Below are 1,117,846 nucleotides of genomic sequence, written 5' to 3' on the forward strand. Positions count from 1 at the left end.
CATGGCTCCATGCTGTGTGCAGAAGACCCAGTAGGGAAGAGGTCACCCAGGGGGAGTAGGAAGCCTAGGCTATGGCCTGGCACGGTGGCTTATACCTGTAATCCCAGCACTTTGGGAGGCTGAGGCGGGTAAATCACCTGAGGGCAGGAATTTGAGACCAGCCTGGCCAACATGGCGAAACCCCATCTCTAGTAAAAATACAAAAATTAGCCGGGCGTGGTGGCGGGTGCCTGTAATCCCAGCTACTTTGGAGGCTGAGGCAGGAGAATCACTTGAACCCGAGAGGAGAAGGTTGCGGTGAGCCGAGATCACACCACTGCACTCCAGCCAGGCGACAGAGTGAGATTCCATCTCAAAAAAAAAAAAAAAAAAAAATTCCTGGTGCAGTGGCTCAGGCTTGTAATCCCAGCACTTTGGGAGGCTGAGGCGGATGAATCATGAGGTCAGAAGTTCAAAACCAGCCTGGCCAAGATGGTGAAACCGCGTCTCTACTAAAAATACAAAAAAATTAGCCGGGTATGGTGGCAGCTGCCTGTAATACCAGCTACTCGGAAGGCTGAGGCAGATAATTGCTTGAACCTGGGAGGCAGAGGTTGCAGTGAGCTGAGATCATGCCACTGCACTCCAGACTGGGTGGCAGAGTGAGACTCCATCTCAAAAAAAAAGAAAAGAAAAGAAAGAAAGCCTAGGCTAGAGCCTAGGAAATTCCAAAGACATCTATATAAACCTCTCAACAAGGTAGAGGATAAGTGCCTCATTTCACAGATGAGCAAACTGAGGCTTCAGAGAGGTTAAGAAAAGCTTAAGCTCTCAGAGATAGTAGTAAGTTTAGGAAACCGGAGCTTGAACCCTGCCTTCTTTCTTCAATTCCACAGCTGACTCTGCTTTGAGAGGTGCTGAGCAACACAAATGTCTCCGCTGTATGGGTGCCTAAAACCCCACCATTAGATGTGCAGTTTGAGGAATGCCCTATGGATATACAAACATGCCTGGGGTGGAGGGTGGATTCAATGAGCATTGCTTTCCAGGGACCCTTGGATCCTGCAGGGTGGATGGAAAGTGAGTTTTCAGTTCTTCAGAACCTCACAGTGGCCAACCCTTGGGAGCATTGCCCTCTCATTCTTATCCTACGCTCCTCCTCCTCCTCCTTCTTCTGCTACGTGCAGGGCTGGGCTGGGGCACCAGCAGCAGCAATTAGCCCAGCTCAGCCGCCCGTTACTGGAACCTGCATGTCAACTCTGGAGCTGATCCAAGAAACCACACCCAGTGTCCTGCATGACTCAACCTCACCTGCCCCCTCCACACCTGCCAGCCTCAGTGACCCAGGCCATAGTGCCCAGGGGAAAGTCCCAGCATCCTTTGGTCAATCCTCATCTACTCCATGTGTTTGTAAGGCCAGCTGGGATTTAGAGTCTTTGTATCACAGGCTTGATTCCGGGCTGATTTCTAGCCAGGAGAGAATGCTCCAGGCGGAGCAAATGCTGGGGTTTGGAAAACTAGACTCTCCATGGCAAATGCAGACAGATGGACCTCCTCTTCACTATCATTGCTTGAAACACGAACAGCTTAAGGCCATGGGAGATATTACTTTTCATATGTCAAATTGGCAAAGAATTAAAGAATGCCCCTGATGTCTAGAGCTGGTGAGGATGTGAAGAAACTCAAACTTGACAAAAACCACTCGTCAAGGTGTGAATTGAGAGACACTTTTTTTTCGAGATGGAGTCTTGCGCTGTCGCCCACGCTGGAGTGTAGTGGTGCAATCTCAGCTCACTGCAACCTCTGCCTTCCAGATTCAAGCAGTGCTCCTGCCTCAGCCTCCCCAGTAGCTGGGACTACAGGCACACCACCACGCCCGGCTAATCCGCTTGCCTTGGCCTCCCAAAGTGCTGGGATTACAGGCATGAGCCACAGTGCCTGGCCGAGAGACATTTTCTTTCTTTTTAATTTTTTAATGTTTATTTTTATATATTTTTAAACTTTTTTTTTTTTTGAGATAGGGTCTTACTCTATCACCTAGGCTGGAGTGCAGTGGCATGATCATGGCTCACTGTAGCCTTGAGCCTCCCCCACCCCCAGGGCCCAAGTGATCCTCCCATCTCAGCCTCCCAAGTAGTTGGGACCGCAGTCATGTGCCACCGCACCCAGCTAATTTTTTAATTTAATTTTATTTTTGTAGAGACAGGAGTCTCACTGTGTTGCCCAGGCTGGTCTTGAACTCCTGAACTCAAGCTATCCTGCCTTAGCCTACCAAAGTGTGGGGACTACAGGTGTGAGCGGGATATGCTTTCTAAAGAACTATTTCACAGATTGTTTAAAAGCCTTAAAAAACATGCATATGTCTTTACACAGCAATTTCATGTCTAAGAATTTTTCCAAGAAAAATAATTGGAAAAGTGCACAAAGATATATGTACAAGGATGCTCGTTGTGGTGGTGTTATAACTGAAGACAAAAGCTAGCAACCCATGTCAACCAAAAGAGGACTGGTGGCTGCTCTGTCTATGGAATAGCCATTCTTTTATTTCTTTACTTCTTTTTTTTTTTTGAGATGGAGTCTCACTCTGTCACCCAGGCTGGAGTGCAGTGGCGAGATCTCGGCTCACTGCAAGCTCCGCCTCCCGGGTTGACTCCATTCTCCTGCCTCAGCCTCCAGAGTAGCTGGGACTACAGGCGCCTGCCACCATGCCCAGCTAATTTTTTGTATTTTTAATAAAGACGGGGTTTCACCGTGTTAGCCAGGATATTTCTTTACTTTCTTAATAATCTTCCTTTCACTTAAAAAAAAAAAGGATTGGTGACAGAGTCTCTCTGAACCTATTCTGGTTCAGGGCATGCTTTAAAAAAATTTATAAATAGGGCTGGGCATTGTGGCTCAAGTCTGTAATCTAAAATTTATAAATAGGGCTGGGCATTGTGGCTCAAGCTCTTTGGGAGGCTGAGGCAGGAGGATCACTTGAGCCCAGTTCCTGACTAGCCTGGGCACATAGCAAGACACCATTTCTAAAAATAGAAATACATAAAAATTTATAAGTAAATTTTTAAAGAAGGATTGGTGAAACAAACTACAATAGAGATATTTATTCAAATATTAGCCAGTCATTAAAGTGATGCTATGGAGCTATATTTACTGACATGTAGCATTGTCCATGATATATTAAGTGAAAAAAAAGTAGGTTTGTACTCATTTTGTATATAATGATTCTACCTTGTATAATGTTAGTGGTTATCTCTGGGTGGTATGAAACATATATTTTCTGAAAAAAGTTAAATAGAGCATATGTTATCATAAAAAAGTAAGCTATGTTCCATTTTGGGAAAGAAAAAAAAAAAAGCATCAATGGGACTGAAGAAAAGCTTCCAAAGGCTGTTATTTACATCTCTACAACATTTTAAAAGTGTCTCTAGGCCGAGCGCGGTGGCTCACGCCTGTAATCCTCGCACTTTGGGAGGCCGACGTGGGCAGATCACAAGGTCAGGAGTTCAAGACCATCCTGGCTAACACGGTGAAACCCTGTCTCTACTAAAAATACAAAAAATTAGCCAGGCTTGGTGGTGGTGGTGGTGGTGGTGGGCGCCTGTAGTCCCAGCTACTTGGGAGGCTGAGGAAGGAGAATGGTGTGAACCCGGGAGGTGGAGCTTGCAGTGAGCCAAGATGGCACCACTGCACTCCAGCCTGGGCGACAGAGCGACACTCTGTCCCAAAAAAAAAAAAAAAAAAGGATCTCTAGGGCCAGGCTTCATACCTGTCATCTCAACACTGAGAGGCCAAGGTGAGAGCAAGGAGTTCAAGTCCAGCCTAGGCAACAAAGTGAGACCCCATCTCTGCAGAATCAAAATAATTTTAGGCTGGGCACGGTGGCTCACGCCTATAATCTCAGCACTTTGGGAAGCCAAGGTGGGTGGATCACCTGAGGTCAGGAGTTCGAGACTAGCCTGACCAACATGGAGAAACCTCGTCTCTACTAAAAATACAAAATTAGCCAGGCATGGTGGCGCATGCCTGTAATCCCAGGTCCTCGGGAGGCTGAGGCAAGAGAATCACTTGAACCCGGGAGGCGGAAGTTGCCCAAAAAAAAAAAAATTAGCGGGGTCTGATGGTGTGCACCTGTAATCCCAGCTACTCGGGATGGTGAGACAGGAGGCAGAGGTTGCAGTGAGCCAAGATCACGCCATTGCACTCCAGTTTGAGAAACGAGCAAAACTCCATCTCAAAAAAAAAAAAAAAATTAATGTCTCCAGAGGCATTTCTTTCTCTTAGGTACTCAGTGACAAGAATTGTTCTTTTCAGTTTGGCAAGAAACCTCTGACTCTGAAAGATTAAAACTCTGTCCAAAGATTCACAGCAAACTGTAGTGTTTTTAAAATTTATTCTTTTGGGCCGGACGTGGTGGCTCATGCCTGTAATCCCAGAATTTTGGGAGGCCGAGGCGGGTGGATCACGAGGTCAAGAGTTTGAGACCAGCCTGGTCAACATGGCAAAACCCTGCCTCTACAAAAAATACAAAAAATCAGCCGGCCATGGTGGCATGAGCCTGTAGTCCCAGCCACTGGGGAGGCTGAGTGGGAGTATCACTTGAGCCCAGGATGCAGAGGTTGCTGTGAGCCAAGATCACACTACTGCACTCCAGCTTGGGTGACAGAGCCAGACCCTGTTTCCAAAAAAAAAAAAGAGAGAGAAGAAGTCATTCTATTAAGTGGTCCTATGTGTCAGATCTTGTTAGCGTTTTACAGATGCAAACTCTGAATCCTCACAACCACATTTTGAGGTGGGTCTATGTCATTTCCATTTTATTGATGAGAAAACCAAGGCACAAAGAATGTCAGTCAGTTGCTCAAGATTCCACAGCTAGTAAATTGTGGAGCCAGTACTCAAACTCAAGCAGTCTGATTTCAGAGCTTATGCGTGAATCTTAAGCCTGATGCCTAAATCTCTGCTAATAGAGGAGTAGTTAAAAAAATTACAGTGCACTGAAAAAAAAATGAGGTGATTCTGCATGAATTTATGTGGACCAATCTCCAAAACAGATTAAGTGAAAAAAGCAGATGTAGAATAGTGCGTATCGTTTACTGTGTGTATGTGTGAGTGACAAAGAAAGGAGAGAATCTCTGGAAGGACACAAAAGAAACTGCTAAACTGCGTTCCTTCTGGAATAGGAATGAAAGTCAGAGTAGGTGAGGAGACTTTTTATAATATAACCTACGGGACCATTTGAATTTTTTGCCATAGAAAAGTATTTTTAATGCTTTTAGCATTTTTTTTTGAGACAGAGTATTGCTCTTGTTGCCCAGGCTGGAGTGCAGTGTCTCCCAGTACTTTGGGAGGCCAAGGTGAAAGGATTGCTTGAGCCCAGGAGTCTGAGATCAGCCTGGACAACATAGTGTGACCCCCATCTCTATTTTTAAAAAGTCCAAAGATAGGTGATCTGTTAAATAAATTGTCATACCCATAAAATGAAACACTATGCAATCATTATAAACAATGATCTGTGAGTATTTAATGACATGGAATATTGTTCATTACATACTGTTAAGTGAAAAAGGCTGATTGCAAAACACTATGCACAGTATTTTTCAATTCTGGTTTTAAAATGTAGAAATAACTATTGTATACGTATGCATAGAAAACAGTCTCGAGCTAGGCGAGGTGGCTCATGCCTGTAATTGTAACACTTTGGGAGGGCAAGGAAGGCAATCAAGAGTTCGAGACCAGCCTTGCCAACAAGGTGAAACCTCGTCTCTACTAAAAACACAAAAATTAGCTGGGTGTGGTGATGCACACCTGTAATCCCACCTACTCTGGAGGCTGAGGCAGGAGAATTGCTTGAACTTGGGAGGCGGAGTGAACCAAGATCAGGCCACTGCACTCCAGCCTGGACAACAGAGTGAGACTCCAAAAAAAAAAAAAGAAAGAAAGAAAAAGAAAGGAAAGAAAGAAAGAGAGAGAGAGAGAGAGGAAGAAAGAAAGAAAAAAAAGAAAGAAAGAAAGAAAGAAAGAAAGAAAGAAAGAAAGGGAGAGAGAGAGAAGGAAGGAAGAAAGGAAAGAGAAAGAAAGAAAGAAAGGAAAGAAAGAAAGAAAAGAAAAAAAAAAAAAAAAGAAAACAGTCTGGGAGGCCGGGCATGGTGGCTCACACCTATAAATCCCGCACTTTGGGAGGCGGAGGCGGGTGGATCACCTAAGGTCAGGAGTTCGAGACAAACCTGGCTAACATGGTGAAATCCCCTCTCTACTAAAAATACAAAAATTAGCCTGGTGTGGTGACGGGCACCTGTAATCCCAGCTACTCGGGAGGCTGAGGTAGGAGAATTGCTTGAACGCGGGAGGTGGAGGTTGCAGTGAGCCTAGATCGCGCCATTGCACTCCAGCCTGGGGGAAAAGAGCGAGACTTCGTCTCAAAAAGAAAAGAAAAGAAAAGGAAAGGAAACAGTCTGGGCGGAAGATATCAGCTTAATGACAACAACTATCTTTGGATAATGATATGATGCATAATTTTTACTTTTGTCTTAATGCCTTTCCATATTGCCTGAATTTTCCTTTACAAAAAGCCTGTATTTCTGTTAAAATAAAAAAGAAGACATCGTGTAGGATGTAGTTGGAAGGGGGGGAAAAAAAGAAGAAAATGAGGCGGGAAAGGGTGCAGGGTTTGAAACATGGCGGACGACGCAGACCAGAAACGCACTACCGACACTGTAGAGGAGCCCCTGGATCTTATCAGGCTAGGCCTAGATGAGCTAATTACTTTATTTTATTTATTTATTTTTTTGAGACGGAGTCTCGCTCTGTCGCCCGGGCTGGAGTGCAGTGTCGCAATCTCGGCTCACTGCAAGCTCCGCCTCCCGGGTTCACGCCATTCTCCTCCCTCAGCCTCCTGAGTAGCTGGGACTACAGGCGCCCGCCACCACGCCCGGCTAATTTTTTGTATTTTTAGTAGAGACGGGGTTTCACCATGTTTGCCAGGATGGTCTCGATCTCCTGACCTCGTGTTCTGCCCGTCTTGGCCTCCCAAAGTGCTGGGATTACAGGTGTGAGCCACTACGCCTGTCGTAACTCACAACTTCTTAAGCTAAATGGTATTTTCAGTTTTCTCAAGCTCTTCCAATAAACATGACCAAGATGCAGAACTCTTTTTCAGGACTTGTTTTGCTCCATTATTCTCACAGATATTTTTCTGATTTTTTTTTCTTTAAATTAAAATTGGTGTTTCCTCGGGGGAAAAAAAAAGAAGAAAATTCTTCCTTCGTTTTGAAAAATAAACATTAGTAATTCAAAAAAAGTAAAATAAACAACATGTCTATATTTGGAATGAGTTAACCAAAGTATGACTCATCTATTTCTACTATGGAATACTATGCCTTCATTAAAAATGATGATTCATTGAAGAATCTGCTTTGTGCCAGGCATTGATGATATAAAAGAAACCAAGATGAGGACTCTCCCCTCTTGAGGTTATATGAGTAAACAGATGCTTAACACATAATGGGAATAATTGTATGACAAAAGTATCTATAGTGACACTGAAACCACAGAGAAGAACACAGACTCTGGAACCAGGTGCGCGGGGGTTCTGGGAAGATAAGTAGGAACTCACCAGGGCACAGAGATGGGGGTCACCTAGGCAGAAAGAACATCACGTGCAAAGGTCAAGATGCATGAAATGGTACGATTTAAACAGAGGACAGGAAGAAATTGAATAGGATAGGAGCCTAGCATTTCAGGCAGGAGTGGCCAAAAATGAGGCTGAGAGATTTGTAGATCATGAAATGTAAGGTAACAGAGTCAAAATAGCTTTTTGGTAATGTCTCACTGATGGCAATGTGGAGGGTAGCATGATGGGATAGTATTAAAGAAAGGACACCACCCAGAAAGCTGTTACAGTTCCCAAGAAAAGGGGATGAGGGCCTGAGTGGCAGCAATGACAGTGGAGATGAGGACTGGAGTGGAGCAAAGGGTCAGGAGACATCACAGAGGTCTAAAGGGCAGGACTTGGTGAGAGGTTAAGGGGAGGGCAGAGTCAAGATAACACAGAGAGTCTGACATGTGGCTGGGTAGGCCAGGCTCCGGTCCTTAGGAGGAAGAACAGATTGGGGGCTGGATCTGATTACTGCGCTTTGAGGGGCCTGAGATATTCTGTAGGCAGATATGTTCAGAGGGAGGCTTGGGTCAAAAAGTAGCTTTTAGGGTCTTGAAGCATTTAAATGATAGTTGAAGCCAAGGGTTTGAACACTAATCAGGGAAAATGGACAGAAAAATACAGGGGAAAACAGTCCAGGGATAGAGCTTCTGTATGTTTAGGGGCTAAATGGAGAAAGAAGAGCTGGTAGATTGAGAAGGTGAGATCAACTAGGTAGGAAGAAAACAAAAACCAGGGAGGATGGTGTCAGAGACACCCAAGAAGTAGAAACCTCAAGGTAGAAGTAGTCAATAGTATCAAATGTCAAAAGACGCTCATAGGCCAGGCACGGTGGCTCACACCTGTAATCCCAGCACTTTGGGAGGCTGAGGCGGGCAGATCATGAGGTCAGAAGTTCGAGACCAGCCTGACCAACATGATGAAACCCCATCTCTACTAAAAATACAAAAATCAGCCGGGCATGGTGGCGTGCGCCTGTAATCTCAGCTACTCAGGAGGCCGAGGCAGGAGAATCGCTTGAACCTGGGAGGCAGAGGTTGCAGTGAGCTGAGATTGCACCACTGCACTCCAGCCTGGGTGACAGAGCAAGACTCCGTCTCAAAAAAAAAAATGTGCTATGATGGGCACAATGTCTCGCACCTGTGATCCCAGCCTTTTGGGAGGCTGAGGCAGGAGGATCAATTGAGCCCAGGAAGTCAAGGCTGCAGTGAGACATGATCGCACCACTGCATTCCAGCATGGGTGACAGAGCAAGACCTTCTCTCTCTCTCTATATCTATCTATCTATCTATCTATCTATCTATCTATCTATCTCTCTTTCTCTATATATATAGTCCTGCTGGGCACGGTGGCTCACTCCTGTAATCCCAGCACTTTGGGAGACTGAGGCGGGTGGATCACCTGAGGTCAGGAGTTCAAGACCAGGCTGGCCAACATGGCGAAACCCCATCTCACTAAAAATACAAAAAAAAAAATTAGCTGGGCATGGTGGCACATGCCTGCAATCGTAGCTACTTGGGAGGCTGAGGCAGGAGAATCACTTGAACCTGGGAGGCAGAGGTTGCTGTGAGCCAAGATTGTGCCATTGCACTCCAGCCTGGGTGACGGAGTGAGACTGTCTCGAAAAAAAAAAAAAAAATGCCCTATGGACTTAAAACAAAAGAAATCATTTCCAGGCAAAGAGAAGATCCAGGGCACTGTCAGGAAACATTGTCTAAAGATGAATCAAGGATGTGACTGAAAATCCCTTTGTTAAGACTTCAGGGGGCTTGTCCTCCACATTAATTCAACTGTAGACTCCCTTGGTCATCTCTTAATCCTTGTCATTACCAGACACTGAACACCTTAATATTCTCAATTTCACTCTGGCCACTGCCTCTCGTTTTTATAGCTCACCTCTGTGGAATTACAACTCCAGCACTCCTTCAGTTTCACAGGGATATCTAATCCACTGACCATTCTGTCTTTTCTCTGTCCCTCATCCCTTCAAGTTTTCTCTCCCCTCTTTACCCAGATTACATTCTATGATCGGACATTACAATCACTTTCTTTCAGAAACCCTGAACTCTCTTGGCCCCTTTTGCTTTGTGTTTCTCACTTGGCAGAACCACAATCTTGATAAAATCCAACCCTCTGTCCGTTCTGAGTATGCACCTGCGCTGATTAACAGACACATTGACTGTTCTCAGTCTAAATTGGTGGTTCTCTGTAGGGAGCAGCTTTGTACCTGGCACCCCCCACCACCCCCACCGCCACCGCCCCTGTCAGGGACATCAGTGTTTGGAGACATTTTTATTATCACACCTGAGGGTAGGTGCTACAGGTATTTAGTGGGTAGAGAGCCCAGCCGTGTTAAGCATCCTGTAGCTCACAGGCCAGCTCCCCACAACAAACACTTAACTGGCCTAAAATGTCAACAGTGCTGAGATTGAGAAACGCTTCTCTAAATTATTGATCATGAATTTCATGTGGGCCCTAGTGTTACCTGACAATCATACTACCTTTCCCAAGTTGACTCACCCTCTTGTTTTCTCAGAGGAATATTTTATACCTTCTCTCTCATCAAAACTTCATCTGCTTTCCACTTCTCACTTGGTGGAGGATCTTGCCTCTTAGTTCACTGAGAAAATGGAAGCGACCAGATGAGGACTCCCTCCAATGTCTCACCCCTGCACCCACCCGCCTACCAGCCTCCACGCCTAAACCCTCTGCCTTCTCTCCTGTTACTGCAGATGACTGGCTGAGCTCCTGGCTGAGGCTAACCCCTCCGCTTGTGCACTAAATCCCCTCCCATCTCGCCTACCCAAGGACAGTGCTCCAGCAACTCTCTCCCTTCTCAAAAATTTCCTTTTTACTTGATTATTTACATTGGCATATAAACGTATTATAATTTCTCCCATCTTAAAAACAGGCTGGGCACAGCGGCTCACACCTGTAATCCTAGCACTTTAGGAGGCCTAAGGAGGATCGCTTGAGGCCGAGAGTTTGAGACCAGCCTGGTCAACATAGGGAGACTCCGGTCTTGGCTCACACCTGTAATCCTAGCACTTTAGGAGGCCTAAGGAGGATCGCTTGAGGCCGAGAGTTTGAGACCAGCCTGGTCAACATAGGGAGACTCCGGTCTCTACAAAAAATTTTTAAAAGTTAGCAAGGGCTGGGCACAGTGGCTCATGCCTGTAATCCCAGCACTTTGGGAGGCTGAGGGAAGCAGATCACTTGAGGCCAGGAGTTCAAGACCAGTCTAGCCAACATGGTAAAACCCTGTCTCTACTAAAAATACAAAAATTAGCTGGGCGTGGTGGTGCACACCTGTAGACCCAGCTACTCAGGAGGCTGAGGCAAGAGAATCGCTTGAACCAGGAGGCAGAGGCTGCAGTGAACCAAGACTGTGCCACTGCACTCCAGCCTGGGCAACAGAGCGAGACTCCGTCTCAAAAAACAACAAAACAAACTTAAGTCATGGTGGCGCACGCTTGTACTCCTCGCTACTCAAGAGGCTGAGGCAGGAGGATGGCTTGAGCCCAGGAGAGAAAGGCTGTAGTATGCTATGACTGCACCACTACGCTCCAGCCTGGGCAACAGAGCGAGACCCAGTCTCTCTCTCTTTTTTTTTTTTTTTTTTGAGATGGAGTTTCACTCTTTGCCCAGGCTGGAGTGCAATGGTGCGATCTCAGCTCACTGCAACCTCCACCTCCCAGGTTCAAGCAATTCTCCTGTCTCAGCCTCCCAAGTAGCTGAGATTACAGGCACCCACCACCATGCCCAGCTAATTGTTGTATTTTTAGTAGAGATGAGGTTTCACCATGTTGGCCAGGATGGTCTCGATCTCTTGACCTCGTGATCCACCCGCCTCAGCCTCCCAAAGTGCTGGGATTACAAGCGTGAGCCACCATGCCCAGCAAGACCCAGTCTCTTAAAAAAAAAAAAAAAACAGCAACAAAAGGAGAGTGGGAGGCTGGGGGAGGGATAGCATTAGGAGAAATACCTAATGTAAATGACGAGTTGATGGGTGCAGCAAACCAACATGGCACATGTATACCTGTGAAACAAACCTGCATGTTGTGCACATGTACCCTATAACTTAAAGTATAATAATAATAAAAAAAAACACAAAAATAATTGTAACCCATTGCCCACCCTAGCCCTGCCCGCCTTCCTATCTTCTTTCTTGGTTTTATTTTTCTCCATAGCATTTATCATGCTCAGACACACAAAATATTTATCTATTTTTGCTGTTTGTAATTGTCTTTCTCCCCCCACTAAAATGAACACTCCGTGAGGGCATGGCATTTTGCCTGCTTTGCTCACAATGTGTATCCCACTGAAGACATCCAATAAACAATTTATCGAATAAATGAATGCATCTACCTGATACCTCATCAAGAAATTGATGACCACTAATTATCATCTTTGAACCTCTGATTGGTGACCTCTGGCAAGGCTGAGGACCTTTAGCTCTAATCAATGGGCAAAAGGTTGACCTCTTTGCTACTGATTGGCTTTTCCTTTTCATTATACCCTTGGGCTGGATGGGGAAGCTGTGTGAATCAACGCTTCATAAGCCTTCCTCTCTGAGAACTAGGGCTTCCAAGGAATTGGATATGAAAAGGCAGAGAGGAAGGAGGAGGATATGAGATGCCAGACGGGGGAGGGTGGGGGGGACAGGTCCCAGAAGAGGTCAGCTGGGACCCAGGCAGGATGGCATTGTGGCTGCGGGTGCCAGAGTCAGCCTGCCTGGGTTAAGGTCCTCAGTCAGCCTTGACTGCTGGGTAATCCGTGGTAAGTACCCACTGCTCCTGCCTCAGCTTCCCCACCTCTCACATGTGGTTGATCCTCACAGCCATCTCTTGGGGTTGTTCTGAAGATGAAATGAGATCATCTATGTAAGAAGCTGGCACTTAAAAGCACAGAGAGGGCACCAAGGAACGTATGGTCTGTCCTTATTTGGGGAATGGGGGTGGAAGGCGCCCAGCAGGGCATGGGGCGTGGTATGGCAGAGCCAGGACTAAGGGTCTGTAGCCTCCTAAATCAGGGCTTTCTCCGCAGGATTTCCCATGTTCTCACCATCTACAGAGTCACTCCCCTCCACCCTGCTGCCCCGTTCCACCAAGTGGCCCTCACACTAGGTGGAGGAGCCCTCACAGATCTCTTTCCTTCAGCCTGCCGTTCTTTCTGCAGCACCAGGGCCCTGGGACCAGCTGGTGGTTTCCACCAGAGCAGCCTCGGGGTGAATTTAGTCAGGAATGTGCCCTCAGCTCAAGAGAACCCTCCCCAACCTTCCACTCCCCATACCCACCCCCGACCGCAGGTTCCCCACCCACCCGTGGCCTGGCCAGCAGCAACCTCCACTAGCTCGCTAGCTCAGTGACGGTGACGTCAGCCCTGCAGTGCAGGCTGGGCTGGTTTACCCGCAAGTTTCACCTCTCCCTGGGGAGACTGGATTACCTCACCCTGGGAGCAGAGTGAATGATTAACCAGCTTCATCCTGGAGGGCCTCAAAGGCCCGTCCTGGGGTGTAGGCCTACAGGGCAAGGGGCTGCATGGTCACATACCCTAGTATGCGGGTTCACATACCCCAGCCGGGGCTGGGGTATGTGACCGCCCCGTCCTTGGCCACTGCCCTCTTATCTGCATCACTGCTCACAAGTGTCATAAAAATTTGTCTACAGCATATATAAATATACATATGACGTGGAAGGCTTCCGATGGCAAATAACATTTTCCATTTTGCCTAAGCTTGGGTGGCTTTTTATTCATCTATTGTTGTTTTAAGTACACATTTCCATCTAAACTTAGATGTATGTTTAGGCTGGCCGCGGTGGCTCATTGCCTGTAATCCCAGTACCTTTTAGGGGGTTGAGGCGGGTGGATCATTTGAGGCCAGCAGTTCAAGACCAGCCTGGCCAACATGATGAAACCTCGTCTCTACTAAAAAATACAAAAATTAGCTGGGTGTGGTGGCAGGCGTCTGTAATCTCAGCTACTCGGGAGGCTGAGGCAGGAGAATCACTTGAACCTGGGAGGCGGAGGCTGCAGTGAGCTGAGATTGCACCATTGCACTCCAGCCTGGGCAACAGAGTGACATTCTGTCTCAAAAACAAAAACAAAAACAAAACAAAAAAAATAAACTTAGATGTATATTTAAAAATTGCTTTTTACCCCTGAAGGTCTCAGCATCCTACCTGCTCTATTCATTAGTGTTTAGATTACCCATGACACCAGAAGGACTTCCCAACCCAGAAAAAGATCCAGGAGTTGATATAAAATATAGAACTACTATAATATTAGCAACTTGGAGCAGCAAGTTCTTGACTTGGGAAAGTAGGAATTCCTCTCATTAAGAGATGTTTGCCCACAGGGAATGCTGCATAGAAAAGAATTTGGCTGGAACTCTTTTTTTCCACTATGACTCCATTCACACTTGAATTGTTTCCTTTTACTTTTCTTTTTCTTTCTTTCTTTTTTTTTTTTTTTTTTGAGACAGAGTCTCGCTCTGTCACCCAGGCTGGAGTGCAGTGGCATGATCTCAGCTCACTGCAACCTCCGCCTCTCAGGTTTAAGCGATTCTCCTGCCTCAGCCTCCAGAGTAGCTGGGATTACAGGCGCGCACCACCATGCCCGGCTAATTTTCACATTTTTAATAGAGATGGGGTTTTGCCATGTTGGCCAGGCTGGTTTTGAACTGCTGACTTCAACTGATCCACCTGTCTGGGTCTCCCAAAGTGCTGGGATTACAGGCGTGAACACAGCATGTTTCCGTTTTCAAAATAAGATATGTCCTAATTGCTGTGAATTTTTAAAAGAGAATTATTTTCCATGACACATTCTGTTTTCAGATGTACTGACTTTAGGAGTTGGTAAATAGTCCTCTAGCAATGCAAATGCAAATTATATATTAAAATATGAATTTTTTTCTCCAGAAACATCACAAGATTCTGGATTTTTAAAATCATAAAGCTAACAAATTATACATATATGTATGTAAAGATGTGTGGTGTGTATTACACACGTGTATAGGTACAAATCTTGAAAGAACACAATGGGGGGGCCAGGCATGGTGGCTCACACTTGTAGTCCCAACACTTTGGGAGGCTGAGGCAGGCAGATCACTTCAGCCCAGGAGTTTGAGACCAGCCTGGGCAACATAGTGAGATCCTGTCTCTAAACAAAACAAAACAAAACAAAACAAAAGCCTGGCATGGTAGTGCATACCTGTTGTCTCAGCTACTCAGGAGGCTGAGGTGCGAGGACCGCTTGAACCTGGGAGGTTGAGGCTGCAGGGAGCCACGATTTCGCCACTATACTGTAACCTAGGTGAGGGAGGGAGATCCTGTCTCAAAAAAACAAACAAAAAAACTATAAAAGAAAGACATTCAATAAAACACATCAGGATTGATGATCATGTATATACTGATTTATTCACAAATATTTAACGAGCTACTATTATCTATGGAGTACTGTGCTAGATACTGAAGGTACAAAGTGGGAAGAGAACAGAGTGATCCCTTCTCTCAAGGCTTTATAGCGTGTGAGATTAGCAGATGACATCCAGTGAACCGCACCATTGAGTGAGGCCTGGCTGCTAGTTAGAGATCAACTGAATCAGGAAGGATAATCAATTGGTTTGCAGGGCTGGGCTGCATGGAGGTATCCAAGGCACAGATGGAGCAGTAGCACCTTCCACAGGCCTGGGGCACACAGGGCCACTCAGCACGAGGGCCCATCCCTGGCAATGAACGTGCTCCTTGGAGAGAAATCTCACATCCCAGTATTTCTGGATCATTGTGCCTAGAGACCATAGTGGTAGGAGTGATATGGTTTGCCGTGTCCCCACCCAAATCTGAACTTGAATTGTATCTCCTAGAATTCCCATGTGTTGTGGGAGGGGCCTAGGAGGAGGTAATTGAATCATGGGGGCCCGTCTTTCCTGTGCTATTTTCGGGATAGTGAATAAGTCTCACAAGATCTGATGGGTTTATCAGGGGTTTCTGCTTTTGCTTCTTTCCCATATTCCCTTGCTGCTGCCATGTAAGAAGTGCCTTTCATTTCCCACCATGATTCTGAGGCCTCCCCAGCCATATGGAACTGTAAGTCCAATTAAACCTCTCTTTCTTCCCGGTCTCGGGTATGTCTTTATCAGCAGTGCGAAAACGGACTAATATGAGGAGTCTGCCTACTGCAACCTTGAGTGAGGATTCTCTGCAAGGACCTCAGTCCTCCAGGGAGATTGGCTCCCTCTCTGTTCTGGAAATGGCTTTGTTTTCAGCCCAAGTCCCTGGGGATTTCCCAATCTCAGTCTTTTCACTGCACAGATCCTGCCCTAAGTATTATCACTGCTGCTGACTCAGAACCTTCAGATATGGGACATCTAGTCATTGGGTTCTACTTGGTTTCTGGGATGTATATGGATCCACAACAGTACGAGGTCCCTTGGATGGCTTTGTTTGGGCACATTCCAAGCCTGCTGGTGCCATTTTCCCACACCAGTCAGATAAGTGTGAGAAAATGGCACCAGCAGGCTTCTAATGCAGCCCACAGATGGGCCACCTATCAGCTGTTTGTCAGGTGTGTACAGAGCAGATGGCTAGCCCTGTGTCAAAGGCCTGGGAGCACTAAGGCTCCCAGGAGAGCTCAGTGGCACCTGCTTGGTTCTTTGGATGGGGAGCTTGCATTTGACCCCTTTTCCACCTCCTCTTTCTCCTGTTCCCAACGTGTGTCCTGAATTTCACAGATTAGCAGATCTAGTTATCCCCACAGACAGAGATGAGGGAGAAGTCCTCTGTTCTCACAGCCTGTTGAATTTCCATCTTTAGTCACCCTGTACCATTGCCACATCTGCAGACATCCTAAATTCTAATATATTTTAATGTTTTCTATTTATTTATTTGTATTTTTTTGAGATGGAGTCTTGCTCTGTTGCCCAGGCTGGAGTGCAGTGGCACAATCTTGGCTCACTGCAAACTCCTCCTCCTGGGTTCAAGTGATTCTCCTGTCTCAGCCTCCCAAGTAGCTGGGATTACAGGTGTGCGCCACCACACTTAGCTAGTTTTTGTATTTTAAATAGAGACAGGGTTTTGCCATGTTGGCCAGGCTGGTCTTGAACTCCTGACCTCAAGTGATCCACCCACTTTGGCCTCCCAAAGTGTTGGGATTACAGGCATGAGCCACTGCACCTAGCCTGATGTTTTCTCTTTAAATAGACTCCCCTTTACATCATAAGTGAAACAAGTCAGACATGAAAGAACAATTATTCTATGTGATACCTAGAATAGGCAAATTTACAGAGACAGAAAGTAGAATGGTGGTTGGTAGGAGCTGTTAGGAGGGGATGTGGCGAGGCAAGAATGGGGAGCTAGTGTTTAATGGGTACAGAGTTGCAGTTAGGGAAGATGAAAATGTTCTGAAGATGGGTGGTGGAAATGGCTGAACCACAATGTGGCTATCCTTTTTTTATTATTATTATTAAGATGCAGTGTCTTGACCAGGCTGGAGTGCAGTGGTATGGCTCACCCCACCCTCAATCTCCTGGGCTCAAGTGACCTTTGACCTCAGCCTCCCAAGTAGTTGGGACTACAGGCATGCACCACCACACCCAGATAATTTTTAGCTTTTGTATAGTGATGAGATCTCCCTTTGTTGCCCAGGCTGGTCTCAAACTCCTGGGTTCAAGTGATTCTCAGCCCTGCAAAGTGCTGGGATTACAGGTGTGAGTCACCGTGCTCAGCCTCCACAATGTGAATATACTTTAATGCCACAGAACTGTTTTTTTAAAATGGGACCTACAGCCAGGCGTGGTGGCTCACGCCTGTAATCCCAGCACTTTGGGAGGCCGAGGCAGGCAGATCACGAGGTCAGGAGATCGACACCATCCTGACTAACATGGTGAAACCTTGTCTTTACTAAAAATACAAAAAATTAGCTGGGCATGGTGGCGGGTGCCTGTAGTCCCAGCTACATTGGAGGCTGAGGCAGAAGAATGGCGTGAACCCTGGAGGTGGAGCTTGAAGTGAGCCAAGACCGCACCACTGCACTCCAGCCTGGGTGACAGAGCGAGACTCTGTCTCAAAATAAATAAATAAATAAATAAATAAAATGGGATCTTCCAGACAGCTGAATACATGGAGGTTCCCAGAGGGTGGTGTGCCCAGGGAGGGTGTAGAAGCTCCATGCCCCTTCCCACATGCCTTGCCCTACACATCTCTCTGTCTGTATCCTTTGTAATATCCTTGATCATAAAGCAGCAAACTTGGCCGATTGCAATTCTGGCAACTCTGGCCCAACTCAACCCTCTCTTTGGACCACAGCTGAGAAACGAAACCATCTGGTATCTGATGCATCATTGACCTTAAGGATGAAGACATGCTCCACAATACTCATAAGGTCATGGGAAGAGAATTCCTTCCAGGTGCAAAATCACCTCCAAATCCAAATCACCTTTCTTGACTTGCCTATTTTGGGCATCAGCCACCTTAAATGTTAAGACTGCATTTGAGTATCTTATTCAACAATGCAGTATTCCTTCTTTTTTTTTTTTTTTTTTTTTTGAGACGGAGTCTTGCTCTGTCACCCAGGCTGGAGTGCAGTGGCGTGATCTCGGCTCACTGCAAGCTCCGCCTCCCGGGTTCACGCCATTCTCCTGCCTCAGCCTCCCCAGCAGCTGGGACTACAGGCGCCTGCCGCCACGCCCGGCTAATTTTTTGTATTTTTAGTAGAGACAGGGTTTCACCGTGTTAGCCAGAATGGTCTCGATCTCCTGACCTTGTGATCCGCCTGCCTCGGCCTCCCAAAGTGCTGGGATTACAGGCGTAAGCCACCGTGCCCAGCTACAATGCAGTATTTCTTCTGTCACTTTTTTTTTTTTTTTTGAGATGGAGTCTCCCACTGTCGCCCCGAGCTGGAGTGCAATGGTGTGATCTCGGCTCACTGCAACCTCTGCCTCCCGGGTTCAAGTGATTCTCCTGCCTCAGCCTCCCAAGTAGCAGGGATTACAGGCGCCCACCACCACGCCCGGCTACTTTTTTGCATTTTTAGTAGAGACGAGTTTTCCCTATGTTGACCAGGCTGGTCTCAAACTCCTGACCTCGTGATCCGCCCGCCTCGGCCTCCGAAAGAGCTGGGATTACAGGCGTAAACCACCGCGCCCGACCTTCTTTCACTTTTTTCACACTTCGGTGAATTCTGTGCCTACTTAACCTAACCTGTGCTGACTCTGCACAATGTTAACACACTCTTCTTTTTTTTTTTTTTTTTTTTTTGAGACAGAGTCTCACTCTGTTGCCCAGGCTAGAGTGCAGTGGCGTGATCTCGGCTCACTGCAAGCTCCGCCTCCCGGGATCACGCCATTCTCCTGCCTCAGCCTCCTGAGTAGCTCGGACTACAGGCACCCACCACCACACCTGGCTAATTTTTTTTTTTATTTTTAATAGAGATGGGGTTTCACCGTGTTAGCCAGGATGGTCTCTATCTCCTGACCTCGTGATCCGCCCGCTTCAGTCTCCCAAAGTGCTGGGATTACAGGCATGAGCCACCGCACTCAGCTCACACACTCTTTTGCGGTAGAAGATGTTGTTCTTCTGATAAATATGTTAGTCCCTCCTTGGAATCTGTGGTTTTGAAGATGGCTCCTACCTTCTCACAACATGGAAATCAACCAAGTCAACATGGAAATCAACCAAGTGTTTAAAAACGGCTGCAAGACAGACAAGATACCAGCTGGGGGTCAGCAGGAGAGCACGTTCAGAGGGAAGACCTGTCCCAACGGAATTACACTAAACCATCTTTTGGAATAAATTATTTTTCTGATTTCTATGGACAAAATGGTTAAAAGGGTACTGTTATGTCTGTCTTACCACAGTTCAGCCCTTCCAGTTGATAAACATAACATTTTGCTGTGATACCTGGAAGAATTTAGAAGTGAATTGAGAACTTTTTAAAAAGTCAGCCCATTTTACTTAAATGTAATTCCAAAGGAAACTTTATATCTCTCTGTCTCACCAAAAGTTTGATGTACTAGTTATCACTTTCTTAGCATAAATTAAAGTCAATTAACACCTATTAAATGTTTAGAAATGTTTGGCCATGTGCCACCTAAGCTCATTTTAGGAACTACCAGTAGTGCCCTTGGCCACACCTTGGGCAGCCCTGCCTTTCAGAAGGAGCCTGCAGTGTAACAGAGTGCAGGCCGGGCACAGTGGCTCACACCTGTAGTCCCAGCACTTTGGGAGGCCTAGGGAGGTGGATCACCTGAGGTCAAGAGTTCGAGACCAGCCTGGCCAACATGGTGAAACCCCGTCTCTACTAAAAATACAAAAATTAGCTGGACGTGGTGCTAGGCGCCTGTAATCCTAGCTACTCAGGAGGCTGAGGCGGGAGAATCATTTGAACCTGGGAGATGGAGGTTGCAGTGAGCTGAGATCGTGCCATTGCACTCCTGCCTGGGGGACAAGAGTGAGACTTCTCAAAAAAACAAAACAAAACAAAACAAAACAAAAACAGAGTGCAGACTGCAGAGACCAGCAGATTTCAGACTTCAGACTTCATTCTGGCATGGCCACCTAGAGCTGTATGACCTTGAGCAAGTGGCTGAACCTCTCTGAGCCTCAGTTTCCTTAGCTGTAAAGTGGGGGTGCTCAGTCCCTGCCTTGTGGGATTAGTGAGATTAACTGATGTGATGCATGTAAAGCTCGCTGTGCGGCACATGCCATCTCTCCTTCTGCTGCTCTACTATTGTTATTACTGAGAAGAGGGCAAAGCAATATTTGGTCACCTCCTCCAGGAAACCTTCACCGAGCCCCTCCTCCATTGGCCCAGAGTGTTCAGTTCTCTCTCTGCTCCTCGAATTCCCAGGGAATATCTCTAAGATAACATTCGTATCCAATAGCAACTGAGGTAAGAGACTGTGACAGTTGCTGTCGGGGATGTCTACCCTGGGTTGGCACTAGGGTGGTCAGTAGCTTTAGGGAAATGTGTAGTGGGCAGCTCTGCCACTCTGCAGGGTGGCAGGGGTATACGGTGAGCAACACACATTCAACTGGTGAGGGACGCTTGGCATCAAGTGGCTGTAGGAGGAGCTGGCTTCCCTGCCCCTCATTAGGGTCAGCACCCCAGGCCCCCACCCCAGCCAAGGGAGGCCCTTTCCAACAAGCCCCAAAATGTTGCCCCAGAGATAGCAGTCATTCACTTGCCCGGCACCTGGTGACCCCCCACTGTCCCTTTAATGTCTGGAAGGAGGCTCAGAAATCCCCCCAGTGCCGCATGTCCTACCTCACCGCCAGCTGGGCAGCTCTGCCTGGGCAGAATAATGACCATGGCAATCATCCTAACATTTTGATTGGGTTTCACCATTTACAAAACACCTTCATGTTCGTCACCAGCTTGGGTCTTCGCATGACAGTTCTGAGGTAGTCAAAGCAACTATTATTCTTCCTATTTTTTAATGAAAGAATAAAAAACTAGGCCAGGCGCGGTGGCTCATGCCTGTAATCCCAGCACTTCGGGAGGCTGAGGTGGGTGGATCACCTGAGGTTGGGAGTTCCAGACCAGCGTGACCAACCTAGAGAAACCCGTCTCTACTAAAAATACAAAATTAGCCAGGCATGGTGGCACATGCCTGTAATCCCAGCTACTCGGAAGGCTGAGGCAGGAGAACCGCTTGAACCCAGGTGGCGGAGGTTGCAGTGAGCTGAGATTGCACCATTGCACTCCAGCCTGGGTGACAGAGCGAGACTCTGTCTCAAAAAAAAAAAGAATAAAAAACTAATAGCTATGTGAAATAAGCCAGACACAAAAGGACAAAGGCTGCATCATTCCACTTACTGGAGGTGCCTACAGCAGTCACATTAATGGAAATAGAAAGCGAATGGTGGTTGCTGCGTGGTGGGAGGGAGCATGGGGAGTTACTGTTTAACAGGTAGAGTTTCAGTTTGGGAGGATGAAAGAGTTCTAGAGATGGATGGTGATGATGATTGCACAATAATGTGACTGTACTTAATGCCACAGAACTATACATTTAAAAATTGTTATAGCCAGCCAGGCATGGTGGCTCATGCCTGTAATCCCAGCACTTTGGGAGGCTGAGGCAGGTGGATCACCTGAGGTAGAGAGTTCAAGACCAGCCTGACCAACATGGAGAAACCCCCGTCTCTACTAAAAATACAAAAAAATTAGCCGGGCGTGGTGGTGCATGCCTGTAATCCCAGCTACTCGGGAGGCTGAGGCAGGAGAATCGCTTGAACCCAGGAGGCAGAGGTTGCAGTGAGACAAGATTGCACCATTGCACTCCAGCCTGGGCAACAGGAGCGAAACTCCGTCCCCGCCCCCCCACAAAAAAAGGTTATGGCTGGGTGGGGTGGCTCACACATGTAATCCCAGCACTTTGGGAGGCAGAGGCGGGTGAATCACGAGTTCAGGAGTTTGAGACCAGCCTGGCCAACATGGTGAAACCCTGTCTCTACTAAAAATACAAAAATTATCTGGGCATGGTAGTGCATGCCTGTAATCCCAGCTACTCAGGAGGCTGACACAAGAGAGTTGCTTGAACCCAGGAGGTGGAGGTTGCAGTGAGCCGAGATCGTGCCACTGCACTCCAGCCTGGGGGACAGAGCAAGACTCTGTCTCAGGGAAAAAAAAAAGGTTAAAATGATCAATTTTAGGATATGTATATTTTACCATAATTTTTTTAAAATTTCAAAACTGATAGCCAACATTTGGTCAGGGGTGGTGGCTCATGCCTGTAATCCCAGTACTTTGGGAGGCCGAGGTGGTCTGATAACCTGAGGTCAGGAGTTCAAGAACAGCCTGGGCAATATGGTGAAACCCTGTCTCTACCAAAAATACAAAATAATTAGCCGGGCGTGGTGGCGCACGCCTGTAGTCCCAGCTACTCGGGAGGCTAAGGCAGGAGGATCGCTTGAGCTGGGAAGACAGGGTTGCAGTGAGCCGAGATCGCACTATTGAACTCTAGTCTGAGTGACAGAGCAAGACTCCGTCTCAAAAAAAAAAAGGCAACATTTACTAATAATGTATTATTATCTAACCCAGCAGCCAGAGTGATCCAGATAAGTCATGAGTGAGCCATGACTCTCCTCTGCTCAGAGCCCTCTAAGGTGCCCCTCTCACTAGAGCATACACTGAGCCCCTACATGGTCCTGGGGTAACTGGTACCAGGGTCCGTGTTGGACATCCTCCTCCCTGCCCTCTTCCTCTCTCCCTACAGCAGCACTGGCCTCTTCACTTCCTCCTAATGTGCCACACATGGCCCCACCTCAGCGCCTTGCACTGCTCTTTGCTTGCCCCAGTCCTCCCCTCCACGATCACGAGGATCTGTCCCTCAATGGCTTCAGGTCTTTATTCAAATAACCCCTTTGCAGGATGACCTCCCTGGCAACCCCTCCACACACTTCCTGTAGTTCTCTTTCTCCCCAGCATTCATCATTATCTAATGTGTGAGATATTTGTGTATTTATCTTGTTTCACGTCTATCCCCCACTAGAATGGAGGCTAATGTGGGCAGGCAGTGGTCTGTTTTGTTCACTGATTTATCCCAGCCCCTAGAAGGGTACCCGGAACCTGGTGGATGGTCAAGGAATATGTGTTAACCAGGAGTGGTGACTCACACCTGTAATCCTAGCTATTTGGGAGGCTGAGGCAGAAGGATCACTTAAGCCCAAGAATTTGAGACCAGCCAGAGCAACACAGTGAGACAAAAAATAAATAAATGTTTGTTCTAAAAAAAGAAAGAAAGAAAGAAAGATTGATTTGTTGACTGCATGGAGTTTTGTTTGTTTGTTTGTTTGTTTTGAGACAGAGTCTAGCCCTGTTGCCAGGCTGGAGTGCAGTGGCACAATCTCGGCTCACTGCAACCTCCGCCTCCCGGGTTCAAGCGATTCTCCTGCCTCAGCCTCCTGAGTAGCTGGGATTACAGGCACACGCAGCCACGCCCAGCTAATTTTTATGTTTTTACTAGAGAGGGGGTTTCACCATGTTGGCCAGGATGGTCTCGATCTCCTGAACCTCATGATCTGCCCAATTCGGCTTCCCAAAGTGCTGGGATTACAGGTGTGAGCCACTGCGCCTGGCCAACTGCATGGAGTTTTTAAGATTTCCTATGGCCCAAGTACTCATAAGCATCCTGCATGGATTAACCCTGAGAGGCAGGTGGTATTATTATTCTCACTCTACCTGGGTTCCCACCTGATAATTGGTGAGGCCCTTTCAAATGTCCTTTGGCCTTCTATCCCCTGCCTTCTCTTGACTCCTTGAAGTGGGAAAATGAAACCTAAAGTGCCTCCCTCCCCAGAGTGGGCCATGTGGCGAACTCTATCCAATGTCTCAGCACCTGCCACTCTCTAGTTGCATCCTGGCCATAGGCTGAATGGGTAGGGAGTTCTCTGAGGCTGAGACCATGCTGTGAGGGAGGATAGGCGGGCCAGGGACAGTGCCAGCAACAGGGACCAGGGAGTGGTGGGAAGGTAAAATAAAGGCAGAGGAAACTTCTCCCAATTGAGGCACACCTACCCAAGGCCTCTGCCCCTACCCAGACTCCTGACTTTGACCTGCCTAAAATAAATCCGGGGTCTGCAAATGGCCTGGAGGCTGCAAATGGCCTGAAGGCTAGTGGTTGGAGGGCAAATAAAGGCAACTCATGGCACTGCATGCTGCCCCTTGGTGGGCAGGTCCCAGGTCCCAGGGTACCAGCCCCCCTGGGGTGTGATGTGGGCAGCCTCTGAGCTAAGTGAGGTGCAAACAAGAAACCTGGGTTGCCTTTGCCCTCTGTCCGCCCCTTGTCCTCTGTTTACATCCTCCCTTCCCGTAAATGAGTTGGGTGCTGGGCCCCACTGGCCCTGATCCAGACACACCTGTAGGACAGGTTGGGCAGAGCTCTTGGGGGTGGAGAGCGGGTGGCAGTACTGGCAGGTGTTTCAGGCCCTTGGGGAGCAAGCTCTGTTCCTTTCCATGGCAGTGCTGCTGCCAGGCTCTTGCTGCCTTGGGCCAGGAATTCTTGGCCAACTCCAAAAGGATGGGATGGCTCTAGGGGGGGCTACCTTGCCCAAGGAGTGCCAGGAAGTTGTGTTCAAGCCCTCAGAGGCAAGAGGACCAAAGGCTCTTTATCTTCAGTGGGCATTTCCCAGCAGAAATCTGAGGTCTAGAGCGAGACAGAGTAGAATTGACAATAAGATCCACACTTGAGCTGCTAGCTGCCTTGATGGGAGACCCCACTGTAACAAGATGTCCAGGAGGAGGTGGCGGTACTGGGCACCCTGGGTGGCTCTGCCTCTCTCTGGACTTTGTTCTGCAGTCAGGTCAGTTGAGGAAGCAAGAGTGAACCTGGAGTTTGGGTTTCTGGAAGGAGCAAGGGGGAAAGGCAGACTTGGGCAAGGGACATAGGTGTCAGATGAGGCAAGTCTGAGTCAGAAGGCAGAGCCTGTGTCCCAGAGGAAGAGAAACACCAGTGTCCAGCCTCCAGGCCACTTGCAGCCCCCAGATTTATTTTAGGCAGGTCAGAGTCAGGAGTCTGGGTAGGGGCAGAGGCCTTGGGTGGGTGTGTCTCAACTCAGAGAAGTTTCCTTTGCCACCAGAGGATTAACTGACCAAGTTTACCTAAGATGTGTTTTCCACCTGATCTCTTCTGTCTCTCTCAACAACAATGATGACTGTGTACTCAGTCAACAAATATGTAGTAACTGCTTACTATGTGCCCAGCCCTTTGCTGGGTGCTTAGATCACAGCTGTGTTCATTGGTGACTTTACCAATCCATGGCATCATCTCGGTGGGGCACTGTCCTGGTCAGCTCCTTCTCCCATTCCCTCCATCACTCCTCCACCCTCACCTGCAGCTCCTGCATCTCTTGACTCTCATCAAATGATCTTGCTGTCTTCTTCACGGGAAGGCCATGACCTCAAACAGGAAATCCTTCAGTTTCCCACCCTGCTGAATCTGTACCACCTTCCCTCCAGAGGAGTAGAAGAGGTGTCAACCCTGCCCCCGTGCTGGCGGTCCCAGTCCTGCTCAGCTTCTCTGGACAGGAGATTAGCACACAGAGGCTCAGCTCTAAGACCACCTAGAGGCCTGCTTTAGGGGGTCCTGCTGAGTAAGGCAGAGGCTCAGGGTGGCCACAGTGGAGAACTGCTGGCTTAGCCTGCTTCCTGCATTGTGCCTGAGATGCCTGTGGCAAAGCTTTGCAGTCCCCACACCTGATTCTGTATGTCCTGGGACACAATGACTTGGATTTCATCTTTTTTTTGTTTTTTCAAGCCAAAAATTAGGATTCAGTTTATTCCAACATTGAATGTATCAGGAAAACCAAAGATAAAGTGACAGAGGTACATTAGGCACACTGTATACAGATTTCATCTTTACTTGACCTTTGCCAAAGAACTATGCATATTCTGGTGATGGTGGTTTTCTTCAACAGATCTTTACGGGGAAGGCCCTCTCATTTCCTCCACACCTTTCCTCTAGTGAAAGCGTTCTCAACCTCCAAGGAGTGTTGGGATTGTCTCCCCAGGTCATATCATCTGTCATCCATATGGGCTGTTAGCTCTGCGATTTTTGTTCTCAGTCCCCAGGCTGTCTCTCAGCTCTAGAAGGAATTGTTCAAGGTCCTCCAGGTCCATGGCTCACTGCCTACTGCCTTTTCCTTTTAGGGTGGTAAATTATGGTAAAGTAAATATATGGGGAAACTAACAATAGATAAGGATTATTCAGGATTTTTTTTGAAACAGGGTTTCACCTGTCACCCAGGCTGGAGTGCAGTGGTACAATCTCGGCTCACTGTAACCTCTACCTCCCAGGTTCAAGAGATTCTTGTGCCTCAGCCTCCTGAGTAGGTGGGATTACAGGTTCCCACCACCACACTGGCTAATTTTTTTTTTTTTTTTTTTTTGAGACGGAGTTTCACTGTTGTTGCCCAGGCTGGAGTGCAATGGTGCGATCTTGGCTCACCACAACCTCCGCCTCCTGGGTTCAAGCGATTCTCCTGCCTTAGCCTCCTGAGTAGCTGGGATTACAGGCATGCACCACCACACCCAGCTAATTTTGTATTTTTAGTAGAGACGGGGTTTCTGTCCATGTTGGTCGGGCTGGTCTCGAACTCCCGACCTCAGGTGATCCGTCTGCCTCAGCCTCCCAAAGTGCTGGGATTACAGGTGTGAGCCATCGTACCTGGCCTTAATTTTTGTATTTTTTAGCAGAGATGAGGTTTCACCCTGTTGGCCAGGCTGGTCTTGAACTCCTGGCCTCAAGTGATCCACACACCTCAGCCTCCCAAAGTGCTGGGATTACAGACATGAGCCACCACTTCTGGCCCCAATATGTCACTTTTACAAAGGGAAACTTATGCCCTGCTTTTAGGCAGAGAGAGGGCGGAGAGCTAGCTTCTCCTGTGTCAGCTATATCTCAGTTGCCTTCAGCCCAAAATAATTATTTTGCCATAGTCTGATGCCCTTCACAGGTTAGTCCTATTCCTAACACAGGCACCCTGGAAGGCTGAAGCCCTCTGTACAGCTCTTGCTCCCTCTAGAAGAGATTTTCTAGCTCTCTTTGCTGTTCCCCGACTCTTTAGAGCCATGACTCTGCCTGTCTCCAGCACTTATTGCTCCATCGTTCTTTCTTAAGCTGGGTTTCCCCTGATCTCTCAGAATATATCATCCCAGAGTCACTAGAAAGAATGGGAGCAGACGGGAAAGGGTGGGGAGAACTACCCCTATTACGTAGGCATGTGTTTTGCATATGTTATCTAAGTCTTTCAACAACCCTGTGAAGTAGGTACTATTATTATCCCTTTCTACTTATAAGGAAATATAAGAGTCATATAGGTTGGGCCGCTCACCCAAGGTCAAGTTGTTACCTTGCAGTGGTGGAGCCTGGACACCAGCCCAGGTCTTGTAGACCAGAGCTTCTCAAACTATTTGTGAAGGACCAATTTTGAAAAAAAAAAAAAAAAAAAAAAGGACCAATTTTGTTTTTGCTTTGGTTTAGGTTGTTTTTAATTTCCAGTCTAAAATTATTGCAAAGCATAATAAAAATGAATTGCTGGAAAAATGAAAAGAAGGAAAGGAAAGGATATACAAATTATAAGCCCATTTTGTTGTTGCTGTTGTTGTTGTTATTGGGTTGAACAGATGTAACATTTTTCTGTCAAATTACTTTAATAGTTTCTAAGCATGGACTGGTACCAACCAGTCTGCAGACCACATCACAGGCTGCATGAAGAGAATCTCTCTGGGGATGGGCTGTGTGGCTCAGGCCTGAAATCCCATCACTTTGGGAGGCTGAGGCAGGCGGGTTGCTTGAGCCTAGCACTTTGAGACCAGCCTTGGAAGCACATTGAGACCTCATCTCTATGAATAATTGAAAAATTAGGTGGGAGCTGGGCGCGGTGGCTCATGCCTGTAATCCCAGCACTTTGGGATGACAAGGAGGGCAGATCACTTGAGGTCAGGAGTTCGAGACCAGCCTGGCCAACATGGTGAAACTCTAGTAAAACTACAAAAATTAGCAGGGCGTGGTGGCTGCACACCTGTAATCCCAGCTACTCTGGAAGCTGAGGCAGGAGAATCACATGAATCCGGGAAGCGGAGGTTGCAGTGAACCGAGATCTGCCCACTGCACTCCAGCCTGGGCTACAAAGTGAGACTCCACTTCAAAAAAAAAAAGAAAGAAAAAGAAAAGAAAAGAAAAATTAGGCCAGGTGCAGTGGCTCATGCCCGTAATCCCAACACTCTGGGAAGCTGAGACAGGCGGATCACTTTAGGTCAGGAGTTCCAGACCAGCCTGGCCAACATGGTAAAACCCCGTCTCTACTACAAATACAAAAATTAGGCCGGGCGCGGTGGCTCACGCCTGTAATCCCAGCACTTTGGGAGGTTGAGGTGTGTGGATCACAAGGTCAGGAGATCGAGACCATCCTGGCTAACACAGTGAAACACCATCTCTACTAAAAATACAAAAAATTGCCGGGCGCGGTGGCTCACGCCTGTAATCCCAGCACTTTGGGAGGCCGAGACAGGTGGATCACGAGGTCAGGAGATCGAGCCCGTCCTGGCTAACACGGTGAAACCCTGTCCCTACTAAAAATAATAAAAAAATTAGCCGGGTGTGGTGGCAGGCGCCTGTAGTCCCAGCTACTCGGGAGGTGGAGGCAGGAGAATGGCGTGAATCCGGGAGGCGGAGCTTGCAGTGAGCCGAGATCACGTCACTGCACTCCAGCCTGGGCGACAGAGTGAGACTCCGTCTCAAAAAAAAAAATACAAAAAATACAAAAAATTAGCTGGGCGTGGTTGCAGATGGCTGTAATCCCAGCTACTTGGGAGGCTGAGGCAGGAGAATGGCATGAACCCAGGAGGCGGAGCTTGCAGTGAGCCGAGATCCTGCCACTGCACTCCAGCCTAGGCGACAGAGCGAGACTCTGTCTCAAAAAAATAATAAAAATAAATAAATGTTTTTGTTGTTGTTGAGACGGAATCTCGCTCTGTTCCCTGGGCTGGAGTGCAATGGCACGATCTTGGCTCACTGCAACCTCTGCCTCCCGAGTTCAAGTGATTCTCCTGCCTCAGCCTCCTGAGTAGCTGGGATTACAGGTGCCCGCCACTGTGCCCGGCTACTTTTTGTAGTTTTAGTAGAGACAGGGTTTCACTATGTTAGTCAGGCTGGTCTTGAACTCCTGACCTCAGGTGATCTGCCCGCCTCGGCCTCCCAAAGTGCTGGGATTACAGTCGTGAGCCACCGCGCCTGGCGAGACTCACTCTTGAGGTTGGCCCAGGTTACCGAGGAGTATGTCACGGTCTTCAGGTTTTTTGATCTTAGAAAAGATTGAGAGTAACTCTGTCTATCTGTAAGAGTGTACATTGCCAGAAAAATGTCTGGAAGGACACTCACTAATAGGCTGTCAGTTGCTATCTCTGGGGGTAGAATTTAATATGATTTTTCATTTCTTCTTTCTACCCATTGGGCACTGATTGAATCATATAATAGCCATGTACTTTTTAAAAATAGCAGCTTCTTTGAGATTTAATTCACGATACCATAAAATTCATCCTTTAAATGTATACACTTCAGTGGTTTCTAATACATTCACAGAATTGTGCAGCCATCACCACTAGCTCGTTTCAGAACATTTTTATCACTCCAGAAAGAAACGCTGTGCCCATTAACAGCCACTCCCCATTTCTCTCTCCCCTCAGTCTCTGGCAACCACTAATCTACTTTCTGTCTCTATAGATTTGGATATTCTGGACATTTCACATAAATGGAATCATACAACTTACGGTCTTATGGGATTGGCTCTTGCATTTGGCATATCCTTTTCAAGTTTCCACCATGTTGTTGGATGTACTTCACTACTTTTTATTGCCGAATAATATTCCAACCAAGTTCTACTGTTACAAATATTTTGCAAAAAGTTGGTGGGGGCCAGGCGCAGTGGTTCACGCCTGTAATCCCAGCACTTTGGGAGGCCAAGGAGAGAGGATCACTTGAGGTCAGAAGTTCGAGACCAGCCTGGCCAACAGGGTGAAATACCATCTCTACTAAAAATACAAAAATTAGCTGGGTGTGGTCATGGGCACCTATAATCCCAGCTACTCGGGAGGCTGAGGCAGAGAATGGCTTGAACCTGGGAGGTGGAGGTTGCAGTGAGCTGAGATCAGGCCACTGCACTCCAGCCTGGGTGACAGAGGGAAACTCTGTCTCAAAAAATAATAATAATAATAATAATAATAAATTTTTTATTTTTTATTTTTATTTATTTATTTTTTTGAGACAGAGTCTTGCCCTGTCGCCCCGGCTGGAGTGCAGTGGTGCAATCTTAGCTCACTGCAACCTCCACCTCCCAGCCTCCTGAGTAGCTAGGATTACAGACATGTGCCACCACGCCTGGCTAATTTTTGTATTTTTAGTAGAAAAATGTTGGTCAGGCTGGTCTTGAACTCCTGACCTCAAGTGATCCACCTGCCTCAGCCTCCCAAAGTGCTGGGATTACAGGCGTGAGAGCCACTGCACCCGGCCATAAAATAATTTTTTAAAAAAGCTGGTAGGGGCTGGGCATGGAGCTTCATGCCTGTAATCCCAGCATTTTTTTTTTTTTTTTGAGGCTGAGTTTCTCTCTTGTTGCCCAAGCTGGAGTGCAATGGTGTAATCTTGGCTCACTGCAACCTCCGCCTCGTAGGTCAGGTTCAAGCGATTCGTCTGCCTCAGCCTCCCAAGTAGCTGGGATTACAGGCACGCACCACCACGCCTGGCTAATTTTTGTATTTTTAGTATAGACAGGGTTTCTCCATATTGGTCAGGCTGGTCTCGAATCCTGACCTCAGGTGATCCACCCACCTCGGCCTCCCAAAGTGCTGGGGTTACAGGCGTGAGCCACCTCGCCCAGCCTCATCCCAGCATTTTGAGAAGCCAAGGCAGGAGGGTGACTTGACCCCAGAAGTTCGAGACCAGCCTGGGCAACATAGTGAGACCTCCTCTCTACAAAAAATTTAAAAATGGGCTGGGCGCGGTGGCTCACACCTATAATCCCAGCACTTTGGGAGGCCGAGGCAGGCTGATCACATGAGGTCAGGAGTTCGAGACCAGCCTGATCAACAAGGCAAAACCCTGTCTCTACTAAAAATACAAAAATTAGCCAGGTGTGGTAGCACATGCCTGTAATCCCAGCTACTCGGGAGGCTGAGGTAGGAGAATTGCTTGAACCCGGGAGGAGGAGGTTGCAGTGAGCTGAGATCACGCCACTGCACTCGAGCCTGGAAGACAGAGCAAGATTCTGTCTCGAAAAAAAAAAAAAAAATTAAAAAATGCGGGAAGATTGCTTGAGCCTAGGAGGTCAAGACTGCAATGAGCTGTGATCATGCCTCTGCGCTTCAGCCTGGGTGACAGGGAGAGACACTGGCTCAGAGAAAAAAAAAAAAAAAAAGCTGGTGGGCTTTGAGTTTCGTGTACGAGTAGAGAATGTATCTAAATTATTAGCATCATTATCACTCAAAGATGTTTCTATTGAGCAGCTTTTGGAAGAGCTGCTGGGGACACTCATGTGGACATGACAGAAAATAGATCTGCCTCAAAAAGTAAAAAAAATAACAGATGCAGCCAGGCACGGTGGCTCAAGCCTGTAATCCCAGCACTTTGGGAGGCCGAGGCGGGCGGATCACGAGGTCAGGAGATCGAGACCATCCCGGCTAACACGGTGAAACCCCGTCTCTACTAAAAATACAAAAAATTAGCTGGGCACGGTGGCAGGTGCCTGTAGTCCCAGCTACTTGGGAGGCTGAGGCAGAAGAATGGCGTGAACCCGGGAGGCAGAGGTTGCAGTGAGCTGAGATTGCGCCACTGCACTCCAGCCCGGGTGACAAAGCGAGACTCCCTCTCAAAAAAAAAAAATAATAATAATAACAGATGCTGGTAAGATTTCTAGATAAAGGGGAATGCTGATACACTGTTGGTGGGAATGTAAATTAGTACAACCGTTGTAGAAAGCAGTGTGGGAATTCCTCAAAGAGTTAGAAACAGAAATACCATTCGACCCAGCAGTCTCATTACTGGGTATATACTCAAAGGACTAGAAAGCATTCTACATAAAGACACATGCATGCGTATGTTCCTCACAGCACTATTCACAATAGCAAAGACAAAGAATCAACCTAAATGCTCATCGATGATAGACTGAATAAAGAAAATGTGGTACATGTATACCATGGAATACTACGCAGCCAAAAAAAAAATAATGAGATCACATCTTGCGCAGGAACATGGATGGAGCTGGAGGCCATTATCCTAAACGAACTAATGCAGGAACAGAAAACCAAATACCACATGTTCTCACTTACAAGTGGGAGCTAAATGATGGGAACACATGGACACAAACAGGGGAACAACAGACACCGGGGCCTCCTTGAGGGGGAGGCTGGAAGGAGGGAGAGGAGCAGAAAAAAATCACTATTGAGTACTAGGCTTAATACCTGGGTGATGAAATAATCTGTACCACAAACTCCTGTGACAGAAGTTTACCTAATAACTAAACTGCACATGTACCCCTGAACCTAAAATAAAAGTTATTTTAAAAAAACAGATCTGGGCCGGGTGCGGTAGCTCATGCCTGTGATCCCAGCACTTTGAGAGGCCGAGGTGGGTGGATCACCTGAGGTCAGGAGTTCAAGACCAGCCTGGCCAACATGGTGAAACCCCATCTCTACTAAAAACACAAAAATCAACCGGGTGTGGTGGCATACACCTGTAATCCCAACTACTCGGGAGGCTGAGGCAGGAGAATCGCTTGACCCCAGAAGGCAGAGGTTGCAGTGGGCTGAGATTGCACCACTGCACTCCAGCCTGGGCAACAGAGCAAGACACCATCTCCAAAAAAAAAAAGATATGCCTTTGAGTAGCTTACACTGGGGCTGGTGAGGGACAGATAGTAAACAAGTACAGAAAGACACTGGATAATCTCTGGTGGATAAGGGCTTTGAAGACAAGATGGCTGGGTGAAGTGCTGGAAAGTGGGGTGGGGTTGGGAAGGGGATCTATTTTAGATAGGGTGCTGGGCAGAGGCTCTCTGAATAGGTGAGATTTGAACTGAGACCTGTCTGGTGAGAAGCAGAGGAAAGAGGAAACAGCAGGTGGGCCTTGAGACAGGAGCAAGCTGGGTGTTTTGGGGAAACAGGGAAGTTGTGTGCCAAGGCCAGTGAATACATGGTGGCACCCGACGAGACTGAGGAGGTAGCCACAGGGGACCAGAATGCATAGGCTCTTGCACGCCAGAGCAAAGAGATGGGGTGTTATTCTATGGGAGATGAGAAGCCACAATTTTAAGACAGGGAGTCATCCAATCTATTTTTTTTTTCTTTTTTCTTTTTGAGACGATGTTTCACTCTTGTCACCCAGGCTGAAGTGCAATGGTATGATATTGGCTCACCGCAACCTTTGCCTCCCGGGTTCAAGTGATTCTCCTGCCTTAGCCTTTCAAGTAGCTGGGATTACAGGCGTGTGCCACCACACCTGGCTAATTTTTTTGTATTATTAGTAGAGATGGGGTTTCACCATGTTGGCCAGGCTTGTCTTGAACACCTTAACTCAGGTGATCTGCCCGCTTTGGCCTCCCAAAGTGCCGGGATTACAGGAGTGAGCCATCGTGCCCGTCGTGCCCGGCCTTTTTTTTTTGAGATGGATTCTAACTCTGTCACCCAGGTTGGAATGTGGTGACACAATCTCGGCTCCCTGCAGTCTCCACCTCCTGGGTTCAAGCTGTTCTTCTGCCTCAGCCTCCTGAATAACTGGGATTACAGGTGTGTGCCACCATGCCTGGCTAAATTTTGTATTTTTAGTAGAGTCAGGGTTTTACCATGTTGGCCGGGCTGGTCTTGAATTCCTGACCTCAAGTGATCCTCCCGCCTCGACCTACCAAAGTGCTGGCATTACAGGTGTGAGCCACCTCACTTGGCCTGATTTCCATGTTTAAAAGCTCACTCTGGTGGCCATGTGAAGATAGACAGGAGCAAGAGTGTAGGTGGGACAGCCGTTAAGAGGCTACTGCAGGCCTCCAGGGTGGAGACAATGGTGCCTTGGACCGGGATGGAGCAGGGGAGGTAGTGAGAAATGGACAGGCTAGGATTATATTTTGGTGGTGGAGCTGAAAGAATTTGCTGATGAATGAGCTGTGAGGCATAAGAAATACAGGCGGCAACAACAGAGTCCAGGCGTTTGCTGAGAGGATGGTAATGCAACAGTGAGCACAGGAGGCCAAAACATCACACTCACAGAAGACCAATGGTCACTGAGGTTGCTATTTTTTTTTTTTTGAGACAGAGTCTCACTCTGTCGCCCAGGCTGGAGTGCAGTGGTGCAATTTCAGCTCACCGCAACCTCTGCCTCCTGGATTCAAGTGATTCTCCTGCCTCAGCCTCCCAAGTAGCTGGGATTACAGGCGTGCCCCACCATACCTGGCTAATGTTGGTATTTTTAGTAGAGACAGGGTTTCACCATTTTGGCCAGGCTGGTCTTAAACTCCTGACCTCAGGTGATCCGCCGACCTCTGCCTCTCAAAGTGCTGGGATTACAGGCGTGAGCCACCACGCCTGGCTGCAGTTGCTATTTAGATCTGGAAGGCTTTTCCCAGCTTAGCGTGGTCAAGATAGGGATGGGCCGAGGCTGGCACTGATGCTAGACTTCCGTGCACAGGGCAAGTATGGACAAGCCCCAAGTGGCTTTGTGAGGCCCACACAGTGAAGCTTGGGAAATGGGAAGTGGGGCTGCGCCCAGATTCTGGTATCTATGACAACTAAGGCCGCTGCACATCCTCATGGCTCTCCCAGAGACCTCAGGTGAGGCCCTTCTGTGTTCCTCAAGCACCCATGCCACCTGCGGGGTGGGGCAGGACCCTCCTACCCAGCCCTGGGCCTCCTGGGGAACCATGGGTGCACAGGGGTAACCTGAGCCAGCCTCTCTGGGGCATGGGCGGGCGTGGTGGCGTGGGCCTGGCGCCAGAGAGTGGAGCAGAATGTCAGCTCTGTGAGCCGCACCGGGTGCCAGCACTCTGCAAACAGACTCTAGTCACCAGATAGACTGGAGTCACGAACCTAACAAAGCGCTCAGCTGGGCAACTGTAACTGCAGAGGGCGGGGCCGCACAGTGCTGCCTAGTGCCTCCTGCCTTGATCTGGTCAGGGTCATGGGAGGAGACAGGTTCCCCAGGAGGGCCCATTAACAAGATTAATTGGGGTGGCCTGGGGGACTCTGGGATGCTCACTGGAAACATATCCTGGGGGAATGAGGTAGGTGGGGAGCCAGGAAAACTGCCCCGTCTGGTTTCCTTCCCTACAGCCCTTTATCTGGAGAGACAAGCTCTACTATACTACAAGGGGTTAATTTAAGAAGGGGTTGCTGGGCATGGTGGCTCATGCCTGTAATCCCAGCTCTTTGGGAGGCCGAGGTGGGTGGATCACTTGAGGTTAGGAGTTTAAAATCAGCCTGGCCAACATGGTGAAACCCCATCTCTTCTAAAAAAACAAAAATTGCCGGGCAAGGTGGCTCACACCTATAATCCCAGCACCCTGGGAGGCCGAGGCGGGTGGATCATCTGAGTTCAGGAGTTCGAGGCCAGCCTGGCCAACATGGTGAAACCCTGTCTCTACTAAAAATACAAAAATTAGCCAGGTATGGTGGTGCACGTCTGTAATCCCAGCTACTCAGGAGGCTGAGGCATGAGAATCACTTGAACCTGGGAGGCAGAGGTTGCAGTGAGCTGAGATCACGCCACTGCACTCCAGCCTGGACAACAGAACGAGACTCCATCTCAAACAAACAAAACAACATCATATTAAAAAGAAAACCCGGGCCTATTTTTTTTAAAGACCCACTGCAGAAGTGACCCTTCTCATTGGTGGCTGGTGAAATTGTTCTTGCCAAGGTTTGGTATGACCAGGTAAAAAGCTTTCAATGCTCAAAGTGAGGAAGCACAGAAGTCATGTACCCTGCATTGTAGCTGACCAGAAGGTAAATCAAGAACCACTGAGCATGGTTGGGTGCTGTGGCTCATGTCTGAAACCCTTGCACTTTGGGAGGCTGAGGCAGGAGGATCGCTTGAGCCCAGGAATTCGAGACCAGCCTAGCAACATAGCGAAACCCTGTCTGTACAAAAAAAACTAAAAAATTAGCTGGGTGTGGTGGTACATGCCTGTGATCCCAGCTACTCAGGAGGCTGAGGTGGGATGATCACTTGAGCCTGGGAAGTTGAGGTTGCAGTGAGTCATGCTCACACCACTGCACTCCAGGCTGGGCCACCCTGTCTCAAAAAACAAATAAAAAACAGGAACCACTGAGCATAGGTCACTGGAAGGGAGATTTTGTCTTAATAGAAGAATTCCAACAAGGGGATGGGCAATTTTCTGAGAAGGGGACATGGGTGTTTGTTCATGCAAAGCCTGGATGTCAAAGGAACAAACAAAGTCTGGGGAACCAACCAATCTCATTGCCAGCTACCAATGTGGACCATGCCTGCTGCAGTTACACCCACAGTGCTGTAATTCTCAGTCCCTCTGGTCATCTCTGTTCTCCTACAAGCCCAAGCCTACTGTGATGGGGTTTCCTCTCCCTTGATCTACCCTCCTACTGTCTCCCCACCCTCCACCAAACACTCTTCACTTTCTGGCCTCAGTTAAATTTAGCCCAGCCCTGAGGGTGCTGCTTCCCTTGGAGCCTGTGTAGCCTGTGAAATCCAGTCATGCCCTCAGGGGCCAGAGGTGAGGCAGACTGTCTTCCCTGTCATCTCAGTAACTGTGACTTCCATCTACTAGGTTGCTGTAACCAAAAATCAAGATGTCATCCTTGATTCTTCTGTATCCCTCATTCCTCCTTTTTTTTTTTTTAAGATGGAGTCTCACTCTATCACCCAGGCTGGAGTGCAGTGACGCGACCAGAGCTCACCACAACCTCCACCTCCCAGGTTCAAATGATTCTCCTGCCTCAGCCTCCCAAGTAGCGGGGACAACAGGTGTGTGCCACCACGCCCAGCTAATTTTTGTATTTTTAGTAGAGACAGGGTTTCACCGTGTTGACCAGGCTGATCTCGAACTCCTGACCTCAAGTGATCCGCCTGCCTCAGCCTCCCAAAGTGCTGGGATTACAGGTGCAAACCACCATGCCTGGCCGCCTTAGTGTACTTCTATCTTCGAACATCGTTCTGGGCATTTACTGTGCCCTTTCAACCTGAAAACTGAAGGATATTTAGTTCAGTTTTTGGAAATTTGCTTGGATTGTTTCAGTGGTTTTTTGTTGTTGTTGTTTTTTTTGAGACGGACAGAGTCTCACATTGTCACCTAGGCTGGAGTGCAGTGGCGCGATCTCAGCTCACTGCAAGCTCTGCCTCCCGGGTTCATGCCATTCTCCTGCCTCAGCCTCCCGAGTAGCTGGGACTACAGGCGCCCGGCACCACGCCCGGCTAATTTTTTGTATTTTTAGTAGAGACGGGGTTTCATCGTGTTAGCCAGGATGGTCTCGATCTCCCGACCTCGTGATCTGCCCGCCTCAGCCCCCCAAAGTGCTGGGATTACAGATATGTGCCACTACGCCCAGCTAATTTTTGTATACTCTTTGCTCTTTCAAGAACCCCTATTTATCAGAAGTTGGGCTCTTCACAGCAAATTGTCTAATTCTCTTTTCTTTCCTGTTTGCATCTTGTTGTCTTTCAACTCTAATTTCTGGAAGATTTCCTCAACTTTGTTTGTAACCCTTTATTGAGTTTATATTTTCTGTTTTCATGTATCTAATTTCCAAGAGCTCTTTTTATGTTTTTGGTTATCGTGGGGGTTTTTTTGAGGCAGGATCTCCCAGACTGGAGTGCAGTGGCGCGATCACGGCTGACTGCAGCCTCCACCTCCCAGGCTCAGGCAATCTTTCTGCCTCGGCTGCCCAAGTAGCTGGGACTACAGGGACATGCCATCATGTCCAGCTAATTATTTTTGTTTTTTTGTAGAGATGAGGTCTTACTTTATTGGCCAGGCGGACCATGTCCTATACATGTTATTTTTTTACAGCATTCTACTCTTGTGCCTTTGTTTTCTATTGTTGCATAACAAATTACTCCAAAAGATAGAGACTTAAAAAAAAAATGAACATTCATTGTTTTACAGGTTCTTTTCTTTTCTTTTTTTGAGGCAGAATCTTGCTGTTTCACCCAGGCTAGCTAGAGTGCAGTGGCGTGATCTCAGCTCACTGCAAACTCCACCTCCCAGGTTCAAGCAATTCTCCTGCTTCGGCCTCCCCAGTTGCTGGGATTACAGGCGCCTGCCACCATGCCCAGCTAATTTTTGTATTTTTTAGTAGAGATGGGGTTTCACCATCTTGGCCAGGCTGGTCTTGAACTTCTAACATCATGATCCACCTGCCTCGGCCTCCCAAAGTGCTGGGATTACAGGCATGAGACACCGTGCCTGGCCTTTTTTATTTTTTTGAGACGGAGTCTCACTCTGCCGCCCAGGCTGAAGTGCAGCGGCGCAATCTTGGCTCACTGCAACCTCTGCTTCATGGGGTCCAGTGATTCTCCTGCCTCAGCCTCCCGAGTAGCTGGGATTACCAGCATGCCCCACCATGCCCGGCTAATTTTGTATGTTTAGTAGAGATGGGGTTTCACTATGTTGGCCAGGCAGATCTTGTACTGACCTCAAGTGATCCACCTGCCTCGGCCTCCCAAAGTGCTGGGATTACAGGTGTGAGCCACCGTTTCTTTTTGTCAGGAATTCTGGTGGGGCCTACCTCGGTGCGCTTAGGCTTGGGGGTCCCTCCTAAGGCTGCAGTCATCTGAAGGCTTGATTGGGGCTGGAAGATCCACTTCCAAGGGGCCCAGAAACACATCTGGAGAGCTGACGGTGATTCTTGGCCACAGTTCCTCCCAGTGGAGGCCTCTCCAGAGATTGCTTAAGCGTCCTTCTGACACAGCCACTGGCTTTCCACAAAGTGAGCAGCCTCAGAGGGTTCAAGTTGAAAGTGGCAATGTCTTTTATGACTTAGCCTTGGAAGCCACATGTTGTCACTTTGCCCACGTTCTATTGTAAATTGGGTTGCTTCTGGCTTTGCCCCTGCTGTCTTAAGATGTAGTGTGTCAGAGGGACACAGGAAGCAACTGAAAGAGCTCCCATTGGTCAAAGCCTAAACAATCTGAACAACAAAACCAAGTAGTGTTGGATGACAACGCAGAATATGACACAGACATCCACAAGTCCACACTGATGTAAGTAAATGACTGCCCTATTGGATGATGCCCACACCCAGCCCTGCTTCTCCAACCCCATTTCTAATCATGAGAGGAATAGCAGACAAATCCCAACTCTGGGGCATTCTCCAAAACGAATCTCCAGGAATCGTCAAAACTGCCAAGGTCATTAAAAACTAGGAAAGTCTGCCGGGTGTGGTGGCTCATGCTTGTAATCCCAGCACCTTGGGAGGCCGAGGCGGGCAGATCGCCTGAGGTCAGGAGTTTGAGACCACCCTGACCAACATGATGAAACCCCGTCTCTACTAAAAATACAAAATTAACCGGGCATGGGTGGTGCATGCTCATAATCCCAGCTACTTGGGAGGCTGAGGCAGGAGAATCGCTTGAACCTGGGAGGTGGAGGTTGCAGTGAGCCGAGATCGCGCCATTGCACTCCAGCCTGGGCAACAAGAGCGAAACTCTGTCTCAAAAAAACAAAAACAAAACGTCCAGGTGCAGTGGCTCATGCCTGTAATCCCAGCACTTTGGGAGGCTGAGGTGGGAAGATCACCTGAGGTCGGGAGTTTGAGACCAGCCTGACCAATGTGGAGAAACCCTGTGTGTACTAAAAATGCAAAAAAATTAGCCAGGCGTGGTCACACATGCCTGTAATCCCAGCTACCCGGGAGGCGGAGGTTGTGGTGAGCTGAGATCGTGCCACTGCACTCCAGCCTGGGCAACAAGAGTGAAACTCCATCTCAAAAAAAAAAAAAAAAAGACATAACCAAACAAAACAAAAATCAAGGAAAGTATGAGAAACTGTCACAGCCAAGAGAAGCCCGAGGAGACATGATGACTAAATGTAATGTGGTATCCTGGATGGGGTACTGAAACAAAAAAATACACATTAAGGAAAAACTCAGAAAATGTGAATAGTTGGGCATGGTGGCACACACCTGTAGTCCCCGCTACTGGAGAGGCTGAAGCAGGAGGATCCCTTGAGTCCAAGAATTCAAATCCAACCTGGGTAACATAGCAAGACCGTCTCGACAAATAAATAAATTTGAATAAAATATGGACTTTAGTTAATAGTAATGTATCAATATTGGCTCACTAATTGCGACACATGTACTATACTAATGTGGGATGTTAATAATAGGAGACACTGGTTATGGGGTATATGGGAACTGTTGGTATTCCTTTTTCAATTTTTCTGTAAATCTAAAATTATTATTATTATTATTATTATTATTTTGAGATGGAGTCTTGCTCTGTCTCCAGGCTGGAGTACAGTGGTGTGATCTTGGCTCATTGCAACCTCTGCCTCCCGGGTTCAAGCAATTCTTCTGCCTCAGCCTCCTGAGTAGCTGGAGTACAGGCGCGCACGCCACCATGCCCGGATAATTTTTTGTATTTTTAGTAGAGACAGGGTTTCATTGTGTTAGTCAGGATGATCTCGATCTCCTGACCTCGTGATCTGCCAGCCTCAGCCTCCCAAAGTGCTGGGATTAGAGGCGTGAGCCACAGCACCTGGCTGTAATTCTAAGATTATTACAGGCTGAATACAGTGGTCACACCTGTGGTCCCAGCACTTTGGGAGGCCAAGGCAGGAGGATTGCTTGAGTGTAGGAGTTCCTGATCAGCCTGGGCAATACAGCAAGACCCTGTCTCTAATAAATGAATAAAATCATCAAAGATGTTTATTATTAAAAAAAGAAAGATAAATCAGTTATGTCACTTTTTTGCTTAACACCTCAATAACTTTCCATCATAGTTAGAATAAAATCTAAACCCTCTAGCCTGGCCCAGAGAGGCCAACAAAACCTGGCTATTAGCAGCTTTTCCAGTCTCATTGTGACTTCTCCCTGGCCATTCTGCTCCACCTCCTTAAAGCTGTGTGAGCAGGTCATGCTGGGTCTCACCCTAGAGCTTTGTCTGTCTGTTTCTTCAGCTTTCTAGTTAAAACGTCACTTTCCAGAGGGGAGGGGGTGGAAGTAGAGGGTAGGGTCTCTGACCTCCTAAAGTAGTCATCAGACCCATGGAGATAGCTGAGTCACTGCAAAGCCTTATTGACCATCTGATGTTTTTCTTGTTTATTCATTTGTCTGTGGTTGCCTCCATTCATTGGAATGTAAATCTCAGGGTGGGGGCATGTCTTGTTTACTGCTTTAATCCCTAGAACCTGGAAAATCTGGCATATGAAAAGATCTCAATTAATATTTGTTGATTAAAGCCCAGCGCACAGTGGCTCACACCTGTAATCCCAGCACTTTGAGAGGTCAAGGCGGGTGGATCACCTGAAGTCAGGAGTTTGAGACCAGCCTGGCCAACACAGTGAAACCCTGTCTCTACTAAAATTACAAAAAAAAAAAAAAATTAGCCAGGCATGGTGGTGTGCACCTGTAGTCCCAGCTACTCAGGAGGCTGAGGCAGGAGAATCGCTTGAACCTGGGAGGTGGAGGTTGCGGTGAGCCAAGATCACACCACTGCACTGCAGCCTGGGCAACAATGTGAGACGCTGTCTCAAAAAAAAAAAAAAAAAAAAAAGCAGAATAAAGACAGGATTTTCGAAAAACTTTCAGGTTCAAATATTCTGTTGTCGGATTCTGTAGCTCTGTTTTTTGTTATTTCTTCCTTATTTACTGTTCTTTCTTTTCATTATCTCATGATGTTGCCCCAGTGGGTGGTTTTCTTTCTTTTTTCTTTTTCTTTTTTTTTTTTTTTGAGCGTTTTACTCTGTTGCCCAGGCTGGAGTGCAGTGGTGCAGTCTCGTCTCACCGCAACCTCCGCCTCCTGGGTTCAAGCGATTCTCCTGCCTCAGCCTCCCAAGTAGCTGGGATTACAGGGATGCGCCGCCATGCCCAGCTAATTTTTGTGTTTTTAGTAGAGTCGGGGTTTCACCGTGTTTGCCAGGCTGGGGGTGATCCACCCACCTCGGCCTCCCAAAGTGCTGGGATTACAGGCATGAGCCACTGCGCCTGGCCAATTGGTGGTGTTCAAACTGTGCTTTACAAAGTTGTGAGTTTCAGAGGCTATTGCTGTTAAGGGTAAGCCCTGGGGAAGACACTGGGCAGAGTGGCTTGAGCCTTGCTTCCTTCTCACCCTGATCCCTGACTCTGGGTTTGTTTGTTAGACTTCCCTGTAAACTGGCATCTGGAGAAAGAATTCTAAGGCTCAACAAGTGTGAAAACTCCTGAAGTGGATCTTTTAAAATTCCAGGCTAAAGTTATTGAGGCTGCCAATAAACACATGAAAAGATACTAATGTCATTAGCCACTAAGGAAAAGCAAATCAAAACCACAATGAAATACCACTTTACACCTGTTAGGATGACTATAATCAAAAAGACAGACAATAACAAGTATTGTCAAGGATGTGGAGAAATTGGAACTCTATATATTGCTAGGAGGAATGTAAAATGGTGCAGTCACTTTGGAAGTCTGGCAGTTCCTTAAAATGTCAAACATAGTGTTACTACGTGACCCAGCACTTCTAGTCTTAGGTGTATTCCCAAGACAAAACAAAACATATGTCCGGCTGGGCGCGGTGACTCATGCCTGTAATCCCAGCACTTTGGGAGGCCGAGGTGGGCGGATCACCTGAGGTCAGGAGTTCGAGAACAGTCTCAACATGGAGAAACCCCATCTCTACGAAAAATACAAAATTAGCCGGGCGTGGTGGTGCATGCCTGTAATCCCAGCTACTCGAGAGGCTGAGGTAGGAGAATTGCTTGAACCTGGGAGGCGGAGGTTGCGGTGAACCGAGATCGCGCCATTGCACTCCAGCCTGGGCAACAAGAGTGAAACTCCATCTCAAAAAAAAAAAAAAAAAAAAAAGTCCACAGAGAAACTTACACACAAATGTTCAGAGCAGCATTATTCATAATAGGCAAAAAATGAAAACCCAAAATCCTTCAACTGACAAATAGATAAAGAACATGCATATACCTCTAAAATAGGAGATAATTCAGCTATAAAAATCAAGGAAGTGGCCGGGTATGGTGGCTCAAGCCTGTAATCCCAGCATTTTGGGAGGCTGAGGCAGGTGGATCACTTGAGGTCAGGAGTTTGAGACCACCCTGGCCAACATGGTGAAACCCTGACTCTACTAAAAAATACAAAAATTAGCCGGGCGTGGTGGCGGGCGCCTATAATCCCAGCTAGTCCAGAGGCTGAGGCAGGAGAATCACTTGAACCTGGGAGGCAGAGGGTGCAGTGAGCCGAGATCACGCCACTGCACTCCAGCCTGGGCAATAGAGCAAGACTCAATCTCAAAAAAAAAAAAAAAAAATAGAAAAAAAAAAAGAAGGAAGTATGGATGAACCTTGGAAGCATTATGCTAAGTGAAAGAAGCCAGTCACAAAAGACCATACATTACACGGTTCCATTTATATAAGATGTCCAGAATAGGCAAATCTATAGAGACACAAAGTACATTACTGGCTGCCTAAACCTGGGAGGAGAGGAGAATGGGGAGTGACTGCCAATGGGTACAGGTTTTCCTTTTGGAGTGATAAAAATGTGCATGGGTTTCATTGTGGGGTGATGAAAATGTTCCAAAATTAATTGTGGTGATGGTTGTATAACTCTATGAATACAATAATAGAATTGTAAACTCTATTACTTATTTATATATTTATTTGAGATGGAGTTTTTGCTCCGTTGCCCAAGCTGGAGTGCAGTGGCGCAATCTGGGCTCACTGCAACCTCCGCCTCCTGGGTTTAAGCAATTCTCCTGCCTCAGCCTCCCGAGTAGCTGGGATTACAGGTGCCTACCACCATGCCCAGCTAATTTTTTTATTTTTAGTAGAGACGAGGTTTCACCATGTTGGCCAGGCTGGTCTCAAACTCCTGACCTCAAGTGATCTGCCTGCCTTGACCTCCCAAAGTGCTGGGATTATAGGTGTGAGCCACTGTGCCCAGCCTGCAAACTTAAATACATAAATTTTATGTGAGTGATATCTCAGTAAAGCTATTTTTAAAAATAATTATCAAAGCCACGTTACATGGAGAGTAACTCTGGGGCTTCAATTCCTTATTCTTTTTTTTTTTTTCTTTTTCTTTTGAGACAGGGTCTCTCTGTGTCGCCCAGGCTGGAACGCGATGGTACCATCACGGCTCACTGCTGCCTTGACGTCCCAGGCCCAGGCAATCCTCCCACCTTGGCCTCCCGAGTAGCTGGGTCTATTGGTGCATACTACCATGCCCAGCTAATTTTTTGTAGAGATGGAGTCCCCCTATGTTGCCCAGGCTAGTCTTGATCTCCTGGTCTCAAGACATCCTCCTGACTTGGCCTCCCAGAGAGCTGGGATTACAGGTGTGAGTCACCTCGCCCAGCCATTTCTTTATTCTTTTACACATTAAAGCAGACCCATAAGAGACGATATTAGAATAACGTTGTCCCTCTTCCCCTCTGAGTGAATGGCCTTCTGTCTGGTATTGTTATTAGAATCCTCAAGGTTTTTTTTTTTTTTTTTTTCTTGAGATGGGTCTTGCTCTGTTGCCTGGGTTGGAGTGCAGTGACATGATCTTGGTTCACTGCAACCTCTGCCTCCTGGGTTCAAGTGATTCTCTTGCCTCAGCCTCCCCGGTAGCTGGGGCTACAGGCATGCACCACCACGTCCAGTTAATTTTTGTATTTTTTTAGTAGAGATGAGGGTTTAACCATGTTGGCCAGGCTGGTCTCAAACTCCTGACCTCAGGTTATCCACCCGCCTCAACCTCCCAAAGTGCTGGGATTACAGGCATGAGCCACCGTCCCTGGCCAGAATCCTCAAGTTTTATAAGGTGATGTCAACCTGATCTCTAGGTGAATAGTCTGTTAAGTCATACAGTGCCGTATGAGAGCACTGCTTGTCTCTTACGTGGCTGCATCTGCAGCACCTAGAATAGTGCTTAGCAGATAATAATAGGAAGTAATGTTTGTTGACTGAATGAATGTTAAATTGCTTTTTTTGTAGACTCAAAGATGTGCTGCGTAGATCCTCCCTCAAGGAAGGACTCGCTGCCCAGGTGTGGGGAGTGAGGCCACCAGATAGCTCCCAGCTGTCAGCTCTGTCATAGTCTGCCTCAGTTTGAGAGAGCCTGAGGTCATGCCTCCCCAGGGCAGCCTGGATCTAGTGACTAAGATAAGGCTAGAAACACCTGGCCATCACAGCCCATGGTGGGACGACTCTGATAGGCAGTACTTACTGCAGAGATCTCCACTGATTGGTCCAGTCTTCACAGGCCTGCATGGCAGCTCAGCTTCTCCCTCAGCCCAGTCCTGCCTCCTGTCTTACTTTTAGAAGTGTTGATCCCTAACAAATGTCTTCTATTCCAGCTCTGTCTCAGTGTCTGCTTCCAGAGAACCCATTCAGGAATGGCCCAAGAAAGCAGGTAATAAGATGGGTTTTGGGAGCTGGATGCCTCACTGCCTAGCTGGCAATGAGGACCTCATCCCTGGTGGGAAGTGGGGTACGGAGGGCTATTGGCACAAGGTGGCAGCATTAAAACTTTCACTGGCGGTAAATCCAGAAGGCATACCAGAGAGAGAGAATGCACTGGAGGGTGTGCGGTCCCAGGAGTCTGACCGGTGTGGAGGAACTGGTATCAATTAGGAGAGGGCTCCTGAATGGCACTTGCTTAACCTCCTACTTCTGTAGAAAGATGAAAAACAGCTGAGGGGACTAACAAGCAACTGAAAATCAGGTGTGAAAGTCAGAAGGTCTTGGCCCAGTGCGGCGGCTCACACCTGTAATCCCAGCACTTTGGGAGGCCGAGGTAGGCAGATCAATTGGGGTCAGGGGTTCAAGACCAGCCTAGGCAAAATGGTGAAATCCTGGCTCTACAAAAATTAGCTGGGTGTGTAGGCATGGTGATTCATGCCTGTAATCCCAGCTACTCGGGAGGCTGAGGCTTGAGAATTGCTTGAGCCCAAGAGGCGGAAGTTGTAATGAGCTGAGATCGAGCCATTGTTGCCTGGGCAACAGAGTTAGACTCTGGCTCAAATAATAATAATAATAATAATAATAATAATAATAATAATAATAATAATAACAATTAGCCAGGCATGGTGGCGGCACGTGCCTATGGTCCCAGCTACTTGGGAGCCTGAGGTGGGAGGATTGCTTGAGCCTGGGAGGTGGAGGTTGCAGTGAGCCGAGCTCATACCACTGCACTGCAGCCTGGGCATTAGAGCCAGATACTTTTTCAAAAAATAAAATAAAATAAAAAATTTAGAAAAATCTGGGACCCTAACCCATGGGATGGAAACAACTATGAGTGGAGACATCCGGGTGAAGGTTCCTGAAGATCCTGGTATCCCAGGCTACTCTGAATCTGCAGATGTGATCCACTCCTCCATATTGTGAGCTAGCACTGCCTCCCCACCAGCCCTTGCTCAAAGGCAATGCAGAAGCCTCACTCCAGCAAGACAATGAGTGCCCCTTCAGGACCACCTCCTTTTCGGGCTACACTAAACCTTTAAGTCTTGGAGTAAGCCAGCTGGGGAGGTGCTGGGCCTAATGACAGAGAAAAGGAGATTGTGTTTCAAACCAGCTGCAAGAATCAGCATTGCTAGCAGTCCCAGGGGAGTTTGGGTGGAATGATTCCGAGGATGCTTGATTGAGGAGCTGGAACAATTGGATAGGAGACCGGGCATGGTGGCCCACACCTTTAATCCCAGCACTTTGGGAGGCCAAGGCAGGAGGATGGCTTGAGCTCAGAAGTTCGAGACCAGCCTGAGCAATATAGCAAGACCTTGTCTCTATTTTTTTAATTATTTAAAATAATGTTTTATATATTTTTATATATATATATATATGATAGGAAAATTTATTGACTTTATTGAGCTCTACCGAGATACTGGATTTAGTGAGGATCTCAGGAGAGTGTATGAACTTGCCATAATGATGGCTTCTAGAAGCTGGAAAAAGCGTCCACAGTGAATGAAATTGCAGTACCAGAATTACTGTAGCAGGTGGTGAAGGAAATGATTAAAAAGTGCAGGGGGCTGGATGGAGTGGCTCAGGCCTGTAATCCCAGCACTTTGGGAGGCCAAGGCAGGTGGATCACGAGGTCAGGAGATCAAGACCAGCCTGGCTAACACGGTAAAACCCTGTCTCTACCACAAATACAAAAAATTAGCTGGGCATGGTGGCATGCACCTGTAGTCCCAGCTATTTGGGAGGCTGAGGCAGGAGAATCATTTGAACCCGGGAGGCGGAGGTTGCAGTGAGCCGAGATCGTGCCACTGCACTCCAGCCTGGGCAACAAAGCGAGACTCTGTCTCAAAAAAAAAAAAAAAAAAAGTGCAGGGAAGGGGACATGCTCAAATGATATGCTGGGTGCTACCAGAAGACCCATCAGATGTTTAGGTTCCATGGGAAGCCTGCAAGGATGCACCATTTACACCAAGACCATCAGGAATGCAGTGTTGAGAGGGACACCAGCAGCACTCAGAAGTTCAGTGGCAGCTTTCCTCTGTAGGCTGAGGCTCCCAGTAGGAGAGGCCTGTTGTTGATATCAGTGGAAATAAGAGGACTCTGAAACAATGGAGACCAGGTGGCTGCCCTGGTGACAAAAAGCCAGATTGTAGCAGACATTGTAAACACTGGCAAGGTCAGAATGGCAACCAAGGGAGCGTGACCTGCAGATGGCTAATAGAACCTGATGTCTGTGGGGGCAAAATGCATGCACAGCAGACAGGCTTGTATTGTAGAAGACATCAACGATGACTAGAAGGCCAAGGGTGGTTGCCCCATTAAAAAGTTACAATCTGGGCCGGGAACAGTGGCTCAAGCCTGTAACCCCAGCGTTTTGAGAGGCCGAGGTGGGAAGATCAGTTGAGGTCGGGAGTTCAAGACTAGCCTGCTCAACATGGCGCAACCCCCGTCTCTACTAAAAATGCAAAAATTAGCCGGGTGTGGTGGCTGGTGCCTGTAATCCCAGCTATTCAGGAGGCTGAGGCATGAGAATCACTTGAACCCAGGAGGCGGAGGTTGCAGTGAGCCGAGATTGCACCATTGCACTCCAGCCTGGGGGACAGAGTGAGACTCCCTCTCAAAAACAAAAACAAAAAAAAAGGAAAGAAAACAGTCTCCACCTCATACTGCCCAGTTAACAGATGCTCAGCCAAGAGGTTTTTTAAAATTTAGGACATATCAGTTTATCAATTCCTCTGGTATAGGTCATCTACCCTGGAGCACCCTGGACCCTGTGAGAGGTCACCTCAGTCCCTTCTCAGTGTGCTTTGGTTCCAGATAGGGACCCCAGAGATGCCCAGGCAGGCCCTGAATATGCCAGTCTGGAGCTCAGCAGACACCTGGGCTGAAATTCTAGGTTGGTGATCACAGCTGGTTGCTCAGGGTGTGTGGATGGGTAATACCCAGGGAGTGAGCTTAGACAGTGAGGAGGGGCCTTATGCCATGACAGACACACCTGAGGTAGAAGCCTGCTCAGCTGGGGCTGAGAGACTGACTCCTGGGAATCCGAGTGGGATGGCTTACTCAGGAAGAGCCAACAGCTTTGACCAAGGCCAGCATGGTCTGGTAATCCTGCACATAGACTCTGGGTTCCATCTCTACTATTATTACCATCTGGGTGACCGAAGACGTATTACTTGGTGTTTACAACTAATTGATCACAAGCAGTTACAGATTTCTTTGTTCCTTCACTCCCACTGTTTCACTTGAATGGCCTTAAAAAAACAAAACAAAACAAAACAAAGAAAACAACCTATTACTTAATGTTGTATGCCTTGGTTTATTCACCTACAAAATGGTGGATATCCACCTGTAAAACAGGTACTTCTATTGTTTGTAAAAATCAAATGAGGCAAAGCACTTAGAATCATACACTATACATTGTAAGAGCCAATGAGTGTCTGCTGTTGTTGCTACCACTAAGGTGAGGTACTTATAAGCAGAACCCAAGGTGACCTTACCTCCCTGTTCACCGGGCAGTCCTGGCTTAGGCCTATTGTTCCAGTGTAAATGTGGACAGTGGCCTCCTTTCACTTTCAAAAGTATCCTGGTTTGGATAATAAATTATATGGCCAACCTAACATGATCTAACTTAAAATTAAAATTCTATGACATAGGATGGGTGCAGTGGCTCATGTCTGTAATCCCAGCACTTTGAGAGGCCAAGGTAGGCAGATCGCTTGAAGTCAGGAGTTTGAGACCAGCCTGGCCAACATGGTGAAACCCCATCTCTACTAAAAATACAAAAATTAGCTGACTGTGGCTGCACTTGCCTGTAGTCTCCGCTACTCTGGAGGCTGAGGCAGGAGAGTTACTTGAACCTGGGAGGCAGAGGTTGCAGTGAGCTGAGATCGCGCCACTGCACTCCAGCATGGGTGGGAGAGTGAGAGAATCTGTCTCAAAAAAAAAAAAAAATTCTATGAGATAGAAATTGCTATCCCAATTTACAAATGAAGAATTATGGGCCGGGCGTGGTAGGTCACGCCTGTAATCCCAGCACTTTGGGAGGCCGAGGTGGGTGGATCACCTGAGGTCAGGAGTTCGAGACCAGCCTGGCCAACATGGGGAAACCCCATCTGTACTAAAAATATAAAAATTAAGGCTGGGTGCGGTGGCTCACGCCTGTAATCCCAGCACTTTGGGAGGCTGAGACAAGCAGATCACCTGAGGTCAGCAGTTCGAGACCAGCCTGGCCAATGTGACAAAACCCCGTCTCTACTAAGAATACAAAAAAATTAGCTGGACGTGGTGGTGCCTGCCTGTAGTCCCAGCTACTCAGGAGGCTAAGGCAGGAGAATCGCATGAACCCGGAAGGCAGAGGTTGCAGTGAGCCGAGATCGCGCCATTGCACTCCAGCCTGGGTGACGAGAGTGAAACTCCGTCTCAAAAAAAAAAAAAAAAAAGAACGATGAGGCCCAGGGAATGCCATATATGCTAGGCGGCCAGTCTGGGTTCTTAATGACATTTTTGCCCTTCACGTCTAAGGCCTCTCAATCCCTAACTGGAGAGCAACCCCAGGAAATTCACAGCATGTTTGTGGGGAGAGCCAGTTAGCTGAGGAAGGAGAACCCTTGAGCGGTGTGGGGAGAAGTGGCCACCCAGCCTTGGCCAGAAGAGCTGCAGCAGAACCCAGATGCTGGGCGGGCCGGTGCCGGACCTTGACGGTTGGCTCTGCCACGCCAATACACACAGGCACTCCCAGGCAGCCTCAAGGTCCCTCCTGATTCTGTCGCTACCCTGGCCAGCCTTCCTTTTCTTATTACTCATTCTATTCTACACATTTTTTAAAATGTTATCTTCACTTTGGACCTTCTTATTCTTTGGCCACACCTAGGGCATCTTATCTCTCTAAGAGCAAGGTCTCTGAGGCACTAAACGGCTGGCTTTAGGATTCTGGGAGTGAGAAAACTGTGGGTGAGGCCAGAATAACAAAGTTGGCATTTATTTGACATTTGCCAAACTCTTGCCATGAATTATCTGATTGCATTCTTCCACTTCCCTAATGGAATATGGACACCAAATGGAAACCTGAGGCTCAAGGGGTGTGCTAGGTCATCATCAAATGGTGCAGCCAGGATTTGGACCTGGACTTGTCTGAGGTACCTGGATTAACTGCTGGGCTACAGAGCAGTGTGGTGAGGGAGATACAGGAGGTGCCTGGCCAGGCGCAGTGGCTCATGCCTGTTATCCCAGCACTTTGGGGGGACCAAAGTAGGTGGATCACCTGAGGTCAGGAGTTCGAGACCAGCCTGGCCAACACGGTGAAACCCCGTCTCTACTAAAAATACAAAAATTATCTGGGCATGGTGGCAGGCGCCTGTAATCCCAGCTGCTACTCAGGAGGCTGAGACAGGAGAATCACTTGAACCCGAGAGGTGGGGGCTGCAGTGAGCCGAGCTCACACCACTGCACTCCAGCCTGGGCGACAGAGCGAGACTCTGTCTCAAAAAAAAAAAAAAAAAAAAAAGAGGGCCATAGATGTACTAAGGTTTCTCAGAAGTGATTAGAGAAGCTTCAGATGGGTTTTACGCAGTCATTCAACAAGCATTTATTGAGTACCTACTGTGTGCCAGGCAGTGAGGACACAAAGATGAAAGAGTCCCAGCCCTCAAAGAGCTCGCCGTCTGAGTGGACATGTCAAGTAAACAGGCTATTGCCGAGCAACGTAAGTGCGATATTAGAGGTGTGTACTCCGCATGGAGGTAGAGGGAGTGATTACCTCTGCTGTGTGTAAAACACATATTGATTGAGAGCTTTACCATGGGCCAGGTGCTGTGCTGAGCGTTGAACAAGACACAGGACGGAGTGGGGAATGCTTTGCAGCAGTGACAGCCTGCACAGTGGCATGGAGGCATGGGTCACTGTGGTTACCTGGGCAAAGGGGGCTAGGCCTCATGCTGGACACTGGGGTGCAAACAAGGGCACAGCATTGGAGAATGAGGCTGGGCCCCATCTTGGAAGGCTTTGGAGGCCTGAGGAAGGGGCTTGGGTGTTACCTATACATGGAGGCCTTCCCAGCCTTTTGGAGGATGAAGACTTTTTCAAAAACAGTTAAAAACTTCTGATGAGCCGGGCGCAGTGACTCACGCCTGTAATCCCAGCACTTGGGAGGCTGAGGCAGGCAGATCACAAGGTCAAGAGATCGAGATCATCCTGGCTAACACGGTGAAATCCTGTCTCTACTAAAAACAACAAAAAATTAGCCGGGTGTGGTGGTGGACGCCTGTAGTCCCAGCTACTCGGGAGGCTGAGGCAGGAGAATGATGTGAACCCAGGAGGTGGAGCTTGCAGCGAGCTGAGATTGCACCACTGCACTCCAGCCTGGGCGACAGAGTGAGACTCCATCTCAAAAAAAAAAACAAAAAAAAACAACTGATGAGCTTCCACATGCTTGGAATTTGGCTTTTAGTGTCTTTTTTTTTTTTTTTTTTTTTTTGAAACAGAGTCTTGCTGTGTTGCCCAGGCTGGAGTGCAGTACCACGATCTCGGCTCACTGCAAACTCCGCCTCCCGGGTTCATGCCATTCTCCTGCCTCAGCCTCCCAAGTAGGTGGGACTACAGGCGCCTGCCACCACACCTGGCTAATTTTTTGTATTTTTAGTAGAGACGAGGTTTCACCGTGTTAGCCAGGATGGTCTCGATCTCCTGACCTCGTGATCTGCCCACCTTGGCCTCCCAAAGTGCTGGGATTACAGGCGTGAGACACTGTGCCTGGTCTAGTGCTTTTTTTTTTTTTTTTTTTTTTTTGAGACAGGGTCTTTCTTAGTTGCTCAGGCTGGAGTGCAGTGGCACAATGACAGCTCACTGCAGCCTCAACCTCCTGGGCTCAAGCAATCCTCCTACCTCAGCCTCCCAAGTAGTTGGGACTACAGGCACACACCACCACACCCAGCTAATTTTTAATTATTTTTAGAGACAGGGTTTCACTATGTGTTGCCCAGGCTGGTCTCGAACCACTGTCTTTTTTTTTTTTTGAGACAGTCTTACTCTGTCACCCAGGCTAGAAGTACAGTGGCACAATCTTGGCTCACTGCAACCTCTGCCTCCTGGACTCAAGCGATCCTACCACCTCAGCCTTCTGAATAGCTGGGACTGCAGGCATGCGCTACTGCGACTGGCTAAGTGTTGTATTTTTAGCAGAGACAGGGTTTTGCCATGTTGTCCAGGCTGGTCTTGAACTCCTGGTCCCAAGTAATCTGCCTGCCTTGGCCTCCCAAATTGCTGGGACTACAGGCGTGAACTACCGCACCTGGCCGAACCAGTGTCTTTATATTGAGAAAATACATGCGTACTGAGGACTCTCTCAAATGGTCAGTTTCTCTCCTGCACTGCTAACAGCTCCTCCTGCAAGTCTGTCCCTTCTGTCTGTGGCTCCTCCCCACTCATTATAGCCAGAGGGTCTTTCAAACATGCAAATCTGGTGCTGTCCACCCCCTACTTAAAGCTCCACCACAGCTTCCCTTTGTCCACAGGGTCAAGTCCAAGCTCCCCTCTCTGCCCTGTGCTCTGGCCTTTGTTTACTGATAAACTGCTCTGCACAGGTGTTGACATGCTGTTGCTAATGTCACTTCTGTATGTGCTTTTTTTCCTTATTGGCACCCCCTGCTTCAAGGGGGAATGAAGTCAGGAAGTGAGGGGTCTGGCCAGCTTCTAAAGATGCCTTAGGAAGCCTTCCCATGGCTCAGACTTACACACATCTCTATAGCTAACAGAGGGAGGGCACCGGTGGGAGGCAGCAGGCACAAGTCCTTCAGGGCATGTCATGCTGTGCCCGTTGTCCTGCCCTGGCTCCTGCCCCTACCCCAGGGTGTAGGGAGGGCCCTGGCTGTCCCTTGTCTATGGGGCCTGGGCCAGTGCACCACCTGGTATGAAGTGAGGCCAGGTGGATGTCAGCCTGTGGCCTCCTGGACTTTGCTGGAGCTCTGCGTCCTGCCGGGATGGTGAGGAGGCAGAACCCTGAGGGCCTGATCTGTCCTGCAGAGTGACTCAGTCTCCCTCTCACACATCTGGCTTCAAAGTTCTGAAGGTGACTTGGTCCTGGGTGGCTGAGGAGTGATTTCTTAGGTCAGAGTAGACCAAGGCACATAGGAGGGCCTACTTCTCTCCGGTAAACTTCTCTTCTGGCACTAAAGGGTGCTGCGGACTGGGATATTCTCAGAGGAGGCCTGACATCCGGGTCATGTTCTGGGGTCCCAGGGGTCCCATTTAAGGCTTTAACCTGTGGCTCAGGTGATAAGAGGAGACTCAGGACCAGTCCCTTAACAGGTTGGTGGAACTGTGAGTAGAAATTTTTTTTTGCTCCGCCCCTACCCAAAGTGGCTTCATTGAGATTCAGCCTATCTCCCACCCTTCCTGTGCTGTGATGAGGGACTCTGGGGACTGGGAGTGAATAGGCCCTGCTGAGTGCAGGGAAGACACACTCTGGCCTTCCTCACGCCAGGCTGGAGACCTGGCACTGGGCTCTGCTCCTAGCAGCCTGGAAAGCTGTTATTCTAGAACCTGATAACTGCTTGGGCTGGGCTGAAGATAAGAGGCAGCTGTTTGAAGTCCAGAGAGATAACAGCTTCAGAGAAATTTGATAAGAGGAGTGAGATGCACTGGGTTAAGCTCACCAGTCTCGCCTGTTTGCCTTTTGCCAGTTTATAATCATAACCAGCACTGTACTCTCAAGTCAGACTTCCCAGCACCGCGAGGAACCTCAGTGTCACTGTCTCTTAATGGTAGTCTGTGCATCTCTCCTGAGGTCCGCGCCTGGGCCTGCAGGCCTCTGTGCTTGTTCTATGAAATGACCCTCAGCCCCCAGCCCTGCCTTTCCAACCTCATTTCTTTCCTGCCCATTGGTTCTTTTTCTCAAATGTATTCACTCCTGCATCCATTCATTTAACAAATATTTTATGAGTGCCCACTTTGTGCCAGGCACCATTCTGGGCACCGGAGATGCACCGAGGATGCCACCAGGCATGGTCTCTACTCTCACTGGGCTGTGTTCTGGGTAGCCGGAGACAAAAGATAAATCAATAATTGTAGTGGGTGCTGAGTGCAATGGAGGAAAGTCTAAGAGGGCTGTGGTGGGGAGGGACTATGGGGACAGCACAGGGTGGCTTTAGAGTGGTCAGGATGACCTTCCTACAAATACCCTGGGGGATAAGAATGAGCCATGCCAAAACCTTCCTGGAGAGGAGAGAGCCAGCGCAAAGGTCCTGGGGCAGGAGTGAGCATGATCTGGGGGTTAAATAGAAGCTGGAGAGAAGAGGATGGTGGGCAGAGGCCTGATGAGGACAGTCAGACAGGCCTAGATAAGAAGTCTGGAGATGATGATATGCAGAAAACCAACCCACAGGAAGGTGAGTCAGAAGGAATCTGGTCTATGTTTTGAAAAATTTACTTTGGGCTGGGCGCGGTGGCTCACGCATGTAATCCCAGCACTCTGGGAGGCTGAGGCGGATGGGTCACAAGGTCAGGAGATCAAGACCATCCTGGCCAACATGGTGAAACCTCGTCTCTACTAAAAATACAGAAATTAGCCGGGCATGGTGGTGTGTACTTGTAATCCCAGCTACTTGGGAGACTGGGCAGGAGAATCGCTTGAACCCAGGAGGAGGAGGTTGCAGTGAGCCGAGACTGTGCCGCTGCACCCTAGCCTAGCGACAGAGCAGGACTCCATCTCAAAAAAAAAAAAAGAAAGAAAGAAGAAGAAAAACTCACTTTGGCTGCCATGTGGTAGCCAGGGCAGAGAGACAGGCATGGTGAGCAGGAGGGTCAGCATGGGAGGATGGATGCTGGCTCTGGTACTGACTCTCTGTTAGACCTTGGGCCAGACACTTAGCCTCTGTGCTTCTGTTTTCATAGCTATAAAACAGGGTTTCTCTTCACCTGTCTTCTGGTGCTGCCCTGGGTGCTGCCCCAGGTGAAGAATGCTGTGGTGAAGGAGACAGACCCTGCCCTTATGGGACTTCCACTCAAATGGAGGAGTCAGACCTCAAACCAGAGAATCCACAGGGAATGCCAAGTGCTATGTGAGAAATTAAAATAGGATGATTGCTAGAGGGTGACAGGGTGTGATTAGAGAAGCCCACTCCAAGGAAGTGACATTTAGCCTGAGACCCGAATGATGCTGGAAGGGCCCTTGAGGAAAGGAGCTGGAGGGATGGCCTGCTTTACTGGTCTGGAAAGGTCAGACAGGCTGTGGCCTGTGGGAAGTGCTCTGCAAATGTTTGGAGTTTTTTTGTTTTTGTTTTTTTGAGACAGAATTTCAATCTTGTTGCCCAGGCTGGAGTGCAGTGGCACGATCTCGGCCCTCCACCTCCTGGGTTCAAGCGATTCTCCTGCCTCAGCCTCCTGAGTAGCTGGGATTACAGGCACCCGCCACTACACCTGGCTAAGTTTTTGTATTTTTAGTACACATGGGGTTTCACCATGTTGGCCTGGCTGGTCTCGAACTCCAGACCTCAGGTGATCCATCTGCCTCGGCCTCCCAAAGTGCTGGGATTACAGGTGTGAGCCACCGCGCCCGGCCTGCTGCTGTTTATTTGAAGGGCCCCCATGCCCTGACCTGAAGCTGCCCACATCTGGACCTGCCTCATTCAGGGAATTCTGAAGTCTTCTGGATAGATCCTTAGCAAAGTCCTTCCATCGCCCCTCCCCCAACGCCCTGCCCCACCCTGCCAGTCACATACAGGCTTGTTCTGAAGCCTGTGAGGAAACTGTCCCTCTCAGCCCCACCTCCATGCCCAACCAGGCCGCCCCAGCACAGCCTGCCTGACTCCTGGAAACAGATGGAATCTTAGATCCAGTTTAATCCTTCCCATTTTCCATATGGGGAAACTAGGGCCATGTGTTTTATCTAATATTCCTTTTCATATAGTCTTTTTTTTTTTTTTTTTTTTGAGATAAGACTCCTGCTCTGTCACCCAGGCTGGAGTACAGTGGTGCGATCTCGGCTCACTGCAACCTCTGCCTTTCCAATTCAAGTGATTCTCCTGCCTCAGCCTCCCGAGTAGCTGGGATTACAGATGTGCACCACCACACCTGGCTAATTTTTGTATTTTTAGTAAAGATGACGTTTCACCATATTGGCCAGACTGGTCTCAAACTTCTGGCCGTATATGATCTGCCTGCTTTGGTCACCCAAAATGTTGGTTTTTGGGGTTTTTTTTGTTTTTTTTTTTTGAGATGGAGTCTCGCTCTGTCCCCCAGGCTGGAGTGCAGTGGCGCGATCTCAGCTCACTGCAAGCTCTGCCTCCCGGGTTCACACCATTCTCCCTGCCTCGGCCTCCCAAGTAGCTGGGACTACAAGCGCCCACCACCATGCCCGGCTAATTTTTTTTTGTATTTTTAGTAGAGGCAGGGTTTCACCATGTTAGCCAGGATGGTCTCGATCTCCTGACCTTGTGATCCACCCGTCTCAGTCTCCCAAAGTGCTGGGATTAGAGGCGTGAGCCACCGCGCCCAGCCAAAATGTTGGGATTATAGGCATAAACCACCATGCCTGGCCCCCTTTTCCTATATTCTTTCTTTCTTTTTTTTTGTTTGAGACAGAGTCCTGCTCTGTCACCCAGGCTGGAGTGCAGTGGCGCGATCTCAGCTCACTGCAACCTCCGCCTCCCAGGTTTAAGCAATTCTCTGCCTCAGCCTCCCGAGTAGCTGGGATTACAGGTGCATTCCACCATGCCTGGCTAATTTTTTGTATTTTTTTTTTTTTGAGACGGAGTCTCGCTCTGTCACCCAGGCTGGAGTGCAGTGGCACGATCTCGGCTCACTGCAAGCTCTGCCTCCCGGGTTCACGCCATTCTCCTGCCTCAGCTTCCCAAATAGCTGGGACTACTGGCACCCGCCACCATGCCCAGCTAATTTTTTTTTGTATTTTCAGTAGAGACGGGGTTTCACAGTGTTAGCCAGGATGGTCTCGATCTCCTGACCTCGTGATCCACTCACCTCAGCCTCCCAAAGTGCTGGGATTACAGGTGTGAGCCACCGCGCCCGGCCATTTTTTGTATTTTTAGTAGAGACAGGGTTTCACCATCTTGGTCAGGCTGGTCTTGAACTCCTGACCTCGTGATCCACCCACCTCGGCCTCCCAAAGTGCTGGGATTACAGGCATGAGCCACCACACCCGGCCTCCTATATTCTTTCAACAATAGTCATTGAAATATTTATTGAATTCCTACTGTGTGCTGTTTTAGGCACTGAGGATACAGCAGAGAACAAAACACAAAAATCTTGTCCTCCCAGCCTGGGAAACATGGTAAAGTCTTGTCTCTACAAAAAATACAAAAGTTAGCTAGGCGTGGTGGTGCCTGCCTGCAGTCCCAGCTACTCAGGAGGCTGAGGCAGGGGGATAACTTGAGCCTGGGAGGTTGAGGCTGCAATGAGCAAAGACCGTGTCACTGCACTCCAGCCTGGGTGACAGAGTGAAAACCTGTCTCCAAAAAAAAAAAAAAAAATTCTGTCCTCATGAGGCTAATATTCTACTTGGAGCAACTGACAATCAAAATACAATTAACAACAATTATTGTGGTTATTGTTACGGGCGTGGTGGCTCACACCTGTAATCCTAGCACTTTGGGAGGTGGAGGTAGGTAGATACCTTGAGCCCAGAAGTTTGAGAACAGCCTGGGCAACATAGGGAGACCCTGTCTCTACTTAAAAAAAAAAAAAAAAGTCCGGGCACAGTGTCTCATGCCTGTAATCCCAGCACTTTGGGAGGCCGAGGTGGGTGGATCACGAGGTCAAAGACCGAGACCATCCTGGCCAACATGGTGAAACCCTGTCTCTACTAAAAATACAAAAATTACCTGGGCATGGTGGCGCACACCTGTAGTCCCACCTACTCGGGAGGCTGAGGCAGGAGAATCACTTTAACCCGGGAGGCGGAGTTTGCAGTGAGCCGAGATCACGCCACTGTACTCCAGCCTGGCAACGAAGCGACACTCCATCTCAAAAAAAAAAACCTGAAAAAAAATACAGTTAACAATAATGAAACACACAATTATGTCAGGTGCTGATATGTTCCCTGAAGAAAAACAAAGCAGAAGAAAGAAAAGGATGGAGATGAAACGGGTGAGGGTAGGCTTCGATGTGTTCTCCTCTCAGATGTTTTGGTTAAGAGAAGGTTTCAGTGCTGGCCTGAGGATAGAGCTGTGGAACCACCTCAGAGAAGAGACTTCCAGGCAGGGCTCAGAACACAATTCCCCAAAGTAAGGCATGCTGAGTATTTTGAACTAAAGGAGATGGGAAGGCCTCGGAAGCAGAGTCTCTCTGACCTCCTGCCCTGCTGCTCACCTTTCTCTTTCAAGGCAAGTCACAGAAACCAGAATTCCTCTTCCCCAAGGCCATAGAAACTAGAATCCCTCTCCCAGAAAGCAAAACCTAGAGAGGTCATTTTCCCTCTCTCCCTTCTCCCTTAAAGACCCTCATCCCAGAGGGGTCCTTCCTCATGCCTAGGAAGAAGAAATGCTACACAGGCTGGGCACAGTGGCTCACGCCTGTAATCCCAGCACTTTGGGAGGCCAAGGCGGGCAGATCACTTGAGGTCAGGAGTTTGAGACCAGCCTGGCCAACATGGTGAAACCCTGTCTCTACCAAAAATACAAAAATTAGCCGGGTGTGGTACCATGCACCTGTAATCCCAGCTACTCAGGAGGCTGAGGTGGGAGAATTGCTTGAACCTGGGAGGTGGAGGTTGCAGTGAGCCAAGATCATTCCACTGCCCTCCAGCCTGGGCAATAGAGTGAGACTTCATATCAAAAAAGAAAAAGAAAGAAAGGTTACACAGAGAAGCCAAGGAGAATCAAGCAGACAGGCCTTGCTGTTTCCTCTCTCAGTCACTGAGCATTAGATCATACCCCTTCATCCAATCACATTTCTACACAGCTACCATTCCTCATCAACCTTTAAGCATAAACTCAGACAGTTTTCCCCAGGTCTTTGGGTCTTCATTTCTGAAGGCTGTCTCAAAATTTTTTAAAAATTTTATTGAAATGAGGTCTCCCTATGTTGCCCAGGCTGGTTGTGAACACATAAAACTTTGATCAAATAGTCCAGGCCCAGTGGGTCACACTTGTAATTCTAGCACTTTGGGAGACTGAGTGGGAGGATTGCTTGAACCAGCCTGGGCAACATTGTGAGACACAGTCTCTATGAAAATTAAATTTAAAAAATTAGCCAGGCATGGTGGTGTGCACCTCTAGTCCCAGCTACTCGGGAGGCTGAGGTAGGATGATCACCTGAGCCCAGGAGGTCAAGGCTTCAGTGAGCTGAGATCCCACCATGCACTCTAGCTTGGGCTACAGAGTGAGGAAAAACAAACACAAACAAACAAAACCCAACTTTGATTAAATAAATCTGTTACGTTTTCTCTTGTTAACCTCCTGGTGGGTGAGAAAAGTGATCACACTTTTCTGCCTTTATAAAGGCCAGCAGCTGGAATGTGCGGCTCCTGTGAGGAAAGCCAAGGGGGCCTGTGCAGATGGAACAGAGCCAAGGGTGCGGGGGTGGAGATGAAGTCTAGGGCAGGGGCAGATAGCACCGGGCTTTTGTAGGACTTTGGCTTTTACAGGTAAGATGCAGAGCCATGGAGGGTTTGAACTCTCTGGCTGCTGTCGGGGGGCCTTGTGTCCTGTCTCTTGAACAGAACACTAATTTCCTGGGGGCAGGACGCACACCAAAGCCCAGTCAGGGGCTCTGTTCTGGTCAGCGGGCCAGCCTTGACCCCACAGTCCCACAGCCAGCCAGACCTGAAGGTGGGACAGAGGTCCCTGGACTGCCTTTTTGGGAGGACTAGTTTTCTTTCTTTTTTTTTTTTTTTTTTGAGATGGAGGCTTGCTCTGTTCCCCAGGCTGCAGTGCAGTGGTGTGATCTCGGCTCACTGCAACCTCTACCTCCCAGGTTCAAGCAATTCTCGTGCCTCAGCCTCCTGAGTAGCTGAGATTACAGGCGCATGCCACCATGCCCCGCTAATTTTTGTATTTTTAGTAGAGACGGGGTTTCGCCATGTTGGCCAGGCTGGTCTTGAACTGCTGACCTCAGGTGATCTGCCCACCTCAGCCTCCTGAAGTGCTGGGATTACGGGAGTGAGCCACCGCCCGGCCTGGGAAGACTAGTTTTCATGTGTATTTGTAGTAGGCCTGCTTTTGATGCTATCTCAGTGCATTGCATTGAACTCTGCATTTATTCATATCCCGGGCTATCAGCTTTTTTGTTTGTTTGTGTGTTTGTTTGTTTGTTTGTTTGTTTGTGACAAAATCTTGCTCTGTTGCCCAGGCTGGAGTGCAGTGACGTGATCTCGGTTCACTGCAACCTCTGCCTCCTGGGTTCAAGTGATTCTGCTGCCTCAGCCTGCTGAGCAGCTGGGATTACAGGCGCATGCCACCATGCCTGGCTAATTTTTGTATTTTTAGTAGAGACAGGGTTTCACCATGTTGGCCAGGCTGGTCTCAAACTCCTGACTCAAGTGATCCACCCATCTAGGCCTCCCAAAGTGCTGGGATTACAGGAGTAAGCCACTGTGCCTGGTCAGCCACCTTCAGCCATCACTGGCTTGTCAGTTCTTACGTATTCCACTTCCGCTTGATTGTAAGCTTCCTCCGGGGAAGGACGGGGTCTCCCAGACATTTGAATTAACGGTGATCTTTGCAAAAAGCCAGGAACCCCTGTGGGTGATTGCTGGCAGGGAGACAAGCTACACAGGAAAGAGCAGGGATCTGTCTGTGGCCTGGGGGTTAGGAGACCTAACAAAAGTTTTCTCACTCGGAGGCTCGGTCTCCCCATCTGTAAAAGGATATGGACTGGACTACATGGATTTTTTTTTTTTTTTTTTTTTTTTGAGAAGGAGTTTCGCTCGTGTCGCCCAGGCTGGAGTGTAATGGCACGATCTTGGCTCACTGCAACCTCCGTCTCTCAGGTTCAAGCAATTCTCCTGCTTCAATCTCCCCAGTAGCTGGGATTACAGGCATGCGCCACCATGCTGGGTGAATTTTTGTATTTTTAGTAGAGACGGGTTTTCACCATGTTGGCCAGGCTGGTCTCGAACTCCTGACCTTAGGCGATCCACCCGCCTCAGCCTCCCAAAGTGCTGGAATTACAGGCATGAGCCACCGCACCTGGCCGATTCTTTTTTTTTTTTTTTTTTTTTTTTTTTTGAGACGAAGTCTCCCTCTTGTCCCCCAGGCTGGAGTGCAGTGGCAGGATCTCAGCTCACTGCAACCTCCGCCTCCCGGGTTCAAGTGATTCTCCTGCCTCAGCCTCCTGAGTAGCTGGGATTACAGGCGCCTGCTACCACGCCTGGCTAATTTTTGTATTTTTAGTAGAGACAAGGGTTTCACCATGTTGGCCAGGCTGGTCTCGAACTCTGGCCTCAGGTGATCCGCCTGCCTTGGCCTCCCAGAATGCTGGGATTACAGGTGTGAGCCACCACACCTGGCCAAGGCCGATTCTTAAATTATGTTTGAAATACTAACAGAATCAGGCCAGGTGTGGTGGCTCACGCTTGTAATCCTAGCACTTTGGGAGGCCAAGGCCGGTGGATCATGAGGTCAGGAATTCGAGGCCAGCGTGGCCAAGATGGTGAAACCCCGTCTCTACTAAAAATACAAAAATTAGCTGGGCGTGGTGGCGCATGCCTGTAGTCCCAGCTACTTGGGAGGCTGAGGCAGGAGAATCACTTGAACCGGAGAGGCGGAGGTTGTGGTGAGCCAAGATCGTGCCATTGCACTCCAGCCTGGGCGACAGGAGCGAAACCCCGTCTAAAAAAAAAAAAAAAAAAAAAGAAATACCAACATAATCTATAGATACCTCCAGAATAATGAGTTGGTGCACAAAACTTTGCGTGTGACTGAGAGGAACAGGTTCACAAGCCCCTAAATTTGTCCCTAAGAGCTTGTCCAGTTCTAATAATGTGATTTTTGTGCACCGATTGTAGCACTAGCCCAGAAAGGCTCCAACCTTGGAGGACAGACTTGGTTTTAATCTCCAGGTGAGTGATTTAGGACTTGTTTTTGTTGCGTTCTGGAAAAGGTGTGTGGATATGTTTTTGGAGGCAAAGGAGGAGTTTGTGGTCTGGAGCCTGCATGTTTTCAGCCTCCAGGCCTGGTTACGTTGGCTTGATGGAGAAGGGAAGGCCCACGTGGGAGTGGAGCCAGCCAGTCTTTCCTGTGTGGGCGATGCAGGGGACGGTGGGGAGGGCCACAAGGTGGAGGAGGAGGAGGAATCGCGAGGTGGGAAGGGGCTGGGTGGTGACAGGCAGAGGGCTAGAGAGCTGTGGGCAGAACAGGGACCCCGTCCCATGTGTCTCTGGGCAGAGATTCACTCCACGCCAAAGCAAATAGGGAGAAGAGGCCCCTGTGAGTCTGAAGGGTGGTTCCCCCCTTGACTGAAGATCCCGGAGATGGGGGGTGGCCCTGGGCCAAATCAGGCACCTCCCTTTCTCACCAGGTAGTGCCTCCCTGCACGTTCACACCCAATGCTGTGTTGTCAGGGGCTGTAACCTGAGCCCTGGGTGCCAGGAGGGGGAGACCCACCCGGTCCTCCTCCTGTCCCCCCCAGCTCCCTTCCCTCTCCAAGGGCTCACACAGGCCCAGCCCATGGAAGAAATGGTGTTCTCAGTGGGTTTGGAACAGGTAAAGATTAGGAGCAGATGACAGGTTGTCAGTGGCTTCGAGGGCAACTACATAATCCCCAGCACCCAAGCTGCAGTGCACTTTGATCCAGCCTCTGAAGGCTTGATTATGAGACACAGCCCATGTTTCCATAAAGGGGAGAACAATTGTTTCCAGCACAGACAAAGGACTCTTTGTATAGCCCTGGGACCCGAGCCCCAGGAGGCACTCGGGGAGAGGAAGGACAGCCCCACCCCGGGTAGGGAAGGGGGTAGGGGCAGGGCAGTGCTGGGTGAGGCAGCTGCCTGGCTCCCATTGAGCTTGCCCATGATGGGCAAAGGGCATTAATGATGTCCCGCTGCTGGCACAGGGGCCTCAGACAGGGGTGAAAGGGGGCTTTTTTCTGAATTGCTCCAGCCTCATGCTCAAAATGCATGCAGTTTTATCTTTGTCGAGGCCGATGTTGGGGTATCTAGTGCCCCCCTACATTTGGGGAAGGGCTGGCTCCTCATTGGCAGGTTTCCACATCTATCAAACAGGCAGCAGGGTAGGGAGCAGGATTTGCTGTGCAGAGTGGGAGTTAGAACTTAGAGAGCATTTGGAAGTAGGCATGAAGAAGGGGCACGTTGGGATGGGGACGAGGTAGTGAGTCTGGATGCAGCAGTGTGTGTCCCTTGTGGAGCTGCCTCCTCCTCCTCCCCCCAGCCCTCACAGTTTCCCTGGGGCCTGAACATAGGATGACCTCAGAGTTTGCAAAACAAATCCGACTGTTGGAGAGCGTGAGGACTTTGCTTTGCTCCCCTTTCCTGCTTGGGAGAGAAGTCTGGATTGGTGAGGGCTTCTGCCCCCCTCATCCATTTGTTAGTTAAATCCAGCCCCTTCCCTGCCTCCCATTCCTTCTGTCCACATGTCAGGAGGCGTGGGCTGGGCCCTAGGCTGGCCTCCCAGTCAGAGGCAGCCATAGTGCAGGGAGTTGGCTTGACCCTGAGAAATTCCAGAAACACATCTGTTTAGGAGGATGAAGGCCAGGTTTGGGATCTTATTGGGGCTGCACCTGTGGAGACCAGAATGGCTCATTTTAGGGGGAAGGTAAGTAGAAAGTGTTAAATGCCAGCTCCTCAAAATCACTAGTACAATCTACTGATATCACAAAGCACAGTTTATTGCTCACCTTGGTGAGGGAGACAGAGATTTGGCAGTCTCTCCAAGTGGGGAAGGTAAGGTTGTTGGAAGTTTGGTTTAAGATGGATCTTGCAGTGCAGGGGCTTTGATTAGGACTGGGTAAGGATCGCCATTTCACAGTCAAGAATTGGTACAAACATCAAGGCCAGGATTTTTGAGACAAGGGATTCAAACAATGTTAGGAAGCAAGCTCAAAGTAGATGCTTCCATTGAAGATTTGATGGTTTTGTGGGAAGTTCCCCTAGTGAACAATCAGGTCTTTTACCTGGGCGGAGTCTATTGGAATAATAAAGTTATGCTAATGAAGACCATGGACTAGCAAAGTCACGTTAATGTAACCATCAGTTGTGTCTGTAGTAGGTAGTTTCCATTTTAGGTGTAAGTTTAGAGGGTGTGAGGGTAAAAGCTCTTTAGGGGCTGGTCTGGAGTTTGGGGTGGGGAATGGCAGGAGGGTCTATGGTCCTGAACAGCAATGACCAGACTGCAGGGCAGAGGCAGAGACACGTTAGACTGGAGAACTGGAGGGAGAGGAACTCCAGCTGACCCCAGGAGAGGTCAAGACTCAAGCATGTGAGCTGGAAACCAGGCCTGCAGGTGCCAAACCGGTCCCTGCCCGTGAAGACAGGCTGTATTGACTTTGGCAGCCCCACCCTAGCCTCCTCCCACCCCAGAAGGGCTTGAAACTGACACTGGGCCATGAAGGGGGCTGGAGATGTTCCCAACCCAGTCCTGCTCAGGCCGGCCATGGCTGGCTGCTACCCTGGCAGAGGGAGCCAGAGGGTGTGTATGGGGGAGGGAGGGAGGGATGTTCCCCTGGGAGGCAACTGGTGGAGTCCAGGGCTGGGGGCCATCAGGAATATATGAGTGGCCTCTTGATCTCAGACTGAGGACCCAGACAGACTAGGCAGTAGGTGAGAACAGATGAGTTTGGGGGACATCAGCTGTTCTCTTTATGGTGTAACTATGATTTCTTTTTTTTTTTCTTTTTTTGTGAGACAGAGCCTTGTACTGTTACCCAGGCTGGAGTGCAGTGGTGTGATCTCAGCTCACTGCAACCTCCGCCTCCTAGGTTCAAGCGATTCTCCTGCCTCAGCCTCCCGAGTAGTTGGGACCACAAGCACACGTCACCATGCCCAGCGAATTTTTGTATTTTTTAGTAGAGACGGGGTTTCACCATATTGGCCAGGCTGGTCCCTATGATTTCATATGAGCTGAAATCTACATATGTACTAGTCATCACAACACATCATTTTATTGATAAACTGAGGCATGGGGAGCATCGATGACTGATCAGGCAGATGGGTTGGAATTCAAGGTCCAGTCTGTGGCTTCAAGGCGAACTCTGCTGTGCCCCTTGGCAGCATCCTCCTGGGCTACTCAGGCATCTCATTCCTGCAGATGGCAAGAGGGGAGCTCAGATCACTCCTGTCTTGTCAAAGGGAGGAGGCGATAGCCTGAAACAGATCTGGGAAGAGGAAAGAGAATGAAGAGCGTGAGAAATGAAGAAGAGGGAGGGCAGTCAGTCCAGAGAAATAGGCAGGGACAGAGACAGGGAGGAAAAGATGAGAGGAGATGAAGAATATGTGTGTGTGTGTGTGTGTGTGCATGTGTGTATAAAACTATTACCAGCTTTCCAAATTTGATAAGTCATGTTCATTTCTATTGCCCCTTTTCAGAAAAAGATGGGAACAAGTGAAAGGGGACCTAAGAGGGCTAGTTAGGGACACAGGGAGAGCACAGCAGAGGGAAAGAGGCAGCTAGGAAGACAGGACAGAGGGGTAGAAGGGGTGGGGGAGATAGACTGAGACATCTGCCTTCTCCTCTGGGCCAGCTCTCTCCAGCTCGTCACCATGGTGATGGCTGCCCAAGGACTTTGTCCAGCTTCTGCTGCCCATGGGAAGTTATCTGGCCAGGATTTTGCTTTGCTGCAGGCTGAGAGATGAGGGCAGAGGTAAGCAGGGAGTTTAATGGGTCAGAGATACTGAGGGAGGAATCAGTGGGACAGGGCCATATGGGTGCCCTGGGCTCTGAGCAATCGGATTCGAGGGATGCTCTCCTCAGCAGAGTACTTTCTGTCTGGTGACAGGGGACTTTCTATTTTCCCTAAATGGAGAGAAATAGAATGCCTGGACCCTATGAGAAGGTAAGAGCCACATTCCTTGAGAAGGCCAATTGTGGGGAAGGGAAGGGAGGGGAGGAGAGTGAGACCTGGGCTGGACCCTGAGGTGTCTCAAGCACCAGATCCTGACCTTCATGTCATCTCTCATCTATGCCTCGGCCTCCCCAAAGGGACTAAATTATAACCACAGCAAAACATAGCAGCCATTGTACTGAAAACACACTTTGGGCTACTCAGTTAAGTGCCTTATTTTAACTTTATTTCTATCTTTATTTATTTTTAGTTTTATTTATTTAGTTAGTTTTTTGAGATAGGGTCTCACTTTGTTGCCCAGGATGGACCGCAGTGGTCTCATGAATCATAATTCATTGCAGGCTGGAACTCCTGGGCTCAAATTATCTTCCTACCTTGGCCTCCCAAGGAGCTGGAACCATAGGCATGCACCATGATGCCTAGCTAGTTGTTTCATTTTGTTTTGTTTTTTGTAGAGATGGGATCTCCCTATGTTGCCCAGGCTGGTCTCAAACTCCTGGGCTCAAGCCATCCTCCTGCCTTGGCCTTAATTTCATTTATAAAATTTGTAACACCCTAACAAGCTAGGTATTATGATGCCCATCTTACAAATAAGAAAACTGAGTCCCAGAGAAGTCGAGGTCAAGGTCGAGTAACTGTCTTTCTTTTTTTTTTTTTTTTTTTTTTTTGAGACGGAGTTCACTCTTGTTGCCCAGGCTGGAGTGCAATGGCACGATCTCGGCTCACTGCAACCTCCACCTCCCGGGTTCAAGCGATTCTCCTGCCTCAGCCTCCCTAGTAGCTGGGATTATAGGCACGTGCCACCACACCCAGCTAATTTTGTATTTTTTAGTAGAGATGGGGTTTCTCCATGTTGGTCAGGCTGGTCTCGAACTCCCGACCTCAGGTGATCTGCCCGCCTTGGCCTCCCAAAGTGCTGGGATTACAGGCATGAGCCACCGCACCCGGCCGAGGTCAAGTAACTTTCTCACATGGTCTAGGATTCCTTTAAAGACTATCAGTCCTGGCTGGGCAAGGTGGCTCACACCTATAATCCCAGCACTTTGGGAGGTGAAGGTGGAATGATGACTTGAGCCCAGGAATTCAAGACTAGCCTAGACAACATAGTGAGACTCTGTCTCTTAAAAAAAAAAAGTTTAAAAATTAGCTGCAGTACCAGGCATGGTGGCTTACACCTGTAATCCCAGCACTTTGGGAGGCCCAGACGGGTGGATCACCTGAGGTCAAAAGTTCAAGACCAGCCTGGCCAACATGGTGAAACTCTGTCTCTACTAAAAATACAAAAATTAGCCGGGCGTGGTGGCGCGCACCTGTAATCCCAGCTACTCAGGGGGCTGAGGCAGGAGAATTGCTTGAACCCGGGAGGTGGAGATTGCAGTGAGCCAAGATCGTGCCACTGCACTCCAGCCTGGGTGATAGAGCGAGACTCTGTCTCAAAAAAAAAAAAAAACAAAACAACAAAAATAATAATAATAAAATTTGTGATCCATGAAAACTCCTTATATGTTCAACTCATCCCTTCAGAGACTATTCCCAGCACCTCTGCCCTGAGCAGGGAACCTGGCTCCCCTGAAGTCCTCACTGTGCAGTCCTAATTAGGGAAAAGGAGTTGGGCTGGTGGGACCAAGGGAAAGCAGAAAGAGACAGCAGATAAGCTGTAAGTCTGCCTTTCTTCATGGCTAGGACACATAGCCCTCCTGCAATAAATCTGCCTTTTTTTTTTTTTGAGATGGAGTCTCGCTCCAGTCACTCAGACTGGAGTGCAGTGGCACGATCTTGGCTCACTGCAATCTCTGCCTTCCTGGTTCAAGTGATTCTCCTGCCTCAGCCTCCCGAGTAGCTGGGATTACAGGCGTGTGCCACCATACCAGGCTAATTTTTTTTTTTTTTTTGAGTTGGAGTCTCGCTCTGTCGCCCAGGCTGGCGTACAGTGGCAAGATATCGGCTCACTGCAACCTTCACGTCCCAGGTTCAAGCGATTCTCCTGCCTCAGCCTCCCAAGTAGCTGGGATTACAGGCGTGCACCACTACACCTGGCTAATTTTTTATATTTTTGGTAGAGATGGGGTTTCACCATGTTAGCCAGGCTGGTTTCGAACTCCTGACCTCAAGTGATCCACCCACCTCGGCCTCCCAAAGAGCTGGAATTATAGGCATGAGCCACTGCACCTGGCCAGCTTTTTGTATCTTTAGTAGAGACAGGGTTTTGCCATGTTGGCCAGGCTGGTCTCGAACTCCTGGCCTCAAGTGATCTGCCCGCCTCAGGCTCCCAAAGTGCTGGGATTACAGGCATGAGCCACTGCACCCAGCCAAATCTGTCTTTCTTTACCTACAACTGTCTTAGTAAATTCTCCTTACCACCTGCGCGATACTGGCCTCAAATAGTCGCTAGTCACATGAGACACTCACTTCTCTTCCCAGCAGCATCTCTGGAGGGAGGCTGACTCTCCTCATACTCCAGGCATCTTGGCCCCTGCTATTAGCATCACTTCCAGAGGGTCCTGTAGGGCACCTTCCCTCCCCTTTGTCTATCTTGACCATCTCTTTGTCACTCTTCTCTACCACCTGCTGGTGACTCACCATTATTCCTTCTGGATTTGGGGACCTGAAAGGAGTCTCTTTTCTCTTCCTGCCATTATTCTGAGGGACTTCATTGTCCATGAAGATAACCATCCAACACCTTAACCTCCTTGTTCCTTGACCTCCACTCTACCTTAGTCACTTTTCCATAATCACATCCTCTATGTTGTCATCACTAGGAACTTACCTACCACTTAAATCTTAAATTGAGATATTCCATGACCTCTCCACTCACCACAGCTACCTTTCTTTCTCTTTCTTCCTTTCTTTCTTTTTTGAGACAGGGTCTTGCTCTGTCACCCAGGCTGAGGTGCAGTAGTGCCATCTCTGCTTACTACAGACTCGACCTCCTGGGCTCAGGCAATCCTCCTGCCTCAGCCTCCTGAGTAGCTGGGACCACAGATGTGCACCATTATGTCAGCTAATTTTTGTATTTTTTGTTTTTAGAGATGGGGTCTTACCATGTTGCCCAGGCTGTGTCCTCTCTCTTTCTTTCTTTCTTTCTTTCTCTTTCTTTCTTTCTTTCTGTCTTTCTCTCTCTCCTTCCTTCCTTTCTTTCTCTTTCTTTCCTTCCTTCCTTCTTCCTCTTTTTCTTTCTTTTCTTTCTTTCTTTCTCCTTCCTTCCTTTCTTTCTTTCTCCTTCCTTCCTTCCTTCCTTTCTCTCTCTCTCTCTTTCTTTCTTTCTTTTTTCACGTAGTCTCGCTTTGTCCCCCAGATTGGAATGTAGTGGCGCAATCCCTGCTTACTGCAATCTCCACCTCCCGGGTTCAAGCGATTCTCCTGCCTCAGCCTCCTGAGTAGCTGGGATTACAGGCATGCACCATCACGCCCGGCTAATTTTGTATTTTTAGTAGAGATGGGGTTTTTCCATGTTGGTCAGGCTGGTCTCGAGCTCCCGACCTCAGGTGATCCACCTGCCTCAGCCTCCCAAAGTGCTGAGATTACAGGCATGAGCCACCATGCCCGGTGTGTGTCCTTTATTTCTAAAGCATAAGTTTGAGACCTCCAGTCCCACAATGCTTCTGTTTTGTCCCCATCTATCAGGCACTTCCTGCCTTGGTTCCCTCCTAATCCAACTTAGACTGTCATTTCAACCCCTTTCCAGCCCCTTTGCCCCTCATCTCTTTGCTTAGGTTAATGTTCTTAATTGCAAACCATAGAATCCATTCTATTTTAAGCAAAAGGGGGATTTTTTTTAAGGGATAAAGATAGCTCCCAGAATTGTTGGGAAGGTCCAACTCACAGAATCTAGGCTGAGCTTTCAGGAAAAAAAGCCCCAAAGCACATCGCAGAATTAGGCTGCCTCTGTCCCAGGACCACGTGTACCCTCTGCCATAACCCATGCTGGCCAATATGGGTCTGTTAGGAGCTTTTCCTGCCACATTGGGAATGGAAATGGCTTTTACTCTTACTTAATACTTCAGTATTGCTCTACTTTTAAGAACAAGCATTATTTTTATAATTAAAACTAATTTTAAGCATCTTCACCCATTGTCTACCTCTTTCTCCATCCATTGCTACCAGCGCTGCTACTTTCTTTGTTTGTTTGAGACGGAGTCTTGCTCTGTCGCCCAGGCTGGAGTGCAGTGGCACAATCTCGGCTCACTGCAACCTCCGCCTCACGGGTTCAAGTGATTCTCCTGCCTCAGCCTTCTAAATAGCTGGGATTACAGGCACACACAACCACACACAGCTAATACATGTTTTTTGTTTGTTGGTTGGTGGTTTTTTGTTTTTGTTTTTGTTTTTGTTTTTGTTTTGGTTTTAAGGAGTGGAGAATTATTATTATTATTATTTTTGAGACGGAGTCTCGCTGTTGCCCAGGCTGGAGTGCAGTGGCGCGATCTCGGCTCACTGCAAGCTCCGCCTCCCGGGTTCACGCCATTCTCCTGCCTCAGCCTCCCGAGTAGCTGGGACTACAGGCGCCCGGCACCACGCCTGGCTAATTTTTTGTATTTTTAGTAGAGACGGGGTTTCACCGTGGTCTCGACCTCCTGACCTCGTGATCTGCCCGCCTCGGCCTCCCAAAGTGCTGGGATTACCGGCATGAGCCACCGTGCCTGGCTAATTTTTTGTATTTTTAGTAGAGACGGAGTTTCACCGTGGTCTTGATCTCCTGACCACGTGATCCGCCCGCCTTGGCCTCCCAAAGTGCTGGGATTACAGGCGTGAGCCACCACGCCCGGCCAAGTAGTGGAGAATTTAATAGGCAAGAAAGAAGGAAGAGGTTCCCCCCGTACAGAGACAGAGGGAGGGAGGCTCCAAGCCGAAAGAGGGAACCCCTAATATGTGTATTTTTAGTAGAGACAGGGTTTCACTGTGTTGTCCAGGCTGGTCTCGAACTCCTGACCTCAAATGATCCCCCTGCCTTGGCCTCTTAAAGTGCTGAGATTACAGGCATGAGCCACTGCGTCCGGCCCAGTACTACTACTTTCATTCAGACCACTGACACTTCTTGCCCAGCGTACTGTAGTAACCTGCTAACTGGTTTTCCCATCCCTGTAGCCCCTCTAATTTATTCTCCACACTGCAGCAGAGTCATCTTTCTGAAGCATACCTCTGATCTCATCACTCCTACTTAAAACCCTTCAGTGCCTCTCTGTTGTCCTCGGGATAGGCCTAGACAGAGCCCTTCACGGTCTGACTGCAGGTCTCTCGGCATCGTCCCCCCGCAACCCCACCTGCCATCTCCACTCTATTGTGGCCTTGCTGGACCACTCTGTGTCTCTGGGCCTTTGCCATCACATTCCTTCTGCTGGGAAAGCTCATTTTCCCTGTCTTTGCCTGATGAATTCCTACCCTTTGCCTAGAGAAGTTTTTGCTGGGATGGCACCTCTTCCAGGAAGCATTCCCTGATCACAACCCTCTGATTGGTTGCCCCTGCCAGCTATTTCCACAGAGCTCTCTGCCACTCTGTCTTGCCATTGCCTCTCTCCCCAGTCAGACCATAAGCTCCTCAACTGTGAGGATCGTGGCTCGTTCACTGCTTTAGGCCCACCTCATAGAGTCTCATGGGGTTTGATACATGTGAAATGAGTGAATTAATGAATGTTGCCCAAGCTTACATAGCTAAGAAGTGCTAGGCAAATCCAGCTAAGTTGTTTTCCAAAACTCACATATTTTCCTTCGTGCCATGCTGCTTCTCTGAATAGGTCAGGACAATCTAGTTCTTAGGATTATTTTTTAAAAACATCCTGCCAGGCACAGTGGCTCATGCCTGTAATCCCAGCTCTTTGGGAGGCCGAGGCAGGCGGATCACCTGAGGTCAGGAGTTCAAAACCAGCCTGGCCAACATGATGAAATCCTGTCTCTACTAAAAAATTAGCTGGGTGTGGTGGTGGGCGCCTGTAATCCCAGCTAATCAGAGGCTGAGGTAGGAGAATTGCTTGAACCCAGCTAATCAGAGGCTGAGGTAGGAGAATTGCTTGAACCCAGGAGATGGAGGTTGCGGTGAACTAAGATCGTACCACTGTACCCCCAGCCTGGGCAACAAAGCAAGACTCCATCTCAAAAAAAAATTGTTATTGAGTAATAATGATATACAATAAACTGTATGTATTTAGAGTGTACACTTTGATAAGTTTTGACATATGTATACACCCATGAAACTAACACCACAATAAAAACAGTGAACATGTCTATCACCCCCTAAAAGTTTCCTAGAAAATGAAGGAACAATGGATTTTAATGTTACAGAGGACAAAAAGTTCATTGATAGGGTTTCAGAGTCTACATTGCAACTAACCTCTAAGATTTCTGTTTCTGCTGGACGTGGCAGCTCTTGCCTGTAATCCCAGGCTGAGGTGGGAAGATTGCTTAAGACCAGGAGTTCAAGACCAGACTAGGCAACATGGTGAGACCCCATCTCTACAAAAAATACAAAAATTAGCCAGGCATGTTGAGCATGCCTGTGGTCCCAGCTACTGGAGGGGCTAAGGTGGGAGGATCGCTTGACCCAGGGAAGCAGAAGTTGCAGTGGGTTGAGATTGTGCCACCACACCTCACCCTGGGTGACAGAGGGTGACCCTGTCTCAAAAAAAAAAAAAAAAATGCTATTAAAATACTCCTCACTCTTTAAACTGCAAATCTGTGTGAAGCTGGATTTTATTCATGTACATCAACCAAAACAACATTCACAAAGGATTGAATGCTGAAGAAGGTACAAGAATCCAGCTGTCTTCTATTAAGCCAGATATTAAAGAGATTTGGAAAAAAGTAAAACAATGTCATTTTTCTCACTAAGTTTTTCTGCTTTTGGAAAATGTAGTTTTTTAATTTAAAAAAGTTATTTATGTTAATGTATAATGGGTTTCTTACTGTGAATCCCTTCCCTATGCATAGGAAAGCACTTTACTACCGGGGCCATAAATGGTTAAGGTGAGAGATGATCCCAAACCCAGCTCTTGTCTATTTCATACTTTCTCACAGAGGTTGCAGTGAGCCAAGATCGTGCCACTGCACTCCAGCCTGGGTGACAGAGTGAGACTCTGTCTCAAAAAACAAACAAAAAAACACCCCATACTCCCTCATTCTATCCCATGTGTCTTGTCATCGCCCCTAACCTTTTTTTTTTTTTTTTTTTTTGAGATGGAGTCTCGCTCTGTGGCCCAGGCTGGAGTGCAGTACCACGATCTCGGCTCACTGCAAGCTCCACCTCCCAGGTTCACGCCATTCTCCTGCCTCAGCCTCCGGAGTAGCTGGGACTACAGGCGCCTGCCACCATGCCCGGCTAATTTTTTGTATTTTTAGTAGAGACGGGGTTTCACCGTGTTAGCCAGGATGGTCTCGATCTCCTGATCTCGTGATCTGCCCGCCTCGGCCTCCCAAAGTGCTGGGATTACAGGCGTGAGCCACCGCACCCGGCCTTACCTTTCTGTTTTTTGATAAGGGTTCTCGATGGTTGCCCAGGCTGGACTGCAATGGTGCCATCATAGCTCACTGCAGCCTCAAACTCCTGGGCTCAGGTGATCCTCCAACCTAACCTCAGCCTCCCGAGTAGCTGGGACCACAAGTGTGGTCCATCACATCCAGCTAATTTTTAAATTTTTTGTAGAGATGAGGGTCTCCCTATGTTGTCCAGGCTAGCCTCAAACTCCTGGACTTAAGTGATCCTCCTGCCTAGGCCTCCTAAAGTGTTGGGATTACAGGGATAAACCACCACTCCTGGCCAGTTTTAATTTCTAATTTGATAAATAGCAATAGATATAACCCACATAAACTGGGGATTTTTGGAGTCTTCAATAGTTTTTAAGATTTAAAGGGGCCCTGAAACTAAAAAGTTTGAGAACCACTGATATACAGACCACAGGTTGAGAGAAGGCCCTTAGGATGGATGGCCTGTGTTTGAACTTGGGCTTTGCTCCTTGCTAGTTTGTAAGAGAACTTTGGGCAAGTTTGTAGTCTCTCTGATCCCTAGTTATCTCATCTGTAAAATGGGAATGATTGTAATGGTACTTACTATGAAAGGCTGTTGAAGATTAAGTGAGTTAACACATGGAAACATTTGGGAAGAGTGCTGGTATATAGTAAGTGCCCAATAAATGTTATTGTCACCATCGTCATCGTCATCAGCAGCAGCAGCAGCAGCAACAGCAGCCCTTCCTGAAGTATGAGAAATGTATATAGATGCTGGAGGCCAAGCTGGGGCATGCTAAGTACGAAGGCAAGCCCTGCTGAAACCACCCCTGCTACTATGCCATGTTTGGGCCCAAAGGCTTTGGGCAAGGTAGAGCTGAGAGTCACACTTTCTTCCTTTTTTTTTTGAGACAGAGTCTCACTTTATTGCCCAGGCTGGAGTGCAGTGGCGCCATCTCAGCTCACTGCAACCTCCGCCTCCCGGGTTCAAGCGATTCTGTGTCTCAGCCTCCTGAGTGGCTGGGATTACAGGCATCCGCCACCACTCCTGGCTAATTTTTGTGTTTTCAGTAGAGACAGGGTTTCACCATGTTGGCCAGGCTGGTATGGAATTCCTGACTTCAGGTGATTTGCCCACCTGGTCCTCTTAAAGTGCTGGGATTACAGGTGTGAGCCACCTCGCCCAGCCAGAGAGTCACATTTTCAAGCAAACCCAGGTGGTGGAAACTCCATCCTCATTGGCCACCCACTGAACCACTGTTTAGGCAGATGCCAGGCCTTACACTCAGACATCCAGGGCTCCCTTTTAGCCCCTCATGCCCTCAATAAACCTGAAGAGTGCATGGCGGCGGTGGTGGGGGTGGCGGCGGTGGCGGCGGATGGGGAACAACCCAAGTGTCAGTAAGGGTTATCCTGCCTCCTTTTTTTTTTTTTTTTTTTTTTCTGAGGTGGAGTTTTGCTCTTGTTGCCCAGGCTGGAATGCAATGGCACGATCTCAGCTCACCGCAACCTCCGCCTCCTGGGTTCAAGCGATTCTCCTGCCTCGGCCTCCCGGGTAGCTGGGATTACAGGCATGTGCCACCAAGCCCGGCTAATTTTGTATTTTTAATAGAGACAGGGTTTCTCCATGTTGGTCGGGCTGGTCCCGACCTCAGGTAATCCGCCCGCCTTGGCATCCCAAAGTGCTGGGATTACAGGCATAAGCCACGGCACCCATCCAGGTTATCCTGCCTTCTATGGGTTGAGAACTGCCCCAGTTACTAAGTAGAACATAGAAGTATATGTAGGTTTCTGTTCTTATAGGCCAAGGCAGGAGGATGACTTGAGCCCAGTAGTTCAAGATTAGCCTGAGCAACACAGTGAGAACCTGCCTCTACAAAAAAAAAAAAAAAAAAAAATTAGCCAGGTGTGGTGGCACATGCCTTTGGTCCCAGCTACGCAGGAGGCTGAGGCAGGAGGATTGCCTAAGCCTAGGAGGTTGAGGCTGCAGTGAGCCGTGATCACATCACTGCAGTCCAGTCTGGGTGACAGAGCAGGACCCTGTCTCAAACAAACAAAAAACCTACAAAACAGTTTATTAATTTCCTATAAAGTTAAACATACATTCTTCCTCTATTTTTGTTTTTTTGTTTTTGAGACAGGGTTTCACTATATGTTGCCTAGGCTGGACGCCAGCTCCTGGACTCAAGTGATCCTCCTGCCTCAGTGTCCTGAGTAGCTGGGACTATAGGTGCACAACACTGCACCCTCTTCCCTTTATTTTTATTTATTTTTTGAGACAGTTTCTCTCTTGTTGCCCAGGCTGGAGTGCAATGGCACGATTTTGGATCACTGCAACCTCCACCTCCTGGGTTCAAGCGATTCTCCTCCTTCGAGTAGCTGGGATTACAGGCACCTGCCACCATGCCCAGCTAATTTTTTGTATTTTTAATAGAGACAGGGTTTCATCATGTTGGCCAGGCTGGTCTCAAACTCCTGACCTCAGGTGATCCACCTGCCTCAGCCTCCCAAAGTGCTGAGATTACAGGCGTGACCCACTGTGCCCAGCCTATTTTAATGTGACGTACAAAGCCCTCCTTTCCCATCATGACTTCATAAGCACTCCATCAAAGAACAGTTGTCTTTTAGTATCTGTGGGGGCCTAGTTCCGGGAACCCCCCAACCCCACCGCCCAGGATAGCCAAATCTGCAGATGCTCTAGTCTCTCATATAAAGTAGTGTAGTATTTGCATGAATGGGACACACACATATCCTCTCACATACTTTTTTTTTTTTTTTTGAGACAGTCTTGCTCTGTTGCCCAGGCTGGAGTGCAATGGCGTGATCTGGGCTCACTGCAACCTCCACCTCCTGGGTTCAAGCGATTCTCCTGCCTCAGCCTCCCTAGTAGCTGGGTGACAAGAGTGAAAATCTTACAGGCACCTGCCGCCATGCCTGGCTAATTTTTGTGTTTTAATAGAGATGGGGTTTTGCCATGTTGGCCAAGCTGATCTCAAACTCCTGACCTCAGGTGATCTGCCTGCGTCGGTCTCCCAAAGTGCTGGGATTACAGGCATAAGCCACTACACCCTGCCTCATATACTTTTTTTTGTTTGTTTTTGTTTTTGTTTTTTTCAAACAAGGTCTCTTTTGCCCAGGCTAGAGTGATGTGATTCCAGCTCACTGCAGCCTTGACCTCCTGGGCTCAAGTGATCCTCCCACCCTAATATCCCAAGAAACTGGGACTACAGCTGTGCTCCAATTTTTTTATTTTCTGTAGAGCTCCTGTATATTTTAAATAATCTCTAGATTACTTATAATACCTAATATAATGTAAATGCTATGTAAATAGGTGTTATACTGTATAGTTTAGGAAATAATGACAAGAAAAATAGCCTGCATGTTCAGTACAGATGCAGCTATCCATTTATCCCCATATATATATATATAGTTTTTTTTTTGCGACAGAGTCTTGCTCTGTCACTCAGGCTGGAGTGCAGTGGCGTGATCTCAGCTCCCTGCAACCTCTGCTTCCCAGGTTCAAGCAATAATCGTGCCTCACCCTCCCAAGTAGTGTGCCACCATGCCCAGCTAATTTTTTTTTTTTTTGACACAGATTTTCACTCTTGTCATCCAGGCTGGAGTTCAGTGGTGCAATCTCAGCTCACTGCAACCTCCACCTCCCAGGTACAAGCGATTTTCCTGCCTCAGCCTCTCAAGTAGCTGAAATTACAGGCGCCTGCCACCACACTCAGGTAATTTGTATATTTTTAGTAGAGACAGGGTTTCACCATGTTCGCCAGGCTGGTCTCGAACTCCTGACCTCAAGGTGATCCACCTGCCTCGGCCTCCCAAAGTGCTGCCTACAGGCATGAGCCACTGAGCGTGGCCTCCCCCAGTATTTTCAATCCAAAATTGGTTGAATCCATGGATGCAGAACCCATGGATACAGAGAGCTGACTGTGGAATTTATTTTATTTTATTTGTTTATTTTTAAATAATAGAGATTGGGTTTCACCATGTTGCCCAGGCTGGTCTGAAACTCCTGGACTCAAACAGTCTGCCCACCTCAGCCTCCGAAAGTGCTGGGATTACAGGTGTGAGCCATTGTGCCCAGCCTATAATTTCAAAAAGTTAAAAGCATGTCTCCTACATAAATAGTGGGCCACATCAAAGATTTATTTAATGTATCCTGGCATGATGGCTCACACCTATAATCCCAGCACTTTAGGAGGCCGAGACAGGAGGTTCACTTGAGTTCAGGAGTTCAAGACCAGCCTGGGCAACATAATGAGACCCCAACTCTACAAAAAAAATTTTTAAAAATTAGCTGGGTATAGTGGCTTACACCTGTGGTCCTAGCTACTCCAGAGGCTGAGGTAGGAGGTTTGCTTGAACCCAGGATGTCAAGGCTGCAGTGAGCCATGATTGTGCCACTGTACTCCAGCAGCCTGAGCAACAGAGACCCTGTCATTTAAAACAAAAATTTGCAACCTATCAATTTCCTACAAGTTAACATCAAATTTGCAAAGGTCTGTAGGGCTCTACTCCGTAATTAAACACACAGAGCTGTTTTTGTTTTGTTTTGAGACAGTCTCGCTCTGTCACCCGGCTGGAATACAGTGGCATGATCCTGGCTTACTGCAGCCTTGATCTCCTGGACTCAAGCGATCCTCCTGCCTCAGCCTCCCAAGTAGCTGGGACCACAGGTGCACACAACCACACCCAGCTAATTTTTTATTTTTAGTAAAGACAAGGTTTTACTGTGTTGCCCAGGCTGGTTGGCCTCCCAAAGTGCTGGGATTGCAGACATAACCTGTCACCCAGGCTGGAGTGCAGTGGTGGGATCTCAGCTCACTGCAGCCTCCACCTCCCCACCTCAAGCAGTCTTCCTGCCTCCTGTCTTTCCCAGCTGACAGCACATCAGCTAATTTTTGAATAATTTTGAAAGACATGCTGACATTTTTTGGTCTAATTTCTGAATTCTGGATAATTTTTCTTAAGAAGGCACACTAAAATACTCAAGGTTCAGCGAATTCCATGCTCCTCTGTCTCCCTCAACATAGAGCTTCTTTCTCACTGGGCCTGAGGTGCTTCTCCCCTCCTTAAACCTGTCTATTTCCTGCTTTGGCCTGGCTGGTTCTACAAGTCTTCAGGCCTGAGGTCAGGGGTCGTGTATCTGACCACCCCCAGCCTCATCTGGGTACCAGGCCTCCTCTGGATTCAGGCACTTCCTTGGCCCCAGCAACACTCCTGGCCTTCTTCCAGCCCAGCATCCCTGCCAGTCCTTAACAGCATCTGTTTGCTCATTGGCCTCCTCCGGAAGCCTGTGGGCTTCCACAGGGTGGGGCTGTTTTTCCATTTCTGTATCCCCAGGGCCTAGCCCAGTGCCTGGCACCCTGTGAGGCTTAATAAATGTTTGCTGAATAAATTGAATGAGGTGCTGGCTAGGCGCCTCCTCGAGGTCTCTTCCAGACTTCTTGATGAGTCTTCATTTATGGACTGGTTGCCATGGTTTTTTTTCTCTCTCTCTCTTTCTTCTGTCTCTCTCTTCTCTCTCTCTCTTCTGTCTCTTTCAGACCTCCTCCCACCTCCCCACACACTGCATTGAAATCCCAGCTGGGGGCCGTAGAGAAACAGAGGCAACCCCCTCCCTTAGAGGGTGCCAGGGGTGAGGGTGAGCCTGCACTGTCCTTGGGGCCTGGCGGGCCCAGGGATCAGGTTGCCTGCATCTGGGAGGAGGATTCTTAGGTCTCCACAGCTTTACCGTGGGTGCTTTGGGGCTTGGCAGTCTCACAGGTTAGAGGTGGGCTGGCCCTGCTGAGGCCTCAGGAGGATTTAGACACAAAGAGCCTGATTGTATGGTAATTTCCTCCTCACCTACTAGCTGGGCCTATTGAATTCTTCTTTGTACCTGCAGTGCCTTTTCTTTTGGGCTTACTTAAATGGGCCACCCCCAGATTTCCTAGCAGGGGACCTCTTCTTCTTGGGAGGTACTGCCGCAGCTTGCACCATTCCTTTGGTCCTTCTCCCCACAGGTTTCTTATTTATTTATTTATTTATTTATTTATTTATTTATTTATGAAATGGAATCTCTCAGTTGCCCAGGCTGGAGTGCAGTGGTGTGATCTCGGCTCACTGCAACCTCCATCTCCCAGGTTCAAACGATTCTCCTGCCTCACCCTCCCAAGTAGCTGGGATTGCAAGCGCCCGCCACCATGCCCAGCTAATTTTTGTATTTTTAGTAGAGACGGGGTTTCGACATGTTGGCCAGGCTGGGCTCGAACTCCTGACCTCAAGTGATCTGCCCACCTTAGCCTCCCAAAGGGCTGGGATTACAGGTGTGAGCCACTGCACCCAGCCACAGGTCTTTTTATTGTTGCACATTCCCCCCTAACCCAGGCCAGGGTGAGCCAGGGTATTCCACCCATATCTCTTAACACAGCTGGGAAAATGAACAAAGGGATGACAAAAGGAAATAATTAAGAAGTAAAAAGGGCTGGGCGTGGTGGCTCATGCCTGTAATCCCAGCACTTTGGGAGGCCAAGGCGGGCGGATCACGAGGTCTTGAGTTAAGACCAGGCTGACCAAGATGGTGAAACACCATCTCTACTAAAAATACAAAAAAATTAGCTGGGTGTGATGGCGGGCACCTGTAATCCCAGCTACTCGGGAGGCTGAGGCAGAGAACAGCTTGAACCCAGGAGGCGGAGGTTGCAGTGAGCCAAGATCATGCCAGTGCACTCCAGCCTGGGTGACAGAGCAAAACTCTGTCTCAAAACAAACAAACAAAGAAGTAAAAAGAAGGCCAGGTGCAGTGGCTCGCACCAGTAATCCCAGCACTTTGGGAGGCCAAGGCGGGAGGATCTCTTGAGCCCAGTAGTTTGAGACCAATCTGAGCAACATGGCGAAACCCCGTCTCTACAAAAACTTAAAAAAATTAGCCAGATGGCTGGGTGCGGTGGCTCAAGCCTGTAATCCCAGCACTTTGGGAGGCCGAGGTGGGTGGATCACGAGGTCAGGAGATCGAGACCATCCTGGCTAACACGGTGAAATCCCGTCTCTACTAAAAATACAAAAAATTAGCCAGGCATGGTGGCGAGCGCCTATAGTCCCAGCTACTCAGGAGGCTGAGGCAGGAGAATGGTGTGAACCCGGGAGGCAGATCTTGCAGTGAGCTGAGATTGCGCCACTGCACTCCATCCTGGGTGACAGAGCGCAACTCTGTCTCAAAAAAAAAAAAAAATTAGCCAGGTGTGGTGGCGTGCACCTGTGATCCCAGCTACTTGGGAGGCTGGGTTGGGAGGATCACCTGAGCCCAGGAGGCAGAGGTTGCAGTGAACCAAGATCACACCACTAGACTCCAGCCTGGGCGACAGAGTGAGACCCTGCCTCTTTTTTTTTTTTTTTTGAGACGGAGTCTCGCCCTGTCACCCAGGCTGGAGTGCAGTGGCGTGATCTCAGCTCACTGCAACCTCCACCTCCTGGGTTCAAGCAGTTCCCTGCCTCAGCCTCCGGTGTAGCTGGGATTATAGGTGTCCGCCACCACACCCAGCTAATTTTTGTATTTTTAGTAGAGGCGGGATTTCACTGTATTGGCCAGGCTGGGCTCGAACTCCTGACCTCATGATCCACCCGCCTTAGCCTCCCAATGTGCTGGGATTACAGGCATGAGCCACCATGCCTGGCCTGAGACCCTGTCTTAAAAAAAAAAAAGTAACAAGAAACCTTTGGTTGGTGAAACTGGGTTTCCTCCAGGTTTCTCTGACAGAAGGGTGACTATAAAATTTGTCCTTCAACCTGGACATCTGGCAGGTAAAAGGGGGTGCTATCAATAATCGTGACAGGACAACAGCATAAGCCGTGGTTGTCCTGGGCACTTTAGGATGTATGGTCAGTCAGGCCCCTTTCATGGGCACAGAACCCCAGGGAAACATCTGTCAGAGGAACAGTCCGTTTCTTTCATGTATTCATTCCACAAACGCTTACTCTTACCTCTCTTGGGAATTCCAGATAACAAGAGGTCCTTGGCCTAGGGAAGCTTACAGTCTAATGGAAGAGACAATTCATCACAAAAAGTGTGCAAAATGCTAAGATAAACAGCAGGAAAGGAAGCAGAGTCCTATGGGAGTGTATAGGAGGGGCACCTCACCCTGCCCCGAGTAGGGTGTTGGCCCTGACTTGTTGCTCATGGGAGGTGAAGCCTGAGTTGGGCTCTGAAGGAGGAGTAGATATCTGCTGGTAAAGAAGAGATTTCGTGGCCGGGTGTGGTGTCGCACGCTTGTAATCCCAGTTACTTGGGAGGCTGGGGCAGGAGAATTGCTTGAACCCGGGAGGCGGGGTTGCAGTGAGTCAAGATCACGCCACAGCACTCCAGCCTGGGCGACAAGAGCAAAACTCCGTCTCAAAAAAAAAAAAAAAAGAAGAAGAAGAGGTTTGGGTGAATAGCAAAAAGTTCTGGTCCGAAAAAACCTGCCTGTGTAGAGGCACAGACAGAAGGAGGTGCATTTGTTTTTGGAGTAACTGGAAAGCTCCTGTCTCTTTCTGTCCTTCCTCTTAATCCCGTCCTGAGCCCTCTACTTCTGGAAGAGGAGCCCATCACTTCCGTTTGTCACTTTGGTCAGAGGGGTGCTTCCTCACCGGTCTTCAGAAAAGTTTGTTGAATAGATAGATAAAGCCAAGAAGTGCCCTACACTCTTCTTCTGTGATGTAAGTGCAAAGTTTCGAACCTTGGTTTATCATTAAGAGTTATTTTCTTTCTTTCTTTCTTTCTTTTGAGACGGAGTTTCACTCTTGTTGCCTAGGCTAGAGTGCAATGGCATGATCTTGGCTCACTGCAGCCTCTGCCTCCTGGGTTCAAGCAATTCTCCTGCCTCAGCCTCCCGAGTAGCTGGGATTACAGGCATGTGCAACCACGCCCGGCTAATTTAGTATTTTTAGTAGAGATGGGGTTTCTCCATGTTGGTCAGGCTGGTCTTAAACTCCCAACCTAAAGTGATGCATGCACCTTGGCCTCCCAAAGTGCTGGGATTACAAGCGTGAGCCACCGCACGCAGTCTTTTTTTTTTTTTTTTGAGATAGAGTCTAGGTCTGTCGCCCAGGCTGGAGTGCAGTGGTGTGATCTCAGCTCACTGCAACCTCTGCCTTCTGGGTTCAAGTGAGTCTCATGCCTCAGCCTCCTGAGTAGCTGGAATTACAGCTGCACGCCACCATGCCCAGCTAATTTTTGTATTTTTATAGAGTCAGGGTGTCACCATGTTGGCCAGGCTGGTCTCAGACTCCTGACTTCAAGTGATCTGCCCGCCTCGGCCTCCCAAAGTGCTGGGATTATGGGTGTGAGCAACCACACCCGGTGGAGTTCTCTTCTATAATATTTATACTTCATCTTTCAAAAATTGAGCCCATATTGCTGCATGCCAAGCATTGTGTGCCCGAGTGATGCACAGGTCACTTCATTTAATCTTCACAACAATCCTGTGAGATAGGTAACCTCATGCCCAAATTACAGAAGAGGCTCTGTGAGGTCAGAAACTGGCCCAGGTCTCACAGCTGACTAGTGAGGAGCTGAGATTTGCTAGGATGACCTGACACTCTGAATTCTCTAAATTCCACCTCCTTAACACAATACATGTAGTCAGGGAAGGCCTGACTTTATATTATTCATTGGCCCCGAGAGCTGACTCAGACTCCTGTGGCAGCCCCAGGAGTCCTGGGTTTCAGAGGGAGTGGGAGGTGGGCAGCAGAGGGGCCCTCGAGTTTCGATAACCCCCCTGCACTTAGGCTACAGGCTGCATTGTATGATAGCGACAGACCCAGACCAGAATCCCTTCACCCTCCTCTCTAGGGTGGAGCCCCTTCCAGCAAAGCTGGCCCAGCCCTGTGATGTCACACCACTGGGCAGGGCTTCTGGGGATTGGTGACACCCAGCTGACGTCAGGGAGGTGGAGAAGCCGCAGGTCCCTCTTATCCCCAGGGCAGTTCAGGGGCTTGACTGCATTTTAGCGATGATTGTAGTTACAGATTGCTCTCCGAAACACTGGGCAGGAAAAGCTTGCTGGTGTTCTGCTTTTGGCTCTGGGATTTGAACCCATGACTGGCTCAGGAGACTTGAGATTACCAACGTGCTTTGTGTCCCCAACAAGTCACTTGTCCTCTCTGGGCCATCTCTAGAGCACAGCCTCCTAATTCAATAAAATGAAGAGGCTGGAGGAGAGATTGCCAAGGACTCTTTCAAGAGGCCCAGATAGGAGAGCAGGAGGATCGGGGGGTGGGGGGGTGTTCTGAGTTGGCCCTGTCATGGCCCTAATCTGTCCTTCCCCCATCCTTCACTCCCCCTCTTATCCCTGGTGGCCCCGGAGTGAGAACGTGACTCATCCAGCTCCAGGCACCCAGTTTCAGCCTTGCCCCACCCCTGCCCCGGGCCTCTCATTTGCTGTTTACCCCCCAGGAGCAGGTGCACCTGGGTCACCTCACCGCAGGAAGGAGAGATATAAGGCTCTAGGGCACAGCCTGACTCCACACCCACAGATTGCCCAAGGCCAGCACAGGGGTTGGAGCTCTCTAGAAAGGTGAGGCACTTGGGGAGCATAAAACAGCTCCAAGTGGGCCCACCACCCTGTCCAGCTGCTGAGCTCAGCCCGCTGCCTCTCATCTCTTCCCATGGGTTTGTCTTCATTCACCCACTGCCCCTAGAGCAGCCCAGGCCCCGCCCTCAGCCTGAGGACCCTGTGCAGAGCTCAGCCAGTTCCAGGAGGGGAGGGCCTCTTGAAGGCAGTCGGGGGCCAGGGGAGCTGGTGCTCACATTGAGGAGCTGTGGAAGGCAGGCCTAGGCCCACACATCCTGTGCTAAGAAGAGAGGACAGGGTGTGGAAGGAGGGGTTGGAGTGGGAGACCCATAGCCTGATTCAGCCCCGAATGGAAAAGTGAAGTTATGGGGGGACTGAAAGGTTTGGTGACAGATACTGGGATGTGAGTCTGGAAAGCGGCTTTGAGTCATGGCTTGGCATCTACCCTCCCTTTGTGACCTTGGCCATGTCCATTGCCCTCTTATCCCCATCTGTACAAGGCAGGCGCCTCAGTGTTCCCATCTGTACAAGGTAGGGGCTCAGCTGGATAAGCCTAGGCTCCTTCTAACCCTGGCACTCTGTGGTTACCCAGGTGGGCATCCCCACCCCAGTGCCCAACCTTCCCCTATCCCCACTAGCTCCCGCATCTCCCCCATGGAGAAAAAGAAACCTCGCTGGGTCATGGAACATGGGAAGGGTTGGCAATTCCTGTGTGAGGCAGCCCAAGGCAACCTCGGAGCCCTCCTGCAGATACCCAGGGGGCCTGCCCCGCCCCTGGCCCAGGCTCCAGACCACAGAGCAGACAACAAAGGCAGGCAGGTGGAAAATTCCCTCTGGCTCTCCGCCCAGGCACCCTGGATGGCAACTGTGCCAGCCTGGGCGGGCAAGAGCCGGGAGTCCAGGATACCAACAGGCAGCCTGGCAGCCCCAGGGAGCTGATAAGGGGCCTGTCAAGGTCTCCCCAGTTCAATTGCCCCCCACTGCTCAGACACAGAAATTGTATTCTACTCAGGTGGACAAACAGGTGGGAGGAGGAGGATGGGGAAATATGTGGTTGTTTGAACTTCTCAGAAGTTGTAGCCCTGAGCCAAGAAGATTATGCCAACTCCTCCCACTACCCTGAGCTGAGTGGTCCCTGGGACTCTTAATGGAGGACCGGGGGCTGCAGCTAGTTTGGCGGACAGACAGAAAACGGATTTCGTCAAGTGTTCCTGTGCCTGCTGGGCTCCTGCTGGCTGCTGGTCTCTGCCCTGTGACCTTGGGCAGTGTGTATGCTCCTGGAGGGCTTGCTTTGCCCATCTCTCACCCTGGAATAACTGTCTGGGTCCTGCTCCCTGGAAGGGCATGAAGCCACACCCATGTAAGGCCTAGGAGAAGTGAAAAGCCCTGTGTGTACATGTGACTTGAGGCCGGGAGGCAGACCACTCCCAGAGCCTGCATGTTCAAGGATTCCTTGCATCTGGAAAGCCAAGACAGGGACCCCTCCTGCCTGCCTCTCTTCTGCTTTCTGCTCCGACCCCCTGAGCTGGTTACCATGGCAACAGTTCCCTGCCTATCTCTCCAGAGGCCTTTCACAGAATCCAGAGTTGGTTTCTACAATGTTTACCCACAAACACTTTCTTGTTGCCAGTCAGTTCGGATGGCACTTCCAGAACTGAGGAAATACCTTTGTGACTTCGCCAGGTCACAGCCAGCTGGCCCCTGGAATCACTCCCCAGTAGGGTGCCATCCTTCGGGCTCTGGAGAGCTGAGGAGTCAGGGTGTGGCCAGGTCAAGGTGAACCACATGCTGCTGGGAAAACTACCCAAAGGGCACGTCCCACTGACCCGCAGTCAGCAGCCTGCAAGCGTCATTGCCTCTACAGGGAACATTGTCCGTCTAGGCTGGCAGAAGAAGGCCCTAAAGATAAGGCAGGGCATGAACCCAACTCCATGACAGCCAATTAGCTCCACTCCAAGAACCCAACCGCTGTGACTCACTGACAGCCAATCAGGAGGCCCAGGGCCAGATACTTTTTTCAGCTAGACACACCTGTAACCTGCTAGCCATCTGTTGAACCACACCCCTGCCCCAACCATTCTAGAAAGAAATATAAATCTCTTTTACAGCTGTAAATGGAGAGCTCTGTAACTCTAATATGGAGGGAGATACACGCTGATCTATATTGAGCTCAGAGACAGACACAAATGCATAAACATGCACCTGCACAGATGAAAATCTAGCTATCAGCCCTGCTCCTTCCTGCCTCCACCAAGGTCACCACCATCTCTATTCTCCTCCACCCTCCTGGGTCAGAAATTGGCAAAAGAGAAAAGGACATTGCAAGAGACCTAAATATACCTTTCCAGTGCACAGTGGCAGCTTTCTGTGAACTGTTAGGCCAACAGTGGTCCAGACATTTTCCCTCATCCTCTGCAAAAAACAACAAAACCAAACAAAAACATTGACTGGGCATCATTCGTAGGTTTACCTGGGAATACTAGTGCTTGGAGGGGACTGAGAGTACCCCTAGCAAAGCCCCATTTTACGGATGAGGGCTAGGCCCAGAGGGAGGGTTTCTCCTTCCAGAGGAGGGCTCAGTGCTCGTGATTGTTGGCAAGGGCATCTTGCCAAAGTTCCAGGATCCAGGTCAGATATTGGCCCCATGGTCCCACCCTGGAGGATTTCCTGTAGGGGGGTGCCCCCCAGCTGGCCACAGTGGATCAGGCATGTCCAGAGGGAGACCTGGGAAAGGGGCACTATGCTTGTGTGTCCTCCAATCTTCCTACTCTAGGCCCTGCCCAAAGGCTGGGAGAACAGGGATCTTCTGTTGACTATGAGGGAAAAATGCTAGTTCATAGGTCCTAGTTGAACTAGCGCCTATGATTCCGGGGTCTCTGGGATGCCTGGGATCATGGCAGCATGGCCCAAGGTCCTGCAGCAATTTGAGTCAGAGCCACATTACCAGGCTGCAGGACAGCAAGCCAAGACCCCCCAGCCTGGGAGTTTCAGGGTCTATGAACTAGCGCCTAGGTGCTAGATGAACTAGCATTTCAGTGCTCTATGCCAGAGGGACCTCAATAGAGGGAGATGCAGACAATCCAAACTTGTTTCAGTGTAACCCTCAAATTTTCGAGCCCTCCAGATGCAGGGCACTCATACTACCCAGTATTGAGACTCTAGACATGACCTTGACTGAAGGCTGCCACGTCTTCAAGCAGAGACCTGCTAAAAACGAAAACAACTTATATGCATGAAGTGCATACTTTGTGTCAGGAATTATGCTAGGCACTGGGGAGACAGACATGACCTAGGTTCCCAGGCCCCTGCAGGTTGTTCTCATGTAGGGTGTATAGGGTAGTTTCAGCAAAGGGCCTCCCTCAGCCCGCAAGGCCACAGGCCCCCAAACGGGCAAAACACTGCCCCTGCAGATTCACAGGACTTTTGTGCTGGTTTAGACAGGAGAGAAACAGAATGAACCCCAGGAAGATTCAGAGGGGTCAAGATCTGACCCCTACAGCCAAGGACAGCCAGAGGTAGGAGGACCTTTGCTCATGGGTAGAAATCATTCTATTCATGCATAAATCAAGTCTCACCCAAGATGTTGGGCAGCCAGCTTGGCCTTGCCTGTTCTAGGGAATAGAGGCTGGGCTCCGATTCCAGAGCTAGGGGCTGGGGTGGGATCTCTGAGTCTTTTTTTTTTTTTTTTTTTTTGAGACAGAGTCTCACTCTGTCACCAGGCTGGAGTGCAGTGGCACGATCTTGGCTCACTGCAACCTCCGCCTCCCAGATTCAAAAGATTCTCCTGCCTTAGCCTCCCAAGAAGCTGGGATTACAGGCGTGCGCCACCATGCCCAACTAACTTTTATATTTGTGGTAGAGACGGGGTTTCAACATGTTGGCCAGGATGGTTTTGATCTCGGCCTCCCAAAGTGCTGGGATTATAGGCATGAGCCACCATGCACAGCCTTGTAGTTTTAGCAGAGACGGGGTTTCACCATGTTGGTCAGGCTGGTCTCGAACTCCTGACCTCCAGTGATCCACTAGCCTCTGCCTCCCAAGGTGCTGGGATTACAGGTGTGAGCCACCGCGCCTGGCCCCCTGTGTCTGTCTTTAACCTCCTCTGCATACAGGAAATTTCCTCCGTCTCTCCCACAGGGAGGTGTGGCCAGGGAGCTTTGCCCCCTCCCTTTGAAGCACTCTCTGCCTCTTCCCCACCCCCAGTATGGGGTAATGGCTAAGGGGGACATAAAATAGACTCATCATTTTAGGAGGGGAAGAGGAAACCCTCAAAGCCATTCCGGAGTCTTTGGGATGCCTGGGATCATGGCAGCACGGCCCGAGGTCCTGCAGCAGTCTGAGTCAGAGCCACATTACCAGGCTGCAGGACAGCAGGCCGAGACCCTCTAGCCTGGGGTTTCAGGGTCTGCTGCACCCTGTAAGCAGAAGTGCCTGAAGGCATTGGACAGTGCTCTTAGTGGGACTGGGAGAATGAGGCAGGTGTGTGAAGGAGGAGTGAATAGAGGGAGTGAGGAAGGAAATTGACATTCATCAAGAACATGCTTTATGTCAGGAATGCACCACTCAAGTTTCATAATTTAATGTTCAGAGCAACCTTGGAGGTGCATGTTATTGTCCTCAGTTACAGTCAAGAACTGAGGTTGGGTAAGGTGTGGTGGTGCTTGCCTGTAATGCCAGCACTTTGGAAGGCTTAGGCGGGAGGATGACTTGAGCCTGGGAATTTGAGACCAGCCTCGGCAACACAGCAAGACTCTATCTCTATTTTAAAATAACATAATTGGCCAGGCACGGTGGCTCATGCCTGTAATCCCAGCACTTTGGGAGGCCGCGGTAGGCGGATCACAAGGTCAGGGCATCGAGACCATCCTGGCTAACACGGTGAAACCCCGTCTCTACTAAAAATACAAAAAATTAGCCAGGTGTAGTGGCAAGTGCCTGTAGTCTCAGCTACTCGGGAGGCTGAGACAAGAGAATTGCTTGAACGTGGGAGGCTGAGGTTGTAGTGAGCTGAGATCAGGCCACTGCCCTCCAGCCTGGGTGACAGAGCGAGACTCTGTCTCAAAAAAATAAATAATAAAATAAAATAATTATTATTAATTTTTTTTTTGAGGCGGAGTCTTGCTCTGTCACCCAGGTTGGAATGCAGTTTCACATTCTCGGCTCACTGTAACCTCTGCCTCCCAGGTTCAAGCAATTCTCGTGCCTCAGCCTCCCGAGTAGCTGGAATAACAGGTGCCTGCCACCACGCCCAGCTAATTTTTGTAATTTTAGTAGAGACTATGTTGGCCAGGCTGGTCTTGAATTCCTGATCTTAAGTGATCTACCCATCTTGGCCTCCCAAAGTGCTGGGATTACAGGCATGAGCCACTGTGCCTGGCCTATTTTAAAATAATTTTATTTTAAAATATTAAAAAAAAGAAAACTGAGGTCTGCCGGGCATGGGCCTATAATACCAGCAGAGGCAGGAGGATGATTTGAGCCCAGGAGTTGGAGGCTGCAGTGAGCTACGATCGCGCCACTGCACTCCAGCCTGGGCGAGAGTGAGTCCTCGTCTCAAAAAACAAAAATCAAAAACTGAGATAAAGACAGGTTAGCCGGTCGTGGGTGGCTCATGCCTGTAATCCCAGCACTTCGGGAGGCCGAGGCGGGTGGGTCACGAGGTCAGGAGTTTGAGACCAGCCTGGTCAACATGGTGAAACCCCATCTCTACTAAAAATATAAAAAAATTAGCCAGGCGTGGCGGCGGGCGCCTGTAGTCCCAGCTGCTGGGGAGGCTGAGGCAGAAGAATGGCGTGAACCTGGGAGGCGGAGCTTGCAGTGAGCAGAGATCGCGCCACTGCACTCCAGCCTGGGCGACAGAACGAGACGCCGTCTCAAAAAAAAAAAAAATTAGCCAGGCGTGGTGGCAAGCGCCTGTAATCCCAGCTACTCGGGAGGCTGAGGCAGGAGAATCCCTTGAAGCCGGAAGGGGGAGGTTGCAGTGAGCCGAGATTGCCCCATTGCATTCTAGCCCGAGCGAAAGAGCGAAACTCCGTCTCAAAAAAAAAAAAAGACAGGTTAAGTGATTTGCCCATGGCTACATAGCTGGGAAGTGAGGAGATGTGGATTTCTGTGGATCCAATTTCATGTGTCTAGGATGACCCATCAACTCCAGAGAAGGGCAGGAAGAAGGTGCCGCTCTTAGGCTCAGAGGGACTCAGAGGTAGAAGTTCAACCATCCTTTCCCTCCCCACCCACCCAACCGGCCCCCTGAAAGCTGTCCAGGCAGATGCTGCCCAGGGAAGGGTTAACCCTCCTCTTTGGCTCTGCCCTGCATTCTTTTGTGCTGAGCTCTCTGGCAGCTTGTGTCAGGACATCAGGGCAAGAAGGCAGAAAGGACATGGCTAGGGCACCTGGCAATGAATAATCTGTTTGTCGTGGCCGTGCTGCCTTGTGGCTGTGTGGGATGGGGTGGGGATGGCGGCAGTGCCAGGACTTGGGGTCAAGGGCTCAGGGAGGGGGCCAGCCAGCTTGGAGGCAGGACCTGAGACTCCTCTATGTTTAGTGCTTGCTCCATCTCCCAGACAGCCACCTAAACAGGAACTGTGGCAGCTTTCCACGTTTGCCCCTGGCTGCAGCCAAACCTATCTCAGCTACAGCCTGGGACTTGGATCTCCCTGTAAGATTTCTATCCCATCCCTCTCCACCTGCCCCAGGGCTTCAGAACCAAGTTCTAGACTCCAGAGGGCCCTGCAGCCTGCCCCTCCAGCTACCAAGGATGAAAATCTGGTACAGGCATCTGTAGGGGACAGCCAAATGTGCCTGGAATCACTGGGGAAGGGAGATATGAGAGGATGCAGGGTGCCCTGTGGGGTTTCCCAGGCTCCTCCAGCCTCACCCCATTCCTGCCCTGGCTCAACTGCTTGGTCTTGTGATTGCAGGGGCCAGACTCTCTCCTCCAGCTGAGTGATGCTGGGCTCCACCCAGCAGCTGGCTCTTCCTGGAGTCTTTCCTCCCCACCAGCTCTCTTCCTGCCTGGAACTTCTGCCCCAGCTCCTTTCTACCAGACTAACTCTCTCACTTCCACTCAAATTCTGCTCCTGAAGAAATCCCTTCTAGAACTTCTCAGGAAGCCTTCTTTGACTCACCCAAGCCTGTCTGATCCCCTTGGGCTCTCCTGCCTGCTGCCATCCTCACATACCTCCACCTGTTACTGTGGCCAGTGCCTACTCCTTATGCATTTGATGTTATGCTTGCTGACTGTGTCTCACACCTGGATTCTGTGTGTGTGTGTGTGTGTTCTGTCTCTTCCAGAGGACAGAACAAGAACCAACGGGTGGATTTTCCTTGAGTCACATTTCTGATAAGGGAACAAGTTCGGCATGATCACAGCCATCTAAACATTGGAATGGGCTATCTTGAAAGTAGTGAGCTATCAAAGGAGGGGTTAATAACAAATGCTTCTGGGTAGCAGTGATGTGTCTGCCACATGAAAGGCTTTCAGTACACATTTGTTAAACAAATAACAACCTGCTGGCTTTCTCTCCTCCCACAGCCACTATGTGTCTCATAAATGCTTGGGGTTTTTTTCTGTTGGGGCAGCCAGTTGGGCCCCAAGAGGCAAGTCCCTGCCTGTAGTTATTCTGATATTGAAAGGGTCCTTACTGAGAAACTAACCTGGAGAGCAATCCTAGTAAGCAGAAGAGGACCTCTCTCCACCCATCTCTTGGTGTGGACTTGGAAGAGAGTAGGTGTTTATAGAGAGCTCCTAGCACTTGGTGCCAGCTAGGAGATACGATACGGGGGCTCTGGGATCTGGGAGGTAGGATCATGCCTTGTCAGCTGGATCCCTGGGCTCCTTGTAACCAACTATGCTTGTATCTCTTTAGCATCCTTGAGGATTTCATTGCATCTGAACATTCCAGCCTTGCCTTAGCTGTGCTGTAGGCCAGTGAGGAAAGATGGTGAAATGTGCTCGAAACATTGCATGCAGGCAGCTAGCTGCCATGGCTGGGGAAGTCACAGCGTGGGGAGGATACCCCTTTCCCCCAAGGAAAGGGGCATCTTGGGGCAGGAGCAGAAGACAGTTGAAAGACTTTCTGCTGACCATCTTGAAAGGTTTTTTTTTTTTTTTTTTTGTGACAGTCTCACTCTGTCACCCAGGCTAGAGTGCAGTGGCACAATCTCAGCCCACTGCAACCTCCGCCTCCCAGGTTCAAGCGATTCTCCTGCCTCGGCCTCCCCAGTAGCTGGGACTATAGGTGCACGCCACCACACCTGGATAAGTTTTGTATTTTTAGTAGAGACAGGTTTCAACATACTGGTCAGGATGAACTCCTGACCTCAGGTGACCTGCCCACCTTGGACTCCCAAAGTGCTGGGATTACAGGAGTGAGCCACCCAGACTTGAAAGTTGTTAAGTGTTACCTTTGTCGAGGAAGCCAGAAGTTTCCTCCCACCCCCATTAAGGAAATTTTGGCATTTTATAACAGGTAGGATTTTTGAGCAGTTTTTTGTTTCTACTTACTATTTACTTGTTCTTTTTTTTTTTTTTCGCCCCCTGAAACACATGTATCAAGCATCTACTGAATGCCAGGCACTGAGAACCAAGATAGGGAGACACAGGACCTGCTCACCAGAGGTTCAGTGACTTCCTGATCTGGGAGCTCCAGGGGCACAGTGTTTCTCCCTCTGTCCCCTCCTACAAGCATCCTCCCACCCCCACCCCTCACCATTTGAGTGCAATGGGAATGCCTAGTATAGTAGTTCTCAAACTCTAGCCTTCATCAGAATCCCTGGAGGACTTGCTAGAAAACGCCTAGAAGCTGGGCCCACCCTGTTTCTGATCTAGCAGGTCTACGGTGGGGGTTGAGAATGTGCATTTCAAAACAGTTTCCAGGTGTTTCTGACCCTGATGATCTAATAAAAAACCACTGATTTACAGTATCTTACAGTCCATATTACCTTTTAAAATGCCTTCACAATGACTGCATTTTATTACCATAGCATGCTTGGGGGGTCTTCAGGCCCAGGAGAATACCCCTTACCTTTTACTGAGGGGAAACTGGAAAGACAGAGCGGTCTCATGATCTTATGACTTCATCACAATTTATAGCTATATTACTTGCAATTTGGCTTTTTCAGTGACTGCCTCGTTCGCTTGAATGTGAATTTCTTTCTTTTTTTTTTTCTTTTTTTTGAGACGGAGTCTCACTCTGTACCCCGTATCCCAGGCTGGAGTGGAATGGCATGATCTCGGCTCACGGCAACCTCCGCCTCCTGGGTTCAAGTGATTATCCTGCCGCAGCCTCCCAAGTAGCTGGGATTACAGGCACGCACCACCACACCCAGCTAAATTTTAGTGGAGACGGGGTTTCACCGTGTTGGCCAGGCTGGTCTCGAACTCCTTACTTCAGGTGATCTGCCTGCCTTGGCCTCCCAAATGCTAGGATTACAAGCGTGAGTCACTGTGTCTGGCCTCAAATGTTAATTCCTATTTTTTTTTTTTTTTTTGAAACAGAGTCTCGCCAGGCTTTAGTGCAGTGGCGTGATCTTGGCTCACTGCAACCTCCACCTCCCAGGTTCAAGCGATTCTCCTGCCTCAGCCTCCCAACTAGCTGTGATTACAGGCGCCCGCCACCACGCCCGGCTAATTTTTGTATTTTTAGTAGAGACGGGGTTTCATCATGTTGGCCAGGACGGTCTCAATCTCCTGACCTCGTGATTCGCGCACCTCAGCCTCCAAAAGTGCTGGGATTACAGGTGTGAGCCACTGCGCCCGGCCTCGAATGTGAATTTCATGAGGGTGGAGGCCATGCTGTGTTTTTCACTCTGTTTCCCAAATGCCTAGGACAATGCCTGGCACATAGTAGGTGCTCAACAAATATTTTCAAAATGAGTGACTGACCTATTCCTGAAATCACAGGGCTAGTTAGTAGCCGAGTTGGGACTCAGTCCCAGATCTCCTGACTTTTAGATGCATGTTTTCCCACTAGTGGCCCTTCACCTGTCCCCTGGAGCAGCACCCAAGTGCTACTTGGGGCCAGGGGCCCAGAGCTTGGAGGAGAATGACACAGTGAGATCTGGTGGGTCAGACTATCTATGCTTCCCCCAGCCTTAGTCCGTGTCCAGTATAGGCCAGACCCATGTTCCTGTTCAGAACTGGAACCCGGGCAGGGGAAAGAACTTGTCTCAGAATTTGCCCTCTCTGCCTCTTTGGCTGCCTTCTGCTTGTTCAGTTTCCAAATCTGTAAAACAGGTAGATATAATGATAGTACCCTACCTCATAAGGTTGCTGTGAGAATCAAATGAATTCTAGCCAGTAGGTAACATGTATATAGTGCTTATTATATGCCAGATATTATTGTAATGACTTACATAGATGAACTCATTTAATCTTTTTTTTTGAGACTGAGTCTTGCACCGTTGCCTGGGCTGGAGTGTAGTGGCGTGACCTAGGCTCGCTGCAACCTCCATCTCCCAGGTTCAAGCAATTCTCCTGCCTCAGCCTCCTGAGTAGCTGGGACTACAGGCACGCGCCACCATGCCCGGCTAATTTTTGTATTTTTAGTAGAGACAGGGTTTCACTATGTTGGCCAGGCTGGTCTCAAACTTCTGACTTTGTGATCCACCTGCCTTGGCCTCCCAAAGTGTTGGGATTACAGGCGTGAGCCACCATGCCTGGCCTTTTTTTTTTTTTTTTTTTTTAGATAGTGTCTTGCTATGTTGCCTAGGCTGGAATGCAGTGGCTATTCACAGGCGAGATCACGGCACACCATAGTCTTGAACTACTGGCCTCAAGGGATCCTCCTGCCTCAACCTCTCAAGTAGCTGGGACTACAGGTGTATGCTACCACACCTAGCATAACTTCATCTTATTTATTTATTTATTTTGAGGCAGAGTCTTGCTCTGTCGCCCAGGCTGGAGTGCAATGGCACAATCGTGGCTCACTGCAGCCTTCATCTCCTGGGCTCAGGTGATCCTCCCACCTCAGTCTCCTAAGTAGCTGGGACTATAGGCATGCACCACCATGCCCAGCTAATTTTTTTTTTTTTTTTTTTTTGGAAACAGAATTTTGCTCTTTTCACCCAGGCTGGCATGCAATGGCGCAATCTCGGCTCACTGCAACCTCCGCTTCCCGGGTTCAAGCGATTCTCCTGCCTCAGCCTCCCTGAGTAGCTGGGATTACTGGCACCCGCCACCACGTCCAGCAAATTTTTTTGTATTTTCAGTTGAGACAGGGTTTCACCATGTTGGCCAGACTGGTCTTGAACTCCCGACCTTAGTTGATCCACCCGCCTCGGCCTCCCAAAGTGCTAGGATTACAGGCGTGAGCCACCACGCCCGGCCTTAATTTTTGTATTTTTTGTAGACACAGGGTCTTGCCATGTTGCCCAGGCTGGTCTTGAACTCCTGAGCTCAAGATAGCCTCCTGCCTCGGCGTCCCAAAGTGCTGGGAGGGGACAGCCACCACACCCAGCATTTAATCCTAATCTTCACAACAAGCCTGTTATTATCTTCACGTTGCAGATGAGGCAACCGAGGGACAGAGGTTACATACTTGACCAAAGTCACATACACAGTTAGTAAGTGGCAGGGCCAGGAATTAAATCCAGGCAGTCTGATTCCAGAGTGTGCTCTTGGCTGGAGAATGCATGGCACATGGAATCTGCTCAGTACAACATTCGCTCATTTTTTTCATGGGTGGCACTTCCACACCAGCTCAGATGCCCTCAGTGCCACCTCAGTGCTTCCCTCCCACCCGGTTCCAACTAAGTACCTTTTCTTTTCTTTTTTTTGAGACGGAATCTCGCTCTGTAGCCCAGGCTGGAGTGCAGTGGCACAATCTCGGCTCTCTGCAACCTCTGCCTCCCAGGCTCAAGCGATTCTTCTGCCTCAGCCTCCTGAGTAGCTGGGATTACAGGCGTGTACCACCACACCCAGCTAATTTTTGTATTTTTAGTAGAGACGGGGTTTCACCATGTTGGTCAGGCTGGTCTTGAACTCCTGACCTCGTGATCCGCCCACCTCCACCTCCCAAAGTGCTGGGATTACAGGCGTGAGCCACCGCGCCCGGCCCCAGCTAAGTACCTTTTCTGTAGCCAGCACTGGGGAAACTCCCAGGGAGAGGAATGGGGAATTCCTGGGATCATGGAGAGACACTCCCAAGGGCTAGGAAAGCCTTCCATCTCTGCCTGGCATGCTTCTGAATAGGGGAGATGGCTCCAGCTTGTCCAGAGAGAGGAATCTTCCTAAAGTAGAACTACAGGTAGGAGAAAAGTACTTTTGGGGGACCCATGCTGGGCACCCTCCAGGGGGGTGGAGGGGAAGAGTAGGCACATCCCCCATCCCTTTAGTCTCAGCCCCTGGGAACCCACCCTGTCCCCTATCATCTCTTTTCAGATGGCCTTCTCAGACAGCCACAGAAGGTCTGTGGGCAGGACCTGGGCAGAGTGGGATGGGTTAAGATCCGATGGGGTGAAGGGCTGAGGCCAGGCCCTTAACTACCATCACTGGACATTTGGTTCCACCTAGTGGCCTCTGATGTTCCAACCGTTCTCACAGAGACCGGCACAAGGGGGTGCCCTTTCAGGCATTCAGTGTTTATTGAGCACCTACTCTGTGTGAGGCCAAATGTGAGGTTTGATGGAGGCATATCCATGAGCATAAAGAGGCTGGGCACGGTAGCTCACGCCTGTAATCCCACCATTTTGGGAGGCTGAGGTGGGTGGATTGCTTGAGCTCAGGAGGTCTAGACCAGCCTAGGTGATACAGGCAGACCCTATGTCTACCAAAAAAAACACAAAAGGCTGGGCATGGTGGCATGTGCCTGTGGGCCCAGCTACTTGGGAGGCTGAGGTGGGAGGATCAGTTGAGCCCAGGAGGAGTTGAGGCTGCAGTGAGCCTAGATCCTGCCACTGCACTCCAATCTGGGTGACAGAGCGAGACCCTGTCTCTGAAATAAAATAAAATAAAATAAAATAAAATAAAATAAAATAAAATAAGAAGCAGAAGGTCAGGCAGGGTGTGTGCACCTGTAGTCCTAGCTACTCTGGAGGCTGAGGTGGAAGGATTGCTTGATCCCAGGAGTTCAAGTCTGCAGTGAGTATGATCATGTCACTGTGCTCTAGCCTGGGCAATAGAGCAGGACTCTGTCTCTGAATTTTTTTTTTTTTAAAGAGCAGAGAACTAACATTTATTCTGCTCACACGTACCAGCCCTGGGCTTGGGTCCATACTGTATTGGCACGTGCCTGTGGAGCACTGAGGATCCCACAGCAGAGACAGGACTGCCAAGTGCCTGGCCTGGTCACTTGGCTTCTCTGGACTTCCGTTTCCACTCCTGAAAAATAAGAAGGTTGGTGTAGATTATCTCTAGCATCTCTTCCTATGTTAGAATTCTGTGAAGTCACACAAAGGAGTGGTTAAGAGTTTCAGCTTTGGGCTGGGTGAGGTGGCTCACACCTGTATTCCCAGAACTTTGGGAGGCTGAGGCGGGTAAATCACTCGAGCTCAGGAGTTTGAGATCAGCCTGGGCAACATGGCAAAAAGCCTGTCTCTACTAAAAATACAAAAATTAGTCAGGTGTGGTGGTGCACATCTGTGGTCCCAGCTACTCTGGAGGCTGAGGTGGGAAGATTGTTTGAGCCTGGGAGGCTGAGGTTGCCGTGAGCCAAGATCATGCCACTGCACTCCAGCCAGGGCAACAGAGCCAGACCCTGTCTCAAAAAAAAAAGAGTTTTAGCTTTGGAGTTGGACAAACCTACATTTGGATCCCAGCTGTCATTCACTAGCTGTGTGTTCTTAGGAAAGTTGCCTTACCTTTCAGAGTCTAGGGTAATAATATAAAGATTAAGTGACAATTATAGCAAGCATTTAGCACAGAGTGTGGCACTTGGTGAGTGGTGATGCTGCAGATGATGGATGATTCTAGTTACCCAAATCCCCAAATAGCACACCTCTCATCTCCTCTCCTCTCCCCTCCCCTCCCCTCCCCCAACTTCCTTTCCTTTTCTCTTTCTTTTTTGATGGAATCTTGCTCTGTCGCCCAGGCTGGAGTACATTGGCCGCAATCTCAGCTCACTGCAACCTCCGCCTTCCGGGTTCAAGTGATTCTCCTGCCTCAGCCTTCTAAATAGCTGGGATTACAGGTGCCTGCCACCACGCGTGGCTAATTTTTTTTTTTTTGTATTTTTAGTAGAGACGGGGGTTTCACCATGTTGGTCAGGCTGGTCTTGAACTCCTGACCTTGTGATCTGCCCACCTCAGCCTCCCAAAGTGCTGGGATTACACACATGAGCCACTGCGTCTGGCCCTTTTTTTTTTTTTTTTTTTTTTTGAGACAGAGTCTTGCTCTGTTGCCCAGGCTGGAGTGCAGTGGCATGATCTCGGATCACTGCAACCTCTGCCTCCTGGGTTCAAGTGATTCTGATGCCCTAGCCTCCCGAGTAGCTGGGATTACAGGTGTGCACTGCCACATCTGTCCAATTTTTGTATTTTTAGTAGAGATGGGGTTTCACCATGTTGTCTGGGCTGGTGAAGGTGGTAGGTTTCAATGACAGCAGCATAATGCCGTGGGAGTTGGGAGGAGGGAATGATCTGACTCACTCTGGGGCAGGTCTTCGAGTTAATTCTCCAGTGGATTCTCCTAGGCATCGTGTGGTCCGTCCTCAGAACTGTGCCTCCCTAATGTGGCTGAGTGGATTCACTACCCACCCCATGCTTGGGCTCTGCCTCGACCTCTCCCTCCCATGCACAGCCAAAGCCGCTCAAAGCTGCTGGTTTTCCTTGACTCTGGGCTTCTCTCCATCACCCACTGCCTCCCAACAGAACCCCCGGTCTCTGCATCCTCCTGTTCCAGATTGCTAGGACCCCAGCTGCCCATCAGGGACCCCTCTAAAATAACTTAGTTGAGTCATTGTTTGCCTACTTAACAACCTGTGATATTCTCCATTGCTTATGGGATAAAATCTAAACTCCTTGGCTTGGCATACAAAGTCCTTTACAGTCCAGTTCCTCCTCTGCTGATATTTCCAAGCTCTTTGTCCCAAGTGCCCATGCTCTCTCCCCACCTCCCTTGCACTCTAGTCCCCTCGACAGACTTGCTCTCTTGCGGGAACATCACCCACTTCCACATCACCCAGCCTTTGTGTGTGCTGTGTCTTCTGCCTAGAGCACCCTCCCTTCCCGTAGTCTGTCAGGCAAGCTCACAGCCATTTCTCGGGATCCATTCAAATGTCACCTCGCTTGGGAGGCCTTCCAGATCCCCCCCAGATTTTCTTGGGTTCCCTCAGCATCATGACCTTTGCCTTTCATAGCATCTATCATGCTGAACTTACACATTTACTTCCTTCTCTGGACTGAAAGCTCATTGGTGGCAGAGATCCTTTACATTTTTGTATTCTGAGTGTCTGGAACACAACACGTAGTCAGTAAAGACGTGTTATTGCAAATGTCCACACATCTTGTGTCTGGCTCAGAATATGGTGTTTTAGGCCGGGTGCGGTGGCTCCCAGCACTTTGGGAGGCTGAGGCAGGCGGATCACCTGAGGTTAGGAGTTTGAGACCAGCCTGGTCAACACGGTGAAACCCTGTCTCTACTAAAAATACAAAAATTAGCCGGGTATGGTGGCGGGCACTACAGTAACTGTAATCCCAGTTACTCAGGGGGCTGAGGCAGGAGAATCACTTGAACCCAGGAGGCGGAGGCTGCAGTGAGCCAAGACCGCGCCATTGCACTCCAGCCTGGGCAACCGAAAAAAAAAAAAAAATTAGAAATCTCTGGAGTCAGATCTGGGTTGTGGGCCTTGCTCTGCCTTGTATCAACTATGTGGCAAGTGACTGACCTCTACAAACCTCAGATTTGTGATCTGAGATTAATCAAGGGTTAATTGAGAAACCAGCTGAGTGCTAGCACCTAGTAAGTGTTCAGTAAGTGACAGTGATGGTTATTGCTGAGTTTTGAATGGAGGAGCTGCCTTAGAATCAGGAGACCTGCGCCCCAGTTCCCATTCTGCCCCACCTCCCTGTGTCACCCTAGGCAGGCCACATTTCCTCCCTAGTTTCAGGGGCCTGAAGCAGATGCCCTCTTAGGGCCCCACAGCCTGACATGCTGTAGGGCCTGAGAAGCGGCGTCGTGGAGGACGAGATGTGTGAGGGCAGCAAAGAGTGCTATGTGTCCAGCAGAGGGCCCTGCCCGGCCTGTGGCCGGAGGCTGGGAGGGAGGGCAGGCGAGTGATGCCAGACGCCTGACTGGAGGCGGATCCAGCCGGCCAGCTGCCTCTCTGGAGCCCAGCTCTTGGGCCCCCTGCACTCACCTGCTCTTCCTGGGCTGGCTGTCTCCTGCTCATCCAGCCATGCGGTGGCTGTGGCCCCTGGCTGTCTCTCTTGCTGTGATTTTGGCTGTGGGGCTAAGCAGGGTCTCTGGGGGTGCCCCCCTGCACCTGGGCAGGCACAGAGCCGAGACCCAGGAGCAGCAGAGCCGATCCAAGAGGGGCACCGAGGATGAGGAGGCCAAGGGCGTGCAGCAGTATGTGCCTGAGGAGTGGGCGGAGTACCCCCGGCCCATTCACCCTGCTGGCCTGCAGCCAACCAAGCCCTTGGTGGCCACCAGCCCTAACCCCGGCAAGGATGGGGGCACCCCAGACAGTGGGCAGGAACTGAGGGGCAATCTGACAGGAGCACCAGGGCAGAGGCTACAGATCCAGAACCCCCTGTATCCGGTGACCGAGAGCTCCTACAGTGCCTATGCCATCATGCTTCTGGCGCTGGTGGTGTTTGCGGTGGGCATTGTGGGCAACCTGTCGGTCATGTGCATCGTGTGGCACAGCTACTACCTGAAGAGTGCCTGGAACTCCATCCTTGCCAGCCTGGCCCTCTGGGATTTTCTGGTCCTCTTTTTCTGCCTCCCTATTGTCATCTTCAACGAGATCACCAAGCAGAGGCTACTGGGTGACGTTTCTTGTCGTGCCGTGCCCTTCATGGAGGTGAGTGTGTGTTCTGTTTGAGCTCTGCTGGGAGGCTGCAATCCAGGGAAGGGACTCAAAGTCTCCATCAGGTCTTTGGAAATGGAATTTGTGGGTGTGCAAAACCTGAGTCTTGGAGCTCTGACTTGCTCCTCCTTTACCTTGGAGAAGGAGACAAATACGGTATTGGTTTCTGGTTGCTCTCAAGAGAAGTAGGCAGGCCAGGGGGACAGGCGGGTGTGTGGGGCCCCTGGGTTCCAGCCCCAGCCTGATCTTCTGCTTCGGGAGCAACCTCAAGGCAGGCCTTTGCCACTTTCTCCAGACCCTAAGCTGCCCTCTCCCTTCCTCAGCCCTTCTCCCCTGTCCCACCCAAGATACCTCTGTCCTTTGTTGTGACTCCTCTTCTTTCCTCTGTACCCCCTGCCGCTGCCCTGCTCCCACAGCTTCCTTCGCTGCTCCTCCGTCTCCTGCCTCCTGAAGGAGTGCCTGAAGGGAGAGCCCAATTTCCTTCACACCCCTCTGGATCAAGTCAGCATCCACTCCATGAGAATACAAGCACCAGAAGCAAAAGACCGCTCCGTTCTTCCCTCCCTGCTGGGATTCTCATTGTTATCGTTGTCATTTCCATCAGCAACTTCCTAGATCCTCTCTGAAAGGGATACCTGGTTCTGGGCACTGGAACTAATGGGGGGCTCTAGTCTTAGCTCTGCCACTGACATACTGGGCGTCACTGGGCAGGTTGCATTACCTCTCCAATTTCTTTATCTCCCAACCAGGGCGGGTAGACCAGATGGTCCTTCCAGCTGGCCTGTTTCACAGTTCTAAAGTATACCACTATGCCCTTACTTCTGGTAGCGTCTACGATAAGTCCATGGGTGTCAAAGGATATGTAGAGCATAGAGAGACAACTTAAAACACTGCAGAAACATACTGATGTGTGCATTTATGCAAGACACAGCAAGGCCACCCTCTCTCTCTCTGTAAGACAAAATAAGCAAACAGTCTTTCAAATTTTGGCTGCATGGAGTGTAATGGAGTGACTGTGGTCTCCCTGTGAAGCTGCTGTTCCTTCGTGAATGATGCTGCATGACAAGGGGGACTTGCCTGGCCGGAGAAGGGCTCAGGATCAGCATTACGGACACAGGTCCTATTCCAAGGTCTGTCCCCACCTCACCATGTAACAATGATGATGTCATAGTTGGACAGACTCCCTGTGTCTCAGCAGTGGGTACAGTCCTTTCCTGTCCTTCCCAACCCAGGGAGACTGACTAACAGTGGTACAAAGTTACTCCACCCTGAAAGAAGACCCTGTGCCAGGCACAGTGGCTCATGCCTATAATCCCAGCACTTTGGGAGGCCGAGGCAGGTGGATCACTTGAGGTCAGGAGTTCGAGACCAGCCTGGCCAACATGGTGAAGCCCCATCTCTACTAAAAATAAAAAATTAGCCGGGTGTGGTGGCACGCACCTGCAGTCCCAGGTACTCAGGAGGCTGAGGCAGGAGAATCGCTTGAACTTGGCAGGCAGAGGTTGCAGTGAGCCAAGATTGCGCAGCCTGGGTGACAGAGTGAAATTCTGTCTCAAAAAAAAAAAAAAAAAAAAAAAAGACCCTGCAACTGGAGAGAGGCTTTGCATTCTTAGTTATCATCTTGTGCTCACGACCCAGGTGAGCTGTGCATGCTTAGACACAGGACTCTGAAATTGAGCAGACTAGATTAGAAACTGGGCTTTTCCCATCACTAGCTGTGTGATTTGGTAGATTACTTTAACTACCTAAATCTCAATTTCCTCATTGGTAAATTGGGGATAATAATAATAATAGCTATCTGGGTGAATTCTTAAGGGATTAAATGGGTGATGTCTATACAGTGCTTAGAATTAAAATGGTATAGAGGAGAAGGGGAAAAGGGCAGACACATACGACCTCTTGTTTGCATGTGGCTGGTAGGTCAATGAACACCTGGCCCTACCTGACTGTGGGTCCTGACATATGTAATGTCCTCCTGGGCCAGCCCCTCCACACCTCCTGGAGGATAGAGATGATCCACAGGCTGGTAGACAGTCTTCCTTCTAGGCTGGGTGGTGGGACAGGTGGAGGGAGAAAACACTCTTTCTTTTTTTGAGACAGAGTCTCACTCTGTCACCCACAACACCCTTCTTCTTTATTTGAGACGGAGTCTCATTCTGTCACCCAGAGTGGAATGCCGTGGTGTAATCTCAGCTCATTGCAACCTCCGCCTCCCAGGTTCAAACAATCCTCCCACCTCAGCCTCCCAAGTAGCTGGTACCGCAGGCGTGTGGTACCACGCCCGGCTAATTTTTGTATTTTTGGTAGAGACAGGGTTTCATCATATTGCCCAGGCTGATCTCCAACCCCTGAGCTCAAGCAATCTGCCTGCCTTGGTCTCCCAAAGTACTGGGATTGCAGGCGTGATCCACCGCGCCCAGCAACACCCTTTTATAGGGAGGATCTCAGGATGGTCCTGAGGAGGGAGCAGGAGAGGGCAGCTTGGAATAAAACTTGAGATATTTTTGAGATGTAAAATAGAAGGGCAGGGCCGGGCACGGTGGCTCACCCCTGTAATCCCAGCACTTTGGGAGGCCGAGGTGGGCGGATCACGAGGTCAGGAGATCGAGACCATCCTGGCCAACATGGTGAAACCCCATCTCTACTAAAAGTACAAAAATTAGCTGGGTGTGGTGGCGCACACCTATAATCCCAGCTACTCGGGAGGCTGAGGCAGGAGAATCACTTGAACCCGGGAGGTGGAGGTTGCAGTGAGCTGTGATTGCGCCACTGCACTCCAGCCTGGGCGACAGAGTGAGACTCTCGGAAAAAAAAAAAAGGAGAGAGAATGGCGTTTCTACCCAAGCCTGAAGCCTGTGCCTCTGCAGGCCTGGGCTCCCCTGCCAAGAGAGGGGGTTGGGGTTTCCACAAAGAACACTTGGTGGCTGTGCTAAAAGCTGGGGATTGTGTTCCCCCAGCCAGAAGAGGGAAGAATTTGGACAGGAGGGGGATCTGAGCACAATCCCTGAGTGTGGCTGAGCAGCGTCTGATGGTGCGGGAGGGTCCCCTCTTCCTTCCTGCTCTTTGGCACTCTCCTCCCCTGCCGCTCGGGCTGCTTCCTCTTGGCTCACAGGGTGGTTTTCCACGCGCTTGATGAATAGAGTGCGGGCATGGTGGGCACTGGCTGCTCAGAGGGGGGCCACTTCCCCACACAGCCAGGTCCTGGGCTTCTCCGGACAGGGCCAGGAGCAGAAACGTGCGTGTGTGTGTGTGTGTGTGTGTGTGTGTGTGCACGCGTAAGCCATGTTCCCCAAGACCATTCATCCCAGGCATGCAGATAATGGGGTGTGGGAAGTGGAAGGACCTGCAAAGATCCAGAACTTCTATGTCTTTATCTTGGTTCTTCCTTGGAGATGATTTTCCAAAGTCTGTCAGAGAGCATCAGGGTCTATGGGAGCCAGGCCATTCATCCCCCAGCCTGAGAGGCAAAGAACAAGGGGGAAGGAGGCAGACATGTGTGTAAACCTCAGCTCCGCCATTCATCAGCAGTGTGGTCCTGGGCAATTCACTGTTCCTGCCTGAGCTTGAGCTTTTTCAATGGTAAGGTGGTTGATTGGGAATGTGATGACACGTAAAGTGCCCGACCCATAGGAAATGCTCATTAAATGGAGTTGTTACCATTATTATAATTCCTTCCTTCTTTCCTTCCTTCCTTCCTTCCTTCCTTCTTTCCTTCCTTCCTTCCTTCCTTGTTTCCACAGGGTTTTGCTCTGTCACCCAGGCTGGAGTGCAGTGTCGTGATCTTGGCTCACTGCAGCCTCAGCCTCCTAGGCTCAAGCCATCCTCCTACCTAAGTTTCCCGAGTAGTTGGGACCACAGGCGTGCCTCACCACGACAGGCTATTTTTTTGTATTTTTAGTAGAGACAGGGTTCCATCATGTTGCCCAGGCTGGCCTTGAACTCCTGGGCTCAAGTGATCTGCCTGCCTCGGCCTCTCAAAGTGCTGGGATTACAGGTGTGAGTCACCGCACCCGGCCCATTATTATAATTTCTATGCTTATCACTCAATTCATGGTCTAACTGAGCCAGAAGCCAGGTGTCCTTCCTTGTCCCCATAGATTTTGACCAAGTGCTTCTCTCTTCCCTCACATCCTGCCCACAGGTCTCCTCTCTGGGAGTCACGACTTTCAGCCTCTGTGCCCTGGGCATTGACCGCTTCCACGTGGCCACCAGCACCCTGCCCAAGGTGAGGCCCATCGAGCGGTGCCAATCCATCCTGGCCAAGTTGGCTGTCATCTGGGTGGGCTCCATGACGCTGGCTGTGCCTGAGCTCCTGCTGTGGCAGCTGGCACAGGAGCCTGCCCCCACCATGGGCACCCTGGACTCATGCATCATGAAACCCTCAGCCAGCCTGCCCGAGTCCCTGTATTCACTGGTGATGACCTACCAGAACGCCCGCATGTGGTGGTACTTTGGCTGCTACTTCTGCCTGCCCATCCTCTTCACAGTCACCTGCCAGCTGGTGACATGGCGGGTGCGAGGCCCTCCAGGGAGGAAGTCAGAGTGCAGGGCCAGCAAGCACGAGCAGTGTGAGAGCCAGCTCAACAGCACCGTGGTGGGCCTGACCGTGGTCTACGCCTTCTGCACCCTCCCAGAGAACGTCTGCAACATCGTGGTGGCCTACCTCTCCACCGAGCTGACCCGCCAGACCCTGGACCTCCTGGGCCTCATCAACCAGTTCTCCACCTTCTTCAAGGGCGCCATCACCCCAGTGCTGCTCCTTTGCATCTGCAGGCCGCTGGGCCAGGCCTTCCTGGACTGCTGCTGCTGCTGCTGCTGTGAGGAGTGCGGCGGGGCTTCGGAGGCCTCTGCTGCCAATGGGTCGGACAACAAGCTCAAGACCGAGGTGTCCTCTTCCATCTACTTCCACAAGCCCAGGGAGTCACCCCCACTCCTGCCCCTGGGCACACCTTGCTGAGGCCCCAGTAGGGGTGGGGAGGGAGGGAGAGGCCGCCACCCCCGCCGGTGTCTGCTGTTCTTTCCCCATAGGTCTTGCTTTGTTGCCTGTCTTGCTGTCTAGGGATGGACTTGGTTCCTCTTGTCAAGGTTTGGGAATGTCAAAGCCCCCTCCCCACACAGGGCCTTTCCTGTCCCTTGTGGGGCCTTCCAACCCTGTCCTTTCCACTGGTGGGCGGTGATGCTTCTAGGTCCTTAGAACTGCCCAGAAACTCTGAGTCCCAGCAGCTGGGAGCCAGAACTTTGCCTGCCCTCCCTTGGTTCCAGTCTCTCTTCTCTCTCTCTGCCTTGGAACCTGACCATACTTTAGTTGTGCCCTTCCCAGGCATCATCCTCCTACCACCAACCTGGGGCCCCATCTTGGAATGGGGGCTCCTTGGGGCCAGCCCAGTGTGGCTCACCACACTCTTCTTTTTTTTTTTTTTTTTTTTTGAGATGGAGTCTTGCTCTGTTGCCCAGGCTGGAGTACATTTGCCTGATGTCAGCTCCCTGCAACCTCCGCCTCCTGGGTTCAAGCGATTCTCCTGCCTCAGCCTCCTGAGTAGCTGGGATTACAGGTGTGCACCAACACACCCGGCTAATTTTTGTATTTGTAGAAGAGGCGGGGTTTCACCATGTTGGCCAGGCTGGTGTTGAACTCCTGACCTCAAGTGATCTGCCTGCCTTGGCCTCCCAAAGTGCTGGGATTACAGGTGTGAGCTGCCACGCCCAGCCCCAGTACACTCTTCTCTGGACCAGATCTGTCCCAGTCCTGGATGCCTCCTCCTACTGGTGCCTTCTTTTCTTCCAGAGGATTTCTCTCTCCTTCCTCCTCCTTTCTTTGGGATCCCTGGGTTGCCCTGTCCCAACCTCCTTGTTAGGTGCTTTCCCATAGGAGGCCCTTCTTGAGAAACAATAAACTAGGTAGAACTACCCCTATGCCCATCCACTTTCTTGTGCCACATTCTGGCAGGGCCCAGATGCAGCTGGGCCTTCCTGGCCTGGCAGTGCCTAGGAGAATTTCTCCTGACCTGGCCTGGCCTGTGGCTGATGTTCAGAACAGCCTTGTGGCCGATGTTCAGAACAGCCTTGTGGCCCTGGCGACTCCAAGGGTTTTATGGCTTTTGAGGGACAGAGAGGATGGAGGGCTTGGGGAGCCGGAGGACCTAAGTCCTCATCCTGGCCTAAACCCCATGCTCCTTGGGAAGTCAAAAGCCTGGAAAATATCTCCTCTGGAGCCTTCATCTCTGCTATGCCCTCTCTCCACAAAGCCCCCCTTGGAGGGAGTCCAGTGGTCTTTCCTCTGTGAGCCCCAGGGCTTCCCAGCCTTTGTCACTCTGAGAGCTGCTCTTGTTCAGTTTCTTAGAATGGACTGTTTTGCCTGTAGACGGCCCAGCTGCCTGCCCTGGCCTGCCCCCACCCAGCCCCCACTGCACCACCCTTCCCGCCAGAGCTCCCACTGCCCCCGGCAGACCCTTCATGCAGCTTCTCCTGTGGGGTCTTGCCCTTGAAGTGCCACTTCCCCCAGCCCCACCTCTGGTCCCTTCCAGAGGGCACCCTTAGCCTTGTAGGTCCCTGGGAAGCTGGCACAGCATCAACCAGAAGTGATGCCTCAGCCAGGCCACCAGTCGCTCCCCGCCTGGGAGCTCAGCTTTCCTCAGAACCACCCCCCCTGTCTGAAGCTCTGTCCTGGGTCCCACCAGACTTCTGCCCACCAGGCCTACCTACAGCATCCACATGGGGCCTCAGGAAGGGCCCCGGGGGCCCAGGGATGGGCAGGGGCAGGGTTTCCAAGCGCCTGGGGCTCCATTCTCCTCTGTCCACCCACCCACACCCCTTGGCCTCAGCCTGCCCTGTACCCAAGCTTCCCTCCCCCTCTCCTGGGGATCTTAACGGCCTTGTTCTCTCTCCCTGGCACCCACCCCCAGGGCGGGTGATGCCGCCAAGAGAGAGGGAGGCCGTTGCTAGGTGATGGCGCCGCCATGCACACACCCTTTGTGCTGGGGAGTGACACCCACCCGTTTCTCAGCAGACCTGTTGCCACGGTGACTGAAGCCCCCAGCTCTGTCTGTAGAAACTTCAGATGGGTGGGGGAGCAGGTTGGAGAGGGGACCAAAGGCAGGCCTGTCGTGCTGAAGCTCTTGGGGACCGTTTCCTCGGCATTTCCCCAACTCCTTCTCCACCCCCCTGCCAGGCCCGGAAGTACCACCAGCTTCCTAAGGGATGCAGGAAGGGGCCGGGTGAACTGAGGTGAAGTCCAGGGCAGGGGAGTCAGACCCCTCAACATCCTGTTTAGGGGTCCTCCTCCACAAAGGGTGCCCTCCACCTCTCCCTCCTGCTGGTTGGCCGGCTCAGAGATGAAGGGGGAGAGATGGTGGCTCCAAGGCTCTGCCACCGCCACCTCCCAAGCCTGCCAACGTGAATGGCTTGCAGAATCAGTCAGCAGGCCAGCGGCCTTGGGAAAGAGCCACTGTCCTCGCAGCCTGGGCCAGCTGGGGGAACAATGTAGGGTTTGTTGCTTAGGGGTCCCAGGCTTGCGGGGGGGTTGGCACATGGTGGGCAGTGGACTTGAGCTGGGATGGTCTGAGGGGGCACTGACACGCTCACCCGAGGGCAGACTTCAGACCAGCCCTCAGATCCTGATGCCAGGTTACAGGGCTGAGGGGAGCCTGAAATCCACTGGGTCTCCCTGCTCCACTTGGGAGTCACCTTCTCATCACCTATCCTGGAACTGAATGCAATTACTTAAACTCAGTCTCAGCTTCCTCATCTGTAAAATGGGAATAATCTGTCCTTCACAGAGGATTATGGTCATTTAATGAGACAAGATACATAAAGCACTTTGCATGGTGCCCCGAACCTTTTATTCCTTCCTCTCCTTTGGGAATTCAATTCTCTAGTGTTAGGAGCAGGCTTGGCCCAGGGATTCTTAAATGCATCCAGGTTTTGGCATCAAAGGGCCCCAAACATGACAATTTACCTATACTCATGGTCTGTTCCCATTCAACTTTAATAGGTTATGTGTGTTTTTTTTTTCTTAAGAGCTGGGTGGGGGGGTCTCACTATGTTGCCCAGGCTGGCTTTGAACTCCTGGGCTCAAGCAGTCCTCCTGTCTCAGCCTCCTGAGTAGCTGGGACTACAAGTGTGTACCACCATGCCTGGCTGAACACTTTTTTTTTTTTGAGACAAGATCCCACTCAGTCACTCAAGCTGAGTGCTGTGGTGTGATCACAGCTCATTGCAGCCTCCACTTCCTGGGCTCAAGCGATTCTCCTGCCTCAGCTTCCTGAGTAGCTGGGACTACAGGTGCGCACTACCACGCCTGTCTAATTTTTGATTATTTGTAGAGATAGGGTCTCACTATTTTGCCCAGGCTGGTCTCAAACTCCCAGACTCAAGTCATTCTCCTACCTCGGGCTCCCAAAGTACTGGGATTACAGGCATGAGCACCTGGCCCCTGAACAAATTCTTTAAGTCATATTAGCACCTGCTGCACGCCGGCACTGTGGAAGGAGGATGCTTGCTTGCTTCCTGGTAACCAGCTCTCTTATCTCAAACCTCAATCCTCAGTGAGGATCACAGGATCTGAGAAAGGCACCTTGGCCTGGAAACAGCCCCAGATGAGTGAGATTGCTGGTCCTCTCCCGGGATCCCAGGCCCAGGAAAACCTAGCCATGCTTGCAGTCAGGAGAGGGCAGGGGATAGAGCCCTGGCTCCCATTCAACCTCCTTAGCCAGGAGGACATGTCCCATTTTGCTTAGGAGTTGGGAGGTACCCTAGAATCACTTAGCTTCAGATGCCAAATTCCATCCACATTCTTTCCTCCAACTCTCTGGCAGTGGGGAACTGCCTCTCCAGGCAGGGAACTGCTCTGACAGGTCTGATGACTGCCTCCAGGAGGAAGCCCTGGGCACCAATGAAGGTGAGGGGCTGGAGGGCCCAGGACGGGGAGTCAAGGTCCCCACTCCCAGGACTAAGGGACAGTTTGGCTCCTTTTTCCTGCAGTGGGAGGGGTGAGAAGGGCTGGGGTGTTCTGCAAGGGCCTGCTCCATTTTCCAGGGTGAAGGAGAGGCCGAGGGAGGTGGAGCGGGAGGAGGTGGGGCTTACTGTGAAACTGGGTCAAGATGGCCTCGGATTTGAGCAGGCAGGGTCACCAGGCTCTGAGGCAGCAGCTGTGAGCAGTGCCGAGGGAGGACCAGCTCTGACGGTGAGGTCGGGTGGGGGACTAGAATCCAGCAGAGGAGCGAGGGCAGGGCTCCTACCAGGAAACCCATAGCATTGACACTAACTGAGAGGCAGCAAAGGCGGTGACACTCCCCCAGGCTCTGTGGGCCCAGCCCTACCCCTGAAGCACAGTTAACTGGTTCTGGGGTAGGAACTGGGGGCCGGAGGGACAGGGTTCTGGTTCTGGCTCAACCTTGGCTGCTGGTGAGATCCAGGGCCTGGGAAAGAGGGGCTGAGGCCTGAACTGGGCCTAAGGAGAGTGCAGCTCAGTTCGCACACAACAGCACCCAGCCCTGTCCCCTTGCTGCCTCTACCCAGCCCTGGGCAGTTCCCTCAACAGAGCTCTGCAGCCCCAAGTGGCAGCTGCTGGCTCAAAGCTGGGACTACATGAAAGTCTGAAAAGAGAATGAGAAGGAGGTGGCGCAAGAGCCTGGACGCACGTGTGGGAGGCCGTTTTGTGCAGCGCCATTGTGCTCCCCGGGCGGGCATGTGCTCGCGCTCCGTGGCTCTGTTGGTGCCCAGCGTGCGGGGGTGTGCTGGTGGCCCTGTGGGCCTGTAGGGCAACCCATGCCAACTGCGGAAAAGTAACCAGCACCATACACCCCCCCCAACACAAAACTGGTCATTTATTTTTTTTGTTGTCATTGTTATTAGGAAGCAAAAAAATGTACAGTTACAAGAATCATTTTCCAAACAGAGGTTAAATATGAGCTGAAAAGTGTAAAAAAGGAAGAGGAACATCACTTTACAAATCATTAAATTAAACAAATAAACAAACAGAACCCAAAGAACCAACCCCCCATGCTGAGTTCTCTCCTTGTGCAACTCTGCAAAATGAGAACAGAAAATGAAGTGGGCCGTGGAGGTGGGGGCCCTGGGGAGGGGCGGGAGCTGGGAGCCAGGAACAGGCAGGAGGGGGCTGCTGGGGCATGGACGCTGGCTTTCTGCCCCGTGTGCCTGGTGGTTTCTGGTACCTGGTCGTCGTACCTGGTGGCTCTACCCAGGCTGGGGGTCGAGGGGAGGGGCCCCCAGAGGCCCCTGCCAGCCTGTGGCATTCAAGCACTGCCAGGACAAGCCAGATTGGGCGGTGGAAACACACGGGACAGGGAGGCGGCCACCAGTGCCCAGGCTGGTACCTGCCGCAGGTGCCAGCCTGCACCTCTTCTGATCTGAACTTGCCCCAAGTCCACCTGCGTCTCCCTCCTTCTCTCCAGACTGCCCCCTCCCAGATCCTGAAAGGCCCCTGCAGCATCAAATGGTTGATTTTAGTCTTTGCTTAAATTAAAAAATTAAAATATATATACATATATATACTGTACACACAGGACAATAACAGAGAGTGTTGAAAAGGGAGGTACAAGAGCGGGCCGGGGAAAAGCCAGGGGCGGGGGCTGTGGCCCAGGGCTGCTGGGAGGGAGGCAGGGCTGGGTGATGGGACAAAGGCAGCGGGGAAGGGTGAGAAGTTAGGGGACCAGAATGGGGGGCAATTTATTTTACAATAAAAACAGGAGTTCAAACCTCAGCAGAACAGGACTCTGGGGTCCCCAGAGGGCCCTCCTCACACTGGGTGAGGAGGGGTGGGCTTAGGGGGACGACAGGGGTGGGCGGGGAGCTCGGCTTCAGGTTTAGATGATGACGGTCCCTGGTCTGAGGGAGAAGGGCTGGAGTCTCAGCTTCTCCGTGACTTCGAGTGTTGAATAAGCCACTGTAGGGTGATGTCTGATAGGAGAAAAGAGAACAGCTTATAAGGCCTGCAAGTACTGGCCGTGCTGGGGCAGCAGAGAGGCCCAAGAAACCAAACCTAAGGGTATCAGAAGTCCAGAGATGCCAGGAGGGGTGGCGCACACCTGGAGTCTCAGCTACATGGGAAGCTCAGGTGAGAGGATTGCTTGAACCCAGGAGTGGAGTTGGAGGCTGCAGTGAGCTATGGTCACGCCACTGAACTCCAGCCTGGGTGACAGAGCGAGACACTTTCTCAAAAACAAACAAGAAGTCCAGAGCTGGCAAGCGCCACATGGCCCTGAATGAGTAGTAGCGGAATTCAGGTGCTGGGAAAGAGACAGAGCCACAGCATGTCAGAGCCAGCAGGGACCTGAGAATCACCGGGTCCAGCCCTGGAATCTTAGAAACGAGGAGGTGAAGCCCAGAGCGGGGATCGATTTGCCCGAGATCACACAACCGCTTGGCGACAAGCTGGGATAGTGCCCAGAATCTGGGCCACCTGGCTGCCTTTTCTACCCAAGAGCCACAGGGCTTTGGACTTCAGGGAAAGTTGTGGAGCGAGAACCTGAGAGCCACTAAAACACTCAGAAATGCCTCTCCCCTCTCCTCCCTTTCCCCCATCCTACGCACCAATGTTGTCCTTTTCTTTGCAAGAGATGGAGTAGCAGCAGATCTCTCGGTCCTGGATGGCAGACAGATTCCTGGGGGAAACCAGAGTAGAGTCCGCTGAGGCTACGAACGTCCAGGGGGCCTGGGGCTAGGGGACAGCGGGGCCTTTTTCTTACCTAAGAGGCTACAAAGGGGAGGGTGAGGTGCCTGAAAAGGTCGGCTCTGCTGCCACCGTGTGGCTAATACTAAGAACAGCAGCAAGCCTAGGCTGTTGGTCTGGTGGTTGGGGAATTGGGAGAGCAGAAAGTAATATAGAGTCACCCAACTCACATTTTCTCAATCAGCTCCTTCTCATCCAATGCTCCCGGAAGGTCTCGCTTGTTACCCAGGACTAAGACCTACGGAGAAGGGAGGGTGAGGATGAGGTCTAGGGCAGCCGTGCCCAGGTTGTCTGGGTGGTGAGCTGGCCTCCTGGGTCCCGTTTCCTCTCTGCGCCCCTACCATGCCTGGCTTTTACCTGCTCCCAGTGACTTCCCAGCCGAGCTCCCTCCCCATCCCGCTCCCTCAGGTCTGCTGACCGGGATGCCCTGCAGCTGAGGTTTGTCCAGTAGGTTGTGGAGCTCGTTCTTAGAGGCCTCAATCTTCTCCTGGTCAGCAGCATCCACCATGTACCTGGGGAAAGAGGCAGGGTGGGGACAAGCATGTTGACACCACAGGCTGAGGTGGTGCAAGGAAGAGAAGGAGCTGCTGCTTGGAGGTGAAAGCATCTGTTGCAGCTTGGTCACCTCGGGATCCATGGGCTACCTGGCCTGGCTCAAGGCAGGTGCTCCGCGGATGTTTTCTGAGTCTATGGGAGTGAACAGCTGCAGGGACTCCTTAGGCCTGCCATTAGCCTCCAAGTGCTACTCTGGGGAAGCCGTTACTCATGTGGAAAAGCGTGGGCCCTTTGAGATTAGCTGTAAGTCCCTCTCAAAGTGACCCACTTATGTTTTCATGGAAAGACTAAATAAGGTTAGAGTGAAAAAAGCAAAGGAAACCTTAGAAGATTTCTTTTAGCAAGATACTTTTTGTTATCAGGTTAAAAAGCAACCTATTGTGTATTCTAAACAATCTATTGTTTGGGCATATATATATAGAATAAATTTTATTATTATTATTAATATCATTTTTGAGATGGAGTCTCGCTCTGTTGCCAGGCTGGAGTGCAGTGGTGCAATCTCAGCTCACTGCCACCTCCGCCTGCCAGGTTCAAGCGATTCTCCTGCCTCAACCTCCCAAGTAACTGGGACTACAGGCACATGCCGCCACGCCCGGCTAATTTTTTGTATTTTTAGCAGAGATGGGGTTTCACCATGTTAGCCAGGATGGGCTCAATCTCCTGACCTTGTGATCCACTCGTCTCGGGCTCCCAAAGTGCTGGGATTACAGGCATGAGCCACCGCATCCAGCCTATTATTTTCTGAGGCAGGGTCTCACTGTCACCCAGGGTGGAGTGCAGTGGTGCAATTACAGCTCACTGCAGCCTCGGCTTCCTGGACTCAAGAGATCCTCCCACCTCAGTCGTCTGAGTAGCTGGGACTACAGGTGCGTGCTACCAGGCTCAGCTAATTTTTGTACTTTTGTAGAGATAGGGTTGCACCATGTTACCCAGGTTGGTTTTGAACTTCTGACCTCAAGTAATCCGTCTGCCTTGGCCTCCCCCTGTGCCCTGCCATTTTTCTTTTCTTTTCTTTTCCTTTTTTTTGAGACAGAGTCTCGCTTTGTCGCCCAGGCTGGAGTGCAGTGATGCGATCTCGGCTCACTGCAAGCTCCGCCTCCTGGGTTCACGCCATTCTCCTGCCTCAGCCTCGCGAGTAGCTGGGACTACAGGCGCCTGCCACCACGCCCAGCTAATTTTTTTTGTATTTTTGGTAGAGACAGGGTTTCACTGTGTTAGCCAGGATGGTCTCGATCTTCTGACCTCGTGATCCGCCCACCTCGGCCTCCCAAAGTGCTGGGATTACAGGCGTGAGCCACCGCGCCCAGCCCATGCCCTGCCATTTTTCAATGTTTAAAATTTATTTTATTTTATTTTTTTAAAGACAGGATCTTGCTATGTTGCCTAGGCTGGCCCTAAACTCCTGGGCTCAAGCAATCCTCTTGCCTCAGCCTCCCAAGTAGCTGGGATTACAGGTGTGTGGCACCATGCTCAGCCAAAAAAAACATTATTTTTAAAAAGCAAGAGAGGGCTGCGCGCGGTGGCTCATGCATGTAATTTGGGAGGCCGAGGCAGGCAGATCACCTGAGGTCGGGAGTTCAAGACCAGCCTAACCAACATGGAGAAACCCTGTCTCTACTAAAAATACAAAAGTGGCCAGGCGTGGTAGCGCATGCCTGTAATCCCAGCTACTTGGGATGCTGAAGTGGGAGAATCGCTTGAACCTGGGAGGCAGGAGGTTGTGGTGAGCCGAGATCGCACCATTGCACGCCAGCCTGGGCAACAAGAGCGAAACTCCGTCTCAAAAAAAAAAAAAAGAATCATTTAAACCACACAAAATTCAAGACAGTGGTGACTTTGGGTTGAGGGGAGGGAGACAAGTCAATGAAGAGGATGCACAGGTGCATCTGGCTGGTTAATAGTCTATAGTCTGTTTCTTAGATTGGGTAGTGAGTGCCCAGGGCATTTATCCAATAAGAAACAAGTGGCATGCAAAATAAACGCAGGCCCTGGACCGACACTGTGTCATGAACCAAGGATTATGTCTAATAAAACCCTGCGCCTCTGAGGTCCTCGAAGGTAGCAGGGCTAGGGGGGCCGGGTAAGGCTGGAGTCTGGCGATGCCTCCCGTGTACTTACACGATGGCGCTCACTCCTCGGCAGTAGCGCTCCCACATGCTGCGGAAACGCGGCTGTCCCCCAATGTCCCAGAGCTGAGCAAGAAGAGGGTGAGATAGCCTCAGTAGTGGGCAGGCCACCAAAACGTGTCTTGGGTCTCAAATGCCCCCTCCTACCCTGCCCTACTCTCCTCTGCCTCCCCGGCTTCCTCTCCAGTTCTCCCCCGTCTCCACCCGCTCTCCGTCTACCTTAGAAGTCTTCTACTGTCTTTTCCCAGCTCCTCAGCAGGGGGACCCTGGCCTCTGCCCCACTTCAGCTCGCTCCTCCCAGGGGCCTCCGTTGCCCTCCCCAACACACACACACACACACACACACACACACACAAAAACAGTCCTCTGCACCCCCCAAGCTTCTGGGCCCTCACCTTGATAGTCACATTCCCTTTGGTGATTTTGCGCATGTTGAAACCCACGGTGGGGATCATGTCCTCGTTGAACTGTCCTGACTGGAAAGAAGACTCAGAATGGGAAACAGTGCAAAAATCGATATGCCCCCACCGCAGACCAAGAGGCTGCGAGAACCATGCAGAGGCCAGGCCAGAGCTTCCTAGACTTCCCACTGTGGGGTACTCTTGCACATCCTGTGCTTTCAGGCAGGATGGGCTATCACCAACCTATGTGTCCCGCCTACACCTGGGGATGCCCTGTGAAAAGACCCGCTTTTGTCAGACAGTCTCAATCTCTTTGCCTAGACTAGGGGAAAATTCTTCCTCAAGTCTAACCTACATCTCTCTGTAGTAACTGACGCCACTTTCTCTCCAGTGGAGAGGAAGAAGAAATTACCTTCCAGCAAGAGAACTTGAAGCAAGTCATGTTCTAATAGTTAAGGAGGATCTCAAAGAAAGCAGATGAATTTTCAAACTAAAAAATCAAACTTTTTAGGGCAGAGTATATTGGTCATCCTGAAAATGCAGTGCATGCCAAGCAATTTCTGGATTATCCATGGTTCAGTTTATTTGTACTGTACTCCAGTTATTGGGAAGGATAACCTACACTCTATATCGTCTGCTTATTTATCTATGTGTCTCCTCACTAGAAAGAACACTTCCTGGGAGAGGACCCAGGTCTATAGTAACACCATTAGTAAATGTTTGCTGAATACTGGGGGTTTGACTGTAATTCCATTTTCCAAAATCCATTCTGTATTGTCTCTAGGATTTCTGGATTCTTCTAAACTACCTACAGTCTTCAAATAAGGCCAGACCCAACTCCCTCCCAGGTCATATCTCCATGTTCACAGGTAGGACACTTCTGCTTATCCCTTGGAAGCAGGCTAAAGAGATGGGGCTCGGCCGGGCGCGATGGCTCACACCTGTAATCCCAGCACTTTGGGAGGCTGAGGGGGCAGATCACGAGGTCAGGAGTTTGAGACCATCCTGATCAACATGGTGAAACCCCATCTCTACTAAAGATACAAAAAATTAGCCGGGTGTGGTGGCGTGTGCCTGTAATCCCAGCTACTTGGGAGGCTGAGGCAGGTGAATCGCTTGAACCCAGGAGGTGGAGGTTGCAGTGAGCCGAGATCATGCCATTGTACTCCAGCCTGGGTGACAGAGCAAGACTCCGGCTTGAGAAAAAAAAAAAGATGAGGCTCATTCAACATTGAACCTGAGGGTGATAGCCCTGTTCCTTTTTTTTTTTTTTTTTTTTTTTTTTTTTCTGAGACAGAGTCTCGCTCTATGGCCCAGGCTGGAGTGCAGTGATGTGATCTCAGCTCACTGCAGCCTCTGCCTCCTGGGCTCAAGCGAGGGTCTCCTGCCTCAGCCTCCCCAGTAGCTGAGACCACAGGCATGTGCCACCACACCCAGCTAATTTTTGTATTTTTAGTAGAGACAGGGTTTCACCACATTGGCCAGGATGGTCTTGAACTCCTGACCTCAAGTGATCTGCCTACCTGGGCCTCCCAAAGCGCTGGGATTATAGGGGTGAGCCACGGTGCCCGGCCAAGCCCTGTTCCTTTACCATGCCTTTTTCTCCCACCAGCTGGTAGGAATAATTTGCCTTGGGTTACATAAAGAGATCAGGGGCCCTGACCATTAGCCAAGATGTAGGAGATGATTGGCTCTTATTTGGTGCCTCCATGTCCACATGAAGACCCCTGATATCCCATCTGAATAGACTGCTTTGATTCCCTTTTTTTTTTTTGAGACGGAGTCTCACTCTCTCGCCCAGGCAGGAGTGCAGTGGTGTGATCTCGGCTCACTGTAGCCTCTGCCTCCTGGGTTCAAGCAGTTCTCCTGCCTCAGCCTCCCAAGTAGCTGGGACTACAGGCGCGTGCCACCATGCCTAGCTAATTTTTTTTTTTTTTTTTTGTATTTTTAGTAGATTCGGGGTTTCACCATGTTGGCCAGGATGGTTTCGATCTCCTGACCTCGTGATCCGCCCACCTCGGCCTCCCAAAGTGCTGGGATTACAGGCGTGAGCCACCGCGCCCAGCCCAATTCCCTTTTATCTGCAGGAACCACCTATTCATCAGGGCCTTAGGATGATATAAGAACTGAGTACCCAGGACTGACACCCAATGACAAGGTCCAGCAGCGGTTTCCAACCTGAGGTCCACAGTTGGGCTTCAGAGATCCCCTGAACCCCCTGAAACTGTACACAATCTGTGTGTGTGCAAAGTTTTGTTTGTGTGTACATTTTTCTGGAGAAAGGGTCTCTCACTTCTTTCAGATATCAAAAAGTTCTGAGAGCCCCCAAAGTTAGGAACCACTGAGGAAGAGGGAATGGCTTCTTCTAGCTAAGCAGGGAGAATTAAGTGTGCTGTAATTACCCAAACCCCGGCAGCCTGCTGCAGTCTACCCCATCCCCAACAATAGAGTCTGAGGAAGGAGGCCCAGTTCTTGTTTGTCTCTCATCCCAGGGGGTGCTTGGATAAGAAACTTGAACTTCTCTGGACCTCAGTGTTTCTGAATGTAAAACTGGGGAGAAGGGTTTCGGTCTCCTAGGAACTGTAAATAAGACTCACAACATGCTTGGAAATGGTTTCGATATAGCATGGGGAACCATCACTGCTCTTTGGCAACTAGAAGATCCACAGGCTACCAAGTAAATGAGAAGCCCAGCCTGGCAGAATGTGACCTTGGCAGAGGGGGATGCTGGGAGGACCTTCAAGGAGCCAGGCTCCCCGGCACCAGTAGGTCTTGTTCAGCTGTGAATCGGAGCTAAGGTGGAATCAGATTATGACTTAATTTCCCTGCTAATGCCTCCCTGTCTCATAGGCTCCTCATTTAAGGTTGGAAGTAACCTGAAGTCATGCAGCCCAACCTCTTGTCTCAGACTTCAGTCCCTTCTGCCCCATCCCCTCTTGGGTCAGTTCCAACTATCAGAAAGTTCTTTATATTGAGTTAACAATCCGGCCGGACATGGTGGCTCATACCTGTAATCCCAGCACTTTGGGAGGCTGAGGCAGGCAGATCACCTGAGGTCAGGGGTTCGAGACCAGCCTGGCCAACATGACGAAACCCCATCTCTACTAAAAATACAAAAATTAGCCAGGCATGGTGGTGTATGCCTGTAATCCCAGCTACTCGGGAGACTGAGGCAGGAGAATTGCTTGAGCCTGGGAGGCGGAGGTTGCAGTGAGCCGAGACTGTACCACTGCACTCCCAGCCTGGGTGATAGAGCAACACTCTGTCTCAAAAAAAAAAAAGAAAAAAGAAAAAAAAGAAAAAAAAATCTATCATTCCTAGAATGTCCACCCATTGTTCCTAAGTCCCCTTGGGCACTCCAAGACTAGTTATTCCATAGGACAGTCTTTGACACTTTTAAATATTTGAAAATGACCCTGTTGTTTCCTAGGACAAAACATCTCCCACTTTTCTAGCATCACAACTTTTTCAGAACTCAAAGGATGTTTTAGGTTCCTTTTTTTTTTTTGAGACGGAGTTTCGCTCTTGTTGCCCAGGCTGGAGTGCAGTGGCGGCACGATCTTAACTCACTGCAGCCTCCGCCTCCTGGGTTCAAGCAATTCTCTTGCCTCAGCCTCCCAAGTAGCTGGGATTACAGGTGGCCACCACCATGCCTGGCTAATTTTTGTATTTTTAGTAGAGATGGGGTTTCACCATGTTGGCCAGGCTGGTCTCGAACTCCTAGCCTCAGGTGAAACCCCCACTTTGGCCTCCCAATTGCTGGGATTACAGGCGTGAGCCACCATGCCCGGCTGATGTTTCAGGTTCTTAGAAGCAGTGTATATAATTTCTTTCCAGCTCACATTAACCTGCTGAGCAGCTAGACACACTAAACTCAATTTCTATTTACAGCCAGACCTCATAGGGTGAGTAGAAAAAACCCAATGGCGAAAGATCTGAGACAAACAGAGGCCAAATGAACAGGCACAGGTAATTCAGAAATTCAGTGGTAGGCATGGGAACAGAGCCCAGGGGTCCCAACTCTTCGTTTCTTTCTGGAAGACACTCAACTGTGATTATACACGGGGTGGGCAGCAATGCCAGTGTGGTAGCCCCAGAGGATCTGAAAACACTGGAGTGACCGGGACACTGGAATTCCAACTGCAGCCCACATGGGGTGGTTTTCCTTGGGAAGCCTCTCTAAAGAAGGGAATTTAGCTTGCCTGCTCTTTTAGAATGTGCCAGCGGAAGTGGCAAATTTAAGATTAAAAAGGGGACCTTGTGGGCTGGAGATGGGGTGCTTTTCCTGTATATCACAGGAACTCTTGACCCTGGCAGGGGAATTTGGGACTCTTGGGTTCTGTTTCTGGCCTGCTATAGTCTCCAACTCTCTGGATATGATGCTGGTCTAGAGGGGGCCCTCCTGTCAAAGGCTCAACTGCAGACCCAGAAACCGAACCCACCCGGGTACCTGTGGATCCCTGTCCCAGAGCACAGCTATAGTAACACCCTGGGGAACGAGGAGATACCTAGGCCCAGCTGCATTTCTCAGACCTAAACGCCTAGAACCCAAGCCACCTAGGCCTGCAGAGTCAGGTCAGAGTCCAGGTGTTATGTGCCTGCTCTGGGAATCCAAGAGCCTAAGTCAATGCCAAGTTTAACCAGAGGGTCTCTGACCCCAAGGGCAGAGCCTAGGCAGACAGAGCCCAGGGGTGTTAGCTCCGAAAATTACTGTGCCAAAACCGCAGCATTGGCCTGAAGATCCTGCCCTGTCAGGTCAGGAGACAGGAGACACTGGGTCGAGAAAGGGCAGAGGTCATTTGCAGAGCATGTTTGGGAAAGGAAGCCAGTGTTCAATTGTGTAACCACAGGATGCCCGCCCCTCGAGCTTTCCATCTGCCTTCATGCCTCAGGTCCAATGAAGTGACGTCCCCTGCCTTCTAGGACGCTGAGAACTGTCGAGGAGGCCCATCTTCTGCAAGGTGGGGCAACAACACGGACAGGTAGAGGTACCTAGGCCGGCTGGATACATTCCTCTGCTGACCTATCTCATCAGTATCTTTGGTTACTATCTGGCCAACTCACAGTTGTGGGAAACCTCAGCTTTGGGACTGGGGCCAGGTCCCTGGACAACCCCAGCCCCTGTCCCATGCTTCCTCGACCCACAAGCCCTGTCTAGCCTGGCTCTGACAGGCAGGCCGCAGCCATTACGGCAGCCTCAGCTCACACCCATGGAGCTCATCTTCCCCTTTTTTGAGAGAGATTTTAACTCCTTCCCCACCACTCCCCTGGCGCTGAAAGACTTACAATCACCCACTTCAGTGTTGACGACCCAAAGCCCTTAGAGCCACTCTCCCAAGGCCCCAGTGGGCCGTGCCCCTACACCTCATCCTCTCTTGTCGGGAGCACCTGCTCCTGCAAACTTCTGAGCCAGACGGAGTCTCCAAACTCCCGTTACCATGCGATCCTCCCTGGACCCCCGGCTAGACACTGCGGGTCGGGGAGAAGTTGGGGAGGAGTCTGGGCTTGAGCCAAGGGCCTCAGCTGACTCCTCTACCCCGGGGGATACCTCCCCTCCCCCTCAATAGGGCCGGGGCTTCCTCTTCCGGCAAGGAGGGGTTAAGCCCTCTGGGTGGGGCTGGGCTTGCCCAAACCCCCTCCTCAAGCCTCTCGGCCGCCCCGTCCCGTGACCCTCTACCCGCGGGACAGGAAGGCCCGTGCACTTTCGCCCCGTCATGCCCCCTTGCGCGGGGGCCAGAGGGGGCCCGTCTCAGCCGGCAGCGGGTCCCTCCTGCTTCGAGAGCCCCTCGGTGCCGCCTGCCCCGTGGCACCGGCCCTGTCTGTTCGTCCCCCTTCCCCTGCCCCCAGCCGTGCAGTACCGGCCCGGGTGAGAGAGCGGGTCGCGCGCCGCCCCGGTCCCCCACGGCACGGGCCGTACTAGGCCCCAAGCGCTCGGGGCCGGCTCCTCCCCCGCCCGGCGCCCGGCCGTGCCCGGCTATGCCAGGCGGCGACCCCGGCTCAGCAGGGCGCGGCGCGGGCGGGGACAGGCCCGACCCGCGGCCCGCGCCCGGGGACCCCGCGCCCGACGCCCTCGTACCGCGATCACGTTGACGAAGGTGGTCTTGCCCGAGTACTGAAGCCCGACCAGCGTGAGCTCCATCTCCTCCTTCCAGAATAGGGCCTTGAACCAGTCCAGCAGCTTGTTGAACAAAGCGATCATGGTCGCTGCCGCCGGCCCCGCCCGGTGCCAGGTCCCCGCCGCCCCTCGCTGCCCTCGCGCTGCGGCCCGGAGCGGCCCCTCCCCGGTACGGCCCGGGTCCCGCGGCTCGGTGCGGGCGGAGGCTCGAGCGCGGCTGCCGACGACTCGCTGCCCCGGAATCGGCTCGCCGATGGGTGTGGCTTCCGCGCCCTCCTCCTCCGCCGCCGCCGCCGCCCTCCCTCGCGGCCGGGCCGTGTCCTGCTCGCACCCGAGCGCGCGCTCCTCCCTCGCTGGAGCCGGGGGGCCAGGGGCCGCACCCGCAGGTGGGGTGAGCAGGGAATCCGCAGGTGGGGTGAGCAGGGAATCCGCAGGCTTCAGCGGCGGGGGTTGACCGGCAGCTGGCGTCGAGAGGCGCTTGGGAAATGGGGTCTAATTTATTTTAGACCCTGTCCCCGACTGCCGCGCCCTGACTGGCACCCCCTTTCTTAAAGGGTGGTGGGCTCGAGGTGGGTGAGGTTCCGGTTAAGCAGGAGCCTTTTCAGGTTGAAGGAGAGTGGGTCACCCACTTCCCAGGACACGGAGATGAGATCTCTACGACAGGGAGGCAGATGGAGGCTTTTTTGTCCCTGAACCCTTGCCTCTGAGCATTCCTGGGTACAGTCCCATCCTCTCAAAATGCACCCAGTGCAGAGGGACAACCGTATTCGGGTCTTTTAATACTCCATCTTGTTTTGTTCACCACAATTTACCCCGACCACTTGTTAGGAAGCCTCTGGCCCCAAGTGAAACGGACGCTTGAACTTGCTCCGGATTTTTACCAGCATCCCCAAGATACCCAAACAGATACAGTCCTGGCAGGGGGTTTTCAGTGAGGAACGTCTGTGACAAAGGAAAATGTTGCCCTGTTTTGGTGAAAAGCAGAGTATTCTTCAGGAGGAGAAGTGATAGTTCTCCTCTTGAAGTGGGTCTGGAGTGCCTGCAAAGATGCCTTACTCCTGCCCCTCTCCTTGCAAGACCCACCCATAGGACCTGCTCAGGCAGGCTGACAACCTCAGCTGGCAGTCCCGGGTAGGCTCAGGCTTCGGGCAGTCCCCAGCCTATGCTGGCTGCCCGTTGGGGTTTGGTTTTCAAATGTAGTCATATGTAGTCTATTGTTTTAGTCAAAAGTGGGTAAACTATCAATATCAACCATATCTGTCCAATCAACTGGAGTTAGATGACCCCAAATAGTCAAACAGTTACCAAAGTAGAAGAATCACAAGGTTTCGGCTAGCATAATATTGTTTTTTTTTTTTTTTTTGATGGGGTCTCACTGTGTGGCCCAGGCTGGAGTGCAGCGGTGGGATCTCGACTCACTGCAGCCTCCACCTCCTCGGGCTCAGGTGATTCTTCTACCTCAGCCTCCCGAGTAGCTGGGACTACAGGCATGCGCCACCATGCCAGCCTAATTTTTGTATATTTGGTAGAGACGGGGTTTTGCCATGTTGTCCAGGCTGGTCTCGAAGCCCTGAGCTCAAGCCATCTGCCTGCCTCAGCCTCCCAAAGTGCTGGGATTACAGGCATGAGCCTGGCCAATATTCTGGTTTATTAAGCACCATCTTTCTAACCTCTGCCCTTTATAAGTCCTCCTCTAGCTCCTAAGATAAAGGCTATGGACTGAATGTTTGTGTCCCCCCAAATTCATAGGTTGAAGTCCTAATCCCTAAAGTGATGGTATTAGGAGGTGATTAAGTCATGAGGGTAGAGCCTTATAAAGGGGGCCGGTGGGATTAGGGGGAAGAATACCAGCCCACAACCTTTTCACCATGCAAGGACAGAAAGAAGGCTCTGCCTAATAGCCAGACACTGAGTCTGCAAGGGTCTTGATCCTAGACTTCCCAGCTTCCAGAACTGTGAGCAACACATTTCTTTTTTTCTTTTTTCTTTTTTTTTTGAGATGGAGTCTTGCTCTGTCATCCAGGCTGGAGTGCAGTGGCATGATAGCTCACTGCACCCTCCACCTCCAGGGTTCAAACAATTCTTCTGCCTCAGCCTCCCGAATAGCTGACTACAGGTGTGTGCTACCACGTCCGGCTAATTTTTTGTATTTTTAGTAGAGACAGCGTTTCACTGTGTTAGCTGGATCTCCTGACCTCGTGATCCGCCTGCCTCGGCCTCCCAAAGTGCTGGGATTACAGGCATGAGCCACCACGCCAGGCCAGCAATACATTTCTGTTGTTTAGAAGCCACATGGTTTACGGTAGTGTGAATTGTTACAGCTGCCTGGGTAGGCTATGAGGGTCCACCCTGTCTCACTTCCTAAATTGACTTTGGTTTCACCTTACTTTATGTCCTTGGAAGTGCTAGAAAAGTGCATATCCCAAGGGCAAAGATTTGCAGCCTGCCTGTCCCTGGTCTGCAGTCTTTCTCTCTTGCTACAAAGAGGCCCCAGAGGGCCAAGAAGAAGATGGAAAGAAGGAATGAGTCAGTCATCCAAGAAGTCTTTATTTTCCCACTTGGTTACTGTTCTGGAGCTTGTACCCTCTGAGCTCTGAGATGGGGTTGGGGGGACAGTGCCAGGGAGGGCCTGTGGGGCTGTGCAGTTGCTTCCCTCTGGGCTGGCTCTGAGCCCAGGGCAGGATCAGGCACTTGAGAGCCCCCCACCGAGCCTCATTGGCATAGACAGTCGTGCCTCTCACAGGGCTCAGGGGAGGTGGAGGTGTGGGCAAGTCCATCCCCAAGGCTGTAAGGAAGGAGCAGCTCCTCCATAAGGCCAAGCAGAAGCATTAGGGAAATCATCCTCAGTTTTAGCACTGCGTGTTCTTCAGGAGAGAAGTCCTGAGTGAGGAGGCCCAGCTGTTCTCCAGATCCAACTCCTCGGGGGTTTCCACAGAGAGCTGGTATCAAGGCAGCTGTCAGGGGCGGCGTGCCTGGTGATGCGGCATCTTACCTTCATCCCCATCTCAGAATGGGCAGCCAGTCTCAGATTCAAGGAGGAGGAATCCTGAGGTGTGGCGTTCAGTCCTGAGGTAGACCTGAGGTCCCCTGGAAATTGTGTTGATGCTGAGATGGATGAGGGGTGCTCATTCTCTCAGGTAGACAGTGAGGAGTCCTGGTTCAGCCGAGCCTCCATGTCTGCATGGATGGTTATGACCCTGATTGTTTTTGGAAACAGCCAAGCTCTCTAGGTGTACTCAGCAAATGCAAGGTATAGTGGGTCCTGCATACCCAGGGTATTATTTGAGCCATGGAAGCAAAACAGAGACTGCTTAGCCTCCCTAAGAGTAGTTGGTGGGAGTGGCCAGCAACCATGGAGGCAGGAGCAGCTCCTCTTTGCCTCTGAGTAGTCCCCACATGTTCCCTCTTCCAGAGATTTCAACTGCCAGGCCTGGTCACCTCTGTAGCCTACTCTTATGACACATGGGTGGAGGCAAGGGTAACCAGAGTCCTTGTTCTTTCTTTTGATTGGGGTCATCCAGCCCTTCCGATGTGTGGTCAGGGAGCAGAGTCACTGATAGGATGTTGAGACTTGGAGATCAGGACCAGACTTTTCCCCATTCTTGCATCTGGCCTGTGCTTGGGCAGGACCTCGGGTGAAGGATGATCTTGGAATCACCCTTTTGTCAGCCCCAGGAAGGAGTGGCTGGAGTGGCTTCTAGAAACTTCTCTCATTACTTTTCCCTCATGGCAGCTAAGCACTTATGTTCATGTTATAGAACAGGAAACTGAAGCTCACAAAGAGTGTCTCAGAGAACACCAGGACACCTGGGCTTCTTTCTTTGTCTGTCATAAATGCCAGCTCCTGTCTTTAAGTTCAGAGAGACATTGGAGGTTCCCCTTACTGTCCATCTGGGGCCAACAGAGGAAGCAGAGGAGTGGCCAGTGTTGAAGACCTGGAATCCGGCCCCTTGTCCTTACTGCTGCTGCTTCCTGTGACTGCAAGCACCACTAAGGAGGCACTCCTTCCCCACACCAACCCAAGGGGTACCCCCAGATCACTCGGCCCACTTTCCCCAGACCCACCTTCCCAGGCTTGAGGGAGGTAGGCACCTGGGCCACCGGAGGGTGGCAGGGGTCAGGGGCTGGGTTCCTCAGGCAGCTGGCCTGCATACAGGGCCAAAGTGTGGTGCAGGAACTGGTACTGCTCTGCCGTCTGGATCATCCCCCCTCTGCAAGGAGAAACACACAGACCATGAGTGAAGGAGGGTCAGGGTGCTGGCTGAATGGCTCCAGTCAAACATCCCTGTGGTCCTACTGGGAAAGTCCTGACTTTCTCAAAGAACATGCCAACTCCTTTGCCTATATTCATCTTTTCACTTTTTTTTTTTTTTTTTTTTTTTTGTGAGACAGAGTCTCACTCTGATAGCCAGGCTGGAGAGCAGTGGTATGATCTCAGCTCACTGCAACCTCTGCCTCCCAGGTTCAAGTGATTCTCCTGCCTCAATCTCCTGAGTAGCTAGGACTACAAGTGCCTGCCACCTTGCCCAGCTAATTTTTGTATTTTTAGTAGAAACAGGGTTTCACCATGTTGCCAGGGTGGTCTTGAACTCCTGACCTCAAGTGATTGGCCCATCTTGGCCTCCCAAACTGCTTGGATTGCAGACATGAGCCACCATGCCCCACCACCTATATTCATCTTTTCTACTTTCTACTCCTCATTGCTGCCCCTCAGATCTGCTGTGAGAGAAGTCCTCTGCCCCTTACACGTGCTGAGGGGTGATGCCCCATGTTGACACTTGGTCTTCCTTGATCCACTCAGCTCCTGGGACAAAACCAGATCTCTGAAGCCTTGGGTCGGGCCAGGAATACTCCTGAGCCTCAAGTTTCCTTCTTTCTAATAATCTTAAAAAGTAAAAATAATGATTCCATACATTTGTATAGTAGTTTCCATTTCCAAAACATTTTCATATAAGTTAACTCATTTCTTACAACAGTTTTCTGGGGGAAGGAGCCATTATCTCTGTCTAGATAAAGAAGAAGTGGGGGCTGGGCACAGTGGCTTAAGCCTGTAATCCCAGCACTTTGCAAAGCCAAGTGGGCATTGTTGAGCCCAGGAGTTCGAGACTAGTCTGGGCAACATAGTGAGACCCCCATCTCTATTATTAAAAAAAGAAGAAAGAAAAAAAAAGAAATGGGGGCTCAGAGAAATCTAGTGACATCTCAGTGAGACAGATGTCAGAATCTGAACACCGGCTCTGCCTCCACCCAGTGATCTTCTTTGCACTACTTGTTGCTGCCTCATATCATGTTTAATTCCAGGCATCCAAGCCAACATTCCAGACAGATATTCTTTTTTTTGTTTTTTTTTTTTTTTTTTTTTGAGTCAGAGTCTTGCTCTGTCACCCAGGCTGCAGTGCGATGGCACAATCTCGGCTCACTGCAATCTCCACCTCCTGGGTTCAAGCAATTGTCCTGCCTCAGCCTCCTGAGTAGCTGGGATCACAGGGGCCCGCACCAGGCCTGGCTAATTTTTGTATTTTTAGTAGAGACAGGGTTTACACCATGTTGGCCAGGCTGGTCTCGAACTCCTGGGCTCAGGTGATCCACCCGCCTCAGCCTCCCAAAGTGCTGGGATTACAGGTGTGAGCCACCGCACCCGGCCATCCAGATAGATATTTTTTCCTGGTTGTTAGTTGTAAAATAAACAGCTCTAAGCAGAAAGGGTTTCTTCCTTTCTTGCAGGAGTGCTTGATGGTGATGGGCCTAGCAGAACTCTGGGGCCCAGAGGCACTGATGCCATCCGTTAACGTTGTTGGCCTTGTTTACACCCACAGACCCACCTGTCTAGCCGCAGTTGGCACACAATACCCAGAATGTCCACTTCTCCTCGGGCTTTCAGCTGTTGACAGCCAATTCGCGTGGCGATGAAGCAGCCCGTCCGGCCAATCCCTGCACTGGAGATAGCCAGGGAGGGGACAGGGAGGTCATGGGAGACCAGGGAATATGAGAGCCAGGCCCCAAACTATGGAGAAAGAAATGGGACCTGCAGGTGCTATATTTTGGGGATAGGGCTCTGGAGATGGAGGCAGGTAGCAGTACTCTGCTTTCCAGTCCCCTTGGGGGCCCTGCTGGAGGCAGGTTTTAATTGGCATGGGAGGAGTTTACATTTCTTACCAGCCTTACTGTAAGCCTGTTGCAGGCCACCTTTTGGTCCCTGTGGACATTTTGACGATCTCCCTTCTGCTGAGTCTACAGTGGTTTCCAACAGACAGTTTCCCACTTGTGGGTGTGCTGACCCTCGAGCCCTCCTTATCTAACCTTGACTTCCTCTCAGCTCAGACTCATCTTCCACGCAGCCCACGCCCGGCCCCTCTGTTTCCCACCTTGGCGCCCTCCCACAGTCTTCTCTCCACTCTGTTCTGCTTTCTCTATCGTGCCCTCTCTTTATTTCAAAACCCCCTAGGCCTCCCCTTCCTCTTGCGTGAGCCCCTAATGACCTCCCTGCACATGTCCCAGTGCTACCTGTGGGTGGGCTGGGAGGCCCCTGTGTCATGCCTTTTGCCTCTGTGCTCTGTTTTATTTAGGATATGCACTCCCAAATGGTCCCTTTCTTTAGTCTTGTCCCCTACGACACCCCCTCACTCTGGCCCAATCCATTTTTCACTCTATAGCCAAAGTGTTCTTTTAAAATGGCAAATCCAAGTGTCTTAGCCAGTCCTCCAAGTCCCCTCATCATCTGACCTTCACTGGCCTTCCAAACCCATCTCTCATCATTACCCCACACACAACCTCTGGGCCTAACCTGTAACCCTGCTCCCAGCAGTGTATCCATTTTCACATTTCTTCTCTGGGCCTTAGCATGTGCTCTTCCACTTGCCTGGAACGTGTTCCCTTCCCTCTCTTCACTTGGCTAATTCACCTTTCAGGTCTTAGCTTGGCTTAGATGGCCTTTCTCTTGGAAAACTTTCTCTGGTCAAAGTCTGGTTTAGGAGACTTGGTTCTATGGTCCCCATAATATCCCCATCACAGCTCTCATCACATTGCGTGGTATTTAATTTTTTTTTGAGACAGAGTTTTGCTCTTGTTGCCCAACCTGGAATGCCATGGTGCGATCTCAGCTCACCACAACCTCCACCTCCTGGGTTCAAGCAATTCTCCTGCCTCAGCCTCCCGAGTAACTGGGATTACAGGCATGCGCCACCATGTGTGGCTAATTTTGTATTTTTAGTAGAGACAGGGTTTCTCCATGTTGGTCAGGCTGGTCTTGAACTCCCGACCTCAGGTGATCCTCCCGCCTCAGCCTCCCAAAGTGCTGAGATTATAAGCATGAGCCACTGCACCCAGCCTAATCTGCCTTCTTTCCCACCAGCCTATAAAACTGTCTGGGAAGAAACCAAACTGCTTGGTTCATAGCTGTCTCCTTAGCAGCTAACACCGTGCCTGACAAAAATAGGTTTTCCTTTTTTGAGATGGAGTCTCGCTCTGTCACCCAGGCTGGAGTGCAGTGGTGTGATCTCGGCTCACTGCCTCCAGAGTTTGAGCAATTCTCCTGCCTCAGCCTCCCAAGTAGCTGGGATTACAAGTGTGTGCTACCACGCCTGGCTAATTTTTGTATTTTTTAGTAGAGACAGGTTTTCACCATGTTGGCCAGGCTGGTCTCAAACTCCTGACCTCAGGTGATCTGCCAGCCCTGGCGTCCCAAAGTGCTGGGATTATAGGTGTGAACCACCGTGCCCGGCCAATAATAGGATTTTCAATACATATTTGTTGAATAAGTAAATGAGTTCCCCAACAGCTGGAATCCTGTTTATGTCCTCCTGCAGCTGACTGGGATCTTCCTGATATTCCATCCCCTCTATGGATGGGGCCTGGGTGTCCAGCCCAGATGTCTGGGTTCTGCGTGAAGGAGGTAAAAAGAACAGAGCCCTTGCTGAATGGCCTTGCGAGTCATGTCTGAGTAAGGACTAGGCTTGCCTGATGCTTTTCTGCTCAGACCCTTCCCCAGGAGAGACCCAGGGGGCAGGGGAGGGGAGCACAGTCCACAGGCTGCAGTGAAGGGAGGGCCACGCACCTGCAGTGGACTACGATAGGCCCGGGGTGGGCGGCTGTCTCCGGGCTCTCCTCCACCTCTGCCACTAGGCGCAGCAGGGGCCCAGCTGATTCTGGTGTCTGATGGTCTGGCCAGGCCGAAAAGAGGATGTGCTTTACTGACCGGCGCTCTTCCTGGTACTGGATTGGAGACAAGGCATGAGAACCAAGGTCAGGGTGGAGGGCACTGTCTACCTTCTTCTCTGGTGCCTGAGGAGGGCAAGGGCTGGAATTACCCTGTGGGGGGGTCATCTACTCAAAGCAAGCTAGGTTGCAATTTTCGTGCTCATTGTTCTCCACCACTTCCCCCTTCAAAATCCCGGGAAGGAGCATTGTCCTGGGAGAGGGGAGAGACCCAAATTCAAGCCCTGGCTCTGCTTCCCATAAGCACATGACTTTGGGCAAGTCCCTTGATCTCATTTTCTTCACCTGGAAAATGGGAACAGTGATATCTTACTGGTTTACTTGCCAGGATATTTGGAGGAGAATGAGTTGATAGAGGAATGCTTTCAAAAATATAAAACACCATAAAATAATAGAAGGCATTTTAAAAGCCCTTGTGTACATGTTATTCCACATCTCTTTCTCTTTTTTTGTTTTATTTTGTTTGTTTTTTTTTGAGACAGACAGTCTCACTCCGTCACCCAGGCTGGAGTGCAGTAGCACAATCTTGGCTCACTGCAACCTCTGCCTCCTGGGTTCAAGTGATTCTCCTGTCTTAGCCTTCCAAACAGCTGTAATTTTTAGTACAGACAAGGTTTCACCATGTTGGCCAGGCTGGTCTGGAACTCCTGACCTCAAGTGATCCGCCCCCCTCAGCCTCCCAAAGTGTTGGGATTACAGGCATGAGCCGCCACACCTGGCCTTCCACATCTCCTTTAACCTCCTCTCCTTCCCTTGGCCCTGCTCCTGGATCCTGCCTGTCCCCGCCTGACCATTTACACAGATGGGTGAGTACTTCCCGGTAGTCCTATTTGGCTTATTGGCTCTGCCCTATTAGACTAGAGGCTGAGGACAGTGCTCAAGTTTCTCTTTCTGCTATAGATGTGGGTTTAAGATGGTTTAGAAGAGCAAACCCTTGGCTCCTAGTGAAGAGCCAGCCTGAGTCCCAGAGATGCTGTGGGCGGCCCAACTTCCCACTGGGCCTGGCTCCGGGGGGGTGGTACCTGGATGGTGAGCTGCCGCACAGTGTATTCTGGGCACTCTTTCATGTCCTGGATGCGGATCTGGAAGGGTCCATAGGTTTCCTCTTCTGTGGGCCAGTAGTGGACACATTTCTAGGAGGGAGGGAGCTGGGAGTCAGAAGAGGGTCAGCTGGAGCAGGTGACAGGGCAGCAGAGAGGGGCTGGTATCTCCTCCCCATCCTCCACCCCTACTGGATGGGAGGTCAGCAACAGGGAGCCTGGCTCTTCTGAGCTTGATACCTGCAAGCAGAGTGCTCACCCTATCCCGTATTTTGGCCATAGACAGCCTCCCAGGGCTATATCTCAGGGAACTTTCTGAGAGGTATGAGCTGGGGCTGGCTCCCAGGGAAACCTCTGGTTCTGAGCTGCCCTGTGTGTGGGGTGGGGGTGGGGTGGGCATAGCACTTTCTGGGTTCATCATGAACTGTGGCTCTGCCTCCTACCTCCTTGCCCTCTCGGAGCTGAGTGAGCATGACAATGAGGGACACTTCCTCTTGCCACACCATCTCCCAGAAGTCCGACACAGTGTTGGGCATGGGGCCCTGGGTGGCAATGTAGACCTTCTCCTTCCCGTCATAGCCCTGGAAGGTGGAAGCACAGGGGAAGGGGTGGGGAGCAGTGAGAGCAGAGCTCTGGGGAGATCCTAGATGCCTCAGGTGCTGGGGTCAGCCTGAAGCTGTGAACCACACGTGTAGACGTACACATGCACGAACACGCACACTCAGAAGCCACATGATGGAAAGGATACGGGTTCTGGAATGAGGATCAGATCCCTGTTCTGCTGTTTCCTGGCTGTACCACTATAAGCCAGTTACCTAGCCTCCGTAAGCCTCAGTGGTATCATCTGTAAATTGGGCATAATAATATCTATCTTGTAGGAATGTAGAGTGGATTAAATTCAGTAAGATATATTGAGAGTCTAGCCGATAGCAAGTGCTCTATAAATGTTTATTCCCTTCCTCCCCTGCTGCTTTCTTCTAGCACAAAATACCTAAACAGTGTTTAATATTTGTTCAGTGACAGTTTCACATTTACAGGTTACTACTTTTCTATGAAAGTAGTAGCAAAATGTAGCACACTCTCCCTAACCTGATTTTCTCACCTTCAGGATCCTCAGCTTCCTGCTTCTCAAGATGGTGAAATCCAGACTGCAGTTGATCCGGTATTGGCCGGCAAATGTAAGATCATGTTTCCCCATGGCTTCCCTAGCTAAGAGCTTTTCGCCTCCCTGCGCCCCTGACTGATGTCTTACCCACATTGAGTCACTAGAGAGCGCTGCTTTTACATCTCCTTAGGGCCCACAGCAGCGAGAAGCTGGCGTGGAACACCCACCTGGCCTGGAGCTTCCTATAGCTTGACGTCAATCAACCATCTTCATATAAGAGGGGCTATCTGAGGGGCAGTTAAGGTAAGTTGGCGGGGAGGTCCCATTAGTGCTGGCATCACCTATGCAGTTCTCGGGAGCTGTGAGCTCTTAAGCAGCTGGAGATTGGGTTCAACAATGCTAACTTCCTGCTAAGTTTAGAGGGTGGCATGGGAGGACTGATAGTGGAGGTTAGGGAGACTTGGTGGTCTCTCCAGATATTTTTCAACATCTGCTCCGTTTTTTAGGTTGGTGTTTTGGGGCATGTTCAGTACCAGCCCAGCTTGGTAGGGCTATGACAGCAGTGAGCTGGAGCAGGGAGGGTAGGAAATGCAGGCACCTGATCCACCAGCCATGGCTGGAAGATATTCTCAGACGTCTGAGAATTCCCCCATTCCCCGCCCACCACTGCAGCCAGGCCACTCACTCGGATGTAGTTGGCATTGATGTAATCTCCGTCCTCCTGGCTCTGTGCCCGGCCTAGACAGACACGGCTCTGGGGATCTAGGAAATAAAAATCAGCAGAGGTCAGAGGTCAGAAGGTGACCAACTAACACAGACTCAAGCAGGGTCAGAAAGAGGAGAGTTCCTGTGCTCATCACAGTCATAGCACCTTGTGTATAGCAGGTGGCCTTACACCCACTGAAGTTGTTGTTTTTGTTGTTGTTTTTAGAGACAGGGTCTCATTCTGTTGCCTAGGCTGGAGTGCAGTGGTGCGATCATAGCTCACTGTAACCTCTAACTCTTGGGCTCAAGTGATACTTTTGTCTCAGCCTTTGACATAGCTGGGACTATAGGCAAATGCCACCACACCTGGCTTGCTTATTTATTTATTTATTTACGTTTTTTGTAGAGATTGGGTTTCACTTTGTTGCCCAAGCTGGTCTTGAATTTCTGACTTCAAGCAATTCTCCCACCTCAACCTCCCAAAGTGCTGAGATTACATGTGTGAGCCACCATGTCTGGCCCCTATTGAAGTATTTTATACGCAGACAGTAGGAAGCTGTATAATGTTTTTGAGCAGGAGAGTGACATGATCAAAACAATAGTTTGGGAAGATTAACTGAGTGGTGCTGTATAGGATGGACTAGAGAAGAAAGGGAACGGAACAGCAGAGACCAAATGGGAAGATACAATATTAGATATAATATTCTAATAGATACAGTATTCTATCCTTGAGATCAGTACAGGTTTAGAACAAGATTATGCCACTAGGGATGGAAAAAGAGATGTAGAGGAAGAAGAATTTGTTTTCTAATGGTGAATATGGGATTCACATGAGCAACTTGCCAGATATCACATAGCTGTGAAGTGGGACTAGGACTCAGATTCCGCTCAGCCACGAGGCATTTGGCCTCTGCCTCTAAGGGGGAAGGATTTCTCTAAATGAAACCCAAACATGGATGAAGAAGCTGGCTTGTGAGGAAAGGAGAAGAGACTCTCGCTCTGCTCATGCCAGCCTGGTCATGGACAGAAGGTACCCTGGGGACCAGGGGAATCTCAGGCAAAGGAATTTTTCCCTTTTCTGGTGGCTGCAGGGCTGATTAGAATTAGGCCAAGAACAAGGGCTACTCCTCCCCCTGGCCTGGAATAGCGCTAATAGCACCTTGATCCGCCCATGCAGGCAGAGGACACTCCAGGAGGGTTAGCAGGAGACAGGGCCCGAGTGCTCACTGAGCTAAAGCCTCAAGCTGGGAGTAGCTTCCCTGTAGGGAGAGCAGGGGAGGGAGGGAGAGGCTCCGGGGCCTCATGCCTGCCTCCGAAAAATAGAAGGTGCTTGCTCCGGGTCTGCCAGTTTGCAGGGTCACCCCCTCCTAGCACAGTGTCCTCCCTCCCCGCCTCCACTGCTCTCTTGCTGGCCGTTGCCCTGTCTCCATCTGACTTTCTCAAAGCCATCTCTCTGGGAGCCCTCCTGGTGGTGCTTCCTTCACTGCAAGCCTTGGCTGGGCATTTCCCATGCAAGAGGAAGACAGGGAAAGGGGCTTGGTGCAAGTAGCTAAGTTGAATATCTTAGGTAAGATATTCAACTTCTCTGTGCCTTAGTTTCCTCACTTGTAAAATGGTCATCACAGTACCAACTTCATGGGATTGTTGTGAGAAATGAGTGAATATAAAGGATTGAGGCTGGACGCGGTGGCTTACGCCTGTAATCCCAGCACTTTGGGAGGCCGAGGTGGGCGGATCACCTGAGGTCGGGAGTTCGAGACCAGCCTGACCAACATGGAGAAACCCCACCTCTGCTAAAAATACAAAATTAGCCACGCATGGAGGCGCATGCCTGTAATCCCAGCTACTCGGGAGGCTGAGGCAGGAGAATCGCTTGAACCCGGGAGGCGGAGGTTGCAGTGAGCCCAGATTGCGCCATTGCACTCCAGCCTGGGTGACGAGAGTGAAAACTCCGTCTTAAAAAAAAAAAAAAGGATTGAGAACAGGGCCTGGCCCAGGGTACATATCTGCAAACATTATTATTGCTGCTGTTGTGATTCTTGCTCCTTCTTCCCCCTTTCTCTGCTGAGAGAAGATGTGCCAAGCAAGGTTGATCTTCCCTGGCTGAAACTGTGTACTTTGTCCTCTGAAGTTCTCTAGCCCCAGGGACTGTACCCGACTCCCTTCATCCCAGCAGCAGTTCTTACTTGGCAAGATGGTCTTGTATCGGTCCTTGGAGGCGTGGCCAGGGATGTCCAGGTCTTCGGGGCTGACAAAGTTTGAAGGGATCTTCTGGCAGGGGGAGGAAATGGGTGAGCAGCTGACTCCTAGCCTCCTTTTCTCTCCTTCTACCTTTTTCTAGAACAGCTGGACTCTGGCCATTCCTTCTTGACAATAGTATGTAGGCCTAGATGGGGTGGGGGCAGAAGGGGAAGCCTGGGGGCAGCCCCTCCCTCAGCCCTGAAGTTCTCTTTCCTAAGGGGCCCAAAGGGGAGACTTGCCCAGGGTGCCCGTGAGAGAATGGTTCCAGCTGGCTGCCTCTGATACAGAGGGCAGAGCGATTCAGAGGGGACCCCAATTTCTTACCAAGAATTCTTCTTCCAGTTGCTTGGGGCTGGGTGGCTGGCGCTGAAGGGCCCAGCGGGTAAGGGGGTGTCCAGCAGTGCGCAGAAAGTGTAGGGTGACCTCCCGGGGTGTGTTCACAGAGCAGATGGGTTCTACGGCCCCCAGGGACCGAACGTCCAGCATCAGAGCCACATTGGAGCCCCGCCTGCAGGCATAGCCCACCACTGCCTAGTGAGCACCCAATCATATTTGCTTTTCTTTTCTTTTTATCTTTTCTTTTAGAGATAGGGTCTCTCTCTGTTGCCCAGGTCTGGAGTGTGATGGCACTATTATGGCTCACAGCAGCCTCAAACTCCTGGGCTGAAGCAATCCTCCCACCTCAGCCTCCAGAGTAACTGGGACCACAGGTACATGCTACCACACCTGGCTAATTTAAGTTTTTTTTTTTTTTGGAGAGACAGTGTCTTGTTCTGTTGCTCAGGCTGGTTTTGAACTCCTGGGCTCAAGTGATCCTTCTGCCTTGGCTTCCCAAAGTGCTGGGATTATAGGCATGAGCCACTGTGCCTGACCATATTTGCTTTTCTTACAAGTATTACTGTTATAAGGCACCTCTGAGGGGGCCGCTCTTTATCTTTCCTTTAACCTGGTAGCCCAGTAAATTTAGGGTTTGGGCCCCTGCTGTGTGCCCTCTTTTTTTTTTTTTTTTTGAGAGAGAGGAGGTCTCACTATATTGCCTAGGCCGGTCTCTAATTCCTGGACTCAGGAGATCCTCTCACCTCAGCCTCCCAAAGTGCTGGGATTTTGGGCATGAGCTACCATGCCTGGCTCAGCCCTCTCCCTTTGTCAGCCAGAACAGGGCAGCCTTGAACTCAACTGCTCCTTCCAGCTGCCTGCCTCTTCCCACTCCCAGCCAGGCCCTGTGGCTCCGACATGCATCCAGCACCAAGAAGGCTGTGGGCCTTGCCTGGAATTTAGGGAGCAGGCTCATGGTTGATATGAAACTCTGTGCTCCAGACATGCAAAAGACATGCAAATGAGCACTACTGGTTTCCTTTCCAAATTGGAGTCAACAACTGAGGGCCCTCTGGACCCTGCTGTCAGAGCTGGAGGGGCAGATGGAAGGAAGGGAGGAGCGGAATGGGGGCTCAGGGCTCGGAAGACCCCTCCCCCAGGGAAGATCTCACCTCTCCTGCAGTCGCACATGCTTCTTGGCTGGCGTTTTTTCAGGCGGAGGCTGGGTCATGGCTGCCCCCAAAGACAAGGTCAACGGCTGTGCTCTGGAGCGCCCCCCATGGGCTTGGACCATGCTGAGGTGGGGTGCTGGGCCCAGGGGAGGCTCACTCAGCCATGAGGTCTGCCTGAAAGACAGGGCCCTCCGCTGCTGTTCTCTGGCCTGCCTGATTGGCCAGAAGGAGGCTCCCATGCCAGGCCAGGTTTGCACTCTGTTTTCACTGGGGCGTCTTCTGTTCCCCAAGAGGTGGCCTCATTTTCACTAAGGGAAGGACAGGATCTATTTGGTGGGACCCAGGGCAGAAGGCAGTCTCGGGGTAGAGTAACGGCAAGATAAAGGGTAGAGATTGTGGATGAAGATAGGAAAGAATCCAGAAGGAGGAAAAGAGAGAGGGGAGAGAGGCCACACACCAGAGTACACAGGGCTCTGAGCAGGTCCAAGTGGGAGAAGGCAAGGGAGGAAACAGAAAATATGTGTTCTCTAGGACGGAAGGGAGAAAGCACGCAGAAGCCATCTCTGAGCTAACCAGTGGGCCTTCCCCTGAACAGAGAATGGAGGCCTCCAGCAGTGTTGGAGCTGGTTGGGCAGCCAGGCAGGCGGGCTCCTGGACCCCAGCAGGGTCCTCTCCTAACTGCTGCTGTTCCACTCCCAGGTCTGTTTCTGGCTTCTGGGGTCTCTGTCCAGGGAGGTAGGCTGGAGGTGTTTCCTTCCTCCTCCTGCCCATCCCCCCGTCTCCCGCCTCTGTAACCGTCACAGGAAATGGCCTCACCAAGCCCTTGAACGACAGCGCATGGTGAGGCGACAGCTGGGGGCAAGACAGGAGGCATGGAGGTGGTGGGACCATCTCCTCTTGGGGGCAGTCCCTATCTCCCAGAGCCAGGGTCACAGTGGGCGAGGTGGCGGGGGTGTTGAATCACCAAGGCAGCAGGGACGGAGGTGAGGGGACAGAATGGGCCTGGCACAGGTGTGAGTGGTAGAGCGAGGGTCTCTGGTAGCAGAAAAGGTCCCTTCAGCCTCTGCTCTCCTTGTAGCTCCCTGTGGCTTCCCTGCTCACCCCCGTCTTGGGGACATCAGGTCTGTGAGCACCCATACCCCAGCCAGGCACTGTGGCGCCCCACTCGCCCTCCCGCACTCCCTCCTAGAGATGCCCTCTTATATCCCCGGAGTTCGCACCCCCCGGGGCCACAGGACTCCCAGTCCCCCCTTCAGATACTTACTGAAGCAGCTGTGGCCCCCAGGCTGCCTCTTGCCAGCTGTCTGTCTGTCTGTCGGTCTGTCTTTGAGGGCTGAGAAGGCTCCAGGAAGCCAGCTTCCTCCCTCCGCCCCTCCTTGCTGCCACCCACGCACACCCCAGCTGCATTCTGCCCTCCTGTGCCTGCTGCCGCTGCCACCAGGGGTCGGCTGCCTCCCGCCTGTGCCCTTCTGGGGCCCAAGGCCCCGTTCCCTGGGAATGGGTGAGGGGCCAGGCCTTCCCGACCATCCTGCTTTCCCCAGCTTCCAGACCCTCTCCCCTCTTCTGTGTTTCTCCTCTGGGTCTTTGTCACATCCAGCCGCTGCCTACTTGCTGGGCACAGCTCGCCTGACCCCCAGCTCTGTGCTGTCCCACAAAGAACCCAAGGCTCTCCTGCTCAACCTGACCTTGGCCGGAGGCTTATTTCTCCTTCTCTGCTTCTGCCCCACAGCCCTCTCCCTCAAGGCCCTCTCCCTCAAGGCCCTCTCCCTCAAAGCCCTTGCTGCTTCAAGCCTTGGGAATTCATGGCCAAGCACAGACCACATCTTCCCAGAGCAGATGTGGCACAGACTCGGGGTGGGGAAAAAGAAGAAGCAAGAATCCATGCCTCACAATGTGAAGGAAAGGGCCGGGGCCAGGCCAAAAAGGTCGTCTCCACGCCTGTGCCACGGCCCAGCTCTCCACAGCCCACGGCCTGAGTGTAGGCCAGCCCAGCAGGAAGCAGATAGCAGAGTCCACTTGTGGGAGGGAGTCCGAGGGGCTTCCCCTGGGCCCTCAGCCCCCTGCAGGCCTCCTCCCAGAACCCTGACATCTACTTAGAAGACTTACAGACAGTGGACAGTCTCTGGCCCTCACACCAGGGGACTCCCATGTCCTCTTCGCTGCTGGGGTGCCTGGATGCCTGGGACCTGAAGGGTGGCCCCCAAGTCCAAGACTCCTCTGCCCACTGCCCCTGCCTGACCTTGGCAGGCTCCTTGCGGGCCAGCAGCCCAGCCGGTTCATGCTCGCTGCACGCCTCCTTTTACCTTGTAACATTTCAAACGCCCTTCCCTTCCCGGCCCCCAACATGCACAATCCACGTCCTCTTTCTTCCTCCCACTTCCCTGATTCAGCTGTCAAATGGTGACAGCAAAAAAGAAATGAGGTACCCTAGGCACAGGGGGTAGGCATGCCGGAGGGGGTGGTCGGGAGGGGGCTGGCCTTCTGCTGGCCCCTTGAGGAGGAGGGTTGAGACGAAGAACAAGAACAGCCCCCAGAGGCTCAGAAGGCCTCCCAGCACCCGCCCTTGCTCTTGGCAGTGGGGACAGGGGCTGGCTCTTTTTTGAGCCCCTCCATGGCCAGCTGATCCTGGCACCTCCTTCCCTGCAGCCTGCGTTCCTCTCCGGAGTGGGTGGGTTTCCCTGAGGAGGAGGCCGATTAGGGCTGGGAAAGGGGTTGGTTCCCGTGCTCAGGACAGACTGGAGGGAAGCAGGAACCTGGGAATCCCTAACATGCTTGCGAGCAGTGACCTGGAGACTGGCCTCTGCCTCACCCCCCACACCAGTCAGTGTTTCCACTGGTGGGTAGTGGGGGCCCTGGGGACACAGGAGGGGGCAGGTGGGGGTTGGAAAGAGGGCCCGGCTCTGAGCCTATGCTGATTGTTATCAAGAACAGGAAGCTAGGACACCACAGGGGTGGGAGGAGGAAGCGGCAAAGCCCTCCCCACACAGGTCTGCCTGGTCCCCCCAAGTTTCCAGGGTCTGAGCCCTGTTGGCTGTGAGCCCACCCCTTTCCCCCACAGACTGAGGCCTAGCAGTGGCTGGACAGTTGGAAGCTGAGCTTCACAGCAAGGAAGCTGGGAGCCAGGCGATGGGGAAGATAGTTGGGGTTGGGGGTGGGGGTAGTGGCTGAGCATTAGGCAAGACCTCTCAAAGATCCCCTGTTCCCTCTGGGTGGATGTGGGGTAGAGGGGACAGTCACTCCTTGGCTCCTGCCCACTCCTTCTTCCCCTGTGCTTAGGGATACCTGGACATCCATGGAGGTGTGTGGCCAGAGCTCATGAGGGCTGAGGATGCCAACTGCAACCTCAGATGGCACAAGACATGCGTCATCGCCCTGCACCTCCCCCTCCCCAGCCTGGCCTGGTGACTTGGGACGCCCCTCTCTGCCCTCTCTGGAGTGGACTCTGTCCCATCCGGGCTGTTGGAAGGCTCCTGGGCGTGACTCCCTCTCCCCTCCAGAACCTTCCCACCCCTGGGGCCAAAAGGTCACAGCAGCTCTCAAACTTCCATCACTCGAATCGATTTGTGTTCCTGGGTTGAGATTTAGGTTCTAGCCACCCTCGACTCCAGAGAAAGTATAGTAATAGTTGGAAATCAGAAAGATCTATGCATAATGAGTCTAAACGTAGCTTATTAACTGTGTGACCTTGGGCAAATTGCTGAGTCTCAGGCTCCTCCTCAGCTTCCTCCCTCCACTGGGGGATGATCATAGCACCTCCCTTGTCAGCCCATGGTGTGCTTTGCTCACGGAGGAGAGGTTGGGAGTCAGCAGCCAGAGGACCGAGGAGCTGGGAGGAGCTGGCTGGGGAAGTGGGTCTGGGAGCAGCACAGGGTGAGGAGGTCATGGCTGCCGGGTCTCACCTCTCACCAGCCTCCCTCTTCCTCCTCACTGCTGACTTTCTCCCTGAACCCGGGCTGCCGGGGCACTTCCAGCCGAGCACTGAGGAAGTGCAGGAAGGAGTCACTCCCAGGGGTCTCCCAGCATCCCGGGTGGGACAGAGTCCACTCCAGGGAGGACAAAGAGGGGTGTCCCAAGCCACCAGGCCAGGCTGGGGAGGGACTGGTGCAGGGCATGATGCATCTTGAGAGTCAGCCTTGTCCCATCTGAGGCTGTGGTGGGTGCCCTCAGCCCTCCCAAGCTCTGGCCACACACGTCTTGACTCTCTTGTTTTCCCCTCTAGTGATTCCCAGTTCCAGGGCTGTGAGCCGCAGCTCCCTGCCCCAAGTGTCAGAAGCGCCCCCCTCCCTAGCCCAGGCCCGGGGAAAGGCGGACATTACATCTGGAATTCCCAGAAGTCGTTGCTCTTTGCCAGCCCCTAGGGAGTAGGGAGCTCCTTGCTGGGGAGCAGTTGGCCCCCAGAGGCAAAGGCTGCCACCTTTTAACAATCCAAGGGGAGGATCCTGGGGAGAGAGTCAGCTGCCTGGGGCCAGGACTGCTGGGTCCTGCACACTCCAGCTGCTCTGCCCCCTTCCTAGCTGCCCTCCTCGGCTCCTCTCTGGAGAAGCACTAGGATCTCGGGTGGCTGTTCCTCCATCCTTCCCACCCCCAAAACCCTAGGCCAGCCTGAGCTGGCTTGTTCTGCCCCAACTTTGTAGGCCCTGGCTTGTTCCTGTTTGTGTCGGGGAGACAGAAACACCAAGAACTGGATCTGGGAAGCCTCATCCCACAGGAAGCAGGGAGACAGCAGGGGAGACAGGGTGAGTGGGGCAGGGAAGTGCTGTTAAGGGCATGGGATAAGTCCAGGCTGACCAGAGTGACAACTGCACCCCTGTCTCAAAGCTTCAACCCTGTGCCGGGCCAGCTAGGGACCTCCTGCTACCTTTTGGATGAAGGGGAACATCCCATACCCTTTACCCCTGGCTGAGAGGACCAGTAATCCAGCCCTGCTTGGCACTGGGATGCCAGGGCCAGCCTGCCAGGAGGTCCAGGAAAGTGCCTGGTTCTTTGCCCGATGCTGGAACTCAGGACCCTGGCAGGAAGGTTTTAGGATAGAAGAGTCCCTCCCTCTCTCCCAAGCCCAGAGCCAGCCAAATGGACATCTATTCTACAATGTGGCCTTTTCTTCCCAGGGGCTCCCGTCTCCCTCCCGCTCTGTGTTGTCCCCGGACACCCACTCATACATCCATCCAGACAGGTGTGTACACCCTCATGGCCCACGTTTGCACAAATGCACATGCACAGTGTCAATCCACACATGACCAGCCCCTCCCCTGCTCTCCCATGGCCTGGTCAGGGGGACCTAGGCCTTCCCCCACTCCCTGGCCACCTTCCCCATAGTATAGGCAGCAGGGGGAGTGGGCGACTTGGCTGTCCTGAGCCACCCTGCCCCTCTGCTGCCCGGTGATTATCTTCCTCCAGTGTGGGGGCTGCCCAAGGCCAGGCTTCAGGCTGTGGGAGAGCAGGGAGGGGCCGGAAGAGCGCTGCCTGGGACAGCTGTAGGCCAGGCCAGTTCACATTTGGAAGCCAGCACTCCCAGACCTGCCCCTTGCTCTCTCCTCTGCCTCCTGGCTGGCTCTCTCCAGAAGGAATCAGTAAGGTGCCCTGAGACCTCAGGGTAGCGGGGGGGAACCCCAGGGGTTCTCTAGGGAGAGGATGTGGGTTTGTCTGTGGGGGTGGTTGCTGGGGAGGAGATACAGCCCTCGTGGTACCTTTTCTTTTGCTGAATGGAGACGTTTGGGCTGGGGAGGCTGCTGCTTATTTATTTTATTTTTTTTGAAACGGAGTCTCACTCTGTCACCAGGCTGGAGTGCAGTGGTGCCATCTCAGCTCACTGCAACCTCTAACTCCCTGGTTCTAGTGATTCTCCTGCCTCAGCCTCCCGAGTAGCTGGGATTACAGGCATGTGCCGCCACACCCAGCGAATTTTTTGTATTTTTAGTAGAGACGAGGTTTCACCATTTTGGCCAGGATGGTCTTGATCTCCTGACCTGGTGATCCGCCCACCTTGGCCTCCCAAAGTCCTGAGATTACAGGCATGAGCCACCATGCCCAGCTTATTTATCAGAACCTCTAGGGGCCCTGTCTCCCGGTCCCCTAGGCTGCGCTGGGGGCTGGCAGCTGTGCATCTTAGGGCCAGGTGCCTCCTCAAGGCTCCGTCCAAAGGACTAGCTATGGAGTCTGTGCTGGGCCCCGCAGACCGCTTTTTTGTGGGGACTCTTGAGCAGGTTCTGACACACTCTGCCTCTACCTAGGCATGTGTCCTGTGTGTCTCTTCTCCTTAGATTCCGAATTAGGGCGCCTCCACCCCGCCTCTCCCCTTCTTGGTTGCTGATCAAGGCTACCAGAAAGAACAGAGTGAGATGTCCCCAGGTGAGGTGGGATGAGGGTGGGATGAGAAGGTACGATGTTTCCGCCACCTCTTGGCCAGACTGGGACCTCTTCCCTTTCACATCAGTTTCCCTGGTTGCAACCTTCCCCCGCCCGCCGCCCCCGCCTTTCAAAAGAGCACATATGCGCAGGCGCACACACGGCCTGGAAAATCTCCTGAGTCTGCAGTGCTGAGTTTCCAGGCCCCCATCCAGGGGCCGGGTGGGCGGCTCTGAGGTTTGGGGCTAGGTGGAGCGGGGGAGGAGCAAGCAGCCCCTGGCTGTGGCCTGAGCAGGGAGCTGGGCTGAGCTGGTCTTGGAGGCAGGCTTGTCCTCCCTGCTGGGGCAGGCCCAGGAGAATCCAGCTACCACAGAGGCTGCGTTGGTGTTCAGACTTCTATACCTGTGTGTTTTCCACACATCCCCTCTCCCCACTACCTGAGTTTGTTCTGAGTCCTGGGCTTCACTCCCAGGGCCCAAAGCCTTTTCTTCCATTCTCACTCCTCATCCTCAGCTGTCTGTAGGTGGGAGCACCTGGGTGAGCAGCTCGGGGTGACTCAAGGGCTCTAGTCAGGAGTAAAGCAAAGCCCCAAGTTCATTATCTTTGAGGCCAGGCCTCAGGCAGGCTTGCCTGGGTTCCAGCAGTGCCCAAAGCCAGGTGGGGGTTGGGAGGGGCAGGGGAACCAGGATGGACGCTGCTGATTCGGGGAAAAGAAGTGGGGGAAGGCAAGCAAAAGTCCCAGGTACTTGAATTGCTCCTCAGAGGATTCCCAGCTGAGAGGACCCCAATTTGGGAGGTTTGGAGCAGGGTCTGCCATCTCTGTTCTATGGAGTCCGAGGTCCCAGGTTCAAGCCCAGCTTTTCTGTTCAGACACTTGGGCTCTTCCCCTCTCTGGTTATCAGCTTCCTCATCTGGCAGTGATGAGGTGGGACCAGAGGAGGCCCAAGGGCCAGGTGGGCTCTAGATCTACAATTGCTGTGACTCAGCAGCCAAAGTATGTGCTTCTGTCCACAAGAGCGTGGTACCACATGGATATACAAAAGGAGACACACACTCAGCTGGCCATCCACCTAGGACACAGGAACACACATCCACATGGTGTCACCAAGACCACACGCACCCCCACAGAAACACTATCTATCTCGCACTCGGTGATGGAGTCAACAGACACTGTGCCCCTCCTCCAGAGCCAAGGAGTGGGACAGCCAGCTGCAAATGTGTCCATTTGCAGAGCCACCTCTCCTCTTGGTCTTCCCCAAGAGCACAGGACACTTTCCTCCCTGGAGAGCTGAGGGCTGGGAGTGGGCTACAGGTAGGGGAGGCATTAAGGAAGGAGACCACTACTACTTCTGCTGCCCTCCCTCCTCCCCCTCACCTTGCCTAGTTCACAAGACAGGAGGAAAGAGAGAAAGCAAAAAGTTGGAAAGAAACAGAAGTTAAGTAGCCAGACAACCTTAGCACCACCACCCGGCCCTAGGAGTTAAAAAAGTAATAATAATAATATCAACCCCTGACCTAAACTACTTGTGTTATCTGTGAATTCCAGACATTGTATGAAAAAGCACTGCAAAACTTTCTGTTCCGTTAGCTGATACATGTAGCCCCCAGTCACGTTCCCCACGCTTGCTCAATTTATCACGACCCTTTCACGTGGACCCCTTAGAGTTGTAAGCCTTTAAAAAGGCCAAGAATTTCTTTTTCAGGGAGCTCGGCTCTTAAGACGCAAGTCGGCTGACGCTCCCGGCTGAATAAACCTCTTCTTTCTTTTTTTTTTGTTTTGAGACAGAGTCTCACTCTATCACCCAGGCTGGAGTGCGGTGGCACGATCTCGGCTCACTGCAAGCTCCGCCTCCCGGGTTCACGCCATTCTCCTGCCTCAGCCTCCCTAGTAGCTGGGATTACAGGCACCTACCACCATGCCTGGCTAATTTTTGTATTTTTAGTAGAGACGGGGTTTCACCATAATAGCCAGGATGGTCTCGGTCTCCTGACCTCGTGACCCGCCCGCCTCGGGCTCCCAAAGTGCTGGGATTACAGGCGTGAGCCACTGTGCCCGGCCTCTTCCTTCTTTAATCTGGTGTCTGAGGAGTTTTGTCTGTGGCTCGTCCTGCTACAGCATCAGGAAGAGGTGGGCTTGTCTGCAGCCTGAGAGTCACAATCCCTTTCCACCTTCTGGGCCTGGAGCCAGCCTCCGCCTCTCTCCCTTCAAGAGCCTTGCCAAGGCTGGAGAGAGCGGGGGTCAGGCTCTGGGGCTAAGAGGCAGCCCCTTGCTTTTGCTGCCTGCTGCCTGCTGCCTGCTTGTGCTTGAAACTCTGCCCTTCCCACCCATGCCCGCCTTCCTTGCCTGCCAGCAAGCAAGGCAAGGTGGGCTAGGGGACTGGCTCCTCCCCTTGCTGCCTCCCAACTTTACTCTGCAGCTATCAGGATGAGGCTCCCAATCCTGTTCGCTGCCCTGCTCTGGTTCCGGGGTTTTCTGGCAGAGGTAAGGTGGGCATGGGGGAGCAGGCCAGCGGGTGGGGTCCCCGCTCTCCAGGGCACATCCAGATCTCCCAGCGCTCCTCGGGACCCCACAGCTGGTCTGCATTAGGCGAGGAGAGGCCACTCCCTTTCCACCAGGGCCAGCACGTGGCGCAGCGAGCGAGAACAGATTGCTCCAGCCTGCCTGGAGAACAGATGCGCCATGGGCATGCTTCCGGGAGATGCCCCTTGGCCATGTGTGGGGCTGTCAGACACGGCAACAGAGCCTTCTCTTGGATCCTGGCCCTGCCCCACCACCCAAAGTGCTGGGATTACAGGCGTGAGCCACCGCACCCGGCCTCTTCCTTCTTTAATCTGGTGTCTGAGGAGTTTTGTCTGCGGCTCGTCCTGCTACAGCATCAGGAAGAGGTGGGCTTGTCTGCAGCCTGAGAGTCACAATCCCCTTCCACCTTCCACCAGTAGCCTTCCCAGAGGCCTCTGTCCATTTCCCCAACTCTCTGCCTCCTTTCTTCCTGCAGGAGGAAGCATGCCTCTCCCTGGAAGGGAGTCCAGGCAGGGAGAGTGCAGGTAGGTGTCTTCAGCGGGGGAGGGAGTTCTGGGGGTGAAGAGTCGGGGGTGTGAGGCCAATTTTTCCACACCAGACCCTGGCTCTACCCTGGCTTTTTCTTTTTTTTGGCCTTCCATTCTTCTTTAAGGCAGAAAGGCTGTTAGTGGGTTCTGAAAGCACCTCCTTTTCCCCAGGCCCACCCCTGAACGTGAACATCACCAGCCAGGGGAGACCTACTAGCCTCTTTCTGAGCTGGGCAGCCCCGGGGCCAGGCAGGTTCACCCATGCCCTCCGCCTCACATGTCTGAGCCCCCTCAGCTCTCCTGAAGGGCAGCAGCTCCAGGCCCACACCAATGCATCCAGCTTTAAGTTCCAAGATCTGGTGTCAGGGGGTCGCTACCAGCTGGAAGTGACTGCCCTGCGACCCTGTGGGCAGAATGTCACCATCACCCTCACTGCTCGCACTGTATGAGGGCTGCAGGCTGAAGGGGCGGGGTTGTTGCCTGGGGTTGGGGCAGGAGGTGGCTGCCCTGGAGTGCTGGCAGGGAGCGCAACTTCTCTGTAGATCATGTCTAGTACAGTGACCTATTTAGGAGCACTACAGGCAGAGCGGTGATGCCCCTGTGGCACTGACCTTGGTGTCTCTGTCTTCCGCTGATGCAGCCCCGTCAACTGTCCATGGACTGCAGCTCCACATTCTGGGAGCCCATCCAGCCTGGAGGCCTCATGGGGTGATGCCCCCGGGAAGCAGGATGGCTACTGCCTTCTCCTCTACCACCTAGAATCCCAGACATTGGCACATAATATCTCCATGCCCCTGGGCACCCTGTCCTACAATTTTGGCAACCTCTTGCCAGGTATTGAGTATATTTTGGAAGTTAACACCTGGGCTGGCAACCTCCAAGCAACAACCAGCCTCCATCAGTGGACAGGTAAGGTGGGCACTTGGGCAAGGCCCCGGGTGGCAGCCAATCTGGGAGTGGTGGGAATGGTGGAAAGTCCAGAGCCTCATAGCCAGCCATGTTCCAATGTGCCTGGGCTTCTGTGCTCCCTAGTGCCAGGGTCCCTGCCAGCATCCTGCTCCAGGGGCCTTTCTTGAGCCTGACATTTTCTCTCCATCCTTCCTCCAGCCCCTGTGTCTCCAGATCACCTGGTACTGCATACCCTGGGCACCAGTGCCTTGCAAGCCTCCTGGAACGGCTCCAAGGGGGCTGCCTGGCTCCACTTGGTGCTCACAGACCTCCTAGGTGGCACCAATCTGACTGCAGTATTCAGACGGGGAGTCTCCCATCACACCTCCCTTCACCTGTCTCAGGGCCCCCCCTATGAGCTGACGCTCAGTGCTGCTGCCAGGCCCCATCGGGCAGTGGGGCCCAATGCCACAGAGTGGACCTGTGAGTGCCTGGGGGTAAAGGAGACACAGCTGAGACTTCCCATCTCTTCTCCGTGGGTCAAGTAGCCAGGATACAACTGGCGGGGCGGGGGGGTGTCTTTGGAGGCTCAGAGGGAGTGTGCCTCCAGTTGGCTGGTGGTGGGTACCTATCTGAGGGGATGATGGTGGTGACAGTAGTTATCAATTGAACCCTTCTGTGTGCTGGACTCTGTGCTAAGCTGGACTCTGGTTTTGTTTTGTTTTGTTTTGTTTTTGTTTCTGTTTTTTGAGACAAAGTCTCACTCTGTTGCCAGGCTGGAGTGCAGTGGCATGATCTCGGCTCACTGCAACCTCCACCTCCTGGGTTCAAGTGATTCTCCTGCCTCAGCCTCCCGAGTAGCTGGGATTACAGGCACGCACCACCACACCCAGCTAATTTTTGTATTTTTAGTAGAGACGGGGTTTCACCATGTTGGCCAGGATGGTCTCGATCTCTTGACCTCGTGATCTGCCCGCCTCGGCCTCCCAAAGTGCTGGGATTGCAGGCGTGCAGCACTGCACCCGGCCTGTGCTAAGCACCTTCTGTGTATTGTTTCATTGAATCCTCAGAACAGCCCTATGTAAGTCATATTATCCCCATTTTATGGCGGAGGGAGCTGAGGTTCAGAGAGAGGAAACCCAACCTTTCCTGCGTAGCCTGTGCGTGGGTGAGCTGACCTGAACCTGGGTTGGATGCCTGCAGAGCCCATGTAGGCTTTGCCATGGCTTCACTGACTTTTTACTTAGAGAAGCCCCATTGTGCAGTGGTTGAGGGCAGACAAACCAGACTGCCGTGTTCTGAGTTTTGTTTCTGCCACCCAGTGGCTATGCATCTCTGGACAAGTGCTTACCCTCTTTCTGTGTTAGTTTCCACATGTGGTATTCAGAACCATGCTGGCAGGTGCACATTTAATCACTTGATGTGTTTATTTCTGTTATTGTCCGTGGCCAGATGGTAGCAGCCAGATGCCGGTGTTCATCCAGAATGTGGCAAGTGGTGGCCGCTAACACTGGGACAAGGCGTGGCCCAGTGCATAGGGAATGAAGCCGGCACAGAACCAGTGGGATTTCTCCCCTCCGCTGTTTAGGTCTTCCTGCACATATTTCTTTATTTTCTCCACAGATACCTCTGCCCCCCCTCGACCTGGTTTGACTCCCCTGCCCGCCAAGCTCTGGGCAAGCTGGAAGGTAGGGCCAGGTGTGCAGGATGACTTCCTGCTGAAGTTAAGTGGGCCAGTGGAGAAGAATATCACTCTAGGCCCTGAGGCCCACAATGTCACATTCCCAGGGCCCCTGCCCACTGGGCACTATGCTCTGGAGCTGAAGGTCCTAGCGGGGCCATATGACGCCTGGGCCCAGGCCAGTGCCTGGCTGGACGGTGAGTCCCCGCTGGTAGGGAGCAGGGCAGTATCCTGCCCAGGGGCATCTGCATCCAGAGGCAGGTGAGGTCTCACTCTCTGGGGCCTGTCTCGCCTCCAGATTCCGCAGCCAAGTCCAGACAAGGCAGTGGTGCCAAGCGGCAGCTGGATGGGCTGGAGGCCTCCAAGGAGCCCGGGAGACGGGCCCTGCTCTACACAGAGGGAAACCCGGGCCTCCTTGGAAACATCTCTGTGCCACCTGGTGCCACCCACATCACCTTCTATGGGCCAGTGCCTGGGGCCCGCTACTGTGTGGACATTGCCTCATCTCTGGGAATCATCACTTACAGCCTCATGGGCCACAAAAGTGAGTGCCAGCCACTGTGTTCCCTGGCCCTGCAGCTGGAAGGCCTTGCCAGGGGAGGGAGGTCAGAGCAGGAGAGAGACTCAGAAGAGCTGGGCAGGGGGCACCAAAGGGCTGCAGGCAGTGTATGGACCCCTCACCAAACTGCCCTTCTCTTCAGGTCCCCTGGCACCACAGTCCCTGGAGGTTATCAGCAGGGGTGGCCCCTCTGACCTGGCCATTGTCTGGGCCCCAGCACCAGGACAGCGGGAAGGCTACAGGGTCGCTTGGCACCAGGAGGGCAGCCAGAGGTCACCGGGCAGTCTTGTTGACTTGGGCCCGGACAATTCCAGCCTGACTCTGAGGAGTCTGGTGCCCGGCTCCTCCTATGCCATGTCAGTGTGGGCCTGGGCAGAGAACCTTGGCTCTAGCATCCAGAAGATCCACCCCTGTACTTGTGAGTTCCTGGCTGCAGCCTGTGAGAGGCCAGCCCCAGGTGGTGGGCTGGGGGACTGGCATCCTCTACTCTGCACTTCTGTGTGCCATATATATATATGTTTATATATCTATAATTATATATTATATATAATTATATATTATATATAATATAATTATATCTATAATTATATATTATATATAATATAATTATATATCTATAATTATATATTATATATAATATATATTATATATAATATATAATTATATATAATTTATATAATATAATATATAATATATAATTATATATAATTATATAATATAATATATAATATATAATTATATATAATTTATATAATATAATATATAATATATAATTATATATATTTATATAATATAATTATATATAATATATAATTATATATAATTTATATAATATAATTATATATAATATATAATTATATATAATTTATATAATATAATTATATATAATTATATATTATATATAATTTATATAATATAATTATATATAATATATAATTATATATAATATATAATTATATATAATTATATATAATATATAATTATATATAATTTATATAATATAATTATATATTATATATATTATATATTATATATAATATTATATATAATTATAGATATATAAACATATATATATATTTTGAGATGGAATCTCGCTGTGTCACCCAGGCTGGAGTGCAGTGGTGGGATCTTGGCACACTGCAACCTTTAACCCCTGGGTTCAAGTGATTCTCTTGCCTCAGCCTCCCGAGTAGCTGGAATTACAGGCGCCTGCCACCTTGCCTGGCTAATTTTTGTATTTTTATTTTATTTTTTTAGTAGAGATGGGGTTTCACCATGTTGGCTAGGCTGATCTTGAACTTCTGACCTCAAACAGTCTGTTCACCTCGGCCTCCCAAAGTGCTGGGATTACAGGCATGAGCCACTGTGGCTGGACTGTGTGCCATATATATATATATATATATATATTTTTTTTTTTTTTTTTTTTTTTTTTTCCAAGACGGAGTTGCTCTATCACCCAGGCTGGAGTGCAGTGGCATGATCTCAGCTCATTGCAACCTCCGCCTCCAAGGTTCAAGCAATTCTCCTGCCTCAGCCTCCCGAGTAGCTGGGGTTACAGGTGCCTGCTACCACACATGGCTAATTTTTGTATTTTTAGTAGAGATGGGGTTTCACCATGTTGGCCAAGCTGGTCTCGAATTCCTGACCTCATGATCTGCCCACTTCAGCCTCCCAAAGTGCTGGGATTACAGGCGTGAGCCATCGTGCCCGGCCTTGTGTGCCATATTCTTGACTCAGAAGGCCATGAGTACAAGATGAGGCCTTTCATGAATCTATTTGCAAGCAATTTCTACCTCCTTCCATCTGGTTAGCTATATACCCACCATCTATCCACTGTCCATCCATCCATCTATCCATCCACCATCCATCCATCCATCCCACAATTATTTAATGAATGACTCCCATTTTCTTGGCATGAAACCAGTTGCTGAGGCCAAAAATGATGAATAGTCCTCAGTGCCTCAGGAAGACAAGTAAACAGATGGCATATGTGTGTGTGTGTGTGTGTGTGTGTGTGTATATATGATTTTATATATCATAATACCTGTTAATGCACTAATTGGAATGTGCATAATGTATTAGCTTGAACCATATGAAACTCCATTCCTATTGGTTAAAATGGCTGAATCTCAGGAATTTTATGTGGTTCAGTCTAATCTTCTAGGACTCACAGAAGGGACACCTGCTTAAAAAGTCAGAGGAGGTTTCCCGGAGAAGAGTGAGCTGAGTGAGAGCAGGCTGGTGGGGGGCAGGGTGGGGTCCTGCCCAGGGTCATCTGCTGGGGCTGGGGAGGATGGGTGGAGAGGACCTTAGCAGGAGGCTAAGTGTGCACCAAGGTCCTCAGGCCAGAGACAGACTGGACGGGAACTGAACGTCAGCAGGTGAGCTGGAGACCGGGGCCCTAAGAGGTGTGACAGGGTTGGCGCCATGCCCTCAAGGGGCGGACAGTCAGGGAGGAAGCGGGGCAGCAGGTGTCTGGGCAAGCATCTGTTTAAGAGGGTTTCCTGGGAAGGAAAGGAGGGTGGCCTTTGAGCCCTGTGGAAGTGGGGGTTTTAGGTGGGGAGGGCTGGGAGCTTGCCTGGAGACTGAGGAGATGGGTGTAGCTCATGGGGAGGAGAGGCAGGGAATTCAGGTGACTCCACATCTGTTTCTTCCTTGTCCTTCCCCCAGTCCCTGCTCCTCCTGCCAACTTGAGCCTGAACCTTGCCACCCAGCCTCCTGCCCTGAAGGCTTCCTGGAGTCCCCCACCAGTGGGGGAGGGATGGCTTCCAGGTGCAGCTTTATAGCCTGAGGCCTCTGACTCTGGAAAGGGCGGACACTCTGGCCGCAGAGGTCCAGAACTTCTCCTGGGCCTAGCTGTCACCGGGCACTGAGTTCCTGGTGCAGCTGACCACCCTGCGGGGGCTGGATCAGAGCAGCAGCACCAACGCCACAGGCTGGACACATGAGTGCCTTCTGATGGCCCTCCCCTACCTTGCTCCTTGGATTCCCAGGGGGCTGCATGTCCCCTTGGCCTCTGTGGTCTTCAGGCAGGCAGCTGGGCTGATGGTGGGGCATGTATCAGCTTAGGGTTGTTCCCTCGGTCCCTAGGCACTAGGTAACCCCACTCCCCTCACTGGGACTCCCCCAGGGCCCTGGCCCTTTAGGCCTTCTAGAAGGTGGGCAGATCCTTCTTAGAAGGCGTTTGCTCACTTGTACGGCGGCACTGGGCATGATATTCCTCATGCTCTCTCATGGCTGGCAGTAGGGAGGTGGGTGGTAGTGGGCCACAAGTGGTTAATCATAACAATAGCAAGGCTGGGCGCAGTGGCTCACGCCTGTAATCCCAGCACTTTGGAAGGCAGAGGCGGGTGGATCACTTGAGATCAGGAGTTTGAGACTAGCCTGGCCAACATGGTGAAACCCCATCTCTACTAAAAATACAAAAATTAGCTTGAGGTAGAGGTTGCAGAGCTGAGATTGCACCATTGCACTCCAGCCTGGGTGACAGAGTGAGACCCCCTCTCAAAGAAAAAAAAATCATAACAGCAATAGCTAGCGTTTACTGGGCACTCAGCCAGGTCTTCTACCTGTGTGCTCTCATTAAGTCTCATAACACCAAGCCTAGGACGTAGTTACTATGGTTTTCTCTGTTTCACAGATGAGGAGACTGAGGCAGAGAGACAGAAAATAACTTGCGCCAGGTTCCTCAGCACAGTGGGGAGTTGGGATTGAAGCAGGCAGTGTGACCAGCTCCATGCTCCTTGCCTTTACTCAAGTGCAGGACACACAGTGAGGTTTTCTCCTACCCGGAAGCCCTGGGGGCCTGTAGAGTTGGTTTGGGAAGCCCCTCTCATGAGGCCTGAGTCTTCCTGCTCTTTCTGCCTGCGGAGCCCTTGGTGGAGCTGAGGGATAGATGGGCCTCCCCACCCTGAGCGCATCCCTCTCCAATGTGGTGGCTCCTTCTACCCCTACCCTGGGCCTCCCCTCCCAGCCTCCTCCTGCCCCTGTCACTGTTGTCTGGATCTTGCCTGGAGTACAGGCTGGGAGGGAGCTGGAAGGAGGTCACCCTGGAAGTCAGGAGACCTGGGTTCTAGCTGGGGCTCAGCCCCTAGAGCAAACCTTGGCCCTCTTTGAGCCTCAGTGTCCCCATTTATAAAGAAGTGTTGACTTTTGGGCCAGGCTCATGTGGCTCCTGAGTTCAAGTGAGTTCAAGCTCTGAGGGTGGAGGGGTGCTGCCTGGGCCCCCAGATACCTGCCTGTCCATCCACATAAGGGCCTTTTTTTTTTTTTTTTTTTTTTTGAGACAGAGTCTCCCTCTGTCTCCCAGGCTGGAGTGCAGTGGCATGATCTTAACTCACTGCAACCTCTGCCTCCCAGGTTCAAGTCATTTTCCTGCCTCAGCCTCTGGAGTAACTAGAATTACAGGCACCTGCCACCACGTGCGGCTAATTTTTGTATTTTTAGTAGAGTTGGGGTTTCGCCATGTTGGCCAGGCTGGTCTCGAACTCCTGACCTCAAGTGATCCACCCACCTCAGCCTCCCAAAGTGCTCGGATTACAGGCATGAGCCACCACACGTGGCTGCACATAAGGGTCTTTTTTTTTTTTTTTTTTTTTTGAGCTGGAGTGTCACTCTGTTGCCCAGGCTGGAGTGCAGTGGCGCGATCTTGGCTCACTGCAACCTCTGCCTCCGGGTTCAAGCAATTCTTCTGCCTCAGCCTCCTGAGTAATTGGGATTACAGGTGCCCACCACCATGCCCAGCTAATTTTTGTATTTTCAGTAGAGACAGGGTTTCACCATATTGGCCAGGCTGGTCTTGAACTCCTGACCTCAGGTGATCCACCCGCCTCGGCCTCCCAAAGTGCTGGGATTACAGGCATGAGCCACCGCACCCGGCCATAAGGGTCTTTAAAAGCTCCTTTGTGCAGGGGCTGGGAGAAGGGACACAGTTTAACACTCATGCTGCCCAGCCTAGCTCTGCCTTGAGAGGGGTGGGATGTGGCGAGAGTAAGTGATTAGTTCATCTGTTCAACTCAGGCTTAGCCTGGACTCTGCTGCCTGGGGTCAGTGGCAGGCCCTGCTTTCCAGTGGAATCCTGGGCTCACAGGATGCCCTGAAATGGTGTCTCTAGCTCCTGGGTGTTTCTTGATAGGGCCAAGGATGGAGGGAGAAATTGGGGTTCTTTTGGAGAGGGGGGAGCCAGAGATTTAGTGTAGATCGTTTCTCCCTTTTCTCCACACCCTCCACATCTTGCTCTCCTCGCAGGCCCGCTTGCCCCTCCTCTGGTAAATGTGACGAGTGAAGGTCCCACCCAGCTCTGGGCATCCTGGGTCCATGCCCCCAGGGGCCGAGACAGCTACCCGGTGACCCTGTACCGGGCAGGCACCAGCGCCGTCGGAGCCAAGGTGGCCAGCACAAGCTTTTCAAGTCTGACTCCAGGCACGAAGTACAAGGTGGAGGTTGTCACGCAGGCTGGGCCCCACCACATTGCAGCAGCCAACACCTCTGGCTGGACCCATGAGGCATGGGGAAGGCAGCGATGCAGGAGAGGTGAGCAAGGCTGCCTCAGAGAGCCCCGGGTCTTCCCTCAGTGGTGCCCCCTTTAGCCCATTTTCCATCTCCACACCCCAGGGCCCTGCAGGGGTCAGCAGGCCCTGGCATCAAGCATGGGGCTCTGAGGACTGGGGCTGGCGGCCTGGCTGATTGTTCTTCCTCCCTCCTTCCCTCCTTCTGTAGCCCTGCACACACCCAGTGAGTTGGTGTCCATGCATGCGAGCACCGCTGTGGTCAACCTGGCCTGGGCCAGCAGCCCCTTGGGGCAGGGGATGTGCTACACCCAACTCTCAGAGGCGGGGCACCTCTCCTGGGAGCACCCTCTGGTGCCAGGCCAAGCCCACCTCATCCTGAGGGGCCTCACACCTGGATGCAACCTCTCCCTGTCAGTGCTGTGCCAGGCAGGGCCGCTGCAGGCGTCCACTCAGCGCGTGGTACTGCTTGTTGGTATGCTGACGTCAGCGGCGGGGAGGACGAAGGTGCCCTGAGATGCAGGTCTGATTCAGGTGGGCAGCACTGCCCGCTCGACTCTGAGCCACTGCTCTCTCCAGATGGATGCTGCACCCACTCTGCTCGGGGTTATGCCCCTTACGCTTCTCCAGGTGGGCAGTCATGTCCAAAGGAGATGTTTTTCCGCCTGGCTGATATCCCTTTCCATGGGCATAAATGTCCAGTCCCTCTATGCCTGCGGATTTCGAGAGCCCTTCACCCAGAAGCCCTGCTCATGGGGGTGCACTGACCCCCACCCAATGCAGAGCCTTTTGATTCCCACAGAGCCTGGCCCTGTGGAAGATGTGCAGTGCCAGCCTGAGGCCACCTTCCTGGCCCTGAACTGGACAGTGCCCGCCAGGGATGTGGGCACCTGTCTGGTGGTGGCAGAGCAGCTGGTGGCAGGAGGGAATGCTCACCTTGTGTTCCAGGCCGACACCTCCAAAAATGCAGTCCTGTTGCCCAACCTGGTGCCTGTCACTTCCTATCACCTCAGCCTCGCTGTGCTGGGCAGGAACGGTCTGTGGAGTCGGGTGGTCACTCTGGCATGTTCCACATCTGCCGAGGGTAGGCAGCTTCTGCTGCCTCTGAGGCCCCCTCAGTTCCGTGTCTTCCTGGGGATGTCACTCCTCTAGTCCTGGCTGCCTGGGTTTTTCTCTGTTCCCCAGGGCCCAGCCCTTTCCTCTGGCCCTGATCTTGCTAGTTTGATACCATAGTTTTGAGCCTTGTGTCCTGGTACCCTAGCCCAGGAACCTTCTAGTCCTTATTTAATTATATCCATTAGCCCAAAGTGTTGGGATTACAGGCGTGAGCCACTGCACCCAGCCTTGGTTCGTTAGCCCCAGGCACTGGGGCTATGAAGGCATGGTCCCTGCCCTTGAAGATGGGTTGCTAGGCACCCAGTCAGGTCCTCACTCTCCTCTCCATCCCCAGCCTGGCATCCCCCAGCGTTAGCCCCGGCCCCTGAGCTGGAGCCTGGGACAGAAATGGGAGTGATGATCCCGCGGGGTATGTTTGGCAAGGATGATGGGCAGATCCAGTGGTACGGCATCATTGCCACCACCAACATGTCACATGAGTCCTGGGCCTAGGAGGGGATGGGGAGACCCTAGCCGTGGCATGGAGTAGGTGATGATGGGGGTTAAGATGGGGACTGAGACTGGTAAGATGAAATATGTGAGGCTGGTGTCAGTCTCGGAGCAGAAAGGGGGACCAGAACGTTCTGGAGGAGAGTGCTAATATGAATGGTGGGTACACGATAGAGAGATAGGGTAGCCCCTCTGTGGCAGGAAGAGAGGCCTCGGCCCCACTGCCCACCCTGCTCTTCCCGTTCCCCACTCCTCTCAGTGCCTCAGCCTTCCTGGGAAGCCATCAACCACATGTGGCATGACCACTACTACAGAGGACATGACTCCTACCTGGCCATCCTGCTCCCCAACCCCTTCTACCCGGATCCCTGGGCTGTGCCGAGATCCTGGACAGTGCCTGTGGGTACAGAGGACTGTGGCCACACCAAAGAGATATGCAACGGGCAGCTCAAGCTAGGTTCCCAGTATAGGCGAGCACTAAGGCTGAAGGGAGTGATGAAACTTACAAGTTTCATTTGTGGTTCGTAAAGAAACAAGAGATCTGGACTGACTTATAAACAGAATGCATGTGATGGTCCATTAAGTCATTTTGACTGAGCTTCCTGGCAGACAAGGCAAAAACCTGAACACCCATCTGTTACACGGTTCTTTTTTCAAAAAGGAAAGTGGAGTGTGTTGTTTCAGCTTGCCAGGGCAGTTCCCAGGATATCCAGGTACTTATTTTTTTCTTTTTCTTTTTTTATTCTCCTTTCCTTTTCTTTTTTTTGTTTTTGAGGCAGTCTTATTCTGTCACCCAGGCTGGAGCGCAGTGGCTGATCTCGGCTCACTGCAACCTCTGCCTCTCAGGTTCAAGCGATTCTCCTGCCTCGGCCTCCCGACTAGCTGAGACCACAGACACAGGTCAACATGCCCAGCTAATTTTTGTATTTTTAATAGAGACAGGGTTTCACCATGTTGGCCAGGCTGGTCTCCAACTCCTGACCTCAGGTGATCCGCCTGCCTCGGCTTCTCAAAGTGCTGGGATTACAGGGGTGAGCCACTGTGCCAGGCTCAGGTACCTATTTCTAGAGCTTCCTCTTACTGTCAGGCACAGAAGATGGGGCTTGCTGTGAGATGGCAGATAGCATGACACGTAACCTCTGCCAAGCTTGCCCAGCCTGCCTTATTTTGTTATGGTTCTGTTCTGTTTTGTTTTAGGCTTTTAGCAACCTGTGGCTGTGCTTTTTAGCTTCTGTCTCTAGTAATAAGCAGACGAGGGATGAGGAAGGGGCTTTACTGGCCCAACCAGAAATGGAAACTAAGAACCCATGACTGCCTCTTCTCTCCCCCGGACACCCCTGCCAGGGAGCGCTTGCTATCTGAGTGTCTATTGCTCGCGACCCAGATTGCTGGGAGGGACTTCACCTTATTTGCCTGCCCTTCCCCAACAAAAGGTCCTGTTTCTCTGCCCAGGTTCAGCGTTGCAGCCTTTACCAGGTACAGCCCTCCTGAGACCATTAACTCCTTCTCAGCCTTCTCGGGTAGGGTGGGCACTGGGCAAGGGCTCCAGCTGGGCCCTGGAGATGGGGAGGAGAGCTGGGAACCCTCTTGTGTGGCTCATCACCAACCAGTAGCAGGAGGGACTGAGCTTAGACTACTGGGATAACAAGTCCTGCCGAGCAGAGTGGGGAGACCCAGAGCCAGCGACGAAGGTGCTCTTGGCACCAGACTCGGCCTGGGCGAACTGAGAGTGCAGGCAGGAGAGTCTGAGGCATTGCGGTGGTCTGCTGCTGTCCACACTCACGCTGCCCCTCTATACCCGGATGCTCCCAGGCCATCCGGGCTCTAGAACAGCTCTGACCAATAGAAATGTAAGGCAAGCCACATAAGTAATTTAAAATGTCTTTTAAAAACTACATTGAAAAGGTCAAAAGAAACAGGTGAAATTAATTTTAGTGACTTTTTATTTAAACCAAAATATCTAAAATATCAACAGGTGACCCATTAAAAACACTTTTTTTTAATGTTTTTATTTTTTTGAGACAGAGTCTTTCTCTGTTGCCCAGGCTGGAATGCAGTGGCATGATCTCGGTTCACTGCAACCTCTGCCTCCCAGGTTCAAGTGATTCTCCTGCCTCAGCCTCCTGAGTAGCTGGAATTACAGGCTAATTTTTGTATTTTTTAGTAGAGACAGGGTTTCACCGTGTTGGCCAGGCTGGTCTTGAATTCCTGACCTCAAGTGATTCACCTGCCTTGGCCTCTCAAAGTGTTGGCATTACAGGTGTGAGAAACTGCAGCTGGCCAAAAACACTTCTAATGAGATATTTTACATTCTTTTCTTTCTTACTATGTCTTTGAAATCTGGTGTGTATTTTACACTTACAGCAAATCATAAGTTGGAATTGCCACATTTCAAATGTTCGGTAGCTGCCGTATAGGACAGTGCGGTTCTAGAAAGTCCAGGAAACCAGGCCTCTGCCCTCTTTCTTTTCTTTTGATGGTGTCAGGGAAGGGAGGTGGGGTCTTTGGGGCATCCTGAGGAGCTGGGTGCAGGGAGGGGTTGCTGGGTGTTCCCAGTTCCCATCCAGATGTTCCCCCCAGGCAGCCATCTCTGGCCTCAGTTTGATATCTGGGACTACTAGTGTAGATGGGGTTTGTCACTGTACCCTTCACCCAGAGGGTCCCAGGTCTAGCAGAGCTTGGCATGACCTCGCAGGGTTTGTGGGACAAGGCTGCTGTGTTCCACTCTTCCCTTCTCTCCACAGAGCCCTGGGCCGGTGTCTCCCTGGCATCAGTGCCCCTGCCGGTAATGGAGGGCCTCGTGGTGGGCTGTGTCCTCACCATCTGTGCTGTGCTGGGCCTGCTGTGCTGGAGGCGGGTGAAGGGGCAGAGGTGAGTGGGAGGGAAGGCTGGGGGCTGGGGAGAACTTCATGACCAGAGTGGGCCAGCTCCCTGCCCCTGGGGCTGCCTCCCACGTGCCCCCTCACCCTTTGCAGGGCAGGGAAGAATCCATTTTCCCAAGAGCTGACAGCTTACAACCTGCGGTGAGTGCATTTTCCTGCACCTCCCTGCCTTGTGGGGGCCATGGTGGCATTGCTGAAGCTCCTCTGGCCCCCATTCTGCTGTGACTGTGTCCCAGTCAGGGGGTTGCAAGGCTCTGCCAGACCCCCATTCTTCCTCAGCCACCACACCTCCCCAAATGCCTTTTCAATGCCTGGACCTCTCGCTCCCCACTCCTCTCTGCCCATGTGGCCTCTTCCTCCTCCAAATGCACTCATACATAAGTCAGGGCTTTCCAGAGAAACAGAACAAACAGGGTGTATGTGGAGAGAGGAGAGAGGAGAGCAGGGAGAGAGGAGGAAGGAGAGCAGGGAAAGAGAGGACAGGAAGGTGGGGGAGATGAGAGGAGAGGAAAGGGAGAGAGGGGGAAGAGACAGATGTTGAGGAATTGGCTCATGTGATTGTGGAGGCTTGGTGAGTCCAGGAATCTGGGGTAGACCAGCAGGCCAAAGGCTCTGGGAAGCGTCTGGAGGCAGCCTGCTAATAGGATTCCTTCTTGCTCAGAGAAGGTCAGTCTTTGTTCTATGAAAGCCTTCGACTGATTAAATGAGGCCCAGCCACATTAGAGTTTACTCAGTGAACCACTTTAAATGTTAATCTCATACAAAAAACACCTTCATGGAAACATCCAGAATAATGTTTGACCAACTTTCTGGGCACTGTGACTCAACCCAGTTGACACCATATTAACCATCATGCATGCCTTCTCCAGTTCCCACCTTCTCCAGTTCCCACCTTCTCCAGTTCCCACCTTCTCCCTGACCAACCTCGTAGACGGTATCAGGCCATAGCTCTTTTCCTCATGTCAACCTCCTGTGGGGCTGACATTAACTGAGCACTGGCTGTGCACAGGAGCCCTCCTCAGGACCTAGGGAGGGAGACTGTGAGACTCACGCGTGTGTGTGCACATGCGTACATGTCCCCTGTCCCTTCTCTGTTCTTCCACATTGGTGGTTTGCAGCCCAGGCTGGGCGTTGGAGGAGCTTGCTGGAAATGCACGCTGCTCCACACCCAGGGTGGAATTCAGGATCTGCGTTTCCAACAGGCCCCCAGGTGATCAGGTTGTGCTGCCAGGACTCTGAGGTCCCCTGCTTTGTACCCGTCACCCAGGGGAGGGCAGGGCAGGACTCTGCAAACCTAAGGCTGTGGGGGCTACCCTCTCCACCTCCCACCAGGTAGACCCACCGGCCCATCCCTATCCACAGCTTCAGGCAGAGCTATGAGGCCAAGAGTGCTCACGCACACCAGGCTTTCTTTTTGCAATTCGAGGTAAGGCCTTTACCACCCTTGGGCTCAGAGGAGGGAAGACTGGGACCTGTCTGAAGGTCTGGAGGGAACTCCCAGTTGCACACTTGCCCCCACTGCCCCTCACCTGGCATGGGGTGAGATGGGTCTACTTCAGCAACCAGTGCCTGCCCTTGATCCCTGCAGGAGCTGAAGGAGGTGGGCAAGGAGCAGCCCAGACTGGAGGCTGAGTACGCTGCCAACACCACCAAGAACCATTACCCACATGTGCTTCCCTGTGAGTGCTGGGGGCAGGAGAGGAGGCATGGCAGAGGGCTAGGGCTTGGCATGGGGGCAGGGGGTTTCATGTGCCCAGCCCTGAATGCACAGCTTTCACTCTCTGCAGACGACCACTCCAGGGTCAGGCTGACCCAGCTGGAGGGAGAGCCTCATTCTGACTACATCAATGCCAACTTCATCCCAGTAAGGGCCACCAGTGAGGCTGTCCATGGGATCTGGGATCTGCTCGGGAGATGGGCTGGTTTGCAGGCCACACTGGCCTTTGTTAGCTGTAACAGCTCTCTAGGAGATCACCAGCTTGGGCTTCATGAGCTCAATCCAGCAGGTGTCTAGCAAGGGTCTACTGTGTGCTGGGCTCTGTGCTGGGCCTGCAGGAGGCAGAGCTGAGTTAGCCACATTCCCCACCTTCAAAGGAGCATGTGGGCATGTGTGTGACATTCACCACACACTGTGACAAGGGCTGTAATAGAGGAAAAAACACTGTACTCAGGGCACATGGAGGAAGGAGAAATTTCATCCACCTGAGGAATTAAGAAAGGCTTCCCAGAGGGGACATTTGGTTTATTGAAGGATGAGTAACATTTTGATAAGTGATGAAAGAGGGAAGGACATTCTATTGACTGGAAGGAGCAGCCAGAGAACAGCCAAGCAGTAACGTTCAGGCAGTGTGTGTGTGTGTGTGTGTGTGTGTGTGTGTGTGTGTGTGTGTGTGTGTGGTGGGGGGTGCGTAGGGGTGAGGGAGTGGGGAGGTGCTGGGTGGTGGGAGATGTAATGGGAAAGATAGCCTGGGGCTGAATGAAGGAGGGGTTGATTGTTAGGCTGAGGACTTTGGACTCTATTTGGTGGGCAATGGGGAGCCACAGAAGATTTTTGAGCATGGAAGAAACACAGTTTGGTTTTAGGAAGGTGACTCTGGGTGGGTGAAGAGGGTGGTCTAGGTGGGCTATTTAACTCATGTCAGTAGCTTGTTGTTTTCATCGGGGTTTTTCTTGTCCCTTTGGGGTGGGACAGGGACGGGGGTGGTGTCTCTGAAGTCAGCCCTCCTGGTTTGCATTCTGGGTGTACACGTGTTCGTGTGTTTGCACACATGTAGGTGTGTGCACAGCATCCTCACTCCTGGAGGTCAAATATTGGAAATCTGCTGTGTGTTTGACACCAAACATCGCCCATTAACATGTTCCTGACCTCTGCCCCCTACACCCCAGGGCTACACCCACCCACCCACCCACAGGAATTCATTGCCTCTCAGGCGCCTCTCAAGAAAACGCTGGAGAACTTCTGGCGGCTGGTGCGGGAGTAGCAGGTCCGCATCATCATCATGCTGACCGTCGGCATGGAGAACAGGAGGGTGATGCGCCTTACAGGCTCCTGGAAAGGCCACCAGGTGGCGCACGTTCTCCTTGTGGGAATGGCCCCGTTGGCATCTTCCCGCAGGGAAGGCGGGGCAGACTGGAGTGAGGCCAATCAGGCCTGGAGGGTGGTGGAACCACCTCCCACCCAGACCCAGGATGGGGTGGTCCCTGGGATGGGGAGGCAGTGGGAGGAACCAGGTATGTAAGCTCCAGCTTGGCTTAGTTTCTACGGGCTTCTTGCCCTGGGCAGAGAAGGCACCAAGGGGTAGGGACTGCCCAGGGCCGGTGTCAAAGGTACCATCATGGATCCTTCCTTTCGATAAGCCTGGCAGATGCAGGGCCCTGGGACACGCAGAGAGGCTGCCGAGTCTGTCCTCTTGCTGGAGCAGTGAGCCCAGGGCTGCTGGCCGCGGAATAAGGGCTGTTCTGTTTGGCACAGCAAGCTGGTGGCTGACTCAGAATCCTGAGGGTCATGAGAGGTCTGAGGGCAAGGGTGCCGGAGCCCAGGCAAGGGAGAGCAGCTCCTGGAGGAGGGAGCCTTGGAGCTGGGTCATTACAGAGAGCAGAATCCCAGCAGGGTGTCAGGGACCAGAAAGGTGGGCAGGGAGGGGTGGGACTGGGTAAAGCAGGGGGCAGCAGTGATAGGGCTGGGCTCACAGCCACCCTTCCCCTCTCCAACCTTCTGGTCCCAGGTGCTGTGTGAGCATTACTGGCTGACCGACTCTACCCCGGTCACCCATGATCACATCACCATCCACCTCCTAGCCGAGGAGGCTGACGATGAGTGGACCAAGCGGGAATTCCAGCTGCAGCACATGCGTGCCCCAAGGATGAGGGGGTGGGACAGGCATTAGAGCTGAGACCCCTGAGAAGGTTGCCTCACTTCCTGGGTCCCTGGAGCCCTCTCTTTCGGAGGACCACAAGTACTCAGCCACCACCCAGGGAAGTGTGTGTTAGGGAAGGGGTAGGGAGGTACAGAGAAGGTTAAGGGCTTATCTGAGGCTGCACAGTGAGGGAAAGGAAGAGCACGAGAGACATGATGGTTCCTGACCTCCCCCATGCCAGCTCCGGGCTCCTGCCTCACCCCATGCCCCCTGTGCCCAACTGCCTTCCCAGGTTGTGCACTCCTGGGACAGGAAAGCAAGGGACCCGAATCACTCCTCTGCTTGGGCACTCTATATGCAGAGATTACCCAGGAGGCTAGAGAAGGACCCGAGGGCTCAGGAAGCATCCTGATGAGAGAGACATAGCTGCCACGCTCAAGGAACAGTTGGTCTGCATCATCCCTGCCCTTAGGCAGCTGGGGAAGAAAGTGTGAGGTCTGGGCCATGGGAGCCTAGAGTTAGGAAGATAAGGAGCAGCAGCAGGGCCCCTCTGCCCCCTTGCCCCCTTGCCCCCTTGCCCCCTTGCCCCCTTCCCACCCCCTTCTCAGGTTGTCCAGCAACAGCAGCGGAGGGTGGAGTAACTGCAATTCACCACCTGACCTGACCACAGCATCCTCAAGGCCCCCAGCTCCCTGCTTACCTTTATGGAGCTGGTACAGGAACAGGCAAGGGCCACCCAGGGCATGGGACCCATCCTGGTGCACTGCAGGAGGGCAGGTGAGTGCATAGGGTGGAGAGCCCCCTGCCTGGCCTGGAGGTGTCGGGGGCTCTCGGACTGTGGGGAGAGCTGGGGACATGGGCAGCCTCTTCACCCATTCAGTTCCTCAGGGGCTGTCCCCGCAGTGTGGGCATGGGCCAGACGGGCACCTTCGTGGCCCTGTTGAGGCTGCTGCAGCAGCTGGAGGAGGAGCAGATGGTAGATGTGTTCCATGCTGTGTTTGCATTCTGGATGCACGGGCCCCTCATGATCCAGACCCTGGTGAGGGCCTCGCAGGCTGGGCTGGGCAGCTGGGACCCTGAAGGAGTGGGAGGGAGGTGGGTGGCCACAGGGCTACAAGAGGGACCAGGAAAGAGAGCTCATGGGGCATACAGAAGACCCTGGGGAGAGGGTTTCAAACACAACACCATCCTATCTGGGCTGTGCTCCCTATTCTGTGAAAGGGGAGGTGGGACAGGACCCTGTCAGCTTTGACACCATAGAGCGGTGGAGGGAAGGTTTCTCAGTGGCTCCCTCTCCCCTCCTACCCGATCCCTGCCTTGCTGGTCAGGGCCTGGAAAATCTCCCTGCAGGCCCCCCTCGCTCCTCGCTCCTCGCTCCTCGCTCCTCGCTGAGCAGCCTGATGCCCTTCCCCCTGGCAGAGCCAGTACGTCTTCCTGCACAGCTGCCTACTGAACAAGATTCTGGAAGGGCCCTTCAACATCTCTGAGTAAGTCCCAGCTTCCCTGTGCCTCCCACAGGCAGGCTCCCTGCTCCTGTTCATGGGCAGAGCCGAGCAGACTAGAACAGGGAGCTGGGGAACCTTGAGTGCCTTCTCCCTCTCCAACCCCCCCACCAGGTCTTGGCCCATCTCTGTGATGAACTTCGCACAGGCGTGTGCCAAGAGGGCAGCCAATGCCAACGCTGGCTTCTTGAAGGAGTACGAGGTACACTTCAGGCCAGGAAGTGGGTGACAGCCAAGGGCAGCCTTCCCCTGCTGAGCCAGCCCTGCAGTGGGACCTCCCAGCCTCAGGGTACCCATCTCCTTCCCAGCTCTTGCTGCAGGCCATCAAGGACGAGGCTGGCTCTTACGCACCCCTGCCTGGCTATGAGCAGGACAGCCCCATCTCCTGTGAGTCTCACTGTGGACCCTGTGGAGGGGCAGGGGGCCAGCATGGGCTGGGGGCCTCTGGCAGCTTCACCCTCACTGTCTTCCCTCAGATGACTGTTCTCAGGGGCAGTTTTCTCCAGTGTAGGAGAGCACCCCTGACGACATGCCTGAAGCCTGGCTCTTCCCTGTGAGATGATGCTGGTTTTGCCACTGTTTCCTGCCCTCTCTGACCACCTGTACTTCCCGGGCTGGGGCTGCTGGGGGCTCCCAGAGTTGTGGGCTGGGCAGGGGACACCCTCAGTCTCTGGAAGCCAATGAGCTGTGCTCTGCAGGGTGGGCCCTCTGGCTGTGATCATATGGTGCTGACTGGCCTCGCAGGGCCAGAGGAGCTCTGGGAGCTGGTGTGGCAGCACGGGGCTCATGTGCTTGTCTCTCTGTGCCCACTCGATGCCATGGAGAAGGTGAGAGTGCAGAGGACAGAGGAAGGGAGGCTCAGGAGTTAGGGCTGAGGTTGGAGGCGGGTAGTTTGTGGTGCTGTCTAACCAGGGCAGGGGCAGAGATCTCAGGAAGTTGCCTGAGCAGCCCTAACTTGGTCCCAGCCACAGGAATTCTGGCCAATGGAGATGCAGCCCATAGTCACAGACATGGTGACAGTGCACTGGGTGGCCGAGAGCAGCACAGTGGGCTGGCTCTGTGCCCTCTTCAGGGTCACACATGTAGGTGTTGGGGCCACAGGGCATGGGGTGGTGTGTGGGAGAAGAGTCCTGTGTGGGCTCCCTCTGCCCTCTCCAGCACCAATGCCGATCATGTCTTTGCCCGAGGGGGAGAGTAGGAAGGAAAGGGAGGTGCAGAGACTGCAGTTTCCATACCTGGAGCCTGGGCATGAGCTGCCCGCCACCACCCTGCTGCCCTTCCTGGCTGCTGTGGGCCAGTGCTGCTCTCGGGGCAACAGCAAGAAGCCGGGCACACTGCTCAGCCACTCCAGGTGTTGCTGGACAATGGTCTTGGGGGAGTGGACACTGGAAGCCCCTCCCTGCCCCTCTGGCATAGCCTCAGATCTCCCTGGGCCCTGCTTGGGTTATGGGCCAAAAGGACACAGTCTCACAATGCCCCTGTCTTCCCCACACCCTACCCTGTCCTCAGGAATATGGTGGGAATTTACCGCCTCCCTCCCTGGGCCCAGGCTGGCTGGCTGGCTGACCAAGTGTTCGGTGTCCCTTCTCAGTCCCTGCACCCAGGTTGGATTTTTGCAGATCCCCGGACACCCCCGCCACATCCCCGGACACCCCTGCCACACCCCCTTTAGGTACCTCATCCAACTCTAGGTCAGTTGCAGCAAGGGTGCGACCCAGCTGGGCACCTTCCTGGCCATGGAGCAGCTGCTGCAGCAGGCAGGGTCTGAGTGCACCGTGGATGTCTTTAACGTGGCCCTGCAGCAGTCTCAGGCCTGTGACCTTATGACCCCAACGCTGGTGAGAGGCGATGGGGCTGGGGTGGGGGCGTGGGGGCTCAGCTGTGGGAAGGGGTGGGAGGTGAGGGAGCTTCTGCCCAGGCCTCTAGGCAGCACCACCCGGGTAGCCACCAGGTGGCGCTGTGGACCTCTGTGCATTCTCCCAGATGGAGCCCTAGGGGTTGGGACACACAAGGGAGCCCTTTTCTGTTAGATTGGGGCAGGCGGGGCGAGCCTCCTAACCCTATGTCCATCTCCAGAAGCAGTATATCTACCTCTACAATTGTCTGAACAGCGCACTGGCAGACGGGCTGCCCCTGAGTCGGCACTGGTCACTGTGCAGGAGAGGTTTGTGCCCTGTGGGATGGGGACAGCATTCCTGACACATCCACGTGGGCCTGGGCTCCCCAGAAGGGCGGCCTCCACTGGGCCCTGTGCTGCAAAGGTAAAGGGTCTTGGAATAAAGACCTGTGGCCAAGCGTGAAGCTCAGTGTGTTCTGTCTGTCCGTCCTCAGACCTGGGCCCCGTGTGTGGGTCTTGTGGGCAAACGTGGAGCCGGGATGGAAGCTAGGACCTGGAGTCTGGTTGAACTAGGTGACCTATGGCCCCTATGGTGTTGGTTTTTCCCCTGAAGCAATCCTCTCCCTGCTAATCCTTCAGTTTCTAAATATCCTCAGACTTTGGTCTCTCCACGTCTAGTTTCCTGTGGTGCTAAGCCCTGGATTCAGAATCACAGCTCCAAATTGTTCGTCCTCTGCCCCACCACCCTGTACGCACCACGCTGTATGCAGTAGGGTTTATCCTGTTTCCCACTTCCCTTCTCCTGCCATCCCCAGCCTTCTCTACCTGCCAGAGCCCCCAGGGGCCACCCTCAGCCCCCACCAGGATGGAGGTGCCAGAGCTACCCTGTTACTCAGAAGGCAGGCGCTGGAGGCACCCCTCAGGCGGAGGTGCCAAGTTTTCCCTGCTCCTTTGCTCTCTCCTCCTTCCTCCCCTCCACATAGGAGGAGGTGGAGGAGAAAGCAGGGAGGGCATATGGAGAAAGGAAAAACCAGGAGGAGCAGCAGAGACCAGAAAAGAGGGCGGGGAGGCAGCTGTCTGTCCCACACACTCTAGGACTGCACTGCATACCATGTGCGTGATTGCTGGTGGCCACATGAGCTCCTGCCTCCCTCCCTGGTCAGGCTGGGAGTTTCCAGGTGCAGTGCCTGATGCTGGACCTTAACTGCCCCTGGTGGAAGGCCCTGGGAGGACACAGAGAAAACCTGGACAGATCAGAGCAAGAGTCCCTGAAGTGGAGTTGGGTCTCCCCAAGGGGAAGAGGGGAGAGCTCTTTGGCCAACCTGAGTTCCTACTAAGGTGCAACGGGTCAGAAGTCAGTGGAGGGTCCTTCTCAGGGCTGGTTGAAGAAGGGTACAGAGGTCGTGCTGGCTGCTCAGCCGGGAGCTTTCCCAGAATGAGACTAAAGCACTGGTGCCCTCCCAGGAGGACTAAATGTCAGTGTCCTCCATATGCCATGTTTATCAGGAGCTGAGGGTGGGCCCCCTAATGACCCTCATAAAAGCAGGCTGGAGGCTCTGCTCTGAGCTGCCCAAGTCTGTCTCAAGCAGCTGCTGCTGAGGTTGAAACAGGGCTCAACCATGGCTTTTCCACTCTGGGAAGATCTCACATTGGAGCAGCAGGAGCTGCAAATGAGATGGAGCCGAGGCTATGGTTGAGTGAAGGAAGTGCAGGCTGGCCTGCGGTAGCTTTCTTCCATAGGGCAGAGGTGGCTCTATCTGTGGGTCTTTCTGGTCATGTAGGCCCATCCTCTGGCCTTCCTAGGAGGCTCGTCTTCTTTTATTTATTTATTTATTTATTATTTTTTTTTAATTGATCATTCTTGGGTGTTTCTCGCAGAGGGGGATTTGGCAGGGTCACAGGACAATAGTGGAGGGAAGGTCAGCAGATAAACAAGTGAACAAAGGTCTCTGGTTTTCCTAGGCAGAGGACCCTGCGGCCTTCCGCAGTGTTTGTGTCCCTGGGTACTTGAGATTAGGGAGTGGTGATGACTCTTAACGAGCATGCTGCCTTCAAGCCTCTGTTTAACAAAGCACATCTTGCACCGCCCTTAATCCATTTAACCCTGAGTGGACACAGCACATGTTTCAGAGAGCACAGGGTTGGGGGTAAGGTCACAGATCAACAGGATCCCAAGGCAGAAGAATTTTTCTTAGTACAGAACAAAATGAAAAGTCTCCCATGTCTACCTCTTTCTACACAGACACGGCAACCATCCGATTTCTCAATCTTTTCCCCACCTTTCCCGCCTTTCTATTCCACATAGCCGCCATTGTCATCCTGGCCCGTTCTCAATGAGCTGTTGGGCACACCTCCCGGACGGGGCGGCTGGCCGGGCAGAGGGGCTCCTCACTTTCCAGTAGGGGCGGCCGGGCAGAGGCGCCCCTCACCTCCCGGACGGGGCGGCTGGCCAGGCGGGGGGCTGACCCCCCCACCTCCCTCCCGGATGGGGCGGCTGGCCGGGCAGAGGGGCTCCTCACTTCCCAGTAGGGGCGGCCGGGCAGAGGCGCCCCTCACCTCCCGAGCGGCTGGCCGGGCGGGGGGCTGATTCCCCCACCTCCCTTCCGGACGGGGCGGCTGGCCAGGCGGGGAGCTGACCCCCCCATCTCCCTCCCGGACGGGGTGGCTGCCGGGCGGAGACGCTCCTCACTTCCCAGACGGGGTGGCTGCCGGGCGGAGGGGCTCCTCACTTCTCAGACGGGGCGGCTGCTGGGCGGAGGGGCTCCTCACTTCTCAGACAGGGCGGTTGCCAGGCAGAGGGTCTCCTCACTTCTCAGACGGGGCGGCCGGGGAGAGACGCTCTTCACATCCCGGACGGGGCGACAGGGCAGAGGCGCTCCCCACATCTCAGACGATGGGCAGCCGGGCAGAGACGCTCCTCACTTCCTAGATGGGATGGCGGCCGGGAAGAGGTGCTCCTCACTTCCTAGATGGGATGGCGGCTGGGCAGAGACGCTCCTCACTTTCCAGACTGGGCAGCCAGGCAGAGGGGCTCCTCACATCCCAGACGATGGGCGGCCAGGCAGAGACGCTCCTCACTTCCCAGACGGGGTGGCGGCCGGGCAGAGGCTGCAATCTCGGCACTTTGGGAGGCCAAGGCAGGCTGCTGGGAGGTGGATGTTGTAGCGAGCCGAGATCACGCCACTGCACTCCAGCCTGGGCACCATTGAGCACTGAGTGAAGGAGACTCCGTCTGCAATCCCGGCACCTCGGGAGGCCGAGGCTGGCGGATCACTCGCAGTTAGGAGCTGGAGACCAGCCTGGCCAACACAGCGAAACCCCGTCTCCACCCAAAAAATACGAAAACCAGTCAGGCGTGGCGGCATGCGCCTGCAATTGCAGGCACTCGGCAGGCTGAGGCAGGAGAATCAGGCAGGGAGGTTGCAGTGAGCCGAGATGGCAGCAGTACAGTCCAGCTTCGGCTCGGCATCAGAGGGAGACCGTGGAAAGAGGGGAGAGGGAGAGGGAGAGCGAGAGCGGAGGCTCGTCTTCTACTTTCAGCGCCATGGCACCAACTGGAGGCCTAGGGTCAAGGTCTGCTCATTTCTTGGTCCAGCTATGCAGCCCCTCTAGCCCTGGGAGGTTATTGGGAGAGTGGAGAGGTGTTGATGAGAGGATCCTGGCATGTGGAAAGACAGGGTGGAAGAAATCCTGGATGCCTCTGAGGTCCCAGGTTTCTAGTATACCCTCTGGCTGGACCATGGGGAGATAGGGCAAAAAAAGGAAGGAGGGGGGCCCACAGCCTGCTCTAGCTCTGCGCGGGGGCTTGGCTCAGCATGGGAGAGACCAGAGAGAGCAAGAGGCTGCATGAAGGAAGCACAGCCAGCTCACTATGGTCTAAGGAGAGAACAGGGATTGACCTCAGTTTTAACCACCATGCCCTTTGCTCTCCAGGGCTCTGGGGCCGGCCCAGGTCAGCCACTTGGTGGGATTCCAGCCTCAGGGTGGCTGAGCTGCAGGTGCAGCACCCGGCCTCCAGGTGGCACCAATCCGCTTACTTTGAGGTGGGCTCTGACAACCAGCTGAGCTGCCCACAGTCCCTCAGACTCCCGAGGTCCTGGGAGCAGGGATCAAGGTGGTCCCCAGGCCGTAAACCTGACAGAGGCTGCAGGAGTGCATTTCCACCCAGGGTGCACTCAGCGGGTGTAACTCCACACCCGTTTCTTTGGAGTCAAGGCCCGGCCTCTCAGTGAGGAGACTGCTCCTGGTTGCCCACCGTCGGGTCATCCCAGCCTGCAGTGGAACCCTCCGCAGCCTGGCCTCTTCCAGGGTAGCCCCTCACTCCCCTCTCTCCTGTCCTAGCAGACAGGCCAGGGAGGGTGGACGAGTTCCAGCTCTGGGGATGTCCCATCAGCTGTGTCACCTTGAACAAATCATTTTGCCTCTTGGGTCTCAGTTTCCTGCAGTGTGAAACGTGGTGGAGGCATGAGGGGCAATGGGAGCCCCAAGGCCTCTTTCAGAGACCTCCTCTGGGTCCCATGTGACCTCGTGGCTGTCCCCAAAGGCAAGAGGGTCCCCAGCCCTGCGGCCAAGGCCCTGGGACACCCTATCCAAACAAATGCAGGTCTCTGACGGGCTGAGCTTTGCTCGCTTGGGTTTCTTTGCTTTCTTCCTTTTTTTTTTTTCTTTCCTGGATGAAATTCCTGCCAGCTCCGAAGGAAGGAGGGAAGAGGAGCGAGCCGCAGTGTAGAAAGTTTCCTTGACTCCTCCTCCGGCTGGGTCTCCCTCCCTTGCCAAGCCCAGCCTGTGAAACTGAATAACGAAGATCACTCAACAATGCCTGCCCCTCTCTGACTGCACCGTCCCGGCGCTCCCACCGCCGCCGCCGCCGCCCAATAGAGCCCCTGGGGCGGTCCCCACCGACGGTGCAGCCCGCCGGGACCGGGAGGAAGCAGCTGCGGCCATCGCGCCGTGCGTCCGCGCCCGGCCGCCAGGTGCCCCAGTAGCCCGACCGCCGAGATGCCCAGCCCGCCGGGGCTCCGGGCGCTATGGCTTTGCGCCGCGCTGTGCGCTTCCCGGAGGGCCGGCGGCGCCCCCCAGCCCGGCCCGGGGCCCACCGCCTGCCCGGCCCCCTGCCACTGCCAGGAGGACGGCATCATGCTGTCTGCCGACTGCTCTGAGCTCGGGCTGTCCGCCGTTCCGGGGGACCTGGACCCCCTGACGGCTTACCTGTGAGTACTGCCCGCCTGTCCCCGCCTGGTCCTGCGGGCTGCTGGCTAGCGCCCAGTCCCGGCCTCAGCAGGGCACCTGCTTGCTTGGTGCCCTGGGGCATGGGCATCCCGGAGAGGGTTTGCCCCCTTCCAAGTTGACCGTTGCGGGACTGGGGAGGGGAGAAGAGTCTGAGACTAAATACCAGGCGAGCAGGGAGACCGGGCTTCCCTGACTTGGCTTCCCCATTGGCCTCCGTGCTTGTGGGCTGACTATGGGAGCCCAGGCTTGGCGAGGTGGGTTCTGGACCCTGAGCGGGAGGGCGCGGGGCTGGCTGCTCCATCTCCTGTTGCTGCATTCTCTTCTAGCAGAGCAGTGCCCGGGATGGTGGCTGAGGGTAAAGCTGACAGAACTGGAGGTGGAGGTGAGGGGAGCGTGCCCCAGTAGGGTGGAAATAATGTCTGTTCTTCTGCCATGGTGAGGACAACAGGGCTGTCACACTGAGGCTGGGTGGCCTTCGTGGGGGCGGGGGGGGCGGGTTTCCTAGAAGCTGGGAGGGGGGCCTTATCCACTCTTGTCTCCTCAGAAAGGGACTCTGCCAGCACCATCTCCCTTCACTGGGGCCTCCTGGCTCCCCCAGGGGCCTCCCTAAAGTCATGTCCCAAGAGGCTGTGTTGGAGACACTAATTTGTGGGCAGGCGCCGAGGCTGAAAACCAGAGAACCATTTTTAGCGTCTGAGTTGGGGTGAGATGGCGCGTGAAGGGGACCCTACTGGGGGCAGCTGTCCTGTCTGTCTGGCTCATGGGAGCTTCCCCTCAGAGCTGGAGGGCTGGGGGCTCTGGCTGCTCACCACCTGGGCAGGAGGAGGGTGAGAGAGCACATTCCAGGCCACCCACCTGCACCCCCAGCCCCGCTCTGGGGCAAGGAAACCTCCTCCAGCCCAGCTCTGCAGGCTCTATCAACTTCCTCAGAGGAGCTGGGAGCAGGTGGGAAAGCCTGGTGGGGCCTTCTGCTGAGGGCTAGGATCCCAGAGTTCCTTCTGGCCTGAGAGAGGCTCCTTATGGCTTTGGGGTTCCAGCACATGGGAGCTTAGAGGAAGAGGAGGCTGGGTGAATCTTTATAGGGGCCTAGCAAGAATTTGTGGAACTAAAGATGCTCAGTGTTGGGAGTGTCCTGGTGGGAGGTAGAGGGTCCCAGAGGGCAACTCTTCATGGGGCTCCTCTCCAAATGTCCCTGTCCCCAGGTTGGGATGTCCCCCTCCACTCCAAAAGGCACAGGCTGTGGGCCAGGTAAGGGAGTGGGAAGAGAAAAATAATGTCCATCTAGAAGGACAAATGGAATCCTTCACAGTGCAGTAGGTGACGGCAGAGGCAATCATGGGAATAAAGGTACCAACTGCACAGAGCCTGGGCGCTCAGCATCTGGCAAAGCAGGGCAGGCTCCGGCCCCACCCTACACACAGGCCAGCCCCTCTTTCAGCAGTTTTCTATCCTGGGAGTATGTGACATTGGTTCATTTGAAGACAGGGTCCTGTGGCTAAAGAGTTTAGATGTGACTTCTGTGGAGCCTTTCTCTGGGTGAGCTGAAGGAAGGTCCCTTGCCTGGGTTGAAGGGGCAGGGGAGATAAGGCCTTCCAGAGCTTCCTTTCCCAGCATTAAGTCTTCCTAGACTGGTTAATGACCCTTTTTCTAGAAGGACTTGGGGAAGGAGGTACACTGTCACCTTTGGAATTCAAGCATCCTACCATCCATGCTGGCAGAAGTTTTTCCCACTAGCTTGCCACAATTCCCTCGGAGCTGTGAAGTCTGCATTTGGGTTCAGTGGAGGTGGGGTTTTCTGAGCTGGTCTGTGTCTTCCTGGGGATTGAGAAAGCCCCTCTCTCTCAAGACTCAGGGGATGCTTCTGAGAGTTGTGGAGAGAAGAGAGGGAGTGGGAGCTATAAAGAGTATGATGGGTCCTGAGGCAATATGGGGAATTTAGCAGTGGGGTCTGGAATATTGGAAGGAGGTGGCAGAGGACCGTGTCCCCTGCCCTGGGCTGGGGAGGGGTCCCATCTGGATGGTGCATGAAGGATTCCTACAGTTGTCCTGAGGGTGTCTCAGAGGAGGAATTTTCTTTCTTTGCCCTCTCTGGAGAACAGCTCTACCAGAAAGGCACCTGAAGGTGGGGTTGAGAGCTGGCATGCAGAAGAGCCAGGGTGGGGAAGTCTTGGGGCTCCTTTCTCTTTTCAGCGATGTTAGGAGATGTCCAGCTTGGCCCTGCCCCATGTATCCCAGCCCTTGCTGAGGAGAGCACAGATTCGCATCTGATGATATAATCAGCAGTGCCTCTCTCTGAGCCACTCAAACTTTGGTTCCTTCCTAGCTCTGCCACCTACTGAGAATCACTCACTGAACACCTCTAAGCCTCAGGTTCTTCATGTGTACATGGAGATGAGGAAGCAGGTTGCTGAGTGGATTAAATGAGATAATATGTTCAATGAAAGTCCCCAGAGTGCCTGACACCCGAGGGTAACTCTGAAATGGTGGCTAGTATTATCATGCCTCCTATGGGTGCTCCATGGAGGTGGAGGTAAACTACCAGGCCTCTCCACACCAGAAGAAAATTGAGCCTAGTGGGTGAGTGTAGAATTCAAGGGAATGGTTTGTGGCTGGAGGAAGAGAGCTGTGTGCTGGGGAGGTGACTGTCAGGGCAACTCTTGATCAATACTTGGCTGGTTCTGGGGACTTGGAGCCCAACCAGTTGGTGAAAATTGGGGGTTGGGGATCGGGAGGGAGAGTGGGGACTTAGGTCCTCCTGACACAGAGTTAAAATGAAAAATGTTAAAACACTTGGACATGCAGGAAGTAGCAGGCCAGAGAAGACTCGAAGATCCTTAGAAGAAGCCATAGACAGAACTATAGGAGGCGCCCAGGAGCTATGGGCTCCAGAAGGTACCCGCAAGTCCTCTTGCACATTCCTTGACCTGGTCTCAATAAAAATGACATCACATCTCTTCCCCCACTCCACGGCTGTGAGATTTTCTCCTTCTAGCCAATACCTTTCATGAGGTAGGTGCTTCCACCTCTCCATCTTGGTTCTAGGGAAGACCAGAAAGGCGTCTTTATAGCCAACTGGTATTCTTTGCCTTGACACACATGTCCAAAAACTATTACCACTTTTGGGCTCAATGCCAGCCCTGTTTGATCAAGGTTGGGAAGACGGACTTCAGATACTCACAATCCTCCATATGTCTCTCTTTTTTGCAACAGTTTCCTCTTAAACTATAGTCTCAGCGAGGCTCATTGACACTCACCGGGGTTTTGACATTCTCCCTGGTTAGGGCCTGTTCTGGAAATAGACCAAGAGGGAGATGGAGCCCCTGGCTCTGGGACATCCAATCTGATGGTGACGAGAAGGCATGATGCCTCTTGTTCTATTCTTTTTTCTTTCTTCTTAAAAAAAAAAAAAGAAGACCAGTAATGTGCTGACTTCATAACAAGGTTTGAGGGAGGCACTTCTCACATGTGAGCACGAAAACCCAATTGTCACACTTCTTAACTACAAAAGTATCACCTCTTGTTCTATTCCATTGCATGTGCACATGATGCAGAGACAGGAATACACAGACAGCACATAACTTGTTGGGCAGACAATCCCCGGAGTTGTTGCTGAGCAGAAAGATCTGGGTAGTTACTCTGGGCCCGCAAGGCTGAGCAGTGTCAGTAAACAGATGGTGCCAGAAAAGGTGTCTCACGCAGCTAGTTGTAAAAGACCTCAGGCTCATGCACTTGCAGTCACACCTAAGCACCCATTTTCATCGCCCACTGCCACCAGGGCTGAGGGAGGGGCCGCTACACCAAGCAACCCCCATTCAGACTGCTGATTGCTTTCTTACGAATTCACTCCCTTTAAGATTGCCTGTGATAACTGATAACCACTGGACTTGTTTGACAGGTTAGATGGTGTGTGCATATGTGTCTGTGTGTGTCTGTGTGTGTGTGTAGATACAGGGTAATTTGCAGGGGATGTCTACAGCCAAAATGATGGAGGCAGGATGCTGGAGGCAGAGAGTAAGAGGTTGTGGCATTTGCCACAACAAAGCAGAGTTCAAGCTATCACTTACTAACTATGTAACCCCCAGCCAGTTGATTAGCCCTTCTGTGACTTAGTTTCCTCACCTGTAAACAGGGTTAAGATCTACCTCATAGGGTTGTTGTGTGGATTCACTTAGATGATGTTTGCAAAGGGTTTGGCATAATGTCTGGTCCATGGGAAGAGCTCGATAAATGTTAGCCAGTGTTGTTATTAGGGTGACCAGGGCCAAGAAATGTCAGTCATGGAAGTCTTCCTGGAGGAGGAAGTCCTGGAGCTAGCATGGGAGGGAGGGAAGCAGTCCTGTTCTATGAAAGGCATAGGATAGGTGTGTGTGTAGTTGGGGGCTGTGAGAGCTGCAAGAAGCTGCCAAGAAGATGGAGTGAGTTCTACTGGGAACCAGAGTAATTTTAGGTTTTTTTTTTTTTTTTTTTTTTTTTTTTAAGAGTACAGTCTGAAAATCCAGGGAGGGGAGGGGAGCACCTGATGGAAGACGCCAGCATGCTCCCTTACATGGTCTAGACGGGCCCCTGCAGGGGCTACAGATGAGGAAGCAGAGAAACAGGCAGCCTTAACAGGGGAGAGCCAGCCTTGGAGAGGATGTGTTGTGAGTTGGGGGTGGGGGTGCCAACGTGCCAGGTCTCATTTCTCACTTCCAAGGCCACCCTTCCCTGGCCCAGTCTTAGTTGCCCTTTCTAATAGATTCTAAAAGTTTGACTCCTCCTTCCGGAAACTTGGGGTTTGTGAGTTCTAATCTTCAGTCTCTCAGTTGCTATGAGACCCTGTGCAAGTCCCAAAACTTCTCTGGACCTCAATGTCCAGAGAAGCCATGTTTTGGATGAAAAACTAGAAAGTGGGAGAGGCAGGGAGCAATCCACTTTGAATCTCCTGCTCCTGGTGTGGGACAGAGAAAGCTCCCCGGGAGAGCTGCTCAGCTGCAGGCAGTGAGGGAAGGGAAGGAGGGAAGGGGAGGACCCAGGCAGCACCCAGACCAGGGTGGGGAAGAGAAGGGTGAAGGAGGGGTACAGTGACTCCAGGAAGTGGGGTCCCCTGGGGCTCTCCTGTGCCAGCCTTGCTCCAAAGTGGAGCCTAGTAGGGTGGGCCCATCAGAAGGCAGACCCGGGGGGTCGCCGGAGGTGGGTGAATGTGTGGGGGAGCCAACACCCCAGTTCAAAGGAAAGGCAGGAAACAGCCCTAGGCAAAAGAAAAAGGAAACCTCTCGGCTCTGGCAGCAGCGGGCATGGGGCGCGGCCGGGTGGGGCGGCTGGCGGAGGAGAAGAAAGCCTGGCTCAGAGCAGAGTTGGCCCCCAGCCCACCCCCACTCCACCCCGCCTTCCCCCCATTCCATGGGCTCTCAACCCTGATGGCCCCACATGCGCTGCAGCCTGCTTCCTGCACTGACCCACGCCCCCCGGGGGAGAGACACACAGGGCACAGAAGGTATCCCAATGGGGAGGCCCTGCTGGGCGCAGGCTTGAGTCTCAGCTCCACTGTTGATGAGCTGTGTCTTTGGGCAAATCACTTAACCTCCCCAAAGCTCCAGTCTCTCAGTCTTTAAAATGGAAACACTAATAGTATCTACCTCAAAGGGTTGTGAGGAGAAGCAAATGAGACAAAGAAAGCAAAGGGTTTTTTATGCTATAAGGGCTTACAAAATGTTTACTATTAATATTGTTTTTCTTATTGCCTTCAGCTACAAATAAACTACTGTGAAAAGGGCCCAGCAGAGCTACTGGTGACAGGACGGGGAGTTAGGATGGCAGAGTCTCATCTTCTGGAGCCCCATCAGATCACCCTTCCTTCCCTCCCACCCTCCTCCTTTACTAACAAAGCCCGTCCCACTGACTTTCAGGGAAACAGGCCTTTCAAGCAGCCAGTTCTGCTCTTGGGCTCCTGGGCCGGGATGGTGGAGGAAGTGATCCTTCTCCCAGGGGATGCCCGGAGGAGCTGGGGCTAAGCCTGCCGCCTGGTGGGAGACTCTCCAAAGAGGAAGAATCTGGGCTTCTAGGTTAGCACTGTCTGGAGAGTACAGCTTCTCCCCAGAAATCAGAGTTCCTTGAAATTAGAGTTTCTCTGCTATAGCCCAAGGAAAAGCAGGGGTGAATGGGTCATTTGGGATTGGGAGTGTTGTTGTGGGGGTTGGGGGCAGACATGCCCTGAGGGGCCGTGAGGATCCTCCTCTGAGCTCATTCTTAATGGGCTATGTGACCTTAGGCTAGTGAGTCACTATTGGGAGCAGGGCCAAGATCAAGGAGCCTGCTGGGGCTTCAGACACCTTGGGAAGGTGCAGGAGATGGAGTGGCGGAGAAAATGCCAATCTCCCTTCCCCATGTTGGAAATGGCAACTTCTTTTAGCCAAACCGAAATGAACTCACTGACCTGGGGGCTTCTGAGAATCGTGGGGTCCCCTTTGTACTAACTAGTCCATTGGCAAAAATGGAGTGATCTCCAGTCCCTAATGACAATTCAGGTCTCTCCTCCCGCCCTTCAGACATGGGAGAACAGGTCCCAGGAGGAGAAAAACACCCGAGAGGCCAAACTTGGGCAGTGAGCAGAGAGTTATTTTGGAATCAGCAAAAGGACATGGTGGGGGGAGAGCTCAGGGGTTGGCACTGTGCCCCCCGGAGCCATGCCAGAGCAGGCCATGGGCAGGCCGGCGGCTGGCGGGTTGGAGGGGAGCTGGGCCCGGCTACTTAAGGCACCTCCAGAACTGAAGTTTCCTTTGTGTCCCATCCCCAGCCCCCGCTTCTCTGCTACAATCTTTTGTCTCCTCCAGAAACCATCAGGGGATGCCTATGCTCTGTGTCTTCAATTCTCCCCATCCCTGGGAGATCAGGGCCCTCTCTGATTAACTGTGAGATGTGAATTTGAGGCTGGGACCAGGGAAGCATCTTGCGCCCAGCTCTCTGCCTCTCCTGTCTGCTCCAGCACGGTGAGGATACCTTCCTGGTTGATATTTTCATTCCCTGAACTGTGATCTTCTTCCAGAAAGACACTAGCTCATCAGGAACGTTCATTCTTGGGACCCAGTCTTGATGGCCCCCCATAGGTTCAGAGAGACATACATAGGAATCCACCATCACCCTGATGTCTCTTCCTTTACCAATAATAGTAATAACCAGCGTTTATTGAATGATTGGCATGTGGCAGGAAGTGCGCTCAAGCACTTTATCTGCATCATCTCACATAAACCCCATGAGAGAGGTGCTAGTGTTATCCCCACTTACCAATGAGGAAACCAAGGCTTTTCAGTGCTAAGGAGCTTGCCTAAGACAACCTGCCACTAGTTGCTGGTGGGGGGATTTCAGCCCAGGCAGCCTCCCTCCTACCCACTTTATCTACTGCCTCTCAGAGGCCCACAGCTGAGGGGTTTCCAAACTCCAAGGGAATGAGCAGGACTCTGGCTGCGTCAAAATCTCAGGCCAAGCACCCTCTCAAAGCCTAGTTACAGTTCCTGTCTTTCTGGGGGAAGGATCAGTGGTTTGCCCCATTTCCCTCCCATCCACCAGCAGTGGTTTCTGGGAGCCCATCTATGGGGGCTACTTGGAGGGGAAGGTATTGGGGCTCAGCACAGAAATTGGGGACTCTGGGGAGGGTAAGACGGAATCCTTGAGTGTGGAGATTATCATCAGCGTTGATGTTGAGGACCTACTGTCTGCTGGATCCTCTGGGAGGCAGTCAGGGTGATGACTGTCAGTGAGAGACCAGCCAGGTGCACGTGAGAAGTGAACTCACTGTATCAGATAATCCTGGGAGCATCCAGGGAGGACCAGAGGTGAGGTCCACAGGCATTCAAGGGAGAAAGAGGACCGAGGTGGCCAGGGAAGGCCCAGGGGAGAGAGAAGAGGCTTGAGTCCTGAAGACCAGAAGGACTTAACTCAGGGCCAGGAGAAGGGGAAGCCATGAGCCCAGGTTAGAATGAGGAACCACATTGGGGCTTTTGTACTTCATCTCCACGACCTGTTCTGTCCCACTCCCTGGGGCAGCATGTTCTAGAGCAGGGTTTTCTGCCCTTTTTCCCTCAGGGCACACATTTTAAAAACACAGACACACACATACACAAACACACAAACGCAATCCAAGGTATTCAGTGTCCTGGGTTAAACCAACAAGGCCTCTCAGGCGAAAGGCACCCAGTCAACCCTGGGCAGCATCCAGCCATCCCAAGGGATAGGAGACCCCATCTGGGCACACACCTGGAAGCGCTGCTATAGAAGAAAGAGTGCATGTTTGCAGCCAAGCAGACATGGGTTCGAGGCTAAGTTCCAGCTCTAACCAGCTATGGCTATATGTTTCTTCACCTCTCTCAGCTTCTGTTTTCTTGCTTTCAAAATGGGCATACGGAAAGATGTTTATAATTAGACACAGTGCTTGGCACATAGCAAATGCCCAATCTATGGGAGCTATGGTTATTATCTATCTAGTCTCCCCTTGAGAGGAGGCACTTGGGAGGAGCGGTGGAGGCAGGCCTGCAGTGGCCCTTCATTTCACCTATTTGACTCTGCCTGCCTAGAGCTTGCCGAGAATGAGACCCAGAGGGTCGGTCCTAGGACACAATTCCTCTCACCCTCTGCTTCTGCCACCATCCTTTCCCCTTTGCCCTTGGAGGTGCTGGAGGAGGTGGGAGTGTCCCCGAGAGTGTCCAGACTGCATAAGGTGGCAGAAAGGTGCTGAGTGTCTTCCATTGCACCAGTGTCAGGGACTTGGATGTGGTCCCCAGGCCCAAAGCCAAGGCAGATGGACTCATGGAGGGGGAGGAGCAGAGGAGCAGTGCGGAGTCACTCTCTCCATGTAGCACCCCCAGCTCAGTGCATTGCTGGGGTTCTTGCAGGGCAGATGAAGTGCTTCTTTGTATAGGGGAATATGTGGGTGAACCAGGAAAATGGGAGCCTAGTACATGGAGGTTTATTCCAACTCCCTGTGTGATTGGCAAGTTAGAATTGCCCCCCTACCTGAGTTATTATTGGCTCCTGAGAAACAGGCCAAAGGCAGCCCCCACTAAGAAGCTTTTAGCACCTCCTATAGGAAGGAAGCCTTCCCAGTGAATCCAGTGTGAGGATTCTTTTCTCCAGGTCTCTGGACCTCTCCCAACATGCTCCATGTTCCTTTGCACGAAGAAGAACAGCGCAGTTCGGTAGAGTGTATGTAAGCCCCGGTTGCCATCAGCACACTGTGTGGATTCTGGCAATACCTGTCATCCCCACTGGTGCTGCGGTGCCCCTCATGCCCCTTGTTAATAACCAATGATAGTGCCACTTGAACTCCCAGGCTGTTGTGAGGAGCAAGCATTCATTCATTCATTCATTCAATCACTCATTTGTTCATGTGACAAATGTGGATTGAATGCTTGCCCTCTTTCCTCTCCCCTGGAGCCTTGGAGAGAGAGATAAGACAAGCGCAAATAACTGTGACCTGTTGTAGGAAGTGAGAAATACACCCAGGCAGGGCCAGATACTGCGTAGCAGGCGGGGCACAGAGGAGGGAACGCTTGTGTCTAACTGATGCTCCTAATGCGGAAGCCCCTGAAAGGCGGTTGTGGTGCAAAGGAAAACCCACAGGCCAAGGAATGGGAAGACCAAGGTTGACACTTGTTTGTCAAGTGTCAATAATCATCTCTGCCCGGTGAGTTGTTGCATGAAGCAAGATCCTCCTTGGGGGGTGTTTAGCACAGAGGGGGTGCGATTTTATTTCCTGTGAAAATACCAGGTAGTATTATGTTCACTATGTCTTTGTAGGGTGTGTGTGTCCCCATCTGTCTGTATGTTTGTCTGATTGTGATGCTCTACTTCATCAGATTCAGGGTTCCTTGTGGACAGGAGCTGTGTTTCTTTGCATCAGGAGAGGGGAACTCTTTTAGGGCAGGGGCCATGCCTCCTCCTTCAGTCTGGGAGCTTCCTGAAGGCAGGATCTGTGCTCGTGGTTCCTTTTCTTGGGATCACATCACAGACACCTCCTTCAAGCACACACACACACCTCCACACACACACACACCTCCACACACAACCTCCAAACACACACACACCTCCAAACACACACACCTGCAAACACACACACACCCAACACACACCTCCTCCTAACACACACACCTCCACACACACACACCTCCACACACACACACCTCCACACACACACCTCCACACACACACCTCCAAACACACACCACACACACACCTCCAAACACACACACACACCTCCACACACACACACCTCCACACACACACCTCCAAACACACCTCCACACACACACCTCCAAACACACACACACCTCCAAACACACACACCTCCTTCAAACACACACACACCTCCAAACACAAACACACCTAACACACACCTCCTTCAAACACACACACCTCCAAACACACACCTCCTTCAAACACACACACCTCCAAACACACACACACCTCCAAACACACACACGCCTCCAAACACACACACACCCCCAAACACACACACACACCTAACACACACCTCCTTCAAACACACACACACCTCCAAACACACACACACACCCCTCCTTCAAACACACACACACACCTCCACACACACCTAACACACACTTCCTTCAAACACACACCCTCGAAACACATGTCCTTCAAACACACACACACCCTCCAAACACACACACCTCCTTCAAACACACACACACACCTCCAAACACACACACACACCTAACACACACCTCCTTCAAGCACACACACGCACCTCCAAACACACACACACCTAACACACCTCCTTCAAACACACACACACCTCCAAACACACACACCTCACACACCTCCTTCAAACACACACACCTCCAAACACACACACACCTAACACACACCTCCTCCACACACACACACGTACCTCCAAACAAACACACACCTAACACACCTCCTTCAAACACACACACACCTCCACACACACCTAACACACACTTCCTTCAAACACACACCCTCGAAACACATGTCCTTCAAACACACACACACCCTCCAAACACACACACCTCCTTCAAACACACACACACACCTCCAAACACACACACACACCTAACACACACCTCCTTCAAGCACACACACGCACCTCCAAACACACACACACCTAACACACCTCCTTCAAACACACACACACCTCCAAACACACACACCTCACACACCTCCTTCAAACACACACACCTCCAAACACACACACACCTAACACACACCTCCTTCAAACACACACACACCTCCAAACACACACACACCTCCTTCAAACACACACACACCCTGCTTCAAACACACACACCCTCCTTCAAGCACACACACACACCTCCAAACACATATGCACACCTCCTTCAAACATACACATACACACCCTCCTTCAAACATACACACACACCTCCTTCACACATACACATACACCTCCTTCAAACACACACACACACGCACACCTCCCTCAAACATACACACACACCTCCTTCAAACATACACACACACCCCTAACACACACACCTTCTTCAAACACACACACACACCTCCTTCAAATACACACACACACCTCCAAACACATACGCACACCTCCTTCAAACATACACACCTCCTTCATACACACACACCCCAACACACACACCTCCTTCAAACACACACCTCCTTCAAACACACACCCGTCCTTCAAACACACACACACCTAACACACACACACACCTCCTTCAAACATACACACACATCCTTCAAGAACACACACACACACAGACACACAACACACACACACACACACACCCCTAGTATGGGTCTCCGCCTGCAGGGGGCGCTCAGGACAGGACTGTAAACAGTTCCAGTGTATGCATTTCATTTTTTCTCCCTTCCTCTCAGCTCCAGATCTGGGGCAACCCAGGGTTGGGAGTGTTTGAGGATGGAGGACACTGGATCAAGTGTCCAGGAATTGTGAGAGTTGAGGCAGTTAGGGGCTGTAAACTAATCCGCTGCCTTTGTGGTGGACAGAGCAGATTAGGAGACTGGGAGGAGACGAGAAAGGAAGGGAACCATTGTCTAGGACAAAAGCAAGAGAGAATGAGCATTGCGACAGGACCTGGGCTCCCACCCTCACTTACCTGGGGCCGATGAGAGCTCAGGACCCAAAGGAGTCAGAGCCGGGAACCAGATCACGTCTCAGGCCACCATGGACCCGGCCCCCCAGCGCAGTTACCTGCTTCAGCATGTGTGACTGGGTGGCCAGGATCCCTTCACAGACATGCCACCCACACAGTCACACAGGGCCCTGTGCTTGGGCCATTGCTCTGCTGTTGCCATGTTATTTTTTTCGGTTGTGTGTGTGTGTTATTTTATTTTATTTTTTCGAGACAGGATCTTGCACTGTCACCCCGGCTGGAGTGCAATGGTACGATCTCCGCTCACTGCAGCCTCAACTCCCTGGGCTCAAGTGATCCTCCCACTTCAGCCTCCTGAGTAGCCGAGACTACAGGTGCACACCACCACAACCAGCTAATTTTTAAGTTTTTTTAAAATTAAAAAACTTAAAACTTATAATGGGATCTCACTATATTGCCCAGGCTGGTCTTGAACTTGCTGGGATTACAGGCGAGAGAGCTGTGTAAATTTTTAATAATTTTATTACAAGGGGCCCCACATTTTTATTTTGCACTGGGTGCTGCAAATTATTTTATTTATTTATTTATTTATTTATTTATTTATTTATTTATTTATTGAGACAGAGTCTCGCTCTGTCACCCAGGCTGGAGTGCAATGGCGCTATCTTGGCTCACTGCAACCTCCGCCTCTCGGGTTCAAGCGATTCTTCTGCCTCAGCCTCTCAAGTAGCTGGGATTATAGGCTCCTGCCACCATGCCCAGCTAATTTTTGTATTTTTAGTAGAGACGGGTTTTCGCCATGTGGCCAGGCTGGTCTCGAACTCCTGACCTCAGGTGATCCACCCACCTTGACCTCCCAAAGTGCTGGGATTACAGGTGTGAGCCACTGTGCCCGGCCGGTCCTGCAAATTATGGAGCCCTTTCTCCCCTTAACCTAGGGGCTAGGGCAGGAGGGGATGAGAGGAAGGGGTCTCCCTCTCAGGGATGCCACAGGGGAGATGAGGCAGCCTTTGTCCAGATGGGCAGGAGGTGGCCCCAGGACTAGAGGGGAGACTGAGCAACCTTGGGTTGGAGGTGCTTCTTGGCCTGAGCGTGGCATCTGCAGGGGCCAGGGACTATGGGGTGCATTGTGCTAGAGTGGGCACAGGGGGCACACCAGAGTCTCAGTGTTTCTGGGAATGAGGCAGTTGTCAGGCTCTGGCAGGCAGGGATTCTGCTTGAAAGGGAGGGCAGAGGGCCCATCCCACAGATGTCAGATCCTGTGTGTGTTGGCCTCCTTCCCAGTTTCTTATAAATCTAGCAGAGTGGGTAAGTGCACAAACCCCAGAGCCACTCCACCTAAGTTCAGATTCTGGCTCTGCCTTTTACCAATCCTTGGGGAAAGATTTACCCTCTTTGTGCTTTAGTTTCCTCACCTGTAATAGAGGGATGACAACGATGCCCTTGTTAAATGAGTTAATATATGCAAAGTGCCTAGAACGGCGTCTGGCACACAGTAACCATTCAATGGATGTTAGCTATTATTTTTCATTTATTCAACCTGTGAATATGTATTAAGTATACACTTAGTAGTAGGCACAGCTGTGCTAGGTGCTGACACTAACTTTCACTGCAAAAAACAGAGTCCCTGGTCCAGCTGTGGAGATAAATTCTTAGTAACGCCCCAAGTGAGCGCCTGGACTTGGGAAATCCTACCACTGACCTGCAGAGCCCTGCTGGCTCAGCCTCTCCCTCCAATCTCCCACCCTCCTGCTGCAGTTTTTCTCTGTCCTGTGGAGTGAGGAGTTGCATGAGTCCTCTGGAGGAAGGAGGTGCTTCCAAAGTTTCCCTCCTCCAATTTCGTCGCAACCCTCCTGACTCCAGCAACTGGAACTTTAGGTTTGTTCTCTGGTGGAAGTGGGATCAGGAGACCCTGGGCTAGGACGCTGTCTTTGCCGCCAACATGCTGAGTGCCTTTGGACAAGTCCTCTGATGCCTTTGGGTCTGTTTCCTGTGGGGTGAGAGTTCCTGACCCCAGGATATTACAGAGACAAATGATGGTGTATAAAGAAAGATACAAAGAGGGGAGAGAGAGAGGAGAAGGAGGGGGGAGAGAGAGAGAGAAGGGGCATGAGTGAGCCAATGAAGAGGAGACTGTGATGTGAGGGAGGTGCCAGGGTCCCCTGAGATTTGCAGTGTTCACTCCGTGAGACTTGAGATCCCAGGGGCCGGGATAGGACATGGCCATCATCAGCACCTCGAGGGCTGTGTGCCTACCCAGAACAAGGCCCCCCATTAACTATGTGCAGCCAGTGGAAAGAGGAATGCCTACCCCCCCGCCAGCCGACGCCACGCCAGCCCTCGCCTCGTTGCCCACTCCCCTACTCTGAATGCAGAAGCCCAGGGTGCCACCTCCCCCTCTGCCTGCCCTGCCTCCACCTGCCAGAAAGCATTAGCTTCACTGTCTAGATTGGCATGGGGGCGCAAAGGCACCATGTTGCGGGGCCCAGGGCACCTGCTGGGGGTGGGGCTTGGGGTCAGGAAATACCTGGGCTAACCCCTGGAACCCTAGCATGCCCAGTGCCAATGAGCAAATGGCCCTAGAGCCATAGGGGTAAAGAGTGTAGTAAGAGGGGAAGGCTTGGAAGCTCAGAAACTTGGCCTGGGGAGCCCTTCTGACACCTTACTCCAGCCCCTTACCCCTAACCTCGGCTGGGACCTCCAGATGGGCAGATCAAGTCATTACACCCCACCATTTGCTTAGTGTTTGACCCCCTGGGAATGTGATCACTGGGAAGTTCTTCCTAGAGTCCCTCCTCCTTCCTATCATAGTGTCCCCAAGTTTCCCTCCTATTTTGGCCAGAGGGGAGAGAGCCCAAAGCTAACCCCTTCTTTGTTAGCCCCATAGGCAATGGTGGGGTGACCTGGGTTTCATTTCACTTTCTCCATGAGGAAGGGATCCTGGCCTATAAAGGCAACCTTGGAGACGCCACACCTGCCATCCCCAGGGATCCTGGAGGGGCTGCCTGCTGCTGAGGAGGTCAGAGGCCTCTCCCTGCTCCTCCTCAGAAATCCACACATCCACTCAGCCTGCCCGCCCCACAGTGTTCTGGGCTGCAGCTAGTCCAGGCAACATCTTTGTGAGAAATAGAAAAGGGTGCCCCTTGCCCCAGTGGCCCTACCACGTGGGGAGCGGGCAGAGTTGATGAGTGGGGCAGGAGCAGATTTTGTCCTCTGGTTGGCCCCTTGGCCAGACACCTTTGTCTAGACCAGGCCACAGTGGCATATTTCTATGAGTCAGCCTGGTCAATACTTAGTTAAAAAAAGTGATTTAAAACATATTTATAAAAGATTGCTTAAAGGAGGTTTATTCTATGGATTCCCTTGGATATCCTAAAGCCTTTCACTCGAAGTATGGTTCACAGCCCAGCAGCATAGCATCGGCATCATCTGTGAGTGTGTGAGGAATGCAGAAGCTCAGGCCTCAACCCTGACCTACTGAGCCAGAATCTTCATTTTAGGGTTTGCCAAGCACTGCCTCAAGCTTATTCATGGAATAAGTCAGATCATCAGTGGAGCTGCTGGACAGCCACTCTCTACTCCATCTCCTACAGAAATGCTTTTACCTAGTTTGTACTTAGGTGATGCACCATTGGTTTATATCCAGGTCTATAAGAAACAGCCCTATGGACATCACGGTTGATTTACTGCAAGGATGTGGTGAAGAAATGGGTTCAGACCAGAAGCCTGCTGCTCTGGTGGGGTATTTGGAAGAGGCAAGGAAGCATCAGCTTCATTTAGGATGTAAGGGGCTGACTGAGATGTCTCTTCCTCTGGGAAACCTTCCCTAATCCCTCAACTCTGGGGGAGGCCTCCCCTCTGTGTGCCTGCCCTGCCGCAAGGCTCATTCCCTTGGGTTCAGATTCCTGGTTACTTGTCTGTTTCTCAGACCAGGCTGGGACCCCCAAGAAAGCAGGGGCCTGGCCACCATTGCTCTCCTGGTATCCTCAGTGCTGGCCCAAGCCCTCTGCACATGGATGCTCAAAAATATTGGTGGAATGAGTAAAGAGATGAATGAGTGAATGAATGAATGAACAAATGACTGGCCAGAGGCTGGGAGGTACAGAGCAGAAAAAAAAAAAAAAACAAAAACCCTAGGCTGGAGCAGATGGACCTATTTGAGAGAGAGGGAGGGAGGGCAGCCCTCTTCAGACCTGGTAGTAGCACTAACCTGGCTCCACCACAGGCAGGAGCCCGAGGTGTGGCTTCCAACCCAGACGGCTGCGGTGAGGATGGAGCCGCACTGGGGAGCCTCTTAAGCTGCCAGCCAGTCAGCTCGTGGCCAGGCTTGGGTTTCATTAGAGTGAGACATCTGTTCTATAAACCCTTCCACTTAGAAGCTTTTGCCTTTCCTATTCATTCTCTTGATTTTTTTTAAAGAAAACTTCTTTTGAAAATTTCCATCCAATTCCAAACAAGCTAGGACGAACAAAGGTATGTGCCTGCCCCTAGGCTTGGATAGAGGACTCTAGCAACTTGAGGCTGTGGGTTCTTGAATCTCCACAGTGTGCCCGACACTTGCCTAGGCTCTGAAGATCCCAGATAAGTAAGACTTGAATTTTGCATTAACAGAGATTACAATTGGGTCAGAAAATTACCATTGTGTGCGTTAAGCATGAGGCAGGAGACAAGCATAGGCTGGTTGTGGGGGGACTTAGAAGGTGGGTAGGATGGGGCAGCAGTGGGAAGGAATGTGTCTCATTGTGGAATCCTGTGAAGATCCAGGGAACTGGGGCCAATGGCCAGTTAACCCTGGGAGAGAAGCCTGGCAACACCAAAGCCCATGGCCATGCCAGCAAATCTCAAGTGTTTATTGAGCATCTACTATGTGCCAGAGCCTGGGGAAAGTGCTGGGGATACACAGATGAGTATGATGAAACAATATACAGAAATAAACATCCAATTTCATTTAATGACATAAAAACTGAGAATTATTCATGAGATGCCATGGGAACCTAGAGGGGAGCCCTCAGAAAGCCTGAGGTTCACGAAGACTTTCAGAGTTTGTTTTTTTGAGACAGAGTCTCACTCTGTTACCGAGGCTGGAGTGCAGTGGTGTGATCTTGGTTCACTGCAACCTCTGCCTCCCAGCCCCCCAGGTTCAAGCAATTCTCCTGACTCAGCCTCCCAAGTAGCTGGGATTACAGGCATGTGCCACCACACCCGGCTAATTTTTATATTTTTGTAGAGATGGGGTTTCACCATGTTGGCCAGGCTGGTCTCAAACTCCTGGCCTCCAGTGATCCGCCTGCCTTGGCCTCCCAAAGTGCTGGGATTACAGGCGTGAGCCACTGCGCCTGGCCCAGAGTTTGTTTTTTTAAACTAAATATAATATACATAATAGAAAAGCGTACATATCATAAGTGTATAGCTTGGTACATTTCCATAAGCAAATACACTTGTGTAACCAGCACCTGGACCAAGAAAGAGAACATCATCAGCTTTCCAGAAGCCCTCCACCCCCATGCCCTCTGCTGGTCACTACCCACCCCCACAAAGATAGCAACGATCGTGATTTCTAACAACATAGGTAGGCTGTGCCTGTGTTTTGAACCTTATCATAAATGGGGCATTATTTTGCATCTGGCTTCTTTTCCTCACCATGTTTGAGGATTCACCCATGTTGTTGCTGGTGGTCATAGTTCGTTCATCCTCATTGTGGCATGGTACTTACTATGGGTGAATACAACCCAGTTTACGCATTCCACTGTCGATGGGCAACCAGACATGTTCTAGTTGGGAGTATCATGGCTACCACCGCTATGAGCAGTTTCGTACGGTTGTCTAGTGAGCATATGGATGTGTGTCTGTTGGTTAAGTCCCCAGCAATGGAATTGCTGGATCAGAGTAGATCCAAGGGAGTCTCAAGGGGGTGAGAATGACTTTCCTAGGTGGAGAAGTGTGGGATGGGTCACTGGCTTGGGCCAGTGATGGAGGGCGAGCAGAGGGAAGGACAGGAGGAAGCCACAGTGGGAAGAGGGGCTTGAGGACCAGCAGCACACTGAGGCTCTGCTGATTGTTCCCCGCTTACCTGGGTTAGTTTCCAGTGGCTGCCGTGACAAAGTACCGCAAACTGGGTGGCCTAAAACAACAGAAGTTTATTCTTTCACAGTTCTGGAGGCCAGAAACCCAATATCAAGATGTCAGCAGGGCCACATTCCTGTCAATGGCTCTAGGGGAGAACCCACTGCGTGCCTCTTCCAGCTTCTCGTGGTTACCACATCACTCCAATCTCTGCCTCTGTCTTCACCTCACCTTCTTCTCTGTGTGTGAGCTCTGCGTGTCTACACAAGGGCAATTGACATTGGATTTAGAGCCCACTCAGATAATCCAGGAGGATCTCCTCATCTCAAGATCTCTTACTTAGCTACATCTGCAAAGGCCGTTTTTTCAAGTAAGATCATATTCACAGGTTCCAGGGATTATGAGGTAGACACACCTTTAGGGAGGCCACCATTCATCCACCACACTTTCCCTCACTCCCATGCTAACACCCCCAGCTCATTTCCCCCCTTTGCACAGCTCTGAGGCAGGCCACTTTCTGATGGCAAATCATGTCTCTCTTGGCCAGCTCAGGCCAAGCTTCCTCCAGGAAGCCCTCCCTGACCCACAGGTACTTGAGATTCCTCCAGCACTAATGTATAAGGCTCTGTCCAGCAGTATCTGTGGGTCTGAATCTCTCCTCAGACCGAAGTTTCCTGAGGGCAGGGAACACACACTGTTCACAGGGGCACACACACTTTCTCCAGTGCTCATCCAGGGCTCTGCATAAACTGGTTCTGGCAATAAGGAACTTGGGCTGAAGTCACCTTTCCAGCAGTGTCTGGTCCAGCCAGGGCATCATGCCCAGTAACAGCCCCGATGTCCAACACTTCCCCATGTCCTCTTCTCCCCCTAGACACTGCCACCTTAGGGGTCCTGGCTGTTACTTCGTCCCAGGGCCTGACTGGTAGTCTTAGTTACACACACAACACAGGGGAGGGAGGAAGGAGCTTGGGGCAAAGGGAGGGAGTCCAGCCCTTTGCCTTTCCTTGGAGAAGGCAAGGGAGACAGGAATGCCTTTGGCTGGGAGACCCTGGCCAGAGATCAGAAGATCAAAGGATGAGAAGATCAGGGGCGAGGCAGGTGGCACTCACTTGGAGGCACCAGAGAGAAGCGGCAGCTGCTGCCTCCTAAGGGCAGGGCTGACCCAGAACGCCCTCCTCTACCCACAGCCTCCCCAGCCTATCTTTCCTAACTTTATAGCCCTGCTTCTCCACCAGGAGGGGCTCTGTTGGTTACATGCAGGTGAGGAGAGGGATGTCCACTGACATTCATGCTACACCCATGGGTTCTCCCATTTAAACCTCACAACATTATCTTATGGGGAATATTAGATACTATTTTATAGATGCAGAAACTGAGGCACAGAGAGGAAAGGAACTAGTCCAATATCAAACAACTGCTAAGTGTTAGGGCCAAGATACAAACTCTGGCAGTCTGACCCCAGAGCCACTGAGGATTACATTATAAGGGCAGGCAGAGAACTCTATTCAGTCCAACTGCAGCATGAGGGAGTGAGGCTAGGTATCAGGAAGGACTTCTTGTTGGGCAGGTATTTTAGATCCAGATCTTGGATCTAGTCTTTCTATAGCTCTGATGAACCAAATAGTTCGGGAGTTAGGGAAGAGGGCAGATGGGTGGGGCGCTATCCAGAGGGAAGGGCATACGAGAGAAGCGGCAGAACGAGAGAGGATCAGCGCGGAGGGTGGCGGGCACTGGACCGCAGAACTGGCACTCGAGGTCCCAGGGGCCGGAATGCGCTTGGAGGGAGAGGGCCGCTCAGCGAGGGCGGGACAGAACCTCTCCCGGGCTGGGAGTGCACGGCGCGGTGCGCCCAGGTAGGCTTGGGGGAAGGGTGCCGAGCTCCGGAAAGTTCCACAGGTCCTCCGCAGCCCTGGGGAGCAGGACCCAGAAACCGACGCGACGGGTGGGGCGCTACCCGGGCCGGCCCTAATCCCCTTCCATTGTTCTGGGAGCCGAGGCCGCCTCCCCACTTCCGGACCCTTTCAGCCATGGAGCGGGCGGCGCGGGCAGGGGCGGGCAGGGGCACGGCCAGGCGGGCTGGGGTGGGCAGGGGCGCGCGCGCGAGGCTGGTCCCCGCCCCCGGGGCCGCCGCTTAGCTCCCGGGTACGTGCGTGCAGCTAGGGGCTCCACTGAACCACCTGGCGTGGGTTCGCGCTGCCAATTCTTAACTTTGTGGCACAGTGGGAAGTAACTTGATATTTCCGAATCTCCGTTTCTTCATTTAAAATGGGAATAAATAATGCTTCGTTCCCTGACCTATTAAAAAGGATCAAATTAAATGAAACCAAGGATGTTCAAGAGCTCTATAAACTGCAAAGACGTGGAGTGGGGGTCTGGAGAGGCGGAAAGGTGGCGAAACCTCTTAATTTTGCTGAACCTCATCTGTAAAATGGGTCAGTGAAATCTTTAGCACAGTGTGTGATCCAGCAAACGTAGCTCTTTTTATTATATGCTCTGAACTTTATCTTCTGCTCTTTTCTCCTAGATTCAAATTGAGTCTGGGATCCTGTCCAATTTAGAAAACCCTCTGGCTAGGGTAGGGGTAAATGGTGTTTGGGTGCACCTGGGTGTGTGTGTGTGTGTGTGTGTGTGTGTGTGCGCGCGCGCGCGTTGGTGAGTTGAGTTGCTGGGTTGGGAAGGAGGGTGCTCTGATGTAAAAGAAAAGCTCCCATCTGGGATGGGGTTAGTGAGGGTGGTGGGGGTGGTGAGGGTGGGACTCTGAATAGAGGGCTTTCTCCAGTTTTCCACCCCCAGACACACCCTGCCTGTTTATCCATGAAATAAAGGCAGCAGGACAAGGAGCTTCAGCTAAACAAACAAGGCTCAGAGATGTGGTCTGACTTCACCTCCCCAATCCTTGTGCACCCTAGTTCTTCCCACCTGCATCAGCTCCACCCAGTTCCTCTTCTGGTGGCCCTGGCTGGGAGCTCAGGGATTTCCATGCGAGGAGGGAAGTGCAGTTTTTACCCATGGAGAGGTCTGATCTAATAGGATATCTCAGTCCTTCTTTCTAAGGGGCTTCCAGTCTGATAGGGTGAACAGAATTCACGCCCACATACCTCCACACACAGAAACAGTGCCCTCCTAGATGGAGCTGGAGATCAGAATGAGGGCTAGAAGAGATGCTGGTGAGTCAGGGGAGACCAGGCTTAGCAGGATTGAGTGGCCAAGTCCTCTAATGCACAGCCACTGCCGTTTTCATGTGCAGGATTCATTCCATTTCCCTCCTGCCTCAGAATCTGTCTTCCGTCCCTCTTCAATCCCTTGTCCAGGACCCGCAGGTGGGATGCCCACCCCTCGGAAGCTGTAGAAAATGAGCCTTGAAGCTGCGTGTGTATGTGACAAGGACAGACAACTGGGAGCTGTGGAGGAGCTCCCAGCCTGTCTGGGGAGACCAGCTACATGAATGAGCAGTCTGAGATTAGGAGATGACAGTTTTAATCGAGCACAGGATCGTGTGGCCTCACTTTGTGACTGAACCTGCAGAGATCAGAGTCAAAAGGCCAAAGGGATTAGTCTGAGGAAGCCCTGTGACACTTAAGTCCCAGTCCCAGCACTTGTCACTCAGGCTTGTAATTGTCCACTCTGTTGTCATTGTCCCCACTTACTTGGCTCTTTGAGGACAGGGAGCATCTGTGATTGGACTTTGCCGCTTCGTCACCTAGCATAGTGCCTGATGTATACTAGGTGCTCAATAAATGTTGAATAGACAAATGGCTGCATGACTAAATGAATGGTTGAAAGTTGGAGGCTTCTTGCAGGAGGAGGTACTTGAACTGGGCTTCAGTAAATGGTTGAGTTGGGTGGTGATGCTCAAAGGTAACATTTGTTGGTTACTTACCATGTGCTAGGCACTGCCTAAGCACTTTACCAGGGAGGAAATTAAGACAAAGACAGGTGAAGTAATTATCCAAAATCGCAGAAGCCAGTAAGTGGCAGAGCTGGAAATCAAACACAAGTCAGTCTGACAACAGAGGCTGTACCATTGCTGCCCAATAGAATGCCCTGCGATGATGGATGTGTTCTAGAACTGTGCTGTCCAATACAGGAGCCACTATCTTTATGTGGCTATTGAGCCTTGAAATGTGGCTAGTGCAGCTAAGGAACTGCATTTTAAATTTAATTTTAATGAACTTAAATATAGTCACAAGCGGCTAGTGGCCACTGCGCTGGACAGTGTAGGTCTTGCGTTGTCTCTCAGAGAGGTAGTAGAGAGCAGAGGGGGCCCAGAAGCAGTCCCCCATATTTTCATTCCTCTCCAGAGGCTCTGCTCTGTCATACTCCTGGGCTGTTCTCAGGTCACACTGTGGCTCCGGCTGGGCCTGGGAGGCCTGGGTCCCTTTAACTTCTCTGCCTGTGGGTGGCATGGCTTGGCAAGGAGGAAGGAGCCATTGAAGGAGAAGCACACACACACATTATGCAATCCCAGTGCCACGCTTTGCTCTTGAGAAGCTTCTCCTGGCTCTGGGCACAGGCAGGGGAACACCTCCCCAGGCTCTCTGAGAGCCACAACTAATTGCATGGGGGCAGGAGTGACCTTTTGCACCTGACCTGATGTAACACTTCTGACTGGGATTCAGGAACTTGTGTGGGCCACTCCAGCTTCACAGCTGTGCCGGGGAGAGCTAGAGATGTCCCCTCAGCCTGCGATGGGCCTAAGTCCCTCCCAGGAGGATTCCCCTGCAGTGCTGAGGGTGGGGACCGGCCCCAGAACTGTCTCCATCTCCTCACTCTGCCCAGGGGCCCACACCCTTGGCATGCTGTTGCTGTCAGATTAACCCCTTTCAGTAAGAAGAGGTCAGAGCAATACGATTTAACCTGAAGTTGGTTCCTGTGGTGGTGCCAAACCATGATTTCCCAAATCTAGCATTTTTGAGAGAGAGGAACCTCTCCTGGGTCTCGTCCCTCCCTGACCTTTCTCTGCCATCAGGGTTTTAGGAGCCCCACACCACATCGATGAAACACCACGATGCAGTGGACAGTCTCTGACTTCTGACTTCCATGGTCTTTTAACTCAGGGCAAACAAAACAAAACAAAAAACAAAAAACCCCACCTTTTTGTTTCTCTCCCCTGACTTTTAGGAATGTCTTCCCCTGCCTTTATCCCTCCCAGCCCCACCTGAATGAATTGGGTCACCTTCGGGCGACACTGTGGGTGCCCAGCATCTCCCTGGCTCAGTCTGACCTGCACAAGGTTTGCCTTTGCTTAGCAACTGCCAGGGACTCTCTCTCCCCTCACAAATAACCCCCCACTCCAGGCACCCCTCCAGCTTCTCTTTTACTATCTTCCCCCACATCCTGTCCTCTCCATCACAAGCCCTCCTGCCACTCCAGGCAGTCTGGGAGACATTCCTTTTACCAACAAGGGAGCCAAGAAAGGGCAAAATAAAGCAGTAGCCCTTTTATTTAAAAATACAGCATTGTTCTCACGCAGGACTCTGTGCAAAGCCAGAGAGAACAGGTTGTGCTCTTATGTGTGTGTGAAGATAGACACACTTTTTCCTGATGGAAGTACACTCCCTTGTTTGGATATTTGTGAAAATTGCAAAAAATCTGAGACAACTTTGTGTCATCTTGTGTGTTTGGAATCTCAAAGATGATAGCTAGTATTCAAGTCATCTCTGGTAAGAAGGTGCCATCTAAAGTGGGGAGGCTGTGCTAGAAACTAAGATCAATCTGGTGGGTGGAAAGAGCATCCCCCAGGATTTTAGGAGACCTACTTGTAACACCCACTCTGCCATGAACTTGCCATGTGTCCTTAGGTAACTTTGTTCCTCTGAGTCTGTTCCTGCACTAGCAAATTGAAGGAGTGTAGGTAGAGGAAAGCGCCTGCTATTCAGGGGGTGTTTGGAAATGCATGGGGTGTTTTTCTTCATTTAAAATTTTCTTTTAAGAGAGAAAGTCTCAGTCTGTTGTCCAGCCTGGAGTGTAGTGGTACTACCCTAGCTCACTGCAGCTTCAAACTCCCAAGCTCAGGGGATTCTCCTGCCTCAGCCTTCCAAGTAGCTGGGACCCTAGGTGTGTGCCACCGGGTCTGGCTAGTTTTTAATTTTGTATAGGGATGAGGTCTCGCAATGTTGTCCAGGCTCATGGGGTGTTTTTGATGGTCACAATAATAGGGAGATGCTCCAAACACTTATGAGCAAGGCCAGGGAAGCAAAAAGCTCTGCAGCGAGTGGGACAGTCCCGCCCAGTAAAGAACTGCTCATCCACAATGCCAACGGAGCCCCCACAAGTAACATGAGGTGCTCTCTGGTGCTTTCCTCTCTGAACTCAGTTCTGTGGGTTGCTCACGTCTCATCCATGCCCCAACTCATTCTGCCCGGGAAGCCTTCTCTGCTGACCCTCTCTCCTGAGTGTCTGTTGTACTCTCCAGTCTGGGCACATGGTCTAGAACCTAATTGGGAGGGCTGCAGAGCAGTTTGTAAACTACAAAGCGGAGTACATATATGGAGGTTTGCCGTCCCTTTGTGAGTAAAAAGTCCTTCCCCAGCAACATTGTCAACTCCTTGATGGCCCAGACCTTGTCCTGGGCTTTGTCTCCATCTCACACAGCACTGAGCTCAGTGCACAGAAGCCCATGGGAAAACAACTTCATGACCTTCAGGGCTGGCCGGGAACTTAGCATTCGTCTAATGGAACCAGGTCCTCTGATTCCAGATTCTGTGTTCTTTCCTCTCTACCCCATCACCTGCTTCTCTTGTTGACAGAAAAATTCAGCAAGTGTTCTCTGAGCACCAAATGGTCTCCGTGGCGGCCAGCCTGTTTCCTGGCTTTTTTCAGTGGGAGAGAACCCCACCTTTGGACTCTCAACAGTGGCCTGTCCTGCTCCTTGCCAAACCACGAGCTGTCTCCTGCCATGGCAGGATATGTGCCCGGCTCAGCCTGGCCCTCATGGGGAGGGGTTGCTGCTGAAGGTTGTCTGGGCAGCCCGTTAAGCCCTAGTCAGAGACTGAGAGGAGAAGGCTCTGGAGAAAGCTGCTGGTCCACTGCAGGAGCCAAAGGATTATTTGGAGGAGGACCTCACTTTAACTTCTCTAGAGGATGCCTAATTAAGAGAACAGGGAGCGCTGTGAGCAACAGCCTTCATTGATTGGGTGCCGGCTTGGAACTAAGCATGGGGTAGCTTCTTTATAGAGGTTAGGCCATTGTAGCAGCTGGGGGAGACATTGACACTAGGCAGTAGAAGAACTTCCCTAGAGTAAAGGCTCAGCCACAGGAACATCACCTGTGTATGAGAGTAATGCACTCATTTGGATATTTATTGAGCACCCCATTTGCCAGGCACCCTGATAGGACTGGAGGATACACAGATGACTAAGGTTAAGTCCTTGCCTTGAAGAAACACATAGTCATCTGTGTCATTCTATACTAATAATTATAATTCAGTTAGATGAGTAGAATATTAATAATAAGGCATAGTTATTGAGCACTGGGTTTTATTTATTTATTTATTTTATTTATTTTTTTTGAGACAGTTTCATTCTTGTTGCCCAGGCTGGGGTACAGTGGCATGATCTTGACTCACTGCAACCTCTTCATCCTCCCAGGTTCAAGCAATTCTCCTGCCTCAGCCTCCCAAGTAGCTGGAATTACAGGTGACCTTCACCACACCTGGCTATTTTTTTGTATTTTTAGTAGAGACAGGGTTTCGCCATTTTGGCCAGGCTGGTCTCGAACTCCTGACCTCAGGTGATCCACCCACCTTGGCCTCTCAACGTGCTGGGATTACAGGCATGAGCCACCGCGCCCGGCCAGCACTGTGTTTTATATTTATTTACTCATATACTTCACACTACAATTTTTTTTTTTGAGACAGAATCTCATTCTGTCGTCCCGTTCGGAGTGCAGTGGCATGATCTTGGCTCCCTGCAACCTCCGCCTCCTGAGTTCAAGTGATTCTCCCTGCCTCAGCCTCTCAAGTAACTGGGATTACAGGCACCTGTCACCAGGCCCGGCTAATTTTTGTATTTTTAGTAGAGACGCGATTTCACCATGTTGGCCAGACTGGTCTTGAACTCCTGACCTCAGGTGGTCCACCCGCCTCAGCCTCCCAAAGTGCTGGGATTACAGGCGTGAGTCACCACGCCCGGCCCACACTACAATTCTTGTGAGGTAGCTAGTGTCATTATTTCAATATCACAGGTGAGAAAATGGAGACTTAGAGATGGGAAGTGACATGACCAGGGTCACACAGCTAGTGAGTGTTGTCCTGGGGGGATAACAACGGCAGGTGCTGTGCTACATGCATGGTAAGTGCTCAGTAAGCACTGTTGAGTGATCATATGCAAAATACTGTGGGGACGGGGTTCTGGGAGCACCTCACAAAGGAGGGGACTGTGGGGCATAGCCAACCCCAGGGGCTCGGCTCCTGGCCACTGTAGCTGGCCTTTTCCTGAAAGCAGATCTTAAATGCTCCTATCAGACACACACACACACACAAACACATACACTCACACACATTCACACACACACACACTATGTGAGGTGATGACTATCTTAATTAGTTTGATTGTGCTGATTATCTCACAATGTATACAGAGATTAGATCATCAAGTCATATGCCTTAAATCTATACATAAATAAAATAACTGGCCTTTTCCTGGCTGCAGAGATGGGCAACCTGAGTCCACAGTGGGGCAGTGGAAAAGGGGTTTCTGCCCCTCCAGTCTTTTCTCCAGCGGGGCAGGTGGGCACAGTTCCCCCAGGTCCACCCCAGGGGACCCAGGGGCTTGTTTTTCACTGTTTCTTCTTCCCATAGGAAAAATTCAAACAGACCCAATCCCCTCGGGCCCTGGGATATGAGCCAGATTGCCTCGGCGGAGGGTCTTCTATGACCCCAGCCCCTTTCAGCTGCTCTCTGACCCCTCCATCCCCCAGCATCCTCCCTCTTATCAAACCTGTTCCCTGTCTCCATGGTGACACCACCTTACCCAGTTTCCTTGGGTGGTCTGGTTGCCTCACAGGGTGAAACTCTGAGAACATTTTCCTCATGTGCAGCCAGAAACTTCCACGTCCCATGCCCACAACTGCCCCTCTCTTCTCTCCTCTCCATTCCCCTCCTGCACGTCTCTCCCTGAGACATTTCCCATTCCCATCCCATCATGGCTGTGTCCAGTTGAGAGGACTCATAGCCCTTCTGGGTATCCCAAGGGCTCCCAGGAAGAAGGCTTCAGGATGGAGTTACAACCCATCATCTCAATCCCCTTGCTGTACATGCATAGGTACAGATAAACACATGTGCCCTCACACATGACACACACATGCCCAGCACCCTCAAAACAAGTACATCCAAGAGCCCAGCTATCCCATCCCATGACCCCCACTTCTTGTACATGTCTACAAGTTCATGCAGCCAAGTGGATGTAGCCACAACCAAACCCCAAGCACCCAAGGATCAAGGTGTCCTCTTATTTCCCCTGGGTCCAGGCAGGGCCTGAATGTTTGAGCTGTGCCCTCTGAGTTGCACAAAAAACCAGCTGCACAACCAACCTCCCAGGACAGTCATATGTCAGTAGGAACCACCAACATACCAACATGACAGAGCAACCTCTGTGTTTGGAGTTTCTGTGTGTCAGTTCCTTCCCTGTCATTGTGCAGGCACAGCCTCCCCACAGCAGGGCCCAGTGCCTCTTGCCAGGGCTCTTAGCCATTCCCAGGGCTGGTGGCATTGGCTTGGTGGCTCTCGGCCTTGAAATCCCCACTTCACCTCCCTCTTCCAGCTCTGCACGCTCCTCTTCCTTCCCCTTCCCCTGGCACCAGCCTTACCCCTTTTCCTTTTGTGAGAGAGCCAGCCCTGAATGGGGCTCCCTCCACCCCTGAACAGTTGAAATTCACCCTCCTTGCCCCACCCCACCCCCTTTACTGAGCACTGCAGCTGGGCTTTGTGTTGTTTTGGGGCAGGATGTGGGGGCGGGTGGAGGGGTTCAGGCCCCCTCCTCCGCAGGGGAGAACAATGAGGCCGCTAGTCAGGGTGGTGGGGCAGAGGGAGTGGGTGGGGTGGGGGCCATGGAGGGACATCAGAGGCTCTGCGGCCCGGCCCCTGGGGGGACAGCTGAGTGATGAGGCCTGAGTCACACGCCCTGAGTGCTCCTTGAACTCCCGCTGCGTTCCTGTCGAGACACATCCAGAAATGCACAGGGTAAATATTTAGAGGTAATCATTTTTTTTCGGCACCTCGAGCCTCCTGCCTCACTGAGAATGAGCCAGGGGTGGGACACCAGGGGGAGGAGTCCGATCTGGCCCAGCTTCTGCGCTTGGGTTTCTGTGGGTGCCACCCTACGTTCCCCTGACACTGTCCAGTGTGCTCCTGCACCTTCGCATTTCAGCCACAATCCAAGACTAGTGGGGCCTGAAAACATCCTGAGGACCAAACCCTGGCTTAAAATCCATCCACAGGCTGGGCGCAGTGGCTCTCTCCTGTAATCCCAGCACTTTGGGAGGCCAAGGCAGGAGGATCACTTGAGGTCAGGAGTTCGAGACCAGCCTGGCCAACATCATGAACCCCATTTCTACTAAAAATACAAAAATAGCCAGGCGTGGTGGCAGGTGCCCATAATCCCAGCTACTCAGGAGGCTGAGGCAGGAGAATCACTTGAGCCCCGGAGGCGAAGGTTGCAGTGAGCCGAGATCACACCACTGTACTCCAGCCTGGGTGACAACAGTGAAACTCTGGGGAAAAAAAAATCCATCAACAAACTCTCTGGGTTCTGCCTCTCTCCCACCTGAAACTATGGCCACAGCACACCACCTACAGCTTCTGCGGATCCCATTTCTAGACCGGCAAGCCCAGAGGTGTTCTGCAGGGGAGCAGGGAGGGAATGGTAGATGAGAAGCAGCGCTGGGTGCAGCATGCCAGTTCCTTGGTTCTACCCTGCACGGAATGTCTTCCTTCCTTGGAGGACATGGAGTCCAGAGCCCAGGCTTTATCAAAGATAAAACATTTGAGACTAAACAGTCTTTTTATAGATTGGAACAGGACTCCCAAGCACACGCTCTCCAGGCTGTTCCCAGCCTGCCTTTCTGGGCACACAGAAAGCACACGCATTTCTTGGGGGGAAATGCAGACACTGAGGTTTGAGGGCAACAGTGCATGTCTAGGGAAAGGAGAAAGCCTCAAGAAGGCTTGGGGGCAGTGCCCAGCTTGTGGTGGTCTGGTCTGAGCCCACCTCTGTACCCCCTCAGGGAAGGGGCAGGCAGAGACGAGAATCAGGCATTAGGAGTTTGAAGTAGGATGGAATGCAAATGTGTCAGGCACACACACACAGTCTCACACACTGTTGCTCATCCAGGCACAAACTGTGAAGAAGATGCCAACACAGGGTAGGACCCACAGAGGAAGGTACCAACTCCTCTCTACTACTTTCCTCCTTCCATCTTTCCCTCAGTGTCCTGTGGGCAAGTGTCCCAGCCCCACAGGCCTGTGAAAAGGCACCAGCCCCTCTCCCACCGGCCTGTGGGGCTGGGACACTTGCCCACAGGACCCCGAGGGAAAGGCAAGAGGAGAAAAGCAAATATGTACCTTGTCCATACTATTTATTAGGCAGTCTGTAAGCATTAGCTCACTTAATCTTTACAAGCACCCTACCAGCTTGGTGCTGCCCTATTTTTATAGATGAGGTCAACTAGGGGCCCAGAGGTCAAGGGCCCAACGTCTGATAGGTAACTGCAGAGGAGAGATGTGACCTCAGGGCCTTTTGACTTCGAAGCTCAGTGCTCCTTTCTCTCTGTTTTCTTGAGTGTAAAATGGAGATAATGATGGAAGCTAATTTGGGGTTATTGTGAGAATGGAAGGAGGTTGTTTGGGTAAAGATTAGCCGGTGTCTGACACAGAGTGGACCTGCAGTAAATGCCAGGGTAATTATTGTGATTATTTTGTGTGCGGGGCCTCTAAGAGGACAGTGACACTGAAACCACCCACAGGGTCTGTCAGATAATATGAGCTTAAGATGATTGAGGCTGTGGATCCGCAGAGGGACTGGGATCCTTACCCCACCTGGGAATCTAGTGGTGTGCCAGTTCTGTGATGTGCCAAGGTGTCATGTCTTCCAGGTGGACTAAGACAGTGGTCCCTAACCTATTTGGCACCAGGGACCAGTTTCATGGAAGATAATTTTTTTCCACGGACAGGGGTGGAGTGTGGGGGATGGTTTCGGGATGAAACTGTTCCACCTCAGATCATCAGGCATTAGTTAGAGTCTCATAAGGAGCATGCAACCTAGACCCCTCGCATGCGCAGTTCACAGTAGGGTTCACACTCCTATGAGAATCTTTTGCTGCCTCGGCTGATCTGACAGGAGGTGGAGCTCAGGCGGGAGTGCTCACCAGCCTGCTCACCTCCCTCTCTATGTTCCGCCTGGTTTTGGTCTGCTGCCCCCGGGTTGGGGACCCCTGGACTAAGGGAAGCAAACAGGTAGAGCCTGGTAGACACCTCAAAGGGCAGTGAAATGCCACTAGCTCTGGGATTGAATCAGAGGTTGGTCCCCCAAGGGGAGCCCAGGGACAGTCGTACCAGTTCATGAATACTGAATGAGCCTGCTCCATAGATTGAAATAGCAGTGATCTCTGGGCCTCAGTTTCCCCACTAGTAAAAAGAGTGGGTGAGATATTATTTGTATTTGGCGATCCTTCCCTTCCTGCTCTGAAATTCTATGAATTTTACTCTAGTTCCTCGCTTTATAGGGAGGCCAGTTTCCTTCATAATCCCAATCACAGCCAGTCCCAGGGGAGTCTCACAAAGGACAGGTGAAAGGCAGAGGGGAAAGTGGGAGACCATATAGAGAGAATCACCAAATGACCCGGGAGGCCTGACTCCCAGCTCAGTTCTTGCTCTTAGAGAGAACGCAGCTGCTGTTGTCAGACTGGCTTTGGAGTCAGAATGGCCTGGTGGGGGGTACTGTGGGAGCCTCGGAGGTCCCTCGAGGGGGGTTGGCACCTGGACAGTGCCAGATGGCCCAAGTGGGGAGTTCACAGCTCCTTTTTCCATCTTCTCTCCACCAGGGACCTCAGCATGAACAACCTCACAGAGCTTCAGCCTGGCCTCTTCCACCACCTGCGCTTCTTGGAGGAGCTGTGAGTAGATGCTTTGCAGGGTGGGAGGCAAGCATGGGCTCTGTCTAATATCTCTGGAACCAGAGCTCCCCAGGAGGTGGGGTGGAGAGAAGAGAAAGGGGCTTGGGAAGCTAAGACAGTTCTTGACAGCAGGGTGTTCTTCAGCTGACACCTGCCCCAGGTGTGAATTGACATGCTGGGCCACATGGCATGGGAAGTCTAGGATCTAGCTTTCATTCCTCTTTGAAACCAGCTCCTCTTTGCAGCATTCCCTCCTAACTTCTCCCTGGGAGTCATCTTTGACCTGCTGTCATCCCCTGTGTCCAGCCACCAGCCCCTCCCCAAGTCCTGGTGGTTCTTCTCTGGGATGTCTCTCACCTCCACCCCGCTTCTCTAGTCCCACTGCTACTGCCCCAGATGTCCCCTCACATCTAGGGGTTGAACCAGCCTCCTAACTGACAGATGCCCTCCTTCCATTCTAAATTACTCTGCACACCTTCAGGATGCATCTCACCAGCTCAAAAGCCTTCTGTAATTCCCCATGGCCTAAAGGATCCATTTCTTAGACCCTCCCTTACAGTTAAGGCCCATTTCCTCCACAAAGTACTCCCTGGTGAATCCCTGCCCACAGTGGTCACTCTCAGGTTGGGATTCTTCAATCTGGCCTTATATGCTAGGGGTGCTCAAAAGTAAATCATCTCCTGGATTAGAGTGACTGGACTGCCTGCTCTGGGGAGCCAGGTCATTCTGTCCCAATCCTTGCTTTCATCCTAGCTCTGTATTTCCAACACCTCCCAGCCCTGTTTTTTCTAATTTTCACACCACATAGATCCTTGCGGCTCTAGAAATTTTGCTTAAACTTCTCAAACTGAGTGTTACAGCTCTTTTAGAATTTGTCTAGCTCTTTTAGAATTTAAATAAAAAATAATAAACAAAGAAACTTCGCAAACTGTGAGTTCCTGGCCCCGAAAGCATTCACAATTTCACCTCTACCCTGGCCCCACTACTCCCCTAACAGACCTTGCCACCGTGACCCTAGACAGTGCTCCCCAGGGATGCGGTCAACCTGCCCCTGTTGGAGTTTTGACCCCCAGGGCCATGGCTTGGTATCCAGACCAAGTACTTGTTGAACCCCCTCTGGTAGACAGGCAAGCTCAAGGTGCTCTGGGAGAAAACAAGATAAAAGCCTTCCTGCCACCCCCAGGGAATGTCCAGGTGAGGCTGAAGAGTAGTGTGGCCAGCAAGTCAGCAGGGGAGTGTGGCAGCTGTTGGCTCAGGCACCCAGGGCATTCTGTGTAAGGGAGTGGTCAGGGTTGGCCTGGCCAGTAGGCAGGAAAGCCTTCCTGGAGGAAGAAGATTAAACCAGTTTTCAAAGGAGACGGACAGGGTAAGAGGCAGTGGAGGGGCCTTTTGAAGGGGAGATGACCCAGCTTAGATGGGAATGCAAAGCAAGAGCAAAGGCCAAGGAGCTCAGGCAGGTGACATTGGACACGACCTGAGAACTTCAGGCTGACTTTCCGTCTCCCACGACCTGAGAGGTCTGGACCCATTTTAGAGGCTCCACCTAAAGGACCTTTCCACGGCAAATACCCACCTACAGAACCCAAGCTAGGAGACCTCAGATGTCACGATGCCTTTCCACATAGTTTTTTTTTAAACAATAAATGTCAAATAAAGGGACTTTTATTAGAGATATATGTTTTAAAAATAGTGTCTGAGGTATGCCAGCACAATCTCCACATCTACAAGCCTCTTGGTAGGAACTGATGCACAAAATAATGTCCCTGGGGACTTTGGAGATCAGGCAGTGACTTCTGAATCATCCACCATTAAATTCTGCTCAGTCAGGTTTCAGCATTGAGTGTATTTCGTTGCATTTGCTCCTTTTAGAATTGGTGATTGCCCCGATAAACATGGAAACGCTTAATTAGACCAGAATGTTAGATGAATTACACCACCCCATTTCCTTAACCCTCTTGGATTAGTGAGGGTTAGCTGTGTAGTTTAGGGCCTGGAGAGACACAGACACACCCCCTGGTACTCCTCCCTCTACTGATGACACCATATGATGCAGTCCAGCAGTTGAGAGCAGGCGGTGGGTAATCCAGGTTAGCACAGGAGAGGATGTGGGGAAACTGTGGCCGTGAGCCTTCAAATTAGTCAGGTCTGGGTGAGAACACCAGGCTCTGCCATGGACTGGTTCTGTGACCCCTAGGGGACGTGGTTGACTTCTCCTAGCCTCAGTTTCCTCATCTGAAATTTGGGGAAAATAATAGGCACTTTACAGGATTATTGTGAGAACTGAGGCAATGCATGTGAAGTATTAAACGCATCGTAGATTTCAATAAATAGTAGTTTTTACCACCGCCCTCCCTTCCCGTATCTCAAGACACTTTCTTATGGAGGTCACCACCTCCTTGGGTTACCTGCCAACATCGCTGACCCTTGTCTCTGATTTCCAGGCGTCTCTCTGGGAACCATCTCTCACACATCCCAGGACAAGCATTCTCTGGTCTCTACAGCCTGAAAATCCTGTAAGTATAGGTACACCTCATTTTACATAGAGCTGCAGCACTGAGAATGGTGAGCAAATCAAAGTTTTAGAACCCAAGTCTTGGTTTACCACTGACTTGCTTATTATTTCCTTATCTTCACTTTCAGTTTCAATTGTTATTTCCATTTCTTTGCTTCACCTTGTCTGTAACAAACTTTATGATTTGTAAATAAACATTTAATTGTACCTGCTACATTCAGCCACACTAAAAGGAAGTGAAACATTTAAAAAAATTAAAGTGTATAATGACCATCGACATAGGTCTTTGTGGGACTGAGTTCAGTTACAGACCCACAGGTCTCTCCCCATGACCTCTAGCCCAAGAGACGGATAAGACTGTTTCTGGAGAGGGGAAATACAGGTGGCTTTTCTTTGGCTTTTCTTCCCCTTGCAACCCAACCTTTGTCTCTGTGGCTGCAGTACTGAGTTTCCATTCTGGCTATAAACATATTCCCTCCTTCGGTCTTCATGTTGCTTCCTCCCTGCTCCTCCTTTACCTATTCCCTTTGAAGCAAAAGGAAAGTGAGAGTTGGAGAGGACCTTTTGTTATTCCACCTAGCTTCCACTTACCATCAAACTGATGGCCCATTTCAGAGAAAGGAAGGCTGAGACACAATCTCCTCAACTCATGACTCACCTTGTTCCAACTAAGACTGTCCTCCCAAAGCCTCCTCATATGCTTATGATGAGTGAGGGCAAGAGGAATTGGGAGGAAGCGGATGCATAGGGACTGAAGGTAGATAGGAGAGGTTCCCAGGGAGGTCGCGTTGCCACAGGGTCTGGTTTGGGAAGAAAAGGAGGATATTAGGGACTGATGCTGGAGCAACAGAATGAGCATTTGGGGCTTCCCTAAAGTGGTGAGTCATTCCCAACTCTGCTACTCCCTTACCCCTGACTTGCAGGTCTCCTTTGTACAGTTGAGCAGGTTGTTCATTGCACCAGAGCATCTGGTTAAGGAAGTGAGAAGGGGCTGAATCCCGTCCTGTGCCCTGGCTTGGGGCTGCATTCACCCAGAAAGCGATATCTTTTAAAAATGTACTCAGAGGTGCTGATGGGCTAGTGGTGGTCCTGCCCGCCTTGGCCCATGAGTTCCAGGCTTCCAGCTGGTCAAGTTCAACACTCCACATCTAAGCACTTTCTCCTTTCCCTGTGTTGTTCGTCTCTGGCCCCTCTGCCTGTGAATCTCTAACTCCCAGGGCTCTCTGGTCTCTATCTTTCCCTTACTCTCTGCTCTGTCCTTGGGTCTCTCCTGTTGTCACCTTGTCTCCCCCTTCTCCTTCTCCCTGCCCCACTATTCCCTGCCTCTCAGTTCTGCTTCTTCCTGTCTCCTCTCTGTGTCTCTCTCCCCATAAACTTCTCTGCCCTGGGGAGCAGGGGAGGCATTCTGAAACAGACACACAGTGCAGGCGGCCTACTTGGTGGTGTGTCTGTGCCCAGTGGCAGGCTCAGACCTGCAGCCCGGATTAGAGAGCAGGGCTCTGTTTACTGGGCCTTCAGAAGATGTAAGACTCACGTCCCATTCCTAAGACTCCGGCTTAGAGATGAGCCTCCTCTTTCTTCTTTGCCTGCATTAGGCAATAAATCAAAGCTTCAGAGAAACCACAGGCCTCCCGCCCCCCTTTCTGCAAATGGCACCCTTGGCTCAGTGAGTAGGGCAGCAGGGGGAGGTTGTGGGCAGAAGTTGAGTGGGAGCTGAGGACAGCCAGGCTGTCTGCTCCCCACTTTGCCATTGAGCCTCATTTTGCCCCATCCTCAAAGATCACCTGGTCCCCCAAAGCCTTTGTGTCAGTCCTTGGCCTACAGAACTTCTCTACCTTAGGGATGGGTTGGGTGGTCTTGGGGAATTATCCTCTTACATGCTTCAAAGCAGAAGATTCCACCTGCATCCTAGGCACGAATTACTTTCTGATGTCTGATGTCAATTTCCCTCGTATTTCCTTCCATTGCTTGCTTTTCAGAGCTGCAAGAAAAATAGAGCAGTAGCACCATGATAATGACAACCTATTTTTGTACCAGGAGACAGTCACCTTAGCTACTCCCCAGTCTTCTCTGGGCCTGGGACCCTTATCTGAGTGGCCTCTTCTTATTTCAGAGGCTGGGCTCTCCCTGTGGGACACTCTGCCTTGGTCCTTCTCTCCCGAGGCAAAGGATTAAATAAAGAGGATTCCCTCTCTGATTCTTTCTTAAATGACTATGGCAGAAGCCCTCTCTCATGTCTTTCCCACACCCCCCCACACCCCCACCCATCCCTGCCCGATCTGGAGATATTACTCTTAAGATCTTCTTCTTCTGAGAGTTCTCTAAGTCTTCAACCCACAGGCTCTGGCCAGGCTCAGATCAAGGGAGTCAGCTACTGCAGGGAACTTTCAGTCTCACATCGCTATCTCTGTCCTGTAGAGCTGGCAAGGCCCAGACGCTAGTCTTAACCATCACTAGTCTCACCATCCCGGCTCAGCACTGGAGCTGTGCTAAGGGAAGCCATGGCTCCCTCTGCCCTAGGCATGTGGGAAAATGCCCGAGCCTCTGAGGGCTCCTGTCCTGCCTGTTTTTACACAGGGGCAGCTTTGGCCAGAGCTCCTGCATCTTGACCCGTGGACTAAGGGTGTGGGGATGCATGTGTGCGTGTGTGTGTCAGGCTTCTCCAGTCTTTATCTCAAAAGTTTCCTGTCTCGTCTCCATCACAGGTTTCTTTCCCCAGAGCTGGCCTCCCAGAGAGCTGGGTGAGGCCTGAGGCTTGGTCATCTTCTCACATCTGCAGACCATCTCCTCCCTCCTTATGCCAGATTGGCCTGACATAAGATGGTCTGGCATCTAGAAAGACTCCTGCTGGGCTTCAGTTGCTTCTTACCAGGCCCAGATCTGGGAAACTGGGGTAACAGTCTGAGGACCTGCCTCCCGTCCTGCCCTCAAGAGACTGGGCAGGAGATTTTCCCAGGTGCCTTGCTCCTGGATTGAGTCCCAAATCCTTGTAAGTCTGTGACTGTGGATTCTTAGCCCATGCCATCTTGATAAAGACTAAGGCTCTTAGAAGGCAGCTCCTGCTTCCTGAGCTGCGGCCCATCCCATATGAAACCCTGGCTCCAGGCCACAGAGGAGTGGCTGGGAGTTAGCATCTCCGGGACCCATCCCGGAGGAAATCTCCCTGAGCCAACCTCTAGTGTAGCCCTTTTCACCCTGTATGGAGCCATCTTCAGTTGACATTAGCTGTGTTTACTCTGTGCCTGGCTAGGCAGTGACCATGCCTGGCTGAGCCTGGGCTCCATTAGTGTCGATGAACTGAATTGAACTGACCCACGAAGGGAAATGCTGGTCATTTGGGAGTGCTGGGCTCTGTCCGAGCCTCACCAACCTGGCTCGGGGGAGAAGGCTGCCCTCTCTGAGTCACCCCTGTACATGAGGCAAGGCCTGCTGCCCTCATCCTTTCAAGTGATGGGATGACAGGGAGTGGATCTAGCTCTGTGGATCTCATGTGCAGTCAGAAGCCTTGAGGTCAGACTCAGAGCCTCACCAGACCCCAGAACAGATGTTAAGGAGGATCTCAGATTTCCTCTCTCTGAGCCTCCGTTTTCTCACCTTTTAAAGTGGAGGAGTCAGAATAAAATTTCCAACATTTTTAGCTATGGAAACTTAAAACAGATTCTTTGTAGTTCATACACATGATGATCGGTGTTCACACTCATACGTGTGATGTGCCACCCTTGGACCTTGTTACGACATCAGCACATTACCCCTCTACATGAAATTTTTTTTTTAAAGGAAACTTAAAATCAAAAGCATTTTGTGGGCTGGGTGCGGTGGCTCATGCCTGTAATCCCAGCACTCTGGGAGGCCAAGGCAGGTGGATAACCTGAGGTCAGAAGTTCGAGACCAGTCTGGCCAACTTGGTGAAAGCCCATCTCCACTAAAAATACAAAATTAGCAGGGCGTGGTGGCGCACACCTGTAATCCCAGCTACTTAGGAGGCTGAGGCAGGAGAATCACTTGAGCCCGGGAGGTGGAGGTTGCAGTGAGCAACCTCCTTGAGAGTTGCGCCATTGCACTCCAGCCTGGACAACAAGAGCAAAACGCCGTCTCAAAAAAAAAAAAAAGCATTTTGTGCAGACCTCCCAATACATAAAACAGATGAATGAGGTCTCTGGTTAAAGTGAGTGAAGAGGGTGGTACACTCCAGGCTGCATCTTACCTACCCACCCCATAACCCCCAAGCACTTCTACAGAACTAAAGGAGCCTTTGGAAACCACAGGTGGATCACCTCTTTTATACTTTTTGGATGTGATGTGACACTCATGGTTCCTGCCCCCAAATGCCTCTCTGGCCAGAGAGATGCTTCACATGTGTGAGGGGAGGAGTGTTGAGGACTAGACTTCTACTGGACCAACGGCTGCATGTTAGAGTCAGCTGGGAGCTTGCAAAACTACTGCTGCCTCATATTCCTTCCCCAGAGACTTTGCCCCAGAGATTTAACTGGGCTTCAGTGTGACCTGGGCATTGGGATTTTAAAAATCATCCCAGAGGTCAGGTGCAGTGGTTCATGCCTGTAATCCCAGGGCTGTGGAGGGCTGAGGCAGGAGGATTGCTTGAACCCAGGAGTTTGAGACCAGCTTGGGCAACAAATCAAGACACCATCTCTACAAAAAAATGTTAAAACCTTGTCTGTTGATTCTGATGTATAACCAGGGCTAAGAACCGCTGGATTAGATAGACTGCCTCTCCATATAGAACCAGGGCTAGAAAAAGAAGTAGGAAAACATCGTCACAAAAGCATTGGCCCGAGAGACAGGACTTGAGTCCTAGTCCTGATTCTGCCATTCATTTGCTTTGTAACTTAGGGCAAGTTACCTTCCCTCTCTGAGCCTTCACCTCCTCATCTTGGAAAACAAAGGGCTGTTTCCTTCCAACCTTTATAACCCAGTTGTAGTTCAATAAAAGAATGATGGCTAGGAAATGAGAACAGGGACATCAAGGGAAATGGGTCAGGGCCAAAGCCGACTGCCATGCTGACCTCCAGCTTGATGGGTGTTGATTCCATGAATAAAAGGACTTTCTGATAATCAGGCTGTCTGGCATAGGATGAGTTGTCTCGGGGAGACAATGAGTTCCCTGACACTAGAAGGAAAATTAAGTGCTGTGAGAAGATGTTACAGTGTCTGTATTGGGAGGAGGTACAATTCAGAAACCTTAAAGATCTTTCTAGTTATCTCTCTGGGATTTGACAAAGGAAAGGATGGAGGAATCTTAGGAGGTGATGTAGGTAAAGATGCATTGAGGGGCCCCTTGGAGCTCGGGACTCACTTGTGCAGTGACCAGATGTAGCCTCCTGGGCCCCTGGAGGGGTGGGGCCTGTGAAGAGGCATGAGCAGCCTGCGACCCCCTGTTTTCTCAGCCATCGTTTCTCTTGTATCCTTGCTCCAAGCACCCTCAGGCTTCTGCATGAGAATCAAGGCAGGCCTCTGAGATGGGAAGCGAAGGCCCACCCTTTAGATGAAAGAAGTCAGGATGGCTGGGAGGGTAGAAACACTAAGCAGGGCAGAGGGCAGGAAATGTCCTGGATGGAATGTTACCACTGAGTGAGGCTTTATGCACCTTCTGGCAGCCTCTTCCTTTGAAAGATGAAGGAATCAAGGTCCAGAGAGGGGAGAGGAAGTGACTTACTCAAGTCATCCAGTAAGTGGTAATACTGAAACGAGATACTAATAATGATAATTGATAGTATCAGTGAATGTGCTATTGAACTTGTCCTCTGTGTGAGACACTGCCATTGAGGGCTTTACAGCGGTGATTTTATTTGATCCACACAATCAGTGAATGAGGTCAGTATCATCCCCAACTTATAGATAAGAAAAGAGAAAACTAAGGCCCGCGGTTCTTAAGTAGCTTGCACACTACCCCACAGCTGGAAAGCAACAGAGCTAGGATGTGGATCAGGGCTGTCTGACTTCAGAGTCTGCATCTGTGACAACTATACTGTAAGGAAGCCCAAGAGACACAGGTTTAAATTCCAACCCTGAAGCAAAACTCTGTAACTGGAAAGGCCCCTCTGGCATTGGGTGGAGCCTGGATTGAAGGGGACACTGGAGGCCAACAGACCTTCAGGAACACAGAGTTTGCATGGAAAGGGGCTGAGCCCTCCAGCTGCTCACAGCCCTGGGCTCTGCCCCTTCCTGCAGCCAGGCCCTTCCCTTGTATGGCCCTTGCCCCTTCCCCACCCCTTGGGGTGGCAAAGAGGAACCTAATCCCAGGGGTCCCCAAAGTCTGTCTTTGTTCTTTGTTCTCCCTTCTGTAGCCTTGCCTCTATGAAGGGCTCCTCCTATCCCCACCCATTCCCACAGTGAGATCAGCATTCTTTTGTTCTTGTGATGCTGAGGTTGGGTTCATATTTGAGATTTTCACATACCCGTAAGAGGAGTTTAAGAGAGATGACATGTGACTCTGACCAGGACGTCACATAGGAGGCATGGAAAACAACTCAGGCTCATCATCTTACTGCTCAGCATTTTCTGGCCACTGCTGTATCCCACCACTATGATAGATGCTGTGGTGTAATGGTTAAGTGTCTAGACTGTGGACCCAAACTCTCTAGGTTCAAAGCCTAGCTCTGTCAGTTAGCAGTTGTGTGCACCCTCAGCATGAGGATGATAATAATCCCTATCTGTTGGAGTTGTAACAAGGGTGAGTTTGAATTAATACAAGTTCTAAGACCAGGACCTGGCACATTAGCCATTCCTATTATTAAACTAAAGGACCAGAAATTGGGCTACTCTTCCTGAAGCGTGGAATTACCTTAATGATTGTGCACCAAGGCTTCCCCCTCTGAAAGATGGATGGATACACCATAAAGGGGTAATTGAGTCTCCTAGGGTAGGGCTCACTCACTGTGCCCAGGGCAGTCAGCAACTTCCTCCCTTCTTGCTTCCCCAGCTCTTCCATGAACTCCCTGTGTGCTCTCCTTCTCATTTCTGGATCTAAAGGCCTGGAGGGTTTTCCTCCTATGTCTTTACCCAGTTCCTTCTCTTGCTCAGGGCTCTGTGCCTCAGGGGACTCCCTGCGCTTTCGAGTGCTATCCTCAAAACTTTCTAAGTCCCCTCTGATGCCTGGGGTTGGCTAGAGTCAGCAGTGCCACCTGGAGTGGCGCCCCAGGCCCTGTTTCTCCCCTTGTACATGCTCTCTGACCCTCTACCCTACACATGGGGTTCCCAGGTGCCCTGAGGAGCTCCAGGACTCCTGCCTATGGAGTCATCGTGGGGTTTTGGGACTTAGGTCCTGGTCCCCAGAGGACAGCTAGTGAGCAGATCGTTTTCATTGGCTGGCACAGCACTTCTTTGAGGGATTAGGTGAGATTGGGCCATGAGAATAGTGCAGATACACTCCTCTGGAGTACTTCGAATTGTTCCTACAGACAAAGGCTGAAAAAAATGTATTTGCCTGGGGCACTGACACCCTAAGGGCAGCCTTATCCTCATCCACATCCTCCCCTTCCATAAAGAAACCTTTAGCCTTTCAGATGAATAGACACGGAAACTGACAACCTACATTTTCCCACATCCTTCCTGACCAAACTTTAACAAAATCCCAAGTACTCTTGACTTCAGAATGTCTTCTCTCCTTCCTCTCCATGGTCTTCTTCACCCCTGCCTCCTCCTAGGGTCCCTTCTGAGATGCTCTCCCTGAACACTGGGCCTCCCTGCCCCATGTACAACACCCCAGGGACCTCAGCAGCCTCTGAATCTGCACTAACAAAGCAGGGGAGCTGGACCAGACTCTCTCTGGGGCTCTGAGGCTGGGGTGAGAAGGAGGGGTCTGGCTTGGGACTGGGGGTTCAAGGGAGGAGTCAGCACCCTCCAGCCAGCTCTGCATACCATGTGCGTCCTTAAAGCCCTTTCTCTTCTCCCGTAGGATGCTGCAGAACAATCAGCTGGGAGGAATCCCCGCAGAGGCGCTGTGGGAGCTGCCGAGCCTGCAGTCGCTGTGAGTCATTAGAGGGCTGGTCTGGGAGTCACCAGCTTCCTGGGGCCTGAGTCACAGCCCAGGGCCCCCTGCCTCAGCTTTCCCTTCCCTCTGCAGGCGCCCCCTCTCCCAGTCCACGTTCCAGACAGCATGCCGCTCCTGGCTTTGGTTTCTCCGGGGTTTTCTGTTGTCATCAGTGTGTGGCTGTGTACACTCCTATGCATATTTCAGGAAAAGAGTGCTCCCACGCCCCACTGGGGGACTGTGGGAATGGGACCTCCCTAGGTGAGGCCACCAGGCCAGCGGTCCTGGGGCGACTGGTGTTCTGCCATTGGAGCCTGGGTTTAGGGGTGGAGACTGCCGCCCAAAAGAAGCATCAGGAAGGGGTTGTCTCCTCTACCTAGCCTGCTCTTGCCCCTGGGCTCTGCTGTGGGTGGGAAGGAGGCTAGGCTCAGATACTCATTTTCTCTACTTGGGGGTGGGACTGTCCACAGGGACTCACAGGCCACCCATAACAGATCCCTCCCTCCAAGGAGCCCTGTAGTTCCCTTCTTGTCCAGCAGGGGCATCGTGGAAGCCAGACCCAGCCTGAGGGTGGAAGCGGGAGCAGGTGCTCCAGGGTGATGTAACCCAGCCCAGTGGGAGCCGCTGGGCTTCATCCACATAATGCACAGCCCAAGGCCTGGAACACAGTAGGTGCCTCATACATGCTTGATGAACCTAACTTAATTATCAGGTACAACTTCATCCGATGGGAGAGTGAACAGATATTTTGGGAGAAGTCAAAGTTGGGGGGCAAGATTGGGGCACAGCAGTTAGCTAGTGGGGGAAACTGAGTCATAGTGGGCATGCAGTGTGTCCGAACAAAGGCCTCTCATATTCTCAGACTTTGGCGCTGTTCAGTCTGTGGATGTGGAAGTCAGACAACTTCTGACTTCTCCTTGGGTGGAAGGAGAAATGAGGTGGGAAAAGGTGACTTTCCTTCTCATGACTGATATTTAGGCCCCATTCCACCTTACACAGAGGGCCAGCTGTGGGGGTCCTGGCTAGCAGCTGTGCCACACCCCCCGTGGTGAGGGCTTTCCTCTCCTACTCCTTCCCTGGGTGCCCTCTACCCTCCTGCCTCTGTGTCTGGTCCCTGGCACCCCTCAGCTGCTCGATCGATCGGCCCCAGTGGCAGAACCTGCCTCCCTGCACTCTCTCAGCTTCTGCCCCCCCTTCCCAATGAGTGCTGGGCGTCTGGCCCCAGCCCTCTCCTCTCCCTCCATCCAGCCTCACCCCTGGACAGGGCCAGGCAACCCAGTGTGCCCCTAGAGGCCAACGTCGGAAGACCAGAGGCCAGGCAAGCCTGTGCTTGCTCCCCACCCGCAGGGGCAGACTAAACATTTGCCTAGGGCACCAGCGCAGCAGGGACAGCCAAAAATAAGGGAGGAGGAGTGAGGAGAATTTGACATTTCATCCACAGCCTCAAAGAGGACTTCATAGGGGAAAAAAATTAGACTTTCACTGGACTTCTTCACACTTTTAAGGTTGTTAATTAAGTTTACTTTTTTAAAAAAAATCGTGAATCACATATTCTGAGTTCTTGGGGCTTCTAAAGGTCTTGCTTTCGGACTAGGCATGGAGCTTTTGGGCAATGCAGACAATTTTCCCTACACTTTCTGGGAAGTGGGCAGCCCTTGTGGCTGGGAGAACCAGACCATTAGCTTCCACTTTCAGCCCCATTATTCTCCTTTGCCTGGGTATAACAGGGCAGGGGACAGAGGTCAAGTCCCCCACTCCCCCAGTTATAAGGCAGATGAGAAGATTTTGCTTTTTGCAATCCTGCAAGAAGAGCACTGGCCTGTGTGACAGAAAATGTGGCTTCAAGTCCTGGCTCTGATCGTGACTACTGTGTCATTTGCCCTCTCTGCACCTCAGTTTCTCTATCTTCAAGGTGGGGATAATTATCTTCCCTGCCTCACAGGGTGTTGGGAAGATCAAATATATAGTCAATGTGAGGGGGATTTGCAAAAAAAAAAAAAAAGACTTCACACAGCTATAATGTATGATGATGTTATTGTGAGATCGTTCATCTAACCAGTCATTGATCCTCCGCCGTTTTTTTGTTTTGTTTTGTTTTTGTTTTTGTTTTTGTTTTTTGAGAAAGGGTCTGGCTCTGTCACCCAGGCTGGAGTGCAGTGACCTGATCGCAACTCACTGCAACCTCCACCTCCTAGGCTCAAGCCACCCCTCACCTTAGCCTCCTGAGTAGCTGGGACTATAGGTGTGCACTACCACGCCAACTAATTTTTGTATTTTTTTGTAGAGATGGGGTTTTGGTTTTGCCATGTTGTCCAGGCTGGTCTCGAACTCCTGAGCCAAAGCAATCCACCTACCTTGGTCTCCCCTCCCACAGTTCTGGGATTACAGGAGTAAGCCACTGTGCCCAGCCTGATCCTTTTTTTTTTTTTTTTTTTTTTTTTTAAGACAGAGTTTTTTTGCTCTGTCGCCCAGGCTGGAGTGCAGTGGTGCGATCTCAGCTCACTGCAACCTCCGCCTCCTGGGTTCAAGAGATTCTCCTGCCTCAGCCTCCCAAGTAGCTGGGACTACAGGCGTGGGCTACCACGCCCGTCTAATTTTTATATTTTCAGTAGAGACGGGGGTTTCACCATATTGGCCAGGCTGGTCTCGAACTCCTGACCTCGTGATTCACCTGCGTCGGCCTCCCAAAGTGCTGGGATTACAGGCGTGAGCCATGGGGCCCAGCTCTATTTTTTTTTTTTTTAAACAAAATTTTTTGAGGTGGCAGAACCAGAGTTGAGCCTTGAAAGACTAGTATGAATCAGGTGAAGAGGCGGGGAATAACGTTTCAGACAGAGGGAACAGCACACGCTGCAAAGGCACAAAGTTAAGAAGGAACCTGAAAGGTTCTTGTATCGGTTGGAATCCCGAGAGCTCCCCAACAGCTAACACGAAGCGGTGCGTTTTAACAAGAGCCTGGGTGCCGGCGGGCTGAGGCGTAAAATGGCGTCAGCCCCCAAAATGGCGTCAGCCCCAAGTGAGGACGGGGCAGGGGTTTTATTGTCTCCTATAAACAGGGGGCGTCTCGGTCTGACGTAACTGCTACGCGGTACCCGGATGGCCTCTTTCTCCATCTTCAGGGGTAGGTGTCTTCCAACCAGGGTAGGTGTCTTCCGGCCGGCTCTTTTCCTGCTTCTGCTGTCTTGCTGGCGTACGCAAGTAGCCCTGCGCCTGGCGACTGGGCCTGAGAAGGGAGGGGTTACTCATCCCTTCAAGCTTTCAGGCCCCGGGGACAATCTTTCAGAACCAAGTAAATTCTGAAGAATTTGGAAGGAAGTGAGTTTGGCTGGCTGAACTTGTGTGTGTGTGGTGTGTGTGTGTGTGTGTGTGTGTGTGTGTGTGTGTGTGTGGTGTGTTGGGGGACTGGTGGGAAGGGCAGTAGTGGGGAAAGATCTGGAGTTAGACGTGGTCATACCTGAAAAGTAGGGAGGACCTTGCTAAGGATTTGGACTTTATTCTTAAGACAGCGGGGAGCCACGGGAGGGCTTTTAGCAGGAAAGCAAGGTGATAGGGTTTGTGTCTTTGAAAAGTTACTTTGGCAGCAGTTATAGGGGGCAGTCTGAAGGTGGGGAAGTCAGTGAAGAGGCTCCTAAACCAAGGCAGCATGTTAGTGGCCAAAGGAAAGACAGACGGGGGCATTGGTGAAAGGAGAAGCAGACAAACTAGAAATATCTAGAAGTCATGCCAGTGAGACTCTGGAGTCGGATTGTTTGGGTTCACCTCTCAGCTTCTTCACTTACTCACTTACTGCCTATAAGATCCTGGGCAGACTACTTACCCTCTGCGTTTCCATTTCTTTATCAGTAAAATGGAAGCGATAATAGTATCTGTGTATCTCAACAGCATAGAATGAAATGATTTAATATACATAAAAGAATTAGAACAGCACCTTTTGTTGCTACTTCTACAATGATCATTAGTAGTAGTAATGCTGACTGGATGTGGGAGCTGAGGGAGAGGAGAAGTTGAGCTGACACCCAGTTCTTGGGCTTTGACATCAGGGTATACCGTCAGCAAGAGTCTGGCACGTGGTAAGAGCTTATTAAGAACATGCAGGCTGGGCGCAGTGGCTCACGCCTGTAATCCCAGCCCTTTGGGAGGCTGAGGCAGGTGGATCACCTGAGCTCAGGAGTTCAAGACCAGCCTGGCAAACATGGCAAAACCCCGTCTCTACTAAAAATTCAAAAAATTAGCCAGGTGTGGTGGTGGGTGCCTGTAATCCCAGCTACTTGAGAGGCTGAGGCACGAAAATTGCTTGAACCTGGGAGGCAGAGGTTGCAGTGAGTTGAGATTGCACCACTGTACTCCAGTCTGGGCAACAGAGCAAGACTCCATCTCAGAAAAAAAAAAAAAAACGACATGAAAGAACGAATGAACAGCACAAGGTGAGTGCTCTGGGGAGGGTGCAGGGAAAGGGGATGTGCTGAGGCCCCTCTGGGACATGTTGAGTTTGTGGTGCCTGCAGGCAGGATAACCAAGTATCCTAGAGAACCTGGGAAGTTGGTCAGTTGACCTGCAGGACATCAGTGTGTGTGTGTGTTGGTGGGAAGAGGGGAGGTCTGTAATCCATCTCAAAGATTCTGTATGTAGGTGTTATGTTCTAAGTGTTTGGAAATTGGGAGATTCAGGGAGAGACCGCTTCAGGCCCCACAGCAAGGTGCTACTCTATCTTATTCAGGTCCTTCTGTCTTAGATAGTGACAGTAAAAGCAGGCCCAGGTGGCTAGGCTGAAAGGAGACAGTGGGGAAAAATGACAATTTTTTGGACTTCCCTGTGTGCCAGCAGGGACCCATCATTCCATACCTCTGACCTTCCTCCAAGGGACTATTGTGCCCCCAGACTAATGCCCAAGGCCAGGCTAAAGCTCCCCTAAAGCTACATGAGATGTTCTACGTATATTGTCTGATTATTCCTCACAGAAACCCCTCTCTAATAATCACCGTCTCTGTTATCAGATGAAGAAATAGGGGCAGACAAGTTCAGGGCCTCTTCCAAGGTCAGAGCTGGTGAGTGGGCATGGCAGGCCTACACCCAGTTGTTGGACTCCAAAGGCTACAAGGGAAGCCGCCTTTTGATGGCTTTCACTGGGTGACCCTCCCTGCTTCCCAAGGCGTACCAGCAAATGGAAATGTCTTTCCTGTTGGAAATCAACGGATCAGGGAAGTATGTAGAGGATGCACCCCCTGCCCATGCCCCTCCTGGGGTGATGTGTTCCCAGAGCAGACCAAGCCACTTAGGAACCTGAGCAAACTCTTGTGGACATTCCTGGAGCCTCAGGGAAGGTTCAGTCTTGTGGTCCACTTTCTACCAGCTAGAACCAGATGGGGGCACAGTAAGAGGTAGGTTTGTGTGAGTGAGGAGTGGGGCTAGGGCTAGGGAATGGGGGCCAGCCAGGCATTCTAGGCCCAGGGACCCAGCTGAATGTGGTACACAAACTGTTTGGCTTGGCACCTGGGCAGGCAGCACCCAGCTCCACAACACCCTCCTCCTTGGATACACTTGCTTCCTCCCTGACCAGTTTGGGAGGGGGGAGAATGGCCATGCCAGACATGTCATGCCAGGCTTGAGCCAAGGCCAAGAGAAACCACAGGAAGCCAGCAGAGCCTGGGGGAAAATAGAAACTGGGTGGGGGTGAGGCAGGGCAAGGGGGAAACAGCATGGCAAAGCAGAAGAAGTGGGGGCTGCGCTGGTCTGGGTCCTGGGGAGCTCCGGTGGGCTGGTCCCAGGAGAAGAGTTGGAAAAGCACAGTGGCAAGACTAAAGGGGAGAAAACAGCCAAACAGCCCAAACCTGGATACTCTAGGGGGGAAATGCATAATGCGAAGGACAGCCACATGAAACTAGCAAACATTGTCTAGAGCCGGGGAAATGAATCAAGAGCAGTACCAGACTCCAAACTGAAACCCAAGGCAGAACTACCCCAACCCTCTCAGCCCAAGCCAGCCAATCCAAAACAGATTGGTTGCCTGCTGAGAGGAAAAAGGTGGAGAAGCCAGGGTGGATAGATGATGTGCTGGTGTGCTCGTGGGCCGGGGAAGGCAGCTGGGCTCAGGTGACGTGGGAAGGAGGAGTGGCTCCCTCTTAGCACATTTCAATATGCTAAGCACATTCATATATCTCATTTAATCCCCAAAGCCCTGTAAAATAGTGTCTGTTATTCCCATGTTATAGATGAGGCAACTAAAACCCAGAGGAGTTAAGCAACTTGCCTGAGGTCACACAGCTAGGATGTAACAGAGCTGGGACTTTAGTTTAGCTCCAACTCCAAAGTACCAGGTTCTTAACCCCTATCCTTTAGTACATCCCCTAAAACTATAATCTTTAGGATCCAGAGACTTGGGTTCAAGTCCTAGCTCTATCACTAGCTACGAGGCCATGGCAAGTCACTTCCTCTCTCTGAGCCCAAGGTTCTCTGTCTCTAAAATGAGAGAGTCCAGTGGGATGATTGGCAGACAGATGTCCCGAGTGAATATCATGCATAGAGGTACAGGAACTTCCTAATGGGGTTACTGGCTCTGCTCTTGAATTGTTTATGCTTACTGGGTGCTTGCCTTCTCTGGGTCTCAGTTTGCCTTACTGTGCAATGGAAAGTATCTTTTTTGAACCCTTCCAGTCTCCTGGGAATGCTGTGAGTTGAGATGAGGAGGAAAGACCTGAGCTGCTCCAGGAGAAAATGGCTGAACCATTTTGTCCAGCATTGGAGGTCTTAGGAGGGATTGGCAGTGTTCCCAGGGAGAACCAAAAGCAAGGGACCTCTGGACAAGCCCCCCTCATCTCATGCCTCTGATCGCCCTCCAAAGGACTATTGTACCCCCAGACTAATGCCCAAGGGCAGGCGAACAACAGGAACCAACACTTGGCTAGCACTTTCCATGTGCAAGTCATTGCACTTATTCTCTCACTTAACCCTCACAGTACTCTTCTGGGATGGCTACTGCTAGATGTCTTGTAATCCCCATTTTATAGACGAGCAAACTGAGGCACAGAGCCATAAAGTGACTTATAGCAGAGCCTGGGTCAGAAGTCAGGCAGTCTGGCCCAGAGTCCACGCATTTAACCAGGGTGCTGGGCTGCCTCTCAAGAGCAATTCTGAGAGGGCTGAATGAGATGACAAGCCTTGGGAAGTGGCCCATCAGTGGGGCTCAGGAACCATCGTATTTCCAGGGTACCTGCTCCCAGAGCTGACCTTGGGTTGTGAGCTCAGCTGGGGCGTGCCTGGGGCTCCTGGATTGCCCTATTTCTGTCATTACCCTAGGTATTCTAGAGTTAAGGGGAGCCTGGGTTGAGGGGATGGTTCTGGCTGCCTGGGGAGGTAGGGGATGTGAACACTGTGGTATCAGCATTGAGCCCTGGAGACCCTTGGCCTTGATCAGCACCCCCAGAGAGTCCACAAGAGAGCTTCTGAGGCTGGTCATGCCTAATAACCATCTTCTTATGAAGAGCATTAAGACATTTCTAGGAGCTTTTCACCAGAAATGGCTCTTTATCTTCCCTTGTGAGGAGTAGCAATGCAATTATAGCCCCAATTTACAGACAGACCTGCAGGGGAGGTGTAGAGCAGGAGGTGACTTGCCTGGGATTCCCCAGTGGGTTAGAGATGAAGCCGGGATGGAGCTGAGGAGGATCTTGTGGTGACAGGAGAAGGGTCCAGCCATGACTGACCTTACCACTCACAGCCTCCCGGAAGCAAATCTTCAAGAGGGCCCAAGTGGGAGCCCTGGGTGATTCCAAGAGAAGGAGCCAGTTGTGCATGAATTTGGAGATTTTTCTCAAGGAGTCATTTTCTTGGGTCTCCTGAGCACTGAGGAAAGGAGGAAGACATCATGGGGTTGGTGGTAGGGGCAGGCGGCGACAAGGAAATTGTCCTTGGGTGAAGGACTAAAGATAAGAATAAAAAACAAAGTCTTTTTGTTGTTGTTGTTGTTGTTGTTGTTGTTTTTGAGATGGAGTCTCGCTCTGTCACCCAGGCTGGAGTGCAGTGGTGCAATCTCAGCTCATTGCAACCTTCCACCTGCCGGGTTCAAGCAATTCTCCTGCCTCAGCCTCCCAAGTAGCTGGGACTATAGGTGCGTTCCACCATGCCCAGCTAATTTTTTGTATTTTTAGTAGAGATGGGGTTTCACCATGGTGGCCAGGCTGGTCTCGAACTCCTGACCTCGTAATTCGCCTGCCTTGGCCTCCCAAAGTGCTGGGATTACAGGCTTGAGCCACCACGCCCAGCCTAATCACCTGTGTCTTAACAAGCCCTCCAGGTGATTCTGACACACACTGAAAATTAAGGACCACTGTTACAGAAGAAAAGGATGTGGTATCGGTATGCTAGGGCTGCCTTAACAAAACATCAAAAACTGGGCGGCTTAAAACAACTGAAATGCATTCACTCATAGTTCTGAGGCCAGAAGTTCTAAACCAAGGTGTCAGCAGAGCTGCGCTACCTCTGAGGGTGCTGGGGTGGGTGCTTCTTTGCCTCTTCCAGCTTCCGGCAGCTGCTGGCGTTCCTTGTGGCTGCATCACTCCAGTCTCTGCCTTCTGCCTTCACGTAGCTTTCTCCTCTTTCTCTCTGTGTCTCTCTGTGGTCTCTGATAAGGATACTTATCATTGGATTTAGGGCCCACCTGGATCATCCTGACCATCTCACCCCAAGATCCTTAATACATTTGCAAAGGCCCCTTTTCTAAATAATGTCCCATTTACAGGTTCTGGAAGTTGTATATCTTCTGGGGCCTCCATTTCACCCACTACAAGGCGAGGAGGGAAAGTGGGCCTGGACCCTGTGAGAGAGCACTTGGGGGTAAGAAGCTGAGGCTAGAGTCAGGAAGAAAAACAGGAGGGTTAGAGTGGGCAGTAGTCACGAGCCGGCTGTGCCCACCATGGGGGCATCTGGCCAAGTGAGGCCCACAGCTGGTTGGAGAAGGGAGCAACAGGGGCAACAAGGCCAGAGGTCTGGGGTGCTCTCATCTAAGGCCTTGTCCTGAAGGTGCCGTCTGCTGTGGAAAAGCCTCCCCGCCAAAATCTGCCTGCAAGCTGTGCAGGTGATCTAGTGAACCCTGTTGGCACCACCCATCCTGCCTGCCAGCCAGAGGGCCCTAAGGCCCAGCTGTGCTGTAGGGCCCAGCCGAGGGGTCCCCAGGGACGCACGAGGTGGCAGATGGCCTCCCTGGCATGGCTATTTTGGGCTCCGTGATTATATGCTACTGTATTTGGATCTTCCCAAGGTTCCGGGAGTTGATTACCACATACGTTTGGGGCAGAGGCTGCTCTGAGGTGGGTGGGTGGGCGGGTAGGCAGCCCCCTGCAGCCCTCAAGGGTCTGAACATGGGTAATTTGGCTCCTGAGAGATGCTAGGAGAGTGTTCGTGGTGGGCTGGGCCAGGGGATCAGGGGTGATTCTTTCAGCCGTAAATGCCGGTCTGGGACAGAGTTGGCCCAAGTCGGGCCACCCAGGAGCAGTGCGGGAACACCTCAGCTCAGACTTGTGGGGCTCCTCAGCCTTCCTGCTAGCCCTCTCTGGCTATGGTGCTAGGGCTTTCTTGGGCCAGAATGTTCTCCTCTGACTGGGCCACTCCTGCCCTCTGCGCCCCACAGAGCTCAAGCAGGCCAAGGCCTGAGAGGCCTGAGGCAAGAGTACCCCGGGTGTTGCGAACTGATAGCTCAGATTTGGTGTAGGTGCAATTAAGCCCCCAGTCGGGACCAGGAGGTGGGTGATCCCTCCCCCATGGGGAGAGGACAGAGGCAGGCTTTCTCCTCAGCTCTCCTTCCTCTTGTATTATTGCCCCTTCCTGAGCAGCTGATGCCAGTGCAGAGCCCTGGCCTGAGTTCTGGGTCTGTCAGGAGGGAAGAGGAGACCGAACTATTGGTGTGTCTCTGTCCATCCATCCATTCATCCTTGCATCCATCCATGCATCCATCCATCCATCCATCCATTCATCCATCCCTCCCTCCCTTCATCTATCCATTCATCCATCCCCCATCCCTCCTTCCCTCTGTCCCTCCCTCCCTCCCTCCATCCATCCATTCATCCATCCCTCCCTCCCTTCATCTATCCATTCATCCATCCCCCATCCCTCCCTCCCTCCCTCTGTCCCTCTTTCCATCCATATATCCATTCCTCCATCCCCATCCCTCCCTCCCCCATCCCTCCATCCCTCCACCCATCCATCCATCCATCCATTCATCCATCCCCCATCCCTCCCTCCCTCTCTCCTTCCATCCCCCATCCCTCCATCCATCCATCCCTCCCTCCCTCCCTCCCCCATCCCTCCATCCCTCCACCCATCCATCCATCCATCCATTCATCCATCCCCCATCCCTCCCTCCCTCTCTCCTTCCATCCCCCCTCCCTCCATCCATCCCTCCCTCCCTCCCTTCATCTATCCATTCATCCATCCCCTGTCCCTCCATCCATCCCTCCATGCATCCATCCCCCCATCTGTCTGTCCATCTGTTTGTTTTTGTAAACTTTGACGAGTGCTTGAAATGCCTAACACAAGAGATACTGAGATAAATAATAAAACAAGGGCCCTGCCTTTTCAGCAGCTCTTGGTCTGATGTAGGAATATTAGATACACCAAGACCCCATCTTCATCCTTCCCTTCCCATACATTCTCCCATTCTGTGCACTTAAAATTCTGTGACAGAAAAGTCAGTGCAAGCAAACATGATGTAAAATATGTATATAAAAGCTAAAAGAGAATTGACTAAAATGATGAAAACCGGGTGAAGCCCAGTGTGTGTAATAAAAATCATATTGGTAGTTAATGTTTGGTGAGTGCTTACTATGTTACCAGGCTCTAGGCTAATCCTTGGCAGACTACCTCATTCCTTGCAACAAGCCTCTAAAGGAGGTCCTGTGATCCTTTTTTTACAGATGAGGAAGTGAGGATGTAGGGAATTGATCAGTTGGTAAAATGGTTCATCTGCATACAAAGTTCATGCATGCTGTTAGCCATGACTTTAGACTGTGCAGAAGGGCAGCTGTGAGGGACCCTTGAGGTCTAGTTCCCAAGGCTGTCTACCTCACAGCACTAGGGAAACTATAAAGTGCAGATCCCCAGGCCCCTTCTCAGACTTAGTGAACTGGAATCTTCAGGGCTGGGGCCCAAGAATCTGGATTTTTAAAAAATCTTCCCAGGTGATTCTGATGCACAGCTAGGTTTGGGAGCCACTGCTCCAATCCTCGCCACTCAAAGTGAGCTTCATTGGTCAGCAGCATCGGCGTCACTTGGGAGTATAAGTGCAGACCTGCTCACGCAGATTCTGCATTTTAACAGGACCCATCCCTCCACCCCCCAGGGGATTAGTATGCAATTCAAAATTGGGAATCACTGTTCTTTTGTTCAGGAGCTTCTGGGACATTCTGCGCCCTCTCCCAACCTCAGCTGAGATGGACAGCAATCATTATCAGCTGTCCATAGGTCTGTCCCCTAGGCCCTAAGGACTTTCTGCAGAAAGTCTCCAACCCTTAGAACCGCTTTTTTGTACCCCCGCAGTCACTTGTACACATGGGATGTAAATGTTAAGGTTTAGACTGGTTTGGTTGTGGACCCACTTGGAGGCAGTGAAAGGTACTAGATAACCTTTTGGGCGATGCAGTTGGGCAGATAAAGGTTAGACTTTGGGAAGAACATCCTAGCTGTCTATACCACACAAAGGGGAAAAGGCTAGAGTATCTTCTTGGGAAGGTACATTAGAGTCACACTCTCCTCACCTGGCCTGGGGGCAGGAGAAAGTGTATGACGATCTCACTCTGATCCCATCATGACGTTTTCTGGGAGTATCCTCAGAGAATCCCAGAGAGGTAAGAGAAGGCTCAGGCTGCAGCCAGGAAGAGTGGAGCCAGCACCTGTGGCCTGCAGCAGCCTTCCACTGGCCACACCCCTGGAGCCTTTGCCTGCCCCCTCCTCCTCCCCAGCGCCTCAGCCATCCTGATGAGAGAAGAAGGGTCGGGGGCTGGGAAAGTGTGATCTTTTTCGAGAGCGTGTGAGTAATTTTCCATCTGTTTATGAGCTGTTGGAGCCCAGGTGTCTGCCAGCCACTCGCTGGAGGGTGAAAATCCACACAGCAACCGGAAAAGGCGGCAAGCACACCAGGCTCCTTCCCTGGCCACCGGCTGAGGCTGCGTGGGTGGAGGCTGCCCTCCTAAGACCACAGGACCTTAGAATACTGGGGCTGGAAGGCGTCATGGAGGTCACTAAGTCCAACTGACTCTTTTACAGGTGAGGAAACCAAGCAGTTGAAAGAGGAAGTTACTTCCCAGTGTCGCCCAGTGAATCAGTGGCAGCGCTGCAGCTAGCTGGAACCCAGACCAGGCCTGCAGATGCTTTTTTGGCTCTGGAAGGGGATGATCTATTTATGAGCCTCTGTGACCACTGCAACCAGATGGCTCTAAGAGCAGTTGTTCTGGAATGTGACCCCATCCGGGGGACTCTCGCCAAAGTCGCTTCCCTCCCCTCACCACCCTGACACCTGTTTTGAGACTTGGAGCCAGCTCCTTCCTTTGCCCTCCCTTAAACGACTCTAGCAAGGCCTGGTCTGGAGGACTTTGAGGGTCCTGGGAGGGGTCTGGACTATGGAGAGGGAGGAGCGAGGCCCATGGTGTTTGGGGGGATGTGCTGCCGTGGCGTGGCAGTCACTGAAAGGTTGCAGTGCCTTCAGGGCCCTGGCAGCCCACAGAGAGGACATCATTGCTGTCCCCTCGCAAAGCAATCTCTTCCCCAAGGAAAAAGGACAAGTCCAGCTCTCTCTGCCCTCCCCATGTTTCCTAGAAGAATTCCACTTTTTCTCCAGAAGGTGTCCTGCCTTTATTGCCTGGTGAGTGGGGAGTGCAGCACCTTTCTGGGGCTGGAGGCCACAGAGGACCATCAGCACAGGTGACCCTGGCCCCCTCCCTATCCTGGGAGCCGAGGCACCACAGTTGGGAAAGAGGAGAGAAGGCAGGAGTTGGAATGAAGGGAAAGAGGAAAGAAACTTTCTTTGAGCATCTCCTGCGTGATAGATACCAGGTACCTTCCTCAGGCTGATCTCCATTCAGCAGCAGGGCCACCAGTACCACTCACCGAGGCTCCACTGCAGCCGACTCCTGACTTCGCTCTCTCCTCCCCTTCACAGTCCACACCAGTGGTGTCCATCAGTTCTTCATCTACAGGCGAAGCATTCTTACCCTTCTGATAAGGTGCTTTCCAGCCCTTATCTTATTTGATTGCATAGGAGCATGTGATAATGTTGCCTCCTCTTTCCTTAAAGTCCTTTCTTCCTGTGCCTTCTGTAAGGAGACCCCATTCTCCTAGATCTCTCCTCTCTAGTCACTCCTCGATTCTCCTTGGAAGCTCCTCTTCCCCTGCCCATCCTATAAATGGCAGAATTCTTTGGGAGCTCTGCCCTATCTCTGCTTCAGTTTCTCCCTGGGAGGTTTCTCATCTGCCCATGGACTCAGTAACTACCTGTGTACTGATGGTTCTCAAGTCTTAGCTTTAGCTTAGATTGGTACAATGAACGGCCTATTGGAATCTCCACTTGCATGACTCACGGGGCTTCAAACTGAACATTTCTCAAAGTAAACCCATCATCTCCTATGCATATTCCTTCTCCACATCCTCTGTTTCGAGAAATAACATCATTTAGTTCCCTAATTCGGAGACTTGGGTGTCATCCTTAACTCTTTCACCACTGCATCCAATCAATCAAGTCCCAGTGACTGTACATCCTGTTCGCTCTGGAGTAGGTCCTCTTTTCCTTACTTCCTGGTGGCCACCATTGTCTGCCCGCCATCATCACTTGCCTGGGCTGCTGTAACAGCCTCCTTACAGGCCCCCAGCTTCTACTCTGGACTTACCCCAGTCTTTTCCCCACATTGCAGCCAGATGGATCTTAAGACACGAATGTGATCATGTCACTCCCCTGCTTAAAATTCTCAGTTGGCTCCCAATTATCCTGAAGACAAAGCCCAAACTCCTTGGCTAATGTACAAGGCAACCCACAACCTGGCTCCTGCCCATCTCTCACCACTTCCCCTCCCACTCTATGCTGTAGCCAGACTGAGTAACTTGCAGTTCTCTTGGGCGTGCAGCCTGTGCTCCTGTGCTTTGCTGTTCCCTCTGCCTGATATACTTGCTCCTAGTTCTCCTTCTCACCATCCTAATTCATCCTTCCCACCTCCTACTCATCCTTTAGGTCTTACCTTGAATGTCTCCTCCTGAAGGAGGCCTTTTCTGATTCATTCAGCTGCCTCTGTGCTGCACTCCCAGAACAGCCTGCAATCCTACTGTTATTCTCTTATTTCATCCTGTTTCCCTCTATACTCTGAGTTCTACAAGGTTGGAGACTGAGTGTCCTTTTTTATTTTTTAATTTATTTTTTATTTTTATTATTTATTATTATTATTATTATTTTTTGAGACAGAGTCTCACTCTGTCACCGAGGCTGGAGTGCAGTGGTGCAGTCTTGGCTCACCGCAACCTCTGCTTTCAAGGTTCAAGCGATTCTCCTGCCTCAGCCTCCTGAGTAGCTAAGATTACAGGGGCCCACCACCACACCCAGCTAATTTTTGTATTTTTAGTAGAGATGGGGTTTCATCATGTTGGTCAGGCTGGTCTCAAACTCCTGACTCAGGTGATCTGCCCACCTCGCCTCCTACAGTGCTGGGATTACAGAAGTGAGCCACCACACCCAGACTGGATGTCCTTTTTTAAAATTCAGGATTCCCCATTGCTAGTACAATATGTGGCACATAGTAGGCACTGAGTGATCTTTGCTTATAATTGTACATTTTAATGAATGGGGAAAGAGGACCAGAGAGGTTAAGTAATTTGCTCAGTAACACACAATCTGTAAGATCTGGAGCTTGAATTTAAACTCAAGTATGTCTGATTCCTGAGTCCATGCTTTTTCTGCCATAACTCCCTGGTTCCCCCTTCCTCTACATTCTTCCTCAGAACACCCAAGAAGTTCTGAGGAAGGATGGACCTGGGGGAGAAGGGCCCTGCCCGCTCTCTGCTGTCGTGTTTCGGGGAGGTGGCATAGCAGACAGAGCTGAGAGGGGGAGTAAAAGCAGGAAAGCTACCCAAGGGGTTTAAAACGAGACGATCACAGATGACGGCCTGATATAGGCAATGCTGTTGGCTTCCAGTTGCAAGCACTGGCTCTCTGTGCTGTGAATTCACAGAGAGAAGGTGTATGAGGAGGCTGCAGGCCTCCACTGTCTGATAGTGTGTTGTCAGAGCCTGCACGCTCGTATGTGGATCACCCTAAATAAAACAGGAATGAGAAAAGAAACTCGTTATTTTAAAAAAGCGATACAGTGTCTTCTGCAGCCAACAATAACATAATTTAGAATTACCTGCTATATGAGGATGATCTATGTCCCTGCAGCCCCTGAGCCTTCATAGGGAATGGAGAGGCAGGAGCTACAGGTACAGCATTGAAGACTACATAGGGGCATTCACCATTTCCAGAGCTCCAGGTTGGGGTATGGGGGGCAGGAGAGGGAAGAAGAGGAAGCCTCAGATCCCTCCCACCCGGGAAGCCAGGAGGCTCTATTCCCCAGGCAGGACTCCCCCAGCCATTTCCCCTTTCCTTCCTGCTGTCAGCTGCAGCTGACAGGAATGAGGCTGCTGGGCTCCTCGGGGAGCCACCAGGCCTTTGGGGCCAATGCAGCTGCCTCTGCCCCCAGCCCCAGGCCAGCATCCTCCCCTGGCCCCCACTAGCCTGCCTCTCAGCTGCACATCTGCTAACTGGGGGCCTGAAGGGCCTTAGAGTAAAACCCCCCTCAGAACATCTGGAGTGTGGGGGGCTGGAGGGGAGCCCACCTGGAAGGGAGAGGAGATGGGAAAGTGGAGAGGGAAAGGGGAAAGAGAGAGAAGAGGAGGGAGAAGGAGGACTGTTGAGGGAGGGGCCAGACTGAGGGGATGAGGGGGAGATTGGAGGCAAACAAATAGTCCCCGGATTCTTAGTTCTGCCTTTTGTTGAGGTGAAATGGGTTGGAGGGGGTGTGGTGAAGGGGGTGCCCAGGGCTCCTCCAAGTCATCAAATGACACCACTTACGTCATCTCACTCCTCTGATCAGAAACCGCCCACAGACCACTGACCAGCTGGGGCAAATCTTCCCCTAAATTATACCTGTTTTCACCTTTGTGTCCCTATACCCTGCTCTCTACTCCAGCGAAGCCACTTCCCTTTCTTCCCCCTACCTCCCCAAACTTGTCCTTCTACCTCCATGCATTGGCTTAAGCTGTTTCTCAGACTAGGAAGTCTTTCCTTTTCCTTTCTGCCAAGCCTTGACTATACTGCCTGCATCAATACAGCCCTCTCCTCCTCCAGGAAGCCCCCCTAGAATAATTCCATCTGACTCTGGGCCTGCTGGGGAACACTAAATACCAGAGCCAGGCATCCTCACTCTTTATAATTATTTCTTGTCTCTTAGCCTTGGCTTTCCCATCTGTAAAGTGGGTGCAGCCCCTGGGCTCCTGTACGTGAAAGGTACCATGGGTGATTAGTGGCAGGATTGCCACCAGCTGAGCCAAATGCCCTGCTGGACCAGAGTCTGCCAGCAACTACCTGCTGCCAGGGGCATGGAGAAGAACCTGACAAGAATTCAGGTTGTGGAAAGGAACAGGGCACTGACAATACATAGCCTTTAGGTACTGCCCAGAAATCTGGTTTCGGACTTGTGGGATTGGGACACTAAATGGTAGCCTTTTGGCAGGTGTGAAAAGTTTGGAAAGGGCTCCATGCCCAGCCCATGGCAGATGGGTATGCTTCCTGTCTCCTTTCTCTCCCTGACAAGAGTCCTGAATCTGACTGTGTCCAGACTGCTTTGAGACTTGAAAGTCAGAGGGAAGAAGGAAAGTAAGCCTTAGGGAGCATTTGCTAGGTGCCAAGCATTGTGTCAGGCACATGCATGGGCACTCTCACCACACTCCTTAATTGAGGGCTTCAACGCACCCAGCAGGAAGACATTCTGACACTCTCGAGTCATGGCTCAGTCTGGGGACTCCAGACTGTGGCAGCCCAAATAATCTGTCTACTTTTAGCTGGAAGGGTGATGTTTGATTTTAGGGTCTCTGAAAATAGTGCTGCTTTTCTGTGAAAACCAGCTCTGCCATTTCTAGATAAAGTATCATAACCAAATTGTCTGAACATTCTGAGCCTCAGTTTTGTGATCTATAAACTAGGAATAACAAAGTGGTTGTTTTGAAGACTCATGAGATGACGTATAGGAAGACTTAGCACAATGCCAGGTACATCCTGAGTGCATGATAACTGATGGTCCTAATACTCTTTTTTTTTTTTTAAGATGGAGTCTTGCTCTATTGCCTAGGCTGGAGGGCAGTGGCGCGATCTCGGCTCACTGCAATCTCCGCCTCCTGGGTTCAAGCTACTCTCCTGCCTCAGCCTCCCAAGTAGCTGGGATCACAGGTGCCCACCACCATGCCTGGCTAATTTTTTGTATTTTTAGTAGAAGCGGGGGTTTCACCATGTTGGTCAGGCTGGTCTCGAACTCATGACCTCGTGATCCGCCTGCCTCGGCCTCCCAAAGTGCTGGGACTACAGGCGTGAGCCACCGCGCCTGGCCAAGATGGTCCTACTATTCTTTTTTTTTTTTTTTTTTTTTTTTTTGAGACGAAGTCTCACTCTGTCGCCCAGGCTGGAGTGCAGTGGCCCAATCTCAGCTCACTGCAACCTCCGCCTCCTGGGTTCAAGCGATTCTCCTGCCTCAGCCTCCCGAGTAGCTGGGACTACAGGCATATGCCACCACGCCTGGCTAATTTTTTTTTTTTTTTTTTTTTTTTTTTTGAGACGGAGTCTCGCTCTGTCGCCCAGGCTGGAGTGCAGTGGCGGGATCTCGGCTCACTGCAAGCTCCGCCTCCCGGGTTCACGCCATTCTCCTGCCTCAGCCTCCCAAGTAGCTGGGACTACAGGCACCCGCCACTACGCCCGGCTAATTTTTTGTATTTTTAGTAGAGACGGGGTTTCACCGTTTTAGCCGGGATGGTCTCGATCTCCTGACCTCGTGATCCGCCCGCCTCGGCCTCCCAAAGTGCTGGGATTACAGGCGTGAGCCACCGCGCCCGGCCTCTGGCTAATTTTTTGTATTTTTAGTAGAAACGGGGTTTCACCGTGTTAGCCAGGATGGTCTCCATCTCCTGGCCTAGTGATCCACCTGCCTCAGCCTCCCGGAGTGCTGGGATTACAGGCATGAGCCACTGCACCCAGCCTACTGTTCTTATTAGACTAATCTCCAGAACTGGCTCCTACCACATCATCATTTTCCACCAGGGTGGGAGCCTGAGGCAGGATGCTTTGTGCAGCTCAGGGAAACTCTGGCTGTGAGGAGCTGGAGTAGGATAGACTGGAGGGGTTCCTCACCTCTGGTCAGGCTTTGCTGCAAAACTAGTTTATCCAGGAAGGGAAAGATACTTCCTCCACCCCTGACCTCAGGAATGGTCCGTCTGGTGGTGAGTTGCCCCTGCCATGAGTGAATGTGGGTCATTCCTTCCATTATGTTTGCATTCTGCAGATCTGTGTTGTACACTTCCCCATGCCAGGTGCTGATGTGCCTGCCTTCAGTGAGTTTGTTACCAAATAAGGGCTGTGAGACATGTTCACAAATAGTACATGCTAGAATAAATATAGCTGGTGCATATGCAAAGTCCAGAATGCTGTGGGAAGGGGAGGAGCAAGTGTTTGCTGGGTGAGTGTGCCAGCACTGTGCCAGTTTTGAAGGTAGAATAGGAGTTGAACTGGTGGACGCTGAATGAGGTGGCTCATGCCTGTGATAGTATTTTGGGAGGCTGAGGCGGGAGGATCTCTTGAACTCAGGAGTTGAAGATCAGCTGGGGCTGTAACAATAGTTGAGACTCTGTCTCTACAAAAAAAAAAAAAAAAGGAAAGAGAAAAGAGTTGAAAAGACAGTTTTTGCTAGGAGGGAAAAGCCTGAGTGAAGTGTGAAGGCAGCGAATTGGGGGCGCGGGGATGGGGTGTGACATTGCTTTAGAGAATGGCAGCTTGGTTTGGTGCAGACACAGCTTCCTGTGCTTGTAGCACTGTCTGCCTGCCCACTTGAAGGAAGACCTGTGTGTAGGAGATAAATCTGCAGAGAGGGCCGTGACTTTTGATGACCAGCTAAGGACTGCCTCACAGGCAAGGGAGGTTCACCACAGGGTTTTCGTGGAGACAGATGTGTGTCCCAGAAAAGCACTTGGACCTAGCTGTCCATAGTGGACCCCAGAGCTTCTGCCATGGGCCACAAGTGAGGCCAGTTAGGAGATCACTTCAGGAGGGGTCCTGGACCACAGCAGTGGCCTTGGGGTCAGGAGGAGCGGGCATGGCCTTGAGATTCCATTACCAGGACCTGGTGACTGATTGTATAGGAAATCCAGGCAAAGGTGGGACACAGAGCAGGTGAAATGAAGCAAATAAATCCCTTTCCACTGCCTGCTCCTCGTCTCTCCCTCCCCAGCGCCCTTCCCCGCTCAGGCTGCAGAGTCCGTGGAGCACTCCCTTGCCGGCCCCCCTTAGCTCAGCTCTCCAACAGCCTGGGAGTTAATTATACACTGACGTACTTTGTTTTTAAAAACATGTTTATTTTTGCTCTGACTCATTGTAGAAAATTTAGAAAATACAAAAAATAAAAAGAAGAAAATAAAAATCACCCACAATTCTACCACCCAGACACAATGCTTGTTAACATTTCTGTGTATTTCTCTATGAGCACACATACTCTTACAAACACACATGCTTCCTTTGTGATACATTAAATCTTTACATATTATGTCAGCATCTGGTTTATTGTCTCTTTAAAATTGTGCGAGTACATCACTAGTGTAAGACTTTTAGCTTTAAATATTTAACAATTGAGATATAATTTACACAGCATAAAGTTCTCTCTTTTAAAATATGCAATTCGGTGATTATTAGCATATTTACCAAGTTGTGCAACTATCACCAATAAGTCTAGAACATTTTTTGTCACCCAAGAAAGAAAATCCTTACTCATTAGCAGTCACTCTCTATCTCATCTTCCCCCAGCCCCTGACAACCAGTAATCTGCTTTCTGTCTCTTTGGATTTGCCTGTTCTGGACATTTTATATAAATGGAATAATACAATATATAGCTTTTAATATCTGGCTTTTTTTACTTAGCATAATGTTTTCAAGGTTCATCCATGTGTATATTTATGCATGTAACAGCACTTTATTCCTTTTTTATTTTTTTTAATTTTTTTATTTTTGAGATAGAGTCTCGCTCAGCCACCCAGGCTGGAGTGCAGTGGTGCGATCTTGGCTCACTGCAACCACTGTCTCCCGGGTTCAAGCGATTCTCCCGCCTCAGCCTCCCAAGTAGCTGGGATTACAGGTGCATGCCACCATGCCTGGCTAATTTTTGTATTTTAGTAGAGACGGGGTTTCACCATGTTGGCCAGGCTGGTCTTGAACTCGTGACCTCAGGTGATCTGCCTGCCTCGGCCTCCCAAAGTACTAGGATTACAGGCGTGAGCCACCGCGCCTGACCACCTTATTCCTTTTTATAGCTGAATTATATTCCTTGGTATAGATATACCACATTTTATTTTACCTCTGTATCAGTTGATGGATACTTGGGCTGTTTCCACGTTTTGGTTATTATGAATAATGCTGCTAAAAACATTTGTGTGTAAGTTTTTATGTACACATATGTTGTCAGTTATCCTGGGTATCTAACTAGAAATGGAATTGCTGGGTCATATAGAAACTCTATGTAAAACTTTTTGAAACACTGTCAAACTCTTTTCCAAAGTGACTGCACCATTTTATATTTCTGCCAGTATTGTATGGGCATTTCAATTTCTCCACATCCTTGCCAACACTTGTTATGTCTTTTTGATTATAGCCATCCTAGTGGGTGTGAAGTGGTATCTCGTTGTGGTTCTGATTTGCATTTCCCTGATGATTAATGATGTTAAGGATCTTTTTGTGTACTTATTGGCCATTTGTATATCTTGTTTGGAGAAATGTCTATTTAGATCCCTTGCCTATTTCCTGACTGGGTTGTCTTTTCATTGTTGAGTTGTCACAATTCTTTATATATTAAAGACATAAGTCCCTTATCAGATATATGGTTTGAAAATGTTTTTCTCCCATTCTGTCTTTTGTCTTTTTCACTTTCTTTATCATATCCTTTGACATAAGTCCCTTATCAGATATATGGTTTGAAAATGTTTTTCTCCCATTCTGTCTTTTGTCTTTTTCACTTTCTTTATCATATCCTTTGAAGCACAAAAGTTTTTAATTTCAATGAAGTCCAATTAGTCTATTTTTTGGTTTGTTTGTTGTACTTTTGGTGTTATATCTAAAAAACCATTACCTAATCCGAGGTCAGAAAGATATATGCCTATGTTGTCTTATAAGGATTTAACAGTTTTAGGTCTTTAAACCATTTTAATTTTTGAATATGGTTCATACATACACAATGTAGCTAGAGGTCCAGCTACATTCTTTTGCATGTAGATATCCACATGTTCCAGCACAACATTTTTGTCATCCCAAATGCTATTCTTTAAAAATGCTGTTTTCTCCTATTGAATTGTCTTAGCACTGTTCTTGATCATCAATTGCCCATAAATGTAAGAATTTATTTCTGGACTCTGAATTCTATTCAATTGATCTACATATCTATCCTTACCATATAGGGCTATATGGTCTGCATTACTGTAGCTTTGTAATAAGTTTTGAAATTGGGAAGGGTGAGTCTTCCTACTTTGTTATTTTCAAGGTTTGACTATTCTTGCTCCCTTGCATTTCCATATAAATTTTAGAATCAGCTTGTCAACTTCTGAAAAAAGACCACTAGGACTGTGATAGTGGTAGCATTGAATCTGTAGATCAATTTGTTGAGTATTGCCATCTTAACAATATTGTCTTCCAATCCATGAATATGGGATATTTTCCGATTTATTTAGGTGTTTTTAAATTTCTTTCAACAATGTTTTGTCATTTTGAGAGTATAGGTTTTGCACTGTTTTTGTTAAATTTATTCCTAAGTATTTTGTTCTTATTGATGCTATTTTAAGTGGAATTGTTTTCTTAATTTCTTTTTTTGGAATACTCATTGCAAGTGTACAGAAATCCAATTGATTTATATATATTGATCTTATATCTTGCAGCTTTGCTGTACTCATTTACTAGATATAATAATTTCTTTGCGGATTTTTATTAAGTTTCTAATGTTTAATAGGAGCAGTCCCTGTTCATTTTTCTCTTATATTTTGCTCATCTATTTATTATATGACATGAACTTTAGTTTTATTTTATGAAGGTGCCGTCACTTCCTGCCAAAAATGTCCCACTGGGATCTTAATTGGAATTACATTGTCTATAAGTTGATTTGTAGAGGCTTTACATAATTAAAAAATATAGTCTTCTCCTACAAGATTTATTATTTCTCTTAATTCAAAACATCTTTTATGTATCTCAGTAATATTTTTATAGTTTTTGTTTTTTTTCATTAATGACTCATTTCTTGTTAGAATTACTCCATGATATTTATTGGGTTGTGTTTGTTTATGAGCTTTCTTTGGTGGCTATTGCTAATGTAAAGGGGGTATTTTCATCATTGTCTCTTTTATTTATTGTTGGAATTTAGGAAAATATTGAGGTGTATACATTCATCTTGTATTTGATCACTTTATTAAATTCTCTTATTAATCTTAAGGCTTTATCATTGATTCTCTTGGAATTTATAGATATCTAATATTATTTGTAAGTAATAATTATACCTCTTATTTCTGTTTCCTGTCTTATGCGTTAGAGCTTTCAGAACAATGACTATTAGCAATTATGACAATGAACATATTTATCTTGTTCTGGATTTTAAGAGGAAGATCTCTAGTATTTTCTCATTAAGTCTGATACTGGATATCCTTTGAGATAATAGACTTTACCATGTTGAGAAAGTATTTCTCTGTGTCAATATTTTACATTTTTTTAAATTAGAAGTTTTAAATGTTGCTGAGTGGTTTTTTTAGTATATATTATGGTTATATATACTAAACCCATTATACTATAATAGAATTTATTATTTTAACATCACAGTATTCTTTGGATAATCCCATCTTGATGGTGGTAGACTATTCTTACTGTGTTTTATTGCCAGTATTGTAATTACAATATGTACATCCTAATAAAATATTCATAAATGAGAATGGGCTATAGCTTGTTTTCTGTGCTCTCTTTGATCACTTTTGTTATTGGTTTAAACTGAGTTCCAAGAATGAATTGAGTATCATTCCAGTTTTTTCTATCCCTGGAACAATTTATAGAGCATGAAAATTATTTTTTACTTGAAAGTTTGGAAAAATTTACTGACAAATTTCCTGGCCCCAGAACCTGTGTTTGAAGAGCAAATTCTTTGATAACATTTCTAATTTCTTCTTTAGTGTTTGATCTCTTTGGTTTTCTACTTCTTAGATAGTTTTGAGCATTATCTTTTCCTGAAAACTATCCATTTCATCAAAATCTTTTCCATCTGTGCTAATATATTAAATTATTTTAAGAAAATGAGTTGTATCCTGGAAAGATGTAAATGATGCTTTGTCTCACGTCTATCATGTTTTATACTTTTTAAAGGCTTAATTGATGTTTCCATTGTTCTCCTTCTTGCCTTCTCCTCCTCCTTCCTCCCATCTCTCTTTCCCCCTTTCCCTCCCTCTCTCTTTTAGGTACTCTATCCCTCAAATTTTAGCCACCCTGGCTTCCCTGAACTCTGCACGCTATCTCCTCAACTTAGAGTGAACACAAGTTCTGCCTGAGTTCCCTCTCTTTGTCCTGCAGCCTGGACACCCTCTCCAGGCAAAAGCCTGGCCAATCATAAGGCTCACAGAATGTGCCTCCCGGCTGTCAGCAATCACGGTCCTGCGCTGCCTGTTGTCCAATGCCTCAAACCTGTTGCTTTTCACTTGTTTGAGGCAAAAACAACTGCTACTCCAATCCTGCCTGGAAGTAAAAGCCAAGAAGAATTCCCCATTATCTCATTTTATTTTATTATTATTATGGTTTTCTGAGACGGAGTCTCACTCTGTCGTCCCGGCTGGAGTGTAGTGTCTTGATTTCGGCCTCAGCCTCCTGGGTTCAAGTGATTCTCCTGCCTCAGCCTCCCGAGTAGCTGGAATTACAGGCATGTGTCACCACGCCCAGTTAATTTTTGTATTTTTAGTAGAGATGGGGTTTTGTCATGTTGGCCAGACTGATTTCGAACTCCTAACCTCAGGTGATCCGCCCGTCTCAGCCTACCAAAGTGTTAGGATTACAGGTGTGAGCCACCGCTCCTGGACTATTTTATTTTTTCAGACAGAGTCTCGCTCTGTCGCCCAGGCTGTAGTGCAGTGGCACAATCTTGGCTCCCTGCAGCCTCTGCCTCCCGGGCTCAAGTGATTTTCCTGCCTCAGCCTCCCAAGTAGCTAGGACTACAGGCATGTGTCTCCATGCCCAGCTAATTTTTGTATTTTTAGTAGAGAAAGGGTTTCACCATGTTGGCCAGGCTGGTCTCGAACTCCTGACATCCGCCTGTCTTGGCTTCCCAAAGTGTCGGGAATGAGCCACCGTGCTCTGCCAAATTCCCCATTCTTGAGTTCTTCATTTAAAAATTATCTCTCTTGATTGCCTGTAGTATATTTTCAAGTAGTTTTTCCCCCAAGAACAACAGATGGCAACTGTATTTCTGATCTTTTATATAGTTGAGAATATATTTTTTTGTGGCCAACTAACTAATATATTTTTTTGTGGCCAATATAAAATTATTGGATCACAATCTATTTTTCTCAGAATCCTGTAGATAAGGCTCCATTTCCCCCTGACATGCAGTGTGCCAGGAAATTCTGAGGTCAGCCTTATCATTTTATTCTTTCAAGGAGAGCATATTTTTTCTTTATGAATGCTTACAAGATTTTTTTTCTTTATCCTTACAACTGAAATGTTTGCCAGAATGTGTTGAGGTATTCTTTCCACTTAGTTTGCTTGGGATACAATAAACATCTTAAATCTACACTATTCTTTCAGCTCTAATGTTTTCTTTTTATTATTATTATTATTATTATACTTTAAGTTTTAGGGTACATGTGCACAATGTGCAGCTTAGTTACATATGTATACATGTGCCATGCTGGTGTGCTACACCCATTAACTTGTCATTTAGCATTAGGTATATCTCCTAATGCTAACTCTCCCCCCTCCCCCCACCCCACAACAGTCCCCAGAGTGTGATGTTCCCCTTCCTGTGTCCATGTGTTCTCAGTGTTCAATTCCCATCCATGAGTAAGAACATGTGGTGTTTGGTTTTTTGTCCTTGTGATAGTTTACTGAGAATGATGATTTCCAATTTCATCCATGTCCCTACAAAGGACATGAACTCATCATTTTTTATGGCTGCATAGTATTCCATGGCGTGTATGTGCCACATTTTCTTAATCCAGTCTATCATTGTTGGACATTTGGGTTGGTTCCAAGTCTGTGCTATTGTGAATAGTGCCGCAATAAACATACGTGTGCATGTGTCTTTATAACAGCATGATTTATAGTCCTTTGGGTATATACCCAGTAACGGGATGGCTGGGTCAAATGGTATTTCTAGTTCTAGATCCCTGAGGAATCACCACACTGACTTCCACAATGGTTGAACTAGTTTACAGTCCCACCAACAGTGTAAAAGTATTCCTCTTTCTCCACATCCTCTCCAACACCTGTTGTTTCCTGACTTTTTAATGATTGCCATTCTAACTGGTGTGAGATAGTATCTCATTGTGGTTTTGATTTGCATTTCTCTGATGGCCAGTGATGATGAGCATTTTTTCATGTGTCTTTTGGCTGCATAAATGTCTTCTTTTGAGAAGTGTCTGTTCATATCCTTTGCCTACTTTTTGATGGGGTTGTTTGTTTTTTTCTTGTAAATTTGTTTGAGTTCATTGTAAATTCTGGATATTAGCCCTTTGTCAGGTGAGTAGGTTGCGAAAATTTTCTCCCATTATGTAGGTTGCCTGTTCACTCTGATGGTAGTTTCTTTTGCTGTGCAGAAGCTCTTTAGTTTAATTAGATCCCGTTTGTCAATTTTGGCTTTTGTTGCCATTGCTTTTGGTGTTTTAGACATGAAGTCCTTGCCCATGCCTATGTCCTGAATGGTAATGCCTAGGTTTTCTTCTAGGGTTTTTATGGTTTTAGGTCTAACATTTAAGTCTTTAATCCATCTTGAATTAATTTTTGTATAAGGTGTAAGGAAGGGATCCAGTTTCAGCTTTCTACATATGGCTAGCCCATATGTTTTCCCAGCATCATTTATTAAATAGAGAATCCTTTCCCCATTGCTTGTTTTTCTCAGGTTTGTCAAAGATCAGATAGTTGTAGATATGTGGCATTATTTCTGAGGGCTCTGTTCTGTTCCATTGATCTATATCTCTGTTTTGGTACCAGTACCATGCTGTTTTGGTTACTGTAGCCTTGTAGTATAGTTTGAAGTCAGGTAGCATGATGCCTCCAGCTTTGTTCTTTTGGCTTAGGATTGACTTGGCAATGCGGGCTCTTTTTTGGTTCCGTATGTAATGTTTTCTTTCAGTTACAGCTATCATGTGCTTCTGCTCCATTCACTCTGGGTTTAATCCTCTGGAATACCTATGATTCTCAAATTCAAATTCAGTTCTCGTTTCTATCTATCTCATATTTATTTCCATAATCTTCGCCCCTTTGTCCTTTTATTCTGACTTCAAGGAGAGTGTCTCATGTTTATTCTCCCCATTGCTAATTCAGTTTTTTGCTGGGCCAGGTCTACTCATTATCACCTACAATGCAAATTTGAATTTTGCTTTTTTAATTTACTTCCCCTGCAGTCTTCCCATATCTCACCTAGTTCCATTTACACTTCAATTTGTCTTTGAAACTTGCCTTTTATTTTATTTTATTTTATTTTATTTTATTTTATTTTATTTTATGCTGTTGTTCTTCTGTCTTAGCTTTTTTTCTTTTCATGGATTTTTGTTCCTGTTTCAGAGAGGTCATGATTTCTTGTACCTTACTGAGGGTGTCAAATAACTTCTACTACACCCTCAATAAATTATTTTCAGAGTTATGATCATCTTTTTTTCTTTTCTGAGACAGGGTCTCACTCTGTTGCCCAGGCTGGAGTGCAGTTGTACGATCTTGGCGCACTGCAACCTCCGCCTCCCGGGTTCAAGCAATTCTCCTGCCTCAGCCTGCTGAGTAGCTGGGACTACAGGCTCATACCCCAATGCCCAGCTAAATTTTGTATTTTTAGTAGAGACGGGGGTTTCACCATGTTGGCCAGGCTGGTCTCGAACTCCTGACCTCAGGTGATCCTCCTGCCTCAGCCTCCCAAAATGCTGGGATTACCCACATGAGCCACCGCGCCCGGCCAGCATACATCTTTTTGTTTGTTTGTTTTTTCTCTATATATCTTCATAGGTGTTTTAGTGAGAAGGTAGCTAAGTTTTCCTCCATTTTAACTGGAAACAACTTGAGTGTGTTTGATTTGTTCCTTCATTTCCTCCCTAGGCTAGAGGAGAGGGATTATGGCTTCAGCACGGGGGTGTGGGTGTGGTGGGTACTTGTGGACCAATCAGTAAGGACTTGGAAGATGCTGAGTATAGGAGGGAACAGCACCATGTGAGGTTAGGTCAGAAGGCTCTAGAAAGAGGAGTTTTAAGCAGAGCTTTGAAGAGAGGATGGAGAAACATCTTTCAAAGAGGGGCATCAACCTATACAAAGATCCAAAGATGAATAAACTATGTACTGTGGGACAAAGAGGTAAGGCAAGAGGCACATTTGCATATGAAATAGAGAACTGGGGGAGATCTTCTGAGAAATTATGCTGGTAAGACAGTCATTTCAGGGAAGGGATCTTGAAGCCCAAGCCAAAGAGTTTGGGGTTGACTAGAAGCCATAGATAATTCTGAGCAAGAGAAAAACAAGATTCCAACCGTGGGGATGATTGTGTAGTCTGTGTGAGTGGATGGACGGATGGATGAATGGAGAAATTGATGGATGGAGGGATGTGGGGCCAGGAAATAGGGAGGCTGGGGAGGGGAGGGTTGAAACTATACAGGTATAACCTCTCCAGTTCTCATACTGGTCACAGAGAGCCTGGGAGCTCTTGGGAATGAGGGAGAAAATAGATTGTGGGAAGGACTGGAACCCTGTGGGAAGCCATGGTTGATATGGACTTTTCCCATTTCTTCTCTCCCTTCTCCTATGGTACTTTTAGAAGTGTTAATATGTGCCTGAATTTTCCCTGGTGCCTATTACTACAAAGTCTGCTAGGACAGCTTTTAAGTATCTTTAAAACTCTGGGATATCACTTCTATTCCCTAAGCCTCTGACATCACTGCCCCCTTTCTGGAGAAGCAAGTCGGGAAGATCTCCATCGGCCTCTTCCTCTACCAACCACAGCCACCCTTTGCCAGGGCAGGCAGCCAGGCCTCAAGCAACCACAGGACCCGGCTCCCAAGCACATCTCAGACAGCCCACGAAGGTCGCCAGAAACCAGCCTGATGTCTGCAATTCAATGGCTGGAGGCTGGGGGATGGATGAGATGGCTTTTTGTAGTTCCCACCCCAGGATTCCGGGATTGTCACCCACAAAGGTGGCCTTCTGCCCAGATCTGTAGGTCTGTGTCTTTGGGGGAAGCTCCTAAAGGCTACACACAGAGGCACTTCCCTGTCTCCCTCCTGGAGGGTGGGTAATTATTTTTATATATTGCTGCTGAATAAAATACAAGGAATAGCTTGGAGGAATGCTCAGGTATCATCCTTTGATGTATACAAAGGAAGCACTTTCTCTGCCCGCCCCCGCCACCACCCCAGGGGTTCTTGCACACCCATCAATGCTCCTGACAGATGGAAGGAAAGGAGAGTTGAGGCATTAGCATAGCCAGGAGAACCAGTTGGAATTGCCTTCGTTTTAATATCCCACCTTTGATCTATTGAGAGGCTGACAGTGAGGGGAAGGATCTTATTAGATGGCATAAATCAAAGCTGATGAAATCACTTTCCTCCAACAAGCTTTTCCCCTGGGTGAGGAGAGAGAGAAAAGTGCTGCTCTAGCTCCCACCTCCCCTCTCTCCTCAATTGTAAGTGGGTATGGAAAGGTTAATTCAAGGCTCCATGCACCATCACCCCCACCCCACCTCTGCAGGGAAGTGGAGTTCTCACTCCAGCTTCTGGTGGCTCAGTTGACCTCCTCTGCTCCCCATGCTCTCTGTCACCATGGGACTGTCCCACCAGGAGTACTCAGGCTCCGACTCCCCAGAGTTGTCACTTTTGGGCTCTTCAGGGCTTGTGTGCTCTGTGAGGGCCTGGTGATGGGTTCCAGATGGGGAGAGGCACTGCTGGGATGCAAGGGATGAGCCCCAAGTGTTGGATGCTGCCAAGGAATGGTTCTCAGAGACCAGGGTCTTCATAGTTCCTCAACCAGTGACCTGGGAAGTGTCTCTGGGGGCCCCCCATTGCACTGTATGTGGGGGTGGGCAGGAATCGGTGAACACCTTCTTCTTCTCCCAAGAGGACAAGGGCAGGAGAGAGGTGAACAGTGAACTCAAAGAACACCGGACTCAAAACCAATGCCTTCTCTGGCTTTGCCATCTCTTTACTCTGTGACCTTGGACAAATCACTCAGTCCCTCAGAGTCCCCTTTCCTCCCTGGTTAAGTGGGGTCCCTGTTAGCTGTCACTTCCACTGCTGTGATCTCCCCATCAAGCAATCATCTGAACAATGCTGAAAGTGCCCATAACTGGATCAATAAAAAACACAGACTGAATATCCATGGTGGGCAAGTTTCAGGGAAAGAGGGGACATAGCCCGCGTCTTCAGGGGTCTTCCCATGTAATGGGGGAGAAAAGTGACCAAAGTGGGCACTTGGGTAAAGTTGTTCAAAGCTCTGAAGTTGGCCTTTTACTATCTCCCACCTCTATCGACCATCTTTCCCAGCTCCTCATCTCTCTGGTCCAAAGCTCCCTGTGTTCCAAGTCTGTGTCTCATTTTTAGAAGCTTCTCTCAAAAAGCTGTTCTCCACTAAAAGGCTACCTAATAATACTTTCCAGATTAAAAAAAAAAAAAAAATAACAGGCAGCTTCTACACTCTAAAAAAAGAATATTATCCAAATGGTAGAATTTGGTCATCTTGAGATGCCTGGAGGTGGGGGAGTGGGGGTTGGCTACTCTGTGCCTCTGCACAACACCATGTGCTTGTAAGTTGCCCTGCCTGGGGACACAGGGACATAGCACAGAAGAATTTGTCCAAAGAATGTATAGGCTCTCGGACGGACAGAGCCACAGGGACTCTTGAAGCGAACCCCTCCTTGAGCAGGTGAAGACACTGATCCTGGAGAGAGGAAAGGGACTCGTCTGAAGTCATAGCGCCCTGTGTATCAGCAAGAACAAGACCTTTGCCAGCCTTCACATCCCCACCCCCACCCCACCAGAGTGGTCTTTCTCAACCCAGACTTCCCAATGCCTACAATTTAAAGTTCAGATCCATAAAGCCCCCAAGGACCCGCACGTTCTTTTCCCTACTACCTTTCGCATCTGACCCAAGCCCTCACTCCCTGCGTCACCCAGGACCCTCTGCTCAGCACAGATGAGTTGTTCTCCTCTCCCATGTTGTTCTTTGGTCAGTACCTCTGCACACACCCTTCTTTGCCAGAAATGCTCATTACCCTCATCCACTTGGTGAAAATTCAGTTATTCCTCAAGACTCACATGAATGTCCCCTCTTTACTCCTTCTAGGAAGTTTGTCCTACCTCCGTGGCTGAAGGTTCCACACCCTTTAATTCATTCCCTCAACTCTTGGTGCACACCATTTTCAGACACAGCCTCTCTTTTCCTCTCTCTCTAACGCGCGCACACACACACACACAATCACAATTGATTATTTGTTAATCTTCGTTGCTAGACTATGAGTTCCTTGAGGGCAGGAACCAAATTCATTCATCTCTGTATCCTTCATGTCTTGTGTGGAACGCCTGGCTAATTTCTTAGAACTGTGCCATCCAGTATGGCATGTGTCAGTTAAAATAAAATTTAAAATGCGGTTCCTCAGTCATGCTGGCCACACTTCAAGAGCTCAATAGCCACAGGGCGGATAATGAATATGTCTCTGCAGAAAGCTCTATTGAACAGTGTTGTCTTAGAGGATACCAGAGGCATACAACACCCAAGATGGAGGGATGATGGATCTGGGGAGTCCTTAGCTTCCCAGATTATATGTAGGTCAATGCCTGGCACCTGCTTGAAGGGGAGCTCCCTGTAACTGGGTCTGGAGTCCAGTCATATGGATTCTGGGCTTGGTGACTACTTCTAGTGCAGACACACTGTTTAGTCCCTTTGGCTACAGCCCCAGTTTTCAGCCCCCTAAGGGCCTCGGCTAGGAGTGTACTCTTTAACTGAGAAGGTTTCTTTTCATTAAATGGGACAGGCCTTTCAGGACAAGCTCTGATGTTCAAATCTTGATAAGGAGAAGCCTTATCAATAAGCCTGAATTGAGTGGTAGCTTTGGAGTCAGACCAATGGCTTCATTCCTCTGAGCCTCCTTTTCTGCATGCAAGATGGGAAGCATAAGGTTCCTACTCCACAGGGCTAGCATGAAGATTAAATATGATAATATATGTAAATGCTGAGCACACCTGGCAATTAGCTCCTTCTCAATATAAAAGCTAAGGTTTTTATATTGTTTTATCAAACAGCAAAGTATATAGTCTAAGAGCTTCTCTGGAAAGAGACTATGTGTTATTCAAGTTTGAACCCTAGAACTAAGCACAAGGCTGGCATAATAGTAGGCACTCAATGAATGTTTATTATATTTAATCCAATCCTATTGAATTGAAGACAAAGGGAATGATACCATCTGTAATGAGAGGCATTTCAGGCAGTCTGATAGGTAGTGAGGGAGGGATGTGGGGGCAGTAGGGCTTTATGGAAGCCTTCATGAGACCATAAAGGGCCTTCACAGAATGCAGGCTGTGTTCTCCAGGAGAGAGGCTGGGAGGGGTGTCAGTCCGCGGGAAGGCAGAAGCTCATGAGCATCCGTGCCTGAGTTGGTGGAGTCTGTGGGTACAGATTCTGTGTGTTCCCCAGTCGAGCAAGCCCTCCTGCCAAGCAGGGCCAGGACATGCCATGGGCAGGGGACCCCACAACCCCATTGGAGCCCCGTGGCCCTCCGTGCAGAAGCTGGCACCTGGCACTGGCGGCTGGTGCTGGTGTGGGAGGCTGGGCCCTGCCGCCTATGGAAGGCCCAAGGGCATCTCCTCACTGCTCGGCAGGTGCCAGCCTGCTCCCTGCTGGAATCCTTGCCTTCCCAGGCAGGCTCTCGGTCAGGGCCGTTGGTCCCTCCAGGCAATCAACGGCTCCCACGTGGAATATTTTCCCCACAGAATAACCATTTCCATAGTGGCTGCTTTTTTTTTTTTTAACTTTTAATATCCTCCCCCTTCCACCCTCCATTCTGTACTCCAACCAGAGACTGAGATGTCCCCCTCCCCACCCACATCTTTTCTCTATTCTCTCCCTTCCTGTGTTCAACTGAAAGTCAGCTATGTAGCCAAGTAGGGGTGGGGGGTTCAGAGATGAAAACCAGCCCTGGGGTCGGCCAGGAGCAAACAATCAGTAATCCTGTGTCAAATGAACTGTCTTTGTCCTCAAGGTATCTCACCTCCCAGCCTCTTTCTTCCTCTCAAACGCAGAGTTAGGAAATGAGAACAGGAGCAGGCCTAGCCCACAGCTTTTGAGGATTTTTTAGTTTGGGAGCAGAGCCGACCTCATGGGCCTGCGACCTGTGTGGTTGCCAGGGCCCTGATAGCAGAAGGGGCCTGTACCTGGTTTAGTGTTCTATTGCCATCTTGAAGTTTTTTGTTTGTTTGTTTTGGAAATAGGGTCTCACTTTGTTGCCCAGGCTGGAGTGAAGTGGTGTGAACACAGCTCACTGCAGCCTCGACTTCTGGGATCAAAAGATCCTCCTGCCGCAGCCTCCTGAGTAGCTGGGACTACTGGAGCGTGCCACCATGCCTGGCTAACTTTTAAATTTTTTTCTAGAGAGGGTGTCTTGCTATTTTGTCCAGGCTGGTCTCAAACTCCTGAGCTCAAGCAATCCTCCCGCCTGAGCCTCCCAAAGTGCTGGGATTATAGACATGAGCCACTGTGCCCAGCTGAGATTCTTGGTAAACACAGGCTTTTCATCCCCATTATGTAGCCACTCCTATTCAGGAGGGTCTTAGTGATGGGCAGCTTCAAGGAGAGAGGGAGGCAACCAGGCTGGTGTGGGAGTTTGGGCAGAGAAGCCCACTAAATTCAGCAACCTGAGTTTGTAAGTCACTGGAAGAAAGCTGGCTAGGGGCTCCCCTTCTCTGAGCTTTCAGCATCTGAAACAGAACCTTTGCCCTCCTTTCCTACTCTGCAAAACCCTGATAGGCTGGGGAGGGAAAGGGATACTTCAGGTACTAGGACTGGCTGGAGATACTTTCTTAGGATGAGACCATGTCATGGAAGAGACTCTGGAGGCATCATCTTCCTCTTCTTGGATGAGAAGTGGAATTCCTCTCTGGATGTGCCCCAGCCCTGTGGAGCCTACTTCATTCAGGCCCACCTTTCCTCATGAATTCTGGGTTTCAGTCTCTCTCTGCTCCTAAAGCCCTCTGTCCTACCATTGCCATGTCTTCTCATGTAATGTGGCTCAGAGCTAGGGAGGGGACCCAAGTCGTGGCTGACCTGAATGGAACAGAAGAGGAGGACACCTGCCCTCTTTCCCTTGCTTTCCTCGCCTCCCTTAGGGCACACTGACCTTTGAATTTAAAGTCAGCCTGCACTCAGGGAGCGGGTACTATGGCAAAGCCCTGAGCATGGAGCTTTGCACGAGTGATTGCTTTTAAATGAATATTTGATGACATCCATGGGTCAGCTAGAGGCCCACTCAGACCCCTGAATCTGTCCCCTTTATCTTGTATTTGACTAAGATCTGGTAGGATATAAGATGGATTAGAGAAATAAATCCCAGAAAGGGTCCACTAGATTGATTTAGTCCTCTGTGGGCTGTAAGGGCCCCTGGTTTCCAAATAGAGATATGCTTCTTGCATATCCATATCTTACACAAAGAACTGTGAGTCTCTCTGTCATTCCTTCGCTTTTGGGGAACTAGACTGGTAGAGTGAAAAGAAGCTCTGAGTTGTTTTGTTTTGTTTTTGTTTTTGCTTTTGTTTTTTTTTTTTGAGACAGAGTTTTGCTCTCGTTGCCCAGGCTGGAGTGCAATGGCGCGATCTCGGCTCACTGCAACCTCCGCAACCAGGGTTCAAGTGATTCTCCTACCGCAGCCTCCCAAGTAGCTGGGATTATAGGCGTGTGCCACCACGCCCGTCTAATTTTGTATTTTTAGTAGAGATGGGGTTTCCCCATGTTGGTCAGGATGGTCTTGAACTCCCGAACTCAGGTGATCTGCCCACCTCAGCCTCCCAAAGTGCTGGGATTACAGGCGTGAGCCACCACACCCTGCGAAGCTCTGAGTTTGAGTCCCAGCCCTACCACTGCCTTTGGGCATTTCTCTTTATCTCTGTGGGCTTCAGGCTCCTCATATGAGACGAGTGAGGCTGGAAGGCTCCTTCAGGCTCTGACACAGTGTGATTCTTAGTGTACGCTATTGTCCTGGGTCGCTGTCAGTGGGTCACTTCTTGCTGTCTAACCTAAAGCTCTTCTGCTACGCTTGCTCCCTGTTAGGTCCTCATCTCATTTCAGTCAATTCAGACCAGGACCCTATGTCCCCATCTCCCTGGGATGTCCTATGACCTGGCGACTTTCACACCACATGCCCCTTGGGACTTGGAGGGAAGGGTCCCCTTCCTTCCCTCCCTGCTTCAGCCTCAGCCCTTAGCTGGGGGAGTATGAGAAGCAGTTTGGCCCTCGACAGGTTAAGCTGTTTCCCCAGAGCCTAAGCAAGCCCGAACTGGCCTGTGAGGTCCCTGCTAATCTGCCCCATTACTGCAGGTAAGAATTATAATCAGAAATCACTTGAGGGGCCAGGTCCACGTGGGAGAACGAGAGGCGCTGCTGGGGGTTGTTGATTCTGTTCCAGAGCTTAATTGGTATAATTGCTCTCTTCAGCCTGCCAAGCCAGAGTCCATCAGGATTGGCTCTCCCACCCTCTACGGGGAGCTGCTTAAAAAGGTCTTTTAGTCCCAAGTGGAGGATTCTGCTGGCGGCTCGGAGACTCCTTCAGCAATCCAATACCCCTTTCCTGGCTGCCAGATGGCAGGGGAGCCTAGGACCCCCCTACCCTAGAGGACTAGAGATCCCAGGGGAGCCTGAACCCTGACTTGAAAGGGTGGGGGAATTCTCCAGAGAGCACCTTATCCTACCGGGAGCTGGGTGGGGAGATAGTAAGAGGGGTTGCTCTATAGCCAGGTGTCGACCCTTAGGTGTTCCCAAGAGTCAGAGGTTCCTGGGGGCAGGGAGCAGGTGTCCAACCAGAAAATACAGGGGAGGCTGGGCGCGGTGGCTCACACCTGTAATCCCAGCACTTTGGGAGGCTGAGGCGGGTGGATCACCTGAGGTCAGGAGTTCGAGACCAGCCTGGCCAACATGGTGAAACCCTGTCTCTACGAAAATACAAAAAAATTAGCCGGGCTTGGTGGCAGGTGCCTGCAATCCCAGCTACTCCAGAGGCTGAGGGAGAAGAATCGCTTGAACCCGGGAGGCAGAGGTTTCAGTGAGCTGGGATTGCACCATGGCACTCCAGCCTGGGCAATAAGAGTGAAACTCTGTCTCAAAAAAAAAAAAAAAAAAAAAGAGAGAGGGGAGAGAGGAGAAAGTTTAATAGAAGCCAATACTGCGCCTGTCTCCTGCTGCCTCCTCCACTCCCCTCTGTGCTTCGTGGAGTCTCCCTCTAAGGGGGTGTTTGTCCTCACTGTCTCTGGGGTGGGCAAGTCATCAAACCATACAGCTGAGGAAAGCAACACAAAAGGTTAAAGGAGGGTATTTGTGGCTACATCTGTGTGATGGCAAAGCCCACACCTTCCACATCACAGGAGCCCCCTGGGTCAGAGCTGCCAGATAAAATACAAATGTTGCATGGGACTTATTCAAACTTATACTTGCTTATCTGAAATTCAGATTTAACTGGGCATTGTCCCAAATATTACACAGGACATATTTATGCTAAAATTATTATTTATCTGAAATTCAAATTTAAATGGGTAGCATGTTGTTTTATTTGCTATATCTGGCAGTGCTACCCTGGGTCCATGCCCCACCCCCAAGCCCACCTGGCCTGAGTGTAAACGCCCCGTCTCTCTGCTCATCCCAAACACAAACACAGTCCTGGCCGATTTCTTCCATGTGCTCATTCCACCTTCTTCATTTGCCAGTTTTCTTCCTTTTCTCCTTTGGTGTGTCCCAGTTCCCAAGTACCAGGAGCAGGGCAGCAAACACCTCCCCTCTCCAGCCCTCAGCTGCTCTACCATGCCACTTAGGATATCATGAGCCAGGACAGAAGATAGTTTCTCTCTGACAGAGCGGAAAGAGGCCTGGAGGCTCAGCCCATCCAGCCCTTCCCTAAGAGGCTGAGAAAGTAAGGCCCTGTTTTAAGCCAGTGCCATGCTCGGCCCAGCCTGGCAAAAGGGCCCTTCCCAAGCTCTCCTGCCTATGGGTTACACAAAATGCAGGAGATGGACTAACCAGGACTGTAGGTTACATGTGTGAGCGTGCACATGCATGTGGCCAGCAAACGTGTGTACTCACACATACGCACATACATAGCAAAGGCCACTTCCAAGTGCCCCCTGAGCTCACAGAATAAGTTTTCCCCTTGCCCTGCCCTGACCCACTTCCTGCCTGCCTCCTAGCACCTCCTTATGGTACATGGCCATCTTCTCAGCTCAGCCACAATCTCTGCCCTGGTGTCCCACCTGGGCAGGACACCTAGGTGAACAGGTGAGCAGGTTCTTAACCTCCCATCATGCACCTCAGTGCCAACACAACACAATGGTGAGGCACATGAATTTTGACGTTAGACAACTTGGGTTCAGATTTAAGCCCTGCAGCTTACTAGTTGTGGGGCCTTGGGGGGCTTAATCTCTCTGTAAAATGGGGCTAATCAGAGCTACCTCAATGGCATTTTTGAGAAGATACAGGACACGGTACCTGGTATTGTATACCTGGCATATGACAAGGACTCAATAAATGGAGACAGTGATTATTATTGGTGTCATGGTTGTCACTGTAGGGATGTTCTCTGCCCTGAGCTTCAGAGAAGGAGGTACTGCCCCTCTTAGGGAGTCAGGCTTCCTGGGTCTGTTAATTTACCCATTAGGAAGGCAGTAGCAGAGAGCAAGGCCCAGATCTGCGAGATGTGTCAGGCCCCTCCCTGGCCCCACATCCAGTGGGTTGCTGGGCCTTATCAATGTGACCTGTTTTTTTTTGTTTTTTTTTTTTTGAGATGGAGTTTCGCTCTTGTCGCCCAGGCTGGAGTGCAATGGTGTGATCTCGGCTCACCACACCCTCCGCCTCCCAGGTTCAAGCAACTCTCCTGCCTCAGCCTCCCGAGTAGCTGGGATTACAGGCGTGTGCAACCATGCCCGGCTAATTTTGTATTTTTAGTAGAGACGGGGTTTCGCTATGTTGGTCAGGCTGGTCTCGAACTCCGACATCAGGTGATCCGCCCACCTCAGCCTCCCAAAATGCTGGGATTACAGGCGTGAGCTACCGTGCCCGGTCATCAATTTGACCTCTTAAGGATATCCAAAATCTCTGTTCCCTTCCCCCATCCACACTGGACCTGCATTCTCTTCCCTCAAGGCCCTCATTCATGACACCCCTTTCCATCTCTCCTTGTTGAAATCCTATCCTACCTTAAGAAGGCCATCTCAAATGTGACTTCTTCCGTGTGGTCCTAAGCAGGACTCAGGGCTTAGGTATCTGTCTGTGGTCTCTGGAAAATCTGGGACTAAGATGCTGCTCCCATGGAAAGGGCCTTTCCAGGGTTAGGAGGAGAGTCTGGGCATCTGCTGGGTGGGCATCTGCAGACGGGGGAAAGCGGGAGGTGAGAGCCCTCACCACAATAGAATGGGGTGTCAAAGCAGGACAGCCAGGATCCTCGACCATCCCTGGTAAGGGGGGCTGTCCAGGTCTCCTCTAGCTTACTGGTGTGCTTGGTCAGGCCATCAGTTTGAGGCTTGGAAGCAGAGGATTCAGAGGGCATGTATTCACTCATTTATTTATTGCCCATTTATTTAAAAACATTGAGTGCCATCTGCAAACTAGGCATTGCGCTGGGTGCTGCGAGTTCACAGCTGAATGTAGTGCCTGCTCTGGTCATATATGCAGGAGGTTGAGGTAGAGCCCTCATCTCTTGGAGTAATTTATGATCAAATCTAAGAACGAGGGCTCCCAGGACCAGCTGAGCACTAACCACAGCAGGAAATGGCTTTCTACATCCTCATTCAGTCTTCCTCTCTTCTCCAGCAATCCAAGGTTGTTAGATTGGAGCATCAGATCTGGAAAACCTAGCTCAGTGCTTTAAAAACATTAACGTGCTGATGAATCAATGAATCACCTGGGAGTCAGGTTAAAATCCAGGTTCTGATTTAGTAAGTCTGGGGTGGGGCCTAAGATTCTGCATTTCTAACAAGCTTCCAGGTGATGCTGGGGCTGATGGTCCATGGGAGTCCACATTAACACAAAGCTCCCCAGGGTGGTTCAGCCACAGACCATCAAGGGTGTGACGGCCACCACTGGAGAACCATGTCCAAGGTGACAAGCCTTGCCAGCAGAGGGCACTCACTGAAGGGCTTTTGGTCCCATCATGTCAAGTTTGATGTGGGTGGGAAGTCTTTCCTAACTACAGCTTTTGAAGAGTGTCCTGGTGAATGTGCTTTCACACCCAAGACTTCAGTGTTGGCCTATCCACCCATGGCCCCCTTGCTGGTGAACTAGGGAGTGTTTCCCAGTGGTGCTTGAGGTCTTCACAGAGAGAGCACTGATGAGATGCTCAGGGAAAAGACAGAAGCACTGCTGGACCTTCTACAAGGGGGCTTGTGCTGTTGGGATGAAAGAATATCACCCCATCCCACCCTACTGATCATATCACTTCTCCTTTGGGTTCAGGATTATGGAGCTGTAGGGCCTTTGTGGGTAAGGCTGGGGTTTCCATGGCTTAAATGCCATATGGCTATGTGGGAGGACCATGGCTCAGGGCTAAGCCTCGCTTCAAGATAGGAAAGTCCAGCAATAGATCCATGGTACAGGTCAGTTTGTCTGGTCCCTGTGAGACCATCTGCTTAGGGCAATAGGGGTTCAGCCCAAGTCCCAACCTGGGGCTCAGAGACAGTAGCATGTTGATAAAGGCTGTCGTGGCCTGGGCACATGTGTAAAAAGCTAAGGTTGAAAAATCTCCTTGTTTTGCTGGGCTGCTAAGATCTTCTAGGGCTCCCATAAGTAATCCTCATATCACCCTAGAATCTCTGGTTATGCACAAGCAGGATCACCCACCATCTGTTCACCTGTTCTGAGAGGCAGCTAATCAAGAACTTCAACTGTGGCATGCAGGGGCCTCCTAGAGGTCATCAACTGAGCAAGAAGCCCCAGGACTTTAGCAGGAGCCCCTTGCCCCCTGGGCCCTTGAAGGGACAAGGAACAGGTGGTGCTAGGGATGGGTGACAGGGAAGGGCTTACCCTTTTGGGGAGGCATTTTTCTTTGGTTCGGTTCAGAGGGAGGACATTTCCCTCTGCCAATGCTGAGAACATCTCCATTATATGGTCTTGGACTATCATAGAACAGTTAGCAAGGTCGAGGTCACACTCAGAGAGCAAGGGTAATATGGCATAGATTTGGAAGCCCGGGAGTATGGATGTGAAGGGAAATACTGGCTATCCACAAACAGGCTATGGGTTCAGCCTTGGGTCTGAGAGGAAGAGGTGGGGTCATTCATAGAAACATATGGTGTAGAGGATCAAGAAGGATCAAGAACTGTGGGTTGGTGGGAGGTGGAGGTTGCAGTGAGCCAAGATTGTGCCACTGCACTTCAGCCTGGGCAACAGAGCGAGACTCTGTCTCCCAACAACAACAAAAAAAGAACTATGGGTTGGAATGGAGCCAAATATGGGAACTCGAAGAGGCGGGATACAGGATACATGGTGGCCAAGTCACAACTTTAGTCCCAGGGAGCCTCAAAGGCCCTGTTGAGGGCCTGGCTGGCCCAGTCTAGCCCCAAAGCTTGGTCTGCATCTTGCCCTGGATTGACCCCTCTCCATCCTCTCTTCCACCAGGCGCCTAGATGCCAACCTCATCTCCCTGGTCCCGGAGAGGAGCTTTGAGGGGCTGTCCTCCCTCCGCCACCTCTGGCTGGACGACAATGCACTCACGGAGATCCCTGTCAGGGCCCTCAACAACCTCCCTGCCCTGCAGGCCATGACCCTGGCCCTCAACCGCATCAGCCACATCCCCGACTACGCGTTCCAGAATCTCACCAGCCTTGTGGTGCTGTGAGTGCTGCTCTGTTCCCCATCCCCAGTGGGGTCCTGCTGGGGGCTGGGGGCTGCATGTTTACTTGAGTTGGATTGGAGCCTGGCTAGCTTTGCTCTTCTTTGCATGTTGCTAAACCTTCTGGCCTCCCTTTGGAAAAGCATGAGGATGACCATTCCCTGTTGATCCCATAGGGTTATCATGAGGTCAAATGACATGAGAGCTTGAAAAGTGCTCTGAGAGTCACTAAAGGGCCAGGGTACTATAATCAGAAAATAGGAATTAAGCCATTATTTTCTTGCCATGCACATATAATAACTATACCTTGATAACTGGAATATAAATCAAGAATTTCTTAAGTAATTTCTACCATATTTGACAATTAGATGATGCAGTCATATGCTTTGGCACAGGGATGGGATAAATTCATCTCATTTCCCAGGCCTTAAGAAGCAGAGAAAAGTCATCACTTATAATTAGACAGCAAAGCCCCATCACTGTAATTACCTGGGAGATAGCATCCCTGGCAGGAATTGGGGACTGGGGTTAACTCTGCCTCCCCAGTGGGAACTTTAGAGGGCAAATTAGCTCCCAGCTAATTGCTATGAATGATTGGTAAGTTCATAGGGTAATTACTAAAAGGGCTTGGAGGTCATGTATAATTGCTTTGGGTTACACACTAATTGCTGCAGGAACATGGCTTAGGAACATGCATGTTAGTGACTCTACTGGATGGTAACATTGCCCCCACGCCCCCCGCTTTTGAAGATCTGGCGTGATTTTCTAAACCAGGGAATGGATGATACCTAGTTCCATTTGAGAGATGAAAAGGCAGGCACCAATTTGTTTGTCTAATTCTCTGTCCTGGGAAGCTGGAGAACCAAGGTCAATATCCTTGTGGACTATATTCTTCTGTCAGGGTGCCATACCCTCCCTTCTTCTGGGAGTCACGGGGCAGGGTGGGGGGGTATTTAGAGAGGGTAAACAGAACAAGGTGATTGGTTCTAACTTTGGTGACATCCCCGTGACATTGTGAGAGGGTGGGGTCAGGCCTCTGTGAGGGATAAGATTACTGGAGAAATAAGAACTTCATGGTTGGCCCCAGGTGGATAAGAAGGAGCAGGCATTTATTGAGCCCCCATGTGGTGTACTGAAAACTCAAAAAACTGTGAGATATAGCCACTGCCCTTGAGGGGCTTTCAGTCCAATTGAAAGAGCAGAATAAATATGGGAAAAAAATAACAAATGATGTAGTGAAACTTATGCTAACACAGCCAGATGATAAATTCAGACTCATAGCAGCATAGATATGGTGGGAAGGCTGAGGTGGAGGGGAAGGAGGCTTCCTGGGGGAGGTGGGGTGGGACCTGGGCCTGGAAAGATGATGAAATGAAGAGAATGGGGACATTCCAAGCAGATAGCAATAAAGACATGGAGGGGAGAGTAAGCGTGTTTGGCTGCCAGTGACCAGGCCAGTGTGGCTGGAGCAGAGGGTCCCCATGCAGAGCTCAGGAGAAGAAGCTGGAAAGGTGCATGTCGGGACTTTCAACGTCAGAACAGAGAGCTTGGCTTCTCTCTGCTCGTGTGGGAGGGAAGCTTGAAGGTTTTCAGGCAAGGGTTAAAAGGGAGTATTTTAGGAAGATTAATTTGAAGGCTGGATTGGAACCGAGGCAGACTGGAGACAGGAAGGTCAGTTCAGAGGTTCTTGGTATCAAAGTCCAGTAGTTTAAGGAGGTGGCAGAAGGGATGGAAGGGAAGGCATGACTGTGAGGGCTGTTTTGAAGGAAGAATTGACCTGATTGAGAGATTTTCAGAGGGTAGAAGACCAAGAAGAAGGGGAGTCATGGGTGACTCCAAGGTTTGGGTGGGAGCCAAGGAATTGGCCTATAAGTCAGGCCTGTTATAGATCTAGGAGAGATTGAGGGGAAGGCCCACTGAGGACAAGGAGGGACAAGGGACTAAGGAAAGAAAACCTACTGGTGCGGGAGCAAAGCTGATAGAGAAAAACTGGTCCCTTTGCATGGGGAGAGGTTAGAAACATTACCCCTTCATCCCTCACCTGCCTCCAACTCATGGGATGGAGGAGAGAGGCTTCTAGCAGGAGGTGACCTGTGAAGTGGACAGGAGGCTGGGGAATGCTGTCCAGGGACTACAGGATGAGCTGTAGGAAGGCCCAAGAGGAAGGTAAGGAAGACTGGATATGATGGGAAGCAAAAAAGATATTTGGTTAAAATCAAGGGTTGTACAGGGGCCTGGCTGGAGGTGTGAGCAGGCAAGCAGGGTGGAGGAGAAGGGGCTTCTCTTCAACCCCAACCCTGAGCTTTCATCATCGGGCTGCTCTGCCACATGTGGAATCTCCCTCACCACTGCTCTGGCACCAACAGGACCCTTAGGTAGCACGTAGCTGGACAGCAGTGGTGTCATGTGTGTAATCTTGTCTCTTTATCTGGACTATATACCTCAACACCTCTCCCAGACTGGACCATTTGGGGTGCCCAAGACACCAGGGTTGAATGAGTGGTTTAGGGGAGGGAATTGGAGGCCTGGAGCTGGATGTTTAGCTGAGATGGCCTGGACCTGAGATACTGGGGGAGGCAGAAGGGGGTGGAAAATGGAGACAGGAGTTCAACAGCAGGTAAGAGGAATGATAGAGTTTGATGACAATTGGTTTATAGGTGTGAAGGAAATGGGAAAAATTAAAACTCCTCAGTAAGGGGAGATCACTCCCAGAAGGCAGTGTTTTCCCCTTTGGATCAGAAGCTCCCTGGGGACAGGAGTCTGTCTCCTGAAACGGAACTTCATGGAGCAGGTGGGTAAGGATGGGGAAGACAGACAGAAGCTTTAAATCCCCAGGCTCGCAGGAGTCCCGTCCTTACCCATCTATGTTGGGTGAGGCCTGCCCATTGCCTTTATATTTGAACAACATCTTGGAGGCCAGCCTGATTTTCTTCCCCTTGTCAGTGATTTCCTTCTTCTGCCTGAAGATGTTTTTAAATTCTTGAATTTAATAGTTTAACTAGGATATGTCACAGTATGGAATAGTCAGCATCTAATTATCCTGGAACAATGTATGCTTTTGAGCTGCAGCTTCCATTCTTTCATCATCTTAGAGATTTCTTTTGTGTTATGTCTTTGAATACATCTTCAGTCTCATTTTTGGATTCTCTGCTCCAGAAACATCAATTATGTTTGTGTTAAATCACCTTTATGTCTTCAGCATTTAGTTTTTGTTTTAACATTTTTGTCTCATTCAACCATAGTCACCATGATTATCTCAGGTTTTCTCTCCGACACCAATTCAATTTTTAGCAGTGTCTGCACTGTCCCTTGTTTTAAATTTATTGACTCATTTTTTCAAGTGATGTAGTGTTGGTCCTCAACTTATTTCCTTAATCTACTGTGTCATTTTTCCTTTCACTTAAGAACATTCATCTTTGAAATGTTGTTTTATTGGATTGTTTTGTAGCAGAAGGCTACTGTGATAAATTTCCTTGTGTTCCTGGTTCATTAGTCATCTTTTCTTCTAGGCTTAAAACTTTGCCTGTCTTTTGCATCCTCTTTCTTCTGGCTTTCTGTTTCCCTGTTGTATGTTTTCATAATTTCCATGTAATGTTGTTTTTTTCCGGCTTATGCTTGGATAGCTCTGTCCAGTTGTTCAAGCTGCATCACTTCGGGTCCCCCTTTGCCTGGAATGCCCTTCCTTCTGCTTGTTCAGTTCACCTGTCCTTCAAGGCCCTGCTCTGGATCACCACCTCTATAAAGCCTGCCTCGATTCCTCTGGCCTCACCAATCTGCCTGTTCTCTGAGTGTGTCTGTAGCTCTCTCCAGTTGTAACAGAAAGCTTCGCCTTTAATTATATGTTGACTGCAGTGGTTTGCTGTTGGCTCCCATAAGTACGTCTGGCCACTGAGTCAGGCAGACTGGGTCCTGGGGAGCCCAGCCATAGAAGAAGCCTCAGACTTGAGCCCCTCTGACATCAGACCTGTCTTCTAGAGCTTAGGGGGAACTTGCTTTAGCCTTGGCCTGAGGCTCTCCTCTCCCTTTTTCCTTTAATAGGAAATCAATATGGGGTAGCCTGTGGTCAATCCAGCCTTGGAGATTGTGGCTTCAGAAGTCAGTCTTGGCCAGTCAGTTTGTTCCTGGAAACAAACGGATGGACCATTAGGGTCATTCTGTCCATGCTTCTGCCTACACTTTCCCCATGCCACCATGTGCTCTTCCATCCCCTGGCCCCAGTGCCGTGGGCACCCATTCTGATGCGTCTTTCCTTCCCGTGCAGGCATTTGCATAACAACCGCATCCAGCATCTGGGGACCCACAGCTTCGAGGGGCTGCACAATCTGGAGACACTGTGAGTTTTGAGGTCTTGGTCAAACTCTGTCCTGCCTGGTGATGAAAGCCTGGAGTCTTGGAGTGGAGGGAGCACACAGAGGGAAGAGCCAGCAGTCCTGGGATGCTGGGGTCTGGCCCCGGGCTTGTTTACCCACATGCCCCTCCCTGGCACTTTCTCTGGAATATCACTGAGAATGAATTTCTTCCTCCTTCAGGTGGTCAGAATGTGCCCTCTGGGAGTTCAGAATGGCCCAGGGAGTAGGAACCTGGGATCTCCCTGTGGGCAGAGACCACCAAAATAATGAAAATTCTGGACAGAAATGGGAACTGCAAGAAGCTCAAGGAATTAAAATATGAAGCCCGGGGAATAGAAGGCATGGGGGTGGGGCTGGGGCTGACTTGATGGCAGTTTTGACATCTGTGTAAGGGTGGCTGCTGACAGAAGGAAGAGTAATACTGCAGAGTAATGCTGGGACTGTTTGCCAATTGATCGAACTAGCTAAATGATTAATGGGGAGATGGCCCATTGAGCACTCTAGCCTTACTATAAGAAGCACCCAAGCTGTTGACTCTCAAAAAGCCATATTATTCACACATCATCATCCTGGAATTCAGTTAAGGTCAGAATACACCCAAACCCTCCCATCATTTCCTGTGGAGTCCTGCCAGTCCCCACACAGTGGGCTGAGTGGGCCCCACTTGAGCAAACAACTGGCTGGGCTCTCCAAGTGTGGCCGTTTCTGCCAGCTGGGGTCCCTCAGCATCCATGAGGGAGCTGGCTGCCATGGCCACCTGGTACAGGCCTCGGAGAGGGTCGATGGGGAGAGAAGGACCCCCAGGTCACCAAGTATGAGCCACTGAGGTTGGGGTAGAGCTCATGGTGTCAGGGGGATGCTCACAGTTTCTCTTACCCCCCACTTGCTCCACCTTGCCCTCCATAACCAACCCCCCTTATTCTCCACCCCCTCCCACATATACCCCAGGACATCAATCCTGAGGTGAGGGGTTTTCAAGAATCCGAAGCAGCAGAGGAGAAAATGCTGAGTCAAGCTGTGATCTGGGAAGCAATGTACTGGGGAAAACCATTTGGGAAAACTTATCCCAGGAGGCCTGGGCTAATGGCATTTGTGGTGGTGCAGGGAAAAGTAATAGGGAGGCTGAGACCCAAGCTCCACTCTTTTTTCCTGTGGGCACAAGACCCAGAAGTGTGGCTGCTTTCTTGGGCTTAGCCTGAAGCGGGAGAAATGGCAGAGCCAGCCCAGCTTTGCCGGCATGCTCACCCTCCGGAAGACTGAGGACTGAGGTGTGGGGGACATGCCCCAGCCTGGAGGCAGGAAAATTGGAACCTCTTCCTGCCACTGTGCGTGACTTGGGCTACATGTTCCTCCCTCTCTAGCTGTCATAGACAGCTGGGCAGTTAACTCTGGACAGTCTAGCCCACTCAATCAACATCTGAGAAAATTGATGTCCGGGGAGGTGTCATGGCCTGCCCAGAGTTACTCCCTCAGTTAGAGACAGAGCAGATCTAGGGTGCATTAATGAGAAAACATACATGAAAGTCCCTGGGGGAGAGCCTGCTGTCCTCTTTTGTCTGGGTCAAATGTGAACTGTGTGAGCCTGCTATGTGCCAGCTGTTTGGGGGAATCCTAGATGTAAGAGATGGTGCTCATTACCCTGCAAAAGCCTGTGTGCCCACAGCCACCTTCCCTCAGGAGATATAAGAGCTTTTAGGGCAGTGTTTGGAGTTGCCATGGATGAGCAGGGCAGGAGGGAGTCCAATGCCATGAACCCTGGAGTGTGGGCGCTGTTAGCTTTGCTGGGAAATCAGGTGGGGAGGGGGTACATACACTGACTATGTGTTGGCGCCTCTAAAAAACCAACTAGCAGCTGTTTCTTCACTTTTGGGGCACACTGCCTAATTCTTTCTCAATTAGCCACTGGATTGCCGCGCAGGGCATTTGGCTCAGCTGATGCTGGCTGAATTACAGAGCAATCCTGCCGCTAAGCGCCCACTGTACCTTTCATCTACAGGAGCACTTGATTCCATCACACAAAGCCCAGGGCCTGCACCCACTTTACCAATGGGAAAGCCAAGGCTAGGAGCCTGGTGGCAAAGCCCTTGGCATCAGACAGCCTGGGGTACAGTGCCACTTCTACCAGCTGTGTGACCTTGGTAAAATCATTTGCCTCTGTGAGTCTCCGTTTTCTAATCTGAAACATAATGCCAGTAATAGTTAACTAATCTTACAGGGTTGGCCTGTGGATTAAGTGAGATGATGTGTGTAAAATTCTTACAAACCCTGACAAGCTGTATAGGAGCCTGCCCTACACTCCTTTCTCCTTTCCCATCTCCTCCTCTGAGGGCCTCCATCTCAACAATACCCCCTTCTTCCTGCCCTTGAGGGGTGAGTTCTTCTTCCAACTTTTGATCTCCAATTAAAAAGGGGAAAAGTGTGTTCTTTATCCTCTGTTCCCCAGAGCATTTGCTGGGGAGCCTGCAGGGGCAGCCAGATGTGGCAGGGGGAGGAGTAGATGGGAGAATAAAAGGAGAAAGAAATGATAGTCAAACCTTTTAATTGTTGCATAATTGGCACGCTTTGCAGTCTCTGGAGCTTTTCATGTGAGCTTCTCACTGGAAGGGTATTTCTCCCTCAGGCCCCATAAATCTCTGCCACTTAGACTTCTCTCATCTCCGGCAGCAGAGGGAAGATCAAACCCCTGCGGCCCAAGCTGCGGTTTGGCTGGAGCTGTGGTTTGGCTCCTCTGCAGACTCCTCTAAGTGGGGAAAGCGGCCCCCAGCCATACCACCTGGGGAGGAGGGGCCAGGTGCGGGCATGCACACACGTGGTCACACAGGCATCTGGAACTGCACAGCCAATCATGTGCACGTGCAGCACACGTGCCACATGTTTCAAGCCCTACATGACCCTCACTCCACGTAGGCAGCCCCACCCCACAACCCAGCACAGCACAGAAATGCCCATCACAAATGCACCTGCAGCAACACACCCTCTGTTATGCCCTCAGCTCTGGAGACCAGGCTGTTTGGCTTCCAACCCTGGCTTTGCCCCTGCAAGCTGGGTCAGCCAGAGGAAGTAACTTCACCTCTGTGAGCCTCACTTCCTTCATCTGCACAATGGGCTACCTCAGAGATGGGGAGAAAGTGTGAGAGACATACACCATGCTCTCTTTTACTCCAAAAGAGCCAGCAAATCCAAGTCATTTGGGCAGGGTTCAGGGGATGGGCACTGTTAAGACCTCTCTTGTTTAGCAGAACAAATCGTGCCAACTCCACCCGCCCCACCCCCTTCCTACAGAAACCTTGTTGCCCTCTGGGAAAGTCTGACCTCGTAGGAAGGAAGCTCCCAGGACATTTCTCCTGATGTAGTCATCATCATTCCAGACTTTGCCAAGAAACCTCAGCCAGAAGCAGACAGGTCATGCTCCATCCTGCATCCACAACTCCTTTCTACTTCCACAATGAGGATGACCCGAACTTGCTGGGAAATTGAGAATCAGAGGTGGTCTAGTCCCCAGACTGTGAAGTAGTATTTCCACTTAACCAGATCAGACCAAATGTAGGTATTTGGGGGTGAGTTGCCCATGTCACTGTAATTTGCAAGTGACGGTAAACCACTAGAAACCATACCTCTTGCTTTGTAATACGTTGCTTCACTTAGCACTAGCTCCGTCAAGGTCAGATCAATCATAGGACTTCCCAGGTATCTAGGCTGAGAGATAAGAGAGCATGGTGAAGAACATTTCTAGGAAGGTTTTCCCAGGAGGTCTCAGGACCTGAAACCCTAGGTCAGTGTTTGGAAATGTGTGCCTGGAGGCCATGACGAGCTAGTCTAGCCTGACAGCTAATGATCTTTGAAAATCTTCGCAAGAAAAAAAAAGGTCGAGCAAACACAATTGCATCCTAAAGGGCCCACCCTCATGCTCTAGATCTGGGAACTTGATGGCTGAATCTCAGCTAGAACCCAGGAGGGGACAGGGCCCAGGATGGACCCCGGGGACAATAGTGTCTCACCTCTCTTGGGCCTGGGTGATGCTCCTTGGGCCTTGTTATAACCTCACTAAACAAATCAGGCCCAACTGGAGCCCTGTGCTGGCTGGACACTTCCCTTTGGAGGAGAGCCTGGGGCCATAGTGAGAACAGAAATCTTCTGGCCCCAGCTCTCTCTCTAAATCAGGACCAGCATTCAACAGGGGCCTGGGACAGGAAGAGGGCAAAGAAGAAATGTATTGAATTCTGCCTTATAATACAAAATTGTACCTTCCACATCAAATCTCCTCTGGTGATGGATGCTCTGGTGATCTGTTTCCACAGAACATTTTTACTTCAACAGCAACTGTAGCTAGAAAATGTTCCTCTCTGTGTGTGTCTTTGAAACCATTAATGCCAACAGGAAACTGGCTCTGACTTGGTTCTGAGAGTATCTGGCCACCCCTTACTCCTGGCCCTGATGTCAGCCTTTGGCCAGGGACAGGAAACCAGGTGGACTTCCATCGAGGTCCTCCCAGGGCTCAGGGTTCTTCCCAGGGTAGAATGAGGATTCATCTTGACTTAGCAGACTTAGATTCAAATCCTGGCTTTGCCACCAGCATGTGACAGGTGCAAGTCACCTGACTTCTCAAGAGCCTCGATTTCCACAGATAGAAAATGGGGATAATAGTTTTCAATTGAGAAGATTGTTGGCAAGGATCGCATTAAATGAGATGACTTCACGTGATGCCTGGAACATTATAGGTGCTTGATTTATGTCGGCTTCCTTTCCTGTCCTCCCATTTAATGTTGGATGGAATGTGTCCTAAGGTGGCCGGGAGGATGTTACCCAGAAGTGTCATTTCACAGTGGTCCATGCTGTGTCTCATCTCCTCTGTAGGATGGATGGGAATTTCCAGGCAGTCAAGGCATGACTACTGTGTTAATTTCCTGTGGCTGCCATAACAAATTATCACAAATTTAGTGGCTTAAAAAAACAGCAACTTATTCTCTCACAGTTCTAGAGGTCAGAAGTCCAAAATCAAGGTGTTAGCAGGGATGGTGCCTTCTGGAGGGTTTGAGGCGGAATCTATTCCATGCCTCTCACCTCACTTCTGGTGTCTGGTGGCAATCCTTGACTTGTAGACCCATCACTCCAATCTCTTACTCTATCTTCACGTTGCCTTTTTTGTTTTCTTCTGTGTCTCTCCTCTGTGTGTCTCCTCTTCTTGTAAGAACATTTGCCATTGGATTTGGGGCCCACCCTGTTAACCAAGGATGATCTCATCTTGAGATTTTTAATTCCTTCTGCAGAGGCCCTCTTTCCAAATAAGCTCACATTCACAGGTACCAGGTTTGGACATATCTTTTGGGGGCTACATATAATTCAACCCACTCTACAGCTATCCTGGCGGGCTCCATGACAGAGCCCTCTGGGGATAGGCTGATAGGTTGGGGCAGGGGTCCAGATGAATCTCGCAAATTTGCCTTCATATCTCAAGGTAAGTGCTGATCATCCCACTAGTCACTGGGCAAATAATTCCCTGCAGTTAAGAGAATTAGAAATATTTTTTTTCTGAAAGGCTGTCTTGTCTCATATCTTATTTATCCCCCAATCACTTGTTGAGAAAGACAAGGCAGGAATTGTGTATCCTCATGTTACAGATGGGGAAACTGAGACAGAAGGTGGATGACTTGCCCAAGGACACCCAGCTAATTAAGAGCCAGGATTTTAATTTGGGTTTCTCTGCCTTTGGCCCAGCGTCAGCCCATCAGACCACACTGCCTCTTGAGGCTAAGAATCAAGGAACTCTCTTTCCTTGCCAGTTCTTAATCATCTTACATTTGTGGGTTTATTAGCTGCAAATTTGTAGGGTTTTGTGGCTTATAGAGGAATTTATTGCTCCATATAAAAATTTTTTTTTCTGGCTTCCCCCGCAGAACCACTAATCACTTTAAACAGGCAGAAAATTGAGCTGCCCAATGAGTTTGTGTTGCGTTCTGTGACCGTGACGAGTTATTAATAGTTCTTCCCAGCACAACATTCCTTTTCCCATTGCCCTGGTGTGGGGGGTAGCCAAGGTCACTGCTCCTGTCATTGCTGCCTCTCCCTCCCCTGCTGGCAATGGGGACAAAACTTCCACTGTGAACTCTACCCCCTCTGCCGACTGCTCCAGGCACCCCAGCCAGCTGGTCTGGAATGGAGAGGAAGAGAGGTTAAGGGGGGTGGGAAGCTTGGCCCACAGGTTCCGTAGTAGATGTAATGGAGAGGAAACAAAGTTCAGGTCTGGCCCTCCCATATCTGTAGGAAGGAGGAGCTGGTAAGAATTAAAGATTACCACTCTCTTTTCTTCTGTTTCTTTATATTCACTCATTCCATAAATATTTATTAAGTTTTTAGTATATGCCAGGCCACCATTATAGGCACTGGTAAAACATTTATGAACAACAAAGTGTAGTCCCTGCTATCACAGAGACTAAAGGGTTCTAGATCAGAAGTCCTGAGTTCTTTTAAACTTAACATGAATGCACTGTTACCAGCATTTCTGACCTCATCACCCTAACCCCTTAACCTTGGCATGTCCCAAGGCTCAAGTTCTCCCAAGGCTCAAGTTCTGTTTACGCTTCTCTCCCTCCATGTTCTCATCTGGTCTTGTATGTTTGCTGATTACTCCAGCCCAGACCTATCTCCTGAACTCCAGACTTAAATATTCAAAGGCCTTCTTAACATGCTCACTGGATATCTAACAAATATCCAGACTTCCAGACTAAACCCCGGAGTCTTTCCCTGAACCCATCCCACCAGAAGTCTTCCCCAGCTCAGTGATGGCAGCTTTACTCCTGCAGTTACTCAGGCCCAAACCTTGGAGTCATCCAAAACAACTCTCTTTCTCTCACATCCCACATCCAAGCTGTCAGCAAACTCCATTGGCCCCATCTTCCAACTATATTAAGAATCTGACCACGTCTCACCCCTTCCACTGCTACCACGATGCTCCAAGCCGCCATCCTTCTCTCACCTGGGTTATTGCAGTGGCCTTCTATCTGGTCACTCTGCTTTCATTCTTGTCATCCTACAATCTGTTTTCAACACAACAACCAGAATGACTATTTTAATATACAAATCAGGTCATGTTACTTTTCTGTTCCAAACCCTCCAGTGATTCCTCATCATACTCCAGAAAAAAAAAAGCCAACATTCTGTACTGGTCTACAAGGCCTCAGATGCTGTGGCCCCTTGCCGCCTCTCTGGTGTCACCCCCTCCTCAATCTAGTCCAGGCACGATGGCCTCCTTGAATATACTACTTTTGTTCCTGCATCAAGCCTTTTCCTTTTGTCTGGAATGTTCTTTCCACCATTATCCACATGGTTTACTTCCTCACCTCCTCCAGGACTTTGCTCAAATGTCACCTTTTAAGTATCCTCCCTGGTCACCACTTTGCAACCTCCATTCCCAGCACTCTCCATTTTCTACTTAATTTTTTTCCATAGCATGCACCGCAATCTGATATCCTAATAATGTATTTACTCACTTAATTGCCTGCCCCTTACCGCTCCATGAGTTTTGTTCACTTTTGTCTTTGCAGCACTTGACCCAGTGCCAGGCACAGGGAAGGTACTCAATAAATGTTTGGTGAACAAATATTTCAACAAATAGATTTATGGCTCCTGGCAAATCTTTATCCTCTCTGGGCTTCAGTTTCCCCATCTGTACTGGGAGGCATTGGACCGTCTAACATCTAAGGTTGTTCCCAGCTGCAGTCACATCTATACTCCGAGATATGCAGTCTCTAGCCCAGACCTCTCCTCTGCGCCCTAGATGTAAGTGTCCTCTAGTCAGTCCTATCACAGCCCAGGAGCTGGCACAGGTGTCCCATGCTGTCTTGGAGAAATGGCCTGGATATGGACTGAACCCACGAGGATGGTCCCTTGGCCCTCCCTTTGGTCCAGGTCACCTTCCCATAAGCCAGTTGTTCAGAACTGCAAGACCCCAGCTTTTGACCAACAGGTCCAAGTCTCTGGGAAAGATTATCGGGCCACATTCTGCTGTGGTCAGGAACACCTCAGAGCCTTCAGGTCGCCTGCATTAACGGGCCCCAAACATCCAGGTGAGAGGGATGTTGCCTACAGAGGTCTGATTGCATCCAGAGGTCTGATTGCATCCAGAGGTCTGATGGATCCTGTTCTGGGTGCCATATCTTAAGCGTGGCAAAGGCTCTCCTGGGGAGGGTGGTGAGAGTATGAAGTGTCACAAAATGTGATTCAAAGAACTGAAGACAAGCCTTGGATAGAGTACAATGATCATCTTTGGAAGGCAGATTACATTTTATGCTCTTCCAGCTGACAGGATGAGGGCCAAGCAGGGAAGTGAAGACGGGCACTCCAGCTGACAGTAAGGAAGGATTACGTAATCTGCAGAGTGGCCCAACAGTGACAGCACCAGACACCCAGCATGTCAGTGAGTGCCTTGCCCTTTAGATAGTTCTAGTACAAACTGGATCCCCAATTGGGCCGGAATCTCAGAGATGATTCCTCTTTGGGGGCAGGTTGGACTATTACTTTTTACCACCCTTCTAATTCTAGGTTTCTGTGGTTCCAGGTGCTTCATTAGGGCAGGGCAACAAGTAATCTCAATCTCAGAGATCAGTCATTTTCATTAAAATCAGCACTGCTATTGCTTCAGGTAGATTCTGAATTTTCTCTCTGGCAAGAAAGAGAACGTAGGTGGAAGGAGGGAGGTTGTATCTGTGTCTCTCAATGGAAGCTAATGACAGCTTTACTCATTGCTGCATTTATTAATGGGTGGCCTTTTATGTAGATTGTTTAGAAGGTAAAACAATACTATTAGTTTTAAAGTTTTGGTTGGTTCCTGGCTCACCCAGTCATCTGCCCCAAGCACGTGGAGTCATATTTAGGACAGAGGCTCTGTCTGCAGTATGAGAAAAGCAATTAAGACATGTATTCATTGTGCTAGCTTGCCTTTGTTCCAGGCCTTTGGGAGATAAAAGGCAATTCAGAGTTTACAATCTCTCCAAAATTTCTGTGTTTTGCATTTCACACTGGGGAGCTAGGCTCACCCATATTCCCTCATGTACCCTTATCTGTGATCCAGTAATAAACACAAATGTTAGCCTTGAGAATAAAAATGTAAGTGGAAACCCAATTAATGATATTCATCTTTCTTAATTGCTATGAAAAGGGGATGGGCCAACTTGCATGCTGACTTTTGTAGTATCTAAAGAATGAAAGTGTCTGTTCTAGTAGCTTATGTCTAGTAAAAGGAAGAGGTCAAAGGAATTGGCATTATTTGAACATCTACTCTGTGCTAGTCTCTGGACCAGGTGAACAGAGCAATCTTATGCAATGGGTATGTCCCATTTACAGGTGAAGAAATGAGCTAAGAAAATTAAGAGATTTGTTCAAGATGATCCTGTTGGTGCACAGAAGGCAAGAACTCTCTCTAACACAGATAACATACAAAAAGACATCTAACTTCCAAATCATAATTATTTGGCTTTGACATGCTTATAAGCATCAAAAGAAACTCCTGCAGAAGCCCAATCCTCCACGTCCATTTATCCTCTCTCCCTAAAATTTTTTTGTTAGCCCTGCTATTTAGAGCCTAGCCAGGATCCAACTCTGTGTAGAATATAGGAAAGTGTTTTAAACCAGGAGCCAAGAGGCCTGAGTTTGAGTCCTGGCTCTGGGACTTGCAGCAATTTACCTCCTCTCTCCAAGCTCATTTCCTCATCAATAAAAAAAAGGGGGGCCAGGCGCGGTGGCTCACGCCTGTAATCCCAGCACTTTGGGAGGCTGAGGTGGGCGGATCGCCTGAGGTCAGGAGTTCAAGACCAGCCTGACCAACATGGAGAAACCCCATCTCTACTAAAAATACAAGGGTGTGGTGGTGCATGCCTGTAATCCCAGCTGCTTGGGAGGCTGAGGCAGGAGAATCACTTGAACCCAGGAGGTGGAGGTTGTAGTGAGCTGAGATCGCGCCATTGCCCTCCAGCCTGGGCAACAGGAGCAAAACTCTGTCTCAAAAAATAAAAAATAAAAAGCAAAAGAAGGGACTGGACAGGATGACTGTAAAATCCTGCCAGCTCTGTTGTCTGAATCTACAGCTGAATCTACAGGGAGGCTCCTCAGAGATCTCTGAAGTTGGCCATTTCTGCACAGCCTGATGGAAAAGAGAAAATTAGGCATGTGGGTCCTTGAACAGCTTAGGGCTGGGGTTGCCTTCTCAGCTACTTTTACCGATTGCATGGATTTGCCATTTGTTTTGATTAGATTTGGCTAGAAACAGTTGAGCAGATGAAGGGGTGTCTTAGCTATGGACAGCTGCAGCTTCCAGACTGAGCTCTGGCTGGAGTTGGAAGTGGTTTCTCTTTAACTTCAGTCCTTCCCCCTCTGCTTCTAGCTCCCGGGAGCAGGAGACAGAACAATGAACTCTTCCTGGGCTTCTGGCTGATTGTGGGCTGTTAAAGATAATAGTCTATTAAGCCATGGATGAGTTTTCCTGCTGAAGTTTAGGGCATCATAAGCCATCCTGCAATGAAAGATACACACTGAGCCTGGTCTGCATGTTAGAGTCTAATCCCAAAGGCCAAGACACTGCCATGAAGCAGCCAGCTACCAAGGCCAAAGGAGCCCCCATCTTGAGACCCTGCACAGTGGACTCAAATGATCATCTACAACAATGAACATTCACATATGTGGCCTTGTGCCTGTGCTGTGGGAGATCCAAAAGTGAACCCATATGCTTCCCAACCTCAGCAAGCTTCCTGTCTCATTGGGGAGACAATATGCATGCAGAAAACCCAACTCTGGACTCAGATTGCCTGGACTTCAATCCCCGCCCTTCTAATACTAGCTGTGGAACTGTGGTCAAGTGATTATCTCCCTCTGTGCCTCAGTTTCTCATCTCCAAAATGGAGGCCATTATGGTACCTACCTCAAAGGGTTGGCATGGCAATTAAATGAATTAATATATGCAAATCACTAGAACCATGACTATTACATAGTAATTACTATTATCCTCTATTATTACCATTGTAATGCTATGCATGCAGAGGACGAAAATCCCAGAAAAGTTCCAAGAGAGTGAGTGAATCATTCTGACTACAGGGATTGGGTTGGATTGAGGGAGAAAGGTATAGTTGGACCGGACTTCAAAGGATGACTAGGATTTTAACAGCTGAGGATGTGGGGAAAGGGTATTTCAGGCTGAGGGCATGAGGGGCGCAAGTAACTACACAAGGGTGTGAAAATGGCACAACCCATTAAGGGCTGAAATGGCAGATGAAACTGAGGGATTAGTTAAGGGCATCGGAGCCCATTAAGGGATTTGGATTTTGTCTGTAAGCCCTTGTTCTGGAAGCCTTTCCAGATTTTTCAACAGGAGAGTGACAGACTCAGTTTTGCATTTTAAAAAGATCTTTCCGGCAGATGTGTAGTAGCTAAGAGTGTGGGCTTCAGACTCACACTGCCAGGGTTCAAATCCTGGCTGTGACACCGAATTAGTTCAGGTAGGCTAAATGGCTGTGACATATAGACTGAAACATGTATAATGGCACAAACACAATAGAAGTTTATTTCTGGATCATGTAACAGTCTAAGGAGAGTGTGTCTTCTTGGCAGGTGGCCTCATCCATGTGATGACTCAGGGATCTGGCTTCTTGGGAGCTTGCCACCTCCAGGGCCTCATTGTTTTTGGCCTGTAGCTGGTGGAAGGGTAGAGAGACCAGTGAGGAGACAAGTTGTCTATTTTATAAATCCTGGACTAGATACAGTATGCACCACTTCTGACACACCTACTGTGAAGGAGGCTGAGAAGTCCACTCTTGCTCCATTCCTGGCATTCTTCCTATTATGATAAGCCAGCACTGCCCAGTAGAACTTTCTGGGTTGACGGAAATGTTCTGCATCTGTTCTTATATGATAGTTGCTTGCCACATGTTGCTACTGAGCACTTGAAGTGTGGCTAGTGAAACTGAGAGCCAAATCTTACATTTTATTTATTTGTAGTTAATTTAAATAGCCACACATGCCTAGTGGCTATTGTATTGGTCAGTGCAGCTATGGAGAAAAGAGAGAGTAGATTTTTACTTACAGACAGTAGACTCTGCCACAGCCAGGTATCAGTTGTGTGATATGAGTGACTAATTTAATCTCTCTGTGCCTCGCTTTCCTCAACTGTCAAATGGGTATAATAGCAGTAACTGCCTCTTGAGGCTGTTGGGAGGATTAAGAGATTATTCAGTCAAAACACTTAGTGGCTGGCACACAGACAGTGCTCAACCAATGTTATCATATGGATGACTTGGAGGCAGGGACAGCAGATAAGAAGTGTATAGCAGTCCAGAGGAGACAGCCCCCTAGAATTACCTCCAAGTATTGCCCTTTGCTCCAACCAAGCGATATTGCTTGCTCTTTTCCAAACACGACTCCACAGCACTCACTTCCTCTAAGTCATGCTCTCTCTTCTTGATCCATTCATCCCTTCATATTGAAATCTTGCTGTTCTATGACACATGTCACATTTCCATGAAGCCCTCATGGTCTTTCCAGCTCTGTGTGATCACTGCAGTCTGTGAAGGTCCTGATGCTTCGTGTGCTCTCCACAGTCATGTCAAAGATGCTCTTTCATTATCTTGTGCATTTGTCTAGATAGGAGTGGGTTTTTTTTTTTAAACCCATCTCTCTACCTTCCACTTTACCCAGCAGAATTCTTTGTGTATTGCAAGGAGGCAACAAATGTTCATTGCACTGAGTTGAATCCATCAGGAGCGGAGAGAGTTGCAAAGACATGTTCCCTGGACAATTAGAGCCACAGATTACATCTACATGGTACTATATGAAGCAGGACTTTGGCAATTTCCCAGGTCATAAAATCTGTGTAGACGTCCAAATGGGAAAACTCCGGCCACCTCATTGGCATGGAGTTTGCAGCATTCTCTTTGACCTTTGCACAGTTTTTATTCTTTCCCATTTCTCGACAAAAATAGACTTGTAGTTCACATGCCTTTTACCATATGTCTTTTGCTACTGTCTGTTAGGCCACTCCTGCAAAATTCCTGACCAGAAACTGCCAAGGAGGGCTGGAACTACTCAATGGATTGCCTGGACATGGGTCCAATGAACTGTATAAGGACTCAATGATAGCAAAGTCACATGAAACCATCCCATGGTCTCTGTGGCCCCAGGCAAGCCACTCAGGACTATCTTGTGCCTTTTGCAACATCAACCTCAAAATCTTAAGGACGTTCCCCCAAATACTGTAGATTCTCTTAAGAGTCCATTAGTGTTTTCATTAATCAATTTATTTAGATGTCTTCATTGCTTCATCTATCAAGTATTTGTTGAGCTCCTGCTATGCGCCAGGATTGTTCTGGTGTTTAGAATATGAAACAATGTTTCTATTTTCAAGAAGCTTTCATTCTAATTGGGTGAGAAGAAAATAAACAAATATATGTCAGGTGACTAAGTTCTGTGAAGAAAGAACGGAAGCTGTCTCATTCTATATTGCTACATAACAAATCACCCCAAAATTTAGTGGCTTAAAATATCACTTTATTATTCTTCATGAATTATGGCTTTCCTGGCTCATCAGGTTGGTTCTTCTGCTGGAGCCATCCCCTGGGCTCATTCATGAGGTTGTAGTCATCTGGACGCTCAACTAGGTCTAGGAGGTCTAGGGAGGCCACTCATATGTCTGGGCCCTTGGTATTGGTTGTCGGCTGGTCTTCTGTATCCACATGGCCCTCATCATTCAAGAGTCTAGTCTGGAATTTCTTACATAGTGGTGGGAGCATTCCAAGAAAGCAAAGGCAGAGGCTGTGAGGCCTCATGTGATTAGGGACCAAGTCACACTATATCACTTCCATTTCATTCTGTTGGACCATGCCAGTCACAAGGCCATCCCAGCCCAAGGTAGATGTCACATCTTGAGAGGAGAAGCTGCAAAGGATTTGTGATCACTTTTAATCTACCACACTGGATAAGGGAATAGCAAATGAGAGGATATGCTATTTTAGATAGAGTAGTCAGAGAAGGGCTCTCTGATGAGGTATAATTTGGGCAGAGACCTGAATGAAGTGAGTAAACCATAGAAGTATTTGGGGAAGAGCATGCTAGGCCTATGGAATAGCAAGCAAAGTCTCTGAAGCCAGATCAATGCAATACTTTGCGTTTGAGATAATAATGCAATATTAAGACTTTTCAGCTGGGCACGGTGGCTCATGCCTGTAATCCCAGCACTTTGGGTGGCCGAGGTGGGCAGATCACCTGAGGTCAGGAGTTTGAGACCAGCCTGAGCAACATGGTGAAACCCCATCTCTACTAAAAATACAAATATTAGTCCACTGTGGTGGCACACGCCTGTAATCCCAGCTACTCAGGAGGCTGAGGCAGGAGAATCGCTCGAACCTGGGAGGCAGAGGTTGCAGTGAGCCGAGATCACGCCACTGCACTCCAGCCCAGGCGACAGAGCAAGACTCCATCTCAAAAAAAAAAAAAAAAAAAAAAGACTTTTCAATAAAGATACTTCCATGTCATTTATGGGAAATCTAGTTCTCTTGCAACAATGGAGAATTCCTGATTGAGCTGAGCCAAGATGAAGGGGAACACCTGCTTTTGGAACCTGAGATATGAGAATGAATCATGTATACAATTTAAGACCAAAAAGAGAGGCCATTGCTTTCATCCCTGCTGCCATCCTCAATTCTCCCAGTCTGGTTTTCTAGGCATTTTCTGTAGCCCCTGGTAGAACTCCAGGAACTCCACAGTTTGAAAATTCCTCCCTGTTTCCAACTCCAGTACCTCTGGTTTTAGTCAAAGTGCTTTGCACACATCCTGGCCTCCGCCTGACCACATCCTTCACACAGCCTGTGGGAGCCTCTCTGTGAGCAAATCAACAAGGTTTGACGCATGAGAGGCAAAGGTATCTGACTCACTAGAGAACGGAGCAGAGAGAAGCAAAGCAGAAGGGATTTTCTACTGTAATTACCCAAGATCACCAGGGCAGTCTGAGGGTAATTGGGTAATTAGTGTGTGTGTGTGTGTGTGTGTGTGTGTGTGTGTGTGTGTGTGTGACAATTATCTGGCTCACTGGCTGCCAGATGCTTGTCACTGCCCCTCTGGCCCTTGGGCTGGGTTCCTGGCTCTACCTGTGGACTATTAAGTGTAATGACCCTGTCACGCAGAGGAGCCTGTCATTATCTCCATGTTAACATGGTATTTATCCACAAAACCCTGCCAAGTCACTCTGTAATTGAAGGGCCTCCATGTGGTCCCCCTGCCCTGGCTTGGATGGACAACCATGAAGGTTGTCAGGGCAGGGGTGGCTTTAAAAGGCTGAGAAGGTGGGCTGGGGTCATCCTGGGAGGCTAGGGAGGGATGCTGTAACTAAGTCTTCCCCCAACCTATTGCCAAACCCCAGGACCCCAGAAACAGGATCCAAGAGGCATTAAGACACCCCCAAATCAGTCACATTTCCACATGAGGCTAAGTCGTTGACTACTGAGTAAAATGAAAGCCAACTTTAAAATTTTGGAAGCTCTTCGATGATAGGCGATCTCATTACGTAACAGGGAGTACAACTTTCTAGAAGTACCCTGTAGTTCTTACTCTCTACTTCCCAGTCACTCTGTACTATCTCCCTCAAAACTCCAATGCTCACCTCTTTCCCCGGGGCTCCCCTGCCTTTGGGGCTCTTTTCTATTTGTCACAGGCAATTCTAAATCTTTTCTGATGAAAATAAAAGTTGCCCTCGGCCTCTTCCATTTCTCTTGCTTCTCTTGCCCTGTCATCTCCACAAAAGGCACGGACACAGAAGTTTCCTTAAAAGAGTTGATGGAGTGAAGCTGTGGTCACTTATGGGTCAATATTTTGCCCCTGGTGCCTAAGCAGTGCTGTTCTGAGCATCCTTATGCTTATCCTTACACATTCCTAGACTTGGAGTGCCTGGGTATGAATCTTTTAATTTGAAAAGATGTTATCAAATAGTTTCTAAAGGGTTGTACACATTTAAATTCCCACTAATAATTTATCAGGATGCTTGTTTTCCCACATTCTTGCCAACTTGGGTTGCTACCCCTTTTAAAAATTACCTTTATAATTTTCTGATTATACATGTGATATATGCTCATTGCAAAAAAAAAAATTGGAAAGTACAGAAAAGTGTAAGAGAAAATAGCTGTTGTGCCTTCACCCCAAGAGAAGAAACACTCCCCATTTCTATAGAGGATAACAGCAAAGACCACGGATGGAGACCACAGTGGTCACCTGAGGAACCTTCTGGAATCCCTAGTGCTGGTTATAAGATGTTAACGATCACCCACTTCCCCCCTTCCTCCACTCCTCTGATGTCTCCAAAGGCTTGAGATGCTTTCTTCAGTTGGCAGGGTCTATTCTGAGGGAGATGGTTCCAGGTATCTGCACCCCTGAAGTATGTCTCCCCCCTCAGAACAGTTCTGCAGCCAGGAAGATTCCACGCCTGAGGATTTGTGGAATAGGATTGGAGCATGAACATTCCAAAATGTGTTTCCAGACATTGGCCGCTGGATCCAACAGATTGGAAAACCCATCTCCCTGGCCAAGCCCAGAGCCAAGTTTCCATTTCTCAGGGACCCTGACATGCCCCATTAAGCCTTTGCCCTAATGACTGCTCTGCTTTCTGTTCCAGAGACCTGAATTATAACAAGCTGCAGGAGTTCCCTGTGGCCATCCGGACCCTGGGCAGACTGCAGGAACTGTAAGCGCCTCTTTTGGTTTCTGTGGGTGTCCTTCTGTCCCAAGGGCAGGGGCTGAAGCCAGCCTGAGCTGCCTCATGCTCTTACCTCCTCACCTCCCATGGTCCTTATAAAAGATGTAGCTGTCCCCCACCCTCCCGCCCCGGCTCCCCAAGCCCCAATGCAGCTCTAAGTAGTCCCAGGCCTCATTAGCTTGGTTTCGGGCACTTCCTGGGGGTGTGTCAATAGCAGAAATGGCCCTGGGGCCTTCCAGCCTGGGAAAACCCATGGCACAAGCCACCTACTATTAGCCTGGGCCTGGCACTGCCCTTGCCTTGGTTGGGATGTGTCCAGAGAAGAATGAGGAAAGGAACTGAGAACTGGTTTATAGGATCACTCCTCAGCACCTTGTCCCCAGGGGTACTGAGAAGTTGTCTCTGGTTCCCCAAAGCCACCATTTATTATTTTATTTCAGCATTCGCTGAGCACCCAATGTACCCTGCACTGTGTTTAGTGATAAACACAAACAAAGGGTCAGATTGACATGGCCCTCCCCAAGCATCCTTCAGCCTCATTGAAGACACAAAGTAACATAGGTAAAACAGGGAGCAGGACAAAATGGTATATAACTCCAACCATAACTTGCAGAGTATTAGCTAAAACAGCGGTGGGAGTCCAGAGTAATGTGGAAAGATCATTGTGGACAAATCCTGAGATGAGCCTTAAGGGATGACCGGGATTGAGGCGACAGTGGTGGGGAAGGGGAGAGGCATTTCAGAGGAAGAAATTGTAGGTAAAGACCCAGGTAGGAAGTTGAGCTGGCAGAGGGATGAGCACAGGTGGGAAGCAGCTTTACTGGAGGGAAGCTCTCAGGAAACAATAAGAGCTCTATCGTACAGCTAGAGTGGGACCAGATTAAGAGTCCTGGAGACTCATAAACAGAGCCCCAAATTTTCAGGCAGCTTAGTATCTATTTTTTTTTTTTTTGAGACGGAGTCTCACTCTGTCGCCATGCTGGAGTGCAGTGGCACGATCTCGGCTCACTGCAACCTCCACCTCACAGGTTCAAGCGATTCTCCTGCCTCAGCCTCCCGAGTTGCTGGGACTACAGGCACGCACCACCATGCCCAGGTAATTTTTGTATTCTTAGTAGAGACGGGGTTTCACCATGTTGGCCAGGATGGTCTCTATCTCTTGACTTCGTGATCGGCCTGCCTTAGCCTCCCAAAAGTGCTGGGATTACAGGTGTGAGCCACTGCGCCCGGCCAGCTTAGTATCTTTATAGCTCAAACCACCCCCACCACCTGAGACCTATAGTACTAGCCCCATGCCACCTCCCTTGCCTCATCCAGAAGTTTGAAGGTGTGAATGCCAGATGTAGGCAGCACATAGGGGACAACTGGACCACCTAGAGGAAATAGTCTGGCCGGGCGTGGTGGTTCATGCCTATAATCCCAGCACTTTGGGAGGCCGAGGTGGGCAGATCACTTGAGGTCAGAAGTTCGAGACCAACCTGGACAACATGGTGAAACCCCATCTCTACTAAAAACACAAAAATCAGCCCAGCGTAGTAGTGCACACCTGTAGTCCTAGCTACTTGGGAAGCTGAGGCATGAGAATTACTTGTACCCAGGTGGCAGAGATTGCAATGAGCGGAGATTGTACCACTGTACTCCAGCCTGGGTGACAAAGTGAGACTCTGTCTCAAAAAAAAAAAAAAAAAAAAGTCTGAGTGAGAAACTATTGGAATTTCTCCATTGCCAGAGTCACCAAGGTCTAACTTTTTTCCTTTGATCTGGGGCATGAGAGAAGCATGAGATTTGATCTATCAAGAGGGCATGGAGGGAGCAGGATGTGCAAAAGCATTGAGCCGGGAAATAATAAAACATTAGGGAAGAGCGAGGAGACCTAAGTTAGCAGGGACAAAAATATATGGGAGGGGGTGTACCTGTCTATCTCCATCTCTCTCTCTCTCATCTATTGAGAGAAAGCTGCTTGAGGACAGGGCCCCTGTCTTAGAAACTTCTAAATCCCTCAGAGCTTGGCCCAACATTAGACACAAAGATGGTGTTTAAGAAAAACATAATGAGCAGATGAGAGGAATAAATTAATGAACAAACAGGCCTGGGTGGGTGGCACTGGCTGGAGGTGTCTGAGCGTGAAGCTGTGAGTGAGACAGCATGAAGGTGGAAGTCACGATGGGGATGGCAGGAGGAAGACAGAGGTGAGCAGAGTCCAGGGGGACAGAGAAGCCAGAAACTTCCAAAGAAAAAGAGAGGGAAGGAAAGGAGCCTGCTCCGCACAGGTTATGTACTTTTCAGTCCAACATGTTATTTATTTTGAAATGTTTTTCCCAACTAACCAAACACATAATTCTGGCTTCCAGACTCCCAGACTCTCAGCTGGGTGCCTCAGTCCTCATTTTCCCATAGTGCCATCCACAGTCATTCAGCGGCCCATTCCGCACCTTATCCCCCTGGCTGCGTGCTGTTGACACTTCTGTTTCTTTATTTTAGGGCCTTGAGGCCAAGCCAGCCTCCATTTGAGGAACATCCCTCACTTGGGATCCCCTGGAAGCTGTGTCTTTTCTGTATCTTCCTTTTCCTCTCACACACCCTTGGCTTCCTCTGTGGGGACCCACCAGGGCTCTCACGACAAATGACTAAGGAGAGGATTCCCTTCCTGGGGTCTGAACTCAGCCTCTTGCTCTTGAGTTGCTCCCACAGGCTTCCTGAGGCCTGCAGCCATGTCTCCACCCCTCACTCTTTTTACACTTGTTAGGGAAAAGAGGGTGTGTAATTGAACAGGAAGAAAAATCAGCTGGGTGCAGTGGCTCACACCTGTAATCCCAACACTTTGGGAGGCTGAGACAGGAGGATCACTTTAGCCCAGGAGTTCTAGACTAGCCTGGGCAACAAAGTGAGATCTTGTCTCTACAAAAAAATCAAAAAATTAGCGAGGTGCAGTGGCACATGCCTGTAGTCCCAGCTATGTAGGAGGCTGAGGCAGGAGAATCGCTTGAGCCCAGGAAGTCGAGGCTGCACTGCGGTGAGCCAAGATCGCATCATTGCACTCCAGCCTGGGTAACAGAGACCCTGTCTCAGAAAAAAAAAAAAAAAAGAAAGAAAGAAAAATCACAGGCAGTATTTGAATCTGAACCTGGAATCTCCAGGCCAATGCCTCTTTTGTCTTATGGACTGTCTAGCTTGCTGTCCAAAAGCCCTGTGGAATTCCATGCCTCTCCCTCTCTATACCTTTCTCCAAATCCTCACTGGTTCCTGGTGTTGTCTTCCAGGGGGTTCCATAACAACAACATCAAGGCCATCCCAGAAAAGGCCTTCATGGGGAACCCTCTGCTACAGACGATGTGAGTACTACTTTCTCTGGTCTCTTAATGCCGAACAGTGTTTCAGGGAGGAGGACAGAGGATGGGAAGGCAGGAGGGACTTCCCTAGGAAGCACCAGGGAGGCAGAAGTATGGGAGGGGTTGCCTTTCCCTGCATGTTCTTTCCTGGGTCTACATTGATAGGAGAAGAAAGCAGAGATTGGCCTTAATCCCAGCAGAAAGGCCTGAAAAACCCAATTAGGTGTTTGGACCTTCTTCTTCCAGACACTTTTATGATAACCCAATCCAGTTTGTGGGAAGATCGGCATTCCAGTACCTGCCTAAACTCCACACACTGTAAGTTGGCTCCTGAAGGCTGCTGCAGCCTGAACTTCCCCCTTTCCTCACTCCTTCTTGCTCTCTCCTGCCTATCGCCTGCGGATCTCTCCCTTGCAAGGCACAAGTCCACTGCAAAGCGTGGTCTTCAAGGCTGCAGGCCTCTGCTTTGCTCAGACCCGTTCCCACCTCTTTCTAAATTTAATAGCCTCCCTCCACCTCCCTGAACTGTGGCTTCTTCCCAGGTCTCAAAGGGACAAGGAAGGTCCATCTCCATAGTCAAGGACTTTCATCTGGCCTCTTGGGTTTTATCCTGTTCACGGTAGCTTTTCCAGAAATAATTGGGAGTTTTGAATATGGTGGGTTCTCAAGGCTGGTTCTCCTGTGGCCTTGGAGCCCAGATCCCTGGGCACTTTGCTGTGCCATCGTTATCACCCTTGGCCTGAAGGTGCTCTCTATTTCCCCTCTCTTATTCTCTAATTTCCAGCCCAAGTCCCACTTCTTCAAAAAGCTTCCATGGGGCCAGGCACAGAGGCTCACTCCTGTAATCCCACCACTTTGGGAGGCTGAGGCGGGTGGATCACTTGAGGTCAGGAGTTTGAGACCAGCCTGGCCAACATGGTAAAACCCCATCTCTACTAAAAATACAAAAAAAGTAGCCGGGCGTGGTGGTGGGCACCTGTAATCCCAGCTACTCAGGAGACTGAGGCAGAGGACTCGCTTGAACCCGGGAGGCGGAGGTTACAGTGAGCCGAGATCGCGCCATTGCACTCCAGCCTGGGCAACAAGAATGAAACTCCGTCTCAAAATAAAAATACAAAAATTAGCCGGACGTGGTGGTGCATGCCTGTAGTCCCAGCTAAGCTACTTGGGAGACTGAGGCAGGAGAATTGCTTGAACCTGGGAGGCTGAGGTTGCAGTGAGCCAAGACTCAGTCTCAGAAAAGAAAAAGCTTCCATGGATTGCTGTCAGCCTACTGTGGCGTCACAGTAACATAGCCGACATCTCCAAAGCACATACTTAACTTTCACGTTCATTACGGCATTTCATCTTCATCGTAACCCTGTGAGGTAGGTGTTATTGGTCCGATTTACAGGTGGAACATGAGGTACTCAGGCCCTGTTGGGCATGAACCCAGAACCCTTTAATTTCAGATTCTGGGCTCATTTCTGGACCCCACGCTGCCTCCTCAGGGCTTTTCACAACACTCAATTTTCTGCGCTGCTGTTGCATGCAGGCCCCATGTGGGTCCGTGTCCTCAATAAAATAGGAGATGGTGGGAAGGAGGAAAACCACCAGTCTAAAGCAGTTTAAGAGAACTGATAGTTCTCTTTTTTCTTTTTTCTTTTTTAGACAGGATCTCACTCTGTTGCTCAGGCTGGAGTGCAATAGCGCAGTCTCAGCTCACTGCAACCTCCGCCTCCTGGGTTCAAGCGATTCTCCTGCCTCAGCCTCCCGAGTAGCTGAGATTACAGGCGCCCGCCACCACGCCCGACTGCTTTTTGTATTTTTAGTAGAGATGGGGTTTCACCATGTTGGCCAGGCTGGTCTCGAACTCCTGACCTCAGGTGATCCGCCCGCCTCGGCCTCCCAAAGTGCTGGGATTACAGGTGTGAGCCACCACACCCGGCTGAGAACTGATAGTTCTAATAAAGTTCCAGCAGATGACAATTTAGGGGTGACCCTATCTCAGGTTCTAATAAGCAAAACCCAGCAGCCAAGGGCTTCTCCAGAAGCACCCAAGCTGTTGTCTATTAACCAGAGGCCATTCCCATGTTGCTTGCATGTGGGGTTTTTGCAAGCTGAAGCGTGAATGCTGAGGTTACCCAGCTCTGTCTGGGCGAGGGTGTGCTGAGCAAACTTAAGCAAATGGCTGGTTGGACCCTGCTAAGTATGGCTCAGCCTCCACGAGGGCCTGCGTGGCTGACTTGAGGAAGATTGCAGGGAAGCATGACATTGCCCCCAAAGGAGGAGTCCCGGAGGGGAGACAAAATGGAGAATTGAGAGTCTTGATGTTGAGATGCTCTGACCCCACCCCTCAGAGCTCATTGTCTCTATTTCCAGATCTCTGAATGGTGCCATGGACATCCAGGAGTTTCCAGATCTCAAAGGCACCACCAGCCTGGAGATCCTGTGAGTGGCTTCTCTCTCCCTACCTTATCTATCGCCCCAGCTTCATTCCCAAGAGCTCTTCCACTCCCTGCCCCTGGAAGGCTGTCTAGGTTCCTTGCTTCCCTTTTATCCAGCCTGTCTCTACTACTGGCTCCATCCCCTTCCTCCTGATGTGGCACTGCCCACAGGCAAGGTCAGCAGGTGGCAGATGGGATGGCAGTGAGGAGGCTGGTCTTTCTCTCTTTACCATGCTTGGAGTTTTCAGGTATTAATTTAGAGCTCCTAACCCCAAGCCACAGGTACACTGAGGGTTGAAGTGATGGAGAGGAGGGTTGTGAAAACCCGTCTTTGCCTTTCTGAAGCTTGATTCCAACAAAGACGTTCTTGTATTTTCTATTATTATCTCCTGTGGCATAGAGGGCAGGAGTGCCGACGCATAGTAGGCCCTCAATACATTTAAATGAATGAAATGAAACAATCGAGCAAACACCCAGAATGAGTGTCAGGAAGTCGGCTGCCCTGCCCCACACCACAAAGTTCATTCATGGCACCACTGGGACTGGGGCTCTCCTCTGTGCCTCCGTTGTCTCCCCGCTAGATTCACTGGCATGTGGAAAATTTTCCATGAGGGAAGTAGTTATTCCCCAAAGATGACCTTGGCCTTGGGTCCTTCCTGGGACACCCTGCCCGAAGCCAAGCCTGCTCTCCAACCTGCCCCCACAGCCCTCTCCAGCCCAGCTCCTGGTTCTTCCCTTCTATCCCATCTCTTCTCCCTCCTCCGAGGCACAGGGACCAAACTCTGTGCCTGTGTCCCATGGTCCCACTACGGTGTTTTTCTGTCTACACTTGCCCATGGACATCCCCTCCTCTAAGGTCCCTACAGCAGAGAAGATTTGTGTCCCTGTCCTACAGGCCCAGTGCTGCTTGAGACCATTATGAGACATGGGGTGGGGATGGGATGGGGATGGCTGGAGCAGAGCCCTGGGCTGTGGCCCTCTCTCTCCACTCCCCTCCCCCAGCTCCTCTAGGCCCAAGGGAGCTTGGTGCTCAGATGCCAGTGTCTGCTCGTTTTTGTCCCCACAGCCCCACCCCCTGCCCTGTCTCTCCCTCCATTTCTCTCTTTTGTTAGCTCCGTCATCCCACGACAGTATCAGGTCCAGAGCTGGAGCGGGGTGGCTGGGAATGGCAGGGCCCTGGGCCTGGTGCCAGCTCTGTCTCTGTTCTCCCTGCAGGACCCTGACCCGCGCAGGCATCCGGCTGCTCCCATCGGGGATGTGCCAACAGCTGCCCAGGCTCCGAGTCCTGTGAGTGCTCACAAGAATTCTACAGTCTTGGCATTGTGCCCCTACCCCCATGTCCCACAAAAGGCCTCTCCTGCTTCTGTCCCACTTGGTCATTTCCCTTCCTGGAGAATGGAGCAGCATAGGCTCCTGCTGAGAGCCTACCCCAGAAGGACCGGGTTTGAGGCACAGCTCTGCCACTTACTAGCTGTATTGATTTGGACTCACTCTTTAAAGTCTCTGAGCTTCGATATCCTCGTCTATAACATGGGAGTCAATTTGTAAGGGTTGGAAAAAATATGTAAAGCACCTAGTGCATAATACCAATAAATGACATAATTACTGTAATTTTACACAAGAAAATTAGTCCCCTCTTGGGATCTTGGGACTGTGGAGGTACTTAAGTGGCCTCTGAAGTCAAGGGGAGTTTTCCTCTCTCCTTGGACTCCAACTTGAATCTGAGGCTCCTCATCAGGGACCATAGCCCCTCAGCTCAAGATGGGTGGACCAACGCATAGTGTGTGGAAAGAGCCCTAGGCTGGGGGTCCGGAGACACAGGCTCCAGACTCAGCCTTGCCACTGACTGGTGGTGTGTCCTTTAGTAGGTCCTGTCCCCTCTGTGGGCCTCAGGTTTCTCATCTGCTGAGTGAAAGAGTTGGGCCAGATGATCCCTAAGGGCCTCCAGCTCTGATCTTTCCTGCCAGCTCCATAAATGGTGACTGCAGGTGCTTGGGTTGGCATTGCTCAGTGAGGTCCAATGTGTTCTCTGCTGGCTGGCTCAGTGCCCCTCTCCCTGACTCTTTGCCTGTTTCCTCTTCACCACGCCCCTCTCACTTCCTGGGTAGTCCCATCTAGGCCCAATGAGGAGTGGGACTTAGTAGGAGGAAATGCAGAGAAAGTGAATTGAGGAGACTGGTGCCCTGGTGTGAGATGCCTCAACAGCCATGTCCCTGTGGGGTCCCCACAGCCTTCAGCTAATTGACAGGAAAGCACAGTCCTGGCTAGAGCCCCCCGTCCCCGAGCAGCCCTCAGATAGCCACCATTTCACCCCAGCCCTGGCCTTTCTCTTTTCCCCAGGGAACTGTCTCACAATCAAATTGAGGAGCTGCCCAGCCTGCACAGGTGTCAGAAATTGGAGGAAATGTGAGTCTGGGGTAGGGAAGAGGCAAAAGCACGCCAGCCAGACCCTGAGCAAGTCCTGTAGGGAGGTGTGATGGGGGGCATCAGTAAGGGCCAATGCACACTTTGACATTTCTTCCTTCTCTTTTCTGAGTTTGTTTAACCCAGAGTTTAGGGCTGAGAGCTTGGCAGAGGCCTGCACAATGGCCCTAGGACTCACAGCAGAAGACCGACCCAGGAGCTGGTGCCCAAAAGGAGTCTCAAGGTGGCTCCTTATAAATCAGTAGCAACACAGAAATGCAGTAGTGATTAGAACCAGTGGAGGGACAGGGTCACATCAGGGCCCAGTGGGATGGACCGGAGAAGGCTTTAAGGAGTTGGAAGCACCCTGCATTTTGGAGCATGTTCTCTCCTTTTCCATACCTCTAAACACGCACATGCATATGTGTGTATGTGTTTGCATATTACACACAGACATACATAATCATATGTGGAAGAACAAGCCTGGGATTCAAAGGTCACAAAGAAAATATCACTTGAAAAATTCTCTAAGCTGTATTAACCCAGCTCCTGTTTTCTCAAGCCAGCATGGCCTCTTGAGCTTCCCTGTGTCTGTACCCTGCTTCTAGGCAGGACCATGCATTTTGGGGCTGGGGCAGGGTACAGATATGAGGGTCTCCTGTTTGTCTAGGTGCCAAGGGAAGGAGGGTCTTCTGCATGGCTGAGGCCCAGGGTCCATCTCCCATTCAACCAGTCTACTGAGCTCTGCTTCCCAGTTCCGGCCAGTCACTTGGGTTGGGCGGTGCTCTGCTTCTGGGCTAGGGTCTGGAGGACCCATGGTGATGGGAGGTGTGGGGGCCAGTTTGGCTGGGCTGGGAGCCAGGCCCAGTGGGAACACTGGAAGCTGACTCCCTTTTGGGCCACAGGGATGGTTTTGTGGCTTTGTCTCCTGACCCACTTACCCAAGGCAACCGGATCCCCTTGTGCTCCCTTTAATTCTGGTGACTTCCTCGGGCTGGGCCCTTTCTTCCTGTGCCAGGAGAAGTGGGGGGCTCTACTTTCTTCCTCCCAGTGCTCGGGGGGCATGGAGCGGAGCCAGGGTCTGAGCCTGCCGGCTCATCCAGCCTCTCTTGCTGCCCTAGCGGCCTCCAACACAACCGCATCTGGGAAATTGGAGCTGACACCTTCAGCCAGCTGAGCTCCCTGCAAGCCCTGTGAGTACCCACATCCAGGGGTGGGCCATGGAGGAGCCACCGTGTCCCTCTGCTAGGCATGCTCATTGTCATAGCACATGTGTACAATTTAAGCAAATGTGACATGCACATCGCCTCCCAGCTCCACAGCCCCCACCCCCAGCACACACACACACTTCTCTAGCTGGCACCCAGGAGGTCTTGAGGCTCTGGAGCCAAGCTGTCATGTCCCTGTTCCTGGGGCCACAGCCAGCTCAGGAGCTGGGCAGCAGCAGGTACCTTCCCCAAAAGGCAAAGGTTACTGTTACTGGGGGCAGGTCAGATGGGGGTATGTGAGGGGGAGCCCATGATGGGAACAGTGAGTCCTCCACATGTTACTGTCCCCTCCTGTCACACCCTCTCTGCCTGCAGGGATCTTAGCTGGAACGCCATCCGGTCCATCCACCCCGAGGCCTTCTCCACCCTGCACTCCCTGGTCAAGCTGTAAGTGCCTGCTGCATTCTCCTCCAGGATGCTGGGGGCCAGTCGGGACTATGGGCTGGCCAATGGAGGCAGAAGGGCCACCCCAGAGCAGGAACATGCATATCCCAGGGAGATGGGCCTCAGCCTAATCAATCATTCTGACAATCCGTTTGACAGAGTGTGGGGCCTGATAAACAGAGATCCTGCCTCTTGTAAGCTCTGGAACATCATCTGCTAATGTTCTGCAGTATTTTGGCAGCCTCAGCCCTCCTCATCCCCCCTGCCTCGGTCCCATCCCCATCCTCTCTATCCACCAACAAAGAGGATATATTGGGCCTGGAATCCCTTCACACATAGGAGGGTGGAAGTAGATGTGGGAGCCAGGGTCTCAGAGAGCTCAGGGGTTCCCTGCTTGAGCATTGCTGTAGAGGACTGCCATTCTGTGAGGCAGCAGGGGACCTCAGGTCCTTTAAATTACATAGGATGTAAACAGAGAGTGAGCAGTGTTGGCTACATGGTCATTATGTCAGGGCTGGAAGGGGCCTCTGCTGCAGCTGCCATGTACTGTGGGGCAGGTTATTCACTGCGCAAGCACTCCTGCCCAAGAGGGAGCTGACATCCTGCCACCTCCTTGCCAAGCTGGACTCCTAAAAGCACATCTACCTAGACTGGGCCCTTTTCTGGTTAACACAAAGACTTCTTTTGGGCTAGCTCCAGCCCTGGCCTCAGAGACCATCCAGCCCCACCCGCTTCACTTCACAGGTGAGGCCTCCAAGGCCCAGGAGGAGAAGTTTACTCAAAGCCAAGGGCCAGGACTCCCAGCAGGCACACACATTCCTCCTCAGGCTGGGGCCGTGGCTTTGCAAAACTCTCACCTCCGTCTTCCCTCTCCTGTTTGCTCTAGTCCTGCCAGATAGGTAGGGTGGATATTTTTATCCCTTTGAAAGATGAGGACACTGAAGCTCAGGCAGATTTGTGGCTCCCCTTGGTTACACAGCGAGTTGGTGACAGTGCCAGGTTTCCTGCCTTCCAGTCCAGGGCTGTTTCCACGACGCACAGTCTGTGGTCTTAGCGTTTGGTTTGGAACCCTGGGCTTCCTCTAATGCGCCTCCAGTAGAAGAAAATGCATGTCCTCGCCTCTGGCTACAAAGCAGTCCCTACAAGATGGAATGGATGACCCAATCCCTGCTTGTAGCCAGATGACCAGCTCTGTCCAGTCCCAGACTCAGCCCTCTTATATCATCAGAAAAGTAGGAGGAAAGGCAGGGGGATGGGGATAAACGACAACAGGAAGGTTCCCCAAGCGGGTGGGCAGGGCTTCCTGGATGGCACTTAGAACTGGGCACAGGAACTGTGGTTGAGGGAGCTCTGTTACCTACAAATTGGGACAGCTTGGCATTAAGTTAGAACAGTCCCTGGTATATAGTTGGCACCGTTATGTATTGAATGAATGAGCAAATAAAAGAATGAACAACCTGCAGATGGTGCCTCTAGCAACTCTTGGCTGCCCTCCTCCCTCGGCATTCAATGCTCTCTTCTAAGCTTCTCTCCTGTCCTTTGCTCCTCTCCTCTTGCTTCCATCCCAGGCACACTGGCCACATTCTCAGCACAGCCCTGCCCCCTCAGCAATCCCACTGACTGCCAATAACCCTGACCATCCACTGTCCTAGGGACCTGACAGACAACCAGCTGACCACACTGCCCCTGGCTGGACTTGGGGGCTTGATGCATCTGAAGCTCAAAGGGAACCTTGCTCTCTCCCAGGCCTTCTCCAAGGACAGTTTCCCAAAACTGAGGTGAGGGACTGGCTTTCCCCAACACCTGGGTAGGCCAGCTGGAGACCCTGGAGGGACAGAGAGAAAGCCAGATGGCCCCACCCTGAGAAGAGCCTAGAGGCTTAGGGTTTGACCAAGATTTAGTGGAAGGGCTCACCTGACCACCTACAGACCAAGAGGGGCCTGGTTCATGCCTCCCCTTCCTCCTTATCTCCTTGGTGGCATTTTCCCCTGTCCCAAGCTCCAACGCTAGTGAGCACTGGGACCTGAGAGTGATAGAAGTAAGATGATGTGAAGACCCCCTAGCCCTCCTTGCACCCCATCTGGTTCCACATGTCCAGATTATCTGTCCTCACTTGGGCAGCATCTGAGCCCCTGGAATCAGGGCAGAGCCCAGGACACTGATGGGTGGAAAACAAGCTGCGCAGCCAGGCCGTGGTGCTAATGACATCCAGGCCTCTTCCATGCAGCAGCAGTGGTGCAGCCTGCATGGCCCAAGCCTTGTCTGCTGCACACTAATGAGATGCCCTTAGGGCCTCTGCACTTACCCTCAGAGGGCACCAAATCCAGCTCCAATATGCCCAGAGGTGGGGGAGGGATAGGGTGCAGGTCTCACTGAGGGCCAGAGTGAAGAATCACCAGAAGAATCCATGTGGCCTTAAATATAAAAGAGGAGGTGTTGCCTGGGAGAAGAAGCAGAGCACTGGCAGTGCTGTGTGAGCTTGGGGAAGCCTCTGCCCGCTCTGAGCCAGCAGAGAGGACTCCTTAAACAATGGGCAGAATGTTTCTTTCCCCATCTCACTTGCCAAGATGAACAAAGAAAGACAGAAATGCCTCCAGAGCCCTTCAGATCAGGAGTCAGGCTGCAAGGCCCTTACAAAGAATGCCTAGGAGACTGCCAGCACAGTGAACAGGGAACTTGGGAGTTGAAGGACAGACACTGAGTGCCCAGCCCCTGGGTTGCAGATCTCTTAAATCAGACTTAGGTCTTAGACCCCAAAGATGCTGAGGCAGCCAATCAGCCTGCCTCTCCCCCACCAGGATCCTGGAGGTGCCTTATGCCTACCAGTGCTGTCCCTATGGGATGTGTGCCAGCTTCTTCAAGGCCTCTGGGCAGTGGGAGGCTGAAGACCTTCACCTTGATGATGAGGAGTCTTCAAAAAGGCCCCTGGGCCTCCTTGCCAGACAAGCAGAGAACCACTGTGAGTGACCAGGGGCCCTGGGTTGGGGAGGGTAGTGGGCTGTGGAGAGGAAGTTAGAGGGGATGCTTGGGGGACCTGAGAGGGAATCTGACAGCAGCTGCAGAGGGAAGCCCTACAGAGGTGGGAGGAGCTGCCTGTGACCTGGGAGGAAACTCTACCTCTGTTTGCACTTTGTCTCTCCAAGACTACACCCAGAGGTGCTTGGGACAAAGTAATGATGGTAACAATGGCTGTGGCAATGTCTCATCTGCCTAGCCCTTTGCAGTTCACAAAGTGCCTCTCACACACCATCTCACTTAACCCTCCCCTTGTGGTCCACATGTTTCTTCTCCTTCAACCTCAGGGTATTCTCAGAGAAGACAGACCCCTTATTTTATCAATCTGAGCCAATAGGATTTAATTAAATCAATTGAATTAAACCTACTTCCAGAAAAAAAGAATCCCCTCATAATATGTCCTAGAACCAAAAGGAACAGTGTAGGGTTATTGCTGTCCAAGTCCATCCTGCACCTCCAGTCTGCCCCATGAGTCTGAAAGTGAGACTTCCGTGGCCGCCAGGTGCAAGAGACCTTCACTGAGAAGGGCCATTCCAGTGCAGGCTGTCTTGGGCCATCTGTGTTTCTGGAAGAGTTAGGGTAAAAGGCACATGTTGGAGGCAGGCAGCCAAGGGGGTTCTGAGGGATCATTTACTAAGTGGTATCTTAGATACCAAGGGCAGATAAAAGGGCTTCCCTCTCCCCCTGCCCGTATTACAGAACACAAGCAGAATTAGGAGGGAGAGAGTAGGGGTCCTCTGCTTTGGGGTATTCTTTTTCCATCTCTAACTCTCCACAATATTTCAATGGAGAAAATAAACAAACGAAAAATCAAATATAAACATGTAAGAAAAACATCTCATTACAGCGTAGACAAAACTGAGGTCCAATCCCAACTACAACATTCACCAGTTGGATTGCATTGGACCAGTCATGTAACCATACTGAGCCTCACTTTCCTTATCTTTAAATGAGAAAGATAATTGGCTGGGCGCGGTGGCTCAAGCCTATAATTCCAGCACTTTGGGAGGCCAAGGCGGGTGGATCACTTTAGGTCAGGAGTTCGAGACCAGCCTGGCCAACATGGTGAAACCCCTTCTCTACCAAAAATACAAAAATTAGCCAGTCATGGTGGCATGCGCCTGTAGTCCCAGCTACTTGGGAGGCTGAGACAGGAGAATGGCTTAAGCCCAGGAGGCGGAGGTTATAGTGAGCTGAGATCGCACCACTGCAAACTCCAGCCTGGGTGACAGAGTGAGATTCTGTCTCAAAAAACTAAATAAATAAATAAGTAAATGAGAAAGATAATGGATAGCTCATAGGCTGTTGGGGAAGACTAAAAGATTCCATAAATGATGAAGTATGCTCATCGCTACTACTGAGGACTGGTGCCTTCTGGTGTACATGTATAGGGAGAGTGCAACTGTGGAGTCCGGGGCACAGTGTATGGAGGGCAAATGGTGGGCAGGCAACCTGGGGGTCTCTGAGAGCCTTCTTCCCAATGTATTAACACACCTCCCTAGGGAGGGTATGAGGACCCGATGAGGAGCAGCCCAGCAGCCTGGCTGGCTCTGGGCCAGCAGACAGCTGTCCCCGGGGGACATTCCCGGATGTCTGCTGTACACTCCCTCAGGGGGCTGGAAGGAAGAATGGAAACTTTCCTTCCTCAAGGTGAAACTTTCCACCGAGCTTAGGTCTTGGAGAACCACAGGGCGTCAAGATCGTGGGCTGCCTGCCGCCTGTAACGGGAGCTAGGGCAGGGCCCCCCACTTCCTGTGGGAGCTAATGAGCCTCGAGAAGGAAAGCCAGGAGCTGCTGCTCCAGCCAGATTCGATTTCCTCCTCGTTTGAAGAGTGGTTACTTAACACCTTGGCTGTGATTTTCCCAGCCTCAGACAGAGTCCACGGGTTTCACCCCTTGTGTTTCATTCATGCATTTTGATTTCAAAGAATTGCTGAACTTCTTTCTGGAGAGCAGGGGTGGGCAGGGAGTGAAAGGTAGAGAGGAGGAAATGCCAGGACTCTGTGGGCACGACTCAGCCTCCGACCTGCCCTGATGGTGTCTGGGCCAGGAGCAGCTTCACAGTCTTCCTGCCTCCTGGGAAAGCTCCCAACTGATGGTGTTTACCCTTTAAGTGAGGAGGAAGGATCCACACAGGAAACAGACTTTGTGAACCAAAGATGGAACAAGTGCAACAAACAGAGTCACCTATCCATTGCCCTGTATGATGGAGGAAGAGCCCACAGGATGCTGTCTCTTAAACCTGAAGATTGTACAGTTACCTTTTGAAGACAAGCCATTCTTTCCCCAACTTGGGTCTTCAGACACATTTCCAGTCTGACCTGAGAAACTTGTCTTATTCTTTAAAAAGCCTTTCAGTGATGGATTATCACTGCAAAAAATGTTTTGTCTTTATAGATTATAAAATGTTCTAGATTCTCATTTCAAAATTCGTATAGAATTTGTGGACCTCCAGCATGTCTGCAACCCCCTAGAGTTCACAGGCCCTAGTTTGAGAAACACTGCAAAAGTGAATAAGAAAAAAAAAGTGTAAGGCCGGGCACGGTGGCTCACGCCTGTAATCCCAGCACTTTGGGAGGCCGAGGCAGGCGGATCACAAGGTCAGGAGATCCAGACCATCCTGGCTAACACCATGAAACCCCATCTCTAAAAAAATACAAAAAATTAGCCAGGCGTGGTGGCGGGCGCCTGTAGTCCCAGCTGCTCAGGAGGCTGAGGCAGGAGAATGGCGTGAACCCAGGAGGCAGAGCTTGCAGTGAGCCGAGATCATGCCACTGCACTCCAGCCTGGGCAACAGAGCGAGACTCCATCTCAAAAAAAAAAAAAAAGTGTAAAGCCTGGACTTAGAATTGAAAAGAACATTAAAGATGATCTAGTCCAGCCTCTGACTCAGGTAGAAGTGCTTTCTCTCCCATTGGGGACTTTCTGTTTAGTATCATCAGTGACAAATTATGTTCAGCTCATGCATCTGTAAATCTCCTGAACCCTCCCCACCCCCTGACCCCCCAAAGTAATCAGTCCCTTGCCTGGGAAAGCATGATGGTTAAACATCTGGGCTCTGTAGTCAGACAAACCTGCATCTGAATTCTAGTCTATTGCTGTGAGGCTGCAGGCAAGCCACTTAACTTCAATGAGCCTCAGTCTCCTTATCTGTCACCTGCCTCACATGGATGTTGTGAAGGTTAATGGGACCATGAAGATGAGGACTGACTGGGCACAGTACCTGGTGCCGAATAAGAACTCAAGAAATGTTAACCCTTATTGTTCAGTGAATCTATTAGCTGAAAATTTTTTTCTAATTGATACATAATAAATGTATGTATGGGGGGCACATGTGATTATTTAATACATTCATATAATGTATATAAAGATCAAATCAGAGTAATCGGGATATCCTTTGCCTTAAAAATTTGTCTTTTCTTTATGCTAGGAACATTCAAATTATTCCCTTCTAGCTAGTAAATAAATCTGTTAGTTGATGGCACTCATTGTAGCATGACAATTTGTTTCCTTATTAGTCTCCACAAGCTCTTTGAGAGCAGGTCCATCTCTTATTCATCCCTGAAATTCTTCTGCATTTGCCCAGTGCCAGAATTGCACTCAGCAGATGTGGACCTACTCTGCACCTGTTGAAGGTGGGGTGTTCCTTTGCTGGACAGCTCTAATTGTGGGAACTTACTCTTGTTAGGAAGTAGTAGAGTGTCTCCATTCGAATCATAATTTGCCTCGTTCTACAGTCCATCCATTGATCCTGGTTCTACCCTCTGGGGCAAAACAGCATGTAGAAGTCAAATTCCTTTACCCCTAACAGTCCTTCAGCCCTTTGAGGACGGCCATGATACCCCCACTTACTCTTACCTCCTCCAAGTTAAACACCGCCCAGTTGCTTTGACTGTTTCTCTCACAAATGGCTTCTGCTCTCCCACCCCCTAGTTCACTCGTTCACGTCTAAACACACTGCAGCTCACTGATGTTTTTCTTAATGTGTAGTTTTCACAACTGGACACAAAATTACAGTGACAGCCCAGCCAGAGTAGAGAATGTGTGATCACTAGCATACATTATTGAAACAGCTTCCACTCCAACTCGAAGCAGCACTTGTGGGTAAGGCTGACTGGAGAGGACATAGAGCCCTGACTAATAGAAAGAGAAGGTCTAGGTGAAATGTTTGCTGTGCACTCTTCAGTGCAGATAATCCACATGTGGATAATAGGAAGCTGACCAAATCTTTACCCCCAAGGGTAGAAATGGATGTGCCGGGTTGCTAGAATGAACAGTGCTGAGCAGAGTTAGTAAGGGACATCTTAAAGGAGGGGGCATTTGGAGAAAGGTAGGGCTTGACTGACACCAAGACCCAGGACCCTGCATCACTTTGTCTCTCCTTTCAGATGACCAGGACCTGGATGAGCTCCAGCTGGAGATGGAGGACTCAAAGCCACACCCCAGTGTCCAGTGTAGCCCTACTCCAGGTGAGGTGGTGTCTGGGGAATGGGGACGAGGGGGAATGGAGAAAGGGCACCCAACCACCTAGTTGAGGTATTAGTTCAGCCTGGCATGTCTGCAGCCACATTCTTTGCCTGACTCCCAGCCTGCTGCAAGAGGGCCCTCCTTTCGTAATTCCTGGGGAAGGAACTGGAGTTCTTTCCCTTGGGTGGCTGCTTGAGGGGAGTAGCATGAATGGAGGCGAAGTCAAGCAATCAGCCAATTAGCATTTATGCATCCAGGATAAAACTACTGTTACACAGGAGAGAAGCAGGAAAGAATGCCTTGACCCCATTGCTCAGGGTGGCACGTGGGACTGCTTTTGAGTAATCCCTCAGTCTAAGACCCATACCACAGAATCCTAGAGCCAGGTGGGACTCCAACAGGTCACCTTCTCCATCCCTCCCTGCTCCATCCCAGGAAGATTACAGTCTCTGTTAAAACTCTGCACAGTGGAAAAACTCCATAGTATCCCTGGGTAAGTCCTTACAGCACCATCTAACGCTTATAGTTGCGGAAGCCTCCTTTAGCATCTAACCTAAATCCATCCTGCTATAAAGAAAGCAAAAAAGAAAATTCTCTTTCTCTTTGGTGCAATTCAACTTGAGACATTTAGAGTGAGGAAGTCCCTTCGCTTGCATATAAAATGCTAACAGGCCACAGAAGGTGGCAAGCAGCATGCTACTTAGGCAAGGATGGGATTCTTCAGAATGAACAGAAGTGATGAACAGTTTGCTTCTTCTATTTCGTTCCACCTCCGTTTTCCAGTTTTCCAGCTTTCTCTGGCCCAGGACCCTTGCCTTCTCCCTTTACCCTCTCTAAAGCCTATAGAGTGATTGCCTGGCCTTGCCCAGCCCGAGTTTTCAGTGCTTGGTGACAACAGCACGCCCTCTAGTGCCAGCTTGGGGCCAGAGCACTAACCCAACCTGGAGGAAGCAGGTGCTGCTTCTGACTTGGAAAAACACACATGCTGCATTCACAATGCCATGGAAATTTCACCTCTGAAAACCAGTAATCAGCAGGGATGAGGTAAAAGAGGAAGTTCCAAAAGACAAAGTCCAACTCGAGCTTGCTTCTAAAATAACTCACACCAAATGGTCAAATAATTATGGTACATTTTATGGTACATAAAATATGTTTTGAGTAATATAAAAATATTTCTCTGGGAAAAAATTTGGGAAAGTCTGCTTGATAAAAATGTGACTTAAAGAGAACGAGAAACGCATATACAGTTGTCTTAGTCCGCTTCGTGTTGCTATAACAGAATACCTAAGGCTAGGTAATTTATAAAGGAAAGAGTTTTGTTTGACTCACAATTCTGGTGGCTGGGAGGTTCAAGATTGGACAGCTGCATGTGATGAGGGCCTCAGGCTGCTTCAACTTGTGATGGAAAGCAGAAGGGGAGTGGGTATGTGCAAATAGATCACAGGGTGAAAGAGAAGCCAGACTCCCTTTAACAACCCACTCCTAGGGAACTAATCCATTCCCTGGATTGATTGAGAACTCACTCACCCTCACAGAAGGACATTAATCTGTTCCTGAGGGATCTGTCCCCATGACCCAGACACCTCCCACTAGGCCCCACCTCCAACATTCCCACATTGGGGGATTCCATTTCAGCATGAGTTTTGGTGCAGACAAACCATATCCAAATGATAACAACAGTAAAATCTTAATTTAGCTTGAAAACCTATATGTATGTATGTATTTTTTAAAGACTGGACGGAAGCATACCAAAATAATGAGTTATCTCTGAGAGGTGAAGTCTCATGTCATTTTAATGTTTTCATGTTATATTTTCAAATTTTCTACAGTTATCACCTATTATATTTGGTAATAAGAAAGAAAAGGTTTAAAAATAGCTCCCACAAAAGCCTCTCAAATTCCCAAGCTACCAAGAAACACATTGAAGAACAAGAGTGGAAAGCCAAAGAAAATGAAGAAATAATATTTCCAAAGTTACAAGGTGATTTAGGAACAGACTTTGGAGAGAGGGATGGAAAACACCAGGATCTCACGCATCTCGTGTGGACCTAGGTTGGAAAACCCCAGAAGTCATCTGTATTTTGATTTACTGTACTTGAGGCAATTTACCTCCGAAATACTGATTGACTGACAAGTATTCAATGTGGTCTGTACCCCTCTCACAGAGCAAGGGAGAGCCAGCCTGGTATAATATTTGGTCAGGACTCTCCCACAGTGGAGGACTTAGTGGATCACTGGGGACTGACTGAGAGAAACAGAGCCTCAGGCATAGACTGGTTACTGTCTGGGCAGTCCCTCATGCCTCTGTCCCTACCCACCATAGCTCCCAATTCTGATACCCTCTCCACTCCTTGATGGCAGCCTGTCCTTCCTTTCTTTCCAGTGCTGTCCTTCACTTAACATTTCCTCAATATCTGGGTTTGTACTGTATTAATTTGTACCATGTGTGTGTTTTTTTGTTTTTTTTTTGTTTTTTTGGGGAGAGAGAGAGTCTTGCTCTGTTGCCCAGGCTGGAGTGCAGTAGAGCAATCTTAGCTCACTGCAACCTCCGTCCCCCGGGTTCAAGTGATTCTTCTGCCTCAGCCTCCCAAGTAGTTGGGACTACATGTGCGTGCCACCACACCCAGCTAATTTTTTGTATTTGTAGTAGAGATGGGGTTTTGCTTTGTTGGCCAGGCTGGTCTCAAACTCCTGACCTCAGACAATCCATCCGCCTCAGCCTCCGGAAGTGCTGGAATTATAGTCGTGAGCCACCATGCCTGGCCTATATGCGTTCTATGTTCTGGTGTATTGAGAGGAGGGTTAGGGTTCACCCCACTTGCAGCTCTTCGGAAGAAGAGTCGTGTATGTCCCACAGCTGGGAGTTCTCTAAGGTGAGAGAACCTCCAACTTGGAGTTCTCTGGGGCCAGAAACAGGGTCAGCCTCCCTTAGACTGGGAGTTTTCCGAGGGCAAGGGCCATGTTCATCTCCTTTTGATTGGAAATTCTCTGAATACAGAGGCTGACCTTGGTCCTGAAGACCTGGTCCCACCATCCTCTGGCCCAGGGTTAATGTCTGATCTCTCCTACAGGCCCCTTCAAGCCCTGTGAGTACCTCTTTGAAAGCTGGGGCATCCGCCTGGCCGTGTGGGCCATCGTGTTGCTCTCCGTGCTCTGCAATGGACTGGTGCTGCTGACCGTGTTCGCTGGCGGGCCTGTCCCCCTGCCCCCGGTCAAGTTTGTGGTAGGTGCGATTGCAGGCGCCAACACCTTGACTGGCATTTCCTGTGGCCTTCTAGCCTCAGTCGATGCCCTGACCTTTGGTCAGTTCTCTGAGTACGGAGCCCGCTGGGAGACGGGGCTAGGCTGCCGGGCCACTGGCTTCCTGGCAGTACTTGGGTCGGAGGCATCGGTGCTGCTGCTCACTCTGGCCGCAGTGCAGTGCAGCGTCTCCGTCTCCTGTGTCCGGGCCTATGGGAAGTCCCCCTCCCTGGGCAGCGTTCGAGCAGGGGTCCTAGGCTGCCTGGCACTGGCAGGGCTGGCCGCCGCGCTGCCCCTGGCCTCAGTGGGAGAATACGGGGCCTCCCCACTCTGCCTGCCCTACGCGCCACCTGAGGGTCAGCCAGCAGCCCTGGGCTTCACCGTGGCCCTGGTGATGATGAACTCCTTCTGTTTCCTGGTCGTGGCCGGTGCCTACATCAAACTGTACTGTGACCTGCCGCGGGGCGACTTTGAGGCCGTGTGGGACTGCGCCATGGTGAGGCACGTGGCCTGGCTCATCTTCGCAGACGGGCTCCTCTACTGTCCCGTGGCCTTCCTCAGCTTTGCCTCCATGCTGGGCCTCTTCCCTGTCACGCCCGAGGCCGTCAAGTCTGTCCTGCTGGTGGTGCTGCCCCTGCCTGCCTGCCTCAACCCACTGCTGTACCTGCTCTTCAACCCCCACTTCCGGGATGACCTTCGGCGGCTTCGGCCCCGCGCAGGGGACTCAGGGCCCCTAGCCTATGCTGCGGCCGGGGAGCTGGAGAAGAGCTCCTGTGATTCTACCCAGGCCCTGGTAGCCTTCTCTGATGTGGATCTCATTCTGGAAGCTTCTGAAGCTGGGCGGCCCCCTGGGCTGGAGACCTATGGCTTCCCCTCAGTGACCCTCATCTCCTGTCAGCAGCCAGGGGCCCCCAGGCTGGAGGGCAGCCATTGTGTAGAGCCAGAGGGGAACCACTTTGGGAACCCCCAACCCTCCATGGATGGAGAACTGCTGCTGAGGGCAGAGGGATCTACGCCAGCAGGTGGAGGCTTGTCAGGGGGTGGCGGCTTTCAGCCCTCTGGCTTGGCCTTTGCTTCACACGTGTAAATATCCCTCCCCATTCTTCTCTTCCCCTCTCTTCCCTTTCCTCTCTCCCCCTCGGTGAATGATGGCTGCTTCTAAAACAAATACAACCAAAACTCAGCAGTGTGATCTATAGCAGGATGGCCCAGTCCCTGGCTCCACTGATCACCTCTCTCCTGTGACCATCACCAACGGGTGCCTCTTGGCCTGGCTTTCCCTTGGCCTTCCTCAGCTTCACCTTGATACTGGGCCTCTTCCTTGTCATGTCTGAAGCTGTGGACCAGAGACCTGGACTTTTGTCTGCTTAAGGGAAATGAGGGAAGTAAAGACAGTGAAGGGGTGGAGGGTTGATCAGGGCACAGTGGACAGGGAGACCTCACAGAGAAAGGCCTGGAAGGTGATTTCCCGTGTGACTCATGGATAGGATACAAAATGTGTTCCATGTACCATTAATCTTGACATATGCCATGCATAAAGACTTCCTATTAAAATAAGCTTTGGAAGAGATTACACATGATGTCTTTTTCTTAGAGATTCACAGTGCATGTTAGTGTAATAAAGAGATAAGTCCTACAGTAGTAAAATCTATTGAACTTTGTTTACCCAGTTCCCTGAATTATTTGGTAACAGGTTTTTGTCTGCTTATTTGGTTTTCCTGGAATATCTATTAACATGACAGAACTTAGCACTGTTCTCTCCCAGGGAGCTCATCTCTGTACCACCTAGTGCTACCGAGTGACATCACAAAATGCCACCACTTCCTGAAAGCCCCGATCCTAGAATGAACTGCCAGAGGTAATTGATGACTCCATCCACCAGTAGAGACACTCAGCACTTTACCTCCCACCTCTCTTATCCTATGCTGGGAAGGATGAGGAGAAGCCTGCCGTTGTGGTTCCAGACTCAGACCCCTGAGTTGGGGCAGGGAGAAAGGGATCCCTGTGTGTTCTCTCACCACCCTGCCATCAACCCCAGCAAGCCCAAGCACCAGTGAAAGTTTGTCTGCTGCAAGAGGGATAGTAGGGTTCCTGGGTCCTGGCAGGGCTGTCTGGATTCCCTCTGGCTCTTTGTTGCCTTCTTATGCTTCTCCACCAGATGCCCCTGCCACCTCCTGTCACAAGCCAGGTCCTGCCTACTCTTTGGGACAAGGAGGCCTTAGCCAGAAAACAGGAGAGATTTGAATTGTAGATATTGCATTTTAGGAAATTGTAGTTTTCTGGGACCCTGGGTGTCTCAGATAGGCCGCTGACCCTTCTGCCTCTCCCCTCATGACCTTTCTACCTGTGGTTTACCACGTGTCTCTGAGCATTTCCAGAATGCCCCCCTCACCCAGCCCCAAACACACACATATTCAATCTGAGAGTGAGGCGGTAAGAGCTGGGGCATCCTTCCAGACATTAAAGGTAATTCTTGGAGACATAAAAAGAGAATCCAAGACTCAGCAAAGGGCAAGACTTGCTCTAGAGTACCCCAACATCAGTCACATCTACAAGACAGGAGTCTAGAATTCTGAGACCAGATGGAAAACAATCTTCTTCCTGAATTCTGGCAGGTCCTCAGCCAGGCCCTATCCCCAGGGGCTCCACTATTAAAACAACAAACCTGAGGAAAACCCTTCTTCTAATTTTGTAGTTCAAGTTTCTGCAGCTTAGCTTCTCTGCTATCTCCCTGCTGTCCCCAATGCCTAGTGGAAATTCTGACACAGGACAAAAAGGCTGCCTAGGCTGAGGTAGGTAGGGTAGCTCCATGGGTGAAACTTGCTACATTTCTAAATCTTATCTGACTAATTGCCTGGTCTCTTATAGGCTCTGAAGCAGAATGCGCTGACCTTGTAATCCCAGAAGAATCTTAGGGTCCTACCATGAGGCCAGCCTCGCTGTAGGTACTCGCTAATGATGGCAGGTGTATTTATCAGTTGTTTATTTGAGAACCCTGCTCTCCCAATTTCCCCAGGGCTGATCAAGAGCCCTTAAAGGAAGGAGTTTGCTCTACTTTGGATACTGAGAATTGGTGACTCTTATCAGGGAAAGGAGTTCTTTGCTTCAGGGATGACAAAACTTGTACAATTTTTGGGAGCCTTGACTTGTAAAAAGTCACCCCAGATCCCTTCTCACTTCTTGCCCACGCCATGTGATCATTGTTCCCCTTGGAGTTAGGGAGTCTGTGTTGAGGTGGAGCACAGTGACCATGTGTTAGAGGTTTAGGAGTTACAGGAACTGCTCCCTACAGGTGGCCTCTTCTATGAAAAGGGGACCGATGATTTTTGGCTGCAAGCTGAAGGGTAGCACCACTGTCACCTTATCACCTGCTTCTAAAGATCCAGACGTCTGCTGGCCAGAGGAGCATCTGCTGAACCTTCTCATTAGAGGAAAGGTGTGGAGGAAGGGAGTGGAGGTGTTTGCCATGAACTATTTTCATTATTCAGAAAGTCTGGTCGATGTACACTTACCCGAAATAAAGCTGAGCAGTACAGTTTCTTTGTTTTTTGATTTTGACTGAATTTCTAGCAAGTCAGTATGTTATTTTGACTGAATTTCTAGCAAGTCAGTATGTTATTCCTTTGGTTATCTTCATTATGATCCACAGAAGATTATGTATGTCTTTGATCACAAAATCAAAAAACAAATTATTCATTGCATGCAAATGCATTTTGTTGGGTTGGCAAAATCTTCCAGAATGGTATCCATGGGGAAGAATCTGTCCAAGAGGGCTGTAGTGGTGGCAACGCTGAGAACTGCTGACTGGGTGTGTGTTGCCCTGTGCTCTGTGTGCAGTGCATTGGCAACTGGTGCCAACCACAATCTCATCTCAGACCGATTTGTGGAAGAGAACCTCTTATGGCAGAAATGGTTTTTATAAGCAACTTTGAACATACCAATGGTGAAATCCAAAAAACGCAGAGCTGAGATTTGAAGACTATGGATGAACAGAGCCCCTAGCTGGGACTTCTCCTTGCTTTCCTCTCTCCTCCTCTAGCCTCCAATATCTTTCTAGTTTCCCTTTCCAGGAAGAATAAAAGGTCTAAAGAGTAGGGGAAAGGAAAAAGGAAGAGCTGACAATAAATAGGCCTGAGTGACAATAACGGGAAGTTGCTAGAATGCTTTTTTGTTTGTTCTTCTATGTTTTCTTTAAATTTTTTTACCTTTTTTAAGCATTTTTATTTATTTTTTATTTTTTTATTTCTTATTTCATAAACCAACATCAGAACTACAGTAGCTAGAACCCTTGATCCCGTCTGGTACCATCTAACTACCTCTGCTCTGCTTTATAGCAAGCTCTCCCAACCCCCACCCACCCACCACCCACCACCCCCCACCTCGCACCCCGCCCCCCACATCACTTCTGGGTTTCAGTTCCATGCTCTCTCCAGTTGCTTGAAGTATAAGGATTGTCAAGATGTAAATATTTGGATTCTTCTGTATAATAAAGCACAAGTGAAGTACGATGTGTGTCCCTCAACTCCTTTCTGCTGCCTCTGGTGGAGCCATGGAAGTGGCCAGAGGTATTTGAGAGAGGAGTGATCAGTGGCAAGGCTCTTCCTTAACCTGTCTTCTGAGTTCTGGGGCACCTAGGGCACAGCCAAGGAGGCTCAGAGTTGAAGTTTGGAGGCATCAGAATCCATTCCACTCACCTATATCAAAGTGCCCTTTGTGTGCTTGCCAGTGGATTAGACATAGAAAAATCTAAAGAAAGCAGTGGGCTGGGCGCGGTGGCTCACGCCTGTAATCCCAGCACTTTGGGAGGCCGAGGCGGGCGGATCACGAGGTCAGGAGATCGAGACCATCCTGGCTAACACGGTGAAACCCTGTCTCTACTAAAAATATTAAAAAAAATTAGCCAGGCATCGTGGCAGGCACCTGTAGTCCTGGCTACTCGGGAGGCTGAGGCAGGAGAATGGCGTGAGCCTGGGAGGTGGAGCTTGCAGTGAGCCGAGATTGCGCCACTGCACCCCAGCCTGGGCAACAGAGCGAGACTCTGTCTCAAAAAAATAAATTTAAAAAAATAAAAATAAAATAAAAATAAAAATAAATAAAGCAGTGAGCAGGTTGGGCCTTCATTATTCAGACCCTGAACACCTTCTCAGACCCAACCCTTAATGCTGGGGTTTCCTGATAATGTGAACCCCAAAGAATCAGCTTGCTTTCCTGGCCTTGAGTGCACTCTCTCACTCACTCTCTGCCTTGGGAATCTTTACCCCCCTGTCCCTGGCCCAGCCTTGCTTCAGAGTGGGATGATGCCCTCAAGACAACCAGGTAGCCCCTTCTCAGGGGAGGGAAGATGGAGTTCAACAAAACTTGCAATCATGGGGCCAAGGTGCTAGCCCCAGAATGGTATTAGGGCTTTACTGATCTAATGCCTGACTCCCTTCTGAGTGGAAAACTGGTGCCTTCATGAGTACCTGCCCTCCACTCTTGAAAACAGAGTATTTCAAACCCTCCATCTTTCTGGCTCAACTACAGGGAAGACCATTTCTTCAGCTGTTCTTCTTAGACTGGATTAAGAGACAGAAACTCAGGAGTTAACTCAAGTAAGTACGTGTTTCTTGAGAGGATCCATGTGAAGCAATAAGAGAGGCAGAATCTCAGCAAATAGATCCAAGGCCAAAAAGAACAGTAAGACTGGGCCTTGTGGTACCTGAAACTAGAGGCCATTCTGAATTTAGTCTGTGATTATTCCCTGTGGTGCCCACAATTAGCCGGTTCAGCTGCTCTCTGGAGGCCTGTTTTTATAGCTATCTGCTTCTCAACCACAATCAGCTGCTCCCACCCACCCCTTTTGTTTAAAAAGCTTTTCATAAATTTAATCTTTGAATAATACATTCACGTGGTTCAAATAACACGTTCTTAACAAGCTTCCCTCCCATCTCTGTCCCTACTGGCTCGCTTCCCAAGCCCTCATTGGTTACCACTGTTATTAGTTTCTTATATATCCTCCCAGAGTTTTGAAAATATATATACCAGCAAGATGCATATATATGCTTATTTTTCCTTTTTACCCAAAGTAGCACACCACAGTTCTGCTTCTGCTTTTTTAACCTGTAATATAGCTCAAAGACGTTTCCACATCAGTAAAGAAAGCATTCTAACATTTTTGAAGCAGGTTATATAGCCCATTATGTAGATGTATCATGATTTCATCTTATTCCCCTTCTGATGGACATTTGGGTTGCTTACTCTTTTGCTCTTATAAACAATACTTTAAAAAGTAACCTTGCATGAATGCAATTCAGCACCTGTGTAAGTAAATATATCTGTAAGATAAATTCCTAGAAGTGGAATTGCTGGGTCAAAAGAATAATTTTTCAGAGGATACATGTGAAGCAATAAGGGAGGCAGAATAATTCTTTTGGCCTAGCAATGGGGTAAAGAAAAGGTATGATTATTTATTGCATAAATGAATTGTTTCCTTTGGCTCATAGCCTGTGTTTATGGGTAACTTCTGCTTATGTGTACCTCACTATGATCCCTGTCCTTCCTCAAGGTCTCTGGATGCATCCTTTCAGCTTTCAGTTCCTGGGGTAATTTCCTTGTTGCTTTCCTTTTTAAGTTTCCAAGGGTAATATCCTGAAAGATTGAGAAAGAACCGAACTAGCCAAATTTCCTTTTCTACGATAGGCCAAATCATAGGTTAATGGCCAACAGGTGGGTTGATCACTCTTAGGCCAGGAACCTGTCCTGGTTCACTAAATTGTAGTGTGTGAATGGGTATGTTTGTGTGGGGTTATATTGGACAAAACATAACTGCTCAGGGCTTCCCTTGTGCAAGGGCTGTGGGCAGGGCTACTTTTCTCAGAATGGATAGTAGGCACAGCAGGAAAGTTCCATGAGAGCAGAGATCATGCTGGTCTCATTCACTGTTGTAACCTCAATCCTTTTCATGAGGTCTAGCACAAAAAAAAAAAGGTGCTCAATTAATTTCTTTTGAAAAAAGTATTAAGAAATTAATAGGCCGGGCATGGTGGCTCACGCCAGTAATCCCAGCAGTTTGGAAGGCCAAGGTGGGCAGATTGCTTGAGCTTGGGAATTCAAGACCAGCCTGGGCAACATGGTGAAACCGCATTTCTTAAAAAAAAAAAATACAAAAATTAGCTGGGCATGGTGGCGTGCACCTGTAGTCTCAGCTACTGAGGAGGCTGAAGTGGGAGGCCTGGGAGGTTGCAGTAAGCCGAGATCATGCCACTGCACTCCAGCCTGGGCAAGAGCCAGACCCTGTCTCAAAAAAAAAAAAAAAAAAAAAAAACAGAAAAAAGAAAAGAAATTAATATATCCAAGTACATCCATTAGGATTCTGTTTTTCAACCCAAAGGGGCCATCTGGCCAGAAGATGTATAACGCAGAATGGGCAGATATTTATTTATTTATTTATTTATTTATTATTATTATTATTTTTTGAGACGGAGTCTCGCTGTCTCCCAGGCTGGAGTGCAGTGGCGCGATCTCGGCTCACTGCAAGCTCCACCCCCTGGGTTCACGCCTTTCTCCTGCCTCAGCCTCCAGAGTAGCTGGGACTACAGGTGCCCGCCACCACGCCCGGCTAATTTTTTTTTGTATTTTTAGCAGAGACGGGGTTGCACTGTGTTCGCCAGGATAGTCTCGATCTCCTGACCTCGTGATCCGAGAATGGGCAGATATTTATATGGTGAGATTTGAAGGCTACCAAGTTCCCGGAGCCTCTACTTTATAACAGCTTCTTCCCTGGCTACCACAGAGGTTGAAATGCCACCATCATTGTTCCTTATTCCTTCAGGTTAGGAATAGCCCATAGCCCTTTGCCCAGGGTATCTGTTCCTTTAGAAGAAAGGAAGTGGCCACTTCCTTTCTTCTGGTAACATCAATTTGACCTTCTTCAGGCAACTACCTCCACTGCTCTCTACTGCATACCTTTCAGGTGGGGTTGACTCAAGGCCAGGTTCCAGAGGTGGGAATATAACCCAGACCCTATCAGCTTATTCTAATCCCTGGCCATAGTGATTGGTCCAAGGATGGGCTTACATCTCAAATCCTTCTAATGAGACCCAACTTGAGAACTTTGCTGGTGCTGATAGGAAAGAAGTACTCTTTCACTGGAGTTGCTGGACTGGTAGGAAGAAAGCTGCTGGTGTCTATCTTGCCACTTGGAGTGAAATGAATCCTGATGGCATTATTTGAGCATCTGTACCTAGCCATGCCTGAAAGCACATTTGGGCTTCTCAGATTGTGAACCAATACCTTTTGTTTGCTCAAGTGAGATTGTTAGATTTCTGTCACCCTCATGGAAAAGAAGCCAGATAGGCTTCTCCCTCTGCATTGCTCTCTACCTACGGCCCAGGAGTAAACCCACTGACCTCTTTTCAACTATAGTGTGGAAGAGGGCAGTTACTGAATGAAATTAAAAAAAAAAAGTAAGACAAGGTCTTGCTTTGTTGCCCAAGATGGAGTGCAGTGGCACAATCATGGCTCCCTGCAGCCTTGACCCCCCGGGCTCAAGCAATCCTCCCACCTCAGCCTCTTGAGTAGCTGGGACTACAGGCATACACCATGAAACTCAGCTAATTTTTTAATTTTTAGTAGAGACGGGGGTCTCACGATGTTACCTAGGCTGCTCTCAAACTCCTGAACGCAAGCAATCCTTCCGTTTCGGCCTCCTGGAGTCCTGGGATTACAGACAAGAGCCACCATGCATGGCCTGAATAGGAATTTCAATGAGCAAAAGTATGTGATAAGACAGAAGTACTGTCAGGATGAGTTAACAGGTAGAGACTGTGGGCCTGGGTGGAAGATCCTTAGCAGGTTAGCAGGGAACCTACGGCAAGAGAATGCTGAAGAAGTAAAGATAATGAAAAGGGAAGATGAGAAGGAACAGACCAACCTAATTTACTTCATCACTAAACCGGAGATCCACAGGCTCTCCCCTGAGCCCCTGGATTACACAGGAAGTTTCGGAATTGCAGAGCTGTCGAGTGTCAGCTTTGGGAGAAATCTCAGAGAGCATTCAAGCCATGCCTGCATTTTATAGAGGAGAAAATGGAAGGGGAGAAACTTGCCCATTATCCCATAGCTACTCTGTGGAGGCAGACGTAAAATTATTAGAACAGGGCCAGGAGTGGTGGCTCACGCCTGTAATCCCAGCACTTTGGGAGGCCAAGGTGGGCGGATCACCTGAGTTCAGGCGTTCGAGACCAGCCTGTCCAACATGATGAAACCCCATCTCTACTAAAAATAGAAAAATTAGCTGGGTGTGGTGGCAGGTGCCTGTAATCCCAGCTACTCGGGAGGCTGAGGCAGGAGAATTGCTTGAACCTGGGAGGCGGAGGTTGCAGTGAGCCGAGATCACATCATTGCACTCCAGTGTGGGTGACGAGAGTGAAACGCCATCTCAAAAAAAAAAAAAAAAAAAAAGAACAGAATCCATACAGCTGACAAATATGATTCTGGAGTCATACATGCCTGGATTTGAATCCCAGACTTAGCATTAACAGCCAGTTGTCCTTAGGTTAACCTCTCTGAATCTCAGTTTCATCGTAAAATGGGGATAATCATAGTATCTAAACTCTGAAGGTTATTGAAAAAATTTAAAAAGATTTTTCATGAGGCCAGGCACGGTGGCTCATGTCTGTAATCCCAACACTTTGGGAGACCAAGGCGAGTGGATCACCTGAGGTCAGGAGTTCGAGACCAGCCTGGCCAACATAGTGAAACCCCATCTCTACTAAAAATACAAAAATTAGCCGGGTATGGTGACATGCACCTGTAATCCCAGCTACTTGGGAGGCTGAGACAGGAGAATTGCTTGAACCCAGGAGGCAGAGGTTGCAGTGAGCCAAGATCATGCCACTACACTCTAGCCTGGGTGACAGAGCAAGACTCTATCTCGAAAAAAAAGATTTTTTTTTTTCATGTGAAGGGTTTAGCTTAGCGCATGGCAATAACTCCCAGGCCTAGAGACAACGTAGAGACTAAGAACTCACCCCCTAGAAAAGTTGCCTCTGATGGAAGGTTTGAGGGGAGGAACTGTCAGAGCAGACCCTTTTTTTGAAGCACAGAGTTTCAGGGCCCTGGTTAAAGGAGGAAGACAGTGGAAGGAAGGGGACACACTCTATTGGGATGTGGGATCAGGGGAAAAGGTGAGCAAGGAAAACAAGCACATGAAAGGGAAAAACCCTGTATTGGGGTGGGAGGGCAGGTAGGATGAGCGTGACATTCTGGATAAACTGTCATCCCTGATATAAACTAAGAGATGGTGAGAGGGATGGATGCTCTCTGGGGGCCATGGCAGGAGACAGGGGTGACTTGCCAAGAAGCAAGGAAAAAGTGGAATGTGTTGTTGCTGTGTGTAGCATGTCCGTGTCCATCACCCCAACCTCTCCTGGGCTTTGCTGGCAGCCCAGTGTGGTCCAGGACTGTAAGATGTCTTGCAGCCAGCCATCCCGGGGAGCAGGTTCTGAAATCATAGCCCCACACCTCTTCCTTGTCCTTCCCTCCCTTGGGTTGCCCCAACCTAAACAAGACAACCTGGGCAGGGGGGCCACACGCTGATGGAAAAATACACACTTGGCTGGAAAAGGAGCTTTATTTGTATGTGTTGAATTCCCGCAGCAGCCGAAGGATAAATAGCTAGTTCCAGCCTCAGCTGAGTCTGCCCACAAGGTGGGTGGTAAAATCTGTTCTTATTTAGATAGCTTTTGGGGAGAGGTGGAGAGGGGGGTTGGGGGCAGCAGGAGAGGGGAACTTGGAATCTGCAATGTTTATATGATCAGTCGTGGATGTCATCTCTCTTTAATCAGGGGTTTGGAGTTGAGAAAACAGCTCAGCTTGCTTATCCTAGGAACAGAGCAGATTGGCAAGTTGGCAGTGGGCAGGGCAGCTCCTTAAGACCCACCTGTGGTTGGATCGCTGTCTTCATCCCCCCAGTGCCCTTGCTAAGCACTCAGTAAATGTCAGCACCGTGCCAGGCCCTGTATTGGATGCTTTACATGCATCATCTCATTCAATCCTCACAACAACCTCATGAGTCTTAAGCATCATCATCACTTTTACAGACGCAAAACCTGAAAAAACAGGAGGACTGAGTAGAAAGCTAAGGGCACACAACTTGCAAGCAGCACTGCCAGAGCTGAAACAGGGTCTCCTTGACCTAAGTCCATGCTTTTAGCCTTTTCCCATCCTTCCCTGAGCTGGAAATAAGGAGCTGGGCTTTTAAATCCTCAGGCATGTCACTTCTGTTCTCTAGCCCAGTCCTCGGTACTTCAGGCAGAGAAATGGTTGGATGACTTCTAATAGCTTTTGGCTCTGGTGTTTCTTGTGATTAGAGAGAAAAGTTCCTTGTAGCCACTATATCCCCAATGCTTAGAGTGAGACAATATACACATTAAAAAATGAACACATTTCCAGATAGGTACAAGTGCTATAAAGAAAATTAATTAGGGTAATAGGCTATGGACCAGAGAGTACCTGAGGATCTAGGGCTCCTTTAGATGGGATAGAAAAGGACTTTCTGAGGCAGCTACATTCAAGCTGAGACTATCCTGGGGTATGTAGGAAGCAGAGGTTATAGCATATGTGAAATCCCTGAAGTAGGGATGAGCTAGCTGTGTTCAAGAGATTGAAAGCACTGTGTGGCTGGAAGAGCGTAAGGTATAAGGGGTTGAGGGTATGCAATGAGGATGGATAGATGAGGCAAGCAGGGGCCAGATCATGCGGGGTCTTATGGGTCAGGGAAGGAGACTAGGCTTTTAATTGCAAGATGAAGCCACTTGGAGGAATGAAGCCAAATCTGACTCACATTGTCAAAGATTATTCTTGCTGCTGTGAAGAGCATGGAGTGTCAAAGGTCAAGAATGGGGAAGGAAACAAGATAGAAGGCTATGGCTAAAGTGCAGGTGAGAGATGATGGCAGCTGAACTAGTGTTTTAAGTAGAGGTAGGGAAAAGTAGCTGGTAGAGCTGACTAGACATGGTGATAGAAGTGTAAGGGGTTTTGTCCTATAGGAGGTGCTCTTTTCCTACAACTACTCCCTAAGTCCATCTCTCACTTCATATCTGGGTTTAGCCCAGAGCAATCAGCACATGGCATTTCCCTGGCCACAGTGACTGCTTTCAGGGCAGTCCACAGGGACTTTTGTTTCATGGAAAGTAGAGCCTCCCGGCCTGGCTGGATAGAAAGTACATAACCCCAACTGCTGCTGGTAGTCATCCTAGGAGGGGAAGAAACTTAAGGAAGAAACAGCCTAAGAGAAAGCTGATACTATGGATGGCAGATGGAGAGACCAAGATCTTGATGATATTGTTGAGCCTTTGAATTTACCAACCCAGATGTTCACTCAACCCCTGGACTTTCTATTTAGTAAGGCAATGAACTTCTTTCATTATCGCCAGTGTGAGTTGAATTTCACTCACAACTCTAAGTATCCTAATTTATATACTAACGGTATCTAGGAACTCCAAACCTGACTTAAGTATGCATAAGCATAGGAAACAAGCCTGGAATAGAATTAATTCCTGGGCTTTAAAAAAAGACAGTAACTGATTTTGAAAAGTGGGTTCAAAAATTCTGTAGAATTAGAAATTTGTATTTTTAGCTTCTGCCATGACCTGTCATTAATGGATTACATAAATTCATACTTCTTGTTGTCTTTGCATGAGTCCAAACACCACATAAGCAGTACGGCAGGCTGCTGCTCAGTAAAGAGTACGAGGTAATTCATAGGTAGATGAATGAAAGGTGCCTATTCAGAGATGCATTTTACATGCATGGTGCCTAGCCTAGGTAAAAAATCATCATTGCTACACTGTGATATGGACAAGGGCATTACAGTCTTTAGTCATCTGCCTAGGCAGGTCCAATATCTACAATACATTCCTCAAAGTCTTCGCTTGGCCTGGGTGACCTCTTCCTACTTCAGCTGATTTCTGCTCAAATCTGTTATCTCTGTCATTTAAATAGAATTATAAAGATAAGTCAAGTATATTACAAAATCATGAGTAGGGAATTCAAGTTTGGCACCGAATTGTCCAGAATGGTACTTGCCATAAAATGATGCTGGAGAGAGGAAATCCCTACTTAAATTTGTATGAGTATTTGGTTAATCTCACATCTGATTTTCTCATCATTTCATTCTCAAACACCAGCATAATACTTGGCACATAGTAGGTGTTCAGTAAGTATTTGTTGAACAAATGAAAGTTTTATCACAGAATTCTGGTCAGCTATGTAAATCACAAGAAGTGAAAGCTGCAAAAAAACAAATTTGCAAAAGGATCTATTATCTTCTTCCCACATTATTTTAAGACCTCAGAAAAGCTATCACCCCTGAAAGTGTAAGGGTAATTGAATTGTTTCTACAGCTATTTTACATCTGTGTCAAACATTCAATATCCCTAGTGATGCTGGTAAGTTGGCAAACTAAAGGACAACAATTCCAAATATTTTAACATTCTGATTATATAGCTCTCTGGCCAGTTTACTCCCAGACACACATTCAGGATAAACACATACTCAACATTAAATGACTATTTATTTTTCAGGTTTAAAAGATTTCAAAATACATATGTACAAGATAAATAAACTACACAAAAATTATGTCATCAAATATATTTAAAAAAAAATTCAAGGTAGGCAACTTAGATCACCTTGGCAAAGAACACATTAACTAAGATGAACCAGGACAAGTCCCCTAAACATCAGGATGAAATTTCTTTTCTATGCCTACTAGCTGACTGGCCTTCCTTTTCTGTGTTGAGTTGTGTACTCTGGAGTCACCAGCCTCTGGTAGATTATCAAGCATCTCTTCCTCATCAGCCTAAAGAGGAGACAGGGTGAAACACAGTAAGGTTCACACAAATGCCAGGATGGAGAAAAATGAAGCTCTGTAATATTATTTCCATGTACTTCTTTGTTGCAAGATTTAAATACAGTATTATGCATACGATATTCTCTCAAAGACATCTTCCTCAATTTTTTTGTTTTAATTTTTATTTCTTTTTACAAGTAACACCACTGCTATTTAACTCAATCTGAAAGATGGCATAACTCAGCAAGAACTATGATGTGCTACTTTCCATGTTCCTGTAATTTGAATTTTGCTAAATGAGGAAATTCTATCAACCTGAAGTTTTTCCTTTAACTTTCTTCCATGAATGGTCCCCTAAGAAAAGTTTCCCCCATCTCTGCAACTAGTCCCTGCAAATATAGATTCTTCTCAGTGTTAAAAGGACAACTTAGAAAAAAAGAATCTGAGACACCACTCCACTATCCCTGCTACCTGCAATATAAAAAAAATTAACCAGATGCTGCCTGCCGTCTAGTGTTGCCCAATAGGTGACAACTGTTATGAAACATCTACTGTTAGTTGAGCTATTAGGCTATTTTGCTGAATGATTATTTAGAAGGTTGCAATAGGAGAAAAAGATTAACTAGTCATTCTAGAGTTCAGTACAAATTTGGCAAATCTAAAAAACATTATTTAGGCCGGGCGCGGTGGCTCACGCCTGTAATCCCAGCACTTTGGGAGGCCGAGGCGGGCGGATCACGAGGTCAGGAGATCGAGACCATCCCGGCTAAAACGGTGAAACCCCGTCTCTACTAAAAATACAAAAAATTAGCCGGGCGTAGTGGCGGGCGCCTGTAGTCCCAGCTACTTGGGAGGCTGAGGCAGGAGAATGGCGTGAACCCGGGAGGCGGAGCTTGCAGTGAGCCGAGATCCCGCCACTGCACTCCAGCCTGGGCGACAGAGCGAGACTCCGTCTCAAAAAAAAAAAAAAAAAAAAAAAAAAAAAAAAACATTATTTATACATATATACTTTATACTATATATACTTAATTAACTGACAATAGTAGCAAACATTATACCTTTTGTTTCTGTCTTGCATGCTTCTCTGTCCACTGTCTGGCATTCTTGAGGAAGGCTGGCTTATTATATTTAAATTCTGAGGACTGAGATGAAATCAAAGAAAAGAGTTAATGGAGAAAAACATGATTTGCAGTGGTTAGAGCTGCTGCAGCTATCCTCACACAGGGAGAGTTAGCGGTATAGACAAGGTAGGATATGTGTTGCAGAGGAAAATGGGGATATTTACTATGTCAGCCATGAGCGGGTCATCAGGGTTGGGTTCTGACATGAGCAGCTGAATAGAGGTCAACACAGTTGCGATGTTGAGGGATGGTCTCCAAGCACCCTATATACAAACAGATGAACAGTTGCTTTTATATTAGAATGTGATCCTCTAATTCAAGTTTAATAGATGAAGAAAACAGAATGCTGTAGAGTCAACCATTTACCCACAACTCACTTTTGGTGGCAATTTGAGAACATCCAGACAAATCCTTCCAGCAGAATCAATGTTTGGATGATAAATTGGAGTGAGAAATCGGATCTGAGGAGGTTCAAATGGGTACCTATGAAAGAATAAGACAACAGATAATTTTCATTACATAATTTTGCTTCTAAATACATTTAAATAGTTTCTTGGTCACAATAATTTTGGTATTATAGAAATGTCAGGGAGACTGCCTTTGGGAGGCAAACTTTCTCTCTTCCTAAATTTTCACTATGAAAATTTAAAATAAATCAGTTTGAAATAACAGTATTGAAAACATCCATATATCTACCACCTGGATTCAAGCCACTTTACCTCTAAATACTCCAGCATATCTTCTAAGAATAAGAACATTCTCCCATATAAATGCAATACTATTACCCCTTTGAAAAATTTAAGAACTAATTCCCTAATATCATTTACTGTTCAGATTTCAGTTGTTCTCCCCAGTTTTTTTTTTTTATTGCTGGGTTTTTCAAAACAGGACCCAATTACAATTCATACGTTGCATTTGGTTATTATGTATCTTTAGTGAGACACCGACCTTGCAAAGTTCCCAGTCTATTTTTAGAACTGATGCACCACATGATTATTAAGCTGTTCTCCCAAGACTTTAACAAGTTTGGCCAGGATCTGACCTAGTGATTAGATGTCTATGTTTCAACTGTCAGATAGTCATTTCTTCCCTTCCCCGTTCTGTACAAAACTACAACTGTAACTCACCTGATGAGAGCCTTAAAGGAGACTTGAATTAAAAGGGGCCTTAACCATAAAAAGAACGAGATCATGGTCTTTGCAGGAACAGAAAGCCAAATACCACATGCTCTCATTTATAAGTGGGAGCTAAATGATGAGAACATATGGACACAAAGAGGGGAACGACAGACACTGGGGCCTACCTGAGGGTGGAGGGTGGGAGGACAGAGAAGGGCAAAACTACTGGATACTAGGCTTAGTACCTGGGTGACAAAATAATCTGTACAACAAATCCCCGTGATATCATGAGTTTACCTATATAACAAACTTGCACATGTACCCCGGAACCTAAAATAAATGTTAAAAGAAAAAGCCGGGGGGAGCTTAATGTTAAGAAAGCACAATAGTGGTTGCCAGGGGCTGAGAGCGGGGAGAAATGGGGAGTTAGAGTTTAATGGCTATGAAGTTTCAGTGTAGGAGGATGAAAAGTTCTGGAGATAAATGTTGGTGATGGTTGCATAACAATGTGAATGTATTTAATACCACTGAACTGTACACTTAAAAATGGTCAACTTTATGTTATGTATATTTTATCACAATTTAGAAAGTGAGGGGGTCTTTGATGTGATCTCGCCCATTGTTCTGGAGAAGGAAACTGAACTCCAGAGAGAGAAAATAACTTGGTCGAGGTCACCTTAAGTCATGATAAGGCCAGGATTAAAACCTAGTCCTTTATGCTCTATCTACTACATTGCTCTGTCTCCCAATTTATAAATGCACTTCACCATGTAGGTTGAGAAGCTGATTCATACTAACCTCTCAGGAATGATAACTTCTAGCTTAAAAACACCTTTCTCATAAGGTGTGTTGGCTCCACCTAATATTTCTTAAAAGAAAAAAGAAAGAAAAAGTTAAAAGGGAATCAGATCATTTGAATTACTACCATATGGAGCTAATGAGGTCTATGGTCCTAATAGAGAAACTAGGCCTAGGACAATAATTCTCTGCCAGGACTTTAACAAGTCCTCATGCAACACACCACAATGCTAATGTACTCAAAAAGTTAATGGTGTCAAACAAAGGACATATAGAAAATCTAAAGCAGAAGTTGCAAAATGCTGGCCACAAGACCAAATACAACCTATAGATTTGTTTTGTTTGGACCGCAGTATTCTAATCATGTATGTTTCCCATCTGGCCTCACAGATATTTGAGATGGTTATCTTTGATCTAAACACTGCTTCACTGCTTTAAATCTTGGCTATAAATCAGCATAAGGTATAATAAAAAGTCAAAGAAGCAAGAAATGTCAAGCAAACCTTTTATAAATGTAAACAAATTTGGGTAGAAAGATGGTAGGGCACTCTGACCTTATAACTGCTCCTTACTTTAGAAGAATACACAAAATGTTTTATTTCAGCACAATCTTCAATAGGGTCATGACTTTCATCATATACATGATTTGATACCTACGAGCTCGCAGGTCATCCATTTGGTCTTTATCTTGCCAACATGTGATGCCTGGGGGTGGCTCTGTGGCTAACATGTGCAGCTCTCTCTTCAGACGTGAAGCTCTCTGCATGATCCCCAAGTAGAAGGAACCACACACAGTTCACTGCTCCACACTAAGAGCTGCCTGGGATGCACTGGAGGAGAAAAGAGGTGACCATAAAATCATCAGCAATAATGACTATGAAGTTTTCAGCAAACAGCTTCAATGTAGTGAGGGTGGGGGACAGAGTCCTCTTTTTTGTTTTGAGACACAGTTTCACTCTGTCACCCAGACTGGAGGGCAGTGACACCATCTCAGCTCACTGCAATTTCCACCTTCTGGGTTTGAGCAATTCTCATGCCTCAGCCTCCAGAGTAGCTGGGATTACAGGCGTGCACCACCATGCCCAGCTCATTTTAGTATTTTTAGTAGAGACAGGGTTTCGCCATGTTGGCCAGGCTGGTCTCAAATGCCTGACCTCAGGTGATCCGCCTGCCTTGGCCTCCCAAAGTGCTGGGATTACAGGCGTGAGCCAATGCACCCAGCTTTTTTTTTTTTTTTTTTTTTTTTTTTTAGAGGCAGGGTCTTGCTCTGTCACCCAGGCTGGAGTGCAGTGGCACAATCTCAGCTCACTGCAATCTCCACCTGCTGGGCTTAAGTGATCCTCCCATCTCAGCCGCCTATGTAGCTGGAAGTACAGGTGTGTGCCACCACGCCAGTCCAAGATTCCTCTTATTAATCTCTATTCTGACAAGGGAATCTGAGTTTTTCCACTCCCTTCTTGTGAACGTTTATCTATACAAGCAAATATATTTTTAAAATAAAGAACTAAAAATGCAAAAAGTTCTACAAAAAATAAAAACACTAAAGGTTTTAAATAATGGGTGTTTCCACTGATAAATTATAAACTCATGAGGCCAGGCCTGGGTCTGATTTTGCTTACTATTGTAGCCTTAGCATGCCTGTCATAGTAAGGGATTTGACAAATATTTGCTGTTGTGAGGAAGTCTACATATGCTTTGTGAGAGCAAGAATGGTAGAGATAGTCAACATTCTCAGGTACAAACAAATGTTAAATGTCCGAGTTTCTCTCCATGTGCTATGGATTCCACCTTCTCCCAATCTTCAGGGATACCATTCCATCAATTATTCCATCTTTCTTACCCTCAATGTTCAAATATGCTCAAAGTCTCTCTCACCTAAAACCAACACCTACACACATATTCACCCAACACTCTTCTCAACTCTAGTTCTCTCTTTACTAACCAAGCAAAGGACACTAATCCCTTTTGTTTTTTAGACGGAGTCTCGGTCTGTTGCCCAGGCTGGAGTGCAGTGGTGCGATCTCGGCTCACTGCAACCTCAGCCTTCCGGGTTCAAGCAATTCTCTGCCTCAGCCTCCCGAGCAGCTGGCATTACAGACGCCCGCCACCACGCCCGGCTACTTTTTGTATTTTTAGTAGAGATGGGGTTTCACCATCTTGGCCAGGCTGGTCTTGAACTCCTGACCTCGTGATCCACCCACCTCAGCCTCCCAAAGTGCTAGGATTACAGGCGTGAGCCACCGCGCCCAGCCAACACCAATCCTTTAATGTGTTACAAATATCCCCCAGTTTGTGCTTATCTTTCCATGTTGTACATGGTGTCTTTCAATAAACACATACTCTTAACATAATCAATCTTAAAATCTCTTTCTTTACATTTATACTTTGTGTATTAAATTTTTCCTTACCCCCAAATGTAGAGATATTCCTACATAGCCTTCAAATATTTTATAATTTTGCTATTCAAATTTAAATATTGAATCCACTAGGAATTGAATTTTATGTATAGTGAGTGAGGTGGGGGTCCAATTTAAAGTTTTTCCCCATATGAATAGTCAATTGTTCTAACATCATTTACTGAATCAGTCCATCCTTTCCCTGCTGATATTACTATAAATTAAATTTCTATATGTGTGGATTTGTTTTGGGACTCTTGAATTTGTTCCACTGGTCAAGTGGATTATTTCTGAGACAATACTCCACTGTTTGAATTACTATAGCTTATTCATTTTTTATTATTTAAATTTTTTCCCAGCTTTACTGAGGTATAACTGGCAAATACAAATTGTATATATTTAAGGTGTACAATGTGATGTTTTACTATAGCTTATCCACCTGGTCTTTTTCTTCAGGAATGACTTGATTATTCTTGACTCTTTGCTCTTCCATATAAATTTGAGAATCAGTTCATAAGTCCATAAATATATACATAAATATGTATATCTGAAATTATAATCCAAATCATAACAGGGTTCTGTGGTTTGGATTGTAATTTTATTGATGCTATAGATCAATTTGGAGATAACTGATATCTTTATGATATTGAATCCTAAGATCCATGAACACGCTGTTTCAGTCTTTTTTTTGATGCTTTCCAAAGGTTTTATAATTTTCTCTATAAAGCTTTATCTAATTTTTGTTAGACTGATTTCTAAGTATTTATATTTTTGCTATCTTTTCAAAAACACTATTTTCTACCCATTTCTTACTGATACATGTAAATCTAATTGATTTTTTTTTATTTTTTTGAGATGGAGTTTTGCTCTTGTTGCCCAGGCTGGAGTGCAATGGTGTGCTCTTGGCTCACCGCAATCTCCACCTCCTGGGTTCAAGCGATTCTCCTGTCTCAGCCTCCTGAGTAGCTGGCGTTACAGGCATGCACCATTAGGCCCAGGTAATATTGTATTTTTTTAGTAAAGACAGGGTTTCTCCATGTTAGTGAGGCTGGTCTCGAACCACGGACCTCAGGTAATCCACCCATCTCAGCCTCTCAAAGTGCTGGGATTACAGGCATGAGCCACCTCGCCCAGCCAATCTAACTGATTTTTAACCAAAGCCTTAGTAATGCTAATGATGAATCTATTTGGGGTGGGGAGCAGTCTGGGAATGGTAATTCCACACTGCCAATCATGTCATCCACATATAATCAAGTTTATTTCTTCCCTTCTAATTCTTTTCCTGCCTTCTATTCTGACAGTAACTTCTAGTACAATGTTAAATGAAAAAGCTGATAGCTGGGCCAAGCATGCTGGCATGAGCCTGTAATCCCAGCTACTCAGGAGGCTAAGGTGGGAGGATGACCTGAGCCCGGGGAGACTGAGGCTGTAGTGAGCCATGATTGTGCCACTGCACTCCAGCCTGGGAGGCAGAGTGAGACCCTGTCTAAACAACAGCCAAAAAAAAAAAAGAAAAAAGAAAGAAAGAAAAGCTGATAGTTGGCATTCTTGTCAGATTTCTAACCTTAAAGGGAAAGCTTTTAACACTATGCTAATCAGTAAGACTGGCCTATAACTGTCCTTTCTAATTTTGTCTTTATTAGCTATCAAGGTTATGCTAGCCTCCTAAAATGAGTTAGGGAGTATTGCCTCCTTTTTTTTTTTTTTTTTTTTTTTAACATATTGTGGATTAGTCCAAGAGATAATTTGTTACTAGGTTGTCTGGAATAACTCCATCTGATCCTGGTGTTTTCATTTTGAGAAAATTTTAACCTACAAATCCAATTTACTTGAATCTTATTCAAGTTATTTATTCTTGCATCAATTTTGGCAAGTTAAATTTTTCCACAAATTTATCTATTACATGCAATTTTCAATTTATTTGTATAATGTTTTATCTTTTTAATCTGTAGTTATCTATGGTTATGTTTCCATTTTCATTTCTAACACTGTTTATCTGTGCCATCTTTTCTTTGATCAGTCTTGCTGGGCATGTATCAACCAAAAGGAAGTTCAAGTTTTGGTTCCACTGGAAAGAATAAAAATTTATGACAAAAATAGAAAATGAGAAAAAATACTTTTTTCTTAAAAATAAAGATTTTTTGCTGGAAGTGTTTTGTACTTCAAGATCACGCCACTGCACCCCAGCCTGGGCGATAGATTAGGACTCTGTCTCAAAAAAAAAAAAAAAAAAAAAAACATCTTCGTCCAAACACGTACTATACATTTTTTCTTGTCATTATTCCCTAAACAATACAGTGTAACAACAATTTACTTAGCATTTTATTAGGTATTATAAGTAATCAAGAAATAATTCAAAGTATATGGGGGTGGGGCTGGGCACGGTGGCTCACACCTGTAATTGCAGCACTTTGGGAGATCAAGGCAGAAGGATCACTTGAGGCCAGGGGTTCAAGACCAGCCTGTGCAACAAAGGAGAACCCCATCTCTAAAATAAATAAAGTATATGGGAGGACATGCAGAGGTTCAAGACCAGCTTGTGAGGCCTGGCACAGTGGCTCACGCCTGTAATCCCAGCACTTTGGGAGGCTGAGGCAGGTGGATCACTTGAGATCGGGAGTTCCAGACCAGCCTGGCCAACATGGGGAAATCCCCTCTCTACTAAAAATATAAAAATTAGCCAGCTGCGGGGGTGGAGGCCTGTAATCCCAGCTACTCAGGAGGCTGAGGCAGGAGAAAGGCTTGAACTCAGAAGGTGGAGGTTACAGTGGGCTGAGATCGCGCCACTGTACTCCAGCCTGGGCGACAGAGCAAGACTCTGTCTCAAAAACAAAACAAAACAAAACTGGCCAGGCATGGTGGCTCACACCTGTAATCCCAGCACTTTGGTAGGCCAAGGTGGGTGGGTCATTTGAGGTCAGGAGTTTGAGACCAGCCTGGCCAACATGAGGAAACCCCATCTCTATTAAAAATACAAAAATTAGCAAAGTGTGGTGGTGCACGCCTGTAATCCCAGCTACTTGGAAGGCTGAGGCAGGAGAATGGCTTCAACCAGGAAGGCGGAGGTTGCAGTGAGCCAAGATCGCGCCACTGCACTCCAGCCTGGGTGGCAGAGCGAGACCCTTTCTTAAAAAAAAAAAAAAGAAAAAAAGAACCAGCCTGTGCAACAAAGGATATCCCCATCTCTTAAATATAAAGTATATGGGAGGACATGCATAGGTTATATGCAAATACTACACCATTTTATATCTGGGACTTGACCTTTGGTGGATTTGGGATCTGCAGGATGTCCTGGAACCATCCCTCATGGATACAGAGGGTTGACTGTACAGTAAAAGTATCACAAGTATAAAGTATACCTTTATATAAAATGAGAACAGTGGAAAGCCATGGTAAAAGGATTAGAACAAGCAAGACAATTTCTCCCAAGGAAGCAACCAGACTCCAGCCTCACTATGTTAACCAAAATTGGCATATGCCATTCTTTGGCTCAAATGCCATGAATAACTGCCTATTTTTCAGGGTATAAAGGTTCTTTACAATCTAACCCTTATATCCCGCCTTATATCCAGTATCTACTCTCCACAAACTCATGCTTCAGCCACACTGCACTATTCCTGCTGCCCATAAAAGTTTTATTCTTTCACACCTTTAGATATTAAAGGTTACATATTAAATCACAACTCCTTCTCCAGTAATGCCTCCCCACCACTCACACCTTTCCAACGTCACCCTCTGTGCGTCTACATCTATTTGCATCGTGTTCTAATTCACCTGACAGTTTCTTCTCCTTAGGAGGAATTCCTTGACAGCAGGTCCCTAGTCTTTTTTTGTATCAAGTCTGCAGTAAATTTGGATAATTAATGAACGAAACGTGGGTTTGGACCAGATGTTGAAGAAGACAAAAGAACAGGCCGGGCGCGGTGGCTCACGCCTGTAATCCCAGCACTTTGGGAGGCCGAGGCGGGCGGATCACGAGGTCAGGAGATCGAGACCATCCCGGCTAAAACGGTGAAACCCCGTCTCTACTGAAAATACAAAAAATTAGCCGGGCGTAGTGGCGGGCGCCTGTAGTCCCAGCTACTTGGGAGGCTGAGGCAGGAGAATGGCGTGAACCCGGGAGGCGGAGCTTGCAGTGAGCCGAGATCCCGCCACTGCACTCCAGCCTGGGCGACAGAGCGAGACTCCGTCTCAAAAAAAAAAAAAAAAAAAAAAAAAAAAAGAACAGCCAGTGCACAACCCGCAGCAAGTACTGGGCTGTTATGTCCCTTCTAGTGGCAAATTTCTCCCTGCTGTGGCAGGAGGACGGCTCGGGGGAGCTCTGACCACGATTTCATGCAAAGATACGGTGAGACCCTCCGCTCAACAGTGGCTTTTCTAAGGCTCTCCTTTCAGAGGAGACGAAAACTCCCATATTAGGCGGAAACAGGACTCCTTCCCCCCAAGACTCAGTGACCTTCTCCAGTGTACCTTCTTTCAGATGGGGAACCGGAATACTCTCCTTGCTTACCTGAGCTGACACCCCTCACAACGCAGCAACGCGCGGACCAACGGGGTACCAGCGCCTGCGCGACCTCTGACTGTTGGCGTGGCTCCGCCCCCTGTCTGGGGAAGATTGTGATTGGCCCACAGTAATCCACCGGGAAAGAAGCGCAGCCACCGCTCCTCTCTATTGGCCAGTGCTCTGAACGCTCACGCATTCAAATGAGAGCGCGCGCTGGGCGCAGCCATTCAGCTTCCTACACCCTGCGGCTGAACCCTGAGACGTCATCCGGCAGTCCAAATTCGGTTACAAAGTCGGCTCTGCCAGACCAAGGAAGGAGCTGGAAATCGTTTCTTAGCAAGAACAATGAAAGAAACCAGAAATATTTAATCTGGAAAAGAGAATACGTGATAGCTGTCTTCCTTTATTTTTTTTCACATGGGAGATTTTACTACTTCAGAGGACACGTTTATTCAGAGGACACATTTAAGGACAACGGATGAAAGTCTAAGAGATGCAGAACTTAGTTCAATAAAGCATTCTATCAATTAGAACTCTGAAGAACAAAGTAGGTAGGGTAGTGAATTCCTTCATCACTGGAAATGTTCAAGTGGAAGTTAGGTCATCACTTGTTAGGGATAGTGCAGAAAGGATCCTTGCACTGGGTGGCAGTTTGGAATAGATGACTTTTTTTTTTTTTTTTTTTTTTTGAGACGGAGTCTCGCTCTGTCACCCAGGCTGGAGTGCAATGGTGCAATCTCGGCTCACTGCAACCTCTGCCTCCCGGGTTCAAGCAGTTCTCCTGCCTCAGCCTCCCGAATAGCTGGGATTACAGGCAAGCGCCACCACGCCCAGCTAATTTTTGTATTTTTAGTAGAGACGGGGTTTCACCGTGTTGGCCAGGCTGGTCTTGAACTCCTGACCTCAGGTGATCCATCCTTCTCAGCCTCCCAAAGTGCTGGGATTACAGGCGTGAGCCACTGTGCCCAGCTGGAATAGATGACTTTTAAACCATCTTCCAACGCTAGATGCATGGTACTTTCTGAACAAGGAAGAACCTGTTTATAGTTAAGCCAACCTTAACTTCTCAGAGCTGCCTCTGCCAGAGGCCAATGCTTCATGAGCGCTGAAAGATGGCACAGACCTGACTTAATCTAAAGCACATGGCTGGAACTTGACTAGCCTTTGGAAATGCTGTGGGTGGAAAAACAAAACAAGCAAAAAGCCAACCCTCATCTGACTGCTCTCAGCTCACTGTGTAGCTTTGGAACAACGATGGTAATACTAATAGTAATTTATTATTATTACTATTATTTATTACTATTATACTATTTATTACTATTATTGGTAACAGAGTAATAATCAGTCTCTTTCTAAACTTGTAAATCAGTATAATTTTGGCCACTGCAGTGATGTCTACATCTAGTCAAAACTGGTGTTAAGTGGCAAATGGTTCCCCATAGCCATTGTGTGGGGTGTTTTCTCTCAAGGGCACCACATGTTCACTAGGACTCTGTGATGCTCCCCTGGGGTTCCTCACCTTAGTTGTAGGAATAAACCAACTACAGTAGTTTATTAATTATTATAAAGTTGTGAAACAAACATAAGGAATCCCATTCTTGTCCAGTCTAATTCCAGTTTGCTGTTGGGGGTTTGCATTTATTGTTAGCATTTACTCAGCATTTAGTGAAGTGTTTTCTGTCATAATTGAGTTCCTGCTTATTTTACTACTGATGTTTTGTTTTAGTCCTTTCAATACCTGTCTTTATTTTCTTCCTGCCCCAATTGTAATTGTATCTCAATTACAGTTCTGTCTTCAGAACTGAAATTGATTACTTCCTTGGGTGGTTCTCTGAGAAATAGGTCTTAAAAATGTCTCTTAAAAAAGCAAGAACTGTATTGAGTCCGGTGGAAAAGAGAGATGGTTTGATAAAATAAGTAAATCCCTATAATTTTGGCAACAGAGAGGAAAGAAAAAAGGATAGAAGACAAAAGAGGAAGGAAGAAAAGGAGGTAGAGAGGGAGGAAGAAAACAAAGAGAAAGAAAAAAAAGAACCCCATACACTAAATGTACAGTTTCCATTTGTCCACCAGAGGGGGTATGTTAACTGGTGGGAATAGAGGCCAGGCTAAAAGATTTTCATAAACTTTTTACAGGTGTCATTGTTTTTAAAAATGGAGCATTCTAATGTTATAATTTATTTTTAAATTATAGCTATGAAAATTATTATTTTATGAAGGTTTCTTCACTTTACAACACATCATAGCAGGCTCACTTAGTACTTATAAAAGTATAAAAATTGTATTTTATTTTTATACAGTAGTATTTGTCAGGATTTACTCACTAGTATATGAAAATATATCTTATTTATTTTTATTTTTTATTTTTTATTTTTTTGAGACAGGGTGTCACTCTGTCGCTCACTGCAACCTCCGCCTCCTGGGTTCAAGCGCTTCTCCTGCCTCAGCCTGCCTAGTAGCTGGGACTTCCGGCGCCCACCACCATGCCCGGCTAATTTTTGTATTTATAGTAGAGACGGGGTTTCACCATGTTGGCCAGGCTTATATTTTCTTTAGAATAGCATACTTATAGCCAGGTGCAGTGGGTCATGCCTGTAATCCCAACATCTGGGGAGGCCTAGGTGGGCAGATCGCTTGAGCCCAGGACTTTGAGACCAGCCTGGGTAACATGGCAAAACCTCATCTCTACCAAAAAATACAAAAATTACCCAGGCATGGTGGTGCATGCCTGTAGTCCCAGCTACTTGGGAGGCTGAGGTAAGAGGATCACTTGAGCCCAGGAGGTTAAGGCTGCAGTGAGCTGTGATTGCACCACTGCAAATCTAAAGTGAGATCCTGTCTCAAAAATAAATAATAAATAAATAATAAAGGAATGGAGTACTTATTTAGGAAATTTAAATTACCATACTTGTTTAATGAGCTGATTGTGTAAGTTATTCTCAGAAAGCCCTAGTTGGGAAACATGTTTTAGAAAAAATAGGATTTCAATTTGAAAAAACTTTTCAAGTCATTAGAGGTAGATGAATGTTTTCATGGCATTTTTTTTGGCTGAGCCTGTAAAATTAATTAGATTATAATAATTATTACTACTTTCAATAATCATATAGCCAGAAGGTATATTCCTCTATCTCCAAGTAGATATGCACTTAAATGATCCAAGGAATTTAACTACTTACACTTTTCTGTAAAATCTCCAAAGAAGGTATTACACTCTTACTTCCACAGGAAAAAAAAGAAAAGAAGCAAATAAAATAGGTATGGTAAGGAAGTACTTCTGGCTTCCTGGAACTTCCTTATATTGAGACTGAATTCTTGGCTGGGCGCGGTGGATCACGCCTGTAATCCCAGCACTTTGGGAGGCCAAGGTGGGTTGATCACAAGGTCAGGAGTTCGAGACCAACCTGGCCAATATGGTGAAGCCCTATCTCTACTAAAAATACAAAAATTAGCCGGGCGTGGTGGTGGGTGCCTATAGTCCCAGCTTCTCAAGGAGAATTGCTTGAACCCAGGAGGCAGAGGTTGCAGTGAGCTGAGATCGCACCACTGCACTCCAGCCTGGAGACTCCGTTTCAAAAAAAAAGAAAAAGAGACTGAATTTGTGTTGAAATTTAAGCTCAGGCTGGGCATGGTGGCTCACACCTAAAATCTCAGTACTTTGGGAGGCTGAGGTGGGAGGACTGCTTGAGGCCAGGAGTTCAAGACCAGCCTGGGCAAAATAGCAAGACCCGTCTCTACTTAAAAATAAAATAAAATAAAATAATTTTATGTGCCTATAGTCCCAGCTACTCAGGAGGTAGAGGGAGGAGAATTGCTTGAGCCCAGGAGTTTGAGCCTGCAGTGAGTTATGTTGGCACCATTGCACTCTACCCTGGGTAACTCTGTCTCCAAAAAAGAAAGAAAGAAATTTAAGTTCATATCTCTTGGGAAAGTAAGGATTTAACCTGGAGTGGGTCAATTTTAGCTTATTTAAACAACTGGAACCAGATATTTTTTGCTTCCTAATTCGGAATACAAAAATAATGCAGCCAAAAGAAGCATCATTATTGATCCCTGAAAAATTTACTCCAGTTTAAAAATCCTTATTAGAAGACCAGTATGCCAGTAAAACATAAAGTTATATATATATATATATATATATAGGAGCAGCTATCATATACGAGGAACATAATATTGAAATGATGCATGAGGACTGTAAATAGGATTAGGCTTCTAGCTGAGTATTCTTACCTATTTGATTTAATATCAATTTTTCTTTTATCCTTTAGGGAGAGTTCTATTTGGGAGCTTGTGGGCAATAGTAATTATCAGCAAGAGGCTGAATTGGAATAAGAGGAGGTCCCACTGTGATATGTTACAAAGTAAATCTCATGAATAATTTTTTTTTTTTTTTTTGAGAAAATCTTGCTCTGTCACCCAGGCTGGAGTACAGTGGCATAATCTCGGCTCACTGCAACCTCTGCCTCCCAGGCTTAAGCGATTTTCCTGCCTCAGCCTCCTGAGTAGTTGGGATTACAGGCACCTGCCACTGTGCCTGGCTAATTTTTGTATTTTTAATAGAGATGGGGTTTCACCATGTTAGGGTGGTCTCGAACTCCTGACCTTAAGTGATCTGCCCGCCTTGGCCTTCCAAAATGCTGGGATTACAAGCGTGAGCCATCGCGTCTGGCCAAGAATTTTTAATTGCAATAAATGATGAGACATGACAAGTTCTATGGTGGCCATAAATAAATGCATGTAGCAAGGAAAATGAGGTTACATAATGTATACATTATTATACCTTGATTTTCCTTATGTACATTGTTATTGATAGTACACAGATTTGACATGAGGTTTAATTAGTATTTATAATGTATTTAAGAATATCCTACTAAAGCATATGGTGTTTAGACACAGTATTATTAAACATAATATTTTTTACATTTATATGTCACTTTTCATTTGAGGCTTTCAATTCAATAATTAATTGTTTCCTTAATGTATGATTTCCACTTCATTTCAGGGGAAATTGAGGAACAGGCAAATTTTCACATGACAGAATATAATAAAGTTTCCCTTTACAATACCCCAATCATTTTGCAACATTTTTTAAATGAAAAATTTTAAACATACAGAAACGTTTAAAGAATCTAACATTTGCATATGTACTCTTTCATTATGGGTAACACATTTAATTGTATTTTGTTCAGGGCTAGAGCACTGGAGGTTATACTTATTAAATCAATCGGACTGGCCGGATGCGGTGGCTCATGCCTGTAATACCAACACTTTGGGAGACTGAGGTGGGTGGAACACTTGAGCCCAGGAGCTCAAGACTAGCCTGAGCAACATGGCAAAACCCTGTCTCTACAAAAAATACAAAAGTTAGCCAGGCATAGTGACACAGGCCTGTAGTCCCAGCTACTTGGGGGGCTGAGGTGGGAGGATCGCTTCAGCCTGGGAGGTTGAGGCTACAGTGATCCACGACCATGCCACTGCCCTCCAGCCTGGGTGACAGAGCGAGACCCTGTCTCAAACAAAACAAAACAAAACAAAACAATCGGACAGATACATGTTTTATAACCCAGTCTTGGTGAATATAAAAATGTTCTATTTGCTACCTTAGGAATTTAGTATGATTTAGTATGCTTGATAGTATCTTTCTCTAGCTTTGAAAAAAAAAATCATGGGACAGGTACAGTGGCTCAGGGCTGTAATACCAACACTTTGGGAGGCTGAGGCAGGAGGATCGCTTGTGTCTAAGAGTTCCAGACCAGCCTGGGCAACATGGTGAGACCTTGTCTCTACAAAAAAATAAAAAAATAGTGGGTGTGGTGGTGGGCACCTGTAGTCCTAGCTACTGGGGAGACTGAGGTGGGAGGATCGCTTGAGCCCAGGAGGTTGAGTCTGCAGTGAGCCGTGATTGCGCCATTGCACTCAGCCTGGGTGACAGAGTGAGACTCTGTCTCAAAAGAAAAGAAATAAAAATCATGGAAGACATCTATTCTGTCTTGTAAAAATTTAAGGTATATGAAAAGAGTAGAGGAGGAGGAGGAGGGAGAAGGAAGAGAAATTATTTATTGGGATCCAATATGTGCCAAAGATAGTATTAGGCATCCTTGCATGTATTATTTCATTTGATCCACATGACTACCCTGTGAGATGTTATTCCCATTTTACACATAAGAAAACTGGCTAAGAGAAGTCAAGTAATTTGTCTGCGGCTGTGAATTCAATTTAAATTCACAGCTTAAACTCTTTTCACTACATCTGAATGCATCATTTTCAAGATCTTTTCTGGGCCTGGAGTAAGTTGACAGTATTTATGTAAAACATGTAATACTGTATCTGTATGTATGCTCCTCTTCCCCACGCTCATTCACATTTACCGTGATTAATACACATGTTAATAAAACCCTAGACTTAGAACTAGGATATAGAATCCAGTCGTTTAGGTACTTAATGTTTAGTTCTCTCCTCCAGAAAACAGGAATAATTACCGCCTTTTTTCCACTCCAAAGAATTGATGTGATAATTAGGGAGATAAGATTAGTTACTAGTCATAACAAGAATAAACTACAACTCCCAAAATGCCCAGAGGAAGAGGCTGACGCCAGTCCAGGAGACAGTTCCAGCTTTAGGGCAAAGGTGACCCCACTGGGTCCCGTGGCGAAAGAGAGAGCCGCCGGTCCTCGCCTTTTTTCTGATGCATCCAGGGATTTGTAGTTCCCTTACGGCCACCAAGTGCACTTAGGGCAGGCCTCTTACTACGAGTCCCGTGATGACCCGAGGCCGGGCAGCGCCTGCGTATTGAAGCCGAGGGAGCGTGCGGGCGGTACTACTGGCGGGAGGAGTAAAGATGGCGGCGCGAGGGTCTCCGCCCTCTGCTCCGGGCTGAAGCGCTCTGAGAGAGGCGGCAGCGGCAACTCGAGCCCCAACAGTAATTTAGTGTTGGTAGTTTTGGCAGCAGCTGCCGAGGCCGGAGCAATGGCGGAACTGGAGCACCTAGGAGGGAAGCGGGCAGAGTCGGCGCGAATGCGGCGGGCAGAGCAGCTTCGGCGCTGGCGGGGCTCGCTGACAGAGCAGGAGCCTGCGGAGCGACGAGGCGCGGGGCGGCAGCCGCTGACCAGGCGCGGGAGCCCCAGGGTCCGCTTCGAGGACGGTGCTGTCTTTCTGGCCGCCTGCTCTAGCGGGGACACCGACGAGGTGAGAAAGCTTCTGGCAAGAGGTGCTGATATCAACACGGTCAACGTGGACGGCTTGACAGCCCTGCACCAGGTAACTCCTTTCTTGGTCTTAGAGGCGTCCAGTCTCCTACAGATGAGCCTTTGACCCTGCGAGCCACCCCATGGGGAGTATCAGTGTTGCCGCCGACTCCTTCTGCATGGACACTGCCCTTTTGGGCTAATCGGTTTCATTCTTGGCCAGCTTCCTCCACTAATCAAGTCTTTTTCTGACCCCAGGGTCTTAGGAATAGCGTCACCCCGCTGCTTGGTCAGTGTTTGTATTTCCCTCCACCTACTTGTGTTGTCATGGTTACTGGTGATTTTTGTCCCTGGTCTTATCCCTGTAGATTAGTTATCTTCACTTATGTCTGGTTGGCGTGCCTGCACACCGCGTCACTCATAGGCACAGTGTCATTTGTTTGATGCCCTTTCAGAAAATTCAGTTGTTGTGTGTCCCCGTTATAGAATATCTTATATCACTTAAAGAGTAAAGCCCTTTACTGGGTAAAGACAAGCAGGTCTGAAACCACACCTCTTGTTTTGTTGATTTGTAGTACTTCAAAACAGTTTGTGTTGCCTCTAGGCTACAGCTCCTAGAACACGCTGGACCTCGTTGTTTTAGGTATCTTAACTTCCTTCTCAGCAGTGCTACCTCCCTGAGAGCTTCCTATGGAGAACTAAGTTACTGAATTACCTCTGTTTGATACTTATGGAATAGCTTTTCTATTTTTCTATTTTTTTTTCTAAAGTGCTCTATAGAAATCCCATGCCCCATGTATAGCTATACTATATGGATTGTGGATAATCTGTGCTTGGTAACGACACCTTTACTTCTGTCACCTAATGCAGCAATATTCTCTGTCTACTGACTGCCATGACTAACTACCCCTCTCTCCTCAAATGGAACTTCATCAGTTATTTTGGTGAGCTGAGAGCCGGACACCCACTCTTAATCTTTTGTATTTTTCTTCTTCTGCCGTCTGTGCAAAGTGAATGTATTGGCATGAGAATCTACTTCTAAATAATAACTCAACTTTATATCAGACCACTTCCCTAAATATATTTAGCCAATAGCTTAAAAAGTTACTTCTCACTATGTTTGCAACCCTTCTATTTCAGGTAGAAGAAACTCTTTCACCCTATTTTGTACCCATTTTTTTTTCCTGCTGATAATATTTCCCCACCTGAGGTAGTAACCAATATTTGTAGAGTGCTTTGCTGTTTGATTTCATATGTCTTACCCCATGTGAGTTTCAGCAGTGATCCTTTGAAGTAGGTGTGGCAGGTAGTGTTGTTATTCTCATTTTACAGATGAGGAAACTGAAGCTCAGGAAAATTATTTGTGCAAAGTTAGAAAGTAAAGAAGTGGCCCATAGGCATGGATTTTTCAGACTTATGTCACAGAGATCTCTATCTCACTTAATAAGGAGCTGAATGTAAAATGAGATAAAAGCTAAGAGAACCACATTAAATTCTAAACTTTAAATTTCTGAACTCTTTGGGAAGGTGAATTCTTGTTTTTCTTTTTCTTTTTCTTTTTTTTTTTTTGATTCAGAGTCTCGCTCTGTTGCCCAGGCTGGAGTGCAATGGCGAGATCTTGGCTCACTGCAACCTCTGCCTCTTGGTTTCAAGCGATTCTCCTGCCTCAGCCTCCCGAGTAGCTGGGATTACAGGCGCCTGCCACCACGCCTAGATAATATTTGTATTTTTAGTAGAGATGGGCTTTCACCATGATGACCAGGCTGGTCTCAAACTCCTGACCTCAGGAGATCCACCCTCCTTGGCCTCCCAAACTGCTGGGATTATAGGCATGAGCCGCTGTGCCTGGCCTAGTAATCTATTGAAATAAGAGAAGAAGGGGATGACAGCTATGGATTTTTTTTTAACATCTATAAATGCAATATAAGCATTCCTTTCCATTTATAGGGCTGACAAGGAGTTGAACTGAACAAGTATACTCGATTCTAGACAAATTCAGCTAAAAATTAAGCTGCTTAAAGATTTGAGGTCTGTTGAGAAACTGTATCTTTGAATCAAGACAACGGGCCTTTATTGGCTTCAGAACATTACAAGTCAGTTTCCGAAGAGTTACAATGTGTGTCTCCATGACTTGGAGAAGTTTTTGTTGTTGTTGTTGTTGTTGTTGTTGTTTAAAAAAAAAAAAAACAGTGTCTCACTGTATCTCCCAGGCTGGAGTACAGTGGTGCAGTCTCAGCTCACTGCATGCAACCTCCGTCTCCCAAGTTCAAGCTATTCTCATGCATCAGCCTCCCAAGTAGCTGGAACTATAGGTGCCCACCACCATGCCCAGCTAATTTTTGTATTTTTAGTAGGGATGGGGTTTCGCCATGTTGGCCAGGCTGGTCTCAAACTCTTGGCCTCAAATGATCTGCCTGCCTCGGCCTCCCAAAGTGCTGGGATTACAGGCATGAGCCACCGCGCATGGCCGACCTGGAGAACTCCTAAGGTACATAAAAGACTATTTTCAAATGGGAGACTGGAGCTGTTGGTAGCTGAACCACCTACTTTACAATGGATTCACCTTCTGTGAAATGGAGAGTGAGTGGTACAATTATCTGAATTATTTATTTAAAATGTCCATTTGTTATACAAGCACGATATAAATTATCTGGATAATTGCTTCTTTTCTCTCTTTTGGCCATGGCCACTTGACCAACTGTGGATTATTGTCTTGGCATGTTAGAAGCCCCCAGATAATACTGGGGGACAATTTTTCTCCTCCTACAACGTCACAGTAGATGATTTGCACTGCAGCTTGTGGTGCCTTGATGCTTCTTTTGGACTTAGAGACCTTCTTTCTTGGCAGCCTTTGCTGAGACCACGAGGTGCTTGAGTCAAAGATAACAAGCTCCAGGGGGCCTATTAATAATACTTGAGTTAGACTGGGATAAGAAGTATCTCAAAGGTTAGACCAACTCTGATGAAAGCCTTGGAAACTGATGCAGACTAAATTTCAGTGACTAAATTAAGATTTGGTGTGTATGCATGTGTTGTCCTAGAGTCCTTAACAAGGTATTAATCTGATTATAGAACCCTTGAAAGCACTTGTTTGCTCACAAAGGAATTTCTGTTTCATTTGCGTATACACATTGTAAGGCCAGGAATATTTGTTAATAATTCTATGTGGAATAGTACTTTAAATTTTTTCTTTTATTTATTTATTAAGTTTGACTGTTAGCACCTATCTTGATATCCTTAGCATTATAATCTTAGGTACTCTAGGCCTAGATACATGATATCTACCAAATTATTGCTGTGGGAAGAGGCAAGTGCCTACTTTCAGAAAAGAGATTTTTCTAGGATTTATTAAAATGAATGCTTACTTACTTCAGCATGTATTATGTTGACTCTTAAATCTGTGCTGAGTGTGGTGAGGGATGCTGGATTTCAGTCACCATAGGTCTTGTCTCTTAGCACGGTCTGATCAGTCTTCATCTGGAGGGCTACCAAGGAGATTAGAATAATTCCATACTTGACTCAGAAATTCACACTGGCGGCCGGGGGTGGTGGCTCACGCTTGTAATCCCACCACTTTGGGAGGCTGAGGCAGGTGGATCACGAGGTCAGGAGTTCGAGACCAGCCTGGTCAACATTGCAAAATCCCGTCTCTACTAAAAATACAAAAATTAGCCTGGTGTGGTGGTGCACACCTGTAGTCCCAGTTACTCGGGGAGGCTGAGGCAGGAGAATCGCTTGAACCCAGGAGGTGGAGGTTACAGTGAGCTGAGATCACACCACTGCACTCCAGCCTGGGTAAAAGAGTGAGACTCCGTTTCAAAAAAAAAAGAAAAAAGAAATTCAGACTGTCTTTGTAATGTGCAGGGTCCAAATTTGGACCCTCAAGGTCACACCAGACTGGAATTCAGTTTGTAGTTGAATAAGCCTTTGTCATTCTAGAGTTGCCTCAGTCTGACGCTGTAGACTTAGGGAGGCTAAAATCACGTATTTCTCAGGAAGAGAGATGGAGATAGGAACAAGTGAGGGGAGGAGGATAGGCTGAGCAATTTATATTCAGACAGAGACAGAAGATGAGTAAGATGAATGTGTGTTCAGTTCAATATAAAATAGTATATTTTGTGTGCTAACTCATATGGTAAAATAAAACTTGTGCTTTTAACCTTTTCTCTTTTATTCTACATTTATTACTCATTCCTCTCCTGGTTCCACCTGCGAAGTTACTTTTGCCTTACCCTGAATATTGATGAATTCTGCTTAGTGTCAGGACCCATGGCAACATAGGATTCAGAAAAATCCTGTTTGCTCCTTTATTATTGTGCATCTAGAATAGTCATCTATCCTGAGCCATTTTAGTAGCTTACCTCTTCAAATTGCTTAATATGTTGCATCAGACTATGTTGGACCTCAAAGCCATATTGGGAAATTCAGCTTTTTGTCTGTGTGGTTTTTTTTTTTGAAAGTATAAATAAAAATGACTTTCATTTGTTCCGCAGAATTTCTTCCCTATTCTTCTTCTTTGTGTGTGTGTGTGTGTGTGTGTGTGTGTGTGTGTGTGTGTGTGACAGGGTCTTGCCCTGTTACCCAGACTGGAGTGTGGTGGTGTGACCATGGATCACTGCAGCTGCAACCTCTCAGGCTCAAGTGATCCTCCCCACCTCAGCCTCCTTAGTAACTGGGACTACAGGCACACCCCATCATACCCAGCTAATTTTTAAAATTTTTTGTAGACAAGGGGGTCTCACTATGTTGCCAGGGCTGATCTTGAACTCCTGGGCTAAAACAATCCTCCCCCCTCGGCCTCCCAAAGTGCTCGGATTACAAGTAGGAGCCACTATGCCTGGCCTCTCCCCAATTCTTCAACTCCTGCTGAATAACTGTATATCACCATTTGGGCTTTTAGAATCTTCTACTCTGTGAGTATTTTGAAATAGGCAACCTGTCAATATATATGGATTAAGCACAATTCTGCCAAAGGTAAGGAGTTGGACCAGTCTTGTTGTTAACATAAAACTAAGTAGTTTATTTTTTTCTTTTAAAATATTTTAAAACTAAGATATACTTTATATACAATAAAATTCACTCTTTGTAGTGTAGCATCGTATGAGTTTTGACAAATGCGTACAGTTGTGGAACCACCACTGTAATCAAGATGTAGAACGTTACCCTCAAGATTTTTTGTGCTCCTTGGTAGACAGCTCCTCCCACCCTCAGCCCATGACAGTCATTCATCAGTTATTTTGTCCCAATAATCACAATAGATGGAGGCTGAGGCAGGAGGATCACTTGAGCTCAGGAGTTTGAGACCAGCGTGGGCAACATAGCAAAACCTTGTCTTTACAAAAAAATAAAATTAGCCAGGCATGTTGGTGCATGTCTGTAGTTGCAGCTACTTGGGAGGCTGAGGCGGGAGGATAGCTTGAGTCCAGGAACTGGAGTTGCAGTGAGCCATGATCGTGCCACTGCATTCCAGCCTGGATGACAGAGTGACACCCTGTGTCTATAAACAAACAAGAGCCACCATGCCTGGCCTAGAGTAAAGTTTTTGATATTTGAATAATATGCCATTAATTACATGTGTCCCATTCTTTTTTTTTTTTGAGACAGAGTCTCGCTCTGTCAGCCAGGCTGGAGTGCAGTGCACGATCTCGACTCACTGCAACCTCTGCGTCCCGGGCTCAAGCAATTCTCCTGCCGTAGCCTCCTGAGTAGCTGGGATTACAGGGGGGTGACACCACGCCTGGCTAATTGTTTTTTTTGTTGTTGTTTTTTTTTTTGAGACGGAGTCTTGCTCCGTCGCCCAGGCTGGAGTGCAGTGGTGTGATCTCAGCTCACTGCAAGCTCTGCCTCCCGGGTTCACGCCATTCTCCTGCCTCAGCCTCCCGAGTAGCTGGGACCGCAGGTGCCTGCCACCATGCGCAGCTAATTTTTTTTGTATTTTTAGTAGAGACGGGGTTTTGGGCGGGTGGATCACGAGGTCAGGAGATCGAGACCATCCTAGCTAATTTTTGTATTTTTAGTAGAGACGGGGTTTCACCATGTTGGCCAGGCTGGTCTTGAACTCTTGACCTCAGGTAATCCACCCGCCTCAGCCTCCCAAAGTGCTGGGATTATAGGCGTGAGCCACCATGCCTGGCCGTGTTCCACTATATTTTTCTCTTTAGAGGTTTTCTTAGATTCTTAATTAACAACTAATATTGAATGTCTAAATGGTAGATTGTAAGTCTGTACTAGAGTATATATGTGGTATAATTTCTGCCCTCAAGGAACTAACAGTCAGGTTTGGAAACAGATAAATAAAAAAAAGATTCCTTTTAGAGTTCCAAATTCTATGATACCCTGGAAAGGATGTATTCCTAAGTGGAAGGACAAACGAAGGCAGTCCAGGATGGTAGAGCAGCATGGGCGAATAAATAGGAATGGGTGTGGTGTGTAGGCAGAGGATGCTAGGAAATCCTAATGGATGTGTTTGAAGGGTTAGAGATGAGAGAGAGTCAGGGTGACATCCTAGAGGGCTTTGAACATCAAACATCAGGCCAAGGTGGCTTGATGGACTCCTTAGTAGAGAATTTTTGTGGGTTTGAGCAGGGTCGTTACCCAACCAAAGCAGTATTTTAGGATTCTGAAGCAGCACTTGGATTTCTGAATGAATGGAGAGACAGAGTTGAGAGAACCAGCTGAGTGAATGGAGATGAGAAAAAAGTGTAGTACAATTCTAGCTTGTGAGTCTGAAAGAATTGTGTTATTCAGGTAGAAATAGTATTCAGTCAACGATTAGACTGAGGTACTCTGAAGACGTACAAATAGAAATCTCCTATAGGTGTTTAGCATGGTGGCCCATATCTGTAATCCCAGCACTTTGGGAGGCCAAGGCGGGAGGATTGCTGGAGACCAGGAGTTTGAGACCAGCCTGAGCAATGTGGTGAGACCCTATCTCTCCAACCCCCTCCCCACCCAAAAAAAAATTAGCCAGGTATGGTGGTGCAAACATGTGGTCCCAGTTACATAGGAGGCTGAGGTGGAAGGATCACTTGAGCCCAGGAGGTTGAAGCTGCAGTGAGCTGTGTTCACACCACTGCACTCCAGCCTGGGTGACAGAGCAGAGCAAGACTGTGTCTCAAATAAATAAGTAAGTAAGTAAGTAAATATCCTGTAGGTATCTATGTGACTCAAGGCTAGTCACTTTCCTATCTATGCTCCAGTTTTCTCATATTTGAGACAAGAGACTTGATTTTAGCATAAAGGTGAGAGTTGAAGTAATGAGTGTGAAAGAGGAAAGGGAGAAAACATACAGAGAAGAGCAGAAAACACAAGCAGCTGGTAGGCAGAGAATGCAGAAATTCAAGTTAGAGCTGTTGGAAGATGTGGTAGGCTGACTAATGGTGCCCCAAAAATGTCTAAGTCCTAATCCCCAGAACATGTAAATATGTTACCTTACAGGGTAAAAGAGACTTTGGGGATATGATTAATTTAAGGATCTTGAGATAAGGAGATTAGCCTGGATTATCCAGGTGAGCCCAATATAATCACAAGCATCCATATAAGACAGGCAAGAGAGCAGAATCAGAATAGGAGATGTGATGAAGGAAGCAAGAGATTGCAGGGATTCCAGGAAGGTTCTGTGAGCCAAGGAATGCAGGTGGACCCTAGAAGCTGAAAAAGGCAAGGAAGTGGATTCTTCTCTCAGAGCCTCCACATAAGGAACCAGCCCTGCCAGCAATTTGACAACTCAGCCCAATGAGACTGATTTCAGACTTTTTTTTTTTTTTTTTGAGACTGAATTTTGCTCTTGACCCCTAGGCTGGAGTGCAGTGGCACAATCTTGGCTCACTACAACCTCCGCTGCCCGGGATCAAGCGATTCTCCTGCCTCAGCCTCCTTATTAGCTGGGATTACAGGCGCCCACCACCACAACCAGCTAATTTTTGTATTTTTAGTAGAGACGTGGTTTTGCCTTGTTGGCCAGGCTGGTCTCAAACTCCTGACTTCAGGTGATCCACCCGCCTTGGCCTCCCAAGGATTACAGGTGTGAGCCACTGGGGATTACAGTTGTGAGCCACTGCATCTGGCCATGATTCAGACTTCTGACCTCCAGAATGCTATGATAATAAATTTGTGTTGTTTTAAGCAACTAAGTTTATGGTAATTTGTTATAGCAGCAATAGGAAACTAATACAGAGAAGAACCGACAAACAGTGATATTGAGGTATTTCAAGGAATGGATGGTAAATAATGTAAAAGGAAATTGAGGAGAAGGCCTGTAAAAAGACTGTTGGATTTGGTCATTTAAACTTTGAAAGAGCACTTTCAGTAGAGATATTTTTGAAGACTTTTGTGGAGGTTATATGAAGTTTTTTTTTGCATTAAGGATAACTTGTCTTTCTGTTGACTTTTGGGAGAAAAAATATAGATTTTCCATCAATATAATTGTAATTTAAATGAGGGCCCAAAATATGTGGCAAGACACTTTAAAAGCTGAATTCTGGCTAGTTCAGGTGGTTTCATTATTCATCAGTTAAGAATATTTTAGGATATTAAACCTGATAATAGGGGCAAGAAAGTTATGTCCCTATTACTGATGGCTGCTTATCTAGTTTATTTTACTTCTCAGTCTAGTTTGGCCCATTTCCCACTCATTAGCACTTCCACTGGAAGGCAGCCTTGGGGGAACAGTGATAGGGAGGTTAGTACCAATAAACAGTTTTTTCTGCCATTCTCTTACATTTATTTCTTGAGTGTCTACTGTGTATCTGATTCTGTGCTGCTTGTTACTTTTACTTAGCAGTAGATACAATTTAGAAACTAACTTGAATTTTGGGATTGGTCTCCAGAATAGTTGGTTACTATTATAACTTATAATAGGAAATTGGCTACATAACCGATTTCTGTTCTAGCATTCTGGCTCTTGAGGAGTGTCAGGGGAGTACTATATTTATCAGTATTTGAGACTATTTTATGCTTATGGAGGAGAATTACATATATATCTTCTCTAAGATGGTGAAATATGGAGGTTTGGGATGTCTAATAAATCTTTAATGGTTCAACATAGTAATAATAAATCCAGATTAAGACCTTGGCCCAGAATGTCATATAGGACAAGGAATTGAAGCCTCATTTGGATTGCTAATTGAGTGCTTGCCCAATTTGTTGATGTTGTTTTTGTCTGTGAATATGTTGGGGTTTTTCCTGCTTTTGAAGTGTCATTTAAAAAAATTGTTTCTTCTGATCTTAGATTGTAACCAGTTTGAGTAAAATTTGGGGGCTTAAAGTTTTATCAGGCATGCAGAGTTTATGTTTGTTTCATGAGGCAATTCAATTGAAAAACTGAAGCTTTGCCCAGGCGCGGTGGCTCACGCCTGTAATCCCAGCACTTTGGGAGGCCAAGGCAGGCAGATCACGAGGTCAGGAGATTGAGACCATCCTGGCTAACACGGTGAAACCCTGTCTCTACTAAATATACAAAAAATTAGCCGGGCGTGGTCGCACGCGCCTGTTGTCCCAGCTACTCGGGAGACTGAGGCAGGAGAATCACTTGAACCCGGGAGGTGGAGGTTGCAGTGAGCCAAGGTGGCACCACTGCACTCCAGCCTGGGTGACAGAGCGAGACTCCGTCTCAAAAAAAAAAAAAAAAACTGAAACTTGAGTTTTCAGTATTGGAAATTGACTTGCATGTGGTTTTTAATGAAATATTCTACTTCATTATAGTTATGGAATAGGTTTATACAAAAATTTAGAGATGATTTTATATTTAGTATACTTAAATGTTATGACACAGTGATAATCTGTTAGAATATTAATCTAATGCAAATTTGGGGAATATTTTATGGTGCCATGCTCTAAATATTCATGATATATCTGGCATGATATATGTATCTGGTTTTTCTGTATTAATTATTGGTCTAGTGACTCTCTTTTAAGCATTTTATTATGGAATATTTCAAAATAGAAGATACAAAAGTAGAGAGAATGGTATAATGAATTCTCAAAAGTGATCAACTTATGGCCAATCTTGTTTCATTTATAGATCCTCATCTCCAGTATACTGGATTATTTTATAGCCAATCCTAGATATCACATAATTTTTTTTTTTCTTTTGAGATGGAATTTCACTCTTGTTGCCCAGGCTGGAGTGCAGTGGTGCGATCTTGGCCCACTGCAACCTCCACCTCCCAGGGTGTCTCAGCCTCCCAAGTAGCTGGGATTAGAGGCATGTGCCCCCACGCCCGGCTAATTTTGTATTTTTAGTAGAGACAGGATTTCACATGTTGGCCAGGCTGGTCTCAAATGAACTCCTGACCTCAGGTGATCCACCTGCCTCAGCCTCCCAAAGTTTTGGGATTACAGTCATGAGCCACCGTGCCCAGCTTATATTTTATTTGTAAATATTTCGATATATATCTCTAGAACGTAGAAATTTAAATTAAAAAAAAATCAGCTGGGCGTGGTGGCTCATGCCTATAATCCTAGCACTGGGAGGCCAAGGCAGGTGAATCACCGGAGGTCAGGAGTTTGAGACCAGCCTAGCCAACATGGTGAAACCCTGTCTCCACTAAAAATACGAAAAATTAGCCAGGCGTGGTGGCGTGTGTCTGTAATCCCAGCTACTGGCGGTGGGGGGTGGGGGTGGGGGGCGGTGCTAAGGCAGGAGAATCACTTGAATCCGGGAGGCGGAGCTTGCAGTGAGCTGAGATCTCGCCACTGCACTCCAGCCTGGGTGACAGAGTGAGACTCTGTCTCAAACAAAAACAAAAACAAAAACAAATTTCATTGGCACACCTAAAAGTCAAAATCTTGTTTCTTAAAATTATATTTTAGTAGTGTTTAAGTTTCCCTGATTGTTCACAGGTGTGTGTGTGTGTGTTTTAACAGTTGGTTTATTCAAGTCATGATTCAAATAAGGTCTGTTTTGATTGATACGTATTTTAATCTATGGTTTCCTCCTCATTTTTTTTCTCTTACCTTATTTGTTGAAAACCTGGGTTGTTTGTACTTTAGAGTTTCTCTACAACCTAGATTTTTCTGACTGCTTGCTTGTGGTGTTAAGGTGTTCTTTTGTCCCACGTGTTTTCTATAAACTAGTAATTAGAGATTAGGTCTGATTCAGATTCCAATTTTTTGGTAAGAGTACATCATAAGTGGTGGTATGTACTTCCATGAGAAGGCAAATAATGTCAGGTTATCTCTCTTTGTGATTTAGTGGCCATTGATGGCCTGCAAAAATTTTGAAGTTTCAAGCCAGTCTTGACTAGACCTGAATTCCATTAATTAGTGAATTATTCTAATTATCATCACATCACAAGAAGCTCCTTGTATTGCGCTTCTAATTGGGTTACCAGTGATCAGCTTAAAAAATGTAAATTGGCCGGGTGCAGTGGCTTACACCTGTAATCACAGCACTTTGGGAGGCCGAGGTGGGAGGATCACCTGAGGTCAGGTGTTCGAGACCAGCCTGCCAAACATGGTGAAACCCTGTTTCTACCAAAAATAAAAAATTTAGCTGGGGCTGGTGGTGGACACCTGTAATCCCAGCTACTTGGGAGGCTGAGGCAGGAGAATCGCTTGTACCTGGGAGGTAGAGGTTGCAGTGAGCCGAGATTGCACCATTGCACTCCAGCCTGGGCAACAAGAGTGAAACTCCGTCTCAAAAAAAAAAAAAAGTAAATTGTGAATAAAATAGTTAACATAGGTTTAGTGTATTGACTGTTGCAAGGCTTGACAAGGTGCCTAATGTTGAGATTAGTAGTACCCTTCGTATGTAAATATTTTCCGTGATTGGCAGTGGAGTAAACTTTTTCTACTGTCATTTCATATCTTTACCATTAGCTCTTTTTTTTTTTTTTTTGAGACGGAGTCTTGCTCTGTCACCCAGGCTAGAAGACAGTGGCGCGATCTCGGCTCACTGCAAGCTCCACCTTCTGGGTTCATGCCATTCTCCTGCCTCAGCCTCCTGAGTAGCTGGGACTACAGGTGCCCGCCACCACACCTGGCTAATTTTTTTGTATTTTTTTAGTAGAGACGAGGTTTCACCGTGTTAGCCAGAATGGTCTCGATCTCCTGACCTTGTGATCCGCCCGCCTCGGCCTCCCAAAGTGTTGGGATTACAGTTGTGAGCTACCGCTCCCGGCCTCCATTAACTCTTAACTGAAGTTCCCTATATTAGTCTGTTTTTGTTGCTATAAAGGAATACGTGAGACTAGGTAATTTATAAAGAAAAGAGGTTTAATTGGCTCACAGTACTGCAGGCTATACAGGAAGCATGAGGCCAGCATCTGCTCATGGTGAGGGCCTCGGGAAGCTTACAGTCATGCAAAAGGCAAAGGGGAAGCAGGTGCATCACATAGAGCAGGAGAAAGAGAGAGAGGTGGGAGGTACCATACTCTTTTAAACAATCAGATCTCCTGTGAAGAGAAGAACTCACTCATTGCCATGGAAAGGACACCATGCCATTTATGAGGGAGCTGCCCTTGTAATCCACACATTTCCCACCAGGCCCCACTTCCAAAATTGGGGATCACATTTCAACATGAAATTTGGAGGGCACAAATATCCAAACCATATCATTCCCCTTATTTTGAAATATTGTTCAGAATTCCAGTTCAGTAATATGGTTTCTTATTCCCTAAGTCAACTGCCAGCCCTTGAGGTCCATTATGAAAGAAAACTTCAAAGGGAACGCTCCAAAGAAAACTAAAAAAAAAATAGTAACTTGGCGGTGCAAGGAGAAGAAAGAGACCTGCTTTATAAGAGATAGGAAGAGTGTCCATTCTAGCTACATCAGTTTTGGGCAGTCAACTGTGGGCAAATGATGTGCTTGTCTTAGAAAATGGAAGTGACATTGGGGCATTCATATGGAGATTGGGTTGATTGGCTGGCTTTTGTTGTGCTCTTTGAGGCCTAAGAGAAATTGGCCCTTCTAATTGAATGTGAATTTCACAGTGGGATGTATGGTTTTATGAACTGTTTTATTTATATGCGGGCATTTCAGGGGAGGCAGATTACTTTTTTTTTTTTTCCTGCTTCTTGGCAACATTTTTGCCAGGTTTCTTTTTTTAGTTAGTGATTTTTATTTTTTTTAAAGTTGGTTGGTCTAGCGATGAAATGTGACGTTAAAATGCCAAAACAGATTGTGTTTGGGTCCTGTGGATGCAGCTTCACTGTTTTGTAATTATTCCTCTTGTATTGATTTTCCTCCCCATGTTTAAATTGTTCCTCCTTGACAGTAGATAGCATGAAAAATGAGGTCAAAAGAATAACTCACCTCATTATAAATCACTAGGGGTAATGGAAAGTGATTCTGAAGGATGACCAGGATTCCTTCCATCTGTTAAGAATCATTTCACCTGTTGAAGAGTTCCTACAGCACAAGGACTCTAGTGGTGAGCCGCATCCATTCCAACTTCACAATTGCCGTACAGGGCTAGTATTAGGAGAATTTGACTGCTAGAACTCTAAGTGCTTAACAGGTATTTTTTAAAGCAGGCAACATCTTTATCATTGGCACCAGTTTTCAGTTGAGAGTGGAGACTGCCTTGCTTCAGCTCTGTGTGTGCTATAGCCAGTTCATGACAGAATCAGCAAGGCCCAGGGTTTTTGTTTTTTTTTTTTGTAATAAGGAAATAACTTTGAAAAATTAAAATTATAAATTTAATTTTTCTGCTCATTACCTAAATTATTGCAAGAAGATTATCTTCATTTTTCTTAATATCAAGATAAATGTTCTGTCCTGTCTCTATAATGCACTTCTGTAGTTTGAATGTTTATTTATTTATTTATTTATTTATGTTTGAGACAGAGTTTCCCTCTGTTGCCCAGGCTGGAGTGCAATGGCACGATCTTGGCTCACTGCAACTTCTGCCTACTGGGCTCAGGTGATTCTTGTGCCTCAGCCCCCTGAGTAGCTGGGACTACAGGCATGCACCATCATGCCCAGCTGATTATTGTATTGTTATTGGAGATGGGGTTTCGCCATGTTGATCAGGCTGGTCTGGAACTCCTGGACTCAAGTGATCCACCCATCTTGGCCTCCCAAAGTGCTGGGATTGCAGGCATGAGCCACCATATCCAGCCTGTAGTTTGAATCTTTAAACAGTCAAATGATCTGTTATTAATTTTGGGGGGCACATTTGTATTGAGCACTTCCTGGATGCCAGATGCTGTTGTATACTGGGATACAAACATGGCATACAACTGTGTCTTGCTCTCAGGCATCCCACAGTTACTGACAAACTCATAATTTTAAAGATCTATTCTGGTCTATATTGCTTGTACTTCATGTTGATTCCATTTCCTATTAATCTGTTCATAGTAAAAGTGGAGAAAAGGGTATTGATCATTATCTACACATTTACCTTTGTATGTTTTAAGATAATCAAGACCTTGTCATTAGCCTTCTCTAATAAGGATAAACATGTGCATTCTTTAATTTAGTTTCCAAATCATTAATCGTTTTGTCTATCTCTCCTGGGAATTTCTAGTTCCCTTTGGGTCCCCTGGCTCTGTGAGAAGAGACTGTAATGTCTTCAGCTCTGGGGACCACCACTAGGGTGAAAGACTATTATAGGACCACTTGAAAGTACAGAGTTGCAGGACTGTCAGATATGCGTTTGTTTTATTAGAAGATTATGAAGTTCCAGGATATTATAGCAAAAAGAACATTAGAGGACACCATTTGACCCACCTGTGCCATTTTATTTTATTCTATTTATTTATTTAGAGACAGAGTCTCCTGTTTGTTGCCCAGGCTGGAGTGCAGTGGTGCGATCTTGGCTCACTGCAGCCTCTGCCTTAGGGTTCAAGTGATTCTCCTGCCTCAGCCTCCCAAGTAGCTGGGACTACAGGCACACGCCACCATGCCCAGCTAATTTTTGTATTTTTAGTAGAGACGGGTTTCACCATATTGGCCAGGCTGGTCTCGAACTCCTGTCATCAAGTGATATGCCTGCCTTGGCCTCCCAAAGTGCTGGGATTACAGGTGTGAGCCACCATGCCTGGCCCATTTTATTAATACAAATGAGAAATATGAGGCCTAGAAAAAAGCTAAAGGAATACCTTAAGCATGGTACAGAAATAAGATATAATGAAATGTTCTATTTATCAAACTTCTGCTTGATATTCTTTTCTGTCTATGGAAATGTAGTTATTTGCAAATTATTAGTACTTTGAGAAGAAGCAAAATGTGCTCTAAATTCTTTTGAAGAACTTTTGAAGAAGGATGATACCTTATAGTTGTATTCCTCTTTCAAAAACTTCAAAGTAATAGAAACATCAGGGGTCATTATTCATGTTCCAAGATAACTAATCTAAGGATTCTATTAAGAATTGGTTTTACATTTGACTTATTCATCTCTATATGTATCTACTACTAAGCAACATGATAACATTGCAAGGTCTTACTCTGTCACCCAGGTAAGAGAGCAGCGGCTCAATCATGGCTCACTACAGCCTTGACTTCCTGGGCTCAAGCATTCCTCCTGCCTCATTTTTTAATTTTTTAATTAATTTATTTATTTTTATTTATTTATTTTTTTTGAGACGGAGTCTTGCTCTGTCACCCAGGCTGGAGTGCAGTGGCATGATCTCGGCTCACTGCAAGCTCCGCCTCCTGGGTTCACGCCATTCTCCTGTTTCAGCCTCCCGAGTAGCTGGGACTACAGGCGCCCGCCACCATGCTCGGCTAAGTTTTTGTATTTTTAGTAGAGACGGGGTTTCACTGTGTTAGCCAGGATGATCTCGATCTCCTGACCTCGTGATGGGCCCGCCTCGGCCTCCCAAAGTGCTGGGATTACAGGCGTGAGCCACGGCGCCCGGCCTCATTTTAAAATTTTTTGTAGAGATGTGGTCTCACTGTGTTGCCCAGGCAGGTCTTGAACTCCTGGGCTCAAGCAGTCCTTCCACCTCAGCCTCCCAAAGTGCTGGGATTGCAGGCATGAGCTACCGCACCCAGCCAGCAAAATTTTTTAAAACAAAAAACAATTAGTACAAATACCACCCTAACATATTAATTGGTTTTTTTTCCTTTGTTCTTCCTCAGGCTGTCTTAGCTTTTGCAAATATTTTAACATAGTTGAACTCATGGTATGTTAAAATTACCATAAGTACTGTGGCCAGCTTTAGTGGCTCATGCTTGTAATTCCAGCACCTTGGGATGCCAAGGCGAGAGGATCACTTGAGGCCAGGAGTTTGAGACCAGCCTGGGCATTTTTAGAGACAGGGAAATCCTAAGTCTAAAAAAAAAAGCCAATTGTGGTCGCCTGCAGTTGTGGCTACTCAGGAGGCTGAGGCAGGAAGATTGCTTGTGCCAGGGTGGTTGAGCCAAGATTACACCACTGCATTCCAGACTAGGCAACAGAGTGAGACAGTCTCTAAAAAAGAAAAAAAAAAAGTAATTTTTACTGAGTGCTGCTTTATACCAAGTGTTGCTATGCATTTTGCTTTTTAAAAATTATCTTTACATCAACAGCTCTACCAAATAGGTGGTTTATTCCACTTAATGATGAGGAAGAAGAATCAAAGAAGGTAATTTGTCCTAACCTAGGGATCACACGTCATGCTGGTATTTAAATTCACATCTGTCTGACTCAGAAGCTTTTAGTCTTCTACCTAGGTTGTGCTGGTTTTCTGAAATCCTGGCTCACCTCTCCATTTAGACCTCTTTATTTTTTTAAAAGCCTCTTAGCACCTGTAATGACAGCACTTTGGGAGGCTGAGGTGGGCGGATTGCTTGATCTTAGCCTGGGCAACATAGCAAAACCCCATCTCTACAAAAATACAAAAATTAGCTGGGCATGGTGGCATACCTCTGTAGTCCCAGCTACTCAGGAGGCTAAGGCGGGAGGATTACCTGAGCCTGGGAGTTTCGGGCTGCAATGAACTATGATTGCACCGCTGCACTCCAGCCTGGGTGACCGAGCAAGACCCTGTCCCTCCACTCCCGCCCCCCCACAAAAAAACCTCTTAGAGACATAGTTTTATAGAGATAGGATTCTTTTAGCATTCCATTACTACTGAGATTTTTATATTATCAGAATTCTGCACCTACTCAGTGTGAAGTAATAGCTAAAGCATTGTTTTCCTACCTCCTTCATGTCATGGTATACACAGAAGACGACATTTGTGTAAGACCCCTGGTAAACTAGAGAATATTTGCAAATTTGGTATAAAAATTCATTGTTGCTGGGTGTGGTGGCTCATGCCTGTAATCCCAGCACTTTGGGAGGCTGAGGCGGGCAGATCACTTGAGGTCAGGAGTCCGAGACCAGCTTGGCCAACATGGCGAAGCTCCGTCTCTACTAAAAATACAAAAATTAGCCAAGCATGGTGGCACATGCCTGTAATCCCAGCTACTCGGGAGGCTGAGGCAGGAGAATTGCTTGAACTGGGAGGCGGAGGTTGCAGTGAGCCAAGAACGCACCACTGCACTCCAGCCTGGGAGACAGAGCGAGACTCCATCTCAAAAAAAAAAAAAAAAAAAAAAAATCAGTTGTGTTTTCTTAATACAGTAATGATAACAAAATACATTAAAAATCAGACATTGAGCAACAGAATAAAAATGTATGAATATTAAATAAATAGACTAAGAAACTACAAAATTATGTTTTATTTAGGAACACCTAATAATACCAGATGTATTAATAATGATGATGTTGATTATAATGCTTTTGATGACAAACATACATTTAGAAATTGTGGTGCTATTAGAGCAAATTAAATAGAAAACTTCATTTACATATGGGTGCAAAACGTAGAACCTCACTGATTGTTAAACAATGTAGACTAAAATAAAAATATAGACTAAAATGATTCAACAGGAAGATCAAGAGAAGGGGCTATTTCATGGAGTCACTGTACTGTGCCATGTGCATAGTTTTATGTACCAAAACTATGGTACTTAAGTGGTTCCATATAGTGAAGTCATGTGCATAGTTTTCTGTACCAAAATTATAATTAGGAAGTTTATGTAGAGAACTATATGAATTAAATATAACTTTACCCATCCTGAATTTTTAGTTGGTTGCAAAACATTTTTAATACAATACAAAATTTTATTCAGAAGATCTTTACATTACACTACTTATAAGCCATTTTAGAACAATAAATGATTGGGAAGATCTGATATAAAGCCTTTTAGCTCTAACGTATTGATAGTAAGCATTCAGTAAATATTGAGTATTGTTATGTTTAGTTAGTAAAGCAAAGTGGTTAAGATTATGAGCTTTGGAATCAGACATAGTTGGTTTCTAATCCTGGTTTTGCTACTTACATAAGCTTTATGTAAGCTGTCTGTGCACAGTGCCTTATTCTTAGTAGGCATTTAGGTGATTTTCTTTTAGACTAAGATGAGGATAAAAATCTTTAGTGAGTCTTACCGTGACCTACCAGACACTGTATCATCTGATCCCCCATTAGCTCTCAGTACTTGTCTTTCCCTTGTTCAACCCATTCCAGTCACATTAGTGTCCTCCTTGTTTCTCAAAAACTCCAGTTGCTAGGAATAGATGCTTAAGGGCCTCACATCTGTTTTTCCTTCTGCCTGGAATGCTATTCCATCAGCTACACACATGGCTTGCAAATGTCACCTTTGTAGTGAAGCACTTCCAGGCCATGATATCTAAAAATTTCAGATGAACTTTCCTCACCTTCTCATTTTTTTAAATTGAGGTAAATTTTACATATAGTAAAATGCATAGAACTTAAATCTACAGTTTGATGGGTTTTGACAACGTATACAACCATGTAACCAATATGGTTTGGATATCTGTCCCCCGCAAATCTCATGTTGAGATGTAATCTGCAATGTTGGAGGTGGGACCTGGTGGGAAGTGTGTGGGTCATACGGGAGGGTCCCTCATGGTTTGGTGCTGTTCTCAAGATAGTGAGTGCAGTCTCAGGAGATCTGTTTTTTTTTTGTTTTTTTGTTTTTAGAGACGGAGTTTTGCTCTTGTTGCCCAAGCTGGAGTGCAGTGGTGTGATCTCAGCTCACTGCAACCTCCGCCTCCCAGGTTCAAGCGATTCTCCTGCCTCAGTTTCCCGAGTAGCTGGGATTATAGGCGCCTGCCACCACACCCGGCTAATTTTTTGTATTTTTAGTAGAAACAGGGTTTCACCATGTTGGCCAGGCTGATGTTGAACTCCTGACCTCAGGTGATCTGCCTCCCTCGGCCTCCCAAAGTGCTGGGATTACAGGTGTGAGCCACTGCGCCCGGCCAAGATCTGGTCATTTAAAAGTGTCTGGCACTGCCCCCCGCAACCTTGCTCCCATTCTCGCCCTGTGATGTGCTTGCTCCGCTTCGCCCTCCACTGTGAGTAAAAGCTCCCTGAGGCCTCCCCAGGAGCCAAGCAGATGTCAGTGCCATGCTTGTGCAGCCTGCAGAATTGTGAAACAATTAAATCTCTTTTTTTAATAAACTAGTCAGCCTCAGGTATTTCTTTATAGCAACACAAGAATAGCCTAATATGGTAACCATCACCCAAATCAAGAAATAGGACATTTTTGCCTCCTTTGAAAGTTCTACCCACCACCCCTTCATCCTCCCCCAGGCTACCACTGTTATAATTTCTATCATTCTAGAATTAGTGTTGGCTGTATTTTTCTTTTTTTTTTTCAAGAAATATTAACTATTCTTTATTTGATATATATAAGCCATATAAAATGCCTTTTAATAAGTTAAAAGAACCATTTTATTTTGAGATGGGGTCTTACTGTGTCACACAGGATGGGTTGCAATGGCAGGATCATGGCTCACTGCAACCTTGACTCCTGGGCCCAAGCCATCCTTCCACCTCAGCCTCCTGAGTAGCTACGACTACAGGAATGCACCACCATGCCTGGCTATTTTTAATTTTTGTACAGATGAGGTCTCTCTATGTGGTCCAACTTGTGGCCTCAAGCAATCCTCCCACTTCAGCCCCAAAAAAGTATTGTGATTACAGGCATGAGCCACTATGCCCAGCCAAGGAACCATTTTAGACACAGAGAATTCTAATTAAATTGACATAGTTAAGACCAGAAATATAAAGTAGACATTGTTACCTTATCTTTAGTCTTTGCCTTTAAGAGGCACGTGAACGCAGAACACAGGTGGGTCTTGCTTGGTTCTGAGACAGTGAAGACATTTCCCCAGTATTTAAATATATTCATATAGCTAGTTATATAAATCTAAATATAAAGCCAATCTCTAATAGGTTTTAAGATGGCATTCACCATCTTTGTGAAAAGTTGAACACTACGAATTAAGTCCAATCATAGTTTTAGAAGGGGGAAACAGTGATACCATTTACTGAATCAGAATTACTGTTAAAATTTTAAAAAACCCAAATGTATTCATTTAACCACAAGCGAGTCTTAATTAAATCAGGACTGCTCAACAAAAATATTCTGTGAGTTATTCATGATTTGAATTCTGATGTATATTAGAGAGCTATTAAATTATGTACACATAAAAAAGTCATGTGGTCAATTATTACTGATTATTAGCTTTTCTGAGATAAGCTATCAAGTCTGCCCTTTCTGCCTTCTTCTTAGTGCTGACAATGGTCATTTTTGTTCCAGGGATGTACTTCTTGGGATTCTGCAAATACTCCATCAGTGTCTCCTCTCCTCAGGTGATGCCTTTGTTCTCATTGGCGTCTGTGAGAGAATTCAGTGGCCTGACCTGTCTTCTGCATAAATAGACCATGGAGATTTGGCTCACTCTTGTACTTGCCTCGCTTTACCATGGTGTGGCATTGGGCACACTTTTTTTTTTTTTAAGACAAGTTCTGGCTCCATCATCCAGGCTGGAGTGCAGTGGCACGATCTTGGCTCACTGCAACCTCTGCCTCCTGGGCTCAAGCCATCCTCCCACCTCAGCCACCCGAGTAGCTGGGGCTACAGGCATGCACCACCATACCCGGCTAATTTTTGTATTTTTTATCAAGATGGGGTTTCACCATGTTGTCCAGGCTAGTCATGAACTGCTGGGCCCAAGTAATCTGCCCACCTCACCTCCCAAAGTACTGGGACTACAGGCGTAAACTACCATGCCCGGCCTTGGGCACACTTCTGAACAAAACTCTTCTTGCCTTTCTCAACATCACCCATATTTAATTCTGTCTCTCATCACTGGTACTACGAACTTCCTGTTCAGAAGCCGGACATCCCACTCTTTCAGTTTTAGCTGTTTTAAAAGGAATATAGAATATGTACCTTTTAAAGTTTGGTTTCTTCAACTGAACATAATGTTTTTGAGATTTATTCATTTTTCACGTATCCATAGTTTATTGTTTTTTATGGCTGAGTAGTATTCCATTGTGTGAGTATTCCAAAATTAGTTTATTCTTCTGATTATTGACATTTGAGTTATTTCCTTTTTTTTGCTATTATGAATAAAGATGATAAAGATGCTGTGAGTAGTCTACAAATCTTTTTGTAGACATATTGTTTTTATTTCTCTTGGGTAAATACCTGAGAATGAAATTGCTGGGTTATAGAGTATATAATTTTTTTTTTTTGAGATGGAGTCTTACTCTGTCACTAGGCTGGAGTGCAGTGGCACGATCTCAGCTCACTGCAACCTCCGCCTCCCGGGTTCAAGCGATTCTCCTGCCTCAGCCTCCCTAGTAGCTGGGATTACAGGCGCCTGCCACCACACCCAACTAATTTTTTGTACTTTTAGTAGAGGCAAGGTTTCACTATGTTGGCCAGGCTGGTCTCGAACTACTGACCTCAGGTGATCCACCTGCCTCAGCCTCCTAAAGTGCTGGGATTACAGGCATCAGCCATCGTGCCCGGCTGAGAATGTAAAATCTTAGCTTTATTAGCAACTTGCTGTTTTCTGATGTGGTTGTACCATTTTATACTACCCCTAGCAATGAATTAGAATTCTGTTTGCTCCACATCTTTGTTGATATCTGATATTGTCATTTTTTTTGAACACGAGTTCCATTTGCTCCACATCTTTTTTTTTTTTTTTTTTTTTTGAGATAGAGTCTCTCTCTGTCTCACTCTGCCACTCAGGCTGGAGTGCATTGGCTTGATCACGGCTCACTGCAGCCTCAATCTTCCAGGCTCATGCCTTTCTGCCACCTCAGCCTTCCAAATAGCTGGGACTACAGGTGTGCACCACCACACCCAGCTATTTTTTTTTTTTTTTTTTTTGTAGAGACAGAGTCCTGCTATGTTGCTCAGGCTGGTCTCAAACTCCTGGGCTCAAGCGATCCTCCTACTTTAGCCTCCCAAAGTGCTGGGATTACAGGCGTGAGCCACTGTGCCCAGCCTACATCTTTGTTGATATTTAATATTGTCAGTGCATTTTTTTCCTTTTCTTTTTAATATTAGCCATTGTTTGTATAGTGTTATTTCATTTTGGTTTTAATTTACACTTCTGCAATGACTAGTGATGTTCAGCACCTTTTCGCATATTTATTCATTATTTGGAGTGTGTGTGTGTGTGTGTGTCTGATTTCAGTCTTTTGTACATTAAATTTGCTTTTTGTTTTTTATTATTGATTTGTAGGCATTCTTGATGTTTTCTGGATATAAGTCCTTGGTCAGATAAATATATTATAGATATTTTACCCTGGTCTATGCCTTGTTTCTTTACGTTCTTGTTTTGTTTTGAATAAACTTTTTATTTAGAAGTGATTTAAGATTTACAAAAAAGTTGCAAAGATAGTTTAGAGAGAGAGTATTTGTATACCCTTCACCCAGCTTTCCTGAATGTTAACATTTTACATAAACATGGTGCGTTATTCAAAAGAAGTTTTTTTGTTGTTATGTTGATATTCTGGATGCCATTTCCTTCATTATAGTTTCTTTTTTTTTTTTTTTTTTTTTTGGAGACGGAGTATCGCTCTGTTGCCCTCTGCACTCTGCTGGAGTGCAGCGGCATGATCTCAGCTCACTGCAACCTCTGCCTCCCAGGTTCAAGTGATTCTCCTGCCTCAGCCTCCCGAGTAGCTGGGATTACAGGCACGTGCCACCACATCTGGCTAATTTTTGTATTTTTGTAGAGACTGGATTTCACCATGTTGGCCAGGCTGGTCTTGAACTCCTGACCTCAGGTGATCTACCCACCTCGGCCTCCCAAAGTGTTGGGATTATAGGCGTGAGCCACTGCGCCCAGCCCCTTCATTATATTTTCCAATCAGTTTTTCTTATATTATAAAAGTAATTTTTGGCCGGTTCCAGTGGCTCTTATCTGTAATCTTAGCACTTTGGGAAGCTGAAGTGGGTGGATTGCTTGAATCCAGGAGTTCAAGACCAGCCTGGGCAACAAAGCAAGACCCCATCTCTAGAAAAAATACAAAAATTAGCCAGGTATGGTGGTGCGTGCGGATAGTTCCAGCTACTCAGGAGTCCGAGGAGGGAAGATGGCTTGAGCCTGTGAGGCAGAGGCTGCAGTGAGCTGAGATCAACACTAAACTTCAGCCTGGGTGACAGAGTGAGACCCTGTCTCAAAAAAAAAAAATAAATAAAGCAATTTTGCCTGGACAAGGTGGCTCACACCTGTAATCTCAGCACTTTGGGAGGCTGGGCAACATAGAGAAACCCCATCTCTACAAAAAAACAAACAAAAAAATAGCTGGGCATGGTGGCATATGCCTGTGGTCCCAGCTACTTGGGAGGCTGAGGTAGGAGGACCACTTGGGCCTGGGAATTCAGGTCTATAGTGAACTGTGATTGTGCTGCTGCACTTCAGCCTGGGCAACAGAGTGAGACTCTGTCTCAAAATAAAAAAAAATAAAAAAGTAAAAAATAAAAGAAAAAAGAAAAGCAGTTTTTAAAAAGTAGTAGTAGTATTTATTTGATTTTCTTACTGAACTATGTTGTTGGCTTTCTCAAATTCTGGATTTTTCAGTTATATATTAGCATCTGTTAATCCTGATGATAATTTCTTTTTTTTTTGTAAGATGGAGTCTTGCTCTGTCACCCAGGCTGGAGTACACTGGCACTATCTTGGCTCGCAGCAACCTTCGCCTCCCTGGTTCAAGTGATTCTCATGCCTCAGCCTCCTGAGTAGCTGGGACTACAGGCGCACACCACCACGCCTGGCTAATTTTTTGTATTTTTGGTAGAGATGGGGTTTCACCATGTTGGCCAGGCTGGTCTTGAACTCCTGACCTCAAGTGATCCTCCCTCCTCAGCCTCCCAAAGTGCTGGGATTACAGGTGTGAGCCACCGCACCTGGCCACTGATAATTTCTTTTTGGTTTTGCCCCAAAGGTTTAAATCTTTGACACTATAAAGTTTTTAATTTTGATGGTGTCTAATTTCTCTAATTTTTCAGAGAAAAATTTGAGAATTTTGTTGCTTCTACTTTTAGTGTTGTATCTAAGAAACTATTGCCTCTTCCCAAGTCACAAAGATTTACACCTATGTTTTCTCTTAGAGTTGTGTAGTTTTAGCTCTTACACTTGGGTCTTTGATACATTTTGAGTTAATTTTTATATATGGTGTGAGCTAGGGGGGTCCATCTTTATTCTTTTGCATGTGGATATCCAGTTGTCCCAGCACCATTGTTGAAAAGACCCTTATGCCTTCCTTTTTTTATTGTCAGGTCTTCATTTTTAACCAGAACATTTAGAACACTATTAATAATTGTGACAGAAGATATCTTTGTTTTTTTTTTCCTTTAACGAGAATGTCACTAGTGTTTCTACTAGAAATATGATGTTTAGTTTCCAGTAGCTTCTTTGATTAAGGAATTTTCTTATTTCTAGTTTATGAAGGTTTAAAAAAATCCCCTTTTTATTGCAAAATTTAACACACAGAAAAGTGTACATAAAACACAAATGTATAACTTAATAGATTTTTGTAAAGCAGAGGTTTGAGTTACCACCACCTTGGTCAAGAAATAAAATATTATTTCTAATGGTCAAGAAATAAAATATTATTTCTAATGGTCAAGAAGGTATATTAATTTTTTGATACCCTTGATTATAAAACCGTTAATAACCCTGGGAAATTTAAAAGGATTATTGGGATGATGTCTCACATAGTATGCTTTAAAAGTGACAGTTATCAGCTGTAGCTTTAACTGAGGCACTGAGGCTGCCATTATTTTACATTTTCTCCTGAGCTTTATAACTATATATCCAACTGGATTCTCATTATCTTTCCTTGAAGGCTTTTAGGTACCTCAGACTCAACATATTTTATATGAACTGCTTCTCCTCTGTTTACTATCTCAGTAAAGGGCACCTCCCTTTACCCAGTCATTATGCCAGAAACCTAGGTAACATCTGTGATTCCTTGTTTTTCTTATTTGTTCAATAATGTTTATACAGCAGTTAACTATGTGCTAGATACCTAGCACTGTGAATATAGTAGGGAATAAAAGAGACATGGACCTCTCATGCTGGTCCTCTCATGAGGTTGTAGTCACCAAATCCTGTGGATCATACCTCCTATATGTTAATCAAATCCATCTGCTTTCATTTGTCTCTCTCTTTTTTTTTTTTTTTTTTTTTTGAGACGGAGTCTCACTCTGTCACCCAGGCTGGAGTGCAGTGGCGCAATCTCGGCTCACTTGCAACCTCCGCCTCCCAGGTTCAAGCAATTCTCCTGCCTCAGCCTCCTGAGTAGCTGGGGCTACAGGTGCATGCCGCCACGCCCAGCTAATTTTTTTGTAGTTTTAGTAGAGACAGGGTTTCACCATGTTGCCCAGGCTGGCCTCGAACTCCTAATCTCAGGCAGTCTGCCCGCCTGGTCTCGAACTCCTGAGCTCAGGCAATCCGCCCGCCTCTGCCTCCGCCTCCCAAAGTGCTAGGATTACAGGCGTGAGCCACCGTGCCCTGCCTCATCCACTTTAGTCCAAGTCATTGTCTCTCACCTGGGTTACAGAAACAGTCTGCTGAATGATTTCCATGCTTCTATTCTTCTTTCTCCAACTATTTTCTTCTTTTCTTTTTTTCTTTAGACAGAGGCTCGTTCTGTCGCCCAGGCCGAAGTGAGATGGTGCGATCTCAGCTCACTGCAACCTTCGCCTCCTGGGTTCAAGCGATTCTCATGCCTCAGCCTCCCGAGTAGCTGGGATTACAGGCATGTGCCACCACGCCCGGCTAATTTTTTGTATTTTTAGTAGAGATGGGCTTTCACCATGTTGGTCAGGCTGATTTCAAACTCCTGACCTCAAGTGATCTGCCTGCCTCGGCCTCCCAAAGTGCTAGGATTACAGGCGTGAGCCACTGCATCTGGCCTCTCAAACTATTTTCTATGCTTCAGCCAGGAAAACCTGAATATTTCACACCTTTCTTAAAATCTTTCAGTGGTTGTCATTGCCCTGTTCTCTAGTCTCACTTCTTGTTGTTCCCGTTTTTGAATTCTATGCTTCAGCCACACTGATCATTTTTCACTTTCTCAATTATGTCATTTTCTCATCTCCTAGTCTTAATACATTTCCTTCTCCTACTTCCACAATCCTTATTGTCTCTCTTCTTTGACTACCAATTTTACAGGTCTCAGGTTCAACATCAGTGCCTCTAAGGAGCCTCCCATGGCATAACCTATACTGTGTTTTCCCTTTATATCTTTTCCTTGTGTTTTTAAGAGATAGGGTTCTCACTATGTTGTGCAGTGGTGTAATCATAGCTCACTGTAACTTCAAACTGCTGGGCTCAAGGGATCCTCCCAAGTAGATAGGTCTACAGGTGTGTGCCACCATGCTCGAGTAATTTTTTAATCTTTATTTTGTAGAGACAAGGTCTCACGGTATTGCCCAGGCTGGTCTCAAATGCCTGGCCTCAAGCAGTCCTCCCCCTCAGACTCCCAAAATGCTGGCATGAGCCATGGCATCCCGCCCCCACTTTGTTTCTTATAGCTTACCTGTCATAACACTTGTCATATAGTCTTATAGTTTAATTTGTCATATATTCTTATGGTCAATACACTTTAGGCTCTGGGAAGGGAGGGAGTGTGCCTAACTTATTCACTGTTATGTTAATTGCATCTATGGCAGTATCTATTAAGTCTTAGGCATTGGGAATAAAGATTTGTTCAATGAATGAACTGAGCAGAGGAAGGGGGTGGTGGCAAGAAAAGAGCAGTGAGGTGTTCCAGTTGATAATTTAATAAGAATAATCAGAGTTGGAATAATCAGAATTTGTATTTCAAACCTTATAACTTCCTTTGCTTAAAAATATTTGATTTTCTTTCTTAATAATTCTTGTTTTAGGTTTTTTTTTATTAGTTAAACTTTGGTTGGTTAGGGCTTAACAGGGAATTAGGAATTTGATAGCATGTTCTTACATCTTTTAAAGACCAAGAGAACTAGAAGGAGAGCATAAACCAGGATTTTAGATGCTAAAAATATTACAGAATTTAGATCCTTGACCTTCAGGGAGTGTATCAATGTGAGGAGTGCAACTGTTAGGAATAAGTGCCTTGGATGTTGAAAGTTCTTGCAAAATTTAGACAATTTGCTGTGTCATAGGTATTGAATCAGCTGGAAGCAAACTGAAAGTATAAATTGAATGGATGGATAGAAACGTGAGTGGTAGTAAGAATAAAACAAACTAAATTTTAAAAACAGTTTAGGGATTGGTATGAAAATACAATCTTATATATAAAGATTGCATCCTTTTATAAGTTGTATGTGGATTAAATAAAATTAGTCTTAATCATTTATTTGATGTAAAAATTACCCTGGAAGTTGTTATTTGTAGTAAAGGAATATGGGAAGGATTATTAAAGTTTTTTCAATATAATATAAATATTAAATAATAGGATAGTGCACTAACCAGAGTTCATCAGAGACAATTTTTTTCAACCTTATACCTTTTTATTCTTTTTGAATGCTGGGAGGTGAATCTTTTACACCAAGCTTGTCCAACCTATGGCCCCTGAGGCCACGTGCGGCCCAGGACAGCTTTGAATGTGACCCAACACAAATTCATAAACTTTCTTAAAACATTATGAGATTTTTTTGGCTTTTTTGTTTTGTTTGTGCTCATCAGCCATCATTAGTATTAGTGTGTTTTATGTGTAGCCCAGGACGATTCTTCCAATGTGGCCCAAGGAAGCCAAAAGATTGGATACCCCTGTTAACACCATTTGGTGAGCTAAGACATGGTGTCATGAAAACAGTAACAACTAGCTGTTTAAGGCGGGATAATTATGGAATGAATACACTGGCTAATTAGTGTAGATGTTCTGAGAAGATAGAGGTTACTTTCAATTGGGAAAGGCATGGTTCCTGGCAGGTTGGGTATCTCGTAACTGCTTATTAAATAAACGGGTTGAATATTTTGGAGTAGTAATGTGAGAAGGGTAGTATCTTTTTTTTTTTTTCGCTCTGTCGCCCAGGCTGGAGTTCAGTGGCGTGATCTCGACTCACTGCAAGCTCCGCCTCCCGGGTTCATGCCATTCTCCTGCCTCAGCCTCCCTAGCAGCTGGGACTACAAGCGCCCGCCACCACGCCCGGCTAATTTTTTGTATTTTGTTAGTAGAGACGGGGTTTCACCGTGTTAGCCAGGATGGTCTCGATCTCCCGACACCATGATCCGCCCGCCTCGGCCTCCCAAAGTGCTGGGATTACAGGCGTGAGCCACCGTGCCCGGCGAGAAGGGTAGTATTTTAAGTGATTAATTTGATAAGACTGTGTTGGATGGATTGATTGGAGGAAGGAGGGATGAGTTAAGATGTACAGTAGCTTATTAGCCTCTAGGGCAATAGTGAAAGGCATCTAAGAGAACAGTAAAGTAAGATGTGAATAGGCATTTAAGAAAAATAAAGGATGTTGAGACTTACTGATTATGGGGAGCAGGAGAAAGAAAGGTCAAAGACAGGTGTTTTTTTTTTTTTTTTTTTTTTTTTTTGAGACGGAGTCTCGCTGTTGCCCAGGCTGGAGTGCAGTGGCGCGATCTCGGCTCACTGCAGGCTCCGCCCCCGGGTTCACGCCATTCTCCTGCCTCAGCCTCCCGAGTAGCTGGGACTACAGGCGCCCGCCACCTCGCCCGGCTAATTTTTTGTATTTTTAGTAGAGACGGGGTTTCACCGTGTTAGCCAGGATGATCTCGATCTCCTGACCTCGTGATCCGCCCGCCTCAGCCTCCCAAAGTACTGGGATTACAGGCGTGAGCCACCGCGCCCAGCCAAAGACAGTTTTAAGATTTTGAGAATACTGATATTTCACAAATATTTATTAAGCATCCGTTCTGTGCTCTCTTCTTCTTTTCCTTAAAATGCCTCAAGTTGTCTTCATTCTTTTTTTTTTTTTTTTTTTTTGGTCTTTATTCTTAAAAATGGCCACCAAAAGAACTTTCTTTCAGTCTTACCTGTCTTGCAAACCACTGACCCATCTCTTTCCTTTCTCTTCAAATTCTCCTTAAGGAGTAGTGTAAACCCACTCTGCTACTTTGCTCCATTATGCTGAAACTGCTTTCTCAAAGGTCATCGCAGACTTCCTAAATGCCACGCCTTATCATCCTTCTAATTCTTTTTTTGTTGTTGTTTTGGGACAGAGTCTTGCTCTGTCACCTAGGTTGGAGTGCAATGGTGCGTTCTCAGCTTACTGCAACCTCTGCCTCTCAAGTTCAAGCGATTCTCCTGCCTCAGCCTCCTGAGTAGCTGGGATTACAGGCATGTGCCACCACGCCCGGCTAATTTTTGTATTTTTAGTAGAGATGGGGTTTCACCATGTTGGCCAGGCTGGTCTCCAACTCCTGACCTGGTGATCCGCCCACCTCGGCTTCCCAAAGTGCTGGGATTATAGGCATGAGCCATCGCGCCCGGCCATTTTTCTAGTTCTTATCCTTTTGGAGCATTTTATAACGTTTTATCTACTTGATCTCCATATGAATTAAAACGCTTATTCTTTGGCTTCCAAAACAATGCTTTTTTTCCCCTCAGATCCTCTTCTTACCTCCTGAATCACTCTTCTGCTCACGATTCCTCTTCCATTGCCCACTCTTTGCCCAGATTTCTACCCCAACCCACTTTCTCTATATTCTTTCGTCTTTGTAACCTTACCCACTCCCATGGCCTCATCCCTCATTATGTACTAATGATGTCGAGATCTGTCTGACCCTGACCTGTTTAGACTTGACTTTTTTCCTGGACTCAAGATATGCATTTCCAGCTGCCCATTAGACATCTTGATGTAGATGTCTTACAGGTTTCTCTCGGTCTCAGTATTTCCAGAGCAAAATTGTTCTCATCCTATCACAAAATTTGTTGCTCCTCCTGTTTTCTCTTCTTGAAAAGAAATATCATCAGCCACTCAGTCATTTAAGTCATTGATTCCCAATTGACTGCATGAGAATCACCTGGGGGCACATGTTAACAATAGAGGCTGCTGAACTGTATCCTCCAAAGAGCCTGATTCATTAGGTCTATGGTAGGACCCAGGAATCTTTTATTCTGATGCTTATCCAAGTTTGGAAATCACTGATGAAAACTGATTTGCTCCCTCCGTCCCCATCTCCACCGTCTACTGAGTTACCAGGACTTGTCAGTTCTATCTGTGTAATGTCTCATAACTCTGTCTTCTTGTCTCCATTTACACTGCTAGTATTCTAGTTGAGACTGTCATCTTTATGGGAACTTGTAGGTACATAGTAGGTATTTTTAAAATTCTTGTTGAATAAATGAATGCATGATTGCCATAGTCTGCCATAGGTCTATTTTTTCCCCTAATTTCACATCTTTACAGTCTATTTCTAATAGTACCTTGTTATTTTTAAAATACCAATCTAATGATATAACTTTTCTTTAAAAAACAATCCATCATTGGCTTTCGAGCTTGGTTATACATCAGAATACTCATTAAATGCAGATTCTGTCTGTTTAAGAATGAGGACAATTAAAGAAAAATACAGATGCCTGAGCCCCAACTCTGGAAATTTCAATTTAGTAGATCTGGAGTACAGCACAGGAATCTGTATTTTTACCAGGTATCCCAGAGATTCTGATGCAATTTTGCATTTTGAAGCCATTCACATGCAGAGTAAAAACGCATATAAAATGCTTTCAACCTGTCTTACCAGTTTTTTTCCCTACCATTCCTCAACCTCATTCACATACCTTCTCATTTGTTATTTGCCATCTCCTGAGCACTCCATGAACTTTTTGTTCATACCGTTCTCTTTGCTTAACTGCTCCTGCTCCCCTTCTATGCCTCGTAAAACCCTCCTAATCACTTCAAGGCTTGGCTCAGGTGTCACCTCCTCTGTGAAGTTCTACCCTGTCAGGATTTATTCATCCTTCCTTCTTGTTCTCATGATACGTTGTTGCTGGTTTAGCAAACCACAGGTGATATTATCTTACACAAACAACAAGTTGTTCTGTGGCAGGCAGAAGACTCAGGAGGTGAAGGAGTTTCATTATTTACCTAGAGTTTCCAGCCCAGGGCTGCTGTTGCCCTAGTGGAGAGTTTTATAAAATGGTTTTGATATGACCTGTGAGTAAAGAAGAAAATGTGTTTGAAACAATTTCTGTGAACATGATTTGAACTTTGGGTTATTGTATTTGTTTCTTATCCATTTTAGAGTGAATGTTCAAGCTGTATACCCACCTCTTCCCCTGAGAGTAGAGCCCTGAAGCTTTATATTCTCAACACCCCCCCCATTCCTTGGCTCTGTCTTCTCAGTGTCAATAGATACCTTCTCTCTTCTTCGCTGTTGCCTGCTTTGGTTACAGATTCCAGAGCTTTTCCTGACTTTTCTGGTAAATTATTACTCTGAACTTGAGTGTATCCCTTTGAAGATCTCCTGTGCTTGTACCAAACAAATGATTGTGTATATGCCTTTTGAATTCTTCATATTTGAGTCATGCTCTGTTCTAACACTTGAAGTATTAAAATCTCAAGTATCTATAGTGTAGTCTTTGAAAGTCACTGTCTTTTGATCAAGTGTTCATGCGGTTGTTAGGGTAATTAATTGGATTGCACTGATAGTGCTAGAATTTATAAAGCAATTACTTCCTTTACTAATGACTACCCACGTTCTCTTTCTTATTCATAGATGCTCTCTCTTATTGACGTGTACATAAATTGTATCTCAATAGCATTCCGGGATTTTTATACATATACATTTCTCATATAAATGTGTCTGTATTCCCTTGCACACACACATTCCATACATACATATGTGTACATACATACGTACTTTTCAGATTATTGAAATCCCCAAAGGACCTCAAGGTTATTTGGAATTATTCAGTGTAAGAACAATAACTCTATTTCTTCTCTGAATTTCAGTGGGGGCAAGAGTCCCTAGTGATTATCTATCTTACCCTTAGAGAAAAAGGAAGAAAAGGGAAAGAAAAAAAAGGACCTTTTGGTTTGACCTGATCTAGATATCTGAGTATTTTTCCTTTGTATTGATGAGCGTGGGAGTGGTTTTGATGAGCTTTGGGGTGTGTGTGTGTGTGTGTGTGTGTGTGTGTGTGTGTGTGTATCATCCCTCAACTGCCTCCTCCAGCCTAGGCCAAGACTACTCATGGAGCAGTCCTTTCTAGACAGGTAACTGCTCATCCTGGCTTTCAATTATGACATAGGAAAATTTCCATCAGTGTTTTTCCTAAGCTAATAGGGACCCACATCTAGCTACTGGCATATTCAACTCTAAGAGCTTTTAGACCAGCTTGAAGACTGTCCAAGAAGGAAAGTCAGTATTGCATTTTCCATGGCTTCTGGGAATGGCCTAAGGAAAGGATATCTACAAATAATTCCAAATCCTTCCTTTATGGTATCTGTTAATACGTAGCATGTTAATATTAGAATTTTACCTTTGTCCTTTCTCCTAACCTTCTCATGGACTAGTGAGTAGCATAAAGTCCAGAATTATTAGGGCAACAGTAAGTTAGTAAGAGAAACAAAGGGCTGGAAGGATCTGTAAACCAACAATTGTAGAACAATTGACCCAACCATTCCATTAGTGGGTGTATACCCAAAGGATTATAAATCATGCTGCTGTAAAGACACATGCACGCGTATGTTTATTGCAGCACTATTCACAATAGCAAAGACGTGGAACCAACCCAAATGTCCAACAATGATAGACTGGATTAAGAAAATGTGGCACATATACACCATGGAATACTATGCAGCCATAAAAAATGATGAGTTCATGTCCTTTGTAGGGACATGGATGAAGCTGGAAACCATCATTCTGAGCAAACTGTGGCAAGGACAAAAAACCAAACATCGCATGTTCTCCCTCATAGGTGGGAATTGAACAATGAGAACACTTGGACACTGGAAGGGGGACATCACACACTGGGGCCTGTTGTGGAGTGGGGGGAGGGGGGAGGGATAGCATTAGGAGATATACCTAATGGAAATGATGAGTTAATGGGTGCAGTACGCCAACATGGCACATGTATACATATGTAACAAACCTGCACGTTGTGCACATGTACCCTAGAACTTAAAGTATAATAAAAAAAATATATATATAAAAGAAAAAGAAAAAAACCCACTTTATTTAAAAAATAAAAATAAAAAGGCAAAAAAAAAAAAGAAACAAATCTCCAACTTGGAAAGTTTGGAAAACAAAGCACCTTAAGTTAGAGGAAATGAATTTCTTTGAGAGCTTTAAAAAAATTGACTGTGGCTGGGCATGGTGGCTCACGCTTGTAATCCCAGCACTTTGGGAGGCTGAGGGGGGTGGATCATTTGAAGCCAGGAGTTCAAGACCAGCCTGGGCAACATGGCAAAACCCTGTCTCTACTAAAAATAAAAAAATTAGCCAGGCTGGTGGCATGCACCTGTAATCCTAGCTGCTCGGGAGGCTGAGGCAGGAGAATATCTTGAACCCTGGAGCCAGAGGTTACAGTGAGCCAAGACTGTGGCACTGCCCTCCAGCCTGGGGGACAGAGTAAGACTCTGTCTCAAAAAAAAAAAAAAGGTTGACTGTGAGATGTGTATATAAAATCCAAGAGTACTTTGTAATATTATTATTTAATAGTGATATCAATAAAGTTTAAATCTTGTTGATCCATCAAATTTTTTAGACTGGTTTCATTATGTAGAGATAGTTATAGAACAAAAAGAAATTGTCATCATATTCTCTTCATCCAGGACAAGTAACTAAAAAATTTCAAGTCAATTAAGTTTGCAATTGTTCATGTTTTAAGAACTGCATAGTCTAACTGCCTTAGGGTTTGGAATTTTGATATGAGGAAGCCCTAATGCTTTTTACAATCCCATCTTATTAAATTAAGAAGTCTTATGAGATATTGTTTAACTGTGCCCAGCTGACCAACTTCATATAAGGTTTATGAAAGTCAGCTTAAGAGATAGACCATTAGCAATACAGTTGAATATATCTTCATATTTTTTACTTCATAGGAATGTATCCCTAAATATTTTATAATATTGTCTTACATTTTTATGATCTATAAATGACATCATATTCTATGTATCCTTTTGCTATGTGCTTTTTAAAATTTCCCATATGGCCAGGTTTGGTGGCTCATGCTTGTAATCCCAGCGCTTTGGGAGGCTGAGGCAGGGAGATCACTTGAGATCAGGAGTTAAAGACCAGCCTGGCCAACATGGCTAAACTCTGTCTCTATTAAAAATACAAAAATTAACTGGGTGTGGGGGCACACGCCTGTAATCACAGCTATTCGGGAGGCTGAGGCACAAGGATTGCTTGAACCCAGGAGGTGGAGGTTGCAGTGAGCCAAGATCCCACCCTTGCACTCCAGCCTGGGCAACAGAATAAGACTGTGTCTCAAAAAAAAAGAAAAAGATATAATCTAAATTATATTTGTTAAGATGTATCTCTTTTGATATACACAGCACCTATTCATTTATCTTCACATTGATACATATAACAATAATTTATTTTTTACATTGTTGTGTGGTAGCCCAGTGTATGATTATACCAAAATTTATTTCTTTTCTTACTGATGGACATGTAAGTTGTTTCTAGGATGTTGTTGCTTGTTTGCTTTTCTTTTGTTTGCCTTTGATACATAATGTTGAAATAAAAATCCAAACCACAAAGTGATATTACTTCACACCCACTAGGATGGCTTTAATAAAAAGACGGACAATAACAAATATTGGTGAGGGCATGAAAAAATTGGAGCCTCATACATTGCTGATGGGATTGTAAAATGGTACAACCACTTTGGTACACAGTCTAGCAGTTCTTCAAAATGTTAAGCATAAGAATTAACATTTGACCCATGAGTTCTGCTCCCAGGTATATATTCAAAATAATTAAAAACATATGCCCACATAACAACTTGTACATCATTGTTCACGGCAGCATTATTCACAATAACCAAAAGGTGGAAGCAGCCCAAATGTCCATCAACTGATGAACGAATATGCAAAATGTAGTATAGCTATAAAATGAAATATTATTCAGCCATAAAAAGGAATTGAAGTACTGATATATGCTACAACTTGGATAGACCATGAAAACATTACGCGAAGTGAAAGAAGTCAGACACAATAGGCTACATATTATATGATTTCACTTATATGAACTGTCTAGAAAAGACAAATCCACAGAAATAGAAAGTAAATTAATAGTTGCTAAGGGCTTGGGGGAAGGGGTGAGTGGAAAGTGATTGCTAATGGAACAGGGTTTCTCTTTGGAGAGATGAAAATGTCCTGAAATTGCATAGGATGATGGTTGCACAATTCTATGAATGTATTAAAAACCATTGAATTGTACACTTTCAGAAGGTGAATTTTATGGTATGTTGATTACATCTCAATGAAGATGTTATAAAAGACAATTAAAAAATTTATAGTGCTACTGTGAGCATTCTTGTACATGGTTTCATGTGTAAATGTGTTAGAATTTTCCTAGGGTTTATGTGAAAGATTAAACATTTGTGCATCTTCACTGGGTAAGTGATGTTCAAAGTGACTGGCTATGCCAGTGTACACTTCCTCCAACTGTGTAGGAAAGCTCTACATTTCCACTTACAATTGCTGTTGTCATATTTTTATATCACTAATTTCTCAGATTAAAACTGATAATAATTCTTTAATTGATTATTCTCAAACAATGCCAAGAGTGTGATGCTATTTGCAAATGGCTCTTGATTATTGCTGCTTGGATTTCCTGGTGATGAGCTGCAAAATATCAAGGCCCAAGTGATGTATTGGTTTATATTTGGGGTTTGTGCATGACCAACTTCATATAAGGTTTATGAAAATCAGGGAAAGATTGGGCAGATCTGTTACAGAAAATCTTCCTTAGCATCTCAGAAAATTACATCTGAACAATTTATGCTTAGACTGTTCAGTTTGCATATTATTTAGACTGTTTACATCTTTTACCATCCCTCTCAGTAGTTTCTTCTTCATGCAGCAGTTCTTTTTTCCCAGTGGCTTCTTCTTAGTTGAGGAAGTGTTGTGTTCTGTACTAGATGTTTTAAAAAGAAATATCTAAATTCAACTTCAGATTCAACATCTGGAAAAAAGAAGCTCATTCAAATAGCACCAGCAAACACCATAAAAATCTTGACATAAACTCATTACTAAAATAAAAACATTCATTTTAGTTGTTTCTCGAGTTTTTTAGGGTATTAAAATCTATTGGAAATTGTCCTAGAGTCTTTGGGGGCTGAGATCAGTATAGAATAATACAGCTGGAAGCTACCCTAGTGATCATAGAGCTCAACCCTCTCATTTTTACAGATCAAAAAACCTGAGGTTCAGGAAGGTGAAGTGAGTTGTGCAAGGGCTCACAGCTAAATCTATTTCAATCATACAATAACTGTCACATTTTCCTTTGTCATATTATTATGGATTAAATGTTTAGTCCAAGAGGGTTTTTTTGTGTTTTTGTGTTTTGTTTTGTTTTGCTTTTTTAGTAAGGATTTTATTCAAAAGGTTTACTGCAAGGGATGAAGGGACAATTATAATAAGGAGACTGCTGTAACCATAAGATTTGCAAGTGCCTCAAGAGCTATTTTTCTTTTTTCTTTTTTTTTTTTGAGACGGAGTCTTGCTCTGTCACCCAGGCTGGAGTGCAGTGGCACGATCTTGGCTCACTGCAAGCTCCACCTCCCGGGTTCACACCATTCTCCTGCCTCAGCCTCCCTAGTAGCTGGGACTACAGGCGCCCGCCACCATGCCCGGCTAATTTTTTGTGTTTTCGGTAGAGACGGGGTTTCACCGTGTTAGCCAGGATAGTCTCAATCTCCTGACCTCATGATCCACCCGACCTCCCAAAGTACTGGGATTACAGGCGTGAGCCACCGCACCCAGCCACTCAAGAGCTATTTTTCTATAGTAAAAAATACATGGCTAACTTCAGAATGTAAATGTAAATTTGAATACTTATGATGGGTTTCTGTGTATTTATTTGTTTATTTTTATTTATTTATTTTTTGAGACGAAGTCTTGCTCTGTCACCCAGGCTAGAGTGCAGTGGCGCAATCTTGGCTCACTGCAGCCTCCGCCTTCTGGGTTCACACTATTCTCCTGCCTCAGCCTCCCAAGTAGCTGGGACTACAGGTGCCCGCCACTGTGCCCAGCTAATTTTTTGTATTTTTAGTAGAGACGGTGTTTCACCGGGGTCTCGATCTCCTGACCTCGTGATCCACCTGCCTCGGCCTCCCAAAGTGCTGGGATTACAGGCGTGAGCCACGGCGCCTGGCCTGGGTTTCTGTGTATTTAATATGTTCTGTTGACTTTCTTTGACATTTGGCAAATTTAAGGCACTAAATAATAGTGAAAGAGCTGAAGTACTATTGTATTTAACACTTTGACAGAGGTTTTGTTGTTTTTTTTTTCTCCCGTGGGTAGTATATTTATCCTACTGTTGTTTGATTTTTATAATATGCTAGTCTTCATGAAGGCCATTTTCATGAGAATATATTTAGGTATATTTTCGCCTAAGGACTTTGCCAAACTGCAATTAAAATAATGGAATTACACAACTTTTCATGGCATCCTATTCTTTTACAGAGAGGAATGGAGAAGTGAAATAAAAATAAGTTAGGTGATAAGAACATTTTAGAAGAGCTTTTGTTCATTGCTAGTCCTAACTTAGTCTAGTGACTAAGAAGATGCAACTATTGATGTTTATATTTGCATGCAGTTATTGATTTTGTGTCAGAAAGCCTTCTGGTACTTGCTGTGGTCTTTCCAATGCTGTTAAGCTGGAAGAATGACTTTGCTCTTGGCCTTTACTATAGCCTTTGAAAACAAAGTATTAACATTATTTTAAGCCTTTGAGTTTTTGCCATTCAGCCTTAAGTTGGCATACTCTGTCAACAACGTCAGTGTGGCATATTAACAAGACTAACTGCTCCAGAAAATAGGCTGGGCTACTACCAGTTATGTAGAAGGTTTCATTGAGTTCTAAAATTTCAGAGCAAGAAAGGTGAAACTTAGTCTCAAAAAGATATGGGGATCATCTCTGCTTAGTCTTAATTAAGTGAAGACTTTGGCACCCTGAAAGCCTAAGGAGTGAGGTCTCTGTTGGTATACTGCTATTTCAGGTTCATTTGAATTAATCTCTGAGGTTGTTAACTAGATAGCTGTAACTCCAAAAAGACAACTTAAATGTGCCGGCTAGCTATTTGGCTACTCCTTAAACTTGGCTTCATTTTAATGTTTCGATGGTACAAGATTTTTTTTTTTCCTGATTCCGGTAAGGTAGAAAAGGATTATTTAATGATTTATTAAAAGGCCAGTCATTAGACTGTTCAAAAACAAACTCCCTATTTGATCCGTTTCTGCCTATCCCTTCAGATTTGACTGTTGTGATCTTCTAGGTCACATTCTACTGGGTGAGAAGGCAGTTTTCTATAATAGATGCACTAGAAGTTTAATCTAGTGTCGTAGGGTAATTCTGAATAGCAGATTTGGGAAGATAGGAGTGTTGTCACTTTACCTTTAAAGCAAGTCTTTGAATTGCCCTGTGTCACACAGTAAGAATATATGCAAATTAGTTGTGGGATTAACACATAGTTATGGGATAGACTAGCCATTGTTTAAAAGCAGAATAATTCTAAGGTAAATGAAATTTCAGAAAAAAAATTATATAAATTTAATTTGAATCAATACAAAATAGTTTTTCAAACCATCATTTGGAATATAATAGGTATACATTTAAGAATGTAATGGGAAAGAGGATCCTGTTCATAGAAGCAGCAAAAAAAAAAAAAAAGAGAAAAAATCACAAAATCCTTAGGAATAATTGCCCAGGAAGAAATATATAAGACTTTTCTTTTTTTGAGCTGGAGTCTCACTCTGTCACCGAGGCTGAAGGGCAGTGGCACAATCTTGGCTCACTGCAAGCTCTGCCTCCTGAGTTCAAGCGATTCTTCTGCCTCAGCCTCCTGAGTAGCTGGGACTGCAGGCGCACGCCACCACTAATTTTTGTATTTTAGTAGAGACGAGGCTAATTTTTGTATTTTTAGTAGAGATGAGGTTTCACCATGTTGGCCAGGCTGGTCTTGAACTCCTGACCTCAAGTGATCCACCCACCTTGGCCTCCCAAAGTGCTGGGATTACAGGTGTGAGCCACCACGCCCAGCCTATAAAACTTGTAGGAAGAAAATATAATACTTTATTATAAAGAACATGAAAGAAGGCCTAAATAAGTGGAGCTACTGATAGAAATAGTATTGTATCATCTCTCTTTCTTAATATTGATCTAGTAGTACTACAATAGTAACTACCTCATAGAATTGTTAGAATTAATATATGAAAGATCTTAAAACAGTTTCTGACACTTAGTAGGCTCCATAGTGTTTGCTATTATTGTTTTTATTATAAAATCCATGTAACTCTAGTCAAAATTTCCATGGAAAAATTTGGCAAGCTCATCCTGAATTTCATCTGAAAGAATTAATATGCAGAAATAGTCAAGTAAATCCCTCAAAATTCAATGAGGTGAGTCTTGACCTACCAGATGTCAAAATATAGTTAAGTAATTAAAATGCTATAGTATTGATAGAGGAATAGATAAACAGATAAATGAAAGAAATAGAGACTCCAGAAACAGACTCAATTACAGATAGGAATTTAATTTTGATAATGGTGACATTTCAAATTAATGGGGTAAAAATTGTGTTAGGAAAGTTGGCTCTCTACTTGGGGAAAAAAATTATACCCCCTAACTCTCACCATCTGAAAAGTAAGTTCCAAGGAATCAAATAGTTAATATAATTTTTAGAAGGAAATATAGGTGAATATTTTTATAACTAGGAAGCAAGGAAGAGGTGGGAGGGAGAAGACTTCCTGAGTAAAATGAAACTCAGAACTTTTCTATGACAAAAAACATCCTAAAAAAAGTTGAAAAACAAATGACAGACCAGGAAAAAGATTTTGTGATCAAGGATTAATATCCAGAGTAATGAACTCTTTATATAAACAATTTAAAAAATTTAACCGGCCGGGCGCGGTGGCTCATGCCTGTAATCCCAGCACTTTGGGAGGCTGAGGCGGGTGGATCACAAGGTCAGGAGATCGAGACCATCCTGGCTAACACGGTGAAACCCCGTCTCTACTAAAAATACAAAAAATTAGCCGGGTGTGGTGGCAGGCGCCTGTGGTCCCAGCTACTCGGGAGGCTGAGGCAGAACTGCGTGAACCCGGGAGGTGGAGCTTGCAGTGAGCCGAGATTGTGCCACTGCACAATGGGAAGTAGTTAAGTAATAAACATATGAGATAATATCCACATGGAAGGCCGGGCGAGGTGGCTAATCCCAGCACTTTGGGAGGCCAAGGCGGGAAATCACGAGGTCAGGAGTTCGAGACCAGCCTGGCCAACATAGTGAAACCCTGTCTCTACTAAAAATACAAAAATTAGCTGGGCATGGTGGTGCACGCTTGCAGTCCCAGCTACTCGGGAGGCTGAGGCAGGAGAATTGCTTGAGCCTGGGAGGCGGAGGTTGCAGTGAGCCAAGATCGCTCCACTGCACTCCAGTCTGGGCGACAGAGCGGGACTCTGTCTCAAAAAAAAAAAAAAAAAAAATCCACATGGAATTGCAAGGGACCCAGAATAGCCAAGACAATCCTGAAAAGAAGAACAAAGTAGGAAGACTCACACTTCCTGATTTTAAAACTTACTACAAAGCAATGGTAACCAAGACAGTGTGGTATCAGCACAAAGGTAGACAAGTACATCAATGGAATAGAATTGAGATTGTAGAAATCCGTGCAACTATGGTCAACTGATATATGACAAAGGTAAGACCATTCACTGGGGAAGGAATAGTGTTTTCAACAAATGGTACAGGGGGCAGCTGGATAACATGCAAAAGAATGAAGTTGGAGTCTTACCTCACACCATACAAAAGTTAAAATAGATCAAAGACCTAAATGTAAAAGCTAAAGCTATAAATCTCTTAGATGAAAACATAGCAGTAATGTTTTCCATGACCTCGGATTGATTAATTGATTGAATTTAATGATGAGCTATCAAATTGGATCCATGACCTCGGATTTAGCAAAAGGTTCTTAGATATGTCACCATAGCATGAGCAACAAAAGAAAAAATAATTTGAATTCATAAAAATTAAAAGCTTTATTTATTTATTTTTAAGAGGAAGGGTCTCACTCTGTTGCCCAGGCTGGAGTGCAGTGGTGCGATCATGGCCCACTGTAACCTCAAACTCCTGGGCTCTAGTGATCTTCCAACCTTAACCTCCCAAGTAACAAGGACTGCAGGTGTGTGACATCACATCCAGCTTTTTTTTTTTTTTTTTCATATGGGTTTTGCTATGGAGCCCAGGCTGGTCTCAACATCTTGGCCTCAACTGATCCTCCCACCTCAGCCTCCCAAAGTGTTGGGATTATGGGCATGAGCCACCACCACTCCTGGCCTAAAAGCTTAAAATACTTGACACTATCGAGAAAGCAGGTAGATCACTTGAGTCCTGGAGTTCAAGACCAGCTTGGGGCACTATAGCAGGACAACATCTCTACAAACAATTTGAAAAATTAGCCAGGCATAGTGGCACACACCTGTAGTCCCAGCTGCTGGAGAGGTTCAGGTGGGAGGATCATTTGGACCTGGAAGCATCGCTTGCAGTGAGCTGAGATCGTGCCACCGCACTGCAGGCTGGGTAACAGAGTAAGACCTTGTCCCCCAAAAAAAGAAAGTGATAAGACAACCCACAGAGTGAGAGATATTTGCAAATTATATATCTTGTAAGTGACTTGTATCTAGAATATATAAAGAACTTTAATAATAAATAAATAACTTAATAATAAGAAAAAATATCTCAATTAAAAAATGGACAAATAATCTAAATAGACATGCCTCTAAGGAAGATACACAAATGACCAATAAGCACCTGAAAAGATATTCAACATCAATTGTCATCAGGGAAATGCAATGAAAACCGTAATGAGATACCACTTTGTACCCACTAGGATGACTAGAACCAAAAAGTCAAATAATGACAAGTATTGGTGAGGGTGTGGTGAAATTGGAGCTCTCATATACTGCTGGTAAAAATGTAAGATGGGGCAGCCGCTGAAAAACAGTCTGGCAGTTCCTCAAACAATTAAGCATAGAGTTACCATATGATCCAGCAATTCTACTCCCATAAATGAAAACATATGTCCATACCAGCAATTCTACTCAGGTGTATTGAAGATAAATGAATTATCTTCAGGTGTACTGAAGATAAATGAATTATCTTCAGGTGTACTGAAGATAAATGAATTATCTTCAGGTGTACTGAAGATAAATGAATTATCTTCAGGTGTACTGAAGATAAATGAATTATCTTCAGGTGTACTGAAGATAAATGAATTATCTTCAGGTGTACTGAAGATAAATGAATTATCTTCAGGTGTACTGAAGATAAATGAATTATCTTCAGGTGTACTGAAGATAAATGAATTATCTTCAGGTGTACTGAAGATAAATGAATTATCTTCAGGTGTACTGAAGATAAATGAATTATCTTCAGGTGTACTGAAGATAAATGAATTATCTTCAGGTGTACTGAAGATAAATGAATTATCTTCAGGTGTACTGAAGATAAATGAATTATCTTCAGGTGTACTGAAGATAAATGAATTATCTTCAGGTGTACTGAAGATAAATGAATTATCTTCAGGTGTACTGAAGATAAATGAATTATCTTCAGGTGTACTGAAGATAAATGAATTATCTTCAGGTGTACTGAAGATAAATGAATTATCTTCAGGTGTACTGAAGATAAATGAAAACATGTGTCCATACAACACTTACACAAAAATGTTAATGGCAGCATTATTCATAATAACCAAAGGTGAACACAACCCAAATGTTCATCAGCTTATGGATAATCAAAATGTGTATCCATACAATGGAATATTATTTAGCCATAAAAAGGAATGAAATACTGATTCATGCTACAGTTTGGATGAGCCTTGAAAACAGATGCTAAGAGAAGTCAGTCACAGAAGTCTACGTATTATATGATTCTATTTATTTGAAAGTCCAGAATAGGGAAATCTCTGGAGTGGGAAAGTAGGTTGGTGGTTGCTTAGGGATAGGAGGAGGGAGGGTAAGAGGTTGAGGAGCAATAGCTAGAGGATACAGGACTTCTTTTTTTTTTCTTTTTTTTTTTGAGACAGTGTCTCACTCTGTCACCCAGGCTGGAGTGCAGTGGCGCAATCTTGTCTCACTGCAACCTCTGCCTCCTGGGCTTAAGTGATGCTCCCACCCCAGACTCCCAAGTAGCTGGGACTACAGGCCCACACCACACCTGGCTAATTTCTAATTTTTTGTATTTTTGCTAGAGACAGGGTTTCACCATGCTTCTCAGGCTGGTCTCAAACTCCTGAGCTCAAGTGATCCACCTGCCTAAGCCTCCCATAAGTGCTGGGATTACAGGCATGAGCCACCGTGCCTGAACCCAGGGCTTCTTTTTGAGATGATGGAAATTTTCTAAAATTGACTGTGGTGATGGTTTCACTTATCTATGACTATAATTTTTAAAAAAAGTACCTTTGAAATTATATACTTTTAAATTTAATTAATTTATTTTTCCAAAGACAGGATCTCTCTCTATTGCCCAGGCTGGAGTGCACTGGTGCGATCTCAACTCACTGCAACCTGCATCTTTTGGGTTAAAGGGATTCTCGTGCCTCAGCCTCCTCAGGGGCTGGGACTACAGGCACACACCACCAAGCCTGGCCAATTTTTTTGTATTTTTAGTAGAGACAGGGTTTTGCCATGTTGGCCAGGGTGGTCTCAAACTCCTGACCTCAAGTGATCTACCTACCTTGATCTCCCAAAGCGCTGGGATTACAAGAGTGAGCCACTGTGTCCAGCCTGAAATTATATACTTTAAATGGACCAATTGTATGGTATGTGAATTATATCTCAGTATAGCTGTTTTAACATTAAAAAAAATTTAAAACACATGAGAAACTTCTCAGATTTCATTGTTAATTAGCAAAACGCAAATCGAAACAGTGTTTTTTTTTTTCAGTTCTTTAACAGAAATTTAAAAATTAGTTCTTTTTTTTTTCCTTGAACCAAAAGAATTAGTTCTTTCAAGCATGGATATTGATATGGAATTGGGGAAATGGGTGCACTTAACTGTCTTGTAAATGGGCAAAGCCTTTTCAGAAGGCAGTTTGGCAGAATTTATAAAAATATATGCAGATCATTTGGCTCCTAAGTTTTATTTCTTTCCTTATTCTAGCATATGTACAGAAAGATGTATGTACAAAAATGTTCTTTTATTCCTTGTTTATAGTAAAAAATTAAGGAAAAACCTAAATTTATATAAATGGGGGAATGGTTAGATATTCACAGTATGGAAATCTTTTGCTGCTATGAACAAAAGAAGTAGACCCAGGTCTGGGCATGATGGCTCACTCCTGTAATCCCAACACTTTGGGAGGCCAAGGCAGGAGGATTGCTTAAGGCCAGGAGTTTGAGACCAGTCTGGGAAACATAGCAAGACCCTGTCTCTAAAAAATAAATAAATAAATAAAAAACAAAAGAGGTAGACCTACATAAACCTGTACTAACACTATGCAAGAACATTCTATAAGAATATTGTAAGTAGAAAGAAAAACTCACTGAAGTACATATAATATGTCCCCATTTACGCTTTTAAAAATTCTGGAAGATGGCCGGGTGTGGTGGCTCACGCCTGTAATCCCACCACTTTGGGAGGCTGAGGCAGGCAGATCACGAGGTCAGGAGATCGAGACCATCCTGGCTAACATGGCGAAACCCCATCTCTACTAAAAATACAAAAAATTAGCCGGGCATGGTGGCAGTGAGATCGCACCACTGCTGAGATCGCGCCAGCCAAGATCGCAGCTGAGATCATACCACTGCGCTCCAGTCTGGGCGACACAGCGAGACTCCATCTCAAAAAAAGAAAAAAAAAATTCTGAAAGATATATGAAAAGTACATGTAAGCACATAAGTATCTGGACAGTATTTTAGCAGGATATATTGTAGTTAGATTTTAATTTTTTTTCTCTTAACAATAAAAATATACTCTGTGTTACTAGATTACTTTAAGAAAATCAATTTGGGGCCGGGCACAGTGGCTCACGCCTGTAATCCAAGCACTTTGGGAGGCCAAGGCGAGCGGATCACCTGAGGTTGGGAGTTCAAGACCAGCCTGACCAACATGGAGAAACCCCATCTCTACTAAAAATACAAAATTAGCCGGGCATGGTGGCGCATGCCTGTAATCCTAGCTGCTCAGGAGGCTGAGGCAGGAAAATCACTTGAACCCATGAGGCGGACGTTGCGGTGAGCCGAAATTGCACCATTGCACTCTAGCCTGGGCAGCAAGAGTGAAACTCTGTCTCAGAAAAAAAAAGGAAGGAAGGGGAAAGAAAAGAGAAAGGAGAAAAAAGAAATAAAAGAGAAGAGAAAAGAAAAGAAAATCAATTTGGGCTGGACCTGGTGGTTTACGCCTACAATCCCAGCACTTTGGGAGACTGGGCAGATCACCTGAGGTCAGGAATTCAAGACCAGCCTGGCCAACATGGTGAAACCCTGTCTCTACTAAAAATACAAAAATTAGCTGGATGTGGTAGTGGGCGCTGTAATCCCAGCTACTTGGGAGGCTGAGGCATGAGAATTGCTTAGACCTGGGAGGCAGAGGTTGTATTGAGTTGAGATGATGCCACTGCGCTCCAGCCTGGGCAACAAAGTGAGACTCTCTCAAAAAAAAAAAAAAAAAAAAGAAAGAAAATCAATTTGAAGAAAAAAGCTATAGTATACCTGATATTGGATGGAGCTTTGGTTTGGAAGTTAGGAACCCACAGCATTAGTTCTGCTATTGTCATAGACTTAAGCCCTCTCAAGTTGTTCAGGTTTCATTTGTCTCACATAACTCGGTGTTAGGAAGCAGTATTAGGACCATGTTGTTCCCCATTGTCACTTCCTGAGCATTATTTCTTATACTGTCTTATAAAAATAAAATACCGCCGCTCCCTTGATTCTCATGCCACCTTTTAACTCCCTCATTCATCAAAGACTTAGCTCACAACTTACTCTCCATCTCATTTTGCTATCAAATCATCCAACATTCACTTGGGTGACTGTTCCTGAAAATGTTTCTCATTTTGGGTGATTTTTCCCTCCACCTTGCTCTGTCACCCATTTCCACAGTTATACCCACGACACAAATGTCACCTATATCTGCTCCTCCTCTAATGCATCTGGCTTTTTGGCCATAATGTGGAATTGCTAGTTCAATCACTGCTATTATAACCAGTTCTAATTGGGACTTCCAATTCTTTTTCCCATTTACTTCTTTATAATTCATCAGCTTTCCTTCTTCTCTTGCTTAGATTCTGTTTACTTTAATAACACTTTCCCTAAACCCTAAACTCGTTACCTCTCTGAAATTTTTGAACTTATCTGGCAACGTCCTAACTGGATGAACCTAACTCTGATTTCTCTGTGGTTACACCTAAGTGGATGAAAATCACCAAATAGTATACGTTTTTATCACTTTACATTCATGGTCCCCAAATTCAAATAGATCCTTTCCATTGTCTGGAAACCCAGTCGTATGTCCCTGGCCAACTCACTCATTTCTCTGGAATGATCATTTCATACTTCTGTATGCTCCTCACCCTTCTGAGCATTCTACTTCCTCCCTTTTTCTGAACAGTCGATACCACCTCCTACTGCTTTGCTTCCTACTCCACAACCACTCTGATCTGGCTTTTGTGTTTATCACTGCACCAAAAAAACCCTTTTAACAAGTGCTTTAACATGAGACTTGTGAAAGTCTCTAGTGCCCTATAGGTTGTTACATTTAGAGTTGGTATAATAAAATGGTTCAGAATTATGCTCTGGAGCCAGACTGATTGGATTTGAATGCTGGCTCCTTAGTTTTTAGCCATGTGACCTTGGGCATGTTACTTAATCTTCTAAAAATGATGATGATGATAATAATAGTAATATTTATCTTATTAGCTTGCCAGGAGGATTTAATGAATATTAATTCACTGACATTCATTATGTGGGGCAGTGTTTAATGAATATTAATTCATTAATATTCAATATATGGGGCAGTGTTTCACCCATGTATAGTAAGCCCTTAATAAATGTTAACTGATATTATTGCTCCTACCACTACCTCTGTTACTACTGTGATTACTACTACTTCACAGATAAAACAGAGAAATTAGATGGGAATTTCTTATTTGTTATTACTTTTTTGAGACAAAGTCCCTCTTTGTCACTCAGACTGAAGTGCAGTGTCGCACTGCAAGGCTTGGCTCACTGCAAGCAATGCCTTTGGGGCTCAAGTGATCCTCCCACCTCAGCCTCCCAAGTAGCTGGGACTATAGGTGCGTGCCATCATGCGTGGCTAATTTTTGTATTTTTTGTAGAGATGGGGTTTCACCATGTTGCCCAGGCTCAATTTTTATCTCTAAACCACTCTACCTATGTCTGAGGCATTCTCTTTTCCTTCCCTCCTATTGCAGTGGAGAGTTTTTCCCATTTAAGGCTAATCCTTCTGTCTTTATTTTGGAGCCTTTCTCTTTAATCTCACGCTATCCAACCTTATTCGCCAACCTTTTCTTTTTATGTGAATGCTTCTAAATATAATTAAAGATGCTCAAGTCTCTTTCATTTTACAATAACAACATTTTATGGCCCCTTCCTGGCTTCCATCTATCACTCTGTCTCTTTCCTCCCTTTCTTAGCCATATTTTTCAAGACTTATCAATGCTCTCATTTCCTTTCACTCTTCATTCCATTCTTAATCTTGCTCTTTCCCGATTACTGCACTGAAACATTTCAAGCTCAGGTCCTCCGTGACCTTTACATTGCTAATTCTGACATGTCCTTTCTTCAGCTTACTTGACTGTTAGCAGCATCAACCACTCTTTCTTGAAACACTTTCATCCTATGACTTCCATGCTAAATTTGTTTTTCTTTTCTCTTCTCTGGTTATACCACCTTTACTCACTCATCCTTTCCTACATGGTTTTTAAATGCTAGAATTTCTCATAGCTTTGTGGTAGGTTGTCTTTTCACACTACTCTCTTGCCAGGTCTTGTCCACATGCCCAGCTTCAAATAGACCAGAAAAAATATTGGCTGCTATCACCAGTATTATGATATTCCTCAACCTTTCCCTTCCTTAGAGGACTTTTGGGAAGACACATGGGGATATATTTAAAATTTGAGTTTTTTGGAAGAAAGGATGGCATTATAACTTACATTATTCCATTGAAATTAATCTAGATCTAAAATATAAGAAAACCCAATCCTTTTAGTCAGATATATTAAAATAACATATTGGAAGAAAAAAAGTTGTTGATAATAGTGTGTCTAAAGTTACTATCCCTTGAGTTAGCAATTATGAGAATGTCCAAATTCAGCAATAATTAAATACTATGCATGTAGCTATTTTCTGGCACTGAAGAAAATCATGATAGCAATGGTAGTAGTAATAACAATGGCACTGGCAAGAATACAGCATAGTCCTAACATAAATATTTTCTTTTTTACTTTTGAGATGGAGTCTTGCCCTGTCGCCCAGGCTGGAGTGCAGTGGTGCAATCTCAGCTCACTGCAACCTCCACCTCCTGGACTCAAGTGATTCTCCCACCTCAGCCTCCCGAGTAGCTGGACTACAGGTGTGCGCCCCTGTGCCCAGCTAAAAAGTATTTTCTATATGTTTGATTTTTTTAGGAGACAGTATGCCAAATTCCTTAAATTTGGCAGATTCTCATAGTATATGATCTCATGCTCTGAAAGAGGGAAATAGACCACTGGAAAAATGGATAGTTCTCAGCTAGTGCATTACACGCACATGCATACACACATTAGAAACAAAAGAAGCAAAAACGAAAACCCAAGGACAAAGTGATTCTGATGTCATTATTTCCACAGCAAACAGCTGGGATTTTTACATATGTGACATTAACTTAGAAAACTTAGAAAATGTAAAGCTCCTACTTCATCCTCACTGTCATGTTAGTGTCACCTGGGGGCTGTGATCTGAATCTTCACTGAACTCTCTTCGTTATTATAGCATTCATTGATTTTGATGATATTAAATTGCCTTTTGGAAAATATTCACTATTTAGTTGTTGGAGTCCCTTCCTCCTTTAACCTGTTCTCCCAAAACAGCTTTGGTTTTTTTAAGAGACAGTGTGCCAGGCATGCTGGTTAGCCTAGAATTAGTAGACACAAGGAACCTTCTGTCAGAGGGATTGTTGTGTCTGGCACAGGATCATTTGGGCACAGTATCATAGCTTGCCTGGCAGAAGTCTAAGCAAAGGGGCACAACACTCTTGGCAAGTTGAGAGTGGCAAGGGTAATGTCTTATGTTGCCCAAGTAACTCTGTTTTAGTTAGAATCCTGACTAGCTGAAAAAGCATACTTCTCTCAATGGCTTTGGTGAAGCCTTTTGATGATTGACTATTTCCTTAAGAGTTTAAGAGAAGGCTCAAAAAAGGGCTTTCATTCTGTTAACTTCTTGGTTTTTGCTATGTACATTGTTATATTGGTGGAAATTTCACATTTCATTATTTTATTTCCTTTTCCCCTCACTACTAAACATATATATATATTTTTTGTAAATTGAGGGAGATGAGCTTTTGAATCTCTAAAACCTAGTGTTGTGATTATCAATGTGTGGATTCTAAGATATCTGCTACCAACTAATAACAGCACCAAGACAACCTCTGGATGCTTACTGGATATGCCTGGGGATGGAATATTAACATGGTAAATTTTACTCAAAATAGGATATTAGAAATTATTTTCATATTTAATTATATTCATATTTGTCATATAACTAGGAGATTTCTTTCTTTTGACAGGGTCTCGCTCTGTCACCTAGGGCTGCAGTGTAGTGGTGCGTACATGGCTTACTGCAGCCTCATTTTCCTGGGCCTAAGCGATCCCCCTGCCTTAGCCTCCTATGTAGCTGGGACCACAGGCATGTGTTAGCATGCTCAGTGAATTTTTTAATTTTTTGTAGAGATGAGGGCTCATTTTGTTGTCCAAGCTGGTCTCAAACAATCCTCCCTCCTTACCTTCCTAAAATGCTGGGATTACAGGTGTGAGCCACCGCACCTTTTTTTTTTTTTGAAATGGAGTCTTGCTCTGTCGCCCAGGCTGGAGTGCAATGGCGCAATCTTGGCTCACTGCAAGCTCCACCTCCTGGGTTCAAGCCATTCTCCTGCCTCAGCCTCCTGAGTAGCTGGGACTACAGGTACCCACCGCCATGCTTGGCTAATTTTTTGTGTTTTTAGTAGAGATGGGGTTTCACCGTGTTAACCAGGATGGTCTCGATCTCCTGACCTCGTGATTTGCTTGCCTCAGCCTCCCAAAGTGCTGGGATTACAGGCATGAGCCACTGCGCCTGGCCGATATTTGTTTTTCCTTGATGATGGATTTAAAAGATCTTATTTCATTTATTTTTTATAATTTCAACTTTTAGATTCAGGGGGTACATGTACAAGTTTGTTAATGGGTATATCGTGTGATGCTGAAGTTTGGGGTATGATTGATCCCATCACCCAGTTAGCAAGTGTAGTACCCAATAGTTAGTTTTTCATCCCTAGCCCCTCTCCCTTTCTCTCTCCCTCCCTCTCTGCTCTAGTAGTCCCCAGTGTCTACTGTTGCCATCTTTATGTCCATGAATACCCAGTGTTTAGCTCACACTTATAAGTGAGAACATGCAGAATTTGTTTTCTGTTCCTGTGTTAATTTACTTAGGATAATGGCCTCCAGCTGCATCCATGTTACTGGAAAGCACATGATTTTGTTCCTTTTTATGGCACATAACTAGGAGATTTCTATCCTCGTTATTAATGTATTAGCTTGCTTTCTGTATTGTTAATATCATTAAGCAAATACATGCTTTGTGTGTGTAGAGCACTATTCTGGGCCCTGGGGATACAATTAGTAAGTCATAGACTCTGCATACAAGGAGTCTTGCTGAGAATTTGACCTATCAAAGATAACTACAATAAAATCCAATATACTACAATAGGTAATGGGAAACTGGTGGTAGTGGCTAGTATCTGCTAGGATGAGAAGAATAGTCAAGGCAGGCTTCATAGTGAAGGTAATGTTTAAACTAAGTCTTTCAGACCATGTAGAAGCTCTAAGCAGGAAAATGCATCCCAGGCAGAGGAAACAGCATGTGTAAATATATGAGGGCATGTGAAAGTGTGGCACACTTGCAGAATTGTTAGAGATTGTTATGGAAATGGTTTATAATAGCTAACAGCAATATGCATGAGCAGTTAAGTTGTGCCAGACACTGTTCCAACTGCTGTGTCCATATAAAGATATGTAATCTTCATAATAATACTAAGAAAGAAATAGTACTGTTATTCCCATTTTATAGATGGGGTAACTGAGGCAGAAAGAAGTTAAGTAACTTATACAAGGTCTTATAGCTATTAAGTTCCACAGCTGACATTTGAATTCAAACTTTCTGGCCAATGCACTAAATCAGGGGTCAGCAAACTATAGCTCATGGGCCAAATCCAGCCCACTGCCTGTTTTTGTACAACCTATAAGCTAAAAATAGTTTTGCACTTTTAATTAGCTGAAAAAGAAGTAAAATATTTTGTGATATGTGCAACTTATGTGAAATTCAGATTTTTAGTGTCCATAAAATTTTACTGGAACCCAGCTATAGTCGTTGGTTTAGTATTGTCTATAGCTGCTTTTACATTATAATGACAGAGTTGAATGTTTGCAAGAGACTATGATCTGCAAAGTGTAAAGTACTTCTTTCTTTTTTCTCTTTTTTCTCTTTTTTTTTTAGAGACAGGGTCAGGCTCTGGCACCTACGCTGGAGTATAATGGCACAGTCATACCTCACTGCAGTTTTGACCTCCTGGGTTTAAGCAAGTTATTCATCTCAGCCTCCCGAGTAGCTAGGACTACAGTTGTCCACCACCATGGCTGGCTAATTTAATTTTTTTTTTTTTTTTTTTTTTTTTTTTTGTAGAGATAGATTCTTGCCACATTGCCCAGGCTGGTCTTGAACTCCTGCCCTCAAGCAATTCATTCACCTTGGTCTCCCAAATAAAGTACTTTCTATTTGGCTCTTTACAGAGAAAGTTTGCTCTAAATCAATGCACTATACTGCCTCACAGTATATTTTGTTTTATTAATTAACACAAAGAATAGCATACGTTAATAGCAATACTTGGACTTATGTACTAGTTATCTTTTTAAAAATCTGTTTTCATATTTGTTGTCTTGTGTCCTCACATCAACCCTGAAATAAAAAGAAGGTTAAATTTGGTGTTTTTCTTGTATAGCTAAGAAACTTAGCTGTGGAAAGATTAGGATGGGCTGTGACATTAAAGTCAGACTCTTTTGCCTATACAGCATCTTACAACATCCTCCATTCTGTTCTGAAATTTCTCCTCTACCTCTGTCCTACATAACAGTTGTTCAGAGTTTGGGCTTGAGGACACTCTATAAATGAGACAGTTGAGACAGATTGAAAGCAAGGTAACACACACTCTTTCCTTAACCTTCAGTGCCTCTGCAACAGCATCTGAAATTTTCTGTCTTGGCAAGCTTCACCTAATTCTGAGCACCCTGCTAGTGAAGTGCTCTGGGAGGCTGGGATTTGACTGCAGATAAGTAAGCACTTACCATCAAAGGAGACAGGGGGCGTTTCTCATTTTCATTTCCATAAAGGGATGCCATTGCTTTGCCAGGCTATGTGGAAAGTCTTTGCCTTAACAGTGAATCTTGAGTCCTCTTTCAGGTTTTTACCTGTCCATATTCTACTTTTGGAACATGAGGTTTCTACCTTTTTGCTATTCCTGATCTTTTCCTGGACTTAGGAATGACTTCTCTTACCAACAAATCACGGAAGCTTTTCTTGTTACCTTGGTACTACCAGTAAGCTAGTCGGGGAGAGTGGAATCTAACTCTTCTATTTGTGATCTCAAGGGATGTTTGTGTTATTCATTGGTTTGTATTTTTCATTCTACTTCCCTTCTTCTAGGACATAGCAGTCTGAAGTTTGGACTACAGGCTATGTTTTGTTGTATCATTATGCTTGATGCTTTCAGGAAAAAACCAAGTTGTTCAGATTTCTCAAGTCTTAATCTCTAGTGTGTGTTCTGTTTTCAGCCTCAATAGTGAATTTATATTATCAGATATACAAAATTGATTATACCCAGATTTGGACTGTTAAGGCCTAGCAGAAACAAGACGCAGCTTTAAGAGAGGTCAACTATGTTTCTGCTCATAGCCAGCATTTCCTTGGCCTCGGACAGTGCTGAGGTCAGAGCAATGTAGAAAAACAATTTTCTGTCCAAGGGGTCAGATGCCTGAGAGATGCAACTCAAACACCTACAGTGAGGGGTAACATATACAGACATTTGTCAAAACTTAGTGAATGTATACCTAAGATTCGTGCTTTTCACTGTATGTAAATTTTACTTCAAAAGAAAAATAATACTGTAAAGAGGTATTTAACTCTAGTTTATAGTTAAGTATTTGGAGAAATTATTACTAATGTCTGAAATGGGATGAATGGATGAAGGGATGGATACATGACAAAGCAAATACAACATTAATAGTGGACGATAGCTTGTGTGGGTATATGGGGGGGTCACTGTGAACTTCTTTCAACTTTTCTGTGTTTGAACATCTTCATAAAAATTTTTGGGAAAATAAGAAAGTAAAGGGGATGGGCAGGTAATACAAATTAATAAAGAAGGCTTGGTGTAACACAGTAGAGAGAGATGGGGCCTGGGGCACTGAGAAACGCATGTTCTGCCTAAAGAAGGCAGCTGCCACTCAACTCCAACCAGTTGTTACTTTGTGGGAATCTGGCCCCAGTGTTGTAATCTAATTTTTAAAAAGGAGTTTCAAATATAGAATTTTTGTGTGCAAAAAATCTTTAATTTTAAAATACCATATGGGCCAAACAGTATATTTTTAATTTACCAACTCATTTTCTATTCCAAAGATTAAAATTTTCGAGAAGAAATTGGGGGTGTCCTCTTGAGTTGTAAAGTTACCATTGTTATCACTAACACGTGCCTTTAAAGAGATTTCAGCTGTAGCTGAGACCTTATACTGTAACCTCAATTCCCCTGTTGTGTGGGCTGCTGTACAATAATGCCTTGCCAGGCCCATGCCATGGTATTCATGACACTGACCCAACCAGGACTTTGCTGTGGGGCAGGGAACAGCTGTGAGGCTGGGCTGGTTGGCACTGATTTCTCTAGGCTCACTTTTGGATTATTTAATATGGAAAGGGCAACAGTACTTGTTAGTTTGCTGCTCAAATATAGTTCCTGAGTGTAAGTCACTTAGGCTTTAAGAGAAATTAGCACTAGTTGGGAATCAGAAACAGAAAAGACTTCTAAGACTTCCTTATATTCCCTGTTTTGTCTAAGTGGTGTCACAAATCACCCATGGTCCTAAGCTCTTAACAATCTCCATGTTATCCTTTCTCACCACTGACATTCTAATAAGTGACCCTTTCTGTTCATTTTACCTCAGGGGTACTTCTCAAATCCATGTCCTCCCCAGTGTCTTAGCTGCCAGTACCTTACTTCAAGACCTCATCCTCTCTTGCCTAGATTACAATTTCCTCACTGGTGTCTCTCATGAGTTTTTCCCTCCCAGTGGTTCAATCTTCATATTCCTACTGCAATTATCATTCTAAGATACAATTCTGTTAGTATCACTCTCTGGTTTAAAAACCTCAATACCTCCCTGTTGTCTTCAGGATAAAGGTGAGACTCTTTATCATGGATGGAATATAGGGACCTTCATGGCTGTCAACGTATCCTACCAGCCACAATTCCTTCTATTTTCCACTAGCCTGTAGGGTAAAGTTCCAATTTCTCAGTATGGCAAATGAAGCCCTACTTAAATTTCTATGCATGCCCCCACCCCCTTTTTAGTCTATGCATGCATAGAATTCTCACTATTCCAAAAAATGGACATTTTCTGTTTCCTCCAGACCTTTGCCTATGTTATTCTCTTTGCTTCAGATTCTCTTCATCGCTGCTGTTTCAGTGTTCTCTTTCTTCTTTATAACTCAGGTAAATAATTTTTTATTTTTATTTTTTAAATTTTTATTATAATTTTTTTGAGATGGAGTCTCACTCTATTGCCCAGGCTGGAGTGCAGTGGCGTGTCTTGGCTCACTGCAGCTCCACCTTCCAGCTTCAAGCGGTTCTCCTGCCTCAGCCTCCTGAGTAGCTGGGACTGCAGGCGTGTGCCACCACGCCTGGCTAATTTTTTGTATTTTTTTAGTAGAGACGGGGTTTCACTGTGTTAGCCAGGATGGTCTTGATCTCCTGACCTCATGATCCGCCCACCTTGGCCTCCCGGAGTGCTGGGATTACAGGCGTGAGCCACCGCACCCAGCCCAAATAATGTTTATACTGGGAGGTTTTTCCTGTAGCCCCTCGACCAAGTTAGCAACTTCTTACTCTGCACTATAACACTTTGTACTTAGCTCTCATTTTATATTAGAGATTATTTCTGTTGCATTGTATCATTTACATGTCTCTTTCCACCACTAAATGATAAAGTCTTAATCATTTTTTATTACTACATCTCCACCTGAGGACCATGTCTGGTATAGTACAGGCCTTAGTAATATTTGTTACATGAATAAATGGAAATGCACATTACAGTCAGGGAACACTGATTACTGAGACAAATTCTTAACCTGTTCTTTGGTAATGTGAGTCAGTGTCAGATCAGAACTTTATCTTCTTAGATTTTCTGCTTGTGCTAACAATTAGACTTGATGGACCCTCAGCAGCCCGTGACTCTGTTATGGTAAAACGCAGTCTAAAGCCCCTCAACTTCCTTTACCAGCTATAGAAGTCAGCTATAGGAGCCCTGGCCCATTGTTTTTCCTTTCCTCTAATCCTAACTTAAATTAACTTTTATCTCTTATGAATGAAACCTGACTGTGATCTGTTTACATGTACAGGAACTTACATAGAGCTTATATTCATATTTAAGTATAACATTACTTATATAGAACTATATTTATGTTTAAGTATATCATTTTTGCTCTTGTGTAGAAAGGAGGGTCCCTTGTTAACTCTGGAGATAATACAAGGGTAATATAATAATAGCAGCTAACACGTAACATTTAACTGTGTGCCAGGCTTGAAGTGTTTTTATGTACATTAGCTCATTTAATCCTAATTGTAACTCCATGAAGTAGTTCTTATGATTGGTATGATAATTTAACAGATGAGGAACCTGAAGCAGACAGAAATAACTCGTCCCAAGAACACAAAACTACTTAACCAGTAGACCTGGGATTTGAACTCAGGAAGTCTTATTTCATAGTCTGTGCTCTTAACTGTATGCTGTACTGCTTAGGGTTATATAACTGCTTTCTCTCGTGTCTTCTACCATGTAGTACTCTACCTGTGGGAGGACATGACAATAAGTGTTATGGACTAATAATATATTATTAGCTTTGACTATATAAAACGCTTGATGAAAATATGCTGGGAAAATAATAACCTTTTATTTAATATCTCCTTTTACGGATAATATTTGGTGTGCTGATTTATACTTTCTGCAGATTTAAACTGCCTGTAATTTCTTTGTGGCATTCACTCCTTACTCAACTCAGATCCCAGGATTGTCTTCCTTCTTTTCCCCAGGCTTACTTGACAGCTATGAAGCATTGCCCATGCCATAGCTTTCAGGCTGTGCTCTTGTGTCTTGTGAAACACTTGTTTATGGGCACAGAGTGATCTGGAGTTAAATAGAAAAATCCCTCTCCATGGGACAACAATTTACTCTACATGCCAACTTGGCAGCAGGGTAGACCACTGGGGGGCTGTGATTAAGACAGGTAGCCAAGAGAGGAAGGAGGTTTCTAATCCAGACTCATGCTAATAAACAGAGTGGTAACCAAAGCACTTTAATGAGATCTTTGTGTTTTGCATTTAGTCTAGTTAGGAGTAACCAACTCAAATTGACCAATTGGCCACATTCCTTATATAAAATTATTGGAGTAGACTAATATCAGTTTACACTGTATATACTAAAATAAAGCTATTTTTAGGGAGATGGTATTAAGCATTGAAAATGTTCCATGAACCAAGTAGTTTCTTGACCCTGGCCATGAACTCTATTTCGGACACCTCTAAAGTGGTAGGTAGAAAGCATTTAGGTGGTTCTGTGACTGAATATATGACCTTAAATAAGAATCATTTAACTTTTCCAAGGCTGAGTTTCTTCATCTGTAACATGGAAAGTCCTAATGCTTATCACTCTAGTTTCCGTATTCTTTTTTTCCTTTACTGTTTTGTTATAATAGACTTTTTCTAAGGAATGTCTTTGATCAAGTCTGTAAAGGTGTATCATTCCATTACTTAGTGTGTCTCAGCTCTTATGTACAGAATTTGTAAGAAGCCAATTTCAATAGGACTTTCTTATATTCAAGTGTCAGAGTTACTCAGCTATCTCACCTTTGAGCTGAAAGAAAGTCATACTTGGGATTTTTATCACAATTAGTAGGCCACATTTATTGTTCCTCAAAATTAGAATTATCAGTGAGTAACAAAGTAGAGATTTGGAGACTGGAACATACAACTTCTGTTTGAAGATGACTCATGAGCTTTGAGAAAATGCAGATTTCATTTTCTGAGCTCTTCATCTTCTTTCTCCTCAACTTTCAAAAAACATGATTTGATGATAAGAGATCAGACGTGTATAACCATAGTGCAAAAGTTGCCAAGTTGTAAGACAGCTGAATGAGTTTTTCTTCTTTTAGGTGAATAAAAGCATGGGGAATAGAGAAGATTGAGGGAAACATTATTTGAAGCGAAGGGCTTATTAGAATCCAAATTGAACACATTTTTGAAATTTAAGTACTGTTAACCCTTAGGCAATATGATACTTGCTCTTAATTGAAGGGAGATGTTCTCTGGTCCCAGCCTGTAAACATTTGCAGTCTTGAGGTAATATGCCAGTTTACTGAGAACAAAATCTTAATCAGTATGACACTTCATGGAAAATTCTTTACTTCTGCTCTCTCGGCTGTCTCTCTTGAAAGGGTACAGATCTGTGTCCAGAGCCTGCCTGACCACTGAGTACATAATCAGATATAGTTCTCACCATCTGAGAGCCAAACTGTCTCTGCCAGTGGGGTTATGAGTCTTTCACACAGGGCAGACAGTTGCTGGTGTCACCTGTCATGTTGGAGCAGACTGCTGTGATGATTTCCACTTAAGCAGTAGTTATACTATATCATGATTGGAGTGAAGAGACAGCTACTTGGAAGGATTGACTCAAGCTCTGGATCAGTCAATCTTAACTACTGATAGGTTAAAGCCTTCCTGTAGTGACGATCTCCTGATGGTGGAGATTGCCAGATTTACTGAGTCCTTTATCACCTTTAATTTATTTGTACTACTGGCTCTCCATATCCATGGGTTCTGCATCCATGGAGTCAACCAACTGCAGATTGAAAATATTTGGGAAAAATAAAAAATAAAAATTTAATATTAATAAAAATAATACAAATAAAAACAGTATAGAATAATGACTATTTACATAGTATTTACATTGTTTTAGGCATTTTAAATAATCTAGAGATGATTTAAAGTATCTGGAAGGATGTGCATAGGTTATATGCAAATATTATACCATTTTATTTAAGGAACTTGACCCTCAGTGGATTTTGGTATCTGCAGGGGGTCTTGCAACCAGTTCCCCATGGATACTGAGGGACAGCTGTATAATTTCTTGGCATATGATTTCTTGGCCGTCTAGTTGGGGCAAGGGGACTTTGAGCTTAGAAATGTTGGGTTTCACAGGGACCTCATCAATTAGTATTTCTATCCCAGTTTCAGTCCTCAGCCAGAATACCTTCAGTAAAATGCCTCATGTGAGAACCATGATTAGTTCTTTCAGGGTTTTGCTATTTGAGCCAGAGATTAGTTAAACAGTTTCTAAAACTTTCTATTTAATGTAGTTGTCTTTTAAAAAGTCATATTATAAATTTATTGATCACTTTTCATCTGTCAAAGAAGGGATCAGTTACAGCTGTGATTTTCAGTTACTAGTAAGGATTGAGGATATGGCAGACTCTCTAGGTTCTGATTCTGATTCGCTATTCTATGGCAAGTTTATTAGTTTCCTGTGGCTTCTGTAACAAATTAACACAAACTTGGTGGCCTAAAACAAAATTATTCAATCATTCTCCCACAGTTCTGGAGTCCAGAAGTTTAAAATCAAGGTGTTATCAGGATCACACTCCCTCTGGTATATATACATTGCATGTATATACCATATTTTACTTATCCATTCAGCCATCAATGGGCTCTTCAATTGCTTCCACATTGTAGCTATTGTGCATAAGGCTGCTGTGAACATGGGTGTACACATATCTCTTTGAGAGACCCTGCTTTCAATTATTATTATTTCTTTCTTTTTTTTTTTTTTTTTTTTGAGACAGGGTTTCATTCTGTCCCCCAGGCTGGACTACAGTCTCTGCTCACTGGAACCTCCACCTCCCAGGCTCAAGCAATTCTTATGCCTCAGCCTCCTAAGTAGCTGGGATTACAGGCGCATGCCACCACACCCAGCTAATTTTTTGTATTTTTAGTAGAGACAAGGTTTCGCCATGTTGCCCAGGCTGGTCTTGAACTCCTGAGCTCAGGCAGTTCACTCGCCTCAGCCTACCAAAGTGCTAGAATTACAGGCATGAGCCATTACGACCAGCATCAATTATTTTGAGTTTATACCCAGAATTCTTCTGGATATATATTCAAAATCCTATTTTTGAATAGAAAATAGAAATGGTAATTCTATTTTTAATTTTTTGAGGAACTTCCATACTGTTTTCCATAGAGGCTATACCATTTTACATTCCCCTGAGCAGTGCACAAGGATTTTAATTCCTTGCCAACACTTTTTTTTTTTTTTGAGATGGAGTCTTGCTCTGTCACCAGGCTGGAGAGCAGTGGCATGATCTCGGCTCACTGCAACCTCCACCTCCTGGGTTCAAGCAATTCCCCTGCCTCAGCCTCCCAAGTAGCTGGGACTACAGGCACGCGCCACCACGCCCAGCTAATTTTTTGTATTTTAGTAGAGACAGGGTTTCACCATGTTGGCCAGGATGGTCTCAATCTCCTGATCTCGTGATCCACCCACCTCAGCCTCCCAAAGTGCTGAGATTACAGGTGTGACCCACAACGCCCAGCCAACACTTTTAAAATATTTCCTTGCATGCTAAAATTTTATTTTTATATTTCATTATTTATTTTTAGAGATGGGTCTTGTGTGTTGCCCACGCTTGAGGGCAGTGGTGCTATCATAGCTCACTGCAGCCTTGATCACCTGGGCTCAAGCGATCCTCCCTCCTCAGCCTCCCAAATAACTGGGACTACAGGCCTATTTTGTTTTTTTGATAATAGTCATCCTAATAGGTATGAGGTGCTATCTCATTGTAGTTTTGATTTTCATTTCCCTAATGATTAGTGACATTGAGCATTTTTTCATATGCTTATTGGCCATTTGTATATCTTTGGATACATGTCCATTCAAATCTTTTTTGCCCATTTTTGAATCAGGTTGTTTATTTTTTGTTGTTGAGTTTTAGGAGTTCTCGATATACTCTGGATATTAATCCCATACAGATATATGATGTGCAAATTTAAAAACTTTATTATGTACATATATTTTTGCTTATAAAAAATATGGAATGCTTCATGAATTTGCTTGTCATCCTTATGTAGGGGCCATGCCAATCTCTGTATTGTTCCAATTTTAGTATATGTACTGCTGAAGTAAGCATTGATTTGCAAGTATTTTCTCCCACTCTATGGACTGCCTTTTTACTCTTTTGGTAGTGTTTCTTGATATACTCTCAACAATTTTGTCCACATGATTTGTTGAAATCAAGGAAAGCGTGGGCTGAAAAATCCAAACAAGTAGGTGTTAGGCTGCACTAAGCCCAGCTTCTAACATATGCCCAGACACCTGGAGCTGGGTTTTATGGGGAAGAGAGTTGTTCTGAGGCCAAGGCAGGTAGTATTAGTGATATTCTGAGACACAACAGCAAGGTCAGCTCTGAAAGCTGGCACTTGCTGGTGGCAACAGTTGCAGGCTATTTTGGGAACCGAGGAGGCTTTGTTTTATGAGGCCTTCTCTGCACTGCCAGATTTAACCCTGGCACTGATTGATATCAGCCACTTTTGCCTTTGATATGGAGAGAGCAGTATCAGGTACAGTAGTGAGATCACAGTGCTCTTTCCCCAGATTATTGGTAAAATCAAGTATTTTTCCTTGGAGATTATCATTGCCAGACAAATGTGACATGCTGATGTTGGGAAACTTTAATTTATTACCTGGCAGTTTTTCTAAATAGTTCCTTCATACTAGTAATTAAGTTATATCTCTATTTCTTAAGGAGCTTAGAACACGTTGTTACTTTAGTAAAATTCGATGTGTCTTCAGGAATGCAAAATAGGAGGAAATGGACTTAAACTGCATCAGAAGGAATCTGGGCCAAATGCAAAGAATTTCCCCATTATCATGAGTGACATCAAAAGCTTGTTTAGCCTGCTTCCCAAGAAAAGGAAAGACCTATCTCTCTGGAAGGTTTAGCATAGCTCTGTGTAGAGGTATGGTGTTGAAGTTCATGTCCCTGGAAACAGTTTTATAAGTGGGCGAATCTGCTCATCTACCATGCTTCAGTCGTGAATGAGTCAGCAGCACAGCTGCCGATGGAGTGGGCAGAAGGGCATCTAAATTTAGTCGTTATTCACTTGAGAAGATTTTCAGGGACTATATGTCTCTCATCCATGCTTTAGTCTCTCATCCATGCTTTAGTCATATTCCTTCTTCTGGAGGCAAAAAAAAAAAAAAAAAAGCAAGAAAACAGTCACTCCAAGGTGCTTCATGAGAGTGTCCTACAACTCTGTTGATTGGTCTTACCTACAAGAATGATTCTCTTCCACCTTAACTGGGTGCATACTATTTTATTCATATAGCTCCTGAATTTAAGAATCCATGGAATTCTGAACATTAGAGAGGGAATTTTCTGCAGTTAGACTTACAAACAAGCTCCAGAATCTTGCTAGTTCAAAGACATTTTTAACCAAACTTCTTTCCTCCTATAAGGTACTGGGGGTGGGAGGGGAGGGCTGTGATCATTGAGGACTAAGTACTTTTTGTTTTTTTTTTTTCCCCTTGAGGCAGTTGCTGTGTGTTACACTGTTGCCTTAACAACAACAAAGTCAGGAACAATTCCAAGGGCTTATCTCCTTTAATCTTTACAAAACCTTATGAGGTAGGTGGTACTCCCAATGCTATAGATGAGTACATATGCTTATAGTTAAGTTAGATACCCCACTCTAGGTTGTACACATCAGCAGAGCTGGTTTGCAAGCCCTGGTCTGTCTGACTCCAAAGCTGGTGCTTTTATTTATTTTACAAATAGAGATGGGGTCTCACTGTGTTGCACAGGTTCTCCTGTACTCAAGCGATCCTCCCACCTCGGCCTCTCAAAGTGCTGGGACTACAGGTGTGAGCCACCATGCCTAGCCAAAACTGTTTTAAACAACATACCATCCTTCACTTTGTGGAGGGTATGGGGAATGATTTAGACAGTTGGCCTCCTTTATTTTCTGTAAGATGGTTCTTCACAGATTGATGATCGCCAAATTACATTTTTAGATTAGGCTAGTTTTGTTGTTCTTGTTGTTCTGTCAAACTTCCTTACAGTGTCATTCCCGTAAAATTTTGTATCAAACTGGCTGTAGTGGCATGTAGCTGTAGTCCCAGCTACTTGGAAGGCTGAGACAGAGGCTTTTTGAGCCCAAGAGTTAATGACCAGCCCTGGCAACAGAGCAAGACCCTGTCTCAAAAATGTTTTTTATATCAAGGATTTGGGATTTATAAGACACAATATCACAAAATTTAAAAGAAGAGAACTGAAGTAGTGATGAGGTGAAGGAGATTAAGAAAAGGAGAGGAGAAGTAAGAGGGGAGGAAAGAGAAAAGACAAGTTTTCTCCCGTTTGATACCTGGACTAGCTGGGCTTATTTTAGGGCCTCTGGAATGTGGCTGCTGTTGTCTTTAAAGGCCAAAGAATGATCTTGAAAACATTGGCTTCTAAAAGTCTGCTTGATAGTAGTGTGGACATTAGAGCTAAGTTTTTAGATTGTTCTTTCAGAGCCAAAGAAATTTTGCAACTCAGGAAGAAGCAATTGACCCAGCTGTCCTGGCCTACACAGGTTTAGACGGCACATTTGACCTTCTTGATATAGGAGTATTACTAAGGGCAAAGAGTGTTTTTAGCACAACCTTTAAAATTCTTTTTTCTTATTGGACTTCAGTACCTTTTTGAAAGTGTCCCCTTCCATTTTTTTACTTAAAAACGTTTATTTACAAAAAAGAAAAATAAATAAAATAAAAATGTTGATTTACAGTTTTTAGTGAGATACTCTGTGATAAGTTGGCTAGACCTTGCCATATGGGATTGCAAATGGGCAGACATACAATATATGACCAATTTAGTGATAAGCATACTTATGAACTATTTGTAAATATGATGAATAATTATGAAACATTTTACATGGTAAAGAATGGGATATACTTGTGGAAGTTGATAAACCTAAGAAAACATCATAGAAGAAATATAATTTCTGGAGCTGCTGTTGAAAACTAGACCATTATGAATACTGGCTATAAAAGTCAGATTGGCCAGAAGGTCAGATTGGAGGAATATATTATATAGCATCAAATCAAACCTAGATTGACAGTTTTAGCTAATCTCAGTAACTGTAAAAGAAGTATCAAATATTTTGGGAAAAAATAACAAAGATGCTGTTTGTAACCAAGTTATCTAGTTAAATTTTCGTCTAAATGAAATCACCCTTTTTTCATTCATCCCCTTCTAGGCAGGATTGATATGAGGTTTATCTCTGAAGGGAATTCCTGTAAGTTCTCTTGGTGTGATATGTACTACTTAAGTCCTGTAGTTACAAGGGCCCTCTAGAGTTCTAACTTTAATTCTTTCCACAGTAATCTTTTGCCATTTAAATAGTTGTTCATTATAACCATGAAATATCTTTTGGTATGCTTGATTAAAACAGTGGTTATCAAACTGATCTCAGGATTCCTTTATACTTAAGAAATCATTTAGGACTCCCAAAATTTAACCAGGACTTTGTTTGTATTGATTATTATACGTTACTAAGAAATTTTTAAAATATGTAGTTATTAAATATGTACTTATTAAGTCATTTAAAGCAACAATGACCCTGCTTACATGTTAATATAAATTACATATTTTAATTAAAAATAGTGATATTGTTTTACATTTTTACAAATTTATTTTAATGTCTGTATTCAATCTGCTGTGATATATTATTTTGATGAAAGTATATAAAATCTGGCCTCTCAAAGGTATATATTTGGAAAAGGGAGGAGCATTTTAATAGTCTGTTCAGACAATTGTAGATGTTTTTCTTGGATATTATACCAAACTCCAACAAGTGATGGTTCGTTTCCTTTTTTTTTTGAGACACAGTCTCTGTGGCCCAGGCTGGAGTGCAGTGGTGCCATCCTGGCTCACTGCAACGTCTGCCTCCTGGGTTCAAGCGATTCTTGTTCCTCAGCCTCCTGAGTACCTGAGATTACAGGTGTGCACCACCATACCTGCCTAGTTTTTGTATTTTTAGTAGAGATGAGGTTTCACCATGTTGGCTAGGCTGGTCTCAAACTCCTGACCTCAGGTGATCCACCTGCCTTGGCCTCCCAAAGTGCTGGGATTACAGGCATGAGCCACCATACCCGACCTGATAGTTTCTTAAATGTAAGTTTTAGAAATGGTAGTTTAAGACATGAGTTTCTTAAATGTTCATGCAGTGTGGAAACTGAAACCATGTCAATGGACTTTTCTTACTCTGTTACATTAAAACGCATTAGTCTAACTTGTACTTTGAATGAATCTTTTACTTCATGTGTGATTTTCTAACACTATGCATTTGTTTATTTGGAAAATATAGGTTGATTGAGTTACAGAGATCTTACAAATCTAAATACATTTCATTATATAATATCAACAAATCAGATTTGTTGATAGTCAAACAGATCTTATCAGAAAAGTGAATACTGGGATGCTGTCAAGCTCATGGTGGTAGCTGTTTCCAGAATTCTTATTTTCACTTGGATGGTCACATTTTATTGCAACACATACTGATTATTTTCTCTGAGTGACAGGCTTACTTTGTTCATTTTCAAGTCCGAATAATCATAATTTGTTGGTTATTCTTTTGAATAAAAGTGGTGTTATTTTGATTTTAAAAAGTGGCTAGTTCATCTCACACCTGAAGCAGATGCACAAGTGGTGTGTTTTTATTTTTATTTTTGTTTTTGTTTTCGAGACATGGTCTTGCCCTGTCACTCAGGCTGGAGAGCAGTGATCACAGCTCACTGCAGCCTCGACCTCCCAGGCTTAAGCCATCCTCCCACCTTAGCCTCCCAAGTAGCTGGGACTACACGTGCGTGCCACCATGCCTAGCTAATTTTTAATTTTTTTGCAGAGATGGGGTCTGTGTTGCTCAGGCTGGTCTTGAACTCCTGGGCTCAAGCAATCCTACCACCTCAGCCTCTCAAAGTGTTGGGATTACAGGCATAAGTTACCATGCCTGGCCCGAGGTGCTTTTTCCTAGAATCAACCATCATACCTCAAAATGCAGCAGAAGTGCTTTATGTATACTTTCCATTTTCTCACACAGAATATTAAAAAAAACATTTCTACTACTTCTTCAAGGTTATTCTTAAGTGAAACTGGCTTTCTTTTTTATTTTTTTAACTGTATGTGGTGAGGAAGAATATAGTGCCTGCTGGTAGTTTTTGATGCCATTGTCTTGCTTCATGTTAAGGCACCAGCGGTTTTACTCACCATTGCTTTTGCATCATTAGTGTAAATGTCAATACAATGAAAATGCAAGTAATATCTTAATATTATTATGAAAATCCTTTGATTTGGATAATTCTTCCTGAGCTGAAGTTTTAGCCTTGTTTTTTAAAGGAGGGGATTAAAAGGCAAGTTTTAAAAAGGGAGTCTCATTTGTTTCTTGGTCCTGAATTATCCCAATGGTTTTGTAACCATCCAAGCCTTGGTAATGGTTATCATTTTCACATGTGGGCCTTCTACCACATTTTTATTCTGTAGCTATGTCAAGATCTTTTGGTTTTTTTAGATCTCATTGCTGTTTGTGACTGTTTCTGTTTGTCTTATGGTAAGCCTAAAGCCTTTATTCAGAAAGCTTCTGCTTTCTCCTAATTGCTGCCATGAAATGAGCAGATGAGACTCCCTAACCATCCATAACTGCAAGCATACTTTGCCATAGTGTTTGAAGCCATTCAGAAAATACATGAAAATACATTTTTTCTGTTTGAAATGATCACCCTACCCTTTCTCACCAAAGCAGTGTTTGTTTAGCAATTCTAGAGTCGTAAACTACAACTTCCCACTGAGAAAAACTGTATTTGATCCTGTGTGATTTTTTCTTTTTTAAATGAATGAAGGAATGAATTTTTTTAATAATAGAGACAGGGTCTCACTATGTTACCCAGGCTGGTCTCAAACTCCTGGCTTCAGGCGATCCTCTGATTATTTTCTTTTAAAATTAATAAGCATCTGCGACAAATAGGTGGCAGTGAAATAAAATAAAATTCATATACAAATCAGTGTTTTGTAACATACTTTCCTTTTTATAATATAATGATGAAACAGCTTATTCATTTGTAGCACTTTAGAAATCGCTTTCACAATTAATCCTAATAATACTATAAATAAGATTTAAGTGTCATAAGCCGGGTGCGGTGGCTCACGCCTGTAATCCCAGCACTTTGGGAGGCTGAGGTGGGTGGATGACCTGAGGTCGGGAGTTCGAGACAAGCCTGACCAACATGGAGAAACCCCATCTCTACTAAAAATACAAAATGAGCCAGGTGTGGTGGCACATTCCTGTAATCCCAGCTACTAGGGAGGCTGAGGCAGGAGAATCGCTTGAACCTGGGAGGCAGAGGTTGCGGTGAGCTGAGATCATGCCATTGCACTCCAGCCTGGGCAAAAAGAGTGAAACTCTGTCTAAAAAAAAAAAAAAAAAAAAAGATTAAGTATGATTATACATGAAACTGTGTTTCACAGTTTAGATATTAAGGCATGGAGACATTTAAGCGCTTGCATAAGATCACAAAGCCTAGAAGTCATGCTCTGGACACAGTATGGAAGAAATAGAAATTAATGTATTATTAGAACTGCTGGGCATTGTCAGTGCCCAGAGCAGTGTCTGGCACATAGTGGAACTCAATGAATACTTGTTGAATGAATGAATGGACTTTTCTTTTCAGGCATGTATTGATGAAAATTTGGACATGGTGAAGTTTCTGGTGGAGAACAGAGCCAATGTAAACCAGCAAGACAACGAGGGCTGGACACCCCTTCATGCAGCAGCTTCCTGTGGCTATCTCAACATAGCAGAGTGAGTGAGTCTCTGTGTGTGTGGCTTTGTAGTATTTGTAGGAATAGCCTTCATTTCTCCTCTATTCTTAGGAATTTGAATTTTATAAATAGTTATAATCTCTCTTTATTACAGATTACAAAAGCAGAAAGTTGAATTATCTTTAAGCCATAACTAATACAATGTTTTGTAAAGTTGCTAAATCCATAGTTTTTTAGTTGAAACTCTTTTTGTTTGCTTCTATTTTCAGGTAATTTATATTTGCTGGGATATGCAGAGGTGGCTGTTCCACTGTCTGGGTTCACTTTCTGAACAACTGTAGCTGGGCACGTATACAGGCAGGCCTGGAGATGTTTTTCTGGATTCTTTGTAAACCTATTTCACTGTTTTTTTAAAAAAATCAGTGCTTAGTACAAATGAAGATAAAAAATGCCTAGCATACCAGTCACAGCACTCGTGTAGTTAATCGCAGAAGAATGAGCCTAAACATGTGGAACAAAGGAAAGGTGGGCACTGGCATGTGTTCTCCACATTAGTTGAATGGGAATATTTAATAAGATACATTAGGAGCTACTAATCTCCAGGACAACTAGTTGCCCCTCCCGTGGGCAGAAGAATCCTGACCATGTGGTACCTGAGATATAAGAGGCACTGAATAAATATCTGTTGTGTGAAGGAATGATTGGGGAGTTTATTTTTAAACAAGGAAACATCTTTGAAATGGCAGTCGAAACATCTTTAAAATGAGGCAGTTGAGTGTATCCTAGATGAGGGTAAATTTATATTGTTAAGGTAAATTTCCTAAATAAAATCATGATATTCTATGCTCCTTTGAAAATCAGATTGCTTGTGTGAAGGCCCTTTTCAATAATATGATTAGAGCTCCATTACATTTCTCCTGTCCAGGAAACAGCAGGGAGAATTTTGTTGGCAGCTGTGTAGAGGCCTGAGAATGACTTCCCACAGAATCTGATTTGCCCAGGTTTCCTAAGGGAGAGCCTGAGTTGCTAGGTTTGCTGCTGACCCAGGGATGCTCAGTGGGAGAAGTTAAACAAAGGGAGAGTCAGAGCCAGAGAAACTTTAGGCAGCAGCACTGGTGTTTGACTGGGCTGCTTGTTCTAAAAAGTGGATGACTGGGTTGGCCCCAAAGCCAACAGAAATAAACAATGCAGTTTTCTTCACTCTTGATTCCTCCCTCTGTTCCAATTTAGTAAAAGTCAGTAACCTCTTCATCCCCTAGGCTGCCTATTTTCAGAGTCTAACAGGAAGGAGGGCTCTTATTCTTAGTCTTATCCAGTAACATCAGAATTCTGATGCCTAAGAGTTGAGGTGATTTTACTTAAAACATTTATTTAAGAAACATTTATAGAACATGTTGGCCTTTCAATTGCTATTTGTTCAGGTGGCATGCTTATGATATTTGAGCTACCAAATCTCATTACATTCAAGGATTCAATTTTTTCCTAAGTTTTTTCTTTCACTTTTCTAAGGAGAGCTCATGCTTAGAATTAGGATCACTTGTGCTGGCATTATCCTCCTGTGTGTGAAGCTAAATACAGAGAATGATTATAATTGCTTTTTTTTTTTTACAGTGATTTCTTTAATTCGTCTTTATGAACAAATATAATTCTTCTGGAAGTAAGTTCACAATATAACAATCTCTAGCTCAAACAAATATTACCTTGAATGAAATAAATCTGTGAGAGCTACTGTTTCCTAAGACAGACTATTATAAATTAAACTTGGAAGTCTGACCAGTAGAGAGGTGATCTAGACCAGAATCCATTGCAGAGGTGGGGTGGCGGTGAGATGGCCTTCTTTATTTTATTTTTCACTATACATATCATTATTAGACAGGTTTTGACTTTACTGTCATCTATTTATTTGCAGTATGTAGCATTTTTTTTAATATGCAATGGAAAAAAAAACATTGTTTGTACTGTTCATTTCGGTTGCTTTACCTCAGGGCCAATGGAGAATGTTGTAAATAAGATCAGTCCGTGATGATCTCGTCATTTTTATTTTTGTATCTTAAAGATCTTAGACTTTATGCTCTTATTCCCAGAATCACTAGGAACTCTAAATTTCAAGGGAGTAGAAATGAGTAAAGGCAAACTGGCTTTCTAGGAAGAATCCAAGTACATTCTATTTCATGTTTCATGGTGATCTTTTTGTCTCAGTATGTTGCATCAAAAGCAGGGAGCTTCAGAGGCTTTTTTCCTCATTTTAAAATGAGTTCAGGCTCAATGCTAGTTAGCTGGGTGTTTTTACATTTTTTTTATGAATAAATGTTTCACTTAGAAGCAGCAGATTGACCCAAACATACATCATTTGGCTTTATAGTTTATTGAGTTGCTAATTTATTCTCAGTTTTTGAACGTATTTCATTTTCTTTCTTCCTCCCTTAGGATAGTAGCATAAAGACCTTGTATTGGTGTTGAGTTAGGAAGGACAAGAAGGCCTTATTTTCTAGGGGCATATTTATTGAGCTAGTGGCTGTTTGTGAGCCTTTGGGCAACTGTAAGGATTCTCAGAGATAAAGTAGAAATTACTTCATAGGTTGATATTTATTCTTGTCCAGGTAAAAGTAAAACTAAAGAGGTTTTTAACTTTTTTTTTTCCTAGAACTGGAGAAAATGGAAAAACAGAGAGCCAAATTACTTTCTAAAAATTCGTCTTCTTGATTGTAGAACATGGGAAAAGCAGGGTCCTGTATACCCAAGTGACATTATGCCTGATCCAGTAGGGATGGAATAGATGTCAGAGTAGAGTGGTTAAGATATTTCATGTAATTCAAGCAATATTTATGGAATACCAAGAGGAAAAAGCAAGTGTCAGATGTCATGGCGATGATAGTAATGAGGAAGACCCAGTTGTTGCTATTAACCAAAAACTATCTGAGGCAGGTCTCAATCAATTTAAAAGTTTATTTTACCAAGGTTAAAGATGCGCACCCAGGAAACAGATCTGTGCCTTTCCCCAGAGATCAAGTTGAGATCAATACTTAAAAGGGAAAAGCAGCATGGTCACATTCCTGAATTCACATGTTGCCAGAGAAAAGGAGCAAGTAGGGGAATAGTCAATTAAATGTTCATCTCACGCTCAGTAAATCTCACTTTACATAAGATAATGTGAACATAGAGGTAAACATAGAACCTGTGGAGATATTTAACTTTTTATCTATAGCTATCTGCTTAGGAACAAAAGGTAAGGCAGCTTCTTGCATGACTCAGCTTTCAGCTTAATTTTTTTTCTTTTGGAATAGTGAAATTAGGGTCCCAAGTTTTTATTTTCCTTTCACATTGCCTTCAAGTAGCTTTCAGTCTGATGGAATGGTTGCATCGAGGTACAGTGTAAGTCATGACTGAGGTCTAGAATTAGTGTTTGTTGGGGAGGAGAAGAGGGAGTATGGGGTTAAAGGAAGGAAAGAGGGAATTCAGTTTGTGAGAACAGGCAAAGGTTTCATGAAGGCAAAAGCATTTTAAATGAACTTTGAAAGAAGTGAAAGGTTTCTACAAGGGAAAATAGAAGGGAGAGTGTTCCACCTAGTTGGAAGAAACAAGCTGTGGAAGAGAGCTGGGTGAGAGTTGATGTGTTTGGGAACAGTAAGTGGTTTAGTTTGATTATAGAGTATAGGGCACACTTCAATCCAGGAAACATTTGTTGAGTGCTTACTATGTGTATTATTTGCATTTTGATATTTCAGGGTTGGGGAGGTGTAGCTGAATATTCCTTTTGCTTAAGGGAGAGGAATCAGAAGAGAGGAGCTGTTGAATATGTGGAAATGAAGGGTAATTTATGAACGGAATACTAGGACTTGATAGAATTAAGAATACAAATAGAGGGAGTTCGTTTTGGAATTGAATAAGGTCTGTCTTCCTCTGAGACTATAAGGGAAAGAAGGAGATGGTTAAAAGGTGAATTGTGAAGGCTTTTGAGCTTTATACATGTAGAATTGATCTATAAATTAACAAACATTTGTTGAGGCCCTATTATACCAGGTACTAGGCACTGAGAAAGCAAAAACATGGTCTTAATCTAATCTCTATTGATTCTTTTCCCTCTGCCAACTTTTTTTTTTTTTTTTTTTTTGAGATAGAGTCTTGCTCTGTCACCCAGGCTGATGTTGGCTCACTGCAACCTCCGCCACCTGGGTTCAAATGATTCTTGTGCCTCAGCCTCCTGAGTAGCTGGGACTACAGGTGCCTGCCACCATGCCCGGCTAAGTTTTGTGTTTTTAGTAGAGATGGGTTTCACCATGTTGGTCAGGCTTGTCTCAAACTCCTGGCCTCAAGTGATCTGCCCACCTCAGCCTCCCAAAGGATTATAGGGGTGAGCCACTGCGTTTGGCTCCATCTGCCAGTTCTTTGAATGCAGTGGCCAGTGGCCATATATTATCTCTCTCTTTTTTTTTTTTTTTTTTTAAATCTCCTACAGTGTCTAAAATGTGGTTCCCATGGCCAGGCGCAGTAGCTCACACCTGTAATCCCAGCACTTTGGGAGGCCGAGGCGGGCGGACTACTTGAGGTCTGGAGTTCAAGACCAGCCTGACCAACATGGCAACACACCATCTCTACTAAAAAAATACAAAAAATTAGCTGGGCGTGGTGTCACATTCCTGTAATCCCAGCTAATCAGGAGGCTGAGGCAGGGGAATTGCTTGAACCTGGAACGTGGAGGTTGCAGTGAGCCGAGATCGCACCATTGCACTCCAGCCTGAGTGACAGACCAAGACTCTGTCTCAAAAAAAAAAACAAAAAAAAAAGGGGTTTCTTCAATATAGTAGGGGTCCAGTAAATGTTTATTGAATTGTTGAATGGATTGAAGTCTAATTTGAATCATTTTTCTTTTTCCTTTAAACACTTCTGAGTATTTGATAGAGCTCCTAGCGTTATTAGAGTTCTCACTGGCCCAAAAGTGACTTGATCTAAAGAAAAGATGAACTAGATTTGAAGTCAAGACTGGGGCTGTACCCTCTGCCATTTACCCGCTATGTGGTTTTGAGAAAATTACTTAATATGTATGAACCTCAATTTCTTAAAGTCATGGTAATAATACCCACATTGCCTACTTCATAATGTTGCCTAAGACTTATGATATAATTTTATGTGAAAGCACTCTGAAAATCAAAAAGGATCTATGTAAGGTATTGAATTATCAGACCTTTCTTCTTCAGAATCAAGTATTCTATTTGGATTTAGAATTTAATTATTTAACATTTTAATATTTCTTCTTAAGTAATTTAGTTTCGTCTTACAGCACAGGAAGATTTCATGTGGATGTCTGGTTGATAGGAGAGTTTTATGGAGGCATAATTTAGGCAGATTTATGCAAATTTTAATGCACACTTTATTCTTCTATTTTCACACCCACAGCACTACTTAATAAGCTCCAGTGTGGCACTGGGAAAGTTTAAGGCTGCATGCCTTCTTTATGTTACTTAGAAATTCTCTTGCCATCCACTGGGAGTGAGAGGATGGGAGTTAGTAATATGAGTGTGAAAGAAATCCTGTTTGTTGGCATTGCTCTAGTCAGGAAATGGGGAAGCCTTCAGTCTTAATTATTGAAGTTTAAGGCACATAGAAATTAATAATGGAATATCTTAACTGAGACCATATTTTAAACTCAAAATAGAGACTTCGCTGTGTATTGAATGCCAGATGCATGGGTAAAATTTATATTAGATTGACAGATAATATTGATCCTGGATCTTGTCTACGCAGGTATTTCATTAATCACGGAGCCAGTGTAGGTATTGTCAATAGTGAAGGTGAAGTTCCCTCTGACCTTGCAGAAGAGCCAGCCATGAAGGATCTTCTTCTGGAGCAAGTAAAGAAGCAAGGTAACCTCATGGATTGGAGGGGGCCAGGAAAGATTCTCAAACACTGCCATTTACAGAAAATAATCCATTTGCTGTGCAGAGCATTTCACTATCACATGACAGGAGAGGATTTGATCTGTCTGCACTGCATTAATCATTAATCCAGCATCATGTATCCTCATAATAACTCAGACAAGAATAGGCCAGATGTCAAAAGGATGACCAATCATTCCTTGTTTTTGCCATTCAGAGGTTGCATACCCATCATACAATTAAGAGTGACCTGATGAGGACTGTGTGTATGCACAGTACTGTGTGTATGCATGGTATTGGGATACAGTGTAAATTTGAGAATTGGCTAAACTGAGTTTGTGACTTTGCATCTTTTCCCTTGTTGAGAGCTAAAAGTGGTGCTGATAAAGATATTTATTGTAACTAATCATGAGAATTAGTATGATAATTTGTTAAGGTGAGGAAGCTAACTTAGAATAATATATTCTAAAAATGCTTATTCTTATTTTATAGTTTTAGGAGAATCGATTTCACAGAATAGGATGGAATTTTTCAACCTGGAAGTCCCTGGGTTCTTTTTCCACCACAAAACTCTGCGGACAAGATTTGTAGTGATTTTTTTTTTTAGTCCTTCTGCTAAACTACCTTACTCACAATCTTGCAGTTCATCCCAGAGGATTTAGCTCCAGTGGTCTTTCCCAATATGAACTTTTAGAACAGTCAGGGCCAATTCTTGCTATGCGCATTGTTTACATATTATCCAAAACTGCTTTTGTGCCACAACAGCAGAGTTGAGTAGTAGTGATAGATTGGATGAACCACAAACCTGAAAATACATATTGGCCCTTTGGAGAAAGTATGCTGATCCTACCTTAATATAGTGATGTTCTAGGTCAGTAACTACTTGCTTTTGCTGCCTTTCATGTATAGTTTTTCTGTCCTATTTTGTTTGTTTGTTTGTTTTTTGTTTTTGAGACAGGGTCTCACTCTGTTGCCCAGGCTGGAGTGCAGTGGTGCCGTCTCAGCTCATTGCAACCTCTGCCTTTCAGGTTCAAGTGATTGTCCTGCCGCAGCCTCCTGAGTAGCTGGGACTACAGGTGTGCACCACCATGCCTGGCTAATTTTTGTATTTTTTGGTAGAGACAGGGTTTCACCATGTTGGCCAGGCTGTTCTTAAACTCCTGACCCCAAGTGATCCACCAGCCTCGGCCTCCCAAAGTGCCGGGATTAAAGGTGTGAGCTATAGCGCCTGGCTTTGTGCGCTATTGAATTGAAGAATTTTATGCTTAGCTTAACCTCCAGCCTCAATCAGTTTTATCTCCTAAGATTTGCTTTAAAATGTACAAACAACTTTAAAAAAATCAGTTTTAAAAAATAGTTTAGATTGGAGCAACCACTTTTTCTGTTTTGATTGCTGACTCTTCAATGAGGGAACATACTCTGTTGAAAGGGGTATTCATATATATGTTTAACTTTCCAGCACTGCTAACACTTCTTTGTGTTTGGAGTACTGATCTGATTTAAATTGGTTACCTCTTCACCCCATCCATCTCCCAAAATCACACAGATAATACTTAGGTAGTTGACAGGTTCTCTCTTTTTTTTTTTTTTTGAGACAGAGTCTCACTGTGTCTCCCAGGCTGGAGTGCAGTGGCGCAATCCCAGCTCATTGCAACCTCCGCCTCCCAGGTTCAAGCAATTCTCATGACTCAGCCTCCCAAGTAGCTGGGATTACAGGCGCCCACCACTATGCCCAGCTCATTTTTGTATTTTTGGTAGAGACAGGGTTTCACCATGTTGATCAGGCTTGTCTCGAACTCTGATCTCAGGTGATCCACCCACCTAGGCTTTCCAAAGTGCTGGGATTACAGGCATGAGACACCGCACCCAGCAGTTTCTCTTTTAAGAGCTGAAAGGGAGTAGACCAAGCACAAAGACTGCTAATGAGTGTAAAACTTTTTGAATGGGTATGTTTGTATTTGGGACATTTTATTATTTTGTATAATGGGGTATGCCTCACCCTAACCCCTTTTCACTGGCACAGATATTGGAGAGTTATTGGCTAAAGGGAGGAACTCTTGGAGTTCTTTCATAATGTTTTTAAGGAAAACAAAATCTGCATTCCCTTGAAAGCAGACAGGTTTTTAAACTGCAGATCACCTACTAATCTGTCCTAGATTATATATCTTCAAGTCAGTGTATTTACCTGTATATGGAAATGAACTTTAGAGATAGTTCAATTTTTAAAGTATATCAATACCTGAAACCAAGATTTTGGATACTCATCCTATGGTATAGTGAGTGGATAGGGACCCAGAAGAGGAATGACAGAGAGGGACCCAGGATATCGGAGTTCTAGCGGCAAGTTCTGTCACTAATGTGTTTTGTGGCTTTGAGCAAGATTCCTAACCTTTCTATTTTTATTTCCTCATCTGTTAAATGAAGATTGTAATATCTATTATATTTACCTTGAAGGATTGTTGGGAAACTAAAGTCATATAACATGTAAAAAGACTTGGAAGTTTATAGCTTTGTACAAATATTATAATGTAAAAATAATGTCCCCTTTGTCTTTATGTTCTGTTGAAAACAATTTTAGGTGCATTCCCTTAATGGATCTGTATCACATAATATTTAACCTGATGATTTAATCCTGGTAAGACCATTAATATGTGTACAAATGCCATTGATCTTCTAAATTTGATAATTACCCAACTTGATGGCTAAATTGTTATTTGTATTTATGTTTATGATGTGCTTTAATCTAAGGAAAATATCCTGTCAAACTTAAGTGGAGCTTTAGTAATCCTGGCTGTCTGGTATCTGGTTTCTGTAGGAGTTGATCTAGAGCAGTCAAGAAAAGAAGAAGAGCAGCAGATGTTGCAGGATGCCCGCCAGTGGCTCAACAGTGGGAAAATAGAGGATGTGAGGCAGGCTCGCTCAGGGGCTACAGCCCTTCATGTGGCTGCTGCCAAGGGCTACTCTGAAGTCCTCAGGTATTGTCCATTTACATCAATCAGGAGTGGTTCACTGGGAGAAGATGGAATAGGTTTTGGAAGCAGAGGCTGAATTAGATTTTCCGCTATGACGTGTTTCCTTTTTTGTTGGTTTCCTCTCTGATTGTGCAGTCTTTTCTCACATTTTGCTGGTATTCATCCATGGATTGTCTCCCTCCCTCCTACCATTCCTCTAGCTTCTCACTAACATGTATGATGTGAAACAGAGTTGAGGTACATGGTCCTAGGAGGGGACTTCTTCCAGTTCTCTGATTTGTCATTAATATCCCTGCAACGACCTCTTCTTGTGACCTGTAATACTTGTGATCATTTGTTCCGTTTTGACTTATATAATTTCTTTTGTGTCATTAGATTAATTATATAGATCTTGAGTATGCGATGTCCAGCTGGCACAGGATAGCCAAACTTATATGAGGGATTTGGACTCTACTACTCTGTCTGTTCCATTTTTCCTTACATCCATACATGCTTCTTGTAGCTCTTGGTACTTAATGTTCACAGGCTTTCCCAAATACATGGGTTGCCAAAGGCATTATATGTGCAGTTGTTAACTGGACTCTTCCAGTATTTCATATTTCACCTAATGCAGGGTTTTTAATAGGTATAGCAGTGTTTTGGTGCTCCATTTCTGCCTGATAGCGCTATCCATAAGGGCCCCAATGTGGTTTGGGTCTTCAGGAGTCAAATCTTTTCTCTTCCATGCATACAAGTTAAATTATAGCTTTATAGTTAGCAAAAAATTGGAGATATGTGGGTATATGGTAAATATAGTGTCCTAGAAAGACCAACCAGAAGGCTAGTTGGGAAAATACCCTGAAGAGAATTGAGTCTTCATTTTATTTTATTTTTTTAAACTTTATCTTTATTGTTGACACTATTACAGATAGAGAGAATGACCACAGCCTATTAGAGTCTTCATTTTATATGTTACTTCTTCCCTGCACTGGAAAATGGAAAATGTACCTTTAACAGAGTTATGTGATTTGGCTAATTGAATTATGCTTTGGTTAATCTTAGGTACATACGTTTCCGTATACTCCCCTTGTATGGTGTAAAATGGATATGCCTAGGAAATATCTTATGACTTTTTTGAGAGGATTGGTAAAGGTCATCTATGATTGGTACGCAAAGTAGTTAACTATGAAACCCAAACTGTGCCTTAGAGGGCAGAAGTAATCATAAGACCCCTGTGGTTCAGGGCCAAAATCTGAAATATCAATTAGGTAATAGTGTATTTGCCAGAAAATTGTAATATACAGAAGATATATGTCTTGTTTTGGGTTTTCTTTTTAGACTTTTAATTCAGGCTGGCTATGAACTCAATGTTCAGGATTATGATGGCTGGACTCCCCTCCATGCTGCTGCACACTGGGGAGTGAAGGAGGCTTGCTCCATCCTGGCAGAAGCACTTTGTGACATGGATATTCGAAATAAACTGGTTAGTGAGCCTGAACCTCTAAAAGAACAACGAGATTGGTGGCTGGGTCTCTAGAATAAAAGGCTTAACATCTCTTTTCAATGGCAGTCTGACTGTTGTGAAATATACATCACTGGTAGCTATAATGTTACCCTCCACCACCCTGCCTCTGGCCCTATTAACACAGAGTTATGTTTGTTATTTAAAATAAAACTCCGTGGACCTTCTGATTGTATTTATGTTCAAGCCTCTAAAACAGGAAAAAAATATATTTGTTCTTGGCAAAAAATGAGCTTTGAGGAGCCTAATGTTATTGTCTGTGGTGAGGTATGAAAGATTTTATTGTTGCTGTATTCATGTGAGTCATTAAAATGTTATAATGACAAAGATCCTTGAGTTTGGCTGAAAATAGTGTTATTCGGTCTCACTTCAAACAACTTAGAAGCTCTGGAACTCCTATCCCTATGTCTACTGATTTTATTTTATTATTATTATTTTTGAGACAGAGTCTCGCTCTGTTGCCCAGGCTGGAGTGCAGTGGTGCGACCTCAGCTCACTGCAGGCTCCACCTCTCAAGTTCACGCCATTCTCCTGCCTCAGCCTCCTGAGTAGCTGGGACTACAGGCACACGCCGCCACGCCTGGCTAATTTTTTGTATTTTTTTTATTAGTAGAGATGGGGTTTCACTGTGTTAGCCAGGATTGTCTCGATCTCCTGACCTCGTGATCCGCCTGCCTCAGCCTCCCAAAACGCTGGGATTACAGGCATGAGCCACCATGCCCAGCTGATTTTATTTTAATTAAACTAATTTTTTTTTTTTTTTAATGGTAGAGATGGGGGGTCTCACTGGTTTCCCAGCTGGTCTCAAGCTCCTGGGCTCAAGTGATTCCCAGCCTTGCCACTTGTAATCCCAAACTCTGTGTTTAAAGGATTTGGTGTTTCTCGTTATGTGTCCTCTGTGATAGATGAAGGTATTATCATAATGTATGGTAGACTAGTTAGGGAAGCAGTTATTATTGGAATTAAAGGCAAAAAGTGAATATTGAATAATACTGAGTAATCCCAAATTGTTGGGATTACAGGTGTGAGCCACTGTGCCCAGCCCATATATGTACTGATTTTCTAGTAGTGCAGAGATATGGCCTTTTAATTAGTAGATATTCTTATCTGTGTCACATCTCTCCTGAACCCAGGTTTCATTCTCAGACTGTGGGTCAGGGTTCTTAATTATGCTGATGCTTCCTAAAAGAATTAACTTTCTTGTCAGTCCTCCCCTCACTTAAAGGAAGATGATTCCTGTGATTTAATCTTTATTAAACATGTGCCCTGAACCTCCCTCTGAAGTTTTGAAGAGCCCTTTATGGAATTTATCATAGCAATTAAGACCATTTTAGAACAGATACAAGTAGGGATTTCACTTGATTATTTGCCAGGTGGCAGTAAGGATTAGAAATGGTGTGATTTCTGCAGTACTGTTGTACAAACTCTATATTTAAAGGATTTGGTGTTTCTTGTTATGTGTCCTGTGTGATAGATGAAGGTGTTATCATAATGTATGGTAGATTAGTTTGAAAAGCAGCTATTATTGGAGTCAAAGGCAAAAAGTGACTTTTGAATAGTTCCCTACTAATAAAGTCACGTAATTGCTGCTTCTGTTTTCTATCAGTCATGGTGCTCCTTTTCTCTGCCAGGGCCAGACACCATTTGATGTGGCTGATGAGGGTCTCGTGGAGCATTTGGAGTTGCTCCAGAAGAAGCAGAATGTGGTGAGTTTCTGATTGGTGCTTTCAAAAGTTTTCTAATAGTTTGCAGTTCACACCAAGTATCTCAATCACTTGTTTCAGTTGTGTCTGCTGAGAGTTGAAATGGACATATCTGCATTCCAGAGATGTTAATTGTTCACTTCAGGAACTATAAACAGTCTGTTAGAAGAATATATCCCAGAAACCATTATTGTTCAGGTTTTTTGCTCATTATAAGATAGCCTTCAAGAAGCTGAAAGTTAAAAACAGCCACAAAAAACTAATAATTACCCTTGAGTTCTAGAAAATGAATGTGATATGTTCAAATCAGATGTTTTTCCAAATAGAAAGTACCAGAGTGGAGGATACCTCATAGCTTTTCTTTTTCTTATTGACTAAAAGACTATCTTTATTTAAGCACATTTATTACAGAGAAGAATATATTTCTTAAAAAATAAGTAAATACACATAATACTAAAACTGTCATTTCATATAGGAGAGTATTTGGTCAGTGATTCATACTTACTCCAGTTTTATGAAACATCTAGAATTCAGTCCTCCTTTCTCTGCTCCTCATTTTGAATCTTTTATTGTTTGGTCATGCATGTCTTTGGCTTAATTAGTGCTATACAGGAGAACTACATAAGTACGGTATTTTTGTTCAGACTGCAGAATGGAAAACCCACCCCATATACAGATGAAGAGTGAATAAGCCATATTTTTTACTCATAAAGCAGATGAATAATTTGAGTGGGGAGAATAAAGATTAATGACATTAGGGTGGGACATTAGGGGCCAAAAAAATCAATGACTTTTTTTGTTTTTGTTTCTTTTGCACGTGCTGTCACTCAGGTAATGTAAACTAAAGTTTAGGACAAATGTGGAAAACAGCAGTTCTGAATCAAAGAACTATATAGCTCAATGATGGGACAGATCAACCATACCTAATCTCTGTTGTGTTCAGCATTATGTCTGGTATGGTAAAGTGAAGATTCTGGTTATTTTAAGGCTCAGTGGAAAAGTCACATACATAAAACTCATACAAACACAACTTAAAGTTCATTTTGTTCTCTTTGTTGAGCAGTCAGGATCACTGAAACTAGGATTTTCAAATGCAGTGTCAATGCTGTTATTTAGCAGCAACAGCCTTCCTGATTATAAGTTGTATACTTTGCAGAGTTAGGTTCTTTTAATTTTAAAAACTTTTACTGAAATAAGTTTAGACTCACATGGAAGTTGCAAAAATAGAGAGTTCCTGTGTATTCTGTACCTAGCATGGTAAGGTTTTTGAACATCAATAGTATTATTCATGAAATAATATTTCTACACCAGTGGGAATAGTACTTATCTTTGCCCTCTGCATAACTTTGAGTTCCAGGAATATGAATACATTTTGTCTAGAGCATGCATCTAAATAGCAGACCATTTTCCCTAAGGGCTTATTTCCCATTCGGTACCTGTGTTTTCTTTAGAAATATTGCCAACTTATTTCAGTATATGAATCATAAAGAATTCTTTCAGGTTCCTTTTGGCTTTTTATCCTTCAGAATCTAGACTTTTTTTTTTGAAGATTGGGTTTGGATATTTGATAGGAGCAGTTTTATTGAAGTTCTTAACACCATGGCTTTTCTCTTCTACCTTGGATGAATTCTGTCATCTAAGGAGACCCAACTGATATGTTTCTCTTTTTCTCGGGTTCCCCACTACCTCTTTGGTGTTGGTCCTATTTTCTTCAGAATGACAGTACCATTTTGGTTCTCAATACTGCTGATTTTTCACCAATAGTCAACTTCTTCCCTTTTCTCTCTGTTTTCTCCATTTCCAGCTTCGAAGTGAAAAGGAGACACGGAATAAACTCATTGAGTCAGATCTGAACAGCAAGATTCAGAGTGGGTTCTTTAAGAAGTAAGACATTTAGGCTTGAGTAATGGGATGAGCTTTGCTCTGTGTCAGTGACATACTTAACTTCAGAATTTATAAAGTGAAGAAACTCTGTGTTTGTATTTAGCCGAGTGATCTATAAACTTGTGGGAAACTTGTGGGAAACTTTGTGGGACAAGAGAGTGGCATTGATATGTGAGGGAGACACTAAGGATGGTTGACTGTGTTTTAAACTTCAGAATTAATTGAGACTGTGTGCAGCATTTTAAAATCCTGGCTTAGGCGCTCTTAGTCTCAACTTTTGCCTCTACTTACTGTAAGTTTCATGAACTCAGAGACAATGTCTATTTTGTTTATGACTATACCAGTGCCTAGCATGATTCCTGGCATGTAATAAGTACTCAGTAAACATTTGTTAAATGATTTTTTTGAATATTTACCCACTGTCATCAAAATTCATAGTTCTTCTTTTTTCTGTGTGTTAAGCAGGCCAGATTTCCTTGAGCCATACTCTGTCGTCAAATACTAAATCTTAGTCTGCAAAAATGAAGGGTTTGGAAGAACACACAGATGTAAAGAAGAATTTGAATATGTTTCTGTTATTGCTTCCACATATAGGTTTATAGACTTGTTCCCTTTATTATACCTGATTATCATTTCTGAATTATACTCAAGTTGTCATCTTTAATTTAGCAAAGAGAAGATGCTCTATGAGGAGGAGACACCTAAGTCCCAAGAAATGGAGGAAGAAAATAAAGAATCTAGTAGCTCCAGCTCAGAGGAGGAGGAAGGTGAAGATGAAGCTTCTGAGTCAGAAACTGAGAAGGAGGCAGGTAATGCAAAGATGTTCATAGTGAAGATCCTCTATCTCCATAGTGTAAGAAGATTACTCCTTGTCAGAGAGCTAGCCAGGCCTCACAGGACTCCAAAAAGAGCTTGAAGTTTAGTTTTCAAGGATAAGATATCAAATTGCCAGTGACCACCTGATATAAAAACTGTGAGCTATGTTAGACTATATCTACCAATTCCTGTGTAGCCATATGATAAGGTGCACAAAGAATTCTTAGGTGAATGCTGGGTACGGTGCCTTAGCACTTTGGGAGGCCAAGTGCGGTGGCTTGCTTTAAGTTCAAGACAGCTTGGGCAACATAGCAAGACCCTGTCTCTACAAAAAAATTTAAAAAGAAAAGGTAATAATTCTTATGTGAGGAATCCAACTCTCCTTACTCCAGGTTGGTAAATGGCATAGAGACCAAATTCCAAAATGTCGGTATGCTGAGAGGCAGAGAAGATGAGATCTTGCAGAAGCTCTTAGGGTCAAACCAACTGGTGAATACTTGCATTTAATTCTCAGGTTTGTCTGATTTCCTAAACAGAATCCTAAAATCTTTTTTTTTCCCTCTCGTGTGAGTTGGGGAGTAAGGAAGGAACAAAATCATATTTACCTTTATGGCTATTATTGATAATATATACCTCATATAGGGCTTCTTTTTTTTTTTTGAGACAGAGTCTCGCTCTGTTGCCCAGGCTGGAGTGCAGTGGTGTGATCTCAGCTTACTGCAACCTCCGCCTCCCAGGCTCAAGTGATTCTCATGCCTCAGCCTCTCAGTAGCTGGGACTACAGGTGTGCACCATCATGCCCAGCTAATTTTAGTATTTTTAGTAGAGACAGGGTTTCACTGTGTTGGCCAGCTGGTCTCAAACTCCCGACCTCAAGTGATCCACCTGCCTTGGCCTCCCTAAGTGCTAGGATTACAGGCATGAGCCACTGCACCTGGCCCTAGAGCTTCTTAAGTTTATTGTTTGACAAGACAGGAACCCCAACAGTGAGAGTGAGATGTTGAACATGGTCAGACCAACAAGCTATAAAATAATCCACAGGTTTTGATTTATAGTCAGGCAAACACTGAGAAAAGAATAGTGTACCTAAGCCCCATTTTCACTGCCATATTATCCCTCCAAACTGGAGTCCATGATGAGATGAAATGTTTCTGCTAGAGGGGAAAGGGTCACACATTAAGTTTACAATGGAGTCTGTGTTTTCCTCTGAACTCTGCCATGGCTGGCCTACCTATAATGAAGATATTTAACTTACTCTGTTGTCTGGCCACCAGCTCCTGATGAGGTCTGGCTTTGCTGATATGATTTCTCTCCATGATGGGAGAATACTACCCTTCTTCATGTCTCAGTCTCTGAGGCTCACTGAATGTCAGTCACCAAAAGGAAGTTAGAGAACCATCAGTTCTATAGAGAAGAAAGGCACCAGCTAAGTTTACAGTATAGGAGATGACCTTTTATTCATTGAGACTTGAACTTCTATTATTAATCATGCACAGTATGCTCCGGAAATGGTATTGTAGTACCTGTCAGAATTTATAAATGTTCATCTTTTTGATATTTGATTATTTATTGAGTACTTACATGTTCTAGGCTTCAAATATTTGCAACAAGTATCTGAACTTGCTCTATTCTAGATCACTTTTGTTAGTTGCCAAGGTATGAGAAAAATTGGAGGGATCTGCCTGAACTATGGTCATTGCTTTGTGATTTGTACCCTTGCGTCAGATCTCTTGTTCTCTGTAGCCAGGTCTTCACATTGCTATTGGCATAAACACCCACAGTACCCTTTTGATTATGCTACACCTCTGTTTAAACCTATGACCACCTCCCTCACTCTATCTTTGCCTACAGAGTAAATAAACCCCAAGCTCCATAGTCTGGCCTTCAGGACTTTTCATAATCTAGCTCTAGCTGACCTTTCCAATGCTGTACATAGATAAGGACATATTTTGGCCAAACTGGACTGCTTAATTTCCTCAAACCTGCCCTGAGCTTTCCTGCTTCTGAACATTTGTACCATTTAAGCCGAAATTCATTTCAGGCCATCAATGCTCATTGAGTGATTTCTGTAGAAAACTATAGGATCTAGCAGGTTGAAAAAGTCTTTCTTTAGGTTTTTCTAATATAGGAAGCTGAAAGGAAATGGGCCACCTCACTGTTCTTCTACCCCACGACTGTTCTCTGTTTATGTCCCTCTAGCACTGCCTACTTAACTCTGCTGTAGCACTCATCATTTTGGCTGGGAACTCTGGGTTTATTATTGAACTCCCAGGTCTCAGCTCAATGCCTGGTACATAACAGGCATTCACATTCATTAAATGTTTTTTGTTGAATATATCCAGTCAGGGAATAGAAAGGTGTATACATGAATAAACTACATGTCACATGAGAGATATAAGTGTAGTCAATAGGATTCACTAGTAAGACACACTGTATCTAGTTCAGGGAATTACAATAAAACTTTACATTTGTATAGTGCTTTTTACTTTGCACCACACTTAAACATTTTTCTTTAATCCTCACAACCATACTCTGAGGTATGTATTATTATCACTACTTTTTAGAATGGGAAATTGACACTGTAGGAGGTTAGGTGAATTAGGTTTCATAGCTGGCAAGTGGTGTGCCTAAGATCTGGACTTTGATCTGGGACTCCCCAGAGTAGTAGTAGGGACCCAGTGGAAATTATCTGCATAAGAAGTGAAAGGTAAAACTGTAGAAAAGGATGAGATCCCCAAAGGACAGATTATAGATGGATTTTATATATGATATAATAATGTGGAGATAGTTTTCAGTTTTTATCTGAAAGTTGGAGTTGGAGCCTACCAAGATGGGAATAACATTGAGTTTATTTTTTTCTGCCAACAGTTGCAAGAGTTTACAAGTTGTTAGTTTATATCCAAGCATTACAGGGCCTTAATAATCTGTTTTGATAATGGGCAAATCTTTTCTATTAGCAGAAAAGGACATAGACACAAAGATAAGATTTTTATACTAGTACTTGTTAATTCTCTTGTCTTAAATAACAGATAAAAAGCCAGAAGCCTTTGTCAATCATTCCAACTCTGAAAGCAAGAGTAGTATCACAGAGCAGATACCAGCACCAGCTCAAAATACCTTCTCTGCCTCTTCTGCTAGGAGGGTGAGTACTTTTTACTTAATTTGGGAATTAGATTTCACCCTACTGCAGTAGCACACATCTAGAAAGGCCTTAAAGGTACATTCTTGCAAAATAATAAAAATACATTTTTCCTGTCATAATCTGCTCCCATAACAAAAAACACAGGCTGGGTGGCTTAAACAACAGACATTTATTTCTCACAGTTCTGGAGGCTGGGAAGTCTCAGATCAAGGTACCAGCCAGTTCAGTTCCTGGTGAGGGCCCTCTTTCTTGACGTGAATATAACCACCTTCTCGCCATGTCCTAACATGGCAGAGAGAAGGAGCTCTGGTGTCTCTTTCTCTTCTTATAAGGTAACCAGCCCTATCAGATTAGGGCCCCACCCTATTAACCTCATTTAAGCTTCATCACTCCTCACAGACCCTTATCTCCAAATATAGTCACATTGGGAATTAGTGCTTCAATATATGAATTTTTGGAGGACACAAACATTCAACCCATAACATTGCCCCCCAAAATCTATAAGATTATTACCAAACAAATTTGGCTACCATGTGTTAAGATAACATAAGATAGAGTAGTCTGAGACCAAAGAGATTTTGTCATTTGCCTATTTTCTTTGTATCTGAAGTTAAGATGCCTACATGTAAAGTGTGGACTGGGCTAGAAGATATCTAGCATCCAGCATTCATTGTTTTGGTGATTATTCTCCTTTTTCTATTTCTCCTTTAAGACTTTCATGAGTAAAGTCTTTATATCTTATGATGAGTAAAGGGCAGAGGTAGAAATAACTTGTTGAAATACCAGAGGCCCCTCCTTCTGTAACTTTGTGCAGGCCTCTGAGAATCTGTAGGCTTCTAGTCAGTGAGAGTGAGTTGAATGATGACCCTGCTCTACAAAGTATAAAAGTCATTTTGAGGTTAAGAATTGATTTGAGTTCTTTGGAATGAAGCTGTTGAAAAAGCTCTGTGGTTATATAGGTATGAACTTAATGATCTTCTTAGCACTTCATGAATTGGAAAGATGGGCTTGTGGTATTCTTGTGGAAATGAGAGAACAAAGGCCTGGCTACTTATTTATCCCTAGAAGCATCATCGTGAATAATTAAAGAGGCTTTGAATAAATGTAATTCTCACTCATATTCAGTCATTTAGGTGTACCTCATATACTGCCACTGCTTCTAAGGATGCCTAGACTTCCTACTTTTTTCAATAGAAAAATACTAAATTAGACAGGGTGCAGTGGCTCACACCTATAATCTCAGCACTTTGGGAGGCCAAGGTGGGCAAATCACTTGAGCCCAGGAGTTTGAGACTAGCTTGGGCAACATCGGAAAACCCCATCTTTACAAACAATAAAAACATTAGCCAGGCATGGTGGCACACACCTGTAGTCCCAGTGACTTGGGACTGGGAGGCCGAGGTGGGAGGATCACTTGAGCCCAGGAGGTCAAGGCTGTAGTGAGCTGTGATTGCACCATTGCACTCCAGCCTGGGCAACAGAGTGAGACCGTGTCTCAAAAACAACAACAACAACAACAACAACAACACACACACATTCTACTTTGCTAAAATGATGCTGGGGAAGGCATTTTCCCCCTTAGAATCAGAGTAGCTTGTAAAAAGCTGACATTATTGAACCCCTAAAGCTGGAAGGGGTACGTAAATGTGTACATTCAGATGACTGATGAAAAGAGAAAATCTATATGTGAGTTGGAGATGAGTGATTTAATATTTTTATTTATTTTCGCTGTATCAGGCAGTAAAGGTAGCCTGATATTGGAAGAAAGGCTTAAATCTTCTTGAAAAGGTCCTGGACCTCAGGAAGGGTCTGTTGGCTTGTGTTCCAGAGACTAGCTGTACCCCAAACTGGTCCTTGGCCTAATGCTGGTCTATGATGTTTCCCTAGTTTATGGCAAAATGAGATAATTAAGGACAATGTAAGCTTTCCATAAAGCTTTCTTTTCTGATATTAAAATTTCATTTTTAACAAAATTGTGGTAATGATGAGTTGTTCAAAAAGAAAACATCTTTCAGAATGTTGTTTTCTTTTGTCAAAATTATATTTAAAAGATAAAAAGATAGCAACCCTTTGACCTCTAGTTTTTTTTTTGTTTTTTTTTGTTGTTGTTGTTTTTGCTGGTCAGTGAAATCTAAAGCTCTCTAAACTGCTACTCTAGATCAAATAAATTTTCTTGAAATTAGCAGTTAGAATTTGAGTGGAGTGGCGTCTAGAATTTTTATCAGTGTTAAATCACTGTATCATAGTACCTTAAAATGTGTTTATAAATTAGCTCATTCCTGGCAGGGCATGGGTTCATGCCTGTAATCACAGCACTTTGGGAGGCTGAGATGCGAGGATTGCTCGAGTTTAGGACTTTGAGACCAGCCTGGGCAACATAGGGAGACCTTGTCTCTACTAAAATTTAGAGAAAATTAACTGGGCATGGTGGTACATGCTGATAGTCCCAGCTACTCGGTGGGCTGAGGGGGAGGATTGCTTGGGCGCAGGAGGTCAAGGATGCAGTGAACTCTGATTAGGCCACTGCACTCCAGCCTCGGTGATAAGAGTGAGACCCTACTTCAAAAAAATAAAAATAAAAGATAAATTAGCTGGTCTCATTTTTTCCAGTCTCCACATATTATAAGGAGGGATTAAGCTCATTACCGTCATTTTACAGGTGAGCATGTTGAGACCTAGAGAAGTAAAGTATCTTATATTCAGTTCCACGGTGAGTTAGAAGAAGGTATATTACTAGAATACAATCTCCTGGTGTTCCAGGTCATTATTAATTGCACAGAGATAGCAAATTTCTCAGAACAACCCTGTCAGGTAGGAGCACTGTGTGAAGAATCCGAGGCTATTTTTGGCTTAGGAAGAAAGAGCCTGGAGAGGTTATTAGCTTTTGCTGGGTGAGGGAGGGAACATGGGCAGAAAGACTGCCATGTATTTGTTCTTCTTAGCTACCTTATGTTGCCTCGCTGAACTTAGTTAAGTGTGGAAAAGGCAAATAGGCTGAGAAAGAATCATCAGAGCCTTTATTTTTCATTTCTTTTATTTGCTTCTCTCATAGTTCTCTTCTGGCCTTTTTAACAAGCCAGAAGAGCCCAAAGATGAATCTCCTTCTTCATGGAGATTGGGACTGAGAAAAACTGGCAGCCACAACATGCTGAGTGAGGTGGCCAATTCCAGGGAACCTATAAGGGACCGAGGCTCTTCCATCTATCGCTCCTCTTCAAGCCCTCGGATTTCTGCTCTACTGGACAACAAAGATAAGGTGCAGTTTGGGAGGGTATGGGGGAATTCCAAGGCAGTTTTTTTTTTCCATGAAAATTCAATCTTAGGAACAAATGAAAATATTTTCTAGTCCTTAAGTTGATTTTGGAAATGCAAAGTCTTTAAAGAGAGAGAGGCACACTGATAGTTTATTCAAGTAGCTATTTGCTTGCTATTGTTTGCTTGACCAAAAAAGAAAATAAAAAAGCTTTAAAAATAGCTTTTCCTTTTGGTTTGTTCAATCTTCCTTGCCCCCTTACCTAAAGCAAAAAATGGATCAGCAACATAAAAATTTCAGTATGGCGGAGGGGGGCACAGGACCCCAGGTAGGGGTCCTGGATCCAGAGGGCCAATTCCCGTCCCCCCAGCGGCATGGCTTCGTGTGCTGAACCCTCTAAGCCCTCTGCCCCCGCCTCCTGCCAGGGTCCCACCGCTTGAGGACTTCAAGGTGCTGGATGGGGTGGAGGATGCAGAGGGCGAGGAGGAAGATGACCTGAAAGAGCTGCCCCCGCTGGGCATGGGACAGCCCCCGGTGGAAGAGGCTGAACAGCCTGGGACATTGGCCCTAGAGTTCCTCGCTGCCATGGAGCCTGAGCCCGCCCCGTCCCTGGCCCCGGAAGCAGCTGTTGAGGAAGAAGACGCTTGTCCCAGGGCCGCCGGGTTCAAGCCGCCCAGTCAAGGGCCAGGTGGTTACCGTGCATTTTGCAGACGTCGTGAGAGAACAGCATGTGGGAGCTGGTGTTCACCTTGAACAACTGTGACGTCATCCAGGCCCTGGATCTTAGTGTCTAACTCACGGACGTGGGGGAGACGGCCATGGTCACTGCTGACTCCATCTACTGCTATAGCCCCCAGGGCAGGAGCCCATACATCCACCGCACGCGGCCCTGTGCCTGGAGGTGACCCCGAAGACGGCCGTGGACTGGCCTGACCTGGAGATGCTCACAGGGCAGGAGCGCATGGCCCTGGCCAACCGGAAGCAGGAGTGCGGCAGTGCCCACTACCAGTGGGCGGACTTCATCCTGGCCGCCAACTCCTATGACCTTGCCATCAAGACCATCACCTCCAGCGCCAAAGTGGACATGACGTTCGAGGAGGAGGAGCAGCTCCTGTAGTTGAAGGTGAAGTGTCTGAACAACCTGGCGGCCTCGCAGCTGAAGCTCGACCACTACTGCGCAGCCCTGTGCTCCTGCAGCCTCGTTGGAGCACCATCCAGACAATATCAAGGCTGTCCTCCACAGAGGCAAGATACTGGCCCAGCAGGGTGAGTACAGTGAGGCCATCTCCATCCTGAGGGCAGCCCTGAAGCTGGAACCTTCCAACAAGACGATCCACGCAGAACTCTTGAAGCTGGTGAAGAAGCACGCGGCACAGCGGAGCACGGAGACCGCCCTGTACTGGAAAATGCTGGGCGACCCCAGCTGGCTGCCCGCCAAGTGCCCCGGCAAGGGTGCCTGGTCCAGCCCATGGAAGTGGCTGTTTGGGGCGACTGCTGTTGCCTTGGGGGGTGTGGCGCTCTCTGTGGTCACTCCTGCCAGGAACTGACCACCCAGGTGGCCGCCACCCCCTCTGTACACCATGGACCCTGCCCTGTGCTCCATAACTCCCCCAGGCTCCCTGTCCACTGCCCTTCCTGGTCCGGCCCCCTTCTCCAAGTTGGAGGCAGCAAGGACTGGGGGTTGTGCAGCCCAGCCAGCAGGAGGGACTGAGGCCCTCTAGGAGGAATGCGCAGAGTGAGGGGGACCTCATTCCTTCAGACCCACTTTCCTCCCCACTCCCCTTCTCCTGCTGGGCTAGGTCTCCACTGGGGCCAGCCTCAGTTTCTCCTCAACAGGTTTGGGGACAGCCCCTCCTGCCCTGCTTGCCCCACACTGTCTAGGCTCACTTCCTGCCACAGTGTAATAAAGCCTCCTACCCTGCAAAAAAAAAAAAAAATTCAGTATGGCCTAAGAGGTTCTCTGGGCTTTGAGTCCAAATTAAGCTCAGGCAAATTAGTACTTAGAAAAAAAAAATTTTTAACTTGTCATTCTTTCATTAATATGGAAAATGTGGTTAGGCTAACTTCACACATAGTTTGTGTATTCATTCAAGATTAGTAAATTTTTATTTTCTTCACTTTTTAGTTCCAGATTTTATAGGACTCTCTTTGTGCTTTTCTCTGGGGTCACATCTTCCTTGTAATCACAGTCCTCTTGCTTTATATCTCTGGAGACTACTGAAAGAGATGAGGCATATTGGTTGAATTAACTCTGCAGCATACTATTGTACATATTCCTAAGGAAGCTGTATTTCAAGGAAAAGATGTACTGGGGACTATTGGGGACTACATAAATCTTATTTCATCAAGAATATTAGAGTGGAGCTTTCTGTTTGTGTCTTCAAAGGCTTTCCTCCTCTCTTGACAGAGGTGCTGCTTTGCATAATTTGTGCTGCTGTTTTCTTTATTTACTCATCCTGACTTTCCCATGAGAATTATTTCCCTTCATACTGTTTTTTAATGGAAGAAAGTTAGGAATAAGCTTTTGAAAGCTAACCTTTTGTAAATACCACTCAAAATAGAATTAGTGTTGGATCCAGAAATAAGATGATATAGGTATATTAAGTTCTGCTTTTTTACTCAAAATGTTTTATGCTGTGCCAGTATTGTACCTTTCTTGTGCTTTACTTGTTTTTATTTTACAGGAGAGAGAAAACAAAAGCTATATTAGTTCACTAGCACCCCGGAAGCTCAACAGCACAAGTGATATTGAAGAAAAGGAGAACAGGTAATCCTAAAACCAGCCAAAAGATGGTCCTCATCCTCTTAGGTCTACTGGACATAGTCATCTCCTGGGCATTACTCTTCTGCATTTTTCCCTCAGGTGTCCTTACCACATTATGAATTGTTTATTCCTTCTGCTTAGAACACCTCTCAACTCTTATATCCTTGCTTTGCTGGTTCTTTATTTTTCAAATTCTAACTCCAGGTTAGACATTACCTTCTTTAGGAAGTCTTCCCTGATTTTTCCACACATGCATTAGTTTTATTCTACCAGCAGGCTCTGTAAAGGTAGGGTCTGAGTCTGTCTGGTTTCTTAAGGACCCCTAGTTCCTAGCACAGTGCCTAACACATAGTAAACACTAAAATAATGTTATTTAATTAAATTGACCAACTTCTAATTTGTCAGAAGGTAAAATTAAAGTCTTCCTAATTAGTTAAAATAAATATAGGGATTTTGAAGTATTGCTGCATCTCAGGGCAAATGTGATCTCAAACCTTAGCCAGCGGTATTGGCATCACCCGGGTACATTTTATTTTTATTAAAAATAATTTTCTTTAATAGAAGCAGGGTTTTGCTATGTTTCCCAGGATGGTCTCAAACTCCAGACCTCGAGTGGTCCTCCTGACTTGCCCTCCCAAAGTGCTGGGATTGTAGGTGTGAGCCACTGCTCCTGGCCTGGGTGCATGTTAGGACTCCAGAATCTCAGGCCCTACTCCAGATCTACTGAATTAGAATCTGCATTCTAACGAAATTCCCTAGGTGATTCAAATATTAATACACATTAAAGTTTGAGAAGGATTGTTCTAGAGAACCTTGTGAAGCATGGAAACCCATAGGTTTTGCAACAAAGACCCTGAGTTATCAATTGTGGATCAAAAATCCTAGTACAGCACTTTCCTGGATACCTTTTCATTTATAATGCTAAAGAGGCTTCCAGCAAGACTTCTTTCCCTTTCCCCTTCTGTAGTAACTTTTTTTCTCGGTAACAGACTTCTTCATCTTCCCCCATCATTTCCTTATCTGCTTAACTTAAAAGCCACGTGCTACTAAGACTGATTGCAACACACTTTTTTCTTTATTTTTTTTTTTGAGACAAAGTCTCACTCTGTCGCCCAGGCTGGAGTGCAGTGGCATGATCTTGGCTCATTGCAGCCTCTGCCTCCTGGGTTCAAGCGATTCTCGTGCCTCAGCCTCCCGAGTACAGGCATGTGCCACCATGCCTGGCTAATTTTTTTGTATTTTTAGTAGAGATGGGGTTTCACCATGTTGGCCAGGCTGGTCTTGAACTCCTGACCTCAAGTGGTCTGCCTGCCTCAGCCTCCCAAAGTGCTGGAATTATAGATGTGAGTCACTATGCCCAGCTGCAAAGCACTTTTTAAGTGAGGATCAAAAGTGACTTCTTATTACAAAAGGGTTAGAGACCTTTGACATGAGGAATTTGGTACCTGTTGAAATTAATTGGTTCAAAGTTGATAAAAGAAAGCAGGCAGTAATACTTCTCTTCTGTACAGAAAACTGGTATATAAAACAGAATAACCTGAAGAATGTGTCTATTAGCCATGTTATAGTTTGCCTGTCTGGCTCTTCTCTCTCTGCATTGTATCATGGACAAAAACTGGTGGTAGGAATCAGTGTTTTGTTTTCCTTTCATGCTTCTACAGAGAATCAGCTGTTAATCTAGTGAGGAGTGGCTCCTATACCCGGCAGCTATGGAGGGATGAAGCAAAAGGAAATGAAATCCCACAGACAATTGCTCCCTCCACCTATGTATCAACTTACTTGAAAAGGTACCAGGCTCAAAGGGGGTGGGAGATGTTTCTTTCACTCTAGCCATGGGAAATGGGTAATGATTGTATGCCTTTTTATGTCCAATTAACACCGCAGAAATGAATCAAAATGAATTACTTTCAGGTTTCTTAGAATTAACATCTTGAATAATTTAAAATTTATTATCTTAATAATTGAATTAAAGTAAGCTAATTTCAGATTCTCACTACAGATCTGGCTTTATACTTTATCCTCTCCATCCTATTAAAACTTTCAATCAGAAGTGGCTTTCAGTAATCTCTGGGCAAGACTGAATTTAAGTTATCCTTGTCCAGTAGCTGGTTCTCCTTATCTGAAACAGAGTAGTTCTCATCCCATGTGCTATTTTTGGGGGGAGGAAGGGAGGGACACTATAAAGTGGTGGGGGGTGGGAAATGGGGACAGTTTTCTATTGCATTAAAGAAGTTTCATACTGAAGCCTGTTAATTTAGGGACTTGAGTTGTTTTTTTTCTTATGACTTTAATGGCCCTCAGATCCATCAAGATGTGAAACTCGCAAGTTTGGTGCAGAGAAGGTACATGGGTTTCCTTCTTTTCTCATCTGTATTCCCTTTTCTGCAATTATTTTCTTTGCCACATACTAGCCAGCAAACCAGGCACCTTTGCCAGAGCCATTAAGCTACAAAAATACTTAATATTTTAATTTGAACTCTGCTGCTAATGTGGAAGAATCTGTTTTTTATTGCTTACTTTGAATTCTTTCTTCACTTCCACTGTCTTCTCACACCATAGCCTTCATCATTAGGTTTTTTAGATGATTGGTTGGCTACCTTAGAAACAGGCCCTGGCCTAGACTAGATGAACACATTAACTCTTTGGAATCAACACTTATTTCCACTTGACAGAAAGACTTGTCAACTAGTTATTGTTGAAACATGGGAAATAGCTAGAAAACAAACAGTCACTGTTGCCTTTTAATGTTCTTCAGTTCTGTAGATACATTCTATAAGAAAGGGCTCAACTTTGGAAGTATGAAAGTTTGATGATCTCACTGATGCTTTATTACACAAAAGAGGTGTTTCTTGCTTTATGAGGCTATCACCTATTTGTCTTAATGGCTAAGGCCTTGGTCTTCCTGGATGCATTATTATTCATTATAGTTGAATCCAAGATCAAGAAAACTTTTCTAAGAAAACAATGTTCTAGATCAAGGGAAGGGAGAAAGCTGCCATTTAATTTCCAGGCATGGAGTTATTCTGTGGCGAGGTTGTTGATTTTTGTGATCCAAATAATCAGCAAATGGGTTGAGAGGCATTTGGTTTGATAGATGTAGTTTGGCAAAGTTACGGTGAACAGTGAAGGGACAGGCTGCCTCTATTTAGGATCAAAAGCATGCTTAATGATATGAGCACTTTTTGAGGAAAAGATGTACAACTTGCTTCATATCTTGGATTTCCAAAGCTTTTCTCCTGTAACCCTAAAGCATTTTTTGATTTTATAAAAACCTCTTATGGTCTTTTTAAAAGGAAAGAATCATATGCCATCACCATTTAAAAGAGCAAGTGTAAGGAGAAATTTGTCATTTCCCAGCTATGCCAAACCTTCATATACATTCCATTTTCATCTTTGAAAATGAGAATGAGAGTTCATCTCTTGTGTATAGGCAGAAATTCCTTTCATATGGCCCATATTAAAATACCTCTTTTCCAAGGAAGGCTTTATAGCTTTTTTTGGTTATCTGCTCAAGTGTCTCATTTCTATTATAGTCAAGAAGTATTTTTGAAATTTGAACCCAAATAATTTTTTCCTGCAATTGAGATGGTTCTTACCTGTCTTCAATCAAAACAAATACAAGTTGCCCTTTATTGCTCATACAGTATTACTTTCTAGACTTAAAACTAAATCCTCCCAGAGACAATTTTGCTTTAGGCTGAATAACTGCAGTTCTCAAAGTCATTTTTTTTCACAGAGCTTCTTTACTCTTTCCACTTTTAAATTTTAAATCTCTGCTCCACAACCTCTCCAAATTCTCTGGTCTTACTTTTGCTTTTGCAGTGCTAATTCTGTATCAGGTAGACATTTGGGGTTGCATGATTATTTGCCTTGGGTTTGTTGGGAATTACTTTTTTCTAATAAAATTATCCTTTTTCCTATTATTCCCTTTCTTAGCCTCTCCTCTTATCATATATTCTACTTTCCTGCTTTCCCTCATTCAGTATCATCTCTCTTCCTCCACGTTCCTTCACTCTTTTGGATGATTGACCAAAAAGACCATCCTTCAAAGAGTGATGATTCCTTCATTCTTTTGGATGATTGCCTGCTTGCTGCCAGTGACTCAGCTCTAGCTGGAGTTGATCACTTCACTTCCCAGTTGTCATACCCTTTCTTTGGTCTATATTCATTTCAAGTGCACAATCTGGGTGGGAAGGTGGTGCTGGGAAATGGTGGGTGAGCAGCATGTCCTGAAGAAAGTGACTGTGTGCTGTTTTGCAGTGCTTCATTTGGTAGAAGTAGTGACCCCACAAGTCCCTACATTTCAGCCAATCGCAATTCATCTCCTGCTACCTCACCCATTACCATTGGTTCATCTACCTCTCGGGGCAGCCAGTGGCAACCTGCCTCTTCTTGCCCTGCACCAATCAGTGCAAACACTACTGCATCTGTACATCATGGCAGGTAAGGCTTCTTGAAGCCATTTGAGTTGCATTCATCAAAGTTAATGGCTCTGAAAACACATATGAAATTTGAACCAAAGAGACTTTATCACTATAAAAACAAGTTAGAACTCCTGAGAAAATGTCTGAATTTAATGAAGATGCTTTTGCTTTGACTTGTATTAACCAGTCAACAGTTGCATATTGAATAATCAAAGGGTATGTATAATTGTACTTGGTGTTTGGACATCAGCTTAATGTGACTGATTTCATCCCTCAACAACCTAACCAGTTGTGATTACAATTTAAGGATCATACTATTGTGGTAAATTAAATATTGAAAACATTTTCATATTTTACTTCTATTAATTTTCCAGTAATTATAATAGGAATCTCTTGTATTTAGTCTTTTAAATGACATGCAAACCCAAATCAGAAAGAAAGCTAACTCATTTTCCAAAAGCCTATGATAACCTTCTGAAAACTCCCAGCCAATGAGAGTATTTTGCTGGAAACATTGTGAGAAGGGACAGATTTGTGTTTGTCTAAACTGTGTTGTGGGGGCAGTATCTTCTTGGTTTCTAGTTCATCTAAGGGATAGCATGGTAGAATGTTACTGTGAAAGTACATTAGGACTTTAGCTGTAGTTTTAACTGTGGCTTTTAATCCTTTATGTGTGCTGGCAAAGGGTCTCTTTTTTTTGGGTCTGTGTCTACAACTGATAAAGAAAATGAAAAAAATCTTAATGATAGTGTTGTTGCAGGAACACCAGTGATGGTGCTTGATTGATATTTGTCAGTTTACTAGATTTCTTTCCCTAAAATAAGCGGTAATCATTAATTCAGCCAGGAGGGAAGGGTTTATGATGGATTATTAATAATAATACTGTATAATTATAGGTAAATTTATTAGGTCCTTATAATAATCCAGTTGCATAGACATGTTAACTATTATCACCATAGCTGAAGAAACAAACATAGAGAGGTTATTATTACTATATTATATTACTCTCTCTCTCTCTCTCTCTCTCTATATATATATATATATATATTTTTTTTTTTTTTTGAGATGGAATATCGCTCTGTCACCCAGGCTGGAGTGCAGTGGTGCAGTCTTGGCTGACTGCAACCTTCACCTCCCGGGCTCGAGCAATTCTTCTGCCTCAGCCTCCCGAGTAGCTGGGACTACAGGCGCATGCCACCATACCCGGCTAATTTTTTGTATTTTTAGTAGAGACGGGGTTTCACCGTGTTATCCAGGATGAGGATGATCTCTATCTCCTGACCTCATGATCCGCCCACTTCGGCCTCCCAAAGTGCTAAGATTACAGGCGAGAGCCACTGCACCCGGCCGTATTACTATATTTTACATATATAATATTATATATTATATAATAATACTATATTGCTATTACTATAACTATTAAGAGCTGCAACTGAGAGAAAATAATTACAGCTGCCATTTGTTGGACCCCATTATGTGACAGGCATTTGGTTGGCTATTATACTGGGATTTAGTTTGCTCATATGTAACGATAAATCTAAATAGTAGTGGCTTAAATAAGGTAAAGGTTTTTTTTTTTTTCTTGCACTTAAGAAAGTCCAGAAATATGCAGAGCTGGCTTAGTAGCTCCACAGTCATTAAAGGATCCAGGTTCTTTCGCTCCACAGTTCTTGCATCATGGCTGCCATTTCCATGGGTTGCCTGATGGTCCAGAATAACTGCTGAAGCTATAGCTATCATGGCTGTACTCTAGGGAAGAAGGAAGAGGAAAGAAGGAAGCAGACAAAGAAAAAATGCTTCTGAACTGAGAATTTTCCCAGAAGTACTAGTTGTCTGCATATGTCTCATTGGATACCTCTAGTGGCCAGGAGACTTTGAGAAGTGTGGACTTTTAACTAGGTATATTGCTGCCCTCAATGATATAGGGATTCAGTTCATAAAGAAGAAAGGGACAATGGATATGGGTTAGACAACTAGCTGTCTCATGCATACATATATCATCTATTCTCTTATAATGAGCCCCCTATTATATGAAGTATTATTTTATAGACGAGGAAACTCAGACCAAATGGTTAATCATCTGCCCAAGGTCACACAGCTAGTGAGGGCCTGAGATAGGATTTGAACTCAGATTTGTACATTTCAAAGCTCTTACCTATTTTGTCACTGTTTGTATCTGCTGAGTTTATATTTTATTCTGGGTACTATTTTAGGTGTCCTGCAGACATTATTTTATTTAATCATTAGAAGAACCCTGTATTTTAAGGTGCCACTATCTCTATTTTATCAATGAAGAAGAGATCAGAGAGTCTACATTTAAGCAAATGTTGTGTTTCCAAAGCCCATATTTATCCTACTCCATTGCATATCCTCTGATCTCTGCTCTAGGGCTGTTCTTATTCTAACAATCTACTTGTAAAATTACACTGCATTTCAAAATAATAGTAAAAGTCCTATTATGTAATTTAATAAAATAAAATCCTTGGCATTTCAAAAGCATAAGAAATTACAGTGAGACCAAAACATGTTAGTAACCTAAAAAGAACTTCAGGTAAGGTTTGGTTAAGTGTAATTTTTTATAGCTGTGTGTCTAGCTAATTTTATTAGTACTTCCTATAGATTCGTATCTTGTAAGTCTGAGGAATTTTTTGCCTTTTCTTTTTTTGTTAAAAAAGACTATAAAATTTCACCTTTTTTCTTAGTCATTAATTGCTTCTGGAGAAGTAGCATGTGTTTTTTTAGATATTACATGTATCTTTTAAAATATTCTGCCTTTATGTTTGTATCTAGGTACCATATTTATATTTTTATGTTTTTATTATTTTTTTTCAAGCTTGTAATTTGATTATTTGGAAGTAAGCTTAGAGCTACCCGTGAACATTTCTGCTAATAATTGTGAGTAGGTGAAAAAAATAGATTTTTAATATTTGTGCTTTTCATTGCTTTCTCCATCTCTGTATCAGTTTTGGACCTCTGTTACCCCAGCAACAGCTGTGACATCACAAATGATAGCTTTTTGGGTGGAGAGCCAATGGTTGCTCCCAACTCTTCGATAAGAAACAAAGGTCTTGTTTTCATGTAAATGAGTTTAATTATACAGCTTGCTGTTGAAAAGTCTGTGGTTAAGGATACTTATAGAATCCGGTTTGGTTTTTGTTTCAATTTCTCACTTTTGCAGTTATGAATATAGACAATTAGGCATTTGGTTAAATGGGAAGAGAGAGCAGTTGCTGAATTAGGTGAGGGAGAACTAAGCATACTGAGACTGTAGAGTATCAGTTGTCTCTGGATAATCCAAGAAGATGGTCATCAAATCTAGGCTGAGGACTACCACAAAGACTCCCACTGCCAAGAATTAAGGAACAGGTGGAGACTAATATTGTAAGTGACTTTAATGTCTTTTTCTTGTGTAGAGAGGCCATGTCTCCGTGTGCATGTGCAGAGACCAGGTGCTACTGGGGTGTCATTTAAAACACTCTTGCATATGTCACTATCTTGCCTTGTGCCATAGCTAATGATTTTTGTTAAAACAAAATCTCAGGCACACACATACACATACAAGTCTCATAAAATGTGACTCCTCAGGCAAAGGATGTCAGACTAAACATGTAATTATACTATTCCAAGCTGTAAGAGCTCAAAATTAAGAAACCAACAAACAAAATCAGAGCGAGATTTCCTAGATGAACCACTCTTTAATCCTTCTGTCTCTGTGCCAGTGCTTTGTTGTATAGCATGCCTAACCATTTCCTTTCTGCTTGTATCTTTTTAAATTTCAGGACTCCTCACAAATCCCAGGCCGACACAACAGCAGAGAAAACAGCAGACAATGTCTCTTCTAGCACCCCGCTCTGTGTGATCACCAATCGCCCTCTTCCTAGCACTGCCAATGGGGTTACAGCTACTCCTGTGCTCTCCATTACTGGAACAGATTCCTCTGTGGAAGCCAGGGAGAAGAGGAGGTATGTTGAGTTACTGATTTCATTTGTGGGGCTCTGCTTTGAGGTAGACGATAAAGGAATGGGCATAAAGTGTTTTTCCCAATTTCAAATACGTTTATGAAAATATGTCTTTTTTTTTTTTTGAGACAGAGCCTCACTCTGTCGCCCAGGCTGGAGTGCAGTGGCGCCATCTTGGCTCACTGCAACCTCCTCCTCCCGGGTTCAAACGATTCTCCTGCCTCAGCCTCCCAAGTAGCTGGGACTGCAGGCGTGTGTCACCCCACCCGGCTAATTTTTTTGTATTTTTAGTAGAGACGGGGTTTCACCATGTTAGCCAGGATGGTCTCGATCTCCTGACCTCATGATCTATCCACCTCGGCCTCTCAAAGTGCTGGGATTACAGGCCTGAGCCACTGCGCCCAGCCTGAAAATATATCTTTATATTATTGTTCTGTATTTTGTCTCTGAGCAGTCAGTTTTTGGTGACTCAATTATTTATGATTATTTAGCATAGACACTTAACGCCGTTATGGATTTATTTTTTTTATTTTTTTGAGACGGAGTCTTGCTCTGTCGCCCAGGCTGGAGTGCAGTGGCGCGATCTCAGCTCACTGCAGGCTCTGCCTCCCGGGTTCATGCCATTCTCCTTCCTCAGCCTCCTGAGTAGCTGGGACTACAGCTACCTGCCACCATGCCCGGCTAATCTTTTATATTTTTAGTAGAGACGGGGTTTCACCATGTTAGCCAGGATGGTCTCGATGTCCTGACCTCGTGATCCGCCCGCCTCGGCCTCCCAAAGTGCTGGGATTACAGGCGTGAGCCACCGCTCCCGGCTGTCGTTATGGATTTAAGCATATCTTTTTTCTGTTTGTCTTGTGATAGAGACAATTGTTAGGCATTATTTCACCATTTTGTAATGGAGAACCTGTGAAGCACAGAGAAGGATCTTTTGTTTTGTTATGGATAGTCTACGTTGACTTCTCTGGCAGCAAAGAAAGGAAACAGTATGACACAAGGCTCAAAGAAATAGAACTAGGATATAAACTTTTGATTAATTTGAGAAGAATACCAGAAAAAGAAATGAATAATATGTGATGATATGGTAGAAGAATAGTGACTAGATATTCTGTAATTTCTTTAGAGAGAAGTTATGAGAGAATATTGTGAATTGACATAGAAGAGATTTAAGGTAGAAGCTAAGAAAAACTTTTTGATTGCCAGCATTAAGAGAAACATTAGAAAATGTGACCGAGCAAGAATGGGTCATTTTCTCCTACTTGAGGAAGTATTAAAAATAGAATGTACTGCATTTGGGAGTTTCAAATGTACTTAAAGACTAAGGCTATAATTATCCCTTGTTAAGATTAGACCAGGTGAAATCTTATCAAAATTTAGATTTCAGTTTGACTTCATATTATTTTGAATATCCAAAGGAAGGAGCTTTTATATTTGTGTGTATTAAGAGATTGTCTTTTCTCCAATGTATGTTCTTGGCACCTTTGTCAAAAATGAGTTCACTGTAGATGTATGGATTTATTTCTGAGTTCTCTACTCTGTTCCACTGGTCTATATGTCTGTTTTTATGTCAGCACTATGCTATTTTGGTTATAATAGCTTTGTGGTATCATCTGAAGTCAGGTAATGTTATTCCAGTTTTGTTCTTTTTGCTTAGGGTGGCTTTGCTATTCTGGGTCTTTTGTAGTTCCATATGAATTTTAGGATTATTTTTTCTATTTCTGTCAAGAATAGCATTGGTATTTTGATAGGGATTGTATTGAATCTGTAGATTGCTTTGGGTAGTATGGACGTTTTAACAATATTGATTCTTCCAGTCCATGAATATGGAATATCTTTCCTTTATTTGTGTGCTGTTTAATTTCTTACACCAGTGTTTTATAGTTTTCATTGTAAAGATCTTTTAGTTATTTGATTAATTCCTAGGTATTTTATTTTATTTGTAACTACTGTAAATGGGTTTACTTTTTTTTTTAATAGTAGTATGATTTATTTATTTTTTATTTTTTATTTATTTATTTTTTATTGATCATTCTTGGGTGTTCCTCGCAGAGGGGGATTTGGCAGGGTCATAGGACAATAGTGGAGGGAAGGTCAGCAGATAAACAAGTGAACAAAGGTCTCTGGTTTTCCTAGGCAGAGGACCCTGCAGCCTTCCACAGTGTTTGTGTCCCTGCGTACTTGAGATTAGGGAGTGGTGATGACTCTTAACGAGCATGCTGCCTTCAAGCATCTGTTTAACAAAGCACATCTTGCACCGCCCTTAATCCATTTAACCCTGAGTGGACACAGCACATGTTTCAGAGAGCACAGGGTTGGGGGTAAGGTCATAGATCAACAGGATCCCAAGGCAGAAGAATTTTTCTTAGTACAGAACAAAATGAAAAGTCTCCCATGTCTACTTCTTTCTACACAGACACGGCAACCATCCGATTTCTCAATCTTTTCCCCACCTTTCCCCCTTTTCTATTCCACAAAACCGCCATTGTCATCATGGCCCGTTCTCAGTGAGCTGTTGGGTACACCTCCCAGACGGGGTGGTGGCCGGGCAGAGGGGCTCCTCACTTCCCAGTAGGGGCGGCCGGGCAGAGGTGCCCCCGACCTCCCGGACGGGGCGGCTGGCAGGGTGGGGGCTGACCCCCCACCTCCCTCCCGGACGGGGCAGCTGGCCTGGTGGGGGCTGACCCCCACCTCCCTTCCGGACGGGGTGGCTGCTGGGTGGAGACGCTCCTCACTTCCCAGACGGGGTGGCTGCCGGGTGGAGGGGCTCCTCACTTCTCAGACGGGGCGGCTGCTGGGCGGAGGGGCTCCTCACTTCTCAGACAGGGCGGCCGGGCAGAGACGCTCCTCACCTACCAGATGGGGTCGCGGCCGGGCAGAGGCGCTCCTCACATCCCAGACGGGGCGGCGGGGCAGAGGCGCTCCCCACATCTCAGACGATGGGCAGCTGGGCAGAGACGCTCCTCACTTTCCAGACGGGGTGGCGGCCGGGCAGAGGCTGCAATCTCGGCACTTTGGGAGGCCAAGGCAGGCAGCTGGGAGGTGGAGGTTGTAGCGAGCCGAGATCACGCCACTGCACTCCAGCCTGGGCACCATTGAGCACTGAGTGAACGAGACTCCATCTGCAATCCCGGCACCTCGGGAGGCCAAGGCTGGCGGATCACTCGCGGTTAGGAGCTGGAGACCAGCCTGGCCAACACAGCGAAACCCCGTCTCCACCAAAAAAATACGAAAACCAGTCAGGCGTGGCGGCGTGCGCCTGCAATCACAGGCACTTGGCAGGCTGAGGCAGGAGAATCAGGCAGGGAGGTTGCAGTGAGCCGAGATGGCAGCAGTACAGTCCAGCTTCGGCTTGGCATCAGAGGGAGACCGTTTAAAGAGGGAGAGGGAGACCGTGGGGAGACGGGAGAGGAGGAGGGGGAGGGGGAGAGGGAGAGGGAGAAGGGGGTTTACTTTCTTGATTTCTTTTTCAGATTGTTCACTGTTGGCAAATAAAAGTGCTAGTGACTTTTGTATGTTGATTTTGAATTCTGCAACTTTATTGAATTTTTCAGTTCTAATAGTTTTTTTGGTGGAGTCTTTAGGTTTTTCCAAATATAAGATTATCTATCTGCAAACTTCTTCCTTTCCAATTTGTATGTCATGTATTACTTTCTCTCTCTCTCTCTTTTTTTTTTTTTAAATAGAGATGGGGTCTCACTGTGTTGTCCAAGCTGGTCTCAAACTCCTGGGGTCAAGCCATTTTCCCACCTCTGCCTTCCGAAATGCTAAGATTACAGGCGTGAGCCACTGTGCCTGGCCTATTGCTTTCTCTTGTCCGATTGCTCTAGGTAGGACTTCCAGCACTATATTGAATAACAGTGGTTGAAAGTGGACATCCTTGTCTTGTTTCAGATCTTAGAGGAAAGGCTTTCAGTTTTTCGCCATTCAGTATGATAATAGCTGTGGGTTTGTCATATATGGCTTTTAGTGTGTTGAAGTATGTTCCTTCTGTACCCAGTTTTTTGAGGGTTTTTATCATGAAAGGATGTTGAATTTTATCAAATGCTATTTCAGCATCAATTGAAATGATCATAGTGTTTTTATCTTTCATTCTGTCAATATGATATATCACATTGATTGACTTGTGTATCTTTGAACCATCCTTGCATCCCTGGGATAAATCCCACTTGGTCATGATGAATTATCTTTTTAATGTGTTGTTGAACTTGGTTTGCTAGTATTGGCCTGTAGTTTTCTTTTTTTGATGTGTCTTTGTCTGATTTGGTATCAAGGTAATGTTGGCCTCATCAGATAAGTTTGGAAGTATTCCTTCCTTTTCTGTTTTTCAGAATAGTTTGAGTAAGATTGGTATTAATTCTTCTTTAGGTGTTTGGTAAAATTCAGCAGTGAAGCCATCAGGTCCCACGTGAGTATGTATGTATGTGTAGTAAGTATAAAAGATACAATACAAATTAAACAAGATGCAAGATACAATACAAATCGAACTTTTTATGTTTGCTTATTGTAAGGACAGGTCTAATATGTCTATTATAAAGACACTTTTTTTTTTTTTTATAAAGACACATTTTGAGAAGGAAGGGAGATGTTGAGTTGGAAAATAGTGTTTTTCTTCTTCTTTTCTTTCCTGTCCTTTCTTTTTTCTTTTTTTCATTTCTTTACATAAAATGGAAGGAAACTAATTTCTGGGCTAACAGGTTTCAGAGCCAATAACTGTCTTTTCAAAATTGGTCTCCAGCCAAGGAAATAGTAATAAATCAATGTTGAATAGTAAATGCTTCTATACTTAATAGCTCAAATGTAATTTAGATACTATTAGTTTCACCTAGAAACTAAATGCAAAAGTAATCTCTAGCTGACAAAAACTCTCTTTAAAAAATCTTTCTGAGCTGAAAGAAGTAAAATGAGTTAAATTCATCATTAAGAGCATGATCCCAGAAAGGATGGGGGAAATCAGGTAGTTTATAAAACTGCATTATTAAATACCTTGTTGCATGAACTGTTATTTGGAGAAACTTAGTTTTACTGCCTTCTGGAAATGTTGTAACCTACAATCAATAAGATAGTACCTGTAACAGAGACCAGATATATGAATCAAAGGGTTAAATCAAAATATTAGTGAATTATGAGTTGAATGTGGTACATCAAGTACAGGTCAAAATAAGTGCATTTTAGGAATGGCACAAGATAAGTAAGTAGGGAGATGTTAGATGTAGACTGGTTGGACTCATTCACTGGATATGTTCTAGCATTCATTCATCTTCAAAATACTTACTGAATATTTTAAAGTACCTGTTGCCAGGTGCTATGAGAAGCCCAGGTGATACATCAGTGAACCAGACAAATATGATGTGAGCCCTTGTGAAACAAATATGCTAGTGAAAAAGAAAAATGTAAATAATTATATTTGTGTAATATAAAGAAGTAGTATGAGTTGTTATAACAGTGTCATACCGAAAATCTGCTGACAGAAGACTTCCCTTCTTGGCCAGGTATGGTAGCTCACACCTGTAATCTTGGCACTTTGGGAGGCCAAGTTGGGAGGATCACTTGAGACCAGGAGCTCAAGACCAGCCTGGGCAACACAGCAAGACCCCATGTCTACAAAAATAAAATTAACTGGGTGGTGGCACATGCTTCCAGCTGCTTGAGAGCCTGAGATGGGAAGAGCTCTTGAGCCCCGGAGTTTGAGGCTACCATGAACTATTATAACACCACTGTACTCTATCCTCGACCACAGAGCACAACCCTGTCTCTAAAAAAAAAAAAGATTTCCCTTCTCCTGGAGGATGAAAGAAGGCTCTCATGAGGGTGTGATACTGCTCAACCTGAGATCTGCTGGTTAAGTAACAGCTAAGTGAAGAGAAGGGAGTGGGCATTGCAAACAAAAGATCTGGCAATTGAAAAGATACTGAGGTGGAAAGGTACTTGATCTTTTGGAGAAACAGAGAAGGCATTGTGACTAAGAGTAAAGAATGAGGGAGAGAGGTCTAGGATGAAGCTTGAGGAGTAGGTAGGAGCTATATACATATATATATATAGAGAGAGAGAGAGAGAATTCACATACCATACAATTCACTCATTTAAGGTGTACAATGCAGTGGTTTTTAGTATATTCACAGATATGTGGAGCCATCATCACAGTAAATTACAGAACATTTTCATCATCTTAGAGAGAAATCCTGTACCCTGTAGCTATCCCCCACAATCTCCTTATTCCCCCTAGGCCTAAGCAACCACTGATCTACTTTTTGTCTATAGATTTGCTTATTTTGGACATTTTATATAAATGGAATAAAAATACAATCTTTTGTGCCTGACTTCTTTTACTTAATATAATGTTTTCAAGGTTCATCCATATGATAGCATGTATCAGTACTTTATTCCTTTACATGGGTGAATAATATTCCATCATATAGATAATGCCACATTTTGTTTGTCCATTCATAAGTCAATGGACACTTGAGTTGTTTCCACCTTTTAGTTATTATGAATAATGTTACCACAAGCATTTGTGTAGAAGTTTTCGTGTGGACATCTGGTTTGATTTCTCTTGATTATATACCTAGGAGTAGAATTTCTGGGTCATATGCCACTAGAAGATTTTAAGCAAAAAGTACCATGACGTGACCTATAGTTTTTAAAGTTCTGACTTTTAAACTCTGGCTGCAGTTTTACATATGAATTGGATGAGGAAAAATACACAAGAATGGGTGTGAGATGACCAGTAAGGAAACCACTGCAGAAGAAAGGCTCATGAGAGAGAACAGTGGCTTGCACTGAGATAATGGTAGAAGAGATAGAGAAAAGTGAATGATCTTGGCCAGGCACGGTGACTCATGTCTGTAATCCCAGCACTTTGGGAGGCTGAGGGGGTTGGATCACTTGATGTCAGGAGTTCTAGACCAGCCTGGCCAACACAGTGAAATCCCGTCTCTAATAAAAATACAAAAATTAGCCAGGAGTGGTGATGCACGCCTGTAATCCCAGCTACTCAGGAGGCTGAGGCAGTAGAATCGCTTGAGCCTGGGAAATGGAGGTTGCAGTGAGCCGAGATTGTACCAGTGCACTCCAGCCTGGGCGACAGAGCAAGAATCCGTCTCAAAAAAAAAAAAGAAAGAAAGAAAGAAAGAAAGAAATGTGAATGGTTTGAAAATACGTTTAGGAGGATAATTCCGACATGGTAGATGGAACTTATAAGGCTCCCTTGCCCATTATAAACAGAAATTCATAGTTGAATTCAGAAGAATAATAGGGAACTCTCAGATGACAAAAGTGAAGAGTACTCAAAAGCCAGAGTAGTTTGAGTGACCCAGGGTTGGTGTCAGACCTATATGTAGACCATAAGGTCTGGACACTCAGATTTTAATGCCGTGTGTGTAGAACGCATGGCTGTGGACCTACTAAGGCTGCAAGTTGTAACTAAGAAACTATATCAAGCTAGAAATCTCAAAGGGTTCATGAAAAGGGTACTTTGCCCATAGCTCAAAGGAGTGGCAAGGAAGGAAATCTATACAAGCGTCAGGGTAGGGCAGATGACTCACTTGTGAGAAATTTTCACTATTCGTATAGTTTAGAAATCCCAAAAGTCAAGGATTTAATACAGAAACTGTGTCTGTACTCTTGAAACTCTGGGGCCCTGGCACAAGTAAATTCAAAACCACCTTGAAGGAACACATCTGCAATCCAGAGTAAAAGACTGTAAACTGTAAAAACAGTTTCAACCAAAGATGAATTCACATAAAACATAAACACTGAAGGTCACCATGAGGGAAGAGTTCTATGACAAACTCATAGATGCAGACTAACATGTAATAAAAGTTTTAAATGCAGAAAGAAACCTCAAACTATTATTGGAATAGGTAACAAGAATTACAGTTGACCAGCTGTATTGAAGATAGACACACGTATAGGAACAGTTTGGTAAATGAATCAGGAATGGTTTTTAAAGTATAAGATTTTGCAAAATAGTATTATCTATATAGAATCTTGTTTAAATGGGAACCCACATATATAAAGCACCTAACAACCATTTATTGAGAGACTGCCATGTGCCAGGCACAGAGACATTAAGGATACGAGACCAAAGAAAACATTTTTTTGGCTGGGTCCAGTAGCTCACACCTGTAATCCCAGCACTTTGGGAGGCCGAGGCGGGTGGACTGCTTGAGGTCTGGAGTTCAAGACCAGCCTGACCAACATGGCGACACGCCATCTCTACTAAAAAAATACAAAAAATTAGCTGGGCATGGTGGCACGTGCCTGTAATCCCAGCTACTAAGGAGGCCGAGGCAGGAGAATCACTTGAACCTGGGACGCAGAGGTTGCAGTGAGCTGAGATTGCGCCATTGCTCTCCAGCCTGGGAGACAGAGCGAGACTCCATCTCAAAAAAAAAAAAAAAGAAAGAAAGAAAACATTTTTTCTACCCTTGAGGATATAACTATTATGGGAAGTCAAATAAGTACATCAAATATTATTGTATAATTGTTAAGTGCTGTGGTAAAGATATGTATAGATTGCTATGAGAGCATAGAGGAGGGGAATCTAAATTAGATTGAATAGGGTGACAAGGAAGGCCTACCAGAGGAGGTAACTGGAGTTGAATTTTGAAAGGCAACTTTAAGTTAACTATAAGTAGTAATAGGAGGATGGTATTTGAGAGGAAACATGAGAAATTCAAGAAACAAACAAGTTCAGAATGCCTGAAGCTGGGAGAAGGTGAGGCCAGGCTAGCATATCTGAAAGTGTCTTTTGTGGAAACAGATTTAGATGAAGGAAAAAAAAAAAAGTATTCTGTGGCTAAATGAATTTGGGAACAATGGATTAAACAAAATTAAATAGGATCACTCAAAAGCCTTCTTAGGGTCATTCCTCTCTGGGGAATGGGGAGAGTGGGACATGGGAGTGGTTAGGGAATTTGCAGCATTTTCCAAATTTCTGAGTCCATCTAGTAGTTTTGTTTTTCAAAGAAACCCAAGACTGGTATTCCACTGGAGAAACTTTGGAAATTGTCAAGCTAGAGAGGTAGGCAGGAACCAAATCATGTAGATTTTTGTCTGTACTATGCTAAGAAATTTGAATTTCTAGTCTCAAAGCTATGGAATACAATTGAGGGAATAAATAGGATCACTCAAAAGCTTTCTTAGGGTCATTCCTCTCTGGGGAATGGGGAGAGTGGGACGTGGGAGTGGTTAGGGAATTTGCAGCATTTTCCAAATTTCTGAGTCCATCTAGTAGTTTTGTTTTGTTTTTCAAAGAAACCCAAGACTGGTATTCCACTGGAGAAACTTTGGAAATTGTCAAGCTAGAGAGGTAGGCAGGAACCAAATCATGTAGATTTTTGTCTGTACTATGCTAAGAAATTTGAATTTCTAGTCTCAAAGCTATGGAATACAATTGAGGGATTTCCAGCAGGGGAATGACTTGATCAAATAAAACATATCATTTAAGCCTTTACAGAATTAAAGCCATTTAGTTTCTCTGGCTAGACAAGCATAAACTGAAAGAAAAAAAAATCAGATGTTTTGAAAACAGCTAAATTTTCCTTCTGAAAGAGCATGCTGGATGCTAATTCTACTCTTGAAGCTGCAGCTTTCTCTGTAATCAGCTCATTGTGGAAGCATTTTGACTCCTACTGGGAAACCTTGATAAAAGCCTGAAGCCTGTGTTCACAGGTCCAATTTCAAACAATTAGTGAGCATTGGGATAAATGGGGCTTTAAAACTGGCCACAGCAAGACCAAAGTAGTAGAAGGTTCTCTCTCAGAAATAATCTCCATTTGCAGTGTAATTAAAGCACTTCAGTTGGGGAGTGGGTTTTACCATTAAATTGCACAGCTGGCTCTCCTTTTCTGAGAATGTTTTATCTTAAGAGGGGATAAGTGGGTATGTGCATACCAATTGGCCAATGATCAGTCTCAGCTTTACACCCTTGTGCTAACAGTTCTTTACTCAGTTTAACTACAGATATGTTGCTAAATGAGCAAAGCTAGATATAAAAGAATACATTATGATGCCAAATAGTAATAAACATGGAAATGTTAATATTGGATTTTTGGGTGTATTATGGATACTTTTTATTTTTATTTTTTCTGTATTTTCCAAAGTTCCAGAATGATAAAGGATTACTGTTATTATGGGGCAGAGGGAGCAGGAGGGCATGAAGGAATATTAATTATAGGGACAACAGTCTTTCTTATAATGTAAGTCTGTGAAGAAGGCTGTGATCGTTGAAGAGTAAATATAATAGAGATTCAAGGTTTGCAGGATTCTAGATAATTTATGGTTTTGCATACACAGTACAGAACTTGTAAAACAGTTTATTCCTTTTTGAGAAGGGCATAATCTTGGATTTGTGAAGTTCCTTTTTTTCCCCCCTGAAAAGCTCAAGTGTGCTTGAATGTATTCTCTTTATAAGATGGAAAGGAATAGAACAATATGCTCCCTATTTTACAAATGGGAATGCTGAGGCCCTAAGAGCATAGAGTCATTTGCTTAATATGACACTCTGAGTCAGAGGCACAGTAGAGACCATCACCTAGGCCTTCTTTTCCTCCTCATTGAATTTACTGACCATTTCTTCTATTGAATTTAAGTATTATCCATTCAGAATAAAGGTTTTGACTCAGGGGCCAGTCCACAGCTCAGAATGCAACAGTCTCTATCTTTAGGGCTTTCTGATAACTGCCATTCAGTCTTTGGATTGCTTGTGAGAACTATAGAAACCAACAAGGTCATCTGATTATAAAGGGACTGATTTGACAGGACAGAAATGGCAAGTGGCAAGCTGTTGGCAGATAGCTCTGCAGAAATACCAGGGCCAGGCAGCAGCTGTCACAATAGGGTAGTGGTTGGGTTCATTTTCCAAAGCTCCAAGTTTTCCTTAGCAACAAAATGTAAACAATTCCCATTGCTAATATTAGAGTCTAATAGTGTCTGACTTTGATTCTTTTGTTTTTCCTTTAGCTTTTTCTCTCTCACCCAACCCTGAATTTTACCTCTTTTTTAATTGTGCTCTTTCTTTTCTTTGTAGAAATGGTTAAAAATAGTTTTTCTCCACAATAAGCTAAAATTGTCTTTCCCAAATAGCTCACATTACATATGACTCTGCTTTGCTTGGTCAAGATACAGTGAGTACTGGCTGAGTCATATATACCACACTTATGGACCTTCTTCAGTCCCTTGGGGTCTTTATAAGCTAGGTAGTTATACCTACTAATGTGAAGCTGTCAGCAGATTAATTTGGCATCATCTTTGGAATGTTCAAAATTTAAACCAAGAATTTAAACTCTGAGTTATGGTTTTTAAAAGTCATTTGATTTGTTCCCCTGTGTCCAAGCTAAAGACTGGCAGTTGTCAATTCAAAAAGGTACTCAAAGAGGTTCCACAAACGACTCCAATCTTTCTCCAGTTTTGTTCTAAAGTGATTAGTTATCTAAAAGTCTGCGGCCATGCTGCCATTACCAAGTTTTTTCTCTACTGATAGAAATAAGCTCTCTCTTCCTAAGTATGAATATTGAACAAGAAGAGAGTGAAACATATGTAGCAGTGGGTACATTTTCTACTATATTACAATTCTGGAGGTCTCTGGATTGCTTATAGAATTAGGATTATGCTGTGGGACTCTGAACAATTCTGGAATAGAAAGAAAAAAGGTGATTCTTTTAGTGCTTTGGCCCTAATCCTTAGGTAGCAAAATGACAAGAGGCTTCACCAGGCTGAATATGCCTTACAAACAAACTGCTTTCAGTGTCATATGGCACCTCTATGTAATTTTTTTTCAGAATATGTCTCTTTGAAATAATAGTGATGATATGTTGCTGCCTGAGAGATGAGGCTACCCCTAGATAACTGTGAATGGCTAGACTTAGTGGGAAATGCACAGGATTGATTTAAGAGTTCCAGTTCAAATGGGGCATGGTGGCTGACACCTGTAATCCCAGCTACTTGAGAGGCTGAGGCAGAAGGATCACTTGATGCCAGGAGCTCAAGACCAGCCTGGGCAATATAGTGAGATCCCCATCTCTTTAAAAAAAAAAAAAAAAGAATAGTCCAGTTCGGCCTTTTATATGTGTGATTTTGGTTAAATAAATCAAGTTCCGTTTCTGACTCTTTCCTCATATGTAAAAAAGGGATAATGCTTACCTTGTTTGCATGTATTTGAGGATTAGAAATAATTTACGAGTAACCTAGATTTTCCCAAATCTATCTCATGGAGCTATTGTGAGGATCAAATGAGACAGACTATGTGAAAGTGTTTTGCAAACTACAAAACAATTTAGAGATATATATGACAATTATTTATGTCATTACCAGTGAAATGCTTTTTTGACTTTCATTAAGATCCATTCCTAGCTTTTCCAGAGCTAATACATTTGGAAATAAGATCCACCCTAAAATGCTAAATATTAATACCATTTTAGATTTTAGGGATGTTTAATTTTTAAACCCTACATGCTATAGGGATTCCATATCTCAAGTTTAGGAGACTTAATTTTTAAATTTAAGCTCACTTGTCCTGCCTCTGATGTCCTTACCAATTATTTATAATGTTATACATTATTTTCTGCAGCCCTAAGGGAAAATCTCCATTGTGGTGACAAAGTAAGTGGCAGCCATACACAGGTACCTTCTTATGCCTTTTCTCCCCTCACCAAGCAGTGTCCAGGAATCTAAGCATTTGAACATTTATATGAGGCAAGAGCTAGTGAGCTGAATGTGATAATGGTAGCAGTTGACCCTTGCAGGAAAGTTTGAGCCTGGGCCTCCTATCCCAGTGATATTCTTTATGCTAAAAATATTAGTAATTCCCTCCCACAGATTCCTTTCCTGCCTAAGTGAGGTCAATTTCTGTTGTTTTGCAAACAAGTACACTCAATACTATGCAGTAGTGGATATTTTTGATACTAAGGTGAGCATGTTTTAAAATCGGTTATAGTGACGATTGCATAAATCTGAATATACTAAAAATCTTTAAATGGTACACCTAATGGGCATGTGAATTATGTCTCAATAAAGCTGTTTAAAAATAACATTAGTACTGTTAATCTCCACCAAACAGTTCTGGGAAGGGAGGCCTAGATGGTGTCTACTAAGAGTTAAAGCAATGAGATTTAGAGCCTTGAATAAAAGAGTCTATTTTCTTTTTTCCGTATTTCTGTTGCTAAACACGGCTGTTGCCAACACCATCTCACTTCATTTTCCAGAGATAAGGGCATTTGTCATGCGTTTCTCAGCCCACCACTTAACAGTTCAGGAGTGGAAGCTTAAAGTGTTTCCCCCTCCCCCTCAGGACACGTGCATTTAGAAGAAAGGACAAGAATCCATTTCCTTATGTAGCAGAACCTCTGATAGTTCTATCCCAGTTCCCAGCCACTTCAGAGTGAAGACAGTCACCCAACACCTGCTACTAAAAGCCCTTATCAGCCATGTTTTTGCGGTTAATCTCCTTCTGATAAAGTGGTTCATTTTTCAGAGCTGTGAATATTGGTGACATGTAGGAGGGACCAAAATTTTCAGCCCTCATTCAACCCTCCCTTGTTTTTTATCAGTTGATTTTCCCATGTTAGAAAAGGACAGTTGCTGGTACAATCTCATAAAATGGGCTCCAGTGTTTAGAGAAGGACAGTCAGAGGAGTGGCCACCTGTTTGTTGAAAATTGGGCTTCTGGGAAAGTTGCTGCACAAGTGTGTGGCAAGGTGTGTCTGAGATAGCTTGACCTGCTTTCACCTGGAATGATTTGATCTGGCAATAGAGTTCCTTGCCATTCCTGGTTTTATGGAAATCAGAGGCACAGGAAGTTGATCTGGGTGTTCTGGGGAATTGAGACAAGCCTCTGCCATAGTTTGTTAGTACTCTGTGTTTGGATGCTAACTCCAGTGTGCTGAGTTGAGACATCAGCAAGTGCTGGGCCTGGAATGTCAGAAGCAGCAGGTAAAATTTCTTTGTTTGATAGCTTTAATGTCCTAGATGCATGTTTCTTTGGGAAACTGGCTTGGTTGCATACTTTGATTTGGTGGTATGGTTGGGGAAGTGGGAGAAGGCAAGTGGTAAGAATAAGATATAACCAGTTTGGAACTTCTCTAGTGTTTCTTCACATTACTAATGAATTTAAACATGTGCACTGACTTATAAACATCAGACCCAAAAGATTAGGGTAGCAGAGGACAATTAAGAGTTTCAAGAAGTAGAAACATGCTTCTCTTTTAAAGAAGAAACTGGAATTGGCACTGTTATTCTTAAGTTGGATAGTAAGACACAGGTGATGGTTTATTATTCTTTATATCTTTTTTGTTTGCCTTAAATATTATATATGTTTTAAATAAGTAAAACAGAAAAAAGTATTGTTGGATATTTAGGGCAATTACAGAAAGAAGCTCATTTACATAGGTGAAGGGGCAGATTGCAACTTGAGTTGGCCTTTGAAATTATAAAATGAAGAGACTAGTTCAATCAGGTATGGGTAAAAGTTATTTACTTACTACACACTCTACAATCAGATTGAATATTAATGGAAGTTAATGTTTTTCCATGTGTATAAGATGAGAAGTTTCCTAGTTGATCTTGTTCAGAGGACCAATTTCTGGACAGAATACAAACACATGCTGAATCAGGCAATATAGAAAATCCTGCTGATCGTTAGTCATTTTAGTTCTGTAGAGAGAGCACTCACCAAACTCTGAATTCAGCCTACCCAGGACTATACTTTTCTCTCTATTTTTCTTATCCCTTTCTCTCAACTCTTCTTCCTGGTAATTGCGTCACTTTACTCAGGTAGAAAGATTAGGCCTATTTCCTGTACATTTTACTTTCATGACCCTCTTCCTTTGTCCATGCGTGACCTTCTTTCTAGAATAGTTTTTTCTCACCTTCTTTGCTTAACAAAATTGTATTCATACTGTAAGAACTCCTGCAAATTAAAACCCACTACTGACTACCCTGCTACACCTGAGCCCCAGGCTAAAACTAGTATTCTGTCTTCAGTGTTCTTTTTTTGTAACACTGTCTTAGGATTGGTTTACTAATTAATTAAATGGTATGTTGTTGCTTTTCATTACTACATTCTGAGCTTCTTTAGGGTGCTTTTAATTGGGTTTTCTTCACAGAGCCTAATACATAGTAGATGATGGGTAAATGTTTATTGAATAAAATTATTTCTCAAATGAAAATAAGCCCATGTGTAGTGATCTTCTATGCCCATAAGATGGCAGCAGAAGAACGTCTATTGATCTACTTGAGTGTGAAGCTAGCAAAGACCGTTTTGTGTTTGGATGAGTTCGCAGATGAGCCTTTCTATCCCATTCCATTTAAGTGTTTTAATATAGGGAATGCAGATTTTTTTTGGCACATGAAGGCCCTTTGTGCACTTTCACCCTGGCACTTCTTCACACAAGAGCGACAGGTACAAGGTATAAAGCTCCCTGGATTGCAAGAGAGGATACCTAGTTTACTCTCCAGCTAAGCCCACAATTTATGCCTTCTCAGGCAAGCCATTTAACTTCTCTTGTTCAGTTTCTTACTCAGCTAATTGGTGGAGTTAGGAGATCTATAGGGAATATTAGATTATAAAATAATAGCATTCTAAGTCATCAGTGACTGCCTTAGTTGTGTGCTCAATATTGTGTTAAAAACTGTATGATAAAAAAGGGACATGCCCAAGTGCTCTCATGATCCAAGACATCAAATGTACACATAGTAAGGCATGAGTGTATATTAAGGAATAATATGTCCTTGAGAGCAAAATTGTGTTTAGGTAGGTATATTAAGAGTTCAGAGAAGATGAATGGTATAGGATGGAGTAGTCAGAAGGGGCTTCGTGGAGCCAGAGGAGATTGAGTTGGCCTTTAAGTATATGAAAGGTTTAAATGCTGTAAGAGAATTAATGTTTTTGAAAACTTACTATAAGCCAAGTACCCTGCTAGATGCATTTAATCTTTGTAACTTTGTCAGATAAGTAATATTCTTTTCTTAATTCACGTAAGAGAATGCATTGAGGCTCAGCTAGGTTAAGGAATCTGTCCACAGTCACAGAATTTGTAATGAAAAGCCAGAATTCAAAACGAGGTATTTTGGACTTTGAGGCCCATGCTTGCTCTTCTACACCTCCAAGAAAATGTGTCCAAGGGGTCAGTCTTCACTGGATATTTGTATACCATGAGCTTGGCAATATAAGCACAATGGTTAGAATCTCTTGATATTTATTTGAAGGGAAAGTAGAACTTCTAGGAAATGAGTCTTTGTATAGGGAAATATCACTTCTGAAAGTGAAGCAAATTGAAAACTTGCTAGCCTCTCTGAAATCTAGATGGGAAATAGGGTTTTTTTGTTTTTATTTTTGATTTGAGAACCAAATGAGAGGTTGTCTTATGGGTCATCTGGCTGTCCAGGGTTGGCTGAGGTTGCTGAATATAAGAAGCTTATCTTTGGGAGAGTTCCAGAGCCTTGGGCAGGCATATTTCTATTTTAAGAAGTATTTTTAAAAATGGAATTGGCTGACAGCAATTACCTGAAGGCTTGTTTCTGATTCTTCTTTAAACAGTGATTTTTCTTCCTCTTCCTCAGAGTCTCTTAAATAATACTGGATAGTATACTGACCTAGCTTTTAAACTTATTTTTTCTAAGGAAATCTAGTCTTCTAACCTGATAAAGGGAACTAGAGTATGATTCACAGTCCTTGCGCACTTGTGCTGAAAATGGCTCATTAATCATTGACGTGTAAATAAAATATAGTAATAGCTCAAGAATCCTTTGAGAACTAAATTTCTTTATAATGAAACTGACAGTGTTTAATAGAACACTTAGCATACAAAATTCATAAACATTGGGAAGCAAAACTGCAAGTTTAGCTCTATCTATTACAAAAATACACCTGCACAATGATTTTATTTGTCCTTGACAGTTGTTTATTTTTCCTGTCGTAATAGGATTCACCTTTGACCCTGCACTGCTCTCTAGGGTTACCATGTCTCACTCTTCCCTTCACTGTTAGTCTTGAAACAGTCTTCCAATTTCACTTTATCCATTTCCTGGCCTTCTATTCATTGTTCAACATATTGAAATAGAAATTCTGCCCCACCCCCCAATCCAGTGAATTTTTTCTGGCAAAGGGCCCTGTAAACTTCCTAATTACTAAATTCCTTAGTCACTTCATCTTTTACCTTGAATCCTGGCAGTAATTTATAATGTTGACTATTGCCTTCCTAAATTTTTATTCTACCATAACCTCTCTGATATTATTCTTTCCTGGCTCACTTCTACCTTTTCTGATTGCTCCTTCTTTGTGTTCTTTTTAGCCCTTTTTTTTTTCTGTAAACACCTTAGGCATTGTTCCTTAGGCTTCCTTCTTTTCTCTCCTTAGGACTCTCCCTAGCTGACCTCATCCATTCTGATTGCTGCAGCTAGCACTCAGATCTCTCTCTCCAGCTCAAACTTCTTTGCAGAAGTTCATTGTACTACATGTAAAGGACTTACTTAGGACAGTGCCTAACTTCATGTAGGCACTCCATAACAATAGCCATTTCTGGCTGTTACTTTATCTCCTTATTTCTTATTTCCTTTATTTATCTATTTAAAGTATTGTTATAGGCATGTATTTCTGTAAGAATTCTCAAGTCCTCTTTAGAAAGAGGGAATAAGCCAACAGGTAAACCAAATCTTTCTTTCCTCTAGCCTTAAAAAGGCAAGAGAAAGTCTTTGTTCTCACTTTTTTTTTTAGAAATCTCTGCTAATTGTCTTACATGTCACCCAACTGAGAACTTGGAAATCAAACTAGAAGGCTTTTCATTCTTTACTTCTCATATTTAGTCTGTCACCAAGTCTTGTCTGTCATTCTCCTTAAGAATCCTTCAATTCCATCTTCTCCTCTCTTTCTGTTAACTCAGGCCCTCCTAACTGGGCCTTCCTCTCCCCTGCCCCACCCACCATTCCACCATCTACAGTGCAGCATTAGTGATCTTTCTTATATGCAAATCTCATCCAATCACTGACTCCTGCTTAAAATCTGAGAATGGTCCTGCAAGCAATGCTGTCCTCCCTTGTTTTGTAGGATGTCTCTCTCTTTTTTTTTTTTTTTAATTATACTTTAAGTTTTAGGGTACATGTGCAGAACGTACAGGTTAGTTACATATGTATACATGTGCCATGTTGGTGTGCTGCACCCATTAATTCGTCATTTAGCATTAGGTATATCTCCTAATGCTATCCCTCCCCGCTCCCCCCACCCCACAACAGGCCCCAGTGTGTGATGTTCCCCTTCCTGTGTCCATGTGTTCTCATTGTTCAATTCCCACCTATGAGTGAGAACATGCGGTGTTTGGTTTTTTGTCCTTGTGATAGTTTGCTGAGAATGATGATTTCCAGCTTCATCCACGTCCCTACAAAGGACATGAACTCATCCTTTTTATGGCTGCATAGTATTCCATGGTGTATATGCGCCACATTTTCTTAATCCAGTCTATCATTGTTGGACATTTGGGTTGGTTCCAAGTCTTTGCTATTGTGAATAGTGCTTCAATAAACATATGTGTGCATGTGTCTTTATAGCAGCATGATTTATAATCCTTTGGGTATATACCCAGTAATGGGATGGCTGGGTCAAATGGTATTTCTAGTTCTAGATCCCTGAGGAATCACCACACCGACTTCCACAATGGCTGAACTAGTTTACAGTCCCACCAACAGTGTAAAAGTGTTCCTATTTCTCCACATCCTCTCCAGCACCTGTTGTTTCCTGACTTTTTAATGATTGCCATTCTAACTGGTGTGAGATGGTATCTCATTGTGGTTTTGATTTGCATTTCTCTGATGGCCAGTGATGATGAGCATTTTTTCATGTGTTTTTTGGCTGCATAAGTGTCTTCTTTTGAGAAGTGTCTGTTCATATCCTTTGCCCACTTTTTGATGGGGTTGTTTGTTTTTTTCTTGTAAATTTGTTTGAGTTCGTTGTAGATTCTGGATATTAGCCCTTTGTCAGATGAGTAGGTTGCAAAACTTTTCTCCCATTTTGTAGGTTGCCTGTTCACTCTGATGGTAGTTTCTTTTGCTGTGCAGAAGCTCTTTAGTTTAATTAGATCCCATTTGTCAATTTTGGCTTTTGTTGCCATTGCTTTTGGTGTTTTAGTCATAAAGTCCTTGCCCATGCCTATGTCCTGAATGGTATTGCCTAGGTTTTCTTCTAGGGTTTTTATGGTTTTAGGTCTAACATTTAAGTCTTTAATCCATCTTGAATTAATTTTTGTATAAGGTGTAAGGAAGGGATCCAGTTTCAGCTTTCTACATATGGCTAGCCAGTTGTTTTCTAGGAAGTCTCTTATTCTCTTTAGATTCTGCCCAGATCATCCCCTTGCAACATTTTATTCCTGATACTCCTCAGATTTCCTCTCCAGAGCTATCTCTTTGTGGCAATTTTTGTCTTAAATTTTAATTATCAGTACTTAATATGTCCAGCTCCCTTACAAGATCTTGCTTCAGAACAGAGCATTTGGAATAGGTAAAGAAGGGTAAAGTGGTGGCTGGGCACGGTGGCTCATGCCTGTAATCCCAGCACTTTGGGAGGCTGAGGCGGGCGGATCACCTGAGGTCAGGAGTTCAAGACCAGCCTGGCCAACATGGTGAAATCCTGTCTCTACTAAAATACAAAAAATTAGCCAGGCATGGTGGCGCTTGCCTGTAGTCCTAGCTACTTGAGAGGCTGAGTCATTTGAAACCAGGAAGCAGAGGTTGCAGTGACCACTGCACTCCAGCCTGGGTGACAGAGCAAGATTCTGTCTCAAAAAAAAGAAAGGGAAGGTAAAATGGGAAACTGGTTGAATAGAATGAACAAAATGAGCACATGAACCAGTACACTATTGACCAAACTTTAAAAATGGTAAATAAATATGTAGGGAATTAGGGTCAACTCTAAAACAAAACTGAATAGCTCAGATTCTGAATTTCATCCATAACCTTAATTCAGTTCAATAATTGTTTTAGAGTACCTAATAAAGGGTAGGCACAATGCTAAATTTTAATGATGTAATGATAAAGTGTAGTCCCTACCTTCCTAGAACTTCGAGAATGGTGGTTAGTTGTGGGTAGAATAGCACTTTTTTTTGTTATAATCTACAGTTTAGTATAGTGGCCAACATCTGACTTAATGAGCTAAGGCAGTTGTTGGTTTACATATTACTTTCTAGTGTGAGAAAATGTCAATGTGTTTCTTCAACAGTGAGTTTTAAAAATAACTATTGGGTACTAGGCTTAGTACCTGGGTGATGAAATAATCTGTACAACAAACTCTGTGACATGAGTTTACCTATATAAATAAATAAAAAATAGAAGTTAAAAAAAATTTTCCTTATGCTAGGACTGGGGTGACTACCAAGTAGCATGAGTGAGTTTTGGAGGGTGACAGAATTGTTCTGTATCTTGATTACAGTGACGGTTATGAGACTTTATGCATTTGTCAAAATTCGAACTCACAGACCTATTTGCTAAAAAGGGCAAATTTTACCATATGTAAACTTACCTCAGGAAACCTGACTCAAAAAAGAAAAAAAAATATGCCACCGAGTCTTAGAGGAATTTGATTCATCTGCAAAGTAGGGTAATTGGAAATTGAAAATAATGGACTTATTTTAGAGGCTTTCTCTGAAGATAAATCTAATTTAGGTCTTTTAGGGAGTTCTTTCTTTCTAGATCCTTTCCTTCATAATCTGAGCTAATGGAAAGTTCAGAAATCCCTGAAATTGCTAGCCAAATTTTGTGTATACGTAAGTGCTTTTTTAGGGGTAGGAGATTACATTTCTTATCTGATTGTTAAAGATGGGTTAGATTTCAATAAAGGTTAAGAACCGCAGGTTTAAGAGCTTTTCTGCTTCCCCAGATACCCCCTTTTTCCCCATTGGAGGCCATCCTAGTGATTACAGGAGCTGGAGACCGATTTCTAGGAGTTGGTGAGAGTAGACGAGTCTGTGAATCTACTGGTCGTAATACAGAGAGTCCACCTATGCTAACACGGTTCTTTTCCTGATTGCCTACTTACGCAAGCTAGAACTCCTTTTTCTACCACTTCTGACCTCTATTCTCTCTCTGCCCCCTATGGCGGACCAATTTTTTTCTGGCATATTTAGCTTCCTTTAGTATTTAGCATATACTGAGGAGTACCTGTGCTTTCTATATCACTATGAACTATGGTAATAAAAAAAAGTGTGAAATACAAATACATCTCTTTTATGTATATCTTACTGTTTGGAACAGTCCTTTAAATATGAATGATCATTTTTCAAAGTTAAAAGTTTCTAACCTTAACTTTTAAAAAGTTTACAAAATTTCCCACAGTAACTGTATTTTAAATAGAAAATAAAAATTGCCCGTATTCTCACCATCAGCAGTATCACTGCTAACATCTTTATATATTTTATTTATTTTGAGATCATGCTATATATGGTTTTTTCTTTTAAAAGATTATTGGCCAGGTGCAGTGGCTTATGCCTATAATACTAGCACTTTGGGAGGCAGAGGTGGGACGATCACTTGCACTCAGGAGTTCAAGACAAGCCTAGGCAACATAGTGAGACCTCATCTCTACAGAGAATTATAAAGAAAAAAAAATTTTAGCCAGGCCTGGGAGCCTGTGCCTGTAATCCCAGCTACTCAAGTGGCTGATGTGGGAGGATCACTTGAGCCCAGGAGGTCGAGGCTGTAGTGAGCTATGATCATGCCAGCTGTACTCCAGCCTGGGTGGCAGAGCAAGACCTCATCTCAAAAAAAAAAAAAAAATGAACAAAAAGTTACCAAATATCACAAACACCCAATCTCTCCATCTTCTGGTCTGATCAAATCCCAATATTTTGCCATATTTGCTTCAGTTATTAAGAATAAAATATAGCTAAGCTCCTGTGTATCTCTCCTCAGTCTCATCTCTTGACTCTCTGCCTAAAATTAATCACTATCCTGAATTTGCTATTTATCATTCTCAAATTTTTATCACTATTATTTTTCATTTGCATACTTATATAATTCTTTCACATGTTTTAATACTTTATATAAATGGTATAACCTGCACACATCATTCTGAAACTTGCTCTTGTCACTTAGCATTCTGTTTGTTCATTCTAAATGTTTATTTTAGTCCATTGTACAATTATACCACAGTTTGTTTTTGTTTTTTTCCTGTGCTGATGGACATTTAGGTATTTAGGTCTTTTTTTTTTTTCTTCCCCTAATACTAATGATGCTGCTGTTTACATTCTTGTTCATGTTTCTTACACAAACGTGCAAGAGTTTCTCAACAGTATTTATTTCCAAATGGAATTTCCGGGTCTATAGGGTAAGTGCATCTTCACTGGACACTGCCTGATTGCTCTCCTCTTTACTCTCACCAGCAATGTACGTGAGTTTCTCATTCTTTTCAACTAGGTTAGACTTAAAATGTTTTTTTTTTTTTTTTTTGCTGCTACTGCTTTTTTGGTAATCTAAGGAAGATGAAATCATTTCTCATTTTAATTTGCATTTTTTTTATTACTAGTGAAACAACATTTTCTCTTATGTTTATATGCTTTTCTGGTTTCCTTTTTTGTGAATTCCTGATTATGTATTTTGTTGATTTTGTTGTTGTCATTAGGTTGGTTCTTTTTTAAAAAATGGGTAAAAGTTTTTTTTTTTTTATCCAAAATGTGTTTATTGAGATGGTTTCCCACTCATCTTGACTCAGAGTGCTTTTAGTGCTGCTTCCTCCTGAAGGAACATCCTTCTGTAAGCCTTGCTTTTCCTCCCGTAGGCTGGCAGAGGACAGTGGAGCAGCCAACACACAAAACTACCGTTTGTGCATGGCTAAAGACCGTGGTGATTTTATAGCATCCTGGGCATTTCACATCCATGAAGTAGGAATTGGGGCTCTGCACCAGGCGTTTCTTCTTGTGTTTCCTCTTCTCCTCTTCTGGAGAGGGATGAAGGAGATCCTTTGTGAGAGGCATGTTCTCATGTGCGTAGGTCATCACCGCCGGAAAACAAAAGTTTTTTATATATTCCAGATATGAATATTTTGGAACTTACATATATATAGTACTTTTTAGTTTGTCTTTTAATGTCTATATTTTATCATATGAACGTTCTTTATTTAACCATTCCCCTTATTGTTTGATATATAGGTTATTTCCATATACATTTTGTGTGTTTAGTTTCTTGAGCTGTCTTGTTAAAAAAAATGAGTGGTGGTGCTGAATTTGTCTTGGTCTAGTCTACTTTGTTGTAAATGATAAATATTTGAGACAGTTGGCCAGGTCCAGCTGGTATAGCTGATGTATGTGAAATAAAGCAGCACTCACTGGCCTTGTTGGTGCTTGAATCTGCCATTCTTACCATCGGTAACACTTGTTCTGACCAGTGAACTAACTGTAGAGTGACCTATGTAAGTAAAAACATTGTCATTGTGAAAGTGGCTTTGGCACTTGAGGCTGGCATGTTTTTAATGGAACAAATGTTCAGATGGAAAAGAATTCAAGATGATATAGTAGTTATCTAAGATAGGTCACAGAAACACCAGACTCACACTTTCTCTAAAGCAAAAGGACTTCTCTGAGCCATAGCTTGGTGATAAATAACTTAGTGTCTAGAGCAGGGATCAGCAAATGTTTTCTGCAAAGGACCAGGTAGTAAATATTTTAGACTTTTCAAGCCACATGGTTTCTGTTGCAACTGCTCCCTTCTGCTGGTGTAGCACAGCAAGCAGTAGTCACACAGCCTTGCCTATTCATTTATGTGTTGTCTGTGACTGCTTTGGTCTCACAACAGAGCTGTTGAGTAGGCCTGCGAAACCTGAAAGATTTACTGTTTGGCCCTTTACAGACAAAATTTGCTGACTTCAGCCCCTGCAAACTCAGCACTCTTGACATTTGGGGCCAGTTAATTATAGGTCTAGATTTAAGAAATGCTTAGTTTGGCTGAGGGAAATTCTTTCTTAAAAAATTCTTAATGGAATTGTAGCTTTGATTCGTTGCTTAAACATCAGCTCTGATCTCAGTGTCAAATTAGAGAGGCCAAAAATGACACATGAGCATTTGAATGCAGTTGTCCTAAACTATGAAATCAGATCATATTTTGATATGTGACACATATTAGATCTAGAAATCTTCCTGATCTGTAGCTAGCTTATCAAATTGAGTGGTATGTACACTCTTTCTCTATCTAGGTTTAACCCATTTATAGCAGATATGAAATTTGTTCCTGCATTTCTGTGTGTCAGGTGTTCCTTTTTTATCTGTCTCTTCACAGCTGTTGGCATTTGCTAGCTGGCTATGCCTGAGCCTCAAGTGAGGCAGTATTTACAGCTCAGTTGGATGGATGCAGCAGCTAGGGTAGCTCAAGGGCAGATGAAATAGGATCCAGAATGAGAATGCTGCATCTCTCTTTGCTCTGTCTTCTTTCACATGAGGAAGAATTTCTCTCTTTCACCTCCCTGTCAAATGAGAAGTAGTATTGATTGGTTTGGTACAGTGTATAAAACATGCATCTAATGGAATGTTATTTTGGGAACTATTAGCAGCATTGGCTCTGCCGAGGCCCAAGATTTTGCCTTCTTTCCCTTTTCTCCTCCCCTTCCTTCTCCTCCTCCTTAGTAGCAGCTCCTTAGCAAATTGCAAGCTTTGCCTCTGGCTTGCTGTATAGCAGTGGCAGTGCAAGCCTTTTCCAGTTTCCAAGGGAGACCGGGTGCTGAGACTGCAGTCTTTCCCAGCAGCCACTTACCTTTCTTGCTATTCATTTCCACGCATCTCTTGACCTTCGTTCTGCTATGCAGGCCTGCTCGAGGAGGTAACAGCCTGTTTTCTTGGAGCGCTCTTTGTCAAAGGGGGCAGAGGGAAAGTAGGGTGGTACAGGGAAAGGTGTACAGAGACAGCAGAGTATAAATGCTGCAGTTGGGAAAAAGTAGCTCTAAAGTGTGCTGTATCTGTGGGCTTGTTCCTATTTGCTATATCTATAGAACTGTTTTAAAGGTGGGAACCCCAGCATTATATCGTACTACTTAAAGTACCACATATAAAAATGTAAGATTACTGTAATACTGCCTCCAGGAAGCATAGGAGAAAAATGAGAACTTTGAGAAGAAAATGGAATCAATTGCTTTTAAACTTAGCTGACTAACAAATTGCATTTTTTTTTTTTTTGAGACAGAGTCCCACTCTTGTCGCCCAGGTTGGAGTGCAGTGGTGCGATCTCACTGCAACCTCTGCCTTCCAGGTTCAAGTGATTCTCGTGCCTCAGCCTCCCCGGTAGCTAGGATTACAGGTGTAGGCCACTATGCAATTTTTTCTGTTTTTAGTAGAGACATGGTTTCACTGTGTTGGCCAGAATGATCTCAAACTCCTGGCCTCGGGTAATCTGCCCGCCTCGGCCTCCTAAAATGCTGGAATTATAGGCATGAGCCACCGCGCCCAGCCACAAATTGCATTCTTGATGAAATTTTGTTAAGTTTATGTTTTATGAGTTGGATCTGGTTTTCAGGTTTGAGGAGAGGGCTTGATAATATTGTCTTTTAATTGGATTCTCGGGACTTCTAGAGCTGTGGTGTGCAGTATGGTAATCAGTAGCCATGTGTGGCTACTCAAATTTAAATAATTAAAATTAAATTTAAAATTTAGTTCCTCTTTTAACTGCTCAGTGACCACATGTGACTAGTGGCAACCATATTGGGCTGTGCAGGTATACAACATTTCCATTATTACACAAAGTTCTGTTGGTCAGTACTAAAGAAAGTAACCTATGAAATATAAGAAATGTAGTATTTGGCCAGACTGAGAATAGACATTTAGTGAGGAGACTTAGAGGCCGTTTGTTCAGAATCAGTATAAATTTGGATTCACCATGGTTTAAAGCTAAATGGGATCTTTAAAATTTTAGATTTACCCCTTTGTTTTACAGATGAAGAAAACTAGAGTTCCAAGAGATTAAGTGATTCTCTTAAGACCAAACAAGTAATTAATGGCAGAGCTAAAATTAGAACCCAGGTGCCTGTTCTTTCTATTGTACCATAGTATTAGCCTCCCGTTCCCAATTAGGAACAGCAAGGAAAATTTGAACTAAAATTTACCTCATAGGGTCCTAGCAACTGTAGAGTCAAATGCATCCTCCAAAGAAGAATTTATCCCTAATATTTTTAATGTTTATAGTTTGTTCATGGCAGTCTTATAGCATGTTGACGGAAATTTCTAGAAATGTAAAAATCATACTTTCCCAAGAATGGAGTGTTGATTATGACAGACTTTTGGGAAATGTCAGGGGATGCTAGGAGAAGTTTAATGCAGGACATTGTTATCCATTAGTTCCCGATATTGCAGGATTTGCTAGAAGAAATGTCTTGCTACATAAATCTACATAGCTAGAAATACCATGGTACTGAGTGGAGGAAACAGTGTTCATTGTGGTGCAATATAAGAAAAGCTGTACCTGAAGCAGGAGAACATGGTTAAAATCCCTTTAGGTATATAACGTTGTTACTTGGGTGTTTTAGCATCTCCTTAGGCCTTTATTGACTCATCCGTAAAATAGGAATACATTTTTTGTGTCTACCTGAAGTCTTAGAATTAGATCAAATGACATCTTGAATTCATAAAGTCTGTAGGCATAGGTCTGTGATTCCCGTGATCCCCCTAAGTCTGTCCCCCTGCCCCGGCCCCCAGTAGCTATCCATATGTACTTCCAGGTTGATATTAAAGAAGGTTTTTTTGGGATCTCTGAAGAACTTTTGTCGATGTAATCTTATGTTAATACACAGGACATTGACTGGGCATCGTGGCTCATGCCTGTAATCCTAGCACTTTGAGAGGCTGAGCCGGGCAGATCACCTGAGGTTAGGAGTTCGAGACCAGTCTCGCCAACATGGTGAAACTCCATCTTCTCTATTAAAAAATGCAAAAACTAGCTGAGTGTGGTGGCATGCGCCTGTAGTCCCAGCTACTAGGGAGGCTGAGGCGGGAGGATTGCTTGAACCCAGGAGGCAGAGGTTGCATTGAGCCTGAGATTGTGCCACTGCACTCCAGCTTGGGCAACAGAGTGAGACTCTGTCTCAAAAAAAAAAAAAAAAAGATATAGTTCAATGAATAATAAACTATCTTATAAGACCATTAGATATTCTGTAATTAATGACCACAGCATCCTCAGTGGTCAGTATTAGATATATACTATAAGATATTTATATAGTGTGTCTTTAATTATGTTTTTATATATTATAAGCTATATAATATATAAATATAGTAAATTTCTATGGCCAGGCTGTGGTGGCTTACCCTGTAATCCCATCACTTTGGGAGGCTGAGGCAGGGGATCACTTGAGGTCAGGAGTTTGATACCAGCCTGGCCAATGTGGTGGAAACACCGCTCTACTAAAAATACCAAAATTAGCTGGGCCTGGTGGCACATGCCTGTAGTTCCAGCAACTCGGGAGGCTGAGGGAGGAGAACTGCTTGAACCTGGAAGGCAGAGGTTACAGTGAGCCGAGATCACGCCACTGCACTCCAGCCTGGGAGACGGAGCAAGACTCTGTCTCAAAAAAAAAAAAAAATTTTTTTTTAGTAAGACATATACTACAAGATACATCTATAAAAGCTATATACTCAACTTAGTTCCTTTCCTGTTTGGAGTGAACATGTTTAAATACCATTCTCTCCTCAACAGATTTGAGGTATAGGACTCTAAAGCTACTTCAAAACCCAATTTCCCATTGGATTCCGGACAAAATTTATTTTGTTATCATTCTAGAGAAAGCAGCGTTGTTCTCTCCTTGGAAATTATGATTATTTCTTTTTTCATTCTTCTACTTGGAGTAGTTTTATTTTACTTAGGTAACCCTATGAACCTTCATGGAGAATATTTCAAGGGAATTAAGTCCTCTTCCAAATGAGTTAGCCATACCTGGTAAAAATAATTAAGGGGAACTCTTTGATTAAGATGTGATGAATATTGTAGCACACCTATCCTTTCTTTATTTTCCAAATTATTACTGATGAGCTTTTAATATGACAATGAAAATAATGTAGTAGTAAGAGTGTTGGTCGTGATGATAGTAGTTCTGGTCATGGTAGTAGCAGCAAACGTGTGCCAGGTTCTATTCTAAGTGCCTTACATGGGTTTGCATTTAATCTTCACAACTCTATTAATATATCTGTATATATCTGTTACAACTGCTCATATCTTCATTGTATAAGAAACTCGGGTATAGAGTGCTTAAATAATTTATCCACAATCACCTACCAAGTAAGCTGAGAAGCCATGGTACAAACCCAGGCAGTATGATTTTTATGCCAGGGTACTTTATCACTACACTATACCTGTCAAAAGACAGTTTAGGTCTTTTATTATTATTTATTGTGACTTTTAAAATATTCACTGGTGATTTGCTGGATGTTTTGCACAACTTCCTTTTTATTTTTCTTTTCTTTTCTTTTTTATTTGAAACAGGCTCTCACTCTGTCACCCTGGGCTAGAGTGCAGTGGTGCAATCATGGCTCACTGCAGCCTTGACTTCCTGGGCTCAAGCAATTCTCCCAAAACAACTTCTTGAGGCAGAATTTGTCCATTTATAGTGTGTGAAGGGGCAGTATAAACTTTAGTGACAAAGTACAAAGTGTATCTTTGAAGTCATGCTTAATTCTCTGTAATCAATTATTTGAATGCCACTGATGGTGTAATCTCAATATCATACCAAATACAAAGAAAAATTCTTCCTGCCCTCTAGGAAACATAGTAGATAGAGATGGTAATAAGAGGACTTTGGCATCTGAATTCCTTCTCATGCTACTAAACTGTGAGTGTTAGCCTGGTTTTTTCCGGATGCCAGAAGGCGAGGGGATAGATGAGAAGCCATGGCTTCCATTATTTTTATTTCTGTTTTGTGAGACTGTATCTGTCTTCTTTGCATAGCAATGAAGAATCCTGTAGCATTCAGATTCATGGATGGCTGCAATGCTTCTCAGAAAAATCAAGGAGTGTGGAGTGAGGGCTTGCTCTACATAGGGGTCAGCAATATTTTTCTATAAAGGTTCAGATAGTGATTATTTTGGCCTTTGCAGGCCATGTTGTCTCTGTTGCAGTTACTAAACTCTGCTCTGTGATTCCAATAAAACTTTATTTACAAAAATGTTGCAGGCCAGATTTGGCCCAAGATCATAGTTTGCTGACCAGCTGGTCTAGATTTTAGAAAGTGTTACAGAAGGACTTAGTCTCTACTGAAAACGTAGTATGTTCTCAACGCAGCTATAAGTTAGGCACATTACTTCTGTAATCTTTGGAATGCCCATCTGAGATAAAGAAAAATGAATGAAAATGTTCCTTCAAAAACATTTACAGTTCAAGTACTAGAATTTATGGGTTTTGTTTTTATATATTTTTTCTTAAATAGTAAAACTCTCATATATTGACACAGGTTACAGAATAATATGTGTGATATTCATAGTATATAGTTTTTATAGTTTTATAGTTTATAAAAAACTATATATAGTTTGTATAGTATATATTTACATACAATCTGGACTTATATGCAGTAAAATAAAAATGAGATTATCTCCATGTGGTGGAATTTTAGTTGATTTTTGTTTTCATATTTTTGTCTGTTTTTTCCCCTGGGGAAAAAAAGCAGTGTGATTTCACATGTGTGATTTCAGATATTTAAGATTCCAAGTCAGGTAAAATATTCCTGATCTTACCTACCAGGTTTTTATGAGCTCTGTTTCTCTCATTCAAAAAAACTCTCTAGAGTAGGCAGTAGGATAAGGGAGCCCTTTTTCTTTCACTGTGCCTTCTGTCCTGTATGCAAAGAAGAGATAAAGATCAAGAATTCAGTATAATAGTGATACTGTATGTTTTGCAGGTAGAAATAACACGTGAGTAGGTTTGCTGGTAATCTAGACAGAAATTCATGGGAAGTTAGTTCTCACCAATTCCAGTATCTGGACTACAGCTTTAGTTTTGGGACTTAATTTTTTTAGTTCACTCAGAGGCGAGGAATATATTAAGGAAATATGCAAACCTACCAAACTATAGCATATTGACACACGTATTGGAATTCCAATTTACTAATTTACCTTGAGGGAAAAAATATGAGTATTAAAAACATTGCCTGGTTGGGGACTTCTGCTTCAGTCTGTGGCATATTTTGTTTATGTAAAATCTTCCACTGAGAATAACTAGAAAAAACTGGATAAATATAAGAAAAAAGTTTTTGAAGGTACTTGAGAGTTACAAAGCAAGTGAGAACTTGAGGGATCAAGATCCTGGAGAGAAGGAAACCTTAAAAGGGTAAACCCAACATTTGGCTCTACTTTTCCCCTTGAGGTATTTGCTGATTAGTAAAGCAGTGGCTATGAGCCTGAGAAACTGAACAAGATTTTCGTAGTCTCATGGGACTCAGGGAATGATTGGAGTTCAGAAAGAGAGCCTAGCGGATACCCCAGACTTTGATTTAGAACCACTGAAGGGCTACATTCTAAGGGCTTACCAGAAATAGACCAGCCCTTGAAAAGACTGAAGCCTAGCTTCCAATCAGCTCAGTCTCAAAGTGGATTAAGGTACTTTGCCTTAGTCTCCTGGTTCTTAAAATGTGGTCCCCAGACCAGCAGTGTCATCTGAACTAATTAGAAATGCAGATTATCAAACCCCTACACCAGACCTGCTGAATCAGGACCTCTGGTGGTGTGGTACTCAGAAATTTGTATTGCATAAGCCCTCAAAGTGGTTCTGATACAAGTGAAAGTTTAAGAACCACTTCCTTAGCCTAACTGCCAGGGGGAAAAAATATCCTCTCTGAAGGGTAGCAACAACAATCATGAGTTATCACTCACTACATTTTTTTATTAAATATGCCTGATGTTATTTTAAAAATTAGCATACATACCAAGAAATAAGAGTTACCAAAAGACCAAAAGAAAAAATAGACAATAGGAACAAGTCCAGATACTGATATTATCAGACATGGACTTTAAAATAATTGTGATTAATATGTTCCAGGAAGTAGATAAGAAGTAGAGATTTTCACCAGAGAACTGCAGTCTGTTAAAAACAATCAAGTGGAAATTCTAGAAACAAAAAATCACTGAAATCAAGAAACTCAGTTGGTGAGTTTGCAGTAGTAGACCAGCTAAAGAAATGATTAGTGAACTGAAAGATTGGACAGTAGAAAATATCCAGAATGAAGCACAGAGAGATAAAAGGCTGGAAAATGCAGAAAAAGCATGATAAATCAGTAGAACATGGCCAGTAAGGTCTAACATAAATGATTGGAGTCCCAAGAGAAGACAGAAGCTAGCTTCATTTTTCACAGAACACCGTTTTTACTTCAAAGCATTACTGATGGTCAAACAATGGGTATTCACACCTGAGTAATTTGGCAGACATTTTCTTGAAAATAAAGTCAACCCATTGAGTATTTGTTGCCAATTAAAAATTTAAACTTTCAAGCAGAAATTAGAATTTTAGAAAACTTATATGCTACCGTGAGTAATATTATTGACAGCTTCCCAATACTTAAAGACTGTTCTAAGATCAAAGGTGATATTAAATAATTTATTTTTACTATTATTATATAATGTAGTATGTCAATATTGGGAAGATCTGCTTAATGCAGCAATATTTTACAAATGCACCAATATTTTACAAATGACTAATGAAGATATGTTACAAAATCATGCATGACTAAGAAGATTCTTTGAAAGTACAAGATAGACCAAAGGATTTCAATGTAACAGAATATGAAAAATCTATTAATATGTTTTAGAGCAGTGTTCCCCAACCTTTTTGGCACCAGGGACTGGTTTCATGGAAGACAATTTTTCCACAGACTGGTGGGGGCATGGGGTGTGGGGGGCAGTGATGGTTTTGGGTAAAACTGTTCTGCAGATCATCAGGCATTAGTTAGATTCTCATAAGGCATGCACAACCTAGATTCCTGGCATGGGCAGCTCACAATAGGGTTCACGTCCCTATGAGAATCTAATGCCGTGGCTGATCTGACAGAGGGCAGAGCTCAGGCATCAATGCTCACTTGCTCACCTCCTGCTGTACAGCGTGGTTCCTAACACGCCACAGATCAGTACTGGTCTGCAGCCCGGGGGTTGGGGACCCCTGTTTTAGAGTACACATTGTAACTAACCACCACTTGTGTTGGTGTAGCATCAAAGAAAAATATCTCCCGATTATCTGAGAAAGCTATCACAATACTCCTCGCTTTTCCAACTATGTATTTGTGCAAGACTAGATAGTCTTTATATATTTTAACCAAAACAATATATTGACTGCATAAACAGATAAGAGGATCCCACTGTCTTCTATTAAGCCAACATTAAAGAAATTTATGAAAATGTAAAACAATGCCACTCTTCTAATTTTTTGTTTTGGAAGATATAGTTTTTTTAATAAAAAAAAATTGATGTTAAAATGTATTAGGGCTATTATTTTCTTTTTATTTTAAAATTTATTTGACACATTACATATTTATGGAGGTACAGTTTGATGTTTTGATGCATATCTGTGTTGTATAATGATCTAATCAGAGTAGTTAGTATATTCATCATCCATGCATTTATCATTTCCTTGTGGTAAGAACATTCAAAAGCATCTCTTTTACCTATTTTGTAATATACAATATTTTGCTTTTAACCATAGTCACCTTACTCTGCAATAGAACATCAGAATTTATTCCCCCTGTCTAATTATAACTTTGAACCATAAACCAACCTCTCCCCATCCTTCTCTCACCTCTTCCCTCCCCAGTCTCTGGTAACCACTGTTCTACTCTCTGATTTTATGATATCAACTCCCCCCACCTTTTTTTAGATTGCACATATTAGTGAGATCATGCAGTATTTTTTTTTTCTGTGTCTGGCTTATTTCACTTAACCTGATATCCTCCAGGTTCATCTGTGTTGTTGCAAATGACAAGATTTTATTCTTTTTTTTTAATGGATGGATACTGTTCCATTCTGGATATACACATTTTCTTTACCCATTCTTCCATTTTTGAGGACTCAGTTTCATATTTTTGTTAACGTAAATAGTGCTGCCATAAACACGGTAAGGCAGATAACTCTTCAATATACTAATTTCCTTTCCTTTGGATGTGTACACAGTAGTGGGATTGCTGAATCATATGGTAGTTCTATTTTTACGTTTTAAAGGAACCTCCATACTGTTTTCCACAATGGCTGTACTAGCTTACAGTCCCACCAACTTGTGTAAGTGTTCCCCTTTTCTTCACATCCCTGCCAAAACTGGTTTTCTTTTGTCTTTTTGATAATGGTCATTCTAAGTGGTGTGAAATGGTACCTATTGTGGTTTTGATTTTCATTTCCCTGATGGTTTGTGATGTTGACCATTTTTTCATATACTCATTAGCCATTTGTATGACTTCTTTTGAGAAGTAAATGTCTGTTAAGGTCTTTTGCCCATTTTTAAAATCAGGTTTTTGTTTTTTTGTTTTGTTTGCTGCTAAGTTCCTTATATATTCTGGATATTAACTCCTTGTCAGATGTATAGTTTGCAAATTTTCTTTCCCATCCTTTAGGTTGTCTGTTTACTCTGTTTAATAGTTTCCTTTGCTATGCAAAAGCTTTTTAGTTTGTTGCAATCTCATTTGTCCATTTTTGCTTTTGTTTCCTATGCTTTTGAAGTCTTATTTAAAATATCCTAGCTTAGCCCCATGTCATGAAGCATTTCTCCTATGTTATCTTCTAGGTAGTTCCATAGTTTTGGGTTTCCATGTTAAGTCTCTAATCTACTTTGAATTGATTCTTGTATGTGGTGAGAGGTAGGGATTTACTCTCATTCTTCTGCATGTGGATGTCCCACTTTCCCAGCAGCATTTATTGAAGAAACAGTTTCTCCCCTAATGTGTGTTCTTGGCACCTTTGTCAAAAATCAGTTGGCTTTAGGTGTGTCAATTTATTTCTGGGCTTTCTATTCTGTTCCATTGGTCTACGTGTCTGTTTTTATGCCAGTACCATTCTGTTTTTGTTATTATACATTTGTAGTATATTTTTAAGTTATGTAGTGTGATGCTTCCAGCTTTCCACTCAGAATTGCTTTGGCTATTCATTTTTTTTTTCTGGTTTCCTATGAATTTTAGGATTTTGTTTTATTTCTATGAAGAACACCTTTTTTTTTTTTTTTTTTTGACATGGAGTCTTGCTCTGTCGCCCAGGCCAGAATGCAGTAGGCGCAATCTTGGCTAAGATATTAACAAGAAATTACAAAAGATAGAGAACTGGAAAGATAAACCTATGGAAGAGCTTCTAAGAGAAGCCCAAAAAGTATATGTAAAAAGAGAGAAAGACTGACAGAGGGAACAGAGGAAGTCTGTGCCCAAAATCCCAGTGAGTAGTTTGGTGGGAACGACGGTTACAGAACAGGTGACTCAGGATGACTCAGGTCAGAGCAGGTGATAGAGGCTAGGAGGGGGTTGTTTACTGAAGCTAGAGGCAAGAGGGTGAAGAGAACCAGGAAGTTAAGCTTTAAAATGGAGAATAGAGAATAAGAGAGCTGAATATACTGGCATACTGATTCTTTGAAGAGAAACTTGGAGTTCACTACATTTAACACCTACTGTTATAGTATTGCAGTCTATCTCTCCCTTTACCTCTAATAATATTTGCTTTATATATCTGGGCGCTCTGGTCTTGGATGGATGGATGTATTTATAGTTTTTATATCCTCTTGCTTAATTGTACCCTTTATCAATGTCTGATGACCTTCTTTGTCTTCTTTTACAGTTTTTGACTTAAAGTCTGTTTTATCTGACATGGTTACTCCTGCTCACTTGGTTTCCATTTGCATGGAATATCTTTTTCCCTCCCTTTACTTTTATTCTATGTTTGTCTTTAATGGTTAGGTGAGTCTGTTTTAGGCAGTATATAGTTGGGTCTTGTTTTTAATCCGTTCAGCCACTCTATATCTTTTAATTGGATAATTTAATCCATTTATATTTAAGGCTATTATTGATAAAGAAGGTCTTACTCCTGCTATTTTGTAAATTTTTTTTTCTGGTGGTTTTATAGATCCTTCGTTCCTTTCTTCCTCTTTTATTTACTTCTGTGGTTTGGTGGTTTTCTGTAGTGCTGAGCTTTGTTTCCTTCCTCTTTCTTGTTTGTGCCTCTGCAGTAATTTCTTTCTTTCTTTGTGGCTACCATGGGGCTAACATTAAAAGTCTTATAATAGAATGTTTTAAGCTGATAGCAACTTAACTTTGGTTGCATTAAAATACTCTAGACTTCTCTCTTTTGTTTCTGTAATTTACTTTTTTACCTGTGATTGTATTCCTTAGCTACTAATTGTAAGTGTCACGGGTTTTGACCATTTTGACTTTAAACCTTCGTACTAGAGGACTGAGAGACTTACATAGCACCATTAAATCACTGGGCTAGTCTGAATTTGATTTATGAATTTACCTCTATTGGTGAGTTTTATACTTTTACATCTTTTCATGAAAATAATTATAATCTTTTATTTCCAGTTATACCATTCTCTTAAGTATTTCTTGTAAGGCTAGTCTAGTGGTGATGGGTTTTTCTCAGCTTTTGCTTGTCTGGGAAGGTCTTTATTTTTCCTTCATTGGTGGTTGATAGCTCTGCTGGATATAGTATTCTTGGCTGACAGGTTCATTTTTTTCCCCCAAACACTCTGAATATATCATCTCATTCTCTCCTGGCCTACAGGATTTCTCCTGAGAAATCCAGGGGTACAGGGCTGCTGCTTGACCAACTATCAGGCCAAGCATGGGTACAGCAGGGCCACACAACCCTGCAGTGGTCTGTCTTTGGGGCAGGGCTGCTGCTAGACTGGCTGTCAGGCACAGTGGTGTGTGGCCACAGCAGGGCTGGGTGGTTCTGCAGCGGTCTGAGGGATGGAACCACGGTAGAACTGGTTGTTGGGCTGGATGTGGGTGTGCATAGGTTCAGCTGGCCAGCTAGCTGTGCAGTGCAGGTATGTACCGGTGAGGGGACTGGCCAGCAGTTAGGCAGTTTCCCCCCTGTGCAGCTTTGGCTGTTCCTGGGGTTGGGAGGGTAGTGTGCCACATGGGTTCAAGAGCAGAGGTCTCAGTTGTTGCATCTGGCTAGGCTTCAGGCAGCTAGGATTGTAGTGCTACAGGTGCCTGTGTGAACATGATAGAGTGATGGCAGGGCTACAGGAATGGAGAAAGTCCATTCCTGTACTGGACTACAGGGAAGGGCACATTCTAGTAGTAGGTTCAGTTTCAAGATGGTGCTGAGTAGCAGCAGCTTAGGATGTGAGGGTGGGGGGCAGGGGGTGCTCAAGGTGAGCTCCTACTCTAGGCAAAGTTAACTGTATGAACTCTACTCTCCAAACTGGATTCAGGGCCTGTGAGGACAGAGGGACTCTCCTATAGCAAGAATTTCTGGCATTTGTGGTAGCAATGGGGATCACTGGTGATCTCCAGCTTACGTTTTTCCCTTAAGAAGCCCCCTCTGGCTCCAGGCTGATCCTGGTAGGGAAGACAGTGTGGCAGAAGCAGAATACCTTGCTCCCCTCTCTATGGTGCTGCCCTGGACTTTTGTCTTCCACAGGGATTTTGCTGTTCCCCTAGTGCTCTCCCGAGTACTTCTTTGGTCATTTTAATTGAAATATCGTTGTTTATTCATTGTTTTGGTCCCTTTTTGTGGAGAGGATGGGCTTTAGGTAACTCAATTTGGCCATCCTGCTGACATCACTCCATCTTATCTAGGGCTATTTTAATATTATTATTATTGTTATTATTATTTGAGACAAGGTCTGGCTCTGTCAACCAGGCTGAAGTGCAGTGGTATATTCTCAGCTCACTACAACCTCTGCCACCCAGGCTCAAGCCGTCCTCCCATCTCAGCCTCACGAGTAGGTGGGACTACAGGCATGTGCCACTGCACCCGGCTAATTTTTGTATTTTTTGAAGAGACGAGGTTTTGCCATGTTGCCCAGGCTAGTCTCAAACTCCTGGGCTCAAGCCAGCTACCCGCCTGGGCCTCCCAAAGTGTTGGGATTACAGGCATGAGCTACTGCTCCTGGCTGCTATTATTTTTAAATAAATTAATAAATACATTTTTTAATTTTTAAATTTTAATTTCTAGTAAGATAAATATTAAACCCCATATAAACAAAAGCTCTCTGGGGTTCTCAATAATTTTAAAAAATATTAAAGGATCTTGAGACCAAAACAATTTGAGAACCACTGCTCTAGATATTAAAATAACAAATATATTCTAAGGGTATTGTTAACAACTTGATGCCACTAAATGTGATAATATAGACAAAATAGAAAATTTCTTAAAAAACAATTACCAAAACAGAAAATTTGAATAAGCCTAACTCTATTAAAGAAATGAACCCTTTATTTAAAACTTTCCCATAGGGGCTGGGCACAGTGGCTCACGCCTATAAACCAGCACTCTGGGAAGTCGAGGTGGGAGGATTGCTTGAGCTCAGGAGTTCAAGATCAGCCTAGGCAACATAGCGAGACCTCATCTCTACTAAAAATAAAAAAAAGTTAGCAGGGCGTAGTGGCGTGCACCTGTAGTCCCAGCTACTTGCAAAGGCTGAGGCGGGAAAATCGCCTGAGTCCAGGAAATCAAGGCTACAGTCAGCTGTGATCACGCCACTGTACTCCAGCATGGGCAACGAAGTAAGACTCAAAAATAAAAAACAAAACCTTCCCACAAGGAACACTGTAAACCCAGATGACTTGATTGGTGAACTCTTCCAATCATTTAAGGAGGAAATAACCCAAATCTTACACAAATTCTTACAGAAATAGACATGTAGAGAACACTCGCAATTCATATAACCTTAATTCACAAAGCTGACCAGCATATTACAAGAAGGGAAAATTATAAGCCAATTTCTTTCATGAATGTGGTAGGAATTCTAAACTAAATAATAGTGAATATGTTTAAAAATCTATATAAAAAGATGGTACATCTTGACCAAGTTGAGCTTGTCCCAAGAATTCAGTGTTGCTTTATCATTCAAAAATTATTCAGTGTAATTCACCTTCCTGACAGAAAAAAGGAGAAAAGCAATCATCTCAATATATGGGGAAGAATAGCATGTGATAAAGTTCAACATACACTAATGATTAAAAAACAACAACGAGAAACTCTCTTAGCCTATTTTCTATAGGAACAGAAGGGAATTGCTTTAATTTGATGAGTGGTATCTGCATAAATCTTACAACAAACATTACACTTAATGAAAAAATGCTGAAAGCATTCTCTTTGATGGCAGGATTACAGAGAATGAAAACTTACTATCATCACTGCTTTTCAGCATGTCCTAGAGATTCCTAGCCAAAGCATTAAGTCAAGAAAAGAAATAAAAATTGGAAGGATAGGAAAGAAGAAATAAAATTCTCATTTTACAGATGACATGATTCTGTGTGAACAGTAATACATTTACAAACACAATAGTCCCGTTATCCATGGAAGATACATTTCTTTTTTTTTTTTCTTTTTTTTGGAGACCTAGTTTCACTCTTGTCACCCAGGCTGGAGTGCAGTGGTGCATTCTCAGCTTACTGCAACCTCGGCCTCCAAGTTAAAGTGATTCTCTTGTCTCAGCCTCCTGAGTAGCTGGGATTACAGGTGCCCACCAGCACATCTGGCTAATTTTTGTATTTTTAGTAGAGACAGGGTTCCAGCATGTTGGTCAGGTTGGTCTCCTACTCCTGACCTCAGGTGATCCTCCCACCATGGCCTCCCAAAGTGCTGGGATTATAGGCGTGACCCACCACACAATACCTTTCAAGACTTCCAGTGGATGACTGAACCTACAGATAGTACAGAACCCTATATAAATACTATTTTTTCCTATAAATACATATCTACACTGAAGTTTAATTTATAATTAGGCACAGTAAGAGATTAACAATAATACTAATAACTAATAATAAAATAGAACAGTTATAACAAAATGCCAGCATCACTACTCTTGCACTTTGGGGCCATTATTAAGTAGAATAAGGATTACTTGAACATAAACACCGTGATATCACAACAGTGCATGATTTGCATCTCAGGAGGGACAGAATGGAACAGCATGAAATTTCACCACGCTATTCAGAACAGTGCACAATTGAAAATGTATGAATTGTTTATTGATGGAAGTTTTCATTTAATATTTTCAGACCACAGTTCACCATGGGTACTGAAACCACAGAAAGCAAAACCACAGATAAGGGGGAACTACTGTAATGACTTGGATTCTGTAATGTTTGCTGATGGTTGATAGCATTTCTGTCATTTTGACTTTGCTTAAGTTCATTCCTAGAATGTAGAAATCTCTTCAATATGTGGAAACACTTTGTCATTCCTCAAGTATATGCAGCAAAGATCTTGCTTTTGCTATTACTTTTTTTTCTCTGCAGGTCCTATCTGACTCCTGTACGGGATGAGGAAGCAGAGTCTTTACGGAAAGCACGCTCCAGACAAGCTCGGCAGACACGAAGGTCTACTCAAGTGAGTGTGGCTTTTTTTAAAATGTCATTTTGTGTATCTACCCTTCTGTTGGAGGTACAATCAAAACACACTGCAATATCCATGTTCAACTGCTGATTTAAACACACACACACACACACGCTCACGGCTTGGCGTGGTGGCTCACACCTGTAATCCCAGCAATTTGGGAGGCCAAGGAGTTGAGACCAGGAGCATTCCTGACTTGAGGTCAGGAGTTCAAGACCAGCCTGGCCAACGTGGTGAAACCTGTCTCTACTAAAAATATGAAAATTAGCCAGGCATGGTGGTGCATGCCTGTAATTTCAGTTACTCGGGAGGATGAGGTGGGAGAATTGCTTGAACCTGGGAGGCAGAAGTTCCAGTGAGCCAAGATTGCGCCACTGCCCTCCTGGGCGACAGAGCGAGACTCCATCTCAAAAAAACAAGACAAAGCAAAACACACACATGAAAATGACTGCCCTATTCCAGCCAGTCTTAAAAGCTTTCATTGTGTTGAATCTTATACTACATAGAACCAAATGAATTTACAGCTACATCTACCCATTCTCACCAATATTCCTCCAGGCTTAGAACAGGTTTATCTCTTTTCCTTCACAAGATTAATTATTCCACTTGTGCTTAAAGACCTTAAGAATCCCTATACATCCCTATATCCCTACTACATTTTAAGAATCCCTAAGGGAAAAGAGTTTGGCAATTCCTCAAAATTTTAAACATAGTTACCATTTGACTCAGCAGTTCTACTCAAGAGAAATGAAAACATATGTTCATATAAAAACTTGTATATAGGTGTTTGTAATAGTATTATTCATAATAGCCAAAAAGTAAAAATAAGCCAAATGTCTATTAACTAATGAATGGGTAAACCAAATGTGATAAATCCATGCTATTTGGCAATAAAAAGAAATGAAGTACTGATACATGTTACAACATGGATGAACCTTAAGAAAACATTATGCTAAGTGAAAGAAGCCAGACACAAAACACTCCATATATTATATGATTCCATTTATATGAAATGTCCCAAATAGGCAAATCCAAAGAGACAGAAATTAGATTAGTGCCAGGGCTGGGGGGAAGGCAGAATGGTGAGTATGTGGTTTCTTTTTGGGGTGATGAAAATTATGAAATTAGATGTGGTGATAATTTTATAACTCTGTGAATAAACTAAAAACCAAGGAATTGTATACTTTCAAATGGTGAGGTTTATGATATGAGGATTGTATTTTAATAAAGATGTTACAAAAGGAATCCCTGAGGGAGTCATTGAAGCAGTTTAAGGGAATATGGTATAGTCTACATTATATGTTAGAAAAATCACCCTGCAGATAATTGATGGGAATGGTAGGTAGAGGTATGTTTACCAAGCCTGGAAGCAAGAAGACTTGCTAGGAAGCTGTATTGTAGTCCAAGTTGTATTGTAGTCCCAGGAAATTACAAGGGTATGAAATCAAGTTGTAATGGCAATGAGAATGGAGAGAAGGCTATGAATTTGTTATTGAAAGAAGCAAAGAAAGATGAGCCCATGAAACAGAACGAAAAGAAGCAGCAGGAGCGGTGAAAAGAAAATCAGAAAATAGTAGCAGCATGGAAGTGAATGAAAAGTCCATTTCCAGTGAAAAGGAGAAGTTCCACAGTTTTAAATACTACAGAGGTCAAGTAGCAAATTTCACCACTGGAAAAGAGACATTATATATGGCAGCAAAAACACCCTTGTTGTCTTCTTTGACTCTCCCAAAGTAGGTCATGTATTCTTCCTTTATTTTTACTTGATGATTATTTGTCTGTTTCCTCCATTAGAATGTAACCCCCAAGAGGACCAAGACTGTTTTTTTGTTTTGTTTTATTGTGGTGAAATATACGTAACATAAAACTTACCAGTTTTACCATTTTTAAGTTTACAGTTTAATGGCATTAAGTACATTTACATTGTTGTATAACTATCACCACCATTCATCTCTAGAACTTTCTTCCTCTTCCAAAACTGAAACTCTGTATCCATTAAATAATTACTCCCCATTTCCCTCTGGCAACGCTGCTTCCACTTTCTGTCTATGAACTTGACTATGCTAGGAACCTCAAATAAGTAGAATCATATAGTAGTTGTCCTTTTGTGTCGTATTTTACTTAGCATAGTTATCAAGGTTCATCCATATTATAGCATGTGTCAGAGTTCCTCCCTTTTAAAGGATGAATATTTCAGCCTTTTATGGATACTGCATTTTGTATATCCATTCATCTGTCAGTGGACATTGGGTTGCTTCCACCTTTTGGCTGTTTAATGCTGCTATGAGAATGGCTATACAAATATCTCCCTGAAACCCTGCTTTCAATTCTTTTGGGTACATACTGAGAAATGGAATTTGCTGGATCATGTGGTAATTCAATTTTTAATTTTCTGAGGAACTGCCATACTGTTTTCCTTAGCGGCTGTACCATTTTATGTTCCCATCAGCAGTGCACAAGGGTTCTAATTTTTCCATATCCTCACCAATATTTTTGTTGTTGTTGTTTTTATGAGATGGAGTTTTGCTCTTGTCACGCAGGCCGGGGTGCAATGGTGTGATCTTGGCTCACTGCAACTTCTGCCTCAGGGTTCAAGCAATTCTCCTGCCTCAGGGTTCAAGCAATTCTCCTGCCTCAGCTTCCCAGGTAGCTGGGATTACAGGCACCCATCACCACACCTGGCTAATTTTTGTATTTTTAGTAGAGACAGGGTTTCACCATGTTAGCCAGGCTGGTCTTGAACTCTTGACCTCAAGTGATCTACCCACCTTGGCCTTTCAAGGTGCTGAGATTACAGGTGTGAGCCACCATGCCCAGCCTGTTTTTTTTGGTAATAGCCACCCTAATGGGTGTGAAAAAGAAGACAGGCTATACTTTAGCTCATCTTTTCCACCATCATACAGTAAATAAATCAATATATATTTATTGAATAAAAAAATGAGTGGGAAATAAATGATAGGGAAAGATAAATTGCTCTGGAATGATTTCAAGTTTGTTTATGAAGGAATGGGAAAAGATAGGGAAGTTGCTGGAGAGGGGCATAGAATTGAAGGTGGGAGAGACAGGAACATAGAAACGTCTTAGAGGGAAAGATTCAGTAGAGAGGGAGTGAAGGTCCATGTCAAAACTTGAATAGATCTTTGAACTCGTTGAAATGTGTACATAATTTTTGAGGAGATTTTATTAGATTCTCAGTAGTCTTCATGAGATTCTCAAAGGGACCACCGACTCCCAAAGAAAGTAAAATCTAAGCTTCTTAGCATAGCTTACAAAATCTGTTATGACCTAGCCTCTGCCTGCTTTCCTAAAATCACCTATCCTCATTCTCTCTCTGTCCTCCAACTTTCCTTTTTTTGTTGTGTGCTTCATCTTTGCTAAGTTACCTACAGATTCCTAAATCATCCGTGGCCTCTCTTGTTTCTGTATCTTTGTACAAGATCCCTCTATCTATAATGCCTTTTCTCCCTCCCCCTACCCAAGTTCTTTTTACTCTTTAAAACCCAGTGTTCGGTATTCATCCTATATACTCTTGTGTTTCTGTTTTAATACTTACATTCTCTCATTATACTCGTCTGTCTTCTTACATCTTTTCTGCTAGACTAAAAGGTTCTTGACAGTAACCATTGGATTTGTCTTTGTAGTTCTAGTGCCTAAAGACACCTAATTCTTTATTAACAGAATGAGTAAGTAAATGAATTAATAGTAAAAAAGCTGGGGGTGGGGAGGGGAAGCAAGTTGTGGATACAGTGCCTGATCAACTAACTACCTTCCAGCTTTGGAACTTCCTTCTTCTGAGGACTCATGCACATAACTACTTGAGTTGGAATCAGCTCATGCTCTTTCTAAACTCCTTTTCTCCCTTCTCCTGTAGTTTTGTCATCATTTGCCTGTCTTCTCTCTTGCTGCCCCTGTGACACTGTGGGGGGAACATTAATTGTTGGAATATCCCTATATGATTCCTAGAGTTACTTGGGAATTGATATTAGAGAAAAGCTAGTCTAGGAGTTTTAAGAGGTTATGTTGTTGTTATTGTAGCCTAGCTCTGAATTTTCATCTTGTTGAGCCAGGTTTTTCTTTTTTTAAGTGAATATTTTTCCCCAGTATCTGCTGTTTAGGAAATCTCTGTTGGTAACCATTTGATCTTGGGAGGGTAGGGACCTTTCAAATAAAGATACTGAGAACTATTTGGTATGGAAAAAGTACATCTATAACAGGCAGACATCAGTGTTGACCTATTTTCTGGAGATCAAACTAGAAAAACTAAAGTATTACATTTAAAATGTACCTAGACTCAGGCCCGGGTTCTTTGTACACTGAGATGCTTATTTTAAGCATATATTGCTTGAAGTGGCCTCATTATGCATTTTGAGGGGCTTCATTTTGGGATTTGATAACTATTAGGTCTTTTTGGGAATATTCCTGATCAATCAAGAGTTATTCCATGGTTAGTGTGAAACAGCCCTGATCTTGTGATATTTTCCCAGGGTGTCACCCTAACAGACCTTCAAGAAGCAGAAAGGACATTCAGCCGGTCGAGGGCAGAGAGGCAAGCTCAGGAGCAGCCTCGTGAGAAGCCCACAGACACTGAAGGGCTTGAGGGGAGCCCTGAGAAGCATGAGCCCTCAGCAGTTCCAGCAACAGAAGCTGGGGAGGGCCAGCAGCCCTGGGGCAGGAGTCTGGATGAAGAGGTGAGCTCATTTTTGCTGGCATGTACTGTGCTAAAAGCAGGGTAATTAGTTTGGGGAGTATCTTCTTCACTGGTAGTTCAAAGGCTGTGTTCTACCTTGCAATGGACAACTCACTCAGTATGGCTGTCTTTAGTTTGCAAACCTGTGTGACAAAAATTTAGAGGATGTTGGTCCTTAAATGACCATTTTTTTCTTCTGAGAGTTCACTGATGCTTTTGAATAAATGTCCTTCTAGTCTAAAAGGAGAGGTCATAGTATAACAAAATGCAAATAAAAATATAAGCATATATTGAGTGTTTACTTTACTCAATACATGCTTACTTTATGCCAGGCACTATTTTAAGTACTTCTTGTGTATTAATGCATTTAATCCTCATAACAACTCTCTGAGGTAAATATTACTATTTCTATTTTATATATGAGGAAATTGAATCACAGAGGTTAAGGAATTTGCCCATTTCACATAGCCAAGAAGTGGTTAAGCCAGAGTTTGAACATAGGCAGTCTGACTCCACAGCTTGCTCTCTTAACTACTAGTGTATTGTTTTTCAAACTCTTATAAACCTAAGGGGCTTACAAAGCACTCTTGAGTGTCACTGTTGGGAGGGACGTTTTGATTTATGTTTCATTTCTCTAGTGGAGTTGGTAGTAAAAGGTATAAGTTTATATTTAGGGTGAACATAACTCCTGGTTTACCTAAGATGGTTCCAATTACAACTGTTGTCTTTGTGTAATTATCATTACCCCTCCTTTGCACTCTCAAAAGTGTCCCAGTTTGGACTGATAAATGTTATGGTCACTGTGGTTATAGAAGAAAGGTATCTCCTTCTTGCTTTGACTCTGAATGGCTAGATTCTATAAACTGAAGTTCTATTTTGTATTTTGTTTTATAAGCTACTATTTATTGAGTACCTATTACCAGGTATTCTTCTAAGCACCTAACACACATTTTCTTAATTTAATCCTCATAATCCTCTCTGAAGAAGGTGTTATCTCTGTTTTATAGATGAGGAATTTATGGCCCAGAGAAGCTAAGTAACTTATTCAAGGTCACAGCTAGTAATGCTGAAGCTAGAATTTGAACAAAGATCTTTCTGACTCCAAATTTACTACATTTTATTGTATATGTCTTTATAAATCACAAAAATGTGTACAATCTCTATGTCATAAATTTAATGTGTAGTAAGGATTTATCTATCTCTGAGTCTTCCATAAACCAAGTTAAGGCTTATTGTTAGGCTCTATCTGTCCTAATTCTCAGGTTTAAAAAAAAAAAAAAAAAAGACCACAATAGACCAGAATTGCTTGAACCCAGGAGGCAGAGGTTGCAGTGAGCCAAGATCGCAGCACTGCACTCCAGCCTGGGCAACAGAGCAAGACTCCGTCTCAAAAAAAAAAAGAAAAGAAAAGAAAAGAAAACAACAACAACAAAACAAAACTACAAAAAGGAAAATGGGAACTTTAGAAAGTTTCAGTAAGCCTGGTTATGGCAAGGTGGTAGAGTATTCAGAACTCGGTAGGATACTCACATTTATTCTCTGTTCTCAGGTAATCCCTACATTCTGCTTCTTCATGCTCCTGATCTTTTTGTTTCCCTACATAAACCTTGCCTTTCAGCCCTCCATCTTAAAAAGGCCATCATTCTTATTTTCATTCCAAGATCAAAGGAATTTTTTTTACATGGTTAATGCTATCTAGTACCCTTTGGTTAATTGATGAATAATTTGCTTGAACTGCTCTCAACATGATGGGATTCTCAGAGTAGGAGTCTAGCAGCTGTGTTTTTTTTTTTTTTGTCTAATTAACTAACTTTAGCTTAGTTCATTTATTGAGTGCCTATTACCAGGTACTCAATATTGATCATCATCTACTCATAAGCCCCTTAATATAGAAAAAAACATTTTGTATAAACCTGCTGTCCTTACTCTTTAGATGGACTTGATTTCTAATATCTCATATTGTGGATTATTTCCAGCCTATCTGTCATCGCCTGAGGTGCCCAGCTCAGCCAGACAAACCCACCACGCCAGCATCTCCTTCTACGTCAAGACCCTCACTCTACACCAGTTCCCACCTGCTATGGACAAATAGATTTTCAGTCCCTGATTCTGAGAGTTCAGAGACTACCACAAACACTACAACTGCAAAGGAAATGGACAAAAATGGTATGTAGAACTTCAAAAGACACAGGCCCCTCCACAGTGCACATCCCCAGATTCTTAAAGTTCATACTTTATTTTATCTCTGGCCAGAGAATGAAGAAGCAGATTTGGATGAGCAGTCCTCTAAGAGGCTGTCCATCCGAGAGAGGAGGCGGCCCAAGGAACGACGAAGAGGCACAGGCATCAATTTCTGGACAAAGGATGTAAGTGGATTGGTCTGTGCTGAGGCATATCATATTACTCTTGGTCACCATTCTTTCAGTTGAGTTTAAAAGAAAGAGTCCCGCATGGTGCCATGAATCTTGCAGTTTCTCAGGAAGTATTACTGAGGAAAAGAGAAGAAAGACCTAACTAGTGTGGGACTCATTTGGTATGTTCCTGCTAGATTCCCAGTATCTAGTACAGTGCTAAGCACATGGTAGGCACTCAGTAAATAATTGGCAAAGAATTAAAAAACTGGAAATATACAACAGCCATATAAACAAATATAACAAGTGAATAAGCTTGTCGAGTTTTAGTAGTCCTTCCTAATATTCCCTGAATGTCATGTAGTGAGTCAACAATATCTTAATGCCACATATGAGCAGAGATTCTAACTAAATATTGTAGGAGTACTACAGGAAGTTCAAGGAACTTAAAACCTCTAAGTAATACAAGTTCACTTAGTTTTACTGTTTTAGAGAAAAAGTGGAACAAATAACATAAAATAGATGAACTTTGGCTTTAAAATAAAGACAGATATGCCAATGTTTACTAACTACAAATACACAATCAGTAGTTCCATTCATCCTCTTCCATATCTTGTTCTGTAGCCTTCTCATTCAACCTTGTTATTGGCATTTTAAAGAACAAGTGGCCAATAACTTGGACAAGACGACCCTGCCTACCAATGACTCCTTTGAAAATTGGACACACTTTATTCAGTGAGACAAGAAATGAGACAGTAGTAGTCATTCATTATAAATTATTTTTTAGATAAAAATATTTCATTGTTTTAGGGCTAAATTGACTGATAAGTATTGACAAAGATGAAATTAAGTCTGTCTGTCTTGTCTGTCTGTCTTAAAGATATCCCTTTTCCAACTGTGGTTGATTTGACTTTTTAGACTACAGGTGACATTTCTAAGTTGCCTGCCTGTGATGGCTGTGAAAAGTAGCAGTAACAGAGCATCACTTGGAAGTCAATTCTCATTGCCCATGTTTGAAATGCCAAGATGCATAATTGATGGGATCTGACCTTGTTGCTTTCAAGGATGTCTGTGACAATGAGCCTCTTGATTTTCTTCCCTTTTCTTTTTTAGGAGGATGAAACTGATGGCTCTGAAGAGGTCAAAGAAACGTGGGTAAGTGACAAGCCAGTGAAGCATGTCTCTTGAGAGCACAGTCTTGCTCTTGTATGTAATTTTAGTAGAAGAAAGGGCAAGACTTAATGCAGATTTTAGTTGAGAAGGAGTTTGGAGATAGACATTCCTCTAAGAGATGGGGCAGGTGTTAGTTTGTGGTACTATTTTCTCATGTGGTGTAACAGTGCCTGTGCTCTTGAAGCAGTTTCCTACATTTTTCTGTGCCTACTGCCAGTCTTTCACACTGTTATAGGATCCATCATTTTCTCTCTTGTATGTTATTGGATTATATGAAGTACTTTGAAATCTTTGAATGAAAAGTGAAGAGTGATACCAGTTCCTTTTTGGATCCGCACTAATAGAGAGGGACATAAATGTGGAGAATGTAAAACATCAGACAGTCCCCAAGTCATTTATATTTGACTTTGAGATAAGATTAAACATCTGGCATCTTACATAACTCTGCCCTTTTAAGGCCTGACATCCAACTCTTCCCTGCAGTGAAAGGCCTAAGTTCAGCTTTTCTGAAGATACTCCAGGCTCCTGTAAGCCACTCAGACATGATTGGTGGTGGTTTTCTTTTTAGTACTGTTTTCCAAGAAGGAAGGAATTTGGTTCTGACTAAATTAATTGAAATACATGTGCTTTTCTATTGAAATTATGTAAAAAGATGACCTTTTGTATCCTACAACTTATTGGAAGTATGTTTTCAGAGTATATTTAATAACCTGTACTGAAAATTAACATCTAACTCATCTTTAGCAGAGAAGATATAAATAATATATTGTCATTGATCTGCCTATATTTTTGTCTAGATCCAAAACAGACAATAGTAGCCTTCTAGAAAGTAGTGCCTTTAATGACTAACGGTGACATAGGTGAGAATTGCCTGCCCTTGGTTGAAGCTGGGGCTACTTCATAAAGGCAAGCTATGTGGTGTGGAAATAGTATATAGAGGTTCCTTGGGGCACGAGTGTGTGCCTGTGTGTATGTGTATGAATTATAGCAACTCTTAGTTTCTTCAAGGGGCTTGGAAAGGCTTTTGGAGATAGGAAGAGTGAATATAGGAAAGTTCCTTTGGGGAATTATAACTCAAAGCATATATAACTCAGGAAATATAACTCAGAGGATCTGAGTTATAGATTATAGAGTACTGAAATGGAACATTATCCATACAGAATTACATAGGCCATTTAAATCCAGGGAATTGCAAAAGGGAAGGCTTTGTTGTCATAAGAATGTCTTTTGCCAGTGAAAATTCTATTCTCTACTTTTCTAAACTTCTTGGCACTGGAAAATCCTAGCCTAGAGGGTACCAAGTAAGGAAAATTAAGATGATCTTGATGCAGTACTTCCTAGGGAATTTTACTTTAGGACTGTTGACTTGAAAGTATGAAGAAAAGCAGAGACTGTTGCAGTTTGATGTGAAAGGCATTTGTCAGACTAAAAAATACTCCACACATCCAATTGCATAAGGCATCTACTAGTGTTTACCATGTGTCAGGAAAACAACAATGTGAATCAAAAAGAATAAACAGCCCATTATCTGTGGACTGGTACATTTGAATTTATGCAGATAAGCTAAGGTTGCTATAAGAAATATATTCCAAGTGCCAATCTCCAGCCTCGCTAATAGTGCAGGAAGAAAGGCCGATAATGAATCAGCATAGGGTGAGGCATCCTTTTTGTAAAAGTCTTATATTTGCTTGTTTCATTTCTTTCAGTTAAATTCTTAACTGTTTTTCTCCCTTGAGCACTCTCTCCTAATGCTAGCAGGCATGATGCCATTATCTATATGGGCCTACAGAGCCACATGCCTGGTCATGGCCTAGTGTAAATTCCTACATTTCTATTTCAAGACAATCAGTAGTATCTTATGACCACCTCTCTACCCCAGCTCCATTTTCATCCTTCAGGCAGTACAGTTGACTCAGCTCTGCAACAACAAATGAGCCAGTTAAAGCGGAGGGCATTCCATTGAAATGGTGCTGTTAGCTAATCAGCATGGATACAGTTGAGAAGCCCAGGGCAGCTCTTTCCTTTCTTGGTTTTTAGTTCAATAAAACTATATCTGCTATTGAGGTCATGCTGGCTTCCTTCTCTTACCTAGTCCACTCCTTGAGAATTATAATATCTATTATTTTTAAAGTTATCTCTTCCCAAGACTCTAATATCTTGGCTTTTTTTTAACTGAAATATAATTTACAATTAATGCACAGATTTTAAATATACTGTTTGCTGGGTTTTGACACTTGTATGTACCAGTATAACCACTACCCAAATCAAGATATAGAACTTTTCCATCACCTTAAAACGTTTCATCATTAACGCTCAAGAATAAGTGATACTAATCTATGGTGATAGAAATCAGAAGAGTGGTTGCCTCTCAGGACAGAGAATTGAATGGAAAAGATAGAAATCAACCAGCAGTAATATTTAATTTTTTTTTTGAGACAGGGTCTTGCTCTTTCGCCCAGGTTGGAGTGCAGTGATGTAGTCATGGCTCACTGCGGCCTCAACCTCCCAGGCTCAAGTGATCCTACTACCTCAGTGTCCCAAGTAGCTGGGAGTACAGGCACAAGCCACCACACCCAGCTAATTTTTGGAGTTTTTCTAGAGATGGGGTTTCACCACGTTGCCCAGGCTGGTCTCGAACTCCTGGGCTCAAACAGTCCTCCTGCCTTGGCCTCCCAAAATGTTGAGATTATAGGCATGAGCCACAATGCCCAGCCAATAATATTTAATTTTAATGGTAGAAAGGAAGCTTCAACGGTTATTATCTTTATCTTATGCCTCCAGTCAGAGTTAGACCTAAATGATTCAAAATATCTATGGTTTTTCCCCCCTTCTTAAAGATTTCAAAAGAAGATTGTTTAATACTTCACTTGTATAGCAGTGACAACAACGTGGTTTAAGACCTTTCTGTTGTTTAAACTAAATCTCTATTGAGGTCATTGAAGTTCATTTCCTTTTTTATATACCAAGAAAAATGTAACCAACATTTATATACAGGTAAGATTTATGGCCAGGAATGGCCATAATGTTTGCTATCAATAGAATATTTGGTCAGAGAAATGCAAATCAAAACCACAATGAAATAGATCATCTGACCTGTTAGAATGGCTGTTATCAAAAAGACAAAAAATAACAAAACCTGGTGAGGATATAGAGAAAAAGAAACTCTTAATACGCTATTGGTGGGAATATAAATTAGTGTAGCCATTATGGAAAACAGTATGGAGGTTCCTCAAAAACTAAAAATTGAACTACCATATGATTCAGCAGTCCCACCACTTGGTATTTATCCAGAGGAAAGAAAAACAGTGTATCAAAGAGATGACGCTCCCTGGTGGTCTAGTGGTTAGGATTTGGTGCTCTCGCTGTCTCTCTCTCTTGCTCTCTCTCTCTCTCTCTCTCTCTCTCACTCTCACTGTCTCTCTGTCTTTCAAAGAGATATCTGCACCCCTATGTTTATTGCAGCACTATTCACAATAGCTAGGATATGGAATCAACTTAAATGTCCATTAACAGATGAACAGATAAATTAAATGTGGTATATGTACATAGTGGAATACTATTTAGCCATAAAGAAAAATGAAATTATGTCATTCACAGCAACATGAATGATCCTGGAAGCCATTATGTTAGGTGAAATAAGTCAGTCACAGAAAAATAAATACCTCATGTTCTCTCTCATATGTAGGATCTTAAAAAGTTGAGCTCATAGAAGTAGAGAGTAGGACTGTGGTTACTGGAGTCTGGAAAAGGGAGATAGTCAGAGGTTGGTTAACAGATATAAAATTACAGGTAGGGGGAATAAGTTCTAGTGTTCTATAGCACTAAAGGGTGAATATAGTTAATGATAATTTATTGTATATTTTCAAATAGCTAGAAAAGAGGATTTTGAATGTTCCTAACATAAATTATTTTTGATGCTAGATATGCTGATTACCTTGATTTGATCATTACATATTGCATATATGTATTGAAATATCACTTCATACCACATAAATACGTACTATTATAATGCATCAATTTAAAATTTTTAAAAAGAGAGTATGTGATAGACTAGTCATGCATTGCTATGCTGGGGACAGCAAGGAACATGCTTAGAAGGCTGGGGACCCTACTTAAGCCCAACATAGTGCATAGTTTTAGTCTGAACCCATCTCCACTGGTAAATCCATGAACCAGTGAAACTAACAATGAATATGTAAAATTGACATCTTAGCACCTCCTTGACAGATGTGTTTAAAAACAATTCTGTTTTGTTTATCCACGTTAGGTATATGACAGTCTCTGAGAATCTTAATAGATCCTTTGTCTTTCTGAATGAAAAATAATCTGCATCTTAATTTGAGGAATAGGGTTATTCTAATTATATCTGAAAATGCTTTTATATTCAGCAGTGTGTTTGCTGTTTTCTTTACTATAGTAGTAATCACATAGAATGTTTGCCCTGGAGGGAACAAGCATAGGTACGCCACAGAAGATAATGACCATTTGGATATTTCTATCTTTTTTTACCTGCATCTTTGGCCTGGATTCCATTTTCTTTACATTGAGTTTTATCTATTGCTTTCTTACTGTTTTCCCTGTTTGCTCTGGAGCTGTTTTCCAAGCCAATCCTGTTGTATAATTGAATTTATCACTAGAGGGCACAAGTGGTCAACAGAAAAGATATTGGTGAGCAGGCAGAATGGTGCCCTAAAGCTGAGCAGAAGACAAATTGCCTTTGTTTTTAAGGAATTGTTGAAGGACCGGGTTCAATGTAGTAAAGGTACTTGCCTCCCAACTTTTGGTATCATAGGATTGGAAGAGAATCTAGAGATATCTTGGATTAGGAACCAATTTTATGGTTAAGAAGACTGAGGCTCAGAGAAATTAAGAATTATTTGGGCATGACATCTCTGCTAGGTGAGCAACCTGTACCTTTTTTCAGGGAACCTCTTTGTTTGACTGTAGTGAAGCAAACCTGAAATTAGGACTTACATCCTTTTCTATTCCTTATTCATCCATTTGGTTTTTTTACTCAGCAGGTTACATGTTCGAATTGACTTGCTAGTAGCATCTCACCTCCTTGAGTGAAGGAACGTCTTCTTGAAGGACAACTTAAAAGCCTACTCAGAGTATCAAGATTCAGTGGGTAGAGCATCAGCATTCTTCTGCTGTCCTTGACATAGGTGGGTAGTTATGTATGTCAGGAAGTAAGACTTTTCATACTTTTCTTTTCCCCTAGAATCTCTATTGCTTTTAGATAAATCAGGTGGCACTCAATCTGAACAAAATCACTGAAACCTTACCCTCAAAGTTAGCAATGTAGCTGTCCCCATCCAGAATGCAATCAGTAGGTCTGGATTACTAGTCATCCCTCAAAACTGATTGGTAAAGGAGATAGTGTTAAAGAGTTACTAAATTATAGATATCAAGGTACCTGCCTTAGATAACTGGGGGTATGCTCGTGGAGAGATCTGTTGGTAAAAGTCTTCTAAAAGAGTTAAGCTATTAAATGCAAGGTTTTCAAACTACATGAAAGAACACAATTGGAATTTGCTAGCAGAGCTGAGTTTTGAACTTTAACAGAAAATAAATGCCATAGAAATAAATAGAAATATACCAGAAGCCACTAAATGCATTTTCCATTTTGTCCTGCCTTCACTTTTGTAAGCATCTTAATTCAACAAGTGCTTTTAAGCGCCGATTATGATCAAGCACTTTTCTAGATTCTGGGGATGCAACAATGAACAAACAGCCCTGCTCTTACGGAATTTACATTCTAGTGGGGGAGACAGACAAAATAAATATATAAAGTAAATACTATGTTAAAAGGTGATACGTGCTATGGAAAAACCATATAGAGTAGGCTAAGGAGGAATCAGAAGTGCCAACATGGAAGGAGGTTGACATTATAAGTAGGGTGGTCAGGATAGGCCTTACTGAGAAAATATGATTTAAGCCTAGTCTTAAAGGAAGCAAGGTGGGAAACTATGTGGATATGTAGGGGTAGAGTGTTATGGACAGAGGGAATAGCAATTGCAAAGACCCTAAGATAGGTGTCTGGCATGCTTGAGGACAGGTTAAAAAAAATCAATGTGGCTACAGTGGAATGTGCAAGCAGGCCAAATGGCATCGACTGATAAGTTATTATAAGAACTTTGGCTTTTGTAGTTTTGAGCACAAGAGTGACATGATTATATTTATATTTTAAAGGATTACTGCCTGCTATTTTAGAGAATGTACTCTGGGAGGACATTGGTGGAAGCAGGGACATCAGTTAGGAGGCCATTATAATACAGTAATCCAGGAGAAAACTGACGGTGGTTTGTACCAGGATAATAGCAGGCAGTAAAGATGCTGAGAAGTTGTCATATTCAGGATATATTTTGAAGTTAGAACCAATGAGATTTGCTGTTTTCTTGGATATCAGGTGAGAAAACAGAAGGTCAAGGTTGACACTAAGACTTTTTAGCTAAGGCAACTAAAAGCATGGAATTTTATTAATTGAGATGGAGAATACTACAGGAAGAATACAGAATACATTTGGTGGGGGAAAAGTAGACATTTGGTTTTGGTTTTAGAATTGTTAAATCTAATAGGTCTGATTGACATATTTCTACATGGAAATGTCAAGAGGACAGTTAGATGTAGGAATCTGCAATTCAGGTTTAAGGGCCAAGCTGGAACTACATCTTGGATATCAGTAAACCTAAAGATTGGATTTTAAAACCATGAGATTGAATGTGACCACGAAGAGAATGAATGTAGACAGAGAAGAGGCCGAAAGAGCCCTGGAGCACTCCGAAATTCAAATTGAGGAGAAGGGGAAGAATCAGCAAAGGAAACTGAGCAATCCTGGTACCTGACCCTGAGAATATGGATGCAGTTTCCCCCTTTTTCCAAAACGAAATCAAACAAAACACATGGAACAATAGGCAGTTTTATCATTGTTCTTATTTTACCTTTTTTTTTTTTTCAAGGGCTATTTCCCATGAAATCTGCTCAGTCTGTTTATAAATGGACCATGCAATGGTATAGGAGACCTGGACATTCCAGGGCATCTTCTGGTGTCTTTTGAGCTAGAAATTGCTTCCTTTCTGCAACCTTGTCTAGAGGCCTTTGAAGTCCAGGGATGTCATAAGACTCTTCTTACTACATCAGAGGGATTCTATTAATTACCATGTCTGCAAATGATCTGTTAACTTACCTCTTGGTCTCCTTTGCCAAATTTTCTTCAGCTCTATTACATCTTTGAATAAATGTCACTTCAATTTCAGTTAAGAAGACTCTTGAGGCCGGCCGTAGTGGCTCACGCGTGTAATCCCAGCACTTTAGGAGGCCGAGGCAGATGGACCACTTGAGGTCAGGAGTTCGAGACCAGCCTGGTCAACAGTGAAACCCCATCTCTACTAAAAATACAAAAATTAGCTGGGTGTGATGACGCCCACCTGTAATCCCAGCTACTCGGGAGGCTGAGGCATGAGAATCGCTTGAACCCGGGAGGCGGAGGTGGCAGTGAGCCAAGATCGCACCACTGCACATCAGTCTGGGCAACAGAGCGAGACCCTGTCCCCCCCAAAAAAAGAAGACTCTTGGAAAAACTTTTATTAGAAATAAAACAACACCTAAAAGTTGTTACTGTATATTAAAATTTGATTTCTCTGGGGTGGCTAGAATGACAGTTACAGACTAAATTTAAAGCTAAAAAATACTTTAAAGGTCACCTAGTTAACACTGTCATTTTAAAGTTAACAGCTGAGGCCCAGGAGATTAAGTACCTTGCTAGTGTCACATAGTTGTAGTCCTAGTGCACAGCTGTTGCACTACCTTCCAAATTTGTATCTTTATATCTGTTATATCTCTTATATCATATTACATACTGTTATGACAAATAATATAGCATAATAGTTAAGAGGACACACCCAGGAGCTAGACTCCCTGCATTTAACCCCAGCTTAACCATTTAACTACTTTGGATAGGTTATTTAACCTTTGTATGCCTCAGTTTCCTCATCTGTAAAGTAGGGATAATAATAGTCTACCTCTTAGAGTTGTGAAATGAAAATGAGCTAATACATTTAAATAGAGATGATTACAATCCATTTAAATTATTTTCCAAATCTACAAGTTCCTACATCTGGATGAGAGTAAGGCTTTCGGAATACTTTTATTGGCCTTAGGATCACATGATTTTGAAGTTATTAATTTATCCTTAAAGAATGGATTATTTGGAGAGTCACAGAAGTAGCCCCAAATCTTCTATAACTCCAACATGTGTTCTGACACATAACTGAAGAATTTTGAGGAATAAGGTTTAAAGGAGATTGCTGAAGTAGGGGGAAAGAAATGAGTAGAAAGGAAAGGAACAAGAACTAAATGTTTCAAATTGTGTTTGGAACCTGTTAAGCATCTGATCAAGTCAAGTCCCTGCAGCTTCTCTGTCAAGCAAGCAGGCTTTCATTTTTATGCCTAAATAACCCATCCCATTTATGCTTCTTTGCCAGTGCTTCCAACAGTCCTAGTTTCAGAGATCTTTACTATTTTTTCCCACCTTCTTCCTTTGAGTAAATAGCAGCCCTTTTTCTCCAATTTTTCACAGCGTTGCTTCTGGCTATTTGCTGGATCCTTTCTCTCGAGCAGAATTTTTTAATCTTGTGAAACCACTTTATCTGCTGGAGGGTATCCAGCAACTTTCTGTCCACTCTCCACCACCAGTCAGTATTTTTGCCATTCTCCTTTTAGGTAAAATCCTAAGTCTGTTTTGTTTTCCTCTCTCTCTGGGGCTCGATTGCCTAATATGGTAAGGTATTTCCCAGACAAGATTGCGCTGTGGAGTTAGAACAACAGTTTGTCTAAGTTTAAAGACATGGTAGGTGAGCTATCTAATAGTTATTTATGTAGTAAAGTAATATTTTTTTTTGCAGTATATTACATAACAACCAAAATCTATTTTTTAAGCAAGCCTCTGTTGCTTTTAACAGACTTAAAGAGATAATAAAATATAGATTTTTCTCCTCTTAACCTGTTTAGGCAGATTTTTTTTTTTAAAAGGGAAAGATAGCTCGTCCCCAGAATGAAAGGGTTTTGAAAAGTCTGAGAAATTTGATAACATGATAATGTTCATAAGGATATAAAAGTAAGGGTAAACTTGATAAGCAATGGCTGTTATAAACAGTCCTGTGGTAGCCAGCCTCTGGGAATTGGCAGGCATTCCACGTGTAGAAAAGCAAGCTGTCCTGGATTTCTGCAATTGATGACGATGCGCAGTCCCAGGGAAAAAGATAGAGACTGAGAAATGGCAGCCAACCAACTCTGTATGTGGGAAGCTGCCTGTTATCCAGCATGCACTGAGGAATCTTCTCTAGTGGTTGACTCCACATTGGCCTCGAAGGATCTTTCCTCTCACTGTACATTTGCTCTTGCTTTGCAACTATAGTTTCTTAAAATACTGCAGATGCTGTGATTTTCTATATATGGGTTGTGTCTTGCTGTAGCCCAAGCTGTATAAACCATCTTAAGAACAAAGTTTCTTTTGGCATCTTCCTTTTATGGACTCTATTAATTTTAGGTCGTGCTGTTGCCCAGGAAATCTCAGTAATCAAAGCTCACATGTATTCCTTTGAGACCCTGTAATTTTTGGACCTAGTGTCCCATTACATCAGTGAATTCTGCTTTAATCATAAATCTTTTTTAAGATAGAATAAATTGATCTTTGAGGTATCTGTTTGGACTTCTCTCATGCATCTCATCCAAAGATGTGAAAGGTTTATCCAGCTACTAAGGATAGTATAGTTAACTTCTTGACCTTTTCTTTTTTTGATTTCTTCTTCTGCCTCCAATTGCTTTCAAGATATTAGTTTGTGTTAGTGACTTGTGACCTTATGTCTTTTTATTATAGGAACAGAGATGAGCTTAAAACTCTGCTGGAGCTTTTTAAAAAAAATGTTTATAAAAGATAGTAAATTTCATTAAAGAAAATTCATGAAGTATAGAAAAATATAAAGTGGTAGCTCTCAAAAGCAGCAGGAGAATTGCTAAAGGAGTTTGTAAAAATTCATAGGGCTACTTTCAGGGAATACAGCGATGGGGGATGTTCTGCATGCATTAAGTGGAAAGGGTGAGAGATGCTAGATATCCTAAAATGCCCCATATCAAACAAGTATCCTGAAGCTTGCTTGACTTTTGACTGTCTCCCTTGACAGTCATAGATGAAAACCTATCAGTTATCTGAGTCTAAAACCAAACTTGATTTTATGTTTAAGCTCATTTTTGAGGGGCAGTGGGGAGGAAGACAGTTCTAAAAATTCAACCACCATGTAAATGAGGAGAAACTGCTCTTAGTTTTATTTATCCCTGACAGCAATGCCACTTACATAATGCGTACATCATGCTACACGTTCTGTAGATCTGCATTTAACCTCTGCCTTCATGGTAACTATATGATGCATCCAAATCTCTGACTGCTTCTTTATGCCTTCTACTTTACTGGCCCAAGCATTAACACATTAAAATACATATTTTATTATAAAGTGCTTTGCTCTTTATTTCTTCTTCATATTCTGTTATTTTTAAAATGATTTTAGTTTTATATCAGTGATTTTTATTTCAGGATAGTAAGGGGGTGTTAAAAATATTTGTTATGAAAAGGGATTGTTTCAGCTATGAAAGCTAAGAAAAAATTGTCCATAACCATCCATAACTATACTTTTCAGAAGAAATTATTAACATTCTAGTGAATTTCCTGCTGGTATTTTTCCAAAGTTTTTCTTTTTAAAAAACGTATTCAAAACCAACTAATGACATTCTTTAGAAAAGGATCATTGTCAACTTGAGCATTCCTGGGACACCATCATTACTATGATGACAATTTTATAAGGTTGTCTTCAAAGCACTTGGGTTCAACTCTTTTATCAAAGTAGTCCTATGATGGCGTTGATCATAGACAGCCCCAGGAATAATTGTTTCTCTTTCAGTTGGAGTCTAAGAGTTACCTCGGTTACAGAAGTATTCATTTCTCCTGTTGATAGCATGGCTGGAGAGCCTTAACCATGGCTTAGGCTTAGCTAATGTTAGAGTTCTAGCCCCATGATTGAGGTAGAAAGCTTGATGTGGGATTTGAAGTCCTTTTTCAGCAAATGGAATGTTTATAGATTTGCCCCAGCAGGAATGTTGAGCTTAAGGCACTAACAGACGTTACCTTTAGAAGTGTTATTTTGGTAGAATCTCAAAGGTAGGATAGTAGGACTACCTATCCCAAGCTGTAAAGCTTCCTGTATAAAGCTTGTAAAAATGTAAAGATGAATGGCCACCACCTCCCAATTTTAACTTTTCTCCATACTGTCTCAGTCTTCAGTAAAGCAAGTTCAAGGATCAGATAGCAGCCATTTAGTGACATGAATCTCTTCGTAGAGAAACCATAGTTTTGTAACCTAGTATGATCCTTTAAGGTACATAAATGTTCACACAGATGTGCCTTCATAGAATATGTACTTTTAAGAAACTCTTAACTTTTTTATAGTTTAAATTTTTAAAAATGTTTTATTACAACCTGAACTCTTACACCTTAAACTATGTCAGTATTATTGGCTACCAAGAGGAAAGCAGGGAAGTTTTAAAAATCCATTGGCAAATTAATACCTAGCATAATACATAATACAAGTACTTATTATGGTCTTGGAGCTTATAGCTCTTGTTATGTTTCTGAAAAATTTTTTCAGGAAACAGAAGCATTTTAAAGGCAAACAACATGTTTGAGTATTATGTCACCAAATAAAACATTGTATACTTTAAGATGGCATTTTAGGAGTTGGAGGACTTTCAAAAGTGATATGCCAAATGGGCGAAACATGGGGCTGTTTATGGTGACTGAATGCTGTATTTCTCATTTCTCGAAATGTCTGGTATAGCTACTACTTGCTGGCTGTTGTGAAGAGTCAACACTCTGCCTTTCTGAGGCTGATAGGGAAAGCAGATGTTTATACCTATTCTCCGGCAGAACATGTTGGTGGTGGGACAGTGGTAGCAGCCTCACTTCATCTTTGGCACGTGATGCTCTAGGTCCGCAAACTTTTTATGAAAAGGGCCTGATAGTAAATATTTTCCACTTTACTGGCCACGTAATCTGTTGCAATGACTGAACTCCACTGTTGTAATGGGAAAGCAGCCACAGACAATATGTAACTAAATGGGAGTGACTATGTTCCAATAAAACTTTATTTACAAAAGCAGGCCGGTGGACTGGATTTGGCCTGCAGGCCACGCTGCAGTTTGCTGGCCTCTGCTCTAGGTTACTGATAGAAAAAGTATTTGCTAATGTCAACATAACTCCAAATGTCAATTTTCTCTCATCCAAGCACTTCTCTGATAACTCAGCATTGTGCCAATTCCCGATTCTTTGTTATCAGCAACAGTTTGTTGGGGAACATCATGTGTTTAGAGGGATAAATGTTGTTTGGGGCAGCATTAATGAGTTTTGGTCATGCAGCAGGAAGCAAGCTGTAAAACTTCCTGAATGAGAAAGTGAAGGAGAGAGGGGGAGTTGCTTCCATGTCATTTTAAATATAGTCTCTCTGTTATGTTTTAGTTCATTACCTTTTGAGGAGAAAGTCTGAAATGGTTCTCCTAGCGTGTCCCTATCTGTTTTTCTCATCTGATCCTATTCCTTCTTACTTCCCAAGGACCAGTCTTTGAGGTTAGCTAAGATTATAGTTGGGAATATATAATCACTTAATACTTGAAATTTAGCTTTTGTAGATTATGACCGTAAGTAAATTTGCCTTTAAGGCTCACAGGTTCTTGGAAGAGTGCCTGTCAGAAGATTGTTAGTTGCTGTCATTCACTTTAATTGCTTGTTGTCATTTGAATTCCTTAATTAGGAGTAGATTATGGAATTTACTAGTCTTTTTGCCTTGTCAACGCTTAGTCTACTGAATATGTGCAGGAAAAACATTTTGGGGATTTGTGGAGGGGATGACAGAAATCTTCAAAGTGATGACCCTGTGCTTGCTTGAAATGATAGTTAGGAGGGATGGATGTGGGGGAAGAGAAGCTGAAATCCTGATTCTTCAACAATTTTAAGGAAAAAAGTGATGAAAACTGACATTAATATGTCACAGTAAAGACTCATATAAGGTGTGGGAATTGAGCATGGGATGGCATAATTAATTTTGTGCCAAATAAACAAAATCAGATCCTTTCTTGAGAATAAATGTTCACACAGATGTGCCTTTATAGAATATGTACTTTTAAAAAACTCCATATATGACATGTTGTATGAGAAGGCCTCTCTTAGATCACTGGTGACCTCTAGTACTTTGGACTAAAACTAATGAAATATTATTTAGGCAGTTTATGTATCATTTCTGGAGTTCTTGACTTAGAGCTAAGGGCGTGTGTAGATACTGATATCCAGCAAGCTGAGCCATTTTCAACTATAATAACCTAATGGGTAAAGCTTCTATAGTAGTCTCCTTCAAACCTGTCAGTAGCAATCACTGGGGTTATTTGTTTACAATGTAGGTTTTTAGACCTCTCCCCTTGAGATTCTGGATAAGGAGGTGACATGGTGGTAGCGGGTGGAAGTCCTGGAAATCTATATTGTAAAGGTCTTCCAAAGTGTTTCTTAACAGGCAAGTCTGATGGATAGTGTTCCTAGAGGTATAATGTTTAGGGATTGCTAACATCCCAGGTAGGCCAATCATTAAAGAGTAGGATTAACTGTAGCACACTAAAGAAGCTTAGAGCCAACCTCTACTCCTTTCTGTCCTCCCGAAATACACATTTAACCCAGAGTACCAAATTCTCAAAGACCCTCTAGGACAATTGAGTCCCATTTGGGATGTCTTTTGCTCTCATGCAGCATGTGTTTATTCAGTCAACATATATTTATTGATGAGCCATTATATGTCAGGCACTATGCATTAGAGATGCAAAAATGTACAAGGTAGACAAAATTCCTGACCTCATAATACTCACATTTTATTTATTTATTTTTGATATGTATTATAGATATTGGAGTTATCCAATACAAGTTTTATTCAGGCAAGTATATATATATTATATATTATATATTTATACTAATATAATATATAATATAATAATATTTATACTATTTATTAATTTATAATATAATTTATATGTATTAATTTATAATACATATAAATTATATCCAAATTTATACAATAATTTAAAATATAATTTATTAATATAAATATAACAATTATATCATAATATAATAATATATAATATATATTATATATATTAGCAGAGTCTTTTAAAGTTTATTTCAATAATTTTGGGGAACAAGTGGTTTTTTGGTTACATGAATAAATTCTTTGATGGCGATTTCTGAGAGATTTTGGTGCACTCATCATGCAAGCAGTGTACACTGTACCCACTATGTAGTTTTTTTTTTTTGAGACAGAGTCTCCTTCTGTCGCCCAGGCTGGAGTGCAGTGGCGCAATCTCAGCTCACTGCAATCTCCGCCTCCCGGGTTCAAGCGATTCTCCTGCCTCAGCCTCCTGAGTAGCTGGGACTACAGATGCCCGCCACCATGCCCGGCTAATTTTTTTGTATTTTTAGTAGAGATGGGGTTTCACCGTCTTAGCCATGCTGGTCTCGATCTCCTGACCTCATGATCCACCTGCCTCAGCCTCCCAAAGTGCTGGGATTACAGGTGTGAGCCACCGTGCCCGGCATATGTAGTCTTTTATCCCTCATCCCCATTCCACCCTTCCCCCTGAGTCCCCAAAGTCCATTATATCATTCTTATGCCTTTGCTTTTTCATAGCTTAGCTCCCACTTTCAAGTGAGAACATACGATATTTGGTTTTCCATTCCTGAGTTATTACACTTAGAATAATGGGCTCCAACTCCATCCAATTTGCTATGAATGTCATTATTTCATTCCTTTTTATGGTTGAGTAGTATTCCATGATGTATATATACCACAATTTTTTTTTTTTTTTTTTTTTTGAGATGGAGTTTCGCTCTTGTTGGCCAGGCTGGAGTGCAATGACATGATCTTGGCTCACTGCAACATCTACCTCCCAGGTTCAAGCAATTCTCCTGCCTCTGCCTCCTGAAATACTCACATTTTAATAGGGCAAGGGATATTTCTATTAGACATCCAAGTTGAGATGTCAAGTAGACAGTTGTCAACTAGGAATTTGGACTTTATGGGAGATATTAAAGCTGGAGAAATACAGACATGGAAGTCATTGCTTTAGTGCTGGTATTTAGAGTCAGAAGACTGGGTGAGATCACCAAAAAGCATAATTAAAGCAGAAAAGAAGTCACCTGACTAGGCTCTAGGATATTCCAGGGCTAACCCTAGAAAAGAGCAGGAATATTTCTTCCATGATACATATACAGACAGTTGTTGAATCTCTTGTTGTGAAAGTGAGATCATGCCGATCTGACTTATTGTGATACATACACACATACCCCTTTATACCTAGAGAGCAATTAGAGCCTAGGGTCCAGGTGAAAGATAATGTGCTGAGTTTCTGATGGTAGGTGTGGAGAGAATGGAACAATGTAAGAAATATGAAAACTCAGCAGGATTTGATGTTTTACTAGATGTGGATGATAAAAGCATAAAGAGCAGTCCCAAGGTATTTGGGAAGATGCATGGAATTGGCTTTGGAGCCAGAAGACCTAGGTTCAAAGCTTGTTGCATCTCTTATTAGCTGGGTGGTCTTGGAAAAGTAATTTAACCTCTCTGAGCTCTGAAAGTTCTTTAATCTGTAAAAATGAGATTATTATCCTTGTTTTGTAGGCTTGATACAAGGAACAGCAGTAATAATGTATATAAAGGGTTTAGCACAGTGCCTACATTTGGTAAATTTTTAAATAAATAAAGGCAGCTCATATGGTAGTATTTCACCAGTCTCCTCTCCTCCCATCTTTGAGCTTTCATACATGGTATTTTCATTCTCTAGAATTCTCTTCCTCTTACTTTACTGCCTCTTCCTCTCCCTACTCCACTTTTTAAAAACATATTCATGTTTTAGGTTAAGCACCACCTCCTCTAAGAAGCCTTCCTTTGACCCCCTCCCTGGACCAGACTAGGTTTCCCCTAGCACTGTGAATTTATCTTTAATATGGAGTGGTAATCATACTATGTTGTATTTGCCAACTGACTGAACTCCTTGAAGGCAGGGTCTGGAATGAGATGGAGTCTCATTCCAGTGCCCAGGCTGGAGTGCAGTGGTGCAATCTCATGTCACTGCAACCTCCACCTCTTGGGTTCAAGCAGTTCTACTGCTTCAGCCTCCCAAGTAGCTGGGATTATAGTCGTGAGCCACCATCCTTGGCTAAATTTTGTATTTTTGGTAGAGATGGTGTTTCACCATGTTGGCCAGGCTGATCTTGAACTCCTGACCTCAGGTGATCCGCCCGCCTCAGCCTCCCAAAGTGCTGGGATTACAGGCGTGAGCCACTATGCCCAGCCTGTTTCTTGTTCATTATATTTACAAGAATATCTAGTATTTAGGTATGTCTTCTGTGAATAGAGAACAATGCAATGCATGATATTCATTTTTTATTATGATGACTGCATAGATAATATGCCATTAATAAGATTGAGAATTCAGGAGGAAGAATATGTTTGGGGATGAAGATAATGATTTTGCTTTTGGACATGCTGAGTTCAAGATACCTATCAGACATAAGAAAGTAAATGTCCTATAGGCAATTAGATACATGGGTATGAAGTATAGGGAAGTTCCAGGGCTAGAGATAAAGAGTTGAAAGGTATCAGCTTGCTGATAATAGTTTTAAGCTATGAAAAATACATTTCCCAAGGTTAACTTTTAGAGCAGTGATTCCCAACTTCTTTTCTTCCCCAGAATTCTGATGGATATGAGGTACTCACTGTGTAACTGTGGTTCAATGTCTCAATGACTCTGAAGCAAAGGCAAGCAAAAGGAGCATGTTTCCCAGGGAAGGCCGATTATCAGAATGATTGTGGGGTGCTAAGGAGGGCCACTGCTATGAAAAGAGTACACAGTTTAGAACAGAGCCAGGGCACACCACTGTTTGAGATGGCAGAAGGGGAGAGGTACCTATGAAAGAGATCAACAGGGAAATGATCAGAGAAGAAGGAAAAGAGCCTGGAAAGGAGAGTTCTGCTTTTAGCTCTTGGAGGAATTGCCAACACTGCTTTACACAGTGAATACTCCCACCAATAGTGTATAAGCATTTCCTTTTTTCTGCAACCTTGCCAGCATCTGGTTTTTGTTTTGTTTTGTTTTGTTTTGTTTTTTCTTTTCTTTTCTTTTTTTAACTTTTTACTAATAGCCATTCTGACTGGTGTGAGATGGTATCTCATTGTGGTTTTGATTTGCATTTCTCTAATCATCAGTGATATTGAGCTTTTTTTCATATGCTTGTTGACTGCATGTATGTCTTCTTTTGAAAAGTCTCTGTTCCTGTCCTTTGCCCATTTTTTAATTGGGTTTTGTTTTTCTCTTGTAAATTTAAGTTTCTTATAGATGCTACATATTATACCTTTGTCAGATGCATAGTTTGCAAATATTTTCTCCTATTCTGTAGGTTGTCTGTACTCTGTTGATAGTTTCTTTTGCTGTGCAGAAGCTCATAAGTTCAATTAGATCCTACTAGTCAATTTTTGCTTTTGTTGCGATTGCTTTTGGTGTCCTCGTCATGAAATCTTTGCCCATTTCTATGTCCAGGATGGTATTGCCTAGGTTGTCTCCAGGGTTTTTATAGTTTGGGGTTTATATTTAAGTCTTTAATCCATCCTGAGTTGATTTTTGTGTATGGTGCAAGGAAGGTGTCTAGCTTCAGTCTTTTGCATATGGCTAGCCAGTTATCCCAGCACCATTTACTGAATAGGAAGTCTTTTCCCCATTGCTTGTTTTTGTCAGCTTTGTCGAAGATCAGATGGTTGTAGGTGTGCAACCTTATTTCAGGGCTCTCTATTCTATTCCATTGGTCTGTGTGCTGGGTATATACTCAGAGGAATATAAATCATTCTACCCTAAAGACACATGCATGCGAATGTTCATTGTAGCACTATTCACAATAGCAAAGACATAGAGTCAACCTAAATGCCCATCAGTGACAGACTGGATAAAGAAAATGTGGTACATATACACCATAGAATACTATGCAGCCATAAAAAAGAGTGAGATCATGTCTTTTGTGGGAACAAGGATGGAGCTGGAAGCCATTATCCTTAGCAAACTAATGCAGGAACAGAAAACCAAATACCACATGTTGTCACTTATAAGTGGAAGCTAAGTGATGAGAACTTATGAACACAAAGAAGGAAACAACAGACACTGGGGTCTACTTGAGGGAGGAGGGTAGGAGGAGGGAGAGGAGCAGAAAAGATAACTATTGGGTACTAGGCATAATACATGGGTGATTAATCTATGCAACAAACCCCTGTGACACAAGTTTACCTATGTAACAAACCTTCACATGTACCCCAGAACCTAAAATAAAAGTGTTTGTTTGTTTTTTTAAAAAAGAGTAGTATTCAACCAAACAAGGGAATGAAAACTTTCAAAGACTCAATGTGACAGAAACTTAACTTCTTATAACTCAAGCATAAAGGCTTATGTAGCTAGAAAATCTGCATATTTAGCCTGGCCTAGCTTTAGGCATAGCTAAATCTAGGAAGCTGAAACTTTCAGATCCCTGCTGCCTTCTTTGCATAGGCTTCAGAGGAAGAAAGACCTTCCCTATCCTAGTGTCCATATATCTTTTTTTTGTTTTTTGTTTTGGTTTTTGCACACAGGATCTTGCTCTGTTACTCAGGCTGGAGTGCATGGTGTGATCACGGGTCACTGCAGCCTCTACCTCCTAGGCTCAAGTGATCAGCCTCCCAAGTAGCTGAGATGATAGATGTGTGCCACCATGCCCAGCTAATTCTTTTTATTTTTTGTAGAGATGGAGTCTCACTGTGTTGCCTAGGCTGGTCTCAAACTCCTGGGCTTATGTTGTCCTCCCACCTTGGCCTTCCAAAATGTTGGGATTACAGGTGTGCACCACCACACCTGGCCTCGTAGTGTTGGTATATCCGATTGACCTTTCCTGGATCAGATGAACTTCCCTGAACCAATTTCTATAGCCAGAAATTAGATGAGATTTAGCGAGAGAGGCAGTGAAGCCTGAACCCTGAAACCAAGTTTAATTCAAGTCCCTCCTCTGCTACTTACTGTGTAACCTTGCCAAATTATATACTCCCTGTGTCTCAGTTTCCTTAACTTTAAAATAAGAGAAATCATAGTACTTATCACATAGGTCATTTCTTTAAATGAGATAATACATACAAAGTGTACAGAACAGTGTCTGGCACATAGTAAATTATCAATAAATCTTAGCCGCCATGATGATCATAATGATAACAATAGTGGTAGTGCTGGTCATAGTGATGAAGAAGAAACAAGAGCAGCAGCTACCACTTGTTATAGGGGTAGGGTTAGGAGAGGGTCAGCTACATGGAATAGATTCCCCACAGGAAATAGGGATTCTGTTATCAAAAGAAGAGAAAGAGATAAAGGGTTGGAAAGATAAATTATAGCTACCAATAGTCCTCTGTAATCACATCCAGTAGTTTGAGAGCTGAAGAGTATCTCGTAGGTTTGCCAGTAAGGAGATGTTGCTGACTTGTGAGAGCAGTTTGGTGGAGTGGGGCTGGGGAGCATGAAAGGATGATATCTTCTCTTTGTGACTCATCTGCGTATAACGATTTTGATGGATTTTCTGGGAATTAATAGTCTTTGGTTAGTAGCCATTTGCCTTGTGGGCAGAGCTCCAAGATAGTTTGCCGTTAAAAAAAAAAATCCTCATAAAGGCTTAAACAGGGTTCAAACAGATCTAATCGTCATATCATTTGGCACATTGTGGTACCTGATTCCATCTAAATTGTTTTCCCCTAACAATCCTTAGTCCACATTTCTGCTTTCTCTCCTTGTTAAGAATAGATGGCAGGTCAACATTCTTGCCTACTCCTGCAAGAGCATCTTGAAGGAATGAAAGGCAATTATACTTCTGCTGCAAAGGAGCATTTTCCACATGTTATGCTAACAGTTATGAAAATAGCTAGTTATTGGATTAGTTAGTGAGGTGTGATTGTCAGTTTTCATCAGGTTCTCATTACTGGTAATGTTGCCCAGACCTACATTTTTTCTCTGAATATGCTTCTGCCTTTTCTGTGTCTAGCTTACTTGTTTACAAAATGTTTTCAGAGAGAAAGTCTAATTCAGGGTTAACAAAGTTCTGCTAAGTCACCCCAAGATTATCTGGGCTAAAAACTTCTTAGTTTTTACAGAGTACAGTTGTGGAAAACAGCTCTTAAGAGTTTCTGGGTTAATCTAGAATGATTTCCTAAAAGAAAAGTTTTAGAAGAATTATTAAAGGAATTTTTTCCTGCCAGCTCTCCCCTCCCAAATTACAGCAGCACCCACAGACAAATATCACAAATAAAACAAAACTATATAACAGATAAATATGAAGAAAGAATGAGGAACTGAGAACTCTAGCCTCCAACTTTACCATTAATAAAAGCACATTACAGTGTTCCAGACTTGCTCTGTGAATAAGCTGTTCTCAGCTATGTATTTACGTTAGTTCCTTAAGTTCCTTCCAGAATTTATTTCCTAAAAATATTGGGGCTTTTATTGTTACTGCAACCCACAACTGACCTTTCAGGAATAAATTAGATTTAGATAGTGATTATTAGAAAGCTATTTCAAAATAGACAATTAACATGCATAAGAAAAAGTGTGTAACCTTACTGGTGTTCGAAACTATAATTAAAATTATAATGAGGTATCTTTTTTTTTTTTTGAGACAGAGTCTTGCTCTGCCACCCAGGCTGGAGTGTCATGGCGTGATCTCGGCTCACTGCAACCTCCGCCTCCCAGGTTTGAGCAGTTCTCCTGCCTCAGCCTCTCAAGTAGCTGGGATTACAGGCGACCACTATCATGCCCCTCTAATTTTGGTATTTTCGGTAGAGATGGGGTTTCATCATGTTGGCCAGGCTGGTCCTGAACTCCTGACCTCAGGTGATCTGCCTGCGTCAGCCTCCGAAAGTGCTGGGATTACAGGCGTGAGCCACTGCACCCAGCCAAAGTAACATTTTTTTACCAGTCATGATAGGCAAAGACTTTGAAAAGATAATGCCCAATTTAGCCAAGAATGTGGTGAAATGGGCCTTCCCATATTTTACTGTTGGGAATGCAAATTAGTCATTATTTTCTGAGGAGCAAATGGCTAGATTGACAAAAGTCCCAAATTGACCCAGAATAGCCCCCTATGAAAATGTATCTCTGGGAAACAGTTCTAAATATGGGAAGGAGGGGGATTTTATGCACAGAAATTGTTATCACAAGGTATGTTATATATAGGCAGCTCTGTAAATATTCATTCTACAAATACTTGAGTACCTACTATATGGAAGGCTATTAGGCACTATTGAACAAAACAGATTTAGCTCGTTTAGCTATTTATAATAGTGGAAATATTGGAAACAGCCTACTGTCCAGTATTCTGGCAGTGGTTAAGTATACTATGATTTATCCATCTAATGGAACACTATGAATCATAGTTTGCTTTACCATTCCCCACCAGCTAGCCATTTAGGGGTGTTTCCTTAAAATAGAGTGGATTATAAGGCAGCCATTTAAAAGTGAGTTACAAAGATAGTATAGTAACTTGGATAAATGCTTACAGTATAGTATTACTAAATGAAGTAGATACACAATTGTATATGTCATCTGATTACAACCATAAGGATGTAGCAGGCCCAGGTAAAGAGACCAGGGAGAAAGTGAGCAAAGTGTTAGCAGTGGTTGTATTTCTGTGATGAGACTAAATGTGACTTTTTTTCTGCTTTTCTTTATTTCCCAAATTTTCTTTAATGAGGCCTTGTTATTTGTGTAATTTTTCCCCCCTTAAATGCTTTGGTAACACACTTAGAAAAAGTTTGCATGAAAGTGAAGACTGCTCAGTGGCTATTTCGTGAACTGAGTGGGAATTTTGTCAGAGAACTTTATCCCTCTCTTTTGACTGATTGGCTATTTCAGCTCTGGTGGAAGTATGCAATAGTGGATAGAAATCTGCTGGACACTCACCCTTAATATAGTCTGTCTATACATATATAGCAGCGTTGATGCAATACACTGTGCCTCACAAATAGCAATGTAGATGATAAGATGCTTTTTGTTGTTTTTTTAGAAAACAGTATGTCTTTAGTATGTTATTTGAAGACTCGGGATTATGGCTAGCTGTGTGCCAACTTTCCATCCTTCAGACCTATAAAATCTGAATCAGTTTGGTTTTTTACTGCATTGTGGTGAAATTAAACAATTCACATAAATTTTTATTGTGGCTGATAGTCAAGGCTCTAGGAAGCTCTGAGATTTAATCTTGAGTTTTCCTTGCCACTTCAACCCAATTAAAAAATTTTTTTTTTTCTTTTTCTTTTGAGACGGGGTCTCACTCTGTCACCCGGGCTGGAGTGCAGTTGTGTGATCTTGGCTCACTGCAGTCTCCGCCTCTAGAGTTCAAGCAATTCTCATGCCTCCACCTCCTGAGTAGCTGGGAGTATAGGTGTTCACCACTACACCCAGCTAATTTTTTTTTTCTGTATTTTTAGTAAAGATGGGCTTTTGCTATGTTGGCCAGGCTGATCTCAAGCTCCTGGCCTCAAGTGATCCGCCCACCTCTGCCTCCCAAAGTGCTGGGATTACAGGCGTGAACCACTGTGCCTGGCCTCAATTTAAAAATTATTAATCCACTCTTAACTTCCATTTAGTGGAACTCCAATTTTATTCTTTCTTTTCTCATTGTCTTCCCTACATTTCTGTTCACATGAAATTTCTAATTGTACAGACTTTGCAGTGTGCAGAGTCAAATCTCTCATATCCTGTAACTTTGCTGCATGCTCCTTAGTTTTTTCTTTATCTACACATATATCTGGTCAGTTTGATACATTTTTTTCTTTTTTGGTCTTCTCAGCTATTAGAAACAGACATGTTTGTAGAAAAGAACTCTTACCATTTGTTGCGTCTGGGACTTGTGTGGAGGGTTTTTGTTTTGGTCTGGGTTGGTTTGCTTTTTCTATTTAAAACTTAGATTGTGTGTACACCCACACAGAAACTTCATCCAGCTACCAGGCTATTCCTTTGTAGAGTGGTGATCAAACAAAAATATGCATCTGGTGATTCTTTCATTTGATTTGAAAACTGATTTCAGAAACACATTATTTTCTTCTTTTACCTGGCAGATTATTTCTGAGCAAGCTGAAGAATGGAGGACTCAGCCTACTTATAAAGTACCAAACTGTTAAGGTCACAGAAAATTATTTCTGGAAGGTACATTAGAAGTTGTTCTAGCCCAACTCTCTTATTTTACAGATGGAAAACCTGGGGCCCAAAAGAGGGCCTGGCTTAGCCTAAGCTGTACAATGACTTAGTGGTAGAAAATGAACTAGAACATTTCTGAATTCCCAGTCCAGCATTCTTTCCACTAAGCTGATGGCTGTCTTCCAGGTGCAGGAGTGCAGGTTGGTACTTATTACAGGACTCTGCTGGCTGCAGTGGCTCTTTCTGGTGCTGTGGAAAGTACCCTCTTCTTTGCTCAGTCTGATTCCATTTATGGGAAGCAGTGGTGGAGTTTGTACATAAGATTTACAGTAAAGTCTGCTGCTGTCCCAAGTTTCTTAACCTTTTTAAAGTCATCTTCCTTCCATTTCTGATTTCCTAGTACATCTATTATTTATTTCAATGTAAACAAATTCCAAATAATGGAAATTTGTCTCTACTACAGCTTATTCAAGTTTGAACTTTGAGTATATATGCTAATGTTTACAGACTGGTGAGATCAGGAAAATTGAACTGCTGTTATTTCAAAAGTGAAAGCTACTCTGGGACTTCTAGGTCAGGGTGGCAGAGTGAATACTCCTGAATCTTATTCCTCTCATTCAAAAACAGAGAAATTATGCATAAATATTTTTAAAGGTTTTAAAAAATACATAGTTATTCTTAAAAATAAGAAAGAAAAGTCTCTTTGGGCCAGTAATAGAAAAGCCACTATGATGGCAGGGGATCGGGGGGTGCTATGAATGGATATGGGCAATTGGGACCAGGTTTTTTTGCAATGATCCTGTCTGTGCATGAACCCAGGACCCAAGAGCACAATACAAATAGGAGCTGGGCTAATCTAACTTATCCCAGCAGTGTCACAGCCAGGAATAAGCTGCTTGTTCCTGACCAGAAGTAAAGAAGAATTGGCAGTCACAAGCAAGCGCAGGAAACCACTCAAGATAGGACTTGGACCCAAAATACTTTTGGGCTAAAAATTCAGAACTGGGCTACCTAGGAGGAAAGAAGACCCAGAGCTACCAACTTAAGGTCTGGTTCAAGGTTGGCACATTATCAGATTTAAGCTGAGGCAACTTAAAACTGCCCTATAGATACAGGTACTTACATTTTTTAGTTATCATAAAAATTGAGCCCCCAAAACATTACAAAGAACCCAGTAAAACCTAAGATCATGAAAAAGCAGTCAAGAGAACCCAACAAATGAGAGAATTTATACCTGAGAAAAGAAGAACAATCTGGTGAGAGTTTAAAAATAAGTTAAAATTCTCAATATATGTACAGAAGAAGTTAGATTTTACAGAATGAAGAACAGATAATGAAACAAGAAGAGAAAGCTGTGAGAAAGAAGCGTTTAGACATCTTGAAGTGAAAAATATTATAAATACAATATTGAAGTAAAAGAACAGTTAGACTGCACATACTTTCTATAGCTTAAGAGAAAATTACAGAATTAGGAAATAGAACTGAGAAAATCTTTCAGAATGCAGTTTAGAGAGAGTTAGAAGAAAATGAAAGAGAAAGATGGACATGAAAGATGACCTGAGGAGCTCTAACATACATCTGCTAGGAGTTGCAAAGGAGAAAAAAGAATGAATAAAAAAGTGGCAATAATAATAACAATAACTGCAGCTAAGAATTTTTTCAGAAATGAAGCTGAGTCTTCAAAATAGAAAATGCTGCCATATGTAACACAGGATAGATAAATCCACAACTACATACATGATAATAAAATCGTAGGAAATTAATGATAAAGAGAAAATCTGAAATTCTGAATACAAGTATAAGAAAAAATTCTGAATAATGGAATGGTAGTCAAATTGGCAGTAGGCTTTGGCAACAGTAGATACCAGAAAACTGACTAGTATCTTCAAAGTGCTGTAGAAAAATAACTGTGAGCTTCCAGTTTCATACAGTGGTTTATATACAGAGTGGGAGCAAAATAAACACATCTTCAGATACACGAAGCTAAGTTTTCAACTCACAAACTCTTGGTGATAAAAGAACTAAAGGATGTTCTTCAGTAAAGAGAAAAATAAATGCAGAAAGAAGTGGAATACTAAAGCAAAGAGTGTTAAAATATGAGCTAAAGCTAATATGCTTCAAAAGCTAGAACTAAATCTTAGCAATAATAATATGGTATTAAAGATGTAAATGTGTGCTAAAGTCCTTGTTTTGAGTAGAAAAGATACAGATGAATGTTATAGACTTTTAAAAAATATATATTTAAATAAGTATGTTAAATATAAGGGTATCCAGTATAGTAATAGAAATATAGAAATAGAAGGTACAAGTCCTTAATCAGTAGGGGAAAGAGAAAAGATAGGTAATATTTTAAATGCTTTCACTCCATTCAATAGAGGGCAGGAAAGAAGATAAAAAGAAGCAAAGGAAAAACATGGAAATAGGAAATACAAAATAAAATATGTAAGTAGTCATAATATAAATTAATCTACAAAGCCAGAGAGATAGTCAGATTATCCTTCCATATGCTGTTTTCAAAGTAACACTGAAAGATAAAAAAATACAAGTATAAGACAGGAAAAATTTTCTCTTGGTTACCACCAAGTGAAAGCTGGCAGCATGAACATCATTTGAAACATGAACATGTTTTTGCTTTAAAACAGCAAATGACAGAAATATATGTCTCACTTATAAATAAGGAACAATCCATGAAGATGATATAAAATGACTCTAGATACTGAAAATATACTCTCAAAATATATAAAACAAAACCGACAGAATTATCAAGAAATAGCATATCCACAGTCAGTGTTGCAGATTTTAACACACCTCTCTTAGAAACCAGTATATCAAAAAGTCAAAAATACTCAAGAACATAAAGAATTTGAACAGCATAATTAACCAGCTTAATCTAACAGATATATAGCACACATAGGGCGTGTGTATTGTGACCATGCTAAATGAAAAGTCAACATTCACTCATTCATTCAACAAATACTTATTTGTCCAATATTTGCCAGATATTGTTCGAGGTTCTTGGAATCCTTTAGTCAACAGTATAGACAATGATCCTGACCTGTTGAAGTGTACATTCTAGCAGGGAGTAAGATGAAAAGGCAGACAATAAACAACAAACATAATAAAGTATGTGTTAGACACTGATGCAATTTGGAAAAAAAACTAGAAAGGAGAATTGAATAAAGAGGATTGGATGGAGAAAGTACAGGTTGTAATATAAACAGTGGGTCTGAGTATATCTTATTGACAGGTTGAGATTTAAAGAAGCAGAAGGAGTTAGCCACAAAGATATCTGAAGGAAGAACATTTCTTCAGATGTAGTGTAGTGAGGTCCTCTAGCAAGAGGGTACAGCTAGAGCAAAGGCCATATGGTGGGAAAGTACTGACACATGAAATAAATGACAGGTGAGAGTAGCAGGAAAGAGAATCAGATCATCTGAATGCAGAGCGTCATAGGCCTTTGTCATTTACTATGCACAAAATGAGGCGCCATTGCAGGATTTTGAGTAGAGGAGTGATGTGATCTGACTTAAGTTGTTTTTTTGTTTGTTTTTTGTTTTGTTTTGTTTTTTTGAGACGGAGTCTTGCTCTGTTGCCCAGGATGGAGTGCATTGGCGCCATCTCGGCTCACTGCAAGCTCCATCTCCCAGGTTCAAGCGATTCTCCTGCCTCAGCCTCCTGAGTAGCTAGGATTACAGGTGCATGCCACCACGCCCAGCTAATTTTTGTATTTTTAGTAGAGATGGGGTTTTACCATGTTGGTCAGGCTGGTCTCAAACTCCTGACCTTGTGATCTGCCTGCCTCGGCCTCCCAAAGTGCTGGGATTACAGATGTGAGCTACCGTGCCCGGCCAATCTGACTTAAGTTTTAAAAGAATCATTCAAGCTACTCTGTTGAGATTAGACTTCAGACAAAGGTAGCAGCTGAGCAGCTATTTCAGTAATCCAGGCAAGAAATGATGACAGGGGCTTGGATCACATGGTAGCAATACAGTTGTTGAAAGTTGGTTAGATTCTGGATATATTTGAAGGTAGAGCCAACATTTCCTGGAAGGGCTTGTGGGATGTGACAGAAAGAGGGAGGAATTTTAGATGATTCCAAGGTTTTTGACCTAAGCAACTGATAGGATAGAGTTGCCATCAACTGACATGGGGTAGGCTACAAATGAAGCAGGTTGGGGAAGAAAACTAGGAAGCCAATCTTATTTATTTATTTATTTTTCCCATAGATTTTGGGGGAACAGGTAATCTTTGGTTATATGAATAAGTTCTTTAGTGTGATTTCTGAGATTTTGGTGCACCCATCATCCAAGCAGTGTACACTGTACCCAATGTGTAGTCTTTTATTCCTTACCCCCCTCTCACGCTTTCCCCTGAGTCCCCAAAGTCCATTGTATCACTGACACCTTTTCGTCCTCATAGCTTAGCTCCCTCTTATGAGTGAGAACATATAATGTTTGGTTTTCAGTTCCTGAGTTACTTCACTTAGAATAATGGTCTCCAATTCCATCCAAGTCACTGCAAATGCCATTATTTCATTCCTTTTTATGGCTGAGTAGTATTCCATGTTGTGTGTATATATATACCACAATTTCTTTATCCACTCATTGATTGATGGGCATTTGGGCTGGTTCCAAATTTTTGCAATTGCAGATTGTGCTGCTGTAAACATGCATGTGCAAGTATTTTTTTCGTATAATGACTTCTTAGGAATCCAATTTTATTTTTTTATTTTTTGGACAGAGTCTCACTCTGTCACCCAGGTTGGAGTGCGGTGACGCGATCTTGGCTCACTGCAACCTCTGCCTCCTGGGTTCAAAGTGATTCTCCTGCCTCAGCCTCCCGAATAGCTGGGATTACAGGTGTCCGCCACCACACCCGGCTAATTTTTGTATTTTTAGTGGAGTCGGGGTTTCACTGTGTTAGCCAGGCTGGTCTAGAACTCCTGACCTCAAGTGATCTTCCCACCTTGGCTTCCCAAAGTGCTGGGATTACAGGTGTGAGCCACCACACGTGGCCAGAATCCAGTTTTAGATATGTTGGTTTGAGATACCTGTTAGATTTCCAACTGGAAATTTTGGCAGTTTGGTTATACAGATCTGCCAAAATGCTGTGGAGTATTTAGATGATATTTAAAGCAATGAGACTGTATCAAATAACAGAAAGAAAATATAGAAAAGGGAAGAGGGCCCAAGAAGTATCTGGTGTCCTTTCCAGTGTGAGTGAAAAAAAAAAATGTATCATGAAAGAGGTAGTTGTCAACAGTGTTAAATGTTGCTGATAGGGTCATATAAGATGAAGACTAAGAACTGACCATTGATTTTGATAACATTATGACCTTGATAAGAGTGGTTTTGTTCGAATAGTGGGACAGAAAGCCTGACTGAAGTAATTTTAAGCCACATTGAGAAGAGAGGAATTGAAAACATTGAGAAAAGCTTTTTTTTTTTTTCTTTTTTTTTTTTTAGAGAGAAGTTTTTCAGGAAGGGGGGTTAGCAAGGAAATGGAGTGGCAGCTTTTGGGGAGAGTCAAGAAAAGGATGTTTTTTGTTTTGAGATGGAGTCTTGCTCTGTTGCCCAGGCTGGAGTGGTGCAATGGTGCAATCTTGGCTTACTGCAGCCTACGCCTCCCAGGTTCAAGTGATTCTCCTGCCTCAGCCTCCCGAGTAGCTGTGATTACAGGTGCCCGCCACCACACCTTGCTAATATTTTGTAGTTTTAGTAGAGACGGGCTTTCGCCATGTTGACCAGGCTGGTCTCAAACTCCTGGCCTCAGGTGATCCGCCTTGGCCTCCCAGAGTGCTGGGATCACAGGCGTGAGCTGCCACACCCATCCAGAAAAGGGTGTTTTTTAAGCTACATGTTTGCTTGTGAGAATGATCCCAATGGAGAACAACAACAACAACAAAAAGATGATGTGGGAGGAAGAATGGAGAACTGCTGTAATGAGGTCCTTGAGTAGGGTCTAGGGTACAAGTTGAAGGATTTGACTTCAAATAGAAGCATGTTAGATTCATCAATGGTAACAAGTGAGGAGATGATAAATGGTGGTTAAATGTGGTAATAGTTTGTGGAAGTTCTTTTCTGATTGCTTCAGTTTTCTTAGTGAAATAGAAAGCAAGACCAGCAGCCAAGAAAGAACGTGAGGAAGGAGGTGTTGGGTGTTTGAGTTAAAAGGGAAAGGGGTAAAGTATTTATCTAGGAAAGTAAATGGACTAGGGAAGTATCTGTGTGTGCATTATAGTCCACTAAAGGTTCAAAGTAATGAATTTAAATTGAGACCAATGAGCATGGTTGTATGTTTTTTTCCAGCCACATTTAGTTGCACAGGTGCGGGTGTGGAGTAGGCAGAAAATTGGATTTAAACAAGGTTATAGTTTTGCCAAGCACTATGAAGGGAGAGAGGGGAGAGTGATGATAATAATGATAAATCATGGAATGTAAGCTCGATAAAGAGGAGAGTGAAGGGACATCAAGAGCATGAGAGACAGTGGAGATTTCATGAGGTTGAACAATGAACAATAGTTCAGGATCACCCTAGTAGAAAGAATAAGCTGGAAAGATACGATGTGGAGATACAGAATTGAGATTATGGAGGGGTTATAGTTTTTTGTAATGGCAACAAAAAGTTAGCTGAAGAAGAAAAGAATACTTCTGAAAAGTATAAACTTCCTTGTAGATACTGCATGGGTAAGGAGGTAATTATAATGAGAATTACAAAATAGTTAGAGCTGAACAACAATGAAATTACTTCACATTAGATCTTGTAGAGTAGCTAAAGAGAGAAAACTGTAACCTTAAATACATGTTTAAGGTTAAAAAATTAGAAAAAGTGAAAATAAATGAGCTAAGCTTTCAACTCAAGAAGTTGAAAACAGAGTAAGCCCAAAGTAAGTAGAAGGAATGAAATAAAATAAAGATAAAAGCAGAAATTAATGAACAGAAAACAGAATAGCAGTAGAAATAGTGTTAATACCAGAAGCTGATTCTTTGAAAAGATAGAAAATTCAATAAGCCTTTTTATTTTCCAATGTCCACCTTGACTGCAGTGTTCTAGGACTTCTCAAAGGCATCTTACATGCTAGTCTGGGGCCTGGGATGCAAACAAAAACAGATCAGAGGCAGTTATTTTGGCAACAATAGGGAGAGAGAAGAGTCTTCAAGGTCCCTTAAAGCAACACATAGAACAATTGAGCTGCATACATAACCAGGGCATCTACTTTTTCCAGCTGCTGCACACTGAGCCCCATCAGGGAGGGTAAAATGCAGTAAACCTTTCAAAAGCTGATCTAGAGAAAAACTATAGGTGAAAACAAATAGTATTTGGAAGAGAAATAGGGACAAAATTAAGATAAACATATTTAAAATATAAGATTATTTTGAGCAACTTTATGACAATAAGCTTGAAAACTTAGTTTAAGTGGACACTCTTCTGGGAAAATATAAAATATCAAAATGACTTAGGAAGAAATGGCAAAACAAAGAAGTCCCGTAACCTTTAAAGAAATTTAATCATACTTAACCACCACCTCCCCAACCTCCTGCCCAAAACACCAAGCCTAGAGTAATTTGGGGGATGAATTCTATCAAACTGTCAAGGAACAAGTATAATAATACTTGCCTTACATAAACTGTTTCAGAAAATAAAAAGAAGGAAGCGAGAATCTACACTAGATTGTTTTGCCTCCAACTTGTTTAGTAACAACAAAAAGAGGCTAAGAATTGAGGCAAAGAAAAACCAAAATAAAGTCTGAATACTTCCCACAAACAGCACTAGAAAAAGACATCTGATTATACCTAGGTGGTACAGGTTTTAAGGATTGGACCTTTGACTTTGTGCTCATCCTTCTGTGTGGACCAGCTTTGCTCTTTGATTCCAGTTATTTTAATTCCAGTTGTAATGATGGGTTTTGGACACTCTCAGTCGGTATTATGACCAACAGCATGTATCCGTAAGATAGCTAGGTCACTAATAGTCTGTGGCATGGAAAAAAATTTGTTTTGTTTTAATATGGTGCTAACTAAGCATATAGAGATTGACTCTGTAACTTTAACTCCAGTAACACACTGTTATCACCACGCAAATTGACCAGCCTAGTTAGTAACATCATATGCAATATCATACAAACTACGTAGAACCATGCCTGGGGCACTCATCTGTTAGCTCTTACATGCCCTTTGTGCTCAAAGAGAACAATTTGTGGTTGTTGTATGCCAGTCAATTCAGTCATCATGGAGCTTAGTTGTTTACTGTATTGCATGCTAAGCAGTAGACTCTAGGAATCTAATAAATTTGATTCTCACATTGGTCCTGTTTGCCACAAACATTGCCATGCCTCAAGAACCTCACAAGTTTGTTTTTCTTAGAACAGTGCATATGTAGTTCTCATACTCTGCAAGTGTTTGCCTCAGCATAATTGTGTTTATGTGGAATTGCACTGGCATTGCAATGTGAGAATGACAGAGTTGACAGGACCACTAACATGTACCCTGGGAATTGTTTCCCCCATCCCCATAGCTGGCTGAAGAAACTTTATTTCTGAGTTATTATGTAGGGACTGAAAGGTTTTTTTTTTGTTTTTGTTTTTGTTTTTTTTTACATATATACACAGATTGTTTTTTACCTACAATGAGCAAAAATAATCTGGACAAAAAAATAATGCTCTCCCTGTTTTTTCTTTCAAATGTATACATATATTTGAAATCTTAGGCATAGGGAAAAACTTTTATGTCATCTTCAGAGCTACAGCCATATTTTTTAGCTAGAACCAACTCTTAAATCTCTCCCGACAGAACCTTAAGGAAGGGGACAAAGTGATCTCCAATGGAAATGTGAAAGGCATAAAAAGGAAAAGTTAGATATCTGGAGGATTCAGATGACACAAAGAAAATAAGTTGAAGATAAAGGAAATGAGAGGGTAAACCTAGTAGTACAATGGCATCTTTCATCTTCAACTATTTTAAAGTATTTTTACCTGAGAACGTGAAGATAAAGTGTATATAGATGGCACGTAGACAACTAATAAATGAATAAACATTTACATTGCATATGTCAGAAGTATCTGCAAAGCAAAAAGGGTGCATGCCAGTTCATTGTTGATAAGGAAGAGTCTTTCATATACTCTTCCAGGATCTATGTTATTATTGAAAAAAAAAAAAAAAGAAGTTAGATGTTAAGTTTGGGAGTATTTTTAGTAAACCCAGATGAAGAGAGCAGCCTTTATTTCTGGATCAACTGCAAATTCACAACTATGAAGACTAGTTGAAATATTTAAATTTCTAGATGAATCATACATAGATTGCTTTTCGTAGGGCCTTTTCCTTAAAACTCTGCAGTTAACTAAAAGTGGGAAATAATTATTTTTCTTAACACCTGATGGACCATTCAGCCTCATTTATAGGCTCTAAAGAAAACTAACAAAATATTTTAAAAAATCAAGTTGATGACAATTTAAAAACTTACATAGAATTTCTGAACCTTCTTTAAGTTATAGGTTACATTTTCAAGAAACTGATCGTTATCAAACTTGTGAGCTGAAATTTAAGTGTGTTGCTACCAGGCAGTAATACGTTTTGCCTGGCATACAGATTATAAGCACAACTTAACTATCACAGATATCTTTGAGAACTAAATGGATTTATTTATTTTAAAAGTTATTCTAAAATTAATTCTGTACCTTTCTCCTCTGTACCTTTCTCCTTAAGTTTTCAAAACACCTTTCTTGACATATAATTTCTGTACAACTGCACATATTTAAATTGTAATATCTGATGAATTTGAGGAAACTATCTCCCTAATTCTCCCTAACTCTTAACTGTACTAAATATTTATAGTCTTAACAAAAATTTCAGATAAATCATATGCTTTAAAGCTACTTATTCAGTGTTTAACTGACACTATATAGAGCCCTTTTGCTACTTTTAAGCTAATCAAAAAAGATATAATATACCCTGTTAGTGCTTCTGATCAGTTCAAGCATTTTTTTTTTTCTCATCAAGGTGCTGTGAGCATTTGGCAGGGTAATTCTTCACTATGTGGGTCTGTTTCTAGAATAGCAAGCATTCAGCATCCCTGAGCCTGGCATTTGAAATGCCAGTAGCACCCTCCAATCATTGTGACAATCAGTGTCCCCACATATTTTCAAAAGCTCTTGTGGTAAGTGTTGCCCCTTCCCCTCCCCGTGACAAACCTGCCCCTTATACCTTTACTGATGTTTCTAGCCTATGTGGCCTACAAAAAAAGTGTGAAGGGGGAAAAGCTATGTTGTTCACATTAAAAAGAGATAGGTTTTCATTTCTGCTTTTTGTAAGCCATTGCTAAAGTTAAATTTAATTGCAAAATACTAAACTCTTGAACCAATTCTAGGACAGGTTTGCAGAATGATTTTCTTAAAGGACCTTTATAATCTATTACCCTGAAATGAATTTCTGAGACTTAACATTCGTAACACTAGGGCATGATTAAATATATGGGAGCAAGATTGGGAACATTTTGTCAGCTAGTAAAGTTATTGTGAGCTCCATGCTGTGCAACTTGTATATCCTGTCTTGCTTTGCCTCTCTGTTGCTGCCTTGTACTCCAAAATAGCACCATCTCTTCTCCCTACTCCCAGCAACCCACTAGACTATGCAGAAGCCATTAGTGGATATATTTTGTTGGTCTGATTTTTAGCTTTTTTGCTTGTTCACAAAGAACATGTGTCAAAGGCCCTTTATTACACTGAAAGAATTGCGTGACTTTTCTCTGTTCTGCATTTTCTTACATGTGGAATTAAGGCTGACTCTTTACTCTAAAATGATTCATTTTGTGGTAAAGTCCCTAATATGTCTCCCTCACTCAGGAGCATCTGTGCAGGAGTCAACATTAAATGTGAGTTATCATTATTGATCTTCTCCATCACCCCCAAAAGGGGAGGATTTTCACATCGCATAAATTAAACAGGATTGAGATGGAAAAATCAGAAGAAGAAGAAGTGACAAAGAACCTCCTGTTTCCTTTAGAACTTATTTCCTGCCCCCAAGTAATATTTTTGGCCCTTCTAAGTACCCAGTAATAAAACGTCGCTATAAAAGCATAGAATAGTAAATGAAGCTGTTATGAATTCTAGACTATCTTCCAACTTGGCTGTGTGCTGTTGATGGTCTCCTTTAAAAATAAATTGTTTGTTTAGTATGAGATCAAAAATTATTTATATAAAAATATATGGAAGAGTAGGGCTTGATATTTTTTAACAGTATGGAGATCTTTTTAGTGATACAAATTTTGAGATTTCCTATAATCTCTTTGAAGACACGAATCATGTCTTACAGTACTTTGTATATCCCTATCCCTAATAGTACCTTGCATAGAATAAGAACTTAATAGTTGTTAGTTGATGGAAGAAAAGTATCAGTTGAAAATAAAAATAAAAATATTTTCTTTGGATCTTATATTCATAAATGGACTGAAAATGACTGCCCTGTTCCAAAAGGAGGAACAGAGATCTTAAACTATACTTCTTAACTGGTAATACTTGACTCATCACCTTCTTGCCTAAATCTGAACTAAAATACTGTATATTGTATCTACTCAGAAGTTTATAAACTAACCTACCAAAAAATTGATTTGAGGACGAGGCAGAGACATTTTTGAAAGACTAGGTAATTTCCACCTAACTGTTGATCTCCTTTGGGCCTTAAAGGACCTTGTGGTTTTGTTACTAGAAAAGCAGTCCGATCTGGACCCCAAGAAAGGGTTCTTAGATCTCACGCAAGAAAGAATTCAGGGCAAGTCCATACAGTAAAGTGAAAGCAAGTTTATTTAGAAAGTGAAGGAATAAAAGAATGACTCCATAGACAGAGCAGCCCCAAGGGCTGCTGGTTTTATGGTTACTTCTTGATTATATGCTAAACAAGGGGTGGATTATTCATGAGTTTTCCAGGAAAGAGGTGGGCAATTTCCAGAACTGAGGGTTCCTCCCCATTTTAGACCATATAGGGCAACTTCCTGATGTTGCCATGACATTTGTAAACTGTCGTGTCACTGGTGGGAGTGTCTCTTAGCATGCTGATATTTTATAATTAGTGTATAATGAGTCATGAGGACGAACAGAGGTCACTCTCATTGCCATCTTGGTTTTGGTGGGTTTTGGCTGGCTTCTTTATCGCAGCCTGTTTTATCAGCAAGGTCTTTGTGACCTGTATCTTGTGCTGACCTCCTGTCTCATCCTGTGACTGAGAATGCCTTAACCTCTTGGGAATGCAGCCCAGTAGGTCTCAGCCTTATTTACCCAGCCCGTATTCAAGATAGAGTGCCTCTGGTTCAAACACCTTTGACAAAAACATACCAATACCTTAGTCTACTATGTGTAATGCATTCCAACATTTGCTATTCTGTTTATTCACTTTTTATTGATCTGGTTGTGGCCACTAAATTGATTCATAACCTAATAATGAGCCTCATTGTACCTTCAGCCCAAGTGACTGCCTGTTTCCGTTAGCAAACCCAATTCTTTGGTGAACATATAATCTTAGAGTCCTCTGTAAAGAGAGACTATCTTTCAAAGTTGTCAGGAATTAAAAAAGAAAGTCACTTCCTTGTGCCCCTTTCTCACTGTAGTGAGATGAAAAAACTCTGTTTTTTTTTTAAACACTGTTAAACTTACAGAAATATTTCAAGAATAAAGAATTGCTGTATACCCTTTACCTAGAGATCACATTCACTTTTTTTTTTTTTTTTTTTTTTTTTTGAGCTGGAGTTTCACTCATGTTGCCCAGGCTGGAGTGCAATGTTGCGATCTCGGCTCACCCCAACCTCTGCTTCCCAGGTTCAAATGATTCTCCTGCCTCAGCCTCCCGAGTAGCTGGGATTACAGGCATGTGCCACCACACCCGGCTAATTTTGTATTTTCAGTAGACATGGGGTTTCTCCATGTTGGTCAGGCTGGTCTTGAACTCCCGACCTCAGGTGATCTGCCCGCCTCAGCCTCCCAAAGTGCTGGGATTACAGGCGTGACACATTCACATTTTTACCAGTTGTCCTAATGAAGTCCATGGGAGCAGAAAGATCCAATCCAGGATCACTATACCCAATTTTTGTGTATCTCTAGTTAGACTTTCCTTGACTTATATGACCTTGGTTTTTTGGGGGTATTTTGTTTTGTTTTGTTTTGTTTTGTTTTGTTTTGTTGTTGCCCAGGCTGAAGTGCAGTAGTATGATCTTAGCTCACTGTATCCTCTGCCTCTTGTGCTCAGAGGATCCTCCCACCTCAGCATCTTGAGTAGCTGGGACTACGGTGGGCACCACCATGCCTTGCTAATTTTGGGTTTTTTTGTTTTGTTTTGTTTTGTTTTGTTTTTTTGGTAGAGACGGGGTTTTATGACATTGCCCAGGCTAATCTTGAACCCCTGGGCTCAAGAGATTTGCTCTCCTTAGCCTCCCAAAGTGCTGAGATTACGGGCATGAGCCATCACGCCTGGCTGACCTTGATATTTTTGAAGATAGCAGGCCAGTCATATATGTCCCTCAGTTTAGGTTTATTCAGTGTTTTCTCATGATTAGACCCAGCTTATGCATTTTTGGCCACAGTGTCATAGAAGCGATACTGTACTCTTCTCATTTCATGCTGTCAGTTTGTCATGTTACTAGTGGTCTTGTCTTTGAGGACTGGATTGAGATGACGTCTGCCAGGTTTCTCCATGGTAAAGTTAGTTTTTCCTCTTTTGTGATTAATAAATGTTGTCTGATGTGGTACTTTGAGATTGTGTAAACTCCAGTTTCTCCTCTACTTTTACCCACTACTTTGAACATCCATTAATACTTCTTTCTTGGATTGATTTTACAGTCATGGTTGCCAAATGGTAATTTTTCTAACTTTATTACCCCTTCTACATTTATTAGTAGGCATTCTATTGTAAGCAAGAAGCTTTTCTCCTCCTATTTATTTTTTTCATTCATTTATTTATATCAATGTCTACTCATGGGTTCCTAGTCAGTGGGTTATAATTCATTGCTATCATTATTTATTATGATGCTCTTATTATCCCAGGTTTGGCTTTTTAAGCAGGCTTCTGTGTCCTTGTGTCATATCATTTAAGTGTTGTTTGAGGACTTTCTCACCTTCTAGCACAAGAGATCAGGCTCATTTTCTTTCCTTACCCCAGCTCTGGAATTAGCCATTTCTCCAGGGAGCCCTGTTCCTCTTAGTACAAAGTGGCATTTAGAAACAATGATCTGGGCACTAGGTACGCTAAATGCTGCTGGAGTGTTGCTCTTCCCAGGCCCCTTTCAGTGGACAGAGCTAGGAAAGACATACATATGGATGCATTTGCTTACATATACATGTACATTTACATCTTTATTTCTTTATCTATCTATATTGAAAATCATGAGTTCATACCAACATGGGGTTCTTTCTAGCTTTCCCTTTTTTTTTTTTTTTTTGTATTTATGTCTGCCTTCTCTAACAATGAGAAACCTAGTTGCCATTTTCAATATGTTTACTTATTTGCTCAATCCCTTGTGTAAAGCCAATCCCCTAACTAGACCGAAGTAGACCAGGCTACTACCTCACCACTGTACCCTCCTCTTATTGCCAGGGCTCTTTGCCTTCTAAGAAATAAGGAAAGCTGGGAAGAGGGAAGGAGGAAGATAGGTAGAGATAAGTTTTTTCTTAAAGCATTTGAAAAGGAGATTCTATCATCTTTTTCAGTAACCTTTTACATAATCACAAGGAAAATAAATGCATAGAATATAAAAACTGATATTTAAGCTCTTTTTTCAGATTTTCATTTGGATTCTTACATATATTTTATAAATGCACATGCATGTTAACCAAGTATTTTTTTGTGATAATGACCATGTATTGAGCATGACCGCATGCTAGGCACTGTGATGGATGATTATGTGTGTGTGTGTATGTGTGTGTGTGTGTGTGTGTGTGTGTATCCTAAACCATATAACAACTCTGTAAATAAGCATCCTTATCACTGTTTTGGGTGATGAACCAAGTAAGATTCAATGAGGCTGAAGAACTTGATCATATCAGTCAGTTAAGCAGGGGTTAGAATTTCAATCCAGGATATCTGACCTCAAATACACACCCTTCCCAAACCATGTGTACAGCACCATGGTATATTGCTAGCATTGGAAATCATCACTGGGGAGCATTTTATCAAACATCACCCTTAAACCATGCCATTTAGGTTTTTTTAATTTAAAAAAATAAAAAGAGGAAAAAGTAGAAATTACTCAACTGGTTCATTAATTTCTTCCTTTACTAACTTTTGGGAGAGTTGAGTCAATGAGAGTCGATGATTAGTATTCACATCATGAGACATTTTATTGACTTATTCACACATTAGATATGTCCCATCTAAAAAACTAACATATGCAGTTCCTCTATTTGATAGTTCTTATATTTGTTGGAAACTCTGTTGAGCCGACTACCTGGTGCTCTTAATTCCATTATAACAACGCCCTAAAGTTTATAGACTTTTTTCTTCCCTCTTTTTTACCTACAAGAAATAAAATAGATGAACTCAACATCCTATCCTGCTTATCTGGAATGAGTTATTTTCTAAACAAGTGGCTGTTTGCAAAGCTCATCCTGTAGAAGTCTGTGGTCAAGAATATTTCCATTCAGTTCTTATTTTTACAGGGGAATTAATATCTTTTCAGTCAGAAAGGAACAATAAATGCTTGTTGGCTGGGTTGAAAAAAATTAAATCTACAAAAAGACAAGTGAAGAAAGAAAGAGCTCACATTCAACTTTCTGGAGAATTTATCTCTGTTTCTCTGTATATCTGATGTGTTCCTGCAAGTGTCTCAAATACCCAGAATTTTACTGAAGGATTTGAATTGGTAGATCTTTTCAGATCTGTTTTTACTTTACTTTAATCAACCAAAGTTTATTCTTCAGGCAGTTGTGTTTTGCTCCCATTTTACTGGCTGTGTGTCTTTGGCCAAGACACTTAACCTTTCAGAACTTCACTTTCTTCATCTGTAAGATAGTAATATGGTCACGAGTCCCTTAACGACAGGGATACATTCTAAGAAATGAGTTTTTAGGCAATTTCGTCCCTGAGCAAACATCAAAGAGTGAATTTAACACAAACCTAGATGGTACAGCCTACTACACACCTAGGCTATATGGTATAGCCTATTGCTCCTAGGATACAAACCTGTACAGCATGTTACTATATTGAATATTGTAGAGCTGGAACATGATAAGTATTTGTGTGTCTAAACATAGAAAAGGTATTGTAAAAATACTGGGTAAAAGATTAGATTAAAAATGATATACCTGTATAGGGCATTTACCGTGAATGAATGCACCTTACAGGACTAGAAGTTGCTTTGGGTGAGTCAGTGAGCAAGTGGTGAGTGAAGGCCTAGGACATTACCGTACACTACTATAGACTATTAACACTGTGCACTTAGGCTACACTAAAGTTATAAAAATGTTTTTTCTTTCTTCAATAATAAATAACCTTAGCTTACTATAATTTTTTTACTTTATACGTTTTTAAAATTTAATGTTTTGACCCTTTTGCAGTAATACTTAGCTTAAAACAAACACATACAGCTGTACAAAAATATTTCTTTATATTCTTAATCTATAAGCTTTTATCTGTTTTTTTTTTTAACTTTAAAACTTTCTTGTTAAAAACTAAGACACACACACATTAGCTTAGGCCTACACAGGGTCAGAATCATCAGTATCACTGTCTTTCACTTCCACATCTTATCCCATTGGAAGGTCTTCCTGCATGGAGCTGTCACTTCCTATCATAACAATGCCTTCTTCGGAATATCTCCTGAAGAACCTGCCTGAGGCAATTTTACAGTTAACGTTTTTATATATAAGTAGAAGGAGAAGTACACTCTAAAATAATGATTTAAAATATAGTATGGTAAATACCAGGTTAGGCCGGGCATAGTGGCTCACGCCTGTAATCCCAGCACCTTGGGAGGCTGAGACGGGCCGATCACAAGGTCAGGAGATCGAGACCATCCTGGCTAACATGGTGAAACCCTGTCTCTACTAAAAATACAAAAAAAGAAAATTAGCCCGGCATGGTGGCAGGCGCTTGTTGTCCCAGCTACTTGGGAGGCTGAGGCAGGAGAATGGCGTGAACCCGGGAGGCGGAGCTTGCAGTGAGCAAAGATTGCGCCACTGCACTCCAGCCTGGGCGACAGACTGAGACTCCGTCTCAAAAAAAAAAAAAAGAAAAAGTAAATACCAGGTGATAAGAATTTTTCAGTTCCATTATAGTCTTATGCAACCACCATTGTATGTGTGGTTTGTTGACAGAAACATCGGTTATGCAGGGCATGACTGTACAGTGGTATACTTTTCAGTGTGGTTGAGAGGATCAGGTGAGATAATATATGTTAAAACACTTTATAAAATATAAAAGAGTTTGTCATTGTTACTACTTCCTAGAAGTGGACATAAGATAGAAGTAAAAAGAGACAAAGAGGCCAGTTTGTAGTAAAAGAGGTTTACATTCCCTCTCTAATTGCCAGTGAGTGTGAAATCACTGTATGAATCTTACAGAAACAGGTCAGGAAACTGTGTCTGATCAAGTTGTTCTTGCCATGCCTTTAAGGAATAATGTAAACCGGTGACTTTCATTCAACATATCAAAAAAGTGTCACTAACCTTTCCCTAGCCAGTCATGCTACCAAGCATGGGAATGTTAGTATTTAGGTTTACATCAGTATTTCTTTAAGTGAAAAGATCTAATGGAGACTCACCTTATCAGATGAGATTAGCTATATAAGCTATATCTATAATATACATCATATAAGATCTGAATTCCCAAGATAATTGGCAAGTTGTTTTTGTTTGTTTGTTTGTTTTTGAGACAGAGTTTTGTTCTTGTCGCCCAGGCTAGAGTGCAATGGCACGATCTCAAGGCTTACCGCAACCTCTGCCTCACTGTTTCAAGTGATTCTCCTGCCTCAGCCTCCTGTGTAGTAGCTGGGACTACAGGTGCCCCCCACAATGCCTGGCTAATTTTTTGTATTTTTAGTAGAGACAGGGTTTCACCATGTTGGTCAGGCTGGTCTCAAACTCTTGACCTCATGTGATCCACCCACCTTGGCCTCCCAAAGTGCTGGGATTACAGGCGTGAGCCATTGCACCTGGCAACAGTTGGCCTTTGAGACACACTGTATTCTGGTTTATGATAGAATTTATCAGTCTTCTTAAGGAAGATGGAATAATTTCCAGGACCCCTAATAAAGGGGTTCTGATTCATTCTCAATCTAAAAGAATGAGTTTGTAAAACTCTTTTCAACCTATATTCCTCAGACCAACTTCCAAGTAGTTGATCACTTCCCTTGATTTAATTTCACAAAGTTAATCATAGGAATAAAGAAGTTGTCAAGGCAGTTAGAAAAGAATAGCATATTGAGAAAGTTTGAAGTGAAAAGTATAAATTTCATGTGGAAAAAGGGAAAGCAGGATAGAGTTTCCAAGAGTCCAGAGAAAAGAGGGTTGTTACTTTGGGGATAAACCCGTTGGCTTAGAAAACATTTGGCCTAGAAATTTTGGTTAGTGTAGTGGTAACAACAAAGTGCAAAAGATTAAATTTTAGATGTTTCTTCCAGGTCAAATCCAAAATCCTTCAACACTATGCAAATAAATTCCTCTCTTTTTAATTTCGTTTTCCCTGTACTACTGAGTCCTGTAGCCTTGCAATTGCACTACTGTCTGTTTTCTCTCTTCATTTCTGACCCTTCTTTCTTTTCCCTCACCTTTATACCACTTTCCATTGTCATTTTCCCGATTGTGGCATCTTAGGAAACTCTGGTAAGCTTTATACTTACAGATCCAGCCAGTAAGGTCTGTAATGGACAGATAACTTTCTTTGCAGTGAGCCAGAGCTTCAGTTTGCTTCCTCACGGTGCAACAGGAATGGCATCTCATTAAAATTGAACATTAAGGGCCTGAAGGTGCTTTGACTAATTTTTCTGTCTGGGCGTTGTTACTTAAGAGATCTAGAAGTTGAAAAATCCCCCTTCTCATAGTATTCGGAGCAATCAGCCTTAGAGACTGCTGCCTACTCTGAGGCAGGGGACACTGGAAGGTTGGTGAGGTTTGCCTCTGAGCATGCCCCCAAAGAGCCTCCCTTTATTCCTAGAAGCTGGCAGGCTTTCTTTTCCTCCTACAAGTGGTAACCCGAATTCTGAGTTGAAAGTGAATCTTTGCCCTTGGCTCCTCTCCAGCATTCCTCACTGAGCGAATAGGGATTTGGAATGTCAGAAAATAGAAGAGGGGAGGGGAAAAGATGTGTGTATGACTGTGAGTGTTTATATGTAAAAGCAGCTTCGTCTGGGAGGACTTAGGGAAACTTGACTTCCTCAGACTGCTTCCTTCTTATAAACTCTTGGTTCCTTATTTATCATTTTTCGTTTTTGTTTTTTAAGTTGTTTGACCTGATTTTATCATAGTAGTTCCAAATGCCTTACAGCCCAGTGGAGTCAAGCTAAGGAAAGACAGCATGATTTCCACAGGATTTGTATTTCTTCCCTCTGGATAAAGTGATAGTAGTTCCCAGACTCGCTGCCGGCAGGATCCAAGGTCGTCTTTCCTCCGGGATTTAATCTGGTGTCATCAGGAACCTAGACTCAGGTTTTATTGGAGAGCAAGGCTCAATAAGAAGTGTCCTTTGAGGAGAATCAAGGACTCAATCTAGGCATAAAAGGTGTTGCTCAGCACAATACCCTCTACGGTAAGCTACCAGTCCTGAGAACCTGTGGTCAAAGCTGAATTGAAAATATTGATGGAACTCAGACTCTGTGTAACTGGGGACTGGTTCAGAGCTCAAGACTATAATTTACAGGGCTGCTTTTATCCTTTATTTAGTTCTATCCAAAGTCATCTTGCATCAACTCAAAAGGAGAGATTCTGTGAGGGTAACCTACAGGGAAATTTCCCAGCTTTGTGTGAAGAATCCAGTGGTTGAGTGTCTATCTGCATCCTGAGGAACCATGTCCTCTTTATATACCCGAAGTAAAGAATTCACTCGGAATAGGAAATCTCAGTCTGATTCTCCCCCAGCATCTCCCTCCCCGACTGCCAAGACGCTCCGAGTAAGCAGCATTTTTTATTTACGTATGTTCATAGCTGTGTCAAAGGTAGAGAATGTGTATATATATAACTTGGGGCATTAGGTTTAGAGCAAAGGGATTTCAGAGCATATGGGAATCAGTACAGGGAAAAAAAATTGCAAGTAAAGACCCTGTAAGTTTCTCTGCAAGAGGTTATGGTTCATAATACTTAATGTAGTCTTAAGTAAAAGCAGACTTAAATATGTCGGGCTACAGTTTCTGCCTTTTAGCTTTTAACTATCGGTTGTAAACTGCTTAACAGTAAGATTTTACAGTCCTTATCACTTTATCTTACAAGGCTTTTCTCAATTTCTACAGCTATTTTAGTCACTGCCTTTCTTGTGTTTTATGAGTCAATACTATGTTTCAAGAGAAAAACCTCTGAAATGGCCACACAACTATATACATTAAACTTCAGTTTTGCAAGTTCTGTGTGTGTATTCATGTATGTATGTATATGAGGTAGAGTATGCTTTTGCCTATTTTGTATGTCTGTCTGTGAGAAAGACCAAAATGAGCAATGAGCAAGGAGTTATGGCCACTTGGAACCTTACTCCTTAATCACCAAGTACCTTCAGGAAATGTCTTGCTTAAAAGCCAAAGAACTAACTCTTGGCCATTGACAACCAGCTGTATGGAGGTGTTTGTGATGTCCTAGGTAGAGCCATTTGAGACTTTTCTCCATTTTCTCTAATGAATGTCTCAGTGAAGAGATTTACATATGGGCATTTGCATCTGATTTAGTGTCTTCCTCTGTGGGAAGCTGATAAAAGCAAGAACTGCTACCAATAGCAAGGGATGAGAAGCTCTGATGGGCATATTAGGTAGCAGGCAATATAACAGTTACTTTTTCAGGAACTAGATTGCGCTTTGCTGTATATACAGAGTAAGAAGAAGGACGGCCATAGCTTCCTTATTTAGGGAGCTATGGGGAGAAAATTTGCAAGAAGCCTGGATAGACTAGTGTGGGTTTTTTTTTCCCCCAATTATTTTGTATGCATTTTCAATGTCTTTCTTACCAGTATAAATTACCATGTAGTGGAATTTGGTATATGGCATGTTGGTCTAAGACCTCAGCTAGGGATGAGAATACCAAAAGAATATTGTTACGAAGTTATTTTATTCACAAGTTTTTGTGAGAGCACCAAGAGGGGCTCCGATATATATGTTACTGTCATCGAGTTCCAGGAGTGTCTCTTCAACACATAGACTGGTACCTTTTTTTCCCAAGGAGCCACAGAATGCTTTCACCCCACTAGCTGTTGGGTATTTTTTGCTGGCTACCAATTGAGGTCCACAAAACTGAACACCTTACTTCAGTTAGTGTTTATCTTTGCTCCCTTCCCTCTTATACTGAGTAGTACCTTTAGTTGTAAAGATCCCCTTATTAATGTCTCTTCACCACTATAACCATAGCTCCCAGAGCAATGTGGTGAGCAGTCAACAATAACCTGTTTGGTGACCTTCCCCCATTTTCCCTTTCTGTTTTTCCTCTGCTTTCTTAGAGTTAGGTACTGCTTTCGTCTTGTCTCACTTCTAACAGCTGCCATCCAACCTCCCTACCCTCGTTTCACCACCCCTCATCCCTGCCTTTTAGACAGAGGTCACAGTGGGAGAAAATCTGAGTTACAGGAAACTAAAACACAGATGGCTTAATAAGAGACTGCTTCCCAATTTTAGTGGTCACTGGCCGTGGATTCCTACAATACCATCAACTTACTCTAACCAACTTCCAGTGTCCAAATGGCTTGAGACTATAATAAAGAGAATGTTGATTTTCATATACCACTCATGTTCCATTATGTTGCTTATGTCTTTAATGTCAGAGAAAGATATGCAAGACTCATTTGGTGGCTGCTGACACTAAGGACTGGTTATAAAATGAAGATTTCATCTCTTAAGATCTCCCTAGCCTAGTTCATTTCCTCTCATGTCCAACTAATTAGGGTACTCTTTAAAAACTGGTTTTGAGTGTATTTTAACAACTGGTTTTGTGATGGTGTTGTGCTCATATGTCTTTTGATGCCTGGTTGTAACTGGCTGGTCCTCAGCCACCCTGAAAGGTGGGTATTGCTATCCCTATTTTACATATGAGGAAACTGAGATACATAGAAGAGAAATGGCTTGCCTAGCATTGCTCAACTAGTAAGCAGCAGAGCCTTGATTAAAGCACCAAGCTCTCTGACTCTAAAACCCCATATTCCCAGCAACATTGGAGTACATCTCAAATATATTTGAAGGTCAAGTTTAAGAACATGCTAAAGGGCAAAGATGACAGTTAAAAGCTTAAGTAGCTGTGGGAGTCCAAAATTTATCCTTGATGGAGACACAGGAAACTGAAATTGCAGAAAGGAGGAAAGCTGTATTTATAGGCCAAGGGAGGGAATTGGCAGGCCATAACTGAATCTCCTGTGCCTGGTTCTCAAATCCCAGTCATACTCTCTGGGACCATGGAGCCCACAGAACCTGAGACCTTATGGGCTTCAGGGTCTTTGTATTTCTCTAGAAAAGTGGAAATGCTTGAGTCTTTACAGTAAAGATACTGGGAAGTTTCTGTGTGCATTTCAGAGTTAAAGTCAGGACAGCTCTCTTACTGTCCTCTTCCAAACTTCTTTAACTTGTTTGTATACATACATACAGTTTCTTCTAGAGATGGCACAGAGTTACAGAGGGACAGCACCTGATCCAACATTCTTCAAAACGGAGGATTGAAATTTCAGCCAGCATTTAGAAGTTTGATTCTTTTTTTTGAGTGTTGTTAACAGGGCTAAATAGTAAATGCCCCCATATAAGGAAAATATCCTCAGAGAGTATTTTTAAAATAATAGCTATTCACATGGAGAGAATATTTTGGACACTGTACCCTTTGTCAAATGTTCAAGCAGTAGTAAAGGCAAACTATAAACTGTAAGTCAAACAAGTTATTATTTTTAACTTGAGAAAACAAAAGGCAGGATGATTTTTCAGTGACTAGAAAACAAACTTTTATTATATATGTTTACTTTTAAACTCGTAACAGCAGCTGATGATATACTCCCTAATGAAAAATCACTCATATATAGAAGATAGTGCATGTCCTCACCAGCCAAGAAGATTTTTGTTTACCTTCTCTAGTTTGTATTTTGAAAATAATAAATATTTTTAATTCTCTGAACACAAAATTATGCTATTAAACATGGTTTTTAAAAATATACATCCCAGCTGGGCGCAGTGGCTCACACCTGTAATCCCAGCACTTTGGGAGGCTGAAGCCTCGTGGACCACGAGGTCAGGAGTTCGAGACCAGCCTGGCCAACATTGTGAAACCCCATCTCTACTAAAATTACAAAAACTTAGCTCGGCATGGTGGCGGGCACCTGTTAAGCTTTTCGGGAGGCTGAAGCAGGAGAATCGATTGAACCCGGAAGGCGGGGGTTGCAGTGAGCCAAGATTGCACCATTGCACTCCAGCCTGGGCAACAAGAGCGAAACTCCGTCTATAAATAAACAAAGAAACAAACACATCCCTCTTCCTCACTAGAGAAAATTTCATCCATCCTTTTGGCATGCCCTCACTCGCTCCTACCGACAGTAAGAATGACTGTTATAAGTGGTATGCTCCTAATATTGCTATTTTGGTCTCTGTTGATCCTAAATAATGAAGTAATTTTTTTTACTGCTACTTTTGGCTTTCATATGAAGTTTCCATTAGTTCAGTATCTTTTTTGTGTCTAAAAGTTGAGAAGTTCCCTTAGTAACAGCTCTGATCATCTCTGATTTGTTACTCAGGAAAAGCGGAAAAACTTTCAGATTCACTTGCATTTCTAATGGGAACCACACCAGGTAGATATTGATGAGAATTTGAAAGCTCAGTCTCTTTTCTCATACCACGAAACAACCCTAATATAAGATGCTGGGTTCATACAATTAGTAGTAAAACTTTCTTTTGACAGTAATTTTCCAACATTAAAAAAAATTATTTTTCTTCTGAGTCTTCGTAGTTAAAGAAAAAATTCTAAACTACAAATACATTAGACACTTCTAGCTCTTGATTTTTAATTACTATGTATATTATTGGGTCTAACATTTATAAATTCTATAAATTAGGAACTACTCAATTTAGATGGTTTAGCATTTTTAAATTATCCTAAAAGTAAGAGCCAGGTAATCTTTGGTCAGTATTCTCAAATTTTTCTTATTTGCTAATTTAAAAATTTTTCAATGCAGGGTATATTTAAAGGAAACAAATACTAGAGTATGTCCAAATTGTAGTGCTTATCTGATATTTATTATATTGAATAAATCTTGAAGTAAGTGGGTCATTAGCTGAACCCTGGGAATCTTTTAATTAGGCACATTTTCATTGAATTGGTATTTGTTATAATAGGATTTGACCTGTATTTATAAAGCAAGATCAGTAGCATTTTCCCATTTAGTCTGGATTGCTATTCCTTCAGTTCTAACATGTCAATTTAAAAAAATGACAAAAACAAAAAAATACAAAGATGTTACATAATATTTTTCAGTCAGCCATTAATGTGCATAAAGGGAACATTTAATCAATTAGCTTTGTTTTATAACCAGTCCTACAAACTAATTAGGGTACATTTGATAAATAATTGGATGATAAAGGATTGTTGCCTTCATGAGAGCTTGTCTACATAGCAACTTTGGTTAGCAGGCCAGAGGCATTCTGCCTCTTTGCCTTCCAGACTGTCAGTGTTGACAATTATTTTTTGCATGTGCTTTGTGCCTTCCTCTGACAAGTACCAAACAGTTATTTAGCATATTATCGTATCCTCTATACATCCAACACTACATCTGATGCACTACCAATCTGGAATCCATTTTTACTCCACTTTATAATCCGTTGTCATGGAATGAGAAACACTTGGATGAACAATGCTAATTAAGAGTGCAATCTGTTAACCATTTTTTCCGCCTAATTAAAAGCAGGAGTGTATTCGTTTTGGGGGTTTTTTATTTCACTCAAGGAAAATCAATAGCAGTAATTGTTCAGCCCAAGGAATCTTCCTAGAATAGTAAAACCTGTGGGAATAAAAGTAGCTTTCCCATTTGGACCCATTACATGAATTCTTAGTAGAGACTGGCCTAGTTAACTCATGTCCTACGTAGAGCTGGGGGAGATGGCATCTGAATTCTTGGTTTGTTGACCAGAGAGACTGGGAGCTTCGAAGACATCAGCTCCCTTTCCTGCAAGCGGTGTCCTGCCCTTCTACTCTAATTTTTAGTTCCATGATAAATGTGTATCAAAGCCATCTGCCCTATTGTGAATCCTCCCACAACATTTTATGAGCATCTGCTTTGTAGTAGGCTTTATATTGGACACCAGTATTCATAAATGAAAGACACAGTTCCTGCCCTCAAAGAATTGGCAGTCTAATTGGGGAGATAAAGAAAATCAAGAATTAGAACACCAGGGAGGTGAATTTTCTAATAAAGACATAGGTTCAGGGTGTTTTAGATCAGCCATGTGGTTAATACATTAGCCTGATGTTTGGAGAACAATAGAAGCTAGATGGACAAAGAAGGAAACAGTACATTACAAAGGTAGAAAAAGAATATGAGAACATAATGGCATTATTCTGAGAGCTGCATATCGGTGTGGCTAGAACAAAAGATATATTTAGAAATGTAATAAGAAATGAGAGAGGAGGCTTAGCAAACCCAGGTCACGTGAGGCTTAGTATATAATTTTGAGGATTTGGGGAGTTATCCTGTGGATAAAGAATAAAGGAATGAAGATTTGAAGTAAAGTTGCTGTGCTCAGAATTGCATATTAGAGAAATAACTTTGGCAGCTATGGAAGCTGGACTGGGAGGAGGGTCAGGACATGATCAGGTCACTGGCCTTTGATTGCAGTATTCCGGGTGAGAAATGTTAAGGGCCTAGGCAGAGATATTTTTTCTGGGAAATACAGAGAAGCATTCAGTTGTTTAGAAGGTAGAATTGATAAGATATGGACTGATAGAATGGGGATAAGGATGAGCCTGAGAGAGGGCAGAGTCAGGAGTGACTACCAGGTCTCTGGTTTAGGTGACTGGGTAGAAAATGGTATGATAAGTATCAGGTGCAGGGGCTCACACCTGTAATTCCAGCATTTTGGGAGGCAGAGATGGGAGGATTGCTTGAGCCCAGGAGTTTGAGACCAGTCTGGGCAATGGAGTAAGAACTGTTTCTTCAAAAAATTGTTAAACTAGCCAGGTATTGTGGCACGTGCCTATACTCTTAGCTACTTGGGAGGCTGAAGTGGGAGAATAGCTTGAGCTCAGGAGGTCGAGGTTTCAGTGAGCCATGATTGCACCACTGCACTCCAGCCTGGGCAACAGAATGAGACTCTGTCTCAAAAAGAAAAAAAAAATAGTGTGACAAAATTGAGTTGGCAAACACAGGAGGCTAAATGCTGTTGAGTGGGGAAATGGTTTCACTTTGGATATGTTAAATTAGAGGTACTTTGGGACATTCAGATAGTGATTTCCAGAAACTAGTTGGTCTGACGCTTGGGAGAAAATTATGGGCTAAAAATACTGATATTTATGATTGAAGCCATAAGAGTGGTAAGCTTGTCTAAGGAGTAGATGTAACATAAGGAAGGGCTGAGAGTAAACCTCGAGAGGAGTAACCACAAGCAGATAAGAGATATGTTTCTTTTTCTAATGGCGCTTTCCTATTCCATCACCACTGGAATCACATGCAGGAAGACAGCAGGTCTTGTATCTGGTTTCTTTGTTCAAAGGTATTGTGGTCAAACTTATGTTACGGTGATGAGTTTCAGTTCTCAAAGGATTCAGAAATTTAGTTAAGGGTCAATTGGTTATGAGTTTTGTGTTGGGTTCTAGTTTTGTTTTCAGTACCTAACCTAAGCTGTGTGACAAATACCTAAGCTGTGTGACAAGGGATTATTTTTTAAAGTTTGGAAAAGTTCCCAGACTATTCAGCATTGGTTTTTAATTTCTTTTCTTAATCTGATAATATTTGGGTGAGCTGGCAATTTATTACTGTAAGAAGACCAAAGGGAAACAATCAAAGTTGCCTTTCATCAGCTTTTTATTTCTTTTAAGCCTCTTTTTTATTCTATTCTTGACCTGGTTATCATGCAGTGAGTGATGGTTATCCACAACTGGGATGTTAGTTCTCATAACAGTTCCAAAATCCAACAGCTTTCTTTGGTTACACAGCATGGAAAGAGTTCTACCAGTGACATGATTAGATAAAGATACTGAAAGTGTGTCTGGACTTTAACCTCTTCATAGGTCATTATGAAAGCAACATTTTCATATAGGAGTTGTACATAAAATTGCAAGTGGCTATTTTAAAAGTTGTTTGTATGAAAAGTTAAATATTCTAGATTTAAATAAAATTGTAAAATAGATGAGAGTATATTATAGCATTTTAAAAAATGTTTTGCGTTGATTTCCAAAATCAACTTTACATGGTTGGTTGTCTGGAAGGACATATATCCATCCAGACAGTAAAATAATGACCTTAAATGTGTGTAGATTAGAAAGGGAAGTAGGAATTAGCCTGGATAATCAAAATCTACAAATAATCAAAACCCTTTACTTGAGTGCTGAGGAATTTATTTGAGCTTATTCCTCTTGTAGCCAACAAACATTGGGAGAGCCAAAAGACCAAAGAGGGACAAGAGAGAGAATAGAAAAAAGTACAGAGAACTGTAGTAATATCAATAGCTAAAATTTATTGAACATTTACTCTTTGTCAGTGCTGTACCAAGCACTTACATTTATTGTCTCATTTAATACATTTGATAACCATAAACACCAAGTTTACTATCTCATTTTAATGACAGGGACACTGAACAGAGAAGTTAAGTAATCATGTAAGATCACATAACTTAGTAAATGCTGGAGCCAGCAATCTGGATCAGGAGCCTCAGCCTTAACCAGTAAGGCATGTAACTGTTCTAGTGAAACTACTGTCTCTTCTTTAAATAGCTCCTAGATTATTACCAGTATCCCTGACTATTGAATCTGACTTGGAAAGAGAGATGACGACAACAAAAGCTATATTAAGGAAAAATGTAACAGAATTACAGGAACAGACAAACCTAGATTAGTAAAAAGTCAGAATGTTTTGTTTTGTTTTGTTTTGTTTTTTTTGAGACAGGATCTCGCTCTGTCACCCAGGCTGGAGTGCAGTAGCACCATCATGGCTCACTGCAGCCTCAAACTCCTGGCCTCAAGCAATTCTCTTGCCTCAGCCTCCCTAATAGCTGGGACTATAGGTGTGCTGGGGCCTCACCAACTTGTTGACCAAGCTGGTCTCAAACTCCCAACCTCAAGTGATCCTCCTGCCTCAGCATCCCAAGGTGCTGGGCTTACAGGTGTGAGCCACTGTGCCCAGCCAAAGTCAGAATTTTACATAATTTTAAAATAGGTGTGGTGGTGCATGCCTGTAGTCCCAGATACTCAGAAGGCTGAGGCAGAAGGATCACTTTGAGCCCAGGAAGTAGAGGTTGCAGTGAGCCATGATCATGCGCTCGCTCACTCGCTCGCTGTCTCTCTCTCTCTCTCTCTCTCTCTCTCTCTCTATATATATATATATATATATATATATAATTTTAGTATTTATAAGTATCTATGATAAAACTCAGGACCTGTTAAATTGTAACAAGTTCTGAATTAGTAGGGCCTGAATTACTGAGGTTTTTCTCATCTGAGGAGACCCTTCCCTGCCAAAACCAAGAAAATAAACTACAAAAGCATCCCCTGTCCCAAAAGTCTACATTTTAAAATACCTGTTCTGCTCTGGGAGGTGGTTTAGCCCCCTAAATAAGAACCTTGTGCATTTGAAGACTCAAGTTCCCTATTGGGGGTATGAAAGTGGAAGAATCAAAGAAAGCTTCAGTTCTTTATCCTTCTGAACTTCATCTTTCAAGGCAGACTAGCACTTTGGGATGACTGTGGCCCTCGCAAGGCCCCAACTTATGTAAGATCACTTACAAGTCACACATAATAGTGTCATTTTTCATGACCACCCAGTTTCAGACTTCAAGCTGATGTATCCACTAAGCTTGTTCCTTCCATTATCACCTTGCCAAGAATATCTAGTCAGTATTGGTCTCTCCCTTTCCTAACTACCCCTTTTTATTTACTGTATGTACTAGATGGTCTAACATTTGATTGCATTTAATCAATTACCTTTTTTTTTTTTTTTTTGAGACGGAGTCTCGCTCTGTTGCCCAGGCTGGAGTGCAGTGGCGTGATCTCTGCTCACCGCAAGCTCTGCCTTCCGGATTCATGCCATTCTCCTGCCTCAGCCTCCCGAGTAGCTGGGACTACAGGTGCCCGCCACCACACCTGGCTAATTTTTGTATTTTTAGTAGAGACGGGGTTTCACCGTGTTAGCCAGGGTGGTCTCAATCTCCTGACTTCATGATCCACCCGCCTCGGCCTCCCAAAGTGCTGGTATTACACGCATGAGCCACCGTGCCCGGCCAACTTTCTTGAATTACACTCTGTTTTATGAGTGTGCATATTTTACCTCCTCAGAGAAGAGCTCTTTGAGATCAAAGAGCCATGTCTTAGATTCTGTAATTGTCGATTTTATTCCTGTAAGTACTACTCACAAGGCTGGGCACATACAGGTGCTTAATGTAAATGCAGGGAATGAATGCTGCTGCCTGAGATTTGATCTCTCCGCTCCTATCCCATTTAGCCATCTGGAAAGGAGTCAGAGGCCACACACACTTGAGAATCTTATTTCTAACATGAAGGCTAACCATAGATCTTCCCAAGTCAATTCAGATTCCTGTTTATTGCAATTTGCTAGTATATTGGTCACTCCAAAATATGTGAGTTAATATTTTTGTTTTTGTGGGAATCAAAAGAGAAAAAGCCTGTGGAATCTACTAGAAATAAAAAGTTCTACCCTATGTTACTTAGGTCCCAAGTATTAATATTTATTTCCTCATGAAATGTGAGGTCTGGAGAGCCTCACTAATTCCTTTGTAAAAGTTTTGATTCACAGCCTAGTCCAAATAAAAATAAAGTTACTGCTACCCAAACAGGCTGCTGGACTGTGACATTTACCATATGAAAAAACCCGTCTCTTCCCAGGCTTCATGGAAAGCTTACTTCCTAAATAGGTATAATGGTGGTCAGTAACATCATGACAGGCTAGTGGGGAGAGACCTGGAATCTCAATTAGAGAAATGGAGTGAAACTCAAACAGTGGGATTTAAGGCCTAAATAAGGACTTTTAAAATTTACGATATACTCTATGCTGTATTCTAACAATATTTTGGAGGGACTGATCAGGCTTCTTAGGTGTTCATTGAGGCTGTGTTTTTTTTTAAAATCATCTGAATGTATTTCATAGTTTCAGATGCCCATACACATCTGTGTGAACCTAAAACTCCAAGCTATGGGGAAAGTAAATATAGATATTAAATGTGAGAAATGTGACCCATGTGCTAGAGCCACACAAGTTTTAGAGCTCCTCATTCCCCTGTTGGTCATTTTCATCCTATATAGTACACAGCATGTGAAAGGCTCGATGGAAAATATGCCGGAGGCTGCAAATGCATTTATGAATCACAAGAGTTTATGAATTATACATATAAAATGGCTTGCCTTAGGTATTTTATGGAGGCCTTAGTATATCCATATATTTCCTTCTACAATGAGTGCATTTTGTGAGTTTCCAAAAGATCAGAAATTCTTCAGAAGCTGGGAATATTCACAAAAGGGAGGTGCAGGTCTGCATAGATGCTAAGAGCTTTAAAATTCTAATAATATTAGGTAGCACAATAGAGACAACAAAAGATGAGTCTATCATTTAATGAACTTAATGGTTTTTCTTTTAAAATATAGTGATATGTGCTGCAATATGTGAGATGATGTTACATGATATCATTTTTACATGCCTTAAATTGATAGGGTAGTCACAATCTGGCATATGAGATTTTTCAGAAATATTTATAATATGAACTGAATGTAAATACTGTATTTGACTATGTTTAACTTTTTGTTCTATATGTATTAAGTAGTCAGTAAAGACAAATCAAGACATATAATATGATGAAGACATATGTGATTTAATACTTGCTTTTAAAAGTTAATTTTTCCTTGGAAGTATACTCTCTTACACATATGTATACCAGGTCACATGGACGCCTGTTTTTTTCCCTGCATAAGACAGCACTTTTGGTATTGCCCTGATTCTGAATGTATGTAATCACCTAGTGCAGCTGAGAGGCCATGTGCTATGGATGTTTCTTTTAGGATGTTACAGATAAATTAAACCATTTTTTTTTTAAGGGAGATCCTTGTGATAGTTGGAATTTCTAAAATGCCTCCCCAAAAGTCCTCACCTGATCTGTAGAACCCACGTATATGACAAGATAGCTCTCGCATGATTGTTCTGTTACATAGCACAGTTGACCTTAAGTTAGGGAGGTTTTCCTGGGTGGGCCTGAGCTAATCACATGAGCCTGTGAAGGCAGAGAGCCTTCTCAGCAGATGATGGAACGGGAAGCCAGAGAAATGTGAAGTGCGAAAAGAACTCAGTGCTTCAATGCTGGTTTGAAAATCAGAAGGGCCATGTGAAAAGGAATGTAGGAGCTTCTGCAAGCAGTAAGCAGCCACTACCCTGCAAGGCAGTGGGTACCTGAAACCTCACAGGACTGGATTCCTGCCAACAGCCTGGATGAGCTTGAAGCAGATTCTTCCCCAGATGCTCCTGATAAAAGCCAGCAGCAGACTCCTTGATTTCAGACCGTTGAGAACTTGAGGAGGGAACCCAGCAGAACTGTGCAGACTTCTGACCTACAAAACTGTGAGATAATAAATGGTTTTAAGCCACTAAATTTTGTTTTGGCAGCAATAGAAAACTAATGAAATTGAAAATTTGATGATAATTTTTTTGATATAAAAAACAGCATAGGCCTCATTATCATTGCCCTCTACTGTCACATCTTTGCATAAATCTTGGAAGTTGTTGTTCCACCCTCACATTTATTTCCAGATTATGCAGGATCCCCAGATAAATTACTAGAACAATGCAGGCTTCACTTCAAAGTTAGAGACTGGTAGATTCTCTTTATTTCAAGTTTCCTAAGAATCTTCTCTGTTTGAATTATGAAGAAATCTTTTCCCTTAAGATAGAAGGATGGAAAACTTTTGTCTCTCTTAGACTTATATATGAAACCAGAATGATTCTTAAACTCAAAAGTTACAAAATTATACTATTTTGCAATTAACTCAGACCATGATTAGGTTTGCAGTACCTCTGAAAATTTGAAGGGTCCTTGCTGCAGCCACACTCACATCATTGGCTTGTTCATCATCAGTCAATATTCTGAGAAAACTGAAGGGAAAGAAGATGGTTCTCTGTAGACCATCCCAGAATAGCTCAAATTGTTTCCCCTGGCTCAGCTAGTACACAAGAACATAATATAAAATGTTCCTTCTGCTTAGTCCCTCTTCAGGAGAAAATGTAAATAGAAGTTTTTTCCCATCACTGTGGGGTCAAGCCATGACTTCAAAAGGAACTTGAGTTAAACCAGTTTCAGCCTTGGCAGCAGACATGTGACTTGGTCTCATTCCTTTCCCTTGGGCCCAGCTTTCCTGAGCCACAATTTTATTTTAAACTTGGTAGGAGTTTGGTTTTAATTATGTGCCTTCCTGAACTCCTGATAACTTTCAAGTTAAAAGTTTTTGTGGGGATTTTTCTAAGCCAGTCTCTGGTGTTTTGAGGGCCCTACACATTTCACAAATCAAAACCAGTCTGGTTTCTGTCCCTTTCTAGGATTGCCATCTGAATTAATGGTGATCTTCATTCTGTTCTTTTATTAGAAACAGGCCCAAGCAATGAGATTATTACGGGAGAATTTCAAGAGGTATGAAAGAAAGAAGTCTGCTTCTTAGTTTTGGGACATTTTTAAAACTATGGTCTATCCAGCTAATCATTCTTTTTACCTCTACTCTACAATGTATTCATATTGGTTTCTGAGCAGCTTTTAGTCTCTTCTTCTCTAGAGTCTCATTTACATTATCTGTTGTCCCCAGTTGGGCCATAAAAGCTGTGAAAGTAATTCCTTCTTTGAACAGTTTCTATCTAGTTCAGACACACTAGAGAGTCTCATTTTAGTGGCCATCATTTGTCTTCAACAGAAGGTAGAGCAAAACAATCTTTAACAAAAACACTTAGAGAAGTTCTAAGACTTCCAGATTAGAGCATACAGCATAATAAATTTGTGAATTAACCTACCAATTGGAGAAAAGATTCATGCCTTTTCTAAAATATATGATATCATCATGTGCAGATAAGCTATTCAGACTCTACTTACAGAGTAGACTAACTTCTGTTTTTGAGAAGAGAGAGGGAGTGTACAGAGGAGGAGGATGGAAGGATGGGACCATTGCCAGAGCATAGATAAGATGAGTCCGCATTCCTAGCCTCTAAAGGATCATCGATTTGGCTGGAGTCCCTAAGCCTTGTGTTCTAGGACTTCCCCTTATTTTCTGCCCACTCAGCTGACCTCTTAGAATCCTCTTCTCTGGGAGAAGCTTCAGTGTTCATTTCCCTACCTTATGTTCTGCTTGCCTCTTCTGATGTCACTTCCTGGCTCACTGTTCCCCTGAGATTACTTAGGCAAACTCCCACTCTGTCTTATCTCCTCTAGATTTACTTAGTAGTCTCCCTGCAGGGTTGGCAGTCAGCTTTCTTGAATGAAGTCGTGTTAGTCTAACAGTTGATTTGATCTGTGCTTAGTTTGAATGACAGGAGGATGAAGAGGAAAAATTAAAGTTAAGTCTTCTGAGTCAATCCAGCCACTCTGCTTCTTTACCCAAGAAACCCCATCTTCTCTCTCCCTAAATCCAACTAGTGTTTTTTCATCAAACCCCGGATTATCTAGGGTATCAAGAAGCCAAGCAAAACACTAGTTTCTAGAGGTATTCCACCAATGAAAATTAGTTAGGAAGTATGATCTAAAAACCAAAGCCATTTTATCAGAATTGGGGGAATTAAACATTAAACCCTATATACTTTTAAGCTATCTTGTCTTACTCTTTTTAGGCTAAAAACCTGAAAGGAAACCATTTCTATTACAGCGAGAATAATTCACCCTTAGAAGTCCAGTTTTCTTCCTTTTTTGAAATAATATTGTTTGTATTAAGGTAACTGTGTTACTCCTACTGCATCCAAAGCTCACTAATCTCTGAGGTTTTAGGAGATTTATCTACTCTCCTCTAATTGGTAGGGTTGACTTTCCCAGGACATTGCTAAGGTTAGCCCCTGAAGGCAATAATATTTAAAAAAATAAAAAATAAAGGATTCCACATAGCTCCAAAAGTCAGGTAAAAGCTGGAGGGAATTAGAGATAGCAAGGAAAGATCAAGGATTAACTTGCAAGCTCTATTTTCTCTAATATCTGGATCTAGGAAAATTGTCTACCGCCTTGTCTGCTGGATCACTCATCACCTACGCATTTTATAAAAGGCTACCCAAAAAGAAATTGTTAACAAGGAATGTTAACAAGCCTTTAAAAGCTAATAAACAACAGACTGTGGTGTTTGCTTTCAGTTACTCCTGGCAAGCAGAAGTAAGAGCGTAGGTCATCAACTTCCTAGGTGGCTGTAGGGAACACCTCCTACAGTAAGCCTATAGGGACAAAAACTGGTATGGGAATCACAAGTGTGAGCACCATTATCATTACCTTCCTCCACATGCTCTCATTTGTGGAAAAATTAATCTAGGCCTCTCGAAAACCCTATGGAATCTGCCTTTTCATGTCCAGGAACCCTGTGGGCTTTTTCTGATTGCTGCTTGATAGTGCTAACCTATTTTTTGTGTTTTTCAATTTTTAAGTGTTTGTATTTTATGTCAACCTCCTCAGTGAAGGTCATACAGTATAAACAGCCATACTATACAGCCATATATCTGAAAACTTTCTTGGCTTAATTGTGCTTCTAGAACATTCTAAATGAAAAGGGTTAATGTCATTTAAAAAGTAAAGCAATGGAAATTATTAGCATGCTTTGATTTATAGATAATGGCTAAGATTGATGCTTGGTAAAACCCTAATTTTCCTGTTTTAATGAAAAAAAAAAAAAAAAAAAAAAAAAAAAGCTTGTTTCGTCACCATAGAGGCAGCTGCCAGAGTCTACACAGCAGAATTTAAAACTAAAGATATAGTAAAATCTTACCCAACAAATAGGATATTTACAAAGAAGAAACTAAAAAAAAAAAAAAAAAAAATTCAAGTGAGGTTTCACATTTCAAGAAAAAGTCAGCAGCAAAAAAGCATGATTTAATTGTCAGAAAGTTAGGCCTCAGTCTGCACACCATGGAGAAATGAGCTCCTAGTTCAATAGGAGGAGGAAAAGGCCCAAGGGACCAGTTTGATTGTAAACAGGTCATTTTTCCATACCTAAGACGATGTGGAAAGTACATCTTTGGAAAGAGTGTCAAGAATGCTACCCCCATATGAAGGGTATAGTTTGAAGGCTGTTCTACTCAGAAGCACTGAGAGAAACTAAATGGTCTTCTAAATTATTGTTTCATTTGGTTACATGTGAATTCAATTCCTTGAACCAAAGGTACGAAGTTTTAACTTGGTACTCTAACCAGCATCAATAGCCAATATAATATTCTTTTTTTTTTTTTTTGAGACAGAGTCTCACTCTGTCTCCCAGGCTGGAGTGCAGTGACGCTATCTCAGCTCACTGCAACCTCTACCTCCTGGGCTTAAGCAATTCTCCTGCCTAAGCTTCCCAAGTAGCTGGGACTACAAGCATGTGCCACCATACCCAGCTAATTTTTGTATTTTTAGTGGAGATGGGGTTTTGCCACGTTGGCCAGGTTGGTCTCGAACTCCTGACCTCAAGTGATCCACCTGCCTCAGCCTCCCAAGCTGCTGGTATTACAGGCGTGAACCACTGCACCTGGCCTAATACGATATTCTTACAATTTAAAAAATGAAAGCAGAGGAATGGTGGCAGGGAAGCTGACATTTTAAGAGTTCACTTCCTTGTAGTTATCACAGTTAATTCTTACTGTTAGAATAAGTGGTAACTTGCCAAGGTCACATTGCTAGATGTCAGAGCAGAAATTAGAAATCAGGTCTAGCCAAGGCCATCACACTTCTCAGAGCATTAACAATTCAATTCAGTTAGTGTTTATTGAACACCTATTGTGTTCTGGCCCTGTAGGTACTAAAAATATAATTAGGAATAAGATGGAATTTTAGGGAAACGTTCCCTCCATAACAATATGTTTTTTTAAAAAATGTATGTATCTCTTCTGGATCTTTGTTATCAGAAAAAAAAATGTGTGTTTGTGTGTGTTTCTCTAATATGATCTTCCCAAAACTCCTATCTTTTAGGAGGTTTTCTTAGTTGGAGCCAATGGGTTACCACTGTTATCTCCATAGCACGTATTCTCATGTTTTCCCTACATTGCTTCAGGCGAACTTGTTAATTATGTTCACAGTGCTCTCCTGGTTCTGTCGTGCAACTTGTTCTGCTTCTTCCTCAGTGCCTCCTCTACAGGGCTCTGCACACAGTGGGCTGTTAAATACAATAGATGCTTTACATTTGCTGGTATGGAGTTCAGGCTCAATTATTCACAAGTATTTGACATGTCACAATAAATAGTTTTCCTGGACGTGAATTTTAATTCACCCAGATGCTAGGTCTTCTCACAAAGCTAATGAGTGACATAGCCCATAGCCCAGGATCTCAGCTTCACTTGGATACTTTTTGTTTGTTTGTTTTGTTTTGAGACAAGGCCTCACTCTGTCACCCAGGCTGAAGTGCAGTGGCACAAACACAGCTCACTGCAGCCTCGACCTCTTGTGCTCAAGTGATCCTCCTGCCTCGGCTTTCCATGTAGCATGGATCACAGGTGCCCACCACCATGCCCAGCTAACTTCTTAAAAATTATTTTGTAGAGATGGGGTCTGCCATGTTGCCCAGACTGGTCTTGAACTCCTGGGCTCAAGTGATTCTCCTGCCTCCAGAGTGCTGGGATTACAGGTGTGAGCCACTGTGCCCAGCCCTATATATGTGTTAGTTCTTGAGAGGTGATTAAAATTTAGTTTCTTTTTTGAAAAAAGATATCAAGAAAAAAAAACTTAAGGTAAAGTTGAGAAAGTAGGCAATGATAGTGTGGGGTATACATATGAATGCCACTAGAGATTAGATATATAAATGTGGGACAGGAAAAATGCCTGGAATTGTCCTGAATTTTAGATTTCCAACTTTCAGGATTCTCAACTCAATGTATGAGAATATACCATATACTTTTCTTAATGAGTCCTAATGATTCCCCCACCTCAAATGGGGGCATGTCTCCATGTTCAAAAACCTTCGTTTAGTCCAGCGGTATTTAACCAGGGCTGTACAGCAGAATCACCTGGGGTACTTTTTAAAAATACATATAGGAAGGCTGCATTCTAGACCTACTGAAACAGCATCTCCAGTATTGAGGTTAGGACATGTACATTTTGCAAAAGTGTGCAGGATTATTCTGATGAGTATAACCCCTGATTTAAAGAGAGATTCTATGAGGAAATGTCATCGTTTATCAAGGTGACTCTATTCAGTCCTCTTTAGTCATATGTGCTGTCACTGTATACCTCTCCTGGACAGCTGTAGGGTGTGGTGTGTTGGGTTGTCCTGCTATGTTGTTTGACAAACCAGTGGCTTCCAGGGACTGTTTAATGCAAAGCAGTGTCATTGAGTGACTCCTCAGAAGTTCAAGGATTCATTATCCATTTTGTAGATTATTGGACCTTTGCTTCTCTTCCTCCTCTTGTCTGTCTTGAAGATTTTGTTGTTCTTTAACACTTCAGAAAGGGAAATAATTAAGTGCATTTAAATCAATTGAATTTTTATTTGCCAGAGTTCTTTAAAAAAAAAAAAAGGGATAGGAGGGTAAAGGTCATCTACAGTAAAAAGTAAATGTCAAACACAGACATAAGCACTTTTTGTTGTGTGATTTGTTTACAATGACCAAGCTTACTGGTTGTATCTATAAAACTCCTTTCTTTTGAGACCTCAGAGTACCTACTTTTTTTTTTTTTCTAACCAGCATCCTAGGGACAAGGATGGGAGTTTCTCCCCTCTCCCTTACTCTTCTACTTTCACTAGCAACCTAGGAGAAACTGAGGAAGTCTCCTGAGTTTTAATATTTGTAGTTGCAGTATTCACTCAGGGCAAGTTTGGGAGTTTGTGAACAAAGGAAATTAATAGAATGAATGTTGAGATCCAGAGAGGCCAAATGTCACATAGAAAGTCAGTGATAGTCACTCCTAGAACACAAGCTTGGCTAGTTAGTTGGGTGGGGAGTTGGGGGCAGTTTTTGATCATTTTACATTTTGCTAACTTCTAGTTTAAAAAGGTGCTATCCCTAATGCCTCAAATCTAGTGAATCATGGCATGCAAAGAAGTGTGAACTAGGGCTAAGTCACCTTTGTGTAGTCAATTTGATTGCTTTTCTTAAATGGCACCCCCATCTCCAGCTGTGAAGTTCAGCCATCTGATTTGAAAAGTGCATTTATAGATGGAAATAATACAAATCAGTCTCTTGCTAATGCTGTTTTCTTTTCTTTTTTCTTTTTTTGTTTTTGTTTTTGTCTCCTTTCTCTAGCATGAAAGACTTTCTAGGTAAGAACTCTCCCTGTTATATATGCATGCTTAATACTTGTGAGTGAATGCATGTCGAATTAAACTTAGCTTTATATAATAATTCAGTAATGTTTCTCACATCCTTTCCATCCTTTTCATTTCCACAGCCACCACAATAATTCAGACTTTTATTACCTCCTGCCCAAAGCAATGGAACAAGCTTTTCAATTTACCTTCCTGCTTCCAGATTCTCCTCTTTCCAGTTCACCTTGTAGACTTCCACTAGATTAATTTTTTTTAAAGCACCAGCGTACCAGGCACCATGCTCGGTATTAGGGAAACAACATGAATAAGACAGTATCCTTACCTTCAATTAGCTAACAAGCCAGTAGAGAGACAGATCATTTCAACAGAACATAGTAAGTGCCCATTAGAAGTACAGACAGGTATTCTGAGCACAGAGAAGAGCAATTAATCTAATCTGATGGTTCAGATTGAGGTTAGATACTGTTATTTAATAGTGGATCCAACAAAATACCTTATACCTAGATGATGCTCCTTAGTAGTTTGTTGAATGAACAAACTAAAGACCTGTTTTGCAATTGCTGAAAAATTAAAGAAGGATATCAAAATTGGGGGAATGACCCTCTGCAGTTTTTCACCTAGTATCTAAGGGTACAAAACTAATCTTCTGAAAGAAGAAACTAAATAAAAAATAATAGACTATAGAGCCAAAAGTTGGAATCTTTCTTTTTCTACTGTTACTCTGATGGAGAAATTAAGAGATTGGGAGAAGATATAGTTATGGGACTATAGGCCAAATGAGTTTCCTTATAATTTGTTTGGTATTGAGCTGGTTCTGTCTTATTAATATATTCTAATGTTCTTCTTCTGCTTGCCCTCTCACCAGGCAGCAGCTGAGGACAAATCATTTACTTCTAACCTAGCAGAAAATTACTTAGTTTTGCAAAATTGTTGGAGAGTGGTATTTTGCCGTAATCTTTTGTGAACTCTCTCGTATTATAATAGCCATTTGTGAAAGGAAACTTTTTCCCACAGACTTCAAAATATGCTATGAAACTGTACCAATTAAAACAGTGAAGCACTAGCTCAAGAATAAACAAAGAGACCTATGGAACACAATCCATAGCCCCCCAAAAATCACATGTATAAGGTGACTTCATCTCAGTGAGGAAATAATTATTCAGTAAGTGATCATTAGGACAGTTGATTATCTGTTTGAGCAATTATATCCTTCCCTTCAGCCATACCGAGAAACAAATGGATTTCAGTTGGCTTACAATTTGTAAGAGAAAAGTGTTTTACCATAAAAGTTAGCAGAAGAGAATATTTTATAATCTTTATATAGGAAAAGCCTTTCCAAGTGTGATACCATTACCGGAAAGGGGTCCTGATTCAGACCCCAAGAGAGGGTTCTTGGATCTCACGCAAGAAAGAATTCAGGGAGAGTCCATTAAGTGAAAGCAAGTTTATTAGGAAAGTAAAGGAATAAAAGAATAGCTACTCCATAGACAGAGCAGCTGGTTGCCCGTTTTTATGGTTATTTCTTGTTTATATGCTAAACAAGGGGTGGATTATTCATGCCTGCCCTTTTTAGACCATATGTTGTAACTTCCTGACTTTGCCATGGCATTTGTAAGCTGTTATGGTGTTGGTGGGAGTGTAGCAGTGAGGATGACCAGAGGACACTCTCACGGCCATCTTGGTTTTGTGGGTTTTAGCCAGCTTCTTCACTGCCACCTGCTTTATCAGCAAGGTCTTTATGACCTGTATCTTGTGCCAGCCTCCTATCTCATTCAGTGACTTAAAACGCCTTAACCGTCTGGGAATGCAGCCCAGTAGGTCTCAGCCTCATTTTACCCAGCCCCTATTCAAGATGGAGTTGCTGTGGTTCAAATGTCTCTGACAATACCATAAAGATAAAAATCATCAAATTTAATTATATAAAATTTAAAATCTCTAAGTAAGACACTATAAACAGAGACAGAAAGTGAAGTGGGAAAAAATATTTGCTGCCTATATTAGTTTTAAAAGCCCGATGACGAGTTAGTGGGTGCAGTGCACCAGCATGTCACATGTATACATATGTAACTAACCTGCACATTGTGCACATGTACCCTAAAACTTAAAGTATAATAATAAAAAAATAAAAATAAAAAAAATAAAAGCCCTACTCTACAGGAGGTTCCCCTACTACAATAAGAAAAAGATGATTACCCTACTGAACAAAGGCTATGAATTGGCAATTCAGAAACAAAAAAAAAGAAAAATAACCAAAGATATTGATTGTTCATAATGATTTTAAAATATTAAAATTAATGACAGATACATATTTCTGTCATAAGAAATATTTCATAAGAAGGTAACTGGACAAAGGCACTAAGGTTTATAGATAAGTCTGCTCATTTTAGCATTGTTTATAATAGCTAAAAAATTTGAAAAATTTAAGTGTCTATCATAGAAGATTAGTTAAATTATCTTACAGGCATGTAATGGAGAAGACTGCAGTCTTTTTTTTTTTTTTAGTGAGGCAAATCTATTTTTACTTAGATGGCAAGATGTCCACGGTCATAGTGGTAAGTATAGAGAGGAGGAGGAGTTAGACAATAGTGTATGTTATCTGAATTTATTTATAGAACTATGTATTTTAACATATATGCTTGACATTCTGCAAGGATATGAACTAAACAGTTAAAAGTAGTTATTTCTTAGGCAGGATTATGGGGTGACCCTTTCACTTTCTACTTTAGATACTTCAGTATGAACTTTTTCTACAACCATATATTGCTTTTATAATCAGGAAACTCAATAAAGAGATTTCTATTAACAAAAGAAGAAGAAAAAGAATGTTTTGAAGAATGTGGGACTTAGCATCTCTGTGAGTGAAAAGAGGCCACCATTGTCATTAGGAGCTAATTACTTTGCCTCTGCCTTCTCTGTGTCATCCTTATTGCTTCTCTATCTCTTCTAATACTTATTTCAGCTTCCCCACCCCCAGCTATGGCAAATAGCTACCACAGGACAGATACATCAGATGCAATTTTCACAGTTGTGACTCTTCAAACCATCCCAGTTCAGGATGTAGCACTCTGCAGGGCTGATTTCAGTTTCATATGTGCTGCCTTTTAATTTGGAAAGAGCAAAGTCTGAGAAAAATATAAACCAGCGTTAAGGATTTAGGGTGATAGTTGTACACTTAAACAGGTAATCAGCTGAGAGATCCTTCCCTTAATGAACTTACCAATACTGGAAATAAAACCACTATCAACTCTAAGAGCTCAGTTGCTAAAATATGTCAAAATTCTAATCACAGGCACAGCAGTCTTGATGTGGAATATGGATAAGATGGTAGAAAACTAGCTATTTGGGCACTGTGTTGGTATCCCTAAAATGTTTGGGATTCCAGCAAACCTGTAGAGCACCTAAAAGGCATACGTAGCATGCCCTAGTGGCCATTTCATTCCTATTCAACCTCCAGCTCAGATCTCTAAGTCCACATGTTTCTGATTCATTGACAGTTCATTGTAATCATTTTTCCAAGAGCCATTGAAATTCAAGAAATCTTTACTTTTAAAAGCACACTTTTGAGGGAAGCTGTTCAATCCTAAACTAATATGAAAAGCTCTTAAGATTTAAGTCAGCTCATAGGTCCAAACCACTAATTTTTCAATAAGCTTCATTCTTGGCAAATGATGGTCAGCCTCCCTCTCCAAGCTCGTGCAGTTTAGCCCTGAGGTCTGGGAACGCTGGCAGAGAGATTGAAGGAAAGAATGTTATGAGTTGTTTCTGGCCAGGGCTCCGAAATACTTCTTAGAAAAGGCGCAAACTACCCCTGAGCATTACCTTCTCCCCACTACTTTGTTCTCAAAACCAATTTTTATCTTTAATATTATCTCCCACAGGTTGGAATCGGGAGGTAGTAATCCTACAACCAGTGATTCTTACGGTGACCGGGCTTCAGCAAGAGCCCGTCGGGAGGCCCGGGAGGCCCGCCTAGCCACCCTGACCAGCCGTGTAGAAGAAGACAGCAACAGAGATTATAAAAAAGTAGGGTCTTTATTCAATTTTCCGGTTCTTTGGTGACATGTAAACCTCTCAGCCTTCCTCCACCACACCCAGAAAAATTACCATAGCTCTGAATAAGCAGAAGAAAAGGCACTTAAGTAATAATAATTCCTTGCAGTTTTCTGGGTTTACTTCACCTCTCCAAAAAACTAGATAAAGACCCCTTCAGATATTGAGGTGTTTTGTTTTGTTTTTTGAGACAAGGTCTCATTGTTACCCAGGCTAAAGCGCAGTGGTGCAATCATAGGTAACTTCCCTCTCAAACTCCTGGGTTCATAGGGTCCTCCTGCCACAGCCTCCCACATAGCTAGAACTATAGCCATGCACCACCACACACGGCTACATTTTTTATTTTTTATGGAGATTGGATCTCACTATATTGCCCAGGCTGGTCTTGAATTCCTGGCCACAAGCAATCTTCCCACCTCAGCCTCCCAAAGTGCTGGGATTACAGACGTGAGCCACCATGCCCAGCCATATGTTGCTTTTAGTGCAGTAAGTGTATAGTTAGAATCAGGTATTTAGAAGTGTAGGGAAAAGTAAGAAATTAAGAATATAAAAAGGGTGAAAAACCTAATGCTGTCTCTCTGAGCCCCTGAGAATCATTTGGTAGACTGTTATTTTTAACAAACATGTGCTTCTAATAAGGTCCTGTGAATATCAACTAAATACTACTTGGTGTTAGTAAAAAAAAAAAAAAAAAAGAAAAGAAAATCATCATCACTTTACAGTTTATTTCCTTTTTTCTTGTAGAATAGTACCTAACTCCAAGAGTAGACTTAAAAACCTTCCCTTTCAGGTGTTTGCGATACCAGGAAAAACTATTTTTGTAAAGAAAATATTTAGGATGGGCATGGTGGTTCATGCCTGTAATCCCAGCACGTTGGGAGGGTGAGGCAGGATGATCACTTGAGCCCAGGAGTTCCAGACCAGCCTGGGCAATATAGTGAGACCCCCATCTCCACAAAAAATTGAAAAATTAGCTGGGCATGGTGGCTCATGCCTGTAGTCCCAGCTACTAAGTTAGGAGGATTGCTTGAGCCTGGGAGTTCAAGGCTGCAGTGAGGGGTGATCATGCTACTACACTCCAGCCTGGGTAACAGAGCAAGACCCTGTCTCCAAAGGGAATAAAGAGTGCTTGTTCTGTTAATGTTTTGTTAAGCAGAACTTGACTAAAATCAATATACACAGTAGACTGGTTCCAAAAAAAAATTGTCTTTTTCATTGCTCTTTTAAGCAATGAAAATGTCCCATAGTAATGACTGTTTTTCCCCCAGAGATTAACATTATTGAAGTTGGAGCATCATCATTCTCTTTCTGTTCATCACTTTGAAAAAGCAAGAGACCAGTTGGCTGAATGTACTCTGCTCCCTACCCTTCCTTCATTTTCTCTCTCTACCATATAGTGGTGGCTTGGGGCACAGAGCCCTGGGCATTCTCATGTGATGAAATGGTGTGAGTTCTAACGCGAACGCTGATCCTCTTTTTTCCCTCTCCTCTAGCTCTATGAGAGTGCTCTGACTGAAAACCAAAAACTGAAAACAAAACTTCAGGAAGCCCAGCTAGAGCTAGCAGATATAAAGTCCAAGCTTGAGAAGGTGGCCCAGGTAAGACGGAAGAAGAAGAAAAAAGATGAGAACCAAGGGTTGATGTAAGGAAGCAAACTAGACTAGGGATCTAAGGGACAGGAAGTAAGATAGAGTCAAGATCAGGCCTTCTCGGGGCAATGAGATAGAAGCTTCTTAGATTCTAATTTATTTTAGGTTTCAATCAGTGTTTAACTTAAAAAGGAAAACTGATAATTCAGTGAACAATTCCTGATGGTCTGAATGCTAATAATTAATACTATGGCTCATCATCTACTTATTTATTAGTAGAAAAGCATAAACCAGCACTACAAAGCTAGTCCTAGACAGTTCCTCTTGTCCTGTTCATTATGTTTCAGTTCAGTTTATCTACACTTCACCTCTTGGAGAGAGATAAGCAAGACCCTATTAAACCTAGGGCAGAGAGATAACAAATTAAGCCTAGAGAAGTAAGTGGTTTGCTTAGGCCATATAACAAATCAAGGGCAAAGGTGGTGCCACAACATAGGGTTAAGTCCCAAAGCAAAGATTCTGTAGCATATGTTATCTCCCCAAGCCACCACTCTTTTTCAGCCTACAAATAAGGAATATTAGTGGCAGAAAGACTGATAAACTATTTCCTCTCACTGCCAGGTTTGATTTAATTAGATGATGCTTTAGAGGATGCTGGAGGTAATAACCTTGTCACCAGTGAAACAAACTCCGCAGCTGAAAGCTAAAGCAAGCACTGCTTTTGGTTATTGCTGAGTTATCAGGAAACCTATTGAGTTATTTCCCTCCTAGAATGCCTGGGGACTTAGAATTTCGAAAGCTGAACTGAAGTAAAAATGATTCTTTAGCAGGAAGGCTTGAAATGAAAACCAGAGGTGGCTAGTCATTCTGGCAATATGACTGGCTATCCAAAAGCAAAGACTAAAATGCTAGGGTTGTACAGTACCAAATACATGGAGTTTGGAGGGCAGGGGTGTTGATTACCCTCTAAACATCCTATTCTAACCCCTCTGGAATTGCATGAGCAGGAGGGTGCCAACACTTGGAAGACAGCCCCACAGAGCTGCGTAGGACTCCAGCAAGACAGCCAGGACACTCACTTTCTGGAGAAGGGCTTACCCAGGTGTAAAATGTGAACTGCCTGTCAGTTTAGAAGAGCCACCCCCTTTTTCCTGATTATAGTAGCCCAACATGGCTCTACTGGAAATTTCTGAGACTTACTGCAACACAAATAGATAATAACTAGGCTTAAAGTGATTTTGTGGAATAAGAAAAGTAGGTTTCTAAATCTAAAAGAGAAAAATACACACATAGCTATAGCCCTGCCATAAGGCAGCGGGGTGGACTGAATAAATCTCACTCCAACATTATTGAGCCAGGCAAAAAAAAAAAAAAGTCTCATTCACAGTAGACCCTCAAAAGAAATCTGGGGCTAATTTTTATTCTGAATGGCGCCACATATTGGCAGTGGTTTATAAATACAGATCTTATGCTGGTTCTTGTCAGTTATTACTAGGATTGTTTTACAGAAAATTAAAGAGCAGTCATGTGAGGAACCACAGGAAGAGCAGTTTCACCTGCTCCCCACTCTTCTCAGCGGAAGCTTCTGACAGCATATGTCTTGACCTTTAGGGGTTCTCAGCATTTCCACCAGCCCATGCCTTAGAACAGTGAGCAGTCTAACAAGCTGCTGACATTGACTTGCACAGAGGGCACTGAAAATAAAATCAGCCTTTCCAGTTGCTGGGGAAAAGCATTTACTCTCTGGCCCACTGCTTTGCTGGGTGTGTCAAAATATACTTAGTTTTGCCAAATACAAGTTATTGAAATTCATAAGAAATGGTGCTGCTACAAACCAAGTCTCTGCCATTTACCAAAAATGGAGTTGTTTGGCAGGACAGTGGAGGGAGGGCTTCTCAGCCTCACACATTTGTATGGAGACAGTTACCACATGAACATACACAATATTTTTACATAAAAGATCCACCCCAACTCTAAGGGAGTCAACATTAAAAACAGAACAAACAAAAAACTAGTTCTTTGTGTATATAAACCTTGAAAATCATGAAATCATCACAACTTCTACAGCTCCTCAGGCTTAGGAAAGAAAGACTTACGAGGATATTAACAAGCTGTAGGATCTATTTTTGCGTTTTTTTCTCTTCCTTCTGCTTCATAGTAGATGCAGCATAAAGGCAGACAGCCATGCCCTTCCAAACAGAAGGTGAAAGCCCAGGACAGGAGCCAGAATTCTGAGTTTTATTGTTAGTTCTGGCCATTCCTTAATTTTTTTTTTAAAAAAAGAAACTGCTGCAAGAAGACCAGCATAATTTCTATATTTATTTAAATGTTGTCTCTGCATGACACTAAGCAAAATAAAAATAATCACCCAGCAGTTATTAAATGTCTACTGAATGTAAGAAATTCTGCTGAGTTCTATGACCCTAAGGCCAAAAGGGACTTAAGGGTTTTTTATTCCCCTTTTAAGGAAGGGCCATTATCTGAGGTTATTCTGTTTTTTTTGCCGTGAGGCTAAGTCTTTTCAGCCCCTCTGCAAAATTTAAGTCAAAGATGATCTAAAATAAACATTCTAAATCTTTTATTCAAATAAAATTACCTTATCTGGAAGCCCAATATATAAGACAGATGAAAGTGGACTACCTCTGTTCAAAGCAGGGCAGATGCCATGAATGGACTCCTAAGAACCCCTTAAAGCCCACCCACATATGAAAACTGCTGCTCTAAAAGAAAAATGGTATCAATTCCCAAAACAGAAAGAATAGGGGAAAGGGGATTATTTAGACAAGTGCCATTGGCCTTAGACATTCTCGCTCAGGAGTTGCCAGCCTTTTAAAGAAAAGCCTTTTTTTTTTTTTTGTTATTTCCTCTGGGTTGTGATATTACTCATAGAATGAAGAGAGGAGAAGAATGGTGAGATGTAAAATTGTAATTAGCATTGAAGACCTGTGGAGAGAGAGAGAGAGAGAGAGATTGTGTGTTGTAAGTAATTTCTTTGTAATTTCAGGGAATACTACTACTGCCTTCCCCTCCCCAGAGGGAATCCTGCAAACTTCAGAGAGGTGATAATGTTAGGCTTAGAGATCTATCAGAACCTGTTTGCTGGGGATCCCTGCTATAGGGGAAGTCCAAAGTTTTACTGTTTATTTCTAGATGTCTAGTAGTGAAGCTGAACTAGACTGGGCGTTCTACTGGCCCTTAGACAACTTAAATAACAACTGTTTTCCTTCCATTTGCACCAGCAGAAACAAGAAAAGACCTCTGACCGATCATCAGTGCTGGAGATGGAGAAACGGGTATGCGCATGTCTGTTTCCCCCTCCACCCCATTTCATCTCTTCTTTCTGACTCTCTCCCACTTTGTTATTCATGCCAATGGAAAAAGTCCATCTTAAGAAGGAGGGAGTTCTGCCACATTCCATTCCCAGCTTGATGATAAATTCTTTTTGTCTGACTCTAGGCAGTAATTTGATTGCTAGTCCTTTTGATTTCCTCAGATGGTCAGTACTTTCCACATATTTAGTCTTAGGGTGGGAAGGGTCCTTGGAAGGTCATCTCGTACATTGTTCTGACTGTGGGCAGAACTGCATACACACACAACCCATAACATTTTGGTTTACTGTAAATCATTGCATACACACACACACACACACACACACACACATCCAAGGTCTCTTTACCGTTTTCATAACCTTGAACAGAAAGGAAGCTTTCAGTGGGACCCTCTGCCATTTAGGTCTTACGACTTGAAACATGAGCCAACACAGTCTTTCACTTATTTTGACTGAGGGGAGGATTTCTGGTTCAATTGCTGATCTCCTCCCAACTGTACTCAGAATATTATTCTGGGATTTTACATTCTTGGATTGGGAAAATTCAATTAGATTTATTGATGGACCCTAGCTTTGATTTGGCCCTGGAGATATAATATGTTCCCATCTGTCCTGTTGTTGTCTGTTTAATTTGGAAAGCAGCTAAGTTTTACATTTTATTCCTTTGGCCTGTAACCAAACTTCCTTGGTATCCCATCTGATCAAAAACTCCTCATTGGGTTTAGGCTAAACCAAGAGTCAGTTGCTGGGAAAGAGAAATGGAACGGGAGAGAAGCAACTACAGGGGGAGGGAAGAAACTAGGGGGAGAGATGCTGTTTCTTAGACAATGATGTCTACTTCCCGGCTCACCATCTGCTCCTCATCATGAGAGAAGCAGTTTCCTAGGAATTTAGGGAGAGCATTACTGAAGATAATGATGCCTTTTTGATAATAGAGAGCAAGGGCCCTAGTCACTTGCAGACATTTGAAATTCTATGAAATCTTCAACCTGCACAGAGTAACTGAATGTCTTCTTCTGTTTGCATATTAGCAAGTTGCTTCTCCATATATCTACTGATTTTATGATAGGAGATTTAGATAATGTGATTTTTATCAGTGAGGTAGCTCCATCTTACAAGTGGCAGGATCAGATAGTGCTCAGATCTCCTGAGTAAGGTTTGCCTGAGTCAGCAGACAAACCTTTGACCGTGAATCTGCTGATCACACAGCAGCTGGGAGGCAGCATTTTTACTCCCTTCTGAATTCAATAATGTTCAACAGTCTCATTGTTCCGAAACAGGAGAGGCGAGCCTTGGAGCGCAAAATGTCAGAAATGGAGGAAGAAATGAAGGTATGAAGAGATTTTCTTTCTTTTTGTATGCCTGTTCTCTGAATGCCTGCCAAGACTGGATATTTGAGCATAGGCCTGCCCCCTCCAGATTTCACTACAAACTCAATATCTGCAAGAAGAAATGATGTGTAAAAAAGTGAGCATCTCTCCTCAGCCATTTCCTAGGCTCTCTCAGCTCACACAACATCCATTGAGGACACCTTAAAGGCATTCTAGGAAAAAATACTGCCTTTGGTTTAAGGAGAGGTCTTGGCAGGCTTGAAACAAACTTGAGTTTAACTTTTAAGGCTTTTCAAGCAGTATCTTTGCCCTCTAGAGGGTAAATGAGAAGGCTAGAACAAGTTTTCCAGCTCTGGGAGCCTCCCATTGGGTGCCTGGGGAAGCCTGAGCATGGCCATAAGCTTTCTTCCCTGGTGCCCCTCCCAACCCATCCCTTTGCTGGCAAGAACACAGATTGAATCATTCTGCAGCAAAATAAAAATGTATTCACATATTGATTTCCTGCCCCAGTACATTAACTCTGAAATATTCAGGGATGCTTGGCACTCTCCCACTAGAATAAGCTCATGCCACCAGATACACTTCACAGCTCACTACTTTCCTTTCTCTCCTCACCATGACCTGCAGTGACCATCACCTCCATTAGCCACTTTAATGGACAGCTGCCATCCTGGGCAGTTTTGAGTGCTAAGAACTGGAAATCTACCCAAAGCAGTCAATTTGCTGCCATGGGAGGCAGTGGGGCAGGGGGAGGGGAGGAGGGTGAAAGGGGCAAGATGGATACAGAGCTGCAGGGAATATAGAGCTGGTCAGGGTAGCCACCTGGAGATTATTTTGAAACATCTGATTCCTGCAATGCATGATGACACATGCCCATAATCACTTAGCACCTACTCAGCTTTTTTCTTTCTTCAGGCATCTTATTTTACCAGATACATGATGCCAAGCATTCATTTGGTGAGACAGGGTTATTCAACTGGGAAGCCAAAGCACTGGGATAGTATTAGGCAGATCCCCAAATGTCTTTCTATGAGCAAGCATCCCTAATATGCAGTTTGGGAGAGACATTTATTGTTCCAGTGGCCTAAATAGATTGGTTATTTATTGAAAAAAAAAAAACTTTTTAAGACCTGTTGAGGTTATAGTTTACACCAGATCTGGTGCTCATAATCAATCCTGTTACTCTATAATTCCAGAATGAAGGAGAAATGCTGAGCCTTGCCCTTGCATTTCCTACCACTATCCCAAGGCTGTAACTGTAACATTCACATAGAATTTTAAGCAATACCTGCTTATATCTCAAACATTTTAAATCTTCCAAGTTGATTCAAGCAGCAAGAAATAGAAATAATAAATAATTGATTCTCATGAGATGGTAGAACAGTATGCCCTAGCACCTAAACTTCTGCATCTTGTGATTTTTTTCAAACGCACCTTACTACCACACAGAAGTATTCTCTCCCGCTTAGAGCAGTGAGTTATTAGAGATAACCAGTTCTTTTTTAATTTTTAAGAGATGGAGTCTCGCTATGTTGCCCTGGACTTGAACTCCTGGGCTCAAATAATCCTCCCATCTCATCCTCCCGAATAGCTGGGACTACAGGCACGTGCCGCCACACCCAGCTGAGCTAACTGTTTCTTGATGAGTGCATATCCACAGCTCCTTGTTGCATGGAGGCTCCTCCATTTTTGAAACCTCCTGAGTTATACCATCTGTACTCTGCTGTTAGGCAGCTGTCAGTGTTCCTTATTAAGAAATGTCCTAAATGCTGATCTAGAGCATGTAATTGAGGCAAAAGCTAGAACCTTTCAAGGAGTACCTGGGAGCCCAAAGCCAGCCTCCACTCACCAGTCATGGGGCTCTGTGTCACATCAAAGCAGGCCCACACACAAAAACCCAGAAAGTGGTCAAATTAGAGAAATTGAGGCCCTTTGTTATTTTTATTCCAATTCTAAATTTGGAATTATGGAAGCCCCTTCAGTGGTTCTAGTTGCCCTCAATTCTGTAGGTTGAGATAGGCTTACATTTTTTCTCTGTCTCTTTATGCTATCAGTCTATGATTTCCTAAACTAGATCATGAGTTCTTTCCTTTCCTCAAGAGATTATAAGATACGAAAGTGTTTGCTCTCCCCAGCCATAAGCCATTTGCCAGCAACTCTAAAATCAATTGTAAATTATCAAGTGGAGCCAGATCATGAATGTTTAGTCCCTAAACCAATAGGTAAGCTGTTGTGAGGCTGTTTTTTGTTTTTTTTTTCTCTTTGAGACGGAGCCTCACTCTGTAGCCCAAGCCTGAGTGCAGTGGCACAATGTCGGCTTACTGCAACCTTTGCCTCTAGGCAGATTCAATCGCTCAAGCGATTCTCCTGCCTCAGCCTCCAAGGAGCTGGGACTAGTAGTGTGTGCCACCACACCCAGTTAATTTTTTTGTATTTTTAGTAGAGACAGGGTTTCACCATGTTGCACCAGGTGGTCTCGAACTCCTGAGCTCAGGGGATCCACCCACCTCGGCCTCCCAAAGTGCTGTGATTACAGGTGTGAGCCATCGCGTCTGGCCAGGACTGATTTTTTTTTTAGTTAAAACATTCAGATTCAGTCAGGTGTCCATTATTCTCCATTATCCATTACAAAGCCAAATGAAGAAGAAATGCCTGTAAACTCTAAAGCCCCTAAACACTATTTGCTCAAATCAAAGCCCAATGCCAGGTTTGCAGATCGTCCAGCACCCCCTAGAGGACTAAGGGAGAAGCATCTGTGCCTCTGCATTCTCACCAGTTTTATTTTTCTGTCTGTACCTACTTGAAGACAAAAACTTCAAAGATGCAAATATATAAATATGATAAAATTGGTATGACTGGCCCTAAAAGAGTCTAAGAAAATACTTGTTTAGCTCTCAAGCTCTTCATTCAGACTATGGTTTATGGTGACCAACATTGCTAGAGTGATTAATAGCTAAAATCTCTCTGTACTAGGCAGCCAAAGGTACAGGTGACTGTCTGGCTGAACTGGGACCCAGTAGAGCTTGGGGCCAGTTGGTCATGCTTGTTGCATATTCATTTTGTACAGATGCTCAAACCTCCTTGGAGCAATCAGTAGGGAACAGTAGAGGGGGCTGATCTCCAGTGAACCCTTAAAAATATAGTAGGTTACTCAAGGAAAGAAAGTGACTTCAGTCCTATTTTTCTAACTCTACCAAATAAAGTACAAAGGCCAGGTGAAATGGGGGAACCATGAGATGGGCTAACCCAGATGTATATGTGGCTCTGTGGTTATGAGATGTGTTGTGCCTTTCTGGACTTTTATTGGAAAGGTAAGTATTTATGAATTCTCCTCAAGAGAAACTCCACCCAGATCCTAGATTGGAGTAGGATTATATGCCAACTTCTGACAGGTGTGCATGTCAGTGTGAGCTGTGCCAGGCCTGCACCTGGTCTTGGCGCCCACATCAGATGTGATTACTTCTCTACTGCATCCTCCACTCAGCATCAGCCTCCTTGTCAGACCTTCTCCCCTTCCTTTCCTAGGTCCTTGCATGAGAGGGACCCAGCAACCAATTCCTTTTTAGATTGGTCCTGGAATTTTTATTTTTCTTTGGAAAGATTACTAGCTGACCCTGCTCCTTAGCCCTGCCCTTGCCCATCCTGCGCTGGGCCCTGCCCCTTCTCCTCTCCTCCTTGCCTTGCCTTGTTTTCAATACTGCTTCCTATAGAACATTGACCAGATTGTTTCCTGCCTCTCTCCCTCATGCTGATAACTTCCAAATTCTTTCACCTTGATCTGCTTATACTCACTTGTCAGATTGAGTCACTTTCATCATTCATGTCTTTAATGTTATTCCCTGGGAGGTAAGTACCACTTCATACAATGACAATTATTTGATAATGATTATGTTGAAAGCTTTGGTCCAATGTCAACACCAAAGAAGGGTGAGAGCCAGGGACTTTCCATTGGCTTTTAAATTTGGTCCCTGCCCATTGCTTTAATCTTTTCCATATGCTGTACCATGATCTCCCTCCTCTATCCTCACCATGGCCAAGATGCTTACAGTGGGCAAGGAAGATTGCCCGGTCCTCACCCTCCAATGGCTACATGAGACAGTTTGGCTAGCCTACCTTTATTCCAAGGTGGTCATTCTTTCTCTTTGGTTAAAGAGATTCAGCAGTTTGTCTCTGCTTGTTTTTCCTTTTCACTGTTTTTCCCCTTCATGCTACCTTTCATTTTCTTGCTTCTTCACTCCCAAACAACTATAACTCCACTAATCTTTCATTTCTATCCTTCTCATCTTATAGATATGAGAGACTTTTCTCTGATACCTGGCCACCTTTTTGTAGTCATTATAACCCACAGGATTGTCCATCCTCATCTGTGAAACCCCATTTGCATAAAAAAATCATTATTCTCCTCCCAAAGAGTTGATGGTCTCAGTTTCGGGGCAGTGCAGATGACTACTTAGGAAGGACAGTAGCAGAGTCGGCAGGCCTTTGATATAATTCCAATTATTAAAGTCTTTAAATGTCTTATGGAATATGGGGTATCAGGAAGAATGTCTGTGGGCTGGTTATTCTGTTCCGCTTGCAACACTGACAGGCAGAAAGGGCTGGACTAGCACATTGGTCCAGCTAGTTTCATTATCATTGGGCTTTTATGGTTTCTCCAGCTTTTTTGCACAGCTATAATTTCCAGAGTATGAGTCTGTTTATGAACACCTTTAAGCAGCTCCCAAACTGCTTGAACTGAGACAAAGAAAGCATGATTAGCTGTGAATTTAGTGATGCATATAATCTTATAGCAGGTCAGAGACAGGTTAGCAGTTTTTGGATCCTGAAACAATCTCTCTGGACTGCAGAGGAAAACTATCAGGGTTAATGAAGCTTCCTACAAAGCAGGTTAGAGGACGATCCAGAGAGCTGACAGTTCTTTCTTATTTTGGTATGTGTAACTTTAACCTTCTAAACAGTACATGCCCCACAAAAAAAAAAAAAAAAAGCTTAAATAATAGGCCTCTCTTTTATTTTTTAAAAATAAATGAGGCCAAATGCAGTGGCCCACACCTGTAATCCCAGCACTTTGGGAGGCTAAGGCAGGAGGATTGCTTGACCTCAGGAATTTGAGACCAGCTTGGGCTACATAGCGAAATCCTGTCTCTACAAAAAATATAAAAATTATCCAGGTATGGTGGTGCATGCCTGTAGTCCCAGCTACTTTAGGAGGCTGAGGTGGGAAGATGGCTTAAGCCTGGGAGGCAGATGTTTCAGTTTTGTGCCACTGCACTCCAGCCAAGGTGACAGAGTCGGACCCTATCTCAGATAAATAAACAAAGTGAAAGAAGGGAGCTGAGTATGAGGGGAAGATTAGAGGAAGGGAGAGAGAAAGGGGCAGCAGCTAGATTTAAGAACACACCAAGTCCTCAGCTCTAATCTCAGTCATGATGAAGGGTCCCTGAAGTTATGCCTCAACCATGTTAATTTGGTTCAGAAGGCTCCAAACCACATGCTGGACTTTCATTCTCAAAAGCAATCCATATGTGCCTTTTGAGAGCCTGGCAGTTATATTCATATGGCATATTTAGATCTTAGCCAAGAATCAGACATAGCTCTCCTTCCCTGTTGCTTTTCTCCATCATCCTTCCACCTGCCACCCATTTGCTCCATGACTCCTGCCTTTCTCATTTCCTTTCTTGCATGCAAACTAAAAACAAAAACAAAAAGTCATGTGATTTCTTTGTCCTACTTTTCTCTCCTCTGGTCTGTCTTGTCTCTCTCTGTCTTTTCTGTCTGTCCTTTTCATGTCTCAATCTCTACAGAACCTCCACCAGCTAAAACAGATTCAAACCTTGAAGCAGATGAACGAGCAACTGCAGGCTGAGAACAGGGCCCTGACCCGAGTGGTGGCCAGACTCTCGGAGTCCATCGAGTCCTCGGACACCCAGGAGCTCTAGTTCTTGCCCCTACTCTCCAACTCACTTCCCTCCTCCACTACTCCAGGCAGGTTCAGTCTTCTTGTTAGTCCCAGAAGCTCTGTGCTCATCCCCTCCATCCGAGCCTCCATATGCAGGTTCCTGCAAAGCTTGGTTATCTGCAGATGGAAGCAGCCAGGACTGAGATCATAGAATGGGACATACCAGCCTAGGTCAAGGGAGGCAGTGAGAGAGACCTCAGCTGGGCTACCAATATATTCATTTGGTAAGGTCACCACATTAGCTTCTCTTCCCCTGGAGACTGAGTATGAATTTGTTCACTCAGCTACACATAGGTATACACGTGTATGTGCATATACCTGTGTACATGCACATATACATATTTCATTGACGGGGTCATTGCCAGATGGAAATTGATCTTTCTTAGCCAATAGCAACCCAAGTCCAACCCACTCCCCTGGAGCAACTGGGGTTGGGCCTTGGGTAACCAAGGGCAGGGGCTCTCAATCTTGGCTGCAAGAAACATCTAGGAGCTTTTAACGTATACCTATGGGTATATTTTAAACATATACATAGCTTTTAACATATACATATAGGGATGTCTGGGTCCATCCCCAAATAATCAGTGGTCTGGGTTGAGACCCAGGCATCAGTATTTTTTCAAACCTCTCCTATTGATTCCTTATACAACCATGGTTAAGAACCACAGCCCTTTGGATACCAGACAGTCCTCACGGCTGACAACATTACCGATGGAGAGGACTAAAACTCAAGGTTGGAACTGTTCCTGTCCAGCTCCACTACCAGCAAAAACACTCTGCATCCCATTATTCAAGCATAATTGGATAAGCATTCTTTGCCTCCTTCTGCAGTAGTCTTTGCTTTCTTCTCCCACCTTAGGAGGCATATCTCTCATTCCCGTCACAAATCTTTGGGCCCTAGGGATGTGCCCCTCCCTGTCCTTAGTGTGTGGGCTGTGAGGCAGAACACAGCCTATATAAATGAGACCCTCATGGAGCCAGGCCCTCTCTAATGAGGCCAGCTTTGCAAAGGATATGGCAGGCAGTGGAGCAGAGAGCAAGGATTTATTTTCAACTGAGAACCAAAAATGTGCTTGGCAAACTGGATCCTTTCCCTAGCTATGGATCTGAAAGACAAGCTCACAGACAACTGGTTTTTCTATCTCAAGATGGTATGATGGGGTCACCACTCCTCTGAGATGAATTTTTAATTGTCAGCAACAATCTAATTAGTCCTGACCAGAGCCTGTTCTTTCTTTCAGCCTATTTGCTTTTGCCTTCAGGGTTAGTAGCTGGCAACTAATATCCACTAGAACTGAATCACCCGAATTATCATAGGGCTGAGCTAATATCCTGCTGTAGATGCTATCATAGGCAGAAAGAAAATTGAAAGGCAAGTTCTACCATGGCCTGGCTGTAAGCAGCCACTGTTAGGTCCAGACTCCATGCTTTAAAGTTAGCCTCAAGATTCCTGGAAATTTTTACTTAGGCTAAACTAGGGACCCCCCAAAAGGTGTCCCAGTTATTTTTAGTATCCCTTTGTTGCAAGATAGTATAGGATATGGGGCAAAACTAGATCTCATGCTTTCAGTAGTTAATAACCTTAACAGTTGTCATTTATTTAAGGCCTGTGCTGAATGCTTTATATAGTTTTTCTCATTTATTCCCCAAAACAATTATTGTAAAAATGAAAAAAAAAAAACTGAGTCACAGATTAAATAACTTGCCCAAGGTCACTCCGAGAGTAAGTGGTAGAACCAAAATTCAAACCAAATATGTCAGGTTCCAGAGTGCAAACTTTTCACCACTGTAATATAAGCTGTCTGCATATTTGGCACAGTTTTCACCATTTGTTAAGCATGTGGCCCAAACAATGCAAGAAGGATCTATTGAGCAACTACACTGTGCCCCCAGCATTGCAGCTGAGGGAGGAAGGGCAGCATTCTGCTTTCTGAGCACTGTGACTTCCTTGTCAAAGCCTAACTTCTAAAGAGCCATTTACCTACCAAAAGATTTTGCTGCTGTAAAGAAAGCCATTGCCTGGTACATGACCATAGCAAGGGTTAGCAAACTGTGACCCACCACCAGTATGGCCCATAAGCCATACAAATAGTCAAAAAAGAAATCAAAAGAAGAATAATATTTTACGACATATGAACACGAACATTATATGGAATTTAAATTTCAATGTCCAAAATAAAAGTTTTATTGGAACTGAACCAAACTCATTTGTTTACATATTATTGTTATGTCTATGGGTGCTTTTGTGCTACAACAGCAGAGCTGAGGAGTAGCAACAGAGACTGTTTGACCTGCAAACCCTAAGATACTTATTGTCTGGCATTTTACAGAAAAAGCTTGCCGATTCTTGCCAGAAGGAAGGATGAGATAACTAAGCCAAACTGGCAGTGCAGTCGAGAGATTTTACTCTACCTTTTTTTTTTTTTAATAGTTCCCTGGAAAAATCATCTTATCTCAGCATGTAGAGCAAACCACTTACCAACAAAATACCAGAGGGGACTCCCTTCCCACTTTCCTTGTAGTTAAAAGCAAGACAGCTCATGCAAGACTCATCCTGAGTCCCTCTCAACCTACAGCTAGCCTTGCTCTAGGTCTCTGAAGCTTTAGGACCCCTGTAGCCCCTTCCTCTTTAACACATTCCTCAAAGACTGTAAGAAGTAACAGTTGAGAAATGTGTACTTAATTTTATTTGCCCAGGGTATCTTTAACACCAAATTGTGGTAAGCTGGGAACTTAAAAATTAAGAAACTAAGATCCAGAGAGTTAAAATGATAAAGCTTTGCTAAACTTCATACTTATATCGTACTTTCACATATGTTCTTATTTAACCATTCTTTAACTTCAAGTGGATATCAGATAACACTGTTCATTTCCCCCTCTCTCTGCTGAGATTGAACTTTGTGGGGCTTCCCCCGCCCCTTGATTTCTACATTCCACCTCTTAACACTTTTTGCCACTCCCTTTAGATGTCAATTGTAGCATGTTGCAGCTGCAAAACTGCCTTGTCCAAATTTTTTTTTCAAGGAATTGACTTCTTAATGTGGAAATAAATCACTAAAACTCTACAAGACTCTACAAGTTGTTTATACATTTTTTAAGGCAGCTTAGTTCTGATTTGATGAGCTGCTAAGCAGTGAAATGTAATCCATTGCCATATATAGCTTCTTCCTACCTATTATGGAAATGTGGCTTTCGTCTCACTTATACCCAAGCTGCAGCCCCAGCATGGGGCGTTAAAGAGCAGATTGAACACGGAAACATGAGGCCACCCTGGGTTTTTTCTAAAAATCTCATTGAAATGAGTTTCCAAGCATTCAGTCTGGTAGGCAAGGCTACAGGGATAGAGGAACGAAGGAGAGGGCAGCCAGAGCTGCTTTGATTAAATCAGAGGTAGGAGACCAGGGTCAAAGGACTGCAACTTTATTTTTATATTTTCTGGATTAAGTCTTCTTAATAAAGTTTGCAGATTATTTGCCTGCCCTCCCACAGTCATGAGAAAACTCACAGTGATTGTAGGAACACTCAGTATCGCAAAGCTCATTATGTATGTCAACACACTTCCACATCTGTTACCTCCTGTGAGCCTTGCAGAGTCCCTACCATACGAGAGAGTAGGACAGGGACTGTTGTTCTTACGAAAGTACAAAAATGGAAATGCAGAGAAGGCGAGTGATCTGCCTAAAGTAATAGATCACTAGTGACAAAGACAATGCTGGAATTTCAGTTTCTAGGCGTCAAACATTTTTGGTGTTTTGTTTTCCATCCCACGTGTAATAAAAGAATGATCTTTGGAGTCAGGCACACTGGGATTCAATATTAGCTTTGCTGGGTGCCTTGAACTAGTTATGGCACTTTTCATTTCCCCATTTGTAGAAATCGGGATAACAACTGTATCATAGTCTCATGAGGCACTAGGGAGACCCTCTAGCACAGTGCCATCCACATTATAGATATTCAGTAATTTTCTTTTTATTTCCCTGATACAAATTATTTATGTATCTGTGATTCATATTTGTGTACATACACATATATTTATATAATTTAACCTATATCTTCTCTGAGAGATCAAGGAAACAGATTATATTCCTTAAGGCACAGTTAGATCTCCTAAGTGGTTAATAGCAGAGCCAGAGCTAGAACTAAATAGGCCTCATAACACCTCAGCACAGGTCACCCTTTACTGGGGGCATTACCTGCCCCTGGGGTCCTATAGGTTGAAATGACTAGTCAAAGGACACCTGTATTGAACAGATACAGATGTAGCTTTCTGTAGCCTGCATAGTGGCGATGTACTTACCTGCTATCCTAAATCGCTCTTGCTGCCAGTGGGACCCACACATAAACTGTACCCTTATCAACATCCCATTAGGATTTTTCAGATGCACAGCGTACTTGTTGAAAGTGCCTGATCATGTAACAAAGACTTGAACTTCCAGGATGGAACTTGAGGCTATTTTTCCTTTTTTTCACAAGTTAGACAACAGTATGTGTAATGTTCCAGGATAGCAGAACTAATAAAATTGAGTTTCCACTCCCTCCCCTGCCCAACAAGCATCTATTTCTGTGAATTACAATGCCATCCCCTAAAACTGCTGATGAGGCCTCTGGGTATCCTTTGGTGACTGTCAGTGGGGAGCTTTGGGGAGGATTAAATACATGCCTAGTGTTCACTGTGCCTCACAGCTCTGTGAGTGTAAGTTTTCTGAGTTTTAATTGTTGAAAGTGGATATGTATAGTATGACCAGTGAGAATTTGGAGGATTATTCACCGAAGGCACCAAGTGGAGGATGCTTAAATCATCTTGTGCATATGGCAAGAAAGCCGAGTACTGCCTCTCTGGCCTTTGCTCTTGTTTTTGATGAGATGTGAAGCAGTATCCTCCTTTAACTCTTCTAGTTGACCACCACCCCCTTTCTGAATTCTTTCCCTATGTCCTCACCAGCCCATTTTGGCTCTCTCCCCAATTTCTTTAGGGGTGAGTTTAAGGGCAGGAGAAATTGAAAGTGGTTACTGATTCAGTAGAATGAAAGGATATACAGTGTGAAATGTGAGGTCTGCCTATGAAGAAATAAGATATTACTGCTAAATATGCCAGCTCAAAAGATGGAGTGGCTATAATCTCCCTAAAGATTAACATTACCAACTCAATAAAAAGGAAGATTGAAGGGAATTTCATCCCTGGGAGAAGGGACCATGAGAGTTTATTCCACACATTGTCTCAAAAGGCCCTGCTCACCAGGCTGGCCTGGCCTGGTCAGGGAGGGCCAAGGAGGATCCTGCCAGGCTCTAACTCACCTTTCCCTCTGTCACCCTACAGGTGTTAACAGAACTGAAATCCGACAACCAGAGGCTGAAAGATGAAAATGGTGCCCTCATCAGAGTCATCAGCAAACTGTCCAAGTAGGCTAGGCTCCAGATTTATGAGGAAAGAAAGGGACAGCATTTGCTGCCCCCACCCCTCTTTTCCAGTCCTTGCCTTCCAACCAAAAGAAATGGATGTTTTGGTGGAAGGACACTTCTTTCTATCACCCTCTTCAGTCACCTCTATACACTCTACATTTTCTCTGCACTTTCAATGCCCTGTTCTTCCAAACCCCTATCCCAAGTTTTATGACAGTTTTAATTGAAGCATGATTGTGGTAATTCGAGCCATCTGGAGAATGCTCTGGGGAGTACACCAGGCTCAGCTGTGGACCCCTCAACTTCCTGCTGCTCAGCTACTTTGTCCACATTGGATTTGGTCCAAACATGTAAGACTTCTACCCTAATCAGTATCCTTCAGCTTTTTACATTAACCCAGTGTCCTCTGATATAGGTGAGTCTTGTGGTAGCCACTCCAGGATCCTGATTGGGGTGCCAAGAGAAACAGCAGGATGTTGAATTGATCATCAGATGCCCTCTGGAATGGTTAGCATCCAAGGTGACAGTGACTGCATTGAGGCGCTCTATTCTTCTTCACCTCTCAGGAACTGACTTTTATTTTTTCTGTCAACACCCAGTAATCTCCCTAACTAGTTTTAACCCTTATTCCTCCCTCATACCTAGCCATTTCTCCAAGGCGCAAATGGCCCTGGCTTCATTTATTCCTTTCCTTTCTATCCTTTTATATTTTTCCCTTCCCCACCCCCTCACTCAATGGTATAAAAGCTAGGACAGAGCACCTGACCTCAGTTGTCTTTGGCCATTGTGGGAAGTCATTATTCTGGAGACAAGAAAATCATCACTCTGGTGCCTTGGTGGCAGCACCACTGCCTGCTCCCTGGAAGGTAGACTATGGCATAAGTGTCAGCTCATTGTTTTCGTCTCCCACTTATCTTCCCCCTTCAAAGTGATTTTCTTTATAAGAAAATTTGGGCTCTGAATACTCCATTCTGCCTCACTTCCTTGACCTTGTTTTCCTCTCTTCGCCCTGACACCTGCTTCTAATGAGAAATGAAGTCAGTGCAAGGAGGAATGAGAGGTGGGGAGGGGAGATTGTTGAGAGATGGACTAGGAAGTGGAAGCAGGCTGGAAAGACACATATGGCGAAAGTCAAGTATCTGAGGCCACTTGCAACATTGTGACAAAGAAGATGGAAGATAGCAGCCTACTGGGCTGTGAGAATAGTGGTGAATTTGATTATTTCCAGTGGTTAGATTTAGCAGAGAGATTTACTTTCTTAGAAATTAATAGGGGAAATGGCACTTAATAGAGGTTTAATGGAATGAAGTACTTTCAACCCATTGATGAGAGTCATGGAAGTTTAGAGTGGCAAGACCCAGAGGTCATTAGGTCCAGCTTTCTATTATTGTGTCACAGGGACCCCTGCTACCACAGCTTTCACCCATGGGCATGGTCAGGTAGCCTCTGGTGGCTATGCATTTATTACTCAAAAGTTGGGCAACTCTAATAACGAGAGAGTTTTTCCTCATATCAGCTGAAGTCTGCCTGTGGATTCTCCTTGTAGTCCAGATCTACTATCTGCAACTCTTTAACGGCACTTGAGATATGTGCAGTGGGTGGTCTCCCCCTCAGTCTTACTTTGAGCTGCTGTTACTCTAGTCCTTTAAGTCATTCCTCATATGGCATGCTTTTCTTACCTGTCACATCTTGGCCATCCTCCTCTAGACAAAACCAGCCTTTAAAATATCATGTCCAGGCCTGGAAAGAATACAAATCCAGTGCAAAATTAAACCATTAGTTCTTGATGATAACCTAGCATTAATACTTACAGTATTTTCTTTTTGTAGGAGTTTTATCCCTTGGTTCACTTGAGTGTGCAAGTCATTAAATCCTCATCATTTTAGGGTTGCCAGTGATATTCAGTGTTTAGAGTGGTTCATTCCCTTAATATATACTACCTCTGTCTGTTAATTCTTTCCTAACATGACATGTAGCTCTCCATGGTCCTCCCTCTGAAACACCACATGCTGTTTAAACTAGAAGCTGTAATTCAAGATCCCAATTCCACCAGGTGCAGTGGCTCATGCCTGTAATCCCAGCACTTCAGGAGGCCGAGGTGGACAGATCACGAGGTCAGGAGTTCGAGACCATCCTGGCTAACACGGTGAAACCCAATCTCTACTAAAAATACAAAAAATTAGCCAGGCGTGGTGGCAGGCGCCTGTAGTCCCAGCTACTCAGGAGGCTGAGGCAGGAGAATGGCGTGAACCCGGGAGGCGGAGCTTGCAGTGAGCCTTGATCACGCCACTGCACTCCAGCCTGGGTGACAGAGCAAGACTCCATCTCAAAAAAAATAATAATAATAAATAAATAAAAAATCCCAATTACAGAACAGGAGATATGTTTCCTCTGACAAAACCCCATTTTTAGAGTGTATAAAATTCTGTCTTTCATTTCCAACCATTTTTCAAGAGAAGCTGCTACTATCTTGAGACTTCGTATTATCATGGGAGTACTGTAAGTTCAGTTCTCAGGGAATGCTAAATTAGAGTAATAAGTTTTATATCCTTCATTCTGGGAGAGGAAATCAACATAAGGTGTTGACTAATTGATTATCCTGGAACATTTTGAATATTGGGGAAGGAAGATGATACTTCTTTCTCAAGAAAAGAAAATTGGATTATTAGGAATACATCTTGACCCTTTTCCACTCAATAGACCAGGGAAAGGGGTTACAGAGAGCCTCCTCAGATCTGTTTGTGCCTTTCAAAAGTACTGGGGGCAGATTCTCAAAACTCTTAGATTGGTGTTGCATCCCTGCCACTTCACATGACCCTTCCATGTTAAAGCTGACTTTTCTTGCCAGAAAGTTTTCCTTGTGACAAGAAATTTGCAAGCTTTTCAATCTCAGGAATACTGGATTCTATAGCCAAGAACTCATGAAAGTAAGTGTAAACTATCCTAGGTAATTTCAGGTACTTTCTCTTATGCAATTAATTTTATTAACTGATTTCTGGTCTATCTCCAGAGATAAAATACCATTCCTTCACAACTGTATTGTCTGGAAGCCCCATGAGATGGTAATTATAGGCCTTCTACTAGCCAGCAGTTCTCTCTGGATACTGGCATCAGCAGGTCTCCTTTTTCTTGTGCTGCTTGGACAGGTACCTACTGCTGGCCTCTTCAGTGGCCACAATCCTCAGTCCTCACCTGCTGGTTTGGAGACTCATGAGCACCCCAGGCAGCTCAAGCTGAATAAATAGCTGCAGACATGGCCAACAACATGGGGCTCAGGTCTGTCACTTAACTTAGAGTCTTTACATGAAATATCAGAATGGGAAAGAGAATGTTCCTGGTAAAACTCTGTTTTCATTAATTTGTTATTTTTCAAAAACCGAGCCACACCTTTGGAAGTAATGATTTGGCCATTCCAGAGATTCTGGGGCTAAAGTTTGTTTTTCCAGGGCTGCTGATCCTTTTCCAGATAGCTCCAGAGTATGATGACCCCAGCCCCATCCCAATCTCTAGCGAAAGGGTTATGCAAATCTCAGGGTGTTGCCTCTAAAGAATCTAAAGAATAGACATGCTTTGGGCTTACTCAGTGTACCAGATTCTCTAGTGGGCCATTCTCATTTGATGTTCCCTAGAACCTCCCTGTCTTCCAACTGCAGGATGTGTTTACTTCTCTTCTGGGCTTCCCCTGGTTTCTGTCCTAGTTCCCACCCCAAGTTTAAGAAGACTTAGATTCATTTATTGCTATCTGAGGCCACTAGTGAGATTTCAGATCTCTCTTTTGCAACATTTTACCCATTTCCCTTCCCCAAACCATGTGCTTATTAGATGGTTCCACTCAGGAAGCAAGGAAGCTAAAACTCAAGTTAATGGTCTGTGGATCCCACGAAAGTGTGTGTAAACTACTGACTGTTTCTCCACTAGAGGCATTTAATTGAGCCAAAGATGATGGAAGAAGAAACTCTCAAAGCCATGTACTTTGTTAGGTGTCTGGATTTTTGGCCTGTTTGCAGCCTCTCCTAGCCACAGACAGACACTGTCTCCTCTCAGAGAAAGGCCAGTGTTTCGGTCCAGGCCACTGGTGAGTGTCGGCACCCTTGAGGTGGGCATGGAGTGAGCAGAAGAAGCCTGGAGAAGAGAGAACTATTTAAAAGTGTTGCCAGTTATTCAGCTTCCAGGCGGCTTTGCACCTCCAAAGGTGCAAAAAGGAAAAAGAAAGCAGAAAGGATTCAGCATTTAAGCAGAAAGAAAAGGGAAATTCTACTCTACCAGATGAGCCACTGGTTCCACTGGAGCTTATCAGTGAAGTAACACTGCAGGAGCCCTGGTATCCTTCCCTCAGAGATATCATCAGGGGCCCTCAAACCCCATTGTTTATGCCAGCACTGACCGCACTTTAAGCACACACTTACCAATCAGAGGTCGTGTAATTGGCCTAAATCTAGGCCCAGTTATTACTACAAATCTTAGTCACCATACTCTCTCGCCCAGGCTGGAGTGCAGTGGTGTGATCTCAGCTCACTGCAACCTCCACCTCCCAGGCTCAAGGGATCCTCTCACCTCAGCTCCCGAGCAGCTAGGACTGCAGGTGTGCACCACCATGCCCAGCTAATTTTTGAATTTTTTTGTAGAGATGGGGTTTTGCCATGTTGCCCAGGCTGGTCTGAAGCTGCTGGGCTCAAGCAATCCACCTGGCTGGGCCTCCCAAAGCGATAGGATTACAGGCGTAAGGGCCCACGCCCAGCCTACCATACTGATTTTCAAGGCAGGGTCTAACCCTTCATAAGATGTGAGTTCTTCCAACCCAATAAGCAGGCAGCTTTGAGGACAAAAAGGCAACATTAAAAGATAAGACCCTAGAAGTCAGAACATCTGTATTCCAAGGCCACCCCTTCTCCTTTTAGTCATGTGACTTTGGGCAGGTCACCCTCCCTGTCTGTAAAATGAGGTTGGACTGGATAATCTTTATGTGCCCTTTCCTTTTGGCTTAAAATTCTGTGATTTATTCATTCTTAGGAAGATCAGCATATTTATTGGGATTTCTGCTTCAAAAATTCTTTCTAACCTCAAAAATCCAAGTCCAGAATTTTTTGTTTTCTTCTGGATTTAAACTGTTTAATATGAGCACATCAAGGTTGACTTCTCATCCTTTTTGGGAAGTGAATTTAATATTGAGGGTAATTGAATGATGTTGCAATGGCTTTCCCTCCTGCTGGCTTGGTAAGAATATTAAAGCCTGCAGAGGTGGAAATTGGAGCTCATGGAGAAATGGATAGAAAGCAATTTGTTGCAGGCAGCCTTTGGACAAGTTGTTTTAATAGGAAATAGACCTGCTGCTTCATAGGTTTCCTCAACCACCTTTCCTCAGCTTTCTTAAAATGGGATCTACATTGGCTCTTCACACCCAAATAGCAGACTAATCGTTTTTCTGCTTAGCACCGTCTGGTTCATTGTCTTGAACTCTGCCTTACAGCAGCAAGAAAATTTTCCTCGACAAGAACCTCAATCTTTAGTTCCATTGAGCTCCCCCTCTGGATTTTGGACTTACCAGAAGTAGGAGGTTCTGATACCATTCAAGATGGTCTTTCCTTCAAAGCAGGTCTGAAGAGGAGACTACCAAAGCAGTGTTTACAAACCCAGAGTCCACACAACCATATTGCATAGAACAGCACTTGGCTTTCACAAGCCTCCTACAGGACCTGGTGTAATTGGAGTGAAAGGGCAGAGACCCTGGAAGTGGAGGTGGCTGTGTGCTGCGATGGGAAGAAGGCAGAAGGCCCAGGGGCTTTGGACATAGAGCAGGGTGGAAGCTGCAAGTACTGGGAAGGAAGAGAGTTTCACAGAAACAAAGCTTTGTCACACAGAAATGAGTTCTGTCTCACTGGTGACTTCATCCCTCAGGCTCCAGCTGAGCAGAGATTTTAATCAGCTTCCTTAATGGGTATTGACACTGCTCAGGAAGCAGTAGACCCTGTCAGGGACAGCTATTGATCTTTTGTGTTCTGATTAGATTGGAAAATAGATCAACTTCATTGTAGTCCAGGAACTGTTGGTCACAGCTACTAGGAATGAGGTGATTTCTGAGGGCTGAGAAAAAACACAGAATCTTGGCCAGCAGCCAGCAGCTGCATGGTGAAAGATGCATTCACTTCTCCTTTGAGAGTTGGGGTTGAGGGCAAACATAGAACCCAGGTTTGGCTTACAACCCAGTGTCCCGGAAGCCCTCCTTCGGGAGAACTGTAAGTAAGAGGTGGGTGTGTCTAAAGACAATACCATTAATGAATGTTCTGGCCTTACCTAAAAAGGTTTAGCAATTTGGGGATAACTCTTGGATCTAGCTTATGTGCGTTCACATGCACATTTGCTAGCCCAGAGCTTTTAAAATGAGGTCTGGCATATACTTGATTACAAATGAAAACTCAGAAACCAATTTTATTTATTAAATCATATCTTTTGTTTTTCCCCCTCCCTTCTAATCCCCCAAAGGACCTATTTGAGCTGTTCCCCAATTCATCTGCTTATTTTGGACCATGAATCTGCCAGAGTGATATTTTCTGTTATTTCTCCTCCAAATTTTTCCCTGATGTTTCCAATAAAGATTTACTTGGGTGGCCCCTTAAGGTGACATCAGGATGCTCTTATGTCCTTCCAGAATAAGCATACACTTCACTCCTCTCCCTTTCATCTCCCTCTGCATTCTTAATTCCTTGCTTTTCTCACTTGGAGCCGAGGGTGCTTTAGAGAGGTGGTTTTCCATGAATCAGCCAAGATTCCTGTAGAAGTTGGGTATACCAACCACCACCACCACCGCCCCCTATTCCAGTTTCAAAGCTCCTCGGCTATGCTAATGTCCCCTCAGAGATGAGGTTTGACTTTTAGGCCCGTATGACTCCTCCATAGCCTGGCCAAGGAGACCATGAGTAGCCATGTCTGGTTTACTCTTTATCCTGAGACTGTTTATAGCTTAAAACAGAAGTGTGTCTTCCCAGCACAAACCTAATCAATCAGTGTATCAGTGCATCTGGTGGCAACAGCTCAGCCCATTCAAAGAGCAAGGATTCAGGAAAGGCACACTGATGGTGGGGAGCCTCTTAAGAGCCTCTAATGTTCTCCCAAAACCAGAGTTGAGAGTCGGAGTGCCAGTCGTCGGGGCCCACTATTCCTGAATAAGGGACATGCAAGGGCCAGAAGTAGCTTGACTCTCGCCTAAATATCTGTGCCTTTGCCTGTCCTTTCTCCCACTCTACTGAAACCCGGAACAGATTCCCGCTTGCCTTCTGATGAAGAGAGGTTAGGTAAAGAGAGTTTGGAGGAAAAAAGACACCAGGAGGCAGGCTGCGGGGTAGGAGAGGGTTCTGAGAGGAGGCAGCAATCCAGAATACCTCCTTTTCTAGCCAGCATCCCTTGAACTTTTGAAAGGTTGTGCCTACCACTGGCTGGCACACCAGGGCAATGATTTCCCTGCAGAAGGAAGGAAAGAATGTTTCACCCTTGCATCCTTCTTGGAGAAGCTACAGCCTGTGCTCAGTTGAGTGGTTCACACTCAGACTTTGGCTTTATGGTTTTCCTTCCTCCTTGTCTTTGCCCTGACCTTGATCAACAGGGGTGAAAAGAACCACCCTGAGGTTTCCATGCCTCTCCCATTTTAGTGGTAGCATTTTGTGTCTTTACTCCACCCTTCACCCTAGTTCCACCAAGGTTCACACACCAGATGTAACTGTTTTTCAGCTGAGTTGTATGGATTAACTTCAGTCCACTGTAAATACACCTGGGATGGGGTGGGGTTGGGGTTGTTTAGGGAGAAGCAGCCAGACTTGCTTTGTGAACTGAATGTATTTTTATGCAATTTTGAGTGGCCTTTCAACCCTAAGATGAATGGTTTTGTTTTACTGGTTGTTGTTATATAGTTTTGAGTATTCTGTGTTTGAAAGTTTGGGAATAATAATATTCACTTCTATATGATGCCTGTAAACACAACAGTATTTATAAATGAGTAAATAAAACTGTGTTTTAACTTTGTGACTGTCTCCACAGTTCAGAGCATGGGATTTCTAGAATCTCACATCTGGGGCAGCCTCTTCTGATTTTACATCTTATCATTGGTGGGGGCCTCGCCCACCAGCCTCCTACAACTCCTGTCCACATAGAGGCCCCTTCCCCAGGGACAGCCACAGTGAGTCATGGCCACTGAGAAGGGTCTCTGGTAGTATCAAGGAATTTCCTAAATGGAGTCAGGCCAAGGAGAAGCCTAGATTGGCGTTCAAAAGAACCGTAAGATAGATAGATAGATAGATAGATAGATAGATAGATAGATAGATAGATATCAAGGTTCCAAGCTTCAAGTAACCAAGAGTATATACGGTTATTTCTTGGAAGACACCAGGTTTAAGTGACAAAGGTGTTGAGGCCATCCAGGTGAACACTAGCACACTCTAGTACATGGGAAAGTTGAGGTCTAGGGAGGTGGTGATTTCCTTGGGCTCATGGAAGTCTCCTGCCATCACCCTTAGTCATCTGCTATATCCATAAGTCTTCATGAGGTCATTGTTTAATTCAGGAGATCCAAAACTATCCTGTAGTTCCAAACTACAAATGTAGTTAACTTGGGGGCTATTGAAGGTTAAATCTAAACTCAAAATGAAGGAGCCATGCCCAGAGAAGAGCTGTTCAGGCCCGCTGGCAGGGTTTGTACGTGGGTGGCCAGGTCTGACCCCAGGCAGCCAGGATCTGGGTCTGGTTTCTCCATCCAGCAAGCCCTGCCTCTGGCTTTGCTCAGCCCTGTGTTTCCTGCCAAGCGGAAATCCCTGGTCACTGACTTGGGGAGAGGTCAGGGAGGGAAGATTCTTCTCCCCTGATGTCACCCAGCTGTTTGTAACCCAAGCAGCAGCAGAACAAGCACACTTGATGTCATGGTTGAAGAATTCAGTCCTGTCCTGGGGCACAAAACAGAGGCAAAGAAGCATGACCGATGCAAAGGGTTCCTAGACTGCAAATGTCATTTCTCTTTCTGACCCCCACTGGTTGTAGTAAGGTCTGCAGATACAGTATCACCTAGCCGTCACGTGGTCCAGCCCTCTTGGGGGGAAAGGAGAAGGCCACAACCTATTGGCAGAGTAAAAAGCTCATATTCTTAGCCAGGAGACCCTCAGGTGATAAATCCCAGTCCGTCTGCTGAAAGGCTCATGCCCCTCACCCTACCCAGCCTTAGGGACTGAAGCAGCAAGACAGGATAGATGTTAAAGGATCTGGGCTCATGCTCCCTCAGGTGGGCAGCTCCCATCCCTGCTTGCATTCACTGCCCCCATGCCTTTGGACCTGATGGACAAGCACACATCTAGCCAACGGTGTTCCTGGAGGACAGGTGCTGGTGTAAACTGACAAAAATGGTAGCTGCTGGTCTATCCTCAAGGAGAGGAGACAGGTGGAAGTGGGAACCGAAGAAGGAGTTTTACTCTTCCCTGGTCTTTGGGGGCAATGCTGTCCCACTCTCCCTTTCCCTAAAAATTCTGACGCCCTATCCCTGGTCCCTAACATCTTTGCTTCAGAAGTTAAAGACATTTCAAGTTATTTGCAAAGAGTCAACTGAGGACTTTGTAGAAATTGTTACTTTTCAAATTCCCACTTCCCAGGGCCAGCCTCCCTCTCGTCATTGGGCTCAGACTGTGGCTGTTCCCTAAGCCCAGCTCTACTGGAAGGGAATTCAAGAATATAGTCCCCACCACCACCCCGCCCCGCCCAGCCTCCCAGACAATGTTCCCCGGCACCACCACACTCCCCACAGTTCCACAGCCTGGCATGTGTTCTCAGGAGATGTGTGGGCCCCAGCACCCACCAGAGTGCCAATCTGGTCTTCCCCCAACCCCAGGAGAGAGGGGACCTCAGCCCCTTTTGGTGCTTCCCTGAAGGGAGATTCTGGGTTAGAAGCCAGAGCCTCAGGACCATCTCACCACCCTCACCCACCATACTGACCCTCACAGGCAGCTCCCACTCCCTCACCCCCACCTCAGCGCAGCAAAAACAACCAGAGACACCCCCCACCCCCAGGTTTCTTTCAGCTCATTTCTTTAATAAGGAGACGCAGTTCATTACAAAATAACAATTTGACAAGAGATCAGACAAGAACAAGAGTCCACATAAGGGAGATGGAGAGCATTGCCAAGCAGAAGTGGGAATGAGAGGGCCGGGGGCAAGGGCTGTACATGTGTCCTTCCTATGGAGACGAAGGCAGGGCTCCTGGTGGGCTGACCTTGGCGAAGCTAGGCTCTGCCAGGCCCTGATTTTGAAGTTTTCAGCCCCAGGGTTTTCAGAAAGCAGCAAATCAAGTCCTTAGATGGGCAGGAGTCAGGGCAGAAGGGTCACTATCTTTGAAGAGGCCCCCCTAAAGTCCTGATCGCTAAGGCAGGTGGGATGGAGGAACTCCTGGTGCCCCATGCACACTGCTCCCATCACCTCACCAGACAGATGCTCTCTCAACTCTTGCCTCAATTTGTCTCTGCTGTGGGTGTGGAGAGTGGGAGGGCCCCAGAGAGAGCTGGAGGAAGCAAGACATGTCTTCACTGGTCCAAGCACCTGATTCCAGCCTGCTCTGAAATGGTCCCCTCCACCTTCCCCACTCTTTCAGTTCCCAGCACAAAGGTCCCTGGGACTTCTGTGTGCAACTTCTGTTGTGGTTTGTGCAGGGCAAGCCTGCCTCGCCACCTCTGGCCTCCTCGAATGCGCCCTGCCTGATTCCCTTCCCGTTCTCTCTCCTTCCTCATACTTGTCACAGTTGCCAGGCCTGAGGCATCCTGGGCTCTTCCCATGCAGTACTGCCCTCAGGTGCCCATGGGGCCAGGGGCCGCAGGCAGGGGGGCTACCTGTCCCTCTCAGTTCAACAGGATGACCTGGGGCCTTGGAAGCCCCCAGGCCCCTCTACTCACCTCTGCTACTTGGTGCAACTGGCTGGGGCTTCTCTGGGGAGCAGGTGTGAAGGTCAGGGGACTTAGTCCACACCTGCTCTGCCTGAGCCTCTCTCACAGCTGAACCTGCCCACCCCACTCTCAGGGGATCGCTGGTAGCCCTGAGGTTGCCCCGCTATTGGGCTGCTTTCTGTCAGACTGCAGGAGGATGCACGAGGGAAGAGCGTCAGCCCCTGTATTCACCGGCCTCTCCCTGAGTCCCTCCTCCATCACCACCCACAGACCCTCACACTACAGAGGTGAGTAAGCAGGGATGGTTCTGTCATCCCTGGCTGAGCTGCTGACTGGCTGCTCCTGAAAATCCTGGTTGCCTCCACAGGGACCCCAGGAAAGGTATCCAGAACCATGGAGTCCCACTGCTGTCTGCTCCTCGCCCAGCGTAGAGATGGAGCTGAACTGTGAACCCAGGCCGAGAAAGCCAGCTCGGGCAGGGCCAGCATGGGCATCTCCTGAGACCCCACCGGAAGCCCTGGACACCGTCCATTCTCATGACACGGGACTGAGGGAGCAGGAGGGAGTGACAACAGGTGAGCCCTTCAGAAGTGGTCTGTGGGGAGCCAGTTGGAGAGACATGGGGGCTCCTGGGAGGAGCCAAGGGAGGCCAAATCTCCAGCAGGAGGCCCCCTTTATGGCTTTTCAGTGAATTCAAACAGTGGGAGGAAGGGGCACACCACACACATACACAGAACATGGAAGCTACTGGGATGCCAGATACCAGGCTGGACACTGCACCGGGCCCTGAGGTTTGGCTCTGCAGGCAGATGTGCAGCAAACAGGCCTTCAGGGCGACAGGGTCCTCCAGCATCTCCCAAGGCAGGGCTGGACTGGAGCAGGCACCGACTCCCGCCCACTGATGACTCCCATGGGGGGTTTCCCGATGGGAGGAGGCAGGGGTGGGGCTGGGGAACAAAGACTTTACACGACATAAAATCAAAGGAGCAGCCTCAACCAGTTCTGTAAAATGGGTTTGAGGTTGGGGATCAAGGGGACTCTCAGCATTGCCATGCGGCTATTTACAGAAAGTTATAGACATGCATCTTGATTAAACAAGATTCTGTTCATATGTTTCTAGGTAATTATCTTCTTTTATATATAATTAAATATACACGGATGGGGGCAGATGAGGCTCAAATGGCTTCAGAAGGTTCTTATTTTGTTGTTGCTTAAAAAATAAAGTAATTCATGTGTCTTCAAGTCACAGTGTCCCCTTCTCAATATTGCAGTTCAAAAAACTGGTTAAGTCAAATCCTTGGGGTTCCTGGCCCCTTGGGACCAAAGGGAGAGGGGGAAAAGTCATAGGGTAGGGTTCCCAGACACAATGCAGGATGACCAGTTACATTTGAATTTCAGATAAACAACAAATTATTTTTTAGTATATGTCCCAACTATTTGCCTAGGACATATTTACACTTAATAATTGTTTGTTGTTGAACTGAAATTCAAATGTAACTGGACATCCTGTATTTTTATTTGCCAAATCTGGCAACCATAGCATGGGGCTCAGGGCCACCAGGATCTTGGGACTCCTCCCTGCCTGCCACCACCCAGGGCTCTGAGAAAGGGCCCCAAACAGCTTTAGGTGGGAGGGGCAGAGGAAAGGGAAGGGAAGGGGCAGAGCAGAGGATATGAGGGCAGTTCCTGGCTCAATCTCTTTCTACCTTTGAGTGGGAGGGGACACCCTCAGGGACAGTTTTTCTCTCTGTGAGGCTGGGTGAGACCCAGGACTCAGATGCCTTATGAATTAACCTAGGACATTAAGGGAACATGGAAGCTCTCACTCCCCAAACCCAGGGAGGTTCCTCAACCTCTTTGCTGTCACCCACCCTTACCCCCACCCCACTGCATGGAGGCAGGTTTATAAGAGAGCTGCTTTTACCCACAGGAGGGCTGTAGTGACCTCTCTTCTCCCTCTCGCTGAAGCCTTGGGCCAGCAAAATCATCCCACACTGATTCTGCAGACACAAGTTATGTATGCTTTCCTAGGAAGAAAAAAGATCAGGATCTGAGACTGTGGCCTAATCCCTGCTATCTCATCCTCTACTGAGGGACTCCAGGAAAGTCACTTCTCATTCATGCCAAGCACCTGCCTACTGTCTGAGATTGCCCCAGCATTCCTTACCCAGCCTTCCCCAGGCCTCAGCTTCCACTTCCAAAGCCCAAAAATCTGCCTGTAGCTCTGGCAGAGTTAGCATCCCTTCTGGAACAATTATTCAGGGAGGAAGAAGAAAACGAACTTTCAGACTTTACCCCAGTTTCTGGATGGGATTAGGCTTGTTTTCATGGTCTCAGCTTCTCTAAAAATCACCTCTATACTACTTTCCTTTCTCTGGAACAGACTTTGAGATGAAAACTCACAGCCCCAGAGGCGTCCAGAACCCCTTACTAGCCAGACACCCTAACTCTATCCTGCTTAGTGCCTACACCCCAGTACCCTGACATCCCCAGAAATAAACCTGCCCAGCAGTGAGTGTTTGGCATGATGCCCTGTGGTTTAAGCTACGTCAGCCCTCAGGTATGGAAAACACACAAGCAGAAGCATGTTCCCACCAAGCCCATGGACCAAGACAGATGCCATCCACTACGTGGCATATCAGGACCAGCTGGGACCTGAGGAAGGCACTGCTCCCCACACCCACACTGGCTCCACACTGGTGTCAACGTTCAAAATCACTCAGCAACCTGTCCCCACCCCTCAAGGCTCCTCACTAGCAGTGGGCTCAGAGTAATAAAAATCCAGCCCTGGTCACCAGGCACATAGACACCCAGACCACCAGAGGTTCCTACCATTGCCTTTCCTCCCTGTCAAGGGAATGCAAATCTTGGGCTTTGGAAGGGCTGAATGAAGTTCATGAATGGAAAAGAATCCAGGTGGTAGAAGATGAATTGGGAAAGGGCAAAGGAGTAAAGGTAGAGGGGATATTGACAAGGGGGTCTCCATGAGTGAGTCTGTGGGATATGGGTGAGAAGAGTGAGTCTGGGGAGAGACCCTGAGAAAGCACCAAAATCCCATAACTCTGGGGTTGGGAGAAGAGTCCAGTGACTTCTGATGTCCATACCAGGAAATCCCACTCTGTGGCCACCCAGATTCTGAAAACACCCTATTGTCCTACAACTCTCTACCATGACCACACCTTTGGTCCCAAGGACCGCAGTTCATAATCCTGATCAGAGTCTTACCTTCCCATCATTAAGTACACACACACACACACACACACACACCAGTAAAAACATAACTTCCCATGTACCACTAACAAGACAAAGAAGGATCTCCAAGAGACAGGCAGGCTTTCCAGTCTGTTTCTGGTGGGGGTATTCCCTCATTTCCCTCACTCCTTCATCCAAAAAACAAAGCAAAACCAAAAGCCCCTTCCCCCTTTTTAAAATAAAATAAAAAGACACTCTGCAACTTCTTCACACTGGATCCTCAAAGCCTGATTCCCTCCAACACTGTCCATCTGTCTTGGGTGTCTACAGGAAGCTGAAGTGGCCCAGATGGGGCAGGATAGAGATGCTGCCATTTGTGCTGGGAAAGAGAGATACTCAGGCTTCTGGAGAAGCCATGAGTTTTCTGTGGTGAAAAAATGGCAAGGGCCTGAGGGCTTCATGGATGGAAAAGAGAGGTCAAAGGAAGGCAGGCAAGGAGGGCTGGCCTCTGGCCACAAGGGGACCTCACTCTGTTGTCCAGGCTGAAGGATTGGAAGAAGACTCAGTGCAAACCTGACTAACATATATATGGCTTTTATATCAGTGCTGGGGACAAAAGGTGAACAGGGAATGGGATACAACTGAGCATGGGTAGAAACCCTAGAAGGTCACCTCTGCTACTCATTTGGAATGGATGCCCTTTGTTTCTTAGCATTCATAGAGAGAAGCCCCCTAATGGTAGGACGGGTCCTTCCCATAGGTCTCCCTGGGCCACTCCAGCTACCTATCAGCTCTCCAGCATGGAGGGCAGAGGGCCAAGGGAGCAAGGAGTGGGAGTCGGGGGAATTCCAGTGCTCCCCTATATCTCCTCCCAAGGGATCTCAGCCATCTGTCCCCCATCCTCTTCTTACCACCCCCTTCTTACCTGGACCTCAGGAGAACTAAGAACATTTAAACTTTCCTTTTAAAGTTCTCTGGCTCTGCACAGATAACGTGTCTTCAGACAGTGTTGCTCCACTTAAAAGAGAAACAGAAGCAAAAGCACAATGGGGAATAAATGCAAATGAACTTGGCTGCTTATATTCTGGAAAGGGAGAAAGCATCTGTGTTTCCCACTGGATGGGGTGAAGATCCAGGAGTTTAATTTTGGTCTTTCTGGTAATGGGACTTCTGTTTCTTCATAGTTTGATATTTATTGTCAATAAGAGTGAGATTTTGGGACTGAGAGTCCCTGTTAGTCTGACCCAACTAGTGAATAGCTCATATCCATGAATGTCCCAGGAACTACACTTCTGGGGAAACCATGACTGGCAGGAGGAAGTATTTGATGGCATCGTTTGGTCCTAGTTCTGAACACATCCAGTCTTCACATCTTGCTGCCTCCCAAATAGCCACCAACAGGAGTATGAAAGCCCCGATATCTGAACAGGATCCTGAGACTTTGCCATAGATGAGAGAAGATCTCCCACTTAGTGGACTTCTTCATGTCAGGGTCCCCAAAGAGCCTTCTTTTCCCACACAACTTTACTGTCCATGGCTCATTCCAGGAATGAAGAGAGATGCTCAAAGAGACACACACACACACACATTCCAGGAATGAAGAGAAATGCTCAAAGACACACACACACACACACACACACACACACACACACACATACACACACACACACACACACACACACACGATCATTGGCCACTGTGATGCCTTCCCTGTCAGGAAGCAGGATGTGCTGCCATTTTGTTGGTCCAGAAGGCTCAAAAAACAGGAACTGCTGCAAGTTTGTGCCAGTAGAGAGCCTCGCTTGGGGTGAGGCAGATGTGAAGCTTTGAAAGAGTCGAGGGAACTGTGACAGGGCATGCAGCAAGGACAGCTCCTGGGACCGTGAACAGAGCCAGGCTTCTCTTTCACCTCTTAGGGGACTCTCCTCACACAGCCATCAAAGGGAAGTTGGTCTTTAAAAAGAGAAAAACAAGGAAAAACAAGGACACAACCACCCAACAAATGAAAGAAAAAAGAAAACCTCTAAGGTTGCATAACTGAGGTATTGATAGCTCTGGATCTTGTCAGTGTCCGTGAAAGGTGTGGGGTCCCAGCCGCTGCTGTCTACTTGTTCTTGCCCAGGAGTGCATCCACCTCCTCCTCAGGCTTGAGCGAGTGCCACTGGGCGATGGGCCTCCGGGGGTTGGCCAGCATGTCGGACCAGTGCCGCAGCTCTGTGCCCGTGGCATTGCTGCCCACGAAGATCTTGCCTATGGCTTCGTTCTTGCCCAGCTTGTCATAGTCCAGCACGGTGACCACTACCTGGACTTTCTGCAAGGAAAACGAGGGAGGGAGTTGGCAGACAGAGACGTGGGATCCCATGACCAAATTTATCCTCCATCAACCTCTACTCCCAATGATTGGGAAGGTAAGGCCTCCTGGGGCTCCTTGGTTTCATCTCTGCTCCAGTGAAGACTGAATTGACATGGAGGCAGAGGCCACGCCTTTGGCAGCCTTTGTTTCTACCACTGGGCATTTATTGAGGATGTACTGTGCTCTAGACCCTGTTAAGCACTTGGAGGGGGAGAAGAGGGAAGGAAAAGTGAAAAGATGAATTTCACTTCCTCAATGAGATCAGCAGACATGTAACTGAAAACTTACAACATGAATTGATAAAGGTTATGCTAGAGAGATGGGCACAAGGTACTGTGGAAACTTAGAGGAGGTGACAGTCCTGGGGCCAATCAGAAAAGGCTTCACAGAAGAGGTGACTGGGACATGAAGTCTGAGAATTTCTCTAGGAGGAGAAAAGAAGGAAGAGGATTCCAGGAAAACAGATTTGCTTGGGTAGAGGCATAGAGACCTGAGAGTGCATTTGGCATCTGAGAAACATTAGATGTTCAGTCATTGAGGTATAGGGTGAGAAGCAGTGAGGCAGGAAATGAGGCTGGTAGAGTAGGTTGGGGTCAGCCAAGGAGTCTGCATTTTGTCTTTCAGGCAAGCAGTAGGGGACTCCTGACGACTTTAAGAAAAGGAGTGTCGTGGACATTTGAGAGAGAGAGCCCTGGCATTGAGTTGGAAGATTTACTGGAGGAGGAGTGGGCCTAATGGCAGGGAAGAGACCCATTGGAGGATGCTGGAGGGTCTGGGAGGATGGATCCCGAATACCTGTACCAAGGCAGGGACAGTGGGGATGGGAAGTCAAAACCAGGTTGGAGAGGTATTTAGGAAGAGAATCAAGAGGACTTGATGATCAGCTGGATTTGCTGAATGCTCGATGCCTTTTTCCCCTGTGACTCCAGCCAACTCAGATTTGTCCTTCAGGACCAAGCTCTCTCTGGGAAGCCTCACTACAGTCCTCCGCTTCATGGACATTGAAGCTGTCGTCTCACTGTGCTTTACTAGACTGTTTACTGGTGCCCTCCCACTGTGAGGTCCTTGAGAGCAAGGAGTGTGTGGATTACACACTTATTTCCTCATCCCCTAGCCTACCACTTAGGAAATGCTCAGTAAAGTATGTTGGATAAATGAGAAAGGAAAAAGGAAATAGTCAGTCTAAGGTGACGCCCAGGTTTCTGACTTGGGCCACTGGGTAAATGATGGACTGTGGGGTCATTCATTGAAAACAGAATTCAGATGAAACAGGCTTGGCTGGGAAGAGGTAGGAAGAAGAACATTACATTGGTTTTAGGCATGTTGAATTTGAGATGCCTGGGTCAGGATGCTCTAGATCTAAAATTCTCTGTAATGAGGACTTCTCTTGGATTAACATTATCACTGAGCTGCCCAGTGTTCCCTTGAAGTATTCCATCAATAACATCATACACATCTCCATAGATGACAGAACCAACTCTGAAGATTCTCTTGTACCCTTGCCCCCAGCCCTCCTGCGGGGAGGAGAGGGGGTGGGATCAGCTCACTACAAAGAAGGAGAGACCAAGACTCCATGATAACCGACCACTCTGCAAGCCCCCAGCTGCGCCTGACTTCCCGCCCAAATGGGTGGGTGGGTGGGTCTCTTGTCCTACCACGTCCAGATCCCACTCATACCTGGAAATGGTGAAAACCAGACCTCATCTCCAACATTTACAGAACTTGCTGGTGAGAAGGAAGGAAAAATAGAGAAGGCTGGAAGGGTGGAGGGAGAGAGGAGAGGAAGCAGATCAGAGGAGTAGATGGGAAAGACCTAGAGAGCAGTGGAAGTGGGGCAGGGATGGCCAAGACAGGATGTGGCTGGAGAGGATGGAGGTGGCAGCGGCCACTCCCACCCTCTCAGCCAGCTCCCAACCCCTCTGGCACCTTTGCTATACCCCCATACATCTGTGTGCATGACCATGGTCCTTCAAGTCCTAAACGAATGATTTGCAGAATTTTTTGAATTAGTTCATGTTTATCTCCTCAGAAAAGGGGGATCCCTGAAGCACTTGGGAAGGAGGCCCCACCCAGGCACCATTAGACCTCGAGCCTTCCCCTACCAAGAAAGGCTGTTCCATGGTCTCTAGGTGAGTTCCCTCTCTTCAACCTCCCCATACATGTTTGCCTCCCCAAACCCTGCTCCATGCCTAGGAACCCAGGGCTCCAGCACCTGAATCTGCTCGAAGGGGATCTCAAAGCTGAAGGACTCGTTGAAGTATGGGTTCAGGGTCTTCTTCTTCACGGTTGTCTTCTTCTTCTTGAGCCTCTTGCCATTCTGCATCAGGTGGATCTTCACGTACGGGTCTGCGGAGGGAGAATCCCAACCCCAGAGAGGTTCCCCTTAGCCCCCAGCCTTCCTGCCGAATGTACCAAGGCCTGCCCAGAGCATCGGTCAAGAGGGGGTCTTCACTCCGCTGAGACCAGGCCCTCAGAAAGCCCCAAGTCATGCCATCCAGTTCAAAGGTGGCAAAAGGCTTCACCTCCAGGACCAACTGTGACCAGTTGGTTGTGGCTTCCTGAAGCATTGGGTGGAGGGCATTTCTGAGTCTAAGTAAGGCCTTGTGAGAAAGAGTCTGGGGATTCATCTGTGATCCTGTACTGGGGAGTGGGTGGGGAGTGCTGAAGTCAGGACACACATCTGCTGGGTCATAATCCCAATCCGATCCCCCTAATCTTGCAGACAAGAAACTGAGGCCAAAGAACGGAAATGACCTGCCCGAGGTCACACAGCGGGTCAGTGACAGAGCCAGGCTGGCACTGAAACGCGCTGGTTGGAGCCCATGCCCAGGGCTGATTCTCTGGGAAGGCAGCTGAGGCAGCAGGCTTCATCCACTAGAGCCCTGTGCCATGGGCCAGCCCCATTCACTGCCAGGTAAATGTGATATTCAGAGCATCTTCCACTCCCTTGCCTCACCCTCCCCTTTCCAGGGCAGAGCCAGCAGAGCCTACAGCCTCTTCTGGAAACATGTCTCGATTGTGGTGTCATGCTTTGGGCTAAGCCCTGCTCATTTCCCTGGGAGAAGTAAAATCCTAAGTCACAAACTTATCTGGGGATGAAATTTCTCTGATCCTTTTCTCTGTAGCCCACAGTGCATGGCCAGAGAGCGCTGGGAAGGCAGCTCTGATGGGGACAAGGGGCCCTTGGAGAAAAGGAGGGCCTGGGAAGCTAAGGCTCCCCCGCTCCTCGAGGAGACATCTCAGTCCCAGGGCAGCAAAGTGTTCCTCTTCACTGGAGTGTGCAAACTCTGGGACTTGGTGCTGACTGGCTCGCTGGTGCCACCCAATGGCAGCCAGAAGCTCTCCACGTACCTGAAAGGCCGCCCACGTCCATCTTCTTGAGGTTCTTAGCCTCCAGGATGCAGACAGTGAGCTTCCCGGCCGTGGGCACATAGCGCAGGGAGGTGCAGATGTCGCCCAGCTTCTCCGGCTGTCCAGGGGAAGAGCAGGACTTGGGTCATCTCACCCATCCTAGTGCCTCTCTCATGGCTGACCTCTTTCTTGCCAAAATTAGCAAGGCAGTGATGTGTCCCTGCCTCCCTCATCACCAGTCCCCATATATGTGATGGCCGAGAAGGTCTTCCAGCATCTGACCTTGGGTCCCCCTGATGCAGTGCAACAAAGTCCCTGAAAGTGACAGGTTGGGACCTCAGGAGCCGTGGGCTGAGGATGCTGACAGATGAGGGGGGTAGAGGACAGCTGCGGTGGCAGGACTGAGGGAGGGATCCCTGGGTGGATCTGGGATCTGGGAGGTTGGGAGTATGTTTGGGCTCCCACCCCAGGCCCTGGTAAGGTGGGAAGGTGTGCGAGAAGCGGGTGGGTTAGCCACGTGTCCACCACCAAGGGCCCTGGGGGACTGAATGTCTCAGAAGCCTTCTTTCCCTTAACAGTCCCACCCACCAAGATCTCTCCTTGTGGACCATTCCACTTGTAGTATGATTTGTGGTTTTCGGAGCAATTTGCATCCCTTTTGTTACTATCACTGCAACTCTTTGATGTAAACAAGACAAGAATTCTTTGTAACCAATGAGAAACTGAGGTTCCCAGAGGCCATGGTTTGCTCAAAGTCACACAACAATTTAGCACTGTAGGCAGGCTGAGGACCCAGGGCTCCTAATTCCTAAGGCCAACACCACACTGCAGAGTCAAAGCTGCTCAAAGTCAAAGCCACCCAGGGCAAGACTGACGACATCACACAGGTCCTGGTTCAGGTGTGCTGGCCTTCCTCCCAGGCACAGGGGACAAAAGGGAAAAAAGGATGTCTTAAGCTTCTCTACTCAGCCCTCCATCACTGCCTAGAGTGTGCCAGGTAGCAGGGCCCTGGCCAAGACAAATGATTGATGCCCAGAAGGAAGAATGGCTAAAATGGAGTTTTAGGTACACAGCAATTGCTCAGCAAATATTTAGTGAGTGAATGGATGCTGTAGCAGTTCTGGGAGGACAAGTCCCTTTGCTGAGTATCCTTTAGAACAAACATGAGCTTTTCTTGTGGGTGAACTGAGGCACAGAGGCGTGAATCACTGGCCTTAGGTAATAGCAGAAGCTTAGGAGTAACAATAATAATGGTGTTTTTATTTATTTGAGTACCTACCAAATACCAGTCGCTGCGCTAGGCGCTTTATGCAGGTAATGAATCCTCATCTGTAAAAAAAGACTAAAGGAGGGAACCCGAGTCCAGAGAGTGTAAGCAACTTGCCCAGGGTCACACAGCCAGGCAGTGTGGAGCTGGGATCCTAACACAGGTCGTCTGCCTCCAAAGCCCACCCTGTTTCCATCATGCCAAGAGGTGGAAGCCCACCTGTACATTCGTCTTTCTGCCCAACCTGGCCTCATCTCTGCTCTTACCTCCTCCTTTTCCCCGCCTTGCAGGTCTCTCCACTCCTCAATGGGCTGGCCGAGGTCCACTGTGTTCATAGGCACCTTTACCTCTCCAATGATGTCATGTTTGGAGAAGCGGTCAAAGTCATAGATGGCCATCACCAGAGTTTTGCCCCCAAGCTCCTGGTATGGCACCTGCAGGGCACAAGCAGAATCAGAGGGGGCCAGAGCGACTCACGCACCTCCAGGGGTGCTATGGGCAGGGGCCTGCATTCCAGCCCACAGGGTCCAGGTTAGTGTGCCGAGACAGACAAAGACCAAGGCTTTTGGGGAGCAGAGTGTGAGGGTGGGGTGGGAGGGATCCCGATCCTCCATAGAGGCCGGGGTAGCCCTGCAGTCAAGGCTGCCATTGTTCCAGGCTGAGCCATGGCTAAGGACCAAGGAAAGGTCTGTAGAACTCAGCAGAGAATTGGGATCAGGCAGGGAGCTGGAGTCACCCTTCCAGCCCTCAGCACCTTGAAGGTGAAGGTTTCATTGAAGGCAGGGTTCAGTGTCTTCCGATGGACTTTGGTCTCATATTTCTTCTTCTTGTCAGGAAGGAGGAAGACCTTGACATAAGGGTCTGAGGTGCCTCCCATGTCCAGGGCAGGCAGTTCAGCAGCCTGCAGAACGCCCACAGTAAGCTGTGGAGAGAGATGGGGAGAAGGGGCCTGAGTCTCAGGACTGCTCCAATACCACAACTGGCCCCAGACCCAGCACCCACCAATTCCGTCCCAGAGGAGGCAGTTGGGGCAGGGAAATGGCGGGAGGCTGGTGCTAGAGAGGAAGATTGGTCTCCATTTCCATCCCAAGGAATTTGGAATGGCATTTAGGAAACCTGAGAAAGGGAAATTGCCTTGCCCAAGGTTGGTGGGGAGGTTAATAGCATAATCAACTTGGAACCTTCCCCAAAGCAGGCTAGTGGCCAAGCCAGCATCAATGTCCAGAGCTATAGGCCCTGCAGTTTCCAGCCTGCCTCATTCTATGGAAAGGAGTAGTGCCCACACATCTCTGAGGGAGCTGTTTCTATCCCCCTTCCACCCAACTCCCAGGCCTCTCCCCATTCCCCCACTCTGCCCCCCCACAGCCCTGCATACCTGATTAGCCTGAAAATCATAGTCCAGGGAAAACTGCAGTTTGCCCAGGTTCTCTGGCTCTTTCTCCTCCTCCCCTTCACCTTCCCCCTCAGTCAGGCCTGTCTCTGCGTCGTCGTCATCCTGTGGGAGCTGGGGGAGAGAGGGAACAAGTTAAAAGGGGAGGACCGAGAAGTCTGGCTTAGCACAGGATGACGGGAAACCAGCCCCTCTGTGGTAGACCCTGACTCAGAGCTGTGTGTGGTGGGAACACAAGAGGGAACGTGGCCCTGCCATGGGACCCTCCTTCACGGCCCATCAGAACCCCTAGGTGGCTCCTCTACCCCCAACCCTGTGTTTGAGACATGGCTCTGGTTTGGGCACCACTCTCCTGCCTCTGAGACACACTGTGCTATGGGACCAGGCCCTGTGCCAACTGCTCCATAGCTTCTAGGGGCTGGTGTGGGGGTAGGATTTACTTCCCTTGTAAGCCCTCTCCCAAACACTTTCCCCAGCTCAGGCCCCACGCATCCTGGGCAAGACATACCAGAAGTACGGTCCAGGCAGACAGGAGCAGAGTGAGCCCACAGAGGTGGAGAGAGAAAGAAGAAAGTGATGTAAGAGAAAATCCTGCAGCTCAAACCAGCCCCTGAAGTCACCACAGCCACTCCTCAAGACCAGGAAGGGCTACACCCAAGTCATCCTGGAACCCCTCCCAACACACTCTCACACTCACACACACTGCAGGTTCCTTTTGGGCCCACATACATACACATACCTGCATGTGCAAGGACATATACACACACACATGCACTCAAAGGCCATTTAGATCCCTGGCTTCTGAGATCAAGCCCTTCCCTCCATCCTCCATATGGATTCCTTGAGCAAGAGATTCCTCCTAGTCACCCCCAAACAAACATGGGGGAAATGGAAGCACACAGAGGCCTCTGCAAACTTAAAAGAAGAAAAGGAGCTTTCTAGGCTGACCAACACCAAAAGACAGGGGAAAATAAATTATGATATGATTAATGATGGATTCCACTTGGCTCTGTCTTGGTGCCTCAGGGTCACTCTTCCGCCTCATTTGATTCCCGCCCCATGCCCAGTTAGATGCCTCCCATGAGATATTGTCCTTCAGTCTCTCTGGCTGGAAAACACAGGGTTAACTGATGGTGTCTTGCTGGTGTGGGGCTGTCTCTTTCCAACATTTTGTCCCAGTAGCCTCATTGGGGAGTCAATATATTGTTCTCCTTCACTGTCTTTCCAGGGATGAGTTCATGCTAACACAGGAATAAGGCCCCCCCCTCCCAGGGGCCTCCAGGTAGACGGTGTTATACTAGAGATGTAACTGAGAGAGCCAAGTTTTAAGGAGGGGAGCAGGTTTGGCTGTGGAAGCCCAGGAGCCTTTGCTTCCCCTTTCAGCATCAGGAAAGCCTGGGCTGAGCCCCTTCCAGTCCCCCTCACAACCAATGTGCCCTACCTGACCCCCTTTCATGTCCTTCATGTTCATGGCATTCTTCATGCCTTTGCCCTTCTCCTTCTTGTTCTTCTTCTTCTTGCAGCAGCATTTCTTGCAGATGCAGAAGCAGCAGGTGAGAAGCAGGAGCCCAGCAACCACAGCAATGGCGATCAGTGCCCAGGGTGGTACTGCCCACACAGAGAAGATCCCAGGGTCAGCAGTGCCATGCCTTGCAGCCCCTGACCCCGTAGCATTGGGAAAAATGGGTGAGGAATATGACTGCCATCCCACAATGCCCACACCCCACATTTTAAAAGCCACACACCCATGAGTGATTTGTATGTAAGGTGCATATACTTTGCATGCCTTTTCAATCATGCCTTGCTTTTTTTTTTTTTTTTTTTTTTTTTGCCTACTGTCCTTGTTGGTATAGCCTGCTAGCTGAGAGGTAGCAACCAGGTGGATGCATGGAAGAATATCAGTTTAGCTCTATTGAGTTTTACTAGTGTGATCTATGGAGGACTGGCTCACTCTAGAGAGGATGGGATGATGCTTATCAGTCCTTTGGCCTCTGCCCCTTGTGCCAAGTCTTGAGAGGGCTGATGCATAGCCAGATAGGCAGGCCAAGCTCCTTGAGGCTAGACCTAGACTGCTGCTGGGCTTTGCAAAACCCAACTGGGGATGGGTCCTGGGCTGCTCTCTGTGGTTCTGAAGCACCATCTCCCGCCAGTGTGGCTGCTCCCCCTTAATCTGCATCTCTGGTGTCTCCTATACAGCCTCTGCCAGAAATTCAAAAGCAGAGAGGGCTTTTATTTTCTATCTTCCAAAATAAATTTCAAAGTATTATTGGCAAACTTGAATAGTGACTTCTGTTTCATAATTTTTCATCGCCTTTTGGTTTCATCTTTAGACAGTTTTTTAAGTTATAAGAACTTTTCTTCCCCTGAGAAGTTGACGCACATAAACCCCCTTGTTTGCCACATTAGTGGCAGATCCTACTTCCCCCTCCCCGATTCCTGCAGGGGCTCTCCAAAAACCCAGCCTGAAATCTAAGCATTAGGAAAGAGCCCAGCCAATCACATCCCAGTGGTATCCCCACCCTTCTTCACCTCTCCCAGACTCTAGCCTTGCCCCACCCTCTCAGCCACCAGAGACACTCACAGGGAATCTTGTTTATCTCATTGAATAACTTCTCCTTCAGTTTGGCAAACATGTCCTCCTGGCTCTCCCCAGCACCCCCACTCTCAGTGGAGTTGTCCACGGGTCCAATGGGCATCGTGGCGGTGGTGGTGGCAGGAGCCACAATAGGCTCCTGGTTCCTCTTGAAAATGTTCCTCATGGTGGCAGAGGAAACAGCTGGGGACGAGAGGTGAAGAGGGCAGGGTGAGCATCCAGAGGTCGTCTTACCCTGAGAAAGCCCTGCCCAAAGGACCAGGAGAAGCTCTTTATAGATCAAAGATATTTTGCATAATATTAACAACTGTAGTAAACCAATAATAATAGACATCATCCAATTAGTACACAGTCAGCCTGAGCAGCATAGCAAGACCCTATCTTTAGAAATTTTTTTTTTTTAGTTAGGCATAGTGGGGGCTGAAGTGATAGAGGATCACTTGAGTCCAGGAGTTTGAGGTTACATGAGCTATGGGTGATTAAGTAAGGTTCTGTCTCTTAAAAAAAATAGTACATATATGTGCCAAGCACTGTGCAAAACACTTTCCATGCATTATTCATCTAATCCAAAAAATAACCTAATGGTTTTTATTGGTTCCATTTAACAGATGGGGAAACAGGTTCAGAGAGGTTAGATAGTTTTTCCAAGGTCACTTAGCTGTAAGTTCTGAAACTGAGGTTTGAACTGGTCTGCCCAACTCCAGAGCCTGTATAGCTAATCACTCTCCTATATCTCATTGAAATCTAACCTCACCACTCTAGGAAGGAGACAAGGTTTTACACTGAGGGCTCCTCTTTCAACCTCTCTCCTTGACTTCCAAGGATTTCTAGATACTACTCTGCCTAGAATCTCTGCCCAGCTCCATGACACTTGACTCTCCTCATCCCTGACTCCAATTCCTCCTCCTGCCCCGCGAGACTCCTCAGCTCTCTGCGGTTTCTTCACGGGCTCCCTCAGTGCCCACTCAGGGTTTGTTTTGACCTCTCCTGTAGGAAGACGGCACCCACATCTCCATCTCTAGCCCTTCCTCCCCGGTCTACTCTGTGGCCCCTACTCCAGGTTCATCTCTAGCCCTGCCCCCACATGCAGCTGTAGATTAGCCTTCCCGCATCAAAGATGTGATGTTTATTAATAACATAACCCAGACTTACTGTAGAAAATTTGGGGAGAGAGAGAGAAATCCCCCCATAATTCTACCCTCCAAAGTCAACTAGCATTTGGGGCATTCTATGCTGGTATTTTTTCTGAGTATGTTTTACATGTTGAGACCATACTATGTATAGTTTTTTTTCAAGATTTTTTACATAAAATTTCATCATAAGCCTTTTCCTTTATTGTTTTTTATTATTAAATAGCTACATAATATCCTACTATATGGTAACACCATAATTTTTTTAGCCATTCCACTGGTAGACATTTAGGCAGTTTTCAACTTTTTCCTAGTAAAACACTGAGCATAAATGTTGGTCTTCATTTAAGGCAATGTTCTTACGAGCTTCCAAACTCTGCCCCCCATAATTCTGTCCTCTCCACCAAGCTCTTTCTGCTCCTCAGGGCTATGCACTTATTTCTCAACTGAAAGTCCCATGAGGGCAGATCCTGTGTTGGCAACAGCACCCCTTGTGCCAAGCACACAGCGGGCACTCTGGGTATTTGTTGACTGGGCTCCTCTGAGGGAACATAGCAGCATACACCCACAGGTATTCCAGGATGCAAGAATAAACAGCACAACTCCCTGAGGCATCCGTTTTACTGAATGGCAATTTACAGTATTTTTAAATTAAAACAAGCTGGAAATAATAGAGTAGGATGCATACAGCACAAGAATTTAAAGAAAAAATGTGAGACTTTTCTCACTGCACGTTAGGTATGAGTTAACTCTCCTCTAGACTCAGGGTTCTTCTGAAGGAACATTTTAGGAGCTCTTAAGTTCTGTCCCTTCCTTTAAAAACCTGCTGAGATCCCCTCCCCAGCCCTGGAGACTGCTCCAGCCTTAAGTACTTCTGGTGGCCTGTACATTGATGCAATGTAGGTTCATTCACCAAGCATTTATTTAACTCTTACTGTCTGCCATGTTGAAATAGCCTTGACCCCAAAACTGGTCTTGAAGTGAAAAACCAAGGTCCACTGGACTTCGCCTCTGGGGACAAAGAGATGGGTCCGGTTTGGCGGGAACTGCAAGTAGCCACACAAAGGGATAAAGATGTGTGTCCAGGGCCTTCCGCCATGTCCATCTCCCCTCACTTCTACCACACTGTTCAGGGCTCTGTGACCTTTTTTTTTTAAAAAACAGCTTTATTGAGATGTAATTCACATATGTCACCCTTTAAAGTACACAGTTCAGTGCATTTTATTGTATTCACAGAATAGTGGAACAATTAGCATAACCTAAGTTAGAACATTTTTGCCACCTCAAAAAGAAACCCAGTCCCATTAGCAGTCACTCTCCATTCCCATCCTCTTCCCAGCTCCAGCAACCACTAATCTACTTTCTGACTCTATAGATTTGTCTATCCTAAACATTTCCTATCAATGGAATTATAAAATATGTGGTCTTTGTGACTGGCTTCTTTCATTTAGTATGATGTTTTCAAGGTTCATCTATGTTGTAGCATGTATCAGTATTTCATTCCCTTTTTATTGCCACATAGTATTCCATTGTGTAGATAGAAAACATTTTTTTTTTTTTTTGAGACAGGGTCTCACTCTGTCACCCAGCTGGAGTGCAGTGGTGCAACCACTTACTACAGCCTCCACCTCCAGGGCTCAAGTGATCATCCCACCTCAGCTTCCCGAGTAGCTGGGATTACAGGTGCATGCCATCACACCAAGCTAATTTTTTAATTTTTTGTAGATATGGGGTCTCCCTATATTGCCCAGGCTGGTCTCGAGCTCCTGGCCTCAAGCAATCCTCCCACTTCAGCCTCCAAAATGTTGGCATTACAGGCATGAGCCACCGCACCTTGCCTAGAACATATTTTATATTTATCCATTCATCAATTTATAAATATTTGGGTTATTTCCACTTTGGGCTATTTTATAACTAAATATAGCTAATAATATCCCACTTGTGGGATATTATGAATAATGCTGCTATGAACATCCATGCATAAGTTTTTGCGTGGACATATGTTTTCATTTCTCTTGGGTATATACATAGGTATGGAATTGCTGGGTCATAACTATGTTTGACATTTTAAGGTGCCAGCACCAATTTATGTTCCCACCAGCAATGTATGAGGGTTCCAAGTTTTCCACATCCCAGACAACACTTATTTTTTTATTATACTTTAAATTTTAGGGTACATGTGCACAATGTGCAGGTTAGTTACATGTGTATACATGTGCCATGTTGGTGTGCTGCACCCATTAACTCGTCATTTAACATTAGGTATATCTCCTAATGCTAACCCTCCACCCTCCCCCCACCCCACAACAGGCCCCAGAGTGTGATGTTCCCCTTCCTGTGTCCATGTGTTCTCATTGTTCAATTCCCACCTATGAGTGAGAACATGCGGTGTTTGGTTTTTTGTCCTTGCGATAGTTTGCTGAGAATGATGGTTTCCAGCTTCATCCATGTCCCTACAAAGGACATGAACTCATCATTTTTTATGGCTGCATAGTATTCCATGGTGTATGTGTGCCACATTTTCTTAATCCAGTCTTATCATTGTTGGACATTTGGGTTGGTTCCAAGTCTTTGCTATTGTGAATAGTGCCGCAATGAACATACGTGTGCATGTGTCTTTATAATCCTTGACTTATAATCCATGACTTATAATCCTTTGGGTATATACCCAGTAATGGGATTGCTGGATCAAATGGTATTTCTAGTTCTAGACCCCTGAGGAATCGCCACACTGACTTCCACAATGGTTGAACTAGTACAGTCCCACCAACAGTGTAAAAGTGTTCCTATTTCTCCACATCCTCTCCAGCACCTGTTGTTTCCTGACTTTTTAATGATCGCCATTCTAACTGGTGTGAGATGATATCTCATTGTGGTTTTGATTTGCGTTTCTCTGATGGCCAGTGATGATGAGCATTTTTTCATGTGTCTTTTGGCTGCATAACTGTCTTCTTTCGAGAAGTGTCTGTTCATATCCTTTGCCCACTTTTTGATGGGGTTGTTTTTTTCTTGTAAATTTGTTTGAGTTCATTGTAGATTCTGGATATTAGCCCTTTGTCAGATGAGTAGATTGCAAAAATTTTCTCCCATTCTGTAGGTTGCCTGTTCACTCTGATGGTAGTGTCTTTTGCTCTGCAGAAGCTCTTTAGTTTAATTGGATCCCATTTGTCTATTTTGGCTTTTGTTGCCATTGCTTTTGGTGTTTTAGACGTGAAGTCCTTGCCCATGCCTGTGTCCTGAATGGTATTGCCTAGGCTTTCTTCTAGGGTTTTTATGGTTTTAGGTCTAACATTTAAGTCTTTAATCCATCTTGAATTAATTTTTGTATAAGGTGTAAGGAAGGGATCCAGTTTCAGCTTTCTACATATGGCTAGCCAGTTTTCCCAGCACCATTTATTAAATAGGGAATCGTTTCCCCATTTCTTGTTTTTGTCAGGTTTGTCAAAGATCAGATGGTTGTAGATATGCGGCATTATTTCTGAGGGCTCTGTTCTGTTCCATTGGTCTATATCTCTGTTTTGGTACCAGTACCATGCTGTTTTGGTTACTGTAGCCTTGTAGTATAGTTTGAAGTCAGGTACTGTGATGCCTCCAGCTTTGCTATCTATGACAAACCCACAGCCAATATCATACTGAATGGGCAAAAACTGGAAGCATTCCCTTTGAAAACTGGCACAAGACAGGGATGCCCCCTCTCACCACTCCTATTCAACATAGTGTTGGAAGTTCTGGCCAGGGCAATCAGGCAGGAGAAGGAAATAAAGGGTATTCAGTTAGGACAAGAGAAAGTCAAATTGTCCCTGTCTGCAGATGACATGATTGTATATCTAGAAAACCCCATCGTCTCAGCCCAAAATCTCCTTAAGCTGATAGGCAACTTCAGCAAAGTCTCAGGATACAAAACCAATGTGCAAAAATCACAAGCATTCTTATACACCAACAACAGACAAACAGAGAGCCAAATCATGAGTGAACTCCCATTCACAATTGCTTCAAAGAGAACAAAATACCTAGGAATCCAACTTACAAGGGATGTGAAGGACCTCTTCAAGGAGAACTACAAACCACTGCTCAATGAAATAAAAGAGGATACAAACAAATGGAAGAACATTCCATGCTCATGGGTAGGAAGAATCAATATCATGAAAATGGCCATACTGCCCAAGGTAATTTATAGATTCAATGCCATCCCCATCAAGCTACCAATGACTTTCTTCACAGAATTGGAAAAAACTACTTTAAAGTTCATATGGAACCAAAAAAGAGCCCGCATTGCCAAGTCAATCCTAAGCCAAAAGGACAACACTTGTTATTATGTCTTTTTGTTTATAGTAATCCCAGTGGAGGTGAAGCGGCATTTCATTGTAGTTTTGATTTGCATTTCCCTGATGTCTAATGATGTAGCATATCTTTTCATGTGCTTATGGGCCATTTGTATATCTTCCATAGAGAAATATCTATTCAAATCCTTTGGTCATCTTAAAATATTTTGTCTTTTTATTATTGAGTTGTAAGAATTTTTATATATTCTGCATACCAGTTCCTTTTTGAACATATAATTTGCAAATATTTTCTCTCATTCTAGGGTTATATTTTCATTTTGTGTGTGTGTGGTGTTTTTTTGTTGTTTTTGAGATGGAGTTTCACTCTTGTTGCCCAGGCTGGAGTGCAATGGCACAATCTCAGCTCACTGCCACCTCCACCTCCCAGGTTCAAGTGATTCTCCAGCCTCAGCCTCCCAAAGTAGCTGGGATTGTTATAGGCGCTCACCACCATGCCTGGCTAATTTTTGTATTTTTAGTAGAGACGGGGTTTTACCATGTTGGCCAGGCTGGTCCCAAACTCCTGACCTCAGTTGATCTGGCCTCCTCGGCCTCCCAAAGTGCTGGGATTACAGGCATGAGCCACTGTGCCTGGTCATATTTTCAGTTTTTAATGGTGTCCTTTGAAGCAAAAAAGTTTTCAATTTTGATGATGTCCAATTTAGCTGTTTCTTTTGCTGCCATATTTTTGGTGCTATATCCAAGAAACCATCACTAAACCTAAGGGCACTAAGATTTACTCCTTTGTTTTCTTATGGGAGTTGCATAGTTTTAGCTCTCACATTCAAGTCTACAAGCCACTTATTTTTTAAGACAGGGTCTCACTCTGTTACCCAGGCTAAAGTGCAGTGGCATGATCATGGCTCACTGCAGCCATGGCCTCCTGAGCTCAAGTGATCCTCCAGCCTCAGCCTCCCGAGTAGCTAGGACTACAGCCATGTGCCATTACATCTGGCTAATTTTTAATTTTCTTCTAGAAATTAGGTTCCACTATGTTTCTACAATCCACTTTGAGTATGGCGTAAGGAAGGGGTTCACATTCATTCGTTTGTATGTGGATATCCATTTGGTATATAACATTTGTTGAAAAGACTATTCTGTCCTCCATCCAGTTGTCTTAGTTCCCTTGTAAAATATCAACTGACCACAAATATGAGGGTTTATTTCTGGACTCTCAATTCTATCTGTATGTCTAACCTCATGGCAATACCACACTGATTTTTTTTTTTAATAGCACCTGCCTACTATTGACCATACTGTCGTGATTACTGTAGCTTTGTAGTAAGTTTTGAAATCAGGCAGAATGGGTCTTCCAACTTTGTTTTTTGAGCCAAGGTCTCACTCTGTCACCCAGGCTGGAGTACAGTGGTGTGAACATGGCTCACTGCAGCCTTGACCTCCCGGGCTCAATTGATCCTCCCACCTCAGCCTTCTGAGTAGCTAGGACTACAGCCCCATGCCACCACAACTGGCTAATTTTTGTATTTTTGTAGAGAAGGGGTTTCACCATGCTGCCCAGGCTGGTCTCGAACTCCTGGGCTCATGCAATCCACCTGCCTTGGCTTCCCAAAGTGCTGGTACTACAGGCATGAACCACTGCACCAGGCCTGTTCTTCTTTAATCAGGATTGTTTTGGCTATTCTGGGTTCCTTGCATTTCCATATGAATTTTAGGACCACCTTGTTAATTTCTACAAAATAGCTGGAATTTTGATAGGCATTGTGTTGAATCTGTAGATCAGCTCAGGGATCATATCAACAACATTGAGTTTTCCACTATTTTCCCACTTATTTAGACCTTTAATTTCCTTCAAGATTGTTTTGTAGTTTTCAACTACACATCTTGCACTTCTTTTGTTCCTAGGTATCTTATTCTTTTTGATGTCATTATAAATGGAATTGTTTTCTTAATTTCACTTTCAGATTGTTCGTTGCTAGTGTATAGCAATATAATAGATTTTTGTATCTCAGTCTTGTACCCTGCCACATTGCCGAACTCATTGGTTCTTCCTTTTTTTTTTTTTTTTTTTTTTTTTTTTTCCAGACAGAGTCTCGCTCTGTCGCCCAGGCTGGAGAGCAGTGGTGCAATCTCGGCTCACTGCAACCTCCGCCTCCTGGGCTCAAGCAATTCTCATGCCTCAACCTCTCTAGTAGCTGGGATTATAGGCATGTGCCACCATGCCCGGCTAATTTTTGTATTTTTAGTAGAGACGGGGTTCCACCATGTTGGCCAGGCTGGTCTTGAACTCCTGACCTCAGGTGATCCGCCTGCCTCCACCTCCCGAAGTGCTGGGATTACAGGCATCAGCCACCGCGTTCAGCCTGAAATCATTTGTTCTAATAATTTGTGTGTGTGTGCATGTGTGTGTGTGCTGGTGGAGTCCTTAGGATTTTCTATATATAGAATCATGCAAATGAAGATAGTTTTCCATTTTCTTTTTCTTCCCTAATTGCCGTGGCTAGAACTTCCAGTCCACTGTTGAACAGAAGTGGTGACAGTGGGAATTCTTGTCTTTTTCCTGATCTTTGGGGGAAAATCTTTCAATCTTTCTTCATTTAATATAATGTAAGCTGTGGGCTTTTTGTAGATGCCATTTATCAGTTGAGCCTAGCTCCTCCATTCTACCCTTGCCGCTGGATTGGCAGTCCTCCTCCCCTTTCTGCAGACAGCTCCCCACAGCCGGTCCACGGTCCCTGCAGCACCCCACCCTCTCACTCTCCACTGCAGGGCAGGCAGGAGGCAGCACAGGCTGGGGGAAGAGGCTGAATGTAGTCCCAAGAATGCCAACCACTTGTCATTTGACTCCAAAAATCCCTTTGTGAAACTTGATTTCTTCAATATAAAATTGTGGAAAATAATACCTACTTTTCAGAACTGCCGTGAAAATTTTAAAAATAAATTTGGTTGTGTCTGGCACATAGAGGGCATTCAATAAATGTGGGTTGGATGTGAATCTGAGAAGTGTTCATTGAACCTTATCTGAGGCACCTGGAAGTGGCCCTGGCACCGTAGAGGGACCCAAGGTTCATGGTGGATGCAGGCCTTCTCTCCAGACTGACCGTCCAGAAATGGTCCTGTAGCAAAGTAAAGCTGCTTGGTGTCAAATAAACCAGCCAGGAATGAAGACGCTTAATGCTCCTGAGGTTCAGGGAATCTGCAGGCCAGGAATGAAGGGGGAGAACTGCATCTCAGGAGTGTTGGAGTCCCAGAAAAGGAGATTAGACTTCCCTCTATACCCAGCAGGAACCACTGAAGGGTGCTGAGCAGTTATAAGTGGGGTTTGTGAAGTTAGCTCCATGGGGAGTGGAGCAGGGAGGTTGGTTCCACAGACCAGAAATGGTAAAGACCTGCACTAGGATGGGAAGGTAAGGAATGGAGTAGAGAGAACAGATGTGAGAGACACATTCATTCATTCACTCACTCACTCAAGTATTTACTGAGCTCATATCATGCTTCCCTCATGGAATTTACCATGCACTTCACATAAGTGCATATAAAATTGTAATTATGAGAAGTGCAAGAAAGGAGAGCCATCTGGTGGTGGTGAGCATTTATAATGGGGCATACGTGAATTAATCTGGGAAAGCAAAAGTGCTTTCTTGAAAAATTGATGATTGAACTGAGACCTGAAGGGTGAGTATTTATCCAGGTAAAGAGGAGATGAAAGGGCAGCCTAGGCAGAGAGCACAGCCTATGCAAAGGCCCAGAGGTGGGATGCAGTGTGGTGAGTCCAAAGCCTGAGAGAAGGCCAGGGCAGCTGGAGTGGATGGATCACGGTTCAGGGTGAGGCTGGCAGGCCGGGCAGGGCAGGATCAGGAGCACCATAGGCCGCGTCAAGGAGTTTTGTCTTTCCCAAAGAGGAATGAGAAGCTGTGGGAGGCCTTTTAGGGTGGGGGCAGGGGTAACATGTACAAATGTATATTTTAAAAGTTTCGCTTTGGCTGTCGTGAGTAAAAAGACTAGGGTGGAGCATAACTCCAGAGGAAAGCGGGGAAAGAGTTGAAAACAGCCAATAACAAATGTCATCCCCGAGCTCTTATGAAAGACAGACGGCATTCCCGGGGAATCCACCAGAGGAAAATGACTTAGAGCTGCAGAGAGGGAATGTGGGGAGTCCATGAAGCAGCAGCAGCAGATTGGAAGCTTTTCCAGACTCCAACAAAACCAGGAGGCCATAGCTGCCCAGACAGCAAGGGAATAGAAGATGCCTGAGGAGGCTCATGTCAAAGGCAGGCATGGGCAGTGGGCCCAGAGAGTGGATGGGGTGGATTCAGGGCCCGTCTCTCAGTTATGCACCCAGTACATGGCACCAGGTGCTGAGACCAGAAGCCTTGGGGTCATCCTTCCCATCCATGTGGGGTCACCCCCCCACATCCCAGGTGTCTGCAAACTCATCAACCACCCACAATGCCTTCCAAATCTGGCCACTTTCCACCCTCCAGCTGGAGTACCACAGTAGCCTCCTATCTGGAAGCTTCCACTCCCCTCCACTCAGCCTGATCTCCACACTGCAGCCAGACTGATCTATTTAAAACCCTCCTGTGGCTTCTTGTCACATTTAGAATAAGATCCCTGCCTGGCCTGGCCCCTGGCTGGCTCCCACAGGCATTTCCTGTCCTTGCTCTCAGTCACGCAGTTCCTGCCATGCTGGCCTCTTGCCACCAGCCACAAACCCACCAAACAGACCCCCATCCCACAGTCTTGGCACTTACTCTCCCTCAGCCTAGAATGCTCTTCCTGGAGAAGTCTCCCTGACCTCCCTGGGCCACCATCAGCCCCTCTAGTCTTCTTTTCCCACCATGGTCCGTGGTGCCTACAACTTGTTCGCAATTCCCCACACTCCCTTGGCATTTCTGTGGTATTCACCTGGCAAAGCGCCAGCCCTGGAGAAATCCCACTGACAGCTTTCTCCTTCTCCATGGCTACCCCCGACTGCTGAGCCCCCTGGTGAAAATCCCCCCACAGTACAAGGGCAGCCTGTATCCCATCAATCCCCAGGATCACCCAGGCCCTCTGCACTGCACAGAAACTGCAGGAAACGCCTCCCCACCAGCTTCGCCTCCTCCTCCAGTTTCCGCAGGCCTGTGGCTCCCTCACACCCCTCCTCTCTCTTTGCTGTTATTTTAAAGAAAAGCAGAAGCGAGAAATCTCTCAAAATGTCCCAACCTTGGGTCAAACCACAGACCTTTCCTCCTGACCCCTTGTGAGTTGAGGGCTTTTCCTCTGGTTAAGCCAGTTCCCGTTCCTGCGCAGGATCCCTCCTGACTTCTCAGGAAGTCTTTGCCATCCCTGCCCTTTCTTGTGCCTAACATTTCCCCCTTCCCTCAGCTGAGGCTGGACCAGTCCAGTTTATCACATCACCCACCAAAAATGAGCCCCACCTGCTGCCTTGTTCTCCCCTTCGTGACCACGCACACACACTTGCACACACATACACATATGCACACACATATACACACGTGCACACACACGCACACATGGTCCCCATTTCGTCACGTCCACCTCACTCGTCAGCCCCTCCATTGTGGCTTCTGCCCCATCCCTCTGCTGAAGTAGCTCTTTGTAAAGTCATGGATGATGAACACAAGGTCACTAAACCCAGGGCGCATTTTCATTTTCCTTGAGCTGGACCCCTGAGCTGTGGTCAGCTGGCCGCTGCCTGCTTTTGTCATAACTGTGACTACTCCTCCTTCGGTTGCCTCAGGCTTGCACTTGAGGTCCTTCCCTTCTCAGCCATGGTGTCTCCCTGCGTGGTTCCTTCTGCACCCAGGCATCAGTGCCATCCTCTTCTGTCAGAGTCAAGCCACTTCCGAGCTCCAGGCCCACAGGTCAACTGGCCCCCGACATAGCTGCCTGATCTTCTGGGTCTCCTCTTGCTCGCCTCCAGTCAGTTCCGTATTTGCCACCAAGGCAATCTTCATAAAATGCAAAGCCAGTCATGTCGCCAAAAATGAAAAGCCATCCCAGGGAGACAGGCCGAAAGCCCTAGCGTGGCCTACAGCCCCTCATGCTCTCCATCCAGCAGCACCTCAGCTTTCCCTCCCTGGGTTGCTAACACCAGCCTACACTCCTTCTTTTGTTTCCCCTAATACACTGTATTACCCTCTTCGGGGCCTTTGTATATGCTGTGCCCCCTTCAAGGAGCCAAAGCCTATGATACAGTTTGGATCTGTGTCCCTGCCCAAATCTCATGTCAAATTGTAATCCCTGATGTTGGAGGTGGGGCCTGGTGAGAGGTGATTGGATCACAGGGTCAGATCTAGTGATAGTGAGTTCTCATGAGACTGGTCATTTAAAAGTGTGTAGCACCCCCCAACCCCCACTCCCTCGCCTCTTCCTCCTGCTCTGGCCATGTGAAGTGCTGGCTCCCTCTTCACCTCCCCCCATGATTGTAAGTTTCCTGAGGCCTCTCCAGAAGCCGAGCAGATGCCAGCATCATGCTTTCTGTACAGCCTGTGGAACTTCGAGCCAATTAAACCTCTTTTCTTTATAAATTGCCCAGTCTTAGGTTTTTCTTTATAGCAGTGCAAGATCAGACTAATACAGTCTACACATCTTTCTCAGCTCAAACAGTACTTCCAAGAACGCCTTCCTCCCCACACCCATGGCTCCCTCCTCCCCTACCCCCGCATCAAGGCCTCAACCACCTGCTTTCCCAGCTCTCCATTCTCATCCCCATGGTACTCATGCAGCTTGTGACTGTATAAGCAGCCACCTCATTGGTCTTACTCACTGCTGTTGCTCTAGTGCAGGCATTGGCCAACGGCAGTCCAGGGGCTAAATCCAGTCCCCCACCTAATTTTTGTAAATAAAATTTTGTTGGGACGCTCACTTGTTTACGCATTTTTTGTTGTTGTTGTTGTTGAGATGGAGTCTCGCTGTCTGCCAGGCTGGAGTGCAGTGGCACGATCTTGGCTCACTGCAACCTCTGCCTCCCAGGTTCAAGCAATTCTCCTGCCTCAGTCTCCCAAGTAGCTGGGATTACAGGTGCCCACCACACGCCTGGCTAATTTGTTGTAGTTTTGTAGAGACGGGGTTTCACCATGTTGGCCAGGCTGGTCTCGAACTCCTGACCTCAAGTAATCTGCCCACATTCAATAAATATGTGGGTCTGTAAATGATCAAGCAGGACAGACTTTGAGATTGGGTCACATTATGTCATTTCACAGAAGACACTGAATTCTGTGGGGAAGTGGCCTTCCCAGGGTCCCCCCGTGCAGTACAGGCTGGCTCTGGGCCCAGGGCTCTTTCCACAAACCATGTTAAGACTCAGTTGTCATCAGGCTATATCCAGGGACACCCACCCAAGCATAGATTGGGAAGGAACCAAGGTCTGGTGTGAGTGTGTGTGTGTGTGTGTGTGTGTGTGTGTACAGCGAGACCCCAAAGCTGGCATGGGAAGTGGGGGCATTGCACACAGCTTTGGGAACTGCCCACCCTTCCTCTCCTCTTGCAGCAGGCCTGGGACCATAGAGAGTCAGACGCACCCCCTTATGAGTCATTTCACCTCGGGTGGTTTCTTTCACCTCTCTGAGTGTCAGACTTCTTAACTATTTGAATGCAGCTTTTATTCCTAAACCCTCGAGTTGAGGCTGGGATTAAATGAGATGTTGCATGGGTAGAGACCGCATGTCCTTCCCACAGCCCACATCTGCTCAGCATGTAGAGAACCACTGCTTATTTTTCCAAGGCTGCCCTTCGGTTGCATTTCCATTTTCCCTGGGAGACACGCCAGTAGCTGAGAGACCAAGATTCCCTCAGCTGACTCTCCTTCTGATGTGACCCCCTGTCACCTGGCTCTGCTGTCCCTTCTAGAGTCAGAGAAAAAAAATGTAAAAAGAAGGAAAACAGCAGGAGCCCTTTCATACCCTGCATGCCACCCAAGACTCCTGGAGGCCTGGAGAAGTGAAGCCAGTTGTCCAAGGTCGCACAGGCATTTGGTGGAGGAAGAATCTAAATCCCTGGACCCCTAGTCCAGTGCTTCCTTCCACAGCCCAGCAGCCTCCTCCGCCTCCAGGACTATTTCCCCCACTCTAGGAGGCAGGGCTCCTATGGCTGGGGAGGAATGGCGGCGAGAACGGTGTGAGGGAGAGCCAAATTATCGGGAACTCACAGCTGCCTCGCCTCCCGCATGGCTGGGAGCTGCAGTCCCGGGGAGAGCAGCCAGCTGGAAGACTTGAGGATGATAAATGGATCAGGGTGCCAGGGCTCCCAGGACAGAGTGAACTCCTCTGTCTGGTCAGAATCACCCGAGCAGGAAAGCATGAAATGGCGCCATTAGGTGAAGGCTGCAGCTGCCCGGAGAGGGAGGCTGGGGGTGGGGAGAGATGCCTGCTCCCAGCCTGCTGGGCCACAGGTCAAGGTCTGAAGAGGTAGGGGTCTGGGAGGCCCCAACAAGGGAGAAGACACACAAGGGAAGGGACTGAGGAAGGGTCTCTCAGGCTTGGCCTGCATCAAGACCCCCTGGGGAATTTGTTAAAATGCAGACCCTCTGCCATTGCACCCTGTCTCCCAGAGCCTAACTCAGAAAACTCAGTGGACTGGAATGTGCCCAGGGATCTGCATTGTAACAACATCCCCATTTCCTCTGATGCAGGTGATCTGGGCACCACACTTTGAAAAAATGAGGTTCTAAGTAATTCAGAAAGACTTGCCAGAGAGGTCAAAGTCCAAGCCCGGTTGCTGGAAGTAAAATAAGCCTCAAAGGCACTGCAGACCTGGAGGGCATCAGAGCAGGGCAGGCAGGAGGACATTGGTGGCAACAACAGGTTCAATCACCATAGCTCTGTTTGATGAGCGCACAGATGTTCTCATCTAACCCACCTGGGAAGAGGGCACAATTACCAGCATCATTTCAAAGGCAAGGCAAATTCTGCTCAGACAGGTAGTAAGTGACCTGCCCAAGGTCACACAGTTGATCAGAGTAAAGATCCGGGTCTAAATTTGACTGAGGCCAGGTCTCCTGCTCAGGAGCAAGGTAGGGGGCCCAGTCCTCAGGGAAAGCTCAGGAAGGGGGAGTCTCCAATAGTGGGAAATGATGCTGGAGAAGCAGGGGTAGACCAGAAACAAGGTCACTAAACAGAATCCACGCAGGAATTCCCTTCTCTCCCTGGTCCACTGGCCGCTGTCCTTCTGTCTGCCCAGGATGGCCACTTGGCCCCTGTGACAGTGTCAGTCCCAAGCACTCAGGCCTCTGCAAGTGGCCCCAGGGCTGGGAGCAATGGGTCCAGGAGGAACCATGCTTGGCATGCATGTCCCTGCACAGACCCTAAAACATGCTGGGGTCTTGGAGTACTAGTTAACTGCCTCTGGCCCCCTTTGCTAGGGAGAACAGCCACACTTGGCCTGGGGTGAGTTAGGAGTTGGGGAGCAGGTGACAACCTGGTTGGCTTATCCTTTATCTTATCCTTTTTTTTTTTCTATCATGTAGAGAGCTGTCAGGGCAGAAAGCAGGACTTCAGGTGAGTATCAAAAAGAATGCTCTCAACAGAGAGCCTAGGGATACGCCGGGATGGGGAGTGCAGGGGGAAGGGGCCACCATCTCTCCCCCTGTTATAAGCCCTCTTATAACAAGCAGAAACAACATGTCTAGAGGCTCTCTCTTTCCTTAACTCCAAATGCCCAGATATGCTCAGAGCTCAGCCACAGTTCTTGTACCTAAACTAAAGGGAGACTTGATTGACAATCAAGTTGAGTAGGAGGGAAGGGGAGCTAGGCTGGAGGAGGAAGGTGGGGTGAGACGACCTCGCACACTCACACTCACACTCTCAGTAGTTCTGGGATGTTCTGCTTTGAGGGTCTTCACTCAGCCCATGGTCAGCCTACATGGGAGAATCACAGAAGGCCCAGATGCCCTGGAGCTTTGCTCTGTGTGGGTGAACAGGGAATGATCTCCAAGGGAGATAGTGGAAGAATCGGTGTGCAGGGGAGTGAGCATGATACCTGTGTAAAAGGGTAGGGGAGAAGTATATGTATGCTTGTATGCTTCTATATTCACAGCACGGCTCTGGAAAGGTGCATAAGGAATTGATGACATTAGTTGTAGTTGCTTCTGGGGAGCGGAGTTGGGAAAGGAGGAGCTGGAAAATATTTCACTGGGTATCTTTCTGTATCTTTAAATTTTTGAACCCCACGAAAATCTGCCTGTCTCTTCCACCCTCTGGTACTTCAGAACCCTGGAGCTGGATCCTCAGCCTTGCAAAGGAGAAAACAAATGAGGGGGGTTTGTGTGTTTTTAAATTTATTTTATTTTTTACAGACAGCGTCTCACTCTGTTGCTCAGGCTGGAATACAGGGCCGTGATCATAGCTCACTGCAGCCTTCAAACTCCTGGGCCCAAGCAATCCTCCCACCTCAGCCTCCCAAGGAGCTAGGACCACACACATGCGCCACCATGCCTGGCTAGTTTTAAAGTTTTTCATAGAGACAGGGTACCACTATGTTGCTCAGGCTGGTCTTGAACTCCTGGCCTCATGAACTCCTTGAACTCCTGGCGATCTTGCTGCCTTGACCTCCCAAAGTGCTGGGATTATAGGCATGAGCCACTGCGCCCAGCCAAAAGAGAGAACAAATGAGTGGGTTTGTGTAGCTCACCCAGAAATCGCCTGACCTGCTCCAGGTGGGAGGCATGCTGCAGGAAGAATGCCACCAGGACCTGCCCCCCTCACCCTCAGAGGACCCCTAGGCTCTCACCTTGCCTCTCTTCTTCCCTACAAAAAGTCAGGAGACTGGAAGCCCTGCTGTCTCCTCTAGCAGGCTTCTGGGATTCCCTTGGTGTGCCCCCAAATGAGACTGCCTCCAAAATGGGATCCTGATGCCACATCAAAGATGAGTAAGTTCAATCCTCACCCTCACCAAAAGCATATATGTGTGTGTGTGCACACATGTACATACACTCACCATCAACTGCCACCCCAAACCAATTAAATATGATCTGGGGACTAGGCACTTCTGTGGATTATCCCACTCAGTACTAGCCTTGATTAATGCAGATAATGGAGAGCTGACTGGATACAGCTTACAGTATTTAATCTTTCCCGGCATTGTATTTGCAGAAGCCAAAGTAATGAGATGGAAATAGGTTAACCAGCAAGACACCTGTCACCGAAGCTCACAGGCTAGAAAGATCAATACTTAAGGAGAAATATATGTCTTTATGTTTTGCACCAATGCTTCAGTCCAACATTTGGTCCTAGGAGGCTGAGGATAAAGTTTTAATGAATTAATTTTCTAGCTCATTCTGAAAATAAGTTACCCATTTCTTTGAGTTCCTTGTGTACCGAGGCCTGATGAGCCTTCTTGGTCAGTGCATGCACACCTCCACTTTGGAGCGAGGTTGTCATTCCGCACACGTAGAAGCAGAGTCTGTTCTTGACTGGCCCTGGGGAAGCTAACAACTCCCAGGTTCCTGAGAGTTGGAACGTCCTTCTAGTGTCTAACTTCAATCTCTCCTGCTGCAGCAACACTCATTTTCCTTCTCTTGATCTCGCTGAGATCAGCAATTCCAGGCCACCTGATGGGCGCCTCAGAATCCAATGGCTGAGGATTGAGCCCTTCCTGCACCAATCTTGGGCTGGCCTGTTAGCCTCCCTGCGCTTGTGCAGCTGTGTGTGGGGGTTAAGCATCCCTGCCCTGCCTGCCTTAAGGACAGCTTCCATGATCAAAGGTGAAGTTTCCTGAGTGAGGCTCTGTAAACCTGCAGCACCTCACACCTGCCTCGGATTATTTATTTCTCTCTGAACCTAGACCCCAGGCATGGATACCCTTAAATCACAGGCAAATATTAATAAAACCCAGCCTGTGAGGGCTGAGGGACTCTTACAGACAACGCAGTCCACAGCCTCTTTTCGAAAACAAAGAAACTGAGGCCCCAAAGGGAGGTGGCTTACCTCCATCACACAAACAACACCGCTAAATGGTGGCAGCCCTGCCTGAGTTGTCAACTCCTGGATTCCAGGCCTTTGTCGCCCCTCAGGCCACCCCACCAAGCCCTGGCTCCATTTGATCCTTGGCTAACTCTTGTAGGGTGCAGGGATAGTAGCAGTGGTGAGGGGGCAGAGGGATGCCCCCGCCAGGCAAGCCCCTCAGCACACCCTCCGCTCTGCCACCCCAGCCAGGATCACAACTTGAAACAGGACAGAGAAGCCCGCCATCCCCATGGGAGAGGAGCTGGAGTCCAGGCTCCCTGGAGAGGGAGTTAATACTGCAGCACGGCGCACTCTAGCCAAGACGGAGAAGCTGCTGAGTCACAGTCCAGCCGCCTGGCCAGCCCTGAGCTGCCTGCTGGGGCCCCCAGCTGCTCCCAGCCCAGGGGGCTGCCTCTGGCCCCCAGACAGGCTGCCTTCCCACCTCCTTCTCCAGAGACTCAGAATCTTGGGCCTCCAGGGTTCCCCACTCCCCAGCACCCCACAACATCTCCCAAACCCACAGGCAGCTGTCCTGGGGCGGAGGAGAGGGTCTTCCATTGGTTGGGTGTCAAGATGCTTGGGAGCAGGCCGGGAAGGGTGGGCGACCCGGAATGAGTGATTGAGTGGGGACAGATGGAGGCTTGGGGACCAGCGGGCCCTGGGCTGCCTGGTGTAGGATACGGAAAGTGTGTAGGGGGGGTGCACCCGTGGGCCCCAGGAGGTCTGTTGTGCGCATGCTCTGAGTGTGAGGGAGGACGGGTAGGACTGTGGGGGTCTGCCCTGGTCGTGCTCCCAAGAGAGGCACTGCTTTCTGCAGAGTGCGTGGGCAACTGCCAGCTGGGGGAGCGCTCACCAGGGGAAAGGGGAGCTCTCTGTGGCTTAGCAGTGATTAACCCACACAATCAATGGATCCTCCAGCCACAGTGTGAGCAGCTCTGCCTCATGTGAGGCACACAGCACCTTCCAGCACAGTCCCGATATCTTTCATGCCAGATGCACATCTTCAATTTCAGCTACAAACTGTTACAAATTGATGCATTTTCTTTCTGACTAAATGTTACAAGGTTTGAACACACTAGCTCTGCCGATCACCGCCCCTCTAAGGGATGGGTTTAGAGGTTTGGCACGAAAGCAAAAGCCTTTTAATAGGAGTGCGTGAGTGTGGTGGTGTGTGTGTGATGTGAGTGTGCATATGTGGCGTGTGCATGTATGTGGTGGGTAGGGGTATATGTGGTGGTATGTATGTGTAGGATGTGTGTGCTGTATGTGTAGTGTGTGTGATGTGGGCGCTAGGGTGTGGGGGACAGTGGGGTGTGTATATATGGTGTGTGTGTGATGTAGGGGGTGGTGTGGGTTAGGGGTGGAGGCTCTAGTGGGGTGTCAGGGGGTATGTGGGTAGTGGGTAGTGGCATATGTGTGGTGTGTACGTATGTGTGGTATGGGGGTATAGTGAGTTTGTGTGGGATGTGTGTGTAATACGTGTATGTGTTGTGGTCTGTTGTGTGTAGTGAGGTGTGTGTGGTGTATAGTAAGGTGTGTATGGTGTGTGTCTGTGTGGTGTGTAGTAGAGTGTGGATGTGTGTGGTGTGTGTGGTGTTTAGTAGTGTGTGTGGTGTGTGATGTGTGTGGTATCTGTGTGGTGTGTGTGGTGTCATAGAGTGTGTGTATGGCATGTAGCACAGTGTCTGGTGTGTAGTAGTGTGTGTGTGGTGTTTAGTAGTGTGTGTTGCGTGTAGTAGGGTGTGTGTGTGGTATGTAGTAGGGTGTGTGTGGCATGTAGTAGGGTGTGTGGTGTGTGTGTGGTGTGTGGTGTGTGTGTGGTGTGTATGGCATGTAGCATGGTGTGTGTGTGTGGTGTCTGGTCTGTAGTAGGGTGTGTGTGGTGTGTAGTAGGGTGTGTGGTGTGTGTGTGATGTGTGCCTGTGTGGTATGTGGCGTGTAGTAGGGTGTGTGGTGTGTGTCTGTGTGGTGTGTTTGTGTAGTGTGTGTGGTGTCTGTGTGTGGCATGTGTGGTGTGTGTAGTGTGGTGTGTGTCTTTGTGGTGTGGCATGTAGTAGGTTGTGTGTGTGGTGTGTGTGGTGTCTAGTAGGGTGTGTGGTGTGTAGTAGGGTGTGTGTGTGGTTTGTGTGTGGTATGTGTGTGGTGTGTGTGGTATGTGTGTCGTGTGTGTGGCGTGTAATAGGGTGTGTGGTGTGTCTGTGTGGTGTGTGTGTCGTGTGTGTGGCATGTAGTAGGGTGTGTGTGTGATGTTTGTGGTGTGTGCTGTGTCTGTGTGGTGTGTGTGTGGTGTGTGTGGCATGTAGTAGGGTGTGTGTGTGATGTTTGTGGTGTGTGCTGTGTCTGTGTGGTGTGTGTGTGGTGTGTGTGGCATGTAGTAGGGTGTGTGTGTGATGTTTGTGGTGTGTGGTGTGTGTGTGTAGTGTGTGTGGTGTGTAGTAGGGTGTGTGTGTGGCGTGGACTGGGAGTGTAAGGGGAGGGGGTGTTGCCAGTGTGCGGGGAGGGGGAAGGGGGCAGGGGCAGGAGCCCGGGCTGGGTGGCAGGTGCCCCCGTTCAAGCTGCAGGAGAGTAGCTGGAGAGACCGCGGCCTCCTCCCCAGCCCACTTCTTCCCTGCGGCCCGTTGAGGAGACCTAGCGGTGCCCCCTGCTGTCCGTCCAGGAGGCTGCCGCCTGCCTCCAGCCCCATCTCCACCCAAGCCAGGCCCACGCCCTCCGCACACAGCCGCACCCCCGCCAGGCTCCCTCCCAGGCCCCCAGTCAACGCTCACACCCTGGAAAGGAGGAGGTGGGCAACCGGTGGGAGGCCGGAGGCAGAAGGAGGCTCCATTAACTCAGTAATGGAGCAGAACATCAGCACTGTGGCATCTGCTAGCCGGCAGCACCGGGGAGGGGGTCCTGTCTCCATCTCTCAGGCCCAGCTGAAATGGGTGACAGCAGCCAGTGCAAGAACATAGCAGAGAATGCCAGAAAGGCTGTGTATGTGTATGTGTGTGCACGTGAACGCCATGTGTATGAACACCATGTATGAATGTATAAACATGCATGAACCAGCACTGTGAACACATATGCAAACATTGTGTGCAGGTGCATTACACTGCCATATGTAGAAATGTGAGAAGCTCCAGGGAAGGGAACGCTGGGGGTCTCGGGCCACACCACTTGTCCAGGAAGCTGGGGTGATAGCTACAGGCCCTGTACGTGGGTAATGGGAGGGGGTGGACTACGATGCGGGTCACCTTACAGCCTCGGGGTTGGAAGAGACCACAGGGTCACCAGCCCCCACCCTCCCTCTGCAGTGGCATCTCTTGCCAGACCCTCTGTCTCCAAAGGTGGCAAGAGGGCTGGGACCTGAAAGAGGCATCAAGAGACCTGGTTTCTCTTCACTTCTTTCCATCCTTTGGAAAGTGGCTTTGCATCTCCCAAGACAGCCTCTCAGCTTTTTTTTTTTTTTTTTTTTTTTTTTTTGAGACAGGGTCTCACTCTGTCACCCAGGCTGGAGAGCAGTGGCACAATCACAGCTCACTGCAGCCTCGACCCCCACGAGTAGCTGGGACTACAGGCGTACCACCATGCCCGGCTCTTTTTTGTAGAGAAGGGGTCTCACTATGTTGCCCAGGATGGTCTCAAACTCCTGGGCTCAAGCAATTCACCTGCCTCAGCCTCCCAAAGTCCTGAGATTACAGGCCTGAGCCACCGCATGCAGCCTAGATAGCCTCTCAGCTTTTAGAACCCAGCCTTCCGAGATGCTTGGAGAGTTCTACCTCTGAAGGCAAGCGGCAGAAAGGGTGGTGGGGTCATGAGAGAACGTGGGCTTTAGAACAGCCAGGGCTGCTTTCCAACCTGACACTTAGCAGCTCTGCAGCCCTGGGAGATGAGTTCATTTCCCTGGGATCATTTCTTAGCTACAAACCGAGGATCAGGTGCCTGTCTCACAGGGATGTTATGAGGATTGAAGAGGCCACATGTGCTGGCACAAAGTGGACCCTAAATACTCATTTCCTTTCCTCAGTTCTCCTCTCAGCGGGGCTAGGCTGAGTCCATGCTGACCACGAACTCAAGGACAGACCTTGTGTTACCCACAACGAGGGGTGCAGTGCTCGCCAAGTCAGGGACTCTGAGCCAGTCCAGGCTCTGTCCAGGAGGGCAAGGGTTGCTGCAGAGGTTGTGCGGCTGGGGAGCCTAAGGCCCAGAATTCTCTTCCCTGGCTCTGTGTGTTCCTCTTGCAGAGACTGCGTCACTTCTTCCTGGTGTCAAAGGTACTTGTATAAGCAGCTCAGCTCCCAGGGGACCACTAGGGCTGTGAGGTGGGAACGTGCCTTGTTTACGACTGCATTTCCTGCCAGCTCCCAGAGGAGCAGCCTGATTGCTGAGCCTGATAGCAGGAAATGGAGGAGGTGGGGGATCTCACCAGGAACTGCCCCCCAACTCTGGCAACCTCCGTCCCATCAAGCTCCCTGCTAAAGGAGAGAAGAGAAACCCCAAAGCCAAAAGAGGCACCCTGTCTAGGTCAGACCGTGACACCCAGGGCCTGAGTGGTCATGGGTGGGGTGTGGACGGGCAGGCGCACTGCCTTGCAGTGCTCCACTATAGGTAGGCAGGCCCATGGCTCCCCATGGGGAAAGGAGATCCAGTGCAGCTCAGGTTCTCTGGAGAGTAATGCGCAAAGGAAGGGCATGAAGACCACTTCCCTGGTTAATGAGGGTTTGACCAGGAGTTGTCTGCCTTACCCAAACTTGAAAATAACCCCTAGCATGTTTAATTGCTTAAAAATCCACTCTTTCATCTGATCTTCACTTTCGTTTCCTCCAAATCCTATGTCAGGCTCCATGCTAAGTGCTGGGAATACAAGATGAATAAAACCCAACCCCATCCTGAAGCAGCTCACAGGGAGACGACAGAGCTCAGGCCTTTGGGAGGTGCAGCAGATGTGGTTCTGCCCCTTGACAGAGGAGACAACTAAGGCTCTGAGATCAGCTTGCCCAGGGCCTCCCAGTGCACTTGAACCCTGACTTCCCAGCACCCAGCCCAGGGCTCTTTCCTTCCCAACAAAGAGCCCCAGGGAGCTCCTCAAGCACACTGGGAAGGTGGGTCTAACGGGAAGATCACAAAGGCACCGGGCTCAGAGGTGGGTGCCGGGGGCAGGGAGGGAGACCTCCACTGTGCCCACTCCGTGCCAGCGGCATATTTCATTTCATCCGGGCCTTGTGAGGTGGGGACTGTGATTCCCATTTTGTAATTGAGGAAACTGGGCCTCAGGGGGAGCGAAACAGGTCACTCGCTCAAGCACCCTTCCCCAGAGGATGGAAAGAGCTGTACTCCCAGGTAGCAGAGCAGCTCGCTTTGGGCCACACCAGGACCTGGGAGAGGTCATGAGATGTCTGGGGAGCCCAGCCTGCTCTCAGTGGGAGCTGGGAGCCAGCATCCCAGGCAGGGAGCCAGCCAAAGAAGGTGCAGTCTGGTCCTCCCGTTTCCAAGAGCGCCTCCATCCTTCCAGGTGCTGGCCAGGCCCCAGGGACAGAGACGTGCCCATCACTCTTCAGACAGAGATGCCCATTATCACCAACACCTATGACAGCTCATGGTCTCCAGAAACTAAAGTGGAGCATGCAAGTCCCGGGGGCACAATTAGGTGCTCCAAAGAAGCCAGCTCTCTCCTGCCTGACCGGGGGCCGGGACAGACATGGGAGATAGGGGCCAGGAGGGATGAACCATGGCCTCAAAACACCCATGGGCTGGAGGAGGGGAGCAGTGAGGGGGAGAATTCCAAATTGGAAAGCCTCAACTTGGAATTCTATGTGGATCCAAACCTAGAAGACAGCTCCGCTGAGGAAGAGGAGCCAAGTGAAACACCAGGTGCTGCCAAGTGGGGTGAATGAGCACCTGGGCTCTGGGCAGACTGACCTGGACTGGAGTCTCGGCTCTTTTAGCCATGGGAACTTGAACAGGTTGCTTAACCTCTCTGGGCCTCAGCACTCCGTCTGCAAAATGGGAATGATAATGGAAGCTGCTGCGCAGGGCTGCGAGGCTTAGGAGCACTGTATGTAAAGCATGGTATTATGGCCATGGCCGGTTCCTGAGCCAGGCTGGGCACGGGCCTGTCAGAAGCACACAGGGATGGCTCCAGTGGAGAGGTGGGGCAGCCTCTCTGCTAACTCCCTATTAAGGACCAGGTTAAGCCAATACCCTTTTTTTAAATTATTATTTTCTGAGATAATTCAGGCCTCTCTTAATAAATGGTCCTCCTTCTACCCATGCCTTTAGCTCCAGCCCAGATGGCCTTCTTGATGCCCACCTCTGGGCCAAGGCCTCTCTTGAGCCATTGCACTATCCCTGGCTTCTTTCCTGCCCCTGTGTCCAGATACTGCCAAGGCTTTCCCCCTCCTCCAGCCCACCTTCCCCAATACTCAGGCCTCTCAGCAGCCATGGCTTCTCCAACAGTGGCTGCTAAGTCTCTATTTTGGTTGCTCAAGCTTTCAAGTTCTCATTTGTGGGTATCAAGTTCTCATTTGTGGGTATCTGACCACATCCTCCTCTCAGAAGTCAGCAGAGTCTAGCTGTTCTTCCTCTAGCTGCCACTCCCATCCTATAGATGACAACACTGGGATGTGAAGAGGTGAGGTTGCCCAGACTCCCCAAGGGTGTCCCAGCCAAAACCTATCCCTAGTGTGGTGGCTCACACCTGTAATCCCGGCACTTTGGGAGGTTGAGGCCAGCCTGGGCAGCACAGTGAAACCCCATCTCTACAAAAAATTTTAAAATTAGCCAGGCATGGTAGTGCATGCCTGTCGTCCCAGCTACTCAGGAGGCTGAGGTGGGAGAATCACTGGAGCCCAGGAGTTTGACATTAGGTAAGACCTAGCCATGCCAGCGGACCAGCCAAGCGGCCATACCCAGCAGGCAGCTGGTGGGGGGGGGGGGGTGGTACGGCAGGTGTGTTGCTCAGAAGTGACTCTGGAAGTCACTAGCACAAAAGGATAATCCACTGGGGAGAGTGTGGGCATAAGAAGAAATCCAGAGATGGGCTTCTAGAAATATCAGCATTTGGAGGATTTGTAGAGAAAGAAGAAAGCCAGGGAGATTGAGAAATGACCAGGAATGGGAGGAAAGCTCCGAAGAACAGAAAATGACTCCATGGCAATAGAGCAGTTACACTGGAGGGGCAGGCAGGGGCTGGGAGGGGACAGGGATCCTTCTGGGGAATTTCTTTGGTGATTACACTGGTGCATATATCCATAAGTTGTGCACTTTGCTGAATCTAAGTTATAACTACATCAAAAAGAAAAACGAATGTGCAGAGCAGAAAGAGCTGGGGGCTGACCCCTGGCTCCCACACACTCTGGCTTGACCAGGTGCTGGAGGACACATGGGGAGAGGGAACACAGACCCCAATAGAGCGCCGTGCATCCCATCGCCAACCGGCTTTCCCATGATGCACAGGCGCTTCTGCTGAGAACCACAGGGCAAAGGCACCTAGAACCAGGGAGCCACTGAGGAAAGGCTTCCTGGAAGAGCAGCAGGGAGCCAAGGTTTAGGAGGAGATGGGGTGGGCTTGGAAGAGGCTGGCCACTTTCCAGGCAAGAGACGTCCACCTGGGTGGGTGTCTGACAAACCACAGACCATGATGGGACCCCTCACAGCCACCACCCTGGAAAGTGCAGTGATGACAGCTGACTTGGGAAGGTGATGACACAGCCGAACACACCCCTGGCTCCAGAGACGCCATCATCTGGGACCCTCTCCTCAGAGCCTGACCTAGGGCAGGAGAGCCTCCCTGGTCCAGGACACCAGAGGCCTCAAGGTTTTCCCTCACAGGAGCGGAAGCATCTTTCCACACCCCGGGCCCCAGGAAACATTTGAGAATGGGCCGTTGCCCTGCCTAGCAGTACACAGGGCTCTGGCCTCCCTGCTCTGGGCCAGAGGAGAGGTGGAATGGAAGTGGGCAGAGGACTGTCCCCTTCATATGACCACTGGTGACAAACACTGTGTCCTGCAGAACACAGCCCAGGATGAAGCACCTCCACCCACACACACGGCATTCGGCAGCTGCAGGGCCCAGCCCTGCACCATTTCTGAAGGTCCACACATAGCACATATCACAGCCGAGGAAACTGACAGCCAGAGAGAGGAAGGGACTTGTCCAAAGTGGCAGAGTAAGGAGCCTGCCTCCCAATCCAGTGCTCTTCCAAGCTGGCAAAATCCTGAGCCTCGGAGAGGCTTAATGAGCTGCCTGCCTACCAAAGCCAGCATGGGTGAGCATCTGTGGCTCTCTGGAACCGCAGGGAGTTCCAGTTCACCCTACAGATGACCCCTGCTTGGAGCTGTGACTATAAATGGAATACCTGGGGTGGCTCCTATCAGACCCTGACTCCCTGGAGCTGGCAACAGAGAACCGGCATGTAATGGTCCCCGTAAACACAGCTAGCCTGCATCAGGGTTTCTAATGTTCTGCTGCAGGTTCACTTTGCACTTGAGAAACAGGAACGACTTAAGTTTTTTTCTAGCAGCTTCTTGGCTCTTCCCAGCGGCCCCTCCCCCAAGCAAAGTCCCCTGAGAGGAAAAAAATCACACCACATCTTTGTGGATCAGCGGTGCCTCTGCCCCCACCCAAGACACCAGGCATGGTTCCTCATGAAGAGTGACTTGCGGCTCCTTCACAGCACCGAGGGCTGGAGCCAGAAGATGGATGAACCCACTGCGGGGGTCTCCTCTCTTCATGTGGGAGAATAGATTTAGGCTCAAAATGAAGGAGGGTTTTTGCACAGTCAGCACCACCCATTGATGAGTTCATGGTCCCAGGAGGTAATGAGGGCTCCATCATTGGGAGCATTCAAGCTGAGGTTAGCCCACTATTGGGAGGGGTGTTATAGACAGGACTCAGGTAAGGGGACACAGCGCTGACCTAGATGAAATTTGAGGTCTCCCTTCCAACCCTGAGAGCCTCTAAATCTCTGACATCTCCATCCCAGCCCTTGCTGCTGATTGGCCTCATTCGCCAGGCCCTGCTGGTTCGCCAGGCAGTTTGTCCTCAAGGAGAAGTAGCTGCCAATTATGTGAGGACCACAAGAGCTTCCTTTATGACACTGCCACTCTGCAGGAAGGGGCTGAGGTGGGGTAAGAGGGGAGAAACAAGACAGAAGGTGGCACCAGAGAAGGAGCCAGCTCCCCAGGGCCTGGAATCTGCAGTGTTGCCACCACTAGATAATTTGTGGGGCACATTGCTGTGGGGGTCTCAGGAAGCCAAGTCTGGGCCCAGAAGGGAAATAGCCCAGTTCTGGCCTCCTGACTGGGGTGGGGGACTGTCAAGGGAAAAATAAGCCCAACCTAGCTCTCTGAGGCTCATTAGAGAAAAAGGTAAATGTTGAAGACGTGTCATGGCAGGCAGCTCATTAAGCCCACGGAGCTTAAAAATAGTGAGACACGCAGATATTGGGGGATGGGGAGCTGGGGATGAGACTCCGGCTCATCACACTACAGGCAAGAACAGCAAACCTGGGAGAAACTGACTCTATAACCAGTGGAAGAAAGGCTGCGTAGCCATCGCCGGATCTCTAGGTAAGCTTGGCGCACAGGCCTGCTGGAAATGTCAGACCCTGTTCTGTCGATGAGAAGACTAAGCCCAGAGGAGGGTGTTCCCAGGCATTACCCAACAGGCTCGACTCTTCTCCAAGCAGGGGAAAAGAGAAGACACAGAGACACAGACCTGCCCCGGAGGAATCCAGAGCCCACCTGCCCAGAGAGGCTCCTCCTGATTTCCCTGGCTCTGGGCACCCCCTTAAAAGCCCTTTATGCCATCTTTCCTTTCAGTCAAATGATGCAGGATTTGGGACCAGACAGCCTTTGCTCAAATCCTTCCACTGTTACCTACCAGCTTGGTGGCCTTGGAGAAGTTATTTCCCTGTTCTGGATGTGCTTCCTCTTCTATAAACTAGAGACGCTACAAATTCCCACCACAGAGGGGTAAATGCACCATCCTGTATGTTATGTGTTTGGCACAGGACCTGGGATGCAGGAGGCACTCTGACCGGTGGCATCCAGGAAGTAAGGAATATGGACTAAAGGGAGGGCCAAGGAAAAGTTTACAGGATGTGGCTGTGCAGTTGGAAGATGCAGACGCGCCTCGCTTGGTGCTGCCAGGTTAGATTTGCAGAATGCAGTGAATGCTCTTGCTGACAAAGGATGGGGAAAAGTGAACTGGGGAATCATGACCTAGGGGAAGCCACTAGCTCAAATACTGATCCCTATTTAAGTCACCAAAATATGCTGGGCACCCACTGGGTGCCCAGCTCTTTCCCATAAGTGATCCCAAACCAGGAGCTAGGCCAAGCCTCCAAAGACGGCTGGGTAGTTCATTGGAATGAGGGCTGCAGTGACTCCAGAGGAGCAGGACTCAAGAGAAGGAGAGCCAGGGAAGACTGAGGGGATGTGTAGGTGAGGTGGCTTTTTTCTGGCTGAGAGAATAGAAGGTCTCCAGCCCACACCAAGGGCTCCATAATGGAAGGGAGGCCTAGGGTGGGTCCTCCCCTCTCCCCATCTTCATCCCACTCAGCCCCTACCTGGCCTTTAACACACTGGGTGGGAGAAGTGTTGCTGAGCACAGCAGTGACCTGAGGCCCTGGGCACCCATCCCAGCTTAGCTCCCTAGGGGGCTCCAGTTGCTGAGGAAGAACATAGAACTTATATAGGATGGGAGAGCTGGAAGGAAACTTAGGATCAATTGTTACAGCCTCTAACTGAATGGTGAGAGGCCAGTGAGAGAGCCAGAGCTAGAATCCAGGGCCCTTTCCATGATATTGCACCTCCCATCTCAGCCCTGTCTCTTATGAAATGCCATATTGAAGCTTTATGTATTGGGGAAATTTAACTGAGGCTCAAAGGGACACAAATTCCCTAAAGCCACATGGTGAGTCAGACAGCGAAATGCAAGGTTTCTGGTCCTTTCCCAGCATCCAACAAACATTTCTTGGGCACCTACTACAGTCAGGCTGGGAGCACTTTCAGACATTCTCTCACTTAAATCTCACATGTGGGAGCAAGGTGGTGGAAGAGCAAAGGGCCAGAGGCCAGGGTCCAAATCCTGGCTCTCTTAGCTGAGTCTCCTTGGACAAATCCCTTGATGTCCCTCAAATGATGCCTCCATTTCTTCACTTTATAATAAGGGGATTCATAATAGTACCTACCTTGTAGAGTATTGTGATAATTAAAGGAGACTATCCATATGAAATACTTAGAACAGAGCCTAGTAATATAAATATACCATTTAAAAATAAGTATACTGGCCGGGAGAGGTGGGTCACACCTGTAATTCCAGCACTTTGGGAGGCCGAGGCGGGTGGATCACCCGATGTCAGGAGTTCGAGACCAGCCTGACCAACATGGAGAAACCCCATCTGTACTAAAAATACAAAATTAGCTGGGCGTGGTGGCGCATGCCTGTAATCCCAGCTACTTGGGAGGCTGAGGCAGCAGAATTGCTTGAACCCGAGATTGTGCCATTGCACTCCAGCCTGGGCAACAAGAGTGAAACTCCATCTCAAAAAAAAAAAAAGTATACCATTTGACAATCCTAGGCATATACCCGAGAGAAATGAAAACACATATCCTTACGAAAACCCTTCCACAAATGTTGATAGCAGCATTATTCAGAGTAGCTGAAAAGTGGAATCAACCAAACATCCATCAACTGATGAATGGAGAAATAAAACGCAGTATATCTACACAATGGAATGTTATTTGGCAATAAAAAGAAATAAAGTATCGATACATGCTTCAATGTGGCTAAACCTTGAAAGCATTATGTGAGTGAAGGAAGCCAGTCACCAAAGACCATGTATTATATAATTCCATCTAAATCAAATATCCAGAAGGTGCAACTTCATAGAGACAGAAAGTAGATGATTAGTTGGCTAAGGCTGGGAGGAATGGAAGAATCGAGGGTGACTGTTAATATGTATGGAGTTCCTTTTCAGGGGTGAAAAAATGTTCTGAAATTAGATCGTGGTATGGTTGTGCAGTTCTGTGAATATATTAAAAACTATTGAATTGTGCGCTTAAATGGGTGAATTGTATCGTATGTGAATTATAGCTCAATAAAGCTGTTTTCAAAAAGTAAATATATATTTATAAACTTCTATAAATAAGATAGTAAATCATATCCATTCCAATTTAATGATAAGGCTCAGAGCGAGTCAGCAACTTGCCCAAAGTCCCATGGCTAGGAGGCCGCAGAACCTGATTTTGGACTTTGTGTTGTCGAACTCCTGAAGCTCCTAAGACCTGATCCAGCCCACACTCATGGAAAGCAGGTCTGCCCTTATGTATCTTGGGGAAAGCCTCCATTCCCTGTCCCAATGAGGCCACTCAGGAAGTTCTCCCCGCTCTCTAATCCAAACCCATAGAACTTACAAGGGATGATGTTGAGGGGGATTTGATGTCAGGAGCAGGGTCACGGGAGACAGGCACCAGAAGGGAAACCTACATTTCTAGCCAATGCTGGATATCTTCTTTAGGGAAGCCTGGGGAATGGGGCAGAAGAAACATAGTGGACTTCAAGACATGAGCTCACAGTTGATTTTGGGGGTGACCTTGGCCAAGAAACCTCATCTCTGGGGCTCTTGGTAAAATGATATTCAGGAAGAAGCTCTGAGGACAGCTCCAGAAGCAGACATTTCTAAGGCCATTTCTAAAGTGGCCCTCCCTCTCCTTACGTACAACTCACCCCAGATGACCAGGTGGGAAGTCTGTAGGACAGTGGGCATCACTTGGTTGCTTGCTTGGGTATACACAGCCTGGTCACCCCCATGGTTCTTGGCAGAAGATATTGGGGGCCAAACCATGAGGCCCTAACCTAACCATCAATGCAATACTATGAGCAGATCAGGTTGGCTCTCCCTCCCAGCCAGGAAGGAGGCAAGAGGAGGAAGCGACAAGGGCACTAACAACCAGGGTCCTTGTCTTACCTGGCAGGAAAGATGCTGAATGTGATATTGACTCAATGTGCTGCTTCTGATCAGCCCCCTGCCTGCCTCCCTGCACTGTGGATAGTCTGGCTGCAAGTGGTAGGGGGAAGGAGCTCCCAGTTTTGACAACCCAGGGAAGGCATCACCTCAGTCTGTCTGGGGCTCATGGCCAGGGTGTCCCAGCTTGAAGGAGAGGTTCTCCTGCCCCCTTCTCTGCTTGTACAACTACAGACTGCATTCAGAAACACTCCTTCTCTCTTGCTAAGGAGCATTAGGAGATACAAAACCACCATCCTTTTTCCAGGTGAAATAAGGAACAGAAAATGAGGAGGGCCAGATTCAGCCCAGAGCCACCCAGAGTCCAAGTGGCCTCACTGGGAGAGCAGTCCACTGGGTTTGGTGCCCTTGGTAGAAAGCCCAACATGCCAGGACCTCAGCCAGAAAGCCAGCATGTGCTCCAGAGCAGGGAGAGGGAGAGGCCAACCTGTGCATCCGCTAGGCTCACTGGCTATTTCAAATCATCGTCTGCCTCATTTGATCCCAGGACATCTTGGGAGAAGTGAGAAAGACAGGCATCCCTCTCCACATTTTTTAATGGGGACCACTGAGGTCCAAGAGATAGGGAAAAACCGCTTGCCTGGGGCCATGTGCAGTAACTTAATAGTGGGTTCACTGGATTCTAGGTTCTTCTCATCAAAGCCAATCATATCCCTGCCTCGCCCCACTCCCAGCTCTGCTGCTATGTTTCTTTATCTACAAAACGTCAGTTTTCAGAAACACCATAATAACACTCTTTATATTACTTTATAGCAAAATCTTTACAGCACCGTTGTGTCAGGCACTGCCTATTCTTAGAGCTATATGTAAATAGTCATACATTAAATCCTCATGCCAACCTGATGGCAAGCTATTTCATTTCCATTTTACAGATGAGGAAACTGAGGTAACAAGTGTTTAAGTAACTTAGCCAAAGTCCCACAGATAAAAAACTGGAGGAGCTGGCATTTGAATACAGGCAACCTAGCCCTAGCATCTGAGGTTTAACCACTGCACCACAGTGCCAAGCACATGCAAGTACAAGGCTCCTCATATCCCAAGTCTCACTAAAACATGGACTAGGGGCTGGGCATGGTGGTTCACGCCTGTAATCCCAGCACTTTTTGGAGGCTGAGGTAGGAGGATTGCTTGAGCCCCAGGAGTTCGAGCCCAGCCTGGGCAACATGGTGAAACCCTGCCTCTACCAAAACAACAACAACAACAAAGAAAAACCTCCCAAAACAAAAATTATCCAGGCATGGTGGTGCACACCTGTAGTCCCAGCTATGTGGGATGCTGAGGTGGGAGGATCACCTGAGCCTCGGGAAGTTGAGGCTGCAGTGAGCCGTGATCACACCACTGCACTCCAGCCTGGGCGACAGAGTGAGACCCTGTCTCAAAAAACCTGAAAACCAAAACCGAAAACCAAAACCAAAAACCATGGACTAGGGGCACACGAGTCGGCTCAGGACAAAGTACGCATGCAAGAAGTCCACATAAGTCCAGAAGCTGGGCTGTGCTCTCACCCAGGCGCCATGTGCTGGGGGTGGGGATGGGGGACAGGCTGCAATCTGTCTCTGAGCAGCCGGCTGCCCTCAAGTCCCAGCCCAGCCGAGCAGTGGGGAGCAGGTTGAAGGCAGGCTTGGAGCTGGCAGGCTCCGTCTGCCCCACTGTGAGCAGCAGCTTTGAGAGACTCTCCTGCCGGCTGCTCATAGGTGCTGCAGTATCTCTCCTGGCTGCAGGGCTGGCTGGGCTGAGGCCAGGCCAAGGGCCTTCCTTCCCCCTTTCACCCTCTGCCCCTCCCTCAGTGCCCGGGGCCAAACTAAGGCCTTTGGAAGCTACTCTGGCTTTCTGGTCTCCAAGGACTGCCGGCCCTGATGATCAATTTGGTGGCTGCGGGACCAGGTTTAGTCTTGGGTGGCAGCGCTGACCTCCAGGAATGTCACTGTGGCCCCTTCAGGGGCAGGTAACAAACCTAGCTCATTCCCAAGAGAATAAGGGAGTCCGGTGGATCAACTCCCAAGGTTTTCCACCTAGCAGATTTGCCAACAGCGGGCAATTCCCCGGTAGGAAGTCCTTCCTTGTACCTCACATGAGCCCTTCCTGCTGCAGTACAGCCACATTACCTTCTACTAGAAACCCTTCTGCTTCCAAATGCACCCTTTGTTAAATTGCTAAGATGCGATTCCATGAGTAACACAGCAATCACAAAAGCCACTGAAGCAGACGGCAGCTGCTACAGGGTTCAAGAATTCCATTCCAGCTGGGGAAAGGCTGTGGGCTTTGCCCCTCCTCCCCCCCAGCCCCTCCCCAGTCTCAGGACACAGAGAAAAAAGGAGCAGCATGTGGTGAAGAAAAATGGAAAGATAACAAAACAAAGGAAGAAAAAAAAATATTCACAGCCTCTCTTGACCTGCCAAGGACTTTTTCCACATCTTTCCCTAGGCTTGGGGGCCCAGATAAGGAACTGAGCCTTTCTTGCAGCTTCTGCAGGCTCTGCCTGAGAGACCCGCTCAATGGGCCATCTGCTCGGAGGCCTTTCTGCAAAAGCTTCAAAAGTTCCATTTCTCCAGGGAGCTGGAAGCTGGGGAGGTGTCAGCTCCAAACAATAAGGGAAATTTATTAGGGATCAGGGCTTCCAGGAGGATGGTGCCTGCAAATGCAGCCGGATGCACTCCAAGATACAAAGGGTTATTTAATGCGGAAAATCCAAAGGCTCCTTCAGAAGTCAAGTGCTCACACCCGAGGCCCTACACGCTGCAACCTTCCTTTTCAGAAACACTCCCCATCACCCTACCCTGTTCGCCCCTACCCCGCCCCATCCCAAGTCAGACTTATTCCCCGTCCTTTGCCCCTGGGCAAATATTGACTTTCTTTCACTCAGCCTTGTCAATGGAAGTGAGACCAGTGGGGCTGGCTATTGTCTCCCTCCTCTCTCCTCTCAGAGGGCAAAGCAAGCTGCCAGCCTCAACAGCTCTGAGCAGGGGCCAACTGTGACAAGCTGAGAAAGAAAAGCGTGGTCTTGGAAGTAATATTTCTGTCTTTTGGTCTGTTGTCTTTCTGTCCTCCCTCCCTTCCCCAAGCCCATCTGGGATTATTTTTTTCACGTTTGGCTATCCTGCTGCCCTGTCTGGCTCAAGAGCAGCAGCGTGGCATAGCTGGCATAACTGAGAGAGCTCAGGCCTGGGAATTCAAGTGTCTGATACCGGGTCACCTTATGCTAGTTCTTTAATTTTCTTGGGCTTCCGTGTTCTATTCTGCAAAATGGGAAGGTTGGACCCCATGATCTCAGTATCTAGATCAGGAAGTTCCTTCCTATCAGGACCCATGTCCTTTCTGCTGCAGTCAAGGCATTTTACCTTGTGCTCTGATTTTAGAAAAGATGGAAAATAACTGCTTGGTGCTTAACAGGGAGGAAGGAAAGAGCGTTGGATTGAGGGTCTACAAGGGCTGGCAAGCTCCGTCGCTGGGCTTGGAGCTCCCCCTAAGCCTCAGTTTCCCCATAATCAAAACAGAGGGCTGGATGAGATGATCCCACAGCCCCTTTCAGTGCCTCGTCCTGCCGTGCCACTCATCTAACACATCTCTGTGGAAGGCGGTGTTCCCCGCTCCTTCAGCTTTTCTCCAAGGCTGCATCTCACAGCCTTTCCTCATGACTAACCTTGAATGGAGGGATGCCATGCTGCTGGCTTGCGTTCCCTCATCATCAGGAGCCTTTTGTCAGCCACACTTCTCTCAGACTCATGCTGCTTGCTTGGCCTTTGGCCTTTGTGGCTGAGCTCTTCCTTTCTCCAGGCCCCATGACGAAGACTAGAGCATGCAAACTCCTGGAGCCTGAGGCCAGTGCGCAGCAAGAGGAGGACACAGGACGTTGGGGCATTTTGGGGGATCGTGTGCATGGTGACAACTGCAGGACTGTGAACTGTATCCCTGCTCCTCCTGTAATTTGAGCCCTCTCTGTGATAACATAGAACCTCAAAAACCCATCCCTTGTGCATTAGTCAATAACACACTACAGACTTCCTATTCCAGGTTGGTAATATTCCCTTTTCACAGATGAGATAATTGAGGCTCAGAGAGGTTGGTAATTTGCCTGAATTCACACAGATATTAAGGAGCAAGCCAAGATGGGAACCTAGATATATCTACCTGCAAAGCCTTTGCTCTTAACCATCAGCGCTCTTACTGAGAAGGGGAGGTCATCGCCTCTCCCCAAGCTGACTTATAGGACTGGAATCACGGGGCAGTGAACACCCAAAGCTTGAACGACTCCAACAAACCTCCCACCCCACCCCACCCCGCCCCACCCAGCCTTGGCAAAGGCAGAGCCAGCAGGGTCACGGACCAACAAAGCCAGAAGGACTTTGGGTCATCTAAACCAAGCTTTCACTTCACGTATGAGAAAACTGAGGTCCACAGTGGTGTGCGACTTGCCTAAGGTCACACAGCAAGTCTAGGGTAAACTTCAGTCCCGGCCATGGGGTCCTGGGAGTCCCCCTCCAGGTTGAGCCAGTCCCTTTGCCACTCCTTCCACCTGGGTGTAGACATGCCTTTAGCCACTCACTCCAGGGACATCTGGCTTTACCGCCTCTCTGCTTCTCAGTTGGTCCATTCCTAGAAGGTTTGGGGAATGGAGTAAAAGGCCCATTTTTTCATAACCACAGAGGTGTGGCAGAGAGTGGGGAAGGGAGAACCAAGGAAAACTGGTGTGAGATTATTGGAAAGTCAGGCAGTCTCTCTGTTTCCCATGAAGTTTCTACTGCAGAATGGTCCTAATGGTCAGAGAGAGAGAGAGAGAGAGAGAGAGAGAGAGAGAGAGAGAGAGAGAGAGAGAGAGAGACAGACAGACAGAGAGACAGAGAGACAGTGAGACAGAGCTGATGTTCCCATTTTGTAGGGAAGCTTTCAAGATGGTAGAGGAAGATCACACTGCAAGTCCACAATCTTTCCCTGCTCCCCATGGCCACTACTCACAGCTGCCCTGCCACCTGCTTGCTACGCAGCTTGTATTATTATTATTAACAATAGCTACCACTCATTGAGGACTTAGACAGCTCAGTACTGGACCAAGTATTTACATATGCTTCTTGTTTAATCCTCATAAAAACCCTAAAATACCACCACTATTCTCATTCTGTTTTGACTACTTAGTAACTGAAGCTCTAAGATATAAAGTAATTTGCTCAAGGTCACACAGCTAATAACCAGTAGAGCCAAGGTCTCCTGGGGACTCCCCCTCCAGGGGTGTGCCTGGCTTTGAAATTCATATACAGTATTTGTCTCAATTTGTCTCGACTCTGGTGACAGAAGTGGGAGGGCAATGCATTGGGAATTCCTGGAGACCACCTGCTCCCATCACCCAGCCAAGCCCACTTCCTGGACTCAGACACCAGCCCAGAACTGCAGCCACAGAACTGTGGGGTTGCAAGGGCCTGAGAAGTTATCTAGTTCTACCTTCTCAATGTACAGGCGAGGAAAGCAAGAAAGGGCCTTGCCCAAGGTCACACAAGGTCACAAAATTGGAGGCAGAGCCTGTAAATTAAACTCAGCTCTCTTGTCTCAAACTGGGACTCGTCCGCAACACCCTAATGCCCAGTAAGAAGTTATTGTCTCATCTCAACCGAAGACAGAACCAGAGTTCATCCAAAAAGGAGTTAGATTAGACTTTCCTATGGCAAGGACTGTCACATTGCACAGTGGGGTGCTCTAGGCTATTGTAGTGGAGATCTTTCTAAAACGAGACAATTCCTTCAGATCTTCCTTATCTGAGATGAATGCAGCCCTGTCTGGAGGTAGAGAGCAGACCGCATGACCTTGTGAGGTCCTTGACATCACCCTTTAACCTATAGTCATCTGTCTGTCACAGCCAACCTTTCTCTAGGAAAGAATCTGCCCTCTGCAAAGAGGATGTGTAATGCTGGAAAGCCGGCCTTTCTCCCCATCAGCTGGATTCTGAAAGTGGGGAGAGATGACCAATGAACAGGCTGAGGGTGTCACAGCCCTGCTACTTTGGGATGGGGGGTGCAGTAGGGGAGCTACAGTCTTCCCAGAGGATAGGTCATTCTACCCAGCTAGGTCATTCTACCCCACCCCCATCCTTTCAGTGGGCAACACCTGCAGGGTGTTGGGACTGGGAGAAACCTCAGATACCTTAAATTCCAAACCCCATTTTCCAGATGAAGATACTGAGGCCCAGAGTGGGTCAGTGAGTTGCCCAAGGTCATAGGACAGGTCAGAATGGAAGCTTTCGGACTCTCCCTGGGGCGCTGCGTTCACAGCTCCACTTTGACACCCCCTGCCCCGGAAGTGAGCACTGAACTCACTTAAGAGAGGCCAGTGACCAAAGGCAGCGATTCCCAGGTGCAGAGGCTCGGGCAGGCGTGCCCATGAGCTTGTCCCCCCGCGCGCCCTCCCCCACCTCGTCCCCATTCCTGTCTTGGGCACCATGCGCTCCATCATCCTGAGATTCAGAGAGGTGCAGTAGCTTGTCCAAGGTCACACAGCAAACTGAGTAGGGCCCTCGTTTCCACTGCCCAGCTGCCCCCTCCCATCGCCCACCCGGGTCTCTGCAAGCTTGCCAGGATCCCCGCGAGCCTGCTTCCTCCAATGCACAGAGCCGTGGCGCGTGTCAAAGTGTGGGAAAGTTCCCGGGAGAGGAAGGGGTGGAAAATGCAGCCGCTCATCTCAACCCTGGACGGCTGCGGCAAGGCGGGGGCGCTCAGAAAGGCAGCCAGTCCTGCAAACCGCCCGTGCCTCCGGCACACCCCCCTCTGCGCCAGGGGCTCCCCAGTGTCGCGCGAGCATGGTCTTCCAGCTCCTCCTCAGCGAGGCAGGCGCTGCAGGGTCCCATGCGCCCCGCACCCACTTCTCTCCGCACGCCCACTTCATGCACCTCCCCGCGCCCTTCCCACGGCTTCTCTGCGGCGAGTCGCCTTCGCTTCACCGCAGGTCCCTGGTCCCAGCGCTAAGGCACCGCGGCTTCTCTCGCCTTCTCTCCGCTTTGGACCCGGGCTCTCCGCGGGGAGAGATAGGTTGGGGGCTAGGGGTTCCCGAAATAATTCAGGACACCTCCCCCGGGTCTAGCCAGGTAATTCCGACGCCCATGGATTTCCGGATTACAGTTCCCACCGCGGGCTCAGTCCTACCTACTCTTAGTTTACCCCGCAGTGAGCACCAAGTCCCAAAAGTCGGAGTGTCACCGTTTGGCGACCCCGCGTCCGCCCACGCCTCAGGCCCTAGAGGTGGCCACTGTCGGTCGAGGCACGGCTTCGCTCGGGACTACTGGCTGCCCTCGTGGGGTGCCCCGCCTGGGGTTCCCTCTTACCCTGGGACGTTCCGGGCGCGTTCAGCCTGAGCTGGTGGAGAGGGCGGGGGCGGGGGCGGGGGCGGGGACAGCTGGGGTCCCGAAGTCCAGGTCCCTCTTCCCACTTCCCCGCCGGCCCTGCCGCTGCGGCCCTCGCTCCCGCGCTCGCTCGCTCTCGAGTCTCTCCCTCTCTCTATTCTCTTCCTCTCTCTCTCTCTGCAGTAGTAACAACCTGATCCCGCTTCCCCCGCCCGCCTATTGATATGCTCCTCACATTCGCCTGCACACAGCGCGTGCGGCCCCTCCGAGGGCGATCCCCGCAAACCACGACGCAGGGCCCCCGCCCCAGGCAATCCCCGCTGCTGGGGAGGCTGCCTCCGCGCGCCCACGCCTCCCTTCTCCAGTCCGGACTGCCAGCGGAGGGGAAAATGGGCGACAGGAGAAGGGGAGGTGTGTGCGGGAGGGACTAGGCTGGGGGAGAGGGGTTTAAACTGGCGCGGTCCTACAGAAGTTTGAGGAGGGCGGGGCCGGCTCCGAGCCCCCGGAGCCCTACGGGACTCCCCCGATTCTGCCGAGGAGTCCCCGCCAGCTCCGTGCACTCCTGCAACACTCCCCACCCCACCCGCCAGCTCCGAGTTTACAGCCTCTCGGTTCGGGGGATTAGCTGGGGGAGGGGACCCCCTGGCTGTAGGGAATGGCCTGCGGGCAGGGGTGGGAGGGAAACGATTTGCTTCGGGAGATAAGGATGAAGGTTTTCCTGAGTCAAGGGAGAGAAGGGAGGGAGAAGAGAGATGGAACAAAAGGCAGATGCTGGAGGGGAAGGGGAGCTGGGGAGTTCGCCCCGAGGGCTCCGGCAGCCCGCGGTCCCCACCCTCAGTCTGTCCTGGAGGGTGAGGTAAAGGCTGGTGCCAGGGCTCTTCACGGGCCACTTGGGGAGGGGAGAAAGGGCGATGGAGGGGTACGGGTGTGGGGGAGAGGAGGAAGAGCGTCTGCTGGCACAGGACCCCTTGCCTGCTCCCAGACAGGAACCCAGCAGAAGGGCTCTGCCACGGACCCGACACCTCCCACCTCCACAACTCTGCTTTCTCCCACTTGGGAAAAGCGAGGCTGACACCCACGGTGAGCACCAGGAGGGGCAGGGAGGACCGAGAGCCTGGGCAGCACTCCTGTGCCTCAGTGTCACCCTTGGGCCTCACCCTCAACCCCCAACCTCACCCGATAAGACCTCGGGGCCACAGCTCGCCAGGTGGAATTTCTGCTGCTGTCCGGCCATTAACCACCCCTGACCTTCCCAGCTCCACCCCATCCTCGCCCTCTCCCCTCAGCCTCTCCTTCACCCTCCATGCAGCTGCTTTCTGTTTGCCTTCCACTCTGCACACTCAGGACCAGGACTCGAGTTTGGGGTTTGACCCAGGAAGTGACATTCCTCATCCCCCAACCCACACACACAAAAATCCAGTGTGCATGTGTGTTGGGGGGGGCAGTCACTCAGGGCTTTCCAGGGCTTCTCATCCCCACAGAGTCTGGGGAACCGGGAAATTCCCAATACCCGCAGTGAATCCCCCTTCTTCCCCTCCTCCAGGCATCCCCTGCCCCAGGACATAGACCTCACTCCCGAAGAAGCCGGGGACTGAAGTGCTGCAGCACCCGCTGCTCCTGGCCGGGCTGGAGCCTCTCTTCAGAAGGGCAGCAGCTCGCTTGTCACAGACCCTGGACTGCAGAAAAGCTGATTCAGGGATTTCCGGGCGGCTCCTCCTGTGGGGGAGTGTGCATCTGCATACCTGGGTGTTGGGAAGGGTGTGTGCGTGTGTTCATGTGTGGGCTGGGGGAGAGGACACATGCCTGAGCCCCTCTAGTCAGGTCTGCTGACCCCTCACTGTTCTTCAGATGGAAAGGGGGACCTGGGGTAAAGGGCTCAAGGTCAGATGCTCAGCAGGAGGGCACCAGGGGTTTCCCCCCACTCTGCTACACTCCCGTAACCTACCCCCACCTCGTCATCCCACACTGAGGAGGGGACCTGTCACCTGAGATGGGTGTGCGGGCTGAAGAGCAGTACCTGCTGCTCCTCTTCGGTTTCTCCCTGGGGAGAAAAGTGCTTCTGTTTTGAAATCTCCCCCAAACCTTCTTTTGCTAGGACGAGGGAGGATGGGACTCAAATTTCATTCAGCAGGCTGGATTCAGGTTCGACTTTGGGGTTTCCTGATGCTAAGGGTCTGGGGCAGCATCCTGCTTGACAGGGAAAGCTTATGCCTTCACGATTGGAATGTAGTGCTGCTTAGATGAAAAGGGATGGATGAAATGACCCCCATGGTTCCTTCTGATAAAATGGACCAAGAGACGCCTGAGCCTTATGCAAAGCTGCCTCCAGTAAAATAAAGTCTAATTACAGAAAATAAAGCACTTCTGTAAGGTTATGTCTGCTCCTTCTGAAAATACTGTGTTTAATGTCTATACTGCCTCCAATGTGCCCTTTCCCCTCTTGGGCGGAAGTGGAATTCTGATGGCATGTGGAAGGAGCAGGTGACATTTGCACAGGCAGCGGCTGGGCCAAAATGGGGGAGGATGGGAACACAGTGGGTCCCTGGAGAAAACACAGCTGTGCTTCACTCAGAGCCCCCTCAGGCCCCAGAGAACCCTTCCCCTGATAGGGATGACAATGACAGCCTGATAATCTTAATTTCACTTGATTCTTATCAACTTTCCCAGGAGGCAGCAGGGCGAGGAAGGGATAATTCTTCACTCCACTGAGGCACAGGGAGCCCCCAAAGGGTGGATGACTCACCCAAGGTCCTGAGGTAGGTTAGGGCATGGAGCTGGGTCTTGTGAGTCTACATGGGCTGGGTGCATATCTGGAGCTCCGCCCTCCTCCCCAGGTGCTCCTTAGGTCCTGACTGTCCATCCTACCCTGTCCTCTCCTTTCAGGCTTCATGCACCAGCATCTCTAGATGCAGCCCTTACCCACCTTCCAGCTTCACCTGGCACTGCCCACTCCCTCACTGTCTCCTTGCAGGGCCCAAAGGGCCATGCTCCTTCCTGCTGCAGAGCATTTGTACATGTTGTCCTCCACACCCCACTGCACCAGGCCAACCCCCTCCATCCTGCCAGTCCCAGTTCCCTGACCCCTCTCCCTGTGTGCCCTGTGCTTCTCCTCTGCAGCCCTCATCACGCTTATCCTTCCTTGTTCTAGTCTCCCCACAACACTAGACTGTAAGCTCCAGGAGGGCAAGGACCCCTGCTCACCGAGCCTACTGGCCCGGAGTAGGCACTCAGTAAACACCTCAAATCCTGCATCCTCAAATCCTCATGCTGCCTCTGTATGCTGTATGACTACAGGCAAATTGCATAACTTCTCTACGCCTCAACTTTCTCACCTGCGACATGGGGATTTTGATTATAAAACAGACTTTTTGTAAAGATTAACGGGATAATGTATATAGAGAGACTAGCGCAGTGCCATTCTTGGCATAGCAGTGTTGGCCTTGCTGGGGAAGACAGAGGGCTGAAGGAATAAGGGAAGGAGCATCTTACTCCACCCTCAGCCTTCTCCCCCAGGGTTCTAACTATCCCTCCCCTTCCTGACCCCCAACTCTCTCTCCTCCGCAGCCCCACCTCACTTAGTGGCTCCTGAAATCCTAACTTCTCCCTCTAGGCTTCCTGGACAAGGTGGACAGCAGCTGAAGCCAGCTCATCCCCACTGAGGCTTTGCCTCTCCAGGTCTGCCGTCCAAGCACAGGATTCTCTGCACTGTCCCTGCGTTGGCCTCGAGCGTCAGCACAAACCCCAGGCCTGGAGCTGTGGTACAGGCATTGGCAGAGCCATGGTGGCCAGGGTAGGGTTGGGGAGACCTTACCCTCCTTCATGATCTCTATCAGCATCCTCCCCAAAGTCACCTCCAAATAAGTCCACAGACTAAAATAAAGGCCCCTTACCTCCCTTCCAATGAGATGGCAACTCCTAAGTCCCTCCTCTACAGAAACGCTGGAGCTGTCCTGGAACTCTGGGCTCTAAGCTAGCCCTGCAGGATCAGGCTCCTGTTGCCCATATGTTTCCAGGGCCCGTAGAGGGAAGGGTCATGTTAGGAAGAGGTGCCTCAAAGAGTACTTTTGCAGTCTCCTGGGCCAGCTTTCTGTGGCTGTTCAGGTGTCCTCCTTTCTCTCTGAGCGATCTAGGCCTTAGTGAAGGCTGCTGCTTGGGAGGCTTCCCCCCCCAACCGTACTCCATGAGCACCCCCAACAGCTGAACCCTGCAACAGTAGCTGAGGCTACCTGCCTGGGCAGTGTGGAGGCAGCCTTGCTGGAAACCTCACCCCTGCCCCCAGGCCCTAGCTGAATGAGGAGTGAGGGAGAAAGAGGGGAAGGGAGAGAAGAGGATGCTTGAGAAGCTGATGTAGTTCTTCACCTTGACCGAGTTCCCTCCCCACTTCAGACCTGTCCAAACAAAATAATGGCTCTCAGTTATTCCCTTCCAGAAACGAAGCAACTAGATTTCTGCAAAGAGCCTCTAAATCCTGCAGTCACTACCACGACCATCACTAGTGCTAAGAGAGACCCTCTCCCTGCTCCTCCTTCCCCCTCCTCCCTCCCCCTCCAAATCACTGAGCCATGGGAGCAGCAGCTCTTAGTGCTTGTATAGAGCCATAAGACATAGAATCATTGGATCTCACAGTAATTCTGAGCATTAGCATGGATACCACGATGGTTCAAATACAGGCTCCGAAGCCAGTGGTGGGAGTAGAATCCTGGTTCTGCCACTTAGCAGCTGTGTGACCTTGGTCAAGGCACTTCACACCCTATGTCTCATCCATAAAATGGAACAGAAACAGTATTTACCTCATGCAATCATTGTGAATATTGCATGAGTTAATACATGTAAAAAACTTAGAACGTCATCTGGACATAATAAGGGCACAGTAAATGTTAGCTGTTTTGTTTGTCTGCTTATTTGTTTTGAGGCAGAGTCTCGCTCTGTTGCTAGAGTGCAGAGGTGTGATCTCGGCTCACCGCAACCTCCGCCTCCCAGGTTCAAGAGATTCTCATGCCTCAGCCTCCCAAGTAGTTGGGACTACAGGCATGCACCACCATGCCTGGCTAATTTTTGTATTTTTTACTAGAGATGGGATTTCACCATGTTGGCCAGGCTGGTCTCGAACTCCTGACCTCAAGCGATCTGCCCACCTTGGCCTTTCAAAGTGCTGGGATTACAGGTGTGAGCCTGTAATTTACATTTTCTCTGCTTTGCAGGTGAGGAAACTAATAAAAAATACATACTGGTTATTTAGTGCCTGCTATGGACCAGACAGTTTATATATGTTGCGTGGGGCAAGGCATCCAGGATGGGTTGCAGCTGAGACTGAGATGCATACCTCAAACCCAAGGCGTCTGCTGGCATCCATCTTCTGGAGTATGGATTTGCATCCACTGGGCTACCTGGGGGCTAAAGAGGAGTTCCCTGGGGGATAAACTTGAACTGTGTTCACAGTCAGGCTCCAGACATATAGAGAGGTTTTTGGCAGTTGTTGAGTAGGGGTTATTGCCAAAAAGAAAGAATTAAGCTGACAAAACAAGCAAGTCTGCACAACAGGGCTTGAGGTCAGACAGAGAGACCCTCCAGCTTGGGCAGAGTGGCTGGCTCTTGACCTTGTCTGACCCAGTGATCCTGGGAAGAGGAGTGGCTGTGTGTAGAATGAAAGAGCTGTCTCAAGAGCAAGCTCACTAAATCTAACACTTCAAGGCCCAAGCAACCTGCTGTGAGACTCTGCCCCTCCAATGATCACATCACCTAGGGAGGGACTGTTCTCACTCTCTCTTTGAAAGAAGCTGCTGAGCAGCTAAGGCTGCAGAAGATTGAAAGCCTTGACAGACAGGCACATCAGCAGGAGGAGCAGGGCCCAGGCATCAGAGGCCATGCAGCAGCTTTGGACAGTGGCGGTGCTGGAGGAACTGGAGACACTGAAACCAGCATCAAGTGGCAGCCCAGACAGTATGAGCATGTGTACATGAGCTTTAGGGGTCTCCCAGATCATATGCTGGGATGAAGCAGATCTGGGGGAGGCAAGATTTCCTGCAAGAGCAAGTAGGTGCCTGGAGTTAATGAGATTCAAGTATTGAGATGATGATATTGATGAGGCTGACAGCAATGGTGATAGGAAGCACGAATTCATGCTTACTATGTGCCAGGTACTATTTTAAGGGTTTCACATGAATTTATTTACTTCATACTTACAAAAACACTAGGAGAGAGGATTATTCTTATTTCTATTTTCAAGATGGGAAAACTGAGGTAAAGAGAGGTAAAATAACTTGTCCAAGGTCACACAGTTAGAAAAGGGAAGATGCAGGATCTGAACCTCATCATCGCCTCCTGAGGCCGCACTCCAAACCCCTGTGCCATATGCCTTGCCAATTGATACAGGTGCCTCCTTCCTCAGTCATAAACTGAACAGCATTGTAGACACTTGGATCCTACCTCATCCCTGTAACTACTTTATGAAACTGGTGTTTGTCCCCATTTCACAGCTGGGAAAACTGAGGCCCCCAAAATGCAAATGACTTGCCCAAGTCTGCATAGCTGGGAAGTGCCAGAGCCAGTATTCAAGCACTGGTCTGTGGAGGCGCTAAAACCCATCCACCTTCTGGGGAGTGATGTGACTTGCCCAAGACCGCACAGCCAACTTCAGTCTCCCAGGCTGCTGTCAATCCAGCTCCAGTCTTCCCTGCACAAAAGTACAGATCTTCTCCATCCCCTCCGTAAGGGCTTTTCCCGGACATGGGGAGCGATTCCAAGTTCTCTCTAGACTCGAGCCAGACATGTAGGCCATCTAAGAACAGATGTTTGGCAGAGGGCCCCGGAAGAGGAAAAGGGAATTGGGGCTGGGCTCAGAGGATCTTCCCAGAGAATCCAAGAAGCCCAAATAATCAACTCCCCTGTCTGCGGGTATGTAAACTGCAGCCTGAGGAACTCTACCTGAGTGAGCCCCGTGTTCCAGGTACTCCTGTCCACCTGTGAGCCGGGGTGTCCAGCCTGCCTGAGAGGACCCCAGAAAGGGTCATGTGCTTGCACGCAGTGACACTTCCATTGCCACCTACTGGTTGGGCACATATATAAGGGGCATAGCCTACGTGTACGTCTCTTCCAGAGTAGCTGGGTCTTTGGGGTCTGCCAAACATTTGTTTCATATGCTTTTGTTTTTTTTTTTTTGAGACATAGTTTCGCTCTGTCACCCAGGCTGGAGTGCAATGGCACAATCTCAGCTCACTGCAACCCCTGCCTCCCGGGTTCAAGCTATTCTCCTGCCTCAGCCTCCTGAGTAGCTGGGATTTCAGGCACACACCACCACACCTGGCTATGATATGTTTTTATTGAATACATACTATGTGCCCTGCACTCTGCCTGGCCCTGGGATAGAGTGCTCTGGGACACAATCCCTGCCCACAAGAGTTTGGAAGTTTGCTGGGGGAGACAGGCACATAGGCAGATAACAGTGCAGCACGGGGAAAACAGCAGTGTGCACAAAAGACCGTGGAGCCGGAGCCCTTGGAGCCTCCATGGGGGTTAAGATGAAGGAACAGCCAGAGAAGATGGCTTCTGAGTGGCTCTTGAAGTACACTTCTGATCTGATCCCAAGGAAAGGCGGGTGTTTCAGGCAAAGGGAATAGCGAGTGCTCCAGCGTGGAAGAAGGAGGACGCTGGGCATGCCGCCTGGAGGCACTGGGCAGAGTGGGAAGAAGGGGCCGGGAGTGGGGTGGGAGGGGCATTGGAGCCTGGATGCGAAGGGCCTTGCAAGCCAGGCTAAGGGTGTGGGGCTTCTGCCCACACAGGCAACGGGCACAGCGGAAGGCTTGAAGCAGGGAGCTGGCAGGAGGCAATGAGAAGAGGGAGTGTTGCGGCAGGTCAAGGGAAAGCCAATACCAGTCTACACCATGGAGGAGCCATGGGAGTGGGAAGGAAGGGATGGATTTGCTCATCTACATGCAAGACTGCACACTGGGTAGCTAATTGGGGGTCGGGGTGAGGAAAAGAGAGGAGTCCAGGATGACTTCTGGATCTCTGGCATGTGAAACGGGAAGGATAGGGATGTCAGTCACCAAGAGAGGACGCACAGGGGTGGGTGGGAGTGGGGAGTTCAGCCTGGGACACGATCAGTTTGGGAGCCTGTGCCATATCCAGGAGGAAATGTCCAGGAGGCCCCTAGAAATGTGGGCCTGGGGTTCAGAAAGGAGGTTGGGCAGAAGACATGGAATTCATTGACTCATAAATCATACAGGAAAACTTGCTCTGAAGATGTTAAGAACCTCACACATGGCAGTGACTAGATTTGATTCCAGACTATTGGACTCAAATGCTGGTTCATTCTTTCCACCTCGGCACATTCCTATCTATCAATAGTTATTACCTCACAGCTAAGAAGCTACAAAAGGCTCCTAAACAATCTTTCTTTTTCCTAAAGCCTTCAGGTATAAGTTTCCATGCAGATATTATTCTACCCAGTTTACAGAAGAATATGTTTAAATAAGTCACACAGAGGGCAGGCGTGGTGGCTCACGCCTGTAATCCCAGCACCTTGGGAGGCTGAGGCAGGCAGATCACGAGGTCAAGAGATCGAGACCATCCTGCAAACATGGTGAAGCCCCGTCTCTACTAAAAATACAAAAATTAGCTGGGCATGGTGGTGTGCACCTGTAGTCCCAGCTACTCAGGAGGCTGAGGCAGGAGAATCGCTTGAACCCGGGAGGCGGAGGTTGCAGTGAGCCGAGATCCCGCCCCTGTACTCCAGCCTGGTGACAGAGTGAGACTCCGTCTAAGTAAGTCACACAGCAAGTCTGAAATGGTGCCTATCGCAGCCAATCATTCAACTATCTCTGGGAGAGTTGTTCCCTCTGCAGAGAGTTGGTGGTGGCTGATGCCAGTGGAAGGGGCCCGAGGAGCCGTGTGTGCATCTGTTGAGGGAACAGCCATCGTCCCTTTGCCTTGGGTGAGTGGCATCTGAGGATGGCTCCCTGGGGAGAAATAAACATATGTCAAGGGTTGTGGTGATGGCAGAAGAGGAACTCCTTGGGGTCATGCATGGATCTGGGTTGGGGGTGACAAGGAGGGGTCAGTGGGTTCAGCCTCTGTCTTCACTGTTCTTCATCTCTCAGCTCCTCCTTTGAATTTGGGCACCTGCCTTTCTGCAGGAGGCCTGTCTCAGATCAACTTTAGTGCACCAATGTGTCTTCCCTACCTCCTGCATCCTTGACAGCAATGGAGTTAGTGCATGGTGACAGGAGCCAGTCCCCTGTGATGCAATGGCTGGAACCTGGGGACCAAAGCAGGAGGCAGCTTGCTGCTGGGCCCTCGCAACTTCTCTGCCCAGCAGGGTCACTTGAGGAGCTTAAAGGAAAGGTGCCCAGCCCCATCTCCCAGAGACTCCCTCAGCTATCCTGGGAGGGGGCCGGGCATCAGTCATTCTCCATGTAGCCAAGGGTGAGAGGACTGCTTCGGTGGAAAGACCCTGGCTTCAAAATCAGACCCAGAAACGTGGCTCTGCCTTGTGCTAACTGTGTGACTTGGATTAATTACTTAAACTCTCTGAGCTCCAGATGAGCTCCAGTTTCCTTTTCTCAAGGAACATTCATCACCAATTCACCTAAGATAACCCATTTAAAGCACAGTGCCTAGAGCCTGAGTTGGCCTTTGATGCATATCATTTTCCTTCCCACCACCCACCCCCCCTTAGAGTTTGGATTTCCTCCTAACCTAGCCTTGCCTGCAAGTCCCCCAGCTCTGCATCCCATGGAAAGAATGCCCCTCCCTGATGGTGTAAGTTTTTCCTTGTCCTTTTGCATGAGCGGCTTGACATCTCAATGCCACTATTTTCATAGAAAATCTCGATTGTCACTCTCTTCCTGCTGCACCCAGACAAAAGGCCCTTCTCCAAACGGCCCCACCTGATCACTCCAACTCTCATGCCTCTGTCCCCAACACGGACCCCCCCTGAACCGTCCAGCCCATCTGCATCCTCATATCCCTGCATAGATTCATACTTAGATATATAGATTCACACGCTTACCTAGAGCACCTTTAGTTCTCCATCTCCTCACTCATCACCTCAGTTCTGACTGACTTGTCCTCACAGACACACAGCTCAGCATGTCACTACGCACTGGCTGGTACTGTTCTCCAGTCACTTTGCTTGTACTACCACAGGGGACTGGTCCCATACCTTGGCCGTTACCCCCACCCCCACCCAAAGCATCTAGCACAGTCTGGGCACATAGTAGATGCTTGCCTTAACTGCTGACCTCGTATGGGGGTCAGAAATAGACCAGAACCTGTATGCCCAAAGACCATCCCCAGAGATTGGGAATAGGGAATGGCGGTATCTCCAAGCCCACTCCCCACAAACACTGGCCTCATTTTCCAGACAGGGAAACAGAGACTGGGCGCTGGAGTCCCACGATGGAGGCAAGGTACCGCTGCATGCTTCTCTAGGGGAGCTATGCTGTGTGACTACATCGCCACAACCCGCTGGACCTCTGTGGGTCACCACAGTGATTTCTGCACCTCTTCTTTTCTTTCCTTGAAGAGGAGGTCCTGGTCAAGGAGGCTGGGAGCCTGGGTTCTGGGTCTGTCCCTAGAACTAACTTGCTGTGTGACCTTGACTAAGTTATCCTCTCTCTGGAGTGACATCCCTGGGGCCTGGAAAACTTATGTCTTGATCAGAAGGGTCAATGAGAGATGCAAAGTCTGAAGGTGGCCAGTGGGGCTTCAAGGGCCCTGGCAGCCTGCTTTCAGCCAGCCCTCCTCCCCAGGTCCCTCTACCCCTCCCACTCTAGGCCCCAAAAAGAGGAAATCAATTGAGTGTTCAGGTCTCTGCCCTTGCCCAGCCACAGCTGAGCTTACTGGGGAAATTAGGGTGACATTGGTGCAAATAATTAAGTGTCTTTCCCCAAACGGTCTTCAGGCCCCATTGCTTTAGCTGCTGCTTAAATGGATGAGCTAATTAACTTAACTAATTGCTCCTGAGGACTAATATTTTCACAGTCACGTGACCCAAGAAGGCACATTCTCCACTGCAACTCTGCTGCCCACGCTCCCTGGCAGACCCACTTTCTGAGCCTGTGATAGCTGCTTCCACTTGCAGCACCTACACTTAGGCCAGCCCTGTTTCTTCGAAGGCACCAGAACGCCTTCCTCCAGCCTCTCCGCCCAAGTGCAAAACCTGACTCCAGACTCACTCCTGCCAATTCATTCATCCATTCAACAATCTTTTGTTAATTGCCTACTTCATGTGTCAAATGCTATTCTCAGCATTGGGGAGTTAATGATGAGCAAAAGCAGACAAGGTTGTGCCCTCATGGGGAGTTCATCCTACTTGGAGAGGTGACACTGATCATTGACCCCTGCCCCCGCCCAACACACACACACATCAGATCTGTGCTACAACCAGCACTATGGAGTGTGGGACGGTGCTCTATAATAGACAGACTCAGATCTCTCAGGGAGCTCAAGGACAGCTTCCTGGAGGAAGTGGCCCTTGAACTGAGGCTTGAAGGCTGGGCCAAAATTAACTAGGCAGCGAGGTGGGAAGTGTATTCCAGGCAGAATGACCAGCTTCTGCATAATCCAGGTGAGAGATGCTAATGGCTGGCCCAGGCTGCTAGAGCTGAAGAGAGGTAGAATGTTCAAGAAAGAAGAGAAAAAAGTGACTGACTTTGGTATTGGGTTGGGGGAGAGGATAAAGGGGCACTAAAAGCAACTCCTAAGCTCCTGGCTTGTACTATGGGCCAAATGGGGGTGTCACTCACTGGGATATAATTTCCTAGAGTCAGACCAGGTGTGAACAAGAGGGTAAGAGCATGAGGTGGGTGTTGAGATGCCTTAGAGGTGTCAAAGTGGAGTCGCTGAACATGCAGATAGGTGAGCAAGTGGGCTTAGAGGAGGGGTCTGGGCTGAAGATTCACATTTGTGAGTTATCTGCTTGGAGAAGGAGGTTGAAGCTGAAGGGTATGGCCATTTCGGACAGCAGGAGATGCGAGCCCAGGACAGGCCTTGAGGAAGCCCAGAATTATTCACTACAGGCTCATCCCTAGCAGACTTGAAACATACCTCATTTTTACAATGTCATTGTGTTCTGGGTTGTTGTTGTTTTTTTAAATCTCAGAGTCCTTTAAGTTCTTCCGTTTTCTTTATCTACTGTTGAGCCAACAGCTGATCAAGTGTCTGAGAGTCTTCAGGGACAAGGGGACACTACCATTAATTCAGGCACAAGGGAACACCACCGTTTACGCACTGTGCTGGGTCTTTATGTGCCCAACCTACGTGACCCTTGCAGGAGAGGTGTTCCTATCCTTGTTTTCCAGAACAGGACACTGGGGCTCAGAGAAGTTAAACAATGTCCCTAGGGTCCTGCAGTGAGTGGCAGGGGTTACACGATCCTGCTTGATGTGTTCTCACTTCCAGATGCTGTCTCTCCAAAAGAAATGGGCATGCGCTTGCGAGGCTGAGGGAGGGTCTGAGGGACAACAGGAGTGCCAGTCACCTTTCATCTGTGTCATGGGTAGCAAAGACCAGAAGATGTGGATCTCTGATGTCCTCCCACTGGTCCAGGGCTGCACTGTGATGCTGGCAGGGGGAACACAGGGAAGGGTGATCATGCGCAAGGTGACCATGGAGCGAGTGGGCCTGCTTGGGGCAAAAAGTGCTGGGCCAGATAGGAGAGGGGGGCTTCCCTGTCTGAGCAGCAACAGGTGTGACCCCAGGCCAAGAAATAAGGACCAGAAAGTGTGGCTTATTGTGTGCAGAGAGGAGTGGGTGAACAGCGGGCCGTGCCTGTAAGAAAGGGGGTGAAGAGTGAGCATGCAGCACTGGGGGAAAGCGGGCTTTGGAACGCACACACACACACACACACGTGCACATATGCACACTTGCATGCATGCACACAGGCACAAACGCTCACATGCTCCAATCAGAACAGTCAGTCACGGAGCATCAGCCTGGTCAGGGTAAGCCAGAGGCTGAACTCTGGGGTCCCCTGCTGGTCATTGCTGTTGGACTCCAAGGTAAACAGAAATTTCCCGACTCCAGATCCTCGGCCCCTGAGGGCTTCGGCTCCCCTATCTTCTTGATTTTAGACTCAGAGCAGGAGTGGTGCAAGCCTCTGTCTGGGCATTTAGCCCAGGGCCCTGTGAGCCTGAAACTTGGAGCCAAGGATGGTAGAGTGCAAAGACCAAGGGATCAGGAGCCAGACAGACCTGGGTTCAAGTCCCAACTGCTGCTTCCCAAGCGGACAGCCTTAGGGAAGTGTCTTTAACCTCTCTAAGGCTCATTGTGACATCTATAAAAGCAGGAAATAATGCCTTTTTTGGCAAGGATGGTGCGAAGCTTAGATGAGCTGGACCACATGTTAACTTTGACATACCACACATATGTGGAGGGCCGAACCTCGTGCCACAGCCATGACATAGGTAAGTTTCCTTTGTGTTTTCACTTAGCTATCCCCAGCCCAACCTCCTGCTTCATGCAGGAATTCCCTAACCAGCCTCTGCTAGAACATTCCAGCAACAGGCAACCCACCACATTATGCTCTTCCCACTGTTTGGACATCTTTAAGAGTTACAGTGGACTTCCTATCTTGAACTAAAATCTCTCTCCCTGTGGCTTCCACTGCCAGACAGAGTCCAGCCCTTCAGAATACAGGACCACTCTCCAGCTCTCTGGAAGCAGCCACCATGGCTTCCCTGGGTGCCTTTGTCTAATCCAAACTGATCTTTCCACTCTTGTTCCAGTGTTTTCCATTGCCTCTGCCCTGCTGGCCAAATTCTTCCGGGCACAGCTCATTTTTGTGTATGTCCTTTTTAAAATGGGATGTCCAGAGAAGCACAGCACACCCTACATAAGAGCCAACTGTCCAAATTCCAGGTCAGACTGAGGCTGAGCCAACCTCATCATGGTCATGACACAGAAGCCTTTTCATCAGGTCCAGTCTCTGGCACAGCCAGTCCAAGCACACCCACACAAGAGCCACGTTCACCACGGTCTTTAGAGCAACCCACCAGAAGAGTCTCAAGGGCACCCTTTAGAAGAGATGCCCAAGACCCAAAGTGGGCCTCTTTCTCCACCTACGATTCTCTCTTCTCCCAGTGAGATCTGAAGTCCATTTCCCTGGGAGGTGGGGTCAGGACCCTGGACAGAAGCTGCTCCTGGCTTCTTAGGCATTTGAAGGGAAGGCATGCAGTGACTGGGGGCTACCACAAGGCTCTGGGAGAAGTCAGGGAGGGAGCAGTCAGACAGCTCTGTGAGCGGGAAAATGTTGGTGTGGCGGTCACTGCATTTCCCCTCTCCTCCCTCACACTGGAGAGCTGTGAGATCGCCTTAGGGACCCTGGCTCCTGGGGTGAGAGATGTAAAGGACCCCCCTTTTCTTGGCCTCCCCCTTCCCCTGGTTTCAGTTTCTGGGTCCAGAAACTGAGTGCAGTCAGCATAGACAACAGCCCTGGGATCCCCTCACTGTCCTTGACAAGCACTGGAAGCCAGCAGGTGGGTAGAGGGCTCCTGGAGGGTGAAAGCAGAGGGCTACAGCGGGGTCAGGGCCCTGCGGAGAGCTCAGGGTATGTTTGGTGGGGACGTAATGCTGATCCTGCATCTCCTCTTTGACTGCCTTGAACAGCTAATCAATGAATTCATTACTCAATCAGCAGGAAGTCACCAGCCCCTTCCTGGGGACCCTCTCACTTGGGTTCACTCAGCATGTTTCAAAGCACTTTCTGTGCCACCTCTGGGCCCACGCTGTAGGATCAGCTCTGCCCAGAGCTCATCGAGTGACCTTGGGCAAGTCACCTTTCCTCTCTGGGTCTCAGGTTCCTTATTAATAAACTAAAAGGATTGGACTAGATGATCTCTTAGGGTCCTTTCGGCTCTGATATTCCATGGCTCTGTGAGCTGGGAGACTGCAGGTGGGTGGATGACAAAGCTGACTGGCCCCTTTTTTGGAAAGAAAAAGGAAAAAATGACGAGGGCATCTGCACTGGATGGTGCCAGGAGTGGGACTGTGCAGGTTTCAGCTAAAAGTGCCCTGGATGGTGGCAATAACCAGAGTGTGCGGCAAGGGCAGTAGAGGCAGCAGAGCCACAGACCAGGAAGCCAGCCAGGCCTAGCCACCGTGTCCCCTCCCTGCGTCAGAAATCCCTACCTTTGCCTCTACTGATGCCTCTTGGATCCTGCCCTGGTCCAGTCCAGAGCTGAGTGGCAGGATGGCTGAAGTCCCCACTCCCCGCCTCTGGCCCCCAGGCTATGACAGCAGCTGCCAGAGGGGGTAAGAAGACTGGGGGCCTAGGTGCAAGCTGTGAGTACGTGTGGCGTGTGTGTGCCTCAGACAGCAGCTGAGCAGCCTGCACCAATCTCAGAGGCACTGCAATGCAGTGGTCGGATTTTTTTTATTAGTTTTTTTTTTTTTCCTAAAAGTCCTCATTTCCCAGGGAAATGCGCAGCCAAATGCTTTAAAAAAGGAGTGGCCAGATTGCCTCAAAATGTGTCAACCCCTCCCAATTCAGGGTGCTGGCACCCTCCTCTTGCCCCTGCCAGTGTGTGGCCCCCTGAACCCTGCTCCTGGTGAAGTCAGGAGGTCTAGGTAGAAGGAGTATGAAGTGGCCGATTTTCCCTTCCTAAAAGCTGGGACACAGACTGATTGAACTTAAATGCTTGCCAGATTGGAGAGCTTCTCAATTTCCCAGTCCCTAGGGGATCCGGCATAAGCCTCCTTCACATAGAGGCAGAGGCCTTTAGACTCAAGAAAATCTCTGTCTCTCTTTCTGAATGAGTTTTTTGAGGGATGGAGGGAAAATGACAACACCCCTCCCCCTTTGGAGTATCAAATACCAAATCTGCTGCAGCATTCTCAGAAGGGCATGAAATTGACCACCCTGTCTCCTTCCCTGGTGGAAGGGACCCCTCCCCTTTCCCAATGCACAGCAAACTAATTCTGCACACATGCTACCTCTGTCCGTGTTCTTCTGATCTTGGGTTTCATTTTAAGGGAACTTTTTAGTCCAGCTCTGTTTTCCCCGTTAAAAAGGTGATGAGTTCAATCAGCTGTGAAAATAAATCCAGAAGAAGGGCTGAATGGAACCAGGGGCAGACCTATCCCTGCCAGCTCAGCCCCTCCCTTCCACCAAGCAGAGGGTTTCCCGGGACTCCAACTGCTGTGGAGTGACACTGGGGGCTCTTTGCTGACAGAAAGAGAGCGGCAAAAAGAGATAGCTTAGAAGTGTGGTCAGGCTGGCAGTGTGTGGCCAGTAAGTGGCATTTTAGCCTTGGAAACGACTCTGAAAGCCCCTTGCAGGGGAAGTAGAGCTGCCCCTGCAGTCTCCGTCCTGGCTCTCAGGTGCCCAATTTGGGCACAGCAGGTGGTGAGCATCACAAGGTCCTAAGCTCTCTCCCCATGACCTGGAGGGGCTGCGAGAGCCCCATCTGCCCTTCTCCTCTAATGTTGGGTCTCTCTTGGGCACAGATGGTTCTAGCTTAGGGGCAGCCAGGGCATAGCCGAGCCAATCTGGGTACAGCCCAGGGAGAGGTGCTGCCAGTCAGCCCATCTGTCGAGCAGGTGACAGCTGCTGACATGTAAGTTGGGGGTGAGGGGTGGGGAGCTGGGCTGGTAGGGTCAGAGCTACTACCTGCAGGACCGCTCCTCCCTGCCATTAAACCCCCTGGGTCCCAGGCAGGAGGTACCTCCAGACCTGAGCTTGGCACGGAGGTCCTTCAATGAAAACAAACTGATTCTCTGCCCAAGAATCTCTGTCCCCTCTGCTTCGTGTATTTCCATCAAAACACAGGCTGGAGCAATGCCCATTGCCAGTTGAGGTGACAGCTCTCTCCTCCTGGGGTCAGGACAAGGGGCTGGGTTCTGAGGACAGTAAGGGAGACCTGAGTTAGCCACAAGGGGGAACATCTCACCAGAAAAGCAGAAGGAACTAGCAGAGTAGTACAGTGTGATATATACAAGCTGGACTTCGGTCCTGACTATGCTACCTTTTAGCTGCATGACATGGGGCAAGTTCAATAACTTGTCAGAACCTCAGTTTCCTCATCTGTAAGAGGAAAAGTAATACTTCATAAGGCTGCTGGGAGGATCACATGACAATGCATGTATGCCCTCAGCTAATGGTGGCTACAACTTCTGTTACCGCTACTACCCCAGCAGGTGAGAAAGACAGGAATCTCTTCCACAGCAGCTTTCACCAAATAGCTCCCAGACTTTAACATGCATTGAAAATCTTCTGGAAACTTCCATAAAGTTCAGATTCCCAGGCCCAACTCCAGAGATTTTGATTCAGCAAGCTCAGTTCTGGTGCTCCAGGAGATTTTGACATGGTGATCAGTGGACCATCTTTATTTTTTTATTTTTAAACATTTTTAATTTAAAAAATATTTTTATAGAGATGGGGTCTTGCTATTCTGCCCAGGCTGGTCTTGAACTCCTGGGCTCAAGCAATCCTCCCACTTCAGCCTCCCAAAGTGGTGGGATTACAGGTATAAGCCACCGCGTCATGCCGGTGGATCACATTCTGAGAAGCACTTCCCCAGAGGAAAGGAGAGATGGTTCTGAGCCCATCGCTCCCAGGTAATTAGATGTGGGCGCCTATGCTCGCAGCACATTGCAAGCTTCGTCTCCCCCAGCCTTCCTTCTATCCGGACTTAAGGACTCTCTAGTGCTTTGCTTCTTCTGCCACAGTATCATACTTCTGCATCCCTTTCCTCAAGTCACTTAATCATTCAGCACATGCTTATTGAGCATCTACTCCACTCCAGACATGGCTCCAGGTGCTGGGGACAGAGCACTGAATGAGATAAAAATCCGTGCCCTCATGGACCATATAATTTGTGTATTCATTGATTCAATCAATGCTATGGAGTGCTGACTCCTGCTGGGCACTGTGCTGGATGCTAAGGTTAAGTGCACAGCCCTTCCTGTCAGAAAAGGGCCGTGGAAGAGATAGCCCTTAGGACCACCTGCCCCTGGGAACCCTCAGTTCCAAATCCCAAGCTAGAGGGCAGGGTCCAGCCAGTTATCACTTGCCACCTACTGGGTGGCACCTACTGGGGCCACCTACTGGCTATGCCAAGCAGAAGCAGCCTAGAAGAGATGGATGGCTTCGCCTTCCTCCCCAGCTCACTCATCACCACTGCTGAGTACAAGGTATATCCTTTTTCTCCAGTGCAGCCTTGTCCCTTTGCATGATCCTATGCCTCATAATTACATGTGAGGACGGGCTAATCCCCCAAACACGGTGTCAGGCCATCGATAACATTCCCTCGTGGTTGCCCTATGCCACTCGGCAGCCTTCACACAGCCTGGCAGGGGGAGCTCAGCCCGTGGCCTCAATTTTTCATGCCAGTCCTGCATCCATCACTGGCCTGCCAACTCCGGTCTCTGCTCCAAGGGGGCAGGTGTTCAGAGAGAACACTCTGCAGGCGCTGGCCCTCTCCCTCCACCCCTGCGGGAGTGTTTCTAAAGCGCAAAGGGCTTTCGAAATTCATTGGATCCAATCCCCACATTTTGTTAGTGGGGTAACTGAGGCTCAGAGTGGGACCCTAATTTGCTCAAAGTTGGTCACAAATCTAGTACATTTATTTCATTAATGCACGCATTTACCCATTCATTAGTTCACTTGTCAGACACTTTGAGAGTCCACCAGGTACCAGGGCTGTGCTAGTCACTGGACATACAAGGATGACAAGCTGTGGTCACCCTTGTCCACAAGAGGCCCACCCTCCAATGAGGAGACACACGTGTGATCACAATGCAATGTACAACGTATGATGATCAGTGTGGTGGGAACAGAGAGGAGGGTGCCAACCTGGCCCAGGAGCCACGGGACCCTCTGAGCAGAGTTTTTGGGGGGAGAATAGGAATTACCCAAGCACATGGTATAAGAAGGGCATCCCAGGCAGAGGACACACCATGGGCAAAGACCAGGAAGCGGCAAGAGGCATAGTGTATGCGAGTTGGCGGCAGAATTGGAACCATGCCCAGATCTTCAGATCCCAGTGTTTTTCCCCTATCTCTGCAGCCTCACTACTTCCTAAAGACGCAGAGATTACACTAATTGATCCCCCTGCCTGGGGCAGAGCCCCATACATTCAAGGCAAGAAAGTTAACCCTCTAATTAGTAATGATGCTCAGGGCAGCATCTGGAAGACAGCACATCAATTACTAAAACTCACTGAGGCCAAGGGCTCCTCCATAGTCTACCTGGACTATGACAGCGCAGATACTGGCAGGGCCAAGTGCTACCCTTCCACCGGCTCAGGTACATCATTAACCAAGAGGCAACGGATGGAGCGGGGTGGGTGGAAAGACCCTATGTACTCCATCCTCTCTAGGTGAGTGCACATGTCCCTAACTTCCCTGGACATGTGCCAGGCTCATTAAGAGACGCTGTGTGTTATGGTTGCAGGTACAGGCTTTGGCATTACACAAAGCCTGGTCCCATCGTTAGCTAAGCCTTTACTATCTGAGTAGCCTTGGGCAAGTCAGGTAACCTCTCTGGGCCTCAGGATCATCACCTGTAAAAGAGGGTTACTAATATCCATCTAATAATGTTGTTGAGGATTAAAAATAATGTGTACAGAATAGATTTGCAAAGTCCCAGGCACATAGTAAATTGTCGGTAATAATAATGGAGAAGTGACTGGGGCTTGGAAGGGGAAATGAGCTTGTTCTTTCCCAGAGGAGAGAAGCAGTAGCAGGCTGCAGTACTAACTCCTTGGATATGCTTAGCAATGTGAACTGTCATCAGTCACTTAATCTCTCTCGGCATCATCATGAGTCCTCTTTTCTGGAAGTTTTCCTGGGATTATGAGTATGTGGGGCAAGGGACAGCAATCAAGGTATCAGCCCAACACAGGGGAGGCCCTTTCATGGCTAACAAGAAAGAGAACTCAAGCCAGCCACCCTTTGCCCCAGGGACAGCAAGGCGTTCAATCTTCTCAGAGGGAGAACCAAGGGATGCGGAGGTCATTACCCTCAGCAATAAGAAGGGTTCTGGGATAGCAGGTTTTATCGGCAGCCATTCTAGCATGGACATTCAGTTGCCATGCCGACAGTTCAGCCTGCTCCCGGCCCTGCCCTCTTCTTTCCAGGTTGCTGGGCGTCACCATCTGCACCAAGTACACAATACTTCCCCAAGAAAACTCCAAAAACCTTTGCCTTCAAACCGGCTCCTCTTCCTGAATCCCCTGTGTCTGTCCACAGCACCGTTGTGTTTCTGTTCACTCCACTTCGAAACCTCAGCGGCAACATTTTAAATAGATCTTTTATTATGACTATATCCTCAAACTTACACATAGGTACAAAGGTGAGTATAATATGCCTCATGTGCTCGTCACCCAATTTCAATATATAAGAATATTCTACAATCCCCTTTTACCTCTTCCCCCTCACACTTTTTCTTCTGGAGTATTTTAAAGCAATTCCAGACACTATCTCCTCTGAGGCTGGCTAAGGGACCTCTGCTTGAGCTGCAGGGCTGTGGCAGGCAGGGCAGGAAGACCACGGGGCAGCTCTGGATGCACTCGCTGTGCCTGGGTGCTGAGGGATCTGGCTGCTCTGTCTACTGGGCTCTTAGAGGAACGGATGCTCCTTTCTCTGGGTTTGTACTAACTTTTGGATGGGCTTGGGATCCAAGAAGTTCCTCCCCCAGATGTAAGGTCAGCCAAGTTACAAAACTCCAGGATTCCACAAGCACAGTGCCCTCTGGAATCTGCAATGAGGCAGCATCGGGGATGTCAGCTGCCTTGCTGCGTGCTCTTCTACCCTCAAGTCATTGTCTTCTCTTTGCAACGCAGGTAGGGAAAGGCAGTCTTACCCACTGCCTGAACCCCGGCTTCCCCAAACAGAGGATATGAATGTTGAGAGGGGTAGAGGGAGGACCTTTCCATGTACAGGGAAGAAAGAGATTTCAAGACCCTCTTTCTAATAGTCCATGAGGCTCCTGTGAAGTCCCAGCTCATGCCTCTCATTCTGGTTCATCCTTAGCTAGCAGGAAGGTGACTCACTGCCATCCTTCTTGGGTTTCCTGCATGCACACAACAGCAACAAGGCCCCAGTCTCCATCATTGGCCTCATTTTATGTTTTCCAATCAACTTCATTGAATTATAATACATACATGCAATGAAATATCCTCATTTTAAGTATGCAGTTTGATGAATTTTGTTAAGTGTATATGCACTTTCCCACCACCCCAATCAATATACAGCACGTTTCCATCACCTTCAAGCATTTCCTTGTGCCTCTCTGCACTCAGCCCCTATCATCCCCAGCACCAGGTAAACTGTGATTTGGTTCATTGTCAAGTTTTGCTTGTTTGAAAATCTTACAGGAATGGAATCATTACAGGATGTACTCTTCTGGGATGGCTCCTTTTACTCAGCATAATTATTCTTTGAGACAGAGTCTTACTCTGTTGCCCAGGCTGAAGTGCAATGGCGCGATCTTGGCTCACTGCAACCTCCGCCTCCTGAGTTCAAGCGATTCTCCTGCCTCAGCCTCCCAAGTGGCTGGGATTACAGGTGCCCACCACCATGCCCAGCTAATTTTGTATTTTTAGTAGAGACAGGGTTTCACCATGTGGGCCAGGGTCATCTCGAACTCCTGACCTCAGGTGATCTGCCTGCCTTGGCCTCCCAAAGTGCTGGGATTACAGGCGTGAGCCACTGCACCCGGACTTCTCAGCATAATTATTCTAAGATTCATTCATGTCGTTACAGGTAAGAAGAGTTCATTCTTTTTATTACTGAATATAGTATGCCATTCTATGATGTACCTATTTAAGTTTTTAATTTCAATTTAAAATAATTTATTTATGTATATTCTGCTCTTACTCTTCCTACAGTCTTCTGTTCTAAGAAACTCTGCTGCCTCCTAAGAGGGTAATGAACTGGTCCCTGGGATGAAAGTGATGAGGAGGAAAAGGGCAACAATGACAACAACAGAACAGTTTTTGCTGTCACCTCTTGCGTAAAGCACAGAGTCAAAGGTACTTAGGTATGTCTTGTTTAGGGAGAGGATGAACCCAATAACTTCTATACTCCTTTTTAGTTTTCTGATTCCCTTTCAGTGACATTCATCAAAAAATTATAAGTACTTACTAAGTCCTGGGCTAAGTACATATGACAAGGCGCCTGACCTCAAGGCCCTTGTCACAGAGACAGGCAGATGAATATGTGATGCCTGGTGTTTCTTCTGGACTAAAGCAACCAAGGGAAAAGTCTGTTTGGAGCTCTGACTCCTGGGCCTTCAGATAGTCTATAGCTGGGAAGATAAAGCTACTTTAAAAGTCTCCAGCTGCGACATCCTACAAGGCCAGAAGAGTGGGGTCATTGCTTCATGAATTATGGGTCTGTTTCCATACTTCCTCATTTTCTACACACCAGGATCTCTTGGGAGGGCCTCGGTGCACCTTTCTCTCCTCATTTGCTCTTCTCTCCCTCCCCCGCATCTGTCTCTTGCTCCTTTCCACATTCATTGGTCATCAGTGAAATGTTTACACTTGTTTTGTTGTTTATTAAATGGAGATTTGTGATCATGATTTCTAATTTAAGAAGCAAATCACAAATTTATTTCTTTAAAAAGCTAACTAGCCGGGCGCTGTGGCTCACACCTGTAATCCCAGCACTTTGGGAGGCCGAGGCAGGCGGATCACAAGGTCAGGAGATCGAGACCATCCTGGCTAACATGGTGAAACCCCGTCTCTACTAAAAATACAAAAAATTAGCCGGGCGTGGTGGCGGGCGCCTGTAGTCCCAGCTACTCGGGAGGTTGAGGCAGGAGAATGGCGTGAACCAGGGAGGCGGAGCTTGCAGTGAGCCGAGATCGTGCCACTGCACTCCAGCCTGGGCGACAGAGCGAGACTCCGTCTCAAAAAAAAAAAAAAAAAAAGCTAAAATAAGATAGTTTTGTGAGCAGCTCTCAGCAGGAAAAAAAGATTATCTAGTCCCTGGTCCTCATGATGCCAAACAATTAATTTCACTTAAATTTCCCCAGTGATCAGACAGCTTGACTGGCTGTTTCATCAGAATCTAGATCCAGTTTGCTGGTGAAAATGGTAGCATTCTCTTCCCTCAAAGAAGATTCCCAACCAGGAAATCAGGACAGACCAATACCCTACAGAGCAAACCTAGAATGCGGAGGGCCCAGGATTTTGCATCTTCTTTAGGCCCACACATAATGTACAGAGAGGAGAGGGTTTGAAGGCTGAATACTGGGGATGCTGGGGTAGGGCAGGAGAAGAGAACAATCTCTCCGTGATAAACACCTACCATTTCAGAGGTATGTCACAGACGCAGCCCAAAGTGAATGACTTTATCGGTCTATTGAGACTCTCTGGGACCAATGTGCTTACCATGGTGAGTCAGAGCACCCGGCCCCTAATCCTCTTATTAAATTCACTGTTTGAAAGACCTAGAAGGCCAGGCACGGTGGCTCATGCCTGTAATCCCAGCACTTTGGGAGGCCAAGATGGGCGGATCACCTGAGGTCAGGAGTTCAAGACCAGCCTGGCCAGCATGGCAAAACCCCGTCTCTACCAGAAATACAAAAATTAGCCGGGTGTGATGGCAGGTGCCTGTGATCCCAGGTACTCAGGAGGCTGAGGCAGGAGAATCACTTGAACTCAGGAGGTAGAGGTTGCAATGAGACAAGATCACACCATTGCACTCCAGCCTGGGCAACTGAGCGAAACTCTGTCTCAAAAAAACAAAACGTACAAAACAAACAAAAACCCAAAAGATTGTCATTATGTTCTCTTTCCCATATAAAGGATTCCTCTCTATTTGTCCCAGAGTATTTAAGCCTTATGAATCTTATAGTAATTTAACAGTTGATAGAGAACTGAGAAGTAAGGCGGGGAAAAGACTCAACCGAAAGGAAAACAGTATTAAAGAGCTACTACCACTCCTAGGGCTGGGAGGAAAAAAAGGAGGAGGTGGTGTTATTGGGACCCAGAATCTGGGGCCTTCTATTAAAAACTAGATCCATAGAGGAAACACAACTACTGCCAGAGAGGCCACTTGAGGCAAAGAGAGAAAGGGATTCTCCCCTCCTCCCACCCTACAGTCTCCACCAACGCCTGCCTGTGGCTGAACCTACCCAGAATCCACTTGTCAGGGGAGCTTGGGAAATGTAGTTTGCTGAGCAGAGGAAAGGATCTAAAGACAACAGGCAAGTGACCAGCCGTGTGTGTGTGTGTGTGTGTGTGTGTGTGTGTGTGTGTGTGTGTGTGTACCTTCCTGTGTGTATTTATCAGAAAGAGTTGTGGATACTTTATTTTACAGTGGTCATTCTAAATAAACCACATTGGTATGTGTAACCATGAAGATTACATCAATCAATAAGTCAGTCAATACAAAAGTCCCATGAGAGTAATGGACTGAGCCCACAGTAGGCTTCTCAGATATTTTCTTTTATTTTTATTTTATTTTATTTTATTTATTTATTTTGAGATGGAGTCTTGCTCTGTCGAGCAGGCTGGAGTGCAGTGGCATGATCTTGGCTCATTGCAACCTCTGCCTCCCGGGTTCAAGCGATTCTCCTGCCTCAGCCTCCTGAGTAGCTGGGATTACAGGCACCTGCCACCACACCCAGCTAATTTTTGTATTTTTAGTAGAGACAAGGTTTCGCCATGTTGCCCAGGCTGGTCTCGAACTCCTGACCTCGTGATCTGCCCACCTCGGCCTCCCAAAGTGCTGGGATTACAGGCGTGAGCCATCGCGCCCGGCCCAGATATTTTCAGGCAATCCTCCCTCTCAGCACCATCAAAGCCTATGCAGCAGTTCAACAGCACACAAATAAATGGAGAAGGACATTTTGGTGGGAACAGAATAGAGGCAGAAGATCTATAGCCCCCCAGAGTATAAAATCATTGAATATATTGTAGGGCTCCAACACTCATAGTCACAGACACGTGGAGACATGGGCTCACACATCTCTCGTGCGCTCATCCACATCTGTTGGTACACTCAGACACACTCAGATAAACTGGTTAAGACACATGTCTGCTTCAAGTCTTTTTTTCATTACGGTCTAAACCTCTCAGGTGTGATGTGGGAGATAAATAGAACAGTATATGTGAAAGTGCTTTATAAAGTTGATAGCATATTACTCAAATAAATGCAAAAATATAATCGAGATTATATTTTCATTCTGTAGTTTGTTAAGAGTGAAAACTGCTAGCAATGTTTATAGGTAGAATTACTATAAGATCCACAGGGTTTAAAAGCTCTGGGGCAAATAGAGAGAAATCCTTTATTTGGGGAAGAGAACATAATGACAACATTCATTTATCAAGTGCTTACTACATGCCAGACCTGTGCTAGCCATTTTATGTGCATTATGCTACCTAGGAGAATAATAATTCCTTGCCTTGAAGTATTTCTTATAGGCAGGCATTACTCTGCCCATTTTCCAGAATAAAAGCAGGTAACTTGCATAAGAGCTCATGGCCACCAAGGGACAGAGCTGGGATTTGGGCTTGAATCTGTCTGACTCCAAGGCCCAACCACCACTCCATAAGGCATCTCCTCAAAGACAGGGTGGCGAGGCACTGACCGATGGCCCCTGGGCAACTGGATGACCTGAGTGTTGAAGCCACATGCATCTCTTGAAGTAGAAGCCAAGAGGAGGCTTGTTACATCAGGTAGAAATGACTGGCTGAGTAGGAGGAAATCTTGTAGTAATCAGGTATCTGTCTGTGTCTCATTTATGTCAAGCCTTCAGGAATTCGGGACCTGTTGATGTTTCTGAAAGTCTAGGGTACAGTTAATAAATTCAGCATGCATTAATTCCACACAAGCCATGAAAATATCAGTGAGGCTAAGCAACTACTAACACAAAGTGAGATACTGTGAGTCACATAACTAGACAAAATCTTTGCATCTCTTTACATCTTGCATTAAATTGTGCACTAAAATACTGTTTAGAAATACTAATGTTTAATTTTTATCTTTAGCACAGGCATGATGGCTCACACCTGTAATCCCAGCACTTTGGGAGGCTGAGGCAGGAGGATCACTTGAGCTCAGGTGATTGGGACCAACGGGGCAACATAGTGAGACCTTGTCTGTACAAAAAAATAATTTAGGCTGGACGCGGTGGCTCACACCTGTAATCCCAGCACTTTGGGAGGCCGAGGCGGGTGGATCATGAAGTCAGGAGTTCAAGACCAGTCTGGCCAAGATGGTAAAACCCCATCTCTACTAAAAATACAAGCAGAGAATTGCTTGAACCTGGGAGGGGGAGGTTGCAGTGAGCCGAGATCACACCATTGCACTCCAGCCCGGGTGACGGTGCAAGACTGCATCTCAAAAAAAAAAAATTAAATTAGCTGGGCCTAGTGGTGGACGCCTGTGGTCTCAGTTAATCAGAGGCTGACGTGGGAGGATCACTTGAGCCCAGGAGGTCAACGCTGCAGTGAGGCATGATCATACCACTGAACTCCGGCTTGGATGACAGAGTGAGACCCTGTCTCAAAAAAAAAAAAAAAAGACCACCCACAATTCTTATCTTTAATAGATTTCAAGACCATAGTTGAGTAGAAAGACACGAAACATGTCTCTCATTCAGTCAACCTACCTGGGAGCCCTGGCCTTTCAGATCTGGGCATAACCGAGGCACTGTCATCTGCCTGGTGACAGCTTATCCTCATTGGTGTAAAAGCAGAGGGCGTGATGAATACAAAGCTTGCAGGTCCAGATCCATTGAACAACAGTGCCACCCACACCCCAACATTCATCAGCACACCTGTACTCACTGACATATGCCAGCACTCGTGAGGAAGGAGGGCTTGTGGCAACCCAAGAGGGAGAAAGATTCAGAGAATACCACTAATGCTATCAGCCAGGGGTCCTAAGAGAGGCGTTTTCAGTGTTTAGGGCAATGCAGGAATGTTAGAATTTAGCCTCTCTGCAGTTTGTGAGGTCCCATGAGTGACCCGGCCTCACAGGAGCACTGGGAACAGACAGAGAAGGAACTGAGAAGATACTGTTACTCCTGAAGCTGAGGAACCTAGGCCAAGACAGCATGGGATTGCAGGATCATAGAGAAGTGGGAGCATCGGGCACTCAACCCTTTAACCCCTGCATTGCTAAATTTCCTTTGGTGCCCAGGGAGCTACTGGCTGAAAACTGTGGTGGGGCTTCTGAGGTTCCAAGGAGCTGAAGAGCCACAGAATCCCCCAAGCCCAGCTAGCTCTCCCTGGGTATTCACATTCTTCCTTCAGTCATTAAATGTCTAGAAAAATGAAGGGGGAGGGGGAAGAGGAGCACAACTCCACTGGGCACTAAATCAAGATTAATGAAGTTCTCACCAGGATTAATTACTCACTCCCTAGTTGCTGTGAGCATAACATGGCCATGACCATTTGTAACGGCCAAGTCTGGTTGGAACAACATGGGTGGGCGAGATGGGTGACTTAGGCCTCTCCACACCTAATGTTTGAAAGCAGCTGTCAAGGGAGCAGCATGAAAGGAAGGTGTCCCTGCAGCCTTGGGTCATTGCTCTGTATTAAAATTCATCTTTTGTTTGTCCCAGTCTGTTCTGATCAATGTGGGCTCTGACTAATCATACACAGCCATCGGTATCATTGATAAAACAAGGAGAATAACTGATTTAACGACCTGTGGATGGGGCTGGATTCTAAATGTTCACCATCCCAAGGCCACCCAGTGATCTCTGCTGGGTCAGCTGGGCCTGAGTCTGTTCACCTGGTCAGGGTTGATACAGGCGAGGCCAAAGAACCAATCCTTTGTGATAAGCAGCCCGCCACTCCCATCGGCGATCAGCTAGCCTAATGAAGCAGTCAGACCAGCAAAACTCCCATCTGCACCAGCCTTCAACCCCTGTGAGGGGCAATAGGGGCCCCTCCTTTTAGAAACAAAGTCATGATCAGCCTTCCCCACCTTTGAGAAAAGAACTCAAAGAGGACTGGGGAAAGCATGAGAACCAGAGGCAGCCCCTGATCTGTCAAGGCCTTGGAGTTGGAGCCAGAGGAAAGTGCTGCCACTCCTGCCTGCCTGGGACAAGCTCATGGCGGTGGAGGCCAGTCCCCAGCACAGCACCAGGGCAGCCAACTGTGCATGGGCCAAGGCGGAGAGACCCATTTTTAGCGAGGGAATTTAGGCCGTCAAGATCGACCCTCCCACTGAGGAAAAAAGTTTGATGAAATACAAAAAGCACCTAAACAGTGTCAAAGACAAGCTAGTGAGGAAATGCTGGGCCCAAATCTAGAAGACAACAAAAACCCAGAGCTGGAAGTCGCTTTTGCCCTGAGGGCATTTGTCCCTCAGGAGGAAACTGCTGAGAAATTCAGCTTGGCTGGGCTCACTTTTGGCAGCCTCCCAGGCCTAGAGAAACGAAAGTCAATAATGTCCAGAATCCACCAAGGCAGGCCTTTGATAAACTACCTATTGCTTTAGAATCGACCCCAAAGGGGCTCATCCCTTACATGCAGAACAAAACCAGATGGGCTTCTAAGCTGACTTCACTCTCTGGCCATGAAAACTTAAGCCCTGAACTTGAATGAAGCTTCCCTGCCCTAAGAATGCCCCCAGGCACACTGCAGAAGCTAAAAAAATTATCTCTGAATAAAAGAATAAAAATAAAAAAGAAAGAAAAATTTCTCTCCAGGGAAGATAGCAAATGATTTGTCAAAAACAATGCTTACTACATAATTAAAGGAACTCAGGCACACAAAGAAACAAGACACCTTGAGAAAGAACTGTCAGGAACAACAGATAACAGAAAGAGATCCACAGGGACTCCAGATAGGGGAACGGCAGGTACTGATTATAAAACAACTATGTTTTCAGTATCAAGTAAATAAAAAGCCAACATCGAAAATTTCAGCAAATAGCCAGAAACTGTAAAACGTGCCACATGATAGTTTGAAAACAATAAAATATAAAGCTTATAATTGACAAATGCAGTGCTATGGACTGAATGTTTGCGTCCTCCCAAAATTCATATGTTGAAATTCGTTTAACCCCCAGTGTGATGGTATTTGGAAGTGGGACCTTTGGGAGAGAATTAGGTTTAGATGAGGCCATGAAATGGGGGTCCTCTGCCATGGGAAGAGGATGTAGCCAGAAGGCTGACATCTGCGAGCCAGGAAGAGGGCCCTCACCCAGAACCACATCTGCCAGCACCTTGATCTTAGACTTCCAGTCTCCGGAACTGTGAGAAATAAAGGTCTGTTGTTTAAGACACCCAGTCTATGGCATTTCATTTTAGCGGCTGGTGCAGACTAATATGGTAAGATTGTATGTTATTGTATTTACATACAATAACTGAAAATACAAGTTCAATGAACAGATATAATCTCAAGTTTAACACAGCTGAAGAAGACATTAATGAACTGGAAAGCAGATCAGAAGAAATAATCCAGAACACAGTGGTTAAAACTTGGCAGAAGCAGAATAAAGGGTAAAAGAGGATGAGAAGAAAACAGACATTTCATTGGAATTACAGGTGGGAAATGAGAGAGGGAGGGAGGGAGAGAGAGAGAGAGGCTAAGGCAACACTTGAGGAGAGAAAGGCAGAAGATACCCAGACCTGATAAAATATATCAATCCACAGATTCAAGAAACCCAACAAATCCCAAGCAGCAAAAAATAAAAAGAAAGTCATGTCTAGACATATCACAGGAAAACTGCAGAAAACTAAAGAAAAAGTCTTAAAAATGTAGAGCCGAAATAACCAAACTAGCAGCTGGGAGGGCAGTACAGGCTCCAGCTGTCTCACAATATCCAAACGTTTGCTAGTGTGTAAACTAAATGAAAATATTTTTCATTTCTTGCCCAGAAATCTGGGCTTATGGATGGTGTTATAAGAAAATCTTGGAGATGGGAAACAAAAGAAAATAACATATTAGCCATCCTCCAAGTGTAGATGGTGGGCTTGGGTTTACTGAACATTTTAATAAATCATCTGAAAAGGGGAAAATGTCTGAACTATAAGTACTATTAAGTCTTCTAGAATAAACAGCAAGACCCTGTGTGGCAGGTCAGCTTCAGCGTTGGAACATGTAAGTTAAAAGGTACGTGAAAATGGACCCAACGATATAATAAAATCATGGGCCTGGACCCTCAGTTACATTGCAGGAAAGAATCAGTAATTCACATCTAAATCAGGCCCAAACAAACCAAAAATGTATCAATGTTCTGTGTCCATACTCTGAAAAGTTTGGAGTGAGTTTTGACTCAACAAGTACTTTTCCTCCCTGAATGGATCCAATGAGATGGATGTTTCTGTGTCACGAAGATCGATGCTCACCCACATCCTTAGGTCCCAACAGCTCCAGTTGAAGGGACACATTACCCAGGGAATGAGGCCATAGTTACCTTGGGGTGACCTCCAGGAAGACTTGCCCGCACACCCAGCTCCTTTCCTTGCCCTGGACAGCCCCAGCTGCCGGCACACCCCTTGCAGATTTACTACTCTGTTCCCATGGCTGTCTCCAGCCACCTCTAGTTTCTCAGCCTTTAATGCATTTTCTACATCTGTACAAGATTTATTCGAGGCAGGGAGATTTATTTAGCACATTTATGCTCAACAGAGAAGACAATTCCTCACAGAGTTCTGATCTCATTTGCCATTAGAAGCCTGAATGAGATTGCCTGGCTGATGGGCAGTGACAGTTGGCTGGTTCTGGGTAGGAGTGGATATGGGAACCTGCCGTTACATACATGTGATATTTGTGTGTAATACATGAAGGTCTATGTGGCAGGTTAATGTGTATTTTTTTTAATGTGTGAGTATTCTTGTGTGGGTATGTGTGTGAATTTCTGAACAATGGGAGAGCACAGGTATATTTATTTGTTTTATTTTATTTTTTGAGACAGAGTCTCACTCTGTCACCTGGGCTGGAGTGCGGTGGTGTGATCTTGTGTCGCTGCAACCTCCGCCTCCTGGGTTCAAGCAATTCTCGTGCCTCAGCCTCCTGAGTAGCTGGGATTACAGGCGTGTACCACCACGTGCAGCTAATTTTTGTATTTTTAGCAGAGGCAGGGTTTTGCCATATTGGCCAGGCTGGTCTCGAACTCCTGACCTCAGTTAATCCGCCCACCTCAGCTTCCCAAAGTGCTGGGATTACAGGCATGAGCCACCGCGCCTGGCCTAGGTGTTTTTAATTATGCATATACCCCAGTGTTAGCATGGTCCATCTGAGCATATGAACATCTGTGTGGAAGGATGTGAAAGTCTGTGTAATATGATGTGATATGTACACATGTGTGAATATAGAAATATGAGCTTTGATAAATGGCTGCAAGTACTTAGTGAGATTATGTGTGTTCAATCACTCATCCATATCTGTATAACTGATGGGAGTATGATCTGTTACCAGCCTAAGGATTCTTTTCAAATGGTAAACCAAATCATCTCTCCTCAGCTTAAAATTTTCCAAGGACTCCCATTGCACTTGGTATGAAACCCCTACTGTTTAATCTGACCTCAGCAGTCCAGGCCTCCCACTTCACTGGCCGCAGCTCTGCTCTCTCACCTTCACACACTGCTCTGGTCACACTGGCCTCCCACATGTCCCCTCCAGACACCCTCAGACTGGCCGGCCCCCTCCCCCACTGCCCAGCATGCTCTGCCCTGAGCACCACCCCAATAATCTCAATGTCATGATCTCAGCCTGCTTCGCCTCCTTCAGAGCACTTACTACCATCTGAAGTTATCTTGTTCAGAACTCACCTTGTTTATTGTCTGTCCATGCCTCCCAAGAAAATGCCAGGTGCTCAGAGAGGGCCATGGCTTTCTTGTTTATTACAGCATCCCCTGAACAGTGCTGGGTGCACAGGAGGGCCCAGTAGTTAACTGTTGAATGAGGACTGTGTATGTGTGACCATATGATGTCTGCATATGTGCACTAGGATGTCTACTAAGGAAAAATAAGATGTGGTGAATACTGAGCACGTTGGGCACATGAATGAGTCTGTATGACCATATATTTAACGTGCAGTCATTCATTTAACAAATTACTTTCAAGTAAGTGTGTGCCAAACACACTAATAGGCCCTGCTCTCATTGAGCTTACAGTCTTGTGGGAGAGACACACACTAAATAATTATATATATAATTAATATATATTATAATAATTATATAATATATATACACAATTGAAAATTATGTGAAGACTATTAATGCAAAGCATAGACAGCCATGAAAGTATTTGACCAGGGACCACAGTTGAGTTGGGAGCTCAGCAAAGTCTTTCCCAAGGGGCTGGAGTCACTCTGAGATCTTCAGGGACTCAGGGAAAGGCTGGGCTTTTCTGTTTCTAACCCACATGTGGATATGTGCACTTGCAAATGTTATCACTAGAGGTCCTGGACACCGAGCAGGAAGAATCCCAGTCCTCAAGAATGGGACATACTCATTCACTGATACCCAAATGGATTTCTCACATGATCTGCTGGCTGGTTCCCTTCCACCTTACCCCATTTCCTCTAACCGGTCCAAGCAGCCAGGCTAATAATCCTGAAACAACACCTAGAGGACCAAATTAAAGCTCTCCAGCTTAGGGTCAAGCCACCTGTCATCTGACCCTAGCTTGAATAGTAATCATTCCTAACCTCTTTTGAGCATTTACCATGTGTTAGGTGCATTACACTGTGCTAAACACTTTGCATCTTTCCATTTAATCCTCACAGCCAGTTTAGGCAGGCGTTACTATGTCTATTTTACAGATGAGGAAACTGATAACTTGTCCTTCTAGTCATCTCACTAGTAATTGACAAGCCAGGTTCAATCCCAACCCAACTCACTTCAAAGGCCAGTCTCACTAAGGCCACCGCCTTTCCACCCCTGCAGCCAGTTGGATGTCTCACTGTTGCTCCAGCCCAGGGTACGCAGGCTGTGGTCCTAACTACAGAATGCCCATCTTCCTCCCTTCCCCCCACCCAATTCAGAGTCTGCTCAAGTCCCACTTCCCACATTCAACCACATTTATTGAACCAGGTGCCCTCCAGGGAGTTGGGGACAAGGAAATAGATGAGATGCCATCCTGGCCTGGAGGAGCCCATGGGGCAGAGAATCCTTCCCAAAGCCAGCTCTTAGCTCAACATCCATCCTTTCCCACCCTCTCTGAACTCCTCTACTCAGCTTACAAACCTTCTCCCCATCCATGGGTATCTGTCTGTCTGTTTGCATATCTTACAACACCTAGCATGCAGACCCTCATTCAATTCATTCTGATTCTGTTCCTCTTTACCTTTCTTGCTGAAGCTTCTGCTTAAACAATTGGCATGAATCTTGCATTTCAGATCAGACAACCGGCTCAGCTTTTTGGATATAATAGTGCTGATCAAAACAGAAGCTTTTCCCAGGCTAGCATTTTGGCTTCAATAATAGAAGGCTACACTGAAATCAAATTCATGATATTGCTAACAGCTCCTCCTCACTCCCTGGACCTGAACACCAGCCATGACAGGTATAAAAAAGTAAGTTCAGCTCTAAATTTCACAAACATAATGCTGAGTGAGAAAAAGCAAGTTAAAGAATATAGACTATAAAATACTGTTTATGTAAAAGCTTTGCTATGGTTTGGCCCTATGTCCCCACCCAAATCTCATGTCTAATTGTAATCCCCACATGTTGAAGGAGAGGCCTGGTGGGAGGTGACTGAATCATGGGGGCAGACTTCCCCCTTGCTGTTCTCATGATAGAGTTCTCATGAGATCCGATTGTTTGAAAGAGTGTAGCACTTCCACCTTTGTTCTCTCTCTCTCCTGCTCTGGCCATGTGAATACAGTACCTGCTTCTCCTTCACTTTCTGCCACGATTGTAGATTTCCTGAGGCCTCCCAGCCATGCCTACTGTACAGCCTGTGGAACTGTGAGTTGATGAAATCTCTCTTCTTCATAAGTTACCCAGTCTCAGGTAGTTCTTTACAGCAGTGTGAGAACAGACAAATACAGGTTTTAAATACATATGTGGCAGATTCTCATCTCCCATCCCACATGTTCTTCTGATAATGTGACTTTGATGTTGAGAGAGAGGGTCTGTGTACCCTCTCCTTGAAATTGATGGATTTTGTTACTGCTTTGACCAGTAAATTATGGCAGAAGTGACGCTACATGACTAAGGCTAGGTAATGAAAATGTAATGCACTTCCACCTTGTTCTCTTAGGCACTTATTCTTGGAGACCAGCCACCATGCTGTGAGGAAGCTCAAGAAGTCCATGGAGGGATCCATATGGAGAAGAACAGAAAGCCCTGGCCCACAGTCCCCACTGAATTCCCAGCTGATGGCCAGCCCCAACTCGCCATGTGAATGAGCTATGTTGAAAGTAGATCCTCCAGGGGCCCCAAAGAAACAGACACCATGTGGAACAGAGATGAACCATCCCAGCTGAGCCCTGCTCAAACTGTAGATTTCTGATCAAAGTAAATGATTGTTTTTGTTTTAGGCCACTAATTTGAGGTGGTTTATTATAAGGTGTTTCATATTGTCAGGTAAACCCGACACTATATGATTTATGAAATATGAACAGCAAAATCATCATGGGTGCTTTTGAGGAAGTGGATAAGGAGTAAAATCTCCAAAAGGGATTTTAGCTTTACCTGTGATGGCTTACATACATACCTACATTTTTATAAAGAAGAATGTGTACATATATTATTTGTGTTGTTCTTAACTATACAGGGAAAAAGACTGACCAAACATTAACATTTGTTATTTCTGTGAAAATGGATGATTGGGGCCAGGCACAATGGCTCATGCCTGTAATCCCAGCACTTTGAGAGGCCAAGGCGGGTGGATCACTTGAGGTCAGGAGTTCAAGACCAGCCTGGCCAATGTGGCGAAACCTTGTCTGGACTAAAAATACAATAATTAGCCAGGCGTGGTGGCAGGCATCTGTGATCCCAGCTACTTGGGAGGCTGAGGCACAAGAATCATTTGAACCTGGAAGGCAGAGGTTGCAGTGAGCCGAGATCGTGCCACTGCACTCCAGCCTGAGTGACAGAGCGAGACTCTGTCTCAAAAAAAAAAAAAAAAAAAAAAAAAAAACTAATAAAATAAAATGGATGCTTGTACTTTTCTGCTCTGTTAACCTTTCTAAATTTTTTTTTAAATATGGCACTGCAAAGATTCTATGACTGAGGTAAGATCAGATTTAGCGTCTGTGATTTGGAGACTGCATCTGTTTCTTTCACCATCTCTCCAACTCTCCACCTCTTCTCTTCTTTCATCTTTTCATTCCAAGGCTCACCCAGTGCCCCTCCCTCTCTGAGATCCTGTTTTCATACGGCTCCCTTAATGTTCATGTCCCTCCCTGAAATCTGTATTCAGTCTCTTTCTCTGGGGCTTCCCCCCTCCCTATAGGCCTCGAGAGGTACTGTCCTTAGTCCTTTACAAGGTCAGTCCCTTCACTTAACCCCTCCTGCCTCTGATAGGATCCTGCTCGCCAACTGTCCCCAAACTTCCTTCTACCTTCAACTCACTTTGCCTCTCCCATCTACAGATAAGCTCAAGTTTGTACCATTTATAAATTAAAACACAGATGACCTCCAGCTACCCACATGCATCTCTTCTTCCCAATACAGACGTGTGGCTGTTCCCTGCTGCCACGTTCAGAGTCTCCACCCCCCACCCAACTACTGACCCAACGCCCTACATTCTGACACACATCGCCCTACATTCTGAACCCTTCTTAACCAATGAAACAGCTTTCAGAGGTCCCCAGTGGCCTCTGAAATGCCGGTTCTCAAGGACACTTCTGCCCCATCTGCCTTGGCCATGCAAGCATTTGCCAAGGGCCACACCCCTTCTGCCCTCTCTCCCTTGCTCTGGGGCGACGCCCATCTCTCACTCCCCTCCTACTGCTCCTTCCCTCCGCTCAGCTTCTTCTCCTTAGCTGCTGAGCAGGAGGAGAAGCTGGTCCCACTGGTGTCAGCATCCCCCAGAGGTCTCTGCCGACTCCCTTCTCTGTCTCCCTCCTGTTCCCTTCCTACAGCTGCCTTGATGGTGAAGACTCCCTCTCTTCTCCTAGGGCTTGGGCCTCCCCTGAACACCAGCCCTCCCCCCACCAATTGCAGCTGTTTATTGGTAATTACCCAAAGGTAACTCAAACTCCCCATATCCAAACTAAACTAATTCTTTCCCTCAAATCAGGCCCAGTCTTGCTCCTATATTTCCCTTCTCAGCTCCAGGCACCATCATTGACTCAGTTGTCTGGTTCGGAGGCTTAGAAATCATCACAGAGCTTCCTTTTGCTTTATCTCCCACTTATAATTGGTTAGCAAGTTTGGTGCATTACTCTTCCTAATTAGCTCTCAAATGCAGACTCTGTCTCCCAGAGGCCCAGGCCCTCATCATTTCTCACCTAGATTCCACAATTACCTCCTAACTACTTTCCCTGCAGTCTGCACCACTCCCCTTCAAACCAGGAGTCACATGTCTGCCAGAGTGAACTTTCTAAAAGGCACATCTGGTCATATCATGTCCCTGCTTAATATCCTTCAATGGAAAAAACTCCAAACTCCTTAGCCCAGCATTCAAGGCCCTTCATGATCCAGCCTCCTCCCTTCTTTCTAGCTTCAACCCCTCCCAGGCCCTCACTCAGATTCCAGGCTTCCTTCAGCCCTCAATGCTGTGCCACACTTTTCTACTGTCATCCATGTTGCTTTCTCTGCCGAGAATGCCCCTATTCATCAAACGACCTCTACTCCTCCCTCAAAACATCTATCAAATGTCACCTCCTCTGGAAGACCAGTTCTTAGCATGACCAGTGTTCCCTCCTTCTGAATCCCATATCGCTGTACTGAACTAATAGTTTGCATGTCAGTTTCCCCAGGATATGCACTCTCTGAAAGGAGGGGCCATGGCTATTTGTTTCTATATCCCAGAGCCCAGCACAGGCCTGCACTTAGTTGGGCCTCCATACATTTTGCCTAAATATAGAGCTTCCTAAAATCAAACCTGAAAATTCAGAGGATTCAAATTAATATAGGCCATTATGTAATTGGTGCTGAAATGGGGAACTAGAACATACCAGTTTCTGCCCCTAGGAGCCATAGAAAATTGGACCTACCTATGGAATCTTTGTGAATGATTCTTTCTCTCATACATAGAACCTTTTGATGATTAAATTTGCCACTGTTGGCCAGGTATGGAGGCTCATGCCTGTAATGCCAACACTCTGGGAGGCCAAGGCAGGAGATCACTTGAGCCCAAGAGGATGAGGCTGAAGTGAGCTATGATCATGCCGCTGCCCTCCAGCCTGGGAAACAAAGTGAGACCCTGTCTCAAAAAAACCCACAACATTATCACTGTTATAACCAATGGGGCAAGAAGATGGGAAGGGAATGAGAAGGTGCCCAAGGGGAGAAAGAGAGAGTTACCCCAAATCCTACTTAACCACACAATTGGCATTATTCCCACTCATTCCCAGCTTCTTCCTTGCCCCTCTCTGCTTTTCTCCATCTAAAAACATTCCCAGAGAGTTGAAGCCCTTGCCCCTATCCAACACCTGTGGTGCTGTCCAACAAGCAAATTCCTGAAGACAAAGGGGCATGCAGAGTGGTGGTGTGATCCCATCATTCTAGAGCTTGCATGTGGATTTCCGTAAACTCCACTGCCTATTGTAGGCCCTGGGAAAATAGGGCTGGGCTAAGCTGGCAGGTGATTTGAGGAGCAAGAGAAGAACCCTTGACAAAAACACTGTTTCCCCATCACTGCTTCTACCTGAAGCCACCATGATGCCTCTGACATGGGTCTCTGTTCAAGCCCTCCCTCAAATGCAGTCCAGCTAATGCCTCAGTGAGGTGTTAGATCACTCCAAATGGCCAGATCCTCCCCACCCCTGGTCCCACCCTGGCTCCTGGTCTCACCTAGATCAAGCCACACCCCTCCTCCTGCCCCCAGCCACAGCCAAGCCATAAGAAGCTCACTTTCCCTTGCTGCCCACAACCCTCTCACCCTCCTAGGAGCCGCCCCTCCCACTGCCATCCCTGAAAGCTGCATAAGGGATCCTCCCTCCATCCAAACTGCCCCAGAGGTGAGAGGGAGAGTTAAAGGGAAGAGTCCTGGGGTCAGAGCCCAGGAAATTAAAAGTGAGAGCCAGCAGCTGCGGAGAATCCTCCACCGCCACTGGTGTCTCGTCTTATTTAACTGGAGAAATCCCCAGAGCAGGGTCCTTAACTTCTCCTGCCATGGCCCCGCTGGCAGCAGGGAGCACTCAGGAAATGTTAAGTAAAATATCTAAGAGGCTCCCCGCTGAAAGCCCTTCATCCTTAGGCGGATAAAAAGCTTCAGACCAGAGTGTATGATCTTGAGCCCTGAGGGCAAAGGCATGAGCTTGGCCCAGATTCAAAAAGGAACAGAGAGCAGGACCAGCCTAATGATCGGTGGGCAGGGATGTTGTCCTCTGGGTAAGGGGACGGCAGGTCCTCAGATGGCTGCTTGGATGACTCCCCAGCCATAGACATGTGTGGCACCAAGCATCCCCACTCCCCTGCCAGTCTGGGCTAGTAGCACCAATAAATCAGCTGAGCAGTCAGGGGATGGAAGGATTCATGTCTCCCAGCACCGCCTGGCCAGTGAGGCAGGACTCAGGGTGCCTGGAGCAGATATAAGCAATGCTGCTTGCTTGAGAGCAATTATGAGCCTCCGTGGGGATCAGATCCAAGACCGTGACCTCATCAGCTACCCCTTCAAAAAGCCAACCATGGAGCTGCTGACAGCTCCACCTGATGAGGCCAGGGCCACGGTGGCTGGTGAGCCACAGCCTTCCTACTCCTCTGAAATCCAGCCTCCCAGACCACTCTGCCCAGAGCCAGCCCAGCCCAGCCACCTCTGTAGCTCCCTGGGTCCCTGTCTTGCCTTGCCAGTGAGACTGACCTCTTGGAGGTTAGGTAGCATTCCCTGCCGTATTTCTCCCCAGCTGCCGGCTGGGAGCCAGGCACACGGGGGTATTCAAGGGAGCACGTTGGCTGACTGAGCAATCTGACGACAGGGTTGGCAGAGCATGATGGGTTGGCTTGTGCATGACTTCTGACTGCCCCTCCCCTGCCTGGCTCAAACACGCCCCCACAGTGGGAAACACAGAGGTACCATCTACGTGGGCATAAACACAAAAAGTTAAATAACAAGCTAAGCCAGCAACAGAAAGGTGTCACAAGGCAGAATACAGCTCATTGTGAAAGGAGGCAGATGGACAAGAAGGGCACAGGTCAGGGAGGAGATGACCATGGTCTAAGTTAGGAAAGCTTCAAGAAGAAGTGTGATTTAATCTGAACCTTAAAGGGGGTGGCTTGAATCAGCAAAAAGGCTGCTAGAGAGATTTCCAGGTGAAGAACACACCTGGACATAGGCGTGGAGTGGCAAAGCACGGAGCGGATTCGGGCCTGGGTGAACTCCTAAACAACTGAGGCACGGGCTCTCTGAGGGTGGGGACAACCGAGAGTCAAGGCCACGGAGCTAGCGTGGAGCTGATCATGGACTAGCCTATACCCTAGATGCGGGGTGGACTTGATCCAATAGGTAGGTGATGGTGGCAACAGGGATCCAATTAGCTACAAACCCAGCCCTTCTGCTTTAAGAGGAAACTCACAAGTGAAGGGTCCATGCCTGGGCCTTCAACAGAGGTGGCAATCATGCCCACAAATCAATAAGAAGAAGATGACCTAGTAGAAACATGAGCAGAAGACCTAAATAGTAGCTTCAATAAAGGATATCCAAACGGCCAATAAGCATTTGGAAAGGGGCTCAATTATTTTAGTCATCAGGGAAGTGCATGTTGAAATGGAAGAGAGATGCCATGTACGCCCACCAGAATGGCTAAAGTAAAAAGACAGAGAATACCAAAACATGGAGGAGCAGGAATTCGCCATCACTACTGGTGGGAGTGTAAGTTGGCAAAAGCATTTTGGAAAATGCATACCCTACAATGACCAAGCAAAACATACATACCCCGTGACCTAGCTAGAGAAATGTGCTTCCCAAAAGGCATGACAAGTATGTTCGCAGCAGCACTAGTCATAACAACCCCAGACTGGAAACAACACAAATGTCATTAACAGTGGAATGGACAAATCAGTTGAAGCACAATGACACAAGGAAATACAACACATCAATGTGGATAAACCATAACTACATGCAACAACAGGGTGCATTTCACAAACATCACACAGGGGAAGAAGCCAGTCACAAAAGAGTGTATACTGGCGAATGTGGTGGCTCTCGCCTGTAATCCCAGCATTTTGGGGAGGTGGAGGCAGAAGGATTGCTTGAACCTAGGAATTTGAGACTAGCCTGGGCAATATAGCAAGACCCCATCTCTACAAAAAATATTTTAAAAATAGCTGAACGTGGTGGTGCATGCCTGTGGTCCCAGCTACTTGGGAGGCTGAGGTGGGAGGACTGCTTAAGCTGAAGGAGGTCAAGACTTCAGTGAGCCACGATGGTGCCACTGCACTCCAGCATGGATGACAGAGTGAGACCCTGTTTAAAAAAAAAAAAAAAAAGAGTGTATACTATATTATTCCAGTTCAAAAACAAGCAAACCTTTTCTATAGTGCTAGAAGCCATGCTTGGGGGAAATTGAGGCATTTCCCATTCACTAAGGATCATTTCCAACCTCTAGAGTGCTGGTGATGTTCTATTTCTTGGTCTGGCTGAAGGTTACCCAGGTGTGCTCGGTTTGTGTATATTCATCCAACTATCAACACTTAGGATTTGTTCACTCTTCTGTGTACATATCATATTAACTATTTATGTTATATATTATAATACATATTTTACTGAAATATATTACAGTAAAAAATTTTAATGTATTTTTGTATATATTTAGGTGTACAATGTGACATTTTAATATACATATATATAGTGAAATCATTACTACAGGTAAGCAGATTAGCCTACCTGTCCCCTTCCATAGTTATCTTTGCTCTTCGCAAATGTTCAGCACATGATTCGGTATGATTAACTGTAGTCTTCCTCCTGTAGATGAGCTACTAGTCCTGCTCATCCTACATGACTGCAAGTTGTACCTTTGACCTCCTTCTCCCCATCCCTGGTAACCATTGATCTACTCTCCGTTTCTATTTATTCAGCTTTTTTTTTTTCAATTCCACATATAAGTGAGATTATACAGTATTTGTTATTCTGTGTCTGGCTTATTTCAGTTAACATAATGTCCTCCAGGTTCATCCATGCTGTCACAAAAAAACAGCATCTCCTTCTTTTTTAAATGGCTAAATAACATTCCATCGTGTATATGCGCCATATTTTCTTTATCCATTCATCAGTGAACTTTAAGTTGTTCCCATATCTTGGCTATTGTGAATAGCGCTGCCATGAACATGGGGGTGCAGGTGTCTCCACTAGCTGAAAAGGGAGCATGTGTAGAACTGTGTCCACGGGAATTTGTCTCTGGGTGTCTCTGCTCCAATGTGCCCCTCACCCGTGATGTATTTGGTTTCAGTTGGTTAGTGAGTTACTTCCTTTGGCCCCTTTATTCTGACTTACCATGTCACTCAGCATGTTGTGAAGCCTACCTTCTGTCCCCACAGGCCATGATGTTCTGATGAAATGCCCCATCCTGACTGATCCATCTCTAACTCACTGACTTCTAGCACTGACACCCAACCCCCCTCTCTGGCACCTGATGCCCTCCAGGACACAGCAGGGGGGATGACATGCTCAAAAGGTATTCCAGGAATATCTGTGCAGCAGTGGGCTGTGGACAGGGTTGGGGGAGTGACCAGCCTAAACTAGGACAAGGGCAGTGGCATGCAGAGGAGGACATGGAAGCCGGGAAGAGAGAGGTTAGACCCAGTGGTCGCCTGTGAGGGGAAGTCTGAGAGTTCAGCCCTGTCCTGGCAAACCTGTCGATGAAGTGGCCACCTGAACAAACAGTGCATTTCCTCCTAAGGAGTAAAATAAACTAAAATAGAGCCATTTCCCACTCACCTGGCTGGTATTCATCATTCTCTTGGTACAGTTCAGTTATAGGTTAAGAGAAATAGAAGAGGGGGCTGTTTAGAAGAACCAGATCTGCACCAGTGCCCCCCACCACCACCTGCTATTCCAGGCCCCCATCCTAACACCTCCATTGCTCACACCAACAGAATTCCATTAGCAATGTGGAGAATCAGTTGAGTTTAATTATTCAAATCCAGGCATCAGGGGCTTTTAAATGAACCCATTCTTTCTTCCAGAATTCTAAAGTCACCAATATTTTAAAAATAAAAGGTCTCAGATCTCCTGGTCTCTCTTGTCAGTGGACACACTGGCATCAGCCCTTCGTTGACCCAGCTTCTTTCCCAGGTAATTCACCGCATCACCCCACCTCACCACATGAAGGGATGCTTGGGCGGGGTGGAAAAGAAAGTTTGAGGGAAATGCTACCCTTGGAAGCCGGTGTCTGGGTGAGATGCCTGCATTATTCCTTTTTAATGCTGGGTTGCAAACTACACCGAGTGTTTTATTTCAATCCACACTGAAGCATATTTCAGGGCAAATTTCCTATTGCCTGTCACAGCTCAGGGGAAAAATGAATGCACATTTCCCCAGCTCCATTAACTAGGGAAACAGGCTCACATTGCTAGAAGGCATGTTTCCTGCAAGCAAGGCGAGGGAATGAGATCATCCGGACACAGTCTCAGAGGCTCTGGGGCATGGGGGTGTGCAGATGCAGGAGCTCTCACCCTCTACACTCCTGGGGAGGAGTGCTCCTGCCAGGAAACCCCCAGGGTAGGGGCAAGCACATCCACCAGAGAGAGGGTCCGCCCGGGAGGACATGACCCTGGGCCCCTAATATGGTTTGGATATCTGTCCCACTCAAATTTAATGTTGAAATGTAACCCCCAATGTTGGAGATGTGGCCTGGCGGGAGGTGTTTGGGTTGTTTGGGTTACCCTGTGGGGGTCCCCCTTCGCCTTCTGCCATGATTGGAAGCTTTCTGAGGCCCTCGCCAGAAACTGATGCTGTCCCCATGCTTTCTGTACAGCCTGCAGAACCGTGAACCAAGGAAACCTCTTTTCTTATAAATTACCCAGCCGCAGATATTTCCTTATAACAACATAAGAATGGCCTAACACAACCCTGTTAACACTTTGGTCCAGGAGTCCTTGCTGTCACCTTCTTGCCTCAGTCTGCCTTCATGTCATCTCTATCTTGTCTTAACCTCAGACAGACAGACAGATAAGGTCTCAAGGAAAGCATTCAGCTCACAGCTTCTCTCTTTCCTTCTTGAAGGTGGATCCCTAATGCCTATGTCCCACTGGCCTGAGAAAGAAGTGGCATGATAATGGGGGGTGGGGGAGCTTCCCACTCTCAGGTCCTCCTGAGGGGCCAAGGACAAGTCCTCCTGGTCATCCTGAAACCCATTCCCTGCACCTCTAGGCCTGGACAGACAACAGCTACTGCTCTGACCAGTTCCCACCCTCTGTCATTCCTACGTCATTGTCCCAAACAGGCCCCTGATGCTAGCTCTCTGCCTCTTCCAAATCATTTTTCATACCCTGCCAAAGGCACGCCCCTCTGCCAGTGTTTGCTTTCCTCTCTAGCTCTTCAAAGCCCACCAAAGGGCTTCACACTTCTGAGTCCTCATTCTTGTGATTCCTTCTGCTTGAAACATGTTCTTCCCTTTGTGCATCTGGAAAATGCCTACTCTTTCTTCAAGCACCAACTCAAGCTCCTGCTCTGTGAAGTCTTCTCTGATTCCCTTGGGCGGACCTGACAGCTCCCCATGCTGAGCTGCAGCCTGACAATCTATATTCACTTACCCTTCTGTATTCAAATGACCTGTTGACGTGCTTGGACTGTGAGTTTGTGAAGGGAAAGGGCTGTGTCTTAAGCATCTTTATATCACCACGGCTTAGCAAAGCACCTGCCCTCCCAGTGTGTACTCCACCAAATGTTTGCTAAATGAATGGCTGAATTCTCACAGGCGCCACTGAGGTGTGTGTCCAGTTCAAGTGCCCTCCCCTCTGAGTCCCCTCCCCCTACGACCCAGCCCCTGGTTTTCTTATCACCCTTGAACTCCAAAAGCCCGTCTTGGGTAAGCTGGCCCCACCTGGCCCTAAGTGCTCCATCCCTGTGACAGGTTTGTGCTGCTCTCTCCTGACATTGTCTTCATCTCTACGTGAGTTACTCTCACTCTCTATCATGTTGCTCAGAGACAGAGCAGAGCCTTGACTCCACGGGGCCACTCTCTTCCTCCCCGCAGAACCTAGCTCTGGGTGGGGTGTGTGATCGACCTTCAGCTGAGCGTGACAACTGCGTGTCTGTCAGACAGAAGAGGCACCTCTGCGGAAGAGGGCCTCCCCTTGACCAGACGCCAGGGAGAAAGAGCCTTATACAGAAGTTACAATGAGCTGAGGTTGCGCCATTGTACTCCAGCCTGGGCAACAAGAGTGAAACTCCATCTCAAAAAAAAAAAAAAAAAAGAAAAGAAAGAAAAAGAAAGAGCTTTATAAATGGTGCAGCCAACAGCATATGCGGCTCAGACCGGGGGGATCAAGGATTCTGCAAAAAAAAGCCTTGCTTTTGTTTAAGAATAGATCCTCTGTTAATTTTTCCCTTTGGGAATCTGTGACATAAAAGCCACCCTTTTTCTCCTCCTGTCTCTTCCTATCTGCCAAGTTCTTTGTACCTAACACTGAACTGAAGCTGAAATAAGCAAGGGAAAAAAAATGTCTTTTCACAATGTCATCACAACTCTGAGGACACATTAACGGGATGGAGGCGGTGCCCTGGATGACAGCATGGGCCTGTGTCATGCTGCAGCCCATCTGGTCAGCGCAGCCCCTCCTGTAGCATAGGAAGAGAGCAGAGACCCCATTTGTGAGCAAAAGCCTGGCTCTCTGGTCACTGACACCCCCCCATACCCAGGGGCTAGCTTTCAGGACAGGACCCAAAATGCTTTAACACTCTACTCTGCAATGTGAACTCTGGCACATCCCTTTACTTTCTGAGTCTCAGCTTCCTCATCTGCAAAATGTGACCTCCCATAGTGGCTCCGTCTTTCTCCTCCAGCCCAGAAGTGTGAAATGAGAGGATATGGGGAAAGCTCACTAAGGTTTTTATTCATTCCTTAGCAGTGATGGCCCTGTCGTTATGCTCTGTCCTGCCCCCGTGGGCGGCACAGTCGAGGGTCTGGAACAGGCTGGGACTGCATAAGGCAGGGGACAGCAGCAGGTCCTCCCTGTTCCCCCTGCAAGGATACTCCGATTCGGTCCCCTGGACAGCAACCAGGTATCAAGTGGAGAAATGTGTCAAGTTGGAGATGAGAGATAGCTACAGAGGGATTTGGCTCTAAACCCAAAATCCTGAATTGCATTTTCCTCTCTGTTAAGCAAGCATTACTCATCCATCACCCACGCCTGCGATTTTACATGAGACCTTGAAGAGAGAGATCTGCAGCCCAAGGAACAAGAGGACACATTCGTTTGCAGCAAGAAGGTCTCCGACTAGAGAGCAGGAAGAACTTCCTGATGGTGGAAGGAGCTTGTGAAATGCTGAAAGGGATGGTTGAGGGCACTGGCCCATCCACGGGGTCTTTTAGAACTGGTGAGCATGGTCTGAGTTGAGTTTTCATTCTTAAAGTAGAGATGTCCCCGGGTGGCCTCCTCACCCAGCCTCGGATGGTGACGGGAGTCACAAAGACAGTGTGGTGGGGGAAAGATCCAAATGGGGAGTCAGGACATGGTGTTCTAGATGTGGCCTGCAGCTCCAGGAAGGTTAACGGCTCACGGAGCAGCTCCAACGGGCCAGCCTCAGCAAGGGAGGGAACTTTCAACCCCCTTGTGGAGCCCGCCCCCAGACTGAATCTCCTGAGACCCCTGAATTACTGGATCTGATCTATAAGGGAAGGGATCGCTCTCCTCCCTGCTGAGCTGTGATCAGGAAAGGCAGGGGCTGGTGTGGCTGGACCACTCTTAGCCCCCTACTCCCTAAGGAAGGGAAGGAGATTAGCACATACCCCTGAGCATACATATTGAGCCCACCACCTCACATGTGCAATGATAAGCCTCAGATCCTCCCTCAACACAAACACGTGTGCACACGTGTGCATACACACACAGATATTCCCATAACCCATCCCCCATCAGGGACCAGCCAGCTCTCTCAAGCACATGGATGCTGGTGGCTGTAATTCTATCCTGGGATCCCAATAACATAATTCCTGCAGAGTCAGTGGGGAAAGTGAGGAGGGGATGAGGTGAGCATGGAGTGGGGAGAAGAGACCAAGGGACTATCTTGGCAAACAGCTCTGTGGAGTGGCCTTGTGGGAGGAGTCCGGCTCCACAACTCACTAGCCGTGTGACCTCAGGCAAGTCATTTAATCCCTCTGAGCACCCCTTCCTCATCTGCATACTAAGGTTGTTCTACAGAGTTATTTTGAGTGTCCAGGGGGCAGGGAACACTGTGGGGGAGCAGGGTTTAACTCATTCTCTGTCCAGCATCAGCATCCTCCTGATCCTCTCAGACATCCCAGGGCTGCAGGCTGCTCCTTTACCACTAGTGATTCCTCCTGGTAGTTCCCCAACATTCTGAATGTTGGGCAGTGTAGACACCCCCACAAGGTAGGTAAGTCAGGTCCCGGAATTAAGGGCCTTTCCCCCTCCCCTGTAAAGTACTTCCCCCGGAAGTGCCCCCCTATCACCCCACAGCTCTGAGTCAGGGAAATCCAGGAGTCCTACACCTACCAGGAGGGCAGCATGAAACATCTGATTACACAAACCTGCCACAGTCCCTGCTGAATATTTCATACAGGAGCAATGATCCATTAGTCACCATCAATTATTCATCTCTGTCAGGGCCAGAGCTGGGGACGCAGCAACGGAACAGCTGGAACTGAGACCTACACCCACTCTGCCTCCACTCCCCCTGAAGGCAACCAACAATCTCTCCTACACCCCACCCACCCACGGTCCTACTGAGCGCCCACCTCTGAAAAGTGTATGCAGTCATCAGATGGATACTGCCCCACTGAACAGATGCCCAGCAAGTCACAGGCCAAGCTGAGCCTGGGACATAGGAACCTCACAATGAAGATTTCCAAGAAAAGAGAAATAGACACGCTCTCTTTATCAAGTTTGACAAGCATGCATGGCAGCAGGTTGATGTAGCAGAGGTGGCTGGGCAAAAAGTACTGGGCTGCATGTTCCTGAGAAAGACACCCACTGCTAGCCCTGCTCCAGCGCCATTCTAGAGGTCTCCTTTCTTCACAAGAGGTTACAGATACATGGATTCTCAGAGCCAAAGGGAAAAGAGCCTCAAGCCCAAGCCATCAGTGCTGCATGAGTCCCTCCAGTAATCTAACAGTTTAATGGTCCCTGGCCTCTGCTGAGACATGCTCAAGGACAAGGTGGTCACATCTCCTGCGGCAAGCCACCAAGTCTCTGGACGGTTCTAATTCTTCAATATTCATTCGACAACTATTTACTGAGTATCTTCCAAGTGCTAGGCACTGAATAAGGCACTGGGTTTACAACTAAAACAGACTAAGTTCTTGCTCTATTAGAATTGTCTTCCTAAGAGTGAAGGAAAACAATTCTAATAGTCTCTGTGTAACTTGTGCTTCCTTGACCTAGAAGATAAGATCCTCTCTAAGACCCAAAGCCTTGGGCTCACTGCAGTAAGACTAAGTTCCAGGGTCTTGTGCCCTGGAACTGCTCCCGTATCTGGGCAATGCTTTTCAGGTCCAGACTTGACCACGGATACTCCTGGTATTTGAGGTTTAAGCCTCCAGTTCTCGTCCTACTCACACATGCACACAACAGTCTTCTCTGCTAAGCAAGAGTCTGCCTCCACTTCGTCCAGACCCCTCCGCCCCCTAAGAAATGGTCACTTGGCATCTCTGAAGGGAGCTTAAAAGCAGGAGCTTCTTTCTGAAAGGGGAGATAGGCGGTAACCTAAATATTGCCTGAAATTTCCCCTTTTGTGTTCGGCAGGTTGTGGAGGGTTCCAAGTGATCCCACTCAGTATACAGAGCCTGGGCTAGCTTTCCCATGACCAAAGGGATGACAGTTACACCTTCTGCTCCAGGCTAAGTGCCCTGGGCCAGAAAACAAGGAGGGCTTGAATTCTCAGTTGGTGAGAGGCATGGTGAAGACATGTAGATTGGCCAGGCACGGTAGCTCACACCTGTAATCCCAGCACTTTGGGATGCCAAAGTAGGAGGATTGCTTGAGCCCAGGAGTTTAAGACCAGACCTGGGCAACACAGTGAGAGCCCGTCTCTATAAAACACTTAAAAAACTAGCCACATGCAGTGGTGTGCACCTGCAGTTCCAGCTACCTGGGAGGCTGAGGCAGGAGGATCACTTGAGCCCAGGAGGTCGAGGTTGCAGTGAGCTGAAATCATGCCACTGTACTCCAGCCTGAGCAATAGAGAAAGACCCTGTCTCAAAAAGGGAGGGAGCGAGAGGGGGAGGGAGCGAGGGGGAGAGGGAGAGGGAGAGGGAGAGGGAGAGGGAGAGGGAGAGGGGGGGAGAGAGAGAGAGAGAGAGAGAGAGAGAGAGAGAGAGAGAGAGAGAGAGAGATGGGAGAGGGTGGGAAGAAAAGGAGCTGGAGAATAGAGGAGAGTTCCCTCCTCCCTGCAGGTTTCCTGGAGCCTGGAAGCAGAGGATGACCCTATTCAGATGAATCAAGAGGCCAGAAATGTGGTGCAGCCCTGCTACAGGCATACAAGGACACAGCTACCGTCTGGCACTCTATTCTCTCTCCCACCATCAAAGCACCCCCAGCCCTCATAGCTCTGGAGAGCTGCCAGTCTCTGCCCAGCACTCCACTCACATCTGGCTCCACACCACTCTATCCAGCCATGCTTCCTCCTCCCACTGCAGGCTGTTCCCACTGCAGCCCAGCTCTCCTACTGAAGTGGTGTCACTGCGACAGAGGGAGGGAGGGAGAGCCCAGATCTGGTACCCTGCTCTGACCTGACATAGAGAAGCCTTGGCTCTCCCCTCTAACCCCTATGTAGCTTGCTCCCCTCCAGGCGTGCTTATTCAACTCCAGCCTCATTTGGAGGCCCTATCCCCAGCTAAGCTCACATGCCCACTACCTGCCACAAAAACCTACCTAGCCCACCAAGAAAGGCTGCATTTTGCCTATGGGTGGGGCAGGCAATGAGGTATCTGGGATAATAAATATTACAGGGAAGAGTCCCCTGCTCTAAACATTTCAACAAGCTGGAGAAAGATGCAAGGCGCTGACTTTGGGAGAACATTGCCAGATTGCAGGACCTGAGGTCATGGCTTTCTATCACCTACAGGTTAAACTGGCCCCACTCTAACTCAGGCCTTGCATGTTAAGATTACTTTTAAAGACTTTCTGGAAAAGGCAATCATGGACACTCAGGCTCAGAGTGTGATTGAGCTTGGAGCTCATCCTCCTCATTTTACAGATGAAAAAGTGGGGCCCGTAAAGAGGAGGTGGCTTGGCTAAGATGTTACAGTCAGTAAAGGGCAGAAACAATGTTATACAACACTAGTTTTCTCCTCAGCCAGCTTCTACCTCCAAAATTGGAAAGTTAGGGCTGGGGGCAGTGGCTCACACCTGTAATCCCAGCACTTTGGGAGACCGAGGTGGGAAGATGGCTTGAGCCCAGGAGTTCAAGACCAGCCTGGGCAACATAGTGAGACTTTATCTCTACAAAAAAAAGTTTTAAAAATATTATTGAAAAAGAAAGAGGAGGTTAATAAGGCAGGAGAAGGAGGGGGAGGAAGTTAATAGGACTCAGCTTAAAATTTTTTAAAAATTTCAATAGGTTTTGGGGGAACAGATGGTGTTTGGTTACATGAATAAGTTCTTCAGTGGTGATTACTGAGATATTGATGCATCCATCACCCGAGCACTCAGCTTTTGACCCTACTGTCTGTGAGCAGAGGAGGGCAGCACTGAGCTCTGTCCATGGTGCTGAACCTCCCCATCTGGAGAAGCCATGGCTTGCATTTCTAAATACTGTTGGGGTTTCCAGAATTGCAAGGGTGCTACGGAGGATTCAGGGGCAAATTGATGACACAATCCAAGAGGCCATTTAAGTGAAGGTGGCAGAGACTAATTCCAAAGAGATAAATAGGCAGACCATATTTCAAGACAGATACCCTTCAAGACCATGGGGAAGGGTACAGTGCACAGTTCAAACCTCTCATTTCTACTCATCGCCTGCATCTGGGCATGACCACCTGACCCTACAATACTGAGATACAAGTCCTTTCAGAGAAGCTGAGTATGAGAAAACAGCATGACTTATACTGATGACTGAAACAGCCAAAGGGGAAACTTTCTAAGAAGGAAGCCACTGGAAGGGCAAGAAAAATTTGGAGCATGTGTAACAGGATTTGGGGCGATTTAGATAGGTCCTGCCAAGAGGCTGGAGGTTTGGAATAAAGATCTTTCAAGGTCATACCTCCAAAGTCCAGGATCATGACTGTGACCCTCCTGTGGGTCCCTGGAGTCAAGTTTGGGACAGTATCAAAAAAAAGATGCACTGTCCATTCCTCCTCTTGTTGCTGAGATTGTGTTAGTCCATTTTTGCATTGCTACAAAGAAATACCTGAGGCTGGTAAGTTATATTTTTAAAAGATGTTTAATTGGCTCATGGTGCTTCAGGCTGTATAGGAAGCATTGCACCAGCATCTGCTTCTGGGAGGACTTCAGAAAGCCTACAATCATGGTGAAAGGTGGAAAGGCAAGCAGGCACATCACATGGCAAGAGCCAGAGCAAGGTCGGGGGGTGGTGCCACACACTTTTAAACATCCAGATCTCTCATGAACTCAGAGCAAGAACTCACTCATTACCACGAGGAGGACACCAAGCCATTCATGAGGGATCTGACCCCATTACCCAAACACCTCCCACCCGGCCCCACTTCCAACACTGGGGATCACATTTCAACAAGTGATTTGGAGGGGATGAACATCCAAGCCATATCAGAGTTTTATGCATTTTCTAGCATAAATCCTTAGATGCCCCTGGGATACATGTGTAATGGTATCAGATTTGTGTTAGAAAAAAGGAGCTGAGTCTATCCTGAGCCCCAGACTGGCATTCCTGCTGAAAGAATCTAGAAGCTGCATTCTTCACAAGGCTTGGACTCTTCTTTTTCCCTTCAATATTGAGGGTGGATGACTGTGGCTTGCTGGCAGGGCAAATGTTCAGCATGTGTAAACAGACCACATACAAAGAGGCTGTTTTAGTAGGCGATGCACAGAATCCTGAATTTAAGTGGGCAGCCTGCCCACGTGGTGAGGGACACCTGCCTGCCCTATTGCAGGCTTGACTATCATAACTTAAGTCTCCTGAGGCTGAATTTACACACACACACACACACACACAAAGCCACACACCATCCCTAACTACAGCAATAACATTACGGCACTGATAAAGGAAGGGGTTCCGCCCTGCTAAGCCCTATTATGTCCAGCATTATTCACCACCACCTCCTCGTCCTTTCCCTCCTCCTTCTCCTCTTCCTTCTTCTCTTTGTTCCTCTTTTTCCTCTTCTTCCCCTTCTTATTCCTCCCTCTACCCCTCTCCTCTCCCTCCTCCTCCTCCTTCTCTCCCCTCCGACACTTTAATATATTTATATAAGTTGACTGGTTGACAACTGTGCATACATTCTTCTCTCCAACATGTCTATACCCACACTCATATAAACCTTTGGCTGGAAGGAATCATGATAGTCAATTTACCTTTTCTCAATATCTATCCTATCCCAGACCAGTCTTCTCTGCGGAAGGTCTCACCCCCTGCTTGGTCTTTTGTTACAATATCTAACCATATTTAGTGTTTGAAAATTCCTCCTCATATCTACCTAAAATCCTTCATGTTATAGGTTAATCCCATGCCTTTGTGACCTTATGAACCATTTTTTGAAGGTGTAGAGCACCTTCCTCAGTAGAAGTGGAAAGCAAGTTGTCATTGGACCTTTTGTAATCTGCAGACAGACACAAGCATTAATGCAATACACCCCTGCTCACACACACAGGGAGACCTGTGACCCCTGGTAACAACAAAAAGTCTAAGGACACAAAGAACCCTTGGGAGGGCATCTGACCCATCACCTTGATCTAGAGATATAACTGCCTCAGGGCCTCCTGAAGAAAAGGCTTCATGGCAGCCCAATCCCACAACTTCAAGGAACCCATCTCCAGCCCTTGTTTCTAGGTCTGAAACATGAAACTCCCTGGCCTCCCTTACCCTCCAAACCCAGCCTCCCCGGCTCCCGCAGTGTCAGCAACTAATACACTTCTCAGAGCCATATTTATATTATGGCAGGACAAGAGAGCAAAGGTGTAATTGAACTCGATTTGATTGAGTGTGACAACTGCACAGTTAGCCACAAGTGTCATTGAGAGATGTGAATTGGGGATAGTTTATGGTCAAAAATTCATTTCCAAGGGGACCTGGCATCTTCCTCTCACAGACATCCAGACAGCACTGACATCAGTGGCAACGTGAGGAGAAGAGATTCATGGACTTGTCTGAGGAAGAGACCTTGTAAGGTCATCTATCGCCCCTGCCTCCATGCAAAACATCTCCCACTGAAAGGCTCTTTCTCTGCCTTTCTGAAACATTTATATGACACTCTCCCTTACACCTCTTTAATCACCTGCCAGTTGTCTCAGTGCTATAAGCAAGTGCATCTGCCATGTGCACTCCTCCATTTGTGATACCACGGTCCCGACTCTGGGCTTGTTCTTCTCCTCCCTCCTGCTCTCTGGAGTTAGTGGACTTTTCAGCCCTGTTTCTAAATTCCTTTCTCAGTCTCCAGTGGAAAAACTATAGTTTGCCTTTGGAAACGTCTAATGTTTTTCTGAGACTCTGGGAAGGGACTTCAGGGATTTTTCTAGTCAAATCTCCTCATTTTACAAAGGATGGAACACAGAAAAGAGAGAAAGTGACAAGTTCACGGTCACCTGGGGAACTAGAGGCAGAGCCAGAAATTCCAGTCCCCTTTACAACCCAAATCGTGCCTCCCAGCTCAGAACTCTTCCTATTGACCCTTCCAGGGGTGGTGTAACATATGTACCAGGTGCACACACCCCTGGCAGTGCCAGAGAGTGGATCTGACACCCCATGAAAAGACCCAGGATGCCTATGGTGGCTGCCTACAGAGCCCAGACATCATGGTGGCCATGCACGCATCATGTTCCCCACCCTGCTAAGCCCCCATTATAAACACTCAAAGTATTAAGCACTTTTTACTTCATTCCAATGATCATAATTGTAATTAAATAATTGTAATTAAATAAACAATCGCATGATTATTTTAATGTCTTGCTTCCCTCTGCCTGTAAGAGGCATGAGGGCAGGAACTGTCTGTTCCGTCTTCATCACAGTTGCACAGAGAGCTTGCTCCACGAATGTGTTCCTTGGATAAATGAATGAATGACTGAGTGGGAGCCTAGGGAAGTGTGGCCTGAGGCACATGGGAGCCTGACCAGTGTCACACAGATGAAAAGCTGCAAGGCCAGGGGTCCCAGCTTCTAGTCCTGGCCCCAACACTGAGGAGTGAGTAGACGTAATATCATGAATTTTCCTTCTCTACAGAACTTTGGACAAAAAAAGGCATCTTAGCACTATGGAATGTATTTGAAGCAGGGGGATCAGGTGAGCTCTTCGCATTGGTGCAAGGATTTAATGAGTCTATCTGCCTTCATCCATACCTTTCCTCCCCATCACCTCTCCCCCACCACCTCTGTCATTAGGACAGTGACCTAAGTCCCAAGCTTTGGTCCCAGACACATGGTCTCATTCACCTTCCTACCAAGCCCCCATTTCTGAGGACAACAGCCCCTATCAATGCTGCCTCCAGTAAGTGTTCCACTAACGGCCGCAGCTGAGCAAGCTTCACTGAGAGCATTAGCTCCTAACGGCAGATGGCAGCTGCCACAGGGTCTGGAAAGGCAGCAATGGTTGGGGAAGCCACAGGTCCAAAGTCTGCAAGAAAACCACATAACTACAAGGCACCAAGCCAGAACCCAGCCCAGGATCTCACATGGAGCAGTCCTGAGCCCAGCCGGTAAGTGGCGTGTGGACCAGGAGAGGGGGCCAGCGTCACCTGAGCAGTCTCCTTCCAGCTGGAGATAAGGCCTCAGGTTCAATTTCATCCCCACTTTCCAAGGAATGTGAGAGGGAGGCACCTCTGCCCATGGGCAACCTGCCAAGAGCCATGTGTGTGGCCTGTTTGCATCGGTACACGAACTTGTGTAAAGTTGTGAGTCTTCCCTACTCTGAGCCGAATGTCCTGACTTGCTGCGAACCTCACGCAAGAAGGAAATGCTCTCTGAAAGTAGGGCAATGGCCAAGACCCAGAAGGGGCTGTTTGAGGAATCTGTCCAGTTTATTTGGGAGAAGAAAACAGCCAGAGCCTTGTATCCCAGGACTCAGGGTCCCAGGGGTCTCGATCTGCTTTAGGTGTCCTCACCACTGACACACACAGACACACACAGCAACTATGTGTGCTGATGAGTGTGCTGATTAATTTGATTGTAATAATCACCATATAAGGTATATGTATGTCAGATCATTACATTGTGCATCTTGAATGTATACCATTTTTATTTGTCAATTACACCTCAATAGAGCTGGAAAAAATAAAATGTTAAATTTATAAAAAGAAAACCCTACCCTAGGAAGACTGCTCCAGTCTGCCTCCAAGCACTTCCACACTCACTATTGATTTCTTCCTTGCTGATAGCTGCCAGGCCCAGGGTCTGTCTGCAACACAGCTCCTTGGTACGGACAGGAGGAGCCAGAGGGAAAGAAAACACAGCAGGGGATGCGGGGAGGGTGAAGGATCAGGGATCCGGTTCCTGCGTTAGCTGGATGACCTCCACAGGGCAGCGTCCAGGGTCTCACCACCCCCCCAAGGAAAGTTCACTCTGCTCAAGTGACCCCTCTCACCACAGGGAATACTCTCCCTTTCATCTTTTACCATGTCTAGGTCTTTCCCCATGCCTGGTCTAAAATGGGTGCTAGAAGCAGCCCCTACAGAGAGGTACCTGGACAGCAGTACAGTCAAGGTTGGCCAAGCTGGAGAAGGAGCCACGTGCCAGGGCAATCAATTACCCAGCCCTGTGCCCGCTGAAGAGCAGAGAGACGTGTGCTCCCCATTATGCCAGGTATGCCTGGGTAGACATCTGACCTCGTCTGAAGGCGGTTCCTCCACCATCCTGCAGAGCCTCCCCGCCCTCCGCTTCACTCATCCTCCCAGGAAGAACTGACCACATTCTCTCAGTGCCAGAGCCACAAAAGCCACAGAAGGGACATGAAGACTGCCTGGCCTTCCTGTGAAAAGAGCAGTCATCCTTGGAGGTTGGAGTGCTAAATGGTAACTACAGCAGGCAGTTGTCTAGGCAGACAGTCCAGACTCTCCATCCAGCTCTCAGCTTTTCTCTGTGGCCTCTGAACTATGTACACCGACCCCCAGACTCACCAGGCAGAACAGGAAGGGTGGATAGGAATAGGAAATAGGCACTCAGTACAGCAAGAAGAATGTGGCTAGACACAAGAAAGAACTTCCTCACTCTTAGGGGTCACCAGGGTTAAGGACTGATTTTACTTCCTAGAGATTGTACTTTCCAGCAGACAACTCTTAGAGGGCCTGCTCAATGAGGAGCTTTAGGTCCCCTACAAAAGACAGGCCAAGGGAAGCACTTCAGGTCCCCCATTTGTGGAGGATTTCAGTTCTGAGGGGGCTGGGATCTAGGTTTCCTCTGCATCCAGAGCTGTGTGGATAGAACCAGTAACCAAACTGTCTTTTTTTTTTTTTTTTTTTTTTTGAGACACAGGGTCTTGCTCTGTTGCCCAGGCTGGAATGCAGTGCAGTGGTATGATCTTGGCTCACTGCAGCCTCAACTTCCTGGGCTCAAGAGATCCTCTTACCTCAGCCTCCCATGTAGCTGGGAATACAAGCATGCCACCACGTCCAGCTAATTTTTTTTATTATTTGTAGAGATGGGGTCTCGCTATGTTGCCCAGACTGGTCTTGAACTCCTGGGCTCAAGTGATCCTCCTGCATTGGCCTCTCAGAGTGCTGGGATTACAGGTGCGAGCCACTGCACCCAGCCTCCAGTGCCCAAATTGGACTGGCACAACCAGCTCTAGAGAGAGTCCCACAAACACCAGCCTGCGGCAGGGCATTTGTCCATGGTCCCCAAACAGTGGACCACCTGACTCCCTTCTCTGCAGTGTGCAGCATGAGCAGGGTGTGGCACTGGGACAGACAAACTTGAATCTGGATGTTATTCTGCCACCCAATAGCAGTGTCACCTTGAGGACATTTATTTACCTTTCTGGGACTATTTTTCTCTGTAAATAGGGGTAATAGATCATGTACTCTAAAACTGGATTGTAGTGATAGCTGTATAATGTTGTAAATTTACTAAAAATCACTGAACTGTACACTTAAACCAGGTGAATATTATGATCTATAAATTATACTTCAATAAAGCTCAGGCTTGTTATAAAGAAAAAATGACAGAATATACAGGGAGCTTTTTTATCCAGTGTATGAACATTTGCTGAGGTCCTGCTGCACAGGCACTGGGCTCTACCGGCTGAGAGGCTCCATCCAGCATGGTCTCGTATGTCGGTTTTCCCTTGATCACCGTTGAGTTGATTGCTTGCCATGTATTCTTTGAGAAGTCACATTCCCTCTCTGGGCCTTGTCTTTAAAATAAAGAGCTGGACTACAAAGTTTTGAAATCTTTGGGAAGCCTCAAACCCCTTCCTTTAAACAGAAGCTTAAGAGAATTCCAGTATAAGAACCTCAATAGGCAAGGCAGATAAACGCAGGGTTGCTCTGGTGAAGGTAGGGGTTGGGACAGTCAAGGGGGACTCTCCCTAGACACCCCTCTCTCCCAACTCCAAGAAAAGCTCCCCTCTCCAGGCAGCCCTGGAGGGAGCCTCATCCCCAGAGGCCACCTGGAAGCCAGGGGCTAGGTGCTCCCTGGGCTCCCTCCACCCCGTGCAGCTCTGGACTTTTCTGTTCCATGCAGCCTGCCCAGCAAGGCTGCCAGGCTGACTCTGGACTTCTGAGATACAGAGAATGCCCCCAGGTTCTGCCCTGTGACACGAAGCCCCGCACTCTAGGGGAGCATGAGGTCCTTACTAAGCATTCACTGTGTGCCCGGCTCTGGGCTGGGCTTCACCTAGGACAGCAGTTCTCAAACCTTTTGGTTCTAAGACCCGTTTATTGAGGACCCTCCAAGAGCGTTTTCTTATGTAAGTTAGATCCATCCATAGTTACCATATTCAAAATTAAAACTGAGAAATTTCTAAATTAGCTCAAAATACAATAGTAACTCATTACCTGTTAATACAACATATTTAATAAGTAACTATATTTTCCAAGACCAAAAAAATATATAGTAGACGTTTTCTCTAGTAAAATATCTAGTAAGAAGGAGGCCTTGTTTCACATCATTGCAAATCTCTTTAATGTGTGGTTTACTAGAAGGTAGCTAGAGTTTTATATCAACTTCGGTGTTCGGTCTGTCTGCAATACATTACTTTGATTGAAAGATGAAAGAAAATCCAACCTCACTCAGATATGTAACTGGAAAGGGGAGGGGTATTTAATAAAGCCTTTTCAGATCATTGTGGATATTTTTCTTTGATATGACATCACTGCTCCCCAAGTGGTAGCTTCTTAAAGACTGGCTGCAGTGGGGAATCTGAAACCTTGCACTTGGAATGCTTGTTTGCCTCTGTGCATGATTTTGTGACATCATTCATTTATCATTTCGAAGATATTGGCTTGCCGAATTGTGAAGATCTTTCAAATATTGATGAATTTCATTAAACAATATTAACAAATCACATCTATTACTATTCCCACTGATCTTATCACAAAAGTCCTTTTCATAGTAATATGTGTGAGTTTTCCAAAATTCTAATTTTTGCTTGAAAGCTTAAATTTTATCATTGGCCACAAATACTGCCAGTTGTTTTTCTGGAAGTGACGAGCTCACTTCGTTCATTTTTGCAAAAATGCCTGCTCAACACCCAAGTCTGAATAACTGGAGTTTGTTGGTTGTTCTTTCAGATAAAATGGTATCCCATGGAAAAATGGCTAGTTCAGCCTGCAACTCAAACAGATGCACAGGTGATGGGCACTGTTCAGTTGCTTGAGAAATTATTGTGTAATATTTCTGTAAGAAGCAGAAGTGCTTTATGTGTACTTCTCATTCCATCACAGAGAATATTAAAAAGATGTGCACTCCAGAATCAAGCTTCAATATAATTATAATCTTTGCTGCTTCATGAAAAGAAGACATTCTTAACTGAAAATGGCATTTCATTATTTACCAATTACTTTGCTTAGCGGGTGTGTAGTGTGGAAGAACACAAAGACGGGTGCAGTGTGATACTATTACCTTGATTCATGGTAAGGTGCCAGCAGCTTCACCCACCACTGCTTTAGCACCATCAATGTCAAGCATGGGAATGGCAAATAACTTTATTGCCATCATGGAAACTGCTTTGACCTTATGGACCCCCCTGAAAATTCTTAGGGACTCCCAGGGACCCGTGGCCCCCATCTTGATTACTGCTATAAGGTAAACTTCACAAGGGCCTGTTCCCTGTGTGTTACTGTCTCCATTTTCAGATGAGGACCCCGAAGTTCAGAAAGTTTAAGTAACTTGCCCAGGGTCACACAGGCAGGAAGTGGCAGTCTTGGTTTGACCTAGGCCATCTGACTCCCAGCCACACACACGCTGCTTCAGTTATGCCCTACAGAACATGCTGTGGGGGCCTCTCCTCTGCCCCTTCCCCATTGCCTCACCTCCTGAGGTCTTTGGGGCTCACGATCTACTCCAGGGGAGGCACGAAGACACCTCCAGGTTTGCAGTGGTGAGGACCTGGGCTTCTATTACTGTCTGCCCCAGGGCACCCCTGCCACCCTCTACCAGTAGGAGACCTAATGGGGGTGGAGCACGCCTCCCTGGGAAGCCTCAGACGTCTGGGGCTGGCTTGCCAATGGCAGGCTCAGTTCTTGATGCTTCCCTGCCTCCTGCAGCTGCAGCAGCAGCAACCAGCACAGTTCCCAGCATCAAAGAGCTAATCCAATTTCTCAGCTGTGCTTCCCCCTTCGCCTCCTGCAATGCCAGGATTGATTTGGAAACAGGGCAGCCTTATTAAAGTGATGCCTTTTCCTACTCGTGGGAGAGTCAAACTGGGAGAGGGAGCCCTCCCACAGCCAATTAACTCCATGCTTCCCGCTAACACTGATCCTAGCCACAGCCACCCTTGAGTTTCCTGGGGTTTACCTGTAACTCTTCTTAGCTCCTAGTGGTGAGGATGGATTTCAGTCCTAGGTCTGCTTCCCTCCAAGACCCAAGAGCACTTAACCAATAGGTTCTTGTTCATCCTTCCTGCACTTCTAGAGGGTTGCCTGGGTGGTCCCCTCTCCTCCTGCTTGCAGGCCTCCACCCCGTCTCCTAACATCCCATCTTAGGCCCTATGACCGGGCCGTCACTTGGTCCATCTGAGTTGGTACAATGAAAGATACATGGCAGACAGCCCCAAGAGGGATAGAGGTAAAGACCTGTACATTTGTTAAATGGGCTTTTCTCCAAATAAACACAGGAGGCAGAAGACAAGGACAGTCCTCAGAGACCTCTACCACCCTCAGCCCAAGCCCCTCTCCAGGCCCCCCTCCTTGCGGCCTCACAGCTCTCCTCTAATCTAGGGAGTTAAGGTGTAGCAGAAGCAGAGAAGGCCCCGCTCCAGAAAATGCTTCCTTTCTACAAATAGCATAAAAACTGCTTCCCGAGTCACTTTGTAGAAGAGGAAGGACATGCACAACACATCTGGATCATTAGTTCAGACTGGAATCAATGGTGAGGAAAAGAGATTTCTCTCAAACCACCCAGCCCTTAGGGAGCAGAGGTTCTCTGGGAAGGTCTTTGGAGCTCAGAGCACTGGCTGACCTTGGGGAAGGCATTTCTGGTCTGGAAAGGAAAAAATGAGCACCACCTCTTTGACGCTACCACCCTCCCACCCCCGGCCACCGCTCCCCTCCCTCCGCCGCCCATACACATGGCCCTACCCAGCTCAGCCCTGCAATACCACAAATGCCTCATTTGACTTCAGAGGAAAATGGAGCTAAGAGTAGGAGTGAGGAAGGGAGTAAAAAGAAGGGCGGGGGAAGGAACAAGTGGGGAGGGAGAGATGAAGGTACAAGGTACCCTCTCCTGTCTCTCACATGCACACTACTGCAGGTGGTTACAACTCTTTTCTGTTTCTCCACAGCTGAGCAGGAAACTGGGAGAAGAGCCCTTCTCCCCTGCAGCCTCTCCCTCTTGGCCTCCATCACCACTCTCCTAACCCCTGCCAAGCCCTGCATCTGATCCTACCTGAGCTAAAGAAGCAGAAGGTCCGGAGGGAGCCTGTGATTTTTGCCTCGGTCACCTCTTACAAATGCGGTGGGCTGCTGGGCTCGCCCTAACCCTGCATCACCCCCAGGCTGCTCCTTCAGTCTACTCGGGTATGGAAAGGGTTAAGCTCCTCCCATCCCCTCCTTCCTTCATCCCATTTCTCCATTCACTTCTATTTTCCCATATGCCTAGTGCCAAGCTCACAGTTACAACCACTTACACCCTGTATTAAGATGCATGGAATAGTAATGGGTAAATTCCGTCTCTAATTGCAATATTTCCTAATTACTAAATTCCAGAGCCACTGTATCAACCCAATTATGGCAAGTCCTGCCAGAGTTCTCCATGGTCTGAGGACTCCCTGCCTTACTGAGAGGCACCTGACAAATGCCTCGGGGGAGCTTTCCTGACTCCCCACCCAGCTGCTGTCCTCCCCTGGTCCCAGACTGTCCAGTGATGAGGCCCTTGGGCTTCTAGTTTCTCTGCAGGGGATGGGAGGAAGTGAAGCAAGCTTTGTGATTGAGGAAAGCCTTGTGTTGACAGGCGACTATCCTGGGGTTGGAGAGCATCTGGGAGCCCTGTCACTCTGCACCAGCCACCATCAATGCTCCCAGCTTCAGAACTCCACTTTGGGGGCTAGGGGGACCCAGGAGAGGAGGAGAAACAACATGCCCTGGCCTTGGGGAGCGCCCAGGCTGATAGAGGAGACACGGTTATTTTGAGTTCTCCTTTACATCCCAGGTGCCTTTTACAGAGTAGGTGCTTAGTGCATTGGAGTGGAACGTGGAGGAAAAGGCGGGAGGAAAGTAGGAAGTAAGGAAGGAATGGGGTGCTCTGGCTCAGGCTGAGTTTAGACTCTGGCTACACCTGCACGCAAGGGTTGACTTTTGGGCTGTGAGTCCCATAGGGATCTGACTTCTCAGGTCTGGAGTCTCCGAAGGAGAGAAGCAGTCACACACCCACTAACTCCCATTCTCCCTGCCTTTGCAAGGGGCCCTCCTCCCCAGCCCACCCCTAGGACCCTGAATACACACATATGCACACACACACGGCTGCTGGGCTTCAGAGGAGCCGTTTAATTGCCGAGTTGAAACCTGCAAGGGCTTTTGGTGCTGATGACATCAGCATGCCATCACAGATAGGGCTGCTGAGGCTGGAGCAGCTCTGGATTCAGCGGGGTGTCCCATCATGCACTCAAGACTGCCCACCCTGGGGCCTCCCTCCTTGCTTCAGAGCAGGTGTTCCTGAAGGAGGTGCCAGAGCCCTTATGGAGAGCCCAAGGAAACCCAACATCAGGGAGGGAGAGCTGATTCAATTCCTCCAAGGAATCACTGCCTAATTTTTGTAAAGGCTGCTGCCTGATTTAAATCACCCAGCCTCCTGCTTCTACTCAACGCGTTAGTGGCCTCATCCCAAGGACCCGCACCTGTATTCTCGGGCTCCATTTGCCATAGGTAGAGCTGGTGAGAAGCGGCGAGGAGAGGAGGAAGGGTTCTGACCACTCAGCTGCTGTGGCCTGGAAGGCCCCCTGCAAAGTGCCTATGATCTGGGGATTTTGAACAACCACACAACTTCTCTGGGGATTTTGAACCACACAACTTCTCTGGGCCTTTGCCCGTTCATTGTAAAGTGGGGACAGCGATGGCGTAGCCGAGGACTGCAGTGATGAGAGCTTGACCGCCCTTGTGAGCCGCTCTATCCCCGAGCAGGGGAGCAGGAGGCGCAGGGAGGAGCCCTGAGGTTCCCTGTTGTGCGGGACCCACACTGACTTTGCCCTTTCTTATGCCTGATGCTTAGTGTTACTGACAGCAAAAGCTGAAATCCTGAGGTCCCCGGCTAAAGTGACCAAGGAAGGGCCTCTCCTGACTTTACAGCAGCAGGTAACCCCCCTTTCTTTCAGATTTGGAGGCTGCTTGGCCATTTTAATGGACCCTGCTACTCACATCCTACTTCCCTAAGTGTGAGGGGCTTTCAGAATCTAACCTCCTCCCTGGCACTCAGCCAGCAGGGACTTTATCCTCATCAGAAAATGATCCAGGGAGGAAGCTTCTACAATATCTACTGCTCATCTTGGATTTTGGGAGTCCTTTTTTTTTTTTTGAGACCGGATCTCACTGTTTTCCAGGCTGAAGTGAAGTGGCATGACCATAGCTCACTGCAGTCTCGACCTCCTGGGCTCAGGCGATCCTCCTGCTTAACCTGGTGTGCCACCATGCCCAGCTAATTTTTAAATTTTTTGTAGAGACAGGGTCTCCATATGTTGCCCAGCCTGCTCTGGAATTCCTGGGCTCAAGCGATCCTTCTACCTCAGCCTCCCAAAGCGCTGGGATTACAGGTGTGAGCCACTGCACCTGGCCTGGGGAGTCCTTCTGGATGTTTAATTTTAGACCCAGCCTCTCTAGGGGAGGGGGCTGGCAGCTAGGTGTTCCCCTGCCCTCCAGGCTCACAGTGACTCTCAGGTCCCTCTGGGCCTGGATCCAAATTTACCCATCACTCTGGCTACTTCCTTGAACTGTCAGTTCCAGAGATGAAAATGAAGGATTGCTGGGACAAATCCTTCCCAGAAATCAAGCTTTGGCAAGAAAAGACTCATTAGGCATAAAAACCGTCTTCGAGTGAGGGGGATGAAATGCAGGACTGACCACCAAGACGGTGAGGGCAACTCCTTCCCTTGAGTTTTAAGAATATCAAAGGTGGACAGTGCTCCCTGCAGCTGGAGAACCCAAGACAGTGTTGTGTGTGTGGGCAGGAAAAGGAGCACGCAGGCCACCCAAGGATGAAAAGCACTTACTCCTCCCGCGCCAGGCACTGTTCTACACGCTTTACAGGAATTAACCCATTTCATCCTCACCAAGAACAATCTACGTCATAGTTACAAATTTTAGCTCCATTCTACAGATGGCAAGACTAAAAAACAGAGTGTGATTGACTCGCCCAAAATCACAGCAAGTGGCAGAACCAGGATGAACCCTGGCAATCTGGCTGTAGTCACTATACTGCCACTTAGAAAAAAATCTCTGACTTGATGTTTCTCCAATGAAACTATATTATTTATCACAGGCTTCTGGAGTCCAGGAGAAGCCATAACTGAATCCCAGCTTCTCTGGCCTGGCTTCTCTGACTGAGTGGAAGATGAAGAATCAACTTGTTGCCTATGGATGGATTATTCACGTAGGGAATTTAGAACTGCATCTGTCTGGTGGTCCAGGGGCTACTTCTAAAATAACACGAATAGTTATCAGTTCTACAATACTACCCTGAGAGTTAAGCATTATTACCTCTGTTCTTTAGAGAAAACTGTGCAGACATTGTCAGATCATCCTGTTACATGCTCTCGAAGCTTCCTACATACCTTCATAACTCTTGGCACAGTCATGATGAATTCTTTATGTAATTATCTAATTGTGTGGTATTCACTAGATTGTAAATGCCACGAGGGCAGGAAACAGGTCTGTTTTGTTCCCACCTGAATCTCCATTGCCTAGCACAGATTCTCAAAATGCAATAGTGGAACGAATGCAGAAGGGATGCTGAGTGGCTCAGTAACATGTGTAGGGCCTGCGGCTGTGCTCACCTCCCCACCCAGAGAGACTACAATAGTGGCACATGGTAGGTACTCACTAATAAAATACTTGTTGCAAATGTCAGACTTTGTACTTAGCAGCCCTGGGATTTGAACCCAGGCCTGTCTATCTCCTAGCCTCCATTCTTTGGTGCTTCATATTTAACCACTGCACTGAGTGACCCTGCCCCCCCATTACTCCCTCTGACTTGCTGTTCCAGTTCTTAAAGAGTATCCCCACCACCCTGGACCTTCAGTGGTGGGGATACTCTGGCTTCAGCTAGGACCTGCCTAGACTGGGGAAGTCCACAGAGCAAATCCCAAAGCCAAGTGAAGTAGTGTTTCTACTCATCTGCAGCCTTAAGTCCTCCACGAGGATGCTTCTGTCCAGGGAAGGGAATGATGGTCATTCTTCCAGGCAAATGAAGCCCAACCTCCTCCCACTCTGTCCTCACTGCCTTCTGTCCCCCTGCTTCCAGTGCACTCACTGCCCCTCTATCTACTCTCCCCTGAGAGGGCGGCACAGGCCTGGCGGGGAAGAAAAAGGAGACCCCATTGAGATATGATAATGTTCAGATGGAGGCAGAAAGAATGACTAGAGGTCAGGCTTGCCTAGGGGCTGGGGAACACTGGGGTAGCCTGGTCCCCAGGGCTTGAGAAGGGCAAGGAAGAGGCTTCTCCAGCCACCTCCAAAGCCCACCCCCAGGTCTCTGCAGTATCATAGACAGCCCTGTCACACCTGCCTGGAAGCTGCCTAAGGGTAGAAGGAATAAAACGAGCTCCAGCTGCAATGTGAGGGCAGGTGAGCCCAGACCCAGCTCCAGAAAGGGTCTCCTCGGCCCTGCGAGGTCTTCAGCAAGGTACATGCTTTGCCCAGGTGAAACCAGCTTCAGTCCTAAATTGAAGCCAGTTGCAAGCTTCTCTAGGTGAAAAGTCAATGTTTACGAACACCAACACTTTTTGCTTCCCCTGGTCCTGTTCTGCGGATGTCAGACCCCAAAGCTGAAAAAGAAATGTTCCTGCATAATCACCCCCTTCCCCCAAAAGAAAACCCAAGTTCCCTGGACCAAGCTCCTGGACTGCAGAACAAAGCAGACTCCCAGCAGAGTGGTCTGGTCTCTCTTCCTCCAGGGAATGGTGGGCCAGGTCTATGTGAGGCTATAACCTAGAAACTTTCCTCTGCCTCCCTCTCCTCCTCCTTTGGCAAGACAAGGAGGGGAGAAGGTAAGGATTAAGCCCAAAAGATCTCCAGAAAAAGCCAAGCCTCTGGGGGGAGTCCTAGAGGGTGAAGCCAGGGATCTGCCTGGCAGCCAAGCAGAGCAGAGGCAGCCACCCTGAGGGAAAGGTGGTTCAGTCGGGGTTCAGTGGGCACTGGCCATTTTCCAGGGGCATGGGAGGAGATGGGTTGGAGTTGGACTCCCTAGGCTGCAGTGTGCCTGGCGTGGACCCCTGACGCTGACTCACCCCCAGGGCCCTGACACACGCTGCAGCTTGCAGTGCCTGCCAGACCACCACTCTCATTCCACAGGACCAGGATGCCAGGCACGTCCCACTGCATCAGAGCCACCCTGCCCCCTTCCACCTGCCACTCGGGCCCGCCTTTGGGGCACTGGGCATGGCTTTTTTCAGCACCTCTGCTGGTCACAGAGATGTTTCTAGCAGCCCCAAAGCTGGACTTAGTCTTAAGTAGGGAGAGATGGTTGAAAGGATTAAGGGCTTCCCTGCTTCTGTCACCCCCTCTAATGAAGTGCCAGGTTATGGGGATCCAGACAGATTGGATGGAGGACAATCTATTCCACCTGGGAGAGGCCCCGCAGGGCGGCAGCAGTAGGGGAGGGAGAAGGGCACCCTTTTGCTTTCCAGGTCAGACCCCAGTTCACCTTTCTGGCTTCCTGGGCGCCCCCAGATCCTAAGGACTTCCTCCTCCTTATAAGCTAACTCAACCTGTACTACCTGCCCACGGGGCCTCTGCCCTTCCCTCCCCACTGCAGTGGCCCCTCCTGGGCCAGCACCTCTTCTGTCCTTGCACTCCCTTCTCCTGCTGCGGGGAGAGCACCTACTCTGCCACCTCAGCCAGGGGTAAGGGAGGACACTGCCCTGCCAGGAGACACCCCACGAGCCATGGGCTGGGGGTGTCCTGGAGGCACCTGTGGAATGTGGGGATGAAAAGGGAGGAGACAGGATGAGGGGGCCTGGCTTAGTGGGATGTGAAACGATAAAGCTCCACTTTTTAGTTGAAAAATAAAAGCCCTGTGCCCCAGAGGTGGGGGAAGGAGCATAGGCAGGGGAAGGGGGCACCCCAAATGGGAAAGGTACATGGAAGAGTCCAGAAAAGGGAGTCGGGCTGTCAGCACCCGCCAGGCTGCGAGCCTAGCCCTTGGGGACAGAGCTGAAGCAGGGACGGGGCGTCCTAGGTCGTGCTGAGTCATGAGATTTGGAGAGAGGGGAGGGGCGCCTCCAGCCCCTTCTTGGGCCCCTGCCCCAGCTCCTCGTGCCCGTTGCTTCCAGATGGCCCCTGCAGTCTGTCTCCCCAACCTCTCCCTGACCCAGGGTCTCCGGCTCCCAGCGCCCAGACCCCACCCCCCGCCCCACTTCCCACGACGGCGGTGCCAGGGGTCCCCGAAGCTTGAGACTGGGGCAAAAGAACCTTCCTTGGAGACCGCTAGGGCTGGCGGGGGCTGGGCTAGACGCGAGTGGGTTCGTCCCAGGGAAAGGAGAGAGGGACGGGGGCGCAGAGCCGGCCGGTGCAGGGGACGCGTGGCCCGCCCCTCTCTGCAGCAACCCGCGGGAGGAAATCTGCCCCCAGCCCAGCCCCAGTCCCTCAGAGGAGCCGGCTCCTCGCCCCTCGGGTCCGACTCCCCGAGACGAACCTTCCATCCGGACGCTTCCAAACTCCCCCAAAGGACGGGGCAGACTCCCGGCCCCCTTGGCCTCAAACTTCCCCAACCCTACTCACCTCTCGGGACCCAGACCACCCCGTGGCCCCTCGACTCAGTAGCAGGAAAGGAGAAACTTTGGAGAGGGAGGTCCGTGCCCCCACCGGCGGGGGTATGGACTTACCGGAGAGCGACCCGAAGGAGGCGGGAGAGATCCGGGGTCTCCAATGTGAGGGGGCGTCGGACGGCAAGGACGCGTGGCTGGCGACGGTTTCGCAGGGGCGCCCGTTCCCCTGGGGGCGCGAAGTCCCCGCTCCACCGCTGCCCCAACTCGGCTCCGAAGTGCCTTTGCCGCAAGACTTGCTGAGCTTAGCAGTCTGCGCCGAGGCGGCAGAGGGAGGGGGCCTGATCGATGGGCGCGCGCGGCGAGCGCTGCAGTGAGGGGAGGAGACCAAGCGGCGTGGGAGGGCGGGGACCGAGGCGGAGGAGGCCCGGAGGAGGCGGAGGGCGGGCCTGCCCCCCGGGACGGGTTCTTTCTGCGCAGCCCCCCAGGCGCTCGGCGCCCCCGCCTCCTGCTCAAGGTCAAGGAGGCTGCTTCCCCAGCAGGAAGGCGGACTGGAAAGGAGCTCTATACTCCCCACCCCAGAAGGCTGGTCTCCTTTCTAGCCAGCTCCTTCTCTCCAACTTCCCGAACCCACTGCAGCTCAAGGCTAAATTATTGGGCTCAGGAGCCCCCATCCCCATGGCCATTTTGGGATCCCTGAGCCCCTAGCCTCCCCTCCTCCCCTCTCCGCTTAGGTCACCGCTACCTATATTGGCCACCTGGATGGTGGGGGCTTCTGAGCCTAAAGGTTGGGTGAGAGAGAGGAGGATGCTTGAGAGAAGACAGCGGTGCCTGAGGCCTATGGAAATAGAACAGCGGAGGGGAGAGTAAGAACTGCAGGGTGACAAGGAGAGAGGAGCTGGAAGACGGTAGAAAGAAAAGGAGGACGCTACTGGTTATTAAAGACAGGGTGTTCACACATGTTAGTTTGCTTAATACGTAAGACATCCCTTTAAGGTGGGCATTTTGCGTGGGCAGTTTGCAGGTGGGGAAACAGTCCCTGAATGGTGCGTTGGACCAAGGAGCTGCAGACAGTTAAGTGGTGGCATTTCGGAAGAGCCTGGGAGAAAGAGAAGGGTGGCAAGGGCAAAACAGAGCCCTTCCTAACCTACCCAGGAGCTGCCAGGGCAGCACCAGAACTTCCTTACAGCACAATTTGAATATCCGCTTTAACTCTTTTGGAGTTAACTTTTTTTTTTCTTTTTTTTTTAGACAAGTCTCACTCTGTTACCCAACCTGCAGTGCAGTGTGCAGTGGCGCGATCTTGGCTCACTGCCACCTCTGCCTCCTGGGTTGAAGGGATTCTCCCGCCTCAGCCTCCCGAGCAGCTGGGATTACAGACGTGCGCCACCACACCCGGCTAATTTTTGTATTCTTAGTAGAGATGGGGTTTTGCCATGTTGGCCAGGCTAGTCTCGAACTCCTGACCTCAAGGGATCCACCCACTTCAGCCTCTCAAAGTGCTGGGATTACAAGCATGAGCCACTGCGCTTGGCCTGGAGTTAACTTTTATAATAGGACTGTAGCATCCTGCCTCGCTTTTGGGTACAAAACCGTACATGGCCTGAGGTCAGTCTTCAATACGTACTAGGTGAGTGAGTGAGAGGTGGAATGAATGCAATATGAGGAGATGCAAAGAACAAGTGGGATTCAGGCTTTGGGGAGAGAAGAGGCAGTGGAGGGCACTTTTCAGATCACTGTGCCAATAATACCAGGTGTTACTGGCAGACCATCCCCAGTTGGAGACTATCCCCAGTTTGGCTTGCCTCAGAGCAAGGCGGCAAGTGGCTGCCGACTCAGTGGATGTTACGAAAAAGGTGGGGGAAGACCTCTGGGGAGTCCTCAATCAGGCTGAAGCTGTGCTCACAGCCCCTGAGGCACAGAGGCCCTCCCCCTTCACCTGTGGAGCAGCCAGAACAAGGGCAGTGGAGGAAATGGGGAGCCAAGTTACAATGGACTAATGAGACCTTTACATTCAAAGAGGTTACCCACCACCCCCACCCTTAGCCAGGTGTGTTCCAGGACTTGTTGCTTCCCCAAAGGGGCTGGCTCTACTCTATTCATTCCTTCCTGCTCCCCATGCCAACAACCAGTATCTGCAGGACTCCAGCCAGAAAGAGGGCTGCAGCCCCCTCGCACAGAATCAAGCCAAGCGAACTGGCCTGATGCGCTTCAACTTTTCCACGGCAGCAGACTCAGCTGCCTACTGTTCTGATCAAAGCCTTGTGTCAATCTGGTGCCCCAGCTTCTTCTCCTAAGCACGTCAGAGGAAGCCAGCCTGCCTTCCCAGGCTATTAGGAGAGTCAGAGCTGTAATCAATTTGGTTAAATGAAAAATGTGGTGTCGCTGGCTACAGCCTTAATGTTCTTTTAATTCATCAGGACCAGTAGTGTCTGGGTTACAAACCTAATCAAGAGCTCAACATCCCTCTTGCTTATTCCCCCAGGCTTCAGGAGCTGGAAGAGGAAAGAATGGAAAAGACATCCACCCCCTCCACACCCAGCCTATTATTAGATACTTTGCTTTTCAACTGTTCATCATTGTAGAAAGATGAGCCTCTAGTATCTTAGACCAGCATCACTCAATTGCATGCACATGCAGGGCCATCAGGGCAATCCCTCTGCTTCCACACAAGGTCATTTTGAACCCACAAAAGGTGGGGGAGAGCTATCTAACACTGAGCGTTTTTCAGGAAGAAAGTCTACAACTCCCTCAATTACATTGTTTTACCACTTTCTGCTGAATAGTGTGCTTCCTGGTGGCTTCATTTTCTGTTTTTTTCTAGGGAGGAGAGAGAAGAGAGCAGGGAGCTGCTGCATCGTGCCCCTGTCACAGCTTTCCCTGGGGACTGAAAGCCCCTGTACTTTTCCTGCCTGCCACCCACCTTCTGCTTAAAGAATTCCCTTTTTGTCCATCCTTGATCATAGGTCTACTAGCACTTGCACTACCTCACACTTGGATTGTTTCCCTGATGTTCTGGTCAGGCCTTCATCCCTGCAAACTTGTTCCAAGCCCTGCTGTCATAGTTAGAGCAAACAGAAATGAGCTGGGACAGGAGAGAGAGTCTTCATCACCGCTGACCTAGCCAGCTCCCATTTCCTGCTTTCTCTTGATACACACAGAAACAAACACCCCTTCAGAAAGCTGTTGTTCTTGCCCTCCCACCCCCTGCACATACCCGTATTATTCTTCCAGAGCAGTTTGTATTGTTCCTGACAATTAAGCAAACAATGACTAAACTCTCCTCTGAAACACGCCTGCTTTACTGGTTGTAACTGAGTAAATGGTTCTTTAAAACTTACAGCTGGGCAAAGTGGCTCACGCCTATAAGTCTAGCCCTTTGGGAAGCTGAGGCGGGCAGATCGCGAGGCCAGGAGTTTGAGACCATCCTGGCCAACATGGTGAAACCCCACCTCTACTAAAAATACAAAAATTAGCCAGGTGTGGTGGTGGGTGCCTGTAATCCCAGCTACTCAGGAGGCTGAGGCAGGAGAATCGCTTGAAACCAGAAGGCGGAGGTTGCAGTGAGCCGAGATCATGCCACTGTACTCCAGCCTGGGCAACAAGAGTGAAACTCCGTCTCAAAAAAAAAAAAAAAAAAAATTACATGCAATTCCTATCACTAAAGGTCTTGGTTTTCTTCTTTTAATCTAATTTTGTAGACATACCAAGCTTAAATATACTTTAACTTTTATTTAAATTACCCTATACTACCTATACTCTAGCTCCACTGAGCTATTTTCATTTCCCTAAGCCACATGATAGTAGCTACCTATTTTGCTAAGGCCCTGCTCAGTGTTTATAACCATTATACTACTTACTCTTCAATAATATATGTCTGGCCAGGTGTAGTGGCTCACGCCTGTAATCCCAGCACTTTGGGAGGCTGAAGCAAGCAGATCACCTGAGGTCAGGAGTTCGAGATCAGCCTGGCCAATATGGTGAAACCTCGTCTCTACTAGAAATACAAAAATTAGCCAGGCATGGTGACAGGCGCCTGTAATCCCAACTACTCGGGAGGCTGAGGCAGGAGAATCCTTGTGCCCGGGAGGCAGAGGCTGCAGAGAGCTGAGATTGTGCCACTGCACTCCAGCCTGGACAACAAGAGTGAAACTCCATCTCAAAAAAATAATAATAACATATTTCATTCTACAGTCAACTTTTAGATATCCCATAATATACTTTTTTTAAATTCTTTTCTTTATTTTACTTTATTTATTTATTTATTTATTTATTTATTTATTTATTTATTTTGAGATGGGGGTCTTGCTCTGTCACCCAGTTTGAAGTGCAGTGGCACAATCAGGGCTCACTGCAGCCTTGAGGCTCAAGTGATCTTCCTGCCTCAGCCTCCCTAGTAACTGGAACTACAGGTGTGCACCACCATGCCCCATTAATTTTTTAATTCTGTGTAGAGATAGGGTCTCTCTATGTTGCCCAGGCTGGTTTTGAATTCCCAGACTCAAGCGATCCTCCCGTCTCGGCCTCCTAAAGTGCTGGGATTACAAGCGTGAGCCACTGAGCCTGACCTCAGAATGCTTTCAATACAGAAGACATGAACTGATCAGATGTGGGGAAAGAAATCAAACATAAGCAAAATAAAGATAAATATAACTATCATATATCATATAATCTACATGATATCTTAGGTTTTAATAAAAAAGAAAAACCCTAGTCTTCCAACCGGCAGTGAAGGCCAACTCTTCGAAAAAGCTGATTAAGTGGACTATAATTATTTCTTCTCTATGCAATGAACAAAATAAAAACAAATAACTCTGAGCTCAGATAAAATGTTTAAATACAACAGAATGGGGCAGACAGAGGACTACTGGATCTATAACATTATACTCCTAGAGGGGAAGCTTTTTAAAGTTTTCAAGACCATATCTGGCATGTGGAAGAAAGTCACTAGGATGCAAATAATAATCACAGAATTTTATCAGATCCCAGGAACTAAAGAATGTCATGAGGACCTTGTCTTTTCATATAGTAACAATGATTGTTTTTCCTTCTCAAAGGAAATATCAACCTACAACACCAGAGCAGACCCTTCTTCCTTCTGCAATGAAGTACCAGTCACAGTTTTATGTCCCAGGTAAGTTTCGCTGAGCCTCAGTTTTCCCCCTCTCATAGAAGAGAAGGTTCTTCTGAGGTGCTCACCTTCCGGAATGTGAAGAGCAAATGGCTCAGACTACTAATCACACAAGGGCAGGATGTCTCTTCTTACCAGAAGGCAACTGTAGGCTTTGAAGCTACCCATCATGGGGGAGATGAAAAGCAAGTCAGTTGAAACATTTTCTGAATAATTAACCCTGGTGCTTTAATATCCGTGTGTCCATTAAAACTCTCCATAAATTGGAGTTGTATCTCAGAACTGCCCTTGGGATGTGCCCTAGCTGTGGAAGGCAAGCACCAAAGCACAAGAAGCCACAGCAGAGACATGTGGGAAAGAAGCTCTAGGACTGATACGGTCCTTTCTTCAGTATCCCAAGTCCATCTGCCACTCTTCTCTGTAGCTCAGGAGCAAATCTGGAACAAGTCTCTTAAGCTTCGTATTTGTCCACGTACCCATCACCTATCCAGTCAATAACATTTACCACGGCCGGGTGCGGTGGCTCACGCCTGTAATCCCAGCACTTTGAGAGGCCGAGGTAGGAGGACCAGCTGAGGTAAGGAGTTAAAGACCAGCCTGACCAACACGGTGAAACCCTGTCTCTACTAAAAATACAAAAATTAGCTGGGCGTGGTGGCAAGCGCCTGTAATCCCAGCTACTTGAGAGGCCGAGGAAGGAGAATCTCTTGAATCTGGGAGGTGGATATTGCAGTGAGCCGAGATTGCACCACATCCTGGGTGACAAGAGCAAAACTCGGTCTCAAAAAAGAAAAAGAAAACAAACAAACAAACAAACAAAAACACCCGGAAAAAAGCAATTGCCTAGAGTGCAGATAATACCACCACCCAGGGTATTATCTGTCAGGAGCCCTGCAGGGAGCGGGCAACGTGGAGGGGAACACTTAAATACTTCAAGGATTTCACAGCCTCCTTGATGCAGGGAGTGAGAAACATGTACCAAAAGAAAAGTATAAGATGCTGTGGGAACCAGAGAGAGAGCCACTAACTCAACCTGGTAGGAAGTCAAGAAATAACGGCAGGCTTCCCTGATGAAATAACCTTTCAGCTACCACCAGAGGAAAGACTGGTTTTCTAGGTAGGCAATGAAGAGAATGGCATCCCAGGCAAAGACAGCAGTAGTGGATAAAAGTATACAGTGCACTCATTGAAGAGCTTAAGCACTGGAGTCAGAAAGCTATGTGACTACTCTAACGCCTCAGTTTCCTTATTTGTTAAATGAAGACTTCACCACCTACTTTGAGGGATTGTTGTGAAAATTAAATAGTATAATGGTTCTAAACAGCAAGCAGGGCCTTAACAAAATAGGTAGCTTCTATTATGTGGCTTAGGGAAATGTAAATAGCTCAGTGGAGCTAGAGTATAGGGTAGGTTTGGGGAGGAGGGAAAGATCAGAGGCAAAGGCAAGCTCATGACAGATTCTGTAGACCAACTGTTTGGATTTTCTTCAGAAGGTAATGGAAACCATTGAAGGAATCTAAGCATAATCCATTTTATGCTTTTAGAAAAACCACTCACAGCTGGAGTTGGGTTAGAGGGCCTGTAAGTTCCCTTCCTTTGCTGACTTCTGAAAGGAGGCTGCATACTACATACTGCCGTGCTCACCACTTTGGATTCTGGAGACAGACTTCCTGAGTTCCAATCTCGGCTCACCTCTCAGAGGCCATGAGTTAGTGACTTCATTTCATAGCAGCATGGTGAGAGTCAGCTTAGGTTATCTGATATCTAGGACAGTACCTGATGCTCAGTCAGTGCTCAGTGCGTATTGAGTATTACAGTAACTGTTATTATTTCTGGCTCCAGAAGACCAGCAAGCCTAATGATGATTCTCTACATTGTTTGCTCCAGAGAGGTTGAGTGACTTTCCCAAGGAAGCCCAGTGAGTCTAGAAGCCATGGGATAGCTGCCTACCTCCTCATACTGTCTAGGGCCTGGCTGGAGAAAAGTTCAAAAAGGAGGATTGAACACCCTTTGTTAGATCCTGTTCCTACCACCCTAACCCCTGGCCACAGAACATTGATTGCACATGGTCTCATTTCTAGACTCAAGATAGCTGTGTGTGTGTTCGTGTGTGCACGCACATGTGCACACATGCTAAGACCTACAAGCAAAACATGTTTATTGGTCTTTTTAATTATTTATTTTTGAGATGGAGTCTTGCTCTATTGCCTAGGCTGGAGTGCAGTAGTGCGATCTTGGCTCACTGCAACCTCCTCCTCCTGGGTTCAAGCAATTCTCCTGCCTCAGCCTCCCAAGTAGCTGGGATTACAGGCGCCCACCACCATGCCTGGCTAATTTTTGTATTTTCAGTAAAGACAGGGTTTCACCATGTTGGTCATGCTGGTCTCGAACTCCTGACCTCAGGTGATCCACCTGCCTCATCCTCCCAAAGTACTGGGATTACAGGCGTGAGCCACTGTGCCCGGCATTGTTGGGTCTTTTTTCTGGGTTTTGGAGCACTGTCTAGGAGCTTCTGCCCGAAAACGTTCTGCTATCCCAAGGGCAACTTACCTTGGGTCCAACCAGCCTAATGCCGTGGTTTCCTTTCCCTAGTCAGGCCAGGCACCTTAAGAGTTTCCACACATTTGCTTATGCAGTTCCCCATCACTAAGGTCTTCTTGTATGGATTTGCTTTGGTTGCCAGGAATGCAATATACCTAGCCTCAGTCCCAACTGAGGTGGCTTTGCTGATGGTGGGTGGAGGAGTTGAGAGCTGAGTACCATGGTAGAGCTGCCATCCACACCCCAGCAGGCCCCTGAGGGCAGGGTCCCTGCCTACAGACCTGAGTGTCTGCCCTCTGGGGCAGCAGGTACCGTAGCCTTAAAGAGGCAGCTGAAATGCATTTGTGACTTCAGTGAATTACCCAAACCAGTTTAGGAAAAAAAGAATGTTCACTCAGTTCTCTAAAAGAAGGCTTATATAAGCCTCACTCAACTACCGGTGGGAGAAAAACCACAGCCTTTAAGGGCATCCATCAGCAGCTATGTTGGGGAGTCGTTAGGAATGGTTTACTGCTTTGTGGAACCACACATCTGAGAGGCGGCTCAAGAGTACTCAGCGGCCTTCCATCTTGTTTATAGGGCTCAGCCTCAGGAGCCAGACTGTCTGGGTGCATCCTGGCTGTCTATGTACCAGCTGAATGGCCTTCAGTCTTAACCTCGCTGAAGCCCAATTTCCTCATCTGTAAAATGGGCATGATAGTATCAATCTCATTGGGATGTTGTGAAGATTAAATGAGTTAATATATGCAAGGGATCCAGAGCCTGGAACGTACTAAGTGCTGTGTTAGCTTTTATTATTTCTCACCATGAAGTGTGCTAATGTGAAATGCCTTCTTCCTCAGCTTGCCCTAGATGTACATCTTGTTCTGGCTACACAGAAGTCACTGAAGGTACAGAGCACAGACTCCTGGGACCTCTTCCCTAGTTCTTCTCCATTCACACAAAGAGTTGCCTCAGTATTCAAGGGAACCACTGAGCCAAAGCCTGTCCCTAGTCAGAGAACCATTACTGGAACAATTTGCAGCCAATGCCCCTGACTTACCTTAGGTGGTGCTTTAGGGAGCTGCAGTCAAACCAAACTTATGAGGGGAGGGGCAGATAAGGACAGAGTACCCCTGGGGACCTTGTAAACCAGTCTTATTTTAAACATGCCAAGGCTCCATCTTCGGCAAAGCCACATGGCCAGTTTGGCAATAACCTTATTTCAAGTGTCAACTCAAATCAAATTTTCACCTTTCCTAAGCCTTGCTCTTTCTTCTCTAGCTCCATCACAATGTGCACGCACACTGGAACAAGAAACTTGAAACATTATTTTACATAGTTTCCTTCTATATTAAATTTCAAGCTCCTTGGGTATAGTGCAGTGTCCCCGTTCTATACAAATCTACAAAGCCTAGTAGGTGGTTAGTATGCTAGGCACATAACTGGGATCATCACTGGCTTAGGGATTGGCTCCACCTCAGGTAGAATGAGAATCCAAAGCCTGATCTTCAGTCTTAGGTCTACAGCCCAGTCCAGCCTGGGCAATAGCAAGACTCCATCACTAAAAAGATAAAAATTAGACTGGGCATGGTGGCTCACACCTGTAATCCCAGGACTTTTGGAGGCTGAGGCAAGAGGATAGCTTGAGCCCAAGAGTTAAAGACCAGCCTGGGCAACATAGTGAGACCTTATCTCTATTTTTAAAAAAACAGAAAAAAAGAGTAAAAACTAAAAAAAAAAAAAAAAAACATTAAATCTCCAACCTAATCTTCCAAACAGCAAGCAGGTTAGATATACACAATGAACTGAAGAATTTTGTGAGGGGCAAAACATTGCAGAAGATTAGATCCTGATGTCTAACTTCAGGGCAGGTCACAGACCAGAAACGGAATGGAGAGTGGCCTTAGGTATTCAAGTCTTTCCACCACCGCTTTCCCTCCCGTGGAACTAGGAGGGGAAGCAGCTCAATCCTGGTCCTCTGCTGCCCTCTTCTGTTGCTTATTAGAAGCTCCTCCTGGCTTGTCCCGAAGGGCCTGGAAAACAGCCACTTCCTCTCCAACATCCCATCCCACCTGCCCCACCCTATGGTTTCAGTATATTAGGGGATTGATATTACAAGCAAGAAAGATAACTGTGATTGCCATTAGTTCAGACTGGGCTACTAATTTGTCTTCCTGAGCAAAAAAGCAGTAGACTTGGGCACAGCCTTCCTTTTTTTTTTTTTCCTTTTTGAGATGGAGTCTAGCTCTGTTACCCAGGCTGGAGAGCAGTGGTACGATCTCGGCTCACTGAAACCTCTGCCTCCTGGGTTCATGCCATTCTCCTGCCTCAGCCTCCCGAGTAGCTGGGACTACAGGCGCATGGCATCATGCCTAGCTAATTTTTGTACTTTTAGTAGAGACGAAGTTTCAACATGTTGGCCAGGCTGGTCTCGAACTCCTGACCTCGTGATCTGCCCGCCTCAGCCTCCCAAAGTGCTGGGATTACAGGCGTGAGCCACCGCGCCCGGCCAGCCTTCCTTTTAAGAACGCTGGAGTTGCCCCCACATCCAAGGATCTGGCAGATATGGAGCATGCTCCTTATTTTGAACTCTAAAGCTAACAAGTTATCCTATAGAGGCAGATCTTTTTTTTAAGCTTACAAGTGAGGGCACAATTTTGCATCAAAATTCCAGCCTTCCACCCTCACCCACAGGGAAATATTACCTCATGTGTTACAAGGATTAAATAACATATGTAAAGCCCTAATAAGACTGGGCGCAGTGGCTCACGCCTGTAATCCCAGCACTTTTGGAGGCTGAAGGGGGCAGATCACTTGAGGCCAGGAGTTGGCCAGGAGTTCAAGATCAGCCTGACCAACATGGTGCAATCCCATCTCTACTAAAAATACAAAAATTAGCCAGCATGGAGGCACAGGCCTGTAATTCCAGCTACTTGGGAGGCTGAGGCGTAAGAATCGCTGGAACCCAGGAGGTGGAGGTTACAGTAAGCAGAGATCTCGCCACTGCATTCCAGCTGGGGCGACAGAGTGAGACTCTGTCTCAATTAAAAAAAAAAAAGCCATAAGAACAATATCTGGTAGTTAGTGCTATAGAAGTGTTTTGTTTTTGTTTTTGTTTTTGTTGTTTTTGAGATGGAGTCTCACACTCTCGCCCACGCTGGAGTGCAGTGGCACCATCTCGGCTCACTGCAAGCTCTGCCTCCCAAGTTCATGCCATTCTCCTGCCTCAGCCTCCCCAGTAGCTGGGACTACAGGCACCCGTCACCACGCCCGGCTAAATTTTTGTATTTTTAGTAGAGACGGGGTTTCACTGTGTTAGCCAGGATGGTCTTGATCTCCTGACCTTGTGATCTGCCTGCCTCGGCTTCCCAAAGTGCTGGGATTACAGGCATGAGCCACCGCGCCCGGTGCGTCTTTTTTTTTTTTTTTTTTTTGAGATAGAGTTTTGCTCTTGTTGCCCAGGCTGGAGTGCAATGGCACGATCTCGGCTCACTGCAACCTCTGCCTCCCAGGTTCAAGTGATTCTCCTGCCTCAGCCTCCCTAGTAACTGGGATTACAGGCATGTGCCACCACGCCCGGCTAATTTTGTATTTTTAGTAGAGACGGGGTTTCTCCATGTTGGTCAGGCTGGTCTCGAACTCCCGACCTCAGGTGATCCACCCACCTCAGCCTCCCAAAGTGCTGGGATTACAGGCATGAGCCACCGCGCCCGGTGTTTTGTCTTTTAAACTCATAGATGTGATAGAGGTCATAGTATTAAAAGGACATGGGATTGGAGTCTGGCTCAGCTACTGGCCACAAGCCTTATGCAACTTCTGCCCATATCCCAGTTTAAGTCACACCTCCTCCACAACTGATTCCTCGGTGCTCAGTCTATAGGCCATCTAGCAAAGGAGATAATGATACCTTCCTATGTCCGCTTCCCTGAGGACCTCATCATTCTGGACTCATAAAAAGCCTTCAGTAATAATACATGCCAATTCTGTCCTCCACCCTTGTCCAGTGAAGGTGGCTCTGGGGTAAGGAATTAACAGTGAAGTTTCCGATCAGCACACTTTGGCCCTCTGTCCAGGGCCGCCTTTCCTTGTGGTCATCACTTAAATTGTAATGCCTATACCAAGAGCACCTCGACTCTTCCCATTTTCCCTTTGATCTATACATAAACCTATCCCATGACCAAAGTTTAGAGGAGGAGGTATGCAAAGACCCAAAGGTTTTCTCCGCTATTAAGGGCTGGCGACTTACAACCCCTAATAATCTTAACTGAAGATTAGTACCTAAACTCAGTGTCATGTTTTTCCCTCCTTCTGACCAATAGGACCAGCCATCAATATGGCAAGAGGATACATGGCCCTTATGGAAACCGAATGGTGCTATCTGGTGGCCAAGCTGAAGTGGCAGCCAGAGTTGCCCTAAGTTTAGCCGTGGCTCAAAGGACACATACTGAATGAAATCAATGGGAACGATGTTGAGGTAAGTGCTTGCATATTCAGTCACACTGCCTTATTCTCTCTTCTAACTCCCCTCTGCTTAACTGGACATTCTTTTCCTTGATTCAGTAAGACCTGCTTTAGTTGTTCACTCTTGCTCCTTGAAGGGTTTGAGTGGAGTGTGAGGTGGTATGGAAATGAAGAGGGCACAGAAACAGGCTGTGGGCACTCATGTCCACCATGTCCTCTGCTAATCTCCTAAGGCATGCCAAAGTCCAGAAGCCTGTGCCCAGGATCTGCCTCTTGTGAAATTGCCTAATGTACAGAGGTATCTGTGAAACACACCATGTTAAGGACCATGGGTTCTTGGTCTCAAGAGGGAAAAGGAAACTAATCATTGAGGCATTTTGGTCATTTGAGGGTGGCCACTTCAAGGCTAAACATGGCTGCTAGATTTCAAGACATCTCTAAAAAATAAAAGTACTCCACAAACAGGGCTATAAAAAAAAATAAGTGATCTATCAGTGACTGGAGGTTAAACCCTAAGTCACATTTGCCCACTCTATTCCCTGCTGGCTGGAAGTAAGAGGAAATGTGGGGACAGCAACAGAGATGAAGCAGGTTCACCAATTCCAGGACCAATATTCTTAGTTCTTTGAGACATGTAGAATGTCCTGGACAAGGAACTAGCAAAGCAACCAGACCAAGAGCTCCTCCTTACAATAAGGCTAAGGCCCAGATCAGGGATAAGGCCCGCATATTATTCCAAAGCCCACCTCTCCTAAGGACGGGCTTAGTGAAGTGTTGCTTCATCTATTTAGTTTCCATGCCTGTGACATAGTAACAGTGACTATGATGGGTTAAAAGCATTAAAAGAACAAAATTCCAAGTGTGCTATAACTGGCCAGTGGATTAGGATGGCTTCAGAAGCTATGGAGCATCTTAAACACCAGGCTTCTCCTAGGAGCTTAGAAAGTCTTGCAAGAGGCCAGGTGCAGTGGCTCACTCCTGTAATCCCAGCACTTTGCGAGGCCGAGCCAAGCAGATCACTTGTGGTCAGGAGCTCGAAACCAGCCTGGCCAACACGGTGAGACCCTGTTTCTACTAAAAGTACAAAAATTAGCTGGGCATGGTGGTGGGCACCTGTAATCCCAACTACTTGGGAGTCTGAGGCAGGAGAATCACTTGAACCCAGGAGGCAGAAGTCGCAGTGAGCCGAGATTGCGCCACTGCACTCCAGCCTCGGTGACAGAGTGAGACCTCATCTCAAAAAAAAAAAAAAAAAAAAAGAAGAAAGTCTTGCAAGAGGCAGACCAAGTGATTTAAAAACAGACACTCTCTTGCATGTAATGCCAGCACTTTGGGAGGCCAATGCAGGATGATCCCCCAATGAGCACAGGAGTTTGAGACCGGCCTGGACAACATAGTGAGACCCCATCTCTACAAAAAAACTTTTTTAAAAATTAGCCAGGCTTGGTGGCCCACACCTGTAGTCCCAGCTACCTGGAAGGCTGAGGTGGGAGGACCGCTTGAAGCACGGGAGGTGGAAGCTGCATTGAGCTATGATCACGCCACTGTACTCCAAACTATGTGAAAGAGCAAGACCTTGTCTCAAAAAAACAAAAACAAAACCAAAAACCACACACACACACACACACACAACCAGATACTAATACACTCTTAAGCAACTTCGACCAACCTATGCTCTCCCTCTACATTCCTTCTGTAAAATATACTCGTGGTCTCGGCCTGCCGAGCACCTGTGGCCTGCTCTCACCAAGTAGTATTTGTTCCTAATCATATACTAGGTCAAATTGTTATAGTAACTATGTTTTGACTATTACATAAACCAATGAAATGAGTGTGTAAAGAGTTTTTATAAAAACCAGATTGAGTTAGTTGTAAAACTGTCTATTTAGGTGGGTAAAATTCTTACAAAAGATTGGAGAAAATGATAAGTATTTAGAATTCTAAAATCAAATTCCTAGGCCAGGTGTGGTGGCTCATGTTGGGAGGCTGAGGCGGGTGGATCGCTTGAGGTCAGGAGTTCGAAATCAGCCTAGCCAACATGGTGAAACCCTGTCTGTACTAAAAATACAAAATTAGCCGAGTGTGGTGGTACATGCCTGTAATCCCAGCTACTTGGGAGGCTGAGGCAGGAGAATCATTTGAACCTGGGAGGTGGAGGTTGCAGTGAGTCGAGATTGTGCCATTGCACCACAGCTTGGACAACAAGAGTGAAACACTGTCTCAAAAAAAAAAATCAAATTTCTTTTGTTGTTCAAATTCTTTATGCATTTTAAAGAAGCTCAATCAAGCTCACATCATAGATAATGCATTATGGCTATTATGAATGAAGGCCCTCATCCCCAAACTAATTTTTCTCAATTTTAGTGTTTATTAAATGGATATACATATTTATGATTTAGGTTAAATATATCTTTCTCATCCAATAATTTAACTTTTTTATTAACTGTTGAACTACTTGTCCTGATCATACACAGAAGGGGCTTGTGTGTGTGTTTGTGTGTGTGTGTGTGTTCACAGCAGAATCACAGTCAGTGAGAACGTATTGGCAAGGGCAGAAAGGAAGCATGGTTTGAAACCGCACTCTTCTCCAACTTCTAGCTAGGTAAGTTTGCCAGGAGCTAAAAGTTTTGGTGTTTAGAGGGGTGCCTTTGGACATTTATTTTAAATAGAGAAAATAACTTTTGTTTCCTCAGAAAGGCAACTTTTTAATTTCTCAATTTTCCCATCCAAGGGGAGGCAGAAAGAATGTTCTTTGGCCTCCACTCACCTGGAACAGGTCAAATGACCTCACCATTCCATTCCTCTACTGCAATGCAGCCGGTTATCCTGAAAATAAGAAACACACCGAAACTCACCACTTTCTAGCCCTTCATCCTTGCAAAATTAACCCAGAACACAAACAGGGAGCTGGATTATCTGTTCTGTTGTTGACTGGTTTTAAATGTTCCATTTATACTGATAAAAACGTAAGGTGTATTCCTATGTAAGCAATATTGAAACATGAAAAACTTGTTCACATAAATTTGAAGGGAGAAGTGAAAATATACACTTTACAAATTGATTCTTTACATCTTGAAGATGGATTTACAACAGTATTACTTTATACAAATTCCTACTTTATACAATTTTTTGTTTAGGCAGCTTTTCAGTAACATTTCTATAATAAGTTACACATGAAGCCTCCCAAAAGAAAGCTGAGAAGCTTAAAATAGCCACATGCAAAGGATTGATGACAGAGGGGCAAAGAGGGCGAAGCCATCACACTGCTGCTTCATAGTCACTAGGAGTTGAGGGACCCTGACCCTCATACATAGCTCAATAAAGGCCGACACTGGGATCTTCATTGCTTTCCTCAGCTTGTCTTCCCAAGAAGCAATGTTTCATCAGAAGGGATTGGGTTTTCGCCAGCACTATGGCAAGGAAAGACTATTTTAATATAGGCTGACACTAGCATGGACTAGTATGTAGTTAGTCTGATAATGAATAACCAGCTCTGGCTTAATGCTTTACAATGGGCAATGACTCTTAAAATCCTTGTTGTCCAATTCTGTCTCCTGTTACAGGTATATAGCATCTGGAATCCATTCCGGTATGTGTCATATGGCAAGAAACATAGGCAAGACTGAGCCCAGAAAAACACCCATGGGTACTAAATACCAATCAATACCTGCTCCAAGCCAGAAGCAGGTCTTAACAGACTGCCAAATATCCATCAAGATTTTTTAAGTGAAATACAAAGAGGCAGAAACCCATTACAAAGGGCCTTCAGAGTACAACCCAAATCAGTAGAGAGCCATGTTTCACCCTCTTCCAGGTAGAGATCTACTCTATTCTTAGGCTAATCTTGCACTAATACCCAAAGGGCCATGTTGCTTTTGATGGTGGGTATAATGGCAAATCAGGTGCATTTCAGACACTTCTGCCAAAATATCCAAAGCCTCATTTTCTTAAGCTCTTCACTGGAGAATGAAGCAGGGAAATTCAGGTTTTTAACAACCTCCATCACCACAAGTGGCATCTCTCCTTTAGGTTAACTTAAGATAGAAAAATGAATCCCACCTCCTAGGATACTGAAACGAAGCTGTAAAGAAGTCAACTTCCTTTACATAGTCCAAATTACATAACCTTTCTCCAGGATAGAGGCTACATATAATCAAGCCCTTTATTCTATATAAGAAATCCCCCAAAGTCTAATCTGGAAGGAAAAACAAAAAACAAACAGTATTCATTTAGGTGAGGTGGAAGGCACACCTCATCTACCCTTTCTTTCTTTACCCACTGACCCTCCTTCTGGTTCAGGCTCTAACTTAACACAGTCCCTTCCCCTCTCCCACCTCACAAAGCTGCAGGACTACTGAGATGGAAACTGAAGTGTCAGTTTCCATGTGCATTTTATCATTTTCCCCTACAAGTTCAGAGGTTTCTCTGGTACAGGCCAGCTTCACAGCTAACACACAATGAAACATGGTTTTTAGATCACATCAGTCTGTAGTCATTTTAGGGATACAACAAAGGCATAAACTGGAAAGTAAACGTTATCTGTGTTCATTAGTAGTGTGATGGTGTACAAGGTAGGAGGAATACTGTAGGAAAACTGGAAGATAAAACCCAGGCTTTGTTATTTACTAGTAGTACAGTGTAGCTTTGGGCAACTGACATTCTCTTTAAATTCAGCATCATCACACATAAAATGATCAGTGGTTCTCATCCAGGGAGGGAGTGGTTCAAATACACACATGCCTACCTTTTCTAACTCACTCAGAGATACAAAGATCTGACTTCCTCAAAGATGCTATTGTCAGGGACTGTGTACCACCACCCACAGGTGAAGAAGAAAAACTAGTGGGGATGGGGGTAGGGGTTGTGCTTACTAAGATGGCAAAAGCTCTCTAAAGGCAGTGGCTTTATATTAGCAGCAGGGTCTCCTTTTAAGCTTAATTTCTCAATGGAAGGTGAGGACTGGGACAGTTGGCATCCTATCTCAAAGTCGGGGGTGATGGAGGGGATTCTAAGAATTTGAATACTAACAAGGCCAAACCACGATGATTCCAAATTGTACTCTGGAGACTATTCTTCTCTATTGGCCCCAGAACCACCATCAGACGAAGAGAAACATCACAACAACTGCAGAAAACTGCAGACAACTAGAAGTCATTCTTAAAGAGATTTAATTATTTGAAGTGCATAAAAGGGGAGGGTACATTTAAACCTCTGCTATATCACAAACTGCTGTTTTTGTTGTTGTTTTATTAAAGACCCACCAGTTTTACTCATCTTCAGGTTTATGGCTATAGAATGTGGGGAAAACAAAAATTGGCAACAGAATAGGAAAAGGTAAGCAAAAGTCTGGTCACCAGAATGTCTTCTCCACTGCAGAACAGACCCCTTTAAAAAAGAAAAGCAAGGAAAATAGCTATGGGCTATCCACAGCCAGTAATGATAGCTACAGTTAGAAAGAAATGAGAAAGGAAACCAGGAGGCAGAGTCTGGGAATTCACAAGTCTCCTCTCAAGACATATACTAAACCCGGACCTCTGTGAGGATTAATTTTCCTTAGATTTCCTTCCAACGTCTTAACCCTAAACCAAGTTCCCCTGTCAATTCAAATATAATAAAGGCAGCATTCCACAAGGAAGACTGATTTGAGGATTGAAGTGATTTGCCAACATTCTGAGAAAGCTTATTTTAAAAGAGCACGGCTTTAAAGATAGGTTCTAGTCCTTGAAGACAGAGGGGTTCTTTGTTAGTGAGGGCTGTAGGCATATGGCCCACCAAACAGAGCAGGACACAAAAGAAGAATCCCCTAATGTTGTTTGCAGGCTAACATCCACTGCTACTGCAACCTGGTTGGGCAGAGGCAAAAGCAAGCAGCCCCTTCTGGCTGTGCAACAGTAGAGGGGCAGAAGAAGCTGTGCTCTAATGGCTCTAAATAATCAGCATTTAGTGTTATGTTAGGACGAAGGATTTATTCCACAATATAAACTGTAACATTTGATACAAGCTACCAAAAAATAGGGGAGAAAGGAAGGGACAGGGAGAAAGCCAAAATACAGCTGTGGCAATTACTTACAGAGAAGTCTCTTTTCTACATCACTAGTTCATCAGTGACACTAGAAACTAGACATTTGTGTTCTGTACATCAATCAATCGCTAAAGCACCAACACACTGTTTGGAAGTTTGTTTTGTTTTGTTTTAATTCCAGCCACTGAAACCAACATAGAAGTTATTGCTCAGATAAATAAACCTAGTCTACCAGGAAGAAGAAAAGTGGATAAAGGAAAAGAAGAAACAAACAAAAACTCCCAAAGTGAAAAACTTAAAAATTTCCCCAATGTGGTAACAGAGTAAACAAGGGAGAGCTTCCTCAAATGAGGATTTACTGGAATTTCTGGTGGGTGCCCTTTTGGGCACTGGAAGTGAGTTGGACTCTTAAGCTGGTAAATCCCAGAGAGAGGTAAAATTTTAATGCTGTACATGAAAAGGTGCAAGCTTCAATGCCTTCCAAATTGGTGGGAACCCCTGCAAAAAAAACAGTCAGCTTTTCAAACCTCAACAACCACAAATAGCTCTTAAGGAAAAAATACAAAAAGTGTCAAAAATTTTTTTAGTTGTTTTTTCTTTTCTTCAAAGAGTCCTGGAAAAATGATCCCATAAGGAATAGAAATAGCACCGTTTACAGGCTGGCTTGAGTACCAGTCCTGTAGCTTTGCTGAGATTTGAAGAAATCCTCTTGGTTGGAGTCCTGAATTACATTAAGTAGGGGGGTATCTGTTTTTGTGTTTTTACTTTCGGCTTGGTGCGTCCTTCACAGTACAGCGCACACAGATGTAGTCTTCTTTCTCTGCCATCTCTGGGGAGACACCAACACAGACCTGATGAAACCACTGATTGCAGCTGCCATCACACTGGACCCAGTCCACCTGGTTACAAAGAGCAGGAAGATGGGGTTTTCAGAGGAAAAAATGGATTCAAAATTGGGCAGGCCAGCCTCAAGAAATTCAGGCCGTTTGCCAATAACAGCCACTGTCCCACCACTGGGACCTCTGGCACAACAGCTAAGCCAAATGAGTGTAGCTGGCCCCCTAGCCAAAGCAACCGAGTCAAAGTCATTCTTCAAGTCGTGTCTGCTTTGGGGTTAAGACAGCGCTGCCCTGTGATAAGTAAGCCAAAGGGCATCACATCAGCATCCCTCCCACCTTCTTAGCGCCGGGAAGGTGAAAGCTGGAAGAGCAAGAAAAGGAAAAAGGGAAGAACAAGAGTTTCTTCAAGAAAAGGGAGGAGACCCAGGAACGATGGTAAGAGCACAGATATCAGTGGGGGAAGGGCTGAGCAATCCATTCAGATCAGCTCAAAGCAGATAAGCAGAGGAGAAAGACCCAGCGAGATGAGGTCTAGCTTACAGGGTTTCTGAGTTAAGGGAAAGCACGTCCTCTATGGCCCAAACCTCACTGACCTCATCTCCTTCTGGCTGCAGGCAGCTCACAGCTGGGCAGATGGCATCTTCATCCTCAGAGTCTTCCTGTTCGGAATAGGATGTGTCTGAGGGCAGGGAATGAGTTTCAGCAGAACGAACTAATTCATAGCTACGCTCTCTCTCTAACTTGAAATTGTTCATGTCCTTGGGGTGGCTCAGTTTGATTTTCTTCTTTTTGGGGGTCCGCATTTTCTTAACTCGTTCCCACCGCTCACTGGAGAGGCCCTCTCTTTCCAGGCGTCTCTTCAGTTTTCTCTCAAGACTGTTAATTCCATCTCGCTTCCCTCGGCAACAGTCATTCTGGGTGGAAGATAGGAAAGTTCAATTTTCGCCTATGGGTCACCTATTACTAAAACTAATGAAGCTAAAGAGAACATGTAAATTAGAAATCAGATGATCCCCCAATCTACACGGGAAAAAAATACTGCATCTTAACCACTCCCCTCCCAGTCTTGTATAAGACAACCAGTTTGGGTTTAACATACTTCCTTCCCCTATCACTGTTAATGCTACCAAAGGATCACTGGAAAAAGGAATGTTAAAGACGTGATTACCCTTCCAATTAACCAACCAATACCAGAAGATGGAGAGGTGCCCACTAAGAGTCTTCCTTTCACCAAATCCCTGAATGACTAACTACTATAATAGTTTCTGTCTAGGTGTTTATGTCTATCCTGTGACCTACAGGCTCCTGAGGAACCACACTAATAATCTTCCTTCTTGAAGGATGTACACCCCCACACCTTATAGGTGTAAGGCGCATTAACTGAACACATTCAATGATTGTGCCATACTACTTGGTATGGCAAATGAAATTTGCCATGAAAAATGAAATTCTAAATGCCAACATCAGCCCTCATGCTATCTTTAGTGAAGTTCTTCCCTAATTTGGCTTCAGGCTTCCTAGTAGATTTCTATCCTAACTATATTCTCAGGGGCCTTAAATGTGATGGGTCAGTTAGTTCACTAGAAGGAAGTGGCAGCAGCCGCAGTATCCTTAACTATGTTAAGAAACAGGACATTAAGGAGTATCCTTCAACTAAGTCAGCATTCAAAATGGGTCATCCTCAGTCTAATCGCCCAGTCCTCACACCAGCTGTCTGGTTATGTTTCGAGGAGTAAAATAAAGCATACCCCCACCCCAGACTGTGCCTTGCCCCAGAAGCCTCTCAGACACTCACCTTCTCACTGCTGGGTCTCACTGGTGAGCTTCGGTCAGTCTGCTGAGCAGGGCTTGGCTTTGCAAGTAAAGTCTGGTAAAGTTCCTGAATTTCAGGAAGGGATACCTGGAGCAGCTGGGCTTCCATCAATAGTTCATTCACTTCTGGACTAACACCTGTAAAAGACCAGACCAAATCAAAATGATAACAACAAAGGGTGTTTCACATTCACATTTGGGTTTATGAGACAAATAGAAGGACTGCCCCTAATACCACTACTACCCTCTCCTTCTTAAATTACAAATTACCTTCAGTTGAAGTGAGGTTTAATGTGCCTAAAGCCACAATATAATAAACAGAGCCAAAACTAGATTTCCTAAGTCTTCTGATTACTAGTATTAATTATACACTGAATCCTCTTCTCATTTACCTTATTGCTAATGCAGAAGAGATTGTACTTCTGCCTTGATGACTTCTAACAGAAAGCACAGAAACAGACTGATGGCCACAGTGTCAACAGTCTGAGTAGATCAAGGAGCTCTAACCACATTACTAGACATACACTGAGATGCTATGACTAAGGATCAGGACTCTAGCAAATGTGGATTATCCCTAAGATTCTCCACAAGTCTCCTAAGTAATGAAGCAACAAGAGAGCCCATGACTTAGCATCTGACTTAAAAGCTTGGTGTTTATCAGCTGGTGTGGCATGAACCCTTTCATCCCTGAGGACAATGGATATAAAGTCTTCCTCTCTGTTCCTTTGCATTTATAAGCCTTCAAATAGGATCCCTTCCCTATTTTGCAAATACATAATAGCCTATATCCTACATTTCAGCATAAAGTCCTTTTTATGGTACTTGATCATCTATAATAAAAACCTAGTAATACAAGATCACTCATTACTATCCAGCCCTCAACGTAATAACAAAATACAAACCATGGAGGGGGATACAACTTCGTCCAGTTGAGAAGGGGGAGTGCAAATATGAGGTTCTGTTGTCCCAGTCATCAGGCAAAGAAAATGATGTTGTGCCAGGAGGTTGAGATACCTAATGGAGGGAAAACGTTTTATAATAAAATCTCTTCAGGATTAAAAATACTCCCATTAGTCCAATGACAGTAGCTTGCATTACCCAGGCAGGCAACCAGGGGAAAAAAAAAAAAAAACAACTTGATTTTCCCCTACTGAAGAGTCTCCTGGCATTTCAGAACTGGCCAAATCAACTCATATCTTCCCAAAGACCAAGCCTTTAATCTTTCCAGTTTTACTTGGACTGATTTCAGAGATGTAAAGAAGGCCACTGGGAAATAAGCCACTTTCTCAGTGTGAGAACAGATCATACAGCCTTTTAATCCTTTTCTAATTCTCCTTATTGAAGATTAAAATACGATGAACACATATGTACCCCTTTGAGTAAATCAAATGAGGACCTGTCAGAAATCATCCATAACCACTTTCCTATCTTCCTTAGTGTTTTATTAAAGGAGCTAGGGGAAACACTCCTTTGACCATGAATTAATATAAGAGTTGTGTCCTTTCCCTTTACTAAGAAAGGTAAACTCCTAGCACATCCTGGGTAAAGAACACCAATGACTCCACTTTGGGAGTGTGCACAAATGCCACAACTCATCTATGCAACAAATATTTAATTCATCATCTATGTGTCAGGCACTGTATTTCAGAAGCCTGCAAAGAAATAAAAAACCAAGGAAACAAATATGACAGACTGTTTTTTTTTTTGTTTGGTCTTCATCTTATCAACAATTTAACTCATATAATCCATGTGTCTGTGCTCATATGGCACAAGAGAGTTGTGGTATCTCTGGTACAGAGATGTTTACCAACTTTAAAAACCATCAGATTAACCTCATAAAGATTGAATACTGTCTTCCTGATTGTACTTTTCTATTGTCTTCACATTCTTTTACTGCAGCCACCTATGGAAGATAACAGAAAACTCTGCCCATCCAGTGATGTCAAAAGAATCCAGCTTTTGGCAGAAAGATCGCAAATGGTGTGTAACCCAGGAGCTTTCCTCTGAAATAACACAGTGCTCAAACACTTCTTCCAAAAAATATTTTCCCTTAAAGGGCAAAAAGCGATAAAAGGCAGGAAGTGTTTTCCCTTTCTACTAATTGACTTACATGAGAAGAAGCAGGGTAAAAAACTTTTTAGTCAAGCAAAGACTTAAAGATACATCATATACGTATATGTAAAATATAAATGGGTCAGCATACATATAAATGAAAAAATTATTTGTATCTGTGAAAAGCTAAATATGTGCTCTATAGAAAGAGTGCCTGGGAAACAACTTCTAATAGGAGCAGAGGAAATTAAAAGAATATGTTATACCTGCATGGTCTTGAAGTGGGAAGCTACAGGTAAAGTGGGTGCTGTTAACAGTAAAGTGATCACACCAAGGGAATAGCAACACCAAAGCTACAGGTTCGAGAGAAAGGTACAGAGCTTTGCAAATTCCAATAACCCAACAAGGAAAGTCCAGATTCACCTTGTTTGTGTCTGACACCTGTCCTGCTGAGGCTTGCCATCTGCTATATAACAGTCCTGAGCCCACTCGATCTTGCACAAATTTAAGATTCCCTGACGAAAGCAGTTGCTGGGCTCTGTGCTGCCAGTTCACGGTTCTTTCAATCATATATCGAAGTGCATCTCCCTCAGGAAGGCGAACTCGGATACGCTGAAGGGAGGCGAGCAGGGGCAGAATTTTCTCTAATGGAGGTTTCTCTGACCTCCGACAATGGGGACAAAGCCAGATTCGCAGGCCCTGTGAAATACTGGGTACCGCCACACAACTGGTGTGGAAAGCATCCCTGCAGAGTTCACATTGAATCATAGGGGCAGCTGGGGCCTTCTGACATAGGCAGATTTTTATATCCACATCTTGGAGAGGCGACAGCAATTTCCCTTCATTGGCGAGTCTGAGAGACTGCAAGGCTTCCATTTCCCTTAGGCGAGCTTCCCCAAGAGTTGCCATCTGAAAAAGAGTTAACAATCAAGGATGATGTCCGAGATGGCTTGGCCTTCCCCTAAAACTCAGAGTCCTAGTGGTTAAGAGCATGGGATCCTGAGTAGATCATCTGTATTCAAATCCTGACTGCCTCATACTAAGCTGTGAGTGACCTGGTGCCATGTATTCCATTGTGGCTAAATTTCTGCATGTGTAAAATGGAGGTGATAATAGTGCCCACCTTACAGGGTGAGATGACAAGTAAGAGATGTGGGATAGGACACTCTTTGCCTGGCACATAGTAAACAAGTTCTCAAAAAATCTGTCACAGTTAAAAAACCATTTCCAATCACCACATCTATCCCCTTTCAGATCCATCACGATTCACCAGATGAAGCACCCTTACAAGGCCAGAATAAACTCTCCATTATCTCTATTAAAAAAAAAAAAAAAAAGCCTAAAAGCAAATCAGGTAAAGACCTTTGGGTATATTAAAAAAAAAAAAAAATCCACTTCTTTTGTAAATATAATACACAGGTAATATGTGTGGGTTATATGATAACAAGGTAACTTCTGACAGCTTAGAGATGGAAAGCAAATGACTAACCTTTGAGTTCTACCATAAATTAACAGATAATACGTAGGGAGAATTCTTAAAACCAGGGGTCTACAGACAGATGGACAGACTAAAATCTACAAAAGATACTGCATATAAAGTTTCAAACCAACATATATACACCTCAGGAGAGGGGGACTGTAACTTTCAGTTAGTCTTTATAAAAACAAACCACAGATGGAATGGAGGACCTCTGATGGCAGAATTCTGTCTAGAACCTGACTGAATATACGAATATACACTAAGAACATCTGTGTCAAAATACCTAAATAAATCAAGGCAACCCATGTCTATCACAAGAGGTCTGGCAGCTACAAAGAAATCAATGGGAGAAGGTGTCCAGATCCACAGATGAACCCATTCAATCTAGTCCCAGTAGCAGGTATACATTCCCACTCTAGAACGGGCAATGCTTTGTGCCATTAAAAGCATCACATAGCTATCCCTTTTTTATCCCGATAAGGTGCTTAATGTGTAACATTAGTTATACATTGCCTCATCTTCTTTAAACTATCATCTTTGAATCAACAGTATTTACTAAATGCAGGTCAGAGATGTAAGGTATTCCAGATGAGTATCAAAGTATCCAGTAAACTTTTAAATGTACTTCTTAACTATAAACTAATAAATTAGCATTGCATTTTCATACATCTATTAATATTAGTCTCAATATCTTTAGTTAGCATTCCTGGATCAACCCACAGGCACTAAACAAGACTGTTTCTGTGCCTGCAAGACCCTGAGACTGGGAAGCCTACCCTGAATCTTTCCCACCTCTATGCATCTTACCATTCAAAACTCTTAACACTTGACAATTTTCAAAAAGTCTTTTTAGTAAAACTGAACGCTTTCAAGTTACTCTACTTGCCTTCTCCAAATTCCTATAAAACAGAAAGGGTTAGAAATTATTCTTCCCAATAACATAGAAAGGAGAAGAAAAAAACCCTACATACAGCTGAAGCAGTCTCCTTGCTTTCAGTTAAAGCTCTCTCCAGGTCACTCAGACTCTCTAATTTGGTGCTTTTTTTCTTTCCATTTGGCAAGGGCTCCTTTAACTTTCTCTGCTTCCTTTTCAATCCCAAAAGGCCAATATCACATCGAGGACACAGCACCTAATGTGGGACAAGGCACAACCAATGGTAAAATAAATTTCAGATAAAGCATTATGTAGGAAGTCCCAAAATAAAAGCCTAAGCAGTAAAAAGGATGTGCATTTCTTAGTATTGAAGATTTTCTTTGGAACATGCAACCCTGAGGCTCTCCTTTACAAAAGGAGGAGGAAGACTCATAAAAGATAGACTGATTCCTTATTCAATTAAGTAACAAGTTAAAAATGTGATATATACTGGTTGATCCCAGTCATGATGCACAAGCAAGTTTACAGAAAATACAAAAAGTGCAGTTAAAGCACTTTTAAAAAATGGGGGAGATCATTTATCAGGCTTACTAAATTCAGGTGGGCGAAGCACGGCCAAGTTTAAGAGTCCAATTTCAACACAGAGGAATTTCACCCAATAGGAAAAAATTTTCTTCTTTAGATACTGTTATGCTAAATCAACCAAGAAAACATTTAAAGGTTGCTTCACCAGAAAATTAGAAGAGTCTCCCTGGCTTTACGGGAAGAACAACTCACAGAATATAGATTAATCTGTGATGTCATCTTTGTATGTGATGAACTGCATGTTTTACCAAACTAGGAGATCTAAGGTCTTGCAGATGAGCTGGTTGTAAACTTACCTCTAAGAGAGAATATGGAGAATTCTCAGTCAAGAATGTATTAACAGCACATTCTTTCCAAGCCTGAACCTCAGCTACTAGGGTTTCCAGTCTTGGCAAAGAATTCAGATGTACGGGGATAGATCGGCCTCGTGTAACAAGTTCTATGAGTGTGTCTAACACTGGCACACGTCCTCCAGCCTAATAAGTCAAGAAAAATTACAGCAGTTTAGAGAAAAGAACACTTCTATGAAAAACAGGAAAAGCTTAATTCAGATTGGTCCATTGAGTACTTCAGATTACTCCATGATCTCAACATGCTAAATTCACAAACGCTGACTAACCTGCCAGCTGACCAATGATATTGGGGGTAGAAGTGACATTTGTTCCTTCATTACACAAACAGAGAACCTAGTTTGGGTCTTTTGTTGGTGGTGGTGGTGGTAGTGTTGTTTTTTTTTTCTTTTTTTAAGACGGAGTATCACTCTTGCCTGGGCTGCAATGCAGTGGTGCAATCTCAGCTCACTGCAACCTCTACCTCCTGGGTTCAAGCAATTCTCCTGCCTCAGCCTCCCGGGTAGCTGGGATTACAGGCACCCATCACCACGCCCAACTAATTTTTATATTTTTAGTAGAGATGGTGTTTCACCATGTTGGCCAGGCTGGTCTCAAACTCCTGGCCTCAAGCAATCCTCCCACCTTGGCCTCCCAAAGTGCTGGGATTACAGTGAGCCACTGTGCTGGGCCTAGAGAACCTAGTTTGTGCTAGGCTCTAAGGATACAAATGTGAACATGGCATATACTGTGGTCCCTTTGTTCTATTTATACCCTTCTAAATTCATTCATCTCATTGGTTCCTATTAACAGTTTGAAAAAAATTTCAACAGAAATGAAGGTTTGTAGTAACTCAAGACTTTCATACTGAATTACACAAATAAAAGGCAACAAAACAATATTTTACCCCAATCCACTCACCAATGATTAATTAAAGCAACTCAATATAAATTATTCAGGAAACTAAAATATAAGTTGAGACAGCCCAGTGGTTCTCTAACTTTACCATGTATAAGAATCATCTGGAAGGCTTGTTTAAACACAGTTTCCTTAGTCCTATCCCCAAATATTCTAATTCAGTGGGTCAGAGGAAGGTCCATAAATTTGCACTTCTAACAAGTTCCCAGGTAAAGCTGCTGTTGCCGATGCTAATACTGCTGGTCTGGGAACTGTATTTTTAGAAAGAGATAGCCAAACTAGGAGAGTAAAAGCATTAAGGTTATGGAGGATGAAATGCATTGGTGTTGCTCCAATACAATGTAAAACTTAGCATCACTAATGGTAGGTCATCCAGATATATCTCCTGTTGTGATGCAATATAGAATATACAGTATTACCTGACATTTTAATGCATTATATTAAAAAAATGTTTAACTTGGATGCACCAGGGCTTTAAAACTAACTTCCAATTTATAGGAAATACAGAGAACAGAACACTCCACAAAGAAACAATCAAACAAATCCAGAAGGTGGAGCATACCATGGGATAACTGTCTAGTCAGTGACATGAGAAAAAGTGGGGTGGGGAGGAAAACGCTACAAGATTAAAAGAAACTTAAAGAGATGACAATTAGGTGCAACATGTGTTTCTGGGTTAGACAAACAGCCATAAGGGACATTTTTGGGACAACTAGGGAAGACTGGGTAGGTTGATATTTTGCTGCCTTTGATATTTATTCTTACAGAATTAAATCTGTTAGGGCATAAATGTTCTGATGGACACTTAAGAATGTGACTCATAAATTAATGCTATTCCTATGATATTTAATTTAGAAATCCGAGTGCTTCCTATGTGTAAAGCAGAATACTGCATAACATTTAAATAATCCACTAAATAGGAAGTAGTTCCTTGTTGTTAGTCATGTGTAGCAGTCCTTAAATATATGATGCAAAAAAAAGGTAGGCTACTTTTTCAGGAATGAAGCAAAAAACTTGCCTTTTGCCCTTAATGGCACTGTTACAAACATAGTAAGTAGCATATACATATAAAATATGAAGGAAATAAACTCATCCAGAAGCATGCCCTTGCTTTCTGATTTTATATGTCAGCCTCTCCTTACTGCCATGACTTCACCTTCTGGCTGCTAGCAATCATGGAGTAAAAAGGAGGACCATAACTAAAACTAATTACTACAATACCAACTATCATTGACAAGTGCCTGCATCTAAAACTCTCATTAACAAAGTTTATGTCCATAGTAAATACTTTTGTTTTTGTTTTTGGCTTGCTGGAGTCAGTCCTTAATTATGTAATCTCCTCAAACAATATATCTTCTTTTCCCTATTAACAAGAACAGATGCAAACATTTGTCTAGAATTGTCCTGTTTGGTATTTCTTGTTAGCAATTAGCCAATTAACACCACTTAAAATTACACAAATATTCAGAAAGCCAGATCGTATTTTATTTCTAGAATTTGAGGACTTCAACAAAATAGAACTTGAGACTTTTTTTTTTCTCAATAGGTCAGTAACACCTATTGGTTTATGATGATAAGAGATAAGGGAAGACATCCCCCATCAAACACGTTTCAAATTAAGTCATTCAGCCAGTCGTCTGAAAACTGGGAAAATCATATTAAAGAATGAATTCTTTTTGTACCTTAACAATGCTACAAGTGAATTTAATTCTTTTTTTAAACTTATATACAGGTCAATAAGTATAACATCTAGCATAAAACCACAAATACTTGGTGGAAATGACTTTGGATACTTTGGATAATTACTTTGGAACTGGGTAGGTTTTATTTCTTTTGTAGGGTTGGGAGGGTACTTTTAAGTCACTACTTCATGAAAATTCTGGGCCTTGGGGCTTAGCTGGGCATTTAGTCATATAACTAGATTCACTGAATTTGCTATTACTGATTGTCTGAACTTCAAAGTTGTGGACAAGCCAACAAGAGGTAATCATACTTATCAAAGAGTAGAAAACTACTTTCTCTCACTACTTCATTGTTAGCTCTTTTGCTTCAATCTGCAGTCAAGTACTCAAGTTTGTTATGAAAGACTCCCCAGCTCCCAGAAAAAGTTGGTGACACTGTCTAAGCTTTAAATATTTGAGACAACTGGTCAGGATAATAGCTGGTAAGTACATCCAAATAAGTATGAATAGAATTAGTCTTCTGGTCAACCCCTAAAATACTGAAACTGTGCAGCAAGATCCAACGTATTATTCTTCACAACTTTCCAATATTGCTCTTTTTTTTTTTTGCCTTTTTTATTTTTATTTTTATTTATTTATTTATTTTTTATTGATCATTCTTGGGTGTTTCTCGCAGAGGGGGAGTTGGCAGGGTCATAGGACAATAGTGGAGGGAACGTCAGCAGATAAACAAGTGAACAAAGGTCTCTGGTTTTCCTAGGCAGAGGACCCTGCGGCCTTCGGCAGTGTTTGTGTCCCTGGGTACTTGAGATTAGGGAGTGGTGATGATTCTTAATGAGCATGCTGCCTTCAAGCATCTGTTAAACAAAGCACATCTTGCACCGCCCTTAATCCATTTAACCCTGAGTGGACACAGCACATGTTTCAGAGAGCACAGGGTTGGGGGTAAGGTCACCGATCAACAGGATCCCAAGGCAGAAGAATTTTTCTTGGTACAGAACAAAATGAAAAGTCTCCCATGTCTACTTCTTTCTACACAGACACGGCAACCATCCGATTTCTCAATCTTTTCCCCACCTTTCCCCCCTTTCTATTCCACAAAACCGCCATTGTCATCCCGGCCCGTTCTCAATGAGCTGTTGGGTACACCTCCCAGACGGGGTGGTGGCCGGGCAGAGGAGCTCCTCACATCCCAGTAGGGGCAGCCGGGCAGAGGCGCCCCTCACCTCCCGGACGGGGCGGCTGGCCGGGCATGGGGCTGACCCCCCCCACCTCCCTCCCGGACGGGGCGGCTGGCCGGGCAGAGGGGCTCCTCACTTCCCAGTAGGGGCGGCCGGGCAGAGGCGCCCCTCACCTCCCGGACGGGGCGGCTGGCCGGGTTGGGGGCTGACCCTCCCGCCTCCCTCCCGGACGGGGCGGCTGGCCGGGCAGAGGGGCTCCTCACTTTCCAGTAGGGGCGGCCGGGCAGAGGCGCCCCTCACCTCCCGGACGGGGTGGCCGGCCGGGCGGGGGGCTGACCCCCCCACCTCCCTCCCGGACAGGGCAGCCGGCCGGGTGGGGGTCTGACCCCCCCACCTCCCTCCCGGACGGGGCGGCTGGCCGGGCGGGGGGCTGACCCCCTCACCTCCCTCCCGGACGGGGCGGCTGGCCGGGCAGAGGGGCTCCTCACTTCCCAGTAGGGGCGGCTGGGCAGAGGCGCCCCTCACCTCCCGGACGGGGCGGCTGGCCGGGTCGGGGGCTGACCCCCCCACCTCCCTCCCGGACGGGGCGCCAATATTGCTCTTTATGGATGCACTTACACATTCTGTATATACTTTTTAAAACCAACCTGCAGGCCCTCTACATCCTGAAGCCAGTCTCTGGCTCTCTGCACTGAGTCTTTCAGAGCCGCACCATTGGGCAGATATGCAGGGATCTCTTCGATTTCCTTTACTGCCGTAGCAAGGCTATTCAATGAATGTCGTGGCCTACAAAATGCAAACAAAGACTTCTTAGCATTTTATATGATGGTTCATTTTTCTTATGGTTACCAAAAAAACTAGCATTTCAAAGGAAATTCAGTATGGCAAATAATTTTTTTCAAATGACATTGTCTATTCCTGTTGAAAATTATCTGCACTGTTTTCTTGCAGAACAGTGCCTATTAACTCTCACACATTTCTCTTTAAGACTCCTTGGAACCGTATTAACTGTGAGTTTAAACAGCTTCACCTATTTGTAAATATTTTCCTCTCTCAAAGACACGATATTAACAGGATCCAGGGAAATTTCATTAAACCAACTCTAGAAAAGGTGTGTCCAATTGAATTATTCATTTTTAATCAGTAAAATAAGAAAAAATTAACATTCTTTTACTCAGGTCCCAAAGCAGCTCCAAATATCTCAGCTATTTCTACATGTCTTCCACATGCATAATAACCGCAGCTACTGAGCACTTGCCATAGACCAATCATTGTGCTCTGTGTTTAAGCTGGAGATAACTGTCCAACCTTCCCAAAGAAAGAGAAGTCTGCTTTTTCACCTGGCCTTGAGGAGACTCTTGGCTTTGTCGTCCCAGTGCTCTGACACTGTGAGCAGTTCCTGCAGCCGGGCCATAGCTTTCTCCACTGCTGAATACGGGGCCAGCCCTACCCCTAGGTCTATGAGACGTCTCATATCATCTAAAGTAAGGGAGCTGGGGTCTAGGCAAGCTTGCTGCACCTCTTCTAGCCAACGGGCTTGTTCCAAACGGATACGCATCTCAGCAAGCTGTGGAAGTTCAACATCAAATTCAAAGCTGACATCTAGCAAGTCCTGCAGCTCCGCAGCACTAGGCGTTTCCTCAGAGAGTAGTTTCTGACTATGCTGTTGAAAATCTTCTACACGATTCAAGAGATCCTAAAAAAAAATACACAGGTTGTTGCATTAAAACAGTAATTTCAGTAATTGGCTTCTTTCAAACTTAGAATCTTAAATTCATATTCAATGAGATCCCATTTAATTTTAGTAATAATATAGGTAAATAAGATAACACATAAGCCAACTAACAGCAAATACTAAGTGACTATAACAGACACCTTATCCCAGCTTAAACTAGCTGAGGTCACTTTCTCTTTTTTTTTTTTTCTGCAACCTCCGCCTCTTGGGTTCAAGCGATTCTCCTGCTTCAGCCTCCCAAGTAGCTGGGACTACAGGCATGCACCACCATGCCCGGCTAATTTTTCTATTTTTAGTAGAGATGGGGTTTCACCATATTGGTCAGGCTGGTCTTGAACTCCTGACCTCATGATCCACCTCCTCAGCCTCCCAAAGTGCTGGGGTTACAGGTGTGAGCCACCATGCCCAGCCAAGGTCACTTTCAAAGTAAAAATTTCCAACTTTATTTCCCCTCTGTGGATCTACTATAATCTCTTTATATACATATACCACTCAATAGGTTATTAAAAGCATCTGCAAATAAATGTACATATTAATCATCAAAGAAGATTACTTAGTAATATCAATAGAGTTTATATACAAAATACAGGATTACCAAAGTATTCTCCCACACATCCCTCTATGGTTACCTTTAGTAATGGTGTCTGACTGAGGACACATGGAAGAGCATACAGCTGTGTTACAAACTGCCGGAGCTCATTCACTGTCAACTGATTTTGGGATTTCCCTCCACCAGATCGATATCTGTAAAGACAAAGGCCCAAGGAAGCCATATAAGAATACATACATGTCCACCACACCCAGGTGGTCACAGAAATTCAAGACAGGAGTCACAACAGGTTTCCAAACATAGGTGCCAAAGAATCCAAACTCACGCAGTCAGAAGCGCATACCTAGTTTGCCTTTTGCCATTAAGCAACTGCTGCGCAACAGAGGCACACTTCTCTGCATCCTGTGTGACTAGGCGAAGGTGTCGCAAAAGATCATTGTCTGGGAATTTCTTCATTTCAGATTCTTCAATTAAAGCCTTGAAGCTGACAAGGCCTAGGAATGAAGAAAAAAGTCATATTTTCTGTAATCATTATGTTTATTACTACTGGTATGAAATTCAGAGGAGACTGGTTTTGTCAGTTCTTGTCTAGAAATGTAACTTACAAATGTTTGCAATGCTTTAAATTATTAACAAATTTGTTGATTTGATTTTTGCAGGGTGGTGGCTGAACACGGAGTTTTTTAAACAAGTGCCTAGAGTTGAACTTAAATATAAAAATGCTAAGACCTGACATGTTTTAGGGCGGGTACAGTGGCTCACGCCTGTAAATCCCAGCAATTTGCAAGGCCAAGGCAGGAAGATCACTTGAGGCCAGGAGTTTAACACCAGCCTGGTCAACACAAGCAAGATCTCCTCTCTACAAAATTAAAGAACTTAGCCAGCCATGGTGGCACACAACTGTAGTCCCAACTATTTGACAAACTAAAGCAGGAGGATTACTTAAACCCAGGATTTCAAGGCTGCGGTGAGCCACGACCATGCCACTGCACTCCAGTTGAGATGACAGAGCAAGACCTTGTCTCAAAAAAAAAAAAAAAAAAAAAAAAAAAACACCTGGCATGTTTAAAATAGACAAAAAGAAGAAAACAACTGACTTATGAAAGCAAAGTAAATATAAATCTTATTGTGGCTTGAACCACTTCTTCCTCCTGCATTTTATTCTGCAGTTAGTGAGTAACTAGTGTGCTCAGTTACTAGAGCACAGGAGACTCAGAGACAATGATATTGCTCCTTTCCCCTAAATAAAAGCGGGTGGAGTTACGTGTTGGGCTACAGAAATGGAAGCAAGTGAAAACACTCTGAAAGAGAAATGGACTGGTACAAAAACAGACACACAGACTAACAGAACAGAATAGAGAACCCAGAAATAAAAAGGCACACCTACAACTATCTGATCTTCAACTAATCTAACAAAAACAAGCAATGGAGAAAGGATTCCCTATTCAATAAATGGTGCTGGAATAACAGCTAGCCATATGCAGAAGATTAAAACTGGACCCCTTCCTTACACCATATACAAAAATTAACTCAAGAGGAATGAAAGACTTAAATGTAAAACCCAAAAATATAAAAACCCTGGATGACAACCTAGGCAATACCTGTCAGGACATAGGCACAGGCAAAGATTTCATGAAGATGCCAAAAGCAACTTCAACAAAAGCAAAAACTGACAAATGGGATCTAATTAAAGAGCTTCTGCACAGCAAAAGAAACTATCATCAGAGTGAATAGACAACCTACAGAATGGGAGAAAATACTTGCAAACTGTGCATCTGACAAAGGTCTAATATCCAGCATATATAAGGAACTTAAAACAAATTTACAAGAAAAAAACATTAAAAAGTAGGCAAAGGATATGAAAAGATACTTTTCAAAAGAAGACATACGTATGGCCAACAATCATATGAAAAAAAGCTCAACATCACTGATCATTAGAGAAATGCAAATCAAAACTACAATGAAAGGCCGGGCGCAGTGGCTCACGCCTGTAATCCCAGTACTTTGGGAGGCCGAGGCAGGCAGATCACAAGGTCAGGAGTTCAAGGCCAGCCTGACTAACATGGTGAAATCCTGTCTCTACTAAAAATACAAAAATTAGCTGGGCATGTTGGCACGTGCCTGTAGTCCCAGCTACACAGGAGGCTGAGGCAGGAGAATTGCTTGAACCCAGGAGGTGGAGGTTGCAGTGAGCCGAGATCGCACCACTGCACTCCAGTCTGGGTGACAGAGCAAGACTCCGTCTCAAAACAAAAACAAAAACAAACAAAAAAAACACCACAATGAGATATCACCTCATACCAGTCAGAATGGCTATTATTAAAAAGTCAAAAAGTAACATGCTGGCAAGGTTGTGGAGAAAAGGGAACGCATATACACTGTTGGTAGAAGTGTAAATTAGTTCAACGATTGTGGAAGACAGTGTGGTGATTCTTCAAAGATCTAAAGACTGAAATACCATTTGACCGAGCAATGCCATTACTGGGTATATACCCAAAGGAATATACATCATTCCATTTATAAAGACACATGCATGTGTATGTTCACTGCAACACTATTCACAATAGCAAAGACATAGAATCAACCTAAATACCCATCAATGATAGACTGGATAAAGAAAAATGTGGTACATATACACCATGGAATACTATGCAGCCATAAAAAAGAATGAGCTCGTGTCCTTTGCAGGAACATGGATGGAACTGGAGGCAATTAGTTAGCAAACTAACACTAGGAACAGGAAAGCAAATACTGCATATTCTCACTTATTAAGTGGGAGCTAAATGATGAAAACACATGGATGCATACAGGGGAGTAACACGTGAACACATACAGGGGAACAACACACAATGGAGCCTATTGGAGGGTGGAGGGCAGGAGGAGGGAGAGGCTCCAGAAAAATAACTAATGGGTACTAAGCTTAATACCTGGATGATGAAATAATCTGTACAACAAACGCCCATGACACAAGTTTATCTATGTAACAAGCTTGCACATATACCCCTGAGGTGAAAAGTAAAAAGCAAAAAACAAACTATATTTTCATAAGAAAAAAGAGAGAGAGAGATATAAAGGGTAGCAGTGACTTTCAAAGGTAATGACAAGTGCCAGGGACCTTAACTTTAATTAGAACTAAGAAGTGATAAACTACCATTTCAGAGACTCCTGATTTAGTGTCATGCTGCCTTTGTCACAAGATGCTTTGTTTTTGTTTTTGTTTTTTTAAAGATTTCAACATCTTTGTAAGAAATGTGAAATTTTTATTTCTGAGACAAAAATAAAGGTTTCCTAACAATATCGTTTTTGTTAAGTAAGTGATGTTGCACAACTCATATAACAAAATTTCACTGGGATGTAAGGGCAACTGCCTTATCCACTCTTGGTTTTAAAACCTTCTCTGCCGGTGCTCTGTAAACCGGGCTATGTAGAGGGGCTAACCAAGGATGAGGTCAGGCTGTTTCAAGAAATGTTTTGTTGACTTTAATTTGGCTACATCACAATAAGCCCCAATTTGCCAATCACCAAGTCACTTTCTGTATCACATACTTTTCTTCTTGTTGATCTTTGCCTCCAAAGCTTCATTCACATTCAAGGCCCATTCGTTGTAAGATTCTGCTCGAAGCTTCAATGCATTCATCATAGGGTAGAGATCATCCAGCGTGTACCTATACCTGGAAATAATACCACCACACTTAGCTTTGAGACGTGTAGCTTTGGAGAAAACTAGATGTTTTATACTTAACATTTCAGCCCTAGAACTGCGGTATCATTGAGCTTTTAGTAAGGATCAACTGTTTTCCATAGGAAAAAAAATCGTTCTTCCTACTTACCGCAATTTATATTTGTAAGGAGGACAGGAACACAATTCTTTTACATGATGCAGGCAAACAAGAAGGCCAGGTTTACAAGAACAGGAGATGGCAGACATGAAGCATGTAGTTTTGCATTTTACACACTGACGTTCATCATCTGGCAACAGCTCAAAATCCATTCTTTCCGAATCAATCACTCCCTAGAATAAAGTATACTTTAGAGAGACCTCCAAAGGATAATATAATCCACCAGCCCAAGACAAACATGCAGTAGTACTTGAGTCTGAAAAAAAAAAAAAAGCTTTACCAAAATAGGGATGCATGATTAAAAATGTGTGGCATACAAAGAAACAAATGACCTAGCAAATACAGGCAAGTTCATTTGTCTAGGGAGATCTCCTTTTTCAGACAAGGCAGGTCCTTATGTTTGGTCATTTTGATCTGAGTATGAACACCATAGGACTGTAAAACTACTGAGATTAGTTATCTGTTCTACTACAAATTAGCCTTGTCCACATTTTGGGTATAGATAAGAGGTATAGATAAGATTAAAAGAAAGGAATATGTTTCCTACTTCTGAGGAAATATGGAGAATCTATTAAAAGGACAAAAATAAAAGGAAAGAAGATGGGACGAGTGGAAAAGACTATCGTGCAGAAATTGAGTTTGGGAAGATGCTGAGTGGTCTCTCAGCCTTTTACAGGAAGTTATATGAAAGGATATCATTAACTGAATAGTTAGAAAATTTGTGCAATAGCAAAGACTAAAGTCATAATTAAACATTTCCTCCTAAAAGACTGTCAGGAAAAATAAGGTCTTGAACCAGTAAATTTCAACATAATCTGTACCACCTAACATCTAGAGAACCCTTCTTGGATACACCTTTTGTCATTTAAAGACCAAACTTCTATCACCTTTTCTCCCTATCTAAAACTGGATCCTAATCCAGCCTTGAGAATGCCAGTCGTTTATGAACTACTGGGCTTCTTTCTTTTATTCTGTTATCCTGTATTTTAACCTTTTAACTATTTCATATCTGCCAATTATATGGGCCAACAAAGATGAGGAAGGTAAGGAAAATGCTAATTAGATTTTGGTTTTATTCTTGAATTGGTCATTAAAAAGGACTTCATGGGATGGAGAAAGTTAACATTTTTGTTTAAAATAAGATTAAGGACCAACTCCATGGATTTTAATTGAGAATCAATCATGTAGTTCATACCTAATTTTAATTTGTAAATTCCATATATGGAAAAAGTCTCAGAGTTCTAAAAATGAGCTACCATTTTTGATGTAAGACTTTGGTAAGTTACTTAAACCCTCTGGGCACTATTTTCCCCCAACTGTAAAATATAAGAGGGTAAGGTAGGTAACCTGCTGTTAAAATGTAAATGGGCTGCAGAGAGCCAATATTCCAGGATTCTACCCAAAAAGGCACATATTTTTAAAAAAAAAAAAAAAAACAGTATTACTATTTGCAGATATTATTATTCTAAAAGAATCCATGAAAAAGCTACTGGGAATTAAGTGACTTTAGCAAGGTCTCAGGAGACAAGGTCAATATACAAGTCAATTGTCTCTCTAAATACTAGCAATAAACAATTAGAAATTCAGTTTTTAAAAGTACAATTTATAATAGTGCCAAAAAACATGCAATATAAAATTATACTATGTTCATGAATTGGAAGACTCAATATTATTAAGATATCAATTCTCCCCCAAACTATCCATAGTTTCATGCAGTCTCAATCAAAATTCCAACAGGAATTGATTTGGTAGAAATCAATAAGCTGATTCTAAAATGTACATTAAAAAAAGTAAAAGAGATAAAACAATTTTTTAAAAAAAACAAAGTTAGAAGACTCATACTACCTGATTTCAAGACTTCTTAGAAAGCTACAATAATCAAGACCATTTAGTATTAGCAATAGAATAGATGCATAGATCACCAGAACACAAGAGTCCAGAAATAGACCCATACTTATGTGGTGAATTGATTTTCAACAAAGGTGCCAAAGCAATTTAATGAAGAAAAGATAGTCTTTTCAAGAAATGCTGCTGGAAGAACTAGATATCCACATGCAAAAAAATGAACCTTGACTCATATTTTTGAAAAACAAAAATTACTTGAAATAGATGAAAGACCTAAATGTAAAACTTCAAACTATGAAATTCTAGATGACTTTGTAGGAGAAAATCTTTGTAACTTTGGATTAGGCAAGATTTATTAAATAGGAAACCAAAAAAACATGATTCACACAAGAAAATAATTAACAAACTGGACTTCATCAAAATGAAAAACTCCTGCTTGCTGAAAGACACTGGTAGGAAAATCAAAGACAAGCCACAGACTGGGAGAAAACATTAGCAAAACACCTATCTGATTTAAAAAAAAAAAAACTGGTATGCAGAATACATAAAGAATTATTACAAAAACCAAATGTTTTAAAAAAATAAAGGGCAAGCCGGGTGTGGTGGCTCACGCCTGTAATCCCAGCACATTGGGAGGTTGAGTTGGGTGGATAGCTTGAACCCAGGAGTTTGAGACCAGCCTGGGCAACATAGTGAGACCCTGTTTCTACAAAACATTTTTTTTAAAGGGGCAAGACATTTGAACAGCTACTTCAAAGAGACATATGTACATGTGGCAAATAAGATAGTGAATAAAAATTAAAACCACGAGATACTACTATACATCTATTACAATGGCCTCAAAGAAAATAGGCTTTAAAAAGACTGCTTAAAATGATATTAAAGTGCGTAAAAATTTTACTAAATAATACCCAATGACAACATGCAGTTGGATTTCCATAAGCCTTACCAATTTACGGACAGTTTCTCTTAAAGCTTTCTCATCCTCAATCATAATGGCCATGTCTTTCTGAACAGTTGAAGCCACTACAACATCTAATACATCAGCCTTGGAAGCCATCTTGCAGATCATCTCATCGTGGGAAAACACACAATATCGATGAAGCAAGCGATAATGCTCCACACACTGTCGGCCTAATGGCAGCTGTATCAAAACACGGAAAGAAAAAAATAACATTCATCTTTCTTCTATTTCCAAACACCTCTGACCCATTATTATCAAATTACCAAACATCACACTATGGGTCTTAACACGTATCATTTACCAACCCTAAAACCAGACTCTGGGCCAGGTAGATGGCTCACACCTGTAATTCCAACACTTTGGGAGGCCAAGCCTTGCTTGAGTCTAAGAATTGGAGACCAGCCTGTGCAGTATGGTGAAATCCCATCTCTACAAACAAATATAAACATTAGTCGGGTGTGGCGGTGCACGCCTGTAGTCCCATCTACTCTGGAGGCTGATGTGGAAGGATTGCTTGAGCCTGGGAGGTCGAGGCTGCAATGAGCCATGATTGCACCACTGCACTCCAGCCTGGGTGACAGAGCGAGACTGTCTCGAAAAAATTTAAAAAACAAACAAAACACCAGACTCATAAAATTCCTAGCCTAGGCCCTATTTATCTTTGCATCCCAAAGATCTGTAATCTTACATATCTTAATTAAAAAGTGGTTAAAAAAAAAAAAAAGACCCAGCATATTAACAATGTATGAGTATCTACAACAATGTAGAATCTAATTAGAAGTATGACCTTATATATTTCCTGAAATAATTGTGCTGAACTGGTATGATCAACCTACTTCAGGGAATAATACTCTGAAAAACTACTTAATGGGAAATAAGTATAGATATAGCAAGTGCCATTATAACAAAGTTATAATTCATTAGCTTTAACACCACTTAATCTAGAACTTTTTAGGTAAATGAAAAGTATTAATACAAATATAAAAATTAAACTTTACAACTAATGAAACCAAATGTGTCCTTAAATTGCTGTACTGCAGATAATGTAAGCTAGTACTATACAAAGCCTTTAGACTGGAATTATTTATCAGTTTGCAATGAGATACTGAGCTTCAGCCAGAATGTAAATCAATAGACTCCATTCTTCATCAACAAAGTCTTGCTACAAAAGAAAAAACATCAGCTGAACTAAGCAGTATGCTTAGGTAATTCATGCTTGATTTACACTGTGGTACAAGTGCTTTATCTCATTGTGGACTGGTAAACAATTTGCAGACTGACCAGCTGAGCAGTAATGGGTCAAGGCAACTATCCATGTGACATTTATTTATTTTTTTGAGACAGAGTTTCAGTCTGTTGCCCAGGCTGGAGTGCAATGGCGTGATCTTGGCTCACTGCGACCTCCACCTCCTGGGTTCAAGTGATTCTCCTGCCTCAGCCTCCCAAGTAATTGGGATTACAGGCGCCCACCGCCACGCCTAATTTTTGTATTTTTAGTAGAGATGGGGCTTCACCATGTTGGCCAGGCTGGTCTCGAACTCCTGACCTCAGGTGATCTGCCCACCTTGGCTTCCGAAAGCGCTGGGATTATAGGCATGAGCTACCGCACCCAGCCCACATGACACTTTAAAACATTATATTCCATTTCCTCAGGAAAAACAATAAATTTGAAAAGGTTAACTACATTGTAATTACATACCCAATCAACAGTGCAGAAGTTAACAGCCTCAGCAAAATTAAAACCCTGGTTAAAACCACTGTGGTAGGCTCTTGGAAATGTAATCACAAACTCCCCAGCACACTGATTAGTTCGGTAAACCTAAAGAGACAGAAATTGAAGATTTTTGAGTTTCTTAAAGAGTGACATTGTTACTAAAGACAATCTGGACACAGTCTATTAGATAATTTTCAAAAAAAGGCAGCTTTCTGAAATTGAGCCAGAAAAAACAAATTATTATAGTAGAATATCACCTAGAGATACTAATTTATGTCACAAGATGGAGCAGTATCCCAGACTACCAAAGTTGATTAGTATCTGAACACAAAACAAAAATGTGCCCATATTAAGGTTCAAGGTATAACTTTTAAAAACAGCTGCAATTAAGAATATCCTAATATATTATTATTACCCCTCAAGTAGCATCTTCTACCACCAATTAAAGCAATCCCACTCTATTTCAAGAATCTCATAACATACAGAGGTCCTCCTCATTTGGAACTCAAACTTACCTCCCATCATTCCCTTCTTCCTACCACCACCCTCACCCCAAAAGTACCTATATTGCTCTAGGCACACAAATCCTTATACTGAGCTTATTATTATATAATAATATTAGATTCCTTTTCAAGCATCTACATTTCTACACCAATGCTTACCTAGTGTACGGTCCCCCAGAACAAAAGCATCAACATCCACTAGGAGCTTGTTGGAAATGCAAATCCTGAAGCCCCACTCAGACTAACAAAATAACAGGATCAGAAATTCTAGGGGTGGAGACCAGCCATCTGTGTAGTAATACGGCCTTCAGGGTTCTGTGTAAAGACTACTACCCATCACAGGAACACCATATCTTCTACTTGGAATACTTCCTCCTTCCCTGACTCTGCCAAACATGTGATAATTTATCAGAGTTCCAGCTCCTACTACAGATGTCATCTCATTTAAGAGCCCTTTCTGATTCTCAATAGAGTTATTAGATCAGTCTCATAGTTGTCACCACTGTCAAACCACACCACCCTTGTATTATCTGTATAAACATTATCTTTTACTTCAGATAATGAATCCCTAAATGCACAAGGAGTTCATTCATCTATCTCTGTAGGTCCAGAATCTAACTCCAGAAAGTTTGCTCAATTATTAAAGAACCAGGGTCAGGTCTCAATTAAAGCAATCTACTCTTAACAAATTGGAAAAAACAGTCAACATGAGGAAAGAAAAATATTATGAGAAGAAATACCAACTATGAGGAGATGGTGAGATTGTGGTGCTTACTGGTGATTACTTTCTAAGCTATGGTCCATGCATAATTTATAATGCCTCAAATGAAAGTCCTTTCTGTTGTCTCCATTGACTAGCCTATGAACCCAAAAGCATAAACTTTAGGTCACAACAAGTTCACTTTAACACTGTAAATGTATCATTTACATTTTATTTAGCTAAGATGGACTCTTCATACATTTCAATATGGCTTCCCAAATGTCTTCAGAGTATTCTCCAAAAGGAAGCCAGTATAGTTGTGCACCATGTAACAACATTTTGGTCACAGACAGACCACATATCAATGGTGATCTGTAAGATTATAATACCATATTTTCACTGTACCTTTTCTGTTTAGATACATTTAAATACACAAATCCTTACTATTGTGTTACAGCTATCTAAGGTATTCAGTACAGTAACATGCTGTACAAATTTGTAGCCCAGCAGCAATAGCCTACACCATACAGCCTAGGTGTGTAGTTGGCTATACCATCTAGGTTTGTGTAAGTACACTCCATGAAGTTCACATGACAACAAAATCACCTAGCAACGCATTTCTCAGAACATATCCCTGTTGTTAGGTTTCCCATGACTGTATAGTTGTCACTTCATTTAGCAACCTCTAGACTTTTCAGTCAGACTGGGCACCCTAAAATACAAGCTCAAGACCTTGAAATAGATTTTCACTTATAAATACACTAAAACCAATGAATTGCAATTATTACTTGCAAAGGAAGGCTGTTTAGCAATCTAGTTATCAGCTGCAACAAATTAGTTTTTGTGGTATCTAAGGATCCAGTCCTACTGAGTAAATGTACAGTACTGCAGCAAAACAGCTGTTTCTGCTATCAAGTCATGCTATGGAAAACACAGAACTAAATCAACATCATAAAAAAGTGAATAAAAAGGAAAAAGAGAAGTGGTGAATTAAGCTTGAGTGGCAGGAGGATTAACCCAGAACATACAGGCACTTCATGAGTCATCAGGGTATTGGGGTTCATGATGGTCACAAGCTGATGGAGGAGATCCGGCTGGGACACAAAGAGTTCTGGAGCTAGTTTCTTCATTACATTTTCTAGCTGCTCAGCAGCATACCCTGGGACTCCATACCAGGTTTTTGGCTCACCCCTGGAAATAGATTATAAAAATAAATCAATCTGCAACACCAACACAAACAAAATGGGTTACCAGTTCATATTTTTCAGACTCGGCTTTGTAAGACTACGCAAAAAAGGAATCCACAAACTGACGAAATATCATTAGAAATGTGAATGTGAGCCAGGTGCTGTGGCTCACGTCTGTAATCCCAGCACTTTGGGAGACTGAGGCGGGTAGATCACGAGGTCAGGAGTTCAAGACCAGCCTGGCCAACATGGTGAAACCCCATCTCTATTAAAAATACAAAATTAGCCAGGCATGGTGGCAGGCACCTGTAATCCCAGCTACTTGGGAGGCTGAGGCAGAAGATTCACTTGACCCCAGGAGGTGGAGGATCCAGTGAGCAGAGATCACACCATTGCATTCCTGCCTGGGTGACAAGAGCAAGACTCCATCTCAAAAAAAACAAAAAAGGAATGTGATGTGAACATATGTAATGCATTTTCCCCCTTCAAGTATGAACAGAAGACTTTCCATCTGAACATCTGAAGTCCCTCTCCCCACTCTCATTTTTATCTGACTCTTTAGAAAATGCAGACACCTAGAATTTCTCTTTTGTTGTTGTTGTTTTTTTTTTGTTTTTTTTTTTTGAGACTGAGTCTTGCTGTGTTGTCCATGCTGAAGTGCAATGACGCAATCTTGGCTCACTGCAACCTCCACCTCCCAGGTTCAAGCAATTCTCCTGCCTCAGCCTCCCGAGTAGCTAGTATTACAGGCGTGCACCACCATGCCCAGCTAATTTTTGTATTTTTAGTGGACACGGGGTTTCACCATGTTGCCAGGCTGGTCTCGAACTCCTGACCTCAGGTGAACCGCCCGCCTCAGCTTAGTGCTGAGATTACAGGCGTGAGCCACCATGCCCAGCCAATATCCAGAATTTCTAAGAATATAAGGTATCGTATTCACTTCAGGATATGTTGTTATCACAGTTTCCTAAAGCAACCCACAAGGGTAAGGCAACTTTCCATTTTTCTTTTCCCTTGCCCATTCTGGCAGACGAAGTTAAATCAAACACTAGTAAGGCAATTAGCATTTCTAAGGAATTCTTATTCTTCAAAGGACTTTAAATTATCAAACAATTTATCTGTATCATCCCTGCGAGGTATGGTAAATATAATATTCATTTTACAGCTGGGAGAAACTGCCTAGGGAAGCAGAATTAATTCTATACATATATATGCCAATTCTCTTTCTTGTGGTACATCCTCAAATTCCTTGTGTGAGGATTTGAGTGAGTTACAGATTTTCAAATATTTTTATATTTAGAAGAAAAATAGAGAAGAAAACAGATGTGAAGAAATGGCTTGAAGAGTTTAAAAAGTAAAGAAGCCCAAATATCTGCACATCCCTCCCGCCTTGCCCCCTCAATGTGCACACCAAGATAAGGCTCACTCTACTGTGCATAGTGATACCTGAATTCAACACAACAAAAGAGAGGCTAGTCATTACACAGACCTGGAGGACACTGTGGTACCTACTATAATTCACGCTTCTCCCAAAGGGGTATCCAGGCTAGCACTGCCACCAAATGGGATTTTCTATAGTAAAAGTAACTTTTATTTAGAATATGCTTTTTCTATAGGTAAATACTTCTTTTTGTTTTGAGGCAGAGTTTCGCTCTGTTGCCCAGGCAGGAGTGCAATGGTGCGGTCTCTTGGCTCACTGCAACCTCTGCCTCCCAGGATCAAGTGATTCTCCTCCCTCCACCTCCCAAGTAGCTGGGATTATAGGTGCTCACCACCACACCCAGCTAATTTTCATATTTTTAGTAAAGACGGGGTTTCTCCATGTTGGCCAGGCTGGTCTCGAACTCCTGACCTCAGGTGATCCGCCCATCTTGGCCTCCCAAACTGCTGGGATTACAGGCGTGAGCCACTGCACCCGGCCTAGACAAAGACTTCCTTACTTCAGATAAAAACTACCCTTCCCCCAGAATTACGTTGTTCTTGCAAAGTAGTGTGTGTGCAATTTCAGGGAATTCATGGATGCTCTAGGAATCTTAAGAACCACTGTCTTAACTTGTCAGGATGCCTGTTCTAACAGAAGTGAAAAACCTTAGGGAAAAAAGTAGTTCAATGCTCTTCAGACACAGTTAAGACACATCTGCACTGAAAAGGAAAGTTTTCCTATCCAGCATGCATACTACTCATGGGTTCTTTTTGGAACTTCTCACCAGTGCAAGTAGTTAATTGAATAGCTCCAGTGGTCTTCAATGTGCCAACAGAATGAAGAAAAGCACATTCCCACATACAACCAAGGAAGTTTCATGCCACATATATCAGCAGTAATATGTGCAAGGACAGACTGCTCCATCACTGGCATGTTGTTCAAATTCCAGCCACTATCAAGATACTCCTAAAAATAAGAAGACAAAAGAGGATAAAGGTTTAGCTATACAATGCTAACGTTTTAGAAGGCCAGCTAAAAATATTATCCTTCAAAATAAAAAAAGAAATGTGGAAGAGGAGGGGCCACCATGCTGACCTTCTAGGATGCCCAGAGATTCGTTTTGCCCAGTTTTGAGCTTTGTATAAATGGACTCACACAGCACATACTTCTGTATCTGTCTCTTTTTAAATATATATAGAGGAACATAAGCCATGAGTCCACTTTAACAAAGTTCAAAATCAGGCAAACTAATCTATAGTGTTAGAAGTCAGGATAGTGATTATCCTGAGGGCATAGTGCTCGTCCTGAAAGAGGAAAAGTAGTGAAGGAGAGCGGGCGAAAAGGGAACTTCTGGGGTGCTGGGAATATCCTATTTCTTGTTTTAGTTAGTGCTGGTTACATGGGTGTGTTCAGCTTGTGGAAATTCATCAGTCTGTATACATATAACTATGTACTTTTCTGATCATATGTAATACTTTCAAAGAAAACTACCAAAAAAAAAAAAAAATCACACTTTCCTACCAAGATAGAAACAGAACTCTTCCTAAGAGTTCGCTAGTATGGAAAAAAATACTCAAAAATATTAAAGTTTGAAAATAAATAGACCTGGTCTCAGGCCTTCAGGTTTTCTTCAGAAGGAGAAACCAAGGTTATAAAATCTGAAGGCAAAGGATGATAAGTAATTTTCCCCTATGACCACAACATAGTGACATAGTTAGGACTAGAATTCTTCTGTAGGCTCTTTCTACTTTTCTTGAAATCATTAAAAATCTGGTAATTAAGGATTTGCTAAAAGTAATCATAAGTTACTTCAAGCCAACCAAACAGAATTTCAATAAATACCTCAATTTCCAAGCCACTTATATGCCTACCTCTTCCTCAGGTGAGAGTTTGATTTTCCCATCTCGGACAGGAAAGCCACTGCCAAATTCCTTTGAGGCAATGTCAGCTCCATATTCCACTGTGACATCCTCCTCAATAGTGCTTACTAGTCTCCAAAATTCTTTCTCAACAAGCTCTGTGGGGACCATCTGGAAATACAAGGAATAGAAAAAATGAGTTTCCTCACAAACTGTCTGTGACCAATTAAGCTCAGTGATGGGAATCAAAGAACAGCATCCTAAGGAAAAATTGTGTCTATAATGTTCTATAATTGATCTTAGGCAATTCAGGAAACCTCTACTGTCTAAAAGGAATTTATGTTCCTCTATCACCAGCCAGGCCACAACTGTAAAAGGGAGCCAAGGAAAGCAATTATTTATGACCGGGAGATATTTCTGTGTTTCAAAAAATGTAACATAAACTGTATAGTAATAATGGTTAGTTGTGTCTGAATGACGTATAGCACTGTACAGTTGACAACAGCACAGTAATAAGGTTTGTTGTTTCAATGATGCTTTATACTTTGAGATGCTTTCAAATACATTACCTGAGTCCATCCTTTCATTCTTTTCACTGGACCTGTCTGAGAGCAATGTAGGCAACCAACACAAAAAACACAGTATATAGCAGTGGTCGCCAGTGTCCCTGTGTTTTTGGCACCAGGGATGGGTTTCATGGAAGGCAATTTTTCCATGGATGGGGAAGGGCAGGGCGCAAGGGCTGGGAGGTGGGGGGGGGATTAGATTCTCATAAGGAACATGCAACCTAGATCCTTTGCATAGGCAGTTCACAATAGGGTTTGCCCTCCTATGAGACTCTAATGCAGCCACTGATCTGACAGGACGCAGAGCTCGGGTGTAATGTTTGCCCACTGATCACCTCCTGCTGTGTGGCCCTGTTCCTAACAGGCCACCGACTGGTATTGGTCAATGGCCAGGTTGGGAAAGGGTGGTTGGGGACTTCCAGTATATATGATATAACAAAAGGAGCAACTTGTAGCAGCACGCCCTTAGAATAAAGAGTCACCAGACTAAATGTCAATCTGTTGTTAATCTGGTGTAAATCCAGAGGCAGGTAACATTTAAATGTCTATCCCTCAATGTCCTCATCTAATATTCTGTCAAAATATACAGTTAACCACAAATAGAAGAGGTTACATGCAAGTCATCAGGATTGGTTAAGCAAACATATTGGCAAATATTATAACACATAAGGAAGTCAAGAGAACTGAAAATTCAAATGGAGTATAAATTTAAGTCCATTAAATAAGCAAACATTTTAAGTAACTAATAGCTGATGTTAGAGGTGCTGGGGAAAAACAAATTCACTCATATATTGCTGGGATCCATAAATTGATACAGCAACTGGGATGGAATGAGGGAGAATGACTCTCATCTGACCTCAATAATCATCCCAAGAAAATCATCCAATTAAAGAGTACTACATGCATAAAGGGTTTGCTGCAGTGCTTTATTAGTAGTGACAAAAATCATAGCTTAAATATCCAGAATTAAAGCATTACATTTTGGTGTACTCATTTGATGGAGTATTAAATGCTGAATGGAAAATGCTTATGCTTCAAAGTGCATAAAGGGGAATTAAAAATGGACTCATCCTGAAATTTATAATACTAACTTATGATTACATAACAATATACAACAAATGTGTTCCCAATGCATAGTACACCTTGGCACACAGCAGTCATTTAATACATTTTGTGAAGTATTCTTTATATTTGTTGGGCCAAAATGATTGCTGATGATTTTCTTTATTAGTGTTCTATTACTGGTGCTGTATAATCTGTGTGGAAGAGGTATCTTTAGAGAAATTCTAAAATAAAAAATTAGAATGCTTTTTAAAGTATTGTGAAATTTTAAATACCACAAAACAAATTAAAGTTTCATTCTGCTTTCTGTGTGACAATGCCTACTAGAGTGAGGCCTCAACTAAAAATGGGTCTTCAGGTACACTTTTCTCCAAAAGCTATTAAAATCCTAAATCAAAGCAGTATATATGTACATACATGGACTGGCATGTTGAAGTAATCAGATTTGAACGCATCTGCCATTTCCCCAAAAGTACGGAGGGTATAGTCCCTGGCTGCTTGTTCAAAGCCAAATGCTTCTTGTGGCTTACTACATTCCTGAAAATAAAGAAAATTACGTTCTAGGTGACACTGAAAACATCAAGTATACTTGGTCAATCATCAAGCTGGCAGATAAAAAACAAGGCTTTAATTTGTTTATTTTACTTCTATGCTAGGTCTACATTATAAAAATAAACCTGCCTGAAAAATGTGGTTATTTTAATAAGCAAGTGAAATACATTTTATTTATTTGCTAATGAGCAAATAAAATGTCAATTTTAACAACCACAACTTGGATAAATTTATATATTTATAAGAGGCAGGCTAAAGACTCGACTTCCTTCAAAATCAAATAATGTTTTCAATACTGAAAATGAGAGCAATAATGTCCTCCTGGGAGTTAAAACTATAAAATCAACATACAATAGATCAAAATAGAGATAAACCACTTGATGGAAACAGAATGGCTCTCAGGCCAGCAATATTTGATTATAACCTAATACTGGGAGTTAACAGGGGCAGTATAAGCTGCCTTAGATCTTTGTGAGCCAATAGACTTGAATATTCCAGATCCATTGATAAGGTCATCCCTATTATGAGGTATTAAATAATTTATCCCTGTCCCATGCCTAATAACCTCCCATTGATGGAGATATCCTTATGTTGTAACATAGCTACGTGGAAAAGCACTCAAACCTTTATAGCCATGCTATACTTAAAATAAACCTCCTTACTATTATAATTCAACCCTAAGAAGGGTAATAGACTGACTGCTACATAATATTAATGCAAAATAATCCTAATGGCTGGGTGCAGTGGCTCACACCTGTAATCCGGCACTTTGGGAGGCTGGGGCAGGAGGATCACCTGAGCTCCGGAGTTCTGAGACCAGCATGGACAACGTGGCAAAACCCTGTCTCTACTAAAAAATACAAAAATTAGCTGGGCATGGTGGTGCAAGCCTGTAGTCCCAGCTACTTGGGAGGCTGAGACGGGAGGATCACTTGAGCTGGGGAGGCGGAGGTTGCAGTGAGCTGAGATCACGCCACTGCACTCCACTGTACTCCAGCCTGGGTGATAGAGTGAGATCCTGTCTCAAAAAAAAAAAAAAAAAAATCCTCATGAAGATAATCGTAGATCCTTTTTAGATTTTACCAATGACAGCATGCACTATTAAAAACATCAGTAATCACAGTGCTACATGAAAATGTCTCTATAAATGAAAAAAGCAGATTACTAATAATTACTTATATAATGTAGCTCCATTTGTTTAAAATAGAAAAAAGTCTGGATGAATATACACCAAGACATTAACAGTGGTTATATATGCATTGTGAAAGCATAACTCTACTTTTTAAGTTGTTCAATGTTTTAATAATTCTTGCAAAGAGCATGTGATGCTTTTTATAAGAATTAAAAAATAATAATAAGATACTTATTACAAATTATTTTCTGCCTCTTAACTACCCACATACATTGTGGAACTCACTTCTAAGACCTCTTTCCTATTCAGGTCCATCCCAGTTTTCTTCATGGGCCTCATTACTGTCGACTGCCAAATCTAAAACCCAAAGGCAGGCCAAGTGAGATGGCTCAGACCTGTAATCCCAGCAATTTGGAAGGCCGAGGTAGGAGGACTATTTGAGCTTAGGAGTTCGAGACCAGCCCTGGGCAACATGGTGAAACCCCCTCTGTACAAAGAATACAAAAATTAGCCAGGCATCATGGCATGGGCCTGTAGTCCCAGCTACGTGGGGGGGGCTGAGGTGGGAGAACTGCTTGAGCCAGGGAGGTTGATGCTGCAGTGAGCCATGTTTGTGCCACTGCACTCCAGCCTGGGCAACAAAGTGAGTCCTTGTCTAAAAAAAATAAAATAAAATAAAATAAAAAATAAAACTCAAAGGCAAAGAAAAATGCCCTAAAAAAATTTTTCTAGTGTTACCTCTACTATTAATTATTACCTGAGCCAAACACTTAGGACACCTCCAGTCTCCCTTGGGAACATCATGGAGAGGTGGGATCAAGCAAAAGGTATGGTAACTGTCATCACAGCCATCACACAACAGTAGCCGGTCTTCATCATTGCCACTGCCACATAAAAGACAGACATACAGGTCCACCTGTAGCAATAAAAGTGGGTACAGAACAAAGGAACATGAGCTATTATTTGATTTTCTAAAATTCTAGAAATGAAATGGATCTGAGACATAATCTAGTCTCTACATCCTGCTACAAATGCTTCAACCTCTATAAGGGATATTTTAAATAAAAATGTTTCACTTTCTATGAAGGATATTTCACAATACCTCATGCATACCAAATCTAAAGTGGAATCTCCTAGCTTTCTCAACTGTCATGTGTTTAAAGTTTGTTATTTAAAGACCTAGTTTTTAGTAGGTTCCAAAACAACAAGATGCTAAGGTTATAGGCCAAGAGTGGTGGCACGTGTCTGTAGTTCCAACTACTTGGGGAATTGAGACAGGAGGATTTCTTGAGCCTGGTAGGTCAAAGTTGGAGTGAGCCCTTATTGCACCACTGCGCTCTAGCCTGGGTGACAGAGACCCTGTCTCAGGAGAAAAAAAAAAAAGATACCAGGTAATACATTACCAACCTAACCAAAAGTAGAATTTATGAAGGAAAAATACAAGTTTTCCATATTTAAAACAAAACTGTCTTAAAGTTAACCACATTAAACTACCAATTTAGGCCTGGCACGGTGGCTTAAGCCTGTAATCCCAACACTTTTGGGGGCCCTGGCAGGACTGCTTGAAGCCAGGAGTTTGAGACCAGCCTGGGCAACATGGCGAGACACTGTCTCTACAAGAAATTTAAAAAAGAAAAATTAGCCGGGCATGGTGGTGCACACCTGTGGTCCCAGCTACTTAAGAGGCTGGGGCAAAAGGATCCCTTGAGCCCAGGAGTTCAAGGCAGCAGTAGCTATGATTGTGTCACTATACTCCAGCCATCTCTAAAAAAATAAAAATAAACTATCACTTTTAATTCTAATTAAGGGGACATGGTTCAGAAGTTCCCCTAATGCCCAGTGATAAAGCATAGTTATTACTTTTTATGGGGTATACTGTATTCCCCCCAAAAACTCACATGTTGAAGTCCTAACCCTCAGTACCTCAGAATGTGACTATATTTGGAAATGAGTCCTTACGGAGGTAATCATCCAATATGACTGCTGTCCTTATAAGGACAAAGATATGTACAGAGGAAAGACCATGTGAAAGACAGCCATCCACAGCCAAGGAAAGAGGGCTCAGAAGAAATCAACCCTGCCAACACCTTGATCTCAAATTTCCCAGCCTATACAACTGTGAAAAAATAAATTTCTGTTGTTTAAGCCACTCAGTCTGCGGCACATCCTTATGGCAGCCACAGCAAACTGATACATTACTCAATACTAGAAAGCTGAGAATTCAACTAAATGGGGAGTCTGTTGCAGTCTATTTATTGTAGCAAATAAAAATCTAGCTCTGTCAGTTTTCTGATTGTATTGGGGAGAGGGGGTGGGGCAGAAGGTGACATTTATGGAGAGAACATTCAATTAGAATAATTTCTAGTTCCAAGAAAAAAAAGCACCGTTTCAGGCTCTCAGAAGGGGGCAGAGAAGAACCAGATCCTTTCTAATGCCATCAGGCTTTACTTTTAATAAAAGTTTTCCACAGAATAAACAGCTCCCAGCCCTCTAACTCTGCCATGTCCTCTTCCCTATTCCTAACTGCTTTCCTTTGTTCCTTTTCCTTTTCTTCCTTCCTTCTCTACTTCCTTTTCATTCCTTCCTTCCTTCCTCTTCCTTCTTCCTTTCTCTTTTTTGTTCCTTCTTTTCATTTCCTTCCTTCCCTTTGCTAGCTGGGAAGTTGGAAAACACTAACTTGGATTTTTGAGCGAGCCTTCAGCTCATGTAGAAGTGAGCTAGTGATTTATGAGCAATTCTATGTATAATGAGCTAGATTACAGTTCATTATTAGTCAGTGCTAAACTGAATGTATTCCAGAAAATCGCAGTCAATGCCGCCCCGGATGTTACTACCATCTTTATAGTATGATCATGTATTTCCTCATTTATTAACTAACACTATAAACTGACTTCAGAAGATATTTTTATTGTCAGACACTAAGTTAAACAATCTTATTTAAGGTACAAATTTAAGTTTAAACTTGGGGGTAAAGGGGATTAAAGAAAGGAAGGGAAGAAGGAAAACAGGAAAGAAAAAGGAGAAAGGGAGATGTCACTCACAGCATTGGTGGCTTTTTTAGATCGACTCTTGGGCTTTTCCTTCTCATTTTCTACAATATAATCTTTCCTCTCAATAGGTTCTTGCTTGATGCTACTCTTCATTTCTTTCTCTGTAGGAGGCAATCCAAAATTAGCTCTTTATGATGCTTTTCTCCACTTCCTCATCATCTCCCTCCCAAAGCACATACTGTACACAAACATAATTTCATGTGTGTTTTCACATTTTAGTAGCAATAGCACCCAGTATACTTTATTCAAGGGCTCAAATGCTGATTACTTTATGATAAAATGCAAACTCTTGTGCCATTTAAATTTCAAGATGTAGATTACTTCTGGAGATGTCCCTCAGGTTTGTATGCTTTCAAAATAGGAATTAGTTTTCTCAAGACCAAGACATAACATATACCGATGAAATCAAATTCCTGTTGGCCATGACTACAAGAGACCAACAGTTCACCAACTATATCTCCTCCACATAACACATTATCTCTCCATGATCTAAGATGACTTCCTGGTCATCCTCCTGGTCTCCAAATTCCTGGTTCTGAAGACTGAGAAGTTTGGCGAAAACACTGGCTATCAATTACTGAACTATCATGTGGTAGGCATTGTGCTCAATGCTTTCCATAAAGTATTTAATCCTTCACAACAAACCCATTTCAAAGGTAAGAAAACTGATGTTAAAGTAAATCAAGAAACATCTCTAAGGTTACATAACTAGTTAGCGGTTGTGCCAAGATTACTGTATTACTTTATATTGTATCTCTATTACTTTCCTGTGCATTGTGCTGCCTTTCCACTAGTTCACTAATCCCTAGGTTGAACAAATTTTAGTAACTTCTTAATTTGTATGTGCCTCCTATATAGGATATAAGATTTCTCTTAAAAGAATCTCAAATCCACCTCTCAGTGACTTACATCAAGTGATACCCAGGCAAGCAATTAACCACAATTCAGATTTAGGAAGCATGTCTGTTTGCCTTGCCTGAAATAAATCTATCAGACATTCGGTCAAAGGCACCTATGTTTTTCACAAATTACTTAAGTAACTGCATTGAATCAAATTTCAAAGTAGCAACTTGCTACAGCTGAGAAACTCATCCACACTCCTAATATGCATACATATAGTTTCTGTTTCTCTCTCCCACTAGTCAGTTAATTATGAGAACAAGGACACTGTTGATATATTAAGATTTTCTCAAAGCCCAACCCAGTGACTACTATGTACTGGCTGCTCTAAATTTTACTTTTTAATTTTTTTCTATTGAATTTTCAGCTTATGTTTACTTATGAATAGTTATTTTTACTTTATTTACTTTTTCTTTCCTATTCATTGACAAATTTTCTTACCATTTTCACATTTTGGAGTTGGACAACCCATTCGACGTCTCAGATTATGAGTTCTGGCTTCCGTTGTCTCCTCGGGTTCTATTTTAATATTCATGGCCTTAAAAAAATTGTCATATACATGAATATTTCCTTTAAGAAGAAATAATCTTTAAAAATCCAACTGGAATCTCAAGGTGACTATATCCTACCAATTGCCTCTATTAACAGGGCATTCAAAACATACTTCTCTCTCTTCCTAAGGAAGAGAGCTCACCTTTGAAACTACTATTAAAGCATGAATGAGAAATTTAAAAATAGGGAAAAGTTGGCCAGGCACAGTGGTTCACACCTGTAATCGCAGCACTTTGGGAGGCTGAGGCAGGCAGATCACTTAAGGTCAGGAGTTCAAGACCAGCCTGGCTAACAGTGAAACCCTGTCTCTACTAAAATTACAAAAAGTAGCCGGGCATGGTGGCACGCACCTGTAGTCCCAGCTACTTGGGAGGCTGAGGCAGGAGAATCGCTTGAACCTGGGAGATGGAGGCTGCAGTGAGCTGAGATGGTGCCATTGCACTCCAGCCTGGGTGACAGAGCAAGACTCTATCTCAAAAACAAACAAACAAACAAAAAAACAAATAGGGAAAAGTCAAAGGATCAAGAACAAATTGTGGCTGGGCGAGGTGCCTCACACCTGTAATCCCAGCATTTTGGGGGGGCCAAGGCAGGTGGATCACTTGAGGCCAGGAGTTTGAGATCAGCCTGCCATAATGGCAAAACCCCATCTCTAACTAAAAATACAAAAATTAGCCAGGTGTTGTGCACACCTGTGGTCCCAGCTACTCAGGAGGCTGAGGCATGAGATTTGCTTGAACCCAGGAGGCAGAGGTTGCAGTGAGCCAAGACCACACCACTATACTCCAGCCTGGGCAACAAGAGCCAATCTCTGTCTCAAAACAAAGAGAAGTGTTTCTATTCAAATTCGGAAGAACAATTCTTATTTTCCTCCTAGAAGGTTCTTGGTTCTTATCTATTTGCTTTATGCTTTATTCAATCATCGCAATAAGCCAAATCCTAAGTAGTTATATAAATGTCATAACTCCATTAGCCTCTAAGAGTTTGCTGACCTATTCCAAGGTCTGTCAGTATTTACAGAAAATTTTGCTTCCACAATAATTTTCCATAAATTATTTTAATAAACTATTATTATAAACTACACACTTCTAACATCACTAAACTATTAAGGGCTCCTTCCTCATTGAGGGTATAGAAGCCAATCTCAGTTTCTATTATTTCTTAAAGTGCTGATACTTATTGGTAAAGCAAATAAAACCATTTTTTGTGGTAATACTGAAGTATCTGTGGAACTGTGCTTTCTCACTTTGCCTGTGTTTATTCATACATTTTAATGATGTCCACTGCTAAAAGAGTTTATTCCATGGGCAATATCATTACTATCAGGTGTCATCAAGGCAGATGTAGGCATCCACAGCACTGGGGCATTTCTTATATACACATGTATAAGATCAAGAATATGCTCAAGAAAGAACTGATTCATAGATTAATTTACTTTAAACATGCTTATGGGCTTCAAATAACCATATTTTCCTATTCTGGGCAGTCTCCTTCATTCAGAAAAAGTGAATCACTAAATTTTTTTCCTATCTCCAACTTACCAAAGTGAAAAACTATTCTCTTATTTATCTATTTCTTCAGAAAACAAAATGGCTGATTTTTTTCATTTTTGATAATTATTGAAAACCAGTTACTGATTTAGTATGATTAATGCAATATGAGGCTTCCCAGCTCTAAACAGTTCCCTATATATTATCTCTGAGTCCTAAAACTCACATATCCATCAGGCTAGGCAGGAATCCAAAACCTTCATACCTCTGGTATGGGAACGAGATCACTAGAAAAATACTCTTCTTCCTTTCCCAGGGAAAGCTTCTCAGAGCAGAAAAATCTTAAAGCAAATAATCCTTCTCTAGCCTGGACAACACAGTGAGACCTTGTCTTTATTAAAAATTTTTTTTTAATTAGCTAGGCATGCATGGCATGCATCTGTAGTTCCAGCTACTTGGGAGGCTGAGGTGGCAGCTATCACCTGAGCCTGGGAGTTCAAAGTTGCAGTAAGCTATGATCATGCCACTGCACTCCAGTCTAGGTGAAAGAGCGAGACCACCTATAAAAGGAAGAGGCTGGGTGAGATGGCTCACGCCTGTAATCCCAGCACTTTGGGAGGCCAAGATGGGTGGATCACGAGGTCAGGAGATCGAGACCATCCTGGCTAACACGGTGAAATCGGTCTCTACTAAAAATACAAACCAAATTAGCCGGGCGTGGTGGCACACGCCTGTAGTCCCACCTACTTGGGAGGCTGAGGCAGAAGAATTGCTGGAATCTAGGAGGCGGAGGTTGCAGTGAGCCAAGATCGCGCCACTGCACTCCAGCCTGGGCAACACAGCGAGACTCTGTCTCTAAAAAAAAAAAAAGAAGTCTGAGAAAAGTGGCTTTAACTGTCTTCTAACCACTCTGTTTAAAAAAACTCCTAATCTTCATGTTTTCTAGCCTTAATCTCCATTAAACAACGCCAATTTTGTGAGGGTAATGGGCAATCCAAGTAGGAACACAGGAACACCAATTCTTCTAAGGCCTTGACTGGTAATAAGCGGCTGTCTGTCCAGGCAGCATAAATTTAGAAAGACTTATTCGATTCCTTACCCCTTTGATGGTACAATTCACCCAAGTGTAAAAGCTGGAATACAAACAGCATCCCTTTGTGAGATTAACAAGGTTCAAAACTACAAAGAGCACACACATGAGAGAAATCCAGTGCCAGACAGCCATTGGTATTAGGGCTTGAGAATTCCTTTTAAATTAACCTCATGAGGCTCTTACCTCTGCTCTCATGCGTTTTGCTCGTCGGGCTGGGGGGCACGTTTCCGAAGGCTGCACAGACTGCCTCTGGGGAATATCATGGGGTTTGTACTCCTTGTCCTTAGTGTCTGTGGTCAGGTTTGGCTTCTGCAAACACTAGAAATAACAACTGTACTGATAAATTCCCTCCTTTTTTTTTTCACATCATAAGTTTATTGACAAACATATCTAGCATGCCACATGAGTTCGAGTTTGATCTACTTCCAGAGGCTGCACCTCTTAAAATACTCTTCATATCTGTTAAATGGAGGAACTGAAACACCCTTATGTTTTAAGCAGTTGGTGTCTTACTACAAGGAAGGGTATAGCAAACGCAGATCCAAAGTACAAACACATCTTAGCTAGTAACGACCACTTGTTTTCCACTGAAAATGGCAAATTCTTCCCAGGGCCCTCCTCACAGTGGCTCCTACGGACCACAGAGGCTGTGAACCTCCGGATGCTCTAGCCCAACATAGCGCTGCTGGAAGCTCTGCGAAAGGTGCAGAGACCGAGGAAGGATGAAATGGCGGCACCTCACCAAGACCTTTTTTTCACGACCTTGTTCCCCGGTGTGCAAGGACTGAAAGGATTCCCTCCTTTTTTAATCTTAGAGAGTTTCACTGGATTTTTGTAAGGTACATTTTACAACTATTTATGTAGACAACAGGCCTACAATTTTTAAAAATCTAAATAAAAATAAAGACAAGTCTGCAGTTACCAACCACATACATACATCTATACAGGTTTAAAACATTAAAAAAAATTTTAACAGGTGGTGTTGCTTTGATTTTTCATTGCTGACATCATCAGGTTACAACAGGCCATAACAGTCTCAAGGCATTCCCAATGAACCACTTGGAGTTATTTGTGCTTGCGACTGTCAGTTAATGGAAGGTCCATATTGTTAGAAAGGCCCCTTATAAGCTCCCAAAACAATTTTCCATATTAAAAATCTCATTTTTAACAAGTGTTCGGAATAAAAAAAAATAAGGAATCCAATATGTTTTCTAGATTTTACAACTGTATAGTTTCAGATATAACTAGCAAAGTTATCATCCAAAGATATCACCTGAATTGAGAAAACAGGTCATTTGACTAAAGTAGTCTTCCTCACTAGGGTTTCCATTTACCACAGTATATCCCTACAAAGTCTAACTCGCAAGGCAAAGATCAACGGGTAGCCCACAGCAATAACTTTGGTTCTGATCAGAAATGCATCTCTTCTTTGGTTTTTCTTTTTAGTTTTATTCTAAGCTGGCTAAAGGAGGGTATTTAATGCCAATATAACATTAACACGACAAAATATTGCCACCGAAGCTAATATGAATTTCAGGTAAGCACTACTTTTTCATAACAGGACCCAGGAACATCACGAAAAACCTTTGTAAAAGTAAGTTCCAAAAGTAACCCTCTAGGGTGTGTTATAGCAGCTATATCTGGAATGAGATACGTGGAAATAACAACCTTCCTGAAGCACTAACACTATGAGCATAGTTACTACCATAGAATCTCACTAATGAGATTCGCCCCTTTCCCCCTCACATTTGCAGAAATACAGAGACTGGGCGAAGAACAAAATAAAGTACAAAGCAACACAATGATAAAATTTATTTCTAATAGTTAAGAAATATGATATACTATTAAAAACTGACTCATTACTTGTTAACAAGTAATAAATCTACCACTGGTAATAGCGCTCTATAAATATTAAACATTCTGCTCATTCTACTTAAACCTACATATTGATTTGATCCAGAAAAGTTAACTATTCTTTTTTTTTTTTTTTTTGAGATGGAGTTTCGCTCTTGTTGCCCAGGCTGGAGTGCAAAGGTGCAATCTCGGCTCACTGCAACCTCCACCTCCCAGGTTCAAGCAATTCTCCTGCCTCAGCCTCCCAAGTAGCTGGGATTACAGGCATGCACCACCACGCCCGGCTGATTTTGTATTTTTAGTAGAGACGGGGTTTCTCCATGTTGAGGCTGGTCTCAAACTCCTGACCTCAGGTGATCAGCCCGCCTCAGCCTCCCAAAGTGCTGGGATTACAGGTGTGAGCCACTGCACCCGGCCTACGGCCTATTATATTCTTTTTTTTTCTTTTTTTTTTTTTTGAGACAGAGTCTCGCTTTGTCGCCCAGGCTGCAGTGCAGTGGCGCCATCTTGGCTCACTGCAAGCTCCACCTCCTGGGTTCACGCCATTCTCCTACCTCAGCCTCCCAAGTAGCTGGGACTACAGGCACCTGCCACCACACCCAGCTATTTTTTTGTATTTTTAGTAGAGACAGGGTTTCACCGTGTTATCCAGGATGGTCTCAATCTCCTGACCTCGTGATCCACCTGCCTCAGCCTCCCAAAGTGCTGGGATTACAGGCGTGAGCCACTGCGCCCGGCCGCCTGGCCTATTATATTCTTAATAGTTAAGCACTTACATTCTGAAAAAAGTTGGTCAGGTGCAGTGGCTCAAGCCTGTAATCCCAGCACTTTGGGAGGCCAAGGCAGGTAGATCACTTGAGGTCAGGAGTTCGAAACCAGCTTGGCCAACATACTGAAACCCCGTCCTTACTAAAAGTACAAAAATTAGCCAATGTGGTGATGCATGCCTGTAATCCCACCTACTCGGGACACTGAGGCAGGAGAATCGCTTGAACCAGGGTGGCGGATGTTGCAATGAGCCGAGATCATGCCACTGCACTCCAGCCTGGGTGACACAGCAAGACTCTGTCTCAAAAAAAAAAAAAAAAAAAAAAAAAAAATTATGAGACAAATTAAACACCCAACAATTGAGAGAAAAAAATATTCTGTTTTTTGAAAAAATTTGTATAGAACATTGCCTTCTATTCTATAACAAGTCCTCAGTTGAGCATTTAGAGTATGTTTAATGAAAGCATGCAGAGGGGAATAAAACCTGTTCATCATCTAAATTAATCCCCTTTATGTATCCAATGTACTTTCTATTTGACACACAAAAGTATGAGTGATTAGGAAAATACTAATTGAGCTGAATGACATAAATTGTATTAAGTGGATGATCACAAATTCAGATGCTATATACGTGGTTCCTATCTCCTACTAGTTAGTCTCAATGGTTCCATCATCTATGGTCAGCTTGGTTCTGTAAGGACTTTGCAGATCTAAGAAAATCATGCCCTGTAGTTTTTTAGAATAAATATGAAGAGCTTTATTATTTTGTTCCAAACCACAATTAAAAATACACACGATATGGTTTTATATCTAATGTTATTAACATACAGACGCTAATTTTAACCTTTACTTGAGAAACCAGGACTTACAGGTGATTAATATCATCATCATGCCATAATCACATCATCCCAAAGACAGAGCAATCCCTTAAAACATTTAGAAAACATGATGATGCAAGATTGAGGCCTCTGTTCCACTGGAACAGTGCATCAACTTTTCTCAAGCTTCCTGAAATTTAACTTACACCCTACTTCACCCTTTTGCAATAATTCCTTTACTGTACACCTCTGTTTTTCTTAAGTATATGTTCTTCAATTCTTCTCTCCCTAATAACTATTTCAAAAATCAGAAATAGGTGTAAAAATTTACATACAAGGAATATTCATCATAGTATTATAATAAAAAACTAGAACTGACCTAAACATTCTACAATAGAAGACATCAAAATAAAGTCTGGCTATAAAAAACGGATTGCCGCAGTCATTAGAAATTGCATTTTCAAAAACTATTCAATGATACAGCAAATGCTCATATGATTAGTAAAAAAACCTAAGATGCAATGATGTATATGAACAGTACACTTGAATTTGTGAATGTATGCATAAAAATAGCCGTGAGAGAAGTAACAGGTGGAAGGATCAGGAGTGATTTTATTTTTGCCATACTTTCCTATGTTTTTAAACTTTCTACAAAGAATGTGTATCACTTCCTAAAACATACTTGGCACAGAGTAAGTCCCTCACAAATATCTACCTATATTGTAGATGCAATGTTTACAAAAGGGTACCTTTAAATGCTTATTCCTTTCAGACTCCTTGATTGTATAAATACTTAAGTGCTTTTTAACCATAAAACTACATTGCCTTTTTAAGTATATAAGTGACATGTTTCTAAAATGTTACAACCCACAAAGCATCATTAAAGGGACTCTCTCTCCCTTTATTCACTATCACTTCCGTACTTAGGAAGAGTTCAAGAAGAGAAAATTAATCTACTATGGGCAACTGTATCTAGATCTGACTATAAGAGGCAAAAAGGTTCCACATTCAACATTCTATTTTTTATTTTTTATGTTTGTTTATTTATTTATTTTTTGAGACAGTCTCATTCTGAGTCTCATTCTGTCACCCAGGCTGGAGTGCAATGGCACGATCTCGGCTCATTGCAACCTCTGCCTCCCGGGTTCAAGCAATTCTCCTGCCTCAGCCTCCCAAGTAGCTGAGATTACAAGTGCCTGCCACCACATCCAGCTAATTTTTTTTTTTTTTGTATTTTTAGTAAATGCGGGGTTTTGCCATGTTGGCCAGCCAGATCTCGAACTCCTGACCTCGAACTCCTGACCTCTGGGGATCCACCTGCCTCAGCCTCCCAAAGTGCTGGGATTATAGGCATGAGCCACCGCACCCAGCCTATTTTTTATTTTTTTAAGTTTTTGTTTATTTTATTTATTTTTTTTGAGAAGAGTCTTGCTCTGTCACCCAGGCTGGAGTGCAGTGGCACAATCTCAGCTCACTGCAACCTCTGCCTCCTGGGTTCAAGTGATTCTCCTGCCCCAGCCTCCCAAGTAGCTGGGACTACAGGCACGCACCACCACGCTCAGCTAATTTACGTATTTTTAGTGGAGACAGGGTTTCACCATGTTGGCCAGGATGGTCTCCATCTCTTGACCTCATGATCCACCCACCTTGGCCTCCCAAAGTGCTGGGATTACAGGCGTGAGCCATCGCGCCCGGCTCACATTCAACATTCTAAACAATTTCATCCATGGGCTCACTAAACATTCATATAATGTATTAAAAAAAAAAGTTTTGAATGTCAGATTGGCTACTTTCTTCTAGGCTAAAAAGTGTTCACCTGGAATCAATAAGGGAGAGAGGGAAGAAAAAATCTACTGGATTTAAGCATTACAGATGGTGTGTTTGTGTGTGTATAGTATTAGGACAGGACTTTGGTTAGTGATTTACCCCTCAAAAACTATGTTATTCTCTTCCTACCTCTCTACAGCACAGAAAACAATTCTTAAAGTTATAGGACTCACTGCTGTAGTCCTAAAATAACTCAAAGGGTGTGAATGGATAATGACACCCCTCTTCTTTCTACCAAGGCCTGGAAATAAATGGGAAGCTTTTACAGTACTGTTTTACCTAAAAGTTTTTAAGTGAATAATTTCACAAATACCATTTTGTCAGAAATGAACTTGGCTACATAGGAATTACTAGAAGAGGAACCCGTTAGCTATGTAGCATTATAAAATCCCCTTTTACCATATCAACATTCTGACAATCTCCTCAAAAATCTCAGCTGGCAGAAGAGAACAGGTAGGCAAGTTATTTCACAGCTTATACCTTCATATGACAGCCAGGAATACTTTAGCTACTTTAAATTTAAAGAGAATGCAAAGTTGTAACAAGTAGATAATAATCAACTCCTCAGCTTTGGACAGTAAAAAAATTTCCTCCACAATCTTACTCATTCCAGAAACAAACTTCTAAGTATAGCTGCTCTCAAAGCAGAACAAAAACACTAGAGGAAAAAACACAAAACAAGGTCTTTTTTTTTTTTTCAGACGGAGTCTCAGAGTCTCGCTCTTTGCCCAGGCTTGAGTGAAGTGGCACCATCTCGGCTCACTGCAACCTCCACCTTCCGGGTTCAAGCGGTTCTCCTGCCTCAGCCTCCCTAGTAGCTGGGATTACAGGCACACGCCACCATGCCCAGCAAATTTTTGTATTTTTAGTAGAGACGAGGTTTCGCCATGTTGGCCAGGCTGGTCTCAAACTCCTGTCCTCAGGTGATTCACCTGCCTTGGCCTCCCAAAGTGTTGGGATTACAGGAGTGAGCCACCGCGCCCCACCAAAATAAGGTCTTCTAAAACAAGGTCTTCCAAACACAATCAAGGCTTTTTCATTTCCCTGAAAAGACAATGTACCAATAAGTAGTAAGATAAAACAGGTTAAGGCTAGCCCCCAAACTTACCCTTAGGCTGTCTCCGGACAGGAATAAGTTGTAGGGGTTGAGAATTCGTTCATAATGCCCTCTGATATGTGAGCCCACTGCTTTGCCAGGAGCAAACCCCATCTTGGTAGCAATTTTGGTCCATTTTCTATCCTTGCAAACAACTGCAAATCCACCTTCTTCTGCAACTAACTGTTAAAATAGCAAAATTAGAAACAACTATATGGAAGTCACTTCTAATCACATCTAAGTATGACTCCAAGGGGAAAATGTTCTTGGCTATGGTTATCTTTTAAAAACATGTTTTGCCAATCATATATATATACACACACACACATATATATACACACACACTATTAATTTTAAGTTAGAAATTTTCAACATCTCTCTTGACAACATGGTCCATAAACATTTTGTCCCCTCTAAGCTACTTTTCACATCCCCAAAGCAATCATGTGGAAAGAACCAGGTTACCTAAAACTAAATCTCTACCAAAGAAGGGACTGTAATACTTGGTCTTATTCTGGGCTCTTAAATAAGCCTCCAAAAACTAAAGACTAGGATGCATGCCAGCATGTTTGATGGAAAGAATGTAAATTTCAGAATCAAATGGGCCTGGTATTGAATTATGGCTCAGCTTCTTTTTTTTTTTTTTTCTGAGATGGAGTTTCTCTCTTGTTGCCCAGCCCGCAGTGCAATGGCGCAATCTCGGCTCACTGCAACCTCCGCCTCCTGGATTCAGGCGATTTTCCTGCCTCAGCCTCCCGAGTAGCTGGGATTACAGGCATGTGCCACCACACCCAGCTAATTTTGTATTTTTAGTAGAGACGGGGTTTCGACATGTTGGTCAGGCTGGTCTTGAACTCCTGACCTCAGGTGATCCACCCACCTCGACCTCCCAAAATGCTGGGATTACAGGCATGAGCCACCACGCCCGGCCATGGCTCAGCATTTTTTTACCTTTTTATCACCCTGAGCCTCAGTTTCCTTATCTGTAATAAAAAGAAATAGCTTGCAGAATTTTTGTAAAGTGTGAAAATGAGAAAAACAGGTGGAAGCAAAATATTCCACAAGGCTTCAAGACCTGATGATCCTCATCACTCAACTGACTTGAGAATCTCATTTCACACATCTCAAAAAGTAAGTTTATTTGTTCTTTCTTTTTTGAGACAGGGTCTCGCTCAGTTACCCAGGCTGGAGTGCAGTGGTGCAATCACAGCTCACTGCAGCCTCCACCTCCTGGGCTCAAGTGATCCTCCCTCCTTAGCCACCCAAATAGCTGGTACTACAGGGCCCGTGCCACCATGCCTAATTTCCAAATTTTTTGTAAACACAGGGTTTCCTTATGTTACCCAGGCTGGTCTCAAGCAATCCTCCTCCCTTGACCTCCCAAAGTGCTGAGATTACAGGTGCGAGCCACCTGGCTGAGCAATAAGTTCCTTTTTAAGGCAAAGAAGATCAAATTCATTCTGTCAGTAAGATTATAAAATAAGTAAGATGGTCATTAGCTCTTTACCTTATTAAGCTGAAATAAGTCCAAGATCTTCCTCTCCACATGTGGAATTTTCAGAGTACTTCCCTGTAACTCCCAGTACTTTGCAATCTGGTCCAAGAAATTCAATTTTACACGAGTTTGGGCCTAAAAGACAAAGAATTGAGTTTTCATCTCATTTAGCTTATTTTAAAGCTCCTATTACCTGCCATTATTTTCTTTCACAGAATATTTAAGTACAATACCACTTAAAAAAATTTTTTTTTAATTTAATGCTCTTTCAGCAAAATCATATAATACCACTTTCTAAATTCAGTGAGAAACGGCCAAAAATACACAAAATAAAGCTGGTTAAATAATTATACATGGCCGGCCGGGCACGGTGGCTCACGTCTGTAATCCCAGCACTTTGGGAGGCTGAGGCGAGCGAATCACAAGGTCGGGAGTTCGAGACCAGCCTGGCCAACATGATGAAACCCCCCATCTCTATTAACAAAAATCAGCCTAGTGTGGTGGCGCGTGCCTGTAATCCCAGCTACTCAGGAGGCTGAGGCAGGAGAATTGCTTGAACTCAGGAGGCAGAGGTTGCAGTAAGCTGAGATCACACCACTGTACTCCAGCCTGGATGAGACAGTAAGACTCTGTCTCAAAATAATAATAATTATACGACTGGGTGCAGTGGCTCATGGCTGTAATCCCAGCACTTTGGGAGGCCGAGACGGGTGAATCACGAGGTCAGGAGTTCGAGACCAGCCTGGGCAACATGGTGAAACTCCGTCTCTACTAAAAATACAAAAAATTAGCTGGGCGTAGTGGCAGGGGCCTGTAATCCCAGCTACTCAGGAGGCTGAGGCAGGAAAATCACTTGAACCTGGGAGGTGGAGGTTGCAGTGAGCAAAGATCATGCTACTGCACTCCAGCCCAGGTGACAGTGCAAGACTCTGTCTCAATAAAAAAGAAAAATAAAAAAATAATAATTATACATGGTCGGGTGTGGTAGCTCACACCTGTAATCCCAGCACTTTGGGAGGCCAAAATGGGCAGATCACTTGAGGCCAGGAGTTTGAGACCAGCCTGGCCAACATGGTGAAACCCCATCTCTACTAAAAATACAAAAATTAGCTGGATGTGGTGGTATACGTCTGTAATGCCAACTACTCAGGAGGCCGAGGCAGGAGAATCACTTGAACCTAAGAGGCAGAGGTTGCAGTGAGCTGAGATTGTGCCACTGCACTCCAGCCTTGGTGACAGAACAAGACTCTTGTCTCAAAAAAAAAAAAAAAAAAAAAAAATATATATATATATATATATATATAATATATACACACACATACATTAACTCAACAAAAATTTAATTCAGGCTGGGCATGGTGGCTCATGCCTGTAATCCCAACACTTTGGGAGGCCAAGGCAGGCAGATCACCTGAGGTCAGGATTTCAAGACCAGCCTGGCCAAAATGGTGAAACCCCATCTCTACTAAAAATACCAAAATTAGCCAGGCTTGGTGGCACACACCTGTAATCCCAGCTACTTGGGAGGCTGAGGCAGGAGAATGACTTGAACCCAGGAGGCAGAGGTTGCAGTGAACCAGGATAATGCTGCTGCACTCCACCCTGGGTGACAGAGCGGGACTCCATAACAAAAAAAGTAAAAATTTTAATTGACTTTTTTAAAAAATTTAATTCAGCCCCTACCACGTGACAGACAAAGAATTAAACACTCAGTAAACCTTCCTGTGATGTAAGCAGGCACTCTGAAAGGAACTTAATTAGTACTGTAAGCACAATTCCATATAAGTGTTTAAAATTATATGGCAAGTAAATATGCTTTTATATGCCCAGCTTTGGGAGGCAGAGGCAGGAGGATCGCTTCAGCCCAGGAGTTTGAGACCAGCCTGGGCAACATAGGGAGACCTCAACCCTACAACAAAAACACAATTCTGTGTGTGTGTATCTTCACATATGTAAATATATATATATATAAAATACAGGGTCTTGCTCTGTCGCCCAGGCTGGAGTGCAGAGTGCAGTGGCACAACCATGGCTCACTACAGTCTTGACCTCCCAGGCTGAAGCAATCCACCCACCTCAGCCTCCCGAGTAGCTGGAACTACAGGCACACACCATCACACGTGGCTAATTTTTTAAACTATGTTTTAGCAGAGACAGGGTCCCGCTATGTTGCCCAGGCCAACCCTCCTGCCCCAGCCTCCCAAAGTGCTGAGATTACAAGTGTGAGCCACCATGCCTAGCCAATTCGATATTTTAAAGACCTGTTCTCTACAGAAAGAAATGTTCTTATTTGCTCAAATACAAATCTAAAAACAGATTTACAATGGTGATTCTGTAACAATTTTAATATATCGTAATAATTTCAAAGACGGTCCCCCTGGAATACAGGCAAACAGAACAATAGTGAAGACATTACCTCCAATTCATTCAGTCTCTGGATACGTGGCGTAAAATGAAGTTTATCAACATCACATGCAAATGGTGGCTGCCAATCCTAGGAGAAAGCAAAGGCTCTTATTAGAATAACTTATAAGCATTTGACATTCAAAAATTTGTTTTAAAATTAAAACCCAGGTTAGGTAAATCTTATTCTAACCAATCAAACAAAATAGAACACAGAGTAGTGGTTTCTCAACCTTTTGTCCATGAGAGCAGCAAAATATGTATGAACACCCTTTCCCAAATAAATGATATATCACATATACACCTCTCCCCACAAACCTTCCCACTGAGCAATGTCATTGAGCCTGTAAAAAAAAAAAAAAAAAAAACACTCATTTAGGCAAAAGACACTTTGACTTCTGTATTACCATAGACATACCTCATTTTTTATATAACAGCTATATGTCTATAACTTTAAAAAACACATTTAACCTTCCAGTCACATTAACTTTTTTAATTTTTTTTTTTTGAGATAAGGTTTCACTCTGTTGCCCAGGCTTAAGTGCAGTGGTGTGATCACAGCTGGTGGAAACCTCTGCCTCCTGAGCTCAAGCGATCTTCCACCTCAGCCTCCCAAGTATCTGGGACCACAGGTGAACACTACCACACTCAGCTAATTGTTTAAGGTTTTTTTTAGAGACGAGGTGTAGGTACATGTATTGCCCAGATCAGTCTCGAACTCTACAGCTCCAATGATCCTCCCACCTTTGCCTCCCAAAGTGCTGAGATTACAAGTGTGAGCCACTGAGCCTGGCCCACCTTAACTTTTCTTATTAAATTGAGGGTAAATTCTACAGTGGTGTCAGGGGGAGAAAAACTGACATCCAAATCCAATTTTAAAAGTCATCCTTGGCCGGGCAAGGTGGCTCAACCTGTAATCCTAGCACTTTGGGAGGCCAAGGAGGGTGGATCACCTGAGGTCAGGAGTTCAAGACCAGCCTGACCAACATGGTGAAACCCTGTCTCTACTAAAACTACAAAAATTAGCCAGATGGGGTGGCAGGCGCCTGTAGTCCCAGCTACTCAGGAGGCTGAGACAGGAGAATCGCTGGAACACAAGAGGCAGAGGTTGCAGTGAGCCAAGATCGCGCCATTGCACTCCAACCTGGGCAACAGAGCAAGACTTCACCTCAAAAAAAAAAAAATTTGTCCTTAATATGTATACTCGTATAGACAACTGTTCTCTAGAGGAGAATTTTCCTATCATGGAAGAACTGCCATCATGAGGAAGTAATCAGACAATTAAATATATATATATACACACACACACATATATGTATGAATTGTTACCTACGAAGGGAGAAAACTGGAAATGAATGTCTACAACAAGAGAACAGCTAAAGGTATAAAAATGTGTTAATAGGTTTCAGTCTGGGATAATGATGAAAGGGTCTGGAGGTAGACAATGGTAATGGCTGTACAGCAATGTAAATGTACCCAATGCCACTGAACTGTATCCTTAAAAATGGTTACAAAGGCAAAAATTTAATGTTATGTACATTTTAATATTTTAATACAATGAAAAAAGCAAAAAAGGAAAAATGTACCCTGTAGCATAGATCTTTTATTTATTTATTTACTTATTTATTCACTTTTTGGAGACAGAGTTTCGCTCTGTCACCCAGGCTGGAGTACAATGACGTGACCTCAGCTCGCTGCAGCCTCTGCCTCCCGGGTTCAAGTGATTCTCCTGCCTCAGCCTCCCGAGTAGCTGGGATTACAGGCATGTGCCACCACACCCAGCTAATTTTGTATTTTTAGTAGAGGCGGGGTTTCACCATATTGGTCAGGCTGGTCTCAAACTCCTGACCTCATATGATCCGCCTGCCTCGGCCTCCCAAAGTGCCGGGATTACAAGTGTGAGCCACCGCACCCAGCCTAGATCTCTATTTACTAATGTGGGAAGATTTTCCCTATATATGTTAAGGGGTCGGGGGGCGGAACAGGCTTTACAGTAGAAAAATAAAACACTGGAAAGCTATCTAGAGCAAAAAGGCTCACAATAGTGGTTGTCCTTACTGGCAGGGTTATAGGTAATTTTACATCCTTGTTTGTTTTAAATATAATCCAAAATACATTAAATATTTATTAAATAATAAATGTATTATTTCAGATTGTGTGAATATATTAATGAGGAAATTCACAGCCTTTAAACTCAATTTTATACCAAGTTTATCCTAAGAGAACAATTCAACCGGCCAGGCGCGGTGACTCACGCCTGTAATCACATCACTTTGGGAGGATCATGAGGTCAGGAGATCAAGACCATCCTGGCTAACACAAAAAATTAGCCAGGCGTGGTGGCACGCGGCTGTAGTCCCAGCTACTCAGGAGGCTGAGGCAGGAAAATGGTGTGAACCCGGGAGGCGGAGTTTGCAGTGAGCTGAGATCCCGCCACTGCACTACAGCCTGGGTGACAGAGCGAGACTCCGTCTCAAAAAAAAAAAGAAAAAAAAGAAAACAATTCAACCAGAGTTGAATGGCCAGGCGCACTGGCTCACACCAGTAATCCCAGCACTCTGGGAGTCCGAGGCAAGCAGATCACCTGAGGTCAGGAGACCAGCCTGGCCAACATGGCAAAACCCCGTCTCTACTAAAAATACACAAAAAATTAGCCGGGTGTGGTGACACATGCCTGTAGTCCCAGCTACTCAGGAGTCTGAGGCAGGAGAATCACTTGAACCCAGGAGGTGGAGGTCGCAGTGAGCCAAGATCATGCCTTTGCACTCCAGCCTGGGCGACAGAGTCAGACTCCGTCTCAAAAATAAATAAATAAATAAATAAATAAATAAATAAATAAATAAAAAATAAAGGAAGAAAAAACAAAATACATGAATGAAATTAACTGCAGCATTACATTAGGAATGTACGATTATTATGGTATTACAATAACATTGAATATTATACAGCATTTAAAAGTGCTAGATTTATAAAGAGTTCATAACAATCAATAAGACAAAATAATAACTTACAGAAAAATGGGCAAATTGTATCAACAGCCAAAAGGGAAAAATGGCCAATCATAAGACTGGCACCCAACTTCACTCAAAATTCAAGAAATATACAAACTCTCATTGTTTTTAGCTATCAGATTAACAGCGCATGCCTTGTGACCCAGCAGTTTTGTTTATTTTTATTTTATTATTATTATTTTTTGAGATGGAGTCTCATGCTGTCACCCAGGCTGGAATGCAATGGCACAGTCTTCACTCACTGCAAGCAAGAATTGAACATCCCGGGTTCAAGCAATTCTCCTGCCTCAGTCTCCCAAGTAGCTGGGATTACAGGCATGTACCACCACCATGCCTGGCTAACTTTTGTATTTTTAGTAGAAACAGGGTTTCACCATGTTGGCCAGGCTGGTCTCGAACACCTGACCTCAAATGATCCACCTGCCTAAGCCTCCCAAAGTGCTGGGATTACAGGCGTGAGCCACTGCGCCTGGCCATGACCCAGCAATTTTCTGATAGGAATTTACAAATATCTATTACCACTCACAACACCTCAATATAGGCAAAAGGAAATTCACTGCAAAATTCCTTCAAGTTAAAATGTAAGTATCAGTAGAGAAAAAGCTAAATAAATGTTGGTATATCTACAACCAACAATAAAATACCACTCAGCTATAATAAAAAATATCTAGATATTCTAAATATGGAAAGATACCCAAGCATCAATGAGTAAAAAACTAGAACAAAAACATGTATTAGGTTGGTGCAAATGTAATTGCAGCTTTTGCCATTACTAAAAAAAAAAAAAAAAAATACATATATATGTGGCAAAAGCTGTAATTTTGCCATTACCTACATATACATATGACAAAAACCACAATTACGTTTGCGCCAACCTAATAACATTGTGTTGAATTTTACATATGCAGATTTTAAATAATATCACAATAATAAGGAGAAAAGAGGCTTTTTTAACATTTCAAATTTGTGCTGTTGGAACTTATCATTATAGACTGCTTTTAGTTTAGAATAAAAATGACGGCCAGGCACAGTGGCTCATGCCTATAATCTCAGCACTTTGGGCTGCAGCAGCAGGAGGATCACTTGAAGCTAGCAGTTTGAGACCAGTCTCTATCCGTCTCTACCAAAAAATGTAAAAATTAGGCATAGTGGTGCAAACCTGTAGTCCTACCTACTCAGGAGGCTAAGGCAGGAGGATGACTTAAGCCCAGGGGGCTTAAGTTTACAGTGAGCTATGATTGTGCCACTGCACTCCTGCTTGGGCAACAGAGCACGAACCTAGCTCTAAAATAAATACATAAATGAAATTTTGTTTTGTTTTAGTGATAACAAAGACTTCAATAAAAATGCCCGCCGGTGATGCATGATAAAATGTTAAGCTAAAAAGCAAAGGTAATTATCGGTAAGGCCTTCAAATGTTTAACATAGTTGTACTGCCTTTTTATGGTTAATGTTTTAAATGTCAGTTAAAAAATACTATACTTTGTTAAAGTTAAAAAATACCTCCATCCCAAGTGAAAAAGATTAAAGTCTGATTTATTTTTGTTTAGCTCAATAACTAAAAGCCAAAGTAATGTGTTTAATTTATACAGAACACATCCTAGCAAAAGGAAATCACACTGCTTCTTGATATTCTATGGTAGGCTAACAGGAAGCCTTTATATTGCTCAGAGCTTTGCTTCCAGTGTGTTATAAAAGCTGTTGGTTTTCAGAAATGAATTGATCTGGGTTAAGCTGAGATCAAAAGCATATGAAAAATAATGTGTCAGAATATAGAAGTAAATGTTCAAATATTTAGTCTTAACATACTTTCAAAATGGCCTGAAAATTTTAACAACTAAGACTTACAGGTGATATATAATGTTATTCCCTGATTGATCAGATAATGTACCTTCTAATACCAAAACACAATTATAAAGATATTTGATGTTCTCAAAAGCCTGTATATTAAAGTTTTACAAATTAAAATGAGCTTCTATGTATGAATATATACACAATATACTTATTTTAGCATAAAGCTAAAATGAATCCTGAAAATGATTCATCAAATGGAAATTAGTACATATCTGTCAATAAGGATGCTCATACAGTGGGTATAAATATGTTTAAAACTAAAGAAATAGTTTGAGAAGATCATTTTTGCATGAAAAATGGATCACTACAAACTCTGTCATCTCTTCTGGTTATAAAGAATGAGAGAAGAGATAAATGTCATTCAGTTTTGGGACATTCACTGTCAGCTGCAAAACTAGACTCCAATAAAAAAATTAAATTTATTTGTAATGTTCACTATCATACGGAACTAAAATACCTTTGGCAAAGTCTGACCTCAATGGGACACGAATTTTTTTTTCTTTTCATTTTAAGTAGAGATGAGGTCTCGCTATGTTGCCCAGGCTGGTCTGGAACTCCTGGGCTCAAGCAATCCTCACACCTAGGCCTCCCAAAGTGCCAGGATTACAGGTGTGAGGCATGGCAGAAGCCAAGCCATGACTTTTAAATGGGGGGTAGGGGAAGCCATTATGAAAGGTAAATACAACAGATCATAATAAAGCTTCTAAGGTGAAAATTTTGAAAAATAATCCTCAAATTATGTAGTCAAATAAATAATCCAAATCCCCACTTAGAAACATTGCGATAATGTTTAACTTGATGCTTAAGTGTCTAAAAGGAATATAATGTAAGCTGGCCAAAAAGTAAAACTTGTACTCCCTATCAATAAAACTGATCATAAATCACTTTTTCTAACATAAAACAGCCTTTTCATACTAACTAGATGTAATAAGAATTTGCAGATTACATGCAGTTCCATATAAATTCCTCACTGAGATTATTTTAATTTCCTTTACTTTCAAAACTTGAAAGTAAGCCAGGTGTAGTGGGGTTCACACTTTGCGAGGCCAAAAGGGGGAGGACTGCTTGAGCCTGGGAGCTCAAGACCAACCTGGGTGCTGAGTGTGATGGCTCATGCCTGTAATCACAGCACTTTCGGAGGCCAAGGCAGGAGGATCACCTGATGTCAGGAGTTTGAATCCAGCCTGGCCAACATGGCGAAATCCCATCTCTAATAAAAATACAAAAATTAGCCGGACATGGTGGCGCATGCCTGATAAAATACCTCTCTCATTCTTTATAACCAGCTACTCAGGAGGCTGAGACAGGAGAATCACTTGAACCCAGGAGGCGGAGGTGGCAGTGAGTGGAGATTGCGCCATTGCACTCCAGCCTGGGTGACAGAGCAAGACTCTGTCTAACAAGAAAAGAAGAGAAGAGAAAAGAGAAGAGACCAGCCCAGACTCGGAAACATATTGAGGCTCTGTCTCTACAAAAAAAAAATTAAGTTAGCCAGGCATGGTGGCATGCACCTGTAGTCCCAGCTAATCAGGAGGCTGGGGTGGGAGGATTAATTGAATCCAGGAGGTCAATCCTGTAGTGAGCCACGATCATGCTACTGCACTGCAGCCTGGGCGACAGAGCAAGACTGTCTCAAAAAAAAACAAAAACAAACAAAAAAACTTGAAAATAGTTTTATTTTAACCCTTACAAGATAAAGTACAAGAACCTTATTATTTAAAAGTTCAGGCCGGGTGCAGTGGCTCACGCCTGTAATCCCAGCACTTCGGGAGGCCGAGGCAGGCGGATCATGAGGTCAGGAGATCAAGACCATCCTGGCTAACACGGTGAAACCCCATCTCTACTAAAAAAAAATACAAAAAATTAGCCAGGCGTGGTGGCGGGCGCCTGTAGTCCCAGCTACTCAGGAGACTGAGGTAGGAGAATGGTGTGAACCCGGGAGGCGGAGCTTGCAGTGAGCCAAGATCACACCACTGCACTCCAGACTGGGGACAGAGCGAGACTCTGTCTCAAAAAAAAAAAGAAGTTGAATTAGTTTCCTTAGGACTCAAAAATGTATTCCTTAGGAAGGCAATTAAGTAGAAAGTTGAAGCTTCAAAATCCTCAGAGGCCTGAGAAACATCAGGTAAACATTTTCCTCAGTGCCAGCATTAACTTAACAACAACTAAAAGCAGATTTAACTGAGAGAAATGTTTAAAAAATAAAGTCAACCACTGTGAGAACAACTTTCAAAAGATGCTGAAGATTTTTCCAAAAAATGCCAGGAAAATTCACTCTGTAGAGGATGTGCTATTAACATCCACATATTTAATATATTAGAATACTGTTTTTATCCTTCTAATTATAGAAAGGCTGTCATTTTGAGATCTGATAATTAGCAAAATGAAAAAGTATATGCTCTACAGAGGCTACGAAAGTTGGCTCTAACTCCCTGCAGACAAAACCAATTAGAAATCAGTGTCACAAAAGCACATTCTTGTTAGTTTACCAAGAATAACATCAACTAAGGACCAAAGCATTGTTTTAATTGTATATGTTCTATGAAACCCAGTCATCATAGAATAAATGCACTTGCAAGTTAGCAAATCTTTCAGGTGAGGATGACAAAATTTAACTTTAATATAAAGATCAGAATAACAGATATATGAAACATAAAAGACCACTTTCTCATCAAATGAATGGTTTCAGGTCAGTAATATGCCCTTAAAACACCTGCACAAATGCAAAAGGTAGAACTAGGTCTATCACAACCATTATAAACTCCTATAAAAGACAAGCAGAGTTAACTATTTATGAGCCCCTGATGGAGTCTAATTGCCACTCACTGATAGGTGTCTATCAGAAAAGTTTTGTACGACAAAGAATTGCATTCAAAGTCTTCCAAACAGGGCCAGGAACGGTGGCTCATGCCAGTAATCCCAGCACTTTGGGAGGCCCAGACAGGCCTTGAGGCCAGGAGTTCAAGACCAGCCAGGCCAATGTGGCAAAACCAAGTCTCTACAAAAAATACAAAAATTGGCCGGGCATTGTGGCGCACACCTGTCATCCTAGCTACTCAGGAGGTTGAGGCATGATAATTGCTTGAACCTGGGAGGCAAAGACTGCACTCCAGCCTAGATGACAAAGTGAGAGCCTGTCTCAAAAAAAAAAAAAAAAAGTACAGACTACCTTTTAGGACTGTGGTGAGAACTGATTTTACAAATATAAAGGTTTTTTCATTAAATTGTAAAGTAAAAGTAACAATTATAATTATGTTAAGTTCTGACCACTGAAATATGAATCTTCCTATACAAAAAGCGCTGCAACCTCAACTTTCAAGGAGCATCTGACCTCTAAACCTTACTTACCTTTAAGGACCTTATCCTTCCAGCCTAACCCTAGCTGGCATGTAACTGTCAACTAGCACATTTTATCATAGCCACTTTAACACAGGTTAAAGGCCTCCTCTGTATTTCTCCATTTTAACCTCCTCTATATTTTCCCATTGTTATTTCTCTGATGGTCATTTTTTTTAAAACACAGTGAGGCCATTTACCTTTACCTTGTACATCAAAATAGATGTCAAAGAGGACAGATTCTCAAGTCACACTGCCTGGGTTCAAATCCTGGTACTACTGTGCGGCTTTGTACTAGGTTAAGTTCCTTGTACCTTACGTATGTGAATAAAGGGATAATTGTGAGGGTTAAGTAAAATAATACAGGTAGAACCCTCAGACAACATTTACTTTATTTAAGTAAATGGTCAAAAAATATTAGTTTTGGGAAGGTGTGGTGGCTCACGCCTGTAATCTCAGCACTTTGGGAAGCCAAGGCGGGCAGATCATGAGGTCAGGAGTTCAAGAGCAGCCTGGCCAACATGGCAAAACCCAGTCTCTATTAAAAATACAAAAGTTAGCTCGGTGTGGTGGTGCACACCTGTAGTCTCAGCTACTCAGAAGGCAGAGCACGAGAATTGCTTGAACCCAGGAGGCAGATGATGCGGTGAGCAGAGATTGCACCACTTCATTCCAGCCTGGGCAAACAGAGCAAGACTCCCAATTAAAAAAAAAAAAAAAAAGTGCCGGTTTTTCTCAGGAAAATATTCATGTTGCAAAGCTTTCGTTTCCAAGTGGCCTAATGCAGGCTTGTTTTTTGTTTGTTTTTGTTTCTGTTTTTTAAGAGACAAGGTCATCCAGGCTGGAGTGCAATGGCATAAACTTGGCTCGTTATAGCCTCGATCTCCTGGGCTCAAGTGATCCTCCCACCTCAGCCTCCAGAGTACCTGGGAATACAGGTGCACACCACCATGACCAGCTAATTTTTTTTTTTAAGAGACGGGGGGTGGGGGGGGGGGTCTCACTATGTTGCACAGGTTGGTCTCAAACTCCTGGCCTCAAGCAATCCTTCCACTTTGGCCTCCCAAAGTGCTGGGATTACAGGTGTGAGCCACCACACCCAATCCAACCTTGCTTTTTAAAATAAGAGCACATATTGTTAGATTTCCATGCTTAAAGAGCTGCTAAGATTTTTTAGATATATAGTTCAAGGGTAAAGGCAGACAACACACTGAGAGTAGATCTGCTGGGATGGCAATGGAATTGAACTTGTATACTGTAAAAGTTAACACTGTAGCCAGCAAACCTAGGTATGGTTCCATGATAGCAGTATTTCACATTTATTAGGTTGGTGCAAAAGTAATCACAGTTCTGCCATTAAAGCAAAAATGCAAAAATGGCAAAAACCACGATTTCTTTTGCACCAACCTAATACCATGCCATTTCCTGTGTGCCCACTATACAAAACTTCTTGACTGCATGTTCTTTTATTGGGGCAAAAGCTAGGCAACAGAATAGATTTAAAATAATTTTAATACAAATGTAAGGCTTATTACTGAAGTTTTAGAAAATACACATATTGGCCGGGCGTGGTGGCTCACACCTGTAATCCCAGCACTTTGGGAGGTTGAAGTGGGTGGATCACCTGAGGTCAGGAGTTCGAGACCAGCCTGACCAACATGCAGAAACCCCGTCTTTATAAATATACAAAAAGCTAAGATCTTAGACCAGCCTGACCAACATGGAGAAACCCCGTCTCTACTAAATATACAAAAAGCTAAGATCTTAGCTTTATTCCTACTGAGTCATGTCTTTGCAGAATCAAGTTTCCCTTTTTTTTCTTTTTCTTTTTGAGACAGGATTTTGCTCTGTCCCTAGGCTGGAATGCAGTGGCACAATCATAGCTCACTGCAGCCTCAAACTCCCGGGCTCATGCAATTCTCCCACCTCAGTCTCCCAAGTATACATGCATGCCACCACATCAGGCTAATTTTTTAAAGAAATTTTTTGTAGAGTCAGTCTTGCTATGTTGACTAAGTTGGTCTCAAACTTTTGGGCTCAAGGGATACTCCAACCTTTGGCCTCCCAAAGTGCTGAGATTACAGGTGTGAGCCACCCATCCGACCAAGTTTCCCTTTTTAATACTGCAATAACTCAATGTTTTGTCCTTAGGAGTCCTTTAAAATCTTAAAAATTGAGGACCTCAAAGAATGTTAATTTACATGGATTGTATCTATAGATTTTTTATCACATTAGAAATTAAAACTGAAACATTTTAAAAATGAGTTAATCTCTTTAATCTGTAATGCATTGTATTATTTTGCAAATCTCTTTAATGTCTGGTTTAATATAAATAAACTGGGTTTTAATTTCTTCTCCAATCAGGTGTGGTATATTGTTTCGGTTAAAAGTATGTGAAGTAGGCCGGGTGCGGTGGCTCACACCTGTAATCCCAGCACTTTGGGAGGCCAAGGCAGGCGGATCACGAGGTCAGTTCGAGACCATCCTGGCCAACGTAGTGAAACCCTGTCTCTACTTTAAAAAAAAAAAATACAAAAAATTAGCTGGGCATGGTGGCGGGCGCCTGTAATCCCAGCTACTTGGGAGGCTGAGGCAGAATCGCTTGAACCCGGGAGGTGGAGGTTGCAGTGAGCCAAGATCACACCACCATTGCACTCCAGCCTGGGCAACAGTGTGAGACTCTGTCTCAAAAAAAAAAAAAAATTATGTGAAGTAAATCTGGCCTCTCACAGATATTTAGCTGAAAGGGGGGAGTTTTCTTGGATCCACTGAAAGGGTCTTGGGAACCCTCCAAGGGTCCTCGGCCCACACCCTGGAAGTAACTGCCCTATTGAACGCCCTGCAGAACACCCCATACAATCTGTCCTTCCAAAGAACTCTTTTCATCCAGATTTAAAACACAGCCCTTTCAAGTGTATTCTCCATTCACTAATAGTGATTTATTGACCGCCTATTTTTACAATGTCAACATTTTTAGAAAAGTTATACCTGGGTCAACCCAGTCTTCCCTAAAGTCCTATCACCAAAAAGACCCTGAAAATACCAACACAATCATGTAGACTTTTAATAGTCATTATTAAAAATAAGTACCAAGGAATGAGAACTTGTATTATAACTTTTACAGATAGGCCATGGTGAAAGCTATCAGTTTTAAAGAACTTGTTTCAAAGATTATTTTAGCTTCTGAATATGAAATACTTGGGAATGCAAAGCACTGTTTCTACGGAATATTAGTAAATAAAAATATAGTAGTAATAAAGGGATATGCCATGGTATTTACTTTTTAAGCATTCGTCACATTAAATTCCTCTTTTACCACTTTTAATAAAACTTGGCAATAATAATGATCTGTATTGTATTGGTATTGGTATTGGTATTGGTATTGGTATTGGTAGGTCCTCTAAACAGGAAAGCATTATTTCTTTCATGTCATTCACAGACATTTTATGATACTTCAATCACTGAATGGGATGAGAAGAAATTTCAGATCCTTCCCCCTACATCAATTATAATTGGTGCACATATTACTTCAGCATGCCTATATCAAGCCATGCTGTAATCAAGTATATATAATTTCACAGCTTTTCCAAGGAGGTTCTCTAGTAACTAGTTTTCATTGTGTTTTTTCCATACCTAGAATCCAGGGAAGAAAAAATTTCTGGCAGAAAACTGAGGCTGCCAAGGTTAAGAAAGGATTATATACTTTAAAAAGATTCCAAAAATGATCTGTCTGTCAGGGGGAAGGGATTTAGGAAAGAGGTTGGACTCTGACCCCAACCTTGCCTAAGCAACACCCAAACCTACCTGGGCACTAAGGGCAGGGGAAGCTTAAACATCCCACACCCTAACTTTAAGGCCTCATTAGATCTGCAAACACACGCCTGGAGATTCAACATCAGGGTCAAGAAACGAACAGAAGTGAGACTAAAAATCAGTTTGAGCCTCAAAAAATACTACGAGATGGCAAAATCTTTGTTGTGTCAATATCCCATCTAAAGATGACACATTTGCAATAGTATTAAAGAAAGAAGGGCCGGGCACAGTGGCTCATCATGTCTGTAAGCCCAGCACTTTGGGAGGCCAAGGCGGGTGGATCACTTGAGGTCAGGAGTTCGAGACCAGCCTGACCAACATGGTGAAACCCCATCTCTACTGAAAATACAAAAACTAGCGGGACGCGGTGGTGGGCGCCTATAATCCCAGCTACTGGGGAGGCTGAGACACGATAATCACTTGAGCCCAGGAGGCAGAGGTTGCAAAGTGAGCCGAGACAAGTGAACTGAGATGGCGCCACTGAACTCCAGCCTGGGTGACAGAGCGAGACTCCACAGGAAAGGGAAAGGCAAAGGGAAAAGGAAAGGAGAAAGGAAAAGGGGAAAGGAAAGGAGGAAAGGGAAGGGGAAAGGGGAATGGAAAGGAAAGGAATTAAGACAAATTCAAGACCAGCCAGAGCACCATGGCGGGACCCTATAAAAAAAATTTTTTTTTTAATTAGCTAGGCATGGTAGCATGCACCTGTAGTTCCACCTACCTGGGAGGCTTAAGACAGACAGAGAGAGAGAGCAAGAGAAGCAAGCCTGAGCAACACAGTGAGATACCATCTCTACAAAATGTTAAAACATTATCCAGACATATTGGCACGTGCCTGTAGTCCCATCTACTGCAGTGAGCTATGGTGGCGCTGCTGCATTCCAGCCTGGGAAACACAAGACCTCATCTCTAAAAAATAATAATAAGGCTGAGTGCAGTGGCTCACGCCTGTAATCCCAGCACTTTGGGAGGCCGAGGTGGGCAGATCACTTGAGGTCTGGAGTTCGAGACCAGCGAGGCGGGCGGATCACCTGAGGTTGAGGGTTCGAGACCAGCCTGACCAACATGGAGAAACCCTGTTTCTACTAAAAATACAAAAAATTAGCTGGGCATGGTGGCACACACCTGTATTCCCAGCTACTCAGGAGGCTGAGGCAGGAGAATCTCAAACTCGGGAGGTAAAGGTTGCGGTAAGCCGAGATCACGCCACTGCACCCAAGCCTTGGCAACAACAGTGAAACTGTCTCATAAATGAATGAATGAATGAATGGATGGATGGCAGGCCAAGGGCAGTGGCTCACGCTTGTAACCTCAGCACTTTTGGAGGCCAACCAAGTGGATTGCTTGAGCCTGGAAGTTTGAGACCAGCCTGGGCAAGGTGGCAAAATCTCATCTCTACAAAACATATTTAACACAAAAATTAGGCCAGGCACCATGGCTCATGCCTGTAATCCCAGCACTTTGGGAGGCTGAGGTGGGCAGATCACTTGAGGTCTGGAGTTCGAGACCAGCGTGGTCAACATGGCAAAACCCCATCTCTACTAAAAATACAAAAATTAGCTGGGCGTGGTGGCACACGCCTGTGATTCCAGCTACTCAGGAGGCTGAGGCAGGAGAATTGCTTGAACCTGGGAGGCAGAGATTGCAGTGAGCCGAGACTGCACCACTGAACTCCAGCCTGGGTGACAGAGTGAGACTCTGTCTCAAAGAAAAAATAATAATAAATATAAAAATAAAAATAAATAAAAGAGTTGCAAGAACCTACACCCTAGGCCCCTTTTGCCCTTCCACATAGCATTCAAGGCACCATCTTGAAAGTGGAGACCAGGCCAGCACAAGACATCAAACCTGACAGTGCCTTGATCTTAGAGTTCCCAGTCTCCAGTACTGCAAGAAATAAATTTCTATTATTTATAAATTACCCAGTCTCAGATATAGTTATATCAACACAAATGAACTAACATACTGACCAAGCTTCAAGGCTAGATCTCCTACTTTAAAGAGATAAGGATGTACTAATAATACATAGGCATGCTCAATTTAGGATGGTAGATAAAAGTATGTCAAAAGATCTTAAAAGAAACTTACCCTATGATATATTTCAGACTATGCTGTGTGACTGTAGTAGCGCTGGTATTATCAAATGCTTTATTTCTTTCAAATTTATTGCCATAGTCCAAAGTAAATTTGATTTGAAAGATAACCCACTTTAGCCTAAAATATGAGGAAGTTGCAGTCTGATAAAACTGGTTTTCTTTTGAATGGCTGCCTGGTATCAATGGGATATACTCTATAAAAACTGTAATTATCTACTTTTCCAGGGTTTTACAGCTGTGTCTAGAGTTGAGACTTCAGAAATATCACCATTAAGCCACCTAAGTCTGAAATACTAACAATGAACTTACTATTTTCTTCTTAGCTTCCTAACAACACATTTCCTGGTACCTCCAACCAAATTCTCTTCCTTCCTTGAATATTGTTGTTTTGTAGGAGGATGTCATGACCCTCATTCTCATTCTACACACCTATTTCCTCACGCAACCCTACTCTAATCCAAGTGAAGCAAAGCCTTCCCAGACAGCTCCCTCTCATCCATCTCCATATCCCCCCAACCTTTAACCACTCGGTACATAACTTCTATTCCTTGCATACGTCATACTTGCTAATCTTTCTCACCAGTCAATTATGAGTTCCTTTATTTATTTTTTAAATTTATTTATTTGAGATGGAGTCTTGCTCTGTCACCCAGGCTGGAGTGCAGTGGCGCGATCTCGGCTCACTGCAACCTCTGCCTCCCAGGTTCAAGCGATTCTTCTGCCTCAGCCTCTGGAGTAGCTGGGACTACAGGTACATGCCACCATGCCCAGCTAATTTTTATATTTTTAGTAGAGACAGAGCTTCACCATATTGGCCATGCTGGTCTTGAACTACTGACCTCGTCTCAGCCTCCCAAAGTGCTGGGATTACAGGCATGAGCCACCTAGGACTTTAACACAATGCACTTACTGACATATCAATAATAAGTACTGAATTGAGACCACAACCAACTCCAAGGACTCAATTCATTTCTTCATTCAACAGAGCTGATAAAAAGAATTGCCCAGTTTTCTGTAGTAGAACTGAGAAATTTCTGATTAATTTGAAGTCAACAGGTAAGATAATTCCTTATTTTTTCTTTCTTTCTTATTTTTATTTTGTTTTCTATATTTTGAGGGATTTTGGTGTTTAGATTTTTTTTTTTTTTTTGAGAATTCCTTATATTAGCTGCCTAAACCTGTCATGAAATTACCTAAACCAGTGGGTCTCAAACCTAGCAGAGCTTCCGGAGGAGCTTTTTAAAATTCAAACACTTAGGCCCACATGAGATTCTAATTCAGTTATTCTGGGATGAACCCCAGAATGACTTTAATGGGAGGCAGTGGTACATTTATATAGGGAGCCCCGAGTCCTAAATACTCTTCCAATGTGAAGCTGAGTGGTCACTGGAGTTGATGAGCCAGGAGTTTACATATAAATGAGCCAACAAACTAACAGTATATGAATGGGCTAAGTTCAAAAATACTGATAAGTAGATAAAACACACAAATCTAAATGGTACTTTGATAACTGTATACATGCAGCTTACTATTGTTATTAATGAATTCAAGTCTGGGTGGCCAGAAGGAAGAGAGAGAAGACCACAGTCAAAAAAAGACTGTAGGCCGGGCACAGTGGCCCACGCCTGTAATCCCAGCACTTTGGGAGGCTGAGGTGGGTGGATCACGAGGTCAGGAGTTTGAGACCAGCCTGGCCAACATGGTGAAACCCCGTCTCTACTAAAAATACAAAAAAAATTAGCCGGGCATGGTGGTGGGTGCCTGTAATCCCAGCTGCTCCGGAGGCTGAGGCAGGAGAATCGCTTGAACCCAGGAGGCAGAGGTTGCAGTGAGCCAAGACCGTGCCATTGCACTCCAACTCCAGCCTGGGCCACACAGCGAGACTCCCTCTCAAAAAAAAAAAAAAAAGACTGTAAGGGGAGATGAAAGAGAGAAGCAGGCTAATTTCTAGGATCTATGAAGGGAGCCATTATATATTAAATTAGAAGAACACTGAACTTGGGAATAAAGAGCCATGGTTTGCAACATCCAATTTGTCCTTTCAAGGCTGTGTCACCTTAGGCAAGTCAAGTCTCTCAAGCTCAGTTTGTTTCCTTTTCTATAAAATGGATCTGCCTTAGCAGCAAAAACCAACAAATATGTTGCTTTTGTTTTTGTTTTGCTGAACCTACCAGGATACAAAGTATATATGCAAAAATAATAGATTCATAATTTCCCATTAATCATCTCATGAAATCACAATTGTATCATTACTATGGTTATATAAAAGGCAATGCAGTAGTTCAGAGCAGTAACTGAGGACCTGCACAGCCTAAGTTCAAATCTGGCTCCACCAGGATTTGGGCTAGATTCCTTCCCTCTTTGGGCCTCACTATGTAAAGAAGGGCTGATATTTTAAGCTGCCCATTTTACAGATAGGTTAATAGAATAAAGCTCTGAAAATAGTCATGACCCTCCTTAAGGTTAGGAGCTCAAGGATAACATGGAAATAATGGAACACATGCCAGAAACCCAACATTTTGATTCCTACTCTATTCTTTCCACAAAATCTCTATTCTCTTGAAGTTTTCATTTCCTAGCTGGCTAATGTTACCCCTCAAAACCAAATTATCTTAGAATCCTAAATCAAATTCTAAACTTTGTTCTTGTCAAAAAAATCTTGATGAGCAACTATATATTCTATAAATCAAAAATATATTTTAGAAATGGAAGATGGGAAAAGCCACAAGGTTACCAGAGAAAAACAGTAGTTATAGAGGAACCCAGAAGAGTGGGCTGCTACCAAGCACAATTTTTAAAAACCCCAAACCCATACTCTACCACAAATCCCTGAAGCCAGCCTCCCACTGGAAAATTTGGTGGCTGTTCTCAATTTGTCCAAAATACATCATATTGGATGAAAGCCTCTCTGAGACAGGCAAAAGTCTAAAGACCTGGAATTTTACAAAGTGGAGGTAATACTCAAATTTCACTGTATAAACTTCTCTTATATCCACCCCTTTCCCCACTGTCCTATAAAGATAACAGAATACAAATCCTAAGGGCTCCTACCTCCCATCTCTTCCAAGTTAAAGCCTGGCAAGGATGAGATATTACCATCTGGTTTAAATGTCACCAAATGATGAGTTGGTATAACCACAGAAAATTGGGAGGATCCTGCCTTAAAGACCTTGTAATTATGTGGGCTTGATAGGGATTTGTTCTTTGTTTCTGGGGTTATGTGATTAGAGTAGTATTAAAATGTTTCAGTATCTGTAGCCTGTAGTATGTATGCCCCATAAGAATATGTGCTTAATGAAAAGTTCCAATCAAGTGCTTGAAACACACTAAGTTTAGGCTTTAGTTCTCTGAACATTACAATTTGGTCAAGCCAGTGAGATGGCAAAAATTAACTCAAGAATGCACAACAATCTGCCTAAGGGCACATAAAGTACATAGCTGGGAAAAGAAATCTTAGCCTAGCTATCTACTCCTAACAAAAATACCTAAGCATTTGACAATTTTAAATGGTACATATACCATTGGGGAGTGTCTTAATACATTTAGAAAGCAGTATTAAGTGACTGATTCAAGACCAAAAAATCCACATTAAAGTCACAATAGAAATGTAGCATATGGTAGTCCCCACCCTTATCTGGAGGGATACATTCCAAGACCCCCAGTGGATGCCTGAAACCATGGATAGCAAATACTAAACCCTATATATACTATGTTTTTTTCCTATACATACATACCTATGATAAAATTTAACTTATAAATTAGGCACAGTTAGAGATTAACAATAACAATTAAACAATACACTGTAATAAAAGTTACATGGGGCCGGGTGTGGTGGCTCACACCTGTAATCCCAGAACTTTGGAAGGCTGAGGCGGGCAGATCACTTGAGGTCAGGAGTTCAAGACCAGCCTGGCCAACATGGTAAAACCCCCAACTCTACTAAAAATACAAAAATTAGCCGGGCGTGGTAGCAGGTGCCTGTAGTCTCAGCTACTCAAGAGGCTGAGGCATGAGAATCGCTTGAGCCCAGGAGGCAGAGATTGCAGTGAGCCGAGACACACTACTGCACTCCAGCCTGGGGGACAGAGTAAGTCTCTGTCTCCAAAAAATAAATAATAAAAAATAATAATAATAAAAGTTACATGAATGTAGTCTTTCTCTCAAAATATCTTATTGTACTGTCCTCACCTATTTTTGGACAGCAGTTGACAAATTCTATCCGTGGTTTTCCTTTCTGCAGATAAGAGGAGACTACTAGAAGCTGGGCGCAGTGGCTCACACCTGCAATCTCAGCACTTTGGGAGGCTGAGGCAGACAGATCATCCGAGGTCAGGAGTTTGAGACCAGCCTGGCTAACATAGTGAAACCCCATCTCTATTAAAAATACAAAAATTAGTTGGGCGTGGTGGCACGTCGCTGTAATCCCACCTACTCAGGAGGCTGAGGCAGGAGAATCACTTGAACCCAGAGGCAGAGGTTGCAGTGAGCTGAGATCGCACCATTGCACTCAAACCTAGGCAACAGAGCAAGACTCCATCTCAAAAAAAAAAAAAGAGGGGACTACTCTCTACATGGGTTTACCTAAGAGGCAATGTTATGAGGTCCAATAACAGAAGATATATTTGAATAAAAAACTAGGAAATTTAAGTTTATATGATTACATAGGGGTCCTAATTAACTTTTTTTTTTTAACATAAGATTGTCTAATTGTTGGTAAATAATAAAATATAGGGAGTAAAATACAGGGAGTCAGTCTTGGTGCAAGGTGAAGATTGTCTAATTGTTGGTAAATAATAAAATATAGGGAGTAAAATACAGGGAGTCAGTCTTGGTGCAAGGTGAGGCCACAGAGCTGTAATGGGCCTGACCAGCCTCGCACTGTACAAGCACCAATCTAGAGCTAGGACTGAAGCTGCAAGATGACTGACAGGACTCTGGGGGCATTAGCTCCCTCCAACAAATGGTGGTCTCACGTTTCAAGGGCTGTGGTCACCTCCTTCCTCGTGACACCCCTGGACATGGTGGAAGGTCCATTTGCAGCCTCAGTGCCCGCTGGTGGCCAGTGAGCTGACACCTTCCTCCAGACTTCAGAGCCTCTCTTATGCCAAGCTGCCCTCCTCTCTCCAATCCTGTACTACAATGGTGTCCTGGAGCCTCTGTACCTATGACCAAATGGTCCCCGCTGTGCCACCTGGTTTTAAGACCCTACCAGCTTCACTGGCACCTTGGATGCCTCTGTGAAGATTCTGAGGCACAAGGGCACCAGGACCCTGTGGAGTGGCCTCCCAGCCACCCTGGTGATGACTGTGCCAGCTACCACCAACTACTTCACTGCCTACAACCAACTCAAGGCCTGCCTGTGTGGCTGAGCCCTTACCTCTACATAACCTTGGTAGCTGGTGTGCTGGTCCACCCTGGCACTATCACTGCAATCATCAGTGCCCTGGAGCTTATGCAGACAAAGCTGCAGGTTTAGCATATGTTATACTATGTGCTGGTACCTGTGTTTGAGCTCCGGTGGCTTAGAGTGGTTGGTGCTCACTGTGGCTGTGCCGGGGCCCCACTCTCCTTAGAAATGTGCCCTTCTCAGCCCTGTACTGGTTCAACTACGAGCTAGTGAAGAGCTGGCTGAATGGGCTCAGGCCAAAGGAACTCCATGGTCCCATGACAACCATAGGAGTCAGCTTTGCAGCTGGCAGCATCACCATGATGCTGGCTACAGTGCTGACCCTAACCTTTGTCGTGATGAAGACTCAACACCAGGCCACACTCGGAGTGATGGAAGCCGTGGAAGTGACATCCCTGGATGCGGACTCTACCTGGTTGCTCAGAGGTGGATCTGTGCCAAGTCGGGCATCAGAGGGCTCTTTGCAGGCTTCCTCCCTTGGATCATCAAGTCTATCCCCTCCTATGCTATCACGATCACCACTTATGAGTTCAGCAAAAGTCTCTTAAAGAGACTCAATCAGGACCAGCATCTGGGCCATTCAAAGGGGCAAGGAGGCAAGGACCCCCATCTCTCCAACAGATGGGGAAAGAGGGGAGGAGGGACTGAACCCCTCAGCCCTGAGGGGAGGATCCTTGTTTCCATTCCCGCTGTGCAACAGCCCCAGGGGTCCAGGGGTAGGCTGCCCCTCTGGGCAGCCCAGGCCATCCTCAGACACAGCTTCCTCCTGCTGCTTCCATCCTGGGGATCATCCATTTCCTACCCTCCAAGTTCAAGACCAAATCTGCTATCTGCCCCTCCCCTATGTTTCCCTCTGTGCTTGCTGTAGCTGGGCCTGCCCCAAGGAGTCAAGATATCCTGGGACCTGGTCTAGTCTCCCTGCTCCTTTGTTAATTCCTTAAGTCTAAATATAATTAACTTCAATAAATAAATAAATAAAAGAATAAAATATGATGGTGGCTCTTGTCCTAAAATATTTTCTTAAAAGATCTAGGTAAACATTTTTCCTGCCACTTCTACTTTTCTCCCCACTTTACAAGTAGGATAATTGCAAAATTACTAGACTTCAACTATTGACCCCTCCTGTCAGACATGAATTGAGATTATTTAAATTATGTTAGTAAGTACAATATCCTTCTATTTGCGTGGCTTCCACAATGTCACAGTCATCCCATATTAGGGGAAATTTAAATCACTGTAAACCCTTCTTAATACAAATCTCACCAAACTAAACTCCTGCCTATATACATGCACTACATAAGACACACAAATGCACCTGCAAATTTTCTGAAATAATTTTTAACAGCTCTACCTTTTAAAACATGTTAATCTCACTAATCTGTTTAGGGACAGGCCGGGCATAGTGGCTTGTGCCTGTAATCCCAGCACTCTGGGAGGCCTAGGCAGGTGGACTGCTTGAGCTCAGGAGTTCAAGACCAGCCTAGGCAGCATGGTGAACCCCGTCTCTATTAAAATAAATACAAAAACTAGCTGGGCATGATGGTATGCACCTGTAGTCCCAGTCCCAGCTACTAGGGAGGCTGAGGTGGAAGGATGACTTGAGCCCAGAAGGCGGAGTTTGCAGTGAGCCAAGATCACATCATGCTGCACTCCAGCCTGGCAACATAGTGAGACCCTGTCTCAAAAAAAATAAAGATTCAGGGACAGAAAAGCTTTGTCTAAACCAATTGAAGGATTATAGTCTATATATTCTAGGGTTTTTTTTGTTCGATTGGTTTTTGTCTTTTTTTTTTTTTTTTGTACAGATAGGGTCTGCTATGTTGCCCAGGCTGGTTTCAAATTCCTGTGCTCAAGCAATCCTCCCACCTGCACCTCCCCAAGTGCTGGGATTACAGGTGTGAGCCACTATGCTGGCTATACTCTGGTTTTGATGATGGGTTTTTGCCTTTTTTTGGGGTTGCGGGGTGCGGTTTGCCTTTTCAAGTTTCACTTTTAAAACATCCCTTCATGGCCAGCCTGGCTAACATAGTGAGACACCATCTCTACAAAAAAATTTGAAAAATTAGCCAGGCATGGTGGTGTGTGCCTGTAATCTCAACTAAATGGGGGGCTGAGGTGGGATCATTTGAGCCCAGGAGTTCGAGGCTCCAAGGAGCTGTGATTGTGCCACTGCATTACAGTTTGGGCAACAAAACAAGAAAAAAAGAAAACAATCCCTTCACAGCCAGGTGCAGTGGCTCATGCCTGTAGTCCCAGCACTTTGGGAAGCTGAGGTGGGAGGATGGCTTAAGGCCAGGAGTTCGAACCAGCCTCGGCAACACAGCAAGACCCTGTCCCTAAAAAAAAATAATAATTCTGGGTGTGGTGGCATGTATACCTGTGGTCCCAGCTATTCAGGAGGCCGAGGTGAGAGGACGGCTTGAGCTCATGAGGTCAAGGCTGCAATGAACTATGATTGCACCACTGCACTCCAGCCTGGGCAACAGAGCAAGACTCTGTCCCCGGGGGACAAGGGGAAATCCCTTCACTATATGGGAAAATGAGGGATGTGTACTTGGCACTAACCCTTGTCTCACTAAATCTGTCCCCAGACTCTTCTTAGCAATGAGCAAATAAAGCTTTGGGATTTAAGCTCCTTGCAATCCATCAATTAATTAGTCTGGACAGCAGCCCTAGGTCAGTGTCAGATCCCCTTAGAGCAGATGACAAGCATACGTTGCAGAAAAATGACTTTGTCCAAGGTCATGATGTAACTAGATTGAAGACTCTACCCACCTATTTTTTAAAATCTAGAAAATACCCCTCCTGTCCTCTTTTACATAATAGAGGAACTGGCTTTTGAAAAGTAATTTTAACCCGGGCGCGGTGGCTCGCGCCTGTAATCCCAGCACTTTGGGAGGCCGAGGTGGGCGGGTCACCTGAGGTCGGGAGTTCGAGACCAGCCTGACCAAGATGGAGAAACCCCATCTCTACTAAAAATACAAAATTAGCCGGGTGTGGTGGCAGGTGCCTGTAATCCCAGCTACTAGGAAGGCTGAGGCAGGAGAATTACTTGAACCTGGGAGGCGGAAGTTGCGGTGAGCCGAGATCACGCCACTGCATGCACTCCAGCCTGGGTGACAAGCGTGAAACTCCATCTCAAAAAAAAAAAAAGTAATTTTTAAAAAAGAAAAAAACGTGATAAATAAAAATATACATACACACAGTCCCCTTGATAAACCTCTTTTTTATCCCTGCAAAATAATAGTTAAATTTCACAGCATTTTACAAGAGATTACCATGTGAAATGAAATCAACAAGTTCTAAAAGGTCATTATGTGACCACCTGCCTGGTGGCATCTCCTATCTCAGAAATGAAGTTATTATTTCAAGGAAGCAGGGAGAAGTCTTTAGATTTTAAGGGACATTAATAGAAAATATTTTCCAATGACCTAATTTTTAAATTGAACCTAACAATCTAACAAGTAATTCATCAGACTCTTCAAATTCTCATTTCCCTAAAACTTCTTTTCCAGAAAGGGACTTTTGTTTTGTTTTTGTTTTTTGAGACGGAGTCTTGCTCTGTCACCAGGCTGGAGTGCAGTGGTGCGATATCGGCTCACTGCAATCTCCACCTCCCAGGTTCAAGTGATTCTCATGCCTCAGCCTCCCGAGTAGCTTGGGACTACAGGTGCGTACCACCACGCCCAGCTAATTTTGTACTTTTGGTAGAGACAGGGTTTCACCATGTTGGCCAGGATGGTCTCAATCTCTTGACCTCATGATCCACCTGCCTCGGCCTCCCAAAGTGCTGAGATTACAGGTGTGAGCCACCGCACCCAGCCATTTTGTTTTGTTTGTTTTTGAAACGTCTTGCTCTGTTGCCCAGGCTGGAGTGCAGTGGCGTGATCAGGGCTCACCGCAACCTGGAACTTCTGAGCTCAAGCCATCCTCCCACCTTGGCCTCCCGAGCAGCTGGGACTACAGGTGCACGTCACCATTCCCAGCTAATTTTTTGTCTTTTGTAGAGATAGGGTCTCACTATGTTTCCCAGGCTGATCTCAAACGCCTGACCTCAAGCGATCCTCCTGCCTGGAGCCTCCCAAAGTGCTGGAATTACAGGTGAGAGCCACCATGCCTGGCTAGAACATCATTCTGTTTCTTGGTTACTACTGATGTCAGCTCTGTTTTGTCAGGCTAAATACCCACTCTGACCAGAAGGCCCCTTCCTAAGAAAAGAAAGTTCAGATAAAGTCTGGCCAATACAAAAATGAACAGATAAAGAAATGAAGTGATGTTAGCAGAGACTAACCTCCACCCACCAACCGACTCCAACACCTCCATGTGCCAACAGACCTGCAGCTGGTCAAGTTACTTGACATGTCCCAACAAATGTGTAACAAAGCAACAAAGCCATTGACTAAAACTGAGAAATACTATCCCCAACCTAATTGGGCAAAATGACCATCACTGACTGAAGGCTAGAAAGCTCACCTCATAATTGCCCAAATGTCACTTATAACCTGAATAGGACAAAAGCTAAGCTAAGCTGTTCTTTACAAATGAAGATCCCTAGTTTTGTCTCAACTCCAATGCTGCTACTCCACTTTCTGCTCTTCTATCCAGGAAAATAGCTAAAGTAACTATTCTTTACACTTTTGTGTATGCTTCACATTTTTTGTAATAAAATTTTTTAATTTACTCCCTGAAGTGACGGGTCTGGCAGAACAAAATGATTAGTTTTTATATCCGAAAGAAAGCTTAAATGCTTAAAAAAAAAAAGCAGCAGCAGCACATATGGGATGACTCTAAGGCCATGTGTAAAGATATATGCTGATGGTGCTTTAAGAAGGATGGTCTACAGTTAAAGGACTGAGTGTCTTAAATCATGGTGGGGGGTAGAGGACTTAAAAGAATGCATTCCAGTCAAATTCTGCATCTTTGTTCCAAACATCCTACAATTATGGAACTGAAATGCCTCACTGTCCTAGAGACATCTTTTCTTCATTAATCTGGTTCATAAACTTGGTTGTAAAAAGCAAATTCAAAGAATTCATCTAATAATGACAGAAAAAGAAACATTTCTGAATGAATTTGTGGAAGTGTACAATTTAATTTTTCATTTAATTTTTATTTACAATTTTCATTTAATTTTCATATTAATTTTTCCTCTTTAATCCCATGCAAGGACACAGCAGTTAATAAATACTTAAGAAATACTTCTCAATTGCATACCATTCTTATGTCTAAAACAAGTTTCTCACAATCTGGATTTTATAAATCCAGTTATTAGTATCTCAAACTTTAAATAATCAAAAGTCAATGGCAGCAGCCTAAGAATATGGCTTTCCCAAGGTATCAACTCACCCACCCACTCACCCCAAAGAGACTTGTCGGTACGCCCTCTGGTGAGTCCCCTTCAAGAGACCCAAACTTAAATTTGAGAATGTGTAGCCCTCCAGTTCCCAACCTTCATTCCATCTTTTTTTTTTTTTGAGGCTGCCAATGATCTGTACTATAACAGGTATATTAGAAAATACCAAATTCTCTTAGAGAAAAAAAAATTGCACAACAATCTCAACACTGAGAGGACTGTCCAAGGATGAAAGCAAGGTACTCCTAGGTTAGTAGTTTTTCAAACCTATAGATGGCATTTGGAAAGAAGTACACGCATAGGCTTCAAAAAACCCTGAACACCAGAAACCTAATTAGCACTTTCATTTTAGGGGCACGGGCTTTCCCTTATCCTTTTCTACAGCCAACCTTAATGGGGTCCAATTAAGGCAACAATGAAAGGTTACAAAAGTCTACAAAAAGGTCCCATTACAGCATTTAAACAGGGTTCATTTTTTTTAATCAAATAGTTTACACTGTTTTTTTGTTGTTGTTGTTTGTTGTTGTTGTTGTTGTGTTTGTTTTCTTTTTTGAGCCTGTTGCCCAGGCTAGAGTGCAATGGAGTGATCTCGGCTCACTGCAACCTCTGCCTCCTGGGTTCAAGCAATTCTCCTGCCTCAGCCTCCCGAGTAGCTGGGATTGCAGGCGCCTGCCACCATGCCCAGCTAATTTTTATATTTTTAGTAGAGACAGGGTTTCGCTATGTTGGCCAGGCTGGTCTTGAACTCCTGACCTCAAGCGATCCGCCCACTTAGGCCTCCCAAAAGTGCTGGGATTACAGGCACGAGCCACTATGCCCAGCCCTGTATTTTTTTACCCAAGAGAAAATTCCCCCACTGGCAGATTTCTACCCACTTATAAATGTAAACCAGTAAACACATTTTTCACTAATCTATCAACCTGAAATACTCTAATACTCTAAGTCTAGGCCAACAGGTCATAAAGAAAATTACCCTAGAAACAGAGAAAGAATAAAATTAAGGTTTAATAATTTTCTCTTAATTTTTCTTATCAGTGTCTCAACAAAATAATTCAGGCCAGGTGCACTGGCCCATGCCTGTAATCCCAGCACTTTGGGAGGCCAAAGCGGGAGAACTGCTTGAAGCCAGGAGTTCAAGACCAGCCTGGGCAACATACTGAGAAACCGCATCCCTACAATTTATTAGAGGCTGAGGAGGGAGGAGCACTTGAGCCCAAGAAGTGGAAGCTGCAGGGAGCCTTGATTGCAACACTGCATGCCAGCCTGGATGACAGAGTGAGATTAAAAAAAAAAGGAAATTTCAGGCCCTGGCTTTTAATAGAGAATGTTTATTAATGTTTTTCAAAGGTAATTCTCTACTCATTTCGCTCTTTTAAAAGTTTAGATTGCATGTTTAAAACCATACCCTATAACCATAGGAAGGGAAGGAAATTTTTCCAGTGGGGGTGGGGACTCAAATCTTTAGCTGACTCATATTTGCAATATCATTCACATTACATTCTTAAAGTCTACACGTTTTGTTTATTAGTTCACTAAGAATTACAACTGGGTAGATATGTTTGTGGCTACTAATGTGCCCAATTTACCACTGGCAAAGTCAAATTTAGCTAAACACCCATTCAATAACTACAACAAATGAAGTTTGTTTTAGCTTTAAGGTAGACATTTGTGGCCTAGGTGCGGTGGCTCACGTCTGTAATCCCAGCACTTTGGGAGGCCGAGGTGGGTGGATCACCTGAGGTCAGGAGTTCAAGACCAGCCTAACCAACATGGTGAAACCTCGTCTCTACTAAAAATACAAAGTTAGCCGGGCGTGGCGGTGCATGCCCACCCAGCTACTCAGGAGGCTGAGGCAGGAGAATCGCTTGAACCCGGGAGGCGGATGTTGCAGTGAGCAACATGACGTTGCGCCATGGCACTCCAGCCTGGGCAACAACAGCAAAACTCCATCTCAAAAAAAAAAGGTAGACATTTGTGGCCTAGAACTGTAGGACTTAATCCAACCTCCTACCAGGTTTTTCTCCTGGGCATTATAGTCCTAAATTTGTCTTAAAAGGTAGTTAGGGGTCGGGGGAGGGGGGAGGGAAAGCATTAGGAGATATACCTAATGTAAATGATGAGTTAATGGGTGCAGCACACCAACATGGCACATGTGTACATATGTAACAAACCTGCACGTTGTACACATGTACCCTAGAACTTAAAGTATAATTTAAAAAAAGGAAAAAAAAAGTAGTTACAAGTGAGTTCAGGGTTTCTTTTGAGGGAGATGAAAATGTTCTACAATTGATTGTGGTGATGGTTGTACAACTCTGAAAATATCAAAAACCACTGAATTACACATCATAAATTCGTGAATTGTATGGTATATTTCAATAAAAGGGTTTTTTTTTTAAGTAGTTATAAGTTCTTCCTTTGCTCAAGGATGTTTCTACTGATAAGCCTCTTCTCTAAACGTTAAAGGCTTAAAGTGGCCAAAGATACAAGTAGGGAAAGATTTCATGACACCAAAGAAATAGGGAAAACAGAGAGAGGGTTAGGCCTAAGTCGATCAAACCCCAAATTAGGGAGAATGATACGCTGGAAAGGGAGTAAATGAGCTCCATATCATTAACACTTCTACCATACAAAGAAGTGTATAAGTTCCTCCCTCTTCTCTAGGAGTGGAACCAACAGGCTCACTCAAAAATGGTGACTGTATTAAAACATTTAAGGGCAGTTTTACACTTGGCTATAAAGATGAAGGAATCAAACTAGTAACCACAAGAAGTTAAAGCTGAAAAATTTTTGTCTCTTGTGGCCTCTGGGGTTTGATTTAAACCTTCTCCGGACACAAAGAAGAAATCTGTGGAATCTAGGCCCGGCACGGTGGCTCACGCCTGTAATCCCAGCACTTTGGGAGGCCGAGGCGCATGGATCACCTGAGGTCGGGAGGCAGAGGTTGTGATGAGCCACTGCACTCCAGGCCTGGGCAACAAGAGCAAAATTCCGTCTCAAAAAAAAAAAAAAAAAGAAATTTGTGGAATCTATCTATGGCCAAATGTGAGACATTTGAAAGCAAGAAAATAAGTTACTAAAGCCATAAATATATTCCTATCAAAATTTGGGAGACAAAAAAGTATTTACTGAGCAGCCAACTATTTTTCTGCCTAATAGTTACACCCTTAAAATTACTCATCTCCAAATACCACAAAGTGATATGGAAAAATATCATTTGTCCTTAAACAGACATCTAAGTACAGTATCATGGAGGAAATTAAAAATTTGCATTTTAAAGGTGACAAAACCAGAAGCCAGATGAATTGTAAATTTAAGAAGGTTTTGGTCCAGAAAACAAGCCTGGTTATCCTACATAGTTGATATAATTTGAAACAAAGGTTTGTATTAAACTTCAAACTCAGATTTGAAGTATAGTCTTCTTGACTTAATCACGTTTTCTCACATTTATCTTACTATATTTTCAAATTTCTGAGAACCCCTAAGCTGCCATATACAAAATAATGTAAGTACTCTAAGTTTTCAGAAGCCAAGCAGTTTGGGAGTCTCACTGAGAAAGCAGCTATAAACTGAAACTATATTAAGTACCATTGGTAAAGATACAAAGGTAAGAACAAAAGGAGACAGAAATGTTTTATACTTCTCCTTACCTTCTAACAAGTAAAATACCAATAGTTCCAATTCCCCTTCTAATATAACCATTTGTGTTCCAAAAACTCGGTGAACAAAAATCATCCAGAAATACAGACATTATATATATCACCATGGAAAATATTTCACACTTCTTGAAGGGTTTTTTTGTTGCTATATATCAACTATATGAAACCACTTGTTCACAGTTAGCTTTCCCAAAAACAAAACAGTTTCTAAAACAAAGACTGTTTACATCTCTTAAGAAGCCTTTGTTCCAACAAGACCCCTCTTCAAGAGCTACAACTTCTGGAAAGATTTCCCTTTTTGTGGTTATATCAACAACAAATACTCTCAAACTCTTTCCATTTGGCAAAGGAGTTTGTTAAACAAAGGAGGAAGCAAGTCCCCTCCACACAAAGGAGGTCTCCAAACAGAGTACTGGTTGTATTTGTAGATTATTGGTGCCTCTTTAACCCCTTTCCTCAGGCTGTACTATGTAGCACTCTCAATACAAAATGGTGGCCATCATGTCTGTCTGACATTCAGAGTGAGAAAAAGGCAATTCGATCACACATTTTGCAAAGATTACCATTAATATTCTAGCCAAGATGAGGAAATGGGTAGCCAAGCCTAACCAGAGCAACACTATCTTTTCAGAAAAAGGGCCCTCTAAAAGGCAAAGAACAAGAAAACAAGATAAAGGATTTACCCCAGCCCTGGTATACCACAATACCAACATGGAGGACACCTCCCAGGAACCTGACTCCCCACGTTTTGGTTACTAAGAACTTAGTCAAGTTACCCAATTTCTGAATAAAATCCCATTATGCAAATGTGCAATATTCATATTCACCCTTCCTAGCATGTGACATGAAGCTACATTACTACAGTGTGAAACATGACCTATTATTCAAGAATTAAAACCTTGGCTCTAACCAGCCCTGTTATAACTTCTGCAGGCCTCTTTGCACTAAGAGAAACGTACTTCCCTTAAGCAGCAAGAATCAACCTTGCCCACTTCGCTGTAAGAAATGGATCTATTTTCAAACATTTCCCTCATATTCGCTGGCCAGTTATTTTCTGAAGCATGTATTTCATCTCCATTTTCAAACTTGCTTAAGAAAAACTAAAGTAGGTGTCCGTGTTTTAATTTGGGGCAGGGAAGGGTTAAGAAGCCTTATTTTCAGGGATCTCCCTGAAAACAGCTTTCCAAAACATAACGATTACAAACAGAATCCCTACAACTCAAAATGTCATTACAAAAAGCAAGCTTAAGGGAGAAAGGGGTGGGAAGGGGTCTTCCTCTACTTAGAAGTGGGGGTGGGGGAAGAGAGTGGGGAGAAGATTCTTAAACAGCAGGAAAGGCAGTTAAACCCGCTTCCCAACGGTCCCAGCCCGTCCAACCGCCGCTTAGGCCAACTCGGACTCAGACCCTCCCGAAAGGTGGGCAAAAAAAACAGGGGTGTAGGAGCGCACCCAGTTCCGGCCACGGAGGAAGGAGTTGGCCGGGCTCTCCTCAGCGAACGTTGGAGCCGTTACGGATGGTTTCAGCAACACCCACCCCTCACTCACTGCCCCCAGGCCCGAGGCGCTGTAGACAGGGCTGGAAGGGCTGCGGTGGGTGACTGCCTTTCAGTGCCCGGAGCCTGAGGGCCGGGGGAAACGAGCACGAAATCTTCGGAGGTCTCTCCGTCTGACGTTCCCCTACAAACACGGCCTCGCCCGGACCCCATCCCCACCAGCACAGCCCAGGCCTCCCCGGGGAGCCGAGCGGCTGAGCCAGAAGAAGCCGGGAGTGTGCGCGTTCGGGAGCGCGGGCGGGCATCGGGGCCCACCGCCGCCCGTCCTGCCCCCGCCGCCCCAAAAGTGTCCCCCAGACACTAACGCCCCCCACAAACATCCGCTCCGGGGCTGGACCCGCGGCTCCTCCCCGCCCCCAGCCAGCGCTGGCCGCCCCCTTCTTGACCCCGGCCCGGGGGACACCTGGAGGCCCGGGGACCAGGCGGTGGAGGGGTGCCCTGGTCTGGAGGGTGGGGCGCCCAGGTGAGGGCCGCTCCGGGCCGACGCCGCCACCACACAAAGGACCAGGGGCTCCCGCCGCCATATTGAAAACTTTCCTCCTCGCACGACAACTCGCAAGTCCCCCACCCCCACCCCACCCCATCACACACCCCCGCACCCCGGGAGCGGAGGCGAGGACCAGCCTGCCGAGCCTCGCCGGGCCCACAGTCCTCCCTCCAGCCCGCGCCTCCGCCAGGCTCCGTGAGGAAACTCCCCCGCGACCACCCCCGGCTCCTGCCATCACTCCATCCGGAACCGAACCCGAACCTCCGCACCCGGCCGCCCGAGCCCCGCGGCGACCCGGCCCTCCCATGGCACCGCCGAAGCCCCCGGTTCTCCCACGCTCCTCATCTCCCACCCTGGAGAAGCCCCCGTCTTCCTCCCCCGGCCTCAACTCCGACCTTCTAGGCAGCCCCAAACTTGACGAGGCCGGCGGGGCGACCGGCTCCCCGCCCCCCGCGCCTCGGGCCTCCCCGGACCCGCGCGTCCCCGCTCCCTCCCCCAGCCACGAGCTGGATCCGGGGTGCTGGCGTGACTCACCGGCGGCGGCCGCACCTTACAGATGCCAGTCTGCTCGGCTATGGGCCGGATCTTGTGGATGAAAGCGAAGGGGTCCGCGAACTCTTCCCAGCTGGGTTCGAAGACCGGGCACTCGGGTGGAGGCAGGAACTCGCCCAGCGGGCCCGGGCCCCCGAGGGGCAGCGCCGGGCGCGGGCCTGGGTGCAGTGTGGTGGCCGCCTCCATCACCGCAGGCTGGGCAAGGGCGAGGCGAAGGTGGGCTCCGGGACCGAGGCTGCGAGCTCCGCTCGGTCCGAGACCCGTGCAGACGCGGCTCGAGCAACAGCAAGTCCGAGTTGTACGGGCAACGGCAGCACCTTGGGCTTTTTCAGCCTCCGACGACGACGTCTCGCCGCAAGCCCACGCCGTGCGCCTCCGCCGCCACGGCGAGGAAAAAGAGTCCCACCCCACCCCCATCGACCCACCCTCCGCGCGCGGCTCCCCGCCCCGCCCCCGAATCGGGCGGGGCCGCGCCTTCCGCTGTGGATGGAGTTTATCCTTAGGGTTTCAGTTGAGCCAACTTTTATTGACCATTTACTATGTATCAGAGTTCCTGCCCTGAAGAAGTTAAGTCTGGTAGAAAGGATCAGTCCCATAAGCCAATCATTCAATCACGTCAGTACACAATGGTAGGTGCAGTAAAACCCAGGAGGGGGTTTTGGAAAGAGTATTGGAAACGGAGAAGGATTTTCCAGTAGAGATAACAGCTTGAACATACACATAGCATGTTCATGAGAAGGCAATAGTAGTAATAATAATAATAACGTAACATTTTGGGGCACTTTCATATCCTAGGCACTGTTCTAATTGCATCGCATGATTAATCACACAACCCTATGAGATAGGTACTCTTATTTCCACTTTACAATAAGGAAAGTGAGGCATAGGTAGGTTAAGCAATTTGCCATAATTCACATGGCTAATAAGTGATGGAGACTATTGGGAGGTGGAGATGTTGCAGGGAAAATAATCATCCACAAACAGTCTATGACGAGGTCAGACTTGAGAGGGGCGAAAGACTTGAAATAATCCAGACAAGGAATGATAGGATCTAAATTAAGGCAGTGGTGCTGATAATTATGAGGAAGGGATGCAAAGGTAGGAAATAAAATTAGGACATAGTGACAGATTGAGGGGGGACGACGAGGTATTAAGATTCAGATGTCTGGCGTACCTGCCTGAGTAGATGCTAGCCCGTTGGCATTGCTGGAACATTCACCCCAATTATATACAGAAGGCGAGTTACTCAAGGGAAGAAGATACTGTGTTCATTTCTGGACATTTTGAATTTGAGGTGTCTCTGGTACATACAGGTAGAAATACACAACGGGGTATCCTTCAACAGACTGAAGGGTATAAATCTGAAGGGGCGAGATCAGAATTGGAGATATAAATCTGGGAGTTATGTGCTTATGGGTGATAGCCGCTATTTAATGCTACTGTGTGTAAAGCACTGCTCTAAACGCTCTGCATGTATTAGCTCACTGAGTCTTCACAACCACCATATTGAGTAGGTACGATATTATCCTCATTTTGCAGAGCAGGCAACGGAGGCAAAGAGGTTAACGAACTTTAAGAGATACGAACACTTTTGAGGCGCCTTTTTTCTTTTGGCGGGAGACGGGGGACGGGGGTGGGGGGGTAGTGTCCAGCAGCCTCAGAAAAAAGGAGGAAGCTCAAAAAGTAGAACGTCAACATTGAAATGACCTCTTTCATCCAGAAAGCTGCCAAACGTATGCAAGGAATGTTTGTCAAGATCTTAGTTCGCTTTCAGATTCACCTAGTGGAAGGAAATCTCTTATGCTTAAGAAGTCTTCAATTAAAAGGGGGGATGGGCGTGGGGGGAGAAGAAAACCGCCTTCCCTTCAACAAATTTTTCCCAGAGGTACCGGGCCCAGGAAAGAGTTCACAGTGGTCCTGGGAGAACGTATTCCTTTTCTTAGCTCTCCAGGGCTTTGGGACCTGGAGTCTTTTCCTGCTCCCTACTGCAATGGAGAGTCAAGCCCAGGGGACAGCTAATACACTATTAAAAGAATTATCAGTGCAAGATAGATATGCGATGTGGCAAGTTATAATAGAATCTAGGTAGTGGGTATAGAGGAATTTGATGCAAATTTCTTTTAACTTTACTGAATATTTAATAATACTAAATAAAAGTTGGGTAGAAGAATTATCGTCGATGGCTCTTTGGTGCGCATTCTGGGCCTCCGAGGGTCTTGATGAAGCTCATGTAGTGTCATGTGCTCTCTCGGGAGAGCGTTGACTATTTTCACTCCTAACGTTGGCATCCTACGAGCCAGGTAGGCATAACTTTGAGACAAATTCTAGACTTACATGAGTTATGATTATTATTTAACTGAGATGGACAGGAAGAACAAGCCTAAGAAAATCTTTCCCAATTCTCAGCTGCGTCCTACGATTCCCTCTCGCTCCCAACTCTCAAGGTCTCCCAGTCCGGCTTCCTCCATTTCCGGTAGTGACCCTAAGTGATGAGATTCTATCGCTCCCAGATCAGGCCGCAGCTGTTTGGCTCCCAGCAGACCCGGTGTGACGTTAAGGGACGGGGCGGTTGCCGGCGTCTTGAGGGGAACCTAGGGACCGAGAGGACTCTCCGGGAAGGCAGCCGCTCCCCCGCCCACAACAGACGCTCCCCTTGCCCTTTATGATGTTTACATGGGCGGAGGGATCCCTCCCAGCTGACAGCCACACCGCGCCGGCCCTTCTTTTTTTAAAGAGCCTAGCCACGGGCGCTGACTGGCCGGCAGCCGGGCGCGTCATCCTCCGGGGGCGGGGCCCGGGCCGCATTGTCTCGTCTAGGGCCGGCTGGACGCCCCAGAGGCCGGACCTGGGCAACCCCAGCCTGGAGGTGCCGGGGCCGGAGCTCCCAGAGGGCTGGGTGCGAGGCCTAGGCGGGGTCAGGTTCGGGTTCCTAGGCCATAGCGGAGCTGCAGCCCAGGCGGCCGGAGCGGAACCCAGCCCCGCTCCGAGTGCCACGTCTCCAGGAACCCCCTCCTTACTCTTGGACAACACTCCGCCCCCGCCCGGGCCTCCGTCCCCCAAACCGCCCTCATTTGTGCAGCGCCAGATCCTTCGGACACATCCCTAGGTGTCTCCATCCTCATTCGGTCCATCCAACTCCCAGACCTCACGTCAACCGGCTGCACCCCACTTTCCAGCCTGCGCCCCAGATCTGCAGCCTTCGCCCCTAGATACACCCGCCTGGTGATGAGGCGCTCCTCGCGTTCCTTCCGGTAACCGCGTTGCGAAGACCACGCTGCCGGGTTGCAAACTTGGGGGGACTTCCTCCCTCCCCTCCCCCTGGGCGCCGTGCAACTGCCCTGGGACCGGGTTCTGGGATGAGGGGGGCAGACCGGGCTCCCCAGCGGCCGGCGCAGCACGTAGCGCACGTGTAGGGTCCGCTCCCCACCCCCTCGCCGCCTCTGACAACTTTTCAGGGCTCCAGGTGTCCGTGAGCCTCCCTTCCGCCCTGGCCTCCGGTCTCTGCCTTGCTCGTGCTTCTACCACCACCCTTCCCCTCCCAACCCGGTGGATCCTCTCGTCTCCCCCAGTCTCCAGTGCACCGGCTTTCCCTCGTCCTCTGCGCAGTCCATCTCAGCTCATCTCTCCAATTCAATGCCATCATCTCTCCTCACCATCTCTCGGTGCCCTGGAATGTTTGCTGTCAGATGTCCCCTGTGAAACCCACAAACGCTTGCGATTTGGCCTCCTTGTTTTATTTTGTGTAGTCCTACAACGTCTTGTTACTACCCCCTATTACAACACTTATAACTCAGTATTTGTCTTTTTTCCGCGGTGTCCCTGCACTCTCCCCATACATATTCCTCTCCTGCCAGATTGTAAGCCTCTAGAGGGAAGAAGTAATGTCTCTCTCCTTGGCACCAGGCACGTGGCACACGCTCCACAAATATTTGTTGAAAGGGAGGGTAAATGGCCTTGAGTTTCTGTGGCTACCATTGGCTGAGGATGGAGCTTTGGGCTGGACAAAGAAGAATCTGGTTGACCACATGAAGCAGGAAGGAGGCTCAGAACGGTGTTGAGGGAGCCTCCACAATGGGTGGGCACCACAGGTGAGATAAACCCATCCTCCCCCATTCCCTGCCCTGCTTAATTCCCGGGAACCAGCAACCCCTCCTATGCTATCGTCTACTGCTGAGCTGGTCCCTTATGGTGGACTTCTGTGCTCACTGTTCTGCTTTAGCCCCAGCTGTCGGGGCTGCCCTTGGGGAACAGCTTACACCTTGACCAGGCGCTCATTTCTGGGTTTCTGTTCTTGGGAAGCTGGGTCTGGGTCCTGGGAGCCACCTGGTAACTAATAAATACCTCTTCCTCCTCCCATCTGCTCTTCCTCTCCTGTCCTGGAATCCCTCTCTGATGACTCAGCCCAACTGAGATCCAGGGTAACTGCACCCTCAGTCCTGGGCTTTGGTTTACCTGGGTGTGGGGCTCAAAGGGCTAGACCCTTGTGGGGGTCAGGCGCTGACAAGTGGAACATTCCCACGGTGCTGCCAGCCCTGCCCACGGGGATTGGGAGGGGCAAAGTTAGCCACACCAGGGCTTCAGGGCGTGTTTCTTCCCATTCCAGTTGGGCAACTTGAGAAGCCCTGGACTCCCAAGGAGCAATCCTGTGAGCTGCTTAGAGAAGCTGTGAGGATTAGAGGGAAACTCATGTTCCCTGTTCATCCCGCAGTGGCACCACCAGCACCCCTAATTTGGGTCTCTGGGCTGAGGGGCCCCTGGCAGCATGCTCAATGGCCTTGGATAGCTGGAATGTTTGGAATTGCCTGCATCTTGGATGAAAGTCTTAACAATAGAATGAAAACTGCTGCAACACTGTGTCAGCACTTTACAGACCACCACTGTAAATTCCCAGTTGAAACTGGGAATTTGGAATTCCATGTTCAACCAAATCATGCTGAGTGCCCAGCACAGCGTCTGACACACTAAATGCTACAGGTGAATTCCCTTTTTCCTCTTTCCTGGCAGGAAGCGGGGATAGGGGAACCACTAGAAATACTGTAATAACATGAATAAGACAAGGCCATTAGCCGGGAGCAAATCATAGAACATCAGCCCTGTGAAATGAGTGGTATTAGTGTTACCATTTTTCAGATGGAGAAATTGAGACTCAGAAAGGTTAATTAGCCAAAAATCACACAGACAGTAATAGCAGAGCTAGGAAAAGAATGTTCATCCTAGTACCTAACTTTGATCTTCCCAAAACACCAAACTGACTTCTAAAGCTGAAGAAAGAGGACACAGAAGCTTCATCTCAGATCTCACCACCAGCTGCCCCTTAATCTGCCAACATCGAACCATTCTCTCCCCTCTAGACTACAGTGGCTTCAAACTTTGACTTATCTCCAGTATTTTTTTGTACATAGCAATAGCAACAAAAGTTTCACAAAACAATATTACCTTTGTATGGCCAGGCACGGTGGCTCATGCCTGTAATCCCAACATTTTGGGAGGCCAAGGCGGGCAGATCATGAGGTCAGGAGATCAAGACCATCCTGGCCAACATGGTGAAACCCCGTCTCTACTAAAAATACAAAAATTAGCCTGGTGTGGTGGCGTGTGCCTGTAGTCCCAGTTACCCAGGAGGCTGAGGCAGGAGAATTGCTTGAACCCAGGAGGCAGAGCTGCAGTGAGCTGAGATCGCACCACTGCATTCCAACCTGGGCGACAGAGCAAGACTCCGTCTCCAAAAGAAAAAAAATAGCCACGTGTGGTGGCACACACCTGTGGTTCTAGCTACTTGGGAGGCTGAGGTGGGAGGATCCCTTGAGCCCAGGAGTTTGAGGCTGCAGTGAGCTATGATTGTGCCACTGCACTCCAGCCTGGGTGACAAAGCAAGACCCTGTCTCTAAAAAGTAACAATAATCGGCCGGCACGGTGGCTCATGCCTGTAATCCCAGCACTTTGGGAGGCCGAGGCAGGCAGATCACAAGATCAGGAGATTGAGACCATCCTGGCTCACACAGTGAAACCCCGTCTCTACTAAAAATACAAAAAATTAGCCAGCCATGGTGGCCAGTGCCTGTAGTCCCACCTGCTGCGGAGGCTGAGGCAGGAGAATGGCATGAACCCGGGAGGCGAATCTCGCAGTGAGCCGAGATTGCGCCACTGCACTCCAGCCTGGGTGACAGAGAGAGACTCTGTCTCAAAAATAAAATAAAATAATTTAAAAAAAAACAATAATCTTAATTTCAGTCACTCCCTCTATATTCCCCATGAACAATGGAATTTTCCCAGAATATCGTCTACATCATATACAAAATCAATAATTATATCTTTTCTCTTCCATTTATTTTTCACCATTTATTTTATTCACTGGTCTGTATTTATTTATTTATTTATTTTTGAGACAGAGTCTCCCTCTGTCACCCAGGCTGGAGTGCAGTGGCGCGATCTCACTGCAACCTCTACTTCTTGGGTTCAAGAGATCCTCCTGCATCAGCCTCCCGAGTAGCTGGGACTACAGGCACAGGCCAAAACGCCCGGCTAATTTTTGTATTTTTAGTAGAGATGGGGTTTCACCATGTTGGCCAGTCTGGTCTTGAACTCCTGACCTCAGGTGATCTGCCTGACTCAGGTGATCTGCCTGACTCAGCCACCCAAAGTACTGGGATTACAGGTGTATAATCTGCCACCCTGCCTAGCCACATTTTCCTTCTATCTCTACCCACAGCCCTTCAACCCCAGGGATCACTTTGTGCCTTATCTTTATAGCACCCTATGCTAAACAGGTGCCACATCTAAGACCAAGAAATAGCATAGAGTCTTCGAACCTCTCAAGACCTGAGTGAAAGCAAGAGTTAAAAACTCAAATGCCTGTGTAGAAGCCAGACAGGTACATGGGGGAGGTGAACAAAGTGAAGTCTGTGGAGAGGTGAGAATGCAAGTCCAGCTACTGGGGGCCATCACTGCTCAGACCAGGGTTGCACCACGTTTCCATTTTTCAAGAGAAGCCAGTTATTTAGGCTTTTATATAAAAGCTCTCCCAGTTTTTGTTTGTTTGTTTGATTTTTGTTTGAGACAGAGTCTCCTTCTGTCACCCAGACTGGATTGCAGTGGCATGATCTCATCTCACTATAAACTCCACCTTCCGGGCTCAAACAATTCTCCTGCCTTGTCTTTCCAAGCAGATGGGATTACAGGCATGTGCTACCACGCCTGACTAATTTTTCATTTTTAGTAGAGACAGGGTTTTGCCATGTCGACCAGGCTGGTCTCAAACTCTTGGCCTCAAGTGATCCGACCACCTCGGCCTCCCGAAGTGCTGGGATTACAGGCGTGAGCCACGCCTGTTCAGCTCTCCTAATTCTTTTTTTTTTTCCCCCCTGGCTGGAGTGCAGTGACACGATCTCAGCTCACTGCGACCTCTGCCTCCCAGATTCAAGCTATTCTCCTGCCTCAGCCTCCCAAGTAACTGGGACTACAGGCACGTGCCACCGCACCCAGCTAATTTTTTATATTTTTATTAGAGACAGTGTTTCACCATATTGGTCAGGCTGGTCTCAAACTCCTGACCTCATGATCCACCCACCTCGGCCTCCCAAAGTGCTGGGATTACAGGCGTGAGCCACTGCACCCAGCCTCCAATTCTTAAATGTTCAATCTTTCATCAGATTTTTAAGAAACAGTGTGTGGGCCAATTACACATGCCTGTGGCCACGCCCCTTCTCCACCTGCCAGAAGAGACTAGTGGGATGATGAGATTCTTGCCCTTCAGAAAAAACAATGGTTGCCAAGGGAGCATTAGCTACGGTACCCAGAGATAAATGCTGGAATGGAGGTGAGCTCCTGGCCCATCCCTACCCTATGGGTCTAGCTCATGCTCTTAGGCTTAAAGGAGAACTCTGGCTTCCAGCAAAGTGCAGAGCCCACTCCTGGAACACACACTGGCAACAGGCACACTGTCATGGATGGCCACCCCTAACTGCAATGTGGATGAGGAACCTGGGTGGGGTGTCAGGGCTTTTTAATATTTATTTCTCCTTCTCTATTTTTTGCCTCCTCTAAATCCCTTAGAAAAGTGGGAATCAGATGGCAAGATACAGAAAGGTTCTCAGAGTGTTGTGCATCTGTGTGAAAATCTAAAAGAAAAAAAACTGGGATGAGGATTTAGGAATAAGGGAAGATGGACCTCTCAGGTATAATGGGAAAGCAAGCAGTGCTGGTCTCCATGGTTGAAGATGGTAATCATTCCTTACAGAAACAGCTAACATTTATTGAGTGCTTGCTATAAGCCAAGAATGTTTATGTGGATACTCTCTTTTTTCTGTTTTTAAAAATAATAACTATTTATATAGGATGATCTCTTTTGATCCTCGTAAGAACTCTTGAAAGTAGCCATCATTTATTTTTATTTTTATTTATTTTTTGTTAGCCCAGCCCTGTCCTGGGTAGCCATCGTTTTTATCTCCATTTTATAGATGAGGAACTGGGGTTCAGAGAGGCTGTCATTTGGCCAAGGTCACATGGACAATAAGTCTTGCAGAACCAGATTCCAGCTCTGGCTGTCTGAGTCCCGAATCTGAGCGCTTAACCATCACCCATATACTGCCCTTCTCTGGAGTACTGCCCAGTCCCCCTGACTGACACCGCTGTGCCCCTAGCACCTAGCATAGTGTTTGTTGAAGAAAGATGACCATTCACCATTATCATGTAGTCCCTATAATTGGCAAGTTAATAAATACTTGTTTAGCATGTTCTCTGGATCAGGTTTTATGCAGAGTGCTATGGATACAGCACTGAATCAAACAAAGTCCCTGCCCTTTAAGGGCTTATATTCTAATCTAGTGGATGGAGACAGACAATAAACACACACACAAAGAAGTAAGTTAGCTTCTGGTAGAAATAAATGCTGAGAGGCCAAGCGCAGTGGTTCGCGCCTGTAATTCCAGCACTTTGGGAGGCCAAGGCGGGCGGATCACTTGAGGTCAGGAGTTCGAGACCAGCCCAGCCAACATGGCAAAACCCTGTCTCTACTAAAAATACACAAATTAGCCAGGTGTGGTGGCGCATGCCTGTAATCCCAGCTACTCAGAAGGCTGGGGCAGGAGAATCTCTTGAACCCTGGAGGCAGAGGTTGCAGTGAGCCAAGATCGTGCCATTGCACTCCAGCCTGGGCAACAGAGTGAGGCTCTGTCTCAAAAACAAAACAAAACAATGAAATAAATGATGAGAAAAACAGAATACATGATAAAACTACTGGGAGGCTGGAATGGGAGGGGTGGCAAGCGCTGTTAGCCACAGTGATCCAAGGCAGCAAAGAGAACATCAGAGCTCAGATCTGAATGTTAGGAAGAAAGCAGCTATTGGAAAATCTATAGTAGAGAGTTCTAAGAAGAACATTGAATGTCATGAAGATATTGTAAAATTAAAAAAAAAATAGAAAAAAATTTTAAAGAGGAACAGCATGTGCAAAGACCCTGAGTCACGAAACAGCTTGGTATGTCCGATGGACATACCAAGAAAAACAAAAGAAAAAGAAAGTCCCTGAGGCTGGAGAGTGGGGAGGGAGATGAGGTCAAAGCAGCAGGCAAAATGCTAGATCAGGGGGGCGTGGTGGCTTACGCCTGTAATCCCAGCACTTTGGGAGGCTGAGGCGGATGGGTCACTTGAGGTCAAGAGTTCGAGACCAGCCTGGCTAACATGGCTAAACCCCGTTTCTACTAAAAATACAAAAATTAGCCGGGTGCGGTGGCAGGGGCCTGTAATCCCAGCTACCCAGGAGACTGAGACAGAAGAATCACTTGAATCCAGGAGGCTGGAGGTTGCAGTGAGCTGAGATCGCACCACTGCGCTCCAGGCTGGGCGACAGAGTGAGACTCTGTCTCAAAAAACAAACAAACAGCGGCCGGGAGCGATGGCTCACGCCTGTAATTCCAGCACTTTGGGAGGCCGAGGTGGGCAGATCACAAGGTCAGGAAATCGAGACCACCCTGACTAACACAGTGAAACCCCGTCTCTACTAAAAATACAAAAAAATTAGCCGGGAGTGGTGGCGGGCACCTGTAGTCCCAGCTACTCAGGAGGCTGAGGCAGGAGAATGGCATGAACCCGGGAGGCAGAGCTTGCAGTGAGCGGAGATCATGCCACTGCACTCCAGCCTGGGCGACAGAGCGAGACTCTGTCTCAAAAAAAAAAAAAAAAAAAAGCAACAACAAAAAACAGCAACAAAAAAACCAAACACTAGATCAGGTGAAAGCCTGCACACCATGGGTAGGAATTTGGGTTTCATCTTATTTGCAGTGGGAAGGCACTGGGGAATTGTAGGCAGGGAGTGGGTATCACTTGATTTACAATTTGAAAAGGTCTGTCTGACTGCCATGTGGACAACAGATTGCAGAAGAATCAAGGTAGAGGTGAGAGATCAATTAGGAGGTGGTTGCAGTAGTTCAGAAGATGATTTTGAAAAGTGGTCATATTCTGGGTAAATTTTGGAGGAAAAGGTAGCAGGATTAAATAGACTGTGGAGTATTAAGGAGAAAGAAGGCTGGGTGTGGTGGCTCACACCTATAATTCCAGCACTTTGGGGGCCAAGGCAGGAGGATCACTTGAGGCCAGGAGTTCAAGACAAGCCTGTCCAACATAGCGAGACCCTGTCTCTATATAAAAATCAAGAGTAAAAGAAAAAACAAGGAGAGAGGCACCAAGTATAACTCCCTGATTTTTTTTTTTTCTCTAACTGGGTGAGTGGTGGTGCTGTATACTGGGGTAGAAAAAGCTTGGGGAGGAAATGATTTGGGAGGTAGGAGGAATCTGTAGTCTTATTTTGGTTCTGTTAAAGTTGAGATATCTTATCATCCAATGGAAGATGTTGAATAGTCAGGTAATCTGGAGCTCAGGATAGGGATCAAGATAAGAGTCAGGGCTAGAGATAAGATTTGGGAGTTACCTGATAACATACATACACACATTCATGTATATGTGTGTGTGTGTGTGTGTGTGTGTGTATCTATATTACAGCCATGGGACTCGGATAAAATCACCCAGGGAAACTGTGTAGGAAGAGAAGAGAGCCCTATGTGACTGCTACATATACAAGGTGGGAAGAGAGTGAGCCAAGAAAGGAAACTGAGAGGGACCAATCAGCGTGGCAAGAGAGATGCCAGAGCAGAAAGTCTTTTTTTTTTTTTGAGACGGAGTCTCGATCTGTCACCCAGGCTGGAGTGCAGTGGTGCAATCTCGGCTCACTGCAACTTCCACTTCCCAGGTTTAAGCGATGCTACAGTAGCTGGGACTACAGGCGCGCACCACTGCGCCCAGCTAATTTTTGTTTTTTTTTTTGAGACGAGGTTTCACCATGTTGGCCAGGCTGCTCTGAAACTCCTGACCTCGTGATCTGCCTGCCTCGGCCTCCCAAAGTGCTGGGATTACAGGTGTGAGCCGCCGCACCAGGCTGCACCCCCAGAAAGTCTTTCAAGGAGGCAGTAGCGGTCAACTGAGTCAAAGTTGCAGAAAGGTTGAGTAAGATAAGAAGGGAGAATGTGAAATGAAGCGAGGCTAATTAACAAAGACAACACTTTCAAGGGGCTTTGCTGTGTGCAGTTGTAGAAAAATGGCACAGAACTGGAAAAGAACACGAATTCAGGGAGGCATTTTGCTTTTTGCCTTCTTCCTGCTGGAAGATAATAAACCTCCTTTTCCTAGTGATGAGAATCGTCCAGTAGAAAGGGAGAAGTGGATCACGCAGAAGAGAAAGGAAGTGGATCATGCAGAAGAGAAAGAGGATAACTGCAGGGGTGAAGAACTTGGGAAGGCGAGAGGGAGTAGGAGTCCGAGCCTAAGCGTCAGTGGAACCAACAGGAGGGAAGGAGAGAATGTAGGAGATACATAAGGAAGTAGGGGACACGGTGCGGGTGGGGAGGTGAGTGCTCAGTATCTAAAAAGATACTGATGCTGGTCTTTAGGGTGAATGCGAAGTCATAGCTCCCAATGATGAAGCACAAACAGGTCACATGTAAGTCCTGCATGTGCATTCCTCTGACAATGGGGAGTAGGTGGCTAGGACACAACAGTAACATCACAGAGGGAGCTTAGCTCAAGGATAGAAAACTGGGGAGACCTTTGTTTGCTGTGCCTGGCCTCACCCTCTGTTCATTACTCCTAGAGTGACTGGTCCTTATCACCCCAGCTCCTTTTTGTTTTTCTGTCTCCTGCCTTTTCCAGAAGTCTGTTGAACTCAAAGGGCTGAATGACAGCAGTCTTCCCTCCGTGACTGGGAAACTACACGGGAGGTACCAAAGGGGAACAGAGCTATGCCTGTGGTGGTGAAACCCTTTAACTGCAATTAGAGCCTTATTCCCTGCCTAAAGCCTTTTTTTTTTTTTGAGAGAGAGAGACAGAGAGGGTCTCACTCTCCCCTAGGTTGGATGGAGTGCAGTGGCACAATCTCAGCTCACTGCAGCCTCGACCTACTAGGCTAAGGCGATCCTCCCACCTCAGCCTCCCGAGTAGCTGGGACTTCAGGCATGTGCCACTACACCTGGCTAATTTTACTTTTTGTAGAGACGGGGTCTCACTATGTTGCCCAGGCTGGTCTCCAACTCCTGGCCTCAAGTGATCCTCCTGCTTTGGCCTCCTGAAATGCTGGGATTGAAGGCCTGAGTGCCCACACACTTTCACTGGGTGATCTTTATCCAAGTCCCACCTCGCCTGGCCCAAAAGCCCCCACCCCTTTTTTTTTTCCCCTGAGGTGGAGTCTTGCTCTGTTGCCCAGGCTGGAGTACAGTAACACAATCTCGGCTCACTGCAACCTCCGCCTCCCAGGTTCAAGTGATTCTCCTGCCTCAGCCTCCTGAATAGCTGGGATTACAGGCACATGCCACCATGCCTGGCTAATTCTTGTATTTTTAGTAGAGAAGGGGTTTCGTGATGTTGGCCAGGCTGGTCTCGAACTCCTGACCTCAGGTGATCCACCTGCCTCGCCTTCCCAAAGTGCTGGGATTACAGGCGTAAGCTACCATGCCCAGCGGTGTATACACACACACACACACACACACACACACACACACGCACACATTTATGGTCTAGAGAAGAGAGGCCTATTTCTTTTACATGAAGAGGTTTGTATGTGAATCACCTATGGGACTAAAAGTCTTTCCTAAAGGAAGCCAAGTAAGAAAAGTTTAATCTGTAAAGCCTTACTACTATAAGATTTTTTTTTCCTCATCACTGTGATTACCTGGAGATATAAGTATTATTGTTATTATTTGTTTTTCTTAAACAGAGGTGGAGCTCTCCCTGTGTTGCCCAGGCTGGTCTCAGTACTACTGGGCTCAAGCAATCCTCCTGCCTCAGCCTCCCAAAGAGCTGGGATTCCAGACGTGAGCCACTGTGCCCAGCCTACTTTTATAACTCATCAAAAAGCGAAGTGGCTAAGGGAGAAAAGCATGTTAACCTCTACCAAAATACTAAACTGGAAGGCATCCCTGGAATGGGGAAGATTAGAGAACAGTATGGCCTCAGGAGCACAGAAATCACTGACTACAGCTTTTCTTTTGTGTACTGATCACACAGGGAAAGAATCAAGAAGGGGTGAGAAGGCATGTTAAAGCCTTTCCTCTGATAATCTTGAAGCAATCAGAGAAACACATCTCACTAGAGAAAAAACACTCACAGAGGAAGAGAGCAGCATACAAGCACTTCTGAGGCTGAGCCAGCCTGAATTCCAATAACCCAACATGCAGGAAAGGATTTTTTTTTTTTTACTCTAAGTTAACAGAATCATGTTCTAATCAAGGTCTGTGAATAAATTAAGGATACTCTTTATGAAAAAAAGTGAAAGACACCAATTTGGCATGGCATTTGGCAACACTTCAGGTTTAGTTGTTTTAATAGTTTGATTTGGTTTTTAAAAATGTGGGAGGCAGGGTGTGGTGGCTCACGCCGGTAATCCCAGCACTTTCAGAGGCTGATACAGGAAGATCACGTGACCCCAGGCATTCAAGATGACCCTGGGCAACACAGGGAGAGCCTATCTCTACAAAAAAAAATTTTTTTTTTTAATTAGCTGGGTGTGGTGGTGTGCGTCTGTCATCCCCGCTACTTGGGAGGCTGAGGTGGGAGGATCGTTTGAGCCCGAAAGGTCAAGGCTGCTGTGAGCCATGATCACGCCACTGCACTCCAGTCTCAGCAACAGAGCGAGGCCTTGTCTCAAAAAATAAAGTAAAAAAGCAGGGGTAAGGAAAGTACAATGGCCATCTGTTTACTCAGATAAATTGACTGTATCAGCCAGGCACGGTGGCTCACGTCTGTAAACCCAGCACTTTGGGAGGCCGAGGCGGGCGGATCATGAGGTCAGGAGATCGAGACCATCCTGGCTAACAAGGTGAAACTCCGTCTCTACTGAAAATACAAAAATTAGCCAGGCATGGTGGTGGGCACCTGTAGTCCCAGCTACTCGGGAGGCTGAGGCAGGAGAATGGCGTGAACCCGGGAGGTGGAGCTTGCAGTGAGCTGATGCTGTGCCACAGCACTCCAGCCTGGGCAACAGAGTGAGATTCCGTCTCAAAAAAAAAAAATTGACTGTATCACTAAAGCTTCAGCCAACCTTCATCATTTTGAGTAGGGGAGACTTTGGGGAAGTTGAATCTCCAAGCATATGAAGTGAATGCAACAAATATCATCACGGGACATGTGATCTTCCTTCTTTAGCAGGGAATAAGGCTCTATTGTATCAGGTTCCTAGATTAGATAAAAGGGTGTGCTTGGATGGCAGGCACAGTGGTTCATGCCTGTAATCCCAGCACTTTGGGAGGCTGAGGCGGGCAGATCACTTGAGGTCAGGAGTTCGAGACCAGCCTGGCCAACATGGTAAAACCCCGTCTCTACTAAAAATACAAAAATTAGCCAGGCGCAGTGGTGCGTGCCTGTAATCCCAGCTACTCGGGAGGCTGAGGCGGGAGAATCGCTTGAACCCAGGAGGCGGAGGTCATAGGGAACTGAGATCTTGGAAATAAGTTAACAATGAGGAAAGATAGAATATGGGGGCAGACATGGGGTGGTTAATACAAGTGGAGAAGCCTTCCAGAGGGCAGAAGGGAAGTTCTAGGCATGGACTGGAGGGAGAGAGTCCTCCAGCTGTACACGTTGACTTCTTGCTATAGGAACCGTATCCTGACGCAGACGCGATGCGGTGTTCCATCAGGAAATGCTTCATACTCTCAGTGGGCATCGTATTCCTGTGGCCCTTCATCACTTTGAAAATCCCCAAGGAAACTGAAGATGATCAAAATGTGATGACTGTCAAAGGCCAAGTAGCAAGCCTTGAGCCTTGCTCAGTTTGGGAACTGGGAATATAGGGTGGAAATGGTGTGGACAGGCAGATTCTGGAAAGCCCCTGGGCTTTCTTCCTTCCTGACCTTTTCACCTGAGAGCAGGAAGCTCCAAAGGGAATGGGGGTATGGACCTGGGCCTATTAGTCCATGAAGAAGCTGTATTTATTTTCCTTATTCGTTAAGGTAAAGAAGACAGCAAATACTGCTTGAGCCCTGGATATTTTAGCCAATGGCCAGGCATCCTGAGAATGTGCCAGGCTCACTCTAGGGAGAATGGTTCACTCCACCTCTTTCCCTAGAAAAGCTTATGGGAAGCCACTGGGGTGTAAAATTTGTTCTTTTTATGAAAGGATATATATGTTTGCCCTTGTCAATGCCCCCGGAGGCCAGTTATAACAGCCGGAAGGACCCAAGATCACTAGAAGACTGGCAGAACCTCACCTTCAAATATATGGAAAAAATCCAGAAGAGAAGAAAGAGTGAGTACCAACAAGAAGGAGGAATTCAGCATCCCAGGGGAAGTAGGGACAGCCAGAGAGATCAGGCAGATAGGAAGGAAAGCAGAAGAGGGAAGGAGAAAAACAGACTGTGCCCAGGAATATTAGAATCCGGCAGACAATGGCCAAGTGTGGTGGCTCATGCCTGTAATCCCAGCACTTTGGGAGGCCTAGGTGGGTGGATCACGAAGTCAGGAGTTCGAGACCAGCCTGGCCAAGATGGTGAAATCCCATCTCTACTAAAAATACAAAAATTAGCTGGGCACAGTGGGGGACATCTGTAATCCCAGCTACTCAGGAAGCTGAGGCAGGAGAATCGCTTGAACCTGGGAGGCGGTGGTAGCAGTAAGCCAAGATCGCACCATTGCACTCCAGCCTGGGCAACAGAGTGAGACTCCTTCTCAAAAAAAAAAAAAAAAAAGAATCTGGCAGTTAATTCTCTCCTCCTTCCCCAAGGCAAATATTTATATATCAGCAGTATGAGGAGGAAGGAGGAAAAAGATAAAGTTGGCTACTACTTTTCTTTTTTTCCCTTCTTGGCCAGTTACTAAAGTTAATTGCTATAAGAAGGTGGAATCACTAGATTAGAGAACATTTGGATCAGAAGGGGTCTTAGAGTCGCATAGTCCAACTCCCCCAGTTTATGGATCAGGAACTAAACTCAGGGCTGAAGGGACTTGCTCAAGATCACACAATCAGTGGCAGAACTGGGACAAAAACTCCAGGCTCCTGACTTCCAGGGGAAGTCCTTTTCCTAATATACCTCCTTCAAAGGGCAGCTTTGGGAAGACGACAACAATTGACAACAATATAATAATATAATTGACAACAATTATAACTATTATAATAGCTAACATTTATTGAGCCCCTAAACCATACGCCACAAAGTTCTAGGCTCAAAGAAGACTGAGCAGAACCCACAGACACTCAGCATCACCTAGCTTAGTACTTCTCAAACTTTACTGTGCATACAAGTTACCTGGTGATACTGTGAAAATGCAGCTTCTGATTAAATCTGAGATAGGGATCGAGATCCTGTATTTGAAATGAGCTTACAGAGCAGCCTGATGTTGCTGGACTAAGGACCACACTTCGAGCAGCAAGGATGTAAACATCCCCTCCACCAAGGGAAAAACAGGTGGGAAATAAGAGGGAGGAAGGAAGAGTGAAGGTCCCACATAGGATCCCAACCCCTAACCCTTCTGACAACCGTCACTATTACTGTGCACTGACAGTTGTCCCTATTTTTACCTCTCCTCAGCATGGCTGACAGTGGGGAATCTCATCAGTGCAGCAAGGGGATGGAAGCAGCCTCTTGTACACATTGGTCTCCCTGTTCCGTGTTTCTTCTAAGGCTGAGCAGAAACGTCTCACGGTGCTGGTCCACCTGGCAGATTCTGACCTCACCTGGCTCAGAGAAACTCTTGCCCATATTTCAAGCCTCTTCAGCCCACAGATCTTGAAAGGGCAGTTGCTACTGATCCATGCTTCATCCGATGCCTACCCCACTGTGGAGAGCATCAGGGATGAGGCCTTTCATGGCGAATTCTACTCCAAGCAGAACGTAGATCATGCCTTCCTCATGAGCTTTGCCACAAAGTTCTCTGATTACTTCCTGTTAATAGAGGACAATGTCTTTTTTGCCCCCAACTTTGTCACCCACATTCATTCAAGGGTGACCACCATGAAGTCCAACTCGTGGGTGCTAATGGAGTTCTCCAATATGGGCTTCCTTGGCAAACTCTTCCACAGCAGGGACCTCCCACTCCTGGCCCATTTCCTCCTTCTCTTCTACAAGGAGAAACCCCTTGACAGCCTGATTTCTCATTTCCATACGCTCCTGGTCCAGGAAAGCCCAATCCTCTGCAGACCTTTCCTATTCTACTGCAGGGTCTCCTACACTGCCTTTGATCACAAGCAGAAGGCCACAGCACTTCAGAAAAAGAATGCCGATGGTCCCAACAACCCGCCTGGAGCTGTCTTCACTGATATGCAGGTTTCCGATGTGCATTTCCCCTGGGAGGCCTACACTCTGGATGAGTCATTCTTTTGGACACACAACATTAGTATAGGAAACCACCTGACAGTGATTCTGAACCATCCAGCAAACCTGAGCAGGGTGCAAGTGATGACGGGCTCCATTGTGGAATGGGAGGTACGCCCTGGAGAAGGGGCAGGTGGAGCTGGGCTACCAACCTGAGGGGGTGCCGCAGCACTGCACCAGCTTCGCCTTGCTGGGACATCTTTCGGAGGGGCAGATGGATCAGAAGATACTTCTGAAAGGTATGGGGTACCACGTGAGCTGTGTGAGGCTGGTGGTGAAAGCTGGTCAGGCTGGGGGGCTCATGATCAGGCATATCTACCTCTGGGAGAAAAATGACAAATAGCAAGTGGATCAATGCTGAAGATAAATCAGTAGGGGGATGAAAAATTAAAATCTTAAAGCCACTTCATTCTAGTCTATATGAGTGACATAGGGGAGACACAATGGAATGAAGGGCAGACAGAGAAGACTATCAGTCTGTTGGTGCCGCCAAGATGTCAGGAGACTTGTTGCTTCCTTTCTATCCAAACAACTCTCATAGGATATCTTTTGCTGTGGCATATATAGCTTATCCGAATTTGGGGAGAGTTTTGGTCACTCCCAAAATATTTAGATACCTGGGATGCTGAGATCAGCCCAAATCAAGGTGTCCCTGTGTATACATGCGTGTGCATGTATGCACTTCTATGTTCACACGGAGGCAGAGGTGGGGATGAGGTATGTGGTCACAGGAGGGCAGGCAGGAAAATCACGGCTGAATCCCTAGAATTGACATCATAAAAAGCCATGAAAGGGACTCTCATTAGAAGTTAAAATCTCCGAAGTGCAGGAAAGTAGCAGATGGACAAATAGCAATAAAACGAATCCCTTAGCTCTATTATTGAAGCTGTTTCACAGTGCCAATCTAGTTCCCTCCTTTCCTCCCCAACAAACTTGGGCACAAATAGGTTTTAACTAGGCTGGGTATGGTGGCTCATGCCAGTAATTGCAGCCTCCCTTAGGAGGCTGAGGTGGGAGGATCTCTTGAGGCCAGCAGTTCAAGACCAACCTAGGCAACACGGCAAGACCCTGTCTCCACAAAAAATTAAAAAGTTAGCCAGGTTGTGGTGGCATGTGCCTGTGGTCCTAGCTACTCAGGAGGCTGAGGCAGGAGGATCACTTGAGCCCAGGAGGTTGAGGCTGCAGTGAGCCATGATTATGCCATTACACTCCAGCCTGGGCAACAGCGTAAGACCCTGTCTCCAAAAAAAAAAAAAAAAAGTTTGTAACTAAAGCTTCACTCATCAGCAATTCATTCCTTAACTCTGGTTTCTGTGTCCACACTGGCCTCTGCATCCACAATGCTACTGAAACTCTTCCCTATTTGTCATGACGAGAATAGTCAAAACCCAGTGACTTTTTCAGATCTCATTCTCCCTAACTTTCTGCAGCAATACACAGTTCTAATTATGTCTTCCTTCTCAAAATTGTCCTCTTCCTTTACTTCTGGGACTCATCAGATATTTATTGAGTGCCTACTACATGCCAGGCACAAAAAAAGCTCCTATCTGTGAAGAGGGTTTTTATGGGAGTAAGATATACACAGGTGTGTTAAGCATCACATTGAGGTTAAGTACAGGGTCCTTGGGAGCACAGAATTGCTGTTCCCAAAACATTCTTGAGGATTTAGGAAAGGCTTTCTGGAAGATGTAACATCTAAGCCTAGACCTGCCAGATCATTAGAGAAAATAGCCAAGTGATATGGGAAGAGAGGCAGGGAGACTTTCCAGTAGAAGAAGCAGCATGCGGTGAAGTGGGCCAAAGGTGAGACAGAGTAAATCATTTAGTGAATCTGGAGATGGAGGGCAAGCCTGGGTGAGGGTAACGCAGAAGATGAAGCCACAGGACTAAGAAAGGGCCAGCTTAAGAAGGTCAAAGGAGGTCAGGCGCAGTAGCTCATGCCTGTAATCCCAGCACTTGGGAGGCCGAGGTGGGTGGATTGCTTGAGTCCAGGAGTTCAAGACCAGCCTGGACAACATAGTGAAAACCTGTCTCTACAAAAAAAAAAAAAAAAAATAGCCAGGCTTGATGTCATGTACCTGTAATCCCCACTACTCAGGAGGCTGAGGCGGGAGAATCGCTTAAGCATGGGAGGTGGAGGTCTGCAGAGCCCAATCCTCTGCAGACATTTCCTCTTCTACCGCAGGGTCTCCTACACCACCTTTGATCACAAGCAGAAGGCCACATCTTGCTGTGAGCCAAGATTGCGCCACTGTACTCTAGCCTGGGTGATAGAGTGAGACCCTGTCTAAAAAAATAAATAAGTAAAAAGAAGGGCCATAGATAATCAAGTGGCAGAAAGAATTGTCTTTTCAACAAATGGTGTTGGAACAACTGAATATCTACCTGCAAAAGAATGAAGTTGGGCTAGGCCTGGTGGCTCACACCTGTAATCCCAGCACTTTGGGATGCCAAGGTGGAAGGATTGCCTGAGCCCAGGAGTTCGAGACCAGCCTGGGCAACATGACAAGACCTAGTCTCCGAAAAAAAAAAAAAGAGGCCGGGCGTGGTGGCTCCCGCCTGTAATCCCAGCACCTTGGGAGGCTGAGGCAGGCGGATCACCTGAGGTCAGGAGTTCTAGACCAGCCTCAACATGGAGAAACCCCGTCTCTACTAAAAATACAAAATTAGCCAGGCGTGGTGGTGCATACTTGGGAGGCTGAGGCAGGAGAATAGCTTGAACCTGGGAGGCAGAGGTTGTGGTGAGCCAAGATCACGCCATTGCACTCCAGCCTGGGCAAAAAGAGCGAAACTCCGTCTCAAAAAAAAAAAAAAAAAAGAAAAAGAAAAATTAAATTAAAAAAAAAAGAATGAATTTGGACCCCTAACTCACATCATATAAAAAATAAGGCTGGACATGGTGGCTCACGCCTGTAATCCCAACACTCTGGGAGGCTGAGGCAGGTGGATCACCTGAGGTCAGGAGTTCAAGACCAGCCTGGCCAACATGGTAAAACTCTGTCTCTACCAAAAATACAAAAAATAGCCAGGTATGGTGGCATGTGCCTGTAATCCTAGCTACTCAGGAGGCTGGGGTAGGAGGATCCCTTGAACCCAGAAGGTGGAGGTTGAAGTGCACCGAGATCAGGCCACTGCACTCCAGCCTGGGAGACAGAGCAAGACTCCATCCCCCTCAAAATAATTAACATAAAAAAGCATTATAGACCTAAATGTAAGAACTAAAACTATAAAATTCTTAGATGAAAACAAAAATATCAATCGTGATCTTGGATTAGGCAAGTTTCTTAGATATGACACCAGAACACAAGCACTCAAAGAATAGATAAATCAGACTTCAACAAATTAAAATTTTTTGTGTGCTTCAAAGCAACTATTAAAGTGAAAAGACAACAAACAGCATGGAAAAAAAATTTGCAAATCATGTATCTGATAAGAGACTGGTATCCAGAATATAGAAAGAATTATTTATTTATTTATTTATTTATTTATTTATTTATTTATTTATTTGTTTTTGAGATGGAGTCTCGCTCTGTTGCCAGGCTGGAGTGCAGTAGCGCGATCTCTGCTCACTGCAACCTCTGCCTCCCAGTTTCAAGCGATTCTCCTACCTCAGCTTCCCGAGTAGCTGGGACTACAGGCGCGCAACACCACGCTCGGCTAATTTTTGTATTTTTAGTAGAAACAGGGTTTCACCATGTTGGCCAGGATGGTCTCAATCTCTTGACCTCGTGATCCGCCCACCTCGGCCTCCCAAAGTGCTGGGATTACAGGTGTGAGCCACCGCGTCCAGCCACAGAAAGAATTCTTACAACTCAATGATAAAAAGACAAATAACCCACTGTAAAAATGGGCTAACGGATTTCTCCAAAGACAACATACCAGTGGCCAATAAGCACATGAAAAGATTTCATCATCAGTCATTAGGGAAATGCAAATCAAAACCACAAATGAAATACCACTTCACACCCACCAGGATGGCTATTTTTTTTTTTTTTTTTTTTTGAGACAGAGTCTTGCTCTGTCACCCAGGCTGGAGTGCAATGGCATGATCTTGGCTCACTACAACCTCTGCCTTCTGGGTTCAAGCAATTCTCCTGCCTCAGCTGCCTGAGTAGCTGGGAATATAGGCACTCGCCACCACGCCCAGCTAATTTTTTGTATTTTTAGTAGAGATGGGGTTTCACTATGTTGGCCAGGCTGATCTCAAACTCCTGACCTCATGATCCACCTGCCTTGGTCTCCCAAAGTGCTGGGGGTCCAAATTCATTCTTTTTTTTTTTAATTTAATTTTTCTTTCCCTTTTTTTTTTTTTTTTTTTGAGACGGAGTTTCGCTCTTGTTGCCCAGGCTGGAGTGCAATGGCGCGATCTCGGCTCACCACAACCTCTGCCTCCTAGGTTCAAGCTATTCTCCTGCCTCAGCCTCCCAAGTATGCACCACCATGCCTGGCTAATTTTGTATTTTCAGTAGAGATGGGGTTTCTCCATGTTGAGGCTGGTCTAGAACTCCTGACCTCGGGTGATCCGCCCACCTCGGCCTCCCAAAGTGCTGGGATTACAGGCGTGAACCACCGCGCCTGGCCTCCTTTTTTTTTTTTTTTTGGAGACTAGGTCTTGTCATGTTGCCCAGGCTGGTCTCGAATTCCTGGGCTCAGGCAATCCTTCCACCTTGGCATCCCAAAGTGCTGGGATTACAGGTGTGAGCCACCATGCCTGGGTGGCTATAATTTTTTTTTAAAGGAAAATAAATGTTGTCTAGGATGTGGAGAAATTAGAACCCTCATACATGCTGCTGGGGTTGTAAAATGGTGCAACCACTTTGGAAAAGCATTTAGCAGTTCTTCAAAATATTAGAATTGCCATATTATCAAGCAATTCCACTCCCAGGTACATACTCAAGAGAATGAAAACATATATTCACACAAAGGCTTATACATGAATGTTCATACCATCATTATTATAAACAAAGCATGGTAACAATGAACATGTCCACCAACTGATGGATGGGTAAGGAAAATGTAGTACCTTCATACAGTGAAATATTATTCAGCAATAAAAAAGAATGAAGCACAGATACATACACATATGAACCTTAAAAACATTCTGCTACATGAAATAAGCGAGTCACAAAAGGCTACATATTGTATGATTCATTGATATGAAGTATCCAGAATACACAAATCCATAGAAACAGGAAGTAGATTGGTGGCCAGGGGCTGGGGAAAGGGGAATGGGAAATGACTGCTAACAGGTGTGGGGTTTCTTTTTGGAATGATGATAATGTTCTGAAATTGACTGTGGTGATTGTTGCACTACTCTGTTAATATGCTAAAAACCATTAAATTTGAACTTGGAAAAGAATGAATTTTGTGGTATGTGAATTATATCTCAAAAAAAGTTATTTAAAAAACAAACCAGCCAGGAACAGTGCCTCACACTTGTAGTCTCAGCAACTCAGGAGGCTGAAGTGGGAGGATCACTCGAGCCCAGGAGTTCCAGGCTGCAGTGAGCTAAAATCACGCCACTATACTCCAGCCTGGGCAACAGAGTGAGACTCTGTCTCAAAAACAAAAACAAAAGGCTGTAGAAGCAAATGAAAGGGTTTAGGCTATCTTGATGGTAATAGGGAATCATCAAACAGTTTTCGGAAGGACAACAAAATGATCCGAGTTGTGCTTTGGAAAGATCACTATGGGCATCATGTGAGGACTAGATGAAAAGAGGTCATGATGAGGAAAACAATTAAAGAAGAAAATATGGGCCAGGCACGGTGGCTCACGCCTGTAATTCCAACACTTTGGGAGGCCAAGGCGGGCAGATAGCTTGAGCTCATGAGTTCAAGACCAGCTTGACCAACATAGTGAAACCCTGTCTCTACAAAAAAAATACAAAAATTGGCTGGGTGAGGTGGTACATGCCTGTAGTCCCAGCTACTTGGGAGGTTGAGGTGGGAGGATGGCTTCACTCCAGGAGGCAGAGGTTGCAGTGAGCTGAGATCCCACCACTGCACTCCAGCCTGGGCGATAGAGCCAGACCATACCTAAAAAAAAAAAAAAGGAAGAAGAAAATATGTATAAGGTGTCGATTTCAGTGCCTGGCATATAATAGATATTTGATAAATGGCACTTCCCTTTTCTTTCTCCATGGACTGAGATCATATCAGGGCACTCTGCCTTAGACAGTGACTGAGGCCTCATTCTCATGTCTACAGGGGCTGCAAGACAACATAGCTGGGTAAAGTAGGCCTGGTGTAAGAATCCAGTAGCAGCCAGGCATGGTGGCTCATGCCTCTAATCCCAGCACTTTGGGAGGCCAAGGCAGGCGGATCACCTGAGGTCAGGAATTTGAGACCAACCTGACCAACACAGAGAAACCCCGTCTCTACTAAAAGTACAAAATTAGTCAGGCATGGTGGTGCATGCCTGTAATCCCAGCTACTTGGGAGGCTGAGGCAGGAAAATCTCTTGAACCCGGGAGGCGGAGGTTGCAGTGAGCCGAGATCACACCTTTGCACTCCACCCTGGGCAACGAGAGTGAAATTCTGTCTCAAAAAAAAAAAAAGGAATCCAGTAGCAAAAGTGTCATTATAACTGACAGCTGAGGCTCAGCCTCCATGTCTGGGGGATGGTGGAGAGTGGTAGGCTCATGGCAAACTCAGGTCTGCATGCCGTCTCTGAAGCTCAGCGTTACTGGACAGGTGCCCTGGGGGAAGGTGGGTCCAGCATTGCAGATCTGGTCATTTGTCAAGAGAAGTTGGAAATTTCAATTTTTATGTTAGACCTCTCAATTTTCTGAATGCTGGCAACTAATTCAGAATGTTATCAACAGATGGTTTTAACACAATGGCCAGGTGCAGTGGCTCACACCTTTAAATCCCAGTGCTTTGGGAGGCTGAGGTGGGAGGATTGCTTGAGCCCGGAGTTCAAGACTAGCCTGGGTAACAGAGTGAGACCCCCCACCTCTACAAAACAAAAACAAAAACAAAACAGAATCATCATCAACAACAAAACAACAAAAAAACACTACGAGCCACTGTTTTGCTCTGTTCCGGGGAGGCTTTCTCGAGTTAACAGTTTTGCCTCAGGTTACCAAGTACTTGATTGGGTTACAACTTCCTGGAAATCATTTTTAGCTTCAGAAGCACTGGTCCCCTAAACGGATTCCTGGGACATACCCCTATCTCTGTCAGTAACACTAAGCCCCTTTGAGCGTGTATTACTCTGCAGATGGCCGAATCGATCTGTTGTTGATTCTATTAACTCCACTTTCAGAGGTTGGCATTTTCCTCGTACTGACCCACCCACCCTATTTGAGGCTTAACATTGTTTAGGACGAGCCAGCAGATGATTTACAATGAGTGTTATTATTCAAAAGAAAGTCCTATATTTGCTACAGACTGGGTGTGGTATCAAAGGTTGGAGGGGCCTGGAGTTTAGGGTGGAGTTCGGGCCAGGTCCTGGCCAAGCCCTCACATGCGGGCAATGTGAGTTCAAGTCATACACAACCAAGTGGGCATGCCATGTCCCCCAGATAGGCCTCCTTTTTGTGTGCTGGGTCGTGGGTTTCACCTTGAAGAAGGTGAATGGTGAGCATAGACAATGAGGGAAGTTATTATGGGGTTGGCAGGGGAAATGCAGTTAGGAAAGAAAGGAACATAGGTCACCACATAGTCCCAGGGGCTCTGGTGATAAGTTCTGAGAATGCCACCCTTCCTGGGCCCTCTTCTCCTTAAAGGTAACGCCAGGAAGGGAGGGGGTTTATTGCCTGACTGAGCCTTACTGGCCTCCCATCCCCCAAACCTTCTTCTCTGGGACATTCTTTTTTCCCTAAAGTGGAGGCCTTGCCTTCTGTTGAAGTGAGGGTTAGGGCAGGGGAAGACAAGAAAGTCAGCTTGATAAAACTTGCTGGCCAGGCATGGTGGCTCATGCCTGTAATCCCAGCACTTTGGGAGGCCGAGGTGGGTGGATCATCTGAGGTCAGGAGTTTGAGACCAGCCTGGCCAACATGGCGAAACCCCATCTCTACTAAAAATACCAAATAAATTAGCTGGGCATGGTGGTGGGCAACTGTAATCCCAGCTACTCGGGAGGCTGAGGCAGGAGAATCACTTGAACCCAGGAGGCGGAGGTTGCAGTGAGCTGAGATCACGCCATTACACACCAGCATGGGTGACAGGAGCAAAACTCTCTCTCAAAAAAAGCAAAAACAAAAACAAAAAAAAAACAAAAATAAAACACAACATGCCTTAATTTTCCTTGGGGGAAGTGAACTCTACAAGGAGATCAGCCTTGGTTACCAGAAAGCAAGATGCTTCTCTGAGCATAAATGCTGCTGTTGTCCTCCTCCAACTCCTTGCTTGGATTTTTTGGGACAGGTGAGATGCGGAGGTTAAGGGGCCTTGGGCTTGGGTCTGATTTCTGGTTCACTCTAGGCCCTGGTCTCTTCATAAACACTTTCCTCCAAATCTTCATTCCATGCCCTGCCAACCTCATTCTGGCCTCTCACAAGCTGGACACCGTCTTACAAAAAGCTCAAGGAATTAAGATTCTGTTTTTGGGAAAGAGGAAAGGTGACATCCTCAAGTTAAGGAAATGTTGCTTAAGAGGATTTTTGGAGAGTTGAATAAAAGTGAAGGGGCTTTCTAACAAGGAGGTTAAAACCATGGCTTTTGGAGTCTGAAAGGGTTCAAAGTTTACCTGTCATTTACTAGCTGAGTGACTTTGGGAAGTTACTTTAACTTCTGGACCCCATTTTCTCATCTGGTAAAATGGGGTTACGAATACAGGCTCTGAGGATTAAGAGGTGAGAAGTACAATGAATACTTAGAACATTGCTTGGTACTTAGCACTGAAAAATGCTAGCCATCGCTAGTTTTACCAAAGAAAAAAGGAGAAAAGATGATGTGGTTCCTGGCAGGTGTTCGGTGGCTCCCTGACACCCACATTCTCCGCACCCTGCCCGGAACCTCCTCCCTCCTTGTCTGCATTAGTAATCCCTGCCTCCTCTGCAGGAGCCAGCTCAGCGGCCCCTCCTCTGAGCTCCCAGGGCACCTTGAGTTGGATTTGTCTGGACATTGGGTTCCTGTTTTACCTCCAAATCCACTGCTAGAGCTCAGTGGATGTTTGTTGAATTAGTGAATAATCCCTTGCTTTTGTATGTCACTTCAGTTCATAAAGCTCATAGGAATACATTATCTGATTTAATCTTCAGAAGCACACTGCAGGGAAGATCCTGTTTTATGGATTAAAAATATACATATATGAGAGACCGGTTACCTGGAGTCTGCATGGTTCATGCAGATTGCGACAACCTAGACCCTGCCTGAGGTACAGCTCCTGGGTCACCTCATGCAACCAAAGGTGGGCGTCTCGGGGAGGTTCCCACCAGCGCAGGGAGGTGGCTTCTGAGCAACCTCACTAAAGTCTCCACCAAATTGCCAGCAGGGCCCAGGCCTTTCCCTGACTGTCCCAGCTCTCTCAATGCAATGAATCTGGGAAACCCAAACATCCTGCCCCTCTTACCCCATCAGACCTGCCCTTCCAGGGATATGGCTTTCCCTCACCCAGGGAAAAGGCTGAGGGGGCCTCAGGCTGCTGTGGGGGACATGGGTGTCCTCCTTTCTTGGTGACCAGCAATTTGACTTTGGCCAGTGTGAAGAGTGGGGCTCTGATGGGGGTGTGGGAGGAGGAAATGAAGTGGGAGCACAGCCCGCCCCCATCCTCTTTGCAGCCTCTGGGGTTCCCCTCAGGTCTGTCTGGCAGCTGTCTTCCCCACTGACCTCTTTTCCTCCCTCTGTGCTGGCCACATCCTTCCTTTATCAAAAGCAGCTGCTTTGGGTTCTCCTGAATTGCCTTTTAGGTGAAAGGCATTTGTGTTTCTTGGTAGCTGGTTCCTGCTGAGTAAGGCGGGACAGGCTCTGGCTTCCCAGGTGAGACTGGAGAGGCCAAGGCAATCCTTCACTCCTGGAGAGCTGGGGAGGAGCCCACACCACTGGGGCAATTGAGACCCCGTCCCCTCCCCTCCCCTCCCCTCCACTCCACTCCACTCCCTTCCCCTCTCTCCATCTCCAGGACCCAGCAGCAACCCTTTTTACTCCAGGTTTCTCATTCATCCAAACATTTACTGAGCTCCTGAGTGCTAAGCACCTGAGAGGAGGGTCTCAGTGTCAGTGTCACCTCCTCCACGAAGCTTTGGAGCTCTCCCTGGGAATAAGTAAGCTCTTCTCTGGTTATTATAGTTCAAAGGAAGGTGCACAGACGGTGGTGCCACTCAAACTTGGGTTTTAATTCCAGCGCTATTTACTAGCTGAGAGATTTTATGTTATTTAACCTCTCTGAGCCAGTCTCTCCACCTATGAAACAGGGATTCCAGCTAGCACACAGGGTTGGCACTGGGGCTAAAGGGAGTTCTCCATGTAAGGCAAATGAGAGACACTTGGAGGGCATCAGCTCAACTCTCCCTCTCCAGGAGATGGAGGTGCCTAGCCTTCAGCATTTGTCAAGCCTGGCACCCTCTTTCACCCCATCACATCCTTCCATGGGGGACCACAGGCTTCAGCCCATTCCAAGGGCCTCTGTTGCTCCTGCTGACGTATCCCTAGGGGCTCCAGGGCAATTGCACACTCAGCCCTGGTCTTTGGGCTGCCCCCTCACCAGGTCTGGGCTCCTTCTTTGTTAGGAAGCTTCAGACAGGCTCAGGCAGGCAGGACATTTCCACTGTTGCCAGCCCTGCCCCAGGTAGGTGGGGAGGAGCAGATTTCTCCCACCCAGTGGCCTCAGGGCATAGTTCTCCCTTTTCTGGTTAGGCTACTTTAGGAGCCCTGTGCATGCAAGGAGCAATATTGTTATCCATGAGGGCTAAGAAATGGGGCAGAGAGACCATCCAGGCTCTCTGGGTCCCCTACAGGCATCATCACTTCCCTTGGGTGTGGTGGTGTCTCTCTGGTAGGAGAAAGAGCAAGAGGTGGGGCAGAGGTGTGGTCTGGATATGTAATTTCAGACATCTGACCTTCAATTGGAATAAGGATTCCAACTGTCTTTATCTGTAAAACGGAGGTAATATCTTCACAAGGTTACTGTGGCAATCAAATGAGACTAATGTGTGGGAGGGTTCAGAACTGTAAGGCAAGAAATCCATCACAGGACATTGCCCAATTTAAAGTCCTTCCATGGCTTCCCCATAGCTTTTGGGGTACAAACATGTTTACCACAGCCTCCACCCAGCTCACTAACCTCATCTCCCACCATCTGACCCACATGGTTCTTGAAGCTGAGCTCATGCCTGCTCTGGGTCTCCTGCATGCGCTACTTCCTGGTCCGGACTTCCTCCATCTAACCAACTACTCATCATCAGCTTTTTAATCTTTCTCAGAGAAGCCTTCCCCGACTCTTCACACAAGGCCAGGGCTGCTTGTTACTTGCCCTCTTCGGACCTTCATTTTTGCACACTTACAACGAGTTGTGTGACTGTCCAAGGTCTGCATCCGCCCACCTCTGTTCCCTGAATGTGGGCTTCCTGAGGATAGGTACTGAGCAGCATGCCGACAGTATCTCCAGGCTTTGCAGGGCATTTAGCACACGGTAGACATTTTATTTGTTGAAAGAAAAAAGCAGCCGGGCGCGGTGGCTCATGCCTGTAATCCCAGAACTTTGGGAGGTTGAGGTGGGTGGATCATGAGGTCAGGAGTTTGAGACCAGCCTGACCAACATGGTGAAACCCCATCTCTACTAAAAATACAAAAATTGGCGGGCATGGTGGGGCACGCCTGTAATCCCAGCTACTCAGGAGCCTGAGGCAGGGGAATAGCTTGAACCCGGAAGACAGAGGTTACAGTGAGCAGAGATCATGCCACTGCACTCCAGACTGGGGGACAGAGCGAGACTCTGTCTCAAAAAAAAGGAAAAAAAAGAAAAGAAAAAGGCTACTGATTCAGAGGCAGCTCCGCCCCCAGGCCCCCAGGCTCTTCATCCACTCTCCTTAGCCTGAAATTTGTGGCATTCACAGTCCTCCCCAACTCCACTAGACTCAGCAACTGCTCTTAGTCCAGCAGAGGAATCAGGAGCTGACTTTCCTCCTTGCTCCTCCCTATCAAAACTCAAAATTCTGGTCACTTGCAACTTCCTTCTTGACTCCCTTTCATGAGACCAGAGAACGCATGGCCTGTTTACCATGTCACCTCAGTTTCTAGTTTGGGGCTGTTGTGTAGATGGATCACTTGCCTATTAGTAAACCTCCTGAGGATGGCTCCCATCCCTCCCTGTTAGGCAAAGAGCAGAGCCTCTCGAATCCAAAGGCTTGAGCACAGGTCCAAGTCCAGCACTGTCCCAGTTGTTAAGGCTTTGGACAGATCAATTACTGAACCAGTTTCCTCATCAGTAAAATAGAATACCATTTCACAGAAGGGTGGAAATCAGGAGGTACACAAATTACGGTGTTCGACACTGCTAAGCACTCTATCTGTGCAGCGCAATGTGATAGACTCTACTTCATTTTCCATGTAGGGTAACTGAGGCATGGAGGGGTTACACAGGCGGCTCGCTCACACCACCATTAAAGTAGTCTGAACTCAGGCAAGCTCCCCCAGGAGACCCAAGCCCTTTCCTAACTGCCAGACTTGCTCTGTTCCCTTAAAGTCAGGGGCAGAAAAGGTGCTCAGCAGTTTCAGGTTATTTTGATTCAAATTTGGCTGGGTGTGGTGGCTCACGCCTGTAATCCCAGCACTTTGGGAGGCAGAGGTGGGTGGATCACAAGGTCAGGAGATTGAGACCATCCTGGCTAACAAGGTGAAACCCCGCCTCTGCTAAAAATACAAAAAATTAGCCAGGCGTGGTGGCGGGCGCCTGTAGTCCCGGCTACTCAGGAGGCTGAGGCAGGAGAATGGCGTGAACCCGGGAGGCGGAGCTTGCAGTGAGCCAAGATCGCGCCACTGCACTCCAGCCTGGGCGACAGAGCGAGACTCCGTCTCAAAAACAAACAAACAAACAAACAAACAAAAAAACAAATTCACCAAGGCAGCTAGGGAGGTTTGTTTCCTGGAGCTCACTTGGAGCTTGTAGAAGTACGTGCTGATGTCACAAACAGGGATGTAGAAACTTTAGAGATTCCCCTTCTCCCTCCTGTATTAACAAGTGAACTAGCTGGGCGTGGTGGCTCATGCCTGTAATCCCAGCACTTTGGGAGGCCGAGGCAGGCGGGTCACAAGGTCAGGAGTTCAAGACCACCCTGGCCAATATGGTGAAACCCCATCTCTACTAAAAATATAAAAATCAGCTGGGCGTGGCGGCGGGCACCTGTAATCTCAGCTACTTGGGAGGCTGAGGCAGGAGAATCACTTGAACCCGGGAGGTAGAGGTTGCAGTGAGCTGAGATCGTACCACTGCACTCCAGCCTGGGTAACAGAGTGAGACTCCTAAAAAATAATAATAATAAAATAAAATAAAACAAATGAACTCCCACCTTGTTCTTGCAAGGGAGGACAAGAAATTACAGTGTAATGATGAGACAAGAAGAAATTACTATGTTCAAAAGAGGTGAAGGAACTTGAGTCCCTAACACTATTTCACTATTACAAATTTTTTTTTTTTTTCTGAGACGGAGTCTCGCTCTGTCGCCCAGGCTGGAGTGCAGTGGCGCTATCTAGGCTCACTGCAAGCTCCGCCTCCCGGGTTCACGCCATTCTCCTGCCTCAGCCTCCGAGTAGCTGGGACTACAGGTGCCTGCCACCACGCCCAGCTATTTTTTGTATTTTTAGTAGAGACGGGGTTTCACTGTGTTAGCCAGGATGGTCTCAATCTCCTGACCTCATGATCCACCTGCCTCGGCCTCCCAAAGTGCAGGGATTACAGGTGTGAGCCACCGCACCCAGCCTGATTTCAAATTTCTTAACCTCGGCAAGTTAGCAATTTTTTTCTTTTTTTTTCTTTTGAGACATAGTTTCACTCTTGTCGCCCAGGCTGGAGTGCAGTGGCCCAATCTTGGCTCATTGCAACCTCCACCTCCCGGGTTCAAGCTACTCTCCTGCCTCAGCCTCCCAAGTAGCTAGGATTACAGGCATGTGCCACCACGCCCAGCTAATTTTCTATTTTTAGTAGAGACGGGGTTTTGCCACATTGGCCAGGCTGGTTTCGAATTCCTGACCTCTGATAATCTGCCTGCCTTGGCCTCCCAGAGTGCTGGGATTACAGGTGTGAGCCACTGTGCCTGGTCATTTCTTCATTTTTTAAAGCTATATTTTGTTTGGGCTATGAATGTCAGAATGAGGAACCTTTTTTTTTTTTTTTTTTGAGACGGAGTTTCGTTCTTGTTGCCCAGGCTGGAGTGCAACGGCATGATCTCGGCTCACTGCAACCTCGGCCTCCCGGGTTCAAGCGATTCTCTTGCCTCAGCCTCCCGAGTAGCCGGGATTACAGGCATGTGCCACCACGTCCGGCTATTTTGGTATTTTCAGTAGAGATGGGGTTTCTCCGTGTTGGTCAGGCTGGCCTCGAACTCCTGACCTCAGGTAATCCACCCGCCTCGGCTTCCCAAAGTGCTGGGATTATAGGCATGAGCCACTGTGCCCGGCCGAGCAAACTTTTTTAAAGCTATATTTTGTTTGGGCCATGAATGTCAGATCGAGGAACCTTTCTTAAAACATGCACCAACACAGTTTTACTGCATTCTTGTTTCCTTAAATGTCTGAGGCTCCTAGGGCAGTGGTTCTCAACTCTGGCCGCACATTCGCCTCACGTAGGAAGATTTTTACTTACTTATTTATTAATTAATTTTTTTTTTTGAGACAGAGTCTCGCTCTGTCACCCAGGCTGGAGGGCAATGGTCTGATCACTGATCACTGCAGCCTCAACTTCCCAGGCTCAAGCGATCCTCCCGCCTCAGCCTCTTGAGTACCTAGGACTACAGGTAAGCATCACTATGCCCAGCTAATTTCTTATATTTTGTGTAGAGATGGTATCTCACTATGTGGCCCAGGCTGGTCTCAAACTCCTGGGCCCAAGTGATTCTCTCCCGCCTTGGCCTCTCAGTGTTGGGATTACAGGTGTGAGCAACTGCACCAGCCTAGGCTGATGGAAATGTTCTGAACATGTTTAAAGAAGGCTAAACTCTAATGTTCACTGGGTATATTAAATTGACTTATGATCAGTTTATTAGGATGCAAACCCATCATAAGTCGAGGAGCAACTGTATTTGTTAAGAGCTTCCCACGTTATTCTAATGTGCAGGCAGAACGGAGAAGCGCTGACCTAGAACCGGTATTCTCAGTGTGGTCTCAGCCAGCATTAGCATTGCCTGGGAACTTGTTAGAAAGGAAAATAATCAGGCCTCACCCCAGATCTCCTGAAACTCAAGGGGTAGGACCGGTAATCTGAGTTTACAACTCCTCTAGGGGGTTCTAGTACAGGCTAAAGAACTCTTATGGAGTCACTCAATTTTAAAGCAGAAAATAATCAAAAAGGGTGTCTTACCTAAGTCTGTCCTTTTGTTCTCTGGGAAAAGGAGGGAGAGTTAAACAGCTTCCCAACATGTTCTTGGCAGAGTCAGACCTAGAGGCTGGGTTTTGCTCCCCACATGCAGTCCCCTCCTCCGTTGTCCTGTCCACTCTTGCACAGCCTTGTGTCAGACAGTCCACAAAGGATACAATTCCTACCACCCTGTACATGCCTGTTACCTTTCCCATCAAGAGGCAGACTTGATTTCTCCCTGTTAGTTCACTAAGGTGGCTGCAGCAAAGTGCCACAGACTGGGCAGCTTAAAACAACCAAAATGGGCCGGGAGCGGTGGCTCACGGCCTGTAATCCCAGCACTTTGAGGCCGAGGCAGGCGGATCACGAGGTCAGGAGATCGAGACCATCCTGGTTAACAAAGTGAAACCCCGTCTCTACTAAAAATACAAAAATTAGCCGGGCATGGTGGCGGGTGCCTGTAGTTCCAGCTACTCGGGAGGCTGAGGCAGGAGAATAGTGTGAACCCGGGAGGCGGAGCTTGCAGTGAGTCGAGATTGCGCCACTGCACTCCAGCCTGGGCCACAGAGTGAGACTCTGTCTCAAAAACAAAACAAAACAAAAAAAAACAACCAAAATGTATTGTCTCATGGTTCTGGAGGCCAGAAGTCTGAGATCAAGGTGTGGGCAGGGCTGTGTTTCCTCTAAAGGCACTAGGGAAGGATCTGTTCCGGGCTTCTTTCCTAGCACCTGCTAGCTGTGGCAGCATAATGCCAATCTTCACACAGCCTCCTGCCTGCCTGTGTGTGTATATGTTGAAATTTCTCCATTATAAAGGACCCCAGTCATATTGGATGAGGGGCCCACCCTACTCCAGTAAGACCTCATCTTCATTAATCAAATCTACAATTACTTTATTTCCAATTAAGGTCACATTCTGAGATACTGGGGGTTAGGAGTTCAAAATTCAGTGTTGGGAAGACACAACATTGTGTCTCCCATTGAATGTGGGCCTTAAGGCCTAAGTCTTTTTCTTGAGACAGGGTCTCATTTTGTCACCCGGGCTGGACTGCAGTGGCATGATCTCAGCTCACTGCAACCTCTGCCTCCTGGGCTCAAGCGATCCTCCCACCTCAGCCTCCCAAGTAGCTGGGATTACAGGCATGCACCACTACACCTGGCTAATGTTTTGTAGAGACAGTGTTTCGCCATGTTGGCCAGGCTGGTCTCAAACTCCTGAGCTCAAGCAATCCACGTGCCTCAGCCTCCAAAAGTGCTAAGATTACAGTCGTGAGCCACTGCTTCTGGCCAAGGCCGAGGTCTTAAGAGGCCTCACAGCTTGTTTTTTCTCTCTGGAAGCCAACTGCCATGTAAAGAAGTCCAGCTACACTGCTGGAGAAAAAAGCCCTGCAGGATAAGGGCTAAGGAGAAAGCAAGGAAGGCCCCCGGCCGTGCCGGCTGAGACGTAAGATGTGCGAGTGTGGCCATATTGAGTTCTTGAGTGGCCCCAGTCAACTCCACAGAGAGGGTGCACTGCCACCAAGCCCTCCCACAAACTACAGAAATGTGAGTGAATCAATGGCGGTTGTTTGAAGCCACTAAGTTTTGGGGTAGTCTGTTACATAGCAAGACATAACTGCGACACGCCTCACACAGCACAGGGCCTTCGTAATTTATGCTCGATTCCTTCTGTTGGAAGCCCTTCTGTCAGAGGCCAATGCCTGCCTATCACTCAGATAAAATATTTGGGTCTCACTGCTAGCAGAGTGGCTGGGAATGAGGACAAAGTTGTGCTTGTATTTAATGAATGGCACCCTCTGACCTACCTAAAAGCTTCTGAGAGCGCGGGTGAGAAGCTGGGCCCCTGGCGTGAGCAGGGGAGGGAGCAGAGAGGTACTGAGGGGCGCTTTGTGCGGGTGGGCTTACAGCCAGAGCTCGGGCGCACAGAGCCAATTGTGTGGGCTCCAGGACACTGGAACCTCGGGGGGTAAGAGGAGGAATACAAGTAGCGAGAGGCCTTGGCTAGGGGAAAATTGGAATAATTAACCATTGAGAATGAGCGTCTTCAAAAGAGCTTAATTTTGGGGAAATGAAGAGCTACAGAGAAGCACAAAGAAGTGATTACTTAGAATAGGAACAGAGGATTATTATATGGAGAATAGAGATGGAAGAGAAAGTGCTTAAATACATAAAGCCCCTTTTCCTCCCCCATGACGGGTTATGGTCCCAATCATATTGATAACAGCGAACACTGATGACCACTTACTGTGTCCCAGGTACTATTCTAAGCACTGTCTATTTAATCCTCAAGATGACCCTGAGGGAGGTACTACTGTTCTAGTCTCATTTTATAGATCAGGAAACAGGCCAGTAACACGACCAAGGCCACAGAGTTATGAGGTGGCAAAGCTGGGATTCAAATCCAGGTATTCTGGCTTCACAGTCTGTGTTCTTCATCACCTGTGCTGCTCTTTTTCTTTCTTTCTTTTTTTTTGAGACACAGTCTTGCTCTGTCACCCAGGCTGGAGTGCAGTGGCACGATCTCGGCTCACTGCAACCTCCATCTCCTGGGTTCAAGCGATTCTCCTGCCTCAGCCTCCCAGGTAGCTGGGATTACAGGTGCCTGCCACCATGTCAGCTAATTTTTGTATTTTTAGTAGAGATGGGGTTTCACCATGTTGGACCAGGCTGGTATCGAACTCCTCAGGTGATCTGTCCGCCTCGGCCTCCCAAAGTGCTGGGATTACAGGTGTGAGCCACCGTGCCCGGCCTGCTCTGTCCTTTCTAACGCCAGAGCACTGTCTCATCACACCTCTACAGAGCCTTAATCTCAGCAATTAGACATGGCTTGTGCTGGGGCTAGTAAAATCCACTCCAAGGGGCCCAGCCCTCAGGGGTGGCGACTATTTTGTAGTGTGATGCTCTGGAACAAGATGACCACACGCGCGAGGCACTGCCACAGAAAATCCTCCATGGGCCTGTCCACTACTTTTCTGACAGCCTGGATGCAGCTCCTCCCAGAATAGGCACTCACAACCCTTTAAGAACCTGCCCAGACTTGATGAGGGATAAAAAAAATCAGACTCCAGATCAGCAAGACAGGATAGGGTGTGGGAGGGATGCCTACACCTAAGACACCCTTATCTTTTTTCCATTTCTTCCCAGTTGCTGGGTTCCACATAGAGACATGTGGTGGTCGGGGTGGGGGTGGAGGTTGTTCTTTTTTTTGAGACAGAGTTTCATTCTTGTTGCCCAGGCTTGAGTGCAATGGCGTGATCTCGGCTCCCCACAACCTCTGCCTCCCAGGTTCAAGCAATTCTCCTGCCTCAGGCTCCTGAGTAGCTGGGATTTCAGGCATGCGCCACCACCACGCCTAATTTTGTATTTTCAGTAGAGATGGGGTTCCTCCATGTTGGTCAGGCTGGTCTCGAACTCCCGACCTCAGGTGATCTGCCCACCTCGGCCTCCCAAAGTGCTGGGATTACAGGCATGAGCCACCATGCCTGGCCGAGGGTGTTCTTAACTGGAGGTTTAGTCCAAGTCCCTGAATTTATAGACAAAGACAGCATCCAGAAGAATTACTTGACAAGGTCTCTACCCCTCCCTCAAGTGAGAGAGAGGGTCATCTCTTTTCCCAGGGCTGATATACCACACTGTCTTTCTTCCTGAAGACTGAGGACTGGGGAGGGGTGGGGAAAGGAAGCACGTGCTGTCAGCTTCCGCATTCCTCCTGTCCGCAAGGGAATTCCATACAGCCTCCTTAGCTGAGTCCTGCCACATTTCTTTTGAGCAGGTGTTCAAGTCCCCGGTGAAGCCAGCATCAACAGCCCCCCAGCCTGCTCCTCAGGCTGCCCAGAGTGCCCCAGGAAGTACGCAGAGACAGTCCCAGCTCGACACCCTGAACTTTCACTAGGATTTGGTTTCTAACTTTGTTCCCTCTCTCCCTGGCTAATGAGCCAGCTTCACTGTGAAGGTGCCAGGGATATGAGAATCATCTACATTTATTACCATCCCTTGGATTCTAATCCCAGACATCTAAGGCTTTAAGTGGTCACCGTCTTTCTCCCACCATAAGCTGGGGCTCCAATTCCTATCTTCCTGCCTCCCACTGGGTTCAACCTAGCTCAGTACCCAAGTATGCATGGGATGGGGGACCAGGACTGCGCGGCATGTGATGAACACACACCCTGCCCTCAAAGGTTTACGCGCTGGGGGAGTCCCTCTCACTCTTTGGCACAAACCTTTCACTTTGGTCAGAAGATTCCTGTTCCATGGACACACAGCCTACCCGTGTTGAGTTTTCATCTCTTTTCCACCACTCTGCCTTTCACCTTAAGCCCCAGCATTAGGGAGCCTGTTACAGTTCTGAGATAGTATGCTGTTCCCCCCGCCTTGTTCCTTCCTGGTCTGTCTGGCCAACTGACTCAGCCTCCAAAATCCACTGCCATTTACCGCAGGTTTGCCCTGCTTCTGGACTTTAGTCACATTTCTACACATATTTGTCATGTTATATTGTGATTTATTTAGAGCTTCCCCTTCCTAACTTTGCCCTCTTCCAAGCTTAGACTCAGAGGGCAAGTAGGTTTCATGCTGCGTGTGCTGGGGACTCTCGGCCCCAACAGGGCTCGGAAGCAGGTGGGAAAGTGCATGCTCCTGATGGAACTGGGGGCTAGCCTTCACCTGCTTTATCTTACTACTTATTGGTACATTGTCTTTTCAGGGAAATGAAAAGGCCTTCAGTGTGTTTGGAAGATCTTGTTTTAGAAGACCTTATTTTGGCTGGGTGCAGTGGCTCAGGCTCGTAATCCCAGCACTTTGGGAGGCCGAGGCAGGTGGATCACCTGAGGTCAGGAGTTCAAGACCAGCCTGGCCAACATGGCGAAACCCTGTCTTTACTAAAAATACAAAAATTAGCTGGGCATGGTGGCAGGCGCCTAAAATCCCAGCTACTCGGGAGGCTGAGGCAGGAGAATAGCTTGAACCTGGGAGCCTGAGGCAGCAGTAAGCTGAGATCGTGCCATTGCACTCCAGCCTGGGCAACAGAGCAAGCCTCAGTCTCAAAAAAGAAAAAAAAAAAAAAAAAAGTAAAATGAGGTCATAAGGGTAGATTCTAATCCAATAGGACAGATGGCCTTATAAGAGGAGGCAATAAGGACAGAGGCCAGAGATGGCCATCTGCAAGCCAAGGAGAGAGGCCTCAGAAGAAACTAACCTGCCAACACATCTTGACCTTGGACTTCTAGCCTCCCAAATGTGAGGCACATTTCTGTTGTTTAAGACACCTCATCTGTGGTGCTTTGTTATGGCAACCCCAGCAGACTAATACAACATCTAAAACTGAATTCTTCTCCAAGCCTAAATGGGAAACATGGGAGGGAGAACATCTCATGCTGTCCAAGCAGCAAGTCACCCATGACCCTTCTCCCTGTGTGCCATGTCAACTGGTCACTAAGCGCTGTGACCCAACCCTTTTACTCTTCCCTCCCCCATCTCACTGCTCTGGTCCAAGCATTGGTTTTTCACCTTGATAACTACAACAGCCACTATCCCTCTACGGTACTGTGCCCAGAAATCTATCCTTCTTGCAACTGTCAAGCAATCCTTTAAGGCAAGATTTCCTTTTTTTTTTTTTTGACACGGAGTTTCGCTCTTGTTCCCCAGGCTGGAGTGCAATGGCGCGATCTCAGCTCACTGTAACCTCCACCTCCTGGGTTCAAGTGATTCTCCTGCCTCAGCCTCCTGAGTAGCTGGGATTACAGGCATGTCCCAACAGGGCCAGCTAATTTTTTTTTTTTTTTTTTTTTTTGAGACAGAGTCTCGCTGTCTCGCCCAGGCTGGAGTGCAGTGGCGCCATCTCGGCTGACTGCAAGCTCCGCCTCCCGGGTTCATGCCATTCTCCTGCCTCAGCCTCCCCAGTAGCTGGAACTACAGGCACCCGCCACCACGCCCGGCTAATTTTTTGTATTTTTAGTAGAGACGGGGTTTCACCATGTTAGCCAGGATGGTCTCGATCTCCTGACCTCGTGATCCACCTGCCTTGGCCTCCCAAAGTGCTGGAATTATAGGCATGAGCCACTGTGCCCAGCCATGGCCAGCTAATTTTTTTATATTTTTAGTAGAGACGAGGTTTCTCCATGTTGGTCAGGCCAGTCTCGAACTCCCGACCTCAGGTGATCTGCCCACCTCGGCCTCCCAAAGTGCTGGGATTACAGGCATGAGTCACCGCGCCCGGCCTAAGATTTCTTAATCTCAGCAGTATTGACATTTCTGGCAGGATAATTCTTTGTGGTGTGGGCATGTCTGTTCTGTGCTTTGTAGGACTGAGCCACATCCCTGGTCTCTATATGCGACATGCCAGATCACCCCTACCCGCAGTTGCAACAGTCAAAAACGTCTCTAAACATTGCCAAATGTCCGCTGGAGGGCAAAAGTGTCCCAGGTTGAGAACCACTGCTTTAAGGATGGGTTATCTCTGAATGCAGGCACCTGAATACCACTAAACATTTTATACAGGAGAAAGTTCAAATTTCTTTGCTCCCCACAACGGCCCCCTAACATCTAGAATAATCCATGGCTCATAGTAGGTGCTCAATAAATATTTGAAAAAGAAACCCAAACCAAGGTCATTCACCCCTGTACCTTTTTCTCTAGTTCCTTCCCCTGTTCCAAAGTCCAGCTACAAGCTAGTCGAGATCACCCAAACATAACGTGCTTGCGTTTTCCATATTTTTTCCTGTAACAGTCTCTGTCTTGAACCCTGCCCTGTACCCCAACTCATTGTCAGCATCTGGTGCAAGTGCCAGTCCTCCTGGAAAGCTCCCCTCGTCTTGCCTGAGGCTTCCTGTGGCCTCCAGACACTGTGCATATGTCTCACCCACTCTACTGAGCTTTAAGCAGAGGGAAGACAGAAAAAGAGCAGCTTCCTCACTGCAGGTGGGTGTACTAGTGCAGGACACTGAACGCCTAGAAGCAGCAAGATGAGTCACATCACAGAATCTCAGTTCTGAAGGTGGGGATACAGGGTAGAGCTGAGAATAGCACAAGTCTTCATGAGGGAAAAGTTAGGGCCCAAGACTCTGTCTTTCACTTTACACAAGCAGAATACATCCAACAGAAAACAAGTTTACACCCTGGGACAGTCAAATCTAAAACTCTGGCCTCAGGTACAGCGCAGACTGTAGGCGAGGAACCAGACTGAAAGCCGGGCAGAACTTACTGAGAGTCTGCACTACAGAGAAAAAGAAACAGTCAAGGTCTCCTGTCCCATCTATGCGTTCTTGGGGGTCAGAAACTGTTGGATTTCTAATAGGGACCGGGTACTTTGGAGGTGCCCTGTCTTCTCTTAGGCCACTTCCCCTTAGTTTTCAGTTCTGCATCACCAAAGTAACCACCCTCTCCTCCAAGGACTCCATGGAGCCAGCTGAGCATGGGGACCTGGGTCTTCGGGCAGTTATAAATGGAAGCCAATGGGACCTGCAGGAAGTCATCTAGGTTTAGATCTTGTTATGACCAAGACTGGGACTAGAGTCTATCTGACGCATCCTCCAGTAACAACATCCGTGAGAAAGCCGGCCCAGGAAAGGCAATGCTTACCCATGCTCATGCTTCAAGTAGAATAGAGCTGACCATTGCACAATATGGGTTTGAGAGGCATAGGTCCACTTAGAAGTGGCTTTTTCAATAAAAATTGCATTGAGTGTGCCTGCCTTCCCTTTCACCTCTTCAACCCTCTTTTGCCTCTGCCACCCCTGAGATAGCAACAACTCCTCCTCTTCCTCCTCAAGGTAAAGATGAGGATGAAGACCTTTATAATGATCCATTTCCACTTAACGAACAGTAAATACACTTTCTCTTCCTTATGATTTTTCTCTAGCTTACTTTCTTATAAGAATGTGATATATAATACATTACTAATGTGTTAATTGGTTGTTTATATTATTGGTAAGGCTTCCAGTGAATGGTAGGTTATTAGTTAAGTTTTGGGGCAGACAAAAGTTATACGTGGATTTCTGACTGCACAGGGTCAGCACCCCAACCCCTGTGTTGTTCAAGGGTCAACTGTGCTTGTTAAGACTCCAAGAGTCTCTCAGTTTCAGGTCACAACCCCAAGGCAAGAATTTCTCTTCTCCATCCTCACCCTATCAGAGGTTCCATAGTTTGAAAGGAACCCAGGAAAGGCTCTCCCAAGGGACTGGGCCCTATCTGGGGCTTGGAGGTGGGGAGGTGGGAGTTAAGGTCAGGCAAAGACTGAACAAAAACCCTTCCTGTTTATTTCAAAAGTACAAAAAGAGGGATGGGTCATAGATGAGAACATGACTTACCTTCCATTCTACCTGGGTGCCAGGAGAAGAGGTATGGCAGCTGCTAGGTTATCCAAATAAATCATCGAGCTTGCTACCCCCAGCTTTAACTGACTCATTCTATCTGGTATCTCATCACAGGAGAGTGCTCAGGGCTAGGAGTCCAACCCTCACTGGATGTTCACCTTCCTGTGGCCTGGGGTATGTGCTCAGGGAGGGGTGGTCTCTCTGCATGATGGATTGAACTGCTAATATGTATGAATCCATGGGCCCAGTGAGAGGAAGAGAAGGAAAGAAAACATCAGCTCACTGGTTTCCGGGTGAAGATACCGGCAGAGCAGACCAGGGGCACCTGCCAAACATCAACAGATCCAGATCCGTTAATAGGCACTTTAATTAATTAATTAATTAATTAATTTATTTATTTTTTGGAGACAGAGTTTTGCTCTTGTTGCCCAAGCTGGAGTGCAATGGTGCAATCTCGGCTCACTGCAACCTCCGCCTCCTGGGTTCAAGCGATTCTCCTGCCTCAGCCTCCTGAGTAGCTGAGATTACAGGCATGCGCCACCACGCCCGGCTAATGTTTCGTATTTTTAGTAGAGACAAGGTTTCACCATGTTGGCCAGGCTGGTCTCGAACTCCTGACCTCAGGTGATCCACCCGCCTCGGCCTCCCAAAGTGCTGGGATTACAGGTGTGAGCCACCAGGCCCGGCAACAGACACTTTAATAGAGCAGGTTTCTCCAACCTCTTTCCCTTCCTTCTGTGCCCTTATTCCACCTCTACCCAGTACTAGAGGAACCAGTAGGTTAGCAGTCTCCTAGGAACAGCTTTGGAGAAAGACTCTGGAGTAAAATAGAAAAAATCAACCGCTATAGCAAGGGAGACTTGTCTTGCTTACACGAAAGAAAGGGGGCACAAGTAAGGATACACACCCATGTCAGAGCCACGCTATTAGCGAATTAAGACAAATGACACAGTAGGTTGAGGCCCTTGTCTTTTGGGGACTATGGGGACTGAGGGAAAGGGGGAATACAGCCAAGCAGAAGACTGTCAGACCTCTCTGCTCAGAAATGCAAATACAGAGGAAGATGCTAAAAAAAGGAAGAGGCCCAACATGTGGGGACCAACCAGCACACAAGGCCACAGCCCCTCTGGACCTAAGCATGCAGTTCCATGGTAGGGGCAGTCTGTGACCCTGGGCACTATGCTGTAGGCTCTGGGATTCCCTCCTTTTGGCAAATACCCTCCCAGGGATCAAGGAGCAAGGCTCACAGATGCTGGGAATAAGTCTCTAGATTAACGCTAGTAACCAGTTTCCTGAAGCCAAAGCAAGGCCACAGATGACATTTAGGCAGCCCCAAGGCTCACTGGTGCTTAAGAGAGCAAACACGTGCTAGAATTAAGTGTCCAAAAACCAGAGTAGGTAGTTCCAGGCCAAGAGTATGGGTGGCCCTCGCCTTTCTGGCAGGGGCTGGGTTAGGTTCTGCTCAGTGGCCTTGCCAGGAACAAAGCCTGGCTCCATGGAGATTCTCTGTGGTTTAAGAATACATAAGCTTGCAACCTCTCCTGGCTGAGGGGACTTTAAGCACATTATTTAAAAGCAGCCTGGCCAGGCGAGGTGGTTCATGCCTGTGATCCTTGCACTTTGGGAGGCTGAGGTGGGCGGATCACCTGAGATCAGGGGTGTGAGACCAGCCTGGCCAACATAGTGAAACCTCATCTCTACTACAAATACAAAAATTAGCCAGGGATGGTGGCGCATGCCTGTAATCCCAGCTATTCAGGAGGCTGAGGCAGAAGAATTGCTTGAACCTGGAAGGCAGAGGTTGCAGTGAGCTGAGATCACGCCACTGCATGCCAGCCCGGGAGAGAGAGTGAGACTCTGTCTCACAAAAAAAAAAAAAAAAAAAAATAGCTGGGCACAGTGGCTCACGCCTGTAATCCTAGCACTTTGGGAGGGTGAGGAGGGCAGATTGCCTGACCTCAGGAGTTCGAGACCAGCCTGGGCAACATGGTGAAACCCTGTCTCCACTAAAATACAAAAAATTAGCCAGGAGTGGCAGTGTGCACCCATAGTCCCAGCTACTCAGGAGGCTGAGGTAGGAGAATCGCTTGAACCCAGAAGGCGGAGGTTGCAGTGAGCTGAGATCGTGCCACTGCACTCCAGCCTGGGCGACAGAGTGAGACTCCGTCTCCAAAAAAATAAATAATAATAAAATAATAATAAAAGCAGCCTCCTTGAACCTGGACTGTTCCAGAAGGGGCCATTTGTTTAGTCATTAGCTTCTGCCAGAACCTTTTACTAATAAATTGATCTCTGACACCACATGTGAGCAGATATGCCTAAGCCTCTAAAACAACAGTTCCTAATTTCCTCATTAGGAACTCCGTTGAGAATAAGAGATACGGATCTTCTTGCCTAAAAGTCTCATAGGCACTTTTAAGATTTACTTCATAGCCAGGCATGAGGTAGTGCCTGTAGGCCACCACATGGGGAGGCTGAGGCAGGAGGATGGCTTGAGCCCAGGAGTCCAAGGCTGTAGCATGCTGTGACCACATCTGTGAGAATAACCACTACATTCCAGCGCATGCAACACAGCGAGACCCTGTCCCTTAAAGTAAGTTGTTTCGTATCTTCATAGTCCCAGGCTGGAGACCACTGTTTTTTTTGGAATCCTATTTCTTGGACCCTGCGTTTGTAAGGCATCAGGACAGAGCCCTCAAGTCTAAGATGGCTGCTGCGGAGAGGCCTGTGAAGGCAACCTCTACTGCCCTCTCTTGGCCATCAGGCGGGAGGAGTGGTTAGACGTGCTTGATTCCTTGTGGCACTGAAGTCCTGCAGTTTCTGCCCCGGAATGCTGGGGGCAGATAAACTTTCGGCAGCTTTCATTAGAATCTCTAGAAAGCTTACTCTTCCTCGAACTGGGCTGGAGACAAGGGGGTACACATAGGGACCCCTGTGAAGTTGAAGTACCACAGCCTGGGTGCTGAACCGGCGAAGGCGTGTCAGGGTGGTCCGCTCACACAGGAGGGAAGCAGTGCCAATCCTCCACTAGACATGCCCTGGCTGGAGGCCCTAGCAGCAGAGGCCACCCTGCCCTTCAACTTAGAAAGACATTAAAGGAAGCTGAGAAGCTTAAAGATGGCCCACTGCCTGGGCAGAATTCCACAGAGTTCCACATCGCTTGCAATATCCATTGTATTTGTAGGGGGTCAGGGAACAGTGGAATGAGATACACACACAACTGTGGTGCGAGAGACCAGGTGTTACAGGTGCCAGGACCCCTAGAACTCCTCATGCTCATCCTCGCTGTCCAAAGATTCTGTGCCTACTTCATAATCCTTCTCCAGGGCAGCCAGGTCCTCTCAGGCCCAGAGAGCTCACCTTCCTCCATGCCCCTGTCCACATAACAGTGCATAAATGCCCGCTTGGCATACATCAGGTCAAACTTTTGGTTGAGGCGGGCCCAGGCCTCAGTGATGGCTGTGGTATTGTTTAGCACGCAGACTGCCCGCTGCACCTTGGCTACAGCACCCCCGGGCACCACTGTGGGGGACTGGTAGTTGATGCCAACCTAAGAAAAAACAAAGAAGTATAAGCGCCTGGTTCTGTGTTTCCTGGAAGGGTCTGTACAGGGATCCCTGGAACTAGGGAAGGGGCATTTGTCAACTTGTAAGAAACAAAGAGGAAGATGATCACCACCACAAGGAAACAAACAAGTCTAGAATGAGGGAGCTTCTGCAAGACAAGACTAGTGCCTTCAAAGTCAGTCAAGAAAAAGGGGGCCGGATGCGGTGGCTCACGCCTGTAATCCCAGCACTTTGGGAGGCCGAGGCGGGTGGATCACCTGAGGTCATGAGTTTGAGACCAGCCTAGCCAACATGGTGAAACCCTGTCTCTACTAAAAATACAAAAAATAGCCGGGTGTGGTGGCGGGCGCCTATAGTCCCAGCTACTCGGGAGGCTGGGGCAGGAGAATTGCTTAAACCCAGGAGGCGGAGGTTGCAGTGAGCTGAGATCACGCCACTGCACTCCAGCCTGGGTGACAGAGTGAAGCTCCGTCTCAAAACAACAACAACAACAAAACAAAACAAAAAACAGGGTCTCGCTCTGTTGCTGAGGCTGGAGAGGGGGGTGCAATCATAGCTCACTGCAGCCTAAACCTCCTGGACCCAGGTGATCCTCCCACCTCAGCCTTCTGAGTAGCTAGAACTATAAGTACACACTAGCAAGACTGGCTAATTTTTTAAAATATTTTGTACAGATGGAGTCTCACATTGCCCAGGCTGGTCTCAAACTCCTGGGCTCAAGCCATCCTCCCACCTCTGCCTCCCAAAGTGCTGGATTACAGGCCTGAATCACTGCACCCAGCCCAGAATATATAATACATTTTAGTGTTTCTCATCCTCAAAAAAAAAAAAAAAAAAAAAAAGTCAACTTCCCATTAGTGTCTCTAGGGACAACAAGCTGACCATGTCCTAAAGGCAGCCTATTCTTCCCTTAAGCAGCTAAAGATCTTCCTAATATGGAGGCAGAAACAGTCTGTTTCCCAGATAGCCTACCCCTCATTTCCATTTCTGAGCTACAGGACAACTCTTCCACACTAGCAAGCAGCTATTATTCCTGCCTGTCCTCCTGTTGTGGTCATGTCCACAGCAGTGTCATGGGGCAGGAAAGCTATATATGTTTTCTTTTTTTATTTTTATTTTTTTGAGACGGAGTCTTGCTCTGTTGCCCAGGCTGGAGTGCAGTGGCGCGATGTTGGCTCACTGCAAGCTCCGCCTCCCGGGTTCACGCCATTCTCCTGCCTCAGCCTCCCCAACAGCTGGGACTACAGGGGCATGCCGCCATGCCCAGCTAATTTTTTTTGTATTTTTAGTAGAGACGGGGTTTCACCGTGTCAGCCAGGATGGTCTCGATCATCTCCTGACCTTGTGATCCGGACACCTCGGCCTCCCAAAGTGAGCCACTGCGCCCAGCCGCTATATATGTTTTCTAATGCCACAGCTGCCATCTTTAATCTTTCTGGAGTCTTATCCCACAACAAAACCCAAAAAACAAACTAGGTCATATGCCCAGCACCCTGGGAAGGTCAACTGATAACAGGGTGGGGCATAAATGCGTGCTTCTTCCTTATTACCGCAAAAGGAAGAGAACGCATCCAGACGCAGAACACAAGAAGCCTCTGACCTTCTGATCCGCACTTTCCCCATCATCTGATAATGGGCCTCTCTGGCTTCTGAAAGCCTTCCCTTCTGAGCAGGAGCCTATAGCACGTGGTTATGTCCCTAGCACAAGTGACAAGGAGGCCATTCTCCCCATGTGACTGGCAGCCCTAGGGAACGCCTTTTTACCAGGCTAAGTAAGATGAAATTGATACTTTTCCTTTCATCAAGGCAATCTTTCAAGTAGAACCCACGCTGGCTTACAGTCCAAAGGCCTGGCTTCTAGACCAGCTGAGACCTATCCAGTTAAAGGAATCCTCTAGCGGGGCACAGTGGCTCACACCTGTAACACTTTGGGAGGCCATTGTAGGTGGATCACCCATGCGCAGGAGTCTGAGACCAGCCTGGGCAATATGGTGAAGCCCCACCTCTCCAAAAAAATACAAAGTTAGCAGGGTGTGGTGGCACAAACCTGTGGTCCCAGCTACTGAGGAGGCTGAGACAGGAGGACTGCTTGAGTGCAGGAGGTCGAGGCTGCAGTGAGCCAAGATGACGCCAGTGTACTCCAGCCTGGGTGACAGTGAGATCCTGTGCATTTGTTCCTCACACCTCCTCTGCAGGAAGCTCCCGTCTTAGCAGGTACACAGGCCATGTGCTAACTGCCCTTTACCCCCACTTGCCTTGAAACCTGTGGGACACGTCCGCAAAACAAATATTTGCTTGGTTTTAATGGTGGCAATGGTGGCATTCTCGTCCTTGGGCACCACTTCTCCACAGTAGAGCAGGCAGCAGGCCATGTACTTGCCGTGGCGAGGGTCACACTTGGCCATCTGATTGGAGGGCTCAAAGTAGACACTGGAGATCTCTGCCACTGAGAGCTGCTCATGGTAGGCCTTCTTAGCTGAGATAATGGGTGAGTAGGTCACCAGGGGAAAGTGGATGCGAGGGTAGGGCACCAGATTGGTCTGGAACTCTGTGAGGTCCACGTTGAGGGCACCATCAAAACACAAGGAAGCAGTGATGGAGGACACAATCTGGCTGATGAGCCAGTTCAGGTTGGTATAGGTAGGGCGCAGGTTGTGGCAGCAGAGATCATAGATGGCCTCGTCTACCATGAAGGCAGTCTGAGTGCTCCAGGGTGGTGTGGGTGGTCAAGATAGAGTTATAGGGTTCTACAACTGTCATGGACACTTGGGGGACTGGGTAGATAGCAAATTCCAACTTGAGCCAGTGCCATCCCCAAAACTATGGAAGATCAGGAAGCCCTGAAGCATGGTGCACTGGTCTGTCTGGAGCAGGCAATAACATCATTAAGGATGTAGATGGCATGTCACCCGTCCCAACCCTCTTCTCCTGAGGAAGCTTCTGTGTTGAAAGCTACTATTACCTAACTATACTTGCATTCACTTCTGTATTTTAGAAAGACTTTGAAGTATAGTTTATACTTAAGTGTGTGCATCTTTTGGACATACAATGAATGATTTGACATGCGTAGACACCTATATAACCAAACCAACAGAGATACAGAAATTCCCATCACCCCGAGAAAGTTCCTTTGTGTCCTTTTGCTTCGCCTCCATAGAGGTGAAAAAAGATCACCTGTCCAGGTGTGGTGGTTCACACCTGTAATCCCAGCACTTTGGCGTACCAAAGTGCTGGGATGGCAACACCCCATCTCTACAAAAAAATACAAAAAGTATCTGGGTGTTGTGGTGTGCACCTGTAGTCCCAGCTACTCAGGAGGCTGAGGCGGGAGGACCACTTGAACCCAGGAGGTAGAGGTTGCAGTGAGCTGTGACTGCACCACTAGTGGCATTCCAGCCTAGGCGACAGAGCAACTCTCTCAAAAAAGAAAAAAAAAAAAAAGATCACCTACAGGAGGTTTGGAGTTCCTAGGGAAAAGATGACTTGGAAAGGCAGTGTTGTGCATACGCAATGGTAGGGATGAGGAAGGACGGATGATTTGCACTCAGAGAGCCAGGCCCTCTCTGTTTTGTTGCCCTGCCCCCTAGTTACAGCAGAGTGGGAGTGGTGGTGGCATCCTGTTGAACATACAGATTACCAGGCCTCACCTCAGACTGGAACCCAGGAACCTGCAGCTTTAAAAAGTACCCCATGTGATGCTGATACAGCTGTTTCTTGGGTAAGAAAATCATCAGTCTATACCAGACACATGGTAGTGACAGTATAAAAGAAGTCTACCCCTAGGAGGTATTTTATTTTCATTCTTGAGGAAGGGAGCACAGAATCCTACTCCTCAGGTCACTTCCAAGTCCTCAGTCTCTACCGAGCAGCAGAGAGTATGTCTAGGCAATCCCCCTACAGCAACAGGGCCAAAGTCCTGGCTCACAGGCAGCCTCACTGGTGGTTCTCAATGCCTCGGATAGGGGAAGGGTGAACTGGTGAAATGGTTGAGTGCTAAACAGGAGCCCCTCCCACCTGGACAGATCTGCATAGGAGTCTAAGAACAACAAGCTGAGCTGCTGTAGAGATGGATCAAAGGTCAAAGAAGGCTTGGATCAGACAGACCTGGCAAAGCGAGGAACCATCAGGGCAGAAGCTTGAGTCCACAAACTCAAGGCAGAGCAGTTTATTCAGGCTTCCAACCCTAGATCCGTACCCAGGACAGAAAACACATATCCCCTTAAGAGAAGCTGAGTGGACTGACAGGCTGGAGGAATGATGTCAGGTACCAGCACAGGCTGTGGTTGCCTCCCAGCCAGGAAGAGGGTTAAGGATGCAACGACCTCCTGTAGGTGCCAGAGGCCTGCTCACCAGTTTTCAGATTCACTCCAGCACCAAATCGATGATCTCCTTCCCCGCAGTGTAGTGGCCACGGGCACAGTTGTTGGCAGCATCTTCCACGCCAGATATCAGCTGTTCAGGGTGGAACAGCTGCCTATAAATGTCAGTTCTTACCCCATCTTGAGGGGAAGAAAGGACAAAGGTAAGACAAGCTGGTTCATTCCCCAAGGGAACGCCAGACACCAGAACCTTTGCTGCTAAGCCTCCCCAGGTACAACTGCTCAACAGAGTGATGATGCACGGCATCTTCTTTTTCTTTTCTTTCTTTTTTTTTTTTTGAGACAGAGTTTCACTCTTGTTGCCCAGGCTGGAGTGCAATCACGCGATCTTGGCTCACCACAGCCTCTGTCTCCCGGGTTCAAGCGATTCTCCTGCCTCAGCCTCCCGACCAGAGACCCACTTCTAAGGCCAGGTCCTGCCTGGGCTTGAGACGGGGAGAGCAGGTGGCACCTTCAGTGGTCCCTTCCCTCTACAGCGACTTCATTGTGCTAGGTGAGGAATCAGAGTGGTGTTAAGGAGAATCTCACTTCACTTTCGAATAGGGTAAGAATACAGACTAATGTAAATTTTCACCATGGAAAAAGAAAAGAAAAAAAAAAGAATACAGACTAATGAAGAAACCCAGTGCACCATTTAACATCTAAAATAACAGCTTTAAAAAATGGAGGAGGGGTAGAATTGTCACGATTAGAAAACAGAGGAGATCCAGATGCAGAAGGGAGGAAGCAGGAAAGCCTCCGGAAGCCAGCAACAGCCAAGTTCACATAGGCCCACATCCTACGTGGGGGGGGCCTATTTCAGTTAAGGCTAAGCAGGAGGCCAGTATGAATGTTCTTGGCTCCCTGCTTCTTACGCAATGGGCCACCCTCAAGAGTCTGAGGACAGGGAAAAGCAAGTTTTAAATTTCTGCTTTTACATCTGCTCCTTTCTGCAGTCTGCGTTCTAGGCCTGATCCCTGACTCCTATCTGGCAGTTTCCTGGCAGAGTTGTGCGAATGATCTTCCTCTCAATATAGGAAGCCCCCAGGACCTCTTCTGAGGACAGAGTCTAGACAAAAGCAATAGACTTCAGACTTCAATGCTGTTCATGGCAGGGGACTGCTTCCATCTCAAGTATTTTCCCCTTAAGCAGAGCTCCCATCTGACATTGGCGCTAGCAAAAACTATGGCCTGGGGGAAGGAGCCCCCACTCCTCCGTCCACTCACCTATGACAGCAGGCTCCAGGTCCACAGACAGCCCAGGACACATGCCTGCCAGGCTGGGTCTCCCTGAAGAAGGTGTTGAAGGAGTTATCACTGCTCCCCAGGGCCTTGTGGCTGGGCATGGTGCCACTGGGCTGGATGTCGTGCTCCAGGCAGTACAGCTCCCAGCAGGCATTGCCCATCTGCACTCCGGCCTGGCCCACATGGATGGAGATGCACTCACACTGTGAGGGTGAGCAGAGGAATATGCCAGGGCATGAGTGGTGTGGAGTGAAAAGGTGGGGACTTGAAAAGCCTTCCCTGGGAGCACCCCTTGTCTTTCCTCCCTAAAGGCTGAAGCTTAGTGTTACCTAGTCCAAAGTTCAGACGACTGGCCGGGTGCAGTGGCTCATACCTATAATCCCAGCACTCTGGGAGGCCACGGCAGGCAGATCACCTGAGGTCAGGAGTTCGAGATCATCCTGGCCAACACAGTGAAACCCCACCTCTACTAAAAATACAAAATTAGCCGGATGTGGTGGTGGGCGCCTGTAGTCCCAGCTACTCAGGAGGCTGAGGCAGGAGAATCACTTGAACCCGGGAGGCAGAGGTTGCAGTGAGCCGAGATCACAACACTGCACTACAGCCTAGGCGAGAGAGCAAGACTCCATCTCAAAAAACAAACCAAAAAACCAAAGTCCAGAAGACTCGGTTCTCTTTCCAAGCCTTCCCATACTTTAAGCCAAACCACCTTCAGGCCCTCATTTTCCTTCATTCACTCAGAGCTTAAGAAGGTGGTTATGCCTAGGTCTCTGGGGCAGGAACTAGAGAAAGCCAAAACCAAATAGCCAAATCCCACTGCACAGTGTCCTCCCTGCTGTTTGGGGTGCCTTGGGAAAGCTCAGAGTCCTGTATTCCAAGACAGGCCCACCAAGAGCTTCTAGATTCAAGCACTGGGGCCTAGAAGAGGAGGTCTCCCATGGGCAGCAACTGTCTCCCCCACATCCCAAAAGGGCAGAAGACTAAGTTCAGACCTGTGGATCAACTGAGGAAGCAGCCTTGGAGTTAGAGCTAGCCTTCTGAAAGCTCACCCACAAACTCCCCTTTTGGGGGGACAGGCACCTACTCTAGACACCTGTCCCTGCCAACTGCAGTACAGGCAAGCTAATCCAAGTCAGTACTCCTAAATTAAGCGTCGCAGCGGAGACCAGAAGACCCACCCTACCTTTCGACTCTTTTCACTCAGGTAACTCCTATGATGGATAAACCCTTCCTCCCTTCTTCTGGTCCTTCACCCAACCCACGGTCTAGGGGGTCAATTTAAAAGGGCCGAGCACCTCCCAGATGTAGAAGGGATCTTCTAGGGTGACAGTAGGCAACAGTTTAACAGTCTTAGGAACTACCCTCTAAGACAGCCTCAGAGCCTTTAAGGGGGCTCAGAGCACAGGCAGGGATCAAGAGGTTTCCGGGGGGTACAGGGACCTCTGTGTACCCACCCCAAGTTCTCAGGCTTTTTTTTTTTTTTTTTTTTGCTTTGATTTCTTTGAGACCGAGTTTCGCTCTTGTTGCCCAGGCTAGAGTGCAATGGCGGGATTTCCGCTCAACGCAACCCCAGCCTCCCAGGTTCAAGCGATTCTCCTGCCTCAGCCTCCCGAGTAGCTGGGACTACAGGCATGCGCCACCACGGCTGGCCAATTTTGTATTTTTAGTAGAGACGGGTTTCTCCATGTTGGTCAGGCTGGTCTCGAACTCCCGACCTCAGGTGGTCCGCCCGCTTCGGCCTCCCAAAGTGCTGGGATTATAGGCGTGAGCCACCGCGCCTGGCCAGTCAAGTTCTCAGTTTTAACAGAGGGACCTCAAGTCCTTGGGCACCAAACAGGAGAAAAGTGGAGTCAAGAACATTCTTTTCAAGGCCCCAAGAGCTTACAGGAATCCCTAGTCAAGTATGGGGCCAAAGGGCGAGGACCTCTACCTCTGGCCAGAGTCGGGCGCCCAAGACAAAGACATTCAGGGGAACAGGTTTTGAACTGGAGAAACCTGTTAGAGCTTCCCAATCATCCTGGACCTTGCCTCCTGCGCGGCAATGTGATCTCAGAGGGAGGCGGGGACCGCAGCTACAAGCGGGCACCTCTTTGTCCAGGACCGCAGCGGGAGAAATACGGGGCGGGCCCTAGATCCCCTCCAGGCTCCAGAGCGCGCTCTGCCGCAGAGCCGACTCCGCTGCCCGACCTTGAGCGCAGCGCACAAACGACCCCACCATGTTCTCGCCCACGCTTTACCGCTCGCCAGCCTCCCTAGTCCCTCAGCGCTTCTGGGGCGCTCAGAACGTTTCTAGCTCGCACCGCCTCCCGTAGGGGAAGCAGGGTAGAAAAGTGGTGCCGGGACTCCTCGGGCGTCCCCGGGCTTTCTGCAGAGCCCACCTTCGCCCTGAACGCCCAAACACCCCTGGCATCCCCGCGCAGCCCACCCCACACCCTGGACTGCCGGGGCGCCCTTCCGTTTTGCGCTGCGGGCCCTTCCCACCGACCCCCCGTGCGCCCCCGGCATCCTCCCCATCGTGCGACACCCTCCCCCGCACAGCATCCTTCACCATGGTTGATCCAGTAGTTGAAGTTGGAGGGTCGCTGACTGCAGACACCATACGGGTCTCCAGCAACACCACGAATCCCAACGCGCGGTTGCTGGCGGGACCTTATAAATCCCCGGAGAGCCGCCGGTTGTGTCTCCTGGCGGGGACTCCCATTGGGTCGCAGCTGGACAGAGATCGGATCGTCCCCCGCGCGACTCTCACTGGGCCAGGCCCCCACCGAGGCCCGCCCCTCTCTCCGCTATTGGCCAGCCGCTTACGAAACAGCCCCGCCGCAGCGGTCATTGGGCAGTTGGTAAAGCCAAAGGGAGGCAGAGTCGGGCGTCCGCGTCCTCCCGGCCAGCTCGACCGTCTTCTCTATTGGGGTGAGTGCTGGGTCTACGAGGTGGAATCTTTGGGGGAAACACCCTCATTCTGTTTTAGTTTTAGGACTTTGCACCAGTGACACCGCTGACCTGATTCGAAAAGTGTGTCGGCCTTGGAGAAGGGTGCATACTTAAGTTCAGCAACCACTGCAGAAGGAAAGATGCTGTGATGAGAACCGACTGCTGGGAGTTTCCAGAGCGGGACAAAATGCGGCTGGGGTGGGTAGGATAGGCAAACAGGCATGGGAAAGGACATTGCAGGCGCCGGTAGTTGACGTTTACTTCCCTTTTGACCGGAGCAACTGCTCAGGTTCAGGTGACTCGGGTTCCTGCAAGAGCAAGGGGTCCGGGCTGGCCAAAGCAGACTGAGGAGGGCCTGTAGGGTGGAGGTGAAAAGGAGGCGTGGGGCCTTCAATGCTAGGCTGGAGAGCTTGCATATAATTTCCCTGGCATATAATTTCAAACCATCGAGGGGTTTTGAGCAGAGGAGTGATGTGATCACTGCAGCATTCTGAGCAGTACTTAGATGTTACTTGTGCATTATTTTTTTCCAGTGGTGGTTTCATATTGTTCCATGCTAAAGAGCATTCACATACTTTTCCCTTTTTCCAAACTTTTCCTTAGCTGAGACGTTTTACTTCGAAATATCTAAGTGTAACAAATTAGCTCCTTTCTTTTTGGGAGGGTTAATTGGTGTTTGGTTTATCAAATGATTGGCCACCCCGCCCAGTGATTACCCTTAGTATTTGTGAGGCACATTCCGGAGGAACCCAAAGCATCGCCATCTCCTCTTCATCCCCACTTCCCAGTGGACAGGTGATTGCATCCAGTTTGTATAGAATCAGGCTTGGAGACTTGAATTACCTGAGGAAAATCTGCAGCTGATATGACTTTCTGCTGATAGAACTCAGGAAGACCCTGTCACTGGCCATTGTGACATCAGACCAGCTGTCCCCTGGATGCCTGCACCCATTTTTACACAAGACTCTAGCCATGTCATTCAAAACTTTCCTGAAATGTTTTGAAACGAAATGCTTGGTCAGGTGACTCAAGAAGGTTTAAGTCCAGAGTGCAGAGGTTAACTTCAAAGTCTGTAAAGTATTCTTTGGTCTCAATCCTTGTTAATGGGCTTCATGAGGCTGCCAGCTCTAAAGTAGACGCCTCTGGTTAGGGGATAAGGTGAGAGAATGTGGGCAAACATCCAAATAAGTGCTTTGAAACCTCATGTATATAGAGTTAAGACACGGCTATTCATTGGCTGTCACTACCCCTAGCAAAACAACTCAAATGTTGCATTTGAGTTGTTGCCTTCGACTGAAGGCAGGCCTATCAATGATTAAAATAAAGCTACCTAGTAATAAACTCAAAACATCATAAACTCAACACTATCATCTCTTGCTTGCCTCACCTCATGAAGCACTCATTCCACCTGCTGGTAGAGTCAGCCAGTTAAAAATGTCTTTCCATTCCTGAGTTGACTCTAACCCAGGGATTATAAATACATTTGAAACAGTGACATTCAGTGTTATTTATGGAAGCTGCACAATCCCCCATCCCCGCCATTGGCAGTGCACTTCTTTACATCAAACTGATGAAAACTAATCCTCTTATAAGCTGTTTGGAGTTATTTCTATTATCCAGACTGCCTTCTATCTTAGAGTTTTATTTCTAACTTTTCCTCCTCCTCTACTCTATATCACCCTACTTAACTCCTTTGCCATTACAGGCACACCATTTTCACATACCTCTTCAGGAATTTAAAATATTCCAAAATTCAAAGAGTCTCATTGTTGCTGGAAAAAGGGGTCCAATCCAGACCCCAAGAGAGGGTTCTTGGATCTCACGCAGGAAGGAATTCAAGGCGAGTCACAGAGTGCACAGTAAGAGGTAGTTTATTGAAAGCTACTCAGTTACAGAGTAAGGTGTCCTTAGAAAGCAAGAGGAGGAACGTGCCATCCCTGTTTTAAACTCTTCTTATGTAGGGGTCTTAACCATGTTAAAGCTAAGTTATGTCTACATGCTGGTGGGCTGACAGCATGACAATTTAGGAGTTTGTTGATTGAAAGAAAGTTATCCTTGGCATTTGAGTGTGTAAGTACCTCAAAGCATGATTATAACTATCTTAAAACCATATATTATTACTCAATGTCAGGACATCTGGACATTCTGCTGTCATAGGAGTTTGTCCTCGCAGGCATTACTAAACTGCTCCCTTAGCCAAAACATCTTATGGCCACGGGTGGTGACTGGCAAGGAATATGCCTTGCTGGTTTTAGATGGAGTTGTTTTTTTTTTTTTTTTTGAGACAGAGTCTCGCTCTGTCACCCAGGCTGGAGTGCAGTGGCGTGATCTCGGCTCACTGCAAGCTCCGCCTCCCGGGTTCACGCCATTCTCCTGCCTCAGCCTCCTGAGCAGCTGAGACTACAGGCGCCCGCCACCACACCCAGAGAATTTTTTGTATTTTTAGTGGGGACGGGGTTTCACTGTGTTAGCCAGGATGGTCTTGATCTCCTGACCTCGTGATCCGCCCGCCTCAGCCTCCCAAAGTGCTGGGATTATAGGCGTGAGCCACCGTGCCCGGCCCCTAGATGGAATTGTTTTTTAAAATGGTATCAACCTGGCTCTCCTATGCTCCTATTTCCCTAACATAATCCTCGATTTATAAGAGATCTCTTAATCTTAAGGAGAGATGAGGTGTGAAGGTCATTCTTCTGTAACTTCTTCTTGCTGATTTTATGGGCATAAGATTGGAGAAGTAAAAATTATCTGTTTGCCCCATCTATGGGCCCAAAGGTGTCTTTATTTCCTGGGTCAGAAAATGGGATGGGCTGGAAGCCTTGTGCCAGCATTATGTAGAATTGTAATCTAGAAGACACAAACTTCACTAGGAGTTAAACAAGTAAGGTGCTAAGATTGGTAATAACCAGACAGCTATCAAAGGTCCTAAGAAGGGCAAAAAAAACAGTGAGACTCAGGAGGGAGCATCTTTTTGAGATGGAGTCTTGCTCTGTTGCCCAGGCTGGAGTGCAATGGCATGATCTCAGCTCACTGCAACCTCCACCTCCTGGGTTCAAGCAATTCTCTGCCTCAGCCTCCCAAGTAGCTGGGATCACAGGTGCCTGCACCACACCTGGCTGATTTTTTTTTTCAATCAATTTAGAAAGTTTATTTTGCCAAGGTTGAGCACACACTCATGACATGACACAGCCTCAGGAGGTTCTGACAACACGTGCTAAAGGTAGTCGGGGCACAGCTTGGTTTTATACATTTTGGGGAGACATGAGACATCAATCAATATGTGTAAGGTGTACACTGGTTCAGTCTGGAAAGGCGGGACAACTCGAAGTGGGGGCTTCCAGGTCATAGGTAGATAAGAGACAAAAGGCTGCATTCTTTTGGGTCTTTGATCAGCCTTTCACTGAATACACAATTTATATGGAGTGGGGAGTAAAGGAATAGTCACGCTGATGCCTTAGTCTGGCTCAGTGGATCTGCATTTTTGCATAAACAATAGGGCAGAAGAAGCAATCAGACGTTCATTTGTCTCAGGTGAGCAGAGGGATGACTTTGAGTTCTGTCCGTTGTCCTGCACCTGAGAACTGGGCAGCCTCGTCCTGAGCATGACGGAGAAGGGGACCTGGGGCTAGGGAATCCCTGATTCAATCATGCCACTCCCCAGGAGACGTTCGGAGCCCAGGACATGTCGGGAATGAGGAGATACGAGGTGGCCGATTTTTTGTATTTTTAGTAGAGACAGGGTTTCACCATGTTGGCCAGGCTGGTCTTGAACTCCTGATCTCAGGTGATCCACCTGCATTGGCCTCCCAAAGTGTTGGGATTACAGGCGTGGGCCACCATGCCTCGCCACAAGGGCACTTTTAATGGTTGATCAGTTAAGACATGGCCTGTCACTATTCATTGCCTGTCACTACCCCTAGCAAAACAACTCAAATGTTGCATCCAACTGAAGGCGGGCATATCAATGATTAAAATAAAGCTACCTAGTAATGAACTAGGGATTGATGTCTTGGTTATATTTATGCAACCAGGCAGTTTGTTCATATATTTTCTGTAGATCTTCTTCTATTTGACTGGAGGTGTTTACACGAGTGCAGCAGGGTTTATTGATTATAGTGCAAATACTCCCCCTTGTTCAACCAATAAGTAATGTAGTGCTAATCTATTATCCATTGCTATATTTGCTAAGGAATCAAGGAAGAGTTTTGATTTATCTAAAGCCTCCCCCATTTTATAAGACAGTCTGTAGAATGAAGTAAAGTTTTGAAGAGTTGTCTTGGGATAGGCAAATTTTCCCTACGGGGCCAATAAACCACTGGCAGCCCCAACTCCAGCCAATATAAGGCCAGCTGCCTGCTTAGCTCTCAGGTGAGTGATGTTATGTAATTATATATTAAAGAGCTTTGCTTGTTCTATTATACATTGACCCCCGAACCAAACATTATCAATACACTGTGTATCCATGGGTTTCCATGATCCCAAATGAGAGACAAGTTATTTATAGGCTGATTGAATGGATGACCACATAGCCACAGGTATAATCCGTTGGGGGTGCAAACCTGTATGGGATGGGAGTTGTTAAGAAGGTTGAGTACCTGTAGGAGGGACTGAGGATGTTACTTATCTCTTTCTTTGCAAAACAACAGCTTTAGATCTTCTAGGGGTTCACAAGTGTAGGTTGTGGTGTCTTTCTCAGGTGCCTGTGGGGACTTGTAAAAAACAGGTTTAATCTTGGACAGGTGTACTCAGCTAGTGAGTCCCCGAGGCTTAACAGCAGTGGGGGTGCCGTGCTTAACAATACTCCCCAATAAGGGCCCTTTCATTTTAGTTGTAATTGATTTTGGGGAGATCCTCCTTTCCAAGGTTTTTTTTTTTTTCTTTTTTTTTTTTTTAACAGAGTCTTCCTCTGTCACCCAGGCTGGAGTACAGTGGCATGATCTTGGTTCACTGCCACCTCCATCTCCCAGTGCAAATGATTCTCCTGCCTCAGCCTCCTGAGTAGCTGGGATGACAGGTACCCACCACCACACCTGGCTAATTTTTGTATTTTGAGTAGAGACGGGGTTTTGCCATGTTGGCCAGGCTGGTCTTGAACTCCTGACCTCAGGTGATGCACCCACCTCAGCCTCCCAAAGTGCTAGGATTACAGGCGTGAGCCACTGTGCCCAGCCTTCTTTCCAAGTTTTTAATAAGACTAAGTCTCCTGGTTGAATAGGGGAGCTACGAATATTTATGGCAGTGGCCTGCCTGACACAGGTATATTGAACAAACATGCATGTAACATATGACTCTGTTTACGTTGCGGTGAAGACTTAACCCCACACCTGGTCATAGATCCTGTTTATAGTTTGATATCTTATTGCCATAAATAATCTGTTCTGTAAGTTTTATGATTTCTATTTTAATGTTAATGCTGGCCAGTTGTATCTGAATCCCAAGAGGGGAAATGTGTAGTGAGGTATGTCTGACCCCCAGCTTCCCATCATAACCTGAACTAGTTTTTCAGGGTATTTTTTTTTTCTTTGAGATGGAGTCTTGCTCTGTTACCCAGGCTGGAGTGCGGTGGTGTGATCTCAGCTCACTGCAAGCTCCACCTCCTGGGTTCACGCCATTCTCCTGCCTCAGCCTCCTGAATAGCTGGGACTACAGGCGCCCGCCACCACGCCCGGCTAATTTTTTGTATTTTTAGTAGAGACCGGGTTTCGCCATGTTAACCAGGGTGGTCTCGATCTCCTGACCTCGTGATCCACCCGCCTCGGCCTCCCAAAGTGCTGGGATTACACGTGTGAGCCACCACACCTGGCCTTTTTCAGGGTATTTTTAAAATTCTCTTTGGCCAAGAGGGGGGTCTGCTCTGTTGGGGGGCTTAGGGTTTTATTTTTTAGTTTATATTCCTCCTTTTTTGTCAAGGTATGCCAGAGGCAGTATTAAAAAATGAACCAGGCTGGGCACAGTGGCTCATGCCTCTAATCCCAGCATTTTGGGAGGCTGAGGCAGGTGGATTACCTGAGGTCAGGAGTTTGAAACCAGCCTGACCAACATGGTGAAACCCCGTCTCTACTAAAAATACAAAATTAGCTGGGTGTGGTGGCGCATGCCTGTAAGCCCAGCTACTAGGGAGGCTGAAGCAGGAGAATCACTTGAACCCAGGAGACGGAGGTTGCAGTGAGCCAAGATCACACCATTGCACTCTAGCCTGGGTAACAAGAACAAAACTCCATCTCAAAAAAAACAAAAAACAAAACAAAACAAAAAAACAAGAAAATAAAACTCCAAGAGTTTACGTTTTATCAAGATAATTCCTATGCTATGTTTATTAGGATTTTGGTTACTAAAAAAACTGAGATTTAAAGGGTTAAAGCTTTTTTTTTTTTTTTTTTTTTTTGACAGAGTCTCTCACTCTGTCCCCCAGGCTGGGGTGCAATGGCACGATCTCGGCTCACTGCAACCTCTGCCTCCTGGATTCAAGCTATTCTCCTGCCTCAGCCTCCCGAGTAGCTGGGACTACAGGCACGTGCCACCACTCCCGGCTAATTTTTGTATTTTTAGTGCAGATGGGGTTTCACCATGTTGGCCAGGCTGGTCTTGAACTCCTGACCTCAGGTGATCTGCCTGCCTCGGCTTCCCAAAGTGCTGGGATTACAGGTGTGAGCCACCATGCCCGGCTACCTTTTTTTATATAAAATTATCCTCTTTATAACTTGCCTTACCAAAAATACATCTTCATTTCCAAAACTTTCCTCATCTCTCTCCCCTATTTACTGGTTCCTTTCTACCTTTTTTCATAAGTAACCATTTTCTTTTCTTGAGATGGTGTTTCACTCTTGTTGCCTAGGCTGGAGTGCAATGGCACAATCTTGGCTCACCACAACCTCCACCTCCCGGGTTCAAGCGATTCTCCTGCCTCGGCCTCCCAAGTAGCTGGGATTATAGGCATGCACCACCACATCCAGCTAATTTTATATTTTTAGTAGAGATGGGGTTTCTCCATGTTGATCAGGCTGGTCTTGAACTCCCAACCTCAGGTGATCCATCCACCTTGGCCTCCCAAAGTGCTGGGATTACAGGCATGAGCCATCACGCCCAGCTTTTTTTTGTTTTCCCTGAGATGGAGTCTTGCTCTGTCGCCTAGGCTGTAGTGCAGTGGCATGATCTCGGCTCACTGCAACCTCTGCCTCCCGGGTTCAAGCGATTCTCCTGCCTCAGCCTCCTGAGTAGCTGGGATTACAGGCGCCTGCCACCATGCTCGGCTAAGTTTTGTGTTTTTAGTAGAGACGGCGTTTCACTATGTTGGCCAGGCTGGTCTCCAACCTGTGACCTCAGGTGATCCTCCTGCCTCGGACTCCCAAAGTATTGGGATTACAGGCATGAGCCACCGTGCCCAGCCATAAGTAACCTTTTTTTTTTTGAGTCGGAGTTTCGCTCTTGTTGCCCAAGCTGGAGTGCAATGGTGCGATCTCGGCTCACCACAACCTCCGCCTCCTGGGTTCAAGTGTCTGTCCTGCCTCAGCCTCCTGAGTAGCTGGGATTACAGACATGCGCCACCATGCCCAGCTAATTTTGTATTTTTAGTAGAGAGGGGGTTTCTCCATGTTGGTCAGGCTGGTCTTGAACCCTGACCTCAGGTGATCTGCCTGCCTTGGCCTCCCAAAGTGCTGGGATTACAGGTGTGAGCCACCACACCCAGCCAAGTAACCATTTTCTTCTTTTTTTCTTTTTCTTTCTTTTTTTTTTTTTTTGAGATGGAGTTTTGTTCTTGTTGCCCAGGCTGGAGTGCAATGGTGCCATCTCAGCTTACTGCAAACTCCGCCTCCCGGGTTCAAGCAATTCTCCTGCCTCAGCCTCCCGAGTAGCTGGGATTGCAGGCATGCGCCTCCACGCCCAGCTAATTTTGTATTTTTAGTAGAGACAGGGTTTCACCATGTTGGTCAGGCTGGTCTTGAACTTCTGACCTCAGGTGATCCGCTCACCTCAGCCTCCCAAAATGCTGGGTTACAGGCGTGAGCCACCGCGCCCAGCCCAAGTAACCATTTTCAAGTCCATAATTTGAATTGACCCTTAGATGGCTTCTGAATTAGACAACATTATTCTTTTTCTCAATAAGACTAGTTCTCAGGAGGCTTTTGCCCTCCAATGCCACCCAGAGAGATGCTGAATTAAACAACCCAAAGAATGAAAACCATCATGACCAGAAGGAAAATGACAGGCGTAAGCTTAGGGCATACAAGCCGAGGATCGCGTGTGTCACTAGCGAGGCATAGACAGCAAATATGCAGCTGAGAAAGGGGACAAGGGGGACTGAGAACCAATAGGTGCTGGCAAATATGCCTCTGAACCTCAATTTATCCAACAGCCCTGGGTAGGGGCCTCTAACCCCCAGTTCCCAGTGAATATAAAGAAACATGAGCATCCCATGACTCCTGGGGCTCAGAAGGCTCAGCAGGAAAAGGAACAACACAGGGAAGGGAAGGAACGCAAAGGGCACTCACTTGTCTGTGAATCTGAAAACTTAAGAAGCATTTTATAGAGAAAACCATTCCACAATCCTAGAAACATGTTTTTCCGTATCATAAACTTTTCTTAATTGGATATAACTCAGACATCCATCAAGTAATCCAAGGAAAGCTATGGACCAAAATTTTTGTTAAAGTTTTTATGGAAGTTTGGATTTTTTAGGGTTTGTGTTTGTTTGTTTGTTGTTGGTGGTGGTGTTTCTGAGATGGAGTCTCACTCTGTGGCCCAGGCTGGAGTGCAGTGGTGTGATCATGGCTCACTGCAACCTCCATCTCCCAGGCTTAAGCAATTCTCCTGCCTCAGCCTCCCGAGTAGCTGGGATTACAGACATGCACCACCATGTCAGGCTAATTTTTGTATTTTCAGTAGTGATGTGGTTTCACCATGTTGGCCAGGCTGGTCTCAAACTCCTGGCTTCAAGTGATCCACCCACTTTGACCTCCCAAAGTGCCGGGATTACAGGCGGTAGCCACCACACCCGGCTGGAAGTTTGGTTTTTAAGAAGCCTTTTTCACATTTTTTTTCTCAGTGTCAAATTATTCTCTAATGTTTCCATTTTATCTAGAACTGACTGAATTGTATAAGAAAAACAAAATCTCAGCCAGGTGCAGTGGCTCATGCCTGTAATGCCAGCAGTTTGTGCGCCTGTATTCCAAGCTATTTGGGAGGCTGAGGCAGGAGAATCGCTTGTACCCGGGAGGCAGAGGTTGCAGTGAGCTAAGATCACGCCACTGAACTCCAGCCTGGGTGACAAGAGCCAAACTCCGTCTCAAAAAAGAAAAGAAAAGAAAGTTATCCTTGGCATTTGAGTAAGTACATCAAAGCATAACTATAACTATTTTTAAAACATATATTGTTATGCAATATTGGGACAGCTGGACGTTCTGCTGTCATAGGAGTTTGTTCTTGCAGGCATTACTAAAACAGCTTCAAAACATCTTATGGCCATGGGTCGTGACTGGCAAGGAATGTGCCTTGCTGGTTTTAAGCTGGAGTTGATTTTAAAATGGTGTCACCCTGGCTTTCCATGCTCCTGTTTCCTTAACCCCATGGTCAACTCTAGTTTTAAAGCAATCCAAAGTATCCTGATAAACCTGCATCCTTTCTCTCTATATATCCTCCCCATCCTCCTCCACCACATAGCAATGAAGTGACACTGTGAATTGAAGTAACACCCATCAGTCTGGGCAAGGGAAGGATAAAAGAAGTTCGATGGAGAGGCTTTTATGGGAACAAGAATATCCTGTTAACCTAGTGGTGAAGAATCAAGGTAAACAGTGATAGACCAGGACTATGTTTCAGGATTTATTCTTGAGCCAGTGCCAAGACTGTACAGGCAGTACCTGGCTTTCAAACGGCGGAATTTCTTTCTTTCTTTTTAAATTTTATTTTGTTTCATTTTTTTGAGACTGAGTCTCGCTCTGCCACCCAGGCTGGAGTGCAATGGTGCGATCTCGGCTCACTGCAACCTCCGCCTCCCAGGTTCAAGCGAGTCTCCTGTCTCATCCTCCCAAGTAGCTGGGATTATAGGCACCCACCACCATGCCCAGCTAATTTTTTTGTATTTTTAGTAGAGACGGGGTTTCACCATGTTGGCCAGGCTGGTCTTGAACTCCTGACCTCAGGTGATCCATCCACCTCAGCCTCCCAAAGTGCTGGGATTACAGGTGTGAGCTACCTCGCTTGCCCTGGAATTTCTTACAAATACCTTAGAACAGTTGCCCAAGCTGAGTGTCGATATGAGCTTTCTTTTCTTACTGTCTTAGCTTGAAATTTATTTCCCCTTTGACTCAGGCAACTGCTCCCTAGGACAGAACCCCCAGTTTCCAGCCAATCCCTATTTTACATCTCATTTCAGGGCCCATTCAGGACACAGGGGAGAAGGGATGATGTATAAACCCATGGAGTTGCTCACTCTCCTCTTACCTCCTTGAGGCAGTAAGTGTTCCCAGCCCACATTCTATCTCCTCAGTAGTTTCCCTATCATTATGTAAGTCAGAGTTTATCCTGATCCCCAACTTGAAATAGACTGTCTGGGGTCACCAGGTTTGGATTGTGAAGGGACCCTGCCCTCACAGCAGCAGAGGCCTTGCTCCTGGCATTCAGCATTAGCATTGTTTGTTATGGTGCTGTGCTTCCGGTACACATATGGGCTTGTGTCATAGGTTAAAAACTACTCAACATCCATTGTTTCTCTCCAAGGCAAAATGCCTTCTAAGTTTCAACTGACTTCAGGTGAATTTGATGGTCACTCCTGCCACTTAACTCTAAATTCTGACACCTACAGATTCCAGGAATTTAATTTTCCAAACACAAGAAAATCTTGGTCTTAATTGAATGGTTGGTTAGCACATTAGCTGGGCGTGGCGGCACATGCCTGTAGTCTTAGCTACTCAGGAGGCTGAGGCACGAGAATCTCTTGAATCTGGGAGGTGGAGGTTGCAGTGAGTGGAGATCACGCCACTGCACTCAGCCTAGGCATCAGAGGGAGACTCTTTCTAAAAAAAAAAAAAAAGAAAAGAAAAAAAAAAAAAGGTTAGCACCTGCTGAGGTTAATATCTTTATTCCCTCACCCTCTGAAGACTTAGCCATGGTCACGACCACATTGAAATACTCTCTCACTAACCTGTATAACTGTTTTCACTGTCTTTTTCAAACAGCATTGAAAAAAAGTACAGTACCTGTTCTATTTTTTTTTTTTTTTTTTTGAAACAGAGTCTCTGGTACTCAGGCTGGAGTGCGGTGGTGTGATCTTGGCTCACTGTAAACTCAAGCTCCTGAACTCAAGCAATTCTCCTGCCTTGGCCTCCCAAAGTGCTGGGATTGCAGGTGTGAACTGCCACACCTGGCTCCCCGACTATTCCTGTATCAGAAATGTAACTCACCCACTCACCACCAGCCCACACTCTGGGTTCTCCTATCACTCCACTGCCTGCTCCTCGGCTGATCACAATGGAAGAAGAGATCATGGCACTTGTCATTGACAATGGCTCCAGCACATGCAAAGCTGGCTTTGCTGGGTATAGTTCCCCGAGCCATGTTCCCCTCCATCACTGGGTATCCCTGGCACCAGGGCATGATGGTGGGCATAGGCCAGAAGGACTCCTACCTGGGTGATGAGGCCCAGAGCAAGTGCAGCATCCTGACCCTGAAAGTGCCCCGTGGACCACCGCATCATCACCAACTGGGATGACATGGAGAAGATCTGGCACCACACCTTCTACGATTAGCTGCACGTGGCTCCCAAGGAGCACCCAGTGCTGCTGCCTGAGGCCCCGCTGAACCCCAGGGCCAACAGAAAGAAGATGACTCGGATTGAGACCTTCAACACCCCAGCAAGGTACACAGCCATCCAGGCTGTGCTGTCCCTGTACACCTCTGGTTACACCACTGGTATTATCATACACAGCTGAGACCCACACGGTGCCCGTCTACAAGGGCTATGCCTTCCCCCATGCCATCCTGCGTCTGGATGACTGGCACCTGACCAACCACCCCATGGAGATCTTCAGGGAGCCCAGCTACTGCTTCACCACCACAGCCAAACGGGAGATCTTGTGCAACATCAAGGAGAAGCTGCGGAAATGGCCACCACAGCGTCCTCCTCCTCCCTGGAGAAGATCTAGGAGCTGTCCAAGTGGTTCCAGTGTCTGGAGGCGCTGTTCCAGGCCTCCTTCCTGGGTATGGAATCTTGTGGCATCCACCAGGCCACCTTCAACTCCATAAAGTGTGATGTGCACATCCGCAAGGACCTGTTTGCCAACATGGTGCTGTCTGGTGACACCCCCGTGTACCTGGGCATCACCTACATGATGCAGAAGATCACGACCCTGGTGCCCAGCTCCAAGAAGATCATCACCTTCCCTGAGCGCAAGTCCTTGTGTGGATTGGCAGCACCATCCTGGCCGCCTTCCAGCAGATGTGGATCATCAAGCAGGAGTAGGATGAATCAAGCCCCTGCATCACCCACTGCAAATGCTTCTAAATGGACTGCAAGCAGACGCGTGTCATGTGCTTCATGGATTAATGCAGAAGTATAAATTTGCCCCTGGCAAATGCATACACCTCATGCTAGCCTCAATAAACCAGAATAAGCCTTTCAAAAGAACTGGTCCTTGAAGCTTGTATATCAGCACCGGATTGTAGAACTTGGTGCTGATTTTGACTTTGTTAACCGTTCCCTTGGTATTTGTTTAATACCCTGTACATATCTTTGATTTATACCCTTAGTACATGTGGCTCAGTAACTTCATGGCTGAGGTGAGGACATGCTTGTGGGAGGGAAGTCTGTGGCTTGGTGGGTCTGTGTGACCTGCAGTCTCCTTATCTGTGCAGGTACTAAGGTGTCAGAGAGCTCAGTGTTCCAGGATTTTCCTTTTTTTTTTTTTTTTTTGAGACAGAGTTTCGCTCTAGTTGCCCACACTAGAGTGCAATGGCGCAACCTCGGTTCACTACAACCTCCGCCTCCTGGGTCCAAGTGATTCTCCTGCTTCAGCCTCCCAAGTAGCTGGGATTACGGGCATGCGCCACCACACCCGGCTAATTTTGTATTTTTAGTAGAGACAGGGTTTCTCCATGTTGGTCAGGCTAGTCTCAAACTCCCGACCTTAGGTGATGCACTGTGCCCAGCCATTCCAGGATTTTTCTAGAGCCTGGCAAGAGCTCCTGAACCAGTTTCATTTCTGTCTTGCTGGTCTATTAGTGTTAAGTCTTGAGCTAGAAGCGGTTTACATTTACACCTGTAAATTTATTCATTCTTTTAATTTATGTAAGTTTTTTGTACATAATTCTCAATTTTTAAAGAGATGACCACAAATTTTGGTTTTCCACTGTTATTTACATAAGGAAAAATAAAGTGCTGCAGTAAACCAAAAAATAAATATAATTCGCTCTAACCTCTAGCTCCATTTTCAAAAGTCTGCATGAACTTCTTTAAATTAGTCCCATTAAAATGATAACACTACTCAGCAGAGTTTATTTTAAATTCTCTTCAAAACTATTTACTGAACTATTATAAATTTGTCAGACACTAGGCCATGCACCAAGAGCAAATAGGATATTCTGAGTCCTTATTCTTATGAAATTTATCATCCTTAGAAGTGAGGAAGTAGAGTCAGGCATTTAACTTTTTTTTTTTTTTTTGAGACGGAGTCTCACTCTGTCACCCAGGCTGGAGTGCAGTGGCGGGATCTCAGCTCACTGCAAGCTCCACTTCCCGGGTTCACGCCATTCTCCTGCCTCAGCCTCCTGAGTAGCTGGGACTACAGGCACCCGCCACTGTGCCCGGCTAATTTTTTGTATTTTTAGTAGAGAAGGGGTTTCACCGTGTTCTCTATCTCCTGACCTCATGATCCGCCTGCCTCGGCCTCCCAAAGTGCTGGGATTACAGGCATGAGCCACCACACCCTGCTATTAACTTTTAAATATGTATAAATTTAGGAGATAATGGAAATGAAATGCTATCTGATTTTGAAGGGAAGAACTGATGTTTAGAAAAGTGGGCTTTATATAGAACCACTACTTACATTCTTTTAAAAATCTTACTGTCACCAGGCATGGTGGCTCACACCTGTAATCCTGTAATCCCAGCATTTTGGGAGGTTGAAGCAGGAGGATCACTTGAGGCCAGGAGTTCCAGACCAGCCTGGGGAACACAGTGAGACCCCATCTCTCCAAAAAAAAAAAAAAAAAATAGCCAGGCATGTCAGCATGCACCTGTAGTCCCAGCTACTCACGAGGCTAAGAGGCAGGAGGATCATTTGAGCCTGGGAGTTCGAGGTTGCAGTGAGCCGCCATCGTGCCATTGCGCTCCAGCCTCGGTGACAGAGTGAGGCCCTGTCCCAAGAAAAATAAAAACCTTATTGTGAAAATACATGTTCAGAAAAGTACACAGAAGATGTACAGCTCACTTTATTACATAGCAACTATCAAGATTTTAAAATGTAGAACATTACTAGCATTGCAGAAGCTCTCCTCATGCCCCCTCCAAATCATTACTCCTACCTTTATCATAAATCAAGTGTCCTATATGCGTGGGTCTGTTTCTGAGCTCTTTTGTTCCATTAGTCTGTCTATCCTTGTGACAAGCTACACTGTCTGTCCAATAGAAAAATTCTCCCACCTTGTTTTTCTCCATGACTGTCTCGGCTACTCCTCGTCCTCTGCATTTTCATTTAACTTTTACAATCAGTTTGTTGAATTTCACACACACAAACTTGAGTTTTTGACTGGGATTTACTGAATTTATACATCAGTTTGAAGTTGAGATTGTTAACAGTATTAGGAGTTAACAAACTTTTTTCTTAAAGGGTTAGATAAGTATTCTAAGCTCTGTGGGCTGAGGCAGAATTGGAGATATTATATACTTACATAACCATTTACAAAACATAAAAATCGGCCAGGTGCGGTGGCTCACACCTGTAATTCCAGCACTTGTGGGAGTCCATGGTGGGAGGATCACTTGAGCCTAAGAGTTTGAGACCAGCCTGGACAACATGGCAAAACCCTGTCTCTACTAAAAATACAAATTAGCCGGGCGCACTGGCACATGCCTGTGTTCCCAGCTACTCAGGAGGCCGAGCTGGGAGGCTCGCCTGAGCCTGGGAGGTTGAGGCTGCAGTGAGCTGTGATTGTGCCACTGCACTCTAGGCTAGGTAACAGAGTTAAGATCCTGTCTCATAAAAAAAAAAGTAAAAACTATTTTTAGCTTGAAAGTTTCTGAGCCTCAATAGGTACTGGCTGAATGAATTTGGCCTGTGGGCTATAGTTTCCTGGCCCCATGAATTTGTTTTCTTTTACTTTCTCTCAGTAATGTCATATAAGGTTTTGTGTTGTGGTCTTACATATCTACTGTTAGTTATGTCTAACCCCTAGTTTTCTAGTTCTCTCCTCAGTTGTGCCTAAGCTGCTGTTAAAGCATTCCAGTGAACTTTAGAGACAGGGGCTCACTGTTGCCCAGGCTTGAGTATAGTGGCATCATCATAGCTCACTGAAGCTTCTAACTCCTGGGCTCAAGTGATCCTCTCACCTCAGCCTCAAAAGTAGCTGGGACTACAAGCAGGTGCCACCACACCCAGCTATTTTGTTTTTTGTGGAGACAGGGTCTCACTATGTTGCCCATGCTGGTTCCACTGTATTTTTTCTTTTGTTGAGACGGAATCTCTCCCTGTCCCAGGCTGGAGTGCAGTGGCACAATCTCGGCTCACTGCAACCTCCGCCTCCTGGGTTCAAGCGATTTTCCTGCCTCAGCCTTCGGAGTAGCTGGGATTGCAGGCGTGCACCACCATGCCTGGCTAATTTTTGCATTTTTAGTAGAGACAGGGTTTCACATTGGCCAGGCTGGTCTTGAACTCCTGACCTCATGATCCGCCGGCCTTGGCCTCCCAAAGTGCTGGGATTATGGGCATGAGCCACCATGCCCAATCAAGTTTCCACTGTATTCTTAATTTTGATTATTGGATTCTTACAAATTCTAGAATTTACTTTTTAAAAAAACATGTTCATGTAGCTGCTGAATTCCCAAACTAGTGTCTCTCCTTGAACATGGTAAGCAGTTATTTTAGTCTGATAGCACCGATGTCTCCAGCCACTGTGGGCCTGCTATCTTGTCTCACGTGCCTGGTTACATCTTGTTGTACTCAGGATATTGTATTAGCAAAATTGTAGAAAGAATCTGGGTTTAGGATAATAATAACATCCTCTAGAGAGGGGTTTTGTTTGCTTATCCAAAGAGTTTGGGCAAACTACCACTCTGGGATCACCTTAATCTAATTTCAAGGATTAAGATCCGTAATCGGAGGCTGGGCTGCAGTCCCGAGAGCCTGTTTCCTACACCGCCTCACCCTTATTCCTGGGGTGCAAAAGACTGAGGGCTTCAACCAAAAGTGAGTAACACCACCAAGTCCATCGCCCTTTCACAGGCCCCATCCCCTACTTCTGAAAGGCTGCTAAAATCACTGCTAAGCCTCTGAATCACCTCCAAGTTTGGCAAATGCTCCCAGGAGAACGGTGGCCCTCACACCAAGCCCACCTCCCAGGGTTCCCATCTCCTCTGCTGTCCTGGTTTAGCAATTCTTCAAAGTCAAGTCGGCTCTCTTGGTGTGTTCACACAGATTTCTAAAGTATTTTGTCCAGCCTTTCTAGTTAACCAGTGAGCTGGGTAGTCCAAAGGACCTATCCACCATTATCAGAAGCAGAAGTCCTCATAGTTACTCAGTTACATGTGTAGCCTCATATACAACATGGTGACAATTTGTGAAATGTCAGTACACCACTGCCCATCTTTGATTCCATGTTTTTGTAAAACAACAGACAATTATGTGGAAACAATCAGGCTTTCACAAAATCAACTGCTCTCCCCAATAGAAAACGGAAGTTTCTATACTCGGAGCAGAAAGCACAGGTTGCCTCTATCTACCCACAGCAAATAGCAGCTGATTCACAAGTATGTACTGAGAGCCTATTAGGTGTGAGGGAAATGAAGAAATGACGTTTGCATTTTATAGCTGACTAGATAATCAGTTGGTTGACCTTAAGCTAAACCCCAAGGTTCAGGTTTCAGCTCTCCTTTGTTTTTTCAATTTATATATTCTTCCCAAGGACATGCAGAAATCTAATTTCCATTGCTTAAATGCCTTTATTTCTTTCAGATCAAACTGAAAAGGCAGAATAGCAACCTGATATTTTTGGCTACTAGGGCAACATTTGGCAGTTCTCAAAAAAGGAAATAGAAATGACCGATACGTATATAAAAGTTTCACTAGAAATAAAATAAATGCAAATTAAAACAATGAAATACTATGGTTTCCTATTCAAGTCGCTATATATTTTTTTGTTGTTACTGTTGTTGTTTGTTTGAGACAGGGTCTCACTCTGTTGCCCAGGCTGGAGTGCCAGTGGTGTGATCTTGGCTTACTGCAGCCACCATCTTTGGGGCTCAAGTGATCCTCCCACCTGAGCCTCCCAAGTAGCAGGGACTACAGGTATACACCACTATGCCCAGGTAATTTTGTTCATTTTTTAAATAGAGATGGGGTCTCACTATGTTGCCCAGGCTAGTCTCAAACTCAATTTAAAAAATGCTTAGCTTAGGTTCTGGCTTGTGATGTGAGGGGCCATGTGCCCCTAGAGGCATCTACTTGGGTTTTGCTCCTGACTTGTGTGGATAACTCTGTTTTTCTGCACATGCCATAACGATGGACATGTGACCGTTTGTCGGAAAAACACAGTTCTCTCAATTGCTTACTAAAGCTCATTCAGGCTAATTGGAGAAGGAAGCCATCTTTCCAGGGGAGTAGGTTGGTTGCAAAACTGTGCCCAAGGCCACCTTGCACTGCAGTCGGGGAGCCCTTAGAAAGTTTGGGGGTAAAGGAATGAGGAAGCAACTAGAAAACAATGGAAGGGACTTCAGATGGTAAGGTTTCTGTTTAGTACTTATTTCAATTTTAGGCCTCCTGAATAGTAGAGGTGGTGACAGGAGGATACCTGAAACCTTGGTTATATAATAAACTTCCTTCTACGACAGTGAGTCATTTCAGAATAGAAATGATGGAATAATTGGAAATCAAGTTGAAGGCTTAAACACGTCTGCTGATATCAAACTGTTAGAGCAGCCCCGGAGCTATGGAAATTTGTATCCATGCATCTGGATGGAAGTTTGTATCCTGGGTTGGCACAGAGATTCCAGTTGAACCAAAACTCCATGAGGACCATGCCCAGTAGGTTCAGTAAATGATACTATCCATTAAAGAAGTCTTGCCTATGAACAAAAGAAGAAAGTTACTTGTCCAGATGTGGCAAATTATAAACTTTTGTATAATGTGGCAAAGGCCTAACCCTCATATCCTACACCCTCCACTCTCATTCTAAGAGAGCCTGAGTAAACAGCCAGGGCTGGGTTTTCCTTGAATGGCTGCCAGATGGGGTTAAAATCTGCTTCTCACCTTCTAGGCTGTAGCAGTGAGGAGCTAATATAAAAAGAAACTACAAGATTTCAAGGGAAGAGGGACCACACCCATCTTCACAATAAAATGTCATTCTCAACCTAGAGCAGAGGTGCTCAAACATGGTATTAGAGATGCATCCAAAGTAATGTTTCTGGTTAGTGGTTTAAATACTGAGTTTTGAAAATGCTTTACCTTTAGAAAGAATAAATTACTGTAGATCACAAGGGTAGCCATACAACAAAGTCACTCTCAGATATTTGTATGCCTTCTTGAATGAGAAAAAGGCAGATTTCAACTATTAGTACATAAGCATCTTTTGTTATGTGTCATCATAGCTAAAAGGTTGAATACTGCTCTTCTAGAGCAAGAAAAAGCGGGAGCCCCTGGGCAAAACAGAGCCTAGGGAGAATGCCAGGGAAGAGATGAGATTTTTGGAGGTAAGCACAGTGTCCCAAAACTGGGGGAAAAGGGAGCTTAGGAAATGTGATACAAAGTGAACTAAGCAGGAGGCATGTACTTGAGGCTTTAGGAAGCAGGATTAACCCTCTGCATGTTCAAATGGACATGCTGGTACTCAGTATTTATATTAGCACAGACAAGAAGGCAGCGGAACAGTTATACCACATTAAAGGCCAGTTCTTGTGGGGAGTAGGTTTATCTTTGGAGATGGAGCTGAGTACCCCTCCCCTCAGTTACTCATGGGAAACTCGTTCCAAGGCCACATAGAAACTGTTCTTGTCATCTAGGCAATGCCAGCCAATTGGTCCAATTTCACAGTCTGCGCAGACCAGAAACTTGATGTTGCCCACGTCCTTGGTGAAGCCCACATTCTCAAAAATGAACATGTCCTCAACCAGCCAGTGTTCCTGGAGGAGATCGCCGTCAGGATTGCTGCCGTCAGACAGAGCTGGCTTCTTTCTCATGGAGGGAAGGAAAAGCTGCAGTGGGAAAGAACATAAAGAACGCAGAAGTTGAACTGGCCCAGTTCCATCAACACCCCCGTTCTAGGTACACTTCACATTGCTCCCTAGCAGGAATGACAAAAAAAGAGAAGCCCTCTCATTAAGCTGTAGACGATGATGCTGGGTGGCTCTTCTTTGCCTCTGGTCTCTGCCCTGATTCTTTTTTTTTTGTGAGACAGATTCTCCCACTGTCGCCTAGGCTGGAGTGCAGTGGCGCGATCTCAGCTCACTGCAACCTCCGCCTCCTGGGTTCACGCCATTCTCCTGCCTCAGCCTCCCGAGTAGCTGGGACTACAGGTGCCCGCCACCACGCCTGGCTAATTTTTTGTATTTTTTTTTTAAGTAAAGATGGGGTTTCACCGTGTTAGCCAGGATGGTCTCGATCTCTTGACCTCGTGATCTGCCTGCCTCGGCCTCCCGAAGTGCTGGGATTATAGGCGTGAGCCTGATTCTTAAGAGAAATGAAAGAGGGGCACCAGCTGGGTGGTCTGGGAACTCGGTTTCACTGCTGTCCTCAACATGGGCCCCACATGGTCCTAGTTTCCCCGGCTCATTATGCTTCAGGCACACTGGCTTTCTTGCCTTCCTCAAACAGCATTGGTCTGTTCTGCCCTCAGATCTTGGTATGGCTAGCTCCTCCTCAGTAGTCAGCTCAAACATAGCCTTCTCAGGAGGTCTTCTCTAACCAAACAACCTGAATTAGCTTTACTTACTGCCCACTGTATTTTGTTTAAATAGTTTTATTGAGGTATAATTGACATATGAACTGCACATATTTTAAATGCACATTAGCTTGGGCAACATAATGAGACCTAGTCTCTACAAAAAGTAGTTTGAAAAAATTAGCCAGGGCTAGGCGTGGTGGTACACACCTGTAATCCCAGCCCTTTGGGAGGCTGAAGCAGGAGGGTTGCCTGAGCTCAGGAGTTCAAGACCAGCCTAGGCAACATAGTGAGACCCCCATCTCTACAAAAAACACAAAAATTAGCAGGCTGTGGTAGTGCACACCTGTAGTCCCAGCCACTCATGGGGCTGAGGTAAGAGGATTGCTTGAGCCCAGGAGGTGGTTGAGGCTGCAGTGAGCTGAGATCACACCACTGCTCTCCAGCCTGGGCGACAGAGCGAGACTCTGTCTCAAAAACAACAACAACAAAAAAAATTAGCTGGGTATGGTGGCAAGTGTCCGTAGTCCCAGCTACTCAGGAGGCTGAGGTGAGAGGATCACTTGAGCCGGGGAGATTGAGACTACAGTGAGCCAAGATCATGCCACTGTACTCCAACCTGGATGACAGAGTGAGATCGTCTCAAAAAGTAATAAAATAAAATGCACAGTTTATTTCACTTTAGCACATGTATACTGGTGAAACCATTATCATAATCAAGATAATGAACACATTCATTTCCCCTGGAAGTCTCTTCATGCCACTCCTACTTGTTTATTGCTTATTTTCTGAAATTATCGTATTAATTTATTGGCTTACTTATTTACCACGTGTCTACCTCAACTAGAATATCAGCTCCTGGAAAGCAAGGAGCTTACTTTGTTCATTACTAGATCTCTAGTGCTTAGAATAGCAACTGGTATAGAGCAGGATCTCAACTATTTGTTAAGAGAATGAACATAGAATATCTGGCTTTGATCTATTCCATCACTATTAGGGATATACTGGATTTATCTTATAAAAAGAAAAATCTAGTTCTACAATTTGGAATTATTAGCTCTAGGATGCTTGTACCCTCCAACCTATATGACTTCTCAATCATTAGGAGAAGGCCTCTGGCACGCACACACACAGTTGCTTTAATTTCTTCAATATGGATAGTGTATACACTCTTAGCTGTCCCAGACTACCGCAAAATATCATGCCAGCCAAGTTTGTTACCCCTCTGCTCCTCATATGGCTGCTGTCATATCACTTATTTCCCATTTCCCACCCCACGATATACTTTTTTGTTTTTTTGTAATTAGAGATGGGGTCTCTCTACATTGCCCAGGCTGGGTTTGAACTCCTGGGCTCAAGCAATCCTCCAGCCTCAGTCTCCCAAGTAACTGGGGTTACAGTACAAGCCATTGTGTAATACTGTTACTCCAGTCATTCTTTTTGCCTCATGTTAAAGGTGTCCTTAACACTTTGTTCTACCTTAAACAAAAACAGCAACAAGTAGAGGCAAAGAGAGTTAGGAATCAAAATTAAGGAACCAGGAAACCTGGATTCTAGTCGCATCTGTAACTTTCTGTGGGCCTCAATTTTCCTAAATGTATTTCTGGCTTATCCCCTATACTGTAGGTGTGAAATCTCACATATCTTCACATAGATGGAGTAAACTTCAGTGGACTAGTTAAGACATCTAACCAATCAACCAAGAATTCAGTGTGTCCAACAAAACAGAAAACTGACTAAAGCATTAGTGTTCAGGAGGTGCCCAACAAAAGATCACCACCTTCCCTCTCTCGGTTCCCATTTGTAGCACAAAGCATCACCTGTCCAGTTGTCTCTCCTTTGATTTGTGATTTAAAGGTACTACCATAATTAACGGTCCATTCAAGGCATCATATTGGGTCCTGTTTGCTCTATTCCTCAACATTCCCATTTTAACTTAGATCATCTAAGTCAGGCCCACAAGACTATACTTATATATATGCATATGTATGTGCATCTCTGCCTGGATCTCAACCTATTCACTGCAATGCCAAGGACCATTGCTAGGGCCAGGAGATTAGCTACAACATCCGGAATGTAATGAGGCTTTCTGGATAGACTACTGGGGATGGCAACAAAAAAATTAGTATGTAATTTGAGGCAAACTCAACTTGGTGCGAAGTTGCCAGTGAGATCTCTGACCAGATGGGTTGGTTACCTTTGTTCTGTCAGGACCCCAGCGAATCCTGGACAACCTCTTCAGAAATAGACAGAACGCCACAACTCAGTGAGACTCTGCTGATATACTACTAACAGCACCCTTTTAAAAATAAAATACTACCTTTCTCATTGTAAAAATACATTTTCATTATAGAAAACTTGGCAAGCATGCTATAATACAGATGAGAATAAAAACTGCTACAATACAGAGTACACTTCTGTTAACTTTTTCGTAATCTTTTTCCCTTCTGGGAGTTACTTGTGTTGTTTTCAAAAAATTCTCTGATAATCCTTCCACCAAGAGTGGAGTCCATAGCCCTCTCCTTTGGTCTGGGCAGGCCATGGTGATTGCTTGACGAATATATGCAGTGGAAGTGACAGGCTGGTTAGAAAATGGCATGCAACTTTTGCCACTTCTCATGGGACACTTGTGCGGGGAGCCTTCAGCCACTGTGTTAGAAGTCCGGCTATCCTGAGGGTGCCATGTGGAGACCAGGCTGGGGGGGTCCATGTACGGACGGAGGTGGCCCCAAATCCTGTTCCAGTGCTCAGGTGTGTGAGCCCTCCCAGCCCACAGGCAGACGCGTGACGGAATGACCTTTCTGATTGCCATCACATCAGAGACCCCCAGTGAGAACTGCCTCGCTAAACCCAGTCGACCCCTAAATTCCTGAGCAAAATACATCATTGTTCGGGCCGGGCACAGTGGCTCATGCCTGTAATCCCAGCACTTTGGGAGGCTGAGGTGGCCGGATCACCTGAGGTCAGGAGTTCAAGACCAGCCTGGCCAACATGGCGAAACCCCCATCTCTACTAAAAAAATGCAAAAAATTAGCTGGGCATGGTGGGGGCACCTGTAATCCCAGCTACTCGGGAGGCTGAGACTGGAGAATCTCTTGAACCCAGGAGGCGGAGGTTAGGTGAGCAGAGATCGTGCCACTGCACTCCAGCCTGGGCAACAGAGTGAGACTCTATCTCAAAAAAAAAAAAAAAAAAAAAAAAAAAGAAAAGAAAGAAAAAGATGCTTAACAGCAACCCTGGCTTCTACCCACTAGATGCCAGTAGCACACCTCCCTCATTCTGACAACTAAAAATGTCTCCAGATATTGCTACATGTCCTCTGGAGGTCTGGGGATGCGGGAGGAATCGAGAAACACACTACTTTAGACTAAAGAACTCTGGAATATAAGATACAGTAACTCCTAGGCCCTGGATCACCTCAAAGGTAGGACTGGCAATCTAGTTCTCCAACTGTTCCCATCTGCAGACTACTAGGCTATTGCACTGGGTGGAGCGAGAGAGAAAGCTGTAGGCCACCTCTAGCCAGACTCCTTACACCTTTCTGCAGGCTTAACGGCTGGGAGCGCTCCTTTAACACCTGCAGAGATGAGTAACAGCCCTGCTGTAATTGCCCTAATGGTGGTTTATCTGCAATATGTCACAGTTATGAGAAAAAAGAGCTACCCCGAACCTTTACGGGGTTTACCCCAAAGCTTTAGTTAAGGAGCTCAGCATCTCAGAAGCTGCTTGTTCTCTCTAAGGATGGAACTGTTTTTCCCCACCTTAAAATGTGTGACACAGAGCAGGGAAAGGACTAATAAATAACTGGTTAGAATCTTCCATGAAATTTTCTACCTTCTATTTACATCATGTCCTAGAAGTTATATTTTTGCTCAAATTAGTATTTGAGAAAAGAAAGGAGAAAACAATTAGGACTGACAGTAAGGAGAACACTGGGTTGGATTACAGCTGAGTTGCTTGAGTCCAGAAAAAGGGATAGGATTCTTCCAACAGTTCTTTCTCAAGAAATAGGAAATTTCCAGAAATACTGAAGCCATTGTTAAAAAACACAACCCAAAAAAAAAAAAACCCACCTTTTTGCCTTTTTAAAAGAGGGAAAACATTTTAAAACACATAAAATGCATTAAAAAAATTCTTAGGCCCCTTTCTAGAATAGGGACCACTGTGTTCGTTGAGAAACAAAAAGAAATGTAACATATATAATTTAATTTGCTCACACAATTTTTGGCAAAATCAGTTTAAAATAGTATCAAACAAGAATTAAGAATTTTGACTGGTTGGAAGCTGCAGTGAGTCATGCTTTTGACAGAGCACAACGGGGAACGGGAACGGGGAGGGGAGGGGAGGTGGGAAGGGAAGGGGGGAAAGGAAAGCGGGGGAAGGGAGGGGAGGGGGAGGGGATGGGAGGGGAGTGGGAAGGGAAGGGAGGGAGGGGAAGGCAGGGCAGGGCAGAAGGTAGGTCCTGCCGGGCGGAGCGGCTCACCTGGCCAACATGCTGAAACCCCATCTCTACTAAAAATACAAAAATTAGCTGGGCATGGTGGCGTGCACCTGTAATCCCAGCTACTTGGGAAGCTGAGGTAGGAAAATCACTTGAACCCGGGAGGAGGAGGTTGCAGTGAGCCGAGATCATGCCACACACTCCAGCCTCGGCGACAGAGGGAGACTCCATCTCAAAAACAAAACAAAACAAAAGAAAGATCCTGGCCAGGCACGGTGGCTCATACCTGTAATCCCACCACTTTGGGAGGCCAAGGTGGATGAATCACTTGAGCCCAGGAGTTGGAGACCAGCCTGAGCAATACAGTGAGCGCGTCTATGTTTTTTTCTTTTTTCTTTTTTTTTTTTTTTGAGACGGAGTCTCGCTCTGTCACTCAGGCTGGAGTGCAGTGGTGCAATCTTGAACTTCTGCCTCCCGGGTTCAAGCGATTCTTGCCCCTCAGCCTCCCAAGTAGCTGGGATTACAGGTGCCCACCAACACGCCCAGATAATTTTTGTATTTTTAGTAGAGATGGGATTTCACCATGTCGGCCAGGCAGTTGTTGAACTCCTGACCTCAAGTGATCCGCCCAACTCAGCTTCCCAAAAGAGCTGGGATTACAGGTGTGGGCTATGTTTTGTTTTTTTTTTTTTTTTTTAAAGAAAAAACAATTAAGAATTTTAAAACAAACTATAAACTCCATTTAGAAGTCTCTTAATTTATGTCAGTTTATAAAATTAGACAAAACCTTGCCATGGAAAAGGAGTATGGGAACTAACCTATATTATGGGCTATATACTCGGCACAGTGCTAAGTGCTTTTATACAAATTCTTCCCTCTATCATCATCTTCATTTTACAAGCTTGTCCAACCCGCGGCCGGCATATGGCTCAGAACGGCTTTGAATGCGGCCCAACACAAATTCGGAAACTTTCTTAAAACATTATGAAAAATTTTTTTTTTTGCAATTTTTTTTTAAGCTCATCAGCTATCATTAGTGTATTTTGTGTGGCCCAAGACAAGTCTTCCAATATGGCCCAGGGAAGCCAAAAGACTGGACACCCCTGTTTTACACAATAGCAACCTGCATCTCATGGAGGTTAAATAACTTTTTTTTTTTTTTTTTGAGATGGTGTCTCGTTCTGTTGCCCACACTGGAGTGCAGTGACTCAATCTCCGCTCACTACAACCTCGGCTTCCCAGGTTCAAGCGATTCTCCTGCCTCAGCCTCCCGAGTAGCTGGGATTACAGGCTTGTGCCACCACCCCCAACTAATTTTTGTATTTTTTTTTTTAGTAGAGATGGGGTTTTGCCATGTTGGCCAGGCTGGTCTCACACTCCTGACCTCAGGTGTTCCGCCCGCCTCGGCCTCCCAAAGTGCTGGGATTACAGGCATGAGCCACCGCGCCCAGCCTAACTGTTTTAATGTTAATGAATGATAGTCAGGACTCAATTCCATGTATGTTTCAATTCCAAGATCCATGTTCTTTCCACTGACTCCATAATGCCACTAACTTCGTAAAATTAATTGAGAACTCTACTCCTAAACCTTGAAGTCTTAAAAGAACCCCGGGACCTCCACCAATCTCTAGATCAAAAGTCATCAAAATACCTACAAAACAACAGACACAGATTCCCTTTTTTCCTCCTTTGATGAAAGGCTGTTTTGGACGAATGGGTACCTCTTGCTCTTCTACTAGACATTACACTTCACCATCTGTTCAAGCACGTGAAATAATAAAATGATCTGCATATTTTTAGAAATAATTTTGAATGATAGGATGTGTCTATGGTTGAAATGACATTATATTTGCACTTCAACACAGTTTACCGAAATAAATTTTTTTTTCAACTTTCTCACTTGCGATGATGGTGGTAGGAAGGGTATTAAAATCCCTAAACTGAAGGGAAAAAAAAAGTTTTTCTTCGAAATTTACTTCCAGGACGTCAGGGATCTACTGCACTTGAAATATGATTCATCTGGAAAACCACAGGCTTCCAGTGCCTCGGTAAAGTGGGTAGGTTACCAGGGTTATTTTGCCGCGTCCCCAACACCAGTTGTTCCTGGGGATCCTCTGTGGAGCAGATAGGTGCCCGTCATAAATGAGACGGTGAATTCAGGACTGGCGGGTGAGGTCTAAAGTGGGAAAGGAACCCAGCAACACCCGCGGTGAGCGGCGGCCGAGAGGCACCTGCCGGGTCCTGCAAGCTGGCGGGAGCTCCGAGAGCCGGAATGGGGCGCCTCCCTTCCACGCGCCCGCGGAGCACCGGCCTTGGACGGCGGCGGGGCGCACGGCCCGCGCTCGAAGCCCCCCCGGGGGCAGAGGGCCGGGCTGGCTGGGCCGGGTGGCCCAGGGAAGGGTTCCCGCGGCAAAAGATGCCGGGGCGGGACCCGGTTCCCTCCCTAGCCTTCAGCGGCCCCAGGGGCGGAGCCTCGCCGAGCTGAGGCCCGAGGGGCGGGGCTTAAGGCCGCGCGAGGAGGGCGCGGTTGCCGGAAATTGAAGAGCCGGGGTTCAGATTCTGACTGCGGCGGCTCGTCGGGGGAGACTGTGGGTGTAAACGGCCTCCAACCTGCCTCCCTACCTGTCGGCGAGAGAAGAGAGCGGTCCCTGGCTGCAGCACCCGGGAGCCGCAACGCTGGCACAGCACCGCCTTCCGGTTTCGGCCCTCGGCTGACACTAACTCGCTCGGCTGCTCCGCTGGTTCCATCGCCGCTGCCGCCACAGGCTCCTCAGCCACGGCTGCGCAGACGCTGTCTCTGCTGGCTCGTTATTCACTGCGCTGGCGCGGCTTGGCAGAGGCGGGGCGGCGAGCGGACGGTCACTATGTCTCTGCGCAGGCGCCCGCTTCCCCGCTCTGGACTCTACTGCGCAAGCGCCTTCATTCATTGCCTAACCTAAGTGGCTAGGTGTCGGCAGGCTTTGTGACAGGGACACTTCTTGGCACCAGTGACACATCTCCATACCCACCTGGCCACTGGGCTTCACTTAAAACCTAGACAAATCATTAGGTTGACCTTACTGTTTAGTTTTCTGGGATCTGAATTTAGTCTCCTGAATAAATGGGGACATTATTGGGGGCAATATGAAGGGAATCTGGGTCGGACTTCCCATCAAGTTTTAGCCACATTAGCTTCTTCTATAGGAAACTACTTAGAGGGGCATGTATCTTTTCGGTATTGGAAAAAGATGCGTGGAAACTTTAATTGCTGGTCTCTTCTACTCATTGTGACCATTTACTATGCGGCAAAATGTGTCAAAGCGCCTTTAGAAACTTACTAAATCATCAGTTTCCTTACGGGGTCGGCACGCTTGTGCACAAAATGAGAAAGGTAAAGATCAGAAAGGTTGCAGCACAACTCTAAAGCCACTGCTCTTAATTAACTAGGATTGTCAGGAAAGCAAGATTATTTCAGACAGAACAGTATTATATATGAACAAGGGTGAGAACAAATTTAGGAATGGTTAGTAGACCACTGTGGCTGACCCACATTACACGTGGGGAGAAGTGGTAGTAGAGGTAGGTAAGGCAGAGTGGGCCCAGAGCTCCATGGCTTTAATGTCATGCTAAGGAATTTAACATTAATAACATGAACAATGGGAATCTGTGGAATTTTAGGCCAGAAATAACTGTTCGATATTTACTGTCTGCTGTATGTTAAGCACTGTAATGATCCTATCTGTGCTTCAGAAAGATAACCTATGAATAAATAGAGGGGCTAGATTGAAGAGAGGAAAAAGAGTAGAGGTAAGGTATCAGGTAGCTATTACCTCATCAGTCTAGCTCAGAAAGGCCCTGAAGCTAGCAGAGGGAACAAAGATATGGGAATGGACTTGAAACAATTAAAATTGTACAGAACTTAGAAACTAGCTGGATGTCTGTATTGTGATGGGGGTGACACAAAGCAACTGCTGGTTTTCCCAGGTTAGATAACTAAGTAGCTGGTTGCCAGTTATGGGAGCTTAAAAAAATAAGATGAACCACCAAATTAGGGGTATCTCTGTGTATGTATGTGAGCACATGAAAGTGTGTACGATTGTGAAGAGTGAAAAAGGAGCTGTTTTACGTGTTGATTTTTCTGTAGAACATACCATTGTGGCTTCAGTGTATGAACTATTTGTGAAGTTGGTCTGAAACTCATTAGTCAGCACTGAAGACAGCATAGGAGCCATCAGTCCTTCACCCTCCCCTGGATCTCTTCCTGAGATAGGAAAAGTCACGTTTTATAGGCTTTGGTTTAATTAGCATGCACAATCCATCTGCCAAAGTTGGTAGGCATCTTTTAAGGAAAATAACTTCCTCATGTGGCTCCTCCTTCCTTTTGCTCTGGAAGCATCAGGACTGTTTCAGTTTTGCAGGCCTTCCGCATAGCTGTTTATATCACATGCCACAATTCAAAGCAAATGGAAAAAAGGACTGGTGTGACTGAAACCCTGAAATTCAAGCGCGTGCTAAGTGAATTCAAGATCTTTTCTGTATTCCTTTTTCAAGTAACTCCAAGCGTCAGAGGGGCTAATGAATATGGCAAATCAGGTAAATATTTTACTGATGAGAATCTCCAAAGTGTAAAGTGGCTACCTCTTACCTGTGTCTAACATAGAAATAGCGGAACTAGTTGGCAAACACACAAGATGAACAGCTTGAAGAGACAGGAGCTACGGCTGATCCCTACATCTTTCCCTCCCAAATATCTACTAAAGGCAATGTTGGTTAGCCACAAACTCTCGGCATTTGAGACCGTTGATTTTTAATATTTTCTTAAAAAAATACAAAGGAAATTAACTCTGTAGGTCAATACAACTCAGGGAAAGAGGGAAAAATGGAATTTCAGAGCAAAGGTTGTTTAGGTTATCACATTCCCACACTCCTAATACCCACAAAACAAGAATTTCACTCCATGACACAGAGGAACATTGAATGGTAGCTCAGAAATGTTGATAGCTGAGGTACTGAAACTAACAAAAGGATTTTGGTTGTCCTTGATTATTCTGTCCTGTGATGAATAAAATCTACACTAAAGGACAGGTAAGGAAAACTTATAGCAGAAAAAAGACTAGATGTACCAAACACAGCAGTACAAACCACTCCTTGGCAGACATGTGCTTCTAAAAGAATGGGGCAGTAATCAGGTAGCTGAACTACTAGGCTACTGTCACTCCCAGCCCATCCCCAAATAAATAGTGTGGAAGTGTAATAGTGTAGTAGTATTTGATCCAACAAAGAAAGGCTTTCACCCCCATTCAAGGCAAACATTGCCATGGCTAGATGAGCCCTGGCAGGTAATAAGATGACTGTAAAATCACAGGTTCTTCTAGTTTATCCCCAGTTATACTGAACTCCCACATTGATGTCATCTTCTCTCATCCCAACATTTGTTCACTCTTTTATGCTGTCTCCAGTGCGAAAGACCTCGGGGAAATAAAAAGATCCTTCAAATAATATACCCTTCTCAGTCTTCCAGGTTATGTAATACTTCAGTGCTGTTCTAGGTTCACTCACAATCAAATTCAGTTTAATTCACTTAATTCTAACTTCAATTCTGATATACAAATCCTGACCTCCAAAAGAAGTGTCAGATGAGTCTCTCTCTCCCTTGTCCCCAAAGTTTTGTGGGGCTCTCCCTTTTGTTTCCCTCTAGAATGGAACTGTGTTGCCCCTAGCTACCTGTATATGAGAAAATGTAGTTGTTCCTGGAAAAAAAAAAAAAGACTTGGATTTTACCAAGTTTACTTAAACTGGTATCTTTCCAATCATCTAGGCTGGATATTGCCCATATCTAGTAGGCTATACTCACCTTAGTTCTTTGCAACATATGAGGCACAACATACATATAGTACACCAAGCATGTGGTAAGTTAGAAATGACAGGAAAGTGCTCCCCAAAGCAGTGGGAGAGGCAATGTGGTCTCTCACATCCATTCAATGTGCATTCTTTTTCCTGGAATATCTGTTACCCACCCTTCTCAGGAACAAGAACCAGGACGACGGGGAGTATGTGTCAAATAAGTACAATCATCACTGCACTGGTGCCTGTAATCACCCGGTGCACATAGTGAGAAACAGACATTCTGGAAAGGATTTTTGATTCTCCCACTAACTGTCCACTGGACTGGTCACTAGCTCTGGATGGTGCTCCAACAATGGTCACTTCTCGCGGAGAACACAAACACCAGCATCACAGCGCTGGGTTCCCATGGATGTCACGACTTCCCAGCTGTCGATGATAGGGTCATAACATTCAATGCTACTTAGCAGGGAATTACCATCATATCTGAGTGGGAAAGAAGCAAAAGAAAGAAATGAGTCAGCTGCGTGCAGTGGCACGTGCCTGTAATCCCAACTATGCAGGAGGCTGAGGTAAGAGGATTGCTTAAGCCCAGGAGGGAATTTGAGACCAGCCTGGGCAACATGGTGAGACCCTGTCTCAATAAAATTTAAAGAAAGAAAGAAAGAAATTAGCCTTCTATTCCTTTCCACACAAGTCCTTCATTAAGGCTGCCACTGGAGGCCAGGCATGGTGACTCTCACCTGTAATCCTAGCACTTTGGGAGACTGAGGTGGAAGGATTGCTTGAGCCCAGGAGTTGGAGACCAGCCTAGGCAACATAAAAAACTAGTCTGGCACAGTGGCGTGCACCTGTGGTCCCAGCTACTCTACTCAGACTCCAGCCTGGGTGACAGAGCAATACTCTGTCTCTAAAAAATAAAAAAAATCTAATAAAAAAAATCAAGTTGCCACTGGAGATGTCTACCCCTACCCAAGTCTTGTCTCTGTCCAAAAATGAGGATCAGATCACATAGACTCTTGCTCTGGCTACATATTGAGTCTGGATTCGTTTCTAAATCCTCACCCTGCAATTGCATAGAGTCTCCCCCGAAGCACTGTGGCCCCTACATAGCATCGTGGAGTGGTCATACTGGTGACAGTTGTCCAGGAATCAGTGCGAATGTTGTATGCTTCAACGGAAGAAAGGTGGGCTGTACCATCAAATCCCCCCACCACATAAATATGGTCATTCAGCAGGGCTACTCCTGCACCTGGGGAAAATGAATGCATTAGCAAATGTATGGTACTAAGCCTAGAATCTGAATTATAGAAATAAACTACGGTCACTAATGACTAGCTGAGTTCTACAGTAGATGAGGGATATGGAATGGGCCCACACGGGCCTAGAATAATCTAGTCCAGCACAAGTTATTCCATCTATAAACCCTTTGGCTTGGACTTGAAATGATAAAAGATAAATAATAAAAATGGTTCTCTTCTTTACTTTCATTAACTCAGAGCCCAACCCTTCTAATTAGGAGAAAGGGAGGAAGTGAAAAAAAGGTGGCAATAAAGGTAGATGGAGGGAAAGGAGTTGTGATTATGGTTCTGAAGCAATTTTTACCCAGAGTAAGTAAACTAGAACAGCACAGTGCTCTCTCCTTTTCTATATCCCAGCCTGCTCCACTTCAAAAAGCTCTTGGTGAAGGTAAGTAGCTACTCTTTTGTCCTTATGCATTAGAGACTTTATTTAACAGATATTTATTAAGCATGTACTACACAGGCAAAATTGTACTAGATATTCTAAAACGTAGGGAGAGAACAAAGACATGAAGGCTTTTGCTTTCAAATTTATAATCTAGTTGTAAGTATCAACTGTCTTTATCCTAGTATTTAGAGAAAACAGAGACAAGGAGGAGAGCAGAATCTCATTTTTACATTAATCTACGGTTTGTCCCATGCACCACCATTATATATGTAAAGGTCTGACAGCATCGCCTATTGTCCCCTCCCTCAGATCTGGTCTTACCAGAACGCTTGGTGGCCATTGGTGTAACATTAGTCCAATGTCCTGTATGAGGGTCGTATTTCTCAACTGAATTTAAGATATTCAAGCCGTCATATCCTCCTGGAAGACAGAGACCATTCCAGAAAGAGTGGTAAATCCTCATGCCCATTCCTGGTCGGTTTTTTTCTGAGTGCTTCAACTAATTATTTTAGTTTCAATTTTCCCACAAGAGTTCCAATAACTCTAAGAGAAATCTGACATTATGCTTATAAGAAAAAGATAATCCCAATTAATGGAAAATATATTAAGACACACCAGGGTTTTAGTTGAAGGGAAGTCTATGAACGTCATTTTGGTAAAAAGGAATCCTTACCCACAGCCCATTACCCATTGAGTTCCCTCCCATTCCTGCATCCCAGACTCAATACCTAGACAGTAGATCACTCCACTGGCCACTACGAGTCCGGCACCTTCCCGGGCTGTCTGCATATCTCCCAGCATGCTCCACTGGTCAATGTTTGGATCATAGCGCTCCATACTGGTGTGACGCCTGCTTCCATCAAAGCCTCCAGAGACATAGATCATATCTGCTCAGAATAAACAAATTACAGACTATTAGAGAATGAGAGATTTCTAAGAACTCTTTCCTCTACAAATTTTCCAAGGGTCCTTTAAAAGTCTGAGAGCAAAAACAAAGTATTTTTAAATGAGATAAGTCAATTAAGTTTTATAGACAAGGAAGACATCTAAAAAGAATGGGGTAAAACAAAATCCTTAAAAGCATTCAAAGACCACCTAGGAGTTTGCAAAAACACAACTAGTGCCAGTTCCCCACCCAGCACATTGGAACTTGATTTGCCAACTTTGTAGTCAATAATGAAACATCCATGAATATTGAACAGCTTCTATTACACTGATATTTCTGAAAGCAAAAAGGAGTATTTGTCGGCTGGGCACAGTGGCTCACACCTGTAATCCCAGCACCTTGGGAGGCCGAGGTGGGTCAATCACTTGAGCTCAGGAGTTAGAGATCAGCCTGGGCAACATGGCGAAACCCCATCTCTACTAAAAATACAAAAATATAGCTGGGCATGGTGGTGCATGCCTGTAGTCCCAGCTACTCAGGAAGCTGAGGTGGGAGGATCGCTTGAGCTTGGGGAGGTTGAGGCTGCAGTGAGCCGTGATCACACCACTGCACTCCAGCCTGGGCAACAGAGAGAGACCCTGTCTCAAATAATAATAACATTTGACCTTAATTTTTTCTCCGTATTTCATGCTCCTGCCAGACAACAGGAGAGGTTAAAAACCCTGGTCCAGCCACAGTAAGATGGAAATAATTGCCCTGCACATCCAGCCTACCTCCCAGGGTGGTGGCTCCAGCAAGACCTCGTCGGACATTCATAGGGGCCACAGAATACCAGACCCCATCCTCATCTGCTGTGTAGTCTAGACATTCCACTGAACTAAGGCGGGAACGGCCATCATAGCCACCAATGACGTAGATCCGGTCATGAAGGGACACTGAGGCCACATAACGTCTCTTACGAGTGATGCTCTATGGATTTGGAGAGAAGAGGTACAGAGCATTTCAGTTAGGCAAGTTTTGGGCCTTACCTTTTGCTATCTTCCCTGTTGTATCTGCACACCTCTCTGCTTCTTCACCTGTCATCATGAACCCTCCTTAAGTGGTTCATCCTCAAGTGGCTCCCAAATAGCTACCTACTGAACGAAATGCCTGTTGTGGTGCTCTTAAAGATACAAGCTTTCTGCATCTCTGCCTCTTTCCAAGGCTTCCAAAAGATTTAACAGCTTTCTGTTATCCAATATCTGACTCCTTTCTCTTCCATAAGGCACTGGGCTAAGAGACTGATATCCTTCCATAAAGTAGAAAAGTATTCCCACATTGCTAATCAAAGGATGAGGATTTATTATAAGAACCTTAAAAGGTAGGAGGGTTGGATTTCCATGTTTTCTCAGAAATTACTATTGTTCATTCAGCACTGAGAGACATGCTGAGGGAGACAGATACAAACTTTTTTTTTCTGAGTTGGGATCTCACTATCACCCAGGCTGGAGTGCAGTGGCACAATCACAGTTCACTGCAACCTCGAACTCCTGGGCTCAAGCAATCTTCTGCCACAGCCTCCCAAGTAGCTAGGACTACAGGCATGCACCACCATGCCTGGCTAATTTTTTTGTTTACTTTTTTGTAGAGACAGAGTCTCACCATATTGCCCAGGCTGGTCTTGAACTCCTGGCCTCAAGAGATCCTCCCATCTCAGCCTCCCAAAGGGCTGGGATTATAGGTGTGAGCTACCACGCCCAGCCCAAACTTCTGAGCTCAACTGAACACTGGGTTCAATTCAACACAATTTAACATTCAGTTCAGTTTAACACAGCACGACCAATGAAATGTGCTAGGAATTATACAGACAGCTTAGAAAGGCACCTAACTAGTGGTGGCCATCTGAGTTTACCTTGACACAGGGCCACTGACATTTCTAAGGCATAATCTTCTAATCTAAACAGTCAAAAACTGTTAAGTAAGTACCTACTATATGCACAAGACTGTTGTAAGAAACATCCTGTTATTAGGCTTTTCTACTCTTAAGGCTGGATTAGCTATGATCTGGAGGCAGAGACTGAGGACATTTAACATCCCTCCCAACGAATGGTTTCACCATTATTTACTGGCAAAAAGCTCCACTCCTGAGTCTTGGGGTCATATTTCTCTACCACATCAATGGGAGACTGCTGGCTTCCAAAGCCCCCAACCACCAAAAGCACTTCATTGGCTCCTGAAGACAAAGGCAGAAAAAAGATGGGTTAGTTCAGCATCCCTGGATGGGTAACTAGTCACAGGGAAGTGTCAACAGAAACAGTTCTAGGATGTCTTGTTTTATGTGGCTGAGGGATGCAATCCGAAATGGGAGATAATCATAAGGCTGTCGAATGGGGAGTTATTTTTCCTTGAGGCTGTAGCTCTCGAGTCTCTGAAACTTAAATTTCTGGACATTAAAACTCTAGAAAGCAAACTTCAACATGACACTGCACCATTTCTTTTTCTTTTTTTTTTTTTTTTTTTTTTTGGAGACAGAGTTTCGCTCTTGTTGACCAGGCTAGAATGCAATTCCATGATCTCGGCTCACCACAACCTCTGCCTCCTGGGCTCAAGTGATTCTCCTGCCTCAGCCTCCCGAGTAGCTGGGATTACAGGCTGTGCCACCACGCCCAGCTAATTTTGTATTTTTAGTAGAGATGGGGTTGGTCAGGCTGGTCCCGAACTCCCAACCTCAAGTGATCCGCCAGCCTCGACCTCCCAAAGTGCTGGGATTACAGGTGTGAGTCACTGTGCCCGGCAACACTGCACCATTTCAACCTATTGAGATGACTGGCTGACATAATCCTTGAGGTCTTAAGTGCAGGTGAGAGCCTAAAGGCACTCTCTGCACTTAGCCTGAAAAACTCAAATTGGGAGGTTTTTTGTTGTAATGGGGAAAGAACTCTCCTAACCTTGTCACAAAAAAAGCTACATGTTGAAACTTAGGATCCAAGTGATGGATTTAAAATCTCTTTTTCTTTTTCTGAATTGAGAAAGGGTCTCGCTATATTGCCCAGGCTGATCTCAAACTCCTAGCCTAAAGTGATTCTCCTGCCTCAGCCTCCCAAAGTGCTGGGATTACAGGAATGAGTCACTGTGCCTGGCCTAAAATCTCTTTTCCATGAACACTTCCTTCTCCAATTTAGTCAACTATATGATCACATTCCCTGCCAATTCATCAAAACCACCAGGCAACAAAAGACTAGAGTTTTAAAGGAAAAGTCTTTTTCTCTATTTTCCCAAAGAAGCTATTCTGACAGCCTTTATATCTTCCCCTTCCCCTAACGCCTTACTCTGATAAAATATTTCCTACCTTGGCTTTTGGAGACAGGGTCTTGCTATATTGCCCAGGCTGGTCTCAAACTCCCGGCCTCAAGCGATACTCCTGCCTTAGCCTCCCAAGTAGCTGGGATTACAGGAATGAGCCACAGCACCTGCCTTGGCTTTTTTCAAAGAGCAAAGTCTCTTTGAGAAAATCCCCTGTGCATGTGCTCCATTAGAACTCATGGAGAGAATAGTTAGCTGGAGCTTTGGAAAATTCAATCACTAGGAAGCATCTAGGAGACCAAAGTGATCTTATGAGTAACCTGGACTTGAAAGAGCAAATGTAGTACCTTGAAGCTGACAGGAAACACAGATAAACCCCTAATGAAGTAATGGATTTGACAATTATCATCAATTGCTGGGCTAGAATCATTATTTCAAAAGCCAATATATTACTATGAGACATTGAGTGCTTCCTAATGGTGATGAATAGGAAGGACCACACTACCACCTCGTCTTTTTTCCAAAAAACTGAGCCTGACTCTTAACAAGCCTCTAATCCAACCACTAGTTTACAGGCAATACATGGGAGAAGAACATGTTAAATGACACTACAAAGATGCAACAGCAGAGTCTAGAATGTGGGAAATTCTACAGGTCGAACAGCTTGGCTTCTTCAAGAAATAAACTGGCTGGGAAAAACCAAAACAGGATGGAAACTTTTGGATTAAAACGAGACTGAAAAGAGACATGAAATCACGAGCAACGTGTGGACTTTGTCTGGATTCTGATTTGAACAACATAAGTACTCAAAAACAAACAACAAAAAATTATGGAAAAAAAATTACACAAACACGTGAGAATAAGGAATTGTGTGATTTTAAACAGTGATAATGGCATTCTAGATGTGGCAGAATTTTTTTTCCTTATCTTTTAGAGACACACGTGGAAGTATGACACATAGGCATGGAATAATATCCAGTCTGGAATTTGCTTCAAAATAGCCTGGGTGCAGTGGCTCATGCCTGTAATCCCAACACTTTGGGAGGCCAAGGCTGGCAGATCACTTGAGGTAAGGAGTTTGAGACCAGCCTAGCCAACAAGGCAAAACCCCGTCTCTACTAAAAATACAAAAATTAGCTGAGTGTGGTGGCGCACACCTGAAATCCCAACTACTCGGGTGGCTCAGGCATGAGAATGCTTAAACCCAGGAAGTGGAGGTTGTAGTGAGCTGAGATAGCGCCACTACACTCCAGCCTGGGCAATAAGGCAAAACTCCATCTCAAAGAAAAAGCTATGTGTTGATAATTGTTAAAATTGAGTGATGGGTATGGGGGATCATTATATTACTATTTTTATGTTTGAGATTTTTCTTAATAAAACATATACACTCACACATAAACCACGGAGTTTTTCTAAGAGGGCACTTGTCTTATGTACTTGCCAAATAAAGTGGACCCTCTCCAAAGTGAGCCAGCAAGTAGGTCTCAGGAGTCAGCTCCTTCGAAAATCAAAGCATGGCCAGGTGTGGCTCATGCCTGTAATCCTAGCACTTTGGGAGGCCAAAGCAGGTAAATTGTCTGAGGTCAGGAATTCAAGACCAGCCTGTCTAACATGGCAAAACCCCGTCTCTACTAAAAATACAAAAATTAGCCGGGTGCAGTGATGCGCACCTGTAGTCTCAGCTACTTGGGAGGCTGAGGCGGGAGAATCACTTGAACTGAGGAAGAGGTTGCAGTGAGCCGAGATTGCACCACTGCACTCCAGACTAGGCAACAGAGTAAGACTCCATCTCAAAAAAAAAAAAAAAAAATAATAATAATAAATAAAAAAATCAAAGCATAAGAATGAAGGGTTCTTTAGTGATTGAAGTAATTTTATGTCTGCCTAAAATTACTTCAAGTTGGGAGAAGCTAGGACCACAAGTTATTTGTTTCTTCTTTGGGAACACTATTTCCCTACCTATTCCTTTTTCTTACTCCACCTCTTTTCTTCCTGACTTGAATAGACAAGGTAAGTGTGATCCTTCTATCCAAACACATTTCCCATGTAGATGAATATGCCAGCAGATGATGTATGTATGAATAAAAATTCCCACACCAACCAAGAGGTACTTCCTGTGCTATGCAAATTTTAAAGTTTTCTATTGATTTTTCAGCTCTTATTTCTGTTGCTTTATATAACTCCCTGCCCCACCCCCCAACCCCCCAAAAATAAATATATATATCTAAAGAAGTCAGGCACAGTGGCTCATGACTATAATCCTAGCACTTTGGGAGGCCAAAGTGGGCAGATTCCTTGCGCCCAGGGGTTCGAGGCCACTTTGGGTAACATGGTGAGACTCCCATATCTAGAAAAAAATAATAAAAAAAAATAGCCAGGTGTGATGGCAAATGCCTGTAGTCCCAGCTACTCCTGAGGCTGACATGGGAGGATCACTTAAGTCCAGGAGGTTAAGGCTGCAGTGAACAAGGTCGTGTTCCTGCACTCCAGCCTGGGGAACAGAGTGAGAACTTGTCTCAAAAAATAAAATAAAGTAACATAAAATAAAGAAGGCTGGGCGTGGTGGCTCACGCCTGTAATCACAGCACTTTGGGAGGCCGAGGCGGGTGGATCACTTGAGGTCAGGAGTTCAAGGCCAGCCTGGCCAACATGGTGAAACCCCATCTCTACTAATAATACAAAAATTAGCCAGGTGTGGTGGTACACACCTGTAGTCCCAGCTACTTGGGAGGGTGAGGCACGAGAATCGCTTGAACCTGGGAGATGCAGGTTGCAGTGAGCAGAGATCGCACCACTGCACTCCAGCCTAGGTGACAGAGCAAGACTCTGTCTCAAAAAAATTAAACACAAATACAAACACAAAAATTAGCCAGGTGTGGTGGTGTGCATTTTGTAGTCCCAGCTACTCCGGAGGCTGAGGCAGGAGAATCACTTGAACCTGGGAGGCGGAGGTTGCAGTGAGCCGAGATCATGCCGCTACACTCCAGCCTGGGTGACAAAGCAAGACTGTCTCAAAAATAAAATAAAGAAAAAACCCCTCTCTTTCTTGATATGATTTCATTCAGGCACCTTTTGAAGGGTGGGAGAAAAGAAGTAGAAAGGAAATAGATTATATTAAAAACACAGATAACTGACAGTACTTCCTGTTGGCTGAAATTTTCCCAATAAACACTCTGGTAACTATATGTCTACAGTGGAACTTCGTAAGAGGTGTTGGTGTGATGTATAAAGGAGTTTGTTTTGTTCTGTTTAAAAGACAAGGCCTTCCTCTGTCACCTAGGCTGGAGTGCAGTGGCACAATCTCAGCTCACCACAGCATCGACCTCCCAGGCTCAAGCAATCCTCCTACCTCCCAGGCTCAAGCAATCCTCCTACCTCAGCCTCCTGAGCAGCTGGGAGCACAGTGTGTGCCACCAAACCCAGCTACCTTTTTTTTTTTTTTTTAATTTTTTAAAGAGAGGAGGTCTCACTATGTTGCTCAGGCTGGTCTCTAACTCCTGAACTCAAGCGATGCTTCTGCTTCGGCCTCCCAAAGTGCTGGGATTACAGACATGAGCCACTGTACCAGCCACTCAGGGGTTTTATGGCTCTAAATGGCTGGGATCCTTCGATCACTGATTCCCAAACTTCTTTGCTGTGAAGGACTCTCTTCATTATTTTTCCCGACAGATCCTGTGTTTTGACAGACTGTCTACCAAAGTGAGTTTAAGTAATTAACTTCCCCGCAACTGCCAACAGAGCTTTTGATAACTATGAGAGCAACAGTGTTTCACACTGAATGGATATAATTTTAGTTAAATCTGAAGTCTTTATTTAGCCTGTTCAGCTTTTTCTAGCACAAAAATGATTTTCTTTTAGAAAATTTAAAAATAACTCAAGGACTAGTATAATCACCATCCCCACTCACGTATTACCCCTCCCTGTTGAAAAGAATTGAAAAGTATTTTCCTTGTGATTATAAAACATATAATATACATTTTTACTGCTAAAAAACTTGGAAAATACAGACAGGTATTATGAAAAAAAAATTACCCATAGTTCCACAATACAAAGACACACCAAAATGTAACATAATTTCCTTCCAGCCTTGTTTCTGCACATTTATAAAACACAAATGGGGGCCGGGCACAGTGGCTAGCGCCTGTAATCCCAGCACTTTGGGAGGCTGAGATGAGTGGATCACGAGGTCAGGAGTTCGAGACCAGCCTGGCCAACATGGTGAAACCCCATCTCTAGTGAAAATACAAAAATCAGCCAGACATGGTAGCACATGCCTGTAATCTCAGCTACTCGGGAGGCTGAGGCAGGAGAATCGCTTGAACTTGGGAAGTGGAGACTGCAGTGAGCCGAGATCACACCATTGCCCTCCAGCCTGGGTAACAGAGCGAGACTCCGTCCAAAAAAAAAAACACCAAAAACAAACAAACAAAAAAACCTACAAATGTGACCATATTATATTGTATCCTGATGTTTTTCATTTTCCAAATATATGAATAACTCTTTTAGTACATGGTTATAATATTCTTAGGCATTTCAGGGTTTATAATTTTGGGTTATAAACAATCACATAAATAACCCTGTGATAAATATCCTGAATATGAAACTTTTCCTGGTTGTTTTCTTAAAGAAATGGGAAGAATGCTGAGTAATGAACCTGAATTAGAAAAAAATTTTTTGAGCCAGGCATGGTGGCTCACACCTGTAACCCTAGCACTTTGGGAGGCCAAAGCAGGCAGATCACATGAACCCAGGAGATCAAGACCAGCCTGAGCAGCATGGCAAAACCCTGTCTCTACTAAAAATACAAAAAATTAGCCAGGTCTGGTGGTGCACACCTGTAGTCCCAAGTCCCAGCTACCTGGGAGGCTGAGGTGGGAGGATCACTTGAGTCCAGGAAGTGGACGCTGCAGTGAGCCAAAATCATGCCATTGCACTATAGTGACACAGTGAGACCTTGTATCAAAACAAACAAACAAATGAAATAGATCACCATGGTGGCATACGCCTGTAGTCCCAGCTACTGAGGAGGCTGAGGTGGGAGGATTGCTTGAGCCCAGAAAGTGAAGTTTCAGTGAACCAAGATCATGCCACTGCACTCTAGCCTAGGAGCCAGAGTGAGACCTTGTCTCAAAAAAAAAAAAAAAAAAAAAAAAAATTACTTTGAGACATAAGGTGACTTTTTGAAGCTGTTACCAATTACACTCCCACCAACACTATAAAGGTGCCAACTCATTCTACTTTCTGAGGCACTGGATAGTTTTTAAATCTCTGACACTCTGGTAGGCAAAAAATTATGTTTAATTCTTTATAACTAATAAGACCCTATTATTAATTAGGTTGAACTCCCTCCCTTGTATCTAGTAGCCAGCTTTACTTGCCCTTCTGCGAACTGTACACTCAAATCTTTATTGTTTCTCTCATGCATTCTTGTTTTTTTTTTCTTTTTTGAGACAAGGTCTTGCTCTGCTGCCCAGGCTAGAGTGCACTGGTGCAATTATGGTTCACTGCAGCCTCAGCCTCGACCTCCTGGGCTCAAGCATCCTCCTAGCCTCCCACTTCAGCTTCCCTAGTAGCTGGGACCACTAATTTTTTTCTTTTCTTTTTTTTTTTGAAACGGCGTCTTGCTCTGTGGCCCAGGCTGGAGTGCAGTGGTGTGATCTTGGCTCACTGCAACCTCTGCCTCCTGGGCTAAAATGATTCTCCTGCCTCAACCTCCCCAATAGCTGGGATTACAGGCATGCGTCACCATGCCTGGCTAATTTTTATACTTTTAGTAGAGACAGGGTTTCATCCTGTTGGCCAGGCTGGTCTCGAATTCCTGGGCTCCATCGCCTGCCTCAGCCTCTCAAAGTGCTGGGATTACAGGTGTGAGCCACTGCTCTTGGCCCTGTCTCATGCATTCTTATGAGCTCTTTACACACAAATGGTTTTAACCCTTTAACCCTTTATCTATCTATCTATGTATCTATCTATCTATCTATCTATTTATCTATCTATCTATCTATGAGATGGAGTTTTGCTCTTGTTGCCCAGGCTGGAGTGCAATGGCACGATCTTGGTTCACCACAATCTCCACCTCCCAGGTTCAAGCAATTTCCCGAGTAGCTGGGATTACAGGCATGTGCCACCAAGCCCGGCTAATTTTGTATTTTTAGTAGAGACAGGATTTCTCCATGTTGGTCAGGCTGGTCTCAAACTCCCGATCTCAGGTGATCCACCTGCCTCAGCCTCCCAAAGCGCTGGGATTACAGGCGTAAGGCACCCTGCCAGGCCAACCCTTTAACCCTTTAAAGGGTTGTTCCAAACCTATGTTCCTAATTTATCATAATTTTGTATATGATTTTTTTATTTATTCAAATATGTTTTTATTCTTTGTCATTTCTTCCACTATTTTGTGCCTAGAAAGTCCTTCTTCCCCAGAAGAACTCCTAAGGTTTTAATGTTTTAACCCTAAGTTGGAGACCAATACTCAAACAATCTGACTCGTGTAAAAAAAAGCTAGTGAAAGAGTCAACCTGAAAGAAGCCTGTTTGTTCTCTGCCAATGATGGAGTACTTGTTAAGTGAGATTTTTATCTTTTTAATGAGAAAAGCTTGTCTAGGACATCTTACAAGAACAGTGTGAAAAAGCACATTTCTAAAACTGAAGAACCTGGCAGTGGCATGGTCATTATTTTTAGAAAGAGGGGAAGGGGAGTGTGTGTGTGCTGTGACACGTTGTTAGAGAAATAAGGCAGATGCAGGACTGCTAAAATAACAGGGTTCAGAGACTCACATTTCCATTTGCACTGATCTTTAGTTCAAAAAAGGAGACAGCCACAAATTAGAAAAGTAATTTCCATTATATCTTCTTTGAGACAGTAATGGGTAAGGTTAATAACTAAAAATCCCTTATTTGGCAGGCTATTTTAACTTGGCTGTCAATTTAATTTCCTTCTGCTGTATGCAGAAGAGTCATTATCCTGGTAGCTGGTTTAGCAGCCAATATGCATAGAGATGGGTAGAGGACATGATGGTAAGAACAATCTACCTGCTAAGGCACTGACAAAGCGATACTAAGAATCTAATTGGAAACTGCTTCAGCATTTCCCTTCTAGAACTTCTGAAAAATAACCTCAAGACTATGAAGATATATAGATTTATAGTTTAATCCCTTAAGGTCAGGGCAATAAGCAAGTTCTCTAACCAAGCAGGAGCCCCTTCTGCTGCCTGTTCAGAGATATGCAAGAAATGTACCTCCAAAGAATCTTCTGGGTTTACTGATTCACAAAAATTTTCATTAGCTTTTAGTTCAATTTAATAAGCAAATAATGAGTGCTATCATGCAAAAAGGAAACATTTTTCTGTGTTGGAAAGTACCTTAGTGACTGAACATTAACTCTGTTGATATAAAGAACTGGTAACCCAGAGAAGTTAAAGGACTTGTCCAAACAGCAAGTTACTAGAGTGAGTGTCGGAAATTGGAGTAAAAATCAAAGTAAGCAAAATGTCTTATCTCCTAGTGCCAGGTTCTTTCCACTACATCACTGGCTTTCATGGTATAGGTTGAGTAACCCTTATCTGAAATGCTTACGACAAGAAGCGCTACAGATTTCAGACACTTTTGGATTTTTGTAATATCTGCATTATTTCTTTGCACAACTATTTGCGCATCCCTAATTCAGAAACCCCAAATCCAAAATGCTTCAATGAGCATTTCCTTTGAGCATTATGTTGGCACTCAAAGTTTTAGATCTTGGAGCATTTTGAATTTCAAGATTTTCAGATTAGGGATACCCAACCCGATTTTTTTTTAGACAGAGTCTCACTCTGTCGCCCAGGCTGGAGTGCAGTGGCGTGATCTCAGCTTACTGCAGGCTCCATCTCCTGGGTTCACGCCATTCTCCTGCCTCAGCCTCCTGAGTAGCTTGAACTACAGGTGCCCGCCACCACACCTGGCTTTTTTTTTTTTTTTTTTTTTTTTGTATTTTTAGTAGATACGGGGTTTCACCGTGTTAGCCTGGATGGTCTCGATCTCCTGACCTCGTGATCCACCCGCCTCGGCCTCCCAAAGTGCTGGGATTACGGGCATGAGCCACCGCGCCCGGCCACCCAACCCAATTTTTAAAAATAATAATTATTTTTTAAAAAACAAAAGTAATGGCCAGGCGCGGTGGCTCATGCCCGTAATCCCAGCACTTTAGGAGGCTGAGGTGGGCGGATCACCTGACGTCAGGAGTCCGAGACCAGCCTGGCCAACGTGGTGAAACCCCGTCTCTACTAAAAAATACAAAAAATTAGCCAGGCGTGGTGGCACACACCTGTAATCCCAGCTACTTGGGAGGCTGAGGCAGGAGAATCGCTTGAACCCAGGAGACAGAGGTTGCAGTGAGCAAAGATTATGCCACTGCACTCCAGCCTGGGCAACAAGAGCAACGCTTCGTCTCAAAAAAAAAAAAAAAAAAAAAAAAGTTCCTACCCTGGGAGGAAAGGCAAAATTGGGAGTTTATTGTTTAATGGGTACAGAGTTTCAGTCTTGTTAAGACAAAAAGAGTTACAGAGATTGATTGTATAACAATGTATTTAACATGAGTCAACTGTACATGTAAAAATGGTTAAGATGGTAAATTTTATGCTAAATATATTTTATTTAATTAATTTATTTATTTTTGAGATGGAGTCTCACTCTGTCGCCCAGGCTGGAGTACAATGGTGCAATCTTGGCTCACTGCAACCTCCGCCTCCCGGGTTCAAGCGATTCTCCTGCCTCAGCCTCCAGAGTAGCTGGGATTACAGGTGTGCACCACCACACTCAGCTAATTTTTGTATTTTTAGTAGACATGGGGTTTCACCATGTTGGCCAGGCTGGTCTCGAACTACTGACCTCAAGTGATCTGCCCACCTTGGCCTCCCAAAGTGCTGGGATTACAGGTGTGAGACACCGTGCCCGGCCTGTTACATATATTTTACAAAAAAGAAAAAAAAGACTTCCATCCAGAAGGTATACAAATATTTTCCTATAATTTCTTCTAATATTCTCATAGTTTTTCACCATTCAGTCCTTCAATCTATCTTGTGTTGATATGTATCTGTGTATAAAGCATATGAAACACAGATCACATTTTGTCATCTTGCAGTAGTAGAAAATACCATCTACAATGCCCTATCTAAAAGTTCTCTTTTTAAAAAAATGCAGTATCTTTGAGTGGTAAGATTATGGATGATTTTTATTTATTTTTTGCTTCTCTGTATTTCTACAAGTTCTACATTGAACATGCAGTACTTATGCCATTAAAAAATATAGGAGAGGGAGCCAGGCATGGTGGCTCATGCCTGTAATCCCAGCACTTTGGGAGGCCAAGGTGGGTGGATCAATTGCAGCCAGGAGTTAGAGACCAGCCTGGTCAACATGGAGAAACCCTGTCTCTACCAAAAATACAAAAATTAGCCAGGGATGGTGGCAGTCGCCTGTTGTCCCAGCTACTCGGGAGTCTGAGGCACAAGAATTGCTTGAACCTGGGAGAGGTTGTAGTGAGCCAAGATTGCACCACTGCACTCCAGTCTGGGTGACAGAGCAAGACTCTGTCTTAAAAAAAAAAAAAAAAGGAAAAAAATTATATATATATATATGGGAGGCCTGTAATCCCAGCACTTTGGGAGGCCAAGGCAGGTGAACTGCTTGAGTCCAGGAGTTCAAGACCCAGCCTGGGCAACAAAGGAAGGCTCTGTCTCTACAAAAAAATATAAAAATTAGCCAGGCATGGTGGCACGTGCCTGCGGTCCCAGCTACTTGGGAGGCTGAGGTGGGAAGACTGCTTGAGTCCAGGAGGCTAAGGCTGCAGTGAACCGAGATCACGCCACTGCACTCCACCCTGGGCAACATAGTGAGACCTCATTTCTATTAAAAAAAATAAAATATAGCGGATAAATCACCATTCTACCTAAACCCATCAGTGAGCAGCTTAATTATCAACTAACACCTTAGCACGCATCATGAGTCCTCAGTCAGATAAAAGGAAACAATAAAACAAAATACCACCCCATACATATAGAGTAATTCATAACTTATAAAATGTTTTTATACACTATACACCTAGGCTTTTGGACAGTGAAGCAAAGAGAATAGGAAGTGGAAAGTATGGTGATATCTGAGTATTTAGTGTGTGCCAGCTATAGTGTTAGGTATCTTATATACATTATCTCATTCAATCCTCCCAACACTGAGATAAGACACTAACTCTCATCTTAGTGGTAGACATACAGGCTCAGATAAATTGATACCTTGCCCAACCAGTCATTGCTGGGGCTTGGATTTGAACCTAGGTCTATTTGCTAAGATAATAGCTAATACACATAGTTATTATGTGCCAAGAAGTGTTTTAAGGCTTTACATAAATAACTTTATTTACTCTTCATAACAATGTTACAGGCAGGTGCTACGATGATTCCATTTACAGATGAGGCAACTGAAGCACACAGAGGTTAAGGTTCCTGCCCAAGTTAATAAATCTAGTACGAGGTAAACTGGTACCTGCACCAACAGTAACTGCCAAAACCCATGTACTTTCTACCACACTGGGCTCCTTTTCTTCCTCTCTTCATTCCGGAATGGAAAAACCACATAAGGGGAAGTGAAGAGGTGGGTGGAAGCATATACTACTTACCTGCCATTATGTGGCACTAAAATTATCTCTAATTCACAGAATCTAAATAATATTGACAAAAAATTGTAACATATTATGTAATGCCTGACAATGTATAAAGTGCTTTTATATTTTATCTCATTTAATTTCCAAATAATTATGTGAAGTAGATAGAGAAGACATCCTTGATTTATAGGAAAGAAAGCTTAGAGTGGTAAAGTGACTTGTCTGAGATGATAGAAGAAAAGGTCTGAAACGAGGTGTCTGTACTTCTTATAGAGTATTATTTTCAACTATGTTGTCACCTGCAAGAAGTAGTTGAAAAGCATCCCCTCATTCTGCCGAGATACCAGCTTACCTAGGCGAGCCCTTGTCCTGGGTCCCTGCATCTGACTCCGAAGTTCAGGCCTCAGATGAAACTTCTTTGCTTCATCAACCAGATCCCTGCATTGTAAACTACAGCGGATGAAAGGCTGAAATATAGCAGACAGCAGAGTTAGGCACTGGGGATACCTGTAATACTATAAGAGTACAAAGAGCACATGCAAATAATTAACTTCTGACTACAGAAAACCAGTTTGCAAAGCCCTGTGATTCCAGGAGTATTGCTGGTAGTAACCATGCTCTCGGTTTCCAGAAATGATTTTTAAAATTTACTTGAAAAATAGATAACATACTAGATGGATCAAAAATCAAATGATATAAACAGATATGTTGAGCAGTATTTCCCATCTATCGCAGCGCTTACATTTAACTATTTTTACATAGTTTGGATGCCCTTCCAGGGATTATGCAAACACAAGTACATAATAACTAATAAGAATTTTAAGGGGAAAACCAAAAAGATTCTGTTATTTTCTGGGTGACAGGAAGAATCATATTTTGTCTGAAATATCTCCCCCAAGGTTCACAGTCCTGTTGTAATTACCATTGTCTATTTCTGACAGCTCTGTACTGGACATCTTTCATTTGCCTCCCAACTCACTCTGTACCTTTTTCCACTCTGCTCTCTGGCTCAGAAGACTGGCCTATATGAACTGTGTCAATAGGGCTTCCTATGCCTTCTAGCTTCTGGTTGGGATCAGCCCAACCAAAGGTCAAGGTTTCTCTCAAGGCAGTGACTCTACACGATTCTCTTTCCTTTAAGGTTCTAGTAACCACTCCTCAACCTTGTCCCTTCAGGCTTAGGGGTTGTTAATAGCTTATGTCCTAGATCCAGGTTATTTCACTGTCTTTTGTTGTTTCTCTGAACTTGCGCCTTTGTAAACAGCTTCTTTATTAAAAAAAACTCTTCTAAAATTGTCCTGTTTTGAGTATAGCATCTGTTTCCTGTTGGGACCCTAAAGGACACAGCTCTAATTAAATGGCACCTCTATTAACCTGACCCAAGAAGTTCTTAGTCGAACTGGAAAGGAAAACAAACAATAAATAGTAGTAAACACTTATGTACAAAGACTTGGTTTTAAAAGTTTTCACATAGTAACTTACTCAATGCTAACAAGAACCTATGAGGAACGTACTATTATCATCCCTGTTTTACACATAAGAAAGCTAAGGCACAAATATATTAAGACATATTAAGTTCACAGAGTAAGTGGTGAATTTGGGATTTCAGGCCCGAGTCTGGTTCCAGAGTCTGTGCTCCTAAACACAATGTAAAGAACTAGACACAAGGGATATGTGAATTGGTTGTAAGAAAGACAGAAATCACAAACAGGAGAAAAAGAGTTTGAGATGTGACACTGACCATGCTGCAACTTTTCTAATGTGAACAACTGAAAAACTGTTTGTAGTTAACTAAGAGATCTAGGGCTGGGCCAGCAAGAGGAACTCTTCTTGCTGGGTTACCTACATATTATAAATCAATGCTCCCTCGAAGTATGGTCCAGGCAACACAGGTGGTATATATGGTAAAAATTATGAAAAAGTATCACAGAGAACTTAAGTTGGAGAAACACTTTTATAAATAAACTCAACATGATATGATTAAAGTTGACACTAAAATGCATCAAACTCCTTTCATGCTGGCTTTACCAGAAGTCAAAAATGAAGAGGCTTGCTAAGTGTGGCATAAGGGCAATTTGGAACAATTTATGTTTAATGGAGAAGGGGACAAAGTTTATTATCAAGTGTTTATATAAAACACTCAGAGGCATGTAAAACAGACAGCAAAACACAAAATTGAACCACAGATTTTCATTTGTGTCAAGAGCCTGACTTGCCAAGAAATTCGCTTTTCTTAGAAATATGCTTGGGGACTACCCAGCACCACTCTCACTGGCATTCCTAGAGAGGCAAAACAGGAGACTCTGTGCCTACATTAAAATACTCAATTTTGAATACATAACACTAAGGTAAGAGTCCGTCAAGGTTTTGGATCCTGAGAGTGTTGCACTACTTACCTCAGCATCTATTACATCTGTGATATACCTGGGGGTTAGTAGGGGCATCCGCACATACTGTAGCAGGTTAGGCAAGGATTCTTCCCGCTCTTTCTTGGCATGCTTCACCCAGTTGATGACAGCCTCAAAGACTGGCTCTTCAGAATCCACCTGTAAATGTATAATTACACACCGTGGATCCTACTTTTCCAATTAGCTCACCATCTCAAAACGTAACCACGTTCACTTTTTCCTTCCTGCTTCCCATTGCCCACCACCATTATTTCCCATCTTCCAGAAATAGCTAGGCTCTTGGGAAAACAATTTTTTTCAGACACAGCTAACAGACCAGGAAAAGAATTATAGTCAATTTGGGTTAAAAAAAAAATATATATATATACACACACACATATATATATATGTATCTCTCTCTCTCTCTCTCTCTCTAAGATAGATAGTACCTAATAAATCACCAGTCACGTATTGGCCTTCGTTTCAGAATTTTTCCCATTCCTGAATTGCTTCTGGTCTTCTCTATAACTTTAAGGAAGGCAGGTGGGGGAATCTGTTGCCTTATTCGAAGTCAGCTCTTGAAATAATTTTAAGTCATAATTGTTATCTAATGATCTCCAGGCTCACCCCTCAAACTGTTCACCCAAGCCTCTGAAGCAGGAGCTTCTCTAACATCACTATGTTGCAGTTTTCAAAAGCATTATCGCCTTTCTGCCTGTGGACGCCGCCGAAGAAGCATCTTTAAAGTCTCTCTCCTCCCTGCCGTCATGTCTAAGTCAGAGTCTCCTAAAGAGCCCAAACAGCTGAGGAAGCTCTTCATTGGAGGGTTGAGCTTTGAAATAACCAATGAAGAAAGCCTGAGGAGCTATTTTGAGCAATGGGGAATGCTCACGGACTGTGTGGTAATGAGAGACCCAAACACCAAGTGCTCCAGGGGCTTTGGGTTTGTCACATATGCCATTGTGGAGGAGGTGGATGCAGCCATGAATGCAAGGCCACACAAGGTGGATGGAAGAGTTGGAGAACCAAAGAGAGCTGTTTCAAGGGAAGATTCTCAAAGACCAGGTGCTCACTTAACTGTGAAAAAGATATTTGTTGGCAGCATTAAAGAAGACACTGAAGAACATCACCTAAGAGATAATTTGAACAGTTTGGAAAAACGGAAGTGATTGAAATCATGACTGACTGAGGCAGTGGCAAGAAAAGGGGCTTTGCCTTTGTAACCTTTGATGACCATGACTCTGTGAATAAGACTGCCATTCAGAAATACCATCCTACGAATGGCCATAACTGTGAAGTTAGGAAAGCCCTGTCAAAGTAAGAGATGGCTAGTGCTTCATCCAGCCAAAGAAGTCGAAGTGGTTCTGGAAACTTTGGTTTGGTCGTGGAGGTGGTTTCGGTTGGCATGACAGCCGTGGTGGTGGTGGTGGATATGGTGGCAGTGAGGATGGCGATAATGGATTTGGTAATGATGGAAGCAATTTTGGAGGTGGTGGAAGCTACAGTGATTTTGGCAACTACAATAATCAGTCTTCAAATTTTGGACCCATGAAGGGAGGAAACTTTGGAGGCAGAAGCTCTGGGCCCCTATGGCGGTGGAGGCCAATACTCTGCCAAACCACGAAACCAAGGTGGCTATGGTGGTTTCAGTAGCAGCAGTAGCTATGGCAGTGGCAGAAGATTTTAATTAGGAAACAAAGCTTAGCTGGAGAGGAGAGCCGGAGAAGTGACAGGGAAGCTACAGGTTACAACAGATTTGTGAACTCAGCCAAGCACAGTGGTGGCAGGGCCTAACTGCTACAAAGGAGACATGTTTTAGACAAATACTCATGTGTATGGGCAAAAAACTCGAGGACTGTATTTGTGACTAATTGTGTAACAGGTTATTTTAGTTTCTGTTCTGTGGAAAGCGTAAAGCATTCCAACAAAGGGTTTTAATGCAGATTTTTTTTTTTTTGGCACCCATGCTGTTGATTGCTAAATGTAATAGTCTGATGGTGATGCTGAATAAATGTCTTAAAAAAAAAACAAGAAAGAAAAGCATTATCAATTAGCCTTCAAGGAACTACTGTGTATTACGCACTATGCTATTTGAGAAGATATATTTAATTAATCATCTGGGGAACTTAGATCTAAGCATACATATGACCAATTAGATAATGTGAGATACACTCTAAAAAAACCTACACTACATCACTGGAAGGACTTAGGTATATAATAACACCTAGGACTTCCCAAAGACAGACACCTGAATAGAGGTCCTGTGCCCCTTCTACCAGCCCCTACAGAGTACATATTCTGGGAGATACCTTTCAGAGTGTCACTGTGAATAGATAAAAAAAACTTTTCCTAAGAACTGTGATACTCTAAAAACGCAGATGTTTCACAAAGTTCATTCATTTGAGGGCTTTACTGAACCCCACTCTTAACTGCCAGGCACTGTCCTGGAAACTGATTACACAATGGTGAACAAATCAGATATGGTGAACAAATCAGATATGATCCTTGCTCTTAAATGGGGAGTCAAACTGCTAAATCAGAAAAATGAACAATCTCACTATTATTGCATACTACATAGGAAAGGTACTGGGGCTATGAGACAGAACAACATGAGATTTCCTAGTTTAGACTGGTGAGGCAAGGAAGGCCTCCCGGAAGAAGCAACAAATTGAAATCTGATGGATGAGTAGCAGTTAGCCAGGGGGAGTAAGAGAGTACTCCGAGGCAGACAGAAGAGCACACTAAAAAGCACTAGAAATGCATTGTCCAATACACTACCCATGCGTGGCTATTTACATTCACCGTAATTAAAACTAAATTAAAAATCAGCTTCTCAGTTGCATTAGCCACATTTCAAGTGCCCAACAGCAACACGGGGCTAGCGGGAGCAAACCAGACACTATAGATATAGAGTACTTCCATCTTCATAGAATGTACTATTGAACAGCTCTGTTCTACAGCAAAAAAGAACTGGCAGCTTGAGGAAATGACTAGAAGGCTAGTGTAGCAGAGTGAATGAGGGTGATAGAGGAGTAAAATATGAAGCTGGAGAGTTAAGCAAGGGCCAGGTACAGAGAGCATTAGAATACTGGATTTGACTCTCAGAGCAACTTGAAATCATCCGAAGGTTTCAAGCAGGCTAGTGATATGATCATATTGATGTTTTGTAAAGATTATCCTGGCTACTGTGGGTAGAACAGTTTAAAGGGCCAAGAGCTAGAAGAGGTTAGATGCTGCTCTGGTACATTAGGCAAAAGGTGACGGTGCTTACTGGACTATAGTTGTGGCAGTGGTGAGCCACTGGAGAAATACTTGGGAAGTTAAACTAACCCAGGCAATTGTTGGATAAGATGCAGGGGAGGGTATAGAAGATGTCCTTGATCTTAACTTAAAACTTTTATATGATTGGAAAATAGTTTTAAGCAGATACATGATAGACTCTGACACATTCTAGGTTAAATTAGATATATCAATTTAAAGATAGAGTTTTTCAATCATGAGCAGAGGTTTTTTAGTTTGCGTTTTTAAGACTAATCAAATGGGCTGGGCGTGGTGGCTCACGCCTGTAATCTCAGCACTTTGGGAGGCCGAGGCGGGTGGATCACGAGGTCAGGAGTTTGAGACGAGCCTGGCCAAGATGGTGAAACCCAGTCTCTACTAAAAATACAAAAATTAGCCAGGTGTGGTGCGCACGCCTGTGGTCCCAGCTACTTGGGAGGCTGAGGCAGGAGAATCGTTTGAACCCAGGAGGCAGAGATTGCGGTGAGCCGAGATCGTGCCATTACACTCCAGCCTGGGCGACAAGAGCGAAACTCCGTCTAAAAAAAAAAAAAAAAAAAGACTAATCACATGAAGCAGCAGGTGTGGAGCAAGAAGAAAGAAATCTGTAACTGATTGTGGTCAACAGTTGTAAACACCACTGCCCTCAGACTAGCCATGAGCAGACAATCATGAGCAGAAGATAGAATAAATTAGAATTGCAGAAAAACAGCTAACAGGGAAGAAAAAACCCAAACATTAATGCCTCACTACAGAGAAAAATAGATTTTCTCCACAATACATTTTCACAAAGAATTCTCTTGAGTATTAGGTACTGGCGTTCTTATTTTATGCTCAGAACAGTCCTGTGTACTCAGCACTAATATCTACATTTTATAGAAGAGGAAACTGAAAATTAGTGGTTAGGTAACACATGCCACCCAGCCAAGACTAAATCCCAGTTGGACTCTAAAACCCATGCTGTTTTAACCAATATGACATCCTGCTTCCCATTGTTTTAAGTACTATTATTTTATTTAATAAGAGGGAGCAATAGCAACTGGGAGTCAGACATCTGGTTCCTATTTCTGGCTGGTATAGGGAACAGAAAAATATATGTCACTTGCTTTCTTTCCAGAAAAAAAGCAAAGGGCAGTCTTGACACACACTTAAAAAAAAACTACACATAAGAGTTCTCAAGCTGTTTTTCATTTAAGCTTCTAAATAAGGTTAGTTATTTGTTCTCTCTGCCCCATCCAGTTTTATTCCAAAGCCTGTATAGTTCCAAAAGAAATGACTTCTATGATTATTTCCTGATTTGGACAATTAGAAACAAACTGAAAACATGACGAGCTCATAGTTGAGTGATTAAGAGAAGAGACTCTGGAGCCAGACTACTCGAATTTGAAACCTGGCTCTACCACTTACTAGTGGTGGTATGATGGTTAAACTCCAATCTTCACTTTCCTCCTGTGAAAAATGAAGATGTGAGAATTAAATGAGATAAAAATACCAAGAATGGTGCCACTAGAATGGAAGCTCCAGTGGACAGGGATTTTTGTTTTGTTCATAATTTGATCTGCAGCACATGGAAATGTTCTGGGCACACAGTAAGTGTTCAACAAGTATTTAGTAAGTGAACCAACAGTAAATGCTGAATAAGTATTAGCTATTATATGTAGTGAACGTCAAATCTGTAGTGCTCATTCTATTCATTGTATTTTCCAATATGTGTACAAATCAAGAAAAATCAAGATATTCTAGTGAATTGCCAGTTTCCAAGTCTGATGAATATGTTTTTTGGCTATGCCTGCCACTTCAGCACAAGGATACAATGTCCTACACTAAGAGGCTGAGAACTAAGATTTTAGCAAATTCTTGACTCAATAGCATTTGCAACAGCAGCTTCTCTGGGCTGATACAGAGCCCAGTATGTCAGGCTGGAAAATAATTCCTCTACAGTTGGAACCAATGTGACCAATGTGCTCTAATCCATTTTCCCTCAGAACAGTCACTAGAGAAAGGTGTAAAGAAACACTTGGCTAAAATTTGATAAGAAATATACTTAAGGCCAGGAGCCGTGGCTCACACTTATAATCTCAGCATTTTAGGAGGCTGAAGTGGCTGATGTCAGGAGTTCCAGAGCAGCCTGGCCACAATAGTGAAACTCCGTCTCTGCTAAAAATACAAAAATTAGCTGGTGTAGTGGTGGGCGCCTGTAGTCCCAGCTACCTGGGAGGCCGAGGCAGGAGAATCACTTGAACCCAGAAGGTGAAGGTTACAGTGAGCTGAGATCACACCACTGCACTCCAGCCTGGAAGAAGTATACTTAAGACCTGTTATTATATTACACAAATATCCTAGTTTTAACAAAATAAATCAGGAGAGAGTAATCATTTAGTTTATGGAAGTATATTAGAGGCTTTCTTTAAATGGTATTGCCTGAGCCTAGCATTGCTTGAGCCTAGCAGTTCAAGACCAGCCTGGGCAACACAGCGAGACCCCATCTCAACAAAAATTTTAAAAAATTAGCCCGGTGTGGTGATGTGCAGTTCCAGCTACACAGGAGGATGAGGTGGGAGAGCTGCTTGAGCTCAGACATCCAGGCTGCAGTGAGCCATAATTGCATCACTGCACTCCAGCCTGGGTGACAGAGTGAGACCATCTCAGAAGAAAAAAAAAAAAAATTAAAGAATTGGACCACTGGAGATCAATACTATGGGCTTCAAAGACATCTAATAACTATATTGGACTTCTCACTCCAATTCTCAGCCTAACTACAAACCTATATGCAATAAAACTCTGCTACTGGTACTCTGATTTAGAATTAGGATTGACTTTTCTTCTGTGTAGGTTAAGTCACTGAATGCCTGCCTGGCACAGGTAGTATCCCCCTGGTAGGTGAAGTATTATTCCTTCTTCCCCCGCAAGAGACAGGGTCTCCCTCTGTTGCCTAGGCTAGAGTGCAGTGGTGCGATCATGGCTCACTGCAGCCTCAAACTCCCAGGCTCCAGAGATCCTCCCACCTCAGCCTCTCAAGTAGCTGGGACCACAGGTGCTCACCACCATGCCAGGCTAATTTTATTTTTTTGTAGAGACAGGGTTTTGCCATGTTGCCCAGGCTAGTATCAAACTCCTGGACACAAGCAGTTCTGCCTCAGCCTCCCAAAGTGCTGGGATTACAGGCATAGGCCACTGCACCTGGCCTACTATTCCTTTAACATCCAGTTCATGTGTCCCTCCCTTCCAACCGCTGCATCCTCACAAGACAGTTATGATTTGGCTCCTGCTTCTGTAGATCCTCACTTCCAAACTTTTGTCTCTTCATTTCTGATCCACTCCTGAGCAAAGGTTTATTCTTCTTTCTTCTATGTAATGTCCTTACTTTGTATAGGCTCACTATTCTCATGATCCTCTTTATAACATTTTTTTTGTCTATATCTCTGTCTCTACTAGCAGGTTGTGAATTTTCTGAAAGCAAGAACTATATTTACCCACTTGGGGATCTGTAGCACCTGGCATAGTTAAGTGCTACATAGTAGATATTCTCAATAAATGTTTGTGAAATGAGTGAACGGGTAATAGAGAAGTGGTCTACAGATACCTACTTTACTTCCAATTTCTGCTTATTCTATACTCTGTTGAATAGTGATTCTTACCCACTGGGATCATATATCTAATTGAAGAAAGTGGCAAACTCCCTCTCCATAAAAATGCAAATAAATTTGGTACAGGAGGGGTTAATGAAATCTTTGAGCCAAAATGCACACTTAATTATGAAGCCCTGATGGTAAGTAACTGCATCCTATTTGCAAGTTTTGTAATTGCCCAATCTTGAAGAAACCATAACATCAAGACAAATCCGTACCTGAATTTCGTCGCACTTGATTAGCTTTTCCACCTCTCCTTGACTCAGAAGAATGAACTCTTCATGCTGTACCACTTCAGGAAAATGCTTCTGGCTAAAAACCTCAGCTGCTTGCATCAGGTCAACACAATTGTGGGTTTCAGCAAAATCCCTAATACCCAGGCAATTAGAAGGGTCCAACTGACTTTCTAAGAACTCACAGCAGGCTTGTTTCACACCTAGGACAGACACAGGCAGCAAACACTTTAGAATAGTTGGACAGGTGTGATCTAGGATATATTCTTGTATCTCAGCATCTTCTCTACATGTTATCAGATGAACCCTTGTTTCAACACCTAAGAAACAGATTAGAAATTCTATGCTTAAGGAACTTAAACTCTATTTCTGGCTTATGTACTGTGCCACTTTCAGCAAGACCTTTACACCTGTCTCTGCTTAATCTTTAAAATGAGTATTGCAAGATGAATCACATCCAGAGACCTGGCACAATTCAACAAAAATGCCTATAAAACTCTTGGGAATCAAACTATAAAACCAATTGCGAATTCAGCATAATGTATCCATTTTCTACTCTACATGAAAACTTACTAAAAGACTAGAGTGAAAGAAAAGGAGAAGATAGTAATAACAAATCTCATATTTATCTAATTGAAAAGTTCAGAGTATTTTAATGTTATGGCTATGCACTAATGCAAAAGCTTCACACTGTTTAAATCATGTATTAAAAACTAAAAGTGTGTCAATTATGTATATATAAAAACTGAAAACATAACTGAATGTTAAAAAAGAAAAACTGGGGACCAGGAACGGTGGCTCGTGCCTATAATTCCAGCATTCTGGGAGGCAAGGTGGGAGGATCACTCGAGCCCACGAGCTTGAGACCAGCCTGAGCAACATAGAGAGAACTCATCTCCACACAAAAAAATTTTGTTTTAATTAGCTGGGTGTGGTGGCATGCACCTGTGGTCCCAGCTACTCAGGAGGCTGAGGTGTGAGAATTGCTTGAGCCCAAGAATTCAAGGATACAGTGAGCTGTGATTGCACCACTGTGCTCTAATCTGGGTGACAGAGTGAGACTCTGTCTCAAAAACAAAACAAAAAACCTGGGAATTGTAAGGGAAAACAAACCACCTGTAATCCTGTGAAAATATCATACTTTAATATTTTGTGCATCAATTTAAATTTCATGTATCTTAATGAAATACTACCACTTAATGGCCAGATAGATAAAGAGTATCCATGTAGGCTATGTATAGTATCACTTTTTTATTATATTTCCTTATAGGTGTGTTACATACATGTATGTAAGAAAACACATAATTTCTCCTTCCTCCATTTTTTTTTTAAAACAGAAAAGGTGCAAATGCTCTCTTTTATAGAGCCAAATACTCATATCTGGAGAAGTTCCTTTATAGTGCTATTGACATCTGATCTCTTATTGCTCAATGAGACAAAAGCCATGGCCAGCAAACATGAACATCCATAGTTTGTCTCCAAAATGTTCATGATTAAGTTTACACTATTAATTTTCAACCTTTCCAGGGCTATTTTGACATAAACAATAGCAAGTTTTAATGTCTGTACCTTTCAACTGAAGCAGACAGGCTGCAGGAAGCAGTTCTTGTACATTCTCCACTGTCACATGTACTGTTTCTGTGTACACAAAGTCCAATAAAATTTCCATGGTAGAGGCAGTCAAACCTTGGATGTCAACATAAGGTTTCCCCTTCTCTGAGAGCTGAAAATTCAAAAGGTATAAAAGAATGATGGTTATAATTCCACAAGATAAAGGCAGAATCTCATATCTAAGAGCTTAGAGATGTTAATAATATTAATTGAACATTTATCTTTAAAAATTACAGGCCAGGCGTGGTGGCTCATGCCTGTAATCCCAGCACTTTGAGAGGCTAAGGCAGGCAAATCACCTGAGGTCAGGAATTCAAGACCAGCCTGGCCAACACAGTGAAACCCCGTCTCCACTAGAAATACAAAAATTAGTTGGGCATGGTGGCACATGCCTGTAGTCCCAGCTACTCAGGAGGCTGAGGCAGGAGAATTGCTTCAACCCAGGAGGCGAAGGTTGCAGAGAGCCAAGATTGTGCCACTCCACTCCAGCCTGGGCACCAGAGTGAGACTCCATTTCAAAAAAATAAAAAAGAAAGAAAATAAAAAAATAAAATTATGCTCTATTTTGTTGGATTTTTTTTTTTTTTTTTTTTTTTTTGAGACGGAATCTTGCACTGTTTCCCAGGCTGGAGTGCAGTGGTGCCATCTCGGCTCACTGCAAGCTCCACCTCCTGGGTTCATGCCATTCTCCTGGCTCAGCCTCCCGAGTAGTTTGGACTACAGGCGCCCGCCACCACGCCCGGCTAATTTTTTGTACTTTTAGTAGAGACGGGGTTTCACCGTGTTAGCCAGGATGGTCTCGATCTCCTCACCTCGTGATCCGCCTGCCTCAGCCTCCCAAAGTGCTGGGATTACAGGCGTGAGCCACCGCGCCCGGCCAATTTTGTTGGATTTTAATAAAGCAAATATGGCACATTATCTGTAGCTTTCCAAATGAAGTAGGTAGTTATCTATACGCCAGGAATAAGTAATAGGTAACACCTTCCTGGAATAGTAATTTTGCCAGTGAATAACTTTAAAAATCTATTTCATATTAAAATACAGATGTATTTACAGAATAGAATGCAAAAGTTCCATGAACATAACACTGGTCCGTGAACTTTTAAGATAAGACACAATATTTCAAAGAAATTTCATGTTCGTAGAGGAGCCTGTGGGTTATAACTCCAGTCTCTCCAGGACTACCTAGTTCCTATCATCTGTCCTTAGACTACTTTTTTTTCCCCTTTGTTGAGATAGGGTCTTGCTCTGTTCCCCAGGCTGGAGTGCAGTGGTGTGATCTCAGCTCACTGCAACCTCTGCCTCCCAGGTTCAAGTGTTTCTCGTGCCTCAGCCTCCCAAGTAGCTGGGATTACAGGAGTACACCACTACAACCAGCTAATTTTTTTTTTTTTTTTTGACACAGTCTTGCTCTGTTGCCCAGGCTGGAGTGCAGTGGCGTAATCTTGGCTCACTTCAAGCTCCACCTCCCAGGTTCAAGCGATTCTCCTGCCTCAGCCGCCTGAGTAGCTGGGACTACAGGCACATGCCACCATGCCTGGCTAATTTTTGTGTTTTTAGTAGAGATGGGGTTTCACCATGTTGGCCAGGCTGGTCTTGAACTCCTGACCTCAAGTGATCTGCCCACCTCAGCCTCTCAAAATGCTGGGATTACAGGCGTGAGCCACCATGCCCGGCCCTTAGACTGCATTTAGTAATGACGAAAAAGAACATGCAGGTCATCCTAAGGGACTTTCTTATGTAACATCATCTGAATACAAATAAATTATTTGTTACTTTTTCAAAATATTGGGTTAGACTAACTGAATTGTTAGCAGTATATTTAGTCTAAATTGTTAGTAGTATATCTTCTTGAAGCTATGAGTATTGATGAGGCCAGATAATCATAGAAAACTGTTTAGCTAAGAGAAGAAATCTTCAATTTTACAGGAAACTATCTGAAAATACCTTATGAAAATTTTACTAGATCTTAATCTTAGTTTAGAAATTCATTTTACTTAAAAAACTCTGGTGCATCTCCATTATTAACTAAATGGCTTTAACGTTTTTTATTTCTCCATCAGCCAGAGAATAACCAAAAAGCACTCTCTACCAAAGCCAAGAACAAAATCAATCCCTAACACTAAAAAAGTCACTAGCACATTATTTTGAAAAAACATATTAGGTTTTATTAACATTTAATACAGTACTAATATTCATAAACAATTACTATCCCAACACATTAAATGCATTTAATAATTATGGTACTGAAATATGTAAGTACATGTATTCCAGAAATTTCTCATTCAATAAACTACATTTCCATCAAATAGTTTAAATATGGAAACAATTTCACTATGTAAGAACTTAGAGCAATTATACATTTTACAGTTATATTTTGCTTTAGAATTTTTCAGCATGCTTCTCATTTACTACTATTTCATCTGATTCTCACAGCAACCTGGTAAGGTAGTTAGGTCTGATATTATTACTATCTAAGAGATAAAGGGGGGCCGGGCACATGGCTCAAGCCTGTAATCCCAGCACTTTGGGAGGCCGAGGTGGGTGGATCACAAGGTCAGGATATCGAGACCATCCTGGCTAACATGGTGAAACCCCGTCTCCACTAAAAATACAAAAAATTAGCCAGGCGTCAAGGAAAAAAAAAAAAAGAGAGAGCGATAAAGGGTCTAAAGATCAAAGAAGATCCAAGACTTTTTTTTTTTTTTGAGACAGAGTCTCGCTCTGTCACCCAGGCTGGAGTGCAGTGGCGTGATCTGGGCTCACTGCCAGCTCCGCCTCCCGGGTTCACGCCATTCTCCTGCCTCAGCCTCCCGAGTGGCTGGGACTACAGGCGCCCGCCACCACGCACGGCTAATTTTTTGTATTTTTAGTAGAGACGGGGTTTCACCGTGTTAGCCAGGATGGTCTTGATCTCCTGACCTCGTGATCCACCTGCTTCGGCCTCCCAAAGTGCTGGGATTACAGGCGTGAGCCACCACGCCCAGCTGAAGATCCAAGACTTAACCAGTCACTTAGCTAGTAAGAGACAGATATCATTCTTATTAAAGTATTTCAGGAAAAAAAAAAGAGAGAGAGAGAGAGACAAAACCCAGGTCCTCCTGCCTCAGTCTTTGTGATCTTTCAATCAGATGACATTTGAGGAGCATTTCATAGCTGAAGAGAACAAGGAAACCATCTAGTTCAACTACTTTATTTTACAGATCAACCCAGTGAAGTTAGATGGTTCCCAGGGTTTATACAGAATTGCTAAGAGAACTAAGCCTAGAATCCAGGTCTCTGGACTCTCTCCTTTGAACAATTACTCTCAAAAATAAAGACAAAACCATCTAGCATTTCCTTGCCTGATGTCAGTTTTTAAAGAAAGAAATCATCACTGATGAGAAAAAAAGAATTCATTTCCAAATAACAAAAGAGTAAAGACACTATTTTCAAGCTGACAAAAAACAGGATGCACAACATATAATTAGCAATCAGCCGTTCTAGTTCATTTCTTGCTCAGCAGCTGCTGGGTGACACTCTCTTTACCCAGTTAAATTCCAAATGCTTCTGATGATCTTGGGTATATCTCATGGAGAACAGTATAGGACAGGGATCTGCCTTGGTATATCACACAAGTTTATTTAAAAATTAGCCTGAATTAGTTGGAATGACCTGTCAGGTTCCTGTTTTCCCTACTAGCCATGTGACTGAGCATTGGCTCATAGTATTTTTAACTATACCAGTTTTAAAATTAGATTGTAGTATATAAAATTCATACTTCGGAGGCTAAGGCGGCACAAGAGTTACAAACTGTTTGGGCTTTAGAGTTGGAAAATATAAAATGAAATCCCACCTCTAGCACTTACAAGCCATGGGACTTTGGGCAAGTGATTTAATATCTGAAACCCTATTCCTTCATTTGTAAAATGAGATGGTAATACCTACCCCTAGGGTGAGTCAGATATGCACAACAATTACTAGCACAGTACCTGGCCCATAAAAGGTAGTTATTACCATCACAGAATACGCCTCTCCCATTCTGATTCAGCAGCAATATCTACACTAAGATGATAGAACTAACTAAAAAAAAAACAAAAAACAAACAAAAAACTTGTGCTTAAAAAGACTTTTAAAACAGTGTTTTCATAATGAAATATTTCAGGCATACATGTAAGTGTAAATTATATAATAAACAGTGATGCACCCACAACTGAGCTTTGAAAAAATAAATCAAGATAATTTATTTAAATCTGCTCTTAAAATGAGACTTGGGATCTTGAAAAACAAAGATTTGCAATGTTATTTTCTGTTCAGCTTTCTAAGAATATTCAACACAATATATTCAGCAGCCTTACTATACATTTCAAGTATTTTGTCAGGCAATTACTAAGTAGTGTTTCTTAATACTTTGTGAGCACTACCTGTATTCTCTCAAGCCAACCTTTTCCTAATTCCCTTTGTTAAGTGCTTATGAGTTAACATCCTTTCTCAGGTTATACACTCAACGCCTGTACAGCTATTCATTAAAAACTCTTCTTCCTTTCATTTGAAGTTATCCTAAAATTTACACTGATTTTCTTCACATATTGTTAGGAGGAGTGGGATGTGGTTTGAATCCTACTCCTCTCTCCTTCCTTCCTCCTTATCCCTCTGGTATTCACTTAAAAATTTTTAAACTTTAGAAGGAAAAAAGGCTGGATGCCGTGGCTCACACCTGTAATGCCAGGTGTGGCCACTCTGGGAGGCCAAGGCAGGAGGATTGCTTGAGCCCAGGAGTTCAAGACCAGCGTGGGCAACATAGTGAGACCCTGTCTCTACAAATAAATAAATAAAATTAAAAACAAAAAAAGGAGAAAAATTGGAAGACAAATTTAAGAAATAGTAAAATCCAATAGCTGACATGTGTGTTTTACTACATATTACACTATTCTAAGCACTTCCTATGTTATTTCATAAAATAATCTTCACAACAACCTTAATAACCATGTGTTACATATTACTATTATCCCTAACTTAAAGATGAGGAAACTAAGGCATAGTCATCTAAGTGGTAGATCTTATCCAGAATCTGCCAAAACATCACACTGTAAAAATTCAAAATTATATCAAACTTCCACTATTTTATTCAGTGAAATTAGACAACTAGAGTTCCACGGGTTTCATTTGTGTGGGGCTAATTTACCACTTACCTCACTAGTGAACATGGCACAGAAGTAATCACTACAGGCAGCCAGCACAATCCGATGGGCAGGGAAGTCTTTCTGCTCTACTCTCAATGTCACATCACAGAGGGTATTGCTCTTCCTGAGGGAGTTCATTGAATTGAGGATGGATTTAGCATGAGTATTTGTCATTATGTCTTTGGGGGCCATAATGCCTCCCATAAAGCAGTGCGGAGAAAGAACAAAATGGGTCCTTGGATTCTGCAACTACAAGAGGGAAAAAAAAACAATGAGCATATTCAAAGAACTAGGGCAACTGAACATATTTAATTAGCTTTACAAATTAAGAACCTAAGAGGCTTCCTCAGACCCAAACATACACAAGTTGAGGGCACTCCTATGCCTGGCATCACCACCAACCACTAGCCACTATCTAGTCCATGTAAAAGCTCTCTCTTCTTCCTCTGAATTCCTCTATCACGGAGTGTCCCTACCACTTGACATTTAATATGATCAATGCTGAAATGTAAGTAGAGATAAACAATATATGTCTTGTAAATCTTGACAAGGTTCTTGTCTCAAATGATAAACCGAAAATATAAAATTTCTTAAAGGTGTTATATTATTACTATTTAATGTCCTTAAGTAGATAAGTATTTAGAGCATACATAAAAAGAGGATCCTGCTTTATATGTATGCTTTCTATCCTAGAAGTTGCACAATAAATGTTTAGAATTTAATGTAAGAAAAAGTGTGTATTCAACTTCAACTTAGAGCAAGAAAGGCCACTCAGTAAAAATAAACTTTTTTCTAAAGAAGTATCCAAATGATATGTCTGATGACTTCCAAACATATCTGGATTTCTTCTTAAAATGAAACTTCAGGCCGGGCCCAACAGCTCACTCCTGTAATCCCAGCACTTTAGGAGGCTGAGGTGGGTGATCAGTTGAGGTCAGGAGTTTGAGAGCAGCCTGGCCAACATGGTGAAACCTAGTCTCTACTAAAAATACAAAAAATAGCCAGGCGTGGTGATGCGCGCCTATAATCCTAGCTACCAAGAAGGCTGAGGCCCGAGAATCACTTGAACCCAGGAGGTGGAGGTTGCAGTGAGCCGAGATCACACCACTGCACTCCAGCCTGGGCAACAGAGCGAGACTCTGTCTCAAAAAAAAAAAAAAAAAAAGAAACTTCAATTGAGGACCCATTACCTACACTGAATAATGGAAACCACGCAAGTTATCGATGGACTTACACTTGCTTAAGATATTGAAGCTCTTCAACAAGAGGGTATTCCTACTCTACATCTGTGAATGTCCATTACTGTTAAAGAATCGATATTGGAATCCAAAACTTTCTGAAATGATCCGGGGGGAAGGAAATCAAACTGTGGTCTCCAAAAGTCCACAAGTCACAATTAATCTTTCAACAGGAAAAATGAGATCCTAAATTCTCATCTACTTCTGTTTGTAGTTGGCATTTTACTCTATAAGCACTATAGATAATTCCTCCAACAACTCTGCAAGACCCATTTTACAGAAAAGCGGGTGATTCATCAAAGCATATGTTTTTCAAAAAGACTTAAGTCAACTTAGTTGCAACTCTAGGGGTGTAAAAAGGTCTAGAACAAATGTCCATTTACTATGAAGACAGCCCGGGGGGTCTTTTATCGTTTCCGTGTCAAAATGACAGTACCCCGGTGCAGAGTGGTCTTCCTTCTAGGGGATTCCTGCCTCAACACTCCAAGTCTCAGCATATCCTTCATCCTCACCCTTCTGAAGTGACCTATTTTCTAGAACTTTCGTTAACATCTGAATGGAGGGATTCCACTTCGGGAGATTCGGGGCAGGGAATGGGTAGTAAACTCGGGAAAGACTAAATTCTAGAGAAGGAAACGAAGTCCTTCCTCCTAATACCACCAGGCATATGGCCGCCACCGCCAGGTGGAGGTATCGGAGAGGGGCAGTTCAGGGGGAGAGTTGAGAGGGTGACCGAGGCCAGATGCCCCACCCCACTGCCAGCCTTCCTCCTCTGTTGGGCATGTCTCCCATTCCGCCTTGCAGGGAGACCAAGGATGGGGGGTAGGGCCATAACCCGGAGTTGACGGACAGGAAGGGAAGGGCTGACTGCCATCACTTCCGCGCAACTCACCTCCGCTCCCGAACCCACACAGCCGCACCGGGCCCGTCCCCAGCCTGTGGGGATGGAGTGCGGCGCGGGGCTAGCAGGCGGCTCGGGAGGAGCCGAAGCGCCGCCCAGACCCGGAGGCTCTGGAGGCTCTGGAGCCGTCCGGGTCTGGCCCCTGCGGCCGCGCGACGTGATGACGCAATGCAGCTGGAGCACCGCCCTCCCCCCGCTCCAGAGTCTGCGTCACGTGAGGAGGTGGTGTCACGTGACCTGTCTGTACCCTAGCGCGGGGCTTCTGTACGCTGCTAGGAAGCCGAATTACAAAAAGGTCGGGTGGGCAGGGAATGGTGGCTCACGCCTATAATCCCGGCACTTTGGCAGGCCGAGGCGAGCGAATTACCTGAGCTCCGGAGTTCCAGACCCGCCTGGGGATCACGGCAAAACCCCGTTTCTACAAAAAAAAAAAAAAAAAAAAAATTAGCCCGCACCGCGCCTGTAGTCCCAGCTACTCGAGAGGCTGACAGGAGGATCACTTGAGCCAGGCAGCAGAGGTTGCAGTGAGCCAGGATCGCCACTGCACTCCAGCCTGGGCCACAGAATGAGACCCTGTAAAAAAAAAAAAAAAAAAAAAATGTCCAGGCGTGGTGGCTCACGCCTGTAATCCCGGCACTTTGGGAGGCCGAGGCGGGTGTATTACTTGAGGTCAGGAGTTCGAGACCAGCCTGGCCAACATGGTGAAACCCTATCTCTACTGAAAATACAAAAAAATTAGCCGGGCGTTGTGGCACGCGCCTGTAATCCCAACTACTCAGGAGGCTAATGCAGGAGAATCGCTAGAACCTGGGAGGCGGAGGTTGCTGAGCCGAGATCGCGCCATTGCACTCCGGGCTGGGCGACCGACTGAGACTCTGTCTCTTAAAAAAAAAAAAAAAAGGCCAGGCGAGGTGGCTCACGCCTGTAATCCCAGCACTTTGGGAGGCCGAGACGGGTGGATCACGAGGTCAGGAGATCGATTCTGGCTAACACGGTGAAACCCCGTCTCCACTAAAAATACAAAAAAATTGGCTGGGCGTAGTGGCGGGCGCCAGTAGTCCCAGCTACTCGGGAAGCTGAGGCAGGAGAATGGCGTGAACCCGGGAGGCGGAGGTTGCAGTGAGCTGAGATCGCGCCACTGTACTCCAGCCTGGGCGACAGAGCAAGACTCCGTCTCAAAAAAAAAAAAAAGAAAAAAGAAAAAAAAGAAAAAACAAAAAAAAGGCTGGATGTTGTGGGGTCCGGCAGGGAGCCTGGGAATGTATCTACAGCTCGGCGATTGGCTGAGCCTGAGTTCCTCCCTACCGCTCACTAGGCAGGGCAGGCAGAGAGAATTCCAACGCTTAATATGCCAAGCATCTGATTGCAGCAAGTATGTTTTACCTTCCAGGTACTGAGGAACTTTTTGACATCGAGAAAACCCACAGAGGCCTCAAATTTATTCACGTCCATTGTCCACAATGGCCTTTTCGGGCCGAACAACGCTGCGGCGAGAATCCTCTGAGCCTTAGGATCCACAGACCTCAGTATATACTCTGCATCATAATGGGCCCTGTCATCACCACTGAATTGATTCTAAGGAAATTCTAATTGATTCAGGAAATTCTAATTTATTTTGGTGCACTTAGTGACTGAAAAGGCAAAAAGCTTAATTAGTTCAGCTTATCTGAATGTCTAGACAAATTGTGTTTGGTAATACTATTATGCTCTGTGAGCCCTTTGATTCTTTTTTTTTTTTTTTTTTTTTTTTGAGACGGACTCTTGCTCTGTCGCCGAGGCTCGAGTGCACTGGCGCGATCTCAGCTCACTGCAACCTCCGCCTCCCGGGTTCAAGCAATTCTCCTGCCTCAGCCTCTCCGAGTAGCTGGGAGTACAGGTGCACACCACCACGCCCGACTAATTTTTGTGTTTTTAATAGAGACGGTGTTTCGCCATCTTGGCCGGGCTGGTCTCGAATTCCTGACCTCGTGATCCGCCCGCCTTGGCCTCCTAAAGTGCTGGGATTACAGGCGTCAGCCACAGCGCCTAGCCCTTTGATTCTTAAGGGTACTAAAACCATAGCCAAGTGGGTAGCATTCTAAATTTACAACGTGTCCCCATCTTCCATGTCATACCTTCCTGATCTAAAACTGTCCCTGACTCACACATTGTAGAGAAGAATGCAAGATTGGTATATTATTGGGGGCATTTTGGAAATATTCGTCGATTTTAATAAAATTTTCCTTCACATATACTCGTGCACATGTAAAACGATGTATGTACAAGATTGTTAACTGCAGCATTGTTTGTAGATTAGATCAACAACAACATTAAATGTCCATTAATAGGGGACTGATTCAATAAGGTATAGTACATCCATAAAATCCAATACCATGAAGCTGTGAACAATTTATATACTCTATTATTGGTGTAAAAAGGTGGAAGATATATTCATATTTGCTTGTGTATGTGTAACATGTATTTGAAAAGACAAAGTGGTAACCTTGGTTTCTTTGGGGAAAGGAACTGTTTGGTTGTGAGACAGGGTGGGAAGGAGATTTTTGCTCTTTGTAATTTATTTTGCCTTTTGAATTTTGCTTCATATGAATTAAAAATAATGTTCAGAGCCTGGTGCGGTGGTGTACACCTACCTGTTGTCCTATCTGCTTTGGAGACTGAAGCAGGAAGATTGCTTGAGCCCCGAAGTTCGTGACCAGCCTGGGCAACGTAGCAAGAGCACGCCTCAAAATATATTTATATGTTCAATTTTTTAAAAAGTAAAAATAGGCTGGGCACAGTGGCTCACGCCTGTAATCCTAACACTTCGAGAGGCCGAGGCGGGCGGATCACCTGAGGTCAGGAGTTCCAGACTGGCCTGGCCAACGTGGCAAAACCCCGTCACTACTAAAAATAAAAAAATTAGCCAGTCATGGTGGCCTGCGCCTGAAATCCCAGCTACTCAGGAGGCTGAGGCCGGAGAATCGCTTGAACCCAGGGAGCAGAGGTTGCAGTGAGCTGAGATCACGCCACTGCACTCCAGCCTGGGCAACAGAGCAAGGCTCCATCTCAAATAAATAAATAAATTAATTAAATTAAATAAAAAGTAAAAATAATTCCTTGTTTTCAGGATGTAAAATAGTACTTTAATGATATTGCCTAATTCCTGACTGTTAAATTAAGGATTTTTCCAAATATGAGAAGGAACTTAATAATAAAAGAGGCTTTGTTTAGAGTATGCCTACTCCTTTTATTCACAAAATAAAAGATGGAGAAGTTGTTAGCAAGATTATCACACCAAAGGAACTAGTTCAGACTTCTGACTTTTTTCTTCTTTTATTTCCTCTTTTTTGTTAATATTTGTCGGTACATAGTAGGTGTATATATTTAGGGGGTACAGAGGGATTTTGATACAGGCATATAATGTGTACTAATCACATCACAGAAAGTTGGGTATCCATCCCCTCAAGCGTTTATCCTTTGTGTTAAAACAATCCAAGTATACTTTTAGTTATTTTAAAATGTACAATTCAATTATTATTGACTATACTTACCCTGTTCTATCAAATACTAGGTCTTATTCATTCTTTCTAGTTTTTCGGTACCCGTTACCCTCCCCACCTTCCCCCAACCCCCACTGTCCTTCCCAGCCTCTGGTAATCATCCTTCTACTCTCTATCTTTGTGAGTTCAATTGGTTGGTTTTTAGATCCCACAAATCAGTGAGAACATGCGATGCTTGTCTTTCTGTGCCTGGTTTATTTCACTTAACATAATGACCTTCAGTTTGATTCATGTTGCTGCAAATGACAGAATCTCATTATTTTTAATGACTGAATAGTACTCCATCATGAATAAGTACCACATTTTCTTTATCCATTCATCTGTTGATGGACACTTGGGTTGCTTCCAAATCTTAGCTATTGTGAACACTGCTGCAACAAACATGGGAGTGCAGATATCTCTATGATACACTGATTTACTTTCTTTTCTTTTTTTTGAGACAGAGTCTCACTCTGTTGCCCATGCTGGAGTGCAGTGGTGTGATCTCGGCTCACTGTAACCTCCGCCTCCCAGGTTCAAGCAATTTTTCTGCCTCAGCCTCCCAAGTAGCTGGGACTACAGGTGCAGGCCACCATGCCTGGCTAATTTTTGTATTTTTAGTAGAGACAAGGTTTCACATATTGGCCAGGCTGGTCTCAAACTCCTGACCTCATGATCTGCCCACCTCAGCCTCCCAAAGTGCTGGGATTACAGGCATGAGCCACCACACACAGTTGATTTACTTTCTTTTGGGTATATACACAGTAGTTGGATTGCTGGATTGTATGGTAGTTCTAGATTTAGTTTTCTGAGGCGCCTCCAAACTGTTCTCCATAGTGGTTGCACTAATTTACATTTCCACCAATAGTGTACAAGGGTTCCCTTTTCTCCACATTGTTGCCAGCATTTGTTATTGCCTGACTTCTGCATAAAAGCCATTTTAACTGGGATGAGATGATATCTCATGTAATTTTGATTTGCATTTCTCTGATTAATTATGTTGAGCACCTCTTCTTATGCCTGTTTACCATTTTTATGTCTTTTTTTGAGAAATGTCTAAATATTTTGCCCAACTTTTATTTTTTAAATATTTATTTATTTATTTTGAGACAGGGTGTTATTCTGTCACCCAGACTGGAGTGCAGTGGTACGATCTCGGCTCACTGCAACTGCTACTCCTCAATGCTGGGCTCTAGCGATCCTCCCACCTTAGTCTCCTGAGTAGCTAGTATTGCGGATGCATGCCACCATGCTCTGTTAATTAAAAAAAAAATTATTTTTTATGAGAAGAGGTCTCACTATATTGCCCAGACTGGTCTGGAACTCTGGACTAAGCAATCCACCTGCCTCAGCCTCCCAAAGTTGGGATTACAGGTGTGAGCCACTGCACCTGGCCTTAACCAGATATAATCAGATTATTAGATTTTTTTCTATAGAGTTGTTTGAGCCCCTTATATATTCTAGTTATTCATCCCTTATCAGATGGGTAATTTGAAAATATTTTCTCCCATTCTGTGGATTGTCTCTTCACTTTATTGATGGTTTCCTTTGCTGTGCAGAATCTTGTTAACTTGATGGGATCCCATTTGCCCATTTTTGCTTTGGTTTCTTGTATTCATGCAGTATTACTCAAGAAATTTTTTCCAACCCCACTGGAAACAAGAATCTTTAAAAAAAAAAATAAAGAAATTTTTGCCCAGACCAATGTCCTGGAGATTTTCCCCAAAGTTTTCTTATAGTGGTTTCATAGTTTGAGGTCTTAGATTTAAGTCTTTAATCCATGTTGATTTGATTTTTGCATATGGTGAGAGATAGGGGTCTAGTTTCATTCTTTTGCATGTGGATATCCAGTTCCCCCAATACCATTTATTGAAGAGACTCTTTTTCCCAGTGTATGTTCTTTGGCAGCTTTGTCGAAAATGAATTCATCATAGGTATGCGGATTTGTTTCTGGATTCTCTGTTGTGTTCCATTGTTCTCTCTGTGTGTTTTTATGACAGTACCATGCTGTTTTGGTTACTATAGCTCTGTAGTATAATTTGAAGTCAGGTAATGTGATTTGTCCCATTTTATTCTTTTTGCTCAGGATAGATTTGGCTACTCTAGGTCTTTTGTGCTTTCATATACATTTGAGGATTGTTTATGTTTCTGTGAAGAATGTTACTGGTATTTTAGAGATTGCATTGAATCTGTAGATTGCTTTGGGTAATATGGACATTTTAACAATATTGATTCTCCCAATCCATGAACATGGAATATCTTTTTATTTTTTGATGTTTTCTTCAATTTCTTTCATCAGTGTTTTATAGTTTTCATTGTAGAGATTTTTTATTTCTTTTTCTTTTTTTTTTTTTGAGATGGAGTCTTACTCTGTTGCCCAGGCTGGAGTGCAGTGGCATGATCTCGGACTACAAGCTCCGCCTCCCGGGTTCACACCATTCTCCTGCTTCAGCCTCCCAAGTAGCTGGGACTACAGGTGCCCACCACCGTGTTAGCCAGGGTGGTCTCGATCTCCTGACCTTGTGATCCACCCGCCTCGGCCTCCCAAAGTTCTGGGATTACAGGCATGAGCCACCGTGCCCGGCCAAGATTTTTTATTTCTTTGGTTAATTCCTTGGTATTTAATTTGTGGTTATTGCAAATAGGATTACTTTTTTTTATTTATTTTTCAGATTGCTTGCTGTTGGCATATAGAAATGCTACTGATTTTTGTATGTTGATTTTGTATCTTGAGACTTTACTGAATTTATCAGTTCTAATAGTTTTTTGGTGGAGTCTTTAGGTTTTTCCAAATGTAAGATCATGTCATCTGCACGCAAAGATAATTTGACTTTTTCCTTTCCAATTTGGATGGCTTTATTTCTTTTTCTTGTCTGATTGCTCTAACTAGGACTTCCAGTACTATATTGAATAACAGTGGTGAAAGTGGGCATCTTTTCAGGTTCCAGATCTAAGAGGAAAGGCTCTCAGTTCGATACAAGCTGTAGGTCTGTCATATACAGCTTTTATTATATTGAGGTATGTTCCTTCTATCCTTAGTCTTTTGACAGTTTTTATCATGAAGGGATGTTAAACTTTATCAAATGCTTTTTCAGCATTAATTGGAAGGATCATATGATTTCATTCTGTTGACATGATATATCACATTGACTGATTTGCATATGTTGAATCATCCTTGCATCCCTTGGAAAATCCCACTTGGTCATGATGAATGATCTTTTTAATGTATTGTTGAATTAGGTTTGAAAGTATTTTGTTAAGAATGTTTGCATCAATATTCATCAGATATGTTGGCCTGTAGTTTTCTTTCTTTCTTTCTTTCTTTCTTTCTTTCTTTCTTTCTTTCTTTCTTTCTTTTTTTTTTTTGATGTGTCTTTGTCTGGTTTTGGTATCAGGGTAATACTGGCCTTGTACAATGAGTTTGGAAGTATTCCCTTCTCCTCTATTTTTTGGAACAGTTTGAGTAGGCTTGGTATTACTCTCATTATAAATGTTTGGTAGAATTCAGCAGTGAAGCCGTCAGGTCCCAGGCTTTTCTTTACTGAGAGATTTTCTATTACAGATTTGATCTTGTTACTTCTTACTGGTCTGTCCAGGTTTTGGATTTCTTCATGGTTCAATCTTGGTAAGTTTTATGTGTCTAGGAATTTATCCATTTCTTCTAGGTTTTCCAATTTATTGGCATATAGTTGCTCATAGTAGCCATTTTTTTTTGTTTTGTTGATCTTTTGTATTGTTTCCTTCATTTCAAATTCATTTATTTCTGCTCTGATCTTTATTATTTCGTTTCTTCTACTAATTTTGGGCTCTGTTTGCTCTTGCTTTTCTAATTCTTTAAGATGCATCATTAGGTTTTTTATTTGAAGTTTTTCTTCTTTTTTGATGTAGACACTTTTAGCTATAAATTTCCTTCTTAGTACTGCTTTCACCATATCCTATAGGTTTTGGCATGTTGTCCTTCCATTATCATTTGTTTTAAGAAATTTTTCAATTTCCTTCTTGATTTCTTCATTGACCCACTGGTCATTCAGGAGCATGTTGTTTGATTTCCATGTGTTTATATAGTTTCCAAAACTCCTCTTGTTATTGATTTCTAGTTTTATTCCATTGCGGTCCGAGAAGATGCTTCATATTATTTCAATTTTTTTGAATCTTTTAAGACTTGTTTTGTGACCTAACATATAGTCTGTCCTTGAAAATGGTCCATATGCTGAGGATAAGAATGTGTATTCTGCAGCCACTGGATGAAATGTTCTGTAAATATCTATTAGGTTAATTTATTCTATAGTGCAGATTAAGTGCAATGTTTCTTTGTTGATAGTTGATATTCTGTCTGGGAGATCTGTCCAGTGCTGAAAGCGGAGTGTTGAAGTCTTCAGGTATTATTGTGTTGGGGCCTATCTCTGTCTGTAGCTCTAATAATATTTGCTTTATATACCTGGGTGCTTCAGTGTTAGATGCATATATGTTTACAAGCGTTATATCCTCTTGCTGAATTGTCCCGTTTATCACTATATAATGATCTTCTTTGTCTCTTCTTGTTTTTGTCTTAAAATCTATTTTCCTTTACATATAAGCATTTCCCCTAATAAAATCTTTGCACATATAATTTCATCTTAGCAAGTGCTTTCCTGAGAACTAGACTAACACACAGGACATCTGAGAATTTCTTTGGGTCCTATTCATTTGCAATAATCCAAGTTTACTAAAGTTCCCAAAGTTGCATTTTTTAAAAATTGAAAATGGGTGTTGTATTAGTCTGTTCTCTCACTGCTAACAAAGATATATCCCAGACTGGATAATTTATAAAGGAAAAAGGTGTGGTTTTTTTTTTTTTTTGAGATGGAATCTTACTCTGTTGACCAGGCTGGAGTGCAGTGGTGCAATCTCTGCTTGCTGCAACCTCCACCTCCCAGGTTCAAGCAATTCTCCTGCCTCATCCTCCCAAGTAGCTGGGATTACAGGCATGAGCCACCATGCCTGGCTGGTTTTTGTTTGTTTGTTTGAGACGGAGTCTCACTCTGTCGCCCAGGTTGGAGTGCAGTGGTGTAATCTTGGCTCACTGCAACCTCTGACTCCCAGGTTCAAGTGATTCTTGTGACTCACCCTCCTGAGTAGCTGGGATTACAGGTCTCTGCCACCACACCCGGCTAATTTTTTTGTGTTTTTAGTAGAGGTGGGGTTTCAGCATGTTGGCCAGGCTGGTACTGAACTCCTGACCTCAAGTGATCTGCCTGCCTCGGCCTCCCAAAGTGCTGGGATTATAGGCATAAGCCACCATGCCCAGCCAGGAAAGAGGTTTAAGTGGCTCACATTTCAGCATGCCTGGGGAGGCCTAGGGAAACTTACAATCATGGTGGAAGGGGAAGCAAACATGTCCTTTTTCACATGGCAAGAAATGCCAAGTAAAAAGGGGGAAACCCCTTATAAAACTATCAGCTCTCATGAGAATTGACTCACATGAGAACAGCATGAGTGTAACCACCCCCATGATTAAATTACCTCCCGCTGGATCCATCCCAGGACACATTGGGACTATGCGAACTATAATGCAAGATGAGATTTGGGTGAGGACACAGCCAAACCATATCAGATGGCTTATAGAACACACACACAGACACACACACACACCCCAAATTTAAAAAAAATAGGAAAATATATATTTTTAAATTTTATTATTATTATACTTTAAGTTTTAGGGTACATGTGCACAATGTGCAGGTTTGTTACATATGTGTACATGTGCCATGTTGGTGTGCTGTACCCATTAACTCGTCATTTAGCATTAGGCATATCTCCTAATGCTATCCCTCCCCCCTCCCCCCATCCCACAACAGTCCCCGAAGTGTGATGTTCCCCTTCCTGTGTCCATGTGTTCTCATTGTTCAATTCCCACCTATGAGTGAGAACATGCGGTGTTTGATTTTTTGTCCTTGCGATAGTTTGCTGAGAATGATGGTTTCCAGTTTCATCCACGTCCCTACAAAGGACATGAACTCATCATTTTTTATGGCTGCATAGTATTCCATGGTGTATATGTGCCACATTTTCTTAATCCAGTCTATCATTGTTGGACATTTGGGTTGGTTCCAAGTCTTTGCTATTGTGAATAGTGCCGCAATGAACATACGTGTGCATGTGTCTTTATAGCAGCATGATTTATAATCCTTTGGGTATATACCTAGTAATGGGATGGCTGGGTCAAATGGTATTTCTAGTTCTAGATCCCTGAGGAATCGTCACACTGACTTCCACAATGGTTGAACTAGTTTACAGTCCCACCAACAGTGTAAAAGTGTTCCAATTTCTCCACATCCTCTCCAGCACCTGTTGTTTCCTGACTTTTTAATGATCGCCATTCTAACTGGTGTGAGATGGTATCTCATTGTGGTTTTGATTTGCATTTCTCTGATGGCCAGTGATGGTGAGCATTTTTTCATGTGTTTTTTGGCTGCATAAATGTCTTCTTTTGAGAAGTGTCTGTTCATATCCTTCGCCCACTTTTTGATGGGGTTGTTTGTTTTTTTCTTGTAAATTCATTTGAGTTCGTTGTAGATTCTGGATATTAGCCCTTTGTGAAAATATTTTTTTAAAAGAAAATGGATGGCTTATAGAGATAAGTTAGGCTCTCCCCTATTTTTTGATTTACTGATAGGAAAAGGGGTAAAATCAGATTCTTAGCTTTTATGCTTTGCCTTTCTTTAATCCAAGCTCATCAGTGTTTTTGTCATTTGTTCTGTAATGCCTAGCACATAACAGGTCCTCAAGTATTTAGAAAGTAAGTGAATGAACCAGAAGTATGCAATTAGAGAAAGAAGGTAATAGTTACTTGCTGCTAGTTAGCAGTTCTGACAAAAGCAAGGGAAGATATTGAAAACATGAGCAAAAGGAATTTTTAAGTGATCTGAGTCTTTAGAACACGAGCTTTAAATGAGAATGACCTGGATTCAGATACTGGCTCCAAACCTGTCCATCACCTTAGGAAAAATTATTAGTTTCCTGGAGGGATCTGAATTTGCAGCCACTAGTATTGAACTGGAAGGAAACCTAGAGATCACACCTGATGTAACTCCATCCATTTTCTAGATGAGGCAATAAGCAGATTCATAGCAGCTGAAATCCAGTGTGGTCCTCAAATCTGTTAGGTGCTAGGCACTATGGAATAAGTAAATGACAAACACTGATGAACTGTGATTAAAGAAAGGCCGAGGCGGGCAGATCACTTGAGGTCAGGACTTCAAGACGAGCCCTGGCCAACATGGTGAAACCCCATCTCTACTAAAAATACAAAAATTAGCTGGGCATGGTGGCATGTGCCTGTAATCCCAGCTACTTGGGAGGCTGAGGCAGGAGAATCGCTTGAACCCCAGAGGCGGAGGTTGCAGTGAGCCGAGATTGCTCCATGGCACTCCAGCCTGGGCAACAGAGTGAGATTCTGTCTCAATTAAAAAAGAAAAAAAAAAAAAAAAAAAAAAAAGGAGGCCAAGAATGAAAACTGAGAATCTGATTCTATCCCTTTCCTATTAGTGAATGAAGAACTAGGGGAAAGACTAACTTATTTTCTAACTACATTTACTATGTATTCCACAGAGTCAACGATATAAAATGACATACCAAAAGTACCAAATAGGTGCCCAATAATGTTATCTCTTAGATCATCTTTCCCTGATCTTGTCTAGTACGGAGAAATGAAGAAACACACATTAGGTTGTTTTTTATTTTATTTTATTTTTTTAAGAGATAGGCTCTTGCTCTGTCACCCAGACTGGAGTGCAGTGGTGTGATCATAGCTCACTGCAGCCTCCAACTCCTGGACTCAAGCAATCCTCCCCCACACACTAGGCCTTCTCAACAGCTGTGGATCTCATTTCCTTATCTAGAAAATGGAGTTGGATCAGATATGATCCCTAGGTTTCCTTCCATTTCTTATACTAGCGGCTGCAAACCGAGATGCCTGCAGAGGCCAGCAGATGACTGCACTGAGACCATCACCCTAGGTAGGGACCATGATGAACTGGAGTGCACCAGCCTTCTATAAAGGACATACATAGCTGCTTTTGAGTAGCAGTTGATTGCTCTCACTGTGCAAGGCCAAACATGTCTACGGATGTTTTTGATGTACAGGTCATCAGTTTGTGACTTCTGCCAACAGTTCCTTAAGCATTTTTTAAGACTTAAAATGGTTTTGGATTAAACATATAAAACACTCATTGCATAAAGGCAGTGAGTATCACATGATCTTAGGCAAAAGGATCACGTAGGTGCTCACCACCTAACTTAAAATAACAAACTTTAAAGATTCTTAGTCCTTCAGAGGTAAACATTATTCTAAATTAACATTCCCTCTTTAAAGTTTTTACCATGTTTGTATCCTTAAACCTATCATTAATTTAGCAATTTTCTTAATTTTACATACATGCAATTATGCAAATGTATTCTGTTGCTTCCCTCCCTTCCTGCCGATCTTATTTCTGAGGCTCAACCATGTTGTTGCTTGTCACTGTAATTCATTTTCACCAGCAGTGTTTCGTTATATGAATACACCAAGATATAGTTTTCCATTCAACAGTTTGGGACATTTGGCTTGTTTGCAACATTTTGCTACTACAAACAGCTGCAATGAACCCTTTGGTACAAGCCAGGTTTTTCCAAGAGCGGTGTGTTTGAAAGCGTGAGTAGCGACCCATTACTGAGTCATGAGAACAATTTAGTGGGTCAGCCAGCACTGTTTTTAAGTGAAGTAACCTAGGTTAGATATCAGATGCATTTCATATTGTATAGTGTCATTTCACGAAATGTTTGAATGTTGTCAACATGTATACACTCTTTGTGTGTCCATGTAAAGTGGTCCTGCAATGTATACTTCCACCAGCAGCATCTGGTCTGCTCTACATCTGCACCAACACTCAATATTAGGCTTCTAATTTGGTTTCAGTCTGGTTGGAGTAAGACAGATTATCATTTTGGTTTTAATTTACATTTCCTTGGTTACTTGAGGCAGAGAAACTTTTCCTGTTGGTGTAGGTGGATTATTTTTTTAAAAGGATAATTTGTTCTTCCATTGTAGAAACTTGACTCTTGACATGAACCCAACTTTAACTCAAAAAGACTGCCCTTAAACTGCCTGCATTAGCTGAGAAGTGATTACTGATATCTTGCGCTATATAATGAACAGAACTCATGTCAGGTTGAGTACAATTCACAATAGCACCGAAAAGCATGGAATGACCCCTGGATGAGACAACCTTAGGCAACATGGGATATATCCCTAAACTTTGGGATGTATTCCAACACTTTTGATAATCTTCTAATTATTATTACTATACTTTTTTTTTTTTTTTTTTGAGGTGGAGTATCGCTCTGTCTCCCAGGCTGGAATGCAGCAGCATGATCTTGGCTCACTGCAACGTCCACCTACTGGGTTCAAGCAACAAGTAGCTGGGATTATACCTGCCCGCCACCATGCCCGGCTAATTTTTGTATTTTTAGTAGAGATGGGGTTTCACCATCTTGGCCAGGCTGGTCTTGAACTCCTGACCTCATAATCCACCCACCTCAGCCTCCCAAAGTGCTTGGATTAAAGGCGTGAGCCACTGCATCCAGTCTATTATTTTTTGAGACAGTCTTGCTCTGTTGCCCAGGCCAGAGTGCAGTGGTGTGATCCCAGCTCACTGCAACCTCCACCTCCCGGGTTCAAGTGATTCTCGTGCCTTACCCTCCCGAGTAGCTGGGATTATAGGCGCCCACCACCACGAGGCTAATTTTTGTATTTTTAGTAGAGATGGGGGTTTCACCATGTTGGCCAGGCTGGTCTCAAACTCCTGGCCTCAAGCAATCCACCCGCCTCAGACTCCCAAAGCGTTGGGATTACAGGCGTGAGCCACTGCACCCAGCCCTGAGAATCTCCTAATTATTGAACACTACTATAGCATACTGATTTCTCTAACAAGATGGTCTGTTCTTTTCAAATGGCTCTATGAAAAAAAAAAATTTAAAAATGTAAAAAGATAATCCATGCAACAATTACATAAAAAAGTAAAGCTGTATTGGGGAATGGATGCTAGGAATTCAATTAGGTCCATTTATTGGCCTGCATGTGCCAGCCTGTCAATGCCTATGATTCAAATTTGTGCCTCAGGAGAATCTGAAATTATCACAGGTCTTACTTAATGTTTTGGAGTTGTGTGCAAATAATCAAGACCATACATGTGAAATCTTTGAATGCCAAGTGTCTTCTGTACTTTCTTTTATTAACATCATAGTCTTTGCATCAAGATACATAGCAATGATAGCAGGTTTCTTTTTAAAGCTTAGTATTAAATATTAAATATCTTTCCCCATTTAAATTTTACATTACTCTGCCAAGAAAAAAAAAAAATTAAAACTCAAGTTACTTGAAGCCTGGACACACTTCCATGATTAGCCGGGCTAGGTAAAAGTTGGTGGCTTTATTCTTCCTGCTCTATAAGCAGATCCAGGCCCTAGAAAGATGGGACCAGGGTATATAATTGTTTTTGAAAAGTGTGCTACAAAAATGGATGGCCTGTTATAAGCCAGGATACAAAGTTAAGGATGGGGGTAAGGGAGGGACATTTTCTTCCAGAAGAAAAGACAGAATTTCTGAAGAGTCCCAGTCCATAATTTTCCCAAAATGGTTGGAGGAGAGGGTAAAATCTCAACATGAGTTTCAAAGTACTGTCTCTGTGAGGGGCCGGTAGATGCCTTGCTGAGGAGGGGATGGCTAAGTTTGACCATGCCCCATCCCCAGCTAGGAGAATGGAAATGGAAAGTTTATTGCCCAGTGGGTGTGAAAGTGGGCTGAAGCTTGGTTGGTACTGAATTCTCTAAGAGGTTTCTTCTAGAAACAGACAACTCAGACTCTTCCTCTCACTTCAGCAAAGAAGTTATTTTTAAAAGCACTTGGGAAGTTCCTCCTCCACCCCGCAGGTGGGAAGGCTCAGAGAAGGGTGTCATCAGTACAGCCGCCTTCTAGGCCGTAACGGAATTCCTGAAGGTTGGAGACTCCATAGAAGTGGACAAAGGCTGCTGCCACCACCAGGACATGGAAAATCTGATGAGACTGGAACTGTAGGAATAAAAAGAAAAGAGCCTTTAGGATAATGCAAGGAGGAATAAGAAACAAGTAGGAGAAAGCATTTGCTTCTTCTAGTTTATCCTTAATTAAACAAATTTGTTAATAACATTAAAGTGGTATATTTAGAAAGTTTTAAAAACACAGTCCTTGTCAGAGATACACCAAAATGTTAATATTGATGATTTACCTTCAATGCACATATATGTACCTCCAAACACTATATGATCCCAGTCTCATACCACCTTTTCCTCAGCCCTTTAACTTTGGGCTGTTCACTCACCATCACAGGACCTGCTGGAAGATTCATTTCTTACCCATATGTCAAATTTTCCAGGAAAGAAGCGCTCAGGAATTCGAGCAGCATAAAGGCCAGCTCCAGTGATGTACATCACAGCCATGAGGAAGAACCAGCCCATCTGGCCCACTGTGGTGGCCTTGACAAAGCCCTCAGCGATAGTAAAGTGCATGGTGGGCACGACGCCACTCAAGCCAAGTCCCAGGAACACGCCTGAACAGAACAGACATAAGACTGTCAAACAAGGAAACAGCCACCGCATGGAAGGCACTGCTGTCTTACTCTGGAATTTCAATGTTTATGATAATTAGCTATTTTTGGATGAATAGTACATGTTTAGGAAACTTAGCTACAAGATGGATAACACTCAACAGATATTTCTTCTATGTCCTGAATGGGAAGAAGCTGTGTAAGTGCTTACTACCTTTTAAGCACCAAGAACAAAGATCTCATATTCTTCATTATCTGTTAAGGAATTTAGGTAAAAATGGTATGTCAAGACTCTCTGATGGCTAACTTGGGTACAGAACTTAGATGTCAAGGCTTCAGTTGCCTCCCAAGTCAGAGAAGCATAGGATAGGCTTCCTGTTAAGATCATAAAAGTCTTACATAACCAGAACTCTGACCTCCTGAGTAGACAGATATACCCAGATTAGCAGTTATCCTGTAGCTGCTGGGACACACAAGTAAGGCAAGAGCAAGGGAAGAATGGGTATGTGTCTCATCATTACACTACACATAACTGAAGGGCAGGGACCACCTCTCCATCTTTGTAAATACCTTTGTTTAAGCACAGTGCATGGCACGTGGCTGGTGCTTGATAAATATTTAATTATTATTATTTTTTTCTTTTCTTTCTTTCTTTCTTTTTTTTTTTTGAGATAGAGTCTTGCTTTGTTGCCCAGGCTGGAGTGCAGTGGCGTGATCTTGGCTCACTACAACCTCTGCCCCCGACCAGGTTCAAGTGATTCTCCCGCCTCAGCCTCTCAAGTAGCTGGAATTACAGGCACCTGCCACAACGCCGACTAATTTTTATATTTTAAATAAAAACAGGGTTTTACCATGTCGGCCAGGCTGGTCTCAAACTCCTGACTTCAAGTGATCCGCCTGCCTCGGCCCCCCAAAGTGCTGGGATTACAGGCGTGAGCCACTGCTCCCGGACAATATTTAATTATTTTAACTGAAGGTTAAAACATAGCAGATATTAATTGTAAAGGGACTAAAGACTAGTGGTAATTGGTGGTGTTGCTGCAAGTAATAAAAGCTTAAAATAAGAGTCCAGATGAGATGAGACAACACAAAGATGTTTATGCTTGTAGCTATTACTTTGTTACCTGTTTATGCTCAAGGTATTTTCATTCACCAAACCAGGTATTCCATTCCCTTAGTAAAATGCCTCTGAGTGTTTTAATTTTAATCCCTTGGTCTGAGCTTGGGACTCGGGTCACTAAAATTACTGTGCTTGCTACATTTTTAAACTGTCACAAACCAAGTATAAGAGTAGCTACATCTGTGCTTGCAGTTAATTGACCAGCTGGGTAATGATCTGTCCTATTGGCATTCTACTGAAATAGTATGACACTGGGGGTTGAGAACTGAGCTTTGAAATTGATGCTGTTTTGAAAGTTCTGAAACACAAATCAGGGTTTGGGTGGGGTTCTCAAGCTGCAAACCTTAAGGCTCAAATAGGTTTGAGCCTATCAGGCCTAAGGTCTAAATACCTCTGAGGTGTACGTACATCTTCCGACCTACCTGCTCTTGTCTGCCGGTGCTTAGGAGTGGCAAACCGGTCCCACTGCGCCACAATGATGGCAGAAATGCCCAGGACACAGACGATGGAGAGGTAGATGAGCCGTGGCTGTGGGGAGCAGTAGAAGGAATAATAGAGCCAGGGGACAAAGCTCCCCATAATTAGAAGAGCAATCCCTGAATAGTCCAGTCTAAAAAGAACCACAAAAATGAAACAAATCAGTGGGGGAAATGAATTTGTATGGCTCATTTAACTAGCTCTTTCTGTTCTCCACCTGCTCCCAGATTTAACCATTCCCTCAATCTATCCTGTATTGTAGACTCCCATACAATCTATCCTGTATTCTGGATTAAAATTCCACAAGGTCACTTCTATTTTACGATGGAAAAATCTCTAAGAATCCCCATTCAAAGAACTCTATCCCTTTCCCTTACTAGTGAACAGCCGTATCTCCCATAGTAGACACTTGAATTTAGAAATTCCATCACAATCCAGCTGGTTCCCAGCATCACACTCAGGAAAGGCTTTGAAAATTCTCCTATTCTGATAGAATGAGTTCTAAAAACAAAATTCTTAAATTGGGAGTAGTATTAAGGGATACTCTAGCTTTTTCTATCTTAGTTGACTTTTTAAATGAGGAAAATGTACCTTCTTACTGGTGTTGTTAGAAAAAACAAAATAATACACCACTGTCGCCACCAAAACCAACAATAACAACAAAAACAAGCAAACAAATAGAACCTCAGGCTCACGGCTGGGCAAGAGAGAAAGCACACGATGATGGACATCTGGAGCTTCCAGCAATGCATGGGCAGCAAAGATAAGCTTTACTTGACTGCTGGGTAGGAGCACCAGCAGAATGAAGCATAGACTATTTACCACACCCTACTTTGGCTTGGGCTAATAGTAAGTTACGCTTGTACAAGGTCTTGGAAAGCAGCCAGTGCACTGGCACTCTAAGCCTCACAAAAGATAGTGCTTTTCAGGTAGAAAATATATTCCACAATTGGTCTCTCCATCTGTTGAAGAGGATGCAGTAAGTCTGTTCATGAAGTGTTTAAGAGAAAAGCTTCATCACCCCACTATCGCCACAGAACAGAGAGCCTTTCCTCTGGCATATCAAGAAACCTTTAGGAGTGATATGAGCTCCTATCACCCAGTAAGCACTGGGATCTCAAGATGTGACAACAGTGCACAGTATTTTCCTATGGTGTTCTTTTAACTCACTTGGAAAAAGTCCGAGAGACTTTCTCTGAATGACAATAGACGGTGTGAAAGAGCCAGGAGAAGCTGAGGCAGAGCACTGCACCCAAAAAGAACATCCCAAAAACCACCTTCTCCTGTAGAGGGGCCATGAAGTACATATTTGGTCTGAGCATGGTCAAGATTCCCAAAAAGAGAAACAGCACGAAACCTGCAGGAGGGTAAAATAAAAAAAACCTGTAAGAAAAAAGGGAATGTGTACACTTTGATGGTTGATGTTTTTGAATCAGAGAGCTACAGGCAACATCACTAATCATCAGGGAAATACAAATTAAAAGCACAATGAAATACCACCTTACTTCTGCAAGAAAGGCCATTATTAAAAAGTCAAAAAACAACAGATGTTGGCATGGATATGGTAAAAGGGGAATGCTTATACACTCCTTGTGGGAATGTAAATTATAAACTAGTATAACCTCTATGGAAAAGGGTATAGAGATTCCTTAAAGAACTAAAAGTAGAGCTACTATTTGATCCACCAATCCCACTACCAGGTGTCTACCCAAAGGAAAAGCAGTCATATGAAAAAGACACATGCACATGTATGTTTATTGTAGCACAATTCACAACTCTAAAGATATGGAACCAACCTAAGTGTCCATTGACCAATGAGTGAATAAAGGAAATGTGGTGTATGTACACCATGGAATACTACTCAGCCATAAAAAGGAATGCAATAATGTCTTTTGCAGCAACCTGGATGAAGCTGAAGGCCACTATTCTAAGTGAAGTAACTTAGGAATGAAAAATCAAATACTGTATATGTTCTCACTTATAAGTGGGAGCTAAGCTATGAGTACGCAAAGGCATATAGAATGATATAATGGACTATGGAGACTTAGAAGCGGGAGGGGGAGATAGGGGTGTGAGACAGAAAAACTACATATTGAGTACAATGTACACTACTAAGGTGATGGGTGCATTAAAATCTCAGAATTCACCAGTATATAATTCATCCATGTAACCAAACCCCCCCCCACCCCTTTGTAACCCAAGAGCTATTGAAATAAAAAAAAAATCAGAAAGCTATGAGGTTTAGCTGTGTAATTGCAGTCCAATGTTTCAAAGAAAGTGGCACTGGTCACAGAAACCCAGACAAAAAAGACCATTTTTTGAAATGTTGGCATTTTACTTTTACAGTTGGAAATTACGAAGTACAAGGAATTGTCTCCACCTAGAACAGTTCTGCCAGGGATCACAAAAAAATATCTAGTCCCAATTTCTTTGGTTTCTAGGCCTTTTACTCTCAGTCTTAAAGATCAGTGATCAAGGGTCAACCAAGGTTATTAGCTTAAAGTCATTAGTAGTTTAAAGGTAGAATCCCAGCTGCCAATCGATCTGAACAACTTTGTTGGGCTCTATAATCCCTTCGCAGTTAGGGAGACAACAAATTCCACCTTTCCCCATCCAAATCACTCACCAAGCAGATGGGTCCAGATGTTGCCAGTTTCTGTATGAATGCGGAAGATGCTCTTGAAGCAAGCCCGAAAGGAGGGCATGGGAGGTCTATGACCATGTAGCAGATAGTCGTTGTCCTTTAGCCAGTCAGGGAGCACATCATATGGGATGACCCTCCAACGTCCCTCCCAGACCTAGAACATATACACTTTCTCTGGGTAGGGCACTAGATAGTACCTTCCCCAAGGACAAGCAGTGATGGAGAACTAGTCTAAGAAGATGTCAGTCAGGCTCTGAATGGTCCTAGGTAATAGTGGAGAACCAGCCTGGACTGGGGGATATCCAAGACATAGCATGAATGGGGCTAGCAGAGTCCTGACTCATATTTTGACCATTAAAAAAAAAAAAAAAATCCTGGCTGAGTGTAGCGGCTCATGCCTGTAATCTTAGCACTTTGGGAGGCTGAGGCAGGTGGATCACCTGAGGTCAGGAGTTCAAGACCTGCCTGACTAACATGGTGAAACCCTGTCTCTACTAAAAACACAAAAAATTGGCCGGGCATGGTGGCGGGCACCTGTAATCCCAGCTACTCAGGAGGCTGAGGCAGGAGAATGGTTTGAACCTGGCGGGCGGGGGTTGCAGTGAGCCGAGATTGCACCACTGCACTCCAGCCTGGGCGACCGAGCAAGACTCTGTATTCAAAAAAAACAAAAAAACAAAAACAAACAAACAAAAAATCTCTTTGTCTTTGTTTCATGTTAGTTTATCTGGAGAAGTTTTAGGTAAGTGTTTCTCAACCTTTTAAGAAAATATGGTCCAACCAGGCTGGGCGCAGTGGTTCACGCCTGTAATCCCAGCACTTTGGGAGGCTGAGGCGGGCGGATCACCTGAGGTTGGGAGTTCGAGACTAGCCTGACCAACATGGAGAAACCCCGTCTCTACTAAAAATACAAAAATAAGCCAGGCGTGGTGGCACATGCCTGTAATCCCAGCTACTCGGGAGGCTGAGGCAGGAGAAGTGCTTGAACCTGGCAGGCAGAGGTTGCAGTGAGCTGAGATCGTGCCACTGCAGCTGGGAGACAAGAGCAAAACTCTGTCTCAAAAAAATATATATATATATATGGTACAACCTCCTTTAGGCTACTTGAAATTTCAAAATTGATATACTGAATAAAAACAAAAAAATTATAAACGTTGTTTTAAAAAACGTACAGATCCCTCCTTTGCCCCTCTCCAGGAGATTCTATCTCATGTCTCATCCCTCCCCCAATTAGATTCTAAGTTCTTACCACATCTTTTTAGAGTAGGGGTTCTTAATCTAGGATCCATGCACTATGGACAGGATCCAGGGAATAGATGGAAAAAATTGTATTTCCATTTACCTCTAAGTAAATTGAGCATTTTCCTCAATTATAAGCATAAGCAACAAACCACAGTATTAGTAGAACTTGTGGCTTTGTCACCAATAGAAATCAGATACTCTCACACATTAGTTCTGCAGGTATCTCAAAATACTGTTTCTATTCATCATTACTTAGAAATTACAAATTTTAATAAAATACATTAGTGCTCATCATTCATGTATATTTAATGTGTTAACAAAGGCATTCATATTACTGTCATATTGAAATATTTTGATGACTTCCAAAGGCGCCCCTTGCATAGAAAAGAATCCGTTTTAAGAATATATTTTGAACAATGCCTCACAGAGTAGGCAGTAAAAATTTAGCCAGTCTTCACATTGATTTACCTCATCTTAACCAAAAAACAAATCCACTCCTTCCCAGGAATAAAAGCTCTTCGACCCAGTGCAAGCTTGCTGGCTGGGGACATCCCAGACAGGCCTGCTGCCCTTCCCCTTCCAGGACAGAAGCTCATAGGCCATACCTTGTACACAAACTCTTCCATCTTCTCCATGGCGTGGTGGGCTTGCAGGGGAAGTGTCAGTACCCGCACCTCCTCCTCTTCTTCCTGGGGCACTGGGCATGTTTGCTCTTCTTCAGCCTATGGGGGAAAAAACCCACAACAATCCAGGGAGTCATCTCATAAATTGTACTATTCCAGAGCAGAGAGACCCAGAAAAACCCAAACCTAATGCCTTCTGCCCAGCCTCTTTCCTACAGAGGGTCTTGTGGTCTCTTCTCCAAAAGCATACACACTGAGTTTACAACACTAGTTAGAAATTTATTAATACTTCGTAAATGCTGGAGTGAACATTCTATGCAGTGCGTAAAAGAAGGACTGTCACAGAGACTAGCATTGGGGGAATACACCAGCTCTAGGTACTGAATGACATCCTTTTCTTTAGGATAGTGGTTCTTAACTTTCCTCAGTTTCCCAAAGAGTTCTCTTTTCTAAGCCATTACATTTTCTTTCTTTCTTTTTTTTTTTTTGAAATGGAATATCCCTCTGTCACCCAGGCTGGAGTACAGTGGTGCGATCTCTGTTCACTGCAACCTCCGCCTCCCGGGTTCAAGCAATTCTCATGCCTCGGCCTCCAAGTAGCTGGGATTACAGGCGCCCACCACCATGCCTGACTAATTTTTGTATTTTTAGTAGAGATGGGGTTTCACCATGTTGGCCAGGCTGTTCTCAATCTCCTGACCTCACGTGATCCTCCTGCCTCGGCCTCCCAAAGTGCTGGGATTACAGGCTGAGCCACCATGCCCAGCCTACGTTTTCAAAACAACGAAAAAGACACAGAGTCTCAGAGAGTTCCATAACAATAATTCTGTTCAGAGTTCCCTGTTCACTGACTCTAGGGATGCTGTCATGATTGAAACTTTGTATCTACAGCAGCTCCCAGGAGTACCAGGGCCTCAGAACTGGTTCCATGGAAAACAGCGGTACTGACTCCAGGGCCTAAAAAAGCGCACCCAGAGGGCCGGGCGCGGTGGCTCACGCCTGTAATCCCAGCACTTTGGGAGGCCGAGGCGGGCGGATCACGAGGTCAGGAGATCGAGACCATCCTGGCTAACACGGTGAAACCCTGTCTCTACTAAAAATACAAAAAATTAGCCGGGCGAGGTGGCGGGCACCTGTAGTCCCAGCTACTCGGGAGGCTGAGGCAGGAGAATGGCATGAACCCTGGAGGGCGGAGCCTGCAGTGAGCCGAGAACGTGCCACTGCACTCCAGCCAGGGCGACAGCGAGACTCTGTCTCCAAAAAAAAAAAAAAAAAACACACCCAGGAGAGCACTTGCCTGTGAAAGGGAGAGAACTTTCTCTCTCTCTATCCCAAGGCTCCGAATCATGGCTATAGAAAGCCTGGCAGTTCAACTCCTTTTCTGGGCTATTTCTCTCCTGTTGCTGATGGTCACTAGTAAACACATGGTCCATCTTAGATTTTGTGCTACAGCTTCCAGCCAGTCTACCCTAACATCCATTCTCTCTCTTCCTAAGTAACAAAGCCCACGGTTTTGTTCAGGGTGGCAATGTTACTGCAATTTTACTCAGGCTGCACTTTCTAACCTCCACTGCAGCTGAATATAGTTATGTAAGTAAGTTCTGGCCGAAGTCTTATGAGGTACTTCCTGATAGTCCCTTTATTTATTTTTGTTTTTTCTGAGAGGGGGTTTCACTCGTTGCCCAGGCTGGAGTGCAATGGCACGATCTCGGCTCACTGCAACCTCTGCCTCCCAGATTCAAGCGATTCTCCTGCCTCAGCCTCCCGAGTAGCTGGGATTACAGGCGACTGCCACCACACCCAGCTAATTTTTGTGTTTTTAGTAGAGAGGGGGCTTCACTATGTTGGCCAGGCTGGTCTCGAACTCCTGATCTCAGGTGATCCACCTGCCTCGGCCTCTCAAAGTGTTGGGATTACAGGTGTGAGCCACCGTGCCCGGCCCTGATAGTCCCTTTAAAAGGCAAAGAGTTGGCCGGGCACAGTGGCTCATACCTGTAATTCCAACACTTTGGGAGGCTGAGGCAGGAGGATCACTTGAGCCTAGGAGTTTAAGATCAGCCTAGGCAACATGGCGAGATCTTATCTCAATAAAAATAAAAGGGAAAGAGAGGGCCTTTCTTCTCGTTTCCCTTTCATGGGGGGTAGAATGTGGGTATGATGGGCACATATTAAGAGTGATGGGAGAGCAACACAGGTGCCTGACAGTGGTGGATCCTCCATATCAGCCCTGGATTGGTTACTTCTGAAATTCTTTTGCTTGAGAGACTTCTGTCCTGTCAAAACTGTAAGGATTTTTGTGTGTTATATGAAGTCAAACCTAATCCTAATTGACTGCTTCCTTCATTCATTCAGATATTTACTGATTATTTATTGGACTGCAGGCCTTGTGCTAAGCACTGGTGTTACAAAGATGAGTGCATTCCCAAAAGCTTACAATGGGGAAAGCAGACAACAAGATGTTTATAACAGTATCATAGGGACTTGGATAGAGACATTTCCAGGATGCAATGTTCCTCCTTTTGGACGGTGAGCTCTTAAAAAAGAGAAAATGACAGAGTTCTAAGGAGAGAAACTGAACAAGGGGATGACTCCTGGGAAGATGACTTACTTTGGGTGGGTTGGCGATTACCCGTTTGCCCTTCTCTTCTAGCAGGGGTCCCAGTTCAGCCAGTTCCACCGTGTCAGCTTCCCTGTTACTGGCAGGAGCCCCATTCCCCTGTGCCACCACAGATCCTTTGTGGGAAGACATCTGGCTGGTACCTCAATACCCTGCAGCTTCAGCTTGGGGAAAGGTTGGGGTCTCTCAGCCCCAGGGGGCAGAGATCTCCCTCTGATGGTAGACACTAAAAGAAAATACAAACATGAAGGATTGACAATTTATTCCTCTTACAGTTTCATTTCTATACTCTAATACTGAATAAGAAGCTAATCAACTCATATCCTGTCCCCAATTCTAAAGGCCAGTTAATTGCTTAAATGAAATCTATTCCTGTCCTCCCTCTTTAATGTCAACCTTTACCCAGAACCTCACTAATCTTATAGGTAAGGCTGAAAATGTAACACCTAGTTGCTTGCTTTCATATGATCTATGGTTACTGCACCAAACTGTCACCATAGAAAAACAGCTACCCACCCTCAACTCCCTCCCACAGGTATGGAACCATTTAGTGAGAAGAATCTCATCTATCACTCCCAAAGCTCACTCTGCCCAAGAAAGGCCTAGCTCTGAGACCGAGGAATAAAAATATAAAGCCAACATCTGGCTGCAATTACTACAAGATCATCCAGGCTTAGAAATGAATTAAATGCCAACTGAACTCAGTTAGACCTTATCTACAAATGCTCTGATAAATGTGTCATACATACAAAAGGAACTTGGTTGTGGGACAGATGCCTAGTGGTTAATTTCTCTGCGAAGTCTACTAATTCTATTACAGGATTATAGCCTGAGTTCAACCCTGGGATAACAAGCTTTCATCACAATCTGTCCTGCAAGCAAGCAAGAACTTACCTGGAAGCAGGAAGGTGAAGACAAGGAGGCAGCCCCAATTTACCCTTTGCCACACACATACCTAATAACCAGCTCCACAATAACTTGTTTCAACCACCACAACCCATAATCTAAGCCCTACTCAAATGAGTATTTCAGAAACTAGAGACAGGCACACACAAAATCAGAAAAACCCAGAATTCCATTTTCTAGGAAAAATCTCAGACACTTTAGGTTTTCCTGGGTTGGATTTTCACAGTAGTCTTTAAACAGGCCTCAGGGAAATGCAAATAAAAAAAGAGGGAAAGAGGGAGAAAGTTTCCAAAGATTTCCACTATGCTGTAAATTATTAGTTCTCTCCCCACCTCTACCCCCATACAAAGGACTTTATTAGTTATAGCAATAGCAGTAGCCAGAATATTAGCATTTTCTTGCATTGGTTACCCAAGCCCCACCCAAACCCAAATAACCACATTGCAATGCAGGGAGGGCCAGGTAACAACTGCACATGGAGTGGGTTGCATTCCGGGAGAGGAAACTTAAGCTTAGGGAGCCCCAATCTTTTATATTGGGCAGTAAACATAACTTTGCTCCTGAGGGAGACACTATATCATCCATGGCTATTCACTATATACAAATATCTTTGATATCTTGTGTCAGTTCTTTTTTATCTAAGAGTAATCACAATTCCTTCTCAGGGATTATAAATCTCTTTCTCTGACTCCCTAACTCTCTCTGTCTCTCCCCCTCCTTCCCTCCTGGAGCTGGGACACCCTTCTTTTCCTGCCCTTGGACATCAGAAACTCCAGGTTCTCCTGCCTTGGGATTCCGGGACGTGCACCAATAGCCCCTTGGGTTCTCAGGCCTTCAGCCTTAAACTGAACCAGTTATGGACTTTCCTCATTGTCTAGCTTGAGATGGCATAGTGTGGGACTTAGCCTCCATAATCTCATGAGCCAATTCCCCGAATAAATCCCATCTCTATCCATATGTATGTATCCTATTGGTGCTTTCTGGAGAACACTTACTAACACATCAGGTAAGGGCAATCCTCAAGCTTCTAAACAGTCATGAGTCATGCTATGCTCAACCCACAAGCACAGTTGAAAGCAACCGGCAATCTAGTCCAAGAGAGACAAAAACAATAACTTGCTATACAGCAGACCTTTATATGGTGTCAACACATAGACAGTTCCTCTTCCTTTAAATGTGCAAGACTCTGACGAGATGCCAGCACACAGTCATAGTGAACAATTGAGCTAAGGAGAACAGGAAGCTGGAAGCCTATGAAAACCTCGAGGATGGGCAACCCGTGTGAGAGGGACACAAGGAAATCTTTCTCAATAGGCTGACCTCAAAACATATTTCCTCAAAGTGAAGTACTACTGAATCAGCAGCTTTACTAAAAAATACTTTATATCGCAAGCAAAAAAAAAAAAACCAAAAAACAACTTTATATCACAAGCAAAAAACATAAATATTTTTGGGCATCTTAGATAAATCTGAAAAGAGGGGCACACTTAGCTTGTTACTTACTAAGTTACTGTTGGAAGTAACTTAGATCAGGCTACCAGGGCAGAAACAAAACAAAACAAAACAAAATTCTGGTTCTGAGATGCAATACATGGATCATAAAATAATAAATATACTTTATTTTAGTTAGAACCCATTTCAAAATGAATGAATGAATGGGGCAGATTCCAGCTTGCCAGCATATGACTTAGCTTCTAGCCACTTAGATAAGGGCTTATGTGCATTTTCTTGTGCTTGTGGTGGCTTCTCTTATCCCTTTCCCCAGAGTAAGTCAACACATTCATTGAATATTTAGCAAGTGTATTTAGGACTAGCACCCTAAGGCATTCTAAGACACTGTGCAAAATACAAGACACTGTGCAAAATACAAGTTGAACAAGTTATAGTATTGTTTTCAAAGAGCCAGATAACATAGGTAGTTTGTGATATGCACAAAAATAAGTGATACAATTTGATTGCTCCAGGAGGGCAGTGGAGGGAGAGAACCCCTCAACTAGAATGGTCACACACTAAATTTAGTAACTTTGAGTGCTATGTAACTATTTTACTAGAGGCAATGAGAATAATATAGAGAAAATTTAAGTTGGGCAATTAGGGTCCAAAGATCATGTGCAGAATCCAGATTGGCATTCTTACTAATTTCATCATTTGATCTGAAAAGTTTTTATGCCCTCAAGTCTTCTGGCTATCATCAAAGTCTTTTCCTTTTTCAGTCCAAATCATTTACTATTAGTTCTTCCGATTCCCTCTAGCTCCTCTATCACTAGCTCCTATACCACCTCTCTACATCTTCTAGACCCAGAGTCACCAAAACCTGAGACCCCAGTTAACTCACAAACCAGCCATCAGCTACAACTCATCATACAAAATATATCATCATGCATTAAAGTACATACAATGGAGGTCAATGGAGATCATGTCATCATAGTGAGCAAAGTCCATTGTCCAGTTTGGTCTTCTAAACTGTAGTAACACAGAGACAGGAAAGGGAGAGATAGGGATCGGACGTCTGGCAAGAAAGAAGAGCAAATAATACTAGGATCTGAAAATACCACTTCTATGGGGTGGATCACTCACAAACAATGGAGAATTACAAGTGTGTTTTAGTCTATGGTGTAAAATCAGAACAAACCCCTAAGGTGTTAGAACGATCCTAGGTGAGCCAACCTTCTGCCAGCTTTCTATGTCCTTACGTATTTTAGAGGAAATGCCTTTCCCCTCAAGCTTGCCACACCCAATACTGCAAATTATATTTGAGCCAAACTCGACTGAGTGCATTTTTGATGAGATTTCTTCAACTCAAGCTAATAAACCTTTACCACTAAGCTTTCCAACTGGGTAAACCTAGGATATTAGAGAGTAAAGCTGTGGAGCAGGGAGGTTGTTTGTACTCCTATAAATAAGATAATCCTGTGCCAAACATGGGGAAAAGATTGATTTTTAATCACCAGCCAGTTAGCTGGAGAGTTATTTCACTTATAGTTTTTGGAGACATTTATATTGTGAACCAATTCCCAAGTTTTCCAGGCTACGGCACACCTTTCCTGGAGGCAAAGACACAAAGTTTCTAAGAGTTTAGTTCCTGGGCCTTTAGAGAGTCTATGGGTAGCCTCTATCCATACCTAGCTTGATTCTTGTCCTAAAGCAAGACCAGTCTAGCAGTATAGATAAAGAATACAGCCATTTTTCCCCTATCTACTGTCTCTTAGGCAGGATAATTTCACAGCTTTGTTGGAGAAATATGAATCAAAGCAAAGGCACATGTTTGAAATCACCGAACTACAGTATATAGGGCCTCAGCTCTCCTACTCGATGCCAAGCGTCCCAGACTCTGAAGTGGAAAAACAGTCTGACTTCCTTTGTAGCTCTTCCCCAACAGAAGTCTTTTTTTTTTTTTAAAAGGGTCTTGCTCTGTCATTCAGGCTGGAGTGCAGTGGTGTGATCTCAGCTCACTGTAGCCTCAATGTGCCAGACTCAAGCGATCCTCCCACCTTAGCTTCCCAAGTCTTAGTAACCGGGACTACAGGCATGTGCCACCATGCCCAGCTAATTTTATTTTTTTGTAGAGACAAGGTCTCACTATGTTGCCCAGCCTTGGCATCCCAAAGTGCTGGGATTACAGGTATGAGCCACTGTGCCTGGCTGAAGAGGTGTTTTTGAGCCCTGACAGACAGGCAAACTTTGCTAATGTCATGACAAAAAAAAAAGTGAACAGTATACAGGCATATGAAGGATTTTAATGCCAGCCCATTTTTTCTTTTTGGAGTCAGGGTCTTGCTCCCAAGTTCAGCCAGTTCCAGGCCCAGGCTAGAGTGTGTGGCACGATCATAGCTTACTGCAGCCTATACTCCTGGACTCAAGCAATTCTCCTGCATCAGCCTCCCAAAGTGCTGGGATTACAGGTGTGAGCCACCGTGCCCAGCCAATGCCAGCCCCCACTTTTATTTTTGGAGACAAGGGCCTTGCTCTATCCCCCAGGGTGGAGTGCAGTGGCATGATCTGCTCACTGCAACCTCCGCCTTCCAGGTTCAAGCAATTCTCTTGCCTCAGCCTCCCAAGTAGCTGGGATTACAGGCACCTGCCACCACATCCGGATAATTTTTGTATTTTTAGTAGAGACAGGGTTTTGCCATGTTGACCAGGTTGGTCTCGAACTCCTGACCTCAGGTGATCCACTCGCCTCAGCCTCCCAAAGTGTTGGGATTAGAGGCATGAGCCACTGTGCCCGGCCTATGCCCCCAACATTTCTGAGCAGGAAAATGGGAATCAACTTTTAGCATGGTGAGAGGAACAAAATCCAGGAGGTGACATTAGGGACAAATGGACATAACAACGTTGATGAGTACTGGTCCAAGAAAAAAAACTCACCATAATTCACAAAGCGTCTAGATATAAAGACGACTGCTTATCTTACCTGTGTGATAATAAGTAGATGGGACAGGATAATGTAGCAGGAGTGTTAAAGGGTTTCAGTTTGGCTTTGTATTAGAAGTCAAAGGAAATTTCCTATGGGAATAGAGAACAAATACACTGGCCTAGAAAGAAGGGCAATTTCTAACCTTCATTAATCTGAGAATACCGATTGATTACTTACAATACGCATGGTGTTGTGGCCACAGAGACAAGGCAAAGAGGAGTCAGAGGGTTGAAATGGTTGTTGGCCTCTAAATGGGGGAAATAACTTTCCTAATATCACTACAAGGCTTAGTGCCATTATGTGCAGGAGGAATTCAAAAGAAAAGTGCAACTTTAGTTGAAGTGATCAGAAAAAGTTTTGTGGAAGATTTTATGACAGGAGATTGATAGATAGAGATGGAAACAGGGCATTCCAGGAGGGTATATGGTGTGAACATGCCATGAAAGAACACAGTCCCCAGGGCAGTAAACAATTCATTTTTCCATAGAGTCCTGGAAAGGTAAAATGAGGCCAGACTTAAAAAACTGAAAATAGCCTAAAAGCCTACTTAAGGTGGTGTACTTTATAAATCAGCAATGGGGATCAGTGGATTAATGTTGCTCCCTGTTATTTTTCTGAGATTCTCTCCTACCTGCAGGCAAAGTCTTGACCATTGAGAATAGAAAGCTTTCAGTTTCTACTCTACAATTAGGTATAGTTTTGCGGAGGTCTACCATAACATGGGCCTTCACAGGTAACATCAGTTTTTATGACTGATTTCCCAAGTGCAAATCACAATATGGGTACATAAAAGTTATTCCTGGAGTAAATACATTTAGTAGCTGCAAGCCGGTACCCTGACATTGCAATCTGTTTAGCACCACCCTAAATTCCTGGCAGTATACAGATAGTATACAACCTCAGGAACCGAAGTTGCACCATCGTAGCCTACCCAACTACTAGGAAAAGAGAAAAGCAGTGAACCGACCCCACTATTACTTCATTTCAGAAAAGAACCAGCCATTACAATCATTTGTTTTGTAGATGGCAGCCTATGTATTCTCCGCTGTATTTTCTAGCCCGTCTTCTGAATCACTTGAGGGAAGTACTATGGTTAATCTAGTAAAGTACCATGGCCTCCTAGCGCTCCTTTGACATCTGAAACGGTGTAAACTGAAATTGGCCTTGTCAGTTTCCCATTCTCCCAAAGAGCACCAGAAACTGAGGGAAAAAAAACACTTATCTATTTTCTTAAAAATCGAAGGCTTGAAGACCAAAATTCTCAAACAGAAGATAGAATACATCAATCCTAGATACCTAAGGTAATGAAATTTCATTTTCCCCCAAAGTACCTTCGATTCTGCCCCGCATTTCAGCCTTCAGGATTACCTTAACCCTGCAGAGCGATCACCAACCTCCCTTCCCACCCCATCAAAGTGAGGGCACTGTCAGGACTTGACCTGCCAAAGATTGTTGGTGGAGGAACCTTAGGGCTTCCTGGCAACCCAATGCGGCTGTTCCCCGCTGAGAGGCGGTTCGCGACCTAGGCCCGCAGCCCTCCCTCCCCACGCGCGGCGGCCTCGGGGCCAGGCTTAACTCTGGCTCTCTGGTCCCGATCTGGGGAACCCATGCATCTCCACCCCGTGGGGCTAAAGGCGCAGCACTCACAGGACTGCCGGGAGTCGGGGGACAGCCGGGGACGAGCGCCCACCGCACCTAGGCCGCCTCGGAGGCGGCGCGCAGTGGGAGGGGCCGGAAATGTTTACAACCTGACCGGCTGGATGCCTGGAGGCCAGGCGGCTCCTTGGCTGGGGCCCGAGCCCCCTGGCAAGTCGGAGCGGGTTCCCCCAACAGCTGTCTCCTCCGCAGGCCTGGGTCGGGGCCCCCGGGGTCCCCGCGCTCCCGCCGAGTCCCTGCCCACCGCGCAGCCCCTGGGAGACTTACAGCCGGGCAGGCGGGCTCTGCTGGGGGCCGCGGTCCCCCGCGCTACATCCCGCGGCGCTGGAGGCGGCCTGCGGCCGAGCGGCCCCGATCTTCAGCGCCCTCCCCGCGCCGGAAGGGGCGCGCGACCTCCCGCGTCACCTCCGCAGCCGCGTCACCTCCTCGCGGGCTCTGCCTGGGCCCTCCAATCCTAGGCCCTCTCGCGGAGTCCCAATCACAGGCCCGCGCCCGCCGGCCACACCTCCCGCCCCGGGCCCCGCCCTGCTGCCCCGCCTTCCCTGCCGCCTGCCCACCTCCCCGCCGCAGCCAGGTAACCTCCACCCGCCCCGGGGTAGAGGACGTTCGTCGGATTCTACACTCCACCTCGTTATCGCAGCCTGAAGTGCGTGATGGAGAAGAAATTTCAGAGAATGAGACAGAACGTCGGGAGGGAATGCTGAATTTTCTACCATACACCTTATCTCATCTCCTCTGTCCCCAAGGCTAGTCGTTTCACCTCTGAAACACTTCTTAATCTCTTCTTCAACCGCATGGTCCTTCCTTCCCTTCCACAAACTATTTATTGAGCCCCTACCATGTGCCAGGCCCTGGGCTAGACCTCAGTCTGCCTCCTGTTATTTTCTTATCAGAGAGCAGAATTGTTTCTAACTACTCTTGCTGGTGAACCCGTGCCCCAGTTCCTGCTCCCACAGGCACCTAGAGTGCAGATCGCGAGACAACATAGGGTAGTGCAGCCCTTGTCTGAACCACACAACACAGAAGGGGATTTCAGGGTCTGGCCATTTTCTCATTTCTCCCAAGAATGAAATAGTATTATTTTATTCCCACTTTTCAGATGAGGTAACTATCATTTGGAGGGGTTCACTAATATGCTCAAGGTCACAGACTGGCCAGGGACAGAAGCTTGGCTCTATGTGACTCTAGAGCCCCATGCTCTGGAGCCCCAGATACAGCAATACACAGTTGCTGAAAAGCAGAAAAGCAATGTCAATCTTCCTCTTGTGAGCAAACCTTTAACTCACAGGATTATCATAAGGATTAAACTATCTGATGTAGATAGAGTACTTGGCACAGTACCTCAATATGGCTGTTAACTCAAAAAAATTTTTAATTTTTCTTTTTTAGGGACAGGTTCTTACTGTCACCTAGGCTGGAATGCAGTGGTGCAATCATATCATAGCTCACTGTGCAACTAGTGCCATTCTAGAGGCAGAGAAAGTGACTCATTGTAATCTGATATAGGTGCTTCAGGGACGTGGGGTTAATTCTCTTGGTCCTAGTTAAAAGCATGGGCTCTGGAGTCACATAGAGCCAAGCTTCTGTCCCAGGCCAGTCTATGATCTTGAGCACATTACTGAACCCCTCCAAATGATAATTACCTCATCTGAAAAGTGGGAATAAAATAATACTATTTCATTGGGTCTTTGTCAGGATTGAGTGAGATAATTCATGCAGGCTCTTATTATGAGGCCTAGCCAATGGTAAGTGCTTTATAAATGTTAGCTATTACCGTGTTGCCATTTGTATAAAACCCTCAGAAACTTTTCACTGTCCACAGGATTGAGTCCAGGTTTCTTCAGCATAGTGTTTCGAGGCTCTTTGCGAGCTGGCTCTAACTTCTAAGGCCTCATCATTCTCCATTTTCCCTCTGGCATGTTGGGCCTTGGTGAACTAGTTCTCTGAAGTGAACTTCTCTTTCATTCCTCCAGGCTGTTGCACATGCTGATCCTTCTGTTGGACTGCCCTTCTCATTGTCTGCTGCAAGATGCCAGCAGTTTACAATGCCCACTTCTAGGTTTGACTTTGGCCTCAGACAATCCTAAATTCACATTTAGGCTCTGTCAGCCACTGACCAGCTGTATGACCTTTGGTAAATTATTAATCTTCAGCTCACATGATTATCATAAGGATTAAATTATGTGATGTAGATCGAGTACTTAGCACAGTACTTGGTACATGGCTGTTAACTCAAAACCATTTTTGTTTGTATTTTTAGGGACAGGCTCTCAATCTGTCACCTAGGCTGGAGTACAGTGGTGTGATCATAAGATCATAGCTCACTGCAGCCTCGAACTCCTGGGCTTCACGGGATCCTCTCAACTCAGCCTCCCAAGTAGCTGGGCTACAGATTCGTGCCACCATGCCCAGTTAATTTTTTATTTTTGTAGAGATAGGGTCTCACTATGTTGCCCAGGCTGTCAAAAATGTTACCTCTCTTTCCCCCCTTCCTCCCTTTCTGAATCTTTCTCAACCTCTTCCCAGCTGCACTTTGTATGTACCTCTGCTATGGTATTAGTCACACTGTTATAATTATTTGTCACTTGTTGGCCGGGCGCAGTGGCTCACGCCTGTAATCCCAGCACTTTGGGAGGCTGAGGCGGGCGGATCACGAGGTCAGGAGATCGAGACCATCCTGGCTAACACGGTGAAACCCCATCTCTACTAAAAATACAAAAAGTTAGCCGGGCGTGGTGGCGGGCGCCTGTAGTCCCAGCTACTCGGGAGGCTGAGGCAGGAGAATGGTGTGAACCCAGGAGGCGGAGCTTGCAGTGAGCCGAGATTGCGCCACTGTACTCCAGCCTGGGTGACGGAGCGAGCCTCCGTCTCAAAAAAAAAAAAAAAAATGTCATTTGTCTGTCTTAGACTGTGAGTTCTTTGGGGGTCTAAGACCAGTGTTGGTCACACTTTTATCCTCAGGGCCTCGCATAGTGCTTGGCACATGCCAGATCCTTAATAAACATTTGTATGTTGAGTGGATGAGACAAAAACCCATGCAAGACAAGGAATGGTGATCTTCCACGCAGGAAATTCTCTTTACAAGCCTGCTTCACTATCTGAGCCCAACGTTCCTAAGCAAGATTTTCCTTCCTGGAGGTGAGGTGGCTGAGACTGTGTTACAGAGCCCAGTGCCATACACATATTAGCTGATCAAGAAATGTTGGATGGAACACCACCAACAGAATTTACTGAAGGTTCTGCCCTGGGGAGGAGTGAATTCTGAGGGTCCCACAAATCTTTCTCTCAGAAGCCCCAGAAACAGCAATAGACAGTTGCTGAAAAGCAGAAAAGCAATGTCGACCTTCATTCTGAGCCCACCACATTGTTTTGTTGCAATGGGAGTAACAAAGAAGAATCTGGAGAGGCTGCCCTAGTCCTACCCTGGGAAAGGGAGTAGATTGGGTCATGCTACATAGCAGAGGAGAAGGGTACTCAGGACAGATGAGCCTGGGGGAGGCCAACTCTATCTGGGCATCAACAATTCCGGCCAGGGCTGGTGATGTCAGGTTACTTTTTAAAGAAGAAGGCTTCCCTTCCAAACAGAAAGACAACACTTTGATTTGTGTGCCAGGTTCCCTGAAGGATAAATATGGTGAAGGATAGGCCAAGAGAAGGAAGAAGGGGAAGAGTGGCCTATCAAGGGAACACTGTGAGGGGCAGCTGGGCTCAAAAATGTCCCCTCTAATGTGTGTTCTCCTTCCCCCACCTCGAGAGCCTCCAGGGAGAAGCGGAGCTCTGGCTCTGCTGAGACAGCTGCTGAGATGATCACTGAGTCTGCTGGCAGCTCACATTTCAGCACATGGTACAACTTCTCAAAGGTTCTTTGGAACACCTGGGAGAGTTGCATGGTGGCAAACCCTTCCTCCCTAGGTCCTCGGGGATTTGGAAACAAGGACCCCAGACACAACAACCCTTTCAATATCACACAGGGGCCTCAGCCCCATTTATTTGCACAGCCAGGGGTTCCTGCCACAAACAGCAGTTTTCGATTATCAGTAGCTGTTTCCCTCTAGCCTGGGCAGGGGCTGAGAGAGACACACACAGAAATATGATATTTCAGACTCCTTTGAGATCTGAAGAAATCATTTCCTCCTTTCTTGCCATCTCCATAAGACCACCTCTGGAAGTATGCTATGCTCAACTTATACTCACACATACAGATTTGCTCATAGGTTGAACAGTGAAGTTTAAGTAAAACCCATTGCACAGACTGTTCCTTTCATCACAGACACAAAGAAGGTGAGAGTAAGATGCTATCAAGGAACTAGCCAATCTTGGACCAAGCGTACATGCTCCCTTCCTTCTTACTCCATGGAAGAGACTGCTCCATGGGCCTCTCCTGGACCTGTTGCCACGGGGAGATTTAGGAGGCCATCCAAGGAGTGACTGAGCCTTGGCCCTCTTCCATGGCTACAGGAATATTGTTCCTGCAGGTACTATCCAGATTTCAGCTCTAGATGTAACTGAAAAAACCTGAAACTCTGAGGAAAGGAATCTAAGGCTTATAGTGCTTGAGTACTGATGGGGAACAACTGCAGCGAACAGCACCAGGGAAGCTGGAGGATGCTCAGTAGGTGAATCGCATCTTTTGTGAGTAGCCCAGTTTGTCCAAGTTGGGATGGCAGGCCAGCTGCACCATTGGGGGTGGCCCACAAAGCAGTACCAGCACATCATCCCCTGGAGCGGGCAGGTGTTCCCGGATCATGTCGGCAGTCACAAAGCCCTTGCTGTAGGCCCAATCTGAAGTATGGGGAGAAGAAAGTACTTAATACTCCAGATACATGCTGGCAAGGGGGTGTGGTGCCATGAGACTGGGGAGGGCCCTGAAAGGCTCTGGAGAAAGTGTCAAGTGGTAGCAGCAGCTGGGAATGGGTATACTCAGCCTGCCTCAAGCTGAGCCTTAGCAGCACCGCCATCCCTGTCACCCACCTGGTAAACAGGAACCCAAAGGAAAGGGACCAGGAGATCACTGTGTCTGTGCACTCAGACTTCCGAGTTGGCAGTGTGAGGCAAGGTTGATTTCAATGAAGCCAGAATTCACAAAGGGGCAAGGCTTTGATTTTGACGATGAGGGGATAGTGGGATGTCCAGAAATGGGAAGGATACCTTTTGGGGGATGATCCAGAGTGAACCAGAGCTTAAAGCGATTGGGATAGCGGGCCTGCAGTTCCTCTAAGTCCTCCCGCAAGATGATATCCTTTTCTGTCTGAAATGCAAAGGGGAAGGAAAGTCTTTAGGAGTCTTCTCAGGCCCACATAAAAAGTTTTCTGCTATACAACTTTCCAACTAAGAAAAAGAATGTTAAGGGAAAGCAAAAGTTCTAGGAAATAAGCAAGACTTGCAGTGCTTTTAGGGAGTTAGGATGAGGAGAAGAGGGGAACAGCCTTTATCTACACATTATGAAGGAACAAAGATGAATATTTAACCAAGAAGATCTAAGTTTCTGTGCTCCAGACTAGATACCTTAAAAGTTTTCTTCTTTCCTTGGGGACCAGGGAAGGAATTTGATTCAGTGCTCTGTCCTTTTCCTCCTTATTGAAAGAGGACCCTGTGCCTTACAGAGGGGACCTTGGGCAGAGGCTAAAACAGGGCACTGGGCCAGTTCTGCCCATCCATACCACGTCTCTCAGCCCTACCCACACAGCAACTTTGAAGTCTTAGGGTGGAGGAAAACAAACCAACCTGGTTGGCAAAAAGCAGAAAGCACTGGGTTGGATCTTCAGGGACTTTCAGGATGGCCCGGATCAGCTGTAGCATTGGGGTGATTCCTGCATGAAGATACCCCACAGTGAAATGTAGTGGCCACACTCTCTGCCCTGTCCTGGCTCCTTAGCTGACCAGCCCTTTCATCTTCATTCTGCTCATTCACCACTCCACTCCATTTTCCTTTAGCATTCTCATCCTCTAAACTCTTCCTGCATATTCTCCAACATCTGTATTTCCGGGCACCCTTCAAATTCATCTAAGTTCATATTGTAGAAATCTTTCTTAGGAACTAATCTAAGACTCTTCTGAAAGTCCTTTGGAGGCTAGGACTCCAGTGTCACAAATGACTACAAGTACCTCCGGATTCAATGATGAGGGTTCTAGAACACTGTATTTGCAGAGGTTAAGTGCATGTACTTAGGCACTAGGCAGAGCCAAATACTAATTTTGCTCCAGGCCATTACCAGTGAAATAACCCTGTGGAAATCATTTAGCCTCTCTGGAACCCCATTGTCTCTCTGTAAAAGGAAAAGGCTAGTACCTACTTCATAGATACCTATATATGTGTCTAATTTTTGTGTCTAATATATAGTAGTGTATTAGACTACACAGTGTCTAATGCACAGTAGTGTCCAATGCTAATTTTCTTTCTTCCTAGCTAGTCATTCCTAGCTGCTTCTCTCTTCTCTCACCTAAAACTATTAGATCCATTCAAAATGAGGAAAGCTCATTTAATTTGTTTCTCTAATTCCATCAGTTAAAATTTTTTTTGGTTTCTACCTGCTTATGATTTTGTTTTTCAGATACTAGGGAGTTCTAAGCATTGCTGGAAATCCCCTGATGAACAACAGCTTGGCTATGGTTACCAGTCTTCAGAGGGTCACCTAGGAATTTGCATGGCAACAGTCAACAATGGTGGGAGAGAAAGGCCCTCAGTGTAATGCACCTGTCCCGCCGGCAATCATTCCCAGTTTCTTCGCCACTCGGGGTTCTGGTGGAGATTTCTTGTTGGGCTGAATGTTAAAATGCCCTGAGAGGTCAGGTGAAGAGAGCAGTGGAAGAATAAAGTCAATACAGCGAACTTAGAAAACAAATGCAGAGTTGAAAATATGCCTGAGGCCAGTTGAGCAGCTGCTATGACATCTGATCCTGGAGCTTGGGTGGAAGCTTGAGTTGAGCCAGCCCTGACAATAATATAGTTGAGGGACAATGGGGCCAGGGCTATCTGTGAGTCAGTTCAGCGCCACACAATGTATCAGCTGCTTCTGGCAAAGTGTCACTCCCTGGTGAAGGAGACAGGCACAGAGCCAGGTGTGAATCTATTTTCCCAAGTGGCACACAGCAGCTCCAGGGACTTGCTAATGCACCCAGCTGTTCCCATGGGAAGGGCTGAAAGCTATCTCTGGCTCACTCCACAGCTCACCCAGGGGGGCAAATTTTTGAAGGTGGGGAAGAGGGGCACATGTTTGCTTTAGTAATCTCCACAGCTGCCATGGCTAGGGAATTCAAGTGGAGGAGGAACTGCTTCCTGTGGCAAATGGGGCTGAGAAACATGCCTTTCTATTGTATCAGCGCTATGTTTAGAAGGAAGGGCGGCCCTGGCCCTTACGTGCATACACATGTGTACACACAGCCATACTGTGCCAAGAGGACTATGGGAACTGATAAAGTGGGAGACAGGCTCAAGGAGAAGACAGGTCATTACCTTTTCCAGTGTAAGTGAGCAACCCGCTTGGCCCCCGAAACTCCACCACATCCCCAACCTTCAGGCTATCCAGGTACTGAGACATCTTCCCTCCCTCAGGAAATTTGGGGTGCACACCCTTCAGGTAGACCTTACAAGACAGAGAGAAAAATACCTTATTTGGAATGTCACTGGTTTCTGAGCCCCATGTTGACTAAACCTCCCTGAGGCTGGGGCAGGGATCAGATATGTGCTATCTTTTCCCCGTCTACATACTTTCTTTCTTTCTTTTTTTTTTTTGAGTCAGAGTTTTGCTCTTGCTGCCCAGGCTTGAGTGCAGTGGCGCAATCTTGGCTCACTGCAACCTCCGCCTCCTGGGTTCAAGTGAGTCTCCTGCCTCAGTCTCCTGAGTAGCTCATACTTTCTTCACATCCACAGAGTACATACCATTTCCTGCTGTCAGGCAAATCTTAGAAATTTCTACAAATCCCAGAAAGAATGGGTAAGCAGCCCCTGGGTCCCTTCCTAGCCCCTTACCTTGATGACAAGATCCACATAGCCTTGATCCTCATCACTGGTGACAGGAGTGTATGGCCTGATGACCAGGCTGCCATCAATTCGGGTGGAGAGGTAGATATGTTTGCCTGGGGACCGTGCAGAGAGCTACATAAGGGTTGTCTGTGATGTGCTGCATCCCTCAAAATACTCAAAGAGATTTGAGAGAACAAGATGTCTTGCTTCCTGCTGTGGTCCCAAGGAGCTACAAGGCAGGGAAGATTTGCCCCATTGAGCCCTCAGTTGGATCTCTTATAAGCGCCCAGTTGAGGAAACACTTATTTCCAGCGTTTCCTGCCAGTTACTGCCAGGACCTTGACAGATGAGCCAAAAGGGTCTGGGCAATGGGAAAAAGTTAGTAGTGCTTGCTCAGAGGGAGTAATTAGCAAATCCTGCAGGGAAGAGGCAAGACTGTTGAGTGTTAAAGCTGGATGGGGGTCATGGAAGCCACACTCTAGAGGGGCCCAGTGGCACCTCACAGCTTGGAGGATGCAGAGCCAAGTGGGGGAAGGGGAATGGTGTGTGGAGCAAACCGGTTGAAGCAGCGTGTTTCATGAGATCCCAGGAGGGGAGTCACCTTCTGAGGATACCAGGGAAAGGAGCCCATTCCACACTTTCCTTACCCACAGGCAGCCCCAGAGTGTGGTGGGCGGTGGGCAGGGCAAAGCGGAACCTCTTGGTGTTGTGGCTCACAGTCTGGAGGGTGGAGGACACAAGTGTTTCACCAAGCGCGCCTGGCGCTGCCACGTCCCTTGGACATCCCAACCACCGTGGGTGCTGTACCCTCCATGCCAGGAGCACTCTGGTCCCCTCCTTCACCCTGGCCCTTTCTTCCCCAACTTACCGTCTTGTCTAGCAGTCGTAGCAGGTACTTTTCATTGGGGTCCAGGAGAGTGACCTGAGGCCGGCGGGACCTCCGAACCAAGTAGGAGCCCACAGCCAGGCCGAGCAGAGTGACCAGCCCCACCCCCAGGGAGGCCAGCAGGACGGGGCTCTGTGGGTAGAGGAGGCAGCGTGACCGCCAGGCTGGGTAAGAGCCCGGGGCTTGGGTGGTGACCGTCCCAGGGGTGGCGATCCCGAGCTCCAGCGCGGAGGCATGCCAAGGGCAGAGGGGTAACCTGGCGGAGTCCCGAGCCCGGATGTGCGGGATCGGGACCCCAGCATCCACGGTGGGCCCAGAGCCCTGCGGGGCGGGGTCGGCAGCGACAGCCCCTGGTCCGGAGCTGAGTGGCCAGAACCAGATGGGGAGGGGTCCCCCAGTGGAGGATACTGAATGAGGGTCTTACCGTCTGGATCCCCATGACGGAGCGCCTTTTCCTCCACCACCTGACAAGCCGACAGATCCCACAATGCGCCGCGGGGCGGGTCGGAGGGCGGGGCAGGCCGGGGGCGGGGCCGGGCAGGAGGCAGGACCTCGCGGCTGGGGGGGCAGGAGGCGGGGCCTGGCGGGGGGGGGGGGGGGTGTCTGTCGGGGGCGGGGCCTAGCAGGAGGTGGCGGCGGCGGGGCCTTTTGGGGGCGGGGTCCGGCAGAGGCGGGGCTGGGCCCCTCTGCGCGCCACCCTTTCCCTCCGCTACTCGGTGGCTCAGGGTCTCCGGTGCTTATTCAATACTTTTTTTTTTTTTTTTGAGTCGGAGCCTCGCTCTGTCGCCCAGGCTGGAGTGCAGTGGCGCGATCTCGGTTACTGCAACCTCCGCCTCCCAGTTTCAAGTGGTTCTCCTGGCTCCGCCTCCCGAGTATCTGGGACTACTGGCGTGCGCCACCACGCCCGGCTAATTTTTTTTTTGTATTTTTAGTACAGACTGGGTTTCACCGTGTTGGTCAGGGTGGTCTCGAGCTCCAGGGCTCAAATAATCTACCCGCTTCGGCCTCCCAACGTGTTGGGATTACAGGCGTGAGCCATCGCGCCCGGCCCCAAGATCTTTTAAGACCGCAGCTCCAGCCTCTCCTCCCAGCGAGGTGGTCCCTGCCACTTCGACCCGCTTATATCCGAACTGGATGGGAGTTCTGCCTAAGGTAGAACCACGCTAAATTGGGGGATTGGAAATCTCTTGAGTCTGCGGGTGCTGAGCGGAGAGTGTAACGATGAACCAGAGACAGGCTCAAAGTAGAGCAGAAGGGCCTGAAGTTAATCATTGTGCAGTCACCTTAGTTTTTCAACCGGCTGAATTGCAGCAAGAGAATGGAACAGCCCAGAGGAGTCTCTTACAGGAGTGAACAGTGGCATGGCAACTTCATTTCCTTTTGACAAAAGACTGATTTTGTTTACAGCGCCAAGCCGTCAGCCTATCAGGATGATTCAGGAGCTTCCTTTGGTTTCAAAGACCAAGCTTCACATCCTGATTTGGGTTCTTGTGCCCTTAGGGTCAAAGAAGTGGGCTTTGGAGGCAGAGTGTACAGAATAAGAATCTTGCCTCTAGCACTTATTGGCTCTGTGACCTTAGATAGCTTACTCAACCTGAGTTTCTTCATCTACAGATGGATATAAGATGGATATCTACAGATGGATATATATTATTATCTACAGATAGATTGTATCTAGTTCATAGCTTTGGTGTGAGGCTTCAGTGAGATATGTTAACGTGCTTAGTGTAGTGCCTGTCATAAAGCAAAATATTCAACAGTTGGCAGCTACTATTATAACTTAAAAGACAGCACAGAGGGTCAGCTATGGTTTTAGGAATGAGCTCTGCCTGGGGCACAAGCATGGGACAGGAGGAGGCAGGAAAAAACATCAGGAGCCGCTGGAGCTACAGATTTCCCAAGATGACCATTCTTTCTCATACATGAGTTTCTCAACTAGAATGACATTTGCTCTTTGATATACCGTGATGGATGAGATCTCTGCAGATGTCAGTGTCAACATCTTAAACTAATACCATCAGGGCAGCAGGGACATTAGAGCCCCCAGTTTTCAGTTGTATTTGGTGAACTCTGTGAATGATCCAAGAGATACTTAGTTTTCCTTTTCCTCTCCACTGGCTGAAAATGTTCCTAAGACCCCAGTACATGTTCCTCTGAATTTTTTAAGCAGCCTGCACACTGACTTGAGGGAAGTGAGTGCACCAGATCATGGTGACATGCCAATCCATGCAGAGAGGGTTGAAAAGGGGAAGGAAGGGACCCTTCCTCTTTTCTGTTCCGAGAGAATGAGGCGATTATGTTCCGGTGCTTCTGACATCCCCACTGCTGGCTTGGTTAAGAAGCCACACTACTGATCCTTGCCACTGCTCCACTCTGGCTAAAGAGGTTCTAGGCCTTCCTCCCTCTAGTGGATAGATGTGGCAAGAGAGGGGGAAGTATGGAACGAAAGGAGAGCATAACTACAACTCGGGCTTCTCTCAGTGATTGCATTTTCTGAACCCCAAAGTGGCACATTCTAACAAGTGTGAGTGTATCACTGGGAACCACAGGACAGAATGGTTGGGTGTGGGCTTATCCTGGAAACTAAGTGTTGGACTCAGTAATTGTGGGAAGGCTCTTTTGCTCCTGAAAATGAATGCTGCAGGAGTGGTGGGAAGGGGCTGATGGCCTGGCAGGTCTTCCTGTCTCAGATTCTGTGGTGAATTGAACTCCACTCCACCACGACTCATGGTAATCTTACATTACTCCTAGTTTGGAGGAAAAGATAGGCATTTCTGAATTTTTATTTAACCCAATCTTTTAAGTTTAGGATTTCCTCCTGGGTATACAATAAAGAATAGAACAGGCTGGGTTCACGCCTGTAATCCCATCACTTTGGGAGGCTGGATGGATCACTTGAGCCCAGGAGTTTGAGACCAGCCTGGGCAACATGGCAAAATCCTGTCTTTACAAAAATACAAAAATTAGCCAAGTGCGATGGCGCTGGCCTGTAGTCCTAGATACTAAGGAGGCTGAGGTGGGGGTATTGCTTGAGCCTGGGAGATCAACGCTGCAGTGAGCCATGATTGCGCCACTGCACTCCAGCCTGGGCAATAGAGCAAGACCCTGTTTAAAAAAATATATATATATAATGTAGTGTGAGGGGGAAGTAGAATTTCAAACCTGTGTTTTATAATTCTGAATTAGGATGTAAAACTCAGTGGCCCTTTTTAGATAAGATATCCAGAAAGAAGCTTGGAGGAAGACTTGCTCATACTGAGGAGATGGCATGGAGGAATCAGACCAGGAGATGTAATAATGACAAAAAAATTAACATTTATTGAGCATGTGCAATATAGCAAGAACTAGGTAAATTGCTTTTCACGTATTCTGACAACATCCATTTAATCCTGACAACAACTGTGAGATAGATATTATCATTAGTAGTCTCATTTTATGGAGTGGGGGGAAACTGAAGTTTAGGACAAGTAAGTCACTTGCCCAAGATCACCTACTAAATGGCAAACTCAGACTGCATACCAGGCAGCTTGATGTTGAAAACTAACAACCTCACACCCTTTTTGAACTTTTCTTTTTTTTTTGAGACGGAGTCTTGCTCTGTCACCCAGGCTGGAGTGCAGTGGCGCAATCTCGACTCACTGCAACCTCTGCCTCCCAGGTTCAAGTGATTCTTCTGCCTCAGCCTCCTGAGTAGCTGGGATTACAGGCATGCGCCACCATCCCCGGCTAATTTTTGTACTTTTAGTAGAGACGAGGTTTCACCATGTTGGCCAGGCTGGTCTCAAACTCCTAACTTCGTGATCCGCCTGCCTCAGCCTCCCAAAGTGCTGGGATTACAGGCGTAAGCCACCGTGCCTGGCTGAACTTTTTAGTATGGAAACTATCAAACATATACAAAAGTAGACAGAACAGTATAATAAAGCCCGACGTACCCATCACCCTCTTCAACAATTATTAAATCATGGTCACCTTTCTTTCATTTCTTCCCCAGTCCGTTCCTTCCTCCAGTATTATTTTTAAGCAAATCCCATATTTTTTATAACTTTGTCCTTAAATATTTTAGTGTGTATCTTTAAAAGCTAAGGACTTAAAAATAACCATAATACCATTATCACATGTAAAAATAATTAACAACAATTACTTAGTTTCATCAGATAGCTAGTCAGTGTTCAAAGTTCCACCTGTCTCTTTTTTTTTTTTTTTTTTTTGAGATGGAGTCTCACTCTGTCGCCTAGGCTGGAGTGCAGTGGCATGATCTTGGCTCACTACCAGCTCCACCTCCCAGGTTCACGCCATTCTCCTGCCTCAGCCTCCCGAGTAGCTGGGACTACAGGCGCCCGCCACCACGCCTGGCTAATTTTTTGTATTTTTAGTAGAGACGGGGTTTCACTGTGTTAGCCAGGATAGTCTCAATCTCCTGACCTTGTGATCCATCCTCCTCGGCCTCCCAAAGTGCTGGGATTACAGGGATGAGCCGCCGTGCCCGGCCTTTTTTTTTTTTTTTTTTTTTTGAGATGGAGTCTCACTCTGTCACCCAGGCTGGAGTGCAGTGGCACGATCTCGGCTCACTGCAACCTCTGCCTCCCGGGTTCAAGAGATTCTCCTGCCTCAGCCTCCTGAGTAGCTGGGATTATAGGCGACTTCCACAGCGCCCGCCATGGCGCCTGGCTAATTTTTGTATTTTTAGTAGAGAAGGGGTTTCACCATCTTGGCCAGACTGTTCTTGAACTCCTGACATTGTGATCCACCCGGCTCGGCCTCCCAAAGTGCTGGAATTACAGGCATGAGCCACTGCGCCTGGCCCCAGCTGTCTCATTTTAAATTTGTAATTGTCATACATTAAAATAGACTCTTGGGCATACAGTTCTGTGAATTCTAGAATATGTATAGATTTGTGGCACCACTATAATCAGGAAATAGACCAGTTTGATCACCCTGCAAATCTCCCATATGCTATCCCTTTATGGCCACATCCTCCCCTTACCTTTAACTCCTGGTTATCACTGATGTGTTCCCTGTCAATACACTTTTGCCTCTTTATGAATGTCACATAAATAAAGTCTATACAATATGTAAGCTTTTGAGTGGATTTCTTTCACTCAGCATAGTTTGAGATTCATCCAAGTTATCATGTGTATTTACAGTCCATTCTTTTCATTGCTAGTAGTATTCTGTTGTATGGCTGTATCATAATTTGTTTATCCATTCATCAGCTGAAGGACATTTGAGTTATTTCCAATTTTTGGTGATGATTGAAATTGCTTTAAACATTCATGTGCAGATTTCCATGTGAACCTAGTTTTTATTTCTCTGAAATATCCACAAGTGTGATTTCCGGATCACATGGAAGGTGTATATTTAACTTTATATAAAAAGCTGCCAAACTGTTTTTCAAGGTGATTATACCATTTTGCCTTCCCACTAGCAATGGATGAGAATTCCAATTGCTGCGGCATTTTCATTAGCAATTGGTATTGTCAGCACTTTTGATTTTGGCCATTCTAATAGGCATGAAGAGGTATCTCATTGTGATTTTACTTTTTTTTTTTTGTTTTTTTGAGATAGAGTCTCCTCTGTCACCAAGCTGGAGTGCAGTGGTATGATCACGGCTCACTGCAGCCTCAACCTCCCAGGCTCCAGCGATTCTTCTACCTGAACCTCCCTGAGTAGCTGAGACCACAAGCAAGTGCCACCACTCCTGGCTAATTTTTTTAAAAGTTTTGTAAATACGAGCTTTCACTTTATTGCCCAGGCTGATCTTGAACTCCTGGGCTCAAGTGATCCTCCCGCCTTGGCCTCCTAGAGTGTTGGGATTACAGACATGAGCCACCATGCTATCCTCATTATGATTTTAATTTGCATTTATGTAATGGTTGATGATAATAAACATGTTCTTATTTGCCATCTATATATCATCTTTGGTGAAGTGTCTGTTCAAGTATTTTGCCCAGTTTTAATTGGATTGTTTTCTTCCACTTGAGTTGTGAGGGCTCTTTTTTTTTTTTTCTCTTGAGATGGAGTTTCGCTCTTGTCGCCCAGGCTGGAGTGCAATGGCACAGTCTCAGCTTGCTGCAACCTCTGCCTCCAGGGTTCAAGCGATTCTCCGGCCTCAGCCTCCCAAGTTAGCTGGAATTACAGGTGCCCGCCACCATGCCCAGCTAATTTTTGTATTTTTAGTAGAGATGGGGTTTCACCATGCTGGCCAGGCCAGTCTCAAACTCCTGACCTGAAGTGATCCGCCCGCTTCGGCCTCCCAAAGTGCCAGGATTATAGACATGAGCCACCACGCCCGGCTGAGAGTTCTTTATATATTCTGAATACAAAACTCCTTGTTGGATATTGCAAATATTTTATTTCAGCCTGTAGCTTGTCTTTCCATTGTCTTAAAGTGTCTTTTGCACTGAGAAGGTTTTCAGTTTTGTTGAAGTCCAATTTATCAAATTTTTTTTTTTAGATGAAGTCTCTCTCTGTTGTCCAAGCTGGAGTGCAGTGGCACGATCTTGGCTCACTGCAACCTCCGCCTCCCGGGTTCAAGTGATTCTCCTTCCTCAGCCTCCCGAGTAGCTGGGACTACAGGCATGCGCCACTATACCCAGCTAATTTTTGTATTTTTAGTAGAGACAGGGTTTCACTATGTTGACTAGGCTGGTCCAATCTATCAATTCTTTAAATGCAGCATGCTGCACATTTAAAGTGTCACATCGGAGAACACTTTGCCTAACCCCAAGTTATAAAGATTTTATCCTATATTTTCTTCTAAAAGTTGTATAGCTTTGTGGTTTACATTTCTATCCATGATCTATTTTAAATTTTATTTTGCATGAAGTATAAGGTTTAGGTTATGGTTTGTTTATTTTTGTATACAGATGTTCTTTTGTTCCAGCTTCTTTTGTAGAAAAGACTATCCTTTCTCCACTGAGCTGCTTTTGCACTCTCCTCAAAAATCAGTTGGTATATTTTTGTGGGTCTATTTATGATTTCTGTGTTCTGTTATATTGAACTATGTGTCTGTCCCTTCATGAATACCATACTGTCTTGATTCCTGTAGCTTTATAGTAGGTCTTGAAATTAGATAGTGTGATTACTCCAACTTTATTCTTCTTTTCCAACATTGTTTTAACTATTCTGGTTCTTTGCCTTTCTATATAGATTGAGATTAGCTTGTCTAATCTCAATTCCAAAAGAATTCTGCTGGGATTTCAATTGGAACTGTGTTAAATCTATACATCAGTATAGAAGAGAATGAGATCTTTATTATGTTAAGTTTTCAGATCCATGAATGTAATGTTTCCATTTCTTTAGGTCTTTTAAAATTTCTTTCATTAGTATCTAATAATTTTCAACATACACATTCTGTAGATGTTTTGTTAGACTTATACTTAAGTTTTGGCACAACATTTAGTTATAAACAATAAGAAACTTGAAGAAAATTGCTAGATATAAGATGAAGCTAAAATAGAATGAAGTCCATTTCACCATAATTATTAAATATACATTGATAGTTTAATATCAACAGAAAATACAAAGTACCCAGGAAATAAAAATAACAAAGGAGGTACAGAACTCTTATGAGAAAATTATCAAATTTCCTTAAATGACATGCAAAGAAGCCTTCCCATTTCAGTGGATGGCAACTCCATCCTTCCAGTAGTTTGGACAAAAACTTTGCAGTTATCCTTACTCCTCTTCTCAATGCTTACAACCAATTTTCGGAAAATTCTTTTGGTTTCGTCTTCAAAATATATTCAACATTTGGCTGTTTTCACCACTTCCATTGCCACCACTCTGGTCTAAACCATCATCTTTTCTTGCCTGGATTCCTGCAGAAGCATCCTCATTGGCCCTGTTTCCATCCTTGTTCCTCTGTAATCTAGTCTCTACATAGTAGGCAGAGTATTACTTTTATAACTTCAGCCAGATCATGCCAAACCCTTCACTCGAAACCCTGCAATTCTTCTGCTTCACACTTGTTTATCTTCATTGTCTGTCTCCCGCTTTAGTATGTAAGCTCCATGAGGGTTACAAACTTGGTCTGTTTACCGATGAACCTCAAGTGGCTAGGATAATGCAAATAATAAAAGAGGCAATTATTTGCTCTAGGAAAAATATTACACATAAAATATAATCACAGATCACTACTGCTTAATCAAGAGGTCAAACAATTCCCAAACACAGTGAAGCTTCTAGACTGACTTGCCACATCTCCATAAATCCAGTCGGTAAGGAAACAGTGGGTCCTTTAGCACCCATGGCACAGCAGGCAGCATGGGCTTAACAGTTCCCCTTTCCCTGAAAGTTCCAAGAGGGAACTTGGTGAGCGGTAGCAATGTTGAGTGGGCCTGGGTGGATGCTGAGCGCACAGTGCATCTGTCTCATAGCTGAGAAATGCTATGCTTAGGAAACCCCCAGTCTTATAAGGGGACCACTAGCAAGCCTACCCAATCTTTGCCCCACAGGGAGACATTATCTTTATTTTTCTGGTTAGCAAAGAAATCTCTGGGGAGGGAGAAGTGGGGAGATCTTAGTATTCCTTAATATGGCTGGAGGACCATGCCTCTAAATTTCTCCCAGAGGGAGTCACTGTCTTAATAAACAAATCTGCCCTCTGCAAAAGGAAGACACTACCTTTAGCTTCTAAGGCTGTTTGCTGCCCAAACATCCTGGAAAAGATAGTCTGAGATGTACAAATTCTTTGGAGAATTGTCCCACAACTACTTGTTCAGCAGTGAATATTTTACAAAAGCATCATAATGTAATCATTGATTTAACTATATTGAAAGAATGGGGCTGGGTGAGGTGGCTTACACCTGTAATCCCAACACGTTGGGAGGCCAAGGCAGGTGGATCACTTGAGGCCAGGAGTTTGAGACCAGCCTGGCCAACATGGTAAAACCTCGTCTCTACTAAAAGTACAAAAATTAGCCAGGCATAGTGGTGGGTGCCTGTAATCCCAGCTACTCGGGAGGCTGAGGCACAAGAATCGCTTGAACCCAGGAGGTGGAGGTTGCAGTAAGCTGAGATTGTGCCACTGCCCTCCAGCCTGGGTGACAGAGTAAAACTCTGTCTTAAAAAAAAAAAAAAAAAAAAAGAAAGAAAAGAAAAGAAAAGAAAGAATAGGAGAAAGATAAATGGATATTTGTTGACTTGGATAAAAGGACATGTCCTAACATGACAAGGAATTGTCTATAAAACAAACATTTTAAAATGGCAGTTTAAGTATGTTATTTAGAAAGATGGATGCAACACTAGAAGAAATAGTAGAAAGCCTTATAGTTATGTTTAGGGAACAGAACTAGGGCCAAGGGAGGTGGGGCTGTTTTTCTCTTTCTCTCCCCTTCCTCCCTTCCTTCCCTCCTTCCCTCCTTCCCTCTTTTCCTCTTTCCTTCCTTCCTTCCTTCCCTCCCCCCCTCCTTCCTTCCTTCCTTCCTCCCTTCCTTTCTCTCTTTCTCTCTTCCTTTCTCCCTTCCTTCCTTCCTTTTTTCTTTCTTTCTTTCTTTCTTTTCTGTCTTTCTACAGAGTTTCGCTCTTGTCGCCCAGGCTGGAGTGCAGTGGCGTGATGTCGGCTCACTGCAACCTCCGCCTCCCAGGTTCAAGCGATTCTCCTGCCTCAGCCTCCTGAGTAGCTGGGATTACAGGCATGTGCCACCTGGCTAATTTTGTATTTTTAGTAGAGATAGGGTTTCTCCATGCTGGTCAGGCTGGTCTCTAACCCCCAACCTCAGGTGATCCGCCTGCCTCGGCCTCCCAAAGTGCTGGGATTACAGGCATGAGCCACCGTGCCCAGCTGGGGCAGTTTTTCATTATAATCCTTTTGTTGCTATTTTTTTTTTTTAATCTCCAGTGATCTATGATCATGCCTCATTGAACCTGACCGATCAGCAGCCTTTGATCCAGCTAATTATTACCTGCTTTTGAAGCACTGTCTTCACAGTACACTCAATGGTTTTCCTCCTACCTCTGTATCTACCCTTTCCCACTCTCTTTTCTTGGTCCCCCTTCATCTGCTCTACCTCTTAATGTTGAAATGATCCAGGGCTCCGTCCTTGCTAATCTCATGGCTTTATATGGTGACAAATTGCAAATTGTGCAATCAGGAAGTCATTAGAAATCGTGACAAGAACAAGTTTGGTTGAGTGGTAGAGGTAAAATCTTGGTTGGAGGGAGTCTGAGAGAGAAGTTCATAGATTTATAAAATATAGGTATAATCCTTTCAAGGATTCAGATTATTTTTACACTATAAATCCCAAGTAAAACCTTATATTATTGACCAAACACAAATCTAAATGTAAAGACTTTACATTCATGAATTCTGTCCCTTATAGATATTTCTCCAGACATGTTTTATGTACCATGACTTATTCGTCAAACTAGTGGTTTTGCCTTTTGTGGTAGAAATAATTTCTTTTGACCTATCTGCTGTTTGAAAAATCTATTCTCTCCTTGCATCATTTGAACACTCTCTGCTTGTAGTACAATTGTTTAAATGTGGTCTCACCCTGTCACGAAAGCTGTTGCTGATTTATCAAAGAGCAGGGTTTCTCAACCTTGGTGCTACTGACATTTTGGGCTGGTCAATTCTTTGTTGTCAAGGGCTGTTCTGCCCATTATAGTTTGCTTAGCAGTATGAACGAAAAGTATCCAAGACAGGTCTCGATCAACTTAGAAAGTTTATTTTGCCAAGGTTAGGGATGCACCTGTGACACAGCCTCAGGAGGTCCCGACTACATGTCCCAAGGTGGTCAGAACACAGCTTGGTTTTATACATTTTAGGGAGACATGAGACATCAATCAATACATGTAAGATGTACTTTGGTTTGGTCTGGAAAGGCAGGACAACTTGAAGCAGGGGCTTCCAAGTCATAGGTAGATAAGAGACAAATGGTTGCATTATTTTGAGTCTTCAATCAGCTTTTCACTGAATATGCAATTTACATGTGAGGTGGGGGTAGAGGAATGATCACTTATGCCTTAATTTGGCTCAATGAATCTGCATTTTTACATAAACAAGAAGGCAGAGGGAGCCATCAGATGCGCATTTGTCTCAGGTGAGCAGGATGAGTTTGAGTTCTTTGTCCCGCACCTGTGAAGAGAAGCTATCAATGTACTTTGCCAAGGTGAAATTCAACAGAACTGTTTTAGGGTAAAGATCCTGAGGCCCACAAGGAATTTCCTTGCAGGCAAATTGTGAGGAAAGTATGTAGCTTCAAAAAACAAAAATCTTTGTAGCTATCTTATTTAGGAATAAAATGGGAGGCAGGGCTGGGTACGGTGGCTCCTGCCTATAATCCCAGCACTTAGGGAGGCTGAGGCGGGTGGATTGCCTGGGGTCAGGGGTTCAAGACCAGCCTGGCCAACATGGTGAAACTCCGTCTCTACTGAAAATACAAAAATTAGCTGGGCCTGGTGGTGGGGACCCGTAATCCCAGCTACCTGGGAGGCTAAAACAGGAGAATTGCTTGAACCTGGGGGGCAGAGGTTGCAGTGAGCCGAGATTGTGCCACTGCACTCCAGCCTGGGCAACAAGAGGAAAAACTCGGTCAAAAAAAAAAAAAAAAAAAAAAAAAAGGAGGGAGGCAGGTTTGTCTGACTGACACAGTTCCCAGCTTGACTTTTCCCTTTGGCTTAGTGATTTTGGGGTCCTGAGATTTATTCTCTGTTCACAGCAGCATCCCCAGCTATTGCACTAGATGTCAATAGTATCTTCTAGCTGTGACAACCAAAAATATCTCCAGACATTGCCAAATGTCCCCAGGGGGGGAAATTGCTCCTGATTGAGAACCACGGTTGAAAAAAGGACCCTGGAACAATGGAATGCAGGGAGGCTTGGAAGAAGGTATATGTAGGGCGATGGTAGAGTGGAAGTGGGGAAGCCAACTCAAACACTTCTTTATGGTCTCATTTTATTTTTGCTTTTGCTCTGTTCTTTGCCACTCTTTGTTGTTTAAAACAGCCCAAGTTTCAGCATCTGTTTTTCAGCATCTGCTTTCTTGCCATGGTAGAGGCTGGGGTGAGGAGCCAATATCTGGAGAGAATTAGTGCCTTCCATGGGCACAGAAAGAGCCCTGGAAATTATTGAGATTGATTGTTTCTTTCTTTCTTTTTTCTAATTGTTTTTTTAATCTTCGTTTTCCTGCCCACTACCCCTTATTTTGAGTGGTGCTGTGCCTTGATCAGTCTTTGCTAAGGACGTGGTCTGAATCAAGTCCAAGTTCTCCATGCCTCTTTGAGCCTTGTAATTTGTCAAAGAATAAAGGGAAAAATGGTATTCCAGGAAGTGAGTAGAGTGTAGGATGGCCAGTAGCAATGAGCTGGCAGACGTAGGCAGTGGCTAGATGGTATTCTTGTGAAGAATTAGGAGTTAACCCTTTAAATGATGATGATACTGATGGTATTAGCTAATATAAACAAGCCCTTAGTACATGCCTGCTACTGTTTTAAGTGTGTTTCATTAATTAAATCATTTAATTTTCACAACCTCATTAGTAGGAGCTATTTTTATTCCTGTATTAGAGATGAGAAAAATGCCCAGAGGGATCAAAAGAACTTGCTCAAGAGGCAGAGCTATGTTTTTTATTCATGCACTTTGCCTTCAAATCCTCATTCTTAAGGCCAATGATATTTACCTACCACATGGTCACTCTAGAAAATGCGTGACATTGAACAAGGTTCCTATGGAAGTTGGGGATGCTTTGTTAGATTTTTCTTGGTTTTGTTTTGCCTTTAGTAATATCTGTAGTCGCTGGATTGTTTTCAGTGGGGAGATTTCCTCAGGTACTGGGACAAGGTTTCTGACAAGCATGAGAGGTCATCAGGGCTCCTCATGTCTTGATAAGATACAACTGACACCGAGTACTGACCCAGACATTGAACTGCTTCCATCTCTTACCACACTGTATCTCCCTGATATCTTTTCTCCCATGCTTACACAGATTTAACTCAGTGTTGCATCCCTATAGTCATTGCCTTGCATATATTTTTAACTTCTTTGCTTCTCAATTCATTGTATAAGATTGGAAAATCCACAACACAGTTTAAATCCAATGGTCAATCTTCTCTATTTATTCTGAGCCTGCACCTATTTAGCTCACCATGGGTGGAGGAAACACACAACCGTGCTGACTGGCGTCATGTTGAATTCATAATCAAGAGCCTTGAGTAGGCCCTTAATGTTGTCTGTAATGCTTCCCTAATCCATTCTCTCTCATAATCTCATAGACAATTTCCCACCTTCTCTGTCCTCTAAGCCTCCCATACCTTTTCTCCATCCTCACTCTCAATTCATGACTTTGCCTCTTTTCTTTTCACTGAGAAATTAAAGTAATCAGAAGAGAACTTCTACAGACTCCCTCCACCATATCTACCGAGCCACCAGCTTTAGCACCCATATACTCTGCCTTCTCCACCTGTTTCCATTAGTTAATTTAAAATCACTCCCTCTGCTCAAGCACTGGATCTCATCTCCCTTCCTCTAATGAAGAACACTGCTATACAATTCTCCTATAAATAAATTACCAGTGATTTATTTACTGGCTTCCTTCCTTCATGGCAATCAAGTTTGCTACATTGACTGACGTTTCCTTTCCCAAAAGATTTCTCTGTGGCGGGTGACACTCACTGCTGGATAGCATTTTACCCATAGTAGAACTTCTTTCAAAATTGAAGTCAGTCCTCTCACATCCTGCTGCTGCTTCATCAGTTGTTTATATAACATTCTAAATCATTTATTGTCATTTCCATGTTCATAGCATCTTCACTAGCAGTGGATTCCATTTCAAGAAACCCCCTTCTCTGATCATCCATAAGAAGTAACTCCTTACCGGTTTAAGTTTTATCATGAGATTGCAGCAATTCAGTCACATCTTCAGGCTTCATTTCTAATTCTAGTTCTCTTGAACCAGAAGTACCACCTTTGCAGGTACTTCCTCCACTGAAGTCTTGAACCCTTCAAAGTCATTCAGGAAGGCTGGAATTGACTTCTTCCAGACTCTTGTCAATGTTGATATTTTGAACTCCTCTCATGAATAAGAAATGTTCTTAATGGATCTGAAATGGTAAATGCTTTCAGAGATTTTTCAACTTATTTTTCCCAGATCCGTCAGAGGAATCAAGCAAGTATCACCTCACTAGGCCGGGTGCAGTGGCTCATGCCTGTAATCCCAGCACTTTGGGAGACTGAGGCCAACAGATCACTTGAGGTCAGGAATTCCAGACCTGCCTGGGCAACATGGTGAAACCCCGTCTCTACTAAAAATAAAAAAATTAGCCATGCATGGTGGCGGGTGCCTGTAGCTTTAGCTACTGAGGAGGCAGAGGCAGGAGAATCACTTGAAACTGGAAGGTGGAGGTGGCAGTGAGCTGAGATTGTGCCACTGCACTCCAGCCTGGGTGACAGAACGAGACTCTGTCTCAAAAACAAACAAAACCGAAAAAACTATAGCCTTACTAAAAGTATTTCTTAAATCATAAGACTTGAAAGTCAAAATTACTCCTCGATCCATCCATAGATGGCAGAATGGACGTTGTGTTGGCAGGCATAAAAACAATATTAATCTTCTTGTACATCTCCATCAGAGTTCTTGGGTGACCAGGTGCATTGCCAATAAGCAATAATATTTTTAAAGTAATCTTTTTTTTTTTGAGCAATAGTTCTCAACAGTGGACTTAAAATATTCAGCAAACCATGCTGTCAACAGATGTGCTGTCATCCAGGCTTTGTTATTCCATTTCTAGAGCACAGGTAGAGTAGATTTAGCTATTTCTTTAGGGCCCTAGGATTTTTGGAATGGTAAATGAGCATTGGCTTCAACTTAAAGCCACCAGCTGCATTAGCCCCAAACAGGAGAGTGAGCCTGTCCTTTGATGCTTTGAAGCCAGGCATTGACTTCTCTTCTCTAGCTATGAAAGTCCTAGATGGCATCTTCTTCCATTAGAAGGCTGTTTCATTCACATTGACAATCTGTTGTTTAGTGTAGCCACTTTCATTAATAATCTTAGCTAGATCTTCTGGATAACTTGCTACACTTCAGCTCTTGCTGCTTTACCTTGCACTTTTATATTATGGGGAGGGCTTCTTTCCTTAAACTTGTGAACCAATCTCTGCTAGCTTCAAACTTTTATTCTGCAGCTTCCTCACCTCTCTTAGCCTTCATAGAATTGAAGAGAATTAGGGCCTTGCTCTGGATTAGGCTTTGGCTTAAGGGAATGTTTTGGCTGGTTTGATCTAACCAGACCACTCAAACTTTCTCCCTGTCAACAATAAGTCTGTTTCACTTTCTTATCATTCGTATGTTCACTGGAGTAGCACTTTAAATTTCCTTCAGAAACTTTTTATCTGCATTCACAGCTTAGCTAACTGTTTGACACAAGAGGCCTAGCTTTCAGCCTGTCTTGGTTTTCAACATGCCGTCCTTGCTAAGCTTCATCATTTCTGGTTTTTGATTTAAAGAGAGAGACATGTGATTCTTCTTTTTACTTTAACACCTAGAGGCCAATGTAGGGTTATTAATTGGCATAATTTCTTTTCTTTCTTTCTCTTTTTTTTTTTTTTTTTTGAGACAAGTTTCACTCTTGTTGCCCAGGCTGGAGTGCAATGGCACCATCTCGGCTCACCACAACGTCCGCCTCCCGGGTTCAAGTGATTCTCCTGCCTCAGCCTCTCGAGTAGCTGGCATTACAGGCGTGTGCCACCACGCCCGGCTAATTATGTATTTTTAGTAGAGATGGGGTTTCTCCATGTTGGTCAGGCTGATCTCGAACTCCTTACCTCAGGTAATCTGCCTGCCTCAGCCTCCCAAAGTGCTGGGATTATAGGTGTGAGCCACTGTGCTCGGCCTCTTTTTTTTTTTTTTTTTTTTTTTTTTTTTTTTTTGAGATGGAGTTTTGCTCTGTTGCCCAGGCTGGAGTGCAGTCAGTGACACAATCTTGGCTCACTGCAACCTCTGCCTCCCAGGTTCAAATGATTCTCCCTCCTCAGCCTTCTGAGTAGCTGGGATTACAAGCATGTGCCACCATGCCTGGCTAATTTTTATATTTTTAGTAGAGATGGGGTTTCACTATGTTGGTCAGGCTGGTCTCAAACCCCTGACCTCACGTGATCTGCCCGCCTTGGCCTCCCAAAGTGCTAGGATTACAGGCGTGAGTCACCACACCTGGCCAGTTGGCATAATTTCAACATTGTGTCTCAGGGAATAGAGAGGCCCAAGGAGAAGGAGAGGGATGGGGAGTGGCTGGTTGATTGGTGGAGCAGTCAGAACACACACAACATTTATTGATCAACTTTGCTGTCTTATAAGGGTTAGTTCATGGCACCCCCAAATAACATTAGTAACATCAAAGATCACTGACCACAGATCACCATGACAGATATAATAATAATGATGAAAAAGTTTGAAATATTTTGAGAATTACCAAAATGTGACACAGAGACATGAAGTGACACAGGCTATTGGGGAAATGGTACTGATAGTCTTGCTCAATGCAGGGTTGCCACAGACCTTCAATTTGTAAAACACACAATATCTGCAAAGCACATTTTAAAGTGAAATGCAGTAAAGCAAGGTATACCTGTATAATTTTCCATGCTGTTACCTCCAACTTTTTTAAAGTTATTAGATTCAGGTGAGCCTCTTATTGACAGGAAAAGCTGTATTTGTTTTCCAACTGAGTAAGACAGTCTGTTTTTGGCTAATGCCAAAATGTAGTTAATTTCTGTTTTTAATAGATTATATTTATATTTATGGATTTGTTTATCTCCAATGTGATTTATATCACAGCACATACCTTTTATTTTTATTTTTATTCCCTCTTTTATTGCCTAAAAAGATTGGGATTGGTTGAGTTTTTCTTTTCTTCCCCATTACATTTCTTTTTCTCTCTAGTTTGGGCATTAAACACTATTTCTAGCATTTGGAATTATCCTAAAAATTTAACACAAATATTTTTACTTAATGTTTATAGTTAATATGATTACTCTTCCGTTGAACTAGAAACTTAGAATACTTTAACCCTGATTAGCATCCCTCTTTCTCAATATATAACCATGTATACACACATATTAAATATATTTAAAAACGAACACTTCAGTATATAGTTATATATTTAGAAATCTATACACAAACGAGAAATTACTGTTTCAGTGTAAGTTAAAACAATTTTAGCTCCCTGTACATTTACTAATTTCTCTTTCTTTCTTTCTCTCTCTCTCTTTCTTTCTCTTTCTTTCTTTCTTCCTTTTTTTTGTTTTTTGAGAGGGAGTCTCACTCTGTTGCCCGGGCTGGAGTTCAGTGACACTATCTTGGCACTGCCAAGTCAGTTCCATCCTCTGTCTCCCTGGTTCAAGCGATTCTCCTGCCTCAGCCTCCCGAGTAGCTGGGACTACAGGTGCCTGCCATGGCACCTGGCTAATTTTTGTATTTTTGGTAGAGATGGGGTTTCACTATGTTGGCCAGGTTGGTCTTGAACTCCTGACCTCAGGTGATCCACCCACCTTGGCCTCCTGAAGTGCTGGGATTACAGACATGAGCCACCATGCCCAGCCAACATTTACTAATTTCTTTCTTTCTTTCTTTCTTTTTGTTTTGAGATGGAATCTCACTTTGTCGCCCAGGCTGGAGTGCAGTGGCACAATCTCTGCTCACTGCAACCTCCGCCTCCTGGGTTCAAGCAATTGTCCTGCCTCAGCCTCCCGAGTAGCTGGGATTGCAGGTGCGCACCACCACACACGGCTAAGTTATGTATTTTTTTTTTATAGAGATGGGGTTTCACCATGTTGGTCAGGCTGGTCTCAAACTCCTGACCTTGTGATCCACCCGCCTCGGCCTCCCAAACTGCTAAGATTACAGGTGTGAGCGACCACGCCCGGCCTTAACATTTACTAATTTCTTTTCTTTCTTTTCTTTTCTTTTCTTTTTTTTTTCTTTTTCTTTTCTTTTTTTTTTTTTTTTTTGAGTCTTGCTCTGTGGCCCAGACTGGAGTGCAGTGGCGTGATCTTGGCTTACTGCAGCTTCTGCCTCCCGAGTTCCAGCGATTCTCCTGCCTAAACCTCCTGGGTAGTTGGGATTACAGGCACATGCCACCATGCCTGGCTAATTTTTGTATTTTTAGTAGAGACAGGGTTTCACTATGTTGGCCAGGCTGGTCTCAAACTCCTGACTTCAGGTGATCCACCAGCCTTGGCCTCCCAAAGTGCTGGGATTACAGGTGTGATTACTGATTTTTGCTGTTAAGTCCCTTATTGCTGTCATCAATGTTTGGTTCATCTTATTATTCATACATCTTTAAAAGCATCCAACACTAAGTATGCATCCAGATATTTGCTGATTAGATACATGAAAGAATGTGTGAGCCTAACTTCTTATTTTCCAGTGGAAATAGAAAGATTCTGCTGTAAGTGACATATTGTTTCTTCCCTCAAGAAGGTTACAGCTGCTGGTTTAGATATTCTTAACTCTTTTTTTTTTTTTTTTTTTTTTTTTGAGACAGAGTCTGGCTCTGTCACCCAGGCTGGAGTGCAGTGGCGTGATCTCAGCTCACTGCAAGCTCTGCCTCCTGGGTTCACACCATTCTCCTGCCTCAGCCTCCCAAGTAGCTGAGACTACAGGCGCCCGCCACCATGCCTGGCTAATGTTTTTGTATTTTTAGTAGACACAGGGTTTCACCGTGTTAGGCAGGATGGTCTCGATCTCCTGATCTCATGATCTGCCCGCCTCTGCCTCCCAAAGTGCTGGGATTACAGGCGTGAGCCACCACGCCCGGCCCTATTCTTAACTTTTTAGGAGAAGATATGGAACATATCAATGCTTGAATGAAAGTAAAGTATCTTCTCCTTAGAAAAAATGCACATATGAGCCTACAACAAATTTTGCACATAGTTCTAGGAAATTAACGGATACTTGAAGCATCCATCTGAAACCCAGCTCAGCAAACTTTGCTCTGGAAAGGTCTCAACCTTGGTACATTGGAGGTTTGGGTCTACAGATGTGAACTAAAGTCAGTTCCACCCTCGTGAATATACTATTAAGACTATTGCCTACTCTAAATAGAGCAATAATTCCCTCAAAGAGAGATCTGAGGGCGTTATACCTGTATATAGACAAGAACAAGGCAGTTCATGGTGACACCTTCCCTCTCCCTGGTGCTTGGAAGCCAGAAGGATATTGTCTTGGCTTCACCCCTCATCAGACTGTGTCATCTATCTTAAAACTCATCATTAGGGGGACATTACATCTTATCTTGCCCGGGACAGTCCTGGTTTATATCTCTTGTTCTAGTGCAGTTTTTAAGAGTGCTTCCTTTCCTTTCACTTTCAAAAGTGTCCTAGTTTGGGCTGGGCGCAGTGGTTCACGCCTGTAATCCCAGCCCTTTGGGAGGCCGAGGCGGGTGGGTCATCTGAGGTCGGGAGTTTGAGACCAGCCTGACAAACATGGAGAAACTCCGTCTCTACTGAAAATACAAAAAAAATTAGCCAGGCGTGGTGGTGCATGCCTGTAATCCCAGCTACTCAGGAGACTGAGGCAGGAGAATTGCTTGAACCTGGGAGGTGGAGGTTGCGGTGAGCCGAGATTGCGCCATTGCACTCCAGCTGGGCAACAAGAGCAAAACTCTTCTCAAAAAAAAAAAAAAAAAAAAAAAAAACAGAAAGAGAAAAAGTGTTCTAGTTTGAGCAATAAATTGTATGACCACTCTACTAAAATGAGTAGCTTTTGATCGGTGCCTGAGTTTATTTCTTCCCAACCATGTAGATTCCATTCTCAGACCCAATTCTTCCAGAATCCCCATTGTGCCCTCTATCTCTCCTCTTCCTCAGGCTCAGTCCAGACTTTGATCTGCTTGATCAGGAGTCAAGACTCTTGAGATGCCAACACCAGCAGCCGGATACAATTCAACTGTTCCACAGACTCTTCTTCAGAAAATACTACCTGGTCCAAATTTCCTCCCACCAGTGGCCCTAGCAGGGCATAGCGAGCACAGCTTTTGGGATCCTCCTGGGGGTCATAGCCCGGTTCCACTTGCCCCTGCTGCAGTCGGTACCTCCCGACTGCTATCTGGGTGTTTTTTTGTGGCCTGTCCAGAATCACTGTCAAGTAGTTTCCTTTTAAAGGATTTAAGGTAGAGTAGCCCTCCTTGTTCAGTGTATAAGTGTATTGTAGAATCACAGCCAACATTGATACCATGTCAGTAAGGACAGTTGCAACAGGGTTGTCTGGTTCACCAAAGACCCTGTCCTTCTCCACAGAAAAGCACATGTCATCAAACACAGAATAATTGCCTGTGTGGTGGAAGACAGAGGGACTGAAATGAATAGGAATATTCTGGGCCAAGAGAAGACGAAATTCAGAGAGAAGCAAGTGAGTAGGAGTGTCCTTATGGAAGAGGAGGAAAAAAGTGTTCAGGCGGGAGAAGTCACTGGTGCAGAAAACTTTCCCAGAGATGCTCAGGTGGGAGAACTCCAGGATCACCCAAGGTAGTTCTTTCCAGGCTGATAAGGCCGAAGAGATGGCAGCAGCGAATTTGGGGGTGCAATGAATATGATCTTCCAACAAAAGAAAGTAATCAGAGAGGTTGCTAGCAAAGTTCATGAGGAGGGCATGATCTACTTTCTGTCTGGAATAGAGGGCTTCACAGAGTGATGAGTGATTAACGTCACTCAGATCTCCTGGGAGAGGGGAGCTATGATTGATCACCAGCAGCTTCCCGGCCCTAATCTGTGGTGTGAAGAGACCTGAAATAGTGGCAGCTGTTTGGCCAAGCCATTCAGGGTCAGGACCTGACAGGTGGACCAGCACCACGATATACTCCAGCTCACGTTATGAGGAAGCTTGGAACATGGACTGCAGGTTGTCCAAGAGGTAGCTCCCACGAGGATGCTGCATTGAGGCAATCCCCACGGTCAGCAGTCCTGGGGGAGACATGAGGCACATGAGCACTTCAGGATGGTGAAGCATTCCTAGGACTCTCCTCCCAGGTCTTCTCCTTAGGCTGATCCCAGTGACAATTCACATTCCTTTTCCTGGGACATGTAGTCCAGATAGGAGGTTAATATCTGATCAGAAATTGTGATGTGATTTTCTTTGGTCAAAGTATTTTGGTCAATATTTGGAAGGCTCTTGGGGAAGCTTTATGAAGGGCAAGGCTCTCTCTCATGGGCAAGACTGCCGGGTACCAAAGGCAAATTGCTGGCTTGGCAAAGTATCTTAGCCTGGCCTTGACCTTCAGAGTTATCTCAGCTACCACAGGTCAACCAGACCTGGATTAGAGGATCTCTGGAAATCTATGTAAACCCAAGGGTCCAATAGTCTACTGCACCGAGATCTGAAGTCCACATGGCCCTCTTTGCCTACCCTCTACCCAATGCCTTTTCCCGCGCTCCCTCCGGCTCCTCCCCCTTCCTGTTTTCCCCTCCCTGGGGGCCGACCATGACTGAGCTTCACTATGGGACAGCTCCTTCCCAGGGTCACTATGGCCCTTCTGTCCTGTTGGTCATTCAAGGGGTGACCAGGTGGGAGGAAAACACACTCAGGATCATAACATGGATCAAATTCCACAGCATGGCCCTGCCTCAGAGCACACACACTCTTTCCTTGCCACAGGCCAGTCAGTTCCCTTTTCAACCCTCCTTCCTTTTTCTGGCCAAAATACCCTGGCTGATCTTCCCCCAGTCAGGCCACTCCCTCCCAGGTACTCACTCTTTTCCTGGGGACAGGCTCCAGCCAGGGATTGGTAGCTAGCCTGCTGGAGAAGATGGGAGTCTCTCTGCATCTCCTTGAAGGTTCACAGATGGTTCTTGCTTTCAGAGTTGATTTGTTTGACAGCTATTTCCAAGCTATGTCCTCCTTTTCCTTCTGAGGATAAGATATGTCATTCCTGAGGTTCACCCCCAGATTCCCTGGAGACAATTGAGGAGCAGCCTTTGAGGACAGGCTGGGCAAGCCTCAGCTTCCTGTGCCCAGGGAAGCCGAGTGTGGGGCTCAGGGAACCACTTTCCCCACCTCATCATGAAACCACACAGGGCTTTCCAGCAGAGGCCATGGGTCCTGGGTTGGGAAGTGGGGCTCCCTGGTTTGTGTGGAGTGCCTGCGGGAAGGGTTAAGTCTTGTGCGGAGTAAGCACTTGCCTGCCCTCACCGTTGTCAGGCTGGCCAGTGTCGTCTACCTCGGCTTAGGCCTGGGCTAGGTTCTGTGAGATGTGCTGGCACCCAGTGCCTGGCCCTGTCCTCAAGGAACATAGGCCCCAGTGCCTCAATTCTAGAGTCCTTTCTTTTGCTCACATCTGACCGTGCACACATTTCTGAACCACTCCCCACACCTGCCCTGTGCTTAGCTCCAGCTGGTCTGAGATATTTTAGCAAAAATGTGGATTTCAAAGCCTGGCCAGGAACTGTGTGGGGTTTGGTCTTCTCACTTGCAGATGTTGTCCACTTAGGGAAGCTATTTCCAATCCTTCATGTGAGAAATGGAAAAAATCACATCTCCATGCTAGGTCCTGGTTGGGAAGTGGCCAGCACCCAGGTCCTCATTGCCTGCTAGTCCTGCCAGTCAGCCTGGTACTTTAGAGGTGGGTGTGCACTGCCCTCTCCACACCTGGAGTCCCCTTTCTTCCTCCCTGCTCCTAGTCAAATCCCGCTGATATATGAAGGGATAGTGGAAAGTGGCTGTTTTAAATTCAGGGATTTAGAAAGTAACTGTGAATCAAGCTGGTAGTGTTGGTTTTGAATGATTTTTTCAATAATACACAAGTCCTTTGCAGAGTTTTTGAAGGAAAGCTACAGGAAGTCTCTATCACTCCTATTCCATACCCCTCTGGCAAGCGAGTCTCCTAGTAACCACAAATTAGGCATCTCATTGTCAGTTGTCTCCTATGTCTTGTACTACTCTGTTTTCCCCTGGAAATGTCTGTTTTATTTTTATTTATCTATACTTCTCCACTGTCACCATTGATGGTTATAACAAATTACTCATGTATTTCTTTCATGGGTTAGCAATTTACAGAAAGTAAATTGCCTTTTTTTTTTTTTTTTTTTTTGAGACAGGGTTTCACTCTGTTGCCTAGGCTGGAGTGCACTGGTGTGATCTTGGCTCACTGCAACCTTTCCCTCCTGAGCTAAAGCCATCCTCCCACCACAGCCTCCCAAGTAGCTGGGACTACAGGTGTGCACCACCAGGCCTGGCTAATTTTTTGTATTTTTGGTAGAGATGGGGTTTCACCATGTTAGCCAGGCTGGTCTCAAACTCCTGATCTGACTACCTCGGTCTCCCAAATTGCTGGAATTACAGGCATGAGCAACTGCGCCCAGCCATCTTTTCTTAAGAAAAACAAAACAAAATTATTTCACTTCCTTTATGTTGATTAAAAAAGTATTCTGTCTTTACTTCTCTTTTCTGAGAACATTTACAGCAATTCTAGAGTTTCCCACATAGATGGGGCCTAAATGTTGACTTTTATTTAGCTATTTTCCTACTTAATAATTGAAAATGGATTCCACTATCAGGTTCTGGTACTCACCAACAGAAGTTTATATTCAGCATTTTGGATTTTCTCACGGAGGAAGAAGCTCAAGAGGAATAAGGATATAATTGCTGTGACATATTTTCCAAGGCAATGATGCATGCTGCCAGGGGTTGGATGTAGCTCTGCAGAGAAATGTGGGCAGCACATGGATTTTAAGTACCTCCTCCTAGAGAAGCACACAGGTGCCATTTTCTTACCCTTTCCCTTTCTGTTCGTACTTCAAGGTATCACTGGCTTATTCTTTCCTGAGCTTTCTCCCTCTGCATACTAACACCTCTCACCCCAAATTTTTGCTATCTAAAAACTGCAAAAATTGCCATCTAAATGGCCTTTTAAAAGGCCAAGGAGCTTGATTCTATTTATTCTTTACATTCTGTACCTTCCTCATGGGTTTTCAGATGTATTCTTATTTTCTAGTTTTTTTATGACAGGAAGTTAACTAAAGATACATTTATTCACCTGCTTAAGCCAAGGATACGTCTTAGGAGGATCATGCAATAGAAGGGAAAAACCCTCTTGGAGAAGGGATGCAACCAGAAGAGGTGTTGTACCAAGGAAAGGAAACCAAAATAGAAGGTAAAGGGCCCGAGTATGATCCTTTCAAATCCCACATCTCCACTAAACCTCCCCTCTCCTGTCTCTCAGCCATTATGCTGACTGATTCCTCAAGGCTTACCCTTCCAAACTCATGTTTGGTTGGGGCGGTAGAATTTTTGTAGGAGCTTCTACCTCAGAGTCAAGTAAAAAATCGATATTTGAATATAAGCCCTTCATTGCATGTGCCACATTTCCAAGGGAAATATTGAGGTAGCAAGGAAAATGGAAACTAACTGGAAGTTTCTAACCATGTGAAAATTCTCACCATAATCAGAGCAGTATGTCCACTGGAATCATTTAATCTGTCTTTGGCTCTTGGATCACACACAGACAAATATAATTTGAAGTTCCTCTGAAAGCAGGGTTTTTTCTGAAACTAAAAATAAAACAGCCTTAGTGTCTGAAGGGCAGGGCTCTGACTGCACAGAGTAGGTTGAAGCCACTGAATGTCTCCTATAAGACCAGCCAAGCCTGGTCAACACTCTCAGGAGACACTACCTAGCAACCACTGTTCTTTCTGAATGGGGAGCAGGCAGCTCACCATCTCCCCCATCACTTGTAAGTGAAGGTTAGATTTGGGTGGTGAGAAATGTTAACACCAGCTTTCTAGCTGTGGTAAACACAGTAAGTCTCTCTAAATATTCCATTTGCTCCTCTATTCCTGGCCCCCTTGCAGTTAAGTGAAGCCACAATACTAACTCTAGCCAATGAAAAATGAGTGGAAATTAGTATGTGTCCTTTCTGGGGTAAGACAGTAAAAAACCCACATGAAATTCTCCATTTTTTCTCTTCCCTTACTCTGGTGACTAAGTTGGCTATGCATTCCAGATGGCATAGCTGCAAGACAGTGGAGCATCTGTCAGCCTAGTTCCCTGAGTGACTATATGGAGCAGAGTCAACACCTGGATGAGACATATAATTTGGGGGAGAAATAAACTTTTATTGTCTTTAACCACTGAGATTTGGGGTTGTTTGTTACCACAGCATAACTTAGCTATCCTGATTTGACCCAGTATTTTAGAAATCGTTCAGAATGCAATTCCACCACTTTGAATTAAATTGGCAGGTTTTGAATAATACCTTCAACAACTTACAAAGCCCTCATGGAGAATTGTAAAGAAGAGCTACAGTGAGCTGTTGAGTCTTTCTTCATTACTTTCATTCCACATCCCCTTTCCAGGCTAAGATCAGGCCCAACGGGTAAGTAGATCTGTTAGTTACCACAAATTGGTCATTAAACCTCTATTCTTTCCTAGACCCCTTGATGTTAATGTTTGACCCAAGAAATTTCCATATTCTTCCTCTGCTCTGCTTCAGTTTTATCATTGATATCATCCCACTTTTCCCCTGGCCTTGTGGAATTTTACTGTATGTGTGCATGGCCCAGTAGTCTTGACTTGAGGAAACTCCCATGCAGATTTCTGGAGCTCTTTTTCCTGCATAGTTCTCTCCTTCCTGGAATTCTGCTCTGTAATGTCTGTGGTTCAGAAATTACCTCAATGCAGAAAGCCAGGGAAACTGTAAGGCTTACTTTGTGTCTGTGCTTTCTCTCCTGGGTTACTTGTTGTTCAATGTCCGAAGGCATTTTTTTTTCTTATATTTTATCCAATTTTCTAGTTGTTTATAATAGGAATTTAATACCAGTTCTAATTACCCCATAAAGATCCTAAATTCAACTTTTAAATCTAAAAACATCTACAATTATAGATGAGCTTTACTTAGTGATAGTATTATTTTGCTAAAGGCACATGTATAAAACTATAGCATTATGCTATAGGTCATGACTCACTTGAGACTAAATAAGCATCTTTTTCCTTTTCCTTCTCCTACCCCTTTCTACTTTTTCTTCTTAGTCTTTAAAAAAATCTTCCTCATCTTCTTTATTCTCTCTCAACCAAAATGCTTCTTTTAAAAAAATTTATGTAGAAGTAAAAATGAGCATAAAATTTCCGGTATAAAATACAATTATTAGTCTAAGAGCTAGTATTATTGTAACTTCAGTTTGAGACTCTGCATTTTGTTTTCTACATCATTTTAGAGACTAATACATTTTAAAAAACAACTATTAGTCTATGTTTTTGGACACACAATGTATAAAGATATTTTATGATATCAATAGCTGAAAGGGGTGGGGAGTCAGCAGTATAGGAGCAGAGTTTTTGTATCTATTGAAGTTAAGTTGGTATAAATTCAAATTAGAGTGTCATAACTTCAGGATGTGAAGTGTAATCCCCATGGCAACCTTAAATAAAATGGTTATAGAATATACACAAAAGGGAATGAGAAGAAAAGTAAAACATTACGCTACAAAAAACCCCAGCTAAACACAAAAGAAGACAGTAATGCAGGAACGAGGAACCAGAGTTATAAGGCATATAGAAAAACAATAGCAAAACCTATGTGAGATTTTCCTACATAGCCCTGGTATTTATATGGTTTATTTAAAAATTGGCCCACATTGTTATTTTTCAAAATATAGTTTTCTCGTATTCAGCTGTCCTTCCTTTACATTTTATAACTTGACAATTCTGAGTATTACAATAGTGATTCTTTCCTATTACCCACTGTTGATGCTTTTAGAGAACTTTTATATATTCTACAAATATTCTTTCTTCTTTGTTTTGAGGCAGTGTTTTTTTACTCCTGTTGCCCAGGCTGGAGTGCAGTGGTGCAATCATGGTTCACTGCAGACAACTTCCCTGGTTCAGGCAATCCTCCTGCCTCAGCCTCCCAAGTAGCTGAGACTACAGGTGTGCACCACCACACCCAGCTAATTTTCTGTATTTTTAGTGGAGACAGGTTTTTGCCATGTTGCTCAGGCTGGTCTTGGACTCCTGAATCCAAACCATTTGCCCACCTCGGCCTCCCAAAGTGCTGAGATTACAGGTGTGAGCCATTGTGCCCGGCAAAATATTCTTTCTTACCCCGAGTTTCTTTTTTTAATCATCCTACTGTATTATATTTTATTCAAAGTATTTGTTAGCTATCCTGACATTCTTGATCATTGGACCATTATCCTATGTACATTAAAAAAATTTTGTGACTGGCACATAATAATTGTACATATTTATGGAGTGTAATGTGATGTTTCAATACCTGTATAAATTGTGCAATGACAAAATTAGAGTAATTAGCATACCCATCACCTTGAACATTTATTTATTTGTGAGGATAACATTAACAAACCTCTCCTCTAGCTCTTTTGAAACAGACATTATTGTTAACTCTAGTCATCCTAGTATACAATAGACCACCAGAACTTATTCCCCCTATCTAACTACAGCTTTGTACTCACTGAACAATCTGTCATGATGCTTGCTCCCCAACTACTCTCCCCGTCCTGTGGTAACCACTATTCTAGTCTACTTCTTTTATTTTTTCTTTTATTTTTTGAGATGGAGTCTTGCTCTGTCGCCCAGGCTGGAGTGCCGTGGCGTGATCTCGGCTCACTGCAAGCTCCGCCTCCCAGGTTCACGCCATTCTCCTGCCTCAGGTTCACGCCATTCTCCTGCCTCAGCCTCCCGAGTAGCTGGGACTACAGGCACTCGCCACCACGCCCGGCTAATTTTTTTTGTATTTTTAGTAGAGATGGGGTTTCACCGTGTTAGCCAGGATGGTCTCGATTTCCTGACCTCGTGATCCGCTCGCCTCGGCCTCCCAAAGTGCTGGGATTACAGGCGTGAGCCACTGTGCCCGGCCTATTATAGTCTACTTCTATGAGAGTGACTACTGAGGTACCCCACTCGACATACTAAAATTTTGTCATAGCTTATCAGGAACTATATTCTAGGACCTCCCTTTAGAAGAGGAAGAAGAAATCACAGAGGGAAATTGGAAAATACTTAGAGATAAATGAAAATTAAAATACAACATACCAAAACTTAGAGGATGCAACAAAAGCCATGTAAAGGGGTTAATTTATAGCTATAAATTCTCATATTTAGAAAGAAGAAAGATCTCAAATCAACAACCTAACTTACAGTTTCAAGAACTAGAAAAAGATAACAAAGTTCAAAGCTAGCAGAAGGAAGGAACTAATAAAGATAAAAGCAGAGATAAACAAAACAGAGAACAGAAAAATAATAAAGAAAATACGATGACTCACACCTGTGATCCCAGCACTTTGGGAGGCCGAGGTGGGTGGATCACTTGAGGCCAGGAGGTCAAGACCAGCCTGGCCAATGTGGTGAAACTCTGTCTCCGCAAAAAATGCAAAAATTAGCTAGGTGTGGTGGTGCACATCTGTAATCCCAGCTACTTGGGAGGCTGAGGTGAGGGGATCACTTGAACCCGGGAGGCAGAGTTTGCAGTGAGCTGAGATTGCACCACTGCATTCCAGCCTGGGTGACAGAGCGAGACTCTGTCTCAAAGAAAAAGAAAAGAAACTAATCCAAAAGTTGTTCTTTGAAGAGACGAACAAAATTGATAAATCTTTAGCTAGACTGAGTAAGAATAAAAGGAGAGAAGACTAAAATACTAAAATCAGAAAGTGGGACATTACTATTGATTCACAGAAATAAAAAGGATTATAAGAGAGTATTATGAACAATTGTATGCCAACAAATTGGATATCCCAGATTAAACGGACAAATTCCTAGAAACACAAAACCTACCAAGACTGAATCGTTAAAAAATAGAAACTATGAGTTGACTCATAATTAGTAAGATCTAATCAGTAATAAAAAAAATCTCCTGACAAAGAAAGCCCTGGATCTGATGGCTTCTGTGGTGAATTCTACCAAACATTTAAAGAGCTAACATGAATCCTCAAGCTGTTCCAAAAAATTTAAGAGGAGGAAACACTCCCTAGTTCATCCTGTGAGGCTGGTTTTGCCCTGATACCAAAGCTAGCAAAGATACAATAAGGACACTACAGATCAATATCCCTTTTGAACATTCATATAAAAATCCTCAATAAAATACTAGCCAAAAGAATTAAGCAGCATCTTAAGGATTATATACCGTGATCAAGGGGGATTTATTCCCGGATGTAATAATGGATTAACATATGAAAACCAATGTAATACACCACACTAACATAACGAAGGGGAAGAAAACCACATAATTATCTCAATTGATGCAGAAAAAGCATTTGACAAAATTCAACATACTTTCATTATAAAAACATTCCACAACCTGGGAATAGAAGAAAATTACCACAACATAATAAAATCATATATAAAGAATTCACAGTGAACGTCATACTGAATAGTAAAAGACTAAAAACTTTTCCTGTAAGATCAGGTACAAGGCAAGGATGCCCGCTTTTGCCACTTCTACTCAACATAGTACTGGAAATTCTAGCCAGAGCAATTAGGCACAAAGAAAGACAGAAAAAAAATCCAAATTTGAGAAGAAGAGCAAAATTTTCTCTGTTTGAAGATGATATGATCTTATATGTACAAAGTCCTAAAGATTCTACCAAAAAAACCTGTTAGAACTATTAAACTAATTCAGCAAATTAGCAGGATACAAAATCAACACAAAAACATCAGTTGAATTTCTATGAAGTAATAAACAGAATAAACACTCTGAAAATGAAATTAATGAAAAAGAAATCTATTTCTAATACCATCAAAGAGAACAAAGTCCTTAGGAATTCACTTAGCCAAGGATGTGACTTGTACAATGAAAACTACAAAATATTGCCAAAGAAATTAAAGAAAGCATAAATAAATGGAAAGCCATCCTATGTTCATTGATTGGAACACTTAATATTGTTAAGATGTTAATACTTTCAAAGTCATCTACAGATTCAATGCAATACCCATCAAAATCCCAATGATGTCTTTTGCAGAAATAGAAAAATCCTTCCTAAAATTCATATGGAATTTGCCTTGAGTAGGCAAAACAGTCTTGAAAAAGAAGAGCAAAGTTGGAGGACTCACACTTCCTTATTTCAAAACTCACTACAAAGCTACAGTAATCAAAACGTGTGGTATTGGCATAAAGGAAGACATATAGACTAATGGAATGGAAAAGAAAGCCCAGAAATAAACTCTAACATACAGTCAAATGATTTTTGATAAGGGAGCCAAGACCATTCAATGGGAAAAGGACAGTCTTTTCAACAAATGGTGCTCTGAAAGCTGGATATGCACACAACATAAGAATGAAGTTGGATCCTTACCTTACATCACATACAAAAATTAAATTGATATGGATGAAAGACAAACTTGAGAGCTAAAACTATAAAACTCTTAGAAGAAAACATAGGCAAAAGCTTCACAGTATTGGATTTGGCAATGAATTTTTGGATATGACACCAAGGGGACTGGCAACAAAAGAAAGAATAGACAATTTAGACTTTATGAAAATTAAAAGCTTTTGTGCATCAAAAACACTATCAACAGAGTAAAACGGCAACCCACAAAGTTGGAAAAAATATTTGAAAATCCTACATCTTTTTTTTTTTTTTTTGAGACAGGATCTTTCTGTGCCACCCAGGCTGAAGTGCAGTGGCACAATCACAGCTCACTGCAGCCTCAACCTACCGGGCTCAAGTAATCCTCACCTCAGCCTCCAGAGTAGCTGGGACCACAGGTCTGCACCACCACATCTGGTTAATTTTTAAATTTTTTGTAAAGACAGGGTCTTGCTATGTTGTCCAGGCTGATCTCAAACTCCTGGGCTCAAGTAATCCTCTTGCCTCAGTCTCCCAAAGTGCTGGGATTACTGGCATGAGCCCCCACATCCAGCCCAAATCATGTATCTTATAAGGGATTAGTATCCAGTTTATATAGAGAACTCCAAACACTCAACAGCAGCAACAACAACAAAAAAACCTGATTCAAAAATGGGCAAAAGGAGTTGAATAGACATTTCTCCAAAGAAGATATATAAATGGCCAATAAGCACATGAAAAGATGCTCAATATCACTGATCATCAGGGGAGTGCAAATCAAAACCACAATGAGATTCCATCCCACACATATTAGGATGACTACTATTAAAAAGAAACAGGAAATAACAAGTGCTGGCTAGGATGAACAAAAGTTGAAATCCTTGTGCACTGTTTGTGGAAATGTAAAATGGTGCAGCTGCTGTGGAAAACTGTATGGTGGTTCCTCAAAAAATTAGAAATAGAATTGCCACATGATCCAGTAATTCCACTGCTGGATATATACCAAAAGAATTGAAAGCAGGGTCTTGAAATAATATTTGTGGACCCATATTTATAGCAGCATTATTCACATTAGCAACTCAAATGTCCCTCAACAGATGAACGGAAAAACACAATGTGGTGCATACATAAAATGGAACACTATTTAGCAAGAAAAAGAGATGAAGTTCTGATTCATACTACAGCGTGAATGAAACTTGAAAATTCCCAGAGCTCTCAGCTAATTATAGTAACTGCAAGTAGAGTGTTTATAGCTAGCATGGAACTCCATTTTTTTTTAATCCTACAGAGCTCCTATGTTACCCAGGAGAAAGGAATGGAGCAGGTATTCCCTGATAGAGGAAACAGTATAAAGATACTAAGGATTAGACTTGGGTCTGGCCCCCAAAATTGACTGGATCATGAAGTGTGGGATTATGAAGCTGAGGAAGATTGTGTTCACCCCCCAACTCATTCTGGTCTGCCCTTGGGACGTGGTACTTGATCAAACCTCTTCAGTTAATAGCAATTCCTTCTTACCTGGCCCCATTGCATACTAAGTCCTGGCCATGCCCCTTATAAGTTAGCAATCTGATTCCCAAACTTTGTTTTGTTTTGTTTTGTTTTTGTTTTTTTGAGACGAGTCTCGCTCTGTCGCCCAGGCTGGAGTGCAGTGGCGCGATCTCGGCTCACTGCAACCTCCTCCTCCCGGGTTCAAGCGATTCTCCTGCCTCAGCCTCCTGAGTAGCTGGGATTACAGGCACCCGCCACCATGCCCAGCTAATTTTTGTATTTTTAGTAGAGACGGGGTTTCACCGTGTTGGTCAGGCTGGTCTCAAACCCCTGACCTCGTGATCCACCCGCCTCGGGCTCCCAAAGTGCTGGGATTACAGGCATGAGCCACCATACCCGGCCCAAAACTTTGTAAGGCTAATAATTTGCAAAAGCAAAAACAGCATTTATCTGGACTGATGCCCATCTTAAACAGAGTGGAATAGGGAACACAGGTTATAGAAGGAGAAAAAAGAGCATTGTCACCGTGAGAGTAGCCAGAGAGATAATGAAGAGAGCTAAAAAAATGGAGTATCATCGTAAAGATGATTTCAAGAAGGATGAGATCTCATAGAAATATAAGAAAGAGAATGTAGAAAATGCAATGAAGAGGTCACTGGCTACCTTAAGAGTAGTTTCAATGGACAGGTGAATTTTGAAGCCCGAGTCTGGTGACACAAGAATTGTCTAGGTGCTGAAGAAACAAAGACAATGGGCAAAAGGTGTTCTTATTAGTCATGGTAGATAGAGGAGGGAACAGTGTTTGTCATGGAGGTTTTCAGGACAGAGTAGACTTGTGCATGTTTGTAAATTAGAGAAAGGAGCCTATAGGTGGGAAAAATATGTTCATTTCTGTAATTCCTGATGTGCAAATTTTTGTAGACTCAATTATCACGTACTGAGGCTATACTGCCCTCTTGTGGTGCAGAGTGCCCAGAAACTTTATTCTAAATTAGAAGTCTGCAAACTTGCTGTAAAGGGCCAGACGGCAAATATTTTAGACTTTGAGGATCATTCGGTCTTTGTCATTATTACGCCTTGTAGAGTGAAAGGAGCCACAGATAGCTCTTTGAGGAAGACCTGGTCCCAGCTGTACCGGAACTCTGGTCCACCCGCTCCTGCAACTGACTCGCCGCTGTTCACTCTCCAGAGGAAATCATGCCACAGACGCAGCTTTTAACAACATGAGAAAGACATCCCTGGAACCACAAGTTAATTCACTGAATTAGAATTACCCTAACCGGCCAGGCGCGGTGGCTCACGTTTGTAGTCCCAGCATTTCGGAAGGCCAAGGCAGGTGGTGGATCACTTGAGCCCATGTTCAAGACTAGCCTGGACAATATAGAGAGACTCTTTCTCTACAAAAAATACAAAATTTATTCGGGCGTGGTGGTGCGCACCTGTGGTCCCAGCTACTTGGGGGGCTGAGGTGGGAGGATCTCTTGAGCCCAGGAGGTCGAGGCTGCAGTGAGCTGATATCGCGCCACTGAACTCCAGCCTGGGCGACAGAGCGAGACCCTGTCTCTGAAAATAAAATTACCCTAACTAGCTGCAACCTGACATCCCTGGAGAAGATGTGTGCTGACTTGATCAAAAGTGCAAAGGAAAATAATCTCAAAGTGAAAGGACCATTTTAGATCCCTACCAAGATTCTAAGAATCACTAAGAGAAAAACTCCTGTGGTGAAGTTTGTTTAAGACTTGTAAGAATCCAAGATAAATCCCCATAAGAATCCACAAGCGACTCACTGACTGACACAGAACTTCTGAATTGCTAAATTGATTACTTTCATCAGTATTGAGCCAGCTGTTGAAGTCACCTCTGCACAGGATTAATCAATTTTCTTTAAGTGATTATCAGTTGGTTAAAAAAGAAAAAAAGTAGCCACAGATAATACATAAATAGGTAGGAGTATTTCAATAAAACTTTATTTACAAAAAATATGTAGGGGTCAGATTTGGCCTGCAGCCTCTGGTTTGCTGGCCCTTGATCTAAACCTGTGTTCTCAATATTTGGACGGAACATTAAAGTCATCTGGGGATTATTTTTGTTTGTTTTTAAGAGAATAACTCCTGGTCTTGAAGGATCCTCCCTCCTCAGCCTCCAGAGTAGCTGGAACTACAGGTGTGGCCCACCAGCCTGGCCCTCTAGGGATTGTTTTAAAATAATGCGAGTGCCCAGGCTACACCTCAGACTGATTGAATATGAAACTTTGGGTGTAGGGCCAGGTCACTAGTACTTTATAAAATGCCACCACCAGGGAGGGAGTCCATTGTGCAGTCATGGCTGAGAGCTACTGATTCAAATGAATATGCTTCTAGTTTTAAGTGCAGCCCACCTTTATTGAGTGCTTATTATGTGCCAGGTGCTGAGCTAAGAGCTTTCCATATATTGTATTATCTCATTTAATCCTTAAAGCAACTCTATGAATTGGGAATCATTATGAAGCTCATCTTATAGATAAGGAAACTGAATTTTTGTGAGATTAAGTAATCTGCTCCAGGTTATGTAGCTATTAAGAGAAGAACAGTGATTGAAACTGAGAACATCTGCCTCTAGAGCCTGAGCTTCCCAACGCTAGGCTACTCTATTTGTTACTATTATTTTTAACTGAAAACCACTGAGAACTATGTGAATTGAACTATTTGTATCATATACTATATTTTATTTTTAAAATTTATTTTATAAAATAGAGATGAGGTCTCACTATGTTGACCAGGCTGGTCTCAAACTCCTGGCCTCAAGCAATCCTCCTGCCTCGGCCTCCCAAAGTATTGGGATTACAGGTGTAAGCCACCACACCTGGCCATATACTATATTGTATTTTATTTTTTGCTTTTGAGACAGTCTCAGTCTGTCACCCAGGCTGGGGTGCAGTGGTGCGATCTCCTGGGCTCAAGTGATTCTCATGCCTCAGCCTCCCAAGTGGCTGGGACTACAGATGCCGGCTACAATGCCCGGCTGATTTTTGTATTTTTAGTAGAGATGGGGTTTCACCATGATGGCCAGGCCGGTCTTGAACTCCTGACCTCAGGTGATCTGCCGGCCTCGGCCTCCCAGAGTGCCAGGATTACAGGCGTGAGCCACCGCGCTCGGCATCAATATACTATATTTTAAATAAGGTGGGTAAAGTTAATCACAAGCAATTTTCCCTAGATTTAATAAATGCAATAAATGCAGTTTTTCTAGTGCCACAGCTGTTTTTTTTTTGTTTTTTTTTTTTTTTTTGAGATGGAGTCTCACTCTGTCACCAGGCTGGAGTGCAGTGGCGCGATCTTGGCTCACTGCATTCTTCTTATGAATCAGATTCTTCTCAGATCTTTTCCACAGCTTTAGCACATCATAGAAATTCATTGTTTAAGTACGCTTTCAGTTTGTTTTCTGTTACAGGTTTTCTCTTAGTTTGACTCCACGTGTACTAACTGTTACACGCATCTGTATAAGAGACCACCTGAGCAGGCTTAGTGTGAGCAACAAGGCTGTTTATTCACTTGGGTGCAAGTGGGCTGAGTCCGAGAAAGGAGTCAGCGAAGTGTGGTGGGATTATCATTGGTTCTTATAAGTTTGGGATAGGCCGTGGAGTTAGGAGCAATTTTTGTGGGCAAAGGATGGATGTTACAAAGTACATTCTCAAGGGCGGGGAGGATGTTACAAAGTACATTCACAAGGGCAGAGAGGACGCATTGTCACAAGGGCAGGGAGGAATGTTACAAAGTACGTTCACAAGGCGGAGGGGGAGACTGTATTGTCACAAGGGCGGGCAGGAGCGTTACAAAGCACATTCACAAGGATAGGGAATATCACAAAGTACATTATCACAAGGGTGGGAGAATGTCACAATGCCTTGACCATGGTGTGGCCAGCTCAGAGGAACTTACACTTAGACTACTAATATTAATCAAAGGCAAAAGTTCAGTATGACTCTTTTAATCTTAGAGGCAGTATAAGACAGTGGTTTTTATTTTTATTTCTTATTCTTATTTATTTATTTAACAGAGATGGTGTCTCACTATGGTGACCAGGCTGGTATCGAACTTCTGGCATCAAGTGATCCTCCCATCTCTACCACCCAAAGTGCTGGGAGCCACTGCACCTGGCCAAGACAGTGTTTTTTCCTGCCTCAGCCTCCCGAGTGGCTGGGACTACAGACATGTCCCAGCATGCCTGACTAATTTTTTTTTTTTCGTATTTTTAGTAGAGATGGGGTTTTACCATGTTGGCCAGGGTGGTCTCGAACTACTGACCTCAATCATCCACCTGCCTTGGCCTCCCAAAGTGAACAGTGTTTTTTTAATATATGAACTTTGGAGATAGTCTGAATTCTAACCCTGCCACTTGTATGTTAGGTACTAACTAGTCTTAGCATTTTAATAAACTGGAATGGGTTGCCTTCCTTCTGACTCTATGTATTCTGTCCTAATGCAGTAGAAGCAAAAAGGAATCAGTCACCTAAGGTGTTTTCAAATAACAACTACCACAACTTTTTCACCACTATAATAATAGCTGAGAGGCTTACTATGTGCTATTTTTAATGCTTTTTATGGGTTAATTCAATTAATTATTTCAACAACCCAGTGAAGCAGGTGTTTTTATTATCTGAAATTTACAGGCAAGGAAACTGAGGTTCAGAGAGGTTAAGTAACTTTTCCAAGGTCACACAGATAATAAATGGCAGAGGGAAGTTTTGAATGCAAGCAAGTCTGACTTCACAAGCTGCACTCTTGACTACTTTCAAAATATTGCTTTTTTATACTAAACTGCCTTCAGTAGGAAATCCCACTGTCATGTATTTATTTATTCAAACCGAAGGGATACTTTTCCAATACCTCCAAAGCAATGATTCCCAGGCTTTAGGGTTTCACAGGCTATTAAAATTTGAAAGAAAATTATGACAACCAACATAGATTTGCCATCTTTAAGTTTTCAAGATAAAGGAACCTTAAAAAGCAAACACCTCCTGTGAGCATTTACTATTAGTGCAAAATAAATAACAACCTTTTTTTTTTTTTTGAGATGGAGTCTCGCTCTGTCGCCCAGGCTGGAGTGCAGTGGTGCGATCTCGGCTCACTGCAACCTTCGCCTCCTGGGTTCAAGCTATCCTCCCAAGTAGTTGGGACTACAGTCACCCGCCACCATGCCCGGCTAATTTTTGTTTTTGTTTGTTTGTTTTTTAGTAGAAACAGGGTTTTACCATGTTGGCCAGGCTGATCTTGAACTCCTGGCCTTGTAATGCACCCTCCTCGGCCTCCCAAAGTGCTGGGAGTACAGGTGTGTGCCACCGTGCCGGGTCTAAAGGACAGTTTAATACCAAAAAAGTAGGGTGGACATAATCTAGAAATATAGCATTCGAATGCTGTATATATTTATCTGCTGTCCTTGAATTTCCCACTTTTCTGAGGAAAATATTTGAAAACAACATTTTCCTTTCACTTTCTTCCTAATAGCTAGGTTAAGCCACTTGCATTTAAACATAATAACAATTTTAGTAACTTTTACTTGTCTTCCTAGCAAGAACTTGTATCTTCTGGTCTGGAGATTAACAGTGCTATTAATTAAAAATTGTTGCTTTTTAATAAAAGGTGGAATGAAAGAGTAGGATCATTTGTTCCACTATATTGGCCCAAGGACTTAAGAGTCTCAGAGGATTTGCTTAAAATCTTCTCAGTCTAGAAATTTTGAAAGATGAAATAAACAGTTTTGAGGCCGGGCGCGGTGGCTCACGCCTGTAATCCCAGCACTTTGGGAGGTCGAGGTGGGTGGATCACAAGGTTAGGAGTTCAAGACCAGCCTGGCCAATTTGGTGAAACCCCGTCTGTACTAAAAATACAAAAAAATTAGCCAGGTGTGGTGGCACATGCCTGTAATCCCAGCTACTCGGGAGGCTGAGGCAGGAGAATTGCTTGAATCCGGGAGGCGGAGGTTGCAGTGAGCTGAGATCGTGCCACTGCACTCCAGCCTGGGTGACAGAGTGAGACTCCGTCTCAAAAAAAAAAAAAAAGAAATAAACAGTTTTGGGAACTAGCATTTCTTTCATCCAATGCATTAAAATAGTAATTATACTGCTGAAAAATGAGACAACATTCTTGTTAAAACCCAAGTTTTTTATAGTGACATTGTAATAGGGTTTATGTTTCTTGTAACTTTGATTTCCTCCAGAATCTGAATGCCTGAGTGTTTTCAACAGGGTGCCACATGAGTAGAAATCTACATCTATGTGAACCTTGTGAAATTTTTATTACACTTTTTTTGGTCTTTTTTTTTTTTTACCTTTTTGTGGAGAATGGGGTCTTGTTGCCCAGGCAGGTCTCAAACTCCTGAGCTCAAGTATTCTCCCGCCTCCACCTCCCTAGGTGCTGGGATTACAAGCGTGAGCCACCATACCCGGCCATGAATTTTTTATTGATAACGTTGTGAAATGAGAAGCCTCAGCACTTACCATCTGCATTTTGAACTGGACTACAAACATGAATTACATATAAATAGAAACCTTATTTGAAAGAATTTTCTTTTGTTAACAGCTTATTAGACATTTGTTTCATGTTGTAACTTTAGATAAATTAAATTTGAATATTTCATAATTGTAATCAATTCTCTTCAGCTTCAATTTTAATTCCTAATTGATTCAAGCCTATTAGCAAGATCCCTGGTGGTAGTCTGTTACATAATGTTAGTAAAAGGCCTGAGGTTTTTCTCCTAACAAACTTGGTGCCAGCTCGTTAGACTGAAAATAAGATACTCTCTGGTAGATCCAGCGGATTGGATGCCTGGGTCCTAAGTTTCCCAAGCCAGGGATTATCACCTTTTAGGAGCTGCAAGGAAGTTAGAAGGATAAAGGAGAATAACTTAGGAAACCAAATAACTTCTTATGTGTCGCGGTGATACTTTTCTTTTTTTTTTAATTTATTTATTTATTTACTTTTCATGCGCGTCTGTGTGAAGAGACCACCAAACAGGCTTTGTGTGAGCAATAAAGCTCTTAATCACCTGGGTGCAGGCGGGCTGAGTCGGAAAAGAGAGTCAGTGAAGGGAGATAAGGGTGGGGCCGTTTTATAGGATTTGGGTAGATAAAGGAAAATTGCAGTCAAAGGGGATTTGTTCTCTGGTGGGCAGGAGTGGGGGTCGCAAGGTGCTCAGTGGGGGAGCTTTTTGAGCCAGGAAAAGGACTTTCACAAGGTAATGTCATCACTTAAGGAAGGACTGGCCATTTTCACTTCTTTTGTGGTGGAATGTCATCAGTTAAGGCGGGGCAGGGCATTTTCACTTTTGTGATTCTTCAGTTACTTCAGGCCATCTGGGCGTACACGTGCAAGTCACCAGGGATGCGGTGGCGTGGCTTGGGCTCAGAGGCCTGATAATACTAGCCCAGGGTCCTGCTCCCTTACAGTTCTGTAATCTTCACTCAGTGACTCGCTTCTGTCTCAATACAAAGGAAAGACGTTATTTTTTCTTTTTCTCCTTTTTTTTTTTTTGAGGCAGGGTATCGCTCTGTAGCCCAGGCTGGAGTGCAGTGGCGCAATCATGGCCCACTGCAGCCTTGACCTCCTGGACTCAAGTGACCTTCCTGCCTCTGCGATAGTTTTTCATGGATGCTTCTAGTAGTTTTTTGGAGGTATGGTGTGTTAGGAACAAACTGCCCCAAAAAGCTTCTTGGTACTGCCGACACTTCCCCCAAACCTCTCCGTGCTGCTCACTCCTCCCCCTAATGCTCTGCAACTCTTCTCCTTCCCCCAAGCCTCTTTACACTTCTAAGTCCTTATGAAGCCAGCAGACTTCACTTATCAGACCTTGCTGCAATAAACAAACCCCAATTACAAATCATCCGGACCGCACAGGGGAAGGTGATGGGAAGCATAAACAAACTTTACCTACACCCTCCTGTAATAAACGTCACAAGCTAATATGTGGCAAAATTAACCAGCAAACAACCCCAGGGTCTCTCTCCCCCATATAAACCCCTCATTTTGTAAGCTCAGGGGTGCCTCCTCTGTCTGTGGTGGAGCAGCCGTCAGGTTAATAAACTTCCTCGGCTGACCTTGGGTCTCTCTTTCGTCCTTTCTCTCGGCTAACCTTATATGGTGATAGATTGGAAACTTTTTTTTTTTTGAGACGGAGTCTTGCTCTGTCGCCCAGGCTGGAGTGCAGTGACCCGATCTCAGCTCACTGCAAGCTCCGCCTCCCGGGTTCATGCCATTCTTCCGCCTCAGCCTCCCGAGTAGCTGGGACTACAGGCGCCCGCCACCACGCCCGGCTAATATTTTGTATTTTTAGTAGAGACGGGGTTTCACCGTGTTAGCCAGGATGGTCTCGATCTCCTGACCTCGTGATCCGCCCGCCTCGGCCTTCCAAAGTACTGGGATTAGGGGCGTGAGCCACCGCGCCCGGCCGATTGGAAGCTTTTAAGAACTCCTTCTCCTATTTTGAGAATTCAGAAATTTATTTATAGCTTTCGTAAAATAGAGTGAAGACTCTTACAGACCTATGTTAGACTAGCAGGCGCTCAGTCTCTGTGGTCCGAGATAGAGCACGAAGATGACAGTGTATATGCATTTTGGTGCTGAAGTGGACCTGGAGTGTGGACAGAGGAGTTACTAAGAAGAATCCCGGAGACCAGGATGTAAACTCTCAATTCTAATCAACACAGGTGTGGGCTATGGTTCTGAGACACCATTCATCTCACACGAGGTACGGCGATACGCGACACCACCCAGTACAACAGCTCTCTCTCCACCTGGAACCCGGACCCAGCTTGATTCGCGGGTGCCGGATGATGACGTATCCTTGCACCTGGCGATGATTGGTTCGCGTGGAGAGGCGTCGTCCGACAACGCGACTCGGAACCCGGACCTATGTTCTCGCGAGAGTTAGCGGCCTCCGGTGTGGGATGGCCGCGGAGCCGGGCGGAGCTGGCTTGCGGCTCCCGGGGCCGGCTCTCCGGCCGGAGACATGGCCCGGGGGCCCGGCCCGCTAGGCAGGCCTCGCCCCGATACGGTCGCCATGCCCAAGAGAGGAAAGCGACTCAAGTTCCGGGCCCACGACGCCTGCTCCGGCCGAGGTGGGCGAGGGGGGCAGGGGCGCTGAAACATTTTGGGGGCTGGCGGCTGGGAGGGGGCTGGACCGTGCCGAGGTGAGCGCTCGCGTGCCCGCGGCTGGAGGGCGGCTCGGTCCGGGGGCCTGCAGCGAGGAGGAGGTGTTGGCGGGGAAGACGCTGACGAGAGAAGGCCTCTTCCTTGAGGGTTGGTGCTGTGTTGCAGTGACCGTGGCGGATTACGCCAACTCGGATCCGGCGGTCGTGAGGTCTGGACGAGTCAAGAAAGCCGTAGCCAACGCTGTTCAGCAGGAAGGTAAGCTTTGCGCGAGCCTTTAAAGACTCATGCCGCGAAGACAGAACTAGGTATTTTATTTCTGTTTTTCTTGCAGTCCTTTAGTCGTCTTCCTGTAACCGTGTTTGCTTTCGTTAGTGTTAACTTACATATTGGGGTGGAGGAGGATTAGTCAAGAGTAGCAGTTTCTGTAGCAGAAATATTTTCTTTCTTTCTTTGCATTTAAAAACATGTTTGCATACTTTTTAGTTTCCACTGCATTCTTCTTGGTTATTAATCTCTTTGCTGTAGTTCACATGTTTTACTCTGCAGTTTGCTTCCTTGTTTAATAACCTTGGAGTGTTCTTTTCCTTTTCTGGTGTTTCTCTTGCTTTCAGTCTGTTTACTCATGGGTCTGAGACTTGTGTTTTATGACACCTACTGCCTCCAGCTCAGGACCAGGATTAAATTGGATTCAATTTGTCTCAAACATTTCTCTGTAGACCTTATGAGAATACAAATCAGCTTTTATCCTGCAGGGTTTATAGTGGAAAAATTGTACACACCTTTTTTCTTCAGGGCTGAAAAAAGGAGTTTCTGCAACTTTGGAGTCAGTTTGCCCATTGCTTTCCTTTTTTTTTTTTTTTTTTGTATTTAAAATACTAAAATCTTTATTTTTTTTGGTGACAGATTCTCACCTTTCTCTCTCAACGATGTTTTTTTTCCCCCCTTTCCTGAATGGATGCTGATACCTTGGCTAAGTTGTTTGTATTTCTGGGTGGAGCTGTGTGCCATCTCATTCTCCTTTTATTTTCTTCTAGTAAAATCTCTTTGTGGCTTGGAAGCCTCTCAGGTTCCTGCAGAGGAAGCTCTTTCTGGGGCTGGTGAGCCCTGTGACATCATCGACAGCAGTGATGAGATGGATGCCCAGGAGGAAAGCATCCATGAGAGAACTGTCTCCAGAAAAAAGAAAAGCAAGAGACACAAAGGTATGGAGCTTGTTCTCTTTTGGTTTATTAGACCTGCCTGTGGTGACAAATTGAAGATGTTACTTTCCCAGTAGCACAGGAGGAGATATAAGACGTGATACCAGGAGAGTTTAAAGAAAACTTGGCTCTCCCTAAGAACCTTGGTAGTGGGCCGGGATTTAATACACCTGGGCTTTCTTTTTTCTTTTGTCTGAATTCGAGAGGGAAAGAGATTAGTACGTGTTAGTAGAGTTCTGGAGCTGTGAACTGGACTCTAGTAGCCCTTCATTGAGAACATGTTATTATCAGGTAAAAACCCATAAGGCAATGTGAAAATAAAAGGCCTTTGCATTTCTGGATTTCTGAATGTGTAAGGAAGCAGAGATGTAACCAAAAAATGTTTTCCAAAGTATGTGGATTTTACGTTAACTAGTTTTGTTACACACAAACATAGACATTATCGTGGGCTTTTAAGTGCTCTGCAATTAGTAATGTCTGCTTTATGTCTAATAAGTATTGTGGGAAATAGAAAAGTAGGTGATTTTTTTATATCCTAATGGCAATGAAATGTACACAAATGAAACAAAGAATAATAAACTGATGATAATATAACGTGCCAAACCATCATTCAGATTCTGGGTTTTCCTTCAGACTTAATGAGTCAGAATCTCTTGGGGTGGAACTCAGAATTTTTATTTATTTATTTTTTTGAGACAGGGTTTTGGTCTCTTGCCTGGGCTGGAGTGTAGTGGAAAGATCATGGCACACTGCAGCCTTGACTTCCCAGGCTTAAGCGATCCCCCCATCTTAGCCTTTTGAGTAGCTGGGACTACAGGTGCTATGCCATCATGCCTGCTAATTTTTTCTATTTTTTGTAGAGACAGGGGTCTCACTATGTTGCCTAGGCTAGATTTGAGCTCCTGGGCTCAAGCAGTCCACCCACCTTGGCCTCCCAAAGTGCTGAGATTACAGGCATAAGCTACCATGCTTAGCCCAGAATTTTTAAAGCTAAAGTGGTTCTGATGATCAGCTACGTTTAGGTGAAAGCCGATAAATAATGGTGAGGCCAGGCATGGTGGCTCACGCTTGTAATCCCAACACTTTGGGAGGCTGAGGTGGGCAGATCACAAGGTCAGGAGTTCGAGACCATCCTGGCCATTATGGTGAAACCCTGTCTTTACTAAAAATACAAAAATTAGCTGGGCGTGGTGGTGTGCACCTGTAGTCCCAGCTACCAGGGAGGCTGAGGCAGGAGAATCGCTTGAACCTGGGAGGCGAAGGTAGCAGTGAGCCGAGATTGCATTGCACCACCACATCTCCAGCCTGGTGACAGAGCAAGACTCTGTCTCAAAAAAAAAAAGAAAAAAATAATAGTAAATGATGTATGTATTTTTGGTCTCAGATTTACCAGCACTTTCACCTGTACCTGAGAATCAGATAATAGATATTTTTATTTGTTAAAGTATATTGAAGTAATAAGTTAATGAAATTAATGGTATGATTGCTTTGGAATTATTCTAGTTATTGTTAGTCATATCCCTCTTTTTCAGGATCCCAAAATTAAAACAGGTCGAGCATTCCAAATCTGAAAAGCTCCAAAATTTGAAATTTTTGGAGCAATGACATGATGCTGAAAGGAAATGCTTATTGGAGCACTTTGGATTTCTGATTTTCGATTAGGGCTGCTCGACCAATAAGTACGGTCAAGATATTCCAAAATGCGGGAAAAGCCAAAATCTGAAACACCACTGGTCCTGAGCATTTCTGATAAGGGATACTCAACCAGTATTGACATTCTTCATACTTCTTTGTCCTTAATTTTTCACTTGAAATCGCTACTTATCACCATTCTATTAGGGATTTATCTTCTTGTTGTTTTGGACTTGTTCCACAGAATGGCTTTGACTTAAAACAAAAAATTGAGATAAAATTTATTCCTTTAAAGTGTACAATTCAGTGGTTTTAGCATATTCACAGAGTTGTGCAACCATCAACATGGTCTAAGTTTAGAACATTTCCATTACTCTAAAAAGAAACCCCATACTTATTAGCATCCCTTCTCATTCCAAACCCTCCTCCAGCCCTTGGAAACCACTAATCTACTTTCTGTCTCTACAGACTTACCTATTCTGACATTTCATGTAAATGGAATCATACAATATATAGTCTTTTGCATGTAGCTTCTTTCATTTAGCATAATGTTTTCAAGGTTCATCCATACTATGCATGTATCAGTATCTCATTCTTTTTTATTCCTTTTTATTTGGCTGCTATGAATAATGCTGCTGTGAACATTCATGGACAAGTTTTTCTGTGGACATAGGTTTTTTTAGTTTTGGTTAGATAGGAGTGAAATTGCTGGATTATACAGAAACTCTATGTTTAACTTTTGGAGGAATTGCCAAACTGTTTTCCAAAGTGTGTGCATCGTTTTATATTTCCACCAGCAGTGTATAAGAGTTCCAGTTTCTCTACATCCTTATCAACACTTGTTATTGTCTGACTTTTAAAATTATAATGGATGTGGATTGGTATCTATCTCCTTGTGGTTTTGATTTGCATTTCCCTGATGGCTAATGATATTTGCCCATTTTTAAATTGGGTTATCTTCTTCTTATTATTTTTTTATTTTTTGAGATGGAGTTTCACTCTTGTTGACCAGGCTGGAGTGCAATGTCGTGATTTCGGCTCACTGCAACCTCTGCCTCCCGGGTTCAAGCGATTCTCCTACCTCAGCCTCCCGAGTAGCTGGGATTACAGGCATGCACCACCACGCACAGCTAATTTTTTGTAATTTTTAATAGAGATGGGATTTCTCCATATTGGTCAGGCTGGTCTCGAACTCCAGACCTCCGGTGATCCACCTGCCTCGGCCTCCCAAAGTGTTGGGTTTACAGGTGTGAGCCACCGCACCCGGCTATCTTTTTATTATTGAATTGTAAGACTTCTTTATCTATTCAGATTACTAGTCACTTATCAGATACATGATTTATGGCTTACAGGCACTTAACCATAATTCATATTTTACTTCCTTATTCTACTTTACCTCCATTAGGTTTCTCCATTCCATCAGACTGGTCTTTTTTTTTTTTTTTCTTTTTAAATTTCTTTTTATTTTATTGTTTCAGCAGGTATAATGTATTTTTCTTCTTTTTTTAAAAGCCTTTTTTTTAATGAAACATGTAGAAGAAGAGAGAATAGTCTGATTATAACTCCATATAACTATTCCCTGCTTCAACAATGATCAACTCATGGCTATTAAAAAGTTTTTTTTCTCTTTCTTTTTTTAATTAACATTTTGTTTTTATATGCTGTCAACTCACGGCCATTTTTACTTCAACCATTACCCCCCACTCCATCACACACACACACACACACACACACACACACACACACGGTTATTTTGAAACGGCCATTTTTACTTCAACCATTACTCCCCACTCCATCACACACACACACACACACACACACACACACACACACACACACGGTTATTTTGAAACAATTTCCAGATATACCATCATCTTTGTAAATATTTTAGTAGTTATCTTTTTAAAAATACCATTATCACATCTAAAAGACTTTAACAGTAATTTCTCAATGTTATTAAAATCTTGTTAGACTTTTCTGTTTACTGTTCTCACATGTTTTGCTTTTCTGAGTCCCTTGGTTTCATGTTAGCACTTACTTGACATGCTTTTCCTCTTAACCTATGCCTATCAAAATTCTTCATGTCCTTCATGATTTATCTCCATGAAGCTTTCATTTACTGATTCTATTTCCTTCGTTTTGAAAGCTCTTAATAATTATGTATAAAACACTGACAATTCTTCATTATTTACTAAATTTTGTTTCTAAAGACAGAAAATTTGTAATAGCACTCTGCTTTGTAAAAGTCCTTATGGGTCTCAGTAGAGGAAATTTTTGTTTGTTTTTTTGGTTTTTGTTTCGGTGTTTTGAGACAGGGACTCACTCTGTTGCCCAGGCTGGATTGCAGTGGTGCAGTCATGGCTCACCGCAGCCTCGACATCCTGGGCTTGATTGATCCTTGCACCTCAGCCTCCTGAGTAGCAGAGACTACAGGCATGCACCACCATGGCTGGCTAATTTTTAAGTTTTTTGTAGAGACTGTGTTGCCCAAGCCGATCTCGAACTCCTGGGCTCAAGCCATCCTCCCACCTTGGCCTCCCAAAGCGTTGAGATTACAGGCATGAGCCACTGCACTCAGCCACAATAGAGGAAATTTTAATAGTCGTTTGCCTTCTCTTTCAAAGAGAGAAGAGGTAATGTGGGAGAAAGTGGGGCCTAGACATGGTAGACTGTGTCTTGCATGATTACTGGAGATTATAAGAAGGATAAGAATTAGAAAAGATGATGATGTTTTAGACATATTGGGTCTCTGTTGTGAAGAACCTAACCAAATAACCTGATCTAATCATAGAGCTGTAGGAAGCAGTTAGCTAGAAAAGCGGGGGCAACTTTGGGGAGATGGTGTAGGGGCTTTTTCCCCAGGAAGGAAGAAAGCTGGTCATTTTAGGATAGTTCTATGACTAGGTTTGAAATAAGGGTTAAGGTTAGGATTAGCTCAGATTCAGGTATCTTTACAAAGCATGTGTATTACCTGAACCTGAGAAGTATAGTGGACATCAAGGTCAAGAGAATTAATGCTAATGAGTTCTGGAGAATTAATGCTAATGAGTTCTGAAGAAGGAAGAGATAGGGACACTTTTTTTTTTTTTTGAGATAGAGTTTCACTCTGTCGCCCAGGCTGGAGTGCAGTGGCGCTATCTCGGCTCACTGCAAGCTCCGCCTCCTGGGTTCACGCCATTCTCCTGCCTCAGCCTCCCAAGTAGCTGGAACTACAGGCAGCTGCCACCACGCCCGGCTAATTTTTTTGTATTTTTTAGTAGAGAAGGGGTTTCAGTGTGTTAGCCAGGTTGCTCTCGATCTCCTGACCTCGCGATTCGCCCACCTCGGCCTCCCAAAGTGTTGGGATTACAGGCGTGAGCCACCGTGCCCGGCCTAAGTGCCATCTCAGCTCACTGCAACCTCCACCTCCTGGTTCAAGCGATTCTCCTGCCTCAGCCTCCCACGTAGCTGGATTACAGGCACGTGCCACCACGCCCAGCTAATTTTTGTATTTTTAGTAGAGATGGAGTTTCACCATGTTGGCCAGGATGGTCTCGATCTCTTGACCTCGTGATCTGCCTGCCTTGGCCTCCCAAAGTGCTGGGATTACAGGCGTGAGCCACTACGCCCGGCCTGCCTATACCATCTTAAAGTCAATTTTGTTTTTTTTCCTGACTGAAAATGTTTAGTGGGTGGAGACTTAAACCATGAGCAGGGCTTAATAGCATAAAGCTGGAATTCGGAGTCGGAAACTCTTGGTTCTATTTCCCTTGACTGAGTGGCAAGGTTTTGTTTTCTTATTAGTAAAATGGGCGCAATAATATTTTTCTTATTCCATTGAAGAATTATTAGAGTTGAATGATACAACGTGTGCAAAGGCACTTTTGAAACTTCAAAATGATGGTCAGGTGCAGTGGCTCACGCCAGTAATCCCAGCACTTTGGGAGGCCAAGGCGGGTGGATCACTTGAGGCCAGGAGTTCGAGACCAGCCTGGTCAACATGGTGAAACCCCATCCCTACTAAAAATACAAAAATTTGCTGGGTGCGGTGGAGTGTGCCTGTAGTCCTAGCTACTCTGGTGGCTGAGGCATGAGAATTGCTTGAAACCAGGAGGCGGAGGTTGTATTGAGCTGAGATTGCACCACTGCATTCTAGCCTGGGCACCACTGCATTCCAGCCTGGGCAACAGAGTGAGACTCTGTCCCAAAAAAAAAAAGTTAAACTTCAAAATGGTATCGCCAATAGTTGTTAAATAAAGGCCTTAAGAACAAAACCTATTTACTTGGGCAACAGGAGGTAAAAGTTTCCAGCAGCTAGGATGAGCAGGAAATGATAAGTTTGAGGGGTTTCCTTGGACCTATTTAAAACCATTTTCTTAACTGTGCAATCAATCCTTGGGAGAAATGAAATTATCGAGTATCTTTAGATATGGTGTAGAAGATCAGAGATTATTCTTTTTTTTGTTTCAGAAGAACTGGACGGGGCTGGAGGAGAAGAGTATCCCATGGATATTTGGCTATTGCTGGCCTCCTATATCCGTCCTGAGGACATTGTGAATTTTTCCCTGATTTGTAAGAATGCCTGGACTGTCACTTGCACTGCTGCCTTTTGGACCAGGTTGTACCGAAGGTGCGACCACAGAGAGCTCACTCTTTTATCTGTGTGGCTGATTTCATTACTGTTTGTGATTTGGAGCTACTCACTGGATGGTGACCTCTTTTCACTTTCTCTACTCCATGTCTGGGCATGACCCAGCTTTGGACTCCTTGAGCCCCTCTCTAATTTAAATTTGATATTATTAATTATCCAGGTAATTGTCTTCCGTGTGGTTGCCTCCTTCCCCACTCCAGTATCCACTTTCAGCAAAACGTCTTGCTTCAAGTCCCAGATAGAAGAGTCTTTGACTTTTCTTCAGAGGCTTATTTTAGCTAGAATGTTTAAAGCTACAGATGCCTATCTGCTCATCTTTCCAGCTGGATTAGGTGTTGCTTAGATTTGCTAGTTGTCTTTAAGTATTACACAGTTTTTGTATTTATGCAGCCTTATGTATAGTTGTAGTGGTGAGGAGTAGGCAAATTATATGATTAGTAAAAGGGCTAGTTTTTGATGCTAGGTATGGAAGTGTAGTGACAATTGTAAACTGTCAGGCTGTGGTGGGAAGGAATGTTGAAGTAGAAAGGAGTGGAGAACTCACTGTGAGATCTGACTGGAGAACCTGGTGGCTCTTCGCCAGTATAGGTTCCTCCAGGACAGGTTCTTTTTGAGCAGCTAAAGCATAATATACCGATACCAATTCAGAGTTTGCTCTTTTGTTCAGTGAAAAAGTGAGGACTTCAACTTTAAAAATGGATGGAGAACTGCCGGATTACAAGGCAAAGACGTAAAAGTCGCCAAGAGGTCAAGTAGCACTGGGGACAGGCTATCTACTGGCCAGTGGAATAGTGCAGTAAAGTTCATACAGAGACCAGGAGTCTTAGAAAACTGACCTAGAGCAGGAGAGACAGGTCACATATTGGTAGGAGTAATGTGTCATGTTTCAGGCACTACACGCTGGATGCTTCCCTGCCTTTGCGTCTGCGACCAGAGTCAATGGAGAAGCTGCGCTGTCTCCGGGCTTGTGTGATCCGATCTCTGTACCATATGTATGAGCCATTTGCTGCTCGAATCTCCAAGAATCCAGCCATTCCAGAAAGCACCCCCAGCACATTAAAGAATTCCAAAGTAAGTGAGAATTTGTGTTGGGGTTTGACTAATGAACTCTTGTATGGTAGGCCTGTTATCATGGCTTGTCTCCAGCTTCCTTGATGGGGAGGGGTGTAGGTCCCAGGCTGCTAGGGGACTAATGTAAACTTCAGGGCTCAGAGATTTCACTTCTCCAAGACCTTTCTGCTGTGCTGGCTGGCTTATCTTACCTTAAAGCTTTCTGGTGCTTTTAGTGTATTCCTTATTCTTTTTATTTTAATGTATTTGCATACATTGTACATTGGACCACTCTAGATATAATGGTTTTGATGGTTTGGGCTAGGAAGAGCATAACTCAAATGGTAGACGTATGCTGTAATTTTTAAGAGGGGCTTTAAATCACAGTACAGAGGTATAACATGAACATCTCACTATTTTTCTCTTTCTAATGCAACCTTGACATCAGGGATTCCCCTTTATTGTTGACCTCCTTAAGGATTCTGGTGTAGACTTGACTTCTGTAGCATTTGGAAGTGCCCTGTGCCAGGCTATTGCCCGGCTCTGGTAGGTCATCTCATAGACTATAAGGTACCCTGATTCATAAACCTTAGTTCTCTCAAGTTCTTTCTGTGTTCTAGGCTCTTTTTATCTCAGGATTTCCCTGATATTTTATATTCACATATTTATATTCAAGTTTCTGTCATTCTTCTGATTTGTAAATATGTCTACTAGCCTTTGGTCCATTCTCTCTTTTTCTCCTACCTGATGAAATTACTAAATCACCTTTGGCAAACAAGGTTACTCTGTTCCTACCCCAAATCTGATGTTCCATAGCATTTCCCATTCTCTTGTAGTTTGTTTTTATGGTATTGCACATTATATAATGATTCTTCTCCCCTAGTTTAGCTCTAGGGTGATCATATCCTACCTAATACATATTAATTAAAAGGGTACTTTTGATTTCGAGATTATCGAGGTTCCCCCCAGCCTTGTAAACTGAGGTGGTCAGGGCTGTTGGCTGAGCTCAATTTAATATCATGCTAACTGGTGGATTTAGAGAAGGAGTAGAATGCCGGGAGAGTAGAATTTCACCCAGCAGCTGCTTCTGCTTGTAATATGAGTGGACAGTGTATCTTCTCACATTTACAGTGTCCCTTTCCCCCAAAACATTTGATAGTATCAGATTAACTGTGGTGAGCATGGGGATCATCCCAAAGTTAGCCATGCCAGGAGTGAATCAATTGCTGGGGGCAGAGCAGCATTGGGCAAACTCCTCATGCTTGACACATCTTAGCGGCTCCAGTGCACAATGCAAGTGCTACTGCCTAAATTCTAAAATACCCCTATCTTCATATTCTTATCATTGTCTATTAATTTTTTTAAAGTGGACTGTAAAAAGCCAAAGTAGAATGAAAACTAAGGTCTTAATCCAGATAGTAAGCCCAGGCCATCTGGCTGCTGCTTTTGTGCCTTGTTAGAGATCTTCTGAAGAGGGTATGGGGCCTGCAGTGGCAGATATCCCGTGCATGGCCTTGCCACTTGTATACCCATGATTGCGTGGCATTCAGGGAGTTGCCAGCATGCCTAAAGGAAGTTGTCCCATGTTTCTGGACTCTAGCTTTTCGTATTTGATTCCCCCTCTCTCTCTTTTCAGTAGCATAGCTTGTGTGGGACACTGGAGCCGTTGTGATGGCAGCAGAAGTGTTTTCCCCTTAAAGCCAAGCCCATTAATTTTGATGGAACAGCAGGACGTACAGGGCATGTCTGAAGGGCAGGACAGCTGGCACGGCGGACGACCCACCCCTTATCCCCTGGGAGGTACTTCACTTCTTGTGCTTAACCCTAGCTGTAGCCTGACTTTCACTGAGGGGCTTATTCTAGACAGAATTCAGCCTAGCTCTGTAGTTTCCTTACTGGCTGTCTGCTCCCAGAAGGTCCTGAGCAGTTTGCTTCTATTATAGGGCCAGCCCTCTCTGCCTACCTTATGGCCTTGTATCATCTTGCCTGGTGGCTGCTGGCTCTCCTTACATTTTAATGTAGAGGATTAGCCTGCTGAATCAGAGAGGATGCTCCAGTCTCTAGATACCATGTTTCTGTCTTTGAAGATAAGACAATAGGAGTTGATGTCAGTAGCCTCTGAGGTTGACTTATATTGGTCCCTCCTGTCCTTATTGAACAGCCCTGGGATTGTCCGTTTTTATGTTGCACCAGTGTCAACTTGGGGGTCTATCTGTGCCAAAGTAAAATCTCAGCATTGGGACCGTGGCTGGCTTTAGAGCTGTCAAACAGAAAGGTTTTTGGTGATTATTTTGGTTGTAGTGTATTTTGATTTTTTTCTTTTTCTTTTTCTTGGTTTATTTTATTTTTACTTTCTTATAGTGCTTACTTTTCTGGTGCAGAAAGATTGTTGGGAACAGACAGGAACCAATGTGGGAATTCAACTTCAAGTTCAAAAAACAGGTACGTGGTCTTCTCTTTGTTTTTCAGATAATACCTTGTTCTAAGAGATTTCCCTAGATATCTTTCTTAGTCTGTTTGTGTTGCTATAACAGTACCACAGATTCTGGGTAACTTAAAAAGAACGAACTTTATTTCTTAACAGTTCTGGAGGCTGGGAAGTCCAAGATCAAGGTACTTGCAGGTTTGATGTTTGGTGAGGGCCTGGTCCCTTTGCTTCCAAGATGGTGTCTGATTGCATCCTTCAGAGGGGAGGAACACTTTGTCCTCACATGGTGGAAGGTGGAATGCCAAAAGGGGCTGAGCCTAGTGTGAAGACCCTCTTATAAAGGCCTTAATCCCATTCATGAGGGAGGGCCTCCCCAGTAGGTCACCTCCTAAAAAGGCCCTACCTCTTAATACTATTGTGTTGGAGATTAAGTGTCCACATGAATTTTGGAGGAGACACAAACATTCAAATCATAACACTAGGCATGAAATTGCCTTACTAAAACAGTGTACAGCCTAAAAATCCAAAATCTGAAATGCCTCATAATCTGGAACTTTCTGAGTGGCAACATGATGCTCAAAGGAAATGCCTATTGGAGCATTTTGGATTTTGGGTTTGTGGATTTCAGATGCTCAACTGGTATAATGCAAATATTCCAAAATCTGAAAAAATGGGAAACACTTCTGGCCCCAAGCGTTTTGGATAAGGGATACTCAATCCGAAGTGCCATGAAAACAAAAGGTAAGAGGAACTATGCTGTATTGAAAGACAAGGATAACAACCTACTGCAAAGAGTAAATCTTGAGTGGATCCTGGATAAGAGAACAAAGCTATAAAAGACATTTTGAGGCAATTTAGGAAATCAGAATGTGCTATGGATAAGATGAAATAATTGTTAATTTTCTTATGGGTGATAATGATAATGTGGTTATATGTAAGTGTATGCTGAATTATTTAAGATTGAAGTATAAATGTTAAGAGAACATATTAAGAGAATAGTTCCCAAAAGATTAATTGCAGTTACAGGATAGTGGAAGTCTTAAGTCACCTTTACTTTGTCAATATATTTATATATTATTTAAGCTTATTTACCATTAAAAAAAGCTTTCATTGTGGAAGGAGGAGCCTCATGTATTTCTGAACGTAAGCCTAAGAGACAGAGAAGACAAATTACATGAACTCTCCAGTTGCAAAGCCAATGAAAATTTTTTAAAACCTGGAAAAATTATGCCAGAGGCACATATATTGTTTACTAATCTGATTACTGTCCAAGCCTTGAACAGTGACAGTATTACTCAAAGGACACCTGTATTATTAGGTGTAATTATGATCACCCTATATTCTTATGTGGAATTATGAGCAGATATGGCAATAGGTTTATGGGTTTCTCTCTCACTATGCATATAAAACCCATAAACTCATTACAGAGGAGACAGGTGAAAACACATGGAATGGGGTGGGGTGGGGGGTGCGGGGATGGGGTGGGGAGGGAGATGTTTTCACTTGTCTCCTCTACTTAGTATCTCACTGATGAGACACAAATACTATGAATTATTCTCACGTGATGGCAGGTGGGTTACAGATAAGTTTGTAATTAAAGTAAACCTTATTTTCCTATTGATTTATTTCAAAAACATGGTTCTGGGGAAGAATTTTAGTTCTGATATCTTGCATTTAATAAGATCTGCACAGTCTGTGATATCCATTAGACACTGGTAGAAAGTCCACCTTTCTGAGAAGGGATTGAGAGGCAGTCTTAGTGGTGAAATGTGACTAGAAGCAGACACTAGGATTACTGCAGGAAAGTGAATGCCGAGATTTTCCTTTAGTTCCGAGACTTGTGATTCCTTTATTTTATGGTGTCTGGAATTAGGTGGCCACTTCTGCTTCCATCCCTTTTGTGCAGCAGATGTTCTTTGGAGTCTGACAAGTTACAAGGAATTTGCAGTCTTTCAAACATTGTAGAACCTCTGGTAGAGGCTGTAAGTTTCCATTTCTTGTCAGATGGCAAGGAATACCATCTAAACGAAGCATAAACCCATTGCCACATTTGCTCATCCAAATGTATTTACCCTTCTTTCAAAGGGTAGGTTTTCTTTGATCTCTGTATAGAAACATGTATAAAGAGAGAAGATAAAAGTGTATCTCACTAGCTTTAGTTGAGCCATAGGATTTTCTTTGGTGGACTCTTAGAGCCATATAATGTTTCTTCTAAGCCATTGGATTAATTCTCAGTTCTCTTCAGTCCCCTAGGTTAAAGAGCAAGTGTACAGGAGGATTGCAGCCTCCCGTTCAGTACGAAGATGTTCATACCAATCCAGACCAGGACTGCTGCCTACTGCAGGTCACCACCCTCAATTTCATCTTTATTCCGATTGTCATGGGAATGATATTTACTCTGGTAAGTGGGGACTCAGGATGTCATTCTCAGCTCCTTTTTTTTTTTTTTTTTCATTCTGAAAGGAGGTGAACCGCAGCTCTTTTTTTTTTTTTTTTTTTTAAGAGACGTGGTCTCACTCTGTCACTCAGGCTGAAGTGCAGTGATGGAATCATCACTCATTGCAACCTCAAAACTCCTGGGCTTAAGCTATCCTCTTGCTTCAGCCTCCCAAGTAGTTAGGACTACAGGTGTGCACCACCACCCCTAGCTAATTTTTATTTTTTGTTGCAATGGGTGTCTCACAGCGTTGCTGAGGCTTGTCTCAGACTCCTAGCCTCAAGCAGTTCTTCCACGTCGGCCTCTCAAGTGCTGAGATTATAAGTGTGAGCCACTGCATTCAGCTTTTTTATAGATTTTTGCTATATCTGAGGTTTGAAGGATATTTGTAAATTTAACCATGAAGGAAGGTATCTTTTTTCAAAAAAAAAGTTTGAACTCAGTCCTGTATATTAGCAACAGACAGATTTGTGGAGACATTAATTATATCTGAGAGTATTTTACCTTGTTTCCTTCTTTGTAGGAAAGGGAATGTTTTTGCATTTTCATGTGTAGTGATGATTAATGATTGAGAAACATTATCCTATTAGGAAGAATGATGAGATATATACATGGGCACTGTATGTCAGGACCTTGAGGCATGCATATGGGGTTACAAATGGGATATTAAAATACAGGGTGACCAGCTCAGCTCTGTCCTTTGTGTGATATTATCACTGTTCAAGGCTTGGCCAGTAATTAGTAAACAACGTATGTGCCTCTGGCATATTTTTCCAGGTTTTAAAAATTTTTCATTGGCTTGGCAACTGGAGAGTTCATGTAATTTGTCTTCTCTGTATCTTAGGCTTACATTCAGAAATACATGAGGTTCCCCTTCCACAATGAAAGTAGCTTTTTTAAAATGGTAAATGACTTCAAATAATACATAAATATACTGACAAAGTAAAGGTGACTTAGACTTCCACTATCCTGTAACTGCAATTAATCTTTTGGGAACTGTTCTCTTAATGTGTCTGTTAATATGTATGTACTCTCTCTCTCTCAAATAATTTTGTATAATTGAGATTGTGTCATATATACAGTTTTGTTTTGTTTTTTTTGAGATGGAGTCTCGCTCTGTAGTCCATGCTGGAGTGCCGTGGTGCGCAGTCTCGGCTCCCTGCAACCTCTGTCTCCTGGTTTCAAGTGATTCTCCTGCCTCCGCTTCCCAAGTAGCTATCTGGGATTACAGGTGCCTGCCACCACACCCAGCTAATTTTTGTATTTTTGGTAGAAATGGGGTTTGCTCAGGCTGGTCTCAAACTCCTAACCTCAGACAATCTGCCTGCCTTAGCCTCCCAAAGTGCTCATTAGGGAGGCTTTCTTTAGCATAGTTTAAACGTGAAGCTGAGAAGGCCTTATAAAATTCTCCTTAATTTTTTATATCTTTAAAGGTTGGCTGGGCGTGGTGGCTCATGCCTGTAATCCCAGCACTTTGGGAGGCCGAGGTGGGCAGATCACTTGAGGTCAGGAGTTTGAGACCAGCCTGGCCAACATGGCAAAACCCTGTCTCTACTAAAAATACAAAAATTAGCCGGTCATGGTGGTGCACGCCTATATTCCTAGCTACTTGGGAGGCTGAGGCACAAGAATCGTTTGATCCCAGGAGGCGGAGGTTGCAGTGAGCCGAGATCACATCACTGCACTACAGCCTGGGCAACAGAACGAGGTCCTTTCTCAAAAAAAAAAAAAAAAGGTGTTTGTTTTATAATTTAGAGATTAATCTTGTGGCCTAGCCAGTATAAATTAGTCTGGACTATTTCATTTCAGAGTGAGCTCTTGGAAACCAAGGTTGTGTAAGTTGGATACTGAATTTGCTTTTCCATTTCAGTTTACTATCAATGTGAGCACGGACATGCGGCATCATCGAGTGAGACTGGTGTTCCAAGATTCCCCTGTCCATGGTGGTCGGAAACTGCGCAGTGAACAGGGTGTGCAAGTCATCCTGGACCCAGTGCACAGCGTTCGGCTCTTTGACTGGTGGCATCCTCAGTACCCATTCTCCCTGAGAGCGTAGTTACTGCTTCCCATCCCTTGGGGGCAGCCTCGAGTGTAGTCCATTAGTAATCAGATTCCAGTTTGGACAGGGTGGCTGGATTGTATATCTCGTTAGTAATGTACATGCTCTTCAGGTTCTAGGGCTCCTGTTAGGGGAGGGAGAAATGTTGAATCAAGAGGGAAAACAACTACTATGATTTATAAACATATTTTAATGTAAAAATTTGCATTTAAAAGGAGTGGCCCTGTTTTCTGTGTTAAAACCCCATTTGGTGCTATTGAGTTTGTTCTTTATTCTTTTATCCCAGTGAAAATTGTTGATCTTGCTGTAGGGAAAAATTAAACTCTTTGAATCTCCAAACAAGGAAGTTTCAGCATTCCCTTATGGATCAGAGGAACCTTAGAGGCCTGAAATTGTTGCTTCCAGTTTAGCTGCCCCTCAAATTCAAGTGAATATTTTCCCTTCTCCCTTTACCCTTCTCCAGAAATAAAGCAGGTGACAGGGTTTTCAGAATCTTACCATATTGACTTGTGTATCTTTTTTAAAAAATAATTTGTGATATTTATTGCATACATTTTCTTTTGGCAGTTTTGGATTTTAGGTATTTTTTTGCATGAGGCTGATAATGGTGATGATGACTTTATACCCTTGGTACTATACTAGGAACTTTACATAGTATCTCTACTTCTCACAGTCTTGCAAAGTAGGTGATATTATTCCCATTTTATAGTTGAGAAAACGGAATTAGTGACTGTACCTATAACACCAGTAAATGCAGAGCCAAGATTCTGACCCAGGTCTTTTTGTTGTACCATAAGTTTAAAAGATGAGTCTCATTTTTCTTGTGGTAGATGGTGGTAAAAAGGAGTAGGCAGAGTGTACATAGATAAAAAAAAGTAAAAGGGTAAGTAAAAAATTGATTGTGGTATATGTTATTCTAATCAGCCAAAAAAGTTTAGAAGATTGATGAAATGATCTTTTAAATATGTATTTCTGAATAAAATGTAAAACCAAGAAAGTTATTTCAGGAAGGATAGTGACCCTTTCCTTGAACTGTTAGAAGGGCATTTATTAGGCTAAAACGTCATTAACAAAATGCATTGCATGTTGAAACCAGCCTCTTGAACCATAAGCACTTAGCGACTTTGCTCTGCCCTGTACTGTGCTGCTTCTGCTGTCATCCTGTGTGCCTACAGAAGCCTGGTCTTCCGTCCATGCAGAAATGCTTATGTCCTCCTGTTGTTTAGATGACTCCTATTGTTCAGGTGTACTCTGAGAAGAGAATCACGTTTTTCTGTTTTGCTAAGGAGAAAACCTTGCTGCTTGTCTCTCCTCCCACCCTCCACCATCCAAAATTAACCAGTGAGCTGGATATTACCTGGATATTGCCAGGAGGTGGGCATTAAGACAGTATTCTTTAAAAGTGAAAATCTTGTGAGGCAAACTGCTAAATTCACATTTTTGTTTTTTTTTTTTTACCATCTTCCCTAGGAATATTCCTAGAAAGCATCTGCTTAATTTTGCTGCTAACAGCTAACCTTATCCCACGTTGAGGGTGGTATTAAAACTGTTCACACAGAGTGAGCCTGGGTCAGTCAAAAACAGAATTTGGGCATTTGAGTGATAACAGACAACCTAAGGACAATGAGCACTTTGCAGATCTCTACAATTAAAAGTTGCCTCTTTGAGGCAGGAGGGGAGAAGCACAGTCCCTGCCAGGTTGCCTGAACTAAAGATGCCATGGAGCAGGAGTGTCTTGGTGCATTGTTCCCCGCTTAGGAGTACCTTTAAAAAGGGGGTGAAATAAATTTGGCTTAATAATTGTATTCTGACTCAGCTCTGAGTTTTTTGTGTCAAATTCCATGGTATGGTGACAGATACAGTACTAGATACTGCCTCAGCTCTCTCTCAGCATAATATTGACAAACATTTGGTAAAATGTGTTACCAGTCGTTATCTTGGCTTCAGCCTTCCTCTGCATTGGCTGAGTTGCCGTTTCTAGCATGATACATGCTTTATTAGTGACAGGATGTGAAGTGTCTCAGGGATTTCCTTTTGGTGAGGACCCCAGACCACCCGAAGAAGAATTAGAACTTTCTGGACTACAGGTTATATACTGTGATTTTGCTCTGTCAAGCAACATAAATTGATCCTTGAACGCTGTGAGAGTTATGGACACAGACCCTCACACAGTTGAAAATCTGCTATGACTTTTGACTGCCCGAAAACTTAATAGCCTACTGTTGACTGGAAGCCTTATTGATAACATAAACAGTTGATTAATGTGCATTTTGTATATGTAGTATATACCTTATTATAATAAGCTCGAGAAAAGAAAATGTTATTAAGAAAATCAAAGAAGAGAAAATACATTTACTGTTCATTAAGTGGGTCATCATGTTGAGCAGGCTGACGAGTAAGAAGAGGAGGGGTAGTCTTGCTGTCTCAGGGGTGGCGGGGAAGGAAGAAAATCTGCATGCAACTGGCCCTGTGCAGTTGAAGGCCCTGTTGTTCAAGGGTCACAGATTTAGCTTCACTTACCCACCCCTCAGATCAGAATTACTCAAGATTTCCCTGTCTTCAAAGAGACGCAAGGAAATTATGCCAAATGGTGAATATATTGGGTGGAAGATAAATGAGAGAAGGTTGTATGTGTCACTGATCTCAACTATAGCATTTGCTGCTGATATAGAACATGCTGTGTATATATCTATAAATACACACACATGAACACATTGCATGTATATAAAAATTGTTCACACTTTTAGTGGTGCTTACTGGGTATTGGTAAAGGATTGAGTAGGCACTGTGATGAAACTTCACAAAGCAGATGGAAAAGATGCATTAATAGCCACAGGGGGCAGGGTAAGGGAGCAATTCAGGAAAATGGAGAGGCTTAGCTAAAATTTGTCAGTCAGGAATTTTGGCATTTGAGACTTGTTTTCATACTATGTATATGTAATAGACAAACCCTTCATTTTGTAGTAACAGTGTTAGAACAGCCAGGTGCCTGAAGGCAAGCGACACAATTCACTGAAGAGCATACTACAGATGTAGTATCCGGATATCAAGTTTCCCCACTTAAAAAATGGGTGCGATCAAAGGAAAAGCAAGGAACGGGCAGGAGAGCAAGCGTGAAAGGTGACAAACTTGACAATTACAAGGCCGAGACTAAGGCCAATTTAGGGAACGGGCTGTTAGACTAGGAACAAGGGCGAGTTCAGAGGGAGGGGCAGAATGTGGGCAGCACTCCTGGGCCCTGAGACCCTTCTGCGGAATAAAACTCTGGCACTTCGCCACCTCCTAGGCTGAACCAAGATGGCGCGCGGCCTCAAAGCGGCGCTCTCGTCACGTGCCCGGACCCGAGGCGCTTGGGGGCGGGAGGCGTGGCCTCGGTCGCGGCAGCCCAGCCCCGCCTAGGGGGCGGAGCCGGGGGGGGTTGTCCGCGGAGGAAGGGGGCGGGGCCCCGCGGCCGCGCGCTTGGGCGGCGGAGGCTGCAGCTACCTCGGCGCCGGCTCGGCTCTAGGACGTGTCGGGCTGCACGGGTCGGGGGCGGCTCCCTGCTGCTTCCGAGCCTAGCCGCCTGGCCTTCGGCATTTGCAGGCAGGTGAGCGCCCAGAGCCTGGACTGGGGTAGGATGCGTCTTTTCCCCATCTCCAGCTCCCCTCGACAGTTTGGGGAGGGGTCTCGTCTATCGCACCTCGGGAAACAGCCCTTTTTGACTCCGTATGTGCTACCTCCGGCAGGCGTCGGTACTGCTTACCCTGCCGCCCCTCGCCCTCCTTTGCGGTGCCCTGTGCCCTTGGGGGTGAGGATAGGGGCGATGCCTGATCTGCGGGGAGGGCGTGGAGTGCGCCCTCTGCTCCATCGGCTTCAGGGGAGGGGGCCGAGTTGGCGAGTCTCCCGGTGGGAACGGAGCAGACTGCGCCCCCATTTCCCCTCCAGGAGAGTCAGAAAAAGCGCCTCTCGGCTCCGGGGCCAACCCCACTCCTTTGGGGACGCGATTCTGATGGGCTGAGGTCTTCGCTCTTCGCGGGGGTCTTAATCTTTCCCGAGTTGCTCATAGCACCCCTGTTCCTGTCGCTAGCTCTCCATTCCTCGAACTGCCAGCCTCAGTCTGTGCCAGAGATGCCCCCATCTCCGCAGTGCCAGGGCGGTGGGGTGGAAGGAGCGGCCAACCCGAGGCCTGGTGGGGGTGGGGACAGGGGTGGGCGCAACAGGAAAAGAGGGCTGGAATAGAGATGCCTGAACTGGGAGGGTGGGAGTGGGGCGCTGACTTACGTCCACGCAGTAGGGATGTTTTCCAGCGCAGATTTTGAGGTTTTGATGGTGGGTGGGAAGAGAGAGGTCGGGCTGGAGGACTTGGAGACATGGTGTAGGTGGTTTTCTTCGAGAAGGAGGAGGGATCCAGGACAAGGTGCCACTAGGAGCTGATGTCACCTTTGAGGAGAGGTGTGCTGGTAGTTTCCATCAGAGGAGCAGGAGAGTTGGGGCCGTTCTGTGTGGAGAGCAAGTGGTTAAGGAGGCGCTGCTTCGCAGGGAGATCCCCTCCTGGTGTGAGCTTAAGGGTCCCCTCCAGGAGCCAGGTTTCAGGGATTTCCCATAGTCCTTTCCAGAGTTCTTGGATCTGGTACCTAGTACTTTGCTCAACATCCAGCAAACATTTGTTGGACACCTACTATCTGCCAGATACTATGCTCGGTGCTAGGTCTTCTGAAGGCAATTTACAGCCACGGAGTAGCTGAAAGGTACACATAGGAGGCACACATAGCAGGTATTCTGTTAACACCCTTCTCACCGCCCATCCCCATTCTGTTACATTGCTGTTGGATTAGAAAAAGAAAGAACTGTGTCCACGTGCTTTCAAACAGCTGTCTGAATTAGACTCCAACCTACACACCCCCTACCACTATTAACTGGCCAGGTAGTCCCAGGGAAGCTGCCTAAGCAAAAGGGCAGCTTGAATGATTTCCCTTGGTTATTTTCTCAGATTTTGTCCTGAGGCTTGAGGAGGCTTCGTGGGGTAAACGGTATCTCAAAGTAAGGAGATAATGAATGACAAAATGGTTATTGGGGGCCAAGAATGTCCTAGACACTCTGTGTAGTGGGAGACGCCATCTCTGGAAGATGGAATAGTGTGGGGGAGGAGGGTGTAGAAGGGAATTCGCATCCAGTGGAGTTGGGGTTTGTGCTGCTGAGCATGTCGTGATGTCAGAACCGTGTGGTGCATGAGGTCTGGCTGCTGGGCTGTAAAGGAGGGCTGGAGGGGCAGGGCATGGCAGGCAGCCAGGCTCCTGGGTCTCATCTCTGAGTTGATTGCTGAAATCTTAGAGTTGGAAAGAGTTGTCAGGGATGGCTTATAGGTCCTCACAGAGCCTCTGAGGATGGCAGAGCTAGAGCTAGGCAAGAGAATGAGTAGTCAGGCTGTGGTGGTGATGAGGTGGGGATGAAGGCTCAGCAGGGCTGGGGAGCTGGGTGTTAAGGGGGTTTTAAGATATGGGCAGCTAGCCGAGGCCTTCGAATGCCAAGGACATTCTTCCCTGGGCTTTAGGCCCTACTGTGTTGGCTCCATAGGTGAGTTGCTGTAGAAACAAGGTGTGGCAATTGAGTGGTATGGGGTGTGTGTGTGTGTGCACACGCGTGTGTGAGTGTGTGTGCTTGTGCATGTGTTGGAGAGGAGGAGAGGTGAGGAGCAGGGAGGACTGAGGGAGTGAAAGCTGCCTCAAAGTCTGGGTCCTACGTAGGGAATTGAGAGAAATGGAGGGGAGGGAGTGGGGTCAGAGGGAGGGACAAGTGTGTATTGCAGCCACATGAAGTCACCATCTGTCCCCCTCTGGCCTGCTAGCTCACGGACCTATAATTAGCTCTGGAGGGCATACGGTGCTGGCTCACAGGAGCGTGGGACTTCGGGTGGCCAGCAGAGTGGAGGATTCAGAGGGACCATGGTCCTTGATGTACTGTGGAAGGGGCTGCTTCTAGGGGACCCTCTGCATTTGCTGTACTGGGAGGGGCCTGAGGCAACTGAGAATGTCACAGGGACAGGGCTGGTGGGGGAAACAGCAGTGGGGGAAGGAGCTCTAAGCGAGGATGGCAGGAGACTCCAGGGCTGGTCTGAGCCTGAGACCTCCCCGTTTGTTGCCTGGCTGCTGGCCCACTGCACAAGAAGCACGATTGCTGCCCAGCTCATTGCTCTGCCTTCAGAGAGGCTCGGGTGCTGCAACCTCGGGGCCTCCTTGAGGTGTCTCCATCCCCCCAGGTGAAGTCAGCTGTAGCGTGGAATAGCCATCTGCCTTTCACTTGGTGGCTGAGAGGCCTTGGCTGGGGATGCTTCGTTCTGAGAGAGTTGGAGGAGAAGCTGCCACCAGTTAATTCCGTTGGTCAAACTCCACGTGGTGCTCAGCACTGACCCCCTGGCTGTGCCAGAGACTGAGTGTTTGGTCACATGCTTCTCTGTACTGCTCTCCAGTGATTACATGTGTATCTGTGTTCTCTCAAGTAGCCTGTGAACTTTCTGTCTTACATGTCTTTTGCTTTCATAACAGTATCGGATGCATGGAAATCACTCAGTAAGTGATCATTGGATTGAATTGAAGAGGTCTGTCTTCTGATCCCCTGAGTTCCATGAAGCAGGGCCTCCTTGCCACTGGAGATATTTAACCTGGAGCAGCGAAGCCTCTGGGGACCCAGGACACTGGTGTTACATCCCTTTGGGGGCATTAGATTCTGTGGGCAGTAGATGAAGTGAAAACTTCCCAGTCTCTCATAAAGCATGGCATATGGGTTTATAACCCTGAACAGTAATATGAATGTATAGATATGGTATATATGTATTCTATATTATGTAAATAGATACTGTATATACTACTGTAGAGTGATTTTACAAAGAGTGCATACGCACAATATGATTTTGTAGTGAAGTGTCAGATGAAATAGCTGATTTGATTTTAGAGGCCTTTATTGCTTATTTCGCCCAGCTGTTAAGAGTTGAATTCTCATAAGTTAGATATATACTTGATGTGCCTTCATGGCCACTGTCTTCAGATAGATAACTGTCATTTCAAAGAGAGATGGGTTTTCCATTCAATTTAAGAAAAAGCTTCCTTAGAACGATGAAGCCTTCCTCATTTGATAGTGAGCTGCTTGTTCCTGAAGGATAATCAAGTCAAGACTGGGCTGCCAGGGATGTTGTGAAAGGAACTCCCACACAGGGTGGGAAGTGGCCTGTGTGACCTCCGAGAGCCCTTCTGAGTCCAGGTGTGAGGTGAGGCTGGATGGGAGAGGGCCTCAGCAGCTGCTTCAGAAGATGGCTCTCCTTTGGCCTAGAGGAGCGCTGCTGGGAGTGGAGGCCTGGGGAGTGGGGCCGGGCCTGGAGCTTTGCATGAGCTGTTCCGTGAGGAGTGGGCATTTTGGGACATGCAGGGGGGTGACCCCAGAAATCTCATGGACATGGAGGCCTGGGCTTGGGAGATGGTGCAGTGCATCCCTGATGGGTGGGGGTAGGTAGAAAGATGGGATGGCCCCAGTTCCATGACTTCAGCTTAAACTAGGCTAGTTGTGGAGTGCCCCAAATTTTTGGTCCTACTTTGGGGCAGAGCCCCTGGAGTAAGTGGAGCTTTCATTCTTTCAGTATCACCCCATCCCTCCCTCCTCTCTCGATTATACCTTCTCACATAGGTTCGAGGCCACACGTGGACTTACGCTGTCTCATGAGCAGCAATACACTTTCATGATCACACACGCATACTTGCACAAGCTCTCACAGCTCCCATGTGCTCCTGGGAGCATGTATGATGTTATGAATCCCAGATGCTTATGCATGTATGACCACACACATTTACTGTCATGGCTGTGTACCCACACATGTGTTCTCATGACCACAATTATATGCAGTCAAGATCCCTGATGTACTTATGACCACACACATCTACACACTGTCATGAGTCTATATACCTACTTGCTCTCATGCCTGTGCTCTCAGGATGCCATTCTTATGACCATACCTTTATACACAGACATACATACAACATATACTCTCTCTCTCTCTCGGTCCCCTTTTCCCCTCTCTCTCCCTATTGCCCAGGCTGGAGTGCAGTGGCATGATCATGGCTCACTGCAGCCTCAACCTCCTGGGTTCAAGTGCTCCTCCCACCTCAGTCTCCCGAGTAGCTGGGAATACAGGTGCATGCCACCATGCCCAGCTAGTTTTCATATTTTTAGTAGAGATGGGGTTTTGCCATGTTGCCCAGGCTGGTTTCTAAGTCCTGAGCTTAAGCAATCTCCCTGCCTTGGCCTTCCAAAGTGCTACTGCACCGAGGGCTTATGCCCGAGGCATGAACTACCACTGCACTGGCTTCTCTTCCTTTTTCATGGCCACACATATATACCATGCGTTCTCATGATCACACACACACTCTGTTGCATGACGACACATGACACCCCCCCATTCTCTTTTCGTACTGCCCGCCACTTCTGTGACCACATACTAATGCACATTTTTTATGATGCCTACATTCCTCCCTGCAGTTCTGTACTCTGGACATTTTACACCTGGTGCCTATTAGCACTCCGGACCCGTCCTCTTCTCTCCTCTGCGATGGCTCCCTAATCTGATGGGTTGATCTACGAATGCAGTGACTTTGAGCATTTTTTTACCACCAGAGGACCCTGTTTAATATTTGTCCCACATGGATCCCTAGTTTTGAAATATTTTTATTCTCCAAATTTGCTATGCTTATTACTTTGTTTCTTCTTCTGCAAACATTATTTGAGGACATTTGTGTTGATTAATGGCTCTGATTAGCAGAAGATGTCTAGGGTTTTCTCTGGGAATGTACTTAATGATGTAAGTTCAGCAAAAGCTGTGTCTGTATTCGGTGGTGCAGACTCATATTTTGACTTAGTAACTATATGATCTCTATTAGACAGTTAGAGTGTGGAAAATGGTTGGCTCCTGGTGTTACTTGTGTAGCATTCCCAGGGTTGTCACTGTTGCACTGATGTACAGCCTTTCTGAGAGAACGTGTGTGTGTGTGTGTGTGTGTGTGTGTGTTTTAGCAGGGGGCTTCTGTAGACAATATTTAAACTAGGGATTTTCTAACCTCTTCATGGACTTGGAATCCTTTTATACAATTGAAACCTTAATCAGATGTCCCATAAAACGGACAGATTAGGAGTTGATGGGATTAAAGTAAGAAAAGGGAATTTAGAGCCTTTTGAGTTTGTCACACCTCTTCACCCTCCTTTTGGCCTTGGACTGCCCCTAAAGGTACTTTGTCGTAAAGCCTAGTTTGCAAACACCAGTCTTAAGTTAAAAAGGTAGGTGTGATGTCTATAATTTTGGGTATTTCAGAAGAGGAACTATTTGCGGATGGGGGCCCAGAGGCTTGTAGTTCTCCCTTCCCCGCTTTTTTGTTGTTGTTGTTGTTTTTGAAATAGGGTCTTGCTCTGTTACCCAGGCTGGAGTAAGTAGTGTGATCTTGGCTTACTGCAGCCTCCATCTCCTAGGCTTAAGTGATCCTCCCACTTCAGCCTCCTGAGTAACTGGGACTGTAGTCTGTAGACGCATGCCGCTGTGCCCAGCTAACATTTTTTTTTTTTTTTTTTTTTTAAGAGAGGATGTCTCACCATGTTGCTTAGGCTGGTCTTGAACTCTTGGGCTCAAGCAGTCTTTCACCTCATCCTCCCAAAGTGCTGGGATTAGAGGCATGAGCTACCATGCCCGGCCTTCCCCATTAGTTTTGACATTAGTCCTACTAGGGTGGCAATGGCAAGGGTGACCATATGGCTAGGTGAAACCTGTGTTCTGGTGTGATTGTTAACAGTGGTTTACTGTCTAAACCATGACCCTCTAAACCAAGAGGATCATGGTTTAGACAGTAAGTTCTGTGCTCACTCAAGTGATAGGCCATGTCTTGGGAAGAGGTGGCCCATGTCTAACTCCTGGGGAGCAGCTGGAGAGCTGGGCTTCACAGACTCAGGCCCAGGGGAGCCTGTCTGAACAGATGCTTCCTTCCGTGTCCCCTGAATGAGCCTGGCATTAGGAGGCTGAGTGTATTCGGCAGCTGGTACTAACCTGTGCTTGGGCGGCATTTTATACTTCTCAGAACTGTTTCATGTCTGTTACCTCTTTGAGCCTCATGACAACCTGTGAGAGCACTGGAGCGTATTGTGTGTTATAATGTTCATTTTCCAGATTTGGGAACCTGATCACAGAGGGGTAAAGTCTCACTGCTAGTCGTGTTGGGGGCCCAGAGAACTGGATGCTTTTGAAGGGATCTGTGGCTAGCAGTGGAAACTCTTAAGTGGGGCTTTTCCAAGAGTTTTTTCTCTGGGAATGGCTTCCTGTAGCCAGAATAGATTTGTAATTTTCTTATTGTAGTTCAGTGGGCCCAGCCTTGAGGCGCTTTGGGAGCCTAGGGTGCTGAGAGTTCATGAACACTTACCGAGTTTTGCTGGGTGCTGATCTCAGCACTTTGTGTAGGCTGACTCTAGACATCCTGTGTCCCAGCTGTCTGAGGTGGGTACTGTTATCATTCCCATTCACAGAGGTTGGGGAATGGAAGCTCAGAGAGATTCAGGATCTTCCCAGGGTCACCTGCATCATCAGCTGCTCTGGAGTCTGCCTTTCAAGACAGGAGCAGCCCCCATCTTGCTCTCAAGAAGGTTTAATTTTCAGACCAGGTGTGGTGGCTCACACCTATAATACTAGCACTTTGGGAGGCCGAGGTGGGCAGACAGCTGAGGTCAGGAGTTCAAGACCACCCTGGCCAAAATGCTGAAATGCCATCTCTACTAAAAATAAAAAAAATAAAAATAGCCAGATGTGGTGGCGTGCACCTGTAATCCCAGCTACTCGGAGGCTGAGGCAGGAGAATCACTTGAACCCGGGAGGTGGCCATGTCAGTCCTGTTTTGGAGTTCCCCTTCTTTGAAGTCAGTCAGGGATGGACTGCCCTGGAACGACTGTCAGCACAGGTCTGTTCAGTTCCATGGGTGTTAGGGCCCTGTGTTAGAGTACTCAGAGATGGGTCTACAGATGAGATGATGTAAAGTAAGAGAAGCCCCTTGAAGAGAGGTATAACTAGAGGGCAATGCTGGGTCAGCGGAAGGGCAGATCTCACACACTGGAGGGATCAGAAGAGACTCCATGGAGGAAGTGGTGTTTGAGATGAGCTTAGCAAGGTGATCTAAGCTCATGAGACCAACATGGAAAGGGAGATGAGAGGCAGGCCAGTGAGGAGCTGGGCAAACAGGAGCTATAGGTGGGTCCTGGGAGCAGACCTCAGTGAGCAGGGCTAGGGAAGGGCTAGGGAGCAGCAGGAGAGGAGGTAGGGCTGGATTTCTGGAGGAGAGGATGGGTGAGGGCCAGGCTTCTGGGGGTACAAAGCTAGACAGGGAAGAAGGAGAAGCTTCTGGGCAGCCTGAGGCATGGGCAGCTGGGCTGCAGGCCCACGTTGGGGAGAATGTCTGAGAGCCCCAAGGACGAGGGCTCCGAAGAGTGTCTGTTTCTGCAGCGCCTATGGGAGTGGGGGGCAGTGGGGGGAACTCAGGGAAGCTGCCTACAACTTGGTGTGGAGCCAGCTAGGGGCTGGGAGCAGAGATTTGGGTGCGTGGAGGATGGGGCCTTCCAGTGGGGCCTTTCAGTCACCCATGGCCTCATGACCATGTTGGCTGCTCTGCAGAGGCCTTCCCCAGGCTGGAGGAGGAGGACAGGGAAGGCCGAGGGGAGCTGTCCTCCGGCTGCCATCACCCTGATGAGGGTGGGGAAGGTTTCTTGGAGAAGACATGAAGTCTGAAGGAGTTGTCTTTACCCTCTCTCTTCTTCCTCCTTCTACCCCTCTTTGGCATGAGACAGACAAATTGAATCCTGGTTCTTCATTTCACTAGCTGTGTAGACTTGGTTACATGACGTTGCATCTCAGTTCTCACTTCTGTGAAATGGGAAGAATAATTACATCTTCCTTGCAAATAATTATGAGGATTAAAATAAATTAATCCATACCACTTGGAAGCACAGTGCTGGGCACATGGTAAATGTGAGTGACTTACAGCAGCTCTGGCGACCATTATTTTTCTGGAAGACCCCCGCCCTCCCCATTTCTTCAGATCCTCCTCTCACCTCCAGCTGGGTGGGTGTCCGACCCTCCTGTTTTCCCTCGTGGCTGCCACCTGGAGGCTCCCTTTTTGCCCAGCTGAATAGCCCCTCAGACGCTCCTAGCGGCCCTGCCCCGGGCTGTGGTCTCCGCAGGGGCTGGCAACCTTGCCTTTGTCCAGCTCTCTCCGTGGCCAGGCCTGCCATCTGGTAGGCAGGAGGGAGCCAGGCCTGTGTGTGGGGCCAGCCAGAGCAACAGACCCAAATGCCCATCCCTCCTGTGTGTTAGGAAAAGGTGGGGGTGACTTTTGGGATGCCAAAGAGGCCCCCAAGTTACCTCTTTTGTGTTTCTAAAGGCCCAAGGCCTACTTTTTGTCCAATCCCCCACCCCCACACACGCACACTCACACCCACTCACTCTTGAGCCCTCTTCCTCTGTTTCACAGCCTGCCCACACTCCTCCCCGGCAAAGCCCCTTGCAAATGCTTGCTTTGGGGACTGGCAGCTTTCGCCTCTGAATCAGGACCTGTGAGTGTTACTTAGAAATTGTGCGGGAGTTGAGGAGGCTTCTGTTAGGCTGAGATGATAATTGCGCTATTTAAAGACGGCCCTGGAGCCAGAAGGAGCTGGAAGGAGCCAGGTGCCCCACGTGGCTGTCCTGGGGCTCCCTTCTGCTCACTGTTTCTGTGTAGCAGAGAGGACAGGGGCAGGAGGTCCTGGACAGTCATCTCAGGGGCATCTTGCCTGGCAGTCCTCTCTGGGCTATCTTCAGACCAGCTTTACATGATGCCATTTGGCCAGGGGAAGTGGAGTTGCTCGCTGGCACCTGGTTTAGAGAGAGGCCAGGAAAGGGCTAGTGAGAAGAGAAGCAACCAAAGCCAGCTTCTCAGTTGCTAAAATGACCAGGAGGATTTGGGGAGGCCAAGTTGGACCAGATAGCCAGTACCTCACAGTGGGCAGCCTGAGGTCCTGTTCTTCCTTCCTGAGAACTTCTCCAGCCCCTTTCCTGTAAGAAGCTTTAAAAACTCCACCCACAGGTGGCCAACACTAAGGTAATTCACATTCCCGTGCAATCACAGGGTGCTTTCTACTCTTCATTTGCTGCCCAGCCATGATCTCATCCCTCTAAGGAAGGCAAAACCAGGGTTGTGGGTTTTGTCTTGTAGCCGAAGCCTCAGTAGGTGATAACAAGCCTGAGATCAGCCAGCTGGTCTGTGGCAGGACTGTACCCCAGTCTCCTGAGTCCCTGCTCTGGGCTTCTTCCTTTATGCTATGCTACGGGCTGCCTGGGGATCTGCTGGGCTGGGGCCATTCCTGGGATACCTAAGCTCCTTCCTGGCACACTACAGTCTTCTCCAAAGTTAGCCTCTGCCACAAGGGGCCCCTTCCCTAGCCTAGTCTTCTCTTTTGGCCTCTCGTGGCATCTTGGTGTGTGTGGAGGGGTGGGGGAAGATGGGGAGGTGGGCCTGGATGTGGATGAGCTTGGGGGGGTAGGCTGGGGCCATATGGCCTTTCAGCCTCAGGGCTGGAGCATTCAGGGTGGAGGGACCTGGGCATGGTGGGTGGGAGAATTGGAGGAACGGCTGTTATCAGCATCAGGGAGATGGCAGCTCTGGACAGACTGGGGCAGCAGCCCCTCCTCTCCACTCCCAGCTGCTCTGAGGAGCAGGGAGGTGCGAGTAGGCTGCCCTGGCAGCAGCAGTGTTGGGGAAAGGAGGAGGCAGACCAAGCTTCTACTTTTTACTTCTGTAGCCTTCTGGGACCCTGCCCTCCACAGTGGCTGTCTGGCTTGGGGAAGGATCCCCTTGACCAGAGTTTGTGTCCAGTTTCTATGCATGGGAGTGTGTATGTGGCCACATGTGTATCTGTTCTAGGTCTCTGTGTTTCTATCTTGGGGCATGTGTGTGTGCATGCCCACGTGCCTGCTTGCACTACTGCGCCCCTCTGGGAAGGGCTGCGAGTGTGAGCTCTGAATTTTCAAGCTGGTGCACTAACTTTCCTCAGATCTAGACCCCACATTGCTCCCTAGTCTCCCTCTTCCTTTCCCCTGTTTCTGCCTAGAGCATCAGTACTCTGGGGAGGGGGTCCAGGTAGGAGAGGCCCGGCCCTTCTCTCTTTTCCCTGCTGGGTTCAGTCCTGCCACAGGCCTGTGCAGTGTCTGACCTCTTACCTCACACTGGGTCCTGATGCTTCTTGTCCACCCTGACCCTCCTAGTCTGCCTGTTATTCTCACCCCGAGGGTAGACAGAAGGCTTTCATTGTGTCTCCCATAAGATAAGAGAGAGGGGAAGGAGGGAAAATATCATTTTTGGGCCACCTCCAGTGTGCCTATTGCTGTGCTGAGGGCTTCACACCCCTTCTGTCCTGCAACTGGGACCTCTGAAGACAGTCCTCTCTGAAAAACGACTAAGGTGGTAGCTTTCTAACGTAGACAGGGAGGTTGGAATCTGATTGTAGGCAGAGAAATCCCTCGCTGCATGCGGCCTTTTTCTCATTACTTTCCTGTTACTTCATCGCCGGCTTCCTTTGCTCTGACCATTGGGCTCCTGTGCCAGGCTCAACGTATCAGCAGAGCCAGGCTATGCACATGCTGACTGACCTCACTGGTGACTTCTGCAGTGTCAGCAATGGGTAATGACGCCAAGAGAGCAGATTCTCAGCCATGATAGGGGCCACACTGTAGCCCCACCCTAGGAGAGTGGCACCCTGCACCTCTATATCACCCCTGGGTTCCTTTCCATCATTCAGTCCCTGCTCTGATGCAAAGGTAGGAGGCTGTGAACTCCGAATCCAAGCCTGCTGTCTGCTAGGCCTGCGTGCTGTCCTCCTTGGCAGGTTTTGGAAATGGGGAATGACTTGAGCCAGAGCCTCCTCCCTGAATTATGGGCAATGTAGCAGGTCAGGGCTCTCTGCCTGCCCCAGTACCCAGTCTGTGCCTCTCCAAACCCTTAGCCATGTTGTGCCAGTATCCAGGGCAGGAACTACTCTGCCCCTGTTTCCTAGGACCCCAAGAGTCCAGCCTTTAGGACTCACAGCCACTCCCACTAAGAGTCCTTTCTACCCATCTGCATTTGCCTTGGTTGGCTTAAGTGATGGGGAAAAGGTTGGGGGTGGCACAGAGACCCTATTTCCTCCCCTCCAACCCCCAGGTCTCAGGAGGACTCTGGGCATCCTGCCGGCTGCTCCCCTGCCGCTGACTGAATCATTTCTATATTTGGCCAGTGAGCCACGTGGGTAGGGGAACCACTGCCACTGCGGCTGCACTTCTGACAGCTGTGGGGAGCAGGGGGAGGCAGAGGCTGGGCAGTAGGCATGTGCATTCCTTGGGAGAACTAAGGAGGTGCCATCAGAGTGAGTAAGCCTGGAGAAGGGGCATGCGCCAGCACCTCCCTCTCCTCCCCCATGTTCTAGTTCAGGTCCTGTCTCCTCTGCTCCACCCCCTCCCCTGATGCCCTTCTCCACCCAGTTGGTACTCACAGCAGTCTCTTTTCCCACAGACACACTGCCCTCCAGAAACGATGGGTGTCGCTAGATCCAGCTGGGACTCTGCCAGCCTCCGGCACTCAGTCTAAGAGAAGGGCCATCTTCCAGCCCTGCTGTCCCTGCCTGTCATGGCCACATTCGGCTGCTGTCTGCATGTCTGGGGACACAGGGCACCCAGCCCCAGCCCTGAGAAGTTAAGCCAGGCCTTCTGGCTCAGTTCCACAGGGGCACTCCAGACCCCAGGCCCCTTTCAGAGCAAAAGCAACTGATGCTATGGGAGAAGCCCCTGCCCACCTGTCCACTCGCCTGGCACTGCCCACTCTGAGACCCATGCACTGGGTTCCCCTGGAGGTGCCAACCCTGTGAGTCCCTCCCTGTCCCCTGACGCTGAGAAGGCCCTGCCAACCCCCACCATGTGTGAGGTGATGCCCACAATCAATGAGGGGGACCGCCTGGGTCCCCCTCATGGCGCCGATGCTGACGCCAACTTCGAGCAGCTGATGGTGAACATGCTGGACGAGCGGGAGAAGTTGCTGGAGTCTCTTCGGGAGAGTCAGGAGACCTTGGCGGCCACACAGAGCCGGCTCCAGGATGCCATACACGAGCGGGACCAGCTCCAGCGCCACCTTAACTCCGCCCTCCCCCAGGTAAGGCCCGAAGGCCTGCGTCTCTCTTAACCCCTTTCCCTCCTCTAGCCCTGCTAGATCCACTGGGCCCTCAGCTCATCTGCATCTATTTGCATATCAATAATTGGAATTCACTGAGCATTTACTCTCCTTCATCTCTCTACGTGAATTCTTTCCCTGTCACTCCCATGCTCCTCAGTCTGGAAGGTGAAATGGATGGAATTTGATGTGGGTAGAAAAACGCAGCCATAGGTGTCAGCTACAGTGAGCTCAGGCGGCCAGTAGGTGGCACCCTAGACTGGAAAGAAACCTCCTCCCTGCGTACTCCTCTCCAGTGCCCTATTCTTGGAGGTGGGTGGGGAATCACAGACAGTAGAGATGGGTGAGTTCTTAGAGATCATCTCGTCCAGCTCCGTTATTGCATAGATCAAAAAAGCAAGAGACATCACATGGAAGATGATAGGCAGGGCTGAATCTAGCAGCCAGATGTCTCGACATCCTGTCTCACACTCAACAGCACAACCACCAGCTGTCCTGTAGTCCCGTGTACTGTGTCCTTTCTGTGGACCAAGCACTTTATAAGGATTCTCTCACTAAACTCTTACAACCCTGAAGTTGGTGCTGTTACCACCATCATCCCATTGTACAAATCACGGAACTAAAGCTGGGGAGATGAGTAAGTTGCTCGTGGCCATGCAGGTAGTGTGTGGTGGAGGCAGGAACTGAGCCTGGGGCTAAGTTTCTCACCACTGCACCTATTTCTCCCTCACTGCATTGGCCTGGGAGCTCCCTGCTGATGCCTGCTTATCACCCACTTGGTAGATATTCCAGGCATGGCGCATGCTCTGGGAATGCAGGAGGGAGCAGGAGCCTGGATGATTTGGTTCTTGGGCTGTTTAGCTGCTGCTTGTCAAAGAAGCTGTGAACTCTGCCTGATAACCAGACCCAGAGAGGGCTGGGGGTTGTGTGTCTGTGAGACAGTGCTCACAGTGACTGTGGGAACATCCTGCCCTCTCTGCCCCTCGTATGAGCAGAGAGATGGGTATTGAAAGCCAGCTGTGGACACATGGCATAGCCTACCCTGACCCAGTGGGGGCGCTGCTGGGGTTGGGAAGGCAGCCCTGAGGAGCCGAAGAGCTCAAGCCTCAGCGCCAGGCCCTTCCCAGTGTGTGGGGAAGAGAACAAGGGCTGGGCCTGAGTGGGTGAGTTTCCTACACAAAAGTGATGCTTGGTGGACAAGAATACAGAGCCCTGGTGAAGCAGTTGGGTGGGCAGGTGGGGACCTCCTCTTTCACTGTGCACGAGGCTCTGAAGTTGCCCTAGAGTGAATGAACTAGTTCCTGCCACCAAGGAGCTCATAGACTAGGAAGGAGATACACCACCCATGTGACCGGAGAGAATGCAGAGGAAGATAAGAGAGGCCCAAAAGGGTTATTAAGCACAGTATCAGTGATAAAAATAGCTGCTTTTGATGGGCTTGGGCTAAGTGCTTTCTATACATTGGCTCATTTGACTCTCATACCAGCACCTGGAGGGAGGACTGTTACGTCTGTCTTACAGATCAGAGAATGAGGCTCAGAGAGATTAGGTAACTTATTCAAGATCATACAGCTAACAGGGGCAGAGCTGAGATTTGATCCCAGGCCTACTTGACTTCCCACACTGAAGCTTCATGAGGTCAGGGGTTGTGTCTTTCTTGTCACTATATCCCCAGTGATCTGCACAGGACCTGGTACATGATAGGTGCTCACAAATATTTGTGGTTGAATGATGGACTCCCAAGTTGGTGTTCTTGACCACTCCTCCAAATGGCTTTCAGGAGAGGGAGAGAGCCTCCCCGTGGGGAGTCTGGACAGCTCCCAGCAAGGCTGTATCCTTTGAGATGGGCTTTGAAGGATGATTATGATTTCATCGGGTGGTGACAGAGGTTTTTCCAGGGGGAGGGAGTCCACTGAGCCAAGATGTGATATTAGGAAGGCATGCTGGTGTTTAGAAGCAGCAGGTGATCCAGGTTGACTGGGTCTTAGGTGATATGGAAATGACATGAGAGAGAAGTTTGAAAACCAGGATAAGAAGTTTGTATTTGTAGGCTGGGTGCAGTGCCTCACTCCTGTAATCCCAGCACTTCAGGAGGCTGAGGTGGATGGACTGCTTGAGGTCAGAAGTTCAAGATCAGCCTGGGCAATGTGGCAAAACCTCATCTCTACAAAAATCCCCAAAATTAGCTGGGCATGGTGGCAAATGCCTATGCTGCCAGCTACTCGTGGGGCTGAGGTGGGAGGATCGCCTGAGCCCAGGAGGTCCAGGCTGCAGTGAGTTGAAATTGAGTCACTGCACTCCAGCCTGGGTGACAGAGGAGACCGTCTCCTGTGTTTGTAGACAGCATTGTGCTTTGGGAGATTTGTAGACAGCAGGGTGTCAGATAGGTTAGAGGTGGAAGGGAGGGGACAGGTATCCTGTGGTGGGGGGAGATAAGACAGCTGCTGAGCTTGAGGCCAGGAGAGGGGGCAGCACCAGCCTTTTGGTGGTGGTGTCATGGTGTAGGGCTGGGTGGCAGGCTGTCAAGCCCTGTCTCTGGTTACAAGCATGTGTACATGACTGTGTGTGCCTGTGAAAGTGTGACTGTGTTTGTGCATAAGCTGAGGGGTGAGACAGCATCAGGCCTGGGCTTCTGGAGTATGAGATGCTTGACCTTGACCACCTTTGGCCATGGCCCTGACAGAAAGGCAGTAATTGAGTAATAATGTCAGAGGTTCATGGTTTCTCATGCTCTGGCATCTCTTGTCCCTTCTGCCCTCCCACAACCCTTCTAGCCCCTTTTGCCCTATCTGGAGTGATGAGAGGGGATTGGGAGTTCTTCCTTTGGTCATGAATCCTTGGTGTGTGAGGGAGGCTGCAGGTTAGGACAGGGATGAGGCCTGTTGCATCGCTCTTAGACCTTGGACATCCACAGAGTTGGGGCCACTCATTTGAAAACCTCCCTGGAAGGAGGTGATGTTTAGCTAAACAGGATATGATGAGCCTGGAATGTGGGAGCAGTCTCTCACCCCTGTATGCTTGTCCTGATGGGGGAGGGTGGGCTGGCAAGGTCTCTGAAGTTATCTGGGCCTGACAGTGTGGAAATGGGCCCCTCTAGAAGTGATACTTGGTACATGGATATTTGGTAAAGCCAGGGCAACTGCCTTGGCATCAGGAGCTGGGATGTAGCCCTTGCTTGGTTGAGCAGGGCTCCTAGAAAGCCTGACTGGGCAGGTCTGCATACTCTCTTGCTCCTATGTAGGTAGGTCCTTTGATCTGCTTATTTCACCCGCTACTTGCAGTTTGCAAAGCCTTGGGATGGGGCTGGAAGAGCTCCCTGGGGCACTCATGCAGGCATTATCTTCAAAAGCTCTTTCTCTTCCCTGTTTCTTTTATTTATTTATTTTTATTTTTCGAGACGGAGGCTCACCCTGTCGCCCAGGCTGGAGTGCAGTGGTGCCACCTCAGCTCACTGCAACCTCCGCCTCCCGGGTTCAAGTGATTCTCCTGCCTCAGCCTCTGGAGTAGCTGGAATTACCCAGGTGTGCGCCACCACGTCTGACTAATTTTTGTATTTTTAGTCGAGACAGGGTTTCACCATGTTGGCCAGACTGGTCTCAAACTCCTGACCTCAGGTGATCTGCCCGGCTCAGCCTCCCAAAGTGTTGGGATTACAGGCGTGAGTCACTGTGCTGGGCCTTCTCTTCCCTCTTTCATATCCATCAGTTTCTGTTTGGACCTTAATCCACCAAACCAGAAGCAGAATTCCCCTCCATCAGTTTCTAAAGGAAAATGTCATTGAATTCCTGGAGAAATGGAAATGCCAGGTGGGAGGGAGGATGTAATCTGGTCATATTGGTGGCTGGATGGGGAAGGGTCTGCAGAGCAGACTCAGTGACTTTCTCACTCTTGTGTACAACTCTGTTCCCTTGGATTCTAACACATGGAATGCATGGAGGACCCAGAGATGTGGACCCCTCTGGAGAAGCACATGCTAGCTACAGGTTTACTGACCTGCAGTGTGGATGGATTGGGATTTTGTGGGGGAGGTGGTGGAAGTAAGGGATGGGTGAGAGGATCCCACCACTGACTTGCATGTGCAGGACACTGCTTTGGGGGTGAATCCTGAAGCACTGAGGGGCCTTGGGGGTTTTCAGGAATTTGCCACCTTAACCCGGGAGCTGAGCATGTGTCGGGAGCAGCTTCTAGAGCGGGAGGAAGAGATATCAGAACTGAAAGCAGAACGGAATAACACACGGGTAAGTGGGGATGACCTTGTGTCGCGCGCGCGCACGTGTGTGTGTGTGTGTATGGGGGTGTGTTGTGAACACCTTGACCAAGAGAGCAGGCAAGAGTGGGGCCAGGCACAGTCCTAGCTCAAGCCCCATCCTTCCCTCTTCCTGTCTCCCATCCTGGGGTGAGAGTTACATCGTTTAACCACCAGTGCTGGGCTCTCCACCTGTAGTTGCTGGTTCACAGAAAGCTCAGGGTCCTGGGGAGAGGCCGGGGCAGTCACCTTGAGTAGTATCAGTTGGGGCGGGAGCTCTGTGCCCATTTGGAAGTATTTCAGTGTTTTCACAGTGGGGTGGCTGTAACTCATGTCTGCTCGGGGATCACATGGACCCTGCTTGTAGCCCCTGGGGCACATGCTTACAGCCCTCCCTCTCACCCTCCCCTGCTCTCCCTGCCAGCTGCTTCTGGAACATCTGGAGTGCCTGGTGTCCCGCCATGAACGGTCACTGCGGATGACTGTGGTGAAGCGCCAGGCCCAGTCACCTTCGGGGGTCTCCAGTGAGGTGGAGGTGCTGAAGGCCCTCAAGTCACTGTTTGAGCACCACAAGGCCCTGGATGAGAAGGTGCCCACCTGCCCGCCAGCCCCCACATCCAGCCAGGCTGCCCTGGAGCCTCCCATGTATCCCTTCTCTGAGATTTCCACATCCGGTATTTAGGGAGCACTGGCTCCCTCCAAACATTGTCTTAACTTCAAGGTCCTCCTGTTAGGCTCCCTCCTGCAAATGTGCTGCTTAGTAGGCCCTTCACTGTCCTCATGCTCAGTGGTGGTAGACCAAGCCCAGTCTCTTCCAGCCTGACTCAAGTGGGGTCCCCCTTTCTTCCTCCATCTCCCCTTACCTCGAGCAGGTGCGAGAGCGGCTCCGGGCAGCGCTGGAGCGAGTCACCACCTTGGAGGAGCAGCTGGCAGGTGCCCACCAGCAGGTAATCTGCCTGCTCACCCTCAGTCTGCAGCTCCTGGAAGTCCAGGCTGGTTCACCCCTGTGCCCTACTCTGTTTCTTGTCAGATTTCTCCCTGCCATGGCTGGAAGCTGCTAGGCAAGGCTAGGCTGAGCACCTCTTTCTAGGAGACATTTTTTAACTAAGACAGGGGCTTTGGAAGGGTCTGGAATGTATGGGAGGTTCTCTTCTCTTTGACTCATTGCCCTGGGGCTTGTGCCCTACAGGTGTCTGCCCTGCAGCAGGGGGCAGGGGTGCGGGATGGAGCGGCAGAAGAGGAGGGGACTGTGGAGCTGGGGCCGAAACGCCTGTGGAAGGTAGGTCATGGAGAGCTGTGTAGCAGGGGTCATGTGTTCCCCAAGGTGGGAGGTTGGAGGCCCGGCTCTGCCTTAGTTCAGTAGACTAACTGCTTGAATTAAATTTGAGGCTTTCTCTGATATTCCCCCTTCTCTTTTCTTCTTCTCCCTACCCCATCTGCAATGAAATCTGTAGATTTTTATTTTAGTGCCCAACACATGCTGGGCACATCATACGCTTGTCTGCTTGAATTGTTAGGCACCATCTGCCTCATGTGGCAGCATCAGGCAAGATTCCTTCTCTGTCTGAACCTTTGTTCCCCCAGTCACGCCCCTTTCTGGGTTACAAGAGGCTGGCATAGCAGATAAAACTAGAAACTTGTTTTCAAGAGAGACAAAGGATAGCAAGGTGTTTGGTCATTGTCAGGAGTGACCTCCTGGGGCCCAGAGGGAGGCAGTTGTAGCCAGAGGAGTGCTGTGATGTTGGGGGCAGAGCCTTGACCTGCTCTGGGTGTGCTGTTCCTCCTTCCACCCCTGGGATAGGGGAGTGGGGTGGGTGGGATGCTGCTGTGACTCACAGAGCTACTGTCCCTATCCCTGGAGGAGGATACGGGCCGGGTAGAGGAGCTGCAGGAGCTCCTGGAGAAGCAGAACTTTGAGTTGAGCCAGGCCCGGGAGCGACTGGTCACCCTAACAACAACCGTGACTGAACTCGAGGAGGACCTGGGCACGGCCCGCCGGGACCTCATCAAGTCGGAGGAGCTGAGCAGCAAGCATCAGCGGGACCTCCGGGAGGTGCGTGAGGGCGCAGGCCTGCTCTGTGACCTCATTGTGGAGCGTGTGGAGGGAGAGCCAGGCAAAGGCTCTGGGGCGTGAGACTGAACACCTGCCTCCTTGCCTGGCTCCATTGTTGGGGGGCGGTCATGGAAGGGGTGGGCCAAAGCCAGAAACTGACAGGAGAGTGTAGCTCATGCCCCTTAATGGGTTCCAATCAGCCAGGTGTGGGTGGGGAGGTGTAGACAGGATGGGGGCAAGGAAAGGCTGGTTACCGTCCTTCTTGTCCCCTCTTCTCCCAGGCTCTGGCCCAGAAGGAGGACATGGAAGAGCGGATTACTACACTGGAGAAGCGCTACCTGGCTGCTCAGCGTGAGGCAACATCCATCCATGACCTCAATGACAAGCTGGAGAATGAGCTGGCCAACAAGGAGTCCCTGCACCGCCAGGTACCTCCTCAGGGTGGGGTGGGGATGGGCATTGTACTTAGCCCTGGAGGTGTCCTCGTGAACCTACTGGTGATGGCTGAGGAGCCCCTGGGGTCCTGCAGGTCACCCTTTGAAAGGGGAAGTCAGGCGTCTCGGGCAGCCAACAACCAAGATTGTCCCTTGCTGCTTCTGACCTGTCATCTGCTCTCTGCTGAGGCTGGGGTGGGGGTGGGGGCTTCAGTGCTCCCTTTTGAATCACTTCACCACCCCCACATTGCTAGTGTGAGGAGAAGGCCCGACACCTGCAGGAGCTGCTGGAGGTGGCAGAGCAGAAGCTGCAGCAGACGATGCGCAAGGCAGAGACGCTGCCAGAGGTGGAGGCTGAGCTGGCCCAGAGAATTGCAGCCCTCACCAAGGCAAGTGGGCCAGGGGCCTGGGATCTGCCTCTGTCCCCCATGTTCTGAGCTCTCAGGGAGCCAGGCAGGGAAGGGAGCGCGTGGGAGGCGCACTGGGCCAGGAGCCAGAAAACTGCTTCCCGCCGTGTGATTCCAGGGAGCACACTGCCTTGTGCCTGTCAGTTGGAAGAGTAATCCCTGTCCTCATCACCCTGCAGGGATGTGACAGTCTCATAAGAAGGGGTGTAAAAGTACTTGAAGGAGAAGAAGCTATGTTGATGCAAAGTGTTTTTCTTTTTCTTTTTTTTTTTTTTTAATCCTCTACACCGTCGTGGTGAACACTTTCTTTCACTTGGGGCTGGAGCAGAAAGATTAGGACTTTCATCTCTGGAAAGGTGAAACCTTAGAAGAGAAATGGTATATATATCCCTGAAGGGCAAAGGGGTGAGAGTTAGGTTGAGTACATCTTTGATTGCCAAATTGAAGCTTCTAGATCTAGGGACTGCTCCTGGTTGTTTGAAGGCTGCAGTTTTAGGATGAAGAAAAAAGAATACAATTTTATTTAATGGATACTTTATGAAGTAGTAATTCCTGAGAGGTGTGCTGGCTGAAAACATAATAGGTTCTGGAAGAGCCAGGTAAATGCCTGGATTTAGACATGCAGGGGTTAATCAAAATAATTTAGGAGCGTTTTCAGCTGGTCAGCCTCATATGGGATCTTCGAACCCGTGGCGAGAAGAAAACCGGTGTTTAGGAAGCACCAGGCACAGTGCTCGGAAGGGAGAGGCTGGCCGGCCAGTGTGCAGCTCAGCTGCTTCGAGGACGGAACCTGCAGCCTGGCTGTGTCCCAGCAGACCCAGGACCAAGACTGCTTCTGCCACTGACTGTCTCTGCGACCTGGGAAAAGTCATCCCCTCCCTTAACTGGGCCTCAGTGTCCTTATCACTATGTTGGAGTTAGACGGGATGGTCTCGGAGGTCTTTCCAGCCTCGAGGAATGAAGGATTGGGTTGAAATCACAGCAGAGGATGTTATGTGTGGGCTGCTGAGCAGTCAGCCTTAGTGTCTCCCAAAGCTGACATGAAGGCACGGGCTGAAATGATTAATACAGTCAAGTGAGTCATCGCAGGAGGAGTTTAAGGAAGGATTTCCTGACTATAAGAGATGTGGCTTTCTAGAATATCTTGCCAGCAGAGACAGTAGGGTCTCCATCTCTGGACATCCATGACTGGAAAGGGAGACTACCCCACCTGGGCTGGTTTAACAGCAGAGCCGTAACCATGCGGGGCTAACATTTGTTGAGTGCTTACTATGTTCTCAGTGTTCGCCTTGGATTATTTCATTTAGTCTTTGTGATGGTCCAGTGGGCCTGGGTGCTATTATTACCCACATTTTACAGTTGTGGAAACGAAGGCACATAGAGGTTTGGTAACTTGTCTAAGGTCACACAGGTGGTAAGAGGGAGCCAGGATTTGAACCCAGGCGGTGTGGCATGAGCCCATGCTCTTCAGTGTGGTTCTATCCATCTGGAGGCGTAGAGGTTTATGGTAGCTCATGCTTTCAAGTGGAGCTTTTTCTGGAAGCATGGGGATTATTTACAGTCTCTTGAACTGCTAGCTTCAGGATGTTTTAAGGCTAGGCCTGAGCGAGGAGGAGGCAGGGGAGACCTGGCAGGTATTGAAGTACCTGGGAAGAAAGGCAATGGGGATGGTGGTCCTGCTCCAAGATGATAAGTGGAGGCTGAGCGTCACTGGTACTGGGGGCCATGATCCCCAGGGCCACCCTGGCACCAGGGTGCAGGGGATGCGGGGCCTGAGCAGGAAGAACAGAGATCTGCGGGCTGCACCGACCCATCCCTGCCCCTAGGCTGAAGAACGGCATGGCAACATTGAGGAGCACCTGCGGCAGCTGGAGGGACAGCTGGAGGAGAAGAACCAGGAGCTGGCACGGGTGAGGGCACCAGGCCGGGCCCTCAGGCCCCCTCCTTCCCGCAGGACAGGCTCCCAGGGCGGTCTGTGGAAGGGGCACGGAGGAAGGGCCTGGCCAGGGACACAGCCACAGAGAGTGGGAGGAGGCTGGCAGGTGAAGGGGGAGGTGGTCAGGAGACTGGAGAGAGTGGCTCCCAGAGGATGAGAAGAGGACAGGGGAGGGAGTCAAACCCCAGCAGGAGAGGGTGGTCCTCCCTGGGAGGGCGGCCTGGTGCGAGGCAGACGGCTGTGCAGGTGCGCCAGCGGGAAAAGATGAATGAGGACCACAACAAGCGGCTGTCGGACACAGTGGACCGGCTGCTCAGCGAGTCCAACGAGCGTCTGCAGCTCCACCTGAAGGAGCGCATGGCTGCCCTGGAGGAGAAGGTGCCCAGAGGGGCGGGGTTGGGATGCGAGAGGTTAGTGCTGGGTGTGGGGCGGGGGGAGGCGGGACTGTGATGGGCGCAGGCGGGGTCTCAATGGGGTGGGTGGCCAGCCTGGAGAGGTGGGGCTGAGACTGCACACCCAGAGGCTCAGGTCTGGAATGGGAGAGGAAGGCAGGGGCCTGGCTCACAGCTGCTCTCCCCCAGAACACGTTGATCCAGGAGTTGGAGAGCTCCCAGCGGCAGATTGAGGAGCAGCACCACCACAAGGTACCCGGCTGCGGCCAGCCCCGCCCAGCCTGGGAGGGCCGGGTTGCAGGGAGGAAAGGACACCCTGCTTTTAACGCTGCTGCTCTGATACCTGGCAGTGTTAGTGCATATGTTAGTGCACTACATACATTATTCCGTGATTTCTCACTAGAGCCCATCATGGTAGGTGCATTACTGCCCACAGGGAAAGAAGAAACTGAGGCCAGAAGCATAGGGCAGAGGTGGACAGCAGAGAGGCAGGGCCCAGTGAGGGGCTCCACCCCAGGATTTGGAGGGAGCTTCAAACCCTGGTGCAGCCAGAGCCTGGTGATTCTGGGAGGATTTGCCTCCGTCCTGGCCTCGGCAATGTCTGTGAGGTCTGAGGGGGTGCTGGGGCCCTCTGCTGCCCAGCCTCATCTGCTGTGCATCTGTGCAGTAGTGAGGGGTCGGCAGGCCTAGGCTAGCAGAGCCCTCCCCAGACAGACCCCCTCCTGGCCCTGCCCCTGCCCATCCTTCCACTCACTCTCTGGTTGGACCTCTTCTCTTTTGGTGTCATCTGTGGGCCTGGCCTGGGGCCCCTGGCTTTGGACTTTGCAGTACATTCTTCAGCTTCTCCCCAACTCTGCTGTCCTCTTTGTCCCTCTCTGACTCCCACCCTCCCTCTCTGCCCCTCCCTGGCCCCCACTCCCGCCCCCACCCCGGGTCTGCTGGCACAGGGCCGCCTGTCTGAAGAGATTGAGAAGCTGCGCCAAGAGGTGGACCAGCTGAAGGGCCGAGGGGGGCCGTTTGTGGATGGCGTCCACTCCAGGTACTGCAGCGCCAGAGGCTGGGCATGCCAGGACGGGGTCCTGATGGACCGTGAGGAAGGAGACTTCCTTCCAACAAAAGACTGCCCAGGACCTCAGGGTCCTCCTCCTGTTCAGGGTGGGACACTGAGGCTCAGATAACTTGGTCAGAGTCACCCAGCTTACTTGGGCAGTTTGGGAGGGAACACCTGTCCTCCGAGGGCTGCTGAGAGGCGAGTCATCAGACAGCCAGTGCTCTGTCCCCGCTGTGGTAGGACATAGGCCATGATTTCTGCTTCCTTGACAGAGGGCACACCCCTGAGAGAGGCCTGCACATCCCTTGCTTAGCCATGTCCTACAGGGCCCACTGGTAGGGAGAGCCATTCACTCCAGTTCTCTTGAGAGTCAAGGACCACCTGAGTTCAGGCAGCGGGCAGAAAGGCAGCAGGAGAGATTGGAATGAAGCATCAGAAACTTCCTTACTGGAAGTTGAGACGCCATGGCAATCCTATGGACTTGGCATCCCTTTTCTTGAAACCATTGTGAGAGATGGAGCTTATCTCCTAATGCTTGAATTAGGCCCATGTTTAGGGAACCTCGGGATTTCCCCCACATTTTGTGGAGCGATGGGTATTGAATTCAGACCTCGAGCCTGTCCTCAGTACCCAGGCCAGAGAGGTGGGGTGAAGACAGGGGAGACTGAAATGGATGGTGCCACTCAAGGTTCATGGCTCTTGGCTGTTTTCTCTCCAAACCAAAGTCTCTTAGATCAGAACCCTTGCCGTTCCCTTTGGTCATGTGCTTGCTGTATCAGGGAAATGGAGATGAACTACCATGAAGAAAGGTTAATGGAAATATCCATATAGATATGTGTGGAGGGGCAGTGGTTGAAATAGGGAAGGGGATGTTGAGCTTGAAGAAGAGAAGCCCACGGGTGTCTGGGGTGGTAGAGACTTAAGTGCCATCTCCACGCTCGCCAGGAATTATTGTATATGGGTATGAAGGGAAGCAGAGGATGGAGACAGGCAACAGTAGTTGGCATTTCTCCTACTTCTCCCATCCTGACCAGAAGAGACAACCCCTCAATTAGTAAAATACGGCCCACAGTACACCAAGCCATTTGCCACTGCTTGGCTTTTTTTTTTTTTCTTAATGGTTGGGAATGCTTGGGTTCGACTATAGAATCATTGGATTCATCGTGGAATTGGGGCTGAGTTGCAGGGAGAAAAGGGGAACATGCAGGAACTTCCCTCTCCCTCCAGTGACCTCGTATGGTCTGTTGTAGGCTCACTGTGTCCCTTCACTCTGGACTCCCTCAAGGGTTCCAAGTAGGAAGGCACAGGGAGGAAGTATCACTAGGGGAGGCTTCCAGATATTCCAGGGGATTGTTGCTTGGGTCCTAAAATCTCAGGGTTGGAATAGACTCTTGGGGCAAAGTATTTTCTCTGGCTTGTGTTTCTGACAGTGTTAGGGCCTCCTAAAGCTTCCTAGGCATAGGGGTATGCCTGGCTTGAATTTTAACCAGGGACTCAGTCCAGATTATGGGGAGACCCGAGGAAAAGTGCTGGGTAGAAGACCAAAAAACAAAGACCCTCAGAGTGAAAAGGGCCTCTAGACATCATCCCTTCCAACATCTCCCAGTGCCTGGAGCCCTCCTGCGCCACGTGTGTCAGATGGCCGGAGAGCCTCTGCTCGAATACCTCTTTGATGGGGAGCTCAACTTTTTAAAAGCCACCAGTTGCATCGTAAGCCAACTCTTGCCATTAGAAGATCCTTCTTATGCCAGACGGAAAACCGCTCTCTGGAACTTTCTCCCCTGGCTCATTCTGACCCCTGGAGCACCAGGGCATACGTCTGCTCTCTTGCTTACACGGCAGCCCTTCAGACATTTGTGACAGCTCTGTGTCCTGCTAAGATGTCTCTTCTCTGAGCTGAAGATCCCTTGACTCTTTGGGCCCACTGGGTGTGAGCTGGGGGTCTCAGTCCTCAGGGCCTGTCTTTTCTCTCCCCCATCACCGCTCAAGGTCGCACATGGGCAGTGCAGCAGACGTGCGGTTCTCCCTGGGCACAACCACACACGCACCCCCAGGCGTGCATCGCCGCTACTCGGCATTGAGGGAAGAGTCTGCCAAGGTGAGGGGGTGGAGGGATCTCCTCAGGGAGTTTGGGGTCAATTCGGCCGCGTGCCTGGCTCCAGTTACGCAGACGGCTGGTGTGTGGGGCAAATCCTTCCCCTTCCCTCCCGTGTCAATGACAGCTGCAGCCCTGGGGTTGAGGCCATCGTCAGCTGCAACAGCTGTGCCCCCCCCCCCGCTTGCCTTGGCCTCCTGGTGGGCAAGAGGTGGGGGCTGGCAGGCAGCCAACAGTCCCTGAGGCCCCACTGAAGTGTGTGTGCGTGTGCCTGGGCGTGCAGGCGTGTGTATCTGGTGGTCGGGCGTGGGGGGTGGGGGAGCTTCACGGGTAAGATGGAATTGGCAGACTTTCTGGAACAAAAGCTGTGGTTCATGGCGGAGACGAGGGAGGGATGACAGGTTAACTGGCCCTTGGGATGGCACCTGGAGTTTTCCGAGAAGCAGCTGTGAGTTCATGCTGTCTGAGTCTGCCTAGGGAGATTAGGGGAGAATGAGGAAAGATATGGGGCAGAAAAATGCCGAGTTTGATCTTTTGGGAAAGTGCAATTATTCGTCATGCTCTGTCCTGAATCCAGGTCCTCTAAATATCATTTAGAGCACTGGGGTATTAGAAGATATAGATGGAGAAAGAGGGAACTCCTAGTCTCAGGGGAAGATTCACTCTGCCCTTAAGAAATCCTCAGTCCGATGGGGGAGTCACAGTCTGAAGGTGCCTCTTTTTCTTTCTCCCCCGACTTCTTTGCTCTTTCTGTTTATAAGAATATAGCAGCTATCCAGGAGCTGAGAGGCTGCAGGAGCCTGAAGGGGAGCTAGGGGGCTTGGGTCATAGAGGATGGGTGTTAGAGTACCTTTCTGTCCCTGGCTCCCTTCCTTCCTTCTCTACTCTTCTGTTCTCCACCCTCCCCTCTTCTGGGCCTTTGTCCGCTGGATAGGTTTGTAGGATGATTTCAGAGAAGCTGCCGCCTCTCAGGGTTGACCAGACTGTCCTGTGATGATCTGAAACTCTGCAGACTGTCTATTCAGGCCTGCTTGGCCTTTCTGTTCTCTGGGTGTAGTCAGCCTTTGAGTTTGTATGGATGGAAACTGATAGCATTTATGTAGTGCTTGCTTTGTGCCAGGCACAGTGCTAAGGGCTTTACATGTATTTTCCTCATTTGATCCTCACAGCTATCTATGAGGTAAGTACTTTACCATCCCTATTTTACAGATGAAGAAACTGAGGCACAGAGAGGTTAAAAAATGTTCCTATGGTTGCACAACTAGTGTTTGGTGGAGATGAGATTCAAACCAAAGCCGTCTCTCTCTGGATTCTCTTCTTAACAGTTAGAGCAGTATTTCTTAGACTGTAATGTGCAAACAAATCACCCAGGGGTCAGCCGGGCACGGTGGCTCACGCTTGTAATCCCAGCACTTTGGGAGGCTGAGGTGGGTGGATTGCTTGAGCTCAGAAGTTCACTACCAGCCTGGGCAACATGGTGAAACCCCGTCTCTACTAAAATACAAAAAATCAGCCGGGCGTGGTGGCGTGCGCTTGTAATCCTAGCTACTCGGGAGTCTGAGGCAGGAGAATTGCTTGAACCTGGGAGGCGGAGGTTGCAGTGAGCCGAGATCACGCCACTGCCCTCCAGCCTGGGTGACAGAGGGAGACTCCATCTCAAAAAACAAACAAACCAAAAACCAAAAACCAAAAAACCACCCAGGGGTCTTGTTAAAATGCAGATGTTGAATCAGTAGGTCTGGTGGTGCGGCCTGAGATTCTGCATTTCCAGCAAGCTCCCAGGAGATGCCAGTGCTGGTGGGTAGAGGTAGGGAGGGTCCTGCTCTGCAGTTATCTGGGTGTCTTATTACGACTCCTTTACCCTCCTCCTTTGCTAAGGACTGGGAGACTTCTCCACTGCCTGGGATGCTGGCCCCGGCAGCTGGCCCTGCCTTTGACAGTGACCCTGAGATCTCCGACGTGGATGAGGATGAGCCAGGGGGTCTGGTGGGCTCTGCGGATGTTGTCTCCCCCAGCGGCCACTCAGATGCCCAGACCCTGGCCATGATGCTGCAGGAGCAGCTGGATGCCATCAATGAGGAAATCAGGTTAGGGCAGGGCTGGAGGGCTTGGGAAGTGCATTGAAGGGCAGGGGGGCCCTTTGTGTTGGAAAAACCCTATATGGGTTTGCCCAACTCTTATAGCTGCAACTTAGAGTACCACAGTTCAGGGACCCTCTGTGGGTCATCAGGCCCGCTGCCAGTGCCGGAGTGAGAGGAGCAGGGCCTCAGTGGACTTCTCAGGCTTCACCTCCCCTCTCAGGGCTTGCGATGTGGCTGGGCTCAGGAGGATGCATGCTGTGTTCCTGCAGCCCTGCAGCTGATCTTAACCACTAAGAGTGTAGCTCCTGCTTACTGAGGCTAGCTCAGGGTGAGAGCTTTGTAAATGTCACTGTCCATCTTACCACAGTGCCTGAGGTAGGCAGCATGATCCCTGTTTTACAGACAAGGGAACAGAAACTCAGAGAGGTTAAGTGACTTGCCCAAAGCCACACAGAAGTGACAGAGCCAGGATTCAAACTCAAGTCTGAACTTGGCCCACTGCACCATGCCTCCTGTCCCTAATAAGGCATCAAACAGAAACAGTGACAGGGAACGTTGTGAAAACCTTCACTTTGTCCTGCCTTTTTAATGAGTTTATTAATGTTAATGACAAACAGCAGGGCAATATCTGAGCTGGAGTGTATCAGAGCTTTATAAGCTGTACAGGACATCCAGTTCAATGGTTCAATGTATTGCACAGACCAGTTACAAAGAAGACACACACACACACACACACACACACACACATACACACACAGAGAGAGAGAGAGAAAGGTACAAACGTAGGACCACCAGCTTTTTATTTTGCAAAGTAAAACATTAATGATAATGACTATCTATTATCGCAATCATTTTGCAAAAGAAAGGACATTTTAACATTCCTGAAGTAAGAAAGACATACTCAGAATAAAGGCGAGTCCTTCTTTGTGAAAGGGAGTGGGCATCTTTACTGGAGCATGTGTGTGTGAGAGAGTGTGTGTGTGTGCGTGTGCATGCACTCCTTGCTGAGTGCCTCCCAGGCACACACGTGTACCATTTTTATTATTTCTCTCATTTTTCTGTGGAACAGGGAAAACCCCACCAGGGGTCAGCATCATTTAAAAGTCCTACACTTGGAAACTGCTGACTTATACCACTTCAGACATAGCATATGTTGGGAAACTGAGGCACAGACAGCAAAATACCTGACTCAAGGCCACCCTATAGTTAGGGGTATGTCAAGAATTCTGATTTTCAGGATGGTTTATGTTCCACTGACGAAAGTGCCTCCTTCCCCAGCAGCTGCTTTTGTTAAACGGAGGGAGTAGGCAAGCTAACAAGAAAGAGATGTGTTTCTAAGCTCCAGTGGGACAGACAAAGCCTGGCGGGTGTACACCGCATGTGGTCCTTGGTGGCGAGTGCAGGCATCGACCCGCACTGCCTCCTGCTGGTCCTGGCTGGGGCTAGTGGTGAGGTCTGGTTTTGCCTCCCTTCCAGGATGATTCAGGAAGAGAAGGAGTCCACGGAGCTCCGCGCGGAGGAGATTGAGACGCGTGTAACCAGTGGCAGCATGGAAGCCCTAAACCTGAAGCAGCTGCGCAAGCGTGGTTCCATCCCCACCTCTCTGACGGCCCTGTCCCTGGCCAGCGCGTCCCCACCACTCAGCGGCCGCTCCACACCTAAGCTCACCTCCCGCAGTGCTGCCCAGGACCTGGACCGAATGGGGGTCATGACCCTGGTGAGAGGCAGCTGAGGAGCAGGCCTGGCATCACTGGACCCTGCACCGGGGGAGGTTTTAAGGGATGGTAGGACTCACGTGCTCTCAGCTGGGCCTGCCATCTTCTTCCCATGGTGTGTGCAGACCCCGACATGTCAGGCCACCAGCCTGTCCTTCTGGGTTTGGGAAGGGCCTAGGTCATATCTTCTTTGCCCTCTCCCTTGGATGAGCCCAGACTGCTTAAGAAACTCACCCACTGCCCTCACCTCTTCCTTTCTTCCAGAGAAATAAGCCCTGGCTTGTTTTTCTAGGCCAGCTTTTTTTTTTTTTTCTGGCGTGATATTCTCTCCGGGCCTGTGTGAGGCACTGAATCCTATCTTCTCATCCTAAGACCACTGGGCTCCCCTGGGGTTGGCTCTAGGGCACCCAGAGGGTGAGTCTGAGCTTACCCATCCCTCTCTCTTGCAGCCCAGTGACTTAAGAAAGCATAGGAGGAAGCTGCTGGTGAGTGCTGCCTGATGGCCCAGGTACTAACGGGTTCACTGCTCCCATGCCCTTTCCTTTCAGCTTCCTCCCCCAGGGCCCTTGAGTCTGAGTCTGAACTCAGAGAGGCACCCAGGGCCTCCCCACTGCATTTCTCCATGCTCCGCCACCTCTTCTGGGCTGGGTAGGCAGGCCCGAGATCTCTCCCTCTATCCCCTGACGGCTCCACTGTCTGTTCAGTCGCCAGTGTCTCGGGAAGAGAACCGAGAGGATAAAGCCACCATAAAATGTGAGACTTCTCCTCCTTCCTCACCCAGGACGCTGCGGCTAGAGAAGCTTGGCCACCCAGCCCTGAGCCAGGAAGAAGGCAAGAGGTAAGTAGAGCAGACCCCACCTCCAGTCTCTCCATCCACAGGGTCCTCTCCTCCCTTCCTCTGCCTCTGCAGGGACCGCATCTCCCCTGTCCCAGTTTCTGAATGTCTTACTTCTCTTTGAAACACCATCAGGGAAGGGAGTTCATGTGTCTCCTTTTCCCCCATCCCAGTTCTGACTTAATAGAAGTTCTTCCTGAGGTCTAACTTCCATCTTTCCTGCTGTCACTTAAGTATGTTTCTTCTTATTCCGCCCCCTTCTGGCTGTCACCCTGTAGTGCCTTGGAGGATCAGGGCAGCAACCCCAGCAGCAGCAACAGCAGCCAGGACTCCCTGCACAAGGGCGCCAAGCGCAAGGGCATCAAGTCGTCCATTGGCCGCCTGTTTGGGAAGAAGGAGAAGGGCAGGCTGATCCAGCTGAGTCGGGATGGAGCCACAGGCCATGGTCTCTGTCCCCTTCCTAACGGAGGTCTGGGCGGGCATTGGGGCATCAGAAGCAGGAAGGTGTACTTGGACTGGCCTTCTCTGCCTGCGTCCCAGGGACCAGTTGGGGGAAGCCCCAGGCAGGTTACCTCAGATCTGCAGAAGCAGTTTTTGGTTAGAGCTATTCATGGCGGGGTGGATTGCCTTGTGAGGGGGTAAGCTTCTGCCTCTGCAAGCGTCAGGAAGTGGCTGGATGGCTTTATTTGGCATGCTGTGGAAAGGTCTCCTGTATTGAGTGAAAGATTGGGTGTCTGGGGTTTCTTTGAATTTGGAGATTTTCTGAGGTACTGTGCTCGGGACCTTCAGGAGAAATCTCTTGGTTGTTTCTTTAGAAGAGTCAGTTCTTGATTGGAACTTATTTCTGGGTACATCTGGCCTCTGGGACTCAAAATGTGATAACACCTAATTATAGCTTTGTAGACATTAAATTCAAGGAAGAGCTTAGGCAAGCGTGGCATCGTTATCACCTCTGTGATAGTATAAATGTCTAGTACATGCTTGGCATGTGGTGAGTACACGTTAAATGTTAGCTTTCATCTGCCCCCTCTCTTCTATTTCTTCTTTTCTCTTTTCCTTCCTGTTCCTCCACCTTTTCTTTCTGTCATCTATTCAGCCATTTGTTCCACAAACATTTATTGAGTAACTACTGTATGTCTTAGTAACAGGTGCTGACCAACAGTTCACTCCTTCAAGGAGTTCAGTGTCTAATGAAAAGGAAGAAGAGACAATTCCAGAACAACCTATTGATAGAGATGTGCCCAGGGTGCTTGTGGGACTCAGAACTCGGCTATGGAATGGTGGGGACAACAGGGGCGGCCTCCTTTGGTAGCGACACCTGAGCTAAAGTGTGAGGGCCACATAGGAATTAGCCGAGCCAGGGAGACATCTGTGTGTGGAGGAAGGGGTTGGTCTGGGAAAGGCAAAAGTTTGTGGGTGTGAGAGGTTGGTATGTACTTATGCATATTCTGAGTTGAGAAGGAGGAGGGTGGGCGGAGTGGGGAGATGGGACTGGACAGCTAGGCTGGGGCCAGCTGTGAGGGCCTTGCAGCATCTGTTTTAGTTTAAGAGTTCCCCTGAGGCAGTGGGAGCATTGATGAATTTCGTGCAGGGGAGGAACTCATCAACTAGAATAAAGGAACCTTTGGACCCAAATGCATAATTAGACCTTTCTGCAGCTCAGGAAGATGTGAATCAGAAGACAGCTAGCTGGCTGAGGAGGAGGAGGAGGGAGAGCACGCGAGGAGGAGGTTGGGGAAAGAGGAAGGAGAAAGAGGAATTTGCTGAGACAGGGAGAGGTCTGTGTGTGAAGGAAAGGGGTGGTCTGGGAACGGGGAGGAGGAACATGGCCACCTCTGCTCAGAATATGGGAGTGTCAGCCCAGAGAATGAGGTCCAGCTCCTTCTTCCCCAGTCCACAGGGGTGAGGGGAGTTGTGGAGCTGGCCACAGACAGGGGAAGCTGAACGGTTTGATCAGGGGAAGAAGCATTTTGGGTGAAGCCTTATGATTTTCGATGCTCTCCACACACGTTGGCACCTAAACCTGAGACAGCACCTCAGATTGGTTTCTGGATTACCCAAACTTGTTGCCTACTGTGCACTGTGGGGGGGTGACCGGGACTTAAAAGAATTCTAAGATTCTGCCTCTGGCCACGAATTCTGAAGGGTTCTAGCATCAATTCAAGGAGATGTTTAGTAGAAGACAGAACTCTGCATGTTCCCCTTTGTGGTTTTGTGCAAGTGAATGCACCCAGAGAAGGAGGCTCAGAGACACAGCTCTCAGTGTGTGGATTTCCACACCCCTGACCCAAGCCAGGGTCATCCTTCTCTCTGAGCCTTGTAGCCCACTTGTGTTTGGGGCTCTGGGTTTCCTTTGCACCTTGGCTTGGAGGAAGGACAGGTTCTGTCTAGGATTCTAGGGTCGATAACTTGGGTCCATCTGGCTGGAAAACACCCCCAAGGCTGAGGCTCCTGGGGAGACTCTCTGAACTGGGGATGACCCGCTTGATGCCATTCTCTGAGACTGCTTGGATGCAGGGACACTGAGCAGAAGCTCCAGGAATAATGGTCCCGTCAGGCCATGGGTTGTCCTCTGCCAAGGAGCCTCCTGCTGCTTCTGTTCCCCACCCCTGATCCAGGCAAGGGAGGAGAGGCAGAGGGGCTGGCTGACACACACATCTCTTTCCTTGTAGTTCTGCTAACAGACTCCGAATTCAGTATGCAGGAGCCTATGGTGCCTGCCAAGCTGGGGACCCAGGCAGAGAAGGACCGGCGGCTAAAGAAGAAGTAAGAGCCACAGGCCAGGGTCTGCCAGGGTGGGGCCCAGCCCCCTACCCACTTCCCTTCCCCTGGGCTGCTGTGAAACTGAGCTCAGAGACCCAGACCCCAGCAAGGCCCTTCCTGAACTGAGTTGGTCTGGTCCATGTGGGCACAGCAGGGCTGGGAGGAGGTTCTTAGGATGAGCCTAGGGAGAAGGAGGCAAGGGGGTTATGGGACAGTGACCTGGGTCCTCTGGGTCTCTGGCAGGGCAGATTGAAATCTCTAAGTCAATGTCAGGTCACATGCAAACAGAGAGCTCCTCGCCCTCTTGGGGTGGTCAGGTGTTCCTGCCCCATTTCTTGTTGTATTTCTTCAGAGGAAGAAGGAAGAGCAGAGCAGAGGAAGTCCAGGGTGGGGAGCAAGGGTTGTGGGTCTCCAGCTCTTGCACAGCCCAGTGGTCCCTGGAGCAAGAACAGTTAAGGGAGAAGGAAGAACTAGTGAGTCTGTTGTTCCTCTTCCTATAAGACACCAGCTGCTTGAAGATGCCCGCAGGAAAGGAATGCCCTTTGCCCAGTGGGATGGTCCTACTGTGGTCTCCTGGTTGGAGGTAAGCCTGAGCAAAGGGAGTCCACTCAGGGGTCTGGAGGGAAGGATGCTTGGGGTGGGCAGAGGGGTGGTGTCCTAGAACTTTTACAGTGTGTTTCTCCCCTGCCAAGTGGAAGTGTGCCATACCTAGCATTTAGCCCCCCTCCCCCTCCCCAACACACACACATACCAGTCGCAGGAGAGAGTTGATGCTACTTTTAATCTGTAAAATGGGAGAGTGAGGGGTTTGATGACCGCCACATTCCTATGATCTGTATTTGCTATTCGAGTCCGTGGATGAGGCCTGGCCCTTGCCCCTTGCTGTTGCCAAACTCTTGGTGGTAGGGCCCAGGCCTTGAATTACCTCCCTGTGCCCGGTGTCTGCAGCTCTGGGTGGGGATGCCTGCCTGGTATGTGGCAGCCTGCCGGGCCAACGTCAAGAGTGGTGCCATCATGTCCGCTCTGTCGGACACAGAGATCCAGCGGGAGATCGGCATCAGCAATGCCCTGCACCGGCTCAAGCTCCGCCTGGCCATTCAGGAGATGGTGTCATTGACCAGCCCCTCTGCCCCACCCACCTCCAGGACTGTGAGTGGCCCCTCCTTTGCCCAGGACATTTTCAGAGGTCCTGGAACATAGTTTGCAAGGTCTCCTGTTGGGCTTTGGGAAGATGGCAGCATTGAGCCCTGCCCCTTCCTTCCCATCCTCACAAAGGGCTCTCCCTGGTCTTCAGGAGGATATGATGTTGATTCTAGGAGGATACCAGCAGCCTTGGTTCCCTGCCTTTCACATACCACCCATGGGGCTCCATCTCCCCATCCCTACTCTGCCAAAATTTCCACGTCTCTGGGCAGTTTCCAGGATGGGCTTTCTGGGGTTTTATATGGTTGTCAGGTTGGGGGAAACAAAGGGAAGAGGGCATTTGTGAATATTGTCTTGGTCCTCTAACACAAGAATGCGGACTGCTCTGTGGGCCCCTGGGGTGGAGTCTTTCATTGTCGGCCATCTCCATGATTGAGACCAGCCCCCATTTCAGAGGACTCAGGGAGGGAGCTTTGTCCTTGTCCTTTGGGCTCCCAGCCTGATGGGGATCCTGGGGACCCACACCCAGGACCAGCTAGGTTTCCTCTCTGCCTGCAGTCTTCTGGGAATGTCTGGGTCACCCATGAAGAGATGGAAACTCTGGAAACATCTACTAAAACAGTGAGTCTGGCCCTTGGCCTTTGTCCCTGGGCCTGGGGTTGGGACTGATACTCCCATGAGGATGAGGGGAAGGCTGTGGGCAGTCAGAGTGGGCTGCCATCGATCTCACGTGAGGTTGGTATCCCTGAGGTGTGATCTGCTGTCACGGTGGAGGGTTGTCGGGAGAGGGGTGAGGCTGGGAGCGGAGCAGTTTGTATGTGTGTGATCCTTCCCAGGAGGTCACAAGCTTGCCCTGGGCCACTGGTGTGCTACAGCGGAGGAGAGTTGGGCTGGGGAGGGCTTTGCCCTGCTATGGACCTGAGCCACAGAGTCTCTGCCCTTGTGCTTCCTCCCTGGTGGAGGAATGGGGAGTGTTGGGAGAGCTGGGCATCTTGCCTGGCTCCCAGTCAAGCCTGGGAGGTGTGTGTTTTTGCCACACACACATTTGCCCCACCTCAACGCAAACATGGGTGCACACACCAACCTTGTGTTCTCTCTTAACCATCCTGACGAGCTTTCCCCAGTCACCCAGCCAGATACTGGGATGTCTTTTTCCTCTCCTTGATGGGGCCTAGGGTAGAGCTGATGGGTTTCTTGACTTTGCCTGTTTCCCCTAACACGCTGCACTCGTTCCTGCTAGGACAGTGAGGAGGGCAGCTGGGCTCAGGTAAGACTCCCTACCCTGTCTAGAACCAGCTCCCAAAACTTCAGGACAGTGTTCTTCTGGTAGGTTCTCTCCGCAGCAGGAATCTCTGAGTCCTTCATATGAAAAGCCCTGGACATAGGTTCTCTGCTCCCATCAGAGTGCCCCCCGCCCCCACCCAGTTCCCTCAAACTGCTTGTTCTGGTTTCTCAGGGTGGCAGGTGAGGAGCCCTGGAGGACTGTGGCCCCTGCATTCCTGGCCCTTCTCCTCAGTCTCATTCTTTTCCTGGGAATAATCAGACCTAGATTAGTATGAGTCTTCTTCCTCTCCCTGTCCCTCTCAGGGGCACCCTGGTGAACTGAGCGAAGGTCTTTCATCCATTTCATGAGCAAACGTTTATTGAGCAAATATAAGGATTAGGCCTTTCCTGGCTCTCTGGATATAGAAGTAAAGAAAGCAAGCCCTCATGGAGGCAGTAAACAAATAAAGGAATAATATCAGTAAACAAACCATGTCAATAGGGATAAAAAAGACAGTCTCGGCTGGGCGCGGTGGCTGACACCTGTAATCCCAGCACTTTGGGAGGCCGAGGCGGGCGGATCACGAGGTCAGGAGATCAAGACCATCCTGGCTAACACAGTGAAACCCCGTCTCTACTAAAAATACAAAAAAAAAATAGCCAGGCATGGTGGCGGGCGCCTGTAGTCCCAGCTACTCGTGAGGCTGAGGCAGGAGAATGGCGTGAACCTGGGAGGCGGAGCTTGCAGTGAGCCGAGATCACACCACTGCACTCCAGCCTGGGTGACAGAGCAAGACTCCGTCTCAAAAAAAAAAAAAAAAAAAAAAAAAAAGATAGTCTCAATAAGTAAACAAATAAAGGGACAATATTGGATAGTGATGCGAGCTGTGAAGAATGAAGCAGGGAGCAGCACTGTGTATATCTGCTCAGGGAAAACCCCACCAGCAGGAGACTGGCTGAATCATTCATGCCATAAAACACCCTTGGCAGAGGTGATGGGTCGGGGGGGATCCGAGCCATAGGGTGTGAAATGAAGAATGCAGATCCTAAAAGATGCATGGAATTTGATCCCAAAACTCAAAACCAAACAAAATTAATAATATGTTGTTTAGGGAAATATACATGGATGATTGTAAAAAGTGTAAAACAGTTTTTTACAACCAAAGGAATAGTCAGAAAACTCAGCATAGTGGTTCCCTTTTAGAGGGGCAGTAGGAGATGTGTGCTGACAGCGAGCATCAGTGTGCAAACAGTACAGTGTGGGTAATGCTCTGCTGCTTAGCTTGGTTGGTGTCCACTGTTGCTAACTTCATTTATATGCTTCATAATGGGCACATTACATATAGTCTTATATGTATCAGCTATTACATTGTAAAAGAGAACAAAATAGACTTTTTCTATCTGAAAACATCAAGTAAGGGTAAGGAAAGAGTGAGGTAGGGTCGCTATGAAAACTAAAGCTTTCTCAAGTTGGGTGGTCACGGAGCACCCTGCCCAGGTCAGGAGGCCACGTCCACATGGCACAGGCCCTGCAGGACCACACGGCAGGGTGTGCGTGGGAAAGCAACAGAGGACCTGGAGTGTTCTTGGAGCAGAGGCTCAGGCCTTAGAGAATGAGTGCTGCTGGCTATTCAGGCACAGGCCACCACCCTTTATTTTTTTCAGTCTTCTGCCAACATTTAACTTCCTTGCTTCCTCCATGAAGCCAGCCTTGTCCCGGAGTGAGACAGGCTTCCTTTGCCACGCTGCAGGTCCTCTGTAACACAGCCTCTCCCCTGGGCTCAGCGGGCTTGAGGCTCACTGAGAGTCAGGAAGGCACGTCTGCTGCACAATACCGCAAATGCAACCCAGAGTCAACAGGAAGGATTTCATATTAGCTGCTGCCGGGATAGCTACTTCTGTTCATTAGTGTAGATAATTGATATGTGAGTGGAACCGTATCATTTCGAGATCTTAAAAAGTTCCATTTAAAATCCTCACCTCCCACCACTACCAGCCCCCTTATTGAAGATAAACTGAAATTGTATTGGACTGCCCTTCCTCCCTCATGGGTGGAGGATGGATTCATGTGTCTCCCGACCAGCTATACCAGCCTCAGCCTGCTGGCTCTACCTTCCTCCCCCATAATAGCCTCCTGCATCTCATTTCCCTAGACCCTGGCCTATGGGGACATGAACCATGAGTGGATTGGGAATGAATGGCTACCCAGCCTGGGGCTCCCGCAGTACCGCAGCTACTTCATGGAGTGCCTGGTGGACGCCCGCATGCTGGACCACCTCACCAAGAAGGACCTGCGGGTCCACCTGAAGATGGTGGACAGCTTCCATCGGTGAGCGCGGCTGGGACCCAGGGCCACCTCCCTCGTGGGGGCCTCCCCTAGCTCTGAGGGTCTGCCTCCAGGAACAGAGGTGCCTCCATCTCTTTCCGTGGTCTGTTCTGAGTGGCAACAGGTCTCCCCCTTGGGAAAGTCTCCCTTGTCAAATCCTTGTCACATCCTGTAATTTGAGGATTCGATCCTCAGATTGACCAGGTTTCTGTCCTTATAATGACTAGGTCATTGTGTCTAGTCCTAAAGACACAAAAAGTCATTTTTCTTTAGCTTCACCTCCTTTGAGATTTTTCCCCAGGTCTGAATTTTATTGCTTGTCTTTGGGCTTGCTGAATTTGCTGTGTTTACCTGACAAGACTCAAACTGAACCTGGTGTTCAATTTAGGTGTCTCATTCCAAGTTGAGAGGGAAGGTCTTCCTGGGCCATTGCCATGCCGACATCCCAGATCGGAACCTCTCCGCTTTGGGCTCACATCCCTTTTTATAGGATATCATCCAGTCCTCTCCTCCTCTTTGCTGAAAAGATCTTCTGTTCAAAAGTGTCTGCGGCGCAGGTCCCAAACTGGCAGCCTGTGGGCAGAATTTGGCCCACAGACTTGTTTTTGTTTGGCCCACATAAATCTTCACCACTCAAATTGAGCTGCCAGTATTTAAACAGTAGATTTTATATACAATTCTGGATTTCTGGCTTCTTTTGAAAACTTGAAAGCTCTGTCAACACATTCTAGCATGGAAGCAACCAGCTGGAGCTGAAGAGTGGAGTCCACTCAGGATGGGTGGGCCTGCTCCAGGGCCTCCCAGCCCCCCAGCCTGCTTCTCTCACTTGTGTTACCTGCCTGTTCCCAGCAGGCATTTGTGCTGGAGAATGCAGTAGGTGGCCACGGTTCTAGGATTTGGCAGTTTTTAGGAAGTCCTTCTTAACATCCAGCTTCAAGTCGTGTGGGTGGCTCTTTGAGCCAAGTCTTTTGTCTTGACTGGATAATAAGACCAGGAGTAGGGGTCTTCGAGGTTCTCTCAGGGCTCTGTGGATGTCCTGTGGTCTCTCCAACTCAGAAATCTTATAGAAAGTTAAATCTGGAAGGGATCTTGTTAGTGTCCCCATTTTATGGATGAGAACATTAAGGCATGGGGAGGAGCAGTAGCCCAAGGTCACTCAGGGATGATAGCAGAGTACAGGGGAACCCAGGTACGCTGACTCAAGTCCAGTGCTCTTGGCACTGCACAGAGCCTCCTGGCTTAGAACCCTTGGCCTATGTGACCCCAGCATGAGGGCTGACTTGTGAGGGAAGACCGCATCCTCCCCTCTGCACCCGCCCCCACCCAAATCAGCTAGGGCTGAAAAGGAATCGTTTTTCTCTGCCCGGAGGCTGCCAGGCCCAGCTGCACCTGTCCCCTACTCAGTGATTGATAGGGCTGGGGAGAGATGAGCTGTTGCCCCACCAAGCCGGGATGTGCCTGGGCTGCTAGAGGATCTGTCAGCCTGGCCCCAGCCAGGACTATGGAAATCCTCCCCGCAACCCCTCTGCCCCATCCCCAGGAGAGAATTGTGACCTGAACATGGGGTTCTAGGTTCAGCTCTGAATCTTGAGTACTTCAGAGTTTCTAAAGCATTTTCACATCTCACCGCCAAACTATGTGTCTACCTGCTTTTATTCCACGTAACATTTCACAAGCATGTTCTTACGTCTTTAAAATTTCTTTTAAATCATGATTTTTATGACAAGAAAGGGATATTTTAAAACCTTATTTTACAGATAAGGAAAACAAGTTCAATAGAGGTTGATTTCCATCAGGTCACCCAGCCAGGTGATTACAGAATGGGGCTCAAATCCTTGTCTCTTGACACCCTACTCAGAGCTCTTTTCCTTGGGACATGGTGCTCTATTGAGCAGGTCTTCTAGAAGAGCTCCTGTTTTGGTAGGACAAGCATGCATGATAGTCATAAATGTCACCCTAATAGTGCTGCCACTACTGAGTGCCTGTAATGTTCCCAAGGGCTGGCTAAGCCCTTGTATTTATTGTCACCTGCAAGAGAGGTGTGACCCCATCTCACATTTGCTGGGTGCCTCTCAGCTAGGAAAGGGCAGAGCTTAAGGGCTTTGTATTTTTGCCATGGTATGCAGCAGCTTTGAAAGGAACTGGACTGAAAATTATAGTGAGTGAGATTGAAATTAGACAGAAGGCATTTCCAGTCATGAGCTGTGTGTGCGCATGCCCCTTCACAGTGGACCAAAGCTTAAACCAGCGGCTTGAGCAACATAAGGGTGGCTTGGGCCAGAAAAGGGTTCCTGGAAGTGGCATCTCTGAGCTCTGTTCTAGGCAGAAGAGCCTCCTGCTGAGAAGTGAGGGGAGAAAAGGAGGGAGCAGTCTGCACAATTTAATCTCACAAAGCAGTGCCCTCAATAAGAGTCAAAAGCAGGTAGAGTTGGGAGGGACTTTCCATTCTAATTCTCTAAAGATGGGAAAACTCAGAGAAGCTGAATGACAAAGTAGCATTCAAGGAAGGAAGAACACTACAGCTCTTCCAAGATGGAATGAGCTGCCTTGAGAAGTAATGAGTTCGCTGCCCCTGGAGGCATTCAGGCACAGGCTCAGTGACTACTCTGAAGGAAGCTGTAGGGGTGACTCCTGCCTTAGGTGGGAGCGTGGACTGATGGCCTCCAGGGTTCCTTCTGACCCACAGAATCTGTGGTTCTATGCCTGGCTTAGTTACTGAATGCTTGCTCTGCACCTGATACTGTTTAAGTACTTTTAGTAATTTATGCGAATTAATTATTTCCTTTAATTCATCAAGCATTTGTAGAGTCCCTGCTCTGTGCTAGGGGTTTAGGATCAGTGAACAAAACAAAGATCCCTGCCCTCATGGAGCTTATGAATTCTAACTGGAAGAGACAGTCAAGGAATAATAAATATATGGTATGTTAATAGACAAAACATGCTAGGAAAAAATTAGACCAGGGTGAGAGGGATTGGGAGTATGGGCTAGGGGTGGTGATGGTGATAATTGCAATTTTAAATCGGATGAACAACGTGACTAGTGAGTTGGACTGAGAAGGTGACATTTAAGCAAAGACTTAATGGAGGCAAAAGGAGTAAGCTACACAGCCAACTGGGGGAGGAGTGTTCCAGGCAGAGGCAGCCACCAGTGCAAAGGCCCTGAGGCCTGCAGGCCCAGTGAGCCTGCTGTGTTTGAGGAGCAGCAGGGGTGTCAGTGTGGCTGCAGCAGAGAGAGCAAGAGGGAGAGTGGCTGAAGTGGGTGTTAAATGGGTAGTGGAGCAGATCATGGAGTATCTTATAGGCCATTGTAAGGACTCCGAGTGAAGTAGGGATACAAAGGGGTATCTTGTTTTTGCTTTTCCTTCCACTTGCAGGTGGTAGGGGTCTTTGTCGTTCCAGTGCCTGGAGAGAGAGGGACATGTTGGATTCATTCAAAGAACTTTTTTTCCCATCAATCCATCCCCAGGCCCGCTCCCTGACTGAGAGGGAGGATATGGGTTAGACAGAGAAAGGGAGTAACCTCGGGATGGGTCGCAGGCAAGGCCCTGGGGAAGGAGGAGCATGAGGAGGCTGGGGTGCTCTTTGTGCTGGAGGCAGTAGGTCTGGACATGCTGTGGCTGATGCTGGATGTGAGACAGGTGGTGTGGGAATGTGGCCCCACTGAGGCTCTGGCTTGGGGGCTGTGTGCCTGCAGAACCAGTCTTCAGTATGGCATCATGTGTCTGAAGAGGCTGAATTATGACCGGAAGGAGCTGGAGAAGAGGCGAGAGGAGAGCCAGCATGAGATCAAGGGTAAGCTCGTCAGGCTTGGAGAGGGTTCGGGAGCAGCCTGCTTGGCTGGTCCCTGCCTTGGGCCAAGTGGAGGGGAGGCATTCTGTGTCTCAGGGAATCTTCCAGTCTGAAAAGGAAGATGCAGCCTCACCTTAGGGAGCTCCCAGTCTGATGGAGGAGACATAGTCCATGCCAAGTTGTCTATAATTCCCCTCCCTCAACCCCACATACCAGATAGCAGCCACCAACTGGACAAATGCAGTGAATCCTCTGGGACGGTGTTATAGACTGGTGTGCCTGTGGAACTTGTTGATCTGGATGGGGCTGGATGGGAGATGCAAGTCTTAGAGGAGACCTTGAAGGTGGAAAGAATAAGAAGGCCATTCCAGCTTGGGTCAGGGGGATGACCCGTGCAAGGGTTCTGGGGAGAAAGCTTGGAGCCTGTTGGCCTGACCCCGGGTCCTGTAAACTGGCAGGGATGGAGTGAGTGGGGGGTTGGTTCCCCAGGCACCCAGGTGCCAGGGAGGAGAGAAAGAAGATATGGAAATTTAGGGATGGAGTGGGGGTCAGAGAGCAGGGTGGACTGCGGCTCTGGGTTTAGGGAGCTCTGCTTCTGTCCTTGGAGGGCCCTTGATGAAACGTAGTATCTCCTTCCGTCCCTTTTCTTCCCCCACACTCCAGATGTGTTAGTCTGGACCAACGACCAGGTGGTTCATTGGGTCCAGTCTATTGGGCTCCGGGACTACGCAGGAAACCTGCATGAGAGTGGTGTGCATGGAGCCTTGCTGGCCCTGGACGAGAACTTCGACCACAACACACTGGCCCTGATCCTCCAGATCCCCACACAGAACACCCAGGTGGGCAGCCTTTTAATCAGTCAACTTGAGTCTCTCCCTGTATCCCTCACTTGCTCTCTTTCTTTCCCTCATACACAAAGGCTTAGGTATCTTGGGGGGTGGGGAGCTTTTCTAGGGCCTATGCCAGAGGGGATCGCAATGTCCTCAATTCTCCAAGTGATCGCTGTGCATAAGCAAGCCCTCATGGGAACACATGGCCTTCACATACAGAGCACACCTAGCGTGGGCCTGGCACACAGTGTGCTCTTACAATGCGCATCCCCGTCCTGCCCTGGGTACCTCTATCTCCTCCTAACCCCACTTCATAGCTGAGACTCTGAGCCTTCCTTTTCATCCTGCTTCTCTGATCTGACTTTTCTTAGAGGGGAATGAGCCCCAGGGCCCCTAGGGACCAGAGAGCCCATATCACCTTTGTCTACCACCCTAGGGATCTGCTCCTGGGCCCCCAGCCTTAAAAAAGCTAAATATACCAAATTACACAACCCAGAGCCTCTCCACACCAGGGCTTTGGCTCTCTGTCAACAGCTCAAATGATTAAACATCTCATGAAATTACATTTCATCATTTTTATGGAGCTGTCATCTAAGAATATATCTAAATTCTCTTGAACCTATTTATATTTTTGGCCTTTCTAACTTCCTGTGGGTAATAGATTCTAGAAGTACTGCTTGTTGTGTAGAGTACTTCCTGATTTTATTTGTCCTGAAAATGCCCCTGTCAGGCCCCTGGGGAAGGAACTACCTCCTCTTGATGGTTTAGGTTTGGTAAGGATATTTGTATTTAACTAGTTCTCACCTTTTATGATTTCATAAACTCTGATTGTATTGCCTCTGGGCCCAAGCCTTTGTCTCTCCAGACGGAGTGTTCTTAATTCTTTTAGGCTTTCCTCATATAGACTCGCCTCTGTCCCCTGATTGTTTTAGCTGCCCTTGTCTGGACTGTTTGCAGCTGTCAGATCTCTTTTGAAATTCAGCCACCAGAGCTGCACAGGCTATTCTGGGAGCAGACACGTTTTGGCTTGAATGAGGGTAGGGCTGTGTTGTCTCGTAATTCTGGGCAGTGTGTTGGCCTTTTGGGGGTGGTGGCAGTGCACAGGGCCATTGTGTCCTGTAGGCATTCTGCAGTGACCCCCCCGCCCCGCCCCCACCCCAACCAGTCAAAATAGATAGGACAGATCCCTTCATTCTCCAAGAGGAGCCTGGATTTTTCCCCCAAGTGCGTTCTCTCCACTTGCCCACTTCGGGCAAGCCTCGTCTGCCACTTTGCTGCCCACTCACCTCTCTTTGTGAGACGCTTCTGAAATTTACACCTATCCTCCTCACCTTTCACTGCCCAGAGGAGCAGTGTCATTTGGATACTTGAAATTTACTGTGCTTCTCCTTTCAGATCATTTCTAAAAATGTTATGTTCCCAATACTGGCACAGACTGTCCTTATGGAACTCTACGCTTAATATTTTCTACCTAGAAATGGACTTTTCTCTTTCTTTGATTTCCTATCTCTAATGCATTCAGTTTTGGAGGATAGCAGTAATTCTGTAAATAGTAGCAGGGACACCTCCCTATGGCTTTCTAACCTTTCTTAATTTCCTGACCCCGTCATTGAGCTTAGCTGTTGGGAGAAGTAGTGTGTGACCCAATACGGAATCCCTCATTTAAAATGGTTAAAAATGGCTCGGTGTGGTAGCTCAGGCCTGTATGCTCAGCATTTTGGGAGGTCAAGGTGGGAGGATTGCTTGAGGCCAGGAGTTTAAGACCAGCCTGGGCAACATAGTGAGACCCAGTCTCTACAAAAAGTTTAAAAAATTAACTGGGTTTGGTAATGCGTGACTGTAGTCCCAATTACTCGGGAGGCTGAGGCGGGAGTTTTGCTTGAGCCCAGGAGTTTAAGGCTGCAGTGAGCCATGATTGTGCCACTGCACTCCAGCCTGGGCAACAGAATGAGACCCTGTCTCCCTCAAAAAAAAAAAAAAAAAAAAAGGTTAAAAATATCTGGTAGCAGTTTTGAAAACTTTTCTGTTTTTGGCATTTCTGAAAACTCTGAATGAGTTAATCTCCTGGGAGGCCTAGAGAGAGTCTGTATGCACACAGCCCAGGGACAACCAGTATCCACAGCTGAGCAGGCTTCCTAATTTTAAGTTTTTGATGTGAAAACTTATCAGATATATTTATTTAATCCAAATCAGTCATGTTCTGGTTATCCATGGTTTACATGCTTACTTACCCCTCCAGAAAGAGAAAGACAGGCACAATTTTCCCCTTTCAGACAATTTTTTTTCCAAGTAGGTGACGTCTCTTTATCTATGTGTTCTATGATCCCACTTTTTTGTTTTTTTTTTTTCTTAGAGACAGGGTCTTGTTCTATCACCCGATCTGGAGTGCAGGTGTGATCATAGCTCACTGTAGCCTCAGACTCCTGGGATCAAGCTATCCTCCTGCCCAACTAACTGGTAGCTGGGACTGTAGGTGTTCACAACCATGCCCAGTTAATTAAATTTTTTTTTTTTTTTGAGACAGGGTCTCAGTATGTTGCCAAGACTGCTATTTTTTTTTTTTTTTTTGAGACAGAGTCTCACTCTGTCCCCCAGGCTGGAGTGCAGTAGTGCCATTTCGGCTCACTGCAAGCTCCGCCTCCCGGGTTCAAGCAATTCTCCTGCCTCAGCCTCCCGAGTAGCTGGGACTACAGGCGCCTGCCACACCATGCCTGGCTAATTTTTTGTATTTTTCGTAGAGACGGGGTTTCACTGTGTTAGTCAGGATGGTCTTGACCTTCTGACCTTGTGATCTACCCGCCTCGGCCTCCCAAAGTGCCCGGCCACTACTTTAAAAAAAAAAATTATGTTGTTCTAATTTGCTGTATATGAAAGAATCCTAGGCTTACAGCTTTACTTATGAGTTTGCTTGAAGGAGCAGCTTCAAAAAGGTGTGTAAAGGCCTCTAATGGGCTAAATGCACTGGAGCCTTGCATCTCTGACCTTGGACCCTTGGAAAATGGTGAAAGATGGCATAAAGGTAGTTAACTATAGCCCTTCCCACCTTTCCCTCTCCTGCTCTATGGACTGCAGGCACGCCAAGTGATGGAAAGAGAGTTCAATAACCTGTTGGCCTTGGGCACAGACCGGAAGCTGGATGACGTGAGTACCTGGCCATGAATTAGGAGCCTTGGGGATTTGGTCATCTTCGTTGGATTGAGGTTCATGAGTTCTGCCTTCCCTGGGCTAATTGTTGGAAGGCTAGTCTATGGGAGGAGAGCCAGAGGGGATGGGGATAATGTCAGGGGGTTGAGGAGGTGGACCAGCCCTAGAAGAACTTGTCTTGGGTAGTAATAGGCTGTCGAGAAGTCTCTGTGAAACTCCTGTGCAAAAGCTGAAGGCCCATGTGTTGTACTTCCAGCATCTTCCAATTCTGTGCCCCGCCTTCCTATCCACATAGGATCAAAGATTTTCCCCAAAGGCCATATCTTTGGGATCACACCTTTTTCTTAATCTCTCAGACCATGTATCTTCAGTGCTGAGCTCAGCACACCTCCAGCTTGCTCAGTAAGATTCCAGCCTGTCCTCCAGGAGTGTGGGTGTGTGGAGGCGGATGCCCTGCTGAGGTTGTTAAATGACAGGTTTGCTCTCTCGCTCCCAGTGCAGTCTGCACAGTTAAACACACGCTCGGGCTTTTACCATCCCAGCTTTCTCTAGTTTCACCCTTGGGTCTACCTTCACACCAAGTTAAAGTTTTCCTCTCTCTGCCCTCCTGGTCACTGAAGGAACAGTCCCTTGCACTTGATTTCATCAGGCATTCCCCTTGAGTTGAGGGAAGACCCTGGCATTCTAAGCCATATGGTCCCCTTTGAGATGCCAACCTAAGCATCCTACTGTTTTGTTTTGCACTGGTTTGCTGAGGTCATAGCCCCTCCTTGGCCCCCGCCTCCTCTTCCTCCCTCCTCACTTTCCTATCACTGCCCTTGCCTGTCAGGTCTGCGCTAGTTGATCTGGCTCCAAACAAGTTAAAAGAAAGCCCAGAGTGTGTGTGTTTTTCGCTGCTCTGTCTTCAGTCCAATCACTGTTTCTTAGTAGGGTTTAACAGGGCGAAAATCCACCTTTGTAGAAGGATTGCTCTGCCTCGGGGACACAGGGCACTATAAGGAATACACAGAATTTGTGGAAGTGTTTTCTTCACAGAGGTACCTTGAAGTTTGGGAGAAAAGAATAGACTTATATATGTATTTTTTTTGGTTATTTAGATACTTTAAAGGGGCTAAACTGGCAGCCCCCCCTCCCCCGACCCAGAGCTGTCCCAACTCTGATAGATCTGTTTTCCCAATGCCCCTGTGATATTGACCCTCCCACTAATTCCACATGCACTCAGGATCTCTGCTTTGTTTGTTGCTGTCTGGAGAAATGACTCCCATATATCTATTAGTGTGGTGCTGTCTAATTTAGAAGCTATGTAGTCCTTCAATCCTTACAAAAATATTCTTTGAATGCCTGCCCTGTGCCAGGCATTGTGCCAGGCATGGTGGTTAGTGATGACGATGTCTCACTTTATGGTAATGATCACCACATGAGATAGGTTATGATGCCCATCTTACAGATGAGGAAATTGAAGCTCTAAGAGGGAACTTACCTGCTGTGGCAGAGCAGGACCGAAGCAGATGCGAGTCTGATTTCTGAGCTCTTCCCCCTTGTTCCACTTCCTCTGGGAAGCTTGTGGAGCTATCTGGCCTATCAGCCTCCAGACATTGGGGTGGAGTTATTGTTTAGACATTGGGGTGCACATAGAGCTGTGCAGTGGAGTTTTTGGGATTCAACTAGGTGTGGGCTAGAGAGGAGGGTTTTTGTGGGAAGCGTAGAGTAGAAGCCAGGTCCTGAGAATAAGGCAAGATTTAGGGGTGAGGGGAGGGTCTGGGGTCCAAGGAGACTGCTTCCTGTCCAACTGTCTAGCACATCATCAGCAACCTTGAGTTGTCTCTTGCAACCACACCCTCTGCTGATTTTGGTACTTAGTGTCCCTTCTCAAGCTTCAAGGCTCTTAAGGGCGGTATCCAGTTCTCCCTGCATATGGAGATGAGGACTCAAGGGAAATAAGGAAGAGGGGAGCAGGAAGGAATAACATCTGACTGTTAGGGGACAGGGGAGGAGTGCAGAAACAGGTCCTTAGGGTTGGCTGAAGGTGGAAATGGAGATAAGGGGAAGGCGGGAGAGAGAAAAGAGGCTCTGGGCTAGGGTAAGAGCAGGATCATGGGGAGGACAGCAGTGACAAGGGAAGTTCCTAACAAACTCAGGAATGGGACTCCTGCATAAAGAGCCAGCTGCCACCTATTCATTTAATGAATATTTTTATTGAGTGCCTAATGTGATCCCAGGCACTGCTCAGAGGTTGGTGATACATTGGTTGGAGCAAAAAAGGTTATGGTTTCTGCCCCATGGAGCATAGAATTTGAGAGAAAGAGCGAGAAAGAAAGTGAAAGGCATGGAGGTAGGGAGAAGGGAAGGAGGTGAGAAAAGGAGGAGGAAAGAGATACAGTCATGCATGGCTTAATGATGCTTAGCTACGGGGATAAGTTCTGAGAAATGCATCATTAGGCAATTTGATCACTGTGTGAACATCACAGAATGTACTTACACAAACCTAGGGGGTATAGCCTATTGCACACCTAGGCTATATGGTATAGCCTGTTGCTTCTAGGCTACAAACCTATACAGCTTGTTACTGTATTGAATACTGTTGGCATTTGTCAGTATTTGTATATCTAAACATAGAAAAGGGACAGTAAAAGTATTATAATCTTATGAGACCACCACTGTATATGCCATCCATTACTGACTGAAACATTATGTGGTGCATGACTGTATTAATGAAATAATCTCATAAATATATATAAAAATGCTACTAGGATGAGTGCTGTGACCGAGAGGTACATGGTGCTGAGAATTTATCAGAGCATTTGACCCACTTGGCACACACAACAAACCCTAGCGGGGAAGGGCTGGGAGGGGTTGTTGAGGCAAGAACAGGTGGGTGAATGTCCATTGTTCCTGCTAGTCCCACTCTGCCTGCATCAGCTCTGAGAACATGGGGTGGAGGGAGATTGGGCATGGCTTCCAAGCAGGGTGGATAAAGGCTCTGAAGTGTGGGGTGGGGAGGCCTGTGCAGAGGGGGATCCTGTAGGGTTGTGGCCCTGGGTGCCCTGTGGCAGAGATGGTTATTTTGGAGACATGGCTGGCATGGGTGAGGGGGGCAGGTGGCAGGGGGCTGCCTGCCATGTCCTTTGGAGGAGACTGCATCTGCTTGGTGGTCTGCCTGACCCATCCCTGTTACAGGGTGATCTCATCTGATCCCATTAGTGGTAGGCAGCCTGAGAAACAGGTAGGGCAGATGTTATTATTCTCATTTTACAGATAAGGAAACTGAGGCTCAGAGGGGTCACTCACCTGGTACAGGGTCACATAGCCAGTAAAATGGCAGAGCCAGGATTAGAAGCCAGGTGTCTGACTCCCGCCCGACATAGTACTCTTCTGGTATACTGGGCTACAGCCATTCGGAGGCCCCAGAAGGACAGGACAGTGTGTATAGGGACCGGCTGTCACCTCCCATGGGCTGAGGCAGAGGAATGCCTTGAAAGGTGAATGGTCATGCCAAGCCTACTTTGAGAAGATTGCGGTGGGCTGGGAAACAGTTCAACTGCAGGATGGCAGACCCAACAAGACTCTCCCCCGCCCCACACACCCCCTCCATCCGCCACCCAGAGACAGGGAATTTCAGAGTCGCAGGGTTTCCCGATTCACTGTACAGATGGAAAAACTCAAGGCTAGAAAGGGGAAGTGACCTCGCTCCCTCTTTCCAAAGGGGTGGGAGTGGTGCCCCTTGAACCAGCAGCGACTGGCCCCCTCCAGGCAGGGCGTGAGGATGGCAATTCCAACAGGGCCCTCGGGCCTCTGGTGTCCCCCATGGTGCAGGGGGATGACAAGGTGTTTCGCCGCGCGCCCTCCTGGAGGAAGCGCTTCCGGCCGCGGGAGCACCACGGTCGCGGCGGCATGCTCAGCGCTTCCGCGGAGACCCTCCCGGCGGGCTTCCGTGTGTCCACCCTGGGGACCCTGCAGCCCCCACCGGCCCCGCCAAAGAAGATCATGCCTGAAGGTGAGTAACAGGCGGGCTGGGCATGGCCGAGGCCCAGCCGAGCGCGGGCTTCTTCCTGGCACCCCAGGGCCGGGCCGGGTGGAGAGGGGCGAGGCCGAGGCTGGTGCCCCGCGCTCCTGCGCTGCAGCTGCACTAACGCTCCGCGGGGAGCGTGTGTGCGCACTAACCCGCCGCTCTGTGTGTTCTCCCGCGGCTGCCGACTTCTCCCAGCTGGGACGGCGGGGTCGCAGAGACTGGAGACCTCCACGGTTCGGACCTACTCCTGCTGACCCCCCATCCTCCCGCCCCGGGTCTGACGGGGGAGTGCCCGTGGCTCGGGGTAAGTGGGCCAGGCCCGGGGACGCGGGCACCTTGCTGCTGGCCCTCGGCCCCACGCACCTGCCCTTGGCTGCCGGCCTGGCCCTGCCGCTCCAGTCCCGCTTACCAGCACTGCCTGGCTTGCCCCTTCCTGCTTCGTCTGGCCTGGGGCGCTTTGCGCTTGGAGCACGCTGCGTTGCCGCTGTCGCACACATCCTACAACCTCTCTCGCAGATGCCCTGCAACCTGCCTCACAGTGCGATGCCTGTCTCTCTCTCTCCCTCAGCTCACTCCCACTATCTCTACGGACACATGCTCTCCGCCTTCCGGGACTAGCCATGGCCCCCAGGGCTGGCTTCCTCCTTCTGGGTTTCACAGGCTCCTCTGGCCCTGACCCCTCTTGCTCGTTCCCCTTCCTTCCGCAGCTCCTAGTCTCGTCCGTGACTTTCCGGTTGCCCTGGATCTCAGAATATATTCGTCCACCCCCTCGGCACCCCATTACCCCGAGTCCCACCGTGTGTCCGTTGTAAGTCCGGTGGATGTGGCTGGGGTTTCCTGGTATTGTGGAGGCACCCAGGTTGTCCATGCTTGGGATTCTGGGGGAAGGAGAGAAGGGCAGCTCAGGGTGGATGTGAAGCCACCCTTCCTCTTCTGGACCCAGCCTGGTCTGCACTGCAACCTCCACCAGGACCAGGATCCTGGGCCACAGGCTGGGATGGTCCTTCCAAGAAAGGGTCATTTCAGACGCAGCCCTGCTTGGGCTATTCAATCTTAGGGTGTCTATCCACGTCTGGCTGTGCCAAATGGTCTGGCAGCTGGTTTTGGCATCCCCAGCATCACCACTCTCCCAACCCATCACCGTGACTGCAGTTCCTGCCCCCATTCTCTTGGGGTCAGGGAGGGGCTGGGAAGGGCTACTGAAGGCCCCATTCTCCCACAGGATGGTGAGGCTGGGAGGAGGAAGACTGAGGTAGAGATTCCAGGCCCTGGCATAAGCTGAATCCCAAATTTGAGTTTGGGAAGAACCAGAGAGAAATGGATCCCTGAGCTCTGAGCCAAGGGTGAGGATGGGGAAACTCTAAGCTCCCACCTAATAAGAAGCATAGGCAGACCAGCCAGAGGGAGAGCCAATGGCCTCTGGTAGCCTTAAGCCCAAAGGGCAGTGGGAATGTCCCCTGCCCCAACCATCGGGTGGAGCTCCTGCTGGGCTATGGGGAAGGGAGGTTGTGCGGATCTTGACTCTAGGGCAGAACAGATCTAACCATGCATTGCTAGCTCTGCTCCCAGCATCCCTTCCCCTTCTCTCCTCCTCTGCCTCACTTCTTTAGTAATCCCAACCCTATAAAAATGAACCTAATGGGTGGATTGAATATACATTGAGCCCAAAGTCAAGTTTGGGGAAAAGGCAGACTAAGGCCTCCTTTCTCTGACCTCCCAGGAAGAAAATAGCTTCTCCTACAGTGATTCATGTCCCAGGTCCAGGAAATCCAATGTTGGTGAAGGCAGCCACTCTCTTGCTTGTCCCCAAATCACCTAACCCTCATCCAGGGCTATTTTGGTGGGCAGGGACTGCCTCCTCCCGGAATTCCTAAGATCCGCCCAGCTGCCACCATTTTCATTGCTTTCCCCAGCAGCATGATGGGAACCCAAGCTGAGGGATACAGGTCCTGATTTGGTAGGAATATTATTCCCAAGAAATACCCGCTCCTCACCTACTCCCTCATCCTACCAAGGTGCCTGAAAATGTTCAAGACTTATGTTCAGGGTGGGATGATGGAACCGAGGGCTTCATCAAAGTGAGAGGAAAGGAAAAGCATCTGGCATGTGTTTCTTGGATAGGGGCCAGTGCAGTGCCATCCTACAGGTGGCTGGAGCAGCTGCTTTGCAACCTGATCACCTTGAGTTCTGAGCAGGGACTAGGCTTGCAGGTGAGATAATGGGCCAGGGCACCCAGTCCAGAAGGAGCAATGGCACCTGGGCAGTGCCAGGGCTTAAAGCCCGCTGCTCCTTTTCGGTAGAGGAGAGGCCCATCACTGGTGTGGTGGGGTGGGCTCTCCCTTAGGCTTGGGCAAGGCAGCCACCTGCCCTTGCTCTCCCTTAGTGTTCCCTGGCCTCCCTGCCATCAGGTTGCTGGGAGTGGAGATGGAGGGATTATTGAGCAGAAAATGAGTTGGATGGAGATAAACAGCTCCCATCCCTGGGTAATGGATGGTAAGATGATGGAGATTCCTAAGATTGGTGGAGTTGGGCAATGCATAGCCATCTGACTCCTTCAGGGTGCTCTTGATGGGCTGGCTGTAAGGGAGACTCAGTCCCAGCCTCTCCCCTCTACAACTCCTGCCACTGTTGGCCATGTCGTAAGGCAGCAGCTGTGCCAGGATAGCTGGGTCCATTCAGAGCACCTTGAGAAGTGTTGCAGGGAGGTGTTAAGAAGAGAACTCTGTGCAAACAGTGATGGAAGGCTGTTGTCTTGGTGTATCCCTTGCCTCATAGTCAATATATTTTTTTTTTGGCGAGTCACCAGTGACCCGAGCCCTCCACACCAGCCTCCTGTATCTCATCAGGTCCCTTCTCAGTACTGTATTTGCTCAGTGCATCAGGAATGGGTGTATGGGTGTGTGTGGGTGGGTGTGAGTGTGGGTGTGTACGTACCAATAAACAACCTGGTTTTAAGACAATGTACAAATGGCCTCCAGTCTTTTTTTTTTTTTTTTTTTTTTTTTTTAACTCTGAACTCACCTGAGATTTCCAGCTTCTTTCACAGTTGTAAAGGCTGCTGTACTCTGGAAGGAAATGTCACAATTTTCAGAACTTGTAGTCAATAACTATTTATTTATATAAGCACAGGACTGATAGATTAATGTTTGGGTTGCATGTGCCCAGTAGGTAGAGGACCAGATAAGGAGAGAGGAAACTGATGTCTTCCTTCATCTCGCTCACCTGGTCAGGCTGTCACCCTTTCCTGCTGCTCCTGGAGTTCCTTCTCCTGAATGCCCCTTGGTCACATCACTCCACCGTTCCCACTTTCAGCAGCTGCCAGCACCTCTAGATCAGAGTTGCAGTTCCTCCTCAGTGTGGCCTAAGAAGCCATTCATGACTTGGCTCCTTCACCTCTCCTCCTCCCACCAGTTTCAAGTCCACCTAACTCAGAAACATGGTGTCCACCCAACCCCATCACCAGAAGGCAGCATGACTGCTTCTGTCCTTACCTTTGTAGTTTTAAGCCATCAAGACCACTTCAAGCATCACTGGGGAGGCATCACCTACCTCTCCCCAGCAGAACTAGTTAACCAGCAACCTCTGCTCTCCAGACATTCTGTACACTGCACAGGCTGGGCAGTGATTGCCTCCCACGCTGGGCTGTGAGTTACCTCCTTTAGGGCAGTCTTGTTGATCTCTCCATCCCTAGGTGTATATCTTCAAATGAATAAATGCACCAGCCTTCTCTCAGAGGGTTGTATAAGGATTAATATTAGTAAAAGCTAAAAATTACTGAGTACTATTGTTTGCCAGACACTGTTCTAAGCATGGTAAATATATTAACTCATGAATCCTCACAATTCTGATATATTCTCAGCATTTTGTAGAACAGGACATTTTAAGACTAAGATAATACAGCTGGTAAGAGACAGTTGTGGGTCTCAAACCTAGGCCTTCCTGACTCCGGTGCCTTGTCCTTAACTATGATATGTATGTTCAAACTCCTGACCCAGTGCCAGGAGTATTTATCATTTTTTTTTTCATTAGGAGTAGCATGATGAAAAGCAATGCTTATCGAATGTTGCTAGCTTCTCTTTTAAGTGAACTCAAGTCCCTGCCCCTCAACAAGCCTTCCCCAGCTACCCAGCTCCCTTTCCCTGACTCCTTTGTGTGAACAACTCATGTGGTCTTTGGCTGCTGTGAATCTTTGGGGGGCTGTGTTTCCCCTGCTCCCCTGAGTGGTGAACTCCCCTTCGTGTAGCACAGTGCACCATGCATCCTGTGTCCTCTTTAAGGCTGATGGTGCCCCAAACATGGATGGAGCAAGGACAGCAGAGTCCATGGGCACAAGTGACAGGAGGGAGTGGGACAAGGCACCCTGGACACAGCCCAGGGAGGGAAAACAGAGGTGAGGGAAGGTACTGGCCCTGTGCCTGTAGGCCTCTGGGGGTCCCTTGCTACCCTCTCCAGGATCAAAGGTAAAATTGATGAACCTTGGTGACTGGCTGGCTATGGGAATGAGATCTTCACTGAAGGGATCCAGGAAAACTATGACTTCCTTGTGCTGCCTTCCACTGGGACAGGAGATATAGACGGAGCCGACTTATGTGTAAATGGGAGTTTGATTTTGGACATCCTGGGCTTGAGGTGAGAACTGGACATCATGGTTCCATCCGCACTTGTAGGAAAGAAGAATCTAGGTGTCTTTCCTAGAACCCTTTCCTTTGCTCCCTCTAGGAATGCTCCAAGCAGTGAGGGGCAGGGAGTCTGGATCCGAGTGGGGACCTGTGGCAAAGGGGGACAGGGATGAGGCACAGCCAGAATCGTGGAGGGGCTGTGATTGGAGTTTCTATCCAGGACTGGGTTGAGCTTCCTTAGCCAAAATCCTGGCTCAACCTGAAGTCTTCCAGGCCCACCCTCAGGCTTTTCTGCCCAAGCCTGGGGCCCAGAAGCCCGGGGAAGCCCAAGGAACCTAACATGTTGGGGTGGCGTTTTACCCAGGAAACAGATACCTGAGCTGAGGGGTATCTTTTCCTCTCACCCTCCACCATCCCTCTGCCGCCTCCCTCTCCAGTTGATCCACCCCATCTACACCTGTAGCACTTAAGAAGGTTTTCCAGTCTACCAAATAAATTACTCTGGGAGGTTAGATCCCTAGGAATGCTTATCGGAGTGCCACAAGTAGTACTGTAAGCGTTCAATTCACACCAATTATCTAAGCACTCGAAGAAGTTCCTATTTACACACCAACAATTGGTATGCCAATTTTAAGTAATATTTATCTTTTCATTGTAGTGGATTCCCTAAAGTCCATTATTAAGCAACATTTGATTAATACAGTTTGATTTATTGTAGGTGCTTCCAACTAAAGAACAAATTTGAGCTAATCTCCCTAAAGAACTCCAACTCATTATTCATTAATTGGAGTCTTTTCTGTAATTCTGTTGTGAAGATTAAGCATTTGCTAATTTAAGAAAGTCCCCATGCTTCGATAACAATTGTTTATTCTGTGAAAATAACGAGTGAGGCTGGCCTGCTGCTTAGCAGAGTTTGCCATTCACACCTGTGGAATTCTAGCAAACTGTTTTTCCCTTAAGGACTTAAAGACATGAAAAAGTAAGTAGACAGTGACTACAGTGCTGAGGACTGTTCATTCTTTCCCGAGTCTGAATGTGACCCTCACTGTCTAATTGTCAGGATAACTGAAGAGGAGCAGACTTAAAAAATATATCCAGCAGCCCCAGAACCTGTCCTTCAGCAGAGCTGAGTGCCTTCCTTGGCCAGCCCTTCTTATCCCAGTAAGAAGGAGGGCAAGGGATGGGCAGGTCATAGCTGCAGGGGAGAGGGTGGTTTCCACCCTGGGAGTGTGGGAGGTGCCAGGGGCAGAGGAAATGAACTTGAAGGGAGACGATCCTCCATGAATGTGTTCTGAGTATTTTCGGAGGGTAATAAGGGAGTGAATGTAGATTCCAGAGCCAAGGCACTGCAGCCCACCCAGTTGCCCTCCTCATTCCCCAGGGCAGTGAATCAGGGCTAAGAGTCATGGAAATGACCTTGGTCTTCCTCTCCAGCCCCTCCAAGGGGGAAAGACTAAACTCAGTGATACCAACTTGAAAAGAAGAAAATCCCACCAATGGGAGCAGAGTAGGCCAATTTGCAATTCCCAATAAGCCCTGCCTGACTGGTTTGGGACAAGCAGGCAGTGGGGGAGACCCTCCCTTCTGCACCCTCGCCTGAGTTCTGGGAGCCTCCAGAGGCTTCTTCTGATTCTTTTCCTTAGGCAGAGTTTCTGAAGAAACTCGGGGGGCACAGTGGTAACTCTCCTCTCCAGCAGTAAGGTCAGGAGGGTGGGTGTGGGAGAGATGGCCCAGCTGAGCCCGGAGCTGGTGCAGGGTGGTCGCTAGAGCCTCAGGCAACACTGGGTTAAGTCCGTTGTCAAGGGCCCCGAAGGATTAAGCAGGGCTGGAACGTACCATGCTCTGAATCCCTGCTTCGGTGATGATTCTGAAACTTATAATTTGCAATAAATCTGATGAACTTAGCCCCAGGCAGTTGGAATTAATAAAGTTTTCAGTAGATGTCCATGTTCCGTTTGAATTCTAGCTCCTGTTAACTCCCCAGTTAATCCTCATGTAATGTCTACCCAAAAATCTCTGTTCTCAATTTCCCACCCACCTTCTAACCTCAGGAAGCTAATGTTTGAAAATAGCACCCCAAATGAAGAGAACCCCAGCTTCTCTTCGATTGTTCTTTGTGGACCCCTTTACCCTCCCCGAGCTAAATCTGAATCTCCTTCATGCTGGGAGCTGCAAGCAGGAACCACAATCCCCTTCGGCCTGAAGGGAATGGAGGAGAATGGGGAGGGGCCATGCTATTTGGCCCGCAAGGAAATGACAGTGTCTGATCCCCCTTCCTCACCTCCCACTTCTCTACAGGGCTCCTGGTATTGTGACACCAGGGCAGAGGTGGGGACTAGGGAAGGGAAACCACAACTTCTAGCTCTGCACCTTGGCTGTGGGCTGAGCACTGGGCTTACGAGGTGCTCAGTTAACTGAAACCAGCGGACCTGTTGGGACATAACACAGAGCACAGCAGCCTGTGAGCAGTGGCTTTGAAGTATAGTCATAGCCAGTTGTCCTCCGTGTCCCACAAGGATGTCTGTGGAATCTGGTCTCCACCTAGACTGAGGTCCAGACATGCTCGATTTCCTTTATCATGGTGAAAAGAGCAGGGGTCCCCAGTGCCTAGTGACCACCAGCAAGATGAGGCCCTTAGCGCTGTGGAGCCCCACCCACTAGGGTGTGTCTGGACTGCTCAGTGGGAAGGGGCAGGGCTGTCAGTCATTTCCCTCCCTCTGCATCATCACCGACACTCTTCTGGCAACCAGTCTTTATTCATTTTTTAAAAAAGGAAATCCAAATAAGTTAGCAAAAAAAAAAAAAAAAAAAAAAAATACAAAACAATGGCAAAACCACACAATGCTTTGTTAACAAAAGAAATCACCCCCAAGAGGCCCCAACCCCTTTTCCCTGCCTGTCCCCGGCAACTTCAGCACAGGAGACCTTGGTCGGATGGCAGCTTTACAAACAACACACGAAACAAAACAAAACATAAAACCACTGGAAGGTTCCCAATATTCACTGCAAAAGTTTGGCCCCCCAGGGACTTGGGAACAGAGGGCTGTTCCTCTCCCCTTCTTCTCTCTCAATTCAGGGCAGGCCCAGCCCAGCCACTGGCATCGGGAAGAGACCAGAACAGGAGACGTGCACAGCTTGTCCAGGTCAGGGCACTGCGTCTCTCAAACCGTTTCACTTGGGGGGTGGAATTAGAGGCCGCGTTATGATAAAAAGGAAGCTCCTGAGTTTGCCCCCTGAGCTGGGGCATACACGAGGGGGCGCTCTGGTCCCCTGCTTTACCTCCCTGGAAAGGGGATGCCCTCTCCTCTAAGGAGGCAGCTGAATGAGGGCGTCCAGTCCCTTGCTGGGGGGTGGGTTAACCTTACATGGATGAGGAAGGGGATAGTCTGGCCTATGGCACCCCAGAGCTGGCTTCCTAGCATCAGGGCAGCCTGGCTTAGGAGGCCCCTGCTACAGAAGTAGTGGCATCTGTGGCCAGCTTGGGGGGCTCGCAAGGATGCCCGGCTTGGAAGACAATCTCAGTTGGGCATGGTTTCATCTGGGAAGGCCACAGACACATCTTCCACTGTGATGCTGTCCACGATGGAGGTGAGGGAGTGCAGGTTGTGGGCATCTGTAGGGTCAGCCGTGAGCAGATGATCTGTAAGGGGAGGTGGGAAGGTGGTACCTGGGTGAGCAGTGGGGGTTCTTGAGGCCCAGAATAGAGGATGGGACCCTTGGGGTGACAGAGGTTTTCCAGGACAGATGAATGACAAAGCTCCGGAGTTCTACTCCCTAGTCCCTGCCTTTCCCCATGCTCTGTGAGTGTGTGTGTGTGTGTGTGTGTGTGTGTGTGTGTGTGTATGCGCCTCTTTTCTGAACTCCCCTAGTAGGTAGGGTTTGGAAGCAGCCACTCAAGTTGGAGCAGGATGGAGCTCCCCAGAGACTGGACCTGCCCTTTGCTCGGCCCAGTTTTGCAGCACTGACTCAGCACTTCACAGGGACCCCTGGGGCAGGGACATTGTCCTCTCTGTGGAGAAGGTCAACCACCAGGCATCAGCTGGGGAGCTGCAGGAGCTACTATCACTCCTTTGCTGGTCAAGACTGCAGGGGCACACAGAACCTCCCAGCCCACCCTTTGGGCCTTGGAGTCAGCAGGTCCCTAGAGAGACCCAAGGGAAGAGGACCGGAGCAAGGAATAAGGTAAGAGGGGAGAACCTGGCCCAGGGAGGGACTGAGGGATTGGAGCCAAGGTTACCAGTCAGGCCTTACTTACCCCCTGGGTTGGCGCTGAACTCCAGTGCACTGCCCCACTCTGGACTGCAGGAGGCGCTGTGAGAGCTGCATTCGCTGGGCACCTGCAAGACAGGGCGAAGGCCCAAGGTCGGGGCACAGCCATTCTTTGATGTCTCTCTCTGCCTAGTCCCAGTGGGCAGAAGTACCTGTGGTGGGGTTGGAGGGTGGGCCACAGGCTGTGGCCTTCCAGCCCAGGCCATCCCCAACCCCAGAATCTTTGTAACTAGCTCCTCTCACACCCCAGAGGCCCTGCTTCCAGGCCTTCCTGGCTTCCATCCTGGGTGGTGGTTCTGCTCTCACAGGACACCAGCTTAAAGGGGTCCCTGGTTCTCCTGACTCTGGCGATAAGGGTGATGGAGACAGATTTTGTGGCCCAGTGAAGGTCGCTCTGTGCAGGCCTGCTGGAGTTCCAATGAGACTGAGTGGGTTTTCTCTCTGCTCAGCCACACCCAGGATGGGGGCAAAGCAGTCTTCTCTGGTGAACTTGGCCTGGCCTTTTAGGCTCTGACTCAGGCGCTGGGATTAATCCTCACCCTCACCTGGGCTGACTGTGGCCTTGCTCCTGATCTTTCTTCAGTCCTATGTTCCCCACCCCAACCCCTTCTGCACTTCCTCCCCACTGCCTTTATCTTGTCTGGAAAGAACACAGGACACAGGAGGTCAGCTGGATAGCCCAGCTCTGACCAGGGAAGGGCTCCTGCAGCCCCTCGACCCTGTCTGGCACCTGCACCAACCCTCTGAGCCCCTCTTGGGGTCTTGAGGCTGTCCAGGTGCCTCCCTCTGGCCCCGTCCCCTTGGGGCAGGGGGATGGGATGGCCACTTACCCCTGGCTGGGGCCCGCCCCCGCCCCGGTAGCGGAGGTCACGCTCCTCCTGGTTGAGGGAGCTGAGCAGGGCCTGGAGGCGCTCGATGTACTGGATGGCACTGCGCAGGATCTCCACCTTGGGCAGCCGCTGGTTGGGGTTGAGCAGGGTGCTTCTCTTCAGGGCCTCGAAGGCCTCATTCACCTTCTTGAGCCTGCGCTTCTCCCTCAGTGTGGCCGCCCGCCGCCGGTCCACGGACACCGACTTCCTCTTACACACCTTACACGCCCACGGCAGGCACTGGCCTGGACAGTGCTCGGGGGTCCCCAGCCCCTTGTCCTCAAGGGGCCCTGGGGCCTCGGGGCTCAGGGTGAGCTCCGTCCGCTCGTAGCCTGGTGGTTCGAAGCCCTGGAGGTGGACAGGCAGGTAGTTTTCCCCATCATAGAAGCGGGGTTCCTGGTAGAAGTAGGGGGATGTCTCATACAGCTCCATGGGGTCGGAAAAGGCTTGTTCCTGCCACCAGCCCCCAAGCTCCAGCAGCCCCTCACGCCAACTGCTGGGTGCCATTTAAACCCTCCCCGCTGGCATGGAACCAGAGATAAATATAGCCAACGCCACAGAAACCTGAGCCCCCTCTAAGCTGTTGCTGCACATCAAGGCGTTTACAGTGGATTAGATGTGATTCCCCTTCTTTCTCCCGCATGGCCCCCACCCCACCCTGCCAGCCTGCCCCTGGCCCAGGCGGGCTCCTGTGCACGGGTCGGGAGGCCGTCGGGTGTAATTTGATTAGTTTTCATTTCTCAGCAGCCCCTGTGGGGCAGGGGCGTTGGGGGAGGACACATTCCCCTCTCATCTGCTCCTTTCAATTACTCCTAGCTGGGCGGCCTGCCTGCTGTCTCCTTGCAGTCCCGAAGAAGCTGGTGGGTATAGGGGGAGGAGGGAACAAGGAAGGGTAGGCTTAGGCTGGAAGGGGCCTTAAGAGCCAACTTATCCATCTCCTTGCTTCCTGACAGCACCTTAACCACACTACATCAGTCGATGAGACTCTTTTAAAGACTTCCCTCCGGAAAGAATGGGACTGCTTCAGATTCTGGGCATTCATGGGCACTCAGTATCCAGGGATAAGAAGGATCAAGACTCAGAGCAGCTAACAGATTCCACTTTTGGGGTTCCCAAGCAGCTTTGAGCTGTATGTTCTCTTAGGTCTCATCTGGGGGGGTAAATTGAGGCAAGAGAAATTATTTGGGTTTTGGTTTTCTTGGCAGGGGTAAAGAGAAATTTCCTCTTTAATACAGCAGCCGTGGTCAGAGCAGAGATTAGAATTTACAGCCTACACGTTGCCACCTTCCCCAGAGCGGCAAGGTCAAGATGTCCTAAGCTCCCTGTCTCCTCCCTGTCTCACTCCGGACCATTGATCTGTCCTTCTATGTTACCTCCTCAACTCTTTTTCCAACACCAGAATTTTCCTGGCTCATTAATGTGGACGGGGGTGAAAAAGTAGAAAAAACAGAGCCCTTCAAACTCAGTTTAAATCTCCTCTCTCCTTGGCCACCGGGCTTGGTTGTTCTGCCTCTTACTGTCTGAGCCATCAATTTTACACGTATCATGCAGGTCTCAAATGTCAGGTAGAGCAGGGACTATTTAATCTTCAGGCCTCTCAGGCCATGGTCACCTCTCAGTAGGTGCCTCAGGGTCTGAGAGGACAAATTCCTTCCAATGCAGTGGGCAGACCTTAGACACTAGCAGTGAACAAGGCTCAGTCTTAGGGCTGGGGATTATAGGGACACCCCAGACAGGATCCCTGCCCTCGAACTTACCATCTGATAGACAACGGTGATCACCTCTTTCTACCTAGCCCCTGATGCCCAAATCTCCTCCGAGGCGGCTACTGTTCAGCTTCTGCTCACGTCAGGAGACAGCCCGTTCCATTGACGTGTAGCTTTGGGCTGCAATCTGCTCCCTCTATCTTTTATCCTTTGTTCCCAGTTTTTTCCTCCCCATAGACTAATGTCCTGCTCCTTATCCTACGACAGATCAAACTGACAAGTTCAAGCCAGTGGCAAGGACAATAAGAGGAAGGGGAACCCTGCTGGGGACTCATGGGAGACTTCACAGGGAACATGAGATCTGCGAGGCATGTGAAGAACCAGTGTTCCTTCCTCTCATTATTCACAGCAGGGAGCCAGGAGAATTCTGATGTCCTTTTGGGACAGGAAATGGAGGGAAGGAGGGAACATAGCTGGACAACAAAAGAACCCTAAGCATGTTGAGGGAGAGCAGTGAGGTCTTAATTCTGTTCTTGGCCTTACCAGCATGATAGAAAGTAGCAGCATAGGCCGGGCGTGGTGGCTCATGCCTGTAGTCCTAGCACTTTGGGAGGCCAAGGCGGGTGGATCACGAGGTCAGGAGTTCAAGACCAGCCTGGCCAAGATGGTGAAACCCTGTCTCTACTAAAAATACAAAAATTAGCCAGGCATGGTGGTGGGCACTGTAATCCCAGCTACTTGGGAGGCTGAGGCAGGGAATTACTTGAACTCAGGAGGAGGAGGTTGCAGTGAGCCGAGTTCGCACCACTGTACTCCAGTCTGGGTGACACAGCGAGACTCTGCCTCAAAAAAAAAAAAAAAAAAAAAAAAAAAAAGTAGCAGCATAGGTACTGTGTGGGTTCTAAACTTTGCTTTCCCCTGACCAGCTGGGCTGAAGAAGAGTCTCTATTTCTAACACATCCCCTGCCAAACAAAAAAGAAAAAAAAAGCCTCAGTTTACCCTCCAGTCCTATGAGCCCTGAGAAAAGAAGTCATGTTGAAGCCACTATAGGAACCCCCATATTTGCATCTTTTGTTATTCCAGGATCCAGTGTGACTTACCTCTAAATAATGTGTCTTCTTCCTCTAAAATGGAGGCAGAGCTGGCTTGCTCTATGGTGGTTTCCAGACCTTACTGTCTAGTTGGTGAGCATGGGTTGACATGTGAAAGCTGGATTACAAGACAAGGGAGAGCTATGTTGATTCTACAGCAAACATGGGGGCTTTAATCAATTGCAAACCAGTAGTTTCTTCAAAAGCGTTTTGGGAATTTTTGGGAAGCCAAAACTGCTGAAGACTGGTGCTCTGCAGAAGGCTTGGGGAGCATGCTGGGCCAGCTCTTGGAGAACTGGTAGGATTCAGATGAGGAGAGGGGAGCAGGGGAAGGGGACGTTGGGTAGGCTGTTTGTATGGAGCTTGGGGTTCAGGTAAGGGGGTGATTTGAGACAAACTTGCACAGAGGGGAGGAGGCCCAGCTGGGCAGGGAAGGACTTGAGAGCTGAGGCAAGGAGACCGCACAGAACAGTGTGATGGTCATCCAGGAATGAGATGATGAAGGTCTGAACAACCTCTTCAGAGGCAGGAGGATGGATTCGACTGGGAGAGGGTGCATGTTTCAGGCTAGCAAAGGATGGCGAGTATGCAAGCAATAGGGGAATGGCTGTATTAAATGATAGGGTACTTGGCACATGGATACACCTGGTAAATGTTATTCCCTTTTCTTGCTTTGTCTTCTCTTCTACTTCTGTGTGCCCTGCAGGGGACCACAGCAGCAGGAATGGAGGAGGGAAAACCTGGCTCCACCCCGAATGTGTTTATTCATTCATTCATTTTTTTTTCTATCAAGTACTGTGCATTCAGCACCTTGTGCCAGGTGCTGGGGTTACTAAGACATGCCCTCTCTGCCTTCAGCATGTTCACTGATGAGTAAGGAGAATGAGTACACAAAGTCATCTAACCAAGGTAGAAACAGCAGGCTAGAGAAAGTGCTGACGTAATCCAGAGAAGGAATTTATTAATTCACTCCTTCATCTGCTCAACACATATTTACTGAGAACCCACTCTGTGTCAGTTCCCTGGCTGGGACCTGACCTGGGGCAAGAGCAGTGCCTAGACTCGGCGCTTGCCTGCAGAAGCTCTGTTGGGCATGCATTTGGCCTTGTGTCTGGATGATGTTTGCCTCTGACCAAACATGAGGGCAGAGCCGGGAGGTTAGGGTGACCTTGTGTGCCTGGTTTCTGTGAATCCCTGTCTCTGTGTGTGTTTGTGTATGTCTGAGTACAGTGGTTTGGGGACCACGTCAAAGCCCGATGTGGGGCACAGACCCTCTTGGTCTGAGCTGATAGAGTGACCCAGGTGTCTTTGACCTGTCCATACCCTGATGGGGGGGATTGGCCCTGTACCCATCTTGTTCTTCTCTCAGAGCCGAGCTGTGGAGACGCCTCATCTAGAGGCTTGGTCCTCCTCCCCTTGTACACCCCTCCACCCCCACAAGCTGCCCTCTGATGGATGGGAACACATTGGTGCCAAGCACAGAACAGCCTTTGTGCTCCGCCACCAGCGGCAATCCATCAGCTCCAACCTGACAGCAGGGCGTCCGGCCCTAATCCCCATCCCTGCTGGCTTGGGCACACAGGGCCCCCTGCCCTGACTGTAGCCTCCTCCTCCAGCAGTCCTGCGCCCTCCAGAGGAAGCCCTTATCCCCTACTGGGGCTCCAGGGCCACATTGTTGGCTCCCCAACCCTGACTGTTTCAACTTGATTCTGTCTATTTGCACGCTGGGCTGATGTCATTTGCATGGTAGCGGCTGGATTTCAAAATGCTCAGAAATCCCCTTCACCTGCTCCCTGCTCCTTACTACCCCTTCTGCTGCACACCCAGTCACAGCCCTCTGGCCTTCAGCATCTTCTAGTCCCTGCTGATTTTGCAGGTGGGCTGACCTGGGCTGCCATGGTGCTTGGCTAAAATCAAAGCAATTTTTCCATTCTGGATTCTCATGTGCTTGGGAATAGAGGAGCAAGAAGGAGAAGGGTCTGGAAGGGTGGGGGCCTCTGGCTGCTCCAAACAGGTCTCACCATATATTTTCCTAGGCTGGGTCTCTGGGTATTATTGATGAGGATGAGGTCGGGGGTGGGGGGGGGTGGGGGGGGGTGGCAAATGCTTGTGCATTTCAATAGGACATAGATGCATAAAAATTACATGCAAATCAGCATTGATTATTTGTGGGGCAGTAGCTTTGCAGCAAGATGAGAACAGATCACAGAATCACAGAAAGTCAGAGCTGCAAGGCAGTCTAGAATCCACTAGTCCACCTTCTTCCTCCACATATGGGGAAATGGAGGCCCAGAGAAGGGAAGTGACTTGCCCAAGCGTACAGAGGATGAGTGTCAGAAGTGTGAAGGGTGCCTGTTCTGAATCCCAGAGCCTCCTCTCCCTCTGTGAGGCTGGCAGGTGAGGAAGGGTAAGTAGTAAGCAGCAAGTGAGTAGATATTTCCCGGTGGGCCTGGGGCCACAAGTAGGCAGACAGTGAGGGGTTGGAGAGTTTGAATGGAGGGTTTAGAGAGACATCAGGAGAGGTACTGCTGGAGAGATGAAAAGAAGATACAGGAGAGGTGTGAGAGAGAGAGTGGGCTGGAGGTGCCAGGCAGAGGCCTGAGGGATTGAGACAGGGGAGATTTGGAGGCAGATGCCAGGATTGAGATGTGAGGAGGAAGGGAGGGTCCCCCCTCCACCAGGCCTCTGAAGCCACACGTTGTTTCCATGGAGGACTGAGCATCGGATGACCACTGGGAAATCCCGTCCCTGCCTGGAATCTGATGCTCAGAGCCAGGATCATTCTTCAAGAATTTCTGGCTTTAGGGTGTGGGAAGGTGCAGACCCGGAGGTGGAAGGGGTTGGGTTGGAGGAGAGTGGGTGAGGGTCAAGGGGAGGTGATTGGTGGAGACAAAGCAGAGAGCTGGTTTTAAAAATAACCAGAACTAGGCTTAGCACTGTGAACTGGGGACCTGGCTCTGGTGGGGCCTTTGGAAATACGGGCAGGGATTTCTTACAAGTATCCTACGTTCCTATGGGAACAGGGCCTTTGGGCCTTCAGCTCCTGGTTAGGACAAATACTATCAGGACACGGAGGGAAAGTAGAAGACGGAGCCCTGGATAAGGCAGGGCATGTTGCTGTTCTGTCTCCTCTCTGGTTCTCAATTTCCCCATCTGTAAACCAAGATGCCGAACTGACTGGTCAGGATGCCTTTTTTTTTTTTTTTTTTCTGACTTAGCATGTGCATCTGGAGGAAGTGCTCATGGAGTCAGGGTAGGAGGACTGTTTTGTATGAACCAGGTTTAGCTCTGAAGACTCACAGGATCAGAGAGGGTAGATTTCTAGAGATATTTTGTCCTTTTCCCATCTCCACTTCGGCTCCCAGGTTTAACCTCACTGGAAGGTAACCAGATGGTTCTCTGGACCCATTTCCACCTACTTAGAACTGCTCGGCATATATTTGTCATACTCACTTGTGGATTTGCCCCCCTGGCTGTCCCCTTCCCTGCTACTCCCTCCCACCCCCCAAATCTGCCCTGTCTGTGGGTTCAGAAGCCCTAGCATGCCACCACCCCCTCCATTCCCTGGACTGCATCTATTTCTGCCTGTTTGACAAGTTGTAACATATTTGCAAGCAGCTGCTGCCTGGGTGGAGATGCCTTTGCTTTCCTCCCAGCTCTGTCCTCTCCTCCCCAGTCCCTCTCCGGAGAGCCACCCCTTCCCAGAATGTGCCCTATGACCCTCCCTACATTCTCCTCTCTGGGACTCAGACATCCACCATTTCCTAGGTTTCTGCAGGGGTGGCCAAGGCTCTACATTGATACAGAGGGAGTCTTCTGGGATAGAAAGTCACGTGGCCAGTGGTGGGGGGTGGATCTCTTCTATTAAGTCCCAGGCTGTATGGTTTGAGGCAATTCTCTTTCACTGTGGGCTTCGTTTTTCTATCTTTAAAGTGCGGTGACGAATCATGTCTCTTCCCTACCCGTCATAAGTAACTTTGCCACCTATTAACTGTAGAGACTTGGGGAACTCTGCCAGTGCTATTGATCCCATTACTCTTATCTCCTCTGAGGACTTCATTCCGTTGTTCCTGTCTGCTGGGCTTTCCTAAGAGCCTATAAACATGCTGAAGTCTGTCCTGTCAAAAAAAAAAAAAAAATTCCTTCTCTTTTCCATGGAGCCTCCTCAGCTAGGGCTGGAAAACTAACCTTCCCTTCTTCACCAAATTTCTAGAAAGAGGAGTCTACACTTACTCTTTCCACTTCCTCACTTCTCATTTGCTTGTCTACTTATTGGCTTCTACCTTCCCAAGTTACTAAAATGGGTCTTCCCAAAATCAGAGACCCTCACTGGGCACCATCGCCTGGATATTTCTCAGTTTTAATTTTACATGATTGGTCTGTGTCATTTGACAATGTTGACCATGCTTCTCGTGAAACTCTCTGCTTTCTTAGCTTCCACGACCCCTTCCTCTCCTGGCTCTTCTCTAACTTTTCTCACCATTTCTCCTCCTCTCTTTGCTTCCTCTCTCCTCTCCTCTTTGTTCTTTTCATGCACTTCACCCCTGCCCACCCTTTAAGAAGGATTTTTAATTTTTAGTCTGCTTTTTTACAGTTTCCCTTTGTAATCTCGTTCTTTCACCTAGTTTAACTACCATGTGTATAAATGCTTGATAAATGTTAACGTCTCTTAACTTTATGTACTAAATTATGTATTTATGTTATGTATTAATTACTCCCAAGTCTATATTCTAGCCTCTGCCTCTTCCCTGAGCTGGATCACATATCCAAGGTGCTAGTAGACTTCTCTACTTCCATGTCATGCGGACTCCTAAAATTAAATTTATCTGATAAAGAATTCACTCACTCTGTCCTCCATTCCAATATCCCCCTTACTGGTGACTGATGCCACCACCCACCCAGTAATTGCTCTTCATTTCTTATCCTTCCACATCTAATTGTTCAACAAGTCCAACAATCCCTGCTGTCTTCTTCGTCTCAACAATTCCTAGGCCAGGTATGGTGGCTCATGTTTGTAATCTCAACACTTTGGGAGGCCAAGGTGGGAGGATCACTTGAGTCTAGGAGTTAGAGACCAGCCTGGGCAACATGATGAGATTCTGTCTCTACAAGAAATAATTTTTAAAAATTGGGTGAGCATGACGGAGTATGCCTGTAGTCCTAGCTACTCTGGAGGCTGAGGTAGGAGGACTGCTCAAGCCCAAGAGGTCTGAGGCAGCAGTGAGTCGTGATCACACCACTGCACCCCCAGCCTGGGTGGCAGAGTGAGACCCTGTCTCAAACAAAACAAAACAAAACAAAACTACACAAAACAAAAAAGCCCCAAACAATTCCTAGATTCACATAGGGCCAGGGATTTTTTCAATTCCACCAGCCAAAGTGAGAGGCCTCATTAAAGACATGGGGCATTTAACTGAGATTACAAAAGGGTCACACCTTAGTAATAAAAGCTACTCTAGATCTGCCTTCAAAAAGTTTCAAACAAGCCTCAAAAGCATCAAATTAATTTAGCTGTCTTCCAAAACAAAGTCCAATACTTTTTAAAGGATTATAACAAAATCTAACCACTCAGTTGTGTAAAATTCACAGTGAGTCACCCAATAAAAAATTAGCAGACAGCAAAGAAGCAGGGGAAAATGTGACTCATAATCAGGAGAAAAATCAATTAATTGATATAGACCCAGAAATGGTAGGAACGTGCTATAATTAGCAGATAGGGGTCTGGGCACAGTGGCTCACACCTGTAATCCCAGCATTTGGGGAGGCCAAGGTGGGCAGATCACTTGAGTACAGAAGTTTGAGACCAGCCTGGGCAACATGGTGAAACCTGGTCTCTATAAAGAATACCAAAAAGTTAGCCAGGCATGCTGGTGCATGCCTGTAGTCCCAGCTACTTGGAAGGCTGAGGCTGAGCCTGGGAGGTTGAGGCTATGGTGAGCTGTGATCATGACACTGTACTCCAGCCCAGATAGTGTGAGACCTTATCTAAAAAAAAAAAAAAAAGAAAGAAAAAAAAAGACTTAGCAGATAGGAAGGAATCCTATAAAAAGGAATCAGACTTTCACTGGATAGTATTACTTATTAGTCTGCTCAGGCTGCCATAACAAAATACCTAAGACTGGGTAGTTTAAACAACAGACTTTTATTTTCTCACAGCTCTGGAGGCTGGAAGTCTGAGATTAGGGTGCCAGCATGGTCAGATTTTGGTGAGGGCTCTCTTCCTGGCTTGCAGATGACTACCTTCATGCCCTCATGATTACCTGGCCTTTCTTTGGTGTGTGGATGGAGAGAGAGAGAGAGAGAGAGAAAGAGAGAGGGAGAGACAGAGAGAGAGATCTTAGTGTCTATGGTATCTCTTATAAGGACACTAATCCCATGAGACCAGGACCCCTCCCGTATCATCCAGTTATCCCCCAAAGGCTCCATCTCTAAATACTATTACATTGGGGGTTAGGGCTTCAACATATGAATTTTGGAGGACACAAACCCTCAGTCAATATTAGATCACTAGCAGATTAGACATTGCAGAAAAAGTTTGTTGAATCTGAGTACAAAGCAATGGAAACTACCCAAAATGAAATACAGAGAAAAATACCAAAACAAAAAGAGCTTCATACCTGTGGGATAATATCATATCAAGTGGGCTAACATATGTGTTATTGAAGTTCCAGAAAAGGGCAGAAAAGCCTAGAAGAAATAATGTTCTAGGTTCCACATCTAATAAAAACTGTAAACTCACAGATCTAAATAATTCAATAAGTCCCCAAAAGAATAAACACAAAGAAATCCACACCAAGGCACATCATCAAATTGCTGAAAGCCAGTGATAAAGAGAAAAAATTTTAAAGCAGCCAAAGAAAAAGAGACACATTATGTATATAGGAACAGATAGGAAAACTGATGATTTCCCATCAGATACAATGAAGGCCAGAAGACAATGGAGCAACATCTTTAAAGTGCCAAAAGAAAAGGCTGTCAACCAAGAATTCTATATCCAGTGAAAATATATTTCAGGAATGAAGGCAAAATAACTTTTTCAGACAACAATATGCTGGGAGAATTCATCACTAGCCATTCTTCACTATAAGAAATGTCAGAGGAAGTTTTTTACACAGAAGGAAAATGATACGAGATGGGAATGTAAAGTACATAAAGGAATGAAGAGCATCAGAAGTGGTAAACATATGGCAAATATAAAAAGACTGTTCCCCCTTGTTTTAAAATGTCTTTTAAAGATAGTTGCCTACTTAAAGCAAAAATAATAATGTGTTGGGGGGTTTACAGCATAAATAGAGATAAAATGTATGACAACAATAGGATGAAGAATGGGAGGTGGGGACTAGAAGTATACTGTTGTAAGTTTCTCACATTATATGAGAAGTGGTATAATATTATTTGAAGGTAGACTGTGATAAATTAAAGATGCATATTATTAACACTAGAGCAATTACTAAAAAACAAAACCGTTACAGCTAATCAGAGATAAATTGGAATGTTTTTAAAATACTCAGTTAATCTAGAAGAATACAGGAAAAGAAGCAAGAAAAGGAACAAAGAGAAGATGAGACAATTTGAAAACTATTAGCAAGATGGTAGATTTAAACTCAGCCATATCTATAGCTGCATTAAACATAAATAGACTGGATTTAAAAGCAAGATCCAACTATTGGCTGTCTGCAAGAAACTAATTTGACATATAAAGATACAGCTTAGAGTACAAGGATGGAAAAGTGTATGCCATGCAAAAACTAATCATAAGAAACCTGGAGCACCTATATTAATATCAGAAAAAGTATATTTCAGAAGAAGGAACATTGCCAGGAATAAAGAGACACATTACATAATGATAAAAGGGGTCAGTTTATCAATAAGACATATTAATCCTTCATTTATACATACCTCACGACAGACCTTCAAAGTCCACAAAGCAAAACTGAAAGGAGAAATAGACAAATCCAAAATTTTAGTTAGAGATGACAATGCTCCTCTCTTAGTAATTCATAGAACAAGTAGATGAAGTCGTTATGGAAATAGAAAACCTTATCTATCAGTTTTACCATTTGACGTTTGTAGGCTATTCCACTCAACAATAACTGAATAATCATTTTTTTTCAAGGACACATGAAACATTTGCCAAGATCATACACTGGGCTATAAAATAATTCTTAATAAAATTTAAAATACTGATAATAAAGAATATGTGCTCCAATCACGATGGAATTAAATTAGAAATCAATAATGGAAATTTCTGGAAAATCCCCAAATATTTGGAAGTTAAAATTCTATATAACCCATGGGTTATTACTTACTAAGCTAGGTGAAAATAAAGCCCTGAGTTAAGTGCTACATAATCCTCACAATAATGCCATAAGGTAATTACAGTGATCACTGTTTTGCAGATGAGCCCCCAGAGCTCAGAGAGGCAGCTGGTAGGTTGTAAACCTAGGAGCAGAAACCCAGATCTGTCTCATGCCAAAGCCCAGCTCATGATCAGTGTGTTATTCCAAAGGCAACTAGTTACAGCATTCAAGATGGGCACCCTGCAGAGAGCTGTGCTGAGTACCCTGTTGGGTATGAGGGGTGAAGGGAATGTGCTGTTGATGCTGCTTGCCTTCTTGCCAACTCCCTGTCCACAATCTCACCCCTAGGCTTGGTGCTCAAGAGCCTTCCCAATGGAAACTCTACCATTGGGTGTTCTCTTATGTTCTTCCCCACTCTCGTTCTTCTGTTGTGAGATTCCTATGTCCCCAGTGAGCTCTTTCCTTGGCAGGGTCACTGGCTTTTCCTGGGTGCTTGATCCAAACACCTCATAAGGCCTTCTTCCTCTAAGGGTCTTATCCTCACTGCTTTTACTTCTGGCTCCCCCATGCTGATCTCAGCAGGCCTGCTTTGTGATTCAGGGCTTTCTGGACCCTCATCCAGAAAGATGTGGATCCAGGTCCAGATGTTGCAAGACCTGCAACACTATTCTTCTGTTATCCTTAGGCAGCCTTATCAGACCAAACCAACTGTCATTGGCCCACCTGGAGTCCACCAGTAGCCAGAGGATCCCCAGAGTCTCCAGAACTGCCCAGTGGCTCACTTTATCTTTCTCTTTTATTTAAGAGATCTTTGAACCAGACTGCCTGGATTTTAAATCCTGGAATTATCACTTGAAAGCTTTGTAATTTTATGTAAGTCATTTTACCTCTTGGTGCCTCTGTCTTCGTCTTTATGCTGCTATAACAGAATACCACAGACTGGGTAATTTACAACAGACAGAAATTTATTTGGCTCATGGTTCTGGAGGCTGGGAAGTCCAGGAGCATAGCACCAGCATCTTGCAAGGGCCTTTGTGCTGGTGAAAGGTGGAAGGGCAAGAGAGGGCAAAAGCAAGAGGAAGAGGAGGGCCAAACTTGGTTTTATAACAACCCACTCTCATGATAACTAACCCACTCCCAAGATAATGACATTAATCTATTCATGAAGGCAGAGCTCTCAAAACCCAATCACCTCTTATTAGGCCCCACCTCTCAATATTGTTGCATTGGGGATTAAGTTTCCAACACATGAACTTTGGGGGATACATTCAGACAATAGCAACCTCCATTTCTTCATCTGTTTAATAAGGATAAAAATGAGATGTGTCTCACAGGGTTGTTATAGAGATTGAATGATTTCATATTTATAAAGTGCCTGGCACTCAATAAGCATTAGCCCTATTATTATTATTATGAAACAGGGCCTCACTCTGTTGCTTAGGCTGGAGTGCAGTGGTGCAGTCATGGCTCACTACAGCCTAAGCCTCCTGGGTTCATGTGATCCTCCTTCCTCAGCCTCTGGAGTAGCTGGGACTACAGGTTCATGCCATCATGCCCAGCTAATTTTTTTGTTTTTTTGTAAAGATGGAGCCACACTATGTTGCCCAGACTGGTCTCAAACTCCTGGGCTCATGCAGTCCTCCCACCTCAGCCTCCCAAAGTGGTGGGATTATAGCATGAGCCACCATGCCTGGCTCTGTTATTAATTTACATCCTTTTGTCCTCGTCTCCTCCATCACACTGGGAGCTTCCTGAGAGCATAAGTAGTGTTTCTTCAATCACTCTATTATCCTGGGAGCTCTCTGGCAGAGTAGGGCTGCATCTCCCCTAAAGAATGGGGGCTCCCTGAGGTCAGGGATTGTGTCTCCACCATTAGACAGGGACTGCATCTGCCTGTCAGGCTCTGAATTTTTTTGTTTGCCTGCTTCTCAGTTCTAATAAGAGGACTGGGAATATGGGAAGCGCAGTGGAGCTCTGGGCAGTGAACATGTTCTGGGAGGGGCCTGGGAAACTCTGTCTGGTGGATAGATCTGGCCTTGGTGAGGGAGCCAGGAGATCCTAGGCAGATTCCTCCCCAGAGCAGCTCCAGAAACAAGATCCCAAGGCAGCTTCCAGGAGCTATTTCTACCCCCAGGAAGGGGCAAGCTGGGGGAGTTCTTCTAAGAACCCTTCTGTCTATGCACACCATGCACACTGTTCTGAGGGAGTTCAGCCTTAGCACAGTTTTACCCCTTTCAGTCTATCAGAAGACAGGAGATGCAATATGGCATTGGGCAAAGAGCAGACTAAGATAGCATTGAATTCTGGCTCCGCCACTTGCTAGCTGCATGGAATCTTCCTGTAATATCTTGGGACCTTCGTTTCCTCATAGGCAAAAATAATAATAAGAAAACCTTGTTCTCAGGTCATATTATGTGCTCAATGAATGTTAGTTGAGTGAAAGAATGCATATTCATTTCCTTTCTTTGGAGGAGTTTAGGGAGTGGCATAGCCAGCCCTAACTCTGGTAAATTGAATTCTACCATCTGTGGGCTGAACAGGTCATCAAGATGACATTTAGTTCATTCCCAGCCTTTAATCCATCTCAGGCACACACTTAAATAAGCTCCCAAAATGGAACCCTTGGTAATGCATTCCCGTGCTTTGGTCATGAGAAAATCCCTTCTAACATCTCATTGCCCTCTCCCTACCCCACCCCCAGTGGCACATCACAGGCATGTCTTTTCTTTGACTCTTTTCTGTAACTGGAGTAAGGAGTGTGGGAAGTTCGGACGTTGGATTCTAGTTCTAGCTCTGCCATTAACCCGTATGTGACTTTGAGAATTGGAAGCCGGTATTTATTGAGGCTCTGCTCTGTGCTGAGTACCTCACTCCCTTCTCACGGCATGACTGTGGAGATGACAGGGTCCCCATTTTACAAAAGACAAACCTGAGGATCAGAGAGGTTAATAAACTTGCACCAAATCACACAGCTATGGAGTTCACATCTCCCTGACTCTACAGTCTTTTTCCACTGCACAGTGCTGACTTCCCTAGGGACCTGTTTCCTGATCCATAAAATAAGGGAATTGGATTTATTGTTCTAGAAAGTTCCTTCTGGTGTTGGCATTTTGTCACCACCTGCTCAGGGCCTCTGGAAGGATCTGAGGAAATTTCTGCTCAGCTTCCTGGCTTGGCTTCCTTGCCTTTCCCTGACCTTCTCTTTTGTTTGTCTATTCTCAGGCCTTCCTTACCATCCTTTCCAGTGAGTTGGTGTGAGACAAGGAACCAAATGTTTCCCTGGAGTCAGTGCAGTTCCATCTGCTGCGTTCCCTGCATAGCGGGCCGTGGGAACACTGTGTTCCACCCTCCAGACCCTGGTGCCTGGAGTGTTTTCCCTGAGCCACCCTGCCTGTCTGCATTCCCCTTTCTGTGGGGGCTTGGGCCAGCCCAAGTCAGGACCCATTTGCTTTTCTGTTTCTGAAAGCAGATGGCTTCCTAGTGGTAGGGGCAGGGTTGGGTGGACTTGCTTCCCAGGCACAAGGATTTTTATCAGCAGGCTGTTCCCATTTCTAGAGTGCCAACCCTTGTGTCCTCACACCACTGAAGGAGTTCATGCAGCCAGACATTTAGTGATTCACTTGTTCCACATCGTCAGCCCATCTTGGCTCCCCCACAGTGGAGACAAAGCCCTGACTTCAGATTTCTAGCTGTGGCTCATCTCACCTGTGGTTTGCTTTCCTGAGCTTACAGGTGAGGAAGTAGAGGCATTGGGAGGTGGGTCAGGGGCCAGCCTGGGATAGGAGCTCAGGAACCTGTCCTTCCCTGATTCGGGGTCCTCCTACCCTGCCCTTTCAGGAGGGCTGCGGCCACAACACGGGCCTCATCTTTCTTGGCTGTTACTAGATTTCTGAAAGCAGCTGTTTGTTTGTTGGCTTGTGAGCTCTCATACTTCCTGGTCCAAGGGCAAGGAGCAATGGTTTTGTGGTTTGTTTGTTTGTTTGTTTTAAATTCTTGAACCTAGAGCCAGCTGCATTCTTCATGTAATGTCACCTGGTAGGGGTTGGATGGTCAAGGAAGTACCTGGGTCCAGAGTAGGATTGCCTCAGGGGGACAATGTGACCATCATCACCATGCCATCATCAACAGTTGCATCATCATTTAGGACCTTCCTGTTTACTGGGTACTGTGATAAATGCATTAGGCACATTAACTATTTTGTCCCTACAATGAGTCTATGAGCTAGGTATTATTACCAGTTTTCAGACTGGGAGTCATGGTGTATTAGTCTGTTTTCACACTGCTGTAAGGAACTACCTGATACTGGGTAATTTAGGAAGAAAAGAGGTTTAATTGACTCACAGTTCTGCAGGCTGTACAGGAAGCATGACTGGGAGGCCTGAGGAAACTTACAATTATGGCGGAAAGTGAAGGAGAAGGAAGCACCTTCTTCACATAGTGGCAGGCGGATTGGGGGAAGTGCCACACACTTTTAAACAACCAGATCTCAGCCGGGCGCGGTGGCTCATGCCTGTAATCCCAGCACTTCAGGAGGCCGAGGCGGATGGATCACGAGGTCAGGAGTTCGAGAACAGCCTGGCCAACATGTGGTGAAACCCCGTCTCTACTAAAAATACAAAAATTAGCCAGCTGTGGTGGTAGGTGCCTGTAATCCCAGCTACTTGGGAGGCTAAGGCAGGATAATTGCTTGAACCTGGGAGGCAGAGGTTGTAGTGAGCCGAGATCATGCCACTGCACTCCAGCCTGGGTAACAGAGCAAGATTCCATCTCAAATAACAAACAAACAAACAAAAAACAAAAAACCCAGCCAGTTCTCACGAGAACTCTATCACGAGAGAGCACTAGGGGGATGGTGCTAACCCCTTAGAAACTGCCCCCATGATCCAATTACCTCCCATCAAGCTCTACTTTCAACAGGTGGGGATTACAATTCGACATGAGATTTGGGTGGGGACACAGAGCCAAATCATATTGTATGGTTAAGAAATTTGCTGTGGTGCAATTGGAAGATAAAGGCAGGATTAGAACCCAGCCTGGCTTACTCCAAAGTCAGTGGACAGTCTTCTCCATTAAGATCTATAGCCATTAAGGTTGACCTTGGACAACCTTGGTGACAACTCCTCTTTAGAGTGTGTATACAGTAGATACTCAGCAAGTGCACATTGTGGATATTCGCTACATACTCACTGAGTAGTGAAACTAAGCAATAAAGTCCATGTCATTGAAGCAAGTCCCTTCTGTGGCACAGAGTGAGAATTCAGAGATCTGAATCCTGTGAATAGCCACGTGCTCTATGACCAGGGGTGAATTACTGGCCCTTTTGACCTTGGGAAAAAACAAGGATGTAATTCAGAGGAACGTAGAACTGTAGACTGCTTCCGGGGGCTGGATGACTTGACCTTCAAAAAGGTTGTTGCAGCCGGAAGAGTAGGTGAGCTGCATCAAGTTGCCTGGGGCTTTGTTTATCCTGAGACAGACAGCCTTGCTCCTGGAGTTGTGAATTTCTGAGCATTCCATCCACCCATTGGTGGGGTACTTGGCACCAGTGCCTGGAGCCCTGGGAGTGGGTGCTGGCAGGATCAGTTGTGCTTGTGGCGCCTCACTCCCTGCACATGCTGCTCCTGGGCTCGAGCTTGGGGAGCAGACAGTGCCTCCTGACTGGTTTTCCTTTAGCTTTGATCTTGCTGGCTGTCCTTGCCAGGGCTTGGCTGCCAGCCTTGGTGGTTGATAGCCAACCTTTGACCTTTGACATCCAGCCTTCCCCCTCCTCCACATGTGCTAACCACAGTGAAATCACAGATGCACAAATTATCAGAACTGGGAAGAATCTTAGGCCAACTGCATCATTTTAAAGAGGAGAAACTGAGAAGTAGGGAGGAGGAAGTCCTTGTCTAAAGTGACAGATGGCAGAATGGAGTAAGCCACATTGGACTTTAGCAGCCTGCCTGCCTTGTCTTCAAGAGCCAGGAAATATTCATTTAATATCTTCTACATATAATCACACCACCTTTACCTAGGTGATCACTTAGGTACACACACACACACACACACACACACACACACACACGTTGTCTAGAGTCTCCCTTCTGGACCTCTGCCTGCCCCAGATCCTTCCAGATTCCTGTCACTGCCCCCCTATCAAAGATCCTTGCCCAATTTTCTACCCCAGTGATCTTGCCTCTGTTGGGTGGCAAAGGGCTGATGTGACATAGCTGTGACATAGATGTGATGTTAGGCCCTTGGCCTCTCCTCCTTCCCATACAGAGCAGATAGAGAGCTTCACTACTTATGGATATGAGGCCTTAGGTTGGTTCCTTACCCTCACCAAGCCTCAGTTTTCTCATTTTGGAAATGGGGATAATAACGCACTTAGCTTATTGCCTGGCACCCAGTCAGCTAATAAAATGTTAGCTATTATTTATTATTATTAATGGGACTATGATTATTCCTAAAAGCAGTAGCTCTCTGGAAGACTTCTCATCTAGCCTGTAGGAGGGGGCTTTGGCTCCATAACTTTTCCATGGTGGTACCCCCATCCCTAAAACAAAGTCCTGCATTCTAGGAGGGCTTCTGGAGGTCTCAATCCCTACCCTGGCCCCAACCATTGTCAGCCAAGCCTCTTGCATTTCACCGATCTCAACTCTGCCTGTTGCAAGTTATAAATAACCCTGGCCATCTGTGCTATGAAACCCCAATACTGAGACCAAAGCAGAAGCTTCCTAGATCCCTGCCTCCTTCCCCATCTTCCCCTGCTTCTGGCAGGAGTTTTGTTTTCTCTGCTTTAGAATTTAAAGCTTCTTCCCTTTGTGCTGCCTCCCCCATCCCAAAGCCTGTGCGTGGACTCTCCATCACTGCAGATGTCGAGGAACTCTCTGGGGAACAGTTCTCTTAGAAGGAAGTGCCCATTTCAAGAAATTGCACAGAAGCGGTGTGCTCCCTCCTGAGCCATTGGCTGGACAGGGCCAGCAGCTGCCAGGCAGATGAAATGTGCACGGAAAACATGAGGGTACCAGAGGCAGGCACCACTCACAGCAGAGGGGCTTCAAAGTTTCAAAGCCAAGCAAATCCTCAACCTCGTTGGGGGTTGAGGGGAGAATCCTTGGGCTCTTTCCTCACTGTCATTCTCACCCTCTAAGAAAACATACTTTTGATAAGTCCTATGCACTTTGGCCCCTCTCAATCTGCCAAAGTGATAATTAGCTAATCTGGGTGGCTATATGTTAGGGACTAAATGCTTGTGTTCCCAAAATTCATGTGCTGAAGCCCTAACCCCCAGTGTGATGGTCTTTGGAAATAAGGCCTTTGAGAGGTAATTAAGATTACATGAAGTCATGAGTGTGGGGCCCTCATGATGGGATCAGTGACCTAATGAGCTTGCGTGCACACGCACTCTCTTTCCCTCACTACCCGTCTGCACCCACGGGCCATGCATACATCAAGAAAATGCCAGATGAGTGCACAGGGAGAAGGCAGCTATCTGCAATTCAGGAAGAAAGCCCTCACCACAGTTGGACCATGCTGGCACACTGATCTCAGTTTTGGCCTCCAGAACTGTGAGAAAATAAATTTCTGTTGCTAAAGCCACTTAGCCTATGATATTTTGTTATGGCAGCCCAAATTGACTAATAACACTATATAAACAGAATGGCCAGGACATTCCCTCTTCTTAGGAAAAACATGTCATCAGGGGCTTCCTGCAGACAATGCCGATGACTGATGGTCTGCTGGGTTAATGAATTCTAGTACAGAGGCAGCCATGTTTTTTTCCATCTTGAGCCAGATGATCCGACATCCATAAAGTTATAATTGTTGTACCAAATTTTACTAAATAGAAGGAGATATTTACAAATTATAATGTATAAAATAATCCAACAACATTCATATCCCTGCCAATCCGGTTTAAGAAAGATAACCTGGCAGCATTTTCTTTGAATAATCTTACCCATTCCTTCCTTGAGCTGAGCTAAGTCATTGTTAATTTCATGCTTCTAATTTCCTTGCTTTTCTTTGTAGATTTATTATTGTTTATTTGTATCCTTAAATGATATGTGGTTTGATTTTATATGTTTTTAAATATTTTGTTAATGGAGTCAAAGTATATACATCTTCTTTTGTGACTAACTTCTTTCATCTGTGTTGTGTGTGTTGCAATTCATTTTCTTTTCATTGTAGTGCAGAATTCCATTGTATAAATAAACCACAACTATTCCTCAATTTTATTACCAATGGAAAGTATTTTTCCCCAGTTTGGGAGTACTAATTACTATGCTGCAATGAGTATTCTACTTCATGTCTCTTGATTTCCTACACAGAAAAGTTGTTCTAGGGTATATATAATATATAGAAGTGAAATTGCTGAGTCACAGAGGATATGCATTTTAAATGTTGCTAAATAGTGTAAAAATTCTTTTCTAAAGTGGTTGCACCAACTTATACTTCCAGGAATGGTGGTGTTGTCAGACTTAATTTTTTAAATTGTTTATCTGGAGGTAATAAAATGGTATCTCTTGTGTTAAAAGTTAAATATTCCTGATGACTAATGAAGTTGAACATTTTTTCAGATGTTTACTGGTCATTCAGATTTCTTCATTTGTGAAATTCCTGTTCAAGTAGTTTGCCCATTTTTCTATTGGATCATTTGTCATTTTCTCATTGATTGCAGAAGTTCTTCAGATATTCTTAATGGTAGTCTTTTGTAATGTGGTGTGTGTGTGTGTGTGTGTGTGTAACTACAAATGTCTTCTTCTCCTCTGGTTTGCTTTTTCACTCTCTTAAGCATGTCTTTTGGTGAACAGAAAATTTTTATTTAAATGAAGTCTAGTTTGTCAGTCTCTTACTTTAGGGTTAATGCTTTTCATTCCTGTTAAATCTTTGGTCATTGTAAGGTCACGCAGATACTGTTTTTCTGTTTTCTCCCAGAAGTTTTATTGTTTTATGTTTCACACATATGTCTTCATATGCCTGGAACTGAATTTTGTATGTGGTTTGAGGTGGAGGAATAAACATTTACTTTTTCCCATCATATGGATGTTCAACCGACATCATATGATTTATTGAAAAGATGATTGTTTCCCCACTGCAATGCGATGATATCTTCGTTGAAAATCAAGTAACTATATATATGCATTTCTGGACTATATTGTCTCCCATCTACCCTTGCACCAGTTGTTTTGTTCTTCTTCAAGACTGTCTTCTTCATTTAGAACCAGCTTGCCAATTTCTACCAGAAAACCAACCAAGCAAACAACAAACAAAAAGACTCCTAGAATTTGGGAAAGGACTAACATCTTCACCATATTGAGTCTTTTAACCCATGAATTTGGTGTATCTCTCTATGTGTTTAGATTTTCTATAATATCTCTCAGTAATGCCCTGTAGTCTTCATTGTACAGAATTTTAATATTTTTCACCAGATTTATTCCTAGGTATATGATTTTTGATACTGATATATATAGGCTCTGTAAGTTTTTTATTTTAAAATTGTGTATTGCTAGCATATAGGGATACAATTACTTTTTAATATTAGCCATATATCCAGTGACCTTGGTAAATGCACTTCTAAGTTTTAATAGTTTACATATATAAGTTCTTTTGGACTTTTTATATTCACAGTCATGTTATTCTCTAATAATGACAGATTTTTGGTTTTACATTTCTTATTCATTTTAATTTTGTATTGCCTTATTGTACTGGCTATATCTCCAGTGTAGTGTTGAATTGAAATCATATTAGCAGACATCCTTATCTTGTTCCTGATTTCAAAGGGGAAATCTTTATATATTTTACTACTTAGCATAATATTTGGTGTTATTTTAAAAACATTTTAACAAAATCAGATTAATGGAGTTCCTTTCTACTTCTAGTTTTGAAAGTATTTTACTATAAATAAGCATCGAATGCATTTTCTGCATCTATTGAGATCATTCATTCTTTTCCTTTATTCTGTAAATGTGGTGAATTACATTGATTGGCTTTTAAATGTCAAGTCGTTTTTATATATAATTTTTATATCATTGTATTTGATTAGCTAATATTATGTTTAGACTTTCAATGATGTTCATGAGGGAGACTGATATATAATTTTCCTTTCTTAACAAAGTTTTGTCAGGTTTTAGTACCACATTTATAAATACTATCCTCATAAAACAAATTGGGGAGTGTTTTTCTTTTTCTATTATCTTGAAGTATTTGTGGAAAATTTATGCCCAGTTCTTTATTAAATACTTAGAAGAGTTCAACTGGGAATCCATGTAGTCCTAGAGTTAGGAAATTTTAAAATTACAGATTTAATTTCTTCATTAGAAATAGGACACATAATAAGTTCTATTTATCTTAGTGTTAATTTTCGTAACTTGTGTATTTCAAGAATTTTTCCATTTTGTGAAAAGTTTCAAATGTATTGGCAGTTCTTCATAACGTCCCCTTACATTTTTAACATTTGTAGGATCTGATTTGTAGTGATGGTCCTTTTTTAACTCCTGATGTTGGAATATATGTTTTCTCTGTTTTGTCTTTGAAAAGTTTTTGATTAGTCTTTACAAAGAATCAACTTTTGGCTTTGTTGATTTTTTTATTCTGTGTTTTTTTTTTTCCAACTGTTTCATTGATTCATGCTCTTATCTTTATTATACTCTCTCTTGCATTTCTTTGGGGTTTAACTTGCTCTTCTTTAATAGGTTCTTGAAATGGATGCTTTGATTATTGATTTTCATGCTTCATTTCTATTGTATGTATTAAGGCTTTATTTCTAATAATATGAATATAAATTTCCTTCTAAGAACTGCTTTAGTTGTGTCTCTCATGTTTTGATATCTTGGGTCTCTATAACCATTTAGTTCACAGAATTGTCTAATTTCCATTGTGAATTCTTCTGTCCTCTGTGGGTGATTTAGAAGTATGTTGTTTAATTTCCAGACATTTGGTGATATTCGAGTTTTTTGTTACTGGTATTTTGCTTAGTTTCTCTATGGGCAAAGGACATACTCTGTATGATTTCAGTTATTTGAGGGACGTTGTCTGTCTCGTTCCTCAATGTATACCAGTTTCTAGTGCAGTGACCAGAATATATTAGGAGCTTAATAAAGGGGTGGTCCAGTTCTTGACTTCAACATGGGGCACAGCAGTGATCTGATTTGCCCCCTGTGCTACAAGTGAACCTCAAAATCTGGAAAGATTTCACACCTGAACACATCCTGGGATTTTGAGATTTTGATTGAAATTGCATTGAAACTACAGATTAATATAGGGGAGAATTGACATCTTTATAATTTGAAGATAATCGACATATTTATAATTTTATGTATTTCAAACTATAAATAGGATATCTCTTTCCACTTATTTAACTCATTATGAGAGGCAACATAATACAAGATTAAGAGCATGGATTCTTTTCCAAAGTTGAATCAGTAATAAAAACCTGCTAGCCAAAAAAAAGCCCTGGATCAGATGGATTCACAGCCACATTCTACCACACATATAAAGAAGAGCTGGTACCGATCCTACAGAAACAATTCCAAAAAATCGAGAAAAAGGGATTCCTCCCTAATTCATTCCATGAAACCGGTATCATCCTGATACCAAAGTCTGGCAAGACACAGCGAAAAAGAGAGAACTACAGACCAATATTCCTGATGAATATAGATGATCAAATCAACAACTGAATTCAGCAGTATATCAAAAAGTTAATTTGCTACAACCAAGTAGGCTTTATTCCTGGGATACAAGGTTGACTCAACATATGCAAATCAATAAATGCGATTCACCACATAAAATTAAAAACAAAAACCATATGATCAACTCAATAGATGCAGAAAAAGCTTTTGATAAAATCCAGCATCCCTTCATGATAAAAACCCTCAACAAAGTAGTCATCGAAGTAACATACCTCAAAATAATAAGAGCCATCTATACCAAACCCACAGCTAACATTAAACTGAATGGGCAAAAGCTGGAAGCATTCCCTTTTAGAACTGGAACATGACAAGGATGCCCCCTTTCACCACTCCTGTTCCACATAGTACTGGAAATCCTAGCCTGAGGGATCAGGCAAGAGAAAGAAATAAAAGGCATACAAATAGGAAGAGAGGAAGTCAAACTCTCTCTCTTTACTGCTGATATGATTCTATACCTAGAAAACCCTCAAGACTCTGCCAGAAGGTTCTGAGACCTGATAACCAACTTCAGGAAACTTTTAGGATACAAAATCAACATACAAAATCAGTAGCATTTCTATACACCAATAATGTTCAAGCTGACAGCCAAATCAAGAATGCAACAATAGCCATGCATGTGCACCTAGGGATATATCTAAACAAGGAAGTGAAAGATTTCTACAAGGAGAGCTACAAAACACTGCTGAAAGAAATCATAGATGACACAAACAAATGGGAAAACATCCCATGTCCGTAGACTGAAAGAGTCAATATCATTTAAATGTCCATACCACCCAAAGCAATCTACAGATTCAATGCTATTCCTGTCAAATTACAAATTCTGTTTTTCACAGAATTAGAATAACCTATTCTAAAATTCATATGGAACCAAAAAGGAGCCTGAATAGCAAAAAAAAAAAAAAAAAAAAAAAAAAAAAAAAAATCCTGAGCAAAAGAAAAAAAAAGCCAAAGACATCAATTACCTAACTTCAAACTACACTACAAGGCTACAAGTAGCCAAAACAGCATGGTACTAGTACAAAAATAGCCACGTACACCAATGGAACAGAATACAGAACCCAGAAATAAATCTGCACAACCTACAACCAATTGATCTTTGACAAAGTCAGCAAAAAGAAGCAGTGGAGAAAGGACTCCCTATTCAATAAATGGTGCTGGGAAAACTGGCTAACGATATGCAGAAGAATGAAACTGGATCCCTGTGTATCACCATATACAAAACTCAAGATGGGTTAGATACTTAAATGTAAGACCTCAAACTATAAATATCCTAGAAGAAAGCCTAGAAACAGTCCTTCTGCACATCACCCTTGGCAAAGAATATGACTACGTCCTCAAAAGCAATTGCAACGAAACAAAAAACTGACAGGTGGGACACAATTAAACTTTAAAAAGCTTGTGCACAGCAAAAGAAACTATCAACAGAGAAAACAGACAATCTACAGAATGGGAGAAAACATTCACAAACTATGCATCTGACAAAGCACTGATATCCAGAATCTATAAGGAACTTAAACAAATCAACAAGAAAAAAAACCAAATAACCCCATTAAAAAGTGGGCAAAACATGAACACTTTTCAAAAGAAGACATACATGCAGCCAACAAGCATGTATGTCAACAATCTCAACATCACTGATCATTAGATAAATGCACGTCAAAACCACAATGAGATACCACTTCACACCAGTCAGAGCAATTATTATTAAAATGTCAAAACAGATGTTGGTGAGGCTGTGGAGAAAAGGGAAAGCTTATACACTGTTGGTGGGTAGGTAAATTAGTTCAGCCACTGTGGAAAGCAGTTTGGAGATTTCTCAAAGACTAAAATTAAAACTACCGTTCAACTCAGGAACCCCATTACTGAGAATATTCCCAAAGGAAGATAAATAGTTGTACCAAAGAGACACACGCACTTGAATGTTTATCACAGCACTATTCACAATAGCAAAAACCTGGAATCAACCTAGGTGCCCATTAACAGTAGACTGGATAAAGAAAATATGGTACATACACACCATTGAATACTACACAGTCACGAAAAAGAATGAAATCATGTCCTTTGCAGCAACACGGATACAGCTGGAGGCTATTATCCTAAGCAAATTAACTCAGGAACAGAAAACCAAATACTGCATGTTCTCATTTATAAGTGGGAGCTAAATCTTGGGCACACATTTATATAAAGACAGGAAAAACAGATGCTAGGGACTCCAAAAGGAGGGCGGGAGGAAGAGGGGAAAGGGCTAAAAACTTTTCTATTGGGTACTGTGTTCACTGTCTGGGTGGTGGAATCAGTAGAAGCCCAAACTTCAGCATCACACAATATGCCTTTGTAACGAGCCTGCACATGTACCTTGAAAACTGAAATTAAAAGAAAAACAAAACTGTATCTCTGGGAATTCTCTGATGCCTGGCTTAAAGATATTTTCCTTTCCTCCAGGAGAGTCTTTCATTTGCATCAGCCAGTCACCTGAGGGAACTGCCAGCCCTGGATCACAAGAAAGCAAATTATTGGCTTTAGGTTTCTAGAACCAGCAAGATAGTGTGAATTTGTACAGCAAAGCTACATAAGGGCTAGCTGGTAGTTGTTAATTTTCAGGGGAGATGTTTTTCTCCCTTCTATTCAGTGTCAGGTTTAAGGCAGGCAGGTGGGGCACTGATTTATTTTGAATTCACCATTAGACTGAATTGTAGCCTTTGGGTTTCAGGTTTATGGGTTGATGCTGGGGGTATGGTCCCCTACTGGACTTCCCACTGTTGACAAGCCCCCTCGGTTTGTGGAAATTGAAGCTCAATGTAAAGGCTGACATCAGTATAAGGCTTACCTCTCTGGGTGCCTGCTTCTCATGATTTTAGGCTTTTGAATTTACCTTTCATTCTTTTCCAGTTTATTAATGCATTTACAAAGAGGTTTTAAATCTTTTGTCTGAATATTTGTTGTTGTCTTTACTGAGAGAACTAATCAGTAAACTACTCCACTATACTTCATAACTGAAGTCTGTAATGTTTGAAAACAATATAGTTTTCTATATTAGTGAAGCTAGCTGAACAAATTTATGGTTTGTTAACAACAGTACAAAAGCAGTTGAATTAACACAATTTATGTAAACATGCACTCTTACTGGCCCATGCTAGATGTGGGTCAATTTTGAGAACATCAGTGAAGTCCACAAGGACAGGTACTTAACAAATGGCGCCATGGAGTGTGCTTAGTCGGGGTACATCTCAATACATGTCCCACATTTTCATCACTGTGATGGTTCTCAGTGCTGATCCCAATCGCTTCATGAAAAAAGAGAAAATGGACCCAAACATTCCCAATGTTAGACCACTGACCACTACGACATTTCGGGCTCTGGGATTTATCCAGTGCTTTGTAAAATTCTAGGAAAACTGAGTCTTCTTGGTGAGCGTAATTCACTTTCAGCTTAGTAAGTTCCCTGGAAATGAGACCCCACTGATAGGGAGGAAGCCTGGTTATTTATTATAAATACATTCTCAAGTTTATACATAAAGTGGTTAAGAGCACTCAAGCCAGACTACCAGACTTGGAGTCTAGGCTCCCCCACTTAAAAGTGGTTGCCTCTTCCCTGTGCCTCAGTTTTCTCATTTGTGAAATGGGGATAATACTAGAAACTATCCCGCAGGTTTGTTGTAAGGCTTGAATGCATGAGTACGTGTGAAACACCTGGAATGTACCTGGAACACAGAGGTGAACTTCAAAAAGGTAAGCATACAGAAACTTAGAGCAAGATTCAGACTTAACAAAACCTGAGAATTTATCCTAAAATATGACTTTATGTCCATCACATAGCATTGCATTCATTGCATTGCTTTCTTTTCTTTTCTTTCTTTCTTTTTTTTTTTTTTAAAGACGGTCTCACTCTGCCACCTAGGCTGGGGTGCAGTGGCACAATCGTAGCTCATTGCAGCCTTGAATTCCTGGGTTCAAGCAATCCTTCTGCCTCAGGCTCCCGAGTAGCTGGAACTACAAGCACACACCACCATGCCCAGCTAATTTTTAAATTTTTTTGTAGAAACAAGGCCTATGTTGCTCAGGCTGGTCTTGAACTCCTGGCCTCAAGTGATCCTCCTGCCCTGGCTTCGCAAAGCATTGCAATTACAGGCATGAGCCACCGTGCCTGGCCTGCATTTCTTTATGATTAGTGATTTTATTGTGCTCAGAATAGTCAAACAGTAAGAAATGAAAGCAGGTTCCAGTAGTCAGTCACCTTGTCCATGTGGGCAGCTTAAGTTCAACCCGGACATCGACATTGTTTCAAACAAGATTAGAGTGTTTACAAGTCTTGTCACATCAGTAAGACCTGAGGTCTGATGTGTTGGGGCCTTCAAAGCCTTTTAATTCTCCATGGTCCTTCATCTGGGGAATTAGTTCAGTAAATATTTCTAACAAGTTTCCATGACTACACCACCCAACAGCATCAACATAAACAATGTCTCCACACTCTGCTTCATCTTCCAAAATTTCAGTAAACACAATAGTTGAAGCATGAGAACAACAACAACAAAAAACTTCACAATTTTGGTGGCTTCCTTTATGATATGATGCAATGAACGTGATTTGCAATGTGCACAGTTTATACTCTTCAAATGAATAATATGGTGCAAACTCTTTGCATGGGAAGAAACTGCTGAGACCCCTCTTCCCCCATCTCTCCCCTCATTGCAGGTGTCCTATCTGCTAGCAGTGAGCTCAGTTTTTGCATGTTTATAGCCACACTCTCTTTTTAACAAGCTCTTCTTAGTTTTGGTTACGTTCTCGTTTTGTCAAGTCTCCTGTGACCTGCCTTTCAGGGCCAGGAGTCGCATGTTCCTCCCTGGTCTCATGGAGGAAGGGAGAGAGGCACCTTCCTAAGTATGAACCTTGCTTTACGTTTCTGAATTTTTCTTGTTTTCTTTGTTAATATTTGTTGAGCATTTACTATGTGTCAGGCACTATTCTAGGTGCTTTTCATGTAATTCATTCTGTCGGGAAGGCAACAAGCTCCTTAAGCTACATTTGCCTTTTTTGAATGGGTCAGGAGCAAAGGAAGAGTGAGAGGCCCAAATAAAAATTATTATCTGCCTCTAGACATGTGCTGGACATGGCCTTACTCTGTGCCTCCTGTCTCTGTGGATGGCTCCACTCTTCACTCACCATGGGAGGCAGAAACTTAGAAGTCATATGAGACCTTCCTCCCTTCCCACAGCCCATCAATTCCTGGTCTCACGGCCGCAGCCCCATTGGCTTATCTCAATCATAGCTATTTTCACATTGATCTGTAACCCTCTGTCTTCCCTGTTAGGACACAGACTCTCTTTGATCTCTGAATACCCAATTCCATAGCAGGCCCTCCAAAGACACTGGCTGAATGAATGAACGAATGAAGTTCTGTCGTTTCTACCTAAGAATTTCTTGAGTTATCCTTCTCCCCTCACCCCATTGACTGCCCAACATAGGGTCCTACTCTTCTCAACAGAACTCTTACAGTAACTTCCTAACTGATGTTCCCTCTCTCCACTTTGCCCTATTCCCACTCACTTTCCTCATTGTCTTGAGGGTTATCTCTCTAAAGGACAAATCAGAGTGTGCCTTTGCTCTGATTAAACCCTTCAGTGCTTCTCATTGCCCTGGGGATAAAGTCAAGGCATCATCTCTTGTCTCTGTCTTTCCTGAGCCCTGTGTCTAGCCATATGAATGGTAGTGTACGTGGTATGGGTGTGTATTTAGGCCCCAGTTCCTCTGCACGTGTGCCTTTTACCTAGGATGTCACTGCCTTTTCTCTGCCTGGAAATCTCCTGTCCATCCTTTGAGCCCCAGCTCAAATGTCCTTTGATCTGTGAAGACTTCTGGGACCCTACAGCCTCCACCTTTAGAGGATTAGATCTCTATTTGAGCATTTGTGGGCTGGCTGTCATAGTTTGCTCACGTATCTATGCCTCCATCTCTCCCCACCTGACTAGATTTTCAGTCCCTGAAGAGCACAGTCCTGAGCTCGGTATCCCTAGCTCCTTGGCAGGCTTCAAAGAATACAAGAGGGAAGGAGGAGGGAGATCCCATCTTCTATGAACAGTGAAAACTGTTGTCGATCCAAAGGGTCTGGAAGAAAAGCCTGCATCGACCCTGTGACTGACAGATCTGCTGAAGACAGCCCAGCCCTCAAACGTAGGCTTGACGCCAACCTCCTTCTTCTCATCTCCCTTCTTCAACCCTCTCCTCTCATTCCTTCCTTCACGCCCTTCTTCCCTTCCTCCCTTTTCCCTCTTTCTGTTTTATTCACTTTCCTTTCCTGCCTTCTTTCCATTGCTGTTTCACTTTGGCATTAATCATATATTGCACAAACCATATTATAGCAATATTAATGGAAGTAAGTAAATAATAGTGCCCCCACAATTCTGCTACTCCAACAAATCAGATTGGTTTCATTTGTCTATATTGCCTTCCCATGTCTGTATGCCCACATCATTTTGCATAGTTGTCATCATAATGTAGTTTTAATTTTGTAGTCTACTTTGTAACTTAATATCAGAAGCATTTTCCATGCTCCTGCATAATCTTCACAATTATTATTGTAATGGCTGAGTAATATTCCATTGAATGGATATGCCAAGTTTTACTTAACTGTTTCCTTTCTGTTGGACAGTTCCAGTTTTTCCCTGTTGCAGAGAGTGCTGTAATAAATAAGCATGTTCTTTTACTTCTTTCTCTTTCTTGCTCCTTCTGTTCCCTTTTTTTTTTTACCTTTTTCTCTCTTCACTTTTTTTTCTTGTATCTCCTTCTGCCTCCTTGACTGCAGCTCTCTCTCCTACAGCAATAATTTGCTTCTGAGTGGATACAGAAATCATCATAGTGGGACCTAGGGTTTTGAGAAAAATTACTAAAAATTTGTAATAAAATGTTCCCAAGGACACTTTTGTTACATTTGTGCCCTTAAAAAGAATTAAATGATAAATCTTTTTGTTCACAAGAGGTAGGAACACAGGACCAGGTGGGACCAGGTAAGACCAAATTGGAGAAGGCTAAAATCTGTGACAGGGACATGTTTATTTGTAGTGGGAGAAAATGAGACACAAATGCCTATCAATAGGGAAATGGCTAAACAAACTATGATGTGTTTATGCTAGAATTATGTATCATTTAGAGATTGCAGAGCTAGATGTACTGACTTGATAAGACTTTTTTAGTGAATCTAGCTGCAGAATATTTGTAGTTTACAATTCATGTAAAAAATAACAAAACCCAAACCCATGATAGTACTACATTTTTTTTGAATATATATATATTTGCATATATAAATGTGTGTATAGGGGTATATACATACTCTTATTTATATGTAATGTAAACATACTTGTGTGTAAATGTACATATACACACACACTTATATTATGCAAATACATAGAAAAATTCCTGGAAATATACACATCAAACTGGTAACAATGGTCACCTCTGCGTTTAGATGAAAGGGTCTTGATTTAGGGAACTGGTTAAATGGAATTTGAGCCTGAACTACAGTGGTTTCACTTTTTTATCAAGGAAAGCGCATTCACATATTGTTTGTATAATGAAACATTAATTGAAAATGTTGCCACTGTTGTGTCTTTCTGCTTACCATCTTGCACTGACCAGCTTCTGATTTAGGGGCTTGCCATCAACAAGTGAAATGTAATAGGAGAATGCTATTAAATATGCAAATGTCCTTTGGGAAGTGTGGGCTTTTTGCTTTTTCAGTTGTAATGTTGGTCTTTTAAGACAGTGCTGGTGGGCCTGGGGCAGGGGAGAACAAGGCCTGCTCTTCCAGGAGATAAGGAGCCCCCCAAATCAGGCATCATCCCAGCCAGTCCTTCCCGCCCTCTCCTGGCAGGTGGAAGTTGGCGGGGGTTGAAGTGTAGTCCCTTGCACTGAGTCCTGGCTGGAGGACAACAGATGGGGCCACACAGCCCTGCTGCTCAGACCGAGGGGAACAGGTGGAGGTTCCAGGGTCAGAGTGTGAATGCTGGCGATTCATGAGTGGTGCAGGTGGGCAGAGTGCCAGCTCAGGGGCAGCGACAGCTGGGCAGCATGTGGGCAGGAGAGGGAGTTGGGCAACGGGGCTGGGAGACTGGGTGGGTCCAGCCATGGAGGAGGAGGTACTAGAGGCCAGAGAACAAGAGAGGGAAAGAGGGGGAAACCCCCTCAGGCTGGACAGGAGTGAGGTCAGAGGTCCCTGGCTGACCTGAGAGGCTTAGGAAGCTGCAGGGTGAGTGGACATGCTGGTAGAGAAGGGTGCCCCTGCTCTGCCTCCTCTCACGTCTCCTTTACCCCCAGCTGTCCCCTACCTAGCCCTAACCTGAGGCATTTGGGCCATTGCAGCAGCTGTGCCAGCCCTTTGGCACTGTCAGGGCATGGGCAGGGGAGGGACGCAGCTGCCACCCACCCCCTTGCAGATAGGGGGTGGGAACGCAAGGAGGTGGCCAGGTTGGAGAAGACTCAAGCACGTGATGGGGCACTGCACTTTTCTCTCCAGAACTACCTGCCCATGTACCCTTCACCCCATTCTCTTTAGTTAGGTGTTAGGGTAGGAAAGGTAATGATCATTATTAGCATTTACCAAACACTCGCTGTAATGCAAGGCACAGTGCTGTTGATTGTATAATGTATCACTGAATCCTCCCAACAGCCCATTAGGAAAGTATTATAATTTCTATTTTACAGATGAGAAAACGGAGGCTTCTTGGTTCAGTAATGTGCACAAAGTCACACACTAAGAAGAGACATAAGTGAGATTTCATGCCAGATTTTTTGGCACTAGAGACCAAACTTAAAACCTTTGAGGAGTATTGAAATAACAGAGAGTTCCATGCCCAGTCGAGGGCCAGCCGTCCCCCAACAAGGGGTAACTTCTGGACGTGGTGGATGGGTCTAAGTTAGCCCTCCTCACTGTGGGAATTGTAGAGCAGCCAGATGAAGTGGGGTGAAAGTAAAGGAGCTGGAAGCCCGGGCCCGGTGACTCACGCCTGTAACCCCAGCACTTTGGGAGGCCGAGGCGGGTGGATCACCTTAGGTCAGGAGTTCAAGACCAGCCTGGCCAACGTGGTGAAACCCCGTCTCTACCAAAAATAGAACATTAGCTAGGCGTGGTGGCAGGCACCTGTAATACCAGTTATTTGGGAGGCTGAGGCAGGAGAATCGCTTGAACCCGGGAGGCGAAGGTTGCAGTGAGCCAAGACCACGCCATTGCATTCCAGCCTGGGCAACAAGATCCAGAGAGGAGGGAAGTGTTCTCTTGGGGCTGGGTTAGATTTGCCTGGAAACGGGAGGAGACAATGCTATGGGAACAAAGCACTTTGGACTGGACGTCAGGAGAGCGAATCTGTCTCTTCCCTCCAAGGGAGCGGGTCTGCTGGGCCTTCTTAGGCGCCGTCCCTTTTGGCCTTTCTGCAGGTGAGCTCAGGAGAGGCTCGGGCAGGTGGGGAGCTGAGGCGCTGCCTGTTTCGTCTGTTCTGGCCCATGATGTCGGGTGAAGCATCTCAGCTGAAGCCTTGCGCAGTGCTCCGCCAGGCGCTATAATGCTGAGCCCAGCTATGGCTCCTCCTTCTTCTCCCTTCCGCGGGAACCCAGCACCTAGCGCGGCGGAGCAGGGAACTCAGGCTGCGGGACTGGGGTCTGGCCCTGCCCAGCTCCTCGCCCACGCCCAGGCTTCCGTTAGGCCAGCAGGGGGACCCCGAGCCCCGGACAACAGCCCTGAGCTGGGCGGCTGCTTCTGGCTCTAGATCCCGCTGCTCAGCCGATCCACCTTCCCCACCTCCCTCCCCCCAGCCTCAGTTTCCTCCTCTGAGAAATGGGAAAATGATTATACTTATTTCACCGGCAATGCTATGATAGTTAAATAATTCTAAACCATAAAGCGTTGTGAGACTTCCTTCTTGTACTCTTGAAGTGTATTATTTTGAACATTGAACATTCAGTCAATGTTTCTTGAGCTCTATGCCCCGGGAGCTATTTTAAGCCCTGGATGAAGTCTGTCCAACTCGGGCCGGGGATAGTGATTGAAATAGAAAAGCTCAGTAAGTGAAGGGCTCCTCTGTGTCTCCCACCCCACTTGACGAGCCAGATGGAGTGAGTGGCTTTTAACTGTAGAGTGGACCCCTCTAGCAAGCTGCTGTTTGCTTTTCTGGTGTGGAAGGTAGGACTTTGGGATGAGCCCACAGAGGACCAGGGAGCCCAGGCCATCCACTACCTCTTTATCCCGACCTGAGGAACGTGCACTTAGCGCAAATTCCCTTCCTTCCATGCCCAGTGCTCGCTGGTGACAGGGTTCAGGGCAGAGGGGGTGAGGCAGATCTGAAGGGAATGATTCTAGACTAGCACTTTGAGTTCTGCTTAACATCAGGGAGTTGGGGCCAGGATAAGACTGGAGCTGAGGGAATGGGCTGAAGCCGGAATCAGTGGCCAAGCCTCTGTGACCAGTTCTGATTCCTGAGTATAATGAGTGAATGCCTAGTGTTTCCACACCTGGCTTCCATCGCTGCTGGGAGGGGCTTCACTCAGAGAAATAACTATGAGAATGTGTACATGGTGGGCTCTCCTGCAGGCTCTCAGGGGACCCAGGGATACTGGCTGAGGACAGGGGCCATTTCATCCCAGTTAGCTTTTTACTGAGTGGAGCAAAAACTCGTTCCTTCCATGAAGCCTCTGGCTTCAGTCTCAGCCCTTACACCCCAGGACATGGTCCATGAAGCACCTAGTTAGGACTTCAGAAGGATGAGGTGATGGTTCACGTGGAAGATGTTGCTTTTCAGTTCCTTCTGTTTCGTTCCCTCAGTGGGCTGCAGACTCTCTGAGTGGGCTATTGTGATGAACTGGAAAGAACCTTGGAGTGGAAATCAGGAGGCCTGAGCTCACGTTTCAGCTCCAGCACTCAGTGGTTTCAGGCCTCTCCTTGAGCCTCAGTGTTTTAATCTGGCAAAGGGGAGCATAATAGCTTCCCACCCAGGTGGGGTGATGATACAGGGGATAAATGTGAGAAAGGGCCAGACATGTGTTCTGCCTTTTCTTCTGTCTGTATCTACCCTAGAAAAATGAAAACACATCCTCACACAAAAACCTGTACGTGGGCCAGGTGTGGTGGCTCACGCCTGTAATCCCAGCACTTTGGAAGGCTGAGGTGGGTGGATCACCTGAGGTCAGGAGTTTGAGGCCAGGCTGGCCAACATCGTGAAACCCCGTCTCTACTAGAAATACAAAAAATTAGCCAGGTGTGGTGGCTCACACCTGTAATCCCAGCTACTCAGGAGGCTCAGGCAGGAGAATCGCTTGAACCTGGGAGGCGGAGGTTGCAGTGAGCCGAGATCACACCATTGCACTCTAGCCTAGGCAACAAGAGTGAAACTTCGTCTCAAAAAAAAAATAAAATAAAAAAACATGTACACGAATGTTCATAGCAGCATTATTCACAATAACCTAAAAGTGGAAACAAGCTAAATGTCCATCAACTGAAGAACGGATAAACAAAATGTGGCTTGTCCACAGGATGGAATACTATTCAGCCTTAAAAAGGAATGAAGTATGGATACATGCCACAGTTCAGATGAACCTTGAAAACATTATGGTAAGTGAAAGAAGCCAGTCACAAAGGACCATGTATCCTATGTATCATATGATTCCATTTATATGAAATGTCCTGAATAGGCAAATCCATGGAGGCAGAAAGTAAATTAGTGGTTGCTAGGGATGGGTGGTGGAGGGAAGGGTTGGGAAGTGACTACTGATGGGTGCAAAGTTTTTTTGGAGGAAAGGTGATGAAAATGTTCTAAAATTAAATGATGGTGATGGTTGTACAATTCCATAAGTAACTCAAACCACTGAATTGTGCACCTTAAATGGGTGAACTTTATATTATGTAAATTGTATCTCAATAAAGCTGTTAAAAGTTTTTAATTGGGTGTCCTGAATTTAGTCTGGCAGCTTCACTTCTGCCCCTCCTTCCTTCTTTTCTCTAGTCTTGACAGCCTTCTTCTCCCTTTTGGAACATATAGAAGATAGTGGGGGTATTTGTCTTTCTTGAGGGACAAGGACACCTCTTGATGGGTGGGGAGGAATAAGGGAGCGATTAGGGAGTCAGATACCAGGCTGCCTCACCTCCAACAGATATCATCATCTCCCCTGCCTCAATTTCCCCTTCTGCCTAGTGAGGGGAGGGGAAACAGAGGATTGCTTGCCTTTGAACCCTTGGAGGTGCTGTCGGAGGAGTCCAGGAAGGTGGGGTGCATTTGCTGGCTGGGATGGGGTGGGCTGCACAGGACAGCATGAGCGCTTATGAGTCACATGGTGGATCTCCCAGACAGTGGTGGGGTGGCAGGCGGATTGCCCAGAGGCACCTCTTTGGCCGCAGACAGGGGCAGAGAAGCCAAGAAATCTGTGACTGGTGCCCCGTGGGCTAGGGTTAGGGGTAGGGGCTGGGCCACAGGCTGTCAGATGAAGAGGAGCTGGTGCTGGGAGAAGGCTGAGTCTTTAATGGAGCTGCAGCATGGCTGGCCAACTGCTGGCCTTGTGTCAGGTGGGGGGGTGGAGGGGCTTCAGGGAAGGGCTGGGTTGGGGTTGAAGACCTGGGAGCCTCTCCTTAGGACCCAGTGGCAGTGGGGGAGGGCTTGGAGCTGGTGAAGAGCTAGATACTTCCAGGTCTGGGGACATCCAGAGCTCTGTGCCCAGCCAGCTGTCATTAACTGCTTAGCTCCTTGGGGTCTGTGCTCAGCTTCGTTTCCCTCTGATTCATCTCTTCCTTGCCACTGCTTCCCTCCCTCAGACTGTAAGCATGCTCAGAGCTCCCCATCTAAAACCAACCTCTTTTTGACCCCTCTCTCCTGCAGCTCACCATCCATCTTTTGTTCTCATCCCTGCCAAGTTCTTTCAAACTAGACTCATCTGCACCCACGGCCTCTACCTTGCTTACCTGCTGCAGCGTCAACCTTTGAGAGGCACTCCTACTCCCCCATCCCCTGAAGCTTCTTTGAGGTCTCCACACCCTTCTTTTCATGAAATCCACCACATCCCCCTCAGACCTATCATAGCTGCCCTTCAGCCCTCAGCCCCGAACCACTCAGCACCCCTGCTTCCTGAAATGTCTGGTAGCCTGCTCCTCCCCTTTGGCTGCCCTCCCTCTTGATTACTGTGGGCACAGCCCAGCTTCTCCACAGCCTATTCTCTGCATCCTCTCCTGGGTGGCCTCATCTCTCCCAGGGCCTTGACTGTCACCTCCATTGCGATGACCCAGCTCCAGCTCCGATCACCCTTTGGCCATTTCCAGAAGGCTGCTGGACCCCTCCCATGGGCACAGCCAGCCCAACCTGTCCAGGAGTGGACTTCGTATCCCATCCCCCATCCCCCCAACCAGCCTGTCCGTCAAATCTCCCTCATCCTCCTCAGCATTTCCCTGGGAACTCAGCTTGAAATAGAGTCATCTTTGCCTCCTCAGTCCCCCAGCCACTATGCCCGGAAGTCCTCCCACGAGACATCTTTCCTGTCCATCTTCATCTCTGTTCCCACTGCTTCCTCTTAGGTTTAACTTTTCGTCATCTTTGACCATGATTGCTTCCTGGCAGTTCTGCCTGCTCTCACCCTCTCCTCCTCCCCTCTGCACAGCGTCTTGGATGATCTTCCTATAGCATCTTTCAGGTCCTTCAGAAAATCCTCAAAAATCCTCAAAAGCTTCCCATTATCAACAGAGTAGACTGTATATTTGTGTAGTGATCTACAATCTAAAAAGCACTTTCACATAAAGTCAAAGAGGTAATGTTATTCTTCTTCTTTTATGGATAAGAGAACTGAGGCTCAGGGAGGTATGGGGAGTGGTCAGGCTTCACCCAGTGCTACAGAGCAGATCTGGGACTGGGGCTGAGGCCTTCTGTGGGTGAGGCCTTTCAGTGGGTGCATCGCCCACTACAGTCCTCTCAGTCTGCCCTGGGGACCTCAGCAATGTAGCCCCTAGTTGTCACCCTGCTGCCCAGCCTGGATCCAGTGCCCCTGCTTAGCCCCTGGTCTTGCCCAGAACACACTGGGCAGTTTCCCATGCCCCTTGCTCAGGCTGCTCATTCACTTTCTGCCCACAAAGTCCTCCTCCAGGCCACTAGCCCATCTCTGCAAGCACAAAGCATCCGGTGCCTCCTTCAAGGCCCAGGCTATGTGTTGCTTTCTCCAGAATCCTTCCCAGCCCCTGCCAGCAAGGGAGTATGCTCCTCCCTTGTCTGGGACCCCTGGAACACACCACCAGGAGCTCCAGCTGATTCTGAGCAGGGATTGACACAGCCGGGCCTCCAGTCCCCATGCTTGCAGCTCTTGGGGGGTGTCTTCATAATAGGCCCTTCACAAATGCCAAAGAAACAAATGGTGGATGGGGCTGCCCAAGATTCTCCTCCTTGAGGAGGCCCTTTCAGACCAATTGGCCCAGCAGTTCCAATCACCTCCCGAGCGTCACATACACCTTCATGGGTAAAATGCATCACACGGCTGGGTGCAGTGGCTCACACCTGTAATCCCAGCACTTTGGGAGGCCGAGGCGGGCAGATCACGAGGTTAGCAGTTTGAGACCAGCCTGACCAACATGGTGAAAACCCTTCTTTCCTAAAAATGCAAAAATTAGCTGGACATGGTGGCAGGCGCCTGTAATCCCAGCTACTTGGGAGGCTGAGGCAGGAGAATCACTTGAACTCAGGAGGCAGAGGTTGCAGTGAGCTGAGATCGCGTCACTGCACTCCACCTTGGGTGGCAGAGTGAGACTCTGTCTCAAACAAACAAAACAAAACAATCAAACAAACAAACAAAAAGCCACACATCAAACCTGGCTCAGTCCTCGGACGGTCCAGGTTCTAGTGTTAGCTCTGCCATGTGGCTTCCCTTGAACCTCTCTCATCTGTGACCAGGGACTAATAACACCTGCTTTGCTATCTCCCTGGTGTATAGTGAGCATTCAATGGGATACTGTCTGTGAGAATTTCTGTATTTTTATTATACCAAGAAGAATGAGCTTGAAGGGAATTCTTTTATAAACACTAAACTTTTGTGCACCCGTGAGGGGCTTTTATAATTATATACAGGTGTGTCCACCTAACACTGCCTCCCTCTGCTGTAAGGTGGCGAGGGTGTGAAAGCCCAGAACCCTCACTTCATCAAGTTCTAAGATTAAAGGGCTGATGCTTGAGGGATTCTCAAGGGATTCCCTGAAGGGTAGGTGGGACCAGGGCTCAAAATGATGCTCACCTCCAGGACCCTCCTGGGTACCAAGCCCTGCCCCTCACTGCTGGATGGGTATGGCTAAGTTCATTCCTTCTCTGGGTCTCAGTTTCCTTATCTGGAGAGGTTGGATTGAAGCTCAGATGTTCACTTGTTTTTTTTTTAAGAGCCACAATGTTCAAAGAAAGTCTTATACCAGGAACCCATACATGAAATAACCAGAGCTGCTTCATCTAAAACAGGGTGGCTCCCTGAGCCCCCAAGACCTGACCCTCCTTCCCAGCCTTGGAGGTCCCGAGGCTCCTCTGTGGAGCCCTAAGGGGTCCTCAGTGTATCAAGACCCAGGAAACATGTTCTGATTCTCACTGGAGGGATTGTGTATTGGGGCCCTTCATGCCTTCCTTACCTGAGTGTGAACTCTCTCTGGAGCCTGCAGGAGAGACTATGGCTTTTTTATGCCTCTACCCACGATGCTCAGCTCACTGTCTGATACACAAAAGGGGCTCAAGAAATGTTTACCCAACAGAATAAATGAATGAATGATGATGAGATTAGGAAAGAAATGCGAAGGACAACCTTGCTTTAGGAGGTAGGAACAGTTCCATGCTGTCTGGAGGAACGGGAACTAGATGGCCTTGACCTACCCCATGCCTCCCCACCGCCTCACAAACACACAGGGAAACACGCAGCCTGTGTTCTTCCCGTGGGCCCAGTATCTGGCACAGAGAAGCCCTGACTGGGAAGAAGTGAGCTGGAAGGAGGGAGGGAGAAGGAGGCAGAGACCCAGGGTGCAAATCTGAGCAGAAGGAGGGTGGTAGAAAAGGAGAGGAAGGGAACTTCCAGGAAGTCACTGCAGGGGCAGACAGGCATGGTTATGGGCCCCTTGGGGGAAGGGCTAAGGGCTTTCCTGACACCCAGAAATCTTTTTGTCCCAAATGCCTGCTCTTATCCAACAGTTCTCCTCCTTGTGCACACACTGGCCAGAGCAATGCTGAAAAAACAAGACAGGGACCAAAATATCCTTCTGCCTGCTGGAAAGGACAGAGAAAAATTCTGAAACCCCCTCCAATCCCCAAGCTCTCCCCACAGGGCTGAGCCAAGCCTTAACAGCCAGTACTCCTTGCCTTCCTTCCTGGGCTCTGGAGGGGTGTGCTGGGATACTTCAGCCTCCTTGGGCAGCCCTTTCTGACCTGAGGAGTATAGCCCAATTTGGAGAGTTCCAGGGAGAAAAGAGCAGGGCTGCTCAGCAAGGTTCCCCTCACCCAGGAGTGCTTCCCCTTCAGCCCTCCCTCTTCCCCACCCACCTCTGCCCACAGTGGGGAGGCTGCAGGTGCAAGGGGCCAGTGGAGAAACCCAGGACAGGGGCTTAGGAAGAAAAGAAGTAGGATCAAGCGGTAAAAGGACCACAGGCGATCTTTACATTTACTGTGGCATTATCTCACCCCCTGAGTCACATGGAAAATAGAAGCTTTGCATTGGGCATCTTGGAGGGCACCTAAACTTGGTACCTGTGGGATTTGGTACCAACATTAGCATCCCTGGCTGTGCAGGGCAGATTTCATAATTTTGCATTCTCTTTCCCTTTCCACCCCCACGCTTCACTGGCCTGGTGCTGCCTACTTGCCTTTTTGATAAAATATCAGTGCTGGACGCTTTCCAAAAGCCAGCTCATTATGTTCTCATAACCATCCTACACCGAGGGGTATTCCTACACTGCTGTTACAGGTGGGGAAACCAAGGCTCAGCTTTTGAAGGCAGGTGAAGCTTGGAGGGTTGCATGGCTGCAGTGTGTGAGGGGACCCTGGTGTGGGGAGGGTCATCTTGTCTAAGGGTCCTGGACACACTGTGAAAGCCAGAGAGTTTTGACTCAGGATACATTCCAGACACCTTGGCTCCATCTGTTCTGCCTACAGCCTCCCTCATTGTCCTTTCCTCGTTATAGATCTGTGACCTTGCCTCTTCCTCTACTCGCCTCCATCACAAACTTCCCCTTCTCTCAGCCCTGCTCTCTGTGCCTCACAGGGGAGCTGGGAGTTAGAAGACTTCCAGGGGGAAGGACCAAGTTCTGTGGTCTCCATCTCAGCCCATCTCTCGCACCTTGGAATGGACTTACCAGCTGTTGGTGTAGGATGGGTAAACTGAGGCCAGGAGAGGAAAAGTGGCCTGCTTGAGGTCACGCAGCCAGTGAGTGGCAGAGTAGAGCCTAGAAGCCAGCTTCCAGCTCTTCTGACTCTCGGTCAAGTGCTCTTTTCACCGCACCAAATGACCCTGCTGCCCAGGAGATCTCAGCACCGACCCTCCTACCTCCGTGTCAAGCCAGAGGACTGAGGAGACCGTGTGCTTCCCCCAAGGCAGCTTTCTGGAATAGACCCTGCCTTGGCCAGTTCTGTTGTCAAATAGGCTGGTCTAATCCCTGAGGCTGGGAACAGGCAGGGGTGGAAGGATGGAGAAGATAAGGGAAGAAGATTTTGGCTTATTTTGCCCAGAACTGAGAAACAAATTACCTACAGGCATTATGCAAATGCATCCACTACATGTCAGCAACCTGTGGTAAGATGAATCGGAGGTGGGAGTGTATGTGTATGGGAGGTGGTGGTGGGTGCTCAGTTGCCCTCCAGAGCTGAAGATGCTGTCAATAGTTAGACAGGGTGACCCCACTCACCCATCCCCGTCCCCAAGCTGGGCCCATCTGGGTCTTCACAGTCTCTTCTGACATCTAGTTGAGTGACCATTGGGAAGCTGAGTGTAAACTGAGAGAGAAAGCCTTGAGCCAAAAATGGCTTAAGTCAAGCAAAGGGTGGAGAGGCAGGGGATGGTCGCAAAGGCCTGCATGTCTGGGTGGCAGGGGGAGTAGGCAGGACGTCAGGTGCTGTTGGGCGTGTTGACAAAGTCAGCAGGGGAAGTGCAAGGGGACGAGGAGGAAGGAGAGTTTACACTTCCTAATTTCTCCAACTAGCTTCTAGGGAAGGAATGTAATTTTGCTGTCTGAGGCACTGATTCCTTGCTCCCCCTAAAGGCAGAAATGGAAGTTATTTTTCCCCACAGAGGGCTTCCCCCTCCTCCTCAGAAGACTCAACTGCCCTTCCTCCCTGCCTCCCAGCTACCCAGGTTCCGGGTCCCACATCATTCCTCACTGTGATTCAGTGCAGCCCCCAATGGGAGCAACGTGCCCACCCTCCTCTGGGCAGAACCCTTTTCCTTGCATTCTGAGATCCAGTGAGGGGGGCAGTACCCCCAGAGGCCAGGTTGGGTTGTGGCTAGCTAACATTGGGGTCCCCAGCCTGACTCTCTTTGCCTTCCTAGAACCCTTGCCCAATACCCACAAACAAGGATTTCTCAGGTTGGGATCTCTGCGAGGCATCCATCCATGTCCAGGGTCTGGTCATTAGTTAATATCAGTGGACTGCCTAAACCGAAACTGGCAGAAGGTGGCCAGGGGAGGGGTCTGGACCCAGTGGAGAGAGTCAGGAGCCTGGGATTCTTATTTTGGTCCTGTTAGGATTTGCCCTGTGACCCTCCGGAAGTCCCTTGCTTCCCTGAGCCTGCTTCTTTATCTGTAACATGAGGGGATTGGACTGGATGCCTTATGGCTTAGCGCTGTGCTATGAAGAGGAAGAAGGAGGAAGGAAAAGGAGCGCAGAGCGGGTTACACTGCCAGGAGATCCTGGGAAGCTAGGTCACTTCCCTGAGCCTCAGCATCCTTATCTGCAAAATAGAAATTGCTAATAGACTAAAAGGCAATTCTGAAAGATGGATGAGAAAGGAATATAATGACTCAGGGTAGAGCCTGCAAAACAATATGGGATGAGAAGATGCAGGGACTGGTTTCATGGAGAGAGCAGGGTTTTAGGATTGGGGGAGGGTGCCAGGGCTACCGACTGCTTTGGGAGATCCCAGAGGGGGCATTCTGAAGTCCTGCAGAAGAGATGCTGTGCCGTGAGGGGTGAGGGGTCGCTGGAGGCCAGACCAGGGCTCCCAGGAGTCCTGCATTGAGAAGGGAGAGAGTGGACACAGGAAGGATGCGCCTCTGTCCAGTCCTGAGGCTGGGCGCACACACCAGGCCCTTCGAAAAGCTCACATTTTTTCCAGCTTTTCTCACCCAGTATCACTTCCTTTGTTAAGAGGAGGGGGTGGGGGAGGAGACGGAGGATGAGGAGGGAGGGGCTGGCGGGTGCCGCCGCCGCCCCCGCCCCCTCCCGGTGTGCGGAGCCCGATTGTCACTCAGCTCCTGCGCCGGGGGCGACAGAGCCGCAGGCGCCCGAGTCGAGTCCCAGCCAGCTACCATCCCTCTGGAGCTTACCGGCCGGCCTTGGCTTCCCCAGGAATCCCTGGAGCTAGCGGCTGCTGAAGGCGTCGAGGTGTGGGGGCACTTGGACAGAACAGTCAGGCAGCCGGGAGCTCTGCCAGCTTTGGTGACCTTGGGTAAGTCTGAGTCTCGGTTCACCCCTGGGGCTCCCCAATGGGGGTGCAGGAGAGGGTTGAAAGAAGAGACCGGAATGCCCCCTTGGGGCAGGCCATGGGCAAGGTTCCCCGACAGAGCTGGAACGGGACCAGAGGACTGCTAAGATCCAGGCACCAGACGGGTCTCAAGTGGGTGGGCGCAGGGCAGGTGCGGGCACGCTGGGGAATAGGGAGAAACGCCCCAGCCTTGTCCTGGGCTCCGTCCCCAGACCCACGTCTGCCACCCCAGTCCCAGGTGCGAAACAGGGGCGCTACCTCTTTAAAAGCGTCCGGGGCTGAGTCTCTGCCGTACCATGTGATTGCTTGAAAGGCCGGGCTGGGAGCGCTGCGGCGGGAGCCGGAGGACTATGAGCTGCCGCGCGTTGTCCAGAGCCCAGCCCAGCCCTACCGCGCGCGGCCCGGAGCTCTGTTCCCTGGAACTTTGGGCACTGCCTCTGGGACCCCTGCCGGCCAGCAGGCAGGATGGTGAGCTCCCTGCATCCTGTTCTGTGCACAGGGGTGGGCAGAGCCAGTCATGGGAGACCCCTCTGTGCGTGTGTCTGTGTGTGCGCGCGCGCTGGGAGCTGCCTCACACCTGATAAAAAAGCCAGTGGAGGAGTGAGCGCTGCTATTTTAAGTTGCTGAATGGAACCTCTGGGAATGATAAAGGGAAGGGACAAAGATTAGGCAGAGAAGGGTCCGGGTGCCCCTCCAGCCTGGGTAGGAGCTGCATGTGACAAGTGGGACACATCACAGGGTACCTGGAGTTCCAGGGCAGCCTGAGCTCCCTGCCCCTCCCAGACGGGTCTCCCCATCCCAGGCTTCCCTGACCACACAGGTGCTTGCCTCGTGCCCCTTGGTGCCCGTCTGCTGATGTGCCCAGCCTGTGCCCGCCATGCCGCCCTCCATCTCAGCTTTCCAGGCCGCCTACATCGGCATCGAGGTGCTCATCGCCCTGGTCTCTGTGCCCGGGAACGTGCTGGTGATCTGGGCGGTGAAGGTGAACCAGGCGCTGCGGGATGCCACCTTCTGCTTCATCGTGTCGCTGGCGGTGGCTGATGTGGCCGTGGGTGCCCTGGTCATCCCCCTCGCCATCCTCATCAACATTGGGCCACAGACCTACTTCCACACCTGCCTCATGGTTGCCTGTCCGGTCCTCATCCTCACCCAGAGCTCCATCCTGGCCCTGCTGGCAATTGCTGTGGACCGCTACCTCCGGGTCAAGATCCCTCTCCGGTGAGTCCACAGCGCCGAAGGTACTCGCAGCACCACATGATGGCTGGCTTGAGGGCCATCTAGAAAGGAAAAAAGGTAGAGCATAAGACCCCAAGTAAGCCAGATGTTCTTTGGGCCATCGTGCTCCAGTCCTCACTCTGCCTTTCCGTGCTCCGCTCTGCAGGGCCAGAGAAACAGGAGGGGGATGGGTGGCTGGAGGACTGTACTGTGAACTTACCAGTGCCCATGACCTCAGAGCTGAAGCTCTTGCAGCCAGGGAACCTGAGGCTGCCTGTCAGGCCTGGGGTGGAGGTGGGAGATTTGGAAGAGCCACTAAGATGGGGTCACAGTGAGTGCTGGGTAGGAATGAGCTGAGCTCTGCCAGTCCCAGGGAAGAGGAAGAGGAAGAGGCAGAGAAGAGAGTTAGGGTGGGGTGGGAACATACTGAGGGTGGCACAACAGGGGCAGGAGTGCTGCTTCTCCAGCCAGACCACGGCAGGCTTCCCAAAGGCACGCTTTGGCTCTCTCATTCACCAGGTATCTCTGTGCTAGCCAGCTGTTCCTTCCAGGGCTTTCCAGCTGAACCCAACAGTCTGATTACCTTTGCCTCACTCCCACTTATGGGACCTCTGTTACAGACAGGAGGAAGGAAAAATGCTGGTGCCTACTTCTCATATTGCTGTTCTGTTGCAAAACCACCTCTTTGCTGGTCACAGTAGAGGTGCTTGTGCTGCTCCCAGGCAGCACTGGGATGGGTGGCCTGCTGGTGCCGTCCTCAGTGTGGGTGTCCAGCCCATGTTGGAGCTCCCTGCCAGGCCACAATCTCATCACCAGGCAGTGCCTTGGGCCACCAAGTGCCAGCGAGTGCCTGGGCATATTGCCAGGGACTGGCCCTGCTGGGACGCTCTTGTGAGGCATGCTTGCCCCCTCTTTGAATTCTTGCCCCCAGTAGATTCCTTTTCTCCTGGGGAGCTCTGGCCATCTCCAGCACCTGCCACCCCCGGCATAGCTTCTCTGGGATGTAGGGCCTCTGACCTCACTTGGCCCCTTGCCCGGGCAGGCCTAGGGACCCATGTTTCTCCCTTTGTGTTACATTTGTGCACATTTAACTTTTCAAAGCCTTTCTTACATGCATGATTTTTTCCTGTTATCATCACGCCGCTGTAAGGGAGGTGGAGCAGGAGCTTTTAAAGGGGGAAACTAAGACTCAGAGGGTCTCCTTGAAGCTCACTCAGAAGTGTGATCTAATTATCTGCCTTCCTTCCTGATTCCCCATGCCCAGTGGCTTGATGCCAGTCTCTCTGCCCTGTCTACCTCCCTCCACCCTCCAGGTTTTCCAGGGAAGGTGGGGTGAATAAGGGAACACAGCCAGAAGCCCCATAGGCTCATCCACTGAGGGGCCCACATGCTGCCATTAGTCCCAGGTTGCTGCTGGGCTGCACATATAAAGCTGGTCTCAGTGCATTAGAAGAGCGGGGCCTCTGAGCCTGGCCATTATAACGAAGTGTTGCCACATTTGGAAACTCATGCAGATGTCCAGCTGTAGGAAGGCTGCTGGAGAAATTCTGTCTGCTGAGTGAGTGTTAAGGTGAGCCAAAGGTCCCGTCTTGCTGTGACAGAATGCACCCTACTTGCCCTGTGGGGCTGGGATGGCTGCACTGGTGGGAACAGCAGACTTATTCCTTCAGGAGGCAGCTGCTGTGGCTTTGGAGCTGGGGTCCTGGGGAGCTGTCCTTTGAGGGTGGAGGCAGGGACCTGCACAGAGGCTGCCATGGGCCTGAGTTCAAATCCTTGCTGGGAATTTCTAGCTGTGCAAAAGTCACTTACCTAACCGCTTTAAGCTTTAATGTCCTTATGTATAAAAGGGAACATTAATAATAGTGCCTACTCCCTAGGGTTATTGGAATAATTTAATGAACTCATATATGCGAAGCACTTGTATTAATATTATGCCTCATATATGCAAGCCATAGGGAGGTCTTATTTGTAGTTTTATTGTCACTATTAACATATGGCTCAAGTGTGGCTGGATAGGTGAGCCCTACTCCTGCCACTCACGCTCTTAGGTGTCATTCGGTGTCAACACATACACACGAAGAAACACGCACACAAACACATACGCAACACATCTCCCAGGAGGTGTCTAAGTACTGTGAAGTTATATCTATACATGTTTCTACTCCTCTGGTGCAGTGTTGGTGCCTCAAGGCAGCATCCACATCTTATCTATTTCTGCAAATTCTTCAGAATGCCCAGCTCAGTGTCTGGCACATCACAGACCCTCAGTAAACGTTGATTGAATTGGCCAGGTTTACGGAACACACACAGTTGAGCCTCAAGCCTATCTTCCAGAAGTCTAACCTCTCACTTTCTTGCTGTGGGCTAGACCTGTCCCCACTTCTGATTCAGGGCCATGACCACAGATGCCCCCACTGGCTCAGCGTGGCTCCTTGACAGCCACACACCAGCAGTGCCTGGGAGTGTCCTGCCCCATGGAGAGGAGCCTTTCTCCTGAGTTAGGGAAAGGCTGCTGGGGCCTCACTTCTCAAGCAGGGATCCTGGCTGAGGTGTTGGGCCATTCTGGGCTCCTGCGTGGCACTGCCCAGGTCCCTTCCAGGAGGAACAGCATGCTTTGCTCCCCTCTACGTGGCTGGAGTCAGCAGGCTGCTGGGTCTACGAAACTCCTCTTGGCCAGAGGTCCCCAGGCACCAGGCTTGCTGCCCTGACATGCCAGTCAAAGGTAGATGTGGCCCTGGGCACAGAGAGTCGTACTGACCGAGCACTGGTGAGGCGTGTCTGGGGCACCCGGATACAGGTGTCTGCTGGCTATCACCAAGTGGGGCATGGTTTGGTCAGTCAACCACAAATTTTCTTTCTTTCTACTTGGCAGAAAACCAAGAGAGAAAAGAGATTCACACCATATAATATGATCCAGTTACAAAATTTTTTCTTTTTAAGCTCAAATTGTTGATTCATCAGTAACCTGTGGTCATTTGCATATAATTTGCACGCTATTTGCATAGCACCTCCCCATGCTTGGTAATTGAAGCCCTATTCCCCTCAGCTCCTGGTTCTAGGGAATCTCTATTATTTGTCCCTTAACCCCTCACCCAGAGCTTTCTTGGTGGCAATTTGGTGCCTACTCCCGAGGGCTAGTTGTAGGGAAGTGTGCCAACAGAGGGCTCCCTGACCAAACCTCTCTGTGGGAAGGAGACCCTAGCAAGGGGGCTGTCCATGGCCAGCTGGGTTGGAGTGGAGTGAGGGATGGTGGGTGTTTGCGAGTCAGGCAGACCTGAGTTTGAACCTTGCTCTGTTACTAATTAGCTATGCAACCTTTGATAAGTTATTCAGCCTCTCTGAGCCTTTCCCCTTCACCATCTGTTAAATGAAGGGGTTGGAGGTGGGGCATGGTGGCTCATGCCTGTAATCCCAGCACATTGGGAGGCTGAGATGGGTGTATCCCTTGAGACCAGGAGTTCGAGATCAGCCTGGACAACATGGTGAAACCCCATCACTACTAAAAATACCAAAAACAAATAGCTGGGCGTGGTGGCACATGCCTGTCATCCCAGCTACTTGGGAGGCTGAGACAGGAGAATCACTTGGACTTGGGAGGCGTATATTGCAGTGAGCCGAGATTGCGCCACTACACTCTAGCCTGGGCAACAGAGCAAGACTCTGTCTCAATATAAATAAATAAATAAAAAGAAAGAAATGAAGGGGTTGGATTTGAGGTCTCTGAGGTACCTTTCAGCTCTAATTCTGTGGTTCTTCCTTATCCTGACTCCTGCCAGTGCTGTGTTGGGATCCCGGGAGGGTTTTGTTGTGTTGTGTGTTTTAGCTCCTAGTGAGTGTATGCTAGGAACAATGCTATGTTTTTAATATATTTTATCTCATTCAATGTTCATAGTCTCACTAGTAGAGCTTATTGTTACCCCCATTGTATAGACAATTCTTTTTTTTTTTTTTTGAGATGGAGTCTCATTCTGTCGCCCAGGCTGGAGTGCAGTGGCACAATCTCAGCTCACTGCAACCTCCACCTCCCAGGTTCAAGCGATTCTCCTGCCTCAGCCTCCTGAGTAGCTAGAATTACAGGTGCATGCCACCATGCCCAGCTCATTTTTTGTATTTTTAGTAGAGATGGGGTTTCACCATGTTGGCCAGGCTGGTCTCGAATTTTTGACCTCAGGTGAGCCACCCGCCTTGGCTTCCCAAAGTGCTGGGATTACAGGCGTGAGCCACCTCGCCTGGCCTCTCTATAGACAATTCTTTAGCTAAATTGAGGGCTGAGGCTTGGGGAGTTTCAGTAACTTGCCCAAACAGCTTGTCAGGGGCAGAAGCAGGATTTGACTCTAGGCCTAACAGATGCCTTTAACCAGTAAGCCCATGTGTATCTTGCGTCAGCCCAAGAAGCTGTAGGATTTTTGGAGGAGTTTCTATGAAGTTGTCAGTAGGGTGATTTTTCTCCTCTGATCTTTGCCAATGGCCTCTGCACTCTGCTCAGTCCCCGCCCAGCATCTTCCCCTCCACCTTCACTCCAGTGGGCAGTTGAGCCCTTGGCAGTTCCTGCCTCTGTCCATAGCTTGAAGCCTGCCCCACTGGGCTGCTGACCCGGGGAACCACAGCAAGGAGTGGTGGAGGAGCTCGGCGTGCTGAGCCAGAGTGGGGAAAGAAATCTGGTAAATTAGGGCACGTTTGCGTTTAGGCATCAATTTAGCTGTCCCCACCCTGGCTAGCCTGGGCTTTTCTTGACAACCCTGAAATGCCTTGTGTGCCGTCATGCCCCCGCAGGTGACTGTCTGTGGCTTCTGGGTCCCAGAACAGTTGCTCTCAGGTCATGCCTTCTGCTTTCAGAGAGGTAGGCCGTCTTCAGATCCTGTATCTAAGGATGGATTAGTCATAGGCCTGGAGTGTCTAAGAGGGAAGAGGAGTTGGAGGAAGCCCTGAAGCTCAAACTCTCACACTTGCGGACTGAGGAGGAAACTGAGATTGGAGAGAGGAGGAGCTTACGCAAGATTACTTGGCTGGGAGTTCTTTCCTCCTCCCATCTGGATGCTTGCTCCCCCGCCTCTGATGTAAAAAGCTTGAGCAGAAGAGCTCTTTGCAGTCACCCGCCCCTCAAGGAACAGAAAAGGAAAGTATGCAGCCTCAGTGGGTGAAGTCAGCAGATCAGTGGCAGGCTTAGAGGGGAATGAGGCGGAGGGAAGTTGCTTTGTGATTGAGAAGATAATTTCTCTGAATTAGGGATAGCCTTCAGGTGTGTTAGGCCAAGCAGCTTGCTGGGCCAAGGGAGAACATGGCCTTTAATTGAAGAGGCATCTGGACTCCTTTCAAGTGTGAAAGCTTCCCCCAGCTGGCATCGGGTGGCTTCCCGGAAGTTTCTGAGTGCTTGAGGGGCAACCTGCCGAGGTGTCAGCTCTGCGTGGAAGCCGGAGAATGGCCAGGATGCCTTTTACCCAGAGGCAGATCTGTAGGGGCCGCACCCTGACATTTGCTATTTATTTCCAAGCATAAAAGCAATCCATGTTGATTGTGAAAAATGGAAGAAAGAATAAAGATGGTAAAATCACCAGTAATTCTACCACCTACAGAGAACTACCGTTAACATTTTGGTGTTCCAGAAAATTTTTCCACACACACACATATATATAGATATATTATTTTTACATATTGAGAACATCTATATATACATGGTTTTATATCCTATTTTATTCACTTAACATTATAAGCATTTCCCTGTGTCAACTAAAATGATTTTGTAAGGATTTTTATGGCGGTATAATATTGGATTGTATTATTACTCATCTTTTGGGTCTCAGCTAAAATGGGCTCTCCTTAGGGGGGCCTTCCCTGAGCCCCACCCCACCTGGACCAGTTTCCTCTGGTAGACACTCAAGTTGGATCTCCTTCTCCTTCCAAGTCCACCACTCATCACCTGGGTAGCTTTCTAGTCAATGTCGCTCTTTCTGGGCTTGGTAAGTTCCCAAAGGCCAGGGACACATCTGCTTACATACCCCCATTTCCCCATGCCTGGCACAGAGCAGGCATGCCGGAAAAATTTTTGAATAAATGAATATTTGAATATCATATTTTATTTATGCATTCTTATATCACTGGCTACTTCAATTGTTTCTGATTATTTATTGTTATGAAAAATGCTTTACTGTGTAACAAACCTGCACATGTACCCCTTAATCTATTAAAATAAAAGTTGAGGCTGGGCGCGGTGGCTCATGCCTGTAATCCCAACACTTTGGGAGCCCGAGGCAGGCAGATCATTTGAGGTCAGGAGTTCAAGACCATCTTGGCCAGCATGGTGAAATGCGTCTCTACTAAAAATACAAAAATTAGATGGGCATGGTGGTGCACGACTGTAATCCCAGCTACTTGAGAGGCTGAGGCAGGAGAATTGCATGAATCCAAGAGGCAGATGTTGCAGTGAGCTGAGATCATGCCACTGCACTCCAGCCTGGGCAACAGAGTGAGACTTTGTCTCAAAAAAAAAAAAAAAAGTTGAAATTATAAAATCAAACAAAAAAACACTTTAATGATTCACAATGTTCATAGGGTCAGAGCCAAGTCAGAACCTGGGCTGTGTCACCCAGTAAATAGTGTAGGTGCTATCTAGAAAGATTGCCTTGTGAGGTTAAATATTTCCCAAGTCCCTTTACTCCAACTCTCCCTTCTCCCTCCCCAATTTTACCCACACTGCAAATCCCCCGGGGGCATTTGGCATTCTTTAGCCCACTTCCCCTTCTGGGCTGGGTTGGGCAGGACTGTATGGGCCCCAAGTCTAGTCCTTATTGCCTGGTCTCTTTCCTGAAGGCCTCGGCATCCTGAGGGTGAGGAAGCAGTGTCCCTGGGAGAGGACTTGGGGTGAGGCACATCTTGGTTGGCCTCATTCGGCAGGTGGGGACAGACACATAGAGCAGAGAGGAAGGAAGTGGAGAGACACGGCTCCTTGGGCGGCATGAATCACTCCTTTAACCTCAGCCTTCTTAATTCAAGCCCAGAGGGAACTATCAGCTGCCGCAGTCCAAAGAAAAGCCTGGCAGGCAGGTGGTCGTGGGGATAAGGAGAAGAAGGAGAGGCAGATGGGTGGGTCTTGGCATACACGTCCTCTTAGAAATACTGGTTTGAAGGTGGGCAGGGAGATGGGGGCAGCTGGCAAGGGGCTTCCCTGACCCCAAGGGAGAGGACATGGGGGTACCTTCTCCTGCCTTGCTCCTTACCTTGGAATTTTATTCCCCAGCAGAACTGCAGAGAGGTGTGGGGCTGAGGGGCTGGCAACATCCATTTATCTATTTTATAAGTGTGCTTTGAGCACCTGCTATATGTCAGGCACTTGGCCAGGCCTGGGGATACACAGATGGGCAGGCTGATCTGGTCTCTACCTCTGTCTGACAGCTCAGAGTCTCTGCTGAGATGATGGATTCCCACAGACCAAGGTGGCCAAGGAGAAACTCTCACCCCACCTGTGGTGGGAGTGGGGATGGCAGGAGACTGGCAGCTGATGCCTTGCAGAGCTGGGCTGGGCAGCTGGATCCCACTCCACACTCACTCCATGCAGCTCAGGTTGTGTAGGAAAGGCTCTTTGAACTTACCTTCTTGCCTCTTGCTTCCCCTTTGAGAGAGAAGGGCAGCTGATTTGTCCCTACACCGGGCCCTGGTACAGATAGACCTACTCATTCATTAATTCATTCATTTGTTCATTTATTCAACAAATACTTATTGAGTGCTCATATGAGCCAGGGTCTGTTGGGATACTTTCATTAATAAAACAGAGATCCTCATGGAGACTGAATTCTAATGAATTGGAAATCAGATGCTAGATAATAAATGCAATACCTAAATCATGTAGAGTGTTGGAAGGTAGAATGTGCTATTGAAAAAAGAAAAAGGGGGCAGGGTAAATGGGATTGGAAATGCCCCAGCCCAGAATGGGGCTGGGAGAAAGGGTTGCAACTTTAAATAGGGTGGTCCGTGAGGCTTTACTGAGAAGGTGCCATTTGACCAAAACCCTGGAGGTGAGGGAACACACCATGCAGATATAGGGAGGGCATGCCATGCAGGGGAAAGAACTAGAACAGAGGCCCTAGCATAGGAATGTACCTGAAGGGTTTAGGGACTAGCAAAGAGGCCTGTGGGGCTGAGATGGAGAGATAAAGGGAGAGAGTGGTCAGAGATAATGGGTCACTGGCCCAGGTACAGCATGGAGGCCACTGGAAAGACAATGGCTTTTACTCTGAGGGAAATGGTGAGCCATTGCAGGATTTAGAGCAGAGATGTGACATGATCTGACTTAGGCTTTAAAGGATCACTCTCGTTGCCGTGTTGAGAATGTGCTTTAGGGACAAGGGTGCAAACGGGAGTAGTTAGGTGCTATTGCAGTGATTCAGGTAAGGGAAGACGGAGGTGGCTCTAATCTGAACAATAGCAGAGGAGGTGGTGAGAAGTGGTTAATTCTGGATATGCATTTAAAATTTTTAACTTTTAATTTACTTTGTATCAAAGTAAAAATTTTATCCAGTAAAGTGCATAAACCTCAAGTACTCAGCTCTATAAAATTTTGCATATGTATATACCTATATACCACTACCCCGATCAATATTTAGGACACTTCCAGCATTGTATGGGGCTCCCTCCCAGTCAGTACCCTCCAAAAGGCAACCTCTATTTTGATCTTTATCCTTATAGATTGATTTTGGTTGTTCTTGAACTTTTATATGTGGAGTCAAGCAGTTTGCACCCTTTTATGTCTGGCTTCTGAAGCTCAAAATTCTTGCCAAGATTCATCCCTGTTACTGAATGGGACTTTTCCCCTCATTGCTGTTAGAATTCAATTGTATGAATGTACCATGATTTGTTTAAATTCATGATGTATTTTGAAAAAAAGAGCCAAAGAATTTGCTTATGGGTTGGATGTGGGAATTTTCCTATAGATTGGATGTGAGAAAGAAGAATCAATATGACCAGACTTTTACTTCTAAGCAACTGGGAGGATGCAGTTGGCATCATCTAAGGTGGGAAAGGCTGCAGGTGGTGGAAGGAAGAAAATGAGTTTGGATTTAGACATGCTGACTTTGGCGTGTCTAACAGACATCTCAGTGGAATGTTGAGCAGGTGGTTGGATATACAAGAATGAGAGGCCTGGGCGGGTGGTTGTAAATGTGAGAGCTATGGCATGTAGATGGGTTTAAATCCATGAGGCTGGATGAGATCCCCAAGAGAGACAGTGCAGATACAGAAGAGAGGAAGACCAAGAACCGAGCATTGAGAAAGTGGGAAAAGAGGAGGCACCAGCAAAGGAGACTGAAGGAGAACTCCAGACATAGGAAGAAAACTCAGACCCAGTGTGGTACCTGGAAGCCAAGTGTAGACAGTCTACCAAGGAGGGTGGACAAATGGGTGAAGTGAGATAAGGACTGAGAATTACCAGCGGATTTTGCAAGGCCATTGGTGACCTTGACAAGGGCAATGTCAAAGGAGTGATGGGGGCAACGCCTGAATGGAGAAAGCTCAAGAGAAAAGAGGACTGGGATTGAAGGCAGGTGGTATCGAGTACTCTTGAGGAATTTTGTTGCAAAGAGAGCAAAGGAATGGGGCAGTAGCTGTCAGGGGAAGTGGAAACGAGCTGTCTTACTCTGGGATTTTATTTATTTATTTATTTACTTTGAGACAGAGTCTCACTCTGTCACCCAGGCTGGAGTGTAGTGGCATGATCTCGGCTCACTGCAGCCTCCGCCTCCCGGGTTCAAGTGATTCTCCTGCCTCAGCCTCCCAAGTAGCTGGAATCATAGGTGCATGCCACCATGCCCGGCTAATATTTGTATTTTTAGTAGAGACAGGGTTTCACCAAGTTGGCCAGCCTGGTCTCAAACTCCTGACCTCCAGTGATCTGCCCGCCTCGGCCTCCCAAACTGCTGGGATTACAGGCGTGAGCCACCGTGCCTGGCCCACTGTGTTGTTTTTAAGATAGAAGGGAGGTTAGTGCATTTGTGTGCTGACAGAAATGATCCAGCAGAGAATAAAACACTAGTGATGAAATAAAGGAGAGAATTTCTAAAGTGATGTCCTGGTTTAGGCTAGTGGGACATACGTGGAGAGACAGGCTTTAGACGGGATCCTGGAGGCTCTTCTGTGGCAACATGCGGCATCTGTGGGCGCAGATGCTGGTAGGTGAAGCTCTCTCCTGATTCTTCCCATTTTCGTAGTGAATTGGGAAGCAAGGTCACCAGCTGAGAGTGAGGATGCAGTAAGAGGTGGTGGAGAGAGCAGCAAGCGTGAAATAATTCTCTAGGAAGTGGGAGAGTGACTAGGCTCAGGAAGTCTAGTATAATTGGGGGCAGCATGAAGGGCCCCCCTTAAGTTTGCAGTGATGAATTTGAAGTGCAACTCAGCAGTGTGGTTGTGTGTTTCTCACCAGCCATGTTCAGCTGCATGGGCACAGGCATGGAAGAGGCAGATAATTTATTCCTTCATTAACTCAGAATGGCAGATTCATGATGAGATTAAGGACCTTACCACGGGCAAGAAGGGGGCTCGGGTCTCTGCCCTCATGGAACTTATAGGCTAGCAGGGAGCGAGAGCCCATGGACATGCCAGCAAGCAGGTGGCTTTGACTGCAATTTGTGAACTCA

The 1,117,846-nt window shown here is 45.9% G+C and overlaps 17 protein-coding genes, 6 long non-coding RNA genes, 3 other non-coding genes and 15 pseudogenes across 146 annotated transcripts in view, besides 129 other annotated features; 18 read left to right on the plus strand and 23 right to left on the minus strand.

Annotated features, from left to right (window-relative positions):
• Positions 47,626–48,375: an enhancer, noted in NCBI's record as "H3K27ac-H3K4me1 hESC enhancer chr1:202038709-202039458 (GRCh37/hg19 assembly coordinates)". NCBI's record gives its function as "activates a minimal SCP1, AML or CMV promoter by ChIP-STARR-seq in primed H9 embryonic stem cells {active_cell/tissue: H9 hESC(primed)}" and the evidence as "EXISTENCE:reporter gene assay evidence [ECO:0000049][PMID:30033119]".
• Positions 50,162–50,661: an enhancer, noted in NCBI's record as "H3K4me1 hESC enhancer chr1:202041245-202041744 (GRCh37/hg19 assembly coordinates)". NCBI's record gives its function as "activates a minimal SCP1, AML or CMV promoter by ChIP-STARR-seq in primed H9 embryonic stem cells {active_cell/tissue: H9 hESC(primed)}" and the evidence as "EXISTENCE:reporter gene assay evidence [ECO:0000049][PMID:30033119]".
• Positions 53,309–54,156: an enhancer, noted in NCBI's record as "H3K4me1 hESC enhancer chr1:202044392-202045239 (GRCh37/hg19 assembly coordinates)". NCBI's record gives its function as "activates a minimal SCP1, AML or CMV promoter by ChIP-STARR-seq in primed H9 embryonic stem cells {active_cell/tissue: H9 hESC(primed)}" and the evidence as "EXISTENCE:reporter gene assay evidence [ECO:0000049][PMID:30033119]".
• Positions 53,309–54,467: a biological region, named in NCBI's record as "CRISPRi-validated cis-regulatory element chr1.10696". NCBI's record gives its function as "regulatory_interactions: ELF3".
• Positions 54,028–54,467: a transcriptional cis regulatory region, noted in NCBI's record as "candidate enhancer chr1.10696 targeted for multiplex CRISPR interference". NCBI's record gives its function as "positively regulates ELF3 gene expression in K562 cells {active_cell/tissue: K562}" and the evidence as "EXISTENCE:mutant phenotype evidence [ECO:0000015][PMID:30612741]".
• Positions 62,706–63,465: an enhancer, noted in NCBI's record as "H3K4me1 hESC enhancer chr1:202053789-202054548 (GRCh37/hg19 assembly coordinates)". NCBI's record gives its function as "activates a minimal SCP1, AML or CMV promoter by ChIP-STARR-seq in naive H9 embryonic stem cells {active_cell/tissue: H9 hESC(naive)}" and the evidence as "EXISTENCE:reporter gene assay evidence [ECO:0000049][PMID:30033119]".
• Positions 63,466–64,225: an enhancer, noted in NCBI's record as "H3K27ac-H3K4me1 hESC enhancer chr1:202054549-202055308 (GRCh37/hg19 assembly coordinates)". NCBI's record gives its function as "activates a minimal SCP1, AML or CMV promoter by ChIP-STARR-seq in naive H9 embryonic stem cells {active_cell/tissue: H9 hESC(naive)}" and the evidence as "EXISTENCE:reporter gene assay evidence [ECO:0000049][PMID:30033119]".
• Positions 65,107–65,251: an enhancer, noted in NCBI's record as "145 bp enhancer 200 fragment used in the MPRA reporter construct; PK_construct_859". NCBI's record gives its function as "activates an SV40 promoter by MPRA in K562 cells {active_cell/tissue: K562}" and the evidence as "EXISTENCE:reporter gene assay evidence [ECO:0000049][PMID:23512712]".
• Positions 65,174–65,185: a transcriptional cis regulatory region, noted in NCBI's record as "FOXA motif; enhancer activity is reduced when this motif is scrambled". NCBI's record gives its function as "necessary for full MPRA enhancer 200 activity {active_cell/tissue: K562}" and the evidence as "EXISTENCE:site-directed mutagenesis evidence [ECO:0005528][PMID:23512712]".
• On the minus strand, positions 65,772–87,215 carry LOC105371684 (uncharacterized). The gene is made up of 2 exons (XR_001738375.2): positions 87,015–87,215; positions 65,772–65,936 (listed from the first exon to the last, which is right to left on the minus strand). It is a non-coding gene; the product is annotated as an uncharacterized LOC105371684 (long non-coding RNA).
• On the plus strand, positions 74,804–75,023 carry CRIP1P3 (cysteine rich protein 1 pseudogene 3; annotated as a pseudogene).
• Positions 81,083–82,057: an enhancer, noted in NCBI's record as "H3K27ac hESC enhancer chr1:202072166-202073140 (GRCh37/hg19 assembly coordinates)". NCBI's record gives its function as "activates a minimal SCP1, AML or CMV promoter by ChIP-STARR-seq in primed H9 embryonic stem cells {active_cell/tissue: H9 hESC(primed)}" and the evidence as "EXISTENCE:reporter gene assay evidence [ECO:0000049][PMID:30033119]".
• Positions 82,058–83,032: an enhancer, noted in NCBI's record as "H3K27ac-H3K4me1 hESC enhancer chr1:202073141-202074115 (GRCh37/hg19 assembly coordinates)". NCBI's record gives its function as "activates a minimal SCP1, AML or CMV promoter by ChIP-STARR-seq in primed H9 embryonic stem cells {active_cell/tissue: H9 hESC(primed)}" and the evidence as "EXISTENCE:reporter gene assay evidence [ECO:0000049][PMID:30033119]".
• Positions 85,959–86,932: an enhancer, noted in NCBI's record as "H3K27ac-H3K4me1 hESC enhancer chr1:202077042-202078015 (GRCh37/hg19 assembly coordinates)". NCBI's record gives its function as "activates a minimal SCP1, AML or CMV promoter by ChIP-STARR-seq in naive H9 embryonic stem cells {active_cell/tissue: H9 hESC(naive)}" and the evidence as "EXISTENCE:reporter gene assay evidence [ECO:0000049][PMID:30033119]".
• Positions 96,246–96,931: an enhancer, noted in NCBI's record as "H3K27ac hESC enhancer chr1:202087329-202088014 (GRCh37/hg19 assembly coordinates)". NCBI's record gives its function as "activates a minimal SCP1, AML or CMV promoter by ChIP-STARR-seq in primed H9 embryonic stem cells {active_cell/tissue: H9 hESC(primed)}" and the evidence as "EXISTENCE:reporter gene assay evidence [ECO:0000049][PMID:30033119]".
• Positions 96,246–97,394: a biological region, named in NCBI's record as "CRISPRi-validated cis-regulatory element chr1.10703". NCBI's record gives its function as "regulatory_interactions: ELF3".
• Positions 96,827–97,394: a transcriptional cis regulatory region, noted in NCBI's record as "candidate enhancer chr1.10703 targeted for multiplex CRISPR interference". NCBI's record gives its function as "positively regulates ELF3 gene expression with high confidence in K562 cells {active_cell/tissue: K562}" and the evidence as "EXISTENCE:mutant phenotype evidence [ECO:0000015][PMID:30612741]".
• On the plus strand, positions 100,962–111,637 carry GPR37L1 (G protein-coupled receptor 37 like 1). The gene is made up of 2 exons (NM_004767.5): positions 100,962–101,638; positions 105,786–111,637. The coding sequence occupies exons 1-2, from the start codon at positions 101,009–101,011 to the stop codon at positions 106,599–106,601; spliced, it is 1,446 nt and encodes a 481-aa protein (NP_004758.3). The 5' UTR covers positions 100,962–101,008; the 3' UTR covers positions 106,602–111,637.
• On the minus strand, positions 101,632–103,763 carry LOC105371683 (uncharacterized). Its single transcript, XR_922422.3, has 3 exons — positions 103,587–103,763; positions 101,996–102,103; positions 101,632–101,778 (listed from the first exon to the last, which is right to left on the minus strand). It is a non-coding gene; the product is annotated as an uncharacterized LOC105371683 (long non-coding RNA).
• Positions 107,928–108,711: an enhancer, noted in NCBI's record as "H3K4me1 hESC enhancer chr1:202099011-202099794 (GRCh37/hg19 assembly coordinates)". NCBI's record gives its function as "activates a minimal SCP1, AML or CMV promoter by ChIP-STARR-seq in primed H9 embryonic stem cells {active_cell/tissue: H9 hESC(primed)}" and the evidence as "EXISTENCE:reporter gene assay evidence [ECO:0000049][PMID:30033119]".
• Positions 108,712–109,495: an enhancer, noted in NCBI's record as "H3K4me1 hESC enhancer chr1:202099795-202100578 (GRCh37/hg19 assembly coordinates)". NCBI's record gives its function as "activates a minimal SCP1, AML or CMV promoter by ChIP-STARR-seq in primed H9 embryonic stem cells {active_cell/tissue: H9 hESC(primed)}" and the evidence as "EXISTENCE:reporter gene assay evidence [ECO:0000049][PMID:30033119]".
• Positions 111,449–122,782, minus strand: ARL8A (ARF like GTPase 8A). Of its 2 annotated transcripts, NM_138795.4 has the most exons (7): positions 122,495–122,782; positions 116,413–116,493; positions 116,010–116,083; positions 113,752–113,845; positions 113,504–113,571; positions 113,195–113,265; positions 111,449–112,561 (listed from the first exon to the last, which is right to left on the minus strand). In NM_138795.4, the coding sequence occupies exons 1-7, from the start codon at positions 122,615–122,617 to the stop codon at positions 112,512–112,514; spliced, it is 561 nt and encodes a 186-aa protein (NP_620150.1). In that variant the 5' UTR covers positions 122,618–122,782; the 3' UTR covers positions 111,449–112,511. The 2 variants fall into 2 exon arrangements, with proteins under 2 accessions (NP_620150.1, NP_001243058.1); NM_001256129.2 differs by lacking the exon at positions 113,504–113,571.
• Positions 113,394–113,601: a silencer, noted in NCBI's record as "fragment chr1:202104477-202104684 (GRCh37/hg19 assembly coordinates)". NCBI's record gives its function as "represses an EF-1alpha promoter that drives an FKBP-Casp9 reporter gene in an ReSE screen in HepG2 liver carcinoma cells {active_cell/tissue: HepG2}" and the evidence as "EXISTENCE:reporter gene assay evidence [ECO:0000049][PMID:32094911]".
• Positions 121,723–121,772: a silencer, noted in NCBI's record as "silent region_1697". NCBI's record gives its function as "represses an Ori minimal core promoter by ATAC-STARR-seq in GM12878 lymphoblastoid cells {active_cell/tissue: GM12878}" and the evidence as "EXISTENCE:reporter gene assay evidence [ECO:0000049][PMID:35858748]".
• Positions 122,273–122,982: a silencer, noted in NCBI's record as "silent region_1698". NCBI's record gives its function as "represses an Ori minimal core promoter by ATAC-STARR-seq in GM12878 lymphoblastoid cells {active_cell/tissue: GM12878}" and the evidence as "EXISTENCE:reporter gene assay evidence [ECO:0000049][PMID:35858748]".
• PTPN7 (protein tyrosine phosphatase non-receptor type 7) lies at positions 125,058–139,633 on the minus strand. Of its 16 annotated transcripts, XR_921906.2 has the most exons (12): positions 138,590–139,633; positions 137,326–137,499; positions 136,163–136,346; positions 135,784–135,868; positions 133,578–133,654; positions 132,231–132,368; positions 131,770–131,880; positions 130,587–130,744; positions 128,356–128,469; positions 127,280–127,417; positions 126,599–126,744; positions 125,061–126,511 (listed from the first exon to the last, which is right to left on the minus strand). XR_921906.2 is itself a non-coding variant. In XM_047426297.1 (11 exons), the coding sequence occupies exons 2-11, from the start codon at positions 137,342–137,344 to the stop codon at positions 126,651–126,653; spliced, it is 1,065 nt and encodes a 354-aa protein (XP_047282253.1). In that variant the 5' UTR covers positions 137,345–137,386; positions 139,432–139,633; the 3' UTR covers positions 125,058–126,650. The 16 variants fall into 16 exon arrangements, 11 of the variants coding, with proteins under 11 accessions (XP_047282253.1, XP_011508122.1, XP_011508121.1 ...); XM_047426297.1 differs by having other exon boundaries at positions 125,058–126,744; positions 136,163–136,293; positions 137,326–137,386; positions 139,432–139,633; XM_011509820.3 differs by having other exon boundaries at positions 125,058–126,744; positions 137,326–137,386; positions 139,432–139,633.
• Positions 133,129–133,178: a silencer, noted in NCBI's record as "silent region_1699". NCBI's record gives its function as "represses an Ori minimal core promoter by ATAC-STARR-seq in GM12878 lymphoblastoid cells {active_cell/tissue: GM12878}" and the evidence as "EXISTENCE:reporter gene assay evidence [ECO:0000049][PMID:35858748]".
• Positions 137,268–137,407: an enhancer, noted in NCBI's record as "active region_2327". NCBI's record gives its function as "activates an Ori minimal core promoter by ATAC-STARR-seq in GM12878 lymphoblastoid cells {active_cell/tissue: GM12878}" and the evidence as "EXISTENCE:reporter gene assay evidence [ECO:0000049][PMID:35858748]".
• Positions 137,508–137,597: an enhancer, noted in NCBI's record as "active region_2328". NCBI's record gives its function as "activates an Ori minimal core promoter by ATAC-STARR-seq in GM12878 lymphoblastoid cells {active_cell/tissue: GM12878}" and the evidence as "EXISTENCE:reporter gene assay evidence [ECO:0000049][PMID:35858748]".
• Positions 137,858–137,937: an enhancer, noted in NCBI's record as "active region_2329". NCBI's record gives its function as "activates an Ori minimal core promoter by ATAC-STARR-seq in GM12878 lymphoblastoid cells {active_cell/tissue: GM12878}" and the evidence as "EXISTENCE:reporter gene assay evidence [ECO:0000049][PMID:35858748]".
• Positions 141,468–142,136: an enhancer, noted in NCBI's record as "H3K4me1 hESC enhancer chr1:202132551-202133219 (GRCh37/hg19 assembly coordinates)". NCBI's record gives its function as "activates a minimal SCP1, AML or CMV promoter by ChIP-STARR-seq in naive H9 embryonic stem cells {active_cell/tissue: H9 hESC(naive)}" and the evidence as "EXISTENCE:reporter gene assay evidence [ECO:0000049][PMID:30033119]".
• Positions 142,716–143,216: an enhancer, noted in NCBI's record as "H3K4me1 hESC enhancer chr1:202133799-202134299 (GRCh37/hg19 assembly coordinates)". NCBI's record gives its function as "activates a minimal SCP1, AML or CMV promoter by ChIP-STARR-seq in naive H9 embryonic stem cells {active_cell/tissue: H9 hESC(naive)}" and the evidence as "EXISTENCE:reporter gene assay evidence [ECO:0000049][PMID:30033119]".
• Positions 143,860–144,439: an enhancer, noted in NCBI's record as "H3K4me1 hESC enhancer chr1:202134943-202135522 (GRCh37/hg19 assembly coordinates)". NCBI's record gives its function as "activates a minimal SCP1, AML or CMV promoter by ChIP-STARR-seq in primed H9 embryonic stem cells {active_cell/tissue: H9 hESC(primed)}" and the evidence as "EXISTENCE:reporter gene assay evidence [ECO:0000049][PMID:30033119]".
• PTPRVP (protein tyrosine phosphatase receptor type V, pseudogene) lies at positions 146,096–167,494 on the plus strand (annotated as a pseudogene). Its single transcript, NR_002930.2, has 22 exons — positions 146,096–146,556; positions 146,667–146,715; positions 147,359–147,627; positions 147,826–148,089; positions 149,230–149,484; positions 149,586–149,831; positions 155,094–155,378; positions 155,565–155,983; positions 158,156–158,434; positions 159,703–159,829; positions 159,934–159,981; positions 161,173–161,266; positions 161,429–161,519; positions 161,612–161,704; positions 162,727–162,824; positions 164,306–164,474; positions 164,578–164,736; positions 165,048–165,184; positions 165,314–165,401; positions 165,508–165,586; positions 166,872–167,037; positions 167,276–167,494. The product of NR_002930.2 is annotated as a protein tyrosine phosphatase receptor type V, pseudogene (transcript).
• Positions 161,530–162,029: an enhancer, noted in NCBI's record as "H3K4me1 hESC enhancer chr1:202152613-202153112 (GRCh37/hg19 assembly coordinates)". NCBI's record gives its function as "activates a minimal SCP1, AML or CMV promoter by ChIP-STARR-seq in naive H9 embryonic stem cells {active_cell/tissue: H9 hESC(naive)}" and the evidence as "EXISTENCE:reporter gene assay evidence [ECO:0000049][PMID:30033119]".
• Positions 162,724–163,253: an enhancer, noted in NCBI's record as "H3K4me1 hESC enhancer chr1:202153807-202154336 (GRCh37/hg19 assembly coordinates)". NCBI's record gives its function as "activates a minimal SCP1, AML or CMV promoter by ChIP-STARR-seq in naive H9 embryonic stem cells {active_cell/tissue: H9 hESC(naive)}" and the evidence as "EXISTENCE:reporter gene assay evidence [ECO:0000049][PMID:30033119]".
• Positions 163,086–163,135: an enhancer, noted in NCBI's record as "active region_2330". NCBI's record gives its function as "activates an Ori minimal core promoter by ATAC-STARR-seq in GM12878 lymphoblastoid cells {active_cell/tissue: GM12878}" and the evidence as "EXISTENCE:reporter gene assay evidence [ECO:0000049][PMID:35858748]".
• Positions 163,254–163,783: an enhancer, noted in NCBI's record as "H3K4me1 hESC enhancer chr1:202154337-202154866 (GRCh37/hg19 assembly coordinates)". NCBI's record gives its function as "activates a minimal SCP1, AML or CMV promoter by ChIP-STARR-seq in naive H9 embryonic stem cells {active_cell/tissue: H9 hESC(naive)}" and the evidence as "EXISTENCE:reporter gene assay evidence [ECO:0000049][PMID:30033119]".
• Positions 167,054–167,103: a silencer, noted in NCBI's record as "silent region_1700". NCBI's record gives its function as "represses an Ori minimal core promoter by ATAC-STARR-seq in GM12878 lymphoblastoid cells {active_cell/tissue: GM12878}" and the evidence as "EXISTENCE:reporter gene assay evidence [ECO:0000049][PMID:35858748]".
• Positions 170,430–171,233: an enhancer, noted in NCBI's record as "H3K27ac-H3K4me1 hESC enhancer chr1:202161513-202162316 (GRCh37/hg19 assembly coordinates)". NCBI's record gives its function as "activates a minimal SCP1, AML or CMV promoter by ChIP-STARR-seq in naive H9 embryonic stem cells {active_cell/tissue: H9 hESC(naive)}" and the evidence as "EXISTENCE:reporter gene assay evidence [ECO:0000049][PMID:30033119]".
• Positions 170,928–170,977: an enhancer, noted in NCBI's record as "active region_2331". NCBI's record gives its function as "activates an Ori minimal core promoter by ATAC-STARR-seq in GM12878 lymphoblastoid cells {active_cell/tissue: GM12878}" and the evidence as "EXISTENCE:reporter gene assay evidence [ECO:0000049][PMID:35858748]".
• Positions 171,844–297,806, plus strand: LGR6 (leucine rich repeat containing G protein-coupled receptor 6). 19 transcript variants are annotated; one of them, NM_001017403.2, is made up of 18 exons: positions 171,844–172,246; positions 203,468–203,539; positions 205,981–206,052; positions 213,967–214,038; positions 254,351–254,566; positions 258,826–258,897; positions 275,553–275,621; positions 278,894–278,965; positions 279,209–279,280; positions 281,324–281,392; positions 282,604–282,675; positions 283,729–283,794; positions 284,913–284,984; positions 285,375–285,446; positions 287,096–287,221; positions 288,242–288,402; positions 292,847–292,927; positions 295,997–297,806. In NM_001017403.2, exons 1-18 carry the CDS (start codon positions 172,035–172,037, stop codon positions 297,250–297,252), a joined length of 2,904 nt encoding a protein of 967 aa, NP_001017403.1. In that variant the 5' UTR covers positions 171,844–172,034; the 3' UTR covers positions 297,253–297,806. The 19 variants fall into 19 exon arrangements, with proteins under 19 accessions (NP_001017403.1, XP_047282884.1, XP_047282887.1 ...); NM_021636.3 differs by lacking the exon at positions 171,844–172,246 and adding an exon at positions 181,757–181,920; XM_005245404.4 differs by lacking the exon at positions 171,844–172,246 and adding an exon at positions 192,124–192,282.
• Positions 175,673–175,776, minus strand: LOC124904840 (small nucleolar RNA U13). The gene has a single exon (XR_007067436.1). It is a non-coding gene; the product is annotated as a small nucleolar RNA U13 (small nucleolar RNA).
• Positions 181,788–181,857: an enhancer, noted in NCBI's record as "active region_2332". NCBI's record gives its function as "activates an Ori minimal core promoter by ATAC-STARR-seq in GM12878 lymphoblastoid cells {active_cell/tissue: GM12878}" and the evidence as "EXISTENCE:reporter gene assay evidence [ECO:0000049][PMID:35858748]".
• Positions 191,705–192,205: an enhancer, noted in NCBI's record as "H3K4me1 hESC enhancer chr1:202182788-202183288 (GRCh37/hg19 assembly coordinates)". NCBI's record gives its function as "activates a minimal SCP1, AML or CMV promoter by ChIP-STARR-seq in naive and primed H9 embryonic stem cells {active_cell/tissue: H9 hESC(naive and primed)}" and the evidence as "EXISTENCE:reporter gene assay evidence [ECO:0000049][PMID:30033119]".
• Positions 192,206–192,706: an enhancer, noted in NCBI's record as "H3K4me1 hESC enhancer chr1:202183289-202183789 (GRCh37/hg19 assembly coordinates)". NCBI's record gives its function as "activates a minimal SCP1, AML or CMV promoter by ChIP-STARR-seq in naive H9 embryonic stem cells {active_cell/tissue: H9 hESC(naive)}" and the evidence as "EXISTENCE:reporter gene assay evidence [ECO:0000049][PMID:30033119]".
• Positions 202,026–202,320: a silencer, noted in NCBI's record as "tiled region #5820; HepG2 Repressive non-DNase unmatched - State 22:ReprW, and K562 Repressive DNase matched - State 22:ReprW". NCBI's record gives its function as "represses a minimal TATA promoter and a strong SV40 promoter by Sharpr-MPRA in HepG2 and K562 cells {active_cell/tissue: HepG2 | K562}" and the evidence as "EXISTENCE:reporter gene assay evidence [ECO:0000049][PMID:27701403]".
• LOC124904750 (uncharacterized) lies at positions 204,389–204,443 on the plus strand (annotated as a pseudogene).
• Positions 205,186–217,046, minus strand: LOC101929388 (uncharacterized). 3 transcript variants are annotated; one of them, XR_001738376.2, is made up of 6 exons: positions 216,920–217,002; positions 207,929–208,032; positions 206,710–206,851; positions 206,473–206,576; positions 205,945–206,050; positions 205,363–205,771 (listed from the first exon to the last, which is right to left on the minus strand). It is a non-coding gene; the product is annotated as an uncharacterized LOC101929388 (long non-coding RNA). The 3 variants fall into 3 exon arrangements; XR_922425.3 differs by lacking the exon at positions 206,473–206,576 and having other exon boundaries at positions 205,186–205,771; positions 216,920–217,046; XR_922426.2 differs by lacking the exons at positions 206,473–206,576; positions 216,920–217,002 and adding an exon at positions 213,930–214,121 and having other exon boundaries at positions 205,186–205,771.
• On the plus strand, positions 209,709–209,809 carry LOC124904839 (small nucleolar RNA U13). Its single transcript, XR_007067435.1, has one exon. It is a non-coding gene; the product is annotated as a small nucleolar RNA U13 (small nucleolar RNA).
• Positions 213,664–214,356: an enhancer, noted in NCBI's record as "H3K27ac-H3K4me1 hESC enhancer chr1:202204747-202205439 (GRCh37/hg19 assembly coordinates)". NCBI's record gives its function as "activates a minimal SCP1, AML or CMV promoter by ChIP-STARR-seq in primed H9 embryonic stem cells {active_cell/tissue: H9 hESC(primed)}" and the evidence as "EXISTENCE:reporter gene assay evidence [ECO:0000049][PMID:30033119]".
• Positions 215,425–215,474: an enhancer, noted in NCBI's record as "active region_2333". NCBI's record gives its function as "activates an Ori minimal core promoter by ATAC-STARR-seq in GM12878 lymphoblastoid cells {active_cell/tissue: GM12878}" and the evidence as "EXISTENCE:reporter gene assay evidence [ECO:0000049][PMID:35858748]".
• Positions 219,626–220,126: an enhancer, noted in NCBI's record as "H3K4me1 hESC enhancer chr1:202210709-202211209 (GRCh37/hg19 assembly coordinates)". NCBI's record gives its function as "activates a minimal SCP1, AML or CMV promoter by ChIP-STARR-seq in primed H9 embryonic stem cells {active_cell/tissue: H9 hESC(primed)}" and the evidence as "EXISTENCE:reporter gene assay evidence [ECO:0000049][PMID:30033119]".
• Positions 230,167–230,236: an enhancer, noted in NCBI's record as "active region_2334". NCBI's record gives its function as "activates an Ori minimal core promoter by ATAC-STARR-seq in GM12878 lymphoblastoid cells {active_cell/tissue: GM12878}" and the evidence as "EXISTENCE:reporter gene assay evidence [ECO:0000049][PMID:35858748]".
• Positions 242,065–242,565: an enhancer, noted in NCBI's record as "H3K4me1 hESC enhancer chr1:202233148-202233648 (GRCh37/hg19 assembly coordinates)". NCBI's record gives its function as "activates a minimal SCP1, AML or CMV promoter by ChIP-STARR-seq in naive H9 embryonic stem cells {active_cell/tissue: H9 hESC(naive)}" and the evidence as "EXISTENCE:reporter gene assay evidence [ECO:0000049][PMID:30033119]".
• Positions 296,466–296,626: a silencer, noted in NCBI's record as "fragment chr1:202287549-202287709 (GRCh37/hg19 assembly coordinates)". NCBI's record gives its function as "represses an EF-1alpha promoter that drives an FKBP-Casp9 reporter gene in an ReSE screen in K562 erythroleukemia cells {active_cell/tissue: K562}" and the evidence as "EXISTENCE:reporter gene assay evidence [ECO:0000049][PMID:32094911]".
• On the minus strand, positions 309,702–319,981 carry UBE2T (ubiquitin conjugating enzyme E2 T). 2 transcript variants are annotated; one of them, NM_014176.4, is made up of 7 exons: positions 319,940–319,981; positions 313,691–313,863; positions 313,034–313,103; positions 311,495–311,600; positions 311,282–311,380; positions 311,055–311,138; positions 309,702–310,005 (listed from the first exon to the last, which is right to left on the minus strand). In NM_014176.4, exons 2-7 carry the CDS (start codon positions 313,797–313,799, stop codon positions 309,880–309,882), a joined length of 594 nt encoding a protein of 197 aa, NP_054895.1. In that variant the 5' UTR covers positions 313,800–313,863; positions 319,940–319,981; the 3' UTR covers positions 309,702–309,879. The 2 variants fall into 2 exon arrangements, with proteins under 2 accessions (NP_054895.1, NP_001297255.1); NM_001310326.2 differs by having other exon boundaries at positions 313,687–313,863.
• Positions 314,586–315,110: an enhancer, noted in NCBI's record as "H3K4me1 hESC enhancer chr1:202305669-202306193 (GRCh37/hg19 assembly coordinates)". NCBI's record gives its function as "activates a minimal SCP1, AML or CMV promoter by ChIP-STARR-seq in primed H9 embryonic stem cells {active_cell/tissue: H9 hESC(primed)}" and the evidence as "EXISTENCE:reporter gene assay evidence [ECO:0000049][PMID:30033119]".
• Positions 315,111–315,634: an enhancer, noted in NCBI's record as "H3K4me1 hESC enhancer chr1:202306194-202306717 (GRCh37/hg19 assembly coordinates)". NCBI's record gives its function as "activates a minimal SCP1, AML or CMV promoter by ChIP-STARR-seq in primed H9 embryonic stem cells {active_cell/tissue: H9 hESC(primed)}" and the evidence as "EXISTENCE:reporter gene assay evidence [ECO:0000049][PMID:30033119]".
• Positions 319,051–319,676: an enhancer, noted in NCBI's record as "H3K27ac-H3K4me1 hESC enhancer chr1:202310134-202310759 (GRCh37/hg19 assembly coordinates)". NCBI's record gives its function as "activates a minimal SCP1, AML or CMV promoter by ChIP-STARR-seq in primed H9 embryonic stem cells {active_cell/tissue: H9 hESC(primed)}" and the evidence as "EXISTENCE:reporter gene assay evidence [ECO:0000049][PMID:30033119]".
• Positions 320,109–320,208: a silencer, noted in NCBI's record as "silent region_1701". NCBI's record gives its function as "represses an Ori minimal core promoter by ATAC-STARR-seq in GM12878 lymphoblastoid cells {active_cell/tissue: GM12878}" and the evidence as "EXISTENCE:reporter gene assay evidence [ECO:0000049][PMID:35858748]".
• Positions 326,491–327,031: an enhancer, noted in NCBI's record as "H3K27ac hESC enhancer chr1:202317574-202318114 (GRCh37/hg19 assembly coordinates)". NCBI's record gives its function as "activates a minimal SCP1, AML or CMV promoter by ChIP-STARR-seq in primed H9 embryonic stem cells {active_cell/tissue: H9 hESC(primed)}" and the evidence as "EXISTENCE:reporter gene assay evidence [ECO:0000049][PMID:30033119]".
• Positions 326,703–327,012: an enhancer, noted in NCBI's record as "active region_2335". NCBI's record gives its function as "activates an Ori minimal core promoter by ATAC-STARR-seq in GM12878 lymphoblastoid cells {active_cell/tissue: GM12878}" and the evidence as "EXISTENCE:reporter gene assay evidence [ECO:0000049][PMID:35858748]".
• PPP1R12B (protein phosphatase 1 regulatory subunit 12B) lies at positions 326,744–570,747 on the plus strand. 24 transcript variants are annotated; one of them, NM_001331029.2, is made up of 25 exons: positions 326,744–327,187; positions 394,832–394,962; positions 400,665–400,783; positions 403,611–403,770; positions 405,085–405,229; positions 406,900–406,974; positions 408,776–408,855; positions 409,525–409,664; positions 412,701–412,813; positions 415,866–416,069; positions 418,751–418,833; positions 420,492–420,617; positions 423,091–423,273; positions 427,034–427,216; positions 466,578–466,668; positions 471,159–471,362; positions 473,338–473,527; positions 473,615–473,727; positions 474,826–474,867; positions 536,922–536,938; positions 540,823–540,967; positions 542,488–542,592; positions 545,823–545,876; positions 547,192–547,242; positions 558,519–570,747. In NM_001331029.2, exons 1-25 carry the CDS (start codon positions 326,897–326,899, stop codon positions 558,603–558,605), a joined length of 3,132 nt encoding a protein of 1,043 aa, NP_001317958.1. In that variant the 5' UTR covers positions 326,744–326,896; the 3' UTR covers positions 558,606–570,747. The 24 variants fall into 24 exon arrangements, 16 of the variants coding, with proteins under 16 accessions (NP_001317958.1, XP_016856834.1, NP_001397212.1 ...); XM_017001345.2 differs by having other exon boundaries at positions 545,826–545,876; NM_001410283.1 differs by lacking the exon at positions 423,091–423,273 and adding an exon at positions 553,047–553,227.
• Positions 336,931–337,882: an enhancer, noted in NCBI's record as "H3K27ac-H3K4me1 hESC enhancer chr1:202328014-202328965 (GRCh37/hg19 assembly coordinates)". NCBI's record gives its function as "activates a minimal SCP1, AML or CMV promoter by ChIP-STARR-seq in naive H9 embryonic stem cells {active_cell/tissue: H9 hESC(naive)}" and the evidence as "EXISTENCE:reporter gene assay evidence [ECO:0000049][PMID:30033119]".
• Positions 339,285–340,027: an enhancer, noted in NCBI's record as "OCT4-NANOG hESC enhancer chr1:202330368-202331110 (GRCh37/hg19 assembly coordinates)". NCBI's record gives its function as "activates a minimal SCP1, AML or CMV promoter by ChIP-STARR-seq in naive H9 embryonic stem cells {active_cell/tissue: H9 hESC(naive)}" and the evidence as "EXISTENCE:reporter gene assay evidence [ECO:0000049][PMID:30033119]".
• Positions 340,028–340,769: an enhancer, noted in NCBI's record as "OCT4-NANOG hESC enhancer chr1:202331111-202331852 (GRCh37/hg19 assembly coordinates)". NCBI's record gives its function as "activates a minimal SCP1, AML or CMV promoter by ChIP-STARR-seq in naive H9 embryonic stem cells {active_cell/tissue: H9 hESC(naive)}" and the evidence as "EXISTENCE:reporter gene assay evidence [ECO:0000049][PMID:30033119]".
• Positions 342,365–343,102: an enhancer, noted in NCBI's record as "H3K27ac-H3K4me1 hESC enhancer chr1:202333448-202334185 (GRCh37/hg19 assembly coordinates)". NCBI's record gives its function as "activates a minimal SCP1, AML or CMV promoter by ChIP-STARR-seq in primed H9 embryonic stem cells {active_cell/tissue: H9 hESC(primed)}" and the evidence as "EXISTENCE:reporter gene assay evidence [ECO:0000049][PMID:30033119]".
• Positions 347,373–347,847, minus strand: CYCSP4 (CYCS pseudogene 4; annotated as a pseudogene).
• Positions 353,492–353,692: a silencer, noted in NCBI's record as "peak653 fragment used in MPRA reporter construct". NCBI's record gives its function as "represses an SCP1 promoter by STARR-seq MPRAs in K562 erythroleukemia cells {active_cell/tissue: K562}" and the evidence as "EXISTENCE:reporter gene assay evidence [ECO:0000049][PMID:32103011]".
• Positions 356,328–356,829: an enhancer, noted in NCBI's record as "H3K4me1 hESC enhancer chr1:202347411-202347912 (GRCh37/hg19 assembly coordinates)". NCBI's record gives its function as "activates a minimal SCP1, AML or CMV promoter by ChIP-STARR-seq in naive H9 embryonic stem cells {active_cell/tissue: H9 hESC(naive)}" and the evidence as "EXISTENCE:reporter gene assay evidence [ECO:0000049][PMID:30033119]".
• Positions 356,830–357,329: an enhancer, noted in NCBI's record as "H3K4me1 hESC enhancer chr1:202347913-202348412 (GRCh37/hg19 assembly coordinates)". NCBI's record gives its function as "activates a minimal SCP1, AML or CMV promoter by ChIP-STARR-seq in naive H9 embryonic stem cells {active_cell/tissue: H9 hESC(naive)}" and the evidence as "EXISTENCE:reporter gene assay evidence [ECO:0000049][PMID:30033119]".
• Positions 357,866–358,396: an enhancer, noted in NCBI's record as "NANOG hESC enhancer chr1:202348949-202349479 (GRCh37/hg19 assembly coordinates)". NCBI's record gives its function as "activates a minimal SCP1, AML or CMV promoter by ChIP-STARR-seq in primed H9 embryonic stem cells {active_cell/tissue: H9 hESC(primed)}" and the evidence as "EXISTENCE:reporter gene assay evidence [ECO:0000049][PMID:30033119]".
• Positions 377,189–377,450: a silencer, noted in NCBI's record as "fragment chr1:202368272-202368533 (GRCh37/hg19 assembly coordinates)". NCBI's record gives its function as "represses an EF-1alpha promoter that drives an FKBP-Casp9 reporter gene in an ReSE screen in K562 erythroleukemia cells {active_cell/tissue: K562}" and the evidence as "EXISTENCE:reporter gene assay evidence [ECO:0000049][PMID:32094911]".
• On the minus strand, positions 388,153–388,252 carry RNU6-89P (RNA, U6 small nuclear 89, pseudogene; annotated as a pseudogene).
• Positions 397,672–398,235: an enhancer, noted in NCBI's record as "OCT4-NANOG hESC enhancer chr1:202388755-202389318 (GRCh37/hg19 assembly coordinates)". NCBI's record gives its function as "activates a minimal SCP1, AML or CMV promoter by ChIP-STARR-seq in primed H9 embryonic stem cells {active_cell/tissue: H9 hESC(primed)}" and the evidence as "EXISTENCE:reporter gene assay evidence [ECO:0000049][PMID:30033119]".
• Positions 408,252–408,452: a silencer, noted in NCBI's record as "peak654 fragment used in MPRA reporter construct". NCBI's record gives its function as "represses an SCP1 promoter by STARR-seq MPRAs in K562 erythroleukemia cells {active_cell/tissue: K562}" and the evidence as "EXISTENCE:reporter gene assay evidence [ECO:0000049][PMID:32103011]".
• On the plus strand, positions 416,373–417,810 carry LOC100420423 (FKBP prolyl isomerase 8 pseudogene; annotated as a pseudogene).
• Positions 423,052–423,252: a silencer, noted in NCBI's record as "peak655 fragment used in MPRA reporter construct". NCBI's record gives its function as "represses an SCP1 promoter by STARR-seq MPRAs in K562 erythroleukemia cells {active_cell/tissue: K562}" and the evidence as "EXISTENCE:reporter gene assay evidence [ECO:0000049][PMID:32103011]".
• Positions 437,886–438,180: a silencer, noted in NCBI's record as "tiled region #7043; HepG2 Repressive non-DNase unmatched - State 23:Low". NCBI's record gives its function as "represses a minimal TATA promoter and a strong SV40 promoter by Sharpr-MPRA in HepG2 cells {active_cell/tissue: HepG2}" and the evidence as "EXISTENCE:reporter gene assay evidence [ECO:0000049][PMID:27701403]".
• Positions 449,851–450,195, minus strand: RPS27P8 (ribosomal protein S27 pseudogene 8; annotated as a pseudogene).
• Positions 487,006–487,300: an enhancer, noted in NCBI's record as "tiled region #4568; HepG2 Activating non-DNase unmatched - State 23:Low, and K562 Activating DNase matched - State 5:Enh". NCBI's record gives its function as "activates a minimal TATA promoter and a strong SV40 promoter by Sharpr-MPRA in HepG2 and K562 cells {active_cell/tissue: HepG2 | K562}" and the evidence as "EXISTENCE:reporter gene assay evidence [ECO:0000049][PMID:27701403]".
• Positions 494,386–494,680: a silencer, noted in NCBI's record as "tiled region #13016; HepG2 Repressive non-DNase unmatched - State 23:Low". NCBI's record gives its function as "represses a minimal TATA promoter and a strong SV40 promoter by Sharpr-MPRA in HepG2 cells {active_cell/tissue: HepG2}" and the evidence as "EXISTENCE:reporter gene assay evidence [ECO:0000049][PMID:27701403]".
• Positions 505,355–505,484, minus strand: LOC124900426 (small nucleolar RNA SNORA70). The gene has a single exon (XR_007067371.1). It is a non-coding gene; the product is annotated as a small nucleolar RNA SNORA70 (small nucleolar RNA).
• Positions 545,717–546,389: an enhancer, noted in NCBI's record as "OCT4-NANOG-H3K27ac-H3K4me1 hESC enhancer chr1:202536800-202537472 (GRCh37/hg19 assembly coordinates)". NCBI's record gives its function as "activates a minimal SCP1, AML or CMV promoter by ChIP-STARR-seq in naive H9 embryonic stem cells {active_cell/tissue: H9 hESC(naive)}" and the evidence as "EXISTENCE:reporter gene assay evidence [ECO:0000049][PMID:30033119]".
• Positions 549,806–550,100: a silencer, noted in NCBI's record as "tiled region #13308; HepG2 Repressive non-DNase unmatched - State 13:Ctcf, and K562 Repressive DNase matched - State 12:CtcfO". NCBI's record gives its function as "represses a minimal TATA promoter and a strong SV40 promoter by Sharpr-MPRA in HepG2 and K562 cells {active_cell/tissue: HepG2 | K562}" and the evidence as "EXISTENCE:reporter gene assay evidence [ECO:0000049][PMID:27701403]".
• Positions 566,834–568,033: an enhancer, noted in NCBI's record as "BRD4-independent group 4 enhancer chr1:202557917-202559116 (GRCh37/hg19 assembly coordinates)". NCBI's record gives its function as "activates an origin of replication core promoter dependent on BRD2, P300/CBP, MED14 and CDK7 cofactors, and independent of BRD4, by STARR-seq in HCT116 cells {active_cell/tissue: HCT116}" and the evidence as "EXISTENCE:reporter gene assay evidence [ECO:0000049][PMID:35650434]".
• Positions 567,439–567,488: an enhancer, noted in NCBI's record as "active region_2336". NCBI's record gives its function as "activates an Ori minimal core promoter by ATAC-STARR-seq in GM12878 lymphoblastoid cells {active_cell/tissue: GM12878}" and the evidence as "EXISTENCE:reporter gene assay evidence [ECO:0000049][PMID:35858748]".
• Positions 568,641–688,499, minus strand: SYT2 (synaptotagmin 2). Of its 8 annotated transcripts, none has more exons than NM_177402.5 (9): positions 688,303–688,499; positions 583,640–583,834; positions 582,500–582,666; positions 581,044–581,163; positions 580,423–580,590; positions 579,935–580,102; positions 578,402–578,519; positions 577,263–577,396; positions 568,641–575,008 (listed from the first exon to the last, which is right to left on the minus strand). In NM_177402.5, the coding sequence occupies exons 2-9, from the start codon at positions 583,815–583,817 to the stop codon at positions 574,802–574,804; spliced, it is 1,260 nt and encodes a 419-aa protein (NP_796376.2). In that variant the 5' UTR covers positions 583,818–583,834; positions 688,303–688,499; the 3' UTR covers positions 568,641–574,801. The 8 variants fall into 8 exon arrangements, with proteins under 8 accessions (NP_796376.2, XP_011507494.1, XP_016855801.1 ...); XM_011509192.3 differs by having other exon boundaries at positions 581,044–581,172; XM_017000312.2 differs by lacking the exon at positions 688,303–688,499 and adding an exon at positions 622,909–623,282 and having other exon boundaries at positions 581,044–581,172.
• Positions 569,159–569,985: an enhancer, noted in NCBI's record as "H3K4me1 hESC enhancer chr1:202560242-202561068 (GRCh37/hg19 assembly coordinates)". NCBI's record gives its function as "activates a minimal SCP1, AML or CMV promoter by ChIP-STARR-seq in primed H9 embryonic stem cells {active_cell/tissue: H9 hESC(primed)}" and the evidence as "EXISTENCE:reporter gene assay evidence [ECO:0000049][PMID:30033119]".
• Positions 600,759–601,383: an enhancer, noted in NCBI's record as "H3K27ac-H3K4me1 hESC enhancer chr1:202591842-202592466 (GRCh37/hg19 assembly coordinates)". NCBI's record gives its function as "activates a minimal SCP1, AML or CMV promoter by ChIP-STARR-seq in primed H9 embryonic stem cells {active_cell/tissue: H9 hESC(primed)}" and the evidence as "EXISTENCE:reporter gene assay evidence [ECO:0000049][PMID:30033119]".
• Positions 603,494–603,573: a silencer, noted in NCBI's record as "silent region_1702". NCBI's record gives its function as "represses an Ori minimal core promoter by ATAC-STARR-seq in GM12878 lymphoblastoid cells {active_cell/tissue: GM12878}" and the evidence as "EXISTENCE:reporter gene assay evidence [ECO:0000049][PMID:35858748]".
• Positions 615,660–616,225: an enhancer, noted in NCBI's record as "H3K4me1 hESC enhancer chr1:202606743-202607308 (GRCh37/hg19 assembly coordinates)". NCBI's record gives its function as "activates a minimal SCP1, AML or CMV promoter by ChIP-STARR-seq in naive and primed H9 embryonic stem cells {active_cell/tissue: H9 hESC(naive and primed)}" and the evidence as "EXISTENCE:reporter gene assay evidence [ECO:0000049][PMID:30033119]".
• Positions 620,825–621,757: an enhancer, noted in NCBI's record as "H3K4me1 hESC enhancer chr1:202611908-202612840 (GRCh37/hg19 assembly coordinates)". NCBI's record gives its function as "activates a minimal SCP1, AML or CMV promoter by ChIP-STARR-seq in naive and primed H9 embryonic stem cells {active_cell/tissue: H9 hESC(naive and primed)}" and the evidence as "EXISTENCE:reporter gene assay evidence [ECO:0000049][PMID:30033119]".
• Positions 635,399–635,558: a silencer, noted in NCBI's record as "fragment chr1:202626482-202626641 (GRCh37/hg19 assembly coordinates)". NCBI's record gives its function as "represses an EF-1alpha promoter that drives an FKBP-Casp9 reporter gene in an ReSE screen in HepG2 liver carcinoma cells {active_cell/tissue: HepG2}" and the evidence as "EXISTENCE:reporter gene assay evidence [ECO:0000049][PMID:32094911]".
• Positions 636,092–636,593: an enhancer, noted in NCBI's record as "H3K4me1 hESC enhancer chr1:202627175-202627676 (GRCh37/hg19 assembly coordinates)". NCBI's record gives its function as "activates a minimal SCP1, AML or CMV promoter by ChIP-STARR-seq in naive and primed H9 embryonic stem cells {active_cell/tissue: H9 hESC(naive and primed)}" and the evidence as "EXISTENCE:reporter gene assay evidence [ECO:0000049][PMID:30033119]".
• Positions 649,360–649,860: an enhancer, noted in NCBI's record as "H3K4me1 hESC enhancer chr1:202640443-202640943 (GRCh37/hg19 assembly coordinates)". NCBI's record gives its function as "activates a minimal SCP1, AML or CMV promoter by ChIP-STARR-seq in naive H9 embryonic stem cells {active_cell/tissue: H9 hESC(naive)}" and the evidence as "EXISTENCE:reporter gene assay evidence [ECO:0000049][PMID:30033119]".
• Positions 654,889–655,057: a silencer, noted in NCBI's record as "fragment chr1:202645972-202646140 (GRCh37/hg19 assembly coordinates)". NCBI's record gives its function as "represses an EF-1alpha promoter that drives an FKBP-Casp9 reporter gene in an ReSE screen in K562 erythroleukemia cells {active_cell/tissue: K562}" and the evidence as "EXISTENCE:reporter gene assay evidence [ECO:0000049][PMID:32094911]".
• Positions 680,212–680,711: an enhancer, noted in NCBI's record as "H3K4me1 hESC enhancer chr1:202671295-202671794 (GRCh37/hg19 assembly coordinates)". NCBI's record gives its function as "activates a minimal SCP1, AML or CMV promoter by ChIP-STARR-seq in primed H9 embryonic stem cells {active_cell/tissue: H9 hESC(primed)}" and the evidence as "EXISTENCE:reporter gene assay evidence [ECO:0000049][PMID:30033119]".
• On the minus strand, positions 702,540–786,466 carry KDM5B (lysine demethylase 5B). 6 transcript variants are annotated; one of them, NM_001314042.2, is made up of 28 exons: positions 786,147–786,466; positions 755,062–755,139; positions 752,658–752,780; positions 751,163–751,333; positions 744,971–745,105; positions 744,442–744,549; positions 742,094–742,190; positions 740,744–740,853; positions 738,460–738,618; positions 736,436–736,555; positions 734,403–734,561; positions 733,316–733,497; positions 730,950–731,112; positions 728,704–728,823; positions 726,990–727,184; positions 724,187–724,368; positions 723,903–724,027; positions 720,700–720,850; positions 720,436–720,550; positions 719,412–719,767; positions 718,719–718,857; positions 714,258–714,437; positions 713,474–713,632; positions 711,446–711,931; positions 709,873–709,984; positions 708,954–709,108; positions 707,752–708,072; positions 702,540–707,218 (listed from the first exon to the last, which is right to left on the minus strand). In NM_001314042.2, the coding sequence occupies exons 1-28, from the start codon at positions 786,348–786,350 to the stop codon at positions 707,081–707,083; spliced, it is 4,743 nt and encodes a 1,580-aa protein (NP_001300971.1). In that variant the 5' UTR covers positions 786,351–786,466; the 3' UTR covers positions 702,540–707,080. The 6 variants fall into 6 exon arrangements, with proteins under 6 accessions (NP_001300971.1, XP_011507393.1, XP_011507392.1 ...); XM_011509091.3 differs by lacking the exon at positions 786,147–786,466 and adding an exon at positions 786,008–786,054; XM_011509090.4 differs by lacking the exon at positions 786,147–786,466 and adding an exon at positions 785,022–785,344.
• On the minus strand, positions 745,148–745,577 carry COX7CP2 (COX7C pseudogene 2; annotated as a pseudogene).
• Positions 773,903–774,403: an enhancer, noted in NCBI's record as "H3K4me1 hESC enhancer chr1:202764986-202765486 (GRCh37/hg19 assembly coordinates)". NCBI's record gives its function as "activates a minimal SCP1, AML or CMV promoter by ChIP-STARR-seq in naive H9 embryonic stem cells {active_cell/tissue: H9 hESC(naive)}" and the evidence as "EXISTENCE:reporter gene assay evidence [ECO:0000049][PMID:30033119]".
• Positions 773,997–775,336, plus strand: SLC25A39P1 (solute carrier family 25 member 39 pseudogene 1; annotated as a pseudogene).
• Positions 774,404–774,904: an enhancer, noted in NCBI's record as "H3K4me1 hESC enhancer chr1:202765487-202765987 (GRCh37/hg19 assembly coordinates)". NCBI's record gives its function as "activates a minimal SCP1, AML or CMV promoter by ChIP-STARR-seq in naive H9 embryonic stem cells {active_cell/tissue: H9 hESC(naive)}" and the evidence as "EXISTENCE:reporter gene assay evidence [ECO:0000049][PMID:30033119]".
• Positions 785,351–785,420: a silencer, noted in NCBI's record as "silent region_1703". NCBI's record gives its function as "represses an Ori minimal core promoter by ATAC-STARR-seq in GM12878 lymphoblastoid cells {active_cell/tissue: GM12878}" and the evidence as "EXISTENCE:reporter gene assay evidence [ECO:0000049][PMID:35858748]".
• Positions 785,521–785,640: a silencer, noted in NCBI's record as "silent region_1704". NCBI's record gives its function as "represses an Ori minimal core promoter by ATAC-STARR-seq in GM12878 lymphoblastoid cells {active_cell/tissue: GM12878}" and the evidence as "EXISTENCE:reporter gene assay evidence [ECO:0000049][PMID:35858748]".
• Positions 786,041–786,240: a silencer, noted in NCBI's record as "silent region_1705". NCBI's record gives its function as "represses an Ori minimal core promoter by ATAC-STARR-seq in GM12878 lymphoblastoid cells {active_cell/tissue: GM12878}" and the evidence as "EXISTENCE:reporter gene assay evidence [ECO:0000049][PMID:35858748]".
• Positions 786,271–786,480: a silencer, noted in NCBI's record as "silent region_1706". NCBI's record gives its function as "represses an Ori minimal core promoter by ATAC-STARR-seq in GM12878 lymphoblastoid cells {active_cell/tissue: GM12878}" and the evidence as "EXISTENCE:reporter gene assay evidence [ECO:0000049][PMID:35858748]".
• Positions 788,283–803,980, minus strand: LOC124904583 (uncharacterized). The gene is made up of 3 exons (XM_047439549.1): positions 803,870–803,980; positions 803,474–803,584; positions 788,283–789,604 (listed from the first exon to the last, which is right to left on the minus strand). The coding sequence occupies exons 1-3, from the start codon at positions 803,978–803,980 to the stop codon at positions 789,080–789,082; spliced, it is 747 nt and encodes a 248-aa protein (XP_047295505.1). The 3' UTR covers positions 788,283–789,079.
• Positions 788,866–789,095: a silencer, noted in NCBI's record as "silent region_1707". NCBI's record gives its function as "represses an Ori minimal core promoter by ATAC-STARR-seq in GM12878 lymphoblastoid cells {active_cell/tissue: GM12878}" and the evidence as "EXISTENCE:reporter gene assay evidence [ECO:0000049][PMID:35858748]".
• PCAT6 (prostate cancer associated transcript 6) lies at positions 788,999–789,957 on the plus strand. 2 transcript variants are annotated; one of them, NR_046325.2, is made up of 2 exons: positions 788,999–789,415; positions 789,620–789,957. It is a non-coding gene; the product is annotated as a prostate cancer associated transcript 6 (long non-coding RNA). The 2 variants fall into 2 exon arrangements; NR_046326.2 differs by having other exon boundaries at positions 789,734–789,957.
• On the plus strand, positions 798,302–805,270 carry MGAT4EP (MGAT4 family member E, pseudogene; annotated as a pseudogene). Its single transcript, NR_038135.2, has 3 exons — positions 798,302–798,430; positions 801,302–801,951; positions 803,231–805,270. The product of NR_038135.2 is annotated as an MGAT4 family member E, pseudogene (transcript).
• Positions 816,793–817,341: an enhancer, noted in NCBI's record as "H3K27ac hESC enhancer chr1:202807876-202808424 (GRCh37/hg19 assembly coordinates)". NCBI's record gives its function as "activates a minimal SCP1, AML or CMV promoter by ChIP-STARR-seq in naive H9 embryonic stem cells {active_cell/tissue: H9 hESC(naive)}" and the evidence as "EXISTENCE:reporter gene assay evidence [ECO:0000049][PMID:30033119]".
• Positions 831,072–831,571: an enhancer, noted in NCBI's record as "H3K27ac hESC enhancer chr1:202822155-202822654 (GRCh37/hg19 assembly coordinates)". NCBI's record gives its function as "activates a minimal SCP1, AML or CMV promoter by ChIP-STARR-seq in naive H9 embryonic stem cells {active_cell/tissue: H9 hESC(naive)}" and the evidence as "EXISTENCE:reporter gene assay evidence [ECO:0000049][PMID:30033119]".
• TUBA5P (tubulin alpha 5, pseudogene) lies at positions 833,588–834,204 on the minus strand (annotated as a pseudogene).
• Positions 839,693–839,742: a silencer, noted in NCBI's record as "silent region_1708". NCBI's record gives its function as "represses an Ori minimal core promoter by ATAC-STARR-seq in GM12878 lymphoblastoid cells {active_cell/tissue: GM12878}" and the evidence as "EXISTENCE:reporter gene assay evidence [ECO:0000049][PMID:35858748]".
• ACTG1P25 (actin gamma 1 pseudogene 25) lies at positions 839,799–853,286 on the plus strand (annotated as a pseudogene). The gene is made up of 3 exons (NR_002929.2): positions 839,799–839,854; positions 850,245–850,324; positions 851,102–853,286. The product of NR_002929.2 is annotated as an actin gamma 1 pseudogene 25 (transcript).
• Positions 853,287–856,326: 3,040 nt separating this feature from the next.
• RABIF (RAB interacting factor) lies at positions 856,327–867,194 on the minus strand. The gene is made up of 2 exons (NM_002871.5): positions 867,018–867,194; positions 856,327–859,268 (listed from the first exon to the last, which is right to left on the minus strand). Exons 1-2 carry the CDS (start codon positions 867,141–867,143, stop codon positions 859,023–859,025), a joined length of 372 nt encoding a protein of 123 aa, NP_002862.2. The 5' UTR covers positions 867,144–867,194; the 3' UTR covers positions 856,327–859,022.
• Positions 862,730–863,229: an enhancer, noted in NCBI's record as "H3K4me1 hESC enhancer chr1:202853813-202854312 (GRCh37/hg19 assembly coordinates)". NCBI's record gives its function as "activates a minimal SCP1, AML or CMV promoter by ChIP-STARR-seq in naive H9 embryonic stem cells {active_cell/tissue: H9 hESC(naive)}" and the evidence as "EXISTENCE:reporter gene assay evidence [ECO:0000049][PMID:30033119]".
• Positions 866,600–866,889: a silencer, noted in NCBI's record as "silent region_1709". NCBI's record gives its function as "represses an Ori minimal core promoter by ATAC-STARR-seq in GM12878 lymphoblastoid cells {active_cell/tissue: GM12878}" and the evidence as "EXISTENCE:reporter gene assay evidence [ECO:0000049][PMID:35858748]".
• Positions 866,960–867,229: an enhancer, noted in NCBI's record as "active region_2337". NCBI's record gives its function as "activates an Ori minimal core promoter by ATAC-STARR-seq in GM12878 lymphoblastoid cells {active_cell/tissue: GM12878}" and the evidence as "EXISTENCE:reporter gene assay evidence [ECO:0000049][PMID:35858748]".
• On the minus strand, positions 869,165–906,644 carry KLHL12 (kelch like family member 12). 9 transcript variants are annotated; one of them, XM_011509835.3, is made up of 13 exons: positions 906,526–906,644; positions 905,510–905,560; positions 903,013–903,252; positions 897,800–897,953; positions 896,216–896,433; positions 889,099–889,248; positions 887,055–887,169; positions 874,899–875,005; positions 873,567–873,762; positions 872,636–872,794; positions 872,229–872,327; positions 871,284–871,470; positions 869,165–870,704 (listed from the first exon to the last, which is right to left on the minus strand). In XM_011509835.3, the coding sequence occupies exons 1-13, from the start codon at positions 906,592–906,594 to the stop codon at positions 870,578–870,580; spliced, it is 1,872 nt and encodes a 623-aa protein (XP_011508137.1). In that variant the 5' UTR covers positions 906,595–906,644; the 3' UTR covers positions 869,165–870,577. The 9 variants fall into 9 exon arrangements, with proteins under 9 accessions (XP_011508137.1, NP_001289980.1, XP_011508138.1 ...); NM_001303051.2 differs by lacking the exon at positions 905,510–905,560; XM_011509836.3 differs by lacking the exon at positions 871,284–871,470.
• Positions 889,796–890,973, plus strand: HNRNPA1P59 (heterogeneous nuclear ribonucleoprotein A1 pseudogene 59; annotated as a pseudogene).
• Positions 905,422–905,471: an enhancer, noted in NCBI's record as "active region_2338". NCBI's record gives its function as "activates an Ori minimal core promoter by ATAC-STARR-seq in GM12878 lymphoblastoid cells {active_cell/tissue: GM12878}" and the evidence as "EXISTENCE:reporter gene assay evidence [ECO:0000049][PMID:35858748]".
• Positions 906,548–907,049: an enhancer, noted in NCBI's record as "H3K4me1 hESC enhancer chr1:202897631-202898132 (GRCh37/hg19 assembly coordinates)". NCBI's record gives its function as "activates a minimal SCP1, AML or CMV promoter by ChIP-STARR-seq in primed H9 embryonic stem cells {active_cell/tissue: H9 hESC(primed)}" and the evidence as "EXISTENCE:reporter gene assay evidence [ECO:0000049][PMID:30033119]".
• Positions 907,050–907,549: an enhancer, noted in NCBI's record as "H3K4me1 hESC enhancer chr1:202898133-202898632 (GRCh37/hg19 assembly coordinates)". NCBI's record gives its function as "activates a minimal SCP1, AML or CMV promoter by ChIP-STARR-seq in primed H9 embryonic stem cells {active_cell/tissue: H9 hESC(primed)}" and the evidence as "EXISTENCE:reporter gene assay evidence [ECO:0000049][PMID:30033119]".
• ADIPOR1 (adiponectin receptor 1) lies at positions 918,870–936,617 on the minus strand. Of its 6 annotated transcripts, none has more exons than NM_001290629.1 (9): positions 936,520–936,617; positions 932,286–932,352; positions 928,975–929,209; positions 926,349–926,465; positions 924,484–924,655; positions 923,028–923,214; positions 921,803–921,990; positions 920,070–920,263; positions 918,870–919,746 (listed from the first exon to the last, which is right to left on the minus strand). In NM_001290629.1, the coding sequence occupies exons 3-9, from the start codon at positions 929,113–929,115 to the stop codon at positions 919,618–919,620; spliced, it is 1,128 nt and encodes a 375-aa protein (NP_001277558.1). In that variant the 5' UTR covers positions 929,116–929,209; positions 932,286–932,352; positions 936,520–936,617; the 3' UTR covers positions 918,870–919,617. The 6 variants fall into 6 exon arrangements, with proteins under 6 accessions (NP_001277558.1, NP_001277486.1, XP_047277915.1 ...); NM_001290557.1 differs by lacking the exon at positions 936,520–936,617 and adding an exon at positions 936,230–936,441; XM_047421959.1 differs by lacking the exon at positions 936,520–936,617 and adding an exon at positions 934,304–936,029.
• Positions 922,506–922,800: an enhancer, noted in NCBI's record as "tiled region #11793; K562 Activating DNase matched - State 1:Tss". NCBI's record gives its function as "activates a minimal TATA promoter and a strong SV40 promoter by Sharpr-MPRA in K562 cells {active_cell/tissue: K562}" and the evidence as "EXISTENCE:reporter gene assay evidence [ECO:0000049][PMID:27701403]".
• Positions 936,026–936,585: a silencer, noted in NCBI's record as "silent region_1710". NCBI's record gives its function as "represses an Ori minimal core promoter by ATAC-STARR-seq in GM12878 lymphoblastoid cells {active_cell/tissue: GM12878}" and the evidence as "EXISTENCE:reporter gene assay evidence [ECO:0000049][PMID:35858748]".
• Positions 936,886–936,935: a silencer, noted in NCBI's record as "silent region_1711". NCBI's record gives its function as "represses an Ori minimal core promoter by ATAC-STARR-seq in GM12878 lymphoblastoid cells {active_cell/tissue: GM12878}" and the evidence as "EXISTENCE:reporter gene assay evidence [ECO:0000049][PMID:35858748]".
• CYB5R1 (cytochrome b5 reductase 1) lies at positions 939,918–945,302 on the minus strand. Its single transcript, NM_016243.3, has 9 exons — positions 945,236–945,302; positions 944,794–944,943; positions 944,573–944,645; positions 943,932–944,038; positions 943,416–943,545; positions 942,657–942,740; positions 941,687–941,772; positions 941,111–941,210; positions 939,918–940,744 (listed from the first exon to the last, which is right to left on the minus strand). Exons 1-9 carry the CDS (start codon positions 945,248–945,250, stop codon positions 940,572–940,574), a joined length of 918 nt encoding a protein of 305 aa, NP_057327.2. The 5' UTR covers positions 945,251–945,302; the 3' UTR covers positions 939,918–940,571.
• Positions 945,210–945,259: a silencer, noted in NCBI's record as "silent region_1712". NCBI's record gives its function as "represses an Ori minimal core promoter by ATAC-STARR-seq in GM12878 lymphoblastoid cells {active_cell/tissue: GM12878}" and the evidence as "EXISTENCE:reporter gene assay evidence [ECO:0000049][PMID:35858748]".
• Positions 945,330–945,489: a silencer, noted in NCBI's record as "silent region_1713". NCBI's record gives its function as "represses an Ori minimal core promoter by ATAC-STARR-seq in GM12878 lymphoblastoid cells {active_cell/tissue: GM12878}" and the evidence as "EXISTENCE:reporter gene assay evidence [ECO:0000049][PMID:35858748]".
• Positions 946,106–946,400: a silencer, noted in NCBI's record as "tiled region #11869; HepG2 Repressive non-DNase unmatched - State 1:Tss". NCBI's record gives its function as "represses a minimal TATA promoter and a strong SV40 promoter by Sharpr-MPRA in HepG2 cells {active_cell/tissue: HepG2}" and the evidence as "EXISTENCE:reporter gene assay evidence [ECO:0000049][PMID:27701403]".
• On the minus strand, positions 964,497–985,310 carry MGAT4FP (MGAT4 family member F, pseudogene; annotated as a pseudogene). The gene is made up of 5 exons (NR_036557.1): positions 985,044–985,310; positions 969,179–969,289; positions 968,311–968,438; positions 966,495–966,650; positions 964,497–965,707 (listed from the first exon to the last, which is right to left on the minus strand). The product of NR_036557.1 is annotated as an MGAT4 family member F, pseudogene (transcript).
• RPS20P8 (ribosomal protein S20 pseudogene 8) lies at positions 978,100–978,384 on the plus strand (annotated as a pseudogene).
• Positions 983,222–983,996: an enhancer, noted in NCBI's record as "NANOG-H3K27ac hESC enhancer chr1:202974305-202975079 (GRCh37/hg19 assembly coordinates)". NCBI's record gives its function as "activates a minimal SCP1, AML or CMV promoter by ChIP-STARR-seq in primed H9 embryonic stem cells {active_cell/tissue: H9 hESC(primed)}" and the evidence as "EXISTENCE:reporter gene assay evidence [ECO:0000049][PMID:30033119]".
• Positions 983,222–984,097: a biological region, named in NCBI's record as "CRISPRi-validated cis-regulatory element chr1.10803". NCBI's record gives its function as "regulatory_interactions: TMEM183A".
• Positions 983,748–984,097: a transcriptional cis regulatory region, noted in NCBI's record as "candidate enhancer chr1.10803 targeted for multiplex CRISPR interference". NCBI's record gives its function as "positively regulates TMEM183A gene expression with high confidence in K562 cells {active_cell/tissue: K562}" and the evidence as "EXISTENCE:mutant phenotype evidence [ECO:0000015][PMID:30612741]".
• Positions 984,638–984,767: an enhancer, noted in NCBI's record as "active region_2339". NCBI's record gives its function as "activates an Ori minimal core promoter by ATAC-STARR-seq in GM12878 lymphoblastoid cells {active_cell/tissue: GM12878}" and the evidence as "EXISTENCE:reporter gene assay evidence [ECO:0000049][PMID:35858748]".
• Positions 984,771–985,545: an enhancer, noted in NCBI's record as "H3K27ac hESC enhancer chr1:202975854-202976628 (GRCh37/hg19 assembly coordinates)". NCBI's record gives its function as "activates a minimal SCP1, AML or CMV promoter by ChIP-STARR-seq in naive H9 embryonic stem cells {active_cell/tissue: H9 hESC(naive)}" and the evidence as "EXISTENCE:reporter gene assay evidence [ECO:0000049][PMID:30033119]".
• Positions 985,419–1,002,893, plus strand: TMEM183A (transmembrane protein 183A). Of its 18 annotated transcripts, none has more exons than NR_146286.2 (9): positions 985,419–985,619; positions 985,819–985,908; positions 986,688–986,855; positions 992,934–993,274; positions 994,005–994,185; positions 995,801–995,964; positions 996,526–996,606; positions 998,838–998,993; positions 1,000,900–1,002,893. NR_146286.2 is itself a non-coding variant. In NM_138391.6 (8 exons), exons 1-8 carry the CDS (start codon positions 985,511–985,513, stop codon positions 1,001,083–1,001,085), a joined length of 1,131 nt encoding a protein of 376 aa, NP_612400.3. In that variant the 5' UTR covers positions 985,419–985,510; the 3' UTR covers positions 1,001,086–1,002,893. The 18 variants fall into 18 exon arrangements, 8 of the variants coding, with proteins under 8 accessions (NP_612400.3, NP_001309886.1, NP_001309885.1 ...); NR_136530.2 differs by having other exon boundaries at positions 992,934–993,093; NR_146288.2 differs by having other exon boundaries at positions 992,934–993,093; positions 996,546–996,606.
• Positions 985,478–985,727: a silencer, noted in NCBI's record as "silent region_1714". NCBI's record gives its function as "represses an Ori minimal core promoter by ATAC-STARR-seq in GM12878 lymphoblastoid cells {active_cell/tissue: GM12878}" and the evidence as "EXISTENCE:reporter gene assay evidence [ECO:0000049][PMID:35858748]".
• Positions 985,478–986,318: a biological region, named in NCBI's record as "H3K27ac hESC enhancer GRCh37_chr1:202976629-202977401".
• Positions 985,546–986,318: an enhancer, noted in NCBI's record as "H3K27ac hESC enhancer chr1:202976629-202977401 (GRCh37/hg19 assembly coordinates)". NCBI's record gives its function as "activates a minimal SCP1, AML or CMV promoter by ChIP-STARR-seq in naive H9 embryonic stem cells {active_cell/tissue: H9 hESC(naive)}" and the evidence as "EXISTENCE:reporter gene assay evidence [ECO:0000049][PMID:30033119]".
• Positions 1,004,326–1,004,635: a silencer, noted in NCBI's record as "silent region_1715". NCBI's record gives its function as "represses an Ori minimal core promoter by ATAC-STARR-seq in GM12878 lymphoblastoid cells {active_cell/tissue: GM12878}" and the evidence as "EXISTENCE:reporter gene assay evidence [ECO:0000049][PMID:35858748]".
• Positions 1,004,326–1,004,983: a biological region, named in NCBI's record as "H3K4me1 hESC enhancer GRCh37_chr1:202995545-202996066".
• Positions 1,004,462–1,004,983: an enhancer, noted in NCBI's record as "H3K4me1 hESC enhancer chr1:202995545-202996066 (GRCh37/hg19 assembly coordinates)". NCBI's record gives its function as "activates a minimal SCP1, AML or CMV promoter by ChIP-STARR-seq in naive H9 embryonic stem cells {active_cell/tissue: H9 hESC(naive)}" and the evidence as "EXISTENCE:reporter gene assay evidence [ECO:0000049][PMID:30033119]".
• Positions 1,004,536–1,056,781, plus strand: PPFIA4 (PPFI scaffold protein A4). 10 transcript variants are annotated; one of them, NM_001304331.2, is made up of 30 exons: positions 1,004,536–1,004,674; positions 1,016,655–1,017,287; positions 1,021,442–1,021,543; positions 1,021,976–1,022,140; positions 1,022,424–1,022,498; positions 1,022,741–1,022,830; positions 1,023,413–1,023,604; positions 1,023,886–1,024,032; positions 1,024,293–1,024,427; positions 1,026,272–1,026,355; positions 1,026,628–1,026,759; positions 1,026,963–1,027,025; positions 1,027,721–1,027,812; positions 1,029,814–1,029,922; positions 1,031,798–1,032,006; positions 1,033,477–1,033,717; positions 1,034,165–1,034,200; positions 1,034,420–1,034,553; positions 1,034,829–1,034,995; positions 1,037,223–1,037,316; positions 1,037,815–1,037,896; positions 1,038,262–1,038,462; positions 1,039,015–1,039,077; positions 1,039,697–1,039,723; positions 1,041,873–1,042,048; positions 1,045,740–1,045,837; positions 1,046,498–1,046,673; positions 1,049,737–1,049,805; positions 1,053,622–1,053,802; positions 1,054,386–1,056,781. In NM_001304331.2, exons 2-30 carry the CDS (start codon positions 1,017,054–1,017,056, stop codon positions 1,054,433–1,054,435), a joined length of 3,624 nt encoding a protein of 1,207 aa, NP_001291260.1. In that variant the 5' UTR covers positions 1,004,536–1,004,674; positions 1,016,655–1,017,053; the 3' UTR covers positions 1,054,436–1,056,781. The 10 variants fall into 10 exon arrangements, with proteins under 10 accessions (NP_001291260.1, NP_001380880.1, NP_001380879.1 ...); NM_001393951.1 differs by lacking the exon at positions 1,026,963–1,027,025 and adding an exon at positions 1,054,013–1,054,121; NM_001393950.1 differs by having other exon boundaries at positions 1,024,320–1,024,427.
• Positions 1,017,299–1,017,458: an enhancer, noted in NCBI's record as "active region_2340". NCBI's record gives its function as "activates an Ori minimal core promoter by ATAC-STARR-seq in GM12878 lymphoblastoid cells {active_cell/tissue: GM12878}" and the evidence as "EXISTENCE:reporter gene assay evidence [ECO:0000049][PMID:35858748]".
• Positions 1,019,140–1,019,641: an enhancer, noted in NCBI's record as "H3K4me1 hESC enhancer chr1:203010223-203010724 (GRCh37/hg19 assembly coordinates)". NCBI's record gives its function as "activates a minimal SCP1, AML or CMV promoter by ChIP-STARR-seq in naive H9 embryonic stem cells {active_cell/tissue: H9 hESC(naive)}" and the evidence as "EXISTENCE:reporter gene assay evidence [ECO:0000049][PMID:30033119]".
• Positions 1,019,642–1,020,141: an enhancer, noted in NCBI's record as "H3K4me1 hESC enhancer chr1:203010725-203011224 (GRCh37/hg19 assembly coordinates)". NCBI's record gives its function as "activates a minimal SCP1, AML or CMV promoter by ChIP-STARR-seq in naive H9 embryonic stem cells {active_cell/tissue: H9 hESC(naive)}" and the evidence as "EXISTENCE:reporter gene assay evidence [ECO:0000049][PMID:30033119]".
• Positions 1,022,586–1,022,880: a silencer, noted in NCBI's record as "tiled region #9252; K562 Repressive non-DNase unmatched - State 20:ReprD". NCBI's record gives its function as "represses a minimal TATA promoter and a strong SV40 promoter by Sharpr-MPRA in K562 cells {active_cell/tissue: K562}" and the evidence as "EXISTENCE:reporter gene assay evidence [ECO:0000049][PMID:27701403]".
• Positions 1,022,860–1,023,498: an enhancer, noted in NCBI's record as "H3K4me1 hESC enhancer chr1:203013943-203014581 (GRCh37/hg19 assembly coordinates)". NCBI's record gives its function as "activates a minimal SCP1, AML or CMV promoter by ChIP-STARR-seq in primed H9 embryonic stem cells {active_cell/tissue: H9 hESC(primed)}" and the evidence as "EXISTENCE:reporter gene assay evidence [ECO:0000049][PMID:30033119]".
• Positions 1,023,499–1,024,136: an enhancer, noted in NCBI's record as "H3K4me1 hESC enhancer chr1:203014582-203015219 (GRCh37/hg19 assembly coordinates)". NCBI's record gives its function as "activates a minimal SCP1, AML or CMV promoter by ChIP-STARR-seq in naive H9 embryonic stem cells {active_cell/tissue: H9 hESC(naive)}" and the evidence as "EXISTENCE:reporter gene assay evidence [ECO:0000049][PMID:30033119]".
• Positions 1,024,289–1,024,491: a silencer, noted in NCBI's record as "fragment chr1:203015372-203015574 (GRCh37/hg19 assembly coordinates)". NCBI's record gives its function as "represses an EF-1alpha promoter that drives an FKBP-Casp9 reporter gene in an ReSE screen in K562 erythroleukemia cells {active_cell/tissue: K562}" and the evidence as "EXISTENCE:reporter gene assay evidence [ECO:0000049][PMID:32094911]".
• Positions 1,026,008–1,026,905: an enhancer, noted in NCBI's record as "H3K27ac-H3K4me1 hESC enhancer chr1:203017091-203017988 (GRCh37/hg19 assembly coordinates)". NCBI's record gives its function as "activates a minimal SCP1, AML or CMV promoter by ChIP-STARR-seq in primed H9 embryonic stem cells {active_cell/tissue: H9 hESC(primed)}" and the evidence as "EXISTENCE:reporter gene assay evidence [ECO:0000049][PMID:30033119]".
• Positions 1,029,552–1,030,093: an enhancer, noted in NCBI's record as "H3K27ac-H3K4me1 hESC enhancer chr1:203020635-203021176 (GRCh37/hg19 assembly coordinates)". NCBI's record gives its function as "activates a minimal SCP1, AML or CMV promoter by ChIP-STARR-seq in naive H9 embryonic stem cells {active_cell/tissue: H9 hESC(naive)}" and the evidence as "EXISTENCE:reporter gene assay evidence [ECO:0000049][PMID:30033119]".
• Positions 1,032,594–1,033,345: an enhancer, noted in NCBI's record as "OCT4-NANOG-H3K4me1 hESC enhancer chr1:203023677-203024428 (GRCh37/hg19 assembly coordinates)". NCBI's record gives its function as "activates a minimal SCP1, AML or CMV promoter by ChIP-STARR-seq in primed H9 embryonic stem cells {active_cell/tissue: H9 hESC(primed)}" and the evidence as "EXISTENCE:reporter gene assay evidence [ECO:0000049][PMID:30033119]".
• Positions 1,033,346–1,034,097: an enhancer, noted in NCBI's record as "H3K4me1 hESC enhancer chr1:203024429-203025180 (GRCh37/hg19 assembly coordinates)". NCBI's record gives its function as "activates a minimal SCP1, AML or CMV promoter by ChIP-STARR-seq in primed H9 embryonic stem cells {active_cell/tissue: H9 hESC(primed)}" and the evidence as "EXISTENCE:reporter gene assay evidence [ECO:0000049][PMID:30033119]".
• Positions 1,039,054–1,039,638: an enhancer, noted in NCBI's record as "H3K27ac hESC enhancer chr1:203030137-203030721 (GRCh37/hg19 assembly coordinates)". NCBI's record gives its function as "activates a minimal SCP1, AML or CMV promoter by ChIP-STARR-seq in primed H9 embryonic stem cells {active_cell/tissue: H9 hESC(primed)}" and the evidence as "EXISTENCE:reporter gene assay evidence [ECO:0000049][PMID:30033119]".
• Positions 1,043,681–1,045,733, minus strand: LOC105371687 (uncharacterized). The gene is made up of 2 exons (XR_922432.2): positions 1,045,566–1,045,733; positions 1,043,681–1,045,447 (listed from the first exon to the last, which is right to left on the minus strand). It is a non-coding gene; the product is annotated as an uncharacterized LOC105371687 (long non-coding RNA).
• Positions 1,047,512–1,047,561: an enhancer, noted in NCBI's record as "active region_2341". NCBI's record gives its function as "activates an Ori minimal core promoter by ATAC-STARR-seq in GM12878 lymphoblastoid cells {active_cell/tissue: GM12878}" and the evidence as "EXISTENCE:reporter gene assay evidence [ECO:0000049][PMID:35858748]".
• Positions 1,053,864–1,054,599: an enhancer, noted in NCBI's record as "H3K27ac-H3K4me1 hESC enhancer chr1:203044947-203045682 (GRCh37/hg19 assembly coordinates)". NCBI's record gives its function as "activates a minimal SCP1, AML or CMV promoter by ChIP-STARR-seq in primed H9 embryonic stem cells {active_cell/tissue: H9 hESC(primed)}" and the evidence as "EXISTENCE:reporter gene assay evidence [ECO:0000049][PMID:30033119]".
• A 4,392-nt stretch (positions 1,056,782–1,061,173) lies between the features above and the next one.
• Positions 1,061,174–1,064,057, minus strand: MYOG (myogenin). Its single transcript, NM_002479.6, has 3 exons — positions 1,063,536–1,064,057; positions 1,062,692–1,062,773; positions 1,061,174–1,062,076 (listed from the first exon to the last, which is right to left on the minus strand). Exons 1-3 carry the CDS (start codon positions 1,064,004–1,064,006, stop codon positions 1,061,955–1,061,957), a joined length of 675 nt encoding a protein of 224 aa, NP_002470.2. The 5' UTR covers positions 1,064,007–1,064,057; the 3' UTR covers positions 1,061,174–1,061,954.
• Positions 1,061,840–1,066,385, plus strand: MYOPARR (myogenin promoter associated myogenic regulatory antisense long non coding RNA). The gene is made up of 3 exons (NR_160550.1): positions 1,061,840–1,062,024; positions 1,062,417–1,062,618; positions 1,064,528–1,066,385. It is a non-coding gene; the product is annotated as a myogenin promoter associated myogenic regulatory antisense long non coding RNA (long non-coding RNA).
• Positions 1,065,376–1,065,893: an enhancer, noted in NCBI's record as "NANOG hESC enhancer chr1:203056459-203056976 (GRCh37/hg19 assembly coordinates)". NCBI's record gives its function as "activates a minimal SCP1, AML or CMV promoter by ChIP-STARR-seq in naive H9 embryonic stem cells {active_cell/tissue: H9 hESC(naive)}" and the evidence as "EXISTENCE:reporter gene assay evidence [ECO:0000049][PMID:30033119]".
• Positions 1,105,495–1,106,475: an enhancer, noted in NCBI's record as "H3K4me1 hESC enhancer chr1:203096578-203097558 (GRCh37/hg19 assembly coordinates)". NCBI's record gives its function as "activates a minimal SCP1, AML or CMV promoter by ChIP-STARR-seq in primed H9 embryonic stem cells {active_cell/tissue: H9 hESC(primed)}" and the evidence as "EXISTENCE:reporter gene assay evidence [ECO:0000049][PMID:30033119]".
• The window catches only part of ADORA1 (adenosine A1 receptor), a 39,680-nt gene continuing 27,604 nt past the window's right edge, over positions 1,105,771–1,117,846 (plus strand). For 2 of the 5 annotated variants that reach the window (NM_001365065.1, NM_001048230.2), the window contains exons 1-2: positions 1,105,771–1,105,973; positions 1,106,830–1,107,227. Coding sequence is in view for 3 of the 5 variants with exons in the window: in NM_001048230.2 (NP_001041695.1) it covers positions 1,106,887–1,107,227 (341 nt within the window). In the remaining 2 variants the exon portion in view is untranslated. Of the gene's footprint in view, positions 1,105,974–1,106,322; positions 1,106,478–1,106,829; positions 1,107,303–1,117,846 lie in introns of all 5 variants that reach the window. The other 3 variants (NM_000674.3, XM_047446499.1, NM_001365066.1) reach the window with 3 other exon arrangements.
• Positions 1,112,228–1,113,115: an enhancer, noted in NCBI's record as "H3K27ac-H3K4me1 hESC enhancer chr1:203103311-203104198 (GRCh37/hg19 assembly coordinates)". NCBI's record gives its function as "activates a minimal SCP1, AML or CMV promoter by ChIP-STARR-seq in naive and primed H9 embryonic stem cells {active_cell/tissue: H9 hESC(naive and primed)}" and the evidence as "EXISTENCE:reporter gene assay evidence [ECO:0000049][PMID:30033119]".

The sequence above is a fragment of the Homo sapiens genome, chromosome 1 (assembly GCF_000001405.40).
Source record: "Homo sapiens chromosome 1, GRCh38.p14 Primary Assembly".
NCBI classification, from domain to species: domain Eukaryota; kingdom Metazoa; phylum Chordata; class Mammalia; order Primates; family Hominidae; genus Homo; species Homo sapiens.

What these genes read in the sequence shown, in the direction of transcription:
- PPP1R12B (XM_017001342.2), top strand. Translation starts at nt 326,897, where the DNA reads ATGGCGGAACTGGAGCACCTAGGAGGGAAGCGGGCAGAGTCGGCGCGA. An exon ending in GTATCAACTTACTTGAAAAG is followed by an intron (nt 420,618 to 423,090) that starts GTACCAGGCTCA and finishes GCTGTTTTGCAG; the next exon opens with TGCTTCATTTGGTAGAAGTA. An exon ending in TCAATTTCTGGACAAAGGAT is followed by an intron (nt 473,728 to 474,825) that starts GTAAGTGGATTG and finishes TTTCTTTTTTAG; the next exon opens with GAGGATGAAACTGATGGCTC.
- KDM5B (NM_001314042.2), bottom strand. Translation starts at nt 786,350, where the DNA reads ATGGAGGCGGCCACCACACTGCACCCAGGCCCGCGCCCGGCGCTGCCC. An exon ending in AACTCCAAAATGTGAAAATG is followed by an intron (nt 740,854 to 742,093) that starts GTAAGAAAATTT and finishes TGCCTCCTACAG; the next exon opens with AGAAAGAAATGAAGAGTAGC. An exon ending in AATGGCAAAAGGCAAACTAG is followed by an intron (nt 720,551 to 720,699) that starts GTATGCGCTTCT and finishes TTGTCTTTACAG; the next exon opens with ATATCGATCTGGTGGAGGGA.
- LOC124904583 (XM_047439549.1), bottom strand. Translation starts at nt 803,980, where the DNA reads ATGCACATCGGAAACCTGCATATCAGTGAAGACAGCTCCAGGCGGGTT. An exon ending in TGCTTGTGATCAAAGGCAGT is followed by an intron (nt 803,585 to 803,869) that starts GTAGGAGACCCT and finishes CTCTATTAACAG; the next exon opens with GAAGTAATCAGAGAACTTTG. An exon ending in CTGATGCTCTCCACAGTGGG is followed by an intron (nt 789,605 to 803,473) that starts GTAGGCATCGGA and finishes AAAAGTTGTCAG; the next exon opens with AGGCGGCGAGGGGGTGGGGA.
- ARL8A (NM_138795.4), bottom strand. Translation starts at nt 122,617, where the DNA reads ATGATCGCTTTGTTCAACAAGCTGCTGGACTGGTTCAAGGCCCTATTC. An exon ending in CTCAGCTGCAGGGCATCCCG is followed by an intron (nt 113,572 to 113,751) that starts GTCAGCAGACCT and finishes CCTTCTCCGTAG; the next exon opens with GTCTTAGTCCTGGGTAACAA. An exon ending in CAAAGAAAAGGACAACATTG is followed by an intron (nt 112,562 to 113,194) that starts GTGCGTAGGATG and finishes TTCTCCTATCAG; the next exon opens with ACATCACCCTACAGTGGCTT.
- CYB5R1 (NM_016243.3), bottom strand. An exon ending in CACTCTGGGGCTGCCTGTGG is followed by an intron (nt 944,039 to 944,572) that starts GTAAGGAAAGTG and finishes CACGGTCCCCAG; the next exon opens with GCAAACATATCTACCTCTCC. An exon ending in TCTGGATCATCCCCCAAAAG is followed by an intron (nt 940,745 to 941,110) that starts GTATCCTTCCCA and finishes CCCATACTTCAG; the next exon opens with ATTGGGCCTACAGCAAGGGC.
- GPR37L1 (NM_004767.5), top strand. Translation starts at nt 101,009, where the DNA reads ATGCGGTGGCTGTGGCCCCTGGCTGTCTCTCTTGCTGTGATTTTGGCT. An exon ending in GTGCCGTGCCCTTCATGGAG is followed by an intron (nt 101,639 to 105,785) that starts GTGAGTGTGTGT and finishes TCCTGCCCACAG; the next exon opens with GTCTCCTCTCTGGGAGTCAC.
- SYT2 (XM_017000309.3), bottom strand. Translation starts at nt 583,988, where the DNA reads ATGATGTCTATTATTATTGGTTTACTACAGTTGTTAATATTATGCAAA. An exon ending in TGAGATAAACAAGATTCCCT is followed by an intron (nt 582,667 to 583,639) that starts GTGAGTGTCTCT and finishes CTGTGTGGGCAG; the next exon opens with TACCACCCTGGGCACTGATC. An exon ending in TCCCCTTCGAGCAGATTCAG is followed by an intron (nt 575,009 to 577,262) that starts GTGCTGGAGCCC and finishes TTTTCCTTGCAG; the next exon opens with AAAGTCCAGGTAGTGGTCAC.
- KLHL12 (XM_011509835.3), bottom strand. Translation starts at nt 906,594, where the DNA reads ATGGACGTGAATAAATTTGAGGCCTCTGTGGGTTTTCTCGATGTCAAA. An exon ending in TCTGGAACTCCGGAGCTCAG is followed by an intron (nt 903,253 to 905,509) that starts GTAATTCGCTCG and finishes TCCCTCTTGTAG; the next exon opens with TTGCAGAATCCAAGGACCCA. An exon ending in TGGAGTGATCTACTGTCTAG is followed by an intron (nt 872,328 to 872,635) that starts GTATTGAGTCTG and finishes TCTGTCTTCCAG; the next exon opens with GAGGATATGACGGCTTGAAT.
- PTPN7 (XM_011509819.2), bottom strand. Translation starts at nt 138,852, where the DNA reads ATGGTCGGGAAGGCCTGGCCCCTCACCCATTCCCAGGGAACGGGGCCT. An exon ending in CATGTGCGACTGCAGGAGAG is followed by an intron (nt 136,347 to 137,325) that starts GTGAGATCTTCC and finishes CTATGCCTGCAG; the next exon opens with GCGGGGCTCCAATGTGGCTC. An exon ending in ATACAAGACCATCTTGCCAA is followed by an intron (nt 133,655 to 135,783) that starts GTAAGAACTGCT and finishes TTTATTTCCTAG; the next exon opens with ATCCCCAGAGCCGTGTCTGT.
- MYOG (NM_002479.6), bottom strand. Translation starts at nt 1,064,006, where the DNA reads ATGGAGCTGTATGAGACATCCCCCTACTTCTACCAGGAACCCCGCTTC. An exon ending in GGGGCGGGCCCCAGCCAGGG is followed by an intron (nt 1,062,774 to 1,063,535) that starts GTAAGTGGCCAT and finishes CCTGTCTTGCAG; the next exon opens with GTGCCCAGCGAATGCAGCTC. An exon ending in GTTCAGCGCCAACCCAGGGG is followed by an intron (nt 1,062,077 to 1,062,691) that starts GTAAGTAAGGCC and finishes CTCCCCTTACAG; the next exon opens with ATCATCTGCTCACGGCTGAC.
- UBE2T (NM_014176.4), bottom strand. Translation starts at nt 313,799, where the DNA reads ATGCAGAGAGCTTCACGTCTGAAGAGAGAGCTGCACATGTTAGCCACA. An exon ending in ACCCGCTCATGGCTGACATA is followed by an intron (nt 311,139 to 311,281) that starts GTAAATATCCCC and finishes ATTTCATCTCAG; the next exon opens with TCCTCAGAATTTAAATATAA. An exon ending in ATGCAAGACAGAAACAAAAG is followed by an intron (nt 310,006 to 311,054) that starts GTATAATGTTTG and finishes TCTCCTCTTTAG; the next exon opens with GCTGATGAGGAAGAGATGCT.
- LGR6 (NM_001017403.2), top strand. Translation starts at nt 172,035, where the DNA reads ATGCCCAGCCCGCCGGGGCTCCGGGCGCTATGGCTTTGCGCCGCGCTG. An exon ending in GACCCCCTGACGGCTTACCT is followed by an intron (nt 172,247 to 203,467) that starts GTGAGTACTGCC and finishes TCTCTCCACCAG; the next exon opens with GGACCTCAGCATGAACAACC. An exon ending in CTGGGCAGACTGCAGGAACT is followed by an intron (nt 275,622 to 278,893) that starts GTAAGCGCCTCT and finishes GTTGTCTTCCAG; the next exon opens with GGGGTTCCATAACAACAACA.
- PPFIA4 (NM_001304331.2), top strand. Translation starts at nt 1,017,054, where the DNA reads ATGTGTGAGGTGATGCCCACAATCAATGAGGGGGACCGCCTGGGTCCC. An exon ending in CTGTGGTCTCCTGGTTGGAG is followed by an intron (nt 1,037,897 to 1,038,261) that starts GTAAGCCTGAGC and finishes CGGTGTCTGCAG; the next exon opens with CTCTGGGTGGGGATGCCTGC. An exon ending in GAGCCAGCATGAGATCAAGG is followed by an intron (nt 1,045,838 to 1,046,497) that starts GTAAGCTCGTCA and finishes CCCACACTCCAG; the next exon opens with ATGTGTTAGTCTGGACCAAC.
- ADIPOR1 (NM_001290629.1), bottom strand. Translation starts at nt 929,115, where the DNA reads ATGTCTTCCCACAAAGGATCTGTGGTGGCACAGGGGAATGGGGCTCCT. An exon ending in TGGAAGAGTTTGTGTACAAG is followed by an intron (nt 924,656 to 926,348) that starts GTATGGCCTATG and finishes TATATGTTCTAG; the next exon opens with GTCTGGGAGGGACGTTGGAG. An exon ending in GTCTCTCGGACTTTTTCCAA is followed by an intron (nt 921,991 to 923,027) that starts GTGAGTTAAAAG and finishes GGTTCTTTTTAG; the next exon opens with ACTGGACTATTCAGGGATTG.
- TMEM183A (NM_138391.6), top strand. Translation starts at nt 985,511, where the DNA reads ATGGCCCGGGGGCCCGGCCCGCTAGGCAGGCCTCGCCCCGATACGGTC. An exon ending in CGACGCCTGCTCCGGCCGAG is followed by an intron (nt 985,620 to 985,818) that starts GTGGGCGAGGGG and finishes GCTGTGTTGCAG; the next exon opens with TGACCGTGGCGGATTACGCC. An exon ending in TGGGAATGATATTTACTCTG is followed by an intron (nt 998,994 to 1,000,899) that starts GTAAGTGGGGAC and finishes TTTCCATTTCAG; the next exon opens with TTTACTATCAATGTGAGCAC.
- RABIF (NM_002871.5), bottom strand. Translation starts at nt 867,143, where the DNA reads ATGGAACCAGCGGAGCAGCCGAGCGAGTTAGTGTCAGCCGAGGGCCGA. An exon ending in CTCTCTTCTCTCGCCGACAG is followed by an intron (nt 859,269 to 867,017) that starts GTAGGGAGGCAG and finishes TTCCCACTGCAG; the next exon opens with CTTTTCCTTCCCTCCATGAG.